This window comes from Atheta coriaria, unplaced genomic scaffold (assembly GCF_025399875.1).
Source record: "Atheta coriaria isolate IRGN ID8LTWV9N9 unplaced genomic scaffold, Caltech_Dcor_3.1 hic_scaffold_5_pilon, whole genome shotgun sequence".
Taxonomy (NCBI): Eukaryota; Metazoa; Arthropoda; class Insecta; order Coleoptera; family Staphylinidae; genus Dalotia; species Dalotia coriaria.
Window position 1 is genome coordinate 582330 of NW_027045447.1, and position 1037964 is coordinate 1620293.

A 1037964-nucleotide genomic window follows, 5' to 3' on the forward strand; every position below is an offset into this window, starting at 1 on the left:
TTGTGACCGAAATTTTACTTTCTTTGAGGAATTATGATTTATTTATATTGAAAAAATGTCTTGAAACTTGGAACCAATCATATTTTTATGATTTATTATCACTTATTTTTAATTTATAAACAAAAATCTCAAAAAGTAAAATAAACGAGCAATAAAAAAACATATTCGGCATAATTTTCAAGAGAAAAATTTCAAATTGAAAGCTATTTTCGTCCGCAAGTCCCAAAAACATTTAAAAAACAACCAAAAATGCCAAAAATAAAAACCTTTAAATTTTTACTAAAAATATACCAATAATTTTATCATTATTTACAGAAATACTAACTATTTACTCAGAAAAACCGTCGCATTATAAACTAGTCGACTTTTAATGATTTGCTATCGCTTATCTTTCATTTTCAAACAAACGCGAGTCAAAACAAACTCTACAGCAACATTTAACCATCGATTAATGTAGAATACTCGTACATGAGACAAACACTAAAACTGCGTATAAAAAACAACATGCAATCAACACCACAACAATATTTTACTCGTAATTTAAAAAAATAAAACATGCGCTACTTATTTCCACTAAAAGTCAACGAATAAAAATTAAAATAAAATAGCAAACAACGTACAATTCATTAGTAAGTACCTGCAGGGGGATGGAGTTCTGTTGAGCTGTTGAATGGATCGGGTGAAGGCACAGATTCCAATTCAATGACTTGATGATTCATCCGGAACTACGCCACCCCAGACGGACTGCAGCATGCGCGCGTAACGTGCGGTATTTGTGTGTTTGTTTTTTGATTAAATTTTTTTTAAATTCAAATTTGTGTTGGATTTTGATTTATTTTTGAGGGTGGTGATGAAGAAGCATCATTCGCAGCGGGGTACAAAACACACGGAGAGAAAACAAAAGAAAGACTAGATTACTTTGGGCTACACTCAAAAAATACACAAATATATCGATTAATAAAGGATCAACTCTTAAATCTACCAAAAAAAGCCCACAATACAACAGAAAACCATGTTAAAATGTTAGAAGTTTAGTCACCTGTGCCCGAAATTAGTCGTTAGCGTTATATATTGAATTTAATACGAATTTTCGACGAGAAATGTGCGTTGAGTTTGGTTTTCTTGTGTGTGAATAAAAATCAAAAGCGTAAAATGTGCGCCTGCACGATTCGAAAAAATAAAAGCGGAACAGACACGCGCGACTCCTGCACCGTCCTGCCTCCGACTGACATACTGCCGGCACTGCCGGCGGCGATAATCGCGCGCCGCTTATTATCAACGGCGCCTCCACCACTCACAGACTACACCGGCGCCTCCACCAAATCCCACAAATCCAACTTAATCCTTTCACGGTAATATAGATAACACAAACGCAATAAAATAAATAATAATTATTTACATAGCGTATACAAAGTCTAAATTTTAGAAATGATAATAATTTAATTTATATTTTTAATGTTTTTAAAATTTTTTTCAAAAACACTCTGTATATGTTTCCGTTACCTTTTCGTAAAAAGAGCATAAAATGACGAATAGTGATGACATTTAAGTGAGTTCATCACATACAGAGTGACTAATAAAGTAATAAGGTTGTATTATTACTTAAAACTTGTGCAGATTGCAGGAAAATGCACGTCCTTCGCGTGCCACGCCGACATTTATGAAAATTTCAATCTATCCAACCCAAACAATATCATTATCAATCTGTAGATAAATAAATTTTAATGATGCGATGTATTTTCCAGCTGGAAACGCATTTTTTCGCATATCTGTCATTTTCTCCTTGCGATAATAAAGCAAATTGCTACTAAATCCGACCGAGTCATTATATTAAGCCGAAAATCATGACATGATGACGTGTTACGGCGAGGCCGCGATATAAACCCCAATCGCGACACTCCTTCCTCGTTTAGCTGGCGATAGACTATCGTCCATTGTCCTTTCGAGCCTACACCTCCACGTCTATCCTCTTTTCTTTGGTTTTATACGGCGCTCCCAGGCGTACATTTCCGCTCGTCCTTAATTTGTTTCGCAAGTTATATTTCCGTACAGCGTCTATTTTTAACGATTTAATAAAGAATGCACATGGTAAATTTTACGATCGATAAAAAATAAGTTTAAAATTATACGGGTGATAAAAGCAAGAAGATAATTTATGTTTTTTTTTTTGGTTTTGTGTAAAATGAGTACACTGATGACATTTAAGGGTGCGCTTTGAATGACCTATATAATATGCCTCCCCGCGGCGAAACGCGAAAATAGCAATCGGATGGACGCACAAATGGACGAGAAAATCACGTCGTGACACTGCAATAGCGGAAAGACGACGAAAAAGGGCGCAGCATTTCTTTCTTATCGTCAGGCGACGTGTCCTCGCTCCACCTTGCTTCCGTTCCTAATTAAATTAAGTAATGCTCAGTCTTACAGAGACTGAAATGAGTAAATTTTTAGTTTTTGTACAAAAAAAAAACATTTCATATGAGGAAAAAATATCACAAAAGTTACCTAATTGTCATTGTAATGACGGGTAATTACTCCAATTCAATGCTGATGCGAAATGCGTGTTGCGAAAACAATGCCAACAAAACCATTGTGCTCGTGTACAACTTCGGGCGGTACAATCGCGCGAATGAATAAATGATAGCGCGTTGTGTGTCGTACGCGCGCTGATAACAAGCGAACGATGATTGTGCATCAAATTACGTGAGTAATAAGGTGTGACAACTTGTTAATTACTATAGGTCAACAATTTTCAAATTAATGAAATTGTTATTTTGAGACATAAACTTTGCAAAAGTTTAATTTCATATTTATTCGTAGAGAATTCATAGTAAAACTAAGAAAATATTCATTTTAATATTTTTTTTCATTAAAAATTTCCCATTGATTAAGAATCTGCAATGTATTCCTTTCTATCACTTTTAGTTTCCGAAATATTATTGAAAGAACGAGGTTAAGTATTAAATTGTGTAGTCCTATGTTGGACTTGCGGTATACACACCGAACATAGAAGTGCCAATGTAATTTTTTAAGTTTCATTTGAATTTCTTTTATCTTTTCATTGTTTCTTTTCATTTTTCGACTAAATTTTCACTACAAAATTATATTTTGCTCATTTTCTTCCCAAAAAAATTTCTAAGCTTTTTTAATGTTGGTAAATAACAAGGAAATTAATATAAAGCAACTAAACTACACATTTCAAATAAATTTCGACGTTATACGGAGTCTATCGCTAGGCTACTAGGCTACACTGTATGTAAAAAAAAATTCCTGACATCAATATTGATTTATACGCTTTAAAAAATGAAAACCTTGACTCGATTTATGATTCCTCTTTGCAAAAATGGCAAAACCTGTAGTGTAGGTGGCAGTTAAATTTATCTATCCACTTCCATCACAAAAATATCCGCGCGTTTCTCATCTATTTTCCTCAATTCTACACTCCAATCAGATTGTAACACCGCATGTCACAACATGCTTCATTAAACTCCCCACGGCATGCGCAAGAAATTGAACAATTTGCACAATTGAATAATCATCATCCATCCCATCACAACGCACGCTTTTTAATCTACGCGCTGTAAATTACACCGGCTCGACAATGGAACAGCGTAACGCAGCGAGCACAATTATGCCAGGAAGTGAAATTAATTGCATGAACAATTTCACTTCAACTTACGAATACAAACAACATAAAAAGTTATAAAAAGACCAACAAAAATAGAAATTTCACCTGATTAAATATGCGCAACACAATTCTCTGTCATCGTTTTCTTTTTTTTTTTGTATATAGAAAGAAGTACCTACTCGTATTGCATTAGTGCATTGGATTTTTAATTAAATTAAAAGCCTCCTAAACGGAAAATAAAACCGCCGAATGGCTGCGACGAGGCAAATTTAATTAAAACCTAATTAATGGGATGTAAAAATCGTATTTCACGTTTATTTCCACCTCCCATGACTTAATGGGATGTAAAAATCGTATTTCACGTTTATTTCCACCTCCCATGACTTAATACACAAGTTATTTTACTGTAAAACACCACCACGATATAAATAAATTCCTTATCAACGTACGTTTATCGCGCAATTATTATACAACTGTGCACAAAACAAAACAAAACCAAAAAAATTAATATAACGCATAAAATACAATAAAAAAAACACCCTGTATATCATGTGTATAGAAATATTACTCCACTCACTTCATATTTATAAATATACTCAAACTGTGTCATGACTTATTTTATCAACAAATATATGTAATAATAATAATAAAATGTGTCATAAGTCCAAAACCACGGTCCAAAAATGTAATTTATGAGTAACAGTGTATTAATTCGTGTTAAATGTTAAGATACAACATGAAAATTACATTCTTATTAGGTGCTTACCGTAACCATATCCTATGTCTTCATATTCCGATCGTGATGGAATGCCACTCATAGGAATCATGCAAACTCCTCTTTACTTGTATCACTGCTCCTGCGATAAAGGCGTATGCTGCGATAATAACCGATAACCGATATCTACGGTCTGTCTTCGATCGGTTTTACACTCTTTCACGCACGCGAATTCTTCACGACCGCCTGATGATAATGACACACCGTGTCGCGCGTCACATCGATCATCGCTTAGGAATATGCTCAACACGTATCCGGGCACCGGCTGTCTGTGTGTCCTCGTTCAATTGTTGCGTTTAGCGTTGCGTAAATTCTAACCGCACTTTATTTTATTCCTACCCTCTGACCAAACGAAATTCGAATGTACTTACAGCGCACGTAAAAGGCAATGCGCTGTGCGTAAAACTTTCCGTTTTGTTTACGTCACGTGAGTCATGATGTGTGTGTGGATGTGTTTTATAAAGCGATTATTCGTATGGTGAGCCTTGTAAGATTTCACTTTGTGAATTTCGCTTTATAAATACCGAATAAAATCTGTATTTGGTGTATGGTGCGACCTCTAGCGGATGAAATACGAATTAAAATAAAGTTGCGCTCGCTCAAATGCGACGCCATCTATGAATGAAACTATAAAGTTTTTGTATGTAATAAGTTGCCTATGTTATAAATGTTAATAATGTTAAAATGAGTTGTTTTGCCGTTAAATATTGTTTGTTAACGTATAATAACACACATTGTTGTAATATAATTAAATATTACATGTAGTATTACGCGATATTCGCGTATTTTCCATTAAATATGTACAAAAACAAACAAAATGTTGCGTTATTGCAAATATCAAACATTGAAAAACAAATTAAACCGCTAAAAATTAAATAAAAATTAGCTACAACTCCCAGTTGAGTTTCTGGTGAGTATAAACCGCCCGGGAATAATTAATTTAATCCCTCCCTGGAGAGGTGAAGTCAGTTAACGCCCTCGATGTTAAATGTGACACACATTGTCTCCATTTGCGGCTTTTCAACGAACAAAGCCGACAAGTGTAACATGTGTACATACACATTGCGTTTGTTCAAGATGTAGAGGAAGATATCGCGCGCCCCCGCCTGATATTTGCTCACGGACGATGCCGTTGCAGCCGATAACAATCGCTGAGAATATTTCCGTTGAATTAAAACACGCGAACGCAAACAAAACGCGCGACGAAATTAAATTATCAATTCGAGCGGCCGACTCGTAATAATAAAGTCACAAAAGTGCTAAGAGAACGAGTTTGGTGCTTTGGATTTTTACATCGTGGAAAATCGCAATAAACTTAAATCATTCCCGGGTTATTTTACGATGGTTGAAGTTGAAGTGTTGAAGATGCTGGAGTGACGAGTTACCTTCGCCTTTAAAATTACCTTTATACTTTTTATCCGAAAAAAAAAGCGTAATAAAAACACGTTCGCCGTTTAATGATGACAAGATCATTGAAAACTACCTGGGTTCTGAGTAATTTCAAAGAAATACACTTTATATTTAATAAAAGTTGGCGTTGAAGTTCAAAAATAAACCAACAAACTGAAACGCATGACGAATTCAATAAATAAAATGATTTTTTGTTTGTTATTTTTGTCATTTTGTGATTTTGACATTTCTGTTAAGTTTGGTTAGAATTGGCCGAGGTTAAACGACGCACAGGCTGTTAAACAAGCGTTTAATGTCCTCTCGCTTAACATAAAACATTTTTATGCATCAATATATGGAGCAATTAAATATCTTCGTCTTCTACTTTGTCTTTTTTTTTGTGTGTCAGTCAGACCGTTGTGAACGAGTTTGATGTTTTGATTTGCTCGTAAAACGATACAGTATAAGTATAAGTATTAAAATGTGACATAAAACTGTTTGGTGGTGGCAAATCAACAAAGAATTATCAAAAAAGCAGAAAATTTGTTTTTGTTAATTTGAAAACACAGAAATCTTATTATTTAGTAAAATTTGCTTTAAAATGATTTAATTAAAAATGTTAATTTTGATTTTAAAATTTTATCTTCGGTGAATTATGTTTTTAAGTTGTTTTTTAAAGTTAAGTTTTATTGAGTCTTGTTTTCTCTTAAAATTGTTTTTTATAGTAATAAATAAATAACTCATAAACGATTTGAGGAATCACTGTAAATCTTTCAGAAGTATATTCAGAATTAAATTCTCCATCATATTTCGTAAAAATTAAGTAGATAGTATTGTTGTAACAAAAGTTATAAACAATTAAAGTTTGATTTTTAAAAATGTATCTAAAAATCCCCACAAAATTGTTTTTAACTTGTAAACTAAAAGAGCAATTACTAAAATATTAAGCAAAACTATTCAAAATTTAATCCCACACAAATCTCTGAAATAATAATTGTGGTAAGTTAATTACTTTTGAAGAAATTAATAAAAAACTAACTGAAACCACCACTATGACATTTTAAGTTGATTTAATTTGCGTTTTTATCATTAAATATTGAATAAATCATAAACTATTTGAGGAATCAAAATAATTCCCTCAAAAGTTAATTCAGAATTAAATTCTCCGTCATACTCAGTAAAATTAAGTTGATATAATTTTTGTATCAAAAGTGATAAACAATTAAATTGGATTTTTAAAAATATACCTGAAAATCCACACAAATTAGTCTCTAATTTATTAACAAAAAGAGGTATCACCGAAATAATAGGCTAAACTATTCACATTTTAATTCTGAATAAATTCCTATAATAATAATTATTGCGGCAAGTTAATTAGTTTTGAAGAAATTATTAAAAAAACTAACTGAAACAAGAACTATGACATTTTAAGTGGATTTAATTTGCGTCTTTATCATTAAATGTTGAATAACTCATAAACAATTTAAGGAATCATAATAATTCCCTCAAATGTTAATTCAGAATTAAATTCTCCGTCATACTCTGTAAAAATTAAGTTGATATAATTTTTGTATCAAAAATTATAAACAATTAAAGTTGGATTAATAAAAATTATATAAAATCCACACAAACTAGTCTATAACTTATAAACCAAAACATTTTATCACCAAAATATTACATAAAACTATTCAAAATTTAATTCTAAACAAATATATAAAAAAATAATTACGAAAACTAAATTATTTCTAAAGAAATTAAAAAAAAAATTTAAATATCGCGAAATAAAGCTAAAAGTGTTTTTGAATATATCTTAATATCCAATTTAAAAGCTCATCCAAAGTGAATTCTTTTTCCTTTTGAAATTTTTCATTAACTTTATTAATCATTATGGCCGTACGTGAAGATATAAAAAGCCCAATGTCGGCACGCCAAGAAAAAAGCGTCGTCCGACGAAGCATGATGGCCGCGCGCTCGGCTTCCATTGGGTTTTCATGTCTTTATCTGCAGCGGCCGGCGACCAGAACATGAACATGAGCGTAATATGCATTTTATTGCCCGTACAATAAAAGCGCCGGACGATGCGATCCGTTTCTATCGGCATTTCTCGGCCTGTAATAAACCGCGTGCATGCGACCGGGACAACAAAGTCTATTTCACCAGCACAAGAGGAGTACAGGACCCAAAGATTGACCCTAGGATTTTTTAATAAATTCCTAAACTCGATTCTGTGGCTTCAAATACAATAAACAAAACGAAAGCATCAAATGTTGTGAAAATCACACTTGTAAAACGCGTTTCGCAATCGCAACGGCGCACAAAAGACGGCGGCGTCAACAAATTAACCAAATTAACTGATTCACACCGAATCACATTCATTTATTCTCACAATTCAACTGTATTCATCAAAAAATCTTATTTTTCTAAGCAAAAACATCAAAAAACAAGTAAAACATCAAAAAACTCAAAAGAAAATATATTTTAGATTTGGTTATGTTTTTGACAGTTTATCCCTAATATAGGCAACCAATATTACATAAACCGGTGTGGTAAAAAAAAATCTTATTTTACTAAGCAAAAACATCAGAAAAACAACTAAAACATCAGAAAAATTCAAAAGAAAAAATATTTTAGGATTGGTTATGTTTTTTGACAGTTTATCCCTAATATAAGCAACCAATATTACACAAACCGGTGTCGTCAAAAAAAAAACACTTATTTTACTAAGCAAAAATATCAAAAAAACAACTAAAATATCAAAAAATTCAGAAGAAAAACAATTTTCGGTTAACTTATGTTTTTTTGACAGTTTATCTATAATATAGGCAACCAATAATACACAAATCATATTACTTTCATCAAAAATCAAATTTCTAGGCATTTCCACCAACATGCAGATTCAAAATGGCCGCCAGTGAAACATATTGACGTATTTAATCGAGCGTTAAATATCGCGCCGGTAAATATTGTTTAATCCACGCCGGATTAACGTATTTATCCATCACACATTGACATAAATGCCTGCGTGGCACCTTCGCCGTTTATATGGCGCGCTGTAAAACAATCGGCGCGCCAAGAATCAGAGCAGCACCGCCATAAACGCCGCAAGAGCGCAAACAATCGTCGCGCAAACGAATTCGAAATAAATCTTCGCACGTCAATTATGTCGTTAATCGTTGCGCCATGCGCGGGCGGGCTCAGATTATCTTTATTTCCTTTTATGACATTTACATTCCGTGCATTCGGAACATTTTTCTGCGGCGAATGGAAAAATTTAATTAAAAATTCGAGTTAATTAGTGTGGATTAGTAAAAATTTTCATTTTTTTACTACGACATGTCATAATTATACGAGCCAATAATAAAATTAATTATATTAAATTGATAATATTGTTGAAACAAAAGTTATAAACAATTAAAGTTTGATTTTTAAAAATATGCCTGAAAAATCCACACAAATTAGTCTCTAATTTATAAACAAAAAGGCTATTCCCAAAATATTACGCAAAACTATTCACATTTTAAATATGAACAAATTCCTAAAATAATAATTGCGGCAAGTTAATTAGTTTTTAAGAAATTAATAAAAACTAACTGAAAACACAATTATGACGTTTTAAGTCGATTTAATTTGCGTTTTTATCATTAAATGTTGAATAACTTATAAACTATTTGAGGAATCATAATAATTCCCTCAAAAGTTAATTCAGAATTAAATTCTCCGCAATAATCTGTAAAATTAATTTGATAAAATTTTTGTATCAAAAGTTATAAGCAATTAAAGTTGGATTTATAAAAATTATATAAAATCCACACAAATTTGTCTATAACTTATAAATAAAAATATTTTATCACCAAAATATTACACCAAACTATTCAAAATTTTATCCCGAACAATTATACAAAAAAAATAATTACGAAAAATTAATTACTTTTACTGTTTTATGAAAAAAAAAAAACACCTAAATATCGCAAAATAAAGCTAAAAGTGTTTGAAAATATCGTAATATCCAATTTAAAAGCTCATCCAAAGTGAATTCTTTTTCCTTTTGAAATTTTTCATTCAATTTTTCATTAAATTTTTACATTCCGTGCATTCAGAAGATTTTTCTGCGGCGAATGGAAAAATTTAATTAAAAATTCGGGTTAATTAGTGTGGATTAGTAAAAATTTTCATTTTTTTACTACGACATGTCATAATTAAACGAGCCAATAATAAAATTTATTTTATTAAAATTGAATAAAAGTAAAAAACCGTTATTTTTTACTCTTAGGAAGTATTTTTCACGGTTTTGCAATGGTAAATTGCAGTTATTGTTGACCAATGCGCAAGAAGTGCTCATAAACATTACAAACAATATTTTATTGATTAATTACCCGGTAATTCATTGACCATGAAATTAACCGACGCAAAAAAATGCAAATAATATGCGAAATTATAAAATATAAAAATGTTTAAATTCGCTTCACGCAATTTCTTGCTGCGGATGAGCATGATGCGACGACGCGGACATAAATCAAACGGCGTCGCGACGCTAAGCGAACCTCGGGGACGCATTTCGGCAGCAGCAGCGGCAGCGAGGAGGGTGGCGTCGCGATATCGCCGAGCGTTCCGCCAACCCCGACACGCCGGCATGAATACACGAATCATCGCGTGTTGGTGTGCGTGAATAAAGAGAAATAGCCATGACACCGCGAAATGATTCATTGGCGCACCAAATGCTGCTATATTTAGTTTCTACGCTTGTGTGGATGGATGTTATTTGCAGTTAACCATGTTAGCACCCTCGCAACCCTCGGACTGCGTTGTAACAAGCGAGTTATGTTGGATTTTTTTTCATGTTTTGATGAGAGTAATAGGAATTGTGTAATATTGGTTGCCTATATTCAACATCAAACTGTCAAATCACATAACCAAACACCCAAAATTTTTTCTTCTTTAAAATTGAAGTTTTACTTGCGATTCTTCTTAAAACTTAGAAAAAAATGTGATTTTTTGCCTATATTCGGAATTAACTGTCAAATAACATAAATTAACCTAAAAAAATATTTTTCTGCTCTAAAATTGATGTTTTAATAGAAATTTTGGATAAAATTTAAAAAAAATGTAATATTAGTTGTCTATATTCAGAATTAACTGTCAAACGACATAACCTAACCTATAAACTATTTTTTTTTTACTAAAATTGATGTTTTAAGCGGAATTCTTCTTAAAACTTAGAAAAAAATGTGATTTTTTTGCCTATAGTCTGAATTAACTGTCAAATGACATAAGAAAACATAAAAAAGTATTTTTCTGCTTTAAAATTGATGTTTTAATAGAAATTTTGGATAAAATTTAAAAAAAAAGTAATATTAGTTGCCTATATTCAGAATGAACTGTCAAACGACATAACCTAACCTATAAACTATTTTCTTTACTAAAATTGATGTTTTAAGCGGAATTCTTCTTAAAACTTAAAAAAAAATGTAATATTAGTTGCCTATATTCTGAATTAACTGTCAAATGACATAAAATAACCTAAAAAAATATTTTTCTGCTCTAAAATCGTTGTTTTAATAGAAATTCTCCAAAAAATTTAAAAAAATGTAATGAATATATTCCCAATTTACTGTCAAATGACATAACCAAACTTAAAACAAATTTTTCTTCTCTAAAATCATCTTAAAATTAAAAAAAAATATCTCTACCTTTGAATTGAACCTGACATAGTACTCTACTTAAATTTAATTTATCACTGTGAGTTACTGACGTAAATATATTAATATTCCTAAATATACAATGTGTCCATCTGGATCTACACATGTACCTATTAAATATAACGTGTAATAAATTTCTAAACACTTCAAATAAATATTATTATAAAGTGAAGTGCTCCAGTTCATAAAATAATAAATTAACGAGCGATATAATTTCTTACACGGCCCGTCGCCTAATTGTAGCCTATTAGTTTTACATCAACGATTAGAACAATTAATCACGTTTCATTTCTGATTAATATCCTGATTGTACCCCGGAAATACCAACGCTAAGGTGTTTCATAAAAATTTATGTATGTTATCTGCATTCCGGAAATGACAAAGGATGACTGCGTATGATACTTAACTTAAGTGAGAATTAAAAATACTTAAGTAGGATGATTCCAGGCGAGTAAAATAAGAGTTTTCTCGAGTAAATCATAAATTACGTTGATTTTTGCTCGTGTACCTGACGCTGTCGCCGTTGTCATGTATGTTTAATGTTTAATATCGTGACTTAAGTCATGTGTGTATTGTTAGACTTTGTTTCTGTACTCTACGCGGGCTTTTGTTAAACAAAGTAATGTAATGTACTTGGAATGTAGGTTAGATCATTAATTAAACATTAAAATACGAATTCAATGTTGATCTTGAATTTTTTAGCGTCTCGCGTTTCGACTGGCCGCCATTTTGACTGCGATCAGTCATCTCAGGCAATAAAAGTTGTTTACGCCGAGTATTTTCAATATTGTTATGACTGGAATTGACGAAAACATCAAGTTTTATTTCTTTTGCTTTTCTTGAAATTGTTTTTATAGTTATTAATAAATAACTTATAAACTATTGGAGGCAGCGCTATAATTTTTTTAGAAGTTTGTTCAGAATTAAATTCTACGTCTTATTTTGTAAAAATTTTGCTGATATTATTTTTGTGTCAAAAGTTATAAACAATTAAAGTTGGATTTATAAAAATATATAAAATCCAAACTAATTTGTTTATAACTTATAAACAAAAAGAGCTATCAATAAAATATTAAACAAAAATGTTTAAAATTTAATTCTGAATAAATCCCTGAAATAATAATGGCGGAAAATTAATTACTTTAGAAGCAATTAATAAAAAACTAATTAAAACCACAACTATGCCGTTCTAAGTCGATTTTTACCACGTTTCTCTCAATAAATGTTAAATAACTCATAAACTATTTGAAGTATTAAAATAATTCTTTCATACATTTGTTCAGAATTAAATTCTACGTCTTATTCTTAAAAAATTAAGTTGATAATGTAATTGTATCAAAAGTTATAAACAATTAAAATAGGATTTAAAAAATATAAATTAGAACCTATACAAATTTGTTTATAACTCACAAACAAAAACAGCTATCAACAAAATATAACACAAATCCGTCCAAAATTTAATCCTGCCCAAACCCATAAAGTAATAATTCCCAAAAATTATTTACTTTTGGAGTAATTAATTAAAATAACGAATTAAAACCGTTTTCTCTCCATTTCTTCCCCGTTTCTAATTATATACTCACATTTCTAACATGAAATGTTTGATAAACCTTTAGATCAAACATCAAACTTGTCGCCCGACGCAGACAAGTTGTGTACATAATATCCAGTACCACACAAAACTTTTGTACTTTTCAGTGACGTGCGCGTTGCACAAAAGCACACACACATCATGCTCGCTTCGTGGAAGCAAAACGCAAGAGACACAAGAAAAAAACCGAGATAACCCCCGCCGTGGAAAGATAACATTATCACTCGGTGTTTGCATGCAACGCGTAGCACAATGTTGTAACACGTTAAAATATCAGGTACCTATTAAAATAATTGTCGGAAAAAATAAAAATTTTAGTTTTTCATCCAAAATTTTGGAAAAAATCAAAAATTTTGCACTTTTAAGCAATATTTTACGTGATATTAGCTGAAAAACAAAGAAAATTTGATGTAAAATTAATGTTGGCTTCGTTTTCTCCTCTGGTGTATAATTGGTTGCAGAATTTCAGGCGTAAAATGTATTTTCCAACAGCAAAACACTAACCAAACTCTTGAATTAAAATTTTTCGAATTTCTTCTCCAGTTTTCACTCGAAAATAACCTGTAATGAATCAATTTGAATAAATATACAAACTGAGTTAATATACTTACCCAAAATGAATCAATATTTGCGCGTAGCACGGTTTGAACCACCCCGTAATAAAATAATTTACTACCTACGGTTGGACCATTCCGAAAAGAAGATCTAAGCGCGGCCGCCGCCACCCTCGCGCGCACGATGCACGAAATAATGCACTTTACAAGAACCTAGGTACCCAGATACGTCCGCGCTTTACGACGTCATACGACGCCCGTCGCTCCGTACGCATATTGATCATTTCCATGAAAAAGTTTTGTCCCATCCGTCAGGTTGCGGTCTCTGCGCCTCTGCTGCTGCAACGCACGGACTTGTTGCACACGTCCAATAAAAGCAATCTTCCGACGCTCAGAAGATGGAAATTCAGCGATCACATTTCGAAAATATTCAATATTTTGATGGAATTTATAAGAAAAACTAGTTGAAACTAGAATTATGCTGTTTTATTGCGAATTCTTTTGTGTTTTTGACGGAAAATCTTGAATAACTCTTAAACTATTTGAGAAATCATTTTAATTCTTTTAGTAGTTTGTGTAGAATTAAATTCTGCGTCGGATTCTGTAAAAATTGTGTTGATAGTATTGTTGTAACAAAAGTTATTAACAAATAAAGTTGAATTTATAAAAATTTATAAAATCCACACAAATTTGTATATAATTTATAAACAAGTAGTGCTATCAACAAAATATTAGAGAAACATATTCAAAATTTAATATTAAATAATTTTTTAAATAATAATTGCAAAAAGTTAATTACTTTTGAAGTAATCAATAAAAAACTAATTAAAACCACAACAATGCCGTTTTAAGTCGATTTCTTTCGCGTTTTTAACATAAAATGTTAAATAATTCATAAACCATGTAAAGAACCGATAAAATTCCTTCAGAAGTTAATAAAGAATTAAATTCTACATCTTATTGTGCAAAAAGTGTGTTAATAATATTGTTGTATCAAAAGTTATAAACAATTTAAGTTGGATTTGTAAAAAATATATAAAATCCCCACAAATTTGTTTATAACTTATAAACAAAAAGTGATATCAACAAAATATTAAACAAAAATATTCAAAATTTAATCAGAAACAAATTTCTGAAAGAATAATTGTTGAAAATTAATTACTTTCGAAGCAATCAATACAAATCTAATTAAAACCACAACTACACCGTTTCAAGTCGATTTCTTCCACGGTTTTAAACATTAAATGTTGAATAATTCATAAACAATTTCAGGAATTATTAAAATACCTTCAGAAGTTTATTCAGAATTAAATTCTACGTCATATTCTGTAAAAATTAAGTTGATAATGATATTGTATCAAAAGTTATAAACAATCAAAGTTGAATTTATAAAAATATATAAAACTCAGACGAATTGGTCCATAACTAATAAACAAATACACCTATCAACAAAATATTAGCCAAAAATATCCAAAACTTAATTTTATGTAATATATATTTTGCATAAAAACATAAAATTATTTAAAAAAATGTTTTCCTGCATTTTTTCATAAAAAAAAACACGCCCACATTGTAAATTACTCCCCAAATCTTATAAAACCTACACAAACAGATTGAGAAATAACTTAAATGACTTAAATCGCGCACATTTTCTTTAAGATTATAAACAATTAAATAATTCCCCCGCGTGTTCTTTAAATTTAATTTATATTGCACATATTTCAACGTGCACACACACCGCAAGTAATTCCCTTGTCAGCCCAGTGTGTGTTTTAGGCCGCATCGGTTTACAACAATTAATATTTATAAGCATATATGATTTATTAATAATTAAGCGTGTGTGTTATAATAATTCACACCTGATTTCCATTCATGCGCGCGGCGGGCGTGGAATGTAGTAAACCGCGCGTATATCTAATAAAAGGTAATTGTTTTAAGAGCGCATGGCGGACAATTAACAAATTACAAATAAATTACCGGTGACAGTAGTTATTACTTGCAAAGAATGTCATTTGACAATTATATGAGCAAAGTTATCATCATTCGCGCATAAAACGTGCCTGTAAATTGCCATTTTGTTAAATCTCTAATTGTTATTACTCTTATGTGATTATTTATAGTCTAAAATATATTTTCCACTAAAAAAAACTTAATTTTTTTTCCTTTAAAACTCAAAATAATTTAATTTTGTTAATTTTACGTCTTGAAATAATTTTTTTTGCAAAAAGTCATTGACTAAATTCTTATTGTTTTAATTGAGTGAGAATTCACTGCTTCATTGGTTCACATCCTGTCATAAACAAAATGGCCGGCATACAAAGCACGAATTTCTTTCATCATGAGATAATCCCATCAAATAGAAAATGAAACAAACCGACGCGACGTAATATGCGGTTATCCAACTTTAATTTAGATAATTTTAAGCAGATTATTCAGAATTAAATGAAAATAATAGGTATGAAGAAGTTTTTGAAGGTGATGTCTCAATTTATACCTTAGGGTAAGTCAAATTATTGTGAAAACTTGTGAAAATGTTTGGACTTTGCGACTTGAAGCGATTTGTCATGCTTTGAGTGAGTGATCGCCGGGTTTTGTACATTTTGAACACATCAGACAATGCGACGGTACGCAAACTTCAAACGCACCGCAACAACGATACATTTGTCATGTTTACCGCTTTGGAACTTCCAAAAAGTTTTTTTTTCTGTAAATATCAATGGAATAGAATAAATACTTTTGAGTATTTAATATACTAAACTTATAGAGTTAATTTATTTTAAAGTTAAGTTTTATAGAGTTTTTAAGTTTCTTAAAATGTTTTTTTATAGTAATTGATAAATAACTCATGAACTATTTGAGTTATGTCAGTAATTCTTTCAAAAGATGATTCACAATTAAATTCTACGTAATATTCAGCAAAAATTGTGTTGATAATATTTTTTAATCAAAAGTTATAAACAATTAAATTTAGATTTTAAAAAATATTTAAAATCCACACTAATTTGCTTATAACTTATAAACAAAAACAGTTATCAACAAAATATTATACAAAAATATTCAAAATATAATCCTGAACAAATCCCTAAATTAATAATTGCGGAAAATTAATTACTTTTGAACCAAATAATAAAAAACTAATTAAAACCACGACTATACCGTTTTAAATCGATTTCTTTTACGTTTCTAACAATAAATATTAAATAATTCATGAACTATTAAAAAAATCACAGTTATTCTTTCAGAAGTTAATGCAGAATTAAATTCTACGTCATATTCTGCTAAGACTGAATTGATTTCAGTATTTTATCAAAAGTTATGAACAATTAAAATAGAATTTTAAAAAATATATAAAATCCACACTAATTTGTTTATAACTTATAAACAAAACATTTTACCAACACAATATTTCACAAAACAGTTCATAATTTAATCCTAAACAAATCCCTAAAATAATATTTATGGAAAATTAATTACTTTTGAAGCAATTAATAAAAAACTAATTAAAACCACAACTATATCGATTTAAATCAATTTCTTTCGAGTTTCTAACAATAAATATTAAATAATTCATAAACTATTTCCCAAAACCCAATTATCCCTTCAGAAATTAACTCAAAATTAAATTCCACGTCATATTCTGCAAAAATTGACTTAATATTATTATTATATCAAAAATTATAACCAATCAAAATTTGATTAAAAAAAACCTAAATATCAATGAAATAAACCAAATAATTTCAAGTAGTTGAATAAAAGTAATAATTTTGATTGGATTAAAACTACCGAAAATTTCATTTTACGATTGTTATGATAATATTGATGTAATCCCATTTAAGAAATTAGAAAATTTCATAGACACGACAAATTTACGAACGAGCCGCAGCGGCTAATCCATTTAGGCGTCTCGCCCGCAGCGCAAAAATATAAAATTAATACCAGGCAACAAAAGGTCCGTCCCGCACCTATCCAGCTATTACACCTACCTGGAACCCGACACCATGTCGCGTTTAACGAGATTACAAACTGCTTGGGATCACCATCGGCGAGTTTACCGGCTGCAAATTTACGCGCTCGAGGCGTGGAAGGTAAACTCGGCACCGATTTATTATCGTTGTGATAATAAGATGAAGTAGTAAGTAGTTGCGGAGCAATTGAATGGTAATTACACGACGCGTCAACCCCAGGCGGGGGGGTTGGCAATGGAATCAAGGGCGCAGTACGTGGAATTCCCTACGGGTACCAAATTTTGTAAAATTTGTAAAATTTCCCTTAATTTTGCATAAAAATAAAAAAATTTTGTGAAAATTTTTTTTTTTTTTAAATTTGAATTTTTGTGTTTCCAGTGTGTAAAACGTGTTTTTTAGGCGTGCGTACCACATTTCCACATTTGTGTGTAGATTGGGCCATGCGACCATTGGCGGTGCACTTGAAACGCGGCCATAACCCAGCGCCGCGATGCCGATTGGTCGCATCCACCCCCACTTCACGTGTTCCGAGTGCCACCACGCGCGGCGCCTACGCCATCGCCCCTAGAGATATTAAATACCAGCCAGTAAGGTAAACAATCATCATTCGGAGCTTGTCGACCGGCGGGTGTACGTCACAGTGTGATAAATTAAAACAAAGTGCAACAAAACAAAACATTCAGTGCAAAAGTGTTAGGTGTAGTGGTGTTATCAACATTCGGACATTATGAGCATGGTATCCTACTACCCAACGGCGGCGATGTACAGACACCAACACCAAGCGGCCGCCGCCGCCGCCCAAACCGGCGCCGCATTCCACCATCACGCCGCGAATACCATGCATCCACATTCATGGTACCCGGGCGGGTACCATCATCAGACAAGTGCACAAGTTGCTGGTGCGCCCACAGCGCCTTCGTATTGCATGCAAGATGAGCAACAAATGTGGCATTCAGCGCATCATTCCGCGGTGGCGGCGGCGTTTCACTCAGATTTTGGTAGTCATGAGTTCACACACACGCATGCTGGACATGCTGGTATGCCACACCATCATCAGCAGTTAGACTTACCGGAGAATCAGCTGCCGTCGCCGCCGATTACTGTTTCCGGATCGGAGTTGTCGTCGCCCGGTGGTGCTGGCGGCAGTGTGACGCCGCCGAATCCGTCGGCAAAGACAAGACCTGCGCCGGCACGGAGTCCCTATGACTGGATGAATAAACCATCGTATCAGAGTCAACCTAATCCTGGTAAGTTGGAGAATTATCATTTATAGAAATATTTATAGTAGTAGATTAGTATTGCATGTAATTAACATAAATTTGGGGCGAAAAACTGAAAAACGTTGTTTCATTCTAGAATCAATGAAACCATTGCTTCTAGAACACATTGTCGGCCATGATCTGCCAATTGCCGACGATGTTAGCGAGAACGGTACGAAATTTCATTCTAAACCTTTTGTTTCTTGCTAGTTTTACTTGCGTTTTGTTTGTTGATTGAGATGGTGATGATGATTGTGTTGGTGTTTGATGTGCGTCGGTAATATTTATACGTTTCTACACGGTTCCGACGGTTCACTGCCTGCCTACCAGGAACACAAAGCGCTTTGTTGCTACACTTTTTTTGCAAAATGATTAATCACACAAGAGTTAATTATACAATGGTGTCATTGTGAAAATAGGACAGTTATTCATAAATATATCATGAGGCAGTGTCATTTCAGTAAAGATTTTGATGGTACCCACCGAAGAATGATGCCTTTTTGTCTTTTTCATACATACCATCAATTTTTTTGTAATATTTCGATGATTTTTGGAGGTAAAAAATTATTCCTGAGATATTTCTTGAGGTATTATACTTATACGGTATAGGATTTTGAAGGTACCCTCTTCAAAAATGGCGTCTAAAATGCTTAAACTCATTTTTTGACAAAAAAAAAACACACAAATTGACGATATAAACGTGTTTCTTCCTGAAAATTAAACAGTTTCACAAAAATTATGATTTCCGCTTTGAAGGTACCCACTTGAGAATGATTTTTTTGTCATTTTCATACATACCTTCAATTTTTTGCAATATTTTGATGATTTTTGGAGGTAAAAAAATATTCCTGAGATATTTCTTGAGGTATTGTACTTCGGGCCAGAATTTTGAAGGTACCCTCTTAATAAATGGCGCCTAGAATGCCTAAACACACAAAATAACGATAAACGTGTTTCTTCCTGAAAATTAAACAGTTCTACGCAAATAAATCATTACCAGGCATTATTTAAGTAAAAATTATGGTTGCCACTTTGATGGTACCCACCTAAGAATGATTTTTTACATTTTTCATCCATACCATCACTTTTTTTGCATTATTTCGTTGATTTTCGGCGGAAAAAATTATTCCTGAGATATTTCTTGGTGTATTATACTTCGGTCCAGATTTTGAAGGTACCCTCCTAAAAACTGGCGCCTAGAATACCCAAAAACCTATTTTTTGAAAAAAAAAAAACACAATAATTACTTTTACAAAAGTTTTTATCCCTAAAAATATAAAATTATGCATAAAAATATCATGTGGGGGTACCTTCAATTAATTTTCTTATATTTTAATGTTACCACCGCCATTTTGAATATTTTTCCACTAAAATTTCCTCCTTTTTCGATACAAAACAAGAACAAGATTCTTGAGATAATTTTTATAGTAGTATTGTACTACGCCCGCCATTTTGAAGGTACCCTCCAAAAGAATGTTTATTACCTCTAACTCCACGCCTTTAGCCGTATTTTTCATCATTTTCCGGTCCGTGCGCACGGCTAGAACCAAACGTATCTTGATAGACTTTGTCGGGAGAAACCGCGCGCTCCGCGGCCGAATTTTATTGCTTTTATTGCTGTTAATGCTGTAAACGCGCGAGCGCGAGCAGTTAATGCCGCACTAATTAATTCAGTATCAACATTATCGTGCGCGATGTGAAAAATGTCGAAAGAACGTGTGTCCGCCGCCGTTTGTTGTTTTTTTTTACGGCCGTCGGGTTGTAAATCGCCAACAAAAGCGCGCGCGCGCAGCACTGCGCAGCCCAGCGAAGGACGTTAATTACGCTTTTTAATTTTTTCGGGCTTTTTACACGTCGCTGCCATTAAGCAGTTACGCCATTGCTGCCCGCCCCAGCGCGGCGCATTTGATGATTGCCATCGCGGTTTTTATTTCGTTTTATTTCAGCCGGGAGGTAGAAAATGTTGAAGCCGCTTGATTTACAACGCTAGTTTTATAACATTACGAATTGCAGACGAGGCCATCTTGGATCACCAAAAAAAAAAAATATATGAAAAGAGAAAGACACGTTTTATTACCGCTGGATCGTTAATTAATTAATTCCAAATTAATTCTATTTTTAAATCAAAAATTTCGAGAATTAGTCGGTGCGGACTCAAAGAATAATTTGTGCATTTTGCGCAGGTATAATCCATTTAACAATATAACAACAAATATTTTACAACCCCCGGCGAGGCGTTTACAACTTACAAGCCCTAGAAACGTAATAAACGTGATGGATTAGCCGAAATGTACTCAATTTGGGTTAAAGTTGTAAACGCTGACCAGAAGGGATGTGTCCCCCGTAATAAAAACGCATAAAATTGTTGCTAAAATCTTCAAAGGCGGCAGCGGCACGTAATTTTTATTTGAAGGGCTGTAATAAACTTATATAGACGCAATAAATATATTTCAATTGCCCAAACCTCAAAAATTTCGTATTTTTAGGGAAAAACACAAAAAACGTTTTTATCTTTAAATGTACCTAGGTATTTGTTGATAGTTGTTTTGGCAAATGTAACTGCCACTGCAGAATGGCAGAAAAACCGTAGGGGAAAGCGACAGCGCGTTGGCGGCGAAGAATAACTAAATCCGAGATTCGAGGGCGGGCAAAACGAGCGACAAAACGTTGCCCGCAATGGATCTCAAGGGGGACGTTAGCTTAAACATTCGGGGAGTTCCGAAACTACCCACGGGCAATTATCCAGCGCGCTTTTCCTTCTCTGCGCTGTGAACTTCAACTTCGCACTCACAAACGTTTTTTTCCTGCAGTGATACAAACACCAAGGGATGCTTTTTTTATTTTATTTTTTATTTATTTTGTTTTGTTTTGAAAAACACAAAAAAACAAATCAAATTTTGATTTAAAATCAAAAATTTTTTGCTAAAATTTATTTTTTTGAGTAAAATATTTTGATTTTTATTTGTGTTTGCGTTGTGTGCAAATTGGGGACGCGTGCAGGTCGCGTCATAAAGCGTCGCCGGTCACTTTATGGTCAATCCTCGACAAAAGATCCTCAAACGGGCGATTTCAACGCACGCATTTACACTTAGTGAGGATATTTATTTTATCTTTACGGCCCACAGAAGTCGCCCAGCTTTTTTTTTGCTAAATAAGTTCTTATTCTTATTGAAACGTCAACCGTGGGACTCCTCAAGACTTTTGAAGACATTTTAGACATGATAGACCGCAACTAATCGTAACATGTCCATCCCAGTCAACACCCAATACAAAACAAACAAATATATTAGAAGATATGCAATATTAAACCATAAAATTCTCAATTTTCAACATTTTGCTTCTGTTTTCATTGAAAAAATTCAAAAGACATGGTTTAACATGATTTTTAAATGTTTTGCTTCTTGTGCAGGTGTGGAAGCATGTAAAATATGTCATGTCATGTCGTGTCACATGCTGTATCGTTCGTTTAGTGTAGTTGTAGTCTGCGTGTTATCGTTTTTGGGCGTCGGAACTATTTGCGCACAATCACACGGCAGATACAAACGCGCGCTCTGTTCGCTCATTCGCTGCGGCATCAAATACACCGCCGCGCTTCACATCTCGCCGCCTCTTAATCCCACACACGCCACACGCTTATCGGCATGCAACATCAAACACACGACGACACTCAAACACAAACCAGATCTCCAGATCGCACACCTTTTTATTTACGATTAGCGGAGGTAATCGCGGATATTAGCGGCGGATATCGTAATGTGAATCGAATTTTTGCGTTGCAGTCGGAAATATTTTAAGGACGGCTTGCATATTCGATTGGGAATTTATTAAACTGTTATAATTGTTTTTCAATACTTAGTTTCAAATATTGTTGATAATATTCGCGTTTTTTGAAGGAAAAACTTTAATTTTTTGCTTGAAAACGCGTTTTTAAAGTTTAAAAAATGAATTTTTACATTTTGTTCGCAAAATATTACGAGTTTATGAATGACAAGTCATTATTTCATGCTAAAACAATTTGATCAACGCTCTATATTTAATATTTTCGATAATATTCGCGTTTTCGATGAAAAAACATCGTTTTTTGCTCAAAAACTCGTTTTACGTTAAAATATTGAATTTTTGCGTTTTATTCGCAAAATATTAGACATATTTAAAGAGTTAAAGAAATACAATTAATTATTCTATGCGATAATACTTTTTCCAACGCTCTGTATTCAATATTTTCAATACTAATCGCGTTTTTCGATGAAAAACTTTCATTTTTTGCCTGAAAACGCGTTTTACAGTTAAAACATTAAATTTCTGCACATTATTCGTAAAATATTTTACATATTTTACTGCCTAGTGGCTATTAATTAATTATTCTATGTAAGAATAATTTTCTAAACGCTATTCATGAAATATTTTTGATAATATTCGTGTTTTTCGTAGAAAAAAATAATTCTTTTTTGCTAGAAAACGCGTTTAATACGTTTAAAAACTGATTGGATGCATTTTATTCGCAAAATATAACGAGTTAAAGAATGACAATTAATTATTCGATGCTATAATACTTATTTCAACGCTCTATATTCAATATTTTTGATAATATTCGCGTTTTTTTGAAGAAAAACTTTCATTTTTTGCCTGAAAACGCGTTTTAGCGTCAAAATATTAAATTTCTGCACTTTTCTCGCAACATATTGTACATATTTTACTTCCTAATGATTATTAATTAAATAATCTATGTAAAAATAATTTGCTATACACTATTCATAAAATATTTTTGATAATATTCACGTTTTTTGATAAAAAAACATCAATTTTGCTTCAAAACGCGTTTTTAACGTTAAATAATTTAATATTTAACTCTTTTCTAATATAATTTAATCTAAGTAGTGATTTCTTCGTAGTGAGTTGTGCAAAACCCCCTAAAATTGAGTGTGCTGGCGAAAATTTGCAAATTCTTATTCTGTTATAGGCAAAACGCGCACCAAGGACAAATACCGCGTCGTCTACACCGACTACCAACGCATCGAGCTCGAAAAAGAATTCACGCTAAACAATAAATACATAACAATCCGGCGAAAAACCGAACTCGCCGCTAATCTAGGCCTATCCGAGCGTCAGATCAAGATCTGGTTCCAGAACCGGCGCGCAAAGGAACGCAAACAATTAAAGAAACGCCTCGAAGAGACGGGCAAAGACGACGGCAATGCCGGCCTACACCTACAGCAATACGAACAAAAGATGGCGCAGATGCAGCTGCAGAATCAATACTGCGGGCAACTCGCGATGCAGCCAAGCGGCGGCCATCATCATCCACACACACATCCACATACACATCATCAACAATCTCCACAACAACAACAACAACAACAACAACAACAGAATCATACAATGATGAATCTTTCACCAAACGCACGAATGACGCTAATGGATCCCGACTATGACGTGAAACTGGAACAAGTAGGCATCAAATATGACAGTTCACCGAATCCCGCACCACAGAATCAACAATCAGCGGTGGTTTAAATCAAAAATCGAAACATTTTAAACAATTTCCCGAATATATAAATGTCATGACAAAAGCGAGAGATTTTTTTCCAACGAAAACAAGTGCAATCTGTATTATAATAAGTATTGTTTAGTTTAAGTGCAATTTATTGTTAATTATGTATTTAATTCGGCATGAAACGGCAGTTTTGTAAGTTTATCTGGACGATAATGTAATGTATCGATGACGCTTGCGCAATTTTCTATTTTACTTACCACTTGAAATTGAAATTGATGTAATTTAATAAAGAGATGTATGTATATATGCAACTTTCAATACACCACACTACACACGCATTATACGGCTGCATTGTGGGTTGCAGACGCGAAATTATTTGTACAAAGCACATTATTGTATTACTAAACAATTCACATTCAAACAAACACAAACAGCATTGATTGCGATTGTGATTGTAATTGTAATTGTCTTTATTAAATATTTATATTTCAAAACCACTTACTTGATTTTCCATGTCCTGTCACTTGTCAATTTGAAAATTTGCCGGGAAATTAATTTTGTTCTGTTTTTTTGCAGGTTAAAACACGCACGAAAGACAAATACCGCGTGGTGTACAGCGATCACCAACGTGTCGAACTGGAAAAAGAGTTCTATTACAGTCGATACATCACAATACGTCGCAAAGCCGAACTGGCGACGAATCTCGGCTTATCAGAGCGGCAGGTCAAGATATGGTTTCAAAACAGACGCGCAAAAGAACGTAAACAAGTCAAGAAACGCGATGAATTCCCCACGGATGTAAACAACGTGAACAATTCACTGCCTGGTATATTACCAAGCAGTTCTACAGCAACAAAAACTCACCTTATACAGTTTACTAATCATGATCTGCAACATCATTTTCCATTCACGGAGATTACGAGCAGTGGATTAATGATTGACGGACAGTACAATCACAATCTACACGTTGATGGCACAGGGTTGCATCCGGTAATAGCTGGTGTGTCTGGTCTTGCAGAATTATACGATAATCAGGATGACGAGCAGGAACACGAGCACGCAGCGGACGATTTGAAGTCAACTGCCGGCGAACAACTAAACGGCGGGAACTGTGCGGACGAAAATTGACGGTTTAACGTAGGCATCCAAACATACGAAATTGATCTGCTTTAAGTATTATTTGATTGTATTTTATTGTTAAGTTTTTAAAGCATTATTTTATTTGATTAATTATAAAACAATTAGGGGATTGGTGCAAAATACAATGAAAAGTAAAATTTTATAAGAAATTAAATTCCGATTTGATGTTTTACTATAGGCAACCAACAATACACCACAGAAATTTAGTTTCGTAACAATTTTGACATTTTCACAAGTTTTAACTAATTATTTCCACTTTAAACAATAAAAAAAAACCAGTTTTAATTGTTATAAATGTTATTCTGACGATGTTTAAGGTGATTACTACAAGGTAAGACATAAATACACTCAATTTTTAATCTAAATATTTATTTACACATCAAATAATACATAGAGTTGTCTCTTTGCATTTTATTCATTAATTAACACAATTTAATACCTTTTTAATGTGTCGCAATGCACACAGACAAAGAAATTCAACATTTGCGATCATTTCGGTTGCATTGCGCCGTTGAAATCCTCATTTTTAAACACTTTTAAACTTTAACCGCGTCCGTATCGTAACATATTTAATAAAATTATCTATATCGTTAATTTATAATATATTATATACTCTGCATTTATGCACGGCGCACATAAAATACTCGTGGTTTAAGATTTAATCTAATACTTGTGTCGGTTTGTTGATTCGACGCCATTTTGCTTTGATATACAGATCATTACTTATGAAATACTCCACAAATTTCAGTAATCTATCTAAAGTTATCTATGTACACGCATTTCACATGGGTCTTACGCTTAGATAATTAATTTAACATTTCATATCAATATTAATATAATTACAACGACGATTCGATCGAATTTGTTAGGAAAATGGTGTTTGGGTGACGCGCTCAATAATTTTTTTTTTGTGTTTTTTGTGTTTAAATGGTGGAATTTTGAGTTTTTTTTTTTTGGTTCCGAAGAGTAGACGTTACGATACAAGTTACACATTCACTTAGAATTACAAATTTTCACGTTTATACGCTTTATAATCGCACTATACAACAAACAATCGCAATTAATCCATACTTGACGTTTTTTGTTTAAGTTTAGTTTTTAAGTTTAGTTCACTTTGTGTGTTAGTGGTACAGGTTTCATTACAAGGTAAATATTGCTCACAAAAATATAGATTTTCTTAATCGCTAGGATTATTTATCATCTAGTTAAATTCTAGGGTTTAAGTCAACAATTTATGCAGGTTTTTGTGATTTCTACGCTGAATTTAAGAGATTTGTTTAGTTTTTAGGCAATAACTTGAAAACTAATTATGGGAAATTAATTATTTTTTAAAGATTATATTCTTAAATATATATTGAATCGAAATGTGAAAAGATTTTGTTGATAACTATTTTTGTTTAAAAGTTATAAACAATTAAAGTCATTTTTTTAATTTTTTCTTACAAAAATCAACTTTAATTGTTTATAACTTTTGTGTAATTGTCCAATTAACAAAATCTTTTTAACAATTCATGTAGAATTTATTTAAGAATAAATTACCAAAAATTTATAATAATAACCCAATTAGTTTTCGAGTTATTAATTAAAAACTAAACTTTTGTAGTCACACAAAATGCGCAGCGATTAAAAAGTGATATTTTACTTCTTTTTTTTTAACAAAAAGCTGGTTTAATGCCCATTTACTAAAGTTGCTAACTAGAAAATTACGTTTTACGCACCCTGATTACACGATTAGTAACTAATTGAACGTTTTAAGCAAACATTTTAAGCTTTAAACAAGTTTTTTTTTAGGTTTTTCTACTTTTCTTTGCTAAATTTCTGTAATTTTGCAATAATTCTCCATTTATTCGCTTTTTGGCTGTCAAGATTTTGCTTGGTTGAATACTGTTCATTATCCCTCACATAGTATCACTATAATTAACAATTAATACATTGTTAGAGTAAATTACGCTTGTTTAAACATTTCTCTGTTTGGCACCATTTAGTTATTACTTTAAAATCGTTTCACGGTTTAATTTAATAGTTTTTACGTGTAATAGTTAAAAACAATTATTAAAAATAAACAATTGGTCAGTTTTAAGGCCCTAGATAAGTTTAAAAATTATTTTAAGCCATAAAATTCACAAGAATGACCAAAAAACTACGGAATTTGCAAGAAAAACAAAATTTAAGATTTATTATTTATATACGATATTTTTTTAAGGTTAATTTGACGTTTTTTATATCAATTTGTTTATAGTTTAAAGTTCTTTCACTTGCCACGTTCGAAATGGATTATTAGTGAGATAATACTTCGATTTTTGCGCATTTCAAGTAAAATCGCTAGGTTTCTAGCCGAAAACGTATGAAACTAATACAAAAAGGTTATCAGTCTGATTGTGCACTGTGCACGTGCACAAATCAATACATCTCAATGTTACGCTGAGTCAAGTCGAGTCTAAGCACTTGCAAGTACTCACAAGTACGTGTACTTCAACCTCGAAGAGTGCTTTTGTTGTGTGTACTGAGGATATGAATTTTTCGTTCAATACCGGTATCTCGGTATACCGGTATTAGAAAAAAAACAATAACATATTGAAAATATTGGTATTATGAAAAAAATTAAAAATTAGAGGTTAGAAATACCGGTATTAATACCGGTATACCGGTATTTTTTTCTTAAAAACCGGTATTTTTGATTAATTAGCGCAAAAATGAAGAAATTAATAATTTTTTAAAAGCCGGTATCAATAACGGTATACCGGTATTTTTTCCTAAATCAATACCGGTAATTTTCTTTAAAAAAAATTAATAATTTTATAAATACCGGTATTGAGCTAAAATTGCACATCCCCAGTGTGTACTTTTGGATATGTATAGTGGGTGTTTCCAACCTAGAAATAAATTTAGATTTTTCTTCCGCTAACAATGATTAACTTTAAAATACACTCTACCTGATCTGACCGAATGTTACTATGTTACTATATCATTAACATTGAATACTCGTAACATGCACGCTCATCGACTGCAAAGTTTCGTTAACTCCATAAAGTAGAAAGTGGAAAGTTTCACGAAGATCTAATTTCACCAACCAACTAAATATTGATTCATCAAAAGTTTGAAAAACAAAATGGCGAAACAATAAAACCATCATAAATCAAAAACAAAAAAAAACTAACCTCTGCGTGTGCGTTTGAGGTTATGTCACCTCATGTACGTGTTTCGTGTTGGCGTTGCGTGTGCGCGTTGAACGTCTGCTAGAAAAGCGTCTCCTTTGTCCACACACCATCCGTGTCACCCTCATTGTCCACATCAACAACTTCAATCTGCGGCACTTGCTTCGGCTGAACAGTCGGACTATTCACTGCTGATCCAGTCGGCGAGGGGACACCTTCAATACTACAACAACTGCCACGCTTACGTTCGAGAGTCTCCAACGTCGATCCGAGCGCCCCCAGTGTAGCAGAAGTAGACATCTCGCGTGTGATACTCGACGCACTCGTCCGTCGACTTAGTCTACCCTCCGCACACAATTTGACATTACTGGAATGCTCCTGCTCATCTTCTTCCTCTACATCATCATCCACATACCCCACATCTCGCAAACACCTTTGGCAACGTTCACAATCCTTCCCACTGGTCCCAGCACAACATACACCAATCAACGTACTCGTAGACTCATCTGAAATCGTCGACAGTGGAGACGTAGGCTTCCCCATTGACACTCTCCGATGGTAATCCTGACTACAACATGGCTGCAACTGTCGCTGCAGTTTCTCCGCGTCATCCTCTTCACTATCCGTGGAAAACGGATCAATCTCATCATCAGTATCCTCATAACACTCAATATCATGAAAAACACTATCAGAACAGTAAGATACATGCGACTGCATGTCATAATCCGTGCAGTCATTCGCCAGCGAGCTGTTACAGGAGCTAATGGACGCCAACGGGGCCAAACGCGGAGTTAAATGCTGTCGTTGATATGGAACAGTGTCATACAAAGCCCGCTCACTCCCACAAGGTGACCCACCCGGAGTGGGTTGTATAACCCTAATATCAATCGGATAGTAAAAGTCGTATTGCTCGGGAAGTGGTGAGGATTGCCTACGTCGCATTTGTTGCAGATGTTGGTGTTTATGACTTGGCATTGGGGGTAAACCCAACATAACCGAAGACCCACGTCGTTCCAAGTAAGAAGACCCCGAGGATGAACAAGTTACATTACTAGCACGTCGATTAGGTATGTTTACACCCAAATGTCTAAAAATAACATAACCTTAATTTAAAAACGCAAAAAAATATTTTTAAAGGTTATTTACTTACGTTTCATAACAACTTGTATAAATATCATCATATAACACTCTCCCGTCATCAGTTGGTGAATCCTCATCAATGGAACATGGTAATTTCGAAGATAACCGTATTGGTGGGTCCATTAGTGATGCATAACCTGCAATTGATGAGAAACGTTTTGTGTTGCGGATCCACCTCGGGCTGACACTGGAAGTATCCAGACTTCTCCGAGAGCGTTTGATTTGTTGTGGGTTTAGTTGTTCATAGGCTGTTGCTTCGAGGGCTGCAGCGATTTGTCTTTCTTCTTCCTCTGCTTCAGCTACAGCCGCAGCTGCGAGGTTAGGATCCTCCAATGCGCGTTCTGTTTTTGATTTTGATTTGTACATGACTAGGATGACCATCAGGCCGAAGAATCCTCCGAGTGTGGCGGCTATCCGCACGCCTGTCATTACATCGTACGTGGCGTAGAAGTCAATGCGTTCTTGTTGCTTGCGCATCCATTCTTTTAAATCCGCTGCTGTCGTGTTGGTTGCGTTCGTCTCGTTACTCTCGACTTCCATTGTGTCACTATGCAATGCAATTTTAGGTTATTTTAAGATTTTTGTGTGTTTTGAGGTTATTTTGTGTTTTTTTGAGGTTACCTTTCATAATTAATGCACCAGATGAATTCACGTCTCCTCATGAACGTATCCTCGTCAAATATTCATTGGATAATTAACCATTGCTTAAGTAGATGATTGTTTGAAGAAGTTGCGTGTTGCGAGCGTTTTTTACGCGTTTTGTGAACGTTTCACGCTGGTGCTGCACATGTTGACGCTGGTCAACCGCGAAAACAGTTTACTTGGATGCTATTTATAATTCCCACCGCGATTCGATTAAATCCAGCGTGTTGAAAGACGATTCCCAGACGATGGAAGCAAATATTTGCATAACGTCATGCACCGATTTTGCCACAATCGAATTTTCAGTCGTGTCCCATTTATTCACATCTCAAGGACTTTTCTGCTACGAGCAGGCTGTTTGTGAGTGTACACCGCCCTAGATTAACATTGAATATATTTCACCGAGGAGATGGCTTGTGGCGTTGGCGGATGTGATTGTTTTGTGCGTTCGATTCGTGCGCGCAACACTTGTTCGCACAGCGGACATGTTGAACGAGACGCTCACGCACTACCTGCCCGACACATTGCACATCACTGGTCGTTTTCCCCCAGGATGTGCACGGACGCGGATGGGTTTGTGTAAGTGTGCGGGAAAACTCGTGCGCGGGCCAGCACGCACGCGTCGGCGGCGGCGGCGGCGAGAAAATCGACGTCATGCTGGAATAACATCTACTTTATCGGCGCGGTTTATGAATTTTGTGGAAAATCAAAATGTGTTTTTTTACTTTTTTGAGCTTTTTTTGAGATTTGAGGTAATTTAATGTTGAATTTTTATTATTTTTATTAATTTATAAAGAACTAGCTTTAACCCGCGACTTCGCTCGCGAATATCTAAAATAATGAAGTTGTTTCCGTACGCGTATGTAGTCACAGAAGAAGTAACAATGAAGTAGAATAGCGGGAAGTTTAAAATGGCTGAAAGTATAGTCTATGGAAGTATAGTGAACAGTCTCCATAGTGTAGTCAATTGATTTGATGTTGATGTAGCTGTCGGTAATACAGTGTGATAATACAGTGTGATGGTACTATAGTACTTAGGTTTGAGCTTCATTGCTGGAATGCTAGATGGCGTTAAAGTAGTCAAATAGCCAGATGCAGAGGTATTATTGGCTAAACAATTTCTTTATTTTATTTAAAAATAATTTTTTATGAAATAAAAGTAGCCTATAACCATTCGGGGACCACTAAGAATATGTGTACAAATTTTCATGATGATCTGTTAAGGGGTATTCTACTCTAGAGGCATGAATTTCATGTGATTTTTGAAAGGCCGTAAAAAAAATCAATTAATATTTTTACTATCCATTTTTTTAACACTTATTTATTAATGTTTTGAGAATACAAAAAAAAAACTGAAAAAGTTCAAAATTTTAAATTCCAGCAGGTGATGAAGTGGAGGTCCCAAAAATTGGCAGGTGACCGAACCCATGATTTTAGCCCTCCAAGTGATCTGAATTAATCTAGAATAATTAATTATTAATCTAGAATAATGTCGCAATCATATGAACTACGGACAAGTGAAAAAAGTTTTTCACAAAATGGCGACTGTTTGAAAAATAGTGATTTTCTCCCCTTATTTTTGATATTCTAGATTTTTTGGAATATTTAAAATCGGAATTTGGGGATAAGCGTAGTTCATCTTAAAGAAAAGTCTATAAAGAAGACTCTGTAAAAATTTCAAGTAAATCGGTTCAGTAGAAGTTGAGAAATCGTGGGTACCGTCTCGAAAAATACAGTTTCGAGAAAAACACGTTTAAAGTTTCGCGTCAATGCGAACCAGTATGGATGCCGCGTCACCAAAACGGCTATATTTCGGAAAATAATTTAAATTTTGAAAAATCCTCTTGTACACGTATTCTTGAATAGTTAAACTTTGAAAATATCAAACAAAAAATAAAATCGATTTTTGAAACATCTAGAGTAGAATACCCCTTAAGTAGTTTTTGCGTGAAAGTGTAACAAACATCAGGACTTTCGCATTTATAATATTACTAGGGATAATAAAAAAAATACAGTGGTGATTTACGTGATGACATAAAAAATAGTATTTGAATTATTAATATTCTTGTTATACGGGTTTTCAAATGGGTAAACGGGAATGCATAGAATTTATTGGTGGACATTGTTTGTGTGTAGAACTGGTTGCCGCATTTTAGATCAAAAGATAAATATAATACAGGTTTAAATAGGGATAAAGATGGATTATTTGGTACAAATTTGAGGTTAGATTAATAATAGTTAGGTGCACGTTACACAACAATCATTGTTTCATAAAATTGTAGTATATTAATAATTAAAATAACATTTATATTGCTTAAACACGGATTAAACGAATAAAATTTGCAATAAAATTAGAAAAATTATTTTTTACAAGAACAAAGTTGATATTATAATAACTTAACTTAAAATGCATAAATTATTGTAATTTTAGTGTTTAAACTGTCTTCAAAGTATTCAAAGTTCAAAGTAAACAAAAAACTTATTTGTTATTTTGATCGAAACAAAGAAAATAGTTAATTTTATTTATTTTATTATTATTATTATAGTAATATTATTTAAATATTAAACTCTAGTCTTCGAAAATTGAGTTGTTAGTTCTTTCTCGTCTTCTATACGAAAATGTCGCTATTTTCAATCATAAACATCTTTTTCTTAACAAGTATAATCCTCCATGTTGATTCGAACATAATTTCTCTTAAAGAAATCCACACAGGACAAAATCCATGCCTGGAAATAATTTTTGACATTTTGCGTTCCGAAACAGCCACAACTTTCATATCAACTTTGAAAGATGATTATATACTTAGCGAAACATTCATAAATTACCTCTCTACACTACAAAACGAAATATTACTTTATGATCCAACTCATGTCATCGACATGGAAGCACCTTTAAATGTTCAATCAGTCATTGTAATCGCTCAAAACGTGTCTACAATAACACAATTCTTTCAAAACTGGCGAAAATCTATAAATTTCAACAATAACTGCAAATATTTCATCGTTTTCTCAGGTCCTGTTAATGAAATCAACAAAATAGGATCTGCAACTTGGGTTGTCTACGCTTACAAAGTGATTATCATAGATTCCGAGTATAATCTTCATATTATAAATGACTTCGCACCAAATCAATGCAGTCTTACAACTACAAGACAACTAAACTCTTGTGAAAATAAAACAGAGCTATTACAAGTGCTAACCAGGGAGATAACCAACTTTCATGGCTGTCCCTTTGTAGTAATGGCGACTAAGAGAGTAGAACCCTTCATTGTCGATGTCAAAAGCCCCACAAATCGAGGATTAGAACCTTTGATCATCGAAAATATTGGATTGAAAGTAAATTTCACCGTGAAATATCTGGATCACAACTATACAGATAGCGGACCTATCAAAAGGAACCACCTGCCTTGTTGTATGTATGATAATCTCTACAACGGAGAAGCAGATATAATGTTTGGTCAAATATTTGCAACCGCAGGCGTTCATTGGTACTTTGACGTATCCGAACACTACCTATATACAAATCTTCATCTCCTAGCCCCGAAAGCACAACCTTTACCAGTGTGGACATACATAACCTATATATTCGAACCTAAGACTTGGTTAATCTTCGGTTGTACGATAATTATCTTCGTGATCATTTATTATCTGTTTCAAAAACTGCAAAGTGTAATATTGGATGATCAAAGTGACTTAAGTGACTTCATTGAATGTTTTTGATATGTTCTCTGTGGTGCTCACAGATGGCATTAACTTACCTATAAATAACCTCAAAAGAATACTAGTATTATCATGGATATTATTTGCGTTTATTTTTCAAGTTCCTTTGAAAGTACGTTAATCTCATATCTGGTACACCCTATATATGAGAAACAAATTAAAACTCTTGAAGATGTCGTCAATAGTAATTATAAAATTTATGGTGTTTGGTCGGCAAGATACATGTTCACATTCCAAACGGATCCGTTCAGTATTGAAATAGTTAAGAGATGGAACATAACAGAATATTCAGATACTCTACCAGTTTCCAACCTGGTTGTAACACAGAGAAATGTTATTTCTGCTATATCCAATTTAAGATTACAATATGCCATAGCCACGATGGGTATGTATCTTGACAAAAACAAAATTTTAGATCTGTATGTCATGAGATCGATGAATACGTTCTATAATTGGATGGTGTTGCAACGTGGGTTGCCTATAAAACAAAGCGTTGACAGATACATCATGGCCATTACAGAAACTGGTCTCATGGAACATTTTAGAAAGAATATCACGTCGACTGTGTATAAAGACTTTGATTCCGGACAGTTTTTTCCTATTTCACTGGATAATATCCTCGTTGCTTTTTTGTTGTATCTTCTGGGGATTGTTTTAGCATGTATTGCTTTTGTATTTGAGACAAGACGAGGAAAAAAACAATATGAGAATAGAAATGAAAATGAAAATGAGTATCGGAATGAGTATTAAGTTGTTATTTTTAAATTGTAGTTTATAGAAGTATAAATCGTTTATATTTAATGTATTTATTAATAATACACAAGGTATAGTTTAGAGAATGCATTGTATTCATAATAAATGTTATCAACAATAAATTATTCACTAATAAGTGTTATAAAAGCAGAGAATACAAGTATTCATATAATATTCTCTCACGAACTGTTTCATGTTCGACATTTGGTAATGTTTTGTTCAGATTTTGTGTTATTTTTACAGAACAAAAATGATTTTACTTAATTTATTCATACTGTTTATCACAAGTAAATTTTCCAATGGGAATTTGTTCATTTTACCCATAAATTCCCCTGGAGAAAAATGTTTGAACATAATTTTCGAAATATTATACTTGGAATCTATTACTTCAACGATTTTAGTTTCATATTTTAACAATGATTTAACACGTTGACGCCGGCGCGGTTTTTGGGTGTCTGTCGCATTGGGCGGCATTTGAGCATTTTCAACTCCGTCTAATTAATTCAGCTGTGCGCCACTGGTGGTTATGCATTGCTGTATCAAAAAGCGATTGTTTTTGCAGTTGCGTCGCCATTTATTTATTTTCTTTGTAATGAATGCCTTTATCTTTAGAGTCCGACCGAAACTATGTGCAAACTGAGATGGCAAGTGACGACCACGACTTAGCCGCGAGTTAGCCCACGACACACGATATTTTACGAACATTGAGTTTTGGTTCTGCCACAAGTTTCATCCAATTTTTGGCCGAAATCGAAATTGAAGCCGAAACTGAAATTTCGGTCGGTCACTATTTATTATAATATGTAATCTGAGTGACACATTTGGTGACAAAGATGCAAGACACTCATTGTATAGGTGAGACGAGAAAAAGATATAACCCAACCAGTGGTGTAGTCAAAAATGAATTCCATCTCGTTTCAAATAATGCCGTGACCCACCGGTGGGTCACGCCGGCGTCAACGTGTTAAACCATGATAACTACCACCTGGAAATATTTAACCACATAGAAAATATGGACAATATATTGGTAATGAGTGACCCTAGAACAATTCATGAAATAATAATATTTTTACGCATTAAAACAATGATTGTAATCGCTGGAAATGTGACTACAATAACACAATTCTTCGAAAACTGGAGAAAATCAATAAATTTCAGCAATAACTGCAAATATTTCATTGTATACTCTGATCAGGTTAATGAAATCAACAAAATAGCATCTGCAACTTGGGTTGTCTACGCTTACAACGTGATCATAGATCATAGATTCCAAGTACAATCTTCATTCTTACAACTACAAAACAACTAAACTCTTGTGAAAATAAAACAGAGCTACTACAAGTCCTAACCAGGGAGATACCCAACTTTAATGGCTGTCCCTTTGTAGTAATAGAGACTACTAGAGTAGAACCTTTTGTTGTGGATGTTAAAAGCCTCACAAATCGAGGACTGGAACCTTTAATCATCGAAAATATTGGATTGAAAGTAAATTTCACCGTGAAATATCTAGATAACAACTTTACGGATCATCGTGATAATGTTGTCAAATATCTCCCTTCCGCTTTTTTGCTCTTTATTCAATGCTTTATAAAAAGTGTTACAGTGATCGGATTTAGTTCAAATATGCGCCGTTTTGTTCGATAATTTGTTTCCATCTAGACGGCAACTTCATAATACCTCTCTCGTTGAAGCCCCCCTCCTTATTTGCGAAGAACTCGGACAGCCACTTTTCACAAGCCTCTTTTGATTTCAACTTTACACAATCAAGGGCATTCGCCATGGACAGGAACAGGTGGTAATCACTTGGCGCTATGTCTGGGCTATATGATGGATGCAATAAAAACTCCCATTCGAGCTCCCGTAGCTTCTGACGAGTCATCAACGAAGTGTGTGGTCTGGCGTTGTCCTGGTGGAACACTACACCCTTCCTGTTGGCCAATTCTGGACGCTTCTGGTCGATTGCCTGCTTCAAGCGGTCCAGTTGTTCGCAGTAGATGGTAGAATTAAGCGTCTGGCCATATGGGGGCAGCTCATAGTGGATGATTTCCTTCCAATCCCACCAAACACACAGCAAAACTGTTTCACTGTTTGGGACGATTCACCGGCCTTCAACCACGACAGTTTTCGCTTGATATTGTCGTATGTGATCCATTTTTCGTCGCCAGTCACCATCCGCTTCAAGAATGGGTCGAGTTCGTTCCGTTTCAGCAGCATATCGCAGGCGTTGATTCGGTCCAGAAGGTTTTTTTGCGTCAAATCATGCGGCACCCAAACATCAAGCTTTTTTTTTGTATCCAGCCGTCTGCAGATGGTTTAAAATGGTTTGGTGACTAACTTCCATCTCCTGGGCGATGTCCCGAGATGCCACATGCCGGTCTAACTCGATGTATTCCATGATTTTATCGGTATTTGTCGTCACAGGTCTTCCGCCGGCTGGCTTATCCATGGTGTCGTTTTCACCGGCTCTGAATCGTCGAAACCATTGCTCCGTAGTTCGAAGTGAGAGAGCACCATCCCCCAAAACACCATTAATCTCACTGAACGTTTCTCTAGCGGAGTTGCCTTTAACGAAGGAAAACTTTAAAATAGCGCGAATTTCGGCGTTAGTGAACTCCATGTTTACACGTCTATAACTGTTGAACGCAATATCCAAACTAATCATGCATAGCGTCGTTTTGTAGGTCATGTCTAGACCTTTCAAATCATGTATAGACTTGCCAGATACGAGCTCTGTAGCGCTTTGTACATAGCCGCGAAATTCAAAAGACAAAATGGCGGAAGGGAGATATTTGACAACTATTATTATCTGTTTTAAAAACTGCAAAGTGTAATATTGGATGACCAAAGTTACTTTAGTAACTTCACCAAATGTTTTTTGATATGTTCTCTAAGGTCCTAACCGATGGCATTAAATTACCTAAAAATAACCTCAAAAGAGTACAATTGATACCATGAATATTATTTCCGATTATTTGTGGAATTTTTTTTTCTGATTTTTTGTGTTATCTTTGCTTACATTGCATTTTCATCAGAAAAATCGTATAAAATGTAAACAAAATGATCTAAAAATTAATTAGCATTATTGATGGCCTTGTGATAGCCATTGTTCAGACATACGCTGAGTTTACAAAAATAAGAAAAAAAAAACACAAACAATTTACTATAAATTATAACACAGTTGAGAATGAGATGGTTTCGCCAACAACTTGAACATTATTAACAAATTCCCGTGGTGTATTACAAGAAATTTGCAATAAAATGAGAAAAAAATATTTTTTTCAAAGAACAAAGTTGATATTATAATAAATAAACTTAAAAATGCATGAATTATTGATATTTTAGTGTTTAAACTGCCTTCAGAATAATCAAAATTCAAAGTAAACAACAAACTTATTTGTTATTCTAATCGAAACAAAGAAAAACGTTAATTTTATTTATTTTATTATTATTATTAAACTAATATTTAAATATTAAACTCCAGTCTTCAATAATTGAGTTGTTAGTTCTTTCTCGTCTTCTATACGAAAATGTCGCTATTTTCAATCTTCTCCTTAACAACTATAATTCTCCATGTTAATTCAAACATAATTTCTCTAAAAGAAATCAACACTGGACAAAAATCTTGCCTGGAAACAATTTTTGACATCCTTCGTTCCGAAACAGCTACAACTTTCATATCAACTTTGAAAGATGATTATATACTCAGCGAAACATTCATAAATTATCTCTCAACACTACAAAACGAAATATTACTTTATGATCCAACTCATGTCATCGACATGGAAGCACCTTTAAATGTTCAATCAGTCATTGTAATCGCTCAAAATGTGTCAACAATAACACAATTCTTTCAAAACTGGAGAAAATCTATAAATTTCAACAATAACTGCAAATATTTCATCGTATTCTCTGGCCCGGCTCATGAAATCAATGAAATAGCATCTGCAACTTGGGTTGTCTACGCTTACAAAGTGATTATCATAGATTCCGAGTACAATCTTCACATTTTAAATGATTTCGCACCAAATCAATGCAGTCTTACAACTACAAAACAACTAAACTCTTGTGAAAATAAAACAAAACTATTACAAGTGCTAACCAGGGAGATAACCAACTTTCATGGCTGTCCCTTTGTAGTAATGGCGACTAATAGAGTAGAACCCTTCATTGTCGATGTCAAAAGCCCCACAAATCGAGGATTAGAACCTTTGATCATCGAAAATGTTGGATTGAAAGTAAATTTCACCGTGAAATATCTAGATCACAACTATACAGATGGCGGACTTATCAAAAAGAACTCCCTGCCATGTTGTATGTATGATAATCTCTACAACGGAGAAGCAGATATTATGTTTGGTCAAAAATTTGCAATCGCAGGCGTTCATTGGTACTTTGACGTGTCTGAACACTACCTATATACAAATCTTCATCTGTTAGCTCCGAAAGCACAACCTTTACCAGTGTGGACATACCTAACCTATATTTTCGAACCTAAAACTTGGTTAATCTTTGGTTGTACGCTTATTATCTTTGTAATAATTTATTATCTGTTTCAAAAACTGCAAAGTGTAATATTGGATGACCAAAGTCACTTAAGTGACTTCATTGAATGTTTTTTCGATATGTTCTCTGTGGTGCTAACAGATGGCATTAACTTACCTATAAATAACCTCAAAAGAATACTAGTATTATCATGGATATTATTTGCGTTTGTTTTTTCAAGTTCATTTGAAAGTACGCTGATTTCATATCTGGTACACCCTATATATGAGAAACAAATTAAAACTCTTGAAGATGTCGTCAATAGTAATTATAAAATTTATGGTGTCTGGTCTTCAAGATACATGTTCACATTCCAAACGGATCCGTTCAGTATTGAAATCGTTAAGAGATGGAACATAACACAATTTACAGAAACTCTAACAGTTTCCAACCTGGTTGTAACAGAGAGAAATGCTATTTCTGCTATATCCGATTTGAGATTACAATATGCCATTGCCACAATGGGTATGTATCTTGACAAAAACAAAATTTTAGATCTGTATGTCATGGAATCGATGACTACGTACTATAATTGGATGGTGATGCAACGTGGGTTGCCTATAAAGCAAAGCGTTGACAGATACATCATGGCCGTTACAGAAACTGGTCTCATGGATCATTTTAGAAAGAATATCACGTCGATTGTGTATAAAGACTTTGATTCCGGGCAGTTTTTTTCCTATTTCACTGGATAATATCCTCGTTGCCTTCTTGTTGTATTTCCTGGGGACTGTTTTAGCATGTATTGCTTTTGTATTTGAGGCAAAACGAGGAAAAAATCAATATGACAATGGAAATGGAAATGAAATTGAGTATTTGAATGAGTATTAAGTTGTTATATTTAAATTGTCATGTATAGAAGTATAAAACGTTTATATTTAATGTATTTATTAATAATACACAAGGTATAGTTTAGAGAATGCATTTTATTCATAATAAATGTTATCAACAATGAATTATTCACTAATAAGTGTTATAAAAGCAGAAAATACACGTTTTAATATTATATTCCTGCACGAACTGTTTCATGTTCGACATTTTGTAATGTTTTGTTCAGATTTCGTATTTTTATTACGCTACAAAAATGTTTTTGCTTAATTTATTCATACTGCTTATCACAAATGAATTTTCCAATGGAAATTCGTTCATTAATTCTCTTATAATTTATTATCTGTATAAAAAACTGCAAAATGACCAAAGTGACTTAAGTGACGGAATGTTTTTTTGATATTTTTACTCTGGTTCTAACAGAAGACATCAAATTACCTAGAAATAACCTCAAAAGTGTACTACTGTTTTTTAATTTCAGTTTTTGATGTTATCTTAGCTAACGCAGCGTTTTTATCCAAAAAAAGCTCAGAAAATTTAAACAAAATGATCTAAAAATTAATTACTATTAGCAACCGAACTAAATTTAATCACTAAAAACATATTTTTTATTAAAATAGTCAAAATATTATAGATTTAAGGTCAAAGCAAACCGATAGGCTGAAAAATCGAATCCGGATCGCTAGCATGGAGACAACCCACGATCAAAAATCCCACACTTATCATTATCAATCCGTCTTTATTTGTAATGTTTACGAGTTTCTGGCAGATAACTAGCTAATTACACAAAATTAAAAACGCAAACCAATACACACTCAGCGCGCTATCACAAGGCCATCGATCAGACACACGCTGAGTTTACAAAAATAAGAAGAAAAAAATACACACACAAACAATTTACTATAAATTATAACACAGTTGAGAATGAGATGGTTTCGCCACACACACGGCCGCGAAATAATTTGTGGTCAACAACTTGTACAATATTAACAAATTCTCGTGGTGCATGACTAGAAATTTCCATGTCGGGGGTTAAATATTAACCAGCCATCTTGTTTATCAGGAGGTACTACTTAGGTGCTAATGAGATGACGTTCGCAGTGAGTGGCTTTGAACAAATTTACTATCACATTTTATATCCGCTTCCACACGATCAATTTTGGAGCTTGTTGCTTAAGGTTTTCCGCAGAAGCTTTTGAGCTCTGTGATCGTACACGAGTTGCGGCAGCATTCGTTGATAATTCCACGGCGTTTTCTTCGAAGCATTGCTTTCGCTTCGCGTGGATTTATGAATGGCTGTGCTGTTGGTCTGTCTGTAACTGCAAAAATTAAAAAATTTAAAAAATTTAAATTTTATTAAAAATATTTTTTTTTTTAAGAGAAAATGCTTACTGTATGAATTATAATAGCCATGGCAAACGATTGAGATGGTTGTGGACAACTTAGTGCCGCAATACTGAATGCGTTTCTCGGCCTCGTCCAGCTTCTGTTGAGTGTCGTGTGGGAAGGCAAATACCAGCCCAAGGCAGAGCAGGGCAAGCAGAATCTTGGTCGTTTCATGTTCCATCTGGAAAGTTAAAAAAAATCATGAAAAACGTGTTTTTTGGGGAAAAAAATCAATTTTTTGTGAAAAAATAACTTTCAACCCTTATTTCACACCCTTAAACTTATTTTAAAACGGAAAAAAGTAGTCTACGTCATTTTCCATAGTATAATTTATAATTATACCAAAAATTATAAAAATTGTTCAAGTGGTTTAGTCGTTAAAGAGTAACAAACAAACATTTTTCATTTTATTAATAGAAAAACAGTGTTTCAAGTACAAATTACTTGATAACTATCAAAGATAATACTCTATAATTAATTATACATATAAATCAACAATAAATTCTTCTCTCCTCACCTATAGAGTTTCGAAATTCGGGAAACTCGTCGATTCACAGCAAGTTTTCGACCGTCCGCACACATTCGTTTGAGCAGTATAACACGCAGGTTACACCACGCACACCGACACACTCACACAGCACACAAAATAATTCGCTGGAAAATATCCAGTGATTGGGTCTAGTTCACGATAAGTTGCGGGTTTTGATGTACTTCCGTGAATCACGTGTGGTTCTTGGGCCGCGCGCGGATAAAATGCGGCGCCGCCACCACCAGCTCAGACGTTGCATCCTGCGCACCGAACTTGGACCCCACTTCATCTCTAATCCGCTTCGGCGCTGCGCGTGATAACGCCATGAGTCCCGGCAATGATCGCCGATAAGTTGTTTACTTCAAATGTGACCCACCTTTGGCTTAAAATCGGAATGTTCGATTGCCACTGGCGCAAGCCATGAATAACACATTTTGTTTGTGTGCTACAAAAATGTTTACGCTATGTTTTTGGAGATTTTCTAGATGCTGAAAGTGTTTTGCGGAAATATGAAGTATTTTAGTCAGAAATGGAGAAAATTAAATTTTTAATTTGGAGAATTTTAAGTGAAACATTAGAAAAACAGCAATATCTTCGAAAATATTAATTGTAGATTATTGGAAAAAATATTATATTATAAACCAAGTATTTGTGCATCGTTTTCACTAAAAAAGTTTTAAAATATTTTTGATATTCAAGGAGAAAAAAAATATTTTTTTCGAAATTTTGAATAAAAAAATTTTTGTTAGTGGTCAGAAAAACCGAAATATCTCCGAAAATATTAAACGTAGAGATTTGAAAAAAATACTATATTATAAACAAATTATTTGCCTATCTATTACCTTAAAACAATATTTAATCATTTTTGAAATTCAAACAAAGAAAAAAACAAATTTTCAAGTTTTTCAACCAAAAAAGTCAAATTTCAGAAAAAAAACCTCAATATCTCCTAAAATATGAAATTTACACAATAAACAAAAATACAATATTATAAACAAATTAATTACGCAACTATTACAAAAAAAACTTTTAAAAAACATTTAAAACTCCATGAATAAATTAATTTTTTGCGTGACGAAACCAAAAAATATGCGTAAAAAGATAAAATAATTGGCGAAGGTCGTGATTTAAATAAAAATGTTTTTGTTATAATTACTCTCACAGTCCATCGCTATATTATGAGTCAAAAGTTCACTTGAAATATGTGACCAACTGACGCACGCCCGCTTCTCTTGATTGTCGTCAATCAAGTGGCAATAGAAGCGAGTCTAACAAGAGTCTAGTTCTCGTGGTCTAGACGGTGAATAATAGGCGTGATTAAACTTTCAACTAAACGACCGGGTCAATAAATCCGCACAATTCTCACCACTGAAGGTGCAATAGTAAAATAGAGTAATATTGAGGTTAGGACATCAAAATGGCCGCCAAGTGTCATAACATTACATTACACAATCTTGTTTGTTTGTTTGTTGTTTAAAATTAGACGAACGCACAAGAAAGTCTCAGCTTCGTCTCGTCGATGCCGCGCGCTATAAATAAACAATATAATCGTGACAATGTTGTGCACTCTCTGAATCCATCGACCCTGCGCACTCAATCGACATTATCAACCAGCATGAAAGTTATTACAATGTAACATAATTAGCAAATAAATCCAAAACCACTAAAACACACAATGTGTGTATTTGGTTGTCTATCTAATAATGACATAATTAATTATATAATAAAAGCCATTATTTCCACATTTACGAAAATTTATGTGTCGATGGTGTGAAAGGTTGCGATAAATTTCGCATTCCACACTTTTATCATCATTATTATGAATAATTATAACCACAGTAGTAAAAAAAGCGCACGAGTCGTCAATTTCTCATCGAATATTTAATTGTAATGCATATAATTCATGAGACAAATTGTTGTTTGCTTGCACCCACAGTTTTCAGCGCTGAAAACAAAACAAGAAAAACGAAAAATCCAGCAGGGTTATCGGATATGGATCAGGGATCATACGATTCGCTTGTGCGAGCAAGAAATCGTCACGAATTCACAATTAAATTTCTACAATTCGCTGAGTGCGGATTTTTACGTTTACGCGTAAATATCCGATAATCCAGTGAAACCAATGAATCAAAACATATTTATTTCTAAATTCTTCGATTATCTAATTGGGATGCAAATTAATCAACAATAAACAATTTTTTCAGCATCTAGACGTTATAAATACTTGGTTATCTAATTTTTTTCTGTTTGCTTACGAACGCTGTGTTTGCGATGAGCTAAAAATAGCCGAGTCAAAGATGAGGAATGAAATGAAATGAAAACGATCATTCATCAGTGTCGCGAGTGACAGATAAATTAAATTAGTTGAAATTTGTTTATAGTGAAAAGTTTGATGACCACACCGATAACGTTTTCAACGTTTTTTTGTGACGCCTGTGAACTTATGCAGTCGAATTTTGAACTGCGAACTCTACGACCAGTTTAAATTATGTAATTAATTAGTAGTTAATGTAAAACATGCTTATTTACTATGAAAGTTAATTTTATGGTAGGCTACTCAATATACATCGCATTTAGGCCGGCAGATGGCGTTGGATCATCGATAAATACATTTATTATTGATAATTAGATATAATTAAATAATCTACATAATTATTTAGATTCAGTTAGTTTGTTAGTATGTTAACAAATAGTTTTTCGCGCTTGGCAACTGGTAACTTTATATAAATTTGTTTATAACACGTTTTTTTAGTGTTTATACATCCGCCACGTTTCTCTCATAATAAACAGGTGGTTTTTCTTCTTCTACGTAGACAACAGTAGATGACGTTTGTTGTGGGGTGTAATTCGGGTTGCGTGGATCCAGCATCTGATATAGACTCAGTACTGCATACCAATAATACCAATGGAAGCCTGAAAAATGCAAAATTTGACGACATTGTTTAATTTTCCGATGTGTTAACATTTATTCTCGTGTTTGGAACATTGCCAAATGCAATAACTAAGTTTTCATTAACATGGAACCAATGTTTTTGCAGTTATAAATAGTCTAACACATTTTTTTGGAGAAATTGATGTTAATTATGTTAATTTGTGTACTCACCTAATAATACCAAGACAAGTAGCAGTACTGGAGCGTAAATCACGTAGATAATACAAATTAATGTTAGGAATGCAGACAAAATTGCAGTTAGGATCAAAAATGGCAAAAGAAACCCACGTCTTTCCTAAAAAAATCAAAAATTTTTAAAAATTCGAAAAAAAAATTTTTTAATTTAATTTTACTTACTTTGTGAGCACCGTAGGCTAAACAAATGTAAATTAATAATGCAACCACATCAGCACCAAGGGAAATAGTCTCTTCAGCTGCTTTTTCCGGATCAGATTCGTATAAGCTCAGAAAAAACTGCGCAACTGTTCCAAAACACAGAAGAATCTAAAAATATTCAAAAATTAAATTTTTTTTTAGAATATTATTTAATTGTCTTACCAAATGAAAAACAGCAAAGGCCAAAATGCCGATGCGTAGTTCAAAACAAAGGAATCGTTGCAGAGGCATCGTGAAATTTCGTAATTCCGTAACGCGTGAAAGAATGTCAGATTGCACTGCGTGCGGCTGCAAGCGATGTGAGAGAGGAGCATCCTTGACGCCGGCAATGATTTTCCAACCGCCCCCTCCGGATGGCGGAAACTGGCGCCGACGAGACTAGGATTACTGTCGCGGTTCACACACAGCAACATAGCGCAATATGGTGTAATCGATGTGTGCGATAAATAAAGAATAAAGAAGACATTTTATAAATTAATTCATTAATTGAATCAAACAAAAGTGTTATAACAACGGCAAAATAACAAAATTTAATCAGGGCTATCCAATACTTTTATTGTTAATAAGATAAAGTCTTAATGTGAGGATATAATAGGAGTATTGTATGCATGAGTCAAAGGTTTGGCTTTATGTTTTTGCAACGTTTTCTTTTCGGTGCAGAAAATAAAATTAAAATATTAAAGTGAAAATCCATAACTTCTAATAAATAGAAATACAAATATATACAATACAATAGATAATAAAATTAGATTAATTAAATTAGAGAGAAAGAGAGAAAATCATTTTAAACTTAGATTATCTTAGGTTATTTAAGTGATGAGTTTATGACTTGAAGCGCCATCTATCGACGAGGAGTTAATATACGCTCACGTTGCAATACTGATGTGCGTGTGGAACTTCATAGATATTTTCGATTGTTTTACGTTGTGGTCTTGTGGATCTCTTGATAACGTAACATAATAACAAAATATCTAGAACTAAATAAAAATTTATTTTATTTTTGATATTTTTGCTACTTCCACGTTAAGTTTTTGTATTTTAACTTTTTATTTTATTTTACTGGGAAAAGTAAGGTTATAAATGCTGTGTCGCGCAGACGCAAGCTTCACCCCGTGACTAAAGGAAGTGAATAAAGTACTTTAGTCACGATTTTAGTCCTCCATGTTTAAAAAACCACTTTTTCTGTCTCAAATCAGTAAAAAACTGTCGTGGAAATAGAAATTTAAAAAAAAACTTACATAAAATAATAACTCCGCCTGACAATAACCCAATTTGCGTGCGATACAATTTCGGTATAATTTCCATAACAATCCCAGCTGTGAGCAAAAATACTTCGATTATTTTTAGAAATATCCAGAAGGAGTACTGCCTTCTACTGCGCTGAAAATTACCATAGATTATTTCAAGGTTAAGGCAATGTTTGGCGCACTTTTCCCACGATATTTGCGCGCTTTATGATCGGATTGTTTGTTTTGAAAACTCAAATAACTTACATGCGTCATACCGTAGTATAATTCAATCCCGGCTGCAATCGCCAACACCAAATAACCAAAGTTATACATGTTGGTGTTAACTATCGGACGTCTGCTTACATTCTCAATGAATGTTAGAAACATTCCGAATGCGAAACACGACAGCGACTGCAACAAAATTTTATTTATTATTATTGCGTTTCCTTCCGGTAAAACTTGCATAAAACACAAAAACATCCACTTACCAATCCAAATATTGGTATGGCATAATTCCAGGAGCGTTCATTGGTTGGCACGTAGCTATTCAACAAGTTAATGAATTTATTCCGCCTAAAAATCAATTTTTATGCTTTTATTACAAAAAAATAAAAATATTGAATTAAAACTTACTTAGTTACTGGATGTAAATTAGTTGTACTCGATTGCATGTTTGACTTGCTTTGCTTTATAAAATTGCAGTTGCGCACTAATTGTTATCAACGTATCGAGCACCGAGACACATTCTCAAAACAATTCGATAACGAAATTGACCGATAACGCACGTTTTATCGTCGAGTGTTACTGTGTGTGATTTGAAAATCGTACTGAACGGCAAACATGAATATGAATATAATTTGCGTTTCGTTGAAATCTAGCGCAATCAGAATTACTGTCAGTCACGGTCACATTTTGCGACGAGGAGAGTTCATGCATGCATAACGAGCATCATAACATCAATAACAGCCCACACAGCGCTGGAGAATTTGTTTTAATTGTTGCAATTTGCTTTGATTGCAATAATTCATCGTGAATCAATCACAAAATGCAATATAACGTATTATTATGTAATGTATCGTTGGTTGCCTATGTTAAATATTCAAGTATAAGGTTAGAAGTAATTTTACAATAGATTATTTATTTAAACGATACATGTAAACGATAAATAGTTGTAGTTTTACCAGTTTTACTACCAAACCAATATTGTAGTTGTCTTTGGTCCATTTGGCAATTAAATACCTATACTTATGAAATTAATTAAATTCTGATTACGATTAACATTAAAACACGTAAATTTATGTACATTATTACTCAAAATAATAATCTTTATGTTAAATCATTAATTTTCTAATGTCTTTAAAAATTGAGCCGCCATTCGTATCATTTTCGATTCAATGCATCAGTCTGTTGCTTCCTCACCATAACCTCATTCTCGAAAAAGTGAGGTTATAATGGAAAGAATGAGATAAATTACGAATTGATTCAATGATTCTTAATTAAATTATAACAAACGATCTAAACTATACACAGGGTGTTGTCCTTACACACGGAAATCTGTGCTTCTTCCATTATCCTTAGCCGCGGACCCAGTGGCACGCCAATCTTCTGGAGTCGCTCTTCGCTGAGGTATGGAAGCTCCACCATTCCGATGCGTTCATTTTCAAACGCATTTGCATATTTCTACAACAAAAAACAAAAAAATAAAAAAATTTTTTTTTAATATTTTAAGGTTATATCTATACCTCATAACCTAATTTCCTCAAAAACAATCTCAATAATGGCGGCTCATCGCCAAAAAACTTGGTCAACTTCTTCACCCTCGTCGGATTCGCAAGATCCGGAAGGTCTTTGTTCATATTCCCTTGACGATTCGCCGACTGATTCCGCACACTCATCATATTTGTCTGCGTACGCAGCGCGGCGATCTCCCCGCGGATATTCTCCATTTCCTGAATCATCAGGTGTTGTGTACGCATCTCCGAAGATAAATGCGCTACGGATCTAGCTAGGGTCACAACGTGTGATTCTAAACGTTGGAAGCGTTTGTTGATCCCACGGATATCCCGGACCTTTTTCCTATCTTCATGCGCACGTCTCTTATCACGAATCGGACGACTACTCACGGAACTTGAAGGTAAAGAAGACATACTCCCATACCGACGTTTAGAAAACCTAGGGTCTGATGGTTGATAACGTCCTGAATACTTTTTCACTCCCAGGAGTTTCAAAACTTCAGAATACATCCCTTCAAGACCTTCGAGTTGTTTCCGAATAGTCCTGGCATCAGCCGTGCTCAAATCCCCATCGGAATCTGATTGTCCATCTAACATAGATTCTAAGTCCATGGATCTGGTTGTTGTTGAAGTCATATCTGCTGTATCCAACCCAAAAACTATAAAGAATAAGGTTAGGTTTCTAATTTACCCACAAATTAATCATAAATACTTTGTTTACTTCGTAGAATAGCACTGTGATCAATTTTCTTCCCACCTCGATGTTTCTGAGTGCTACCCCCACCATGCCACCTTTGATTAACCCCCTTGGACTTATACAGGTCATACTCCGGTTTGCTCCCATAAGGTAAACTCGCATGTTTGTACCTTGTAGAATTTCTAGGAGTGACATTCGGAGAGGATTGCTCACCAGGTGACAATGGTGGTAATGGCGGCGTCATTGAAGAAATACTCTCACTCAAGGTAGAATTAGCAATGTTGCTATTCCCCTGCAGTGTTAATCCATGCAATTTGGGTTCCAAGATATGCCTTAATTCGGTTTCCACGATGTCTACCCATTCACTATCATGACCTGTGGATTACCATTAATTACCAACCATTACAAAGGAAACATCATGAGAATTTGCTCATTTACTCACCAGGCGTGTTGAGATCCCTATAATCCCGTCCATTGTGTGTTGTCTGATGGTTATCCGACTCGTTGCTGGTATCAATGCCCCCGGGTCTTCTTCCGCTACTGTAAGCAGCACTACCTCTACCGGAATCTGCATTCGAGGAACTCTGACCTGCCTTATCATAATCTGAACTCGCAGCGGAACTAGGGTTGTTCTTTCGTGATTCTGCATCCTTCCGAGGTTGTATATTGTACACACCTTCAATTTTACCAATTTCTCCTTCCAGGCGTTTCCTGGGAGCTCCAGTTAGAGCAGAATTCACTTTATCTTCAGGTTTGCTTCCGGTTTCTTCTGGTTTACGCACGAAACCACCTTCGTCACTGTCCTTACCTTCACACGCACGGATTGTCTCCACGAGATTACCTTGGGAACCACGCCGGAGTGGCTGCGCTTGCGGTTGTGGTCGATTATCCGGAATCTCTTTATTAACTTCGTCTTCGAATGAGAGTTGTGGTTGGGATGCGGTTCGACGCGCTTCAAAACTACGTTGTCGGATATTATCCCGTTCCAGTTGTTGTGGGGACCGTATTAATTCAGATCTTCTTTCTTCAAGTTTTTCTTTGGTTTCCTTCATTGGCGAATGCATAGGCATGTATTGTGTGGGAGGAAACCTTTGAGGTGTTTGGTGTTGTTGTTGTTGTTGTTGTTGTTGTCGGAGATAAGGATTCTGATAGTAATCTTCCGGTCTGGAAGCCAACATCTCCTGAGATCTTGCCTGCATCAACTGTTGGTTCTTATACTGCTGTTGTTGTTGTACCAGAATCTGTTGTTGTATGATTTGCTGTTGCATCTGATGATGTTGTTGAGGACTAAGCCCTGTTTCTGGAGCAGTTCGTGGTTTACCATAAATCCCTTGCTCACCAGCAGTTTTCTTCGCTGTTTCACTTTCTTCACTCACACTTGGATTACCATTACCATCAATATTCCTCAGGCTTTTCCTCATTTCCTCAGTGACATTATTCAATCCAGCTTCTTCATGTTTATCATCAACATCCTTATTAGATTTAAACTTACTGGAGATGATATCTTTGATGGTATGGTAAGTCTTGGTCATGGTTTTATTAGTTTTCGATTCCTTTTCCTTTTCAAGGTGACCCTGACCCAAACCGGAAATTTGTTGTTGTGTGTATTCTTCATATTGTCTCTGCGCTTGAGTTTTCGCTAACTCTCCCTGCCACGTTGACCTGGGCACCGCACCCGTAGAATAATAATCACCTGGATTATGGTACGTCGCTCGGAAGACCGCACCATCATTCTGCATGGGATGAGTATGCCCCGAATGATTCTGAAACAAAGGTAACGGATTTTATTTAATCTTCTTCCGGCTGTACCTTCAATCGAAAACTTTACTGTTTCTTGACTTAAGCTAAACTCCACCATTGCAAACGATGAGTAATTCTATACTGACTGCATACGAATACGAAGCGCATTATTATTTCAACGTACGCCTCGACCACGAACCAACGACTGCTACCGACGCGCCGCGCCGCAGAATATAAACAATACAGATACAATCTGCGGTCTCACAATTAAGTCTTCGACGCACCAACGCCATGCGAACGCATTAACAAGCCTCTACCTCGGTTGACCTTCGAGGAAATAATTCAATCGAATCAATTCCGTGTGAGTTTCTGTGACAAATTTCTGATGCTTATCGCTTACTTGATCTGGTGATAGAATTTGATGGTGTGTATGGTTACTCCATGCGGACATCTGTTTAGGAGGCACGTCAGGTGCAATCGCGCCCTTTGTCCGCTTGATGTAGTCGTTCAGAATGGGAATTTTCGAGTTTTTGTCTGAACTTGACAAAATCACTTCTCTTTCGATCTGGAATAGAAAATAAAAAAATATATATAAAACAATAGAATTCATGGGAATATATAAAGGTGAAGGCACTCAAGATGGCGACTTCACTTGTATTTATAACGCGATGCATTTGACGACTGTAAATTATTTCCAGCTCGAATTATTATCATGTTTACATATTCTTGGCAAGTCATGAATATGCGCATTAATCTTGACCTTAAAATTCAAATGATTGGAGCCCCCTTTTCGTTCGGTATAATTCCTAGTGACATCTCTAATACAAAGGTGCTGACCCAGCAACGCCTACGCAATGTCAATGTGCGAATTCACTTGTCTGCAGTGATTAACATCCCCACAAACTAGTCGCGTATATAAGAACCCCGAATTCTCCACTTTCTCATAGTGTATTCATCTTCCGAACCTAAAGTTTTCATCTTACACATAAAATCGTAAGTTTTATTATTATAATATATAATATTCTATAAATAAATATTTATTATTAAATTTGTGCAGATGCATAAGTTGCAATGTTTGTTGGTGTTCTGCGTGGCGGCCATTTGCATAAATGGCCAAGGAGACGACGCCATTCTGGCTTGCGGATCACGCCTCCCTGATTTACTCTCGCTGGTCTGCCAGGGTAACTACAACCGACCGAAAAAAGCCCACGGCGATGTTTACGCTTATTCACCATCCGAAGCATCATCCATGGATGCTGGTGCTGTAGAGTGTCGTAATCTGAAACTCCTCGAACGCTTCAACAATGAAAACAAACGCGAGCGTGAGCAACTCGCGCATGCGCAGACACAGTTTCCGTTTCAGACCAGACTCGAGGCGTTCGACTTCGGGCATTTCGCACGTAACCGCCGCTCGATCACACAGGAATGCTGCAAGAAGACGTGCACGATGGCGGAGTTGCAAGGGTACTGCCATTCATAAATCACCAAAAACTCAACACCGGCATTTGACACTGTATAATGTAGATAAATATTGATTCAAGTACTAATAATAATACGAAGCAAAGAATAAAGTATTTTTATGTACAAATTTCTTCGATTGCAAGTGCGCATGCGCAACACACTTAGCGACACTCATTGAACCCAAGTGGTAAACAGTTATGAAATTTGCATTCCGTGCACGCTCGGTTAATAAAATGTACGGGTATATGATTATTATTATTATTACATGCGACATACACGCAGAAACGAGTTCATATTAATTAACTAATTAATTATTCGCAATCAGGTGCGAACATCTAGGTGATTCGTTTCACATACAATAATAAATAATGTGTAATAAATATTAATTTGTTGAAAATATCAAATTAACCGTAACGCAAACTTTTTGACACTCTAATTAATATTACTCGGGTGAAAATCACACGCGCATGCGTGGAAAATTAATTTTGAAACTTGCATTGTCTAAGTATAAGTTAAAGTACTTTTGTAACTGCACGCTGAGAAAATTCCCATATGCGCTGCGGACTTAAGTGTACTGTTACTGTTAAGTAGACTTATCTTAAGATACTTACCGGAAATTTACTCGAGTGGGTTTGTAGATTTTGTGGATTGGGACTTGATGTGGCTATAGGGGTGTCCAACCCTGCCGCGCCGGGGATACTCGGCTCGTTGTACAGCGGATACGGTGGCATTCTGTATGGGGGCGGCGTGACACGTCCGGGGGCGTTGGATTGTTGAGATTGTTGCGATGATAACGGTTTTGGAGGTGGTACCGGCTTGTAAGGCCCATAACCTTCCACCTCAACTATAAAAAGCAAAAATTTCAGTTAAGTCATTTGCGCATGCGCAATAAAAAATTAAAATTTTCGCTTTAAGTGCGGTACTGTAGGTTTCACACACATATATACACTGCGTGTGGAAAAACTGTAAAACAATATTCCATGGATTGTAAAATACGAGTATTCTCGAAGCAATTACGCATTGTTATAATTACTCTTACGTTTTACTACTTTATGCGTCTTGTGCGTTTAGCATACGATTGTAATGATCGTTCGCTTTAATTGCGACGCTTTTGTTTCCCTGATAAGTCACACAGCGAGTTTTCTTCACCGGAGAACAATGCACACTAGAAACTATAATGATATAACGAAAAACTAGCAGTACTCCCAAGTCTCACTAGAATGGAGAGCAAGAAATCCCATTTAAGTGCACTGCGCATGCGCACAAGACTTTACTACTTTAAGTACACTTATAATAATAAATTAATGATAAAAGTAAGAAAAATAAGAAATAAATTTCTGTTTGATTGAATTAAGTCTAACCACTAGTAAGTATACTTAAGTTAAGCATGGTTGCATCGCCACGCGTAATTAAATCTTCGTTGCGCATTAATTAATTTTACATAATGCGCGTAACTGTCTGATACGATACGCTCATTACAGCAATTCAATTTTTTCTTAAGTTTACTTAAGTTTACTTAAGTTTACTTAACAGTAGTTACCATTTGTAGTGATTTCTGCATCGGCTTTCGCCGATTTGAGAATTAAATCTTCCGGCGTGGAAAATGGCGTCAGGGAGGTTTGCGACCGCCGAAGACGTTCCCCGTGCTTCACCTGACGCACCGTACGTCCAGTGGCCATTACCCGAATGCATTCTGCACTTTAAATCAACCGAATTCACTAATACATCCAGTGTGCGCACATTTATGGTTATCCGACTTAAGTCAACTTAGGTTACTTAACTTAAGTAACTTGTGAACACGCGCACGCCTCGAGCGCTTTGCCCACACACTGCCGACACTGAATCACACTTGCCATCAACGCACACTCAACGCGAATCTTTTCTTTTATAAACTAATGTTTTTCTTATTCTTCTCGGGGAAATACAGTGAGGAAATTTGTTTGCCGGTGCAAAAATTGTTCACGACTACTTGTCTTGGCTGCCACCGCGGCTGACTATTGTTTGTCGGCGTGGTTTGTGAGTGTTACACGCACGAAAAAAGAAAAAACAACGGCGACTAATAACAAAAAGTGGGGATTTTCATCGCGGCCGCGAGCCGAGACGCGATGCCACCGCGATAATGCTCGTTATGCATAGAAGACGTGTGCTGCTTCTCTTTCTACTGCTTAAGTACTTCTTGTGCGATACGTAGGTGCACACGATTGTTATCGGTATTTGCATAGAAAGGCCGGGAAGTGTGTCGTTGCTTATGCGAATCGGGACCGTTTCATTGTTACGCTTCTTTGCCATTCAAGATTTAGTCTAGAGTAAGAAGTTTGATACCCAAGATGGCGATAGGTACACATTCAATCATATATAGACTGGTAAAGCACTATAGGCAACCAAAAATTCATAAAAAGTGTCATTTATTGCCTATTTACTTAAAATATAGTGTTTTAACGGTTTTTTTCACTTATTTTCTCCCTTAATCAAATTGTACTTAAGTATGTTTCATGAATCACTTGAAAAAATTTCAAAATAACGTCCAATTGTGTTGAAAAATTAGAAAAAAAAATAGTTGAACGTGTGAATTTCGAATGTTCAGTGTTGAATGGTCGTAAACGACTTAACGTTCAACGTTACTTAAGCCGAAAACTTCAATGAGCGAGCAAGACACGAACCCGACGAGAGGCAGGAACTCCGCTTCGATGGTGCGAGACTCTCTTCGAAACTTTGAAACTTTGAAACGAACCATCGCGCCATAAAATTTAGAATACCAACGAAAACTTGTAATTAGCTTTAATTTTTTGTTAGTCAAAACGCCATTCTTTCTATTTGACCTTCCTTGGTTTAAATAAAGCAATTTTACTCAAAGTTAGGTTAAGTATGTTACGCATGCGCAAAAAAATGCTAAATCAAGACGTTATCTTGTTTCTTTTGATTTTTCTTAGTTAAAATAATACAAATATTGCTATTTTAACAAAATGGTTTAAGTAAGTTGCGCATGCGCAATAAAAAATACCAAATCAAGACGTTATTTCGTTTCCTTGGACTTTTTTAGTTTGAATAAAATATTTTTTAACAAAAGTTAGTTTAAGTAACTTGCGCATGCGCAATAAAAAATATGAATTTTGGACGTTATTTTGTTTTCTTTGACTTTTCTCAGTTTAAATATCATAAATCTCTCAGTTTTAACTAAAGATGGTTTAAGTAAGTTGCGCATGCGCAATAAAAAATACAAAATCAAGACGTTATTCCGTTTCCTTGGACTTTTTTGGTTTGAATAAAACATTTTTTAACAAAAGTCAGTTTAAGTAACTTGCGCATGCGCAATAAAAATAGAAAATCAAGCGTAAAATACTCGTAAACGATGAACAATCAACTCCCAGCGGCAATATAAACAACCGTTAAATAAAAGCTTTCATACACCTTGATAAAAATTGATAAAATGTTGTTACGACCACACAGGCAGACAAAAATCTAAAATAAGATTTTCTATCAAACAATACTCGAAGTGAACATAATTTAAATTACAAATACGATGCGGAAGTAGATAATATTATGAACCGAAGAAAATTAATTTTAAACAATTAAACAATTGAAGATTAGTTAGTTAGTAATGTATGTTCGCGTAATTACGCTATGAAATTAATTATTACTTGAAACTTTCAAAGCACTGCAGACAAATAGCCCACATTAACATTAACAATATAATGAGTTCGAGTTCAAGTGCAACAGTTATGTTCTTTATTGAGCGCAGAGGTCTTTAACTTAAAGTATCTCATATTTAATATAGGAGGTTAAAAATAAGTGTAATATAGGCAACCAATATTACAATAACTGTGTGGGGCGTGTATGGAATACAAAATTATGAATAATTACTTCATTATGTGAAATTAATTAATTATTTCATTATTAATATGCTAATTTAATGGGGTATTAAGGATCAAGTGTGTAAATGGGGGTTTTAGTCACGAGATTCATTAAGAGTGAGTGTAGTGATCGTTTAATCAATTGAGTGTTTAACAAAGTTTAGCCACGTGATGTTTGTGATGCACTGTATGCAAATAAGTTTCATCCCGTGACTAAAACCCGTGACTAAAGTACTTTACTCACGGTTTTGGCTGTCCGTGTTTAAAATACCACTTTTTGTATCACAAAACTGTGAATAATGAAAATTTTATTATAAGAATAAGTTAGGTTAATGCAGACAGCGCCATCTATGTAAAATATTCCAAAGCATAAAAGTGAAAATCATCTTCATTCACATCATTAGCTGTAAATCACCTGAAGTGGATGTGACTTAAGTCACTTTATAATACCCAATAGACTCTCCACGAAGTATTTCTTTACTCCTTAGATGTCTTTATTCTCCACGCTGGAGATTATCATTATTACAAATCACAATTTGCGTCGACACAATGAAGTGTTCAAAAGATTAAGCTGTGGATAATAATCGTAACTCACAACACTTCAATACTGACTTTGTTCGCATGCAAATTCTTCCACATGCCAGCGATGCTTCTATTTATGTGCATCATAAAATGCATTTCATGATTTAACGTATGCAACAGCATTTCCTCTCATCCTCTCAGCAACTATGACGTCACCAACCTAACCTCACTCGTATTCTATTTACACGGTGTAAAATTGCATTGCGTACATTTTCTCAGGTAAAACTAAAGTAATTACACTGTGTTACACAATATCAATTACACGCGAAACATAAAAGAAGAGGATTTTCATCAGATCAGATATCTGCGAGTGTAAAATCAGTTGGTGGAGTGGTGAGAACAGACTTCGCGAAATACGCAAAGTAAACAGGTTTGGAATTACAGCTAATTCTGTAACAATCGACGTGACATAATGAAATGGTACTGGTTAACAAGTTTTTCGCAAAAGTTTCCGATTGCAAAGCATCGTCTAATTAATTACGATTGTATTTTCTTTCTAACGAGAGAAAAAATGGCCGCGCAATTGCGGAATGGCGGCCAATTATTTCCAAGAGTTGCTCTGGTCGGCGATCAAAACAACCATAAGTTTAATTTACAGGACCGGACTTAAAATATAAAAAAAATTAAAAATTAAAAAAACAAATTTTTACTTTAAAATAATTTAATTTATAATAATATTAATCATGATAAGGAAAAATGATGATTATAAATTTAATTTTTGGTTTAAAGTACGTTTCTTTCCAATGCAGTGCGCAATTTGATGCGATGCGATGCCGCTAATAGCCAACCAGTTTTTGAATCGCGTCTATTCCTAGCGAAGAAATAAACTTGTACCCGTACTCTTAGTGCGCTCGCGGGCACATACCATCGACAGACAGCTCAAAGTCAAAAGAAGGTTTTAAACTCTTTAAACTCCAGCTTGGCGCGGATTAAACGCGTCCAAACGCGTCGCATCTCGCTGCGTGAACGATCAATTTCCATTTTATATTTATTTTATGCACGATAATCTCAGCGTGACCTCAGGTGAACGCGTTTTAATTCGCTTACACGCTTATACGGTCATTATTTTGCATGATATCTTAGTTTCTGCATCAAAATGTATCAAAAAATTCATAATTACATAGGAAAAGCTAAATTTCTGGTTTTTAGTGTTATAGAGCTCTGTATTACCGACATGTATTAATATTATAATATTTTAAGGTGTTATTTTAGTTGATATCATATTTTTGAATAAAAATATATGAAAAAAGAGATAATTACATAAGAAAAAACACATTTTTCAAATTGGAGCTCTGCATTACCGACTTTCAATGAGATTATAATGTTTTTAGGTGTTATTTTGCTTTATATCTTATTTTTAGATCAAAATATATCAATAGAATTAATAATAACGCAGTAAAAAACTAATTTTTCTTGTTTATAGGCGTATAGAGCTCTGTAATACCGACTTTTAATGAAAATTTATCATTTCAACGTTAATACTTCCTTAAAACTGATAATTTTAGTTCCCACAGTTTTAGTTTTTCTATTTATTCAGTCCTTTTATCTCCCAGAGCAAATAACCGCTCATAATCTGCGCTTGGTTGCCTCCATTTTTAAAGCGTTTATTTGTTCACTTAAACTCTCTCTTGTCTCCGCTGTGCGCGCACAGAAACAAGTCTTCTTTATACGAAAACACTTACCAATTGTGTCTGCTCGATTCTGATCCAGTTTATAAAAGTTTTACACACAATATCACTTAAAACCACAACAATTAAGAAGTGATTTCACTATCACTATCACAAAAGTCTTAAAATTTCAGTTTTTTTTTGTGTTGCACTCGTGTATAATGTAAATATTAACGCGCTGAAGGGCTGGAGGTTGTTGAGTGCTCAGTTCTTGGTCCGTGAGGACGAACGCAGCCGTCTAACGAACATTGTTTGCACCTGGCGTGCACAGGTAACAGGTTGGAACGCGAGTGCCGCGACGACGATGGAAGACAACGCAACGCACCGGCACGGCGTCGCAGAGCTCCGCTGGTCGGGCGGATGGCCTTTTAAGACACTCAAACACACACACGCGGCCGAAGAGAAGTAAGAAAGGTGTGTGCAATGCGCATGAATGGCGGTCGAAGCACTCGGGCGATATTCGCGAGAGAAGGTGGAGAAGACTTTGAAGCTTTCGAAAACGCGTGTGCTGTGCGCACAACAATCTGACTTAAGTTATAACTTAAGTCATATTGCTTAACTTTACATCTACTCAACTTAAGCAATTGTAATATTCATTTTTCTTCTTAATATAAAAAAAAAATGTTACAGAGACAGTTGTGCTTAACGTTACCAGTAAGTAATGTTACTTATGTCATTGATTATGCGCATTGCAGACATTCCGTTAGGCGCATTATCCGTTGCACTTTATTAGACTTGCGTAAAATGCGAAATACGTCACGCAAATCAAAAACTAATATCGTTACATAGACAATTAATCAAAGATAATTACCAAATTGTGTTTTTAACAGTAAATTTTACGACAATAAGTAAATGTCGGTAATACAGAGCTCCACATTACCATTATACCTACATATATCCATAAATTTTATGTTTGCATGTAGTTAAAAAGTTAATTTTAAGATGAAATTTCAATGTGGTTGGCCGACTTTACTTGGAAACTTTTCGGATATCCCAAAAATCAAACTTTCTCCACGCGACTGATCGATTAAGCACAGCACAGCACAGCACAAGCGTGCTCGCATTATATTATATTACCATGTTGAAGTCGTGTACCTCGTGCCAGCGATAAATCACCACCATCGGCTGCGGCTATTAAATTTATTCCCAACACTCAAAGAAAACAAAAAGTATTTCTTTGCGTGTTTGAGAATTGAGAGTTTTGCGTCGATTTGAAGTGAATTGTGAAGAATAGAAATTATTCACGATTTGACGGGACAATCGTAATGGATGAATGGGATGGATAGGCGAATTGAATCGAATCGAAGCATCAAAGAAAGCTTTGAAATGCATTGCAATCGCAAATCGCGTGAAGTTGAATTAATGATGCGTTGACTTATCTCCAGCGAGTGAAATTTATTACTTGATTGTTTTCCTTGGGTATCTGCATAGAGAAGACAAATACTTTCTTTATCACACAGTATAATAACCTTTACTTTACTCTATTCACTCCTAGCTTTGACTATAATCCGATAGATGGCGTCACATGCAATAAAAATGTAATTTTTTGTTTTTATGCTAAAAAATTTATTATTTTTAATAATTTTAATTGTTTCTCGTTAAATTATCTTTTGTCGCTTGACTTTATTACATCGTGACCTCAGGTGACCGCGTTTTAATTCGTTTACATGCATATACGGTCATTATTTTGCATGATATCTTAGTTTCTGCATCAAAATGTATCAAAAAATTCGTAATTACATAGGAAAGGCAAAATTCCTTGTTTTTAGTGTTATAGAGCTTTGTATTACCGACATGTATTAATATTATAACATTTTAAGGTGTTATTTAGGTTGATAACTTATTTTTGAATTAAAATATATCAAAAAAGTGATAATTACATAATAAAAATGACATTTTTCTAGTTGGAGCTCTGTATTACCGACTTTTAATGAGATTATAATGTTTTTAGGTGTTATTTTGCATTTTTGGATTTTTATGCTAAAAAATTTATTATTTTTAATAATTTTAATTGTTTCTCGTTAAATTATCTCTTGTCGCTTGACTCAATTATATCTTGATGTGAATTTTAATATTAATGACTTATTTTGTTATTAAGATGCCTCATATAATTTAAATTTGAATATAAAACACAACCTGGTTTACATTTTTCTGTGGATCAACAATGGGTCCTCACAGGCAATAAAAATGTTTTGTTCTAAGTGCTTCGCGGTGTGGAGTGGTTTCCGCACACACTCGGCAATTTAATTAACTTGTTGTGGCGAAGGCGCGGCGAAAATTCGCCGAACAAAGCATCGCGTCCAATTAAAATTTTGACGTATAATTTAAATCACCTGCTATTGAAAGTGCTAATCAGTCTAAAACAATGCATAACCTAAAAAATACAAAATAAACTATTTTTCGATAGATGGCGACACTGTAGAGTAGTAAAACTAATGGTGGCCTTGACAATGCTTTATTGTTTTTTTTCTGATGCGTGTTTTGAAAGAATAACGTACACTTAGACATCGCAAAGATAATTCTTACCTTCGTAGAGTTGTTGAAGCGCCTGCACGTGATGTTGGGTGGACGCGGTTGGAATGCCAAGCGCAGCCATCGTGCCGCCGGAATGCGGCTGCACAGGGCTGAAAATAATCGCTGCTCGGGGCGGAATCGGCGGGGCAGCGTCCGCAATTAACGTTTTCTGAAAAAATCCCAACATTAATTCATAAAACGCTCAAAATCTCCACAAAAACGTAAAATTTTAAATATTACAACACCCTGTATAAAAGATTCCAGGCACATCATTGAAAATTGTAAATTGAAACAAGTAGCAATTGCACTGCAAGCGCAAGTAGCAATCATTTGTTAGATGCACAGGTATGATAGGCACACGGCGGCCATCTTGGAAGTACAAAAGTTGCACGCACAGAAAGAAAAACGAAAAGTAATCATTCGTTTGCTTCGCAAGATGCAACCAGGTACTCTCATTACTCATGTTGTGGTATTAATCTCGATATAAACCTGAATCTAAAGGAAAGCAACTTAAAAAAAAGAAAAAAAAAGAAAAGAAGCAAAGTAAATAATAAACAACTTCGCGGTGTTCCAGCTTGTTGAAGACGCAGTAATACAACAATCAATCATAACATCGTATATTTCACGCAATATTAATTTGTGTATACAGTGTATACTTGGTTGCATATATTAAGTAGCATTTACAACATAACCTAAAAAATTTATTTTCTATATTTCTTCGTTGTATTGTTTTCTCTTACACTTAAAATTCCTCAAATTGTTGCACACCATATAATTATGTAATTTTCAAGCTCTGTATGCTCCATTTTGATGGCATGTTGTACACGAACAATCTCAACGTCAGCTTAAACCCGTAATTAAGTTAATTTTGTGCGTGACACAATTAAACCAAGCATTTAATTCTCCGTACAGCATAAAAGTAGTGTTTATAATAAAAAAGAAAGTTATTATTATTTTCGATGATTCTCAAGATGATTTGTGTTGGTATGCTGTAATGATCATAAGGAAGCAATAAACAATAATCACGCACTGGAAATACGCGGAATATTATTTATGAGAGGCTTGTCCGGCTTGTCAATACCATATAATACATTGACGGAATAATAAATCAAGAAATAAAGTTTAGAAGTGACAGTGTTGATGGAAAACAATTACAGAAACCTGTAATTTTTATTTTTGTCACCTGCGTGCTTTAAAGTAAAAAAATTAAAATGGCGGTTGTGTGGTGATATAAAAAGTAAAAATAATACATAATAACTTAATTTATGTCAAAATATAACTAAAAAACATAAAATTATTGTTAATAAACCAAAAATAAAGAATTTATAAGTAAAATGTGATAAAATTCATTTTCGAAGGACTAGAAAGGCTTGTGTCAACCAAATGGTGTCTGAATTATATTAAAATAATAATATTTGAACTATATGTGTTTGTATTAAGTCAATTTAACGTTTTATTGGTTGCTAAGTCAATAAAATGAATACGTAACAGATTGATCGGTGTCCAAACATGCCGAAAGGACATTGGGTTGCATAATTAACACCAGAGTCATAAAATTGACGATAAATGTTGAAAGTTGAACAATGCTAACAAGATCATAAACGCTGATTTACAGATAAAATAATTTAAAATAGACAATTAATGAGTTTTTTAATTGATCCCAAATGTCAATAGAACAATTAAAAGTTTGGTGGAAATGTTAATGATAATGGATATATATAGTTAATAGATTTAAGTATTGTTGATAACTTACATCTGTCTCACGCTCTTCAACCGTGACAGGACCTCGTTCAATGTTTATATTCTTCGTCTGCATGATTATTTATATTCTGAAACAATTTTAAGTGAATTTAAAGAAAATTATTTGAAAATATTTAAAAATATATAAAATTTTATTCATTTTAATGAATTTATTTAGTTTTTGGTGTGTTTTTAGTGTTTTTATAAACAAATTAGCATCATTTTGAGCTTTTACGGTCATCTAGCGTAAACTTTCAAAAGTGTGCAACTGTAACAACTTTCTATAAGCTCTAGATGTCGCCAGCAGTCACGCAACACAAAATAAATTCCTGCGTGCTTTCGTTCCCTGCTGCTTAGGCTTACCTCGCGTTTTTCATTTGCAATTTAAATTATTTATGCCGACGCAAACACGAAAAGCGCATTACGCAGCCACATCTCGATGCGTAACATTTAATTAAAACTTAATATCACAAACGGAAATAATTAGAAAATCTTCCTTCGGACTGTCATTCGTTGAATAAATATCAACCAGCATGCAAACACGAGATTAATTCATAATCTGCCATTTTATGTCGCAGCATTACAGGTAGTTTAACTTGGAAATCTTTCGAAGGCGAATGGAGACATTGTGCGCATATACAATTCGCCGGGGATTAAATTTGCAACGGGTCGGATAATCAAAAGACCCGCCGCGCATCGTTGACCCAATTTAATTGAGCACCTCGCGTTGACCTTAGCAGGCGAATCCGTTCCGTTCGATTCGCTCCCACAAACGCCACAACTTTCATCGTGAATGAAACCATTCGAACGTGACATTTCCAGAGAGAGAGGAAACCGGGTTGAAAACGGTCGGGTCGAAGCACTCAGACATTGACATAACCTTCAAATTTACTAAAACATAACCTAACGTGTTATTAACCTCAAAAAATCAAAAAATCAAAAATAAAAAAATTAAATTAAAAGTGATTTCCGGTTGAGAACTGCCCAAGGCACGAGCTGTAGCCGATTATAATAAATAATTGTTACGCGTGGCTAATTAATACGAAATAACTTAATAGCGGATATCAACATCCTTCTCAACATCAAAAATTATTAATCTATCATCGGTTATAATTATGCATTGAACTGCGATGTTTCTCTTCCACGCACATCCTGTGTGTGCACGTGTTGAACTTAACTTGTCATAGAAGATACAAAAGGACCACAGGTTGCAAGAGTGTACTAAAGGGGCTTCTCTTTCCTCAATTTCCTTTGGCGGAGAACACGAGGCGCTAAGCTTTGACTTCCTTGAGACGCGCGTTTGCTTTGATTCGCGGATTACGCGGCGAGCAGGAAAGCCGTTCCACTGGATATCAGGTGCACGCAGGCTTCACTTCTTTGGATATTAATCTGTTTCGCATTAACTACACTAATCGAAAATTAAACTCCGAATTTCAAAACTAGGTTATACGTAAAATGGAGAACTAGTGACATCTAGCGGTGGGAATTTAAAACTGGTAAAACTGAAAGCTTTGTGTGTTTATGCGCTTAAACTGTGATGATATCCGGCTGAATATTGCGTTATTTATCGCCGTGCATTATTCACGCACATTCCTCGTGAACTTAAAGCTGCGACGAAGTTGTGGAAACATGCTCGTATTTTGTAAGTAATTTGCCGAAAGGGTTTCGGAAGGCGTTGCTTTAAAGCTGTTAATATTAAGACTGCGCTGAATTTACACATTTGTAATTTTCCCATAATAATTCACTCTCTGAGGACCCTCTCGGATGTTCTGTTGTTTTTTTTTTATCTGTTTTGCATCTTTTTAGAATTTAGAGCTGGATTTTATGCTGATCACTGGGTTGCGGCGAATTTTTTTGTCATCTGCGTTCACTTTGTAAATTGTGCGCTTTGTTTTCTTTTTGCAAAGCGAGCGCTTGGACAAGAATGAAATATTTTCTTTGCTCCAGCGGCTTTGCAACGTGGGACACACACAAATACAAGCGCTGCGTTTGCCTGCTGCGCTACTGGTCATCAGCAGCAGGGTCAGACTTTCAGAGTTACGAGTTTACGACTTCCAACTGTTACTGCGGCCATTACGTCATCGTCATATGCGGATCGCGATGGGAAACGAAACAACAACAACAACAACGCACGATTAAATGCCCGGAATTTCATATATCAGGCGTGCGTTTTGAGAAGGAAAAAAATAAACTCCCAGGCGAGGTATAACCGGATGAGATATGTGAGTTTAAAATGTTATTTACGTTGTCCCTTCTGTTCAAGACAAATAAAAAACTGCAGTTGTAAATCTCCGGTGCAAGACTTTGTCTAATAGAGAATTTCCTGTAGATTAAGAATCTTTAATCCGTTTGTTTCTATTGCTTTTAATTTCTGAGATAATCGGCATCAAAGTTTCGACAAAAAATGCAAAAACCCTTATTTTGCATTTTTTGTTTATGATTAATTCTTGATCCCTTTTATTTTGTTATTATATTAATATCATATCTAATAGAGAATTTTCTGTAAATTAAGAATCTAAAATTAGTTTATTATTATCGTTTTTAGTTTATGAAATAATCGTTATCAAAATTGCATAAAAACGCAAAAATCCATATTTTTCCATTTTTTTGTTTATGTTTAATTTTTAACCCCTTATATTTCCCTATTATCTTAATATACTTTCTTATAGAGAATTTTCTGAAGATTAAGAATCTCCAATCCATTTTTCATTATCACTTTTAGTTTCCGTGATATTCGCTATCAAAATTTCTAAAAAAAAAATCCTTTTTTCACTATTTCTTTAAAAAAATTCTATTGTTGCATTGGTATTCTAAGCATAAAAATGATAATACTCTTACGTCCTCTTTACATCTGCGACTGTGTTTTCCTGCATCCTGGAAAACCTGCCTCTTGCCTCTCTCAGGATTTCCCTTTCCCATTACCATTCCTATTTCCATTTCCATTCGTATTTGTATTCCCTTGTTTTATTTCCATCTCCCAGTGTGAAATGGCAATATTTTCATGGACCAAACTAAGTTATTCTTACATTCTACAAACTTCCTTTGTTCCGCTTATCATCAATCGCTTTTAAACGTTTTCTCAAACCGGAAACCCAAAAAAAAGCTTTTCTTTTATTTTTAGAAACTATTAATATTTCTCTAAAAATAATTAAAGCTTTGATTTAATCGAAGCTGCAAAATCCAAAAGCACAAATCGAACGTTGAGCTTTGAAAAGGTTTCCACGCTTTTATGCACGCTTTTATCTGCGCATAATGCAGTTAATCAGGAGTTCACTTTTTGTATCTTTTGCCGCGCAAAGCTCATTAGTGCGCCGCGGGATTGCGCCAAAGAAAGGGAAAACATTAAATTTGAAGCGAGGAAATATCGCCGTAATTCGAACGGAAATGCGAAAATCGTCTTCGACACGACCGAAATGGGATCCTTGATCTTCAGTACTCGTACATTCGCAACGGTGGGCGCTGGGGGAAAAGTCAAGTTTCATATTACTTCGTTCCCCTTTCCGTGCTTCTTTTTGTGTTTATTTTATTTCAGACTCAAGGAAAATGTACACATTGGTAAATGTAAACATAAACATAAACATCAACAAAACACTTCATAGCTAAAATATGAGGTTATGTATCGTATTAGTAGCGACACCTAGCGGCAAATTGTTAAATTAATAATACGAATTTTATGATTTCTCTTATTGACACACTGTATACAGATAAAAGGTCATCGCAAAAGGCACCTCTCGCCGGTGTAGTAAAACCGCGCAGTAGATGATGTGGTGTTTCGCTTCCTTTCTGTCGCTTTTCTCATTTTTTCCTCGACGCCGCGCACAGACGTCGTCCCGCTCCGAATAAAAAGCAGCGCGCACGCTGGTAACTTAATGCGATCCTTTTATTTTCGCTTTTAGCGAGAAACCACTCTTTTCAGTTGTGAGGAGGGGTTTGTTTTCCTTTTCGGTTTTCGGCGCTCACACGTGCACTACGCCCCCACACATGTCCATCCATACTCCAGACAAGATTAAAAGGAGCTTCAACAAAAAAGGAACAACGCAGAAATCTTCCTTGACGACACGCCGCCGAGAAAAAAGAATTACGTGTGCAACGCGAGCGCAGAAAACAAAATAACAAAATTACCGCACGAACAAAGTTTTAATCTGGCTTTATTTGATTACCACGCCAGCGCCGCGCAATGCGAAAAAAGCACGACAAGAAGCAGAACATCGAGTGATGCGGTGGCAAAAAGCAGGGGATAAAAAAAGTACAAAGTAAAAAGACGCTTTTTGTGCGGAAAGAACAAAAAGAAAAAAGGAGTAATGACATTGTTAGATTTATTATTAATTTCTTTCTTTTATTCCACTCAACAACTTAGTTATCATTAATTAAAGCATAAATCGCGTGACAACACTACCAAAATATAACTTTTGTTGGGTTTGGACACGCGTTTTGGTAGTTACAACTTTATAAATGTCAAAAATATAACGATAACCTCACATAACCTAAAAAAATATTTTTTTACTTCCACTTTTAAAGTGCTTGTTTTTCCATGGTTTTTAGACACAAAAAGTGGTTTTTAGACATGCTTTGACATGCAGTGACTAAAGTACTTTAGCCACGGGCTTTAGTCACGGGGTGGAGCTTACGCCTGTGCAGTTGCAAACTTAATAAACGTCAAAAGTATAAAAATAACCTCACGTAACTTAAAAAAATGAATTTTTTCTACTTTCATCTTTATAGCGCTAGTTTTTCCACGGTTTTTAGACACACATAGTAGTATAAACGTGACTAAAGCACTTTAGCCACGGGCTTTAGTCACAGGGTGGAGCTTGCGCCTATATAACCTCATCAAACAAAAAATAAAGATTTTTTCTACTTCTGCCTTTAAATCGCCAGTTTTTCCACGGTTTTTAGACACAAATAGGGATGTAAACGTGACTAAAGCACTTTAGCCACGGGCTTTAGTCACAGGCTAGAGCCTGTGCCTATTTACTCTCATAAAACCAAAAAAAAAAAAAGATTTTTATACACAAAAAGAGCTATTTTAAACACGGACGGCCATAGTCGTGACTAAAGTACTTTTTACACCTTAAAACACTAATATAACCTCATATAACCTAAAAAAACGATTTTTTCATTGCAGAAGTTTTGAATTTCAACTTTTCCCATGAAATAAATCAAGATATCAATGAATTTCTTCCATTATTCACTCGGATAATTTATGATCACTATAAAAACATCACCACAACGAGGTGAGACATTTTCCTCTCGCGATTTGCATGCAATTCAATTACTTCTCACATTTTATGATCGCACACGCACTTATACTCAACAATTTCTATATTGTGTGTTTCTACTCGTTCTTCGAAATCAAAGCAGGAAAGAGAAACGCGTAATGATAACATATTAAAACTAACTAGGGATACTTCTCCATATACATCCAGCATGGAATTGCGCAAGGAAATTGCATTCGAAGAGATGTGACGGCAATTCGCTTGTTAGTTGTTTCCATTCGATTCTTTTCTCGTTTTCTCTCTGCTTGTCGATTAGATTGAATTTTATTGAATGCAATTTGCAGTTTTCGCAATTTTCTCAAGACATGCGCAGGAAACCGGTGTAATTGACTTGTGTTGTTTGCGTACTCCAACCACCAACATTTATATGTTATTTACACGATTTTGATTGAATTCAAGTTAGATTTTTGTTTCTTCCGAGCGTAAAATGCAAAAATCTTTGAGATTTTGTAAAAAAATTTTCAAAGTTGTAATTTCATGCAGATGTTGCGTTCCAGCACGTTTTCTTTATTTACTTTTGTTCAGTTGGGTGCCTGTGTGTGGGGAAAACGTGCTTTTATGCAGAATTACGCTCGCTTTAGACCGCATTATGCAGATAATTATGCACAATTTACAAGAGCAGTTATTCGCCGTGCAATTAGTTAGCAATTAAAGCGGTGCAGGCCCAAAGAAAAACGGCGCTTATTTTAAATAAAAATAAATTCTCGTCTTTGCTGTATCTCCATTCTTACATTTTCACATTCAGCATATTCAACATATGTTTTATGAATACAAATAAATAATATAAAATCATCTAGGAAGTGATGGACTTGATGTACTTGATGTAGTCACTATCAGAGATTCCGTTATAATCGTTACACATATTCGTCAATTTGTTGCTCTTGCGCGTACAATCCTCATACATTATTAATGCAATCGATTTATATTTACATCTTTGAGTCGATGTTTATAAAAAATTAAATTGCGATACATTAATGTCGATGGGATTTAGCGAATGGATAAATATATGCGAATAGGTTTGGTTATGTTATGTTATGCATGCTGACATGTTAACACCCGGGTAGATGAAGTAGTCTACATAAAAGGCGCGTGCGCATCATTAAAATCTTCTAACTGTGGAATTCAGAGCAATGCAAATGTCTGAATTTGCAAATTGATGGTTTAATGTAAATTAATGTCGGCATCTTATTCAAATATGCATTTAGATGCATCAAGATTTATTTTGCACATCAACATTAACTTCCGCAATGTATTTTTATCAATAAAAATCAAAAATATCAAAAATTTTTTTTTAATAAAAAAATAAATAAATATTACTTACGTTAATATAAACAGTTTAAATATTTAATTTTTATTTATCCAAAATCACGATATTGCACCATGTTGATTTACCGAATGAATTACAACACAATGCGCTCCCGTTGTGAATGCTTAGCGCTTTGTTAAAAGCCACGCACTTGTCTTCACGCTGCGCACGAAGCGCATCACTGACTTAAGTCAGCCGTTGGCCACGCATGGCTACCGGCGAGACACTGAGACCCACCGGCGGAAGATGATGCCTTCGAGGTCTGGCCGATGGTAGGCGCGCACGGCCAGCAGAGGCAGAAATTAAACACTCAAGATACAAGCCTCTACATCTACAAGGTCGAAGAAGGCGTGCTACAAGCCACGACCCAAAATATTAATCATAAACTGCTTAGGATTTACGTTAACCTTCAATCTACAATATTTTAAACTCAAAAAAAGATTTTTTTTATTTGTGTTTAAAAAAATGTAACAGACAAGACTTAAGTCAAGTTTTAAGCACTTGTAAACCATTAAAAACCACTTAAAACATACTTAAACATAAAATAAAAATAGCACAGAAATAATACGTTTACCCACCGATAGATGGCGTTAGTAGTGGAGAAATGATTTTGTAAGAACAGAAAATTACAGTAAAGGAAGCGGAAAAATAAAATAAAATACAAAAATGACGTCCGATTGCTCCTGCGTTTGCATCAGCGTAGCAAAAGAAATGTAACGATTTCCGTTTTAATAAAAGCCCATCAAAAATCGTAATTGTAAAGGAAACGACGCGAGCGTTGTTAGAACGCATTAAAGACTCGCCCGAGTCTCACAAGAAAATTGAATGACTGCGGATATTACATTATTCGATACGATCGCGTTATACAAAGTGTTTGTTTCAAATCAGATGCATTCTACAAGTCGCAATCAATTAAATGGTCATTCAAGGTCGATCACGAAGCAATTTGGGGCCGTATCAGGCGATTAATCGTTAGGCAAACGAACATCCACTTAATGCACACGCTCACTAATTAACTGATTGCCTTCCTGCATTAGATTAACTCCTCTAACCTCAAAATTTCTTCCATTCCGTTAGATGGCGCTGGTTGTCAAAATCATACGTACGTGATATTTCCCAATCAAACTACTTATTTCCTCATCGGGGAAACTTCAATGAAAGGAAAACGTCGCGTAGTAATTAATGCGAAACATTGTAATTAGTGAAAATTTGCACATCGTTTCTACCTTCGTCATAACCTCACTAGTTTCGGCTTGATACACACGCGTCGATGTGAAAAGTGACGCAGCGCGCTGCTCGTTAATTTAATTAGTTAATTAACGAGCGGCGCAAGATAGTTTCGAACTCGTCTCTCCTGTATCTATCGGAAAAGCTTTCAAATTATTAAAACGTCGCATCGATCGACGATTCGTCATCGCACGGCGCTGGGAGAGCAGAGAGATGCTGTTGTTTTAAGGAGTAAAGTTTCAGGGGTGCTGGCTGGGCTAAAAATTGCGTGCTTAAGCGAAAAATGATTACCCCCCGCGTTTCGGGAATAATTCGTGCGCGAAATTGGATATTTGAGAGGCACACAGTGCGCGCTCCAGTTTCCACCCTTACCCTTGGTGTTAGAAAAAATAAAAACGGTGGAAATTTAATAAAGTTTCATTTTTGACGTTAGATGGCGTTACTTGTGCAAAACAATCAAAAAACGTTATATTTTTAATATTTATTTATATATTTATGTAAATATATATAAAATCATAATTGAGGTTATGTTATACTGTCAAATTTACTATCATAACCTCAAAAATTTAATTTTTAATTTTTTTTTTTTAGAAAATTTTATTTTTTGAACTTTTAGTCTGTTTTAAACGACGATTATGATGATTAAGCCCTGTGACCGGTTTGTTTAGGACCCCAGGCCGACCTTTTGTACTTAATCATCCCGCATTTGTCTTTCATATTCATATATTTGCACGCGCTTGTATACCCGCTGCCTGGGAGTGAATTTTTCACCGGATGTGCGCCGCTTTCGCACGCATATTGTGCCGCATGCGGTCTGGAAGCTCAAAAGCCCGACTGCGCTTGTCTATACATATTTTATACCGGATTATATACATGCTGGCGTTGGTTGAGTGTGTGATGAAATCAGTGTCGATCTTCTTTTGTTCGTGCGGCAGTGTTGGGTTTCAAGGACGCGTCTTCTGCTTGTTTTTTATCAAATCAAGTAAGCTTCCTTTCTTTTACCTAGGAGATACACGATGTAAGATGTAAGATGTTGAAGTGGTGCGGGAAATAAAATTCGTTTAGAGGGGAAAGTTTGCAGCAATATGAAAAGCGGAAAACGCGGACAAAGGCACCGAATATCACCCGGTGTTGTTAAGCCGACACCTTATAAAATAGTTTAACGTCTTTAATGTCTTCATTTTGGGCGTTTTTCGTGGAATTCGGGGTGGATGGGCGCGAAGTTTTGCAGTTTTCGCTCCAACGGCTGTTTTCTGAAAGTTGGGGAAACTTTCCGGGGCAGTTACAAGTGTTTGCGCATTGTTTTATTGCGAACATTTCTTGTTAAAGCTTTTAGATATCGATTACGCTATAAAAACGTTGTTTTAGCTACAAAAAATCTCAGCTTTTTTGCTTCAATCTCAAAAAATAAGAAAAAAATTTTATGATTAATGTTTTACTCGTCCGTTGAGTTCATGTTCAACTTTTCGTAAACTATAATTTAAATCCCTGGTTGCTGCGGTTAAAACACAAAAATAAAAATAAAAAATAAAAAACTTCTTTGAACACGCTGATCTCGTGACTGCGCGTTGTTTGAATCCGAACACGAATTTGCTATAAACGCGAGTCTACTCGTAAACGTGATTAAAATTCATATTCTGTGGATTTTTTCTGTACGCGCATGGAATGTGCACATTTCCACCCAAAAATTCAATAAAGTCGCACAATGAAAAACGAAAAATCCAACAAAACCTTTCATACATTTTGAATTCCACCAAAAATTCGGAAATATCTCCGTTTATATAGAGTTAAACAAGTTTCATCATATTCATCATACTCGTATTGTTGCATTGTGGTTGATGGTTGAAACATCAAACAATCTGTTATAACATGCAAGTGCAAAACACCAGTTGCATGTGCTTGTATTGGCACTGGGTCAGCATTGAGAACAAGAAACTTAGACACCGAATGGTTTCGACTTTAAAGCATTCACGCTTCGTCGAGTGAAAGCATTGAACATTATTATGTGAGGTTATGTGCGAGTATTCAGTTCTGCTTTGATCATTATTCTCATGAATTGTACACATGACGCTCGGCGAAAAAAAAATATTAACAAGAAAAGCCACAAAAAGTTGTTTTGCATATGGTGTGTTCGGTAAAGCACGTCACATATGCATGCTGTCACCCTACTAATACATATTCATGATTGAATATTCATAAAATAAAACGATAAAATCAAAAAAATATATTTTTAAGAAAAAATACAAAAAAATAATTTTTTTCTACTTTCACTTTTAAATTGTCAGTTTTTACACTGTTTTGAGACATAAAAAGTGATATTTTAAACACGGTTGGTCAAAGTCATGACTAAAGTACTTTAGTCACGGGTTTTAGTCACGGGGTGATGTTTGCGCATGCGCATTGCGAGCAAATTTCAAAAATTTAAAATAAAAAGTTCAAATACACAAACTAAACGTTAAAATAAAGTGAAAGTAAAAAAAAACATGACTAAACATTATTAAACACTCATTTCATTAAACGCTCGTGACTAAAACTCACTTTTAACCACTTGATACTTAATCTACTACTAATAATGACCATGTGATTCATAATGCTCAGGATGATGAGCATGTCCGGAATAAGTGACATGCGCGTTGAACCCAGCGTGTTTATCAGAAGTGTAATGCACATGACGAGTACGTCCATCCGGTTGCACCAGCGTGTATTCCCCTTTGACGACATCCCCATCACGATGCTCATTCGCCGACTTCACATCATGCGTGTGTTTATCTTCCACACCGTATTTATACACATAATTTGGATGATGCTATCACAAAAAAACAAAAAAAAAATATTTATTTCAACTCATTCACGTCGAAAATTTAATGATAATAGGCGTATTCATGCACGCTGAGAAGCAAACAATGTCTTAACGGTAGAATCACTTTCGCACGCGCAGTGAAGCGTGAGCATGATTGGAACGAAACACGCAGCGACATCTTATAGACGCTGTCGGAACCAAACAAGATGAAAAATATCATTTACCTTCGGTTCATGATGGTGATGCTCGTCATGATGTCCATGAACTGGAATGATATGACTGTGTACCGATGCGTATGAGGAAGCGTGATGCTCACCGTGCACAAACAGCAACATTGTGCACAAAATAAATATCTAAACAAAGAAATGTAAACAAAATGGGAGATATTCAGTTACACGACTCACTTTTATGATCATTTCGGATATTATTTCACTTTTTGATGCGAATTTATTACTTTGCGTGATTTCTGCATGTGCACACACTTTAAATACCAACTTTTTATCCCTGCCACATCCCCGTCAAGAAATGCACTTGTTGCAATAATAATAATAACAAGTAACAGAAAGCGCAGAGTTGGGAAAAGAAAACATTGCTCAACTCGCGGAAATTATTTCGATCAATAATAATTAAAGTTTTGAAGTTCAACTTTTATTACGCACGTTTGCCAACTCAAGCGTGCTGCATTATGCCATCACAATGTATAATATATCCAAACAAGAACACAAGAAACACAAGAATGTTTTTTCAAGCTGTAATCGTTTAGTAAGCGATTAAAAACTTAGAAAAAGTGATTAATCTCTGTCCGAGTGAAAATATATACAATTTTTTTGTGATTTGGAATTCGATTACATGTGTTACATAACGTTTCACGCTGGATTGTTTAATTAATTAGATAAAAACGTGCACAAAACACGAAAATAATGTCTACACGTGCTGTGGGTAATCAGAGCATAGAGAAAATTTAATCAAAATATTTTATTTTTTCATTTGAATAAAAAATTTGAAAAAATTTTTTTTTTTTTTTTTTTTTTTGTTTTGTTATATAATATGTTCACGCAATATTTAATACTAGATATTTGGTTAGGGTAATATGAAAAATCAATACCCATCGAATAATAATATTAATTACAGTCGTTCCGGTGCATGTCGCACGCATGTTGCAATTTTCGACCGACTATCATTGTTTGCTGGAAAGCTCGCTCAAGTGGAAAGAACTGTGCTTCGCTTTCACTTCGCTTCGTCATCGTCCTCCTCACATATTGACCAATTTCTAACACAAAAACACCATTTGAATATTCCACGGCATAAATTTAATCAAATTAGATTGAATTATTCGAGTGTGATCAAGTGTGATATCAAAATGTGGAAAATTAGTAACAATAACAATTATTTCATGCATAGATACACACGTATTAAATTATCATAAAATAAAATATTTAGTCACTAGTGGGTAAAGTGGACTTTTAGTCACGAGCGTTTATTCAATCGAGTGTATAATAATGTTTAGTCATGTGTTGCTTGCATTCTTTTTTCTACTTCTACTTTATTTCTATTTATGCTGGCGCATGCTCCACCCTGAGACTAAAACCGTGACTAAAGTACTTTAGTCACTGCTATGGCTGGCCATGCACCAAATTTCCACTTTCGTGTCATAAAATCAAGGAAAAAAATACGTTTTTAATGTAAAAATTGAAAAAGGTCAATCCTGTGACTAAAACCCGTGACTAAAGTACTTTACTCACGGTTATGGCTGGCCATGCAACCAAATTACTACTTTTTGTGACTTAAACTCATGGAAAAATTGCGTTTTAAAGATAAAAACAGAAAATGCTGCACCTTGTGACTAAAACCCGTGACTAAAGTATTTTACCTGCAACTTTAGTTTTCCATGTATAAAATACTACTTTTTGTACATTAAAACCATGGAAACAGACATTTTAAAGGTAAAAGTAGATAAAAATTTAATAAATGTAATGTTATATTACTAAAAACTAAAAAAATGAATTTTTATATTTATAGTTTATAGCTCTTCCATATTTTGCATTACACTTTGTGCGTTATCCCGGTCGTTTCGAGATAATCCGAAAGCAATAAATGCCCGCAGCTAGCACCTGTGCATTCGTCCTCTTTCAGGCTCATCGCGTCCTCGCCGCGATAGCGCTCATAAAACGAGCAATCGATCGGAAGCTCGCGCCGCCTAAACTTTTCATTGTCTCTCCCTCCTGGACAAAAAACGACGAGAACGAGTGGAAGTAGATATACGACGCCAGCATGAGTATCATTCTGATGAATCGAAGGGCTTTGCTTTCACTTCGATTTCGGTTCCTTCCGGCGATATATTTTTTCTTGAACAGCGAAATTTCGCGATACAATCGCACATAAAAATCGTAGAAATAAAACGAATTGTTGACTTGTCTCTTCACAGTTATAGAAATTACATCATTTTGTGTAAAATAATATCAAAAATATATTTACATTTTCCACGATTTGTGGAATTGATTTTTTTTACATTTTCCAATGCTGAACACTTAATAAATGCAGACGAGTCGCAGATAATTTAATAATAGTGATGATAGGTGGGATGATGCACAACCGGATGATCGGCATGTCCGGAATAGGTGACGTGCGCCGTGAAACCGTTGTGCTTGTCGGCGGTGTAATGGACGATGCGTGTCCTGCCGTCGGGCTGGACGAGCGTGTAATGTCCTTTCACCACGTCACCGTCACGTTCCTCCGCCGCTGATTTCTTATCATGCGTGTGCTCATCCTCCACGCCGTATTTGTATTGATATTTCGGATGATGCTAACAATAAAAAAAAAAACATAAAAATTAAAAAAAATAAAATTTTTCAAAGGCGCCTCCACCATTTATTTTTAGAAAAATTTGCTTACGTCAGGATAATAATGTTTATGATGGTCGTAGTGTTCTCCTCCGTCAGAGTGGATGTATTGTGAGGCGTAGGACTCAGCATGCTGTCAGAAAATAAAATTAAACATGAATAAAACGAGTTTTAGTAGAATGTAGAAGTTGAATGCTGACAATGCGAAAATTAATGATGGAAAGATCATTAACAACAAAAAATTGAGTATTACGTGGGGGTAGTAGGCGACGTGATGTCCGCCGTCTCCGCCGCCGCCTCCAGCGTGTCCATCGACGTGATTTGTGACCGACTGATATGAAGTTGCGTAACTTTCAACGTAAACCGCCAAGGAAACCAACAAAACTATCTAAAAATACAAAAAAATGAATAAAAATTATTAAACACTCTGTGTATTTTTATTTTAATGATTGTTTTGATTTAAAATTAATAAATATTTATTTTTGTTTATTTTTATTTGTTTTTTATTGATTTTTATTGATTTTTAAGCGTTTTTTATTACTTTTGCAAACATTTTGTTGCACTTTATTGCTTTTTGTAATCGTAAATAGCACTTTACTTCACTTGTCACTGGCGGTAATGGCGCGTCGCGAATCTATTTATACATTTATTTGCGCGTCCCTTCCTTCGGGTGTTATTTCCTTCGAAATCGCGATGTTGCGCCAAATTGCAAATTTCCATTTCGAGTTGAACGCTGCTCATGATTGCGAGCGTTTCCTTTGCGATTTGCAAGAACGCCCGACATTGTTATAACTTAAATTTAATTAATAATCTAACTGCGCATGCATAGGTAACAACAGTCACGATTTATTACCATCCAGTTCAAGTTCAATAATATAATTATAAATTTAAATAATTAATAATTAATATTAAATCAAAGAAAAAAACCAATTTTTATAGAAATGATTTTTTTATTGGAATAAATAATGGGTTCAAGTATAAGGAAGCAGAATAATAAATAAAAGCGAAGAGGCGCTTGCAAAACGACGGAAAAAACACACAAACGTTGAGAACGCAGTCGAGTGTGAATGTATCGATTAGCTTGATTTGCGTCCATTTCCTTCGCTTTACATTTCGCTGGGTATTTCATGTTTTTTTGCGTGCGTTCTATTTTTGCGAAATAATCGCGCTTGTAATCGCGATCGACAGCTCGCAACCATCAATCGCGTGCTTCGAAGCAAATCAACAGAAAACATTATGGAAAATGAAATCAATCAATTAGCTAATTGACTTATTGCCCTCCATGACAAAAGACACACTTCAATTTAACTCTTATGTAATGTTTCATTTACTAATGGTGACCGTGGAAAAAATAAAAATAAAAAAAAAAAATGTTTTTTGGAATTTTTTTTTGATGATGAAATTCAATGTTTATTACAAAAATAAATCTCTACAAAAATATAACAATCTCAAACTCAAGAAAAACATTTAATAATGGTGTTTGGGAGCTGGGTGTTCAGCATGTCCGGAATATTGCACATCAGCGTTGAATCCATTGTGTTTATCGGAGGTGTAATGAACAATGCGGGTCCTGCCATCTGGCTGTGCGAGTTTATACCATCCTTTGACAACATCGCCATCACGTTGCTCCTCCGCTGATTTCATATCGTGAGTGTGATGATCCTCCACGCCGTACTTGTACTCATACTTGGGATGATGATGAGGATAATGCTCTTCGTGGTGACCTCCATGTCCGCCATGTTGGACGTGGTTATTGAAGGAAGCATACGAAGTAGCTTTGTGGGCCACAGCGCAGGCAACCAACACAGCAATGATCAAAACTTTAGAAAACATTTTTAAGAATTTTTAAGTTTTTCGTGGTTTTAGTTGGTTGTTGATCGGTAGATGAACAAAATTGATTTGTGATTAACTTGGTAGTTACTGCGGGTTTTATACTAGTTGTACGCTTGGTTTACTTTGCATTTTTTGTGGTATTTCGGGTGCGTAAATCGGTAAATGGGTAAACACGGTGAGTTATTGGCGACACGCGGATGATGTAACTCGATTGATTAGTAAATTCGCTGGAGGTTTGCTGGCGTTCGGCTGACACCACCCGAGCACTTGAAATTTATGAGCATTGAACCATTTCATCAATTGCGTGATGGGCGTTACTGAATTCAGTGTAATTGTTGCTTAAATATTTGTTTTACGCAAAAATCTGCTGATATTTAGGTTTAATTTATGTTTTTTGAGTTTTATGTAATTTTTATGAATAATTTAATTAATTACTCTATAAAATAAATAGATTATGAATGTTTTATTAGGTTTTTAGCTATTGGTGATGAAAATTTTAATTGCAATGATTTAATAATGAAATTTTATTTACAAATGCAATTTGTAGATGTAATTTATTGATTTTTTGTTTCATTTGACAAACAGTGAAAAGTTTTTATTGAGAATTCATTTTTTATGAGTTTTTATTGATTTCGTTTAATTGATTTATTTCTTTAGATTTTTATGCAATTTAAATGAATATTACTCTAAAATCTAAAAAAAAATTAAATTTTTGATTGCAAATGCAGTTTTTGGGAATATTAAATAAAGAGGACATTATTCGGTTTAATTTAAATATTTGTTTAGTATTCTATAATTAATTGCTAATTAATTACTCTAAAAATAAATAAACTATGATTATAATTAATATTTGTATCAATTTTTAGTGTTCATCATCATTTTTTTCAAATTAATTTGACAGTTTTTTCTAAAATCTCGAAAAAGGCAACAAATTTACAATTTCAAATTCAATTTTTATGAATTTTAATAAACTAGGAAATTAATTAAGTAATATATCTCGTAATTTACCCAATTACACAACAATTAACCAAATATTTCTGTATTACTATTCATGAATTAAAAATTTTAACATTTTTTGGGTGAACAATCACAATGATGTAATGCAAATATGTAAAATACTTTCATAGTATTACAATGTCCACTGCCCAGTGCCCACCACTCTAAATAATTTGAGTATTTGAGCATGACTATATAAGACTTACTTAGTTCCATACTCAGCATCAGTTCTACAACTACAACTATCTCTTGTTGTAATTAAAACAAAGCAAACCACCAAAAATAACATTAAAAATGTCTTTCAAAGTATTGATCCTTGCTGCCGTTGTGGCCTGCGCTATGGCTGACCATTACAAAGCGTCTTCGTATGCATCTTTCCATAACCCAGCTTATGGTGGTCATTATGATCAACACGAGCATTATCCTACTGTAAGTATCAATGTAGAGTTTAATTTTGTTGATTGATTGATTGATTCTTATTGTTATTGTTATTGTTATTGTTTTTGTATGTTTAGCATCATCCCAAGTATGAATTCAAATATGGTGTTGAAGACCAACATACTCATGATCAAAAGTCTCAGCATGAGGAGCGTGATGGTGATGTTGTCAAGGGATGGTACAAATTGGAACAACCTGATGGCAGAACTCGTATTGTTCATTACACTGCTGATAAGCACAATGGATTCAACGCTGATGTGCAATACTCAGGACATGCTGCTCATCCCTACCATCATTAAATTTATGTTTATTTGTTTCTTATGTGATTGACTACTGTTTACTTCTCAAATTTCTATATTTTCTAATAAAATTGAATGAATTATACATATATTGAGTATTTGTTATTTTGGATATTTTGTTTCATAAGAGCTAAATAAGGCTTTTTCAACATACAAACTTTGTTCACTTAGTATACCCCATTGAAAATTAAATAATTCAAAATTTATATGCTTATTTTATACTCATAGAAGCCTTTTTTAAGATGCACCTTTTTCCAACCCTTAAACACTTTGGAAAATACTTCAAATTAGTGTCCAAACAATGATCTTAGTTTTCAATTTCTAAAAATTAATAAACACCTTGTATCTCTTGCACCTATAGTCAAATCTAGAAATTCTTATGACTGTGTTATTGACAATGAGTTTTTTAATAAGACTTATACATTTAAATCTCTTAAATTTATTTGAAAAGCCCTAAAACCTCAATTTAGAATTGTACTATTTACAAATTTTAAAAAATCTTGGTATCTTTGAAATTAATGAACCAATTTTCAATTTTTCAAAATTATTGAATAGCTGTGAAGGCTATCTAAAGAAACGTGTGCTATTTCAATTCTCTGGACCTTTGCAAAACGCTCTCAACTTAAAAATTCCTCTTAAATTCTGCTTAAAATTTAATCAAAAGTAACAAATATTATAGATAATCAGAAAAATAATTTTATATGGTTTTTATTAGAAAAATAAACATTTGAAATACAAAATGTTATAAATATTCACAGACTATAGAAGAAAAAAGGTTTAATGATGATGCACTTGTGGGTGATCAGCATGTCCAGAATATTTCACATCAGCGTTGAAACCATTGTGTTTATCAGCAGTGTAATGGACAGTACGGATCCTACCATCAGGTTGGACCAATGTGTAGTATCCCTTGACAACATCACCATCACGTTCCTCATGTTGTGACTTGATATCATGGGTGTGTTTGTCTTCGACGCCATATTTGAATTCATACTTGGGATGATGATGTGGGTAGTGTTCTTCGTGATGACCATGATGTCCACCTTCCTGGGCCTGTCCTAATCCTTCGCCACCATGATGATAGCCATGAACAACATGGTTGCTTACGGAAGCATATGAAGTTGCGTGGTGTTGCGCCACAACGCAGGCAACCAAACAAGCAAGAATGCAAACTTTAGCGAACATATTGATGGATTAATTTGTTTTGTATATCTTTACAGATTACTAGACAACGGTGAACTGTGCTGTCTTATCACATCCAGCTACTTTTTATACTACCGTATCACCATCTCCACAAATATTAAAATTACTTACATTCACAATACTATTATATATTGTTACCATATCTGTGATGCAATTAATATAAAAAATATAGTGTGGCAGGCGGCCAATGTCCGCTCAACTTCAAGCCTCCGAATTTTAATTTATTCAAACACTTACTACGTTTATGTCCGCTCATTGATCGTACAACAAGTCTGGCGATAGTCTAGCAGGTAAAAGTAGCATTGCCAAAGCCGGGCACGGGCGCCATCGGTGAAGTAATCAAAAAGAATGCGGCACCGAAATATGCAAATTTTTCGAATCTCCCGATATGTGTCAATCTAACGCGGGGACCACTTTTTAACGCTCTATTAAACAATAATTAATGAAAGCAAATGGAGCATATGCTTAGTTTACCCAGCAACTAAACAATGTTGTAACAAATTAGATAACAAATAATAAGAAAAATAATCAAATTTTTTAAAACAAATTTATTGCATATAAAGACATAAATATATACAATAATTAACAATAACAACACTTGAGAGTATAAACAACACAGGAAGATGAGTTTAAAATATTTATACAAAAACTTTAACACGACCCAAAGCAATAAACCACAAGAAATATTAATTTTGTTGAAGATATTTTTGAATGAATTTTGATTTGATTTAGTTTAGTAATGATGAGTGTCAGTGTAGTGCACTTCAGCCTTGAATCCGTTGTGTTTATCAGCAGTGTAATGGACAATACGAGTCTTTCCATCGGGTTGTACCACACTGTAATATCCTTTGACAACATCACCATCTCGTTCTTCTTCAGCGGACTTCATATCATGAGTGTGTGGGTCTTCTACGCCATATTTATAAACATATTTTGGGTGATGCTAAAATAAACAATCAATAATATAATTCTTTTATTAACACCTTAAAGACTCTCGTTTTTTCACGGTTTTAATATACAAAAAAGTGGTATTTTAAACACGGATGACTAAGGCCGTGACTAAAGTATTTTAATCACGAGCTTTAGTCACGAATTTGAAAGATTTAAAATACAAAAGTTTAAATACAAAAACGCAAAAGTGGAAGAAGACGGGAAAAAATAATGTAAGCATCACGTGGCTAAACGTTGTTAAACACTCGATTGATTAAACGCTCGTGACTAAAACTCCACTTTAGCCACTTGATACTTAATATACTATAAAAACAAAAGTAAAAAAAAATTATTCTTACAAAATATTCTTTGTGTCCGTGTTCATCCTCCCCATGATGATAACTATGTTCAACATGATTATCATATGATGCATAGGATGAAGCATGATGATGATCAGCAAACACACAACTAAGCACAGCTAAAATGATCAAAACTTTGAACACCATTTTTATTTATTTTTTAAAATTTAGTTTTGATTGTTGTTTATACTTTGATGGTACAAATTGATTTGTACTGACCATCTTCCCATCCTGGCTATTTATACTCCTTTCTTGGAATGTTCGAGATCACGTAATGTGCATGTAACACACAGGAATTGCATTGCGATGCACTGGTCAGTAATGCAAGAGTAAATCTGAATAAACATCCAAGATTAAACTGTTGATTACTGCGCTGCGTGAACAATCGATGCATTACATTTTAATTTATATAGTAGAGGTATCTACCTAGTAACAAAATAAAAAAAGAAAAAAAAAAGAATGCGGTAATTGAGTAATTGGCTTCCAAAACTGATTAACATGTAAAAGTGTGTAAAACGCTCTGATAACCACCAACAAACTTGGTTTTATTTGTTTTAATTTACATATTAAACGATTAAACATTACAACATATATTTTTATATGAATTTTATTAGAAAAATAATTTGTTTAGATAAATATATACAAATTTTCACAGGTAAATATCAGAAAACTTAATGTTTGTATTCTGGGTGATCAGCATGTCCAGAATATTTTACATCAGCGTTGAATCCATTGTGTTTATCAGCAGTGTAATGAACAGTGCGGATCCTACCATCGGGTTGGACCAATGTGTAGTATCCCTTGACAACATCACCATCACGTTCCTCATGTTGTGACTTGATATCATGGGTGTGTTTGTCTTCAACGCCATATTTGAATTCATACTTGGGATGATGATGTGGGTAGTGTTCTTCGTGATGACCATGATGTCCACCTTCCTGGGCCTGTCCTAATCCTTCACCTCCATGATGATCGCCATGAACAACATGGTTACTCACAGATGCATATGAAGTTGCGTGGTGTTGCGCTACGGCGCATGCGACAACCGCAGCGAGGATGCAAACTTTGACGAACATTTTGATTGGAATTAATTACTGCTGAAATGCAAGCGTGGCTGAATATTGGATGTGTTGCTGCTTGGCAGAGGGCCGAATGTGTTTTGTGGTTTGTGGACTTGCATTTGGTGGTTTTATACTGGCGGCCGAGTTGTGGCCAGTGGATTACGATTAATTTGCGTTTGGTTTATGGCCTGGTGACTGTCCCCTTCCTGCCTGTTCCGTTCACCCAAAAATTGAGTAAAATAGATGAATATGTCTGTTGGTATAATGACGGTCGGATTTTAGAGCAGTTATCACATCATGCTGCATGCAACGATTTTGTGACGTAATTCCGTTTTGCGATTCAGGCAAAACGTTGAATACGCGCCGAAATTATGTACGTGTAGTTTGAGTTGGATTTACAAATTTGCATAAATTTATTCGCATAAAACCATGCGGCAAATGCGAATCTGTATCTGATTCGGGATTGTAAAATCAAATATTGCGATTTATGTGGTTACAAACAACTGCAATCAGTCATATTTTTATTGTGAACAATATTATTTACTTTTTTATGTTTCAAAGCGACCCTAGCGCCACCTAACCTCACATAACCTAACAAAATCTAACATAACCTAAATTAACGAAAAAAAAACTCACATTTTTAACAAGAAAACACTACTAATATTATAAATGCGAAAGTCCTGATGTTTGTTACACTTTCACGCAAAAACTACTTAATCGATCATCATGAAAATTTGTACACATATTCTTAGTGGTCCCCGAATGGTTATAGGCTACTTTTTATTTAATAAAAAAAATTATTTTTAAAATAAAATAAAGAAATTGGTTCGCCAATAATACCTCTGCAACTGGCTATTTGACTACTTTAAAGCCATCTAGCATTCCAGCAATGAAGCTCAAACCTAAGTACAATAGTACCATCACACTGTATTATCACACTGTATTACCGACAGCTACGTCAACATCAAATCCAATTGACTACACTATGGAGACTGTACACTATACTTCCATAGACTATACTTTCAGCCATTTTAAACTTCCCGCCATTCTACTTCATTGTTACTTCTTCTGTGACTACTGACGCGTACGGAAGCAACTTCATTATTTTAGTACTTTAATAATTTGAATGAAATAAAATCTAAGTGTGAATTTAATTAAATTTTGATTTATCTTTGAAATTTATGACGATGTCTAAGCAATAATATATCAGATAATTGCTTACTATTTCCTGGCATCTAACAAGCCCGAAGCATTAGACACAGTACCACAGGCATTCGTTATAATTCCACAACATAAACTCAGCATCCACAAAGGAGTAATTGCCACGTGGGTATCACCACCACGCTACTCCATTACCTGCATACGAGCAAGCAATTATGCGATGTTAAATTATACAACCAACTTACTGTCAATTATTCACACTCTCGTAAACACTACATTATCATCATGTTTTAAGGTAAATATTACCATCAAAGGATAATAATTAGTCAAAACAACTCAAATACATTTTCAATAGCGTAGGTTTTATTAGAAAAATAGATTTTTGATACAAAAACAAAAAATTATAAGAAATTTATAAGAATTAATAATGATGTGGTTTGTATTCTGGGTGATCAGCATGTCCAGAATATTTCACATCAGCGTTGAATCCATTGTGTTTATCAGCAGTGTAATGAACAGTGCGGGTCCTACCATCGGGTTGGACCAATGTGTAGTATCCCTTGACAACATCACCATCACGTTCCTCATGTTGTGACTTGATATCATGGGTGTGTTTGTCTTCGACGCCATATTTGAATTCATACTTGGGATGATGATGTGGGTAGTGTTCTTCGTGATGACCATGATGTCCACCTTCCTGGGCCTGTCCTAATCCTTCACCGCCATGATGATAGTCATGAACAACATGGTTGCTTACGGAAGCATATGAAGTTGCGTGGTGTTGCGCTGCAACATAGGCAACCAAACAAGCAAGAATGCAAACTTTAGCGAACATTTTTAGTGATTTTTGTGTTGTTTGTTAGAACACTGAATGTATTATGATTCTTTACCAAACATACAACCAATTTATACTAAATTTCATGACTGTTACTTCTCCCTACTATTTTTAAGTAATAATAATCAAAATATAACACATTTTTAGGCATGTGTTGTGTAATTAATTAATAAACGCTCTCGATATATCAATATATGTAACAATTGTTAGATAATTATTGCTCCTGACAAAAAACATGTGTTTGTGTGCAGGCATTTGTTCACGCATGAGTGTGTTTTGATCTTGTTTGCATGCTGTGAGAATAATCGTCGACACAATGACCAAAATCTGGTGAGCGGACAAATCCATTCGGACTTTTACTTTTTTATTAAAACTGTGCGTGACCAGAGATGAAATATGGCGATTGTTGTCAATCATAAATAACGCGCTTTCGATAATACTAATAATTGAGTAATTATGATTGATGATAATATTGATCTTTGAATGATTATGCATTCAATAATTACAAATGCACTCGGTTTAATACTGATAACTGAAGTGCGCATCAACACATTTCCGCTATCCATCACTTCCGACTGCTTGAATATTCGATAAAGTGACAGTGGCAGTGGGTGCGTGCCGTGATATGCGAGATTGGAGTTTCGACATTCGCACCTACATTAATTTATAAACCGTAGGAAGCGCCCGTGATTTACATCTGCAAAGTAGAGGAGGAATGCGAGGAGGAAATTTGATTGAAATAAATCAACCTGTCTCATAACTGACGCAGAGTTTCGTGCATCCCTACTAATATTATAAATGCGGAAGTCCGGATGTTTGTTACACTTTCACGCAAAAACTACTTAACCGATCATCATGAAAATTTGAACACATATTCTTAGTGGTCCCCGAATGGTTATAGGCTACGTTTTATATAATAAAAAATTATTTTTAAATAAAATAAAGAAATTGTTTAGCCAATAATAATTCTGCATCTGGCTATTTGACTACTTTAACGCCATCTAGCATTCCAGCAATGAAGCTCAAACCTAAGTACTATAGTACCATCACACTGTATTATCACACTGTATTACCGACAGCTACGTCAACATCAAATCCAATTGACTACACTATGGAGACTGTACATTATACTTCCATAGACTATACTTTCAGCCATTTTAAACTTCCCGCCATTCTACTTCATTGTTACTTCTTCTGTGACTACAGACGTGTACGGAAGCAACTTCATTATTTTAGATATTCGCGAGCGAAGCCGCGGGTTAAAACTAGTTTCATATAAATAGAGAAATTAATTTGAATATATTTAAGTTTTAGTGGTATTAATAGAATGTTTTGGAAATAAATCAGTTTGAATTGCGTTTAGAGTTTTTATTACAAAAATAAATCATTTTACAGAGTATTTAAATATAAACATAGTGAATCACAGTTTTATAAATATCATATTTAATGATGTTGTGGGTGATCAGCATGTCCAGAATATTTCACATCAGCGTTGAATCCATTGTGTTTATCAGCCGTGTAATGAACAGTGCGGGTCCTACCATCGGGTTGGACCAATGTGTAGTATCCCTTGACAACATCACCATCACGTTCCTCATGTTGTGACTTGATATCATGGGTGTGTTTGTCTTCGACGCCATATTTGAATTCATACTTGGGATGATGATGTGGGTAGTGTTCTTCGTGATGACCATGATGTCCACCTTCCTGGGCCTGTCCTAATCCTTCACTTCCATGATGATAATCATGAACAACATGATTACTCACAGAAGCATATGAAGTTGCGTGGTGTTGCGCCAAAGCGCAGACAACCACAGCAGCAAGAATGCAAGCTTTGAACAACATTTTTTGGTTTTGGTTTTGTTGGTTTGTTCTTGAGTAGAAACAAATGTTGAGTGTGATTATACTGAAAGAATGTTTGGCTTTTATACACAATTTAATTTTGTCCCACTTCTCATCTGTTTTAAATTTTGACTGTGATGTTGTGTAAGCCTTTATGCAGTAGCACGATATGTTTATAGTCGTAGTTTGCTTGCTTTTACATTTTTTATGTTATTATGCAAAATTTGTCGTGTTGACCGAATTAAATCAATCATAATTTTAATATTGGAATTGTCTATCAAAATCAACAATTAAAAACTAAAAAATTGTTTAATTATTTACATAAATCATAAATTATAAATTTTTCTGCCAATATTTTAACGCAAAACTGCAAAATTTATTGTTTTTCAAACCTTTTCTGCGTTTTCATTATTTTTTCTTCTTCTGTTTTTAAAGCGCCAGTTTTTTCATGGTTTGGGGGCACAAAAAGTGGCATTTTAAACATGGACGGCTAAAGCTGTGACTAAAGTACTTTAGTCACGGGCTTTAGTCACGGGGTGGAGCTTGCGCATGCGCATTTGCCTACGGTGCTGCACAAAACCATATGAAATGCCATTCGCCGTTAGTCATGTGCTGATACTGCTCGGGTCGTCGCGGCATTTATAACCTTACATTTTCCAATAGTGTGCAAGCAAGTTCTGAAAATTTAAAAATAAAAAGTTTAAATGCAAAAACTAAACATGGAAATAATGTTGAAGTAGAAGAAATAGCGTAAGCATCACGTGACTAAACGTTGTTAAACATTCAATTAATCAATCTCGTGACTAAAACTCCCATTTATCCACTTGATACTTAATATCCTATAATAAAAACAAAATATTTACTTTAACCATTTAAGTATTTAAAATTAAGTCTATTTCTAATTAATCCAACTTAAACAGTAAAAGTTTTAACCCAAAATAAATAAAGTGTTGACAGAACTCCGTACGATAAATAACTCCATGATGTAACTCCACAATCCGCGTTTCATTAACTAATTAATCTTGACAGCTACAACTTTTTTCACCAACAACTGACCATCAACCACACTCTAGTATGCCATAAATCGATCACAGCTACTGTTACACATATTACGCATTAATACCAATATTTAATAAATTTAACGTTAAACAAATGCATCCGAGTGTAAAAGCAATAAACGACCTGATTAGATAAAACAAATTCCATTTGATTACGTACCAAGTACAACAAACAGGTGTAACTTAACACTGTATCATTAATTACGCTCAGTTATTAAGCCATAAATCATTAACACACTTAAACATATTTGGGCGTATACCAAATATAATAAACTACTATTAATAAGTTTATCTACAAGATATTAATTTGTTATCCAATCGAATAAATTGCTTTCACTCTAGACTCTAAAGTCTAGAGAAATGTTTGTCCGCGTGACAGAATTCGAAAAAAAAGCGTGAAATTTAATCAGGAAGTAGCTCAAGTTCAAATATTACACGAATTTAATTGAATAATTTAATTATTAAACTTATAGAGGTGATTTTTGTGTGCACTTGTTCAATTTTCGCGCTGAAAGCTTTGTGCCGCCGTGGAAAAGTTCAAGCTTTGCATAATCGAAGTTTTAATTAATTTCCGAGTTGGATTACACGTCGAGCTGACATAATTGTATGCCTGATGTGTTTCAGGCAGATGTTTTAAATTATTCTCCAGAAAATAATCAGATTTTTCACTGTTTTAAACGAAATTAAAAAAATTTTTTTTCATTTTTGGATAGAAATATGTTGTATCTTTGTATCTGTACATATGTGAATTTAATATAAATATTTTATATGCGTTACATGAGGGTAGACATCAAGTTGGTGTCTTTGATGTGAAGATTCAGTGTTGAAGCATACTCAAAGCTTGTTTCGTTCGGTTTCGCGTTTCCCAGCGCTCTTGAAACCGCTCGAAGCGTTAACATATTGCCGAGGTGGCTTTACCATGGCCGACCGATAGAGATTGCTGCGGTTTTCCACCCGCAGGTGTAGCGTTACGTTGATCGAGCCCCCGAATGGCAGGTTTGCATTCGGGGCTAATAACGACGGCGTTGTGTACAAACATGTCGATGTAAATTTCCCGACATCATGTTTGCTGCGTGCGGTGTGAGCTAGTATTTCACAGCCGCGAGCCGCAAATACTGCGGTTTATTTTTAGTGTCGGCTGGAAAGAGTGTGATTGAACTGTGGGAAATGTTTAAGTTCAACATCAATCCGCAAGTTCACGTCTTACTCACTGGTCAGTTTCAAAGAGCTTAACCGAATAGAAATTGATATAAAATTCGTTCTTTTTAAAAGTTGTGGGAGTTGTAGATGTGAGCTAAAATTATAGAATGTATAATATTTATATTGACGGTAACAAGTGAATTTGGAATCAGGAGCACGTGGCGGCATTACATCACGCATGCCATGATATATCCCTGTTTATGTTAGAAACATTAGGAAACGTTTTACGCGATGCGGGATTTTAGCTTTCGGTTTTATTTTTGGACACACATGAATGTGTAAGTCCCACTACAACTTTTGTTGCAGCACACGAGCTATAAATATATCAAATCGCACGCCAATCAAACATAACTCATTTGTCTATCAAACAAATAACAACTCAATCAACTATCAAGCTCTATTTTTATTCCGAATAAAAATGTTTAAGCTTTTGGTTATTGCTGCAGTTGTGGCTTGCGCTGTTGCTCGCCCTCAAGACCACCACGCTACTTCATATGCTTCTGTGAGTAATCATGTTGTTCATGATTATCATCATGGAGGTGAAGGATTAGGACAGGCCCAGGAAGGTGGACATCATGGTCATCACGAAGAACACTATCCACATCATCATCCCAAGTATGAATTCAAATATGGCGTCGAAGACAAACACACCCATGATATCAAGTCACAACATGAGGAACGTGATGGTGATGTTGTCAAGGGATACTACACATTGGTCCAACCCGATGGTAGAACCCGCACTGTTCATTACACTGCTGATAAACACAATGGATTCAATGCTGATGTGAAATACTCTGGACATGCTGATCACCCACAGGTCCATCATCATTAAACCCTTTTTTGCTATAGTCTGTGAATATTTATAACCTTTTGTATTTCAAATGTTTATTTTTCTAATAAAACCATTGAAAATTATAATTTTGTTCAATATTTAACAATTTTCAACAAATATTACAATAATTTGTAATATAACAATATGGTTTTGTTTAGAATTTAGTCAAGCGTCTGTATTCCTCAGCAAGGTTGTCAAGAGCGTGTTTGTGGGCAGCGAAGTGTTCAGCCCTGGCGGCTTCCAACTCAGCGGTGTTGTCAATATGTCTGCTTTCATGCACGGGGTGGTGATGAACAGGCAGAGTTGGGATGTAGACAATTTCTCGGGTCTCATGGTATGGTTCTTCCTTAAGTGGAGGAAGAGCAGCACGCTCTTTCTCTACAGTAGCCAAATGCACACGGCGGGCGGCAGCAACCTCTGGGGTTTCCTGGACCTGTTGTGGGACATCTCCAGAAGCAACAAAACCACCATTGGGGGAAGCAACATAGTTCACTTTGTGGTGTTGACCTTCCTTGTCGGTGTAGCTGTAGGAACCAACTACTTTACCACCTTGGAAACCTTGTTCATCACGGTCAACATCTTCGGTTGCGAATTTGAGGTTGTAATTACCAAGAGTATCTTGGCTGAGGGATACTCCCTGGTGAGCAGGTTTACTGCAGGCGATTGCTACAAGAGCAGTGATGATAATCTAAAGAAATAAAAACTTATTTTAAAATCTGAAATATTGTTATTGTTGTTATTTTGGACTTACCAATCGGAACATCTTGATAGAAGTTTTGTTGTGGTGGTGTGTATGAAGCAACAAAGAAGAGAATGATTTCTGGGAAGTGACCAAAATTGTATTTATACTAAAACAGTGATGGTCATTTATATATGAAGCAGCACGTCACTACCTAAGTACTTTTACGGTAATTGAAAGTGCATTCATAAAAATTTGAATGTCTCCTAATGATTATAATATTTGTAGTAAAAGTAATTGTTCAAAGTTTACTCCAAAAATAAAACTTGGAGAAAGAAAATGGTCTAAAATCTTTTGATAAAAATAAATATAGACAGACAATAATTTATAAGCAATTAGAAATGCAACATGCAATTTTATATAATCTAATTGTTTTTGCCGGAGTATAAATATCAAAGTTGTTTTATTGAAAGCAACAGTTCTTGTTAGCTTACAGTGCAGTACAAAGAATTACATCAAAATGTACAAATTGGTAAGACCCTAAAACCAAGGCCCTAGTAAGTCTATAATCTAAAATTATTATTTATGTACCTAGGTCATCATCACTGCTTTAGCCACCATGGCTTTTGCTAAACCAGCCCATCAGGGAGTGTCCCTCAGCCAAGATACCCTTGGTAACTACAACCTGAAGTTCGCTACCACAGATGTTGACCGTGATGAACAAGGCTTCGAAGGTGGTAAAGTAGTTGGATCCTACAGCTACACCGACAAGGAAGGTCAACACCACAAAGTGAACTATGTTGCTTCCCCCAATGGTGGTTTTGTTGCTTCTGGAGATGTCCCACAACAGGTCCAGGAAACCCCAGAGGTTGCTGCTGCTCGTCGTGTGCATCTAGCTACTGTAGAGAAGGAGCGTGCTTCTCTTCCTCCACTTCGCGAAGAACACTCCCGCACATTCCATGAGGAGGTCTACGTCCCAACTCAGTTCGTTCATCACAATGTGCATGAACATAAACAGGTTGACAACACCGCTGAGTTGGAGGCTGCCAAGGCTGAGCACTTTGCTGCCCATAAAGAGGCTCTTGCCAACCTTGCTGAGGAATACAGACGTTTGGCCAAATTCTAAATCAAACCATATTGATACTACAAAATGTTATAATGTTTGTTGAAAATTGTTAAATATTGGACAAAATTATAGTTTTATATGGTTTTTATTAGAAAAAGAAACATTTGAAATACAAAATGCTATAAATATTCACAGACTATAGCAAAAAAGGGTTTAATGATGATGGACCTGTGGGTGATCAGCATGTCCAGAGTATTTCACATCAGCGTTGAATCCATTGTGTTTATCAGCAGTGTAATGAACAGTGCGGGTCCTACCATCGGGTTGGACCAATGTGTAGTATCCCTTGACAACATCACCATCACGTTCCTCATGTTGTGACTTGATATCATGGGTGTGTTTGTCTTCGACGCCATATTTGAATTCATACTTGGGATGATGATGTGGGTAGTGTTCTTCATGATGACCATGATGTCCACCTTCCTGGGCCTGTCCTAATCCTTCACCTCCATGATGATAATCATGAACAACATGATTACTCACAGAGGCATATGAAGTAGCGTGGTGGTCTTGAGGGCGAGCAACAGCGCAAGCCACAACTGCAGCAATAACCAAAAGCTTAAACATTTTTATTCGGAACAAAAATAGAGCTTGATAGTTGATTGAGTTGTTATTTGTTTGATAGACAAATGAATTATGTTTGATTGGCGTTTTGATACAGTATTTATACCTGGCGGGTTATAGAGTAGTGGAACACGAAAGTAAAAATTCAACTTTGAGTAAAGCATTATGTGTTATAACATAAACAAAGAATGTACGAGTATCAACCGTATGAGTAACACCAGATTGCCAAAATGCGTTTAATTCATTATGCAATCAACAGATTAATCAATAGATTAATCTAAATTAACATTCTTGCAATAAAAAATAATAATTATTAAAATTTCAACGTTTTATTAACTTTTTCAATCTCAATCTCAACAACATGATCAACACATAACAAAACAATACGATCAGTTATTTAATTTAGAAAGAAGCCAAGCGTCTGTATTCCTGGGCAAGGTTGTCCAGAGCATGCTTATGGGCAGCGAAGTGCTCAGCCCTGGCAGCTTCCAACTCAGCGGTGTTATCAACATATCTGCTCTCATGCACACTATGATGAACAGGCAGAGTTGGCACATAGACAACCTCATGGACCTCATGGTAAGGTTCTTCCCTGAGTGGAGGAAGAGAAGCACGCTCCTTCTCTACTGTAGCCAAATGCACACGGCGAGCAGCAGCAACCTCTGGGGTTTCCTGGACCTGTTGTGGGACATCTCCAGAAGCAACAAAACCACCATTGGGAGAAGCAACATAGTTCACTTTGTGGTGTTGACCTTCTTTGTCAGTGTAGCTGTAGGAACCAACTACTTTACCACCTTGGAAGCCTTGTTCATCACGGTCAACATCATCGGTATTGAACTTCAGGTTGTAGTTACCAAGAGTATCTTGGCTGAGGGAGACTCCCTGGTGAGCGGGTTTAGCGCAGGCTACTGCGACAATAGCAGCAAGAATAACCTAAAAATTTGATGAGTTTTGATCAAAATAAGTAAAATTTACTTAAGTGAAGAGTTTGACTTACAATTCTGTACATTTTGGATGGATACTTAGTTTGCAGAGGGCACAAATAAAGTGATAACATTCAATGACCACAATCAGTATTTATACTTCCAAATAAACCAAAAAAAAAAAACAATTACACTTAATATCCATACATTAATTACTTTAAAGAATGTAAAATGTACTTTCACACTTCTAACAATTAGTCTTAATGATTAATATCATAAAAAATCAATTAAAAGCTAAACCCATAGTTGTTTTCCATTTCAAACTAACAAAACAACCGAAAAAAGACAAAGAAATCATTCGGTTAATGTTCTTTTCATCGCAATAAACAAAATTTACGCGCGATGGAAAAGTAATGACGACACACTTAAAAACCGTTGATTCCTAAATATATAGATCAATAAACCTGTCGCAACATGGCGAATTCCATAATGCAAGCCACATTAAAGTCGTAAAAAGCTGCGCCACCACGTGTTCAACCAGAAAGACACATTTCCAAAGCAAAACTTCGTAAATTTCCGCGTGTAACATCTGCCAAAGTTAGCCAAGTCTGCTCGTACACTTAATCATATCCGCAAGCGATGCGAAACATGTTTACCTACGTAGCGAGCGCGCTACCAAAATTAAAACATAAAATATTCAAGCTTAAATATCAGCTGTCTATGCGAAGATTGAATACACGCCAAGAGTATTTTTATTACACGATTAATGAGCGCGCATAAAACGCATCAAACTCTCCGGGTAATTTGCGATGCTTTTATTACAAAAATAAAGTTGTTATAGGACAGATAAATATTTACAATTGGGTATTTAGCGGTTTGCGTGACGCGTTTAATGATGATGGACTTCTGGGTGATCCGCATGTCCAGAGTATTTCACATCAGCGTTGAATCCATTGTGTTTATCAGCAGTGTAATGAACAGTGCGGGTCCTACCATCGGGTTGGACCAATGTGTAGTATCCCTTGACAACATCACCATCACGTTCCTCATGTTGTGACTTGATATCATGGGTGTGTTTGTCTTCGACGCCATATTTGAATTCATACTTGGGATGATGATGGGGGTAGTGTTCTTCGTGATGACCATGATGTCCACCTTCCTGGGCCTGTCCTAATCCTTCACCTCCATGATGATAGCCATGAACAACATGGTTGCTTACTGATGCATATGAAGTTGCGTGGTGTTGCGCTGCAACGTAGGCAACCAAACAAGCAAAAAATACAAATTTATACATTTTTATGATTTTTAGGTTGTTCTGTTGAACTTCTGATGAATTGTGATATCGATCCAGACTCAATCAGTCTTTTTATATGAAATTAATGTGTTAGGTAGCCAAATTTGTTGGTTGATGTGCGATAACACAACCCACTTTACCTTTATTTATAAACGCTATACGAGTAGGTACATTATGCAAGCAAACATTCTATCTGCTCGTACAACAAGTGTTCCATTCTATTAATCGCATAATAGACTCAATAAAAATAAAAGTATATCACTCGAAAAAATGCAAATTAATTGATGTAATGTGACCGAGTTAATTTGTTTCCTCATTCGTTAATCTCAACCAAATTTATTATTATGATTATGATTATTATGTGCATGTGTCGTTGAAATGTGGATTTGTGAGTTTGTGTAACTCGGCTATAAACTCGGTTTATTATGCCACCAATGCAACATTCTAACAAGTTCAAGTTGCAGACTTGGTCGCGAGTCTAATTGCGCGAAATTGGTTTCGAACAATTATGCGCGCCGCAAGTATGCAATTACAATTTCATTAAATTGAGTAAATATTTACCAAGGCGTGTGTACGAAACGGTAAATATTTGCGTTATTGTTGCGGTTGTTCTTAGCTACACTTACGTGGACTGAGAATTCGGAAGTTACTAAATTAATTAATTTAAATAAATATTTTATGTTTTTTTTTTATTTTATTTTAGAAATACTCGTAGTAATAGTTATGTAGTAAAATTCGTTTTTGAGCAGTAAATTAACTTTACGTTTGCGGGAATATTCCGAAACAAAGTCTACACGTGAGTTGGCGTAATAAAGTTAGGTAGGTAATATTCGTAATTCTGCGAATTTAATTTCAGCGGAATGACGCTGCGAAAAGTTTTCATCTGTCGCGCTTGAATGCACTACAAAGTGCACGTTTTGCAGTGAAATTTATTACGAAATCACTTCGTTTGTTTAGGTTATGTTTCATATATTTAATGTACACGTTCACAACTTTCAATTTATGAATTAATTTATGGTTTAATAACTATTTTCGGGTTTAATTATTGATTTTACTAAAATTTTTACCAAAATTTCTTCGTAAAACAGTTTTTTTTCGCGTTTTTTGAGTAAAAAAAGTAAAAAAAAAACAGTGTATTAAGTAACAAGTGGCGAAATTGTTGTTTTTGCGCAGGCGCAAATCTTACCCGTGACTAAAGTGCGTGACTAAAGTACTTTAGCCACGGCCATGTATAAAGTATCACTTTTCATCTAAAAACTAAGAAAAAATAGAAAAAAATATTTTTAGAAAATATTAGATGAGATTATAAATTTTTTCCTGATTCAAAACAAAATAAAAAATTCCCTAGCTAAGAATAAACCCTGGTCTAAGTTAAAATGACAGCTAAACATGCATTGTTAATAAGATTACCAAAAAAACAAAATTCTTTTTCTTTTCTCTGAAAATACTCCATTGTTATATTGATTGCGAATTTCGTGCGCTTAAAATCGGAAAATCAAATAAAAGAAAAAACTGCAAACAAACAAACAATTCGTCGCGTGATTTGCTGCAAAGCTGCAATAAAATAAAATGCAAATAAACCTCATTCACTCACTCACAAACGAAAAAAAAAATCCGCATTTAATTTTTTATTGCCTCGCGCCGGTTTATTGGCACTTCTCTCCGTAAATTACAGCGTGCGCTTAAATTTTTAATAAATTGCAGCCGAAGAATTCCAATTTGTTTCAACCTGAACCAGATATATCAAAAAGATTGAGACATAAAACGCCAATATTTACGCTGTATATTTATTTATAGCTGCGTAGTATTTGTCGACAAACAGAAAACGCATTCGTTTGTGATTTCGCTCCTCAGACGTTTTCACTTTAACGAAGCCCAGTATTTTTCACAATTCTATAAATACACTTAAAGTTTATCGAGCGGTACAATTCTCCGAAAACACAAAATAAAATTTTAGCGTGTATAAAGTCTAGTATTGCAGATAAAGTATTTTTGAGTATATAATAGTATATTTAGTAACAAGTGACTAAACGAGGGTATTAACAATGTTTAGCCACGAGGTGCTTAAGATATTTATTCTACTTCCACTCTTGTTGCACGTTGCGGTTTTTGTATTTCAACTTTTTATTTTAAACGAGCTGTTGCCCGCGACTTCGTTCCGGCAGTGTTTAATAAAAATGTAATTCGTTATTACTCTCTTGTTCTAGACATACTCGTAGTAAGAGTCAATTCTATCAATAAGATTAGCAATTTTAATTTAAAGAAATTAATTATATAAAGTTTTGTCAATAATGCACTTCAGCGCGCCATCTCGAATTCAACTATTTAACTATAACTATGATTGAATTTCAATGTCAAATTTTATTCAATAGAAAAGAGCTGTTTTGCGGATTTTCCCGGCAATTATTCGAATTTTTCTCACCTTTTAAACCTTCCCTAGACCTCCACGAATAATTCAAGACCAAGATAAGATAAATCCGTTCAGTCGTTCTCGAGTTATAGCGAGACTAACGAACAGCAATTCATTTATATATAGATCATCGTAATTTGCTCACATACTCGTACTTAAACTGTAAGGTTATAAGTGCCATGCCGCAGCAGCAGCGCCTGCGTTGACGTGTTTGAATGACGTCGCATGACATTTCATACCGGTTTGTGCTGCTCCGTAGGCAAATGCGCAGGCGCGTGCTCCGTCCCGTGCATTAATACGGATACATAATGAAAATGATGCACGGCTTGGTCGTTCGTATATAAAGCACCACGTTTTGGGTCAAAATACCATGAATAAACTGGCGTTTTATAGGTGAAAGTAGAAAAATACACTTAAAGTTTTTATCAAAAATATTTTATCTTCAATACTGCACTTTATACACCCTAAAAAAATTTATTATGTGTTTTTGGGGAATTTTGGGGGTTACTAATTCCCAAAAACACATTATAAATTTTTAGCGTGTATAAAGTACAGTATTAAAGATAAAGTATTTTTGAGTTTATAAAACTTAAAAAAGCGTGGGTAATGTTTATGTGCACTGAAGTAGTGGATGATATAGTGTGAGATAACACACCGGTGGTGAAACACACGCTTGGAAATTGAACGAAAAACGCAACTAAATAACGGCGGTGGCGGCGGCGCTCGCGAGGGTTATTATCGAGCGACCCAGAAACCTATATCGGGAAAGCGGTCGCCACCAGGAAACTTTCCTCTCCGTTCACCTGCGTGGCAAACCGGAAACTCAATGAGCCGAAAATATGTTCGCAGAAATTTACAACCGAAAAGTTTGCATTCAATTAATAAACGTAAAACTAGCATACCAAACCGTTAAAGTAAAAAAAATGAGTAGATTTATGCCTCTGGTATATTGTCAGGATTAAAATAAAGTCGCATGTTGGCAGGTTGAGTGCTCCACCCACGAAATGCATGAGTTGCGTGCGTGGTTTTCATGTAACTTCGCTAAACTTCCACGTCGGACATAAAATTTTTAACTCAACAACAAAAAAGCAATAAAATTTACATAAAACAATTGCCGCGCGCTTTGAAGCGATAAATTATTATTAAAAATAATTTATTTTAAATGTGTAGAACAAGTTTTGTGTCTAAATATAAATAAAGAATAATTTTTTACTTTTTTTACTTTTTTCACTTTTTTATGACTCTGGACAGAAAAAATAAACGCAGAGTTCGTTTTGTTCATCAACTACAATAAAACTTTTCTTTTTGATATGCAAAACATTGCTGGAAGTACAATAGCCTATATTTTTTATAAAAAAAAACTTAAATTTGCATTTTATTAATACTTATACACATAAAATGAACAAAAACAATTGAAATAAATATTTTTGTAAACTTTTGTGTTTTTTTTTCTTTTTCTGTGGTTTTTGCAGTTTAGTTCGATAAAAACTTAAACTTTGTTTGATTTTTGTTTGCCAGTTGACAATTTATACGTTTTCTTGTCTGCTACGCTTGAAATCTTTATCGAATTTGTGCGAAATTTGCTTTATAAACTTCCATATCAAGATTCTCATCTTTCCCGCTAAATTTTCCTCTTTCCATCCTCTGTTTTTTCACGGAATTGAAATTTTTGAGTTGGAATAAAATGTCGATTTGTTTCGAAATTACTTTCACCAATTTTCCTCTTTCTAACTCAAAAAATACAGCGTACAGAAACGAATTTAATTCCTTTACTATAAATCATCATCAAAAGTGTTAAATATTGCTTTGCAGAGGTAATAAACTCATAACTATAAATAATGTTCGTGTTATAACCTAATAACCGTTCTAATTTTTCTTTGTTTTCCGTGCATTAAATTCTAATTACTCAAAAGTCGTGTACTTTACTTCCTAAATTATTAACATAAATATAGATATAAATGTCGATCGTAAAAAGCAAGAGAGATAAATTGTAGAAGCAGAGAATGAAGAATGAAGAAGAACACTGGGATGAGTAAGGTGAGGGAACGCAGCGATAAGAAAGGACTCGGCGAAGGACGATGGAAGGACTCCGGACTGCGTCGTCACGTGGAGCGGCATAATGAACGGGCGAGAGAGAAGGAAATCGATATTTAGAGAGACGCGTGCCGCCAGGATTCACACAGGACTCAGGACAACTTGCAAAACTCAAAGCAAACTAACGCACTACTACTACTACAGTAAATTAAAAATTTATTTATGTTAAAATTAATTATTTTAACAAAAAATCACAAATTTGGTAAAAAAAATTTTTTTTTTTGAGGAAAATTTTATAAAAATGTTTAAATTTATTGTGTAATATGATAAATTAATATAAACTCAGTTCTCTCAAAGGATTCATTTTCTAATACGCGCATTATTCGACCGCGACGAACGCCGCCAACGCATGCGTTGCTCCGACGTCGCTAGCTCGCTGGCGGCGGCGGCGGCGGCGGCCGCCAGTTGACGTCGGTCCGCCTTGACTCGCGCACGGTGTCTGTGCTGTGTAAAACACTAAAAACACGGCGTCAGCATTGAAAAAAAACAAGAAAAACCAACAAAAATTACAAAACTGTGCGAAAAACCATCAAATTCTTCAAAAAAATCGCCCGAAAAATTATTAAGGATACATGTAATCATAAAGTGCATACCAAGTGGCATCTCCCAATACAAAATCAATCATCGCAGCATGTGTTTTATTTCTTTCTTATTATAATTATTTGTTGAATTTTGTTGTTTTGCAATAATTTCAAGCGTTTTTGCTCGCAATAAAATTTTAATTTAGTGTTTACCTTGAAACCGCGCTGCTATCTAGCATTTCTCGTCTAATTTCCCAAACGTTTCATACCTTACATAACCAACGCAGTTGAAAATCGCGTCGTGTGGCGATCGAATGTGCGTTACATATTCATTCTACTCGTAAGATTCACGCTTACGCATCGTCGGCCTTCAGTGCGCTAATCGTCGTTTAAACAAATCCATCGTGAGACTTGCGAGTTGTGGTCACACGTGCGCAACATAAATTACCACCCAAGAAAAAAGTGTGCATTCATTGCTTATTTGGATCGGAAAAAAATAAAATAAAAAAATTGTTTGGTTTGTGGTTGAATTCGAAATGGATGATGAGTAAAACGGATGTGCACGAAATAAGGAGATAATTCATAATCGCTGTATGTGTAATCAGCCGAATCCAAATCGGAAACGTACCTCACTCAACCAATGCCAGTGGTGATGACATAATGTTCTAAAACGCGTGCTGTGTGCAGTTCTTTCGACGCCTGGTACTCTCGTGAGTGTTGTGTGTGTGTGTGGGTGTGTGTGGGTGGGACAATTTGGAAAATAATGGGTTGCAAATTGGGGAAGTTGGCGCGCAGTGGAGGTGGCGGCGGTGCGGGCGGCACGTCCAAGCAGGAAGAGCCGCCGCCGCCGGCACCGTGCGACCCGCGGCTGCCGCTCACCGCCAGACAGAAGTACAACATTGCTGCCTCGTGGAAGGGCATCTCAAGGGCGATGGAATCCACAGGGGTCTTAATGTTTCTCAAGTAAGTTGATTTTCGTTTTGTGTTAACAAACTGTATTCATATATCCATGGAAAATTGTCATCCACCCACGCTGCGTGCTTTGTATGTGGGCAGAAAGCACGACGGGAATCTTTAAATGTCAAAAATATACAGTATGTATACAAAAACATTCAAAACTAAACAAAAATCCTGTTTTTTGAAATGAACACAAACGCATAATGAGAATGGTCTTTTGTTTTACGGAACGATATCTCACACATGATATTTTCATGCAGGATTTACTGAATATTTAGTCAAGATTGTGTGGGAGTGGGTGAGTGTGTTGTGTGTGGCCTAGTTTGCGCAATACTCTTTCAGCTCCTGCGGATATCCATCCGAGCGCGGATTTGCAAATATTTCTTTCGATTTTGTGCGCCCTCGCTTTCATCGCCTCGAATGCGAGAGAGTCGTGAAGAAGTGGCATCGACATTCTTCAACTTTCCGCAAATCTTTCAGCGTTCCTCGTTTATTTCCATTTACTTCGAAGCGAAATATTAAATCTCCAATTTGTGTTTTACAGATTGTTATCGTTATTAAAGTTTAACGAACCGCACATGGATAAATCCATTGACAACATGCAATTAAATTCATCAAAACTGAATGTCTACATTTTCTTCTAAATAAAAATATTGATTTTTATGTAGTTGACAGCTTAAAATTGAGGTTATGTCACTTATTTCACTTCAAAAATGAAAAATAAATGAAATATTTTTGTGACACATTCTGTAGAAGCTGACACATGTTCTACAAGTATTAAAAACACATTTGTTTCTTTCCTTGGTAAAACATATTGTATTGCAACTACTGATACAACAGAAAATGGATGAGATAATGGAGAAATGATGTGAACACATGTAAAACTCTTTTTGATTGCTTTCCCTATCTGCGCATGCGCGTTATATGATTTGTAGGTTATCTGAAATTGGTTATGAATTGCCTACGCCATTCATAATTCCCGTTTCTGTAGTTATTGCTGCCGTGGGTGCTAGAAAAACAATGGAAACACAGATAAAAGCAACTTTGCGCTGCAGATATTTATAGCGGCGATTAATGAACCCCCAGATAAGCGTGCATCAACATAATAAAACTATAAATAACCAGGCACTAATTGCATTTGCTTTTTGTTTCCGTGTTTCCGTGAAATACGCAATGTGAACGCAGCATTTTTTCCAAATTGAGTGAATTTACCAGTTTTCGCATTTCCTTTCAACAGGCTCATTCGTGCTTGTATGTTTCTTGTCAACGTTGCAGAAAGCAAGTGTTTGCAATTATCCTGCATTATTTCCCGAAACAAAATGTTTGTTTCTTTTTTTATGTTGGCAAACAAACATTTGTAGATGATAATGACTTTGGGAATGCAGTCAATAGTTTTGTAGTTAATGGCGGCGTGCCGACATTTTCACTGTCGCAGAGTAATCCTTGAAATGGCGGACGAGTGCTACGCAAATATTGAGTTCGGTGTTGTGATGGTGTTCTCGTGATATTAAATTTGTGTTAGTTTAGGATTGTGAGCATCGATGCGTGGAAATTTACTTGTGTATAATTAATATTGCAATAATAATAATAATAATAATAATAATCTATCTATATATATATAAAAATGAATTGCTGTTCGTTTGTCTCGCTAAAACTCGAGAACGGCTGAACGGATTTATCTTATCTCGGTCTTGAATTATTCGTGGAGGTCTAGGGAAGGTATAAAAGGTGAGAAAAATTCGAATAATTGCCGGGAAAATCCTCAAAACAGCTCTTTTCTATAGAATAAAATTTGTCATTGAGATTCAATCATAGTTATAGTTAAATAGTTGAATTCGAGATGGCGCGCTGAAGTGCATTATTGACAAAACTTTATATAATTAATTTCTTGAAATTAAAATTGCTAATCTTATTGATAGAATTGACTCTTACTACGAGTATGTCTAGAACAAGAGAGTAAAAACGAATTACATTTTTATTAAACACTGCCGGAACGAAGTCGCGGGCAGCAGCTAGTAATAATATAAGAATAAATTATTTTTGAATATTTTGATGACAAGAACAATCACGGTTTTTGGCAGGAACACAAACTAAAAATATATAAATTACATTAAAATTTATTAAATTAGTAAAAATTTGAAATATTTTAGTATTACCTGGACAATCAACGCGTTTAATACAATCAAACGTGTTTAAATTTGGACGGATTGAATCAGAATCACAGAAACATCCTGGTTGTTTAATGAGAGCACATCGAACGCATCTGGTATTTTCACAAGTGTTACAATTGATACCAGTTGATGTCCATTCTTGATTAGGTCCACACAGAGCAGGATTTAAATTTGTTTGCATTTGTATTGAATTATACACGTTTAACAATAAAATACAAAGTACAAACATGGATTTCATGGTTAAAAATCTTATTTTCTGACTTAGCTCCGGCACAATTAGTTTATACTCTAATTAAAAGCAAGTTTATGTTTAGTTTTATATGTAGTACATTTCTAATCAGTTGGAATTACGTCAGACACGTTTTTTTTATCACTTTAGATAATACTATGCATGTTTACATTAAATTATTTCGAAACAAAAATGTAAACAAAATTTGTAATGTAAATTACATAGAAATTCCACGGTTTAGAAACATAAAAAATGATATATTAAACATGGATAACCAAAGCCGTGACTAAAGTACTTTAGTTACGAGTTTTAGCCATGGGGCGGAGTTTGCGTCTGCGCATTTGCCTACGGTGTAGCCCAAAGTGATATGAAACGTCATGCGCTGATGCTACTGTCGACGCGGCACGCCATTTATAACCTTACATTTCCCAGTAATATTATATGTGAGCGAATTTCAAAAATTTAAAATATAAAAAATTGAATATAAATACTAAAAGTAGAAAAAATAGCGTTGGCATTACGTGACTAAACGTTGTTAAACACTCGATTGATTGAACGCTCGTGACAAAAAATCCAGTTTAGCCACATGATACTTAATATACTACTCGTATTAAACATTTACTTAGTAATTTTACTTAGTAATATTTAATGAGTTGGCTGCACAACCACAATTGTTGGATGATGATGGAATGCAAACTAAATAATAAAAAATCAAAATTAACAAAATTTTGTTTATATTTTCCATAAAAAAATATTCACCTGGACAATCTTCCCGTCTGACACATTCTTGTTTTTGAGAATTAAGATACACTGAGTCAGGATTGCAATAACATCCTGGTTTCTCAATAAATGCACAACGCACGCATCTTTCGTTGTTACAAGTTAAACAATCAAAACCAGATTGTGCCCAAACTGAATTCTTTGGACATTTAGTCTGTGAGGATACTGCTACCATCACTATTACTAGAGTGCTAAAAAAATATATTTCCACATGATTAAATTAACTGTAAACTGAATAAAATTTAAAATTAATGAAATGTGTCTCTATGCGTCGAGAATTTATCCCAGAATAGTTCTTTGTTGTTTGGTTTATTTATTCTTCTTTATTACAAAGTTTATTATAGAATAATTTATTAATTAAATAAATATTACTTATGTTAACATGCCACAACCTTCAGGTAAATGATAATACATATAGGTAGAAACTAAAATTAAAAAGTGAATCTAAAATTGGGAAAATTATACGGATATTGCCTGCACTGGTTCTGCGGAATACAGTCGCCATTATCGTTACGCACCTGCCCAGTAGGGCAATAACAAACCTCGCAGGCGGGCCGGCAAAAGAAGCGTCCCGGCCCGAAGAAACCAAAGTCACGCCGGCGGCACGTTGGGACACATTCGGGATTACAGCCGACGCTCCAGGGATCTCGGCAGCTCGCGCCAGCTGTGAAAAGTCCGAAGCGCACATAAAACTCAATTCGATTTCGGCCTTAATTTACTGTTTGTTTCCTTCCCCTTCTTTTCCCACTCTGTTTTTACTCACCTGGCAGATCCACAGCTCGTGCACAATCCTGAGGTTGCACGCAATCTCCACTCACCGTGCGGACGTATCCATTAAGACAGTAACATTTAGTTAGATTTATTGGACTACAGGATGCTGCTGGATTCGCACAGGTTGCGCAATCATAACCATAATTTGCAAGTGTTTGATTCACAGAACAATCTTCATCTTAAAATTTAAAAAAGAAAAAAATTAAATTTTTTCTAAAAAATTTTTTTTGGTATTTTATTTTAAACTTACTGATATCACTAGGACAATCCTGTTGTCTAATACATCTTTGTGTGCGTACCTCACGCACAAATCCAACATTACAGTAACACCTCGCTTGATAGCTGACGAAGCACTCTCGATTCGTTTGGTAATTGGCACACGTGTCACAGTCATAGCCTCTATCACTAAAAGTCTGATTGGCTCTGCATTGACCAGCTACAAATGATCAATTAGTTTAATTTTCTATTTCTACTTTTAAAATGTCAGTTTTTTCATGTTTTGAGACACAAAATGTGATATTTTAAACATAGTTGGCTAAAACTATGACTAAAGTACTTTAGTCACGGGCTTTAGTCACGGTCTCATAGATATAAAATAAAAAAATCAAATACACACACTCAACGTTGAAATTCAGTATAAGTTGAAAATATAGTGTAAGTAACACTTGACTTAAAGTTATTAAACACTCGATTCATTAAACGCTCGTGACTAAAACTCCCGTTTAGCCTTTTGATACTTAATATGCTATTACATACCTGCATATACAGGACAGTCAACTGGATAGACACAGCGTTGATTATCTATATCCGAAACGTATCCATCATTGCAATAACATCTCCGACTCGTAGATAATGGACAACTAGCTGTTCTATAATTATCACACGTAAAACAATTTGAACTCATTGAAGATAAAGTTGAATTTGCATAGCATCCAGCTAAAAATAAAAAAAATGAAAATTTTAAAAATAATTTTAGTAAATTTTGTAATAAATATTTACCAGTAGATTCAGCTGAGCAATACGCTGGTAATATACAAGCATTCGTCGTATTCCTCACATATCCTGAATTGCAATAACATCTTGCTTCGTTGATCAAAGGACAACTTGCGGTTTGTGTTGCGCATGTTAAGCAATCCTGTCCGGACTGTGCGAGAGTTTCATTCGCGCTGCAATCTTAAACAACATAACCTATATTATATTAAAACTTGCAGATTTCTGTAATTTTATGATTTTTAGTATCGCCATCTATATTTTTATGGCTTACATCCCTACTAATATTATAAATGCGAATGTCCTGATGTTTGTTACACTTTCACGCAAAAACTACTTAACCGATCATCATGAAAATTTGTACACATATTCTTCGTGGTCCCCGAATGGTTATAGGCTACTTTTTATTTAATAAAAAAAATTATTTTTAAAATAAAATAAAGAAATAGTTCAGCCAATAATATCTCTGCATCTGGCTATTTGACTACTTTAACGCCATCTAGCATTCCAGCAATGAAGCTCAAACCTAAGTACTATAGTACCATCACACTGTATTATCACACTGTATTACCGACTACGTCAACATCAAATCCAATTGACTACACTATGGAGACTGAACACTATACTTCCATAGACTATACTTTCAGCCATTTTAAACTTCCCGCCATTCTACTTCATTGTTTCTTCTTCTGTGACTACAGACGCGTACGGAAGCAACTTCATTGATTTCTAATATTTATTTGATGGATTCAACGCGAGCGAAGCTAGTATGACCATAAATCACGTTGGGAATGATGTCACGTCTGTATGAAATTTGACAAAAACTTGGTGCGCGTCAATCGTGAGATAAAGCAATTCCGTTAAAAGTTTGCCCATTTTCGCATCGAAAGTTTCGCGTTGCATGCGAAAGGGGACAAAGGACAAACATAAACAGCAGCTAATAAATTTTCGGCGCGCGTCTTTCACGCGCGCCCTCGTCCCCCCATGACGACAACGTGATGTTTGTGAACACGTTGATAAAATATAAAGTAGCGCGCGCAGCGGGCGACATAACGTAATTTTCAAATATTTGCGCTTTTTATGCGGCGTTATTAAATTTCCACACGGTGCGTGCCAGGATGAAACAGGACGAAACTCACTTAAATTAGCCGTCGTCGTCGTTGTTGTATTGTTGGTTGCTGCAAATTATACAGTGCTAAAAACAAAAGGAGAAAAATTAATAAAAATGAAACGTACTTGTTGTATTAGTGCCTGTTTGTCCATTTGTAAATGAAAAGAATATGAAAGCGGTGAAAATCACGAGGACAAAATGCTGGGGATTCATGTTTGCGCTGCGCGAATGTCAACTGAGTATTATTATTAACGAAAATGCGTTTATATAGATATATCGGCATTTGCGTTTTGCGACGTGACAATATTCAGGCGTTATCGCTGCGTTTTATTCAAATGAACATTGTGAGGTGTTAAAAATGCCCTTCGGAAAACACCTATAAACACAACATACCAAATTTTATGATTTTTAACAACACAAGTAAATAGTATATTAAACATCAAGTGAGTAAACGTGAGTTTTAGTCACGGAATTGATTGAAAGTGAACGTAGCGAACGTTTAATTAATCGGGTGTATAATAACGTTTAGTCACGAGATGCTTGCACTATTTTTTTACATCTACTTTATTTTCTATGGTCTTATGCTGCACCGTAAACCAATGCGCAGGCGCAAGCTCCACCCCGTGACTAAAACCCGTGACTAAAGTACTTTAAGCACGGCTTTGGCTTAAAATCATGGAAAAAATGCGTTTTAAAGGTAAAAGTAAAAAAAGCTCCATCCCATGACTTAAGCCCGTGACTAAAGTTCTTTACTCACAATTTTAGCTTTCTAAGCTAAAATATCACTTTTTATGTCTCAAAACCTTTAAAAAACTGATTTTTAAAATGAGGAAGTAAATTATTTTATTTTAGTTTATTCTTCAAGCAACATCTGCAATATCTTAAGGAAACAATAACGATAAAAGCGTTATCCACTGCATAAAACAGATTTTATCCACGCTAATAAAAATTAACGAAGCAGTAAATCCGCACAGACACAATACCAACCGGAATATTATTAGATTTAATAAGTGTGTGGCTGCACTAATGCCACATCGTTAGAAAAATATTTCCGGGCGCGTTGACAGTAATGACAAGATTGATGTGCGGCATGATGGACGAATATAAAATCTACAGGGTCGTGTTTATTCCACAATGGCTGCTGGAACGCGGTGAAGTTTTACGTTATCGTTTATCGTGCGTTATCGCCGTTGCCGCCTCGCGCCATTTACGCAAGAAGCAATGCTTCCCATCAGGCCCGCATGGAATTGAATTATAAACACGCTGGAATATTTTCAAAGTAATAAATTCCGACGGTGATATTGACCGAGATGTTTTCAAGCACTTTAACGTTTTAATGCTTTACGGTTAGTGTGTCAGTAAAATATTATCATTTATGTTTATGTTTGTGTTTCTATTTTGGTATTATTCATAACAATGTGATAGTTTTCAATGGCGCCTCCACCATTTTTGGGTAAAAATTTAAAAATGGTGGAGGCGCCAAATAAAAACTATATTATTTGTTATATTTATATTAACTTATGATGTGTTTAAATATTTTGATGTTGCAGCATTAGATTCTGCTATTGTCACAGCTTCAATTAACTAAAATTAAACAAAAATTCATTTTTTAAGAATTTTAACATCAAAAACTTTAATATTCCTTACGTTTCTTGAAATATTTAAATAAAAAACTAGAAAAATGTAGATGATGAATTCACGGGATCGAAACATGTTGACTTCGTTAACAAATTTAAATGTTTATAGTTTTTACGAGGTTTATATACTTAAATCAAATAGAATTTATAACGGAACACGATATAATTGTTCTAAATTTACTTACAAAATTAATTAGTCTTGTGAAATGATTGAATTGTTTATTATTATCACCTATTATTTTATTTTTAATGTCCAAAGGTTTATTTATAACCCAATGAGAAGATAATTACTGTGATGTTTTATTCTTTGCACTCTGTAATTGCATTACATTTGAATTCACACATTTATAGTGTTCATAAGCGATGAATTTTGCATCTACTGTCAAATTATCACAACCTTTTAATACCTGATAAACCATTTCGTTTGTTTTGCTTTTCAATGCAACTTCTCGGAATTTTTAAATATTAATATTCTTACTGTTACACTCTGTATATCCTTATTCATTATATAAACCAATAAAATTCTTAAATTTTTGTTTTAGTTTTATATTTTTCTTAACTTCCTTAAATCAAAAATTTTTTAGTGAAAATAAAAAAAATGGTGGAGGCGCCGGGCAAAAGTGTATAATGAACATAATGTGCTTATAAAAGTGGTGAAACAAAAATTACACAATTTCAACGCGCTGAATTAAAAACCGGCAGGAAGTTGGAAAAATATTTTTATTTGAATTTCATTTTTCTTACGTTTGCGATTATTTAAATTTATCTTAGCGCTTCAGAAAGTTATCGCTGGCGTCGGTGGAAAATTTCGTAATTAATTTCAGCTTTGAATTGTTTTCCTTCCATTCCGTAGTTATTACTGCAGGGGCTGCGTGGGTGGCGCGAGTCGGACAGAGTGTTAGCGTTAATTAACACTCCTCCCGGCGGACGCACGCCCCCGCATGGCTGCGCACGTAGCCCTCCTTGCAGACGCAGACGCCGCGTCCCTTCGCGGCGCAATCCTTCGGGCAGGCCGGTTCGTCTTCATGGCACGTTGGCTCGCATACTTTGCACTCGCGGTACTCCTCGTTGGCGCGGCACAACGCTGCAACATTTTTCATCAATTTTCATGCAAATTTCCCGCGAAACAATGCGGAAGATTTATGACTAGCGGATGGCAAATATTAGGTTATGTTGTATTACTTGTGCATTGATCAACCTCAACGCATTGATCGGTTTCCTCATCCAGAACGTAGCCATCACGACAGAAACATCCGTGGGAACAATCCAAGGTGCATTGAATTGGATTTGGATTCGCGCAGGTTTTGATACATCCTGTAGATTGACAGGAGATGAACTCACGTAGCTGGTCCGTACATTTATGTGAGTGATTCTCGGTTTCTGCAACCAAATATACACGTAATACGTATTTACATAGAAAATTATCGTTGACCTTTGAATTTGTTATCACAATCAACAAATAACTATAAAAGCAAGAATTTTAGCAACAATTCATTAACTTAGAAGTCATAAACGTTAACGTAAACATGTATAAAGTGATTTGTATTTGTTTGTTTCTAAATTCACACTTTGTAAGTATAGTTTAACTTGAGAGTGTAAAATGATTAATTATTTAATAAAATTTTAGTTTTTTGAAGTTCTGGGTGATGACAATGGAGAACAATCAATATGTTTGAATGGAATAAACAAAGATTTTATTGTTAAAAGTTATGAAAATTTAAACAAAAATATAGAACCAGAAGAAACATTTAAAAATTTCATTGGGTGTTTATATAATGAAGCAGGATATACAGAGAGTAGCAGTAAGAATATTAATATTGAAAAATTCCGAGAAGTTGCATTGATAGGCAAAACAAACGAAATGGTAGATCAGATATTAAAAGGTTGTGATAATTTGACAGCAGATGCAAAATTCATCGCTTATGAACACTATAAATGTGTGAATTCGAATGTAATGCAATTACAGAGTGCAAAGAATAAAACATCACAGTAATTATCTTCTCATTGTGTTATTAACAAACTTTTGGACAATAAAATAAAATAATAGGTGATAATAATAAACAATTCAATCATTTCAATAGACTAATTAATTTTGTAAGTAAATTTAGAACAATAATATATCGTGTTCCGTTATAAATTCTATTTGATACAAGTATATAAACCTCGTAAAAAGTATAAACATTTAATTTTGTTAACAAAGTCAACATGTTTCGATCCTGTGAATTCATCATCTACACTTTTCTGGTTTTTTATTTAAATATTTCAAGAAATGTAAGTAATTATTAAGTTTTTTTATGTTAAAATTAGTAAAAAATATTTTTTGTATTATTTTAGTCAATAGTTGCTGCGACAATAGAAGAATCAAATGCTGCAACAACTAAATGCCTAAACATATCAAAAGTTGATGTAAATCTAGTAATAAACACGTTGTTAACTGGAAATATTACTTCCGATGCAAAATTTAAAAATTTCGTGCAATGTATTTACTTTGAACTAGAATATCAAGAGAAAAACAGTGCTAAAATAAATAGGGATAGAGTGTATAAATTTCAGTTACTGGTACATACAAAAGAAGAAGTTGATGCAATGTTGAAAGGCTGTGATGATCTGACTACGGATGTAAATCAAGCAGCGTTTGAGCATTTTAAATGTGTTGCAGAAAACAAAATTAAACTTAACGGCAAAAAATTCCTATTAATATTATAAATGCGAAAGTCCTGATGTTTGTTACACTTTGATGCAAAAACTACTTAACCGATCATCATGAAAATTTGTACACATATTCTTAGTGGTCCCCGAATGGTTATAGGCTACTTTTTATTTAATAAAATAAATTATTTTAAAAATAAAATAAAGAAATAGTTTAGCCAATAATACCTCTGCATCTGGCTATTTGACTACTTTAACGCCATCTAGCATTCCAGCAATGAAGCTCAAACCTAAGTACTATAGTACCATCACACTGTATTATCACACTGTATTACCGACAGCTACGTCAACATCAAATCCAATTGACTACACTATGGAGACTGTACACTATACTTCCATAGACTATACTTTCAGCCATTTTAAACTTCCCGCCATTCTACTTCATTGTTACTTCTTCTGTGACTACAAACGCGTACGGAAGCAACTTCATTATTTTAGATATTCGCGAGCGAAGCCGCGGGTTAATGCTAGTCATCAATAAAAATAAACAGAAATTATTGATCCGAAATCCAAAATATAACCTTTCATAACCTTGTTATCAACAATATTTAAGTATAAATAGTTATACGTAAACAAAATATCAATTAGTTAAGCAGTTACAGCGATGCAAAATGAGTAAATTCGCAATTTTAATTTTTGCATTTTTCGTTTATAATTCAGACGCAGTAAGTGTTCCAATTAATTTTATAAAATAATATTTATTTATGTTGAAATATTTAGGCAATTGGACGTAGGAACTACGATGAATTAACCGCGCAATGCATTAGAGAAACAAATGTGAATGTAGATTTATTACTGGCAGCTGGAGAAGGCAAGTTGGAGCCAGATGAGAATTTTAAACAATTTGTGAATTGTATGTATAAAGCATCAGATTTTATTGATGAAACTGGTCAGCTTATAATGAGTAACATTCGTGAGTTTTATAAAGCTACTAGGAAAGAAAAAGTGGATTTTATTTTAAATGGTTGTGATAATTTGACCACAGATGTCAACGAAGTGCCTTTTGAACATTTCAAGTGTGTTGTTACGCATAGAATTCAGTATGAAAAGCGAAATAATGTATAAATACTATCAAAATAGAAAATAGAATAAAAATTTAAATTTTTCCTAACAACGACCAAAAACTAGTTTATTATGTATCAAGTGGCTAAAGTGGAGTTTTAGTCACGAGCGTTTAATCAATTGAGTGTTTAACAATGTTTAGCTACTTGATGCTTACGTTATTTTTTCTACTTTCACTTTATTTCCACGTTTAGCTCCACCCCGTGACTAAAACCCGTGACTAAAATATTTTTGACCATCCGTGTTTAAAGTACCACTTTTTGTGTCTCAAAATTTTTCATATCAACGACCAAAAAAATAGTTTATTATGTATCAGGTGGCTAAACTGGAGTTTTAGTCACGAGCGTTTAATCAATCAAGTGTTTAACAATGTTTAGTTACTTGATATTTACGTTATTTTTTCTACTTTCACTTTATTTCCACGTTTAGCTCCACCCCGTGACTAAAACCCGTGACTAAACTACTTTAGTCACGGTTTTGACCATCCGTGTTTAAAATTACACGGTTTGTCACACAAAACCGTTGAAAAACTGACTTTTTAAAGTGGAAGTAGAAAAATAAAATAAAAATATCAATTTTCCATATCAATGACTAAAGAAAAACAAATTAAACCCGAAAATATGCTGAACATTACCCTCAACCTTTCAACCTTAATTTTTATCAAGATTAACTAAAGTATATATAGTTTATGAATCGAAATATTTATTTACTAATCAAAATGCATCGTCTAAGCGTGTTAATATTAACATTTAGTGTCTTCAACTTATACACAGTAAGTTTTTCAACAAATAAAATGAAATAAAATTTATTTTTGTTAATAAAATTAATAAAATTCAGGTTATTGCATTTAATGCTACCGAAGATGTCGTCGATAAGTGTGATGAAACAAATGTCAAACCAACAGTAATTGCGGCTTGCGTAAAAGGACAAATCAGTACCGACGAGAATTTTAAGCAATTTGTGCGTTGCATGTACAAACAATCAAATTATATAAATGCAACAACCGGATATCTTCTCACTGATAACATTCGTAAACAATTTCTACAAGGAAATTCAGAAGAACAAGTGAATACAATGTTAAACAATTGTGATAATTTAACAAAAGACATCAACACACTGCCTTTTGAACATTTCAAGTGTGTTATGACAAATCGAATGCAAAACAAAATGGATGAGTAGACAGTAATCCCTACTAATATTATAAATGGATGAAGTGGTCCCCGAATTGTTATATAATAATTAAACAATAAAATGCTTACCATCTGAAATTTCCTCATCAGCAAAAACACTTCCATTAATAAACAAAACAAAACAAATTACCATCAAAAAATGATCCATTATTAACAAAAACTCTTTGTTTTTTCACTTAGACAATGAATACGTTGATGCTTTGACCATTGTCCGCGGTTTTTTCCTATTTATATGCATAAACAATTAGGCCACGCGCTGTCGCAATATGCAGGTTTTAATTTTTCCGCGAAACGCGCGCAATTAACGCGATAAACCGCCGTTAATGTAAATTATTCATTCCACCGTTTAGCCCATATACAATGCGTGTTTTTGCCGGATTGCAAAAAGCGTTCCCAAGCGACCAAGACTCATAAATAAACCAGCATCTGTCGGCTCATACCAGAACAAAAAAAACACACACCAACAACAAAACATTATGTCATCATCATAATGATAGACATTTGTCAACTAAATATTTATTAATAAAACCATCAACTCTGTATGACTCGTAAATGTAATCACAATCACCGACTGCACTTTACATTTCCACGTTGGATATTTTTATTATAACCTACAAAAGCGTCGCAATTATTGCATGTAATTACACTTAAATGGCACGATGTGCTCGTTGAACTTTATGTGTCTTTTATGTCCAACAATCGCATGCAACAATAAAAAACGATTGAATTCAATTTTTATATTTGAGGTTAAAATTACCACACATAACCTCAAATGTGAATGAATATGAATTATCTTGTTCAAGTTGAAAAAAACAATTGAATTCGATTTTTATATTTGAGGTTAAAATTACCACACATAACCTCAAATATGAATGAATATGAATTATCTTGTTCAAGTTGAAAAAAAAACGATTGAATTCGATTTTTATATTTGAGGTTAAAATTATCACACATAACCTCAAATGTGAATGAATATGAATTATCTTGTTCAAGTTGAAAAAAAAAACGATTGAATTTGATTTTTATATTTGAGGTTAAAATGATCACAAAAAAAAAAAAATTGAATTCGATTTTTATATTTGAGGTTAAATTATCACACATAACCTCAAATGTGAATGAATATGAATTATCTTGTTCAAGTTGAAAAAAAAAAACGATTGAATTCGATTTTTATATTTGAGGTTAAAATTATCACACATAACCTCAAATGTGAATGAATATGAATTATCTTGTTCAAGTTGAAAAAAAAAACGATTGAATTTGATTTTTATATTTGAGGTTAAAATGATCACACATAACCTCAAATGTGAATGAATATGAATTATCTTGTTCAAGTTGAAAAAAAAAACGATTGAATTCGATTTTTATATTTGAGGTTAAAATTACCACACATAACCTCAAATGTGAATAAATATGATTATCTTGTTCAAGTTGAAAACCTAACATTTTCATTTGCATGCAGTGTAACACACGAAACACGCAAACAATAGATCGTTAACAAAAGGGCCGCGCAACTAAATTCAACTTAATAATACCACGGGGGCGGCGGCATGCACAGCTTACTTAATTCCAGCGCAAAGTGCCGGTATTAAAGCCATAAATCATGCCCGGCTTCTTGCCAGCCAACACCTAAAAGTTTATGCACTAACTGTGAGCCGGAAGCTGGAAACTCCTGCGAAAACACTTTTTATTCCTGCGTGGATTAAATTTTTTCAACACTTAACACGGAACTATGAGTACGAGTATGATTAACACCTTGTTGTTATTTTATTGATTTTCGGAATTCCCATCGGAAACCTGTTTCAATGTGGGATATCCAACGCGTAACAAGTAATCTGGTGTTGACCTTGGATCTTTACCACTTATTATGACCCCACAATAGCAATATACAAATGTGTTGACGTGACGCCGAATATAATTAGTTGTTTATAAACGGTCTCGAGAGAAACATTAAGATGACACGGACACGGACACGGGTTTTTGCAATCGGCGTTTTTCTGTGTGTGGTGTTAATATCAGCGAATGATGTAAGAAAATTTGAATTCTGTGTTTAAATTTTTTGGTGTTTATTTATTTTTGGATATTTTAGGCGTTTAAAGTGCTTTCCACTGATGGATTATCACAGTGTTTGAAGGAAGTAGGTTTAGAATCTACGGATGTGCATAAAACAGCTGATCCAGTCTACGAAAAAGATTTTCTAAGTTGTGCCTTTAAGAAACAAGGTGTTCAAGAAAAAGATGGGAAAATTCTCTATGACAAAATTAAGGATTACTTAAGTCAATATTACAAAGCAGATGATGTTGAATTTATCCTCAAGGATTGTAAAAATCTGACTCAGAATCCCAATGAAGCAGCTTTTCTGTGTAACAAGTGCATCTCCGAGAAAATTCTAGAACTACGCAAGAAGAATACCAAAACAACTAAGAATTAGTTAAATTTTTATATTCGTAATATAATTTTATTAAAATTTACAGAGTTGTTTTGTGTGTAATTCTAAGTCTAATTCTAAGTCCATTAAAAGTATATTAAAGTGATGTTTGGTAGTTCCTCATTTCGGACATTCGCTCCTCGGTATGCAAACATCTCGGTTATTCCGAACCCAACCCTTTGGACAAAAACAACCTTGAGCACAATCTGCAGGACAATAGGGTTCGGGGGTTTCACAGGTGCCATCGCATCTTCCACACTCGGACCATTCTGCATTCCCTTCACATTTACAGGCATCTAATACAAAGTGCATAGAAATAGAAAAAAGCAAAGGAATCAAGTGCAGTTTTTAATTTTTACCAGCTGGGCAGTCTTGTGGGTTTATGCATTTTCCTTTCCCATTATCTATCAACCAAGGTAGGCAGAAACATCCTTCAACACAAACAGCAGCACAACCAAAGTTTTGCAACGATTTGTGCAGGATTTTGGACATCTACTCCCACAATCAGTGTAATAGCGGTTTATGTCAGGGCAAGCTTAGAAATAGACGTAGAAAATTGAAAGTAGTGAAAAATAGGGTTTTGGGAGAGAATGAGATAACTTACTTGGGTTTGGGCATTTACTCCTGTCTATACAGTTACCATTCCCATCTTCTACTAATGGGGACTTACAGAAACAATCTGGGACACATTGCAAGGTGCAAATCCTGTTTGGGTTGTTGATGTTCTCACAGGAGTCTGGGCAAGATGACCCGCATTCGTTAAAGACACGGTTTTTGTCTTTGCAAACTAAAAACAAAAAAAACAAATCAATTCAAAAGTTTTCTTATGGGGTCCCAGAATAATTCTGTAAAAAGTAGGGTTATACCAGGTGTGGGACATTCATAGGACCCTATACAATTTCCCTCCCCATCTTCTACCAAACCATCTCTGCAAAAGCACCCGCGCACACATTGTTCAGTACAAACAACATGGTCATAATACCACCAGTTTTTACAGGAAATAGGGCAAGCGGAACCACAATCTGTATAATATCGGTTGGGATCTTCACATTCTATAAAGTTTTTGGATCAAAGTAAATATCATTACAAATTTAGAGGAAGTATTACTGTCGCAGTTTTCGGGAGCAATGCACTTTCCATACCCATCATCAATAAGACCCTTTTTACAGAAACAACCTTTTACACAAACATCAGCACAAGTGGTCCCTCTTTGACCATAGGTATCACAGGTTACAGGACAAGCACTCCCACATTGAAGGTACTCTTTATCAGGGTCCTCACAAAGACCTAAAATGGATTAATTTGAATAAGGTTCCAAATTGGGTTTAGAAAAGGTTAACTGCTGGAACAATCGCAGGGTTGGATACACTTTCCATTCTTGTCCTCAACAAGACCATCATTACAAAACATCCACTAACGCAATCATCGGTACAGATAATTTCGGTCCCAAGGTTTTCACAGGTTTCTGGGCATGCGGTCCCACAAGATTCATAATGGCGGTTGGGATCAGAGCAAACTAATAAGAAATTTTATGGATTTATTTGATTTTGGGATAAAAGAAAGTGATTTACCTGGTGTGGGACATTCACATGGATCCACACACTCCCCATTATCATCCTCCACGTATGGATATTTACAAAAACATCCACTGACACATTGATCCGTGCATATCACAGAGGTTTCATTGAGATTCTGACACGTGGGAGGACAAGCCGTGCCGCATTCATCATACTCACGTTTCGGGTCGTTACACTCTTTTGTTTGTGATGAAAAACGAGCAGAAAATTAATGACAAAATGGCGCTGCGACGCAAAATTCTAACACGCGCAATTAATGCGCCCCGGGAAAGAATTAATAAAGTAAAATGAGATTTGAAGAGAAGCGCGTAAATTTTTTGTTTGCATCGCTGAAAAATGCGACAATTACCTGGCACAGGACAGCATGAGGGATCGACGCAATTACCGTTGCCGTCTTCGAGCAGGCCCTTGCGGCAAAAGCAGCCGGCGACAAATTGGTACGTACAGTCACGGTCGTCGTTAACGCCCGGGCACGCCGGCGGACACACCGAACCGTACTCGGTGAACTCCCTGCGGGGATCCTCACAGACTGTCGGCAAGTTGGCAGGCGGGTGCAAAGTGATTTCATTAGGATTTTTGAGGATTTTCGCAAGCAATAAGTGTGCGAATTAAGGGTTACCTGGTTTAGGGCACTTGGACACTGGCACACAGCGGTTGTCCTTATTCAGGACGAGGTCACCTTTACACTTACAACCCGCGCGACATGCTTGACAGGTCACTGGGTTCCACCAGTTGGAACAAGTACGTGGACACACGGAGGCACAGTCAGAGTACTCCTGGTTAGGGTCTGGACACTTATGGTCATTACTATCACTACAAGAATCACTGGAGGATTCACTTGATGAGGACTCTGATGAGGACTATTCAGGAAAGGTTTCTTTTTAGATAAAATTTTTGGTTTTGACTTACCACATACATGATTGGGGTCAGAATCATTTGGGACAGCATCAGCTCTACTTCCACAATCTAAAATTAAAATTTTCAAACAAAAAAAAAATTTTTCAGAAAATTTTTTTCAGAAATTTTTTTTTTAACTTACGATCTGCCAATGTGATGCAAATCAAACCAACGAATACTAAAAAAATTAAACACTTGTGTTCCATGATGCAGTCGTCAATTAACACGTTGTTATTGTTACTACAGCCGTAAGAAAGCAAAACAATGTTTATATAACTCACGACATCGTGCCTTATCACGCGGAATTGTTCACAATTGCAAAATAAATTTAATGAGTTATTTATGCTGTTTCCCCGCACGCTTGACTTAATCATCCAGGCGCAATTTGTGCAAACAGAAATTAATAACACTCTACCGCGATTGATAAGAGGACAAACTTTCTTTGTGTTAATATTTTTGTATTGCGCAGTTGTTAAAATATTTATTCGTGATCAATAACGAGTATTACATTGTGCAAATGTAATTAAACGTATGTATTATTTATTTGAGACTTTAACATTGGTCATTTACGCATTTATTGGAACAATAACAATTTACGCGGGAGTATTAAGTCCACATTTTGTCCGCCATGCTTCACAACGTGCTTGGGTAATACACGCGCCTGATTTGGAACGGATGAATCCTTCTTTACAGAAACATCCTTGTACACACATGGTTATACATGCTCCTGGGGATGCTTGTCCACAAACAGCTGGGCAGGGGGAGCCACAGTTGTTGTGTTCTTCGTTTTCGCCAGTGCAAGATTGACCTGTTATAAATTTTAGGTTAGAATAGGTTAAACACATGAATATAACCTCAACTTACATAAAACTTGAGTGGCAAAGACAGCAACTAATACACAAAGAATGATTTTCGTCATTTTGATGATTATTAAGTACAATACTAAACAAAATTTAACAAAATACGCTTTTATACCTATTGAGGCACGTCATTGTTATGTTTTGAATTTCCTAATCTATAATTATGCGCATGTAAATTCCTTATCGATATTTTTTTGTTCGTGGGAATGCCTTTCATATCATAACAATGAATATTCCGTATTATAATGTTGTTAGTGATTTTATTAACAATTCACATTGCATATAATTATTTATTTAGTACAGTTTGAAACAGTCTGATCTTGGGATGCATTCTCCATCTTCAGTTATTCGTAAGTGGTTGTCCATACATTCACATCGTGGAACACACATCCGAATGCAGGTTTTAAGTGGTTGAAGACATGTGCGTTGACAGGGTGATCCACAGGGTCTGAATACTTCATTGCTTGGACACACTGTGTCTATTTTCTGTGGTGTGGCGTGATTATACTGAAGAATGACCAAAATAATCAAAAGATTTTCCAGGCGAATCATTTTTTTATTTTTTGAAATAAAAAAGTTTAAGTTTTATCAGAAGTTCGGTTGTTAACTATTTGTTAACAAAATTTTCCTAATATTTATATAGAATTTTTGACATAGATACCAAAGTCATGCGACTGTAATGATAATTTTATGCTGAAATGATAAGAAAACATGTTTTGCGATTTTTCAGATAGTATAAATTAAAATATTTTGAAATATTTATTTTACGAAAAAAATAACAATATTTTTTCTGTTTCTGGTGTATATTAGGTACAATTATAATATTTTTAGGTTAAAATATTATTTTGGGCACTGGTGGAAGTGAATACATTCATTCTGCTCATTCCTGACGTGTTCACGTTTGCAGAAGCAGTCGTAATGTAGATTAAGTTGCAGATTGCAGGATTCAATCACTCCGAGCAGGTGAAATCGCAGAGGCCGAAAACCCACTCTTGGTTAACACCAAGTTCACACTTCTGAATGAGGTCTAGTTCTTCTTCTTCTTCTTTTGGAGGTGTTGGTGGTTCTGGGTTGAATATATCGTCGTTTACGTTGTATGTGTCATCTCCTTCAGGTTGGTTTGCTTCGTTGTTTTCGGTGTTGTTGTTGTTTTCTTCATTTTCTGGAATTGCTGGGCTTTCTTCTAATCCTTCTCCGGTTTCCCCATTAGGGATAGAGTTATTGTTGGTTTCTTCGTTGTTTTCAACGTTGTTGTGGTCTTCTTCATCTTCTGGAATTTCAGGGCCTTCTCCTAATCCTTCTCCGGTTTCTCCGGCAGGGATAGAGTTATTGTTGGTTTCTTCGTTGTTTTCAGCGTTGTTGGGGTCTTCTTCATCTTCTGGAATTGCTGGGCCTTCTTCTAATCCTTCTCCCGTTTCCCCATTAGGGATCGAGTTATTATTGGTTTCTTCATTGTTTTCGGCGTTGTTGGGGTCTTCCTCATCTTCTGGACATACTTCATCATCTTCATTAACATCTTCGTTGTCGTTGTTGTTAGTTTCTTCGTTGTTTTCGGCGATGTTGTTGTTTTCTTCATCTGCTGGAATTTCTGGGCCTTCTTCTAATCCTTCTTCGGTTTCTCCGGCAGGGATAGAGTTATTGTTGGTTTCTTCGTTGTTTTCGGCGATGTTGGGGTCTTCTTCATCTTCTGGAATTGCTGGGCCTTCTTCTAATTCTTCGCCAGTTTCTCCGGCAGGGATAGAGTTATTGTTGGTTTCTTCGTTGTTTTCAACGTTGTTGTGGTCTTCTTCATCTTCTGGAATTTCAGGGCCTTCTTCTAATCCTTCTCCGGTTTCTCCGGCAGGGATAGAGTTATTGTTGGTTTCTTCGTTGTTTTCGGCGATGTTGGGGTCTTCTTCATCTTCTGGAATTGCTGGGCCTTCTTCTAATTCTTCGCCAGTTTCTCCGGCAGGGATAGAGTTATTGTTGATTTCTTCGTTGTTTTCGGCGTTGTTGGGGTCTTCTTCATCTTCTGGACATACTTCATCATCTTCATTAACAACTTCGATGTCGTTGTTGTTGGTTTCTTCGTTGTTTTCGGCGATGTTGGGGTCTTCTTCATCTTCAGGAATTGCTGGGCCTTCTTCTAATCCTTCTCCAGTTTCCCCATTAGGGTTCGAGTTATTGTTGGTTTCTTCGTTGTTTTCGGCGTTGTTAGGGTCTTCTTCATCTTCTGGACATTCTTCATCATCTTCATTAACAACTTCGTTGTCGTTGTCGTTAGTTTCTTCGTTGTTTTCAGCGGTGTTGTTATCTTCTACATCCTCTGGACATTCTTCATCATCATCTTCTTCTTCTTCTTCATCTTCTTCTTCTTCATTTTCTTCTTCTTCCTCAGGACATTCTTCATCATCCCCTTCTTCGCTATTACCTTCATGATTTTCTTCAGAATTTTCAACAGTGTCTATCTCACTATCCTCCTCTTCTTCTTCCTCTTCTTCTTCTTCTTCTTCTTCTTCAGGACATTCTTCATCATCTTCTTCGCTATTGCCTTCATGATTTTCCTCAGAATTTTCAACAGTATCTATCTCACTATCCTCCTCTTCTTCTTCTTCCTCTTCGGGACCTTCTTCACTACTTTCGCTAGAAGACGATTCTTCACTAGAAAATCCTGGCATTTCCGGGAAATCAGAATCATTTGACTCTCCTTCTTGGGCAGAATCAGGCCAAATAATGTCATCATCTTCTTCACTACTACTTTCACTACTTTGGCTACTTTCACTACTCTCAACAGATGTTGAATTTGCTTCATGTTCCTCATCAGTGTTTTCAACAGTGTCAATAGGCACAACTACAGGAGTCTCAATCAAGTCACATTCTTCATTTGTAATACATTCATCATTATAACGTGCGAAACCATCCTTGCATCCACAACCCCAGCCACATTTTTGGGCATTAGTTGGATTATCCTTGATCGTGCAAAGCCTTTCTCGGAGACACAAACGTACTTCTTCATTCTTCTTCACATGGCAGAAACGTGGTAGGTTAGCGTTGACAATTATTCCAAGACCGCCAGTCCACGTACAACGTTCAGTTGGGATACATTGTCCTGTTTGGTTAATACGGGTATATCCATCCTTACAAAACCATCCTTCAACGCATTGTGGTCTTTGTTGTAAGCATCTCCTTACGGCCATGGCATTGGAGTAGCATGTGTGGATACAAGCAGGTCCACATTTCCATTCTTCATCCACTAAATTTTAATTTAAAAAATTAAATTTGATGTTTATTATTTTAAAATTTTACTTGCCCGTCAATTGGGAGGACCCAAAATGTGATGGTAAAATAACGCATAGCGTTAGGATGAGTCCTTGAAGAATCGCCTTCATCATTGATAGTTTTGTACGTCAACAAACAAAACTAATTTGCGCACGCAAGGTCTTCGCTTTTTTATACACCACATGGCTTATGAATATCGTGATAAGCTTAGAAATGCAAATTTCTGCATATCAAATATCTTTTATCGAGCAATATGAAAATTTCGCATGGGAACCTTGAAAATTTACAAAAATATGTGCTCACACGCTATGGATGATAAGAAAACAAATCAGGTACAAAATGTTTATTGCTGAGGTACTAATGACATTATAACATTCAAAATATTCAAAATAATTTGCAAGATTTTTGAAATATCTGAAAATATTTGATTACAAATGTACCTAGGAGGTATATTTATCTCTCACCAGCATTACTGGGACATTTTGTTGATGGGATACATTGACCATTGTGTGCGACAAATCCTTCGTTACATCCACAGCCGGGAACACATTGCATTGTACAAATCATTGGCCCAGGATTCTGGCAAGTCTTTGGACATGCAGAATTACAAGGGTTGTATGATGCATTGGGACCGCATGAAGATGATGGATAGGCAACACACATTTCTTTAATTTCAAAATATAAAATGTGAATAAGGTTATATCGTTGATATTTCGTTTGTTGTTGACTTTAGAAATTGTTTTGCATACTTACGTGTGATAACAAGGATAACGACAAGCAAGAATATTATTTTGGACATTGTGATAAGTTTTAATTATGCGCACGCTTCAAAAATACGCAATCTGCTTATATATGCGAAAAATAAATCTTATTCACGTCATGGCAGAAATATTCTTAAGTAAATATTACATTAACTTTAAAATAAAACCCGAGGATTAGAAAAATGCAAAAAATATTTACAAACAGATTTATTTCGTCAATTGTAGATTATTTCATTTTTTCGGGCAAGATTCCACAGCAACACAATCACGTGATTTGTTCAGGACATAACCATTCTTGCAGAAACATCCGCTTTGACAATCGGCGGTGACCAGCCTCGGGTTGGGATTATCACAAGTCGGTTGTGTAGAAGACTGGCAATTTTTGAATGTTGTATTGGACTTTGTACATTGCCCAACGCCTAAAATAAAATAAAATGTTTAAATTTAAATTCATAAATAAATAAATAAATAAATAACGCATAAGTTTATAGAATAAAATCAATACTTACTAGCTGCATGAGTTGTGTAAATCACAGCGATCAGCAACAGCGCAAAAATGGTGAATTTCATGTTTAGGATAAATTTTAATTTACTCTTAATACAATCAGTAACGAAATGAATTAATTACTGGACACATAAAATTATATCGGTTATATTTATAGGCACTGACCGGAGTATTCGGAGTAATCATACCCATTGGCCTTGTTTGTCTTATCAGCAACATACAATAACATTAATTCAACGCAATGGGATCAGCAGATTAGGATGAATTAATTCGAATGTTTACTGACACGTAATCATAACGTAACGAAGCAAAATATTTATTTCACATGTTTTGGGCAATCTTCCAAAGCAACACAATCCTTAGCTTTGTTCAGAACGTAGCCATCCTTGCAGAAACATCCGATGTTGCAATTTAGGGTAGAAAACGCTGGTTTTGGATTAGTACAAGTTGGTTGACTCGCCGATTGGCAAGTTTTGAATATTGTATTTGGTTTTACACATTCTTCACCAATACCTGGGAATTTTAAAATAATAAAAATTAATTTATGAATGACTAGCTGTTGCCCGCGACTTCGTTCCGGCAGTGTTTAATAAAAATGTAATTCGTTTTTACTCTCTTGTTCTCGACATACTCGTAGTAAGAGTCAATTCTGCCAATAAGATTAGCAATTTTAATTTAAAGAAATTAATTATATAAAGTTTTGTCAATAATGCACTTCAGCGCGCCATCTCGAATTCAACTATTTAACTGTAACTATGATTGAATCTCAATGTCAAATTTTATTCTATAGAAAAGAGCTGTTTTGAGGATTTTCCCGGCAATTATTCGAATTTTTCTCACCTTTTAAACCATCCCTAGACCTCCACGAATAATTCAAGACCAAGATAAGATAAATCCGTTCAGCCGTTCTCGAGTTTTAGCGAGACTAACGAACAGCAATTCATTTATATATATATAGACTAGCTTTAACCCGCGGCATCGCTCGCGAATATCAAAAATAATGAAGTTGCTTCCGTACGCGTCTGTAGTCACAGAAGAAGTAACAATGAAGTAGAATGGCGGGAAGTTTAAAATGGCTGAAAGTATAGTCTATGGAAGTATAGTGTACAGTCTCCATAGTGTAGTCAATAGGATTTGATGTTGACGTAGCTGTCGGTAATACAGTGTGATAATACAGTGTGATGATACTATAGTACTTAGGTTTGAGCTTCATTGCTGGAATGCTAGATGGCGTTAAAGTAGTTAAATAACCAGATGCAGAGGTATTATTGACTAAACAATTTCTTTATTTTATTTAAAAAATATTTTTTTTATTAAATAAAAAGTAGCATATAACCATTCGGGGACCACTAAGAATATGTGTACAAATTTTCATGATGATCGGTTAAGTAGTTTTTGCGTGAAAGTGTAACAAACATCAGGACTTTCGCATTTATAATATTAGTAGGGATGAATAGTTACTAGCTGACTGAGTTGTACAAACCACAGCGATCAACAAAAAACAAAAAAATAAGAATTTCATTTTGAATTTTTGTTATTGATTGCAAAACAAACACGATATTAATAGGCTCTGACCGGAAGTAATCATAGTGGGACTCATAACAATAAAATTAATTTTTACCAATTAAAAAATTAATCATAACGTAATGACCCAGCAAAATATTTATTTCTGAGATGATATAACAAATACATTTATTACACATATCTCATGTTTATCATGTTCTTTTGATGAGAAATTGAGTTTACAGCGTGTTTACTCAGAGATGTCTTCATTTTCGTTCTCATCGGGATCTAGATCCTCTTCCACTCGCTGCGCCGAGCGTCTCTCGCAATCCCGTAGCAAAACACACTGGTTGTTGGCGTTGTAATAATATCCCTCAATGCAGAAGCAGCCATCTTCGCAATGCGCTGCGAATTCGTCGGAATTCGGCTCGGGAACAAGGCACGTCGCACGCGTTGAGAATTCACAGCGTCGGAATTCAGTGTTCGGTTGATTACACTCACGGCCGAGGACTTTAATCAACATTTAAATATAAAACCACGCAGAGCAAATAACGTAAATATATGTATTCTTACTTTGGCTTTGTGGTGCTGCATTTATACCCGCAAATAAAACAATTAAAAGGACGGGTAGACACTTCATTATGATGCTGTTGATGTTGATGCTGCTAACGAGAGCGATTTATTACTGAGTTCACTAACTTTACTCAGGTTGGCAAACGCTAGATTAAAATAACTCATGTCATTAAGTGATCGTTAAATTATTTTCTGGTCAGTCGACTGGATTAATCTCTCTCTTATCTAATAATTCCATGAATACAAAACTGGTTTTAGGCGATTTTACACTTTTATTTATTTTATTATTTAGTATATTCGTAGAATAAATTAATGATTGCGATATTGCGTTGTATTATGAACAGTTTTCGAATTTTACGCAGTCGCCATGACTGTTCTGTAAATATCCTCGCCTGCAATAACAACCAGGTTCTCCGTCGTGATCCAAATTGCCGTCACATGTCATTTCGTTGTGTTTGCAACGGTTGAAACGCTTGTTTTCCGGACATTTTACAACTAAAAATAAATGTTAATATAAATATTTGTTTTTTTTTTCATATTCCACCTTTAAAACGTCATTTTTTTTCAAGACTTTGAGATATAAAAAGTTGTAATTTAAACACGGATGGCTAAAGTCGTGAATAAAGTACTTTAGTCACGGGTTTTTCTTACGGGGTGGAGGTTGCGCCTGCGCATTGCCAAATTTGCCCAAAATTTAAAATACAAGACAAATTTTGAAGATTTAAAAGAAACAAAAGTTCAAATACATAACCTAAACGTCGAAATAAAGTGGAAGTAGAAAATATAGCGTAAGTATTACGTGGCTAAACGTTGTTAAACACTCGATTGATTAAACGCTCGTGACAAAAACTCCCGTTTACCCACTTGATACTTAATATACTATTATTTTATATGATGTCTAATACCTTTATAGCTACATTCATTTGGATGTATGCATTCTTTCCCGTTGGGTTTATCACGAATGTATCCTTCTTCGCATTCGCATCCTGGCGCTCCTCTGCATTCGTAATAAACGTGATTGAATGCGTTTTCGCAAGACATTTCACACCGTTTGGCGACGTCAGAGTATTTTTGATGAGAACCACATTCTTGTGAGATTGCAGTACGATTATAAGTGACGTTACCATTAACTAATGCTAACATTATGCCAAAAAATACAAACATAACTGACATTTTTACTTAGTTAATCTTCAATTTTCAAGAATGAATAATTTTTAAATAAAATTCTGTGGTATTTATACTTAGTAGAGTGTTTTCCTGTGTATGAACAATAGCAAAACATTATAACAGTAAAAATATGGCAAATAAACTTGTTTTTACTCAAATTTCATTGAAGTTATTGATGATAATGAGGTTTATTGCTTTGTTAATTGCAATTTTATGTATAGAATTGAATTATTTTGGACACATAGTAGGTTGTACGCATTTCTGTGATGTTTCATCAAAGACAAATCCTGGTTTACATTCGCATCTGTTTTCACAAATCGTAGGGACAAAAAAATCGATGAATTCTGGTCTATCTGGTATGGTTAAATCTTTTAGGTTGTAATTATTGCATGTTATGCGTGTTCCACAACGATTTCTATATTCTGAGTTTGGATCTTGAGCAATACAAGCTGTAATATATCAAATTTATAAAAAAATTATCAAAAAATATAAAAATTTTAGAAAACAAATAAACTTACCTGCATTTTCTGGGCATTCTTCATGTCTTATACATTTATTTTCATCGTTTAATATATAAGCACTTGCACATGCACAATAATCGCTGCAATCATGAGTTTGATACATTGGTCTTGGTTCTTTGCATGTTGGTTGCGTAGATGAGCGACATTTGACAAAAACAGTGTTAGGTATTTTTGCACAGTCTAAAAATAATATTTTATGATTAATAAAACGTTTATTTTCATTTTAACTTTGTGTTGTGTTACAATATATTTTAAAACTAAATACAAATAAATCGTTTGTTTATATAATAAAATTAATTGTTTACCTGATGGTTTAATAATGTTAATTTCACCAAAATCTTCGAATACGTATTTTGATACTGCGTCGTTAATAAATACAGCAGTGAATAGAAGTTGTAAAAGTTGTTTCATTTTGTTTCGTCTTGATTCGTTTGAAAAAAATGGTTGAAGTGAAGGATATACTAAACTAAATATCTAAATATCTACAAAAACTATTTATGAACAATTTTTTTGTATTCAAATTTGAAAAACCCCCAAATTGCTCATTATACATGTTTAAATATATGCATATATGAAATAGTTTCTATTTACATTTATAATTATTTGCGTCACACATTTTTTAAATTGATTTTAGGTTAGAATTAAAACTATATTAATCAATAAATTAATCTATAAAATATTCTTTTGTTTCAGGTAAGTTTAAAGATAATAATCAAATTTATTCATCAATAAAACGTAAGTTTATTTATTTTCTTAACTTGAAGAACAATCTTCTAATAAAACACATTTTCCAACTTCTTCATCGTATACATGTCCTTCTTTACACACACATCCTTGACGACAGTCGGATGTAGTAGGACCATCCGGATTCTTGCAGGTGAAAATTGTTGAAGAATGGCAACTGCTGTACTCGCTATTTGCATCCTTCATATTACATTCTGCAACTAATAAAAAATTTAAAGTTTGAAGAAAAGTTTAATAAATATAATTAATATTTACTGCGTTGGGGACAGTCCTTCTCCCGAACACAAGTATCATCATCTTCATTAAGTAAGAAGCCATCTGCGCAGCTGCAGTAGTTCTGACTATCTTTTACCCATCCAAGCGGATTTGGATCTTTGCACGTACGACGAGTTGACGATTGTTCATAAACGTATTTCGTGTTAGCACGTTGGGAACATTGAATTTCTTTAAAATAATAAAGTAATAATTAATGAAAATTGTTTATATTTAATTATTACTTACCATCTAGTTCTGAAATAGTTGCTGCGTAACATTTTGTTAGGTAAAAAACGATGCAAAGGATAATTACTGATTTCATGGTTGGCACTTTTTGTAAAGCACGAGAAAACAAAGTAAATAGTTTATTTGCGTGGGTTTTATAGTTTATCAGACTGAAAAAATGTGTGTTATGTCAGTTTTATCTCGGTATTCGTGATTGGAAAACACATTATAAAAATACTAGTGGAAAATAAGTGATAAATAATGTTGATTTTTTGAATGCTTGGCATAGTATTATAGAGTTTATTTAAAATTCTCACGTGAATATGAATTAAACAAATAATTACACTTTTGCTAATAGTTTTTTAATAACTATATCAACGTGTTTTAATGTTTTAATAGGATATCATTACGCAGTCCCCCAGAAGTAACAACAGTGAAAAAGTTAGCTATTTTTTAGTTTCTAAAACTTGCTGTAGAAAACACCTTATATTTTGGCTATCAATAAAGCAATTTGTGATATCTTACCTTCATATAAAAGATAAAGAGCCCTTATATAAGATGGATGCTATCCTAACTTTCTAAACCTTTCGGAACTGCCCTAAAATAGCCGTTAAAAATAGTCTATTTTTTAGGTTTCAAAAAGTTGCAGTGAAGAACACCCTATATCTTTGGAAGCAATATAGCAAGTTTAGTTATCTCACTGGCATGAACTAGATATAAAACTCTCTCATAAGATAGATACAATTTTAACCTTCTAAACGTTCCGGAAGTGTCTCAAAATGATTGTCAAATGTAAACTTTTTTCATAATTACTACAAAAATCCTTTGAAAATACCCTATATTTTGGGAACCAATAAAGCAATTTCAGATATCTTAACGTCATATTAAAGGTATAGAGTCCTTTTATAAAATACATATTTTCCTGATCCTGTATCCTATCCGAAAGTGCTCTAAAATGCCAATTAAAAATTGCTTTTCCTTCTTTAAAAGTGGGAGTGGAAAACACCCGGTATCTCGGTAATTAATTGCGTAATTAAGATCATCTTATTATCATATGAAAGATTACGAGTTTCTTTACAAGATGCATGTATTTTCGACCCTATATACTTTAAGGAAGTGCCCCAAAATATGCATTAAAAATTGCCATTTTTTAATTTTTCAAAAAATATCTGTGAAACCATAGGAGTAATTTAAGCTTGTTCATCGTCATATGTTAGTTAAAGAGTTCCTCTTTAAGATGAGTATCATGACGACCCTTCGAACCCGCAGGAAGTGCCTTAAAATAGCCGTCAAAGATAGCCTATTTTTCTCATTTTTCTGTAAATTAATCCGTTGAAATTAATTTTGGTCGATAGAGGGCGATCAACCTAATGAAGAAAAATATTTTATGCTGAAAGACAGGGTCGAACTTTTTTTAATGAAAATATTACCTGATGAACAACAGGGTCGAACTGATTTCTTAAATTTTTTCAGGTCGAAACATGGCAAAGGTTAAAATAATAAATGCTAATTATCTCAAGAACTATAAGGGCTAGGAAAGAAAAAACTACATATTCTTCTTCCTTAAAAAATTCTTTACAAGATAGTATATTTTTTGTAAAACCAATAAATGGGTATAAAAAAAGTTAAGAAAAGATTTTGTTATAAAAAAGGCAAAATATTTATCTTTTTTATGTTGAACATTAAATTTGGAATTTTTAAATTCTGATTTCGGATTCTAAAAGAAAATTTAATTCTACATCGAATATTTAAGTAATGTTTTTTCATAACATTGACCATTTAGGCCCTATTTTTAATTTATTAATAATCAAAATTTTAAAAAATCTAGCGGAAATTGTATACTCCCATGTTCTGCGTTCCTAATATTACACAATTATTTCCAGCACTTCTTCCACAAAATTTCGTTCAAAAATCAATGAAATTTATACATTGAAATACAATGGTAGTACGAGAGGGTGAGTATAAGCTAAGTAAAGTTAAGTAAACACTTACTGTACGCTAAATCGTACGCTGTACGTTTTGGCGATATTGTGAGGGTATAGCGTACAGTAAGTGTTTACTTAACTTTACTTAGAAATTTATACACAAAATACTTTTGGATATTAGGATCACAGAAAGAGCAGAAGGTTAAACTTATAGTAACATTTAGTAGCGGCGTAGTTTAGTTTTTAAGAGACAGGTTGCACTAGTGACTGGTTTTCAAATTTAAATTAAAAATTGATTTTAAATTGATACTAGTGAACGTGCTCATTATATATAATTTTTAATTAATAAAATTTTAAAATTAATCTATTACATACATAATAATTACAAATTAATTAACTATTTCATTGGGAATTGCAATTACTGGTCTATCAATGCCAATAATAGGGTTACCAATGGTAAACCTGCGACAACGACTTCTCAGAATACAAATACCATCATTTAAAATGTATCCAGGTTTGCACACACACAAATCCCTGCATTCATGGAACCAAATAATCGGATTGGGATTGTCACAAGTCGGTTGTACTGATGATTCACAAGACTTCAACTCACTGTTTGCTATATTTGAACAATCTAAACAAAAACTACATTCAATTTGAATTCTAAGTTACCCCCAGAAAGCTTTACCGGGTGTAGGGCATGAATTCCTTGGAACACAGTCATTTCCATTTAATAAGAAACCAGATTTGCATACACACATATTTTTACAGTCCATCAGTTGAATTTCTGGGTTTGGGTTTTCACATGTTGGTTGTGTTGAGGATTGACATGTCATAAACTGAGTATTAGCTCTCGCAGAACAATCTTAAAACATTTCAAAATTAATTTTTTATATTGTTTTTAGGGATGAAAACTTACCTGGTATAAAATTAATCTGGGGTTTTGTTTGGGCAAAGGACATTAAGCCCAAAAATATTAAAACGAGGAATTTCATAATGATTTTGTTTGAAGTCACGAAGTTTGAAGCTCATGTCTCTTTTTATAAGTATTTGTAAGTGGGTTAACATGTAAATTTTATGAATTTTAAAATAGGCTTGAAAGTAAATTAGTTGATTAGAATTTGTTTAAGATAACAAAAAAACCTGTTTTTTACATTCAGCGTTTTACATACGTCAAACAAGAATTATTGCGCATCTTTTGCAATTCTAGAATATTTGAGATAGTTTTAACATAACATGGTTTTGCAATAATCCAGAAAACAATAATTACTTATGTGTTATTCATGGTATTTTAATAAATTTTAAAAACTTACTCAACAAAATTAAGTTTTGGAAGAAAATTCCAAGGTTCAATACAAAAAAAGTTGATTATACGTTTGCAGCGGTAACATATTAAATTATTTTTTACTTTATTTTTAAAGTGTCAATTTTTCTACTGTTTTGAGACAGAAAAAGTGATATTTTAAACACGGACGACCAAAGCTGTGACTAAAATACTTTAGTCACGGGTTTTAGTCACGGGGTGGAGCTTGCGCCTGCGCATTTGCCTACGGTGCAGCACAAGACCATATAAAATTTCATGCGCCGTTAGTTAAACGTGGAAATAAAGTGGAAGTAGAAAAACAAGATAAGCCTCACGTGGCTAAAAGTTATTGACAAAAATTAAAATAAAAATACCACAAAAATAAAATTTCCAGATACTATTTTTTAATTAATTTAATAGTAAAAATACGTGACAAACATGTTTATATCTAAATATAATAAATAATTACTGACTACACAATTTATACATGAGATTTTTCCAGAATAAAAATATATAAATCCATTGTTATGAATTACACGTGCTTGGCGTTACACAACGATTCAGTTTTTTGTAGTAAACATATCCATCGTTGCACACACATCCTTTTCGACACTTTTCCTACGATTTGCTCCATTGGGATCCGAACAACTACGTCGGACATATTGACACTCTTCATAATGTGAATTTACATCAGATTTTTGACATTCTAAGAAAATAAACAAAAATTAATCAATTTTTATTAAAATTATACCGAAATATTAAACATACTTCTATTTTCTGATGAATTTGTACATTCTCCCGGATATATACAGCGGCCATTTGCATTCTGAACCATATCATCTCTACAAAAACATCCTCGAAGACATGTATCTTCATTTGTTATATTCGTAGAACAAGTTTTAATAACATGCTCACAACTTTTATATTGTCTATCAGAAGGGCACAATATTTCTGAAAGTTTTGTAAATAACAAACAAAGAAAGCACATTCAAAGCATTTGATAACTAGTAATTTTAGTTAAAAGTTAAAACAGCAACCAACCTTGTTCAGGACAGTCTTTGATAAGCACACAACGTTTATCTTTTGTACGCAGATAGTTTGGTTTACATTCGCACCCTTCATAGCAAGCCATACAAGTAGCCAGCGCCATTTTGTTACCGTAAGCATTCGCGCATGTTTTGGGACATGCACTGGCACACACACTGTATGTGGAGTTGGAATCGCAACTACTCATTGATGATTTGTGGTCAACTTTTAATATTATAACAATTCGTTGTACATTTTTGTTTGATTTCACTGTTTAGGTTAATTACTTACCACAGTCTTCCAAAGTCATGCATTTTTCTGTTTTTTCATTGAATACATAACCTTCTTTACAACGACATTCACTGCGACAGTCTTTGTTTATTGCAAGTGGGTTGGGATCTGTACATGTGGCTTTTGTAGATGATTGACAGACTCTAAATTCAGATTTTGGATCGTCTTTAGAACAAACTAAAAAAAATTAGAAAAAAATTTCAAAAAATTTCAAAAAAAATTCAAAAATTTTTGAAAAAAAATAAAAATTTTCAAAACTTACTTTGATTCTCCTTAGAATTTTGACATTCAGTAGGATAAACACACTTTTGAGTCTCTGCATCCCAGATAAATGGCCCATCACAGAAACAACCCGAAAGACATTCAATCGATTCGATATCCCGGACCTTTTCCACTTGTTTGTCTTGACATGTACGAACAATATTTTTATAACATTCGTGGTATGATTGTCTAGGATCCACATTGCGCATTCGGACATTTTTCCGGCTTCATACAAGTCCTTGTATCTTCATCATAAACTAAACCATCATTACAGAAACATCCAGAGGTTTTGATTCCATTACCGCTTGGTTTCAGACAAGTTTTCCGCACTTCACTATCGCTGTAATATTGGGTACTCTGACATTTAGTATCTTCCCGAGTGCAATCTTCCGGTTTTACGCATTGTTTTTCATTATTATTTTTCCAGATGTAGCCGTCTTGGCATGCACAACCAGGTTGACAAGCACATTTGAACATTATATTGATGTATTGGGTTTCACATGATCGACCACAGAGGGAACAATCTTTAAAAGTTTGATTTCTGGGACAATCTGAAGAAAATTTTAAAAATTTATGAAAAATTAGTGGAACACTCGGTATATTTAATACCTTGTTCTTCTATTTCTTGTTTAGGGCAATTTTCTTTAAGTACACAGTTGTTATTATCATCCAAAACCCATCCATCTTCACAAAAACATCCAGAAGTACATTTTTTGTATAAAATTGGTCCTGTGCAGGTATCAACTGATGATTTGCATTTATTATAAACCTGATTCTCCGGGCATTTAACAACTGTAAATTAAAAATTGTAAAATTTAATTTTATAATAAATTTAATCTAATTTACTTTCTGGATCACAATCTTCCGGTCGTATACAAAATGAAGTACGATCCCTGACAAAACCCTCTAAACACTCACACCCAGGACTACATCTACACGCATATTCAGGAGTCAAATACTGGGTCATACAGTTTTTCTCACAAACATTAGCACACATACTAAACGTTGTATTTTGTGGACAAATTACTCCCGGACATGTTTCCGGAGGAATGCAATCACCCATTGGGTTTAACACAAAACCATCTTTACACAAACAACCTTCTATGCATTTACTAGGTACCCAAGCAGGTTCTGAGCATGTAGGTTGAGGAGTACACAACTGTTTAAATTCGGTATTTTGTTTAGTACAAACTACAATTTAAAATATTGAAATGAGTTAAGATGTTTAGTTTATATGAAGTTAATTAATTGAAGGTCATTTATACTAACTTGTTTGGTACTTTTCCGACGTCTGGTCAATAACGATTGGATCACCACTGACCAAACAAAAAACAATTGCAATTATGAAACACCGCGCGGTTTGCATCGTGACGCTCAGTTCGGAGGTCTGATGTTAACTAACAGATTACACCTTGCGTGTAAATGCAAACACCCACGGAGAATGACTGACGAAAACAAGTAATTATTTCATTTGACTATGTATACTATGTGGTATTTGTGCTTACGTTTGTAAATTGCTAGACACGATCAGCCAAACTCGTGGAATAAACAATAAACGAGTAATAATTGCAACATTCGCTACGAGTACTAGGAATCTCGATTGTTATCATTGATTTGTTTATAACTATATGGGAAAACCAGAAATATTTTGGATTTTTAAATGCGATTTATTCAATTCAAGTGACGTTGACCTTTTCAGGACCAACTGGGGGCTTTACATTTTACCAGATTAACATTTCTCAACACATTGTCCATGAGAGTTTAATTTATAACCTGGTTTGCAGTAGCAATCAGGTTTGCAAACTCCAGTTTGATAGACGTTACCAGAGCATGTTTCTATCACACCAGGTTGACAGGTTTTAAACTCAGAATTTGGTTTTATTTTCTGACACTTTTTGTTTTCCTTGGAATCTAGGCATTCTGCGGCATCTATACATGTTTTGTATCTTCATCAAAAACAAGGTCATCTTTACAGAAACATCCTGATGTTTTAACACCATTTTCCTGTGGATATTTACAGGTTTTTCTGACGTGGTTGTATTTAAACTTCTGAGTTTCTTGACAGATTGTTTCTTCCTTTATGCAGTCTTCAACAGCAACACATTCTCTCTTAGAGTTCCAAATGTAACCCTCATTGCAACCACATCCTGGTTTACAGGCACATTTATAGAAATAATTCACATAATAATCATAGCAATTTCGACCACAGTTTGCACATTCTGAATAGGTTTGATTTCCTGGGCATGCTGGAAGAATAACTTATTGATTTACAGGAACAGATTTTAAAGATAAAATTTGATACTTACTTGGTATTACTGGGCAATCCTTTTGGGGAATACAATTACCATTATTATCTTGTACGAAACCAAATTTACAGACACAACCTATTTGACAGGAGTTAAAGGTTTGTGTGCCATTGCAAGTGTCAACAGATACATAACATTCTGAATAATATTTGTTAGCTCCACATCGGGATGGGCATTCCTTTGTTGGTATACAAACCAATTCTGTTTTACTCTTTAGGATATATCCACTTTTACAGATACATTTGGGTTCACAGGTTGAAGGTATGAGACCTTTTGGATCATCACAGGTGAAGTTTTTAGTTAAACCACATTTGGTAAACTCAGAATTTGGATCATTATGACGACATAGACAATCTTCAGGTAGAATACATTGAAGGGTAGCTTCATCGTACACATAGGGTTCATCACAGAAACAACCTTTTTGGGTGATAGATTGTTGGTTATGACATCTTTACAGGTCTTGGGTCTTTTGCATTCTTCATAGTGGGTTATACTTGGACAAGCTAGTTCACTTTCAGTGCAGTCGTCAATAACAACACATTCTCCTTTGGTGTTCAGTACAAAACCTTCATTACAGTTGCAACCTGGTTCTTTGGAGGTGCAGGACACCTGATATAAGGTGCCATGTAGTAGGACCCACAGGTACGACTACAGGTATAGACAACTTCACTGTAAGTAGCGTTAGGTCCACAGTTTAAACAATCTTTGAAAGGTACACATTGCCCTTGGTCATTCCTTACAAATCCTGATTTGCAGACACATCCTGGACCACATAATGGTCTTGGTAAAGTACGAGTACATGTATCAGTACAAGGTCGCTCACATAGATGACTGGTAACATATTCTGTGTTGGGATCTTCTGCTTGACATTTTTGATTCTGATGTTCCAAACATTTTTCTGCAGTAACGCAAGTCCTACTATCCTCATCATATAGTAAACCCTCTTTACAGAAACAACCTGAAGTGACTACTCCGTTACCATTTGGATGCTCACAGGTCTTTTGCACTTGATTATAACAAAACTCTTGAGTTTCTTGGCATTTTGTTTCCTCCTTGGTGCAATCTTTAACCGCTACACATTCTTTCTTAGAATTCCAGATATAGCCCTCTTCACAAGCACATCCAGGTACACATTTGCATTTGAACATTATATTCTGATAATAGTTTCCACAACTGCGTCCACACAAAGAGCATTCCTTGTAGGTTTGGTTTACTGGACATTCAGGTTCGATGATTTTTGGACATTCACTTTTGGGTATACATTTTCCATTGTCATCTGTGACAAAACCTTCATCACAGACACAACCAGGTTGGCATGCAAAGTAGTAGATTGGTCCTGTGCAGGTGTTTCCTGTTATGCATTGTTGGTAGTGCATATTGGCCGGGCATTTTACAACCTCGGGGTTACAGTCTTTAGGTAGAATGCAGTTACCTTGGTTATCAGATATGTAACCAGGGTCACATTCACATCCAGGTTGGCAACGACAAGCAAATGCCAGGTCTAAATATTGGGTCTCACAAGTTTTGCGACAGACTTGGGCACATGCCTTGTAGGTTTGATTAGTTGGACAAGTAGGTTCAGGACAGGTATTTAATGGAATGCAGTTACCCAAAGTGTCTAGGACGTAACCATCTTTACAGAAACAACCATTGATGCACTTTTTAGGAACTGTAAGTGGGTGTGGTTCATCACAAGTTGGTTGAGGACCGCAGAGTTTTTTATGGACAGTGTTGGGTTTAGTACAAACTGGAAATATAAAATTAAGTATTAAGTATTAACAAGATTAAAGATGGTTATTCTCCAACTTACCAGGTTTTGGTGGTTTACATTGATCTGCAGGTATGCAGACCAATTCAGTTTTACTCTTATAGATGTATCCCTCTTTGCACACACACCTCTGACGACAATCTTTTGTTATGGGACCATTTGGATTCTCACAAGTGATGTTGGTTGAAGAAGCACAGCTTACAAACACAGAGTTGATATCTTGTGCCTGACAATCACGGTTTTGTTGATAAAAGCACATTTTTCAGGTGCTACACATTTAAATGCAACCTCATCATACACCTTGGCTTTGTCACAGAAACAACCCTTTTTGTTTTCATAGTTCTTGGTGTTAACATCATTGCAGGTCTTAGGTTTGTGACTCACTTCAAAGTGGGTTTTAGGTGGACAACCTAACTCTTCTCCGGTACAATCATCAATAACAACACATTGACCATTGGAATTCAAAACAAATCCTTCATTGCAGTTGCATCCAGGTACGGGCAGAGGTGGTTCGCATTGTATTAAATGCCTTAGGTTGTAGGTTCCACAGGTTCTACCACAGGTGTCAACAGAATCGGTGTAGGTTGCATTAGGTCCACATGTTAAGCATTCATTTTTAGGTACACATTCCCATTGGGCATTACGGACAAATCCTTCTTTACAAACACAACCTTTTCCACATCTTGTTTTAAGTAGAGGTGAGGTATCAGTACAGGACCTTTCACAGATATGACTGGTGACGTATTCAGAGTTGGGATCAAGCGATAAACAATCTGAAATTAATATTGATATTAAAAATTCAAATTCTGGTAAACCTTGTAGATATTACTTAGATTTTCTGGTGAGTTAGGACACAGTGCGCTATTCACACACTTCTTAAGTCCTTCATGGTATACCAAAGGTTCCTTACAGAAACATCCTTCAACCTCCTTTTTCCTTCCGATATCTTCACAGGTACGAGGCCGGGAACACTTTTCTTTGTGTGTATCAGGTGGGCATTCTATAAAAACACAATAACTTAGTAGTAAACCACATGTGGTTCACCATTTATTGTAAAATGTATACCTTCAGAAGGACAATCAGCAATCAACACACATTCACCAGTTTCTTCATTGGTGACATAATTTTCATCACAATCACAACCAGGATTCTTTAACAAAGCGCACAAAATATACGGGGCCATGTGATGGGTCTTACAGGTCCTACCACATTGGTTTACATATTCACGATAAGTTGAATTTGGACCACATTTAACTGGACATTCAGCAACTGGTATGCACTTGTTATCAATTCCCCTCACATAACCATCTTTGCAAATACACTCATTGGTACATTGCTCCAATGGGTTAGGTGTTAAATCAGTGCAGCATCTTTCACAGATATGAGATTTTGAGTAGACTGAATTAGGATCTTGTTTATGACATTGCGCTGATAATTCTGGACACACTGAACAATCATCTGCAGTCACGCATTGTTTCTTAACCGGGTCGAACACTAATGGACTTTTACAGAAGCATCCCTTTTTGTAATCCAAGGAATCCAATGTTAAGTCCTCACAGGTTTGTGGTCTGCTACTATTTTCATAGTGCAATCCAGGTAGGCATCTGGTATCATCAGAGGGGCAGTCCTTTGGTAGTACACATTGGTTGTGATTGTTCAAAACGTATCCTTTGTTGCAGTCACATCCAGGTTGGCACTTTTTGTTGGGAAGACATACGAACAGTTCCTTAAATTTACTTGGACATTTGCTAGGACATTGTTTCTTGCACTTGGTGGGTGTTGAATTGGGTGGGCACTTAATGGCTACGCCTAGGCAGTAAAGAAACCAGTGTTATTTATGCATTGTTAAATTTATTTTGAAACTTAAGAATTAAACAGAAATTAAGATTTCTTATTTTACCAGATTAGTTTTGTTTGAAATAGAGTTAGTTAATTGCCGCGGTCATTAGTATAGATTTGTCCGTCCTGTATGGTCTCGATGTTTAAGGTTTATCTTTTTGCCCGAGTTATCATTTTTTCCCTTTGATTTATCTTTTTTTGGATCGTCATTTTTGTTTGTTGGTTTGTCCTTTTTGTTCATGTCATCATTCTTTTGCTTTGAGGTGTTTTTCTTGCCGTCGTCATCATGTTTTGTTTTTGACATGTCCTTCTTTTTGGAATCATCCTTTTTAGGCGGAGATGGGTCCTTCTTGGGGTCATCTTTCTTGGGTTTAGATAGATCTTTCTTTGAATCATCTCCTTTTGGTTTAGATTTGTCCTTTTTTGGATCATCCGTTTTTGGTTTTGAAGGGTCTTTCTTTTTGGAATCATCCTTTTTAGGTGGTGACGGGTCTTTCTTGGGATCATCCTTCTTAGGCGGAGATGGGTCATCTTTTTTAGGTTTAGACTTGTCTTTCTTGGAGTCTCCATTTTTGGGCTTAGATTTGTCCTTCTTGGGATCATCAGTTTTTGGTTTTGATGGGTCTTTCTTTTTGGAGTCATCTTTTTTAGGTGGGTTTTTCTTGGAATCATCTTTCTTAGGCGGAGATGGGTCATCTTTCTTGGGTTTAGACTTGTCTTTCTTGGGGTCTTCGTTTTTGGGCTTTGATTTGTCCTTTTTGGGATCATCGTGTTTGGGTTTGCCGTTCTTGGAGTCGTCTTTTTTGGGATTAGATTTGTCCTTCTTAGGATCATCCGTTTTTGGTTTTGAAGGGTCCTTCTTTTTGGAGTCATCTTTTTTGGGTGGGTTCTTTTTGGAATCATCTTTCTTAGGTTCGGATTTGTCTTTCTTGGGGTCGTCGTTTTGGGCTTAGACTTGTCCTTTTTGGGGTCATCGTGTTTAGGTTTACTTGGATCTTTCTTGGAGTCATCTTTTTTAGGTTTGCCGTTCTTAGAGTCTTCTTTTTTGGGCTTGGATTTGTCATTTTTAGGATCATCGTGTTTGGGTTTAGATGGGTCATTCTTAGAATCATCTTTTTTAGGTTTGGACTTGTCCTTTTTGGGGTCATCATGTTTGGGTTTAGATGGATCTTTCTTGGAATCATCCTTCTTTGGTTTAGATTTGTCATCCTTTGGATCCTCTTTTTTGGGTTTTGATTTATCCTTTTTAGAATCATCTTTTTTAGGTTTAGATTTGTCTTTCTTGGGGTCATCATTTTTGGGCTTTGTTGGACAAGATTTCTCAAGAATGCATTTTCCATCTGGCTTGTCTAGTACGTAACCCTTCTTACAGAAGCATCCAATATGACATTTAGCGTCACAAATTGGTGTTTTATCATCGCAAATTCGCCTGCATGTTCCACAGACCGAGAATTCTGAATTAGGATCCAAACCATTACAGTTAATTTTAGAATCACAATTGGCTGGCAAGACACAGTCCCCATTGGCATTTTCAAGATATCCGTCACGACAAGCACAACCTGGCTTACAATTCTTTGGTACCGCCGACTGACAGCTAGTCTTAGAACATTGCTGATTAAATGCACATTCTTGATAAGTTGTATTTCCTGGACAAACAACTGGGTTTATTACTGGACAACTTGTTTCCGGAATACATTTTCCAGTCGTGCTGCTTATAACGTAGCCAGTTTTACATTCACATCCAGGTGTGCACATTGCATTACAGATTGGATGACGATTGCAACAGGTACGAGGACAAGCTTTGCAAGTTGAGAATTTAGTATTTGGATCTGCCTTTATGCAATCTTTGTTTTCCTTGGATTCAGTACACATGCTCTTATCAACACATTGGCCAGTTGCAGTATCAAATACCAGATTGTCAACACAATCACAACCATCTTTCATGGTGAAGGTTGGTTTTCCTGTAGATGGACACGTAGAGCATTTTGATTTGGTACCAGTATAAACCATGTTCACTCCACATTTAAGTTCTGAAATTAAATATTTTTATTAATTAAGATAATAATTAAGTTTTTGGATTATATTACCTGTTTGGGGGCATTTTGAAGGTTCTACGCAGACTTGTTTTTCATTTCTTACAAAACCACTCTTGCAATCGCATCCAGCGACACAAACTTCCTTACATATTTTTGGTTTGGATTGAGTCAACAGATTGCTGCAAGTTGCTGGTGTTAAAGACTTGCATTGTTTGTGTTCTTCGTTTGCTGGACATTTTGCTGGACAATCCTTAATAGGCACGCAGACGTTTTCAGAATTTAGGGCATGATCTTTGATACAGAAACAACCAACTTTGCATTCTTTAGTGCATACAGGATCCAAGTTATCGCATTGTTTTTCACAAGTATGACAAGTGCTGTATTCCATGTTTTGTGGACAACGAATTTCTTCAGGTTTGCATTCTTGAGGTAAAACACATTCTTGTTTGCTGTTCATAACATATCCTGGATTACAGACACATCGTTTGACTCCATCACAGAGTGCCTGAGCAAAGTTCAGATACATGTTGTCACAACGTTTAGATTCAATACATTTATCTGTGTATGTAGAATGCTGACAGCATTGTGGTTGTGGGCATTGCGATGGTAGAACACAGGTTGCGTTTTTCTCAGATATTTGCAACAAACCTTGTTTGCAATGACAACCTACGGTGCATTTCTTATTGCAGTAATCTGGGTATTGACTTTCACAAGTTGGCACACATTTATCTGATTTACAATCGTAATATTCAGTGTTTGGATCTTTCTTGTAGCATTCCAAATCTGCATCAGAGTAGGAGCAGTCACAGGGTTCCACACAGATAGACTTAATTCGGTCATAACGATATCCTGGGGGGCACACGCAGTTATTCTTCTTGTAGTCTGAATTTTTGTTGCCACAATAATATAATCGACCCTCGTCGGTGAATATCATTGTTTTCGGGCATGTTTTACTGGTGGTTTGCTTGGACAGTCTGCTGGAGCTACACAGGTTCTGTTTGTGTATGATACCTGTACTAAATGTTTCTGGCAGAAACAACCGCTAATGTAATCATCAGTACATGCACGTAAATTCAAATTATCACAAGTCAAGACGCAGCTAGATGACTGACGAGTTCGATATTCAGTATTGGGATCTTGTTTTTTGCAAAGAGCATCTTTTGATGATGTTGATCCGGATCCGTCATGTTTTGGTTTAGATTTGTCTTTCTTGGAATCATCTTTCTTGGGTTTTGATTTGTCCTTCTTTGAATCGTCATGTTTAGGTTTTGATGGGTTTTTCTTAGAATCATCTTTCTTGGGCTTTGATTTGTCCTTTTGGAATCATCCTTTTTAGGCTTAGACTTGTCTTTCTTAGAGTCATCATGTTTGGGTTTAGTCGGACAAGATTTTTCGGGAATACACTTTCCATCTGGCTTATCAAGAACGTATCCCTTTTTACAGAAGCATCCAATATGACATTTAGCATCACAAATTGGTGATTTATCATCGCAACTACGCCTGCATGTTCCACAAAGCGAGAATTCTGAATTAGGATCCAAACCACTGCAGTTAATTTTAGAATCACAATCAGCTGGCAAAACACAGTTCCCATTGGCATTTTCAAGATATCCGTCGCGACACGCACAACCTGGTTTACAATTCTTAGGTATTGCCGACTGACAGCTAGTCTTAGAACATTGCTGATTAAATGCACATTCCTGATAGGTTGTATTTCCCGGGCAAACAACTGGACTAATTATTGGACAACTTGTCTCCGGAATACATTTTCCTGTTGTGCTGCTAATAACATACCCAGATTTACATTCACATCCAGGTGTGCACATCATGTTACAGATTGGGTGACGATTGCAGCAGGTACGAGGGCAGGCTTTGCAAGTTGAGAATTTGAGTATTTGGATCTGATTTCAGACAATCTTTGTTTTCCTTTGATTCAGTACACATGCTCCTATCAACACATTGTCCAGTAACAGTATCAAACACAAGATTGTCAACACAATCACATCCATCCTTCATGGTGAAGATTGGCTTTCCTGTTGCTGGACAAGTAGAACATTTTGATTTTGTTCCAGTGTAGACCATGTTCACTCCACATTTAAGTTCTGAAAATAAATATTTGTTTAGAATAAACGTAAAAAAGTATTTTCTAATAGGTATTACCTGTTTGGGGACACTTTGAAGGTTCTACGCAGACTTGTTTTTCATTTCTTACGAAACCACTCTTGCAATCACACCCTGCGACGCAGACTTCCTTACATATCTTTGGTTTTGGATCAATTAACAGATTGCTGCAAGTTGCTGGAGTTAATGATTTGCATTGTTTGTGTTCTTCGTTTGCTGGACATTTTGCTGGACAGTCCTTAATGGGCACGCAAACGTTTTCAGCATTTAGCGCATAGTCTTTGATACAGAAACATCCAACTTTGCATTCTTTAGTGCATACAGGATCCAAGTTATCACATTGTTTTCGCAAGTATGACAGGTGCTGTATTCCATGTTTTGTGGACAACGAATTTCTTCAGGTTTGCATTCCTGTGGTAAGACACACTCCTGTTTGCTATTCATAACGTATCCATCATTACAGACACAGCGTTTAACTCCGTCACAAAGTGCCTGAGCAAAGTTCAGATACATGTTATCACAACGCTTAGATTCAATACATTTATCTGTGTATGTAGAATGTTGACAGCATTCTGGTTGTGGGCATTGCGATGGTAAAACACAGGTTGCGTTTTTCTCAGAAATCTGTAGCAAACCTTGTTTGCAGTGACAACCTACGGTGCATTTCTTGTTGCAGTAGTCTGGATATTGACTTTCACAAGTTGGCACACATTTATCTGATTTGCAGTCGTAATATTCCGTGTTTGGATCTTTCTTGTAGCACTCCAGATCTACATCAGAATATGAGCAATCACAGGGTTCCACACAGACGGATTTTATGCGATCGTAACGATATCCAGGTGGACATATGCAATCATTCTTTTTGTAATCTGAGTTTTTGTTGCCACAATAGTATAATCGTCCCTCATCGGTAAATATCTTTGTTTTCGGGCAAGTCTTTGTTGGTGGTTTGATTGGACAGTCTGCTGGAGCTACACATGTTTTGTTTGTGTATGATACTTGGACTAAATGTTTCTGGCAGAAACATCCGCTAATGTAATCATCAGTACATGCGCGTAAATTCAAATTATCACAAGTCAAGACGCAGCTAGATGACTGACGAGTTCTATATTCAGTATTGGGATCCTGTTTTTTGCAAAGAGCATCTTTTGATGATGTTGATCCGGATCCGTCATGTTTTGGTTTGGATTTGTCTTTCTTGGAATCATCTTTCTTGGGTTTTGATTTGTCCTTTTTTGAATCGTCATGTTTAGGTTTTGCTGGGTCTTTCTTGGAATCATCTTTCTTGGGCTTTGATTTGTCCTTTTTGGAATCATCCTTTTTAGGCTTAGATTTGTCTTTCTTGGAATCATCTTTCTTGGGTTTTGATTTGTCCTTCTTTGAATCGTCATGTTTAGGTTTTGATGGGTCTTTCTTGGAATCATCTTTTTGGGTTTGGATTTGTCCTTCTTGGAGTCATCATGTTTGGGTTTTGATGGGTCTTTCTTGGAATCATCCTTTTTGGGTTTTGATTTGTCCTTCTTAGGATTATCGTCTTTAGGTTTGGACGGGTCTTTCTTGGAATCATCCTTTTTGGGTTTTGATTTGTCCTTTTTAGGATTATCGTCTTTGGGTTTGGACGGGTCCTTCTTGGAGTCATCATGTTTGGGCTTAGCCGGATCTTTCTTTGAATCATCTTTCTTGGGCTTTGATTTATCCTTCTTGGAATCGTCATGTTTAGGTTTAGTTGGATCTTTCGATGAAGTATCTTTTTTAGGTTTTGATTTGTCCTTCTTTGAATCGTTATGTTTAGGCTTCGATGGATCTTTCTTTGAATCATCTTTCTTGGGTTTAGATTTGTCCTTCTTGGAATCATCTTTTTTAGGCTTTGATTTGTCCTTCTTGGGGTCATCATGTTTGGGCTTAGACGGATCCTTCTTTGAATCATCTTTCTTGGGTTTTGATTTATCTTTCTTGGAATCATCGTGTTTAGGCTTTGATGGATCTTTCTTTGAATCATCTTTCTTAGGTTTTGATTTATCTTTCTTTGAATCATCCTTTTTGGGTTTTGATTTGTCCTTCTTGGAATTATCTTTCTTAGGCTTCGACTTGTCCTTTTTAGAATCATCATGTTTTGGCTTGGATTTATGTTTGCTTGAACTATCTTTCTTATGCGGTTTTGAATCTGGTTCTACTTTTGGGCACTTCTTTTCAGCAATACATTTTCCATCGGTCTTATCTAGAACGTAACCCTTCTTGCAGAAACATCCAATATGACACTTTTTATCACAAACTGGTGTTTTATCAGCGCAAGTACGCCTACATGTGCCACAGAGCAAAAATTCTGAATTGGGATCCTTTTCTTTACAATCAATTTTCACATCGCAATCCGTTGGTAAAACACAATTACCATTGGAAGCCTCAAGATATCCTTCACGACATCCACAACCCGCTTTACAAATCTCTGGTACCGGTAATTGACAATTTGCATTCACACATTTCTGATTAAAAGCACACTCTTGATACGTTGTATTTCCTGAGCAAACAACTGGATCTACCATTGGACAACTTGTTTCTGGAATACATTTTCCTGTTGGACTACTCTTGACATATCCAGACAAACATTCACATCCAGGTGTGCACATCATGTTACAAATCGGGTGACGATTGCAACAAGTACGCGGACAAGCTTGGCATGTAGAGAACTTAGTATTTGGATCTAAATCTTTACAATCTTTGTTCTCCTTGGATTCTGTACACATTGTCTTGTCCACACATTCACCAGTTGCAGAATCAAATACCAGATTATCATTACAATCACATCCATCCTTCATAGTAAACTTTGGTTTTGTTGTTGATGGACAAATAGCACAAGAATATTTCTTACCAGTATAAACCATATTCACTCCACATTTGAATTCTGGAGGTGGGCATTGTGATGGACTCACACAAGTCTGATTATCATTTCTGACAAATCCACTCTTACAATCACACCCAGCAATACAAATTTCCTTATGTATCTTTGGTTTTGGATTAATCAAGAAGTTACGGCATGTATCTGGATTTAAAGATTTGCATGGTTTGTGTTCTTCGTTCTCTGGGCATTTTGCTGGACAATCCTTAATGGGTACACAAACTTTCTCTGCATTTAGGCATATCCCTCAATACAGAAACAACCAATTTTACATTCCTTCAGTGCAAATAGGATTTAAATTATCGCATTGTTTTTCACATCCATGACAAGTGCTATATTCCATGTTTTGTGGACAACGAATTTCTTCAGGTTTGCATTCCTGTGGTAAAACACATTCTTGTTTGCTATTCATAACGTATCCATCATTACAGACACATCGTTTAACCCCGTCGCAAAGTGCTTGAGAAAAGCTAAGGAACATATTGTCACAACGTTTGTTTACAGTACATTTATCAGTGTATGTCGATTGAATACAACAATTTCCTTTTGGACATTCTGATGGTACAACACAAGAAGTGTTTGTTTCTGAAACTTGCATCAAACCAGGCTTACAGTGACAACCTGTTGTGCATTTCTTATTACAATAATCTGGATATTGACTCTGGCATGTTGGTAGACAAGTATTCGACTTGCAATCGTAATATTCAGTATTAGGATCTTTCTTGAAACATTCCCAATCTTGTTCAGAGTAAGAGCAATCACAGGGTTCCACGCAGATTTTCTTTATGCGATCATAGCGATATCCAGGTGGGCACACACAATCATTCTTTTTATAATCAGAATCTTTGTTTCCGCAATAATACAAACGTCCTTCGTTAGTGAAAACCATTGTGGTTGAACATTCTTTTTCAATAGGTTTTGATGGACAATCTACAGGAGCTACACATGTTTTGTTTTTGTGTGATACCTGCACCAAATGTTTCTGACAGAAACATCCACTCATACAATCATCTGTACAAGCAATTGGGTTCAAATTATCACATCTTAAAACACAGCTTGATGATTGGCAGCTTCGGTATTCAGTAAGCGGGTCATGTTCCTTACAAAGTTGATCTTTTGTTGGTGTGGTTGGACCTCCAGTGCATGATTTAGCAGTAACGCATTTTTCTAATGTTGTGTCGTAGAATAAATCAACTGGACATACACAACCATTATGGATGAGTTTTTCTTTCTTATTGCATAGTTTCAAAATACCTTCTTGGACCCATATCAGGTTACTAGGACACTTACATTCACTGGGATTAACACAAGATTTTGTAATTTCATCATACCACTTTCCATTGAGGCATCCACAGGTGTTGTAAATAAAGGTAGCTGGTTTAGTGCAGTATTTCTGATAGGTCATTGCAAAATAGGTTTGACCCGAAGGGCAAGTAGGTTGTGTTACCACAGTACAATCTGATTTCTTCACACAGGTCTTAGCTTTTATGTCGTAACTCATTCCCTTTGGACATCCACATTTGTTGCTTAATTTCTCCGTGCATGCTCCACAATAATCCAAAACACCAGATTGGGTATAAACCATGTTACCAGGACAAGAACATTGTCCAGGAGCAACGCAAGTTCCAGCATATTCATCATACCAGTTTCCATTTAGACATCCACAGTCATTGTAAATCAAAACACCTTCTTGGTGACAGAACTTTTGGTAGGTCATTGCAAAGTATGCTTGTCCAGATGGACAACTTGGTTTAGGAGGTGTTGCACAATGAGCAGTTGGCACGCAGGTTTTGGAAGTGATATCATAACTCATACCTTTAGGACAGGCGCATTTGTAACTAATTGCTTCTGTTCCAAGCCCACAATAATACAAAAATCCAGATGTAGTGTAGACCATGTTTCCAGGGCATGAGCATTGTCCCGGATTAACACATTTACCAGCATATTCATCGTACCATTGCCCATTGGGACACGCACAGTCATTATAAATGAAAACCGGAGCTTGATTACAGAAAATTTGATAGGTCACAGCCGAAAACACTTGCCCAATAGGGCAAGTTGGTTTTGGGGGTTTGGTACATTCCACGGTCAAAACACAAGATTCAGATTTGATGTCATAACTCATTCCTTTGGGACATCCACATTGGTGTGTGATAGCCACACTTCCAATACCACAATAATCCAAAGATCCAGATAAAGTATATACCAAATTAGCAGGGCATGAACAATGTCCCGGGTCAACGCAGGTTTCCTTCCGTTCATCATACCATTGTCCATTTAGACATCCACAATCATTATAAATGAAGCTCCCTGGTTGATTACAGTACAATTGATAGGAAACAGAATGATATCCTTGGGTAGCAGGGCATTTTGGTGGTGTGGTACCAGAGCAATCCTTTGTCTTCACACAGGTTTGCAACTTGAGGTCATAACTTGTCCCTTTTGGACACACGCAGGTATTGCTCACTTCCACACTACTCAAACCACAATAATCCATGGTTCCCGAAGTTGTATAAACCAGGTTACCAGGACATGAACATTGACCAGCATCAACACAAGCCTTTGCATATTCATCATACCATTTCCCAGTTGGACATCCACAATCATTGTAAATGAAAACAGCTGGTTGGTTACAGAATAGTTGATATCTCACAGCAAAATATTGCTGACCCTTTGGACAAGTAGGCAGAGGAACCTTTGTACAATCCTTGGTCAATACACAGATCTTCAACTTGAGGTCATAACTCATTCCCTTGGGACATGCGCATTTGTTGGTAATACTCTCCGTACCAGCTCCACAGAAGTCCAAAGTACAAGAATCAGTATAAACCAAGTTCCCTGGACAAGAACACTGTCCTGGTTTAACACAGGTCTTCGTATTTTCATCATACCATAATCCATCACAGCATACACAACCATTTTGTATGGTAACATCCGGTTGGTTACAAAAATGTTGAACAGAACTCTTCGTAAACTCTTGACCAGCTGGGCATTTCTTAGGAGCATCACAATCCTCAATCAAAATACATTCCTTCTTAGAATTGAGGACATATCCAGCATTACATTCACATCCAGCTTGTTTTATAGCCATACAATGAGGTCCAGTCAAAGTTTCACAGGTTGGTGGGCATGCGGATACTCCCAAAGCAAAAGTAGCATTCCCCTGACATGGACAATGTTGTAAAGGTATACATTTACCAGATTTATCTCTGGCATACCCTTTGATACACTGACAACCATGTTTACATTCTGTATCTACACTGGTCAGGTCACAGCGGATGTCATTGACGCAAGCCACGTACTTTTCATTTCCTTTCTTTGCGCATTTCACTAACAATTTACGTAAGAAATTTAGTACAGATACTTACCTTTGATTAAACTTATAACTAAATCTTACCTTCACATGGTGTAGGTGGGCATTCTTTGAACGGAACACACACCTTATCATCATTGAGCGCATGACCATCCTTACAGATACAAGCCTTCCAGTTCTCCAAGCACATATCGTGTTTCTTGCTGTTTGAACGATGACTGCAAGTTTTGGGATATATGGGGACACAATCACTGTAGATTTGATTCTGACCAAAACAGGGACATTTTTGCCAGGGGATACAGGTATTAGTGGTTGTATCTAGGACAAATTTAGGGTTACAATAGCAACCTGGTTTGGTACTAGTGACAGGACGTGGTTTTAGACACGTGGCTTGACTTCCACCGTGAGGAGAATAAGCGGAATTATCAGGGCATGCTAAACAAATAAAAATAAAAATCACAATCAAAACACATGAATGGGTTTGAAACCTACGTATTGGGCATGACTTCTTTGGAATGCAGTTGCCATGCGCGTCACGTACGTAGTCCTCCTTACAGAAGCATCCCACGTTGCATTTCTTATCCATAGGAAGATGTTGTTCGTGATTATCACATGTGGGTTCAATTGATGGCCCACATGTCTTGTACTCTTCATTGGTCTCACATGACTTCCCCGCTGTGAGAAAGTTTTAGTTTTAAGTGAATTATATTTGCCATTTGTGAAAACTGCGCTAATTGGAAAAGTTTGCTCCCCGGGCAATGCAAATATTTGAATGTGCTTACCGTCGACGCTAATTAGGGCCGCGGCGAGGGCGAGGGCGAGTGGTAGTAGTCGGAACGACATTCTCACTGCTGGCACATGGTAATTATCTAGGTAAAACACTGGAGCCGCACGGAATTGTGTGATTGTAAGCAAAAAAGCTGCACTCTTATATAATAAATTCGTACACGCAGAGGGCACGAATCTGCGTGAGTTCGTGCCATTCCAAAAACTATGTTCTCGTCGAGAGAGAAAATCGATCGTGCAGAGCACATTATGCAGCTTTTGCGGAAAATTGATGTAATTTAGGTGAAACGCTCGCGAGATTAGCGAAATTATTATTTTGCATGTTCACTTATTTAATATACGTGGAGTTTCTCATGTCCTGGGAAATCATTGCAATAAATTGAAAATATATTGATAACATTATACATGTTAATTAAAATCAACGAAATCATAATTTACATACGCATATATTGCACATGTTTTCATATACGAGTATAAATACACCGAATTAAATTGAAATCACATCGATACATCGAAATAATCCATCCATCATGAAGTGGTTCATTCTGGCTGCAATTTGTTTCATTGCCTTTGTATTACAACGAATTGATAATGTCGAATCTCAAACAGCAGGTGATAGCAATCAACAAATACTAATATAATTGAATTGTATTGGGTTTGAATTTGAATTTGGGGATTATTTACTTTCAATTTTGATATTACTATTAGCAGGTCAGCAGTGTGGTCCCAATGCGACGTATTTAGCATGCGCGTGTCCTTTTACATGCTTTAATGTGAATCGAGGATGTGGAAATCGGTGTATTCCTGGATGTCAATGTGATGATGGGTTTGCTTATTTTGGACCTAATTGTATTCCGTTGGAAAATTGTCCTCAAAATGGATATTGAATAAATAAAATTTCAAAAATGAAAAAAATGTTTTTTATAAGTTTTATTAAATATATTAAAAATAATAATAATAATTAAGTATTTTATAAAATAAACAAAAAATAGTATATTATTGAATTTAAATTTTTTTATTTTAAATTTTTGAAATTTGCTCTTATACTATTGCTGCATCGACACAAACAGCATGGGATTTTATATGGTAGGAAATTGCGCAGGCGCAGGCTCCACCCCGTGACTAAAACCCGTGACTAAAGTATATTAATCACAGTTTTGGTAATTAATGTTTAAAATATCGTTTGTTGTGTCTCAAAACCGTGAAAAACTCACAATTTAAAAGTAGATGAAGAAAAAAATAATTATTTTATGAATTTAATTTATTTTAAATCAATTTTTGTTTACTTTTGTACATAACATAGTTTAGAGGACTTTAACTGATGCAATATGACCTTCTGGGCAATTTTTGACGCATTTTCCATCTTGGGTGCGTGTATAATGTTTTTTACAAAAACAACCTGGTGTACAACCAACGCAAATTCGAACTGGAAGGCCGCAGATTTCTGGACACTTTGGTCCACATGGGTTGTACACCTCATGATTTGCTGAATCACCTGAAAATTAAAAAATTTAAAAAATGCATATTTATTCAATAAATGCAAATAATTACTCCATTATTAACAAAATTAATATTCTCTATGATATCTATTAATTTTACTTACATTTTTCATGTGATGGTTTAGCAGAAACTAAAAAACCGAAAATAAAATAATGAAAAATACAAAAATTGGCTTCATGATTGCAAAACACAAAAATACAACCTGGCAAATATTCCTCTATATTTATACCCAATCAATACACGTAATTTATCACTAAAATTTTGTTTGAACAATCATTTGTGCAATAAAACGTGCAAAATCAAACTTTTTAGTCCCCATTTAAAACACACACTAAAATAAAACTAACAAAAAATAAAATAAACCGTAAAAATTCCACTCAACAAAAATTTTCCGCATCAGATAATTGAGTTTACGTGCTTTTATTGATAAAAACATAAATTTTATACAACTGCGTCAAACAATAGCAACTCTGATGAATGCAATTTCATTATATGACGAGTTATATAAAACGATAACCAATTTTATTGTGAAATGTCGAAATATTTAATTAATTATCAAAAAATATGAATTTAATATCAGTATCAACTTTCCACGTAAATTAAACGTCAATCCACAGGAAGTATATAATCAGAATCAGGATTACAAAGTAATCAAGAAGTAAAAATGAAGTTTTTCAGTGTTTATCATTTATTTTTCGCTGTTATCATGATATTTTTGATTAATTTTGGTAATACTCAAGGTAAAAATACAATTTCTTTCATTTATTATTTTTTATGATACTACAATGTATTTTAGAACCTTGTGGTCCTAATGAGACATTTGAAGCTTGCCCTTGTTTGGTGACTTGCGCTGATCCAGCTCCAAATTGTACCGAAATCGATTGCAGACCCGGCTGTCAATGTAAACCAGGATTTGCTTTCTTCGAAACTGAATGTATTAACGCCACAGAGTGTCCTTCAACTGCATCAGTATAAATAAACACATTGAGACGAATTGTTTACATTATTTTATTTTATTCACAAACAGAATATCTAACGCCATCTACTGAACATATTTCCAACTAATATTTATGTATTGCTTGTGTTTCGAATAACAATGTTTTTCAATCGCATGCGGTTTACTCCTGCGGTGGTGTCGGGCAGTCCTGCCGCAGGACACAGCTGCTGTTTAAGTATACATACCCCTGGACGCATTCGCATCCCGGTCGGCAGTCGATGCACAGCGAGCTGAATTGATAACATGACTCCGGGCAGGCGCAATCTACGTAGATCGCGTTCGCGCCGCACGGCCCTGTAATCGATAACGGCAAATATGAATATTTATTCCATCAATATTTGATGCGATTGCAACTGGTACCTGACTCAGTGACATTCTGCGCGCCAATCAAGCCTATGACAAGCAATGCAGCGATGATTTTCACCAATCGATGCATTGTTAAAGTGTTTAAAACAAAAATAGCAATAATTTGGTTTTATACTTGTATTTTTATGCTTGGATGAGTAATCAACTTACAAAAGAATTAAATATTCATTTATTTTTGTATTACGAAATATTTTTATCAATTTTACGTTGTTTTTGATTAAAAAAATCAAGTTTTATTTTTTGATACAAAATTTAAACGATTTTTAATGTATTTTCACCAATTAAATGTTTGTTTTGTGTTTGATAGGTTGGATTTAAATAAACTGGACTTCAGTGATTTATTTTAATAGAGATAGCGAACGGTTAATTGCCTCAATTAATAGTTAAACGAGTTGAACTAACGCACATCGATTGCCTGGAAACTCAGTCAGCTGTGAAACAAAGCAAAATGAATAAATAATCAAACTAAAAATTTTCAACTTTATTTTCTATTTATTTATAATTGATGTAAATTTTCACATTCGTCATAAGTCTGACACAAACCGGTGAATATATTACGAGCATAACCGGGTTTACAATAACATTTCGCGTGGATTTCACAATCAAAATGGCAGCTGGTGAGTTCTCCAGGAGCGCAAGTTTCGTCACAGCCACATTTTTTCAATTCTTCGTTTTCTGGACATTCTATGATTAAAAAAACAATTAAAAAATGATTTTTTGTTGATTTTTAAGTAAAAAACTTACGTGTATTGTAGTTTTTTGCTTTTTTAGCCGAAACTACACTTAGTATAATTAATAAAACAATAAAAATCGTCCCACGCATTGTTTTAGTTGTTTAATTTAAAATTTAGTAATTTTTTGAGTTTATATAGCAGTGAAATATCTGTTTTTATCTTAAACTGGTTCATAATTAATTATAATTAAAGTTTGTTGACGTTTTGACCTTTTTTAAACCAACATTTGACCTGGCCGTTAATTATTTGCATTATTTACCATCCTGCTGAATTCAATTCTATTCGATTTGCTTTGTTCCGTCGCATCCGCGAAAAAGAAAAAGGATTCCACAGCAAACACGACAGAATCTACTCGACCAAGATAAACACAGTCGAAAAGTAAATAATCTTATAAACCAACAGCGCAGAGTGCACTCTTACGCGTACGAGTAGCCAATGTAAAGAAATCAATCTATACTCTGTCCGTGTACAGTGAACATGTGAACATGTGTAATGTTGGTTGCCTATAGTTATTCTTTCAAGTTGGGTTAAAGTGAAAGAATTTGAAAAGCAAGTATTTGACCATCAATCAGCTTGGAAACACACGTGTATTGTCCGCTGTCTGCGGCAGAATATCTCCTGGCGGCGGTGGCTGTGGTGGTGGCGGCGCGCTGTCTCGTCCACTCGTGTGTTTCATCCACGCGTCGCCATGACGACACGAAATAGGTCTATAATCGATTCGCTTATTACCTATAGCCGCCACTCTCTTACGCGTACCAGCGTATGTCCAGCCGCCCCCGGTGATACCTGTTGGGCACAATGAGTGCACACCGCGCGTATTTTGCGGTTTTTCATCCCTCCACTTTGCAAATTGTCATCCATTGCGCTCCACCGAAAAAAAAAACACTCGCTTACCTCAAAGGCTCGTCCGTAATTAATTTGTGCGCTGCCCTCGCCCTCGCTGGCATCGATTTATTTATTTATAAACTCGCCACGTACTCCAGGCAGCACGCTCTATAAATATACATAATGACGTGGCAGGAATTCGAAACACACATGAATTGACGCCCGAAAATATACAAATTTATTATTAACCTCAGACAATTCCAAGCGTATACGAAAAGAACTAGAGAAAGGACGTGCTAAAAACCGTGTTTGAAATTTATACGAAAAACGCTCTCCGCCCCTAATCACGCAGCGTGCGGGTGAATTTCGTGCGCACGCAACCCCGATTACCTACTTGATGTAATCGTGGAAAAGAACCCACTTTGACATTTTCTGCACGAGCGCCACCCCACGCCGAAAACAACCAACAAACTTCTTTTCATGTCAAACCCGTAATTGCGATGCCAATCAGCACAAAAAAAAACATACACCGCATACAGTTTGTCGTTGTAACCCAATCCTAATCATGATTAATGTCCCACGAAGTGATTTATTGAGTGAAAATTGAGCACACAACATGTATGCAACCCAATATACAAAAGTTTTCTTATTACTTTAATGTGTGTAATTGCAGATTGTTCGAAGAGCACGCCGAGCTCCTGGAACTGTTTGAGAAGTTCCGCGACATGCGCACGAAGGAGGACCAAGCAAATAGTCTCGAACTGGCTGAACACGCCGGCACGGTGATGAACACCCTCGACGAGGGTATTCGCGGCATGAGCAGCGAGAACCTCGACTCATTCTTCGACTATCTGCATCAGATCGGCGCCTCGCATCGGAAAATACCCGGCTTTCACGTCGAATATTTCTGGGTAAGTAAATACACCAAATGGCGGACGTATCTAACCTCGAAAAACTTTCCAACTTGATTATTTCGCAGACGAGTAATCAAAACAAAGTTATTCATGCGATGCACAACTTTACTAATTTACTAATCTAGCTAATTTATTTATGACTAATTAAATAATTTTATTTTTATGTTAAACATGATTTTTTGTAGATATTATTGGAAATATCGGCGTGTTTAACATTTAAATTACACTTCCGTCAAACGGAGGCGAAAACCTTTTGCGACGCAAAAGAAAAAAAAGCTTTTAACTCGGCACTTTTCTTTACTTTGGGGTTCCATGCTGTGCGAGACGCCTTTTCCAAGTTTTCCTCCTTGTTAACTGACATTTCATACATTCTCTTTCAAGCTCCACGCTTCGGGATCTAAAATTTGCGAATTCCGGCGTAGATTGAAATAAATTATTTCTCTGTCCACTCTCGGCACATCTACACTACGTGATGTGACTGATAGACTCGAAAAGTACTTAAATATTATAATTTGAATATTTAATTCACCTTAAAACATAAATTTCTATGAATTTACAAAAGTAATAGTCATAAATAACCCGGTGACTTGTAAAGTAATATAAAATTCAAGATGGCGTCGTAAATCATGATTTCTTATTACCATTTGTCACATCATTCTTTTTCTCTTATTTTTATTATTTCTTTGACGTCACTGAGTCCTAATAAACAACAAATCTGAAAACGTGACTGTAATGCAATATCTTGTTAGTACGTAACTTGTTTTTAGTTTCGTCAGTCTCATGTTCCGCCGTTATCTGCTACTTCCTGTTTCTCGAGTAGATTGCACACATACACTGTGTCCGCAAACAATTGAAATTAATTCGAGTGGCATAATATTGTTCTGCGAGTCATGCTGATGTCTCGGTAATCCTCTAATGTCTAATGCAACATATAATTTAATAGTTTTAATGTGCGCCATGTTGTTTCGGGGCGCACGTCGCTTATCGTCCTCCCATCTGTATTTAGGTGTCATATCGTAATTTCATGTCTGGCGTGCGCGCTACGTGCACAATGGCATCGGGGGCGCGTCTGTCCCCGCAGGGCAGCTCGCAAACTTAATGAGACAAGTTTCCTCGAGAACGGAAACAATCTGTCAAATGCAAGTTACAATAATATGCTTAGGATGATCATATTGGAATAAAGATGTCGAGGAAGATTTGTTTTCTTGGGGTTTTCTTTTGTGGGGATAAGTAGGATTGAAAAAGGTGAAAGTGGAGGGGGTAGGGGGTTTGAATTTACTAATAAAAAGGGTTAGGAGTTGAATTTTGAGGTTAGGCCACGATTTTTAACCTTTAAATGCCTAAAATGTATTTAGGAGCACCTGAAATTGAGCAATATCCGCAAATAGTAGTGGGGTAAGATCTTACTGTTTTTTATCTAAGTACTACCAACGCCTGACGGTGCTTAATTTTTGTAATACCTGGAAAGGGTAAAAACTTGAATTTTTGGGGTTAGGATTTGATTTTTAACCTTTAAATGACCAAAACATGTTTAGGAACTCTAGAAATTCACCAATACCTGCAAATAGTAGTGGTGGTAAGACCATCAGTTTCCTATCCAAGTACTACCACTTCCCAACGTTGTTTAACTTCAGTAATAGCTGGAATCTTTGGTTATGTATCATATTACGACCATTGCCGTAATTTACTAATAATATTTGATATATAGTTTCCTACGAATGTTAATTGACGGGTGCACGGTGGTATTTGAGTGACCATTAACGGTGTACATTATGAAATGAATAATTCAGTGATTTTCACACGCGCAAACATGAAACTGCGTTCACAGTCCGGCCCGGAACCCCGGCAACCCAAAATACGCCCCAGTCGGCACCTAAATAATAAATGGCGTCGACCTCTTACCGACCACGTGGAAATAACTACATTTTCACGCTTTCCACGTGTTACAAGTTGAATAAACCACCGAAACACTTCAAAAACTTTCACCAGATGCACGAAAATTCAATTCCTGGACGCTTTGTTCGAATATTGATAAAGTTTCAAGCAAAACTATAAAGTTTTATGCGAATTATTAGTACGAAACGCAATATAAACTTAAATTTAATAATTTTATTGCGTTTCTGAATGTATTTATTGATTATCCACTAAATAATTACATCTATGTGTTTTAGAAAATCGAAAAACCTTTCCTGGAAGCCGTGAAGACAACTCTCGGCGACCGCTACACCGAAAACGTCGAGAACATCTATCAGATAACGATAAAGTTCATGATCGAGACACTAGTGACCGGCTACAATAATGCAAACGCGGGTGCGTGAAGCTAACTCCCAAACCCGCAGCATACAAATGGCGTCGTGCGTATCACAACGCCCTCTACAGACGACCAGCTGACGCATTGTACCTCCCATAGTACACACGCAGCGGCCGCGCATTGTAAATAAAATAGAACACAATTACACTGAAATTATTGTAAACATGAAATATACAAAACCAAACAACAACACGGAACAAGAAAGTATTTATTTTGTATAAAAGCAATTTGTCGACTGAAAACTTAAAAAAAAAAAAAACGAACTCGATACAATTATAAGAGCTCTAGGCTTTATATAGCTAAACAAAACACAACTAAAAATAAATATTTAATGTACCTTTACGAATATATAAGAATATATATATATATACATATACAATTTGCTAAATGTAACTTTAATGTACATATTTATTATTTACGTCTAGTCGACGAATGAATGATTGTTACGACTGGAATGATAACACACTGCACCAAAACCAAAAAATTGCAACTCCAGAAAATTCGAGATTCCATAAGAAATTATCATAAATGTATTTCGTTGAATTCTCCATCGATGTGTTTGTTTAATTGAATCATTAGACGTGTAGGTAAAGAATGACATGATTGTTGTGTAGTTTGCTAAAACTAAGACTAAGAGAATCACGTGTTGTGTTATATTCGTTAGAAATTCGGTAAAAAACCTAAAAAAAACAACAAAAACACTTTTAAACAAGGGGAAAACGTTAAGCTTCATAATGAAATTACACGCAAAACTTAAAACGCAATGCAAACTGTTAAGTAACGAGCACGGGTTGCAGTTATTGCGCCAGTAACGCCATCTATCGGCGAACGGCTTATAATAACTGCAAATTGTGCTCAAATGTATGTAATTAACTAATTTATGTAATAAAAATAAATATATTTATGTTTTTCGTAATAAACAAATGGAAAAAAGCATTCGTTCGTGTGAGAAACCAAAAAAAAAAAAAAGAAATATTATACGATAAATACAAGTAATAACAATATGATACTTTACAATGTAATCGGTATCGTATTCGAGCGCGGTATAATTGCATCAATTGTGTACATTTATTTGTTTATAATCGTATACCTAATACTCGTGTTTGTATTATGTAGGCGGACAAACAGCGCACGCGCAAATTTCAATTGGTATTGTGTAAACGTGTACCTAATATCATATATAGGTGGCAGCAGTGGGTACGTGAAAAGATTTTACATGCACCGTGATAATTGTTGTAATTATCGTTGGTCAATTGATTGTCAATTTATACAAAATTAGAAACTCTGTAAAATTATTCCTAAAAATTCCCAAAAAAAATTAATTTTATGATTTTTTAACCTAACTTTTTAACCTTCAAACCTAAAACATGATTTCTCTGCGATTATCACTGCCTGTTTTGGTTTTATTCAGAAATTTATCTTTAAAAATATGATTTTAAAGCTTATTGTACATAAAAAATGGAATTAATGTATCAGCAGAAAGAATAACAATGTTTAGCTTTGTGTACAATAGTTAACGTTTAGTAACAGTCGAGAAACAATGCGCTAAAGGAAAGATAAACACAAATTAAACGTTTGTTAATGAATAATGATAAATTATGGTTGATGAGCGGTCGTAACGTGCAGAAACAGAAACAAAACGTAGTATTTTGTTTATAAACTACAAAAATATCTAGAAAAAAACAAGTTTTCTTTGATTATTTGTTTAAATACACGTCGTAACACACATCACACACATTTATAACACTTAAACATGAAACAAGGTATAAAATCGATGAAAACGCAAATGTTTGGCATTATTATTGTTATTTGTGAACTGAGATGAGTATATAATCTAAATAGACGTAAAGGATAATTATTATAATGTGGTTTTATTATCTAGTTGTTGGATTAATTACAAATCGGTTTTTCCGTCAACGTCAAGTTTTGTGTATTTTGTACGTTGGGTTGCCTATATTAAAATTGGAAAGCGCGCATAATTCAAAATGGCTTCGCCTGCGGCACAATTATACAGCTAATGATCCAACAAGTTGTCGTAAGCTTGACTGACCTGACTCACAGCACATTCCGCTTCATTGGCTCATTCGCATTATCGCTTTCAAAACCCAAGCGTTATTTGTAACCGTACAGCCGTTGTGTACTGACTCAAAAGCGTTTTTCTCCGAGTGCGTCGATAGTGATCGGGTGTGAGCGTCGATAATCGAAAGTTCGATTTGTTTACACGCCAACCATCGAAAAGCGATAATATTTTTGGTTTCAGTCCACGTCCGATAATCGTGCAAACTTGTGTGTCTACTATGTAAACTGTGAAAACAAATTTCAAACAAAATGTGTTCCTAAACTAATTTTATATTAAAAAAAAAGTGCGTAAAATAAAATTTAAAATGTTTCCAAGACTAAAAAGCTTCGTATTATGTGTTATTTTATTTCAAATATCAGGTATGTATATATTTTTACGTATAAATTGTCTCATCAAAGTAATTTCGAAATTATTTGTTTTCCTCAACCTTCAACAAGTTGCTAATATGATTAAGTGTGCGCAAACATCAATTCTCTTAATTGCCTGCGCCCTACTGCCCCTAATCAATCTAATGAATATCATACCCCGCATATTTCTTCATCCAAACAATCAATAAATGTATTTCTGTATCAAAACACAAAAGAATCACTTATAACCTTGTAGTTTTAAAGTCAAAATCGAGTAATGTGAAGGTGAGCGTCATCATGACTTAACTTAAGTCAGATATACTAAGAGCAGCGATGTTGCAACGCGTTGTGCATAAAACTATGACTAACCCAATGAATTATTCAACGTTTAAAGAAACTTTACGCGCGTGTGATTATCCATCTCATACCTGAGTGTTGACACTCGCGCCTGACTTAAGTCTACTCGTAAGTAGAGGTGATGCGAGCACCGCGCCTCGTTGGAAAGCAAATAAAATAAACGATAATGTTTTGATCGGTGTGTGTTTACAGCCAAGTTAAACAATTTTTACATTTCCAACATTATCTCCGATGATATACTTAAGTTTAATTATCGCTGTCTGTAAACCTACTCAGCGTAATCTAAGACTGGATTTTGTTCGCCTGAGATATTGTCAATATCAATGCGTAAAATCCCACGATTTAAAAGATATAATATTTTTTATTTGAATACAATTGTAGGCATTTTCCTCATGCACCGCAAGATGTTTCCGATCTTTTACGCGAATTATGAATATGCATCACTGTAAATTACACCACTTGGCAATAATATTTACTTAAGCTAGTTAGCTATCGTCATAGCGCACAGCTTGTGTCAGAGAATTTTGATTCTCAAAATAAATCATTCTGCAAATATTGCCACTCATCATTTGCTTTGGAATAGAAAACATGCAAACTGCAATACTTTTAGCAAACATTCAGCTTCCATTTTTATGTTTATCGTGATTGAGTGACATTCTATTTATATAAAATGGCTGCCAGTGGATGATAACATTGATACATTGCAGTATCTCTGGTTGCATTCTTCTACACATCAAAAAATGCGTTTTAGACTTCATTTTCATCGTGTTAACATTAATTCATATCTGAAACTTCTGATTGTGATTAACATGTGGGATGTATCCTGCTTGAGATAAATTTAATTCTGAAAGGAAATTGTGCTTTTAAACACAAATTTAGTTAAATCTAGAATATAATCTTTCCGCAAATAAATCTCAGGGAAATTTCGATGTTTTGTGCAGTTTATTCCATGATTAACTTAACGTCAAGTCGAAAACTCAATCGTAAGTTACGACTTGCTTATTGCTTATCGTACAATAACATTCATGCGTTTCAGGAAGCGGTCTTCCGGTCACTTTTACGCGTTCATGTAAACTGTTAAAATATTCCGTTTAGAAATATATTTATTCATCATAATTCAATGGAAATACAAATTTTTATTTTTTCTCTGATCACATCGATACTCAACCAACTGCTATCGTACAAACACCTCGTGTGTTTACCGAGATATCATCATTGGAATAACAAACACACATCACACCAGAAAACTGCTTTATAATGAATTTTATCGAATAATACTTATTCGGTTATTTATTTGGTGCGCATTGTGAAAGTGAAAGCGACTTTCGAATGTGCATCGCAACGTTTCCATCATGTGTAACCTTGTCGGCCATTTTGTACACAGTTAAATGACCTTAAATTACTTTAAATTTCAGACACGTATGGATATTCACCACCATACATCGACCTTGCTTCCGAATATGTCTTATCTTCTGGTGACAACTTTAACATCACGTGTACAACACGTGCCAAACCATTATGGTCATACCCTTCGCGGAACACCATCAAATCCATGTCTAACATTAGCACTGCAGTTGAGAAGTTACACAATGATTTGAACTACAAATTCAAAGCTATTTTGATGATCCGCAATGCTTCCTATATGGATACCGGATATTTTTATTGTCATGAATTCGGGAGTACCTTTGACAATAAACAGAATTCATCAAAAATTTACCTTTATGTTAAAGGTATACCTGAATATCAATTTAAGAGAAAAAAAATTTAAATTAAATTTTTATAGATGATACTCATTTATCTGTGGATGATGAAATGACCACTGTGCAAGCAAAAGCAAAGGTTTCCGAAGTGGTCCTACCATGTAGACCTACCTCACCTGATGTCCACGTAGAACTACAATACGCCGGCGAAAACATGGTACCTTTTTAACTTAGCTTCTTAAAATTATTTTGTGCTGTTGTAAAAGGCTTAACTTGCGGCTTAATGTGTAATTAGGTAACCTACCTTCTTCCATTCAGGGTTCTAAAAGGTTCTGATGTAATTAATTTCTGGAATAACACCCCACCTTCATTTGGTGATGTACAGTACTAACAGGTTGCTTATTGTGTTGTGTGGCATGTTATTAATAGGATACTTGGATGATGGTTCAGGTGGTGTTAGATAAAGAAGATGAAAATGGTATGCTATTCACCTATCACCCGCACATAGGTTTCACAATTCATCGGAGCATCTCCGCGGTGGAGTTTGATGATTTCGCTGAAATTTTCATCTGTTATCTACGACTAAACGATGTTGAAGTACAGGAGCATTATAATATTCATTATATACGTATGTGTTTTTCGTTTTATTGTTTTCATACTAACTGTTACTAATTTTGTGGGTACCATCAAAATTTGTGGTTTTTGCTGACTGGGCTTGTGTTGATCAATGTTTCTAAGAATATTTTCGTGTGATATCAATGAATAATACTTACAGAATCGTCCGTTAAATAAAAGAATTGGGTTTACCTTCAAACCTCTGAAACTAAATGATACCGGGATATATAAATGCATATTTGTGCATCCGTCACCAGATATTAAAAAGGAAGAGATTGATGTGTATTTGGTGGTGCACCGTAAGTATGGGATATCAATTATCTTGGTGTCTAGTTTAATACAAATAAATTCACTTGGTGGTATTCTTCAAATCAATGAATTCACTAACATATTAACTACTGCTTTGAATGGCACACCTGAAAACCAATTTTTAAACCAAATTTGTTTTATATTAGCTGACACATCCTCCATTAGGACACCTGAATTAAAGGATCATAGTGATGGTCATACCATTGAAGGACAAATTCTAACTCTCAACTGTAGCCTAGGAGAAACAAATATTCCCTATAATTTTTCATGGGATTACCCTAAAGGAATAGAGGTAAACCATTATTAACCGAAATATAACATTTTCTATAAACCAGTTTTACATTAGATGGAGAGAGTTAAAGAAACAACGCATGTAATCAAATTCGGTCATTACTCCCTGTTGACCATCACAAACACAACCAAAGCTGATACTGGTTTATATCAGTGCCACGTCAAAGACTTCAACGACAACGAAAGCAACGCAAAAATGAATATAAGCATACATGGTATTGATGAATCGTTTATAAAAATCACTGAAGAAAACGAATTGAACAAAGAAGATGAAATCATAGAATATGCCGGGAATAATGTTTACATCAACGTGGATATCGAAGCACACCCCTTGGAGGATCTAGTGCTAAGGTGGTACCATGATGGTACCTTAATCTCCGAATGGGCTTACAATACCGAAGGGGGTACCAACACTATCTATCCAGACTCCAATAAACATTCTACGAATTATACTCAGCATTATTCTCTGATAGAAGTTAAAAATGTTTCCATATATGATTCTGGAATGTATACTATCGAAGCAAGGAATAAGAAGACTCGTGTTGATATGACATTTCCTTTTAGTATTCATGGTACCCATCTGTAAATCTAAAAAAAAACATTTTTTTTTAAATTTTTTTTGTTTTTTAGATAAACCACATGTCCAATTGAATGTGAGCAGGTTTAATTTGGTTAATAATATCAGCCGTGTTATTTGTATTACTAATACTAACCCACCAGCAAGTATTACCTGGAATTTAACTTGTTTGGATGAGGGTTGCGACCTTAGTAATAAAATGAATACAACATTTACGAGAAAATTTCAGACGTATTCTGAACTTGAAGTTGTCGCTTTAGGTCGTGGAATTGTAGAATGCGAAGCCAAAAACTACCTGGGAACTGATACACTTATCAAAACCTTTAATGTTACAGGTACCTTTAATTAATACCCAACCAGAGACAAAAAAACTAAAAATTTTAATAAATTCCAGATGTCCCCAATGGTTTTGAACTGATTCCATCTGAAAACCTGATTCTAAACCCAAACGGTAGTAAAAATGATTACCTGGTACCCCAAGGTGACCAGGTAGTCCTCACCTGCAGAGCTTCCAAGGATACTTTCAAAGATATAAAATGGACCTTTAATAATGAAGAAATCTTTGAAAGTAATGATTACAAAATTGAATCAAGTTTCACTCAGTATTCAACAAAGAGTACCTTAACAATCAGTAACACCAGAAATGGACAATACAATTGTACCGTCACCAGATTCTGGTCTAAAGTGAACAATGTTTACAGGAATAAAACAGATTCACTTAATTTGTTAGTGGTACCATTGGTACCTGCTCGTATAGCAAATTCCAGTCTACAAGAGGTTCTCTACATGGACTACCCGGATGCGTTGAGTATGACCTGCTACTATGAAGGTATTCCACGTCCAGAAATCATGTGGTTGCACAATGATGTGGTAATACCTTTGAGTAATCGTACTGAAATGACTGAAGGTGGTCAAAGGTTAACTTTTAAGAAGACTTTTGATGATGATGATGGTATATACACTTGTATAGTTCAGAATACACAAGGTGAAGATCGATTGTCCATGGAGGTAGTCTTCAACAGTACGTAAAACTCATCAAAAACAATTTATAACCATATTATACTAAGTAAATGTTTACAGATAAACCATTTTCGGTTATACTTTTGGTAGTGATCATCTGTGTGCTGTTTGTGACGGTTATCGTGATTGGAACTTATTCAGTCATTCAATATCGCAAGGAACAAGCCCGGATGAAGAAACTGAAAGCTTTGGGACTTGATAATTTCAGAAAGGGAGACATTGATAAGATTAACCCGGATCATGGTCTTGCCGAGCAAGCAAGTTGGTTACCATATGATATGGAAACATGGGAGTTTCCTTTTGATAAGTTGAAAATGGGCAAACAACTTGGTTCCGGAGCATTTGGAGTTGTTATCAAAGCAGAAGCACGTGGTATCCTCCCAAATGAAGAGACTACCATTGTTGCAGTGAAAACAATCAAACCGGATGCTGATGATATGCATCTAAGGGCTTTGGGTTCAGAGTTGAAGATCATGGGTCAAATTGGGAAGCATCTAAATGTGGTTAACCTCCTTGGGGCTTGCACCAAAAATTTATCCAAAAGTAAAGTATTCTAAAAATTTGTTTCCGGTTTTTATATGAAATTGTTTTGCAAAACAGGAGAACTTCATGTTATTGTTGAATACTGCCGGTATGGTAACATGCAGTCATACCTCCTGAAACACCGCAGGCGTTTCGTTGACCAAATTGATAAAACAACCCAAAAGTTTGATTTTTCCATCGGAAGTGAAGCCTTGGAACGATCATTGTCTGTATCCAGCTATGGCAGGTAATTATTAGTGTTTATATTGATGGTAATGGTTACTAATTGGTGCTGGTGTGTTTCTATCAGTCCCTCAATAACAAGCTACAACCGTAGTGTCTCAAAATCCTCAAATTCTGCTTATCCTTTAAAATCATATCCTCGCAGGCACGAATACAACCAAAGTGATGATTGTACCGGACAAACCCAGAATACAGATACCACTGCATTATCTACAGGTATACCACTTTCCAAATTAACTATTGCTTTTATTTTACTAAGAAAACTTTTTAGAGAATACAATTACAAGCAGTGGAAGTGGTAGTGCCCCAAAATGGAGGTTAAACTACCGTGGGGATTACACAGATGACCAGGAACTGGTCTACAGTAAAGACCTCATTGTATACTCCTGGCAGGTAGCCAGAGGGATGGAATATTTAGTCTCCCGAAAAGTTCTACATCGGGATCTAGCAGCGAGGAATATTTTGCTAGCTGATGATAAAGTTGTGAAAATCTGCGACTTTGGTCTTGCAAAGGAGACTTTGGACTACGAGAAGAAGCAAAATGATGTAGGTCCATGAAATATGACTTAAAACATGACTTAATTTGAGTTTTATTATTATAGACACCATTGCCCATCAAATGGATGGCAGTGGAATCAATCTGTGACAAGGTATTCTCAACCCAATCAGACGTCTGGTCCTACGGGGTTGTTTTATGGGAGTTCTTCTCCTTAGCCATGACCCCCTACCCAGGGATATCAGTGGATGACAATTTTTACGTCAATATCATCAAGGGTATTCGAATGGACAAACCCAAATTTGCCACGGATGAAATCTATCAGATTATGATGGAATGTTGGGAGCATGATCCCATAAGTAGACCTGGGTTTGGGGAACTAGCAAGTCGACTAGGAGAGATTATAAGTCTTAGTGATAAACAGGTAAGGACCTACCATCAATTATTCTCCAAAAAAATTAATTTTTTCCAAAAAAAATTTCAGCACTACATTGATCTAGATGATCCCTACCTGGTTGCAAACACAAGACCTCAAGGAGAATACCTCCCCATGTTCGCCCCACCAGATTTCGAACACATCACAGCAGTACCAAAATACATCAATGACCCATCCCCACCACCCTCACATCGCATCAACATCAACCCTGGGAATACCTCAGCGTATTTAGAAATGAAATCCCCGATGCCTTTCAGTCCTCGTCCCGAAGGATATCAAACCAACGCTTTTGTGTTTGACAAAGGTAACAGGGACAGTGGTGTGGAACTACAGCCGATGTTATCTCCGAAAGCATCAAATCAATACTCTGACCGAAGTCCAACCAGTCCGGAGGTGGATCTGACCAACAGTATTTCAAATCCAATGTATCACAAGTTCAACTTTGAAGACCAGCAGTATCAGAACATTGGTGCACCTGATAATTATATAAACATGAGTGAAAAAAAGAAAGTGGAGCAGAACAGAGTGAAATCACAGATTCCTACTGGGGAAGCATGTTCTCCGAAAGTACCTCTAGCGTTTAATAGTGTAGAAGGAATGCCAAATAGTTTGCCAAATATTTACGACAAACAGAACAATACTGAGGAAGTGCCATATGTGAATTCGTCAACACGAGATTGGGACCGAGTGGGGAATTGTGTAAAATAACGTGATCTCTGAATATGTTTCAAAAGTGTACTGTATAAATTCTACGATTAAGTTTTCCAGTATATCTCATGCTATTACGACACGATACCTTTTTATTTTATAAAAGATTTTTGTCTAAATATATTATTTTCGAAAATCCATGGTTACGATATGAAATTTATGAACATAAACTTCAAAACTTGGGTGAAACCTTTTTGGTTGGGTGGATTTTTTGGATTTTTATGATCAAAAACCTAAATTTAGAAAAAAAAGAGCTATTTTTGAATTTATCAAAGGGTTTTTATTGAGTAAATCCAAAAACGGGGTTTAAACCAACAACACAATGGACACCGGGGACCCTACCGTTAAAAGCACGCGGCAGAAGCTCTTGCTTCGCATGAAGTTCAAATACTGCGTAAGGCGTGTCATTGCGAATATTTTCTGGTTGGAAGACGAGGGACGGGTAGTTCGAAGGAAAAGTGAAGCTATGGACAAGCGGCCATATTTAAACTTTGAAGTATATAACCTAAAATAACCTATTAATACCACACACATTAAAATATCCATTTTATAGACTAGAGTTTCCCTATGCCAGAAACCCGAAGGGCGTAGTTCCACAGATATCGACAACATCGTAAATCTTTTAATGCAAATCAAAGATTTTCGAAGATTTTCAGTACATAACCTAAAAATTTTCACGAAAAAAGCAAAAAATTAAAAAATATCTTTTTAGTTTAATTTTACTAAGTTGGCTAGACACGTCGAATACCAAACCGTACAAAGTCAACGAATAATCATCCGAGAAAAACACATCGCGGACGCATTGTATGTTATTTTATCAGGCGACGTGGTTGTTACCGCCACATCCAACGATACTCAAAGAGTTCGGTCCACTCTACACGCTGGAACCATGTTTGGTGACTTTGCCTTGATATATGACCAACCAAGATCTGTTTCTATAACAGCTATAAGTACATAATAATTTTTTTCATAAAATTTTCCCAAAATTAAAAAAAAAAATTTTAATTTCAGCAAATGTAGAACTTTTGGTGATAACAAAAGCAATCTTCAACCGTTTCATCAGAGAGACCTTACGCTCCCACTATTACCTCATAAACAAAGCACTTCTAAAGTTTCAATACTTCAGCAGTTTTGATCATCGTGATATCGCCGAAATAAGTTTCTACGGCCGAGTCCAGCAATACAAAAAAGGCGAAGTGATTTATTCCAGCCGAACAAACGAAGACATGACTTGTTTCATCCTGGATGGCACCTGTGACATCATGGAAGTGCTTCGTGTCACACGTAAAGTCGACGTCAAAGGCAAAGATCACTTCAGTCACTGCCGAAGTGAGAGTTATGGCAGATCCACCGTTTCGGAAGATCAACCCACCGGACTAGTGGGCGCTCCAATTCAACGCTCAAGCAGTGTGAAAACCAAATTTTATCATAGAGCAACCGTAAACGAAGATAACTGGCAATTGTCACAATTAGGAGCCAATCAGAAACGAGTTAGTTCTCCGGAGAGTTTCATCGGAATGTTTCAGGATGCGAATCGATTTTCCCAACGGAAATCCATGTCGGTTTATCGGGGAAGTATGGTGTCCAATAGCGAGAAAAAAACATCTTATGAATTGTATAAAATGCGCAGGAGTTACGTTCGTAATAGTGTAACCAATGTAGAACCGCACTATATGAATATCGGAACATTCTTCGAAGCTTCCTGTTTCAACATCGGCGAGAATCTGGACAGTCGATGTATAGTCGCTAATGTAAACATGAAAGTCTTAGAAATACCACGAAAAGTCTTGCTTAGACAACAGTCTATTGTATGGGAAGAAGTAAAACGTATGTTAAACTATTACGTACCTACGAGTCAGCAAGTTTTCACTAAATTCCTCAAAGATCGCGCGTATCGCGAGTGGAAACGTAAATTATTATCTGAAATAGTCACACCACAAATCCTCCGGAAGTCAGGGAATCACTTAAGTAATGTTCCGTATTCAATCCGAATTCGGAATGACTTTGACCTGACCGATTACTACCACAAGATGCGTTTTTCCACGTACTGATGTAATAAATTTATGCAAAATTTAACTGCCAAGCGTTTTAATGAGTGTGCTTGTCGTAATTGCTGATTGCAGTAAAACTGCACACGTTTCAAATTATCCTGCCGATATTGGCATGTGCGCTGTGTCGCCTGCGACAAAGGTGCTTGAGAGTTTTGTTCCGTGGAGAAAAGCGCGGAAAACCGCACGGATTCAAGCACTTCTTGAGTGATGAGTCCTCGAGGCCTTTGCGTCACACACAGGCGCACGTGGCACGCCACATACATGCATATACACGTGGTAATCATGTCGCGGATCACATTCTCGCATTTTTTCGCCAACTAGTCGCTTGGATTGCGCCACCGACTGCAGTTGAATACAGAAAATGTGGTTTATATTTAATCACATCCGGGCGTTCATCATATCACTGGCCATGTTGTCTACAATCGTCGAAAAACATCCTGAAATTATAAAAGTTGTAAATAATACAAATTTATCTTTAAGTGAAAATAAAACCAATGAAATTGTGACGAATTTAACAAAACCAAGTGAAAATGTTGTGAAAGACTTAAAATTACGCAATAAAAAATACCGTGATTTTATCCTGGCGAATAGCACGCAGTACTTCGATGGGAAGATTTACATTTTGGGACTGTTCGAGCTGTCTACTCAATATGGCCGCCGCAAACAAGGGTATTCCGAGGTGGCAGCCGCACGACTCGCCATTGAACACATCAACAAAATGGATTACGTTCGTGGATACAAATTGGAACTGCTCATCAACGACACGATGGTCCGAAAACAATGTCAATACATTTAATTTCGTAATTTATCATTTCCTAACCTAAAAAACCAAAAAAAACGTCCCAGCTAAAAAATACCAACTTAACCGATGAAATTCCAACGGAGACATTATTAAATTCCAATTTTACGTGTTCCACGCTAGATTAAACATGTGTATGCATGTGATTGATGTGTATTTGCATTGTATTTCGGTTTCAGTGCGACCCGGGTGCCGGAATCGATCGGTATTTCCACGCGCTTTATTCTAAGAAAATCGTCACGATGCTGTTGGGTACTGCGTGCTCGAATGTCACCGAAAGCCTGGCGAGCATTGTTCCATATTGGAATATTCTGCAGGTACAATGCGAAATTGTTTATATTAACGTTTTTTTTTATATTAAACTCTGTAGATATATTGCTGTATCCGCAATTGTGGGACATAAAACACTCAAGATGTCGCCGAATGTCTGCACTCATGACAATTAATTAATTATCTGCTATTGTAGCTTGTGTTTGAGGCTTTTTTCGACTTCTATGCTTTAATATACGACCTAATGGTAATTTACGATATCCTTTGACATCTTCAGCGTCTACGATTTGCTTAAAAGCCGTGCATTAGCGAGCTCTAAGTGAGACATTCAATTTTCTGAATGAAAATCTTTACTTTTTTCTCTCCCAACCACTTTTTCAGCGTTTTCTTCTCTTTTTTCATTCAATTTGCTTGTTTCTGTCGTGAATCCTTTATTCTCTTGAAATGTCTTCGGTTTTTATTGGTTTTTAAAGCGGGTTTTTCGAACATTTAAACACTTTTGCTTGTTTTCAGCTGAAACCAAATGAATTTTAAACTGTTTTTGATCTGACTTAGTAAATATTTCCGTCTGCTTTTGTTTCATTAGGTCTCATTCGGTTCGACATCGCCGGGTTTATCCGACCGCCGAAAGTTTCCATTGTTTTTCCGCACGGTGACCCCCGACTCGTCATTAAACGACGCCCGCATTGCTCTAATCAAGTATTTCGGCTGGAATACGATTGCGACGTTCGCCCAGCGTGAAAACGCCTATATGTTGCCTCTGAATGGACTTGTGGCTGGTCTGGAAGCTGCCAATGTTGACTGCTCAACGTCCATCACGTTTTCTCTTGAGAACTATAAAGACCAATTGCGGCAATTGAAGGTAAAAGTAAATTTGCGCAAATCTTGCTCTTTTTTAGTTCTTTTGTGTGGTTGATGATTACAGCAATCGGACGTGCGAATTGTCGTCGCTAGTTTTTCACCAGCGTTAATGGAAGCCATTTTTTGTGAGGTTAAGTTTCAATATGGGAAATTTCTACGAAAAAAAAATGATTTTTTGATTTTTAGGTTTACGAGTTGAAAATGTACAGATCTGATTATGTTTGGTTACTCCCCGAGCGAAAATTGCATTTTCCCAATACGACAATTTGCCAAAAAGGTCACGTCTCGAAAACTCTGGAAGGTATCATCACTGTTTCGCATTACAATAAAATGCCGTACGATCAGAAATCAATTTCAGGCTTGGTAAGGCTCCCCATCTGAAAAAACATAACACAAATCAAAAAATTCATATTTCAGACAAACAAAGACTTCTCCAAACTGCTCAACGACACTCAATATTCAAAATTTACCTACGACGCAGTCTGGACAATGGCGGTGCTTCTTCGTCAATTACAAAAGTCCCAACATCTCAACCTGAGCACATTTTATTACGACCAGGACGATTTCGTTGAACACATGCTGGAGGAAATGAAGATTCTCCGATTCATGGGCGCATCAGTTGAGTCCGCACACATTTTATTTACGAGTATTGAATTGGAAACAATTTCAGGGTCCTGTGAGCTTCGCGGGATCCGATCGTGTCGGCGATGTGCACGTGAGACAACTGCAAGAGGGTAAAAATCGAGTCATCGCTTACTATGACTCAACAGCCGAACGCCTCACATTCAAATGCGATGAATGCATTCGCGTCCGTTGGCAGGGCGATGCAAAACCAATTGCCAAGCGTGTTCTCAAGCTGCGTCTCGAAACGATTTCGAAGTATGCGTTCTACGTGATCGGCGTCTATTCCACGATGGGGTTGGTTGTGTGTGTGTTATTCTTCTACTTCAACTTCCACTATAGACGCATTAAAGTCGTCAAGCTTTCCAGTCCACGTTTGAATAATATCGCCGTGTTGGGCTGCGCGCTGGTCTTCATCGCTGTTATTCTACTGGGTGTTGATTCGGGGACTTTGATAAATATTCAATATTTTTCACAGTTATGCACTGTAAGTCCATTAAAAACAAATTTTGATAAAAAATTTTAATATTTTTATATTCAGGCAAGAGTTTTTCTATTATCCGCTGGTATTTCAATGGCTTTTGGTTCAATTTTCGCAAAAACCTACAGAGTACATCGTATTTTCACCTACAGCTGTACAACACGTGATAAACTCCTACAAGACTGGCGTTTAATCATCATGGTATTGATGCTGGTGGTTATCGATGGCTTTGTGGTTACTCTGTGGATATTCGTTGACCCTCTGCAGCGCAGGTTGCATAATCTCACGATTGAGGTTAGCGCGACTGATCGCGCTGTCCTCTATCAACCGCAAGTAAAATAACCTCTAAACCCAAACAAAATAAATCCAAAATTCATCAAAATATTAATTTTAGGTGGAAGTCTGTCGTTGTGTGAACACAACAAGATGGTTCCTGGCAATGTACGGCTACAAAGGTTTTCTTTTAATAATGGGTGTGTACATGGCATGGGAAACACGGCATATTAAAGTGGAAGCGCTCAATGATTCACAATACATCAACATTTGTGTGTACAGCGCTGTGTTTTCATCAATAATGGTCCTCCTGAGTAATTATCTCACCGAATACACAATCATTTCATACTTGACAAGAACACTCAGTATACTTGGCACTACAACATTAACTCTTCTACTTTTATTCGTACCTAAACTAAAAGCCGTTTTTGGGATGGACAACAGGAACCTATGGTACCAGGACTTAGAATTGAATCAAACACAAGAAGATTAGACGCAGAAGATCCCAATGAATTGACTTACAGAATGTTAGTCCAGAATAAAGTCTACAGATGTGAATTACAAGCTTTGGACAAAGAAATCGCACGTTTAGAAGACCTCCTCTTGAAAACCAAGGACTACAAATCAGAACGCTCTAGTATTACAAGAGCTTCATGGCCATGTGTTCAGATATACAACGTTTCATCCCGATTCATGTCTCAAAGTCAATTAAATCAGCTGGATGAGGAGACACTGCCTGCTGAAGACATTATCGATGATAACGACTATGAATATGAATTATCGGAAGCACCTGGCGAGACGAAATCATTCGGGAAGTTTCTACGTGGTATTTTCGGCCGGATGTACTCGATAAGTGACCGTGGTGAGCCAATGGATGAATCCATGCCGGAATCCACGCCGAACGATGAATTCGATGCGCACTTTGAGCGCAGTAGATTAGACGACAAACACCGGTGTCGCATTGATATCGAAGAGCATATTTAATGAGCTTCTCCATTACCTAACGATGCAGGAAGAGGAGCGCGTATTGTGTAGCCATAGGAACCGAGCGAACTTAACCTAGATCGAATAGCTATCGTAATTAATTAATAAACAATGGCGGATGGGGGATACATGAAGCTTTCTGTAATTATCTGGAAAGCTCGAGGGAGTGTGCAAGTTGTGAAGTGCAGTTTGATTGCAATTACATTTACAGAAATCAAAAAATTTGATTTTTATGTTTTTTGTTTAAAAATGAGAGAATTTAACATGTCAGCTTCCGGTTTATAATTGGCATGTTATTGAAACATCGGAAATAATATTTGTCTGTGCAAATAGTGAGGGGTAACTTAAATACGCAACAATAATAAACTACTAATAATTTCAAATTTCAGTTATTAATAGAATTTCATAACAAACTTTTTGTTTTTTTAATATTTTTGATGAATATTCATATTTTCTTCATTTTAAAGCATCAAATGTATTATTTTCATTAAGATTTGAGTTGTTGTTTGCGAGTTTTAATGAATTGCAGGCAGATATAATGACATTAAATAATGACTTGAAGTTTGCCGACTTCCATGCGAGCAGTTGCAAGCAGTATCGATTCCACGACTTGAATGCGAACTTTGTAGAAAATCTAGATTTTAACGCTTCGATTGCGACGGATTTTAATTAAAGTAGAAAATAGATTATAATGAAATTATGCCTGATGAGATCTGGCGTGTTATCAAACTACAATTACTGAAAACTATGAAATTATGCTTATAACTATGATAATAACATGACGTTGTGTACATGTATCACACGAATTGCTAATAAATTTCGTTTCTCATCTGATACACACGTTCGCTGGCTGATAAAAACATGTTATCTGCTGTGTGTAGCGCGCGAGTTCGAGTTTATCACGATGTAAACACACTACTACCAGGAAACTATTGTAGAGAAGTAAATAAACAAGGTGGAAGTGATTTTAGGTGGATAAGTGCATTGTAGCGACATCTAGCGGCGCGTCAGGGAGTTATATTTAAGTAAGATGCACATGCATCACGTAAACTCACACAGACGCGACTTATTTCAATAAAATTCAACGTAAAATCACTTCTACACGAACAAAATGGATTACAGGTGTGAAAAAACGTTTAAATTTGTCATTTCGTGACTTGTATCACTAGTATTTTCACAATAAACACCAAATCCCTACTTAATATTATAAATGCGAAAGTCCTGATGTTTGTTACACTTTCACGTAAAAACTGCTTAACCGATCATTATGAAAATTTGTACACATTTTCTTAGTGGTCCCCGAATGGTTATAGGCTACTTTTTATTTAATAAAAATAACTATTTTTAAAATAAAATAAAGAAATTGTTTAGCCAATAATACCTCTGCATATGGCTATTTGGCTACTTTAACGCCATCTAGCATTCCAGCAATGAAGCTCAAACCTAAGTACTATAGTACCATCACACTGTATTATCACACTGTATTACCGACAGCTACGTCAACATCAAATCCAATTGACTACACTATGGAGACTGAACACTATACTTCCATAGACTATACTTTCAGCCATTTTAAACTTCCCGCCATTCTACTTCATTGTTACTTCTTCTGTGACTACAGACGCGTACGGAAGCAACTTCATTGATTTAGATATTCGCGAGTGAAGCCGCGAGTTAAAGCAAGTAAATAATAAAGTCACTAAATTTCACGTTTTTTGTAGTAAAACACTGATTTTTATGTTTAAATATACGTTTAAAAGCAATTAAATACTTCTAAACCACGTAATAATTAAAAAATCATATTTTCCCAACAAAAACATCAAATTTTTCTTCTTAAATCAACGAAAATCAACAAAAAATACACAAATTTATAACAATAACTTAGGCAACATAATATTCATTAAAATTTATACCGAAATTTACACAGTTAAATATAATCCCATTGCGTGTTGCTTATTACTATTCCTGCGGTAGTTAAATGTTCGGAAAGTTTGTCTTGGCAGTTTCGCAACAAGTTACAATAAAGCCTGCACTAATTGCGAGGATTGCAGGAACTCACACAAACCGATGTGCTATATTTATTACATTCGTAACTACAAACCATCTGAAGTAAGTTACAGTAATGTACAATATCAATTTACTCTTGTACCTCACGCACTGATACAACGCGCAAATAAAGCAAAAAATACGATTTTCGGTGTTTATGTTGGTTTATTTATAGATTTAGATCAATAAATAATATCCGCAAAGATCCATTAGATCAGAATTTTATCCAGAAGTTATTTTTAGTATTTGTACATTATATTAATTGTTCCGTGACGTGAAAACGCCAAAAATACACGTGTTTAATTTAATTGTTTTGTGTTTAATGTTAATTGTAACAAAGGCAGAGTCCACATGAAATCCCAATCGACAAATGTTTTAATTTGAACACGCGTGAGTTCAACGATTACGAAATAGTGACAGCAGCAGGTAAACATTGCAGTTTCAAACAAATAAACATCGTTAATTTAATTAAGCTCGTAGATAATTGCCAACAGCGCACTTAAATCGCGCCGAATCCAATTCCCGAACAAATAATTTTAATCATTAACACACATTCGGTCCGAAATGGAAATTTAACCAAATCGACTAATTAATGTATCAGCCATGGGTATTTGTCGAAATTTTAATCGAAAAAATAATAAAGTTAGCGTTTGTTTTCGGCGGATTTAAAACTTTCGATCTAAGCTTATAGGAAAACAATTTTTTATTTTTTTGTATTTTTGATATATTTATACATGGAGCGCGGGTGTGTTTAATTTTTGCTTTGCTTTTTGCTTTGCTTTGGTGTGTTTCAGATTGAAATTTGAAAGCATAGGAACATTGGAAACAAGTGAGAGTGCGATTATATCGCTTGCTATTGTTTGTGCGGGTGGAAAAGCACAATGAGCGGGTGAAAATCCAGCCTGGGGTCGGAATAAAGTTTGTTGGAGCGGACGCAAAGTTGAAAGTCATTTGCATTTCTCCCACTGGATTTATATTTATAGCTGTGTATTACTAATTGAAAAACGGTCATATTTCACGCACTTTATTAGTACATATAAATCATATTATAAATTAGAATTAATAAAATAGAAATAAACGTAAATTATGAAAATTTTGACAGAAAAATTAGTTTTCTTAAGATTTTCGTGATTTTCGTTAATATTTTTTGTTATTTTTATTAGAAATTGATGAGAAATTGATAATTATCATAGATATTTGAACATTAAACTAAATTGCATTAATATTTTACTTGTTTTTGGGTAAAAATAACACAAAAATCGATTTTGAAACATTTTTTATTAGCTTTAAAGCAACATAACCTTAAAAATAGGTTATTTTACGATAATTGTAAAAATTGTTGTAATTTTTATGGAAAAAATAGTGTTAACCCAATAATTATAAGAGATATTTAAAGATTAAACAAATTACAGTTGAATATTAATTGTTTTTAGACAAGAAACAACCTAAAAATCAATTTTAAACAGTTTTTAGAAAACTTAAAGCAACATAACCTGCAAAAATAGGTTATGTTATAATTTTACTAATTTTTCATTTAATTTTAAGCAAAAATAACCTAAAAATCAATTTTTTATTGAACCTAGAGCAACATAACCTCAAAAAGTAAATTTTAGGTTAATTTTTGTCTATATTCAGGAATTTTTCTGTTAAATAAGTAATTATAACAAATATTTAACCACAAAACAAATTATTTTAATGTTTTATTCAACACCTCATCTAAAAAATCCAATTCCAACCGTTTTTATTTACCCCAAAGTCCACATAACCTTTTATTCTAATTAAACTTTTAATTAAAAACTATTTACAAACAAATCTAAATCGCTGGCTAGCATCACTCTAAGTTTGTGCTTATTTTCGCGTTAATTTTTTACCGGCTTGCGTTGTGTTTGCATTGGATGAATGGCACAGATTTCGGTTTGCATACATGACGCCGCCGTCAGTGGGGCGGCAATGAGGTTGAATGGAAATGCGGTGTGTGCTCGTAACACGCCGCCGTCACACACACACACACACACACACCCACATCGGATAGGTGCGCGCGGGCGTAACGTGTATCCTGGCAGGAGCAGGAGCAAAAGCAGGAGCCGACAGTGTTACGCTCGGGATCTTTTACAGTCGGTCCTGGTACGGCGTCTTGCGCACATCGCGGACGCGCTCAATCCGATTCTCGCAGTGAGGAACTCGTAAACTTTACCAAACTATCATAAAATTACCAATAAAACAAAAAAAAGTGAAATAACTTAAATTAAAAAAATAATAATTTTAAATAAAATTAGTGAGTGTTTTACTAAAAATAAAAATATTTAAAAAAATAATTAGTGTAGAGTATAGATTTTCACGCGAGTCATAAATAAAGTTTGAAAAAAAACCTCGGCGACAGTTTGGCACCAGTCATAGAATGAAGGTCGCATCCTGGCTGGACGCCAGGACTTTTCTCTGCCAATGCCATCGTCATTCCACGGCCATTGCATGCATGACCCAAGACAGACGCCTCTCTGTCTACGAAAACTATAAAATAAATTTATATACCAACTAAACATCAAAAAAACTTCAAAAAAACACAAAAAAAACATTTTTTTTAATTTCAAAAAGTGTGAATATGAACGAAAGCGATTTCAACTTCAACATCATGTCGAACTTGACCGTCTGCGACCACACTTCACCGGATTACGACGTATGGCTATGCCTGCAGATAGAAATGGGCCCACAAACACTCAGCCTGCAAACGGCCGTCCCGCTAACAATTCTCAACGTAATCATCTTTGTCACCGGCCTGGTGGGCAACATCTCCGTATGCTTGGTCATCGTCAAGCACTCCAATCTGCACACGGTCACTAATTACTATCTCTTCAATCTGGCGATCTCAGATTTAACTCTATTAATTTTTGGTGAGTTTTTTGTGCTTTTCTGAAACACCCTGTATAAAAATTAACATTTATTGTATACAATTATAACACGCCTTATCAGTTAATCGCAATCAACGTCAATTAAGTTTTATTGCGCGCCTAATGTGCAAAGACACGACTCATGCGTCTATTAACAAATTAAAGACAAATTGTGTCATTCATTGTAAAGTGTAAACAGTGAAAAAGTCACACGCTGCACTAATCAGTACTTTATTAGCGTAATTAGTCTACGAGCATAAATTCAGCTTAATTAAACACAATATTATAGAGGTATTCATCCAAATGAAAGAAGAAAATGGAAGAAAACATGCAATTTAATTAATTTTTCATGTTTTTGTGTATATTTGGTTGTCTAGTTTCGGGCGTCATGGCAACCCGTGGCTTTTGTCTAACTTCACCAAACGCAATTTGTTTACACGCGCTGTTTTGCGGTTTCTTCGCCGCTGCTCTGTCATTGCCTACCGCATGATTTTTCTTTCTGCAACTCGCCTGAAACCCGCTCGACCGCGATAAAACTTACTGCAAACACTGCAGGATGCCTGCCTGCAGACGTAGAACAATGCGAAAGTGATAATGCTCGCTTTATTATCTCGTATTCGAAGGTTTTGGGTTTATGTGTTTACTAAAAATATGCTCTTTGCGAGGGATATTTGATATGGTGAAAAATAGCAATGACGGCTAGTTCGTTAATCATAATAAACGACCTCGTGCGGAAAGTGGAGGCGCCGGGCGACCGCAAAAGAAAATTATAGGTTCATCCGATGAGCATATTACAATAGGGTAGGCATTGGATCCTATGTCACAGGGAGGAAACTGAAAGCACTAAATCACGCTCAGATAATTATTACTTTCTTATCGGGTGTGTTTAGGGGATGGCCTGGTGATACTTAAAAAATGTGTATATTGGGTTGCCTATGTTGAAAAAATATATATTTTTAGAAATTTGTATAAAAAAGGTTTTTAGATGGAAATATAAATAATTTAATTAATTTTGTATTAAATAAAATTGATTGTGTTTAGAAAAAGACCTAGTGACACTTAGGAAATGTGTATATCGGGTTGCCGATGTTAAAAAAAACTTATTTTTAGAAATTCGCGAATAAAAAACGTTTTTTTATGTTTTTAAAAGGAAATATAAATAAATTAACTTATTTTATATTAATTAAAATTGATTGTGTTTAAAAGAAGACCTAGTGACACTTAGAACATGTGTATATTGGGTTGCAGATGTCAAAAAAAATTATTTTTTGAAATTTTACAAAAAAACGTTTTAAAAACCTTTTAAAAGACAATATAAGTAAATTAACTGATTTTGTATTAACTAAAATTGATATTTGATGTTCTATAATCACGTTAATTTAATTTCTCTGTGTATATAACAATTAATTAATACAATATTGTCTTACTTAATAGAATGGTATAGAATTCGAGGTGCCTAAAGCGGTTTGAGTTTCACACAGCGTTCTGTATCTAAAACCAATTAAATTCAATTACCGGAAATCAATTAAACACAATTTATTGCACCCATCGCGCAGATTTCCGCATTTCTGTCATTTCTAAATTGATCACTCATCCACAAAAAACAAACGAGCACTTCAATCATTCCTCTTCACTTATTTTATTCTATTTTCGTTTATCGATCACATGCATATACATCATGCACATATTACACATTCCAAGCAATGTTCTGCAAGAAGCGCGTCTCATAAAAGTAATATTGTCCGATGGTGCAGCAAAGTGGCATGTATGCAATCCGTATTCATATGTAAAACTAATGTTGGACGCCAGATCAACTCACCGAGAACGCATATTTCCGTCGTTGTCGTTGTCGACCACTTCAATTCTTTCGATTGCATTTCTCTGTTTAGATTGGCGTCGCGCGTGACGTTTATTGAAGCGACATTTAAAGTGGTAGGCGTTCGTGTTGACAAAAGAAAGGATTACGCTACCAAAATATTATCTTGCGTCATCGAAAGCCATCAGAAAACAGTTTAGGATGATATTTTATGAATTTACTGCTTTTTCGTTAATTTTCGTAACTTTAAGGCATGAAAATGGCGATTGTAATTAACCGGGAATTGTTGACGGTGAAACTGTGTTTGTATTTCATTTTCTTCCCGCTTGTTTGCTTCTTTATCTCAAATCAGTGGGGTATTTACAAAACCGCACGCAATACCAACTCTTTTATGACGCTGCGAAAGCTCCTTTTTAACGAAAAAGCTCATAAAGCGCTTGAGACGCTTTTATTAAATACGCTGGAATGAACAAGAATATAACACATAAAATTAATCAGTTTAATAGACAATTGAGTAGAACTTTGTAGTATACAAAGTAAAATTACAGGTTTCTGTATTTTTACCACGTAAAATTACAGTTTTCTACACTTTCACTGTCAATTAAACCATTATAACCTAAGATAATGCAGTGTCCAACATAAAATTACAGTTTCCTACATCTCCACCTGTCAAAAACCCACCAGAACCTAAAATAACTAACCTACAAAAATTTTAACGCAATATTTTCATTTATAGACCATAAAAATATCTCTTACAAGAAAATTGCTTGCCAGTTTATTAAACTCCTTCAAATTTTCCATTGTTAGTTGTAAAACATAAAAATTTCATGTAGTAAAACGAAAAATTCCAAGTAATATCCGCGCACATAGCTTTATTATCAATTGTGATGCAAATTGAAACACGTTTCATGCGCACGCACGAAAATAATGACTTGTTGTCAAATATGCAAAACATGGCGAAAAACAATCATCACGTTTTCGGGTGTACGTTGTGTTGCAGGGCTGCCATACGACGTGGCTGTCTATTGGCATCAATATCCCTGGGTGCTCGGCAACGCGTTCTGCAAGTTTCGCGCATTGTTATCCGAATGGTGAGTGTTTCCTGCAATAACACACACTCTGTGAACATTCGGAGTACTTGCTTTACAACCTCGCAAGATATATTATCTTGCATAACATAAGCCTGGGCTTATGTTTGCTATTGTCGTAGATATTTTGACAGCCTTTTCGTAACGAAAATGTTTCTTTTTGATGTCCTGCAGGGCGTCTTACGTCTCCGTGCTGACAATTGTCGCCTTCTCGACGGAGCGCTACTTCTCCATTTGCTATCCGCTCTATCTGTACAAGATGGGCGGGTTGCAGCGCGCCATTAGGATAATTAGTGGCATTTGGTTTCTTAGCTTCTTTGCAGCGTTGCCATTTTCTTTTTATACCAGAGTGGAATATATACAAATCAACAATTATTTTATCGAGGTGAGTAAAATTGATTTTTTTCTTTTTTGTGCGTGTTTCTTGATTTTGATGAATTAAAAATGTTGCACGTCGATCAAATGGTGTTGTGAAAGCTTTCACATGGATTAAAAATTCTGTTTTATGTGATTTCCATGAATTTTAAGCAAAAAAAACAGCGCAGTTTGATGAAACTAATTTTAATTTCAACTGAGCGCGTTTAAATCAAACTTTTTAATGATAACTTCACTGAAATATGTAATTTTAGTTTAATTGGGTTTACTTTTATAAAAAAATCACGCGTTCTGTTTAATAAAACTGAAATCATTCACATTTTTCTGATTTTAAATTTTTAAATTTTAAATTCAGGAATCTGCATTTTGTGGCATGTTGAGCCATCCACCGATTCCACTCGCCGCCCTCAGCACGATCATCTTCTTCCTCATCCCGATGGTGATCATCATCTTCGAGTACTCGATGATGGGCTATAAAATCGCACATCGCTCTAATTTGCAGTTCGGTGATATTCGCAACGTGAACAACGTGCACCGCGACCGCACGCGTGCGCAAAGCCATAAAGCCATCGTCCGCATGTTGGGTAAGTCGCAAAAAAATCAAATTTTCCTCTAGTTATTTCTTGAATTAAACTTTGGCGAAGGTGTTAAAAGAGTTTTGATCTAATCGATGACGGCGAGGAATTGAAAGCCGTAAAAAAGTACATTAAAATGTTCGCTCGGATTTTCCAAGCATCCATTATGAATTTCTCGTGCGCGCAAGTGACTTCGACATAAATTTACGCGTGCAATTTCAGCGGAGTAATAAAATTAAAAAAGAACTTGATGTAGAACGTGTTTTAACGCGTAAACAACAACAATAACGTAGATAGGGTTGCATACATTAAATACGTAAGCAATTTTAACTTTTACTTCACATAAAGTGTTTTTAAATGTAACACGGGTTGCCTATAGTGTTTTTACGTAACTTACCGTAACTTTCATTTAAAAACGTCAAAAAAACAACAACGTAACACTGGTTGCCTATAGTTATCTTACGTAAAATATTCTTTCCTCTACCTGTCACTTAGCCGTCGTCGTGGTGGCGTTTTTCATCTGCTGGGCGCCATTCCACGCACAACGCCTCAACTACAAATACGGCATGGGCTCACCATACTTCAGCATTATCAATGAATGGATGTACTTTATCACCGGCCTCCTCTACTACTTCTCATCAACACTCAATCCCATCCTGTACAACGTGATGTCGAATCGTTATCGGTGCGCGTTTCGCGAGATTCTCTGCGGCGCTGCGCCCAGCACCAATAACTCAGTAGTGCGCAACTCGACAATTCGCGAAACACGATTGCCTTCGGGCAACATGACTGAACGTCTTAGTACGACAACCAGCCGCAATGGACATGCAAATAATGTCGCTACAAAAGAAGATGACCCGATGGTGGTGCAAAACCGAGAGATTAAACTCGGTAAGAACACGCAGCTCATTTGCGAATTGAATTATTCGGTGATTAAGCCAAACAGCGAGACGTGCATATAGGAGAAGATCTGCATGGTCGAGCTCGTCATCAAATAATGGACAATAATCACGTGCGCCATTTGCAATGAACACACAGCTCAACCATTCGCAATCAACTTTTATTCAGGCTAAAACATTCCGGACGTGTTTCATTTAATTTCAAACTTTCAGCCATGCAGAACGCAAGGAAATTGAATTAAATATCAATCACTACTACTGCATTCCATTATATATTGTGAATTGTGACTGAAATTGAATAATACACACCCAGATGGCGCTAGTATTCAATACATACACTGTGTTGCCATCTTGTAATCGAAATTTTCATTAGAATTTCATGTTTCACGTCGGATTAAATATCCTACACACATTTTTGCTTTTCTGACGGTTTTAATGCATAAAATTTCTCAACGCAACTATTTCTTATCAAAATAACTAAAATTTGGTGTTTTTTTTGGGGGGGGTAAAACCCGCCGATATTTACCCGGCGGAGTTTGTGTAGCACTGATTTAACATTGATGGAACGATCTGGCTTAAACGAAAAATGTGATGAAAGCAAAACACACAATGAAGAATTTATTTATGAAACTTCATAAAAACTGATGTGCGCGATTTAAATAAGCTTCGAATGCTTTTCATGCACAATACGCAAACAAAACGGATGATGTTAAATAAGCAGCCAACGCATTAAAATGTATTCTAGTGAAATATTTCAAAGAACAAAGTAAAACATAAAAAAAACATGAAAAAACTCACATTTATTAAAATAATGATTGATTACGACTGTTTTTCCAGTGATTTGGTTGCTGATTATGCGCACAGTGAATGTATAAATGTAAAAAATATAATTTCGTATTAAATTAATTAAAATACATTAAGTCTGGCTGTGATACGAAGCGAAGATGGAAGAAAACGTTGCACGCGCACTCCGATACTTAATAATACAATTAATCCAGCGAAATTTGTTGTAAAACAAGCGAAATTTACCCAAAGTTGCTCACGATTAATTTATCCGATGGCTAAAAATTGACCCGTGCAGCGTTTGTGAAGGCAAAACCTAATTAATTTCGACGTAATTTGTATTTTTTGTTATTGCGTTCCTTGCCCCCTAGGGGGCGCGAGGTCGACGGGTCGAAGAAACCGGGTAACTTTTAATGAATAATTATCGACGTCAAAATACAACACCTCGGATCACAAACAAGCCCGCAAGATGCCCGAAAGCTTGTGAGAAAGAGACGAAAAAAACTGACAATGAATTTCAGCTTCTTTTGTATTTTGCTTAATTACTTTAATCAAGTAAAAACCCGCAAACATCAAAAAGTCCCAAAATTCATTCAGGTGTAATTAAACAAATCGTTTATTTAAATTAATTACGACGTCATTCAATGTCGTGTCGTTGTATGATGATGTATAATTAATGTTCCAACATGTTTTTTACATAAATATAAATATTCGCTAAATCTACTTAAAATTTACATTTTTTATGTTTTCCTTTTGAGTTTTATACTTAAAGGAAAACAAGAAATGCCACGGTAAGTATTCAAATACATAGTCTGGTTATAAATAATCACGAAATAATATAAATAATAAGATATTATGTTTTGTGCGTTGGGTTGCATACAGTTTTATTCGTCTGACGTCGATTTTTAATGCGAGTCTGGAGCGTGGTGAGCAACCCAGCGAGCACGTCATGATTCGGCAGTTTTTTCGCAAACAGCAATCGTTTCACCGAGTCATCATAAGTGAGCAACGCGACCATATTCTGTAAGAGAAAACCTTGACAGTATTCAAGCAGTTGAACAGCGTTGTAGACTTTGGCGTGGATGTACATCGAGACGACGTTGTCCAAGGAAACGATCGCAGCGCACCGTGACTCGCAGTAACGCAAAAGTCCATCGAGTTGGAAAAAATTGGCAGCCGCCATTAATTCGAGAATATCCTCAGGCGCAGGTTCCAGTGTTTGACAGCCGCCTTGATAGAGGAATTGCATTACAATCTGTAATCAAGTAAAGCAAATAACACGCCACCTGTGAGTAAATTTATAAATATAAATGAATATAATATCAGGTTATGTTTACCTGAAAAATATGATATCGAATATCATTAATCTGCACGGTAGGTAATCCACCCTCACACAACTTGGAGCTGAGCATAGCCCTTAGGCGCGGACTGGCGGTGACGAGAACAATCTTATGCGCGTAGAACAACCGCCCCTCAACGCGGAACGTCACATCGCTGAGCTCGGGGTTATTCACGTACTTGGGGTCGATGCGAGACGCACTGTTTCCGGTAAGTACGCAATCCTTGATGGCTTTGATGGCTTCCCAGCCGAAACACGTCGAGAAAATATCGGCCAACAACAGTGTGGTCCCTTCTTTCTATACCAACACAACGTAAAAAATCCAATAAAAACCCTAAATCCGAGCCTTAATACTCACTTTACTATAGCGAAAAATATTGAACAACAGAGGTAAACACTCCTGCACCAGCTGCGAGCTGTAATCATCCGGGCAAACCTGCAAGAAATCCTGCAGGAGTTGATCAATGACACAATCCAGGCGTGCTTCATGCGCCGCCCCCAATGAATGCATCCAACAATGTAAAGTCCAAGGAACACCCAACGAGCGGATCTCAACCGTGATATCCAAGTGATTGTTTTCCGCACTGTGGTACATGGCTTCCTGCAGGGTTTTCACTTGACTCTTACTGAATTGCGGCGCGGAATTACCACCCTCGTGTGAATGGGTACTCGCAGCGCCTTCGGCCAACATCTCTTCCAATGAGAGGACTTCTTTGTTTGCGGAGGCAACAGGTTGCGCTAGTAATTTCTGCAGTAAACCTCGTTGTCCATGCGCGGCAGCAACCGAAACCGCACTGTAACAACCCCGTTGAGCTGCAGCGGAATAACACAACGAGTCTTTGATCAACGTGGAGAGAAACGGATGGGCATCATGCGCGAGTAGTAATTGAACCATTTCGATGTTACCCATTCCGCAAGCTACCTGTGTTTGATCACAAATTGCTTTAAAAAATTATTGATTTAGTCGGGGATGTGTGTCTACCTGCAATGGGGTTAATGTGCACTTTTCCTCGGAGAGCTGCGCGCCCCCTTCTACATTCGCACCGCGTTCCAGTAAAATCCGAGCGCATTTGCAATGCCCTTTGGCGGCGGCGTGGGTGAGTGCGGTCCAGTGTTGCGTCTCGCCGTTTACAGCCGGGTGGGCGGCACTGCTGGGGGGTGTTTCGATATCTACACCTGCGCCAGCATCTAACAATGCCTTTGCAACACCAATCATTAAATTATAATCGTCTATTCTTGGCGTTAAATTAAGTTTAAGTGATCTATGATAATGATGCAAAGTGGGTGGTGAAATTAAAGCGCGCGCGGGGGCGGAAAATGATTTTTAAGTGGATTATACAACATGAAAACGCACTTAATATCGGTAATATTCAGAAACGGAAATAAAAATGGGATTATTTTGTAACTAGCACTTACTGTTAGTGCAACATCGTCATTGTTGAGCGCTGCAAGCATTAGGGCGCTGTGGCCTTGCTGATCCAGTGTGTCTAATTTTGTTGCGGGTGGGAGCAATTGAATTGCTTGCTGGATTAACTCCGGACGACCTGTCATCATCAGACGGAAAGCTAATTCGACCTGAAATGTTATCAAAACGGGGTTTTATTTGATAAAATACACGATTTAAGGTTTTTGAGGTTAGATTACAATAGATTACGTTAAGTTATGTTAGGTTAGGACGAAAAACACGTCAAAAACATGTTAAAATATACGTTTATCATTTTTTGAGGTTAAGTTAGGTTAAATTATGTCGAAATAAACGTTTAACGGCATTTTAAGGTTAAATTAGGTTAGGGAGAAGATTAGAATAGGTTAGGAAAGAGGCTAAGTCTAATAAAGTTAAAAAATGTCAAAATAAACATTTTAAAAGTAAATCGGAGGTTAGGTTTGGTAATTTTCTAGAAGAAGTTAGGTTAAATTAAGTAAAATTAGATAATATTAGGTTATGTTAAGAAAATAATTGTTTTTTGCCATTTTAAAGCTAAAAAAACCTCAAAAACTCAAATTTCTCACTTGTATTTGTCTTGTGGCTTCAACATGATCCTCATCGCCACCTGTTTGACGCTTGATCCGCATGGCTTCCTCCCCCAAAGGCCTCACCGGACAATCAACACCGGGCAGAAGCAAACGCGCCGCTTGCATAACATCGTCCTTGTCGAGGATCGCAGCAAACCGATGCTCGCCGTGAGCGGTAGCTACGCGCAGCCATTCCACAAGCGGCGGCAACACAACGTACGCGCGCTCGTAACATAACTCCTGTGAACACGAATATTTTCCACGATATAAAAAAAGCCGTTGAATATTTAATTAATAATCCCGTCGAGGTGGTTTATAAATATTCGCACATTTTCCACATATTTGTAGCTATTTAAAGCATTAGAGTAATGCAGTAAAGTAGGATGATTGAAATTACCTGAATTGCACTTCCTGGCTGCTCCCCGTGCTCCAATTGCGAACAGCGCATAAAGTAAAAGAGGGCGCGCACGGCACGTGCACACAGCGGGATGCGCGGGTGCATGCGACTAATTATTTCCTGCAATTCCTGCAGCGAGCCAACGCAAGTCGTCATCAATGATGGTTCCGGAGGGCCGGATCCTCGCCCTGAATCCCTCGAACTCAGACTGGACACGGATACCCATCGAGGTAATGCTAAAGCTCCTTTATTTACAAAAACAAAACAATTAACAATTTAATCCACAAAGCATAAATAAATTTACCGGATGCAATCCGACCGGCGTTCAAATGCGCGTACGGTTGCAGCAGGCCCCATAAATCACCATTATTGGCAATTGCGTGCTCCAGAAGGGTTGCCGTGAGAGTCACTTCGGAATCACTCGGTAAACACTGCAATAAAATCTCTTCGAGGAGATTTTCCATTCCGGCGCATAAATAAACCGCTGCATATCTTCAAAAAAATCATTTTTTGCATTTTTATAACCTACAATTAATAATTTACTCACTCATGAACAAATCGTGCTAATTTCACATCTGTCATCCATCGATGAAACCGCCCTACATGTAATTGCAACCCTGCTCTACTAGACTTACTCTGCCTCAATGTACAGTCACCCGCCATAGCCAACATGGCCGCCGCTCTCAGACAAGCTTTAATACAGGAATCTGCTAATGGCGGACACAACACAATACGAAACGACGCCATTAAATCATGTTTTGTGCATATTCCAAGATTCGAAGACAATCTTTGTGTTTCCCTCCCGATGCGCACCAACGCACGTTGCAGGAGGTACGATAATCGTGGTATAGTTTCAACACTGACACGATTCATGTGCTCACGACACCTTCCGGTTTGTAAAACACGCAGGATGCAATGATTAGACCATGGTAAGTGTTGTAATTCAACCAGACTACATAAAAATATAAAAAATAGTAAAAAATTGAGGTTATGTGTGGTTTTGTGGTTATGTAACTAACCGATTGTGTGAATCCACCCAAACAAATTCATCAGCATTGGTTATGTTGGTATTAATGGTTTCCAGGGATGAATGTCTCATGAGTCTGCGCATGGCAGGCTCAGAACTTTCAGAACCTGCGCTGACAGATGAATAAGTACTTGTGGAGGTGTGCGAACGCATTGTCAACTGCTGCAGGGCGAGTTTTATGTCTTCGAGGCCACCGCCACCTGTCCATGGCACTTGTAACTACAGAAAACATTTTATTTTATTTTTATGTAAAAAAGGTTATGTTTGTTTTACTTTTGCTGGTGTAGCTCGATGTCTACTCCGTTGATGTTGGGAATTTGTCCGGGCACGAACAGGTTTCTGAATGACTCCGACACTTCCGCTTCCGGTAAGACGTTCAGGGACATTTGACAGCGCTCTTGGGGAACTATTACCTGTATCTGACATACTCGCATGTCCTGATGATCTGTTTTCATCCGAGGATGAATTTCCATGATGTCCACGTTGCTAATTATCAATAATTTTTATTAATTTTTAATTTTTTATTTTTATTTTTTTTTTTTTTACCTGAATGCGTAGTTCTTGCACGCTTGCATGATGATGCGGTCGTGATGCCATGCGATGCGCATCATCAGCGGCGTTCTGCAGCTGCCGATACGCGTTCTGCGTCGAGGGCAACTTCAGCGGACACGAGTTGGAGGTTTTGTTCGTGTCACGTTCGGGGACCATGCTCACGGGAGTCGTTGATGCCGGATACTTATCGCCATTGCGATGGTGTAGCTTCGGGTTGAGGTTAGTACCGTTATTAATGTCGGAGTGCTCGCTGAACGTGGACGTCTTTACGTTATTCGCCACGTACAACTGCGGGAAGTGGTCTATCTTGCGTTTTGGGGATACCATACGCTCCTGGCCAGTTTCAGGAATGTACGGGGGGTCATTATTTCGTCCATTTGTTAATAACCTGGAATAATGATATAGAAAATGTAATTTGGGTTGCATATGTTAAAATATGACATATTTGACTTAAACGTTATATTTTAACCTATGCAACCCTCTTTACACAAAAATTTACATAGGCATAAGTCAATATGTGATATTTTGACCTATGCAACCCACAATACATTAAAAATAATGTCATAATGACATAATGTCATTTATCAAGCTTCTAAAAAGTAATATTTTGCTAGATTTTGCTCGATGTTTGTCAATAAATCGTAAATATATATCGAAAATCATAAATCACAGTCGATAATACTTATAGTTACTTTCCTGTTGACTGAAAATGATAAATTTCTTATTAATGATGCGATTTTTTTCTGTAAGTATTAGAGGAATTCGAAATTAAACTTTTTTTGCCTCCTACATCTTCCGAATTTCGCGCAAAACATTCTAACAAGACGCCCGGGCATCACAATAACATTAAATATTAAATTGTTATCGTGCGCAGAACGGAAATATCGGCGGAAGTTATCCGCTTCGCAAATTTTTTCTCTTTCGGTATTTGGAAACACGCTCTGTCAGATGAGAAGCTGGATTTTATTTTGATGAAATTTTTGATTGATTTCGCTCGCTTACCACGCTCGATTCGTGTGCTGTTTATTGAAATAATGCGCTTCGATGCCAAGCGGAAAATCATCCGACTCCACATCCGAATTGCAATCTTCCGGCACGTTCAAATCGTTCAAAATTTGTGAGGCGTATGCAAACGTGTCCTTGAATACCACATTAACTACATTGCTGTCCTGTACGGTGTCCAGCTGCGTCACCTCATCGACTTTTTCATTCAGAACCACATTTTGCGTATCGTTATTATTCTCATCACACGTTAGTAAATCATTTACGTAGATGACACTTTTATGTAAACTTTCAGTGATTAATTCCCCTTCGATTTTACTCTCGACGATTTGATGTATATTATCAGCTGAAGAATTTATCATTGAGAATTTTTCGGCGCGTTTTGCTTTTTCCGCGCTGCGTGTCAAATCAAAATCACTGCCGCTTCCACCAAAGAAAGTGAACTTCTTCGGACGCATCGCGTTTCGCACCAATGCTGAAGATCTGGTCAGGATAAAATTATTCGAGATGATTGGAGGTGCTTCATTGAAGCGTTTCTCGCAGCCGTGCAACTCCAGGCATAGGATACACTTGCAGTTTTTCGTGCAGCGCATTTTGCAACGAAATTAAATCACGTTTTCATTTTAGAATTTCCAAGTTTTCGTTTAGTTTTAGTTTACACTTCAAAGTTTTCCTAGTTTTGTATGCGCGCACTATGATACAATTAAAATGAACTCCAAGTTGGTTAATTTTTGTTTTGTCTGTTGGTGATTTTGATGTCTTGATGAAAGGCGAACGCGACGTACGCGCACTCAAGAACGGATGCCAACTAACTGAATAGCTAATGAAACAATCATGCCAGCTTCTGCACACACACCGGCCACCGATATCTAGTACATTTCCCACTATTGTTTTCAATTTCCTTTCAAGATCAACAAAACGTAACGATGTTATTGTCTATGGTTCTCCTTTTTTGCAGACGCGACTTTCAAACAATATTTGCACACTTAAGGCGATTTGTTTAGGCGGAGAAAAGAAATGCGTGGAAAAATGGATAACATTGATAATTTTAATATCAACCTAGATATTAATTTATTGCATAAATTAGGGGAGAGAGAAGGTATATTTCCAATGTAAATTTTATTTATTTAATTATTTCCGTAGAAAATTGTTTTCATTGAGGAATTTTCTTTTCTCTTGCGGATTTTTTACATAGAGAAGTAAATATGTCATTGTGGATGAGAAAATGGAAAATATAGAAAAGGAAAACGTATACAATTAAAAGTTGTACTCATATTAAACTTATTTATATTAACTTTTGACATTAAATTGTCTTGATATTCGCAAAAAAAATCTTTTTACTTTTTTTGAAAATTCTATAAAAATTTGAAAAAATTAACCCTAATAATTATCCAAGGCCAACATAATGGCACATTTTTAAGTTGTCAAATAGAGAATTTTCCAAAGACTCAGAATCTTCAATCCGTTCATCTCTATCGCTTTTAGTTTACGAGATATTCGCAATCGAAATATTGATGCAAAATGCAAGAACGCAAATTTTTGCATTTTTTTGTTATAAATTTTTACCAATCCCTCCTAATTTCCCTATTTAAATGTTTTATCTTATCTTATACAGAATTTGACGTAGATTCTGAATTTTCAATCCGTTGGTCTCTATCGCTTTTAGTTTACGAGATATACGCAATCAAAATATCAATGAAAACTGCAAAGACGCAAAACTTGACATTTCTTGTGTTATAAATTATTATATTACCAATTCCTTTTATATTTTCGGTTTGAATGTTTCGTCTTATCTTATAGAGAATTTAACGAAGATTATTAATCTTCAATCCGTTTGTCTCTATATTTTTTAGTTTACGAGATATTCGAAATCGATATATCGATGCAAAATGCAAGAAAGCTAATTTTTGCAATTCTTTGTTTTAAATTATTACCAGTCCCTCCTAAATTCCCCATTTATATGTTTCATCGTATCTTATAGAGAATTTGACGTAGATTCAGAATTTTCAATCCGTTGATCCCTTTCTTTTTTAGTTTCCGAAATATCAAAATATCGATAAAAATGCAAAAACACTGAATTTTGCATTTTTTTGTTATTGATTATTACCGATCATTCATATTTTCCCAATATAAATATTTAATCATATCTTATTGAGAATTTAACGAAGATTCAGAATCGTTTGCCTCTATATTTTTTAGTTTTTGAGATAATCGCAACTAAAACTTACGTAAAAAATGCAATATTACAAAATTAATGAGAAAATATTTAAATTCAAATTTTAATTTTAATCATTTTTATACCAAAAATAATATAAATTTATGTCAAGGATAACAAAATGAAATACAATTTTGTTATTTAGTTGACTTAATTCTAATTGTCATTAAATTGTCTTGACAATCCCTAAAAATAATTCATTTCCTTTTATTTTTACTTTATTTTTATTCCTCCGCATCCTGCGTTTCGATTACAAGGCCGATTTCGGAAATTATACGTTTTATTTACCAAACAAGAAACTGTGATTTACGAAAGAAGAAAAACATCCATAGCAATGCTCCAAAAAAAAAAACTCGCCTCAAGATATATCGACAAAAAAAAGTTTCCTAACGACAGACTTTTTTATTTACCGAAAATCAGACGTCTCAAGAACAGATTTATTTTTATTTTCCATCATTGGCTTCAACTTCAATTGAAATATTACTAAATTATAACAAATTATCACGATTGTCGCATTGAAATATTAAGACACATAAATCTCGTATTTTAACTTAAGTGCTGTGCTTGCGCACAGAATGAAATCTCATATCATCGTCGCGGAGTGAATGGGAGGCGAGTGAAGACAATAGACACGCTTATAATGCGAGCATAATTTCAGACTCACATACTTTCTTCCGAATTGATGCGCGCGGCATTTCGCAGATTTATACTTTCTATCAATGTCAGCCGCAGTGAGTTTTCATCCGCGTGTGTGCGCACGCAGATTGTATTAAAATACAAGCCGCGTTCTCACATTACAATTAATACGAGGCGCACAGCCACACTCTCGCGATTAGAAATGATGGGAACGCGCGATTGTCTCGGCGGCTAATTTTTATTTTTATTTTCATCAAGACAAGCATCGCGGTAATCTAGTTTGCTGCGTGTGCATCGGGTCTCCCACTCGTTTAAATCGAAATTATTCAGGAACGGGTATATGTATATTTTTAATGCAAAATATATGGCTAATAAATTTTTATTTTTTTAATGTTAATATTTTATCTTATAGAGAATTTTATGAAAAGTAAGAATCTTTAATTTGTTCTTTTCTATCGCGTTTAGTTTCCGAGATATTTGCAATTTTGTTTGCATTTTCGATAAAAAATGCAAAACGCAAATCTTTGCATTTTTTTGTTATTAATTATTACCGATTACTCTTATATTCCCAATATTAATGTTTAATCTAATCTTGTAGAGGATTAAACGATGATTAAGAATCTTTAATCCGCTGGTCGCTATCGCTTTTAGTTTCCGAGATATTTGCAATTGAAATATCGATTAAAAATGTAAAGACGCAAATCTTAGCATTTTTTCTCTTATGAATTATTACCGATTCCTCTTATATTTTCGATGTAAATATTTAATCTAATCTTATAGAGAATTTTTCGAAGATGACGAATCTTCAATCTGTTGGTCGCTATCGCTTTTAGTTTACGAGATATTCGCAATTGAAAAATCGATTAAAAATGTAAAAACTAATTTTTGCATTTTTTTGTTATGAATTATTACCGATCCTTCTTATTTTCCACATGAATATTTTATTTTATCTTATAGAGATTTTCACGCAGATTAAGAATCTGCAATTCGTTCCTTTTTATCACTTTTAGTTCACGAGATAATCGCTATCAAAATGTCAAAAATAAGAAAATTATTGAAATTTTAACGAAAAATATGTTTAAATATAAATAGACAATTTATTTCTTAATATTTTCTAATAAAAAAAAACATTTTCCACATTTATACTTTTCAAATTAATTAATAAAATACAAAATCCGCGACAATTCATCAATTTTCTATTTTTTTCTTTCATCATTATTAACTATACCTATAAACTTTACCGTGGCGGTTTTAATTTCTCCTCGACTAATCCAGCGTGCATCTTAATCACACACCTTGTAAGTAGCAAGCAGCAAGTACTCCTTGTTAGCTTCCATCCGGAGACAATCGATGCCGCCGGCGTATGAATTGTTCGATCGAATCGATGCCAGCGGCGAAAAAATGGAACATCGGTGACGCTCGAATTAATTGGTTGTAGTCTAGCGCGGCGCGAACAAGTGACACGAATGCAAACAAACAAACAAAGTGTCATAAATGTACGCCATGGAACTTCCGAACAAATTATTCGGGTATAACAACAATAATGTGTTATAGAAAGCGTCAACAATAGAATTTTTACTGCTTTAATAATTTAATACACAATAATAAAAAAGAGAAGAGAGAAATAAAAATTTGAACACACACAAAACGTGATAAATTTTTAATTAATTAGAGAAATATTTCTACAAGTTTATATTATGATAGGTAATGGGAATCGAAATATTGATTAAAAATGCAAAGACGCTAATTTTTCGTGTTTTTTTTTTGTTATGAATTATTACCAATCCTTCTTTTGTTACCAATTTGAATAATAACTTTATCTTATAGAGAATTAAACGAAGATTAAGAATCTTAAATCGGTTCCTCCCTATCTTTTTTAGTTTACGAGATATTCGCAATTAAAAAAAAAAACTGAGAAAAAACGAAAAAGTTCAGAATTTGCGTTTTTAGTCCCAATTTTTAAACTTTTACCTCACGAAACTAATATATGTTATTATTTAACCTTACAGACAATTTTTCTGTCTTTCATATGTTTCGAGTCGTTGGTCTCTATCGCTTTTAGTTTACGAGATATTCACAATTAAAAAATATGTAAAAAACAAAACAACAGAAAATTGCACTTTTTAGCATTTTTTATCACGTTAGAGAAATTTAATTATTTTGCTTTTTTATCATATAGAGAATTTTCCAAACTTTCATTATCATCCTTTCGTTGGTCGATAGCACTTTTAGTTGAGAAGATATTCGCTACCAAAAATACTCGAAAAAAAATGACGCAACAACCCTCTTCGCTCATTTTTGCTATAAATAAATATTTCTTTTTTTAGATTTCCAATTTAACAAGCTTATCTCATAGAGAATTTCCCGTAGATTTATATTCCTCAAACCATTCCTCCTTATCGCTTTACTAATGTTATAGAAAGCGTCAACAATAGAATTTTTATTGCTTTAACAATTAAACACAAAATAAAATAAAAAAAGAGAAGAAAAAAATAAAAACTCAACACACAAAAAACATGATAAATCTGAAATTAATTATAAAAATATTTTATAGGTTATGTATATAAATAATACGAGCATAACCTAAATTCATCAAAATTCAATATGTCGTGTTGCATAAATATATCAATTTGTTTGATTTTGTGCAGCAGAGCAAATAAAAGCACACGCGGAAATTGTGCATCAGGTTAAAGTTAACAAGCGATAAATTGCATGCAAACTGCCGCCTCCAACCCATTCTACACCCAACTAACACATCGTATTTTTCAACGAATAAAATTATTTTTTAGCAACAAACAAAAAAAATACACAACACAACACAAATTTAAATTCATCAAAACGATGAGGTAAACCGGATAGAAATCGAACACGAAATTATTATTCGATTATGTTTCCTGTGTGCATCAATTTTTTCCTTTGCATGCGTGCATCGTAAACGTAAACATACGCCACGCTGATGTTCATCGGTTTTTTCTGCCTTCGCGTGTGTTTTTTTGTATTCCTGCTTGCAATTTGTATATTATATTGCCGTGGCGCGTTCATGCGTTTTTAACTTGCGTTTCTAATTTATCGAAGCAAGGCGGAAAATTGTTATTACAGGCAAATTACTTGCTTTCCGCAGAGAACAATACTCTACCGTTAGATAAATATGTATATTCATGTTTGGATCTAATATTGAGGACACATTAAAAGACGATTTGCGAATTGATACAGAATACAGAATATGCGCGTTTTTGAGCTTTGAAATCAGGTTATGTCACTGTTTTCTGTCATTTTATCCGACATATTACAATTGTTAAGTTAATATAATGACGTCTCATATTTTCCGAGACAATATGGGGCTTTTCTTGGAATATTGTATTTCAAGTAATAAAAATCTATTTTTATCCATCCTGCTGGATGTCTTGCTTGCATAAATGTAACACTTGTGTAAGCTGCAATTGCGTATTCAATTCAACAAGTTTGAAAGTGGAGGAAAAAACACTTCGAAAGTCGTCGCAATCAAAACTTTTTCAATTTTTGATGATTATTATTGACGTTCGATAGAAACTTCAATGAAATTTTAACTGGTAATAAGTTTTATTAACTTCCATCAACCAAAGTAAACGTAAATAGAAAAATATTTCCCTTTTTTCTTCTTTTCATCCTTTTTCCAAGGGTTTGAGACATATAAAAAGGTATTTTAAGCATGGTTGGCCAAAACTGTGACTAAAGTACTTTAGTCACGGCCTTTAGTCACGAGGTGGAATTTTTATAGTTTTTTTTAATTTTTTAGTTTTTTTACGGTTTTCAGATATAAAACGTGGTATCTTACCCACGGATAGCCATGATTAAAGTATTTTTTCACGAACTTTAGTCACGGGGGGAAAAATTATGTTTATATTTTTTTATTTTTTAGTTTCTCCATAGTTTTAAAACACAAAAAGTAATAATTTACACACGTACGGCCAAAACCGTGACTAAAGTACTTTACTCACGGACTTTAGTCACGACCTGGAGCTTCTATCAACAAAAAAACATTTTTATTGCCTATTCAGTAAAATAAAACAAACTTTTATCTTGTTAATACAAAAAAACTTTCATTTCGCTGTCGCAGATGTTGTCTACGCGCGTAAAACCTTAAACTTTTGGAGTAAACAATACCAAGGCGCAATTAAGATGCAAATTACATTAAATTAATTGGAAATTACATTGACTACAGCGGTTTTGTTCTGTCTTTGGTTTCTTCATTCATTGCAGCTACACCCGAGCAGACAGCCTGTGATTACGGCAATTGTTTTCACATTTTTCGCTCGATATTCAACAAAAATGTAGCAAAATACCCACTGGCGAATGAAATATGAACATATTTTGACATTTCCTGCGACGCAATTAATTACGCTCCTTAATAAATTGTTTAAAACATGAAATTCTCTTGTGTTGTGACAAAAAATCGTGTATTTTTTACACGCAACCTCAATTAAAAGCAAATAACTCATTTATTTAGGGTTTCGAGTTTTCTTTTTATCATTGGCAAAGGAAAAATTCATTTATTTATTAAATTTGATACATTTTAAGCGGCACCTGCGATGTGTACAGAACCAATGTTCTTTTTTCTTCATTATTTTCTTTCCGCTTTGCTCTGCTTCCCTAATCGTGTTACATTTTCTGTCTGGAGTGCTTAGTATTCTTCAAACATTGAATTCTTTTACGTTTTATGTTATTCTTGGAAATATGATTAAATTTAACACGGTAAAAGACTTTTTGAGTTTATAAAATTTTCACAAATGCATCTAATCTAGATTTTACGTTTCTACAAGTTGTATAAATTAATTCTAATATTTAGAAACAAAATACACGTAAATAAACACAGTGTATTCAATTTTGTGTGTGTGAGCGAAGCGCAAAGTTTCCCTACAAAAGTTTAAAACTTGCGCAAAGCCGAGCTTAAAGCTTTGAATGGTTTTACATTAAGTTCGGTGCAAATCGCTTAGTGTTTAGTGAATCGTATTCATTGTAGACAACTTAAACCATCAATAACACTTAGACACGTCGTATTTTGCGGTTGTACACATTGTTATTCAATTAAAAACAAAATAAAACAAAAATTTGATTAGGCAACTATTCATGTACTATAACACTATAGGCAACCAACAATACACCAATTTTTATTTATAGTTTTATTTTTATGTAAAATTTTATTTTATTGTGTTTATTCTATTATAAAATGTACAATAAATAATTATTTATTTATTTTAATCAAAATAAATCAAAAAGTCGGATAACATAAAATTGAAAAAGTTGCCTCTTCAATGGAATATTTACACTTAAAATCCAATATTTATGCGTGCAAAAACAAATTTCACGATTCCACATCCACAAAATCAAATATTATATTCAATTCATGTTCGCAAATATTTCCCAACACACATAAACAAATAAAAGTATTCAATTTTTTGTTTCAACTTCAATTAAAATTCCCAAACAAAAAAAACAAGTTTTCGTCATTATATTATTAGTGAACATAAACATGACTTTGCTATTACAATTACGAGATTGTTATCCTCTCAGATAAGTAACGAACATCAACACGGTGTTTATTATGAGAGGGTTAATTATTCTGTACATCCCATTAATATTTATTAAACCAAACAAAACAAAAAACAGGAAATCAAATTTTAGAGTTTTTAAAGTTGAAATTAAAAACACACAAAGCTAATTTTTAACTAATACGATTAATTATGAGAATAATGAGAATTATAAATGAAATAACACAAATTTAAACATTAAATTATGGTCTGTGCTTGTTGGGTTGCCGCCCGACAACGTAACAGGTGTAATATTGCGCGATCAATTCCATCAAAGCGCTCTGCAAAGCTCCAATCGCACTATTTTAATGTCACGCTGGATTACGTCGCATGATCAAACGATAATTATTAGTTATTCCCGGTATAATGAAGCGCGAATCGACAACAAGCGATATAAACGTCATAATCATTCATCATCACTCATCTTGCACGTTTTCATCGATTTTACCACCGCGTCTATTTCGTAAATCCTAGAAATTTACACCTTACATAAGTGCACGTGGAATTTTTTATACCAAAATGGAAAATAGTAACATTCTCCGAATTAGCTCAGTGAGCATTCAGGTAATCCCAGGGTTTAGTATCAATAAACAATTTCATTTGTAATTCGGCTAAAATTAAATTCCGACATCAGTAGTTCGCTCGCTGGTTTGTTTTAATTAGCACGCGAAATTCACTTACAATTTATAATTGTAATATTCAAAATTTCGAATTCTAGTTGCGCCCACGCAGCGTGAATTAATGCCGTAACTGTATTGTGCGCCAAAAATGCACAAGGTTATTAATGTCATAACCAGCAGGTTGCAGAGGTGGATAAATTGAATGTTGATATTTATTTTCGCGTCACCAACGACGATGTTGACAATGTTTTCCGTAGTAGTGGTGTTGAATGACTCCCACGCAGAGTAAAAATACATTTTCTATCAAAAACACGCCTAGATTCTTAATAAATATCATATTTTAAAATAATTATTAATATAATGTTAATTATTGATTGTATTTTAATTTTTAATTAATTAGAACATCCTGGGCTTTTAAATTCGTTAAAATTTTCTTTGTTTTATCTTTTCAACGGCTTTTATATTACAGTTTCCTTTTCAGACTGTTTTCTTTTCTTTCCGCCAGCGTTTCACGTCGGATTTGTATGCGAAAAGAAAGTAACAAAGAAAAAAGTTGGGGTTTAATTCAAAGTATACTTTCAGCTTGAAGATTCACTACGATTAGATTAAAAATAAACAATTCAACGCATTATATGAAGTCTCAGCTGTTTTTCTTTCTGCTACAAGGTTAGAATAAAGTTTTGAAAGCTCCGCCACTGTTGAGAAGCATAGGCAACTTATTTCACAAGTTTTACTTGCGTAATACTCGTATCAAAGGAAACGGTATTAATTACTTATACTTTTGAAAGAAAAATCTTTCTCTCAGAAAGACTTTATTACACAAAGTAAATTGTACGAGTGGATTATATTATTTTCTAGCTGAAACTATGAAATTTTCAGCGCTGGATTTATTAAATTAATCAACTTTATCCAGCGATTCACGCAACTATTGTCAACTGGCAACAATTTCAAAGTTACAAACTCGACAGCCGAAAGCATTTGTGTCGAGCGACATAACAGCTAACTAGAGTTATAGAGTTGCGAATTGCATGCATGACAAGTTTAATTCTCATTGTGAGCTTCATCAACTTTACTGGACATAGGTAACACGTTCACTTTTGTTTATGAATCACTTATGTTAAAAGTTGCCAACTCTCGCTATCTACACACAGAGAGCAAAAGATAAAACTAATCAATGTTTAATTAACTAGGGCATTTTATTACCTGTCTGGCGGCAATATAATTAAAGAGGACCAATCAATACCAGAATCTTGAAATAAAGCGTAAAAAATGTGAAAATGTGGTTAATGTAAGATCGATATATGCAACCAAGCATACATAACCCCAGCGTAAATCAATTTCATCTTAAATTGATTGTTTCGGATCTATTTCATTAATTTTGGGGACAGTGATGAAGTTCATTGCTCTAACCTCAGCGTATTAGATTCCATGCGGCGGAAAAAAGTCTCTTAAAACGTGCGCACATTAATCATTCGGTTTGTATCAATCTTCGTACTCCCCTGAGAAAGTTACAGTTACACATAAAGCATGTTTGAACTTTTCAGAATTCCGTTTTGTACGTTTTCGTCTACCATTCACTGATCGGCACATCAATATAACAATTCTCAATGGTACCGGATATTAAAATAAGTTTTTGAATGTCTTCAACTATATAATATGTCAAAATCAGAAAATTGAAACCAGAAAAGTATTTTAAACTTAAAAAGACGACAAATTTTATACCTTCTCGGTTTGGGTCGCAGTATTTCATGATTAGCGTCCGTGATGCAAAGCGGATTCAACGGCCCTGACAAATGGTCCACGCCGATCCATTGGGGTTGAGGTTCAATCGAATTACCGGATTTGTCGCCAGCGGCTTGCTGAGTGACAGGTCTCACCTCCCCAGCACCACCTGTGCCACCAGCACCCGTGGAAATGGAATTGAGGGCCTGATTGTGATGATGCCACTCGTCCTTTGTGACTTCTTGCTGGGCCATGGCGGTAAGTATGCCAGCTTCATCGCAATAACTTCTTACAACACCATTTACACACTAATCACACACAAATTGAATTAAATGGCACCGCACGCATGTTTCTTAAAGAAATCACTGCATCACACACAACACGCGCACCACGAAGAAAAGAGTCATGTGGCCCAGAATACCTAGAGTAGAGTGTGCTCCGTGGTCAGCCAGCAGCAGCAGCAGCAGCGATTGTAAACAACAATAGCCATGGGCGCAGTTTTAGGGTCAAAGCAGGTTATTCGTGCGGTGGCGAAAGACGCAGCGCGAAGGACTCGCACACACGGGCGGAGCCATCGAGCTCTTCGGACCTTCCTCGAGGCCGTTTGGAGCGCGTCCGAGTGCGCGCTCGACGCCGCCGGCGCTTTTTCAATCAAACAGGTTTCGAATGGTGAGGATTTTGCGTCTTTGTGCCATGCCCAGCATGCCCAGCGACCGATAATAAGTATGTAATTGTTACAGGGACGGATCTACACCATTCCATCAACATCTTCACTCAAACTCTTTTAATATAACAAATTCAACTCTGAGGAGTGAATTTAGGCATGGCACGCGTTGCATACTTACGAGTTCTTACACTTTACACGCCTCTTTCTTCTTTTCCCTTTAACTTTCAAGTGCCAACAACAAAAAACCACAACACAACTATCTAAATCTATAATTTCATGAGTTTAGAGTGGAAAATTAGCGTTTTTACGCTTTGAAATATAAAATTTAATACACAGCTCATTAATATTTAATATTCTTATCATGCACATAGTAAAATGATAGTAGATAATCACCGGAATGGAGTGCACGTGTTCGGCCATCACGTACTGCGTTTGCATGCGAGGTTTGAACCGTAAAGCATTTATTACACTCGCAAATTTTAAAACTGGAGAGCGAGATTGTGAATACGTAATCGTTATGTAAAATATGAGACCGCTGCGACAAGATTTGACGCTGGAAATGTCGAACAACAGTTAAAGCTCGCATCACTAAACTCAAACCGCACCTTGCGTAATATTCCAAACGCAAAGCACAGCGTTTGGAGTGGTCAACCAGGTAATGTGAATTCTTCAAAATTCTCGACACTATAATTAATGATTTCGTTGAATTCGGAGTTTGTCAGTTGATGGTAAATATGGTATCTACATAGTTTCGTTTAACAGGATGTTGGACATCGTCTAAGATAAAAAAAACATTCGTAGCATAAATATTTCCGTTGGAATGTGAATTATTTATGAATTAATTAATGCTGCGAGAATATTTATGATTGTAATTATCGTTACAACGTTTATTTTATTTAGAATATAGGTAAATGTTTTAAAATATTTTGTATTGATATTTTAACATGGGCAGTAAACAGGCGAAATATTAGAATATTTGCTTGTGAGACAAGAGATAAATATTTTATCTATGTTGATAGTTTTTATGCTTTAAAATGTAAACACGCACAAAAAATTATTAACAAAATATGAGTTAAAAGTGCATACTAGCGCCATCTGAATACTACGTTTGATATAGTTGTTTGTTTGTGTTGGTATGTTGTTTTTTTGATGTAGGAACACAACATATGTTGGTGTTACTCAATTTTAACAAAGAAAGTCTTTTTGAGATGGCGCTACAAAGTTTTTATTTGAATTTAAGTAAATATTTTCTTCATAAAATCAAATATTAATCAATTAATCTGTTATGTTATAAATTATTAATGCATTTATTTATTTATTCTTTACAAAATAAGCCTTATTTAATGTTTAAATAATATTTAATCATCATATGCAACCACGTATACACTAAACTTTGCTCCATGCCAATGTCATCGGTTTTCCCCTAGATTCCACCAGATTCCCTGACATCTGTTAGTTTTGTGTACTTCGTTTGCAATTGAACACGTCAGGACTGGGCGCAAATAAAATCAAATATTTACTACGAAACACATTGTTCTGCTGTGCAGCATGAAGTTCTAATGTACGCTCACAGTGCGCGATAGTCCTAAGTCACCGATCACACCTCGATTCGAAAGCACAACAATCACAAAATGGGTAAGCGGCGATAAACAAAACACTGATGAGGTTATCCAGCAATTCATCTCTTGTATTCACAGGCGGTCTGTGGTCATACTTTCGCGGCCTGTTGGGTGCTCGCGAGATGCGCATCTTAATCTTGGGTCTGGATGGCGCTGGCAAAACAACCATTCTTTATCGGCTACAGGTCGGCGAGGTCGTCACAACTATTCCTACTATAGGTTTCAATGTAGAACAAGTACAATATAAAAATCTAAAGTTTCAAGTGTGGGATTTAGGTGGTCAGACAAGTATTAGGTAGGGTTTCATTGTAATTATAATCAGTATTTACTAACTAGTAATATTTAAATTTTCAGGCCTTATTGGAGGTGTTACTACAGTAATACAGATGCAATAATTTATGTTGTTGACTCAGCCGATAAAGAAAGGATAGGAATATCGAAAGATGAATTATTCCATATGTTAAGGGTAAAAATTAGTTGTATAAGCGAAAATATCAAGAATAACTTATAATAATTTGAAAAAAAACGTTAAAAACTGCATTTTTTTACAGTTATTGTTATTTTTGTTGATTTTTGTAGGAAGAAGAATTAAACGATGCAATATTGGTAGTATTAGCAAACAAACAAGATATGGCTGGTTGCATGACAGTCGCCGAAGTCCACCAAGCCCTGGGCCTGGAAGCCCTCAAGAACCGAACGTTCCAAATCTTCAAAACGTCGGCAACAAAAGGCGAAGGCCTGGATCAAGCGATGGACTGGCTGGCAAACGCGTTGCAGAACAAGAAATAACAGGCCTCTAGACAAACACACACACCCATATACACCCTGTAACATCTAGTCTGTTCTCGTTTCCAACCATATCGTTTCTTTCCGTTTGCCGTGCCCCAATACGTAATTAATCAACCCGTCGAGGCGCCTTCCTCGTTGATTAATTATCCAAAGTGAGTTTATTTATTTATAAAATTACGTTCATTCCAAGTTAGTTGTGTTAGGCGACACAGGGCACACACAAAAACACTGCAGATTTCGTTTTGTTTGCATTTTTACTTCTATTCATTAATTCGGTTGCGTTCAACATCAATTACACAGTAAATAAAAAGAAGAACATAAATACTATTAAAATTAAAATAATCATGGTATCATAACTGAAGCGATGTAATTTTATACTGTACATTTTTAATAAATGTAAGTATTCGACCACACGGTGCCTAAAACAGCTCCTCTTCGTAACAGGAAGCACCGAATCTCTCAACACGCGTCTTACTACCTTCCAATTCCATTTGGACCTTTTTGCGGATATAAAAAATATCACAATCTTGATTTGTGCATAGAATCTCTTCATGTAGCGACCCCATACATCTTTGGCACTCAGTATAAAGAACAGCGAATTTATCCTCGAGTTGACGATGATGACTCAGCTCCTTTTGATATAACATTGGTTCTTTGTCATGGCAATGCTCACACAGCGCTTCTTTTTCGTGTTCTTTGGGTAAGACACATTTACATCCGAGGCAAACTTCGCGTTTTTTTGTAAACGCAGCCAATGCGGAGATTTTCGACGTGACCACGGTTTTTTTACGAGTGTGTTCACCCTTTAATAAAATCGACTCTGCATTATCACCTAAAATAGGCTGGAAGATACGAATCAAAGGTTTGGAGAGCTGATTTTCCAGATAATAATTCGTATCGATGGGAATGTTATTCTCTAAAACATAAAGTGGATTCTCTGCCTTTTCGTAAGCTTTGCTATTCTTTCCTGCAGCGATGATAACATACGGAATCCGATCGCCTAATTGTGGAGCATTGCCAGGATCACGTTTTGTTATTTTATGCGCAAGTTCAACATGTGCTTGCTTTGCGGCATAATCAGATTTACTCAATTCTTTCGTGATGATTAACTGAGAGATATCGATATTGTTTTGTAATAAATCAGCGATTGTTTTCTTTGTGAACGCTACTGCACCATCCGGATCTTTTTCAATCAGTAATTTTTGTAGACAAGTATTAATGACGTTTACAACTAGTGTGCAGTTATCTCTACGCACTGTTTCGATACCTTTGCAGTCCATCTTGTCGTATTTTTCGGTATTTGTAAAATATAAACCTGCGTAACGTTTCTTATTAATCAGCAGGTATGGAAAGTAAACTTTTTCGAATTCTAGTTTGATAGGTTTGATGAATTTCTGACTGATGAGTTCGGCTGCCTCCCGGCCTAATTCCATGCTTTCTTCAAGTGTACTCACTTGGAAATTGACCATTACTGAGTCTGTATCGCCGTATATTACCTTTGCGTCGTGTTTGTATCCGTTGGCGATGCAATACCGCTGTTCGACTTCCTGACGTGTTTGTTCAATCATCGTACGACCATATGCAGTTACACTCTGTATTTTAAACATTATTTAGTATTAAATTATTGTCATTTTATTAGAATATCGTAACTTACGCCTGAAATTTCCAAACAAGGCAGTTTTCCAACTTGCGCTCCTGTGAATCCATAAACAGAGTTCGCGGAGATTTTATACGCAAGTTGTCGACCGTCTAACACAGCACGCATGCCAGGATCAGTCGCTTCTTTAAGTTCTGCTTTAGTTTTCTTCCTGGCGGCAAGTAGATGTTCCAAAATGTGCGGTAGAAGACCTCTGCGCACTGATGACTTCACAAACATACAGTTTGCTGGAGTTTGCGTGATTTGATCAGGCGTCAAACTAAAAAAATCAATTTTCATCAATATTATTAATAATTTTAATAGAAATTATAAACATACCCAAGTTTATCTTTATTTGACGGTTTTAAAAGTGTTGTGTAGCATAAATTATGCGCAATCATGATGCTGGGATACAGCGAACTAAAATCCAAAGTCGCAATCGGCATTTTATAATAACCCCGAATGGGCTCAATGACTGTAGCACCCTCATACTGCTCTGAACTTGCCATTCCTTGATGCACCGGCATGAAATAATTATGAGCCCTTGCATGTCGTAACAATTGCGCAACGACTTTCACTTGTTCACCCTTTGTCAACAAGTTAGTCAACGCAACACCCGTGACTCTGGACATTTCAACATCGTTGATAAATGACTTCACTTTGTTGATCAACCGTAAAGGAAGTTCTGCGTCTTTTATACAATAAACAGCAAGACGCCTACGTGTCTGATCGTCGCCATTTTGTAAATCTGTGATAATACTGTGATGCACATCTTCTTTAGACTCGCCCAGAATTTCATTCGACACATTATTCAAGGTATACGAACGCAATTTAAAATCACGCTTCATAACGACGAGCATATCGTAGATAACACGTCCTTCGAAATTTGCGAGTTTAACAGGGCGACGCCCGACTTTAGTTTGATTCACTTGCTCTTTTAATTCGGATTTAATCGCTGTAATTCGTCCAAGAAACGGGAAATTCTTCAAGTTTAGCTTCTTAGCACGTTCAAGCAGATATGGCACATCAAAATTAGTGATATTATATCCTGAAAGGATGTCAGGATCACACTGACGGATAAATTCCGCCCAGGCTTCCAACATTTCACTCTCTGTTTGAAAAGAATGGACTTCTGCATAGCCAATGGGCGCGCAAGTGTTTAAAGTGAAGATATTCCTCAACATTGGTTCTGGATGTCCATGCAACTGCACAACATTTGCAATTTGGATAACAGCATCAATCATAGGATCAGGAAAAACACCTATTAAAACAAAAAGAGTTTAAAATTACATAAAAACATAAAAGAAATGATTTTACCTTTCCTTCCAGCACATTCAATGTCATAACTTAGCATTTTGAAAGGCGCAACCGTTGCCCAGTCACCTTCAGGCGCATGCGGAATGAAATCTTCCCAAGAAACATCAATTTCCAACTGACACCTTGATTGCACCGGGAAAACACTACCATGCCCACGTTTAAACCACTTACCAGCTGGAATTTCTATCCAGGCACAACCCAATACTTTAGTATCAATCATAAAACGCATTTCAATATCAACATTCGATTCAAACGCGGTGAAAACATGATGTCCTGCCGCGGGATACACTACAGTAGTCTCCAGCAGGCGTTTAGCAGCCGGGATTAATCTTGGTAAAGCAACTGAGATCTTTGCAAAGTTGCACATGTCATCACCTTTGTATTCCATCAAAGATTGTCCTTGTACTATGTCAACCATGAGCACAGCTTCAACAATCAAGTCTTTTTTCTGTCTGTTGTCAGCAATCAAAGCATCATTCAACTTGCTCTGAAGAATATAAACAATAATCAATATAAAATTATAATTTTAAATATTTTATATACTTTGAATGGTTCTAAATCAGCTTTTGTGAAATCATCTGGTAGATTAACATAAAGATAAGGTGTGAATCCATGAATGTGACAGCAGACACTGTGTTGATCTTCTGTGATGCCAAACATCCTCATGATTGGTACTGAACCACTCTGGGCACCTGGCATACCTGGATAGACATGTCCAATGTAATGATCAAACTCTAATTGTTGGAAGATGATTTTGTCCTTTTTGGTGTCCAGTGGTGGCAAGTCAGGCCTCTTAACACTGCCTTGCCTGCAATAAAAGAAAACATTCTTCATTTAATTGGTTGTATAATTACTCTAGGTAAGAAACTATAAATGTCAGCTCTATAATAATTAATAATTATTTTTAGATAAGAGGTTGCTATGGATACATACTTCAATTTCTTGTTTGGACTCTTGGGTGTGTCCGGTTTGCGTTTATTCATGTTGAATAATGAAGAATTTCCTTATTTGAAGCTGGAATATGTTTAAAACGTAACAATTTGAGTTGTTTTAGGTGTTTGGAACAAAAAAGAACAAACGCTGCACAAACTAATGTTAAAATGAAGCTTAACCTTAGATTCTGACTGCGTTTGAATGATTTTCGCGCTCTTACATTTTGAGAATAAAATGCGCATGCGCTATTTTTTCTGCGCACGCAACCAGCTCGCGGTTGGCTGTTTGGCGTTGACGCCGTTTTTGCACAACTGTATGAATTCGTCGGTCGTTAAAGTTGCGTCGGTTGTGGTTTTATTCATAACTTCGCGTTTTACGATAAAATAATCGCCGCTTGTACTTAGTTTTCCGTTAAACTAAAGTTGTGTACTGTGATTTATCAGTTTTATATATTTACTACCTCTGATTAGATATTATTGTTACGATTTAACGAAACGAACATTATGCACAGCCATTTTGAACTTTACCTTCACCAATTTTGAAGATGTAATATTATTTTACCTCGGTAAGCCAAATTTATTGCTTTATCGCTTTATTTAAATATGACGAAGCCGTCAAAAGATTATCTGAATATCAGAAAACCTTATTTGAATATTAATTCAAGTAATTTGAATGTTTTTTTTTTTTAAATTTATGTCTGATTTGTTTTAGGGCTAAACGAGTTCAATGACTTGTACTGGAATGGTCACAACACGCATCGAAAATAAGGTAATTATGTTTTTTTTTTCATAAATCTTATTTTCTGTTTTACATACAATATAAATTGTTGTTGAATTAACTTTCTGGCGCTCGTCAATCCGAATGCGCAACAGAAAAATAACAGTTTCGGGAAAAATGCTGTACGAAATTACAGTTTTCTACTAAATGTTTGTAATTTTTTCCTTCGCCGCTAGATGGCGCTAGTAGGTTAAACTTGATGCTACTTTTTCTACAGTCATGATTGCATCCCCCGCTAGATGGCGCTGAATGTATTTTTTAAAAGTTTTGTAGCTGCAATATATTTTCATTTTATATTTATTTAAATTTTATGTCGTTGAATTATGATTTATTTGCGTTAAACATGTTTTACTTTGAGGGCATCGTCAGTAACAGTTTCTTTTTTGTAACAGTTGGACTTTGACAGCTTGGTTCCGAAAATTGTGCGATTTTTACTGAGGTAGTTTCCGACAAATAAAAATATAAAAATAATGAATATTTAGACAATTTTCATTGACTGAACTGATATAGTTATTTATTCTGAAGAGTAAATTACAAAAAAAGTAAAATTTAGGTTTTCTTTGCTATTTTCGTAGTTTTTGAAATGATTTGGTGCAATTTTAGAAGAAAATATGTGATTTTATTACATATACATACTTCAAATGATTATTTATACAGTATATAATATTTATTTATTGCTAAATTGTTCAATGTTTGCATTCAAATTGCAAAATTTTATTCATTTATTTTGAATAAGTCCATCCTAGCGACGTCTATAATTCAAGTTTGGAGTTATGTATAAACATTGCTATTTGTTTAGATAGGGTGGTGCATGCGCACTTTCGTGTACGTGTGATACACGGACACAGCCATTTAAGTGCGTGACCACTCACTGACACCTAGGTAATCGCTCACTGCCTCATATGCACGCTAAACTTTTTGAAGCACTTTGTATTTTCTTGAGGTGCAATAAAGTATTCTCAGATAGCGCAACGATGCATGTTGTAACTTAAAATATTCCTGCGGGTGAAAGTCGACGTGCACAGTTGTGATGCCGGCATGCATCTGTTACTTCGTGTGGCAAGTAATAATACTCCGTCGGGTATTCGTGTTTATCGTTGTCAATTCGATATATCCCGTTATATTTGATTGAATTTAGTGTTAATTGTCGTGTTTGGTCATTCGCTAAATATTTTTCGCGGGTGTATCTTCGTAATTCAATATTTTGTGTGTTTATTACATTTTTGCGTGTTGCCGTCGGACGCCGGCCAGCCGGCTTTGTGTGATTGTAAATAATATTGCAATTAACTTGCGACTTGTGCATGAATATTCATCTCATATTCAACATGTCGCAGAGTAGTAAAAGTTTCAGTGAAACCCGTAAGGTTTATCCTTTCTATCGACGATTACAATGGAGTTTCATCACGTAAGTGCCACCTCAATTCAAATGTGAAAATACTGCCCAGCAAAAAACTTAAATTTGAAAATTTATAAGTTATATTAGTTTATTAATTTTTAATGTTTACGGTTTTTATGGAAAATTGAAATAAATTGTTGAAATTATTCATTGCTCAAAGATAAACCAAATTTCGAATTAAATATCACTTAAATATTTGATTTAAAATAGGTCAATCTTTTAGCATAAGATTTAAATTTTATTGCTTTATTAATTTTATTAATCTAAATTCCGGGACTTGTATCTGTATCAATCAGAGATGGCACTAGCATGAACTAAAAATCATAAAATAGTATAGTTTATTTCTATATTTATCAGCAAACGCATTCGGCACGAGAATTGTATTTGTTTTGAACACAATTTACACTTTCTTATCACATTCGCCGCGCGGAATGCAGCACGTTAGATTCCCAAGTGTTGTCGTTGCAATCCCCGCACGCCGCATGCATATTCTAGTTTAGTTCGGATCGCAGGTTTCGTGTCTATTGCAATTCGTGCACAAAGTCGCGTGGCATCGACGCGCCGCCGGCTTTGCGCATATATTGCAATTCGCGTACAAGGTCGCGTGAAATCGACGCACCGGCTTTGCGCATCTATTGCTTTTACCTGCGAGGTCACGCAGCGGGTAGTCTTATTGGGAACTGTCGCATCGCTGCTTGCGCGGTTTCGGCTAGCGCTATCGACGGATTGCAGCTAGTTTCGTGCCGGTCTCTGCCGTATCCAGACCTGTATCACGCAACGCGTTTCGTTTTATCAGACTTCTATTTTCAAAGTTTGCATTATATTCGGTCATCAATCGACTTAGTCGTAATATGCATCCGCAGTGTTTTCCTAATAAGTAATTGTGCGTTTAATTTGCGTAAATGTTTTTTTTTGCTTGCCTTTGATGTTTATATTTCAAATTACAATGCTGCGGTTTTATTGTCGGTTATTGTGGGACGTGGTCGATCGCTAGATCAATCGGAAACCTATTCGTGCTTGAGTAAGTTACTTTTATCTGACCATTGCGATACTCAGCACAGAAAGTTTGTTTTCTTCCATGTGTGAATATAATATTATCATATTGTATGAAATGTTTTTGTTTTAACTTATGTTTTCTTTTAATTACAGTACCTACTTGCCGTATTCTTGCAACCCGAGAGCGCTACATTGGTAAGTTTATAATCAAGTTATATTATTCGGTTAAATGTTTTATCACATTTCACCTGCGTCTTGCAATAGCCCACGAATTAGGGGGGTCGTATAAATTTCACATAACGGTAATATGGAAAACGGATCATATTGCGGAAAACCTTTGTAAAATGATCAAACTTTTTATCGGATTCGAATAGCGCAAGAGGGGTTTAGCTAGTTTATTTTATAGAGAATTGTCCGTAGATTAAGACGCTGCGATCAGATCTTATTTATCTCTTTTAGTTTACGAGATATTCGCGATTGAATAAAATGGGCAAAAATTGCAAAATGTCACTTTTTAGCACTTTTAGTCGCGTTTTTCGACCTTTTACTGTAGGAAATATAATTATTTTATATTTTTATCTGATAGAGAATTTTCCAATCTTTCATAATCAACAATTCGTTGGTAGCTATCTCTTTTAGTTTAAGAGATATTAATTTTTGAAAATCGTCGAAAAAAAGTATCAAGCACCCCCCCTTGGCAATTTTTTTCTTAAGACTTAAAATTTCTTCTCTCAAATTTCCCTTTTAACTATTCTATCTGATAGAGAAAAGTCAGTACATTAAGACGCTGCGATCAGATCTTATTTATCTCTTTTAGTTTACGAGATATTCGCGATTGAATAAAATGGGCAAAATTGCAAAATGTCACTTTTTAGCACTTTTAGTCGCGTTTTTCGACCTTTTACTGTAGGAAATATAATTATTTTATATTTTTATCTGATTGAGAATTTTCCAATCTTTCATAATCAACAATTCGTTGGTAGCTATCTCTTTTAGTTTAAGAGATATTAATTTTTGAAAATCGTCGAAAAAAAGTATCAAGTACCCCCCCTTGGCAATTTTTTTCTTAAGACTTAAAATTTCTTCTCTCAAATTTCCCTTTTAACTATTCTATCTGATAGAGAAAAGTCAGTACATTAAGACGCTGCGATCAGATCTTATTTATCTCTTTTAGTTTACGAGATATTCGCGATTGAATAAAATGGGCAAAAATTGCAAAATGTCACTTTTTAGCACTTTTAGTCGCGTTTTTCCACCTTTTACTATAGGAAATATGATTATTTTATATTTTTATCTGATTGAGAATTTTCCAATCTTTCATAATCAACAATTCGTTGATAGCTATCTCTTTTAGTTTAAGAGATATTAATTTTTGAAAATCGTCGAAAAAAAGTATCAAGTACCCCCCCTTGGCAATTTTTTTCTTAAGACTTAAAATTTTTTCTCTCAGATTTCCTTTTAACTATCCTATCTGATAGAGAAAAGTCAGTAGATTAAGACGCTGCGATCAGATCTTATTTATCTCTTTTAGTTTACGAGATATTCGCGATTGAATAAAATGGGCAAAAATTGCAAAATGTCACTTTTTAGCACTTTTAGTCGCGTTTTTCGACCTTTTACTGTAGGAAATATAATTATTTTATATTTTTATCTGATTGAGAATTTTCCAATCTTTCATAATCAACAATTCGTTGGTAGCTATCTCTTTTAGTTTAAGAGATATTAATTTTTGAAAATCGTCGAAAAAAAGTATCAAGCACCCCCTTGGCAATTTTTTCTTAAGACTTAAAATTTCATCTCTCAAATTTCCCTTTTAACTATTCTATCTGATAGAGAAAAGTCCGTAGATTAAGACGCTGCGATCAGATCTTATTTATCTCTTTTAGTTTACGAGATATTCGCGATTGAATAAAATGGGCAAAATTGCAAAATGTCACTTTTTAGCACATTTAGTCGCGTTTTTCGACCTTTTACTGTAGGAAATATAATTATTTTATATTTTTATCTGATAGAGAATTTTCCAATCTTTCATAATCGACAACTCGTTGGTAGCTATTTCTTTTAGTTTAAGAGATATTAATTATTGAAAATCGTCGAAAAAAAGTATCAAGCACCCCCTTGGCAATTTTTTTCTTAAGACTTAAAATTTCTTCTCTCAAATTTCCCTTTTAACTATTCTATCTGATAGAGAAAAGTCAGTAGATTAAGACGCTGCGATCAGATCTTATTTATCTCTTTTAGTTTACGAGATATTCGCGATTGAATAAAATGGGCAAAATTGCAAAATGTCACTTTTTAGCACTTTTAGTCGCGTTTTTCGACCTTTTACTGTAGGAAATATAATTATTTTATATTTTTATCTGATTGAGAATTTTCCAATCTTTCATAATCAACAATTCGTTGGTAGCTATCTCTTTTAGTTTAAGAGATATTAATTTTTGAAAATCGTCGAAAAAAAGTATCAAGCACCCCCCTTGGCAATTTTTTTCTTAAGACTTAAAATTTTGTCTCTCATATTTCCCTTTTAACTATCCTATCTGATAGAAAATAGTCCGTAGATTAAGACGCTGCGATCAGATCTTATTTAAAGTATCAAGCACCCCCCCTTGGCAATTTTTTTCTTAAGACTTAAAATTTCTTCTCTCAAATTTCCCTTTTAACTATCCTATCTGATAGAGATTGGTCCGTAGATTAAGACGCTGCGATCAGATCTTATTTATCTCTTTTAGTTTACGAGATATTCGCGATTGAATAAAATGGGCAAAATTGCAAAATGTCACTTTTTAGCACTTTTAGTCGCGTTTTTCGACCTTTTACTGTAGGAAATATAATTATTTTATATTTTTATCTGATTGAGAATTTTCCAATCTTTCATAATCAACAATTCGTTGGTAGCTATCTCTTTTAGTTTAAGAGATATTAATTTTTGAAAATCGTCGAAAAAAAGTATCAAGTACCCCCCCTTGGCAATTTTTTTCTTAAGACTTAAAATTTCTTCTCTCAAATTTCCCTTTTAACTATCCTATCTGATAGAGATTGGTCCGTAGATTAAGACGCTGCGATCAGATCTTATTTATCTCTTTTAGTTTACGAGATATTCGCGATTGAATAAAATGTCCAAAAATGGCAAAATGTCACTTTTTAGCACTTTCAGTCGCGTTTTTCGACCTTTTACTGTAGGAAATGTAATTATTTTATTGGTTTTATCTGATAGAGAATTTTCCAATCTTTCATAATCAACGATTCGTTGGTAGCTATCTCTTTTAGTTTAAGAGATATTAATTTTTGAAAATCGTCGAAAAAAAGTATCAAGCACCCCCCCTTGGCAATTTTTCTTAAGAATTAAAATTTTATCTCTCAGATTTCCAATTTAACTATATTATTTTTTTGCTCGTTTTTGATGTTTATATTTCAAATTACAAGAATGCTGCTTTTATCGGTTATTGTGGGACGTTGTCGGTCGCTTGGTCAATCAGATACATATTGTTGCCATGTTGTTTCCCATTCTTAGGAGGTCCCTTTGGGCTTAATTGTCGGTTAGATGGCACTACGATGCACGTTTTTGCATTAAATATTGCTTGTCGGTGGTAGTGAGTGCACACCGTGCCCGTGTGCGACCACGCGATTTCGTACAAGAGATAAGTTTGTTTACCTGCAGATATCACATCGTTGAATTTAAGCAACTATTCTTCAATTCTCAAATCATGAATATAACTAACAATTTTATATTAGGTGTAATAGTTTATTATAAAAATCATCATCAGCAGATATCACTTAAATATTTGATGTAAGAGTGCCAGATTACTCTGTCCGCATAAGAAATCATAATTACGCAAATCGAATTTTAATTTTTCATTAATTTATTATTTAATTTTACGCGACAAATATTCTTTGGTTGAATATAATGATCGCATTCATATTAAACTGCATATTTAAATATAGGTCAATAATTCGGGCAGAGGTGGCACCAGGATGCATTTATTTGCATTAAATATGATTTGTTTGTGATAGTGTGTACGCATCGTGTCGGTGTGCGATCACGCGATTTCGCGCAAGAGATATACTTGTTTACATACAAAAATCGAATCTATTGCAGTTTTAAATTCTAATGTAAGTTTATTCATGAATAGAATATTCAAATAAGAACTAAGAATAGCATTGCATCATTGCGTTCTTTTTCATTAAAAAGCGAAACAGGATTATTAAAATTATAAAATTGCGATTAGTGGATCTATAATTTAATTTAGTTGCATTTAATTGTGCCATTTATTCTATTACAACACTGAACACGGTTGATTTATTTGTTATTTTCAGCTAGTGCAGTATCTTCTATAGTGCAATCGTCAGACGGATGGTGTTGTTGTTGCTATTCTACGCCGCTCGCAGTGTTTACATTACGCGCATTCCAGTCTTATCGCCGGTCGACTGGCGTGCGGTTCATTCTCTTGATTCCGTGAATCGCGCATGTTATATTCGGTGTTCAGTGCAAAGATTTATTGTTTCGTGGGTGTTTTGTGTTCACCAATTTATGCAAATTATATTCGTCATCCGCAGAAGATAGAACCGCTTGAATAATTTTACTAATCGGAGTATTATCACAGGTAATCAACATTTTAATATATTATTACCGCTGGATTCGTATTTAGTAGTACATTCGCCGGCACGTGACTAAGGAATACTTGCCGACGGACCGCAGATTGTTCCTTTCTTGAAATTAAATATGTTGCATTATCGAATACTGTTTATCATTCCTGATTATCACATTCGAATGAATTTTCGGTCGCAGTCAAATTTATTCACCTACAAGCTGTATATTTTTATTTTGAATAATATTTAATTGAATACAGTGCAATATAATGACGAATATTAAGCGCGGAAAGTAAATTGGTTTGGTATTTATTCAAATTATTCCTAAAATCAAATATTATTGTAGATTTAAAACTAGTGACCGTCTGAGACCTTACACAACACGCATTTTATCTAAAACTCTCCGAATAGAACGTAGATTGCGCTAGGATGCACAAAATTGAATAATATTAAGCAGGTGCATGTGTCTGTTTGTGGCACTCGTGTACGTGTGAGCTCGCGCTGCATGCTGCATGCATACTATTTGCACGTTCTTTTCTGCTAGCGCTTTTAGTTCCCATTTGTCCTTATGAATTATTTCATCTCTTAGATTTCCAATTTAACCAGCTTAGCTAATAGAGAATGGGAGTCACTTCTACCACTACTTTTGTACCGCTACTTTCGTGGATTATAAAACTATTTTATAGCTTTTTATATAACTTATTCTATAATTTTTTTATAGAACAAGATAATAAAATATATTAAGTTCAAAAATAATCGCTAAAAGTGCAAAGAGGAGAGATTTTACGTGTTTTTCCCAGATTTTTTGGAAAATCTTCCAATAATTTTAATAATCTACACAATTTACTTTCTTATCGCTTTCGCCGCGTGGAATGCATTGCAAGAGATTCACGAGTGTTGTCGTTGCAATCTCCTCACGCCGCGTGCAGCATATTCTAGTTTAGTTTACATCACTTGTATTGTGCCTATTGCCATTCGCGCACAAGGTCGCGTGCCATCGACGCACTAGATTTGCGCATCCCTTACTTTTTTATTGTTAATTGTCGCGTCGTTGTTTGCTCGGCTACGGCTTGCGCTATCAATTTGTTTGCAGCCAGTTTCGTACCGTTCGCTGGTAGGTTTAGACGTGTTTTGCGCGATTCGTATAGTTTGTTCGGACTTCTGCATTCTAAATTTGCATTTTCATTAAATTCTCCGTCGGGTGGTATTTAACTGTTGCAGGAATTCGACCCGCAACCCTCGAATATTTGCATATAAGAGTAATTTTTTAACCCTTTTTTGTGAAATGATTGTGTTTTTTTGGGTTTGCTCGCGACCTAGGCGACGTAGTAACTCCAGCGTGGGGTTTAGAGATGCGGAATTAAATTCTTTATTGGGTGGTATTTACTTGTTGAAGGAATTCCACACGCAACACTCGAAAATTTACATATAAGATTAATTTTTTAACGCTTTTTCGTGAAATGTTTGGGTTTTTTCGGGTTTGCTCGTGACCTAGGCGGCGTAGCAACTTCATCGTGGCGTCTAGAGGTGCGGAATTAAATTCTCCGTTAGGTAGTATTTAATTGTTGCAGGAATTCGTTCTGCAACGCGCGAAAATTTGCATATAAGGTTAATTTTTTAACGCATTTTCGTGAAATGTTTGTGTTTTTCCGGGTTTGCTCGTGACCTAGGCGGCGTAGAAACTCCATCGTGGCGTCTAGAGGTGCGGAATTAAATTCACCGTTAGGTGGTATTTAATTGTTGCAGGAATTCGTTCTGCAACATGCGAAAATTTGCATATAAAATTAATTTTTTAAAGCTTTTTCGTGAAATGTTTGTGTTTCTTCGGGTTTGCTTGTGACCTAGGCGGCGTAGAAACTCCATCGTGGCGTCTAGAGGTGCGGAATTAAATTCTCCGTTAGGTGGTATTTAATTGTTGCAGGAATTCGTTCTGCAACACGCGAAAATTTGCATATAAGATTAATTTTTAAAACTTTTCGTGAAATGTTTGTGTTTTTTCGGGTTTGCTCGTGACCTAGGCGGCGTAGAAACTCCATCGTGGCGTCTAGAGGTGCGGAATTAAATTCTCCGTTAGGTGGTATTTAATTGTTGCAGGAATTCATTCTGCAACACGCGAAAATTTGCATATAAGATTAATTTTTTAAAGCTTTTTCGTGAAATGTTTGTGTTTTTTCGGGTTTGCTCGTGACCTAGGCGGCGTAGAAACTCCATCGTGGCGTCTAGAGGTGCGGAATTAAATTCTCCGTTAGGTGGTATTTAATTGTTGCAGGAATTCATTCTGCAACACGCGAAAATTTGCATATAAGATTAATTTTTTAAAGCTTTTTCGTGAAATGTTTGTGTTTTTTCGGGTTTGCTCGTGACCTAGGCGGCGTAGAAACTCCATCGTGGCGTCTGGAGGTGCGGAAATAAATTAGCTGTTAGGTGGTATTTAATTGTTGCTGGAATTCGTTCTGCAACACGCGAAAATTTGCATATAAGATTAATTTTTTAAAACTTTTTCGTGAAATGTTTGTGTTTTTTCGGGTTTGCTCGTGACCTAGGCGGCGTAGAAACTCCATCGTGGCGTCTAGAGATGCGGAATTAAATTCTCCGTTAGGTGGTATTTAATTGTTGCAGGAATTCGTCCTGCAAAACGCGAAAATTTGCATATAAGATTAATTTTTAAAGCTTTTCGTGAAATGTTTGTGTTTTTTCGGGTTTGCTCGTGACCTAGGCGGCGTAGAAACTCCATCGTGGCGTCTAGAGGTGCGGAATTAAATTCTCCGTTAGGTGGTATTTAATTGTTGCAGGAATTCGTTCTGCAACACGCGAAAATTTGCATATAAGATTAATTTTTTAAAGCTTTTTCGTGAAATGTTTGTGTTTTTTCGGGTTTGCTCGTGACCTAGGCGGCGTAGAAACTCCATCGTGGCGTCTAGAGATGCGGAATTAAATTCTCCGTTAGGTGGTATTTAATTGTTGCAGGAATTCGTCCTGCAAAACGCGAAAATTTGCATATAAGATTAATTTTTTAAAGCTTTTTCGTGAAATGTTTGTTTTTTCGGGTTTGCTCGTGACCTAGGCGGCGTAGAAACTCCATCGTGGCGTCTAGAGGTGCGGAATTAAATTCTCCGTTAGGTGGTATTTAATTGTTGCAGGAATTCATTCTGCAACACGCGAAAATTTGCATATAAGATTAATTTTTTAAAGCTTTTTCGTGAAATGTTTGTGTTTTTTCGGGTTTGCTCGTGACCTAGGCGGCGTAGAAACTCCATCGTGGCGTCTAGAAATGCGGAATTAATTTCTCCGTTAGGTAGTATTTAATTGTTGCAGGAATTCGTCCTGCAAAACGCGAAAATTTGCATATAAGGTTAATTTTTTAACGCTTTTTCGTGAAATGTTTGTGTTTTTTCGGGTTTGCTCGTGACCTAGGCGGCGTAGAAACTTCATCGTGGCGTCTAGAGATGCGGAATAAAATTCTCCGTTAGGTGGTATTTAATTGTTGCAGGAATTCGTCCTGCAAAACACGAAAATTTGCATATAAGATTAATTTTTTAAAACTTTTTCGTGAAATGTTTGTGTTTTTTCGGGTTTGCTCGTGACCTAGGCGGCGTAGAAACTTCATCGTGGCGTCTAGAGATGCGGAATTAATTTCTCCGTTAGGTGGTATTTAATTGTTGCAGGAGTTCGTTCTGCAACACGCGAAAATTTGCATATAAGATTAATTTTTTAAAGCTTTTTCGTGAAATGTTTGTGTTTTTTTCGGGTTAGCTCGTGACCTAGGTGGCGTAGGAACTCCATCGTGGCGTCTAGAGGTGCGGAATTAAATTCTCCGTTGGGTGGTATTTAATTGTTGCAGGAATTCGTCCTGCAAAACGCGAAAATTCGCATATAAGGTTAATTTTTTAACGCTTTTTCGTGAAATGTTTGTGTTTTTTCGGGTTTGCTCGTGACCTAGGCGGCGTAGAAACTTCATCGTGGCGTCTAGAGATGCGGAATTAATTTCTCCGTTAGGTGGTATTTAATTGTTGCAGGAATTCGTCCTGCAAAACGCGAAAATTTGCATATAAGGTTAATTTTTTAACGCTTTTTCGTGAAATGTTTGTGTTTTTTCGGGTTTGCTCGTGACCTAGGCGGCGTAGAAACTCCATCGTCGCGACTAGAGGTGCAGAATAAAATTCTCCGTTAGGTGGTATTTAATTGTTGCAGGAATTCATTCTGCAACACGCAAAAATTTGCATACAAGATTAATTTTTTAAAGCTTTTTCGTGAAATGTTTGTGTTTTTTCGGGTTTGCTCGTGACCTAGGCGGCGTAGAAACTCCATCGTCGCGACTAGAGGTGCAGAATAAAATTCTCCGTTAGGTGGTATTTAATTGTTGCAGGAATTCGTCCTGCAAAACACGAAAATTTGCATATAAGGTTAATTTTTTAACGCTTTTTCGTGAAATGTTTGTGTTTTTTCGGGTTTGCTCGTGACCTAGGCGGCGTAGAAACTTCATCGTGGCGTCTAGAGATGCGGAATTAATTTCTCCGTTAGGTGGTATTTAATTGTTGCAGGAGTTCGTTCTGCAACACGCGAAAATTTGCATATAAGGTTAATTTTTTAACGCTTTTTCGTGAAATGTTTGTGTTTTTTCGGGTTTGCTCGTGACCTAGGCGGCGTAGAAACTCCATCGTCGCGACTAGAGGTGCAGAATAAAATTCTCCGTTAGGTGGTATTTAATTGTTGCAGGAATTCGTCCTGCAAAACACGAAAATTTGCATATAAGATTAATTTTTTAAAGCTTTTTCGTGAAATGTTTGTGTTTTTTCGGGTTTGCTCGTGACCTAGGCGGCGTAGAAACGCCATCGTGGCGTCTAGAGGTGCGGAATTAAATTCGCCGTTAGGTCGTATTTAATTGTTGCAGGAATTCGTTCTGCAACACGCGAAAATTTGCATATAAGGTTAATTTTTTAAAGCTTTTTCGTGAAATGTTTGTGTTTTTTCGGGTTTGCTCGTGACCTAGGTGGCGTAGAAACTCCATCGTGGCGTCTAGAGATGCGGAATTAATTTCTCCGTTAGGAGGTATTTAATTGTTGCAGGAATTCGTCCTGCAAAACGCGAAAATTTGCATATAAGGTTAATTTTTTAACGCTTTTTCGTGAAATGTTTGTATTTTTTCGGGTTTGCTCGTGACCTAGGTGGCGTAGAAACTCCATCGTGGCGTCCAGAGGTGCGGAATTAAATTCGCCGTTAGGTGGTATTTAATTGTTGCAGGAGTTCGTTCTGCAACACGCGAAAATTTGCATATAAGATTAATTTTTTAACGCTTTTTCGTGAAATGTTTGTGTTTTTTCGGGTTTGCTCGTGACCTAGGCGGCGTAGAAACTCCATCGTGACGTCTACAGGTGCGGAATTAAATTCTCCGTTAGCTGGTATTTAATTGTTGCATGAATTCGTTCTGCAACACGCGAAAATTTGCATATAAGAATAATTTTTCAATTTATTTTTGTGAAATATTTGTTTTTTTGGGTTTGCACACAATCTTGGCGTCGTAGGAACTCCAGCGTCTAGGTCTAGGGATGTGGAATTAACTTCTCCGTCGAGTGGTATTTAATTGTTGCAGGAATTCGACCTGCAATCCGCGATAATTTGCATATAAGTGTTATTTTTTAACCCGTGAAACGTATGTGTTTTTTTCGGGTTTGTTCGCGACCTAGGCGGTGTTGTAACTCCAGATATGAAATTTGTATGTATCATCTTGCAAATTACAAACACATTGTAGATAGCATGTTTATCAGAATTCTTAGTTCCGTTTCCGAAAATATCATGGATGATTTAATTACTACAAACACTGTTTTAAAAAAGTATCTGAAGATTATTAAAATTGGCAATATTTATTTGGTCGACCCACGCTCACTTTGCCGTCGGCCGTCGGCTCAGCCATCTTATCGCAGAACACGTGAATGTTTTAAATCGATTTACATTCTTTAGCATCATTAAATTAAGAAGTTTCTTGTTGACCGCGTGAAATCTTGTACGTTGAATAGTTTTTCGTTTTCCTAGTCTCCGTATATCTTAATATTCACAACAGAAAAATAGTTATTTTTATCCTCTCTAACAACTGTATTGCTACGCGCTGTCGCTTGCCGTCAGCTGATTTAAATGTTTCCGCCGGATATTCTATCAATTTATGATGATACTCGTACCTGTCGGTTACTTTATGCAGTTGATGCATCAATTAATAAATATACATTTACAATATGTTAAAATGTTAGTGTTTGATTTTCGTACCATCTTTTTGCTCAATTTCCCGATGATTTTCTGGTAAAATCTTGGATTTTCTTTTAAAATATTGTTGTTTATTTGTAAATTTCTATCTTCTTGTTGTGAATATTAACTCCCTTTGTAGAGTCTAAAGATTTCTTTTTGTAACACAATGTATATTAGTTTTCTTAACACTACGTACAAAATCGCCGATATTTGTGAGTTTTGAGTGTTCTTTGTTTCAACTAGAAATTTTCTTTCTAAAACACCCTGTATACTTATGTTTTCTTTGTGTCCGTGAAAATTTTGCTTTAACTGTTGTTTTTAGGGTTTTTCTATTGCCCTTTCAATTTTCTTTTTGTAACACCCTGTATATTAGTTTCCCGAATCGTTGAGTGAAAACGAGCGACGTTTGTCGTGTTTAGAGTTTTTTGTGTGCACTTTAAATTTTCCTTTTGCAACACCCTGTATATCTGTTTACATTTTCAATCACGTAGAAAATTGACAATTTGCTAATTCCTTTATCCCGGTAGAACTTTACTAAGTGGTACTTGCTTATAAGTGCGCGGCTATGCAGGTCGTAAGTCCTGTTTCAATATGGCGACATGTATTTTGTTGACTTGTAAAATCTAAACTTGTATTTTATTATTAATAAAGAAATGTTAAGAAATATTACGTCTTATGCTTTGAATGTCCCCCTTCTATCATTTCAGGTGCAGGTCTCTAGGAGAGTTCCCTCTCTCAGGGGATGATCCCCACTATAAAAATTGTTAAGGTATCCTGTATGATTTGTGTACTCCATCTTTCATTTCAGCTACAGGTCAGAACTTGTAAGAATATTTTTAAGTGTCCCCTCTCTTGAGATGACTTAAAACTTAGAAATATTTGAACAAGACCTTATAAGGATTGTCCTTATAAGGAAATCCCTCTCTCCAGGGGTGATCCCCCACCATAAAAATTGTTGATATGCCTGAGAATTTCGGGGATGAAGCGCAGAGACATCGTAGCTGTAGGATGGGCCGGGAGCAATGGACGCATCGAAGCAGTGGGCGATCGACCAGAGCGCCGGAGGCGCTCTGGGAGATCGACCTGTGGCTGTCTTATAACGACACGTGCCAAAAAATTTAAAAATCTCATCCACTCCTGCTGCTGTCGCTCTTTCTTCTATCTCCTCCTCTTCTCTACTCTGTTTCTCTTCCTTCTGTCTTCTACCCTCTCTGATATTCCTTCTTCTACTTCTCTTATTTCTCTGTTCTCCGTTTACTTTCATACTTCTCTTATTGTCTTCACTTGTATTGCAACTTCTCTTATATTTCGTGGCAATTCATATATGCAACCCAAATTACACCTGTTATTTTTATATTTGAGAAAAATGCCTTCTATAACTGGGGATCGAACCATCGATCTAAGGTATAGCAGCATGTGCTGCACACCTGAGAGCCACGCGGCTTTCTCATCAAACTATATTCGTTTCTTCTATTTATGTTTTCATATCTTATAGTAAAATAGAACAACAATATACATGTACTATACCGCACTATACTATGCCGTACTATGGTATACTCTTAGAGTTGAACATGACTTAATGCTAATCCTGAAAACGATTAAGTAGGGACACATCTAAACAAGAATGTGAAATTAAATTATCCTTTATTGACTGAATCATTTACAATTATTATAAAGCAATAATATGGTGCCTGTAAGATTTAAAGAGTTAAATAAAAGTAAAATTCTACTTGATGTTACTTACTCCTTTGTTCTTCTATCCTTAAAGTACTAAAGCGCACAAACACGTTTCCGCAAATTGTAAGTTGAATTGATGATACGCACTTCTTTACTATTCCACGCGGATATCACAAATGGAAAACTTGTACTCACATCAAACACATAGCCACCGGCGGAACATATCCGACGGACGCCACGCACACACCGCAAAGTATTACTCAAATCACTCGTTGTGAGCTACACTGAGCTGTTACTACTAAATTTCTCTGATGGTCAACCGATTCTAGCATTACTACAGAATTAACATATTAAGAAACGCGTAAAATCGTCACCTTGTTTGATTAATGAATAAAACACGTGCGCACCACGAGGCAGCGCTCAACTGACTAAGTCGGACTAAGCGGGTAAGAGAATTGATAACCGATCCGCAGTTGGAGGGGCATTCTTCTACCTGCGCACGATAAAAATGCTATTACAAATATATTGCAAGTTATAAAATAAAGTTATCAGTTTACAAACAACATTATTTGGAGGAAATGATTTTAGTTAACGTACTGTGGAAAAATACGACATTTGTGGATTCCGCTAGTATTAAACACAAATAATGTATATAACAATGGTATACAATTTGAATACTTATGAAAGAATGGTGGTTCTACGACATCGCGTTCGCCCGCAAGACACCTAAAGCACCTAAAGCAAAGTTATTTCTCGTTTTGTTAAACTTAAACGTTATGTATAAAAGTGACGTGCGCACTGCAACTTTGTGCCCCAAAACTAAACAAACATGAAGTAAGATTTCAAACCAAATCGATAAAAGCGCCATCTGGCCGTGGCGGAACAAAACAAAATAGATAACTGACACGAGCGCCATCTGGGTGAGACGGAACAAAATATATTAGATAGCCTGATAGTGGCACCATCTAGTTTTGGGACCACCAACTTGAAATAAATTACTACGAAATCTGTAATGTGTGTGTTAATATTTAATTGTGTGTACAAATTTAATTTACATTTTAATGTATGTAACACGAAAATTATTTACAAAAATAAGAAACAATTTCAATACTTACAATATCGTAATAGGACCGTTGTTTTAAACATTTCGTCCGCCCGCTAGACACCTAAAACAACCGAAAATTAGCATATCGAAGCACAAAAATGACATTTTCACAGGTTTCCTGTGTGCTAATCACACAAATTATTTATGAAAATGATAAACAATTTCAATACTTACAATCTGATGAAAGAATTGTTGTCCTAGGACATTCCGTTCGCCCGCTAGACACCTAAAACAACCAAAAATTAGTATATCGAAGCACAAAAATGACATTTTCACAGATTTTCAGTGTGCTAATCAAACAAATTATTTATGAAAATGATAAACAAATTCAATACTTACAATCTGATGAAAGAATCGTTGTCCTAGGACATTCCGTTCGCCCGCTAGACACCTAAAACAACCAAAAATTAGCATATCGAAGCACAAAAATGACATTTTCACAGGTTTCCTGTGTGCTAATCACACAAATTATTTATGAAAATGATAAACAATTTCAATACTTACAATCTGATGAAAGAATCGTTGTCCTAGGACATTCCGTTCGCCCGCTAGACACCTAAAACAACCAAAAATTAGTATATCGAAGCACAAAAATGACATTTTCACAGATTTTCAGTGTGCTAATCAAACAAATTATTTATGAAAATGATAAACAAATTCAATACTTACAATCTGATGAAAGAATCGTTGTCCTAGGACATTCCGTTCGCCCGCTAGACACCTAAAACAACCAAAAATTAGTATATCGAAGCACAAAAATGACATTTTCACAGGTTTGCTGTGTGCTAATCACACAAATTATTTATGAAAATGATAAACAATTTCAATACTTACAATCTGATGAAAGAATCGTTGTCCTAGGACATTCCGTTTGCCTGCTAGACACCTAAAACAACCGAAAATTAGCATATCAAATCACAAAAATGACATTTTCACAGGTTTCCTGTATGCTAATCACACAAATTATTTATGAAAATGATAAACAAATTCAATACTTATAATCTGATGAAAGAATCGTTGTCCTAGGACATTCCGTTCGAACGCTAGACACATAAAACAACCGAAAATTAGCATACCGAAGCACAAAAATGACATTTTCACAAATTTGCTGTGTGCTAATTACACAAATTATTTATGAAAATGATAGACAAGTTCAATACTTACTATCAGACAAAAGAATCGTTGTCCTAGGACATTCCGTTCGCCCGCTAGACATCTAAAACAACCAAAAATTAGTATATCGAAGCACAAAAATGACATTTTCCCAGGTTTCCTGTGTGCTAATCACACAAATTATTTATGAAAATGATAAACAAATTCAATACTTATAATCTGATGAAAGAATCGTTGTCCTAGGACATTCCGTTCGCCCGCTAGACACCTAAAACAACCAAAAATTAGTATATCGAAGCACAAAAATGACATTTTCACAGGTTTCCTGTGTGCTAATCACACAAATTATTTATGAAAATGATAGACAAGTTCAATACTTACTATCAGACAAAAGAATCGTTGTCCTAGGACATTCCGTTCGCCCGCTAGACACCTAAAACAACCGAAAATTAGCATATCGAAGCAAAAAATGACATTTTCACAGATTTGCTGTGTGCTAATTACACAAATTATTTATGAAAATGATAAACAATTTCAATACTTACAATCTGATGAAAGAATTGTTGTCCTAGGACATTCCGTTCGCCCGCTAGACACCTAAAACAACCAAAAATTAGTATATCGAAGCACAACAATGACATTTTCACAGGTTTGCTGTGTGCTAATAACACAAATTATTTATGAAAATGATAAACAATTTCAATACTTACAATCTGATGAATGAATCGTTGTCCTAGGACATTCCGTTCGCCCGCTAGACACCTAAAACAACCAAAAATTAGTATATCGAAGCACAAAAATGACATTTTCACAGGTTTCCTGTGTGCTAATCACACAAATTATTTATGAAAATGATAGACAAGTTCAATACTTACTATCAGACAAAAGAATCGTTGTCCTAGGGCATTCCGTTCGCCTGCTAGACACCTAAAACAACCGAAAATTAGCACAACAAAGCACAAAAATTACATTCTCGCAAGTTTTCTGTAGGTTTTCTATTAGGTAGAAAAACTAACTCGCCATTTAAATTCGCAAGCTGCATGGCAATGGCGCACAAGGTTCTCGAGACATTGAGCAATTTCCACGGCAAGTTTACGAAAATGTTAAAAAGTGAACGACTTTTAGGGGCGGTTTTTAAACAGTTCGCGTGTGATTTCCGGGGGCGGCGGGGGTCTATTGCGTAGAAAAACTATCGCCGTATCCGAAAATGCCAACTGCATTGCAATGGTGCACAAGGTTCCCGAGATATTGGGCAATTTCCACGGCAAGTTTAAGAAAATGTTAAAAATGATCAACTTTTAGGGGCGGTTTTCAGGTACTTTGCGTGTGATTTCAAAGGACGGCGGGGGCCCACGGCGTAGAAAAACTATCGCGGTATCTAAAAATGCAAACTGCATTGCAATGGCGCACATGGTTCACGAGATATAGTGCAATTTTCACGGCAAGTTTTTGAGAATGTTAAAAATTACCGAATTTTGAGGGCGGTTTTCTCTATTACGTAGAAAACAATCGTGCTTTCTAAAGATGTAAACCGCATTGTATTGGTGCATACGTTGCCCGAGATATTGAGCAATTTCCACGACAAGTTTTAGAAAATGTTAAAAATTACCTACTTTCTGGGGCGGTTTTAAGGCATTTCATGTGTGATGAAAATTCAGATTTAGAGGCGGTTTAAGACAGATTTGAACTCTTCGAACTACATATATTCAATGTAAAACAAGACTCTAAATATCAAAGCAACACCGTAAGATTCAAGATGACCTGAATGTACTCACAAAACACCGATAACCAAAACCAGAGTGTCTCCACTCCAAACAATACATACAACAATTCTATAAATCTGTCTGCGCTCCGCGAACGTAACAAGCAACAACATAGCAACAAGTTATGAATATTTTATAACTTAGATCATGAATAAGTTAAAGAATTCTTTACCTTCATATTAATTGATCGACACAGACGGGGTTTTGTCGCTCACGTGGGGATGAACACAGGATAACGGGCGAAATCACGGACGAAGTCCGATAAACGCGCGCAACGCACACGACCGCCGCGGCTAGACTGGAGTCGGCATCCCGTGTAGGTGTAGCCTTAAGTATGCGTGGAAAGTAACGACAGCAGCGACAATGCACTTACACACGCGCAACTTCAAACTATTTTAAACATCACAATTCAGCCATACTACTGAATAGAAGAACAATTCGGTACGTTGCAAGAATGATTTAGATTTAAAATAACTGAGTTTGCTTACTTTGTTTGGCCTATCACCTTAATTACAATTGCTTAGAAATTTTAAAAAATGATCAAGCAGAAGAAACAAGTGAATAGAATCACAAATATAAATTTAGTATTAATTTATTAAAAACAGAAACATTTATATGCCCTGTTTTTAAATTATTACATTTTAGATACCGGATTTAAACCCAAAATATGAAAACATTTCGCCATAACAAGAGCAGCGACTTCAACAAGCAATATTCTTCCTTCATTAACTTTAACAATATTCCCTGCATTATCCTTCTCAATGCAGTAACAACTGTCATAGAACTCGGTGAACGTGGTGCAGATTTCATAAACATATTCACACAAGTGGTGCAGACACAAATCCTGTGTAATTTTGAGCAAGACATCTGGATAACGCAATAATACCTTAGCCAATTTCCATTCTTTGTCATGATCTAAAGATACTTGCGTTTTCTTCGCCAAGTTCTTAATATCATCCGGACTGAGTCCAGCATTTCGTGCAATCGAACAAATTCGCGTGTAAGCATAGATCAAATACACAGCAGTGTTACCCTTATCTTGTAACATTTTGTCAAACGAGAAAACATACTCATGATTACGATTGTTACACAAATCCGCATAACGAATACAGCCGTACGCAATCGACTCTTGCGCTTTTTTGAGTTCCTCTGGTGTAAGTACCTTATCACGCTCCTTCTCTTTGAGTTTATCAAGCGCACGTTTTAAACCTTCATCTAACAAATCAACCAGGCGAACGGTATCGCCCGAACGCGTCTTGAACTTCTTTTTGTCTTCGCCAAGCACCACGCCAAAGTTACAATGATCCACGCGGACTTTATCGGTGAGAATGCCGGCTTTCCGAGCGCAGTTCCATAAAATTTCGAAGTGACTGAGTTGTCCAGCATCTGTAATGTAGACAATCCAATCAGCATTCACCTCCTGGATGCGATACTTTATAGCAGCCATATCGGAAGTGTCGTAGGTGTATCCACCGTCAGATTTGACGATGGTAAGAGGAACAGCCTTCTTATCACCCCACATGATCTTACGGCCTTCGTCTTCTTCCAAAAAGTTGCGCTCATCGAGGAATTTCACGACGTCGTTCATTCGAGACTGGTAGAATGATTCTCCACGTTCGATGATGGTAATGTCCAAACGATCGTACACTTTTTGGAACTCTATGACAACATAAAATTAAATAAACACCTAATAAAAGTTTATAGGCAAATTTTACCTTTCCTTGAAACATCACAAATCAACTGCCATGCTTTGTAATGTTCAGGTTCGTGTGCTTGTAATTTTACAACAGCAGCGTACGCTTTTTTCTTAAACTCAGGATCATCATCAAACCTAGCCTTGGATTCCTTGTAGAATGCTTGCAGGTCACTAATTGGTGGTGAAACAGTTGCATAATCGGGGAATTTCTCTTTCAAATGCTCAATCAACATGCCAAATTGTGTACCCCAATCACCAATGTGATTTGTTCGGACGACATCATGACCCAAAAACTCTAGCATCCTACTGACGCTCTCGCCGATGATAGTTGAACGCAAATGACCGACATGCATCTCCTTGGCAATGTTAGGACTTGAAAAATCGACCACTACCCTCAGAGGTTTCTCTAATGGTGGAGGGAGGACGCCATTTTCAAGGATATTAGAAAGAGCATGCACTCCATAGGATTTACTGAGATGAATGTTAATGAAACCCGGACCTGCTACTTCTAACTTAGCAATTAGATTGTGAGGAGGAACATGTTCAACAATATTCTTCCCAATCTGCTGTGGAGAAACCTTTTTGCCTAGTTGTTTATAAATGTTGGCAATGGGAAGAGCTGAATTACATTGGTAGTCACCAAACTTGGGATCTTTGCCAGAGAGTGCAATCACAACAGGTGCATCTTTGATGTCAGTAATGGCAGCTTTGATGGCTGTGGAAAAGATTCCTTGGAGGACTTCTTGGATTGATTCAATGCCAGATGATTGTTTCATATGCTTACATTGTGACGCATATGCCTAAACAAGATAAGTTTAACCAGAAATATGATAACAAAACAAACAAAACAAACAAAAACAAACTTACATTGTCTAGAATAGAAAGTCTATGTTTAAGTTTGATATTTTCAACCGCAAGCTTTTGTACATCTTCATTTTCTAGAGGACCTGCAGAATTACTGGCAATTGCTGCCTGCAATTCATTTATTTGTGCCATAAGTTTACCAACTTCATGAGCCTACAACACACAAAATAAAGATTAAAAATTGAATTCATTAGAGTAATTGTTACTCACGTCATTATCCGCCTGAATTGAGTATTGTTGGAGTTGATCTCCCATATTGTAATAATCTGACGAGATTGCTACAGATGAAATTAAACAACCGCTCTTGTAGGTTACCGCACGACTACAGAATGTGGAAATAAAAGCGGCACGTGGTACCTACTAGACCGCCATTTGAGATAGGCAACCAAATAAACACTAAACCAATGAGTACAAAACAAGTAAAAACAAAAGATGTTACCTTGTGTGATAGTTTGAATGATGCACCAATTTTGAATTAAACTAAAGTTTTATTACACTATTTGTATTAATCGAAGTATTTGTTACCGTCATAATAAATAAATGTCGTAATACTTTACATTCATATATGAGTATTGTACTTAAATAGTTTTCTGAACTCTCAAAACTCGCAAAATTGCAAATCGAACGCTGTATACATGTTCCGCTGTGCCCTATACATCGCAGGCAGCGAAATAAAATGAATGAATACATAAAATAAAGGGCGAACATTAAGAAAAACAGATCACTCTGAGGACGCGTTGTCGCTCGCTGGCCTCCAATCAACGGCGCGGCGCACCGACCGGCGACCGCGACCTGAATCGCGAGTTGCTGTCGAATCGATGTCGGCCACCCCCGGCACCACCACCGCCGCTACCGCCACGACCACGCGAGAAACTCTCACGCGCACCTCGCCTAAACCCGTCGCTGCCGTTGCGGCTGTACTCGCGTGAGCCATACCGCTCTTCGCGTGGGTACTCATCGAAACGGCCACCTCGACTGCCCATCGGCGGCCGGCCGGCACCACGCGGGCTTCCTCGGAAGCCATTACTGCGATCGCCATATGCGCGGAAGCCACCCGGCTTGCCGCCACCAGCACCACCACCGCTAGGCGGGCCTCTACGTGGGGGACCACCGCGGCCGCCACGGAATCCGCCTCGCCGTCCGGTGCCCCGTGCGATCTCAACTCGCAACTTTGAGCCGAGGAAGTCGGAGCCGTTCAAGTTGTCGCAGGCCGTCTCGGCATCGCCGTGGCTTGTGAACTCGATGAAAGCGAAGCCGGGCGGGTTGAATGCCACCCACACCGAGTTCAGCTTGCCAAATTTCTCAAACTCATTCTCGAGGTCCTCCTTCTTGATGCCTTCGGTGAGGCCGCCCACATACACGCGCGTACCCTTGTCGTCGCGTTCGCCCATTGTGCTCTGCCTTTTCGTTTGCTTGTTTCGTTCAGCCTGTGACGTCGCGCAGCCGTGTCGTCGTTTCTCTGTGGAACGTAGAATGATATGCAAGCCTGGTGGGTACACATTAATCTAGTAGCAGTCGAACATAAGAGTGGTGTGGTAGTTGTTTGCTTTTTCTCGGCGGCTGGCACAGGTCAGCGGTTCGGTAGCAAGCAAACAATTACAACGCTGTCGCGATGTTGTGTGTGAAATGAACTCCAATCAAAGAGGAAGAAGAATGCTGGCGGCATTGCTATTTTGCTTTGACTCTAAGTTAGGTTGGGTGAATATATGTAGTGTGTACGATATGCGAATGTTTCTGGGATACTTAACTAAATCAATACTTTGCACTGTCACGGCGCACGAAGACTAAGAATTTTTGGGTAGATTGCGTTGCGGAGCGTGCGTGATTTTTGGCTTTTTGGTTTTGATACGACGCGTAGATACGCTGCGATCTCGGAAACGAAACAAAACAGGCAGGCACAGGCAGGGTTGTTGCTTTTTTTTTAGATGGGAACTTGCGTTTTTGTAATGGACGCTCAGTCACTGCGAACTGCCTAACGCTACGATCGCTGACGGCTCTCTCGTCCGTTGATTGGAATTTGGTTTATGTACGATTACAAATTATAAGATTCAACTAATAAACTCGAAGAGTTGTTCGACGCTTTTTCGATTTTCTTAGTTTTTTACAAGTAGTTACCCAAATGTTCGTTGCGATGATCGTCGATAAATCTTGTATTTGTAAACAAAGCGTCGTCGACGTACAAAATGGCTGCAGCCGCGATGTGAGAGCCGAGCGCAACGAATAACACGTATAGAATGCGCTCCCACGGGAAACTCACGCACCAATCAAATGGTGGGGGCTTACATCACTTGTACGCCAACCACTTTAGTTCCAACACTCACCGCTAGGTTTTTACAAGCAAAACAAACCGCGGACCATTTCGGAACTAATCATTATTTAGGTTTGTGTAGAGCACTACAACGCTTTACGCATGCGCAGGTAATACGCGGTCAATAAACCACCAACGCTCAAAACATACAACTTGAATTCAAATTCACAGAATAAAACAAACAAATTTCGATTACTTTATAGCGTCTTCAGCTCTATAAATAAATAATATGTTCTCTATTTTATTAATTAGATATATTATATGTAATTTAATTGAGATGAGGATGTTACAGAGACAAAACGTGTTTTTTTTTGTTTTCATGTATATCGTTCGTGTAATGCATATTAATCTAGTCTGCGTTTATGAACTATGTAAAAATCAACGTTTAAATGTTCATAAATGTATGTAGAATAATAATACGTCTTAATATTGGCTAAATTTGACACATCTTTTGTTCCACCTCTCACTTGCGTCCGCTGCTCCTTACAAACATTAAATTTAAATGTAAAAAAAGGATTTCGTTAAGGACCTCGGCGCCATTCGCATTGACAGCGATGGCAAACGGTCCTTAAAGAAATCTCGCCTCGCTTCGCTTAAAATAACTTTGCTTTAACGTTATGATAAACACGCGCGCAGTAATCGTACAAATTTGTTCATACGGAAACTGCCAAGAATGAAAACGCCATCACCTGGTAATGCTGCTTGCCGCACGCAATCGAACCGACTTAAACACGTATATACAAAACGAAAGAAAAATACAACTTTGTGTGTCTGCTAGAGAAACAAACCGTGAAACATCGCCGCTGATTTTTCCTTGCTTTAACATCAGTACTCAGTGGAAAAAACAAGTTGTTCAATCATTACGACCTGCTGCTTCAACCAGCTTGCTTACAATAGAGGAAAAAACATTTACAATATTTGAGCATAATAACTTATCTAAGAATAAACCTTACTATAAAAAATATAATACAATTCACACACTTTTACGGTCAGTACCTTCATCTGTATCAAACATGTTGAGACACTGAACTTAATTGAATCAATAAAACCAAGAAAAAGTCTTTGCTTGTAGGCCAATCTGTAAATCGAAATTATTCTTCAGAGATTCTTTGTTCATTTTCTCTTAATCTCCTTGTACTCATCTCTTCTCGTAGATAAACCATTATACATATTTTACTCTCAGTGTTTAATTAAATTTAAATTTGGCAGGACGAATATTTTCTCATAGAATAATTTGTTCCATCTCCTAAACTCGTAATATCAATCGTGGTATCGTGTAAAGTTGGCGATATTGTGAATATAGTAGTCGTTTACGCGTTAAGGTATTTGTTTCGTGTATAAACATTGTTTAATCGTATGATGCCTAATAACTTGCGTTTAATTTTCGTCTACATCGTGAAGCTGCGCAACAGTCGTACATTCCTGACGCGCACTTCGATAAATATATAATTTAAATATTTGTAATTTAATAATAAATAAATCAGTGAGTGGTTGGTTTGAGAATTAGCCTATGGTTTCCTTGGATGACATTGAAAAACTTGTGAGTGTGTTTGTGATTATTTGAAACATTCAATAGTGATGCATTTCGTCTGATGTTCAATTCCTTATTGTATTGTAAAATTGGTATCGTAATAGTTATTATAGGAAAAAGCTTCATATTGTGCTCTAAAAATTGCATCTCGCATTCGAAAAAACCTCGCACGTTGTATACTTGCTTATTGTTTCGGGAAATCCACTTAAAAATTGACTATGTTGTTACAAGTTTTGGTTGCAAGTTGTCTGTGTGCTGCTCACTTCGTTTATAATTGCATGTACTCATTTTCGTTATACTTTTATCGATTCTATTTTGGGTTGGGACTTGAAAGTAAAATAAATTAATGACTGCTTCGTGGTGATGTTGACGCTGGCGCTGTGGGAGCGCGTTATTGGCTGTGCAGTCGGCCCTGCTTGAGTTTCGCCATCGTTGGCGTTTTGGGCACGGCGCCCACGATGCGGACTTTCGAAACGCCACCGGAAAGATCACTGAATTGTGGCGGTGGTGCGAGGACAGCATCCGTTTGCAGAGGTTCGCCATGTTCGCCGAATTCCGGCGGTGGTGGCAAGCAGAAGTCGTCATCTTGGTCGCTTTCCATCGGCGGTGGTAATTGAGCTAACGACACTGCATGTCTGGACACAATTCCTACGAGTGAAGAATCAAATTAGTAAAAATTTACTTGAAATCCCAAGAAAACGTACCAATTTGTTGTCGATTCGACTTGTTTAAACTAGTACTACTTTCACGTTCGGCTGAATATTCGTGTAGATTAGGTGGTGGTATTTCTTGATCAGAGCTGACTCCAGATGAACTGTTGTCGCCATCTTCCAACGCCGCCGCTTGCTTTTTGAGGAAGTCGTCGGGGTAAGATTTGGACGAACGGAGCAAGGACCTGCCTTTCTGTATCTCGTCCACACTGAAACTGTGTGGAATCGAACTGCTTCCGCTGCTACTACCACTATTTACAATAAAAAATAAATTAGTTACACAATTCCACCATTTTGTTAAGATTAGTTTACCTTGCATTACTGTTACCACTATTCTCGATCGGTTGTGGTAGACTTTGTAGCCTCATCTTGCCCTTTTCGTCTTCACTCTCACTATCTGAACAGCTATAATCGGGCTCGGGAATCGGCGGAGTGCCGTTATCCACGCTCAACCGTTTCTTTCTGTTGCCCGCACCAGCGCCGGTGAGCGAATGTGAGCGCGACGCGCGATTAATCGGCTGCGCGTACGGATTCGTGTTGGCGGCGTCGGGGGGTTTGAATGTGGAGCTGGTCCGTAGGCTGTGACTTTTCCGCAGGCCACGATTCGAATTCGGCAGCGATTTAGACCGATACCCGACCGTTTTCATATCCTCGGGGGACGCGTACAGTTTCGCTGCCGCCGTTGGTCTAAACGAACTCACAATACCTTCCTCTTTGCCGTCCTTATTGTTGAAGTTCTCGTAGTCGCTGCGCAATTCCAGCTTGACCACCTGAACTCCTGTGGGAGGCGGCGGTGGTGGATGCGTAGGTGGTGGCAGAGCACGATTGAGACTCACATCCTCCTGGCTTCGATGTGGTTTACCTAAACTAGACGCCGCTGCCAGAGCGGCGGCCAGATCTGGTGTGCTATGAAAATCGCGATGGAGTTCACTAATGTTTGACCCAACGAAGCGGACCTTCGTCGCCTTGCTTTTGGAGCGTTTCATTTCAGCAACACTGGCGTAAACGCGACCTTTGTTCGGCGAGCTATGTGTTTGGAAGTTGGAACTGGTCATGAGTGACGTGGTACGGTTATCTTCGCCACGTTGCCTCTCAAATAGTTCTTCCAATTCAGCGGAGGTGATGCGACTTGAAGTTGGTCGTTGTCGTATTGACGCCGTACGTGGTTGCACAGGTGTGCCAATGGTCGGCGTCCCCTGGTGGATCGACTCTGCCGAGCTCGACTTGGTGATGTCATCAGTCTCTTCTTTCTCTGCTTCTAGGCCGGCGACCATGCTCTTCGCCCGCGCACGTCCCACACTCAATGTGGTCTTAGGATCACGCCTAGGTGGCATGGGGGCTTGACTACGCGTCAATGTACCAGTACCATTATTGTTACCCATCTTTCTAGGTAGTGTAGCATAAGCTCTACTCAAGGGCACATCACAACTGCCAGGTTGCAGAATGGTACTTTTACTCGTTGGGAGAACACCCGGAGTGTGTGCTATTGAAACCACCGTCATGGAAACCAGATCCCCAGACTTCCGAATTAAGTCCACGACGTGTTCATGCGACGCTGATGAGACGTCTTCTTTATTGATCTCCAATAGGAAGTCTCCTTTACGCAAACCAGCCATGTCCGCCACTCCTCCTGGATCCACATCATCCAAATATTGCAGTGCTGGACACTTTTCCGAAGGTGTCAACTCCATTAACGGCGAGGTGGCCTTAGCACCTCTCAAAATGAAACCGAAACCTTTGCGACCTCGATGCAACACCACCGTGCGCGGTTCATACCCAATTTGGTTGAAGTTCTTTTTCACTCTAGGTGCAGTCGCGAAATGTTTCGAGGTACTCTCCCTACGTCCCAGAACACGACCACCATCACTGCGGTTACCGTTCGAGGTGCCATTTTGTCGGTCACGAGCAACCATCATTGGTGTTTGGATATTGTGATGATGGCGTAGGCGTACTTCCTGCACGCAATTCACGGGGAACAAACCGTTAACTCTATTGCTGCCTGATTTTAGAATTCCTTCAAGGAAGCCGTCATCAGTCGCGCCGGTAACTAAACAATTCATAAAAATTACAAGGAATCCTAAAACGCATAAGAAAGACTTACTTTCAATAATGTCCCCAAGACTAATACTAATATGTCCTTCTTCTTGGGCTTTGTACGCCTCGACACACACAACCGTCGTGCCAGGCATCGAAATACTTCCACTAGTTGTGTCTGAATTTGCAGTTCCCACACCGGAACTGTCGCTGATAATGTCACTATCCACAAGACTCTTATCTAAAATACCAATCGAATAAATTCAACACAAATTTCGATTAAATCAATGAAAATCTTGGAAAAATTCGTAGCTGCAGACGTTGCAAGCATATGGATCACAATGAGACTGCGATTAATTCAAGTAGGTGTAAAAGGCATTAAAAATCATGTCGCAGAAAACTCCTCCACAGCGAATTGATTACTGCAGTTTTATCGCAGTCGTAAATGCCGGTCAAAATCCAAACTACGAACTTTTCCAAGCGTTGCTCACAACATAAAGATATGAAAACTCGATGATGACGCTGACAACATAAACAATTCGATTGTGAACGATCAAATATTGCGCTAAGAATGATTTCGTGCCATCTAAGAATAGATAATTATAGAGGCAGAACAGTCAACATCGAATGCAAATATATAAAATGGCGTCGGTTCGGCTCTGAATCAAAAGCATGCACAATGAACAAGAAGCAGTCGTTTTCTTTTACGCAGTTAATTGTTTAGAACTGGTTTGTTGTTCGAGTGTAACACAAAATGTCACAAAAATATGTATCAAATAAAACAGAAAAACTCAATTAAGAATTGATTTCGGGGACGTACCTGTGATGATGCTGGCATTGTCTGTTTCGATTCCATGCGGCACGTTACTACTGCCGTCGCTCATACTCGAGCTCGCCGAACTGTACGGGGCCGAGGAGCGGTCGCTGGGACATGGGGATGGAGGAAGGGCTAGACAACTCATGGACGGAGCACGATTTAGCCATCCGATGGCGGAACGCCGTTTCGGATTGTACGATGGCGGGCCGCGATAGACAACTGAAAATCATTGTGTTCACAAATGGCGACAAAACGAAAAGACAAATCATAAAAGAAGTGAGAAGAGAAAATATCCAACAGAAAAACTCTGTGTTAAATTGATTGTTGTAGTCTTTTGTAAGTTCAACCGTGTTTGCTTGTTTTCGTTTAGATTTAGATTAAATCGGCATTAAATTTGGTCCCACGTGCAGTAAACGTGCAAAAAACAACGAAACTAGCGAATAAATTGTTTCTCTAATCTCACATGCACTAGCATCTTCCTTCAATTCATGCACTTTTCAAACATAAACCTAATTTTAATGAATTTGATGATTTGGATGAAAATATCGATTTTTTTTTTCTTCAATAAATTTGCTTCTTTCACTTACCGACATCTTCCTGGCGGTATTGTTGAATGATCTCAGCCAGTTCCATGTTACCCGCAATTACAGCCACTTGATATGGCGTTTGATTGGCATAGTTCAGTGCCTGGCGATCGGCCCCACGGAAAAGCAGTTGCCGAGCACAAGACTCCTGATTATTCACCGCACACACGTGCAGCGGAGTGTTACCGGACGCATTACGCGCATTCATATCAGCACTATAGAAGAGCATGTGCTCCAGGTGCTGAAGCATACCCTGCCGGCAGGCCTGATGCACCTCCTGCCATCCCTGCAGGTCCTGCGCGCCAAGGGTAGCATGGTCATGCAGCAGCGTCTCGGTGAAGACAGGATCAGCGTTGTGCGTGATGGTGAGGTAGAGTGGTGTGATCCCTTTGCCGTCTTTGTAGTTCGGCGACGCGCCTAGTTCCAGCAATGTCTTCATCGCTTCCAAACTTTTATGCTCCACTGAACGGTGCATGGCTGTAGAACCATCACGATTACGATAGTCCAGAAGGGCACCGCCATTGACCAACGCAATCAATACTTTTGCAGGCTTCTTTATACCAGTAGCTATACTCAGAGGTGTTTCTACAAACATAAATTTAAAATTAATTTTTATTATGAAAAACGTTTTTTGAAAATATTTTACCTCCTGAATCCTGGCAGTGAAAATTCGGATCGAGTCCCTTCGAGCACATCTTGGTGATCTTCTCAACTTGCCCGTTGGTGACATAATCCAGGAATCGTCGAAGATTCGCGCGCGTATGCAGACTCTTGAGCTGCTTCTCGTCCAGGCTCATCATCTTGTACACGCGCCGCTTGTACTTCAACTGAAACAAAGTCCAACGCAGGTGAATACGCTGAAACGCGTTCATTTTCGGCGTGTTTGGTTTATCGCGTTTCTCCTCCATCTTGCGCACTTCAAACACTCTTCACGAAGTTAAATGTAAACATATTCAAACATTCTGTGACGATGTCCAGACGCAAACTGACAACGAAATACTATTCACGTAAATATCGGACCTTTTGGGCAATAAATGCAGAACCGAAGTTAACCCTTCAAAATTTAACCCTTTACCCACCGAAATATTTATCTACTTATTAAAATATTAAAGAATTTATTCCTTGAAATAATTTTTAATTATTTTTTTGCAATTTAAAAAGAAAAAATAAATTTTTTAATTAAAATAATTAAATACACTCCTGGATTATATCTAATAGTTTAATGAACTGAAGACAAACACAGTGGCTTAAAGGGGATTAAAATCCAGCGCAGGTAAATAATCCCACCAGCACGATTCTAACCCATCGGTCGGGGCATAAATTTCGCAACTTGACCAGCCGTCCAAGACGGGAAACAATCGATTTTTCCCGCCAGGTAAAGAAGCAAATCGATAAGTTATTGCTCGTATTGTGCCAGCCGGTGTTTATATTGCTTGCGAAATGCGAGAAACCGACCACCACGACGACGTTTGTGGCTTAATTTTTCCAGCGCTATTATTACCCGCCACCGTATACTAATCATACATAATAAAGTAGCAAAAGTAGAATAAGCGCGCATGCAGTATAATGTGTGAAAATGCGCACGAAGCAGAAGCAGGCGCAAAGGTAAATTACCATCGCGCAATATAAGAACGAATTGATCTGCACGCCGAGAATTTATAGATGACGTAATGCTAATGCGCGACCTGCGGCTGTAGGCACCGGAGTAATTATTTTAAAAGTCAACGCGAGTTGAGTTTCGGTTTTTTTTTGCTATGCACTTTGATTGGCTTTGATCTCGATTGAGTTGGAGTTGTGTGTCTGACAGGTTTATTTGGTAAAATAAAAAATTTTGCAAAAAAAATTTTTTTCGTCAGTTGTTGATAGATTACGAAAGCGATTTACTCGTTATATGTAGATTTAAAAAACAGGTGATTTCCTAAACACCACGCTGTAAAAGTGGTATGATTAATCGACTGCCGGCAACTATCATGCAGAAACTCATTCATGGATCACGGTGCGCAGCGGGCAGTATGAAAGTTGAAAAAACAAAGTTCAAATAAAATTACAGCGATTTGTATGTGGAGATTCCATTAGAATCAATCACGTTGAAAGTCGTGTGTTGCACTCTACGAAAAATAACATTTTTTCTGTGTTAATATACTAAAATTAAACATTTCGAGATTTACCTGCATTAAACAGTCATTTTTGCACGTTTTAAATTCTCTGTCACTCTTGCCACGCGTGAAACGTGCAGGTACGTAGGTAGTACTTATCTGCGGAATATTTTTGCTCTTTTTCTAATCTGCAATATTCCGGTCATCAGAGTGGCTGCTGATGCTTCGTGCCGACGCGTCGTTTACGCCTGTTTACTTCCTCGCGCATGGCGTAATTTTGTCACGTAGTGAAATAATTGCTAATCAAGCGCGCGACTGGCAAGACTCACATAACGTTACGATTTTAATAAAACATCCAAAACATTTTCATTTTCAAATACAACAAAAATGAGTATAAAACTAGTGAAAACACTTTTACTTGCTACGACTTCCTGTACGAACGCCATCTTGATAATATTTAACCTAAAAATATAACCTATAAAGAGATATTGTATCGTTTTATGTAACCATCCCTTGAGATGATTATTTTCTGACGTAGATACAACGCAACAGAAGCGGAAAAATAATTTGACGTGCAACGTGCGTCCTGACGCAATATCATAAAAAATATCCGGGAAATGGAGACGCAATTAGACGTATTTCGCAGAGAAACGGAAAAGATAATAATACAATGTACAGGCGTCAGAGCTATGTATAGATCAAACTGGTTGCCTGCAGGATTAAGGTTAGGTAGATATACGAACCTCAAGATATCCCACGGGGCCATTAAATGGATAATCCCCCAATCGGCGTTCTTCATCGAGGAATTTTCCGGCGCGTCCGTTCTCCGGCGGGCAGAATAACCCGTAGTTGAAGCTCTCCTTCAATTCCTAGAATAAATAATCAACACGAGGTGTTAATATCATCATACCAATTACATTTCACACATTTTCGACATTAAGATTAAGACGAGATATTTATGTTTAAAACATGCCTTTGTTGTGGTATTTAAAATACCGAAAATAGAACATGACATGCTTTATTTTCTGCGGCGTGAACTTTGCACTTAATTCTTGCATCAATCAAAAGCGAACGAAAACAATCAAATTGTTTAATTGTGGGAGTAACAATGATCAAGGATGAAATTTGTCCTTCCCGATAGCAACACACCATTGCTGTAATTTAATAATTAAATTCGTGCGTTCGCTTTTTCAGGGCTCAAAAGCGCCGAAAGCGTTTGATTGTGTTACGGCGGCCTGTGTCCTGAAAACACGCTTCAAATTGTTGTCTATGCATTGCACTCAGGTATGATTATGATCGTTATTTCTTTGAGGCCATTGTCTTCGACTCTAATAAAGTTTCGGTTTGGTTGAAGTCATGCGAGTGTGAGGAGAAGTCGAAGAAACGTTTGGAGGCCGCCGTCACATATTGTTGTTTTGCGCGCATGAAAACCGAACGACAAATCTAGGCAAATGGGAGGCATGCGAATGCAATATAAAAGAACATTGCATTGTGTTCGGCCGGTGCCATTGTCGCGTTCTATTTGCATTCGCGTGGTCCGAGAAACACACACAGAGCGAAAAACGTATAGAAAGTTGGAATAATCGTAATTAGCTGAATATTAACACACACACACTCTCTATAGGGGCAACCCGTATGGCCAATTAAATGCATATTGGGTTGCATACACAATGACAACATTACTCTTAACCTTAACTTTGTTTCGCTTTTAAAACTTAAAAGGCCATCGATAAATTATGCAACGTCCTGTATGGCAACGAATTTGAATGAACCATTAGCGTTTCTCCAATGGGCGTTTACACGCTGCGGTCGTAAACAATTAGAACATTAATAATGCAATGGATTTCTCGGAACGTTTTTTCGTGTCTGCGTGCGCTTTTTCTCCTCTTCCGCACCTTGAACATCACATGTGAAACTTACAGTAAAATATGTTCGCGTGCGTATTTTATCAACGACAATGTCACGAGATGCAAGCTCGTTGTCTTCCTGCAGACGTCAATTTAAGAATAATTTTAGGTTTGTTAGGAATTGTTAACGACCCATACACGCAGCAATTATGTTAAATAAATTGTTATTAAGTAGCTACGAGCGGATAAATGAAGCGAAAGCAATTCAGCATGCAAACATCTACGATTATAACTGTTTTGCAGAAAATCTTAAATAAAAAGCCATTAAATATTAGTTTACTTTCTAGTTTTAGATTTTTATTGAAAAATATTCACACAGAAGCAAACGATCCACATTTAACGATTGTTATCTTCATTTTTACACGTTTTGAATGCTAATGAAGTTCCCAGGTGCTTATTCTTGCTATTATTCGATGGAATCAATAAACGTTCACAAGCGACATCAATTTTTTGATGTCTCTAGTCATATTTTTATTATTTTACGTTTTTTCTTGTAGAAAAGAACTCAACAGATGGTTAAATTATGTCCGATCATCTAGTACAACCTGTGCTAAATTATGCAGCAAAAGAATTTACGGCGTTACACATCTGCGATAGCAAAAAGTCACACAAATGCATTAAAATACAGTTATTTGAGTTATCCTCACACAAAAATAACCTAAAAATAATGACATAACCTACTTTGAAAGCAATCAAATAACATTTAGACAGTGTTTGACATTAGAATGTAACATAACCTATCGCACATTGTAATGTAATTTGTCTTGGTGCTCGAAATTTATTGCATTTATTCGCGAGCGTAAATTACTCGTTGGAAGATCGCGGCAATAAACATCGCGCGCTGATAATTCCTCTTCATGAGAGTGAGTTGTGAATTAGGATGAAGTATGGACGTGAAGTGGTGACTGCAATGAGCGCTCGCGAGCTGCAACTAACTTATTAACCTATTACATCGCGACTAGTAGTAATAGTAATAGTAGCAGCACTTGGAAGTTACTTCCAGCTACCAGAAGTGCCACATAAGAGCACCGAGTGGAAAGGAATGAAAAGAGTACGCGCAGATGCACACAATGTTATTACAAACGCCACAAATGCAAGTTTAAATATTTTCGCAAGAAAAGATTTAACTGTAAACATTTCTTTCACCTCAATATATCGAAAACAAAGCAGATGATGAAAAACGATGACGCCGGTAATAAATCGCGTGGGCAATTGGCTTACCAAGTCGTTATTAAGCAACTAAATAATCAACACAACTACTTCTTCCTGAACCCACCAGATACACTAATTGTAGGTAGTAAGAAGAAGAAGCAGCCGTGATTATCTCGGCTGCCACTGCGCGCCCGGCAACGACTAATTCCAATTGCTGCGCGTGCAACTTAGAAGAACTGAAAGAAGTCCAAGAGTTGAAGTTCAAGATCTCATTGATGCGCTCGTTGCTCGCGCACTATCTCTTCGATTAGTGCTACTACCGGTTACATGCTCATTGAATGCATCGCGGCATTTAAGTGCTGATTATTGGAAATTTATGATATTGAATCTATTTAATTAATGTTGTGAGCGGAAAATTGCTAAAATGCGCATTTCTAGGTTAAGTCGAGTGCTGCCATCTATTTTTAACACTTTGAAAGTTGAAATTATTGAATTTCACGCTGATGTTTAAAAGTTAATTGGAATCAGTTGCGTTGAATGGTAATAACATTCGTTTAACTAATTAAAATCCGCATACTTTGTCCACACACAATTAGCGCGTCGGCTCGCCGGCTTTATAATTACGGGATGATTTTTCACGACGCTTTCCATTAGCGTCTCGCATAAATATTTCAATATTCGAAATGACACTTGTAAAACACATCTCCGCCAGCGTGCGCATGCGCAAAAGGTGAATGTCGAAGTTATTAAACTTGCGCTAGGTCAAGCGAGGATGTTGTTGGCTTTGATTTTAGCGTACAAGTTGTGTTTCCTCTGCCAACACCTATTACAATCGCGCCGAGGAAGAATTACACTTATTGCCAGTACTAACATAACTAAGGCAACGGCAACAACAACAGCGGACACGAAGAGAATCGCGCACGACTTGGCTCCTCTCGGCCCGCGTGTCAAAGTCAAAGATGCATACAAGATGCATATTGTTGCGACCGACCGTCGGACGCATCTCCATCTCTCGTGAGTGGTACAGCTCGCTTGCAGTGCGGAATTTTACGATTTTACGATTCAAGCGATGATACTACACTCTACATACCGCCAGTTCTAACTAGTTGCAACGACGCAAAACTTTCGAGCGTCGTTTCTATCATTCGAATTTTATTTCATGACCGCAAGAGCTGCGAAAGCAAGGAGCATGTGTATGAAGGAATAAACGCGGCTGAAGAATGCGCCTAGGTCTACCCAGGTGGACGATGTTGAGGTTGGCAGTGTGTGTGTATGTGTGTGTGTATGAGAATGGAGGAGCGGTCCGGCGGGGAATGAAATAAAAGAAGCGCGGATATTAGGATTGGGCGGAGGCGCAGGGGGCAGGAATGCGCGGACACGGCGTTGGCACGCCGCATGCGGCGCGCTGGGCACTGGAGATGCATGCAAATAAACGTAATAGACATTTGACCTTATCTGGTTTCAAATTGACCCGAGCTTTTATTATCCTCGGAGCGACGACGGCGTTTTTACTCGTCGCACGCAGACGAGCTTAAGAAAATACGAATCAAGTGTTGCAAATTTATTCAAAATTATTTTTCTTTTATTTTTTACCCAAAACCAAACCCAATTCACGTAAAAAATGAAAAGTTTGGGAGAAACACACCAAAATAAAAGTTTCTTTAAAAATATTCGCAAAAAGTGCAAAAATTTTAAAAATGCGCTCCGAAATAAAGTTTTTTTTATTTCTAATTAACTTAATTTGGTTTTAAGTAGTTGTCGTGCATCCTGTGCTCAAATTAAAAAGTGTAACGATTGCGAGACAGCACGACAGTGACAACAATAACTTGTTGAAGATAATTGTAGCATAGAAAAATGAATAAAATTAAGATTACACCCAACGAAAGCGAATGCGCGCGCGCACAAAAGCAAAATCAACGTAATTAGGATTGTGGGTAATTTGCGCAATTCCCAAGTTTCATCATTACATTACTATTGTTTCGGATTTAACGCGCCGAAAGAAAATTAAAGTCATTGCGATGCCTTATTTATTGTTTGCTGACAATATCGCAAGTTATAAAATAGAATAAGTCGTAAATAAATAATAAAAATCAAATTAAAACAAATAAAATTATATTCTTGAGTTTTTAAGTACCTAAACAAATTGCAAATTATAAAATTAATGTCCGTGACGTTTATTTTATTAAAAAATTACTTTCTATAATTGCAAATCGTAAATTTTTAATTTGAATAAATTTCATGCCTACTTTAACACCAAAAAAATCATAATATTTTATTAATTGTCTCTTTCGGAATATAAATTCACTTGAATTTCGTGTCATTGTTATGTATTTAGGTTTGTTGTCACTCAAGTTCTCCAAGATATAAAATACTAGATTAAGCGGCGTATTATTTAAACATTAACCGAGAAGAAAAAAAACAACGCAGCACAATTTAGTATTCAGTATTCATAATTCATTATGATTTACATAACAAGAGCAGCGACGGAATCAAAACGCGAGAAAACTTTTACTTTATTCGTGAGCATGACGCATGCGATTATATTCTAACCAAGCCACCAAAAATAAACAACATGCAACATGAGTGAATAATAACTAGTATTTAATATTGATTTATTTAATATGGCTACCTACCCTGAACCAAGAAGCCACCTGTGCAGAGAGTGCATTGATGAATGTGCATAGTGTTACCAATCAACCACAACCAGAATACCCAGCCAACGCAAAGATCGTGAGTGGGTGGTGGTGATATGATCGCAACAGTGCCATTTTTGTTCGGTTCGCCAATTGAAACGAACAAAACCAAGCGACAACAATTTTCATGATTAATTTACACATTAATGTACAATATACACATTACGGGTTTATACAATTTATACAAAATGTCACAATTACTTGTACTTGTACTCTACTGTCTCAAAGTTGCAAACTAAAACGAATTTTTACACATTAAACGGAAATTATACAGAAAATAATAAAATTTAAAAAAGTTTCAATTTTTTTTTTGTGGTCGTTAGTGTTTTTTGTGCTTGCGTTGCGTTTTTGTTTAAATTTGTCCCGCGGCAGGTGCTAATAAGTGAAAAAGCGTGTTATTCTTTTTTCAACACCAATTCGTTAACATATTATTAATAAAAATCGTCTATTTGCAGTGTTTAAATTTTTTTGTTTCAATCAATGTCACGATTAAAATAAAAATATTTGTAAAGTGTTTTTACCTTTGGTAATGCAGCCAAACATTGTTGCTTGACGTCCCAGACGAGTTGGTCCCTGGGGAACTGTAGGCACTTTTGCACGTTCAGCTCGGGCACGTGGATGCGCACGAGGAGGTAACCCTCCTCGGGCTGGCCGCCGCCGGTGGCGTCCATCGCGCTGCCACCACCGTCCATGCCGCCTCCGACCGTGAAAACTATACCCTCACATCTGCAACCCAAAAAAAAACCACACAATCAATAACACATCCGGTGCAGGACACTTATATGTAACAAGTACCGTTTTTTATAAATTTGTTTGTAAGCCATCACAACTGATATCAACACAAAATATGAAAAAATACTTCAAGAATCACTGATAATCCTCAAGTTAAATAAATTTTGATTCACACGCCATTTCGCACTTTTAAAACATAAAAAAACGTAAATTCGCACTATTGACCGTTCTACCACGCGCACATCGTCGGTATGGAATTATTGTTGGACTGAAAACGATGCTCTCGGTTTGTGAACACACACCGCACACGAAATTACGACGGAATGCGAGTAGTGAGAGTAGCGCGATATGAAATACGAAATCTAAAACGTTATCAGCCGCTTATTTTGCCTGTGTGTGCGTAAGTACTGTTTGTGAATGTGATAACATACACCGTCGGCGATAAACACGATAAGCAGGCATCTAAGAATCTCAATTGTCGAGTATTTGATGTAAAATTTAAGTATAACTAGAGTCCGACCGAAAGTGAATTTTAGCCGAAACCGAAACCGAAACCGAAATTTCGGCCCTGCAATCAGTTTCGGCCGAAACCGAAACCGAAACCGAAACTAATTTATATAAACATATTTTTCTACTTTTACCTACAAATCGCCAGTTTTTCCACATTTTTTAGACACAAAATCCATTTTGGGAGTAAAGTCCCCGTATAGTCACTTGATACTCAATATAATATTAATTTAAGTCTCTATGAGCGAACTGAGATGGCAAGTAACGACCGCCATTAACCCCGAAGTTAGCCGAGCGACGCACAACAATTCACGAAAAGTGAGTTTCGGTGCGGCCGAAAGTTTCGGCCATTTTTAGCCGAAACCGAAACTGAAGCCGAAACTCGAATTCTTGGCCGAAACTGGCCGAAACCGAAATTTCGGTCGGTCTCTAATAAAAATGAATAAAGGATTCATTGAGATAAATATTTGCTATAAAATCGAGTGAAAAACAAACTTAATCAATCCACACACAAAAAATTCACACGTTTTATTCTATTTATTTATTGTGACTTGTAATTTAATATGCGATATTAAATTTCAATTTTAACTTCAAGGATAATTAAAATATTAATCAGACAACAATAAAACATGACGATAACAGAAATAATTAGCAGATGCGTAATACAGGCAACAATATGTAATCAGATGAGTGAAACATCTAAAAAATTTAATAAATAATCCAAGTATTAAAGATAATTGATTGATGACACTATACAAAAAACATGTGGTTGTTATTTGATGAATTTATCAGTTAATAATGCACGTAAACATTTCTGGAAATAATTGACGATTTGTAACGGCTGAACCTGCGCAAATGTTGTTACCTAACGGACACATTAAACAATAACTGCTGAAGGAAAAAAAGCACCGGTACAATTCATTAAAATTCCACGTGTTGTGTCAGTCTTAACAAGAAACAATTACGCACGAGTCGATAAAACAGCAAAGTGACATTTGTGAAATGTTGGAAAAGTGTAAGTTTAGGTGAAAAGTTCGCCGCTTTGTTGTTTATGGCGGTTTATACGACGTCCGAATCGGGCCTGAAATGCAGCAATGGCGACCAATAAAGCAGAGTGTAGAGACCCGTATCGTATGGTAACGAATGGACCGTGGCCCAGCGCTGAATGCCGATCTAACGGTTATGCAATAATTAGTACTTAATACTTCGGCTAATACCCACTACTTAATAGGCAACAATCTGAGCGCCTGCGGCCGCGACAGCCTAAACAAGTCATGAACCGACACACACCGGCCAGATAAGACCATCTTCGAGGCATTAAACGGTGACGTACAAGGCGGCGAAGAAGATGCGGCGCGAAAAAGCGAGCAAAAGTAACAGTATCATAAAGAAAAGTGTTGACATCGCATAATACTGATTTAAACCAATGTAAACATAATAGACAAATGTAAATTGATTGCGTTTGAAAAACAGGATGCGTCTAATTGATTAAATAAACTTGCGCTCGATGAGGACACGACCCGCAGAAGGATGTGCGGTAATTATTCATCACGGTTTTGCCTTCGATGCTAATTACGCTTAATATATTGTAAACTTGCGCCGGCCACATAACGCTAAACGTTGTCGGCCGTAATTTTATCTATAATTTAACTATTAAAATGCGTTGTCTTTTTGGCAGCTCGTAACAACATGCATTTATGACCTGTTTGCATCAATTACGATCTTACAAACGAGTTGCGCTTTCCGATAATTATGTAAAACATCAAAAACGCATTATTGCTGAAAAATCATCAATAATACACAGAAAAATTAAATTTTACTTATTTTAATGTTTCACTGTCGATTATTGCTCGGTTTTAATGCGTGGGCAATTGTAAAAGTTGTAAAATTTAAAAGTCATCTTCATTTGTGTGTATTATGTCATAAAACAACAATTCTTTGCAGTAAACTTCATTAATTTTCATTTATTGCAGTGTGAAAATAAACGCCATATATAAACCGCAATAATAACTAATGAGGAAATAATAGAAAGCCATTTTCAGCTAAAGTGTGAAAATCCTAAACACTAAACATTAATGTTTAAGGTATTTAAACGAAAATAACTATAATCAAATATATTACACAAGAGGATGGACAGGAACAATACCGTTATGATTTGAATGTTATTTGACTGCTCTCGAATAGTTTAAGCGATTTGATTTTTACGACGATTAATTATGACTCGCACTTATGTCTTATATCTTAAGTGAGTCTCTTGCGGTTTCTCCGTCCAGAGTTCAAGTTCAAAACGCAATACCCGAAACTCAACTTGACTTCTTCTTCCTCTTCGTCTTAATGCAAGTTACCATTGAGTTTGAGTCAGTTAATCGATCTATAATGCTTTCATGAGCTTCGCATTTGAAATTGGATAGCTGATGATATGTTATGTGTGCGTTCGTTGAACGCCAAACGGGAAAGTTGAAAACGAAAGGATCTCACGAAAAAGAATTCCTGAAACGTGAATCAGGCGCTGGAAATCTTGATCAGAGTCAAAATCACACACCGGATATGACATAACGGCGGATTTCAAGATGTTTGTCCATTAAAAATTTAAAAGTCATCGATTTAAACCGCACTAATTGCATAATAAAGCTCGCGCGCAAATTTTACATATCATTATTAATTAATTTGTAATTAGATTAGATGAAGACGATAACCCGGGCGTGTATTAATGCGAATTAAATTGGATGGCGATCCATCAAGTCGGATACAAATCAAATAAAGATCGAAAACGTTATTGCGAGCGCAAATCAAGCGTTAGAATTTCAAACATACACGCATCGAAGCATCATGTTTTTATACATTTATTCATTTTATTCATTGGAACAGTCCAGAGATTTATCGCCGCCGCGCGCACGAGATTTAAACGGGCAATAAACGATTAGATCGATTACTTCTCGAGTGAACTTCAAGTGACGCGCAAAAGAGGCGCTCGCAAAATAAAAACGCACGCGTGTGTGGAGCAACTTGAAATTATTGCATCGTGTACGGTTTCAATTTACTGTACGCGATATTACGAATGCTAGGAACTTAGCTGTACAGTTTGTAAGTGAGGAGAACTTTGTGGCGCGCCGATACCGCCGAAGATGGATTGATATGGAGCATGGCGTCCAGTCTCCCAGAAGTTGTTGGCTGTTGCGATGAAATAGTTGTTCTGTTTATACAGAGTTAATCGTAATAGCAATAACTGTAACCGAAGACTCCAAGAGTGACCTACCAGTAAAAACTACGCGCGCGCAAAGCAGGAAAGGATTCGGTGAGTATTCTGCGCATGCGCAGTTGGAGAACAAGGATCAGTTGTTGTTTGCTATCCAGTGGCGGCGAGCATGACTAAACAATCCGCAACAATAGCATGTAGACCGCAAACTAATCGTGGTCAAACAATGCCCAGCTGCAGGAACAAATAACGCTCCATAACGAGAAAAATGTCGATTAGGATGATAACGGCCGAGGAGTCAAGCATCCACATCAAAATATTGATTGGTTACGATTCATACACAGGGAAAAAATCATACAATAGAAGTGATTAAAATTAAGTAGATTTAAATGTTTTGTGTTTTGAGGTTAGGTTATGTTTGTCCAGACGATAGCGCGGTTGACATAACCCAGAATGCATTGTGTCTCGAGTGGATGAGTAATCATCAATCGTCACCCCTTTCTATTTTAAATGATGCCTCATTTAGACGGTTTATCTAGATTAGGAAGTGTCGCTTGATGCAATTGTCTCATCCGGTTTCCTAGCATTTAGTTTCAATGCGCAGATAACGAAAGTTTCCACTCATGCAAATTTACAACGCGTATATGAATAATGCATATGTAATAATCAAATGAAATCGAAATCAAGAACTCGGAGGCTTTTAAACGTCGGACGATTTTACAATTTGCAATTTTGATTAGATTACATAAGATATAAATAAGATACAAAACGGTAGAAAAAATGTGATTGGGACAATAAACGATTAAATTAATCCCGATTAGAATTGAAATTGAACTTGTACCTTCTGTCGTAATATTTGTTTAGTGACAATTGTATAATAAACTGATTCATTTATTGCGTGAAAGTGCAATATAAAATGCAAAACGGGAGGTTTTATCATTTAACAGCTTAAATGCTAACGCTATTTTTTCTACTACCACTCTAGGCAAATGCGCAGACGCCAGCTCCACCCCGTGACTAAAGCCCGTGACTAAAATACTTTTGTCAGCACTTTTTGTGTCTCAAACCCATGGAAAAACTTGCGCATTAAAGGTGGAAGTAAAAAATGATTTCTTTATAAAAAACCTTAAAATTCTTTGATTCTAGATTAAATTTTTTAGCGGATAATAAAATAATTCAAGTATCTACGTGCAAAAATCAAATTTTGACTAAAGTCCGCAAAATATGCAGACTTTCCGATGTGATTAAAAACTAATTAGCGTTAATCTTGATCCATATCGCTATTAGTATACCTTGTTGGCGCCTGTGCAAAATTTATCTTCACAATCACAAACCCCTTCAACGTTAAAATATCTAAATACTTAATTTATCTAATCGTTGAATCTAAATTTCGCGTTTAAAGATAATTTGCCATTTCTATTTACAATGCATTAAAGTTAATTCAATGCGAATAGTTTTCACTCTGGAAGCTCACACGCTTGTTTCATTCTTCTCCGCGAGACGAAATGAACAAATTCCGAATTCAATTTCCGCCAGCGTGCGTCGTCGTACCACTGCTCTAGATTAAAATAAATAAAAGCACAACGTCATTAAACACGAGCGCAGCTTATTACGTTTATGATGCTCGACGCGCCAGCTTCCATCCCATCGTGTTTCATAATGCAAGAGTAATTTGTGTTAAAAATGAGCCGCATTACGCGTTTTATTTATCGTCAGCCACGACAATTATGCGTTCATTCATTGCGAACGCACTGCGGTTGTAACCCATCACGAGATCAAATAATAAACACATTAAAATAGGAAATACGCACTAATTTACTACTTTAAACTAAAAAAAATTAGATATGTGGATCAAATAAACTAGAACATAGGAACATTTGAGAACAATTGGTGATTTTTTCTATTTTTAGAAAATTGAATATACGCACGTGTTTGAAGTGCTGATTGAAAGATTAACCTTTAAAAAATCGCAATAAATCAATATTTTCGTCGATTTCACCGTTATTTATAGCCTGGGTATTGGTTTTCATAAATCTACAGCTAGAAATTAAACAAATCGTAACAATTGTTAAGTAATACAATCAGAAGTCGTGTCGAATCGATGAATGCGAGACGATCTCGTCTCGGAAGTTATAGTGATCGGCTGTTAGTGAATTGCGTCGGTTACGATTGTTACCATTATTACGATTATTACGATCGCAAATAGTGACTTGTTGCGTTGGTTTTTTACGATTCCTACATTTATTTCACGGCGTCATCGTAGTTACCTATACCTTCAGAGTTTGTAATTCGATTAAATAAATATCAACCGTTATTTCATGGGTAAAATCAAAATAATTCACAATATAAACAAAAATTCAACATTTTACACCCTGTATAAGTTGTATAAAGTAATTAGTTTATTTTGTGTGTTTACAGCGCAGACAAAGAAGAAAATCCAAGGAAATTACTTTGTTATTTCCTTCCTATGGGTCAGAGACACAAGTGTAAATTGCAAATGGCAGCGATGCGTGTGAATATGCCATGGTATGATAGTGACCCAGACACAAACGCAGAAAACACAGTTACAATCGACGCCTGCATGCCGCAATTAGCGATTTTTGCGAAGCCAAAGACAGGAAAACCGCGCGTGAATACAGTGCACAATGTGGTAATAACGTCGAAAAGTCGAAAGGAAGTCGAGAAGAATACCGCGTTCAAGATCAAGAGATACAATCCTAACACACAAATTCACGAAATGAAAAAAAAAAAACGCTCCGCTGTGCGCTATATTGTCCATTATTGATCTTAATCGAGCTGTTGGATGCTTTTTTCGGCGCAGCGAGCATTTCTCCTGGTTATTAGATTTGTGGCTCTCTTCCTGCTGGAAGCTTTTGCTAGCCAGACGTTTTTGTCATCGGCGCGCGGACCGTTTGTTTGATTTAATGCTCTGTTGACTTTGTAATGAAATCGATTTCAGTCGAGTCATGAGCGCGGAGAAAGAAAAACCTCGCGCGCCGGACGATCGATCGCCAGTCAGACGAAGAAAAGATCGCCGCCTTTTACCCGCCCAACTCCTCCAACACGACGTAACTAAATAAAGATTTCACGAATTGATGGAATTAGCTCGTCCTGTTTACTCCGACGCTGAGATTTCGAGTTTTTTAGGTTGTGATACAGTTTTTTTTTTTATTATGTTTCTTAACTCTTTAGCGTCTTCACGTTCGAAGCAGGCGTAAATTAAAGCTCAAATTGTAGTCGAAGGAATTTTTTTCATACGAATTGAGCCGTTATGCTTCGTTCGTAACAAATAAATCAAGATTAATGATTTTGACGGGCAATAAAATATTTTTTCGTCATATTTTTCAACTTGTGCTTTCACTGGTGGGTAAAAAGCACATTTTCAATTTAGTTTTTGTGCCGCTTAGAGAATTATTATCCTCGTCATGTTGTTTTTTTTTCTCTTCCACTTGTAGTGCTATTGTACCAGAGTGCAAGATGCATAATTGAATAAATCGAAAACGTGCACTGTACACGCCGGACATTAATTGCAATGAGCAAAAACGATGTTACTTAAACTTTCAGCTCTAAACGATTCACCACGTTAAACAGCTTACGTGCGCGTTTTAGTCGACCATCCAAAGAACGTCTATTAATTTCTCCCCGACTTGGTGTATTACGGCTTTTTCTGCGTCCCAACTGAAAGTGATTTCCTTCCAGCTACCACTTTTTAAACTGGTGTAGATTTCATATTCACGTATTGCACTCTTCGCGTAATCCAGTTGTGTAATCCACAAATGCACTCGATTAAAACATCAAAACACATTTTTAAGTCACTCGGTGAGAGATTCTCATCATACAAGGTTTATTTTACGAATTTGAGGCGTACGTGCGTAGCGCACTTAACTCGACACTACTCAGCGACATCCGCACGCGCACAAGAGTGACTCGAACGCGACTGAAATGTGTGTTGCGCGCAAACACGCAACACGAAACCTCTCTCCAAGCGCGCGCGGCGCTCTCGAGTACGGTAGGATGGCGAAGAGGTGAAGTTGAAACCGGCGAAAGACATTCACTTCACTTCATCAAGTTCCCATCGTAAACAACCCGAAATACTTAATTTTTTCTACTGCAAAGCTTTTAATATACTATTATATTAATCTTGAGATTAGATTAGTTTATGTTTGTGTTGTGTTGAGAAACAATGCGAATATTTAAGAATGACGGAAATGCGAATCGTTTCGAACCGTAGGAAACATCTGTTCCACAGTGCATATGTTGTAATATGCTATTCTCTTTGCCGGTCTATTTATCGATGCGACTAGACATTCTTCACGTTGATCGACTGTCAACCGTTCGTCAACACAAATGATAGCTAATAATCTCGATCATAATGAACTTGTCGGACAAATAACACAAGAGAAAAATGCGAATAACGTTTGTTTATTATTTACTTTATCTTCCCCGGCGTTATTCTCGCGGCGCCTCCACCATTTTTTCGCGTTTATATTTTATTTCAACCAAAGGAGTTTAAAAATTAAAAGACGGTTCGGGTACTTTTGTGGTGTGTGTTTCGTGCGAGATCTCGAGTTGTCGAGTTCTTGTTCGGCGCAGAATTCTTACTCGATGCACCGTTAGTTTTACGTTCTACGTTCTGGCGAGTAGGTTCGCCAGCGTTCCAATGTGTATCTCGTGCATAGAAGAGACGACGCTGGCTATCCGCATATCTTATGCGTGTTTTGCAGCGCAACAAAACAAACGGCGCGCGCTCGCAGATTAGATGCGAGATGCGCGACCATGGTATAAATATTAGCGACATGGGATCGCACACAACGAAAGCTCCAAACCAGAGTAGAGACTAGACTAAACGACACGCACCGCACAAATAGGAAACATCCTTAAAAGAACAACGCTGCTGAGCGGAGCAGAGCTTTTGTTACCAACTTGTTTTCACATTCCACGCCGGAATTTGAATTTGCTGACAATTACAAGACGTCGCCTACGTTAGCCGGGGCAGGTAAAATGTAAATATGATATGCATGCATGAAGGGAGCAGCTACGTGCATCTGATGGTAGAGGCTGATAACGAATGCACGTACGAACGCGTAGAATACAAAGATTTTCAGGGGATATGGCGGCACCGGCGCGAATTGATTCCGTCGAGGTTTCACGCACCGTGTGTGCAGTATGCTGGGCTCATCTTGGAGTAGACAAGGCACAAATTCAAAGCGCTCTGTATGGAAATAATGAACATGTACTCGCATGTCCGAGGCGCGGATATTTTCATAATTTAATATGCATTTATGCGGACGACCATTTTAGGAATTCGTTGGACGACCTTCCAGGAAGATTTTTATACAATTCACACATGTTAATTGTGCAAGAAGAAGAAATTGTTATGCAGAATTTAATTATACACACTTTAAAACTGTTTTGGTGGTGGTACAAGTAATGGTTTGGAAGTTATTAAAGAAAAAGTGAAATTTAATGTCTTGTAGAGCTTTTAAGGTAGTAATTCTTTTTTACTCTTGCATTTGCCTCAATGCCTCAAAGCCATGCAACCTGTACGTAAGCACGCACATTCCGAAGAATTGCAGAAAGAAAAGCTCTAAAACTGCAAAGCCCTGAAAGCACTAAAGCTCGCGGTGTGGTGTGCACTTCGACATGCGGATATAAAATGAAATTGTACTCGCGTCGCGTCGCGTAAAAGCAAAAGTTGAAATACGAAAAGTTGTACGTACAAATTTCTACAAGATGTTCACACGCAAAGCAGACATAACCTCACAAATCAACTACTAGATACTACGCATTAAATTCACAAATTCAGCGAAAAATAAAATTTTTAAATTAAAAAAATTAATTTTTTTTTCTTTAAAATTTTTAATGCCTATTGGACCACACAGTATGTACGCAGAAATTTAAATTTACATCGAGTGTCCTGGTCTTTTTGTCGTAGAATGGCACGCTGCTTATTGTTGCTATCATATTCCAGCCGCGCAGTTCGTACTTGAAAACCGCCCACGCTTTTTTATTCATGCTAATCGCCCGTTTATGCATGCGCTCCCTCTTTTCCTACCTCGACGGCTAAGACGTAGCAGACCTTCGGATGTAGACGCTTGCATAGCGCGCCGTTTTTACCTCTTCGATCTCTTGATGTTATAACTCAGAGATTATGATTCAGGAGATATCAAAGTGCATAATGCGTTTAAGCATGCTTTGAATATCTAAGAAATCTTCCAGGAAATTTCAGTTTAACTTGCTGGTATTTTTCGGTGGGAATTTCTAAGGATGAGCTCTGGCTTTCAAATTGGATTAAGTTAATCACATTAAAGTTTATGCAACTTTGTATGCACGAAAAAGTAATAAAACTGACAGTTGCACCACGTTTGTGGTTAGAATTTATTTCTACCACTTTTTGACAGTCTGTGGTAATACGCAGAGATAATTAAATAACAGTTGCAATAAAATATGCAATTTTAATGACCAAGCATAAATAACTATTCTCCAAATGAAAATTGTATAATTAAGTGCTTTGTTATGATACAAACGCAAGATTTCGCCGTTGTACCAATTCAAAACTTTGCGCATTTCGAGAATTATGTGGAAATAATGCAGAAACGTGCAGAGAAAAGTTTGAAATTAAACTTCCTTTAAAGGCAAATCACAGCGGTGCGTAAAAGTTGGTCCCGCGTCGAAAAGCAACGGAAAACAAAATTAGAGAATGCAAAGCTCGCGCGCGCATACACACGCACACACAAAATGACCATAAAGTTCACTTCGCGCCTATTCTCATCATCAGCGTGCGCATAGTGCGCAGCCGCAGCGTATTTACATTGGTTGTGCTCGTTGTGCCCGGCTACGAATTCGTGGGTTCGCGTGTACGATTTTCCACGGCGACGTTTAACGCCTAATGTATGTATTATGCCCTCGGAGCGCAAAGCAGAAGACGAAGGTAGGTGCGAAGCCGTTTCGTGCGCATGATCATCGCGCTGAGCTGAGCGCAGAGGAGAGGTGCGAAGCCCGCGGTCCGGCGCACGGCGCACACCAGGACTTTTATTAATATTAAGCTTTCGGTTATTTTCGCATTACTCACGTTCATTGCGGCGCACGAATACGGGCATTATATGTATTTATGCATAAAAGCGTGTTGCGCCCGCCGCTAAGTATATATCCGCGCGGCGTCGTGCGGAGGAAAGCAAACTTTGATCTTAAAATTTTACACCTTCGAGAATGCAAAGTGCCGACGCCGCGATAAGATAGCGTTTTGAATTTTTAATTCAAGCGTTAGAAGAAAAACACAGGGTAATACAGAATTTTCAAATTTTTTAATTTTTAAAATTATGATTGACCAATTTTTAGACCAGATTCACCATGCGGCAATCTTGTAATTAAGTGATTGGAAGTTAAGACAACTTTGTAATTTAATAACACACTTCGCTCCAGTGTAATTGCGTAATTTAATTTTGCTTCGTGTTTGTTTGCCGCAGTCGGACGACGGAACGGAGATTTTTCAGCTGGCGGAGAAGAAAGAAGGTGGTGCACCAGCTCTCTGGTGGCACAAGCGGCGTGACTCAAACGCGCTCACGATCTCTACATTAAATACTAGCTGCTAATACAAAATAAATATACCAGGAGGTTTCGAAAACAATACAAGCAAAAAATATCTACAAATATTAAGTTAAAAAAGTTAAAAACTTTTGTATCGTGCACTTTACGAAATGAATTTGTATTTTATAAGATTATTCTCTACTTTCTTTAGTAGTGTTTTCGATGTGTAGGTCCAAAGTTTTCCTGATGCTTAGTTAGCGTCCCGGATCGTCTCAATTAAATATAATTTTTCCCTGTAGCGCTTCTTGTACATTTCCACGAGAGCAGGGTTTTCGTGCCGGCTGCAGATACAATCACGATGATGCACGGTTTTCGTGCGAAAAATTGCCGTATTAAGTGCAATTGCACCAATTGTACACGAAAAACCTCGCCACATGTACCACAAGGGTATTTATTACATCATTAAAAATTTACTAGGAAATCGAAATTCAATCATTCGATTCGTTAACGCAACATTGCATCATCGGAATTCACGCGCTGCACTAATATCGAACTGAAATATTGCACAAGAAGTTGGAAAATATCTATCGGTGCGCGGAGAGCCCGATGGCATGTTACTAATGGCTCGGCCATATTTGGCCGTCCAGATCTTCTACATCTCGCCACGAATACTAAACCATTCTAACGCCGCGCGTATTGAATAACTCCGCTGACCTTCCAGAGGTCACATGCTAAAGACGCTAAACACTCTCGGATATATATATTGTCAATAAAAATCTTTGCGCCCAACCCGCGCAAGCGTCATTAGCGTCGGATTTCATTTCTACACAATATCATGAAATCGAAAACCTCGACAGTGCTGTGTGCTTCTGGTAATCGCGTAATTAACCGAATCGTTAAAAGTGTCAAGTTCAAGTGCATTTTGCGTACGTGCGCACACGAAATGAATTAGTGTCGAAGCGAAAAAGTGCATTTGCGGATGGTATCGCACATCGTTCTGTAGGCGAGGCGCAACCGGGTATGATTACACGTCGAGATGCGACCGGCGGAAAGCGATAAGCAGGCGGAGATATTCTCTGCGAGGTGCGCGATGTTGAGAAAAACGAAATTCTAAACTACGCTACGAATTGCTATAGTAGTAGCACCGGTAGTCGGCGTTAAATCAGCAAAAGATCAGTTCGCAGTTGAGACGAGCAGTAAAGACACGCGCGCATGCGCAGCACAAACAAAAAACTGCAAAGTAGGTATCAAATGTAATTGTAGCGAAATTGAAAACTGAGTAGGTATAAACGCAAAATATGCAAAAAAAAAATTTTTTTACCGGGATTAGTTTTTCATGTTCCGAATTGTCCTGTAGATGATAAGAATCCAGTCCGAGTCGACGCACGCGGGCGAATATTTCATGTCCCGCAGCGTCCGAGATGCCTTTAAAGGCGAAACGGCCGTGTCCGCGGACTCCATAAATAATGAATCAATAGCGGCGGGGCGATTCGTACAAATATACCATAATCATAATAATGCGAAGCGGCGAGCAATGAAACGGCGAGGCAGCGGCTCCGTAACTCGCAGCGCGCACTTTTTGCCTAGAGAAAAAGCTTGCCCACGAGAGATGCAAAAACATCATCGTGCAGCATAGTGCACATAATCCATATTTTGCATTACGCCCGACCCCGACAATAACTAACGAGAGTCAAACAGGAACAACTGCGATTGTAATAATCTCCATAGTTTACGGCAAGCATGTATACAATACGTGCGCAAACAAATCCGAAACCATAGAAAATAAATTTTTGAAGAATGAAAATTTTTCCACTGAAAATATTCAGATTCCTAGATTCTTCGATTGCAAACGGACATAATCATGTGGTGCGTCGGTATGCGGTGCAGTTTACGAGCGCTTACGTTCCAGAATTTGCATTTCACGTCTGCGCCGCACGGCCGGGCGCCATTTCGCGCGCAGGTCGCACAAACGCATAACATAATGCATAAACATAATCACCGGGCAGCGTGTGGACGCCATGCACGCATAAAAAGCGCATAAAATAAAACGCGAACACACACACACAACGCCTAGAATCTCTGAGTGGTGTGCGCGTGCGTAGTCGCAAGGTAAACCTCAAGGTAAGTAGTGTGCGCGTGCGCGCGCCTACGGGTAGGCCGTAATTTACGTCCAAGTTTAAGTGCATTGACATCCTTACCACGAGAGAACCCAAACGCGACAAGAAATATTAATTCTCGGCGTCGTTGTCATGCGCGTTGATGATGAGTGATGACTTACCCCCATGTGTGAGTTGTTGTAATTCCGTACACATATCCATTGAGAGGAGGAACTCACCTGCAACAAATATTTTCGATTACAGAGATTGAAAATGTGGAAAAAGAAAGATTAGAGTCAGTTTGCAATAAAGTTCCTTAATATCCTCGTATATAGGTCAAACTGTGAGGAAGGATGTCCCGAAGTCAGGAAAATCATTTGTACCTGCTGTTACCACTATCACCGCAAGTGCAATAAATGTCATCTTTAGTAATTTTTAAGCTTCCCACGTAATATATTGCATTTCTAACACCAATTCCGAAATATTTACGACGCCGAGTGCAATATAAATTTCTTGCAAGTTGCTCTCTTCCCGCAAGACACTTCCTGACATTTTGATATTCTGGCATTCGTTTACGCCAATAAACTTGCTCGAGCGAATCCCTTTTGGCGGCTTGTTTGTTGTGCCGCAGTGCCGGTCTATTTCCTGTCAATTTGATTCCGCTCCCTGCCCCACTGTAGGTAATAGTCGGGTTAGTGGTGGATGCTACTTTGCATCAGTATACATGGATACATGATAATATAGGATGTTGATATTCCTTCTGTCATCCTAGATTCTACTATCCGAAGTAGTGGTGGTTGGCGAATGCAATTTCGCCATTGTCAGTAAATTTGCGTTTGTTACAACCTCCAGCTAGTTATAGCTATCTACTATCCAGTGGAGGTTGTAGGTTGTGGAAGTTTCTTGCTCCTTGTTCCTGGTGTTAGAGTGTTGGTGATACTATGGACTAGCAGTTACAGTTTTATGAAGGAGTCCGTGTTGGTGGCGGACCGGGAAGCGGAAGTTCACATGTACCAGAGTTCAATGCTCCAGATTCCGTCACAACACACAACGGGAGAGAACGCCCGGCAGCGGCGGCGGCGGCGACCACTCCCACCCGAGCTGAGCATCGAGCGAGAAGAGATCGCCCTGGAACTGCTATGCAAGGGGGGCGTACGGAAACACAGTCAGCATCAAAGCGACGCCCGCGTTGAATTGAATGCAACTCGACAACTCTCCAAGAGTGGCGAAATTGGTCGAATCAGCCCAGCGAGCATTATCATCAATGTGCCCCGCTCAATAATGTCGATAATCTGCATTCCCCGTTCGCACATCGCAGTCATAAATCATACCAACACAAAGCCACCGGAAGAGGGAGTGCAGTGAATGTTACAAATCATAAAAAATTATCACATTCGGAGATCTTGTTTGCCCAACCCTTGTTGTTTATATCCGTTACAACCTGTATGTGATGTGAATTGCACCACTAGTTCAGCGTTAATTACGTAATGCTCGGTGTAATGGCGAGAACAACAAAGGGCGAGCAGGTCGTCACGCACACCAGTCCACCATCTTGTGATACTTAACGATTACATCAAGGCATTAGGTGTCTGACAAGCAAAACACTTACGCGTCTTGACGAAAACGAACAAAACAAAGATACGTCACGCAAGCTTGCATTGAACGCCCCTATTAGTCCAACGCAAGTCCGACAACCCTTACCTACGGATCTCATCACGTCAAGCATAACACAGTATTCACAAAACATGCTTGTTATGACAAGAAATACTACCTACTGCAACCGTCATTAGGCTCACATACTCCAGTCAAGGCATTTCGCAAATTACGAATTGAACGCACATGCATCCCCTTGAAAGGTTTTAACCCTTCGTTAGCTCCCCCCTTTTGAGAGAGGTGCACATTCTTCATAAATATACAACTTCTGGCAAGTGTCGCCCAGTGATGATGACTGGATGGCGTGTGGGATGAATAGCATGGATGAAGAGCGTGCAAAGGAAAACATACCTCCAAACACAAAACGTGTCCCAACAAATGAATGCGTGAATATGCAGCAATGGCAAATGATTCCACAAACTTCAATTACTTTAACACTACAATTACCATTCGAATGGTTCCCCCACGTGCCAAAGGCGGAACACGGTGGCGTATTATAACCTAACCTATAACGCTCCATAACTCTTCATTAAATCCCGCCGCCCCTCTTTGTTTACGCTCGAGCCATTAAATGCGCGAGGGTTCCGCCGATTCGCTAGCCTTGATCTGTTTAGGAAATAATTAATTAAAAGCAACATGCCCGTTGTGTAGCGAGCTTTTCATTTTCCTATTTTCTTCCAAGGGTGGAGTACACCTCCATTGGTCTCGTGTTACACATTTTACGAAAGCTCCAGGGGATCCGGATCAGGACGATATTAAAATATAAAAATGAAAAAAAAATGCAGGAAATCCTACGAAATTCACGAGAAAAAAACACAATAGACATAATATAAAGTCAGAGAAAATATTAAATATTAAAGAAAAAATATTTTCATATTTCACCTGAGATAACAAGATTTTTATGGTACAAAGTGAAGTTAATTAAATTCACTAATTTTTTCGTCCAGAATTTCTACGAGAAAACAAATGTGAAGAAGACGTATGATCGCTCACGCAGAAAAAAAAGTAACGCAAATTGAAAGCGTCAAGTGGATTATAAATGAACAAAATATACAAGGTGTTTAATAAATTGCTCCAACTTAAACAATTTATTATCCTTCTAATAATAAAATTTAATGAAAAATAAAAACTTTATGTCCTCCTACACTATCCGCAACCGACCACTTAATATTTGTCATAAAGTTTTGCGATGAAAAGCTCACGGCTCCCGAAATGTGAAACAACTTGCTTCGTAAATTTATCATCCTACGTTTGCAAGACGTCAAAACACCCTGTCTGTGTGTGTGTGTGTGTGTGTTTGTGTAAAGAAAAACTTTGCGCGTACTTTTCTGCACGTCCTGCGGTGAGACTTGGGGTTGGTAAAAAGCGGTGGCGTCTGAAGGTTGTCCTGGCAACGCAACGCGCGTACAACACTGTTGAACTGTGAGAGAAATGCGAGGGATGCGAATTGAGATGTGGAAATTGCTAGACTGCTAGTGGCACAACATTCTAGACGTAGTCATATATAGATGGATCGTAGAATTTAGCAGGCGGGTTAGAAAAGTCCATGCAAGTTCACCCGGCGCCGGTTTGATCGATATGAGAGAGGCTGCTGGCAAAAGGGGATGCATCCCCTTCTTTCTCCCTACCCACATACACATACATAACCTCTCTCGCCTTGTTGGTTTAACTCTATCCACTTAGTATGCATATTTTATCAACTTAACGTTTCAACTTTGTTGATCCAATTATTTTCGGATCAACTTTTCAGTGAAAACAAATTTAATACAATTGTTTTTAGTTGGATTCAGAAAATATCTGAAAAAAAAATGCTCATCGAAGGCGAAAGCTGGCGTAACCAGGGGAGAAACCCACAGCATAAGAAACAGTAACGATGAGAGGCTTGAATTATTCAGACGGCGTTGGCAGCGCGTGTCAGAAACACGTCCTACACTTCGTTCACATTCACATTCGATTTCGACGCTCATCGCAATCGATGCTGTTTGCCACTTACTAAACACACTAGGCAATTATATTGTCAACAATCAAACCGCAGCTTGGATTTTAAGCTTGCCGCAGCTTTTTCTTGGAAAACGTCAATTTTAAAACAAGTTTCTTGTTACATTAAATTGGAAACATGTCAGATTGAACGTGATGAAAATACGCTTTTATTTTTTCGTCTGTTACATGCAGGAAAGTATTCGCGAGAGTGAATTTTGAGTGAAAGTTGTGGGGAAAGAAGACGGCTTCTATCCCCAAAGTTTCCTTCGACGCCCCAGGGCGGATTTGGAGTAAATTCCGGCTTTGCTCGCGAACATGTTTAAAATGTTTCGCGGCTTTCAAGATTCAGAGGATGTGTTGCTAGCATAAACATGCAAACGGAAACTTTTCCAAAGAATATCAAATTGGATATGTATATTTACATGCGGCGCATGTAATGTTCTAATAATACAAGAAATTGCAATACTAATGCAGCGAAACGAACATGTACAACCATAACAGAACTGATAAACCCGTAAAAAAGAGTGGGGGGAGAACTTAGCGAGCTGTGAATGGATAACTGGACGACTCAGGCACGACTGAGCGCGGTGCGCACTGCGCGCTCCCCTTTTATACCTGCGGACTACCCGCAAAAAGTGGAGGGAGAAGTAAGCACACTACGCGCTCGATCCGCATTGAGTGGAGGGGGAAGTACGCCACCATGTAACGCCGCAGGTAAGTATATCCTCTTCTCCATTACGAGCAAAGTCACAAGGGGACCCTACTACATCATAAAATAATTCTTCCTTCACAGGTTTTATTTTTAGAAGAAAAAATATAGAATATAAATTCCGCCGACCGTAGGCACGTGCCACACAACCCCTCACAAAGATTGTTTTCCCTTCTACTAACGATCTCCTGTACAACAACCCAGGTACACACACAGTACATAAAACAAGCAAATATAAAAGCCGCGAATAAAACACAAACACCCTCCGCTTGTGCACAAAAATGTCAAGATAACAAAGCCAACTAAAAAGGTGTTGAAACTAAAACACCGATACATTGTCAGAAAAAAAGCGAGGGTGTGCCAAAAAAGATGCGCCGAAATATAACGCAGGGGTTGTCCAAACACAAGAAAAATAAGCAAGGAAACATAAAATTAGGGTGAAAGTGAAATGCATCCACGTGTACTCTCACAGCTCCCCTAAATGTAGGAACCACAGTGACATTGAAAAACCTACGATATCAGGAAACGGCCGATGATAGGTATTGATCGTTATTGTGTTGATAGATATCATAGAGGGGTCGGTTTAGATAGGTAAAAGTTAGATAAATGTAAGCGGATATCACTGTTACGAGCGGTGCACCCTTCCCGCATGGCTATTAGGATCACCCTTCAGGATGTTTGAGCGTTCAAAGTTGACCGTTTGACCATTAAACATTGAATACATTCGGGATATCCAAGGAAATAAAATTGAAATATAAGAAATCGATCGAATAATCCATCATTGATAATGCATCTCAAGAAAAGAGGAGAAGAAACTATAAAAATAGAAAAATTGATGTCAATCATTTTACCAACAGTGATAAATCATTTATAAATTTACGAAAATATTCTTAAAATTCATTTTTTTAAATTGATTTTTAAAAAGATCTAGTTTTATCTAGAAATCTAGATCATGATGCAAGAAAATTCCAAGATTAAATCGTGACATAACAATTTATTACAATGGCATTAACCTTGAAAGCTTTCAAAGCTCCACAGATCATTTTCCGTGTAACACAAATTGAAAACGCGAGCGCACGAAGGACGTCACGCATCGAAACGATGAATTAATGCGTAAATAATGCACGAGACGGGCCGAAAACGCATCGCAGCGCGTGTCATACCGTGTACTTTCACTTTCGTGCACGGTGCATTTTCATTTATTACCTGGCTCACATAACGACGTACATTTAAGACGCCACCAAAAGCAGAAGGGCACAGCATCTTCTCCCGCATGAATTTTTATTCAAGATGCACCTATTGAATGCCTAAAATCATCCATCACTTTAAAAGAAAATAAAAATAAAGCTTTAAACTTTTGTAAACTGATAAACACTTTAAAAGGCAATATTTTTACTTTCATTTGATGCATATTTATGATAATCAAGTGCGATTTGCATACCGGGAGACAGTTATGTAAATATTCTCTTCCTCGCGCAGAAAAAGCATGAATTACCTCCAGAAAAGCAGGAAAGTCAAGTACGGCTGTATTGCAACATGTGCGCACCCAAGACTTTGAACTCGAAACCGTGAAACCGCGCGCCAGGTGAAAAAGCGAGCAGAACAAAACAAAGGCGAATGCAAATACAAAAGGAATAAACGCGAGCGCAATGATGATGATGATGATGATACGATGATGACGCCTTTGGATTTTCTTTTCGCTACTTAGTGTCACACTTGTAAAGCGCAAAAACAGCTCATTTCCTGATATAAAACGCATTTCTTTCAATAATTCCCCAGCAAATTTGATTAGATTCTTGCATTTTCTAAGATTTTTTATATTTTTTGTAATTAACACAAGATTTTTATGGAATAAAGTGGAGTTTATGTTACAATCAGTATAGGAATAAAATTCTTATAGGTCTTATTAAATAGTAAAGTGCATACACCTCGGATGGTTACAGTTTATATTAGTAGCCTCTGACCATCCTGCATGAAGTGCATGACTCCTCCATCATCTCCGCGCGCGGTTTTGTACGAGATGCACCGGGCAGATTCCGGCCTTCTGGTCTAGTCGCCGAGGAAATGTTGTTTTTTTCGTTGTTTTTCAACGCGCAGCGTGAAAAACTGATTTTATTTCTTGCAGCACTGTTTTGTAATCGAATACCAAGCCAATGACCCGAGTATTTATCGAAATAATTCAAAACTGACAGCAATATAAGGAATATCCCTACTAATATTATAAATGCGATAGTCCTGATGTTTGTTACACTTTCACGCAAAAACTACTTAACCGATCATCATGAAAATTTGTACACATATTCTTAGTGGTCCCCGAATGGTTATAGGCTACTTTTTATTTAATAAAAAAAATTATTTTTTAAATAAAATAAAGAAATTGTTTAGCCAATAATACCTCTGCATCAGGCTATTTGACTACTTTAACGCCATCTAGCATTCCAGCAATGAAGCTCAAACCTAAGTACTATAGTACCATCACAATGTATTATCACACTGTATTACCGACATCTACGTCAACATCAAATCCAATTGACTACACTATGGAGACTGTACACTATACTTCCATAGACTATACTTTCAGCCATTTTAAACTTCCCGCCATTCTACTTCATTGTTACTTCTTCTGTGACTGCAGACGCGTACGGAATCAACTTCGATATTTTAGATATTCGCGAGCGAAGCCGCGGGTTAAAGCTAGTAATCTATAAGTGAATTGTTAAACCATTTGGTCAAAAATTCCATGATATTATGAAATGCACTGCAGTGATTTAAAATTATGAATCGAGCATTGGACAATTTCCGCAATTTGTTTTCTCAATTAAAAACGTGTTTTCAAAGGTCCACGGCGCTACTAATGTTTGATATTGTATTGCACAAGATTTCGAGTAGGCGTCCCGCACGAAATTAAAATCAAACGCAGTGTCACAAATCAACGTCGCAGACGATAACAATAACCGCGCGCCGCGATGGCGGACGGGAGGAAAACGTAGGTTAAGAGAATATGCGAGCCTCGAAAGGTATAAACAAGAGAGCTAGAGACGCAAGAGGCACTCTGAAGTCCAACGCACAATATAAATGCTTTATGATCGGCGATCGGAGCGGCTCCAACAAATCATATTCGTTATTGATACAAATACGGCCTATAAACGTCTATAACTTATTACAATATATTTTATACGAGATAAAAATATAAATAACAAGCAAAAATTTCTGAAATTTATGAGACTTACGTTGTTTGAGTTAAAATTCCATTTATTTACACCACAAATATGTTTAGTTTAAATTCGTTAATTCCAAGTGCTGTATATATTGATTATTTATAAATTGATTAACAATTAAGCGCGTGTTATGCGCGTAATTCGGCGTGATGATCAAGTAAAAGTAGTAAGACGTGCGCGATGATTATTTCGGTAGATAATATCAAAATTGCGTGAAAATTCACACGAGACCAAGCGGAAAAATGTCTCGACTCGGATGCTGCGTTGCACAATCTACGCCCGGCGATACATTAAGCGAGTTCAACCGCCCCCGCAACAAAATCTCGACCGGCTGCGCGCACTTTCACACGTCTATACAATAATGATGCACCACGCACTCCCATCCGGTGACAACCATCGAAAAGCACCAAGTGAAGATGAAAGATTTGAATAAGAAAAAATAAAACGAAACAATTTTTTAGTGTTTTTCGTTGTTTTTCGAGAGTTTTCTAAGCCGTCGCGTGCGTGCCGGCAACGTAAACACGACTGACGGCCGTATGGCGTGCGCGCACACACCGGGGCCGGCAGAAACACCTTTTTGTAATTCGATCGATTCGTTTGGGGGCCGCCGGCGGTGGCAGTTAGTGTTGGTAGATGTGAGGACGACGCATGCGTCCGCTTCTCGCGACCCCTGCTCGGACTGTTTTGAAAGTTGCCACCGTCTCGCTCGCACGTGAATACATTTTACATGCGGCGGCTGGGGGTTGCTTAGCGACGTGGTGATCAGCCGGCGGGAAAGCAAGGAATGCCACGGCGGGCGGCTAGACCGAAAACGTTTACCATAAATCAACGATAAATCAAGCTGCGATCGCGAGCGAATCACAAAAACAGAAACCTCCTTTTCGTTTTGGGTTTTTCTGATTCCAGCGCATAAATTACACCTCGAAAAATTGAAAAACCGGCGATTAATTAATCAAACTTAATTATCTCGAATTTTTTGAACGTGGGCTTGTGTAATGATTACCATGACAACCACGATGAAGTCAAATAATGTTACAAATGTCATAGGAATCACGTTTATCATGCGCAAATCAACGATCCTCGTGAGTAACATCTTGATGTTATCAGATTAAATTAACAATGTGTGTGTGATTGTGTTGGGTTATTTGAAAACGCTTCAAAATGCATCGAAACGTTGCAGTTTTATCAGTTTCCAGTAAGTATGTTGAAATACTGAAATAATTTTGATATTTAAGGTCTTTTTCTGGATAGTTATCAATGGATTTTGCATTTTCCTCCTCTGTATGCGTTTGTGGCGCATTGAAAGAGCCGAAATTTTAACGCCGGCAACAAGCGTCTCGATTGCATTGATCGCCAAAATTCTCTACAACCTGCTGAGCGATAAAGGTCGCCTCACTGTCGACTGCTTTTGGAATACGTCACTCTTAATCGTCTACGCTTTTTTCATCCATGCCGCCGACCATCATGACCTCATCACCCGTTACAGATCAGCACAACCCACTCCACATTATATTTTCATGCAGAATTCAACGTCTGCTCCTCGGATTGAGTATCCATGGACGGAATACAAGTTCATTGTTTCTTCCATATTACTTATGTTGGTCATTTACAACCCTTTTAATTGCCCACAACCCAAAACAACGTCAAAAGCCAAAATTGATCATGAGATGTTGAATAAATATCGGAGAATCATTAAACTGAAACAACAACAACAACAGGAGGAAGGCAGAAATTTATTAGTTTTGGACCCAACGAGGGTTAGGTCATCGTCTCAGAGGAAAACAAAATCGCATCTGACTCATTCAAAATACAAGTCTAAAAAAACCCCTGCTTGTTCAAAAGTGCAAGAGACGAAGAGCAATTGCAAGCATGGTGATGAAGATACAAATTGCAAAGATGATGTTAATGTTAATGTGGGCAGTTTCCTTGCAAAAATAGACGGGACTGGGGACAGTACGTTTTTCCCCAAAACACTTCGACCTTTTGACCTTCGCACAATAAAAACCCAAACAAATAGCGATCTAGCCACGATAACATCAAGCATATCCAAAGGTATCCAATGCGTGAGACGTCAACCACCAAAGTCCAAAAAGGCCCTTGTTTCTAGACCAGCCGGTTCCTCTTTGGATTACTTATTTTGTAATAGTGATAAGTCTACTAACACCAACATCAACCCGGTAGCTCCTTGTCATTATCCCAAAAAGGTCAAAACCAAAACGAAGAGTGTAAGTAATAGCAATTACTTAAATTTACATATTCAGATATTCAATACAATTACAGACTGATCCCCTCCCTTCTTCAACTTATTCCAAACCCAGATTCAAGGCAAAATGTAAAGATTGTGTAAAAGATGCTCATCAAACAATAATGGCGTATAAGAATTTAAAGAAAGATATTCGAATATATCTGAATCCATCTTTGGAAACAAATGAGCATGAGCATACCCCCTCCAAGATTCCGAAACCTTTTAAGCTGCAACCTCAAGCGAAAAGCTCCGAAATCTTCAATTTAGATGACCTGATCAACGCAAAATATAGAACCGGTCCTGATTTTACCCGGTCTCCAAGAGGACAAAGTCTAGATGTTATCCCAACGAAAGATAATCAAACCTTGAATGTGCTCTACATTACCGACAGAATGCTTAACTCTGTTGGCTTCAATCGTAGTAGCGAATCTTACGACTATTCACGTGATGGAAGCAGTAGACAATCTCGAAATTAACAGTATATTCATATGATTTATAAATTAATAAATTTATTGTTGTTAACTAACCTTTATTCACTGGCACCAAGAGAAAAATATTGTAGACTGCCTGGGACACTGATATTCCAAGTGAAGATAATCCTGAAACAGAAACTTGAATTAAACAGCAGCGAGCAGCGAGTGTTTAAATCATTTCGAGTGTGCGTCAACAATTTCAATTCAAATCAAGCCGATTGTAATGAATGAAGAGTCATGAATGAGTGAAATGTATGAATACGCAGAACTCATATCAAAAGCAGGCGCTTTTTGCTCTCTACTTTGAGCTCTTTCACTCGGCGGATGTAAATTTTGACGACGCTGCCACTGTGTAATAATCAAGCGTACTCGGTGAGGGTGCAAGCGGAAAATTTCGAGTGTCTTGACAAGTTTCAAGCAGATTTTAAGGTTCTACACTTTTAAACAAAAAAAAAAAACTTACGAGTAACAACCACTAACGAATTTTTATAATTAGGCAACCCTACATACATTAGTACGGTTACAACTCACCAGGTGGCGTAACAAATAAGCGCGAAATTCAAAAATATTCTCGTTAAATGTAATTATTTCGATATAAGAATGATAATGCTAATAGTGTTTCCTAATTAAAAAGCAATAATTCAAGAAAACAGTTAAATACTTGTGAGAGCGGTAAAATATGATGAATGCATGCAAGTGCATTTAATTAAAAAAAGCGATTATAACCGCGCTGCTCCACTGCTGCGAGGAATCATGGCTAAATAAACGGATAATAAATAATTTCTCTTAATTAATTCTGCACCTAATGCGGAACAAAGAAATCTCCAGTGTATCATCTTGATGTAATGAGAGTTCGTTTTTGTAGAAATGCAGCGCTTCTTCTCGCCTCATAACGTCTTGTTTAAAGACGCCTGATTGTTTTATAGTCTCATGCGCGCACGCCGAGCGTTTTATAACATTTTACATCGCAAGTAATTGCGGGCGGCCGCCGTGTTAGTTTTAGCGGTTCTGGCCGCGATATTATTATATTATATATCGGTGCGAGCCGCGAGAGATAATTATAAAACGCTTTCGTAAGCACTCTGCCATCGTGTGTGCTGGATGCATTAGAATAATGCGCCTCTTCTCGCGTTATTACAGTGTTTATTATATTATATTAGATTAGATTAAATTATGTTATAACTATAACTCATGATAGTCTCAGCACGTTTCGTAAGCCGTAATAAAGTTGAACTCAAATAAAAGAAATTCAAGATAAAATGAGGTAAGACGCTTTGAAAAGAAAATAAAACAATAACCAATTGGAATATTAATCTCGAGAATATTAATTACACTCATTATATGCAAAAATATGACGTAATGCAGTAAGAAATAAAGCAATTAATCGATGTTTTTAATATCTTAACAAATAACTACTATTATGCAGCGTGTGCCCTTAGGAGATTATTCAGTTAATGTCCCAATTTCGAAAGTGTAGTGCCACCGCAAACAAAAGCAATTTAAATACGCGGCTAATAGATAATTTTCACATCTGAGCGTCGAATAAAAAGCCATCGGATATTGAATGGAATATTGTGTGTGCCGTTATGCAACTGCTTATTATATTACAGCACGTGTGTGAGTGGAAAAAAGAGTTTTACACGTAAAAAAGTACATTGGTGCTCCGCCTACATGGGATCACGCGCATGCGCAACTATCTAAATGATAGTACTTACTAATAGGCAACCAATAATGCCTAATAAATAAGAGAAAATGAGATGCTTGCTTACATGCATATTATTACCAGCAAGATATTAGATCTAACATGCCACATAATACCCGATAATAACAACCGTGGTGTGTTTAGTTAACTAAACGCCAGACACTAACTAACCGAATGCATCACGGCGCGCGCGCAAGACAAAATGTGGGCAGATCTCTCGCGCAAGAGAACACTTATTGTATAAATGCTCGCATGCACCAGCGGCCACAGACTCACAAACACACACAGAAACATTCATTGGAGAATATAATATCTACCTATATGAATATAAGAAATTAACTTTCGATTAATTAATTACAGGTTAGCGGCGCACCACAACAACTCGTGCCTAAATATTCATTGAATCATTCTATTATTCTAATCGAAGAAATTCGAGATTTTATGATTGGATTCTGCATTTCAAAGCGCGTGCGCACCGACCGCGTGATTTTAATGACCGGTAATAAATAAATTGATAAAAATTAAAGCCGCCGGGAAAATATTAGTATCTCTTCAGGTCTCTGCAGCGATTTATCGATTTCTACTCGCGCACACAATACGATATACATGAATAAATTGCTTGTTAATTGCTAAATGACACGCGCACATGCAATCAATATTATTGTGATGACCTGCATTTAATAATAATCGCTGTAAATCAGTAATCAAACGTTTAAATTGAATTTTAATGCTGCACATATGCTCCGGTGCTCCGCCCACTTGACACTACGGTATTGGTTAGGTTAATCTCGCGCATGCGCAGCAAAAAAAAAAAGCAGAAAAAAATCAAAACTTGATCCAGAACGTGCAATACGTGACTTTTTCATTGTTTTTTCTTTGTGATACAAACACGGTGGGCACTTCTCTTGCCACCTCATCGGTATTCCAGACATGTATTGTACATTTACTTCGGAGCTCGCTCGAGGTAAATACACGAAACACGAGAAGAGACACATCTAGTGCATCGCGAACGCATCTAACTCGTGCCGATACCTACACCACACAGTGTAGGGAATAAAAGGTAAAATGGTAGTAGGTACCTAACGAGTCACTGCTCGCCGGGTTCCAGTTTCGGTGCGCGGCGATGACGACGACGCCGAGCCGAAGCCGCGAGGCGATCTGTGAATTCTTGTACGGGAGAACCGTTACTCCAGCAGCGGCGTGTGCGCTTGCACCCGAAAGCCAAAAGGTGTGTTCGAATCGAGGAAATCACATCAATTGAATTCCGTTGAAAATTTGTCCACGCGCTTCGTTTCGAAATGTTATTGGTGAATGGAAATTAGAGAAATTCAACATGCGGGCTGCTTTTTTTCGTGTGTCTGTACTGATAATTAATGAAGCGTGCTTTGTTTCACGTGCGCATTATTAGCGATAATCGCCAATTTCTGTGATTATCATTGAACTAGTTTCTCTTCACCGAAACCAAACCCATAATATTATTATACAAACAATAACTGTCTAATAGGTAAAAAATAGTAACCAGCACTTTCTTTTGTTATCAATGTGGTTTAATCACTTTCTATATTTAATACTCAAGCAATTTAACACTTTTTACAACCAATACGAGGTAAATATTGTTTTATTTTAGCATTTTATCGAATAATAAACAATTATTTATTAAAACCGAAAGTTTTAACGAGTTTCCAACATCGGAAAGTCGTCCAATTGGATAAAAACTTTTAACTGAACTTTTAAATTGATAAAATCCGCAGATTTTAAAAGTAAATCAATTTATAACTATTCCTCTGCTTGGATTTCCAACCTGAATGAACTTTGAAACTTTACGATGCGAAACTAAATCCAACAATATCAATATCACAATCACACTTTTACAATTATTGAAATGAAATACTTATTTCGACAAATCAAGCGTAAAAAAACGCCCGACTCCAATTTAACATGGAAATTCTATCTGCTGAAGCGGACATATGAAATATAATAAGTTACGAGGCCGGTTATGCATACAACGACGGCGAAAAAAACGAAACAATAATTCCGCATTATGCGCAAAAAGTCGACACACACGCGACACGCGAGAAACGAGCTTACGAATAAATTTAAAAGCCAGGTGTGCGATACCAACTTGGCTAACTGTTTTAAGAGCACAGCACGGCAGCAGCTTCAGAGCTCCAGTTCTAATTCCAAATCTAACTGTAACTCAAGTTGTAAGACTACAAAGGAATCAAACTTTGGGCTACAAATCAAATTCACAAAAGAAATCAAATAAATTTCCTTAAATGTCAATCGGTTTAGTTAAAACTAAAACTTATATGGCCTGCAATGTTGGTAACCTACCTTATAAGACGTGTATATTTGGTTGCGGCGATTAAATGACAGTGAAACTTTGGTTATGCATTATTTTGACGTTAATCAGAATAAGGCAGGATAGTGAAATGTTTAATTATTAGTATTAAAATATTATTAAGACAATCAATGATAGAAAACACGCGTGCCGGAATGCAAAACGTGTAAATTTCGATACGGTTAATTGAACTTTCGCTTTCCGACAATTTAAACAGGCCCTCTGAACGTGGAATATGTATATTATTGCATTATATTTATATTAACTATTTATGATTACCTAGTTGTATATTACTTAGATTACTTTCCGTTTTTCTAAGTCATAGCTTCCTCAACAATATACAAAAAATATACAGTGTGTTTAAACATCTAAAAAAATAAAATTTAAATAATTTCTAATAAATGTTTATGATTTTGAAAAATTTTCGTTTTTTTTTTTCTGTACATCATTTGGTATAAGCACACATTAACCAATTATTTATAGCGGAACGCCTCTTGAATTATCGTCCGGCGTGTTTCGGGCATTAATTCCGATTCGATTCTTTGCTCTTTAACTTTTGCTTTTTATTGCCCCGGCGTTTCGAGCGTTCTTTGTGGGCTCTGGCTGGCCGCCCACAGCTCTTCGGCATCTCGCTAACAACGCCGCGCGCGCCGGTAAAGAGCAACAACAATCCACAGAGCCGCGCATTGCGATTATTGTTAAATCACGTTGATAGCGTCGATCATAATTCATGAAATGCAATTATGGACGCGTTATAAATTACCGCCCGACTAGAAATAAATCTAAATGCACGTAAATAAAATATAAACACGCTCATGTATATATGTAGAAATAATTAATTCGTTCGTATACATCCGCTTCATTTTTCCGCCATGAATTATGGACAGAAAAATCAATTTCGTGGCGATTCTGCGTGGGTTTCGCCATGTTTGAGTATTTAAATCGCTGAATTATTCCGTGTCGAATTTATGCTAATTTATTATCCATTATATGTTCGCAGAAAATTATAAACACATTAAATTATTACAAAATAAATACGATAATATAAGTTCTAAACAATCTGTATAGTCAAAAAATTGAAATTGAAAGTGTTAACCATGTTCGAAGTTCGTCGATTACCAAAAAATTAATCCCAAACGTCAAAGTCAAATGTTACCCGTCTCGTCGAGGCGTTAATTCGTTATTCGAATAATTTTCGACAATTTGTAATCGCAACCTATAATGGAGATTTATTTATTGGCATTCATCGACCTTGGATGATCATATATGGCACACAGAAAACTAAAATTTACTAATGTAATATATTCCGATGTTTAAGTGGAGAAGTGCACATTAAAACTTTTATTACAAGCTGAAACTCGTAAAGTCCATGCTGCAATTTTCACCCCAAAGGGATTGCAGATAAATTATTTATTTATTAGCAATAAAATTTTAAAACATCGTGAATTCAAGCTTTGTCTTGGGAATTTCGAGATGTGTGTGTGTTGTATTGTTGTCTACGCATTAATCTTCGCATTAGTATAATTCCACGAGCATTAAGAGCGTATAATTTTGCAATTTTCGAGCCGTCGGTGTCGGATGATGCTCGACTTTGATTAGTGGTGTTGTTGACTTGCGAACATGTTCAATCTGTTGTATCTTATACAAAGGAATATCTTTTATTGCTTTTGTTGGCCAAAAACACACGGAAAAAAAACTAAAGAACACGATCACAACCGAACATTATGTTTTTTTGATATTTAAATATTTCGGGGAGATTTATGGACCAAGACTTGTGGAAAGATGTTATTAGTATTTTCGAAAGATTTATTTGCACCATATTTACGTGGAATCGTGTTAAATACCAGCGAATATCATCAATTTTATTTTTTAAACATAAAAAAGTATCGAAAAGTAATTATTTTATCTTTTATTTCATTAGGTATCAATTTTAAATAAAAAAACTGTTTCATTAAAGAATTTAATGTTAAATGTCAATAGGTTTATTTAAAACTAAAACTCATATGGGCTGCAATGTTGGTAATCTACCTAATAAAACATGTATATTTGGTTGCGGCGATTAAATGACTGTTAAACTTTGATTATGCTTTATATTGACGTTAACCAGAATAAGGCAGGATAGTATAACGTTTAATTATTGGTATTAAAATATTATTAAGACAATCAATAAAAGAAAACACGCGTGCCGGAATGCAAAACGTGAAAATCGCGAAACGCTTAAAAAATTTCATTTTTCGACAATTTAAACAGGCCTCCTGAATGTAAAATCCCTACTAATATTATAAATGCGAAAGTCCTGATGTTTGTTACACTTTCACGCAAAAACTACTTAACCGATCATCATGAAAATTTGTACACATATTCTTAGTGGTCCCCGAATGGTTATAGGCTACTTTTTATTTAATAAAAAAAAATTATTTTTTAAATAAAATAAAGAAATTGTTTAGTCAATAATACCTCTGCATCTGGCTATTTGACTACTTTAACGCCATCTAGCATTCCAGCAATGAAGCTCAAACCTAAGTACTATAGTACCATCACACTGTATTACCGACAGCTACGTCAACATCAAATCCAATTGACTACACTATGGAGACTGTACACTATACTTCCATAGACTATACTTTCAGCCATTTTAAACTTCCCGCCCATCTACTTCATTGTTACTTCTTTTGTGACTACAGACGCGTATGGAAACAACTTCATTGATTTCTAATATTTATTTGATGGATTCAATGCGAGCGAAGCCGCGGGATAAAGCTAGTTACGTATAAATTTTAAATTAAAAAAAAACTGTTATATTAAAGAATTAAATGTTAAATGTCAATAGGTTTATTTGAAACTAAAATTCATATGGGCAGCGATGTCTACCTAATAAAACGTGTATTTTTTGTTGCGGCGATTAAATGACAGTAAAACTTTGGTTATGCATTATTTTGACGTTAATCAGAATAAGGCAGGATAGTGTAATGTTTAATTATTAGTATTAAACCGATATTAAGACAATCAATAAAAGAAAACACGCGTGTCGGAATACAAAACGTGAAAATCGCTAAACGCTTAAAAATTTTCATTTTTCGACAATTTAAACAGGCCTCCTGAATGTAAAATATTTATATTTATTATTACATATTTTATAAACATAATAAAAGCATCTAAAACTAATTATTTTATCTAGTATTTCATTACCTATCAATTTTAACTAGATAAACTGCCTGTTCATTAGTGAAATACGTTTAAAGTCTTAAAGCAACGCTCGAAAATGACTAATTAAAGCAAGTTACCAACTGATATACAAGCTCGACTTTTATAGCGCACTTAATTTCATATTTCATCGATATTCGCATAAACATTGTGAAACATGCGCCTGGGCCAAAAACTCGTTTATGCTATTCTATGCACGCCTGAATTTTGTCTTACAGATTAATATCCTTTGAGTTTAACCATAACGAGAGTTGAGCAACCGAGCGAAATATAAATGTGTAATAAGCACGGTTTTGATCTATTTTAATTGCTGCTAATAAACAAATTGACATAAATTCAACCCGAGTCGATTTGTTTATGTTGTGAGAACGTAATTTACTTTCATTCGACGTGTAATAAAACCAAAACTAGGAAATTCAACTTAAATTATTTTGACGTTGGAAGAAAAATAAGTAAAAAATCCGATGACAAAAGTTTATCTTATGGTATCATGAGTAATGGCATTATTGGCATGCTCAGCTCCGAGTATGGTGCGCTCTCGCTTCGGCTCTTGCGCTTAATTAATTAATTACAAATCGCGGACGACGTGCCGTGTCGCGCCGGATTACGTGATGCGCGTGTCGCAACGATTTATGCGTCCATATGCCCGGCTTGTCTCACACGACGTTTTAGTCGCATTATCGACGCGCGATGACCATTAAACGCTTTTCAACTTGTTATCAATGGCTGGCCGTGTGTGATCGCCATCGAACTCCCAATTTGTTGCGTTTTTCTCGCACGTTCTCAGCGGGTATTACGTGCTGCGAATTGGAAACACCACACGGTTTGCACGAAAATGCGAAATGCTTGTTTGGAGTGATGACACGTTGATAAATTTGGTAACGTGCAATGCCACAACTTTAAACTAGTTACAGCGAGTGATTTTACTGGTGCTGAGCGTTTGAAGAGCTTTGGACGATTTAAAAACGCAATTTGTAACACAAGCATATTTCGATTGCAAATATCTCGTAAACTAAAAACGATAGCAACCAACGGATCAAAGCATATGAAAGTGAGGAAAATTCTCTATAAGACAAAATATTAACATATATAAATTTAGCGGGGTAAAGATTCAGAAATCGTGATTAAGGGTGCTAATTAGACCATTTTTTCGTTTTTGTCAGTTTTTTTAATTGCGAATATCTCGTAAACTAAACGTGGTAGAACCTAACGGTTTGAAGATTATGAAAGTTGGGAAAATTCTCTACAAGACAAAATATTAACATGAATAAATTTCGCGGGGTTAAAGTACGGAAATCGTGATTAAAATTACTAATTTTTGAACTTCTTTTGTTTTTTCAGTTTTTTCAATTGCAATTATTTCGCAAACTAAAACCGACAGAGAGGAACGCATTGGAGATTCTTAATCTAGAAGAAATTCTCTACAAGAAAAGAATCTATCAAAATATAATTTTTCGTTGCAAAAGGGTTAAAATTTTAAAAATAAATTTAAAAAATTCACATCCTTCAAAATCAAAGCCATAAAAATTAATATCCAGGAAATTAAACGCACAACTAAAATTTAACAATTTCGGTTATTATTTTATTATTTTATCAACCTAATACTAATTTAATATGCAGTAATAATGAACACCTCCTTGTTAAAAATCAACATCTTGCCTAATCAGGCAACATAACAATCCATTAAAAATGAAATCGAAATTAAAAATTAAAATAGCACGTCGCCAATAAAATCTAAACCGATAAATAATAAATATCAATAAAAAATACAACAACAATATAGAGTGTCTTCAAAACTAACTCCAATAAACACTTGAAAGTGAATCTAAATTAATTTGAGAACATTTAGTATCATGTCGACGAATTTATTTTAATATCCGATTAATAAATGAATAAAAACTCGTGGTCACAATGAAGGAACGCAACGCAATAAAAGCGATCTCTGACGTTACAACAAGAACCATAAATAAACGTTGTGATGGATTGACTACCAGTGTTTTTCAATGCCGCGTTAATTAAATAACACCTTGAAAGCGATATTCGGCGTGTGTGTGATGCAAGTACCACTCAAATTCAATTGCGCTGAAAAAGTGAATAAAAACACCCAAACTGCGATTAAATCTGATCAAATCAAGCATGTTTTGATTCTAATTGGATGCAGCATGCAATTGAATCAAATCTGATTATGATTTTATCTGTTATAACATCAAAATGTTGACATAAAAGTTGCATCATGATGCGGGATTAAATTTTGCATTTCTAAGCATTTTTTAAAACATAACGATCTATAAAATTGGACGTGTTGTGTAATTTTCCAAATTGGCTGATGATTCCAACTATAATCTACAAATCTAGATGGATTTAGTTGTTACATAATTTTTGCAAACGTCTAGTTATTGTTTTAACTTCTAAATTAAATGAATTGATACTGCGTGAGGTCGGCCAAATTGAGCAGAAGAAAAAGTTGTGTGGGCGATTAATTTCAATGAAATGTCTAATTTGTTGCAATAATAAAACGTTTAATTTAGTTAAATGTTAATTCTGATAAAAATCTACATTTTTGTGTTTAGATTTGTTTAAAGATCGAGAGATAGAAAAAAAACGCTAAACAAGTGTTTGATTCGAGAATAAAAGGAAGTGTGAATGCAATTTGACATTTGCATCAACATTGTAGCAACTATAAACTCACAACCTGTGCCTGCAATCAATTCCTTCATCATCTCACATGCAGGCCACATAAAAAGTTGTATACTAAAAATCGAAAGATACCTGCACAGATCGCAAAGGAATATAAATGTGCAGAAATCTTAACTATACATATACCAAATGTTAAAAAAATATCACCAAATACTAAATCAACTTAATATAAACAAAAAAATATTATTCTGCAAAATTTACAGTTTTTATTTAATAATTTGCGGATTTATAGAAGAATAAATGAATTTCTGAATTGATTAGAATGTTCTTGTGCGGATTAATTTGTTACGCATTGTAGAACGACTCAAGCGAAGCGAAATAAGAAGAAAATGCGAAAATATAAAATCCGAATGCGTTAAAAAGTTTAACAACGTGTAACATAAACGTTTTATTAACTCGTCGTCCTTCCATGTTCCTCGTTCGGTTTCTGATCGCTAGCTTCATCAGTTTCGAGCTCTGGGGCTTTTCGCAAACGCTCAAATTCTCCGCAGCGGTTTACGTTTCAAAGAGTAGAGGTACACTTCGTAAAATTATTAATAAATAATGCAGATAATGGGCTGGAAAAGAGGAGAATTAAAACGTAACGAACGCCCAAGGAAGCCCAAGAAAACCGAGGTCATTTCAAACAATTAAATAATAATTAAAATTAAAAATCGCGTTTTTTCTGCAAATTTTGAATGAAAATAAAATCAATATTTTCAAAATACGATTGTAGCCAACGCATGAGTTGACTCTGACTCCTTCGTGTGCTAGGTAAGTAAGGTAAGTAGTTCTGCGCCATGTGGCTGGGCGATTGGCATTGCCATTCAATTTGAAAACTCTTGTCTTGTCTTCTGACACAGACGGCCGGAGACGCGGATGGCGCGACTCGCGTGTAATACGTAACGTAACGACGTCTCCACCGACGTGATTCGCAATATTATGGTCTTGAGCGATATAAGTTGACATTAAAATCGTCCTACGGAGTTAGCTCCACGCAGCGCAGTCCACTTTCGATTTATATACTACCGATTCTAAACGCCATTATAAGATATACGCATACTGATATAGCATCAAATGCAAAACGTGCAAAACACTTGCAGCGTCACCGAGAGTAAGCTGGTGGACAACATCTTTATGTCGAACGGCGAGGATGGATTTTTCACCGGTGAGGACGACACAACACGCACGCGAAAGTGATATTGAAATATCTGGCGAGCGCGTAAATTTCGCACGGTAATGGTTGTCAATATATTTGCATCAATGATATTTTATGCGTGTATTATTTATGTGTGCGCTAGATGTAATGCAATGTAATGTAATGTATGCAAGTGGACTAAGGTGCTTTTGAGCAAATCAGTCGATGAGAGGCGAGCGCAGTTAAATCGAGAGTGCTTTCGATTTCGTTCGAAATCCTCACACGACACACATCCACGGATAAATCTTACTTTTATTACCTAACATTGCATCAATTTACGCTGAATATTAAAAGTTTTAAACGCCATCTACGAGTGAATTCAGAACTAAAAAAATATTCCGCAACCAACAAAACACAAGCGATAAACATCATGCAGTAATAAAAAGAAACAATTATAATTGTAGTGTTGATGTACAGCAGTGGATTTATTAACGAAGGCGACACCCATTTTTGCCTACTCGATACATAAATATTTTTGCGCCGTGTATCGCCATTACAACCTCTTGTCTTCCAGCAAAAAAAAAAAGAAGAAATGCGTTCTTCCTTCGGTTCGTCCTCCACGCCCGATTATTATATTATGGCGGTGTGCTCGAGCGCTACCAGCATTCGAATCATAAATCTTAATTCGCATATAAACACATAAACACGCATACCTATATTAAACCATTCGAAAAGGCACGCGACGCATCCAGATATAGGTTAGGCTTTCACACAAAACATAAACATAACAATTTGTTTCGGTAAATTCGAATCTATCGCGATAAACATTAAGATAAAACCCAAAATTAATTAATATTTGCATAATTATATGTCGATTTGTATAATTTATACACATAGAAATTTAAAAAAATAATCTCCCACGTTTACATAGATGGCGCTGATGTTAAACATGACTTTTAACAGCTATTTCAAGCCATAAAAAGCTAATTTACGTTACAAAATGTAATTTAATTGTGTAATTCAATTGACAAAACGTCGTTCGTGAGAAAATGCCCGTCCAAAAACTGATTACCAACGACGTTCTCAACTTTAGTAAGTAATTTATCTCCGAGTCATGTCGCTGTTACAACCACCTCCAAGTATCTAATCATTAACCGCATTGACCGCTGGTAAAAATTCGATTGTGAGCATGAAAATGAAATATGAATCGCAGCGCCATGATACCACCGCGGCTGCATCCATCGCTGGCGCGCGTTTTGTGCGCGAATCGACGCCGCACAATGAAACGGTGCATTAAAATTTAATTAATTCCCTCCCAACGTCGGAGAGCGCTGGCTGTTTGTTTGTTGCAGTGTGGTGTTGTTTGTTGTTACGTGTTAGAAGGCTGGCTGGTGTTGGTGTCGATGATGGCGTGCCAGTCGACGTTGCACACTCTCCTCTTTGTTGATTTTAATTAAGTTTAATTTGTTACAGATGCAGTTATGTTGTTAGACGGCTTCGCGCCGGCCAGCGGCGATTGTTTAACGTTGTTCCTGGCCTCCTCCTGATGCTCACGCTGCATTTGCACTCTGTATGTTTTTGTTACATTTGTTGCAATTCGTGCAGGTTTCAATCATGCAATTCCAATGCTTATTATTATCGTGCTGTGTTGTGCAGGTCGTTGAATGTTGAAATTCATGTGTGAGCCCTCTAAGACATACCACTACGTCACATCACACGCATGCATAAGGGTAAAATCGTGGCTGTGAGGTAGTGGCCGGCCTTTTGAAGGTACAATTAGTGCCCAATCACCGAGACAAACATGTTACAAGTTACGAAAACACCAGGAATACAATAAAACATGCACAAACATATAAAAAACGAATAAAACATGCAACTAACTACGAATAACATCATTTTAAACAATTTCTATCGATAGTTCAGGCTGAGTTTTAATTTGAACATGCAATAACTCATAACGCCGCTCATTAAATTCACTCGAAGATGTGTTATGATGTAATTTACTCAAACTGCACTCACAGGCTTAGAAACTTCAAGAAGCAAACTACATAAGTGCGTCAATTACGTAATCCTGATACTCAAGACTCAATACTCAATTTAGTTTTAATTTTCTGCTCGCCGCTGCACTTAAACGCTTATTGGAAATGATTTCCACTGATTTGTAAACTAATTATGTCGTGAACATACTGTATATATGCGTAAAATTACAATGGGTGTTTATTTGCAGCGTTTGCGTTGAAATTCCAACCGCACTATCCGAATATATACTGCTTATACGTAATCTCAAAACGCCCATGAGCGAAGTTCGTCGACTCGAAATAATCCCAGACAATATTATTTTATTGCGAATTATGCGTGCGTGTATCCGTAAATTCGCTTTTACTTCGTCTAATGCGCGTTCCATATGCAAATCTCGAAGATTCTTACAAGTAGTACACGTGTGAATGATGACAAGATGCGGACGCATCGCAAAAATCAAAAGGTCGACGAAAATTTTGAATTTGCGCATGCGCAGCAGTGGATTTCGCAAGTAATTGCTTCGAAAGTGCGAAAAAAGCGTGAAATAATTAATTAATTCTCTAGGAAAAAACACTTAACATTTAACACCTCGCAGTAAAGTTTAAACACGTATAAATCCAATCCAAGGAAACGTTGATGGAAAGAAAAAAAACGACAATGTATTTAATAAAATCGCACTTTGGCCGTTTGCACTTTATGCGCATGAGTTTGCTTGAAATGCCGACCTGTAAATCGCACGTTTCGCAACCCATCAATTCGAATCCAACGTGAAATTTCCAACGAGCGCTATCTGAGCCCCGATTAAAAATCTTAATTTCCTCTCGCGTTACATATTTTCCTTCAACACCGGGGCCCGACCCCGACAGCCAAGACAGAATAGTTTCATGCAAATTCCGAGCGCGATTTTTTTTGCGCGCCGCGCGCGCCGAGAATTTGTTGCAGAAGTTGAATTCGCAATTAGGGCAAACGCTTGTTTGCATTGCGCGCGCCGCGAGATCACGTCAGGTCGGCTGGATAAATGAACGCAAGAGATAAATGAACACGGCCGAGTGGAATTCGTGGGTAGCGAATTCCGAACGCGTTTAGATTCGACTTTTTTTGGTTGTAATCGCTAAACGCGAAGGTAAACCAACCGCGCGCAACTTTAAACTTTTCCTAACCGGCACGAAACGTACAAATAAGAAGCTAATAAACGTGCAATTGTACAAATTACTGCGACAAGACAATAAGTAATTCACAAGAAATTACATCCATTCAAAATTGTCAAATTAAACTTAATATTTTAAGATATTTATAATTTTTTTTAATGAAATTTTCGCACGATTTCAAAATACTTTCGTTTTCGTTACGGAAATTACCAGAAAAGAAGAGTCAACTCATAGAAAAAATATGAATTTAAACATTAGTTGTGTTTCGCATGAACCTGCCCTGTGCGCAAGATAACAATTGAATCGATTCGACTTTCAGACGCGTGTTTTTTGCACAAAACAAGACTCAGCTCGGACTCAACTCCGACTGAGATCTATTAAGATTTGCCAACGTTGCATAATGTAATTATAGTGCCTCGCAATACCAGATTTGTGATTTTCTCTTCGCGGTTTTTTTTTGCTGGTTGAGAAAATCATCGGCTATCTTCCCGTGCAGGTATCATTGTTTTGTTAAAGTGTGAAAAATGCGAACAAACACACGGGACGCTGGTGTGGAGTGGAAAAAAAGGCAACTGCATTGGCTGTATATGTAGATGGTAACAATAGTATGATGCACTTACTCATTACGCGGTGCACATGTGATCGTTTCGCGGCGTTCGCACGATGGCGACGTGAGATTGCGCGACAAGCAATCACGACCGACTTAATGAACTATTGTGATGGGTGTAACTCACCTGAAACGAAAGAAAAATGGAGCATTAATATTTAAATAAACTAGGTGTAAGTACAATCATTCCATCAGTTGATTTATTGAGTGGTTAATTTTTAAATTCGTGAAAATATTTAATAAAATCCAATTCGTAAATTAAATACAATAAAAATAAAAATAAAAAGCGAAAGTAAAAAAATGTATGTTCATTTTTTATTTTTATCTTGTTACTTACGTTTGTTTGTGTGTATTTTTTATTTATTTAACTCGAAAATCGTGATCGCCAAATATGGCAGAAAAACCTCTTCGAACATCTCCGTAATAAAATTCGCCACACTTGAATAAAACAAGTGATCAGAAGTATGAGTAAATCAAGTTAATTCTTTATTGCGTGATTATGCAACCACAAATTCTTATTGCAGTGAGTCATGTTGAATTAAATAAAATCAAAAAATGTAAAAATTATTAAAAGAAAAAATTCCACCAAAACTTGATGATATTGATGGCGGGATAGAATCCAGACCCGAAAATTATTTACAGACGGCTGTGATGTTTGCTCGGGACGTGATTGAGTTGATTCCAAATTGAGTTCAGAGTTCCAGAGCTCGGCTGGCGCAGTCGGTTGAAACAAATGGAAGAATGAGCGCGACGGCAATCGCGAAATTTGAATTGCAAATATGAAAACGAAGGCGTTGTGTGGCCGCCGCGCAGCTGCAGAGAGGGATGGTGGCTGATAGACGAGGCTAGGAAAGATGAAAATATGGGTTGTCGAAACCGCACATTCTGCGGGAGCAAGAACAGGAGCGACAGCACCGCCTAGGTGCCTAGTTTATGAGAGCGCGCGCGCTGCGAAAATAGAACAACTTGATGCCCGACCGTTGATATCGAATGGGTGGAGTATCAATTAAAGCCAAATTAAAGTGCTCAACATATTTACGCGTACAGTGTGTTGCATAAAAACACAAAACACGACACAAAATAGTTTTAAACAAAATCCAAGCTTGATTAAATAATTATAAATCAATTTATTCAAAATTTTACGGTTGGATTTACTGTCGCTTTGATAAATGACCAGCAAAACATAAATTTTCCAGCCGGCTAGTACAACATAAACCCAAGAGTTGATTCCGGAAATTGCCATTTTATGAAGTTAGTTACAAGGGTTGTTAACCCATTTCCAACTCGATTTTCAATTACTAATTAACTACTAAATCCCCTTAAGGGCAACTTCAACCCAATGAAAACAATTTTTCTAATGGAAACATCAATCAATTTCCTTAAACAAACACAAACACGAATTGTTCTCGCGTCCGGCTTAAAACAAACAAACACAAAGCCGCTTTTCAACATCTTGGAGTGTGTTGACGTTGTAAGTTGTAACACCGAGAATTGAATATGAGTAGGTATGTTTAACTGTTTGAGATTAAATAAAACTCGCCTCGAGTGCGATTGTTGTCGTGACGCGATATTTTCTGCCGACTGGACGAAAACCAATCATCCGCATTCAAATAAAGCCATATTTAACTTGAGATTGCAATGTCTTTGGTTACAACGCGTATCTCTCCTAGCAAATGATAAGAACCAACGCGCTAGGAAAGTTAAACATGTGCAGAGGTCGAGAATAAACTCGTAAAATGTTGTAATAGTTTAAAATCTACTGAGTGTGCCGCGATTTTAGCAAAAATGCGAAAAATGAATTTTTATGTTTTATGAAAGTGGCTGTATAGAAACAACGAGAGCGAGAGTTAATAGCATCTCTTAGAAATGCGACTAAGTGAAAAAGAATCGGAATTGTAATAAGCGGCGTGGAGAGACAGACCCCCGAGACGTTTTCGACATTGTGCGGCGCATCTTCGCGGTCTTAAATCTTCCGCGGTTAATACCGTACCACTCGCAGCCATACATAATGGCGAAATGCACATCGCCGAACGTGTAATTTTCGAGTAATTTCCAAGTTTGTTTTTCGATTCGGTTTAATAATTGGCCGTCACGTCACGACGACGCAATGCGCGAAACGCTGAAAAGAATACGCGATCACACAATGAGCAATTGCGAATAGAAGAAATACAGGCGGAGAGGATTCATTCGATGCATGATGCATGGAACGGGCTGAAATAAAAATAACACAACGGCGGGCAACAAGCCGCAGCACACGATAAGAAAAAAGTTAAACTGAAACTAAGAGTACTACAACGGCGCGCAAAAGGTAAAGAAAAGAAAGAACGACGCAATGCTAAATATGAAATTATACACGATGTTACCAATCGGCCTATTAAAACCATTCATCATACCAACAAGCCGCAAGGAAAACAATCACAAAACTAAAATAAATGAAGATTTCTGCAAAATTTCAACGTTTATTCCGTCATTTTCGCAAACACCCGATGAAAAATAAAGCGATAAAATTTCTATGCATGTGTACTGTGAACGTGACTCGAACATAGGTGCATTTAGTCTTTTCATCTCAAGTTATTGTTCCATAATTCTTTTTCTTTGGCTATCGCCCCGACGCCGGCGATGGTGCAACGGCGTGCATAATGTAAGAAGCGCATGTCCGACGAGGTTCGATGTTCGACACGACGATAAATTGAATAATAGTTGAATAATTTATTGTCTTATATTTTATTCGCGCATGGCTCGCAATAAAAATGCATATATGATAAGTGATGCGTTGACTGGCTTCATTTCCATCCATCAAAACAACATTTCAACACAAATCCAGACGAAATTACATACCTTTGTTTTTGTTGATGATCTTCACCTTCCCCGACCTCGAAATTAACCGAAATGCACACCACTAGCGTTTATAAATCAAATTGGTTTGTTATTTTCTTCCGTGCGCGCACTGGAAAAGTGAAGATTTTCGACGGTTCATTATTACCACGCGCGCGTGTGTGATTAATGAATTAGTTTTCGGAATGTGTCGTGGAATGTTAACTCTTCATCGCGGCGACCGGTAACACAATGCGTGTGTCGTTGTCGATTTTTAGTTTCTACCTGCTGCGTGTGCGGTGTGAGTACTCGAGTTAGAATTGCGCGCGCGCGTGTGGCTGAGCCCAATGCTCGACAGGTACTGATCCACCTCGCGTTTTGCGCGCCCAGCTCAACGCACACACGCTGCACGTTTCGCCCAAAAGACACGCCGCCGGTCGCGAATCGAGCGATATCAGAAACAACAGCGAGAAGAATGCACGACGCGAAACAAGGAAAGACGCACACACACACTGCAAACGCAAGCGACTTAAGTCTACAAATGCATAATGCACACGTTTGCACAAACTCACAACTTGGACTAAGCAACCACCAGCGATACGAGATTATTACTTGATTGGAAAACTTTTCAAAGTCACTTGATTCGACGATAAACGCAACTAATACAATTTATTTTGAAAACAATTTTATTTAAGTGTACTTAACGGATTTGCACTAACAAATTGATTGTTGAATCAATAATCGACACATTCGTGTCCGATATGTCCACAAATCTCTCTATGCGAATGCAAATAAGTTTATTATGCGAAAAAGTTACTTCAACAAACGGCGATCAGTTACTCAGTCACTGATTAAATACATTAACGTGTGTTTGCATGACGCAAGAATGCAAAGTAACAAAGTACGAGAAGATTGATGAGTTTGGCTGTTTGAATATATTAAAATTTTATGTTTTACGCCTGAAACATTTGAATGAGCGTTTGTGGAAGAAATGATTGAAGGTTTATTGAACTTTTTTGTTCTTATTGATGAGACGACTTTTACTTGTTGTTGATGCGAACAAATTTCCGTCTATTCATTAGTTTTGCATGCAGAAACAACGATTGTTTTAACATCGTGTCATTTGTCATCAATTTTCTACCTGAGTATCGATGCATTCAGCTGTTTTTGCTTGTTTCATCAATAATTCTGTGCGCGCTTCCGGTGGACGGCATTATGTTTCGCAATTTCCTAACTAGAATAACAACATGCTGTCGAGCGTGCAGATTCGTGTATGCAGTATATATAGATGTGCATAAATCGACGAAATTTTCCATTACATTTGATCAGCGCTGCAAAAAGTTGACGCCAGCGCGTAATTCGATAATGGCGAACTAATTTTTCACTCGAACACATTTCGCGTACCTGTTGACACGTGGAGACAGCGTAAAAATGTAATAAACAGCAGATATAGCGAAATCGGAGGGCAGGATGTTCACAACGCGCGAGTGGCATCGTTTTTCGCCACGCTCGACGACAGGAAACGCTCGAAATGCTGCAAACATCAATTAAACATCCGCATTTACAGCCACAACCACATCTGTAAAAAAATATACTAAAAGTCAACTCAATTCTAACAATAAACTAATAAAATATCAAAAATGACAATTGACACCTCCGCAAAAAACTTATTTCATTGATTCACTCATAGAAATATGCTATGAAGATTCCTAGAATATGGATTTCAACAGGTTGATTACAGTCGCGTGTGTAACCGCGTTGTATTAAATTAAATCCGATGAAATGGGATTTCTGCTTCAATCAAGGCGAGGCAAGGATCAGATAACGACCTCCGCGTTTCAACCATTATTCCGCACATTTTTCAATCTGTGCTAATGAACAACACAACATATACAATATTCAAAACCTCATCATGAATAATTTTATTTGTTTTGTGATTTTAAACAAATCACAGCGAAAACATCATCATGTGTGCTGTATAATGCTATTTTTAATTCATTTTGGTGAAATTTTGCGGCGCTTGAGGTAATTTAACCCAATAAATCATTCAGCCCTAAAGAATTATTTATAACTTCATTTGGTTATTGATTTTACATCACAATTGCCCCAATATTCACACTGTTATTACGCAAACAGCATTTTTTAAACGCTCCGACATTGAAATTCTCGTTGTAGTATATTAGAATAGAAGCAAATTGCTGTTTTCGAAAACCTTCATGTTTTGAAAACGAGGAAACAAACAATTGAATGGGATACAACACGACAGCGAAATTAGGATGAATATCGAACAAAGTACAAAACGTTTCGCTCAGGGCCGAAATTTACCAACATTTTGCATATTCCAAACACTTATGTAATGTGAAACACAATTTTCGGTCATGTCTAGACTGATGTCTGTAATTGTTTAACAAATTGAACACTTTGGATGCTAAATATCTGCAAAAACAAGTCATATAAGTTGCGCTCCATAAAAACCAGCCATCTTCTATAAATATTTACAGTTTATTTCATTCAATGATAGTAAATTAACTAATAATGTTGTAATTAATCGATCCTCACTCGCGATCGATCAATTACACGTTTAAACATACTTTTTATGTATATGCATATAAAAAAGAATAGAATAGTAGGAAGAAACGAAACTAATTACACATTAATATATAAGTTTGATGTCGTCTTGTTGTTTACGTTTGTTTTTTCATTTTCTCGGAGCGACTTCTCATCTGCTTGCGATTTTGTTCGATTTCCTAGGATTAGCGGTTCAACCGCGCTGATACAATACTCTATTTAAACATAATTACTGTACAAATCAAAGGGTTACAATAATTCGGTGGGTATTTGCTTCGAAATAAATGCAGAAAGTTTTCTTTTGTTGCAGTCTTTTCAACTCAATCACGTTTTGTGTCATGTTTGCTCGTTTCGAATTTTGATTGTGTCCAACTTTTAATATAATCATCATTTCAGTTTGATAAGAACATTAAAAATTCAACTAATATGTTCTGTCAGGTCCGAACCAAGCGGTAATTTAAATTTAAACTACAAATTATGTACAGAGTGTCATTAAATATGTGAAAATGTGTGCCATTTTCAAGTCTCAACTTGCAAGCACATATAAAATGTAATCAAATTGCGTAAAATGCAAATTTCCTCGACGTCTCCCAAACCTCCCCCATCTCACATATCAACCCGTTTCCTTTTTCTATTCATTTAACACCAATAAATTCAATCGGCACGCTCAATTGAATGTACATTGCGTATACAACATTCGTATTCACACAAGATGCGCATGCTTTTACCATCATCACCTCTCGTCAATTCGCGATAAAAACTATGCATTACATATAACTGGCTCTCTTGCTGGCGTATAATCATATTACATATATACTCAATCGATTCAACAAATAAACACCCACGGTTACCATTTTTTTTACAGGATTATCTTACACTTTGCGGGTACCATGCATATTGTTTAAGGTTTAAAGTTACTTTCTTTACATATCTCATCTACAACGCTATCATCGTATGTGTCATTCATATCTAGCGTGATCCTTTGATTCGGCCTACGGGAAAAAATCGTAGTGTGTGTGTGTGCATGTTCAAAGGTATCCACTTTACAATGCTAATTTACACTCAGTTGCCTTGCTCGCAATACGGAGAACAGGGGAATAATTTACAACTCCACGCAATTTCGCAGTTTTTTTTTCTTTCTTTCAAAAACAACTTCATGAATATCATGAATATCAATTCAATATGATTGTGGTTGTCTCTTAATGTCTATCAATCGGAGTAAGTAATTCACTGTCATATGTATGTGCTATGTAAGTAGATTAGTTTGATTATTGTACATATACGCGTGTTTATAAGTCTAAACAGTCTTCTGGTTTTCCAATTTTGTTTGTTTTTTTTGTTTCGCAATATCCTTAAATTCTTATCGTAATTTGTTAATTTCTCGTTTCGAATAGAAGAATATGTTCAAAATTTAGTACTTTTTTGACTTTCTTTCTTTATCTACGTCTCGCTAGTTCTATTTTACAATTTACATCCAGGTTTATCTCCGATTACAACATGTCTAAGTCATCTTAGGATATCACACACCTAATTGAAAATTACGTTATCTACTTGCTCTTATTTTGCCATTAAATCATTGCAATGCATTCTCGCTTCCTTCATTCGTATCGTCGATGTTCGTAGGTAATTTGTTACGCTTCGCCATTTTGTTTTTATTGTACTATTCCACTAATTTGGTAAGAAAACATGTAGTAAAACACTTAAATAACCAAAAAAGTATTGAAAAAATTGGTTAAATTAAGTTTACGAATACATTAGCGCTGGTGTTCATAAAATTACTTGGCTATAAAATTACACAAAAATAAAAATAAAATCAGTCGCAATTTAATTAAAATATGTACGTAGCTTTTACGATTTGCAGTTTTGATTTGATGGCGTCGCAATGATATTTCTATTGAGAGCATAATCAGTCTATTAAATTTGCCACACTGATATCAACGAATCAAATGGAATATATTCGTTGATAAAAGCATATTACTTGTTTTCACAATGACATCTTGAACACTCACAATTACAAATTAACTAAATGAGCAAATAAATTTAAGTACCAATTGCACGCCGTCAATAAAATTTCAATCTTTTCAGTTCGCGGAGATCATTCAAGATGCTAATCGCTTAATGAACACAAATTACGTTTAGTTTAAGTTACACCTCAATTAATACTATTTAACTTGCGAAACTAATGATGATGGATGAAAAAACGCGACATGGAATCAATTTATTAAAATGAATGAAAATGTCATGATGGTGAAGTACAGCGCACTCGATACTAATGCATGATTGTTCTCGTTCTTTGATTAATAATAAATGCTAACTACGATTTTGCAAAAGTGGCAGTAGTCTTGGCAGTGATTCGATATTATATTTTGTCATGTTCACAACGCTCGTCTCACACATTCATCAAAGAAATGCGTTCTGTTTGCCTTTAAAAACAACAAGAATCCAAACTGAAGCATCCACTGAGTATAATATTACAATTACAATTGTTTGATGATGGTGTGTCTACGGTTGTTGTAATAATGGATTGCATTCGTTTGTTTCTATAATAAGTCTGGCAAACGCATCCCACACTCGCATTTACAATATGTTACAATATGTTACGAATGATACCTTCTCTTCGCAGCTAGTCAGTTTATCTTGGCAGTGATAATTAGCTGATTGCGCTCAATCCTGGCTGGCGCCACAATTCGATCGCTCTACTTACAATATCCGTACACACGAGTCTCCACGTTTCATGTCGCGCCCCGTGTTTGATCCAGGAGGCGCGAAACCACATGAACTTCGCTTTATTTTAGATTTGTTTTACCTAAATTTTTACCTAAGTCTTACGTACATAATTAGAATAATTTATACAATAAAATAGCTAGTATATCGACAGCGAACACACACCTAATAGCTTTTACACATTCTTTTTGGTCATCACACAACCAAACCCAATCGTTTGTTCAAATAATTTAGCGCTGGTGTTGCTTCATCTCGGTTGCAGCAAGATTTGATAATAATTTAAATAAAGTCACCACTAAAGAGCATTGCTAAATCGTAATTATTAGAGTTAATAACTTTAAATTAATAACGGAGATCATTTTTTGTTTGTTGTTTGCAGTTTCGTTTGTCGTCTAAAGCTCATGCTCTTGCAGTTGATGTGCAGTGTGCAAAAGTCTTCTAAACGAAAAGATAAACACTCTATCAAAGTCTAGTCAAAGTCAAATTATGTGCACTTTTTTGAACATTTTGAACCCTGTTTCGCGCGTCCGTCCGCATTGGTCCAGCGTCGTCCGTCGGCGTGTCCTTCGTATATCACGTGTGCAGATGCAGTGGCTTACGGCGATGTTTTTGTCGTCCTGCGGGACTACTGCAACTGCTGGAACTACTGCTGTCGTCGGAGGTGCTGGAACAATGCGGGAACAGGATCGGACGCAGGTTGTCCTTTGCTGTCGCGTGTAAATTAGGTATTTGAACGTCTTTTGTCTTCGTGTACTCCTTCTCCACTACCCATTCATCTTCCAGTCTACAAACAAACACAATATTAGTTATTATTGAATAATTTCGGGGTAAATTAGTTGTATTTACATGTCACTGGGATGCCATCTGAGTAGCAACTTGCGAGTGCCATCCAATTCGACGCGTTTTGCCAGTATTTGACTGCTGAGAGTCACCGTCTGGCCATCAGTACTGTCGAACTTTCCGTTTGTACGTTTTTCAGTCATGGTGAGCAGCCTATATTGCAAACCTTCCATCATGCCGGAATCAATAAAGTCAAACATACGCGCTGCAAACCAAAATATTTCACATCAACGTCATGAAACTCCCCAAAGGAAAATCCATCGCTGTATAATTACCTGACCAAGGTTGTCGCCGAAAGCGTATTTTCTTTCCGTTGCGTTTAAACAGCTTGACGGACGTATTTTCCAGCGACTTTTTCGCGTTACCATTTTGTGTACCATCCGTACTAAAATGTCCGTTAACATGGCGCTCCAAGGCCAGCTGCAAAACGTAAAGTTTCCTCAATAATCCACACAAAATTTGCAATCAATTTTAGACAACATGTACTAATGGACTTTGCACAGCGATGCAGTTTAATGATAGTGAGTAATGAGTAAATAAGGCTGTCAATAAAACTACCAAGAAGACAAAGTAAACACAAAGCAAGGTAGAAGGATGTAAGAGAAGAAGAAAAGAGAGAGTTGCAGTAAGCACCTGCGAATTGAAGCGTTGCCCGCAGCCGTCGACGATGCACCGAAACGGCTTGGAACCGGCGTGCGCCAAAACGTGACGCTCCAGCCACGACCTGGAGCACGACTTGCGGCCGTGCACCTTGCATCCTTGCCAGAGACACACGTATTGTTCCTGCTTCTCTTGCGATATCACATGTTTCACCTGAACAACACGAACGACAAGTTAATTACGCCTCAAACATCTTAATACCAACCAAATAAATTACCTGTAGATGTTCTAGTAAGGCACCATTGGTATCAAATTGTGCAGCACATTGATCCCATTGACAGGCGGCTCTGTCCGCCCTCACGGCGATTTTCTTCGGCACTGGTACGCGTTCCTTCGCCGGAAACCGGATGGTTTTCGGCTGGGAAAGAATGGGCGACTTCTGTGCCGCGTCCGCCTTGAGCAGCTCGTCGTCATTTATGAGCACCTCTAAATTACTAGACACCCCTGAATCCGCTGGACTCAACTCCTCCGGCAACTGTGTGCGCGTTTCCACCTTCGCCGCAACCACCGCCTCGGCTTTATTACCATCCTCACCAACAAGTCGTTCCTCACACGTGCTATGCGTTTCGGTCTCCATCACATTGCTGATCACTTGATGATGACTCGTGGTTACCGCCGTCACTGAATTCACACTTCCTTCAACTGGCTTACAGCCTACCGATGGTACCGCCACCGTGTTGATCACATTCGTTTGTTGATGATGATGGAAATTCGCGTTGAGTTTCAATATCGTCGGCATCATGGACGCCGAGGTGTTGAGTTTAACGAAGTTATTAATATTGTTTAGACCGTTGATGGTGGTCACTTTCTGTAAGGGCTGTATAATGCCCAGAGGTGGTGTACCGCGCGTGGTCATAATCGGAATGGCGTTGAGCTTGTCATTCAGGGCAAATTGCGGCACGTAAATCCCGCTGCTATCGGTCGGCTTCGACGGGGTTTTCGCCTGTGGCGCCTGAATGGCATAAACGTTTGGGATTAGCGTTGTGATAATAGGCGGGTGGTAATTGTTCGCTGTAATCTGGTGGCCCATGCTAATGATACCGTTGTTGCTCTCGGCCTTCGAGGGCGCCGGGAGGATTTTTCGCGGAATCGTGCGTGGGGACTTGACGATCGGTTTCTCCATACTCGCCTGTCGATGGAGGCGCGGAATCGCCTTCTTGGGTATCACATCCAGCTTCTTGCTAGCGGCAAATTTACTGTTGGGGTTGGCGATCGTCTTGATCATGATATTCGACAGCTCCTTCTTGAGTATCGTGCTGCTCTTGTACTGACTTTTAAAGTACTCGGTAATCTTTCCCTGCTGGAGGCGGGGAAACACAGCCTTGGGGTCCATGCCGACGAGCAGTTCCGCCGCCGACGGGGGCAGTATTGTCACATTCGCGACGCCATTGAGCGTCGCCTGCTGCTGATTGTTAGACGTATTGCTGAGTTTCACATTGTTCATGATGGCGGGCTTTTTATTGGGACTAGGCTCGTGGGCGGCGTGCGCCGCCGTCGTCGTTTGTGCGTTTCGATTTGAGGTCGTGAGGTTGTTATTGAGGCATTTCTGCGTGCTATTACTACTACTGGTCTCTTTACGCTTAATCGCCTGCCGTTGCTTCGATGGCGTATCCTTCAACGCCGCCACTTGTTTGACGACCATCGCGGGTGTATCCTTCGCGGACAACTCCTCGGCCGTCCAAGGCCAAGGGGGATGGTGGACGTTTTGTGTGGGCGGCATCTTGGTCGGCTGATTACTATTTCCCGAATCCTCCGAGTGTGTCGATGCCGTACTAAACGGCGAACCGGGGTCAGTAATGTCACTCGACGCTGTGGAACTACCACTGCAATCTGTACAACTCAATATCGCCACTCCACTGTAAAAGAAACAGAAAGAAAAACATTAATAACATGAATCAGCAGGTCATAAAATAGTTTTGATTCAGATTCAAGGCAACTTCAACACGAAAACCGTTCTTTTTCAACATCCGTTGTATATTTTATAAATATTTCCCAAAAAAAAAAACAGTCAAAACCATCATGAAACACAGGAAAAGGAGTTAAAAATAAAGCGGTTACTTAACGCACAAACACGACATAGTTTTCCGACCACAGTAGAGAGGAGCATGTGCTGTTTAAATTTTTGCCTTTTTTCTTCGCCTCACTCTTTGCGTGCGCTCCGCCATCGTATACATTTTACAGTTGGTACACTTTACACATCTCTCTCGCATTGAACCGTGGCCCAAAACGCTGTTTGTTATGACAGCCGCCCGCACGCACTGCACGAAAATCTAAAACCGACTAAATTCAAACACGAGAGGAGAATCTCTCTAGACTTGCACGGCCGTTTAGGCCACATTTCCAGTGTGAGTCGTCGAGACAAGAACTAGACGCACACACAACCATCATGACCGGGCATGTGTGCGTTGCTCGTGGAGTGCGGCCGACGGGGCAATAAAAAGGGCCTATTTTCGTCGCACAACAATGGCACTTCTTCGCCGGCATCCGACGTGTTTCGAGTTGCGTTGCGTTCCTCGGATGCGTGCGCCGCCATCCCTGTCCGTCGTCTCCACAATCGTTCAATCAACATCGCCCTACTACTCTTCTTCACGGCGTAATTTTGGGACTACCTACGAACGCATGGTGGTTGCCCGGCATCAAATAACTAAGGGGATGACGCTGCACATATCAGGCAACACGAAAAAATATACAGAGTCTTAAATAATTGAAATTTTAAGTAGTTTTGAAGAATTCGAATCAATTAATGCAGAAGATGATAAGTTGATACTTTGGGAGTAAATAAGCTGCTTATCGTGGTGAGTATTTTTATCGCAGGGGTACGCAAATGAAGAAATGATTAAAGACGGACTTTGGAGAAGCAATAAATGGCCGGCACAATAAATCCGGGTTGGCCGACCGCAATAAACGTAACGCGATTCGGCGAATCCACCGAAACCATCGCATAAAACCACTCATCCTTCGATTTATGACGAATGCAACAATCCAAAATGTTTTCACAAAGCGATTGTTTCGATTTGGATATTTTACGTGCCATTTAGGAAATTCCAACTACACAAACGCCTAAATATCTTGCCTGCACTTTGCAATTGCGCCGAAATTCAAACCGACGCCGCGTTGTTTGCAAACAACCTCCACTCACGCGCATGTTGCAATAATCCGCATTAAAAGTGCACCCAGGTAGGTAGCGAAAGGTATTGCACAAGCAAGAAACCGTCGAGAGAAGAGAAAAAAAAATGAGTATTGCGCTCGCAGTGACCCGCAAACTGTAAACTCATCAAATGCAATTGTGTCCAAGGCTATTTAGCGCACACAGCGTTTTGCTAGTCTTGCAAGCAGCAACACGCTCGTTTTTTGCATTCTTCATGCCTGCAAGCGACGAGATTTACTACATGCCTACAACACAAGTACAAACCTTGCAGATTGCGATAATCTAATAGAACATGGCTTACATTAATGTTGCCAGGCTTCAAGGAGAACACCAAAAGTGCAAATTGGTCGAAATCGTTTCGACATTTAATCGCGCGTAAATACTTACGAGGTTTTAATAAGCAGAAACAAGAGTAGCAGGAGCCAGCACGCAGTGAGATAAAATCATAATGCGCATGGGAACTGCAACAATGCCCATTGCACACTTCCTGTATGCGCGTACAACTTGAGTTTACGTAATCACGACGCGAAAAACTGCAAGGTTGGGCGACTTGAACGCTCGACGTGTGCGCAATAAAACTCCGCGAGGCACGGAAAAAAATTCATACACTTCTTGCAGCGCATTGCATCGCAATTGAGGTATTAATCGATTAATCCTTGAATTATTACCACACACACAGAAATAGACATCTTTTGTTTTATGCGCGGCCATAAAACAAGCGCTCGTTTTAGTTGATTTACTTTAGCGATGACTAAATTTAATGACTCGATTTTTGATTAGCTTGCAAATAATTACCAAGTAGTGAGTATAAGTAACTAGTAAGCAGAAAACGTGCCTAGAAATTGAATTACAAAGCTGACCCTATTCCGTCAGCCCGGTGACGTGATCTCCACATGAGAAATAATCATTTTTGACACCGCACTAATTATTTCGATAAAAATTCACGTACCTGCGGAACACAACCGTAAAACTGTATCGGCAATTAACGCGTCCATCAGCTTTCTTCGCTCATCTAATCTAAACGCATGATACCGACAAAAAACAAAATACTTACTAATTGTGGGTAATTTTAGAGATAAAAACAGTTGGTATATCAATAACTTTAGTTGGTTGTTACGCGCGGACTTTAACTACAGCTTAATTTGAAGAGAAAGGAAACATTTGCACGTTTTTTACATCAATCTGGGCCGTTCGAGCAATGGCATCCCATTAACATTAGATTACGATTTCCTTCAAAGCGCACCAACCTTTAGGGTTAGAGATAGAACATCGAAAACGGAACGAAACCATCGCTGCGGTTTTCCGTTCGGTGGAACCGATCGACGATTGTTACGTCTGATTGATGAATGATGACTGAATGACTAAAAGGCAAACCGCACATGCGGGGAATATCGAAACATTGAAATATTGTATAATACACACAGGGAGATACATATCTAGCAGTAGTATATCCGAGCGACGACCACGAGACAGTCATTTGTTTCCTATTCCTGCATTTCTATATATATATAAAATATGTTCAATGTTGAGTTGAATATGTCGATGATGTCGGCTGTAAAACTCAACGTATGTAAATCCGTGTGCCTTCACCCACTTCCGCCCATTTTTATGTGTATGGGCACATGACGCGTCGACGGCGTTACTGCACTTCCGGTTTTGATGTTACACATGATTTCCACCAAACATTAATATTAATTCGTAAATTTCCGCAAAATAATATTAGGAAGAGAATCATGTTTTGTGTCTGTACCTGAGTCTCACCTGAGCACCGTTGCGAGCACCACCACGAGACCCGCGACCGAAGAAGCGGCACGCCGTCGCACCGCCGCGAAGAGAACTTAGGTCAATGGACCTAATACAAGGTCAATTGGACTTTGGCTACGTGTGTATGCGTGCGCGAACATATGATTTCCGAAGCGAAACAGACACACACATGACATGCCCATCGGAAGAAGACCAGCGGTAACCCGAAGAGATACACCCAAAGGAGGTGGAAGTCGAAACCTACTAGCGTTGATGTGTTCCAAAGGTAAAAGGTGCCTCCTTGCATGTGTGAGAAAGTGTGCACGTGGGTCGCGTACTACAACTTTTTGTGGCGTTGCACGTTTACTTGCCCAACTTACGCATTCGTCAAGTTTTTATTACTCAGCCATCTACAGACTCAAGTGTATATGGTTCCTAGATCCATTACGGCTTGCTGGTGCTTCCAAGAAGAAGAAAAAGAATGAAAAGTTCCTGGATGTAAGCGCGCATATAAAAAGCACAAGAAGACCAAATCTAGGAGTTCATAAAAACGACGAATATTCCGAGGTTTAAACCTTAAACAATTATCCGAGAACGTCGGCAGGCGCCGTAAGACATGTAATGAATAAATTATCATCGAAGTTTTCTCAAGTTTATAGTTTTCTGAACTTTTAGACAAGTATTATTTTACTAAACTCTAATTTTCCTCCACAGATGATTGATTAAGCAATTCTTTTAAATATAATAAAAGAAGTTTTAGTTGTGATGCTTTTTGTTTGGCCGCTAAAGTTTATTACTTTGTTTGCGCACACTTTTATGCGCTTTGCGCAGCGAAATATGCCCGCAGCGTTTGGGTTTAATAATAAATAAAGTGCATTCACTTTTAAATGCATAACTCGTTCCACCGTTGGCGTGTGTTGCGATTTTATAGCGCCGGTTGGCAAACTTCTTGCGTTTGTGTTCCGAGTTATTGTTGTTATTTCAAAAGCACAAAAAAAAACGGCGAATGCTTTGACTCGCGACTTTGCTACATCCACAACTTCACTCTTCTCTGAAGTTGAATATATACGCGTAAACTTATTCAATTTGCACAATTGTTTGTTTGATATCCGAAACAAGTGAGAAATGACTCGAAAGTTGTGGAAATAAATCTCGCATCGATGATGAATGATGCGCATTATTGAACGTGTTGTGGTATGCGCTTACGGTCTTACTCGGGCGGTGTGGTCGAGGAACAGGTCCTTTTAATAAAAACGCTTTTTGTTCCATTTAAATGCGTACAAACTTGAACTTGGCCGGCGTTTTTCGGCGTCGTCCTTGCGCTCAGACGTTCACCTTTGCTTTCGCGAGCAAACGCGCGCGCGCTGAGATGCGAGCCAGGAGGCACGACAGGTCTTTCGGTTACCTTTTTTTCTTTATTTCTTCATCGCGTATAGAAAACGGCCACTTGTATCTCCACTTGCTATTATATATTTATAAGTTCATTAGGATATAATTGCCAATCAAAGAATATCGGTACAATTGTAATCAAAATAAAAATATTTAAAAAAATTAAAATTTTCATAAAAAAATTTCACTTTGTTTCTAATAAATGAATAATTAATTCCTTAAAAGCTTTCGGAAATGGTTTGTGAGTGAAATAGTGAAAGATTACAAGCGGCTATTACAAGATACCGAAGGCATCGATTCATCCCACGTGGGCGTAATCGACTAAAGTTGTTTGCATGCATCGACTCAGCCTAAGAGCGAACGTTGCTCATGCTTCATTCTTCACTACGCAGCGAATTTAATATCGCGACCAGCTGATGGCGACACACTTTCACATACACACATATCGCCAAACAAATAAACAACACACACTCTGCGCATGCTTACTAGCGTTCAAAAATTTTTATCACAGACTTTTGGTGGGCTGTTAAAACATTGCAGCCTGAATAAACTGAAATTGGAACTTGCAGTGATTATATTGTGAATTGTGTTATTGTTATGGCGATGTTTTGCATTTTCGAGACGTCAAACAAGCGCAGCAAGAATGCGATAAAAACGAAAGCGACGCGTAGACAAAACAACACTCGACTTCTTCGCCTCCTCCTCCTCCACCGCCTACGAATCACCAACGTGCAAGAATAAGAAATAAATGACTCGGGCGCAAAACTAGCAAGTTTTAAGCAGACAAATTTAATTAATCTCTCTCACCGATTTCGAGCGCGTTTAAAATGATTCTCCATCTTCAAACACTAATTTTCTGTTAATGTTAAATGTTAATGATGCTTCAACAGTTGTTAGACTACTGACATGACTAAGTAACTCTTACTTATTCAAGAAGACCCCTTGAAAGTTACAATTACACATGATCACACTCATCTCCTGGACGGATCTATTTTCAGTGCATGCTAACCCAGTGCATTCTGACATAAGCGTTCGATTTCTACAATTAACCAACCCGACCGAATTAATTGATGTTTTTATAGCTTCACGCTTAAATAAAGTTGTAAAATTAAGATAATAAAAAAACCGGTATTTTTTCTCTTACAAAATCATTGCTATTGAAGTACAGTAAAAAATGTTTTTGTTTGCGTTACGAGCAGATAACAGAATCTCGGAGCAAATGAAGCAAACAATAAAGAAAATAATTTAATTAGGAAACGCAAAGTTGCGCAGGAGGCGTTAAGTGCGCCGACAATAAACATATATACATTTACGTCTTTAATCCGTATTCGTTACCGGGGCTTTTATTCGCTTAAATGCAGCCCACAGAGCGCGGTGTGGCTTTTACGACGTGCAGCGCTTGAAATGTTATTTTTTTTTACTTTTGTTTTATTGTCACTCGTTTTTCCATAACGTTTTATGGCGTGTGTGTGTGCGCGACGTCGACACGCCGCACGCAGAGGCTGAAAACTGAAGACATAAACGCTATAAATTAGCGTTGCATATGGAATATAGGTATATATGCATTCATGTTGTTTCATTATGTTGCGCGTACAAAGTGGGCAAGAGCAGGCAAGTGTGTGCGATGTGTGTATTTCCGGATGTGCTCGTTTAACACTCACCTGCGCGATTTCCGGTCGGCCGCGCGCTTATCAGCGGGCGCACATCTTTCGGGAGAGTCGCGCGCGCGCACGCGATAAAAATATATTCCTAGCGAAAAATGTACGCGCACATGCAATATTTTATCTATTTTTTTTTATCCCGAAGAGATGACACCATTCTGTCAATTTCAAATATAGTGGAGTGAAAAATAACCAAATATTAGAATTTTACGCGGATTAAAATCTGTGTAATCTATAAACTTAAAGTTATAAACTTAATTTGAATTGCAATTTGTGAGATGCTGGGATCTTACTTAAAACAAGGCTGAAATTTTGTAGTCCAATGTTGGACTTGCGGTATACGAACCGAACATAGAACTGACAATGTAATTTTTTAAGTTTCATTTGAATTTCATTTCTTTTTTTCATTTTTTGACTCAATTTACACTCTAAAATTATATTTTGTTCATTTTCTTCCTAAAATATGTCCAAAACTCTGTTTAATCTTGGTAAATAACGAGGAAATTAATAAAAACCAATGAAATTGAACAAATTTCGACGTTATAGCGACTTTTTCGTTATACACTGTATAGCCACATCTCCAGCCTTCAAATTCATACCCACATCTAATCTTCAAAGACCTTAATTCACAATCCATTGAATAATTGAATTGCACAACTCCACTCGAATGCTGAATGCAATTTTGCGCGCAGACCTTGGACACTCGAACGATGGATGCACGCGAATATCGCACAATTATAAAACGAGAAATGACGCTAAGCACCTTGAAGCTAAGCATGCTTGCGAAGTTTAAGATGAAGCCATGAAGGTGTAGCTCAATAATTCAACGACTTGCACTCCAGCCTCCAATAAATTAATGTTTTGTAATCGAAAACAAACTTGCATTACTATTAAAGCTGCTTTAATACTGCAGCTGGATAATTGCGAATAGACAACGTAAAATTGATCAATATGTGCATACGCAATGAGAAGAAAGGAGTTGCAAGGAGAACTTGACTTCCAGCGCTATAAATAATCTCTCTATTCGGAAACCTGTGTGGGTCAGTTTACCAACGACGCCAACATCTAACCTAACTGTTTTTGTTTTCCACACATCAAATCATAGTTGAATTCAATAATAAATTAATAACTGATGAACAGATAAATTACAACAACCGCGCGAAAGGTGAATAAACCTGTTTGACTCTCGATTTCGTTTGATAATATGATAATGAAATGTAAAGCGATGAATAATTATTACAATATAATGGAATCGTAAATGCTAAATTAAGTGCCCTGGCGAATAGCGTGTCGGCATCGCGAGTTGATAAAATAATTGTTTATTCGCCGTATTCTACGCGGCTTCCATACACATATTTCTATATGCAAACTCTGCGAACTCACGGAAAGAAGCACAGACTTCTTTGATGGCGTGTTAAAACGGATAAAAACCACGAAACACGACCGTAATCGAAGCGTGTAATCACATTCAGCGCGAATTATAATACATACGAGAGAGATAATAATATAAATATTAATTGCACGTCAGGAACAGCAGAAAAAAAAACATGGCGGACGCACAAATCAATCAAAAATCTACAATTTTCAGATGACGAATGCAAGATAAGTGTCGAAAGATGAACAAGATTAAAACAAACATGAAATTTACCGCAGAAATCATTAATTATTTCATAATTAATAATTAATTAATCATTTTCTAACTGATTAATCCGATTAATACAGCCGATTAATACAAATTGTACATCCTGTTTATTTAATTACGAAAATAAAAAACTCGACGTCATAATCTAGGTTTTTTTGTTGTTAATTTATTTCAGTACTTATTCCTTAACGCACGATGTAAGACGTAAGCACTAACGAAGTAACAAGGCGTAGAGAATACGAACCTGTAACAATAAAGAAACATAATTAGTTATAATTACAGCAAACACACTAATAAAATGTTTAAAATTTTAATTTTCAACTAATAATTACGCCTGTTGAGATTAAAACGGGCGTGGAATTTCAATTCTAATTTAAATCTATTGCAATTGTATCTTGTAATTAGCATTATTGTGTGCGCTATGCACTCGCCATTAACAAATAATTGAAATTTACATATTCATTATCATTATCATTGCGAGCGATAAAGTTGTATCAATTTTTATTATCATTTTCGCTCTCTTCCTGTTTCTCGCGTTTAATTTTTATGATAATTACACGCAATTGAACGATGAATAATGAATAATTAAACGAGCCGTGAAGAAAATGCTCTCTACAACATCATGAAAAACTATAGTTATGGTTATACTTAATTACAGCAAGGACATGACAGGAAATCCATCGAGATTTTTATGAAGAAAAAAAAAATAAATAAATAAAAAAATAATCACGCCCAGTACTTGTCAAGTCAAGCCAGGCCAGTGAAGTACAACTCATACAAATAATATTGACATTGACTCCGATAAGCAGCCCGATAAGATTACATTCGCAACCAGCTACCACAATTTTTGTTTCTTTTACTTTTACTGTAAAAACGAAAATATAATATTCAAGAGCTCTGTCAACGCAGCGCTTATCAATGCGTTATCGATGCCTATCAAGCACATGTTCTATTTATTTATTATGTGACATGTCTCGCCCTTTTTTACGAGTACAGCAGCTGCAGTGCGATGATGATTTTTATCACGAATCATAAAAATATAAATAAAATTTCTACATACATATCGATATCGATTCGTGTTGTGTGGCGCGTATGAATGTGGCAGTAGGCCATGAATGCAATGAATAACGATTAATTAATCAATGGTGACGTCACTTCCTCATTACGCATTATACGTTCGTATTTATTGCATTATTCATTGCGAGGTGCATATGCGTGCAGAGGCGCGAGTATCACTCGAGTGGCGGAGAGTGTGGAGTGGTGTAGTGGCGGTGCTCCCGACCGCAATTACCGCTTTTATTTCTGTTATTCAATTCAATTACACGCGCATTGTTTCAACGCCGACCGCGGCCTTTCCATTTCGTTTTTGATAAACTTGAGAATTGCGACTAAAGGAATTAATATCAAGTATTTAAGAGGCTATAAAAGCAAAATTATTTTTTCATTTTTTTTTTTCATCAACTATAAAAAAACTCAGTAAATAATTATTTATTTATATTTTTTTAAACGTGTAGTGATAGAATTTGATTTTATAGTATGAAAAATTTCAATTACTGATATTTTTTAGCTATAATTTTTCAAAAAAATCATTTTTTTCTAAAAATTTTGTAATTTTTTTTGTAATTTTAAAGTACCTACATTCGTAAAACCTAATTTCACTTTAGAAACTTTTGAATAAAATTACATTTTTGGCCGTTTTTTAACGTTTGCGTGAGTACAGCGCATGAAAATGGTCGCGTTGCATACAGCTCCTGCTGCCTGCTGCCGTCGATTACGGAACGTGGTAGCGCGCTCGTGGAGTTGAGTGAACTCGAGTCAACACTACACTACTGCTCGACGACTCCTGCCCTGTCCTGTACTCGATTCCGTCTATTCCTGCTAGTGCGAAGCCGAAGCGCGCTAGGCACCACCAGCCGCCAGAGTCTCAGTCGATGGGATTTTTCAAGTTTTCCTCCATCTGTGCGCGCGCGCGCTCGTAAAAGCGCATTTCGCGTTTGGCGCTTTCCTCGCGATGCGTTTTAATGTGCTGTTACGTTGCGTCGTTAGTTATGCGTTTTATGAACTTTTCGCGCGCTCGCGCTCGGAGAATCTCCGAAGGAATGGCATGCCTGTAAATGTGCTAAAAACCAAACTCTAGGTCTACGATAAAAGGCATCGTATTGCATTGCATTCCTTTTCGGTTAAATTTAACAAAACAGGTAAACACACACAGAAGAAAAGAAAAAAACCTCCTCAACAAATAACAAAGTGCGTGAGCGCGCGACGCGCAAGTGTTTACATTTCCGAATGGAATTAAAATTAGTCCTGTTGACTAATGAATGAATGACCACGTAGAAAATAGATTTATGCTACACTGAATGTTACAAAACAAAATGACAAAATATTTATCAGAATTTCAAACAATTTCAACAAATTTCTTTAAAATTTCAAAGAAAAATCACGTTTAAATAAAAATTTATACAATTTTCGATTGCCATGTAACATTCGCAAGTGTTTGGCATAAAACAAAAGCTGCGAATCGCCTCGTATGTACGAACACCGCTGCTGCAGAAGAGAATGCAATGTTCGCATTGGCACGTATCCAATGCAGCATTCCTTGGATCTCGCTCGGATGTAACGTAATGACTCCGCACAGCGTAAACATCAAACAGCATCGCAGGCTCGCTCTTGTAGGTCTCACTCATGCGATTACGATTACGATTAGAAATGCATGCAAAGCGCAGCGCGCTCGCAATTCAATGCGTTGTGTTTTGCTCGCAATGTTCCGAACACGATTCGCAGCAGCACACACAACTTGCGGTTGTTGAGTTTTCACTTTCGCGTTACATATTCCAACGACTAGACTTGCAATAACATAACACACGAATTGATTTTACGCATTTTAATCCGCATGCAATCGGATACAGGGATTCCGTGCGTATCGCTTGCAAATTGCATCTTATCCGCAATTAAATATAGAAAATATTTTATTTAAATATAAATCCATATGTATTCGAGACTGCGTCTTATTTCAAAGTTCACTTCCAAACAATTGTTTATTCATAAAGCATTGCATCACTCCACTTTGAGACACTGAAACATTAAAACCTCTCAAAGCCTCGAGACTTGTAGAACAATCGGAAATGCGCTGCGCCGCGAGATAAAGACGAAACAGACGGGAGTCAGTGAATGAAAACACAAAGTCACGAAACGCGCAGAAAATGCCCTTTGTGAGTCGCAAAAATTGTAAAAAATTAATGCCAAAGTAATAATGATAATGATACCTCAGTTGTTGTCGTGTCCGTAACCTCGAGCGATCCACGCCGTAATTTTGACGAGCAGCTTTTGTTGCTTCCAGCCAAAAGAATAAATAAAAAACACACGACATGTAGAAATTGATACTCTGCACATTTGCAAGATGTTGTCATCTGGTTATCGCCGAATAATTAAATAAAATTCTCGCTTTTGTTTGCATTAATCACATTACGTGCGGTAAAACATTCGCGATCGTGTTGTGCAATTACGTGCATTTTTTTCCTTATCGACGTCGTGCAGTCGAACACGTATCTCTGCGCAATTCAAATTCTAAATTGCGATTCCTATTAAAATTGTTGCAACGCGCGCGCGCGCAACAACAATGCCCGACACACAGTACAACAATGCACGTTTTATACACCACCACGCGCATTAATCTCACTCTGTGTGCTCCTTTTTTTTTTCTTCTCTTCGCCGCTGTCGAGAGCGAAACGACTTTTCTTTTCGTTTCCATCGTTAGACTCTCCCGGTCCGATATTGATTGTCGTTGGTTTGTTTGCGGAGCGAATTGAAATGTTGCACGACCGCAATCGGCACGTTTTGTATAATTATCGCCAACAATCGGTAATCAATGTTATAAATCAATACGAACCCTTTGTATAAATGTCCTCAGCAGTCACTTTTACTTTTATTACAAATAAATAAATCAGCAGAAATGTGCATCGCGAATATTATGCAACGCACAAGTTGAAAGTTGCAACATTCCGATGCAAGTTAAATAATAATACTAAACACCTACAAGTGCAATAAATCAATGCAATCGAACACCTAAACACGACATGCAATAAAAGTGCAAATCACGCATAAAAACCTACTTAGAACTGTGATAAACACAGAAATCCAACACGATAATAACTAGATTGTACGTTGTACGTATAAATCGCTATAAATAACACGATAGAATGAAAATTAAATCCGATTCATTTAATAATAATGAACTTGCGTGAACTCCGAGAATTAAAGACGATACATAAACGGTTATTCTATTTTAAACTAAACAGAATAACATAACATCGCAGTTAAATTTATTATAAAATTTATTAATCATCATTAAGGGCTATTTATGTGTAGAAAATTAACGTGCAATAAAAAACGCACCTGTCGTTGATGTATATTACCTTAATCATTCTTTACCTTAAAAATTAAAGATTTATTATCTTCGCATCGCCGGCGTGCAAAAATAATATATTAGCATGATAAACACGCCGCGAGAAAAAAGAATTAAAACGCATTTAAAAATCGATCACTTTAAAATCCAACAAATTCAATAAATTACCTACTTGCGTATTTAAGAATCGATTTCGTGTCGTCGGCGAGCAAGAATTTTAATTTTAATGCCGGCAATCATCATCGGCCAGCATATCATCATGCAATCATTCAATTATGCGCGTGCGCTGCTTGTGCATATTTAAACTGTACATTTTTCCAGACGCCGCGCGTCTCCTGCTGTCAAAATAGCAGTGCGGCGCGCGAAGAGTACAGTTAGAAATTCGCTTATCGCCGTCGGACTGCTCACAGGAAGCGATGAGGAAGGAAGGAGTGTCGACTCGGCTGTCTACTACACGTTTATTATACCTTCACACAGAGTCAGTGTAAACGTGATGAAGAAATTGCGATTTGCGCATCGATCAAAACTCCGGCGCCCGAGAGTTATTTAATTAATCGTCATGACTACCAACTGGAGTAATAACCCTGTGAGGATTTGAATAATTTAAAACATACAGTATAATTTTTTTTTTGTAAAATCGTTGCACAAATTAATCACACATCAAAGCATGTCTGGGACATGAGGAAGTGGATTTATTAATATAAGGGCGCAATTACGGAACATCTTGTACCATCATAATTTGGCCCCGACCAGGCAGGCGCGCACCGCACTCAATTACGTCTACGAACAGAGACGCAATAAACTATTACTGAGTTGCTATTAATTTATGTGACACATCACATCAGAAACGCACGTAGGTATAATTTGCATGTTTCTATTTTTTATGTTTTAATTAATTGCCCACATGTGATATCATCTAGCAAGATGCACGAAAACACCAGGTGAACCATTCCGTCGTCTTCTATTTTATATCATCTGTAGCTATTTGGTTTTTTATTTCATTCCACCACCACCATGGCCACCACCGACACCCTTCAGGTAGCGTGGGTTTTTTACAACGCAATTTTTTTTGAAAGCAACACAAAAACCGAATAAAAAAGAAACTTAATCTTATTTAAAAGGTGGATGCGGTCTGTTTGGATGCGATGTTGATGCAATAGGTGCGTGCCGGCTGTTTCCCTTCGTGATCCAATCCACAAAAGCAAAGAAATTCGACGCTGAATGAAATATTATCGACAGTAAACAGCTGTTCCCTTTTACCATTACCTCATCACCGGCGGTTGCTATGTCTACCATCAATTTAAAATCAAATGCTGCTGCTGCATGATGATATCCTTACTTTTGCTTGTTGTTGGTGATGATGGTCCGAGTGGTGTGCGTACTAAACGAGTACTTGTGCAGCGTATATCCCAGCGGCCTGCAATGGGGCCACACACCCGTCGCCATCGCCGTGGTCGTTTTCTGCTGGACATTAAGCACACTGGCGGCAGCTGCGGGGTTTATTCCTGCCACACCACCATTAATGCTGCTCAAATTCGGGACGACGCCATTCGACACCACCCCGACACTGCCACTGCGCTGATATAACACAAACATTTTCACGTATTTTTCGCACAATCACACACAGATATCCAATTTTCATGACGAGAAAAGTTCCGAAAACGCGTCTGCACTGCCCAACCGAAGGATACACTTTGACCCTCCGATGTGGGAAACACATCGTGCACTACCCAGGAGGGGTGGTTCTCCCGCCGCGACACTACTACCCTCGTTACCCCGCTGCTAATCAACCCCAACGCGCATTTCATAATGTAATCCCCGAAAACTCACTCTCCTGCGGCAGCAAAGCGAAACTATAGTGCCAGTATAGCCCATATGTGCATCCTCACATGCAATGGTAATGATGGTGGTGTGAGTGCCCGATGAAAGAGTGCGGCGCGGCGTGCACAACGCCGAGACACACAATGGGTTTTAATGCGCGCGTGCCCTTGAATGCGCACGGCATGTGCACGCCGCGTTTACCCCTGCGACGTCGAAGGACGGGGACGCACGCCGCCACACACGTTACTCTCTTCCCAAAGAGATATTGACAACGCACAACGCACCAACGAAAAAAAAAACTAAGCCAAACCATAGACAAATAAAACTAGCTGATTTTAAAAAGGGTCCCGTACCCTACAAAAGGGTTGCAGAAGATAAAATTCACGTTTGATTGCTACAAATGGTTAATTATATGAAAATAAAATTATTCACTTTGGATGTGGCAACAAAAACTTTACAACTTTGAACTAATAACCAAGAGAAACTTCTATAAGCCTCTAAAACCTACACACAAATCATTTCTCCTGCATTTAAAGTTTTTTTGCGTCGATGGATGTTGAGCAACACTCGAAAAAAACGCTAAGCGCTTTAACAGCGCAATCTTAATCTTCAAATGGTCCACATATGCGAAGGCGACACTCCGCAAAGGATTTATTGCCTTTAATAAACTTTATTGTTCTTCGCAGCGCGCAGGCGCGTGCACCTAAGTAAAGATATTGAATCCAGCATGATGTGGGCAGCGGATCATGACCTCTCGCACCTTTGCATTTTCAATTTTCACAATCAAACTTTCGTTTTCTTGAGATCTTCATCAAATAAATAATGCTATGCAAAACGTAATTTGATTCCTTTATCACTTGTCGTTTAATTGAACATATGTTCAATTGTTCCTCGTTGATGAAGAGTTGTGAGTAGTATGCGGTGGCTAATAATTTTTTCGAGGGTGATATAATTGAGAATCAAGTCCCGCGTAGCGAAAAAAAAAACCTCCCCCTTATCATGCAGCCATCTTTGTCCAAGCGGGCATCCGACGGACAATAACATGAATCATCGACTCTCTGGCAGAGAGATCCGTGGGTAGTCGGAGAGGAGTATGAGGCATCCATCAGATGTTCACATATTGCAAGTTTACCATCCCAACCCTCTCATTTCTCATTCGGTAAAGCCCTTGGTTCATTCAACTACGCAGGGCCGAGTGGATCAACTTACATATGCCACACTTTTTCTGCATAAATTGGATTCGCTCAAGTTACGCACACATCGGATTGTTTTAGCACCTTCCACGCGCGTCCATTTTCACCAAGTGGATAATCAAAGAGTAAACACAAACAGATTTTAAACTCTTTTTAAATTTTTTCAGTAAAACTTAAAGAGGAAGTGTTGTAAAAAAGGCGGTGTAAGCAATACGTGATATAAGAACACTCAATCGTAGTACTTCCATAGAAAAACCTCCAGTACCGAGAATTTAGGTGATGACGATCAAAGCAGATGAGTGCATGTGCATCGACCGTGAAGTTACTCATAAGCGCACCAGACGAAGATAACATGAATGAGGCGTACGTGCGCCGCACACGCACTCGCATGTCGGTGTCCCTTCGTGCTCTCAGCTGAGAGAATGTGCATTCTACGCACCCATTCCATCTTCTACGCACTTCATTCTTCCGCAGCTGCCGTTGCACGCGCATCTCCTCCTCCTACTCCACCACCACCACCACCACAAGCCGACTCTATTGATGGGTTTCTGTACGCGGCTGCTCTTTGCGCAAGTCCAATACACACGACTAAAAGAAGATGGAACAAGCAAGAGTATAAATCCGTGCCAGCGACTAATCCTGCGATTGATCCCCATGCCCTGCGGCAGCAGCAGGAGGAAAAAGCCTCCACCGAAAAAAAATCCATCTGCCCATTGGGTTTATAGGGGAGTCGACAGCTAAACTGTGTAATGTGTAACTGCAGCGCAACAAACAAGGGTGTCACTTCTTGCATTCACCCAGCAATTACATCCACACAACTAGTGAACCCCTGTGCACATGCAACGTTAATCCGGATTTTCATATCGGGATTTTGTGATTTTATTTAATTAAAAGCGTACAAATTTGATGCTGATGGTTATCAAGGGTGGGGTGAAAAAACAAATATTCCCATGCTTCCGGTAAATACAAGAAAAACAATCGAAACAAATCGATTCAATATGATTCTATTCAATTCAATTCACTTTTTCATTTGGGAACCTTTAAAGAACATTGTGTTTGTTTGTTGTGTGTGCCTAGTTTTTTCTTGCGCTGCAGCTAGATGGTTTTGTCCGTTCAGGCCTGCTGCACTCCAAGTTCCAGCTAGCTGTACGTGACGTTGTAACACGAAGGTACTAAAACTAACGCTGCGCCAGAGGACGCGAGGACGCTAACCCTGCGGCGGTACACCGGAGCGGAGCGCCAAGCAAACACATACGACAAAAACAAACGACAAGTAGGCGAAGAACTGAACTCTACTCCTAAGAGCGGAGCAAACATTGTTCCGCCGGCTGCAAGTGCGCACTAGTTTCAAAAGGTGGGTGTGTGGGTCATTGTAATCGTGCGCTATGACTCGGATGCGCAAAAAAAAAGCATTTTCGTTAATGTCCCGCAAGGAAATCTTCATTAGTGAATTAAACAGCCCGGAGGCCCGTTGCGAACATCGTGTAAAGCACACTTTTATAGTTTCATTAATCAATCCCAATCAAAACAGCGTTTGCGAAGCCCTAAAAATTATCACCTATCAGTGTGATGGCGCCGACGTCCGCCGCACCACAGCAACAACGCATTTCTTCATCATTCTTTGCGTCCCCTACACGCCCGAGTTTCGTCCTCTCGTCACTTCCCTATATTCCCCGATTTTCGGAAACTAATGATTTCTTTCTGCGCGCGTTGCCAGGAGTGAGCCGCCTCGGCCCCTCGTTTTTTTTATCCACCATTTTCCTAACGGTAACATTTCGCTGTTCATCTCAGCCTATTTCCGCGTTAACCCTCGTTTTTAGTTCCTTTATGCCTATAACCATATATATACCATATGAGAAGACCAGGAAAAAAAAGCACTTTGATGTGTGCACGTCGTATTTTTGGCAATATCGTTTGACTCCGCTGAGCGTGATCCCCAAAAAGCTTTCCAGCCACAATGTTAAACAAACCAATACAGATCCTGTTAGCACATAATTGTCGCAGCTACTACTAGGATGTAGGTAGTAGAAGAGTGTGTTTAAAACAGAAAAAGGGTGCGCGTAGAAAACACAAAGCGACGCCTAAAGTACAAAGCGCGCTATTTCCGCCTGCAGCGGGCGCTTTTTGGCAATTTACACATGGCGGCCGAACACCGGAATACACCATGATCGATTGATTCCCAATCTAATCACCGCCAAACCAATTTTCGAGCGGCGCTCCATTTTTACCCTTCGCAGCCCAGAAGGGTCTCATAATTAATGACAGCAGCCTACAACCGTACATCATGTCGGGCGAACGCGGGGAGAGAAAAAGTGGGCAATGTTGGTAATTTCGGTTTTTAATTTTGACTCATCGAGTTCCTGTTAAAAACCACATTGAAATTGGAATTCGCGCGCACTAATTCCCGAAAATTTATTCCTCCGTTGTTATACCTGTGCATAACCCGCCAAGCCCACATGCGACTTCTTCGCGTTCTTCAAACTGTGCCCGAAAGGCGCACGCGGCGAGTGAACGAACCTCTCTTCTACTTCGGCCAGAGTCTAGCCACGTAGGAACAAGAATTAAAAGAATTAAAACGCAGCAAAAAGCGAGCAACAAAAAGAGAAACCCGAGAGAGAGAGAAGGAAAGCGGCAAAACGGCACATCACAATGTAAAAACGAAGAAAACATGCGGCGGCGCGCAGCGCACGAGAAAAAGACAGCTAGCCGGAATTAGTAAACGAAAGAAAGAGGTAGGATAGAGAATGAGCCGAGGCCCAAGCCGAGAGACCCATCGTGATTATACGCAATGGGTGTCGAGGGGTCCCATGGATATCAGATGCTCGCAACGGAATTTTTTTCGGACAAAAAGACAACCGGAATGAAGAGGAAAAAAAACACAACAACTACAAACGAATAACAATAATTTACGTCCGACGAGCGCAGACTGGTAATTAGGCAGCAACAAAATAAATTTTTATGTGGATTAAACTTGAACTTGTACGCGTTTTTTTTTTATATTGTTCCACAAAACCAAGCAAAAGTAAACTTGTGCTTTCATTCGACGAGCAAGAATATAATTTCGGCAACAACTTGGTGCTTGTGCAATACCATTGAATAATCACAGTTCAGAGTCAAAGCCAAGTACACACAGAAAACAAAAACGTTACAACACGTAAATAAATAGTTTAATTTAATTATTTGCATGCATTAATATACATAAAAATTAAAATTAAAAGCAAAACACCACAGTGCACAGTGAACCCTACCAAATGGCAAACAATTTAATAACTATTTGAGTAATGCGTGAGCGTTGCACTAGCATCTCAACTATGTGAATACACACACACATAAGTAAATAACTAAATAGACGTAGACAGAGCGTAGTATGCATATAATTTTCTCTCACATGCGCACACGTCCATTTTCCGAGAAGTCGTCGGCAATTTACTTACTTTGCTGCCGCCGAGAATTCCACGCCGGCTGCTACTAGCCCTATAGTTCCACATGAATGCTAAATGTATATAATTACATTTTATAAATAAATAAATAAGCAAATCCCAAAGTCAAAATGAAGCCAACGGCCGCATGCTGCATGCTTCCTTATTATTAATCATCTTCAACATGCGATATTACTTTCCATGCAACATTTAAGACATTATTTACAGCCCTAGAGCTGTAAAAGTATTAATAAGCTTCTTTCGTGCTTCTGCTTGAGTAAATTGTGACGGTAAGAACAACATGAGGAAAACACACCTAAATTAAGCTTTTCATGCAATATGCAATATTTTTTACAGCCCTTGGGCTGTAAATGCATTTTTCGGCCCTCTAATGTTTTTTTACTGCAAAAACAAGTTTTCTTCACTCATTTCTTCGGATTGGTTGTGAAAGCAACAAACAAATGATGAAGAACCACCTGAATTATATATTTTTTAAAACCCTAGGGCCGTAAAAATGTTTATCGACCTTTTAATAGCATTTTAACATAAAATGTAAGAAAAAAATAAGAAAATAACTATTTTTATTACATTTTTCATGCAATATTTAAAATTTTTATCATGTTTTTAACAGCCCTAGAGTTGTAAATGCATTTTTTCAGCCCTCTAATGTTTTTTTTACTGCAAAAACAAGTTTTCTTCGCTCTTTTCCTCAAATTGTTTGTGAAAATAAGAAAAATATATCAAAAAAACACCTTTATAATATATTTTTGAAACCCTAGGGCCGTAAAAGTGTTTATCGACCTCTTAATGACAATTTAACATAAAATGTAAGAAAAAAATAAGAAAAAACTATTTTTATTACATTTTTCATGCAATATTTAACATTTTTTACATATTTTTAACAGCCCTAGAGCTGTAAAACAGTTTTTACCGCCCCGGTAATGCTGTTTCACTATAAAAAAATATTTCCTTCGCCCTTCTGCTCGAGTTGCTCGTGAAGGAAACAAAAAAACTGAGTAAAAACACCTCTAAACAGCCAAATGCTTTCTCGCTTGGGGGATATTTTAGGCCTTTGGGGTACCCTCCTCTTCGAATCCACCTTTGCTTCAACTCCCAGTTTTCTGGGTCTGCCTGTGTGTGTGTGTGCATCCGATGCGATAAAACGTGAAACGTGCACGACGCAACACACACGTCTATTTCTACGCGGCGCGGAATAGCACACAGAAGGAACGTGGTGCGGCGCGTTGGGCAGACGGATATAAAATACGAGAATGCCCGCACCAAGTGCACCACACCGCACACACCACACTCTGGGAAGACATTTTGTTTTCGAATTGTTGCATGGATAACACACAAATATGATAGATATGTGTATATGTATGTATGTAATTTAATGTCAGTGACTCGTGTTTGTTTTGATTGCGATTGTGTTATTTTTGGCTGCTGGCCGAGTTTGTTGTTGTTTATTTCGGGATGAAATCGAGACAATGCACTTGCGTAATATATTCAGTGTGACTTACCTATCGGAGGATTCGGAACTGTCGTAGCGGTCCACACATCGCTTCTTCCTGCAGTCGTCACCGTGCGGCGAGGCGGGCATGTTTATATCCAGCGTAATATCCACATCGTGTCCCACGGTCGGCGCGCCTCCACTCGCAGCACTCAAACCACCACCAACAACAATGTCGCTCCTCGCCTCGACGCCGCTCCCGCACAACTTCTCGCACACGATACCACCGCCGCCGCCGCCGACCGCAGCGTCCGCGTCTGCCATTTTGAGGTGAGCAGCAGCACCAGCAGCAGCTCTCTCAGCAGCAGCAACCCAGCACAAGCGAACGCGACCACGCAGCGCGCACTGGCACACCGCAGCACTTCGGCCCAGCGCTGCTCCCGACCATCGATACTCTACACTCAGCACACACACACACACCAACCATACACACCCGTCTCGCTCGCTTGCACGTCTACATGCACAACCGCATTCCGCTTACGCTGCGCGTTCTCGCTCGTCGGGAAGCGACCGGTGCGACTGGTGCCGGCGCGCTTTCGGTTCGAGTCGCTTTGTGCGCTGCGGCACCCTTCCCATGCGAGCGCACCAATCGAGAGAGCGTCGGTTTCGAAAGGCGCGCGCAACACGTTGGCCACCGCACGACGTCACCGACGCGGATATGCAGCGCGCGCGCTCGCTCGGTCGACTCGCTTTCAATCAATGCGCTCACATGACGTCGCACTTTCTCACTCTCCCGTCAGTCCTTCCCATCGCTGCCATACAATCAATGCCAGCAACAACCACCAAGTGTTTCAGTTTTCCACTGAAAAAAACCACGAAATCCTTAAAAATCACTCTAAAAACATCACAAAAATTACAATTATTAATCTACATACCTCTACATACCTCTTCCACTATAAAACAATCAAAAACTACAGCAATTCAACGAATTAACACAAATTTTCTAAGAAAAACACTCGGTGCATGTCTAGTTGTTAACATACCTTGCAGCGCCATCTATCGACAAAATATGTAATCATCCCAGCAGGACGTCACGAATGCGTGCGAGTGAAAGAAATGAATTTGTTCGTCGATCCGTTCGTTGGCCCGCTTTCGAGCTCCTCCTGCAGCGGCGCGCGGCGTCGGAAAGCAAGGCAGAAGAACGCGACGACGCTGCAGCGCAAGTGCGCCGCCGACAATTACGGCACGCGTGTGCACGCGGGCGTTACGTAATTTGCGCTCTATGGGTAAATGACATCTGGCCGCGGCGTCATCATCGCGTCGTCATTCGCGCGATTGTGGGTCGCACGCCGCACATTGCGAACTTATTTCGGCGTGTATATACCTAATACACTCACGTCAGCGCACTATAAAAACACTTTCGTTTGCATCTTTTTCATCGAAAACACCACTGTAATATTTATTTTTATTTTATAAGTCATATTAGGTTAGAATATTAATTTTTGACATGTTTGACAGTGTAGTGACAGCTGTCAACTGTCCAAACAGTCAAAAATTACGTTAATTTAATAAAAATCAACATTTGGTAATAAAAATATGTATTTTGTTGTCATGGTTACCGTTAATTAGCCAATTTAAGTGTTTTGCGGACATTTTTACCTCTTTATCAATGTTTTTGACAACAATCCGCAAAAGAATTTAAAAAATGCCTTTGCATATTTTTCTTATCAACAGAAACTTCGTATTTTACCTTTCTAGTTGATTATTTCAGTGTCTACGTAGCAATCGTTCGATATTATGTTATATTTTCTATTTCTTGGAGTTTAAAATGGCGTTGTCTGAAATAGTTGACCTTGAACTGAAAGCTTGTGCAGATCAAGTGAGCTATGTGCTTCTAGATGATCAGGAAACAAGATTGCAAAGTAAGAAATTATATTATTTAAGTAAACTTTAAAAAAATGAATTAAAACACTTTAAGTGCTTGATGCCTGGGGAAAAATCCCCGATGGAATGCTCTCCGGTCAATTTGTCAGCCTAGGCAACTACGACCAATGCATAAACATCTCTGAACTAACCCCAGTGGGCGCCATTAGAGGTAAGTATTGTTTGGTTAAAATTGTGAACCTCCAGCAGACATTTGCTGGTTATGGCGCTTGCATTCCGGAAGTGTGCGATGTCAAACTACCATTCGGACAGGAAATCGTCTGTCAAACCAAGGATAGCTACACAACACTAGATACTGATGATTATACCTTCTTGTAAGTCTACATAACCTATATTAACCTGTCAAAAACATAACCTTTAATATTTCTAGGACTGTTTTGGGCGTGTTTGCTTTCATAATGTTTTTGAGCACTGTTTACGACTGGTACACACGAAAACACGAACTAAAACAAAATGCGTACTGTATTTTGTTTTCTGTGCTTACAAATGGCGAGAAACTGTTTGAAACCAAGATTGGCCCTGATCAGATTTCATGTTTGGCTGGAATACGCGTAATAAGCATGATTTGGATTATTGCTTCGCATAGATATTTCGTTATGAAGCTCTTACCGATCAGAAATTCGTTGTATGCATTTTCTGTAAGTCCTAACCTCATTTTGAGACTAGTAATATAAAATTTACTTTCAGTGGTTATTCTCGCATGAATCTTTTTACGTCCAAGCTGCGTATTTAGCAGTCGATACATTTTTATATCTCGGTGGATTTGTTTTAGCTTATCAATGCTTTAAAAATCGTAATAAACTAGCATTGACAGTTCCAACAATTCCGTATTTTTATATGCATCGATTATTGAGGTAAAGTAACCTGTAATGTTGACTAGCAAGTTATATAATTCACGTATAGGTACAACTAGCGCCACCTAGTGTCATCTAACTGAACTAAATCGATTACTATTTTATATTTTATGATTTTTTTAGATTGTTACCACCAATGACAGTGATTTTCTTCGTGCATTTAACAATCCTGCGTCGCATGTCTTCAGGACCTTTGTATGCGGACATGGTGGAAATATTACGTAGGCCTTGCATTGATCACTGGCTGCCATACTTTCTTTTCTATCAGAATTACAAATACAATAACTTTCAATCAGAAGTAAGTGAAAAACAATCATTATGCATTTTATTTTGTTTTGTATTTGTTGTTTTTTTAGTGCCTTGCACACACGTGGTATTTAAGTGTGGATTTTCAATTGTATTTGTTTACACCACTGATTCTCATCCCTGCAACACGACTTTTGCAACAAAATGAAAGATTTAAATGTTATTGCCTGTTTGGTTTTGCATTGTTGTTAAGTATTTTGGTTCCTATGTGTATAATGTTTGGAATTCCATATGAGTAAGTAAAAAATATTAATTATTACAATAATAACAATTAAATTAAATTATTTAAATTATTTATATGAATTAGGTATTATCATACACACACAAGAATTTCTCCGTACATTATGGGACTTATCATGGGTTTATTTATGGTGGAAAATAAAGATCGCACGTTTAAAATTCCAAAAGTAATAATAAAATCATAAATAATTATTTAATTTTACTAATAATATATTTTTTAGAAACTCTATTATGTTATCTGGATGCTAACATTGATAACGATGTGTGTTTGTGCATATTACATCCAAAACACAACGGTTTTCACCAATGATTATTTAAACAACAACATGTTCGTCACTTTTTCACGCCCCGCATGGAGTTTATGTGTTTCATGGGTGATTTTCTCCTGTGTCAACCAAAACACAAGTAATATTATATTTATATCTACAACAGATTGATTTTAACTTAATTGTTTACAGAAACATTGAATAAATTCCTCTCAAACTCTTTGTTTATCGTCATGGGACGCTTGAGTTACAGTATGTATTTGTTACAAGTTGTTGTTTTGGTTTTCACCATGGGCTCGACAAGAACACCGATGCTTTTGTCATTCTGGCCGAATGTAAGCATGAATATGATATGATAATTAAATTTATTTAACTTTTTTTATTAATTTATGTTTTAGTTGCATGGCAGTGTTTGTGACATTTTTCTGACAACTTTACTATCGGTTATTTCAGTGCTGTCATTCGAATCGCCAATTATTGCGTTGGCTAAAATGTTATTGCACAAAAAAGAACCACAGATGACTAAAAATCATTAAAATAAATATAAAATGCAACCTAACCTATTTTATGACCTATTTTTTGTAGTTAATTATTATTATTATTGTGCGTTGTTGATAACTATCTCTAAGAAAACAGCGTTGTTTTTCAAGTGACTAGACTTCAACAATATTGTGTGAGGGATGAAAATATACTGCGTTGAAGACTCCTGAGGATCATCTGCGATGTCATCAGGATAGTTACGTTTTGCGGTTATGTAACGTGCGTAATCCTTCGGCTGTAACCAAAATGAAACACAAAATTATCTTATTATTACTCATCTAAGCATTACTAACCTTTTCAAGATTCTCCAAGTCTTTTAAAATGATATTTGCTTCGATTTTACACGGCCATGTTAGTAAATCATCATAATCTCCCTTCATAACATGCAAACAAGCCAACATATGTCTTCCACGCCATTTTTTCAGTCCATTTAAGTGCACTTGTAGCTAAAAAGTTTGGTTATAACTTAACATAATCAATTTTAACCTCAAAACTTACTCTAACTCGATATCCGTAGTCTCTCGTATAGAATACAGGACTTCTTATCGGGATCTTTTCATTGGACTTAGCATTCTCTAATTTGATATCAAAATCATTGATTTTCCACAATAATCTCCCTGGTTGCGTGGCGATTAACCCTTGGATGTTTTCAAATGAACGTTCAGCGACCTCTACATTCAAATTAATCTTCGCCAGTGCTGTTTTTAAATCATTAATTTGTCCAGATTGCAATTTATTCGTTTCTACCAAATTGGTGCAATGTTTTTTTAAACTCGTCAAATCATTCTGCAACGCATCAATCTCCGTTCGTAAATTGAGGTTAACTTCATTGTATTGCGTTTCCCGCGCTGTAAAAACATCAATTTGTCTTGTTTGTCCTTCGTTGACCTCTGATAACTTATGCAATTCTTGCCGAAAGTAATTTTCACACTCTTTTAGTTTATATTCCATATCATTACGGAATTTTTCAGCGTCGACTTGTGCGTTTACCAGCGTCACCTGTTGGCTGTTTAAAGAGTTACGCAACAGAACTAAATCCTTTGATAACTCCTGAAGGCGATGTGTGTTTATATCATTTTTACTATTTGCATTCATCGTTCGAAACTCTCCAACGATTCCATCCAATTGATATTGAACATTCGTACGCCAATCAACAAGAGTTTTATTCTGTCCCTGAACCATTTGTACATCCAATCGGAGTTTGTTCAATGTTAATTCAACTTGCCGAATTAAATCCGCGTGTTGTTGATGCCCACGCTGGAATTTCTCATGAAGTTGTTCATATTTGCCATTAACTTCCGGTGCGCGAGGCGCCATATTGTATCCAGCTGCGTTGTGCATCGCATTCTCTGGATATTGATATTGATAATTAGGTCCTGGTAATTCTTTATAGCTCCGAGGTAAAGTCCCAGTACGAACGAAAGAGGCATTGCTTGAATTGCTAAGGTGGCTGGCACGCGGATAAGTATCATAACCTGTCGCGCTAAGCAGACTTTCAGTGCTTCTTGCTGATTTCAGGCGCGTGTTTCGACAAACATGAAGGTGTTGGGACCTGTTGTTGCGTGGAATGTAAGCTCCACATTTGTTGACGCATGGTTCAAGCACGTAGCCACAACGTGCTGAATGTTGCTATGAAAACAATGAAATTTTAACACAACCTAACCTCAAATCATAGCTATTGATTGAATGAGTCATGTTTTACGGTAAAAAAATCATGTGTGATTAATAAATCCACTCAAAAAATAAATTGCAACACATTTGTGTGTGTTTTGAGTGTTAAGTCAACAATTTTTCTTATCTCATTGCAACATCACTATTAAATCAATAAAATTCAAGCTTTTTTTTACCTCTGCGGTCTCGTTGCGTAGTTCTCGATGACAGAAATAACACTTAGAGCCGTTTGTGTTCATGATTGTTGTCTACCAGCAACCAAACACTATTTTGCTACCACTTTGGACGCTTGTTGTGTACAAACTAACTTTTCAAAGTGTAATTAATTGAAATTCAAACGCCGATGCGATTCCAATTAGACGCGAACCGTAACTGGGCCGCGAATGAACTTATCTCGCCGAATTATCAAGCCGCTCGCGAGCTCGTAGATAAAACAACGAAAAACGCCGGAGATAACGGTGGTATTATTACATGGACGTACAGAACAAATATTGCAACGCTCCGTTGACTAATTGATGAATAATATGGCCGGTTGTACACGCGAGACCGGCGAATAGAATTCAATTACGTTTTACAATACGATTTTGTGAATAAGACGATTCATTCACTGCGAGAAACAAACGATAATATACAAAGGAGTTCTAATTATAATACAAAAATCATTTCGGGATGATTTATTGACGCAAGTTTATCGGTAAAAGAAGAAAAAAATAAATTTTATTGCAAGAGCAGAAAAATGGCAACCATTTTGTCTTTGATTTGGTTTCAGATGTTAAGTTGTGTCATCATCCACTAGTTTTACTGAAACAAACGCCTTTGTGCATTCATTTACACTCATCCTACGCTCGCTAAAACAAAACCTTTTAAAACTGACCGCTGCACGTCAATCAGTCTGGTTCTTTGTCTCGAAACTTTATTGCCTAAAGTTATAGCTCACACGGACACTATGTGCACTCACTGACACCAATAGACTATATTTAATGCAAGTAAGTGCATCCTAGCGCCATCTAGGTTTAAATTAAGCATTTATTCTTAAGTAACACCGCTAGATGACGCCAAAACACACATTTTTCAAGCGTAAACTTTGTTAAATTTAGTTCCATGAAGATTTTATAAATATTTGAGCCCTACTAGTCGTGATATTAACAAATTCTACTTAATTAAAGCTCTCCAGATATTTTATTCATTACATTCAGTGTTTTAAAAGCAATCATTACATTTTTCACAAACAAATTTAACATTCTGTCACAATAATACTTTAAATACAAACAAGTGACACAAACTTTAAGACTTTTTAAACCGCCATTTGCATATTAATCTTCGGATATGGATTGTAGCCAATCAGTTCAAAATCTTCAAACTTGAAGTCCTCGATGTCAGTTACCTTCCGTTTGATGATCATTTTCGGGAAATCTCTGGGAGTACGTTGTAACTGCTCCTTCAGAGCGTCTGCATGATTAATGTAGACATGACTGTCTCCCAGAGTATGAATAAATTCGCCTGGCTGTAAACCAGTAACATGCGCAATCATACAAGTCAATAATGCATAACTGGCAATATTGAACGGAACTCCGAGACCCATATCGGCAGATCTTTGATACAACATGCAGGATAACTCATTTCCAGCAACATAAAACTGCACAAGGCAATGACAAGGCGGCAGGGCCATTTGAGGAATATCAATTGGGTTCCATGCACACATTATGATCCTTCTATCATTCGGTCGGTTCTTAATTGTCTCGATAACGTTCTTAAGCTGATCTATTCCTTTGTTTTTGTAGTCGGTGTGCATGTCGTAATATTTTGCACCGTAGTGACGCCATTGGAAACCGTAGATCGGTCCCAAGTCACCTTCTTCACGGTGAGATAAACCGACAGAGTCCAGAAACTCGCGGGTACTGTTCGGGTCCCAGATGCGTACGTTTTTCTCCTGGAGGAGTTTGGCGTTGGTACTGCCCTTGATAAACCACAGGAGTTCTTCGACTACTCCTCGCCAAAAGACGCGTTTTGTTGTTAGAAGTGGGAAGATGTTGTGACGAAGACTGTAGCGCATTTGTGCGCCGAAGAGGCCATAGGTGCCAACGCCTGTGCGATCATCACGCTTCTCGCCATTGTCAAGGATGCGTTTAATGTGATCTAGATATTGATATTCTTCATGCGGATCCCGGACGCTTTTGTAATCACCACGGCCATTTTGAAGAATGGTGTCGGACTTGCGATTGTCCACAAGGATTTCAATTGTTACTTTGTTATCACATACATCAGATCTAGAGAAAATTTGATATTTTATTGAAAGAAACAAGTAATAATCGAAAAAGAAGAGATTTGATGAGAATAACAACTGGAAAATTTTAATATCACATCATGTTTAACTTATACTTCTATAAAAGTACAATTTAAACAAAAGAGAATGAAATAACGTGATGATTTGATAGAAAATAGATGAGACTCACCCAGAAATCATTTTCTTGCTGTTGTTAACAACTAAATTTCACAAATAAACAGGATTTATACAAGAATTTTATACAGAAAAAACAGAAGAGCTTGCAAATTTCAGGTATTCGTTGGATATTAACCTGAAGAACATACAAATGCGTTATTTTCCCTCCAATTTATGTTCTCACTAAACTTGTAACCATTGCAAACGTTTTTGAATAAAAACTTAAAATTAGAACCATTTGCAATTCAATTTTTCTTTAAACATCAAGTGACATAAAATTTTAATGAAACCGTTTCAAAAGTCAAAAATATTTTGAAAAATTTAGCTTGAAAGAAACAAAATTTTGTTTTAATTTTGGAAACTACGAAGCAGCACGATATACTCCGAATTTGGATGTTATTTTGAAAGGTTTGACTTATAACCTTATAAACTCAACAAAAGTTCGTTATTTTTCAATCATAAGCTTTAATAAGTTAATCTAAATGTTTATTATGTTATTATAGAGAATTAAATATTAAACATGGCGATGTCACCATCATCTTTGCTGGCCAAACTTGATGAATTAAAGCGATGGCAACAAATTCAACAAGAAAGACTACTCAAACAACATCAGACAAGATTAGAAGCTGCTAATTCATTATTTCCTCATTTAACACAATCAAGAATAGAAGAAGAGAAAGAAGAAACTAAAGAAATTTCATCTGTAGTACATGAACAAGTGGATAATGAGGAAGCAATGGATGATACTAGTAAAAGTCCTGGAAATATCACAAAGAAACCTTTTTTAAAAAGAGGTACTGGACTTGTAAAGTATGGTCTTCAGTATGGTGATCAAAAGAAGCCCTTCAACAAGATGAAACCACTGAAAGTTTATAAAACAGCTGCTCACAAAAGAATTAATCAAATTAAAACAGATGATCAAGAAGAAAAGTTTGTGCAATCAACAGTTTCTAATTCAAAACCAAAATGTAAGCCAAATATTCAAAAGATAGATGAGATTATCATCAAAACTGCTTCACCACCCAAGATTACACCTTTGAGAGCTCCAGAAATGTCTATTAAACAGAAAGCTAAATGGTGTCCAGTTGAACCAGAAGATTATGAACCTCCTTGCCTGCCAACATTACCTGCAACATTACCTTCTGGTTCCCTACCAGGAATATCACACATTTCTGAAGAAGAATCTCAACAAAATGTTGGACTGCAAATGTTACAAAACAATCCAGAACTTTTTCATGCTCTACAGAGACTTGCTACTGAACATTTTGGGCCTGCCAATGGTGATGGTACTGCTTCCTTTGATCAAACAGATCTTTTGAATAAACTCACTTTGTTGGATAATGAAAGTACAATTTATCAAACACCAATAAACAATAACCACACACAGCTTGTTCAATATCTTCAGAATTTACTTCAAAGGTGTGAGAATAATACACCAGGTGATTTAACTACCTATGAGAATGCTTTAGCAAAAGAATTGAGAGTTTTTGAACAATTAGAGGAAAAAGCAATGAATAGCAGTTTTTGTTCAACCAACTCAAGTGTAATGGAGTTACTTGCAAGCACTCCAAATAGAATTACTAAAGGTAAGGTTCCTAGCTTTGAAACAATACAGGAAAATTGTAATAACATGAATCGGGTTCAAGTTCAAGCAGATATTCATAATTTACCGAATAAAATCAGCACTGGTACACAAAACAGTTATTCTGACTTCGATAATGATACTTTACAGAGTAAAAATTCATCTAATGCTAAGAAAATGTTGATTTATCCACACGAAATACAACAGAGTAATGACACATTAGTTCAGAATGATTATTCGGATGAGAGTTCAATTAATTCGGATGATTTTGATCATACTACTGCGAATATTGTTCCGGAAATACTTGTAAGACAAAACGCTGCAACAATGACTGATCCAATTGATACAGTTAACGAGGATTTACTTAAAGTTAAACTTAAAGAACTAGAAACCGAGATTTTATCGTTTCGAAGCGAAAACAAAAAGGTAGAGAAATTAAAATCGGATTTAGAGCGACAACGTTCGGATATAATTAAGAGTAAAAAGTCCCTAGAGAAGGAATACAATTCAAAACGTGAAGAACTAGAATGTGAGTTTGATGAAGAACGTAAAAAACTTAATAAAGAGAAGCAGGTGTTCGAGAAATATTCAAAGGAGATACAGAATAAACCAAATAGAAAGGAGCGTGAAGAAATTTCGAATTTGAAAGCAGAGTTGGCGAATGTCAAGGAAACTTTGAAAGTGAAAGAAACTAGGAATGGAACCACCCAAGCGAGATTAAGAACTCAAATTAAGTCTTTGGAGAAAGACAATGCGCATTTAAAGGAAGAAATTGAGAAACTGCAGAAAGTGAATGCTAGATTACAAAATCAGACGCAGGTTAGTCGAAAGGGACGCCAGGATGAAACGAAAATGTTGCATGAGATTAATAAGAATCTAACAAAGTTGACAAACGATCAGAAAGTCGCTAAAGCTTTGAACAAACTTGAGAATTCAATTGAAGATAAGATTTCATCAGAAGATTCACTAATAACTTTAAGTACAACTACCACCAGAAGAAAACCGACACAAAAAACTACTTTTCCGTCGGAAAATAAACAAATAAAGTCCCATAAGTCAAAGAAACATGTTCAAAACGAACAAATTGTTATTACTAGTGATTCCGAGGAAGAAACAAAGAACAAAAATCAAAGAAAACATAAAGTTATTGTAGTTACAGACGAATCATCATCTGAGACTGATATTTTAATCCATGAACAGAGTAATAAATCAAAACGACGTTCAAATGATTACGAAACTGAATATCGTCGGTCTTATTCACGTTCCAGCTATAAAAGTGACTCGGAAGATGAAATGGTTAGACCCAAATCAAAGAATCGTTCCAGGAGTTCATTAGAATCAAGAAAATCGCTAGAAAACAAAGAAAACGAAAGCTCAAATGGAGATATAACAACTTTTCGTAATCTAAGCGATCTTTCTGTGTCGGAAAACTACGAGAAAGTGTTTGGTGCACGTGGAAAGCAAACAGAAGGTAAATATACATCTGGGAAGCTAAAAAGGCACAATAGTTTGAATGACACGCAACAAACTAATAGCAAAATTGAGACAATATTAACTGATGGGTCAAAAGAGACAAAATATCCAAATGGCAATGTTAAAACCGTATCTCCAGATGGAAATTTAGTAAAAATGGAGTATTTTAATGGCGATATCAAAGAAACTGCGTTGTTGGAAGGAACTATTAAATATTTTTATAAAGATACGCAGATTTGGCAGACCACATTCGCTACAGGAGATGAAACATTCGAATTTCCTGAGTAAGTTTACTTAATTATAAGGTTTTAAGGTGTTAATTTGTTATTTTATTAGTGGACAAGTTGAGAAACATCTTTCCGATGGTTCCTCAACCGTACATTTCCCAAATGGTATTGTGAAACACATGAGTGCGGATGGTAGCGAACAAATCAACTATCCAGATGGCTCTGTTGTCAATATTAAACAAGATGGCGAGAAAATCCTTCTACTCGCCAACGGTCAGAAGGAAATACATACTGACAAACATAAAGTTAGTAATTTCTACTCAATATTACACAAATTATTAATATTTTCTGTAATTGTGTTTTAGAGACGTGAATACCCGGATGGCACGGTTAAAATTATCTACGCTGATGGTTTGCAAGAAACGCGATATTCCAATGGCCGCATACGCATGAAAGACATAGACGGTAATCTCATAATGGACTCACACAAAGATTAACATAAGTAATTTAATGCAATTCTATAGAATACGACAGAGCACAAATTATATTTGATATATTTTTCGAATCGCGTCCATTGCAGCTGTGTTCTTTGCAATGTCCACACTCTCACCCCAACCAATACCTAGTAATTTTTTATCTTCCGAATACAAACCTACTTGATAGTTGGCTAAGATCGTGTTGGCTGCTGATTGATTACATAATCTTGGCTCAACAGTTTTGCCCTGCAAGACAGACTCTGTAAGATATTTATAGGGATCACTTGGTTCCCACACATCAAACACATCCAAGTCATTCAGTTGGGTAATGATGAAATCATCAATGAATTTGTGTGTTTTTGGGAGACCTGATGATTGCTCTAAAGCAGAGACTACTGCTTTAAGTGTATTGGATAATGTTGTGGCTTCAACTGGGTATTCTTCTGATAATACCAAGTCTGTAAGACCAATGTGCTTGGCTACATAAGCTAATTTTTCATCATTGAGAAGGTATTCTTCTATGGATTGAACAATCATCTTTGGATAGTTAAATTTACTCTGGATGTACTTCTGCAGAAGCTTGTCCCCTGCTTCTATCATCACATTGTTGTCTAATAATGTAGGTGGAGGAAGAGCATCAGGGTTCTGATTGTCTTGAGGTGTCTGTTGTTGCATTTTAAAGACATATGATTTATGTGTCAGAGCTTGTTTGAGCAGTTTTGTATCAAAATCTTCATTTAACCTCTTGCAGAATGCATAGATCTCTGCATCATAATTCCACTCAAGAAATGAGGATCTCGGTGTGGGTTTTTGTTCAGGCATTTTCTTTTTTCTGTTTTGTAAGGCTTTCAATGTTGGAGAAACCCATCTTTTGTACCCGCAAACTAAAAATCATTGCCATAATGTTTTTCATCTTTGATATCAAAAAGTTGAATGGGATAATGATTACCTTGCGTTGTTTTTGGTAGATACTTTAAATGTCTTCCTAGAATTGATATTCCTCGGCAGGTTAAAGACATTTTCACGTTTTACTTAATAAAAAAGCTTGTTTTGTTTGCACGTCGTTCAAATTGTGTGTAACCTCAATATTGTCATATGGTAGATTACTTAGAAGGAAATGTAATAGATGGCAATATCATTGATAAATAACTTTAGATAATGTTGAATAACGTTTATTAAACTGATTTGAACACCAAAGTGATAGTGTACCTAGATACACGGGGACATTTACACTGTACGAACATTTATTTGTTCAATTGCGTAATCGAAATGCATGTGAAAGTTCGGCACATGAAATTTACATAGGAACCTCCTTCCCTTAACCCTTCTCATTGATCATCAGTCTGAAAATTTGTCTCCAAAAATCAATGCGAGCTAATGCCGCCGATTGCACATCGAGATTTGGTTGGGATTGATCAACGTACGCAACAAATGTTGTTCTATCATGTCCTAATTTTCTGCAGCACATACGATTGCGCTCTTGACATTATATGGATTGATTGATTGTAGCGGGAATGTGTCATGTTTAAGCAGTTGCATTGGATCTCTTCAACGTAACCTGCTGGCTTGGTGAAGTCTCCTTCAAGTGTCGTATTATCAATCGTTTCACTTCTGAGAGTGACGGTTTCTTTGTTTCACGAATACCAGCTCTTTCTCGGATAGGTGGTTTATAGATGAAGGTCTTTGAAGCCTCTACACTTTCTTTGACCCTGGGAAGTGAAGACATGCGTTGAAGCTTCTCAGAAAGCGCTTTGTGATATTCCTCGGCATTCTTCTTGCCGTGGTTTGATTCAGTCTTCAAACGCACCAAATGTCGCCCAAATGTATTCGTAAAAGCATTGATAGTTTTCTTGTTAAAGGTATATACCTTCTCCCTTTCATCCCTTTCCCGTACCTTTTCTTCCATTGCTTTGATAGTCTGTTTCACCTGGTTCTGGAATACCTTCAAAGTTTTTGTCTTTTTTTGATCAAACTGACTGGTTTGACTTTTGGGATCATCATCATCTGTTTTCTGAGCCTTGAAAGCATAAGGCATAAACAGTTTGGCATCCAATTGAGGATCTGAACTTGCCGCTGGTACACTTGGTAGCTCAGCATATTCATCAGGCTTCGGTGGTTCAATCTGGAAGAATCTACTTTCCTCCGGATGCAAGGATTGTGCTGCACCGTATTTTGTAGGTGCACAGAACGGTGTGGGACTTATAGATATGACAGTTCCTGCAGCCCGTGGTGATGCTGATCCAGATGGCTTTTCAGGTACAGCACTTACCCTACTCGGAACAAGTGATACTTTTTCTATTTCAGGTACTATGTTGGAGGGAACAGTAGGTATTACTGGTGGTGCGGGTGGTGGGGATAAGGTCTCTTGGTCATTACAGCCGCCTTTGTAGAAGCACTATTTTTAGGTACCACAACTTCCACATTCTGCAACTCTGGAATATTTGGAAGTAAATTCTTCCTCCTTGAAGGTGGCAACTTCCATTGACCCACAGCAGGTGGTACCTCCTCATAGGTCTTTGGATTAGGGTTAATCTTTGGTTGTTGTTCTGTTGGTGGTGCTGTGGTATTAGATGTCGTCGAATTCAATTTCTTTATACCTTTGATATTCAACTTGGGAACTGAGATAAACTCCTCCATAGGTTCAGACTTCTTACCAGAAACTTTCTTTTCTGTCTCCTGTTCCTGCTTAGTTATTTTCTTTGGAATCGGGGCAGAAGCTGATCTTGCATGCAATCGTGGAATCTTCACTTCAGAATTTCTAGATGGGGATAAATCTTCACTTTGACTTGCTCCTTTACTCATGGATCTTTGTTTTCTTCCATCTCTTGACCTTCCACCTTCATTTTCCTTAGAGTTGATGTTACTATAGCTTTTACGATATTGTGTTCCAGCTGCAGAGGTTTCCTTAAAGGTACCAATCCGTCTAACAGTAGTTTCAGGATACTTTGAAGATTTTTATAACGCATATCATCAAGGACATTCGCTAAAGACTTATCTAACGGAGAATTCACCTCCTTTCCGATTTTTGTCGAACGCTTGGCTTCCAACTTTTTCATCTTCTCTTCCAAGATAATCAATCGTTTGAGGTTACGTTCACGTTCACTAGCCTTCAACTTCATAACCTCTGGAAACTCATAACCTCCTTCATATTTGGCTTGCACTTTTGCCTTCTTCTCAGTCTGTTTCTGCTTTAGAACACTGTCACTTTTCACTTCCTTCCTATTAGAAGCTGTTTTTGGAGTTTCTATGAGTTCCTTCTTCATATTTCTTAAATTATCAATCACCTTCTTGCTGTAGGTTTTGATTACTGGTTTTGCAGATGCTGGGAGTTCATCAACAGCTATGAAACTTTCTCTAGCTTGGGGAATGTTTGTTTTACTAACTTTTCGTTGTTATTTACATTTGTATTGACAGCAGGCTGAATGAAAAACGTTTCAGGTGTTTCCGCTTTTTCGTAAACCATACCAGAACGAGGTCCCCTGGGACTACCAGCAGTTGAACTGGGTTGCGTCTTGTTTACCACTTTCGGTTTTACTTGAGAAGGTTCAGCGTTCTTCAACAAAGCCTGCATTTTGATGATATCCTTCGATGTTTTCATATCATCAGACTGCTGCTTCTCTTTCGGATAACATTTCTCCAGTAAATCATTGTAAACAGAGTTTTTCAACTCAGAACTCAACTCATTTAAATACTGAATATTGGCTCCCGTGCGTATCATATCACCAGCCACAGCCGACATATCAACATAGGGTTTAGAAGCAGTTGAAGGATCAATTTTAACCAAACTTTTCGATGTTGCAGACAACACAGGTTGAATTTCTTTCTGATTTTTTAATGTTTCCACATTCTTTGCTTCAGTTTTAGATTCTGCATGTACAGAAGACTTATCTTTGAGTGAATTCATTGTTTTTGCATGTTTGGAATTGGGTCTTGGTGCTTCAACCTTAACACTTCGTGCATTGTTCTGATTCAATGTCCTTTCTGATTTATGAGCGAATTTGGGTGTTTTCCGAGGTAGAACAAATTTATGTGATCGAGGTGATCTGGGCGATTGTTGCCTTATTGAAAGTGTCTCAACTATCAAGTCATCTTTAGCTTCTACTTGAGGAGTAGTAGTTGTTTTTACCGGCGCAGTTGTCGCACGTTTAATCTGAGGTGTTTCTTTAAATTCCACATTCTTTCTCATTTCACCTTTTGGTATCTTAATCATTTTTATAGATTTTTCACGTGGTGATGATTCTGATGGAGGTTTCAACATTACATTATTAGATTCAGAAGGCAACGGTATTGGCGGTACAGATTCAGAAGGTTTATCCAAAGATTTATTCCTAATCATCGTTGGTTTTAGTTTTTTCTTCACAGGCTCTACTGAAATATTCTGAGACTCCATTCGAGGAGTTGGTTGAGGACTATTAGATACCTGCTTCAATTGTTTAGGTTTATTAGCAACTATTTCAGGTTCTACATTGCAAGACACTCCAGCTTCTTTAATGCCTTCAGTTAATTCAACGCTTGCTTTTTCTTCAACTTTAGCCTTGGGATTAAATTTCAACCGTGGTGCAGGAATGGGGAACTTATGCTTTGCAAGTTCCGATGGATTCATAGGCGGTCTATGCGGCATTGGCGAGTGTTGCATCTGTGAATGATAATTCAATTCGCTATTTTTTGATTTAGGTTTGGTCAATGCAGGTGTATTACTTAACGAGGTAGTCCTCACCTTGTCATCTTTATCAATTCTCTCCTGAATAGCATGGACATTATTCTCGTTTATTTTCTGGTAATTCTCTGCATGTGAGAGGGACGCATGTGAATCATCAGTCGAAAAATTATACAAAACCCTTTCATGCGTATGTGGATTCAACAACTCCACTTTTCCCGTGGGATCTTCATCAATAGAATTCATATCTGCACCTGCCATTGGTGCATAATCATCCATATCCTGAGTTTTAAATTCATCCTTAGAATAATTATATTTTTGAGGTCTTTGATCACTTTCCACAGGCTGTGGAGGTGTTTTTACTGCAGCACAAGATGGCTCCATCATGTCCCTTGGTGAAATTATTCCCTTTACGTTCAGATAACTTTTATCCGTCTCACTATTCTCCTCAGACTTTGCACGTAAATCTGCTGCAGCTTGTTCTTTTCTGGAGTTGTTTTCCGAAGCGATTTGTTCTGCAATCACCTCCAGATCCGGTAATTGATCCAATCTGGGTCTCATCTTGGCATAACTTGAATGAGGAGGTGTCAAGCGACTTTCACTCACAGAAGATTGATTCCTTCTTTGCAGATGCTTCATGTATCTATTTCTATGACCCAAATCAGCATCAGAAACACATTCGGGACGCTGGTCACATTCTTCAATATTAATCGATATAGACACATCATCCGCAATTGAATCCGTCGCATTTTGTGGTCCTCTCATTCCAAAACTCTCAGATTTCGCCACAGATTTATCATAATCAATCAAAAACTTTGATCCAATTTGACTACGTTTGAAACTTTCCTCATTATTCGCCATGTGGTAAGTCTCCACAGCTCGCTTAATCAATGGATCTATATGTTTTTGATTTGATGGATTAGCCATACTCACATCAGCTACCTCATGCTTGTAGGTCACATCGTAATCACACACATCCTCCATGGATCCTTGTTCAGGAATTCTTATATTTACAGTAATGTCCTTATCAGTTTCATAAGGATTCGTCGAAGGCTCATAAACTTTCTTCTTTTTACCAATTGGTTCTTCAAGGATATAAGTAGGTGTTATTTGGACAAGTCTAGTTTGTGATTCAGGGTTATAAGAATCCATTGATATAGTATCTTTAGTTCGGATAGAATCTTCAGATTTTGAGGGTCTGGACAATGTCTCCACAGGTTTAGGTGGTTTTATTGCCAAGTTATGCAACTTCTCTAACCTTTTCTTCTTGGCACTCTCCCGAAGTTGTTCGGTTGACGGTGCACACAATTGCTCAGTCTGAGATTGAAATCGTTTGAGTGAAATTACAGGCGCTTCAGTTTTTACTGCTTTCGCCGGAAAAAACGACTGTGTCTTACGTGGAGAACGAGGTGTTGGTGGTGGGGCTGGTGGTATTTCCTGAGCTTGAGCTTTGACTGCAGATCCTGCTTCTGTTTGTTGGTTTACTGCATCTATTGAAGCATTGTGGGAGTTTTTTGACTTTGGGTCCTTTGGCATCAGCTTCTGTGCTAGGTTCTGATTCAGGGATGTATAAGCATCCTTTCGGGAAACATCTGGAGCAAGCACAGCTGTTCTCAAAGACCTCCTCATACTCTTCTCGTAAGTTTTCCTGATAGCTTTAATCTTTGACATTGCATTAAAAGAATTCACTTCGTTTATTTTCGTTGTACCATTTTCGGTGACTTCTTCAGTATTAGCAATCTTTTCTGATTTCTCTGGTTTTACTGAAGTTTGAACCAGGGTAATCTTCAAATCTCTACCTTTATCTTCAGGTACTTCAGGAATTTTATCCAAAAACAAAGAATTCTTTTTTGGTTGCTTGAAAAATTGAATTGCTTGATTGTCGGACACAGATTTAATGGAAGATCCCTCAGTTACCTTCTCCAAATGTACAGTATACATAGGTTTCTTCGTAGATGTTGATGGTTCCTGTATTTTTACTTCTTCTTTTGGTGTTTCTTCAAATTTTACTGGCTTAAAAGCCTTTGCACTCTCTACGCGATACTGATTCAAATTGCACGACTTCATCTTCTCAGTCAACCTCAGTTTATTATCTATTAGATCATCATCATTGGCTGATTGCTGCTGTATATTCGGACGTAGTAAATTCATCGGAATCAATTTTATATCTGAAGATTGTTTTCGTAAAGTGGTGCATGCAGTAGAAGGCTTCAACCTCTTTACAACATTTTCTGAACTCTTCTTGAAGCTGATATGTCTTGTACCCGGGAGTTTCTCAACCGAAGAATTCAATATTCGTGATCCTCCATTGATCATATCCTGAAGGGTAATTTCACTGTTTCTAGTCTTGACTACCGTATAAGATTTTTTAACTTTTCTATACTTAGGCTGAAGATTCTTCCATTTATTCCATCTTTTCTTAGTCTCAGCATGGCTCTTCTTAAACACACTCACGTTCTTCACAGAGGTTCCATCTGTGCCCAGCATGGGATTATCATTATTCCGATGAATCAATTCATTAACCCACTTCAGGGTATTCATAGTAAGATTTAAATTAGCAGGATCGTTAGATTCATGATTTTTAAGTTCTGCTAAAGATTGTTTGGCACTAGGTGTGCTTTCAATCACAGTTTCAACATTATCAATGTTCATGATTTCATGCAGCTGCTTACCAGCAGCTTGTTGTTCCTTGCAATGTCGGTTTTTAATCGCTGCAGCATGATTCATCTCCCGAGCAAGTTGTAGTAGTTTATTGTTAGTCTGCCAGTCATACACAGCCTCTTTTTCATTCATTTCTGTGAGGATATCCTTCATCAAAGCCTTCGCGTTGATTTCGTTGTGTTCTCTGTGATGAGGAGCAACAGTTTCAATCAAATCTACAGTTGCAGATTGATCAACATCTGGAGAGAGTGAAATATGAAGTCGAACTTGACTAGGTGCTTCAATCTCTATCTGCACCGGGTCAAAATTGATATCGGCACAAATATCACAAATATCATCGCTGACAGTGTGGACAACTCGTGGTTGAAAAGTTGAAGATACGTTTGTATCTTGAGTAATATCAATACGGACCGTATTATCATTTACTCTTTCTGCATCAAGAGCTTTCTGGTAGGCAACCTTCGAAGCATCAAACGCAGCTTCTTTCCGAGCAACTTTTGCAGCCTGGAGAGCTCGTTTTGCTTCAATACGTTGCGCTTCCAGTCCAGCATCAACACGAACATCTTCTAATGCAGCTTGATGTTTGACAGCTTCCTCGGAAACCATTTGCCTCACCGCTTCCAATTCACGAATCTCAGACTCTGTCGCCTGATGACTCCTCTTCTGCATAGAGTTGTTCCTAGCAACCTGCGCAGTGAATTCATCCATGGCGGTATCAAAGTCATCCGAAGGTAACTCCACGGGAATACCATCAAACAAAACAGGAGACTCAGATTCCGACTTTAGATAATCTACATCCACAGCCTGTTGAATCTGCGCTCCCATATTTGAATAATCACGAATTGGTCCGATATCATGAGCAATTGGGTCCACTTTCTCGCTTACCTGCATGTCCCTTAAACATTGAAGATTGCTAACAATCTCCTTCTTGATTTCAGAAAACGCCTTCATTTTCAATTCGTCCGTTGCGTTCGCAGAGTACAAACCAACAAACTTATTGCCTTGGGCATTCTCCGGCATCTTTGAAGATTCTACATTACCATCAATGTTATCCAGGAGTTTTTCTACCAAATAATCTAACTTCTCATCAACCACCATCAGACTCTCATCAACCGTACGATGTTTCTCAATATGAGAAACATTGGGTTTTGATTGTCTGTTGATAAATCGCGTGATTGCATTATTGATGTTATACATCGGTCCTGCATCGGGTTCATCATTAATCCACGTGGTACTCAACGCTGCAAAGTTGGACACTCGCATATCATCAGCAGATTTATAAGGAAACGTCCCTAGGAATCTTGATCGGCTCATCCAGGACTTAGAACCTTTGTAGGACTTTTTAATCGAGAGATTATTTCGCTTCCGGCGTGCTTTCCGGTCTTTCTCACGAGTAAGATTCGTTGTCTTTCGACATTTCTTTAGGTGATTATTCCACCGACCTATCAAAGGATACTTTAGAGTTTTCTCCGCTTTTTCAAACTCTTTTTGATTGATTTCCATGATTTTCTCACGTTCTGTATCGGTGTGTTTATTTCTACTAAGAAATTTCATAATATTATCTTCAATAGGTGTTAGTCCCGATGTAGAAACTGCAGGTAACATCGGCAAGGTATTCCTGGTATATTGCTTCACTTGTTGACCTAGATTCTGGCAAACAAATTTATTATAAGCTTGGAGGTTAGCGTCCATCACCTGCAAAGAATCTACATCTGTGGAACCTTTTTCCTGCATCAGTTTAAGATTCTCACACTTTTCAAAGTGTTCCTCGTTGACTTTCATCAACTGAGTGATGGATTCTACGTCCTCGATAATCTTATCAATGCTACCAAATAACCTCTTTGTTTTGTGATCTTCATCGTCAATGTCAAAGTGATTCTGTGCCTTTTTCATCAGTTTTGTGCAGTTTTCCACTTCCTGTTGCACCGTTTTGAGTTTATGGGCGAAAGCCTTCTCACGTTCTAAGTCCTCTTCATGTTGCTTCACTGCTTGTGCTTGCATCTGCGCGTATTTATTCGCAATATCCACCTGGAGTTCTTTGAAAGTGTCATTGGCGCATTTTATGTACTCTGCCTGCCGATCTAGATATTCTGCAACTGAATTCAGGGCCCCATCGGGTTCTGTCTCTTTAAATATGGAGAAAGCATGGACTGGACGTGGTGATAGACAATTATATGATTTGACATTTTCTTGATTAGTGTAATCAACATCAACTGGGTCTTCAAATGGTATGTCTTCAGATACAGAATCTGTGCAGTCTGTACGAGGAGTTGCTTTTGATGGACCACAACTTCCCAGAATAGATTGTGTCATTTGTTGGGCATAGGTCAACCCTATGGAAGCAACCTCGCCATCTGCAGCGGTGCCATGTTTGAACAACACCAACATGTCTTCCTCGGAGACTAAACCAGAGTCGTGCATAAACGCCTCAAACTCCTGCCGGTGTTGTTCGCTGATAAAAGCAAGATGGGCGTGTGGCAGCGCTTCAAACTCTTCGAGATTCTTCTGGTATAACTCTAGCACGTTGTCATAATGGCTTACCACTACCACAGCGTGTTCTGCATTCAAGGTAAGGGCACGGCCTAGTTGTACCGAACGGCGGTACGCTTCAACAATTGATTGTGCCGTCAGCTGCGAGAGATACTTGCCACCGAAGATTAAAAATTTCAAAAAGACGTCCATCCCGAAGGTGGTACGGTGGTGGTGGTCGGCGTTGTTGGTATGCGTATGTGCTTCGTATTCTTTTGTGTGTAAAAACCAAAACGAAAATATTACAAAAATTTTTCACACATTTTTTCGATGTGGTGCAATACGTCAGTCGTCGGACAGCATTGTGAGGAATTGTTTATGAAAAATAAACGGTGCTTTTGTTTGTCATGCCCTGCTACGATCGAGAAATATGGTAAAACAATCAATTCGTCATCATCAGGCAACAGAATAATTCGAAAATCAACTTGAATTTATTTTTATGTCAATAATTTATATATTTACATGCTTAATTTGGTTCTACGATAATTTATTCTAAACTACGGAATTTCTCTTCTAGAATTGCGAGTTGCATTTGGTTACCGTTTTGTTCGGCGGTTTGCCTAGCCTTTTCTAAACTTCGATTCGCCATATTTGATTGGTACATTAATTCATCCCTTCGAAAGGTCACAGAATATCTGTAAAAACACAAAAAAAATCAATTTTTATTAAGGATATTTTAAATTTAATCTTACTGGATTGCTAAAACTTGTGCAGTCATTCCCACAGCCATTATTAACAACACCGCAACTAAAATCACAGAATTCGACATGCGAGGCAGTCCCTTGATGCCATAATATGGTTTAGATTCGTAGAATTTATCTTTACTCTTGTCCCGGTTTCGGAAAAACGATGGATCATCCATTGGACTATAAAAAAACCCATTAAATTAATAAAAATCCAATTATTTTTTGTTAATAATAAGATATTACTTTCGTTTGAATTTGATTTCGTTTATGCCTTGGTTATAATACATATCACGTTTCATTTTTCGTCGAGGAAACATCACTAAATCATAATCCCGTCGAAGATCTTTTTTGCTTAGTACACTGTAAGCTTCGGAGACGTCCAGAAACATTTGAGAATCAACATGGCCATTTTTATCCGGATGATACTGCAAAATTTAAACTTTTATTATGAGATTTTCAAAACTTTTAGTTTTCTAAGGCATTGCAACTGGCCCATTAGCTCAGTTGGTTAGAGCGTCGTGCTAATAACGCGAAGGTCGCGGGTTCGATCCCCTCATGGGCCAAATCTTTTGAGTTTATTTTTTTATTTACTTAATAAATTAACGTGTTACCTTTTTTGATAAATCAATATAAGCACGTTTGATGTCCCTGCTGCTACAATTTTGGTTCAGATTAAGTATTTCATAGTAATTTTGCTTGGCTTTACTCTGCAGTGACCTGCAACTAAAATTTTACAGATAATAAACGTAAATATTTATCATTTTGCACTTACTTGCGCAGTTTGAAATTGGACAGACCGAATCGAAGGGCATTTTTGAAAATAACTGCGCAATTCATCTATAAAACAGAAAATATCAAGGATTTTATAACAATTTTAAGGTTAAGAGTCACTCTGGGAGAGTTAACACATGAAAATACACAAAATGCGTACCATTCTGTGCAAATTTTGCTAAACCGTGATTAATTTTGGTGATTCGATGGGTGCATGGATGAAATTTCAATTTTTGACTGTTCCAAGATGTCATGGAATCATTTTGTTATGAAAACAACGAATGTATGTAAATACTTCGTGTAAAAAGTGTTGCATACAAAAAAAAAACTTATCAATAAACAAGATAAACCACATTGCTTGGAATTCCAAAGGTTTACAAACATTCCACGGCGTAGAATTTGAAAATATTTATTGGATGCGACGGCTGAGTTGCATTCGAAATATTTCTTTCAATTATTTTGACGACTAAAGTGTTTCATAGTCTCCAATCAATTATAAAGAGAGAACTTAAATGCTAATGCGAAAGAATTTACAATCGAAACAAACTAAAGAACATAATCCAGTGTGTGGCATATAAAAATAATTGGAAATGGTAAAGAATTTACAATCAATGATACTGCTTCAGTAATTTCCGAGAAACTATAACGCCAGGCGAACCTTTTACCAACCTTCGACTCTAGAAATTCAAGTCTCCAAACAAAATGGGGGGCAAATAATTAAATTGTAATTAAATGGTTGCGATTACATTTAAATAAAACGTATGTTGGCAATTTAAAACCTAGCTAGTCATAGAGTAGTGTTATATTTAGTTTTAAATTGACTTTCTTGCTGCTTCGTGAAAATCACATCTCGGTATATAGATTTGTCGTTTGATCTTGCATTGAATTTATGGAGTCGTCAATCACCTTGTGCGTTGTTCAAGCGTTAAAATGTCGGACGAGTAGCTAAAGTGAGTGAGAAAAATGACGCGATTGAGATATAGCCGAGTCAACGCATTGTATCCGTCCCCAAATAGGTGGTGTTCTTCATTGGTTTACTTCGTCGCTTTTATTGTGGTGGCTGTTGCTGGTTGTTGTTGCTCTGTCGATTGTTTAGTCTAGGTGCGTTGTTGCGATTCCGGTTAGGCCGTGGATTGTAGCCGTTGTTGTTGGCGAAAAATGTCTGATGATGCGTAGTGATGTTCGAGCGCTGCTGATGGTGTCGATTATTATTCCCGCGATGCCGTACGACCTCATCCTGCTGATGCTCAGGTTGATGATCACCGTATCCGTTCTTTTTCGTCATAGGTGGCGCTGGCATCGGCGGCGAAGACTGAACCTGCTGCTGTTGTTGCTGTTGGGGTGGTTGCTGCTGTTGCTGAGGAGGCATCGGTTGTTGCGGCGGGGCTTGTGGATTCGGTTGATACTGTTGGTGGAATTGCGGCGGCATCGGAATCGGTGGTGGCGGTGCGCCCACATAAGTCTGGTTTGTGAATGTTTGCGAAGGTATTTGTTCTGGCGGCGTGTCTAACTCAGAGTCTTGTAAAAAGAAGAAACTCCCAGTGCCGATGACCTCGGCGATGGGTCGCTGCTGAGGCGCAGGAGGTGGTTGCTGGTAGTAAATCTGCTGGTCAGGAACTGGTTGTGCCTGAACCACCGGCTGCATCGGCGGCTCCATCTGCATGGGCTGCTGTTGCATCGGTGGCTGCTCTACGATTGGCATCGCGGCCAACATGGGTGCCTCCATGACAGGCTGCAGCAATTGCTGCTCCATTACAGGCTCAGCGGGCGTCTCCGTCAACATTTCCGGTTCAATCGCGTTCTCATCATATGTTTCAACAGCCTGGTCAAGGTATCCACTCTCGTGCACCTTACCAATCACTTCCTTGACGTTCGCGTATGTTGAACCGAAAACTTCTTTACTCTTTCCGTCAATGGCGGCAAGTAGATGCTCAGCGGCAGCTTGCACTTGCGGCATGAACGCCGTCGGGTCGCCGGCTTCATGTTTCGGTGTCACCACAGTGTAATAATCATCCAATAATCTATAAACAAACAATTTCATAGTGTAATGAATATTTATGAGTATAATTCTAAACAAGAACTCACTTGATATCTGCCTGCGTCAATTGAGCTGCTCCATTTCTAGCGTTTAGGAAATCGTCTCGGATTACCTCTTGTCCCATATTCGAGAGCGCATCTTGAATTAATAATACTTCACGGACCTAGACAAGCAATATTCAAGTAAATCTATTGTTTTCCCATGAAAACATTAAGTATTAACCTTGGTTAACTCAGCCTGACTCCTTGCAAACGCTTCTTTGCGTGCTTTCTTCTTGTCGTCCTTCTCACTAACCACAGCAATGCTTAGGAACTGTTTGCACAAGTCTCTCGCAAAGTCGAGCGTGGTAATTACTTCGTCATACTTGGCGATGGCGGTCTTCTGGTCCTGATTTAGATCCTTGCCGGATTTTTGGAGATCTTTATAGGATTCTAATTTTGACTGTAACAATATCAATACAAATGTCAAATTTTCAACATAACCTAACTTGGTGAACCTAACATAAATATGACGCATGATATGATGAAATTGGTATGCGTCAGAGTGAGAAGAAAAAAACGTAGCGAAATATGGCGGAGCGATATGCACGACGGAATACAAACAGTGTACGCACACGGCGTGTTTTTGCACGCGCTTCATGTGTCATCATGGAGGCTGTCCGGGCGGCTTACCTTGCGCTTTTCCAGATTCCGTATCTTGTGCTCGACGACGGTGATCGCCTGCCGCAGCGGCGTCACGTTGGCGTTGTCGACGAGACCATTGTCGGCCGTCGCGGCACCCGCCGGCTTTTCGATCTTGACGCTGGCCGCCGACGGCATTCTATTCCTTCGGCCTCGAGCTGAGCGGATGCGGTCGATGTGCACACGCGACGATCGCGCCTTTTCACGCAAATTGTCCTCCTCTGCACACGGGAGCGAGTCTGAACGGCCTGCGGCGATGTGTGGCGGCGAGACGTGCGGAACGCGGCTGGCTGGTAACTGGACAAGAAGCACACTCATGTACTGTGTACTCAGAAACGCCGACACCGCGCTGTCAAACGCTCGTCGCCTGTGTTGGCTTGTATGTATCTCTGGAAGGGCAGGATTTGGGCAGGAAACGGAAGAGATACGCGCTGCGCGCCCCACCATTTGTCGGCGGCGCGCGCGATTTACTCAATCTTGACCAAATCTTATCAATTGGTCGTCTGATTCTATTGCAATCTTTACAAAATATCAATGTGGAAATTTTGCCGAGGGTTGATTTTTGAATATTTCACGATGTTTCTGTTTGTCGCGGTGCTGCGCATGCGTCGACTAGACGATAGTACACGAGTGTACGAACGGTATTTGATTGCCGCCCATTTTGACATCTGCCAACTGCAATAGTTTCAAATTATATTAATTAAAGTAAATGTCATGGCAATACATATTACAGTTTACGTTTATAGCAATAATAAATAACAATAACAAGTTATAATTATTACCTCACTACATTTTAGTGTAAGTATTTCATAGAAAATGAGATTCAAATAAGATTAAGAGGGCTGTCAAAAAAGAGTCAAAAATATTTGCAAATGGCGTTCGCGGTTAAGCGTCGGCCTTCTCGCTCGAGCGCTTATTTTTTAAGTTGCAATGTATAAACACAACGCGTTCGCGTACATGATCATTTATATTATTATCAATGATAACTCTTACGCACAGTGCGCGAACCAGTGAAGTTCGACGTAAAACTAGTGATAGACTATTAACAAATAAAAGTGCATCTTGCAAGGTGTTATTCTGCGTTCGCCATGGCTGAACAGGTGCTGTTGAATAACGAAATGTTGATCCCTTTGGAAAATATACCCGCGTCCTGCTTCGAAGACTCTCCGCTGCCTGAAGCGCGGGAATATAATGTTGAGATGATAGACACTCAAAACGCACACAACGCGCAGGAACAACAAGCTGGTAACGTGGAAGAAAGTGAAGGTGTTCTTGAGGCTCCAGAGGGTTGCAACGAAGAAAACGAACAAATGCGGGTAGAGAGGGAGGAAGCTAAGTACATTTCCGATGAGATGCAAATGCAGACTGATGGAGGTGAAGGCCAATCCAGTCATAAAGATGATGAAGGTGTGCAACCTGCTGAAAGTGTTACCACACCAACTGAAGAAGGGTATATCTTCAAGTGTGTCTTCTGTGAGATCACTCTCACCAGCAAAGACCGTCCGAAAATCCTCGAGTGCTTACATAATGCATGTGGGCCTTGTATTGATCAAAAATTGCTTGAGATACAAGACCCACAACAAGATATTAAAGGTAAAAACAAAATCTACTTTTTTTTTTAATGAAAATTTCTTATAAATTTATCAATTTTCAGAAGTCTACTGCCGAATTTGTGGCTTTTACATGGACCCAAAGAATATCATTGAGAATCAATTCCTCAATGATGCTTCTTCAGATGATGCCAACAAATTTGATGATATAAAATGCAGTAGTTGCAGTGATGAAGCGCCAGCGTCCAGTTGGTGCGTGGATTGTTCGGAATTTATTTGTGATAATTGCGTGCAAGCACACCAGAGGCTAAAAATCACCAAGGATCACACAATCAAGCACAAGGACGAAGGTATTCAGGAACAAACCGGCGGCAATACGGGTGAGACTCCGCTGTATTGTTCCATGCATCCGCATGAGCGTCTTTCGCTGTTCTGTGAGAACTGCGACAAGTTGACGTGTCGCGATTGTCAGCTCACCGAACATCGCGATCATAAGTATAAATTCACGCATGAAATTGCGGCGGATTGTCGAAAGGTGCTGAATTCTATGTTAACTGATATTAGGTGAGTTGTAATTTATTTTTATAATATTTATTTGATGTGGTCATTTATTAGGTTTTTAACTGATATTTTTGTAGTTATAAGCGAATATTACTTTCAAGTGCAATGAAAGTAATAGATGACCGTCAGGGATTGATCAACGAGAAGAAACAATCATTGGTTCAACAAATTACACAATTAGTTGTTAGGTAATGTGATAATTTTATCAAAAAATGAAAAATTTTGAGTTTTTATGCGTTTTTTCTTATGTTTAGATTAACAAATACGATAACTCAGCGTGGAAAACAACTTGTCTCGCGATTAAATGAGATAAGCGAGTCGAAACATAAAACTTTAGATGAGAAGAAAGTGGCGCTCGATCACCTGTCGCAAATGACTGATCATTGTATACTTTTCACGCGAAATGTTCTCGATTTTGGTAATGATAATGCTCTTCTATACTCAAAGCGACACCTGGCGAACCACCTGCAGCGAATTAAATCACGCCGGGCCGATATTCCCAACCCAGAAATTCCAGTACGGATTGATTTGGCTCTGGAGAAAGTTTCGGATATTATAAAAGGTAAAAACTTTATAATTCTTATCAAAACCGTGTTAATAACGATTTTTTAAAATTTAATCAATGCTAAATCAGGATTAGACACCGGTAAAATACGAATTTCCGCTTATAGTAAACGATTTGTTTTAATTTGAATTGTTTGGTGATTAGTTATCGGTGGAATCGGTCAGATAATCGTGGACGGACGTGTGTATCCTGCGAATTCGCAGTCGCCGTCAATTGCCACACCGCAAAATTCCCCATCGCCTGGTCTGCCCGGCCAGCCAGGCCCTCATGTGCCACACGTGCCGAATCAGCAACCTCCTCAAGGACAAGGACCGCCAATACCTCAACAAATGAATAACAATCCGTATATTCAGCAGCAGCAGCAGCAACAGCAAAGAATGATGGCGCCTTATCAAATGCAACAGCAATATCAAAACGTCCAGAATCAGAACCAAATGATGCAACAGCAGCATAACATGGGACATTCGCAAATGAAACAGCATCAGACGCCGATACAGAATCTATCAAAAATGCAACAGCAACAAGTTCATGGTAAGAGCCTTAAATACAGGAAACCATTAATACATACGTGTATTGATGGTTGCCTAGTCGGCAAACCATTAATACATGCATGTATTGATGGTTGCCTAGTCGGCAATATTGAAACTTTTCTAATAAATTGATTGTTTTTGTTTAATTTCCAAGGTGCGCTTCAAGTTAGCGCGATGAATGCGTTGAGTCGATTGTCACAAGGCCAGCACATGCATCGTGTGCCACATATGCCACCACAACAGCCGCCTCAGCAATTACGTCAGCCAAATATGCCGCCCCAAATGCATGCGCGCATGCCTGGCCCGCCTATGAATCAGCAGGTGAGTGTCACACGCCTGTCGCGCGGAATTTCGAATTCTGATTCTGTTTCTTTATTTTGGTTTTACTAGCACTTGCCATCGGGCAGTCTTAAACGCAAACACATTAGTGCGCTTCCACATCAACTGCAACGACATTTACAAAATTGACAAGCAGTCAAATCTCAATCAACATTATTGCAATATTCGATTTAGTTCAATTTCAATTCAATAAATATCAATTATTTTCCGTCACGTTGATGATGAGTATTGTTTTATAGAAAATCAAATTCTCACGTAATCTTTTAAAGGTATCATCATCAACGCACCCTCAAACCAACTTGCGTACTCTCTTGCAACCGAACGGCAACAACGCCGTGTATATTCAGACCGGCCCGAATCAGTATCAAGCCGTGCAGCCGCAATACGTCCAGCACTATCAGAATCGTGCGCAGGGCCCCGCCTACCGCCCCCAACAGCAACAACAACAGCCGCCAGCAGCACAAGGCGGGCCTTTACCGATGAATAACACAGGCGCGCGGTATCCCTACCCAACGCAGCGACCGCCTGCGTATGGGACACACCCGCAGGCGCACATGCAGCAGAATAGACCGAATTTTCCAATGCCACCTGGTGGCAAGTGGCATATTCCGCAAGCGGCAGTGAATGCTGATGGCGCGGCTCCGCAGAAGTACATGCCTGCCACACCGACACTCAATAGCAACTATAAGATTATGTTGAAGCCGCAGCATAGCGCCGCCTCTGTTACGTCGACCAATCCGAAGACGCCAAGTCCGAATTCGAATTATCTACATAACGATGTAATTATTTACAAATTAAAAAAAAAAAAAGTTTTTAATAATTTAATGGATGTTTTTTAGACTAATCCAGAAAAAAGTCTGGATAAATTCTGTGAAGAATCTGTTAATGATTTAATGGCGACCATTGCCAAGTTGGATTCGAATGGAGTGCAAGTCCTGGCTGAGAATAGAGCGAAAGGTAGTTCGCCACACGTGGATAGTTCCACCGGAGATGTAGGTGGAAAGAAAGCCAATGAAACTTTGGAAAAAGATGATCCAAATGAAGACTGGTGCGCTGTGTGTATGGATGGTGGCGAATTGGTGTGCTGTGACAAATGCCCGAAGGTTTTCCATCAGTTTTGTCACATTCCTAATTTAAGTGTTGAGTAAGTTTTTAAAATTACAATTAAATCTATAATTTACAAGTGTAATTTTAATTTTTTTTTTACAGAGAAAGTGATACTTGGCAGTGTTTGCTTTGTTTAAACTTTGCTGATATTCCGGATACAGGCGATAGAGTTGATAATGATCTTTCGCCACGTCAACGGAAACTCGCCGAGAGGATTATTTTAGAGTTATACTGTCAGTATGAACTCAGTTTACCATTTAGAGAGATTATCGGGCAAGAAGTAAGTGAAAAAAATCAAAATTTTTGTTTTAATTATTAACTAATTAATTTCCATGTGCAAGAATCAAGCATATCATGAAGTAATAACATCGCCAATTGCCTTGGACACAATCCGACAGAAACTCGACTGGAATCGCACGGAACACTATAAATCTCTGGAAGAATTAGTAAAGGATGTGCGTCTGATGTTCAAAAACGCACGACTTTTCAACGCTGTAAGAGTCCGATCAATATAATCAACCAATATGCAGTTACAAATGAAATAATTGTATTTTAGGTCGATTCGCAAGTGTACAGCGATGCTTCCAATCTGGAGAAGTTCTTTGATGAGCAATTGGAAAAGTGGCTGCCGGAATATGCCTACGAGATGTTCGAGGATGAGGACGACGCGCCACCTGCCAAAAAGAATCGGCAATATTGATTAAGAGTTGTTGGGATTTCAAGAATTCGTTTTAGCATGGTTATTATGAGCGGAGAGTTTAGGATTTTTTTGATTATGTCGCGCGCATATTTATATTGCAACATTATTTATTATGTTTAAGTTGCCTTTTTATATATTTGCAATGATGGAAGAAAGTTTATTCAAAAATTTGTTGAACGTTTTGTTCAAGTATGATTAAGAAGTAATAGAATGATTTATGTTAAAATTTAATCTGTCTTCTATCATGATTGCAATTAACATAATTCGCATAGAGATGGCACTGCGATAAAATATTTGTTTGTGTCGTTGGTGTTTTTTTGGTAGTGTAAAACAGTAGGCATTGAGTTAAATCAAAAGAAGCTCAAATCGGGCAGTATGACTAGTTGGTCAAATGAATATGTATAAGCAGTGAAGCTCCATGTTCATTTTCTGTGTGTAACTAGTTTCACACCGATCAGTGACTTGCGCTGTGCAGGGATCATACGAATAACTCAATGTTTGGGTCATAGATGGCGCTAACATGCACTTACTGTCATAAAATGAAACTTCCTGAATTTAATTTAAGTATTGGGATACTTATTACTAATTTTTTAGTAATCTTACAGTTTTATTTCTTTTTTTCTTCGCCGGCAGCGTCGCCATCGGATTCCTCCTCCGATTCGTCTTCATCCGAGTCATCTTCATCGGAATCCTCTTCGAAATCGTCATCATCGTCGTAATTACCTCCATAGCCGCCATAGCTGTACGACGCACCATCACCTTCACCGTAAGCTTCCTCATCGTCACCGTACGAATAGGTCGATTGGCCTTGCCTGCCGAATTTGTGACTTCTCGCTATGAAAATGAACAAGTAAGTAAATTTTAGTTCGGATTACTAAAGAATTTGAGTTACTTACTTGACATGCTCAAATCTTTAGTCTGCGATGTATCGTATCCGCACTTCGGGCACGGAATCGCTTTGTTCTTCTCATATTTGAAGCCTTTCCTCCTCACATGGTCCTCACAGTAACATGTCTTGCAACGCAAGCAGGAGTATTGACCCATTTTGTTACAACTTTGACCTGGATAATTCAAAATTGTATTTTAAAAGTTTTTGATTGATTTACACTTACATTTGTAATTTTCCGACTCCAATACTTGACAACTTGCTTGATGCTCAAACTGATCATCTTCACAGAGAAAAGAATCACAAAATGAGCACTTGAACAAGCGCCCGCCGTGATCCCAAACACCGCGTTCGCATTCAGCGCAGACTGCATCCTGCAATGGGCAGCTGCATGCATGTGTCTGCAGACATTTCCTGCCATGGCATACCCATGCCTCACAAAAATCACAAATTGCTCCCTGGATATTTAAAAAGAAATATATAATCACCATAGCTTAAATATGTAGTTATAAAGTACTTACAACCATGGCTAATCCTGTTGTATAAACTCCAGCATGTCTTACAACACAGTCTCCTGTTTTTAACATGCATTTAATTTTGCCACATTGTGCACATATTGGCAGCCTTTGAACACTCTGACAAAAGTAACAGAAGGCACGGCTTTTCTGCTTCCTACAAACAAAAATACATAGTTAATTTACCGAATTTTAGTAATTGTATTACATACTTGTGGCACTTTTCACATTCCATCAAAGCATTGCATGGATGCTCGGCCAAAGCGACATTTTCGCGTGCAGTTCGAATGCCTTTCTGGCGCAACTTCTGCTTTTCAGCCTTTTTACGCTGGCCGGTTTTTTTCTTAGGCATTTCCCTGCAGAAGTTTCAGCTTTTGGAAGACTTTCAAAGTAAAACACGTAAAATCCCAATTAAAATTAACCTGTAAAAGGGAGATGGGTGTAATGCTGGTTGCATACCATAAGTTAGCACTTTGAATTTATTTCATTCAGTTCATGTAGTTAAACAAGTTTATAAACAAATTAAAACAATCAAAGTATGCTGGTTTCGTATAATGTCAAAAATTATTGACTTCATACGCGCTGTTTATACTGCAGTATGTTTTATGTAGAAATTTTTACTCTATTTTTGTGTATTCATCACGTCCTGGGATATTTATACCCACTAGCGGCAGAAGCGCAAGATGTCATGAAGTTTGTCGTCGAATCTGCAAAACAACTTGGTTCTGTAAGATAAGAAAACTTTCCAATAAGAATTTAAGTTATTAAATTTATTATTCTTAGTTTTCAACATGGTTGGAATGGATTATACCGTTGGAACCAGAAGTAGTTGAACCAACATACATAGATTCCTTGGTAACTAAATTCTATTCGTTTTTTGTGTTTTATTTTTAATTAATTTACATTTCAAGTTGATTCGGTTTGGTTTTAAGAATCCTCCTGAGTCTGTAGGACTAGATCATGGATATCATTACTTACCAATTGCCATCGTAGTGACAGTATGCGCAATAATCTTTACAATTTATGTGAGAATATTTAAATAAGTGAGGAATTCATTTATATTGAAGTGTGCCTATAATCTTGTGACCCGTAGAAGATTATCGTCGACAGGATATCTGCCAAACCACCTAAGCCACCTCCGACGTTAATACCTTTTTTATGTGATGAGGAACTAGATACTGTGGATGAAGATGACTATGAAGGTGTTTCAACGTATGAAGGATCCCACGTTTCGTTAAAATCGGATCAGACTTGTTATTGTCGTTGCCGTGTATGCATGAATCCTTGTGGTGACACGTAATCACCACCAAAAAACGTTTACACTGATTTTACTCTAAATTATTTTATATAATAAAACATTTATCTATGTTTTTTTTTGTAGATAGTTTAAATCAGTATCTAATTAGTATTTGATATTCCTAGATGGCGGTAAGTGTAGGATTTAAAATAAATCAATATATTATAAAACAGGTTATGCTACCACCGGAAGTAATAGAACATATTTTGTGGTATGTTGATTATAAAACGTTAAAAATAGCTGCAGAGGTACATCCTGTCTGGAAAGAAGTGGTTCTTCATGTGGCTAGAGTAAATTTTTATATTTAAAGCTGTAATTGTTTTAATATTGTTTTAATGTTGTAGGAACATTGTTTTCAAGACATTACCAAGTCAGAATTGGAAGATTATCAACAAAAGTGGATTGGGACATGTAAAGATTCAAAATATTGGTTTGATTTGTATATAAACTGGGCTAGTTGGCAAAATATTGAAGAAAATGTTAATTTTTCTTCTGTGCACGTCATAAAGGAAGAAGAAGATGTTTCTTGCATTGCAGTTATAGGTTTTTAAAATTATATTATTGTACTTTATACACATTATTATAATGTTTGTTTACAGGTAATTTAATTGCAGTAGGATTAGCTAATGGGTTAGTTAAATGTTATGACAAGAATGGGTCTTGTATAAATGTATTTCAGAGTATTGGGGATGATGAAGATGAAGTTTTAAAAATACATTTAATATCAGGTACATAAATTGAATATGCAATCGAAATTAATTTATAAATATTAAATTGTTACAGATTCCACTAAAATTTCAATTGTTAGTGATATTGTAATAGTTTATGAAGACGCCATTTACATCCATGATTTAAACAATTTATTATCTCCTGCTGTATATGGAAATCAATTCTACCCAAGGACATTTAGTGCCTATAAAAATTACTTCTCGCTGGTAACAAAAAATAACGTTTTATTGATATTACAAATCTTTACAAATACTTCAACTAACTCTGAAGCTTATAAAATTGTTACATCATTTTCTTTGAGTCATTGGTTGCCTAATAACACTTCTGGTGTACAAAAAACATCCCTATCTGATGATGTGTGTTGTGTATTATTCAATAATACGTTAAAACTAATTTATTACAAAGAACAAGAGAAGAATGCATCTGTGCAACTTCAATGTATAGATAAAAAGTTAGATATTTGTCTCCAACCGGAGAATATCAACAAATGTCGACAATATTCGTGGATATTTCATAATGAAATAATTATAACAGTGTATTATTGTAAGTATATAGTTTTGTGATGTAATTTTACCATGAACACTGGATTTCTTTTCAGTTACTAACACAGAACAAGAAATATTAGAACTGGTTTGTCTCAGTGATAAAAGCAAGCCGAATCAGAAAAGGTTCGACGTTTGGAACATATTTAAATCGCTTGTGTATGTGATACTTTTATATGGCAACACATTGGTTTTTGGTTGTTCAAATGGATCACTTTTTTTTACAATGTGAAAATTTGGAATCAGTTTGATTTACTTAATGCTTACGATTGTGCTAAACAGTGTTTACTTCCGGCGGACTTTGGTCCAATTAGATGCGTTGATGTTATTGAAAGAAGTGGCGAGCGAATATTTTATATCAGCGGAAATACAACTGTATATAAGGTAATAGGTCAAACAAAATAAACAATTAGAGTTTTTTTATTCAAATCATTCTTGCAAAGTTCTAAATTGTTTTTCTATTCAGTAATATGGTTTATTTGTGATGTTTGAATTAAAGTTTGAAGTCGCGTTGAATGCGCATGTTCCAAGCGCATTGTCGTTGCTTTCCACGCATACTCGGGGCTACACGGGATGCCGACTCTAGTCTAGCTTCGGTGGTTGCGTCTTGTGGCTGTTTATCGTAACTTCGTTCGTGATTTCGCCCGTTATTCTGTGTTCATCCGCACGTGAGTGGCAAAATCCCGTCTGTGCTGATCTATTAATATGAAGGTAAAGAATTCTTTAACTTATTCATGATCTAGGCTATAAAATATTCATAACTTCTTGCTATGATGTTGCTTTTTACGTTCGCGGAGCGCAGACAGATTTATAGAATTGTTGTATGTATTGTTTGGAGTAGAGACACTCTGGCTTTGGTTATCGGTGTTTTGTTAGTACATTCAGGTTACCTTCAATCTTACCGTATTGCTTTGATAACTAGTCTTGTTTTACATTTAATTTATGTAGTGAAAAGAGTTCAAATGTATCTTAAGCCGCCTCTAAATTTGAATTTTCATCGCACGTGAAATGCCTGAAAACCACCCCCGAAAGTAGATAATTTTTAACATTTTCTAAAACTTGCGTGGAAATTTCTGAATATCTCGGTAACCGTATGCACCAATACAATGCGGGTTACAATTTAATATAGCGCGATTGTTTTCTACGCAATAGGGCCCCGTCGCCCTAAGAAATCACACGCAAAGAGCCTAAAAACCGTCCCCATAGATCGGTCATTTTTAACAATTTCGTAAACTTGTCGTGGAAATTGCTCAATATCTCTTGAACCGTGCGCGCCATTGCAATGAAGTTTGCATTTTCAGATACCGCGATAGTTTTTCTACGTACTAGACCCCCGCCGCCCTCGAATATCACACGCGAAGGGCCTGAAATCCGCCCCCAAAAGTTGGTCATTTTTAAAATTTTCGTAAACTTGCTGTGGAAATTGCTCAATATCTCGTGAACCATGTGAGTCATTGCAATGTAGTTTGCATTTTCAGATTCCGCGATAGTTTTTCTACGTATTAGACCTCCGCCGCCCCCGGAAATCAAACGCAAAAGGCATGAAAATCGCCCCTAAAAGTCGGCAATTTTTTAACATTTTCGTAAACTTGCCGTGGAAATTACTCAATATCTCGTGAACCGTGTGCGCTATTGCAATGTAGTTAGCATTTTCAGATTCTGTGATAGTTTTCCTACGTATTAGACCCCCGCCGCCCCCGGAAATCAGGCGCAAAAGGCATGAAAATCGCCCCTAAATGTCGGCAATTTTTTAACATTTTCGTAAACTTGCCGTGGAAATTACTCAATATCTGGTGAACCGTGTGCGCCATTGCAATGTAGTTAGCATTTTCAGATTCCGCGATAGTTTTCCTACGTATTAGACCTCCGCCGGCCCCGAAAATCACACGCGAAGGGCCTGAAATCCGCCCCCAAAAGTCGGTCATTTTTTAACATTTTCGTAAACTTGCCGTGGAAAATGCTCTATATCTCGTGAACCGTGTGCGCCATTGTAATGTAGTGTGCATTTTTAAATTTCACGATAGTTTTTCTACGTTTTAGACCTCCGCCGGCCCCGAAAATCACACGCGAAGGGCCTGAAATCCGCCCCCAAAAGTCGGTCATTTTTTAACATTTTCGTAAACTTGCCGTGGTAAATGCTCAATATCTCGTGAACCGTATGCGCCATTGTAATGTAGTGTGCATTTTCAGATTTCACAATAGTTTTTCTACGTATTAGACTCCCGCCGCCCCCGAAAATCACACGCGAAAGGCCTGAAATCCGCGCCCAAAAGTCGGTCATTTTTAACATTTTTGTATACTTGCCGTGGAAATTGCTCAATATTTCGTGTGCCGTGTGCGCCATTGCAATGTAGTTTGCATTTTCAGATTTCGCGATAGTTTCTCTACGTAATAGACCCCCGCCGCCCCCGGAAATCACACGCAAAGAGCCTGAAAATCACCCCTTAAAGTCGGCCATTTTTAACATTTTCGTAAACTTGCCCTCAAAAAATTTAAATAAACATAACGTCGTTTAATTTCGCATTCAACGAAGAAGATTAATGAAAATAGCTGTTCAATTAAATTTTTCGCGCTTGTCATTCCAGTTACACCACAGATAAAATCTGCGAGAACGCAATTACAGTTTATTTACCAAACAAGCCTGTAATTACAGTTTTTAGCCAACTAGTACTTTTGTCTGTCGCTTGTAGATGCAAGGTTTGCCGGTTTTAAAGTTCGTTTCTCGTTGGGTGAATATAGCTATTTGCTATTTTTTGAAATTGTTGTCTCTGTTTTATTCACCTATTCGCGTATGCATCGTTAGGCGTTTGTACTTACATTTATATCGTATGCCGGGTTAGAACGAAACATCTTGTCTTGTTATTGTTGTGAACATTCTTATATATTTACGTGCGGTAAATCAACATTTTTAAAACTTGTGTATCCGTGTCTAGTATTATTATTCTTAAATATGATTTAAATTTAGTTTCTCTGATAATTAGAATTGTATATCTTTAGGGACTTTTCGACAATTAATTTGATGAATGCTTGTGGAATAACATGCAGTGTAAACTCTTTATAACGATACTTGCTAAGATTAGTTGTTTTAAGGAACTCATCCAGTCATTTGCCCCAAAATCAATTTTCTTGTACGTATTTCTACGTCATTATAAAAAAGGTTATCAAGAGTTTACATTGTATTACACATTTAATCGTCTCACGACTTTTACTGTATCGTATTATTGCTTGTTGTGTTAATTGGATGACTTTGCGTCTTATTTGTTGGTAGTAATGCGGATAAGGGTATTTGATAGTTGCCGCACTGTTGCCTAGCTTTAACTCGCGAAGGGGGCGTCTCCAGAGGTGTTAAATTAAATTCTTCGTCGAGTTGTATTAGTTTGCTGCAGGAGTGACGCCTGCAATATTGGTAAATTTGAAAATTGGGTGGTTAAGTGGGAATTTCACATGAAGAGCGAAATTGTTGGAGTTTTTTCGGAATAGCTTGTGAGGGAGGCGGCTTAGAAATTTCCCCGCGGTGTCTCGTGATGTCAAATTAAATTCTCCGTGGGGTTGTATTAGTTTGTTACTGAAGTTGCGTTTGTAACCTATCTAAAGTTGAAAATTGGGTGGTTAAGTGGGATTTTCACATGTGGGGGGAAATTTTTGGTTGTAGTGTCTAGCAGGCGAACAAATTGTCCCAGGATAACGATTTTTGCATCAGATTGTAAGTATTGAATTTGTTTATCATTTTCAAAAATAATTTGTGTGATTAGCACACCGGAAACCTGTGAAAATGTCATTTTTGTGCTTTGATATGCTAATTTTTGGTTCTTTTAGGTGTCTAGTGGGCGAACGGAATGTCCTAGGACAGCGATTCTTTCATCAGGTTGTAAGTATTGAAATTGTTTATCATTTTCATAAATAATATGTGTGATTAGCACACAGGAAACCTGTGAAAATGTTATTTTTGTGCTTCGATATGCTAATTTTCGGTTGTTTTAGGTGTCTAGCGGGCGAACAGAATGTCCTAGGACAACGATTCTTTCATCAGATTGTAACTATTGAAATTGTTTATCATTTTCATAAATAATTTGTGTGATTAGCACACAGGAAACCTGTGAAAATGTCATTTTTGATTTTCGATATGCTAGTTTTCGGTTGTTTTAGGTGTCTAGCGGGCGAACGGAATGTCCTAGGACAACGATTCTTCCATCAGATTGTAAGTATTGAATTTGTTTATCATTTTCATAAATAATATGTGGGATTAGCACACAGGAAACCTGTGAAAATGTTATTTTTGTGCTTCGATATGCTAATTTTGGAATTGTTTTAGGTGTCTAGCGGGCGAACGGAATGTCCTAGGACAACGATTCTTTCATCAGATTGTAAGTATTGAATTTGTTTATCATTTTCATAAATAACTTGTGTGATTAGCATACAGGAAACCAGTGAAAATGTCATTTTTGTGCTTCGATATGCTAATTTTCGGTTGTTTTAGGTGCCTAGCGGGTGAACGGAATGTTCTACGACAACGATTTTTTCATCTGATTGTAAGTATTGAATTTGTTTATCATTTTCATAACTAATTTGGTCCTATTATGATATTGTAAGTATTGAAATTGTTTCTTATTTTTGTAAATAATTTTCATGTTTCATACATTGAAATGTAAATTAAATTAGTTATTTTAAATATTAGCAGACGCATTACAGATTTCGTAGTAATTTATTTCAAGTTCGTGGTCCCAAAAGTAGATGGTGCCACTATCAATATATTTTAATCTAATATATTTTGTTCCGTTACGCCCAGATGGCGCTCGTGTCAGCTATCTATTTTGTTTGGTTCCGCCACGGTCAGATGGCGCTTTTATTCGATTTGGTTGGAAATCTTACTTCATGTTTGTTTAGTTTTTGGCGCACAAAGTTGCGGTGCACACGTCACTTTTATACATAACTTTTAAGTTTAACAAAACGAAAAATAACTAAACTTCGATTTTTGATCGCTTTAATTTTCGGTTGCTTTAGGTGTCTTGCGGGCGAACGCGATGTCGTAGAACCACCATTCTTTCATAAGTATTCAAATTGTATACCATTGTTATATACATTATTTGTGTTTAATACTAGCGGAATCCACAAATGTGGTATTTTTCCACAGAGCGTTAACTAAAATCCTTTCTTCCAAATAATGTTGTTTGTAAACTGTTAACTTTATTTTATAATTTGCAATATATTTGTAATAGCATTTTTATCGGGCGCAGGTAGAAGAATGCCCCTCCAACTGCGGATCGGTTATCAATTCTCTTACCCGCTTAGTCCGATTTAGTCAGTTGAGCGCTGCCTCGTGGTGCGCACGTGTTTTATTCATTAATCAAACAAGGTTACGATTTTACGCGTTTCTTAATATTTTAATTCTGTAGTAATACTAGAATTGGTTGGCCATCGGCAGATTTACAGCCCAATGTAGCGCACAACGAGTGATTTGAGTAATCCTTTGCGGTGCGTGCGTGGCGTCCGTCGGATATGTTGCGCGGGTGGCTATGTGTTTGATGTGAGTACAAGTTTTCCATTTGTGATGTCCGCGTGGAATAGTAAAGAAGTGCGTATCATCAATTTAACTTACAATTTGCGGAAACGTGTTTGTGCGCTTTAGTACTTTAGGGATAGAAGAACAAAGGAGTAAGTAACATCAAGTAGAATTTTACTTTTATTTAACTTTTTAAATCTTACAGGCACCATATTATTGCTTCATAATAATTGTAAATGATTCAGTCAATAAAGGATAATTTAATTTCACATTCTTGTTTAGATGTGTCCCTACTTAGTCGTTTTCAGGATTAGCATTAAGTCATGTTCAACTCTAAGAGTATACCATAGTACGGCATAGTATAGTGCGGTATAGTATATGTATGTTGTTGTATTATTATCATAGGATATGAACACATAAATAGAAGAAACGAATAGTATTTGATAAGAAAGCCGCGCGGCTCTCAGGTGTGCAGCACATGCTGCTATACCTTAGATCGGTGGTTCGATCCCCAGTTATAGAAGGCATTTTTCTCAAATATAAAAATAACAGGTGTAATTTGGGTTGCATATATAAATTGCAACGAAATATATGAGAAGTTGCAATACAACTGAAGGCAATAAGAGAAGTAAGAAAGTAAGTCGAGAAACGGAGAACAGAGAAATAGGAGAAGTAGAAGAAGGAATAGCAGAGAAAAGAGGAAGACAGAAGGAAGAGAACAGAGTAGAGAAGAGGAGGAGATAGAAGAAAGAGCGACAGGGGTGGATGAAATTTTTAAATTTTTTGGCACGTGTCGTTATAAGACAGTCTACGGTCGATCTCCCAGAGCGCCTCCGGCGCTCTGGTCGATCGCCCACTGCTTCGATGCCTCCATTGCTCCCGGCCCATCCTACAGCTACGATGTCTCTGCGCTTCATCCCCGAAATTATCAGGCATATCAACAATTTTTATGGTGGGGGATCACTCCCGGAGAGAGGGATTTCCTTATATGGACAATCCTTATAAGGTCTTGTTCAAATATTTCTAAGTTTTAAGTCATCTCAAGAGAGGGGACACTTAAAAATATTCTTACAAGTTCTGACCTGTGGCTGAAATGAAAGATGGAGTACACAAATCATACAGGATACCTTAACAATTTTTATAGTGGGGATCATCCCCTGAGAGAGGGAACTCTCTTAGAGACCTGTTCCTGAAATGATAGAAGGGGGACATTCAAAGTATAAGACATAATATTTCTTAACATTTCTTTATTAATAATAAAATACAAGTTCAGATTTTACAAGTCAACAAAATACATGTCGCCATATTGAAACAGGACTTACGACCTGCTTAGCCGCGCACTTATAAGAAAGTACCACTTAGTAAAGTTTTACCGAGATAAAGGAATTAGCAAATTGTCAATTTTCTACGTGATTGAAAATGGAAACGAATATACAGGGTGTTGCAAAAGGAAAATTTAAAGTGCAAACAAAAAACTCTAAATACTACAAACCTCGCTCGTTTTCACTCGACGATCAGGGAAACTAATATACAGGGTGTTACAAAAAGAAAATTCAAAGGGCAATGAGCAAGACCCTAGAAACAAAAGTTACATCAAAATTTTGACGGACACAAAGAAAAATGAATATACAGGGTGTTTCAGAAAATAAAATTTCTAGTTGAAACAAAGAATACTCAAAACTCACAAATACCGGCGATTTTGTACGTCGTGTTAGGAAAACTAATATACATGGTGTTACAAAAAGAAAACTTTAGAAACTAAAAAGGGAGTTAATATGCACAACATGAAGAGAGAAATTTACAAATAAACAACAATATTTTAATATAAAATCCAAGATTTTACCCGAAAATCATCGGGCAATTGAGCAAAAAGATGGTACGAAAATCAAACACTTACATTTTAACATATTGTGAATGTATATTTATTAATTGATGCATCACCTGCATAAAGTAACCGACGAGTGAAGTATCATCATAAATTGATAGAATATCCGGCGGAAAACATTCAAATCAGCTGACGGCAAGCGACGGCGCGTAGCAATACAGTTGTTAGAGAGGATAAAAATACCTATTTTTTTGTAAATATTAAGATACGGAAACTCTAAAAACGAAAAACTATTCAACCTACAAGGTTTTACCAGTACAACAAGAAACTTCTTAATTTAATGATGCTAAGGAGTGCAAATCGATTAAAAACATTTACGTGCAACAGCAATATGAGCGTAGTCGACCATATGAATATTGCTAATTTTAATAATCTTCAGATACTTTTTTAAAACAGTGTTTGTATTAATTAAATCATCCATTTTAAATTGAGAAATGGAACTACGAATTCTGATAAAAATGCTACCTACCACGTGTTTGTAATTTGCAAGACAATACATGCAAATTTCATATCACTCAAATAGAATAATCAATTTAAGTTAAACCGGCGTAACTTTGGGTTAAAAAATTAATTACACACCTACCTATGCATTAATGAGGGGATTTTATATCCTCAAATATATTCTATCAATTGAAAACACACGCACAGATTAATAGACATTTATTACTTATTTAAGAAAACTCTAAACGCCACAAATCATTAAACAAGACATTGCGAATATTTTGCTGATGTTCGAAAACGTACACGACGATTAATCCAATTAAAACCCCGAAACGCATGGCGATCAGAGAGACACGTACGCGGACCACGCGGTGAAACGACTGCCGTGTGCGCTTCGCTTAGCCAGGTACAAGGCTGGTACGTAGCGATAATACGCTTCAGTCAAACAAAAAAAATTGTTTATACACAAACTGATAAACTCGTAGTTAAGACAACCAAACTAAAATTTCACAATGTTTAAATAACCAACATACACAAAACCAACTTTTACTTTCAATATTTCTCGACATAAGAAAAAAATTTATTGGCTTTGAGATGTCATAAGTGGTTGCAGGTCAAATTCCTGCAATTTAATTTACCATCCGACAAATAATTTAATTTATTCGGACGCCCCGTCTTCGTAGTTTACTGTATATCTTATGTTCTGAGTCACAAACATTTCACGAAAAAGGGTTTAACACTTATATGCAAATTTTGCGGGTGTAGTTGGTAACAAATTATCTTTTAAATGAAGGCAAACGGATTACTATGCTGAGCCGCCTAGATCGCGTGCAAACCCGAAAAATACAAATATTTCACGATAAACGGTTGAAAAATAACACTTATATGCAAATTTTTGCGGGTTGCAGGTCGAATTCCTGCAACAATTAAATACCACCCGACGGAGAATTTAATTCCGCATCTCTCGGACGTCCCGCTGAAATTACTGCGCCGCCTAGATCGCGTGCAAACTCGAAAAATACCAATATTTCAAGAAAAGGGTTGAAAAATAACACTTATATGCAAATTTTCGCGGGTTGCAGGTCGAAATCCTGCAACAATTATATACCATCCGACGAAGAATTTAATTCCGCATCTCCGGATGTTCCGCTGAAACCACTGCGCCGCCTAGATCGTGTGCAAACTCGAAAAAATACCAAGATTTCAAGAAAAAGGGTTGAAAAATAACACTTATATGCAAATTTTCGCGGGTTGCAGGTCGATTTCCTGCAACAAACAAATACCACCCGACGGAGAATTTAATTCTGCATCTCTAGATGCCGCATTAAAGTTATTGAGTCGCCAAGATTACGTGCAAACGCGAAAAAATACAAATATTTCACGATAAATGGTGAAATAATCACTTTTTAATGCAAATTTTCGCAAGTTGCAGGTCGAATTCCTGCCACAAACAAATACCACCCGACGGAGAATTTAATTCTGCATCTCCAGACGTTTGCCATGGCAAGATTTGGAAAATGCAAACAAAAAGGGTAAACTTTGATCCCCATTTTGAAATAGTTACGATCGAATTCACCATGGGTGAAAAGGTGTATCTTCAAAAAGGACTCTTGCGTAATGAGAGGGAGAAGAAATAACTAAAATATCACTATGGTTCGCGAAATATGACCCCTTTTCCACGGCAAGAATTGGAAAATGAAAATAAAGGGCTCTTTTGAGGCAGTTTGGACGAAGTTTTGCTAATCTTGTCTAAAACCAATCAGAATCCCAAGAAAAATTGAAAATTTACCACGATATGATCAGTTTTCCATATTATCAAGTAAAATAAACACGGCACCCTTAATTCGCGTTATATTTCAACACGCAAGTGAAAAGTTATAAAAAATTTAACCGAATAATATAATCCTTACTAATATTATAAATGCGTATGTCCTGAAGTTTATCGTGCTTTCACGCAATAACTACTTAACAGATCATCATGAAAATTTGTACACATATTCATAGTGGAAAAATAAAATAAAGAAATTGTTTAGTCACTAATACATCTGCATCTGGTTATTTGACTACTTTACCGCCATCTAGCATTCCAGCAATGAAGCTCACACCTAAGTACTATAGTACCATCACACTGTATTACCGACAGCTACGTCAACATCAAATCCGTACATATATTCTTAGTGGTCCCCGATGGTCCCCGAATGGTTATAGGCTACTTTTTTATTGAATAAAAAAATTATTTTTTAAATAAAATAAAGAAATTGTTTAGCCAATAATTCCTCTGCATCTGGCTAATTGACTACTTTAACGCCATCTAGCATTCCATCTAAAATTAAAAACTTTTTTGCATGTAGTAATTTTTTCACATAGATAATCCTAGCCAAGCAGTGAAATATACATTCTTTCTATCAATCCGTTTCAACTATGTATAATGATTTCTAATATTTATTTGATGGATTCATCGCGAGCGAAGCCGCGGGTTAAAGCTAGTCTAATTATAAACTTACCAATATAGCACTCTTTGGATTACAAAGGTACGGCAAGCACTGAAATTAAAAGAAAATATAAGTTAAAACAAAAACATTTCATATAGGTACTTAAAACTTGTAGACTGATGAAAAGTTGTGATGATTATTAAATCATACATAAAAAAAGAAGTGGTTCACTATTGGCTCAACGCCTGGTCTATAACAATCTGGTCAAGCTTAGGCACATTGCGATTTTCCACATTGATTGTTAAATAAAAATGGTTGTTTGTAAAGTAGGTTTACGATCGAGATGTTTACGTGATAACGTCTTATTGGTGATATAAGTTTTGTTTGTTGCAATTGTTGTAACACTTCACTTGCACTTCACATTTTGTTTTACTGTTAGGCTCCCCGCACACTACAAACTTTTTATCGGCCGATAAAAAGTTTGTAGTGTGCGGGGAGCCTAAAACATTCAACGAAAACTTAACCGCACGAGAAAATCTCCATTCGTTTGTATGCCGCTAGAGTGAGAGAGACGGAAGATCGGTCAACTCACTCGAACGCTATGCCTGCCTCCGCTCGCGTGGATTCCGCGTCACAAGTTTCACGGAATGACTGGCAGCGCTCGAGATGAGACGGGAGATCGGTCCGTCTCTCTCTGGTTATAACGAGAGGGGGGTATACCTGCGATCGGCCTCGTGAGGCCTCGCGACACAAGTTTCTGAACATGTCACCCGACTAAAACGATTTTAAAGACGTTATCACGTCAAAAGAAACCTTAATTTGTTTGTTACTGGTGCACCCAAACACAGAAAACAAGATAAAGGTGATTTTTATAATAAACTAGCGACCCGCCCCGACTTCGCACGGTTGCAATACTGATACTAAATACACTACAGAAAAACTGTGAACGTTGTATATAAAAACATAGCGGCCCGCTACGGCTTCGCACGGGTTTAAAATATATAGCCTATGTGATTAAAATCGATCCAGTAGTTTTGATTTATTCATTACTGCCCGTGGCCCGCACGCGTTAAATTTGGAGGAAAACTATCCACCTTTCCCTATACCATGAAGATTTCCTGCTGTCTTTGGAATATCTTCGCTGCTAAATTCAAAGTGCTACAGGGAAAACCGCGGCCTCAGACGCGCTATTTATAGGCACGCTCTTGCCGCACCGGGCGGCCGGCCTGTACGGCCGCAAACGCTACGTCCGCAAACGCTACGTCCGCAATTTTAAAAAAATCCGTTGCGCAGTTTCAAAGATTTAAGCATACAAAGGGACAGACAGAGAAAGCGACTTTCCTTCTCCAAACAAAAACATCTACCGGTCAACTTCAACCCACACGTACACACATACACACGTCTATGCTTGGAGGGGGAAGCTACGAAGCATCGCACAAAGAGCAGACGGGAATAATCGAAAACTTTGTATTTACGATATCACATTAGAAACCTCAAAAATAACAGTACTTCTCCACTATTTAATGGATGTTATTATACATACAAACCTTCCTCTTGAATTACTCTATCTATTAAAAAAAACCGCATCAAAATCCGTTGCGTAGTTTCAAAGATTTAAGCTCACAAAGGGACCGGAAAAAAAGCGACTTTACTTTATACTATGTAGTGACTATTCCACCTAATGTAAAATTGTTAGTTACATTCATGATTTAAGAATTGAAGAATACTTGCTTAAATTTACGATGCCAATATAAACTGCAAGATGTAATTGTATTCCAAGAATTAAAGATTGGATATTTGCAGGTAAACAAACTTATCTCTTGTGCGAAATCTCGTGATCGTACACGGACACGGTGTGCACTCACTACCACCAACAAACAATATTTAACGCGAGTGCCATCTAACTGACTATCTAGTAACGGCCGGTTTAAATTCAAAACACATTTTATCAAATATGCAACAAAGTTGATATTGCATGAAAATACCAATCATAAGCAATTTAATAATGTCTATCAAATCGGAATATAGCTTTAATTTATACTCTATGACACAATATAATAATATTATATTCACACATCGGAGAAAAACCAGCATTAAGGTCGGAGTATCAAAATAGTCAGATAAAAGGTACTTACTCAAGCACAAAAGGACCTCATATCGACGAGAAACAACAGGGCAGAAATATGAATCGGATTGACCGACAACGTCACACAATAACCGACAATAAAACCGCAGCACTCTTGTAATTTGAAATATAAACATCAAAAGCGAGCAAAAACAAAACATTTACGGACATTAAACGAACAATTAATCATTCACCAAACACAGCAGACGCATGTTACACCTAAGTCAATTGATGACCGAATATAATGCGAATGTAGAAAATAGAACTCCGATAAAACGATACGCGTCGCGCGAAATACGTCTATATACTCTAGCAACTGGCCCGAAACTGGCTGCAATCTATCGATATCGCTTGCCGAAACTTTGCAGGCAACGATGCGACAGTTCACAGTAAGACTCTTTACCTGCTGCGTTAGCCCCGCATGTAAAAGCAACAGATGCGCAATGCGGCACGTCGATGGCACGCGACCTTTTCGGTGGCGAATATCTTTTAAACTAAAAGCTCTAGCGACCAACCAATCAAAGACAATAAAAGTTTGGAAAATTCTCTATAAGATAAGACAAATAATTAAATAATAATTAAAATTCGGGGTGTAAAGATTCTGAAATCGTGTTTAGAAGTGCTAAAAAGTGAACATTTTCATTTTTTGAGAGGTCTTCGATTGCACATATCTCAAAAACTAAAAAAGATAGAGAGGAGCGGATTGAAAATTCTTAATCTACGGAAAATTTTCAATAAGATAGGCAAGTTAAATTGGAAATTTAAAATATAAAAAAAATTCAAAGATAAAATGGGCAAATAGAGCAATGAGAGTCAGCTATACATTAATCCACCGCTGCCTTCGTAGGGTGCCCTGAAAGGGAGTCACATCTACCGCTAGCCTCATACGGTATCCTGAACACGAGTCACTTTTACCGCTAGCTTCGTACGGTGCCCTGAACACGAGTCATTTCTACCGCTACTCTCGTACGGTGCCCTGAAAGGGAGTCACATCTACCGCTAGCCTCATACGGTATCCTGAACACGAGTCACTTGTATCGCTACCCTGCTACAGTACACCGAATAAGGCTCAACTGTACAATTGCGATTAATTGCAAAATATGCAGCATCATGTAATTTTGAGAATTTTCGGTAGCAAATATCTTTTAAACTGAAAGCGCTAGCGCCCAGCCGATCAAAGATTATGACAGTTTGTAAAATTCTCTATAAGACAAGAATAATAAACTAATTAAAATTCGGGGTGTAAGAAATTTGAAATTGTGTTTAAAAGTGCTAAAAATTGACATTTTATTTTTTGAGAGTTTCCTTCGATTGCGAATATCTAGCAATTTAAAAGAGGTAGAGAGGAGCGGATTAAAACGCGATCTTGTGTCATTGCAACACGCGGTGGAACGTGATAAAAAAAACTACGTAAATACAATCTAATGAACGACGCAGAAGTTTAAACGAAAAATATAAGTGAATTATAAACAAACAACGACGCGACAGTTCCTGTCCCAGTACCTGCTGCATGAATCCCGTAAGTAAAAGCAATAGATGCACTAAACTAGTGTGTCGATGACACGTGACCTTGTACGCGAATTGCAATAGACACGATACCGGCTAAAAAAAACTAGAATACGGGGAATCTCATGCGTTGCATTCCTCGCGGCTAATGCGATAAGGAAGTGTAAATTGTGTTCAAAACAAACACAATTCTCTTGTCGAATGCCCACGTTTGCTGTCGAATACAGAAATAAACAATTCAAGTCTAGTTTCCTATTTTTATCTTTTTACCTACTACTGCCATCTCGGAATTTAGATTAAGTATTAAAATTAATTAAAAATTAAAATTCGATTAATGTAATTCTGATTTCTTATGCTGACAGATTGTCAAATGTTAGGTACATCAAATATATTCATTTTACGAAGATAAGAAGTTAAGTAAAATGTCCTATTGATAATTTTCCAAATAAAACTTCAAATTCCCATTATTAATTTTCCGCCAGAAAGAACTTTGTGATTTGGTAGCATTGCGGAAAAGCAATAAAACGTAAAGAAATAAACTTAAATCTACAACATTCCGCGCTGAGTATCGCAATGGTCAGATAAAAGTTACTTACTGAAACACGAAAGGTTCTTCTAATGACAGGAAACAATATGGCAGCAATATGTATCCAAATGAGCTAGCAGCCCATAGTGTTACACAACAACCAGCAATAAAACCGCAGCATTCTTGTAATTTGATGTATAAACATCAAAAGCGAACAAAAACACATTTATTGACATTAAACGCACAATTAATCATTAACACTGCAGATGCACGTTACAACTAAGCCGATTGATGATCGAATATAATGCGAATGTAGAAAATGGTCCGATAAACCGATACGAGTCGCGCGAAACACGTCTGAAAACGTCAGCGACCGGCACGAAACTGGACGACTGCAATCCATCGATAGCGCTAGCCGAAACCGCGCAAGCAAGAATGCAACAGTTCACGATAAGACTTTGTACCTGCTGCGCGAACCCCGCAGGTAAAAGCAATAGATGCGCAAAACCAGTGCGTCGATTTCACGCGACCTTGTGTGCGAATAGCAATATATGCGCAAAGCCGGCGGCGCGTCGATGACATGCGACTTTGTGCACGAATTGCAATAGACACGATACCTGCGATCCAAACTAAACAAGGAATGGGCATCTCATGCGTTGCATTCCGCGCGGCGAATGCGATAAGAAAGTGTAAATTGTGTTAAAAACAAACGCAATTCTCGTGCCGAATGCGTTTGCTGATAAATATAGAAATAAACAATACAATTCTATTTTATGATTTTTAGTTCATGCTAGCGCCATCTCTAAATGATGCAGATAGGAGCTTCGGAATTTTACATTAAATATTAAAGTTCCTGCCGATTTAAGATTTAGATGCATGAAAGAGTAGGAATAACAGTCAAAGTTTTTTTTATAAAACAATTTCTTTATTTTAAAAACATTTATAATACTCGTTAAATGACTTGTGTTTCCATTGTTTGAAATTTTAAAGTTTTGTTGTTTTTTTGCGTCAATTTCTTTTTCATTTTATACATATTATTGACAAATAATGAAAATCGATATCCTTCGCGCATTTCAACGCCTGCAATTCCCCAGCTCAACATCATTACAATTCTGTTCGTCATACTCAACATGATGACATCCCATTAAGTCTTATAAACCTTTTCTTCCTTCACTATATGGAAAGCATGCAATACCTTCCAGCATTCATTTCAGCATCCGTCTTGCTACATTCTGATTTTCATATAATATACAAAGAGAACATTCGGCATCACAACGAACAAAATATTTAAAGCTACAAAAATCCTGCGTGCGTTTGTCACACGAACGCCTTCCGTTCGAAATCATTTTCTCGTCAAAGTAAAAACAAGAAGCATGAGACCACATTTATCGTATGTATGCTGCGTGTTTTGGTAAATATGTAAAATATTTTTGTAAGTTTATGTTTTTTAATAAACGTTATGAAATCTAGTTTGCTGCAAATTGTTATGCACTGCGTTTGCCGTTTAAATGGATATCCGACGAAGTCCGCTTTCCTCTCTTACAGTGGTTACAATAATGATCGACTAATGATGAATTAATCATGACACATATTCGTTCCATCAAACAATATAATCAACATACAATTGCGGAGAGTTGCAAGACGCATCAATCCGCAATTTTGCGTATGCTTCTAGTATGGTTCTAGCTTCGTTTTGATAAACAATTAGTGAATTTATAAATGAACAGTTACCAGCGAGTTTGGTTACATGGTCTATGGACATAGTTATTGAACATATATCGACATTAAATTAGTTAATACATATGTTATTTCGTTTGCTTCAGTCGCACTTAGCACATTTTGACATAACAATGAATGGTATTCTGTTTAAATCCGCATTCGTCGGCGTCGCGCATCTTATTTTGTAGTTCCACGTGTTTATAATCCAGAGATAACAATCAGCACACAAAATATACTACGATATTTAATTATATAATGGCAGGCGGATAAAAATATAATATATTCATCATTATTTCTTATTTACTTTACTTAATATCTAGGTTTTCGTCTTTTGTTCATATTTCTCGATTTCTTTACTTTATCTTTCTATCGTTTCTTTGGTAGTATTATTGGTTTGATATTGGGTTTCATTAGTGTTCTCATCTCTTCTTAAATTCTAGACGTTCGGGAACATAATTTTCGGTGGCTTGGCTTAGTAAATGTATCTTTTGATGAATAATGTATGGCAAGGTACACATTGGATAATTATTCGTACAATATAGTTTCTGTAATCGTTATCCACCTATGTTTTTATCTTTATACAAATCGTTCTTGCCCAGATTCTCATTGAATACTTAATGCAATTTTCTTTATAAACATAGATCAATCAGTCACAATGATATAATATTAAGTAAAGCAACACAACATACATATCTTTGTCAATGATTTTCTTTCAATTATTTATCAATAGTTGGTTTTTCGCATTAGATAACGCACACAGTATCATTCGAATGTGTCGTCATAAGTTATCTTTTAGTTCAATAGCCTTGGTTTTGTTAAATGTTAATTCTTGTTCGTTTGTTTCGCCTATCTAGAATAAATTCGTTTCGTTTTAATCTCAAAATGAATTAGATACTTTTAGGTAAATTATTTATAATAATAACTTGGACTATATTTACACGTTCATTTGATGCGATTTTAAATATGGCACTAATATTACACAAGAAATGGCATGCTCAGAGCTGATTCCGTTCACAACATCTTAAGAACTCGCAATGCACGCCGAAGGGAGGCTTGCGCTGCGCTCAAGAATTGATTACAATCGCTATACATTCGCACCATAGATTAGAGATTCACACACCGTCCCTTAATCAATAAATAAATCATTTATGCAAATACTATGTACAAAATTTCGCAAGGATGAAATCGAGATCGGGCTAGGATTACAGTAGTATTTAATTTTCTTTATATGTTCATCGTACTTTATGAAATTTTCAGTCGAGTAATGACTTATTTCGCTGAAGCCATTGAATGCTTATACATGTATAAAAAGTCTCTTAATTTTCTCCATTTTGGTAATTGTAATGTGCTCATTGTTTCAACATATAATATTGGTTGACCCGATTTGATTATACCTCCAATGCTAATCACATACATATAGGTAACACATTGTAAATAAATAATATTTTTGGCATCTTTGAAATACATTACACAAATAGACTTTGGTATTGGTATCATTATGTCATAGTTTCTTTCATTTTGCGTTAAAGTTATCTCCCTTAAGATTAGTAGCTTTTTTTTTATCAGTGTAACTTATTTCTTATCAATAGCGGTATAAAATGTTATCTTTATCTGCATTTTTTTGACATTAGACGTACTCTATCAGTAGTAATCCTTTTTTGAAAGTACTTAGAACTAGTTGTTTTGTTTGGTACTTATTTAATTAGTGTTTCATCACGATGGTTGCTTGACTCGGAGGCTGTGATCACTAGCAGGAATCAAAGTTCCACGTTAGCCACCACCAATCGATGTCCAAACATTTGGAGGTGCTGGAATCGCGTTTCTTTCGTTTCTTCTTGGACGAATCGTTCTGCTTCTTTCGGAAGCGCACGTTGTATGGATCTTCTGCTAATTCTGGATACAGTTGCACATCGTGGATGTACTCACCTTCATACGCAGAAGCATAGCCCAGTTTCATGATCTCGTCCACCTCGGAAGTGCTCCATTCGACGGTGCCTAAAAAGCCGTTCTTCAGTGCTTCTTTTTCCTTGTGCCATGATTTGCGGATGGCGGATAGTTTGGCATGATGCAACAATCGTTGCTTCTCCTTCTCCAGAGTTGTGCCATACCGTAAGTTGATTACCGCGTTGAGACCGTGAATCTTAACGTCAAAGTAATTGTTGCCGCTGCCATTCTCTCTGGCAATCTCATGGAACGTGGTGTTGACCTGTCCCTGCAATCTCTTAAGTTGACCTTTGTCGTCGTTAGCTTTCCATGTTTCTTCTTTCACAAAGTGGAAGGCATCTTGTTGGGCGTTGTGGACAACAAACGTGAACGGTAGAAGATATGAGCGATTGAAGACCGAAGTATATACATCGCGATAGATAGCATTTGCGGCTGGTACACTGGACACAACAGCTCGTCCTTGAACATTCCGGGAGACCAAAATACCTTTTCCGAAAGGTGGATCTGAAGCAGAGCCGATCTTCTTAGGTACCAAATCCATCACGTCCGTCTTGAGCGCGGATTTGCTTGGCGTTGAAAGACTTCCGGCTTCCGTCATTCTTCTAGAGTGAATATGAGCGAAGAAACCTGACTGAATACCCGTCGATGTAGCTTGCAACGTCAACTGACTACTGAGTTTGTCATCAATTGGATCCCAGAAGGTGGAATGGGGCCTGCTGAGTTGTGGAGGCATTGGTCCACCTGGCAACTCATCTGGGTAAAGTTGCGGTGAAAGACTCTTTAAATCGTAGCCCATCTTGCTCAACCAATCCAGATAGTCTAAAAAAGAAACGATTACAAATAACTTTCTGCTCCCGCAATTTACCGCTGACAATAATGACAATACCTTTTGGTCGCGAATTGTCGAGGCCGACATTTATCGGATCATTACCGTTGAATCGGTATAAATGTAGATGCGTCGGCGTGGCCACTCTCTCGAGGACGCTTTCCCAAAGAGGCGACATCCATTGACCGATTAATGGATCGTATACTTTTCCGTTCGGCATGTGCACCAAGGAGGTGACCTAGATTCAGAGACAAACAGAGAAAACACATTGAAATGGATAGCTGCGATTTGGATTGATTGCGGGCTATTTCGTTTTCAATACCGCCGATTGCAAGACGGGGATTTTCCTTCCCGTAAAGGACTACATCCGAACAGACTTGTCCACACAAGAAATAAAAAAAAGTCGACAAGACAAATTTGCTGAAAGCATTCATTACCTGGTCCAGCAAACCGCCGCAAAAGTCCACCGGCAAATAGAGATACGGATTGGAGTCGTACACGATGTGACCGTATGGTGATCTCATAATCTCCCTGATGCCTTCACCATATTGATTGAAGATCATGATCGGAGTGCCGCACTGATCCGTTGCCACATAATATTTGTGCCTGTAAACCTGCGCAGGCGTAAAACGCGCGTGGGGACAAAAAAACATTTATTTAATGAGATTGCTCAGGCAAATCAAATTATAAACTAATTACTTGCGCGTAAACCAGATGCCCCCGGTCGTCGTACACGAGCGACATTAATTTGCCGTCGCGGGGTGAATAGATCTGGCTGACTTCCCTCGGTCGTTGCTGATTGTTATAGAAGAACTGCGTCACGTTGCCAAAGTTATCCTTGCGGGTGGAGAGTCGATCAGCGTGATCGTAGAAATATTTGACATCAAATCGTCCCCGCTTAGTCGCGCGCACCAATAGACCCTTGGCGTTGTAGTGGAATTTCTCCTCGCGGGCGTTTTGAACTACAAGCCCACGAGTATCGTATTTGTATTGCCCCTCGCCGAATTTGATTATACGGTCCATCGCGTTGTACTCCATCGGAATCGTGTTGCCCCGATACGTCAGCGACAGCATGTTGCCATTATCATCGTACCGGAAGCCCCATGGTTCCTGCGCTTCGACGCCCAGCAATTGCCCGTCGCAATCCCACGTATAATTCTTCACATTCGTGTAAGGATTAACGCCCACATTACGAGTGTACGTCCGTGTCTGTGAGATCCGCCCATGCATGTCATGACTAAACTCCATTCGGAAAACCTCCATACCGTGAATTGTGAGAGCAACCTGTGTTTCCAAAAATTGCCCATCGACGTTTCTCGAAAAAAGCGCAGTGCCATCGTAAACTTGGGTGTCGTTCCACTTAGGTTTATTAATTTTAAACGGCCCGATCGTCTCCAGAGCGCCGGTTTTAGCGCTGTAGGCGAGATTGTACGGTGGCAGGTTTTGCCCGCCAATGCGTCCCTGAACCACCGCCAAACGGTAGTTGCTGTCGTAGTCGTAAGTGAATTTGGCGTTACTCAATCCTGTCTTGGCACCGTAATCGACTCGTTCCTCCATCAGCAGCCCGCCGGTGTACTGATAATCCCAACGGTATTCCAGGTCCGGCTCAGTGTGCAGCACTTGCGACGGCAACCCGGTCGTCGGCGAGTAATGATACAATGATTTCCCATCGCCGTGCACTACTTCCTGTACCCGATTGTTGGCCGTATATCTGTAAACAACGCGCGCTCCTTCGCCCGGAAACACTGTCTGCAGCAACAATCCTGAATGCGAGTAATGTTGCAAGTACGCCCGGGTGCTTCCCGGCGCAGTGTACGTTACCCGCACAAAACCCAGCGATGGTTGCAGGCTGAACGAATGCTTTGTTCCACTCGGCAACGTTACATGTCGCAGTCCACCTGCATCATCATAGGACAACGCAAAGCTCTTCTGACTAGCCAGAGTAATCTTGGTAATCATATTGAGTTCATTATATGTAAATATTTTTGTTCCATCTAACGAACTGGTAATCTCAGAAAGAAGGCCATGTCTGTCGTAACTGTATTTCAACTCAGAAGCGCCCCACTTCCAACCCTCAATACGATTGAATCCATCGTACGAAATGTTCAGTGGTACGGAGCCATTTGGTACATAACTGAGCGGCAGTCCGGCTGCGTCGTACGTGATCGATAACAACTGCTGACGGTCGCGGTCGTAAAACGTCTCGCGGCTCGTGAACTGATCAAACTCGATAGCCAGCACTTTCGAGTTGTTCACGAATAGCTCGCGATTCAAAGTCTGCTGCGGGTTGCGCACGTCGCCGACGAGGCTGAATTTTGTGGACATGTAATTTTCTAGCCCGTCCCCGAACGTGGACACTTGCTCCGACCAAACCGGAAGCATTTCGGCCTCGACGGGCAGCGCAGCCTCCAAAAGCGGATGGCGCTCGACGGCGGCGACCAACATGCTGGCGCCGCACGCAGCATTTACGCCGACAGTGGAGTTCTTTAATGTTTTCACTTCGGCAATTTCCAATCCTAAACCCAGAACATCATGCATTTTACAGACTAGAAATAAATAAAAAATGATCGTAGGACATACCGTCTTCAATGATGGCGTTCTTGTTGGATTTGCCAGTGATCTTCAAGTTTGTTGGCGGAGAACTGGCTGAAACTACCAATCCTTGCGTCGGCGAAAGTTCCGAATTCAGCCTCAAAGTTTCGCCGCTCGGCAGCGTCACGCCGGTCGCACGGCCCAACCAATCATATTGATATATGAACGTTTCGCCTCCCTAAACGAGGAATCCGAGAGAAAAGCGTGTAATTAATGTGCTCAGCGTAAACAAGTTAATTTAGTGACTCACCCCTGAACGGCTCGTGAGTAGGCCTGTGTTCATGTCGTAGTCAAGTTCGATTTCGCTGCGTCCCTTCTCTGACAATTTGACCAAGTACCCGACTCCCGAAATCTTCAGCTCTGATTTGTGGTCCTGCGTGTTTTCGATCGAACTAACCACATTACTGTAGTCGCGCAGGAACTGAATCTTGTTTCCAGAGCTGTCGGTGACGGTGGAGAGCTTTCCAAAACTGGTGTTCTTCGAGTACAGGAAGAAGTAGCGTGTTTTGGCCGAGGTGAGATCTTTGGTCGCAACATGTTGCCCGTACCGATTAAACACATAGATCTCCCCAGCTGCCGGGTACGGTATGTGGAATTCTCCGTTTTCATCATGAGCAGGAAGATAGTGTTCCAATGCAAGGATGTGAAGTGACCCTTGATCTGCTACATGAAGTACACCGCCTGGCGAGACCGTAAGTGCGGAAATCGCCTGGAACCGAGCGTTCGAGGACAGAAGTGTTTCAGCATTACTCGTCGTCACATCAGTAGCACCGCAGATGCAAGCTGTGGGAAGTTCCTGACTCGGAGTATTGCGAGGATTTGCGGTGGTGATGCTCGTATTGCAGTCGCAATTATTTTTGAACTTTTCTTGTGTGCGGCCGGCAAAATGCGTTATCTTGCCGGACGAATCAACCATGCGGATGAAGTTAACTCGGCGCGTGTCCGTTTCCGCCACGTACAGGTCTCCATTGGGAGCAAAGGCCAACGCCAATACGGTGCCCAGCACGTCGTCGCTTTGTGTCTTCGAAGAGGTGACATTATTATCCTCCCTTGCATGGCAATGAAGCGGAGTGCCGGCGACGACTTTGATCTTCATGTCAGCCGTAAGTTTCAGAACAAGACGATCGTCAATGAAATGCAGTGAACCGTCCAACGGACTGAGAGACAATCCGGTGGGCCATTGCAGCTGGGCCTGGGAAGCGCTCAGCGCGCCATGACACGGAATGGGTGACCAATGATTGTGGTGGCCATGACTGCCAACCAAAGTGTGGATAATTCCGCGTGGATCTACGGCGCGTATATTGGTGCCGTCGGCGATATACATCGTTTTATCTGCCGCGATCGCGATGCCCTTGGGGTGCGCTAATCGAGCGTGCTTGGCGGGGCCATCATCGCCGCAATTACTATCGTCCCCTGGTATGCAGCGCTCCCCATTTCCGACCACCTAGAGCAAGCGTTTTCAGTTTTATCGTTTATCGATTCATTATTATAAGGCGCCGCTAGCATGGGGGTTGCAAGTGGCAAGAATTGCGAGACAAGTGATCTGGAATAAGAATACATAAGCGTTAAACTTACCGGCTCGCTATTGATGCTCGGATCAGTCACGGGCTCTAATGATATCACTTTGAGGATTTGATGCTTCTCGGGATCCGACACGTATAGGTGGCCATCGGCGGGAGAGACCGATAGGTAATACTGATAAGCCACTTGAGTCGCCCTGCAATTCCACACAATACCGCATGAGCATTGGATTTCAACACACGAGTTCAACCAGAGGATAACACCAAGTACAAAATGAACTCCAGCATCATAAATGGGATATTTGATGATAGAAATACAGAGTCCGAGGTTTTTTTTCCCGCAGACCTGGGGTTGGAAGGGTAGATAAGAACAACAAAACGTACCTTAATTGCAGTACGGTGTAAACATGCCCTTCGGGCGTAATACGCCGCACCAAATTGAAATCCCCTACGTAAATGCTGCCATCCGGGCCGCTTGCTAGTGATCCAGGCGTCAGCAGCTTGGCGTCCTTCGCGGGCCCGCCGCACTGTCCGGGACAATCCAGCGTGCGCTGCAGCCCGGTTCCCATGACGACGTTGACGGTGCGCGGGTATTGTTTGAGGTGAAGGGTCGAGCCGTCGCCCTTCTGCAGAATGCCCTCATGGAAATTGTAGTGATGGTGAATGTCCAGGCCCCAGCCGCCAATGTCGCTGATATCCACATCGAAGCCCTTCAAATCCGCTGTCTGCGTCTCCCACACCGGCTCCTCGCACGAAGAATGCTGATAGCCGACCGAGACCTTGGCCTGCGCTACACCATACACCTTCTGCTTGTACACATTGCGCTTGTTCCACGCGAACGTGTGCTTCAGCTCGGGGTCAGCCTCGTAGGTCTTGACGTGTAGCGAGCCCTCCACTTCGACGCGCACGTGCACATGTGTGAGGGTCTTGGGGATGGTGGAACCAGTGAGTCGCATGTGAATGGTGCTAAGATAGCCGATGGCCTGCGAGCTCTGATACATGAGATGCAAATCCGAGCCGGGGATGGGTATCGATTCCTGCACAATTTGCGTTTCGGCAAAGATGAGACTCTGGCCGGCCATGCCGCCAACAGCTTCGGGCATCCACGTGCCGGTGATCACCGGCTTGAGCTCCTCTGGATCGTGATCATCACAGCTAGCAGGAAGTACGCTGTTGGAGCCGAAGAGAGAACGCGACACGCCCGGAAAGTTGATTGCCGGATTACGGCTGAGGAAACTGCGGGCGTACAAAAAAAATAGAAGCGTCGATTTGAGTTTCCCATCTTTCGTATGAGATTAAGACGTTTAGCGGCGCGAGAGAAGAAAAATTATTATGATTCGATTTCAGGCGGGCATTACCTCGGATGATGGCTAGAAGAGTCGCTATCGTCGCTGAGCTGCATGTGCACGGGTGGCAAGACGACGATTTGATTCCACGGCACGAACACGGTGCGGGTGAGTGGCTTGAAGGGGAGCGTTGAAACTGTAGGGTCACGGCGCCTCCACCATTCACCAGCACATCGAACCTGAGCGATTAATATTTTCCAATTAATCCCAGCTTTATTTATTTCCATCCAAACGTAATCAATCAATAATTACGTAGCGAAAAAATTAAGAAAAACACCAAAAACAAGTTGAAAACACGCCAAGTTTTTAATGGCCGCGCATCCCCTTGATGCGATTCGCCGGAAGTGGGCTTTACCTTTTAATTTTCTTCCGCGCGGGTTGCGAAACGCAAACACTGCTCCATAATTAAGAGATCCATCAATTACTCTGTGCCATCGGGCTAATGGTACTTACATGAAGGGGTCGGGAAACATTTTCATTTCGCGTTTGTTTGGCGTCGCGTGCGTGCCGAAGGTTGCTAAATCTTTAAATCCGAGTTGAAACTTTAAATTTCTGACTCTTCCCCCTACTTCCGGGCTAACGGCGCGCTGCCGGTAGTTACACATTCTCATTGCTGTGCGCAAACGAGTAATTACGACACCTATGTGCGCTCGCGCCTCAGTGTCGTCTTTCCTTCCGTCCTCGGCTGATGCATGCATGCGTTTGCTTTGCGCTAACGCGCCAACGAAACGACGACGCCTTCGCTTTTACAAACTTAATTAACAAAGTAGTAATTATCTCGTTACGTTTCGTACGTTTCTGCAAAACGGGCTTTGGAAAATGCGCAACTAAAACCCCTGCGTGTTATAACACCCACGGAGTTTACAACGCGCGATTACAAGAGATGTAAACTTTTTTGTTTTCATTTTTGTGTTGAATTTCCGTAAACTAGGTAAATGGGTATAAATAAACCTATATTTTCTTTGTAGGTTGAAATGTAGTCAAAGCAGAGGAAAGGGTGAGTACTTTTAAGCGGATGCTGCTTTATTGTGCGCTCTAAATAAATAATTTCGACAGGCTCTGAAGACTCGTCGACATCTTCCAGGCTTCCTTTGCTTTTACTTTCTCTAATGCGCCTCGGAAAATTCGGCGTGAATCGGACCCTCGCTTACACATCTGCCCGCTTGTAGAGACATCGCTCTAATCAAAATTCCACTTTGTGTACAACATTAATTAATCATCAAACCCGATGCCACGCGCTCGGCTGCTGCCTGCCTGGCTGGAAAGTTTCGGCGCGCACGCGGGCGATGATTTAAGAGGGCGAGCGTGAACGCGCGAGAAGAAAGCCTGCCTCCGCCGAAATACGGGCGGGCATTTCTTGCTTTGGCACGAATTTATCCACGTCCCAATGATCAAGCGTCTATTAAGTGAATAATTTTCTTATGTTTTCCATCAGCGCAGACGCACAATACCCTCTCGTCCGTTGTCTCTAATAACGCTAAGAGCTCCTCGTGTCGGTGGCGGCGCCGACTTTGTCGTCGCGAGATAAACAGCCGCATAATTAGCGCCGACGTTCCTGATTGCCCAGCCAGTTGTTGTTTTTTTTCTGTGCTCTCCCTCGCATCCGCACTTCACAGTCGGCGCTTTTTTCTTATCTCTTTGTGCGGTGCGGGTGCACAGTTTAACTTTTGGGCAAAGTGAATAAATGGGTGGGCTGTGTCTTGTGCCCTGCTTCCGAATGGTAAATACCACGGCGTGCGCTTCAAAAGTATGGAAGAAAATGAAGAAAAGAGGAAAATGAAAAAGTGCCGGAATAAATTTAAGTTTGCTTTGCACAGCGTCGCCACTGCGTTTTTTTCTTTGCTCTGGTCGATTGTTCGAAGTTTTCGGGTAGGCAGCAACGCGGCGACAAATGAACGAAGAGTGAACAACCCGCGGAAGAAGCACCCGAGAGAAAACTAAGTGAGAGTAATAAAAGTAATGCGAGTAATTGGCTTTTTGGATTATTAATTGCCGTGACCTCGTTTCGCATTGCCGAATCGCTCGGTGCGCGCGCTTAATTTGCTCTTTAAACCTTAATTTTCCATGCGCTCATTATGCGTTCAACAATATAAAATGTCTAATTATTTTGTTAATTGTTTCTTTGTTGTCTTGGGAAAATTTATTGTCGGGCGTATTTTCAACTCGTTTTGTTTTCTAAGTAAAAAAATCAACAAAACAAACAAAAATAAAAAATTACTTACCATCCTCCATGGCGAGTCAATGTGAATCCAAAACGTGATTCTCGATCAACAGAGACGCGGATACCAACGATGCCTAATCCTTGCGGCGTCACCACCTGTCCTCGCATAACGGCAACTCGGCTGTCAACAGACTCAAGTTAGCTACGCGTCCTCCGGTTTCCGTCAACGAAGAGACGGTTCACAACACCAAAGACCATCGAACAAAGTGCAACATTTCTTCAAATAACCCCCAAAAATATTTTTAAACACTTGATAATTACACTTAAATATATTTTTGGAGTTTAGTGAATAAATGTTACACGTTGCTAACATTGTAAATATTAAATTGAAGCCGTATACAGAAAGAAGCATCATCATGAAATAGAAACTGATTAAATTTCACAGAATATTGGAAATGGAAATAATTCGCTTTTAAAATTTATGCAGAATTTTATGCTTTGAATTTAATTTCGAATATTCTTTGAAATCTAAAACAAAATCATACTGAAAATATCGTGCATGCAACTTTTAGCAAATATTTCAAGAGGTTGCTGAATATATAAGCGTTGTAAAAAGAGTATCAAAAAGTATCAAACGAAAGTGTTTCAAGTCTCAATAAAAGAAGCTCGATTCGTTTGCACTGCATGGAGAAATAAAATGCTTGCTTCCTTTTCTAATAATGATTCATTTCACATAACCAAAAACTCAAAAATACTTATTTTTCAATTTGCAAAAATTTTAAATTTTTTAAATCTGAAAGAAATCATGATTAGAAACGGAATGTTTTGGTGACCCATTAAATATAATATGTAATATGTGTGCAGGCACTTTCAATTGAATACCACCACTACGAATTACGAATAATTAAATAATCGAATATATATATATCTCAATTCAAACTCAATCATAATAATAAAACATCGATTAAAATTTAAAATTTAAGTTCATGTCCATTTAGATTAATTATTTTTGTTCGGTTGTATATATTTTTGATAGATTTTTGTAAAAGTGTTAACGATCAAATTTTGTACTCGACTTCAATTGAAGTGGGTGAAAGATGAAGATATTTTGTGTGAGTATTTTCGTGGCATGTTGCATTTTCACTGCTTATGTTTATAAGAAGCACGATGCAGCACGAAACCAAAGCAAAAAACGGTGACAAATATCGAAACATCAAGTCGATAAAATCAAAAGCAAGGCAACCGCTTTATAATCTCAATTTATGTTTAATAAAAGAGTAACAATTGAAGATTGCTCGTTAAAGTGTGTTATTAAATTTGAAAAAATTTCGATCGTTTTTTTCTCTAGTTTTTCTTTGTTTGTTGGTTGATAGTTTTAATTTCTGAAATGTTTTGGTCGATTGTTTTCGTGTTTATGGGAAGGACGGGATGCGGGTTGCAACAAAGGTCGCGGGGCTTTTGTGCTCACAAATGACACGTAGACAAAGGAAGGAACTTCGGCCGAGCCGTTTCTCTCTCGTTTCTCTAATTCCGTATTCCGTCTGGTCCGCATTCGCCGCTGGGCGAATTAAAGTCGTATTATTTTAGCATAAATCCTCGCCTCCTCTCAACTGAATGCGAAATTATACATACATATAGATGTGTATATATAATTGTGTTATGTATAAATTTTGGAAAAGCCTTAATTATCTTCGTTAACCTAAACACACGCCAAACGGATTCTGAGTCGACTCGCACTGAAATTTCCAACGATTTGCACGGATAAAAACTTGCCAAATTTATTAAATCGCCGCTGGAATTTCAAATTCATTATTTCATTAGTATAATTCCCAGAACTCTTTCAATTCTTAAATTAATCATCGTATTTTCAGCTTAAGTCAACTCAAAACGCATGTGTTCCATGAAAATGTTTATTATGTGTGAATTTGTGAGTAAAAGTTGTAAATATGTGAATAAAAACTAAAAAAATTCGTGTTCATTGTTTATCCTACGTATAAATATTTGTTTTTACCTCGTTACTCATCGCACTATTCGTAATCTGCGACTCATTTTGTATGTGTAAGTTTAAATTGATTAATATAATTAATTAAAGCGAAAGAGTACGTTATTATCAGCGGGTTAATACTTCAGTAATTTGTAAATTTGTAAAAGAAAACAAAATACATTCGCAGCAAATCAAATGTAACGTTGATTCAACAACAAATGCAACACGGATGTTCACTAATTAACAAATGGAATGAATATTTTTCGCTCGGTTGCATTTGGTCGAATGGAAATTCACAGAATTACACAAAACATGTAAACATGTAGAAAACGTGAAAATCATAAGTTGTACAAATAAGCAAAGACTAACAAACATGTACCAACAAAGGACAATAGGATCGTATACAAATCGCACATAGATCTCGTTTCGTTTCGCAACAAGGATAATGTAAGAGATGTTTTTCGTTTGATTCTAGAAACGCCGGCCGTTTGCAGGCGGCGGCGGCGATGCACGTTCAAACAAATAGTAGGGGGTGGGCAAGGGGGTTGTAAATATATATATGGCGGGCAGCAGGCTAATAACAGGCAGCACACGGACAGACGAAACAGACAAACAGACAGACAGACAGAAACATATTTTTTGATTATTTTTTTTTTGTAGACTTGTTTTTTTCAGAGTTAGATTCTGGCTTGTATTTTGACTCATTTTTTTTGTTTTTGTGGGGAGAATGCTGCCACTTACCGCGGTGTAAAGGAATTCCAGAACTCGCTACAAGTGAAGGTTGCAGCAGCGACATAGGGGACACAGAAGACAGGACAATTACTAATCACACGCAATACTTTGCGTTTTCCGAGCGTATTCACGAATATTTTTTCTTATTCAAAATTTTAGAATTGCGTGAAAATGCTCGAAACGCATGGTACTACATAAGCAATTGATGTTGCAAATTTTTCTTTCGGTTCTTGTTGCACGGTTTTTGCTGATAAGAAGCATGTGTATTGTGAAAATCAAATGAGAAAAATTTGCAACAGAAATAAACAAATACATTAGACAATCACACTTCACTTACGCACACTTTTACTCGTCGCTGTTGGAAATTTGGTGAGATTTTCAACGGCGGCGAGTAAAACACTTCAAATCATAATGTTATTGACAATACACAATTTGACGAGACACACACAATCAATTAATAAGACACAGACATTGTTTTCGGTACTCTTAGCTACAAAAAAGACACAATGACAGACACAAGGTTTGAATAGTTTTGATACCAATTTAGAAAAAAGCTTCGAAAGCAAAGAATCAAATAAAATTTTGCATTTTTTCTTGTGTCTATCAAAGCAATACGTACCTAAATTGTTAATTAGTTAATTAATTAAAAACTATGTTAATAAAAGACGATCACATTTGATTTCGATTGTTCGAAATTTAAAACGAAAGAACAAACTCAAACTGAACGTAAACAAAAATTAATCTACTTCTTTTTTATTTTTGCTTTCTGTTCTGGGATCTTGTTCGTCCTTTTTCTCGGTTTTCTCTCGTTTTTAATTATCTTAACGAATGTTTGTTTCGACTCGGGCTTTGGAGACGGGTAGACGCACACAGAGGTTGTAATCAGACAAAGACACAAAATGACAATCCCGCACGTCCACGAAGCGAGGATTTCGATCGGCGTTCGGCGCGCTTTATTTATTTCTCGCGCGTCTCCCGAGTCGCGTGCGCGAAATCTTCGCTTCGTCGTAATCATAAATTGCTTGGAGCGTAACGGGGGGAGGACGTAAACATTAAATATGGTGTTGATTTTTTGGTGGTTATAAACTTGGACAATTATGGACATCCGCAAAAATCGATATCTTCATTCATAGCATATTTCTTTTTTTTTTTGAGGCAAAACATCGCGAAGATATGCTCAGTGAGATACGAAAATAAAAAGTAATACAAGGGAGTGTGCGGTGCCCGAGCAAAGCGGCCAGGTCGAGCCTCCGCTCTTCATTTAAATATTTTAAACTATAATTTTTACTTAGTATATTTTCGTCTCTAATCGACGCTCTAAGAGATAAATATTTTAGTCGGTCGCAAATCGACGAGTTTCGTATGGTACTCGTCCAATTTATTTTTTTTGTTGGCAATATTAAAATTAAAATCTTGCGTGAAAAATGTACCATCTGAAAAATATCCTCAATTAATAATAATTATTTTATCAATCACATCATATCACTAAATATTTTTGGATTTTTTTTAAGAAAGTACATTTTTTATTCATTGAGAAGCTCTACACTTAATCTTGATTAAGTAATAATGTGATAAATAATTCATCATTCGGCATAATTATCGAATCAATAAGAGCGGAGCGGTGGTACTTACCTCTCGGTGTACTCGTCCATGTGTGCGTACGACTGCACCGAATTTTCTTCGATGAGGAACTTGACGCGCTGATAAAACGACGCCGTCACCGACGGAGGTTGTTTACGCAGCAAAACTTCCACGGGATCATTGCTTGCCAAACACATTATGTGATCGGCGCAGCTCGCATGGGAGCAACACTCGCTATCTGAACAATCTGTCATACCATCTATACACAAAATATAATAATTTATGCCAATATTCGCAAAAATAAATTTTTTAAAACAAAAAATGTTTTCTTACTAACCGTGATCATTATCAATATCATCATTACAACTTTGTTCCAAAGGTATACTGCAATCTGAACCTGCCCAGCCCAGAATACAGACGCAGAGGTAAGAGCCATCCTCGGTGGTACACTGTCCATGACCAGAGCAACCATTCTCGCATCCGGCTGTGGAAAAAGAAAACAAAATAATCACAAATCTGAGTGTAATTCGCCGGGACAAGCAGAAAATAAAACTTTGAAAAATGTACGAATAAAGCTTAAAATCCTCATTGTCCTTGATGCGAATGTAAAAGAACAAATCTAAAAATAAATGGAAAACCACAAACGGCGCTTTTGCCCACTCTGCGCCGCCGTCCCCAAATCCCCGTCGAAATAAATATCTAAAAAGCAGCGAGTCGTCCTAATTAACTGTTTTTCTTTTGCCGGCGCGTTTCGCTTTTTAATTCCTTTTGCGCGTGTTTTTCTTGCGCGCTCACAATAACAAGGTGTGCGGCGACGGTGGAAAGCAAACTGAAGGAAAATCCCAAATGTCAGCGCGGCCCCACCAGTCCATTTCGTTTAGTGCCGGCGGCGAGCTCGAGCGCACAAAGTCGGCGAGGACCTAATCAGAAACGTAACGAGTAATAATGAAAATTTAAAATCCAGTTTGCCCCACGAGTGCTCAACGTGTTCGCATTACTATCTATCTTCCCGGACTTGATGTTTGGTTTTTCCGTAGGCGCGAACCAAATTGCTTTCACAGTGTGTCGTTTTTCTTAATTTATTTTCGGTTCCTTTTTATTGTTTACATTTTCGGTCGAATCTTGGCACGGCGTATTTTTCGGTTTGGAACGCGCGCAGAGAATAAGGGGGAAAGACGGCGGCAAGTTCGCCGAGAATTGGGTTTTGTTAAGTAATATATTTGTTCCGATAAGTGAGGGAAAAAGGCACCAGGCGCGACGCACATATTTCCCGGCGTCGCAAACTTTTCCGGGCGCGCGCAGCGGGCACATTCGTCGTCGTGCAAGACGAACGTGAGTTTCGGTGTGAAATTAGAGAAGTTTCGCACAGAGTCGCGAAACTACATTCACGCACGTCCTTCGCATCCTTGCGCGCGCGCGCACACACACACACGAAAGGCACTCCAGCGGGTGGACGAGTGGTGGAAGGAGGAAAAGGTCCAAATGGAAGTTGTTAAAGTTTCACTCGGTGCGCGCCACTCAACTCGACTCTCAATATATCTGCAGTTTCATGCTACAGTATATGCAATATACAAAGTGTTCCCCAAAAACGTAACCAAATTAAATTTAAAAACAAATGACTTACGTAGAGTACAATGTCGTCCATTCCAGCCCTGTGAGCAAACACAGGTGCCATTTCTGCATTGTCCGTGTTCTTGACATCGCGCATCGCATGGTAATTGCTCGCATCGTGGACCAGTCCAGCCAGGATCACAGCGACACTTCCCCGAATCGCATCTGCCATGTGGACCGCAATCCAAGTTGCACAAAGCTGCGAACAAACAAAATTAAGCCGTAACGCAATGCGAAACTGCGGCGGCAAGTCTCGACATTACGCGAAAGTATGCGCAAATTGCAGAACGCAGAAATACAGACGCTAAACAAACCAAGTTTGCAAGCCGCAAGAGTTTTGGCGGAGGAGGGTTGCTAATAAAACTTTGTGTCGTTTAGCTAAACGTTCAAAACTAAAGATTTAACATTCTGCATCCGCCAGACATCTGCAGTATGCGGCATACGTGCTCGTTCATGTGTTTGCTCGACCAAACATCAAAGGACGATAGTTTTTGATGGTAAAAGTTTACAATCTACGTACGTTGTGAGCAATCCGCGCCGGTCCAGTGACGATGGCAAACGCACTTGCCTGCCTCGAGATCGTACTCGCCGTGGTTGGCGCAGCTCGGCAGGCACTTGTGCACCTGCTCGTCGATGAGATGACATCGATCGCCCTGCCAGCCGGCCTTGCAGTAGCACTGGCCCTGCACGCACGCACCGCGGTCGGAGCACGTCGGGTCCTCGCAGTCGCGCTCCTCGCACGCGTCGCCCTTCCAGCCGGGTTTGCAACGGCAGGAGCCGCGCACGCACTGCCCCCGACCGCCGCAGTCCGCCACGCGGCACTCGCTCTCGGGCACATCGCACTCGGGGCCTTTCCAGCCTTCCTCGCAGTGGCACAGCCCGCCGCCGTATTGACCGTGACCCGAGCATAGCACTGGACAGATACCTGCGAACGTGAACCCATGTGTCACACATAAATCACACCTACGACCCCCACGCTGTGCGGAAGGATCTCAATCAAGAAAACATCTGAGACATTGCATGACCTACATGACACTTTGAGTAGCCCTATTAAAATCACCCCCACATGGTAACTAATGAACTCCCAAGAAAGACACTTAATAAGGTGACCCTTAATCCCACTTTGACCTTTACATGATAGATTTACCCACTAAAACGCTTCTCCTGTACTACAAACTGTCGAATAACCAGAAGTAATGACCCGCCAGTCAAAACGAAAAAAGGTCTAATCCCCTCTCTACCCAAAAGGTTTTATTGAACTTTGGGACCATTGTACGTTGCACTTACTTTTGGAGCAGTCAATGCCTTGAAAGCCATCGATGCAATCGCATTTGCCCAGGTAGCAGGAACCCCTCCCAGAGCAGTCATTCGGACAAGTCGTACTGACGCCCTCCGCCTCCGAGATGACCAACGCGACCGCATGCGGTTGCAGCTCGTCGTTGTACACCGACAGGAACCAGCGACCCGTGTCCAAATACTGCAGCAGGCTGACGTTGACCAACATAGTTTCCAACTCGGCGTCCCTCTTCGAAATAACATGCGCATCCAGTTCGACACCCAAATCCACTGTGGGATGAGGCATATCCGTCCCATCACCAACCTCCCCCTGACCCAATCCCAACATGGAGAAGTCAATATTCACGTGCGAGAAAAATGGCCCACGAGGTCCATCTGAATCAGCCAGAATCTTCTTGGTACCTTCATAGTTACTTGAAATGCTTTCAAGCACATCGGATCGATGGAGATTTTTGTTGTTGTAGGGAAATCGTATTTGCTTATGGCGTAACGCAGAGGAGGTCAGAGTGAGACTGTCGTCGTCGTCATCGTCGTCAGGGTCTGAGGTGTCGTCGTTGACGGCCGAGCGCTTTCGCAAACGATGATCGACGCGTCCGCCCTTCACGAACTCGACGAAATCGTACTGCGTGACGCTGGGCGCCACATTGCGTCGACCATAGACGGCAAAGTTGGCGCCCCACGGCAGCGTGAAATTGAAGCGGATGAACGCCGGCTGCTTGTTGCGGAACTCAGAGTTCCAGAACTGATAGGGTGGTATGGTTGCAGCATGCAGGGTGTTCAATTCGCGCACCTCCAACAACGGCGGCCATTGTGGTTGGGACTGACTCTGTTGTTGCGGCTGTTGCAATGAACCATGCGTTGTCACGCTGGAATGCTCCGCTGTACTCGTCGGTAATGATTCTGTGAAAATATAAACATCTCTTATAAACTGCACCAAAAGGTGCAATAGAATGTTTTCCTTAGATAAGCATAAAATGGTCCACAATGAGATGCTCATCTTGTTTTTGAATTGCTTGCCGGTTGCAAAGTTTTGATTTAGTAGGAAAACATTCTGTATAAGTTGTTAACGTAAAGTTCACATCCGTAATCGTGGAAGCAGAAAACCATAAAGTAGATAATTGTAGGAAGCTCGCTCCGTCGGAAAGGATGCAAACAGAGATAAACTCGCAGCTCGCCGCCATTCCGGCTGCACCAGCGTACGATAACAGTGCGCGGCAGTCGGAAAACGGAAAACGAGAAACGAAATAACGCAATGACGAAGCGAGGAAGAACATTAATGATAAAACAATAGCTCCTCGCTGGTTGCTAGGTGGCGGTAGTGGTGATGGTGATACGTACCTTCGGTGGGTAATTGTGTCGAAACGGAGCCTTGCGTCATTTGGTCCTGCGTCACATCCTTGACGTCCTGCACGAGGATGCAGTTCGTGGAATCCATATTCGGTTTCATCGAACTGACAGCTGCAAATATGGAATTTGCATGTCGTGAATTAGTCGCATCGTTTCATCATGATAGCGCCGAGCGAATATGCAATGTGAACGCGCTTCTGGCATTTCGGAAAGTGCATTTTCCGTGTGCGTTGCGGGTAGGCATTGAATTTGCGAGTCAATTAGTGGCAAGCTAACGCCCCTAGCAGTGAACATTATCATCAACCAGGCGCAACTAATGATTGTGTCACAGGGCGGATAAAATTGAAAAATCGAAATTAAAATTTGAAGAGCAGGCGACACGTGGCTTACATCATCGCTTGGGATAAAATGAAAAGAACCGGAAGTCTTAGGTGGAAGAAAAAAAAACGAAACAAAAGCCGATTCAAAATGCAAAAGTAAAGAAGGAGGGTTTGTCATTTTTTGGTGACATCAAGCGTAAAGTGAATCCCAAAAGCGCCTACCTAGTTAGCTTGGAAGCCGGAAAACGGCGGCACACGCCCGAAAAAGAATGGCTCCTTAATAAGGAAACTGGCGAATTCTGCGCCCCGTTGTTGGAGCGATTGCCGAATGTCACCCCTCGTGTGTGTGTGTACCCGCTATGAAGTAGTATACATTCGGAATACGAATTGGCCGTGCGATTGTTCCGCCTCGCGTTCGCTTTATATTTGAATCTAAATAGATTTTGCTCTCGCCCCTCGAGATGGCTGGCTTCAATTTCCACTTTGAGCCTAGGTCTTTATAGGCTTCATAGAAAAATATGATTTCCTTATTTCCTCGATTTCTCGCGAACACGAGCAGCGCGTGTCTTTATTTCTTTATGATACGATGCCCTAACAATCTCGGGGAATACAAAGAGGGGCAGCGGATACAAAAGAAGTAAGCCGCCAGTAGGGATAAAGTGGAGGGCCAACAAACTGCAACAAAGGTGCAGCACCAGAAAACATCAAAGGCCCGAGAGCTTTTTAAATGGTTTTGACAAGCTATAAAATCGCGAAAATAATAAAACCATCTCCTTATTTTGCAACCAAATAAATATTCTCTCATTTTCTGTGCTTTCGGGGACCTAACCAGTTTTTGTTCTAATAGAAAATTCAATTTTCCCGGAGGCAAATAACAAAATCCAAAAGCGAATGCAAATAAAAGACGACAAAGGGTCTTGCAGTGGGGTTGGGTTGGACGTGTCCCATTACCGAGATTTGATATTGTTAGCATCGGTGGAAAATATGTAATTGGAAACTTAGTTTGTGTGCACAGCGCGCAGGATGACAGCGGTACGTGCCTGCGAGGGCTACGGCCCGAATACGAGCTCTTCATGAACCCGCACACCGCCGCTGCGAGGGATAAACCAGATAGGGTGTGACATGACACATCGTCATAGTCATAAGTCAAACAAGTTATCCCGAAAGTTACACGAACACACGCACAAGCCGAAAATGCAAATGCTAGCGTGGTAGTAGTGTAGTATTTGGTAGGGTAAGGTGATGTCATAATGTGATATATTTTAACATTGTGTAAATGGGTCTAGTATTACGATGGGCCGTGAAAAACGCTTATGGGGATCAATGCACGCAGAGACACCAGCATCGGCTGATCGGATCCCAAAAAAAAACGCACACAATGACAGCGAGATAGAAACGATAGCTGGAGTCATTTATTTTCCCACCGAAGGGTGTCACTATCAATAATAATGTGCATGAAAGTAGAGATTGCAGATTTAACGAGTTGTAGCAGCCTAATTTATCGACGCGGGAATATAAAAAATACAAATTTAGGCATTAGATCAAAATAAATGTGTTTAATATGAAATTTCTAGTTCGTCCATTATTCTGATGCTATTCAATTTTATTTTTTATTATTTTAGCGTCGGGGGTAAAGAAAAAGCGACGTTGTTGTTGCCGCGTGATGTATGGTTATGAAGGGCGGCGCGCTATTCAAATAAGGAAACGATGGCATGGAAGCCTTCGCAATTCAACCTTCCACACGTTCCGCGCGCCGCGACAAACAAATGGGCGCCACGTAAATGCTAAATAGATTTTTCCGGGCTTCCCCGCGTGCATTCGGACCCTTTTTACCGGGTGCCGCAACCTCGCACACTTTCACTTTGCACCGCGCGACACTGCGTGTCTTTCTTTATCCGCGCCGCAGCCGTTCTTTTCCGCTTTTCTATTGCGTTCACATACCGACAGCATGCACGTTTATATAAAGCAAGGCAGGAAGGACGAAGGACCTTTATATTTCCATAACTCGGCCTCCGCGTTGTATGCGAAATGCAAAACTCCTTTTTTCCCTTCCTTTCATTCGAGCTATTTCTATTCCTATTCATTTGTATTCGGGTTTTCGGTCGAGGACGTCCTGGCCATTCGTCCTGTTCCTTATGTTCAACCCCGTCATTTCTTCATTATTCCATTCAAATGCGCGCGCGCTATTCATTCGTTTTTGTGCATTAAAACACTTTTTCTGTTTTGGTATTTCAGCGCATATTGTTTAAATTACGCACGCAAATTCAATGCCCAGCCGTTTTAGAAAAATGATTAAAAAATTCTTACCTGCAAAATACGCAAGCATGGCAGTGAGGGCGACAGCAAGCAGGATGAGAGCAATGCTGAGACATTTCCACGTGCAGCGATGCTGGCAGCGCTTATCGATGTGGAACCTGGACGGGGAGTACGGAGAGTAATGAGGGGTGTGCGCCGCCTGCGCCGCGGGCCGCAATGGAAAGACGGGCATAACCAACGGCGACTGCTGATGGCCTCCAACGCCTTGCAGTGTACCGCCGGCAACCATCGCTTGGTTCGCTTCCTGCTGCCGCTGCTGTGCCGACGATGGCAGTGTGTTTTGTTGTAGACCGGAAGGTGCTAACCTGCAAACACAAAAACACCACACTCAACAAAAAATTCCACTAAATAAAACATTTAACATGCATCAAATTCACGCCATACGAAAATAAAAATAAAACCCAATGACAAATGATGATGATACATCAAAGCTCATGTTAAAACCAGTTGGTAACAAGATATTACGCCGCCATTTTACATTACGCGAATAAATTCAAACGCAGCAGCCCCCAATCTATGAAAAGCAATAAATGTATGAGCGCGCAATTTCACGCTGGTTTAAATCGCGCCCGAAAATTGCCGCCCAGAGAATGGAAATTGGAGCGGTTATAAACGGGCATAATCGAACGAATATATTGCGTTACATGTGCTACACTGATTACAATCAATGACGCCAATTGCTTCGACGCGAGATGGAATTTAGCAAGAAGGGCACGAAGCCAACGCAGTGTGTGTGTTGATACCATTTACCTATAAATGGTGGAGGCGCCGGTAATGGTGGAGGCGCATTGTTACACACCGCTGCTGATATTACAATACGTTTATTCAACCCAATTGACAAATGAAAATTTGTCCCAAAACAAAAATTAGTTTAATATTGATTTTCACGTGGATAAAATAAAATACTGATGAGATTCGTTACAGATTAGTCGAGGGTTCAAAGAGGAAACCTAATCACCTAACTCAACAACGCACAAAAAAGCTCTACGGGTACAATGGAGTTAATTAATCGTGCTCCCAATGTGTTGATTAATAAAGAAGGCGTCTTTTCTTCTTTTCTTCCTCCCTCTCATTGCTTTACGTGCTGACGTCCCTACCAAACAACTATCCCTAACCCCTTGATTGCATTTCCCACAACTGCTCATTATATTTTCATCGGACAAGAAAAATAATTACCGACGGCAATCAACTCGGTGGTGAAATATGAATGAAATATCGTCGACGTATCAAATGAATAAACTACAACGCTTCGAAATGTGTGAAATGCACACGCGGAAATGTTCGATCCGAGCTGGGTATGACCGCAACGAGGGCGGAAACAAAAGTGAACATAGATATCGAATTGCGTGCGCAAGATTGGACGTTAATTATGCAATATTCAATTGGTGCTGCAGAGAAGTGCATGATACATTTGAGGTTATGGCACAATTCTAATTCAAATAATTCAAATTGGAAATTTATTATTTATCGTGCAACTGATAAAACCATAACCGCCCTAATAATTATTTATCTCGTTTTAATTTGTTGTTGCGTTGAATTCGTAAGTTGATGGCGTGTCAAAAAGACAAAAGCTGTGGAATCGTTGGCATGTGCATAGGAGAGGGATTGATTGGTATTCATTGGTGTAATCGGGGCGAATGTGGAGCGCGCTGGGTAAAACAACGACAAAGAAATTAATAATTCAACGATTCGATAATAATTGGCGTTTAATTAATCCAAACTTTGGCAGCCCGACAGCACAGTTGGATATCCCCATGATTAATTTATTAGTGATTAATTAATCGCCGGTGTGATTAAACATTTAGCGCTTAATTCGGTAAAATGTTGACCTTTAATCTAGTTGTGTTTAGTTTACGTTGATCAAAAAATCTGATTATCGAAATCAGATTAACGCAACGCAGGAAAAAAAAAGCTGAATCCAAAGGGGTTTTGTACGTCTGTGAAATGATTTAGTTTCGAATCGTGTGGCCTTACGCAGCGAATTTCCTCTTTTGTGTCGACTTTGCTCCGTTTTGCTTGTTTTGCTTGCTTTGGGCGTTCGTGCAAAATAAATTCCCGAGGCAGACGCGGGCAGACGTCCGAGTTTGCGCCTACGTTGACGAAAAAAGCGCCAAGAATGGAAAATATAAAAATTGAAATGAAGAAAGAAAATGCCAAACGCAACGCGGCCTTCTTTCATCGCGCATCAAGCGGAATGCTTTCAGAAATGGTGCGCAGCGCCAAGTCGAAGAAAAGTGTTAACTCATCACGAGAGTTGAAATAAGGCCACACCACTACCACCACGGACGTCAAAGTGGAATGAAAAGGTGCCAAATATAAACGTGAGCTCACCAGGCGTTGAAATAAAAAGGAAAATGAGTGCGAAGAATAAAAGCAGGAAAAAAGCACCGACGGGTTGGGAAAAAAGTGCAAGACTAAGGGAGGAAAACCAGCAAAGACTTGCGGCAGAGTAACGACTGAATGGAAAAAGGTGTAAATGTAATGGAAAACTAGCAGAATGGACGGATGGACCAAACGGACCGTGCGGCCAGTTAAACACAAAAAACGAAGACGTAAAAGAGGCGATGAAGTAAAAAATCAACTCACAAGGGAACGATAATTACCGCCACAAAAACAAGAAAAGCAACCTAATGTGAAGTATTTAACGCCATCACATACAGGGTAATAAAATACAAACTAATAGAGTTTCCCATGTTAATATTACCAACAACAGAATATTAGCTTGTATTTATCATAGAGAAAACCTCAGTAAACCCCCTCATGTTCATAATTCCAAAGATATTTATAGTCGCTACGTTTTGACCATGCCTGACTTCTTGCCCTAGGAAGCGATTTAAATGCCGCGCATGATTCGCGTACCACCACCACCCTCTTGCTCCAAGCATTTATTGCCACGGGGGTTCCCATCAAACAAACCCCCTAACTTTTCGCCCGCGCGTACATTGTTCACTTACTTACATGCCATCCAATAAAAGCCCAGTAAAACGTACTCTAGTACTTTGGGTGTAGTCTATTTACGAGTATGTGTTGGTAGTTAGACAGCCAGCAAAGCGCCGTTTGGAAAAACTTTCCGCTCGTACATCACCCGGCGAAATAAGATTATAAGGGTCGCGCGACGACGTGCGGAATTCGCGGAAAATTTTAAATTGAGAAATATCGCCGCTACGCACGACATTGTCGCACAAGAAAAAAAAACACCCATCCGGAAGGAGTGATAAAGAAGACAAAGTCCTTGGTAGGCCCGTGGGTTAGAAGAAAATCCATGTCGTATGCTGGAAGTTGCAAGCAAAACGATTTCGCAAACGAATTAATCGAAGGCGCAAACTTTGGAGCCCTTCGTACAAGTCCCCGAACAACGTGAACGAGATTATGCGAGACGCGGGCGGCGTGTAAACTGTCGAAAAAAGCGAAATAACCGCCAAGTTTTTCATCTTCCGGGGTTATGAAAAGTTTTTCGTTTTATTTGCGGTAATTGTAAACGCACGCGAAAAACATCATTTAACATGAAAATATTTTGAATTTATCGTAATTAATTTATTGATGTGATACAGAGAAAAGTTTCTAATGCAATTTCAATGTTCATAGCAGCTACAGTAGTTCACAAGTTGAAAACGTAATCAACAAAAACACAGATGGAGAGCCAGAGAGTTTGAACTAAAAACAAAGCTTGCCCGTTGAAGTCCGGCGACAGGAGGAACGAGTTGGAACTCTCGCTGAAATGGGAAACTGCAAACCGAACACACGCGGAGATGAAATGAAAGGCCCCAAAGCCAATCAAACTTGTAACTAGTAGCACGCGCGCTAGAAATTAAACGATGCAAACGAAATACCCTGACGACATGATGAGAGAGAGAATTTTCGACGCGCACGCTAAAGTCCAAAAGTTTCGCTCTTTTATAACAGAATTTCCGCCGTGCGGGAATTCATCAACACAACAACAATATTATTTCTATCACACCCTGTATCTGACTCTAGCTGCAACTCTGTTTTTGTTTTCATTCAAAAATTAATTTCCAGCAACTTTTTTAATTATGCACTAAATTTAATTAAACTTTTCTGTATTTTTACATTCGCGCAGATAGTTTTTTATCCTTGTGGAAGTTTCTGACGGCCTTATAATAACCTCCCATGTGAGACATCATAAAATAAATTACAATTTTCGTCCTTTTAGATATCACCAAAAGGGTAAGTTTACCCACACACACAGATATCTTATGATTTAGTATGGGTATGTGTGTTAAGTGATGTAGGGTAGTTTCCCAAACCGATAGCTCTCACCGAAAGTGGGACTATTAGAAATTAGAAACTAGAACTTGCAGTTACAGATGTGAATTCGTGAATTGTGAATGCAACATGTAAGTAGTAATTATACCGCGTCTCGGAAGCGGTTGAAACCACCCCCAGCAAACCGCCCCACGTTAACGTATCCGACAATCAACGTTTCCGATTGCTTTTAAACATTAATTGCCAACAATAACTCTCGGTGCACGTCACATGTGTTTTCCCATTGCCTATTTATATTATACATGCACTTATTGTTCAACTTGCAACTATTAGTTATTTAAACAAGAAATATTTACCACCAAACCCTATATTTTAATAAATTAAATGAGTGGTTGTAAATTTAGTTTGATTGGTTGATGTTTGAATATTAATAAACTAAGGTAATTTAATAATAACTCAATTGAATACGTAGGCAAGCCACGTAGATGACTCACGTTTCCCCCTCCAATATCCTTAGGTAGGTATAAAAGAACAGCGCGCACTGACCGCGCCACTCAGTCGTGCCTGAGTCCAAGTTCTGACGTCGCAACAAGAGTTGCCTACTTTTCTCTAAAAATTATATTTTTTTACCCTAATTTAAATATTTCTGAATTAAAACCATAACATACGCTAAAAAAAAATTCTAAAATACCATGCCTAATTTAATTTTAATACAAAATTTGCAATTAAAATGAAATCTAAAATTTACCGACCAATAAACACAATTATAAAGCCAGGGCAATTAATATAAGCGCGCCGCAGCGTAGGTTTTTCCAAACACACAATTCATAACCAGTCTCTTTTTCATTTTCCAGCAGGCAAATACGGAATTCGCCCGCAATATCAAAACGAAGCCAGTATTTAGGTACAGCTGGGTTATTCTTTAGGTCGCTCTTTCGCGCTGCGTGTGTGTGTGTTGGTGCGCTGTGGATTCGGTATCGCTGCGTCGTTTTGCTTGGTCGAGTTCGGTTAGTCGCATTATTGCTTATGAAAATGCAATTTCCCGCTCGACTGGTCACCGCACGACCGCACACATACCCACCCAATACACACACAATGCTAACCCACAATAATAGTGCACGTACACGCGCAAATCGCTTGTGCAGCGAGTCATACAAGCGTGCGAAGAGGCATCTACATGCAGATAAGTACGGGGCCATTATTATTAGTCGACTCTATATAACTATGCGACTATTTATAATGGTCTTGTATGACTATACCTTGCAGAGCTAAATAGAAAATCACTTTTCTACTCGACGTAGATTAGAATTGCGGTGTAATTTGATTCCGGAATGAGAAAATGACAAAAATAGATTTTTATTTGTTTTGTCGCATTTTTTAATTTTATTTTCTTCAGATCGATATCCTGATATATGGATATCAGTATTCAGATGTATGCAATGATTGCATTTGCATAATAATGCCGAGGGTGGCAAAAGGATGAAATGCTATAGTGGCGCGTTGGCAATGTTTTATTTTAATATGCATTAGATTAGAGTCAATCAAAATTTGATTCGTTTGCCGTTTTGCGCCCGCGGCGGGCGGCCACCAGCGGGCGTCCTCCCCCCGAGAGCTAAATAAATTCGCCAGCACGTAAATTCCCACGGGGTCTTCCGGACAACAGAATGAGGAGGAAGAGGACGCGTTCGCGTTAATCCGTTCACCACGGGCGCAGCGCAATAATGTGCGACACAAATGAGTGACAACAAAAATACAGCGAGAAGATAATGTGTCAGGGGGTGGATTTATAGTGCAATGAACCTCTCTATTCCAAAAAAAGCGACAAAATTACACAATTGCAAAAATGGCATTTTTTGTACTTTTTGAATGTTCAAAGTAAATGAAGCGTTTGGTTGTGTGCGCAGATAAAAACTGGCACTCGTTTGAGGGGAAATATAGGGAAAAATGCAAATGGGGAAAATAATGTGGAATGTAAAAATAGACGTAACCGTGCCGGATGCACGAAACGAACGAAACGCACACGAGGAGGAATTGGAAAATGCGCGCGGCAAACGTGAGAAAATACACGGTACGTTGCGGCGTAAAAACGTCAATTCCAACATCGGTATGCCGGCCATACATATTTTCTGATCATTCCCAGCGATTCGGCAATCAATTTCTCGGCTTCCCGGACGAATAAAAGCACCGCGCGCCTCCGCCATCGCCGCCGTCGCACACCGCTGCCGCCGCATTTCAATAAAAGATAATGTTTCAATCGAACAAAAACGCCGCCGGAGAGGAATTGAAAAATACTTATAATATATTCATGTAAATACGCGGATGGAGCAATAAAAATTCATTGTCGGGAATTAGTCCATCGTTGCGAATCAAATTGAACCGGTTTTTTTTTCGGGTTGACATTCAAAACAAGAATTAGCTGTTATAGAATTGAACTCCAAATGAATTCACATCTATCAATGTTTTTATTTATTCGGTTGGAAAAGTTTCGGCTCGTATTTTCCATCTTTATGTTTATCCGTTTTCACAGACTCACATCCACTTTATATTTATGTGTGTGCCAAACAAATAGTCCTCGTTTTGATGTTGTTTTCGCGTGTTTCTGATGTTTTGGATTTGCAGCAAGAAAAAACTACAGTGTTTAAAGGCAAGGCATGAACTTTGGTGCTTGTGTGCTATGTTTTGGGTTTCAAATTCTCGGTTTGAAGTTTCCCTTGCTGTTACACATGTTCTTTTCTATTAGAAAGCAACAAACAAGCATAAAATGCATTCAAATATAATATTAAGTCGAAAAATGTCATATATTGTATGTATACATGAAAATGTGTATGGTGGGTTGCATAGAGTAAAAATTAACTTTCTACACATAGCGCGTTGTATTTTATTTACGTGTACATTGGGTTGCGTTACTTTATGTTGGGTTTACGCTAACGTCTCTCAAGTCGCAGGAATTGTATGGTTTGCCGAGTTTGCTTTCATCGAACGCGTGTGTTGTCGCTGTCGGCGGCGGCGAGCGACGTCGGCAATGAATAGAAATTGAAGAATTACGAAGCGCCGAGGAGTGCGCGCAGACGTTGCGCTCGCCTCGGTTTCGGCCCGCGGGAAATCCCCAAGTGCGCCCGCATACTTTATCTTTTCATTGCAGCAACACGTTTTTCCTCCTTTTTGCTTCTTTTGCGCCATTTGCCGTAAGATATAAATAAATAGACCCCAGAACGGTATTGCAGAATATTTTTCATCGCCGAATGAAACGTGCAGAAACGCGCTCGATGCTTTTTTTTCGTCTTTGCGTATAAAAAGCGGGCGCAAGAAAAGAGCTAAAGACAAGCGATAAATTTTCGCGCTGAAGAACACATAATCTCCGCGCGGGGGCGCAAAGATGAAAAGAGAAAGCTCCTAGCCCACAAACACAGATATCTAAATTACCAGGAATTAGAACATCACTCAAAACCTAAAATTCTGAAGTTACTTGTACTTCTATTTACAAATTCATCTTTTAAATGCTTAAAATACGTTTTGATGGTATGAAAATGATGAATATGACATCAATCAAAAATAAAACACACAATTTTCTTTAAATTATGTAAAAACTGGTCTACCACACAACCAATCGGTCAGATTACTCACAATTGTATGGTGAGTTTTGAGTCTAGCGTCCTCACATTGCTAGGATAACTAAACAGAGTGAAAACAGTCAAAAGTTAGAAAGTAGAAGAAAATATTATCGAATTCTCAGCGCAGAGTCGAATAATTTCGAAAAGAAAATTAATTTAAGTGAAAAACAACATTTATTCTATCGAAATGTCTTCAGAAATTCGATATTTCAACATTTATTACATCGAATGTTCATATTCACGTTGAAGACTCGCTGATATCCGCTTGCGGCTAATAGCATTAATGGCAATAGTAACATTCAAATGAAAAATAGTAAGTACCTAGGTTCATGCGAAAATGGCTCCGCATAAATATTCCGCACTCGCCGCGGTAACGGCGGCGGCCTGGGCCCGTAACCATCCATCTTTTATCCTCTAGGTTTCCAGGATTCGAGGCGTCTCCACCGAAAAAATCAGCCGAAACCCAAACGGCGAACCGTAAACCGCAAGCAAGAAAACCGCACAACGAATATCGCCTCACTTGCTTTTTAAACCCCCAGCGCAAAAAAAAGAATCCTTTATCCTTGCACGTTTGTTATTATCCTTTTCACAGCACTTTTTGTTCTCAGTTCAGTTCAGTTCAGGTTGTAACAGTTTCATCAATCTAACCGTATATAAAAATAAAAATCAAACCAAAACGTGTTTCAATGTTTACAGTTTTCGTCTACGTTTCTTTATCTTTTCACATTGTTGTTTATCGACGCGGTGAACTGTTGCTCGACGCTGGGAATTATTAATGCGCGGAGTAATGATCGCGATCGCGAGCGCTAGCGGCGGTGGCGCCGGCTCGTGAATACGAACGCGACATTTCCGACACACATCACTTTTACTGTCGCGTTTCCGGACCGCGCACGAGAGTTCGATAAAAACTTAGCCGTCGAATGGTTTCGACAAAGTGTGCGTACACATTATGAGAGAGGAGGCTCGGGATACTTGTTGGGTCGCGTGCGCTCACGCACAATCGGCGAGAGAGAGTGTGTGGATCGTGCGATGCGGACGCGACGCGGAACGCACGGACGCTCACTACCAAGTGGGGGTGTTCGGCACGAACGGCGCACTCTTGTCTCCCGCCGCACTCGATAAGACCGGCGATGGGGCGGTGTGCGCATGCGGCGGCCGGGCGCGACGCCGAAGGGCTCCAGCGATAAAACTCGCGGAGAGGCATTCTGACTCGGGAGTGAATGCCTGCAGGTCGATTCAGTTAAAAAATCAACTAATTTTTTGACATTCCGTCAAAAATTCTCCTCAAACAACATGCGACATCTATTGGAATTTTTACCAACTATAAATTTGACATTTTTAAATGCATAAAAATCAAATTTTTGATTTTTTACTAAAAATTTTAATAAAAACTTTAGTTATACGTTTAAATTAAAATTTCATATATTTTTCAGTTGTTGTTTTTGTTGAAAATGCCTTTCACTATATTTAATACACATACTGTGTAAACTTGTCCTATTTTCGGTGTAACTTTACATTTATTTTTTCATGGTTTTGCCGGAAAATATTGCAAACGGCGCGCTTTCACGCGAGACGCAAAGCAGAACACTGACGTATAATAGAAATTCGAGATTACGTGTTTACGGTTATGGCCGTTATCAAAAAATTGCTTTCCAAACACGCAAAATTAAACGTCAAATCGTTCACCGTAGCGCGTTTGCATTTTTCATACAGGCACTACCCTTAAAAGCACCAAACAATAAACAAAACAAGTAAAAAACATCATTTTCCCCTGGTTTTCATAAATATGAGCATATTATATACCAATGTGTGGATTTTAAAACTTTTTTTCTTAAAAATTAGCACAAATTAAGAATTTTATTGAAAAATAATTTTCGCACGCATGTTTCACGCTCGATATCAGTACGATGGCTGTTCACACCTTTGTGTGGTGTAAATTTTATTAAGCGCGAACAATTTCCGGCCGCGTTTTCTTTTTCCCTTTTGCGCGTTATATTTTTTCTTCGCTTCCTCACATGCTCATGCACGTACGCCGTTGGTTGAATGGGTTGCTTTCTTGCAAAAGTGGTCTGGCTGTGGCGAAATCATTTTCGAATCGTTTACCGCACCACACCAGGATATGTGAAGCGTCGGGGGCGGCAGGTGAAGCACTCGCAAAGCCTTTTTAATAGCGCGAAGGAAATAACCAAATAACGAAATAACACATTGGATGAGATGAAAACTTACAAGAAGCCTCCGCAGAAGGCGTCGTTGGAATTGTTAAAGGTGCAATTGACGTGAAAATCGAACAAAATTGCAATCAATTTATTTGCTTTTGTTGGCTTATAATGGAATATTTGGCGAGTCTAGACCACGAAAAACGTGATAAAATAAACCAACACACTTAGGTGGGTATATTTACGAAAAGTATATCTACAAGTCGATATCCGTTTGTCATGACACGCAGGAGTTCGGCGAAAATGTAGTCCTGACTGTGTTCCACGACGGGATTTCTCCTCGCTGGCGTTGTCAAAAGAAATCAAGTGCAGCCGGAGCGACAGCGAAGGTATTTCGGAGGAAAACAACGCGCGCCAACAACAGGAACAACCGGATTGTTACTATAATGCACTAAGCGCACACAAGCACACACCGAGTGTCGTCAAAACATTCATTCCCAACATCATCCATGGATGTATTTTAAATGTATTATTAGATGACTTGGTGGATGCACTGCAGAAGAATCGTGGTGCATTCTTCAATCCCCATTGCGCTTTCTTGTCACATATGCTCAACCGATCGCGGAGCGCATTGATACGGGATGAAGTGGAAAGATTTCCTCTTTGCTTCTCTGCTGGAGTTTCGACGAAGCGAATATCTTTTCGGTTTTATTTTGCTATCGCTGGTGCACACAGCACGCAACATTGGGTATGACAATGACAGCTAAAAATAGTATTTCTTGGAAATTTAAATTCAAATATTCACATTTCCGGTTGGAAATACGCGAGTTATGAATAAAAAAAACGTAGGTACTAATTGATGAAATGCAGAATCGGAGATGCAAGACGCGTCTCGATGACTTGAGACTTCGTATCTCTCAAATTACATCAATTTCGGATCAATATCGCTGTGTTTTGTTCCTTTTTCTTTCACTTCCTGCTTCGTTTCATAAAGTCGCCGATTTTCTCCAAGATATCAAAACAATACAAAAACTAATAAATAATTCACGAATATCAATAAATGAAGTTTCTTCACTTTTCACTCAATTGTCTCTTAAATTTCATCTGAAAACTTATTGTTGTTGTTTTTGCGCTTTGATTCGCAATTTATTTCCCTCCAGTGCACACTTTTCCAATATACTCTCCTCGTATTCCCGCGCTTGATGTCACCTTTTCCTCACCGCCTTGGAAAGTGTAAAATAAAGAAGTGTATTGAATGACGAGGCGAGTTTCATCCACTCGAGTCTTGATTACTCGCAGACTTTTTCAAGTCATGAAGGAAACCCGAGGAAACGCTACCTAAAGGCTCGGAAGCAACTATTCGGTAAGAGGACGCACAAAGCATGCATTCTTGCGCCTAACTTTGCAGACGACCATGAGTAAGTAGATGAAGAAGGGGAGGAAATGTAAGAAAGTCCTAAGCAGACCCGGGTCAGTCAGCAGTCAAGAGTTGAGTAGAGCATTTTCGAAAAAAACTAAACGCCAAAGCACAAAGAAAAAACGCAGAGAGCAAAAAAAAAGAGAAAATTTAAAAGTGCCCTTGACTCCGATGCACAAAACCCCTTGAAATGTTATTACATTACAAACAATAGACTTAAATGAGGCTCGGGTTAAACTAAAAAAACCTTTTGATCAAAAGAGTATCCAATTACTAACTAAATATTTTTTGCTTAAAATTTGAAGGAAATATTTCATCAATATAAATTACTAGAGTTTAAGCAAAGAGGTGAGTTGTAGACTTGCTCGGCACGAAGAGAGGAAATTTGCGTAATGGATGTCGAATGTCTTGTGGGGATTCTCGATTCGGAATGGACCACCTGATGATGAAATCGACGCCCGGCAAGTCCTACGTCCTCATTGCGATTGCTTCTACGATTACGAGTTTCTCAACATGCCCTTTCTCAATCACAATCTCCATCAACAGCACTCTCAACAATATTGTGTTGTGTTGGTCCTTGGGCTGTCCCACGTGAGAGTAGAGTCTTTGTCTACTGTTTGTGAAATTCCAGCCCCGAAACTTGCGAATAATCATTTCGATATTGTTGCCGCCCGTCGTCTATTAGCCGAGATTGCCTTGTTTTGATTGCGCTTGGATGGCGCTTACCTTCTGCGTTAAACGCGACGTTTAATTGCCTTTCGCTTTAATTGCCTTTTGAAATTCGAAATTTCCAGCCGCTTGTTCGATACCGGCGTTATTTCCGTAATAACCCGCCGCGCGCGCTTGTGTCGTAACATTTTACCGCACTCCCTAAAGAGCAAAGATTGCGGTCGAGGAAATAATCAGAAAAGTCAGCCGACACGCGTCGTGAAAATGACATTTTGCATTTTCACGTCATTGCGTCACAAAGACGCAGACAAACCACTGATTGACAATTACAATTAAAATTTCCTTTGTTCCACACATACACACACACACACCAAAAACAATTTTTCAAATATCTTCAACGTGGAATGCGATGAACTGCTGGAATTTAATCGAAATTATTGAAAATCCCCGACGCGTAACATTTGCATCAGTCTCGGCAAGTGGTTTTATTCCACAGCGTGCGTTGTGCGTCGACGTGTTGTCGTCTTGTCTTGTTGAATGCCTAATGGTAATGGTACTTTATTGTAAGACCATCAATCAACTCGCCCTCGGAAAGTTTAATCTAGCCAGCAGCCGAAAGCCGGCCGGGCTGTTTTTTCGTTTGGGGGGGGGCGAGAGAGCGATGTGTAAACCGTAACAAATTTGCCTTATTTCCCCATCCGAAGGCTTTAAATCCGCCTGCGCACTTTACAACAATACATCATTTTTTACTTATTGCATCATAAGCGCAGCTCGAATTATATACACATATAGGGGTGGCGTGATGCAGGAAGCACCGACTGCATACACAAGGATGGATTTCCGCGCGTAATGCATCGGCACACGTTCGAAATATTAATTTAATTTAGATGACTGCGCAATACTCAATGTAAATGTAAAAAATTTATTTAAAAAAAATTGAATATTTTTCTGTGTTGCTATAATTCTAATTGCAACTAAATACCTCTCGTCGATGTGAAACCCGCTTGAAATTAATTTTATATAGCGGCCTGTTATTAGTGGAGATTATTATTTGCGATTATGCAAATTTAATTCCACTCTGATACTGCGCCCGTCGGTAATAATTAAGCCGGTGTATCGGTGAATTTTTATTATTTAATTAAATTCCTTGAAATTGCATTCGGTTAATGTGTTTTTTATGTCTTCGGTGGAAGTTGGGGCTGTCTCCTTCGTCAATAACGTCCAGGACGACGTTTTATGACATTCTGTGTCCTTTCTAAGACACGCAACACACAATACACCTATGTAAATATATAGAATAAGGTTAGAAATCACTTTAAATTCAAAACCAAAAATTTCACTGCGTAATTATGATGATTTCATTAGTTTTAAAGAATTTTAAGGGTGTTTAATCAATTGTAAGAGTTTTAGGTATTTGATGAACACTCTGTAGATCCTATGTAGTCTACCATGACATTCTTTGTGCATTACTCTTTTATATCACAAGATTCACTCGTGTGTCGTCTTACGCTTATGCTAACAACACGCCCGCCCCGCACGGGAATAAAGAATGCACACTAGCGTCGGCAAATAAGGGAGGGTGTTGAAATTGGTAAATTCGTAACGCTAAAGCCCATTAGCCGACTTTCCTGCCTTCACCATCCACATCCAAACAGAAAAAAAGCAAACCAAACCGAATCTTTCCTTATCCATCACAACACGATGAACTCAAAGGTCCACAGCAAGTTGCTTGCGGTTCCTTGTAAATTGCAATCGCAATCACCCAGATTGACTCATGCGGATCAAAACCGAACGCGGGGCATGATGTAAATTACAGGCGGCTGGATGCAAGCAATGTTTGGGGGTAGGTGCGGACGGCTGGAAAGAGAGAGTGTTGTATTGTAGGTGTACGTACCGCCAAATTGGGGGGATGGATGTTTTATTAAGGGCGCTTGCTGCCCCGCGTAATATACTGACAAAGGTGCATCGCAGGGTGTCCTCCAGTGTAATGTACGATGTGTGCTGCATATTTTCCACCCTCGGGGTGAAATATCGTGCAGTAAAGTATGAATTATTCGCAAACAGGGACAGAGAAATTCATAAACTAGAAAAATAAAGCTTATTAAATTTGATTTTGACATTAATTTCCTCCAAGATAACCTAAATTCCTTCAAATAATACAATTTGTCAATAGCACGCTGTACGATAATGATAATAGACGTTAATGAAAGTATACACTGGTTGCCTAGCCTAATCGTATCATCTAATATGCGTAAAGTTGAGGTTAGATGCACGTGAGGCTGGTTGCCGTGCCACTGATGCCATCTTGATGAATGATTGATCAAGTTCCGTTTAATCTCATACATATACATCGCGCGTGCGATTCCGAAGCACTCAAGGCACACATTCGGAAACACTTTCCATACCAGCGCGGATGTAGTCACCCTCAGTTACTGCTACTTCACCTTTCTACGTGCAGCATCCCCTCACGTGTGTTTTCGGGTGGAGTGGGTGGGTGTACGTAGAGAGATCCGAGGGTTGCATATGTGAATATATCAAAGTAACACCGGGCCTTGTTACAACAGCCGCATAGTAACACAGAGGGGTTAGAAGTTAGGTTAAGGTTAGTCATACATAGCGAACTCGTAACACAATAGAATTAAATTTTTGACAAAATTTTCTTTTTTTTTTTTTGGTTTTGAAGTAGATTTAAATTAAAATTGCATTAAAATGATTGATCGATTGCATTACAATAATTCTGTTTGCGACACGCGTATGTAAATAGTAAATAATAAATGCGTTTACTCTAATTGTGTATTTTTTGATTCGTTGATCGCGCTTTGATTCGATTCGATTTGTACTTGCTTTGTAAAACGCCAAGGGTGCATATTGTGCATTCATTCATTACACGCATGTTATCAATATTGCCCCATACCACGCACGTACGATTCTTATTGCTATGCAAAGAAGATTTGCTTTTATTTCGATTTTCCTCCTCCGCGTCAGAGCTTTGAGCAAAACAACAAGGGAGGCGGACATATGCATGAAAATACAATCGATTTATTTGCTCAATGGCTGCGGCGACCCGCTGGCTGTTAGCGTGTACCGAGTGCAAACTGCAAGGACTCCAAACACACCACTACCACCACCACCAGTACTAAAGTATGCCGTGCATGAGCAAGAGCATGAGGGTTGAGTGGGTTTGCAAACACACCTTAAGGCATGTGTGCACTTTGCGACATGCTAGGTTGGCTGAAACTTCCCAACGTAAATATGGACGGATACAAGAATTTATCAAATTTTAAATCCTGCATTCCCCCACTCCCAAAACCCTTCAAATCTCTATAAAATAGTTTTAACAGCTTTCTATTCTTAACGCTCAGGTTTTTAATAAAACGTTTAGTTCTAATCTCTCTATACAGAGACGTGAATTGTCGCCTTGGCGTGAAGACTGACTAAGGAGTGGTTCAAGTGCATAAAGAAGTGCCCTTCAGAGGTCGCGCTGAATGAACCCTCCGCACACGTTTAAACATAATAGAAATTGCCATGGCGTGGCATTCATTGAATGCAGGCCATGCACCTCTTCGTAAATTTCCACTTTGAAAGACATAAGGACACCCAGCGACGTAAGGTCGCCATTGAGTACAAAGGACGGACCGTGATGAACCTGCTTGCGAGTATGAACCAGTTCCCAGCAGATCTCAACGTTTACGTTCGTTTAAACTGGGTTTGGGATATGCCGGTATATCATCACCCTATGGATGGAAGCGTCCAAAAAGCGAAGGCGCTCCTCCTCGGGAAGAGCCCTCCCAATCTCAATCTATTCTCTATTCTATTTGGAATATATTATAGCGCGCGTGCATGTGTGCATTCGCGCTCGAGTGCCGCACGCGGTAATCACGTATCAGGGCGGAGGACCCCTGGAAATGACACAATCACGTTCGCTAGTTTATTATTATGCGCATTGTCTGGCAAACACTTGAAAAACAAGCGCAAACAATTGATTATTGAGTAATAAATAAATTTAACCTACATAGGAACTTTGGAAATACCTTCTACCCTTGTTTAAAAATAGAAAAAAAATCATGTAAACGCCTAGGGTGCATCGGAGATATTTGATATAGTAAACGACTAGTGGTAGTGGTACTTGAAGAGTACAATAGTGGAAAATACCACTCGGGTCCGATAAAGAATAGAGGAAGTAAATGCGAGGCTGGAGAGTATTAGCAGTTGAGTGGAGCGCGTTTTTTTTTTTTCGGGCGCGGAGCTTTGACTTAATCCCGAAACGGGTCGAGAAAGATCTCTAGACAATCCCGGACACAATGCACCCGAGTCCGCTACAACAACCAGCGAGTGCAGGCTTCAACTACAATCGTGTCTGTAACTATCCAATACCTTTGAAAGGTCGTCCGGAAGCATGGATTTTCAAAACGATCGTCAAAGACTCACCTGAAACAAACAAAGAAATTTTTTGTTAATAAAATAACATATTTTTATTTTTGAGAGGAATTAAAATTTTATTTATTGGTTTTCGGTAGGCGTCAGAGTGAATTTGAATATTTGATTTGTTGAAACCGTTCGATTGTTCGCTTTTATTCGAAAAACATGCATGAGCATATTGACGAGGGGTTAACACAGTTTAATAATCTCGCCTGATTATCCCCGTCGTTCATGCGCCGCCTGCCGCCCGTCGAAACGATTTTTCTATCAATTGGATAATAAAATATGGCCGCGTATTGACATTTTCAATGCGAATGCGAGTACAAATGTTCGCACAACCCCAAAATTCAGGGGATGAATAGTACGGTCACGGATCTACGAACACGTTATCCTATACAATACCACAGTTCTTACGCAACAAATTAAAAATGTCCCGGATTTCAAATCCAAGGGTACGTACCCTAATACTTAATGATATAAAGTATAATAAAAAAATGCAATGCAGTAGCAGTGCCCGTAGGTCATATCATCATATCAGGGTAATGGTAGTTAATACGCGTATAAAAAATGTGACGCCATCATCCATTCTCTGATAACTAGCAGGCGTGTAAAAAACGCACGCATGCGAGACGCGACCAAACCCCAAACGCACGCGGCCGAAACACATGCCGATGCGACGAATTATTGAAAGCGATAAATCAGTCAAGGGTACGTATTCACATACGTGTCTACATGGTGTACATATTATGCATATTCCTGGAACAATATATAAAGTATACCGGATGTTTTATCATGAGTTGTAAAGCAATGAGAAAAAATTTTGAAAAATTTCATAACAAGCGGTATTTTTGGTGGCCTCGAGGCGGGGAGGCAAAAATACAATCAATGGAATTGGATGTGAAACCGGAAGAGAAAACATATTAAAATTTTCAGACGTGTGCGAAACGTGTGTGAATTTAATTCAATTATTTTTATGGTTTGGATTCATTCACGTGGTTAATTTTAAAAATTATAAAATACCGGTATTAGCATCGGTATACAGGTATTTTTTTATTTTTTAGGTTTATTTAATCAATTTTCTTAAAATTAAAGAAAAAAATATTTTTTATAAAAACCGGTATTACCGGTATTTTCAATATACCGGTATTAAAACCGGTATATCGGTATTGTTTTAAGGTTTCATTAATTTATTTTCTTAAAATTAAAGACAATAATAATTTTGGTAATACCGGTATTACCGGTATCCCCAAAATACCGGTATTAAAATCGGTATACCGGTATTTTTTTAAATTTCTTATGTTTAATTAATTAATTTCTTTAAAATTAAAACATAATTAATTTTATAAATACCGGTATTTTCAAAATATCAGCATTAAAATACCGGTATACCGTTTATAAAACAGTTTTTCAAGCTCCTCTCTTTTATTTCCACCCCGATTAGAGCCCAGTCTCGCCCGAAGTCGTAATAATACACAACTGAAATCGTTCAATGGCGTGTAAACCGAAATGGGTATTTGGCAAAACGTCATCCCGAAATAAGTTGCAGTCTCAATACAATAGCAGTCGATATCGTTTAATGTTATTCGTATGACGACACAAACGTGCACCCCATGTAGAGTACAATGTTTTCGAAGTAACAACAGTTAACAAAGAACCCTCTCAATCTCAAGCTGGGTGAATACACCCAGGTAGAAACAGATTAATAACAAAAAATAAAATGAAGTGCACTTCAAGTTCCATGCTTGCAAACGAAATAAATATTGTGATTTCATGAATAAAATAAGCGGCAGTAATAAATTTAAAGCTGTTTAAGCTGCAGATGTTTTCCGCACTCTAGATGCATGCGATTAAATTAAAATTAAAACTACAACTACATTTGTTGTTTTGTTGTTTAATGAAATGCTTTTTATGCGCTGCATTGCAAAGCATTGCGCGCAGCGCTGGCGGCTGGGTGGTTGTAACTTCAAGTGCGAGTTTAAAACTTTATTTATACTTTTCGTCTTTATATAAAAGTAAAATCGAGCATAAAAGCCAATAGAACTAACTTCCACTGACAGTGGTAGTGCTTTTGCGTTTGCGTTCCAGTTGCCATTCCTGGGCAACGATGTGCTTTTGTTTTATACGTGACTGCAACGCCGAGCGCGCGCGCAGAGGTAAAGAGGTAAATGAAGAGATTTTATCACTTTGTCCCAGATTTTCCTGCTGTCGGAATGTCCGCACAACTCGAACGCGCTGGGAAATATACGCGGCCCAAACTAGGTGACGCTTTTTTACGGCTACAAGTGACATAAATTTAAAATTTGTGATTTCGATTTTTGATAATAAAATTTTTTTTTGTGTGTTTTTGAAAAGTTTTCAGTATTGATCAATTGTCTGGTGAATAACATAGTGCCTCGACAAGTGTAATATAACATGATAAAAGATAATTAACAAATAGAGCACGTTTTTTATCGGGCCATTAAAACATTTAAATGGCATATAATTTAAGCGCTTTCCGGCGATTCATTACCATAAATGCACTCGACTATGGGCGAGCCCCGACACTATAATGGCGATTCGGCTGGTCGCCGAGGAACTTCTCCGCTGTGCATGAATTTCTTCGGCCTTTCTTATACAGCGCGAGGAGTAATTTAGATTCACATCTACGTGCAGTATGCAATAATCGTCTTTAAACAACAACTGCTTTGTTTTAACTTTACCAAGATACAATAGAAAGCACATACTTGTACTTGAAACAGAACATTAAGTGCTACTTGAGCTTTGAATTTGTAGCCACTAAAAATCGGTCTGTTTTCTGGTTTTTATCACAACACTTTGAAAATTTCATTATTTACTTATCTAATTCGTTGTTGAGTTAGCGCAGATGTGCAGTTTGTGCAGTGAATGATTTAATAATTCGCTTCATTAATATCCGACCGCTAATAGAACGTCATAACGTCACGAACCATGGGCGATAATATTGAGCATCATGAAATGGTCATTCGGCCGCCGCAAATGCGGACGCTTGTCATTATTGTGATTCGTCGCCATCAATTTTCCGGCGGCGGCGATCGCCCGTCGACTTTGCGGTCGAACGGATGATACTCGCGTTGGGGGCCATCATTAAGTTTTGACGTGTGCGCCCCGGATCATAAATGATGGCGATTTGTACGAGTCAGGTGCAGATGCGCGTCGCGCGACGTGCTAATGATCCGCGATTTGTTTTTTTATTCAATTTCAGGAGTCGCACAGATTGAAAAATAAAAATCTGCACCACTAAAACTCAAAAATTTATTCAGTTTACTATCTCAGAACTATTGTAATAAAATGAAGAAACTTAGCGTACGTAAACAATCCGCGAGTAAACTAAACTCTTCATATAAACCAAAAGTAAAAAAGCTCACTATTATGCAATTCCACTCGTGCAGCATTCGAATAAAACGCAAAATTCCGAAACAAATAACGAGCGCCAGCAGAGAATATCGCTGTTGTTGCGACTTGTTGTCTTGTACTTGTTGGCCTGTTACGACTTTAGTTTACTGTTCAACAGGAACACTAACAACAACACCGAGGGCGGAATCAAAATCAAAAGCAAACGCAGCAAAGTAAACGCGAATCAAAAACAGAAAAAACCTCCGGAGGTGTGTTGGGTACACCCACGTCGTAATAAATAAATACGAAGAATAAGAATTTAAAGTGAAACAAAACGTCAAGTAAATTTAAACTAAATAAAAGCGTAGTTAAATTTATATTTTATTGTGTTTTATATGGAGGAAAGTGTAGTAGTAATAAAATCTAAACATAAAGTCTAATAAATCGATTGTCTTAAGCTCTGGCAAAGCTCTTGTTTGGGACAATGATAGAGAAGTAGGTTATGTAGAGTTCACCAGCGTCGTTCGAGCGGACTTCCTGCAGGGTGCAACCCATTCTACTCCCACAAACTACACATTCCTGTCGAGTGCTTAACTGCACACTTCATGAAACTGCTGTTTCTTATCATGCGGATAAAAATTATAGTCGAGCAGTTAAATTTAAATATGAATAAATAATAAATAAGAAAAAAATTAAAATAAAATTTATTTGTTTCTTTTGGAATAATTTGAGTGCTAAACAAGGTAGCTTCCCATCCAGCTGTGTCATTAGAATAATTCATGAATGATTTTTCTTTATTTTTACGTTGATCAAAATGAGAAATATGATAGGTAGTCTCGGGTTTCAAATTTAATGCTTTCATCCTCCGTCAAATTAAAAACTTTCGGTGGCCAAGTTTGGGCACACAGGTAATTCGATACTTTTACGGCGACTATCATGCTTTCTTTCATTTATCACGTCTGGATTTTTTTCCGTTCCTTCAAGTTCTGTTGTGTTCTTCACACATCATATCATTTTAAAGTTTAATATTAAAAAAAAAAATCATAAAAATCCTTTTATGATATGAATGTCTAGAAAGTTTAGAATTACTTTTTTTTTATTTTATTTTATTGTGTAACCTATTTTGCAACAATTGAATTTGAAATTTTCCATTGGAAATTTAAACAGAATTAATTGCTACACGTTTGCAGCATTTTACACAAATGCAATTGCAATTGCGCTGTAATGAAATTTAATAAAACTCCATTTATTGTATAACATGCGAATTCGGGCATGCAAAATTTTTTCCGTATATTGAAATTTTTCGATACGGCATTTAATCAAATCAATCATGTCTGCATTAACGCAATGCGAGTGCGTGAATATGGCCGATGAAAATAGACATACCGCGCGTGAGTTGTCATGATTGAAAAAGTTAATAAACAAATCAAATAAAATCGAAAATTGAATTAAAAATTACAATTCCGTACCTGGCGTGTGTCGTGTCAACATGTAACACGTGTAAACAGCAAATGTTGATATAAACGAGTGACGAGGAGAGAGAAAAAAATGTCGCTACATTTTTTGCCATTATCGAAAAACCAATTATACGCACAAAAGTGCGAATGTAATTAAAATAAAATGTCGCTTTAATTCGTGATGCTGTTGTATTTTTCTATCAGCGCTCGTTGGGTGTAATTATTTAAAACATTTCGCACGTTTTTGTTGTCCCTCGACAGCGCTCCGCAAATGTTCACAGGTTTCGTATTCAAAGTGCACTTTTTGTACCCACCGCACCACGCTACGGTAATAAGATGAAAATTTTCACGAGAATCCCGGAATAATAGCACGCCTGGCCCCGGCGCGCAAATGCAATTAGTGTGCCTTTTTAAAATCATTTTTGAACTTTTGCAATTCAATTATTCCATTATCTTCCATTTGCTGTTTTTATATTTGTGTCTTTTATGCGCGCTCGCTCGCCGGACTTGTGGCGGCGGTCGGAGGCGGCGCCGCCGCTCGTGTGATACCATCGGATGCCTCCCAGGACGCTGCGCTGCGCTAAATGCCTACACGCGAAGAACAAATACGATTAATGCCTTTTACATTTCGTGCAGCTCGGAGCTGCGTGGCGGAGCTTTTTAAACTTTGCGCCGTTTTAAGCTTTTAAATAAATTTGCAACTTGCACCCGGCGTGTATAGGAAGCAAACTTTTAGCAACTATGCCGCACAATTACCGAACTTGATGTGAACACATAATATCGCGGCATTATGAACTTTTCAAGTATTTAATATAAAAAAACAAAACAAACAAAAACAACAAAATTGGCAAAAAATTAATCAAGAGCTATCCTTTGTAAAGTTTCTTTTTATCAAACAAGATTGTTAACTAAACCAACTGAGCGGGAACGTTGATTAAACAGAACTAACTAAACAAACGGAGATACTATTTTGCCATTGGAGGTAATTTCATTTGAATTTAGTTGAAAATCCTTTTTAATACGTTTGTCCTCGCATTTTTTGCGTTTTCTTCTCCGTAAAATTAATTAAAACGTAATTTCGTTGTTTGTTCTTTAATTAGTTTATTTAAATTAACAATTTCCGCAGTGCGCTGTCCCAGGGTCTTAATCCTTTTCAAAACGTAGTACAATGCACGCCAGATAAGAAAGTATTTCGTTAAAAAACCGAAAAAATCTTTTTCACTCCAGATTAAATTATTACAGATGTGCAGTTTTCAAGTACATGCATCTGGGACTAGCACCGGATGAAAATGATAAAGGCAAAAGAACAATGGCAGCGATTAACGCCTGGTTTCGCCCGTCGCGACGCACAAATTACGCCCGTGTAAAGAGATCATGATCACACGACCTTCCAACCACCGACTCGCCGACAAGCACAAAGCCAGCCAGCAACCCAACAAGGTAAATACCGAGAGACGAGAAGTCTCTGCAGGTTGCAATGAACTCCGAATGCAAAGTCATTCCAGCAAGGGCAGTCTCCCTTTTAGAACAACCAGCATCTTCTCCTTCCGCCCAACAACACCTAACCTAACCAGGTATTGTGTTAAGGTTAGAATAGTTGGAATTCAAGAACCCAAAACGCGAGGGGTTGAATTCGGTGCAGTGCAAATTCTGTAAATGATTGTGTGATTGCACGATAGTAGATTGTGCATTGTCGGGCTGTAGATGTGTCTCGAGCAAATGTAGACGCGCAGATACGTGTTGGTAGACACAGCGATATGAACTCATAAAGCTCCAGCTCAACCAGCAGCGTTTGGCGCCCGCGTTGCAAGCCACTATCAAAGGGAGTCGCGCAACGGGTGAAACTGGGGATGAGTGCAAGGGACAGCTTCACAATGTACTCGTTAGGAGCAAATATCATAAAGTGAACATCTAAAACATACATTTTTAAATAATCAAATTAGAAATATTTTAAAATGTGGTGATGACAAGAAAATCTTTTTTTTTCACACCGCAGTTAAATGCCGATCTCCACAGTTCGGATAAGTAGCAAACGTCATCGGGAGCAATTCGACACGTGTTCCCCGTCGTGTTCACGTTAATAATTTAACGACGATTCAACGTAAACACGCCGTCCATCCATATTGTAAGAGAGGTTCCATGTGTGTCTGCTTGCTTGCAACGTGCAAGCGATTGCACTCACGTAGCCCCCGACGCACCGCACCTTTTCCCTTTTTCGGGCTGGGTTGTCACCGGAACGTGAATTCGAGCCGTTGAAGCACTCCGACTATCGACGTTTTGACTTGTAGTCTTTTTCGGTTTTCCACTCGACACCACTGAAGGGAAGAGACGTTCGATGAGATGAAACGGAAATACTCGCCGCAAAGAAAGCAGAAAAAAAAGTTTGACCCTCGATTTTACACCTCGAACAGACATCGGAACATAGGGGCATTAATGCCACGCCGCGCTTGTGTGTTTTTTTTTGCTCTTATGTGTCGTAAAACATCGAAATTTATGAAAATTTATTATCCGTTTTGTGACTTGTTGGACGTAACATTTGATATACGAATTTCTCTTTTTTTAAACCTAAAACAACACCAAATTAATCGCACCAGACGCAAATATAAAGAAAATATGTTTTACAACCCAATAATCTTATCGATACAAAGTGTATCCCTTAAACTTGTATTTTAAACCAAATTATCCGCGGTATAAAAGAGTAAAACGCGTCACCCACTATAAAACCCGCCCGGAATGGTGAATACGGAATACATACAAAGTGGCGATTGTAAAATCCAAATAAAATGCACCCCAATACATAATAAAAATGCACAATAAAGTATTCCATCCCCTGGAGGTAGCGTTCTTGCGCGTTTTTTACACCTACGCCGCGCATAAATAAAATTTCATGTTTCGACAACATTTATTACCCGCTGCACGCGCGTTTTATGCAAGTTATATGCGTTCGGTTAATTAATTTAGAATAGAATGCCCACTTTAATGCGTTTCCAGCGCCGATAAGATTCGACGCGTGTCCGCGATCGCCACGGCGATAAGATTTTCGATTGTAAATTTTGTTTGGACATGTTTTTAGCACCTTTAATTCAATTTTTCCCCTTACGCGCCTGGCTCTTTAATGTTTTACTGTTTTATTACAAATTACAAATGGACATGATTCATACAGCAGTATGATAAGAATTCTTATACGCGAGGAAATTGTGTGGATGAAATTGTTCAAATGGGTTTGTTACCTTTTTGGGGAGCTCTAAAAGTATCTTCGAAATGTTAAGTGAATGTAAAATGTAAAGATTGTAAAGTTTTCACATCAACTCGGTGCGTTACATTAATTAACGAAGTTAATTGAAAAGATTCGAGCGGGCTGATACCGCTGGCGAACGATTCATTAACTCATTAATTTTCTCGTTTCTTATCGAGCGGAGTTTTGATGGACGCAGTCGATTTTATTTATTTTTTTCTGGCTTGTTGCTTCGGGAATTAATTTTTAGTTCATTGCGTCGTTGAGTGGTTCGATAAGCGTGCGTCTGAAAACATTTTTCTGTTCAATTGATCAATCATCGCTGAATGGAGGAGATAAATGTTGAAAAGCAATAAATTTTAATGTTTGGTCTAATTTTTCGTGAACTTTCAATGACCTCAAGATATTTTAATATAAAAAGATGCATTTAGGTTAAATTTACATGCGTTGTGCAAAAGGGCAAAGCACTTTTTCAGTTCTCATATTAGAATATACTAGATGGCGACATGTAGCACCACCAGACGGACTTAAAAGGAGTGGTACGTGTGGGGTTGCGATTGTACGACATGACGTAGGATTATGAGGACGTAAAAGAAGGACGACCACCGTCGCGCGACGTACTAAAAACGCTAAAAGATCACGTCACGTACTACCTACGCCCGTGCGACGTAGAAAAACACACAAAAAAAGAGAAAATGCGGCAGCAGGATAAAAACACCGACAACACATGTGCTATGTACGATGTGCGTTCTGCAAGCGTGACTTTCCTCGCGAGGAAGATGTACGAAGCGCTGGGATGCACGAAAAGGGCATATTTTAGTATATGGTTTAATTTGGATGTGGAAAGATCAGAAAATATCACAAAAGGAATCCAACATCAAGGCTGAAATATAATTTTACACAAACATATATAATATGATGATGCGAGAATTGTCAACAAAACATAATTTTAAAAATGCATGATTTCCTCCTCTCTATGTACTCGGACTTCATTTCTAAATATTAAATTACTTAAATTATTACTATGGAATAATATGAAATTGTAGATTGTTATTATATTTTATTTTCGGTGCGTTTGAATTCGTTTAACTCCGACCGCGCGCACAGGTATGCCAAAAATAAATATGAACGTGAAATAACATGAATTCTTCTTAAAGCATTTCACAATCCAAAATAAATATGAATAAATTCGTGCGGAAAACACAAGCGCGCTTTGTAATATGATGAAAGCCATGCACGATTCGAAAATTTACAATAACAGACAATATCATTTGAGGAATGTAAAATTTCACAAAGCCACCACTTGCGCATAGTGCGCCGAGTACTTTTACAATATTAGTTTCTATTTTATATATTTTATGTTTTCGCGTTTGTGTATTATTAGGAAATTTCCGCGAAAATATTCCCGCTGGGTATATATGAAATGATTTTCAGAATTTCAGCAGTTACGACGAAAAGCGATCACTAAAAATATATCGGTGTTCGTAAAATTAGTTATTTTGTGACAATTTCCATGAAATTGAAGATTCGCCTTTGATTTGTTGCGAGTATGAGGCTTCCCGCCCACTTTGTGTGCTCTCACGTTGACGTTTTGTATATCAACGCATTTCTCTTTTGCTTTTTATTTCAACATTTGCCTGTTTCGACTCGTTGCGTTTTTCCCGGCAAGATATAAAAGTCGACCTCCATAAACCCTCTCGCTAACAACCGGGGAATAAAAAAAAAACGCCGCGCAGGAACGCAAAAACGAAAGCAAATTACTATTGCATAACGCGCGAGACGTGGCGCAACAAGGCATCTCGCACAAACGAGCACATGCAAAGCGAAAATAAAAGAAGAGAAAAAAAAGAACGAAAATGAGAAACAAGCGCGTATGAAACAGTTTCGCCCGTGAAACTGAAAAAGCAAGGACGTTTAAATTCGCTTTCAGCAAATTTGCGCGAAGCTAACGTGCGCATAACGAGCGCGATTCCTACGTGCCCAATGACAATAAAACGGTAAAGTGTACCTCCGGAGGAAATCAGCAATATGGCCAAAAATAAGAAAATTACATTAATACCAAATGAAGTGGAGGTGCTTTACACCCGCACTGCCCTTTGGGGTCCACAGGGAACGGTCTAGTTCAGAAAATCACGCGCGCATCTTTCATCAGCACGCTTAGGAGTACGAGTCATCAAGCCCAGGCTGGTGAAGATCCTCAGGGAAATAAAAAATCATGTTTTCCAGTACAGCAATGAATATTTACACGCAGAATCGGTACATATTTGATCACATTGCTGAACATATTGAAAAGAATTACTTGTCTGGACATCGACATATACAGAGTGTTACCATATTTTTTATTATATAAATTAATATATTTATTTGATGAAATATTTTGGAAAACATTCAGTAAATATATTTTTTTGTTGTGGTAACGATCGGAAAATATGCTCGTATTTGAGGGTGGAATGGTAATTTTTATAGGGACAGTTTTGTGCCCGAGCGACAGATAAATTCGGGGCTGCAGCCAAACCACTCCCTCGCCGGTGCAATTTATTTTCCATATGTATATAATTCTGATTCATTATATTTTGCAAGGTTTTTTACGCTTCGACTGGCCGATGCATCATCCGATTGTTTGATAATGCTTTGATATTTACGAGCAGAATGTGTCGCAGATAAAATTACGTAACAAAAGTTGCAGACTTTTTTATTCCAACACTTTTCTAGGGTTAAAAAAGTAGCAAAATATGTTGCGGAATGATGGATGTGAGTCCGTCGAAGATGTTTTCTAGATAAACACATCTAACGACGGCATATTTGTACCTGGATTATGTAAACACAATATTTCCTATGTTCCGTATTTGGGGCCCGCATAATAAATTCGCTACGAGAGCGTCTATTTACTTTGCATCCGAAAATACTCCACAAAACATATTTGTATCGATATACACACCGTCTAAATAATGATGTCGACATAACAATCGAATATAAATTATGCATTCGGATAAATTCGAAACATATTGAATATGCGATGTGCGATCAGAATTCGTCGCCGTTCCCGGAATTCATCTTCGACATCAATCGCGTTCGCTTCCACGAAATCGAAGATTCCTCGCTTCTCGAGAAAACTAACATGTCGTAGTGGTGAATGCGCGCCATCGGTATGAGTCGCAGCAGCACGCTTCGCGAAGTGTTGCACAAAGCAGGATGGAATTTGTTTGACGAACTAGAAATAAGCATATCTAGGGCCCGGAGTGTCGTGCATTGAATGTTGGATTTTTCCCGAGGAACGAAACATGTGCGACGTGTGTCGTCAAACAACGAAATATCTTCTTGTTCAATTGTGACAATGGGTTGCATATGTATTCAGAATATTCGTACATCAAAGGGATTTGTGCAAATCGGACTATTTTAATAGAATTCTTTCAAATTCAAATAAATCGCAATTAAGTAATATGAGACTGAGACAGATCGATTTAATCCACTACAATTTCTTCCCGATCAGGTTGTTGTTGATTCGATCTGATCTGGTCGCATGCATCACTGATCACAATCAGTGTCGCGTTGAAGGCATCCCTATAAATGCAGATGCAGTTGTTATGGCTATAAGCCCTGTCCATTGTGCCGAGATATATGAATGCACACGTGGATTCTTTGGGGAATGTGTCCCCGACCCAACTTACGAACGAATGCGCAAATGTGTAACCATGGTTGCTCCATAGTGATCAACTGGACTAAACTCCACACACACACAGAAACCGAGGTGGGCAAGGATGGTCCCTCGTGGGTATGCATCATCATTGCTCGGAGACCTGATGCATGCAAAGGGAGATCGCTGTTCTTGTTGAACTGTCATGCAATCAGACCTGACCAAAATCACCAAGGGAATGAAAGATGACTGATAATGTAATCGACAAGCTTAAATCATTTTATTCAAAGTGGTCAAGAACTGATGCTGTAGTTGAAATGTATTCAATGCACTTTGGAGTTGGAGTAAGTTAGGTGGTTGCACAGAAAGGTAATTTCTAAGCATCCAAACGTTTCTGTGTTTCCGAAATCTGCACAAAGCTCCCGGGCCGGCGAAGAAACTGCCCAACAAATCAAAGCAGTCTGGCAAGTTCTGATTTGATAAGTCCCGCAGTCTCATGGAGCTCACCGGAGCTTAGAAGCCACTTGCAAGTTTATCCAATACGCAAGTCAAGCGCAGGCCGTTGATCTTAGGCTTTCGGTTCAATATCGACAAACATTCCACGTTTCATTATTGCAGCGATAAATATCACACACAATAATCAAAGTTTTCCGCCAATGTGCAATAATTGATGGCGTGGCAAGTTGTGATTTGATTTTAAAATCGCGCCGTCGCAAAAGTCACCAAACTTTGGCGGAATCGATTGATGATAGTTGGCAAAGTGCGATAAATAAGTCTGCGATCGAATATTGCATTACAAAGTTGAAATTATATCGACAAAACTTCGGAAAACGATCAAAAAAAAAAAATAGTTACCATTGAGGTTATGTTAACATTTTGCGATTTTTTTAAAGCAAAACTTTTTACTTTTAATTATTTTTTAATTCTAAAACACCGAAAATTATCCAAGCGTGCAGAAATTAAAGATATCGAAAGCAGTCGAAAATTTAAGCACAGATAAGCTTTGTGATTCCTGAGTCTTCTGAGTCTTCTGCAGGAGAAGAAAAAAAAATACGTAAGCTGCATACAGCTATTATATCTCGTGGTGTCGTAGTGTAGAAAGAAGTATAAAGGTATAACTTCTTTCTTATTTCGTTACTTCGTTAATTAAAAAACTTTTTCTTTCGTTTTTGTTCGATGCGCGCTGCTTGGCGCTTGGTTCTTTGAAAAGTATTATTAGAAGATATTATTATGAAAGTGAGTGCGCCCTCAACCATGATGCGACCGCACCAGGAAAATGCGGAAAACTTACAACTACGCACCGTTCGGAAACCTTTGTCGGGGATTTGTTTGTAAGGATAAAGATGTACGCGCATTGAAATCGCAGGAATTCGCATTTTTACAAATTTTTCCGTATTTAATCGTTGCAGGCAGTTCGGTTACGGGCGTTATCAGCCCTCCTTTGTTATAACTTCGGTAATTATTGATTTTATCATGTCTTACCCGGAAGAAACTTTTCCCGCGCAGCGCGCTTTCCAATTAACGGCTCGGCTTAATGCTAATTAGCATTGCGGAGAAAAACGCGCGACCAAATTAAAATGGAAATTCACGACTGCAGACACTTACCTGCAACAGATAAAAAATGAATTCGATTAGCAAAGCACACAAATTTCTCGAATGTTGAATGTTGAATGTGAAATGACCGTCGAGGAGGCGGGATCCGGATAGAAAACGAAAGTCGAGCGAGTGTTGTTTAACGCGCGCTCAAATATTGGCGAGCAGTGAAGCTTTCCGGTGCGTTGACTCGCGTTAAACAAACGACGGCACAGCTCTAAACCGAAACCATCAAGGATATGAGGGTCCATGGTGTATATATATGCGTATCGAACCGTTTGCATCGCTGACATCGCGCGCCGTTGACAAAGTCACAAAGTAAACAACGTGTCGAGCGAGTAAATGAGTAAACCGGGCAGCGAACGAACACGTCGCTGCACTCAAAGCTCTCTGCTGGAAGCACGACGCGCCCAAAAGGCATCGCATCATCAAACGCCCAGCGTGGAGGCGTATTAATGACGCTGCGAAATGAGAAAATAAACCGGCGGGTTTTAAATCAAGCGAATTACTCGCATGCAAATCAAATTCTATTTTAGAATCATTGGATATTTTTAGCCATGGCTGTGTTCATTCATCGTTGGCGCGTGAGCTTTAATCGCTAATAAGCTTTCGGTGCGTGGCGCACGCAAGCGTCATTCTAATTTCTTAACGACCGAACTGATTTATTGCAAAGGAAACGGTAGCTTGTTAGGAGATCAAGTTCACGGACGGCAGCGCATGCCGTCACGTGGTCCCGGGATGCTTAAATTACGCCAACGCCCCTTCTCGGCCCTCCTTGGCACGCAAAACGAGCAGGAAGACGCATTGCCGTGTTGAACTGTTTTTAAATGTGCGAGCAGAGCCCTCGAGATGGGTTAACACGTGCTGCGCGTATTTAAATTGCATCCTACATCGCACGTGGAATATTATGCAACTCAACATACACAGGTCTGTACTTAACAACGGAAATTCTGTTGAATTTTGTTTGGTTATATGTTGGAGTACAATTCTGGGCACCATCATCTTTAGTCAAGTAGAGCTCCGAAATCCCTTCGCCCACGTGTCGGTGCGGCTCTACCTAATCTCTCATCCTCGTGTCCCTTATGTCTTTTACGTCTTTTACGTCTCCAACATCCGAAACATCCCCTGCATTCAACATGCAGCGAGCATCCAGCAGCGTCATCCACTATCCGCAGCATGTGTCTTCATTCGTCACGCATATTAGCCGCTCAACCGCAGCGCGGCGTGTTCTTTAATAATAATCACAATAGTGCGTAATAATGTCGCAATGTGTACGCCCTTTGTCAGCGACACAACCACCCCAATTATATTTAAGCTGATAGTGCTATGATGACATTTTGTGTTTTTGGAGGGGGGGGGAAATTTATGTAGCGATACTATTTTAATTGAAATTTTGGATTTTCATGAACAATAAAATTGATTAAACCCAGACACTATTTTCCTAAATTCGGAAATTCCGGAGTCTGAAGTAAGTAATCGGAAGTGCAACATCAGATGTTTTTTTTATCATGACCATGAACATGCATCTCCCCTAACTGTGATTTCCAATTCTTGTTCCCATTCGTTTCATTAGACTTTTCGGTTGCTGGATGATTCCACAGCGACGACTTTGATTGACTAAGCGCAGCGCAGACTCAAAAATTGAAAAGTAAGAAACGACAACAAATGCCAAGTCCCCGAGCGGAGGGTGTTTGAAGAGTCTACAGAGTATAAGAGTTTGTGGGTGTTGCACAGATGAGACAAGATGACAAGCGTGGAATGCGGAAAAAATCGAACAAAAACCTGAGTACTTTCTTGGCGTTCCGAGGCTTGACAGAGTGGGTAGATGAGTGAATGGTGATCTAATCCGAGCTAATTTATACCAGGAAATTAAAAAAACGATGCACAAACATGAAGAGACTCATCATTAGCAGGCACACCCACTTAAAATACGAAATATTTTTAAAAAGTAAAAAAAAAATATGTTGGAGTTGTTGTGATTATTAATTGGTTTTAATTTGGTTTGTAACCATGACAAATTTTCTATTTCCTTTCGGGAGGAACACACAAGATGTTTGGACAGATAGATGGATGATGCATCAGGAGTCTACAATACTGGGAGTTTAAATTTCTCATCCCTTTCATTTCACAAACGTCTCCAGACTCGAAGCTCCATCACATCGTCTGGGATTCTCATCATTTGGGTTCAACCGGTTCATCTTGTTCTTCTTCGAAAATATGCAATTCTGTTGCGACTTTCTCGCATGCTTTCTTTTTTTTTTGTTCTCATCCCTGCACGCATGAAACGAGTGTGGTAGTAGAATGGCGGTGGTATCGTTTGCATTGCTTTGGGTTTTCTGGCCTCGGAAAGCCATCTTTTAGTCGGCGAATCCCAGAATCCGAGATGTGAGTCTGGCCGTTTCCACTCTCCTTCATTTTCCGCCTTGTTCAAAATTCAAGAGACGCGCTGGCACATGAGTACGAACTTATACGAGCGGAAACGTTATAAATATTTAGGGGCGAATCATGAGAGATAAATAAAAGCGCGAGCATCAGAGAAACACACCGCCAGCAAATTCCACCTCGCGTGTAGTTGTAGAATGAGAAGTATAAAGCAACAATATGTCTCAATATGACTCACATAACCTCACAAAACACAACATTGACGACCATGTCCTGACACCTAACCTCAATCGAGCTTTTTAAAGCTGTGATTTGTACAAATCCAGACTGAGGTATTTCGTTAGGGTTTACTCCCTAGTTTTCCGCTTGTTTGTTTACATTGTTGCGGTCATGTTTATGGTTGAACTACGTGCAAGTCGAGCCATCCCTTCGGATCAACTTTGCTGTGTTCTCCACTCTCCACACATACGAGATGCTCACGTAACCCAGGGGCACACCGCTGCAGCGCACTGCATGAAGACGAAGACGAACGAGGAGCGGTCGCAGCGCGAACAAGATGTTTACAAGATGACTGAAGTTTACTTGAACTTTCCGCTCGGCTCTTTGACTCAGGCCAACCGACTAACCGCGTTGCAGCTCTCGTCACAAATCCGCAAAAACATTTCACTCGGAACGTGCTCACGGCCACACAACACCAAATGATTAACATAAAAATAAGTACCCACTCAGAAGGAGAATGATCATTGAACTATAAGCTAAAGTTTAAAATCTATTAATACGCTTAGAATACGAGTAAGAAAGAAAAAATCAGAAATGTCAGAAACAGAACAAATTTCAAATTAAACTTTTTCGTTTTGATTAGGGGGAAGAACGGATTCTTAATTTATCTGTGGGACACCCTATACTTTATTATTAAAAGCCACCCTCATCTTCATTCCTCGGATGTTATTAAGGGTCATCATCGTAATGACGACGGATGCTACGACTACTTTTCCTTTCCTGTCTATCTCAACTCCTCCCTGCTCTATTTTCTAGTTGCTTGCCGCTGTAGTGGTATTATTTCTTATATTACACGGTATTTGCTCATCAAGGCCGAAGACCAAAGAAAGCGCTTTATGTTGGACTTAATTAAGAGCTAGAAGCTTTGGTAGAAAACAGACATGAGCTCCAACCATATGCCAGAGCAATTTCACTTCAATTTTCTTGACATCATATTTGATGAAGATATGCTTAGTCTACAAATAGACATGATGGTCATACAAGTCTATTAGTCTATTTACTGATAGATTCCATAACCTAATCAAAGTAATATCATGACATATCTTTGATGTGTTTATATACTGGTAGATTGTAGCAATTTGGTTCTTTTTTTTTTGTAACACACAAGTTTGGATGTTATCCATTTTGTTATCACGCCTGGTGCTGAGTGTGGGCTCGGGTATCACTCTATAACTTTCGCTCGGCTTTCCACAAAAGATATATCCTCGGAAAGCTAATAGATAAAAAGTGCGTCGATCCTAAAAGGGCGATAACTAATAGAATTATAAGGACTTTTAGGCGGCCACCATCACCACCAGCAGAAGTAGGAGTGTGCCGAACGTGTGCACGAAGCACAAACCGAGAGTTGGGTTGCTGGTGAGAGATATATGCGAAGATATAAAAAGTGACGTCGATGGCATCGACGAAACGTCGGATAAAAGCTAACTCGTGTCACTTTTATTAAAAACCTCTAAAAATTTTTTGTTTTTCTTTAAAACTAAAAATAGATATTTGCATGTAATTTGGATAATGTTCATTAATAGTACCTAAATCATTGACCGTTTTTGGTTGGGGGATAGACGTGGGCTTATTCGAGACCACCTCGCATATATCTTCGCAATAAATGCCGCACGTATATTATGATAAAACTCCGGGCTGAAATTGCGTTTTCGAACGCGATGTGGAAGCCGCCGAATAAAACGCTCGCTCGCCGGGCAACCCAATACTAAATACGCCACCGCCGCCACATTTACACATACACACTGGTGGCGGAGGCACCAAAACGGATATAGTGAACATTGTCGGCAGGCCAGAACCCTCTATATTGTGTGTGTTGTCGCGGCCCGTTTGTTTCCGAGGAGGTAAATTAATTGGATTTCGTGACGCTCTTTCTGCACTGCTCCTCTTTCATTATCTTTCCGCATGCCCCGCGCCTCTGCAGTCCTCTGCTGTCTGCTTTCTGGCGGTGGATTTCCACAGCGCCAACCCTCTCTCGCTCCTCTCGCGGGGTTGCAGGGACGATAGTGCAATAACTATAGACTACTGCTGAGCTCGTGCGGTTCGCGGCACTAATTCTAGGTTGTTTATACGCGCATAATGTAGAGTCGCCGGCGACGTCGTCGTCGCGCTGATATTTAGTCGCGTAAGTCGCGTTTATTTGCGTCGGGAGGGTTGGTTTTCATCGCTCGCATCGTTTGCATCGCTCGCATAGTCAAACGGGGTGCACTTTGCACCCGCGTGCAGAATTCTTACAGTCTGGTCTATATTATACACTCCCTTGCGGAGTAGTGGAATATCAGCGCATCGACACTCCTGTAAACCACGCTGGGAGTGAGTGAGGAGGTTTCGGTTTTTGGTTTTCGGTCTGCAACGTGAGCGAAAACGCGAGGGGGGCGAAAAAGGGGAATATTGCACTCCACGCGGGAAGAACACGCTATCTAACCACGTGTCACATAATTTCATAGCTTACAGGGAGATATCAACATCATAAGGATAAAATTCCACTACTACCCTTCTAAAAATTACTAAAAACATTTTTAAATCTTAAAAAACGCAATAAATTTATTTATATTTTTTTGGCATAAAATTTTTTAATTCGCCCTGTATATTTTAGCGCAATAAGCAAAAAAAAGGTACCATTGTTAAAAAGAGCAAACGAAGCAATCAGCCGTCACACCACAAAGTGTATCACATGATGAGACCCACTATGACACTGCACTAGCCTGTTCTGTATCTCCTGAATATTCGACGAGAGAAATGAAAATGAGGATGACTTTATTGCGATAAGCGAGGGTCGACAACAGTCAAGAACACCCGTCGAAGACACTTTTCGCCACACGAGTCGCTCGATTGCACCTCCCACCAGCGCAGACAGGTTATGTCGACATGAAAGGATATGAAGTACACGGTTGTAAAAGCAAGTGAAGCAGGAAGAAATAGATATGGATAATCACCTCAAATATGATAACACAAAAAGAAGCCTTTTTGAATTTATGTTTTAGGTCATTATCAGAGTACTTGAAAAGCAGGCAAAAAATTCAACTCAACTCCATAAAAGTTTGATAACGAGTCAAAAAGTGCTGATTTTTCGCAAGTGGAACCTCGGCAACAGAGAAAATTAACCGTTTACTGCACTAAATGAAACGCAATTGTTTGTTTTGTTTGTTTGGTTGCAGTTTTTCGAGTGTAAAGTGGCCGCCATGTTGGGTGCATCGACACCATTAACATTTTAATATCGACGCTCGAGTAAAAACTGTATTAATACATTTAAGAATCGATTGGCATGGAACTACCCAGCTTCCTGCTTTTCTTCCTCGGCGCATGCATTTATTTAACATTGTGTTCCTTCCTTACAGCTTCTCGCTTCCTCGCCAACTCGTAAAATTTACATCTTCTTTTTGCGGACATTTACATTTACATTAAACTCGTAAAATGTGCAAGCCTGCGCGGTACCTGCAGCGAATTTTCCTCCGAACGCTTTTCAACGGCTTCACAGCGTAATAACGACGTAAAATATATCGTGACGCAGAAGAAAACTTAGATATATTGAAAGCCTGAATACCGTCATGCCGATCATTTTTATCGCGGTGTGCGTGAAGCTTTTAAATCTCGCCGATTCGTTTCCGCGCTGTGTGTCCTCGAATTAATTACTTTCATCCATCCACTCTCGAGAGAAGCACGTACGACGCGCGGCGTCTGGACACTTTGTTTGTTCTTCGAAAGACGAAGATATACAAGAGACAGCCGCAAAATTTTTGTCAACAAAAAACTTAAAAATTTACTTAATAATTTTGTTGTGTAAGAAACATTGTTAGGCATTCTTTGTAACATTTTATGAAGGTGATATTGCAGCGGGTTGATTTTTATGGACGTGTCCCAAGACGGCGTCTCCAAAGTCATCCCGGTATCTAATATAATCCAATGTTGGTATCATTTGTAGCCCTCGAGATGAAAGGACAAAAGTGCAAAAGTGCACTGGCGACATGTGTGTGAGACACAATATGCCAGCGATGGCGCTATTAGAAACGACGAGTTTAACAACTATCGTAACGATGCTCGGCCAGCAGGACAATATTGGCCCCGGCTGCGGTTTTACGTGCTGCAATGTGCAACCGAACAACATGCATACCGAAAGTGGACACTGGACATTGTTAATATGTCTGGAATGTTCAGATTTTACAGCTTCCGCACATTCCGGCCGGAATTATTATGACGCTTATTAGCCCACACGACGATGATGATGATGATTTAAATATTCACAAACATTTTTCAAGTGATGCTCGAGAGTATTAGGTAGGGTAGTGGTATTCGCGTATTAGATTTAATTACGAACGTCGAATATTAATTTTGCCGTCGTGCCGAAACTTTTAATTGAGGTAATTTATGAAAAGCACGAACGAAAGCCGCCGCCGATTCGATCGTAATTCGGCGCGAGGACGTGAAGCGACCCTTGTAGTCTGCCACGAGACGAGAGAACTTCCAAGTTGCCCGCAATGCACAAGCTCTCTAGTAAACCCGCAGTAAATCAGTAATTCGCGCCCGAATATCGGCAAAACAAATCCGGCGATGCGGTGCTATTCAGATATTCAGTAGGCATGAATCGAAATTAATTTTGACCGCTTTCCGAATAGTTCCAAATCAATAATTTTAAATTTACAAAATTATATTATTCACAACAACAAATTCAATAGTATTGCTTTGCAACACAACACTACATAACATTGTGAAGTGTGTTCAACATGGGGGAACAACATCAAGTGCTACAATCATCCTTGAACCCGAGTACAACTGCATGAGTAGCATTAACTTGACCCTAGTCCAATATTACGCAAAGGGTTATTGGTTGCAACAACCACACAAGATGATGTAAATATTTTTGAGTGGTTCGGGATGGTGGTAAAGCGTTTTCCAGTCAATTCACGTGTTTTACGCGCCGAATCAATGGCCGACTGGATGTTGGTTCGTTTGTCATGCTCATATTGCTAGTCCCCAATGAACATCACATACAAAGTGTTGCACATAACCTCCACACAAATGAAAACGCAACAAAGGTCGAAAAATGTTTTTGGTTACATTCTCTTTGGTTACAACTCTCTGTAGGAGTCAATATTACGCGCGTAGCATTCAATATAGTTCGTTGGCGAACGACACGTTCATTATAACGCTACACCCCGGTTGTCGTAATTAAAAGCGACGCGTAATTAATGTCGAAGTGGTAATTACATTTTTTGCTACCTGATAAAACACGAAAAAAAACTCATACAGAAATTTAAAATCGAACAAAACACTTTGATGTAAAATATTAATTGGAATTTTGCATTGAACGCATACGGCGCCAATTTCACAATTTCAATTCGAAGGCGAATATTTGTGCTCCTAATGCGTTCCGTGTCGGGGATCTCATCACGAGCTCATTGATTGCATATGAATGTTTGCCATTAGCGCGTCGTTCCGATTGATAATCAAGCCGGCCGGAACGGTTATGCGTTCCAAGTTGGAAACCTCAGGAGTTGATTTGCACGCCGTGTGTGAGTGTGGGAACAACGCAACGTGAAGACGCGTGGAAGGCTCAAAGCGGATGTCGGGGATATATACGTGGGTAGCGGATGTGCGCCGCGGAGGTGATGACTCCTTATTTGATTTTGCGATGCGTCTAATTATCCTGATTTCCTGATTGCCGATTTTCTCATTAGATCTCTCATTATTGCTTTCAAACATTACACACGACATCCTGTTTCATAGCAGTTTTAAATTTAATATACTCTCACATTAGAAAACAATTTTTTTCACATTTTAGTGCGGAATACACTAGTTTTCGACATAGTAGTAGAGAAAATACCGGTTTTTTAAATGCCAATGTAGAAAACACTTGTTTTCTAACAACTTGAGTGAAAAAAACTAGTTTTTGACATAATAGGATGGAAAAAATTAGTTTTCCACTCTAAACACAAAATGTACTGTTTAATATCCTTAAAATAAATAAAAATAAATTTATTATTTAAAAAAATCATTTTTTTTATTTAAACTGAGGCAATACTTGACGAAAAACTTTTTTTTGTTTCAAATAATTAATTCTTTTACAATTTCCGAACGGAAAATATTTTAAATCGGATTAATTAAGTCCGATGCCACCCCGAACGCGAAAAGAACTACACGGGACGACAATCGAACGTAAAGAACAAAAGAAGCCGGACCAAAAACGCGAATGCAAATGAACGCTGCGCGTGAATAGACTACAAATGAATCATCGCCGGCGGGTTACCTGCTTCGCATTGTCATCGCTGCATTAATTAAAAATTGAACACGCCGAAATCCCAACAATCGATCGCCGGCCGTAAATTGAAGTACTGAATATTATACAACCAACCGCACTCACGTATATATCTTCGACCATATTGCGGTCCGGGTATGCAACCAAATAAACAAACTAAAATATCAAGTCGCCGCCGTACATTTCGCGCAATTCATAATTCACCACGCAAATTCATAACTCAGAATACGGAAATATAATGTGTGAGCAGATATGAGCAATAGACCAACTCATATTCCTCGCCTCGACGTAAACACACAATAATGCAAAGGCGCGTAAAGCGAGTAAATTATTGTTATAATGTCCTTGTTACTACTGCGTTTATGCTCGGGCTCGATCGCCGCCAGTATTTCATTGCTTTTAGCAAGGGGGCGGCATGAGGTGGCGAGCGTATCTCTCATTTCGCATTTACGGTTCCGGCGTATATCCGCGTTTAGTGCGAGTGTATTCATATCGCACGCACATAGTAAATATGTAACGACGACGTTTCCAAGTGTGGGCGGCGGAGGCGGGGGCCGAGCGCGACTATTAAACCAAAACATAACAACACAACAAGAAGCGCGGTGACGTGCACAACAAAGACAAAACAACAAGTTGTGAATTTATGTTGTTACCCGTGTTATTATTGCATTATTGTTGTTTGGTCATCATGGTGACAAACAAGAGACCTCTGTCTGTTATAAAACAATATAACAATAAACAATAATGCATCAAAAACAGAAAATAATTCATGTTATAAACAAAATTTTATTTTTTTTGCGTGAAAATGTGTGTTAATGTTATGTTGCTATAATACTCATACACCCTACTCGTAGTTATGATGAAAATGTACACAATGGCTAATGATAACCTCCTGCTGTTATGAATCACATGTATGCTGATGGTGGCACACTGATATGCGCATACGATGACATTATGAGAGGCATTAACATGGTCTTTACTCTTTAGCCAAGTGCCTCTATACCTCCTATTGCTGTTACTCTTGCTTTCTAACAACTCCGCCCTAGTAAATACAATGACAATGAAACAGGAAATTCAAAGTAAAGACTTTGCTTTGTAATTTTCAAAATTATAGATGAGGCAGAAAATCAAAGAGAAATCAAAGCACAGAGATGTATTAAATTATAGAAAATATAAATTTCTGTGTATGCTAGGTAAATGCAGGCCTGAATCAAAGCGCAAATCACAACTTAGCCGAATGTGAAGTGAATTGAAGGGAGCGAACATAATGAGAGGGCACGTCGCGCCCAACTTTGCTCCCGTGCTGACACGATACGTGCCGGCACGTGATTGCGACTAACTGAAGGCACACGCGGAAATTTCGTGTCTATAATTTGCCACTCAAATCTTAGTCACAAGACGCCCCAAAGCGCCGCCAGATTCGAAATTGCTTGTTGTTAGCAATTAAACTTGAAGTAGAAAATTCTTTATTTTCGATTTCGCTCCGAAAACAATTAAAACTACGCGTAAATTGCTTGCCACGTTAATTACCATCAACACTAATAGGTGATTATATAAGTTTTAAGCCTGTAAAGTATTTTTTCGATTATCTATAAAGAGTATAAAGCGATTGTGATTTTGGTGGAGGCGCCGCTGACCGCCTACAATTCCCAAGCGGCCATTAGGAAAACGAGCCACGAAATGACGCAATTAAAATCACTCCACGCTTCCTTCCCGTGTCCAAAATGTATACGAGTGTATTTTATCCCGGTGTGTGCACATTCTAATGCAACGTTGCACGGAAGCGGAGCAATTATGCGGCGTAATTAATTTAATTACGTTCAACGAATTCAACACGATCGTTTCGGACGTTACGATTGAAGATATAATTTAACGACAAAAACATTAAAATCTTTAATTAGTTTATGATTAAACCTGTTAGCGGAAAAAGTGCAATTTTCACGGTGGAAAAATTGATTACAAACAATGTGAAAAGTAAAAGTTTTGTAAAGAAAAGCACCAAAAAGTTTTCCTCAACGTCTAGACGCTAAATTGCCCCATGCGCCCCTCTTGTACGGTTTATTGTTCAACGCCGCATCGCACAAATGAAAATTTAAAAGAAAATTCAACCTGGCGAAAATAAGCAGGCGATAAAAAACACGATGCACCGCACAAAGCAACCAGCGCAGAGAGAAGTAAGCGAAGGGTTAAGTACATAATTAGTTCCTGTCGCATTCTTCCTGTTCTTTCATTACTTTCGCAGACTTTCCGGACTTTTTCACCGCCTTCAAGGGCATATTTTCACTTCATTATCCACGGCGGTCACATAGGCACATCATAAACTTATGCTGTTCAATAATTAAACCCCCGAGGGTCGCGCGTTAATGAAGATGAGGGTAAAGTAAAAGTTAAAAAAATGAAATAACATTTGAACGTTTCCACGAATTCAATGATATATGAGTTACTAGTACCTAGAAAACACCAGAGGGTAAAACAACCCTTTATAAACACGTTTTTTGTTTTTTCAAGCGTTTTTTTTTACTGCCGGCCATTGTTTCATTCTTGCGTATATTAGTCATTTCCAACCCTTCAATTTATGGTTATATCTTTTCGCGCGGCGCAAAAAAATAAACATGCCAGTCGCCTAATAACAATCATCACGGGCTGAAATCGTTGAAATGTATTCATTGCAACTGCAGCCAACAAAACGCAAAAAATGTATCAAGGGTTTGCTGAAGGGTTGCGTCGAGGGAAGGAAGCACATCAACGCGCGATATAGAAAGAAAGGGTTGTTGTAAATTGTCGCAATTATGAATATGAATGATGACGAAACAACTGATATGTTCCACCTGCTTTCTGCGGCCATTTAAATGTATATACGCTTAAATAAGGGATGGAAAATAATATTTACATCAACTTACTATTTTATGAAGTAATAGGTCTTGAAATGAAGAAAAACTAACCTGAAACAAAAAAAAAATAAATTTTAATAAATTTTAAAACCTATTGAATAATAGATGGCGCCACAAATAAAATGTTACTTTTCATGTCAAACGCCCATTTATAACATGATATAATTGAATATCTATCCGTATATTATTTCAGGTGTCTTTGATCACCATCTGTCACTATTAAATACAGCATAAACCGATAAATTAAATTTTTTCAATGTTTGGATTTACATGGTGTAGTGTTGGGAGGGTTGAGTGTAATCATGGTGTCGGTAAAGTTTTCCGCGGTCGTTAAGTATAGGTGGCGGCTGTTTGGCCGGGCGCTACTCTATGATTAGAGCCAATCGACGGGAATAAATGCGATGCAAAGCACGCCGAATAAAAAATGCATAAAGGAAAGTGATATTAAATTATGCCTAACTACCGGTTTCAATAATATGCTTTATATGCTTTTTTCTGCTTCTAGATGTCATTACCACTCGCATGCAATCCATAAAAATGACTTCTAAATTTAAGAAATAATAATTGATCAACAAATACAATGTTTTTGTGTGTTTTTCACGTGGAAATATTGTTTAAGATTAGTGTTTTTTTCTATTTCCGGCGTGTTCGTGTTACTTAACCATGAACATGAACATAATAAGACCAAGAGCAAGAGCAAGGTCTTGGAGAATTAAAATGAATATATACGTGGGTAATGTGCACACAAAAAGCATGTAGCACGTTACCTAAGATTTCACCTTTCATTGGGGGGTGGTGGTTGGTGGCGTTTCTCGTTTGCGTTTTTGCTGCCTGCGCATTTACAAAAAAAAAACACACGAGCGCGCTACTACCCGGCTGATTGTTATTGCCGCGCGGCATGATTTCATGTAATTTATGTTTTTAATAATAGCGCCCTTTAACACCCTCTTTTATTTAATTACCTCTCTCCGGCGGCCGACTAAACGTGTGCACACGCGCCCGCCCCCCGAAACTCATAGACTCGCGTGTCGGGCGCGCATTTTCCACCACCGGGTCCTTTGATGCAGGCGATTCGCAACAGTTCGCGAATGCCCTTTTAGCATACAACCTGCGCGCACAACCCTCACACTGACATCGCCTACCCCCTTATGCAGACATATATTGTATTCCACTGCACAATGCAACTTTTCAATTTTGAGCTTTCACTTTGATTCTCCTGCTCCACTCCTCCACTCCTGGTTTAGTTAGGTTTGAATATGCATACATAGGAAATTTGCAATTCGCAATTCCAGCGGCTGATGAGCCGGTGTTTGTGTTCGTGTTCGCAAGTTCAAAAAGAGGATCTCTCTGCGCACCCCTCAACCTTATTCAATAGTGGTGCAAAGGGTATCACAGTATTGATATTAGCCAATTAGTGGCGCGCGGCGCGACGCGGCGGGCTTAATAAAATCAATATTTTGGATTTATCACCGGGAACAAACTTGCGCCCCTGGTAATAAAATTTTTATATTAAAATTTCCACGCGCCCATGAAAACCATGTGTCGCCCTATTGTAAACTATCACCAGATGCACCATGCAAATGTGTTTTAATCAAACAAATTGCTAAAATTAATAAAAATAAAACTTTCACTACTTTAAACAGAAAAAAATTATAACTAACGCCATCTATCGTACAAAAGTTCATTTTAAGCCGTTGTACACATAATATTTTTTCGCCCACATATTATTTTTATACATTTTTATGTAAATAAAGTCTTTTACATTTTATAACTTCCTTATAGCCTTGTTAAACACAATTTAAAACAATTCATACGTAGACTTAATATTTTTATATTAAACTTGATAAAATCGCCGTGGCAATTAACACGATAACTTTCTATTTAAATCAGGTCACGTCGGTTATAAAAACACAAATAAAATTGATGAGAAGTGTAATTTACATGCACATGCACAATAATAAAAATTCCTGCTACTATGCCCGATTCAATTTCGTGTAGTTTATGTGTCACACTAATATTTTTACGATCCTGTAAAAATAATTCGTTCGCGAGCCGATAATGATCTTGATAAATCTTGTTAAATCCGTATAAAGCCCACTTCTAACGCATTTAATAACGGATAAAAATGCGCGCACGATAACATCTCGAAAATCATTATACCGCACGACAACTCCACCACCCACTGAGCAAACCAGCAAGTCTTAATGCACGCAAATGAAAAAAAGAAAATCAAATAAAGCCATGACTTGTAGTTGTGGAAATGTTGCATAGTGTAATGTGGTTGTGTGCTTGTGGACTTAATATAATATATCGTATAGTTTAACGTGGAAGTTGTAATCGTGTAATCTTTCCTTTTGCCCCTGGCTTACAGTCACTTTCATTCATTTGTTGCCTTCATAATTCATTTACGAGTTTTGGCGCGCATAAAAATATTAATATTTCATGCAATGGCCCAGCGCAAAACAAAACATGAATTTTATTTTTTATTTTTTTAACATAAAAATACTACAAATGTTTTTTTTTTGTAAATTTTTAAGCAGAGTATTTTGCGCATGCGTAGACTTCGATTGAGTGTGCCACGCCAATGAAAGCCAATTTATAGTGAGTTTACTTTGTTTGTTTGCACGCTTCGATTTCGAACGTGAAGCGTTTGTACATCGGTACATTTGTACACATATTGAGTGCGTTAGACGGAAGTGCCGGCGAGGCCCCCGCCCCCACTGGAGGGCACAAAGGTAGGCAGCCATGGAGACACACGCGGAATGTCAAAGAGGGCGGGAGTGATGCGGCGGGGGGCGCCCCCCGCTTTATGGCAAAGGTAAATCCCAACGCTGCAATGCAATAGATTCGAAACGCCGGCATCATTAATTATTTACTAATTACCGTGCGCGAGCAAACACCGCACCGTGTTATATATCTGTATAAACTACCTGGTGCTATCAGAATTTACATACAGCCTGTTTCAATTCATCAAAAAATTAATTTTCCAATCAAATTTCTTTAAAATAAATTTTTTGATCTTTACAAAGTAAATTTGATTAATTTATAGAGAATTATTAATAAATTTTAATAGCCCAGGTGGAAATTTAATAGTTTTTGAGGGATATAGTATATCTGCTGGGCATCAAAGGGTTGAACGCCATGTATTTATCATTATTAATTATATCAGGCCGGATGCGCCACGTACGCCGTGTGTTGATGCACTCGCAATGAAATAAACAAGCGCTCGAAATGAGAAATGGGCTGATGGCTTGATGTATTTATAGTAGTGCAGTGGCTTGTTTGCTCGCCAATACGGTTGTTTTTCAATGTGGACAACGGATTGCGATGATGTGCGTGGGCGCGCCACGTGAGCGTGAAACGTGAAACGCAAAACTCGCGAAACTGAAAACTCCGCAACCGTAACACACGCACTATGTTACCGAAAAGTTGGAAGCACAGCCGGCATCGATATTGATGCGAAATTTTGACATGATAACCAGCCGGGGGTTTAGCAAGAGATGGAGAATTGATTTTCAACATTAATAACCGAATTTAATTTTCTATCAAATTACACGCAGTTTAAAGCTTCATTATCGAAATCAAATGCAAAATTGTGATTTTAAATTAATCATAATCAATGTCCGAGATTGATTAATTCTGAAAAGTTGTTGGATGTTGAAATGTAGAGTAATTTCGAGTTTTGTTATTACACAAAGCGATTGTCCGTTCGTAGAATGCAATGTTAGGTTATGGTTTCTGGACTATTCGATTTGGGTCGCAAGATGGATAACTCGGTGCAATCTGCATATCTGCATATCTTGCTAATCGCAATCCGAGATGTACGGACGCGTGAAGGCAAAACATGGGGGCAGGGATTGGCATCAAACACAAACCCACGCGGAGGTGCACAATTAGCATTCGCAAATAGTCGGAATAACTGAATATGCAAGTTGTGTTGCCTACAAGTTAAACACTGCAGAATTATACAAGGTGTATTTTCAAAATTATAGATACAATATTTCATAACCATGTTTTTGTTAGGTTAAGTTCTAATTTAATTGTCTTCCTGATCAATAATTCAATTTCCCTAAGAACCCCAAGCAAAAACCCTCTGAGCAAACAATAGCATGACCCAAAACTGACCCAAAAACCGATTCTGCTTTTTTGTCGCATGTTTCAACTCAAAACATCCAAGATAATTACAAGAGAGTGATTATATGCTTGAATGCAGACGCGTAATATTATAATGCAAAAGTTTCGCTGTGAAGTGGCTGTTTGCAAGTTAATAAGTTAATAAGCCCGACAGATCCGTCCGGTCCGGCCCATCCCATGGCCTCCTTGAGCCCGTCGTCATCTTTCAAAGTCTAATTTACTTCCTCCTTCCTCAATCTCACGCCATCACGACGTCAAACTATCCCTAATCGGAAACCTATGCATATTGCAGAAGATACCAGCTGAACCCCTTCAAGGGTCTGCTCTTCAATTAACATTTTCATAGACACAAAGTGTCTGTGCAGTTAATTACAAAATTTAATACCTCCACGTGCTGTGTTGATGTTGTTCCATGAAATAAAAGAATTGAATATTTGTGAGCGCCCAGTCTGTGGGAGTTGATAGAAGTAAGGTTAGGTTTGGTTGAGTTGACAGCCGTGAAGAATGAGGAACTTGACACGTATCAAATTGCGTTCGGGTCGAAAGGTCCGAACGGCGATCGTACGTTTCATTCGCTTTGCGAGACTCTCCCTGGCTCGCAATAATAGCCTAGTGTTTTACCTACAGGGTGTTCTCAACATAACCTCAAACAAAAAATTTTGTCTATGTGTAAAGTGTTGATTTTTGTAGTTAGTGAAACACTTGTGCCGGTTTTAGTTTGTGCCTCGTGTCCAGAAGTAGGACTCGTCGGCAAACCAAACGGAAACAAAAATAATAGAAAAAATAAACACCACGCAGGCTCACATCTTTCGTGTGATGTGAAAAGGCAAGTAATTGGAAAACGAATAAGAGCAGACCCTCTCCGCAGAGGAAGTATTGGATAAAAAAGGACAACGGCAAAAATCAGGGGTGAAACACCCCCGAAAACAGAAAACAATAGATGGCGTGCGATGGTGTATGTATAGATTACATAAATATAAACAAGAAACAAGATGAACACTCGGAGGGACAAATAATAAATAAAAACACATGTGAAAGGAAGAGAAACAAAAAAAAAGAAAAATGGTCCAAGTCTATAAAGAAAATGAAATAGAATCAACATCAATATGGATGAGTAAATTGTTGATTCATGATCAAAAATAATCATTTAAATGATTTTTGCAGTGAGAATATTTGGGTCAAAATAAAGGCAGGAGGGCATGGGTTGCAATATTCAAACGCATCTATTAAAATACCAACGAGGGTGCCGCAACTAAATAGCGTCAGCTTCAGTCGCCCGGCGCCTCCACCAAAAGCTACCAAAGCCAAACCCGCGCGCGTCCGGTGCGCCGCTCACATTATTAAACATTAATAATGCCCGCGCGTCCCGCACAACACACACACACACACATACATGGGCCCGTTTCCGCACAAACACTCATCAGGCATGGCGTGGGTCCTTTGGCGCGCAGGCCGCGCGCCCAGAATGTCGGAATAATGCCAATTAATCATTTATACTTAAACGTCGCTGAATATTCATGAGGCTTCCAGCGCCAGCCAGCGAGTCGTCGTCATAAAATGTGCGCATGTATGAAGGGTATCGCGCGCCACCGCCGAGGGATGCTCGCGACGCGGCGGCAATCCAGCTGAGGCGAAAACCTCAGCCGGTGCGCGGTTTAGGCGAGAATCTCGAGTGCAGCCGGCTTAAACTCCACTAGGTGAATGCGCAAGCCTAGGAGGACTACTTCCGGTTTAGAACGGAACTAGGTTTTGATGATGGGTTAGTATAACCTACTTTGATTATTATTAAATACTTTCATTACCTTATTTATTGATATAAAAAGGTAGTTGTAATAAATTTTATTATTATTCTTAGTAGATACGTTTGCTTTTTGTGCTTGTTCGAGTTTTATTGGCGTAGAATCACGTGTGGATGCTTATGTACTAATCGAATTTAATTGCCGAATGAAATACAATCGTTGAGAAAATACAGCGATATAAAGATAAAAATAATTCAATTATCGCCTATTATCTTTAGCAATAAAGCTCAATAACGTTATTTTTAGTGCTGAAAAAACTTGGAGGAAACTTGAATTGGCTTTTATTCTCCACTTACATTAATAGGTAAATAATTCAGGTAATAAAATCTATTTTTATAGATTTTCTTTGAAAAACATTGAAAATTTAGGATAATATTTTTATTTTTTTTTCTTCTTTTTTTGTATTTAAAATCTTAAAAATTGGCTCGCACTCTACTGAGAAATATGGCAAATACGCAGGCACAAGCTCCACGCCGTGACTAAAACCCGTGACTAAAGTACTTTAGTCATGATTTAGGCATTTCGTGTTTAAAATACCACTTTTTGTGTCTCAAAGCCGTGAAAAAAAACTGAAGAGGAAGAAAAAAAATTAATTTACTCTATAAAATCAAAAAATAATAATTTTTTTGATCAATTATCAGATAATTTGCGCAAAAAATTAAAGAAATATCAAGAATAACACCTATTTGCGCATGCGGTTTGCACAGAAATGTTTTTCCACACATTACTATAAAATTCTCAACTCTTCCGAAAGTATTAGCAAAAGTTTAAGTAAAAGTAGAAAAGTATTGCAACTTATAAGTTGAAACTGCGCTTATGACGCGGTTCTAGACCTCTCCCGAGTAGCAATAAGAAGCAGCAAAAGTGCCAGTAAGTTGACGAAGTTGCAGAAGAGACGAAGACGAGAACGAGCACGAGAAAAACTTCCTTTCCAGCGTCGGCGGCGGCGACAGGATGGGCGCAAGCCGGAAATGTTCAACGAATAAAACTTAATAGTTAATGGCGAATTGCCGGTTGCTCACTGGTTGGCACACGACTCACGAGCTTCGGCGTCAGCAAATGTGCGAAATTTAAAATTCGCAAATTTACTTCCGCCGCGCGCAAAAAGTTAATGAAGTAAACTGCAAATGCGGAATTCTCCGCACGTTTATTAATGACTTTATGATGATGAGAATTATTATTAAATATACAATTGTAGAAAAATATTTCTCTTTAAAACAAAATTTCATTAAAATAATTTTCTTTACCTAAAAAAACATCAAAAATATTTTTTTGTGTCTGTATCCCAGTATAAATCGTCTAGACATTGTTTAGTTTAGGTTATATTTTGATAATTCTGATTACTTTTTATACAAATGTGTAAAATACAAAGCTTTCACTTTCACACACAAAGTAAATTAAGTCCAAAAAAATGCAAAACTCATAATTTTGAGCACCGCACACGAGATGCATGCGCAAAACGTTAATTGCACGTAAAAATAACGCGAAAGAAATTAAGCGAGAATTTATTTGCGCCCCTTGACCACGCACGCGGACGAAACGTGCGCCTTTTTATCATCATCACCCCCCTCGCCGTGTTCATTATTTCGCGTTCGCATGCAACCGTACAATTGCATCGCCATCGCACGAAAAGTGGCAAAACTCAAAAAATACAACGGCAAACCACTTACGCCGCAACATATTCGGGTAGAGCGGGGGCGGCCACATAAAACACATAAAAGATAAAACAAAACAATACGAAAATGTTATCCGAAACGGACCGACAACAACACAACAAGGAGGGGAGACGCGTTTCGCGTTTTTGTTTTCTTTTGTGTTTATGAATGTTTGCGCTAAAGATTTTTCCGACGCCTAGTGCAGAAAAACATGAAAATGCACGTTGGATATAATCATAACTATTACTAAATATAATGCACAAGAAAATGCTTTTAAATGATGAAAATTGACGTAAATGAAACTTTAGTTAAGCATAAAAACAATTTCGTGTTTCAATCGTCGAATCGTTGAAATCTTCGCGTCGCGAATTGTTTTTTGGTCGTTTTCCGGTCAATTTTCAACCGCCTGCAGCACAGCAGCTGCTTTATTTACTCTTCAACTTTTCATTATTTATGCACGACCTATTTGCCGAATGGTATTTACGTGTTTGGCTATGCGCATCACTTAATGTGAGAGCTTTCGGATAAAACTACAACCTATCCAAAAACCACCTTCCAACTGAGACACCGGCGACGTTTTTATCCAACCGCACATCATCAAGTCTTTATTGTTTGCTATTTTTAGGTCTGCCGCTGATTGTGTGCCAGACAGACCGCCCACTGCGGTGGCAAAAGGAGAATGACAATAACAGGATAACGGTTTTAGTCGCATTGTAAATTAAATGTGTTTTATCGATGCTTGTACAGTCTTAACAATTCAAATCCATCCGCTTATCAATAAATTTCAAGCGAAATTATATTTCATACACCGTCAAACTTTAATCACAGTTAATTCCTACTTAAATGCTTCGTCGAGTTTCTTCGGGGCTTCTTTCTCCGATTGCCGCGCCCGCTTGCCGTACTTATAATTCTTAATTATAATCACAATTAAACTTTAATTCTGTTTGTTCAGTTCGGATTCGCGTTTGTGCGTTGTGCGTTGTTATTCCGACTTTGCCTCGCCGCCCCGCCAATGACGAGACAATTCGCGCCGCCGACAGAAACTCAACTCAACATCTCGTCCCGCGTCCCTCGTAATTTCGTCCAATTAATTAATACTCATTAAAGCGAATTTAACTCTCTCTGCAAGCGCTGCATTTCATCTCATTCCCTCACGTTATCCACACCCGCAGTCGAACTTAAACTCAATGCTTTCTTTCTTTGTCCCGTGATGATTTTTTTTTGCTTCTTCGAGAGGAGAGATGGACGTGACATTAAACGAATCCGATAACGATGCGCGCAATGAGAGATGAGAGACACAAACGAAGGGATTTAAATCTCCTGTTCGTCTCTCATAAATTAAGCAAACGACGCGCTTGTTGTTCGAGTGAATCAAATTGTCCTAATTGGGTTGTGAGGAGAAAAAAAGCCGACGTAAACTGTTTCGTGCCGCCTCCAAGTCGCATCATAAATTTAACCTTTAGTGTTTTTTTTTTCTGATGTACAAGATACAAAGAATCATATTTTAAACTTAAGAGAGTAATACGCTTAGAGTACCGGGGAAATCATTATAATAATTGTGAAAATAAAATAAAAGAAAAATCTCTCTTTGAATAAGTTGAGAGTTGATTAAAAATAAAATAAAAATAAATATTTCCAATTAAGCTCATTATTTACGAAATCCTTAATTTCGCCGCGAGCGTGCATAATTAGAGCACTAATTAATTAACAAACGCTTCATATAAACAAATAATTAATGATTGCAAAACTCACCTGTGTTGAGAGTTGGTATTTGAAATATTCCCCATTGGACTGCGCGCTGGATAAGCCGAAGCCCTTGGACTGCCACTAAGAACATATTCTGAAAATAAAGAAATAAGTTTAAATAAGTTTTAAATAGATTTCAATAGCACGCTCATTAATTAATGTAATAATTCATCGTCAGTTACATTTCCATTTTGTATGAAATATTTTACGCAATTCATTCGAGATATTTTCAACTACCATCATTTATTATACTGATAGAGCTTAACAAGGCAGCGGATAAAAGAATTGCATTCAATACAAAAGTCCATTCGGTCATTACCTTCACTCCTTCATTCGTACATACAATTTGAGTCATACGCAAATGAAAAAGTGTGGGTCTGAAGGGAACGTCACGGCACATCACATGCAAGCCATTTTATCGGCGCATAATTGCTTTGTTATCAATGAAATACTCGACAATGGTATAATTGCATTACGTAACAATACCACTACCATAGGATTAATTAATAATTTTTATTCGTACTGAAATGCATGGTGAAAATTAAGCGCACGGAAACGTAAAGTTTATTTTCGCGTAAAAAATCCTCGGCCCTGGAGCGAAAGAATCACACCGCAGTCACCGCACAATGTGGACAATAAGCAGGTGGATGCAGTGAAAAATTACAAAAGCCGAGCGAAACGAAAATAAGTTTAATAAACACGAAACATGAAGACTTTGCGACGGAAAGCAGGAGAGCGCGCGCGGGCGTCGTCGGCCCGAAGGTGCATTTAAAGAAGACAATAACGAATGATGCGCAACGCCCGCGGAGAAATAAAATGGAACAAAACGTCGGGGATGCCGTGATGCACTCGCAGGAGCAACATAATAGAAGAACGAATCAGAGTGGCTGTAAGTAATTGAAGTAAAAAGAAATTTATTTCTAAAAATTTTTTTCACCAAAACAGAAAAAAAGTCATTTACCGCTGCAAAGCAATAAAAATTAATTATTATTTACTTTTCAGAGTGTACTATACGATATTCTGCATATATTTGATTAATATTTACATGCAATGTTTAATTAAGTTTAAATTTGCTTGCGACAATAGTCCGGCGAAGCACTAATTAAATGTAAAACAATATTATTGTAAATTCATTTACTGTAATAGTAATAAAGTAGCGAAAACAAATAACGCCGCATTACAGTTGTGTTATTAACAAACCGAAACGTATTTTTAATGTGTGCGTGCGGAATGTAGGCGCTAATGTAATGTGCGCGTCGAAAAAGACAATATTTGTCGAAAAGCCGTGTGAATGGAAATTGGGCACACATCGCATTAGGTTTTATGTTACGCAAATATGTATTCATGTATATATGCGAATAAGAAAACAAAACAGGGCGACACAATTTGCAATTGTAATTATAAACGCACCAATACCGTTTTGGCGCCTCCACCAATTGAAATAAAAAGTAAAAATTTTAATTTTAAAATGAAGAAAATAGTTTTTTATATTTTGGGTTTGTTTGCGTGATTAATGCGTAGCCAGTTGATTGTAAACACAAAGTCGACGCACATTTACATTATTTCCATTTAGCAATATTCAAATTTGTCGCGAACAAACAAGATGAGCATCAACATCACTTTCGGACGCGCCATCATGGAATATTTGATGATGGTTGTGTGTCGCGTTCATAAATATGCATACTGACGGCGATAATGCGCCTTTTGTGACAGTTTAATTTATTGATGAAAGCGGCGAATTTTTGAATAAATCATCTAATTATTTATTCGCAAAAAACAAAAACACAAAATTATTGATTATAAAATTTATATACGAATAAAACTTTTACTCCTATTAGATAAATATTGTAATAAGGTAGCTTTTCCGATATTCAATTTGCTATCAATTTTGTCCGATGGCAGCGAATTCAATTTTATGCAAGATTTGTGTGCGTTTGTATTGGATTATGCAATATCGAATCATCTCAAGCCGGGCGAGTCGCTAGAGGTAGACAAGTCAATGAAATAAATTCGCAAAAATGCAACGAAAACTCCAATAGATTCGCTACAGTTCGCCAAAAGTATTATTGAACATAAATTTACTTGGATTTTCGTTGAAAACTTGGCAAAAATAACACAAAAATATAAAACCTACCAAAAAATGCCATTAGCTTGACAATGTGGCACATTGGAAGCTTTATTCGCTGCGTTAAAAGGCGTTTCGTGCGCATTAGTTGTGTAATTGTATGTACCAACTTGTTGTGTCGTCGTTATAAGCCGTGTAATGGCATGCACGGGCCGCGATTCGAATCGAATCGATTAAAACATAACAAATTGCTTTCCCGCGTCGTACATGCTCGTACATTCACGTCGACATGCAGGACAACGATTCAATATGCATAATACACTCGCGACAAACCAGATTCAATTAAAAAATTAGTTTTTGTTTCGATTTTTCGCTCGCTGCATAAAAGCAGGTGCGACTGTTTCGAACACATTTTACGCTGTTTCATATGTCAACTGCTGGCTGTGACTGCATTTGATTAATTTTTCATTTTTCATATTCATGCGCCATGACAAGCGGTATATTAATTGTAAACATTTTCCACTCGCAGTCGGTTTACAAGGAATTTAATTTAATAAATACGCCGCGGTCACTGCTTATTCTTTTTTTGTCGCATTTACGCGATATTTTTGCTTTTGTCCAGAATATTAAACGTTATTAAAATGCAGGTGTAAATGCAAATTGCATTCCCGTCATATTTACGCCCATGCTCAACGATTTTCCAATTTATATTCAACGACATCGTAAGCTGAATTTTCTCACTTTTGTAGTTTTATTAAATTTTTGAGTAAAAATTTTTATTTAAAAGAAAACTGCGGGTTGTAGAGTGGAGTAGATGAGTGGACAAGATGAGAAGATGAAAGAAATTGCACCCAAGGCTAAATATGCACATGCATAATCGAATGCAATTTGCATAGTCCTGCCTCCAGTGGACGATGGACGATGGCAATCGTCGCATATGCTCGCTGCCAGCAGGTCAAACGATTTTTTTTTGCCAACATTCATTAACTGCTACCCTGGTTTTGCATATATGTGATACGACACCCGCAAAATGCTGAAGTAATTTCATAAAATTGATTGGCATCAAAAAGTTTATAAAAAATGTAATTAATGTTTGAGCGCCACTCATAAATCATGCTAAAATTGCGTTTTTTGATCGCAATTTTTTTTTTCTCTAATAATAAATGTTTATAAATACGAAATTGCATTCGCTAGACTATACGTAATGTTGTTTTTATAACTACAACGAAACAATATTAATATTTTCATGTGGCAATATAAAGGTAAACGAATTTCTTGGCATTGCGTATTTCGCAGAGAATAATTGTTATGTTCTGTAATGTAATTCCAGGTTAACGCGAATATAAAGGCGCTCCACGGGCGAAGAGCGACGAAAGAAAATCACGAAAATCATGTGAAGTATGTACAGCCGGATCACGACATTTAATGACTATCATTTCAAACGAATGCAAATGCCAGCCAACGACGGCGGCGCAAACTCAAAATTTAATCCAGAATAAATTATAATATGCATATTACGATGAGATTGTCGTGAAGATAATGAGGACAATTTATTTGTAATTGAAGAAGTTCAAGTACCTTGTTCAAATAAGTTATACAAACACATTTTATATTTTGTTTTTTAAAGAAAGTAATGAAAAACATAATCAAACATCGGAAAAATAAAAAAAAATGGAAAATTTTGTTTTTTGCGTTTTTTGCTTATAAATTATTTTGAACATTTGATATTTTATAGATATTCTAATAGAGAATGATCTATAGATTAAGAATATTTAATCCGCTCGTCTCTATCACTGTTAGTTTCAAAGATATTCGGTATCAAAGTTTTGAAAAAAATGCAAAAATCTCAGTTTGAGCATTTTTTCGTTATGAAGTAATTTTTTACCACTTTTATTTACTTAATAATTTTGTATTTAAAGAATAATCTAATAGAGAATTTCCTGTTGATTAAGAATATTTAATCCGTTTCTCTCTATCACTTTTAGTTTCAAAGATATTCGATTACAAAGTTTTGCAAAAAAAATGCAAAAAATGTATGACTTTTTCGATCTAAATTATTTTTTTGGCATTTTTTATTTCCAAATTTTAATTTGAAATATTGTTTCTAATAGAGAATTTTCGGCTCTTCAAGAATCTTCAACCAGTATCTCTCTATCGCTTTTAGTTTCCAAGATAATTGCTATCAAAGTTTTGGAAAAAAAAAATTTCGCAAAAAAATTCATTTTTTTTACTATATCCAATTTTCGACCCATCGAATTTTGATGATTTGAATAAAGAATTCCATGTTTTCATCATTCCATCATTTAACCTGTCAGACGATTATAATCGACATATGGCGACGTCGTCGCCGGCGACGATGACGCCGCCGATATTACAAAATCGGCGTCGCCAAGCCTAGCTCTGGGTAGGACAAGTCAACAATTCACAAACAAAAAACCATTGAGTAGAAAAAAACTTCTACAAGTACACAAAGAGCACAATGAGTGAATTTGTATGCGCGTAAATTGTATGCACAACGTGTTTATGCGCAAACACAAAACAACACACCGTAAGAAACTGAAGAAAAAAACTAAACGCACAAAAAAGAAAACACAGAATGAAAAGAAAAATGTAGAAACGTAGAAAACCAGTAGCGACCAAACGACCATGGCGAACCCATCGCCGAAGGTAATAATCGAAGCGTGTAAGGAACATTTGTCACGCGATCAACCCTATTACTATCCCTAATGTCCCGGGCCCACACTCACAATCACAATTTCATTCAGTGACAGCGAAATAAATTCAACTGGCTGCGAGAAAAATTGTTCACAATTCAAGCGCCGACGACGACAATCGACTGTCGGTCAATTTCATATTGAAATGCAAAGCAAACATTGACGTACAAGACGCGGGAAAAACACATTTGACGGCTGATGGAAACATGAAGGAGGGTGCATTTGGTCACTTTGAGGTGAAAATAATGACTGTGTCCAAGTTTACAAGTTGCCGTTCGTGTATTGTGTGTATGCACTGAACAAACACGTCATGAAGAATGCGACCAACCCCACATTTTCTTGTTTACCTGTCAAGGTGCAGTGCATGCGAGTGATTAAATATCTGACGATATTTATGAGACAGCTCCAACATTTTTATCGTTGTTAATTAAAATCAAATTATTTACTTCCACGTAAAAACTTACTTCAACAGAAATTAGATAATCATAGTTTATTGACTCTACACGAAAAGTTAAACTGAAAAATTTCGAAATTCGCAAAGTTATAAAGCAAAACATTTCAAACAACTTGGAAAAAGTTTTGGGGAAAAAATATGTAAGCTAAATATAAAGATGGCAAATACTGACGTAAGCCGAAAAAGTCTAAAGTTATTAGGAAGTTGTAAGAAGATTTCGACTACTGGCAACACGGAAAACATGAGGGTGTGGATGTTTTTATACAGGGTGTTTAATATTTTTTTAAGAAAAAAACACGAAAAAATTTTTTTCTTTAAAATTATTAAAGTAATTCGAGTAAATTTTGTGTCATACTTTGATTAATGATAATAATTTTGAAATTATGTAGAAGTTTATTGCGCGCGTGTTGTGTCTTCATCGTTATGTCACTTAAAAGTTTTTCGAAAAAATGTTAATGGCAATAAGCCGCTTTGGAGCGGCCAATTTCGTTCGTTTTTCCCAAAGTTTCCCGCTCTAATCTTCTTTGTTCGCTGCACTGCAGGATATTCAATTCGATTCGCATTACTCACCGCCCGAAAAGACAGCAAGCGAGAGTGATTAGATGATTAGATGTAAAAATATAAAATACTCAAAAATAATCTTCAATTCAATCAGCAGGTAAGAAAATTTTTCATTAAATTCAATCATGACAATTGAATACGAAATGAAAATCGAAATTAAAAGTGAAATTGAGAGTGAAGCAACTCATCGACATTTAATAGATCAAGGATTTAAGATTTATTAATGTCCTCCCTTCATCAAAGCGTGACGCAATGAGAGGGGACTGCTGGAAGACTTCTCCTAATTGCTAATTGCTTTTTGATTCTTTATTCGGTTCGCCGGGCAGGTATGTCCTTTATCCTTTTTATCCGGCGCGCAGGACTTTCACATTCAATTGCTGTGCGTCCGCCCGGTCTCATTAAGAGCCGAGCATTTGTGTTGCCTAGCGATAAATACTTGAAATACCTTTGAAAAACTCCACCGGCACATGCTTATTGTATTAAGCTTTTGATAAAACGTCAAGAGTATTTCATTACCTCCAAAATTTATTTTATTTTTCTAAAAAATAAAAAATAGAAATAATACGGGTCTGGATATAATTATGTTGAGGTAAGTAGTGCAGAATGAAATATTTCGATGGATAACAATTTGTTGGTTAGTTATCTGACGGAAAAGAAATCCTGACGGCGTTAATGGCCACAGGCCCTATTTTTCGAGACCCTGTTCTGCCCTCTGAATGTGCAAAGTACCAGGAAGAACTAAGATTGCAATATATACCAATTAGTTTGCCGTTTTGATTCCCCCTCGTCTTTGTTAACTCGCTAAGATGCTATATCTTAACAACTTTATTTCTTTTTCGCCATACGCAAACATCCAAAACCCGGGAGGAAAAATTTGTGGAATTTTTGATTTTTCCTCAGATTGAATCCGCTTTGTTGCAGTGAGTGGACATGGTCGGATTGAAAGGGCACAAGTGAAATATGTGGCTTTATTAAATTAGGCCCCGCCGGCGTTCTGGTATTAGCCACCCTTGTGTTTTGTATTGCACCAGCACATTTCATATTGAGTGACCGCTGGGTGTTCCGGTGCTCTTGAACTACGGAGAAATCTCCTAAGGTCACTATTTGCCATTCCCTATTGTGGTGAGGTTTCTTCGCGGACTTGCGCGCCCTTTGTGAGTGTACATTGTGTTTAAACACCCTCATCGCTTCTTGGGAAGCAAATGGAGCGTGTTAAACGAAATACTTTATGATTTTCCGGTATAAAAGTAAGAAACGCAAGCGTTTTGACTGAAATAGTAATTAATTTATACTTCTGGATATTTTTAGACTGAAAGATACTAAAGTGCTAAAACTACCCTAAATCATTATTGTCAATCAAGTAATCTCGGCGATGTTATGCCACTTTACTCAGACAACAATGGCTAAAAGTAAATCTAGTAAAAGGACGACAGCGAGGGACCTTCATCACAAAGAGCTAAAATAAAGTCGTGTATTTTTAGAAAACACCCCAAAATAAAAGCATTTCTATCAACAGAAGATCAATGTACACAAATTATTCCCGATTAGATTCGCACAATTTAACAAATCGATAGATACGACCTTAAAATAGAAAGAAAAGACGGAAATACAAAAGGTATCAGCAGCAGGGAGAATCTAAAGTAACTCTGTGAGAAGATAAACCTCAAAGAGATAAAATTAAACCAGAAAAAGCAAAAAATCAACTCAAACATTTGTAAAACTCGAAATAAAAATTATTGAGTGTAAAATAAATTATCACCGACCACATGGATTGCATATTTAATTTCCCACTAAACATTATCTAATTTTATTTCCTCCAAAATGCTAAGTTATGACCTCGTAAAATTATTTGCGAAAGAATTTGAAAACATAGCCCGCGGACAAATTACGCAAAGTTAAACTCGTGTAAAACGCGAGAAAGTCGTATTAACAATAATGTCTTGAGTAAAACTGGGGCATTGGGAACATTTAAGCAGCAGAAGAGCTAAATCCATCGCGTACGCGAAAAGTTGCCTGAAGAATGCGAATGCCTCGCATCGTCGGACGCGGAAAGAACAACAATAAAGCATAAGTGTAATAAAGTATGATTTGTGCGCGGCAATAAAACTTTAAAACGCCGAGGTAAACGAATTGAACCCCAAACCAGCAGAAATTTTATTCTTCGAATATTTATAATACTCTGATAATAATCACATTAGATGAGTGTTAACTCAATTATAAAGAAAAGAAGAAAAACAAATTAATCATCTGCTCCCCCTCAGCGGGAGAGAAAAATTTAAAAATACAGTTATGCTCGAATGGCAAACAAAAATTTTAGTTTACTATTCAAACAGAGATTTATCGCCCTCCATCCAGCCATAGGAAAAAATAGCGGATTGCTTAGAGAGGGTGAAAAACGCTTCTTTAAACTGGTCTTAAATAAATTTAAATCTACTTCTAGTTAAAAACTTAAATTGAAGTTGTAATATTTTTTATCAACACCTAATTCGACTACAGTGCCGAAAATCCAACAAATTCACCCTAGGATAATTTGTAAGGATAGAATGTCTTGCAACGTCAGGAGATCCCCTGTTTGGTCTTGTTTAAGGTCTAGTTTTGCATCCTAGGGGGTAGAAGCAGGAGTTGTGGGACTTAGTGATTCATTAAAATTATAAAACGCCATCGTTTCGCTGTAATATGCTCGCGTCGCATGTGAGATGTTGGTCTGTCTTGCAGATGATAACTTGTTCGAGGGTTGGCGAAGGAAGAGGCTGCAGGACAAATGCAACGCAAAGCGGTGCAAGGAGGGTTTTAGTCGGGAATGAGAAATTGCCGGCTGTCAGCGCGCCAAGACAGGAAATATGGGGATCCGAATAAGTGCATTTATTTCGTCGCGAATGCCGAAAGCAACTTGCCAAACGGAAGGAAACAATCACAAGTGAATATTTTCGTTACAAATTGATACAATTTCAATGAAATTTTTTCTTTAAAACAATTTGTTTGTAAAATTTGTGATATTACATTTATGACTCATCGAAATTTCAATTTCACTCTCACTTTTCATCCTTCTAATATTTCTCAATTACATATCCAATTCGATATCGCGCCATTGATATTGTAATGTAACGGCGTAAGGCAAACTGGTCTAATATCAGCAGAGAGAAGAGAGGAAGCGAGAGAGGATCGAAAATGGAAATTGAAATTCGCACCGCTGACGCCTCGTCGTCAACGACAACGCGGTGTATAAATGCGCATTCGGCATTGAAATAATTGCAGGCATTTTTCTTCGCGACGGGGGCGCGACGACAGCGAAACCCCAACGACACGCACCCAAGGGGAGAGAAAGCAAAAACGACCTCGCAGCGGGTGTCTACAGACTCCACACGCCATGGGGATAGACGAAAAAACATCACTCGGGATCAAGTTAATTAATTTATAGATAAACATTACTCTAACACTCTGTATAATTAAAATTTTAAGTAATATCAACCTAAACTCACCGATTCTATCAATGTAGTCAACCATAACCTTTTTATTCTTTGATTTACTCATTTTTGAGGTTATAAATATGCAACACTAAATTATTACAGGTTTCTTTTTTATTCTGTGGTGAGTACAATGTGTTTGTTATTGTTTTCGTGACCGCCCCCGAAAATTTGCGACACACCGGGGTGAAAACGGGCGCACGGTTTGTTGTCGGCGCGGGACAACGACGTCGGCGCCGATCCACTCGCCACCGCCACCGGTGGCGGCGTGCCTTCTATATTATCGATTGGCCCAGTTGTACGAGAGTTCGCGTACGTTTCGCGGATGGCACGGAGCGCCACCATCGAGCAGATAAAAAATATAAATTTTAATAAGCGCACAAAACTAACACCGAAAAAAATTAAAATGTTTTAGAGTTTTACTCGTACAAATTATTTTATTTAATTCCTGGCCATTCGTTCCGAACACATATGTCTCCTGCTACACTGATAAAAGAAGCTCTCTCTGTCCAGTGTGCAGTTTACAGAAGCAGCCAGCATGCGGATTTAATCCAAATCGGATTATTTTTTGCCGGTCCACCTTTTTATAACCACAATACAAACAAACAGGCTGGGCTGGTGTTGTATTGTTACTGTATGTCATATATCTAATAAGCAGCGCAGAGCAAACCGCTAAAATCGGCGCTGCAAGCGTCCGCTGGACAAATTTAAGTATGTATGCGGGGGTGCGTTTGAGGGGTGGTCTCACCGGTGGGCACCCTTGTATGCCATGTGTTCGGAAATCCGTCCGTGCTAAGCTACACTTTGATATTCGTAAATCTCGGCGCAATTGTGTTCGTGAATGTGTTGTTATCGGAAAATGCTAAGCTCAGAGTGAAACAGAAGGTATATACAGGGTACTACATAAAATCACCCAAAAATATTTTTAAACACAAAATCTTGTCCCAAATGTTTTTAAATGATCAAAATTGTTGAAATTTTTAAAAATATATTTTTTTAATGTATCAACACCCTGTATATGGTTTAATTCATCGTTATGTGATTGCATTAATGTGTATCGTGTATTTCGCCGAGTGTGTTCGGCCGTGATCGTGCGTGAAGGTGGAAATCCAGCCGCTTTGCCTTCCAATTAGATTCACGATTCCACGTGTGCGATTTTATCTTTATTGAATTATATTACAGACATTACGCTGTGGCAGGCGGGTTCGCTTTGTGCCGCCACGATGGACAGAGACACGCCGGTTATTAATGTGGACGCGTGCATTCATGACAATGCGTAATAACAATTAATGCCATCGAATAAATTCATAATATGATAAACGCTAGAAATAGTAGTGATGTTTTATTTCGGGTTGCTGTTTATTGACGATGTGTAAAGCCCTGCTGTTAGCTGTTATTCTGCGAAAGAGGGTTTCCAGGCCCCGGCGCAGGTAAGAGCTCTGATAAGAGACGCGCGCGGCGCTCGGAAAATGTCTCGAAAGGTGGAAAGTGCCGAAAGACTTCGCGGAATTCTCCTCCCTCGTAGGATGAAGCCTCAGCCGTGGCGTCATCGCCATCGGCATCGACATCAACCTTGCCGCAACGCACGCGGGCGCAGGTAGTAGCTCATTCCTGCTGCTTTCTGCTCCTCATGCTTGACATAACACGAAATCCTTTACTTTCAGAAGCTTCGGCATTCTCGGTTTTCTCATTTTGTTTGCGTCGGCGGAATCTTATGTCAATATTTCAAACCAATGGCGTAGAAACGACAAAAATAGAATTCGAAATTTTTAAACTAAGTTTTTGTGTTGTTCGCAAAGTGTCAGAGTTGATTATACCTGCCAAAATCATTAAAACCACCCCAAGTTTAATTTTTTTCTTTAATAAATACTGAATGCACCTTTATTGGTCTCCCCTTGTGTTTTTCTGCAAGAACTTGTTTTTTATTTAGATTCTTTCGGACTTGTAACTAAATCAAAATCTAGTAGAAGATGTAATTTGATGTTTTGCGTTGAGGGGAGAGCGTAATTGAATTTTTAAAAGTAAAAGTAGGTAGGCAGGACCTAACCGCAAATTCGCTTTTCATATTTTAAAGTTAAAGTCGAAGTTAAAGTTGAATGTGAAGTTGGATTTAAGAGGGACGCTAAGACTAGGGCCAAGAAGTCAACATAAGTTTGTGGCAAACTTTTTCAGAAGCCTAATTACCAAGAATACCTGAATACCAAAGATTTCAGGTAGTTACAGGAAGTTTACAATTCTGGTGATAACACATAGAATATAACTAATTGAAAATAAAATTTTAAATTTTACAAAATGCAAATGTAGTCAAAAAGAAGAAAAAATCCAACCGGAAGAAGTTTTTACAAGAAATGAGGAAAATAGGAAGTCAGAAATGTCGGCAGGAGTTTGCAGTTTGTCGTTTTGTCGCTCCACCCGACCGCATTTTACCATTCTCTGCATTTCCATTTAACTAGATCCGCACATGTGTAGTATGTGCATGACAAGCAAGGTGATATTACTGAAGGCGGAAAGAGTGCTGCTTGGCTTGTAACCCGGAAGCAGAAACTGTGGCGGCAACGAAGTGCTGGAAATTTAATTTTCTCCCGCGATAAGAGTTGCTAGGCGCTATCTCTACATCCTCCAAGTATAAAATAGTCAAGAAAACGTAAACGTACTCCAAAAATACAAAAACTTGCATTGAAAAAAAATTAGGATACATATTGGCAAACATGTTATTGTTTGTCTGAAAGCAGTTCGAATTTGGAAAATTGTCGTTGGTGATGGCGTTTGGTGGTTCTGGCACCCCGGCAGCGTGCGCGCCTCATTTCGCTGGCGTCGTGTGTTGCCAATAGTAATCTGCGAAGGACGTGACAGTCGCGCAATTACGCCGCGTGTGTCACGCCGCCGCCACCGGGGCTGCGACACTCCTGTCGGGCGGGCGACACCTCCCCAGCAGACGCACGGCGGCGTAATCTCGCATACGAAACCACCCGCTGGCTCCGGTCACGAATGTTCGCGAACATTTTAAACCATTCTGTTCTACAGGATCACTACTTATGCAGCTGTAATGGTGGGGGTATGTGTCAGTTCCACTTTTCAGCCGCTCACAGGCTTGGTTTCAGTTTGAGCACATCGAGACATCGGGAGCAACACGAACCAGCGGGTTTGAAAGAATAAAAAATACGCCGCGCGGTGCGACAAAATGAAACAAAACGAGTCGAACTGAAAGAGGAAACAATTTACCAGCGTGGAAAGAAACAATGAGACAATGGTTGGAGGACTGGCGCGTCGCGTGACAGCCTCGGAATGTGCAATAACGAAAATGTAAAATTGTGAAATTCCTATATTCGCCATCTTTTTAAAATTTTAACCTCAAAATGTTTTCCGCAGCAATATATATTTCCACATTTTATGAGGGGACCTAACCTAAACTCCAAACATTTGTTCCAATAACGATAACGATATCGCCATGCTGAAACTCAGCAAAACCCAACACTTACAAGTTCGAATCTTTGTTTCGCAGAGTGTTAAAGGGTTAAATCTTCCTCTTGGCCTCGGCTGGAGAGGGTTCGCAACAAGCAAACAAGGCCGAGGCATTGGAACATTCGCTGACTGCAGATATATTTAAATACCGTGTACAGAGTGTTCTGTATATTTATGTGGGTGGACTGGGGAATTCTAGATGTTCGAAGGTCTCGTGATGTTGGAAGTGGGAGATGAAGGCCACCGATATGGTGGAGAGTCCTCGAAAGAGGTGGAATAGAATATGAGATTGCCGTTTTGCTTACAGTTACTGTTACTGTGTTGCTTTGCTTTGATAAGGACGGCGTGCTGCAATGGGAATGCGAAGGAGAGTGTGGCAAGTGTAAATCGGGAATTCGGGAGTGATGACTCGTGCCGATGAATATTCATGATTGGTTTGCACCGTGCGGAAATTTACTGTGTGTGGCCAAAACTTTCAACTAAGACAAAGCCTTTAATATTATGCTAATTTCTCTAAAACAAGATTTGAAAGTTTTAAAAAGAATTCTGAAGATATTTTAACTTAAATTTTAGAATTGATCAATTTTAGTGTGAAATGTAATTGGGAGTCTATTTCGTTTGTTGTTTTTGTATCTGTGGAACCCTCAAAGAAGTCTCACGGTCATAACTTTCCGGTTTAACCTCCCTTTAAACTCATTCCACCCTTCTACCTCATTAATTCCTCCTTAATACAATCCAATCGAGTAAATTAAGCAAAATTAATTCTGTTTTATGTTATAATTTCGCAACAAACACAAAACAAAACTTTTCTTTTGTTATTTTTAAATTTGTTGTTTTGTTGTTTGCTATTAATCTAGGACACATCAAAATTAGCAAACGCTGCAGCGGGAAATCTGCTCCGTAAATTTGCAACCACTGCAATTTAAGCAAACAGCCGAATTGGCAAACCCAGTCGATGGCACAGGAGACGCAGTCTGTGCCCAGTCAATCGTAGGCCTGGTTTTAAATCGAATCAATTTGGAATTTGAAACGCGCATCATCTTTACTCCCGATACACACAACACAAAACTGCTGCTCCATCAGTTTACACTATAAATTTATTGGTAAAATAAAATTCTGTAATAATTTTATCAAATCATCCCCGATGACCAACTTGATTAGACATGGCGAGAACTCATCAATGAACATCAATATAATTTGAGACTAACTAACGATCACAGGGAATACTCGCTGAGCAGCTGGGCGGGTGTGCATTCGAGCCTAAACGACAGTGGCCATTCGAGTGCGTCTAATTCAGAAACCAACCGCGAATCTGATAACTCCAACTCTCGGGCACCGAGTTGACCGAGGAGACCAAATTTAGGAGACGCGGAGTCTACAAATTGATGTTCATATTGCAACGCAGCGCACTGCGCAAACATGTACGACCCAATCCGGGCCATTCATCCCGATCTCGCTTTTCCTAATCAACAAACTCCCAGGCATCACGCATCAGACCATCAGAAATTAGCACACCGCACAAACATACACAGCCTTCGCATCCATCTTGCTATTGGAGGAATATAACCTCAAAATCAATGCGAAGCAGTCATGGATGCAATGTGGCTTTAAATCAATTGATTCAATATACAAATCAAAGTTGACTATAGCAGAAGTAGTGAGGTTAGGATCTGTTCGGGAGGTGCTAGTCACAATTACAGCCCGTGCATACATAGTTAGTGCATGTGAAGCTACCAAGGCTTGGACAAACGTAATTTGCGATAATAGCATCGACCCATGACTGAGCCGAGACTAGGCCAACTGCCCGAAGTGGACAAACACAAATAAGGGATGACCACTTCGATTAAATTAGCTGTGCTTAGTCTACTCCGATCCACAGTGTTATCAGTAAGCCCAATGACCGATAATCAAATATGCCATTCATCAACCTAAGCCAATTTATGACGGACTACCCCCACCTCCTCAATCAACAAGCAAAAACAACTTATATTAATAATAATACCTAAAGATACACTCAAGACATAATAATAAAAAATGACTTTCATAGTGTAGTGGACTTATGAAGGTTATTTCCGTTTTTTTTTCACCGCGCGCGTTTTTTCCTCTCTCAATTTTTTTTTTTCGTCCGCGTGTGTTCAATGTGCAGTCATGCGTGAGTCCCATCGGTAAATAGGACTCGCCGAGATGTCCTCGTTGCTCTTCTTCACCGCCTCTTCTCCATCATACATCTAACAGACTCTCGTGGACTACTCTTACAGACTTCCGAAAATCTCAGATCGAAAACGAACCCAACCCACGCGAGAATGTGTGAGTGTGTCGTAGCACGGTCTGTTTTCGGTCTGGTACGTATGTTCCGATCGCAATTCTAGCGTACATCCCAATTGTGTCTCCTCCGTCGAGCCTCATGAGACTCTTTCCCGACTCACTCTGACGCATAGTAGCTATTTTTGATGCGCGAATATTTTGACTCAATTTTCGTGGAAAGCTATCACAATGCACCGGAAACTGCTTTATATACCAAAGAAGAAATTTCCGGAAACATCTCGTAATAGAATAAATATGAGACAGAGAAATTGAAACGTCAAATGTGAATCTGGACCAGTGGGGCGGGTTGCATATAAGGTCAAAGGTGGATCATATAGAAGATGAGTTGGATCGACCCACATCGTTAAAACGTATCACTCATGCATACAAAATGAAAAAAATGAGTGAATTGTTGGAATAAATCCAATTGAAGTAAAGATTTAACGTTCTTATGTCATTACCACAACGGATTTGTACATTTGTGAAAATGTGTGAATACAAGCAGTAAATCCCCGGCACACAGATGTGACAATTGTCGCAATGGTCGAACAATATGCTCCAATTTTCTTTTGTTAGCTTTGCAGGCTTTTGTTTCCTATACTTGAGATCTGACCATTTTCGCACTATTTGTTCGGGCTTTACAAATATTTCAATACTTTTGGGACTTTTGGTGTTATTGCACCGAGGGTGATGGTGATGCGAGGGCATTCACAGGCGGGTCAGATACTTACAAAAGCGTATGAGGGTGTTGGGAATTTTATTGAACCAGATCCAAACCATTTGGACATGTATTATCAGTATAACAGATTAATCTTCAGGGAGTTTATAGTAAAATGTGAAAATTACATACGAACATGCAAATTGTGGCATTTGTTAAGATTATTCGGAAAGATTAAATAAATTTCCAACAAGTTATGTGTCTGGTTGGCAAGAATTTCGAATTAACCAGTAAATATCAGCCAAATTGGCAACAGTTTGCCAATTTCCCCGCACACGTCTAAGAATACTCGTAAGACAAAAGAGTATCTTTGTCAACATGCCAGTTTAATTGCTTGTTATCTTCGTGGTACTCAAAATAATCCACTTTTTGGCATTCATTCATGAATGCTGATGAAACTATATTAAACTTTGAAATTTACCCAATCAGAACTTTTTTCCTATCGAATTCTTGGTTGGGATGATGAGTACAATTAGGGCGATTTTCCTAATGTGTCTCGGACACATTTGGGCAGCGTCCAGCGCTGAAAGTCGAACACTGTGCGCGCGTTTATTGTTATTGTTATAGCTTAATGCGCAAAGTTTGCGCCTTCGTAGCTCGCGTCGCTAATGCTCACGATACTCAACTTCCACCACGCGACGAAAGCTTCGCTGAGATTTTCTTTAGTTGGCCAACAAGTATGCTTGTTATGCTTCCTTCCTCACTTTCACGCGTGCGATAGTTTCAAGACGTTTCCACTCGTAAAAGTTTTAGTTTTTGTTTCACGCAGAAAAAGTTTTTGGATTTTTTTTGCCAAAAAACTCGAAAAATTCACTTTTCACTAAGAAATTCAATATTTTTGTGAATTTCAATTGCACCTATATATTTTCTAATATTTATCTAGTGATACCCGGGTGGTTTTCGTCAGTTTTTGCACTTTTTGGCAATTTATACGAACGATTGCATAATGCAGACGTTGGACGCGTGCCCGGAGTCGTTGGACTTGCGCCCTCCAAGCGACTTAATGTTATTATCCTCGTTATCCTCGTTATTTCTGCGATGCTGATTGTCGCAGTCGTTTGGCTCGCGTGCAATATGTGCACGAGCTGAATGCTGACGAGTGCAAAAATTTTCAACTCACTGAAATTTCATTAATTTCCACCAGCAAAGATATTATAAAACATGTTTTTATTACCGAAAACATAAAATAACACACACACACATTTTTTATATGCGTCACCATTGCGCAAATAACAATCCACGCAGCTTGTTTAATTTTACACACTGACTAAAAACAATTTACTAATTGATATTTTCAATCTTGTTTTGCCACTCACTTGTGCCGCGCGCGCGTGGACATTGTTTTTTATCATTCGGTTTGCATTTGCATTTATGGATTTTTACGTTTTTCACTCGGCACGCCCGAGTTACATCAATAGCGGCACCCGACATTAATATGCGTACAAATTATATACGCACCGGACAAAAGGCTGGTGCGCGCTCGTGATAAAAATGAAAAATGTTTTTTCACGCGCGCAATATTTCAGCCCGCAAATCGAATGCGGAGCTATATAACAAATGCATCAATAATTGCGAACACCAGAGCATCTGGACATCATATCGTCCAGGCGTTTGTTTATTTACTCGAGCGTTAAATTGTTTCATTTGAGTTTTTTTCCCCCCCGACATTCTTTTGTTCTGTTTCGGTTCAGTAAACACAAACATAATACGAGTGCGACATCATGTTATCAATCTATTCGCAGGTTGCAGTTAGTATGCTCAACGAAGTCGAAGTTGCGTTTGATTTAAATGTAAATGTGATTTTTAAAATTCACGTCCGCGAATATGTGCAATATCACCACGCGCTGCAAAACTTTATTTTCATTTCCGTCGCGAGCGTCTAAATTTTTTTGTTTTCATTTATTTTTATATTTAATTCGTACTCGGGGCGGCCAAACGAAGCTTTTTCACATTTAGTTAGTTTCGGACTGTTTAATATGCATGCGAAAAAATTTTATGCGCGAATGTAGGCGACCGGAAAAGCGCGGAACGTGCGCATGTGAAAATATTGCAATAGCAGGGGGCGGCGGCGAGAGAGAGCTAAATGTTAGCCGCACGACGTCTACGCGTTTTGTATCTTCTCGCCGCCGCCGGGAGGTGGACGGAAAACGCGGGCGCGTAATGCATTTCCGATGGAAAAATGTTCGGAATTCCGCGCACGTCGCGTCCTTTCTGCTGGCGGGCCGACGTGCGCGTTCTGGATCGCTTTTTGGCTACAACACGAAACAAATCCAATAGAAGACAAGCACGAGCTGGGGCATAGCACACTGTCATGTATCGTTCACGTATGAGTATAATTTATATTTGTAATCTGTGAAAAAGTCAAACGGATACAAAATAATTTATATAGTTAACATTTTCCACTGCAACAACTCGAAAATTCTTGAAATTATTCCAACAAAACCAAAAATAATTAAAATATCCTTGAAATATTCACCATGTCATTCGCAGACATTTGCAAACCAACCACCCTGATCCTCTCAATGTTAGGGTAGCAACCCTACGACGTCTATCAACAAATAGCAAAAGTCTATAATCATATTTTTGTTCCTGACAATTTCAATTTCATCCCGACAGCGAGAGGGTCCTGTAATTATTTTTGTTTAGTGCCGCCATCTGGTGGGCATTACTGTAGCTAAACATACCGCCGCGCCATTTTGATAGCCGTTAATCGTGTTTAAGTGTTATTTTTATACTCGCGCGGTTTGAAATGTGTTTAACGCAGACGTGCTTATTTAATTTCGGTTTTCAACCCTTTGCTGGGCCTGGGACTGTCGTCAATTTTGCGGTAATGTTCGCAACAGCACACGCACCCACTTAATTCAAGTTCCACTTCATTCAATTGTCCTCAATTGTTCTCGAAATTTCTTTTTTTAACTCCTTCTTCGCCCTGCGTTGCGCCTTGCTTTCACCCACAGGACCCGATCGCTTATTTTGCTATATCTCCTTCGTCCTTTCCTTTGTACATCCGCTGAGTTTCTGCGCCCTTTCTTTCTAATTCACTAATTCGGTAATTTAACAATTCCCCAATTTCCCATTCCGTGAAATTTACCAATTATCCCATCTGTGTCTCTAACCCTAAACGAATCTTAAGAAACCAACCCCTGGGACCAAGCTTGACAAAAGTTACCTTCTACATAAATTGTTTCAAAAATTTCTATTTTTATCCAACAGCCGGATATTGGTACGGTTTATCTCGTTTATTAATGAGTCCGCATTACCGGACGTGTCGGAAAACGATGGGGCAACTAATTCGGACGCATCCCCATCGCGCGCTGCGGGGCGAATAGACCTAGGCGCCACGTGGACGCGTGCGGATCAAATTGCTCATCCTGCCAAGCCCATTTCTCCACCACTAACACCACCACATGAGCACACCGAGGGCTTAAAACATGGCCGAAACTATTTGATAGGGCCGACGCAATTCAAATATTAGCACTGGCAGTACGCGCGAGTAGACTTAGAAGATGACCAGATCCGCACCCGCCGAAAGAGGGGGACTAATAGTCCAGTCGCGCTAAGCCACCCGGAGGTGTTGGAACGTATTTTCGCCACGTCTTAGGATAATTAATCATAAGAAGCTGTCTACATTTGATCCGGTATAATTACGCAAAGATAAAAAGTCAGAAAATTATTGTCGGAGCTTAGTCAGCCACATCAAGAGCTCTACAAATAAAAATTAATTATTTTCCTCACAAATTAATATTAATCTTTTAAAACCCACGACAGACATTCGTAAATTAAGATAAAACAGTCCACCTAGATAGGAAAGGAACTGAACTGAAACACATGTTTCCACATTCTAATTGCACTTCAACAGATCCCTCATCGGTCGGATAGAATCTTTTAATCGCTTTGGATTTCTGGATTTGCACGTCGCGCGCATACTGGACATTTGACAAATGATATCGAAATCAAATTGGACACATAGACGAGTATATCTCGTGCGATGATGAGAAGACCTAGCCTCGGGACATTGGAACCCTCGGCTGGAAGATATCTTAACATCACAATACAAGTATTAATATGTTTCGCCCGGGTTGGTATTCTATAAAAGGGTTAACACATCACTTCGATGAAAGTGTGAGTTATTGTGTCCTGCTTCAATATGCTCAGCACTCGACAAGCAAATTCATCTCTCGCGTATTTCAAGGGGAGCTAAACTCGCAATGGCCGGGGTCCAGACATCGGTTCAGACATCTACGAAGGTAGCATATGCAGTTATTGTAAACGTAAAAGGTTTTCCGGCTGCACTTCATATTTCATTTTGGCGGACAGACGTCGTCATTAAAGCGCGTTCGGTTCAACTGAACATTACAATTAAAATTACCCCATACAACCCTTCCACGAGTGTCTAATTTAGAGAAAACCCTTTTGAGATTTATCAATATAAATGCTTTGATTTGAAAAGTTTGAAAGTTTTTTTTTTATTATTTTAAGCGTTGATTAATACATAAATTATTCTCTAATTTATTTTACGACTCTAGCAGTTTCTTTGTTAAACTCTGCCTGAGGAGTAAACAAGATAAATAATAAAAGAGTCCAAGCACTCAGTAAACGACCCGAACCATCAAATCAATTTAGTTTTTATTGGCCTTTATTGGCCCGGACGCGATTACTCGAATTAGTTCTTCACTCTTTCTTTCTAGCCGTCTGTCTGCCTACGAATAAGTGGCACACAGACGCACGGTGGATTTCTGAGATGCTCAACTGAGCAAACTGAAAGCCTGATGAGACAGAATAGATTTAGATCTTTTGAAAGCCTTTGAACTGTTCATACTCAAGTCAAACAAATTTAATCATCAATATTCCCCACAAAAAAACTAACTTTTAATATATTTTAAATAAATATTTTAAATTCGGTGTTGTTGATATCTTATGTAAGAGTTTACGTTTGGGTTGTCTCTGCCTGTCTGTGTCAGTCGGGGCGCGAGCGTATGCGTGTCGAGTTCGGGTCAATACTCTGGTTTTTAGTTACGCGTGTTCGCCGCCGTCGCCGCCACCAGCCGGAGGTGGCAGTGCGCTCACGCCACTGTCAGGGGCACGAGACGGGCTCACGGCCAAATGTCGTCCCATTGTTTTCACGTTTTTCCGCGATTTTTTTTTGTGTGCTCAGAACAGTGCCAAAGTCCTGCTGCTCTCCCCCGAAAAATACATCGCTATCTCGTACACTTCGCCTGGTTCATCAGTATTTCAGTCTCGGCGTTTAATGCGTCTGGACTGAACGCGCAGAAGGGCAGCAGGCGACTAATTGCTTCTTTATTACATTCAGAATACATTCAAAAGGTGCTGCACGTTGCACCCAACGTGACATTTTAAATAAAACCAAAGAAAAAACAATGAAACTCGGAATATTTTATAAGATACGTTTTAACTGAAAAATTCAACCTTTTTTTTGCCTTTCCAGCTTCTTTTTTGCTTTACTGCTCGAAAAGCAAGAAAAAAAAACATCAATATCAAGTTCCGTTATTGATAACGTCATTTGCGTACAATTGATGAGTAACGATCGCGTCGTGCATCCGACCGCGCGCGTTCGCGGATTAGACTCGGCGTCCCGCCACCCCCCGGGACTCTGCCGCCGCTGCCGCCGCCGACGTCTGCCTCGACTTTGCCCAAAGTGATGAGGGTGCCGCCGTCGAACGCCTCGCAAAGCTTTGCATGCGTCGATCGAAAGAAAACCCGCCGCCCGATACTTTCAATAACGTCGGGGCGAAATTCAGCCCAAGAAACGAAACAAAAAAGAAATCGCCGAGAAAGCGTTTTTGAGGCGAGGAAAATCGATGTGTTTGAACTTGAAAACTTGCAAACTGGAATTTCACGCGTGCCAGCATTATTTCACTTTTATTTCGTAAACCGTCGTGAATCTTTACATTGACAAGCTTAACAAAAGCGAACAAAAAATCATTATACGTCAGACAGCTTCGCTTGAATGCCCACAACAAGTGAAATTACGATTTTATTGATGACTTGTATGCAAACATAAAATTCAAGTTTTCTTTACCTACCGCCTGATAGCGTATTATTTATTAATTTCGGGGGTATTTAGACGGGAGAATGAAAGTCAAAAGTTTTCAAAACGCAGGTAATTCGAAATTAATTTTGATTTAATAAAAGCATTTCAAATGTTTATGTTTTGCTCTGTTTATGGTTTGTGTCTGCGTTTCTCATTCTGTAACAGCCGAAATTTCATAATCCCCAATCACCGTTAATGCACACTAAGTGCTCGTAAAGTTTACAGCTTCCGAGTCGCAAGGGTGTTTCATTTGCCACCTTTTGGCGGTTTACATCCTGCCCTTGCAACACTGCGCGCTGGGAATTATTGAGAGCCGTTATGGTTTTTAATGCTCCTGTTTCCATAGAGACAACGGTCATGTCTGTTTAATAGACACCAGCGCGAAAGATGAAAACGAGTGTAAATCCACTCGTAAAATATGTTATTATTCATGATTAAATCCGCCATTTTGTTGACACGACGGCGGCCATTTTCTACAATATATTATTGACTAGAGGTGCGCTGGCGATGTCTTTCGAGGAAATTCCGTCCAGTAAATTGCTTTCCCACCGGCGCCTCTAATATACCATTCTCTCTAACAATAGTCACTAGTTAGTTCTTGGTCTCTGGTACATGGCGACAGGAGCAGTTCACAGTCCGCATCTCATTTGTATTCATAGCGCTCGACACACATTTGTACTCACCTACCAGCGCATTTAACCGCACCACCATCGTGTCAACTGAACATGAACATTCACAGGCCGCCTCACTCACCTACAGTGCACGTACGTGTGCACACATTGAGGTGCATCCTACATTCGGACATTCGTGGACACTACTCGTACTGCAATCCGGTACACTGTTATTAGCACAACTCAGATGCTCGACTCATAGTCAGATCCACCATTGGTTTCAGGATTATAGGGAACATCACGACTCACACAAGAGAAGCAAAGTTAAACGTAAATACGAGGAGCGTTCAGCTGTAGGACTGGACACAACCGACTTTTAGCACATGAGAATTAAACTAATGATGGAGACGGAGCTGCATGCCGAGTGGACGTCGAGTTACGACTTGAAAATTAAGTTCAACGTTTCCATGTCTCGTCCGGCAGTTTAACTCGAGTTGTAATTCGCTACTAATAGTGATAACAATCTGCAGAGAGATACCAGAAATCACAGATGTATTATCCTCAAAATAAAAATTTAAAAAAATATTCAAAATTGAATTATGACGTATCCCTTTTGACTCCATTAGGAACAAAACGTGTTAGTTGGGTTGCATACGCGTCGGATTTATCAATTTACCGAGCGCAAGCTAGAAATTGAATTAACTCGCCAACCAGTTCAGTTCATAATCTGGGGGCCCGCCTAGAGTTGGCAAAGTGCACTAGAAACTACGCTGTCTCTCCTAAAGTCTCTATTATACAACTGACTATGCATCGTCAATTCGTTTAGCACTACACTAAGGCACTCAATGCATCAATGCAGACATTATTAAGTTAAACTTTTGATTAGTTTGTATAAAAAACTAGCTTTAACCCGTGGCTTCGTTCGCGAATATCAAAAATAATGAAGTTGCTTCCGTACGCGTCTGTAGTCACAGAAGAAGTAACAATGAAATAGAATGGCGGGAAGTTTGAAATGGCTGAAAGTATAGTCTATGGAAGTATAGTGTACAGTCTCCATAGTGTAGTCAATTGGATTTGATGTTGACGTAGCTGTCGGTAATACAGTGTGATAATACAGTGTGATGGTACTATAGTACTTAGGTTTGAGCTTCATTGCTGGAATGCTAGATGGCGTTAAAGTAGTCAAATAGCCAGATGCAGAGGTATTATTGGCTAAACCATTTCTTTATTTTATTTAAAAAATATTATTTTTATTAAATAAAAAGTAGCCTATAACCATTCGGGGACCACTAAGGATATGTGTACAAATTTTCATGATGATCGGTTAAGTAGTTTTTGCGTGAAAGTGTAACAAACATCAGGACTTTCGCATTTATAATATTAGTAGGGATTAAATAACTCACCCCCTTGAGCCAAGAAGGTCTCCTGCTGTCCGGACCCATCATCATCCACGGGTAGTGCATAATCAGGACGACGTCGCAAAGAAGTCGCGTGTAAGGAGGGCCCGCGCGGGGGCACCTCAGGCGGAGCCGGCTCCGGTGGAGATTCCTCATTCACTTCTGCAAACAATAAATAACCACAAGTTGTAGTTGAATGTAATCGCGTCGATTCATCAACGCGCAGCGCCTTGATCAACCGATCAATCAATCATTGCCATGGGCGGCGCAACACGTGTGCGGATCGATGTAAGAAAGAAGCCCACACTTTGGGACTTCAGGTGCGGGGTAGCGCTAATCGATGACCGCCACCAGCGTCAAAGTTAGCCGAGTCGAAGTTCAAGTGCTCTTCCGAGAGGGCGAACGCCGACCCCCGCCGGACCAATTAATTATATTACGTGTACACAAGTCATCCATTATCCTTTCCATGTGCGCGCGATATACGGTTACGCGTTGGAAATATTTACGTGCAATTTATGAGTGTAATTCATCTTTTTTAATAACCACTGCGTAGTGAATCGGTAAAACAAGTTAAAAAATATATTCCAAAGCGGATTGTTATGAATTTACACCAGGAAATTAATTAATTTTAATTTTAATTGAATACTACGAACACATTGTATATTTTGGTAGCTGTGAGTTGATTTTGTTGTTTTGAGTGATTAATTTGATTATTTTAATAGAAATAAATGTTTTTTTGAGTTGTTTGGTAGCACCTTGTATAAATAGTAATAAAACTCTTTGAAACTTGACTCTTTCGAATGTCGAATGAACTCCGACTGGCCCAATCTAATTATAAACTTGCTCTCGTGTTTTCTCTATCCGCATACACTTGTTGGTTTGGCGAGTTGTGCAATGCACTCTTCGCTTCACCCTTCGTTTGGCCGGTGCCCACGCGGGGGTATTTCGTTTCGCTTTTACATTACACAAAGTTAGCGCAAACGGCTTTAGTAATCCAACACTACGGAAAGCTTTTTCTGCTTCGCAAAACTAAAATAACAGCATTAAAAAAATTAAATTTCCTTAAATGTCATTTGAGCCGTTTAGTGATATAAAACAGATTTTTTTTATATTTAATTTTTTTTACTTGCAAAAAGTGGGTATTTACATGTCGAGCAGCCGGAAAACTAAGGAAACTAAGGTATAACGAGATAATTTGGTTAACAAGAGGCGAGCGCCGCTGCCGGGCGACACCTATCCGACTCTTCTTGCGACGGAGGAGGCGGTAAGGCAATTAGGAGTCGTCACTCATTAGGCTAACTTCGCAGCGCGGCGCGACACGACGCCGTTGATGTCGCAAACCGCGCAAGAGTCGGGGCGTTAATCGCGTTAGTCGCGTTACCAGATCGTACTTTAACAACGTAACAGCGACGGAATCCTATAACATCCGACCCGAAATCCGTAGAACACTGTATGCAACTAGTTTAACATTCGCAAATCTCCAGCCGCGATGCCGGTTCAAAAATAAAAATAAACAAAAGAAGAAAAATATTTCGATCGACTTGTTTTGTTTTGTTTTGTTTTGTTCACGTCGGTGAATGTAAAAGTGCAACGCATGCGCAGAAGAGAAAAGAAGCGTCACAAGAGCAACGTTTAGAAACGTTTTAACTGAGATTCACTCCAAAATGTAGAAAAAACAGGTTAAAACCTTATATTTGCTAACTAACGCTAAATTATTACGTTTATCGAATTGTTAGTTATTGTATATGATGTATTCTTACCGATTTCACTTGTAGTTGCCCAGAATTTTGTTAATTTCACACGAAAATACCGAGATTACAAGCAGAGCGAAATTAACACGCGCGCACAACTCGAAGACTCTGCTGTTACTGACGAATTGATGCAAGTCGACGATTAAAAACAGGTTTTTTCGCTTGAAACTGATAAGAAACGTGTGGAATATTCACTTCTTGGTTCACTTGTTTAGATCTTTGCATCGACTAACCAATACAAATAATATTGGCATATAAAACGCATGTTTTGTGTGTATGTTTGGTTGCCTATATTAAATATGATTTGAACGTAGTTTGATTTCCGCGCACGTTTTTAACTCGAAATAAATTCTGAATTTAATTAAAATCCAGCCGGAATTAATTAAACGCAATAATAAATTCTCCTCCCACGGATTGCTTACCGTTGTTAAGACATATCCTCTGCCCCTGGGCATCCGGGTGATAGGAGATGTCGTTGCGTCCGGCCGGATCGGTGCAGCTGTTGCAGGAGGTGGCCGAGGACGAGGAAGTCATGCCGCCGGCGCCGCGATGCCGCCGCCCGCTCCGCCCCAGCGTCGTATTGTTACCAACGAGCGACTTCTTGTTGCTCGCATAGACGACTTCACCTGCACAAATAAAATCAACAAATAAACAACACGCAAATCCAGAATCTCCTTATTCTGCAGCATCAGGTTTTAACACAAAAGAAATAAATCAAAATTCGCAAGAGGAAAGTTGAAAAATCCCGAAAACAAACAAAAGAAAAGTTGGGAATGTGCAGGAAATGCATGCAGGTGTTTATGTTTAGGAAATGTATTGTTTTAGGCTACTTTTAGGGAGAAGCAGGAAATACGCAAGGAAAACTTTCCGTTTCCGGAAGCATGCGTACCATTGTTACCACGCAGGCGGTCTTGAGGGGTTGCGTAGATAATACGCCGCGTGTTGGTGTTTTCGTGCGGAAACGGCGACGCCTGTCGATGCATCGGGAGCGGCGAGCGCGGAGACAATACATTTGTCGGGGGCGGCGTTGGGAACGGCGTCGTTGGGTTGTCCGTCGTATGCGCGTCTTCAGTGTCATCCGATCTATAGGAACGGTCTAAACCTGTAAAATAATTGAAAAAAATTGTAGATAAAATATTTTTAAATTTTCCACTTTGAAAAACATGATTACTTTTCCAACAACTTCAATTTGTGCGCTCAACTGCTTTTTATTATTACCGGAAAGAAAATACATGATGGCAACTTAATCAGCAGGCAAGTTATTCGCGGCGTCCTTAGAAAGTCGAGCGCGCTCCTCGACGAAATCACGGCAATCTTGCTTATTATCGTCGTCGGCGAGAATGAGGGCGGGCTTCTTTCGCTAACAATTTCGCGTCCAACTAGTTAGACGTTCTGCACCACCTTACAAGCTTTGAACGAGTCGGGTTTATATTTCCTTGTTATATTTTCAAAGCACACCTAACAACTAACTATACATACAGTATGTTCATGGAAATATTAAATATTAAATAATAAAATAGTGATTTTGGGATTTTTATTGTATTTAGCACTTGAAACACCTTGTATTTCATGGAAGAAGTGTATGGTGTAGACGCGTAGAGTCCTTCCTTCTCACAGTTTAGAGGTGTATGAAATTACCTGATTAAATTTTCATATTCAATCTTGAGTTGTTTGCCCCGGGGAGGCAGCGCGACGTTAGCAAGAAGCCCGGCGCTTCGTTCGGGGAGCAAGAAAGCATCGCTCGCGGGCGTTCTTCCTTCTTCGTGTTCCTTCAGGCATGCGGCGCGCGTCGAGTCTTTAATTCTGTTTAGAGACTTTCCATCTACTTGTACTCAACTACTACTACACTCACATTGAACTCTCAGAATTTTTTTTTGCAAAAAAATCAAATATTTAATTTTTTCACTTTTTTCACTAATTTAAGTAAAAATATAATAAATGCTGTTGTCGACATTTATTAAGTGCATTGCGTAAATATCATACTCGTATCCAAAAACAAGAAATTTCGCCGCATGTTGTTTACGCCGTATTAAACATTAAAGCACGCAAAGGCAGAAAGCGCTGATTTATCTCATTAATTATTGCACACAGTGATGAAGAGATAAAGCGGTTGGCGGCGCTGATGCCGGAAAAACTCTCAGCGTACGCGTGCGAATTTGATATTCTAATCCATGCGAAACGCCAGAAGCACCGGAATCGTAAAAACACAACAGCACAACCACCGCAATCGTCGAATGCTGAACGAAACGAAACGCTCGACTTCCGACATCCTATTTGGGATACACACAACTTCCTTCTGCTCGTGCATTTCCGCAAAGCGCTTTATACTACACACATGAACATGGAAGGGAAAATGCTTAAAAGCTAATGTTAATGCGTGCATAATCCATGTTTGTGAAAACACGGCATATCTGAATGACAAAATAATAGAAAATATGTTTTGTAGATGTAGATGACAATCTCATCAAGTTGAGGAAGATGAAAAGTTTTCGAATCAAAAATGCAGGAATTTATACAGCCGGATCTGTTTGAGACTGTCCGGCGAGAGATGCTAAAGATCGAAAGAACATGAAGAACGCAAAGGCATCAAGCGCAGACACTGGAAAGCTCCGAGGATCTTGAAGGTTCCTCGGCTCGCGACTTACGAGTCGCCCTTTGCGTCCCACTCCTTGTGAGTTGGGTCTGGTGTCTCGTCAAGAGGAGGAAACTCGGAAATGTTTTATGATCGTCGTACGCCAGGAAGATGCTAACGTTTTACTGCGCTGCGCTGCCCGCAACTAAGACTTTGTGCGAGATACACTATGAAGGGAAATTTTTCACGATTTCTCAGATTTTATACGCGTCATTTATATAAAAGTTAAGATGCGCTGGAAATTCCAGTCAGATGCTATTATCATACGAGTTTTGAGTATAATAAAACGCAAAAAAGCGATAACACACAACTAAAGCATGTCGGAAAGTCTTGTTAGAATTTTTACTGATTTTCACAAACATATGCAACCCACAACGCTGAAATTTCTTATTTTTGAGGTTCAGAGTGGCTTCTTCAGCAGACGTTTTCTTTGTGGCGCGCAGTTAGATTGAAATTTGGCGTGCGCGATTGAAAGCAGCACGTGCAATTTCCGCGCGTGCCCCTCTTATTATTTTATGTAAATGATGTAATATAGGTGCAAGCAGACACCCGAGAACACCCACATTTTACCCTCACATATATGCCCTTGACTTTTGTGCGTCATATCTTCATATTGGATGAATTTTATTGAAGAAAAAATATTTTTTCGAATTTAAAATTTTGAACAATGTGTATAATTGCAATATTGTACTTTGGCTTACAAGAAGCAGGTAAAGTAGAGCGCGCGTGGTGTGTTTCTGGAGTTATAGATTCGTGTTTGAGTTTTGGGGCTTGGGTTTTGTTGAAACAGGTGTTCGTTTTCAATTTTCATTATATTACTACACGGGCGCGCATATTCCGCGTGCATAGCCCGACTGGTGTGTTATTCTTTCTTTTTCGTTCTCTAATTTAATGGTTTTCCTTCGCATACACCCCTATATTCCCCGGGCACACGCTCCGCACAGAATGCACGAGCATGTAATTATCTAACGTGAGCGTAATGTAAACTCTGCGGACAAATACACGAATTGCTAAATGTTACCTTTTCTTTTCACAATGCAAAAATCCAGCACGTATAATTTGATTAATTTGTGTTTGTGTTGTTTATCCAACTGCAGCATGCATAACATTGAGGTTAGATTAAAATGCGATTGAGGTTAGGTTACTTTTGTAATGGAATCGTTTGGTTTTATTATGATATTGAGAGTTATGGCAAGGAATAAGCCTAATGGAGCCGGAAACGATTTTCATTTGCCCGTTAAGGTCGTAAAACATTTACTATTATTGGTTTCACGAGTAGTTGGGCAGGAGACACCACCGCGCACACCATCATATTACAATCCACCCTTCTGCGGCCTCCACCCTCTTTCTTTTACCATCTTATTCACAAAGCCTTCGTGGCTGGGCCCGGGAAGCCTTAGTATCTTAAACTTTCCCCAATTTTACCCACCTACAACATCACCTCAAACATCCCCTATATTCCTATATGGTATTGGTTTTCTTTGGGGTTAAAAGGTGGATTTTGTGTGGCTTCTCCTTCAAAAATAAGGAAAAAACAAACAGAATGACTATAGGCAACCAGTAATGCATTGTTTGTGTATATTGGGTTGCCTATAGTAACATAGGCCAATATTAGTTCAGTGTCTAAATGTTTGCGGTTGATTTGTTAATAAAATGTGTTTTAACGATAATGAAAATCCATAAATCACACTCTACGCCTATTACGGTGACTCTGATTCGGGCGAGCCGTTGGTACTCAACTGTTTTAATGTATTTGCTACGGTCTAATAATGGAAGTAATGTTCAAACATAACATTACATGGCGCAAGTGTTTGTTGGGTATCGGACTATTGGTCCATTGGCATTTCGTGTGTCTGTTTGCCCAGTCGGCTTTAATGCAAATGCGCGCTCCATGCATTTAATGTGTGTGATGTTATGTCGCTGGGCGACCGGGGGCGGATTATGTTTACGTGCACGAGGCTCAGGTTTACGTTCAACTTTATTTGCGTTCGCATTATCATCAGAAACTGCCGGCCGGTCATTTAATCACTCAATCATTCTCGCTTGAGTATTGATTTAATGGTTTAATCATTATTATTAGAAAAAATATAAACACCCTGTATATCCCAATGTAATTAAGGAATAAATTCACCCACCTACATTAATATCTTAAGATGAATTTAATGAAGCTTCATTTGCTTGATGAGATTGTAAATTCGTATTCGCATTGGTCAAAGTTTGCACTGTCGAGAAGGGTTGTAATTGCATTCGAAGGGGTGTTCAATTGTCCGCACCATTAACTACTATCAAACAACTAACGGCGTTGTCGCGCATAAACCGATATACGTCGATATCACTTTACGCTACAAACTATCCACATACATCAAGATCACAAAACAACCCCTAAGTTCCCAGAGCTCAGGAAATTACAACCGGAGGTATAGGCAATCGAGTTATTTATTTAATTACTGAGATTTGTGTCAAATGTCATTACAGAGGAACTTTAATCTTGTGATTTAGGTGTAGAGTTGTTGCTTTTTTAAAGATTTATTTACTTTTTGCTTTTTATTCAACCACAGAATGATGTATGAGATTTCTTTAAGCTATTTCCTTGACTTTGTAAAGAAAAACTTTTAATATGCTTATTTAAAGTAGTTTTTTTGTGAATTTTTGTTCTGTTCACTCAGGAAATTACGTCTTCTAAACGCATTTCCGCATTTTGCACACGTCTGGAAATACTCGGTCATTTTTACTTATTTTTACTTATTTTTAGTTATTTTTATCTTTTGCCTGCAACTTAGTTCCGGAAGTGTTTAATAAAAATGTAATTTGTTTTTACTCTCTTGTTCTAGACTTGTATGTGTCAATTCTATCAATAAAATTCGCAAGTTTATTTTAAAGAAATTAATTATATAAAGAATTGCTAATAATGCACTTCAGCGGGCCATCTCGGATTCAACTATTTAACTATAACTATGATAGAATCACAAAGCCAAATTTTATCTTATAGAAAATGGCTTTTTTAGGGTTTTCCCGACAATTGTTTGAATTTTTCTCGCCGTAAAAACCATCCTTGGAGTTTAACAAACATTAAAAAAGAAGAATTGGTCAAATTGGTCAAGGCGTTGTTGAGTTATTCGCTTTCCAACACAATTTGCGATTTTTATATTATAAATACTAGCTTTTGCCTGCGACTTCGTCCAGGTAGTGTTTAATAAAAATCTTATTTGTTTTTATTCTCTTATTCTAGACATAGTATGTGTCAATTCTATCAATAATTAATTACATAAAAAATTGCTAATAATGTATTTCAGCGCGCCATCTCGGATTCAACTATTTAACTATAACTATGATTGAATCTTAATACCAACTTTTATCCTATAGAAAACGACTGTCCCGACAATTATTCCAATTTTTCTCGCCCTAAAAACCATCCTTAGACTTTAACAAACATTTCAAAAAAAGAATTGGCTAAATTGATCTAAGCGTTGTTGAGTTATGCGCTTACCAACACATTTTTATATTATTAATTAAATTTTTGCTTTAAACACACTGTATATCAGTATGTTTTAATAGCACCAGCGACACTAGACACCTACGTGTATTACGTTATAGATTTCTTGCTGCACTTGTTTGTATTTCGTTATGCGTCGTGCTTGAGTGCTTGCTTAGTGGTTCTTTGCTCCTTTGAAAGCAGCGCCCTCTAAAGACGACGAAACCAAGACGTTTGCGGCTGCGGCGTGGGCGGTAAAGTAAGGTGATTAGATTGACGTGCTCCATTCAAACTCGGATGATTGATAGGCGCAAGCAACTAATAAAACCAATAAACCACCTACACCAATATGCGATGCGCAATCCCGCCGCCGCCGCCTGCGAAAGCGAAAAGTGCTGCGGGAACAAACAAACAACTACAACACGTCTCTGCAGTGATGGAGCAGGCGGCGTGAGAGCACTTGCAGTGTGCAACTAACTTCGTTAACTGCGAAAAACACAATTTCCTGCATTTTCTCCTCGATTTTTTTTCTTCCTATGCTTTGATCAGCAAAATAAAATAGTAATAAAAGCATCAAAATATTTACATCAAAAATACATCTTACTAGAATATACCTTGATGATTCAAATGGGCAAAGTTTTCAGATCAGCGTGTTGAGCTGTTTCACTATTTGTTTCTGTTTGTTTCCGTCGGCAGAGTCCTTAAAACCAGTTCAAACGCATCGCAAGTCGTTCAAGCATAGCGAAACTTTACCAAATCGCAGGGCGAATTACGCGCGCTGTGTGTGCGAACGACTCATGCGATCATAAATGAATTTATTTTATATGAGTGCTGCAATTTCTGAGGCGATTATATCACCGCTTTAATGCGAAACAAATTGCGCCAAGCATAAACACATCATTCAAACGCAGAAATTGAATTTAAGTTTAATATTTAATTTCAAACACAATTGTAGTCAAAGACTTTAATGTGAATTAATAGTTTTACGCTCGGCAGCATGCTTATTTGCGTGTGTGTGGTATAATTCAGGTGATGAATACAAAGTACACGTGTTGCAAATATTTCAACGCCGAATAGGATTAAATTCGATTTTTGGACGTTTTAACACACTGTATAGATGCATTTTGCATGTCGCAAAAATAGTAGCCGAGTGAAAATTGTACAAAATTTGCGAATTGCCCGCTCGCACTGAATTTGTAGCTGTAATTCGAAATGCAATTTGCGTGAACGCGTTTCGGGTGCCATTCCGGACACCCCTGACGCGTGCTCGCGCCCTCACATTATTAGTGAATTACCGACGCAATCGTTTTTATTGTTTCGATAAACATTTATTCACCGTCACACGGCCCCGAAACCGCAGACACAAATAGAAATACGAGACATTCAACAAAATGAAAACATTTACGCATTAAATTCAAAACAATAAAAACAAAACACATAAAAATAAAAAAATTAAATCGTAAATATCTGCGTGTTATACCTATGTAGATGTGTGTTTTGTGGTAAATACTCAGTACAGGTGTGCGCCGCATTAATTCAACACGGTGTCGATGCAATTAATGCACTAAAAGTGATATTAAATTGAACGCATAAAATCGATGCACGTACAGCGCCATTATTCGCCCAAAGCCAGCACCGGAGGCTATTGATGGTCAGCGCGCATAAAACTCCCGAACACATACGTACATGCTCACATTCCGAGGGTGTGCGCGGGTGGAAGCAGGGCGATTACAAATGCACAGCACGCATTTGCGCTCCCCGATGCGAATTTGCACGCCGCGCACGATAATTTTATTTAGTTTTTGGCCAATTTGGGCGTTTAATTTCATTTAATTGGATATAATTCGAGCAATTAATTGATTAATTGTGTTTTATGCACAAAACAATCTCACTAATTATATTTTATTATTTTCTGCATAAAATTTGTTTAATAATAAAACTTGTAATGCTGACACATTGTCATTTTGAAGAAACATGTTCAGATGCAAGCAAGAGCCAAGAGGTGGCACTATGCGCCGCACGTCGACGTCTAATATCATTTTGATATTATTACCATATCAGCGCCTCACGCTGAATATAGATTATCGAATTATGTGGATTCGGGGCGCATAACGCGCGACGTGCGAGCATAATATAATGCAAAACAAAAAATAACGCCGTACGTTCATCATTTCACGCGCGGTGAAAAAATTAGATGTGAAATAAATTAAACATTATGCAACCCAACGTACATCACAGTGCATTGTGGGTTTTCTGTGCTAAAAATATGATATTTTCTTTTATCTTGCGCTGCAGTTAGTTTTTGTCGTCTTCTAAAAAACAAACGGACACCGGAGGGGTGGAGACAATGGCAGGCCGGACAGTGTTTACCTTTCTAGACACCCGCAGCTCATTTATCACGCAGCCGTCGCGCGTCGTCTATCTATCACGTGTCACGCGCGTCCGAAACTGGCCAAGAAGTGCCCAACTGTTCCGGGGGAGCAAACTCGTTCGTCATCTAAGTTATAAGAAACCGCAAAATGTCATTATCGAAGATGAAACTGACGCGCCCGGAGTAAAATCTCATTTTCTCTCTAAGCAAAATTCTACTGTACGAGTATAATACTATATAATATAATATTAATTACTTTTCCAAGCGTTTAAACCATGGTGACTGTTGCTTCTTTCGAATTGGAATAGAAAACACTGTTGCGGTTGGAAAAACAGTTGAAAATCATGTGTGAGTTCGATCCGAGGGAGCGAATCCGACAGGCGCTGAAGTTTCTTATATATTTTATTCCGGTTCAGCACATTTCCAATTACCAAAGTGTTCCCGGCGCTTTCCCCACGGGAGCACCACCGGCGCGCACGAAGGCGACTGGCGGTTATGGACGCCCGGCAAACCGCGACCAACAGTTCGCCACAGACCACGCAATACGGAAAACAAATACTTCACAAGCAAAGCAAAAAATAGGAAAAATAAAACACAACTACCCAGCCGTGATTGTCTCCAGTGGGTAAACAGAGCGTCCGAAGCACTCGAATAGTGATTACGCGGAAAAATCATCTACTTTCAATTACAATTACAGAAGGTTTAAATAAAAACCCCGATTGAAAGTTGGAACAAAAGTCCAGAGCAAATATTAGATAACCACGATTTGCTCTGTTGCCCATGACGAATCCATCTTAATGTGTACTTTAAAATCCATAATACAGAGAAATCAGAAATACTCCAGACTCTCCAAGCAGTAGCAAGCAAAGAAAGAAGGGAATCGAATGAGTATCCCAATGGAACGAGATTGGATTTAATGTTACGGTTACGGCACAGAGGAAACAAAACCAAGACGAAAAAAGCCAGCCGATGGAAAATAACTGTCTGGACGCTTTGCTACCATAGCAGCCGCCGACGAGTGAAGCCCACGAATGGCATCTGAATGATATCCAATGATTCCAGTGTAATCAAAGCAACAAGCTGTGAACTTTCAAAACATCCACCAGAAAAACATCTTCTAATACTTTTAAAGTATTACGTAACATACTCAATGCATTGATATTATTATAATAACCATTATTTGGAGTATGCTGATGATAAAGGGTAAAACCTCTGTGCGCTTCACTGATTTGACGTCCTCTTGTGCACGCTTTGTATCACGTTGCCATGCAACGCGACTGAAGAGTGTTGCTATGGCGACGTGCAACTAGAGCTGATCCCGTGCATAATTATAGAAAATTCTAGGGACGCAGCAACGAGGTATTACAAAATATGTAGATAAACACAAATAACATCTATAATATAAAAAATAATTGTAAAATTTGTTGGAAAGCGCTACAACGTATAAACCAATTTGGGTAATTCTTTTTTTAAAATGTTTGTTTAAGTCCCAGGATGGTTTTTACATTGAGAAAAATTCGAATAATTGCCGGGAAAACCCTAAAACAGCCCTTTTCGGTAAGATAAAAGTTGGTATTGTGATTCAATCATAGTTATAGTTAAATAATTAAATCCGAGATGGCGCTGAAGTGCATTATTAGCAATTCTTTATATAATTAATTTCTCTAAAATAAAATTGTGAATCTTATTGATAGAATTGACACATACGATGCCTAGAACAACAGAATAAAAATGAATTACATTTTTATTAAACACTATCGTGACAAAGTCGCAGGCAATAGTATCTTATAAAAATGTTGCATTGTAGCGCCATCTATCGACAATATAAATAACTACATTTCCTAGGCAACACATACAGCACCAAATATTATTAAGAAATGTTTTTATATTAAATATTACTATGAATATTCACTGGAAACACGGTAATAATTAATAATTCTCGCATATTACGTAATTGAGTATTGTTCTCAGATCATTGAAGTGTAGGAAGTGTCCGCAACACTCGGCGAGGCTGCGTGTAATTCAGCAGCTGTCAATCGCTAGCTGGTCCGGAAGCGTGGGCGTCGTTTTGTTGCGCATCACCAGCGTCATCGACAGAAAGCCGGTGTGTTACCTAACGGCCCTTCGTAATTAACCGATTCGCATGCATATTCGTCCGAATTCTATCCGGGACAGAGTGACATGACACAATACTCGTAACCAGACGTTATCTACTAGTGATATGAAAACTTCCCAATAAAAATAATATTTATATTAAATTAACACAAATTTAAGAAAAAGTTGAGTTTTATGAATTTTTGTTTTTAATTTTGATTTTGAGTGAAAGATGATTTGTGACACTCTGTATATGCAATATCTGCACTTGCTAAAGGACTTTCCAGCATAGGATAGCACAGTGGATAGTGTTAATGCATTTATGGCGTTACGCATTGCATCCGCCTGCATGAGCGCATTGCACGTGCAGCAAGCACATCACTAAAACTGCAAATGCAGCTTTGCAGTATTACTCCTTTCACTCCTCACGCTAATAGGACAATCTGTCTCTTTCTCTCCGCTAGTGTTGTATCCATTTTCGCGCTTTAAAGGTTTGAGCCACTCGACATTCCATGAAACTGCGGCAAGTTAATTTCGCAGTTGCAGTTCCATAGCGCCGCCATGTTACTAACTTCAAACTCAAGCCATCACGATACAAGCCGTCTATGACCATCCAGCGCACATTCCAGTTTCGAATCATCGAACAAAACCGATAACATCATATGATCACGTTCTAAAACGCGAATATTGCTATTTTCAGTTTTATTCGACAAGAAATTTTAAGTTATCTGCAGGAATATGCGAAGAATGATGATTATCGAATTATCTCGGATTACGAAATGCGCTTGTCATGCAATCGGTGTGAATCTGCACGGTTTCCGACACGTGCGCAATGCAATCAATGCAAAACACGTCATAAACACATTCACCACCAGATGGCTGCACAATACCACAATTGAGGTTATGATAAATTCGAAAAATTTTGTTTTCCTAGGTTCATAGCAGTCCTATGCAAATATTAGTCCGTCTAGCGGGCTATTTACTGTTTGAATTTCACCTTGAATAACATCAGATGAATGCCATTAGAAACGACCAAAATGGCTGACTCTGAATGAAGTGAAATTCATTTCGTCGACATACAGCTAGTTTTCCCACTTTTCATGAATATTTAACACACGCAGGAGGCACACAAGTGAAGAGGAACACAATGTATAAAATTTAAGGTTACGTGTCACATTGAAAAGTGCGAATTGTGAGCTGGGACGCAATTTGAGTTCTGTTGTTGACTTCTCCTAATGACACCACTTGTTGCCAATGATAAGTATATATACCTAAGTAAAACTAACTTCGCATTTGAATTTTAGGTAGGTACTTGTAAAACCGGAAAGTATACTTTGTAGAATTTATAGTGATGCCAATTAGATGCTTGCATTATTGTTGATTACGTGATTATTCACCTATAGAAAATTACCAATATTGAATCGGAGAGTAACGCTAGACTTGCAGGGATGAGAATGAGGGGGCTGACACGTGGGGGCGGCTGGGTGAAAGTTGAATGAAAATTTAATTGAAAATTCTACCGCCGCACAGGCCACCCTTTCCCTTCGACTCGATTTCACATCGCGTCGCACACGCCGAACTCAAATGAACAACGTCGATGAATGAATATGCGAATGAATGGACGTGCAATGAAGCACGACTTCCTGTTTTACATACAATATGTCCACCAGTACAATACTTTTCATTTAAAAATTAAATTTTTCTTAAAATTTCACAGAAAATTCAATTAAATGAATAAATTTAATTAAAAATTCTTTAAACACACTGTATATGCTTAAACTAATATTCCTACTTGTTCCCTTTACCTCGAATGCACTTGATTAGTTAGTTTTGTTCATTAGCACTCGTAATTTAACTTCAAGTTACTACTTTACTCTTTGAAGTTCAAACTTTCACTTTAATTATGAATTTCGGGGACTATTAGGACTAGTTGTGACTTTTGATAAAATTTATGATATGATATGACTCACATTGATATTCCTGCTGGGCTTGCGCGAGCAGCGATGCAAAAACAGCGCTGTCTACCGGACGTGAGGCGATGTCCTCCTCGCTGCTGCTGTAGCCGCGCTCCTGCCGCCATTCCAGGCTGCGTTGGCGGCGCATTCCCACGCTGCTCTTCGAGGCGCGACGCCCCAATGTTCCACTGCTTGTGTCCATCGTCAGAAATCCATCTGAAAATGTTATTAAATCAGATTTAATTAAACATCCACCTTCATTTATATTCCATTTGAGTTTTGCCAGTATTTTGTTCTGGTTTATTTCCGTATAAATATTGTTTCATTCTCAATTTATTTTTTATCGTTGGATAGGTATTGTGTTGAAATGTCGGAACAATTTTCTCTCCAATGGTCCATGGCGATGTCCGTTCGCGTTCTTTTTTGCTTTTCATGGCGCATAAACTTTTATTTATATTTATTTAATATTTTATTGGACAAGAATACACTTTTTACGCTGCCGTGTGGACCCGAGCGCCGGGTCGTCGTATTAGATTTTTATGTAATGGATAAAAGTGTAGTGGAAAAGTGCGTCGTTACCGTTGCCGGTTATATTTCTACTGGGACCACCCACACACCCGCCCGAAAGGTGCAAGAAGGAAGCAGAGTGCAAAAACCAAGGGAGAGGAGGTTATTACGGTTCAGATTTCAGATTTTGGCTAGCCGAAAACATAGACTTGTATAAATCTTGAAAGATGTAGCAGGATATACAGAGTGTTCAAAAATACATTAAAAAAAATTTTAAAAGTAAAAAAAAACATAAAACACCAGAAAAATATATATAAAATGTTTTTATGTGCAAAAAAAGTTTTTGTTATTTTAAACTTTTTTTACAAAGGGTGGGAGAAGCAAAAATGAAAGAACAACAGAGCAGGAAGTGAAAACTGCGCGTAGAGGGTGAAGCAGACAAAAAACAGGTGGAAAATTGCATGCATTTTTAAAAATTATTACATGCCAAATGAGTTTCGAGGCAAAAATGAAAGATAAAGAATAAAAAAGCAAAAAACGAAACAAAAAACGCAAAAAGCATAAAATTTGCGTTTATACCGCAACTCAAACATTGCGCTGCAATATAAACTAAACAAAATTAAGCATTAAATGATACTTGCGGATATTAATTATCGATTTGGCCGTAAAACCCAATTTAACGTTGCACGATTAAAAACTCCATCATTATTTAATATAATACCAGTAATAAACCAACAGTAATAATTTCATTGTGCGCGTTTAATGCGCCATTATTCGTACACGAATGATTTTTTGTCATTCGTTTACGCACGTTTTGCACACAAAACTGTGTACCATCATCATCCCCGGCCCGCTCGTAAAGAAAAGCACACCAAGTTCACATTTCTGCGTCCGCTTGAACGGAAAATATGAAAATCAGCCCTTTTCAGCCTTCTTTTACATCCACTTACCTCTTGAATATTACTTATATATATATTTTATATTACATATTACAAGCTGCGCAAGGTTCCGCTGCGCGTAAAAAGCTTTTTTATTTTATCAAAAATGGAGAACACACACCGATGATTTCAAAAGTGGAAGCAGAGGACACTTGCCACTCGTGTGTAAAGCAATGAATGAACATAAAACACGAGTAATGCGTCGATATAATAAAGAAAAAATTAAATCGCGCAGCGTATAGAAATACTACTAAAACTTTAAGGGAATGATATAAAAGTTTCCGCGGTATATGCGAGTGGTAAAATTTTTATTGGGCGCGTACGTGCGCAGAAATACGACCTGGACTCAAGTCGTGCACAAAAAGATGTAATAATAGGAAATATAACCGCGTATCATATTGCCGGTTGCCACTCCGCAGCGGCCATTAAATGACCATTCACACTAACGCCATCTATCGGCCATTAGATGAATCTAAATAGTAGAAATCTCTTGTAGATTAAAATCCTTGATTGTTTCAGGATATTAACGGATAAACATTTAAACACTCCCCGGGTGTCTAATACGAAACACTTTGTTTTTCCACGTGGCAGAAACGAGTAGCCTTGGATTTGCTACGTTTAATATCGTTCGCGGGGCATCCCCGGTGTGAGTGGTTCGTGTCCATGCTCTAATCTGCGGGATTCGGCAGCACGCCCCGTCCCGTCCATTATTGATCATTGCTGTCGTTTACTAAATCCACATCCACGTCCACCTATGCCCGTCCACCTACTTTCGGCGTGTATCCGTCCATCTTTTTCCGGTTGCGCGCCCGCATCGTGACCGGCGGTAATGATCCTTTTTGCTCGAAGTTGGAGTTTGCTGTTTTCTTTGTCTAGCTTTAATAATGAGTTGGCGGAGGCAAACGGGCCGAGGGTAGTTTGGGAATGGGGATCTCCCGGTGTGTAAATACATCGGAAAACAAACACGTTTAACCCTTTTAATGGTCAACTTTGATGGCCGATGCTGGGCGACATTATATATGACTCACGTGTTTAATACTCTGGCCATCAAGGGGGATATTAGATGATTACATTAATTGCCCCAACAAAATAATTAATTTTCATCAAAATTTTCGAAAAATAAGTTTTATTTTAATTTATAGGTAAATTTGTTTTAATTTATTAATTTTTTAAATTTCTGTAACACCCTGTATAAAATACTAAAGTATTTTGAATAAATTAGCCGTTGGCCTAAGCACACCAATAAAATTCTAAACCCAAGCCATTAAAAGGTGCAATTTTAATAAGAGTAAAGAAAATGTGAAAATATTTGCACCCTTTAACAATATTTGCATATGTCAAATCTTAAAATCCATATTTTCATTGCTTTTATATCAAAACATTGATCAAAGTAAAAATAAATTATTTTATCATATCATATGAGGGTGCAATCCAATCTAATCATCAATTCCAAACGCAATCACAAAACCACGCTTCAATACCCCAACAAAAAAAGCAATATCAACATCAAAAGAGAAAAAATTCAACAAAATAATATAAATTACTACCATTAAAATTAATAACTATTTAATTATAATTAACTTCAATTTACACAAAATTTCCTCGAAAGTTTTCCCCTTGTTTCCCGCTTTTTGCTATTTATATGCGTATAGATTTGCAAAGTCAGATAAGCGTGTTACTGGCAACGGTATAATGGAATATAGTTTAATTATTATTAGAGCGGTTGAATGTTAATGTATCCTCAATCCTCAATCTTATCGTTTAGCGTTGCGCTTTCGCACACATTCGGATATCCTGCGCGCACGCTGCTTTAGTGTTATAGAAATGGCATTAACCGGGCCATCGGTGGTGCATGTATCGCAGGAACACATTGAGCAACAAGAATACCAGTACACCAAGAAGAGTATGAAGAGAATGAGGAACGATTATTATCCAATTTGCTTAATTGAACCGGAACAATTTGCTATTGTTATAGCTCGAATTTAATTTAATTTTGATCTACAGAATATAAGATACACTAAATAGAGTAGAATACTATAGATTATACACTGGAAGAAAATATAATTCGAAATCAAGTTAGTTTTGATATTTACGCACTTAAACAAGCAGTTCATATAAGTTTATGACCGTATGCCAGTGGAACTGGTGTCGGTTGTTGAAGATATAGTAGAAAACTGCGCGAAGCAATCAAATGCGCGCGACGTTTTATACGTCACATCGTCCTAACAGACGTTAATAATGTATATGAGAATTTTATGTATTTCCAAGGCGTTATGGTCTCGCCGAAACGACCGCCGTCGCCGAACACATTATGATTTTATATTTGCTGTCTATACATTTCCGGGTAAACGTCTATCCCACCGAGTGTTGTTTAAATTTAACAAAAACACCCTTTCTTATAAAATAAAGAAAAATGTTGTAACACTCTGTTTGGACTCGAACGCAAAACGAATGAAATAATAAACTGAAATCGTGAAATCCGAGCGAATAAGGAGCGGAAAACAGGAAATTGAGTAAACCGGCGAGAAAAACATTTCAACGACGACGACGACGACGCGCGCAACTTGTGGTGAAACAAAGACTGCGTGCAAAAGAACGATATGCAATGATTGGAACGAGACGGGAAAACGCGCGGACGCGGAGAGTAAAATTTTACGATGCTCTTAGTGAAATCAGAGTAAACGCCATAAAAGTGTTTCGCGTTTAATTTAACGACACCGAGTGGAATGTAACGAACATTACACGCATGCCAATTGGTGGAGGCGCCTCGAATGTAAATCCAATCAAATCAAAACTATTTAAGCATGTTTTTATCATACATGGAAATTAAACTTGTTTTCTTATCTGCACTGCAATGAAAGATAAATACCAGTAGCGCTGTGTGCGCTCGGATTTTGCTTTCGGTTTTAATTTGAATTTCGGTTTTGCGTTTGAGTTTGCCGCATCCGTTTCTGTTTGCGAAAGTGGCGAACGCGAACGAAGATCGCATTTGAAGATCAACACTAACATCGTCCACAAGAACTCTCGCCAGCCGCCAGACAAACAGTGCAAAACAAATATACATACTCGACTCTTGTTTGAAATTATAACACAAACAATTGTGATATGACTATTTTTGCTAAATATTTCCACGTCAAAGAATACGGAATTTCTATTTTATAAAGCTTTGGCATGCAAAGCGTTGTTTTAACTTTTCAGCCACCCGCAATCTTAGTCTTTGGTCTTTAGTCTCTTTGTGTTGCGTGAATAGTTTCTTCAGTTTTACTTTTACTTCTTTCCTCGACCGTCTGCGCGTAGTCTGCAGTCTTAGATCAACTATGTGTGCATACAGAAAGATGCATTTCGTAGATTTGCAAAGGGATGAGCTGAAAGCTTTGACTTTGACGCAGCAAACGTTTTTGGCGGTTGCGACGCGCATTTGTTAGTTCTGTGCTGTTGCTTCTTCGCGGTGGTTAAATGTTGCGCTCGGAAAGTTTCCCAATGACGGCGGGACTCAACGACGCAAGAATCCACTCGCTCCCTTAATGTCGATCTGAAGACGCCACGAAATTCTGCAGCGAGGGTGGACAGATCTGCTTTTAAATTCCAAAGTTAATGTTTAAACTTGTGTAAGTTGCGCAAACTTTCCAAAATAAAATTAAAACTTATTTAGAGTTAATGTTCTTGCGATAGTAGTGTTGGTATTGTTGTTGTGATAGATTTTATTGATTTTTATTCGTATTTATTGCGCGCTGGAGTAAAATATACTCAGCTGGAATTTAATTAAGTATGACATTTAATAAACTATTGAATTCAGCCGGTTTCTTCCGCTTTCCTTTTATTGCTTCATATACTTCCGGTTTTAAACTTTTACTATAAAAGGAAAATATCATAAAGTGCGAAATATTTCAGTAATATTTCACATAATAAAATTATTTTAATATTAAAGTTATTAAAATATAAAATTTCATGTTTTTGTGATGAAAATTCGCAAATTTTTAATTTTTTTCAACACTTGGTGGAGGAGCCAAACGTTTCAGCTCCTATCGAAGTTCTTACGCACGCTTGAAATAACATTTTGGAATCTTTGGCGCTCCTTTTGCGCTTCCTTTCAGAAGCAAACCCACCAGTGTTATCCGGTTTCATCGCCTTTCACTTTCGGTTCTTCTGTTTTAATAGCTATATCTCTTTATTCCGGGCAGAAACAAAGATTCCCGGCTTAGAAACTCGCACAATACTTTACACTCCCGCATTAAATAACTAAATTTAATCTTGGCGAACGTATTTTTTAACAATCAATCGAAATATTTTTAGTATTTGATTGTGATATTGAAAAGAAGCAGCCGAAATGGAATGTCCGCATCTGGTCGTCAATGTATCTCAATAGAAGAAGGAATGACGCAAATATGAAAGAATGAAGGAATTGACAAATAAGAAATGCGACGAAGCTCGCGGACGGAATGAAAAGAATGGACGAAATGCACGAAATGGACGCACAAGTCGAAAAATTCCAGTATCCACGATAGAAATGCCCGAGGACACGAACAGAGAAAAAACGCTAAAATAAAATTGAGAATTTCTGAATGCACGCCATTGTCGTGCACACGCAGCGCACTGAAAAGATTCGAAGGCACACAAATTCCGCGCGCCGTGTCCTCATCCTCTCTTGAAGACTGGTATCTTTTGGGTTTATGCACGCGCACGCATCCTAGTCAGGTATCGTTACTATGGTAGTCGGTCGACATAACGTAAAGGGTGAGGGGCATCATCATATGAAAGGGCACTGAAAGCATTTCGACGTTTATATGCCTTATGCGTACGATATATGTGCCAATGTTTGCCCAGCGGAACACGATGGAAGGCGAAATATTTACACGCGCCTCGGCGAGGATCCAACCGACCATGGAGAACTGCCAAACAGCCGAAGGGGCAAGACCGGCACGAAATGTCATTGTCAAACTTTCGATAACATTTTTAAATAAATGAATTCAAGTTAAACTAGTATCATAACGCCCAAAACATTTTTTATATTTTTTATTTTAGAGTATATTAAGTATCAAGTGGTTAAAAGGAAGTTTTAGTCACGAGATTGATTGAGAGCGATCGGATCGAGAGTTTAATAAGGTTTAGTCACGGCTTTCACTCTATATTCACGTGTAGATTCTTTTAAATTTAAATTTTTGAAATTTTGCTCCACCCCGTGACTAAAGCCCATTACTAAAGTACTTTAGTCACGACTTTGGCCGTCCGTTTTTAAAATACCACTTTTTGTGTCTAAAAACCGTGGAAACAGGCGTTTTAAAGGTGGAAATAGAAAAAAAGAAGTAATTGCAACGACTGACCATTAATTTTGATTAAAATGAAATGCCACATGACGCATTATTTTACGTCGCGTCATAAACGTCGTCGAAATATTCGAAAATTCGGTTTAGTTGGTCGCGTCGCTTATTGGAAATAATTACCATGCGGCGATAAATCATTTTCGCTTCGTTGTGTGACATATTTCCGCGCGGCGCGCACCCGACAGCGCCGTAAATATTTATATTTATTTTATAATAATAATTAACTATTTTTCAGCGCTGGAACAGTTTCGGCGGCTAATGAATGAGGACGCGCTTAAATTTTATGAAATATCAAATTTCACATTTTGCGTTATTTTAATTCCATTATGTTTGTTTACGAAAAACTCATTCCGTTACTAATTTCGGCCGTAATACTCAAATTTTACGCGCAGAATTTTTGCAAATAATGCCAAAATAAAAATCATATTCATAAATAAAATATTTTCAATCCAAATCCGCAGCTTTTTGCAGTTCATAATATGAATAAAAATCTATTAGCCATTAAAAGCACGTTTTTCGTTAAAAGCATTCGGAAAACATTTCCGTAGAAAATTTGTCATATTGTACAAAACATTGCATTTAAAAGCAGACATTTTAAAATGTACATAAGTTAAATCCTAAACGAGTAATTTCTCGTTTTTATATTGAAGTGATTTCTCTTTTCTGGAAATGTATTGAATATATTTGTCAAACTTCAATCTCGATTTGAAGGAGCGACGCGTTCAAGCAATAACAACCTTGATACGAGGGGTGCGCGTTCGTTTTGCATTAATACGAGAAGTTATAAGTACGGAAAACGAAACGGTATAACAAATGAGTATGAAATTGTGACAAACGATTCGAACATGAAAACACCATTACTCATTTCGACAGCACGGCGCAATGCAAAGCGTGTTTTTCATACAAGCAGCGCCATCTATCAACGGTAGTCCCAACTATAATGAGTGTTTTATGATGAGTGCGATGAAATAATTTCGAAAAGTTTAATACTCACTTAATATTTCATACACTTTTCATAGTTTTCTACGGTGGCCTTTGGTCCCTTTTGTCGCGCAGGAGGCTTTTCCGGGGACGCCTTCCTGGCGTTCATTGCGTTTTTCCGCTTTTAATGATTTCGACTTATACGTGCCGTGCGTTCATAATTCTTTCGCGGCGACATAAATTTCAATGAAAGCGTTTCGGAGGGGAACTCTCGCCCGCTTAAAAGTTTCCTCCACACCGCACCTTTCGAGCACGAGAGCACAAAGTGGTAGTTTACCGAACGCCATCAGCCCCTCGGTCCTTAACGCACCCACCGCTTGGAAACCGCCGAAAAATGGAATGCAACTTTGCGCGGCTAAGAAACGAAGGTAATAGCCACGAACTCCAGAAACGCTGGAAGACGAACAGCGAGAGGGCAACCGGAACGGATATGTTTATGTACCATTAAGTGTAACAGGCGAAAGGAAAGCGAAAGTATGGCAGACGGGAAAAACCAGGCGAACGTTCAAAATTCCAAACGTTAAACGCACAAAACCCGAGGAAAAGTTTCGGTGTCATGCTTCTTTTACAGGATGCGCATGAAATACATCCGCATGCATCGCAGAAACGAATGTAAACAAATGGGGTGCACTCGCATCGACTTGAAATGTCTGGAAATGGTTGCGGACAAGAAAAAAAGATACAAGACTGCGACGTCGGTTAATGGCGGTGGTTGATTTACTACAAAATGAGGGAAAAATGGGAGGAGGGTGAAGATCATGACGATAAGATAAAATTTTCGACACGTTTCCTGCCCGACAATTTTCCCTACAATTCCGGTGTGGATTTTAACGGTTTTATATGTGTATTGGCGTCTTTCAGTCTGAAAGAAGGCGGAAACAAGGAAACAAGGGGCAAGTCAAGATCAAGGCGCAAACTTCGATACTTATCCTATTAAATTAAAACCATTAACGAATTCATCAAACACCCTCCTACTAGGAAGTAATGTGTAATTGAAGAAAATGAAGAAAATAAGAAAAGTCTGCTCTTTGTTTTAATACAAAACAATTCAATGTTTTTACTTCGTATTTTCGTATTTTCTGTTTTCTCATGCAATTAGTGATGTTTCAAGCTTTTTTTTTTTTTTTTTTTATAAAAGTTTTTGTTTTGGTAAAATCTGCATAGTTTACGTTCTATCGACGTTCGCGTCGTATTTTCAACGAAATTTCTTGTGAAAGATATACGCAAACAAGAGTAGCTTAGGCGTTAATTTATTTTCAGCGTGCGAGGCAAACGCAGTGAAAGCTCGTCCCGCTTGGGCTTTGTTAAGGCGTCGCACAAATCAGGCAGCGAGTGAATGAACTTGGAATAACCAAGTGTTAAGAAACGAGGAGGAATTTATGCGCGCCGCGAAAGGATATCATGCAGCTTTCCGTCGTCGAGAGGATACGAAAGCTGCGTAACGATATGCTGAATAACAATGAAATCTAAACAACTTGGGTGCATATTAATTAATTATTTGTAAGTGATCTTTTAGATTCAGAGTTTATTTCACGTCTTTTCTTTTTGTTTGGCGTAAAATACTGTTGTAAATTTTATTCGAACTGCAAATGACCAGTTGGAGTGAAAGCTGTTGAGATCAGCTCAAAAAGCGCTTTTTCATCATTTGCTCATTTCATCATCTACAAACGTGTCGCTCATTTTTGCGTCGCCTCACTTTGATGACAATTTGATTGCAATTTGTCATTCTTTTTTCTATTTGTAGCGCGCGATGTACCAGCGTTCATTATTATTCGCAAAGCCACTTTTTCAGCGCGCGCTTGTGAGTTGTGTCAATCGCCATCAGCGTTCGCCTTTTCGGACTTTTTCCTGTCTGCACAAAGAACGCTCGCATGAAATATCCACAACTCGAGAGCCAAATTGCAATTGGATTTCACTCATTGCAGCATCAACTAATTGTTTCCACAATATCACTATATCTACATCTACTATTTAAAAAAAAATTTTTTTGCTTTATTTGTGTTTTGAATATCTTAAAATTCAAATGAATTTAAAATGATTATGCAAACGAAAATCAGGATGCGGATATAATGGACGCGTGCAGAGAAAAAAATGTCACCTTGGACAGGAGCACAACTTTGCATATAAATCCATCCTACATGCTGAAATGACGCATGCATATTCATAACGTAATGAATTTTTAATTTCGTCGAATAAAACCTCACAAATCTATACGATTAGATCCCGAAAACCAAAATTATGCGCCATTAATTTCCACCCCTCGCATACTTTGTGTAATCAATATAACGAAGAACCAAACTTAACCCGCGCACCTCTTTTATAACTCGCATAACTTACACGCACCTCCGCAGATTTTCTTCACCCTTTGAGTGTTACAGCCGCGGCGGACCAGATTGGAATTCAATATTCAGCGTTGATGTTGAGTGCGCTTTAAAATGCCAAAACGATAAAATCGAGCGCCCTGCCCACCTTAGATAAAAGGTAGCTGCCCGACTAGGAATCGCACACTTTAATGGCTTTCCGACTTAGCTGCGCGGGCTTTGAATAATTAAAATCAATTAACCTTTATGGTCGCCGGCGTTTTCCGGCGGCGGCGGGCATTATCTATGCACGTGCGGAATTAATGTCATATTTATACGACGCATCGATGTTATTAATAGCCCGCAACCTTTACGAAAATGACACGCACCTTTTATTAAAATAAAAATTATTATTTTGATGAAAATAAACTTACTTTTCCTCATTTATGGATTAGTTGATGTCTTTCGCATCTGAAACAAAAAATAAAATCAGTTTATTGTGAAGGTAAACAAGTTTTGCAGGAATTTATTATCCTTTTGATATTGGTGGCGCCCTCTACGAGCGTAAGCTCAAAGCTCAAATGCTCACGCGCGACATTGGGGTGCATGTCCTCGGCTCCTGCGGAACAGGAAGCGTGATATCCTGCTACCGGGAGGGCTACACGGGAAGAGAGAAAACTTCACCCGCCTACTACAAACAACTGCGACTAGAGAGCGCCCTATACACGCGTTACAGAAAAAATTTAAAAATTTTCTTCTACAACACTGTAAATTCGATTTAATTAATTTAAAATGTATAACAGCAATAATAATAACTATTCTAGAAATTTTATAATAATTTTCTATGATTTGTGCACTAATGGTATTTATTCTATGATGTTTTGTTATTCTGCTTGGAGCCTTCCTCCATATTTATTTGCACAGTTTGACAGTGGAGTTTGAAATTGCGCTAATATTGCACAAAGTTTTCAAATATAAAATTCGTTATTTGTTTAACTTGGGGTAGCGGGTTGTGTTTGCTTTTTGGTTCCCGTTTGTTCCCACTCAGGTATGCCGCGGGATCGATCGATCGCGCTCACCAACCCAATGGCGCAAAATTGCTCCCAAAACGCAAACAATTTTGATCAAACAAAATATCAATCTATAAACTTATACAAACCTAAGGATACCACAAAAATTCAAATTTACAACCCAAAAAAAACCCAACCTCCAACCCAGATATAAATTATTACAAAACCAACAAAATAAAAACTATCCATCCACCAATAACCAATAAATTCAGTATAATAAACAAGGTCAATATTCAGGCATTCACCGTACGTAATTTAATACCGCAATTATATTTGGAATACTAATAGAGCTGTTGACTCAAAGTCTAGGACTGAGTAATGGATACGCAAACCGTTTTGTAATAATAGCCGGAAGGGTCTAACCTGCTCGCCATCTTATCCCACGACAACCAACACGCGGCGAAAACAAACAGCGCACAAATATTCCAGTGTTTGTTAGAATCGTTGATGGTTTGCATAAGGCAATACGGCATTAGCCGTGGGCAACAAGCCGGAAGGTAGAAAGTACTGCCAGCCATTACCCGGGATCAATTCGATTGTAATATATCGCCGGCAAAATGTCGATTATGTGATTATGTCGTTATGTGTACCGCGCGGCGAAAACAAGACTGGCGCGTTTATTTACCATCCATAACATTGCGAAGAGTAAATAACAAATATTAACAATGCAATCGCGCCAGCACACGCACACAGGTGACCTCGCAACTTGTTTCAAGTTTTACAACCCGATTACTCCTTTAAATGCATATTTCAATACTCCTAGCGCCATCTAGTGGTGTTTTAATAAACTATTTAGTATTATGTTTTTAAATTTGTAATTTATAGCAACAGAAACACGTAAAAAGCACTCGTATGAGTATGAATATTACAACAGCTCGTTTTCGAGGTATGCGTGGTGGGTATGTACAAAAATGGACGTTTTACGAGCGGAACGCATTCGTATTAAGCATAATTTTATATCCGGGCGGGTTTCCTGCGGCCCGCGGAAAGGACACAAACGCGCAAACCGAAAACGTACGGAAATAGAAGGAATGAAAGCGTGCAGTGTAGTAGGTCGTGACTCTCGCGCAGCCTGTAATGCTATAAAACTCCAAACGCAAAGAACTAAAAGTATGCAGGCGAAGTAGGAATGGCAGGAAAGCAAGGACGTGCTGCTGGCAAAAGTAAGAAAAAAGTAAGAATTGTGTGAGTGTGCTTGGAATTCATAAATTCTACATAATTTAGCGTATGAATACGAATTATAACTGCGGAAGGCATGAAAAAGTGCTGCTGCAACTTTTCACAATCGAAACGTAAGTAAAAAATGCTGTAGCTTTAATAAATTTCATTTTTTTTTCTTTTTAGGTTGATGTTCATAAACAAGTCGATTCCGCCTGCATAAACAGAAAGATACGACGCGCTCGTCCTGCATGTCGCCTGTCAACTATAAACCATTTTCACTCGACCTTTTTTTTTCGCGCTCTTCTTCGGTGAAAAGCCGATACTATGTTTTACGCTCTCCTGCGCTATTGATTTGTATTGATGGAGTGATACGTCTCTGGTAGGCTTGACGTAAATGGAAAAATGGAAAAATTACCTTAGGTTATCCTTATAAATTTACAATAAAAATATTTTGCCTTAAATTCTGTAAAAATTAATTTTTTATTTTCTAAAATTTTTTGTTTGTAAATTTTTTGTTTTATTTTTGTGGTTTTTGTATTGTGTAGGTGTTTGTTTATGTGCCTCAAAAGCCTCCTTCGTTTCCTGATATTGGATTGATATGCAGGCTGTATTTTATCTCCTCTTGGAAGTCTCGAGATGGCACAGGACGTTATTCGTTATTTGCGCGGGCGTTTTAGTGCGCCTATGTTTCTTTGTGTCAACTATATGTCAATTTTTATTACCGTCTGATAGCGAATATCGCAGATACAGAAAAAAACACGCTGGGAAAAAGTTTGTTTCAGCATTGGGACCTGTCGCGCATGGTAATATTTATGGTGTTTATTCGCTAATGTAATGTCACATCTTGTTTTCACAATTCGCTCATAAAATACGCTCTAAATATAGTATATTATTCCCATGGGTACAAAATAAGGTATTATAATCGCAAAGATTAGAAAACACAAAATAAAAAAATTTATCGAATGTAATTCTCGCAATCACCTTTTTTTCTTTGTCTAAATCACCGTCTGGCACGTGAAAAGCGCTTGCAATTAATACCACTGATCGAAATTGCAATTGTAGCTGGTGTCTCAGCCATTAATCGATTTGTTTTTCATGATAATAATTTTTTATGCGTCTGTGCGGTGACATAACAACCACGCAGCCTATAAATAAATATGCATTATGTATCGAATAAAATAAATAATTAATTCCAACCGTCTGCCACAAAAATAATAGAAATAAAAGAAAAAATAACGAAATGAATGTAGCAGACGTAAAAAACAACTAATTACAATGACTGGTAGTTACTTGAACGTTGTTATTCTTCAAAAGCAACTTCTACACGAATATTGTTAGAATTACCATGTTTCACCTTGCGCCAAACAATCGTAGGCGGTATAATTCACGTCTGCGTTTTCAGACAACAATTTCGGTTTTGTGTTGCTCTGCATTCACCGTCTGCTTATTACCATCATAAATATTTTCATTCTCTGAGTTGCATTCAACTTAGAAAATACAAATCGCATCTGAATTCTTAATTTGATAATAAAGTGATGGTTTAAATGAATCTAGACGTGTTTTTACGTTCCCCAGACGAATTTTATTTACGCTGCAGACAATTTATGAATTTCATCGGCTGCTGATGCATATTGTTTCGCAAACTCGTGGATTTACAACTCCGAAGCAATTTCGACACATTGCAGCCGCTCGGTTTGTAAAGGTAGTACGCGATGATAATGAATCTACACACCTCTACACGCACGGGGCCAGCGAATTAGCCCCGCAGCGTGAACTCTCAAAGCTCGTCGGCGCGTCTGTAAGGTGGCGGCGGCGGCGGCGGTGGTCGTGATGGCTAACAATGTTATCCGTCCTCAGCACGAGGCCATCGCGGCCGTCATTACCCAGCCCCAATCCGAGCGAAATTTAATGAACGCAAACAGTTATCAACGCGCATAAAAGAGATGCGAATGAATTCAGTCGCCAGACGCTAATAAATAATCCTCGAGAGAAAAGGGATTTATATGAATTATAAAATAATTAAATTCGCAAAAAATATTGATTAAAACAGTGAAAAATCCAGCTTTGACGACACTAAACCCAATCTAATGCTTGTTGGATAATAATCGCATGCATGTTTCAACAGTTGCATTTATTTATTCATGGTACAAATGAATTCCATGAATATGCACAAATTCGATGCGCTCGGTGCTCGTTAGAGCCGGCCGGAGCATTGGCGCTCGTTAAATTACAACTAATCCACCTCCCACCGGCATTAATATCGACGCATAAATCGAAATAAGCAGCGGATCAGCGCTTCATAAGTGCGCGGGCTTAATGAAGATTTAACCATTGCGACTACTATCCACGGCTGTAAATCGCTTCATGCGCATAATCGAAATTAATTTTCATTTATAAACGTATCCATATTCGTCTGATTATTCCATAAATTAATTATTGTGTATTTATGTACAGTGTGTTTTTAATTACCTGAGAGTTGCCGATATATGTCCGGAGACATAACAAACGATTTTCGCCAATTAACCGAATTAATTATAATTTGCGCGCGCGGTATAATACAGTGTATTGAAATTTATGTTAAACTGCAGTGTTTAATTGAAGCACTCGCACATCCACATAAAAGAAACACATTCACAGTGTTTAATTTGCACCACACGTGAAACAATGCAACAATCAACGAATCCACTTGTTGTGGCCAGTTGGAACGACAGCAATAATTGTCGTTGGACGTTAATGCGTCGAATGAAGCACGAAGCAAAAGTAGAAGCACTACACTATCACCACACGAATATGTAGAATACGTGTAGAATAATCAGACAATCAAAAACATCGAAATGCTCAGTACTCTTTTGCTCGTGTGCTAATGTGTGCTTGTGCTTTTGTACACTTGAATTCTCTTGTCCACTCGATGTAAAACATTAACTGTGTGCATGATGAATGCATGTGGCTTTATATTGCGCATGCAATTCAGCTTCATAATGATGAATGTGAAGTAGAGTGGAAAAGTGCTCTTGAGCGCGTCGTCGTAATTGCTGGACGTTGAATGCTCGATGAAATGGATTAAAGTAATGGGGCGGTTCAAACTCTGGTTGACCGACTCATTAGTCCATGAATACATTTATTGTGTTAATTATATTTCAATTAAACTAGTGTAACAAGTATCCAGTGAGTAAACGTGAGTTTTGTCACGAGTTTATCAAGTGATTAATCAATCGTGTGTTTAATAACGTTTAGTCACGTGATGTTTAGGCTACTTTTTAATTTTATTTATTAATTATTAATTTGTGGTCTTGTATTGCACTGTAGGCAAATGTGCAGGCGCAAACTCCACCCCGTGACTAAAGCCCATGACTAAAGTACTTTAGTCACGTCTTTATCGATCCAGGTTAAAATTACCATTTTTGTGTCTCAAAACCGTGGAAAATCTAGCGTTTTACAAAAGAAGAGTGAAAAAAACATTATTTTTTACCCTAGTACAATAAAGAACTCTTCAAGAAATTAATATAACTTAACTTAATAATTTAATAACTTAACAAAACAAGTATCCAGTGACTAAACAAAAAGTTTTGTCACGGGATTGATTAAGAGTGAGTGTATCATGCGTTAAATCAATTGAGTGTTTAATAACGTTTAGTCACATGTTGCTTACACTTACTTTTAATTTTATTTATTATTTTTTTTGGCCTTGTGCTGCATCGTTGACAAATGCGCATGCGCAAGCTCCACCCCGTGACTAAAACTCGTGACTTAGGTACTTTAGTCACGACTTTAGCCATTCATGTTTAAATTATCATTTTTATGTCTAAAAACCGTGAAAAAACTGATGTTTTACAGAAAGAAGTAAAAACACTTTTACTGCTCTAGATCCACTAAGAAACACTTCAATAAATTAATATAACTTCAGTATTATATACCAATGTAAACATTCCCAGCCCACCCTTACTAATTTCGAATTATAGCACTCTTGTTACACGGTAAGTACAGCGGAAGTTTCCTCTGTGTGATTTTGCGCGGCGCTCATCTGTAGACAGCAAATATTAGTCTTGTGCCTTATCCGCCCGCCGCGCATATTCACAATTTGCGAATATTTGTAATTCGCCGCGTGACGTTATAGAACTATAAGTGGGATCCGCAAACACAAGACAAGAGCACCAAGAAACGTGAGGCGTCAAACAAGATATTTGATGTGAGATAAATCCCGGCACTAAAACACGCCGAAATGTAACATTTAATTATTCCTACTGTTATCAATCAAGAACCTAGTATTTATATTTTATTATTCCACACGCACACTTTGCCAGACATATTGTTATTAGATTATCTACGCTTATCATGTTTTGTGTTGCTACATTACATTACGCTGTGTCACTGGATATCAATCAAGCTCGCCGGGCGAAAGTGCCACTCCACTCTCGGCCATCCAAAGAAAAACAAGTTGACGGACGTCCGAAAAGGATTATGACCGAGTGGAGGGCTCAGGCCGACTATGTCAGCACTATAACAACGCGAATGTTGCTAACATTATTAGTTTCAACATTCGCGCAGGGGTAAATCATCAACAACACTGACATCTATGCGCTGTGAGAGTGAACTAGTACTACTAACTCATAAACATGATGGTGTCATATGTTTGTATATATATGAGGTAGTAAATTTCATCCCCCTCGCCAAAAAGCAAAAGGGTAGTTTAAGCAACAGTGAGAATCTGGGCTAATGTACGTTCTTGTCTGTTGGGGGTGTATTTTACACCCCTAGAGATGGGGGTGTCACTAAGTGACGAACGATGTTGTTACATCCCGCTGTAATAAACTTGCTAGTTTGTTAATGACGACGCAAACTAATTTCACATTACGAAAATTATTTTCAACAAATTTTTAGTTTTAGTTTTTTGAAGAGGAAATTAATCAAATTAAAAACGTTTGTGAGTAGTTTGAAAAAGCGGCTGTGGTAACTATCAATCATTCCCGGAAAGTTTCCCAGGTCTTTGAAAATCTTTGCGCGCCGAAATCACAAAAGCACAATTCATCCAATCAAAGTATCAGCCAATTACTCATTGCTCTATCGTGGATGGCAGCCACCTCAGGGGAGAGAAATGCACTTTGATAGAAGTTTCCTAATTGCTTTGTTTCTTGCCGCGCGCCGCTTGGAAAACCGGAAAACGCAGCAAAGAAGCACTATTAGGCGCTTGTTATAAGTTATCAAGTGGGGAAGTTAGTCTAAGCCGTTGTTTTGACAGAAAAACATTAAAAAATAGTACTGGGTGAATTGCATTTGAAATACCACCGAGTAATATGGTAACTTTTCGAGCGCTGGTTAACAAAAAGTAATTTTTAATTTCCGCTCGCTCTTTTCACGATTTTTTTTCTCCTGTGCTTTTCTTTGTGAAAACACGTGCGGGTTTTTTTCGTTTGGGCTCGGCTTCCGTGTAATTCGCATTCCAGCGTGGTGCGCCTTATACATTTTCGGCGCTGGTGGTACTTTCATGTTTTTTTGAGCGCGACGTCTCGCGCAATTTCTTCTCGCCAAGCAAAGCAGTTTCGCCCAAAACGGTTTGTTCCTTCGGCGCTTTTAGCTTTTATTTGCAGGACGGAAGAACTGGCATGCATTACAGCGTCCAATGATATGAAAAATGACAAGGTCATAGAATTTTCGTTTATAAAAGCCTCAAAAATGTTTTTTTTCATTTTTTTACTTTTTCACTTTTGCTGTCCTCGTACATATAAAATAAAATTAGCAAATGTTTTATTATATACTTGATGGTTGTGTATATTGAGCGAATACAAAAAGGAAAATAAATTGAGAAATATTTCCGCTGCACTGATGAAAAGCAAACGCGGAATATCTGCCTACCGAAAAGCTCATACATTTTTGGCGAATTTTCCGAGCGCCTGAGCGCGGCTTTGTAAGTATATGGGTATCAGGGTATAAACGAAGTAATATTTAGGTGAATCCCATCTGTTTTATGTGGTTGGGTCGTCGGCTCGTCGGCGGCGGCGCGTTTGTTCTGCGGTCGCGGGATGCGGAGAATGCAAAAGGCAAACCGCCGGCGGATGCAAGGGCGAAAATAAGATGTCGTGACTTATGGCGGTGGTCCTAAATCTGAATTTTCTTTAAATTACACAGGGCGTTAACAATAACTCAGTTAAAAAATTATTTTCCCTCCCCGCACTCAAATTCCACCCCGTGACTAAAACTCGTGACTAAAGTACTTTAATCACAGTCATGGCCATTCGTGTTTAAAGTACCACTTTTCGAGTCTAAAAATAAATAACAATAACTCAGTCAAAAAATAATTTTACCTATCCGCACTCAAATTCCACCCCGTGACTAAAACTCGTGACTAAAGTACTTTAATCACGGCAATGGCCGTCCGTGTTTAAAGTACCACTTTTCGTGTCTAAAAATTTGCACTTTATTTTAATGTGCATTTAAATTTTTGTTTTTCTGTGCTCAAAATACGTTGTATATGCGAGCAATAGGAATTCCTCTAAACTCTCCGTGGCGTTACGAGGTTAGCCGCTAAAAGGGTTCGGACCGCCACACAAATTTCCAACTTTCAGCCGTGGCACACTCACTTTTCGGCACTCACGTGCATGAATCCATATGAGAGGGCAAACTGTAAGTGGGCATTTTATTCATAATCGAATCATAATTTCGTTTGCGGCCCTCAGTCTTTGCGTGCGCACACGTTCGCCGTGGTGCGCGGCATGGTGGAAAAGTTTGCGATACGCCGAAAATGTTTGAAATTTGTGCACGCGAATTTAAGTTAAGTACCATTATGTTGCTAATTGAATTACGCGCCGAAGCGGTTGGGCGGAACGAACGTCGAAACGTTCGCAACAATTCTAATTTCGTTATACGGCGCTTAATCGGATTCCTAAATTGAATTTAATTGAAAAACGTGCATTTTTCGATTTGTTTCAGTTTAAACTACTGTAAATAAGGCTTCAATACGCATTATTTCTTAATCTGACAGGTAAAAAACAAATTTTTATATTTATACCTTTAAAACGCCTGTTTTTGAGACACTAAAAGTGGTCCTTTAAACACGGACGTGACTAAAGTACTTTAGTCACGGATTTTAGTCACGGAATGCAGTTTACGCCAAAATCCTCCAGTTTAACCACTTGATACTAAATATATTATAATTTGATAAAAATAAATAATACAATATTACGATTGATGTAGTAATTGCATTAAAATATCATCAATCGAATCCGATTGAAATTGGAAATAAACGTGAATAAATTAAATTAATTTCAAAATTTAATTATCAGATCGCTTTATGATATTTTGCGGTTTGTCCACAATATTATCCAATATAATTTGCTGTTTGTAATCAAACGCAATCAAATTAATTAAATCGCTTTGCATTGAATTAAATCAGTAAAAAAATAACCAGTGTATATTTTTGTTATCTAAGCAATCATATCCCCGGTACTCTTGTTACTCTTACTCCTGTTGCTTTCCAGCACACACATAGATTGTAGCTTAATGGCGTAAGATCGACGCGCCTGGTCGTTCGTTAGCGCGCTTTTCTATAGACTCTTACGTTCCCTATCCTATCGTGTTCCATTTTATGCTAGACTGTCCTGCGCCAAGCCATAATAAAATCTATAGTTGCGTTTGTTAGCGAGAACGAGGACTCCAACAAGAGCACAAAAAAAATGCAGCAGCACGGCTGCCAACCAGAATGTGAGAGCGTAACTGGAGCGTTGAGATGAGGCGCTGTGGAGTTGCGGCCGCTGTTGTGTTGGCCCCCGAGTGGCATCCTCCCACGGGACTTCGCTTCGATGAAAATTACGAGCCGATTGACCGGAAACTCTTATTACGCCTCGTCGTGTCCTGCCTTTTTTACGCTTCTCCAACGCTACACACTATTTTTTGTCGCTCTATCTAACTATCGATAGTAACTGGAGCCAGGATCGTAAATAGGGAATAAGGGTGGTTTTTATTATATTTCTAACCTGAGATATATTTTCTAGACACAAATTAATTATCAAAAAATCAGTTTTCTGTAAACAAAAAAATAAAAGGGTGAAAAAATGGGCAGAAATAATTAATAAAGTGACGGCAATTTGTAGTACAATCGCTTCGGGGGTGGCGCGAGGGTGTAATTCGAGCCGGGCGCGTATATCCACATCATCCGTCGAGCGAGCCGCTCACCCGAAAAAAGGTCATAGATCAAACACCATACACATCCTTTCTGCACATAATGCCGAATAACGCCGGTATAAAGTGATATCGCATGAAGAAGTAAAAGAAACGCGCAAGAAGTGAGAGGCAAAGGGACGGACAGGACGAAGGAGAAAAATAGATCTGCGCCGAACACATTTCTCCACGGACCGGCGCTGGGCCCGCGAAAAAAGACAGATTGTTTGCGATTTTTCTTTATGCATACAGTACGTCACCAAAAACTATATTACATCATTTTACTCAATTTCACACAATTTCGCAGATAAAAAAAACTGATTTCAATGATTTTTCTGAGCAATTCACTGTCTAGAAGTGAATTCTATCATCAAAAAACGCAATTATTTCATGTTGACGGCTAGATGCACATCCAGCTAGACCAGTTTTGGCCGGCTATGCTCATTAATTAAACCTTTCATAAGCTGAATGCGCCAACACGTCAGCCAGCGCACAGGGTGGAGGAAATATGCGAGGAGGAAATATGAAAAGCGCCCTTTGGACCTTTTGTTAATAATGTTCCATGGTTGCGAGCATGTGTTAGTGTAGCATCAACCCCTATGTGTTAGGTGTAGAAATTATAACCGTACTACATCACCGTTAATCTAGAACATGAAGTTTTTGCGAAAAACATTGTAAATTCTGATTTAAAAATTTAATGTGTAAAATATTTTCGAAGGTTTAAGGTGAGTGCGTAAATATGTAAAAGAGAAAACAAAGTTTTCCACTTAAGGGCCTACTCGACATGTCTGCCTCTTGAAATGTAGGCGCCCTTCGTGGAAGGCACATAGTTATAAACCTATAAACCATAAACGGCTCATAATAAAAGGTCGATTTTATGATGGCGCATAAGTCCACTAGGAACTTTTATATTCCTTCCCGAAAAGGGGAAAAATTCGGCATGAAAATTGTGGTCCAGCAGTTAAAATTCGATTTGGGACACTTTTTTTACAGCTTCTTGTATTTCATATATACCCATCTACATATGATTACCAAATATGTGAATAGAATTTTTTATTTTCAGTGCTTAAAATACTATTAACTATCAAGTGTGCTAAATGAGAGTTTATTCACGAGATTGATTAAAAACGAGCGTAGCAAGTGTTTAAAAATAAATGCGCAAGCGCCAACTCCAACCCGTGACTAAAACCCGTGAATAAAATACTTTAGTCACGGCTTTGGGCACCCGTGGTTAAAGTACCACTTTTTGTGCCTAAAAACCGTAAAAAAAAACACTTTAAAAGTAGAAAAATCATTTTTGACCATATAAGCTGTAATTTTCACTCAACTTTAGAAAAAATGCATTAATATGATTGAAATTCCCCCCCAAAAAAGCTGCGGTGGCAAAATGGTTCACAGCAGTTAGAGAACAGGTTTAGAATTATGTGGCATGATGCCGGAGAAAAGTTGCGATGCGAACGGATCGTTTCGTTGTTCGTGCTGCGCGACCGGTAATAAAATCCGAGTTTCCACTAAATTAGATAGGACATTAGGGGCAATACACACGCTGCATTAACTTTCGAGTTTGAATGTCGTTCTTCCGCGTTTCTTCAGCGCTTGCAACATCAGTGGAACAAAGTTTAGTTACAAGAAAAATGTATCCGCAAAAACCGCCGATTTAATGCGGAATTTATATATGAAGAAAAAAGAAAAAATAGGGCTTCGAAGATTTTAGGGAAATGAAATTTCGAAATGTGTGCGAAATAAAGCGGGCGACACGCGGGATAAACTGAAGAATTTGGGGCACGTGAGGAATGTGTGCAATCTGGCAAATAGCATTTTGTTCTTCCTCCACGCTCCAGTGCCAGCTTTACTCAGTGCCTTGTCGATCAGCTATTTTCAATTTAATATCAATATAACGCTTTGGTGGATTTTGAAATCTTCAAGTTTCCCTTTTAACATTTTTTCACGCAGGAATTTTCGTAATATCATGAGGATATTCTTTTTAACGCGCTGTATATATTAGTAGTTTATAGTTTTGAAGCTTTCAGGTCTGGAGCGCAGGACCTTATGAAGATATTTATGCCGGATCGCAAGATCCTTCCAGCTCCTTCTCGAGTAGGTACCTACCCATGAACCGCACTCGTATGTAGATGAACGACCAAAGTAGGCAACTCGGTTAGCGCGCTGCAGCGCACAGCGAGGAGCTTTCGAGCTTTAATGCTGCAGCAAAGAAGCACCAAGAGCAGAGGAGGAAAAGTAGGAGTAACGCACATGCATTATGCATGCGGGCGTGCTGCATGTTTCATCCGTGAACTAGTTATCTACACAGACGAGGTTCAACGAGGCCAGAGGACAAATCTATCTCAATACTCTCGAAAAGACTGTCAAACGTGACGAAATGTAATTTTATCTGTGTCCTTGTAAGATATCCGAAGTTTATGAGGTGTAAAGAATTAGACTAGCGAGACGAATTGTCCTTGAACGCCTGAAATCTTTATTAGCGCTGCTTTTCGTTCGACCCGTTGGCGTGCCTTGAGAGTAGTTAATCGAAGAGTGTTTGAACGGAATGAGGCATACATTATCTATCGTATCATCGTAATCCTTCTGTAGGAACCTTAGGCGGAGCGCAGCGCGCGCCAGCTTATCGACTTAACGTGCATGTAATTTAGAAACGCTCCATAAACGATTTTGTTATGACACACAGCCACTGGCCCAGATACCCAAATACTCCTATAAGCAATCTTAATCCCAGCGTCGTTAATCTAATGATATTCCAATTTGATTCATCACAAACAAAGGTTTTCAAGTATGTAGTGATTTTATACAGAAGAATACAAAATGTAAAAAAAATATTTTGTTTATTTTTTCTTTTTGTATTGAAATTTTTTTTAATTTGCGCGTTTTGTTGTTCCACTCGGTTTGTTTATTTTCGACGAATTTTCAGTTTCAGCTCTTTGTCCGCTGGATTTTTTGCGCTCATTTTATCAAAAGAATAAAGCAGTATTCGAGTGGAAATCTCGGTAAACAAGAGCGCGTGTATTATGACGCGGAAGCGGTTTTTGTTTCGCCAACTCGCACGCTCGTTTAGCTCCATTTTTTTCCACACCCCCGCCCACGACCAACCTCTTGCCGCATTTCGTTCTTGTTCAGTCTCATTCACCCCGTCGAACGTCCTCGACACAGCGCGGCCCTTTTCCCGTCGACATTCGAGTAGTCAGTTCAACGCGAGCACAAAAAGCTTTGAGCGTGGGGCAAAAGCGCAAACATGCCGGCGATGCTGCGCTTTGCAGTTTTCCACTCCGGCGAGATATGCAGATATGACGAGCAACGTGTCAACGCTTAAACATCAAGCGTCAGATCAATCGGTTGTGGTTAAACTCAACATAACCTAGATTCTATACTATACTAGTATATATATGCAACCAAACGTGCTTTAAATATCGCCATATTGATTTTTGTGTGTTTTATTGAATAAATTCAGGGTGTTAAACCAAATTAAATTCAAGGGGGGCTGGAAATATTGGATGTCAGGCAAAAATACGAAATGCGAACGCACGCACATTAATAGAAGAACGCTTCCGGTCTGGCTCGGCAGCCGACGAAGTGTTGTAATTTACCCCTCCTGGTTCTTTAGGGTCGACTTACACGCACGCCAGAGATAGATCTAACCGCGTCACGGATATAACCGGTATCTATCAATCAACGAATTTCCATTTCCACATTTCCACATTACCACCACCGCCGAAAACTCCAACTTGCCCGACGTTTTTCCTTCACTTGCTTGTGTGTGTTCTCCATTTCCACTCATTTTCCGAGTTCGAATTCAATTGACGCAAATGATGGCGCACGAACCACTTCGATTAAAGTGTTAAAACGTGGCGAATAAAATTTGCCAAGTGAAAAAAAAATCCAGCTGTATGTATATAACCACACCGCATGAGTAGCTGTGCGTGTGTGTTCGGTGGGTGGGGGATAAGTGGCGTGGCGTGTTTGAGAGTGTGATGGGGCACATTTATTATGCATTTTCGTACTTTAATAGTCGAGAGAGCGCGCGCGCGCGAAAAGCGCTGGAAAAGTACGTAATAGAAGTAAACACGTTACGCACGACGTGTAATTAAATTTAATGGGTCGCGGGCGCGCAATTAAAATATCCACGGCAATTTAACCGCCGCCGAACCGCCCCCCACGCCCTACGGGTCCAGGCCTTCCATCGCTAATACCCCGCAGTGTCGATACAAGTCATTCAACCATCCACAAAGTGTTTTGGATACAAACATATTGATAAAATATATATTAAAACCTACATTTAACATAGGCAACCCAATATACACATAATACATATTTTTACTTTATTTAGTGTTTTCTATGTGTTTTTAAACGCTATAAATTGTATTGTGTTTATATTATGTAAACACACAGTGTATGGGACTGAAATAAACAGAATGTTTTGCGGATAGGCGGCGGATGGTGCCGCCACCGGCATTATTATGACGTGCAATAACGCGAAACGACTGCGTATTAAGAATACGCGCGCGCGACGCAATGTGGCCGAATCGAAATTGGTTCGCGCACTTTCTTCGGCCCTTCGTATTCATTACACGCCGCATTAGATCGGCCAAGGGCATATTTCACGCCCGAACGGTAAACGCGCAATGAAAACGCCTCGTAAACGTCAATCAGACATAAATTTTCCTAAATCTAATGTTGTAAACGTTTAGTAAATAAATTTTACACCTCTTTATGATATCCGATTGTTATTCCACGGTGAAATACTAGACTTTATCCAGGTTAGGTTTTTGTGTGTGAAAAGAAAATTTGAAAATGTCGTAAAGTTTATCGGTGGGTAGCTTGCGGCGTGTTTAAATTAAAAAGTTTCCCGCGAACAGATTATAAAATAATGTATTACGCCCACTAATTAACAAAAGTTTTCTACTCGCAGGAGCGGAGTCTGCCGCTGCCGCCCCCGACGGCAGTATCGTTCATCTAACGCGCGCGTTGCCAACTCAACTCCGCCGCGAACTAGCTCGTTACTTTCTTTCGCGTTGTTCGCACATTTTAAATCTTGCGCACCTACACAGTGTCAATCGCATCCTGGTATAAAAACAAAAATTCAGTCACTTAAATAAGTAAATAAATATATTAAAAGCTAAAAATGTTCGTGAAACTGGAATGGTTCAATAAAATTAAACTAAGTTAGTGTGTGTTTTAGGAGCGGTTTTAGAGCTTAAGATGCTTTGAAGCATTTTGTATGTTTTACGATCGCGAGACGAGGAAACCTCCTCGCGTTCTCGCAATTCAATTTTATTTTATTCGCCATCGCGTTTCGGCACACTTTCATTTTAACTAAAGCGAAATAAGCGCGGAGCGCCGAATAAAGAAAAGAAACGGCGCGTGCTTTTTTTTCCACCGACACGCCGCATCGCGGTGGTGTGGGAAAGTTCAAGAGCGCGCGCAATTTGATAAAACAACATAAAACGAACGCGGCAAATTGAAATTGCGAATGAAACTCGTACCCAAATCGAATTACGTAAATATCAAACAGATTACACGAGAATTTACAAGTGTAATAATTAATTTAAATAAATTTCACTGCCACACTACTAAATTTCGACATTATTAGACATTAGATGTATAAACTAACAGAGGTGTATGTTGGGTTGCCTACCAGTGTTAATTTCGAAGTAAAATTCAAACGTATGTGAATTTCGGCGCTTGCTCCACTCTCGCGATAAAAGTAATTCAATTAAGCCAACGAACCGAATCGACGTGCACTCTTTCCTGGACCTGGTGGTGTTGGTGGAGGGTTGTGCGCGTGGGTATTTTACGACGATGCGCGCGTGCTGCATACGGGGGCGCCGAATATGCTGTGGATTATTACGTGGAAACGCGGAAATTTCCACGCGACGTGGAAATGGAAACGTTTGATGTCCTTCCACAAGCCGTATACAACTCAATGGCAAACCACACGCGGCATGAATTTACAAACTCGCGCGCAATTTGCGCTACAAACACAATTCGCAAAAAAATTCCAAACAAAATGTTTAATACACCGAAAATATATTTTTTTATTTCATAAAATTATTTTTTAGGTTAGGTCATGTTTCAACATAACCTAATTAATTACTCTTGTAAATTTCGACGCTGGAAAGTTAATAAAACAGTGTTTATTGCATGCGCGCATGAGACGCGCGCTTTTGTTATAATTAAGAGATGCGAGAACCATGAGAACAAGCTAAAGACAACAGTCACATTGTTAAACTTGCCTGGATTACGCCCGGTGCTGGGTGCTGAACGCGACGATTAAAATAATTATGATTATGAAAGCGTGCATAATTCGCACAGACGCATTTTAACAACCGCCCGCGCGCCGAATTACTCACCTGCAACACACACAGAGAGAGCGAGAAAAAAAAAATTAACACAAATATTAGCATTAATTATGTTCGTGCTCATCAGGGCGGCGTAGACGTGTTGATTCAGCTAAGAGGATTAGCTTGATTATGCCGGCGGTTTTATTTAATTAATTATAAACGACTGACCCAAAAATAATTCAACCTTCAATGTGAAAAGTGAATATTTCGAGAAGAAAAAAAATGATTACAAAATTGACGTTTGACTCAAACGTTTCCGTTTCGTGATAATTTGCATGCTAGGCAAATTGCGCACAGAACGCTCGCTGAAAAGAGGGCGCCACCGGCGACGCAGCATGTTGATTGCGCCAAATTGTCTAATTATTCGCTCATTATTCCAATTGCTGCAAGTAATTGTCCGTAATCGTCGTCGGCAATTGTCGCATTGGCGCATTTTTTCTTCACCGCACTCAAAATCCCTCGCTTTTTTCAGTTTTCAACATACAAAGTGTTCGTAAAATCAAAAAATTATGATGCAGTAAATGTCGATGAAAATTGCAATATCCGGCTTTTTTTATGCATAGGATGAAAGAAATTCAGTGTGGCGGCAATGAAGTCGCCATTATGAGCGCATTTCCGGAACACTGAAATTATTCGCCTTTTATTTTCGCGTTTGGTCGACAGGGTGCAGTGCCGATGGCACTTTATTCTCGATTACGCCCCCCATTAGCGTAAATTATTGCTTATCGACAAAAACTCATAATTCATCTAATGACTAATGACCGCACCGAGCGAGCCCAACACATTCCGAATTTATTCGGCGTTTGAAAAATGGTTCAATAAACAACGAATGAATTTTTTTCCAGCCGAAAGAACAAATATTCGGCTTAATTTATTTTTATATTGTATACACTTGTTATAAAACAATAATTTGGATTCAATAAGTCTAAGTAATCCAATAACGATAATGTAATGATCTTAGATTTCCATTTATAGATTTATGATTTAACCGTTTGCGGTTATCAATTTAGTGCGGCTCGGATCGATGCGATAGTTTGCGTTTGATGGATATGGCCATCGATACGATTTTATCGGACGATTAGTCGCCGATAAAGGGATGTGCGGTAGGCACATTTGTATCAATTGTATCAATTACACGTCATTTGAGCATAGGCAACACACAGAACACAAAGCGATTCAATTATAATTTAATATTGCTATTAAACTATGAAAAAACTGTTGAAAAACAACAAAAAACTGTGAGATTTAATGAAAAATTGATATATTTGTTAATATTTTTGGCGATAATGGTGGTTTGCAACGACCACAACCCTCACACTTTTGTATTGATTTTACCCGGTAACCGGCTGACACCGTCGTGCCGCCCTCCGCGAACACGTACAGCGAGGCGGACGCCGCCAATGCCGCCGTCGTTGGCCTCACGCGCGGCAACTCTTATTCACCGCTGCCGCCGCCGTTGCCACCCGCGCTATCAACCCTTCATGCTCGCGAACGCAAGCGTGAGCGAGTTATCTACGTGCGCCGCCCGACTGACACACATTCCACTTTTCATCCCCTTCCTCGCACGTTCTCCATGACCTATCGTCAACAAACTTAAATATAACTTTATATATTTTTATCCTTCGGAGAATTTTAAAAGATATGCAAACACCAGAAGCACTAATGGAAACTAAAAAAAACTTAAAAAAATGATAAAAACAAACAGAGATAATGGATTTTTTTCTTTTCACGCATTATATCCACTCACTTTTGGGCTTTTCCTTGTGTAGGGTCACTTTTTGCTTTTCTCTCTTTTCATATTTCATCCGCGAAAAAACGGTGACATAATTTAAGTGGAGCAAAAAAGTTAAATTGAATATATAATACTCGGCGCGTATTTGTGCCTTCTGGGGGCGGCGGTGCTGCCTGCGAAACGAGCACGAGAGTAATCTGCATTTAGGCACAAGATTAGAGCATAAATTATTTTTTTCTTTGGTTGGCCGGCGGCAAGGCGGCGAGCTTAAGTTAATTAAATTAAAAGTTGAAGATTGCAAACTTACACAGCGGAAAGCGTAGAGGAGAAAACGAAAACATTAAATTTAATTAACAACTTTGGCGTTGTAAAGAATTTTTATACAAATTTATATATAAAAATTAAAAAATTACCGATTTTTTTCATTTTCGGGGCAAATTACAACGTGTAATTAATTTAACTGCAGCATTTTAAGTCAAATTATTATTATTTTCTGTTTTTTGTTCGTTTTTTGATGACGCGACGTAAAGTCTGCGAAGTTTTCGCATTTCCACAACAAAATAACAAAAGGTACGTCGAAACAACTCTAGTAAAAGTAAATAGCAGAAGTCATAAAGCACTAGACGACACCAAAGAACATTAAAGCACTGAAATAAACAAATTGACATAATTTGTATTGTTCCATCATCCGCACATGTTTTATCTACTTTTATAGAGTTCCATGCGTTTTATTTACTGGAATAAATCAAAAAGAAGCCCGGAAAGTTTCGCGGCGACCCAAACATGAAAACTGAAACAGTACCTACTAAAAATGTACGTCTGAGAAGCCCCGGAAGTGCGCGCAAGAAGTTCCCGAACTCGCTTTTCAGTTCTCAGTTCTCAGTTTCCACTTTTGGGTTTATTAGCAGCGATGGCGAACGAAACTAATAAAGAATGCAAATGCCGGCGACCCGCAGAGCCTCGATTTGCGTGTATTTGCATCCGAGGCTTCGATTTGCTGTTTGTGTTCGCGAATATTTGTGTTCCAGCCCCAAACTCGACGAAGAAGTTTTAGTAGTTCGTTAATAGACCTACATAGGTATGAGGTTTATTAAGGTGCGTTCACTGAATGTGTGTGTGTGTTTGAAACTCGCATTAGCAATGCCACAATCACACACAGTCGTCCCGCCGAATGGAAAACGGAACAATAAACAAAAGTATACACTGAAAAGTTGCCGAAAAGTTACGCAATAAATCGCCAACATTGCGGCACGATCATTAATACGCTAGAATGTTATGCAACCACACTTACACCAACCACAAGTTGGGTGTATGTATGTTTGCATAACCTCGATTTTCTACGAGTTAAGGTTATGTTTACGTTTATTGTGGATTTTTTTGCGCGGGCGTGCAATTTCGATTTGAAATGAAAAAGTGACATGCAAAACGCTGAAAGTTTTGCTTACCTCACGAAGGTAAATTGGATGCGCGTAAGAAAGAGTTGGCACGACGCAAAAAGCTCCCGGAAGCGCACGACGGCAGCCAATGGAAGCAATAAATACTGCTGCCGCATTGTCGAGGCTAATTTCGTTCTCTTTTCGTTTGCATTCGGTCAGGATAGTCTCATCTGCATTTTATTGATGCACGCTGCGATCGAATAACAAAGACAATTTTTTCCTTCGGCAGAAAAACTCGGATACATTAGCTCCACCGTAATGACTTCTTTTATGTCGAAGATTTTATATTAAATATCGGCAAAAACATAAAATAGCCGCACACGTTGACAGGTTGATACAGAATCGATAATTGGAAAACATTTTCGTTTGGCTTCCAGTAAAAATTTAACACTCGCGCGTCGTAAAACGAAAAACGTGTAAAAACGTTCGCAGGAAAAATTGAGATGATGGAGACGTCGCCGTCGATGGAAATAAAATAAATAAAGTAAAATAAAAACCGCTTATGCAAATTCTCGTCGATTTTCAACGAGTTACGCGACGCGCGCGCAATTTTTTATTCAATGATTGAATAAAAAAGGTGTGCATAATTTCCGTGGCTAAATATTTTCGTTAAATTTAATGCAATTTTCGTGTCAACAAAGAAACGCCGGAAAATTGTTTAAGCCGCTGCAGCTGTTTGTTGACATTGGGGGAGTGAAAATGCACCTAGCACATTGACCCGCTTCTTCGCATCCCGGATCCACCCGTTTCTGGATGGATGGATGGTGTTAAAATCTACGAGGCCCCGAGAGCATTCGCATTCACCAGCGTGGTGCGCGCTAGTTAAATCGGTTACGGCGGCTTCTTTTTGTTCGCAATGCTCGCCACCTCCGGAAAACCCACAAAACCGTGCAGCATGCACATAATTCGCGCCCCAAACTTCACACCGGCACCATAAAACGCTCCGAGCTTCATTTAATGTTTCAAAATGTTTCTGCGATCAATGCGCGCGTTGGCAAACTGTTTGCAACAGTGCAATTTGTAGATTTATTCGGTTAATTATTTGTGCAGAAGTTGAAGTGCTGTGGTGCTTATGATTGCGTCATGGTTTACTTTCAACTGGCGCGGACAAACATCTGCGATCCACGAGTTTATGGCGAGTTTTCCGGACAAGAGTCTGGATGAGACAACAAGTGCACTCACAGCCAACGACCTAAATTTATCTCCTCGCTCATATTTCAACTTAATTCAAATATTTTCTCAAATAATTATCCACTCGGTTACGTTTGTCAATGCATGCTTGTTTGCCTATATTGAAAACTAATTACCAAACATATTTCATGCTTAAATAGTCCTCAATTAGTCACGTTTCTCTTTGGAAATGACTTAATTACATGTGCGACCGATTGAGCGCACGACACACCGCACGAACATGTCAACGTGCACACGACAACCTCGAGGCACACATCCGCGCCGAAAAGGGCGGCGAGGGTGAATCGGTAACACACTAGGTATTTGTCTGTGTGCGCGGTTGTTGCAACAAACTTCGACTAAACGCTCCTCGCGTCATTTTGCAGATCGCGGCAAAGCGCATTACACACATTACCAACGTCGTTAAACATTCAGCAAACTAATAGGAAGTTCAATAGTTCAATGAGGTACTACTCAGAATAAATATTCTTATATACAATGTGTTCACTTTAGATTCTAAAAAACGTGAATTTTGAGGTTAATACCGGTATTTTGGTTATCGGTATTTTGTGGCAGATAGGGTGTTTTTTTCACAATATTGCGAAACTTTTGTTTTTATAGAAATTTTGGTATTTGAAACAAAAAATACCGAAATACCGTTTTTTCGGTATACCGGTATTTTATGGTTGAATCGGTATTTCTTGAAATACTGATTATTTAAAAAAATATTGATATTTAAAATAAGAAATACCTAAATACCGGTATTTTGGTATACCGGTAAACCGGTATTTTGAAACAAAAACCGTATTTTTTACAATAAATATATATTTTTTAAATATAAGCATTTGAAATTTAAAAAAAATATATTTAAATACCGGTATTTCGTTATACTGGTATACCGGTATTCCTAAGCTGAAAACGTATTTTTTGCAATAAATATTTTTTCCAAAAATATAAGCATTTAATAATAAAAATACCGGTATACCGATATAAATACCGGTATTTTTCACCCCTCCAGTGTATAATACCGCAGTAACTCATTTTTAAAAATACCAACAAAGCATGTTTTCGAAAACGCGAAAGTCAAATGCCATCTGCCATAAATCTATCCAACATCCAACCTAGTATTCATGTTATGCATGTACAACGCGACACGACACTCCAGGATGCTCCAGGACACAATACGCATTGTGAGTGAAACATGCACACATGTAGTTGTCGTCGCTAGAGCACGAGCTTAACACGACTTCCACTTGCTTTGCGCCGAAACGAACAAAACCTTGTTTTCTCAGTTTTGCAACAGGCGACGCCAAGAATATTTAAAATCCATAAAAACTTAACTACAATGTGTTAGAATTAGATTAAACTTATAATCTAGGAAAACTTGTCGGGAAGCTCTCACAAGTTAATCTGGAGCTCAAGTGAACACAGAACAATAAACAAGAAAATCAGATGAATAGCAAAGCGGAGCTTTCTAACTTCGCACGTACTCGTACTATGTGAGTTTGGTTGCCTATAGTATAGCGTGTGGATGGCAATGTAAACAAGTTGGAGATTCGGAAATTTTGCGCATCGCAATGTAATGTAGTAAAATGTCTACATGGAGCCTCGCACAATGTCGACAGAGATTAATATTCAGTCAGTCAAGTTCCACCCGCACGCACAATGTGTGTACGTACAACTCGCAAAACTAAATATCAGCCGGCTGAATTCATCGACCCGCATCCCACAACCGAGAGACCTACTCCTGGGAGCAGCAGCCTTCATGAATCATGCGCACGCAAAATATATCGGGCTGCATCTCTAAATGCTTTATTAATTAGCGGCGCATTGTGTGCTCACAGTGCATTTAATTTGCCCAAGCACGGTGAATCAACATAGGCAACCCAATCTGCTAATGGCATCCCTACTAATATAATAAATGCGAAAGTCCTGATGTTTGTTACACTTTCACGCAAAAACTACTTAACCGATCATCATGAAAATTTGTACACATATTCTTAGTGGTCCCCGAATGGTTATAGGCTACTTTTTATTTAATAAAAAAAATTATTTTTAAATAAAATAAAGAAATAGTTTAGCCAATAATACCTCTGCATCTGGCTATTTGACTACTTTAACGCCATCTAGCATTCCAGCAATGAAGCTCAAACATAAGTACTATAGTACCATCACACTGTCTTATCACACTGTATTACCGACAGCTACGTCAACATCAAATCCAATTGACTACACTATGGAGACTGTACACTATACTTCCATAGACTATACTTTCAGCCATTTTAAACTTCCCGCCATTCTACTTCATTGTTACTTCTTCTGTGACTACAGACGCGTACAGAAGCAACTTCATTATTTTAGATATTCGCGAGCGAAGCCACGGGTTAAAGCTAGTAGTTTATATATGCTTATAACCTCAATTGATGAAAATAAATATTAAAAAATATTTTTTCATTCCACCGATGCCTTTGTCTTTATTACAGACAGTAGAAGTGGAATTGTTATTTCCAAGGTGGTTATAAAACGTGGAAAACAATAACACAACGCAAGGGCGTTTCGTTTTACGGCCTCACGGTGTACTGAAAGTGTCGCTCGTTCAAACTACGAGACATTATTATTACTTCTCCGGGAGGCGCTTGTAACACACAGCAAACATGAGTTTTCTTCATTGTGAGCCAACCGGCCAACTTTATACCTTCGCCATTGTAGCGCACGCGAAGAATATTTAAACAAATGGGTAATTTTTTTACTATCTGTAATTTCTGCATGCAAAAATTCGTTGTGCCAACAAAACTAAGCAGGAATAAGAGATATTAGACTAAACGAGCGACAATAACAAACTGGGAAAGTTTACGACTTCCATCGTTCCGCGTTATTAATACTCAAACAAACAACGTTATTTTTTAGTAAGTAAAATTTTATTGCTCTAATTTTGAATGTTGTGCTATCATATTTTCATAGACATTTTCCTATTTTGTGAGAGTTGTATTTCTATTTTTCCTTGGTTATGCAACCATGAAACCACATTTCCGTCAATTTCCTTGCTCGTCCTTTTTGCTCGCAGGCAAAGTTCAACTAACCAACAAACGAACAACAAACAATCCACCATCCGCAGCAAGTTTTCCTATTTTCGAATGCAATATGCCACAACAAATAGCGAATATTTCCTAACCTAACAAAAATATAAACTCGTGAATATGCTATGTGGATAATCGTAACGAGTTTCATTGAAATTTATTTATTTCGAGTTTTATATCGAATTTTATATCAAAGCAATAAATTTTCATTATTATTAATATTGTAGTTTTGTATTGTTGCATGCAAATATTCCATACATGCACTTTTACGCCGTGCTGCGCATATAAAGACATATTTATTGTTTTATTCGATTATGGCGCTGGTGCATTGTGAGTAAATTATTTATACTACCTATGTTATTTTTCCCGCGGAGTGCGAATGACAACTCGATTCAATGCCGGATTATTTATTATCTCGCTAGGTGTACAAAAACACATTAGTTTTGAGCCGTAATTTTGACAAATTTCAATCCACATTGAAATATTTAATTAAAAAACACATCGATTTCACGTCCGGAAAAGAATAAAATTATGCCTTTGTTAAAATAATGATAAATGTAAGAAAACAATAAAACAAATTGGAGCTTTCATGCGGAAGCTAATAATTGTCGGATTGCATGCAAATTATTCCATTTCCTTGTACATTTTCGGTTACTGGCAGCGCGCTATTACGTTTTTACCGAGAACATTTATTATGTTTGCTAATTAATTCGTTTTCTTTGCGTTGTTTGTCGTTTCGGCTTATTTCTGACTGCGCACACCATTGTCGTGACCTCATTAAACACATTACTACCGGAAACTAATATACTAAATATTTTCTGTAACGCTATCAAAAAAAAAACACAAAAAAATTAATTTTTTGTTTTTTTAACTTTTTGCATTTCAAAATAGTAAAATTTTACTGACAAATTTTTTTGTAATCCATCTGGTAGCGTCACATTGTATTTATTCAAACGTCGCGTTTTATGTTTTTATTTTATTAGCGAATACAAAGTTGCACGCTTGTTAATTCCATTCAACCAGCGGTAATTTTTCATCTTCATGTTTCGCATTCTTTTTTCTTTCAGATTGATTCATTTTCTTTGCCGCTTGAAGAAACTAATTACATACAACCTGTTTTTCTTTTTTTTTTTTCCAATGCAAATTTGTCTTGCGAAACAAAATTAAATGTCTTTCTTGATATTTTCCCGTCTGCCTTAGAGAAGACGTATTGAACATGACGTTTATGACGTTTTATTATGGTTTATGCTTTATTATCATTTTTATGACATGTTTCTGATGATTGCCGTAAGCGCACCCAGCGTCTTTTTATTCTCCAAAGAAATTTACGCAAATAAATGCACGCAGATAAAGGAAGCAGACAGATTTTTCGACGTTTATTCAGATATCTGATTTTGTTCGCAGATTTCAGTGTTACTCGGTGGAAATATTGTGTGTTTGCTGGCAGGCCTACAGGCGTACAGGGTCGAAGGGTGGGTTGGATGCTGAAGAGTTACGATGCGGACGATACGGGTGGGGCTAACGTCGGAAAATCAGATCATATTTATTGCGTCTGGGTGTAACGTGTAACGCCGCAAACTCGTAAAAAACAAACAAGCGACGATAAAACCGAAACAAAAACGAAACACCATGAATCCTTAAGAAATCACGCAGGAAAAAACAAGAAATAATAACATCGTATAAATAAAAATAATGGTTTTAAAGGCATAAAGTGAATAAAAGATATATAAACTTAAAAACTTTTTCAAATCTAATTTATGATTGGTTTTATTATCCCCAAAACAGTGCCAAAAACCAGCGCTGCATCCTCTGCATTTTTCATAACCCACTTTAATTCCCCATACGCGACAAATAACATTAATAAAATTCAGGTGCTCAGGTCCCTAACGTGTGCACCGCCCGTCTTTTCTTCCTCAGTTTTTCTACTTTCGATTCGCCTCGTCTCCCAGTCACCTTCCATTTGCCAACTTGCACTGCAGCGGGCGCTAGAGTCCTGCTTGTCTTCCTCAATTCGTGCGAAACTTTTCCCTTTTGCCCCTGCCCGTCGGTCGTAACTTTTATTACGACTGCGGCATTTACAATTTGCACTGACGTCAATTTTCCTTCGCTTTTATTCTCGGCGATTGGCGACGAACTTCTTGCACTTTCCCAAAGACCAACCACACAACGTACACCAACATCACCAACACCACTAAACTCTAATTCGATGATAATAAAATATTAAAAAGTGGAAAACTTTTTTACAACACCGGTGAAAAGTTCGGCATTTGGCGGTTTTTGCGATTTGCGCGACACGTGTGTGACTCGCCTGCCAAGTTTTCATTGACTCGTGGATTTCATTAGGTGTGTTATTAGATTCAATCATGGCTCGACGACGTGTGGATGCCCAAAAGCGGAGTATAATCGAATGGAATACGTAATGCCGAAAGTTTTGTCAAAACGTTTCGTATTTTTGTCAGATAGGGGAGTGTTTTCATAAGTTGGCAATATGCTTTATACTTTTCGACAGTTGGGGCAATTTTCCCATTATATAACTTGTGCAAATCCCAATCGATACAAGTCAATACCGAGCGAGAGGGAGAAAAACGTAAATCCAGCACGGAAAGACATTAAATATTCATTAACATCGGTTAGGAGGAAATGGTGGCTTGCGAAAACTTTCGGAAACTTTTTCTACGCTTCGGGATTTATATATTTTTTTATATAAAAAATAAATTTTGCGAAAATAATTACAAAACTTTTTTTTACTTAAAAACATGATTTTTAACGAAAAAAACGTAAATTTTTATTCTAAACACCCTGTATAGATAACACATGAGTAAACATGTAATCTGAAATATTTTTTGTATAAAATTTTAATTTTACAAAACGTTTTTTTAACTGAAAATCGCGTTTTTATATTTTTTATGTAAAAAACGATTAATTTTTATCCTGAACACTCTGTATATATGCATCATGATTAAACATGTCATCTATTTAGTGCTTACCAGTTAGCCGGTGTCAGAATCTAATTAAATTCACGCTCAGCCGTTGGCACACGCTGAGCAACTTAAAAAAGCGCGCGACAACTAAAAAGCTGCCGGCGTTAAATAAACAATGGAAGCGTTAAATGTGCGCAATTTTATAGCGTGCGCGCTACACGCTGAGAAAACAAACGCGCGCGCCCCGCTGACGAAAAAAAGTAACGAGTTAATTAATTTAACTCGGGCCCGTAATTAAAAAAACACACACGAATCGCGGCGATAAAAATGTGAACACGAGTCGCACGACATTTGATACCGTACATATTGCGTGTGCGCGCACATACAACACAACGAAAAAAAAGTGCACGCTGAAAAAATAACCGGCGGAGTGTGAAGGCGAACAAATTAAACGAATTAGAACTACAATGAGTAAATCTACGCGTGTGAATTACAGCATTATTCATGTTAGCTGCTTCAAAGCAGTGATTTTTATTAAATCACTTGCGCATGCGCAGTGAGTACAGTAGGCGGAGCAAATAAAGATAAAATTAGGTTCTTTACTTGTTTGTTTCTTGTTTCGACGGCATTAGAACAATTAAAACTTTGTGAAAACAACGCAACTCATGTTAGCGACTTCAAAGCAGAGATTTTTTTATTAAATCGCTTGCGCATGCGCAGTGAGTAAGGCAGGCGGAGCAAATAAAGATAAAATTAACGTTTTTACTTGTTTGTTTGTTGTTGTAGGCTGAATTAAAACATTCTAAACTTTGTATCCACTCCACAACTCAAGTTAGCTGCTTCAAAGCAGTGATTTTTATTAAATCACTTGCGCATGCGCAGTAAGTGGAGTAGGCGGAGCTAATAAACATAAAATTAGGTTTTTTACTTTTTTGTTTGTTGTTACGATGGTATTAAAATACTTTAAATTTTATGACAACAACTCAACTCATGTTAGCGACTTCAAAGCATTGATTTTTTATTAAATCACTTGCGCATGCGCAGTGAGTAAGGTAGGCGGAGCAAATATAGATAAAATTAGCGTTTTTACTTGTTTGTTTGTTGTTGTAGGCTGAATTAAAACATTCTAAACTTTGTATCCACTTAACAACTCATGTTAGCAGCTTCAAAGCAGTGATTTTTATTAAATTATTTGCGCATGCGCAGTGAGTATTGTAGGCGGAGTATATAAACCTAAAATTAGCTTTCTGACTTGTTTGTTTCGTTATTTGTTTGATTTTTTCGGCTTTAAAGTTTGTGGCAACCACGTAACTCATTTTAGCGACTTTAAAGTAGTGATTTTTATTAAATCACTTGCGCATGCGCAGTGACTGCGGTGGGCGGAGCAAATAAACATAAAATTACGTTTTTACTTCTTTGTTTCATTGTTTGTTTGTTGTTTTCGACGGTATTAAAACACTTTAAACTTTGTGACCACTACGCAACTTGCAGTGGTCGCGTTGTTAGTTCCGTAGTTTTCCACCAGGCGCCCGGAAACTATTGTTACCTATTAACATCGCCTGCGCTTTGTTGTTTAAAACTTGTGCGACAATTCAATCCGCGCGCCAGTTACAAATTTGTCAACGATAAATATTTATAACTAAATTATCTTTTGTGTGAAAAGTTCACAAACACCACGAAAATATGTTCGCTTTGTTTTCTTAACTCCACTAGCTTTTTATGAGCAAAGAAAACAATCCTTGGCGGTAAAAAAATAAAACTCTCCTCTCCTGAATCTCCTGAATCCCGCCGTTTGAACTGAAAGCACTACACATTTATTCGAAACTTTTCCACGCGCGTCTAACTTCTGCACGTGGCGTTAAACGTTCGATGCGTTCGATGTTTGGAGAAGCCCCTCACTTGGTCACCGAGTCATTGAGTGCGAATGTGTAGGTGAGATTACTAACGCGCACTTACACCCGCCCTCGGGCTGGGCCGAAAGTAAAGGTAAACGTAAAGCAAGCGGTGGAAAACTCGTGGAAAACCACTAGCACTAATGACCCATATATACACGTGGCGGATAACACCTTGGAAGCAAAGCGTGATACCTAAAACTTTTAATGGTCCACGAAAACCAGCGAGAGCAAAATTTATTCCTCTCCTTATGTTTAATGTTGTAGCATTTTGTAGGCAAAGAGTAATTAATTATGGAAAGGTGATTATCCCGATTGACCACCAAGTAGATTGACAGGATTGTCACACTTGCCCAAAATTCCACTCCCGGTGGTAATTCCGATCATGCCAGGCGTGCAGTTACACATTGCGGGATGAGCGGGAGTCAAGGGGAAACAAGAGTAGTCCTGTTTTGATACCGCGGCTGGATTCATTACGAAATCTCTCGCAGCGCATTAAGCGATTGGAATTGCTATTGAAATTGCCGATGCGTCGACTCTGACCCACTGGGCGCAGGGTGATTAGAACGCGACCAAGATTTACAGCCCAACGCGTCGCATTACACGGCGTTATCTGCTGATATTTCGATATTTGCGTTATCAGTGCATCTGCTCCCTCTACACTATCCCAAATGACCCGCATGATACACCCATACAGCATGTTTCCAAAAACAATAAATTTTTAGGTTAAAAATAAATCGCATTGTGTGAACATTGTGATGTGTGTACTTTGGGTTGCCTAGCGTAATTGCATATGTGCTTGATGTTGCAACGTTGCATTGTGATCATCAGCACCATTTTGCCTAACAGCGCGTTCAATTAACGCACGATGTATCGGAGATGTCACCGCATGGCGGATGCTGAGCAATACAAGTTGGGGTCGAGATTGCAATCGTGTTTGTCCCATAAATGTAAACCTAACGCCGCCATTGCAGTACGAGTATTACACCCAATAGCAAATGCCCAAACATGTCGTTTTAAAATATTAACTAAAAGAATATCAAGTCAATGTTTGTTTAGAGACAAGAAGAAGAAAAAACTCGTCCGCACGTTCCGCTCGTTACGTTTTTTCGGTGGCTGCTTCTGCGCAAAGTTTATCTCTTTTCGCTTCTTCGTTTTATATTATGTCTATACACTCACCGCGCGTATTCGCAATGCGCCGTGTACGAGTACTTACGACATACTTCTTCAACGCAAACTTTGAACTACATACACCGAGTGTTCCATAAAATATCCTTCATTATTATTAAATATATTCGCAAAATTTAGGTTTACAAACGCTTTGTATGATTATATCGTAACTTTGCGCATGTTTTGAACCGCAAAAGCACCGCGCTTGGCGCAGAACGCGTATAATGATAATGGCGTACAAGTCGTGGCGGGTAATAACAATAAAAACTAACCCCGCGCTTTCAATATTTATTTTTATGCTACGCATCGCCGTCTGTGTTTTAATGCCGAAAAATTCCGAAAGGGTGAGGTTGTGCTTGTGGTAGAAAGTTAAGAATTACAACCGACGTGGATTACATGTGTATGCTGGTGGCCTACATGTCCATATTAATTTTTCACGAGGGCAGCGAGTGGAATGCCATCAAAAGTTGGTCCTCGACAGCACCTTCTCGGCGCGGAAATGAAACGAACGTGCAAGGCGCAGCGTTTCGTCGACGGCGGCCGTCATAAAACGTGGGTTTTACCTTTCCCGGATTACGTGAGATGTAATACAATCGAGTTTATCTCTTCGCGGCCCGCGAGCGCAGCGACGACTCGGGCTGTATAAATTTGGTCTCAATGTCTCTATATCGGGCACTAAATAAGGCAAGATGGCGGATGCCAACCAATACGGTGCTTGCAATTTGATTTGGATTACGTATGTATTCAGATCTTCGATAAATTGTAGAGTATACGACCTACTAGTTTAGATAAAATAGGAAAATCGAAGGAAAACTCACCGTTTGTTGAAAGGACAGTAATTATTCACTTTGGATGATTACAGGGTTTTTCTGAAGCAATCTGTAACAAAAAGTAAAGTTTTGGTTATGGAAAGTTTAAAAATGAATAAATAAATATGTACAAAATCATTTTTCACGGTTTTTAGCCACCCCGTGACTAAAATCCGTGACTAATGTACTTTAGTCACAACCTTGTATAAAATAACACTTTTTATGTCTTAAATCATTGAAAAACTCAAATTTTAAAGATTAAAGAAGTAAAAATATAATTTTTCAATTTTTTACATAAAATAAAGTATTTTAGCCACCCCATGACTAAAGCCCTTGTATAAAGTACAACTTTTTGTGTCTTAAATCATGGAAAAACTGAAAATTTTAAAGATTAAAATAGTAAAAATATAATTTTTCAATTTTTTACACAAAATTAATGTAAAATTGCAATATAACTTCATGGGAAACGTAAAAGAAATTTTTTATTTGTGGTAATTTGTAGATTGGATTACAATTCTTTGAAAATTAATCAATATATCAATTTTTTCAATTTACTAAAAGCTGAATGCAGCCGGAATGTGTATTGTGGATAAATCCAGGTTAACACAAACCGGTAGCTCTTACTTACACGCATCCGCCGCTTCCTGAAACTCGGTCGGAGTTGGGGCAGGCCGCTAGGCGCAGCATCGGTTATGATGTTTTATTTCCGCGCCGGGAGAGCCGGGAAAAATGAGGGAAGAGCGCGCGCGTGGAAAACCCGGATAGAAAACAAACGCGCTGTACGCAAAGTTGCGCACGCGGCGGGGGAGATGCGGAGGTGGTGTGCGAAATACGAGCGAAACGTTCGACATCGCGATACGCGAAAATGTGCCTCGGTGCTTCGATGCTTTATAGTGCTTTATGCATTTTCCCGAGCGCCCGGAAAACTTTTATGCCCTTTATGTATTTTGTATTTATGTCTTTTCATTTCTACCATGCGTAAAAAGTAAAAATCATAGATAAACACAGGCAAAACACGTCGGGAAAAAAAAAACAAAATTTTACACCAAAAAAAAATTTAAAAAATTAATACAAACTGTATGTTCCTTTGTGCATTACAAAATGTTCCTTCTATGACAGCGTCGGTTTTTAATATATTCAAAGATATATAGACATCACATCCATCTGTGCATGGTTCGGGTTCTCTTTGAGCTTCGGCACGCTCACATTTTCCGACTCTGGGACAGACGACCGAAACGTTATTAAGCGCGCGCGCGCACAAAAAGCCCCAGCGTCGCAAGGCGTTAAGAAAAATAAGGCAAATAAAGAAGAATGCGCAAAAAATAATGCCCGCCGTACATAATATTTCAGCTGCTAAAATATGCCACGCGAAAAGGATGAAATATATAGAATAGCAGCGCAGTAATGCCTTCGCCTCGCATTACGAAACTCGGGGTCTAAAGAGGTCTAAGAAGCACGCCGAAGGAAAATAAGTAATAAGCCTGCTTGCACGCGAGAGATGCGCGCGCGCGGATGAAAAAATATGTCCGGGGCCTAGTCGATAAATTGAATAAAAAATGATTAATTGGTTTGGACATTATGTTCAGGGGAGTGACATTTGGTTAAGCTAAGAAAAAATTACAGGAAACTGTAGTAATAGTCTACATACAGTTTAACCAAGGAAAAAAAGTACAGGAATCTGTAATCTACACGCAGTAAAATATCAAACATTTAAGTATTCAAGGATTAAACATAAATTCAGCGGGTAGTGTAGACATAGTTATTTATATAGTGTTAGTTATAGTCGGTGGTCCTTTGGTGTTTTAGCCCCGGCTCAAGTTGGTCCTTTGGTCCTCTCAAAATGCATCCGAATGTATAGTCGGAGTTTGCGCTGTTCCGGAAACGTACACGATTGTAAATGTTTAATAAGGACACGATGAGTGTAAATTATTAATTTCGCCAGCGCACACACGGCATTAACCCAGGAATAAAGGTACGTTTCGGGTGTAAAGGAATGGTAATACTCGACCGCAAAATGCGCGCATGAAAGGCATTATATAACTCCGAAGGCGATAAATATTAATTCGCACGAACACGAATATTCTTGCAAGAAGGACATTGTGTTTGTTCCAATTATTATAGGGTCTGTAGGAGTGGATGATGATGACTATTGTTGGTCATTTATCACTAGAATTCCGTCCGAAATTCGATTTTTTGACGAAAATGTTATTTTTGTTAAAAATACTCCGGCGAGTGTATTCCGATCTTCATTTTCGCCGGCTGTGCGCCCTCTCGCCGTAATGGCTTTCTGATAAAATTTATAGCCACATCCGGAAGGTGACTGTTCGCTCCATGGCGCCGGGTCTCTCACATGAAAAGACCACGAGATGTCGAGCCACTTGTTCAACGCTCACCCGTTCAGTGTTCAATGTTTTCACTCGTTCGCATGTTCACATGACTGTAACGCGTGTCTGTACAATGTATTTTCAATGTTCTTCCAGTTTATCTTTTCGGAGCGTTCTTTGTTCAATTTTTTAAAGTCATCCCACGGCGACATCCGAGAAAATATACTCGAAATAACTTCCACCAGCTCACTTCCTCCGCTTTCAAAACTCTTTCAGACTAAAGAGTGAAAAATCTTCTTCCAAAAAAAAAAAAACTGGAAGAGTGGGTCTTAAGCGGTCTATTTTCAAACTGGAAATGCCTGTAATTTCAACGCCTATAACGCTCGATAAGAAGCGCCCGACCGGAACGAAAAACCGTTATCGATATAAATCTACTCGGCGTCGAGTCCGAAGCGTTTAGTAGTTTATTAAGCCGCTATCTATTGGCGGGTTGGGCCGGCGACCACCAAACAATGCGCTATACTCACTTCTGGCCCTAGACCTTTCGTGGTGGTGCATGTGGATGCGTAGGATACTTCCATTGTGCGCCGCCACGCGAAGAAAGTGGAAATTTATTGTTCGTTAGTTGGGACGCAGAGCTTTGTGGTTTTCGCTGGCCGCCACGATGGCAATCGAAAACCGATATAATAGAAACAATTGGCGAATAAACGCCTGCGGTTCAAAATAGAGAAAGTAATTGAATGGAAAGCCGAAAGACGATTAAAATCAGCAATCAAGGCAGTCATTCAACGCGTAACAATACAAAACTAATTCGAAAATAATTACATTAACCAACAACAATTAAAAAAACTTACTGTGATATTTTCATAGTGAATTTTATGAAGCATACGATGCACATGAGTAAATAAACAAACACACACGTTGACAGTTGCACTAAGACTAAATTTGGCGCGCGAAAACTCAACGGTCACTCACCCGTTGGTGTATAATAAGTTGCCTATGTTACCCAAAATAATTTCAAATATTTTCGCGCGTATCAATACTTCGGATCTATTAAAACTGCAAAGTTAAGAGTTTAACAAAGTTATACTAGCTGCGCGTACTATTTACAAGTTTTTGAAGTAACTTTTCGATAGCACTGTGCGAAATTACGTCGGTAGTATACACTAAACGACCGTTGAAGTTGAACCCTCGGAAGCGGCAGGATAACTATAGAAACGAACCCGGGCGGAAAGTGAAAAATTAGATAAAAATAGATCCGGCGTAGATCAACGTCAAATAATGTTATCTTTCGCATGCCGGTTTAACCGAACTTTAACCTTCGTATCGCGAAACGAGTATAAAAGTATAAAAGCCCGCGTAGAGTGGAACAAAGTTATAAAGAAATGTAAATTGAATCAAAGAGCTTCGAGATAATTTGATTTCGTGTGATTTAGACTTCCCATCTTACTAGTTTATTAAAAGCACAAAATTAAATTCGTGTTTGATACGTTTTCGGTGCAATTTTAAGAGATGTTGATCTTTTTCTGCGAATGTGTTTTGTTTGTAGATTTTGCGAATATGTTAGCATCACAATGATTGCGTGGGCGGGAAATGTATTCGTTCTTTTGGTCTGCCTGGGAGAGGCTAAGCATTAGTAAGCACTTTTCGGTGGGTCGTTTTGGTCTTTCTGTTCTTTCAGATCCTTTGAATGCTGGAAGTGGTTTGCCTTCCGGAACGCCGGCGAAAAATCTTCGGAATGAAGAAGAAATGTATGCAACCGGCGAATAAGATTTCTCTGGAGGAAGCGCAACGAGCGCAAGGAGCATCAGGAGCACATTCGATTACGGCAAAAGGATGAGGGCAGCAAATGAGACAGAACCAAGAAGAAAAAAATTTAAAAAATCAAAAAATCGCAAAAATTACAACAAAATTTTAAGAAATAGAAAATTGTAGTGATGTTATGAATTGAATTGTAGAATACACGCATTTGTAGCATTTGTAGAAGACCCTTAAGATGAAATCAAAGTCACGCAAAGTAGAATTAAATAGTGCTCTCGTTTTTATGTGGAAAATTGGAAAATGCGACTTGAATACGTTATCCCAATTTTCGATTTTGCTACATCTACGACTTCCACTCAACAATGTACCACATATGGCCGAAAAACTCCCCCGCGCTTGAAATCTGCCATTGACATTGGGAGCGCGCCAAACTAGGCCGCCATTGTGTGGGTGATTGTATGAGCGCACGAAGATGCGCGCGGATCTCTTGAGGAAACGCATGTGTGTGCAAAGTATTGTGTGCACATGCTCGAGCAAGCCGTGCGCGCGCGGAGATATGCAAACGTCATGCAGATTGGTTGTTATTGTTATGATAAGCGTGTTGTCGACGCGGCGACAATGTTGCCATTCGCATACCGAGTGCCCCTAACATTCGGCAACCAAGTATACATCCAATATTAAAACTCCTATAGAATAGAGTATGTTATGTTTTTATTTTTAATTTTTCCGTGGTATTATTTCTCATTAAACTCTCAAGGAATATCAAACTTTTGTGCACATACGCGAGAATTACATTCCATACGTGGTGCGCATACTTATCACGCGTTGCACCTTCGCAATGATGGAAATATTAAGACGTGCGCGCAATTTTGCATTCCACGTCGCACATCTGCTTGTTTCATGTTTCGCATTTCGCATTGCATTAGACGTTATTACACGTGGCGGCAACGTGTACTTAACCATTCTTCTTATTCTTCTAACACTAGGCAACCCAAATTACACCTAATAATTTATGAATGCGCGACACGTATCGTAATTATAACGACACACCAGGAAATTTGTGTCACCTCTATTTCGGGATGACATGTCACCCTTCATCTCGATCTCGGTATCGCGCCTCATTCCTCATCCCACCAAATTACCACCAAGGCATGCTTCTCCAGCTGCAAGCCTACATCTAATTTGGTATTCCATTCACAAACGTGGGCGCTCCCTTCGCTTTAACAGCTCAAACAAGTCAAAGTCGAGGAAACACGAAACTAGAGCACACTGCCGCCATTTTGTTACAGCATGGCGGCGTGTTTTAAGACTTAATACTAAGAATTCCGTCAAACTACACCCGCAGCCATTAGGAATCTTAGTATCATAGATGTTGCGGTTCGAGTAATGAGCAAATCAGGCACCGCCTCCGGCAAAACATGAATGTATATTAAATATTAACATTTATAAATCTTGCCTGATTTTACCAACATGTTACCACTTGCTAATTACGCGTGGAATTTAATTTATGTAAAACAAAAAATTTTTAATTTAATTTATTCAGGAGAAGAAAAGAAAATGTTTTAGTTAAATTTTGGAATTTTTGTATTTTGTATCTTGTAGATTTGTAAATTCCATGCAAATCTCCAGGTTGCCATCGCCTTCAACGACTTCTTTTGGCTGTGCGATTCTAAGAAACGCATTTTTTCCTTGCTGCATTTTTACGTCCCTACATTTTTCTATTTCCATTCCATTCGGGATCTGCTAGCGGCGCTTTGGTGCAACTTTACGTCCCTACCTTTCAACGGTTTGCATCCGCATACTTGACGCTTGCATTTCTGCATTCTTGCATCAATTTTTTTTTTGCTTCTTTACGAAACTCGAGCTTTTTCTGGCTTTCACCACCACACGACAAGGAAGATCTCGTTTTACATCTTTTTCGTTTTAACATCGTTGAACATGTTTTATTCGCAGCAAATATTTTAATCAATAAATTTTTATAAAATTCCACGTTGGAAACTGAAGTAAGTGGTGCAGTTTGAATATTGCATAGGCAAGTTGAAAAGACCAGCAAAAAGAAACGTGCAGGTATCGGAGAAACGGTTATAAAGTTTCGAATTCAATTTCGTGCGATTCTATCAGTATCAGCAGCGGCAAAGTGAAGTAAAGTAAGTGGAAGATAAAAAAATGAGAACAAAATTTAACAAGACTCGCTCAAAAATTCCCAGCGAGAAGTTTAAAGACATCTTTAACTACTTGTTTGCGTAAAAAAGTCACAGAAAATCAACACGCATAAAATGTTTTAACGTGCGCGCAATTCAGCACATTGTGTTGTTTATCGCCGCGAAAATAAAACGATACTCGAAACTCCTCGACCCTTTGAAACTTGCAGCAATAACGCGCAAGCTTGAACCTTGAATGATCCAAAGTTACGAGTCAAAACGGCTTGAGTTATAGTTCTTGGGCACTTTTGAACCTCGGTTGTTTTGCCATGGTCGTTGGTCGAACCGATGTTTGCGTTTGTTGCACGATTGTAACATTATTTGTCGTGGGCGAAAAAACTTGTGTGCGTTTGGGGGCTATGAAAACCACCTTCACACACAAGACCCAAAGACCCAAACATGTCCGAAAGTAAACAGCAGTCAGTCGGCAGTATTTCTTCGTTTCCTTCTCTTCCAATCCTATTCAAACGCGTTTTGTTGCTCTTTCATTTATGCGTTCTCGCTTTGTTTTTCTTTTTCGTACTCAAATATAGTCGGGATGGGCAGTGGAAAGTGTTGCGTACATTGGGGAGTGCGATGTGTCGTTATAGGGTTTTGGTCGTTTGCGGCGTTGATGACGCTGACCCAAGCGTAAAAATGGACCACAAGTCGGTCTTTTTTTTCTGCTTAGTGTGAAAATATTTATTTTACGGAAAAAACAAAAACATTTTTTAACCAAAAATTAATTATAATTCGCTCAAAATTTGAAATTTACACAAGGAAATGAACAGAGATGATGTTTAATGAAACATCGGACGTCATGTCATTGCCGCCACCCCATGGTGAAGAAGTCAAGAGCGGAACAAGCGGACGAAGAGGAAGTTGATTACGATTATGATGACTAGATGACAGTTTTCTTGTTAAGATCCCCGTCCGGCAAGAAGCAAAATCTGCGTACCGACCACAGGGATGACAACGGATGCCGGAAATGTTTCCTAATACAACATCAACCTTTCCACAAAAACTAAATTTACAAAAACAGTGTTTGTCGTGTGTAAGAAGAAAAAAGTAGACGTGAAAATGTTGAAATCGATTTTGAAGCAATCTTGTCGTCTCAACTAATAGCCTTTCTTCGGTGAAGCGTGCAAGATTAATTAGAAAATATTGTAGACGCTTGATGAGGGCGATTATCCCTGATTGCCATCGCCTTGCGCTCGGCGCGCATCCAGGAATGCGAGTGTGCTTTTCGTGCTCTTTGTCGACGTCGGCGGAAAGTCGATTTACCCTCCTCGCCGGGAGGAGGAAAAGACACGAACAAAAACTTCCTCGGCGCGACATTTTCGCTCTTTTTTACCAGGCCGCCTTCACGGGTAATTTTCTTCTCAAAATAAACAGATCATTAATTTTGAGATACTCAAGACACTCGGGCTACTTAAAATTAACGCGGATATCAGGTACACGGAAAAAATTGATTTAAATTATAATCAGACAGTTTTTGTGTGTGTTTTAGAAGAAAAAAATGCCTGACGTAAAAGGTCGCCGCCTGAGGATAATCGGAAAGTTTGACTTTTACTGTGAGTTTGCTCGCCAACTCCACGACTTCTCAAACAGCCGGGAGTCGACTTTGAGTTGACTTCACTCTCGGAATTCTTTGCTGCCGCGCGCACAATGTCGAAATTTCAATCGCATCATTCCAAGAGGACATCAAATGATGTGATAGGTCGAGTGAATGAGAATCCAATTCTTCCACTTAAAAAAATCTCGTTTTCTCCTCTCGCAGTAACAAAAAATATCTCTATTCAATTCCATTAACAATTATCAAAAATCAGAAAATAAAATAAAATAAAACTACAAAAATGCAATGAACTAAATTCTTCACTTTACACTCTCTTCAGCGTAATGGTTTAATTTAAAATTTCCGGAATGTTTGAGTATAAAATTCCAGACGAAGTTCTGCAAGCATTCGCAGCGTTCCAGTTCAGTTTAAGTGGCAATGCACGTCGTTTTTGTCCACTTATCGCTTTGTAATCGCACATAATTGGATTCTCCTTCGATTCGTCGCGCGCGCCGCCATTGTAGGACATTCTGTCGCGACACATAACCCTAGTTATTTGCTACGGCTCCAATCCGAGGGCAATCAACTCTTTAAATCTTCCCTGGACGCACTCCAAGTTATCGGCGAATTCGATTGATGAGTATCGGGCAATCAAACAAATCGAACTAAACTAAGGCAGAGGCAGAGGCAGAGAATCGCTGCTTGCACTGATTACAATTACAAATTCAGAATATACGACTGAGCGCGGGGTTCAGCGGGGTAATGGACGCGCTGCGAGATGTTTGCCGAAGATAGTCCGAAGATGGATGGCGGCGTCGTGCGGCGATTCTATGATTATCTCTCGACTAGGACGTCGTTGGGATGCATCCAAGGCGAAGGTAGTTAAAGTTTCGATCTATCTGGGTCAACAACAAATCTAAATCTATCTCCTACAAACATCAGCAAGAGTATACCTAACCTAACCTTAAAAATAAAACACAACAAAAAATATATTTAAAATATTCACTTCTAGCATTATTTCTAAAGATACGAGGACGTAGATGTAGAAAAGTTGTCTTTTTTGAAGATGTCATCCTGAAGCAACTTTACGATCGTCGGTTCACGTCGGAAAAGTGCGCAACGGAAGTGGATTCGTTTCGCAGGACAGTCGTCGCACGAGCTGGTCTCCCGAGACACCAGAAAGGCTCCCGAGGAGCAACATGGCCGACACGGTGCGCCATAAAAATACGAGCGTACTTTATGCGCTCGGAATCTATTCCTCTCGAGCCACGAGAAAAACATGGCGAGTGGGCTCTGTAAGCAGGCTTCAAGTGTCCGCCGACCAACCACATGTGGGTAGCATTAAGATGACGTATGAAAGGATTTAACTTGTAAGTTCATTGCACGTAAACACTTTGAAGGTCAACCAGAGGACACGAAATATTAAACATCTTCTCATAACTTGTCAGATCAAAAAATAACAAAATGCCTTGATCTTAATATTTTTGTGTTTTTTTTCGTTTCTAGGTTATGTTGGTTGGGTTGTCGCGTGCCTTGTCTTCACAGCGCGCAGTTTATTTAATGTTTGTTTAAAGTTCTTTTCATCCCGTGGTAAGGCCGCCACCGATTTGTTTTGCCTCGCTGCCAACTCAGGCACTGTTTGTCTTTCCAGTTTGCGTCCATCTGCTGCCTTTTGTCTTTTTTCCTTCTCTTTGGTCTTCGCGGGAATTGATTGCGGCGGATTTGCAGGCCGAGACAATGGTCGTAATCCCTAGCGGTGCCTGCGCTCTTCAAACAAACAAACAAACAAAAGAAGCGACATGCCCTGGAAGCCAGAGCGAAGCAAAAAGTCAGTCGACTACCTTAGGCCTCTCCGAGTCGAATGATGAGGATATATTCGTGTGCATTGAACCGCGAAGAAGCACGAATAACAACCAAACATCAACAAAACATCAAGAAAAACAAATTTTCACATCACTCAAGCAGCAAATATTTACGCCAACATACATTTTGACAGCGTGGGTATAATATTCACATGATATGCGAACTATGCGCAATAATCTAGATTATTGCTTTGGATTAAGCAACCCTCCTAGGTATTTCAATAGAGTGGACAGTTTCGATGGATTTGACATTAAACGCCTCGCATCGCCATGGCAAAACACTAATTTGATTGCGTCGGGACCATTTATAACGGTTAATTATGAGCGTAACGTCGGAATGTCAATAGGAGATAGTAACATGTCCGCCATTACGGCTCAAATTGCATTCACGCGTATCTATTTAGTGTAAAACACCTTGTATGTGTATCAAATAGAAATTGCATTCGTAATATGTTCAGTGTTCGATGCGCAATGTGTAATGTTCAGTGTTCTAACCGGAGGCGGCTTGAGCCACCTCGAATGTAGAGCGTAATGGCAATAATAGCGCTGGCGATGGTTGACAGCTAGGCAACCCAGCGAGCGCGCCGCCTTCATCCGCATTATACGCACACGTTATTGGAAGCCATCGGGGAGTGAGCGAACCGGGAATCGATTGTCGCCGGTGCTTTCCGTCGCTTTCAGACTTCTATCCGCTGTGATAATTATACAATGTGATTAAAATATAATTTTGTACATTATTACAACTAACGCCATCTATTTTTTTTGTTAAAAAATGTAATTTTGTGTTTTTGTTGTTTTTGATGTTTTTTTGTGTTTAAACACACTGTATGTGTATCGAAAGATAGTGTTTATAATAGATCGTTATATTAACAGCACCCCGTGGGCATTCGCGGACAACGCTGCCATCACTTGTTAGAGCAGATGCTAACCACTCGACGTTAGACACAGCATCGCGAATTGCTTTCACGCTGGTTTGCCGGACATGTAATTTGGCACGAAAATCGGATTTCCATGTTTCTACTGTTTCCACCCTCGCCATCCACCTCTGTCTATCTCCCCAGTAATCTAGTTCTGCTTTGTCTTTTCCGTATCTAACCTCATTTGCATTGTTTACGTGGAAATTTACTTATTCCAAGATGGCGGCCGAAATTAATGAATAGATTCATGAATATAAGGAGCGGATATAATTGCATGTAAAAATATTCGCGAAAAACAGCGTCATAACGAGCGCCAAGCGCGAATTCAAATGACAAGCGTAAATACCGGAAAATAAATGAGGTGAGCCTCGACCAGATAAAAAAGGAGAGAATCCACGCGCCGGAAATAACATACGAAAAGTGTGCGTACAGCTGTATACGCTCGGTGGATAACAACAACATTCGGAAGCAAATGGCGGCCGTAAATACGCACGCCATGAGACATAATGAAAATTCCGCACGCGGCGAATTTTTCACCGACGAAATTTTATTCGCTTTAATGAAAAATGTTTAATATCAATGTTTTATACGCGGAATGATAATAAAATATCAATGTCACCGGCATTCATTAATTGCAGGTGACGTTTGGAAGGTGAATATAAATTGCTAATTAATATCTAATTAATATACCTGCGATTTCTGACGTGGTTTCCATGCGCACACGACGCAGGCTTTAAAAGTAAAGAGGGTGGCCTATGGTTGACGTGTGCGGCAGGTAAATTTTATTAGCTTTTCATTTTGCCTCAAGCGCGCGCAGCGTTTCCAAACATCACAGGGCGCGTATGTATGCACCCTTTCGTTTTTCGCATGAACTTCGTGCATATTTCACTAGCACCGACCGCGGAACACCGCCATTACACGCGTGTGCACGTGCGGGCGACGACCGACGCCATTAACGTCCGCCCGCGTTTGAAATTAAGTAGTTTTTGCATGATTACACGCGTAAAGATGAGTAAATATTTAATTTTTTCTATGCTACTTACCTTAAACGTTCTTGGCAACTATATTCTGAGTTGGAATTTTATTTTCAAAGTATTCTTTAAATCATAACCTTACTTAAAACGCATTTTCTTCAAAAGTTTGCGCGGAGAAAGGAGCGCAAAAGTTTGAAAACTTAATCTGGAATACCGGCGCGCTTCAATTTATGCTCGAGGAAAATTTATATATTGTAAGAGCCTTAAATGAATTGCAAACAAAGAGAGTCCGTACGCGATTTAACAAAACATAAAATAAAGTAAGCGGCTCGCGGCGCGGCGAACAATGCAATATTAAAAGTCGCGCGCGGCGCGCTTCTTCTTTCCATCTAATCTCCAGCGAAAAACAAAATATCAAAATAACGCTGTATCCTCGGGTCGCTTGAGTGGCGGCTGCATTGAATGAGATATATTAAGGGCTACAATTTTCTAAACAAAGTTTTCTGTTGAAATAAAAACAAAAAAGTGAATTCTTCAGTTTTGGAGTAAAACATCTAGAAAAAATAGGATACATTCCAGTTGGGAATGTGTCCTGTGAAGGCGAATAATGGACGGAAAAGCAATTAAAGGATTTGGGATTAACGAAAAGCGGTTTAATGGATTTGGGTCACTTGGGACGGCGACAGAGTGCAAAACTTTTATTTTTAACCACAAAAAACAAAGTTTTACGCCAAAAAAACACCAAATATTTTTGATTTAATATGTGAATGTGAATGCATGCTGGAAAGAGACTAGAATTAATGCCAAGCAAAGAAACTAGCGCCTGCATTGCATGACGGACGGCGTTTCGTGTCGGATTCAATTCAGACGCGCGAACGCGCAACTAATTCGCGGCATTTTTCATTCTTTTCACTTGCACACCACTATTACCCCGCTTTCCAAGCAGCGTGTGTTATTATTTTTAGGTGTTGCCGCTACTGTAATCGGCGTGTTGTTTTTTTACGTGTGCAAACATTCAATAAGCCCGAGGTGCATGCATGCCCGGCGCATCCACCATCGACACGATTTCCATTTCCATGTGCAATGTGCAATTGTACATTATTGATTTACTTAATAAATACGGCACAATGTTGGCTATGCAGGTTGAATTTTACATTTGAATTTAAATTTTTCTATGAAATTGAAAAAATGTAAATTTTGAGGTTATATCGATAAAATTTTACTTCCTATTTGTGCTTGTACCTTCATGTCTGAGTAAATAAACTTTGTAGGTGGAACATTTACGAGTTGCACCTGTCGTACCCGCGCGCAAAGTTGGGTTAATGAATATCCACACACACACCGCCACTACACACTCACAGAAAATTGGACGAAAACAGCGCTTGCAACGTTGTAAACTAGTGAAACTAGTTGCAGGTGACAAAAGTCACAATCCAAAGCGTGACCCACCTCACTCTTGACGTATAAATCAGGCAGTTTAATTAAAATATCAATTTCGTTCATTTCGGTGTTCTGTGTTGTGGAAAAGTTGAAAATTTTGATAATAATGTTGCTAAACCACGAATTAATTCAACACCACTTCTGTATTCTTGTATTTATTAATAAATACTGTTTAATTTTATCTCTTGTGCTGTGTGCGCTTCTCATCTTTCTTTTATAATTTTCTCCGCTCGTGCACGTTTTGAGTTTTGGTGTTTGGGGTTACAGAAGTTCGCGCAATCACTTCGGTTCACTTCAAGCGAGGAGGGTTTAGTTGCGTTGTGCTCTTGTCTTTCTTCGTTTTCTTCGACGCGAAGTGGAGCAGTGCGCTATACAGCTATACGCGTAATGCGATCCGCTGCCAAAAACGCCGAAAGCGGCAAAGTTTCGTTAATATTCTAAACTCAAGTCCCCGCAGTTGCTGGTGAGCTAAAGAGATCGCGCGCTCCACAGGCTGGCGGCGGGCGATAGGGGACGCAGCGCCCGCAAGAAGCTGCTTGGCTGTTGCGCGTGGTTATGATAATTTCATCTTCTATCTGTTGAATCTATTGAAACATTTATATCTTTTAGGTCATGCGGATATACAGAATGTTTTAAAGCTTTTAAAACACGATTTAATTCAATATATTGTTTGGTTATGTTGAATCGTGCGCGTTCGTGTAAGTTCGTGTGTGTGTCACTCACGCCGCACTCACTGGTGGCGTGACTAATCATTCCGTAGGTTGAGACGCAGTCGTGGTATGGGCAGGGAGCGATTAACATCGTTTTCATTCAAAGCTTTTTCATTCATTCAGAAACAGCAACGCAAATGGCGTTTATATCTTCTCATGCTGTATATCGACTAAACCCCAGCTTGGTCTCGTCGTCTTTTAGGCGGTTTGCCAAAAAGTCCGCGCTCGTCGAGTTTAATTAGCGCATTGGGCACGCGACATGCAAAACAAAGACGAAAGCAGCGCGCACATCCTGTTTGGGTCGATGATCGTTTGGCACATCTCGGCATTATCTTCATTCCAAGCGTAATGTAAAACGTACTCATGACACAAGAGTGCCGAAAAGATAGTTTTCGTCACGTTGCATACTAAACGCGCGCCACACGCCGAAATTAGCGTGAAGAAAAATGTAATGCGCATGCGCACGGTGGAAATCGTGCAGCGTTTTAATGCTGTCATTAAGAAAATGTACGAATGATAACGATTACACTGCGAACACGTTCCGGTGTAATTTCACATTTCACCTGGCTTCCAACTACATTTGTGCACAAATTTATTTGCCAAACATGCATAATGAGTTGCCTAGCTGCAACATACACAAAGTTTTTCAGCGGTGATTTTTTTTTTCTAAAGTAATTCATTCATTCAGGTCGTGTACACGCCATCGACGGACTGCTTAAGACCCGTCTTCTTCTTTAAGATTTTATTATTTTTCGTCTGGTGTTTTTTATTTACGCGCTTTTGCTCACAGAAGCACTCATATAAGTTGTACACGTTCGCCACCCACCCACGGCTTGTGTTTATTTTATTTTTCTTTTACGTTTGCGTTTTATGGGCGCACCCCCCGCGAAGAAAAGTTATGCGTCCATTGGTAAGTTGAGTGCGCGTTTTCCGACACGTTTTTATTGTTTTGCCCTCCAGGTTTATTTACACTTTCTTTTGCTTGTTGTTTTTCTCGTGGAAGTTTTTTATGTACCAAAACGGTTTTTGGCAGGAGTGCTTTTTCTCTCTATGCAAGTTTTATAAACATTCTTCATCGTTTTGCGCCATTAGAAATTCTTATTCTTTCATTTCGTTTTTATTCGTTTATTGTCCTTTTATTCTTTTATTATTTGTTTTATTGCTTTGCATAATTTAAGCGTGCGCACACAATTGTTTCATTAAACATTTAACTTTTTACGCACTGCGTTTTTTTAATTTTTATTTTAAATTTTTAGACTAACAAAAATCTGCATCTAATTACTCATATACTGTGGCTTTACTGACTTAGAATTATGATATGCGATATGTGAATGGTCCCGAAATAAACGACTGAGGTTTCCCTTCGCTTTAATCTTTGCTCTTTACTTTCATATTTTACAGCCGTGGATTTTAATGCCATCTTTCCATCGCAGATGTGGAAATCTTTACGCGTTGCGGCATCGGGCATCAAGCATCAGTGCGTCGCGCATAAAGTAATTTATGATTCGGTTCCTTGTTTAAACTCGCGCTAAGGAAATCGTCGCCTCTGCAATAGACTTAAGCTTAAGTGTGCCGGGAATAAATTACTTTTTATTAATATCTGACATTTATAAATATTGGAATCAAACTTTCCGAGAAAATAAACCACAAAAATAAACATGATTTATTTTACTTGTTATAGTTGAATGTTTTTCATTTTATCGATGATTGAGGAAAATATGCAAACAAGCAAAATATCTCAGGGATTATAAATCATTCGATGTCACTTGACATCGTAAAAATGCTGTTTTCAGGAAAAATTCTGAGTGGCTTGCAACATTTTCATGCTTATTTATACAGAAAATATTTTATTACTTTATCAATATTCTTGATTTTATTTATATTTATTTATTTATTTATTTATTTATTTATTTATTTATTAGTAAAACGGATCTTAAGTGTTTCTACACGAAGCAATATTCCATCCGCTTGCTTGAATCTTCGCATCCGTCTGCATCTCGCGTTGCCAATCGTAATCGCATAATCGTAATCGCAATAACATCGCCGCGCAGCAATCGCAATCGTTATGGCAACACTAATCGTAATCCTCGCACAGCGCAGCGCTCAATCCGACGAGTTCCGACGCATTCAGAGGAAGAATTCGCTTCGCGTGTGCAGCTGCATACTGCACACCCACACAAATTAATAGCAAAACAGGAATAGATGCGGCGTAAGCGTTTCGAACCGAAGGTTTCAATCCACGCGCAAATTAAATCCACGAGGATAAGAACACGTGCATGTGGTGAGCCAAATTGTATGATGGAATAATTCTACAGAGCTATACATTGAACAATCAACGGTTTCATTACTTTAGGTGTATGTTTGGTTGCCTATACATTAAAATATTTGTCTGTGGTGAATTTTCTTCGTTTTTTTGCGTTTTCTACAAAAGAATTGTACAAATATTGATGAGTTCGTTGTGATATGATACAATGATGTTATTAAAAACGTGACGTTTGGCAAATCCGCACGCAATTCCTCGCATTTTACTCGCACATTCCATTTATTTTTTCGCGCAGCTTTGTTACAACGGTTGCGAGCGATTGTTTGCGGTTTTCACGACGTGATGAGTTCCTTCGAGCAGCCGAGCACAAAAAAGTCTATAAGACGCGAGGCGTGTGCTTCGACATACATCAGATATTTCGATATTTGTTCGGTTGATAAACCGATTTTCCATTATGTTTATATTCGCAAAAAATTTTTTTTTTCAAAATGAAAAAATCATTAATTAACTAAATAAATATTTCCCAAGAAGTTTATGTGCGTTAAGCCTAAGCCAAAGAGGTTCTAATTAAAACCCTCCTTCATTTATTATGAAAATTCCCTTTCATGTTGGATTTTTTGATGTCTCGTCGGCAAACACTTGGTGTATTCGTCCACATTAAACTCGGGCATCTAAAAAAACGACGCACAAAAAGGTTTAGAAAGAAATCTGCTTACAAAGAAACGTCTATAGGTGGAGGTATATAGATATTGTGCGATGACAACGACGACCACGACGACGACGCCGACGTGGAAAGAGATACTGTACAGCGGCGGGGAGGCGGCAGCGGGGGCTGTTTTGCCTTTTTTCCGCTCGCCTGCGAAAATCCCGCACAAAACATGTTCATCTTTTCTTCTTTTTCCCTCTTTTTTCTAGCTCATTGGCTCGAAAAACTTGATAGATAAAAACCGGGGCGAGCGCCCACTCTGATGGATTACGCCATGCGAAAACAACTTAAAATATTAACCATCCATTAGTTTAAATATAAAATAAGCGAAATAAACCACCAAATATTTTATGTAGAAATTTATAACCTGATAAAACTATTAATCTAAGAGTGTTTTCAACAGGATCAATTAAAAAGTGTTTTTGACGTTTTATTGCGTTTTCAGAACATTTTACGACTCAAAATCACTAAGAAAATGATATAATGTGGGGTTGGGAAAGTGACAACAACTTTATTCCATGCCGACTGTTATGTCCCCCGAGTGTAAACATTAAAGTGAAACATGCCTTTCGATGTCTCGTGTATTTTCAGCGCGGCGCACTTCAATGTGCGAGTAAACACGCTCAACGCGTCCAAGAAAGCTCATGGCCCACTCAAGTGATGAGCTTGATGAGCAAGATGATGACTAACTAAAACGGCTCGGAATTAACTAACGACAAACGCGCTAGCAGCGCCAAAAATAGAAGTTAATTTTAAATCGATGCAGATACCGCGGTTGGAATTAAAACAAAGAAGTTTTTTGTTTTAGAAAAAAAATCGCAATGCAAGTTAAATTTTTCGGAACAAATTGATGGATTGCCAATGAAATGCATTTCCATTTATTAATTCCGGCGATGTGTCGAGTGTCGACGCGGGCAAAAAGTGCAACTGCCGATGGCGACCGTAAAACCACGTCAATTTCGACAATTCGTCAGTTTAAGCGCTGATTTTGCTCGATTTTTTTCGCGACTAAAATGCGATTTTTCAAAGGGTCAAAGAGAATTTAAATTGGATGCAATTTGTGAGGAAATGAGTAGATTTTGAATGCTGGCGCTTGTATTTATTGTGTTTTATTGACACAGATACTAAATATAGACCAATCAAGCGCAACAAACATGTCAGAACAGGCAACGCGTCATAGGCAGAGTCAATAAATGCTAAAATATAACGGAAAATGAGAGGAAGTCGAGCCGGACGTCTTTTTACTTATTTACGAAGCAATTTAGGGCTGTAACCTGTCCGTCACTCACCGGAAAAAATACATAACTTTTACACTTGTCCAACAATAAAGTAAAATATTCATTGGGAGGTTATAAATGATGTTGGCAAATAAAACTAATCAATTTTTGTCTGCTGGGTCAAAAAATGAAATATAATCGATGTGATAAGCTTGAGTGCCGAAAATTGATATTGAAGCCAAACCCAGTGGAAAATAGTGGAAATGCAAAACAAAGTGAAAGCCAAAACGAAAGGTATCAATCAAAATTAAATTAGCTTTAATTATGTATAGATTAATTACGCCAGCCGCTGCTAATCAGTGCTCGCACTTCCGATATGACGATATCGATACATCAAACTCATACAGGATGTCAAAATAAATTTTATTTTTATGCGTGTATTTTATTATCAAATTTTGTTGTGAGAAAATTTTTGTTAGTGTTGGGAGTTTCGGGGGCGGCATGTGAGGCGGCGTGTAATTTTATTACCAACATTGATTTACGCCCGAGCATATTTCCGACCGTTATTAGTAGTTCGACCACGCCGGAACACGATGCTGCGGCCATCGCCGAGGCTAACATAACGACCGCCATCGTCACCGCCAACCGCCGCCTCCGACGTCGCCAACAGTTGCCAACCACACAAACTAACACTTGTTATCATATCAAACAAATAAATCTAAAATATCTACTACTCTAACGGTGATATTTTAATATTAAATTTAATTTTTGTTTCTCTTTCTGTTTACCCTGTATAATATTCTCTGCGGACAATAAAAGTTAATTACAAATAACACACCGCGCGCAGCGTGTGGACGGTGTGAGCCTGTGCCCGTTCGTTTTAATAATGTGGCAGCGTGCCCGCGATGAGGTCGCCGCCGCCGCCGCCGCCGGCGATATATGAACGCCGCCGCCCCCGGGCGAGGGATGAGCGCGCTCGCGCCCCGGAGGTGGGCTCGTAAATTTACACGTGTAATAAATGGTACGAACATGCATTAAATGCGTGCGCGCTCGCCGCCGCTGACAAAAATTTACGAGTCCGATTCGTCGCGCAAATGTGACGCTAAACAGCATTTTGTTACACTTTATTAGCCGCCTCCGCTTACAACCCCCTCCACCAGCATCAGTGCCAATCTATGTCATGCTGAAATTTTCATTTGTGTATATGCAAAAATTCCAATTATTTATTGCTATCGGAATGAATTTGAATAAATAAATAAATTTAATCAAACATTTTTAATTTTTTAATCTAATTAATCATTTATTTCGTGAAATCTTCTGAAAATAATTACTTTATAACAGGTTTATGATTAATAAAATATAATGTAGGCAACCAAATGTACACATCTCATAACCTTCGCTTCTGACGCAATGTTGGAGATAAAATATTCATGTTACATCGCGTAAATGTGAGAAAAGTGAAAACGAATCACGCACATATCAAAACGTCTAGTTTGTGTCAGTTTGACTAATTTAATTTATAAATATACGAAGCGTAAAATTTAATCAATACCTAATTAAATTATTTAAAAAAACGAGTGTAGTTAAAGAAGCAGCGTGTTGAAAATAAATCCCTGCTCGCATGAAGGGCACGAGGTCAGCGAGAAAACACGGAAGGGCTCTGAAATACGATTCGTGATTAATTAACGTCGCTTTTAATTAATTTTGCTCACTTGAACCGACAAACCAGAGCCGCAACTCTCCGACTCAAAATCCAAGTATATCTGGTTGCGTTTTATATTTAAATATACAGCATGTTTACGCGCTGCATATTTCAGTGTAGTCACTAATTGAGGTTATGTGTTGATGTTGATCGGTTCTCTCTGGGGAATACCGCCGCAGGTTTTCGTTTAAACTTTAAAGTTTCCTTATCAGTCGAATGCAAATCGACTCCCAACTGGGAGCTAGGCACTATCAATTCAAACTTAGACCCGTTTCACTCAGCACCGGGTCCTTCTCGAGAGCAGCACCACTCTTCAACGTCCAACACATCCGACGGTGCATTGTACATTAGTGTCTTGTGCATTTAAGGATTTAGCCATTTAACCATCGCCCACTCGCGCTCCCAGGAGGATCGCCGCAATTCCCCAGGACTAGCCTGCTAAATGTGTGTGCGCACGGATCCTTCGGTAAACGGTCGGATCGCGTGCGAAGGAAATAGAAGGAAGGCGCAATGAACGTGCCAGCGCACGGAAGCAGAGGAAGGAGGAGGACGACCCGGATTGTCTCGAGCGTCCATTACGGCGTGCGCGCGCGCAGCGGGCTTGCTATTACTTATAAACCGCTAATACCGCCGACGAAGCCGCCGCCGATGCCAATTTGCATCAGCCGCACGACGCGCATCCAAAGACTAATGATAACTGTGTTGCAAAGCATCCGGCACTAGAATGCGAATAACGGTCATTCACCAAATGAGGTTATGTTGTAAATTGTAAGTATTATAACAATATAGTAAGTATCAAGTGGAGAAACTGGAGTTTTTGTCACGAGATTGATTAGGAACAAGCGTAGGAAGTGTTTAATCAATCAAGTGTTTTACAACGTTTAGTCATGAGTTGCTTACACCATTTTTTCTACTTCCACTTTATTTCCTCGTTGATTTTTTTTACTTTAAATCTTCAAATTTTTATGGAAAATGTCCCGTGACTAAAACTCGTGACTTAAGTACTTTAGTCACGCCCGTGATTAAAGTAACACGTTTTGTGTCTCAAAACCCTAAAAAACCGATTTAAAGTTGGAAGTAAGTTAATAATGCGCTGGCGCAACCTCCATCCCGTGACTAAACCTGTGACTAAAGTACTTTAGTCACGCCCGTGTATAAAGTATCACTTTTTGTGTCTCAAAATCGTAAAAAACGGTGTAAAAATGAAAAATAAAAAAAAATACGCATTCTAAAGTGATAATGTGTTAAAAAAGCCGATTTTTATTCAAAATGCTGGTTCCAACGTGAATAAAGAAGACAGCTCTAGAATCAAATTTGTAAATGCTAATGTAATAATAAACTCTCGTTTATTATTTGCATTTTCATTCGTTTTCTGGTAAAACATCAAAATTCCAACACTTTCGAATGATTTCCTTTGAAACACCTGTCAAAATTATGAAAATTTATGTTTACTTCACGCAGAAAAAAAAAAAAACTTAATCAAAACATTAATGTATTGTTTTAGTTTTATGACGTTTTCCACTTTTCCGCTTCCGTACTTTTCTACTTAAACTTTATCAAACTCGATTCGTCTGTACTTTGTTTTGTTTTTTCTACCGTGTTTGTTTTGACATATTCCGCAAACGACGCGCTTTTCCACTTTTCATACTTCAATACGCATCCCCCGGTGCGATGGCGGCGCTTGTTCCAGTGCCACACTGCCAAGAAAATGAAAAACGAGCGCGACATAAAAGAAATAAAACGTGACACCCGACGTGTCACATCAGATATGAGCCGGAGTGGTCGCGCAAGAAAAATGCAGGTGGAAACTTTCCGAACTATATTTTTAATATAAATATGACTAAAATAAGTAAATAGAAACATTTTGATGATAAACATAAAGTCAGGCGTGTATTTCAGTGACCTGAAAGTTTTTCCGAAAAAAATTTCTCATTATTTTTTGTGTTATTATGTATTTGGAGACAGTGAATCATTGTACCATTTATATTTTATCCGCACAGACGGAGAACAGAACGGAAACTGTCATGGACGCTGGGCGGACGGGGACAGATACAAATTCGTGCCGGAAACGCGTGCGACGTCCGAGCGACACACTTTCCAAAACTGGAATTGAACTGAACACAAAACTAAATAAAATATTTCAGAAGAAAAAACATTTAATTATTTCTCAAAAATTTTTTGCAAAAATTTTATTTTTATAGATACATTTCTATTTATTATATATTGTATGTTATATTTTTATAGTTATGTTGGAGAATAGATAGCGTCATCATACTTATGTTCGCCAAAGTGCCAGACAATTTCCACAAATGTGTCACGCGTATAATAAATCACATCTGGTGTTGCCGGGTTTTCTTCACGCACACAAAAGACGTCCATATTGGTCAGATAGATGAACAAATGTCTTCGCAATTTGTTACCGGTAATAAATATAAGTGTATAGTGAGTATAATACAATTAAAATTTTAAATTAAAAAACTCTCTGCTTTATTATTGTTTAGATCCCAGCGCAATGAAAGCGTATAAAACAGCGCGTGACATGTTAAGCCGTTCAAAAGTTTCGTTGTTTCTGAAAACCACTAACTGGACGCGCATGCCGGAGGAAGTAAATCGTGCAGCGTGCTGCATTTTGCGCTTTTCCGCATTTTCTCGCGCGTTTCCGCGTTGTTTCGCGCCCGTTTTCCATTTCCTCTCAATTACGTTCGAAGCCGTTACTGCAGAGCGGCCCAGACGTCCCGAGATACTGGGATCAGCGCGCAGATCAGAATAACATGCGCTTGAACAAATTAAAACACGGCGTGGCCATGGAAAATGAAAATACAAAAACAATAAACTTTTATTCCTAGTTAACTTTTACCTAGGTTATAATATAATATATAATATAATTTGTTTAAAAGCAACAAAATTGAATTCGGAACTTTTCAATCAAAAATATTTAAAAATTCCAGTAATTTTAAATTAAATCCGAATTTTTGCAAATCGTATTTACGTTTAGGATCAACATGGACGATGGAGGCGCGTGTAAATAAAAATTATTACGAATGGTAATGATTATTGAGTTTTAATTAAAAACGAGCGCAAAGCCGACGCAATTAACGAATTGAAATTCAATTTTGTATGAAATTTTTATTAAATTCCTCTGATTTTCCCCAAAATCACCAAAAATATAAAATATATCCGACTTTTCGGCTTTAGAATCCGAAAACTTCCATAACTTCAACTTTTGTGCTTTTATCCTCGTAATATTTGTCTTTATGTTGCTGCTTTTAATCTGGAAATCAGAATTTTTCAATGTATTCATTATTCGCATGCGCACGTTTTAATTTCGCGATCGGCGTGTTTTGTTCGTAGAAAAATATGAAAACCACGGGCGGAAACTTTTGTACGCTCCGCTCTTCATTATTTCCCTTATTTTTAACCTTCTCAACCGTACGTAAAGCAAACATCGCGCAAAGAAGAATCATTCATAATAATTACGAGTAATGAAAAGGTTTTATCTGTTGTGGAAACACATTGTGAAATAAAATAACAACGGAATATTTTCATTTACGCTATGCAACCAACTATACACATCACTCCATTCTACCTCTACCATCACAACATACATTTTTAGATTAACCTAAAACACACAGGATTAAAATAATAATAAAAATAAAAATACTTTTATCTTTCAGGTTAATTATCACGATGCGTAATTAATTTTCAAATTGCAACAAACACAAGTAATTAAAATCATATCAAGCTTGATTTCATGTCAGCTTGTACATAATTAAATTATAGCAATCAACATTAGTTCATGCACCTCACCAGAATACAAACAATAACAAACAAATAAATAATAACAATAATATTCTTTATTTATTATTGATTTAACTCTATCATCAATCGATGTGCTTATGTATTAACACCAGTAGGATAATTTCATTACGAAGGAATAATAACAGAGTTGTAACAATTTTTGTTGTTTGAGTTTGTTGCTAGGAATAATCAGGCAATAGGTAATGTAAAGCAGTCGGAGCAGAAACACGCATTCATCGATAATAATTAATAAACCAAATAATGTTCGACGACAAATGTATTGGTTATTAGTTGAACAAACAATTTGTCGCGAAATGAACATGCGCCACATGCAAGAACAAAACGTTTTCGTAATTAAATCCATCACAGCGTAATAATTATTCATTGGTACTGCTGGAATAATCAAAATTGTCAAAAATTATTGAGTAATTAACCAAAACTTTACAATAAATATTGAATGATCGATTTTTATACTGCAACTCAATCAATGAGAAATTTTTGGTAAAAATTGAATAAAATTTAAATGTCTAATGAATCATTGATTTGTTGAACTTTATCTTTGAACTCAATAGACATGATTTAATAAAAAGTCACGCGGTACTCAAAAAACAATTGATAATTACATTTATCACTCGACCACCTGCTCCAAATTGAACTTTTATCTCAATTTATTGCGCATTATTGACATTTCCACCACAGTATAAATAGGTAAATGGATCAATCAATATTACAGTTGACTCAGTTCAATTATCCGATCAAAATGATGAAAATCGTGTTGGTTTTTGCTTTCTGCATGGCTGTAAGTAAAAAAAAACTACAAAATTACTCTCATAACCTAACATAACCTTATTTTCAGTCGGCCCTTGCTTTGCCGCAACCCATCGCACCTAAAAGTGACTGGGCTGCATGCGCCACCGACTTCCAAGCACGTTTGATCGCTGCTCTTCAAACAACCAAGAATCAAGTGGTTGAATGCACCGTTGACTGCGCTGAAGAACTGGTTGGTCTTGAACAGGAACTCGAAGCTTCTTTCAAGAACGCCATCGCCGCCATTAAGGAACAAGCCGCTGCCATTGAAGCCTGTGGTGATGACTCCGAATGCAGGATCGCTGCCGTCAAGGAAATCGTCGGTATTGTTTTGACTAATGTCAATGACAACACTGCCATCGTCAAGAAACACCTTGCTGAACTCGAGGGTAAATTCCCCGAGGCTGCTCAATGCGCAGGTCAGGCTTTCGTTGCTTTGGGAGAGGAAAGCAAAGCCGCTGCTCTTGAATTTGTCGGATGCATCAAAGCATAAAATGTAAAACCAAAGAATAAACACGTAAAAATTTAAAACTGAAATATTTTTTAATATTCAACATCATGATATGCAACCATACATACATAACCGTGTGTCTATTCTCTAGTGATGCGTTAATATCATGTTGTGCGCGTAATGACAATAATTTAATCTATCAAATGTTCTGTTGCATTATGCACGCGCTGGTTATTAGCACATTCCACGATTTTAATTAGTCACCAGTGAGCATGCTTGGCATTATCGGTATCAAGATCGTGCCGATGCGGCGACACACTCACATCTTGAAAATTCGCGCGTTCGAACGATTTGTTCGCGTAAATATGAAAGCGCTGTAGTTGTGTTTGAGTTTGAGTGAGATTTTGGTTGAGCGGATGCCGTTCATTCGTGCAACCAGTGATGAATGGAGAACATTCCTATAATTCCGCGTATTCATGCGTTGGCATGCTCCGAACAAAAGCTTCAAAAATCGCAGGTGCATATTGAAAGCTCAACGCAGCGGAATCGAGTACGTCGCAAATGAACTACCATTCATTCATTGGTGTATACTGGGTTGCATAACACATTTCTACAACTTTAATATAATCAGTTATTTTTAGAAATGCGTCAAAGAGTAATTCGTTTTCGTGACTTGTCGATACTCTCAAGAGTTAAAGACTCGTTTGCAACGTGTGCAATACAATAACACAAGTGTAAGTGACGTATTGAAGTATTAGCGCATTGTTAATTGGAAAATGCCTGAAAGGATGCCGACGCGGAAGCAATAAGAAACAAAAGACGCGAAGAACCAATTTGCAATTGTAAATCGTAAATTTCTGCCATTCTGCTATTCTTCGCATTCAAATAATGAGACACTTAAAGAATTTCTAAGAAAAGTCAAACGCCACGCTACTCCATACTTTCAACAAAAATAAGGTTAGGTTTGTTTTCAGCACACAAGAAGAATTATTCCCATCGCATTTGTGGATGTTTTTGAAGTAATAATTACAGAATTACCGTTGACATTGTGTGTTGCAATTTACTGCACACTGCAAAGCTGCGATGAATTGCGCTGATAACAGCCAACAGACATGCGGGGAGTTAAATAACTGGAAAGTTTACGAGGACACAAAGGATGTCCTTACATGCAAAGGACGCGAGCGCAGCGCGAAAAACAACAAAAGGCTTGGTTGCGCGCCCGGAGTTATTTAGGTCTATCAAGCCATCGGCGGTGAATTACACCTTCTAACCGCCGCCACCGCCACCATCACCACCAAGCCCTCTCTAATCTATTACGCTAATGTACGACCCGGGTTAGTTTTGCACTCGGCAGTCGCACGATTACTTTCCACGACTCGTGTCTTGGCGAGTTTATGCGGCGTGTGTGGTGATAAACTGGGGGCGGCAGCGGGCGGCATTAAGGACTGCAGCAGAGGACTATCACCTCGTTACGAACAATGCAGTAGGAAACATTATTATGTTATGCAACCAAATATACATTAAAATTTGTATTTTTAACTTTTTTACTTTACGATAGGTGGCGTTAGTAGTATTAATAGTAGTTGTGGTTGTCTACCAACCTTAACCTCAACTCTGATCTATATTATTCGCATCCGTGTACTTAGTTTCAATTCGTCTTTGCGAAACTTTACCACAGTGATTAATTCGCAGAGAATGCATTAACATATTAAACGTTCGCCGTTCTCATAATTTAAGCCGCTTTACGTTTATGAGAACGACAACAACTTACGAATCGATACGCGTAATTAATTCCCCAGATCAATACCTATAGAATACTATATTTTATCCACACGTTTATAAGTTACGATAAATTACTCTCGGGAATATGCTCGTGGAGTAATGTTATTCTGAAATCGCCCACCCGTATAACGCATCAATGCTTATCTAACCGATTGAATGGATCCACTTAGGTATATCACAGCGCACGCAGCATTCTCCGCCCCCGTCGTTTTCTCTCTCGCTGATAAGATACGCGGCGTGTGTAACGAACGACTTTATTCACTGGATATGTGTGCGCATCGGATGCATTAGCGAAATTACTATTCTAATCGTAACAATGGCGAATATAAGCAATATAATAACCGAAGAGATACATACTGAGTTTTGTGCCAACTTGAATGCATCGTGATAATGGTAATATTCGTGTGGTTGAGTCGAGAATATTGCACACATTTCGACGCCAATAACTTCGCTGATAAACGCGGAAATTATTTGTTGATGTTTTGATGTGTTTTAATTGTTTGCGAAACAAGTTGAGTTTAGGTTCGCAAGCGATACGAAATTAATGTTCGCCGAGATTCGAGGCTTTTAATTTGTCAGTTTTTGCTAACGAAGAAAAAGCAGCGCGGTGTTGTGTGGCGGGCTGTTGCTGATTTTGTGCTTTTGTGCGCGCCGACCGAGATTAATGACAATGACTGATTGCGAACACTTATCACTTCGGCCGCGGCCCGCCCGCCGTTTTTCGCCAAGCGCGATTCCATTTATTTCTTTCGCTTTATCCGCTAATCAGTACACTAATGACGCTGAAACAAACTTTCCCTATACGTACAGGATTTTTGTCTAGAGACAACAGTTAAAATTTAAACCTCAACCCAATGTTTTTGATCTTCAACTTCAACTGAAGTACGAGTAGTATATATGTATGCACTGGTTCAAAAATAGTGGTCATTCATCAATCTCGCCGTGTGCACGTGAAACGCCAGCGACGAAGTTAAATTTATCTTTCGACCGCGCCAGCACTAAACCAACACTGAAAACTCCACGCTGAACTCCGTAAAAATAATATCGCTATATTCGGACACGGGAAAATTTTAATTAAGCAGATTATTAATAATTGTAAAGTGAAAAGTTACGTTTTAATTGGGCAACTGAACACCTTTTGTGCGCGCAACTCGTTAGCACCGGATCATATTGTAATTCTAGCTTTTACAAGAAAAGTTCACAAGTTCAAACAAATTAAAACACAAATAATGATGTTGCTAGTTAATAAAAACTTAAAAAACAACAAAAACAACTAAAATTCACTGATTTTCCGCTAAAAAAAAAAAAAAAAAAAAAAACAAGAAAACTTACAGGTTGTAAGTCACAAGTCGGAAAATTACGTGTGAATAATATATGATCCAATCTTGTTTGCGCCTCGCACGTGGCACGCTGTTCATTTACAAGTGCTTTAATAAGAATGAATGAACGCTGAACGAATGACTCTTATTTCGTATCTACGTTGATTCTTAGCTTTACGTCTTCCTCCACAAACCTTTTCACTGTTTACGTATTTATTAGATTTCACGTCCGATGTTGTGGTTTACAGTAAACAGAAATTATTCATTAGATTAAATCAAAGCGGTGATATTATTTCTTTATACTTCTTAAAGAAATAATGATGTTTAAAAGGTCTTTGAGTAATGTTTGAAGACGTTTATATTTCCGTGCATGTTGAAGACTTAATGATGCTATTTTTATACCAATTACTTAGGAAACTGCTCCTAGCGCTTGGATTTTTTGTTTCCTTTTTGTTTCCGAACGCAAAAGAATTTTTACGGCGTGTTTCAAGGTTTACATCTTGAAAATGTAGACATTTATTATGCACTCAAAGAGAAAATGTTATTTTAATCAGGTTTAAGTTGTCATGTTTTATAAATATTGTAAAAAATTAATTTACCTTATTTCGATGCGTAAATATTTCAAAACTCGATGATTTATTGTTTGACAATCTGAAACACAAAAAGATTTTGATAATTATTTATGTAATTAGATGTCTTAATAATTGCTAATGTATACATTCGGGTGTGAAATGAATTTCATGCGCTTTCTGACTAATTTCATCCTAATTAACTCGTCAACGAAAATCGTCATAAATCATTTCGCACTCTGCACCCAGCTGCATCGTACTAATTTTTCCTCCTCATCCTCATCCTCATCTCCAACTCGTTTTTTTTTTCTTCGTCTTTTAAATATTTTTCTTCGCTTGTTTGCGCTTAACTTGTCATTCTTCTTAATTATCTCGTCCACCTTCTCCAGCCCGCAGTAAAGAAGCACTCAAGCTTATAATTTAAAAATAACTAGCTCATTATGCAGATCATGACAATTTGTTAATTAATTAATTAATTATATTTACAACTTTGAATTTAAATTGCTTTAAATGTATTCATCGCTTAGTTTATGTTATCGTTAACTAAGACACACAATTTCATTGTTATTGCGGGGCGATTTTTCGGCGCGCAGAGTTTAGATACGTAAACTAATTAATTAATTAAAAGTCTAGTCTGGGGCGCGTAATTTGCGCCCGCAATAAGAAAGCGTTGTGCACAAAAGGAGGCGCAGAGACAATGCCGGCGATAAACGCGTCGGACGCCGTGACTTATGGATTAATTAAAGTCCAGAACTTGCAAACTTCAAACTCTCTACGCCACTAAATGACACAACGGACAAAAGACTCACAATTTGGTTGCAAAAATATAAAATTTTAACCTTGAAACTTAAAAAAATGCAATCGAGTGTCAAAACCGCAATTTCAATTCTTGCGTCGTGTTAGGAATAAAAATAAAACGAATTTACGTCGAGTACGTTGCGAAACCACGCCGGTGGAAAATGATTAACTGTAAAAACGTGCGTTGTGGGTTGCGGGAGTTTGCCGGGGGTGGCGGAGACGGCGAGCGTTGTTGCTGGGCAGCGTGGGCGCGTTTGGCCGTCCATTTGCTAGATGAAATTTGCGGCAGTAAACTCGCACAACTTACATTGCCCACAAAACGGACTTTTACTACACTCGTATACACACTGTTGCTGTTATAAAAAATTTAAACAAAAAAAATTGTTAATATTTAAAAACTCGACAAGGACATCAAAATAAACACAAAATAATTAATTATCTTGATATTTTATTTGGTGCTTTTCATCACATCGATTTTTCTGTGAGCGTTTTAATAAAATACAACCTTGTGGTCTGGTTTCCAATGAAAAATGGGTCAGAAACTTGATTAAAACCGCTGTCATTCACAAGGTTCGAAATTAAAACCCATCACTTGCGCATTATCTAAAATCATGTTCATTTTTATACGTAAAAACATGTTATGATGACAAAAGAAGTAAATTTATTTACTTTTCAACTTTATTTGATGGAATTTCATGTGTAAACCGAGAAAAATTGAATGTTTAATGACTTTGCGTGTGCTTTTAGCAATATTAGTCCCCGTCAACATTGTCCTGAGAGTTGTGCAAAGCGGCGGGTCGAACACAACACGCACTTGATATAAACTTTTCGGTTGAGAGACGAATGGCGAATGCGATTTTGCTAACGAGCCATCCGCGTGCGGCTTAATCAGAAAAGTTTTCTTATTAGCGAATGCGAATGCATGCCGAAAAATAAACAATAAATTACATTCGGGTAATTTTAAAAATATTAATCGTAGGCAACTTTGTTTACGTCACCGCGCGCATTTTAACATTGTTATCCGCTCCGGTTCGATTACAGGTCGCGTAATTATTGTTGCTCGCGCAGATAGCGTCCCAGTCGATCGCAATTACCTCCATCGGCTCCCAGCCGCCATTGCATTGAAATTAGACGCGGAATTGTATTCCTTTCCGGCGTTCTGCGGCTCGCAATCGAATAAAACCGCGCGAACACAAGTACAACAACAATCCCAATCGCTAGGAGTGAAATTGGAGTGTTGGGGCGCATACATTGTGCTGTTTTGCGTGCGGGAAAATTGCAGAATCGCTGAAACAATGGCATAAAGAACTAAAAACACATCCAGGCATCAATAAACTCTGCGTTTTATTATTTTCCAACCGAACTAATCAGAATATACGGATTAAAATACCAAAATAAGCAAAAATAATCAAAAAAGTTTATTTTTCGCGAAAAATAAGTTTTCGCCATTAAAACTAATCTAAAAGTTATTTTTTTGTTGGTGACAAATGATTGCGACGTCGCAAACAAATTTATTTCCATTCATTCGTTTCGCATTAATCCAACGCGGAGAGTTGCGGCCTCGATTACGACCGTGAAATATTGATTCAACAAAGTTACACTCATCCGCCATCCGCCATCCGAATTGGGTTTTCGTGTTTTTCATTTATATTTATGCGATCCGTGTTTTTATTAGCAAGACCCTTTAATTCACCCCTTTATGTCTTTGCGATTCGCATTTTATGATCTTCATTAAAGTTTAGTGAGGTTGCTTCATATTTATTGATTAATAAGTTGCCTAAGTTAAAATATTCTTTATGTTTCCGTTATAAGTCCGTCAGATGGCGCTGTAAGACGCAGGTAAGTCCGTCACAGAATAAAAACAAAACTTAAAGTCTATGACAATAAAAAAGTTGTAAGCATCCGTGTGCTCGTGATGAATGCACGACTGACTCGCAAGATAAAGCGGAATAATAAGCGAGTTTATTACGTTTTATAATAAAAGCTTGCGTTTCATAATAAAACGAAGGCGAAGAAAGCCGGCGCCGCCGCCGGAGAGAGCTTATTGTGCGCGCCGGTATTAAGTGAATCCACGGAAGAAGCAATCCACCAACACAATGCATAATGACGCACAAAAGACAAAAAAAACGCGCGGGCTTTTAATGGTTGACAATACGAATAAGAATAAAATGGTTTTTTTTTGCTTTAATTTAGTCAAGATATTAATATTTTACGAATAAAATATTATTAGTGGTGTTCATCAATCGTATGCTTTCATCTCGAAGCTGTGTGGTGAATGGAAACTGTAAACTTTCATTGGTAAACTTGTGCCGCGCGGCGTCGGTTACACTTTGCGCTCGGTTTCTCGCTGCGCACGGATGGCTTTTCGGCTTTCGTTGGGTCAAAGTTGGTTTGTTGGTTTCTCTGGACGCGGCGTGTTGAAAGCGCGCATATTCACCCGCCACGACGCTATTACCCGCCTCCGGTCACGCCTTATTATGAATTTAATTCATAATTGAAGATGCCCGCCCGGCTAACCCACGCCAACTAACTTACTAACGCCGCCAGACGCATATTGAGTATACCAAGTTGTTTGCTAGTTTTGTGTGTTATAGTGTAACAGTGTAACAGTCTATGCTAGTTAAAGATTTGCAAAGTTTAATTATAAACGTGCTTAGCTTCAAACACAACAAAAAAAACTTTTTTTCTGCAAAAAATTTTAAATTTTAGTTAAAATTTTACTTTGTGTGTATTTCGGTGTCATTTCGTTAATCCGGTTAAAATATACATAATAGGCGTTGAGACTGAACTCCCTAAACTAATTTTCTTAATCTCTTCCTCGTTTTGCGTGCCCGGCGCCTCCACCATTTCTTGTTTTCCAATTTCAAACATGCCTACGAAAACACCCGGTTGTTTACTTTACGCAATCAAAACAACATGAATAAATATATCTCCAAATCAATTTTTATGACTTTAATCTGCAATAAAAGCCTGCGTTTATTTTTTAGTTGTCTGGAGTTTTTAATTGTTTCGAAACGTTTGCATTTTACGATTTAATTCGCTTCTTTTGCCATCAATGCGTACGTGGCCTCACTTTTCAATTCTTCGGCATGCCATCGTTAAAATTATCCTCGCTGTCGTCCCGTCGAGGACAACAAATTAGTCGCCTTATCTCTACCTCTCTAATTTTTTATTCCGCTTTCGCTGACAGTGGCCGAAAGTCGTAAAATTCGTCATTGTTGTTTCATAATTAAGTGCACTCGTAAATTTTTATCACGAAGAGCGCTTTTTTCGAGCAAAATTGCAACCGAAGTGGAAACTCAACCGGATAAAACGACATTTTACGACCGTCATAATCTCCTTCACTTGCGATGATAACAAATTTTAATTATTTTTCAATTTGTGCTGGGTTATTGACTGGATCATTCCGCGTCTCCAGATGGCGGGGCACTGGTACCGATTGAAAATGGAACATAAAAGGCACGTGCTCGTGTAAAAAACGCTCGTTTGGCTGCAACACGCGGGAAGAAAAGCGACGTCGTCGCGGATGGTGATTGATGAACGCGTCGTCGTCAAGTGACAGCCGACAAATTCGATTTGTTTCCAATCGTGTCCTTTCATCGACGCGCCGCGCGACACGCCGATAATTCCATCACGCTAATTTGATAAAAAGTCCAGCCACTGTGCGCCAATTTTACTTTAGTGTTATAAGAATACTAAACAAACAAGAAAACATTTTATATGTGGCGACATCTAGTGTGCAAAAGTCAAAATATTTTCTTATATTCAGAAATAATGTCATTAAGTTTCATAATTGAAGACTTTTAGTACCACTCACTAAACAAAATTGTATTACCAGCAGTCTTTAATTTCGCCGCGAGTTGATGGCGAATATTTCCGAGTTTTGAGTGCGCGCACTCATGCATGTAAATTGAGCCGTTGCGACGTACCTGCGTAAATTTTCGTTTAACAAGTTCGCAAAGTCATAAAGTTTACGTTACTGCCAGCGATACTTTAGTTAATAGTCGGCCATAACACGTTTGTGCGGTTGGTTGTCGTTTTTCCTCTTCCGCATTATGCGCCGTTAAGAAATAAACAACAAAATCAGTTAGTATTACATTCACACATCAGAGGGCGCCACAATATACCTATGTTTAAATACATCTAAGATTATTTTTAAAACTTGTAAATTTACATATTAAAGACTTGAAACGCAGGCAAAGAATTTCTGTTTGCATTAACTAACGATGTAATCAACAACAACTAAAACAACATAACCTAACCTAGGGTTAAAAAGGGTAAATTCACAAAGACATATTTTGTATGCTAATTGGGTTGCCGATCTAATCATGAACATGTTCGAAATATATTATTGCATTACAAGACTTTCAACATGATAGAAAACAAATCAAAGCTTTATCGCGGTATTTGTGTTTGTGGGTCGGTGGTTCTGATTGTGTAAGCGAATTTATTTCGCGCGGCGGGTCCAAAAACTAAAATACAAGCGCTCGTGTAGTAATCCGCAGACCTAAACTTAAACGAAACGAAACTTAAAGGGAAAGCGAGAACCAGTGGCAAGATTTGCGCGTCCGGGTGTAATGTATGGATAATGTTAATGCCACACAGCCAGCCCCAGCCGAATTCGCGTGGGAGTGTGATTTCAGTGGTGTGCGCGTTTAAGTCCTAGGAGTCCTAGTTTTGCACAGCGTAAGCCAGCGGCGCACAAATATGTAAAAGCGATAAGCGATCGACGAGTCGCAGGCTAAACCACCCTTCTTGCATTCAACCCACTGCGGGTTTTCTCTTTCATTTCCTGTTATTATTTTAAATTATAACTGAGTTTTCTTTTTTAGGGGTAATGACATATAATACAATACTGAGCGCAATGTGTATAAATTTGATATGAAAATGTTAATAGTATATTAAGTATCAAGTGAATAAACCAAAGTTTTTGTCACGAGATTCATTAAAAGCGAGTGTAGTAAGCGTTTAATCAATCGAGTGTTTAACAACGTTTAGCCACGTGATGCTTACGCTATTTTTTATTTTCATTGAAATTCCACGTTTATTTTTTTTTTTTTATTTTTGTAATTTAATTTTGTGTTGTAGTGCGAAGGAATTCAGTATAAAAATATAAAAATGTAAATAAACACGATCTCTGGCAATCTGGTCGAAGAAGATAAAAACGCATTGCGTGATTTCACTCAAACACGACACAAACAAATATTTATTACAAATAAGTGCATTGTAGCGCCATCTATGGTCAATTTATCTATACTAATATTATAAATGCGAAAGTCCTGATGTTTGTTACACTTTCACGCAAAAACTACTTAACTGATCATCATGAAAATTTGTACACATATTCTTAGTGGTCCCCGAATGGTTATAGGCTACTTTTTATTTAATAAAAAAAATTATTTTTTAAATAAAATAAAGAAATTGTTTAGCCAATAATACCTCTGCATCTGGCTATTTGACTACTTTAACGCCATCTAGCATTCCAGCAATGAAGCTCAAACCTAAGTACTATAGTACCATCACACTGTATTACCGACAGCTACGTCAACATCAAATCCAATTGACTACACTATGGAGACTGTACACTATACTTCCATAGACTATACTTTCAGCCATTTTAAACTTCCCGCCATTCTACTTCATTGTTACTTCTTCTGTGACTACAGACGCGTACGGAAGCAACTTCATTGATTTCTAATATTTATTTAATGGATTCAATGCGAGCGAAGCCGCGGGATAAAGCTAGTTCAATATAAAAATGTAAAAATGTAAATAAACACGATCTCTTGCAATCTTGTCGAAGAAGATAAGAACGCATCGCGTGATCTCACACAAACACGATACAAACAAATATTTATTACAAATAAGTGCATTGTAGCGCCATCTATGGTCAATTTAACGTATTATATTTAAGTTTGATGTGCGCACAGCGTGACCTCGACTTATCACAATATATTTGTTGACATAAACATCAACAAACAACTTCATTCAAACAAATCAAAATTTTAATTTATTCTTCATGTTATATAATAATTTCCAACACCTTTATTTAATTTTTTTATTTTCCGCAGATCTTTAGTTATTTTTCTCTGTTTCCGCCTGCGTTTATTATTTAATCGCCGATTGCAATCGCAATCGCCATCAGCGCAGCCGCCTTCAAGTGAAACACAACACCGAGTAATACGTACTTACCTTAATCTAAACATTTTGATTAATTCAGTCGAGAGTTACGTAAACACACACGACGCGAATTGTAATTACATCCGAACAAACTACACACGACAATGTCGTGTTTTTTCATCGTTGTGCACCAGCGACAACAACAAAAACGCCATAAGAAAACACGCCGGCAAAATGAAATATTTATGGCGTTCTTCCGGGGGCGAACGGGTTAAGCAAGTGCGAACTGCCGAGTGAAAAAAACAACACAAAACAAAAGAAAAGAATGGATTTCGTGTGCGGTACACGAGCACATGCAAAATTGGCAATACTCACGCAAAACAAAAAAAAACGAGGTGTATTTATGTTCCATTGGAATTAAATTTACATTTTTTCGAGCGTTTTATCGATGTTTGCTTCCGATTGTCAACAAAATTGTTATCGAAACGTAATTAAAGTTGCGGTAACCTATGACGCAACACGTTATACGCATTATTAGCCGGGTAACTATACAATGCACACCTAGTTTTAATTAAAACCTAAAAATCTAACACATACAAAGTGTTTTCAACAAATTCAGCTTTTAAATATTTAATAAACATTATTAACTTGTGTAATACTGTTAGTAACAATATTATACCTCTTTTAATATTTAATTTTTTACTTTTTTATGATTTTTTTCATTTTTTTATAGCCGGTATTTTGCAAATATTCCTCGGCTAATGGAAGCCGGCAATTTTTTCATACTTTTAATAACCGTTTGCCCGATTTTAATAACCTCGCCGGCGAGAGTAGCGAACTAATGACCAGCGCATAGGGTACACGCTGTTTTTTACGGCCGCCGGCACCACCGGAGGCGGCAAACACCCGCGCTGTTAGTTGTTGTATTAGGTGGAGTCATCAAATTTACAAAAACGCGTAAAAAAACACTGCTCAATGTGAACAAAACCGGCGAGACGATTAAAAACGGCCACATTTTGTTTCGAGTATGCAACCCAACATACACGGACACAAAAGATCATTGGGAACATTTAATTTCTCTCATAACCTATAACATACGCCGTCAAGATGGCCGCTGTGGCAGCCATTACTAACCGTTAAACGCCAGTAGTCATTATCAAGTGATACTCGTAATAAAAACGAATGTGAACGACCATGTTGATGGCAATGCTGATAACAAAGAATAATCGTAACACAAAAATTGCAATAATCATAAAAGCATAACCCAGAACGACATAAAAATCATTCATCTTGCGTCTTGCGTAAACATAACCTGAGTTAAATAAATTTCCGGCCGGAAAACGCTGAAATTAACCAAACAAAAAACATGCAAATGTCTACAAGCGTACAAATAATATAAATAAACTTGTTGTTTTAGATTTAGTGGAAAAAATCGCTTTTTTGTTCGTTTTATATAAATAGCGGAAAGTTGAGCGATGCGATGCCCGTGTATATAGAAATAGAGTGCATGCATGCATGCGGAATATAAAACCATTAATATGCATTTTCATTAGGGGCCTGTCACGCTTTTTTTCGCCAGTGCGCCGAAACAACTGACACCCGACATGGCACACAATCGCATAAACAACAAATATGCTACGAGAAGGTTGGCGCACTATGCAAATTCACCAGATTTATTAATTATATACAATGCGTTCAAACAACACGCGTAGAAAATCAATGAGATGTTGTTCGGACAATAGGCAACACACAATGCATCAAATTAAAGCTGTCAATTGCCTGTTACAGCAGTTCCGGTATATTGAGACATAAATCATGAAGTGTAGTTCATTAAAAATATTTAATTGTTGATGTAATAATATAATATGCTTAATTAATTTATTTATTTTTTTTTATTTTGTTTTTTTTATGGACTTTTCATTGATTTCTTGGACAATGGACAATTTCCTTTGCAGCAAGGACAATAATTCCAACTTAATTACACATTACCAACGCTTAATTGCTAATTGAATGAGTTTTAATTATTTCATCAACACGGAACACTCATTAAGTGTTTTATTTTGTTTAAAATGTTCAATTTAATTAAAAAACTTAATCTTTAACAAAAAAACTTGTGTCATAACAAGTTAATAACTTCTTAATCAGTACTAATTTCGCCGTTGATTGGAAAACCTGCACGGAATAAATTAGCGCAGCGCGTTCGTGTATCTTAATATCTTTTTGATATTTTCGCCGTCGCGCATTAACTCGCTCCACAATTTACTTCATCTTCTTCGTATTGAGGCGGTCATGTCCCGAGACTCTCGGGACGCGCTTCCGTAAGCCTTTTAGTGCACCACCCGCCGCCCCCGCGACCGTCTCACGTTATTATATATCAGCAATAACCGTATAAAAAGATTAGGTCCAAAATTACTTCGCAAAACGTCGATGGACGGTCTGTGAATGAAATTTTCAAATCTCGATTACTGGCGGCGGCGGCGGCGGCAGCGGTAGATATTGGTCTGGATTGCCTGTGACGTGACTTGCAGACAAATTTTTATACAGAAAAAAATACGATTTTTTTTTCAATATTAATATAATTTGCTAAATTTGATTAATTACCTTTTAATTATGCCTCGTTGATTGAAGCGTGGTCGCGTGGAATAAAAGCAGGTTCAATGTCAACCGTCAATTGAATCCCGAGTAGGAAAAAACTCGCAGCAAGCAGTTTGACGCGCACACTGATTAATTAATTATATCCTTACGTTTAAACATTGACAAGTAACATGAATATGAATTAATTTTTATTTGATATTCACTGCATAAAATGTCTTAGTTTTTTTTTTTGATTTTTTAGATTTTTGTAGTTTTGAAATGAATTAACCAGAGTTCTGTTTCGAATTCAGCGTGTTGAAAAGTTTACTTTGTCACATTGCATTGCGTGAATGTCGCACAAGTAAAAATCCAGCATGTAGGTCACGTCCGCGCGACTGGCGGCGGCAGAACGCGGGAAATGTTTGCTTTTTGTGAGAATCGCGAGCGCGAGCTGGAGCCGATGGGTGCACGCGTCGCGACGCTGCGAACGAAGCCGCAGAACTGACGCGTCGGTGGCGGCAACAACGACGGCGTCGCGACGCGCACGCTTAGTACCACACCACGCCGATGTGGGGGCGCTGGAGATTCATACATTCATACACATATAAATAAATATATAGTTAATTTTTTTTTTAAGAAAAACAAGCAGAAAAAAATCAATTTTTAAACTTTGTGTTGCACAAAACGATAAAATAAAAATTTCAAGCGTAAAAATGCTCCGTGGAGCGGAAAACATTAACTCGCCGCTTCCTTCGAGCGGAGAATATTTATAGTTATTGAAACGTCAGCCTGAATTACACTATTAAACTTATTTTATATTTGTTGCACTCGCACATATCCATATTTTCACATATTAATAATGGCGTCGCGCCGACGGCGCTTGAATCCCTGCACGTGCGATCCGCTCAGCGTTGGCGAGCGCGCGATAAAAGTTATTTATTATTTGTAAGGACATTAGGATATTAGAAATGACACATTCATCCGTTTCCGTTTACCAGCTAATATCACACACCGCGTCGCAGACGCACAAGCAATATTTTATTGCAGCTTTTCTTTTTTTTTATAAATAGAAAATGTTTAAAGTTAAAATTTTTAAATTAAATATTATTATTTAAAAAAAATAATATAATGTTGCAGTAACAGTGTCGACGCGTATAATCAGCGGTTCTTGTAAACAGAAAAATCTTGCCTTTGTTGCCACTGGTGCTACAGCCGTCCCGAGCGAATTCTAGAGTTATTTTGACATTGATTGCTCGACCTTTTTTCTCTTTACCTCTGGAGGTACAAAAACGAAATTAGAAAATGCCGCATGGAATACAAATTGGAGCATGTACAGAAAAAAGTACAATTAACTTGGTTTTGTTGAAAACCATGCGTTGAATGTGTAAAAATTTCATTTTAAACACTTAAATGCTCCGCCTACTTTGTCTTTTTTAATTGGACGTGAGGAAACCTCTGCGCATGCGCAGTAAATACCATAGGCGGAGCAAAAATCCAAATAACACAATTTTTATCAATAAATTTGTTTGAAAAGTGTTTTAAACTCTTTAAAGCTCCGCCTACAATCAATTCTACTATTGGACGTGATGAAATCTCTGCGCATGCGCAGTAAAAGCTCTAGGCGGAGTTAAAATGTTAAAAAACACAAAAATATCTCAAAAAATAACATTTTTAAGAATAAATTTGTTTGTAAAGTGTTTTAAGTATTTTAAATCTCCGCCTACTTTACGTTTTCTGATTGGACATAAAAATATCACTGCGCATGCGCAGTAAATACCCTGGGCGGAGCAAAAATAATAAAAAACACAAAGATATGACCAAAAAATCAAATTTTTATCTATAAATTTGTTTGTAAAGTGTTTTATACACTTTACAGCTCTACCTACTTTCTGTTTTATGATTGGACATGATGAAATCTTGGCGCATGCGCAGTATCAACACTGGGCGGAGCAAAAATGCCAAAAAACTCAAAAATATCACAAAACAACAAAATTTCAATCAAAAAATGGTTTGTAAAGTGTTTTACACATAATAAACTTTTTGTTTTATGATTGTTTATGATGGAATCTCTGCGCATGCGCAGTAAATACTCTAGGCGGAGCAAAAATGCCAAAAAAATATAAAAATATTACAACAAATAAATTTTCATGAATAAATTTGTTTGTAAAGCGTTTTAAACACTTTAAAGCTCCGCCTACTCTACGTTTTCTCATTGGACATAATAAAATCACTGCGCATGCGCAGTAAAAACCCTAGGCGGAGCAAAAATACCAAAAAAACAAATATTTAACCAAAAAATCAAATTTTCATCAATAAATTTTTGAGTACCTAACGTGTTGGTGACACATGTAGAACAAACCTCCTCCACTCTGTAAATGATAGCCCCGCGTGATTGTGTTGCTGTGTCGTATGAGGTTGTCGGTTTACAAGCGCCTCACGCCTGGGTGTCCTTGTGCTGACTGCTGGGAATTATCCCCAGATCTGAGACAAGCCGTGACCACCACAGCCGCAGCCGCTCCCGACCAACAAGTGCACGAGCACGCTGATGCTGATGTCGCGCGCCCGCACACATGCGGCGCTGAATTTTGCTGCGCTAAGCTGGCGGCGTCTTCATATCATCTAACCTCGTTTCCAGCAGCGCGGCGCATAATAGTTTTCGGCGGTGACGCCAAGAGGCGGCGGTGCTGGCAGCGGCAAGTGGTGATGAGTGGCGGTGAGATACGCATGACAAATGAATACTCTCAGGAGATTTCTTTCTTTTTCAAGTAAAATTTGGATAAAAAAGGAAATAATTTAACAAATTAATTAAGAATTCTTATTGTTTCACTTAATTTTGCTTTTATTGCAGGAATACTTAAAATACGGGATTGTAAATTGTTTTTTTGGCAATTTGCTTCTTTCTCTTCTGTTTTCTTAACTTTTCCGAGTTGAAACACAAAGAAAAAGCACGAAGAAAGAAAAGTTACCTTTGTTACGCTTTGTCACGCGTTGTTTTCGTGTCGGCTCGCATCATCAATGCTATTTTAACTTTAATTATACAGTTTGTACAAATAATCACTTTAGTATCTTAATTAATTTAAAAAAAAAACATTAATTTAACTTCAAAACACCAAAATTTAAAGAAATAAATTTTAAAAAACGAAAATTTGTTTTTGTTGTTTTTATTATACTTGTTTAGGATAAAAATAACTTAAAAACTTTTGATTTCACACATTTGTTAACATTCCACTTCTTGTTTTGGCTTTGTCTCGCGCTCGCTGATAAATTATTCTTTTAATTTCGCGTTTCGTAACTCTTCCGCTCGACCCCAAGTCTGTTTGCTTGTTTTCTTGTACGCTTGCCTTCTACTCCTATTGCCGTTTCAATTTTTTACTCCACCCTTCACACCTAGACCATTCCTTCTACTCGTAGTGCGGCTGCGAACCGAAGAAATAAATATCAAATTGCGCTCGCCGAGCGCGAAACAAGACACTCGCAGCTCGAGCGAAAAACAAAAGCAAACACGCGCGCGTGCACTGTAAATAGAAAGAAAATATATAAAATGAAATCTAAGCGCAAAATGGGAAATTGAAAAATGCACAGATTTAAAATTACAGATTACATCCGAGGCGCGCGCGTCGCGTGAAGAGAGCGCGTCGTGAAAAATAGGTAAAGCCGGTGCGCAATGGAGAAAAATGAGAGCGTGGCGCAAAAGTTGAAAAATATTTTTAATTAAATTGCGCCACCAGATTTATCGCGCTCTATTTGTTTACGTTGATTTTATTTCAGTCGGTTTGATTGCCGTCGAAATTATTTTATTTCAAACTAATTAAATATTGATTTATTCATCTTGTAACTATGGAAAACTAAATGAAATATTACATTTGCTCTCAATTGAGTTGGTTTTATTGCTTAACAAGACGCATAATTCATTTCTTATGTCTCCGTAGCAGTACTCTTCGCTTTGCTTGCGAGCCACCCGAGACATTTTCATAAAAATTACTGTTCAACTGGGATTTTCAGTTATTTCATTCTCAACTTTTATTAAACATCGGATTTGCCTTTGCATATTAATTGCGAATATTTTCTTGCACGGATTAATTTTTGCAATGACTTCTATTCTACTGAGTACGCAAAATATGAAGAAAAAAATTAAATTTATCCAAAAATTATTTTTTCAACAAAATCATTAAAATATTATTAAATAACAATAAAAATATGTAATATTTAACATGTCACAAATGTTTTAAACATGTGTTAGATACTTTTCTGTTAATTAACGATACGAGTGCGCGTGCTTCTTCAGTCTGAAGAAAATGTTAATTAAACCCAACGGTTTTTCATGTTTTTCATATCGTAGCCGAGAAGAAAAACTGCAAGTGCATGCGAGGGCAGCATGGATAAAACTCGAAGCAAAACGATATGCAAGAAAATTATGTGCCACTTTATGCGCAAACACAATACATGTCGAGTCCGCGAGTCGCATTTCACGAGGAAACTCGTTACACCGAATGTAACCGTCGCGGCGCCTCAGCATTGTTAATTAAAACGACAAACTTTGCGCGATATAAGTTTTAATGAAACAACAAAACGGCATGCGGGAAACGAATGAAAATAATTGAAAGCAACAACAAAAAACTACTTTGCCGCTGGATTAATAATAACTAAATAACTAAATAACTAACTGTTTTTGCAGAATTGAGTTTATCTCCAGTTTATTATGTTTGTTGCGGATATTTTAACAAAAAACAAATAAAAAACGCTTGATTTGTGGGGTAATTATATTTTATTATTCAGGATAAGCTTTATTTTTAAGTTTTAACTATACTACTATTGTGTTTACAATGAATGTTGTTTATTATTCAAGAAGTAAACAATTTATCGACAATTGTACTCAATTCAGTATCGCTGCTGCCATCTGTGCATCACTACGTATACTAAACTACTATCACTGTGTTGCGCACTATAACCTTCAACGAAATTCAAGTTAGCGCGCAGTCAGTTCAAAACAAGTTCACTAATAAAATAACACAGCAAAAAACAGAATTTAACATTATAACAACAATGTGTGGCCGTTTAGCTTGGTACGTTTTACATTATTTCATATTATTACATTTATTTCAGCTTCCATATATAATCAGATAAATTTATAACATGTTTTCAATATTTTAGTACACTATGTCCTGATGATATTGTCAACTCAGTTCATCAACAAACAGAAAAAACTAAAAACAATGAAACTGATGCACAAAATGGTAAACCAGATTGGATAGAGAGGCAATATGTTTATACACCTACTTATAATGGTGCTCCAACAACTGTTTTACCAGTAATGGTTCATAAAAGAAGTTTAGGACTCAAAATTAATGAAAATTCATTAAAAACTGATGAAGAAAGTGATTATTGTATCATTCCAATGAGGTGGGGAATGGTTATACCCAATGTAAGTAAATTATATTATTTTATTAGTGTAATTATCTGTGGTTTTCTTTAGAAACCTGAAAATTCCACATTTCACACTCACAATGCTCGAATCGAGAATGTTTTGAATTCTGGCCTCTACAAACCATGTCTATTCAGTGGTAAAAGATGTGTTATTCTTGCTGATGGTTATTATGAATGGAAAACTACTCAGGGAAAAGATCACAAACAACCATTTTATCGTCATTTCAAAGTAATATTTATTTTAACTTATTTCATTTATTTTTAATATTAATTTTATTAATAGTCAAATACTGAAAATGAGAATGGAAAAAATCTAGTTAAATTTGCTGGTTTGTTCAATACTATTCAGGATGAATCTGTAAGTTTCTATTTAAGATTTTACACAAATATTTAATTTTTGAATGATTTAGGGTGTTAAACACACTTGTAGTATGTTAACAAAAGACTCTTCAGCTTCTTTAAAGTGGTTACATCATCGAATGCCACTATTTCTCAACACGCCAGAAGACATTGATAACTGGTTGAACAGCAAAGATATTAAATATGAAGAAGCACTAAAACGTTTACCAGATTATGAAGAAGTTGCACCTGAATTCAAGTTGGATTATTATCAAGTAGATAAAAGTTATGTGAATAATTCTTCTTGTAATAGTGAGAAATGTATGGAACGCATATCTTTGAAGTAAGTTTATAACGCAAAACATGTTAATTTGTTTAACTAAATTTATTTTGTTTATTTACAGAAGAAAGAGTAATACTTTGGATGGTTGGCTTACCAAGAAGAAAAAGATTGATTAACACATTCCTCATTAATTCATCACTTATTTACTAACTATTGTATATTTTTTGTTATTTAATTTCTTATTTTTTGTTTAATCTTGAAGGTAAATTTTGTAAACGTGAAGTTGTGGTTGCCTATAGTATGATACCAAAACTTGAATTATTGGCTTCATGAAACATTAATGATTTCTACAGCAAAGCCTGGAAAGTGACTAACTAAAATTGCATCGCCAGTATTATTAATTTAAACCATGATTGCAAGTGCAGCCGTATAAATTACGAAAAGGGTGGAGAGGTCAAGAAGTTTGAATTGCTGATGAAACACGATACGCTGTCGACGCCATTAAACATGCATCACAAATTGGATCAATCGTCAATGCTCAACAGACAATACACCTTTATTCAGTTACATGCATCAGTTTATTCGTTCTACGCAAGAAACTCGTCTTTTTATGTTTCTATATATAAAAGAAAGAAAATGATTAGACGTTTTATTTTTGTCGTGAAAATCTCGACATTCTCTGTATACAGGACACAGGAAATGAAATTGTTCTATTGTTTATCAAGGAACATGTTTATACAAGTCGTTTTATGTGTCCTGTGTCGCAATTGACGCGTAAATCGCCGTTCCAACCACATAGTTACGATGTTTTATGTTCTCTTGTCTATCAGTTCTCTTTTGTATTGTCCACATGCAATACGTCCCTTGTCGTTTCATTACGTGCACGACAAATTGACGACCAATAATGAAATTACCGCCGACGATTACAAACGTTTAGGTTTCGTGAGTTATTATATTTTGTTCCTATATGACAGGACAAACATAATTGTCGCTGAATCCTAAACCAAAAAAACGAACTGGTAACAAAAACGTTGCTCAAATAATAATTGGAGTCGTAACCAGACGAAAAAAAAATTATATGAAATTATTAGTTCATAGTTATATTAAAAGTTACTTATTTTAAGTCGAGATGACGCTACGATGCACTTATTTGCATTAAATGTCTTATATTTGTATCAGTGAGTGCACATTCGTGTCCGTGTGAGATCACGCGACGAGTTCTTATCTTTTTCACCAAGATATGCGGTAGATTGTGTTTATTTACACTTTTCTACGCAGAATTTTGTCAAGCAACAACACAAAATTACATTTATAATTTTTGTATATAAAATCTATAAGTTTATTCTTTACTTATCCGATGAATAAATAATTTTTGATGCAATATTTCAACAATATATACAAAATAGTAATCAAATGGTCGTAAAACAAAAATTTTATTTAAAAAAATTATGGTAACAACAACAAACAAAGAAATTAGTACTTTAAGCATTTATTTTTAATTAACAATAGAATCTAGGTAAGTCCTGATGTCATTTACGATGTCGCGAAAGTGTATTTCTGTGTACAGCAGTGTGTATTCACGATAAGCGCACATCTTACTTAAATATAATTCTGTAATAAGAACACAGATGCCGCTAGAATGTCAATATTGGTATTAAATTAGTCTGGAGAATTCTTGAAACAAGTTTGAACAAGTTCGACTGCACATCGTGGCCGTGTAAGATCACGCGATGCGCGCTTATCTTTATATTATCGCGATAAAGCGTGTTTGTTTACATCTTCATGCATCGAGTTTCTTCGCATGAAACAAAATCACAATATTTTTATTTTATTCGGATGCATTTATATCTGTTAAATAATGTTTAGGTAATGCATAAATAGTAAAAATACAATTCTAAAATTTTATTAACAATATTATCTTTCAATATCTACAAAAATATTGATGCAACATTATTTTAATTGCTTTACATAATTATTTATATTTCATTTATCATTTAGAATTTGTTTGTTTCACTAAGGAGTTGCTTGTTGATACATAGGTACTAGAGAGTATACACTGCGCGTAACTTACTTAAACGTAACTCTATATATCGACTGTAGATGGCGCTATAATGCACATATTTGCATTAAACAATCCAATAAGATGAGTTGCGCGACGTTTGTTTGTATCAGTGAGTGCACATTCATGTTCATGTCAGGTCACGCACTCCGCGCAATATTAACACTTGATTATATTTATATTTTTACAAATTCATAACGTAATCCTAGTGAACTTATTTTTGTTTCAAACCCAAATTTTCAAACTTTTTACGATTCACTACCAAAGCATGCATATCTATAAATCAAAGAAAAGATAATATTAAAGCTAAAAAAATGCCATTGTAAATATTTAGCCATCAAGCCATTTACCAGTTGTGTGCAGCCGTTCCCTTTTATTTCATTTTCATTCTTATATCTGGTTTAAATACATCGATATCTCCTTTCTACAGTTATTCCTGTCTGATGTTTAATATCCAGGAAGCCACCGCGTCTATTTAAACGCGTAGCGAATGAAAACATAAAATCATAAGCATATTGATGGGTAAAATGGTGGAAAATATAGAAAACAGGAAAAAAAACGCTGTTTGCTCTTTAATAATGTAAACAGTCACCGCTTACGCTTTGTAATAACACTGCATATTCAATGAGCTGAATCGATTTGCTTCCAACGCGTTGATTTTTATTTCGTACGAGGTTTGTTCAAACAGAAAATGATTGGTACAACCATGAATAATGTTTTTTTCAGGGCTGTGTCACAAATATATTGTAACACTTTGTGAGAAAAGTGGGTGTTAAGATGAGACAGTTATGTAAATATTGAGAATGAGCAAACAATTAAATGTTTTGTTCATAAAACACTGCAGCAGAAGTTGAGTCTTGTTATTTTGAGATCCGAAGAGTAGTTCAACTCAATTATCTTAATTTTATAAGTAAGTAATCGGTGTAAGTCAACTCTGCAGGAACTTGCGTTCGTAACTGTGAAATTGAAAGTGAAAGAACAAGTTGCGGGCCGAGCACGTTGACCAACATTGCACAAGAGCAAAATATTTACGAGATTGTTGCGGATTGCTCCAGCGGTCAAGCCATACTTTCTATTTAATTTAATATACGAACAAAAATACATCCAGAAAGCAACAACTTTAATATTTGAAATTTTATTTCTCGAAGTGCAAAAATTGAAGTATTTGCTATATGAATATTTATTTCATTCGTAAGATTAGATTGGATACATTTTTCTTCAATTTGAGTGTTTAGTTGAGCAATATATATACAAATATTAACAAATTCCCTTGGAAACATTCGATACGTGTGAAGCAAATACCTAATCAATTTCCAATCAATCAAAATTTAATTTACTTGAGTACCTTAGGTTCTTAACGATGGCAATATATTTCATGACACCGCGCTTGTGCTTGATTACCGTCTTATCAACGTTTTTCAATGCCAATAATGTGTTGTCGAACACTTTCGACGCATGGAAATTACACTCGCATGTCGATTTGATTACCCGATTGCTCGATTACGTCCACTTGTTATAGATCTCCCTCACACGTGTGGATATAAATATATAAACATTTACGGCTTACATTGAATGACTCAAGTATGAAGATTCCAATATGGTTGCGTCTGGAATGTAGGTTAGGTTAAACAATGAGAGTTTCATTGCTTATTTTATTGAATAATTTGTGGAGGCAGAATATTTAACAATCATTATACTTTTATACCATTAATAAATACTGCAGATGAATCCAAATCGTGAATTTTATTGATTTGTAATAATGCCAATGTTGGAGTTGCGGTATAAGTGCCGAACACAAAAATTTCAACTTTTTTAGTTTTGATTTTTATTTTTATTCCTGCTACTATACTACTACTAGTATTACTGTGAGGCTACTGCCTACTACAATGCTTAAAAACACTTTGTGTGCTTACAGCGACGAATGAACGATGATGACACACAATTACAAATAATTGCCTGCGGCGTATTAACAGCATCGCAGCGTTAGCGTTCACCGGACACCGGACACCAGATCTGTCGGAGAGATCGCAGCTTGCTAATGCTGCAATAATGAATGACAGTCATCGTGATCCAAAACTAAACAGAGAATAACAGCGATGATGCAAGCAAATATGCTTTGGGCTATCAAATGAAATTCCAGCTACCAAACTAGACAATAAGCGAATATTCTCTGCAAAAAAGTGTGTTTGACATTTTGGCATGTAGAAAATGTTAATCAAAGTGTTGAGTTTTTACAAGGACACTTTGTATAAGTTGATACGAGGTGGGCAGAAAGAATGGTGGACAATAGCGCAGCAAAACTGTTCGACCGCAGTTCTGCGTTGGGGAAACTCGGACTCGCAACGTTGAGCGTTCAGTAGTAGTCGTCATTCAGTACAATCTGAAATGCAGATTAGGAAGCAACTTTATCGCGCGGAAAATACCATATATTAAAGTTAGTGATAAAGTATTTCCTATATTTGAATTTCAAGTGGACAATTAATTTGTACTTTGTTAAAGAAAAGGATTGAAAATGGTGAATTCCGAATGAAAAAGGATTATTGTGTATTTTTGTGATAGTGATAGTGATAGTGTGTAATTAGTTGTTTGGATTACATTTCAAGTAAGAATTTTATAAATAATTTACAAGAGAAGTTACAAAATTTAAATTTATTTTAACTGTACTGAGTACCTGAGTACATATGGGCATGACCATTTTTGTATTGTTGTCTATTGTTGGAAACTCATTCTGGTTATAAATAGAATATCAGAAGTAGAATGAAAGCAGAAATCACGTCATTTATTGTTAAAAACGTGCTCAAGCAATGAAACGTAATATTCGAACATTAAGATTACTCAGAAATGATACGAAAATCTGGTGTGTTTCAAGTTAAAATACTTGCTACTTGAAATATCAAACAAAAAGAATATGTAGATGTATATTTCTTGTTTTAGCAACCGCAAAATGAGTAATTATCACCGCGCCAACAGTATTTTAAAGGATCCCGAACAGCAGCTATGCAGTTATGTTAGAAATAACAACGTCAAAGAGATTGCAAAGCTCGTGGAGAACAATAAAGGTTTAATTTCTTTGGTATATGAGGATTATGGTTTGACAATTCTTGAGTTGGCTTGTTGTGAATATGCTGATGATGTCAACGCTGAAACAATTCGGACTCTGCTTAAATGGGGTGCGGATCCTACGAGAATCATTGAAGAAGAAGGATATAAATCTGCTTTACATCTAGCTGCACTTGGTAATATCTTTCAGTGAAAATGTTATGATTTATTTAGAAAAATATTGTTTATTCAGGTCAAAATCCAAGAATTTTAGAAGTCATTGTACAATGCAGGAACGTGGATATTAATTCAACAGCTGAAGGACGAAGTGCGCTTCAAATACTTATCACTGATGCAGAACCAAAACCTAAAATGGAGGAATGTGTGGAGGTTTTGTGGAGACATGGAATTGATCTTCATTATCCTGATGAAAAGAACAACACTGCGTTATATTTCGCAGCAAAGAAGAAACTCACCGAAATTGTAAAATTTATTCTCTCTAAAGACAACACCGTTACCTCCAAGGAAGCTGATGTTTTACGAAAACTAGATCCATCATTATCATTCGTTATTGACGATTCACCTCGAAATCTAGATGGATTAGATTATTTAAAAAAGAAGAACGAGTCTGGTTTCATTACATGGCTTGCAAAGCATTCAGATTTTGATGAAGACTCAATGGAGAAATCATTTTTGCAACTTGCATGCGAACAACACCTCTTACAAGTTGTTGATTTCCTCATTGACAGAAATCCAAACAAAGTAGGTCGTGTTGAAACCCACCCGTTGATATTGGCAGTAGAAAATGGTTACTACCAAATTGTAGAACGACTTTTAAATGCACCAGGTATTGAAATACCTCGTGGTGTTCTCAATGCAGCACTAAAACGTATCGATTGGGATGGTGATAATAAAGTTAACTACCAACGCACGTGTGAGATGATTCTTGATAGTTCAAGGGTGGATGTTAACGAACGCGATAAACTCAATGGTAATTATCCATTGCATTATGCTGTGAAATATGGAGGAAAGAAAGTTGTGCGTGAATTACTCCGTCGGAAAGCGTCCTTGGCGAATAGAGACAAGTTGAACTTTTTGACCATCACTGATATCGACCATGATGTTTTAAAAGAACACCTGGATTCTTGCATTGAAGCACATCCAGGTGATCCAAAGGATCAAAATCGGGAAGGCATGTTTTTAACTTTTGATTACACCACTCTCTTCCCTTCAGAAGGTTATGGTTTTGAAAGACCTGATTCAGAAATGCAGATTCTAAACGCAGTGGTCAAAGAAAGTGATGTAGTGTTACACATGACCAAAGATCGTGAATTGAAACCACTGCTACAACATCCTCTGATTGTTAGTTTTCTCTACGTGAAATGGCATCAAGTGCGTTTTCTGTTTTTGGTTAATCTAATCACGTATCTACTGTTTTGTGCTTCGTTGCTTTGGTTTATTCTGAATAACTATGATAACCCAGACAAGGTACGCATAGATTTTCCGTACGTGTTACTATTTATCACTACACTGTTGATATCAGTGAGGGAAGTAATACAAATGCTGTTTATGGCTAAAAAGTACGTAAGAAACACCGAGAATTGGGTTGAAGTTGGACTGCTTATTGATGTATACCTCATGTTGTTCTATCCGTCAACTGATAAGGACAGACGACCTATGTTTGCGATTGCAATTTTACTAGCTGCATTGGAACTGCTATTCCTTCTTGGAAGTGTTCCTGGATTGTCTACTTATATTGTCATGCTTCGAACTGTTTCTTTCAATTTTGTTAAATTTCTGCTGTTTAACGCCATTTTGATTATTGCGTTTGCATTTTCCTTTTACACACTCTTCAGAAAGGTTCCGGATGAAAGTGAAAATTCAACCAAATCAGTAATTTTGGATAAAACTGAGTCACAAACAGAAGTCCCGGAGAAGAAGGAAGACCCAGCTTTCTTTTCGAATATTTATCTTGCTTTATTCAAAACATTGGTTATGCTTACTGGAGAGTTTGAAGCAGGCGATTTAGATTTTGACCAGTTTCCAATTGCGTCACATTTGATTTTTATCATGTTTGTGGTTTTGATTGCGATTATCCTACTGAATTTATTAAATGGTTTGGCCGTGAGTGATACACAAGAGATCAAGAGTGAAGCCAAGTTGGTTGCACTAACTGCACGTGCCCAATACATATCCTATATTGAATCTATGATATTTGGTAATGTATTGCCATCGACATGTGCTCGTAGTGCTTGGAGTTGGACTCCAAGAAGCAAAATGATGAACTGTTCGAGATGGTGGTTGACCCGGGTGTGTATCGGGCCGCAATTGGAGGGTAATCGATTGAAAGTTTTTCCAAATCAAGAAGGGCGAATTGAATGGCGGTATAAGGCGAGAAAAACTTGTACAGCTCTGTGTGGAGGTGATAAGATTGACGAAAGCACTATTAAATTGGCAAAGGCAATTGTTGCACAGCGTGAGCCTATGGATGAAAATATTCTTTGTAGAAAACTTAATGGAATGATTCAAGAGTTGGCAGAAATTTTACATCGAACTCGAAAACAGAGTTAGTTTACATATTGCATAAGTATTTAAAGTTAATAAAATAAACCTGTGTGGAAAAATATCATTTATTTAGTTTATATCTAAACACTCCCTCATCAGTTTCAGTTTAATTTACTACATACAACAGATAAAAGAGCGCCACTCCAAAAATCGTTTTCGAAGAATTGGAAATACGTCAAGTATTTCTGTAATATAAATAAAACTGAAATAGTCAATGTTTACATTATTGGAAGCATCAGAAGTGTAGAAGTGTAGTTTTTACACATATTTAGTGCCTCGTGTTTTTTGTATAAATTTTGAGTATTCTGATATAAGATGACCAATCTATCTCTATCTATCACGGTAACAAATTCATTAGGTAATAAATAATTAATATTAAACCGTATTTATTAACAAGGGCGTACATATTCAGTTAGTTTCAAAACTGAAATAATCCTTGGTATATTCTGGAATATGTCAGATAAACATATAAAGCTTCAGGAATCACATTTCTAGTACTTTAAACAATTTTGTATTTCCCACTATAAACTCAATGTATTTATACGTTCCGTTTAATTATTTACGTAAAATTCGTACCAAGCCTCAGGGAGGTGGACTATAAAACTTGCTGTTAGACAAAAAAGTCAGCCATTGCTTGTGTCCTAATTAAAAGGTAGAACAGTAATATTAAACAGAAATTTTAGTACACTCCATTAATATTATTGTGAAGTTTTTGGTTTTTCATAAAACTATTAAGTATATGTTTTTGCAACGTATTTCTGCCTTTGCTTTCCTAATCACTTAATCACTTAAAGGAATTTTAATTTAGTTGTTGATAACATTAATGGATCATCAGGAGAAACTTAGGAATTATGTGAAAAATAACAACGTCAAAGAGATTGATAAGCTGGTGAAGAAAAATAAAGGTTTAATTGATTTGGTATATGTGGATACTGGTTTGACAATTCTTGAGTTGGCTTGTCATGAATATGCTGATGATGTCAACGCCGAAACCATTCGAACTCTGCTAAAATATGGAGCTGATCCTACCAAAATATTTCAAGAATGGGGAAATAAATCTGCCTTACATCTTGCTACACTTGGTAATATCTTTAAGTGAAAATTTTATGATTTATTAAGGAAAACATTGTTTATTCAGGTCAAAATTCAAGGATTTTAGAAGTCATTGTACAATGCAAGAAGGTGAATATTAATTCAAAAGCTGAAGAACGAAGTGCACTTCAAATACTCATCACTGATGCCGAACCAAAACCTAAAATGGAGGAATGTGTGGAGGTTTTGTTGAGATATGGAATTAATCTTCATAATCGTGATGAAAAGAACAACACTGCGTTATATTTCGCAGCAAAGAAGAACCTCATCGAAATTGTAAAGATTATTCTTTCTAAAGACAACACCGTTACCCCCGAGGAAGCTGAGGTTTTACGAAAACTAGATCCATCATTATCATTCGTTATTGACGATTCACGTCGAATTCTAGATGGATTAGAATATTTAAAAAAAAGGACGAATCTGGTTTTAAGACATGGTTTGAAAAGCATTCAGATTTTGATGAAGCCTCAATGGAGAAATCATTTTTGCAATTTGCATGCGAAAAACACCTATTAAAAGTTGTTGATTTCCTCATTAAAAGAAACCCAAACAAAGTAGGTCGTGTTAAAACCCACCCGTTGATATTGGCAATAGAAAATGGTTACTACCAAATTGTAGAACGACTTTTACACGCACCAGGTATTGAAGTACCTCGTGGTGTTCTCAATGCAGCACTAAAACGTATCGATTGGGATGGTGGTCATAAAGTTAACTACCAACGCACGTGTGATATGATTCTTGATAATTCTAGGGTGGATGTTAACGAACGCGATAAGCTCAATGATGATTATCCATTGCATTATGCTGTGAAATATGGAGGAAAGAAAGTTGTGCGTGAATTACTCCGTCGGAAAGCGTCCTTGGCAAATAGAGACGAGTTGAACTTTTTGACCATCACTGATATCGATCATGATGTTTTAAAAGAACACCTGGATTCTTGCATTGAAACACATCTAGGTGATCGAAAGGATGAAAATCGGGAAAACATGTTTTTAACTTTTGACTACACCACTCTCTTCCCTTCACAAGGTCTTAAAAGAAGTGATTCAGAATTGCAGATTTTAAACACAGTGACTAAAGAATGTGATGTACTGTTACACCTGACTAAAGATCCCAGGCTAAAACCGCTACTAAAACATCCCCTAATTGAGAGTTTTCTAGATGTGAAGTGGCGTAAAATGTGTTCTTTATTTTGGGCTAATCTAATCACGTATCTACTGTTTTGTGCTTTGTTGCTTTGGTTTATTTTGAATAACTATAAGAAGATTGGAGGGGTAAACGTAGATTGGCCATTCGGGTTACTATTTGCCATGTCTATACTTATGTCAGTAAGGGAAGTAATACAAATGCTGCTTATGACCAAAAAGTACGTACGAAACACAGAAAATTGGATTGAAGTTGGACTGCTCATTGTTATTTACATCATGTTGTTTTGTTCATCAACTTTGCTTCGACGATCTATGTTTTCGATTGCAATTTTATTAGCTGCATTGGAACTGCTATTTCTTCTTGGAAGTGCTCCAGGATTGTCTACTTATATTGTTATGCTTCGAACTGTTACTTTTAGCTTTGTTAAGTTTCTGTTGTTTTACGCTATTTTGATAATTGCGTTTGCGTTTTCTTTTTTAACTCTCTTCAGCAAGACTTCTGACGAAAATGAAGTTTCGGATGCTAGTTTGAATACAACAGAATTACCAACTAAAATCGCAAAATCAAAAGAGAACACAGCTTTCTTTTCGAATATTTATCTTGCTTTATTCAAAACATTAATTATGCTTACTGGAGAGTTCGAAACTGGCGATTTAGATTTTGCCACGCTGCCATATGTTTCACATTTTGTTTTTATCATGTTTGTTGTTTTGATTGCGATTGTTCTACTTAATTTACTCACTGGTTTGGCCGTGAGTGATACGCAAGAGATCAAAAATGAAGCCAAGTTGGTTGCACTAACTGCTCGTGCCCAATACATATCATATATCGAATCTCTAATATTTAGTCTAAACTTCCCCATTCGGAAATTGACATGGTTCTGCATAGGACCGAATTTGGTGGATAATCAATTAAAAGTTTTTCCAAACAAAAAAAAGCGTAGTGGAAAGGAGAAGCGTTGTAATTGGGTCTGGAGAATTGATGAAAGCATTATTAAATTAGCAATGGCGATTGATAAACAACGTAAGCCTTACATGTATTCATAAGGAAATATGAATTATTTTATCAGTAAAATACTATTACTAATCATACAATAGGAAGAAGAACATATTCAAAAACATGTTAGCACAAAATAACAAAACAAGAAAAATTATTGCAAAATTATATCAGAATTTTGTATATTAATCAACAAGGATACAACTAGGAAAAATAAAGCAGTCATATAAATAAAAAAGCAATCAATATATTATTTGTGTACAATTATTACATAATTTTAATATTAATATTAATATTATTTAATATTATAAAATTTTAATATTTTAATATTTCATAATCAATATAGTATACGTTGAAGAATTTACATAACATTCATTGATACACTTTTCTGTTTCAAACAAAAATATTCAAATAAAAATACTCCACCGGATAAAACCATGCCGCCCCCATACATAAAAATTCCAACTAAAATATTTTCAACCCTTATCGGAAAATATTTAGTTGTCTCCTCCGGTTTAATAGTGTATGAAAAATTCCTTTGAATGTAATCTATCAAACCTGTATCGTACATGATCAATAAATGTTTATTAAAACCGTTCCGCAGTGGCATTCCACGTGTCATTGTCACCCATGGAAAATAACTATAATACGATTGGGTTGTGTAAAATACAGGAGTTTGATCTTTTGTTAAATACTTCTTTTCGACCTTCATTGCGTATTGAATACGATTTATAGTGATTACAATAACTCTCGGTTTGCCAGATATTTCTGCGTTATATGCTACATTTGTTCTAGTAACTTCAATCACTGAATACACTGTATACTTCCAAACAGAACCACTTTCGAAATAATCTTCATTTGTTTTTCGTAAAACACCAGGAAGGAAGTGAATGTTCCTTCATACGAAGAAGAATATATAAAACAAAAATCGAGATAGAACCTGGAGAACTGAAAGAATGGACATTGAAATTTCATCAAAAGCGAAGTTGAATCTATAATTAATTAACAAAACCAAAAAGGCATCTACGTAGTTTTGTAATAAACAGTACCCTAATTAATTAATAAGTATAATATTTAACGTAAGGAAAAGTTACAAACTGTAATTGATGTTGTGCTATGATTTAATAATTGTTTTGTTGTTTAGTATGATTATATATTTTATTTTGTACACCTACTCCATCTACAAAAAACAAGTAACATCCTGTTTCTCTTATTAATTAGAGTTTTGGATTTGCTTGTTGATCCATCTAAGATACATCGATACCTTGGTGAATACTCCAGGCAAACCTTCTTGGGCGCACGGTTTCAATGACCAAGACACGACGCCAACTTGGACACCATCAGCATATAGTGGACCCCCAGAATCTCCCTGTCAAAATATCGACATTTATTTAAAAAAATAATGTTTTTTTTTTTTATTTAAGTCTTACACTGCACTGTCCCCGGCCACCTCCGACTACACCAGAACACAACTGAATTTCACTGTTTGTTTTCATAGTATCATTGTAAGTAGCTTCACAGACATCATCTTCGAATACAGTTAAATCAACTTTCATCAAATGACGACTAACATTTCCACCTGTCTGCATAATTAGAAACAAAGTTTATATTCAACTATAAACTTATTAAATGCGGCACTTACTTGTTGAAAACCCCAACCTGCCAAAACAGACGATGCATTTTCAGGGGTGAGGGCCCATGGTTCAGGTAATTGCGTTGGTTGAGCATTGTCATCAAATTCAATAGATTCTTCCAACTAAAAACATAATTATTGCATCTATTCAAAATACAAAAATCTTTAAACTTACTGTTAATATAGCAATGTCAAAGAAACCATGGGATTTACTAAATCCAGCATGGTACACTCTGTCTGATACTTTGATCCTGTTTCTAGTCTCCTGTAGATCCACAACGCCATATTGAATATAAAATTCATATGCTTCACTATAATGATGATGTCAACGCTGAAACAATTCGGACTCTGCTTAAATGGGGTGCGGATCCTACAAGAATCATTGAAGAAGAAGGATATAAATCTGCTTTACATCTAGCTACACTTGGTAATATCTTATAGTAAAATTTTTGATTTATTAAGGAAATATTGTTTATTCAGGTCAAAATCCAAGAATTTTAGAAGTCATTGTACAATGCAGAAACGTTGATATTAATTCAACAGCTGAAGGACGAAGTGCGCTTCAAATACTTATCACTGATGCAGAACCAAAACCTAAAATGGAGGAATGTGTTGAGGTTTTGTGGAGACATGGAATTGATCTTCATTATCCTGATGAAAAGAACAACACTGCGTTATATTTTGCAGCAAAGAAGAAACTCACCAAAATTGTCAAGTTTATTCTCTCTAAAGACAACACCGTTACCTCCAAGGAAGCTGATGTTTTACGAAAACTAGATCCATCATTATCATTCGTTATTGACGATTCACCTCGAAATCTAGATGGATTAGATTATTTAAAAAAGAAGAATGAATCTGGTTTTATTACATGGCTTGCAAAACATTCAGATTTTGATGAAGATTCAATGGAGAAATCATTTTTGCAACTTGCATGCGAACAACACCTCTTACAAGTTGTTGATTTCCTCATTGACAGAAATCCAAACAAAGTAGGTCGTGTTGAAACCCACCCGTTGATATTGGCAGTAGAAAATGGTTACTACCAAATTGTAGAACGACTTTTAAATGCACCAGGTATTGAAATACCTCGTGGTGTTCTCAATGCAGCACTAAAACGTGTCGATTGGGATGGTGATAATAAAGTTAACTACCAACGCACGTGTGAGATGATTCTTGATAATTCTAGGGTGGATGTTAACGAACGCGATAAGCTCAATGGTAATTATCCATTGCATTATGCTGTGAAATATGGAGGAAAGAAAGTTGTGCGTGAATTACTCCGTCGGAAAGCGTCCTTGGCGAATAGAGACAAGTTGAACTTTTGACCATCACTGATATCGACCATGATGTTTAAAAGAACACCTGGATTCTTGCATTGAAGCACATCCAGGTGATCCAAAGGATCAAAATCGTGAAGGCATGTTTTTAACTTTTGACTACACCACTCTCTTCCCTTCAGAAGGTTATAGTTTTGAAAGACCTGATTCAGAAATGCAGATTCTAAACGCAGTGGTTAAAGAAAGTGATGTAGTTTTACACATGACCAAAGATCGTGAATTGAAACCACTGCTACAACATCCTCTGATTGTTAGTTTTCTCTACGTGAAGTGGCATCAAGTGCGTTTTCTGTTTTTGGTTAATCTAATCACGTATCTACTGTTTTGTGCTTCGTTGCTTTGGTTTATTCTGAATAACTATGATAACCCAGACAAGGTACGCATAGATTTTCCGTACGTGTTACTATTTATCACTACACTGTTGATATCAGTGAGGGAAGTAATACAAATGCTGTTTATGGCCAAAAGTACGTAAGAAACACCGAGAATTGGGTTGAAGTTGGACTGCTTATTGATGTATACCTCATGTTGTTATGTCCGTCAACTGATAAGGACAGACGACCTATGTTTGCGATTGCAATTTTACTAGCTGCATTGGAACTGCTATTTCTTCTTGGAAGTGTTCCTGGATTGTCTACTTATATTGTCATGCTTCGAACTGTTTCTTTCAATTTCGTTAAGTTTTTGTTATTTAACGCCATTTTGATTATTGCGTTTGCATTTTCCTTTTACACACTCTTCAGAAAGGTTCCGGATGAAAGTGCGAATTCAACCAAATCAGTTATTTTGGATAAAACTGAGTCACAAACAGAAGTCCCGGAGAAGAAAGAAGACCCAGCTTTCTTTTCGAATATTTATCTTGCTTTATTCAAAACATTGGTTATGCTTACTGGAGAGTTTGAAGCAGGCGATTTAGATTTTGACCAGTTTCCAATTGCGTCACATTTGATTTTTATCATGTTTGTGGTTTTGATTGCGATTATCCTACTGAATTTATTAAATGGTTTGGCCGTGAGTGATACACAAGAGATCAAGAGTGAAGCCAAGTTGGTTGCACTAACTGCACGTGCCCAATACATATCCTATATTGAATCTATGATATTTGGTAATGTATTGCCGTCGACATGTGCTCGCAGTGCTTGGAGTTGGACTCCAAGAAGCAAAATGATGAACTGTTCGAGATGGTGGTTGACCCGGGTGTGTATCGGGCCGCAATTGGAGGGTAATCGATTGAAAGTTTTTCCAAATCAAGAAGGTCGAATTGAATGGCGGTATAAGGCGAGAAAAACATGTACAGCTCTGTGTGGAGGTGATAAGATTGACGAAAGCACTATTAAATTGGCAAAGGCAATTGTTGCACAACGTGAGCCTATGGATGAAAATATTCTTTGTAGAAAACTTAATGGAATGATTCAAGAGTTGGCAGAAATTTTACATCGAACTCGAAAACAGAGTTAATTTACCTATTGAATAAGTATTAAAATTTAATAAAATAAACTTGTGTTGAAAAATATAATTTATTTAGTTTATATCTAAACACTCCCTCATCAGTTTTAGTTGAATTTACTATATACAACAGATAAAACAGCGCCACTCCAAAAATCGTTTTCGAGGAATTGGAAATACGTCAAATACTCGTATTTCTGTAATATGTATGTAATCTTGCTCCTCGAATTAAACCACTCGACCAATTTTCTATGAATATTTTTATTACATTAATTAACATTACAAATAATTACTAATGTCGGCCGAAGCCAGTACCTGTACCAAGGCGGAGCGGCGATCTTACCTATGAAAATTGGTTTTCAAGCCGTCTACGCCGAGGTGATTTTAATATGGTCGTAACACTGTCGTAACACTAATAATTGTCTAGAATGACTGATCACTTTTCTGGCTCTCCCTCTCCGCACTCATTCGTGCCAACCCAGAAAAGTGCGAGTCACTAGACTTCTTAAATGGGGAATTTCCCGTTTACATGTATAAATAAAACTGAAATAGTCAATATTTACATTACTGGAAGCATCAGAAGTGTAGAAGTGTAGTTATTACACATATTTAGTGCCTCGTGTTTTTTGTATAAATTTTGAGTATTCTTATATAAGATGACCAATCTATCTCTATCTATCATGGTAACAAAACAGATTTCACATTAGGTAGTAAATAATCAATATTAAAGCGTATTTATAAACAAGGGCGTACATATTCAGTTAGTTTCTAAACTGAAATAAGCTTTGGTATATTCTGGAATATGTCAGATAAACATATTATATAAAGTTTCAGGAATCAGATTTCGTGTACTTTAAAGTGCGCAGTCAAGTGTTACATTTTGTACTTCCCACTATAAACTCAATCTATTTATACGTTCCATTTAATTATTTTCGTAAAATTCGTACCAAGTCTCAGGGAGGTGGACTATAAAACTTGCTGTTAGGCAAAAAAGTCAGCCATTGCTTGTGTCCTAATTATCAGGTAGAACAGTAATATTAAACAAAAATTTTAGTACACTCCATTAATATTATTGTGAAGTTTTTGGTTGGCATAAAACTAGTAAGTATATGTTTTTGCAACGTATTTCTGTCTTTGCTTTCCTAATCACTTCATCACTTAACGAAATTTTAATTTAGTTTATTAATGGATCACCAAAAGAAACTAAGGAATTATGTGAAAAATAACAACGTCAAAGAGATTGATAGGCTGGTGAAGAACAATAAAGGTTTAATTGATTTGGTATATGTGGATACTGGTTTGACAATTCTTGAGTTGGCTTGTTATGAATATGCTGATGATGTCAACCCCCAAACAATTCGAACTCTGCTAAAATATAGAGCTGATCCTACCAGAATATTTGAAGAATGGGGAGATAAATCTGCCTTACATCTAGCAACACTTGGTAATAGATTTTTATGAATTTTTTATAAGGTTTATTACGGAAAACATTGTTTATTTAGGTCAAAATCCAAGGATTTTAGAAGTGATTGTACAATGCAGGAACGTGTATATTAATTCAACAGCTGAAGAACGAAGTGCTCTTCAAATACTCATCTCTGATGCAGAACCAACACCTAAAATGGAGGAATGTGTAGAGGTTTTGTGGAGACATGGAATTGATCTTCATTCTTCAGATGAAAAGAACAACACTGCGTTATATTTCGCAGCAAAGAAGAACCTCATCGAAATTGTAAAGTTTATTCTTTCTAAAGACAACACCGTTACCTCCAAGGATGCTGATGTTTTACAAAAACTAGATCCAACATTATCATTCGTTATTGACGATTTACCTCGAAATCTAGATGGATTAGAATATTTAAGAAGAAAGAACAAAGCTGGTTTTCTTAGATGGCATGCAGAGCATTCAGATTTTAATGAAGACTCACTGGAGAAATCATTTTTGCAATTTGCATGCGAACAACACCTCTTACAAGTTGTTGATTTCCTCATTGGCAAAGACCCAAACAAAGTAGGTCGTATTAAAACCCATCCGTTAATATTGGCAGTAAAAAATGGTTACTACCAAATTGTAGAACGACTTTTACACGCACCAGGTATTGAAATACCTCCCGGTATTTTCAATGCAGCACTAAAACTTATCGATTGGGATGGTGGTGATAAAGTTAACTACCAACGCACGTGTGAGATGATTCTGGATAATTCTCAGGTGGATGTTAACGAACGCGATAAGCTCAATGGTAATTATCCATTGCATTATGCTGTGAAATATGGAGGAAAGAAAGTTGTGCGTGAATTACTCCGTCGGAAAGCGTCCTTGGCGAATAGAGACAAGTTGAACTTTTTGACCATTACTGATATCGATCATGATGTTTTAAAAGAACATCTGGATTCTTGCATTGAAGCACATCCAGGTTATCCAAAGGATCAAAATCGTGAAGGCATGTTTTTAACTTTTGACTACACCACTCTCTTCCCTTCAGAAGGTTATAGTTTTGAAAGACCTGATTCAGAAATGCAGATTCTAAACGCAGTGGTTAAAGAGAGTGATGTAGTGTTACACATGACCAAAGATCGTGAATTGAAACCACTGCTACAACATCCCCTGATTATTAGTTTTCTCTACGTGAAGTGGCATCAAGTGCGTTTTCTGTTTTTGGTTAATCTAATCACGTATCTACTGTTTTGTGCTTCGTTGCTTTGGTTTATTCTGAATAACTATGATAACCCAGACAAGGTACGCATAGATATTGCGTACGTGTTACTATTTATCACTACACTGTTGATATCAGTGAGGGAAGTAATACAAATGCTGTTTATAGCCAAGAAGTACGTAACAAATACCGAAAATTGGGTTGAAGTTGGACTGCTTATTGATGTGTACATCATGTTGTTCTATCCGTCAACTGATAGGGACAGACGACCTATGTTTGCAATTGCAATTTTACTAGCTGCATTGGAACTGTTATTTCTTCTGGGAAGTGTTCCTGGATTGTCTACTTATATTGTCATGCTTCGAACTGTTTCTTTCAATTTCGTTAAGTTTTTGTTATTTAACGCCATTTTGATTATTGCGTTTGCATTTTCCTTCTACACACTCTTCAGAAAGGTTTCGGATGAAAGTGTGAAATCAACCAAATCAGTAATTTTGGATAAAACTGAGTTACAAACAGAAGTCCCGGAGAAGAAGGAAGACCCAGCTTTCTTTTCGAATATTTATCTTGCTTTATTCAAAACATTGGTTATGCTTACTGGAGAGTTTGAAGCAGGCGATTTAGATTTTGACCAGTTTCCAATTGCGTCACATTTGATTTTTATCATGTTTGTTGTTTTGATTGCAATTATCCTACTGAATTTACTCAATGGTTTGGCCGTGAGTGATACACAAGAGATCAAGAGCGAAGCCAAGTTGGTTGCACTAACTGCACGTGCCCAATACATATCCTATATTGAATCAATGATATTTGGTAATGTATTGCCGTCGACATGCGCTCGCAGTGCTTGGAGTTGGAATCCAAGAAGCAAAATGATGAACTGTTCGAGATGGTGGTTGACCCGGGTGTGCATCGGGCCGCAATTGGAGGGTAATCGATTGAAAGTTTTTCTAAATCAAGAAGGACGAATTGAATGGCGGTATTTGAAGAGAAAAACTTGTACAGCTTTGTGTGGAGGTGATAAGATTGACGAAAGCACTATTAAATTGGCTAAGGCAATTGTTGCACAACGTGAGCCTATGGATGAAAATATTCTTTGTAGAAAACTTAATGGAATGATTCAAGAGTTGGCAGAAATTTTACATCGAACTCGAAAACAGAGTTAATTTACCTATTGAATAAGTATTAAAATTTAATAAAATAACTCTGTGTTGAAAAATATAATTTATTTTGTTTATATCTAAACACTCATTCATCAGTTTCAGTTTAATTTACTATTAGGAGGTTTTCAAAGAATTGGAATTACGTCAACTATTTCTGTAATATAAATAAAACTGAAATAGTCAATGTTTAAATTTCTGGAAGCATCAGAAGTTTAGTTTCTACTGGTTTTTGTATAAATTTTGAGTATTCTCAATTCAAACATAGTTAGATTTAATAATTCGAAAGGAACTATTTTTGTACATTGTTGCAAAACTTAGATAATCACACGAAGTTCCAGGAAAAATTTTTTAAAGTTTAACGTGTGCTAAATATTTATATAGAACGTTACATATAATTATTTGCTTTAAATTCGTGCCACGCCTAAGGTACGAGAACTATAAAACTTGCTGCTTAACAAAAAATTCAGCAGTTCGTATCAAAACCTTTTCGCTGTAAGATTGAACAAAGATGTCTGTGCAATCAGTTAATACTGTGAGGTTTTTTGATTGTCAACGACTGGTAAGTACACCTTTTAGAAACATATCTCTGTATTTGTTTTAGTTTTTTATAAATCACTAATGCCATCGTATTTTTCTATTTAGAAACAAATTGTGGCAAAAATGCTAAAACCATTTAGAAAATGGTGGCATCGAAAAGAAAATCATCTAGATACATTAAAAGACTTCGTAGAAAATAACAAACTTTCAGATATCTCCGAACTGCTGGATGACTATCCTGATCTAGTCTCTCAAAAATTCCTCAATGGTTTAACAATATTAGAGGTAGCACTTTACGTATTTGCTGATGACGTAAAGTTGGAAACCTTCAAGGTATTAGTTAAGAAGGGTGGAAAACCCAATCAGACTTTTAAAGACTGGGGCTATAAATCTGCTTTGCATTTTGCTGCAATGGGTATGGTATAATGATTAATGTTGATTAATATTTTAATGCTTTAACTTGTTAGGTCGAAATCCAGAACTTTTGAGGTATATTGTTTCAAAAACGACGGACATAAATGCGACTTCTAACGGACAAAATGCTCTTATCATTCTCCTATCGGATGACGGGTGTAATATAAAAGACGAAGACCAAATATTGAGATGTGTTGAAATTTTGTGTGATAACGGAATTGATCCACATTGTTGCGATGAAAACAACAACACGGCTCTCAAATTTGCAAAATTAAATAATTATAGTGAAATAGAAAATTATCTTGCAGAAAAATTGAAAGCACTAGCTACTCCTAACAAGGAGAATATTTTTGTATGTTTGAATTATCTTAAAGTTAACGAAGAAGATAACTTCAGAAAATACCACACAACTTTAAAAAGTGAAGTCGTTGATACTATATTGGAAAAAACTTTTCTACAAATTGCGTGCACAAAAAACTTAATTAAAGTAGTTGATTACCTTATTAATGTAATAAACGTCGATCCTAGTGGATTAGGCAGTATTAACAAAACGCCTCCATTTATTTTGGCCATGCAAAAAGGCAATAAACAAATCATTGAATATTTCTTAAAGATTCAAAATTTCAAATTACCTGACAACACAATCTTTGAATTTTTAAAACCAATCCCTTGGAATGGTTTAGAGGAGAACAACCTCTCACTGTTTCAATTGATTTTTATTGAATCATACTTAGGACAGGAATTTGTGAATAAAAAAAATGACAAAGGTAACTATGCTCTGCACCATGCCATCAAATATAATGGAAAGAAGACTGTTCAAGCTCTTCTACGCGCTAAAGCGTCATTGGCAAATCGCAACAAATTAAATATTCTCACAATCACAGACATTGATTACGGTACCCTGAAGGCTCATCTAGATTCGTGCATTTGCATGTATAATCAAGAAGCTAATCACAAATTTGGATTTAAAGACATGAAACATTTATGCATTGACTATAGAACATTGCTTCCGTCCACTGAGATGGATATTGAAACGGGTGCTATTTTATACATGGCTAATAATTCCGAGCTGAAGCCACTCCTGAGTCATCCTGTAATCGATATTTTTCTAACCGCAAAATGGCACAAAACTAAAAATGTTTATTATATTAACTCATTTTTATATTTGGCACTTTGTGCTATTTGGATATGGTATAGTTGGAGTCCTTCCACATGGTTATATTTCCTTCTTTGGATTACAGTCGTTCTTAGATTTTTTAAACTTATATTTCATTTATATATAAAAGTTAAAAAATACGGTATATGCGCATTTTTTGAATACATTTATATGGAAACTTATATTGGAGCTTTAATGCTTGTTGCTTATTGTACATTTCTTATCGGTTTTTACCAGAAACCCATGTTTGCAATTGCATCAATTTCAGCGTGTGTAAGATTTCTATTTTTATTTGGATTTCATCCTAATTTACATTTTTATATCATTATGTTGAAAACGGTTACCGCAAATTTTGTGAAAGTTTTTTCATTTTTCTTTCCTTTAATATTGACATTTGCACTTTCTTTTCATTTGCTTTTCGAAAATTCAGACAAAAAGACAAATATGTTAAACTTTACAAATAAAACGACCTTTTTTGAAAATTATAGTGACTCGCTTTTAAGAACATTGGTCATGTTTTGCGGCGAAATTGGATTAGACTCTTTAGCCTTTAATGAGTTTCCGATATGGTCGCGTATTATTTTTATTACTTTCCTTTTCTTTATATCGGTTATCTTGATGAATTTAGTAACTGGTTTAGCAATAAATGACGCTCTAGTTATAACAAAAGACGCAAAAATATATTCTCTAATTAAACGTGCGGAAAATGTTGCATTTATTGAAATGGTTTCTTTAAACAAATATATGAGCACAGTTATTAAGATGTTGATATTACCAAACTTTAACAATTTTCGTTATTTACACGTGTATCCAAACTATAAAGGAGAAATTAGGTGGATAGCAAGTGAAGACGGCCACAAATCAAACGAACCACCCCAATCTTTTGCATTCTATAAAAACTTTTTCAACCTGGATCAATATAAGTTTGATAATAGCACATTGAAAGAAGCTGAATCTATAATTGAGGCAAATCAGTCATCTGCGTAGTTTGGAAAACTGTTCTATAATTAATTAATATGTTTATTATTAACCATGAATGAATTACAAAATGTAGGCGTCGTTGTGCTATAATTCAATAAATGTTTTGCTGTTGTACGATTATATTTTATTTTGCACACCTACTCCATCTACAAAAAGCCAAGTAACATCTGATTTATTTCTGTTATTAATTAGAGTTTTGAATTTGCTTGTTGATCCATCTAAGGTACATCGATACCTTGGTGAATACTCCAGGCAAACCTTCTTGGGCACACGGTTTCAATGACCAAGACACGACGCCAACTTGGACACCGTCAGCAAAGAGCGGACCACCAGAATCTCCCTGTCAAAATATCAACATTTATCTTTTAAAATTACTGTTTTCTTATTTAAGTCTTACACTGCACTGTCCCCGACCACCTCCGACTACACCAGAACACAACTGAATATCACTGTTTGTTTTCATAGTATCATTGTAAGTAGCTTCACAGACATCATCTTCGAATACAGTTAAATCAACTTTCAACAAATGGCGACTAACATTTCCACCTGTCTGCATAATTAGAAACAAAGTTTATATTTAACTATAAACTTATTAAATGCGGCACTTACTTGTTGAAAACCCCAACCTGCTAAAACAGACGATGCATTTTCAGGAGTGAGTGCCCATGGTTCAGGTAATTGCGCTGGTTGAGCATTGTCATCAAATTCAATAGATTCTTCCAACTAAAAACATAATTATTGCATCTCTTCAAAATACAAAAATTGTTAAACTTACTGTTAATATAGCAATGTCAAAGAAACCATGGGACTTACTAAATCCAGCATGGTACACTCTGTCTGATACTTTGATCCTGTTTCTAGTCTCCTGTAGATCCACAACGCCATATTGAATATAAAATTCATATGCTTCACTATAAAACCAACATTTATGATTAAATTTTAATAGTTTTTCTAAGTTAAGGAAACGTACAATCCTTGTACACAATGAGCAGCTGTCAAAATGTGGGTTGCGTCTAAAATGGAACCACCACAGTTGTGTCTTCCAAAAATTTGAATCGACACCTAAAATATCATAATAAATAAGCAAATATGATAATTTAAGGATAAATGTCTTACGATGTAAGGAAATTCACCTAATGTAGCCTGGGTTCCATTGACAATTCGGGGAGAGTCACCTGTTTTGAACAAATAATATTAAACTACCTAATTTTAAGATATAATTTCCCAAAATAAAAATGGTTACCTGAACTACCAGCAACACAAATCGATATGAGCACTACCAACTTATACATTGTAAGCAAAATATTAGTATTTATATAATAAACTAAATATTTCATAGAATTTCGTTAGGTTTATTGGGTATATATACTTTTGAAATACGTGTTAAAATTTAAATAAATTCATAACTTGGTGTTCACGAACATTTGCGAAATTCTTTCCTATCATGAACAATTCAGTTATTATGGAATGCTTGGTCGACAATATATAAATAAATTAAACACGTGGTAATGTACAAAAACGGTTACATGTATTCATAAGGAAATATGAATTATTTTATCAGTTAAATACTATTACTAATCTTACAATAGGAAGAAAAACATATTCAAAAACATGTTAGCACTAAACAACAAAACAAGGAAAATGATTGCAAAATTTTATCAGAATTTTGTATATTAATCAACAAGAATACAACTAGGAATAATAAAGCAGTCATAATAAAAAAGCAATCAATATATTATTTGTGTACAATTATTACATAATTATAATATCATTGCCTTTCATTATCAATGAAGTATAAGTTGAAAAAAATTATATAACATTCATTGCTACGCTTTTCTGTTTCAAACAAAAATATTCAATAAAAAATATTCCACTGGATAAAACCATGCCGCCCCCATACATAAAAATTCCAACTAAAATATTTTCAACCCTTATCGGGAAATATTCAGTTGTCTCCTCCGGTTTAATAGTGTATGAGAAATTCCTTTGGATGTAATCTATCAAACCTGTATCGTGCATGATCAATAAATGTTTATTAAAACCATCCCGCAGTGGCATTCCACGTGTCATTATCACCCACAGAAAGTAACTATAATACGATTGAGTTGCGTAAAATACAGGAGTTTGATCTTTTGTTAAATACTTCTTTTCGACTTTCATTGCGTATTGAACACGATTTTTAGTGATTACAATAACTCTCGGTTTGCCAGCAGCAAGAGCCTCAAAATGGCCTGTAAAGTCCTTCTCCTGCGTGATCACCCATTGTTTTAACATTCGTTCTATATAATATTCTTCACCATCACTGAATACAAATCTTGATTGTATACTTCCATAAACAGGAAGACCACTTTCGACGATATCCTGTGTAGTCTTCATTTGTTTTTCGAACAAAGGTTGCACTAGGAAGGAAGTGAATGTTCCTTCATACGAAGAAGAATAAATAAAACAGAATAAAATCCATGATAAGCTTAAAATTCTATGAATTGATGATACCGGTAATTTTACACTCTCAGAGAGCGCAATTGAAAGAACATAAAAAAAAACCTTTTGAAATTTCATCAAAAAGTGATTCATTTTTCAAAATTACCCTTCTACACCTTCCAAATATTAAATCGACCAAAACAAATCCGAAAAACGTAACAAAGAAGCATTTCCAAGCTGTAAGATTAAACATTCTAGTAATATCCAACCATGGAGATAGTCGTTTTGCTTTGGGAACGAATAAATTCAGCGAGGTATAAATTGTTGGTACTGATTGGTCAAAATATTCCACCATGACCGGGCCGCCGTATACCATTCCAAACATCATGTCTGCTTCCCGACGATATAATGCCCCCCACATGCAACATGATACGCCATCATTTATCATATAACCAAACTCAGTGTAATTGTGCCTGATGTAAATCAAAGTGAAGTTCATTTTCTCCGCTAGTATTCCCACTATTATAGGTTCTAATCCTTTGTTATTCTTTGAGAAAACATCAGTTATAAATGGTATCACATAGGGATTCACTATTGCATAATATGGACATCCTTCAAACTGATTATATTTTCTTTCAAAGACTTCTTTTATTGTGTTGTTTTGTAATGGTAATGGTAGCATTTCACACGATGTTAATATTTCCATGTTTATCAATGTGCAGTGTTTGTGTGATAATTTCTTTTGGGCGTGAATATTTCCATGTTTATCTAGGATTATTACACGAAATGCATACACTTGCCAAGCTGCTTCTGATATTCCATTCATATCTTCGACTTCTCCAGAGTAAATGATTAAGTATTTACCGTTGCTATCAAATCTTTTTGATTTACGCCAGTTTTCAAAAAATAGTTTCACATGTAGTACTGTTTCAGCTAGTATTATAATGTTTTCAGCGGATGTGTATTGATCTTTAGTTATTATGGATTGTATAGCGTTTATTAATATATCATTTTTTAAAGGAATTATATTCATCAGTTGCAGGAATAGCCCTTCATAGTTTTTTTCATCTTTTGGAAAAACAATCAATGAGGTTTTATTGTCTGTATTCATTGATTCTATAATTGTTTTCAAACAAGCTGTATTTGCAAAATTATCGTCATTCACAACAAGTATTTTATTTTGAACAACATTTAAATAAAATGTAATGTATATTATACCCAGATTTATTTTGAACATTGTTGGAATGATTGGGTATAAACTATCTATGACATAAACTTACTATATACCTAAACAAAATGAACTAAGGGGTGCGTGCAATTTTACATAAATTATTTATTGAAAGGACTGATTATTAGAATTATTTACACATTATACATGTTTTGAATAAGACTTTATATGGTTTTGTTTGTTCGTATGGATTATTAAATATTTGATTATGTATAGATACGTGCACTTGTGTGTTGCATTATTTATTAGCTCATGAAGTGGCCTTTTTATTATATAGTCGTCATATCAAAAAAAAATCATAAACTATATCATAACCACAAATAATTCATTCCTGCTTCAGTTTTAGGTTGTATACTTTTGCGACGTTTTATTGTTATTGTACTACGAGTAAATAACAGAACCCACTCAACCCAAACAGGAGAAAATAAAAACAATAGAGTGAAGCGAGAAGAACCTGAAGAGCTGCGACTAGATATTGAAAGAAGATGAATCAATAATTAAGGCAAATCAGTCATCTACGTAGTTTTGAAAACTGTGCTTCGTGAATGAATTACAAAATGTTGATGTTCTGTTTACAAAGTTTGAAGACATCGTTGTGCTATGATTCAATAAATGTTTTGTTGTTGTAGGATTATGTTTTATTTTAGTATACATATTCAAGTTGCAAAATGCCAAGTAACATGTGATTTATTTCTCTTATTTATTAGAGTTTTGAATTTGCTTGTTGATCCATCTAAGATACATCGATACTTTGGTGAATACTCCAAGCAAACCTTTCTTGGTGCATGGTTTCCGTGACCACGAAACGATGCCAATTTGGACCCGTCAGCATATAGCGGACCAGAATCTCCCTGTCAAAATATTAACGTATATTTTAATAAAATATTATTTTCTCTTCTAAATTCTACCGTGCAACACCAGAGCACAACTGAATTTCACTGTTCGTTGGCTTCTTATAATTAGTATAGGTGGCTTCATAGACATCATCTTCCAATACAGTTAAATCAACTTTCATCAAATATCGGCTAGTAATTCCATCTGTCTACATAATTAGAAATAGAGTTTCTGTTTAAGTATAAATTTATTAAATGCTGCACTTACTTGTTGATAAACCCAACCTGCTAAAACAGGCGGAGCATTTTCAGGGGTGAGTGCCCATGGTTCAGATAATTGTACGGGTTGGGCATAGACATCAAATTTAATAGATTTTTCTAACTAATAACACAATTATTGCATCTATTCAAAATACATAAATTAACTTACTGTTAATATAGCAATGTCAAAGAAAAGGTAAGTTCTCTTAAAACCAGCGTGGTATACCCTGTCTGATACTTTGATCTTGTTTCTAGTCTCCTTTAGATCCACAACGCCATATTGAATATAAAATTCATGTGATTCACTATAAAACCAACATTTATCATTAAATTTTAATAGTTTTTATAAGTTAAGGAAACGTACAATCCTTGTACACAATGAGCAGCTGTCAAAATGTGCGTTGCGTCTAAAATGGACCCATCACAGTTGTGTCTTCCAAAAATTTGAATCGACACCTAAAATATTATTATTATTAAAGAAGTATGCTATTTTAAGGATAAATTTCTTACGATGTAAGGAAATTCACCTAATGTAACTTGGGTTCCATTGATAACTCGGGTAGAGTAACCTTTTTCAATAAATAATATTAAACTATCAAATTTTAAAATATATCTTCACGTAATAAAAATGGTTACCTGAACTACCAGCAATGCAAATCGATATGAACACTACCAACTTCATTGTAAGCAAAATATTATCAATTATATAATAAACTAAATCTATATATATAAAATTTGCGGGTCACAGTGTTTGTTTCCATACTCCTCCGAAACGGCTTTACCGATTTTACCAAATTTTATATGCGTATTCAGTAGGTCTGAGAATCGGCTAACATCTATTTTTCATACCCCTAAGTGATAAGGGTTGTTCACCCTTAACTTTTTTAATTTTTGGACAAATTCTTTTGTTTTTATTTTTTATAATGTGGAATTAAAAATACATACAACCCTAAATTTTAGTTTTTATCACCAACCCCTATTTCTTTATAGCCATTTTAGTAATTTAATCATTTTTCATCCCGCTCAAAGAAAATTTTTATATGCGTATTCAGTAGGTCTGGGAATCGGTAACTTCATATCTCTAAGTGATAAGGGTTGTTCCCCTTAATTTTTTAAAATTTTGGTAGAAATTTTTGTTTTTATTTTTTTAATGTGGCATTAAAATATACATACAACCCTAAATTTTGGTTTCTTATCACCAACCCTATTTTTTATAATAAGTAAGTTACTTTTTGTCTACACTAAAATTTATCTAGAAACTAGAAATAATTTATATGGCAAAACAACGTTTGCCCGGTTAACTAGTATTTTATAAAATTGCATTTGGTTTATTGGGTATATATATGAGCCGTTTATTTTGAAAGTGACCTAACTCCGTTTTCAATTTTTACCGGTTACCATGGTTACATGTACAACTTCATGTTATTTATCAGTGACACACGTCAGATTGCTTATATTCAGAGAAAATACGGTACATTTTTACACATAGGTTTTACGAATTAATTGAATAACTGACCCGTGTGGTTTGAAAGTGGCCTAACTCCATTTATAGTTACATCAAGGTATTTACTATTGATAATAACGGAAAGCAGCGATGAAGGTAATTTCAATTAATTAGTATTTACAAGTCCACCTCATTTTGGGACAATTGCGTTAGTTAATTAACCTGTACGATTAATTAATATAAAACTTAAAATTTAATATTAAATTATAGAAATTATTACACCCATGAGGAAGAACCGAAGAAGACCACTTAGTTCAGATAGTGAAAAGATATAGTAATTAATACCTAATTAAAAAAAAGCGAATAAGAAAAAGAGTTATAAAACAATATTCCTCGTCAGAGGATGAAGATTCAAATAACAATGGAGAAAAGATTGATGCACCATATATCCAAAAAGTGCGAAAGATAAAACGGAATTCAGGAAAAAGATATTGCAGTTAAACCGGAAGTATTGTTCATGAAAAAAATTTCGAAACAAAGATTGTGGTTGTCGGAATGCGTGCACAAAAAATTATAATGAAGAAGAAAGAAAGAACATTTTTGAGAAGTTTTGGGGTTTGGCAGATTTTAACAAACAAAATGTATTACTTCACGAAGCTGTCTGTGAAACGAAGACGTTTTTTTTCTTCAATTTGAAACATCTTAAATTATGTTGAATGGACTTGGGCATCTTCAAATTTTATAATGAATCTGGCTGTTAATTTTGAAAGTGGCCCAACTCCATTCTTGATAAGGAAACGCACGTTATTTACTTAATAATTGCCACTATTTTAACTGGAACTTTAAATTTAACATCCTTAGATACGCTTAAGCAGTATGACTTCTTTGTATCTTATACGTATATTTTTAAATTCATTGAAACGCAAAACTTTCAATATCTCGATTTGAAGATAAATGGAGTTAGGCCACTTTCAAAATAAGCGGCTCATATATACTTCTACAAACGTGTTCAATTTTATATAAATTTTTATGATTGTACCGGATCTGGAAATACAACAATACGCTTAGTGATAAAGCAAGTCAGCTAGATATAGTACTATCGGTGAAACACCGTGCGACGCAACACACGACGAACTTTTGCACGAATAAAACATAATCACGACTGTACTCACACATTGTGTACTCAAAATACTTTACACCAGCACAACTATTACTAAAATATTAATTTTATGCATTTACATGTATTCTAAAATGTATTTATTAAATTGTTTTGTGATTTATATGGATTTTACAATTTTGTATGAGTTTTACATGTTTCGCCCTGTGGGCATCGTCAGAAAGTTTCACAAAAACTCAAAACAATTTAATAAATACATTTTATAAACATGGATTACGTATTCAAATTAGAAAATAATAAAATACATGTATTCTTTTATTATATAAATATTCCGCAAAAAATACTCCACTTGATAAAACCACACCAAACACGTACATAACAAATGCAATAAGAATATTATCCAAAGCAATCGGAAAATATTCACTGGTCTCATCTCGCTTCGGTGAAATATAAGTGTAATTCCGCTGATAATAATCCATCAAACCAGAGTCATGCATTGCTATCAAATGCCAATTAATACTCTCTCTGATAGGCATGCCTCGTCTCATCACCACCCACAAAAAGTAAGTACTTACACTTGTTTTATACAAAGCAGGTTGATGTGAACTGGTTAAAAACTTTTTCTACTTTCATTCCGTAGTGTACCCGCAGATGATTAGCTGGAACAACAATTTTTCTTGTGTCAATAACCTTCTGGAGATAATGCACAGTATCTTTTAAATCTATGAGCTTCCATGTCTTCAATAACTGCTGGCTGGTTTCATATTGGTCTAATTCAAACAGACTCCGACTTTGTGGTGATCCATAGGCAATCAAGCCATTATCTAAGACATCTTGAGTAGTCTCTATTTGTTTTTCGAACACTGGCTGTACCAGAAAGGAAATAAACGTGCTCTCATACGAACTTGAATAAATAAAACAAAAAAGTATCCAGGATAGGATTAAAAATCGATGCACTAAAGTTACAGGTAATTTTACACCTTCAGTGAGTGCGATTGCAAATAAATAGAAAAATGAATGGGAAATATCTTCACGGCTTGGTGCACATGGATCAATAATTGTATATCTTCTGATGGCAGTATGCAACAAAGTAAAGAGCACTAATGCAATAAAATAAGAGTTCCAAGCAAATGCACTGTAAATTTTTGTAATATCCAACCATGGTGATACTCTCCTTGCTTTCGGGATGTACAAATTCACATTTGTTATTATCGTTGGTGACGTAGCATCAAAATATTTTAGCATGTGAGGTGTGCTATAGACCATTCCAAACATCAAGTCGGCTTCTCCACGATATAATCCACCAAACATACAGCATGATACACCTTGAAGTACCAACACCCCAAATGTGCTGTAATTATGCCTGACGTAAATCATACTAAAGTTGAGTCTGTGCGCAATTATTTCCATTATATAAGGTTCTAATCCTTTGTTGTCTTTGGAGAATACGTTAATTACAAATGGAACTACATATGGAGTTGTCATCGCGGAGAATGGACATCCCTCGAAGGTTTTGTATTTTCTTTCAAGCACATTCAATACTCTGGTATGCGTATTGTTTATATCAAAAGTTTTACAATCAGTTAACTTCTCAGTAGTTGTTAATTTGCAATTTTGAGACGATAATTGTTTTTGTACGTGAATATTTCCATCTTTATCGATGATTATCACACGATATGCAAATATTTCCCATACAGCTGCAGAAACACTCTGAATATCTTCAACAGGACCGTAGTAAATGATTAAATACTTGAAATGATTATTATTACGAAAACTAGTTGTATTGGACCAGTTTATTAAAAAGTGGCGTATTTCTATTGCCATTGTAGCAATAATTATTATATTATTAATACGCACAGGTCTTTCAAATGTTATTGTGCTGATATTTTGCAGTATTATTTGGTTTGTAGGAAATCTTGGCAATACTAACATTTCTTTTTCGTATTCCGGCAGTGTAGTTAATTCTACGATCATTGTTGTTTCATCTTGGGCAATTAATATATCCAGGATGTGTTTAACGCAAGTTTCACGTTCGGTAATGTTGTGAATAAATTCTTGTGTAAATAAATTCTGAGTGTGTTTTAGATAACACAAAACAAGTAATATCTGAAGATTTAAGCTGCACATTCTGCTCCATGAGTGTTTGGAATGAAATTAACACAAAAGTTTACTTCTGAGGTTTGATTCGTAACGTTAATTCTCCAGAAAATATAGACTTTTTATTTATTCCGTATAAATAGTTCTAATAAACGTGTGTTTATCTATTATTTACGATTGAATGTTGTTATCGAGAAAGGAATTTGTTTCCCCAAGTTCTGAACGCAAATCATGTAATATGAAAAAAATAATAGTATTTAACGAAACTATTTTATTATTCATATACATATCTTTGTAAGTTATTATCATTTAAATCAAATTTAGTCGTTACAACTTTTTTTAACACGCATTTCTATTTACGATCAAATCTGTTAATTTAAAATGTAGATTGTAGATTGTAGATTGCATTGATCATGGTAAATTTATGTTGCTCATTAAACTATGTTCATGAGTGCGTGTTGTCATAGATTCTATTGACAAATATATGTAGCAATATAACACGAAAATAACTGGTAAGTGACCTTGTGATTCCAGTGCGCTGATGCGCGCTGCTATCGCAATCGGCATTCGCAGCGAGACTGCAGCGCGCTGCCTTGCAGTTCAGTTTGTTGTGGTCAACGGACAGCATGTCACTCTCGCGAGTCGATATGTTTGGTGATCTTATTCGCAAGGTCTCGTTACATATCTACCTGATGGGCACTTGCTCATCGGTTTCCGGTGTGCGCTTTGTGGTAAGTTTGGTAATTTGTTGTAGTTGCAACTGTAGTAGTAGTAGTAGTATTAGTGGTTTAAATATTTAGTATTGCTTGCATTCAATTATCAATTAGAAAAACAAGCAATATTTTGTGATATGTAAACAGTTTGTTTAATTTCTTTTTTGTTTACATTGTAGATGAGGTTTGTTACATTCATGGATACGTGAAAATCAGAAATCACTTCTTCGATCCTTGGGAAATTCGATAGAAAATGGTAAAATCGTCTGTCACTGGACGTAAAATGATTCTCCTTTAGGTAAGTTCATAATTTAATTATTTTTATTACCAAAATATACACCTAAAACGTGCATAGTAAAATATTATTCTTGTTTCTATTTTTGCGTGCTTAGGAGAATTTGTGTATAAACAACCTTTTTATCGTGTTCTTTTGATCTATCGTGTGTTGTTTCAATGTTCATAGCGTGCATTCAAATACGCGTCTAATGATTAAACTACGATTTTCAAATAATTAAATTTAAATGATTCCAACCTTTAAGCATTCGTATTGCAATACTAGATATTCTAGATTCTTAAATATGTGCTTTGGAAATACTCTGTATCTAGTGAACTAATTGACTATCTTAGAGTTTCTCCACGCCAGAATAAAGTTATAGAGTCCCTCTACACGATGAATGCCTTTTCAACCTTCTAGCCCTTCCGAAAGTGCGTTAAAATGCCCTTCAAAAATCAGCATTTTTAGGAAAATTTGAAAAGATAAGGTGTAAAACACCCTGTGTCTCCAAAACGAATTGACTTTCTTCAAGTTTCTCTACGCAAGAACAGAGTCAGGGAGTTTATCTACACGATGCATACGTTTTCAACATTCCAGCTCTTTGGGAAGTGCCCTAAAATGCCCTTAAAACTGAGCAATTTTAGATAAATTTGAAAACATAATGTAGAAAATACCCTGTATCTCGTAAACAAATTGATTTTCTTGAAGTTTTTAAACGTCATGTTAAAGTTCGAGAGACCCTTTACACTATGCATACCCTTTTAACTCTATAAACCCTTTGGAAGTGTCCTAAAATCCCATTCGAATATCGCTATATTTGTCAAATAAATTTCGTTTTTTGGTCGAATAACAGGGTTGAACTTGTTTAAATAAATATTATCTGCTCAAAGAACAGGGTCAAACTATTTTCGTTAAATTTTTTCGGTCAAATTTATTTGTTAAAAATTTTTTGGTCGAATAACCGGATCGAACTTTTTTTCATAAAATTTTTTTGGTCGAATTTTTTTGTTGAAATTTTTTCGATCGAATTGTTTTGTTAACATATTTTTGGTCGAAATTTTTACCTAAAATTTTTCGGTCGAATTTTTTTGTTAATTTTTTTTATCTAAAAACAGGGTCGAACGTTTTTACTTAAAATTTTTTCGGTCGAATTTTTTTGTTAAAATATTTTCGGTCTAAAAACAGGATTGAACTTTTTTTCATAAAAATTATTCGGTTGAATTTTTACGTTAAAATTTTTTAGCACTTTTAGTCGCGTTTTTCGACCTTTTACTGTAAGAAATATAATTATTTTATATTTTTATCTGATAGATAATTTTCCAATCTTCTGTAATCAACAATATGTGTAGAAGATATTCGTTGTCGAAAATTGTCGATAAAAACTATCAATTAATAATATAATAATAATTATTATAATATTATAATTTGATTTATTTATTTTGAATAAGTGTATCTTATTGACTTCTATATTTGGAGTTTTGAGTTATGTATAAACATTGCTATTTGTTTAGATAGGGTGGTACATGCGCACTCTCGTGTACGTGTGATACACGGACACAGCCATTTAAATGCGTGACCACTCACTGACACCTAGGCAATCGCTCACTGCCTCATATGCACGCCAAACTTTTTGAAGTACTTTGTATTTTCTTGAGGTGCAATAAAGTATTCACAGATAGCGCAACGATGCAGGTTGTAAATTAAAATATTCCTGCGAGTGAAAGTCGACGTGCACAGTTGTGGTGCTGGCACGCATCTGTTACTTCATGTGGCAAGTAATAATACTCCGTCGGGTATTCGTGTTTATCGTTGTCAATTCGATATATCCTGTTATATTTGATTGAATTTAGTGTTAATTGTCGTGTTTGGTCATTCGCTAAATATTTTTTCGCGGGTGTAACTTCGTAATTCAATATTTTGTGTGTTTATTACATTTTCGCGTGTACACGTGACCGGTTGCCGTCGGACGCCGGCCGACCGGCTTTGTGTGATTGTAAATAATATTGCAATTAACATTAGACTTCTGCAAACCATTTTTGTCTTCAGCAAAACTCGTAAGGTCAATGTGCTAAATGGTAACTATGCTCATTTAAATAATTGTGGTGAATAAGAGGATATTTAAGGCAAAGTTTGGGTTTGATATCTTGATATCTTGGATTGATATCTTGAACTTAACTTTGTGGAAATTTCTTTCAAGCATTCCGCAGAAAATATGAAAATGGGAATTCAAACTTTTTATTGCGAATATAACGTCGCTCTGAATACTTCATTATAGTAACATTTTACTCTAGGACCCATAGTTTTCCCGGAATTTGACCAAATGTGAAAATACTTCCCAGCAAAAAACTTAAAGTTGAAAATTTATAAGTTTATCAACTCAAGTTACAATAAATTGTTTTTTGGAGGTTTTTATTTTAGTAAAAATAATTTTTAGTGTTCACGGTTTTTATGGAAAATTGAAATAAATTGTTAAAATTGTTCATTGCTCAAATATAAACCGAAATAGAGTAGAAACAATACAGTTTCGAATTAAATATCACTTAAATATTTGATTTAAAATTGGTCAATCTTTTAACAAAAGATTTAAATTTTATTGCTTTATTAATTTTATTAATCTAAATTCCGGGACTTGTATCTGTATCAATCAGAGATGACACTAGCATGAACTAAAAATCATAAAATAGTATAGTTTATTTCTATATTTATCAGCAATCGCATTCGGCACGAGAATTGTGTTTGTTTTGAACACAATTTACACTTTCTTATCGCATTCGCCGCGCGCAATGTAGAGCATGATATTCTCAAGTGTTGTCGTTGCAATCCCCGCACGCCGCATGCAACATATTCTAGTTTAGTAATCTAAAGTCCCATCCCATCGACGCGCCGCCGGCTTTGCGCATATATTGCAATTCGCACACAAGGTCGCGTGAAATCGACGCACCGGCTTTGCGCATCTATTGCTTTTACCTGCTAGGTCACGCAGCAGGTACAGAGTCTTATCGTGAACCGTCGCATCGTTGCTTGCGCAGTTTCGGCAAGCGTTATCGATGGATTGCAGCCAGTTTCGTGCCGGTCGCTGGCGTGTTCAGACGTGATTCGCGCGACGCGTATCGTTTTATCGGACCATTTTCTACATTCGCATTATATTCGGTCATCAATCGGCTTAGTTGTAACGTGCATCTGCAGTGTTTTGTTAATGATTAATTGTGCGTATAATGTCAATAAATGTGTTTCTGTTCGCTTTTGATGTTTATACATCAAATTACAAGAATGCTGCGGTTTTATTGCCGGTTATTGTGTAACGTTATGGGCTGCTAGCTCATTTGGATACATATTGCTGCCATATTGTTTCCTGTCATTAGAAGAACCTTTCGTGTTTGAGTAAGTAACTTTTATCTGACCATTGCGATACTCAGCGCGGAATGTTGTATTTAGATTTCGGTTTAGTTCTACGTTTTATTGTTTTTCCGCAATGTTACCGAATCACAAAATTCTTTCTGGCGGAAAATTAAGAACGGGAATTTGAAGTTTTATTTGGAGAATCATCAATAAGACATTTTGCTTAACTTCTTATCTTCATAAAATGAATATATCACTTAAATATTTGATGTACCTAACATTTGACGATCTGTCAGCATAAAAAATCAGAATTACATGAATCGAATTTTAATTTTTAATTAATTTTGGCACTTAATCTAAATTCCGGTATGTTACTAGTTTAAAGTAAAAATCGTAAAATAGGCTTGTATTGTTTATTTTTATATTTGATAGCAAACGTGGGCATTCGACAAGAGAATTGTGTTTGTTTTGAACACAATTTACACTTTCTTTTTGCATTAGCCGCGAGGAATGCAACGCATGAGATTTCCCACTTGCAGTTTAGTGTACTCGTAGATCGCCGGTATCATGTCTATTGCAATTCGCGTACAAGGTCGCGTGTCATCGACGCGCCGGCTTTGCGCATATATTGCTTTTACCTACGTGATTCATGCAGCACGTACTAGTACAGGAACTGTCTCGTCGTTGTTTGTTTATAATTCAATTATATTTTTCGTTCAAATTTTTGCGTCGTTCATTAGATTGTATTTAGGTAGTTTTTTTTATCAAGTTCCACCGCGTGTTGCAATGACACAAGATCGCGTTTCAATCCGCTCCTCTCTACCACTTTTAAATTGCTAGATATTCGCAATCGAAGGAAACTTTTAAACACAATTTCAAATTTCTTACACCCCGAATTTTAATTAGTTTATTATTCTTGTCTTATCTTATAGAGAATTTTGCAAACTGTCATAATCTTTGATCGGCTGGGCGCTAGCGCTTTTAGTTTAAAAGATATTTGCTACCGAAAATTCTCAAAATTACATGATGCAGCATATTTTGCAATTAATCGCAATTGTACAGTTGAGTCTCATTCGGTGTACTGTAGCAGGGTAGCGATAAAAGTGACTCGTGTTCAGGATACCGTATGAGGCTAGCGGTAGATGTGACTCCCTTTCAGGGCACCGTACGAGGGTAGCGGTAGAAATTACTCGTGTTCAGGACACCGTACGAAGCTAGCGGTAAAAGTGACTCGTGTTCAGGATACCGTATGAGGCTAGCGGATTGATGTGCCTCCCTTTCAGGGCACCCTACGAAGGCAGCGGTAGAAGTGACTCGTGTTCAGGGCCCTGTACGTGGATGAATGTATAGCTGACTCTCATTTGCCCATTTTATCTTTGAATTTTTTTAGTATTTTAAATTTTCAATTTAACTAGCCTATCTTATTGAAAATTTTCCGTAGATTAAAAATTTTTAATCCGCTCCTCCCTAGCTTTTTAGTTTTTGAGATATGCCGAATCGAAGAACTCTCAAAAAATGAAAATGTTCACTTTTTAGCACTTCTAAACACGATTTCAAAATCTTTGTATCCCGAATTTTAATTATTTTCTTATATTATCTTATAGAGGATTTACCAAACTTTCATTGTTTTTGATTGGTTGGTCGCTAGCGCTTTTAGTTTAAAAGATATTCGCTACCGAAAAGGTTGCGTGCCGTCAACGTGCATTGCGCATCTAACGCAGCTAACGGTACAGTGCCTTATTGTGAACTGTCGCATCGTTGCCTGCGTAGTTTCAGCAAGCGCTATCGATGGATTGCAGCCAGTTTTGGGTCGGTTGCTGGAGTATATAGACTTGTTTCGCGCGACGCGTATCGTTTTATTGGACTTCTATTTTCTACATTCGCATTATATTTGGTCATCAATCGACTTAGTTGTGCCATGTATCCGCTGTGATTTGTGAATGATTAATTGTTCGTTTAATGTCCGTAAATGTTTTGTTTTTGCTCGCTTTTGATGTTTATATTTTAAATTACAAGAATGTTGTGGTTTTATTGTGTGACGTTGTCGGTCAATCGGATATATATTGCTGTCCTGTTATTTCTCCTCCTTATGAGGTCCTTTTGTGCTTGAGTAAGTAAATTTTATCTGACTATTTTGATACTCCGTACATAATGTTTATATTTTTCCGATATGTGAATATAATATTATTATATTATATGAAATGTTTTTGTTTTAACTTATATTTTCTTTTAATTACAGAACTTGGCGTACCCTTGCAATTCAATGAGCGCTACATTGGTATGTTTATAATTAAGTTATATTATTTGGTTAAATTTTTACTACATTTCACTTTCGTGTTGAAATATATCGCGAATTTTTTATATCGGTATCGTGTTTTTTTGCGTTTGCACGAGATCTTGACGGCTCAATAACTTCAGCGTGGCGCCTAGAAATGCAGAATTAAATTCTCGGTCGGGTGGTATTTGCTTGTTGCAGGAATTCGATCTGCATTCCGCGAAAATTTGCATTAAAATGTGATTTTTACCCTTTACCGGTGAAATATTTGTGTTTTTTTGTATTTTGCACGTGATCTTGGAGGCGCAATAACTTCAGCGTGGCATCTAGAGATGCAGAATTAAATTCTCCGTCGGGTGGTATTTTTTTGTTGCAGGAATTCGACCTGCATTCGGCGAAAATTTGCATTAAAAGTGTATCATTTTTTAATTTTTCACCCTTTATCGTGAAATCTTGGTATTTTTCGCGTTTGCACGCGATCTAGGCGGCGCAGTAGTTTCAGCGGGCGTCGTCGAGATGCGGAATTAAATTCTTTGTCGGGTGGTATTTAATTGTTGCATGAATTCGATTTTCAACCCGCAAAAATTTTCATATAAGTGTTATTTTTTCAACATTTTTCTTGAAATCTTTGTATTTTTCGAGTTTGCACGCGATCTAGGCGGCGCAGTAATTTCAGCGGGACGTCCAGAGATGCGGAATTAAATTCTTCGTCGGGTGGTATTTAATTGTTGCAGGAATTCGACCTGCAACCCGCGAAAATTTGCATATAAGTGTTATTTTTCAACCCTTTTTCGTGAAATGTATGTACTTTTTCGGGTTTGCACGCGATCTAGGCGGCGCAGTAACTTCAGCGGGGCGTCCGGAGATGCGGAATTAAATTCTTCGTCGGGTGGTATTTAATTGTTGCAGGAATTCGACCTGCAACCCGCGAAAATTTGCATATAAGTGTTATTTTTCAACCCTTTTTCGTGAAATGTTTGTGTTTTTTCGGGTTTGCACGCGATCTAGGCGGCGCAGTAATTGCAGCGGGACGTCCAGAGATGCGGAATTAAATTCTTCGTCGGGTGGTATATAATTGTTGCAGGAATTCGACCTGCAACCCGCGAAAATTTGCATATAAGTGTTATTTTTCAACCCTTTTTCTTGAAATCTTGGTATTTTTTCGAGTTTGCGCGCGATCTAGGCGGCGCAGTAATTTCAGCGGAACGTGCGGAGATGCGGAATTAAATTCTTCGTCGGGTGGTATATAATTGTTGCAGGAATTCGACCTGCAACCCGCGAAAATTTGCATATAAGTGTTATTTTTCAACCCTTTTTCTTGAAATCTTGGTATTTTTTCGAGTTTGCGCGCGATCTAGGGGGCGCAGTAATTGCAGCGGGACGTCCAGAGATGCGGAATTAAATTCTTCGTCGGGTGGTATATAATTGTTGCAGGAATTCGACCTGCAACCCGCGAAAATTTGCATATAAGTGTTATTTTTCAACCCTTTTTCTTGAAATCTTGGTATTTTTTCGAGTTTGCACGCGATCTAGGCGGCGCAGTAATTGCAGCGGGACGTCCAGAGATGCGGAATTAAATTCTTCGTCGGGTGGTGTATAATTGTTGCAGGATTTCGACCTGCAACCCGCGAAAATTTGCATATAAGTGTTATTTTTCAACCCTTTTTCGTGAAATCTTGTGTATTTTTTGGGTTTGCACGCGATCTAGGCGGCGCAGTAATTTCAGCGGGGCGTCCGGAGATGCGGAATTAAATTCTCCGTCGGGTGGTATTTAATTGTTGCAGGAATTCGACCTGCAACCCGCGAAAATTTGCATATAAGTGTTATTTTTCAACCCTTTTTCGTGAAATATTTGTGTTTTTGTGGGTTTGCGCGCGATCTAGGCGGCGCAGTAATTGCAGCGGGACGTCCAGAGATGCGGAATTAAATTCTTCGTCGGGTGGTGTATAATTGTTGCAGGATTTCGACCTGCAACCCGCGAAAATTTGCATATAAGTGTTATTTTTCAACCTTTTTTCGTGAAATATTTTTGTTTTTTCGGGTTTGTGCACGATTTAGGCGGCGCAGTATATTCAGCGGGGCGTCCGGAGATGCGGAATTAAATTCTTCGTCGGGTGGTATATAATTGTTGCAGGATTTCGACCTGCAACCCGCGAAAATTTGCATATAAGTGTTATTTTTCAACCTTTTTTCGTGAAATATTTGTGTTTTTTCGGGTTTGTGCACGATTTAGGCGGCGCAGTATATTCAGCGGGGCGTCCGGAGATGCGGAATTAAATTCTCCGTCGGGTGGTATTTAATTGTTGCAGGAATTCGACCTGCAACCCGCGAAAATTTGCATATAAGTGTTATTTTTCAACCCTTTTTCTTGAAATCTTGGTATTTTTTCGAGTTTGCACGCGATCTAGGCGGCGCAGTAATTCAGCGGGACGTCCGGAGATGCGGAATTAAATTCTTCGTCGGGTGGTATTTAATTGTTGCAGGAATTCGACCTGCAACCCGCGAAAATTTGCATATAAGTGTTATTTTTCAACCCTTTTTCGTGAAATATTTGTGTTTTTTCGGGTTTGTGCACGATTTAGGCGGCGCAGTATATTCAGCGGGGCGTCCGGAGATGCGGAATTAAATTCTTCGTCGGGTGGTATTTAATTGTTGCAGGAATTCGACCTGCATCCCGCGAAAATTTGCATATAAGTGTTATTTTTCAACCCTTTTTTTTTTGAAATCTTGGTATTTTCTTGAGTTTGCACGCGATCTAGTCGGCGCAGTAGATTCAGCGAGGCGTACGGAGATGCGGAATTAAATTCTCCGTCGGGTGGTATTTAATTGTTGCAGGAATTCGACCTGCAACCCGCGAAAATTTGCATATAAGTGTTATTTTTCAACCCTTTTTCGTGAAATGTATGTACATTTTCGGATTTGCACGCGATCTAGGCGGCGCAGTAACTTCAGCGGGGCGTCCGGAGATGCGGAATTAAATTCTTCGTCGGGTGGTATTTAATTGTTGCAGGAATTTGACCTGCATCCCGCGAAAATTAGCATAAAAGTGTTATTTTTCAACCCTTTTTCGTGAAATTTTGGTATTTTTTCGAGTTTGCACGCGATCTAGGCGGCGCAGTAATTCAGCGGGGCGTCCGGAGATGCGGAATTAAATTCTTCGTCGGGTGGTATTTAATTGTTGCAGGAATTCGACCTGCATCCCGCGAAAATTTGCATATAAGTGTTATTTTTCAACCCTTTTCGTGAAATATTTTGTTTTTTCGGGTTTGCACGCGATCTAGGCGGCGCAGTAACTTCAGCGGGGCGTCCGGAGATGCGGAATTAAATTCTTCGTCGGGTGGTATATAATTGTTGCAGGAATTCGACCTGCATCCCGCGAAAATTTGCATATAAGTGTTATTTTTCAACCCTTTTTCGTGAAATCTTGGTATTTTTCGAATTTGCACGCGATCTAGGCGGCGCAGTAACTTCAGCGGGGCGTCCGGAGATGCGGAATTAAATTCTTCGTCGGGTGGTATTTAATTGTTGCAGGAATTCGACCTGCATCCCGCGAAAATTTGCATATAAGTGTTATTTTTCAACCCTTTTTCGTGAAATCTTGGTATTTTTTCGAGTTTGCACGCGATCTAGGCGGCGCAGTAATTTCAGCGGGGCGTCCGGAGATGCGGAATTAAATTCTCCGTCGGGTGGTATTTAATTGTTGCAGGAATTCGACCTGCAACCCGCGAAAATTTGCATATAAGTGTTATTTTTCAACCCTTTTTCGTGAAATATTTGTGTTTTTTCGGGTTTGCACGCGATCTAGGCGGCGCAGTAATTTCAGCGGGCGTCCGGAGATGCGGAATTAAATTCTTCGTCGGGTGGTATTTAATTGTTGCAGGAATTCGACCTGCAACCCGCGAAAATTTGCATATAAGTGTTATTTTTCAACCCTTTTTCTTGAAATCTTGGTATTTTTTCGAGTTTGCACGCGATCTAGGCGGCGCAGTAATTGCCGCGGGGCGTCCGGAGATGCGGAATTAAATTCTCCGTCGGGTGGTTTTTAATTGTTGCAGGAATTCCACCTGCAACCGCGAAAATTTGCATATAAGTTTTATTTTCAACCGTTTTTCGTGAAATATTTGTGTTTTTGCGGGTTTGCGCGTGATCTAGGGGGCGCAGTAATTTCAGCGGAACATGCGGAGATGCGGAATTAAATTCTTCGTCGGATGGTATATAATTGTTGCAGGATTTCGACCTGCAACCCGCGAAAATTTGCATATCAGTGTTATTTTTTACCCCTTTTTCGTGAAATGTTTGTGTTTTCTCGGTTTTGCACGCGATTTAGGCGACGCAGTAATTTCAGCGGGGCGTCCGGAGATGCGGAATTAAATTCTCCGTCGGGTGGTATTTAATTGTTGCAGGAATTCGACCTGCAACCCGCGAAAATTTGCATATAAGTGTTATTTTTCAACCCTTTTTCGTGAAATGTATGTACATTTTCGGATTTGCACGCGATCTAGGCGGCGCAGTAATTTCAGCGGGGCGTCCGGAGATGCGGAATTAAATTCTCCGTCGGGTGGTATTTAATTGTTGCAGGAATTCGACCTGCAACCCGCGAAAATTTGCATATAAGTGTTATTTTTCAACCCTTTTTCTTGAAATCTTGGTATTTTTTCGAGTTTGCACGCGATCTAGGCGGCGCAGTAATTTCAGCGGGGCGTCCGGAGATGCGGAATTAAATTCTCCGTCGGGTGGTATTTAATTGTTGCAGGATTTCGACCTGCAACCCGCGAAAATTTGCATATAAGTGTTATTTTTCAACCCTTGTTCGTGAAATATTTGTGTTTTTTGGGTTTGCACGCGATCTAGGCGGTGCAGTAATTTCAGCGGGCGTCCGGAGATGCGGAATTATATTCTCCGTCCGATGGTAATGGTTTGTTGCAGGAATTCGACCTGCAACCACTTATGACATCTCAAAGCCAATAATTTTTTTTCTTAGGTCGAGAAATATTGAAAGTAAAAGTTGATTTTGTGTATGTTGGTTATTTAAACATTGTGAAATTTTAGTTTGGTTGTTTTAACTACGAGTTTATCAGTTTGTGTATAAACAACTTTTTTTGTTCTACTGACGCGTATTATCGCTACGTACCAGCCTTGTACCTGGCTAAGCGAAGCGCACACGGCAGTCGTTTCACCGCGTGGTCCGCGTACGTGTCTCTCTGATCGCCATGCGTTTCGTGGTTTTAATTGGATTAATCGTCGTGTACATTTTCGAACATCAACAAAATATTCGCAATGTCTTGTTTAATGATTTGTGGCGTTTAGAGTTTTCTTAAATAAGTAGTAAATGTCTATTAATCTGTGCGTGTGTTTTCAATTGATAGAATATATTTGAGGATATAAAATCCCCTCATCAATGCATAGGTAGGTGTGTAATTAATTTTTTAACCCAAAGTTACGCCGGTTTAACTTAAATTGATTATTCTATTTGAGTGATATGAAATTTGCATGTATTGTCTTGCAAATTACAAACAGATGGTAGATAGCATTTTTATCAGAATTCGTAGTTCCATTTCTCAATTTAAAATGGGTGATTTAATTAATACAAACACTGTTTTAAAAAAGTATCTGAAGATTATTAAAATTAGCAATATTCATATGGTCGACCACGCTCACATTGCTATCGGCCGTCGGCTCGGCCATCTTTTCGCTGAACACGTAAATGTTTTTAATTGATTTGAATGTTTTCCGCCGGATATTCTATCAATTTATGATGATACTTCACTCGTCGGTTACTTTATGCAGGTGATGCATCAATTAATAAATATACATTCACAATATGTTAAAATGTAAGTGTTTGATTTTCGTACCATCTTTTTGCTCAATTGCCCGATGATTTTCGGGTAAAATCTTGGATTTTATATTAAAATATTGTTGTTTATTTGTAAATTTCTCTCTTCATGTTGTGCATATTAACTCCCTTCTTAGTTTCTAAAGTTTTCTTTTTGTAACACCATGTATATTAGTTTTCCTAACACCACGTACAAAATCACCGGTATTTGTGAGTTTTGAGTGTTCTTTGTTTCAACTAGAGATTTTCTTTCTGAAACACCCTGTATATTTGTTTTTTCTTTGTGTCCGTCAAAATTTAACTTTTATTTTTAGGGTTTTCCTCATGGCCCTTTGAATTTTCTTTTTGTAACACCCTGTATATTAGTTTCCCTAATCGTCGAGTGAAAATGAGCGACGTTTGTCGTGTTTAGAGTTTTTTGTTTGCACTTTAAATTTTCCTTTTGCAACACCCTGTATATTCGTTTCCATTTTCAATCACGTAGAAAATTGACAATTTGTTAATTCCTTTATCCCGGTAGAACTTTACTAAGTGGTACTTTCTAATAAGTGCGCGGCTAAGCAGGCCGTCAGTCCTGTTTCAATATGGCGACATGTATTTTGTTGACTTGTAAAATCTAAACTTGTATTTTATTATTAATAAAGAAATGTTAAGAAATATTATGTCTTATGGTCTGAATGTCCCCCTTCTATCATTTCAGGTACAGGTCACTAAGAGAGTTCCCTCTCTCAGGGGATGATCCCCACTATAAAAATTGTTAAGGTATCCTGTATGATTTGTGTACTCCATCTTTCATTTCAGCCACAGGTCAGAACTTGTAAGAATATTTTTAAGTGTCCCCTCTCTTGAGATGACTTAAAACTTAGAAATATTTTTACAAGTCCTTAAAAGGATGTCCTTATAAGGAGTTCCCTCTCTCTGGGGATGATCCCCCACCATAAAAATTGTTGATATGCCTGATAATTTCGGGGATGAAGCGCAGAGACATCGTAGCTGTAGGATGGGCCGGGAGCAATGGAGGCATCGAAGCAGTGGGCGATCGACCAGAGCGCCTCCGGCGCCGGAGGCGCTCTGGGAGATCGACCGTAGACTGCCTTATAACGACACGTGCCAAAAAATTTAAAAATCTGATCCACTCCTGTCGCTCTTTCTTCTATCACCTCCTCCTCTTCTCTAACCCTGTGTTCTCTTCCTTCTGTCTTCTACTCTGCTCTGCTATTCCTTCTTCTACTTCTCCTATTTCTCTGTTTTCTCGACTTACTTTCTTATTTCTCTTATTGCCTTCACTTGTATTGCAACTTCTCTATATTTCGTTGCAATTCATATATGCAACCCAAATTACACCTGTTATTTTTATATTTGAGAAAAATGCCTTCTATTACTGGGGAACGAACCATTGATCTAAGGTATAGCAGCATGTGCTGCACACCTGAGAGCCACGCGGCTTTCTTATCAAATACTATTCTTTTCTTCTATTTATGTTTTCAAATCTTATGATAAAATAAAACAACAACATACATATACTATACCGCACTATACTATGCCGTACTATGGTATACTCTTAGAGTTGAACATGACTTAATGCTAATCCTGAAAACGACTAAGTAGGGACACATCTAAACAAGAATGTGAAATTAAATTATCCTTTATTGACTGAATCATTTACAATTATTATAAAGCAATAATATGGTACCTGTAAGATTTGAAAAGTTACATAAAAGTTAAGTTTTACTTGATGTTACTTACTCCTTTGTTCTTCTATCCATAAAGAACTAAAGCGCAGAAACACGTTTCCGCAAATTGCAAGTTGAATTGATGATACGCACTTCTTTACTATTCCACGCGGATATCACAATTGGAAAACTTGTACTCACATCAAACACATAGCCACCGGCGGAACATATCCGACGGACGCCACGCACACACCGCAAAGGATTACTCAAATCACTCGTTGTGAGCTTCACTGGGTTGTTACTACTAAATCTCTCTGTTGGTCAACCGATTCTAGCACTACTACAAAATTAACATATTAAGAAACGCGTAAAATCGTCACCATGTTGATTAATGAATAAAACACGTGCGCACGACGAGGCAGCGCTCAACTGACTAAGTCGGACTAAGCGGGTAAGAGAATTGATGACCAACCCGCAATTGGAGGGGCATTCTTCTACCTACGCACGATAAAAATGCTATTACAAATATATTGCAAGTTATAAAATAAAGTTATCAGTTTACAAACAACATTATTTGGAAGAAAGGATTTTAGTTAACGTACTGTGGAAAAATACAACATTTGTGGATTCCGCTAGTATTAAACACAAATAATGTATATAACAATGGTATACAATTTGAATTCTTATGAAAGAATGGTGGTTCTAGGACATCGCGTTCGCCCGCTAGACACCTAAAGCAACCGAAAATTAAAGCAATCAAAAATTGAAGTTTAGTTATTTTTCGTTTTGTTAAACTTAAAAGTTATGTATAAAAATGACGTGCGCACCGCAACTTTGTGCACCAAAAACTAAACAAAAATGAAGTAAGAATTCAAACCAACTCGATGGAAGCGCCATCTGGCCGTGGCGCAACAAATCAAAATAAATAGCTGACACGAGCGCCATCTGGGTGTGACGGAACTAATATATTATATATCCTGATAGTGGCGCCATCTAGTTTTGGGACCGCAAACTTGAAATAAAATACTACGAAATCTATAATGCGTTTGCTAATATTTAAAATAACTGATTTAATTTACATTTCAATGTATGAAACATGAAAATTATTTACAAAAATGAAAAACAATTTCAATACTTACAATATTATATTAAGACCGTTGTCTTAAACATTTCGTCCGCCTGCTAGACACCTAAAACAACCGAAAATTAGCATATCGAAGCACAAAAATGACATTTTCACAAGTTTCCTGTGTGCTAATCACACAAATTATTTACGAAAATGATAAACAAATTCAATACTTACAATCTGATGAAAAAATCGTTGTCCTCTAACAATTTGTTCGCCTGCTAGACACCTAAAACAACCAAAAATTAGCACATCGAAGCACAAAAATGACACTTTTGCATGTTTTCCGTGCGCTAATCACACAAATTATTTATGAAAATGATAAACAAACTCAATATAATAGGACCGTCGCCCGCTAGACACCTAAAACAACCGAAAATTAACACATCAAAGCATAAAAATAACATTTTCACAGGTTTACTGTTAGACTAGGGGCCCATGTCCAAAAATTTATGGGTCATATGAACCATCAGGTGACCTATTTAGGACGATATAAGATCATAAAATAATAAGATTTAACACTATGCCGTCACTTGTAAGCTGTCCAACTGAGTGCTGGTGAGAATTTGAAAGTACAGGCAGAGTGAGTACATTTCGGTCATATATTTTTGTACGGCATTTTTACCATCGATAGATCTTTAAAAAAATAATAAGAAAGCGCGCAGTGCCGTAAAAAAATAGTGCGCCACAAAGTCGGTAAATTTTTTTGATTTTCGAAAATTTCCAGGGTAAATTTGGTCATTCGATTTTGTACGGCATCAGTTTCGTACTGTTTCAATACAGCTTCTAATCCATTATTCCGCAACGCCGTACAAAAAATCATGCGACAAGGGGAAAAATTGAGGGTTGCAACCCCCTCTCTTTCCGTGGTCCAGGGGGTGATTTGAAAAAGTACGGCATCGGTTCCAAAACATTCTCTAGCACTCAAAAGTACTATTAAAAATAATGCCGTCAAAAAATTATTGTTCATTTGAATGTATATTAATAATTATCTTAATTTCATGGTATACTTGATGTATAAAGCTGTAAAACCATTTGACCCTGTACGGGAACTTTTTTTTTAACATGATATTGTGAAATACAATGGTTATATAGTATTGCCGTTCAAAAGAAACTGTTCAAAAAAAAATTACAGAGAAATACAAAAACTGAAATTTTTTTAAATTATTGCAAAAGTTTAAATATTCATAGATTAATGAAAGATAGCAATTTTCTACATTTTTCCCTTGTTTTAAATAGTATTAAGGTAATTAAATTAGGAAAAAATAATGCCGTACATTTTAATGCAGACCATATCTTTTAGGCTGATGAAAATGACGCTACCATTTTAAGGGTACTTTATGGCCATCTGATACTGTACGGCATTAACATATTTTTGAAGAGAACAATTGATAATATGATAAAATCATTATGACGTCTAACTGAAGTGAAACGGTGTGTATATAATATCCAAGAATTGAAACTGTCAATCCCAGTATCAACAGTTTTGTATACTTTTTGGTTTAGTATATGTATTTTATTTTTATTTTATAGTATTTTATCAATATGAACTTTCAGATTTGTACGGCATTAACTTTTTATAAATTATTGCATTAAGTGACAATAAACTATCTAAATGCCGTATAAAAAAATATCGTCATGGATTTCACCTTACATTTCGTTATATGGATTTTTCTTACATTTCGTTATATGAATTTTTCCTTGAATTTTTTTTCCCTACAAACCTTTGGACCAACGAAAATGTACGGCATGTAAAAAAATATTATCTATGCATAAAATACTTTCGAAATAAATTAATTTTGGGTTGTTTCAAATCACCCCCTGGACCACGGAAAGAGAGGGGGTTGCAACCCTCAATTTTTCCCCTTGTCGCATGATTTTTTGTACGGCGTTGCGGAATAATGGATTAGAAGCTGTATTGAAACAGTACGAAACTGATGCCGTACAAAATCGAATGACCAAATTTACCCTGGAAATTTTCGAAAATCAAAAAAATTTACCGACTTTGTGGCGCACTATTTTTTTACGGCACTGCGCGCTTTTTTATTATTTTTTAAAGATCTATCGATGGTAAAAATGCCGTACAAAAATATATGACCGAAATGTACTCACTCTGCCTGTACTTTCAAATTCTCACCAGCACTCAGTTGGACAGCTTACAAGTGACGGCATAGTGTTAAATCTTATTATTTTATGATCTTATATCGTCCTAAATAGGTCACCTGATGGTTCATATGACCCATAAATTTTTTGGACATGGGCCCCTAGTCTATGTGTGCTAATCACACATATTATTTTGAAAATGATAAACATTTTCAATACTTACAATCTGATGGAAGAATCGTTGTTCTAGGACATTCCGTTCGCCCGCTAGACACCTAAAACAACCGAAAAGTAGCAAATCGAAGCACAAAATGACAACCGAAAATTAACAAATCGAAGCATAAAAATGACATTTTCACAGTTTTCCTGTGTGCTAATCACACAAATTATTTATGAAAATGATAAACATTTTTAATACTTACAATCTGATGAAAGAATCGTTGTCCTAGGAGATTCCGTTCGCCCGCTAGACACCTAAAACAACCGAAAATTAGCATATCGAAGCACAAAAATGACATTTTCACAGGTTTCCTGTGTGCTAATCACACAAATTATTTATGAAAATGATAAACAATTTTAATACTTACAATCTGATGAAAGAATCGTTGTCCTAGGAGATTCCGTTCGCCCGCTAGACACCTAAAACAACCGAAAATTAGCAAATCGAAGCACAAAAATGACATTTTTACAGGTTTCCTGTGTGCTAATCACACAAATTATTTATGAAAATGATAAACAATTTCAATACTTACAATCTGATGGAAGAGTCGTTGTCCTAAGACATTCCGTTCGCCCGCTAGACACCTAAAACACCGAAAAGTAGCAAATCGAAGCACAAAAATGACATTTTCACAGGTTTCCTGTGTGCTAATCACACAAATTATTTATGAAAATTATAAACAAATTCAATACTTACAATTTGATGAAAGAATCGTTGTCCTAGGACATTCCGTTAGCCCGCTAGACACCTAAAACCACCGAAAATTAGCATATTGAAGCACAAAAATGACATTTTCACAGGTTTCCTGTGGGCTAATCACAAAAATTATTATTGAAAATGATAAATAAATTCAATACTTACAATCTGATGAAAGAATCGTTGTCCTGTGACAATTTGTTCGCCTGCTAGACACCTAAAACAACCGAAAATTAGCATATCGAAACACAAAAATGTCATTTTCACAGGTTTCCTGTGTGCTAATCACACAAATTATTTATGAGAATTATAAACAATTTTAATACTTACAATCTGATGAAAGAATCGTTGTCCTAGGAGATTCTGTTCGCCCGCTAGACACCTAAAACACCGAAAAGTAGCAAATCGAAGCACAAAAATGACATTTTCACAGGTTTCCTGTGTGCTAATCACACAAACTATTTATGAAAATTATAAACAAATTCAATACTTACAATTTGATGAAAGAATCGTTGTCCTGTGACAATTTGTTCGCCTGCTAGACACCTAAAACAACCGAAAATTAGCATATCGAAGCTCAAAAATTACATTTTTGCAGGTTTCGCGTGTGCTAAGTACACAAATTATTTATGAAAATGACAAGCAAATTAAATACTTACAATCTGCTGAAAGAATTGTTGTCCTGGGACAATTTGTTCGTCTGCTAGACACCTAAAACAACCGAAAATTAGCATATCGAAGCTCAAAAATGAAATTTTTGCAGGTTTCCCGTGTGCTAATCAAACAAATTATAATCAACTGACTAAGTCATCATATTATAAAAAATTTAACAACAGACTATTCGAATGCGTTCCTCCAGACGCCTTCGAGAGCGTTAACAGTTATAAAGAGTAATTCTACTTAGATAACATAAAGGACTCAAAGAAAAAGAAAATGTGCAAAATCTATACCAAAAAAATCCCAACAATTTTATCCTTCAAGTAAAAAAATGCACCATTCACATGCAGCCATGACAATTTAGATATCAAATATATTTACCTTTAATTCGATGTCTGGAAATTCTGGCTGGTTTCTGTTAGAGCAATGTCCCCAATGTTGTGTGCCTTGCCAGAGATGAAGAAGTCCTAAGTGCCACTAAAAAAAACACATATTAGAAGTTATGAAACATATCTAAAATTCTACACTAAAACAACCCAATGAACAACAGCACACTCAAATGTTTGTTCTATATGACTTTGGTACCTGCATAAGATTGAATGGCGAGTGACGAGATAAACATTCGCATATATAAACAAAATGTACCTTGCATCGGTGGTTAAAACACAAACAGCACGATGCACAACTCGCTACATACAATTAACTAAACAAAAATATTGCCTGAACAATTAAGTAATAATAAAAACATTGTATACTATTAGCAAAACCAATTTGAAGTAAATATATGCCTAACAATAGATATGTAATTTATTAAATACCTTTAGATTCAAGTCCAATCCTCACATGAACGGAACGAAATATACTCACGTACATGAGAAAGAATAATTAGAGTTCTGAGAACCATCACAATATTTTGTATAATTTAATGTATTTTACGGAGCAAATTCTGCACAAACGTGTCGTGCCTCATGGATGTGCGCGGATCAACTAACTCGACTTATCTGTTATCGTGTTAGCGTGTGCCGTGTAGAAGGTGAACGCAATAGAAGGAACCTGTTTGCACACAAATATAGCTAGGCGCATAGTATAGCAATTGAAAACAATTCTAACAAATACTATATACAACATAAAAAAACGCTTCACTTATAGTAAAATATTTACATTTTCTTGAAAAACTACAGATTTTATATGTTACGGCGTGAGACCAGAAGTGCACATTCTTAAAACATGCGTGTCCTGACCCTGATGATGACCCCTGATAGTGCATGCGGTGATTGGTTTGCCCTTTTCCCCCACCACTCTTTGCGGGTCGCTCGCAGGTATAAAAGGGCTGCTCCCGGTGACCACAAGACTCAGTCGTGCCTAAGTCGTCCAGCAGTCGTAGGTTCCTAGGTTTCTTTCTCCCCTTTTCTGTTCGTTGGTGCGAGCCAAACACATAGTATATCTGCCCTTTCTTCTTCGAGTTTCTGATCCGTACCACTCCTGTTTGGTATAAACAAAAGATAACCTAAGCGGTCCAGTAATGTTTATTTAAGACAAGGCTAACGGACAGTCACTTTAATATGCATATAGATTAAGGACTAGTATTTCTAACTATCCAATTGCATTAGTAGTAGACACATGACACATATTACAGAGCCTGTTTAATTGTTTACAGCCCACAGAACAATAATCCGAGAATATCATAATCTAAATACTTTTGTTACCCACAAATATATACGTCATTTTCAATATTTACGTAATAAAGATATATAAAAGCGCTGAGCAATCCATAAATCAAATATTATTCGCTCATTTGCAACAAGGAATTAATGGTGCCATCCTTGTTCCCCTGATTTGCTTCAAACACCGACTTGATAACTTCTTTATCAATAGCTGGGAACATTTCTTCAATCTACAAACAATTAAACACAATGCAGACTCAAAACAATGCTATAAATAATGTATTACCATTTTTAGTTCATTTTCACTTAAAACTGGCACTGGTTGATGAACGGGTCCTGCAGGATATACTGGCATTGGGGTAGCTCCTGCACCAACTGATGGCACCATCATGACTGGTTGCGGATATGCATATGACTGTGCTTGGGGCTGCAAACAAATTAAAATTGAATATACACTTCATTAAATTATATTGATCATACCATGAAACTGAATACTAAATTAATCATCCCTTCAGCATCCTCTCCCTGTTTCCCAGTCAATGGGTACCAGTCTTCATGTGTCTCACCCTTTAGCACTTGTGGAGGAAGTTGAATTTGAGTCCATGCAATGAGCTCATCCATGGTAAAGCTTCTTTCATCATAAATCTCCAATGACACTGTATTTACACCTTGAGGAAGTAAACTGCAAACAAGTTAAATAAATAAATATTCAAACAATATTATGTTAGTTTTATTAATACCATTGCATGATTTTATTCCACCTTGGTGTTTTACCTCCATTCGAATCAGTGTGTGTCTCATGCACAAAGTGCCCAACCCTCAATCTCACATATGGATCCATCCTGGTCATGCCATAGTTTTTGGCCAGTTTTGCTTGAGCAACTGTGATCCCCAGCCTTCCTACAATGTTGGGTGTGAGGGTCTGTGAGCTGACAAACTGTTGTTGCAAAGCAAGTGCAGTTTGTCTATCTGCTGCTTCCTGCTGCTGTTGAATGGATGCAGTAATGCGGAGAAAATCATCTGGCAAGTCGCCCAGAAACACCTAAATATAAATTATCAGCAAACAACATTGCTTTTAAAATGTTTATCTACTTACCCTGTTTCTACATTCTTTTACTTTATCAGTAACTGCTGATGCCATTATTTTATCTACCACTAACATTCACTTGGCTGGTAATATTTCGCAATCAAACGTCGGCTGAAATATATTTCTAACACCGATTTGCGTTTTTCACCTCATCAAGTTGTTATTTACAAATTTTGTAGATAAAGGTGACATTTGCAGGTGGCAACAGATTAGCTATATGTATAGTTAGTTACTCGAAGGTTAAACATGCGCACAGCATAAGTAAATATGAAATTCAAAACTGAAAACAAATTGGCATCTTATTTAACTCTTTAATAATACCAAATGAAAATGATCGGTGTTATTTAGATTTCTATTTTATTTTCCCAATTAAAAAGAGCAAAAATAAATAATTATTTTTAAATGGAAATGTTGCCAAACATTCGAAAATATGTCAAACATATGTCTACGAATGTTTGCATTTAGAACCTAACAAACATCACAACTGTACAGAAAATATACAAAATTTTTTGTTCTTTTGCCCGTTTCAACATAAACCACTCAACTAACACCATAATGAGCGATATTCCATCATTTAAAAACCTGAAGTAAGTCTCTACCCAATAATTTACATCAAAAATATATAACTTTTGGTGTTTTTCAGCGCTCAGAAACATAGGAAGGGAAGTCAGTATCAAAAACAATACAAAACCAAAGCTTCTGGCTCAACTAAGGGTGCTGAACAGGGCAAATCCAAATCAATAGTACCAGCAGCATCAAAACTCCCTTCTAACTGGGAAAAATATGAAAGGAATATTGATGAGACCTTAGAATCTCCACCACAAGTTGTTAGCATGGATATTAACACACTATCATTACTACCTACCTCCAATAGCCAGTTCCAACTTAAACAAGACAAAGTATTTCTGCCCAGACATGACAACAAATTCAACCCTGGAGAGATATTTGAACTGGACATGATTCTGATTAGTTTAAGTTTAGCCACAATTCCTTTCTACAACAGGATGAATCTGGACCCATCATTGTTAACAGTAAGTTAAAACTTATTATTAATATTACAAAAAAAAAACACATCAACATGCATTTAGACTTATCACAATATCCCTATATTTGCCTCAGACAACACACAACTTCATTTTTTTATTAATTCAGATGTTAGACATAAATCTTAAACATTTTTTAAATTCCCGATTAGCAGAAGAACGCCAATCTAGCTGTAAAAGATAATTCATAGAATAAATCATCAAGAAATCAGTTTTCAATGAAAATATTATTACACAAAGTTAGTAAACATGTTTTAATGTATGTACATTATTCGCAGGATGCCGAAATACAAGCCATGAATAGAAAAGCCATCGACGCAAACTCAGTCTACCACAACTACTTGGCAAAGCAAACAGGCTTGGATGATACTGCTTGCTTTAAACCAGGAGCACCTACTGGCGTTGTTTCAAAGGAAGATATAATCAGTAGCTGTGACGAGGTGGAAATTCGTATGGACGAGTTAGATCAGGAGAATACTGTTGCATCGCCACCGGTTTCACCACAGAAGGACTTGGAAGAGAAAGAATTAGAGGATTGGTTGAACAATATGATATAGGATAGTGTTTATACCACTGGACATTGCTGTGTGGGAGTAAATTATTTTTCAAACGAGATCTTAACTTGTTTAGCGCCTTGTTTGTGTGGTGTTAGTTAAACATAATTTAATTATTACCATTTCGCTCGTTTTCCCCAATCCTTGGGCGTCCAGTGCAGACATTTCGGGTCGATTCGTATCAGTCGCGTCTCCATTGCTTTCCGGTGACTTTCTAGAATATTCTTATTGAGCGTTATTATGTACTGACCCTTGTAATAATTTATTAGGTTTAAATTCTGTAGCGTCGATATCACGTCTTCATTCTTTATGCTTGTCAATTCACATATTTCACTGAAATTTATAATTTAATAAGATTAATTCAAGCATATTTTAAAATATTTAAACGTACTTTATAGTAATTTGTGGTTTTTCGTTGTCGCCGACTGGTTTCATCGACACGAGAATCTCAAGAATTGTTTGCGCCCAATAACTTCTATAGGAAAGTAAACCTAAATCTGAGAGCGGTTTCTCGGGTGAGCCTGTTTTTCCTTCAAATTTCGATAATTCATAGCCTAAAATCAAAAATAATTACTTTATAAACTTGTGCCTGTTACAAAAACTTACTAAATTCTATAAGTAATTTTCCATAGCCTTTCCTTTGATATGGCGGCATTGTTAAAATACAAGCAACATTATAATTCTCAGTGGATTCTTTCTCTTTCGAAAAATACCCGACGATGTGAAAACCCCGATTATCGAAAACAGTCATCACATAGAACAAAAACGGATCCGTATCGTAATATAATGTCTTATGGTCAAGAAACAGCTTAGCCAGTAAGCACAAATTCTGCGCATAGGTCTTATTCTTCCTGCCGTCGATCTCAAAGAAAGAAATGCCGTCTTTTCGATAAATTTCATTGCCCGGTGGATGTTTCAGGTTACATTTCGCCATGTGCCGCTCTAAACACTTCCGACTCTTCCGATACTTCAAGCAAAACTCGCAGATGTAGATACAAGGCACCACAACGCACATTTCTTGCGGATACGGCGCAAAATACCACGGTTTAATTCGGTGTCTACCCAGTTCAATCATATCAACGTTTTTCATTCGTGTGATTACATCGTCATGATGCGACACCATCGAACCGGATTGTCGTGGTCCTTGCTGTGGTGGTTGCTGGTTTTGATTCTGATTCTGACTATGCTGACTTGCATTTTGCTGGCTTGAATTCTGCGAGTGTTGGCTGTCGATGCGTGGGACTGAACTGGGCGGTGGTGGCGCATCCTGTGAATCTTCGCTTTCTATAGAGTCGCCTTTGCGTTTGCGATTGATTTGTTTCTGTAATGCGGCGTCTAATAACGCGCTGCCGTTTACGATGTCGCCTAAAACGGGGCTCGACGGACGTGAGACGGATTGTTGGCCACCTGTGCCGCCGGTACCTATTACTTTCTTAGGTGTGGAAACGCCTGTGTTGCTTGGGCAGTCACGCCGCGGAAAATGGACTTTTCTTGTGTCGAGTAAATCTTCAGTTACCCATTCGTCGAGTCTTTTGTTAACTGAAAACATTTTCAAGGTTTATTAATGATTAAGCTAAAAATATGATAAAATTTCACTTACAATCAACATAATGTACATAATAAAGTTTTGTCCCATCAAAATTATCCTTGATGCTTATCAGTTCAGCCAAAGCTACAATTTTAATTCATAAAAATTTGATTTTTAAGAAAAAATCATAAATATTTACGCCAGTCGTTGGTGCCTTTCATATGTACAGGCAGGCGACATCCTTCGACGAGTGAATTCTATATTTTAAGCAAGAAAACATGGATAATAATATTGCTTTTGTGAAATGTTTATGTTTGGAGGTTAAAGTGATAAACGAATGAATAATACAGTTTTGTGACTTACGACCGAATCGCATATTGTCGAATCGTCAATTTCTTCCATTTCCACTTTCATTGGCACGTTTTTTGTTATTCACTGCAGGGTGAGATGAAAGATATTTTCACTTTCTGTGAAAATTTGCGCGAGACAACAACATCAACAACAGCACTGACTGTCTCACAAACAGAATGTGCACTGAATACTGACACACATGCGGTGTGAGCGCCACCTGCCAGTTCAAATACTAACCAAAATGGCTTCGGAATCTCCTGAGATGGAAGGTAAATGAAATTTATTTAACAATTACAACGCAATAACACCGATTGGGTTCGTGATTTCAATCAATTTAGTTTCTATGCACCTTTTAACACTAGAATATGTTTCACTGCTGGTTTATTTATGTTTGCTACATAATATTTAATCAGTTTAACTAGTTTGAGGTTAGTTTCTAGTATATAATTTGTATTTTTTGCAAATGTTTAGCTTCAAATGCTTCAAAATCGTCCCCAGAAGGAAGCGGCGATGAAATGGACACAACTTTAATTAGTATGGAAAATATTGATCGGGAATCTCCGCAATTATGGCCGGAAAAAAGTAAGAAATGATCAAAATCACTATTCTACTAATGTTTTATTGTAAATCAATAGTTTTGATTCAATTGTTATCAAAGTTTAGAACTAGGAGTAACATATTTTGAACATGAGTATAGTTCCAGGTATGAATGAGTTCATGAATGCATACAGTGCAACCAGCAGCAACAAATTGCCTTATTCCAGAGAATTTGATTCAGAAGATACAAATTTACTCAATCGTAAGCACATACAAAATAATGTAATACTCTAAACAAACATTGAATTAATGCTTGTGTATTTAGAATTATCAGCAATACCTGTGGCCAGCCTGATTGCAAAAGTGAAAGAATTGCATGACTTGGCTTATCAACTAGGCATTGAGGAAGCAAAGGAGATGACAAGAGGAAAATGTTTGCAAATCTTTGATAATCCCCGAAAAAATGCTTAACTCCTCATTTTTTATACATTTGAAAAATATCTATGTATTTATAAACTTTAATTATTCTATTTGCTATTAAATATTAAGTCAAATTCATTGATTGTTTGTTGTATTAGTAATTAATTCATCCTTTTGCGTAAATAACTAACACGTAACGTGAAACATGTTCGTTGGATATAAATAAATATACTGCGAAACGTTTCGCAGGAAAAAGGTAAATTGTAAATAAATATAAAGAGGACAAGGAATGTACTTGATTACTCGTATTCGCCTACATTTTCTCGAGTTGTGAATACTCCTACGAGATTATCCATTGCATCACACTGGTGTCCTTGCCGCCAGTCGACACCAGGCGTGAATCTTCATGCAGGAATGCGACGTTTGTGACATGACTGCTGTGGCCACCATAGGAATGATGTAAAGACTAAAAATAATATTTTATTAATATATCTCACACTGATTATGAAATGATTAGTTACTTTTGGTTGAATTGCCGGATATGAATACAATTTCACTCTGCCGTAGTCATCGGCGCTTGCCAGTAAACTTTTATCACAGCTGCGTGCACATGCGTTGATGTCACTGCCGTCGGCGTGCTCCGGCCAAATGCCCAAACTTTGAAACGCCAGCGTACAAGTGTGCGTCGCCCATTCAGTATCTCGCAGTGAACCGCTCTGGACGATTTGGCGGCATGTCGTTGCATTCCCTAAAACAAGTTTCGAAATTAAACATCGTTAACATTGCAATTGCACCAACAACTTCACTTACAGTACAAAATCTCGTAATCCCCCGAGTTGCTACGCAGAGTTTGATTGTCAACCGCCCAATCCAAATGTGTCACAAAACTAGAATGACCCTGGAAAATAATTCGATTTTAATTTTATTTCCAGAAGGTTTTGATGTGAAATAAACCTTAGTTTTCTTTCTGTGGTTAGATCCCTTTTAAAAGCAGCAGTAAACAGTTTTACAGTTTAATAAATGTTATTTATTTAAAATGAGATAAACTTACCATGCATTTACCAATTCGTGAAAACCTGTAGTTTTCCGATACTTGATAAACATAAATATTGTTATCGCGAGATCCAATTGCGAGCATACTTCCTTCCGGCGAGAACTGCATCGTTTGTATAGGCTCGCTGCCATCTTGAAATTTACCAAGGAATTCACGCGTCTGCGTGTCAAACACCAACCATTGTCCTTGTAAACATCCAACTATGACGAGCGCACCATCCGATGAAAATGTAACACACTGCGCTTGTTCCTACAGATAAAACATATTAAATAATTTACATGTTTTAGCCAAAAAGAAGAAGAAAAAACGCACTCCAATATCTTTACTCCAGAGAATACTGTGTGACATAGAATCCCACATCTGTAAGAGTTTATCTTGACCCGCAGTGGCGAATTGTGGCACAGTTGGGTGGGCAGCCAGCGCCCATAGTTCATCGGTGTGACCAAGGACAATCGGTTGGAAACCCATGTCCACTGTGCCAACCAAAATGCAATTCCTTGTTGTACCTAACAGTAGTTGTGAGCCACGTCCTTCTGACAGAAAACGTACCCCACCAAAATGTCCTTCAACCTGTAATAAGAAGATTTTAGTAATTTTAGCATAAAACATTTCAAAGAGCTATACTTGAACTTCCTCACGACTTCTTGATAAATTCGAATCCAACTTAACAACACGAGCATCCTTGCCTCCACCTGTGATCACACTACCATCACGTGTGACACAAATCGTAAACACCCCTCCATTATGCACCCTTTGACAATCCGAAGGATAGTATTGGTCCCACGGCCCCAAATAGCCAGGTTACCATTCGAGTCCCCAGTGATAATGTCCCCCGTTTGTAGGAAACCCACAGAAAGGATGTACTTCGGCTTGTCGCGCGTTTCAAAGATACCCATACGCTTATACAGCATTCCGCCAGCGTCCAACGTCCAGAATGCAACATGCGATTTACCGCAGGTCACAATGCAGTTGCGATCCAACGGGTGGAACTCGGCCGCCAAGATGGTATCAACCGAACACTATAAAAGGAGGTTGGAGTTGAGTTATTGAAAGCAAATCGAAATTCCAAGGTGTAGATTACCTTCGTTTCGGTGATTTTCGTACCATTCTCGCCCTTCTGCCAGTCCCACACGGAGATAACATGATCCGGCGAGTCGTCGACCGCGACAAGGCAGGCACCGCCGTCGGCCTTGCTGAACGAGATGCAGCACACCGAAACGGCGAAGTCGTTCATGCCGACCACCGCCTGCGTTTGCAACGACACCGAGTTCCAGATGCGAACGTGCGGCCGAGCGTCACGCTTATCATGACCAGCACATTGTCCACTCGCCACTAATATTTTATTCGGATGAATGGCCAAACTGCAGGCAGGAAGTTTTCACATGAATGCAAATGCAGGATTTATGCGTGCAGATAAACTTAAGTCATCAAACATTTCAGCTTACCATTTCACATCGTCCGTATGCCCCAGATAATGTCTCTGACATTGCTCCTCGACGTTGTACAACACCACCGCAGCTGCGACAAAGTACACCATCTCACTTGTGGGCAGAATATACAGATTTGATCGGCAATCACGACCCCGATATCCGTACACCCAATCGAGTTTCAGTTTCTGCTGCGGCGCAACGTTGACTTTGGTTAATTCGTAGCTGTCGGACATGGAACTTGGCACATGCATAATCACCGGACGTCCACGCAGGTACATCTTGACCGTTTGGTCGTCCATATTGTAAAGGGTTTCTTTTGTTCTAAAAACAACGCAAATGATATTAAAAAACAATTAAACTTGTTACATCACAGTGTAATGTGTTAATGTGTTGTTAAAAATAAAACGTAAACATGCTACTTGAAGTTAACAACGTTAAACAGTGTGAGAGTAAGTGTAAAGTCACCTGTTGGCCATTTTGTTGACTTGTTGACGTGTATTGCGTATTTTTTGTGATTGGATGATTGTGTTTGCCTAAAGTATCGCGCGCAACTGACTCAGACGATACGAATAGACCTCTGACGTTGGCTCAAGTTAAGTTGCGGTCTGGCGAGCATTAACGAATCGGAGCGTCCGACACAAGGCTCAAAATGCGGTAACGCACATTAAGTAAACGCAAACTAGACACCAAAACTTTGCACTACCTTTAGCAAGTTGGAAGTTACGCTCTGCCCCTAACATAATCGTAAATTCCGGCCCGTTCACTTGCCGCAGTTTCATTTGGTAGTGGACGCGACGCCGAGGCAGGTGCACGCGAATACTAATTACCGCGACAATGTTTCGTGTGTTTAGTGTCGCTTTGTACAATAAACTAATATCCCAACAATGTTACCCGACTAATTTTACTACAGCGCGTGGTGATAAATGTGCATGACACAAACTTAGATTAAAATGGTGAAAATAAAATTTCAAAAATAAAAAAAAAACGTACCCGTGTCGAATATTCGGCGCAATGCTTGCGTTTGGCTTTGTGTAAAGATTTAAAAATGATTTGGTTGAGAATCTAAAAGAGGAACAAAACAAAACAAAAAACAACTGATTAGGAACGGACATGCACACATACTCGTCAATTAAAACTAAACACAGATTCACTTCAAAACAACAACCTGCATGCTTTGTTGTGGTAATTACTCACTTTGATTGTGGACTACTTATACTCTGATTGAAATCTCCAGTGGAGCTCCATCGTTTGTGCAGGCTGGCCGGATTGAGACTGCTTTGTGGGCTGCTGCTCACCGGAGGGCGCCTCGAAAGCGGCTGAGGCGTGGCTCTGGGCGATGGGGACGGAATCGGCGACACGCTACTAGAGCTTTGACTGTCACTGTGGAGGGATCCGGTGGATTGGTAATGAGTTGCACGGCGTTGCGGCAAAGCCGAACCGAAACTTCGTCGATTATCCAAAATATTATTTCTATATCACAAAATAATTAAATTAATATTTAAAATTTATTATTTTATATTATTTACTTAGGTGTGCTGTAGTTATTGCGCATGCGTGGATCTTTGGGACCATTGCGCGCCGGCGTGGACGGAGCTGACGAAGGCACATGATTCAACTGATTGGAGCTACCAAATTTGGCGCCTTCCAGGATCGTTATCCTGCGCAGAGCTTCCGCTAGTGTAGCTTTAAGACACACAAGTTCATCGCCTTGCTCCAGGACCCTACGCTCCAAATCGGAAACGCGGCCGGCAACTCCATGGCTTTCAGCTTCCAACATTTCATCTAAAAATAAAGTTTTGTGTTAATCCAGCTCTGGCAATTACTATAACGAGATAACAGAGTTGCGCGCAACTAGATAACAAATTAAAAGAATCATGTAATGATAGTAACTTAACCTTACTGTAGGCGTTAACGAGTCGCATATTCTGTATGGCGGTTTTGTACAAACTCATTGTGTCGAGTTTTTTGTTTTGCGCGCGTGTTTAACAAAAACCCAATGAAAACAACGCGCAATTATCGCGCCGCTTGTGTATTCACTTAATCACAATATGCGACCACCGTGGGCAGCGGGACGGAAAATTAATTCGCAGTTTAGGAGGAGCTGGTGCACATTGCGCCGCGCTGGAGGACAACATTTAGCGATTTAGCGCTAAACGACGATCAAATTGTGTGCCAGCCCGACGCGCTATCAAAAGGTCACCGGATTCAGCGTTAAAATTCAGTGCGCGGACAACATACGAATTAATGAATAAAAAAATCAAATCATTGCGCTGTTTTCATCATTATCACACACAACTTTACTGTATATAATCCAGTTGCTTTCAGATGACATAAAATTTCATATAATTTTACATAATCAAATTTTAATTGCGTATAACTTTTAAACCAGTAATGATATTTTAAAAATCTTTATTTCTATGGATGCAGAATTTAATTATGAATAAATTACTGAAAGAATTGTAAAAATATCACAAATAGTTTAGAAGTAATTAATTAAAAACTATAGCGATGCAAGGCCAACGCAACTATAGACTATATACGCACACGAATATAAAATGTAGTTGTAAACTTACTCCACGCTATCGTCGTGGTCATTTCCAAATTAGATTTCGATGCGTCCGCATTGATTTCGGTCATTGTTGCTCAACACACCGAAACGGGCGTATCTCATTAGTGAGTGTATCATTGAGTTAAACGTAACCTAATTTATTGACTATTTTTTTGGTGAACACTTTAAACACTATTCAACTGAACAATTTTTTTTATTCAACATTTAATTTAATATTTATCACTGTAATTTTTGCACTGGTTTCGCTTGGCTTTGAACTCTTGGCGGACGATTTGCACTAGAAATTTGTATATTTTAGACACATTTTCGTTGATTTAGCACTCGAATATGATGATGGTGCGTGCACGCCAGGGTGAAATTCATGTTTGTTGTGAACGATGTTTTCAGCGGCACTGAATGACGCGCCGGTCGGCGACGGCAACGTGGAGCGTCGCGACGCCGACGCTCCTAATCGATATACACCGACGTGCCGCCCACCGGAGTGTGGATGCTCTTCACTTTACGCCACGCCGAGTTTCACTCTCGTTCGAGTACCTACATGTAATCATAATTTTCAGCGATAATCTCGGCTTTGCATTTGATGTTTTTCCGTTGTGTGTTTCAAGTTTAAAGTGTTTCAAGGTCGGTGAAAATTGAAAGTTTTAATTAATTTGAGTGCGCATATAAGGCCCTTGCGGACTTGGCACGCAATGTGTGTTATCAATGTTCAACACGCTGGGAAGTTTGCGTGCGCAATAAATTAGCCACGTTTTGCGGTTCGTACTTAAACAAAAAGCAATCGCGAAAAGGTGAGCGCCGTCGTGTGTAAGCGATTTTCAATTTCCGGCGTTATTATGATTCGAGTAATGGCGCACTATCGATCAGATTAATATTTACTGCATTGGCTATTATTCCAGTACATCAAACATAAATCTACCATATGCAACCGAATACACACGTCAATACACTCAGCTATGTTTAGGCAATACGTTTCCAAGGTAACGACATGTATGCTGGGTTGCGTACGGTAATATTATCCTCAACATTGAACGAGTAAATCGAAGTGAAATTACACCTTAAATTGAAATCATTGATTACGATGATGGTGCTTATAAGGAAAAGAAAGTAAACGGCGGAATAATGGAAACTTCCTGTTCGGCGTCGTACAGCTGAGAAGAACGTAACACGACGCCACATTTCGAAATTCGCATTTAGATTTTCGGCGGTCATGAACGTAAAAATGTAAAACACGACGTAAATCGAGTAGAAAGCGTCGAAAGAAATGGTAGCGCAAATTTCGGACCACCCGCGACGCGTTGCGCTTGATTCTAAATCGAAATGGCAGCCAAACAGAGTAAAAACCAGCGTGGGCAATAAAATTGAAACAAAATTCTCTCAAATTAAATTACGCTGCATCCAGCTGATAATTGAAGTTAATTCGTTGACGTTGCACGTTATTGTTACAATTGACAATCGACAATGGGAAGGTCATCGCCACCACTCAAGCGTAAATCCGTTTGCCAGACATATCAACAAATCAATTATTTATTTACCCAATTTCACAAAGAAAAAACAAAAATGGCGCAGTTAAAATCTCGAAATTTCATATCCGTACGTGACTTGAATATGAAATCAATTGTTTGCATTTTGTTGTTATTATGCAACACTAATTCGTCGGTGATATCATACGGCCTCAAGGTAGCACCAGCAATAACTCTGTGCATAACAAAACAATTTCTCAGTTGCAAGTCGCAACTCATTATCATTCTGGATGCGTATCTACAGAATCATTAATATTAAACAATTGAATCATGGTGCACCATGCACACACCTTATTACATCCTGTCATTCGTTTCGTGTCCTTCAGCTCGTTAGGCAGACTTTAATGGATCGTCAAATTGTCACTTTGCATCAAGTGGGTAAATCGACGAGGTTTGAGGTGAACACGAAAACTATTTACACACTTTTCTAAACTTATAATGGCCGTCGAGCACGAAACTTCTTAGTTTTTATTGCTTTTGTAACTAGCGGTTGTTGTGTTTTTTATTCTTCCGCTCGGAAGTTGGATTTTCATGCGCGTTTAGGTAAACTTGCGCTTTCTTCACGTGAGCACTGATCAAATTAAACTTTCTCCGGGAATCATTTGTTATTGTATGTGAAGTGAATAATTATACAATGAAAATTTAATTTTATCACAATGTAAGCAATTTCTATTCGTGAATCGATTGAAAATCTTGCTATAATTGATAGTTTGTAGTTGCTACGCACTTAAATCTTGTACGAATGTCAACAAAACACTCAATACGCTTAATATTGATATATCTGGTAGTCGCTGGTGCTTAGCGGTATTTGCCACCGAGTGAAAACATCTTCACGTAATGCGAAAGGTAAACAAACACAAAGTGGATCCTTACCGTTGCCGTTCGATTCCTCGATGGAGTCGCCGTTCAGCCGCATCGCGCTCGTTGACGACGTCACCTTGAGGACGTCTATTGAACCACCACGCGTCGATGCCGAAGTCCTCCTCTCCTCCTTCTTCTCAGGCTGCGATGCGCATTTGTTCGATATTTATTTTTCAATCATGCGAGGTTTTCCAATCCGGCATTGAACGATAACTGCGAAAACAAATAGAAAACCAGTTTGTAATTAAACACTACATGTTTACTATGATAAGTGTCATAGAAATAAGAAATTGTTAATAATATTGGAACAATGACTTGTTATCTTGCGTTTTAACAACTTAAACACGATTTTTTAATTAAAAAAAACCGGTATTTGTATTTTTAAATACCGATATACCGGTATACCGATATTTCAATTGAACTATTCAGAAAAACGAAGTAATAATATTAAAATACATAAAATAAAATTAAAAAATACCGGTATACCGATATTTTAATTTAAAAAATACCGAAATACCGGTATTAAATTCAAAATTCAAGATTTTTCCAAAAAAAAGCAAATTCCTCACTGATGTAAAATGTAAATATAAGTAAGTATGCAATAAATTATGCGATGTTTTGAATCTCAGCCGTATGACAGTTTATCTAGGCTCCTTGGCAAGAACCTGGCTCGAAGAAACTGTTAGGTATGCATAAATGCGAGGCGCGAGAAGCGCACCAACACCAGTAATGCGCCTAATGAAGGCAATGAACTGTATGATAGTCGGTCGAAGGAAGTCGAACGCCGGCTGCATACCTCTGGCAAAAAGCAAATCTTTAGCTATAAAAGCCAAGCACTGCGGCGTGCCGCAAGAAGAAAATCAGAAATGCGCCGTTTAAAGATGGCCGACGCGCGCATAACAAATAAATCCGATATCGGTTACATGCATAAATGATTGATTACGACACCCAATAAATAATTTAATTGATTTATTAGAGTTGAAAGACAAATTGACATGTTAGCAAGCAATAATTATACAGATTACACATATTCACGCCATTAGCAAATTGGTTCTGCGTCTATTACGAGTCTGAATGTGATATTTCTGGTGTGGATTTGATATAATCAAGAAAGAAAGTTGATTGCCTCGGGTTTGATACAAATCACTTTCGAAATTGGTCCCGAATCAACGTAATTATCAAATCCCAAACTGGAAAATTCTAAAACGACGAAATTAATCCGCTAGAACAATAAAATTATTAAAAATGATTAAAATCTTGGTAATAAATTCGTTGAATTATCGAATTACATATCTCACGATTTATTCACGCCGCGAATTTTTATTGTAAAACACTGATCGGATGATTGGAATGTGATATTTGGGTCAAGATAAAATATTTTCCAGATTTGACATCGTTCCCAATGCGCTCAAAACAGACTTGCAATAAAATCCACGCCATTGTTCGGCTTTAAATCAATCGATTTCTAATAAGGAGCTCAATAAACTTGGAATTCAATTAATTTTATTTATTAACAGGCTATCTATTTGATAAGATATTTGTTTGATGACAATGATATACATCCCGTAATTCCTTGAATTTGTCAAATAGCATTTGGGTATCGAAATACCAAAATGGCGAACGAGACCAGATTTGAACTGAACAACCTTTTAATACCATAATTGGCATTGTTCGGACATGACTCACGCCATCCACTGCGCGAGCCTAACTTTGATCGAAGTAAACACACAGACAAATACTTGCAATGTGTGATGGCTCTACGAGGCGACAAAATGACGCTGGTAATTTACGAGTGAGCGCAAGCCGTGACGCCGAACATATGTCCAAGTAATTAGTACATGCGCGCATAAGTGAAATTTCAAAATTAGTTTTGCTGTGTTGCGTTTAGCGCCAGCGGCGGACAAAGAATGCCATTAACATCACACAAGACATTGACAACGAGGACACATTTGGTGCGCAATTAAAATCAATCAAATTTAGGGATTATTAAAGTTTAATTTGATTAATCTATAAAATAACATATGTATAACTTCCACATTTTCAATATCAACCGGAATTTTATTAAATTTTATTTCCTTTTAGATAAAATCAGTATACAAATATCTATAATATTAAAATCAATCGAAACATATGTTGGTACGCGCATAACTCAACACCGCCTGGACCAATTTGGCCAATTCTTTTTTTTAATGTTCGTTAAAGTCCAAAGATGGTTTTTACGGCGAGAAAACTTCAAATAATTGCCCGGAAAACCATAAAAACAGCTTTTTTCTATAGGATAAAAGTTGGCATTGATTCAATCATAGTAATAGTTAAATAGTTGAATTCGAGATGGCGCGCTGATGTGCACTAGTAGCAATTCTTTATATGCCTAATTAATTTCTTTAAAATAAAATTACGAATCTTATTGATAGAATTGACAGATACTATGTCTAGAACAAGAGAGTAAAATCGAATTATATTTTTATTAAACACTACCGGAACGAAGTTTTATTATTTTTAGTGAAAAATAAAATTTTATTAAATTTGATTTCTTTTCAGATTAAATCAGTACACAAATATCAATAGATAAATATTATTGATTTCTAAAGATAATAATAATGCATAACACTTATATTTGAATGCGTTTCGCTTATCATTATTTAAAATTACGGAGAAATAACGTTTCAACTGTTGTTTTGTTCAATGGCGAATTGTTTTATACGTTATTAGATTTTAACAGTTTCGGTGAAAGGTGTAACATACGTTTGGTAGGTAGACATATGGCAGACCGGATGTCTTCTTCGTGTGAACTCACCACCAGCTATTTTTTATCAATATACAGAGTATTACAACAAAACAACTAATTTCCAAAGTCATTTTTGTTATTTTTAACTATTTTCAGCCATTTTAGTAGTTTTCACTTAACAAAAAAACTAGGCAACTTAATGTGCACTTATTAAATTACATACTAAATTTAATGTTTTTGTATTTTGATTTTTTATCGCTCTGTATGTGCGTAACGAAAAGGAAATATTTCCGCCATCAGGTAAGCAAACGCGCCCGCGTTATGCTAGAACGATAACGAACAAAAAGCCAGACGCCACACACAAACAGATAATATGTCGCACCTGTCTTTTTATGGTGGTCACACAAAGAAGTGCACTACACTCAGTGACTTGGCTTTATAGCCATGAGGATGCCATTGAAAATGCGAGTAAATCATTATCTTTAATAAGTATATCGCGCCTCACACTTGCCCTTTTAATGCACTTAAATTCCTGCAACAAAAAACAAAACACAAACGCTTGCGTTAAATGTCTGATTAGCCGTCGCTTGGAATTCAATTACGAGTTATTACCGTAGTTATTGCCGGTCGTTACGAGCTGATAGAATAATCCGCACCGAAAAGGTAGAAAAACTAATTGCGCAGCGAAGGCTGCGAAAGTCATTTATCTTCATCAGATCGCAAAATTCAACTCATATTACAAGTCCTATTGAACAATACGTGTAATTTCTTGTTTATGCTTCAAAACCTACGCAGAGAGCAAAAAAGGCAATGCCTAATCGTTCAACACTTAAAATACTGTATTTTCTATTATTTTATTCTTCTGGTGTTATTACAATTCGTGTAATTATAAGTTTATGATTTTAGCTCGACGTGTGCTGTTTTCTCAGGCGCGTTTAGCACAGTTTCTTGTCTTTGGCACGTAACTGTCCGATGGGAATCGTTAAATATTCAACTAGGAAACCGAGATGAGAACGCATTGATGGTGTGTCTATGTGTGTGTGTGTATGTGTCTCGAGTGTCGGAGCCGTTTGCATCCGCTCCGACATTGTTTCTTGCTCCATCTCATTAAACCCTCTCAGCGGCGCACATCCTCGGCTAATAATAAACAAAAGGAACCGTTTAACAACATCCGCTCCTCGTTCCCAGCCACTCTACTTTCCAGTTCGGCTTCCTCGCATGCACAATTCAGTAATATTTTCGTTTCAAACGTTCGTTCGTAAGTTTGGTTGGGTGTAAATTTAAACATAGGCAACCAGGTATGCAATAAATTATCAGTTTACTGTTATTGGTTGGTGTTTATGCTGGCTTCTGGTTGGGAGGCTGGCATATTTTCATGAAAATCACATCTTGCCTTTCCACGCCTCGACGTCGTGACATTGAATTCGAAAGCTGGCGAGCGCCGGCGACTGTAGCGCGAATTCCACGAATAAATGTTGCTCCGAATGTACACTTACTTACAACATTCTCTCGGCGCGTAGTCGCGGCGCTCGCACGGCTTCTCATTTTACCTTCGCGTTTATTTTTATCCCATGTATGGCAATCATATGCATTTATTGGTATTATATGGACTTGAACGCGATTGCAAGCACCCAATCACGTACGCTGCGCGAATAATTACAACAGTCCTTACTCAATCTAACATTGCGCATGCGCAGCACAACTTGTGTTTGTTTGGTTGCCTAGCAGATGCCAAAGAGAAAATCTATTATTCCAGCTTTCTACATAATAATTCAAGTGCATTCTGTTGCATTTAATTATAAAATTGTAAATGATATTATGTGCGAACGGATTACACTATAAAAACGTGTAGCAATTTAAAGTAATTTATATTTGCATTGTGCTATTGTTATAAACTTTATATTCAATTCGCTTTTTCAATTATATTTAGTGCGCAGAATATAATCAGCAGTTGTCATGGAGCAAACTAAGCGCCAGAACACCTGAATAAATAATAAAATACCGGAAAACTCTGTTTGCATGCCGCCATTTCTCATTTCAGAGGAAGTGAAGAGTGCATCGTACAGTTTATATACTTTATACACGTACGAGTATTTGCACATTTGCACTTGACATTAAATATTGATACAAAAGGAGCAAATCACACAAGCGGAAAATTAAAAACGACGAAACACAATTCATGCGGAACTTTTCCACACGGATATTAAATGATAAGCTACTGCGCATGAGCTGTAGCAGCCGGTTTATTAAAATGCATCTCAAGTGAATCGAAAGACGCAAAGCGGGATGACATCATATGAAAGTAATAAAAATAGCGACATTTTTGAAAACCTGTTTGCAGATGACATCACATTATCAAATTCACACTCGGTATGTTAAAAATTCGCATAGCGTGCAGTTTGTTTTTATGTAACTGCCTGCAACGAAAAGAAAGTTAAAAAATCCGAACTCGGCAGAACACGGCGAAATAAAAGTAAACAATATTGCGTAAACGCTGCTAACACACAATCGCACTCGGGCATTGCAAATCAAACAAACGATGAGAGTCAAAAACAATCGCCCCGCGCACTTAGCACTTATCGGCGCAAAAATCAATATGTTTTTATAAGGCGCAAAATCAATATTGACACGCTGGCTGCTTACCTATTTAATAAATAGTTGGAACGCGAGGTTCGTTTCGACGCTTCAATTGCACTTCTGGCTCAACGCTTCGCATTTATCACTCGCGTCATTTATTCCCTGCGTTGACGAGCCGACCGAAGGTGATGCAGGATGCACGAGGACGAACACTTGTTTGTGTAAACAGTGGCCAAGCAGCACACGAACAAAACGCAAACTATTTTTTGTTTAAATTAGCACAGAACATCCAAACAAAAGCACTCGAGTCATGGATTTGTGTTTTAGTTTATTTGTCTACACCATGAGGTATTATAGAATATATTCACCCGCGAATATGTTGTGAATACATACAGACAAAATGGTTGATAAGATTTGATTCGCGACAAAAATGCACGATGCACGCGGTGTGCCGCTAGCGGGTATCAGCGGTGAACTGCGCGACACGAACGTTAACGTTTGTGCTGAGCTCCGCGGCGCACAACCTGCTGAGTAAATTATAAAACGCGCACAAGGTGAGGTGGTGAGGTAGAGAGGAGGTGGCTGCTTGCAGGCGATTACGAACGCGAGTGCCGGTACAGGTAGGTTCAGCGGGAATGCCTCTTACCTCACACCAGTTTGGATATGACTTGGGCTTAGGTATTACTGAGTTAAGTTGGTTAAGTCACAAATGCCCTAAGATATTTTTACCTGGACTCGGCGTGCTGTGTGCTGAGTTGGTGCAAATTCTTGAATGGGAAAAGTAATTTCATTCGCATGCATTTGTTTTACAAACTGGTTTGCTAAGCAGGACGATAATATTTACAAACATTTGCAGGAGTCTGGTTTTGGTAGTTAGCTTGTGATTGCACGGTGTACCATTTCCCTTGACTTACCATTAAATTTGAAAATGTTTGAAATTATGTTTTATATTATTCTATTCATTTATATTGTTTTAAGTTGTAAATAAGCAGATTAAAAAGTAATACATATTAATATTTAATCTGATAAATTAAAATAATGATATTTTTGGTTATTTTTACGAAAAACTGCTTTTTTATTTATACCATGTGCCATCATGTAGTACCATGTGTACCATTTCGAGTATAGGCAACACATATTACACCGTTTCATTTGTAACCGTAATTTCTTCACGTGGTTGGACTGTAGATATTCAAATCAAACATATAAACAAACTAATCAAATTTAACTATAACAAATTATCATGTTAGTCTCACAGGTATAATCCCCTTAATTTTTTTTTATCAAAATACACTAATATACATTAATATATACTTTAGCTTGCTGACAAGGATGGTGGTTCAGAGTCTGCGACAACTTTTGTGTTTGATAATGAAGGCCATACCTTAGGAAATGGTTTAAGATTTATTATATCATCATAGTAAGTGTAAACATTTGTAAATTGACAGTGGATCTAAATATTTATATTGTAGTCCTGATGTTGAATTTTGTGGATATACAGTTCCTCATCCCGCAGAAGCAAAGATGCACTTCAGAATTCAAATGAGAGAGGGAAAGCCAGCAATTGAAGCATTGAAGAAGGGTTTACAAGATTTGTCTAAAGTGTGTGATTATACACTGGAAATATTTGACACTGAGTATAAACAATACGTAGAGACACATCCAGTCGATACATAACTGCTTCCTTACTCGATAGCTATAAATACAAGCAGTGTTTATATGTTCAGTCATTTATATACTGAACTTTCATAGCATAAGGGTTTAAGTATGTTATTTGGCATTTTGTTAAAACTATTAGTTAATTATTATAAATGACGAATTAACAGTTCAAAAATATTCAGAATAGGTGAAAAATATGTTTAATATAAGTGTAATTATGAATTTTCTTTATTATGCAATGTATAATAAAACTGTTTACTTCCTTATTTAAGTATTATTTCATTTTGATCCATAATATTCTAATAGTGTAATTATTTTGATCATCAGCAAAGTGATTTGCTTAAATTAATATTTCTATCAGCAAAAAATGAAAAATTTCGCAAAAATAATGTCCTATACCACAGTTTATTGGTCGCTGCGGGTATGATCTTATTTACGCCCGTAAATAAATTCTTTTACAAAAATAAACGAAATAAAAGCCAAATTGGATGAGATTTATTGAAGAAAGGCAATCGTTGCTATGGCGATAGCATTCATCCCTTCTAAAGCCGCTCACTCGCCGACAAATACCATTCAGCCGAGAATCAAAAGAAATGAAATAAGATGAAATAAAATGCAATTTTCGAAAATTAAATGAGGCGCGAAATGTTATGAGTGAAGTGTGTTTGCGGAAACACCAGAAACAATTCGCATGAGGGAGTATTAAACATTGAAATACCGACGGTGACATGTGTAGTATCTAAAAATACTCAAAAATTTATTGATTTTCTAGAAAATAAAATACACAATGTCAGAAAAACTCTCTCCTGCAATTTAGGCAGTAATTACGTGTAAAAGTTAAAAGAAAATGTATAAAACTTACCAAAAGCATTGAAATTTTTCTAAAACCGGGTACCATTTTACCCAAAAACTGAGGCAATGCAGTTATGAAAGGAATGATGCAAAATGCAGTCGAAACAGCGCACCGCCAGAAAGAAATTGAAGACATCGAGAGATATTGCATCTCGTATAACGTCGGACGTGATCAGTATGGGTCTGCGAGTCTGCGGCACCCACATCACCATCACCATCAGCGTGGTCGCGCCGCACATGCCGCGGCAACGTTCATTACAAAACCAACACCAACAGTTGGATGTGCTGCGGTGGGTACGTCCACGGCTAGCACAGTTCGCATTTACATCCTCGCAGCATCGCTGTCCGCGCGCGTTTACCAAATACTTTCGTTCGTGAGCCATTCGTTTTGGTTGCAGGTCGCACACACCGGTAATTAATTACTCTCACTGCACGCGCGTGAATAGATTTATTAATTAGCATAGGTTTAGTCAAATTTGTGTGACAAATATCTCTTAAAACCGTTGAAAACTCTTCAATTTACATCTTATTACATTTAAAACTGGGTGAGTGACTAAATAATTAAGTAATATTAGATAAAGTTATCTTGTACCAAGTCAAGTTCACATCATTTAGACTTCATCAAAATTTTATCTACTAACTGAAAGTTTACTTGAAGTTTCTGGGAGTTCAATGACGTTTTTATATATTTCATTTCAAAGTCTGTAACGTAAACAATTGTAGCTTAAATTAGTCATTGCGACTCTGAAACTATTTTTAATTATTAGTACATGCTTCCAATGAGTAATCAACAATAACCGCTCAACGGACGTATGTCATGAGACATATCTGCAAAAAGTTTAGTGTCGGTATGCATATTTATTCGTGCATTGTGATTATTCTATGCATTCCCACCGGTTATAATTGTGTCTGATGTCATATGCGTGTAGTTTAATTTCCTTCTCGTTCCACGCGAAAAACTAAAAATACAACCTGCGGCTTGGTCGGTCAGTGAAATGTGTTACAAGAGACGCGGTTTCGATCGGTAATAAACGCCAGAATGCGTCACCTACGCGCTTTTTTAAAAGCGATTGTTTATATTTGCGTGAATAAACCTACGTTTCGTGTTCGATATTAATAAATTTCTTTTTAAATGTTAATATATTCAGTAAATTCATCAGCAAAATTCTATAAAATCAATGTTTGTAGTTGAAATTATTTAAAATTTAATACAACGAGCTGGAATAGTTGAAATTGAGCTAATTTTTTACGCAATTACTTTACTAATGGCGCACATCAGGTAAACCTGACCCGACAGTATAGTTTATGAGGTTTTTGGCCGTTTTATTCGGCCCACACTGCGAAAGTTCGTCGGCATAATATATTATAATCAAACGGCACCAACTACAAACCACGCAATTGTTTATACAAGCGTAAACACACGTAAACTCTTGTAATAAAAGTCAAATGTAATTTTTAAAGTTAAACTTTGCGAAATACAGAAATAGAACGTTCACAGAAAGATAAAGATTTTCTACGGAAGTAGTGCTTAAAAATAACTCAAAGAAAATTGATTTGTGTGTGTTTATTGTTGATTGTTGTTCGCACATCAGCAAAGTGTTTGATTGCCCAAAGCAGCCGCGTTCTTCGCGTGGAAAGCAATTAAACAGAATACAGCACTAAGTGCGTTATTTTAAGAATGTGAGCAATTCACATTCTTAATCGCCGTTCATCAATGTGTAGCATTAGGACCGTCGACCCTGAAACGAGCGTAAAATGTGTTACAGTGTTTATGCAAGCGTTGGTGCGTTCATGCAAAGTTTCGTTTTCATGCGCCCTGTTTTAATAAACATGATTTATAATCACTGACGAATATTGACTGAATTTTAATTACGCACCAGCGCACTAACAAAAACAACACTGGTGCGCAAATGTTTTGTTTATAACATTATGACTAAAATGAAAGCCAGTGTCGCATGAATTACACCCGGGAATATATTAGTGTAAATTAAAAGCGATGATGATGATGTGATCGAGTGGCGCATAAAACACGAACAGAGCGCATTCACGCCCAACTTGTTCGTTTGATCGCCAACGTGCGTTATCAACTCGCGCTATATAATTGTATACAAATTAGTCGCACGGAAAAACTTTGTTTGGTTCCCGGAAAAAAAATCACACAACACGGTTCGAATTAGTTTGTTGGCGGCAACAGCCTATGATTAAATGCGTTTACACGTTGGATAAACTCGAGCACGCAATTTGGACACGAATGCATATCACAATATCACAACTTACAAGTAAAAATAATTAAAAGTAGGCAAAGAGATCAGAATATTAAAAAAAATATTTAACAAAACTTTTAAAACTTATGACTCTTTACGAGTATGTTAGAACAAGAGAGTAAAAACGAATTACATTTTGATTAAATACTGCCGGAACGAAGTCGCGGGCAACAGCTAATACTTTAATAAAAGTAAACAATTCAATAGTGTGGACTGTATTTGTTGTGATATTTATGGTCGTATTTAGTGCGATTCCGGTGGGGCTTTCAGTCCAAGTCGGCAAAGAAACTTCTTCCTGGTTGCAGTAATACATCATCGTTGCGAGCGTGCCCGAGCCGAAATAAACCCATTATTCGCCGTTATTGCAAGCGTACCACAAACGTTCAACTTAAAATAAATGTACGGATATCTCAAGTTTCACTTCATACATACTGCTTGTCTATCCAAGACGTTGTCAATTGTTTTCACTTGCAAATCACGCAAAACTTAACACAAAGTAGAACAGTGTTAATTTTCAAAGCCTTTGGCATTGATTTGTTGCTATATTTATCGCGCTTGCTTAAACTAACAATATTAAAAACATCACGCCCAGCGTCTTCTAACGAATGCAGAGCTTCCTGTCTTGACAGACAAGCGCACGCTTCGTTTTCCGCCCGGTTTCCGCTCGTCAACACAAACGTGAACAAACAAACAATACAACAAATGTAAACATTTACATATCACATACGTGTCCAACTGATGTTTCGCACGTTTTGTTCCCGCTGAATATATTAAATGTCCTGAAACGGCTTAGAAATTATCCGCGCATGCGCACTCGCCGGGCCAAGGTATATTGTTAATTTAACATTTAAAACATTGCCATTCCAATTACCGAGCACAATTTGAAGCAATGTTTATGTACAAGTTAAACATGCATTAATTCCAAGACGGCGGCAATACACAGTTGCTGAAAATTATTCAAATCAGAGAAAGGTAAGCGCGCCGGTTACCCGCAGTGGGTAACAATGCGTCCGATCTCTTCGAAGGCTCGAGGGTTGTAGCAAAGAATGTTTACCTAAACGATACCGAATAATTATGCGCTATTATAAACTGGCGCATGAATATTCATTTAATTCGTCATAAGACAAACGCAGGCGCGCCGAGCACGTCGCGACGTTGAGTCGTTAATAACGCTCGTCGCCGCGATAACCCTTCTTCTAATTTTCTTTAACCCCTTCGATATTCATTCCTTGTTTATCTAGCGGTGCATATATTAGCTTTTCGCGCAATGCCACAGCTGCCGCTTGTTGATATTGCAAATATGCGTGGGGAAATGTAAACCGCTGAACGTTGATTTAACGAAAATGTTTTGTTTTACAGATTTTTCAATCATGAAACTACTTACCGTACTTATCCTAGCAGTGTGCATCTCGAAAGCACCTGCGAAACAAGAAGCAGACAACAGTAACATTATCCCAAGTACCGATATCTGCCAAACTAAAGAGACTGACGAACAAATTCACTGTTTCTGTGATCAAGGAGGTGATCCCAAAGTGGTCAAGATAGAATGTTGGATTGTCGGTGGTAATCTAACACAAGACTACAACTACTGGAAGTTACTCCACAACCAGCCACATGTGAAATCGTTGCGAATGATGGTGAAACCACGCGGTAACCTGACATTCCTTCCGCAACGTGTGTTGACCCACCTGGGGAGTTACAGAAGTTCGAAATAAGCCACGCCACGATTGATGACATACCCTCGCATACTTTCGCGAACATGTCAGCACTGACACTTGTCAAGCTGGACCGCAATCAAATTGCTTCCATCGCGGCGAATGCCTTTGCCCACTTGCCCAACCTTACCGAGGTGAATCTCGATGAGAATCGAGTGCGTGAGTTGCGTAGGGGCGTGTTCGTCGACGTGCCGGCATTGCACACGTTGTTCATCACAAGGAACAATATGAGTATTATTCATGACGGTGCTTTTGAGCACTTGCACAACTTGGCGGAGTTGGAACTCTCTGGGAATGACATTTCGGTGCTCACCAAGGACACTTTCCTAGGTTTAGCAAATCTGCGAAAACTGGATTTAGGTTTTAACAGTGTATCAATGCTAGGAGATTATACTTTTTCTGAGACACCAATGTTAGAAGATCTTTTGTTAGAATCTAATAATATACAACTTATTACCGAGAAAGCTTTCACGGGACTTGGAAATTTACGAAAACTGATATTGTCGCACAATAAAATTACCAGTCTACCATCAAGGGTTTTTGAAGGTGTGCCAAATTTGTTCTATCTGGATCTAAAGACCAACTTTTTGGACACTTTAACATACGAAACAATGCGTCCCATTCTGCATAATTTGATCAACACGACAAGCTATTTTCTAGTCGATGGTAAATTTTGTTTTTTTTTTGTTTCCCGATACGGTTGCTTAAAATGTGATCTTGTTTGTTTAGTTAATCAATTCACGTGTGACTGCCGCCTGGCGTGGATACATCGTCTTCATAATCAAACTGAGAGTAATTCAATACGAGGGGAACTCGAATCCATGCTGTGCCGTTTTGCCCGAAACGAAACGGAGCAGGAGGACTCTGTCAAAGTAACCACGATGTTACCATCAGCAAAAGGCAGTGATTCCGATGATGTAGAATACGAATACGAGTACTACGACGAGCTGCAAGGACCGTCCGATACCAGCCGACTTCTGCAAATACCGCTCAACGAACTGCCTTGTACGCAGGACGAGCTCGCCTCGGAAGAATTGCGTCAGATTATGAACGTGCCAAAGGATAGTGTTAATTCAATAGGGATTCCTCGACCAGATTTGTATCTCATCGCAGTGATCGCGTGTGCGGTTTGTAATTGGATTTAAAAAGTGTCATGAATTGCAGATGACCTTGTACAGATAATATAAATTTCCCAGACCCAGAAGCTAGAATATTGTATGTATGCACCAACATGACCTAGGACGTTAATTAATCAATAAATGGCAGTGGGTTTTTGTACTTTATTCTAAACCAAACGCGACGCTTATAACCACGTACTAGCAGTATTTTTTTTGTAAATTACTTGTTTCATCTTACCGAATAAAGCAAAAAAGTCATCTGGTTGTTTAATTGTGAATGATATTTATTTCTTTACGTGAATGCAACACGCGACACAAGTGCGCGTAATGGTGGAAACTTTTGTTGCGGCGATGTCGTCGATATTAACACTTTAAATCCGTGTCGTATTTCAAAACACATCCTACGCGGAAACCCCAACCACGGGCGGCGGATATTAAGGTAGGTATAAGTTACCAGCTGACCGACGTGAGCGTTTATTCAAGCACGCGCCCTAAACAAGACTCCCCAATTCGCGATTCGGCAGATTTACCATAGCTTCGCATCTATACAAGTGGTAAAAGTTTTAGAAATTTACTCGTTTCAGAAATGATATAATTTTGCTGATTATATTTCAGTAATTATTACACAATATCGATCTATTAGTTACGTTATAATTTTGATATGCACTGTATATGTATGCTGTTGTGATAATATTATTTTTTATTTCAAGGATAAAATATTTATTCTGGATAGTCACCTGTAATTGTTAGTAGTGCAGTCAAAATGTCCACAAAGAAACACCATGCATTCGTGTCCTCACGAAAAGGATCCCAACGATCACAAGATGTACCAGGCATTGGTTCTGTATACGCCGGACGACTTGCTAAACATAATATAACTTCGGTAATATTTTATTGCATAAAGCATTTTTAATTCTCCTATCTGTACGTTATCTGCAATATAGGCGTCACAGTTGACGGATTTATATCATCAAACTAGCAGTAAAGCGGAGTTTCTACGTGAATACCAAAGTATGACAGGTGCTAATTCGCGCTATTCCGATATGACATATGAAGGAATAAGACAACAAGCTGCTATGAGTGGTAACTATGTTAATAAAAGCAGTTTTACTTTATGCATAGCTTTAATATTTCTGCAATTAAAAAAAACGTTATCATGTACTTTAGATTATGGTCGTGAGTCATACTCGTACTCTACACCTGACTACTCATATAGTGCACCTTTTAACTTTGGTACAACTCGCCAGCCAACATATTCGACTTCTAATCAAACAATTCGTAATCCGGTTTCTTCTCCGCTTCTAACAACTGCAACCCAAGACCAGTCCAGCCAAGCTGCAAAGACCACCATTTCCACTACTGAAGTTAAGTTGAATCCAATCAAGAAACCAGTCGTCTATGGACTTGATCCCATTGATTTCTTATTGGTATTTCAGATGTCATTATTAAAGAAGATTCTTCGACAACACCGGCTATTCAACCAATTCCGACTCAAGTTAAGTTGGATCAGACTAAGGAAATCAACGCCTTTGGAAGTACCACCAATTCCGTAGATTCCACCTTGGTCCAGAATTCTACCACATCGACTTCCTCTCAGGATACGTCTGACCAGAAAGGAAACATTAGCATGTTTACCAACGCAATTAGTTCAGATTTCCCGAAAACATCTGTTAATCAAGATGTGGATCAAATTAAGAAGGAAGTGGGAATGGAGACTCAGAATGCTTCCCCAACAACTTTTAAACAAACATCGTTTAACCAAGATGAGGAACCCACCATTACCAGCGGTAATTCCCAGAATACATCCACTAAGCAACCAGCTGCTAAGGAAGATGTATCGGATCAAAGTAAGAAGAAAGTGGGAAGTGGGACGCAGAATGCAACCCTAATACCTTCGCCCAAGGACACGTTTAACCAAGATGAGAAACCCATCATCCCTTGCGGTGATTCCCAGAATACATCTATTAAGCCTCCAGCTGCTAAGCAAGATGTGTTGAATGAAATTAAGAAGAAATTGGGAATTGGTACTCAGAATGGTTCCCCTACAACTTTTAAACAAACATCCTTTAACCAAAATGAGAAACCCACCATTACCAGCGGTGATTCCCTGAAAACAACTGCTAAGCTACCAGCTGCTAAGCAAGATATGTTGGATCAAATTAAGAAGGGAGTGGGAACTGGGACGCAGAATGGGACACGCAAGATGAGGAACCCACCATTCCTTGCGGTGATTCCCAGAATTCATCTACTAAGCATCCAGCTGCTAAGCAAGATGCGTTGGATCAAATTAAAAAAGAAGTGGGAAGTGGGACTCAGAATGCACCCCAATACACGTTTAACCAAGATGAGAAACCCATCATCCCTTGCGGTGATTCCCAGAAAACAACTGCTAAGCAACCAGCTGCTAAGCAAGATGTGTTGAATGAAATTAAGAAGAAATTGGGAATTGGTACTCAGAATGGTTCCCCTACAACTTTTAAACAAACATCGTTTAACCAAAATAAGAAACCCACCATTACCAGCGGTGATTCCCTGAAATCAACTGCTAAGCAACCAGCTGCTAAGCAAGATATGTTAGATAAAATTAAGAAGGGAGTGGGAAGTGGGACGCAGAATGCAACCCCAATACCTTCGCCCAAGGACACGTTTAAACAAGATGAGAAACCTACCATTACTAGCGGTGATTCCCAGAAAACAACTGCTAATCACCCAATTGCTAAGCAAGATGTGTTGGACCAAATTAAGAAAGAAGTGGGAAGTGGGACTCATAATAGATCTCAACCCCTGTTTAAAGACACATATAACCAGGATGTCAAGCCCACCATTTCTAGCGTCGAGTATAACGCATATTCCCCAAAAATATGGGCTTCGGAAACACACGCTTTTAAAGATGTGACCAAGGCTTCAAATCCTTATATCTGTGGCAGATGTTTGAACGACCAGAAACGTGGGGAACTTTTGGATCTTCGGATTGCAACGGCAAAAGCTGACCAAATTGCAAACGAAAAGCTAAACAAACTTAAGATTCGTGCTTTAGAGCTAGAGATCGAAAACAAAGAGCTTGATCTACAGATAAAGAAAAAATCTTTATCAACTTAAAAACTTATAACCTGTTATAATCAATTTATTAATCAACACTGTATACACAATAGTTGATACAATAAGTGTATCAATGCTGGGAGATTATACTTTTTCTGAGACACCACTGTTAGAAGATCTGTTGTTAGAATCTAATAATATACAACTTATTACAGAGAAAGCTTTCACGGGACTTGGAAATTTACGAAAACTGATATTGTCGCACAATAAAATTACCAGTCTACCATCAAGGGTTTATAGAATAGTGTTAATTCAATAGGGATTCTACGACCGTATTTGTATCTCATCGCAGTGATCGGGTGTGCGGTTTGTAATTGGTTTTAAAAAGTGTCATGAATTGCAGATGACCTTGTACAGATAATGTAAATTTCCTAGACCCAAAGGCTAGAATGTTGCATGTATGCACCACCATTACCTAGGACGTTAATTAATCAATAAATGGCACTGGGTTTTTGTACTTTATTCTAAACCAAACGCCACGTTTATAACCACGTACTAGCAGTATTTTTTTTGTAAATTACATGTTTCATCTTATCGAATAAAGCAAAAAAGTGATCTGGTTGTTTAATTGTGAATGATATTTATTTCTTTACGTGAATGCAACACGCGACACAGGTGCGCGTAATGGTGGAAACTTTTGTTGCGGCGATGGCGTCGATATTAAAACTTTAAATCCGTGTCGTATTTCAAAACACATCCCACGCGGAAACCCCAGCCACGGGCGGCGGGTATTAAGATAGGTATAAGTTACCAGTTGACCGACGTGAGCGTTAATGCGGATACACGTGCGCCCTTTTCTGGATATTGCGCGATTATTCAAGCACGCGCCCTAAACAAGACCCCCCAATTCGCGATTCGGCAGGTTTACGATCGCTTCGCATCGATACAAGTGGTAAAAGTTTTAGAAATTTTGCTCGTTTCAGAAATGATATAATTTAGCTGATTATATTTAAGTAATTGTGAAATGAAAACATTTTACTGACTAATGAAATAAGTGATTATTACACAATATCGATCTATTAGTCACGTTATTATCTTGACATGTACTGTATCAGTATGCTGTTGTGATAATATTATATTTTATTTCAATGATAGGATATATAGTCTGGATAGTCACCTGTAATTGTTAGTAGTGCAGTCAAAATGCCCACAAAGAAACACCATGCATTCGTGTCCTCACGAAAAGGATCCCAACGATCACAAGATGTACCAGGCATTGGTTCTGTATACGCTGGACGACTTGCTAAACATAATATAACTTCGGTAATATTTTATTGCATAAAGCATTTATAATTCTCCTATATGTAAGTTATGTACGTTATCTGCAATATAGGCGTCACAGTTGACGGATTTATATCATCAAACTAGCAGTAAAGCGGAGTTTCTACGTGAATACCAAAGTATGACAGGTGCTAATTCGCGCTATTCCGGTATGACATATGAAGGAATAAGACAACAAGCTGCTATGAGTGGTAACTATGTTAATAAAAGCAGTTTTACTTTCTGCATAGCTTTAATATTTCTGCAATTAAAAAAAACGTTATCATGTACTTTAGATTATGGTCGTCAGTCATACTCGAACTCTACACGTGACTACTCATGTAGTGCACCGTTTAGCTTTCCTACAACTCTCCAGCCAACATATTCGACTTCTAATCAAACAATTCGTAATCCAGTTTCTTCTCCGCTTCTAACAACTGCAACCCAAGACCAGTCCGGCCAAGCTGCAAAGACCACCATTTTCACCACCAATATTAAAGCAGATTCATCGAAAACATCGGCTACTGAAGTTAAGTTGAATCCAATCAAGAAACCAGTCGTCTATGGACTTGATCCCATTGATTTCTTATTGGCGCATACTTCTACCCCAGAAACTTCTCAGAATATATTTGGCCAGAATGAAAAGTCTGGTATTTCCAATGTTATTATTAAAAAGATTCTCCGACAACATCGGCTATTCAACCAATTCCTACTCAAGTTAAGTTGGATCAGACTACGAAAATCAACGCCTTTGGAAGTACGACCACTTCCGTTGATTCCACCTTGGTCCAGGCTTCTACCACATCGACTTCCTCTCAAGATACGTATGACCAGAAAGGAAACATTAGCTTGTTTACCAACGCAATTAGTTCAGATTTCCCGAAAACATCTGTTAATAAAGAGGTGGATCAAATTAAGAAGGAAATGGGAATGGAGACTCAGAATGCTTCCCCAACAACTTTTAAACAAAAATCGTTTAACCAAGATGAGGAACCCACCATTCCAAGCGATAAATTCCAGAATACATCTGCTAATTACCCAACTGCTAAGCAAGATGTGTTGGGTCAAATTAAGAAGGAAGTGGGAAGGGGGACGCAGAATGCAACCCCAATACCTTCACCCAAGGACACGTATAACAAAGATGAGAATCCCACTATTTCTAACGATGATTCCCAGAATACATCTACTAAGCAACCAGCTGCGAAGCAAGATATGTTGGATCAAATTAAGAAGGAAGTGGGAAGGGGACTCAGAATGCTTCCCCAACAACTTTTAAACAAACATCGTTTAACCAAGATGAGAAACCCACCATTGCGAAGCAAGATAGCGGTGAATTCCCAGAAACCCACATCTAGCGGTGATTCCCAGAAAACATCCACTAAGCATCCAGCTGCTAAGCAAGATGTGTTGGATCAAATTAAGAAGGAAGTGGGAAGGGGCACGCAGAATGCAACCCCAATACCTTCACCCAAGGACACGTATAACAAAGATGAGAAACCCACTATTTCTAACGGTGATTCCCAGAATACATCTGCTAAGCAACCAGCTGCGAAGCAAGATATGTTGGATCAAATTAAGAAGGAAGTGGGAAGGGGGACGCAGAATGCAACCCCAATACCTTCACCCAAGGACACGTATAACAAAGATGAGAAACCCACTATTTCTAACGGTGATTCCCAGAATACATCTACTAAGCAACCAGCTGCGAAGCAAGATATGTTGGATCAAATTAAGAAGGAAGTGGGAAGGGGACGCAGAATGCAACCCCAATACCTTCACCAAGGACACGTATAACAAAGATGAGAAACCCACCATTACTAGCGGTGATTCCCAGAATACATCTGCTAAGCAACCAGCTGCGAAGCAAGATATGTTGGATCAAATTAAGAAGGAAGTGGGAAGGGGGACGCAGAATGCAACCCCAATACCTTCACCCAAGGACACGTGTAACCAAGATGAGAAACCCACCATTACTAGCGGTGATTCCCAGAATACATCCACTAAGCAACCAGCTGCTAAGCAAGATGTGTTGGATCAAATTAAGAAGGAAGCAGAAAGTGGGACCCAGAATGCATCCCCAACAACTTTTAAACAAACAACAGAAATATCTGCTAGCCTACCAATTCAAATTAAAATATGCAATATTCATGAAACAAATGCTTCCAGAGATGTGACCAAGGCCTCACGTCCTTATATCTGTGGCAGATGTTTGAACGACCAGAAACGTGGGGAACTTTTGGATCTTCGGATTGCAACTGCAAAAGCTGACCAAATTGCAAACAAAAAGCTAAACAAACTTAAGATTCGTGCTTTAGAGCTTGAGATCGAAAACAAAGAGCTTGATCTACAGATGAAGAAAACATCTTTATCAACACCTGCTAATCAAAATGTGGATCAAATTAAGAAGAAAGTGGGAAGTGGGACGCAAAATGCAACCCCAATACCATCGCCTAAGGACACGTTTAACCAAGATGAGAAACCCACCATTACTAGCGATGATTCCCAGAATACATCTACTAATCAAGCAGCTGCTAAGCAAGATATGTTGGATCAAAGTAATAAGGAAGTGGGAAGTGGGACGCAGAATGCAACTCCAATACCTTCACCCAAGGACACGTTTAACCAAGATGAGAAACCCACCATTACTAGCGATGATTCCCAGAATACATCTACTAAGCAACCAGCTGCTAAGGAATATGTGGCGGATCAAATTAAGAAAGAAGTGAAAAGTGGAACTCAGAATAGACCTCAACCCCTGTTTAAAAACAGATATAACCAGGATGTCACGCCCACCATTTCTAGCGTCGATTATAACGCAGATTCCCCAAAAATATCGGCTCCGGAAACACACGCTTTTGAAGATGTGACCAAGGCCTCACGTCCTTATATCTGTGGAAGATGTTTGAACGACCAGAAACGTGGGGAACTTTTGGATCTTCGGATTGCAACAGCAAATGCTGACCAAATTGCAAACGAAAAGCTAAACAAACTTAAGATTCGTGCTTTAGAGCTAGAGATCGAAAACAAAGAGCTTGATCTACAGATGAAGAAAAAACCTTTATCAACTTAAAAACTTATAACCTGTTACAATCAATTTATTAATCAACTGTAAACACAATAGTTGATACAATAAGTGTATCAACATTTTTTATATAGATGTGCAATATTTATCTGGGTGATGGCAATAAACGTATAAAAATTAAAATGAAGAGTAGAGAGTTATCATACTGCATTGGTCAAAAGGTGGTTGTAAATAATTAAGCAGTCTTCAGTTGAATGTGCCATAATAAATCAGGCATAAAGTCGCCTGCCAAAATTCCGGCCGACTCAGCCCAGGCAGATTGTTCTATGCGCATGATTTCCCCAGTGGCTTTAATTAATTATTTAATTAAAGTCGAGAATGTCCGGCACAAGATATTAAACACCATACATGTGCACATCCCACATTCAAAACTTTAAAAATAATAACTTAACCTATCAAAATTTGTCAAAGTCATTGCAAATAAATGTATTGCGGTAATAATATCTACGAACCAAAAAAAAAGAAATTCTGCAATTGAGAGCAAAATCAGCTTTTTCCGAGGAAATTCGAAAGGTAGGCGTGTACCCAGACAACAATTTCCGCGTTTGCACAATTCCGGCGAGACGCTCCGCCATCGAATCGGATCTCCAGGTGACGGCGGCGTTCGGCGGTTACTAATCTCATCGTCACACCGTCGCCACCCCATCGGTGTTTCGTGGAAACCTAGTGCAAAGCATCCACTCCACGCTACGATCCAATAATGATGCAATCATCCGAGCAACACGCCCACTTCCATGCGATTTCCATCAGCATCAAGCCCCTAACTTATTGGTCCTAACACGACCCTAGCACAAACTACAGACAGAAATAAAAACAAATTTTCATTACGAAAAAAAGCCGTCTCTGACTTGACTTATCAAAAAACTTAAACAGAAGGCCACGAGAAACAAATGCAAAATAAATAAAACGAAACACTGTTCAGTTCAGTGTGGTTCGTCAGGTCAAAAGGGTCAAAAGACTGATTTCCTACCACTTTGAAGATGTCTGGAAGAGGCAAGGGAGGCAAGACGAGGGCGGTTTCAAAGTCGCGGTCTATTCGCGCCGGGCTGCAGTTCCCCGTGGGACGCATTCATCGTCTGCTGCGTAAGGGCAACTACGCGGAGCGCATTGGAGCCGGCGCACCTGTTTACCTTGCGGCGGTCATCGAGTACCTGACTGCTGAGATCCTCGAGCTGGCCGGCAACGCTGCCCGTGACAACAAGAAGACTCGTATCATTCCACGCCACCTTCTATTAGCAATCCGCAATGACGAAGAGCTAAGTAGTCTTATGTCATGTGTGACTATTGCTCAAGGTGGTGTCTTGCCCAATATCCAATCGATTCTACTACCGAAGAAGTCTGAACGGAAATCAACCAGCGAACAAATTTGAATAATGTGAGGTGTGAATTGATTTTCGTGTTTACTTTTGTTGTGAATAAAAGATTTGCACCCCTAGAGCGTGGGATAATCGCGAGTTGCGAGTTTAATTCGTTTTGTATGTTTGAATTCGTGTTTTTGTTTACGTCGTCGCGCTGCATGATTACCATTAGGTGTTATCTGTAAATTAATCGCTTTATATGTGCCTAATGTAAGCGCCAATTCTCTGGCGATAATAACAAGATAAACATCTTTAATTTCGGGCTTTCGTGTGAAGCACACGCCGTGCCCCCGCCTCGAATGCACGAATTGAGCGGAGTGGAATTGCGAATCACAATTGTAATCACAATCAACGATTTTTTTCTGTTCAGAAAAGAATTTAAACATTTTCGGTTTGATTGGTTATCGCAAATGACATTTTTTTGATTTTTCAATTGACGAGTAAATGTGAAACCGCAAATACGCATCCGCATCGCCCTCACCAAACGAGTTGATTAATGATTTAGACTGAAAGCCAAAGAACTTAAGCCCCGCCGGTGGTCGCAATGTTGGTGGTAGTGGTGGATCAAGGCGACCCTCCATATGTTCGGCGGGTGCAACGAGCAAACAAACACTGGGGGAATTACTAGTATCAAAGGTAATGGACTCGTCGAGTGTTTACGTCTGGATAATATATATTTTCGCTGTATTTGATGATAATGAAACAGGGAGCTTTTATAAGCATTTATGACGGGTCGAAATGACCCGCATTACTTCTCCCTCGCGAAGAGAAGTTAATGAAACTGTTGGAATTTACAAAGAGGCTAGGGACTAGACGAAACTGTTTTTGACATATTAAATATAAGTCGTCATGAATTATATATTGTCATTAAGTAATAATAGAAAAATATTAAGTATCAAGTGGCCAAACGAGAGTTTTAGCCATGTTTTTGTATTTGAACAATTTATTTGGGTTTAAACTGCTCCGTAAGAAAATGCGCAGATGCAAACCCCACCCCGTGACTAAAACCCGTGATTAAAGTACTTTAGTCATGACCTTGGCCGTTCGTCTTTAAAGTAACATTTTTTATATCTCAAAACCTTAGAAAATTGGTAGAAATAAAAACTATGTACATAATACACGTTGTAATCAAACATGTAAGAAGAAAATATTTATTTAAAAGTGTTGATTCAAATGGAATGTTCACGCGAGTTGATTAGCACTGTCAACGATAATATTTAGCCTGCGCGTAAAACACAATGAAGCCATGTCGGATGCTGAGGTAACGTGCGGATAACATCACGCTCGTTGAAAAAGCGAGCAAAGTGGCATGTGCGCGCGGTCGGTGGCACAAGAATAATATTTGCCCAACGTGATAGTTGCCATTCTCGCGGATAGTTTATTAAATTCGACAGGCATTTTACGTCGATGGCACATTTCACAAATTACGGCCACCAGTAAAAGCGCAATTGTTTTAGTGGTGTGCTTAATTGGCGTCGCCATAAATATCGCATTGAGTGTTTGTGTCCAAATGTGCGATTTTCGGCGCGTGTCTCCAAGCTGATATTAAACAAACCATTATTCTTCCTTAATACTTCATGCTCTCTACGACTGGCTTTTATCGCGCCGGGGGTTTTTACGATTGCGCGCAAAGAGAGAAAGCAGATGGCGAGTTTCACCAACCACCCGCCACCCCGGCTAGGTAATAACGTACTTCTACCTTTCATCCGATTTATTTCTTTGCTCTTCGCGGATGCAGTTTGAAAAACGCCCGAAAGCACTTTAACACGCGCTCGCGATTATTTCCCGCAAAGTTTACAACAGTGAATTGATTTAAAATATCGCAGATAAAGTTCACTCTTGTACGAAAAAATAAGATTTCTCCAAATCGAATATATCAAGATGAATCAGTATATTTAACATTTAAATTGTTTCAATACGAAATTGCCTCGTGCCGACGTTGAAGACGCGGGGAATTGAAGCGCACGAGGTATTTTCTAGTTATTTCAATGCCTCCCATGGGTAATCACATCATTATTCGCTTCAGTTTAATTCAAACCGAAAGTTCAATAAATACACCAAGGTGCTAACTGATATCAACTGTCGAAAATGCGACGCAACACGCCTCCACTCAAATAGTCGCAACAAATGCGCCACAGCGCGCCAGGAAAATCGAGCTAATTAAGAACGTAAATCGACCGGTCATTAGCGTCACGAACAACAAATAGCAAACAACCCCGAACGTCGAAAATCAACTCAACAACTAATACTACACATATATCTACCGGGTTTCTCGGTGAGGCAAAACCACGCGAGCATTTATCATGAAAAATGATAAACAACGTTGATTTTGTTTTTAAACTGGCGCTGTGTCAATATTCTATGAGAAAAGCACAAACTAATGAAATTTATTTTGTTTAGCCGGAGGGAAAGAACTGTGGTGTTGTAATTGAGTTGTGTCGACATACTTTGCGGATTTACTTGAGAGTTTATTTACTGAGTGCTGAGTTTGGAAAGACGACACTTTAAATATACAATGTAACAAAATGGAAAGGTTTAGAAACTTGCGCTTAGTGTAAGAGAGTTTTCATTAAATTGTTCCGCGAACAATGGCACTTTTGAGTTTACTCACGTTTTCATTAAATTTATTGTTATTTTCAGCCGAGCTCACCTCAGAGAAGCAATCTGGGCGTGTTTGGGAGATAACGGATTGAATATAAAAATTGACATTTTAAACGTGCAAAAATCGCTCCGGAAGCGTGAATTAATGTGTCGGAGCGAAATTAATCCAATAAGCAGTAAAAACATTTACGCTCCCGATTCACCGCCGCCTTGCTTGTGTGTTTGGCAGACGGGGCGGAATTCATTTTCAATTCGCGGTCCGCATTGACGGACGCGTTAAATAATGGATGATATTGCGACTGTGGGCGCGCCACGTGACCAAATCCGCGCCGTCGACTTGGAAGCCACGCGCTGGTTTGAATACAATTTCGACGGCGGTTGCGAAAAGGATTTGCCGGCGCGTTGTTTGCCCCGCAATCCCTTTTCGGACAACGTGCCGGATTACTGCCTAAATACTCCACGTCGGACCCAAGAATAAGATACTAAATTATATTCCTGAGTCAGGACGAGACGGCGTTTCTTTATCCATTATGAACTTTGTTTAAAACCCATTTACCTTTCACCGACATCCACAAATTGATTAATTCTATTGATTTTCTTCGACGAAATAAACATTTCGTTATTATTTCATTAAATTGCAACGAGTTATAATGTGCCAGTAAACTCGAGTGGTGGAGGCGCCGGGCAAGCCACTTAAATCGATGACATATCGAATGCTTACGCAGTCGCTGTCAACCGCAGCCAGAACTAGTTTTTATTGACTCAAGTGGCGATTTGTTTTCGTAATGTCAACGCGTCTAATTTTATTTGAAAATGTTAAATCGTTAAAAGCATCCGCGCGTGTTAAATATTCATGTCTTTCTTTTGCATTTCTAATTTAATCTTGCAGTGAAAAATGTAAGTGATGTCTGACGTATTTAATATGCAGCTTTTTAATGGAATATATTAAATTCATGCTGGAACGACATCAATATTTGATCCATAATCGCATGACAAACTTTCGTTAAGAGCTCCTCATCGGTGCGCCGAATCAACATATCAACTTGTAGCAGACTTGGTGCACTTTTGGGCGGCATACGAAATAAAAATAAATAAAAGCAGGAACATGCAATAAAAGTCGTACATCGGACGGATGGGGAGCGATGCGGAGATTTACGCACGAGCCGTTATTAAAATTTATTACACAAAGTACACGCTATCTTTAGAAAAGCGCCCGGGAGGTCGACACATTTGATTATCGCGACGATGTTGCGCGCTACACGCGCGCATAAATCAAGATTTATGTTGGATGTACCGCGTATTATTATGAGCGAATAGTCTTCGACGTCGCAAGTCAACGCGCAGTAAATTACAAATATCTCTCTTAGCTTACCTACGGCGCAAAGGTTGTGGTGGAGGCGCCGCGAGACAAAAAAAAGCAATTTATTATCGACAGCCGAACTAATTCCGGCAAATTACTCCCCAATAACGAACAATATCGAATGTTGTTTATTTCGCCCGCGCTTGATTTACGTACGACGCCTTCCAGCCGCATCCCTTTAATAAATTGTTCCTTTCATTTTTACCCCGTCGGCGTCCAACGCGCGCCGCTGATGAAAGAAAGTAGCTATGAGTGTTTTTCCAATTAAAGCTCGTTTTTATATTTAGACGTGGGAGGAACGCGCGCGCGCGCGCGCCACGGACAATGCGGCGTAAGATATTAATTTGCATTTAGATTGCTTATCGTTTTTTACATCTCGTTTTACGCTCGCAATCTCTAAAACGGGAAGTGCTTTTCCTAATACTTATAATTAAAGTAAAGTTATCGTGTGGCGCGCTCGCTTAAATATTTAGCAAAAGGGAGAAAAAATTGCGCACAACTTTTAATTAACACACTAACCGAATTCAGAATTTTGATTACAAATCATCAAAAACCAGGTGACAGGGACAAAATATTGTGTTTATCTGTGAGTAAAGTTTAAATTTACAGCGCATAGTTTAGCACTGACATGCAATTTTCTACTCAATCAAGTGTCATTGCCATCATATTCAAAAACTTTCATCCGGCTGTGAGTTGTGTGAGGGAGTGGCGTTTAACTTTTCGATGGGGGAGGCTTACTCGCGCGCCCCGCCGGGAGCAAATATTTTAATGAAACACGAAGCCCATTATGTAGCATCTTTTAATATTGAAATAGTTTGCAACTTTTGCGCGTTACATTCCGCACGCCACCAGCGGTTTATTTTTTGCGCGCGCAGGTGTCTATACTGGCCCAGTTCCACTCGAGTTGGAAAGGGTGGCTACCCTTTAAATAAAAAATTAGTTTCTCACCTTGTTTTTATCGCCGCTGGGAGCGCCTGTGGCGGACGCCGGAAAATTGTCCGGAAAGGTGGTATAAACTACTTTAATGCCTCCCAGCGGCCTGCAAATGTAATTTTTGATCTTAATTCAATTAAATATTTATTTTTATAATGATCGGATGGTAACTGCCGCATTTAACGCAACAAACATCACGATATTTATATATTTTTGAATAAATATATAATACGTATCAATTGTTGGAAGTGCTAAAAATTGCATAATGGCTCATGACAGATTTCTGAGAAGACATTTAATGGAATGAATATTTAAAATGCGCGCGGAAAGTTTGCCAACACGCGCACATGAATATTTCATAAGAATGTTCGTCAAAAATGTTGAGGGGGATTTATATAGTTTTCCACTTGATCCGGTAAACCAAGCAGTTTTCGGCTGCAGAAAAAAAATAAATTTCGCCGGCGTGACTTGGCGCACTTTTACATATTTCGAGGCCATGTGCGAAAACTTTACGCCGCGCCGCCAATAATATACAAAAAAAAAATTTAAATTATGTCAAAGTTCTTAACCCTGGTTGAAAATACTTTAAACACTGCTTCAGTCGAAAGTTCCTACACATAAATCTATTATATGCGAGCGAAATACGGAATATTATTATATGGTTATCGCAAACAATAGAATGTTTGTTAATAGAGTCGAATGAACTTCAAACAATTACTGCGATTTAATTATCGTGCATATTGTGTGTTTTATTGCTTCGTTGGTAATCAAAATTACGCTCGCATCATGAAATAAGTCAAAATCGAAGAAGCAACGTGCAAGTAATAATCCAGCAACCATCTGAATAACTGCAGTATCGATAGTCTGGCATCATTTTAACAACTGTGCATCTCCGTCTTTGTCGTAGCTCAAAACTAAGATCGCTGCAGTGGCGGCGGCGGTACAGCATCGGATGGGTGCGCACATGTTGGAATGCATAACAATCTCGTAATTAATTAAATTCCAAGCCCGGGCTTTGAATTTGAATATCAAAGCTGTAATGAAAATATACATAAATGCCAATTTTCCCCGCGGCCCCGTTACGGGCCATAGCAGGCCCCTAATTAACAATAACACGCTGAATTATTATTCGTAGAATACGCCCGAATACTCTGCTTGCGCATAACAAGATCGCGCACTTCCGTTACGCTGCATCACTGATTACATTATGCCGCCCTGCAGTCAACGAAGCTAATGCACTAAAGACAATGATTTTGTCCTGCTTAACCTGACAATTCCCACCACAATACGCCAACAAATAACATTTTAACGTGTAACGCGCGATATTTAAACGTATTTGAAGAACAAACGGGCTTTATCTGCGGGTCCATAAAGGCGATTGCGATGCAATTTGAATATTTAATAACGAGAAACAAGGGTTATTATTGCTGCCTCCTCGGAAGCGGGTCGCGCAAACGTGAACATGTTAAGTGCTCGACGTACACGAATAGTTGTGGGGCGCACGACAATAAATCACAACACCGTTCGTATAATATGCGCATAATGCATTTATATGTACTTTTGAATAATGACCGGGGTCTTGGTATGCGGGCGCGTGCACCCTCCGCGCTCCGTGTTTCTAAATTGGCCTGGCGTGCCTTCCGCGCGAAAAAAACGACAAAGTTTTTCACAAAGCTGTTGAACGGCTCTTCATTTTATTTTTGAATTCATTAAAACTTTGAAGAATATACATTATACATTGCTACTTTCTACTTACGCCTCATGTTGAGCACGCCAACGATACGCGAAGGGGAATGATGCATTTTATTTTATTTCAAAATCAATACATTTTCACTTAGATGTTTTACGTTTTTATAATGTTTTGTGTTTAATTGGGGAGGAGTTGATGCAGTTGTGTGTGTAATAAACATTTTTGGGATAAAACCAAAACCTCTTGAAGCCGTTGTAATCCCAACATCTGCAGTGCGCACGATCACATTACCTTTGTTGCTATTTCCGCGCGGCGTGCAATAATCCAAATCCAGACCCTTTTCCGACGGCGTGCAGACTCACTCCTGACCACCGCCAACTTCCGGGTTTGCTGCCGCCGCCGCCGCCGTCTCGACCCTTAAAGTGGCTTACTATTACCTTTCGCGTTCCAAGTTGCTCGCCGTCTCACGTTAAGTGTCGGTCCCTTAACAATAACAGCGTGCGGCCCCGGCCAAGAGTCGGGAAGAACGACAAGTGATTATGAAGTTTACAGCCAACTTTGTGCTCCACTGACGAACTTATCATATTAAACATGAATTACGGTAACCTCTTCTGGCCGCCTGCGTTGGCTAATGCTCGCTCCTAGTTTTCCCGCCTCTTGCATGCATGTGCTCCACGCGCGAAGTGCGTGCTAAGTGCCACCACCGCCGCCGCCGCCGCCGCCGCTGTGGAGAGATAGTTAATTCGGGAACTAAGTCCGTTGTTTCCCGACTTTTCCCGTGCGCCGTGCTTCACGCTGTAAACCACTCGAATTAATCCGTGCGCGGATATCGACTACCACACACCACGGAAACCCTTTTGAATAATCAAAGTTTCATCCAGGAAAATATTCCTGATAATAAATTTTAGGTTGTTTTATTGTTATTATAGGTGATAATTCAACGTGACGCGCGGGTGTAAAATTCACACTCCTCTTTAAATCCGAAAAATGACGTTAAAATGGCCGAAAGCGACGTGTAAAGTGTTAGTCGGCGGAAAAAATGTATTCGCCCTGGATCCCTGCCGCCATTTGATAAAATTACGAAACGAGGCAAATATGGGCCGACGCGTAATACACGGAAAACAGGATAGAGAGTTATTGCGTTTGTCGTTTATAAATACCTCCGATGCCATATATCATTGTTAGCGGCAATAAATACAGATGTAAATTGTCATGGACGTCATGCGCCGCGATATTCGAGTACGCAAAATCGCACCATCCTCACACCCCCAGCCGCGCAGCCGGCGGCGGCGCGAGTATAACGTCCTCCGCAATTCACTTCCGATATTAGCGACACACGTTTAACGATCTGGAACCGCATGTTTAATAATACACAGCGATGATAATTGTTCTCGGCCGATGCTCGTGTTAACAACAGATCATCATCATCATCATTGGGCATTTGGACAACATTTGTAATGAAGCAGCAAAATTGAAAACAATGCGTGTCAAAAACTCGCGTAAATATTTCAACTAATAAATCAACTATTCAATGGAATTATAATCAACACGTCAAAGCAACGCCTATTGACATATCGTGTCTAATTATCTGATGATTACGATTAAAAGAAAAACCTTGATCAATAACAATGTGGAATATCTTCCAGCATCACGTAAACAATTCGCTGAAAGTGTCTATGGGATATATCCGCCCGATAGTGATGATGAAAGTGAAAAATCTTATGAACCTCCGTTTGGTACCGAAGGATTCTTTGCAAGTATTGTGTTTTTATCCTTCGAGCAACGTGGTGCTTGATGGTAGCCATTACAACCACTTTTATCTATACTCTACTCTCCTACCGGGTAACCTAACCTTAAATAACCTTAAAATTAGTTTTATAACCAACCAAATTTGTAGGAATTTTTTGATGAAAATGTAATTATCGGCAAGTCATTTGTGAAGTTAGTATGCTTTATCGCATATTTCATCAATTTAATTGACATCATTTCATCAATGCTTCACTTTTTCTCTTCGACGTTACGAGACATGGAAGTATACACCCGCAAACACTTTAGTAAGCCATTGTAAGTCCCCGCGTATAATTTAATAATTAATGCGCGCTTCAGTGCTAATCATCATCGACTTTTTGTCAATTGCCGCCACCATTATGGACTTCGGGATGTTTTTGTGGCCTGGCAACGGAGTGAACACAAAAATCGTGCTCGCTTTCGTCACTCTACGAGAATATCGCCTGTTTCAGTATTTTCGCACCGTCACACGGAACCCACTATGGCAGGGCCGTATGCACGTCCTGCTCAAATATCTTCTGCTGACGTTCGTGCTCAATCACAGCGCCGCATGCGTTTGGAAATTGATTGCGTGTTTTGTAAGTTGCATACGTTATAACTAAACATAACCATGTTTACTGGTGAAGGTAAGTCGTTGAGTACAGCCACCGGACATTGTTTAATCCGTGGATACATTGACTTCCGATATACGCACCACGCTCTCCGGGAGTGGTATTAATAATTTCCGACGCTGGAGTAGACGTGCTTCACAGTTGAGGCAGGTAAGTGCTTTAATCAGCCCCAAATGCAAACACTCGACGAGGCCCACAGATGCCCGAGTGCAGTCGGTTATGCAGGCTAATTGCGTTATGACATAAGATACGAGACGTTTCATGTTTCTACCATCGCTAATGATCCACAGATGCGTGAAAATCGGTCACTTCAATTTTTAAACTCCATTGTTTCCCCAGTGCTTACATAATGACCTATTTTAAGGGTTGTAACGATAGCGTCGGCCATTGGAATGATAAAGTCGACGTAAACACCGAACCAATTTCCTTGTACATAATATGCATGTTTAATGCTTTGGATTCTACAACAAAAATGGGGTAAAAGGAGAAATTTACCTTCAATAATAATAATTAAAGATAAATATTTCATCAACGACTTATCTTAGGTTGGTCGGTGGGTCTCCACGAAATAATCTTGAGTTTTTTCTTACGTTAGTCCTGATGTTTTATGGAATGTTAATAAACACTGGTGTATTTTTGGGAGCTTTCACCGAAGTCCAAATTAACGCTAACAGACGCAGAGCTGTGTACCAAACAAAATTACGATTAATACAAGAAGAACTCGTGAGTTCATCTTCATCAAAATAAAAATAAAGGCTACATCATTCAAAATACATTGCAGGACAATAGATTGATATCAAAAGAACTCCGAGAAACCGCAAATATTTGGTACGTGAATTTTTGGATAAAGGAACACGCCGTGATCAGATGCTCGCTGGTCCACAACTTGCCAGATAATTTCATCCGTGATATCAAGTTGGATAAATATTTCAACGCGTTGAATCGCAATCATTATTTGAAAAACCTCCACAACGAAGTGAAAATCGCCCTGGCGTTGAAAATGTACACGCTGCACTACAACCAAGGCGATGTAATCCTCAAACAGAACGAGTCGCTGCTAGGGATGATCTACATCGCCAAGGGCGTCGTACAGCTGGTGTCCCCCGACGACATTGAAAGCCCCATCATCATGTTCGAATATGGCACTTCGATCGGCAGCACGTCGATGCTCAACCCTATCCCGATGCCCTCGCAGGTAATCCAACCCTCTGCGATCATAAGCCGCGACCCTTTCTACCCTTGGCACTCAACCGCCTCTGCTGTGTGTTTTGTTTTCCAGCTGGTGGCTACCACTTATTGCCACATCCACAAGTTGGATACAGTTGATTTTTGGAGCACCCTTGCGCAATGCTACAAGCTGAAACCATCACGGCCGATATTCGAGACAAATAAAGTAAATAAACGCTAAAATTATTATCTATAAATATAATTTCCGGCCTTGGATAATGTTACAGTTTATAATGAACAATGCACGGCGGAAGCATCGCGAGAAACTCAGCTCGAGGCGAGTTTTTCCACCACGTCGCGTTTCACGGCGTTCAAAAACTTCTTTAATTAAAGTTTTTTTACAGGCGCAAGAAGCGAGTCGACAAAACTCTGAAACTAGTCAAAGATATCCTTAAGAAAAAGGGTAGGTGTGAAGTTACCGGCAAGTTATCCGAGAATAATCTACTTGAAGTTTATCAAATTAGCAAAGTACTCAAAGCATTTTTTTACCTTTTCAAATAACCTACTTAACCATATAAAATCATGTTTAGGGTTTGGATGTGATCACGCACAAGGACGGCACATTTCTATCATATAAATTCCCTTGGATCCTCTACGAGAATTGTCACTTTTGTGTGGTGTGGGACTACATCGTGTTTATCATCGCCACAGCAGTGATATTAACCTATCCCTACTTCCTCTTTTACCTGTCAAGCCCGCCGTCGGTCTACTATCACTTCTTTCGCCCCGTGGCGTACACGGCTTTCGTGGTTGATATCATAATTCAATTGTGCACTTCCATGCTGGATGAGCACCAACAGCGTGAGTAAACTACCTTTGCTCCAGACGTGGCAAAGCCGAGTTTTTCACGCGGTACTAACAAGAGTAACAAGCATTGTCAATCGGCGCTGTGAGGGCTTCGACGTTTTGCGAAATAACGAAGGCAAAGCCGGATTGACATTACTCGTTCGAGTTGGTAAACTCGTGAGCCGCTTTTCTACGACTTAGGAACTAAAAACAGCATCATTTGCATGTTTACTATTTCCTGCCTTTTTTAATGATAGTAATTACGACCATCTCGGAGCTTATATCCTATCGCTTCGGAAAGCTGATGTTCCTCATCGACGTGCTAAGCATCACGCCCATCGAATTCATCAGCGCGATGAAGGGTGCCAATCTGACGGAACAGATGGCTTACATCGAATGTAATCACATGCTGAAAGTTTTCCGAGTGCGTTCGCATTCTCATCCCCGGCGACAATTTCGTCAATTATTTGCCTTTCCTGTTTTAGGTGTTCAGCAAGTTGGTGAACATAACGCAGAGTTTGCATGGAAAGGCCAGTCGCATCGTGTTCTACGTCATTTGCCTCCTCTACTTCGGATATTTGCAGGGGATTATTTACTTTAAAACTGCATGCCCTCAAAGGTCTCACATCAGGACCTATCCTAACCTATCCCACATCGGTTAAATTTTGATTTTTGTGTTATTTTCAGGCCGTGTGGGTCTGATACGTGGATCAACATTCACCTTGACTACGTAGCACAGCATTTGGGTGTGATGCGAGACTCTAGCGATTACGTGCTGCTGGTTGCCATCTACGATGGCATGATGTTGCTGACGGGCGCCGCGGGCGTTTTGATCTCTGACTCAATTCGCGAGAAAACCGTCCTTGTCCTTTTCTGCATCAGCTATATGTACCTCTTCACTTATCTCCTTGCGGATTATTCAGCCACACTCACTTTAGATGGATATCTCCGGTATTTTTCTTCTTCTTCTTCAATATTTACTCCAAACTAAAATCAAAATTTCATCAGGAATCATTTCCAACTAAAAGTCAATAATCTACGGAATTTTATGATCGGTGCCAACATGGATAAGGCCATAGTATATAGATTAAACATCTACATGGAGACTATTTACAGTCTGTCCAATGGTTATGTCCTACCTCAGTTTCTGGACGACCTTCCCGTTGTCTTCAGGCAAAAGATAAATGTCGAGAAGACATTCCCGTTTGTTCATAGGTTGCCTTTGTTTGAGGTGCGGTATAAATTTCAATAAGGATTAAACGAGTAAACTTTGATGTCTAATCTCGTTACAGAAGTTTTCACAGGCAGCAATACTTCGCCTGCTCGGCAAGGTGAAATATGAAACTTATCCAGCTAACGAGTACGTTGCGTACGGCGGCGATCGTTGTTACAACATGTACGTCATTCAGCAGGGATATTGTGAGGTAATATCAATGATGAGAAAAATGCTAAATATAGTTGAAAGGACAGGTATTGTACCTACGCTGTGGAAGCAAGTTACTTACTTAAATTCAACATCAAATATAACTTGAAGTTTAAAGTTGTGCGCGTTTGCACACGGCTTTCCACTCAAACGCTGTTAGAATCACTGTTTGGCAAATGCGGAAGGCGGCTCTTCTGTGCGCGCCCGGATGTGTATCAAACTGTTTGAGTAGGAAACTAACGGGATGCGAGCGTTTGCCAGGCGCTCCGCTTTGCGACAGCAACACAACAAGCAAGTCTGCGCAACAATCATATCTTATCAAATTTTAATGGGAGATATTCACGAGCACGCAGTCATGGCAACGCGCGGCATTTGCTCTCGTGCTACCGCACATGCACCGGTTACTTATCGACGTAAATTACCACCAAACGCATCCACGACTCCGGTCGGACACGTGCTCATTAAACGCAGTCTGCCGGAGCGCGAAGCGCAAACGCCTTCCGGTCGCCTTCGAAGATCCGCGATGATGACCGCGAATTTGTAACCGAGGAGCGCTTGCATTGCAATGCATATTTGCACACGGGGGGCGGTTGACAACCTGAGTGCAAACATATGCTGAATAAACACAGACTGCTGCTGTCTTGTTGCCTTAGCAGCAAACATTGCACACTACCCCAAGGAATCGGTTAATTCAATTTGTGATGGTAAAATCAAAACTTGTTTTCAGCTCATCCGAATTGGTCTGCGGATTAAAACAATGATTGGACCCAATCAAAATGCAGGCTTTTATGAGATGATTCTAAGTAATCATTTTTTCTAAAAAAAACAAAAAAATTAAAAAATATTTTGCAGTGTTGCCACTTCTCCACGATATAAAAACCGTCACCAACGTGAAATTATTCTACCTCAACATCAACGACATCAAACAGGAATTTCAAGCCGATGAATCATTAAAGATAAATTTCGAAAAAGTTATCGCCGAAACAAGAGCATCAATGGTAATCATGCGAGCTTTCCATATACAACAAGACAACGCATATAGAGATCCCGTCATAACCAACATCAACCAACCGACATTCATCAGCTTCAAAGGTGGCAAACTCGATCCCAAAACACTGGATCTCCATAAAGGTTGGCAGGGATACTCAATGATCAGTTTCCTCATGCTGCGGAAAACTTTGCGACCAGATTCAAGATTAATTTACGTCTACGTACAGTTTCACGCATTCGTGGCGTTCATGTCGGCCATTTTGTATCCGTCGCTCTTTATCCTCGAGTGTATCGTGCCGTGGTACGGCGTGCTGCTGCTGTCGATTCCTTGGGACCTGCTGTGTTTGATTGACGTGTGCGTATGAACTCTGGAGCGACTGGAATGACATCAAACATGGAAATTAATGCTGTTTGTGACATTCATTGCAGGTATCTGCGGCTGCACGTGTGCTACTATAATTCAAGTGGACTTTTAGTTTGGCATCCGCGGTACACGGCCGTCTACTATCTGAAACACAGCTTTGCGGTGGACTTTTTCACCGCACTGCCGGTGAAGCTCGTCCTCGATTGTGTGATGTCGAAAAAAGAGGCCGCGTTCATCGTGCTGCTGAAAGTTATCCGTGCGTATCGCATTACGAACGGATTCGCGTATTTTCGACGTGACATTTTGAAAAAGCCACCCACATATTTGTAAACCACTCACACGTTGCACATACGATGTACATTTGTGACTCTATATACGTTTACAGGCTGATTTTGAACTATTTAACCATATCGCTGGTGTTTTGGAACACGCTGACGCTGATTCTAGTGCTAATTTCCGTTGACCTGACCAACAATCAATATGGACAGCCTGAAATACACCCGCAGAACACGAGCTGGTTTTACACCAAAGTCAATTCCGAAATAAGTACTCCTAAACTCGTAATAGCAATAATTTCGAAACTCATTATTTCAATGCTTCATGTGTGTTGACAGCTTTTGATCCCGGCGAGTACGTACCACCGCTGAAGATTTACCTGCTCGCACTCTATTGCATCACGTGCTTTTCGCTGCAAATCACCCTCGCCGACGTTGTTATGATACGCCGCGTCGAATTGCTGTACATAATCCTAACGATAATTTCCGGCTACATCTGGTTCACGTACATACTGGTAATCATTGCCAATACGAAAGCACTTTACAACGACAATCTCACCAAATACAAGGACAATTTAAATGATTTATGCAAGTTTATGAAAGAACAACATGTTCCCAAGCATGTTAAAGGGTACAAAGCATTTTTCCTCCTTTTTATAAACGTAAATTATTAGGTTTTTAAATATTCAAGGCGTAATATAAGACATTTCGAATACATCTATCAAAGAAACCAAGGTTATGGCGATAAAGAAATGTGTGACGAATTTCATCCGACGTTAAAGAAAGATTTTCTCTGGGAATTGTACGCGTCAACATTATATAGCGTGCCAATCTTCCACGGGCTGGATTTAACGTTTTTTCAACAGCTATGCGCGGAAATACGCACTGTTTACTACTTGGAAAATAACACTATTGTCAGCGTCAACGATGTAACTAACTGGGTGTATATTATTTCTCGGGGTGCTGTTCAAGTTTCCAGCGCTGCGGGATCACCATTAGTTGTGCTCACAAAGGGCTCGTAAGAATAACAAAAAAATTCTTTTTAAAAATGTAAATATTCAATATTCATTTTAGTATTTTCGGAAATCTGGATAATGTGGAGTATTCAAGAAGTATGTTCAATTATACAACCATCACAACATCCGATATTTTGTGTATTCAAACCACAGAACTTTATAATATCCTTAAAGAGAATCCTACAGCCATGTATTCATTGAAAAATGAGTTGTATCTCAAAAACTTTGTAAGTTTTACTTCTCTAATAGTATATTAATTATCAAGTGGCTAAACGGGGACTTTACTCACGATTTAAAACAAACGTATAAGCAATCAAGTGTTTAATAACGTTTAGCCACGTGATGTTTATGCTATTTTTTTTTACTACAACTTTAGTTCAACTTGAGGTTTTTGTATTTCAAAAATTTTCATCAAAATTTGCTCGCACACTATTACAATATGTAAGGTTGTAAATACCAAACCAATCTCCGTAGATAAATGCGCAGGCGCAAGCTCCGCCTCGTAAATAATGCCAGTAGATAATGAATTTTACTCACGGCTTGGCTGTCCGTATAAAAATTACCACTTTTTGTATTTAAAAACCGTGGAAAACTGTCACTGAAGTAGAAAAAATATTTTTTTAAATAATTTCATGTTTTATTATATTTTTAGTATTATCTCGAATCTGATGAACGGTATAACTCTATCGAAACAAAGTAAGTATAAAATACAACCTGAAATATCACATATTTAAAACTGTGGGTTGTTGCAGAACAAAAAACCTATCGACTTGGTATAAATATTTAATGTCGACCTGGCTCAAATTCATCTTCATGATTGTCTCCTTCCTGTCGTATCAACTAGCCCTCTATCACGTGGCATTCCAAAGGCATACAATCTCCCTCTACACAGTTTCCTACATTTTGGATTTTCTGCACGTCGTAAAAATTTATTTAATTTTTCGAACGCCGTTTATGAACGATGTGGGGGAACTCGTTGTGAAACGCAAACGTTTGTTGCGCGGGCCAATCTATATTGACTTTTTCGCGTTAATTCCATTCGAAATATTTGCGCTGGCATGCCCCCAGGGTGTCCTATCGCTTAATTTTTACATTTCCATCTTTCGATTGAATCGCGTGATGAGATTCGTAAGTAACTTTTGTGTTTTTTATGTTTTTATAGTAATTATGTTTGATCTTTTGATTTAGTTAAATATAAAATGGTCAATGACAGCCACCCATGACTATCTCTTCATCAACGCTATATTCCTCAAAGTGGTATCGCTGTTTATTTACTCTACGACCTATTTACACCTGCTGGCTTGCGTGTGGTATATGGCCGCGTGTCCGATGCACGTATGCAGCCGAGGGAGTTGGTTGTACGATAAATACACGAATCAATCTAACTGCAAGACGGATTACCTCTGCGCTTTGTATTTCGTCACTTCTCTGGTGAGCTCGGCGGGTTTTTCAACGTTTGTACCCGCAGAATACTCGAAATCATTTTTTGTACGATAACAGTAGTACTGAGTAAGTTTGTCACCACTTTACTAGTGGCAAACATGGCGGCGCTTGTCCGCCATTTTGGATATCGCCTACAAAAGTACACAGAACGCGTGAATAATCTAAAAATTCACTTGAAGAACGGACAAGTTTCTCCGTATTTAACGCAGAATATTCTCAAATACATCGCGAGGGTCTGGCTGAAAAGTTACGGAAAACAAATGCCAAAGTTTTTGGAAACTGGCCCTACACTTCTAATTGAAGAGATAAAGATATACGCGTTTGGGTCGCACATATTCGGCGTGAGTTTAGCATTATAATCGTAGCGTTCGAGCGTGTTGGTACTAATTTGATGGCGTTGATTTAGAACCCGGTGTTTCGTGATTGCCACAATGACTTTCTACGTTTGCTGACGACGCACACGAAATTAGTCCGGCACTTCATGGGCGACGTGATTTGTAATCAGGGCGAAATTAATGACACAATGTATTTCATTCATTGGGGACAAGTCGAGGTGCTGTGCATCAGCGACAAACTCGAGATGCAAGTGGATCTCCTCGGACAACTCGACTGCTTCGGAATGGTGCGACTAGCAGCGTCAGTTTAATTACATTTTAATCGTCAAATTTTACAGATTCAAGGATTATTCCCCGACACACCGCATTCGCATCAATATAAAGCAATGAGCAATGCGGAGATTGTAACACTCCGACTCACAGACTGGATGCAAATTCTCGCCTTTTTTCCAGCTGCAAAGTTTCACATTTATCGTACTATTCGCGACCATCGAGCGCTGCGCGTACACATTCACAATCCAGTAACGAATTAAAATCACCGCTTAATCATCCGACCTTGCTCGCAAGTCGTCACCTTAATGCCCTGTTTCCGCACAAACGCGCCGTAAATTTCGTGCTTTTGTTTTTAATAAAAATTAATTAACAATGTGGCCACACACATGCAATATATGCGCGCGGCGCGGGCGCGTTTAATATAAAAATTTAATATTTCCAACGAGCGCATTGCAGTTATGGAACTTACTTTACATAAAATAACAATAACACGAACTAGGAGCGCACTCGCTCATATTTGATCTATGTTTTGCACGACACACCGCAACAATGGCAACGCCGCACACACTACACCCCCGCGCATGTAAATATGGCGCGCGTTTTTGCAAATTAAACGAACACGTTCGTTTTGTTTGTTGTTTCACGCTACGGATGCGCCTGAATCTAGTGCGAACACCACAATACTATCATTCCGCTTATTCAATTCCATCACATTGTGTTGGGTGACGTGTGCAACAGGCCAGTTGCTTTTAATTGTTTTATCATGAAATTATTTTTTCCTATTTTGCGGCTATCATTTTTGGCACATCAAAGAATCATAATGTAATTAAACACAATTAATACCTCATTATAATGAAAAATAAATGAATATTTACTTTGTGCATTAATTCGCGCGTGTAATAAATATTTAATTAAAAATATTTGCCAAATTTTTTTCATTAATTAAAACAAAATCAATATTTGAGTCGTGATAGATTATTCCGATGCAAGCAAATACCTAAAACATGCCATCCGTGATTGTGTTATCGGTGGAAAATAATTTTCGATTGGTTATGACGCGTATTAGTTTCCTGTCAAACAATGGCAGATAAGATCGAGGTAATCCGTAATCCAGCGCAGGCAACATCCTCGAAAACGTCGCAAAGAGGTCGATAATTCAAATGAGTCGCAAGTCAATGCAAAGCCTCGGTTTGAATTGATGACAAATATGATTGCCGCACAATGCAGCGCTGCACGCTCACCACCACCGCCGCCGTCGCCGCCGCCAAAGGCTAAAGCGGCAACCAGCGCATAAATTACGTGTATGATTGAAATTGTTGTTCCGGTACTCTTTCAATTACGTGTCAAAAGAATCCACAACACACGATGCACCTGCTTTTACCACAACTTTAACTGAAAGAAAATTTCGCAGTCTTGTAATGAATTGCTGCTTTGAGACATTTTTCAATCACCGGGCAACAACATTTTCCTTTGTAGATACAATCAGACCAGCGGAAAATTCATTAAATATTATTTCCAGACTTCGTTGAAAGAAAATTAATTTTTCCATCAAAAAACTTTTCAAAGACTAATAAAATCCGAGTATAATAAAGTCGGCAACAAGTGAAAAAATGATTGGTTATGATGATTTCAATAAAATTGATTTCGCCAATAAAACAAATTTGATTGTTGAGCTGAGTACATGCGCGCAGGGATGAAAACGCAAAGAGCGTCGCGGCGCATGAGTTCGCCCCCGAATCGACGCCGTGTGTACGCCCGCAGTGCGAGCGCATTCAGTCAGTCTCACCCGGCGCGTCGTCGAAGGGTGACCTCTCTGCAACACGCGCCCTGTGCCGCAAAGGGGTGGCTATCGCGACTCTCGCGCGCAGCTTAAATATTTAAACAACTTATAACAACTCCGCACACAAACAGCAATTAATCCTAATGCCATTCATTAGTGACACGCTTCTTCTACTTTTCATTCGTTTTAATTGTTTAAACAAAAATATAAACAAATAACTTCAGTGTGAAATAATTTGATCAACTATTAAAGCGCATATAAACTGTCACCGGCGGCAATTTCGATAATTGATTTTAAAGTTTAATTTATTTTGTGCAATCACTACTGTCAAAGCGTCACCGGGATAAATTTGAACGCATATTGTGCAATGCCAGGGACAAAAACGCTGCTCGGTTTAATTTCACTTAGTGCCGACTTTGACAAGCGAGCTGGGAAACATTAAACGCTCATTAAATAAAATCTCCGAATTTGAATTTTAAATAAATGGTGATTACAATGCAATAAACGCGAGTCAAAAACGTGTGCGCATAATTCATTTGGGGATTACACGGATTAACACCGATAAAATATTAATTCGCTGCTTAATTGAAGCAATCGTAAGTATATTTTAAGTAAAATTACAACTCAATGAATTGAAAACTGTAAAGATCACATTTTCAACGGGATAAGCTTTCAGTGAAGCCCTGATAATAGCTTTGAAATTGATCACCAAAGGCGTCGCTTTCAAAGAGCGTGTGAAAGATTTCGCCGAAGGAATGCGGGACGGGCGCTGGTCTCGGATGGCGTTAATCACGCGGCTGGATATTGCGTTAGCTTTGTTTTTCTTATATATTGGTGGATGCGCCGGGCGAAAAGGTGCAAGCAACTTGACCGCAAACATTCCTTCCGGCACCCTTTGGAAAAGGTCAGAGAAAACCACCGGCGAAAGGTATATGAGCCGCCTTGGTATAATTTAAATTACACCCTTGGCGAATTTTACGCCCGAGCGTTGATGCTTGTAAGAAAATTATTACCCCGAGCATTATTTGCCGGCTAAGGGCTATAATAGAGAATGTTTTCGTTGGTTTAGTGGGCGTGACCCGGATCGCACTCGCTGATATGTCGAATATTGCGCATTTCGTCAATAAATTAAGAAATATTTCCACAGCACGATAGCAAAATATGCTAATGTGACGATAAATCACAGATATAATTACAGAAAAAAACTGTTTTTTTATTTTCTGACCTCTAGAATAGCATAAAATTGGTCAAATTGTGTGAATCATTTTGTGTGTAACGCGACGATAATAAAATCAAGTGGGGCATGTTTCGTGTGCCGTTCGCAGAGGTTTGACATGCAAAATAACTTTTGGTTCCCCGGCTGCCGGAAATATTACGGCGTGTGTGCCATACGCGTGGACCCCGAGCGGCGCAAACATAATATTGAGATGATGCTTTTACCACCCACCAAATACACAACGATATAGGGATGCGCCTCGGGGCCGCGTACGTGGTGTCGGGATTTCTGGCCCATATTCGCATATCCGAAACAATACATTTAAAATTCCGCCGTCGGCGCACAAGCAACAAAAGTTTAATATTGGTTTAACACATTTTCATAATGTCTTCAGAAGCTGCGGATTTTCGTGGTGGAAATACATTTTTTTTTTATCAAAGTTTACCATCGTAGGAAAAATATCAAAAAGTTAATAATAAATATCCGGATGATTAATTGTTTTATAAATCGCTTTTTTGCGCACACCTGTCTTCAGAATCTGCGCTTCTTTCATCATGTTGCTTTTGTTATTGCTTTCTTTTGTTTTTTTGCGCACCGTGCAATAATAACAAACATGAAAAAAGAAAAGCGTTTTTCTCAGCTGGCGGATAGGCGCACGGCTGCTGGAAAATCGTTTAAAGAATGACAGACGGCAAGCCGAAAACGATTGGAATCCACGTGATTGCACCCGGGCGCTGAAGGGGCGCCTAGGTGAAACAATTTTAATCACTCCGCGCCTTCGCATCCTTCGTTACGCCCAGTCGCTCCTCACCGTGCCAATCGAGATTCCCGGTCAAAGTAAACATTCCAAGTATTTAATCTAAGACGAAAATCTTACGCTTCGACGATCGCCGAATTTGCCAGAACAATAATAATTACAATATATTTTTTTATCAAAAAAAAAATTAAATTACCATGAGTCAAATAAAAAAAATTACAATTTTTCATTATTTTTTTTCGCACAGCACTCATCAGTAAATAATCCTAAGTAAAAGTGCAGCTTAATTATACTCGCCAGAATTATAAATGAGCGTGTCCGACGCGTTTTGCTTGCTGGATGAAAAAATGATTCAATTAAAATATGAACCCTTTGGAGGAGAAACGCTGCTGCTTTGTGAATCGCTTATGCATTGCTGCACTCAGAGGATTTTCACATCGTCTCCGCTTCGAGAACTAATTATGATTTTTGAAATTTTTCCTCGACTGTATTAATCGCTATCATTTCGAAACGCCCGCCAGCAGCGCAACTAAACGCTATTCTCGAGACAGATGTCGGAAACCGAGCGTATCGTGTGTACACTAGAGTAAATTATCGAGCTTAATTAATCAATGTTGCTCTAGTCTGCATGCTCAACTATGCTAATTAATTAATTTTTAGCGTATCATATCGGTGCGCTAATTAACTCAAAATTTGAGATTATGTTGACTAGTAATTTACATTTATAATTACTGCACACGCTGCAAATATGACAATAATTAAAGGACTCTTTTTTACGTTTCGGAGAAATAATAATAAAAAGTGTTTTTGTTGCTGCGCTGCAAATTAGTACTTTAAAGCTTATGCAAACTATCATGTCCTGTCGTGATTAAAAATATAAATAAAACCCGTGTAAGAATAATTCGAGCATGCGTTTGTAGTATTACTGTGAGGCATTCCAGCGCGTATGGAAATCCCATCGCCAGGACACAGGATTTTATTAAAACGCGCTGGTTGCATGCGAGTCGCCGGTGCGTCGCTCGCAAAAAACTACTAGTGTGACCAATGTCTCTCGCGAGGATTAGCGCAATCTACATGCGAGTCGCCATTGTATATAATAAAACCGGAAGTAATTTCCGCCCTTTCCGTATAGCGCTCAAACAATGGCCGCGCTGCACATTGCAGTTTTTCGCAATTTTGCATTTTACACAGTGCAACAAAAACTTTTGCGAATTTCGCCCACGCATTGCCATTCTAATCACTATTATTCCGATACGCGTTTATCTTTGACAATACCAAACGTAATTATAACGATTTTTGACGCTGGAAAAATCAATACGTGTATAATAGGTGCAATGAGTAAATCTGACTCGGGACGGGTTTTTAGTGCGCGATGGGGTTGGAGTTGAAAAAAGGGTTCGTAAAATAGACTTAGACGGACAGCGCCAGCGACGTTCGGAAACGGACCCAAGGGATAATTTATATCGCCGACGATTATTTATAGCGGGATGGACAATAGCACGAGGAATACTATTTAGAGAGGCGGTGGCGGTGGTCGCGTAGTGCACGGTGTTCGATGGGACCTTTTTCTCGTATTTAATTTAGTGTCTCCAGGCTTTGTGTGCGCCCTATGACGTCGCCGGCGCTCAAATTCGCCCCTTACGAGATGAACACAAAACAACAACAAAAGCGCGCTTGGGAAATACTTCGGCTAACATCATTTTTATCCTTTGTTCAATTCTTCGCTGGTCGGTGTTTTTGTCTGCGCGGCGAGACGCATTAAAACATTAATAAGGATGCTAATGTTTAAAATTCGGACCATTTTTTACTGCCGCAGCTTCAGTCTCTCCTTTGTAACGTCGAGATAATTAATAATATTCTTAAGGGAAGAATAATTTCGTGCATTTCATATTCGTGTATATCTAGAATACTAATTATTATATTTTCGCGAACAGATAATTATGTCGTTTGCCAAAAATTTAATCTAAAACTCTCCCAGCACCTGCATAGTAATTATATTTAAATATTCAAGAAAATGTTTGTAAAAGTTTTGATTTTATTGAAAGGTTTCGAACAAAACACTCATCGAAGTAAAAGTTTTGCTACACTTTCAACAACAAATCAACATTTCATCCGAACTAAAACTAAAACTTCAAAAACAATTTTCCTAATGGTGTAGCTGTCATATTTGGCCCAGAAACCGCGCAAGGCGTCCGTATCCAACCGCAATTTACCTATCATCTGACCGACGATCGATTTTCAAACATAATCTAACGTAATTACCGCACAGTGTGGCAATTGCGAGCGACTCCTGACGATCGGCCTCGGCCCCATAATACAATTACCTCAAACTAATTAAAATATAATCACAGCACACAGCAACAGCGGCATCTACACACACAAGTGAAAAGTCAATCTTTGCATATCCTAACAAGTTTACAAAAGTTACTAAAGAATGCAGCGCGACGCAAAATCAATAAAGAAATGCATCAGCAAATCACAACACAACAACACACCGAGAGGAAAACAAGCGCTCCGCGTGTGCCTATCAAACCGACGCCAACGAATGTAAATCCACGTTTTCAATATGAAAATATATATACTTATATTTCTTTTCATATATTTACGCGCGTACGAAGGCTGAAAGCCGAAGCGAATCCAATTTAACTTCGCAATACGGCCAAATACATAATATGCCCGGCGCCTCCACATCGCAAGCACACAATTGAAGAAAAGGCAAAAAGACGCCGGGCTAGTTACACCCCGCACGCAGAGGGCACGCACATAAATGTGGCACGCATTTAAGAGAGTGCTCCGGTGCGCTCGCAACGAGTTAAATTTTTTACGGCCGAAAAGGTGGTGGGGTGAAATTTTTATGAACTGGAAAAGCTTTGCTTTATGTTAAACCTTTAGGAAAATTTGAATAATTCATAAATTCCCGAGTAGGATATACTTATAGATTTTAGCATTATAAGCCCTCTCGCGAACGGGCGCGCGTCTGATCGAGGGGAAAGTCGATCTATTGGAAGGTTGCAAATGGTGGATGCGCCGAAAAACGCCCATTCATTTAATTCGAAAATATCGACGCGGTTTGCATAAGTACGTCGCTGATATATACATATATATTTAAAATCATTTTTTTCCGAGCGCGTTTCGGAGCGTTAAATGTTAATAACCTGCGAGCGCGAAAGAGCAGGTGAAACGAATTGCCTCTCGCGAGATTCAACTCAATATCTGCATAATTTCCCTCGACGTGAGCGCGCCCAGCCTTACATTTATCTCATTTTTTCTTATTTCATCACCGACAAAGTGCTACATAATTTATTCCTAACTTTATATATTCACGACTTAATTTTAACAGAATTACGATATACAATACTAGTGTGAATAGGCTGCTTCTAACCCCAAAACCAACCTAACCAAACTTTTACTCCTCCTAATAAACTTGATTTGCTTTCAGCCGAGAAACAAAAGAACACTAAGAGTAAAAGAGTAATTAGTCAAATGTACATTACATTGGTTTTTGTTGTTGGAACACCTTTTTGCTGCACTAAATTAATGACCGCTCTCCGGAAGGTGAAGATTAATTAAAATATTCAGCTGGCGTGTTTCACACCGAACCAATACTTTAGTGGCGCATGAATATTTAACAATAACATTCGAGAATAAAATGCAAATCGTCGCATTAAAAATTAATCGCAAAATTCTTCATCGGACGCTTCATTTAAATCAAATATTAATTTCAGCAACTAGAGAGCGCGGTAATCATTTTAATGTTAATAAAATAATTCCGATTCAAGATTCGAATTTACAATGAAAGCGGAATTACAAATGGGCCACAAATTAAAAATTAAACTGCTATTATAACCGGGAATATTTCTGAATCATTTACATCAAAATATGTAATTAGAATAAACGAATACGCTGGTAATATGATATCGATAGAATCAATAGCGGAGTTTATTTTGATTACCTGTGTAATCAATGCGATGCTGACCCGACAAATTCGGCTGGAGCACGTGTCGAAAACTTGTTCGCATTCGAGTGCGCAATTTTATGAAATTTTGTAATGATCCTGCCTACGTAACCGGAATCAAAACGAGTAAATTACAGCAAAGCAATCGTGATAAATAAATATCTCATGATTTTTGAACAAATGCGTAATCGGTGTGTTGTTACGCTAAAAGGCAGCAATTAATTTTGATGATAGTTGCATGCCCACTCGGACGTCAATCCATCGCGATGGGCGCAAATTCAGCGCAACAAATTACGCCGCACGGCGATTAATCTTTGAAGATTAATTAACAGATATTAAATATGAATTTGACATACTGTCACGTGAAGCGCAAATTTATCGACATATCATTTATTCATCAGGTGCACCGTAAATTTGCCTCTGGCATTAAACACATTCTAATTTCGTTTATGTTGAGTTCATTGATTAATAAAATGATGGCCTTGTTTCGGCAATAAATCGTGCTTAGTCCGAGCGCAGGAGTGCACAAAAACGTCATGCGCGTTATTCTCTATTATGCGCATAAAATTGGATTGCGTTGCAGGGCTAAGAGTCCGGAAATAAGAAATATTAGTTTTGGGATTTCGCAAAATGCGCGTATCGGATTCGGGCGACTCTGGACGCGACGCGTTAGTAAATTTATATTATACGCCCGCTGTTGTTTCGCATCCCTTGTGTGAGTTTCGCAGCCGCATTTCCGCCGGCGTTCTGCTGCCGCCACAAGGCGCGCGCGCCGCTTTTGCGCTGATTAACCTACAAGAATAGAAAGTAAAATTATTTGCCTGCAGCGCTGAAAAACGGGTTGGGCAAAACTTTCGCAAACAAGCAAACGAGGCGCGAAAACTCAGTTTTTATCGCCTTTAGGAGAATGCGCACAATTTCGCAATATCTTCAACGCGCATTTTTCACGCCAAAGAAATCGCAAGTTTATTGAAAAACTGAATGCGAAATGAAGTCGGGGGAATTCCGCCCGCTGAACGCACATCAAATTCTGAATATCGTTGATTATTAATCCCCGAACGGGCGCACGCGATGAATAGAATAAAAATCAAAGTAGTCTTTACATGCAGATAGCAAAGCGCTCTCTGCGCGCACACCAAAATACTAAATGGAAAAGCGGGGTTATTTTTTGGTTCGAGGGTTAAAAACTGAGTGCCCGTGTTGTTATCTTCACGAACCATTTAAGCCGGGCCAGGCAGAATTACGCTTTATGGCTTTACTTTTAGAAGCGTAAATCTAGCTCGTCGAATATGATTCGGCTCTCAGCAATGTGAAAAATCCACTATCAACTTTATTCATGCATGCACGACGGCCGAAAACGCGCATAAATAAACGCAGCACAAAAAAAAACAACACAACACACAAACACAACACGCAATAAAAACGCGTCGCGCTGGATGGATGGACGGACAGGCGAGGGGATTTGTTGCGCAACGGCAGTTAATAAAATTTATTGCGCTCAACTAAACGCCGTCCAACTGGGACGACCTTTGATCATCGTTCAACTTTGTCACTTGTATTTTTCGCTCCCCGAAATTATTTTATATCCTGATTAAATGTTAGCCCGCAGGGTTAACATTTATTATCTTTGCAAGAGCGCGGAAGCAATTTATCAAAAGTGCGATATTCAACGAGTTTACTTCCGTGAGCGGGCGCGCGCGCCGCGATGAGTTGTGTTGTTGTGGCGAACTCTGTTTTGTCATTTTTAAAATGAAGCGGGGACTCGTGCGCACTTCTGAGGGATGAACGGATGCTATTTGGAGTCGTTAGCGTAATTGAATCTTTGTCTTGGCTGCGCAGTTGGAGCGCGCGCAAACACGGTTACTCGGTTAACGCATCAGAATGCCAAAGCGGCAACTCGCAAACCCAAAGTGGAGTTTCTTCTTCCGGCAGGCATCATTCATTCGCTTGCTTCGGTTTCGGTTTCCATTACGTTAGTATTTGCAATTACTAATCACACTCAATTTCGTGATGAAGTGGATAGAATGCGAGTTAACTGGAGCGTATAAACACACTCACACACACACAGAGAAAAAAGTTTTTATTTCAAAAATTGTTTATCGCGCTCCGAAAATCGGTATTTTATCAGCATGACGCATATCTTTTAAAAATGTCAATTTTTTTCGCTCTTCTTGCAAACAAGTGAGCTCATCCAACGTCCCAGCAACCTGAGCCGGAGCTCATTCCATAAATACGTACGTTTGCTATTGATTTAACGTCAAAAGCAAAAATATCAAACGAAAAATATGCCATACACCTACTCGCACACACGACGTGCGTATTAACACCGAATAGGTTCATCGAATCCATGCGACCCAAGTAGAGAGAAAAAAAAAACAAAAAAAAACATATACACAGCAAAACTCGATCCGCACGTATCGGGATACACTCAAAACATGCGAAGTGCGCTCGCACGATATTATTATCCTCATTCCGGCTCCTCGACGTTTGCTTTTCTTCCTGATTTCCAGCGAATTTGCTCGCACGCTGCAAGATTCTAGCGCGTATGTAAATTGCAGCTAAAATTTCCGCATCGCGCGAATAAATCACATCAGATTCGCACAGATTTGCAAAGAATATGAATTTCCTAAGCGAAAACAATTTTTTAGCGCGTGACGCACCCGCTCTCCGTTCCGATATAATAAAAAGAAATTTATAAAGTCGGACCTCTGGCCGGTCGGGAGATGAAGCGACGCCGTACAACTGAGATCAGTTTTAGAAATAATAAATTCCGGCTACGTGACTTATTCCCCTCGGCGGTTTTTTTCGCGTTTTCCGCGTGCAGAACCATAAAGCATGATACACGTACGCAGTTCGCACGTTCCGGGAGGGGCGCTAAGTGAGAAATGAGTCTCGCGTCGACAAAATGTACATTTTTCAAATTTTTTCGAGAATCTTGCACGGACGCATATGTTAATATATTGCCGCAATAGGCGTCGTTTTATTACACCGCGTTGTTATAGCGTCGTGCGTGTAAGATGATGTAATTTGCGCAGCGAGGGGTTACCATAAGGGCTGTTTGAGCAAGATATACTAGCGTTATTGTAATATTTAAATAATTGTCTACCTTCAGCGTTGTTACGTCGTGTGGGCGCAAATAACATTTGAAAAATGAGAAAATTACAAAGAAAAAAACATAAACATAACAAATTTTACTGAATTATTTTTAAAATTACATTCGGTGACCTTCAGGTTTAATCCATGTGTGAAATTATGTAAAAGTCCTTCATGCCCACGCGATGCAAAAATGTTTTAGTATCTTAAGGTTAAGCCAGACGGAAATTTATTTATGACGTTTTATGGAAATACCTGCGTCAAGCAATAAAACGCCTGAGCTCATGGTCCAGCTCACCTTTTGTGCGAGTTTCCTTCACGCAGATTACAGCTAATCGTTTCGAATTTTTCCACGCCCCCATGCACCTCAATTGAGTGCGGGGCCCGCGCGGAATGCTTTCAACAACGCCCGCGATGTAGTTGTAACAATAGCGTAGTTGAATCAGGCGCTTATGCACTCGCGAGCAGCGAGAGAAACGCGAACCGCAAGAATTGTGTACGGCTCGTATAATATTTCCATGCGCTGGAGACGTACGAAGATGAAATGGGTTCCGTCTCTAGGGTCCCCTGCGAGCGCGCATTTCGCGTGCGGAGGCGGCGGCGGCGGCAACGACGACATCAAATGGGGACACCTCACTTTACCATTACGACCGTCGCCGCTGCCGGCATCGCCTGAGCGCGCCCGCAGTGCAAAACAAAAAGTGCGATCGTGCGGAGTTTCAAATCCGCATGCAAAGCACATCAACAACACACAAAGCGTTGCGGCATACATTTATACAACGTGATTTCTTTTTTTAAATCATGGCAATAAAATATCTCCTGATTTCCACCAGGAAATATCGAGGGTGAATAAAAAAAAAAGTCACCGAAAATAAATTCCGTGTAAATAACAGCTAATTTTCACTGCGTGTGAAGCGGTTTTTTGCTCTTTGCACAAAAGAAATCGACAAATTTTCTATAGGATGGAGGGCTTAGCAACAAATAGTTCATTTCAAATATCTGGATTTCGCTATTTTGCTCGGATTGCAAGCCGGCGTTTTATATTTGCCATATTTGAGTTGAGAGCTGAAGGCGGGAATTGAAAAGAGTAAATTTTCTAGCTTCCTTCGAATAACCGCGACCCCGCTGCCGCGCCGCACTTTCATTCCGGCGGCGCTAGCGAAAGCAAATTCCTCGAGCGGCGATATATGAAATCGCGCAACCGTCCCACCAACGTATAAATAATATACGAATTATCAAAGCGAACGCTTTGCTACAGACCGAGCACTATCACAATTCGCAATATGCGCGCGCGCGGCAACAAAATTGCAACGAGAACTGCTCAAGTCGCCGAACAAAGCGGTTGCAGACAGAAAAACAAAGAGAATGGCATGAAAAAACAAAATTGCCGTTTTGTGAAACGGGCTATTATTATTAATTCCTCTAAAGGTCTATAAGAGTCTAAGGGAATTGCATATTGCACTTCATTTCAACGACTTCTTTAGTACTCTGCTTTGTTTTCCCCTCTAATAAAAGAATATTATCGGTAAATATTTTATGATTTCCGCCTTTTTTTCGTATTTTCCTTGCGTGGAAACGTAGGACATAGTCACACCTCACCACCAGCATCTCAACGACCATTTTATACACTGAACAATCTACAAAATATTCAAATAAGTACCAGGAAGTAGAATTTGTTGAATATACGATTGACACGCACATTAAATGTCATTCTTTGAAGTTAATAATTAATTTCTTGGCGGATATAGTTTCCTATTGACCGGACGACATAAATATGTTGTTGAGAAGTTAATTTGAATATTTACAGCTGCGAAACAACTATAATTACCATTATCATTAATTCCCGGTACATAATCTCCGGCCGCACGAGTTCCTCGAGCGGGCGATAAATCACAATATGTGCATACAATATGCGCCCCTCATATAATGCATTTGCGTTCGTTTTACGTACTGAAAAGTGCCTTTCCTGGAACAAACGGCGAGCCGATGGCGCAACGTCGCGCATGTATTATGTATATATTGTAGCGCTTTTCCGGTGGTAAATTACTCTTGCGTGCTGGCATCCCATAGTCGAAATGTAACTGCAACTTTTCATTCCTTGCGTCCCATGTCGGACGGTCCGCTTTTTCAAACGCTCACACAGAGGGAAAACGTGATGATTCACTGAAAGAAAAGCACCTGGAGCGCATCTTCGACTGCGTGCGCCACTTTATAATCCATTAAAAGACGAGCAGCAGGCGAAAAACGATCACAAAATAATATATATGATGAAAGTAGAATAAAATAAGCGCAACAAAAGCCAGGTTCGTTTTTAAAATTGCGTCTTATGTCTGAATTACGCTCCTTCCGTGATGGTTGATATTTCCGTGGTAAGTTCTGAAATGAAGGCGGAATAAGGAGCGCGAGCGTCAAGTTATGCTCGAGGCGGGTGTATTTAGTAATAGAGACGTCTCGGTGGCGGGTCGTTGGAGCAAAGCTCTGCCCTCCCGATCCCTGATAAATTGGTGTGTGCCGCGAGTCCTCACGCTCATATTTATCCGAGCACGTAAAGTATTTCTTCGGCGGTGAGGCAGGCACACGCTGTTCCGTTTCGGCTGCGCGTGACTCGTTCGCATTTCCAGCGCGCCGCCCTCACCACCCGGCGGAATTGTTTCGCTTCTTATGCCAGACATTTTAACTGGAAGCCAGTATTTGTCACAGTGTAATTTGCGACCGTTTAATGCCTGCAGAAATTATCATCATTCATTCTAACTGGCGTGTTGCCGAAATCCGCTAACGATCTGAAAGTATATTTATAAAATAAAAACCTATTGCTGTTATATTTCCTCCCGTGCTGAATGTAGGTAAATTGTGTTCAAGTGGCCGTGACGATCTCGCAGCAAAGAATTCCAATGGTTTTCGGTGTTATTCCTCGCCCTTGTTGTAAATTCGCCAAGAAATTAATTTTTAACTTCAAAGAATGTTGACCAATGTGCGTAACAACACAAGAAACACAAATTTAATGATTACCTTCGTGAAAATTCGCTGGAATTTCAATTTTAGTCTGCAACAAAACACATGTTTAACCAATCGACACGTTCAGACTAAAATATACGTACCTGTTAGTCGAACATTTGATTGCTGATCACAAACACGACACAAGATAAACTAGACTTGTTTTGATAATATTATTTTTATCTGTACAACGAAATTTCACGTCGGTTTCGCTGCGCGCCCGCAGTGGAGTGAGTGGTTAGATTACGCGCGAAATACTTAGTCCTGTTCAATACCCGTAGCGCCCTCTATCGACATTCAAACAAACCTGTTTAAAAAGTACAAACTTGTGAAATTAATATTCTCGAAACATTCGCCAGATCGTCAATTTCATTGTTTACTCAACTGTGAAATGAAAGCATAAAAACTTTGCAATTTCCTGCAGATGCAAATTTCTTTGCTTAACTTCTGTTTGTCTGTTTCAGGCGAGCGAAAATGAAGCTGTTGCTGATTTTCGCAATCGCCGCGTGTTTCACGAACGCGCCGGCGATGCGGAACCGCGAAAATAAAGGCAAAAAGGACACGTCGCGCACGATCGCCTCCATCAATCTGTGCGTGAGCGAAGAACCGGACGCCCCGATCCACTGCTTCTGCGACGGTGGCGGCGGGCATGGCAACGTCACCAACGCCGAATGCTGGGTGTTCAACACGCAGCTGAACGCCGATTATCCCGGCTGGAGTTACTTCCTGCATCAACCGCGTTTGAAATCACTGCGCATTCTGGTCAAGCCACACGGCAACCTTACATTCATACCGACGAAGGCTCTGGGCTATCTGAAGGATCTACACAAGTTCGAGATGATCTATGCCAGCGTCGACGAGATCCGCACGAATACCTTCGCCAATTTGTCACAGCTGGCGCAGCTGAAGCTCAATCGCAACAAGATCGGTGCACTTGCCGAACAGGCGTTCGCGAATTTGCATAATCTGAAAGAGTTGTACCTCAACGAGAACGACGTGCAGGAGTTGCGCCGGGACGTGTTCGTCGATCTGCCAGGACTCCGGCAACTCGCCATCACGCAAAACCGGCTGAATGTGATCCAGGAAGGCACGTTCAAGTATCTTACCAAGCTGTTGGAGCTGGAGCTCGCGGCGAATTTCATCTCGGTGCTCACCAAGGATACCTTCCAAGGACTCGAGTATCTGCGCCGGCTGGACCTTAGCAACAATAAGATTAATATGCTCGGGGATTTGACTTTCTCTGAACTTTGGCTCTTGGAGGTGAGTAATTAGCAAACACGCCAAACTAAACGGAGCTTACCGTACACGTCCGTAATTTGCATCCTTAGACCTGTTGAGGTCAGCGAAGCATTATGAGCATTAAGTACTTGTAGTTTACGAAACTTTCCAAGCACTCTGGAGCGTAAAAATGTTTTCAGAAAAAAGTTCTCAACATCTTTTCAAGGTGCTTTTAGTTGGAGGACGTGTTATTTTTACGAAAGGTGTCAACTTAGCAGACAGAAAGCCGCGAGGTGATATGCTGTAAAAATGCGCTATCAATCATCCCGCAAAAACGATCTATCATTTCGCATTTCGTTTAATTGGAATTGTTCGAGGCACTTCGAAATTAAGTTAGCGGTCGGAAGATGAACAGATGAGCCTTGTCTGCAAAATTGCACGGAAAATAAAAGCGCGTGTTCATGACTTTAATCATTTTCAAGATAAATGAAACATATAAAAGCCCAACATGCGCGAGTTAATAACAAAAGTGCAAGTTTCAATCGAAAGCAAACACTTTGTATAACTGCATTATCACGTATTTAATTAAACAGCTATTGATTTACGATCGAGCGCACGGCAGTGTATCACCGAAAACTGATTAGTAAATATTAATTGAGTCACAAATCAATTATCAACCACGCGTTCGCAAGTTGGCAAACTCGGCAACAATAAACATGTTCTTTTGTTTCACGCGCCGCACTCTAAACTCTCAACAACTGCAAAACCGCCTTCTGGTATTTCGCGCTTCGCGCAAACCGAATTAAATCATTAAATTATATTTCCGCCCCTATTCGCGCGTGATATTTATGACGCTTCTATTGTTTTCGAAGCGCTTTGGGGCGCGCAAGCTTCACATTCCGGGTCGCGTTGTTCGACGCTGAGGAGCGCACAGCGCAATGTCATTCGATTCAATTTGTGTTTCAGGAGTTATTGTTGGAATCGAATCAAATCGAAATGATCACCGATAGGGCGTTTGCCGGCCTCACCAACCTTCGTCTGCTGAACATGCGCCACAATAAACTCACTTTACTATCGCCGATGCTCTTTGGCGGCGTTCCCGGCATCCACCACTTGGATTTACGATCGAACAACTTGGCAACGCTCACGGTTGAGAACGTGCGCCCCATCATGCACAATATGTACAACGTTAGCAGCAACTTTTACGTTGAGCGTAAGTATTTTTACACTATTTAAATATTAAATATATTATACTAACGTTGGAAAACAGTGTTTTTTACACCAGAGTGTGGAAAACTGTATTTTCTACACCAAAATGTGGAAAACTGTGTTTTTGCACCCGAGGGTTAAAACAGGGTTTTAAATATTTTTACAATATTTAAATATTAAATATATTACCTACTACCATTGGAAAACAGTGTTTTCTACACCAGAGTGTGGAAAACTGTGTTTTCTGCGCCAAAATGTGGAAAAATGTGTTTTCTGCACCCGAGGATTAAAAACAGTGTTTTCAAATATTTTTACAATATTTAAATATTAAATAAATGACCTACTACCATTGGAAAACTGTGTTTTCTACACTAGAGTGTGGAAAACTGTGTTTTCGACGCCAAAATGTGGAAAAATGTGTTTTCTGCTTTCTAGGGTTAAAAACAGGGTTTTCAAATAATTCTATAATTACTAGCTTTACCGCGGCTTCGCTCGCGAATATCTAAAATAATGAAGTTGCTTCCGTACGCGTCTGTAGTCACAGAAGAAGTAACAATGAAGTAGAATGGCGGGAAGTTTAAAATGGCTGAAAGTATAGTCTATGAAAGTATAGTGTACAGTCTCCATAGTGTAGTCAATTGGATTTGATGTTGACGTAGCTGTCGGTAATACAGTGTGATAATACAGTGTGATGGTACTATAGTACTTAGGTTTGAGCTTCATTGCTGGAATGCTAGATGGCGTTAAAGTAGTCAAATAGCCAGATGCAGAGGTATTATTGGCTAAAAATTTCTTTATTTTATTTAAAAAATAATTTTTTTATTAAATAAAAGTAGCCTATAACCATTCAGGGACCACTAAGAATATCTGTACAAATTTTCATGATGATCGGTTAAGTAGTTTTTGCGTGAAAGTGTAACAAACATCTGGACTATCGCATTTATAATATTAGTAGGGATTAAATATATTACTTACTACCATTGGTAAACTGTGTTTTCGATGCCAAAATGTGGAAAAATAAGTTTTCTGCATCCGAGGGGTAAAAACAGGGTTTTCAAATAATTTTACAATATTTAAATATTAAACATATTACCTACTACCATTGTAAAACTGTGTTTTCTACACCAAAATGTGGAAAACAGTGTTTTCTGCTTTCTACGGTTAAAAACAGTGTTTTTAAATGTTTTTATAATATCTAAATATTAAATAGATTACATACCAAGTTTAGAAAACAGTGTTTTTTACACTCAAGTGTGCAAATCGGTGTTTTCTACAATAAAATATGAAAAAACTTGTTTTCTACACCCGAATGCGGAAAACACTGCTTTCAAATGTGAGTTTAGAAAAATATCAAAAATTCTCCTGAAGTTTGATCAATAAAAATAATCAGTGGTGTAATGCGAAGGAAAAAACACCTCCCCACGTTAATGTAATGATCATAACCGAGTGTAACACACGCCAGAAAGTCCGGCGTCCACGACACAATGTAAACATTACGCAATTAACATGATTAGGTGAAATTTCATTATTATTAGCCCATTTGAAACGCCGAAACGCACTCGCAAACAAACACACGACCACGGCGCTCATTTCATTATTTAATTTGCTCGACGCGCACGTACGAGTGCTCCTAATGCGCGCCTGGATATGACAGGCGGCGGAGCACACATTGTACGCCATCTAAATGAAGCTAATTGTTGCGCCAATGGTGAATTATTACAATTAACGCTGATGGATGAGTCGCGTGCGCATTTTTCCTCCCCGGCTGAGACTCCGCGCCGAAAACAAATCGCAGCCGACAAGCTTGATTAAATAAATTTATGACTTCAATAAGCAAGCTCGGAATGAGCGAAGTTTAGAGCACTTTAAAGTTTAACGCTGGGTGGTTGTTTTTTTTTTCTCGCTCACTGTACGTCGAATAAATAAATAAATCGTAAAAGTGAATTGAAGCTGGGAAGTAGGTACTTGCGCGCTTTGGAGCCGGTCCAAATGCTGATGCTCTCAGATGGGGGCGGAATGGAACCGTTGGCATTGTACATCTACTAAATGTCGTCGTTGGAGATTATTATTTTGTCGTCCGCCAAGTCCGAGTGTGCTTTAAGTCCCTGCAATAAATCGTAAATATTTGAAAGCGTTTTTTAATGTGCGTTTATGTTACATGTCTGTATTAAGCGAGAAATGATTTATTTCATAAAATATTTCATTTTTCCAAAGTGTACAATTAATAATTTAGATAGAAAACATGCTTTTTGTCGCATTGTTTGCAATTTATCCCATTGAATTTGCATATGTAATGTACACCGCTCATTATGAAAATAAATATCACCCGTATCGAACAACGGATTCAAACGTTAAACGCGGAAAATATTTGCGCATTACAAGCCATCAACAAAATTACAGCCGCCGCAGCTGCACTGCGGGATGGGGGGAGAGGGAAAAGTGTGATGGTATGTATGGCCGCGGGGCGGAAAACGATTCGGATTTAAATTCGCGCATTTCGGTTAATGCAGCATCATGCAGCACGCTTCTAATTAATTACGTACTCGGCGCGTACTCGCGTAATGCGCTCCGCGGCGACTAATGGCGTCGCCGCCGCCGGATCATTGTTTCGTTATTTCGTTATATGCACTCACACGTGCAATGGATAGTAATTCCGAACAACAATGTTAATCCGCATTGTCTGAAACTAGCGAAATAAATTTATTATAGTCAAGATTAGCGCACATTGTGCGCGTTTCGGACCAAACCGACCGGAAAGACGAAGGAATGCTGATGCGTAATGAGACACTTACTTACTCTGATGGATTCTCACCGAGCGCACAGTGGATCAGAATGCAATTTAAGTTAAGCAAACTTTATATTGTCTTAATTATGTCAAGTATAAAAGTTAACAAAGTATTCAAGTAAAATTCCGAATTATTAACTCGTAAATAGTGAATAAATCAAGCGCGAAAAAAATGTTACGAGTATTAAATATTTGTTTCATAACTTATTAGGTCAACAACTATCACGTTTATAACATTTTTATCCGGGGCTTTCTGGCGACATAAAAAACTTTTACGGCCCGCGCGTCGTTATATATTTTATATGCCCTGTAAGTTGAAATTTATGCGTGTGTTTTAAAAAGACTAAAATAAGTTTTTCGAAATAAACTTAAAGCCCCTCTGCGCGGAACTTTTTTATGGACTCATAAACGGATATTCGCCGCCACTGGCACCGCCACCCTCGCTGCTGCCTGGCATTACACAACCTCTAAATAAATTCAAGTAAATATGCTTTGGCACTAAAAGGCCAGCCAGACGGGGCATCAGAGTTCGCCTAATAGAATTGGATTAATTATATACGCGCGGCGGGCTTGCCATGACATCCGAAAGGGTTATAAATCCTTATCAGTTAATCTGACGACGTGAAATTTTAATGTGCATCTACCTAGGCACACGCCCCGAGTTTATAACGTTGTAAAACGTCGAATGGAAGAAATGCGCAAATTGAATATTTACTCTTTAAATATCAATTATAACCGAAACAACAAACAAACCGCATGTTTGTACCTACTCGCGGTAAACACACACATACACCATGAGCAGCCAACTTGCGCGCAAAGTTATTGCGCAAACAAAACTTTGCGAAAACGCATTTACATTCGTTTAAATATTCTTCCATTACTTAATGTACTTTGTCGGGCGGGTTGTGTAGGAAAACTCTTTCACGCTCTTCCGCCCCGCGAAACGTGCTGAGATTAGAATAATAGCCGGCAGGAAGTGCAGGCGTAATGTTCGCAACAAACAACACACACCGCATCATTATATGATGTCGATACGAATGCGGCGGGCATTGTAACCACGTTATTAAAACTTTCCGGGTATAAATAGCTGGGAATCTTATCTGCGGAGATGCGAAATTTACATCTTTAACTGCGGCCGCGCGAGTGTTGCGGCAATTAACAGTCTTCGGATGGCTTTAGGTGGGCTTAAGCGATCCCTGAAAGTATTTAAATGCGGTGAAAGTTTTGTGTTTTCATGGAGGGAGCGATAATAAATATTTATCGTCAAGAGTTGAGCACATAAACGAGGTTTTTTCGTGATTTTATGTAAGCTTTAATCGGAAAAGGGTAAACGTTTATGTTTTTACTGCTTTAGAGCTGAAAAAAACTATTTTACAAACGGTTTCTGGATAAAAATTATATTAAATTGAAATTATAATTAGCTATCTTTGAGTAATCAGCAAAAAAATCAGAAAATTTGCTCGTAAAAAATTTTTTTCAATGATTTTAAGTAATTTTTGGTCAAAAAATGTAAAATTCTATGTTTTTATTGTTCTAGAGTTGAAAAAAACAACTTTACAAACCCCGGTTGGATAAAAATTCTATTAAATTAAAATTATAATTAGTTTTCGTTGACTGGTCAGTAAAAAATCATAAAATTATTCTTGTACAAATTTTTTTACGATTTTAAGTGATTTTTGATGAAAAAAAGAAAAAAAAGTTGTAGAGTTGAAAAAAAAACTACTTTACCAACTCCAGTTGGTTAAAAATAAAATAAAATTGCAATTAAAATTAGTTATATTTAATTAATCAGCAAAAAATTATAAAATTTTTCTTGTAAAAAGGTTTTTTTTCACGTTTTTAACTAATTTTAGATCAAAAAAGATAAAATTTTATGTTTTTAATGCTCTAAAGCAGAAATAACCACATTTCAAACCCCTGTTGACTAAAAATAAAATTAAATTGAAATTGTAATTAGTTATCCTTGCATAATCAGCAAATTATTATAAAATTATTCTCGCTGTTCGCAATTCACATCCAATTCTGAAAGCAATTTGATGTAAGGTGTTGTAAGTCACGCGCCCTTTCGAATCTGATATCACCACAATAGTGCGCCGGTTATAACGTGCCACAACACCGCTTGGAAAGCTTACGTTCGCTTTAAAATACAAAAATGAAAGAGAAAAAAAAAAAACTGTAGCTAAAGCCGAGTCACGACACATTTCCAGCGTAGCTCGGGATTCGCCCACAAATCATTCCGCAAAGTAATAAATACGAGTGTATCCGCTGGTAGTACGTACGATTATGACCTATAAAGAAACCGAGATAACCCGCAACGTAACTGCGTATAGACTAACTGACAGGTGCATTTTCTGCGCGGCGTAAAACTTTTAAATGTTTAAATCTTTGCTATTCGACGGAATTTTTTTAATTGCTACATGCAAGTGCTTATTTTACGCGGTGTGAGTTGACTGAATGCAGAGAAATTTTTATTTCGTAGTTTTTCTCTTTGAAAACATTTTTTACGCAAGTTTTAATTAGGAACATGATCTGCATATTAATGTGTACTAATGTGCGCGTCTTTTGCTATTTTAATTAACTCCCGAGACTAGCGAGCGACCGCTTCCAATTACGCGAAGCATTTTTTTAGTGGGAAAATGCAAATTAGAGAGTCGGAAATGGGCGATATTGTTTTCATTATTATTCAATGGAAACCGTACTTGAAACTGTTATAACCATTGTTAGTGCTCGTTAAAATTAGAATAAAAACACAACGCGCGGCTCACGAAGGGTTAGTTACTTTTACAGTGTATTAAAATCACTTAATACGTATTTTTGTGCTACGAAAATATTATTTTTCTTCTTCCGCTCTCAAAACGTCAGTTTTTCACAGTTTTGAGACACAAAAAGTTGAATTTTAAGCACGGATGGCTAAAGTCGTGACTAAAGTACTTTAGTCACGGGTTTTAGTTACGAGGCGTCATGTATAACCTTACTTTTTCCAGTAATGTGCGAGCAAATTTCAAAAATTATAATTACAAAAATACAAATTAAAAACCTTCAATGTGGAAATAGAGTGGAAGTAGAAAAATACGTAATACATTATTTTATGCCACAAAAATATTATTTTTCTACTTCCACATTTAAAACACCACTTTTTCCACGGTTTTAAGGCACATAAAGTGGTATTTTAAACACAGACGGCCAAAATCGTGATTAAAGTACTTTAGTCACGGGTTTTAGTCACGGGGCGGTGTATATGCGTAATACAAAAGTTCAAATACAAAAACCCCAACGTGGAAATAGACTTGAAGTAAAAATATATGCAATATACAATTTTGTGCGCTACGAAAATATTATTTCAGTGAAGAAAAATTGGTGTGTGTAGATTTCACCGAATTTGTTTACAAAATTGACAGTAATATCAATAAAGACATCAATACAATGGTTTACAACTACAACCAGATGATTGTTTGCTTTCGGTGTACATTAAATATGCAATAATGGTTTGTTTTATGATAAAACAATAATTTATATCTGATATTCAGCGTTCACAAAACAAGCACTGATGGGCTGGCGCATTGTTCGAAGTTTAACAACCTGTGTAAGGGAAACGAAAATATATATACTTGAATATAACCGAAATATGGGGTTGAATCTTTCACGTACGATAATTGCGTTGTGTGTCCGTTCTTTAACGAGCCGGCGCTCTTTTTTGAACGCGCAACTTACTCACACAAAACATGTTCAAACCTAATTAACAAACTAGGTTGCCTACCTCGTATGTACGTCGACATAAAAGCTATGCGGCACTAAACTCATTATCTAATTTCGCTCGCCGCACAAAAGGTTTTAAATTTCTTTCCTATTATGCGCGGTAATGCGATCAGGACATTTTTCATTATGACATGTTTTTTTCCTCGAGCCAATACGATCAATTCATCCATGAAATTTATCATCAATTGCTCATTATATCGCTTTTTCTATGTCATAGAAAATTTATTTTTTTATTCTGGTAAAATTTGTGCGCCGAAAGTTTGTTTGAACAAAGTGTAGAAATATTCTGTTACGAGTAAAGTTTGCGCAGTTTGCACACGCATATTCTAAAGTTAAACAAAAAGTTTTCATAATATAAAAGTTGAAATATTCAGGTTATCTCCGAGTTTTTTTTTCATGTGAATGTGAATGTAACAAAAAAATTAAATAAAATGTCCAGTGGTGTAAAGTTCAACGTAAAGATATGACAAAAGTTTGTAATAATTTTCGGACTATTGTTGTAAAATTTATTTCTAAACATAAAACGGGTTAAAGGCGGTATTTGATTTCAATTAAATGTTGGTGCTGATGAAAATAGTTGAAAGTCCTTTGAATATTCGTGGTTTGCGCGCTAATGTAAACTAACTTTCTGCCACATGCACCACATCATTCCCAATTCCCGAAAACTTCGCCATGGAAACTCATTAGTACTCACTTTATCCAAACGGATATACCAGCATTCTTCATGCAATATAAACCGAATAAAAAGGCAAACAACTTTACGACGTCGAGTCGGAATATGAGAGCTCGCGGGTAATATTTCTTGCGTCCTGCTTTTTTTCCGCGCTTTACACTGAGATATTTTACTTCAGCGAACTTTAACTGTTCCACTACTGGTTATGCGCCTTGAATGGGCTAGCAATTCATACGATTCGTCTTTTATTTTGATACAACAACGTCGGAAAAAAGTATGATACATGTTGCAATGTCCATTTGCTTGGAAAGCTGATGTGGGGTGGTTTGGGGTGCGCAGGGAAGCAGAAACGGGGCCGGAATAACTCGCATTTCCTCAACGCTTATTTTACATACGGAAAAAACTAGTCGGCGAACATTGTAAAATGACTTGGCAACATTTGTGCGCACGTAGGACGCATTATTCGTCCTCGCCCGTTCGCACCGTCATTTATCTAACCTATGATCAATGCTATCACATTTTTCATTAATAGCAAAATAGTGTTTCTCTAACACGGCCTATATATTCACTGAAAGGAAATGAAAAGCGTCTAATAACATAACCTAGTGATACAAGTCACGTTTGATTCGTTTGGCAGAAGTTAAGTTAGGTTATGTCGTTGAGAGTATGCAGAGACAAGCCATCGAATGCATATTTATGTATGCGTATTCGTTCGCAACGCTCACATTATCCCCAAATGTCATTTCAGTCGGCATCGTGACCTGACTCGCGTAATTTCCACCTCGACACCACGCGAGACCTTTCCAAGAGCGAGGCCCGCGCATGTTTTCGAAGCAAGCGGAGCGGCAATGTATGGAAATTGAGCTGTCGCCGGGAATTGGAAATAAAACGACATGCCTCACCTCTCTCAACACATACCGACACACTCATTCCACATATTATATTTTATTTTAACACGCATATCATACACACAAGGGAAGAAATCCTGTCTCCAGTATTGTCTATTCCGTTTGAAGTGTTCGCCCCGACAGGCAATACGCGGTGACATCTTCATTGCCGGCGTGTCACACCCAAAAGTTTAAACATTTTTTTCTGTCATCTCATATCAATATCCATACAGCGTGTGTACATAATCGGAATCGTGTATAATGACAAGTAGGACATCTGGTATTCCGTCTGTGGAAGGTATGAGGTAACATGGAAGAAAATGAATTCGGCGGGGTTTTTTTGCTTTGGTGGAATAAGGATGTTAACAGGGGATGACACAGGTAGCTGGGGAAGAAATGTTGGTTGAGGTGGAGGGCCCGCGGGTACACCAAGCAGACATTGCAGACAAGCTACATGGTAAACAGATGAAACGGAAATGAAATAAAGAGCAGTCGAATTCGGAATGATACACCAAATGTAGGATTGGTTGTCTAACCGGCATCAGTATGCAAATGTGTGGGGATGGCACAATATTTAGTCGCTGGGGGGTTTTGAAATTTGCTTCCCTTCCTTTTGATACATCAGACGTGAAATTTACATTTCTGGAGCAATTGTTCCGAAAAATATCTCCGCCTCCATTTGCATAATTATTTATTAATATTTTCCTGTATCTTAATAAATTTAAATTAATTTTCAAGAAAACTACATTAACTAAATTAGAAAAAAAATATCAAGGTTGATTAAGTACACAACACACGCATCATAATAAAGCTAAAAGGTGGCTGAATGAGGCCACGGCTAAGAGCAGTCGGATACTTTAAACTGGAGCACTTAAAACAAACTTTCCTCTATGCCACAACCCTCAAAAGAATGAAAAAAAAAATCGCACGGAAGTAATTAGAAATAAAGTAGACAAAACGTTCCGCAAACAATAATAATGCAATTCGTGTGCGTTGAATGCTGAAGAACAAAATATCCAAAAAGCCAAATCAGGTTGCCACGGAAGTAAAAAGAAAAAAATAAATACATTGCGATAGCTAAAGCGTGCACACGCCGCTTGTTTGTCGATGTGCGTTCTGGTGTAAAACGCGCTTCTTTTTTGCGGGACGTGCTGCGGCGGCGGGCTGTCCCCGGCGGCAATTTGCGGCTGAAAGCGTGCACACACAAAGTGACCAACGCGCGGCGGCGTTTTGAATGTGGAATTAAGTTATGCCTGCGCGATATCGCGGTTTCAATTACCGAGCGCCGAAACTCGATTTTGCGACCAGTCCGCAAAACCATCTGTGCTAGTTCCGCCCGAAAAAGGTATTACGTATTCTGATTGCCAGAATTAGTCAAATATTTACCGTACAGGAAAAAAATTATAATTAAATCATTGTAATTTAACTATTCGATGAAAAAAAAACACAACGTGTTAGAGATTAAAGATTACAAGAGATCAGGGATTTGTTCTGCCGGTGGACAAATCCCAGCGCTTAAAGAAAACGCGAACGGAAATTATAATGAAACGATTTCGTCCGGGAAGAGAAGGCGCGTGACTTTTCCGGCGTCGCACGAGTGCACAAAAGGCGCCAGAATCTTAAGATCAAGCCCCCGTAGAACGTGCACAGGTCCTCGTGTCAGATGAAAAGCATTGCGGTGTGCCGCCGCCGCCGCCGCCGCCACAATGGGACGCAAACATGCATAGGAAACCTGTCGCTAAACTCAAACCATATTTGCTTTGTCGTAAACCGCCGCCAAACACCTCGCTCGCGGCGAACGGAAACGCATCTTAAGAAACCGCGCGTGAAAGCCTCCAAAAGAGCAAATATGTAAATATGTACCCTTGAGGAAAAAAGTATGCAAAGCAGTCGAACGCGCAACATATCTAACAAAAATATTAAAACGATTTGCATCGCATTATAATATATCACACGAGATACTCGCGAAAAAACAGAGTTTTTAGGTTAAATTTCGAGCTAAAATAAATACCAGGCCGGAATTTCAAATTGAAAATAGCGGAGTACTTTGTAACGTTTAAATAATTGCAATAACACGAAAATTCAATCAATCGATCGATTGAATAATTTACTTTTATGGTCAATGGAATTGTATAAATATTTAAATAGTTTTGAATGAAATAATTGCATAAAGCAAGTTATTCATGAATTACTCCAAAAATAATTACCATATTGAATTTTTTTCTTCACATCAATTTTAAGTATAAAATTCTTCATATTTCTGCAAAATATTAAACGAAAAACAATTTAAATTCAAAATTTATGAGACTATTAGTATTTATTTTGTGAAAAATAACAAAATTTTATTTATATTATTAATAACTTTCGGTGTAATAATTTCACCAACACAATTTTTATGCAAATAGAAGCAGAATTTAATTAAAATTTTATCTTTGCAAGAATTATGACGATAACACAAATAATTGTCGAGTAATCATAAAAAGAAAAGCAATTATAATTATGAAAAGTACTATTTGCTAATTTAATTTAAATTCGCTTTAAATCAAAACGAATAATATTATAAATAGAAATTCCCTGCTCATTATTATATTATATTGCCCATTAACAATAATGTATTGCCAACCAATTTCGATTGCATTTAATTTATTTCGCAGCTAATTAATATTTATCCTTGGCAACCGCAGGAAAATTAAATTCACAGTTTGTGTTTGCGCATGGAAAGTTTTTCGGAAAAACTTACTTTGTATATTTATATAATATGCGGTATGAATTTAGATGATAACGTGAAAAAGCAACGAGGATATTTGGATTAGTACGAAGTTGATTGATATATTGTTGGCTGAGCACTTGCGCATACACATTTTTGGCGTTTTAATGTGCTACGGACGTTAATTAACGGTCGGGGGGCTTTACCGTGATGAATACACCTAGACTGCCACCCATTTACTAACTAAACCGGGGGTGCACGCGCGGTTGACGAAAAATTTAATTTATTTTATGCATTTTGTTTCGAAAATCGCACGTCACTCACCGAAAAAACAAATGAAAGCATAATTTATTAATTAATATACCATCACAGTTATTAAAAACGACTAAAGAGGGTGAACAGTAATTAATTTCATCGTAAATCATTTATTGATTGTTCCATTTTTATTCAGGGTGTGAAAATTAATTGTTTATTAATGATTTTAGATAAAATTTTGATTTTTAAACGGAATAATTACTTAAATATTTAATTTTTTGCATTTGTAAATTTTGTAGGTTGAAAATTAACTTTTGAGATCGTGTTTGAACTGCTTCGTTTCAATTGGCGAGTGTGTTTAATTCGCTTGAAAAGCAAATCGAGCGCAAGCGAAGGACTACTTGAGCGGCGAAACGCTCAATTAGCGAAATAAACCCCCCAACCCTTCCACCTAAGATCATTCGACCGGTATAAATATCCGACGAGTGCCAAAGAGTGAAACCTACACTGCTTTTGCACAAAACAAGCGGAAAAGTAAAGCCCCAAAGGCGATTTGCCGATTTAAATTCATTTCGCACCACAACGCAACTCAAACTGATAAATATTTGCGTTTTATTTTACTTTATTTTATATTATTTCACATTCCAACCACCTACATGAAATATTCCACATGTGTAATTGATTATTTTTAATTAAAATGTTGATCAAAATAAAACCAACTTCGAGAAACATGAAAACAGAAAAAAATAACAGTAAAGATTGTTTGAGTTGATTCAGTGTTCGTTCATATTTCGTTATTTATGCTACCCGCGTAGCACCGGCACGTTCGGCAGGGTCTTACGTGGATATCAGAGATTAGATGCGAGATTAGCAGATCGCGCGATTTATACCCATAAACCACTGCAATTATCTGATATTTATTGCTTACCTTTTGCTGGCGGTCGCCCGGCACAGAAAATCTATGAAACCGGAGGCGTTGCGGGTTGCCGACTAATAAAATGGACCTCTATACATTCACATCACTTCCTTCCTGCGAATGATTTATTAATTTGCGTACTTTTATTGTGTTACAGAAAATCATTTCATATGCGACTGTCGCCTGGCATGGATGCACAGCTTACGCAACGCAACCAAAAACGAACGGATACGAAAACAACTCACCAATCTCGTCTGCTTCTGGGAGCAACCACATCCGGATGATTTGGACTTAGGTGGTGTCGCGCAATTGGACAAGCGAAAACCAGCGCACATAACGCACGCGATAATTATCACGGACAACTTGAATCCGCGCGACGAGGACTTCGAGGAGACTTCGTACGACGTCGGCAATGATTACAACTATGACCATCAACAGGACAGCTCGTCAAGTCATCGACGCGATAGTCGCGTGGAGATGGATACAGAAACACCGCCGGGAGTTAGCGGAGTTGAAACGACGCGTGACCCCTCCGAGCGTTATCTGTTTCAGATCCCAGTCAACGAGTTGCCCTGTCCGCTTACCGAGCAACCCACCGAGGAGACGCTGCGGAAGAACCTCAACACGCCCGCTTACTCAGACAGTAATTCCGGTACTTCTAGCCATTTACATTACTTGCTCGCGTTAATTGCGGCGATGCTCATCGTGCAAGTTGTCTAAACGCAGTGATTGGTATTATATTTATTTAAAAAATAAGAAAAACAACTCTAAGCGGATTCTGGAGAGCAATTTCGTTTTCGTATGATAATGAACGTCCAGCACATACACAGTATTTTCAGCCAGCGCACAATTTGCGCGTATTGTTGTGATTATTCGTATTATGCGTATTTTCATTGTTCTACGTCGAGACTGACGCAGGGTGGAACCCAGGGAAAAAATATATTCACCGGAGCGAAAACAATGAGGCAATTATCTTACGATTTCTTATAAAATGCAAATTACTTGAAATTGAAAATGTAAAAACATTTTTATTAACTTTTATTAACTTAACATAATATTTTTTTTGCTTGAAAATCATTATTCCGAGCGGGGATAAGTGCTTGTAACTGGGAAACCTCTCGAAAGTCAATAAAACTAAAACATGGCGGTAATTGAATTAAAATTAATTAGAGGTAACAGTAAATGAAGGGGATCTCGGCTCGTGCGCGTCGTGTAATTGTAAGATGTATAAGAAAATTGTTAGCTTGCACATCCAGCTTGGAGGAAACAAGCAGGACCAGAGTTTGAAAGCACGACTGGGGCACGTGTGCGGAACAGAGCAAACAATACGCCATAAATCTCACGCGATGGTGGAGGAGCATCCACAAGTCCGGAGCGACGTTCAAGCGGTTTTCAATCCCTTACACCTATACTCCCGCAACTCCAACCCTCCGACGTCTTCTATTCCTATCGCCACGCCATTATAAAGTGCTTATTTATTTTTAATCTGAGCGGATAGCAGGTACGCCAATATTTATTCAAAATATGGGCCGCAGGTAAATATATCAAAAATGTCCGCATAAATTTTATTACCGAGAGATAATTTTTTTTTTAACTTAATCTAAATATTTGAGGGTTTCGCACCACGCGTCAGTCTCGCATGGGAATTGATTTCTTTGTCGAATTGAAAATTTAACTAAATGTTTAACGAATTAGCAGAAACGAAGTAACTCGCAATTTACCATATCATTATTCACTAATAAACAAATAAACAACATTCACCAGCGCACATACACACACCAACACACACAAATTCTCAGTGTTTAACTGTGCGATAAAACGCGATCCAGTTGTAACTTTAAATTATTGTCTCGTTTCATTTCGGAATCCATTAATCGTAACCGAACATGTAATACTAAATGGAGACTCGTGTTAAAAATCCCCCCACATACACACAACCATGGATGTTTGCGGCTCAAGTAATTAATAAAATAAATGTCATATTTAATTATCAACTTTAGATAGTTATCATTATCATTCGCATACATCATCGGCATTATATTTCATGCACCAGCATTCACGATTTAAGATGAAATTTGTGTATAAACGTTTTTATATTTAAAAAGGGTCCTTCTATGATCTATGGTATTAATGATAAGAGGTGCTCACTGATAAATAAAATTGGGTAAAATATTAAAACATATTATGAACAAAAAAAAAATTTTTTTCATTTTTAATATTTTACCCAATAATAAATTCTATTAGATCTCATGAATATAATGCTCAGAGCATAAATTTGTTAAAAATAAATAATGTAAGACTAAAAAAACATCTTTTACAAAAACTGTTTGATTCATGAGTGTCCAATACAATTAACTGTAAACTTTTGCAATAGCAGACGTTGTGTCACGTCGATGAATGGTCGTGCACTAAAGCGTAAATATTTTTATGGCTATTAATTCTAAGTATAATGTTGTATCGGTTGTTGATTCTATTAATCCGAATGCACCAAATATAATAATACTAACCAAGTCATTTTGAATGTACGACTACAAACTAAGCAAACTGTTCTGGATTTTGTAAAAGTACCACACGAAAATAAATTACATTTCATTCATATCAAAAATAAAAGCAAAAATTACCAACAAAGGAACATGCGAATTATTTTTTGTTGTGTGTTCAGTTGCTGAGCCTTGTAAAAAAATATATATTTTCCCTATTCATTTCCTATGGTGCAGGCACGACGTGTATCGATTTTGGATTATTTTACGGCGCTAGCAACGCACAGGTACGTAAAAAAAAATAAAAACATTGAGTGGAAAATCTTATGAAAGTGGAAAATCGTTTTCCTCTACCTCGATATTAGTTATAATACTCTGTTAATGGGCAATTATTGCTGTATAACGTAGCAACCAAACTAATTAAGTAACAAAATTGTGAAAGACTCCGTCAATGCAGAGAAAAGTCATGTTAAACAACTTTCACCCTCCAGCAGCAAAACTAGCTTTATTTCTATAACATAATAATTAAAAATTATATTTTACACACGCGTGTTTAAAATGAATGCTTTACACATTCAGCAAATTTAATTAAAGCCACAAAGTTGAGAATTTATTCCGCTATTCATTAAAGTTAATAGAAAATGTTGAAAAAAAGAAGCCGGGCTGCGTCGGCCGACAGTAAATCAAAATGCAGCGCAAGCTCGAGCTTGCCGGGCATAAATTCTAATTCAATGTTATCCGGAACGCGAGTGTTTGTATGTACTGCGACACCGTCTCTAAATAGTGCTAGTTCGCTCGCTTTTGTCCATCTCGCGATAAATTACCGACAAACGGCATAAATTATCCCCGCCTGGTACCACCCTCCTCCCTTCTTGTACATTGCGGAAATAACAGGGGAGCGCATGTGAAGGCGCCGGGCACTGTGATGTAATACGGAGTTATCCTATTGAATCGGAAATGCATCGGAAAATATTTGCATGCCACGACATGCGTTTCCCGATTAAATTTAAATTTTGTTGAATGAATCTTTCAACGACCGGTTTTATCGAGGGTAGAGGCTAATAAGAAAGTATTATTTTTTTTCTTCTTTTAATTTAAGAAAAGTTTAAACGTTATGTTATTTAAAATCCTACGTATTCTCTGACGTTGGAAAATTTATTGGCGCACGTGTAGGCAACCCCCGCGATTCGGAAACTATTACTTCCTCTGAGCTGCTCCTAAGCTCGGGAGCTTTCCGCCGCGCAGCGTTGAAAAAGTACACGAATTTAATCAAGCCAACTCTGGCATTATTTTAACATAACAAAAGCCGGCCGAGTTAAACAAAGGAAAGTGAAAAAGCGCGACAAAAAAGAAGATCCGCACGTAGAAAAGGGTTGTGTACTAGTGGTGGTGGTAGGAGAAAATAATTACGGACGCTTCGGGGAGCGCTTTTTTCCGTCGTCGAGAGAGTTTGCTTATTGCGTCCGAGCTGTTTATGCAAGCCGGCCGGAATACACACAGAAGAAAAGGGTTGTTTTACAACGCGCATTACACGCCGAGAAGAGAGGGTACGGCAATTATGCGCCCCCTTTCGACATTATGGAAATCTTCGGTACACGCAAATCTAATCTGCTTCGTGCATTTGTGCATTCTAATGTTGCGAACGCAACGAGCGCGACGAGCCAAACTGGCCACGTGAAAAACTATAAAAGGTAATAGGACCGAGCTAGACTCGCACACAACCCTTATGACTGACCTGCAAGTTTTTGTCGTGTTAAACCACCGCTCTACATGTACGAGTAGTTTGTATAATTATTTGACGTCTAATTTAGTTTTTATTCATACGACGATCATAAAACTGGAAAATTAGCTTTTTTGGTGAAATATTTTTTTTGGGAGAAAAAAAGTTAAACGGCTAAATATCGTAATGCGTAAACGAATTCGGACAAGCAGAAGCTTTTACCCCCGCTGCGCGACCGTCAGTAAGGGAAGCTTGTTGAGACAAGTTAGAGGCAATAATCGTATAATCAAAGTCGACATTTTCCATTCCAATCTTCTTCGCCAGTATTTGTTTAGCGTTGCGGGTTTTAAACTCTTGCAACAGCCGCACCCTCCCCTACAACGCGCCCCGCTATTGCTACCAGTCTTAACAAAGTGAACGTCGGATCGTATCATATTCGATGGCATTGAACGCAATGAATTGTTCGCGACGGCACAGCCTGCGCCGTAAATTAATTACCACACTATGGGAACAATCCCTGTCGTCCTCGAAAGCTCCCGGCTCGTCCTTATCGGCGCTGGCTTCTTGTAACGCAAGACAATCATGCGGCAGGCAATAAATTCTCGCTGATTTTCACAAACAAGACAAAAAACAAAATTTTTAATTTTTTTATTTTGTGATATCAAGAGATTTTAACGAGTATCTAGGTCGATATTGAAATGTAAGTTATTAAAAGCCATGATGAAATGCGGTTTTTGATGACTTCGATTTTCAATCGCTCGTGCAGCGGCTTTATTCGGCTACGCACGAAAACGTTGTTTGCTTAGGGTCACTTGATATTTTCCGGCGGCGTGATTCGAAAACGTTTTGCCTCGGCAAAGCGAATATTCAAATACGTACACGCCGGCGATTCTGCTACATATTTGAATAACTCGCAGATATATTTGCTCGCGGGTGCAAAACGCCTCGACCTCTTTATTCCCGAAGAAGCCCGTCGCACAGAAAACTATTAGCATTACGCTTTTACAAGCCGCACTCTCGCCGAGAAAAGCATCCGATGCTTTTACTCGTTTTTCTTAATGTTTATTTCCCTCCGCGCATCGAAATATCGCCGGCGGACGCGGCGGATTTCCACACGTTTTTCGATTTCCTGTCGCCAAAGACTTGTTTATCCATTTTCCAATAGTGTCGTCCGTCCACTCCGACACACACCCGCCCACCGCACCACGGCGCCTCCACCATTCTACAATATTATATTCTCAGTTTTTTTTCTTCGGACGTTTTTCATTCTTTTTGGACAGTTTTCTTTGGATTTCGTACGATTTCTTGCTGTGTTGTCGTTTGAAACTCCAGCGGGAGTATTTTCACTCGATAAACACGACTGCATTGTGTTGTTTGCGTCGGCGGCGCTTCCACTCCCTCGGCGCGCCGCGTTTTTTCTCGGTAATCATTTTCGTTTTAAGTTTTGCACAGCGTTGTTTTGTTGTTAATTAAATATAAGCATGGTTTCTATACATGATCGCCTGTTGAGCGTGCAACTCGAGTGATTAATTCACGCGGCTCGCGACGTCAGAAACACGTTGCATAACTGAATTTGCTGCGTTGCAAAACTTTGATTGAATTTTAAAACTCGCCCACGTCACTGCAATCAACGTAAACATAAGTGAACTTGTGGGTATGTAATTTATGGTTAATTTTGGGTATTTAATGTGTACAAATTGCGTTCGGTGAATTTTATCACCGACATAAAAATGTGTTGGTTTTAGTGCACAATAAAATTACAATATAAACTGATTTAGTATTTCATAATTGCTTAGATTAACGTAGCAAATAGAGCAAACACTTTTCCATGCAGCGCCTATTATAAAATGTAATGTGAACAAATTTTATTTCGTTTTTGATGTTTGTTTTTTTGCTCAACCAGTAAAAATAAAATAAAAGCTCCAGAAACATGTTATAAATATTAATAGAATTGTGCAAAACATGAATTTCAATTTAAAAACTTTTTTGCGCTGAAAGCCATGTTTATGTTTATAAAATTTTAACCGCCGGAGTAAATAATGAATGATGGCTTGCTTTTATGTCGTTTTAATATTATCCATAAGTCAAATAGCAATAATGCACATTACAAACTTCCTGCCAAACACGAAAAATTGATTTGTATTTAACACGCGAATCGATCATAAGCCACGAACGCCTGCGGCAGTGATCGACTCGCGTTGTAAACATCAATTTAATAAATGTTGCCAACTAAATCTCACACGGCGCGTGAATGTGTGAGCACCGGAATTGTAATTCGTCATACAACGATTTATCAACGCACCGCGCACTGATTTTTTTCACTACTCGTGTAAAAAGTGCGCAGTGGGCGTGGCTCCGGTGCTTGGAAATGAAAAGAAAGTGTACAAATAAAGCCATTACTAGCGTAACTATGATTTATCGCGGTGTTAACTGTTGATCTGAGCTCGAATACCGGGATGCTCGGAATACAAGAGGATTTTCGGCATGGCGCTGTTCGGATTGTCGTCGTGTGCTAATTCGTGCGCGCAAGGGAAGTGAGTATGGCGTGTGCTACAAAGTGCGGACAGAGCACAATCCGATTATACGCGTTACTGTATGCGAATTTAAGAGGAGTACGCTCACATCCTATTAATTTTTCAGCCGGTGTTTTTAACGCCGCGTCGTATCTTTTAGTTTAGCTTTCGGTTTTAGTTTTTTTCACTGCGCACACACGTTGGAATTTATCTCCCCCCGGGCGGGTTTGACCATTATTACGAGGTGGTAAAAGTTTAAGGTGTAATCGTAACATAAAACGTAATTTAAACCAGCACTACGTATACACGAAAATAATATTTGTGTTGATTTGGCTGCGTATATTGCATTTTTATATAGAAAATTAATAGCATTGTTGGTTGCATAGGTTGTAATGAAATAAATTGCTCGGAAATCATAAGCTGACGTACATAATGCTAGTTTTCTATACACGAAGCGAACAAAACCATTTTACACGACCGCAATTTCCACGCAAATTGCAAACTTTAAAAACCGTAATTTCCTTGAAGCTTTCCCAATACGCGCGGCATAAATTACATCAACCAGTGTTGTGGGTAGTGTATGCCTGGTTGCCTGTTAGTGCATTACTTAATAGCCCAGGCACGCACACTTCATCACTTTCACCACACAACAATCGCGCGTAAACTATGACTGAAAACTTTATAAACTTCTGTACTTGAACACTCCAACAGGTAACAATGGTCCCAAGTTGGTCGTATTCTTAGACGACGCAAACTACAAAAGGAACGTGCCTACGTCCCCCGAAATCTGAATCACAATCCGAATGTGATTATGTGTACGTGTAGACGTTGAAAGACAAGCGCGCGCGCGGCTTGTGTTTGCGCGATTGTTCAGCGAATTAGTTAGTCAAGTAGCAATGACAATTATCAAGCATGACATCGCGCGTATCACAATCGCGTGCGCACAATGTAAACACGTTGTTGCAGGCAATTTACAAGCAGCGGCGACACCGGATGCGCGATGCGGCGCGCCGCCGCCGCCACCGCCGGCGAAGGAACGTATAAAGCTTCACGACGATGATTATGTGGAAGGCGGCGCGCCGCGCAATGATGGAGGCGGAAAGCGCCGACATTCCGCAATTGTGCATTATTCATACAATAAATCATACCTAATTTGAGATATAATTCAAGATATTCCGAGAAGAGAGACAAGTTTGATAAGTTTCCGGCGGGAAGGATTGCTAGTATTATGACCTGAGGAATAATTTAATAAAACTTTTCAAACATTTAAAACCGAGTAAAAAATCGAGTATAAAGAGAATTGGGAATTTATTTAACTTGTGCTTCGTGCAGGAATCGATGGTCGAGTTTGGTTAACTCGCTGGTCATGCAAACAATGGCGTATAACCGCAACACAACAAAAGCAGCCGCCAAACAAAAATATCGAATTTCTATTTGGCTCCAACATTCGGTCAAACATTTTTGCAAAAGGAGTCTATTCATTTCGAACGGTTATGCGCTGTTTATCGGTTTTTGGTCTGCAAAAGTGCACCACGTTTCACTTGAATGGCGGCCATGTTGCACGTGCATGTGTGTGTGTGTGTGGCGTGTTGTCTATCAGCATTTCACATTTTCGGCGCGCTGCTGGCTGCCTGCCCTCGCGAGTAATATCTATTATTAATAAACAAATAAAGCAAACAAGTCTACTTCAGTTTTTCCCGGGCGAGCGTGCAAGCATCGCCATCACGCCATCAATTAAGAATGCGCGAACGTGTTCATTTCACGTACGAATTTGAAAACTATATTTCGACATGCGGACAGACATGTGAAGCGGGGATGTATTAATCAAACTACAAATGCATTACGTCATAAACTGTTCCTGAATCACTCATAATTAAATTATAAATATTATCATTGTTTCAAGCGCAAAATGCGATAAAAATTTCAATAAAAACACAGCGAATGATCAATACCGGCGTGTTTTTTATTTCAATTCCGCATTGTGCGCGCGTGGAAATTCGAAAAACAACAATCATTCGTCATTGCGAGTTTGGAGCAATACAATAGAATAATAAAAGATGCTTTTGGTTCCACCACATTCAATAATAAACAATTTTTAATTAATATCGAAGCATGCATAAACAAATTTTTATTAAAAACGCAAACAATTTCATTTCTAGCCACTTGAAGATATAAATGAATAGTTTTCATAAAATAAGAAGAGCTGAGTAAATTTTGCACTAGTCATAAGAAAATATCATAAATGAAAGGTCGCCGCAAGAAAGAAAAATCCCGCACCGCAATTTAAATACTTCCTTGCGCAATTACGGCACACCGAAGCAGTTTTAATTAATACACTCGCCCATGCAGCATGTACTAATTCATGTTTCTGCTATGTGTTTTAATTAAGTTTCAGTTTGCCGCGGCCGGGAGTGCACAATTTATGTTTTCCCTTCCGACGACCACAATTAATATTATCAGGCGAAATTTGTAAATTAGTTATTACGAAGAGTGTCGTTTATTATTTACGCAAAGCACTATTCATACTCAGCTCGAAAACTTTTCATCCAATTCCCAACAATAAATGCATTTTACAATTACATCGCGAATGCAATTTAATACGCTATGCATTCAATCGGAATTTATCTACCTGATAAAAATAAACTGAAATTTTGTTTAAATTTGATTTATAGATTTCATGCTTGTTGGCATAAGGTTAGCTGTGAGTATATTTTGGGCAGAGCACATTTCATTCGTGGATGAATATGGAAATGCGAAATATATCGAATCATAATGCGTTTTTCTTCCTGCCACACACGCACTGGTAATACCAACATGCAGTTACATCGCAAATCGTGTTGATATCGCACGTCCGGGGGATGCTCCTCGCAGGTATGGATATCGGTAGACGCGCCGCCGGAAGCAAAAGTCGTGTGAGATTCTATCGAGACTCGGGAAATATTATGCATGAACGCTCGATAACTCACCTCCTGGTCGGCTGCAGCTTATGATTTCGAAGGGTATGTCCAATATCTCGCATGCACAACTACTACGAATTTCATTTTACTATCGAAGAGTATCTGATAAATGTAAGATGATTTTTTATTGCGGAAAATTTTTTAATAAAAAATTGTTATTAATAAAAATCAAACAAAATACAACTGCCATTTATCGACGGCCGTGTGACGCTTCCGGTTTGCGGTGAAATATTCGTAAAAGTCTTTGTAGGCAAGTCGCAATCACAAAACATATTTTCCTGCCGCGACGCTGAACAAAATATATTTCGACGATGATTTGTCAAACAATTTGTTTCCGAAGTCGATTTATCAAAAGTTCGGTAAAGAAATCACCGCTCCGCCCTGCGGACCCACACACATGTCGTGCCCCGTGGCGTTATCGGGCGATTTCTCGCCGAAATAACGAAAAACGCAGTGCAGTAATGTAAGGGTTGCGTGCGTGACTAAATGACAATTTCATACGTTTAGTCGCTTATTTTTTACGACGCGCGCATGTTTTTGTTCATTAATTGCTCGCCGGTTATTTTATTATTTACCAGCTAAGAGAACACCTATGTGCGCACATGTGTGACAACTCCTGTGTCGTGTAGGTATATTGGGGGTGATTTATCATTCCGAAAGTTTTTGTTGCGTTAATTCAACAGAACAGACAATAAAAAAAACACACACACAAACCGCCACTTTTGATATTTCGACAAATAAACTACTCAAACATTTATTTCACTTTCGGGTATTCCTGTCGCGCGGACTTTTTTTGACATGTCAAGGTATTTAGTCCGTCTTTTTTTCCTCCTGACAAACATAAACCCATCTGCTTGTTTGTGTTTATTCTTATTTTGAGAGAAGAAGCAGAGTGGAGAAGCAGTTTGGCACTTCCGGGGCAAAGCAACCGGGTGAATACGTAAACACTCCTTTCGTTTGTGAATGTGATTGATAGGTTTCGCGCATTTTCTCATTTCTCACGCGACCCGCGACATCCGAGGAGACGCGCGACGCCTCGGACCCCGAAACGAATTCAATTTGTCGACGTAAATGGTCTAAGCTCACGCAATTTATTCCTACCCGAGACCATTTTGGTTTTATGTAAAAGTTTCAACGCGCGACATTAGCCGGGGTGCAATGCTGAGAACTCAACTTTTTCGGTGAAGTAAGACATAGAGAGGTATTATACCCAAAAAAAAAAAGAATTTTGTGTGGTAGAGAGGACTTGATGACTTGCTCTATGACTTTTCACCGGGGTTAAGTATCTGGGGAGTAAATTATGTAAAAATTTAAGAAAAAACGAAAAATTTTTTTAATTTAAAACATTCAGTATACTATGTTGAGTTGTTTTGTTTTAACAGTTATACGTGTCCTACTTACTTTTAAACTGTAAAAATAAAAATCGTAGCTTAATTGAACTTAAAACTTTGTTTCTTCACTTGTGTTGGTTTTGTATCACCCTGTAATCATTAATATGTTATAAATAGCACTTTGCTCATTAAATGTCACAGTCGCAGCGCCGGTAAAAGGCTAAAGCTCTAATCCAAAAGCGCACCGAAACTAACTCGCTAACACCGGCGAGAGAAGAGTCGGGGGATGGCGCGATGCGCTCAAGGACCGATCCGCATCCGCAAACGGAGGTGTGAGCCGAAGTTCATGCGAACGAAACTGCTGGCGGGGATTAAATGGCGAGAGCATAATGAACACACAGTCGAATCTATGTGCATGTTGTGTGTGTCGACGGCGCGCTGAATTTCTGCCGTTGTTGGATGTCATGCGCAGTGTGCACCTCCACCCGCACACACAGCTTTGTTTTAATTTCACGTGCCAAACGCATTACGCGCCCTGCATCCCTGTATCTATTTCGTGCGGCGCATACCATCGCATTACCGAGCGGATGCACATGACTTTGCACACAACACGAAATCTATTTACGACCAAAGCGCGCGGAGTGGTAGTGGTGCACCAACATCGCTTACGTCCATATCAAACGCGTCATTATCATATTGTATTAAAATCAAAACAGCCCAATGACTCGTAACGTACCGAAAACGCTTGGTTATGTTTCGCTTACAACCAGGTCAGTATTACTTAATTATTTAAACTTGATATCCATGGAAATCAATAACTTAAAATATACACGATGCAGAAGGAAGTATAAACATGCTGCAGCATCACAACTTTAAAATTAAAATTAAAAAAAAACATTTTGTTTGATAAATCGATAATTGTGAATTTTTTCGGGTAATATTCATTAGTTAACTCATTTTTTTGCGTTTGCATTGTAGTGGCGCTGCAGCTCTTATATTATTAAAAGCTTTTTATGGTCATGAAAACTTTATTTCGCCGCTATATTGCAATTTTCAGTCACAATGAAATTGAGTGAAGATTTCGCCGCCGCCGCGTCGACATTATGCAACTTCCACCTCGGCGCGCTAATGCAATTTTCATGAGGGCCATCGTGAAATTTTCAGCGAGATTAGTGCGCAGATCTGAAAATAATTCACTCTAAGTATTATGTCTTTAACATAAATTCAACTTTCGCTCCGCAAACGTGTGAATAAAGTCTAGTATTTTATTTCACGCCGGCCTAAATTACCTTATCGAATATTAATCGAACGTAGGCGTGTATTATTAATAAGCTTTAATGTTTTTATTGATTAACTTTATTAATAAATTAGAAAATAGAATTTTCTAGCGGAAATATAATATTTTCCACATCGGTGTGTAAAAGTTAAAATTATTTAAAATGTAAATAAAACGTAGAATTGTATAAATCCAGCAATACTACGGTGAATATTTTTCACAAACCTCGAATTTTATCTTGTTAGTAAGATTGCATGTTGTAAACAATACAAAATATATTAATTGCGGTACAATACGCCTAACGCCATCTCGCGGATCAAAAATAAAGTTCAATATTAATTTTATTTGTTTCTTATTTAGAATTAATTTAATATTAAAATTTTAAAATATTTTATATAAAAAAATCTTCAAGAAAATTTCCTTTACCATTGTTTTCGACTTTTATTAATTTCTGAAATAAACATTGACGTGAATAGATTGGAGTGTTGTTTATACTAATTGTTATGGTGGTGCTATAGTTGAGTGATGTACTGGTTAGCGAAACATAGCCACACCGCCTCCAGGCGCTTCTTGTCCGTCCGTCGGCGGCGGCACTCGACAGTGCTCACATCACAAATCAATTAATATTTGTTATTAAACGTCAAAAACACGCAGCATCGCCGTGAGCGCGCTCGGCGGCCATTATCATTCATCATTTACGCTGCAAGAGCCGGTTGCCGCCTCCGCCAGCATGCCGGTGTCGTTATCTGTGTCATTCCGTTCTCGCCTCGGCCACCGGCTTGCAATATGCTTGCAAAGCAGCAAAGGATGCAAAACTATCGCCCTGTTCCTCGTGACATATGCATTAACATGTGTTTTGCAATGCGTGCATGTGCACTACAATCAATTCTGCACATAACAAATCGCGCACATATTTTATACCTACCTGTATTTGCATTCAGCGTATACACACGTAAATGTATGCGGAAGTACTTTGCGCGACGCGTCGTCTCTCGCATGTTTTATTTCCATTAATTTTTAATTATGCGCTGCCGCTGCGCGCAAAACGTAAGAGCACTAAATATTCGACTTAGGCACTCTTGTTGTGCGCAAGACTATTAATCTACGACGCTAATAATAATGTTAATATTCGATTTCAATTTCGCGCTGCGCGAATTTGATGTGCAAATGGCATGCTGCGACGCAAATGAATTCAAAATTAAATTTATTATTAAATGTCGCGTTGGGGGGCGGCGCACCGCACCGCCGACGGGCAATCGATGTGAATCAAGTGTTCATTAGCTTCTCTAACCATAAAACACAATATTCCAAACATACATTAGATTATCTCGCGTATACCAAGTGTTTTAAATTAAAAACTCGCTCAATTTTTAATATTCGTGCATAATTTAAACAAATTAAATTCTATACGAGCACGATAAAAGCACCACCTTATTATTTCTGGCGTTATCTCGTGTAATGAGAAATAAAACTACGGAAAAAGCCAGTTAACTACGTGTCATTACGTCGAGTGCGCATAAAATCGATAAAATTGTCAACAAATATCGCCCGTAAACTTTCTAAACGAGTCGATAAACACTCCAAGGGTTTATAGCAAAAAGGGCGTAAACACCAGGTTCAATTTGTACTTGCCCAGTCATCTAATACACTCGCACACACGTTTTAAGTAATAAAATGATACATTTTTATTCTTTATAGTGCAATAGCAATTGACGAGTTTATTTTGAAATTTTCATCTATTTTTCTTTATGATTTCCAGCGAACACGAACAGAGTATATGCGCGCATATAGAATATTTGACTATTAACACTCGAGCTGTTAGCTAATGAACACTCGTAATCATAACGAAACGCCTGGGGAGCGGAATTTAATGATTAATTTAATTCACAAATTCATCTAATACGCTTCAAGATAAGCAGGGGTCTGAAAAGGCTTTACATGTATTTTAAAATTACTTAAAATGTAAATAAAGCATAAAAATTTACAAATACGCTGAATATTTATCAGGAAACATCGAATTTATCTTGTTTTGTATTTGTAAACAATGCAAAAATATTTATTTCGATGCAAGACGCCTTGCTCCATCTCTCGGAGTGTAAATAAATTAGAATATCATATGCAGTTACTTTTTATTTAATTTGCTCGCAGAATTATGAAAATTTTTAAATTAAAATTTATTTTAATATTAAAACATAAAAGTATTCAATGTGAAAAAGTTTCTATGTCCTCAATAGAACCGCCGCTGGTGGCACTAGCAAACAGTATTTATTATAAAATTTCCTTTTGACTCTTTATGCGGCAGTCACACCGTCCGCACGAGATTCGCAATAGAAAAAGCGGCGGCAAACACTTCATTAACTTAATTACGCCCGCCTGCGTCGCACCGCGCCGACCGAAACAAAATTAATAAGAAAAATATGAATAATGCGTATTACTTTAAGCCCACCGGAGAGGTAATCCATTAACTCATTTCGTTCCGGTCGTATCTCGGCGGTGGTGGAGGCGGTAGCGGCGGCGGAACTCGATCCCCTTTACAGACACACGTCCGGGTCGAGGGTGGGCACGAAGGGTTTTAAAAGTTACACTTCGATAGACCGCGAAATGTGTTATTTATGTGCGGTATTTAAAATATTTGTTTTCATTTTTGCATTTTTTAGCGTAATTTGCTCACGGCAAAGGTCACTCAATAACCTTTGCAATAGGTTATGTATAATTAACAAAAAATCATCAAACACGCGTGTTTTTATGACATTTTTTGACGAGCGAAAAATAACAAAACCACACTTTACGCGCCAGACGAAAAAATAACAAATTGAATACTAAATAATGCAAAAGACGATTACACAATGAAGTTAAAATAATATCCAGCAGCCAAATTTAAGACGTAGCGATTGTTAATTAGGTTTATTATGTACATGCTAAATTATTTTGGCTCGCCATCGTCGCCATGTTAAATGTAGGCTATGTTGTCGTCTTGAATTCAACATGGCGACACATGTAGGTCATGTCGTCGTTAAATCATTATTATTGATGTAACTAATCCAAGATTACAACAATATTAACGAGTATTATCAGATAACCAATAAATAATACTAAAAACACATCGAAAAACATGTTTTTGTGCGTATTTAGCAAATAAATCAATTAATTCCGTAAATAGACACCAGATGGCGTGGCATATGTCAATATTCCGCAGTATTCTACCAGTAAACTTTGGTTAGGATTATTTGATAGTAATTACGTGTAAATAAATGATAAATTTTAAAAATTCAACGGTTAATATTGTAAATGTGGATATAAATTTTATTATTAATGCAAACATATACAGCGCGTGTGAACTGTAAAGTGAAGCAAATGAGGCATCTCGTAGTGCGGCGATGATTAGAACGCATCCGCGAAAATACATTACATAAACTGTAACATTACGTCATTAATATTTGAACTAGTTATCACTCTCGCCACGGTGGTAATTACATTAAGAGAATACTGTTTGCTTAATATTTAAACAAGCAATATATAAATTCTGCATGTACAGGATATTTAAATGGATGCCTAACCGTAAACTTGAAATTAAAGCAATTTGATGAAATTGTTTTGTTTTTATCCGAGCGTCTTTGATCAAAATTGCATTCAATTTGAAATTAAATTGCGTTAAATTACAATTTTTTCGAAATTACATAAGCTACGTGTTTGTCTCGTTTCTCGATGAGAATACGTAAACATTTGTGTTTACACATGCGTGAATACACCCCACATTTTAATGGCAAATAAATATATACGCACAAAACAATGCAGTTTCGAAAAAATACGAAGCCTGTAAAAAAAACCCAGAGAACAGATTCGTGCGCGGATAGTAAATAACTTGTCAACAACATAATAAGGTCGAAAACAAATTACTTATGAACGAAGCGTTCTTGCATCCCATTCGTCAAAAAGTTCGCCGCGTCTCCTTCGGGCACACAACACGCTATTAAAGAAAAGCTTCGAGAAAGTTGTGCGCAAAGCGAGTACCGCGAACAAAACGTTTCTGGACTTTATTGTGCAGCGAAGAAAAAAGTAATAACGAAAGAGCGGCGATTCGCGCTACTCTCGTTAGTCCAGCGTTTTCGTCGAGTGCGGGCGAGTCTCCAAATCATCATCATCATCAGTCACGCGGGCCGCTGCCGCGTGTCGCGATGATATAAAGAGGGTTGTCGTAGGGCATAACATAGGCTCATGAATATCATTCTAGTCAAACTAGTGCTAGAAAACAGGACGTCCACACTCTGACAGCTTCTCGACATCAACGCCAACGCCGCGAGTCTGATAGTGCATTAATCAGATGAATTGATAAGAGTAAAACACCGCACGAGTCCCCCTTTGCCTACTCAAATGAATAATTTTTATTCGACACGATTCGCGAACATCCTGTACGTGTGGTGAGTCGCCGTCAACAGCCCTCGACGACTTTCGCAATTCTGGGCTTGCTTTATGCGCGATTAACAAGTGATGCTCAAATAAACCGTCAAACGTATACAAGGACTATTAGCAGTGCTCTCTATTCATCGGCATGAGCGAGTCGCAGTTACTGATTCTTCTCTCCGGCCGCTAATTGACCGACATCCGCGATAAATTACCGTAAATAAAGTGCGCGCGGTGTTTAATCATCGATTAAAATAATCTATGAAGTGAAAAACGGCACAGATGTGTTCGTCATAATTAAATTCCGCTTATATAATTTAATCCCGTGGAATATTCGTTGATTCGGCGGACACGACGCACACAATGATATTCGATTTTAGCGGCGCCCTTGGGGCGAAGCGAAGGGACATTTTGATCGTGCTGTGCTTGCAGATCATCCTCGTGGTGCTCTTTATTCTCTTCGCCAGCTATGATTCGAAATATGAAAAGGAAATTTATCCGAGTAAGTTTATTTAATCCAATTTCACAGCAGAGAGAAAATTTCAAAATGAAAAAGAATCAATTTCGAGTGATAACACGAGTTCAAACGAATTAATTTCATTCCGCGTCAAGATAAAACACAATTTTTAAGTGTTACATTAATGTAATCTGTCATTGATTGATTGAATGATTAATTTTATTATTGTGACAGAAATTCATGATAAAATAAACAGTATTATACTCAAATAAATCCTAACCGGTACTTTTATAGAGATATTTCTCACGCTACATTTCACCATTGCGCAGTCATCGTCTCGCACAACTTCCGCTTTTTGCAAATCGCGCTCATAAATATTCTTATTAGTCGCGCCTCCCGCGTCTCGCCCCTAATACCACACTTTAATACCACATGAACGACTTGCGCGCGTAAATTGTAAGAACTAACTTAAATTTAATCTAAGAACTACTACTTTCTGTTTATCTTGCGCCGAGCGCAAATGAAACAAGCGTTGCGGCGTGTGTATTGGTGTTGGTGGTGGCGGTGGCGGCGGCTGTCTCCGCCACGGGCGCGGTTTTATAGTGGCGCCATTACTTTCGCATATTACCAGCATGGATTCAGCAAAATCAGTACGTCGCGCAAACTAAAACTTCTTTCATGCCGCCTCCAGCCAGACAGAGCAAAATATAAGTCTTTAAGAGTATACGAGTGCTCGCTAACCGGGGGGTAGTGACCGGTCGTCTATTTGTAACTTGAATTTATGACGCAAACGTCTTAAACGATCAGTGTTGAAAAATTATAGAAATAAAAATGCTGCACTAGTGTACATTGGGCTGCCTAAGTTAAAATTTATTCTCTATACTCCAGGGGCGTTTTAGGGTAAATTTTGAGTTCTATACCTGCTTGAAATAGATTTGTTTGTTTCCACTTGCTGCTGGTGCAGTTGAATGGCATTGTTGATTGCGGGCCTTTAGGAAATTTAATAAACAATTCCAATCTGTGCGGGAAGCGTCCTCGATACTCGAGGATTGCGCTTTGCGCTCCCAAATCGCGCATCGCAGCGACACGACATAAACAAATCCGGTGTTTATCCCAATGCAGCATTCAATTAAAATTGAATCAATCCATTGGGGAATTCGCCATTATCCAATACTCCATTATCGAGCCGGGCGATCATTTATCACTTCGCATGAAATATACATGCGTGTCCCGAGGCCGGTGGCGGCGAGCGTACCGCCGTCGCTTGGTCGAGTCCAAGCATCCGACGTGGCATATTAGGATCGGATGAATTACCATTGTAAAAGCCACCCGCCATTATGTAGCGCACGATGATTGGCTCCGCGCGTAGCGGCGGCAGGTCGTTATCGGGCACCGATTGTAAAGACTGTGTTGTATTTCGGAGATATTGAAATCGCTTTGTTTATACTCGATGCGCGCATTGATGGAATCCTCATTGTGACGAAACAAAATTAATGACTCGTGCACGCCGCGATGGCATATTCGGGCAAATGTGCGCTACCTACTATATTCGCATATAGAAGTTCAGTGGCATGTGTGACGTCGACGGCATTTGAAATTCAGTCAGAGATGCAAATTTGTACGAGCGAACGGGTCGGAAACTTTCGGCGATGGACAGCGCAGCAAGCGTGTTGACAAGCGCCACTAGTTGTTTTCAAACTTTTCCATACTGAATTCAGTTTTGCATAGTTTATGGAAATGCGGGGGAAAAAATTCCAAAGCGGATGTAAACAATCAACCATATTGCGCGCACGCGCATGCGCAGTGCTAAACTGGTGTGAGAATGAAATATTAACACTATAATATTCTACATGTGAGTATTTATTACTCGCTCACATTTGTTGATTGCAGAGGTAATTATTCCGACGACAACAAACAACCACAATAGAATATTATGCAAACGTGGAGATATCGATTCAATTTTTGGGGGCACTCGTCGACAAAACTTTAAATTGCGGTCCGGGCCAGTATTAAATTGTTGATTCGCATTGTTGATTGTTGTCACAGACATTCGAAACTTTGCGGTGTGGTTGTCGGCCGCATCGCACACCAAAATTGGAATATTGTTCGACTTGAAGCACTTTGATTCGATCTCCACATGCATGCATATATGTAGATTTTTAACCCTCTCAACAATTTGTCGCCTGCGCGCACACATCCAAAACGATTTATGCGCGGATTATCGCAGGCCAAAGAGGTTAGATCACTGGGAGAGATTCCAAAAATAAACTAGAAACAAACTATGCCGAAACACACAATACCGGTCGCGTCGCGCCACAACGACTCCAACTTTACTGAATTAGGACATTCATTGTTCGCATTGTTCGGATGGCGAGTTCGCCGTTTATTTTCGCGCTTGTTTGACTTGAAACCGGCGCCAGAAATTTCATTACACATCCGATCTATTACGCGCGAGTCACCTTTATCTCCTTCCACGCTATAAAACTCTCCAGTTACTTGCAAACGAAAATGAAAATACCAAATATGGACGTTTGTTTAAAACCGGCGCTTGTCAGCTTCTACATTCAGCTGGCCTTCCTGCCGATATTCCTCGGTTTCGTCGATTATCACCACGAAGCCGACGCCAGTGATCAGCACAATTCGGTGCATTATGTCTTCGGTGGTAACCGACCCGAGTCGAACATCATCAACGTGTATTATAATTGTAGCACATCAATCTTCTTCAACAACTAAAAAACATTTAACCAAAACAATGATGAATTTCAGTGTTTCAGGATGTTCATGTGATGATTTACATCGGTTTCGGTTTCCTGATGACGTTTCTGAAGAGATATGGATTCAGCGCGGTTGGATTTAATTTTTTGCTTGCGTCGTTAATCGTGCAATGGGCGCTTATATGCGAGGGATTTTACGATATGGAAGATAATAAAATTAAAATCAGCATTGTCAGGTATGATCGAAACATAATATTAATTTGGAAATTTCATTTTCGCCGTGTAATAAATCATTAAATTGGAAATTATTGAAAACTTTCGGAAAAAGTTCGCCGGGACGAATTGTGAAGTCATAAATAATGGCAGCGGTACTTATTATGCCGGCGATAAAACTATCTGCTATTGGCAAAACTGAGCGCAAACTATTAGAACGGAATCTGATTAAAAATCAATACGAATCCGAGGTGCATGCGAATTCCGTCGGCAATTGGCAATTCGGTTCAATGCACTTATATTTTATAGCCCCGCGCGGCAGTAAAGTTATCACAGCATGATACGAACGTGACCGGCACGCCGTCGAAATGTATTTATTTGCATTCCACAGCCTCCTGCGCGCTGACGTGGCGGCGGCCACCGTGTTGATAACGATGGGAGCCCTTCTCGGTCGCACCTCGTACATCCAACTGCTACTCATCGGGATCATCGAGATCGCCGTCTTCACAGGCAATTCCTATCTAGGCAGTCACATTTTTAAGGTAAACTTTTGTTGCAGCAAGTTTTTTGCGTTGTGTAAGGACACGAGAGTGCCGGAACCGGAAGTTATCTACTATGCTAGAGTAGAGTTAATGCAGCATCACAATATTACCGTATTTGATTACCAAAGCGATGAAGTAAAAGAGAGAGACGTGGGGTAACTGCGCGCCACCCACGCTCACACCCGTTAAATACAGCTATAATACACACGAAATAGAATGCGAAAAACTTTTACCATTTAGCTTTCTTTTGCTTCCTTTGTGTTCATTTCCTTTGCGGCACTTCCGCGCGTAAGAAAAGGTTTTCAAAGAAGGTTTATTTGGCGGCGTTCTAATTGAGTTTCTGTCCTAAAAGTTTATCCTTAAACGGGAATTTAGATCTCCCGCGCGCATTGCACACATATACACACACACACACACACGATGTGCCAGTAAAGAAAATGTTTACATAGAAAATAAAAAGCATCGCCAAAAATGAAAACAATTTCCGGTCGTTTATTCAGCGTGTTTGTTGTGTTTTTGTTCTTGAAAAAGTTGTGACCAGCCAGCGTCAATATTTGTACGAGGGTTGAACTCGCAATGCTTTGTTCGACGTTTGCACTCCGGACAACGTGTATGTGCGTACACATATGTAGTAATAACAAGGGGAAAAGTAGAAAACTATTAGAACAATATGCGTTGCGGCATAAAATGGAAAAAACGTGCGCGCACAACAAAAACCGAACGTGCGACGCGAAAAAATCGAATAATTCTCCGAATGTTTTAGGTAACAGATGCTGGCGATTCAATATTTGTCCACGCGTTCGGGGCTTATTTCGGCTTGGCCGTAAGTTACGTCCTGGCCAGGCGCACGAAAGAGTGGACCGAGGCAAATCCCATGGAGGGATCCAGCTATACGTCGGATTTATTCGCAATGATCGGTAAGATATTATAACTTTACGAGTGTAGAGCTGCTTTTCTTCTACCGGCGTGCGTCCTCTGCATCAGCATCTTGGCGACGCGTGCACATAAAAGACGTGTGGCACATTAAGGCGACCGAGGAATTCGATAAAAGAATTTCGAGTAAATCTGGGACTACTTTCGGTGGGACTTCATTAATGATTGCTTTCAAACAGATAAAGATCGGAAATTGGGTGAAAAGGGAGCACCGGAAGGGATTTTCGCTCGGAATTTATGTGCTGGGAGCAGAAAAGCCCGACGCGACTTTCTCCACTGCCAGTTGTTCCGCTTTGGTGGAGGCGCCGCCTAAGTGGCTCGATAATTGAGATTTAGATTCAATTGTCATTATCATTACCTACCAGCAGACACAGGCGCGCATGTACCTACAATTTCTGGAATTAACTCGGCGTCATTTTCACGCAGGTACGGTGTTTCTCTGGATGTTCTGGCCGAGTTTTAATTCAGCTGAACAAACCGGTGATGATCAACAGCGCGCCGTCATCAACACCTATCTCTCGCTGTGCGCCTGCTGCGTTACTTCGTACGCCATGTCGGCGATGCTCACCAGTGAGCACAAGTTCGACATGGTGCACATCCAGAATTCGACGCTCGCCGGCGGCGTAGCCATCGGCACGGCCGCCAACTTGATGGTCCAGCCGTGGGGAGCAATGCTCATCGGTTGTATCGCCGGTATTATTTCGGTCTGCGGTTACAGCATGCTCACGGTACGTTTTGTGCGCCGCCGGAAATTCGATAACGTTTATTAACACGTTTCCGCTTCGTCGGTTATTTTTTTCTTCCTGCTTTTATTTTTATTTTTTTTTTTATTCCAGCCGTGGATCGATAGCAAATTAAAAATACACGACACGTGCGGCGTGCATAACTTGCACGGCATGCCAGCGGTATTAGCCGCGTTGGTCGGGGCACTAATGGCGGGACTCGCCTCCGAGGACCAGTACAAGATGAGTCTGTATCAGATATTTCCGGCGATGGCGGCCGTCGACGCTAAGGCCACCGCAGAGTATCCGTTTCTCCAGCCGGGCGATGGCCGCACCAATCTCACTCAGGCAGGCTTTCAACTGGCGGCCATTGCGGCCACCATTGCCATCGCCATTGTTTCCGGTGCCATTACTGGTAAAAAAAAAACATCTATAACACAAAATAATAATTCATTACTTATAAAACATATAAAAATACTAATATCACTTAAAATACTAAAATAAAAATTACCACCATCTTAGGTTATGTAGTGAGCGTGGATGCGCTCGACTTTGCATACGGAAGTTGGTATAACGATGACAGTTATTGGCTCACTGATGGCGCCGGCGACGCAAACAATTCGCAAGCGATCGGAAAGCTTCTCGAGCAAGTGCGTTACAACACGTTTGACTCGGATCACGCGCCAGTCATAAGCGTCGGACGCATTTATGATCGACGTGCGAGCATTACGATGCAAGGCGCTACGTGCATTCCGGTATTTTACAACCGCCCTCGATCAACACACACCCACACCACTTGCATGTGTAGATGTGTGTGTGTTTAAACTATTTGAGCACTTGTCGCCGCGAGCACTCACACTTCCCTGGTAGTCTGTATATCGTACATAATCGAGAATTTATTACACAGCGCGTTTAAATTGCTCGCGCTCGTAATTGTTTAACGATTTGTGGTTACGAGCTTTTGCGTCGACCTTTCTAAGCTCGCTGTGGGAGAATTTTAATTATAACCGTTTTCTTCAACTCACAAAACTGCATTTATCACAAATCTGCGCAATAAAAACTCTCAACACAATTAAATGAAATAAAATTACGCAGAAATTCACGATGAATAATTGTTTGTTCAGTGTACTGTGTGTTTTTAAATGTTTTGTTTTAGTTTTACAAGGTAAATGAAATGTTTCAGGGCTCATTGTTTCCTCACTCGGAGTTTCGCCCAAGAGTGGGTACGCAGATGACCAGTTTTGGCTAATCCACGAACCACATTCGGAGCACTCTTCACACGAGGGGACACTTAAGTTGGAGACTGTAAGCGAGACCATTGACAAGAGTTCGCCGATCGGTAAGCGATTAGCTCAAGGACGTGAAACTGATGAGGATTTCTATTGATACGAAGTTATTTCGCAATAAAAGTTATGTAGCATACTTTTTAGATGAACAAGTACAAATAGTAAATCATACAATAAATATTTTAAGAGTACCTTTAAGGTTTTGACTGATTTTTGCGAGAAACTTCCAAAAAAGAGAGGGGGAAGTATCGTGGGCTTCCCCACCACATTTTGCAGGTAGCCAGCAACTCATTCACAGTTCCCTAGGTCCCTCCCCACTCTTTTCTCTCTCGTTATGTCCCGGATTAATAATATTTTATAATTTTACTAATATTACACACAACAACGCACTTTCCAATACACTTTAATGAATTGTTGTGAAATACCCACAATTGCCAATCAAAAATATTACCATTTCCTATTAATTTGTTGTTTGTTGTTCGTAAACTAAACAAATTGTTTACAATCAAACTAACTACCAGAGAATTATGTAATCTAATTGAATTTTGATTATTATCGCTTGCCTAACATACCATTACCTTCTCCCATCTGCTATAAACTCAATTAATCCAAAAAAAGAACTCAACGTAGTTCATACACGAGCAAATACCTCTAACATTCCATATCGACATAAACGTTTTATGTAACGTTTTATGGCAAGTGGATAACCAACGTGACAAGTTGAGTTGTTCGTTCATACATACCATCATTACTTTACTACACACGAAGGTTGTACACCGACCTCACACGTTGATAAACTTGTTGTGAATGGTGCGAATTGTGCTCGTGATACGCAGCGAAATATTTGTCATCGAGATTAGCACGCCGTGCGTTGCCCATGTAAGTAATTAAAAAAATACATACGCTAAACAATACGCGCGTTTCTAACGCTGATGATGTGTAGAAGAATCGGTTACGAAAATGTTGGGTTATGATACGATTAGTTTAAAAATGTTTTATATAAATACCAGGCAAGCGCAACTCACAGGCGATTGTGTCGAATGAATCCGGCTCTAATGAAGTGTTAAATTACTATGGAATATTAATCGAACCCACTCAGGTGCATTTGTTATTCGCGTTTATTGTTACTCGAACAAAACAAGTGAAGCTGCAAACGAATAAATTCACTATTCGTACCTGACGCGACATCTGTCGGTTGAAATCTGAACCAATTTGTATGCATGACAGTCATCTATTTACGCTCGTTTTCTATAAGGGTTTTTAAATTTGACAGAAAAGAAATAATTAGTTAGACTTTAAAATATTCATCATTACTGCACTGGGAAATTATATGTAAGTTAAAACTATTTCCAACAAGTTTATCGCCTGCATGAAATATGTACGCAAATCGATAAAAACAACAAGTTAACAAATCATTAATCATTATTACCAGTTTATGGCTCGACGATAATATTCATTCGGTAGTTCAAGGTTTTATGATGAAGCAAACATCATAGTGGTTAATTAGCATGATGAGCATATTCCATAGACTTAAATTACAGCCGATTATGGCGGTTTTGTAGAAAACATTTATTAAAACATACAACACTTAGAAAATATAGTCTTTTATTACAATTTCTTCCAACTTATATGCTATAAATTTGTATAAATATACATATGATAATTCGTTTCTGGTTTCATATGCCTTCATATGAAGTTCTTCGTTTGCACACCTATGCTATATTCATTTGGTATTTTAGTTTTCATTTAATATTTATCATCTAGGTATATTCTTTGACACTTTTTCATATGCAACACGAATATATCTTATAACTTAAGTAATTACCTAATAACGTTATTAAAAATATAATTAAAATAATTGTACTTGTTCATATCATCGGCATTCTCTATTATACATATAGCACGACATTCATTTCATCAACAAATCATGTTCAGAAACAATGCCGAAACTTTCTTTGCCATAGATTTATCTATATAACAACGTTTTCCTATTGACATATTAATGATTCTCCTGTCAGTTTACAAAAGTTTCTAACTCTAGTGAAGTTAAATTAAAGTTTATAGCGCAAAAGGAACTTTCTGCTTTGTGCACGCACCACTTAGAATCCTAAATGAAACAGATTTGCAACGAATAAAAACGTTTAAAATAATGAATCAACTCATACTAACAATATTTCTTCCTAACTCACTATCAGTCGATCATTTATTGTAACAATATCTGTTGCGTTCTTCAAAAATAAAACGTAAACGTACAAAATGTAAACTCTACGAATCGAATCGACACAGCGGCAGCGGCGTTTTCTTAAAATAGTGAACGTTTACGTTACACCGGTGGGTATAATATTAGTAAATCAGTTGTAAATAGTTTGATTTCTTTTTATATATGGGTCGCCATTGTACGTGGTAGGTACTGTAAATTGACGAGGCGGGTACATCGAACACGTACATTCGGTCGTTCAGGCGCAATTCGTTAAACTAGTGACTATAACAAGATATCACATTCAGTTATAATACAAAAACATGTTGAGTGTGAATAATTCGGCGTTCGATTTGTACATTTCTGTTACCTGAATCGGATGGGATGATATAGTTAAATCTCTAACATTAATTTCTCTTCCCCTCTCTCAACAGCAAACAACTCCGCTTCTTTTCGTATTCATCTATATGGCAAACAATGATTCAATAAGTTAGCGTATGTCACGATTACAAAATACAAGTGCGAATGATCCGAAAGTAGTTACGGTGTTTTTGTCAGACTGGCATACCCGTTACTGCCAGGAATATCGTCTTCTTCTAGGACATAGTCGGTGAGAAGATTCTGACGTTGGTTCGGATTGGAGGGATAATTGATCGGGTCGCTTTCGTCGTTGTAGAGGCCGATGTTCTCATCACTGCGATGGTAGTGAGCGAACGGATTGTTATTCCTTCTGGTAGCCTGAGACATCGCAGGTGGATTGAAAGGTCTGTCCCTGGCTGTCATTCGGTGTTCTTGTCCTTCACGACTATGGTAGAATGACATCACTTTGAAGTCCTCGCTGACATGACTCTCTAATCTGTTGACGATGTCTGCAAATTGTGGTCTTTTATTAGGCTGCCAGCGCCAACACACCTCCATAATTGCGTAGAGAATATCTGGACATTCTGGAGGTCGTGATAATCGACCCTTTGATATTACAAACTCCCACACTTCTGTATTCCCTAGACCTTGATATGGCTGCTCGGCTAAGGTGACCATCTCCCAGAGTACAATACCATAACTCCAGATATCCGAGTCAGTTGTGAACACACCATCTGATAAACTCTCTGGGGCCATCCATCTGACAGGCAATAAGCCTTGGGATTCTTTTCGGTAGTAGTCCGTTTCATAAATATCTCTCGCCATGCCAAAATCGCCGATTTTGATGGTGTGATCACCAGCAACCATGCAGTTCCTGGCGGCAAGATCCCTATGCACATATTTCTTCGCTGCTAGATAGGCCATACCATCAGCGATCTCAATCGCCATTCTGTACATTTCGTTACACCCAATTGATTGCGATGAATCTCGGACCTTCTCAGGAAGGTCTTTAGATCTCCACAAGCCATCAATTCCATAACGACCAATGGAGCCTCCCCTTTTGATACCACACCCAACAATCGCACCACATGATGTGCATTACTGAACGATTTCATCACTGACGCCTCATTTAAGAATTCCATCTTCTCTTCGTACGTCGAACTGATGTTTACTGTCTTCACCGCGCACGGCATTTGTCTACCTTTGATATACCCGCAGTACACTGTACCAAAAGTACCTTTACCTAGACTAGAACCAATATCAACATCATCGCGGGCTATCTCCCACTCATCTTCCACATAACTAGACCCACAATAGTCTGGATTCACAGTTTGAATCAAATGCATGTTCTCCAACTCCTTGCGTTTACGATATTGATAGAAAATAAACCCTCCACACACGAAGAAGAACGTTACGGCGATTAGTAAACCGATTATGAGCCCGATGTCATTTGAGTCTGGTTTGCCCACATAAACATTCTTAATGGCTGTGTAATTTCCTGCACCTGCTAAGGTAACTGCCCTCACGCGAATATCATAAACACCCGGTAATAAATGCACCACATGACCAGCATATTTTCCTTCAGTTGGAAGAACACACAATAGATCACTAGAGGTTTCACCTTTCCAATGAACGGTGTAGGACAAAATGGCGGAATTTGGAGCAACTGGATTTGTCCAGTTGAGAACCACTCCCCTCTTGGTACCCTCTATAGTAAAATCACTGAGATCATCGGCATTTGCCAATGCACTTGTCCGATTGTAAACCATCACGATTTCACTGCACTGTTTATCTTTGGTGCGGTTTTCGTTGCATGCGGAGATATAAAACACATACGTCGAAAAATGGTCCAAATTGCTAATCAACGTTGAATTTTGATCTGCGCTGACGAGATGCTCACTAAAATTCGGCTGGGATATATTACCAACATCGTTGTTCTCCATCAGGTACCCGTTTCTGTCATTCATCTTCAGAATTTCGTTGATTTGATCATCAAAGTGTGCGAAATTGATTTCCACTGTTTCAAAATTCACATCACGACGACGCATTGATGATGTGTATGGTATCGGACAATCACAGTCGCCATTCGGCAGCAGTTTCCCTCTATTTTTCATGGGATTCGCCTCTTCCTTCAGTGGAATACCAAGGTATCCTTCATGCACAGGATGTGTGCAGTAGTTTCGAGTCTTTAGCGTCTCGCCATCTTTGGGAATCTTGTAGTAGGTGATTACGTACTTATCTAAGATCCCACGAATATCCGCTGGTGGCTCCCAGGTTAATTTAATAGTAGTGGCATTAAATGAAATGGCATCTACGTTGCGCGGCCCCGATGGATCCCCTGATAACGTCATAAAAGTGCTTGTGTTAGTCCGTTCTTGTGTTTTATCACTCGCTGTTGTGACCACAATGTAATACGAATAGTTAGCATAAGGTTTCAGGTCCATCAGAGTCACCGAATTATTCGTGGTGAATACAACATTCCATGCATTTGATACACATGCATCCTCTGTGCCACTCAAAATCTCTTCGTTTTCGATATAATAGAAGAAAAATCCGCGGCTTTGATTACGATAACCCTCCCACGAGAGTGTAGCATTCGTTGAATGAATAATTGACTCGGTATGCAGCGTCAATTCGCTGCGCTGATCTCCATTCGATTCTTTCGACACTTGCACTGGTGTGAATTCCATGTTAATCGTCAGCTTATTCAATTTTTCAATATCGCGATAGCGCAGCTGCGGGTTATAATGGAATTTGAGCTTACCGCGTTTGATTTTCAGCTTGAAGGACGAATCGAACGTCCACAGCTTGTTCAAGTTACGATTATCGACAACAATCAGCGAGTTATTTTTATCATCGAGCACGTCGCCTCTGATAAGTTGTAAATTCTTCAAAAACTCCAGTGATTTAATCGCAGGTGACCGAGTTACTTTCAAATAGCCCCAGATTTCTTTAATTCCACCCAAATACTTCTCCAATTCATCAGCCACATCGGCCTCATCGACTCTAAACTGAAGACTGCCGTTGATATGCGTGCAGCCTTTCAGACCGGTGATTGACGTCAGTGCGTTGACGACTTGCTTATCGCAGATATGAACACAACTACTGCCACAATACTTGCACGTTCCGTTGACAAAATGGTAACCGTCTGGGCATTTGTTCGAACAGGTTTGGTTGTAGATAAACCATTGTCTATTCGTACGATACTGGCTGCATTCCTTTATTGGTATACATAAATTTCCGGGTGCTAACAATACTCTGAAACAGCAGCAGGGAATTAAAACAATGCGTAAATTTAAGTTGTGAGATGTTACCTATCCTTGGAGCATTTCTCAACGCATTGTCCTTCTTCTGTGATGCAATCATCAATTGCATCTGTAATTGCACTGTTGCGTTGGCATTCAGTGTTTGACCAGCAATGACCTTCTGAAAATATTTCTTTTATATATTTTTTTTATTTTTTATTTTAATTGTAATATTTACCACTACACTGTGCGGGACAAGTCATGGCATCGCAATCTGTTGACATATTTTGTGTTTTCAACTCGGTACCCAAAAGGTTCCAATCAATCGTTTTGTAATAACATAATTTCTCACAATTTCCAATCATAACGTGTCCACGTTCGATTTTTCGTAGGTTTTTCAATCCGATCTGTAAATATTGCATCGAATTAATCTCTTGAATACATTCAGCCGCCATTAATTAAGCAATTAGTCCTCTCTAATGGAAATTTGTAGTACATTTACGTTCACATTCCCGGCGAAATGTGTTTACAAAGTCATGAATGGGATTCATTCGTGCGGAATTCGAACGCAACATTGTAGAAGGTTACAGAGTCGGATATAAATATCCCTCAACATCCTGGCAAATTGACAGGACATGTCCCAATGTGCGCGTCATTGGTGGTTGTGCGGTCAGTGTGTGGTGGAAATAAAAATACAACATAGTAAACAGTTCGCGTCGTGCACAGACGATAAAAGTTACGCGGGAGTTGTAAAACGTTGAACCGGCGTCTCATCGGTCGCCACACGGGTGCCAATAAAAGTTGAACGTTCTCCTAAACAGCAACACTATAAACCTTTTCAATGTAGATTACATTACATTGTATCCATTCTGAAACTCTACAAACACGAAAAATGTATGTTTCTGTTTCGGGTAACAAGCATGATCCTCTTTAATTATTCCGCCCGTGAGTGGAAAAGTGAAAATCATCGATACGGCGATTTCCACTTGCGTGCTCACAGCTCGTGCGAGTGTAAACAATGGTGACGTACACGTGCGCGCATGGAAAATGCCCTGGCATTGTGATCCGCACGTTCGACGTCGATTTGCTGTTGTCCTGCGCTTTTTAATATGCTTAACCTTGCGTAGGTCGGTGTATGGATAATGGAATTTAATTTCTACAATACCCGCGTGTATGTGTGTAGGTGTGGCTAAATTTATAAATAAATCGTAGACGCACGAGATGTCGATGCTGCGACAACAAGACACGTTGATATTTTATACTTCGCTGCGATCACAAACAACAACATTAAAGTCACGTTAAATGGCAGCGCGGCGCGCAGACATAACATACATCCGCATTGCAAATTCGGTCTCGACTTCGACACTTTACGACAGGTTTCGTTTCCTGCAGAGAACCAGTAAACCGTATTGTATGCAATCGCGCAATCAAATAGACTAAACAATTAATTTTATAATTATATTGCACAATGTGCTTTGCAATCACAATCAGCAGTAAAAAATATATCAATTTACATATTGACCTCGTGCTAAAATTTCCATCACTCTATTCGATTGTTTATAGAAGATGGATTGAATTTCCATGTATCGCATTGTTATGAAAAGTAGCGAGACATTATTTTCATGTCATACGCGTTGAAATTGAAATATACCAACACGAAACGGGTGCAGAAATCAATTTAAGATGTACGATTTTTATTTTGCTTGTTTTTGTCGATGTCTGCATGCTACACTTCCAGGTATTGCTTTGACTTGTCCTCGAGTGAAAATGAGGACGCGCAGCGAACATGAAAAATAAATAAAACATGAATTCGAACGCAATAATATAAACATAAATAAGTTTTATTGCGATGTCGGTAGTGCGTGCTTAATTGCAAATATTTTAATATTGTTGGTTCGGATTTTATATTAAGTTCGATTCCAGCGATTAATTGGAATTCAATTATTTGCATGTCCGGTTTGAGCGTGCGCGCGACGCAGTTTCGATATGCAAATCGCCAGATATTCAGCAAATTTATTATGCGTTTACGTATCAATGACTTATGTTATTTTATGCATCGATGGATGAATATTATCTAAAAATCTGCTTCTAGATAAACGCCGACATCTTCACACAACAGTTCATCTTATTTATATCAAATTCTTGTCGTTTTATTAAAGGGTCTCGGAGGTAACACGAGCTGAGCATCTGTTTCCTGTATGCCAGGCTCCACACAGCAACTATTAACAATATTAGATGATAATAATGCAATCAACTCTCCATCCTAATTGGATAGCATTGGTTGGCGTCGTTATAAAGCAACAGAATAGAACTTTGTGTGTTCTGTATTCACCTAACCGTCATTAGACGTTCTTAGGGTAACTTAATATCATTGTAACAGGTTTTATTTCAAAGTTTTAGACGTTTTACAGACCCGGCGCATCCACCATAATTCACAACTGTGCAAATTATAGCATTAGCAACAGTGAACCAAATTTTCTAATTGACGTGTAATAATAATCTGCGTATGCAAACGACAATGTAATTACTTTCGTCAAAAGCCACTAGACTCTAATTACGATGTTTCGGTTTTGTATTGCGCCTAATCAACAATAATTGTCGATACGCATCCACATGTCTTCTGACATCCTAATTTGCGTTCGGGCAAACTATTCCATTCGAAACGATGAAAGCACGTATTGTTCACAATTCTCGAGATCAACATTTATGTTATCTCATGAATATCCAGAGCTCCTGGCTGGGATTAGATGGTTTATTCATAAGTTTAAATTAATGCGGAAACTCAACAGGTGAAAAGTTGGATAAAGGAAAATTCAAGTTATTGTGTTGAAAGGTCCTTGAACTTTTCAAATATTTAAAAACGATTTATTTTTTTATTTCCCGATGATGTAAAAAACATCTCCGCAACATGTGTTGTTTACATTTTCGAGACGAGAATTAAATTCGAACCTTAAGTAATTAAAATGTTCAATGCATAATTAAAACATCAAACGCGTTAGGACTTTAAACAAATTACTTTCACCTCGATGGGGGAATACTAAACGCAGCGATATAAAATTAAAATGTAATAAAATTATTTTTTCATGTTTTTTGTTTGAAAATTGAAGTAGATATCCAGGTTAAAGTGACATTACATACTCGAGCGCGCTTGAGGATTGCATAATATACGCAAACAAATTGTTATTTCAAGTTTCCGAGCGGATAAAATGCAAGAAAATCCCAGCTGCGGATGTTTGCTGACTCACTAGAGATTTGAGTGAAAACGCTCCTAGTTTGCTTTGTTCAAATAAACATGTACCGTTTTCATTCATACTTTATACAAACACTTTGCAATTTTGCCTTGAGTAAAACTTTCAAACATTTCAAAGTTTTGCAATACACTTAATAAAATTAATATGCAATTTAATCAGCGCGAGTAAAATTTTGATGAACGCATAAATCTAAATCAACATCGTCGGTGGTTATTTTTACGTCGATTTTAAGTGGAACTTGAAATCGCACGCGATAAATCCGTGTGTGTTAAAACGTACACATTCGCAACATTGTTGCGCACTCGTAAACTCGCGAACTAGCCGATGTAAACAAGTCAGCAGCGTCTATATACAAATGTAACAATGTAGAGAGTATAATTGTAAAGTTAAACAGATAAATGATAAACATTGCGCGCGTATGTGGCGACTGATAGCAATATGAAGCGATGTAGTCTTATTTTTTTGCTGATATGTTAATGCTTATCGCGCGGTTTAAATTTTATTAATGGCGGGGCGTGCAAAACACGGAAAACGTCTACAAAAACACCAAGAAAATAAGAAAACCTAAATTATCTTATCTTTATTTTATTTTATTGAATTTTATTTATCCGGTGATAAAAATTTCGAAAAACCTCGTTTTTGTCCGTCCGTGCGATCGACCGAGTGTCATTCCCATTTGTATGTAAATGTGCATTTTTTTTCGGTAGGCACGCACCGGTTACCCACGAGTACGATGTGAGTGCGTTAGACCATTTCTAATTCGGACGCCAAAAATGCCCGCCTTACGATTATTTCATTTTTATTCAAAGCTGGTTTTTCGGTTCTCCCAATCGACTGGTTTTAACAGTTACGGCTTGAATTTCTAAAATTTCGTGCATATTTAAACACTTGTGTAGTTTTCAGAGAAACAAAAATTTAATTTGCATATTAATTTGAGACGTGTGGAATATTTGAACACAATTCTGTCCTAATTTCATGCCTTTTTAAGCGCAAGAAAAGATGAAGCAATGTTTCCTCAATATCTCAACGAGATTTATTTTTAAACATAAGTTGAATAATGCATCGCAGAACTGAACTGAAAATATATAAATCCAACATCAAATAACATAGAAATAACGAAGTTATGTTGTGAGATACTGCAATTTCTAGGAATCTCTTTTCGGCTTTTGTTTTTAATTGTGTGCAAGCTTCAAACTTCAATTTTAATGCAATCGGGTGTTATAATTCGATGTGATACAAGACTGATTGTTTGCTTTTAATTATGGCCGCCTCGTGCTTTTTGCCGCGAAAAAGAATCAAATCAATATTGATATCGATTGGATATTTTATTATTCCGACTCAAAGTCCTCTTTCAAAAATTAATACCAGCTCATGATAGTAACGGTTATTATATTTTCGATGCTCGTCAGATGTTACAATTCCATGCGAAGTGTGATTATAATAGAAATAGTCAAACAATAAAAAAATTAAATGCACACGCGCGTGTTTGAAATTACAATCCTGCAAGGCCTGCCTCTACCATCGTTTAAAGAGATGTTTTATGATATTGCATTTACCTACAAATAAAATGATTTATCGTTAACATCATTTATTTCGATCGTAAATAGAAGAATTCATCATGGAGATACAAAACAAATTCAATTAGCAATAAAATTTATACTTAATTAGTTTTGGTTTGCTTAAATGTCAAAATCACAATAACTAAGTTAATGTGGGTGTATCTAATTGTTTCTCGTACTGGAAGTGACACTGATATAATTACCTTTAGTCAAACTAGTTAGAGTCTAGTATCTAAACAAATTTAATTATTAATTGTTCGTTATTCAGCGCTGGAATGCTAATAAATAATTCTAGTGCCTGCTTGGACATAAATAAATAAATAAAAATTACGCGCTTGTTTACGACCTACGCCTGAGAGTCGCCATGAATGAAAATGGAAAGGTAGAGCGCAAAAATAGTTTTACAAGCGATGTGTGTCTCTGAGAGTATTTTTATTGATGAACGTGATATTTTAGGAATTTTATATCGCAAATAACAGACCGTAAATTCTAAATATATTTTTTTATTATTTTATGGTTGCTGTTAGAAACGTGCGGAAAAATATTTTACGCCCGGCAATTATATAAATGACTTAGAATATCGAATTTCACTGCTTTCATCCATCAGTATCCAATGATGACAATCGGTTATTGAGTCAATCTTGTGCGAAATTACGCTGACAGTTTATGACGAATGAGGGGCATTGCCGTAAGTTATCTTGACGAAGTTGTTTGGCGCACAAGCAGCGAATTTATTATTAGGACGGTCATGCGAACGCGTGATCTGTAAATATACGGTGACGTAAAGCCGCACATAGACTGCGTGTAAGGTAAAAAGAAAAGACCAGAAGCGAAATATAGGTATAGATGCAATAAAAAGGGCGGAAAGTTTTGCCGCGCGCAGTAAAACGTCCAGGTGCTGAAAATCCGTACCACCAAAAAACTAATTTATGGGCGTTGTAAAAACTAAAAATAGACACGATGGATCAACAGCGATAAACATGACCAAAACCTAACCACACATTTCGACTGCTATGATTCAGGCATTAACCTAGTTTAATAAAACGTTATATTGGCAACCAGCATTACAGACATTAAATAATTTTATGTCTACAGGGTGGAATGACTAGTTATTTTAATGTTGAGTATTTCCGTAGTTGACGCCGGTGCCAAATATGAGGCAAAAATTAAATTTTCATAATTTTATTTGCTGTTGACCAAAATATAACTAAACTAAAATATATTACAAACCAAAACGAGTGTAGAGATTATTATTTAATCGATTAATCAACCTAGACACGCATTATTTTATGTAATAATAAATAATGTAACGCACAACACTATTAGAAATATAATTGAACATGAATTGAAGCAATAGAACGTTTTATATCATAATCAAGTTTTCGTGTCAATTGCAAGCGTAACCTCAACTCACCTCATAAAACCAAGGCGACGAATTTATTTGAATATTAATTAACGAACGCTTCGGTTACGATTTATGCCTTCAATTCGTTTAATTCGCGTGTGAAGCGTGATGCGTAAGCAATTGCTGGCGCGGCTGGTTGTTATCAATTGGGTTAATCGAATAAATGAAAAAGTAATAATCAAAAATTTCTTACGTCATGGATGTGATGTAAGAGTGTTGCGGAAGTAGATTTTCATAATATCGACTTGGAAAAGTTGCAAGTTGCACGATCCAGGCGCCCTCGTACGTAGGCTATTTACGTTAATCTATTGTTTTGGCCGAACAATGGCTCGTAACTATTTTAACGCAACGTAAATCACATTGGCTTTTACGCACGAAAATTTAAGTGTACGGCCATGTTGTCCAAGTGCAAAACCTACCGGAACCATATTCGCCACAGCATTGATGAAATTACCATTTCATTGGGACGCAATTTTTACGGCGTTGTTTTTTACTGCGTTGCGCTTTTACGATTTGCGCAGCGTTGAATATTATCAGAGACAACGTGTTTTTAGTCTTTTTCCCAAACGAAGTTCGAAACGGTTTTTGAAAATGTTCGCCGCAACTTGATCCGATTAGTTTTCATCAAGTTAATTAGACCAATCCTCAGGTGGTGCATTTTGTGTTTAAAATGTGCGCGGCACGTAGAGTTGGTTTGCCGCCAAGCTGGTTCGTGTCGGTAATCAAACCACTCAAGGATGCGAGAAAATAAAGCGGCCCAGGACGACCCGGGCACACGCCGAACAAAACTGTAGCGTAATGATGATGGTAATTAATTGTTTGAAATGCTTACAATTTGTAAACACCGCACTAAAATCAGCAATAAAAATAATTACTCAATTAATTGGATTTTTCGTCGATTGTTCCTTTATCAACGCACGAAAATACGTTCTGTTTAATGTTTTGCGTTGAAAAAAATTTTTTTTCCATGCGTACATAACGCTTTCGCTTGTTGTGTCGAGAGGAATCAAATGTTTTGGGAACGACGATGATAATTTAATCCGTGAGCTAATAATAGCATCGCCGCAACTGAAAACGACACGACTGTTTATAACATCAGTGTCAACAAGCGCGACTGATAATGAAGCCGTGCTCTTCGCATAAGCCCAAGGCGTTTTTCGCGTGTGGAGCAAAAATTACATGACAATTTAATTTATTACATTGTGTTTGAAACACAGACAGGCATCCAACTTGCACTTTCAATGAAACATATTTATAGATAGCAGACAGTTGGAATTTCTAATCCACGGTAGTGTCATGTGTAATCTTGTTATCGGCATTCTATTGATATGTGTCAGCCAACGCATGTTTAAATATTTATTTAAGGTGTAATATTGTGAAGAAATCGTAGAATTTTTCCCAGCGCAGCGAGAAACCAACTAGAATACAAGAGGGAGCATGTCGTAACTTACGAAATGAAAGAAAAGAAGAATAAAACGAGTCAAGGGAGAGACGCAGGCGGCTACCACATAAAGAACTGCGGTGCTAAATTTGATGCCACTGGCACTGTGGCAATGGCCTATTTCCAAAAAGGGGGTGCATCAGGCTATCGTTCTTTTTGTGTGTGCGTTGCTCGCCTCTTTTTGCGTTCATCTAGTCTATCTAAATAGATGGATTCAAACCTTTTCGTAAGGGGAACCGCGATGTGATCGTATCAAACCGGATGAGCACTTTTTCTTCAACCCTCTGATAAATTAACATCCAACAATTGCACAACAATTTATGACATAGCATGATATTTTGTAAGAAATGCGCAAATCATCACTTTGCAATCAATCGAAGTGATTCATCGCGAAGAATTTTCACGCAAACAAAGATCGTATTTATTAAGATATTCCCTGTCGTCATACTGGAGGCCCTGATTTGAATCTGATGAATGTACAATATATGGGTGTAAAACTAGACCAGACATGTGAATAATATGAACCGACTTGCTGATTGCGAATCTTCGCTGAAGCAACCGCGTTTGTTTTGCTGATGTGAGCAAACCTGGAGGCTAGGAAGCACATGAATTGCTCGTAGTGCGAACGGAACACAATGTGCTCGGCACGCACGCACGCCGTGCAGGAGGTCGCATCCATGAAAATTTTCGGTTTTTTTCGCTCTCTGTGTCGTATTTACGAGTTGCGCATACCTTGAACTCAGGCGAACCGCGTTGCTATTTTTTGTGCGTACCGAGAATCGTCTAAAATAAACCTTGAGCGGCATTCCATACAATTGACATTGTAGTGGGTATTTGGAGTTTTGCGCGCCGGATGGTTTAAACGCGAGCACAGCGCGGCGCAGTTTGCGTAAACAGGAAGAAGTTTTCGATTTTGTTCGAAAGTAGTGGAATGCGTTAGACGTTAGACACACGCGTAGTGCGTGCGAGACTTCTAGCTACCGCGTGGAGGCCGGTTTTTGGTAGGTGTCCATGACCCAAAAAAAAATCCAACCGAATTGAACGCGCGCACAGCGCGACGTAAAAAATCTAGGCGTCATGTTTATTTGCAAACAATTCGTCGGTAAAGACCAAAAAATGTTTAATACCTCTTGTAAGCTATCCATTGACCAAATAACTAACGCATGGTTGTGAATAGTTTCCTGTCCTTTGATTAATCGCAGATTCGGAAAGAGATTGCCGAGAGTCGTAAGTCGACGCGCGCGGTAAACAAACAAATACTCCCAGATCTCAATCAAATTCGGAAAGGAATATTTATCCCAGTCGTGTTCATCGGTAGCTTTTTCCATGAGCAGCAGCGAGAGATATCCGGTGATGATGGTGCAGTTCTCCAACTTGCTGAGATCTTCAAGTTCGTTTTGAAGCCGAAGTGAACCGCATTTTACGGCGGCACCGCGCTCCACAGCATGGTCGCACAGCACCAGGATCGTCAGGATAACGGCGGTAAGCGCGCGTCCGCGTCCGCACGATAGCATCGCGGCCGAAGAGGCACGTCACAGCACCAGCACCAGAAGTAGCGGCAACAACAACGGCGCGTCGTCGACCACGTCGCGATGAGGCACATGCTAGCGTTGCGATCGTCCGCGTCCAACTGAGGCGGCCGCGACTCGCGTGTTGACTGAGAGTGAGAGTAGGCGCGCGCGCGATTCAATGCCGCGACGTTTGCGTGCTGCCGGCGGACTACGGGTGTTACGGCAGCGGCGGCGCTCTTTTCCCAAGGAGGGTTGGAGGGATGCGTGAGTGCGTGCGAGCGTCGAATGGAAGAGAGAAGTGAGGTGCTTGATAACCGGTCGGGGGGTAGTGGGGCCTGGCGAAATGGGAAAATTCACCCAAACAGGGAAGAATTTAATTCATTCAACCATAAAATCACAAAAGTTTAAAACAAAAACACAAATTTTTCAGTTTTGAAAAATTTTGCTTAAGAATTTAATTTTGAAATTATAATAATTTTTTGGGTGTTAATCCGGTCCTGTATACATTTCCTACCCCCTGTGTGGTGGTCGTGCTCGTGCTCATTCTACATCCGGCAGGTTAGTCCCAAAGTTCTCGAAGTTTTCGACTCCCGCTGCTTACGCAGTTTTATATCACTCGCCCACGTGGGCCCGGGACGTGCGCAAGCAAAAAGAGGTGCCGGGGGTGGCTAAACGCGTTTAGCCGGATCGCATCCTGCCCGCCCGCCGGCCGCAACCTAGCAGGATATTAAGCGGCATTGTAGGCATCACAGCGTGAAGCGTTTTCCGCGTGAGGAGTGATATAGAAGAATTTATGAGCCAGCAAACTACTTTATTACTTATAACACATTTACTGATCAAAAGATATAATCTAAGATATTCTATACTCACTTCTTTTAAGTCCGGCAAATGGTACAAAATGAACGTGTAGTTTGGAAACACATTACCCCCGATGACGATCTCCAAGTTGGGAAACATGGCGCCCAAGTATTGCAGTCCCCGAATGTTGAACATCAGAAAAAGTCCCCAGATCTTACGCAGCGCTGGGAATGAAACACCTTGGAAGTCTTTGGTGGTGGTTTTCGTCATGAGGGCGATTTGTAATTGCCCGGTGACGATTGTACAATTGTCTAAAGCCGCTCGAAGTTGGTGTACACCATTGCGCACAATAACGTCGGAACAAACGCGCGCGTCGCTCACGCTCAGGTGGTTTGCGCACGCCGCCACCGCCATTAACACGCCCAACGCGATCATTCTCACTGGATAATCTCACGAAAAGTATAAAAATTTTACGAGTGAATGTGTAGCGCGCACGGCGAGCGCCCACTTGCATTGTGACTGGATTCATCGCATGCAAGCCGCCATCTTGTCGCAATTGATTCAAGGGAAATTGATTGATTGATCACAGGCACCTACGCATTGTATACTCAGTGTTGTTCTTTACTACATCACCCAAAATGATTTTAATCATTTTTTTAATTCATTTTATTAAATTAATCACAAATTTGATATTTGGTAACATTGTATGACCAGCAAATATTTACAGAATCAAATATCGCGTCCATTTCATGATAACTTGTTGCATATCGAGCAATCAGTATGAGTTTAATGATGCGCACTACTTGATTGGCGAACTATCGAGGGTCAATAAGTGTCAATTGACGATATTAGTTCAAGCCGCGTTCAATTCCTGCTGGGTCGTGTGAAAAATTGAAATTCCAATATGGCCAATGCGATATCCGATCCGCGCACTGGACGTAATTCAATACCACCACGCTACGTGCGATCGCATTGAGTAATTGTTTGCAATTAATTGCATTGCAATCGGTTCAGCATCTCGACGTGTCTCGCATCCACATCTGTCTACTCATATGACGTCTACTGAATGCAATTACCAGCCAGAATTTATATCTAATGAATCAATTTTGTGAATTGTGAAAACTTGTTGAATCTATTTATGCGTGCAATTGCTCAGTAGGTGATCTTGGGAATTAATTTCCTGTGAACAGCGACGTGCACAAATGATCCGAATGAGGATTTTCGCAAAGTAATTTTGAAGCCGTGTGTAAATATTTATACATAGATTAAATTAGCTGAGGTGATTCTTGGTAAAATTTTGATCTTTAAAATTATTTGGACCTAAATTTGCAATTAAAAGTTTTGACGTTGACAAGAGATCAACAACTTTGTTTTTAATTACAGTTATTAATGCAAGAAACTGCAAATTGCATTTCCAAGGTCTGTTCATTTTTTTTTTCTAACCCCAATAAAACTTTGCAAAATTTTTATGGTCGTTTCCAAGAACGAGAAATGCGCAAAAAACTAAACAACCCAGGGAGAATGAATATGACCGTGACTCTTTTATGCATACTTCATTTTTATTTTTATATTCAATGCTTCGATGCTTTTATGCGTTTATTCCATACAATAAAACGTTTCTAACGTATTATTATCGATAACTTTTACCGGCTTGTGGCGTGTTTACGATAGTTTAAAAAAGCAACTAGGATTAGCTGTTCCTAATTTATATTTTCGTGTTGGTATTTATTATCAGTTAAATGGCGTCACAAGTGCATGTTTCAAAGAATATTTCTAATAATTGGCGAGCGCTACGATAATAAAAAACGCGCCGAATGAAAACGTGCAAATACAAGCGTTCCGCGCGGCAATTAAATTATTTTTAACGCGAATAACAAAAGGTGTTGTAGCGAAACACCAACGTCTAACTTTTATAAACCTTTTTTTTTCTGTTGTTTATTAGTGCATAATTTTAAGTACTGGCGTAAGTAGATAAAAACTTAACATATCGTCAAATTGACATCGTTTATTTCCCAGTGTGTAATCACCGCTAGACATAAATGAATTGATTTCGGTTTTAATATCCAATTTCGCAAAGTTTACGCGCGCGGGGTTTAAGTGTGCTGTCAGTTCAGTAAAGCGCTGCAAGTGCAAACTCTGCATCAGATATATGACAGGTCGTTATTAACGTAACAGTAGCCGCATGCAAGTAAACGTTCAAGTTTTTCATTGCGACATGCGGTAGCCGAAATTAATGCGTAACTAGAAACACATAACAAAGCTTTCCTGAGAGAGTTTACGACGAGCAAGGAGAGAAACATTTCATCTATTTATGACGACGTTTGCGTTTGATGAATTCTTCTTCTTTATATTTTATCGACTTTTTAGTACTTTGACCTGAATACGGCTGACACGAATGGGAATTGCGCATAATTAACGATTGTCTTCGATTTGAAGAAAAAACAAATATTTTTCGCGCTAAATTCGCGTGATTTTAATGTTTTTAATGCTTCCATCGAATGATTGATGAATGATTCACATAGCATACATTGTATAAGAGTTGTATGGCAATTATCACAATCGATCAATTCAGCGCCAGTTGGTGGCAGTGCGCAGATAAAAAAAAAACTTCAATTCGAATATTAGTAACATTGATAACCCAGTGTAAACAGCGTCAAGCCATTACGTCACTTGTCGACTTAATTACACTAACATTTATTCGAGCACGTACAAAAAGCGATAAGTGCACGAGCAAAATTATGTTAAACCTTGTTTTGTTGAACTATGATATGGAATTCGTACGAATTATTTACTTTAAAAAAAGAATATCCTAATTTTCGGTAACGAGTGTCAACCTTGTTTTGAGAACTCGGTGTAATTCTAGTTTTACTGATATCGGTGTTTCATGTCAACTGTATGAATAACTCTAGTGTAATGCTGTTTATTCCAATGCGCACGCAATGCTAGTAATCGCTTGCAATCGTTTCTAAACATGCGTGGCAGCTGAATCTTGATATCCACTTGTAAATGAAATAATATTTTGTTCTTTTTATTTACCCGTTGAACTAACCTTTCGTTTTATTTTAGTATATTCAGACATTTTGAACGCTGAAGTTAATTTCTTCAACCTTGGAACCATGGCGTTTACCTTTGGAATACTTACAAGTAAGTTATTATTACTTTTATTTGATTTTCTTTACTTTTAATGCGTGTAGTCAGCGATAGTTGTAGTTCTGGTGAAAAAGAGGATCATTCCGGACCTGCTCTTTGCGCTTTGGTCAAAGAATTCTACCCTCAATCCAAGATTCTTCTTCTTGATTGTATTCCTGATGATTATGAAGCAATCAAAGCGAAGCTGATTGAATGGTGTGATGTGAAGAAGTGCAACGTGGTGCTGACCACGGGTGGCACTGGATTTGCCCCAAGGGATGTCACTCCAGAAGCAACCCGCGATGTTCTGGATAAACTTGCGCCGGCGGTCACCCAGCACATCAATCACATGAGCATGCAAGTGACACCCATGGCAATGTTATCGCGTGCTGTCTGCGGCGTTCGCAAGCAAACGCTTATTTTGAATCTCCCGGGTAGTAAGAAGGCATCCGTGGAATGTTTCGGTTTTGTGGGCAAGACCCTGAAACATGCTGTGGAGTTGATGTTGGATAGGAAGGCTGAGGTTGTTAAGGCCCATCAGATCGTTCAAGGAACTATTGTGGGTGATGATACCGAGAAGAGTAAAGTAAAACTTGGATGTGTAGCTTTACGAAATCGCAAGTCCCCGTATCCCATGGTTTCTGTTGAAGAGGCTCAGGAGATAATGAGTGATTGTGATAATATGTATAGGTTCGAACCGGAACAATGTATAGTGAAGATTGAGGATTCCCTCGGTAGGACGTTGGCAACTACTGTACGAAGTAATGTTCCCTTGCCACCGTTTCCTGCCTCTACCAAAGATGGTTACGCGGTGATTGCCGCTGATGGACCCGGGATACGAAAAGTTGTTGAAGTAATAGCAGCTGGTGATTTGGTAACGATTTATTTAATTTTATAAAACAAATTATCTAAGAATATCTAATACTTTAGCCGGCGCAATTCACGTTAAAAAGCGGAGAAATTATACGGATCAGCACAGGTGCACCATTGCCAAATGGTGCTGATGCTGTTGTTCAAGTGGAAGACACCGAATTGGTCAAAGCCTCAGATGATAATATGAAAGAACTAGAGGTTAAAATAAACGTGTCTCCTTCTGTTGGTTTGGACATTCGGCCCATTGGTTCTGACATACCAGTGGATGAAGATATACTACACCAAGGCACAATTATTACCCCAGCCCACATTGGAATAATGGCCGCCGTTGGTATAACAGAAATTGATGTGTATGTTCGCAGATCAGTTGGAATTATCTCCTCTGGAAATGAACTTCAGAGACTTGGCTGTGGCCAGTTGCAATCTGGTAAGATTTTCGATTCTAACAAGCTGACTTTGCTTTCCTTACTTGAACAACATAACTTCAAGGGATATGATTGTGGAATTGCCAGAGACGAGTATGTCAATTTGATATCATAAACCGACAACATAATTAATATAATTATTTATTTTAGTCCTGATGATATAAAGCAGAAAATATCGGCTGCACTTGCAAAGCATGATACGCTCATTACTACTGGAGGCGTATCAATGGGCGAGTTTGATTTAATCAAACAGGTACTCGTTCAGGACTTCAATGCTTCAATTCACTTCGGGCGGGTTGATATGAAACCTGGAAAACCTACAACTTTTGCTACGTGTGAATTCAAGGGAAAATGGAAATGTGTGTTTGCGTTGCCAGGAAACCCAGTATCGGCATCCGTCACGTTCTTGTTGTTTGTACTACCATTCTTAAGAAGGTACAATGTATTACAAGAGGGACGTCAAATGATTGATTTGATTCTAGTACGAATATTGCAATATTAAATTTATTTTCCATTTCATTTAACAATTTTATTCTCAGGATAAGGACGTTAATTTGGATGTGCGTCCTGAATATATGAGGGTTAAAATATCGTCGGATAAAAATGGACGAAAATTGGCCCAATTTGCCACCGCCAATCAAATCAGTAGCAGATTAAACAGTCTGGCAGAAGCGGATGCTTTACTGGTTCTTCCTAGTAAATCCGCAGTTTGTTCAAAACTTTTAAAGGGAGCGATTGTGAAGGCAATCCCGTTGAGGAACCGCGAATTTTATGTGAAATATTGATTTGTACTTACGGATAAGTAAAAAATAAATTTATTTAAAGTTAATTTATATGTACAACAAAACAAGGGGGCAACAAATGCGAAAATGAGCCACTAACACGGTTAGAAAACAAGAATCCTAGAAAGTCTGAGTATAATATATACAAATGTTTGTTCTTTCAAGCGATATTGAAAATATCCGATGGCCGAATCTGCCACAAACGCTTCTCCATTAGATTATAGCTCCTTTTAGGCTTTTGACTCGAGAGAACTTCGTCGATAACTTGCAATGACTTGTGTGGCAGTACGACAGGCTGATACTCCAAGCAGCCTGATAAATCCACGGAGACTTCGCTGGGTTTACTAAAAAAATGCATTCTGTAAGTCACTGTTTGAGATATGGATTTTTGAGGAGTATACTTGACAATTTTCGGTGGAGTCAACATGTATTCATTCGATATCCCAATTGGGTTTAAGTTGACTACGCCGATACCGAGCGGGGCTAATTCCTGACGAAGGGCATTGCCAGCGCCCTTGATGGCATACCGAGATGCAGTGTAGGCAACAAGACCTGACTCTTCACCCTCCGAAGCTCCGAAAGTAATAATACGACCGTTGGTATTCCGTAATAATCCTTGATAAGTGCGTGCGACGCGTAACAAACCCAGCACGTTCGTCTTCATGATGGCTTCCCAGTGGGAGACATTTTGTTGTTCCAAACGGCCTTTGTAAAGTAAGCCGGAGGTATTAATCACCGCCCAGAGACCTAAAACAAAACAATTTTATTTGTTTAATCGAAATTCGTATCTTCAGGCTTTGATTACAATCGCCTTGTGTTGACGTTAGTTAATTATGATAGTAAACACGTAGTTAATCAATTTTACGCTTATGATGCGACTGAATCCTTGATGGTAACTAGCAGGTGGTCAAAAAATAGAAACGTCGTCATTCATCATAAAGTTTATTGTTTAATTGTCCGTGTTTTATAGCAGTTGGCGCAACTCTTAACACCAACTCTCCATTACAAGCTGAGTACATCAGTGTGAAACGGAACCACTAAAGCGCTAATCGAATTAAAAACAAACTTTTCTCACCATCTCTTCCAGCTGGTAAATGCGCGCGGATAATATCAACAGATTCATGGAGCAAATCTTCTCGGTTAACGTCTAATGGCAGAGCGACCAGTGTGCCTTGCAAGGGCCGCGGGGCACTTTCCCTTTCCTTCTGCCAGGCACGTATTACCCTCGACGGGGCCGAATCTCCCGAGTCACCGGAAGATGCACCTTCCTTCAGGCCAGCAAACACACGAAAACCACGATTTGCTAAATATATTGCTATCTGGAATTAGAAATGAGATTAGAAACGGCGATGAATGATATAACGCGATAAATACCTGTAATCCGACTGCATTGTCACAGGACGTAACCAATATCGGTTTGCCACTTCCCGGCGAACTGTCCGCCGTCTCCACATCCGTTTCGGCTTTGATTTTGCACAACAGATAGAGGAGGAGCGCACCAGCGATCGAAAACAATGCCACTAATTGCAGGGCCAAGACAAGCGCCGTTTGTTCATCCATCGCGGGATCGCAGGCTACTTCAAACGAAGACCTGCAATTAGTACAACACAATAATGAATAATATTACGTTCACCTGCAATCGGCCAATCTACTGCATCACTTGAATATATCCATATTTTGCATTCTTACAATTAAAATTTCATTTTAAAAACACGTGTTGAAACCGAACGTTCAAAACATAACTTATCTTAAGTCGGCCTGCATTGTGCTGCCCCCATTTCTTTCAATTGAATACCAACAACGGAATGTTGTGTTGTAAATAAAACATGATAAGGAATTGATTTTTGCACGCAGCATGCAAATGCAAAGATATTGTTGAGAATTTATGATATCTAATAGCAACTCTTGCAGCAGGTTGCAATGAAATGATTTATTATAGTTATTTAATTACTGCTATTCACGATTCTACACTCTACTTGATTTTCAAAAGAATGGAAAGAATTTATCCGATATTACATCACGCAAAACGCCTTCGAATTTAAATTCCGTTTCGTTTTTAAATTATGATTTCATGCGAACGCAAATAAAAGTTTATAACGCGTTGTGGGAGTCGGATGTCGGTCACTTGTTTGTGATTTGCTTTTCAATTACGTAAAATAATGCAAACTTTTGTCGGTCTTGTGCAATAAGGCAAGGAAATGTGAACCGATAATAAAATTATTCTTGGAACACTGAGTTAAAATTGAAATCACATTTTCTTTCAACTTTGATGCGGTGCATTTTAAAATGCAGATACGAGTGCAAGAAAAAGAAAATTTCATATTCTATTCGAAATCAAATTATCTCAAGTTTTGCTGACAGATTGCTGTTTTTCTAGACAATGATTGCATGACTAATATGTCTAACTGAACGTTTTTTCAACGCTCAAGCAGAAAATAAGAAAATTGCAGCTAAGTAAATGCCGGCTTCCGTTCAGATTTGATAGACAGGTAGCATCAGCGGCGTAATGACTTGTAAAACGCAGTCGTTTCGCGATTCGAACGGAATTCCGCTTATTTCTGCTTACTTTTTTCAGTTGCATGTAAATAATTCGCGAGGAAGAATAAATAATTGATGCTAGGCAGTCAGCTTGCGTGGTAATCGGGCAATAATGAAAATAAACGTGCATAGGAAACGGAAACTTTGCCACAGCTATAACTTTAGCAATATTAAATAATTTACTTGATATTAATTAGTTTTATTATAACGTACGCCGCAAGAAATATCCGTTAATGTGGAAATGCAAGTTGTAAAATATTTACCGCAAGTAGTGATTAATCGATCAGTCGCTAGATAAATATTGTTGATGCAAGACTCAGTTACATAATAAAGTCATAAGGACGGTATAAATAAGATCAGATTAATCTAAATCAAGATATTAAATCATAATGTATCGGTGAATTGAAAATGCAATCGCCGTAAACGCGTAACAAGCGCAAGTTAATTATATTATATCGCAGGCAGAATCAATAAGGCAAAAAATGATGAAAAACTTTCATTCTTACGAATTGCATTCGTGATTATTTCTTCTTGGCTGCGTCGCGATGATAATTACCGATGGAAACGAAGCGCGAATAAATCACTCGAAGCATGCGTGGCTTTGGTTCATTATCGCCTAATGAAAACCCGCGCTCGACCGATAACTATCCAACAGCTACCTGGAATTTGCTTATGCCTGCATCTCTGCGTGGTATAACACAATCGGATTCATTACGATTGCAACGCACGCATAATTTTCCTAATAAGATGGGTTGCATAAATTAGTGCCTTGTTATTGACTCAAATATTGTTTATTGACTTAACATATTTTAAAAAGTGCTGGAATGTGCATGAAGGTAGGACCTTTTCAAATATTCATCGTATGCAAATAGCTTCACGTTGAGCTGTTAGGCAACAAAAATGAATAAATTAATTATTAATAAAATTCAAGTCAGGTTGAAGTAAACACGTTCGACCTTAAGTTTTAAATAGTTGAGAAGGTTGTTACGACAACGAATTTATTTTATATAAGATATCATTATCATGGATTTTCTATGCTTTGCAGATTGAGGTAACACTAATCCCCTTACTCATTACACCTGTAATTAATTACATATGTAGGTAATGTCATCAGAACCCGTAATTCCGGAACGTTGAAACAAATGACAAAGTTCACTCGGCTGCAGTTGCACTCGGATGAATTCCGCGTGCCCACTGCTTTATTAACCCAAATTCCACGCGCACAAAGCTGCGTAATTCACGATAATTTAAATAAAAAGACAATTCTCGAGTCGAAAGAGCCACTTAGTGCTATAAGTGGACATGTACTACTTTGCAAGCAAGCCGGTCGCAGCTGCAGGCATATGGATTGCAGTTTATGGTAGGCAGGCGATCGAAATGCATCAGGGAACAACGTAACGGGCCGTGTTCTTTGTTTTGCAATTTGCAGGTTTCGCCGGACAATCCGTGCAGAACCGAAATGCACCGTGCACGACACACGTGAATGTTTGGGGTTCATTTACGGTTAGCTTTGATTTGAGGTTAGGTTGAACCAAACCTCATGAGAAGGTTGTGTTAACACAGTTAACAGCATACGTCTAATAGTTTATGTCCATAATAAGAATCGATTCCAAAGATACTCGGATCGCTTCAGAAGGAATAAAAGCCAGTCTTGAATATCCCGTTACAAGCATCACATGCGATGGTAATACTTGTATTGATGACGATTGGAATGTTGATGCTATAATAAACAACTTTGCCAACATCATCTTGATGAATGTTATGTAACACATGTACACAAGATTATTTAGAACTGTAAATCATGGATCGGAGTAGTTTTAAGTGTTTTAATCAAAGTTTTTGTTTTTGCTGCGTTTCTTAATGGAAATTGCTGCTAAGAAAGAAGTTAAAGTAAATATTTTGCAAAATCAAGAACATGAAAACCTACTCAAGTTAATTTACTTTTTGCTTGTTTTGGTTTTTGACATGTTTAGTTGCGCGTATCAAAAATAACACGTTGTAACGTAAATTTCAGTTATATTCATAGCACAACCATAACCATAGATTAAACTTTCCTTTTGAAGTTTCCCTCGTCTTGCGTTGTGTTTGTTCAAAGTATCAACTATTTTGTTAGTAAGTTCTGGCTGCAATTTACAACGTTACCATATACAACGAAATTTATACCTGCGAAAGAGAAAGCCACCTTATAATAAATAGAAATCAATCGATGCATCGATGTCCCGCTTCCTTGTTTTTATGCAAATAAGCCAACAAACAAACATTTGCTAAGCATTCGCGATTAACTTTATGACTTAAGCCGCTTTAAGCACGCTAAGCGTATATAAGTGGAAGTTGATAATGTCACGAATTTACATAGTATCCTTATTAATGTAAAATTAATTAAACGTTCGCTTAAATTAAATTTTTTGATTTTTTTAATTGGAATTAATTTTATACGAGAAATATTTTGCTGTCAGGTGTTTTCGGGATGTGATTTGTCTTAATTAACCAACACAAAGATCTGATATTAATAGCATCAATAAAAGCTAATTTTCTTTGATTACTCGATTTAAGATGGCACTTTCTAATTGCGTGAAGTGGCCACTCGCAGCGATTTCGAACGCGTGTACCTTCTAAATATTTTTTATTATGCGGTGCTTTCCAAAGCGCCGATTTTATTATTCCAATTCTAAACGGACTTATTCAACGATTGAATAATTAGCAAGCGGTGTGCAAAATAATTACTTTCTATCCGACGAAAGTGCACACTGAAGGAAAACATGTGTAATCTGCATTTCAAATGTCAAAGCATTTAAAATAAATTAATTAATGGAATTTTTTATTGTGAAATTCACGTCCAAAAAACAACTTTTCGTTTTTAGTTTTTTTCTAAACAATCGACATTCTTTACAAACAATTAAAAACCTATCAATATGTCGTTAAATTGTATCAAAAAAAAAAAATTGAAAATTGTTTTGACCTTTGATAAATTCCATCAAAAAGTACTTTTATTAAGCGCTGGAATCACTTTCAGTGTTTTGTGCGTGATCTAACACACTCGTGTGAATATCAACAGTGTAATGCGGAATATCATTCACATTCCTTTGCAGAAAGCAAGCAATCAGCTTCAATGCAACATGCTGGATGCACATAATTCAATCCATCGCAATTAACGCGTGTTTTTACTCTTATTTAGCCGTTCAATGATTTTCCTCGCTTTTTTCGCTTCGTGCGTATTTTATAAAACAAATGTGAACGTGTTAACCTGCTAACTATTACAAGGACTATGCAAATTATAGAGGAGAAAAATTACAGACGTATATTAACATATCTCATGCGAGTTAAACATTAAAAATGTGATCAATATTTGCTTATAAAGTTTTTCAGCGTTTTGGGAGATAAAATTTTTCGTTCGCCTTGATGTGTTTAAATATTTAACAAATTTAGACTAGTTCAACAGTTTTATGGCTATCTTGCAACGTTTGCGAGGCGTGTTTGGTTTGCTCGCTCTCATAAGTAACCGTCGAGCGTTGATTACCTTCCAAACTAATTTGACGAACAAAAATATTTCAAAATTGCGCGCCCGCGGTACTCACACTCGCATAACATGTCTGAACTGGTAATCAAATATTTACCTCCGAGCGCTAATTTCGTTCACTTCGTTCACATTCCAACTTGTACCATTCGCCACGAAATGCTGTATAATATAAATAAAAAGGCCACAGATTCGAATTACGCAATGCGTTTCGTTAATTCAGGTTGCTTGAACATGTTATTAATTTACGTATCACACCTATGCGTTCGTTTTAAGTGCCTTCACTATTTTAAAACGCAAAGAGGACAAAAATGTACGTTGTGTGCATTTTAAGTGGAATTCAGGGCCAAAAATATTGAATATGTACGTTTTTATGATACTGTAATTAACATGACATGCATTTTTTGTATTTAATATGTGATACGATGCAGAAATGCGCCGATTTACTCGATTGCAGCACACGCCGCGCGTAATAAGCGGTTGCGGCTAATTCGCGCGCCAGAGCGAAATTAAATTAACGCGAGAATTCGTGCGAGGTGGCGCAATTGGTGTATAAAACATTTTCATCATTTGATTTTGCATATAAAGCTAATCGACGGCGCAAATTAGGTGAGCGTTCGACGAGTTGCTAATTAATTTATGCAGTTGATCAACCATTTCGAGACATTCTTCGTGCTACTTGACGAAACCAACATGGGAATACTTCCAAAAATAAATTCCAAAACTTACATACCATTCATTTGAAGTAAATATTTCGTAATATTAAAATATTTGCTAATAATATTTGAATTTTTATGATTTATTGCTTAAATATACTTAAAATATGAATTTTTGTTGCAGTTACATATTTTATGAAAAAACAATGATTTAATTAATTATAGTGTAATTATTAAACATTATTTAATAAGAAACGTAATAAAGTATTACAAGGTTTGATTTACTTCCGATAATGTCTTTTTCGTAATTTATAACTTAATATCTCTTGTAATTATATATTTATATAATTCTTTGAAAAGTAAACTTACCAAAAGTATCAAAAAAGTTTTATTAATCCAAGTATGGCCACACAAATGTCAACTATCAACTAAATTGTTTTCATTCACTATTTATACGCACAATATGAGACATAAAAATCTGTAGTTACGCACACCGCACTGAAAGTTATCACGATGTGGGCGAATTTAACACAATTAAATTCGATTAGCGCACATTGACGCACGTTGGCTCGCGTACTTGCTGCTTAGGTGCATTACTGCATGTTACTCGACGCCGACGTCCTGACGTCCGCTGCAGCACCTATCCGGCGATGCATTAATCGCAAAACCGAAACCTCGTGCGCGACGAGCCCGTGCCGCATGCACGCATAGGTAGAGGCGATGGCGACGGCGCTCACCACACTTAAGTAAGTTAACCGACTGGTTGTGTTTGGTTGACGAGGCATGGAGAGGTGAGGTGAGGCCTCCGGGGCCCTGGGGCTACCGCTTCGGACGTGCCAGCATACGCATTTACCAAACGAGCCACAAGACGAAGAAAATCCAGCGTGGAGAAGTCCACAAGTTCAAAAAGCACGTTTGTGCGCACTCGCTACTTACTTACCAGCGGAGCAATCGCAATGGAATGGAATGTGATTGCTTTAGATGGTTTTTGGTTTGTGTTTTAGTTTTAGCCGAGCTGAAAATGGTGTTTGAAATGGTTTGGAATCTCATTGCGTTTTTTTTTCTGTTTGCAACGCAGAGTAATGCGCTGGTAACGCACTTAACAGTCCATTAAACTGAAAATAAAGTTCTAAATTTATTGTCTGTGACTGCTGTGCAACGCACTTTCAAATTATATTACGATGATTACGCATAAAACGCGCAATATCGATTAAAATCTTCGAAAATCTTTAAAATTCAAACATTTGAAGTTAAAAGCTTTTTTTTCTAAAGTCTTTTCTAGTTTCGTAGCGCTGAGCAAGAAAATATAGCCTGAAGCTTGTTGACCGCACGCACGTTCCCAACCGCACATACGAACAACTTTAGCATCAAGTTGTCGAGATTTTGCAATTCGAACGGGACGAATTGTACACGCCGAGTGCTCGCTGCAAATTCATGAAGTCGATCAAGTAAATTAGTTCTACCGAGTGAAATCGAACAGATCTCAAGGTTTTATTTAATGAAATAGAAGGCAGAAGATGTTAAACACCTTGTATGTTTATTTAGGATTTGCTAGTTCTTCAGGAGTTCATCCCAGCGAATAAATTATCGTAAAGTGAGACGTGATTTAACATCTTCCTACTTCGAGGCATTCGGTTTGATCGTTTTTGGTGCGCTTGGAGATGCCTCAAGTTTTATTGCCCAAGCCGAGAGAGTCTAGCTGTTTTTCCGTTCGTTCTCGCAACTGCAATTGCTTTCTGGCCAGCATTCATGCTTTGATTTACAGCGTACAATCATAGAATAGCCGAGATTGCCTGAAGAAGAGTCCAGGTCTGGTAATTGTAGTGGAAACGTGAAGTTATGGACTTTAGTCGCACCGCATGTGTGTGCACGATGCAAAAGGTAAATGTACTTTCTTTATTGTTTCATTAATTTTCTTATAAAGATACGGCTTGACCAGGAAGACGTGCTGCAGATGCAACGAGGCATCTGCCCATCACGCACGCAGCTGGTCAGTCATCATGGTCGTCATGGGCGTGGGTCTTGGAATTTAATTTTTTAATTAAAGTACGTCGAGAATATTGTCTTTTTTTTCTTACTCAACCAATTTTAGAGTAAAGTAAATAAGTCTTTCAATCTTAGGTTCATTGCTCTAAGATGTTAAAAGTTGATTGATGATCAACCAAAACATATTTACTTCCTACAAATAGTACGCCCCTGCAATTAAGTAACAATGACTTTATTTATGAAGCAAACTCTAAACTCTTACGAATGCCAGGTCGTAATTCCAATTGCAATACTTCTATAGGTATAATTATTATTTTGTTATGTTGTTATTCGTATTTACATCTGTATGAACAATCATTGTGCGTGTAAACGAAATAAAAAATAAATTGAACAAATCAACACGTTGTGTGCTACTGACACAACGCTTTTTACAACAACCTGACACTGAAAATAGCTTCGTGGGGTAAAAAACAAGCATACACTGCCGACAAAACGACCAAACAAGATGCGCAATAGCGCAAAACAACGCAATTGTTGTGGGCTTCCTTTCATAAAGCGTGTATCGAGCAAAAAATGACCTGAGTGTTCATGCAAAACGCTGGGACGTTTACTTACCTAAACAAATTGAACAATAATAGAAATGTGTTAATGGAAAACGCCTCCACAATTAGTAGGAGCTTTGTGTGATGTCATTTCAACTAAACACAATACAAACATTTTGTACAGCAAAATTTAGAAATTAATTACAATTTGAAGAGATATACATGAAACTAATATGTGACGGTTTGATCCACATTCAAGAATCTTGTTTCTGTCAGGTTTCCATTTTGATAAGCAAGAAAATAAATATATTGTAAATGCCTGACACGCTCGTGCATTTTTAAGGCTGTCCCTGCCCTGTTCAATGAACCACAGAAATATTTGTTTTTGTAGGTCACTGGCTCTCGAAGCGCGCCTCGCCAAAGTTTACTTGTCCAAGCTGAAGACGATGGCACAAAGCGTGACAAGCCCACACGGACAGATGGACATTCAAATTTAATGAGAAATTATGTCAAACTGCTACACAACTCCAAATTTTACTACGTAGTAATAAAATTGCGTTTTCGTAAAATTCACGGAGAAAATAATTTCAGGAGACAGTTAAAGAGATTCCGCGTGTGTCATATTGCGGACATATTTTTAAGTGATTCAGATAGCTTCCATGTGTATATTTATAATTCATGGCACGTGGTTGTGGCAGGCTTTCTACATAGCATATAAATTATATGAACACATGGTGCGCATAAACAATCGTCGTCTTTTTTTCGTCCACGCGCTGTTCGTTTATTGTCTGTGTTGATTAACATTTGCACGCGTGAGTTGTCGCATGATCTAAGACTCAGAGGCCAGGCACATTTGCATACAAGCAAACTAAGCACGCAGACAAGATGATTACATGATTTTCCGTACGTATTTATCACATACCTGACAAGAAACAAGAAGTAGAAGATAATTAGTTGTAGGTGCGACTAATTTGTAATTCAAGAATTTACATTCACCGTGCGCATCAAGTATTTAAAATAATTTTAAGTGCTTGATGTCATCTATGTCAATGGGTGATGATGACATAGGTGTAAACTTGAATAATCGAGTTTTCATTTTATAAAATATATTTTGTTGTTTAATTGTTGATAAACTTTCTATGTTTTGATTTTTTGCGAGTACTGCAGGTTTTATTTTAGTTCGTTCAGTCGTGTTCACTTTCCCGTGAAATCAACTCAGCACACAAGAATATCTACATTTGCTGGATTTTATTAATTCCCATTTTGTATCGTATCATGGTGCAGTTAATTTGTTGAACATGAAACTAAATTAAATATGAATGCAGACAAACACATCGTGCTCATGTCGTCAGCCTTACACTGACTCGTCGCGTAGGCTGGTTGTCCATTCAGCAATTCGCGGTCAGTAATTTTGAAAGTTTGAGATTGTTTCGTGCGTTAATAGCTTCAGAATGACGGCCTTTCTATAGACTGTCACACATCGATAAGCAGCTTCTGAAATAATTAAGACAAGTTAGATTATTTAGCCGAATCTCTTCTAGATGTTTGAAATAACAAACTTTAGATGCATTCACTCAGAATTTATCTAATAGAGTATGAGCCCGTGACGGCCAGATTTTCGTCATTTTAGGAAAGATGAAAATGTTTCTATGTGTGTACCTTACACAGCAAAGAACGATTCCCAATTTTGAAACCTGGATGGTGGTTCTGTGGCAGTTTACAGCCAATAAAGATAAACGAACAACATATTTGCATATTTTATTCGTAACATTATTATAACATTAGTTTTAACGGACATTCTAGCGACATCTCGGAGAGATTTTAAGAGTTCAGTTTGAAATCCTCTGCTAGTGTTATTGAATCGGGCATTTGATAAGTGATCGTGCATAGAATTGAATGGCGAAGTAACCGTGTACCTGTAATCGCTCGCAAGGACACGGATTTCAATCAGTGGCATTATTAAATTAAACATCAGAAATTAAACAAACATACTATATAGTTATGGATTATATAGTACACATTATCTGTTGATAAATTATAAAGAAAATGAATTATTTAAATATGTTCTACTTTTATGATTTAATTTCAAGCGTAAAATAAGATAAAGTCAATGTAAATTGATAAAATGCGCTGCTACGTTAACCAATGTGTTTACAATGTTTACAATACTTTACAACAACGATATGATAAAAACGCGAGATGATTTTTCGTCGAAAAGGACATCTTAGCGACATCTCGGAATGACCCTAAAAGTATATTTTGAATTCGACTCTTTGTTTATTGAATCGTTCATTGTTGTGATGTGTGAGTGAATTTGTTTAATGTTCTGAATGACAGAAACTATAAAAAATTCTGTTATGCTGTTAATTGATCAGTGAACTAATTTACTCCATTTGAGTTTTCGAAATTAAAAGTTCCATGCATTGTACTACGAGTAGTACAATTCTTTTCATTTTCTGCATTACCATACTGAATGTATCAGTGTTTACAAACAAACAAGTTTTCTTATCTTGTGCAATTTTTGAGCGGTCGCCATAAGGTTCGCCTCGCGGTTGGCTTGCCTACCACCTCAGCCTCATACAGTTGAATCCCGGTAATCCGACAACCATTGCCTAAAACCTCTACAGTCCGGATTTTTTTACATAAGGAGTACCTTGTAATCCGATAAATTACAATTAACTTTTATAGTTCATTTTAAACAGCGCAGTTGAAATCGGCTTTTAACCGTTCGTGAAATTTCAATGTTCTTTTATCTTTAGATTGGGGCATCGTTGCTCTCAAGGCTGTTTGTCTGTTGTTATTAAATGTTATCGTGTACCGTTGCGACTGCGTTGTCCGTGTGCCTATCTGTCTCTCTGCCAATGCGACCTGCGCGCTCAGCGTAGCTCATAGGCTCAGTTTAATTTGCGCCTGCACGCGGTGCGGTACCCCAGTACTAAGTCACATGCGGTTTATTTGGATTTCCTTATAATCGTCGGCATTTTGTGACTATTAAAGTGTTTGGTGTTCCGGTAATAACTTATTGTCCATTGCGAGTTTGTAAAGTGCGTGTTTGTTTATTCGCTCGCGGGTGATGTGCTCATTGTTCAGCTTCTACTCTAGGTCGGGGCACTACTAACTTTACTCAAGTCCACAACAGCATTGTAGATACACCTATACTAGTATGTTTCGTTGATCTTTTGTTATTGCATTTTCCTTTTAATCCAGTGGGTTTTAGAATTTCCTAGTGGATTTTTCGCGTGAACCATCGGTATAATTACGCGCATTTTCTCTTATCAGAATACTTGGGCTGTGGTGATAATGTTGTGCAACATTTTTAACTTAGAAATGTATTTTCACTAAATGTGTTCTTAGTCTAGATGCACTTCTTGGTCTCTTAATTTTATAATTTTTCACACGTTATTATTGTACGTATGAGAGTCAACCGGCACACTTTGCCTTGTTGCTAGTATGTCTGGAGACCGTAAAGAAAATTCAATACCGCAATAAATTCATACATTGGGAGGGCAACGTACGAGGGTAGCGGTAGAAGTGACTTCCAATCAGGGAACCGTAAGAGGGCAGCGGTAGAAGTAACTCGTGTTCAATGCACCGTACGAGGATGACGGTAAAAGGTTAACCCGCACACGGTGTCGTGAATACGAATCACTTTTACCATCAGCGTACGGTGCATTGAATGGGAATCACTTTTACCACTGCCCTTGTACGGTGAACACAAGTACTTTCCACCGCTGCCTTCGTACGGTACTCTGAACACAACTCACTACTATCGCTACCCTCGTACGGTGCCTTGAATCAAGTCACTGCTACCGCTTCCTTCATACGGTGCCCTGAACACAAGTCACTTCTACCGCTGCCTTTGTACGGTACCCTGAACACGAGTCACTTCTACCGCTACCTGCGTACGGTGCCCTGAATCGAGTCACTTCTACCGCTGCCTTTGTACGGTACCCTGAACACGAGTCACTTGTACCGCTATACTCGTACGGTGCCCTGTATGGAAGTAACTTTTACTGGCAGCCTCGTACGGTGCCCTAAAGGCTGCCGTTAAAAGTGTGTATTTTTAGGGCATCATATGAGGGTGAATGCATCTTTACCAATTTTTCCTAATGAATTATTTTCGACCCCTCTTATTTTCCTAATTTTAATATTTTATCATTACTAGAAGATCCCATACATGAAGAATATTCAATCCGTTCTTCCCAAGATTCAGAATTGGATGTGAATATTACATTTTATTTAGATGCATATTAGATATGTTTCGATTTCAACTCTACTCAGTTATCGGGGTTTGTATGAAAACAACTTTTTTATCGCGTTGAACTGCTGCAATACCTCGCTCGCGCTTCGAATGTTTGAACATTTCAGTCTGCTCTTATCTGCACGCGGTGCGACACGTTTCTTTCATTCATTACGATTAAATTAATTGCACTAAATTTTGTGTGTAAAAATCGGCATAAATATCAACACTAAATGACAATAGACGTGATTAGTGTTTTCTTGATGATGATTTGTGCGTGAAATAATTACAAAACTCGTGTATTTTTCTGTGGATTAGTGGTCCGTCGGCTATTGGATTGTGTATTTTGATGCTTAGAATTGGAATTAGGGATATATATGCTATTGATAATCTTGAGTAAGTGTAATTAACATTTGTCCTCGGCAATATTTCACGGAAATATTGTCGGTAAAAATAACATTTACAATGCAAGTCCTTTATCCGACGGAACGGACTTTACAAGTGTACATAGTACGAGTTCTAACACACGTGTTTTTTTCTGTTTCAGTTCTTTCTTTAATCATCCGCTATATTGGTGAGTTTTAAACACGAACCCATCACTAGTACATTTTTATCTTTAATTGCATGTGACGATAGTATCGAAATTCGACCTGTAACCCGCGAAAATTTCCATATAAGAGCAATTTTTCAACCCTTTTTCGTGAAATGTTTATGTATTTTCAGGTTTGCACGCGATCTAGGCAGCGCAGTAACCTTAACGGACCATCTAGAGATGTGGACTTAAATTCTACGTCGGGGGGTATTTAATTGTTGCAGGAATTCGACCTGCAACCCTTTTTCGTGAAATGTTTGTGTTTTTTTGGGTTTGCACGTGGTCTAGAGATGCGGAATTAAATTCTCCGTCGGGCTGTATTTATTTGTTGATGGAATTCGACCTGCAACTCGAGAAAATTTGAATTAAAAGGTAATCTTTTCACTCTTTATCGGGAAATATTTGTATTTTTCGCGTTTGCACGCGATTTTGTCGGCTCACTAACTTCAGCACGCCGTATTGAGATGCAGAATTAAATTCACCACCGGGTGGTATTTAATTGTTGCAGGAATTCGACCTGCAACCCGCGAAAATTTGCATATATGTGTGTTATTTTTCAACCCTTTTTCGTGAAATATTTGTGTTTTTTCGGGTTTGCGCGCGATCTAGGCGGCGCAGTAATTTCAGCGGGACTTACGGAGATGCGGAATTAAATTCTTCGTCGGGTGGTATATAAATGTTGCTGGATTTCAACTTGCAACCCGCGAAAATTTGCATATAAGTGTAATTTTTCAACTATTTTATGTGAAATGTTTGTGTTTTTTCGGGTTTGCAGGCGATCTTGGAGGCGCAGTAATTTCAGCGGGGCATCCTGAGATATGGAATTAAATTCTCTGTCGGGTGCTATTTAATTGTTGCAGGAATTCGACCTGCAACCCGCAAAAATTTGCATATAATTGTTATTTTTCAACCCTTTTTCGTGAAATATTTGTATTTTGTCGGGTTTGCACGCGATCTAGGCGGCGCAGTCATTTCAGCGGGGCGTTCGGAGATGCGGAATTAAATTCTCCGTCGGGTGGTAATTGTTGGTTGCAGGAATTCGACCTGCAACTACTTATGACATCCCAAAGCCAATAAATTATTTTCTTATGTCGAGAAATATTGAAAGTAAAAGTTGATTTTGTGGATGTTGGTTATTTCAACATTGTGAAATTTTAGTTTGGTTGTTTTAACAACGAGTTTATCAGTTTGTGTATAAACAATTTTTATTGTTCGACTGACCCGTATTATCGCTACGTACCAGCCTTGTACCTGGTTAAGCGAAGCGCACACGGCAGTCGTTTCACCGCGTGGTCCGCGTACGTGTCTCTCTGATCGCCATGCGTTTCGAGGTTTTAATTGGATTAATCGTCGTGTACTTTTTCGACCATCAGCAAAGTATTCGCAATGTCTTGTTTAATGATTTGTGGCGTTTAGAGTTTTCTTAAATAAGTAATAAATGTCCATTAATCTGTGCGTATGTTTTCAATTGATAGAATATATTTCTGGATATAAAATCCCTTCATCAATGCATAGGTAGGTGTGTAATTAATTTTTAACGCAAAGTTACGCCGGTTTAACTTAAATTGATTAGTCTATTTGAGTGATATGAAATTTGCATGTATCGTCTTACAAATTACAAACACATGGTAGTGTTTAGAGTTTTTTGTTTGCACTTTAAGTTTCCTTTTGCAACACCCTGTATATTTGTTTTCATTTTCAATCACGTAGAAAATTGACAATTTGCTAATTCCTTTGTCCCTATAGAACTCTACTTAGTGATACTTGCTTATAAGTGCGCGGCTAAGCAGGTCGTAAGTCCTGTTTCAATATGGCGACATGTATTTTGTTGACTTGTAAAATCTAAACTTGTATTTTATTATTAATAAAGAAATGTTAAGAAATATTATGTCTTATGCTTTGTATGTCCCCCTTCTATCATTTCAGGTACAGGTCTCTAGGCGAGTTCCCTCTCTCAGGGGATGATCCCCACTATAAAAATTGTTAAGGTATCCTGTATGATTTGTGTACTCCATCTTTCATTTCAGCCACAGGTCAGAACTTGTAAGAACTTGTATTTTTAAGTGTCCCCTCTCTTGAGATGACTTAAAACTTAGGAATATTTGAACAAGACCTTATAAGGATTGTCCATATAAGGAAGTCCCTCTCTCCGGGGGTGATCCCCCACCATAAAAATTGTTGATATGCCTGAGAATTTCGGGGATGAAGCGCAGAGACATCGTAGCTGTAGGATGGGCCGGGAGCAATGGAGGCATCCAAGATCGACCAGAGCGCCGGAGGCGCTCCGGGAGATCGACCGTAGACTGTCTTATAACGACACGTGCCAAAAAATTTAAAAATCTGATCCACTCCACTTCTCTTCCTTCTATTCCTTCTTCTTCTACTCCTCTTATTTCTCGGTTCTCCGTTTCTCAACTTACTTTCTTACTTCTCTTATTGCCTTCACTTGTATTTCGTTGCAATTTATATATGCAACCCAAATTACACCTGTTATTTTTATATTTGAGAAAAATGCCTTCTATAACTGGAGATCGAACCATCGATCCACGGCGTAGCAGCATGTGCTGCACACCTGAGAGCCACGCGGCTTTCTTATCAAACCGTATTCGTTTCTTCTATTTATGTGTTCATATTTTATAATAAAATAAAACAACAATATACACATACTACACTGCATTATATTATGCCGTACTATGGTATACTCTTAGAGTTGAACATGACTTAATGCTAATCCTGAAAACGACTAAGTAGGGACACATCTAAACAAGAATGTGAAATTAAATTATCCTTTATTGACTGAATCATTTACAATTATTATAAAGCAATAATATGGTACCTGTAAGATTCGAAAAGTTAAATAAAAGTTAAGTTTTACTTGATTTTACTTACTCCATTGTTCTTCTATCCATAAAGAACTAAAGCGCACAAACACGTTTCCGCAAATTGTAAGCTGAATTGATGATACGCACTTCTTTACTATTCCACGCGTACATCACAAATGGAAAACTTGTACTCACATCAAACACATAGCCACCGGTGGAACATATCCGACGGACGCCATGCACGCACCGCAAAGGATTACTCAAATCATTACTGCAAAATTAACATATTAAGAAACGCGTAAAATCGTCACCATGCTTGATTAATGAATAAAACACGTGCGCACCACGAGGCAGCGCTCAACTGACTAAGTCTGACTAAGCGGGTAAGAGAATTGATAACCGATCCGCAGTTGGAGGGCATTCTTCTACCTGCGCACGATAAAAATGCTATTACAAATATATTGCAAGTTATAAAATAAAGTTATCAGTTTACAAACAACATTATTTGGAAGAAAGGATTTTAGTTAACGTATTGTGGAAAAATACGACATTTGTGGATTCCGCTAGTATTAAACACAAATAATGTATATAACAATAGTATACAATTTGAATACTTATGAAAGAATGGTGGTTCTACGACATCGCGTTCGCCCGCTAGACACCTAAAGCAACCGAAAATTAAAGCAATCAAAAATTGAACTTTAGTTATTTTTCGTTTTGTTAAACTTAACTAACTTAACTTAACTAAAGTTATGTATAAAAGTGACGTGCCCTCCGCAACTCTGCACCAAAAACTAAACAAAAATTAAGTAAGATTTCAAACCAAATCGATGGAGGCGCCATCTGGCCGTGGCGGCACAAAACAAAATAGATAGCTGACACGAGCGCCATCTGGGTGTGACGGAGCAAAATATATTAGATAGCCTGACAGTGGCAACATCTAGTTTTGGGACCAGAAACTTGAAATAAATTACTACGAAATCTGTAATGCGTCTGCTAATATTTAAAATAACTAATTTAATTTACATTTCAATGTATGAGACATGAAAATTATTTACAAAAATGAGAAACAATTTCAATACTTACAATATCATAATAGGACCGTTGTCTTAAACATTTCGTCCGCCTGCTGGACACCTAAAACAACCAAAAATTAGCATATCGAAGCACAAAAATGACATTTTCACAGGTTTCCTGTGTGCTAATCACACAAATTATTTATGAAAATGATAAACAAATTCAATACTTACAATCTAATGAAAGAATCGTTGCCCTAGGACATTTCGTTCGCCCGCTAGACACCTAAAACAACCAAAAATTAGCATATCAAAGCACAATAATGACATTTTCACAGGTTTCCTGTATGCTAATCACACAAATTATTTATGAAAATGATAAACAAATTCAATACTTACAATCTGATAAAAGAATCGCTGTCCTAGGACATTCCGTTCGCCCGCTAGATACCAAAAACAACCGAAAATTAGCATATAGCAGCACAAAAATGACATTTTTGCATGTTGTGCGTGTGCTAATCACACAAATTATTTATGAAAATGATAAACAAATTCAATACTTACAATCTGATGAAGGAATTGTTGTTCTAGGACAATTTGTTCGCCTGCTAGACAGAATTTTTTTGGTCGAAGGACAGAGCCAAACTTATTTTCTTAAAAAATTTTAGGTCGAACACCAGAGTCGAACTTTTTTCTTTAATTTTTTATGTAAAAGCGGCGAGATTAAATTGCGATTATCTCGAGAACTAAAAGGGATACGGAAAAAAGGACTTCATATTGTTGATCCTTAAAGAATTCTCTACAAGATGGCACCCTTTTTAAAAAACGTTCAAAAACGCATAAAAAAATTTAACAAAAATAGTTTGTTATGAAAAAAGCAAAAGATTTCGTTTTTTATTCTCGAAATTACAATTTGAAATTTTTAAATTCTGTCCGGATTCGGTTAGATAATTTAATTGTATATCGATTATTTTCGTAACTTTTTTGGCTAGTATTTACCGTTTAAGCCCAATTTACCATTTTAATAAAAAATGTATTTAATTTGAATAGCGACAAATCTTTAGTTAGGGTTATTATTATCAAAAAGCTTTATTTTAAAACAAAATTTTATTAAGATAAAGTCTGTAGAATCAGATGTTCTTTTATATTTTATTTTTGCGCGTTTGGCATATCCAAAGAAAATACGAAATAAATATGAAGTACGCGTATGATACAAAAAGAGTATCTGACGGCCGACGGAAAATCACTCACGCTTTACCTCTGCGTGTGTACAATCCTCGCTTATCGAACGCAGCACATCACTCGCGCACAATTGAAGGAGCATTTAGAAACAGTACGTAATAACGCGACACAAAATTAGGGAGCTCAAAATATTGTAACGAAAATGTGCGTCCAGATCACCTGACGACACAAATGAAACTAACGTGGTACGCACACCAACCGCGTGGCGACCGCACAAAACTGCAGGAGATAAAGAAACTTGTTTGTTTGTAAACACTGATACTTTCAGTGTGGTAGTGCAGAACATGAGAAGAATTGTACTCGTACTATGCATGGAACTATTAATTTTTATTAAATTCTTAATCGGATACTGATAGATAATGTAATTCTATATCAATTATTTTAGTAACTCTTTTGGCTAGTATTTACCGTTTAGGCCCAAATTACAATTTTAATAAAAACAATGTATTCAATTTAAATAGCGACAAAACCTTAGATGTTATCGGAAAACTGACTTCATATCGTTCATCCCCTTGGAAAACGCAATCAATTAACGTTTTCGATTTTCTTCTTGCGTAAAAAAATATTTTTGAGCCCAAAAAGAGTCAGGTATAACCTCTTGATCTTTTTGAGAGGTCTTTCGTCAACTTTGGAAAATGAAAAAACTTAATCTGCCATTTTATAGATCCATCTCACGGCATGAACAAAATGAAGAATGTTCTTTTCTAGCTTTATTATTTTTCCAGAAAATCGCTGCGGAGTTTTTTTAGGCACATGTTTAACATTTTTAAATGTTATTTTATCTAGAATTTAATGCTGAACATCGGGGTGTTTTTGGTTTTTGATTATCTCTATTAGTTCCTGAGATAATTGATTCTTAATAATTTTTTTGAAAAATGTCAATTTTTAAAGAGAGTTTTGGGGCACTTCTAAAAGGGATAGAAAATTAACATGGTATGCATCGCGTAGAGGAACTCTCGAGCTTTAATATGGCAGTGACAAACGCAAAAAATGTCAATTCGTTCACGAGATACAGGGTGTTTTCTACATCATATTTACATACTTTATGATAAACCCTCCTTTAAAAAAAATACTTTTGAGTATTTTCAGAAGTGCTAGGGTGTTGCAAATGTATGCATCGCGTAGGGAAAGTCTTTAACTCTAACACCGCGGTGAGAAACTATGAAAAAGTCATATAGTTCGGGAGATACTGGGTGTTATTTTGCAGACCACAATAAAAAACGTAATTTCCTAAAATGACGAAAGTCTGGCCGTCACGGGCTATAAATGGTATTTGCATTATTTAATTTATTCTCCAAAACATTTATTCAATGTCAAAAACATCCCTAAATAAATTAAATACATATCAATAGCAGGTTGACTCAGCACCGTGTATCAAAGTATACCAGTTAGAAGTAATATTCAAAAAACCTATTATGCACATCTTGGCATATTGATGTATAGATATTTACAATTCTACACCAATACATGTGCAGTGGTATTCCAACTGCTTTAGATTGATTTAATACGGTTACAAAACAACATATCAATTCATATTTCACACACCACCTCCAAAAGAAATGTAACGATAAAGAAAACTTACAGACTAAAAGTCAAATTTCGTTGGAGCTTTAACTAAAATGCAATCTTGATCAGCATTGCAATTCCCCTCACTTACAATAACATTTTATAATGATGTACAATTAAGCGGGTAACTTCTACATATGTATACAAATAGAAAATGCAACAAATGTAATCCGAGAGCTACCAAAGTAGTAAATCTACTTGGTCTTCTTGTCCTCGACTGCTTTGGTTTCCTCCTTGGGGTTAGCCTCACTCTCGACGTAACCAAACTCATTCCGTCTGGTTTTGTCAACCGGGTAAATCCACTTCTGATACAAAAATATCAGGAAAATAATATCGTCTCGGAAGCAGCCCAGGCGATACATGGTGGGCATCTTAATCACGAAGGCAAACATATCGTCTATGAATGTATTCAAGAATTTGTACGTCAACATGCGCCACGGTAGATGCGCGACGGACTTGAGTTTGTAGTTGATAAACAGCTGCGGCGTCATCATGATGAAACCGAAAGTCAGCAGGAAACCGTACAGCAGATTTAAAACAAACGAGTACCAGCCTTTATGCTCCATGTACATAAGTGAGTAAACGCTGTACCCAGCCAGCAGCGGGAAGCATAACCACGATAGATATTTGAATGCTAGCTCGTCGTACTGACGAGTGGAACTTTCTACGTAGGAACCTTTGTCTTTAAAGGTGATCCAGTTATTCTCGAATTTCACGTCGACGACTTTTTGAATTTTCCACAGTTCTATTCCAAGGCCAATAAAGCACGAGATTCGTACCATGGTGTTGGTGTCATTATCAAGCACATAAAGTAATACCACGACAGATTGGAAGACTCCGAAGAACACGGAGCGCACTGAAAGGCCTTCGAGCGAGTTGCGGTTATTCCAGAACTGGATATCGTTCTTAAAAGCTAACAATTCAAAAATGGAATGCAGAATGGATACGAATATTGTGATTCCCAGGAGGTAGGGATTCGTCTCGAGCAGGGTTTCTTTCAGAGTGTCCTGTTCGTCGTCGGTTTGCTCCACGTCGTCCTGGAACCAGTTCCACTGTTGGCGGATCTTCTGCGCGGCGTAAAGCTGCCATTTGAAGAGACTTAATGGGTGAAATGTAATGTGTAGGCTGAAAGTTTCATTGAGAGGTTTGTAGTCTTTCGCCATGTTCCAATAGTCGTTGACAAACACCACGGGTTTGTAGATTTCTCCATTCTCGATGAATTTGATGTATTCGTCGAGAGGGGCGGGCACTCCGCCGTATTGCCAATTTGTTTGATCAGTCACCAAGTTAATCGTGATGTTTTCATGCCAATGGGATAGAATTTTGCCATCATCGGCCGTTTCACCTTCTGATTCGCCAGTTAGAAGGTTTTTTCGGCCAGTAGATTTTAATTTCTTAAATCTAGAAGATACATTGGTGTTAAATATTGTGTGAAAACAATAAATTGGTTTATAACTTACCTATTAAGTTGTTTATATGATGAGGAAATAAATTTCTTGCCATAATTTTTGGATTTTGGATCAGGACTCTCCCCATATTTGGTAACATAAGTGTGCAGAAAGAGAGAACCATTGTTCAGCATGTGCTTGGTGACTGGAATGTTCTTTTGAAACACATATGATCCATCTCCATTTGGTCCACTGCCCCAATCACCATACATCAACCCTTCTTCAATCCAAAATCTCTCGGCTTTTGTAAAATCTGACAATTTCTCATGTTCAGATAAATAAACATGTAAAGAATACAGTGATCCATTGTCAAACATATTCCTAGCTGCAGTCACTATGGCCTGGCCACCTTGGCCAGTGGTTGGTGGAGGTGCTGGCTTTCGAAAGAATGATGTGATGAAATAAATAATAATTGCCCTGAGAATTAGTGATTTAATCATTGCCATCGCCGACTCCATGCGGGTGGGCTCGCGATTCAACAATCCGGGCTCAGCTGGCTGGCCCTAAATAAATAATTCATCTTAATTAGCCGACATTGAAGGCTAAGATAACCTGTATGGCTGATTAAGAATATCTTATTGATTTACTTACATTGGGACTGTTGGCGACTTCCTGGCCATCGGCGGCAGCAGCCGCAGGGGCCGGCTCACCCGTCGAACCATTCGCGTTCGACGTTTCACTCATTATTGCGAAGAATACTGAATTTTTGTTTCGATCCAAAGGCACAGCTTAACGTAATGTAACTCTAGGAAAACACACACGTCATGTCTAACCAGACGATCACATATCACATGAATGAAGCAAGAGGGGACTATTTTTATTGAGAGATGTCGCAAGCATCCAACACGACACCACTACGTAATGATGGTTGCCTATGTTAACACACCATAATCTAAAATAAATTAAATTTAAACTAATATTTACTTTGTTTAAATGGATATATTGCTTGGAAAACATTAAAAATACATTATAAAACAATATAAAACGAGGTACAATGCAAATTGTTTGATTTAAAACTTTATTTCTTTGTAAATATTATTACAACTAATATGCACTGTTAATAAATAAATAATTAGTGATAAAAACTTGTTGAAGAAAAAATAGACAATAAATAATGTAGTAATTTGTATTTGTATTTGATTGAAATAATTTTACATCGATACAAATGATTCGATTGCGTTATAATGAATGACAATAAATTGGACATAGAAAATTATCATTGCTCTGTTGCAGAATTCTGCAATGTCTTCATCTATACACATTAAAATCAATTGAAACAATCTGAATCCACATCACACAAACATTAGTGAACAAAAATAAATAAATGCGGCCGTTAAAATGTCATCTTGGTGCCAATTTCGAAACAATGGAAACGTGGTCAAACATGGGAGACATACTGCTCATACTTTTAATAATAAGATATGTGTTTATATCTACAATCATTTTCTCATATCTATACATATCATATCGCCAAACTGCTCCTCGAATGTGCTGAACGCAGCGCAAATGTAATCGACAAAGATTTTTATTTACAGTGTGCTTCATTTTGCTTATTCAAAGCGTGTAGGTACTATCTGATAAAATTAACACACATTCATTTAATGAGGATCAAGTCGAGGATTATGTTACAAAATCGTATTCTTTGGATTGAATCAACTCAAACGTCAGTCACAAATACACTGATCATTTTCTTTTTATAAATATTACGTAATAATTTAATATTGCTACTAAAATTATTCATCTTCTCATTTAAATACTAACAAAAAAATACGGATTTTGGTCTCAGAACTAAACAAAACGCCAAGTTTTCAAATTGATCATATCTAACAATGGCATCCATCTTGGATTATCTGCTTTCAATAATATTAATAATGCACATTCAAGTTTTACATCATTTTGAAAATTCTCCGTACGATAATGTGGTTTTGTGTCCTTATAAAAATCTGCTTATGGCCACCAAGGTCACTGCAATCGGGGCCAGTACTGAGCGGACATGTCCGGCTGGCCTGGCACGGCTATAGGTACGGAAACTCCCGGCGATATCAATCCTGTTGGTGGTGGAAAAAAATATAATCGATTAGGTCATTGCGCACGAGGTGATTGCTTCATGTAATTATACCTGTGGAAGATGATCCGTTGGTGTTGTACTGATGCCCGTTCATTTGATACGGTTGGGCAGGGCTGCAAGGTGAGGGTCTCGAACCGTAGCCGATGCCGAGGTCGTAGCTGGGTCTGCCCATGCAATAGCCACCCATTGCGCCGCCCATGCTGGGACTATCTCTTTGTTGGAGGCACGCGCCAGGGGATGGGCCCATGCCGGTGTTCAAACCACTATGACCAAATGAACCCATTGATGACATCGGTGCACTAGAAACATACAATAATTAATTATAACCTAAAATTTTTAAAATTTTCATTTTTCAAATAAATACCTGTATGAATCAGCAATTGACATCGGCGGCGGAATAGGCGAATACATAGAAGTCTGATTGAAGCTCTGCAGACGTGGTGGTGACGCAGCTGGTCCAGGATGTTCAGCAGGAGCTGGCGCACCACGACGTTGATTACGCAGCTTCTCCTCACGCCGCCATTTCGCGCGGCGGTTCGAAAACCACACTTGGATCCGTGCTTCAGGCAAGCCAATCTTGGCCGCCAGCCGCTCCCGGGCAAAGACATCCGGGTAGTGCGTCCTTTCAAACTCTACAAAGTCGAATGATTAAATTAATATCTTGCGCGTTTAATGACTTTAATGACGTGCTAAAATCTGCACGGTGTCATTAATCTTCGCGGCAATTATGCGTTAAAAGGACGTGTAATTGATAATCCGGGTTTTCATCCGGAGAGATCACTTACCCTTTTCTAAACTATCAATCTGATCGTTGGTGAATGACGTCCGGTTTCTTTGCAGTTTTCGCTTCAAACGCAAACGGGCCTGATCGTCGTCAGGACCAGCGGAACTGCCCGCATTCGAATTGTCACCGGAGTTGGTCTCATCTGAATTCAAACCGTCCAAATCTGTTACTGCAACAAGACGAAACATTTGTCTTCGAAACACGTGTTTTGTGTAATATTCTATTCTATTTTAATGTTTGGAAGTCTACCGCGTGCCATGATACAACAAAGCTTCCATAACATCGTGATAAAACGCTTGGCCATGGCTATTTATCATAAAATAGACGAAACACAGTCGAGGTAGACTGGTAGACATGTGTTGATTCGGATTTGCTCGCAACAGCTAAACGTCCGCATGTTCAGGACACAAAAAATGTTTTCAAGCAATGCACTCGAGCGAAAACGTATAGATTGTGCCGAAATAATTGAAAAGAAGAAAAAATCACCAGGCGTGTTAGAAAAAGACCACGGCATGTCAAACGTATTTAGCATCCCCCGTCCCCGTCAACCCTCATGGCGAGGGACCATTTTGGAATTTATTTATCGCTCACTGACGCGTTAATAACAAAATTTTCGGTGTGTGCGCGCTCCGAAGAGAGAGAGAGGAAAAAAAGTACTTGCGTTGCATATGCCGCTTTGTTAATAGATTAATGTTCGTGTAACGGCAATTTTAAGCTTTAAAAATGCACCTACAATATTAGATTTTATAGGGGTGTAGTATCGATGAATCTATTTACGTCCCAAGGCTTTAGCGCCACACGAAGAAAAGCGGAGCGTGGAGAAGAAGATGATAAAATAAATGTTTGCCGAGCAAATTCGGTTGTGGCACGCAAATGTATAAAATGGTAGCGCGACGTGAAAGTAAAATGCCAACGGTGTGGTGCACGGCTGGCGGGTGGCGGCGGCGGCGGCGGTGTGGCGGCGTATCATCCCTCGGCGCGCTTTGCGCCAACAACGCGCGAAAGCGGCGTAGACGGTTACGTGCGGCCATGGCGCGCACCGAAAAGGTCCTTATCGCTCGTTTCTGGCTGGCTGCGTTTGTTGCCGTAACGCAGATCGGGATGTCTTATCTCTCGGAGGGGGCGAAAGCGTGCGCGACTCTCCGCCGGCGTCGCGACGCGATGCGGATAGCGCGCTCCAATACACGCCCACACACACACAAACAACATCAGCTCACCTCGCTGGTGCTGGGAGCAACAAAACTTGGAAGCATTCATAGATTGAGATGTAGATGTGTACACATACCTACGCGAATAGATCTTCTTCTTCTTCTCTGCGTCACTTTAAGTTAAGCGGCGGCTTCCGTAGTTTAATCTTAGCAAAACTAACCGACGCTAACTGCTAATTCATTTCTTTAAATATAGGCAACCCAACAAGCACGCATGTATAGTGGGTTTCAAGTAGTAGGTATTCATAACAATATAGATTTCATATTTCACTTGACTTTGGCGAACAGCGGTTTCCGTCATAAATAAAATCGCAGAATCAAAACGCGCTCGACATGACACACACAATAAACAATAGTAATCGACGTGCACAAACGGTGAAAAGTGAAAGCGAAACCCTCTTCGGCGTCGTTTAGTTGCGCTTTATTAGTCGCAACTCGTTCACACCCAAGCGCACCCGAACAAAACGTCCCCGCATATTACTTTATTACATTACATAATATATATGCGAGTATGGAATATAATAACGTCATACATCAGTTGCCACTCCAAGCTGTACCTAGTCAACCCTCCGAATATTCTACCTACATATGTCCGAAGGAAAGAAAAATTTCAATAAAATACTTATGTCAAATGTGCAAATGGGTGCCGGCTGTATTTCAATTAGCAGTTGGAGGGTTGGCATGTTTTACAGTTTAAAGTACCCTATCAACGCCAATGCCACGTGAGCAGAGGTAGCAAGCGCCTCGATTACAAATTACACGTTTGGTCGTTTAGTTGTTTCGAAGCCGTGCGCTTTTTCGGGCATCGAGGCGTTGATTTGCCTCCCCTACGCGTGGAAAATATAAAACGGTAAAATGCGTGCAATAGGAGGGCATCATGGCGTTGTGTCATGACAGCTATAACCGTTTTTTACACCTAGGCGTTTGACTAACTACACGTTTCCATCTAGGGGTTGATAAAATAGGCGGTGCTTCATTTTCATTCATTTGAAGCGAAACTTTTGATACTGTCGGTAAGTTAATGTGTTTCAGATTAGATTTAATTCCAGAACGTGAGCAAAGACACGAAAATGTCAGATTCCGCATTCGCCGTATTCTAATAGGTTTTAGTTGAGGCAAAGAGTAATTCCATAGGTAGCTGTTGTCACAGCGGCGTTGTTTGCGCGTCTAATAAGTTGTCAGCCGTTGGAGGCGGCTCACGGGACTCCCGATCGCAAAAGACTCGCGGATGTCGACATAGACGTCTGCGCGACGTTCGTTACTTTGGAGAGCGCGCCCGCGCGCCACCGGCGGCACAACATTATATATTGTGACGGCGGGCCGCCTTCACCGCTACCACCACCGCCTGCCGCCGCCGTCGTCGTCGTCGTCCGTCCATCGACGCTCCGTTCGTTCTCTTCTGCTCCGCTCGCTTTGCATGCGCCTGTGTTTTGGGGTACCAAAGCAAATTACTTACAGTCAAATGATTCCATTTCAATATCGGGACAAAAGGGGGCTGCCGCTCCGTTCGTTCGTTCGTTTCTCGCCGGGCAGAGATACACGTATCTGATACGCGCCACCGCCGTGTACGTACACACAACCACCCGTTGTTACAGCGGCGAGAAAGGCAGATATGATACGAAAACGTGCACGCTCCCCGAATGCCATCCTACCCTCGTTTGCCGGCAAACTACCCGGCGCAGAAACAACAAAATACTCACGAGCGTAAACTCGGCAAGCACGAGTTACTGTATTTTGTCTCCTGTAAACACCGGCTTTGCTTTTAATTTAAGTTTTAAAATATTTCCGAATCAAAAAAAAGATGGAAATCGTTTTAATTTAGTTTAAACACTTTTGAGTCACGATTATGTCGCCCCAGTGACATTGTAAGTAATTGAATTAATTCGACGTTGTACGTGCTCAAACGAGGAGCCCCGGCAGGCTACGTGCCTGCATTGCTAATTAATACAAATTGGGATTTAAACGGGTGGCGCGCCGGCGGGCAGTCAATGATATTCGCACACCGAGTGGTTGCGGGGGGCAAACAACCCCCGCGGGACAGTTTTAAACGGTCGTGTTAACACGGCCACGGCCCGCTAACTGGCCGTATCATTGCGACGGCCGCATCAAAAGCACGCTCACCCCGACGCACACCCTCAAATTGGCAAAAAGCGCCACCGCCGCACGTTCGAGAGGACGCTCGAGGACGTTGTTGCTTTATACGTTTGACCTCTTGAAGCGTTGGCGGCGTGGCGGCGGCGCCGCGGCGTGCATTGACGCTAAACGCCGTCGAGTGTACTTCGCGTCGCAGTCCGGGTGCAATCGCACGTGACGTCTTTATTATGCAGCGAGCGTTTCACCTAAAACGCCGTGTGCGTCCTCGACGACGCAACGTGACGTGCAGGCGTCACGGCGTCAGTTTCATTATTTCAATCATTTCGATCTTTGCGACATTAACTCGGATTTAAACACGTCCACGCGCTGAATGTCAAGTTAGCGCATTACACAAAATGGCGTCGTAACAACACAGCAAAGGTTATGAGTGGATTAAAATCGTGTTTAGGGTCATTGCCAAGTGGTTCAAAGCAATAAAAAAATGTTACTATAAATTACCAACGTTTTTTACTTGTCACATCAGTTGTTCACTATCAACACATCAATCAACATCACAATTAAAATGAATGTAAGTAAATTTAGTATTTTTGAAGTAAAAGTCATTGAAATCATTGTCAGGAGTATCGCTTAAGACAAAAACACAAAAAATCAAACTTAGAGGTGGAGCAATGGACAGTGTACTCCATTGCGGATGTACGTACCACTTCCGGCTGTGAGAATTCAAGCATTTAATGATGATTTATTGTTTAGCTAATGCTAGCGACTATCATCGTGGTGGTGGCGATGTGCGACGCGGAACCGCCGCGTTTCCGTCATTTCCAGCGTCAAGCCGTGCAGCCGAGCAATCCGGAGGCGGCGCCGTACCCGCCGTCGGGTTATCGCCCCGCCGGGGCGCAATTTGCCCTCCCGCAGAAGGAGTACGGTGCGCCTGCACCGGGTTATGGCCCGCCGGATACCAACCAACAACCGCAAGCCACCACAACAGAATTACCAGAAACTACTACCACCAACGACGAGGAAGGTACAACCCTTGAACCACAGGTAAACAATATCCACTTCAAAAATGTACCAAAGTCAATAATAGTAATTAAATTCGACCAGGCTGAAAATATCAAAGAAGAAACCAATAAAAACCGTCCAGTATTCTTGGTGGTACCTCGCGCCCAGCAAGTCCGCAGCCAAAGTTACATAACCTATGTTCAGGAATACCCTGAAGTTGTAGATGAACCTGAAGAGTTGGTTTTCGAGCAAAACGCTGCGATTTACAACAGCAAATTGCAGGCGGTGCCAGTTGAAAGCATTTACAACCCGTATGCATACTTTCAAATCTATCAATAATCAATTTAATCCAACAAAATCAAAATTAGCAACTTAAGCTGTAATTTATTTGTAATTTATACCCAGTCACGCTTGAATGCAAACAAATACACATATCAATGACAATTATCACAGCAATTTGTACCTAATAACCTTTTGTTTACTAAATTCATCATCATTAGAAGAGATTACAATAAATACCTACACGATATTATCATTAGAAGTGTAAGATATCGATCAGGAAAGTATCAAAATATCATGCTTCAGTTGAGTCGTTGTGTAGTCGTTTGGAAATCAAACTGATTTCTTCTTTTATACCTCAGGTATTGAAAGGTATCTTAAGTGCGCTTCAACCGCACCGGAACACAACACAAAACGCTGCGAATGTTTGAAAAGAAGACTCAATGGGAAATTACTTCAAAACATGCTTCAACAAGCTGCAAGTCTACCTAGATCTGACATGGATCTATTCAATGATCCCAACAGTAGCAAACAGAAGCGTAGAAACTGTTACAGTAGCTGTAATTGTGCTTAAAAGTCACAGAATTTATATGGAGATTAATTCTCATAGAGTCGTTTGTCTCTGCAGGAGGTTATGTTATGTTTTTTGGTTTTAATTGACTGTGTAATGGAATGTTGGCATGCAGGCAGTTCCCACAGGATACAATCAAGATCAGGTGGGTTTGTGAAAGTCACAAACTGTAGGTGGTACCCCTTTGAATAAAATTGATCGATGAAAAACAAGGGTTAGGAAATAATACAATACAATGACGTTTATGTGTATGTAGGGTTGTCTACTCCACACACACATAAATACTTAGCGATTTCGTATTTCGTATTGAATTGTTTTGCGAATGCATTTTAAGTGCATAAATCCAACATTGCGGTTTATACCTATATCCGCCTTAAAGACATATTGTTAAGCCGATGGAATCGCAGCGCAATTGAACGCTTCAACTCCTTCGACAAGCGCTCCGGGGGCTGTTTGCTTGTAAATTTGCAGTATAGCATGCGCTTGTTTGTAAAACGCCTGTAATCCGGATTATGATTACGAGCCGCACTCCTAATACGCTTCGAAATATCCGCGTGTTTAAAATAACCCTTTTCGGCAACTTTGTAACTTAGATCTGTGTAATCCAGCGCGCGTTTTTTTCTTTCTTTTGAAGCACACAAAAGCTACTTTTTGATATTTCTTTACTTGTACTTAACAACTAACAACGCACAATAGTCGTGGTATAGTAGTAATATATTTTCGGATTTCAGTGGATACAAAATGTGTTAGGTTAGAGCAGTTTGAGGGTGGTTGGAGAGGGTGCTGTGAGGGTAGGGTTGTAAGACGAATCCGAGTAAAGTTATCTCGGCTTATGCCTTTATTGTGTACAATTTGCACACAGTTTCCGAAACGGATTCGGCATAACCGCAAAATTCCGCAAATTTAATATATCCGCTTGTGCTCTTTGACTCAGAACTCAACGGAAATAAATTCTAACCGGAATTTATGTTTTAGAAATTGAAGAATTCCGAAATTAAAAATTAAAGAAAATTATTCAAGTAACTTCTATAATGGTTGCTTTACCAAAATAACATTTGCGGTTTTGTTGTGTTGGGTGAAGGTACACGCATGAAAACCATCCCCCAATCTCTTTGATAACTAATCCGGCCGCGGGCGCCGACAACACAACCGCGTGCCGCAGCCACTGTTACAATGTATCAGTTGAAATTAAACGAAAGTGCTGCGAGTGACATTTCATGGAAGCAGCGCATCTTTGTGTGTCTGTCCCGGCATGCGCCATGAATAAAACGCTGCCAGAGAAAAATCACTCAACTGCTGCTGCTCCTGCTATTGCTGATGGTGGTAGTGGTTGTTAACATGCGCATGTTGAACATGTTTCCGTTTGAGGTCGGGTGTAACGCAAAAATGCGCACACGCTGCGCACGACATACGCTAAATGGAAAACACGCCGGTGGCGCCCGCGGTTACGTGTTCATCGGGAAAATTTTAACCAATTTACTCTCTGATTGTTGTGTTGCAACAATTCAATCTGGTGTGGCGCGCGATTTGCGGGCGCCGGCGGAATGAAAGAGCGAGGGAGGAAAAAAACAACAAACACGCACGGTACGCACGTTCGAATTAAATCGGGCGCCGTCACATCCCGTCCGAAATTATGATACATTAATTAAAATTTTCGCGCTCGGTGGGAGCGCGCCGTGTGCACTGCACTGTGCAATCCTCTTTGTTTGTAATAATTACATTTCTCTCGACGCTCATTGGGCTTGTCGACTGTCAAAACAGACGACTGATTTTTGCTCCCGCTTCTATTTTCATCAAAAAATCAAAAAATCAAAAAAACAAAATTTTTAAAAAGGTTAAACGGTGTTTAACTAATTAGCAATGGGGATTAATACAATTATTATTTAATTATTGCTGGATGATATTTGTGTTGTTCTGTTTGGTGTTTTTCTATCGGATTGTTTCCATCGGAGCGCGAATCAAAGTGTCAACAAACAAGCGGAGGCATAACGGATGCGAAAGAGGGTGTCTGCGAACACAAAGACCCCGCGGGGACAGAATCAATACCCCGGAGAGACCGAGCGCGTCTCCTGCGTGACGTCACGCTTCCTTAGCGCCGTTTCGCGCCTCCGCACAAAAAGAAGGTGATCGCCTTCGCACGTCCTGCGCGCGACAACTATCGACGCAAACCCCTCGAAAGAAAAATTCCAAAACTCACCTTTCTTCGCGTGCAGATCATCGGGGAGAATTGTCGGCGGTGGACTCAATGGTTGCAATGGAAATGGACTATTCCCTCCTGCTGAGTACCATGGCGAGGGTCTCCAACTACTCTGACTACCATTGAGTAATCGCAGTTTATCGTAGACTGTGTCACCGTTGTTCCCTGACGACACCTGCGGCGCTTGTGTTTGTTCTTTCTGCGCTGCCAGATTGCGAAGGACTCGATTAATTGATGAAACCTGATGGACAAACAATCATCATCATCAGAACCAGGGAGTAGGGTCATATGTCATCAATTGATTGCGCAAGATAAAGGGAAAAGTTTTAATCTTTCTGGATGAATAAAATGGAGATATTGAAAAATTTGCAGACGACTGTCGATGTCGTCAATGAATCGCAGAGATTCTTATAATAAAGAAACCCGCGGGGCGTCCGGCAGAGACTCCCGGGTTGCGCGTTGGCATCTCGCCTCGGTTATGAATAAAAACTTCCAGACGCGACCCCGTGATCCATCCATTATGGCATCGTTGCGCTCCATATTCTTCCCGGCCCCTGCGATGCCTTTCATAATTTCTTTTTTCCTCATCTTCTCATCGCAGTATTATATTTTTCGCCAAAAAAATCATAAGAGTAAAATATTGATTTATTTTAAAATATTATTTTAAGCGTAGTTTTAATAAAAATTAAAAATCAAACAATGAACTGTAGAGGGTAAATTGAACAATGAACTTACAAGTGTCCTAATAATAGGTATAAGTTTTTATTGTAATTCGACTCTTAAGGGTAGTTTATGTTGAAGAATGAGGAAGTACTCAATTGACATAAATTGACATATGTCAAACGGTGATATTGTTTACAAACCACAAAAACTACCCTTAAACTTGAGTTTCTCACGATTAAATTTTATTCGCAAATAAATTTTATCGTTGTATAAAATCTCATGTTTTATTATTACAACATTTAGTTGGATATCGCCATCGTACAGTCGGTCTAATAACTATCAAGTGTGCGCATCAAGTGATATTGTTATCCGGCGATTTCCGGCGCGTGCAATTGATGCCTCAATTTCATTTCGACGACGCGTGCCGGCCACGTGTCCGCGCTGAGATTATTGCACATTACGCGGGGGTGCAAATCTACTACCCTTTCAACATACGTCCTGCCACGCGGCACATTTCCGCTGATATAAAAACCGTTAAAATATTGTTTCCTTTTTATGTTAAAACGCGTATTACACGTGTCAAAAATAAAATTTTATAGTTTTTTCCAAGTTTAAATATTTTATTACTATTTTATTGTGTTGTGTGCGTATGGGGTGAGTTAATGTTGAAAGAAAGCGTGACAATTTATAAGTCAATATTAACTTTAGGTCAAGGATGTTGCTGGAAGGGCTTAGCTTTCGTCACAGTCACGGTCGGAGCCAGTGCGCGCATCATCGAGCGGGCGGAAACGACGGATCTTTTCTGCCGCCGTCGCTGCCGCCGCCACCGCGCTGCCAAAGCCTCGGCAAACACGCGGTAAATCTATGCACCCCTCGCACTTGTGTTTACGCGCTGCTGCCTACGACCCCACTCGCATTACACAGCACAATTCCTCCCACTTTTCGCTCCCGGGGCGCGCGTTTCACCCCCGTTTAACTCGCGCATTACTTTCTGTGTACTTGTCGAAAACTTTCAAAATGCGCCGAATTTAAATACTAATACAAAAAATCCAACCGCCGACGATGAAAAAAAAACACACAAAACTGAATTATAGATAATCTCAGTTTTAAGATTAAATTTACTAACTATAGATAGATGTGGATATAGGTATGTGAATATCTAAAAATATTTTGCGCGTTCATAGCGTTACACTCAGGATTCCTGCCGCACAGCTGGCGACGAACACAGAAACAGGGAGAGAAGCAGAGCAGAAGCGAGGGAGAGCCGTTGGAAACGAACGCTTTAAACCAGATTCCTCTCGCTTGACTGGCTGGGAGTCAGTCCAATCAATGCAGTCCACCCCCGCAAAATTGCAAACTGTTTTCCACGGGCTCTCTGCACGCCACGCGCGCTCCTTTTTACCTTCGAGATGTAACTTATAGTCAAATTTCTTAGCATTCACATCAAAAATAAACTAATTTACTCATTCATCCATGAAATACGAGTCATAGCCAATGGTCATTGCATTATTTCACTATCCAATAATAAAACAAACAATAATGCATAATGTATGAAGTAAAACCCTCGAGGATAGTAGTATATTATACTGTTTTATGTGTTTTCTACAAGCGAATTATTAAAATACAAGAAAATAGATACATAACCTCAACATTTAGGTTTTATTCGTTTCGGGTTGGTGTTTCTAGAGGGTAGCGATGGTTACCCCCACGAAAAAAATATTTAAACATCAATTTAAAGCAATTTAGTACTAAGGCACTCGACGCGCAAAGGGTGGGTTCATAATCGAAGAGGGTGCGCAATATCATCAGAGGGTTTCGTTGTGAATTTGTATCTTGAAACACATTTTAATACTGAATACTTACACTTGGTATGTTATCATTGGTGCAGACGCCTTCCTGCAGCAATCGGTCGCGGATTTCCCATGCGAAAATCGAAGGACACTCGCGTTTGTACCCCGAAATCTTTGAGACTACTTCGGCGGTGGCGACGCGTGGTTTCGACCCGCCAATTGCCCTCGGGCGAATCGACCCTGTCTCGTAATATCTATAAACATCGATATTTGATATTTTTTTTATGAATTTTGTTTGAAAATTTTTCATATCGATGTTTCTCACCTTCCTAAAATTTTTGAGACACATCCGTTCGAGACCTGAAGAATACGAGAGATATCGCATGGTCTAGCACCAGAATGCGCCAGCTCGACAATCTTCTGCCGTGTGGAATCCGGCAAGGGACGCCCGCTGACGAAAACACCGCCTAGCTGGTTCACACCGCTATGACCTGGGTCACAGTACCACACCACTGGTTAATAATAGTAGAAGCACGTGTTAGGCAAATAAAAGAATCAATTGCAAAGATACGACTAGTGAATTTATTTTTTTTCAAGGGTTTTTGAGAGCGGTAGTAAACTGTGTAATCAAAACGGTGTGATAAACAAGCTATAGTCCGATGTCGTCATCAAATGACGCGAAACCTTGCTCGCCGAAACCGAGCCACAATTGATCCGCAGTCGAATCACGACCGAACGAACGCACCTCGAATTATGCAAAGTGGATAACACTCGGGGTGCGCTCCTCAAAGTCGGCACCGCTGATCGAGAGGGACTCGGTTAACACATAATCATTTATCATCAACTCATCATCGCTAGAAAATTGTATGTAATTTACCTGTAATCATACATAAAGACATAAATTAAATATTGTTGATTTTGTTGAGTATAGGTTAACAATGCAGAAAATGTTTTTTTTTTTACTTGGAGAGAGGAACACGACAAGCATTGCGAATGTGATTCGTTATGGTTTTTGCTTTCAATGGGAGCACAATTGGCAAATCGATTCCCGCTAAGCTTATTTGCCAAACTAAATTCACAAAGCCGACCGCTGAGTGTGAGGGTTGGCAGTTTGCGGGATGTGCGCGCCGAAATGCCGAAAGTTACGAAGATACAAAGTGCGGACACGCTCGTGGATTAAGCCCATTCACGTTTTGTGTGTTTGCCTGACCGTGTCGTCGCCGGCGAGAGGGATGCGCGTTGTTATCCTCCATGTTTCCGTGTTTTGTGTTGGCTGCGATACAACTCTACTTACAACGGTTACAAATTACGCTTAACAATACAACAATTACCCCTATTAAACATCAAATTCACTAAATAATTCAAAAATAATATTTTTTCAAACAATTTTTTTTATTTTCAAACCAAAAATGAATTTTTAAGTTAAAAATAAAGAAATTTTTTTTTTTAAATTTAACAATACAACAATTACCCATATTAAACCTCAAATTCACTAAATAATTCAAAAATAATATTTTTTCAAACAATTTTTATATTTTCAAACAAAAAATCATATTTTAAGTTAAAAATAAAGAAATATTCTTTAAAAAAATTTTTTTTGTAACAATTCCTATTGTGAAATAGTGAAAATCAAATTGACAAATGGATCCTGTTACTGAAAGGTGAACACTTGACGATTTTTCAGCATTGTGCGGCGAGTGAAGTGCGCGCGACACTCACGAAGATTTAAATCTGATGTTTGCCGCATTCACACACGACATCGCGAAGATGTCGAGGGTGTGTGTGGGTGTGTGTGTCGCTTTTCTATCGCTTTCGGCGTTTCATTCATTCTCGCATTCATCGGGTGCGTCTCCGCACTCCTCGACAAACGCGCTTACATGCAGTCGGGCTCTTTTGCTGGTCTCCTACCGGTGCATTCACCAGCGGCGTCGCACAAAAGATCATCATCCCTCGGCAAGTCAACCCCATAAACAACACAAACCGAAAATACTACTCCCGGCGTACTTAATAGTGTCACACGCATTCCGTACCAACTCAATCATTTGCTCCTTTGCTGTTGATTGTAAGTAATTAGTTATTTAGACGTGGATTTATTAAATTTTTACTTTTTTTGATATCAAGTGAAGACAATGTCCATTCCATACACTTGATATTGAAGTGCGTGTGTCCGAAGCACTTGGATGCTTGGTTTTTTTATTCGCGCGTATAAAGCTCGTAAATATTCTCAAAGTACCGGACGCGACGTTCGGACGATTTAGCGAGCGTGAAAAGAATTCGGACCGCCTTTTATATCCGCCGCCGGCATTGTGCGCACGCTTTTAAGTTAGTGCCTTACTTTCGGCGTCGCGACGCGTCGCGATGCATTCGCCGCTTCCGCGCGCCGATAATCTACGACGCCGGGGAATTCGGCCGGACAAAAACTGTCCGGGCGATGGTGCGCAATTCTAATACAGCTTCTTTGAGCCTGTAATATACTGCGACATTCTCTACTCGTATGTGTGAATTGTTTTTATGAATTTCTGCATTGTTACACTATAAATAAATCGTAATTGTGGCGGAAAATTTTAATTTTTTTTATTTTACCTTTGTGGGCCATGTCGTCCACGGACGAGAGGGCCGTGGGCCATGGTGCCACCGTGGCACCTATTTGCTGTGCCGGCAGAATGGTGAATAATTTTTTTGCACTTTTTCTTCAATAAAATTGATCTGAAACAAAATTTTCAAAAATTAACTTTAGTTTTTTGGCAATTAATCAAAAACTATTTAGGATATCTTTATAATTCTTTCAGTATTTTATACCTAGTTAAACTACGCATCAAATTTACTAAAAATTTTGTTATAAATATTATTAAACAAAAAGTTATAAACAATTAAACAAAATTTTTCAGAAAAAAAACTAAAATAATCTATAACTACTGATAAAATAATCTTATCATAAAAATATTTACTTAATTAGAAGCAGAATTAAACCAGAAACAAATTCCTGAAGAGTTTATTAAAATAAATTAAATACTTTAAAAGTTATCGCAGAAAAACTAAAATTATTTCCCAAATTTCTTCTATTTTCTTGTTCTAATTAAATTTCCGCCAATTTGTCAACATTTATTAACTTAGTAAATAGTCTCTAAGTGTTATAAATCTCTTCGGCAACTAATGAAAATGAAGTTAAGCGGAGTGCATTGAAACCTCCCCCATAACAACTGTTGAAAGCCCGCGAGCAACAATCGCTCTTCGGAAGGAAGAAGCGTAAATTACAAGCGCGTGGGGTGTCATCATTTGTTTGCACATTACAGGTCCATGTACACCCTCAGAGAAAATCTCATAAACACCAAAATAAACTGGACATGCAGGACACTCAATCATCGCGCATTATCACCCGTCCGTCGGAAAGCGAAAATCACAAAATCAACGTGATTTATTCCACGTTTAATAAAATATTTATTATTAATTACTTACTTTGTGTGTTTATGACTTTATGGCTCTTGTGGTTTATTCACAATATTTACACTACACTTAAAAAATGTCCGCGTTCACTGTGTGTTTAAAAGCAACGTGATGACAATTGATGTACTTTCGATTTATCACAGAAACGTGGTTGGGTGCGCGCGTGCGGCGCGACGGACACTTGAACGACTAATGAGTCGTCACTAATGAGATGACCGCGCGCGTAGTATTCACGTCGTCGCTTGACCGGTGTGTGTGTGTGTGTCTTCGGCGGAGAGCGTTCTCCGTCCTCAAGCACCTGATCGCAGCGACCGACTGATAATGCATCACGCGCTCGCTCCGCTGCGAGCGGCTGCCGCGGCCGCACCACCAAAGGCCCGCTACCTTTCCACCGTGAGGTGTGTGCGCGCCCCGCCGCCGCTGCATCCCTCTGCCACTGTGGACCCGCGTCGACCAATCGGCGTCGGCTGTTGTGGTGCATGCCGCCAATCCGGACTTGTTGAGGGGTTGGTTTTCGCCCATCGATTTTCACTCAATGCGATCCCTTCATGCGTGAGGGGCTTCCAAAGAACAGAGGGAGCCACGGCGCGACGAATACCGGCTCATGCGGGCCCTACCATTGTTTTTAGGGCGCTGCGGAGGCGCCAAGGTACGCAAGCGCAACACAAATATCTTATTTTTAAATATTGAGTGCAAGAGCTTTTAAAATATAGTTTTAATGCTGTTTTTAGAATTTGCGTGTGTAAAATATTATATGTATGCACTAGTGCGCAAAAGTAGCAAAGCATTCTTTTATTTTTAATTTTTTTTTAAATAATTTTTAAGCACTAGTACTGAAATATCGTTGTTTGGAAAATTTTAGTGATATTTGGGTGTTTAAAGCATAAATTTTACACACTAGTGCACAGCAAAATTAAAATTAAAGCATTTTTAATTTTTTATTTGAAAAAATATTTTTTAGTTCTAGTGCTGAAATATTATTGTTTTGTTGCATAAAAGTTAAATCTTACCAAATTTTAATGTTTTTTAGTGATATTTGCGTGTTTAAAGTATAAATTTTAAACACTAGTGCGTAAAATTGTCAAAAATTTTCAAAAATTAATTTTTTATTACAAAATTATTATTTTTTCAGAAATATTTCAAAACTTATTTTATAATTTTTTAAATTTTGCGTGTTTAAAATGAAATTTTGCGCACTTAATACACAAAATAATATTTTTTTGTAAAATTTTCAACTTTTTCTCCGTTTCATATTCAATACCAACATAAGGTATGATTCACATACTAGATATTAGGGTGGTGTTTAAATCACCGTGATGCTTAATCCCAATTTGTTTCGATTTTAAATCTGACAATATCTGGGTCAGGACGGATCGCTGCACACACACTTGGGGGTTTCTCGTGGATATCCTCTAATGTCCAATTTAAAACTACCCCTAAACTATGAATCACAAATTTTGCAATAAATGCAAGTTTTTAAATTTAAAGCGTTATTATGATAAAATTTTAATACTAACATCAATATTTGTGCGCATATTAAATTTTTGACTTTAGATGATCTTAAAATTTCCGCTATAAAGTGGCACTGTTTGAATTTGAATAATTCAAAGTTAAAGACAACAGCGTCTCGCTGCAAGTTTTCCGTTTTCCATGCCTGTACATCGTTTAATGTAATACGTTGATAACCCTTCTTCAGTGCGTACGCACTTTTGACTGGTTCGTGGTTCGCATGAGATGCCGTAACCGATAAGGCGGCCGCGGGCACGAATACATATTTTATGAAATTATCGCGCCGGCATTCCCTGCAAATAATAATTTTAATGAAAAGTCGTTCTCAGCAGCACGCGCGGGGCGGCTATACGCACGCAGCGCGCACACAAAAGGGGAAAAGAGTGACATCAGCTGTTACGTACAGTCCAATGCGTTCCTCCCTCGCGCGAGAGCGGGGTTCCGAACCAGCCACCCAGCCTCCTCCGCACCGACATAACGCTTCCGCGAGCACATTATACCGGGAGCGGAATCCACAGGCGAGCATCACCATCGTCGGCGTCATCGACGAGGGTGCCGAGCTTTTCCTAAACTGCAAAAGTAAAAATTTTACATTTTTTGACTACTACACTATGTTTCCGCATAGAAAACTAAAAGTTTCCGACTAAAAAAATATAAATTTTTGTGTTTAAATGATACTGGTATTAATTAGCAGAGAGGAAAACAACGAGAGGTCAAAAACATCAAAGAATCATCCCACCCAGAAGCCAAAAACAAAGCTATTCTTACCCGAGGAGTACGCGCGGTGTATCCATCCAAATATTAATATAAAAAGTGAATTTTTCTTTGATCTCTTTGCTTGCGGAGCGCTCCTCAAACACACAGTCATGTTTTGATATCTCACAAAGCTCCGGGAAGCCCTAATACTGCATCGGCCAGCATCTGGTCAACGTACAACGACAGATTTCAAGCGAATTTCAAAAACTTGATATTTTTCGCTTATTTTGAACCTAAAATCACAAAAAAAATTTTCAAAAATTTTGTTTTTTCATTGTAGAATTGCATGTAAAGCATGTGCGGTTTGTTTGTCTCAACGGTGTGGTTTTCGGGGTGGGTTGGCGGTGGCAGAGCGCAAAGCTCGAGGGATTTGTTACGATTTTGGCGTCGTGCCTTTCTCCTCCATCCGGCAGTACTACCGTGAACGGGTGTCTCTAATCATATCGGAAATACGGTTAGACATGCGGAATGATTGCAACTCGCGCCTGGGTTTTCCCTTTTTCTTATATATCACACACACACATGTATTTCATGCGTGGATCGAAAAAAAAAAAATAGTGCATCAGGAATAAAGGACTCATCTATATTCCATACATCTATGTTTCGTATTTGGGAAATTACGCAGGTATCAAAAACTGAACAAAACTAAACTCAAAACTTGTTATATCAAGTTAAACGGTTTGTTATAGCATAAATTAACATAATACGTGTTAAGTTAACACAGGTTTAAAACTCTTCAATGTGTGGACTCCTTCCACTTCTTCCCAACTTTACTGCTTGTGTATATGCTTCTCTTTTTATTGCATTGTCCACGGTGTAATACTTGCTCACTTTACAAGCGGAACATGCACAATAGAGAGAAAGAATAGCGTTTACCGTTTGTCGACATAGCGTGCAGCGCGACTTCCCTACACTTCTGGAAGGGTACAGTGGGTGTGTCCTGATATCGATCTTCCCAAGGGTGGAGATGTAAACGGACACGCCTGTTTTCTACACGTGGCTTTGCGTAAAATTACACCTTAATACAAAATAACATCAAAATTCATTTTATTTACTTTAAAAATTAACTTTTCAGTTGATTTTTGATAAGAAAATGAAACTTTATAGTCTTTTAAAGTATTGTATTATATTTCTATTAATTCACTTTTATTTAATGAGTAATTTAAAACTTTTACTGATAGTAATGTGATCTAATAAAATTTTATGAATATTTTAATGAGATGCGACTATGTAAATGAGTGTTATTCACTTTTATTCTTTTTGATCTAATCTCCACGTAGGTAATATTAATCCACATTTGAAAAGAAATTGAATCAGGTTATAGTTTGATGAAAAAAACCACCTGTTATAAGGTCCCATCAGTGTCCGAGTGGACCGGTGACGCCTGGACCACCGATGGCGCTCTCGACGTGCTTGTCGTGAAGAAAAATCGCGTCTCGCAAGTCATTTCGCATTTTCGTCATTTAGGTACCAAATTAAGCGGACAGATCGTATCGGGCGATCGGCTTGTTGGCTTCGTTTTTCCCCGTCCACCCGTCAATATGTAGGTAGATGTAGAGGTAACCAAGGTAACCAAGCAGTCCACCGGCAGTGTTTTTATAGATGCAAGAGAGCAAAGTGGTCGCCGGCGAGGTAATATGCGTGACGGACGTGTATGATATCGCGTTACGTTGCATCACACACACACACCAAGAGGAAAAATATATCAGTATACAGGACTTTGTCTAGGAGAGGAGACATTCGGTCCGATGAGTCGGAATTAATTTGCGTACGTGCGTACCGACGTGTAATTCGATATTTTATCCAAAGCTTGCAGACCAAACATGTTGCTGTTGTTGCGTTGCATTGCACTAAAAACACAAAAAAATAATTTTTAAATTTTTATAGAATAATATCTATGTAAATAGTGTGTAATTTTTAGTGTTGATGTGCAATTGCAATTGATTTGAAGTTGAAAGTGTTCAACCCTCTTTTCGACCAGTCTCAAGCCGTTAGCGGCTCATAGTCGTACCCGAATGCGGTTCGGCGTCGGCGGTGATTCGATTAGGTGTTCATTTGTTTACCTACGGCTCCATGCACTCCATTTACTGGCCACTGATCCAACTAGAATGATCCAACTCGATGATGCACACTTGACTTGCTGTTTTTATTTACCTTTTCCACTTGTTCGCGTGCGCGCGCTGCAATTTCATGCCCATTCTCTTTTCTATCATTACTTTCGTTTAATTCTTCATCCAGTGATTAGCAGTTGTGTAGCTTGCATCCCTTACAACACATTTTATTGATGGTAATTTATTACAATGACCTGAATTGGGTCTGAAAGCGATTGACACGCTCGTGGGGTGTGGAAGCGTTCAAACCCAAGAGTAATGTTCCTCTTTAGCAATACAAAGCCCAATGGTTATGTTAGATTTGTTCAAATTTAGGGACTAATATGTTAACTTACCTACGGAAATTTTGAGAGATGTAAACATCTGCTGGTATATTGTGTGAGTAAAATCTGCCACAACACACTCGTCTTCAAAGTGTAAAAGTAAAATTCTTGAATGAGTGCGTTAAAATATTGCCCAGTGACATAATAGACTCCTAAAAATGAATAGAAACTATTTTTAGGGTGAATATCAAAAGATTTCTTCGTGAAAACTCAAAAACACGACTTTTATTAAATCGTGAAGTTTATCGATGACGACAGCTCCATTTGGTGTTGATTTATGTTGATGCTGAAACAGTAAGTACTTCTAATTATTGCGTGACGATTGCGAACACTCCAGATATTCATACAACCCTCACTGGCGTGGAAAATAAAATAACATAATCAACGACGTCGCATCACCCCTGTTTGCGCATTGTAGCGAGATGTCGAAACGGCATTGTCGTTCTTATGGATCTACCCACACACACATATCCAGCAATTGTGTGTGCGCTGCCCTTTATTGTCGCCATCAGCTCTGCAATTGCACACACCGAAACTAATTGAGTAATGCGCAGAATTATTACCGTGGCTTTCTCCGGCTCCGGCGTTCGTCGGGGCGGACCGTCGCGTTTACATCTCCATCTATAATAATATTAACAGTGTATGTGTTCAACTTATCGGAATAATGCGAATAAATTTGTCACGTCTCCAACAAGTCGTACATCGGCAACACACACAACACCAATGCATAATACCGAACTAAATTCAACGAGTAATTGTAATACCTTTCCCGAAATTTTAAGGTTAAAGTTATTTTTTCGGATGTAGAAGTTGGCTTTTGCTCCTCTCTGGCGGTGTTCATCATCAATCATCGGTAATCAGAAGCGGCCGACCATCCGCAGCCACTCTGCTGAACCAGGCCGATAATACGGCGGAACCGGCCGAAACTTTGCCATTATATCCTGCTGGGACACACGCATCGCACCTATCTCGCACCGGGGACCCTCGTCGACGCGTCTTGATGATTTATACCGTGATTTATAAAGTGTAACTCCCCCTACAGTATATATCAACCAAGACCGTACAATTTTTAACCATATTTAATCAAATTTCAGCCTAAATCTAAGTAAAATAATCCAAATATGAACTTATTGGAGATTTGCTTCTATACAGCATGGAATGGTTATCATCCTGCATACTGGAGACATGCTAAGCCGCCGGGTTTATCCACGTGGCGCCACCCCCAGTGCCGCATATTTCCTATTTCGTTCGCCGTCGGCACTGGCGTGCTTGCGGTATTAACTCCTAGCCTTATACTCAGCGTAACGAGTATGCTATACGGGGGTATGGTATAAATCTTATCAGCGTCTTGCAAGAATGCCTCCGTATATATGCTACTGATTGATCTGGTCGCCTCGCCTCCGCTTGCAACATGCTAACGTCGCTAAGAGAAGATCTCGTATAGTATAGAATATAGTCTAAAAGCTGGTTCTGCGCGTCTTCGTGAATTTTGGTTTCGTGGGTGCTGGTATCAGCCGAGGGCCGGGTAGTGTATTCGTGTGTATCCTGCGGATGGTCCGCTTGTATGTCTATCTGTCTATAAACAGCTTCAGTCGTAAATTAACTGGGATGGATTCGATGAAGGAAATTCATTTTCCAGTTGTTTGGATCGTCAGTGGAGCGCGCACTTCATTCCCAACCCGCGCCCGCCCACCCTTCATCTCCTAGGTCCTACCAATTCGAATTCGAACGAATCCCATTTCGCTATTTATGTTTTCCATTGCTTCATTTATTTATTTCAATGTGTTTTTTAACCTAATTAATCATTTTGTACGTTTTATATTTCAGATGAGTTTATGAAGCTGCCAAGTGTGACTATACACTTAAGATTATTAACATAACTTCCACGCGAGTGCCGATCATACCAGTTAAGCACGTTAACTCACTCCCAACCACACATGCAAAAGCGAATGCAAAGATGCTCGCTCGGCGACAATTGGATTTGCTTCAGCTACACCCGGGAGGCGCCTCCACCAACGCTACAATTTCTTCTCCCTATTAGCGCGTAATTTATGCCTGTCTCTTCCATGTACGACACAGACACCTCGTGACTTTTGCATGTTCTCCTCTCGTGTTTTTGGTTTTATGCGCGACAACATATTATGCCTTATCTTTCGGTTATTCTCGCTCGCGCTCAGCGTCATATCGCGCTTTTGTTGTTACTTCTTCGCTCTCACGTGTTTGTACTTTCATATCTCTTCGGTGCAATGTGGAACGTGGTACCTCGATGAGGGTTCGAGCGAACGGCGAGGAACTAGTTAGCTTTATCGCTTCACACTTCGTTCTAGCGAGCACGCAAAATGGCAAAAGTTTAGCGCGGAATGGCACGCCGAGGCGTGTAGAAGTAAGAAGTCGCTATCTCTTCCAATTCTGAAATATACACACTCGTATATATTCCGCGATGCGACGCCGAGAATGGGCGGAAAGAAAAAGTGCCGGAGCATAATAGGGAGGAATCGAGTTTGGTAGCGCAAAGAGTTCCCTTAGAAAATGTCGCATTTTCTTGCTATCAGCTTTATTATATAAAGAGGGGCCACACTTCTGCATGGATACTGAATTTTATGGGCTAAAATCTGCTCATTCCATGCAGAATGATATAAACTGACATATTGGATACGATTATAACCTCAGACTTAACGTATGCAACCCAAAATACACAAAAATATAAACACAATTTATTTTTGTGTACGCAGGTGTTAAGATTGGATTGGTACTTGTAGGTTACAAAATATTTTGGCACTTTTCACATCAAATTGCCTCTTGAAATGTTTCCGTTGCAACGCGTACTCGAGCGCTACTTGTTTCCTAACAATCGAAATGAGACACAGCGTGGAGCACCCATAGCACACCATGTGTATCCGACGAAATCTTTAATTTTCAATGCCTCACCACCATTCGAGTGCGTAGATGCGCATTAGTAGCCGGTTGAGTAACCGAGTTGAACAGAGTCAGTTTAGAATAAGTAATACCACCCCGTGGTGAGCATTGCATTGCCTCATCAGAATGGGTGCACGAAATGCAGAAAACACGCGCGTTTTTTTTTCTTTTTCCACTTATGCGATTAACCACAATCGCATTATGTGTATGCCCGTAACCGATAATGGGTGTTGTTGGTGCGCTGGGATTTATTAATTTATTCTTTTCGGATCCGATCAATCGGCAATGGCATTGTGTGTGCGAGCAGGAATTAACCAGCAATTATTGTCAGTGGCGGATTATGCTTCAGTGGGGCCCTAGGCGCAAATCAAGTTTGGGGCCCCTAAATCCGAAAATTTTCAAAAACGGTTATTAGCCCAGTAAAATTAATAGTTTTAGCGTACGGGCGCCGCAAAGTCTACTTCAACATTCGTTTGTGCCAAAAACTCATTTCCTCACCACCATGAGGTAGAGTACGTGGCGCGTTTTTTTTTATCGTGGTATCCCCAGCAGGCCTAATCCTCACGCACTATTCCAAAATTTAATGGATTATCTTCCGATTCGCTCTTCGCGATGGACCAGGTGTTGTGCGTTAATTGTTTTCAGAACCGATCGAAATATCACAGGTAAAATTTTCTGCCATACTATCCGCGATGGGATTATCGTTTTCAATGCTATCTTGGTTCTCGAGTTCATCGTACGTGTGCTCAAAAACGGTAATCGTATTTAAATACAAATTACAAATTTACTTTTCTTGCCTTCTCTTGGGCAAAGATTTCAATAATTTTGTCGTACTCTAGTTTTTTTAAAATATCATTTTCTATAAACATTAATGCGAAGTCATTTAAGTGCTCTTGTGAAAGACTATTGCGCAGATAGTTTTTGACTCGTTTTAAAACTGAAAATGTTCTTTCTCCACTTGCATTAGAAACGGGCAAGGTCAAAAAAATTTGCAGTATTGTGTGTATATTTGGAAAAGTTGATTTTAGACCATTACTTAATGTTGCATACATTTCATGTGGATCTCTAATATTTTCTTCTTGTATGTATTTTAGAATATGAGTTAACTCATCAGTGAAATATTCTGGCTCAATATCTTTTTCATACTTAGACAATAATCGCTCTACACAATTATTAGTCTCAACACGGCTTAATTTTAAATCAAAGAAAATTTTAAAATCGTTAAGAACATTGATATAGACATCGCTCCTTCGAGTAATTTCTGATGTTAATACATCACATACAATATAAAAAATGTTGACAATAAAAAAATTTCTTGACAAAAATGCTGTATCATTTTTGTTCGTTTCATCATATGGATATTTGCGTTTTCTTTGTCTCATCTCTTTATAAGAATGATGAGCTGTTAGGGATTTAGCCTCCTCTTCAACAGTTTCGAAATTATTTCTGACCACTGTTATAAATTCGTTTAATGATTTTAATAAACTAACACTATTAAGAATATTTGTCTTTGGTTCCTGTAAGTATTTGCTGGTAATTTCGATTCTCTGTAGGAGTTTGTTCCAGAAAATTGTTAACAGTGCCGTCTCAAATTGATCGAACTCTTTTGAACTCTGTTTTTTTTTTTTTTAATCCAACTACCACCCCAAAAATCTAGATAAAAATTGTAGGAGTATAAACGTTGGTACAACGTGTTCCGCAAATGTAAAAAATGATAGAAAGACGAAATAATTAATATCCCAAAAAAGAGAGTTACCCGCTATTTTACAACCTCAATGGAATATTCCTCAACTCATCTCCTCCACAGATGTTCGAAATTTAAAAAAAATTGGCAATATACTACTCGCATTATAGCTACAACTTTCTAATGCAATATTCAAGAAAAGGTCACAAAAATTCGTGGCAGAAAACATCCAAATTTTATTTTAAACAGTTTGTCATAAAGAAATAAAATCGGAGATAAAAAGTTTTAAGTCAGCTATATATCCGTGACGGTTGCTTTGCGGACACGTGTGAAATGCCGTTTTGGGCGCCAAGTGAAAACCAATACGTTATTCATAAAGGCTGAGGTCAAAACCAACTGATGAAGTATTTGTGGAATTACTATGTCTATATGGGACATATAAGTGCCAGGGGCCCCTCAGGCAGCCGGGGCCCCCCAGGCAGCCGGGGCCCTAGGCGCGCGCCTAGTGCGCCTAGGCCGTAATCCGCCACTGATTATTGTTATTAAACGTGCACGATACGCATGTCACGCGCACAAAGCGTTCAATGAGCAATTTTATTTTATTTTCGGACGATTTTTAATTGCGTTCGCTGCCCCGGAACCATCCAGTCGTGGAAAAACAGACGCAAAATGTGGCAGCGCGATAATTAAAAAAAAAACAACACGCAGAGAAAAAATACAAAAAGCAAACGCGTGCACGTTTGATAATTAAAAACAATAATTAGAATGGGAGCAAATGACGCGATTAATTAAAAATCATCATATTTATTAGTAATTTATTTTCGCGCGCGCTTGAATTACGAGCAAAGCGATTGGAAAAATCAACATATTACTACCAGCACTACAGTTTCATGCGTATTTACTTACACTGAAATTGAATATTTGTGTTTACAATAAGATGTAAAACGAATGAGGTGTGGAGAGTTGAATAACTACTTAAAGGAAACGTTGGCTATTGTATGCCGTGCATGAATGGTGTTTGCTTTGCTGCTTTTGGTGCTTTCGGTAATACTCTCTCAAGACGCATATCACAACCCTCCACTGCCTTCAGCCCTCGGGTGTACGGAGCACGCAAAGGCGTTTTGCGCGCATAATAAGATTTCCAGCGGCGTTCGACGTTTGTTACGTGTGTTTGCGCTCGCGGCGCAATTTTCCATAATTGTATTTCCCACAGTTTAACAGTTTAGCGAAAAGTTAGATTTGTTTAACGACGAAGGCATATCTTAATTACGTACCAAAGAATAAAGTTTAATTGAGTTTAATGAGTGATATATCAAGGATGAAATCATTTTGACTGAAAAATTCAAGGTATGCAACCAATTATACACTAAAATGTGTTTTGTGTGGTTATATTGACACATCCCATCGATTTAAAAATCAAATATTTTATTTATGTTCGGGAATGCGTTTTACTAACGAAGGTGTTTCCCTGGCGCATGCAGCGCAGTGTGCTAATAGATGGGTAAATTGTAGTAAGAAAGCGAAATAATAAGCGCCCCGCGGAATGCGCTGAATGCCCGTACAGCCCCGAAAACTTGTCGCAGAATGCGGCTGGGAGTGCCGGCGATTCCGTGTGAACCAAGCATGCAATTACTGTAACGGAGGCCGTAATCAGCGACGCCCCGCGTGGCGCCCTCGCTCCCGCTGTTGAGAAACGAAAAGAAAAGGGGATGCATATGCATATAAATGTACGTACGCGTCTTTTTCGCAAAATTTCGCCGAAGCACAAAAGCCGCGTGGAAAGAAAAAAAAAGAAAAGAAACGTCTTTTGTTTGGCGCTAAAAGTCGGGAGACATCGTAGTGGACGGGAATGAAAGAAATTAGGAAGCACCGCAAGTGGGACGGGATTCTTAATTTCTTTTCATTCATATGCGCGAGCGAGGGTCACGCCGGATGTGGAAGTTGCGCCAAAGTGAAAAGTGTGCTAAAATGGGGCGATTTGCGAACGATTGTTCCGCAGTTATTGTAAGAAAACCAGTTGATTGATTTCTACGTTTCTTTCAAAGTCAATAAACGTCAATCAATTGCAGAAATTCCCAACTTTATAGAAATTTATTTTTCGCGTGCAAATATAAATTCAGTTTAAGTTGTAAAGTTTAAAAATGCATCATAAATTCAAATTAGCGTACGCGGCGCGCACTTTCGAGGTTTGTTTCGCAAGTTTTGCATTTTCCACAACAAGTAAATTATCAGCGCCGCCTCCGTCTTCGGTGTTTCGCCTTCTTATGTTGCGTTATCATTACACCGGTCGGTAAACTTCAGCGCCGCGCTGCATATACAGCTCTACACAATAAGCACGCCCGGCGAAGAATGAAGAAGAGCGCGGCGCAAATGAAACTCGCGCGACACCGGCAGCGGCGGCGGCACCGTATTTTCCGACGTAATTATCTTTCTCGGTTCGTTTCTCTCATTATCAGCGAGTGAATTAAATAATCAGGGAGCGGAAGGCCAAACGAAGCGAAATGACATTTCCAAATAAGTACGCGCGACATCGGCTCAACGGTGTATGCACTCCCGCCGCCGCCGCCGCCGCCGCCCGCCCCCAAACGTAGCACTGCGCGGAGTTGGGTCTAACAGGAATTACGCGAGCCTGGCAAAAAGCGAAAATATAACGATGAAACAAAAGAATCAAAACGAAGCGAAGGTGGACGCTCGACAGCGGGCGGAAAAATAATTAACGCCGAGTGTTCCCCGCACAAGGGAGCAGTCGTTGATATTTCGTATATCTTTAATTAGTTTTGTTTTATGTAGATATTTTCTTACGCTTCACAAAGTCGTAATTTTCCTTTTTCGTAATTTGTGCGTAAATATTGCTTAAGAAAACAAAAAAAAACAAAAAAAATTTATTTCTTTATGAACTAACCTTAAAACTGCATGTTGGGTTGCATAACATCACATAACCACAACCAATGAACAAATTATTACTTTTATGTACCAAATATTGCTTAAGAAAATCAAAAAAAAACACAAAAAAATGATTTGCTTACAAACTAACCGTAAAAGTGCATTTTGGGTTACATACCTTCACATAACCACAACCAATGAACCAATCATAACTTTTATGCACTAAATATTGCTTAAAAAAAACAAAAAAAAACACAAAAAAATGATTTGCTTACAAACTAACCGTAAAAGTGCATTTTGGGTTGCATACCTTCTCATAACCGCAACCAATGAACAAATTTTTACTTTTATTTACCACATTTTGCTTAAAAACAAAAAAAAACACAAAAAAATTATTTGCTTATAAACTAACCGTAAAAGTGCATTTTGGGTTACACACCTTCACATAACCACAACGAATGAATAAATTATTACTTTTATAGACAAAATCTTGCTTAAAAAAACAAAACAAACACACAATTTGTATTTACTAATAAACTAACCTTTAAAGTGCATTTTGGGTTGCATACCTTTACAAAACCGCAACCAATGAACAAATTATTACTTTTATACACCAAATCAGTGTTTAGATGAGCGCAGTGAGGCAGAAAATAAAAACCGATGTAAATTATCAAAACGATCGAAATATGTGCACTCGGCGCGTCGTGTGTGTATTTGATTAATGGATTACGTCCAGTCGAATGATTAAATACACACGCGCGCGCGCGCGCAACATAAGTACACATGTAAATTCAGCACCCGAGGGGGCGGCGCGGCAGCAAGCAGGAAACTTATGCAAAGACGGAATTCGGAAACAGTCGGGAATTATACACGCACACGCGCGTATGAAGGGTGCCGATACTTAAAGGGTTTAAGTATAGTTGTTACAAGTGTAAGCGAGTGTGGCAAAGCCGGCAAACGAAACCTCCAGCCCTTCGTAAGCGCCAACATCAAAGCAATCAATCCTTTTTGGACACATCAGAGGGAAGCGCGAGCGCGCATTGCCAAAGAGGAAGGTGCTTTAAATTATTTTTTCTGCGGCTATTTTCGCGTGAAAACAACTCCGAAAACATTTATACGCAGATATTACACGTGAGGTAAACATACAATATGTTCAATTTCGGTAATACTCTCTCAAGACGCATATCACAACCCTCCACTGCCTTCAGCCCTCGGGTGTACGGAGCACGCAAAGGCGTTTTGCGCGCATAATAAGATTTCCAGCGGCGTTCGACGTTTGTTACGTGTGTTTGCGCTCGCGGCGCAATTTTCCATAATTGTATTTCCCACAGTTTAACAGTTTAGCGAAAAGTTAGATTTGTTTAACGACGAAGGCATATCTTAATTACGTACCAAAGAATAAAGTTTAATTGAGTTTAATGAGTGATATATCAAGGATGAAATCATTTTGACTGAAAAATTCAAGGTATGCAACCAATTATACACTAAAATGTGTTTTGTGTGGTTATATTGACACATCCCATCGATTTAAAAATCAAATATTTTATTTATGTTCGGGAATGCGTTTTACTAATGAAGGTGTTTCCTGGCGCATGCAGCGCAGTGTGCTAATAGATGGGTAAATTGTAGTAAGAAAGCGAAATAATAAGCGCCCCGCGGAATGCGCTGAATGCCCGTACAGCCCCGAAAACTTGTCGCAGAATGCGGCTGGGAGTGCCGGCGATTCCGTGTGAACCAAGCATGCAATTACTGTAACGGAGGCCGTAATCAGCGACGCCCGCGTGGCGCCCTCGCTCCCGCTGTTGAGAAACGAAAAGAAAAGGGGATGCATATGCATATAAATGTACGTACGCGTCTTTTTCGCAAAATTTCGCCGAAGCACAAAAGCCGCGTGGAAAGAAAAAAAAAGAAAAGAAACGTCTTTTGTTTGGCGCTAAAAGTCGGGAGACATCGTAGTGGACGGGAATGAAAGAAATTAGGAAGCACCGCAAGTGGGACGGGATTCTTAATTTCTTTTCATTCATATGCGCGAGCGAGGGTCACGCCGGATGTGGAAGTTGCGCCAAAGTGAAAAGTGTGCTAAAATGGGGCGATTTGCGAACGATTGTTCCGCAGTTATTGTAAGAAAACCAGTTGATTGATTTCTACGTTTCTTTCAAAGTCAATAAACGTCAATCAATTGCAGAAATTCCCAACTTTATAGAAATTTATTTTTCGCGTGCAAATATAAATTCAGTTTAAGTTGTAAAGTTTAAAAATGCATCATAAATTCAAATTAGCGTACGCGGCGCGCACTTTCGAGGTTTGTTTCGCAAGTTTTGCATTTTCCACAACAAGTAAATTATCAGCGCCGCCTCCGTCTTCGGTGTTTCGCCTTCTTATGTTGCGTTATCATTACACCGGTCGGTAAACTTCAGCGCCGCGCTGCATATACAGCTCTACACAATAAGCACGCCCGGCGAAGAATGAAGAAGAGCGCGGCGCAAATGAAACTCGCGCGACACCGGCAGCGGCGGCGGCACCGTATTTTCCGACGTAATTATCTTTCTCGGTTCGTTTCTCTCATTATCAGCGAGTGAATTAAATAATCAGGGAGCGGAAGGCCAAACGAAGCGAAATGACATTTCCAAATAAGTACGCGCGACATCGGCTCAACGGTGTATGCACTCCCGCCGCCGCCGCCGCCGCCGCCCGCCCCCAAACGTAGCACTGCGCGGAGTTGGGTCTAACAGGAATTACGCGAGCCTGGCAAAAAGCGAAAATATAACGATGAAACAAAAGAATCAAAACGAAGCGAAGGTGGACGCTCGACAGCGGGCGGAAAAATAATTAACGCCGAGTGTTCCCCGCACAAGGGAGCAGTCGTTGATATTTCGTATATCTTTAATTAGTTTTGTTTTATGTAGATATTTTCTTACGCTTCACAAAGTCGTAATTTTCCTTTTTCGTAATTTGTGCGTAAATATTGCTTAAGAAAACAAAAAAAAACAAAAAAAATTTATTTCTTTATGAACTAACCTTAAAACTGCATGTTGGGTTGCATACTTTTATGTTACCACAACCAATGAACAAATTATTACTTTTATGTACCAAATATTGCTTAAGAAAATCAAAAAAAAACACAAAAAAATGATTTGCTTACAAACTAACCGTAAAAGTGCATTTTGGGTTACATACCTTCACATAACCACAACCAATGAACCAATCATAACTTTTATGCACTAAATATTGCTTAAAAAACAAAAAACACAAAAAATGATTTGCTTACAAACTAACCGTAAAAGTGCATTTTGGGTTGCATACCTTCTCATAACCGCAACCAATGAACAAATTTTTACTTTTATTTACCACATTTTGCTTAAAAAAACAAAAAAAAAAACACAAAAAAATTATTTGCTTATAAACTAACCGTAAAAGTGCATTTTGGGTTACACACCTTCACATAACCACAACGAATGAATAAATTATTACTTTTATAGACAAAATCTTGCTTAAAAAAACAAAACAAACACACAATTTGTATTTACTAATAAACTAACCTTTAAAGTGCATTTTGGGTTGCATACCTTTACAAAACCGCAACCAATGAACAAATTATTACTTTTATACACCAAATCAGTGTTTAGATGAGCGCAGTGAGGCAGAAAATAAAAACCGATGTAAATTATCAAAACGATCGAAATATGTGCACTCGGCGCGTCGTGTGTGTATTTGATTAATGGATTACGTCCAGTCGAATGATTAAATACACACGCGCGCGCGCGCGCAACATAAGTACACATGTAAATTCAGCACCCGAGGGCGGCGCGGCAGCAAGCAGGAAACTTATGCAAAGACGGAATTCGGAAACAGTCGGGAATTATACACGCACACGCGCGTATGAAGGGTGCCGATACTTAAAGGGTTTAAGTATAGTTGTTACAAGTGTAAGCGAGTGTGGCAAAGCCGGCAAACGAAACCTCCAGCCCTTCGTAAGCGCCAACATCAAAGCAATCAATCCTTTTTGGACACATCAGAGGGAAGCGCGAGCGCGCATTGCCAAAGAGGAAGGTGCTTTAAATTATTTTTTCTGCGGCTATTTTCGCGTGAAAACAACTCCGAAAACATTTATACGCAGATATTACACGTGAGGTAAACATACAATATGTTCAAAGTAACAAAAATCCTATTTTATCACTGCTAACGATGTTTTTAATGATTTTAAGTGGATATTTTTTTAATTTTTCAGCTTGGACATTGTGTATGTTTGGAAAAAAATACATATTTTTGGTTATTGCGTGTACGTGTTCGTTTGTGGCATCCACCCAGAAAAGGGACACACGCGGGAGGTCGCGCCCACGCGCGCCCACGCGTGTAGGTATATATGCAAGCAAAAAGGGAGCGGCGGTGGAGGCGGCCGCGCCGCACACAGTTGAATGGCACACACGCGATCATTTCAGCGTAAAACCGTTTGGTGTTGGCAAATCAGGCGTGCTTTATGGATGGTACAATTCGCGTTTGCACGTGCATCCCGCGTTTGTAGACGCTGCCGCCGCCGCCACCGCCGCCAGCTGCCTGTAATGCGCGCATTAGAAAAAAGAGTACTTTGTGTTGCCTACATATGCGTACAACACAAACTTCCAACCAAATTTTTATTTTATTTTAACTGTAGCCAATTCAATATACACCTACAATATTTTAGTGGTTATTTATACTTATAACTGATACGAAAATAATCAACTTCTGATTCGCTACCACGTGAATGATTCTTTTGAAGGTGTTCATGTAAATAATGCGTCCGCAATTCGTACACGTCTTGGAGGCGATTGAGAAATGTCCTGCGAGCAGCAGCGTATTGAATGTGATGAAAGGGGACATCGGTGCACGCATCGGGCACTTTGTCCAAACATCAGTTAATGCCGGCGGGCCGCGAGGCATCCGGATCGCGCGGCGGTTCTTTAAGACCAAGCGGACTGTGCGCGAATCGATTAAACAATCATTGTGTCGAGTGCATTACGGCAGAAGTGAGCACGAACACAAACACTAACAACGCCCAAGCACCCGAGCACCCGGACACCCGGAACAAGAGAAACCCGGGGGTTTGGTGCGCGCTAGGTGCGTCGTACGCGTTTGATTACCCTCTTAGAGGTCCCGCAGTGCAATAACGGCCGCAGACGCATTGCATTTGCCAAAGTTACATTTTTTACGCTGTTGGTAGACATTGTAACAATACTACTAGACCAACAAGTCAGAGGAGAATGAATAGGAAACACAAAATGACAAAAAACAAAAAATAACACAAAAAAACAGGGTTAATGGAATTTTTTTGCAAAGTCACTTGTTAAAATTAGTTTCAGCCGAAAAAAAAATAATCAAGGAAAATATTTGTTCTCGGAATAAAATTGTCCTTCGGTGTATCACTGTATGACAATGCACGTGTATTTATACTCTACCTATATTACATGTTACAAGCCATGATGTTGATTGATCAATGATGCTGATCGAGTGCATAATGCGGAATAATTTAATGACGCGACTTTTATATTCCACTGCTGTGCATTCGCAAATTCACAAATTGTGACGTCCAGCAGTTGCTTTATCACAACGAAAAAACAATTTTTATTAATAATATTATTAATATTTATTATGTATTTTTAGACTGAGGAAAAAATCGTTTAGGTTTTCATAACTAGCAGCACCCTTGGCGATTGTTAATAATCATCCAAGTGTGGAAAATTGTTTTTATTAATCCCATCTCCCTCGGGGTGGCGGCGAATGCACGCAAACAAGAATGAAACAATGGGTACGTATTATAGTCGATGGTGACTTCGAGGTATGTTAAGAATTTATATATTCGAATAACGTAGGGTCGTGTTATTGTGGATTTCGAACGCGTTCCGATTATCGTTCTTCCAGAACACCGGCGCGCCTTCCTGGTGAATAGAAAAGCCCGAGACTTTTACCAGCCACGGTGCACCTTTCGGGAAACCCGCCGACTTTTAGCCAAATATTTAAAGAAAACTATGCGACTACCAATGTTTCACATTGTTTCATCATCGAAAATGTTTTCCCCCCCCAGAACAGAACAAAAAGCAAGAGATGAATCTCTCTGGTTTTTATTTATTTTTAAAAGTGTCATGTTGTACATGTCACATAGGAGTTCTAATCAAAGTGTGTCATGTCGCGCGCACAATCCGAGAGAGAGTGATAAGCAATTCGAGTCGCATTAATTTATATGCGCGCACGTCAAACAGCCTCAGTTGTATAATGAACATGTCACGATTGTCACGGCCAGCGACGGTCCATTGTCACCGCAGATTTGACTTTATCTGATCAAATTATCACCATACAGATCATCCACACACATACACACACATAGGGTGTTTACATAACCTCTAATAATCATAAAAACAATATAAAGTTACATTTTTTATAGTATAGGCAACCAAATATACACAATTTTAATTTTCTGTGAATTATTTGTGGTTATGTGTGTTTAAATAGGGTTTGCGAGGGTTTGGAATTAGAATATGAGGTTGTCATGCTTTATCATCCAGACAGAATCCCCATTTACAAATTATCTGCGCCGGGGATCAGATGAACATCCTCTTATCAGTGTTTAACATCGCATTATGAAGAGCTAATGTCCTTCGGGACGCGCGTAACAAACGGGGACGACACAATAATGTGCTCTTAATAAGGGTCAACTCCCTTCGGACCGTGTCGCATTCAAAAGCAAGGCCGCGACAGCCCGCAATATGCGCACAATATGTTTCAACATCATTAATATTCATCGCAAAATAATACAAATGAAGTGACGCCATTTTGATTTACTTCAAACCGCAGAAAACACAAATAAGAATGTTTGTCAACCGTTTGTTGCATTGTTATTACATTGTAGTTGTAGAATCTGTTGTTGTGTGGTTAAAGCGAAAGCGCAGCGCGTTGTACGCGTTGGCACTCTTGTGGCGTACGTGCTCAATGATTCGAACGGACATATATTATTTTTGTGTTGCTGGGAGGGTGTAAATATGATGTCACAAAGCCATTTGTTAGCGCGGCTTCCTGGCTCGGTCTGTCTGCAGGAAAACCGCGACCCGATATGTCGCTCCATATTTATGATCACTGCCTGCCGCCGCCGCCGCAGCTACCACGCGCCGCCTCCACCTCCGCCTCATATTCACACCAGTCGAGGACCGTCCCTCTCTTTCTCATTCCATAACGTGTGCTATCATATCACGAGTGTTACACAATCATAGAAAAACTCATCTTTTCCTCAATCTTAACCTCAAAAACATTTTAACCTAATTTATTTGCTACCAAATTAAAAATAACCTAAAAATATTTATTTGTAGGTTGTATTTGTTTAATTTTAAAGGTTTAGAGGTTATGTTTGTGTGTCATGGTATAAATTGTACATATATTTTGCTCCTATCAAAACGTCGGCCAAAAAACGCGTTTCACCAGAGAAAAATACCAAATAATATACAATACTCCATTTCCATTCCGCCCTCTGAGTATTTTGGCGCGTGGTTTATGAGCGTTTTGTTTCTCCACGCGATGTAGTTCTGTTCGTCTGTTCGGCGCGCCGAAAACCGAAAGAAATTTATGATTAAAAATGCCTCCAACAAAAGAATCATCTTTTAATTTTAATGTACTAGCGCGCCAGCAACTCGTTGAATAAACATGCCGCCAGTGTGGTGAAAATTGCACACGAAATACAAAAAAATGAATTCAACACATCAAGAAATCCATAAAAATTTTGTTCGCATTTTTTTCTGTGTCGTGTCCATCTCCAGGTCGTAAAATGCTTTTGGAGTGATATTATCACATATAGTGCATACTTGTAGTGTGAGACCCATCCCTGTGTTCTTAATGCATTTCCGGTTTTCTCTCGCAGACATTGTTAACGTGGAAATACAATGTCCGCTTCGAGGAAATTTTTACTATTTTGACGTCGCAGTGCTTTTTTCGTGGTGTACGCGCCCGAGCATAATGGTGAGACGTAAGGGAATGTGGGCTGTAAGTACGGAAGATGCGAGATGCGAGGAAAACGCAAGTGACCGTGAAATCGTTTAGAATAGGAGTGATTTAAATGCGCGTCCATCGGATTTTCATGCGGTGCGCGCGGACGACGTAAACATACGCCGTGAGTGCTCTTTTCCGTCGCTTCCTTTATTCGGATATCAAATAGACAAGGCTACAATACTTAGTAGATGAATTTTAAAGATAGAAAATGATACAAAGTAAGTATTTTCATAGATTTTGTATTTTTTGACATTAAAAAACTCAAAACGTTTAAAAAATATCAAAAAACACAGTTTTTCAAGTGTAATTTTAAGTATAAAACGAAAAAATTAAAATTTACATGTTTAGGTGCTAGTTACCTTTGTAACAAAAGGCAGGGTGTTATGAAAAATCACCTAATCAACATTCCAATCGTCCGTTGTACTACTTTTACGTCCACTTCGGCTTTTGCAGCATTGCAGCCGGTAGAAGTAATGATATTCAATTCCAGTGCCTCACGTTGCATGCTCCACCTCGTCTTGTGCTCACAAAGTATCACGTTACAACGGTTACGACGTCTAATTTGCATATAATAACATAAAAGTATAAATAATTAAACAAATAATCAGCAACCTTGGTGTGTCGGCTCGGCGTGTGCGCCCGCTCATTCGTCGCCAGTCTTTCGGAAACCAATTTTCATACGTATTTTTTTTCCTTCCTCATTTCAATATTCATATCTACTATATTCGTATTTATAACATCATAACAACACACATTTTTAACACGCGCGAGCGCCATTGTTACCGTCTCGATGCGCATTCATCATCGCTTCTGTTTTGTTCATAAACAAACATCAAAAACAATAAAAACAAAATCAAAATGTGCAATCGCTTATGAAAAACACATTCATGACGAAATCAACTAATAATTGTTTATTTTTGTGCACTAATTGATCGGTTTTTAATTATTTCGGTGTTATTTCCGTTTTATTAACTATCGACAAAAGATGTGCGGCTCCAATCGATTGCGCATAATCCAAATTGGTGTTTAAATATTTATATATACATATTTTCGATAATGGCGCAAATGAATTAGAAAGAATTTAATGAACGCCAGAAAGTTATTCAATTACGCTTTTTCTGCATGATCATGAACAGATTCTTTCGAATGAAAAATGAATTGCTCGCAATGCACTGATAAGTTTCATCATTAAAAAGTTTAATTTATGCAACCAAATATACAATTTATATAAAATTGACTTTAGTGGAATATTTAAATATATTATAGAGAAATAATTGCACGTTGAAATACGTGAGCAATAAATATCACAATAAAGTTTTTCATACACGCGGTTCCCTTTATGGCATCGTATATTTCCTTTAAATATTCCGTATCTCGCTTTTATTTTCCATTTAAGTCGGTCCTCGACGTGCCCCGCGCCGGTATTTTATATTTTCCGAAATGCATCAGCAATAATCTCACCCGGCCTTCTCCTATGCCACGTGGAGTTATAACCCTCCAAAGCTTTTTCCCGGTGGCTACTCGTCCAGCGTTTCTCTCTCTTTTTCGTGTTGAAAATGCTGGCATTCGGCCAAGTTTTCGCGATTCGTGCCCCGGTAGCGGTCGCCGGAGTCACGTTTAATATCATCGCGCCGCCGGCGGTTCTAGGTAATATTTTGTGGCTGCTCGCCGATCTGCGGCCTCGTATAGAATAAAGTTATGTCGTAAATTTCCAAGATTCCACTTGTACGCCGTGAGTCCTCCGACGCGCAGATAGCAAAGCTCGCCTCGAAAAAAACCTGCAACTAATGCCGTACAAAAAAACTTCACCAGTTTAGAAGTAAAAAAAAAAAACATACATTTTTATTTTGTATGATTTTATTCACAATTAAACAAAACAATTGTAGATTTAGAGGTGTAGATTTAAGTTTTCGATGCAAAGAACTGAAAAAGATTAAAAATTTAATCAGATTTGGTGTATTATGACATTTTATCAATGCTGCCAACCTGTTTCATAAGTTCTGTCGCTTTGCTGTGTTCGCAAGTCTTCAATGATCGTTTAATCCAATCAGGTAACGCAGATTTGGTCGCAGGTCGATTATATCGTACATCCACTAACAAAACTGTCGCGTAATCGTTAATATGTCTCACTGCACGCCCAATACATTGATTTACTGCTTTCATGCAGAGATTTTCATAAAATTTCTTGCCTGCTCCATAACCCTACAAAATTTTGACATCGCGCAATTGTGAGGTTAGTAAATTGACAGTTAATAAAAATCAAAGTTAAAAATTTCACAATTACCTCGTTTCTATCTAAATAAGTCATTTTTTCTTTTAAATCTGGTGAATTTACGTTGGCATAAGGTAAACCAAACACAATAACGCATCTTCCAAGTTCATCCGAAAAGTTTAGACCTTCACTTAGTTTTCCACCTTAAAAATTACTATATTAAAAATTATTATATTTGAAATATAATTTATAATTAGCTTAAACTTACCCACGACACTAAATAACATTGCCTTTTTAAAACTAGACTTATAAATCGCTTTGTGATAATTCTCTAGTACCAAATCAACGGAACCCGTTTCTTGCGGCTCGCGAAACACAGGCCGGCCAAAGTCAACGTCTTTGAATTGACCCCACACCCAAGCCTCGTACTGATAAGACGGAAAAAACACCACAATCCCACCTTTGACAACACTGCACGCGCTAGTGAGTATCAGTCGGATTTGTGTCGCCATACTGAACCGATTCGCATAGTTAAACAAGAAATCATTGTCGGTTAAAACAAGCGGTAGAATATTCTCCGGCGGAACAATGTGATCGCAAGTGAAGTGCATTACTCGGGCCGGATCCGTGCCGGCATTAATAAACAATCGGTCGCGAAATTCGCTAATTGGTTTCATCGTGCCGCCGGCCACTATCACCGCGCGCGCGTCCTTGACGATCGACGAGAAGTGCGAGGATGGATTCAGCAACAGGTATTGTAATTTTTTCTCTGCGCAGGAATGCATTAATATGCGGCCATCTTTTTCCACGTTTTGTAGCGTCTCAAGGAATGATACGATAGTTAATAACGGGTTTGCTGGTTGCGGTGTTTTAACTTCGACATTTTTAACTGTTTGTGTAGTTGCAGTTGTGACCGTGTTTACTTTTTTTGTTATCGCGTTTTTACTTTTACTTGTTTTCGGTTTGTTTTGATTCAATTCTTCGTTGATACTCTCTTGAAATTTCTTGTATCCATCTTCGAGTGTTTCTATTTTAACTTTTGGTTTTATAATAGGTTGTTCGGAATATCTTAGAGTAAAACCATGCAACTAAAGAATAATTATGATTTTTTTTTGGTTGAAAAACATTAAAATTTACTTACTTTCTGCGATAATTTGCTGTTTTTAACGAATTCAACCAAGTTAAACATGTTAAAATGATCAATTTCAGCAAGTGAAACAAAATCATTCACTGTAAATATCTTTGTTCCGTCGTTTTCTATCACTTTTTGCGAATCTTTAAAATTAAAACCGTTAAAGATTTCATATTTAATGCAGGTTGACTATAGGCAACTTATTATACACATACTCACCAAATACATTCTTCAAAGCAGTCACGATTGTTAAAAGTTGATTTATACACAACAAATTGCCAGCTGAAAACCTCTTACCATACTTTGTTTTATACCCTTTTAATTGTTGATGCGCATGTTGTAATTGTGCAATTGTTACGGTAGCTCCATACATTTGTCCCAACGCGTCCAACAGATTGTGAGCTTCATCAATGATCACAATATTATCTTTCAATTTAATACCTAAAGATTCACGTTTAGATATATTTTAAACATTTAAATTCAATTATTACCATTAGCTTCTCTTGTTGCTCTGTGTAAAATAGTATTATATGGCACAAGAATCACTTCAGCATCATCCACAGCTTTCCTGCTTGCATAATAAGGACACGCTGCAAAATCTTTGCCAGTTGAGACTAAATCCTCAACATCTAATACATTTAATATGATTGCATCCCTCAAATCTTCAACTGCTTCTTGTTTGAAGAATTTACACTTGCAATTTGTCTCTGTTTTCTTTCTTTTGAGCGTTTTTCCTTGTAAATCAACCTTGGTGGCTTTGTTTTTTGAGTTTTTCTGCATATCTAAACATCTAAAATTGAATATTATCAAGTAAATCACAACAGATGTTAGTTTTATAATTATTGTACTTTTCATTTATTAGTGCGTTATTTTTATAATGATTTACAACTGGATTTATGCAGTAGTTTTGCCTTGATGCTAAAGAAACTACTCTTATATCTTTCCCATAAGGTGATTTTCTTATTTCACCAACAAGTTGTGACAGTTGTGAATGTGTCCTACTGCAAATATAAATCTAAAAGTATAAGAAATCTTTAAATTAGTTTATTTTTTCTAAAGTTAGAAGAAATTTGATTGGTACCTTTGTTGGACTGTACTTTTCTTCAATTTCATCTTCAATATCATCTTCATTTCTTACTTCAACAACGTCATCTAGTAACAGATCATCATCTTCAACATCAGGCACATTTTCATCTTGCGAATCATTCATTTTATTACTATTATTTGATTTATTTTCTTTCCCTTGGAATGCACTGAAACTTTTCAGCATTTTCCTCTTGTTTCTCTTTAAATCATTGATTTTCTTGTAATATTCTTCAATTTTGCTATCTTCTAGTTTCAATTTATGTAATTCTCTACTTATTTCTATTTCTTTTGATTGCGAAGTCAACCAATCTGTTGATTCACTTTGCAGCTCTTTAATTTGTTGTTGAAGTTCATTTATTTTGTCTTTTAAAGAGTTTTGTTTGAGTTCATTGTAATCTTTCAACCATTTAATTGCTCCACAGATAATACTTAATGATTTTCCCTGACAATTTGTTAATTAGCATTGAATTATAGTTTTATTTAGCAAAGATACTTACAGTTCCTGTGGGACTTTCAAATATGCCACACATTTGTTGTTCCAATGCTGTGTACAGTTGCTTCATGAAATCTTCTTGAATTTTGTATGGTGTAAACGGGAATGGGAATTCCTCAGGTGTATCAAGTTTTAATTCAGTCATTTTAAACCTTTTTCTTCATTCACTACTAGAGAAGAAGTTATTTCGCGGGTTTTGTTATGGTTTTAGGTTACTTAGAAAAATTTGAATGACCCTCCTCTAGTCTCTTGACGCGTATGAAAAGTTGCCTACGTTAAAACACTAAAATCAACTGAGCAGTATACACATTAGTTCTAAATTCTAATAAATGTTATAAATCGTTATAAATAAACAAAGTAAATGTTATTATCAGCATAAAACAACTTTTAGGATTGGTATGCATTTAATTCTGCAATATAAACAGTAATCAACAAGTTTTAATGTTTGAATATTAATCTGTCATTCAGTACATATTAACTTGTACACATTGGAACTTTTTTTTAGTAAGTTAACACAATTGTAAACTAATACACTTATTTTCTATTATTTCAGAACCTAGAAGCCATTTGAAGGTAGGCTGCATTTAAAGTTCTCACGAAGTCAAATAATTTTAAAGACTTTTACGGTAATTTAATGTTATAACCTAAAATGCCAGATTTGTGCTTTGCTAGTCCATCTGTGAGTACAGAATCTGTCGAAAAACACAAAATAACAATAGTTTCCATACCAATAAAGCCTGGGGAACCTTATATTACGTTAGTATCTAATAACACGAATGATGATTTATCAACAAACGGCTATGAACAATTTGAAATCCGCCTAACACCACAGACTGGTCATTTTATTAGAGATATAAGTAGCAATATTATTAATTTAGACTATACTCGTATAAGAGCATTATCACTAAGAAACTGCAAGTTAAAAGAACTGCCAAATGATTTGCACCTTTTAAATTTACTTGAGTTGGATTTAATGGATAATTCCTTAAATAGTGTCCCTGAATGTTTATATTTAGGTTTAAAAAACATTCAGGTCCTTAATTTAGCAGATAATCCTATAAAAAACTTTCCTATTGCACCAAAATGCGTTGAGTCATTGAAAATATTAAACTTAGAAAATTGCATGCTTAATAATTTGCCTATATGGATAGAAGAAATGAAAACGAAAAGTTTAGAGGAATTATATTTCAGTAAAAACAAAGTATCTTATTTAAAACGCTCTGATTTGCCGCAACTTATCGTTAAGCTAAAAAAAATAGTGTTTAACAACGTCGGGTTAAGACAACACATGCTAGATTTCTTCAAGAGTTTTCCTCTTCTGCAATATTTAGATATTAGTAATTGTGATTCAGATCAAAAGAATATAAATGCTTTCAATGACATAAATGAACTTTTCAACAATGCCTTATGGTATAGACACATAAAAATACTTAAATTAATCAATTTACATATCGCTGAATTATCAAGCAATGTCTGCAAGTTAATTCATTTAAAAGAATTACATTTAAAACACAATTTACTACTTAACATCCCCGCAAATATTTACAACTTACAAAACTTGATGATTTTGGGTATTTCACACAACTGCATATATTCACTGCCAGATTTAAGCAGTTTACAATCATTAGAAGAATTACACGCGTCTAAAAATCATTTAAGTACAATCAACCTGACAAACATGCCCAGATTGAAATACATAGATTTATACGATAATGAATTGGAAAATATTGAAATCACATCATTGGAAATTGAGTGTATCGATGTAGAGCAAAACTACATCGATGCAGATGCACTGTTAAATCATCAAGTTGATAATTATGAAGAGCGAAGGGAAAGTTTGCGATCCCGAAGAGCTGTGGCGTTTGAATGGCGTGCGATCGGCAGGAAATTGGGTGGTATCGAGCTGGACTCACCCATTGACGACGATGGTTTGCTATACCAAGATGGTGATGTGGGAAATCTTCACGACGACGATGTCGACGACAGTGATTGTTATAGCGATGCAAGATACAGCGATAACGGTGACGAGGGACGCCTTCACCGCGACACGTATAAAATCGAAGACGATGATTGTAGCGATTGGGGTGAAACCGGCCCACACGACTTGGTAACTTTATCAGACTCTGAGTTTTTCCCCGAGGATGCACCAATAGTACCATTATGTACTAAAAATAGTTTTATTGAATCTATACATCTGGAAGATTTGTTCATCGATGCTGATTGAAACATTTCGAAGAAAAATCAATTATATTTTCATTCGTTGATTGATAAAAGAATTAATTACCTGAATTTGTTTGTTTTCTCTGTATGGGTGAGTGTGTTATGATTGTACGCAGGGTACACACCTGTCGATTTGTCATCGAAATGAAACAAATCAGATTCGCTGTGTTTAATTAAACATGGATGATGTACAGACATAAAAACTCGCCGTCGAGTTGTACTCGCCCTGAGAGTATCGCGGTTTGTGTTGCGGTCGCGATAAATTCGCGTTCTGACGCATTTTCAATCACGCATGATGGAAAACGGAAAACCTCGGCGGTCGTCGGCGTTAATTTTGCTCGCGAGGGTGGTTTTGAATCAAAATAAACAAACAAAAAACGCGAAACATTTTTACACGTTGAGTCACTCTAGAGACCAGGCCCAAACAAACATTTCAAACCAGTTTTAATGATTTTCCATTCATCTATATCATAATAAAGTTAGATAATAGATTTATTGCATAAATTTGTTTTATTACAAATAATTTTATGTTTATGTAATTTAATATTACACTGCTGGTAAGGAAGATATCGTTTTCAGCTTTGTGCAGCCGAAATTAATTAAAATTCAGTCATCGGAGTGCAGCGCGTTTAAATGAAAAATAAAAAAAATGTGCAGGCGGTGCATCCCCATTAACTGCCTTTCAAAGAAACAACATTCTACGTGAATAATTAAATGTTCCACACTTTTCCGAAACAGAATTCATATTAATATATCATAATAATTTATTTATATGCTAATATAATGTTTTGTTTGCATATTGATTAAAAAGTTTTTAATTTTAAGCGCTTATACAATAGGTTATAGAAATAGTAAAATTATTGCGAGTTGCAATTTATTAAATATGCATTGGCGGTTGTTGAATGTTATTATTAACTCGAGGTGACCTCGGCAAACAGCATTAATGCTTTAACGCGCTAGTTTTCGAAATTGTGATTCGCACGGGATCAATTTTTCATTTTGTTTTCGAAACTCTAACAGTTTTATTGTGTTGCAAACTTTTCTAGTAATTAAAATGAAAAATAATTGAAATATTCAATTATTCATCAATATTTACATTTTCTGACGTTTTTTAAATGTAAATTTATGAAGTAAATCATGATATATTACTCTTTAAACTTAAAACTGTCATGTTACAGTCACAGTATAATACAATACTAATGATAAAATCGTTGATAAAACGCAATAGCATTAAATAAAGAGTTTTAAATATATCGCTCGGAGTGGCTGATGTGAGCTGGAACAAATTGTTGGACAATTGAAGTAATTTATCACACGGATTGTATCATTTATTCGCTTACAAACATCGATAAAATTCCATTTTGAATGGATATTTGATTTTATATCTCAATTATTTATGTTTAGCAGTATAAAGTTTATGTTACACATTTTATTAATATTCTGGACATAATTTTATGTCAAAATATCAAATTTATATTAAAATTCATAATTTCATTTCACTTCGATGAATTTTATTCGCCTGGTGGTAAACAAGTAAAGATAAACACAGATTATAAACCAAAACTATATTATTATCATTGTATAAATGTTAATCCTCTGATATAGGAGTAGGAGTAACTGAATATCAAATATCAAATTAATATTTAAAGAATAGCGTAATTTTTTTTTATTATTATCGAACGCTAGCAAATTTATGCTTTGGTATGAATAGTAGCGAAAGCTATTGAATAGCAGGCGGATGCGGATTATGCGAAGAAAGGAATTTTTGCGTCATCAATACCTTTTGTTAGATATCGATGCTTCGACAGTGCACAGTGCACTGTATATAGTTAGAATAATAAATTAAAGAATATCAGTTTGATATTCAACGAGCACTTATTGTTATGGATATATTTTGCTAGCGGCAATAACCGAAAAGCACTAGCAGACAAAACAAGAGCGAGAATTAATAAGCATTGACGGAGAACTCAAATATCACACTCACTGTTTGAAAGCGTTGCAAATAACTCGCATTTTGGCAATCAATACTTCATAGAAAATTTATCGCGGCGCGGGACTCAGCACCGCGTGTTATTATCACAAACAAAGTTTTAAATTTCCAGAGATAAAACAAACATTTTGATATTCGACCGACTCGTCAAAAAATCTATGCAAATACACACAACACACAATAATTGTTTGAATTGTTTTACGTTCTAGTTTCGTTATTTTGTTGATAAACAATATGAATTAAACAAAAATATATTAAATTTGTGTTTGTGGTTTGCTGGGGTCGTTGTTCTCTTTGCGTTGCGCACCACAGAGTAAGACAATCGTGCACAACCGCCTATCTGTAATTAAAAGAACGATAACGCAATAAATCGACGGCGAGTACCTGCTGCGCGCGGGCACAATGCGACCGGAAATCCGGCAAACAGGACGAAGGAAAAAGTTATCGCCCGCTGTAAAGTCTCGTGGACTCGTGGACAATAGACAGGTTTATCCGCGGAAGAATTATTACGTTCTCGAGGTTGATCTCAGCATGAAAAAGAAAATCGAAAACAGAAATAATCAAAACTTTCTTTCGTTGAACTAGAGCGAACAAGTTTTAAATGTCATTTGCATTTTTGCATTTCACCAACAAACTTTACTTTATTATTACAACTTCTTTACTCTACTTTATACAATAGAATTATAATTGGCTGAAATATAATGACCAACGTTACAAAACTAGTTTTACAGTTAATAAGTCTAAGTGCATCGAGAAATAAATTTTTGTTTGTTTTTTAAAACCGCACGAAGAAAACCTATAATATTGCATGAAGGGACAGAGAATGAGGTTCAATTGAAGCTGCAATCTGTGGATGTTTGTGCGCCACGAAGTGTAATTGTAGTGGTGGCGGCGTAGGCGGCGGTTGTTGTGCGGCATAGCGCCAAGACGACGCGGCGTCAGTGCTGGCGACGCGATGTCTGAACGAGGGTCGCCATCCGAGGAGCCGGGAACAGATCAATGCGTGAACTAGATCTATATATGAGACTTGTCTTTAAGATCTCGCCCGTATAGATATTATTTTTGTGAGAATAGCTTTTCTAACAATTCTGATTAAAGAATTGGAGAGAATTTTATTTCGGATTTTACATTCGGTTTACGCTTGATTTTATTTTCGACGTAAACCGATGATAAGGTTTCACACCACTCGACACACATCAGCGCAAAGTGCTAAATTTGGTCGTTTGTTTTATGCTATCAGGCGTAAACCCTTTAAAGGACGAATTGATCTGTTAAAAGGGACGCTAGCAATGTTTTTGTAATTTTGAAACATATTTTTCGTTGTAGTTGTTTTTTTGCACAATATTAGTATTAGTTTGAAATTCTGCGTTGTACGATATCATCTATATCATTTTTGTTTGCGCGATATCCGGAACCGCATAGTTTCATTCGGTGCACCGTAGGAGGCTGTAGGCACAGGTGACTCTTATTCAGGGCACCGTACGAGCGGTAAAAGTGACTCCCGTTCAGGGCACCATATAATGCTGCCGGTAAAAGTGACTCTTATTCAGGGCACCGTACGAGGGTAGCGGTAAAAGTGATTCTTATTCAGAGCACCGTACGAAGGTAGTAGTAAAAGTGACTTCCATTCGGTGCACCGTAGGAGGGCAGCGGTAGGAGTGACTCGTGTTCAGGACGCCGTACGAAGGTAGCCGTAAAAGTGACTCCCATTCAGAGCACCGTACCAGGCTGTCGGTAAAAGTGACTATTATTCAGGGCATCGTACGAGGGTAGAAAGTGACTCCCATTCGGTGCACCGTACGAAAGTGACGGTAAAAGTGACTCTCGTCCAGGGCACCGTATGAAGGTGAATGCATAGCTGACTCTCTTTTGGTGCACCGTACCTGAATGAATACACAGGTGACCCCTACCTTTACTAATTTTTCTCAGATATTACTCTTTTAACCCTTTTGTTTTCTCAATTATATAATCACTTCTAATAGGAAATTTCCGATTGCCTCTGTCGTCTTTAGTTTTTGGAGTAAATCGTAATTAAAATACTGAGAAATTTTTTGATCCACTTAAAAAATCAGCAATAAATAACTAGAAAAATAAAGTACAAATGTGAATAAACTAGGAAAAAACTCGCTGTAGTTGAATCGCGTGAGCATTGAGTGTTCGCAGATGGAATATTGCAGAATGGGAAATCTATTCGCGCATTGTGAAAGAAAACCGAAGCGAGCGCGATAAGTCTGGCGTTGATTGATTTTAAGCACTTGGATATAACGCATTCGAGGACCTTTCTGTTTACCGAGATTATCCGTTCGGATGGAAAACGCTCATTTTCGATTTGCTGAACGTGCCGAGCACGCGCGTTTCAAAGTCGATAAACGTTCGATTCACATTTGATTTTCACCGTCGATATTTTGCCCGCAATTATATTATTGCTTTTTTAAGTAATTTCATTGAAACTTTCGACTGAAGTTTAATTGAGTTTGGTTTACTTAAAAACTTTGTTTCGTCGAAATTAGAATTTGTTTATCGAAAAATTAAGTTTTACTATTTTTAAAAATTCTCTAAAAGAAGTATAATTAAATTTTGAAGTTTTCACTGGGCGTTATAACAACAACCGCATAAAAACATTTCACAAAGAGTGAAAACTTTGAATTTTAAGAATTAATTAATCCATAATTCGTACTCTCGTTAGCATGCAACGCTCGGCACAAATGAAAAACTCGCCCGTGCGCACGTTTCACTCCCCGCCATGATGATTTAATGAGTTTATTGCATTCGCAAGTAACGCGTACACTTTTCCGTACACTTTTCGGTTGTCCTTCGCATTCGGTAAATGTGCAAATCTATGACGAAAGAGCATTAGGGACCGCGAGCGCGCGCGCGCATCAAGGCGCAACTAGCGAATTAATTAAATTTCGCCACGGCTTCTTTGGTGTCAGTTGGATGGATGCGGGCGAGCAATAATGGCCCCACCATCGTACATCTCAGCATCGTTTGCATGTTTGCTTGCATTCATTATATTTACGAAACAGAAGTGCAAAAAATTATTTCAACGCGAAGCGCGGAGCGCAAAAAACGCTCACGAATTAAGCAAATATATTACACCTACAGCTGCGGAACGGCAGCGAACGCAATATTCGCCTAAACGCGAAAAGATTAAAAATTACCAAATGCAATTGCAATTTTCGCACAGCTTGCGGGCGAGTTTGTATATACAAATGCAGAAACAATAATAAAAATTACGTCCGGTTTGTAGCGCGGCCATCGTAAATTTGGATTAATTTTTCATTGCCGGGCGCAAAATTGCGATCAACAACACACGACTATTATTATTGACTATTATTTTGTTGTTGTTGATTTATTAGATTCCCATAGATTATTTTATGATACGTTTTGAAAAATTGCTGTATTCCAATTAATTTTTATTTACAACGCTGTGGGAAATGAGCAGAATGGGAAAACGCGCGCGGTGGAGAGTGGAAAAAAAGCTTTTTGGCGTCGAAATTATTTAGCGAAGAGTCGACATTTTTTGCTACATCAAATATTTATTCACGTGGGCGCAGTACACAAAAGGGGGTGTTATATATTAGCGCAATTAATAAAAAGTTGGACGCGTTGTTATTTGATGAGGTAGCGGCGAAGCCAACGCGACAAAATGTTTATAATGCTTATTTTATGACCTGAAACACGAAATAAAATAAAAAATTAATATTTTTAAGGCTTATAATTGATGTTACTTTTAAACCATCTCAAATATTTATATTTTTTGATACTTTTAAAGTGAATTCTAAAGAAACTTTATTTTTAATTGATACTTTACTTAAAATTAAACTGAAAAGATTTGCGTTTAAATAGGTTTTTGCACCCTCGATTTTTCTCCCGTTTTTAAGCACTTGCACTGACCCCATTAATTAGTCTCATGTTAACCCACGATTAATTAAATTGAAAAGAAGGCGAAATTCTTTAAAATACATTTTATTTTTATTGCTTTGCGCAGCATACTAAAATATCGAATTGAATCATTTCAAGAGTGTTTTTGCATCGTTAGAAAAATCGAGAGTAATTAAATTCTCTTTTGAAGCATCTGCAAACTCCAACTCAATATCAATCTGGTCTCGTTTTGCGTGTTCGCAATGTGCACGACAACTATTAGCATGACTTATTTAAGTGGACAACCGTTGTCGGTTGTCGGGCGCGCCTGGGGAGCGTTTCGTTCTGGTTCATTTTAATGCGCAATTAGCATTCGGAACAACCACCGCGCTCGCACACACACCCACACGCATACTACACGCACCCAAAGTTGCGCAACAAACATGCACTAATACTCTTTGTATATTATTAGTGCGCGAGCGCACCCGCCTCGACTCGTTTCCTCGTTAGCGATGGCCGCGGCCGGCTCGCGCTTCGCCACTAAATTATTTCTGGAATACAATTATAAATGCCGGATTGTGCGATGCTATTAGTGGAAGTAGGCGCGGATACAATACCCTCTATGTCCAGCTCTACCAAAATGGCGGTGTTGGGATTGCTGTAGATACAGGTTGTTAGTGAATTCGATTAAATTATCGTTTATGTCATTAACACGTGCATTGCACGGATGAGGGATTTGTACTTTCACATGGGATGTGTTATTACTAATTACGGGAAACTAGTTGCTAAATTTATTGTGTACGCTAATATATTATATGGAAATTTTGGGGTTAAATGCAGAAAAAAATCTGAGGTCGGTGTGTTGCCTACTTTTTTATTTTAACCTCAAAATAAGCGCTACCACAGTGAAAAATTGAGGTTATGTTGTAAAATTTGACGAAAAATCATAAAATAAAAATGTTTTTTTTGTTCTAGATTTACCTCCGCTGAAAATCAAAGATGATGAAGTTCATGAAAACACCTGAGTTTCCTAAGGTAAGTGAAAAATTAAATGATTAAATTACGTTTGAATGGATTCAATGATGAATACATCACATAGCACATTTAGAGTTGATACATGGTTTCAAAATGTAAAATAGGCACACTATACACACACATAATGTACAATAATATGCGCGATACGTATTTGGACGTTTTGAGCCGAGTGCAAATTCGATTTGAACTTGCTCCCTCGCGCGAGCAAAGTTGTCCGCCTCCAACATCCACCAAAACTACCGCTCGCAGCATACCAGCCGCCTCCGATGCAGCGGCGACGACAGAATTAAACGCAAACGCGCGTGTGATGCACCCGCAGAGCTTGTAGCGGCGCATTCGAGTGCGCTCGTTTTATACGCGCGCTAATAAATCTGTCGCCTGATGCCGAGAGACTGTTTTTGGATATACGGATGTATCGAAACAGTGAAACATATCGCGCGGGCAACAGTCGGAGGGCAAATGTGATGCAATGGCACGTTCTACCAAATGAAATTCTATAATGCGCAGTTGTGCCACTGTAATTTACTAATTAAATTTATAAATCGCGCGATTTGCATGTGTGCAATGTGTGCAACGCGCACATTATTTAAGAATGATGGTCATGACAATAGAATTTATCGTGCCACACTCGAATTAATTTAATCAGACGAGTGCGCGGCGGTAGGGAAATTAATTTCCTGTTGATCATTTCAAAGCGCTTGTTATTATTGTGGGTGAAAATTAGTATTGACAGGAGGAATTGGAATCAAAATATCTGTTTTTCTTTGGAATTTAGCGCATAAATAAATAATTTAATGAAGTATGCCTTTCATGCATTGATACAGTACATGACAGAAGAGATTTTAATAACAAGCGCAAACGGAAAATGTAAATACGAGCTGTGCGAGAATGTTTTTCGCATATTTTGCTGAATAACTCGCAACTAGACGCGTTAATTTAATATTTCGCTAGTCTAACTATGCTATTTACATAACTTCTTTATTAAATTACATAAATTCCGTGTCTACTAAACAAAGTACACATTTATATTTACTTATAAACAATTTAAAAAAATATTATTTTATGGTAAAAATAATTTCTCTCGTTTTACATCTGTTTAACGCTGTGCAAAACTTGTTATTGGTTTAACAGTAGTTTTAAACTGTTAGAAGTAAGTTGGAAAGCAAATAATAATTGTTTTCTCTAGCCAACGCTTATAATTATGGCGTCAATGTGGAAATTTTATCGCTTTCTATGCACGAGCGTGTACAAAGCACTTAACATCCACTGACGGTTGTTTGCATGCGCGTGTTTAGCTTCCCAGCTCGCGTTACTACAGACGTGCAGTTTTCAATTCGCCGGGATGCTACGGGAAAGAATGCAATGCGAGACTATGCGACTGTAAACAAAGTTGTTACGTTGTTAGCGCCGCTGCACACGCGCTACGTGCCCACATACAGAGAGGCGAGTGTTTGTTTGCAGTTTTCGGTAGTGCGCGCGCGAAAATGGCAAAGTAACGAAAAGCCGGCAGCACGGGGTGTCGGAGTTTGCACCGCGCATAACGTGCCGGGTTTGTGTGTGCGTTCATCCCAGACGCTGGAGTGGTGCGAATAAAATCCGCGACCTAGCACACACCCACACATACATAATTCCGCCACTTTTATTTTGCGCGCCCCGCCGTCAGTGCATAAATTCTCGGCCTCCGTTTACTTTTCGTTGTGGCATACGCGCGCGAATGCAATTGCTTTATTTTTTCCTTTCGGTGTGTGTAAGGGCACAGCCTTGGCTGGAAATAGAGAAATGTGAAAATGTAGAAAAGCGGAACACGGCGGTCGGCGTCTCTACCACAATGTCCTAATACCCGTACGACAAACAGGACATAAATTCTCGATTGACATCTTCGATTGTGTGTGGCGTGCGCGCATTACCGCCTGGGATGAACATTGAACCGCTTTTTCGTTTATATGGATTGAACGGGGGTGTAATATGTGTAAGAAAGTTTAGCTTACTTTTTATCGAAAGTAATTTTTATAGGTCACTCAATATTTAAATTTTTAAACTTTAAAATATAATTTTCCAGCGTAGAATTGACTTTTTGAGAAGTGGTCGAAAAAATATTATGTGTACAACATTCAAAAACATATTTTTTATCCTTGCTATACCAAAATACTAAATTTTAATAGCTAATAATTTCATAGTTTTACAACATTCATCACAATCCTTTGTGTTTGTGTTGGCTTCACGTCGCATTCGCCACGCAATCGCTTTTAACCTATAAAAAACCATGTAGCCCCGCAACGCGTGACAGAGTGATGAAATAGCTTCCGGTAAATATTCTCCTTAGCTTTATGACTCTCATAGCGCGCTGCGCTTGAAACATCGCCGGCGACAATCATCAGTACTATAAAATAGGTACTTACAAAAGGGTCGACTCTTGACTGTCGCTCTGCTCCACTAAGCCATAACAATCTCTTCGCCTATAATAATTGCTACAGTGTCAAGATATGCGTCTCCTTGTTCTTGTTCTTGTCCTTGGCAGTCATTGCACAACCGGCACGAATTCGATTTAACATCGGAATGTTTATTATCCAATAACTGAAACGTTACCCAAATAAAATTTAACTTTTTGCCAAATCATAAAATAAAAACTTTTTTTTTAATTTTAACAATACATTTACGCCTATTATGTTATATTAAATGTTGAGACAATGAAGGTGTTTGAATTTTTTTCTTTCGAAAGTTGTTTTTGACATAAAAGAACGAAATTATGTGGAAAACGGACGAGAGGACAAGCAATCGAGTACGAAATTGAATTTTCAAACCGGGAGACAACAAGACGCGTTGTTTTGTTCGACGCTTTAGCCCCGCGAACAAGGCACACACCTAAACGTGGAATCGAATTATCTGTATACCGAAAATTTAAGTTAGAATATGACGGAAATTGAAAGCTCCGCCGACCTAAATTACATTCAAACACATGAAAAACGTAATAATAAAAACCAACACATTAAATATTAAATATATTGACGAAGCTAAGCGCTGTGCCGTTAATTAATTAGCCATCCTGCTTTATCATTGGTGTTCAGAGGCAAATACCGTCTATACGCGGGGGGCTAAAACACTAAAAGGAAACAGTAGCGCGCTCCTGCGGTAGAATCTCGGAAAGCCGTTGTCCTTAATAGGCCTCTCTTTATGTTCGATAAATTTCAATAAGAGCCTCCTTCCGCCGCAGCCCATTTATCATCGGGCGCGACCTTGTCATATTTCTCTCCGCCTTAATTAGCCCTCCTAAAACTTTATCATCTGTCCTTTAAGTGGCGGGCGCCCGCGTGCTGCTCGCGATCGCTTAATCAATTTTGTTGTGAATGAACCAACACACCAACACCAGCAGCATCCATGTTAATGGATGAAAGGAGCAAAGAGAGAATAAATAATTATTATTACCCGGTGTAAATAAAGTTGAACGTGAGTAAACTTTGCGCTAAACAAATTTTCTATGAAAGTGAATGAATGGTACTCACTTTTATTCGAAGAGGTATATATTGGGTGATGAGGGGTGGGTGTCACAGTTGGACAATCGCTTCGAGGAATCGAAGCACGCAATTGCTCCACACCGGTCGCTTTCTCTTCTCTCTAGTAGTCTAGGTAGTCTAGTGAATGCTTGATATTTCGCTCAAACGTCCAGCGCACGCCGGTGTGTTCGATCGGACAAGAAAGGCCTCTCGTACCGTGTTGCATTGATTAAATTCTACAAAGTGATGCTTTGCACATGAGACGCAGACACCTTGGAACATTTCATCTACAGTCTGTTGTCGATAACTTCCGAAATTAACCTATAAACTATAAAAAAACATCGCGATTTAATTAAAACTAAAATTTTCTGACAAACGAGTAAAATTTTGGTATATTTTTTTATTTGTTTAGTAAATATTTGTGGTTATACGAGTTTCAAACAGGTTCTTTGATGTTTTCTTGGGTTGGTGGGTGGTTTATTGAGATCTCTATACAGATCCGTATAACTTGATATGTCTCTTCCATCCGTCTATCTTTCTATATGCCAGCAAGCCCATTGTAATATGTATTCCTTATGGTTCCGTTTCATTTGCGTCTAGTGCCACCGCGCGCATTCATCCGCAAAGAGAGAAAATAGCAAGCCACGGACGCCTTTGATATCAATACGAACAATGCATTCCTAACCTGGAGCGTCGGCATCTTTCGCCACGTCTCTGATTACGGTCGCTTTCTTCTTATATCCATGGATATTTTCAATTATTTTCTGCACACGGTTTAAATTAAAATTTATAGTGTTGGGAAACGCGTCTAAATAGACTAACTACTTTCGAAAATTTGATAAACTTGCATGATAGCCCCGACACTTTGCAACTACCGCAGCGTGAGGCGATGCTAGACATGCATCATGTCAAAGTTAGGCGGCTAATATTGTTAGCATATGTTGCAGCAGTTGAATACAAACCGCAGGGTTAGATATGGCCGTTAAAACCCGCATTGCTCGGTGGGTTTGTGTAAAAGTAGCGTCAGAAAAGCTGGCGAGTCAAAGGAGAGTCACAGTTGCACGAATCAATGCGTTTGCGGGTGCGAAAGCGGGCGAAATATCCTTTCAGCGCGTGATGTTATTTCGAGCCGCGGAGTGGAAAACCGGCTGTGCAAAAATTAGAGGGCTAATGTCCAGTTGCGCCGGCCGACCTCAAAGCACGCGCGCTAGCCCGGCGCCTCCACAGCTCTACCTCAAGTAGCAATTTTCAGCGTCGGATATATATTTTGTACAATGTTATTTTTGATGGTACGTATTTTATTTTCGGGTTTTGTAATCTCGAAATATAAATTAACACAACGTAAATATAGAAAGACAAAAATTAGCAAAACGGAAAGTTTTTTAATAAATAAAATTAATTAAATATATTTGTTTGTTTTCGCGGGCTGGTGATGAATATTCCAGCCATTATGTAAATTCATTCTTGCATTTTGGTGGCGCTCGTGAACCTGCTGATGATATTGCTATCGCAGCATCGCGTAATCCTCGCGTTCGAAATGTCGCTCTCAGCGCTCTGGGTCCGAACGCATGTGGGCGCGCTTGCGATGTGTTTTGCGCTTTTCTTGGCCGCGCAGTCGACTTTAAATTGCGCACGTCTGCGTGCACAACAATACACCTGAATATAATAAGAGCATCGTGCGCGAGCAGCGTCGGGCGAACAATTTGGCGTAATATTCGTGTCTTACGCTCGGCGCAGTTATGCGGGTGAACGGTTCGCACGCCAGCATCCGCGGAAAGAGGTGGAGTGACTGCCGTGGAGCTCCACTGGCCTGGTTGGTATGATACAAGCCGTGAAATAACAGAAAACGCCAGCTTAAAAGGATAACTTCGCAGCGCTCAAACATTACCGTTTATTGTGCCATCAACAAAACAACTGCTACGTGTTTGTTGAAGTAAAACTAAAAGTTTATTAGGAACACGCCGGTTTTGTGTTTGGACCGGCGTGAAATGTAACTACAAAATATCCGCCTATTGAAAACAATAATAATTACTTGCTTTTTACGAAAAAGAAGCCTAGAATGTATTGAATAATTTGTGCTAAATACCAAAACGTCTACAACTTTAATTTTCGCTTCACAAGACTTGAGTGAACATAATTGGAAAACGCGAATTCAGCAAAAGTCGAAAGCGTTCGCCCCCGACGCGCTGAAACATCGGCGTGCGCGTGAACGTTTTAATACTATTAATAATAATATGAAAATTCCGCGCGTTCTTCGCCACGATGAATACGCGGAAAGCATGTTTTCCACATTATAATAATATATGAAATGAACGGGGTGAATGATATAATGCGCGCTGCGCTGTGAAGGCATTGTACCTGCGCTGCAGCCTCCGCCGCCTCCCGGCCGCAGACAGCCGAGATGTTCAACGTCTGTTCCGCTTGCCGCTGCGCTAAACGCCGAAGATATTTCATCCGGACATCCATAAATTTAATTATTCAAACCATTTGCGTTGCAATTAAAAATTGAGTGTTGCAAACCAGACTTATTAGACTCAAATTGATTTATTGCTAAATTATTCATTTGTATTGTTGCAAACATTAAATTTTAAATTAAAATTAAATATATTAATTAATATTTTATAATGAAAATGTAAAAATATTTTTCGGTGCATTTTCTACGTGGATAAACTTGTAAAAATATGTGAAAATTTTCAACCGAGTTTTTTATGCATCGATCCAGTATATTACGCTGATATCTCGAACAAAATTGCAGTCTAGTCTAGTCAGGCAGTTGACGCATGCTGATCAAGCAATTTTCCGGCAGACACACTTGATTTCAATTACTATTGATTCGTGTAGACAAACTTAAAAAATAAAAATTTCACAAAAATTTTGCGTAAAATATTAAAATTATAAACCATGCGTGGCTTCCGCAAAGATAAGTTGTCGAAGGTCTTGCACTGACATCCGGCTTCCGCGATTTCCGACTGACACATCTTCGACGCGTCAGCACGCCAGGGGAATCGATGTCCTTAAGCACGGCTTGCGCGTGCAAAAACCGAAGACGTCACTTGAACCGCCGCCTGCCAAACTGCCGATTCCATCTCACGTCGGCGCCACCCGGAATGCGAACAGATAGCGGCGCGCGTCCGGAGGCGGCCGCGACGTACCTCCGTCGTTGGTTGTGTGGCGTTCAGTCGCACATTCGTCGGCAGAACGCGCGTTTCGCCGCCGCCGCTCGCTCCATTCACACGCCGCGCGCGCGCTCGAACCTCTCTCGCGGCTTCGTCGTCGTCGATGCTCGTCCGCTATTTAGGAACAATTAAAGTGCGTTTGATTAATTAAACTGGCGCGCGAGCGCGATGTTTAAACGTTGTGCTTACTAAACGCGCGCGCGTCAAAGGATTTAATTCTGAAGAAGTCTCATCTTAAAGAAAAAGAAAACTCAAAGAAAGTTGTGGGAGTAAATTTTAAAAGGCCTACAATTAATTAAATTGCCTTTATACATCATTTATTTTCTGAAAGGGAGCGATAAATACTAGTTTTTTGAGGGTAAGTCACAGAATTAAATAATTTTTTGAATTCGGCGTAATTTCCCTTGATAAAGTCGCAATCACGCCGCACTGCCCTAGAGCCGAAAGTTGCGTTGGCGTTGGCGTTGTGGTGTTGGCGGTGTTGTGGGCGCAATATTACAAAACACGCACGCGAAATGATGGAAATATGAAAATTTATTGCGTTTTTCGGACGCATATTTCTCGCTCGAAACAAAAAATTATATGGAATTTAGAATGCCACCTAGCGCCGTGGACGTGTGCCGCCCTCACGCGCATGATATTTTTTTCTGCTTTTTTTTTCATTTTTTGTATGTAATCCCTAATAATATACGAGTTTGTTTGTGTGGTACATGTTAACGCAAGATACTCACATCACAACAATATGTTCACATAACAAACAAATATAAAAAAAAAAATTTGTTTTATTATAACACACTGTATATTTTGGTACATTTACAGTAATAAATTTTCGTTAATCATGAATATTTTATTTACTGACAATAAAATAATTGCGCAAAATTATTTTACGACTTGGAGCTGATTTATGCCAAAGGGCAATAATAGCAATCTTTGCGAATTTGTCACACATTTCTAATTCATGCGCAAATCTCTTTTATTATGCAAATAAAGCCATCAACCCCTTCTCACATTCAAGTTTTATCCTTTTATCGCATTTATAACACATAACCAACACTTCTAAATTGTATAATATCTCATTATGCCACACAACTGAAATTATCCATCGTTGAAACTAATAAATAGGTTGAAATGTTCTTAATAATGCATTAGAAGAGATTCATCCGTAAATTATTTACTAGATAATAATAATAATTTCAATTTGTAGTAGGTAATGGCCGCGTATACCAAGTGTTGATGATTTCTCAGATATTTCACGAATGTTGATGTCGGAAATCCTTGCAAATCCTGTATCTTGTGTACACTGTGGAATTGTAACCGAAAAGGCTGCGCGAGTGGCGCCGAACTGCCGCTGTAATTGCGAAACGAGCACTCGCGCTCATCAGGACAGGAAACATATACAGCACCGGAAATAAGAGAGCAATTATGATGCAAATTTAATGTACAATAAGATAAGATAGTACCTTAACCTTGGCTGCGCGTTTTAATTAAGTTATCTTAATACGTTCCTTTGATGCAAACTTAACCAAACATTTAAAAACATGTGCCTGAGAGAATACATAAAATTTAGATATAATATAAAATTAGGTCATGCGTAGCAAAATATATTATTTTACTTTAAAGTTTGCATGTGTCATAATTGTATTGATTATGCACGTCAGCTACGCGCTGCAAATTCCGAATCCTTGGCTTCGAAATTCGCCGCAAGTTTAAAGCTGTTATTTTAACCTTATTGGATGTAAATTATAATTAAAAAGCTGGAAGCACTAAACTTAAACTTGCATAGTTCATATTCATGATAACTTTGAGCAAAAACACCGAACGCTTATTAATATACATTGTTTATTATGAGACGTTTAAGATAATAAACACACGGTTTGAGTTTCTGCTAAAATAACAATTAATTTCGTTTGTTTGCAAGACAGTTACACATCAATTGTGTTTACACAGCAAAATAAAGTATTCTCTGGCTGTGACGCGACGTCACCGAGTTAAATAATGCAAGAGGGAATAGAGTGGAAAATACTTGCTGCGCGAAAAAAAAGAACTCAGCGAAAGCTTAGAGCAAAAAGAGCGGAATTCGCACTGCTAACGATTGTTTCGACATGCCGTCGATGTCGATGCCGATGCGAAGCGTGTTCCTTTCGTCCCGCCGATCGCTTGAAGGGCGCTTTTGTACGGATTCTTAATCTATCTCTATTGCGTTTACGAGCCCGGCGCCTCCACCGCCTGTTTCTGAAAGTCAAGTTTAACCGCGTTATATTACGCAACGCAATGATTGTGCGTTTGTATTATGTTTGGCTGTATGCAGTCGGGCTACAAAAACCCAAATAGGCATTGACTAATATTGTAGTGGCAAAACTAAAAGCGATGAAAGCTCGCTCGCTGCTGACCGAACGAACTAATCAATTACTTCACGTTTCTTTGGGCATACGGCCGCCACGGGTGAATAGGGTTGAATACAGTGAATAAAAGTCAATGGGTTGTTTACACTCGACGCACAATGCAATAAAGCCCGGCTGGAGGGATAACCGATCCGGGGTTATTTTCACGCAGAATATTTTAATAATATAATCAAAAATTGCCAGAAAATGACTTCAAAAAGTTTTGATTTTTATTTGAACACTTTGTATATATTAAAATATTCTTTAACGTGCTATTAAATTTGATTCCGATTGATAGTTGGCACGCCGTCAGATTTCAAATTTCTTCAGACATCTGCTCGAATTCGTTTAGATGCAAAATGCGCAGAATTGACGGGTACATAATATAATGGAAAAAGTTGCTAAAGTAATTTTGGAGCAACTTGAGCGCACCGGTACATTGGCGATCGCTGATTGCATTATAATGTACAGCAATTTACCCTCTACCTTCGTAATAAAACACATACTTTTCAACAATCCTGATAATGCGACGATTCGTTTATTTTTCGTACATAAATTTATCTTCAATTGCAAAAAACGATTTAAAATAATTCGCATTGTTTTGTTTTTAAAGTGTAATTCGATTATTTGACTTTGAAAGAATAATCACTGCCATCATGCTGATTGTAATCCCTTCTTGGGGGTTTCGTTCGCGTTGTCTTTGCGCGCATCTTTTCCGCATTATCTGTTCTCGGCACTGGTGTCTTCACGCCCGCTATTGTTCCTTAATTTATCTGTAACACAGCATCCATTCTCTCAATTTCATTCGATATATGACGCGATAAGAAGTAAGAGTTTTGCCCGCTCGGCCATCGTGCGCGAATAAATTGGCGCGACGTTTCTCTCCTCTTTTTCTCCGTCGCGCAGTTTTTGTACGCGCCAAAGCGCAGCGCTCGCCGCCGTCGCCGCCGCCGCCTCCTCCGCACCCAACGTCGCATCGTTCGCATTCTTTTTGTATATTTATACAATACTTGGGCGAGCGCAAAGGATGGCGAGGATAGTGAATAAACTCGACGACGAGAATAGTGTTTTCGACTTATTGACCGAAATCCAACTGGCGCCGATTTTCCTCTTTATTTCATCCTTTTTGCCATGGAGACTATGGCGGCGTGGGTGTACACTGCACTAAGTGGGGCAAAGTGGTGATTTCGAGTGTAAAATAAACAACAAAGTGAGCTACGCAATATTTATTTTGAGGACTTTGGAATAAAATTAATTAAAATTGTTATTCGACATTCAAAACTTTACTTGTACCTATTTGTACTTATGAAAAGTATTTTACTTATTATTATTCTCTTATTGTTGTCATAATATACTAATGCCATTTCGCTGAACACAAACTAATAAATCACATCGAATGATTTGTGGTGACAACACGAGGTGAGCGCTCATAACTCATTCAACCAATTTAATTAAAATCTGTGGTATGCAACTTAAGCGGTTACAAGGAGACAAACGTCATAATATTTTGACATCAAATCGTAAAATTACAAATTCAATGATTTTTCAATAAATTTATTCACTTGAAATAAGGATTAACCTATTTTCACGGTTATTTAAATGAAAATTTTGGTTATTTGCTCCGCCCACATGAGTAAATTATAGGTTAAGTATATGTGTCAATGCGCATGCGTAGTAAACTAATGTCAAACTCCATTAAAATAATTTCCCATGTGAATTATACGTGTGTGTTGTTTTTTTTAGCCACTATCTAGGATGGTCAAGCAAGTCGAGAATAAGCCGCCCACCGGTGCGCCACCAGATTATCATATTACCATTGCGCGTATTGTAATCTCCGTACGTTAATGCACTTTGCCCGCCCCGTCGACCAAACTATTACCTAATAGCAGACACACACTCGCCCACATCTCTCTGATCCAGTTGCAATCGTAATACAAGCGCACACGTCAAACTCGCGCGGGGTTTTGCTAAATTATTAGCGTCAGCATAAAACTTTAACAACTTTACACACCCGAAAACTATAAAGCCAAAGTTGGTGTTATTTTGCGCACACGCAGACAGATTTACGCTCCGCAAAAGAACAAACGTAATAATCACATTAGTGCCCACATACTCAACACAATTATGAATAAAACGAGTTAAATCGTTCAGCGTGCAATTTGCCTCCTAGTTCCTACCACTACAGTACATACACATTCCAACGACTGTGAGTAATGTTGTGCGCAGAATTTAATTATCGCTTCCAACTTCGCGCGCTCGCCCGATTGTAAGTTCATTTGCAAAAATTATAATAAAACTTTCGTTCGACCCGTTGAGCTGAGTAAGCGGCAAACAGATAACCATTTAATCGTTGTTTCAAAGTGTGTGTGTGCGCACGCGGAGATTGAATTCCTTTGAAAAGCGTTTTTTTTTTCGATTAAAGCACAAATTATTAAATAATCGACGCGTGTTTGCTTGTTTCTTATTTCTTGTATCGACAGAAAACAGAACAAACGATTACGTGAATAATGTAATACTTTTTTGCTCGTTTTACAAAAATCTTTCATTAAATTTTGTTGAATGCGCGAAAACGATGATCAGAATATTTTAATCTATCGCTGGATGTATAAATTTGTCGAGTGGACACTTTTTGTTTTATTACATTTGCACTGGAGTTGATGAAAGTTGAACGCGATGTACGAATTGAAGGCAGTATTATTGGAAATTTATTGCTCTGGGTTCAATCAGATAACTGAATTTTCTGTTTTGCAAATTGAGTTATCAACAGAACACTAAATTAGTTTATGTGCAATTGTGCATGAGCAAACAAATCGCTTAAATGAATGCAATTCATGATTTTTCGCCTGTTAAAAACTCAACTTTAAATGTAAATAATAATTAATCAAGAAATTAGTGTTTTACAAGCGTAAACGTTGTTCGAAAACAGAAAATAATATTGCGTAATGTACTTAAATAACCATTAGTTTAACGAGTTGTTTATTTAACAGTTTCAATCAACATTAAAACTAATTTTATTAAAACTACATTACTAGTGCGTAGTTGTAAATGTTGACGATGCATTTCTTGCTTTCAATTTTCTTATGAAAAACATATAGTACTGTTTTATTCGCGATGCGCAGACGTAGAAAGTAATCCATTAGCTTTTTAGCATTTGCATTTACGAATCGTTCGACTGCTTGAAACCGCTGCACACATACAACGCAACATCTGAGTATGATAGCGGTCGCGCGTGATTGAAGTGGGCCGTGTGGTAAAGGAAACGCTGAAATGTATATTTTATTCGAATTCAGATATATCCGCTTCTTTCCGCGCCGCGTATCTGCCGATACGTTCAATAATCATTTTATTATCGGCGGTTTTACAATCGCTCTCTTTAAAACATGATTTAATGCTCTTTTTAAATTAATTATTTTTAGTTTAGTAGTGATGATTTGCCCATTTTACAACCACCTACACACACAGTGTATATTAAATTTTATTGTCAATTACGTTGAGCTTTCAATGACTCGCGAAATTTATTTTCATTTCTAATATAGTGTTTGGTTTGCGTCCGTAAACGCCTCTCGACCTAATAAATGTAACGAACGCGCTCGGGCGAAGACCGCTCGAAAGCATTAAGCGCTCGAAAATTACTTTGCAATAAAGCGTCATCAAAATATCGCAGTTTTCCAGGTGTGTGGATACATTCGCGTAATAATTTACCGGAGGGTTTTAGAACGCGTCAATTGTCTTTTATCGACACTCAACGGCGGCGTTTAATTAAGGAGTTTATGGACATATTATTATATGGGCCTTAAATTAGATGTAACAAATATTAGCCTAGTGGATGTGATAGCCGGTGTGCTTTTTAGTGCGTTCAAAGTTTAATGCGCGTCGGGGGCAGCGCCATTCGCTTGTTTATCGGCGCTGCACATCGTGGTGGTGTTTCGCGGTGCTCGCTTCTGGTTATGCCCGAAACTGTCATACTCACGATCGCGTATGTCACGCGCGGGGGGCATGACATATATTTTGCCCTCTGGGTGCACGCTCTTAATGTACTTTTTGACATACAACTAGGGCAGTCATTTTCAGCGTGTGCGATATATTATTTTCGAAAATTACACCGAGTGTTACATATAAACATCAAAACATTATATTTACTACATAAACAAATTAAGAAATAGTTAAATTTTGTTTAAAAAGTGTCATAAGCATGTGCAATATTGAAATATGTGATATTTTTGCATTTTACGATATCGAAATTAACAAAATAATGTTTTTATTGCGAATGGATGAAAATCTCGTTTAGGAAATTTGAAATTTTCGCCGAAAGAGTGAAAATGCCACAACGCGCGTACGAATATCCGTGATTTATGATTGAATCATGTGTGGATTTAGATTTAAAACGAGTGCATGTCGGTTGCGCGGCGCCTCCACCACGAATTTTTGCACGTATTTTTTGTGCTACCGACATTAATATAAAATTTTGTTTGCATTACTTTTTTGCTTACATTGAGTTAAAATTAATGTTTAACTTGTTAGCGGTAAATGACAAAATGTAGTCATTGTAGTAATGTGGTTTTGTGTAAAAATCGAGCGCGCTCCGTATTTAACCGAAACACCACCGAGGACGTTTCCCCAGCGTGCGATAACGCTTACCTCTGGGCGGCGTGCGAGCACTCTCCGAGGTCTCTTTCTTTTTTCTGGTCCAAGTTACAAAAGACAGCACACTGCTTCTTCACCCCAGAGTGACCTAGATTTTGTCTGACCGACATTTGATCCGACATGCCAATTTGCCCCCTGATTGATAATAGATGTGATTAAACCCTTGAAACACCCGAATCCGACAAGCAAGCAATTTTGATGTGAGACGACGTTAACAACCACATAGAATACTCCAGAGATTAGTGAGGATTAAGTGAAATCCTTTGTATGCAATCAAATTAATTCTTGTGCGAATATATTTCTAACATTTTCCTATTTTGTATCTGTTAGTGTGTGTAAACTAGTTGATAGTCAGACCTTACGTTGTCGTGTCAAGCTATGTCAGCTAGAATTTATGTTCGGGTCAGTCGGACACATTGTTTGCGCAACCCGTCGACCCTTCAGCCCCTTCAATGTGACGCGTTCTTTTCACACACGCGCTCCATCAAAGTTAACCAGCCAAAAACTAAACTCTCACTCCTGGATTGATCTACCGCACAATGAATTGCTTATTCTATGCATGCTAACCACATACTTTGTGGTTAGGTTCTCGGGTCCTTTCGTGGAATTGATCACATCATCCTTAAAGTAGCATTTTTCAACGTTTGCGCCAAGCTTTCCTCGCCATAGGAAAAATGCATTTTGAGCTGCTTGAATATTTACGATCGTGGGTTGTGGACGCCTGGAGGCTTGCAGAGGGTTTTGTACCTTGTTTTAAAAAACAGTCACATAGATACTCGTAGACCTCGTCTGTCGACGCGGCGTAAGCCGCTTGCGTCCTATCTTTCGATCATTTATGAAAAGTAGAAGGGTCAAAGGATACAAGGATAACTTGCGAGTGCGGCTACGGAATTCTGTACGCGCTTGTTTACCGCACTATCCGACAAAATGACGTACTGCATGCGAAAGAATATAACATTCATTCTAGTTACGCCATCTTGCGGTGAAATCATGCCGCAGTTTTTACCGCTCTATTTTCCACTCAGGAAATAAAATGTTAAAATGTGGCAAAGTGCGCGTTGCTTTTGTCCGCTGTTTATTGGCGTTCTTTGAACTCATTTGATAACCAGCATTAACTTTCTTAAACATAAAAAAGGTTACCAGCAAATAACAAGCTTTAACTAGATACGAAAGAAATAAATTTTTAATTTAAAAGTTTGGATTACATAAAATATGTTGGTATAATTAATGTATGCTGGGGTTTAGTCCTGTGCGGTCAAGTAAAAGTTTGGAAAATCTTAAATTAAAATAAGTGGAAATAAACGGCGAATAAAATCGTCGTAATATAAACAACTTACGAAAATCGAGCCCCAGCATTGGGCGAAGTAAAGTTTCTGCCCCGGCCTCGTACCTTTTTATCCCTTTCAAGTTCTTTTCAGGAAGTATTAAGTTGGAGGAAAAGTTCAAGCGTGTGCAGCAGTTGTTTCGGATCTCGACGCTTCGAAAACCTCGGCGTTTTGCAAAAGCGACGCGAGTTACAGATGAAAATATAAATATGACCAGAGATGAGACCGCGCGCGGCCCCAGCTAGCAAGCGGTCGAGTTTGACGAAGGGAAAACGAAAGAAGAGTTTGTTGTAAAACAACCAAACGTTGAATTCAAGATGGTTGGCCACCGACCGACGTCAATTGTAATAACGCGCGGCGGTATTCAATGATTTATGTTTCGATTTTTTTTTGTTTTTGCAAAAATAAACAAAAATAAAGCGCAGTAAGACTGGATTATTAATTAATTTTTACTGTACATAAATAAAGGAGTCTAGACAGTGGTACTTATTAATATCAAGAAAGTATAAAGCCTGAAACAACAGAAGGATAATGAAAAAAGTTTTTTTATATAAATCATATTTTCTTTTCAAAGTACGAAAACAATGATCCGATTTCACAAATATCCAGAAATATTAATAACTTGGCGCTTTAATCCCACTCAACTTACATTTCAAATGTGCTTATCTGGCTCACGAAGAAAAATTATTATAGAATTTTATAGTATTCGGAAAGTTATTCACTTTTAGGTCAAAAGAAAAAAAACTGTTTTGTAACTTTCGTTTTATTATTCGTTTCTATCTTTAAGCAGCGACGTTCGTCTTTTTTCTGCTGAGTATTAAGTTAGCGAAAAGTTTGCAAACAGCAAACTTGAATATATTGGCTCTTAGCGATTCAATTTTAACATCCGTATGTACGAGACTGTTCACATTGAATACTTTTCCGACGCACGATGCATGGAATAAATTTAATCGTTCGACATCAAAAAGTTAACCGAGCAGAACACACACTTTTAAAATAGAAAAAAAAAAGTACGCGGCAGTTGTCATGGTCGCTTAATTTTTGCGCCCCTGCTATTAAAAGCTCGTTTATTTCTTGGACAAGTTATAAGTTAAGCTGAGTTAAGTTGATTTGAGCGTGAGCGTGAGCAATAAAAAACGAAGATACGACGAAAATATGGCACGGGTTCATAAAACGGCAGCAACATTCCGAAAAAAAGTATTCGCGCAAGAATGAGAAAGTTATCTAATTACAAGTTAGGTAAAGTAGCAGATGAAAAAAAAACGTAGGAGAGTGGTGTGGAGTAGAGTCAAGAGCCAGAGTTGAGGAAACGAGCGCGAAAAAGGAACACGAAGATGACGGCAGGGCACAAAAAAAAAACAGAGACGAAGAAGTAAAAGTTTGTGTTTGTAATCAGTATAACAAACTTGCGAAAGTTTTTTAAATGTTTAGTTCAGTTGATTGTGCTTTAAAACACTACGCGTCGTTGACACGCGCCGCGCTTGAAATGGAAAGAAAACAACAAGACCAAGGCGTAAGGGACTTGGGCGGTGTAAAAGTACACAAAGCAAACAAGCGGGCCCAAACTGAATGTGACGGTAAACCTTGAAAACATCCCAGCGAAAAAGTTTTCCGCATGCGATAATCGGATTATCTTGAATATCCAATAAAAATAATTTTTGCGCAAAAGTTTCGCGTAAAAGTTGAATCATTATTGAAAATTCCGAAGGGATTAAATATTTTGTATTGTTTTTAGGGGGACAATTTGTATTTCACTTTAACTGGAATTCTTTCTAATGACAAAAAGAAGCGGCGAAGAAAACAAAGTTGGTGAAACAGTTTTCTTTTTTGATTTCAGACTCTTGTTGTGCGACAAAGGAATTTTAAATGCCATGATGAGGAAAAATCACGTTACAAACGGGACAATCCACTTTGCACGTTTCAAAGGTAAGAATTTTGAAACTCATTTCGTAAACTTTTATAAACAATGCTTCATTTTGAAAGTTTCTTATTTTCTGCACAAAAAATCATTTGCGTAAATCTTTTGATCTAGCGAAACTTTGCGGAATCTTCATAAACGTCGCTTGGAATACAGAATAATAATTTGTTTGACTTAAAATAAAACCCTTTTCAGGTGCACGTCTAATAACTTTTCTGTACATCCACGTTTTAATACTTCTCCGGGGTTAAACCGTTGGGGGTGGATTTCTACTTTCTTAGCTCGACTATAAACTTCAACTTGCGCTTGCTGGAAATATATTTTACACTAGATATTTCGCTCTTTTTAGCTTCTCTATACCACGAGAACGCTTAGATGCTACAATGTAAGATGTTCTGTACATTTTACTCTTTGTACTGCGCCACACGCTTTGATTCCATCCCGCATCATACATATTTCATAACAAAAATCACTATCAGGTAGCTCGCGTGGCTGCAAACATAAATTTTCTTCTGCTCTTTTAGCTTTAACTACCGCAGGAGTAAGTTTTATGGATGCGCAGCGTTCAAAAAATGATTTTGAACATTTTATAAAGTTGATTATTTTTTCATGGATAGTTACACCGAAGCAGTTGTCAGTTTTCACCGTGAATAACTTGTCGCCGAATTTTCGGGTTGCGCCATTGTTCGTAAATGAACATTCGCATGTAACACATGTTCATGAATTCTAATGACTTGCGAGTAAAGTTTGTGTGCACTGGGCGGATACGCTAGATATGTTTGTATTTGTTTTTAGGAACATCAGCACCTTTGTCAGCGGGATTGAAATAAAAATAAAATTTTATGCGTTTTTAATACCAAAATCATGGTAAAAATTCATAATCTCAACTCTTCGAAAGTAATAAACCATCAGGGAGTGCTCGGCGCGCTCGTCTTTATTGCGCAAATAATAAAAAATTACATTGCGCAACGTTGCCGGCTTTTATGATTTACATTTATGCGGACGTCTACGTGTCGCGATCTCGCGATGCAAAATGCATTCGAAATGTACGATTAATGTCGAATATAAAACGCGCAGCTTTAATAACTAATGTTGAAATGTTCGCATTTTGTTCGTATGCGGTGAAAAGTACGTTTTGTGGAAAACACAATATTTCAGTGCGACATTTTTCACCAAGCCACTCACCATCCGCTAAAAATATGAGAATCAAGACGCCAAAAAAACTTTACACTTTTCACTTGAGTCGTTTAAGAGTCGCGCTTTGCTCAGTTTTAATAAAAATGCTTAAATTTATCTTGAATCTAATTTATTAGCACAACTTTTTTAATTTAAACACCGGTTAATCAAAATACACGTTTATATTTATATAGAAAATACATTTGTTCGCTAGTTGTAAATATCCTGCGCAGGATAATCCGTGATTTTGTTATTGAGGTTGCGGTTGAAAATAATACATCACCCTTTCGGCGGTACTCGGTTTCGATAAGGAATACCGATGGCACCTACGTGCCCTTCGAATATGCCTCCTGGCAATACACCTGGCAACACAAAATAAACATCTAAGGACAGTTCCAGCAACCGCAACAGATCTCCGCGCCGCGCGCAGGTGAAAAATATATTGTTATCGTAAACTTGCGCGTTTCGATACATTTTTTATCATATTACATCTGCATATTGATTTTCCTTCAGCGGAATTTATACGTTTGCCATCTAATTTCTTGAGGTATACCTACCAGAGAGAATATTCGTTTACTTCCGGTTTACTCCTAATGGATTCCGCGCAAGATGTTGCGCGTTTCTGGCCCGCCGTGCGCAATTTATCTTATTCATATTTTTATTTTGATTTCCCGACCCTGCAGCGCGTTTGGGCACGCAGCCATTGTAGAGCAATTCGGCCGGTTGTGCGCGCCGCGCACGTTATCGATGTTAATGGCGCGAGCACGAGACCTGATGGCAAATCGCGCATCTGGGAGGAATAAAACTCGCTGCGCGCTCCGCTTGTGCATAATCGCACATGTGAAACCGATTTTTATAGTCACTGCGGTACCAGTGCCATTAGATCGACTTCTTTCCACGGCGGCGGCAGCATTTCTGCACCGCAATTCGGATGACATTACCTATTTTCATATTGGACTTTTGGTCTGAGTGTGTGTGCGTTATCGACGAGAGATGACAATCACAAACTGCAGCCGGGGTACGTGACACGTCCATGCGCGTTTAAGAACGCATGGATTCGTCACGTACGCAGAGCTGGAAAATCGGAATACCGGAAGGCAAAGTTTCTGCGGTGATGAAAGGTTTTTGGCGTGGGATGGCACACTGCTATGGAATGAATTATTTAAGAGTGCCATCCGGCACCGGAAGCCTTGATCTAATTTAATTTCGCTACCGTACATTTTACACGCTTTTATTTTTGATCTATTTTTGATTGTGCAAATATCTCAATAAGACCATCGGTTTCATTATTCTATTATCTCCATAAATAATATAAATTTTAATTTTAATTATAAACACGACAATACTCGCCGTAATTATAAATAAATTATGCAAAACAAGTTCGTCTATTTGCGCTAATTAATATTTTATCCATGTCGGTCGCTTGGTGGAGGAGCAATCGATAATCCCTATTTCACTATATCGCAAATAATAGCCGGCAATCAGCAAAATTCGCGATTGATTCAATAATGACGCCAGTTTTGAAAGCATTTATTAAATTTATCGCCGATTGCAGCGCAGAATCAAACGATAATATATTGTATATTGGGCGATTGGCTCGCTTTAATAGAAACACTCAGCGCGTTTTCCGTTCAGAGCGCTTTACAAAGACTCGTTTTCCTAAACGATGAAATTTAATGCAAGTTATGCGCGCGGAATTTCATAATGATAATAACGAAATCTCCACGCGAGCCACATCATCAAATATCCAGCGATTATTTGAATTTTACATGAAATTCGACGTGCAAATTTGCCGAAATTCTATACATATTTAGTTCTAGTTTTTCCGGCAGACTTAACGCGCGCATTTCGGTGTGAAACCGATTGATATATATTGTGTTTGAAGTAAATTAAAATTTATGCCAGCGGCGCCTCTTAAGAATGCAAATTGCTTTAATGAATTTCGTGTCCCAGAAGAAAAAGCTAATTGTGAGCGCGCCATTATTCCGAGACTTTTCAAACTTTTCGTTCCGAGTTGTCCTGCAGCGACTTTCTCTCCGCTAGCGCACAGCTGGAGGACAGCGAACATTTTTGTTCGCACTAATTACCTTATATGTATTCAAGTTGTATACGTCTCGGTTTTATATCGATGAAAAACGAGCGATAAAAATATTTAGGGTAAAATAAAATGGGTTTTTGGAGATTTGGGACCGGTTTTCAAAAATTCAGAGTGTACCGCGCCATTTTAGCAGCATTAATGATGCATCTAATTGGCTAATGGAAAAGTAGTGTTTTCACTAGTTTGGAGTTTGTTAGTCATACGAATTTTACACTAATTGTAATATATTTTTATATTTTATGTGTGAAAAGTAAATTTAACGTGTTTGTAAAGAAATAAAAAGTGCAAAAAAGATATTATACTAATTTAGTAACAAAAGGTTTTTTTGAAAATGAAAAACTCAGAAACAAAGCATCAAAACTCGAACCGCAGCGCAAAAAATGGCAAATTTGATTATTCTTGTTGAGTTTATGTGCGCTTTTTTTGTACCACTAATTAAGACAACAATTTCCCGCGCGCGAGAGTGAAAAATATTTGTTTAAAAATTTAATTTTAATAGAATGTTAATATGTACTAGGTACACGGTTTTCATGTAAAAATTCATCCGCTATCCAATGTTATAAAACAATGCAATAATTATTTATATATTATTTATATTTATATCTTTTTTCTTTTTTCTTTAATACCCACAACGTTATTGTTTGTTTGCGGCAAGTAAAGTGGGCAATATTCTGTTTTTCTTTTCTGTACACACACTTTGTTTGCGTTCGCATTGGCTGCGGATGCGACCGGGATGCGTTGTACGGCAAAGGAAGATAAGTGGTGTATGTGAGGAGTGGATCCAGTGGATCTAATGCGCACTACCGTACTCTTAATTTATTCAGGAAGCACTTGTGCTGTCAACATTTGCGACTACCTCTAATATTTTTCTTTTTCGCGGTGGTACATTCAAGAAAAGCCAGCTAACTTGCATTATTAAAACAAATGTTAACTTGGAGTATGACTATAAATTTTTGTTTGGTTCAATAAACCACACAGACGCATTTTATAGTATCTCGAACTATTTTTTTTTTAAATTTTTTTAGTGAAACTTTAAAACTTGTGTTTTTATTCATAACGTCAAAATGTAATTAATATGAGATTAAACAGCAAATGAATGCTTTTTCTATAAGTTTGATCTGTTAAAGAGAGTTTGATAGCGCGCCGCTCATAAATTTCACCCCTCGGCTGGTGCCGCCAGAAAAAATCCGGCAAAATCTCTCATTCGGTAAGATTTCGCTCTCCAAATGGGAATTAGAAGAGGCTCCGCGGTTGCGGCGCGCCGGAATCATTTCGAGGGCCTAAATTAATTCACGTTTGCTAAAGGAATGCAATATCGGCTTATTTATGGCCGGTATGTGTCAGACTCGCTCTAGGAACACTTTTTTCTTCACACACAGAGAAAAAAATCTAAGATTTTTTACAACTTTTTTATTTATCACTCTTCTAGAAATAGTTTTCAGCACTTTTTGTAGCATGTAACTTAATTAAACCGGTTTTAAATAATTAATCAGTTGATTAAACTATGTAATCCGAAGCGGAGGGCAATGCAGATAAGTTACAATTTAATTAAACGGGAAAATTAATGCGCTCACACATCTCCGCCAGCCACGATGTAGAATACTATTAGCCTACCCTCTGCATCGGTTTCGGTGGTTAATTCGCTTCGGTGTTTGGATTCTGTCTATCTACTTCCGAAGAAAATAATAACTTTTACGCTGCACGATTAGTATTATTGGAATCAGTGCATTGTGATGACCATGGAGTTAAATTAACTTTTTCTCTTGCTGGCTTCGACGAAGATTGTAGATGTAGAATATACAATCAACATGATGTCGGGACAAATCTGCGTTTGTAATTCAAATTAAGTTTACGATTTAAGCTACAATTACTAGCACTAGATTATGTTGTGGGTTAACACCACGCAACGCATGGAATTTCTGCCATTTGTACAAGACCCAGAATAATTAACCCACAAAATTTACATTAATTTTAAATTTAAATTTGGGACATAGTGTATGTTGAAATTTTTGGTTTATTTTTCAATTTTTTCCGATATTGGCAAAAATAATAGTTTTTAAATTTGAATTTAACTTTTTTTCCATTGGAAATGTGGCTAGAGTGTTATCAGTGCGACATGTACAAATTCAAATCCAACAAAAACTATCCGCGTATATATCAGGACGTCGGAGCGAAAAACGCAAACAACGCAAAAAATCACCGAGCGCGAGTGTCGGCGGTGTCGGAGTGCGGGAGAAATTACCATCCGCAATAATTTTTAAAGGCGGTTTTAATAAAAACTACCGCGGCGAGAAAGACGCATTCCCATTCCGTATATCACAGCGGCGCGCGCGTTAAGGCCGTGGGCGAGTTCGTATTTTCGTTAACGTTTTTGGCGCCCCCGCCGGCCGAGACTGGGCCCCGTTAACGCGGAATTTATTAGCGCGGGTGCAGTCGTTTCGCTCGCGTCTAAAGATTTTATTCACAAGCGGTGCGAATTTATTTCGCTTAATGAAAATTTTTGACCTGCAGCAACACGCCCCGCAGGGAAAACGCGCGTAATGTCGACTTTTTAATGCCGCAGATTTGCTAAATTACGTGTAATCCGAGGGGAGCGTTTACATTACTTTCAAATTATCCCGTGGATAATCAGAAAATATTAGTTTTGAAACAAAGCAAACACTTTTTGTTTTTGTTTACCATCCTCTATAACCGATGAAACAAGCCGTGCAAGTTGTTCGTTTATTAATCACTAATTACGTATCCAACCTTTACTCGTCTGACATCTCCTCAACACGATCTTAACCTCTTGTAATTTATTTACCCAGCGCGTGAATTAATAAACAGCGCTATCTATGCACTTCGCTCTGTACACCGGTGCCGGTGCGATACTTACCTACCCCATAGTGATCCTCCTGGTAATGTACTAGTCCACGAGGAATTCCAGCTTTACCTCCATAATGGCGTACAAGTATTGATATAGAAGCGCGCCGATTAAAATGTCAATGTTATGTGCAAAGTTTCCGAATGTGGGTGCGGGTGGGTTGTCCTTTCAATGTGTAAAGAAACTCAATGCTTCCACAGCATAAGGGTAGTTGGTGGTGAACTGGTGACATTCCAGTATGCATGAGAATGGCAGCTGGTATTAGTTTGAGTATGAGTAAAACTTAATGTGAGACGCACTTGGGATTAGGAAAACCAGAACATGAAGACGTTATATGATCTGAACCCTACTGGAGAGAATATTACATTAGAAAATTACAAAATAAAATATTTAGAAATAAATTAAACGTTTTTTATTTTATATTTTTATTATTTTGTCATTATACACTTAATTTATTGAAATTTTAAAGAAATTTTATTGTATAATAGAATAATACGTACATAATTAAAATATAATGCTGTTTACAACAAGCTGTAAATCCGCATTCGCGAGAAATTGAGTTCCTCATGTGTGAGGATAGTTTATAAAGTTTAAATCAGTGCCGGCGTCGTGCAAGAAACGCTTGATGGATGTTGTGTGTTGTATGCCTGTACAACAACAACCAGAAAGCGCACAACGCCGGCCAACTTGCCGCTGCCGTTTGCCATTTTCGAGAGTAGTTTCATTACAAGCGCGACACGAAAGTATAAACGCGTAATGACAAACTTTAGCATTAAAATGAGCTTTTATCCCAGAGCACTCGGCAATTAAATGTCGCGTAAGGTGGCATTGCGTTTTTTTAAGCCGCGGGCACAAATAAAGATAGGTAAGTGAATCTTTCGAAAAGTCGTAATTTACTTTTATTGCCGCCATTTGTTCAACTCAGTGCCACTTTGAGTCGCCTCTTTTCTGTAATTAAGACTAAGCCATTTATGTGCTCGCGGTCGTAAAATATCTCAAACGTTTTATCAAATTCTAACTCTGATTTTGTGTTAACTTTATTTAAAATTACCTTTTGCCCGGTAGTGTTTAATATTAATGTAATTTGCTTTTACTCTCTTGTTCTAGACATAGAATGTGTCAACTCTATCAATATGATTCGCAATTTTATTTTAAAGAAATTAATTATATAAAGAATTGCTAATAATGCACTTCAACGCGCCATCTAGGATTCAACTATTTAACTAATACTATTATTGAATCTCGATGCCAACTTTTATCCTATTGAAAAGGGTTTAGGTTTTTTCCGACAATTATTCGATTTTTTCTTGCCGTAAAAACCATCCTTGGACTTTAACGAACATTTTAAAATAAGAATTGGCCAAATTGGTCAAGGCGTTGTTGAGTTATGCGCTTACTAACAGATTTAGCAATTCATTTTTCTACATTTGCAAAAATTTCGTTTTTGTTTATTTTCTATTTTACGAATCGTACATTTTCTGAATGGGTTTGAATGTGTCTCGCTATGATTAATAACGTTCTCCGTTCTTTTTTCCTTTCTATAATACATAAAACATTTTCTCGTAGTGAAAAGACATCCGATCCGCACGAATCGAACGCGCCAGTCCGCCCACAGCTGAATGGAACATAGAATTATTAGCGTGCGTAACTCACATTATTTGCTTCTCAACGGGACTCCTTTTCTCATCCTCGTTCCCTCAGGGATGTTGTTGGTGTGTTGCTGGCGTACACGACAAACGTTGATATTATATGAGTGCCATCGATGAGCACGACCGCTTTCTCGCTGAAATTGATGACACTCCTTTAGAGTGTATGTTTGTGTTTGAACATTCGCATCCTGTTTGCTCGATGGATCTTTTACTACATTCATAAAAACGTAGAGTATTACTGCCGGTTCTCTGACCAGAGCGCATCATTGAGGTTAGGTTAGGTCGTGTTAACAAAAGTAGTTTGAAAAGTAATATAAAATAATTCCTTGTTGTAATAGTCTCTTTTGGTTTTGTCCGACGATGCTGGTATTTGCTATATGAAGAAAATTCTCTTTCTCTTCGAAGAGTTGAAGTAGAAGATTAGTGATAAGTGGAAGATCGAAGCCATCGTCCTCCAATAAGCATCAGCTGCAAAAAAGTAACTTTCTTAGATTTCTGCGCTGACCCACATCCTCCGCAACTAACTTTGTCGATTTTATCAATACCGGTCGTTGGCTTGGCAAATTGTCACGAGATTGTTTTGCTCGGCATGCGCGCCCTAACGAGTCTCTTGAGCTCTGCAGTAGTCGGTTTTTATGAAAATAGCCGACTATGATCATAATAATGAACGGGTCTCCACTTGATACATATTTATACAATTCCAACCCTAACTGTATATTGATACACTTTGCTTGCGCGTCTTCGGAAATTCTTACTTCATAGTTTTTGTTCGTTTGTGAGTTTTATTGAAACAATAAATAAAAAGTTTTCAATAACGCCGGTGCTCGAATTTTATTTATCGCAAACACGTGTTTGAGATTTAGCAAAATATTGTGTTTCATAACAAATACACTTGCTGCAATTCGACAAATAACCACGTATTTATTATTTAAATAAATCGAAAACGTTTTTCGAGGAATCGTTTTCTGACGCGTGAAAATTTAAAACTGCAGATTTTATATCATCTACGTAAAAATGCGAACAAATCACAGAGAAATCGATATATTCTGTAGCTTTTTGTTATATTTGAAAGTGAGTAAGTTGTGTCTCCAAGGGATTCGAGTTTTTACAACGATTTATCATCATCAACTATTATTTTAAAAAACGTACATTGAATTATTGCTGTTGTTAAAAATTTTGCTATTTTTGTTTTTATTTGCGAGTTTTATCCAATTGAATACCTGAAGGACATTTCTATTACCCTCCTATGTTAGCACAAATTAATTTATTATACCAATTTGGCTCCGAATGTGTTGTGTACGCCATGTTTATTCCCAGTCGTAGGTTTTTCCTAGTTCCCTTCTTAATTTACTTTGTATACCTTGTAACATTTTTACTTCTCCAATTTCGTAGTCGCCAACAAGCAATAAAACCATGCGAAGCAAACCATTGCATTCGCTCTGAATGTGGCGGCATAGAGGAAGTCTTGCTAACCGTAAAATTCTCCTAAGACGCGGGCGCGTTAGCCGCCTCCTTCCGCGCCATCCGCACACCATCATCTGTCCGTCTCGCTCCGGCTGCGCGCCGCTCTTAAGGGCGCAGTAACACGGATTAAATGCATTTTCCGCACGCGGCTAGTCATCTTGTAATAAACCGAAAGTAGGAGATTTGGTTTTCTGCATTCGCACTACAGCCACGTTCTGTACATCTTATTACCCACCATGGTGTAGATATATACGAGATGTTGCGGAGTTGCCCTCGAGTTTCGAGGAAGTTTAACTTGTTACGCGTTTGCATTAACTCCATAATAAGCTGGATCATCTGAAGGCGTTATTAAAACAATGCCGCTGCAATTTCTCAGACAATTTCCTTCGTGGGTGTTATTATTGAGGTATATTTTCGGTAACACTTTGTATTAAGCGTGTTTTTGTTGCTTGGCAAATGAATCAAGGTGGGAAACAAATTGCCCACACCGAAAATGAGACAACACAAACCGGATTACGCTTGGAGGAAGTTGTAAATTTTCTCATTAAACCAAATTTACATCTTGTTTCCAAAAAGAAATTGCCTGGAGTAAATATCCTACTTTATACTAAATATATTTTTCTTTCATTTGCAGATATTTGGATTCATCTGGTGCTTTTGACGGTTTTTATACATACGTGCTGTGGTCACCTGCAATTATCGCATGAAAGCATAATTAAGCATGTGGGTGATACCTTCCTAGTGACCTGCAAGGATGTAAGTGGGCGGACGGTAGAATGGAGTGGTCCCAAAGGCCCCTTGGGGTTAAAGACGGAACCAAGGGTTGCAGTGGCTTCCTACGGCACGTCTTTGTACTTCAATGGTCTCAACGTTAAGGACGCTGGGGTCTACACCTGCAAAGCTGGCGAGGAGACCAAAAAGTTTTCCCTGACTGTCAAAAGTAAGTCATTTTGTAATTACCTATGAAAAGCGTATTTTTTCGGCGCAATCGGTAAAGTTTTATGACCCTCAATAAAAATGGGCCATATAAAGCACATAAATCTCAACTGGAGATAGTGACGAGTAGCCGTAATTGCTTTATGCAGGCAATATGTGTTCCGAAATTACACTAAACTAATATACTCGACGGCCGTTTCGGACAGTCAAGTGCGTGTGCAATCCTGCTTGCAACGATGCGGCTTTCGTTTTCCGTACCGGAAAAGTTAAATGAATCATTGGCGCTCCCAATTGGTAATAAATTAGACGAGGATGGGTTCATTGAGCGCAAAATTGCAAACTGATTTGTAGAGAAAGCCGTCCTCGAACGACGCCCAACCGAAAAACTAAAGTATAAAAGGTGGGAAATTGAATGAGCTTTTTTCGGCCAACCCAGAGAGGCTGGGTGCCTCTCGCATCAGTATAACGTGAAGTGTGTGACTGACTTATTTGTCGCTTTATGATGGAAAATAAGCTCCACATTCTAAAAGTCGACGGGCAAAGCAAAGAAAAAAGTCGCACCGCGCACCGAAGGTATCTCCCACAATCCCGAGCTTTCTCGGAAAGCTCGTCGCCCGAAGAGAACGAGATTGGGCTGTGCGACATCGATGTTAGACGAAGCGTTAAATTATTTCTCTTTCTTTATCGGCCGACAGAGGAAGAAATTATCAAAACGCCGAGGAAGCAAACAAATTTAGAATTGCGTATTGTGCGCTCCAGAGGGCAAATATGACTACCATACTGATTGGGAGGAATGTAATCATAATTTCGCATGTTGTGTTTTCAGAGATTTGTTTAGCGCTGGAGAACAGGATCGATATCTTTGAGAAATTAATTTCTGAATGGCCAGATTATTTGCATAGATTTACATATTTTAATTATACGCGGCGAGCAAATTGCGCGGCCGGAAAAAATGAACGAATGTGTCTGCGGCCGGCACCTCCATTAATCTTGCTGAATTCCGGCGTTGTTCAACTACGCTCGGAAATGTAAATAGCAAATAAAGAATATGTGAAATAAATTGGAATTTTAAAAGTCTACTTCAAGCGCCACAGGCACGCACAAACAACATAATCAACTTGTTTGTAGTTGAGAATAATGCGAGTTGGACCGCTCTCTTTAGTCCAGTTCCGTTTTACCCCAACTACACAAAGCGCATGCGCGAGCGACTCTACCGGTAAGTCTCCTTTGCAGCGCCGCGTGCAAATGTCTCTCGCTTAGTTCTGCCGTGTTTTTATTAGTGCGTAGTGATCTGTTATTTTGTGCTACGGGTATGTTATTTGTTATTCATTTTATCAACTGTTATTGTGTCATATCTGGCTCATATTCAGTTTTGATTTGAATAGTGCATTATTTTACCACGTTACATATTGCATAATGCACTGATCGCGACAGTTCATTTACAACGATGTTAATTAAACAACGTTGAAATATGAGATGATATGATATCAGATCTAAGACGAGATGCGAGCTCACTGAGCTCGTCGCAATGCGTTTGGCGTTCGGTGGGACTTGATTAAACGTTTTATGGCCTCACTGCGAATATATCCATCGTTTAATCAACTCAGCGCGTTGAAACATGTTACCAATAAAACGTGTAACGTTTAATAAGTTGCTCATTCACTCGTGTAACAATCTCGAACTACATTAATTGGACAATCAATCAAATGAGTAAATTCCAAAATTACCTTCATGTAAATTTATAAGGTCATAAATAGTAAATATATTTTATGCGCAAATGCAAATGTAAAATCATGCGCCATGAAACCGAAATGAGTCTCTTAACATAAGAAATAGTTGCCGTGATATATTTCTATCATAACATAAGCGTACAACTGTATCTCTCGCCGTGCACTAATTCCTCATAGTCTTTATGGTCTTATATGCATACGATAGGGTCGTACGTGTGCAGGGGTAGCATCTTTGTGTGTAAGATGCGACATGCTTGTTCCATTTTCATATCAGCGTGTTCTTCTTAATGCACCCGCTACGCCTCATGGTTACACAAATAGTTCCATGCGCTGTTATCATGCGTTTCATTCTGTACAATGCAATTCTGTGCAGTAAGAGCAATGTACGAGTATTTATGCCGTGTATACATTTTAAATATGTCGACTGCTGATTTTAGAAGCATAAAGGTTCCACCTATCTAAATTCCGTTGTCACTTTTGGAAGTTCCAGAAGTTGAATTTATTTTATTTATACGCGGAAGTCATATTATTAACAACGCCTCGTTATATCTCGTTATTGTGAGCACGTGCGATAATTTTTCGCATTTCTTCATTTTTTACTCTTTGTCGCGCGCGCGACCTTTGCAAACTGTCACGTGTTCACCTTAACAATGTACTTTTCTTGTCATCCTTGCTCCGTTTTATGAGCACCCCTGAGTACAGCGCCAACACCTTCATGTGCCATCTGTTTTAATTAGGATAATCTAGGTCACCGGAACCGCGCGCGCGACTTTTATTTAAGCGCAAGTGGGTACAGCGCTCGCGGGCCGCTGAGTAACAAGCGCCGGCGAGTTCTTTAATTATTTTTCTTTTGCTCTCGCGCGCGGGGGTGGTGTTTTATTCGTTGCTCGTCGTCGCCGGCCGGATCTGGCTCGTTTCCGTTTTACTAGTTTCGGATGCTCGTAAAACTTGTAAATTGCGATTCGTTTCTTGGGTGTGATGCTGATGAAAGTGTCAGCGCGAAATTCTTCAATAACGAAATAAAACCCCAGAGAGAGATTTTAGACATGCTAAGCTGATTTGGAGTGAAAAATTTATAAATAATAGTTTCATTAAAGTTTTATCAGCTTTCGGATGTATTTTTCATCTGAGATTTTTTTAAAGATGAATAATTTTGTATAATTTTCATTTTAGTGAGCAAAAAAATTAATGCAAGCGTCTAATCAGATGTGTTTGCTCTTTTTCAGCGCCGTTGACTTTTATGGACACATCACCGGTGCAGACCGGAAGAGAATTTACCCCAGTTACGCTGCGCTGTGAAGTGAAGGGCGACGACGCCAGCGACAAACCCATCTTGTCCTGGAGCGTCGACAATAAAAAACTCGATGGTGAGCACTCAATGCCTGAACTTCTTTTTATTTTTTCTATTTTGTTGGCATTCTTCGCATGTATGTAGAGTAAACGCATGCAAATTCGGTTTATCAATGTTTACGAGTTCGCACACATTCTCTCCACTCAGTAAAAGCCTCGGCCAGCAAATGTATCAATTTCGCTTTGTAGCACCACTTTATGCGATGAATTAACACGGCGACGGTAATCCGCGATATTGATGCAGCCAACAAGCAATCGTTGTTATCGGGCTTATGCACTGTCGATTAGACCAACAAACAAATCCAAATATAATAGAAACTGACATAATTGAATCAATTCATGTCGCATGCGAATAGAGCTTCCATTAAGACCGCTCGCATCATAGACATTTGCGTAGGCATTGATTATATCAAATGAGGCGGGGGCGGCGGAGTCGGTTAGTAGCTGGCGTACGTTCAGGTGACGAGACAAGCACCGGCGGCAACATATAGCGTCCGCTTAAACAGAGAATAATTAATACCAAAGGGCTTATGATTGTGAATGGATTATACGGCGACATGTTGTGCGAGAATATTCCAAGACTAGAGATGTTATAAGACCTGCCCGCTGCAAGGTATCAAACTCATTATAAGCTGGATGTACAAAAGACATTAAAAACTTAATAAAGTAACAGTAGTTGCGATAGCAGTAGTAAATTCAACGTGGACGCAAGTTAAATTGCCCATTCATTAATTAATCGCAATTAATTGCTCACCGTATCAAAATTAAATTAAAGCCAAATGCGTCCTCTTGTACGACCAGAGACGTGGAAACTCGAAGCGAATTGAGATACATTTCCACGCGCTGCGGATTTGCGGTCGAATCGCATTTAAACGACCACCGCCGCGGGTGTGCTCGCATGCATTAACGAAAAGTGTCACCACGCTCGCGATATCCGAGCGACCTAGAGGGTGTTTGGTCATTAAAATTTTAGCTCATTGCAGCACAACATAAGTGCAAGGAAATTAACCGGGTGTGTGTCTCGGCGCAGATGGTCCACGATTACGATGCGGTTTGCGAAAGCGTGGAAATTAGGGATGATTGGAATGATTCGAAGAGTTTCACGGTTATTAACGAATTTAAAAAAGTATTGATTGTAATTATGATGCGGTAATGCCTCGGACACGTTTTTCACGCCTCGGCTGCGGAAATATTCCCTAAAGAAATGCGACCTCGATGCAAGTACCCCGAGCTTAGCACAGCTTCCGGCCGTTTAGAGCTAATGACCGCCCGAGCCGTCATCGATTTTTAATAACGACTCTTTAGCGAAGCGGACGATTTGTAAGCAAGCATCGGGCGGGCATATAATCAAGCAGCGACGCAATGAATTCGCCGTACGTGATCGAAAAAACTAATAGCTTCGGCGACCGCCCGGCCGACGGCTTGCGTGCGGCCACCCCCGTCCGATCAGTGAACACGCAGGGGAGACACGAGCGTCGGCAGACGAGCACGATCGGGCTTAAGAAACCTCTTTAATGCGACCCGCTGAACGAATATCTCCAATACTAATGCCAATTATTTCCCACTGTGTTCCTTCGAGGAGCGCGCACACAAATACAAATAGACAGAAATTGTTGCTATTGGTTTATTTCCACTAAAACCGACCCGAAAGGGTCATTTGTTGCGCTGTGAGTTGACCGAAACCACAAATACTCTCGATGAGTATTATCCGCACAGTGGGTTTTGTGAAAATCTGACACATTTTATTTATACACAACATTTTAATTGGTGTAGACGGGACTATTTTAATTGGAGAATATTTGATGTGTTTTAATGAACCACAGCGCGCAGTACTCGTCAAAATAATTAAATATTTGTTAGAGTTGCTGTGTTTATTGTATATCGTATGAGTTTTATCTGATATTTGACCGGTGCGCATGTGATATTGTATTTTATAGCAATATAGTTAATATTTTCTGTCATTTATTGCAAAAATAAGTGCGGTACATCGCTGCGAACTCACAGAAACACAATATTGACGAATATTTGGTTTGAATTTTGAGCTATTTTAATGCATACATTTCATTTGTAGTTTGGTCGGATTTTAGGTTGATATACTAATATTGACTCGGAAAATGCATTGAACTATCGCAATGAATTAAACTATTTTATTAATATTTAAATTCATATTAAATTATTTTTTATATTGCAATCATGAAAGAAATCCATACTTTTCCAATTGAAATAATCATTGTGGTGGCGCGGGAAACAAATTTATTGCTTTTCCTATAGATGTTAATTTAAAACAAACACCACTGATTTAAGCTTGTTTATATTCCACGTGGGAAATTTATTTGTTTGCAGTTAATTTAATGTAATGTACTGTCCTCCAATTGTTCATAAAATTTGCATGCAAATAACCAATTCTGTTTCTATGTTATTTCACTTGCATTATTTATTGTACGTCTATTCGGGGCCTCAACTAATTGTTCATTTGCAGATCCACGCTACAAAGTAATCGGCGACGGATTATTAATCACGAACGTGACGCGCGCCGATAACAAAATGTTCGTCTGCCAGGCGATGCAGCCGAGCACCGGCGATATCCGCGAGCAAAAAATCCAGCTTAAAGTCGAGCGTAAGTACAACTTTCATAACCGCCATTAATTAATCAACATTCACGCGATTAATTTTAAAAACTGCCTCGTCCTTAATTATCTTTATTATAGAATCGTTTCAAAATAAATTGATGGATAAAATTTGATAGTAAATATTCGCAAACACTTGGCTTGGTTATTAATCGCGCGAGGTTATTGTGGTCGGGCGGAAATTTAGTGTTGCTTAATGAGCTCGAATCGCTGAATGGCAACTGAATATATCTCATTAGAACAAACTTTTAATTGAAATCTGTTCTTGCATTTAAATCTATTCGGAATATAAGTTTCGCGTGGCGAAAGGCGATAGACGGGAGGAAGGCACTTTTGCCATTAATTAATTTAATTTGGTTTCAAAGGTTTCTCAGACGGCACTGCCAACATGCCACCATATCTTATGAGTGAGCCGTGCCGCCTGGCGCATAGACAGAAACTAACCACATTTCATCTTGTGATGAAGCTTGAAACTTTCAATTTAAACATGTACTGAATTCGCTATCAAAGTATCTTGCGCATTCATTTTTAACGCAGCAGTAAACTAATTTTTTAAAAGCTTAATAATTAACAGCGCCGAGAATAGAAAATCTTTTACGTGTTCCACGCTAAAATGGTAAAGTTTGTGTGTGTGTTTTTAGACCAGCCCGTTTTTAAGCATCCGGTGTATGCGAAGAGCGAGGACGCATGGGGATTCATCGGGGGCAATGTCAATCTCACATGCGAGGTGGACGCCGAGCCGCCGCCGACGTTCGAATGGACGTGGAAGAAGCATAAATTGCAGGACGAACGTGTGCTGAATGTCAGCTCACACAAGTCTGTCTTGCAGGTAAGGGAAATGTAAACACGATTCGAGGACATTAAACGTGTACATACAGGCGCAAAATCCACTTTTGGATGGAACAACATCTGCTTTGCAAATATTGCATAAGTTGAAAACAAAATATAAAAGTGAAGCAAAACTTTATTTGATATAACGACGAAATTCCTAAATACCCTCGGAGATAGTGAGGGTTTTTATAATATGCGTGTTAAATTCTAACAGAATTAGTAGCATGTTCTGCGAAAATGTTCAGACTACCATTTACATTTCCCAAATTGTAAACTAAGACGATTATATCGCTTGAAATGCTACATGCCACATTAAATACTTTACTTTTCTCGAAAACTATACGCATTTCAATTAAGCTTAGGCATTTCGTCGGGTTGTGGAGCAAAACACGCTGTGAAAATTACCTAAAATACATTAAATAACTCAAATCGGGTTTAAAACAAAGCGGATTATAGAAATTCGCGGAATTAAATTAATAAAACAAAATTCAGTCATAAATATTTGATGATTTGATTTGTTTTCATATATAGATTCGAGTAAAAGACGCGTCCTTGTTTGGCAACTACATGTGCAAGGTGAAGAACACAATCGGAACTTTGGAGAAAATCTTCCATCTCCAGCAGGGAATTCAGCCGCCACCGCCAGACTTTGTCGAACTGCGTGGCGCCAACTCCGACCTGCTTGACATTGGAATCCACCCACACAAAAGTGCCGAGAAAACGCCGTTGTCGCAAAAACCGATTGGCTATCGGGTCGAATATAAAAGCAAGCAGGACAAGCATTGGAGGTACTTGGACTTTGAAACTAATGAAGGTAAATTGATTTTTATTACATTATTTCGTACTATTTTTTCGTGGCAAATCTCATCCTAAAAATAGGAATGTACGAAAGGCTCAGTTTTATGACCGCAGTCACAAATATTGATTTACACTCTCAACACTTGTGTACACATCGTTTGCGACGATTTCCAATAAATCATACTTAGTGTTTCGCACAACAACTCAACGAAGTGACGGCACCGCCGCGCCGCCGCCACTGCCAGCAGCATTGGCCTCGTAAATATTTGATCGCCGCCCTCGGATACCTGTTTGATTCGGTGCGCGCGGCCTCACCTCACGCATTCCGCAGACGCGTGAAATTCGGAGGAAAAAACCTTCGCACGCACCTATTAATAATTAATCTTTATCCGCAAAACACTACATCACTCCTTTGAGCGATTTGGCTCCAAGTAATAAATATTCTCATCACAATGCCGGCGCCGCGCGTCACATAACGCCATCATTAATCAATCAGCTAACAAGCCACAAACAAGACACATTTTATGCAAACTTCAAAACCTATACCACACTTGCATTGATCCCGTTTTTACTAGCCGGGTTTTTATTAATGAATGCCATACAAAGTGCGCGTACTGATATAAGATTAATGTGCTTGCGGGCACGTAATGTCGCCCGGAAGATGAATTAATGCAAATTAGCAAATTGGGAAAGTCGCTCGCAAAGAACAGCAATAATTAAATTTACAAGATGGGGATTATAAGCCGAGGCGCGGTGGTTTCTACTTAGCAGTCGGAGTTCATTATATGGGTTTGTTTGAATAAACTGGAAATTAGTTGTGGAAACTTTGTGGCGAGAAAGTTGCGAAAGAACAAGATGGGACTAATTAGATTTATGTAAATCTTTTTCATATTTAAATTCAGCCACTATTGCGTAGAAAATTTATAAAATTTATAGAATAATCAAATTCTAATGGTGATAACATGTTCAACTGGAAATTGCAATTCTGAATATCATCAATATTTACTATTCTAATTGCGATTACATGTGTGATAATATTTTGAGAAGTAATATATACTTTGTTGGTCGATTGCAGAGAACAGCTATATTCTGCAAGGTCTGCATCACGACACCGAGTATCAAATAAAGGCGGCGACGCGCAACAAAGCCGGACTCAGCACGTACACGAACACGTCGACCTTTCGTACGCTGACGTCGCAGGCGGACGCCGCCGCCGCCGTCGTCATTGACGGCCCGTCGCGAGCGCTAATTATTTGCGCGACCGCCGTCACGCTGCTCACGCTCTTTGCCTCTACGGAGACGACGAGCTTGTCGCCAGTGTCGCGCCACTTGTAATATTCCCTTTTGCCGCAACATCATTCCCCGCCTCCGTGCCCACGCACTTTCCACTCAACGCTCCTTTATACCTAATCTATTTTTGATCGAATGTGCATTGTGGCGTTTGCGACGGGCGAAACCGCTAGACGCCGCTGTTGTTCCGAATTAATTTCATTAAAGTCAGACGCCCGCCGGCGGTGGTGCATGGTACGCATGCCGCGTGCTGATGTTGCCGCCGACGCGGATAATGATATGCGACTGCCTGCGCGAAGGGTGTAAACAGCCGTAATAGTAAAACGCCAGACGTGTAAACATGTTCGGCGTTGATATGTACTTGCAGCGCAACCTGAGGAAATGCACTGAAACGATGATAATAATTGTATGTTCATTTCGCATTACGACAGATAAGATCTACAAGCACGAGGAACTAATAATCAGTTTAACGGATATGAAAAGTTCTTTGCGTTTTTGGTATCTTGCTATACAAAATTGAATGATGCAACATGAAAATATTTGTAGCGTGTTGAACATTGCTGTTGTGTTTTACGTTTGATCAGAGTCAAGTTGCAAGCCAAAAACTAAATTGATGTTTATACAAACGTAACTCATACGACAGAACATTAACATATAAGTAATAGTTACGAATTTACTCATCATCAAATCATATTCAACTCACCCCCGTGTTTGGACTGCGCGATCACGTAGCATTTAGCAGACATCGGCGAGAGTCAATAAGATAACTAAAATTACAATAAAGTAACATCTAAGCATTTGATATTTTAAGTAAATCGTACTCCCCCAAAGCCCCGAACATGATCATCAACGATTCAATTGTTTTAACACGTGAATTATATCGAACATGTAGCGAAGATAAAGAAATCGAATCAAGATATAACGATGTTTAAGATATAAAGTATGAATTAAAGAAATGACTGTTACATTTAATAGCTTTTATCTGAAATTAATATAAATATATCCATGGTGGAGACATTTCCGCAAGCTGGAAAGCACTCTTGCGCCTTGGAGACATTCTTTGTTTTCATAACATTGCAGTATTATATTAGTCGGATTACAAAAATGATTCAGCATCATCTTAATCAAGTATAAAATTTCTATAAAAAACTTTCACCTAATCTTCCACAAATAACTGTTTACTATAAATTTTCAAACTAAAAAAACCTTACATAATATAATATACATAGTACCCTTGTAGTTCTAGTGATTTGGTGCTAGTTAAAAATCACAGTGAAGTAATGAACATTGCCAATGTAATTTAGCTACGTGTATAATACTGTAATGTTGTTAATTGTAACGAATTCGAAGCATCATCAACAGTACCATAACTCGAAACAAAACAAACACATCAACGTATCATTAAAGCGCGCCAAAATTATTGAAAAAAAATACTCCGCTTGTAAATTAACTATACATGAATATATAAATATAATATTAACTATATATGTAATATAAAGTGTCCAAAAATTAAATAAAAGTGGATGAATTCAACATACATGATGATGTTAAGCAAGAAAGATTTGTTGTAGTTCAAGTGTGAGATGTAACATGTGCATTTGCGAATGTTATCAATGTTAATAAGATTGCGTGCTACGTAGACGGAATTTTCCTGCATGCTGAGAGGAAATGCCGGCGACAATTGAACAGATGTGCTTTGACGTAGATAAATTTTCACGTTTTTTACAGCCACAAAAAGACGTGTCAAGAGGTAATGTTATAAAATGTAGATATGTGGCAAAGACTTTATTTCTATTTATTTATTTATTTATTAAAATTTTCAAATCTAAATTTAGCCGCAGTGAAAAGTCAAATTGTAATTTTATTCGTAAATGATCTTCAATTTCTACCCTCTGCATGATTTCTGTAGCAGCATAGATATGCATACATATTTTTATATTTCTGTAGATATATTTTATATTCATTTTTTGCTGCAAAATGGGAACCGGCGGAATGATGAAATTTATTGTGCGTCAGTTATGTTCGGTGAATACTAACGTGCTTTTCTCATGCCGACATCGACATGTCAATTGAACGACGCGCTCATCCACTTGTGCGACGTGCATTTTGCCAGCGAAAAAAATCCCAGGCATTTCTTCATATAATTTCACATCATTTGCATGCGCACAAGAGCATGTAATAATAGTATTTCGAAGTGTTTGCCATCTTTATGGACGCAATCATCTGATACTCCAAAATTTTTCGTGGGTTTTATTGCATGCCTTGTTAAAATTTTTATTTATAGTTTTATTTTAAATTTGATAGAAAAAAAGATGTTGTGAGATTCAATTAATTAATTTTCTGTATTTTTATAGCCTTCAGTCAAGTGGAATCAATACCACTTTGGAGTGCCATGCTGGATATGAATGGAAAGTGCGAGTGCCCTGCAGGCATTCCTCCTAATTTTCGAAAGGGGTGAATTAGCGTTAAAGTGGTACGAAGTTCGATATAAGCATTAAACTGGTCGCCTGGGTGGTATCGACGTCCTGGTCATTAGAATCCCGTCTAATTGCTGCAGCAACGCAATGCGAGTCGGTCGGTTGCAAGGAAATTAACCGAGAGTGTTGAGTGCAAATTCGTCGCGCGGCACTGTGCCGCAGCCGGCGACAGGCCGGAAGACGGGCGACATACTTGTGGTCGCCGCAAACATGAGACACATAGCGAGAATTTGCTTGTTCGCGTCGTCATTTCGGGGGAAGATGCCTAAATTACAAATGCTTTTCCGATCCTAATCACGAGTTTAATTGGGGTTCCCCAGTAAAGCAGTTTAATTTTGAATATGAATTGCACACGGCGTTTTGTCCAACAATCAATTATGTTTGATTTGATGCGTGTTGGAAATGGTGGCCTTTTTTTGAACATTTGACAAGTATTACTTTCAATTTAATTCTGAAATTTTGTTTTTAATTATTATTTGTGTTAATGATTTGCTTGATTATAGCCACGAAGATTATAGCTTTTGTGGTAATGCGTTTATTAATAAGTACAAGCTTCTACATCAAATGAACTCGAAGAACTGACTGACGAACACCTCTCGAGGTGTCCCTTTTATATCTGAAATTTTCACCATCTGGTCTTTGTGTTTATACGTTAGCTATTGTGAATAGGGCGATACGTCGTCTAGACGGTCCCGGCAATTATTACCACTGAATAGGTATACCAATAAATATGTCAAAAGAACCTTGAGTTGAGCAATTCGTACCGAGACTACAAGGGGTTACTCTGTTTCGTTCAGACTAAACAAATGTAGACTAAACATCCTTGCCGGACCGAGCGTACCAACACAAAGCCCAGACGATGAAATGCACCCCACACTTTCAATTTAATTTGGTCATATGATTGATACTATTTTAATTTGTATCAAACAGTCAATCAAACATCTTGTTTGATTTCGATTTAATTTGGGCAAATCTGTTTTTAAGCCATTACTTGTATCAAATACTTAGTATAATATTGGCTTACAACTTAATGCGGTTAACAATCTGCGCAAGACTTGTTTAGAATGATTATTTGAATCAAATATAAAAATTAATAGTTCCATGCATAGTACGAGTACAATTCTTCTCATGTTCTGCACTACCACACTGAAAGTATCAGTGTTTACAAACAAACAAGTTTCTTTATCTCCTGCAGTTTTGTGCGGTCGCCACGCGGTTGGCGTGCGTACCACGTTAGTCTCATTTTTGTCGTCGGGTGATCTGGACGCTCATTTTCTTTACAATATTTTTAGTTCTTTAATTTTTTTGTCGCGTTATTACGTACTGTTTCTAAATGCTCTTTAGATTGTGCGCGAGTGATGTGCGATGTTCGTTAAGCGCGGATTGTACACACGCAGAGGTAAAGCGTGAGTGATGTTCCGTCGGCCGTCGGATACTCTTTTTGTATCATACGCGTATTTCATATTTATTTCATATTTACATTGGATATGCCAAACGCGCAAAAATTTATTTTGCATCAAGGTATGTTCTCGCATTTCTTGAGCCATATAAAAATCAAATCTATTATTGACTTAACTTGTTTTTACTTCAACCGCGTGGTCTTTATCCACACGAATAATTTTTGTCTCTGTTTCAATACCTACCGTTGATTTGCAATACGTATTCGATACATTGTTTCGTTTTCGTTTAATGTACAAATTAAAAAGACTGATTATTTAAGTAATTATTTTTCTCTCATTGACGGTTTAGGCCCTATTTGCAATTTTATTTAAAAAAAAATGGTTTTTAATACAAAATGACTTTAATCTACAATTGTGTTACATGTTTCCGATTTAGAATTTAATATACTCTGAAAAACCAAAAACAGAATTTAAAAATTCTAATTATTTTGTTTAGTTTAGTTTAGTTTAGATTGTTGCAGGATTTCGACCTGCAACTTACGAAAATTTGCATATAAGTGTTGTTTTTCAACCCTTTTTCGTGAAATATTTGTGTTTTTTCGGGTTTGCACGTGATCTTGGCGACTCAATAACTTCAGTGCGGCGTCTAGAGATGCAGAATTAAATTCTTCGTCGGGTGGTATATAATTGTTGCAGGAATTCGACTTACAACCCGCGAAAATTTGCATTTAAGTGTTATTTTTCAACCCTTTTTCGTGAAATGTTTGTATTTTTTCGGGTTTGCACGCGATCTAGGCGGCGCAGTAATTTCAGCGGGGCGTCCGGAGATGCGGAATTAAATTCTCCGTCGGGCGGTATTTAATTGTTGCAGGAATTCGACCTGCAACCCGCGAAAACTGGCATATATGAGTGTTATTTTTCAACCCTTTTTCGTGAAATATTTGTGTTTTTTGGGTTTGCACGCGATCTAGGCGGCGCAGTAATTTCAGCTGAACATCCAGAGATGCGGAATTAAATTCTTCGTCGGGTGGTATATAATTATTGCAGGAATTCGATCTACAACCCGCGAAAATTTGCTTATAAGTGTTATTTTTCAACCCTTTTTTGTGAAATATTTGTGTTTTTTCGGGTTTGCGCGCGATCTAGGCGGCGCAGTAATTTCAGCGGGACATTCGGAGATGCGGAATTAAATTCTTTGTCGGGTGGTATATAATTGTTGCAGGAATTCGACCTGCAACCCGCGAAAATTAGCATATATGAGTGTTATTTTTCAACTCTTTTTCGTGAAATATTTGTCTTTTGTCGGGTTTGCACGTGATCTTGGCGACTCAATAACTTCAGCGCGGCGTCTAGAGATGCAGAATTAAATTCTCCATCGGGTGGTATTTAATTGTTGCAGGAATTCGACTTGCAACCCGCGAAAATTTGCATTTAAGTGTTATTTTTCAACCCTTTTTTGTGAAATGTTTGTATTTTTTCGGGTTTGCACGCGATCTAGGCGGCGCAGTAATTTCAGCGGGGCGTCCGGAGATGCGGAATTAAATTCTCCGTCGGGTGGTATTTAATTGTTGCAGGAATTCGACCCGCAACCCGCGAAAATTAGCATATATGAATGTTATTTTTCAACCCTTTTTGTGAAACATTTGTGTTTTTTTGGGTTTGCGCGCGATCTAGGCGGCGCAGTAATTTCAGCGGGACATCCCGAGATGCGGAATTAAATTCTCCGTCGGGTGGTATTTAATTGTTGCAGGAATTCGACCTACAACCCGCGAAAATTTGCTTATAAGTGTTATTTTTCAACCCTTTTTTGTGAAATATTTGTGTTTTTTCGGGTTTGCGCGCGATCTAGGCGGCGCAGTAATTTCAGCGGGACATCCGGAGATGCGGAATTAAATTCTCCGTCGGGTGGTATTTAATTGTTGCAGGAATTCGACCTGCAACCCGCGAAAATTTGCTTATAAGTGTTATTTTTCAACCCTTTTTTGTGAAATATTTGTGTTTTTTCGGGTTTGCGCGCGATCTAGGCGGCGCAGTAATTTCAGCGGGACATTCGGAGATGCAGAATTAAATTCTTTGTCTGGCGGTATATAATTATTGCAGGAATTCGACCTGCAACCCGCGAAAATTTGCATATAAATGTTATTTTTCAACCCTTTTTCGTGAAATATTTGTGTTTTTTCGTGTTTGCACGCGATCTAGGCGGCGCAGTAATTTCAGCGGGACATTCGGAGATGCAGAATTAAATTCTTTGTCTGGCGGTATATAATTATTGCAGGAATTCGACCTGCAACCCGCGAAAATTTGCATATAAATGTTATTTTTCAACCCTTTTTCGTGAAATATTTGTGTTTTTTCGGGTTTGCACGTGATCTTGGCAACTCCATAACTTCAGCGCGGCGTCTAGAGATGCAAAATTTAATACTCCGTCGGGTGGTAATTGTTTGTTGCAGGAATTCGACCTGCAACTACTTATGACATCCCACAGCCAATAAATTCTTTTCTTATGTCGAGAAATGAGCCGCTTATTTTGAAAGTGGCCTAACTCCATTTATCTTCAAATCGAGATATTGAAAGTTTTGCGTTCCAATGAATTTAAAAATATAGGTATAAGATACTAAGGAGTCATACTGCTTAAGCGTATCTAAGGATGTTAAATTTAAAGTTCCTGTTAAAATAGTGGCAATTATTAAGTAAATAACGTGCGTTTCCTTGTCAAGAATGGAGTTGGGCCACTTTCAAAATTAACAGGCCGATTCATTATAAAATTTGAGGATGCCCAAGTCCATTCAACATAATTTAAGATGTTTCAAATTGAAAAACAAAACGTCTTCGTTTCACAGACAGCTTCGTGAAGTAATACATTTTGTTTGTTAAAGTCTGCCAAACCCCTAAACTTCTCAAAAATATTCTTTCTTTCTTCTTCATTATAATTTTTTTTGCACGCATTCCGACAACCACAATCTTTGTTTTCGAAATTTTTTTCTTGAACAATACTTCCGGTTTGACTGCAATATCTTTTTCCTGAATTCTGTTTAATCTTTCGCACTTTTTAGATATATGGTGCATCACTCTTTTCTCCATTGTTATTTGAATCTTCATCCTCTGACGAGGAATATTGTTCTATAATTCTTTTTCTTATTCGCTTTTTTTTAAATTATTAATTACTATTTCTTCTTCACTATTTGAACTAAGTGGTCTTCTTCTCTTCTTCCTCATGGGTGCAATAATTTCTATAATTTAATATTAAATTTTAAGTTTTATATTAATTAAACGTACAGGTTAATTAACCAACGCAATTGTCCCAAAAATAAGGTGAACTTGTAAATACTAATTAATTGAAATTACCTTCATCGCTGCTTTCCGACATTATCAATAGTAAATATCTTGATGTAACTATAAATGGAGTTAGGCCACTTTCAAACTGCACGGCTCAGTTATTCAATTAATTCGGAAAACTTATGTGTAAAAAATGTACCGTATTTTCTCTGAATATAAGCAATCTGAAGTGCGTCACTGATAAATAACATGAAGTTGTACATGTAACCATGGTAACCGGCAAAAATTTAAAAAACGGAGTTAGGTCACTTTCAAAATAAACGGCTCAAATATTGAAAGTTAAAGTTGATTTTGTGTATGTTCGTTATTTCAACATTGTGAAATTTTAGTTTGGTTTTTTCAACTACGAGTTTATCAGTACGTTTGTGTATAAACAACTTGTTTTGTTCGGCTGACGCGTATTATCGCTACGTACCAGCCTTGTACCTGGCTAAGCGAAGCGCACACGGCAGTCATTTCAACGCGTGGTCCGCGTACGTGTCTCTCTGATCGCCATGCGTTTCGAGGTTTTAATTGGATTAATCGTCGTGTACTTTTTCGACCATCAGCAAAGTATTTGCAATGTCATGTTTAATGATTTGTGGCGTTTAGAGTTTTCTTAAATAAATAATAAATGTCCATTAATCTGTGCGTGTGTTTTCAGTTGATAGAATATATTTCAGGATATAAAATCCTCTCATCAATGTGTAGGTAGGTAATTAATTAATTTTTTTATGCAAAGTTACGCCTGTTTAACTTAAATTGATTAGTCTATTTGAGTGATATGAAATTTGCATGTATCGTCTTGCAAATTACACACACATGGTAGGTAGCATTTTTATCAGAATTCGTAGTTCCGTTTCTCAATTTAAAATGGATGATTTAATTAATACAAACACTGTTTTAAAAAAGTATCTGAAGATTATTAAAATTGGCAATATTCATATGGTCGACCACGCTCACATTGCCGTCGGCCGTCGGCTCGGCCATCTTTACGCTGAACACGTGAATGATTTTAATCGATTTGCACTCCTTAGCATCTTTAAATTAAGAAGTTTATTGTTGATCTGTTAAAATCTCCGTATCTTAATATTTACAAAAAAAAGGTATTTTTATCTTCTCTAACAACTGTATTGCTACGCGCCGTCGCTTGCCGTCAGCTGATTTGAATGTTTTCCGCCGGATATTCTATTAATTTATGATGATACTTCACCCGTCGGTTACTTTATGCAGGTGATGCATCAATTAATAAATATACATTCACAATGTGTTAAAATGTAAGTGTTTGATTTTCGTACCATCTTTTGCTCAATTGCCCGATGATTTTCGGGTAAAATGTTGGATTTTATATTAAAATATTGTTGTTTATTTGTAAATTTCTCTCTTCATGTTGTGCATATTAACTCCCTAACTCCGAGCGACGTTTGTCGTGTTTAGAGTTTTTTGTTTGCACTTTAAATTTTCCTTTTGCAACACCCTGTATATTCGTTTCCATTTTAAATCACGTAGAAAATTGACAATTTGCTAATTCCTTTATCCCGGTAGAACTTTACCAAGTGGTACTTTCTTATAAGTGCGCGGCTAAGCAGGCCGTCAGTCCTGTTTCAATATGGCGACATGTATTTTGTTGACTTGTAAAATCTAAACTTGTATTTTATTATTAATAAAGAAATGTTAAGAAATATTATGTCTTATGCTCTGAATGTCCCCCTTCTATCATTTCAGGTACAGGTCTCTAAGAGAATTCCCTCTCTCAGGGGATGATCTCCACTATAAAAATTGTTAAGGTATCCTGTATGATTTGTGTACTCCATCTTTCATTTCAGCTGAGGGTCAGAACTTGTAAGAATATTTTTAAGTGTCACTTCTCTTGAGGCGACTTAAAACTTAAAAATATTTGAACAAGACCTTATAAGGATTGTCCTTATAAGGAAATCCCTCTCTCCGGGGGTGATCCCCCACCATAAAAATTGTTGATATGCCTGAGAATTTCGGGGATGAAGCGCAGAGACATCGTAGCTGTAGGATGGGCCGGGAGCAATGGAGGCATCGAAGCAGTGGACCGTAGACTGTCTTATAACGACACGTGCCAAAAAATTTAAAAATTTCATCCACCCCTGTTGCTCTTTCTTCTATCTCCTCCTCCTCTTCTCAACTCTGTTCTCTTCCTTCTGTCTTCCACTCTTCTCTTCCGTCTTCTACTTTTCCTATTTCTCTGTTCTCCGTTTCTCGACTTACTTTCTTACTTCTCTTATTGCCTTCACTTGTATTGCACCTTCTCTTATATTTCGTTGCAATTCATATATGCAACCCAAATTATACCTGTTATTTTTATATTTGAGAAAAATGCCTACTATAACTGAGGATCGAACCATCGATCTAAGGTATAGCAGCATGTGCTGCACACCTGAGAGCCACGCGGCTTTCTTATCAAACCGTATTCGTTTCGTCTATTTATGTGTTCATATTTTATGATAAAATAAAACAACCGCATACATGCACCACACTATACTATACTATGCTGTGCTATACTCTTACAGTGCAACACGACTTAATACCAATCCTGAAAACGACTAAGAGAACACTAGGGATGTATGTAAACAAGAATGTAAGATTAAATTATATTTTATTAACTGAATCATTTACAATTGTTATTCAGCAGTAATGATACCTGAAAGATTTAAAAAGTTAAATAAAAGTAAAGTTTTACTTCCTGTTACTTACTTCTTTGTTCTTCCATCCATAATAAACTAAAGCGCACTAACACCATTCCGCAAATTGTAAGTAGAATTGATGATACGCACTACTTTACTATTCCACGCGGATATCGCAATTGGAAAACTTTTTCTCACATCAAACACATAGGCATCGGAACATATCCGACGGACGCCACGCACGCATCGTAAAGGATCACTCAAATAACTCGTTGTGTCTACACTGGGCTGTTATTACTAAATGTCTCTGATGGTCAACCGATTCTAGTATTACTACAGAATTAAAATATTAAGACACGCGTAAAATCGTCACCATGTTTGATGAATGAACAAAACACGTGCGCACCACGAGACAGCGCCGAACCGACTAAGCCGGAATAAGCAGGTAAGAGAATTGATAACCGACCCGCAGTTGGAGGGGCATTCTTCTATCTGCGCACGACCAAAATGCTATTACTAATATATTGCAAGTTATAAATTTATCAGTTTACAACATTATTTGAAAGCAAGGATTTTAATTAACTTACTGTGGAAAAATACCACATATGTTGGTTCCGCTTGTATTAAACACAAATGTTGTATTATTTTCTTCTTCAAATGTTGTATATAACAATGGTATACAATTTGAATTATGAAAGACTTATGAAAGAATGGTTGTTCTACGACATCGCGTTCGCCGCTAGACGCCTAAAACAACAGAAAATTAAAGCACAAAAATCAAACTTTGGTTTTGTTAAACTTAAAAGTTGTGTATAAAAGTGACGTGCCCTCCGCAACTCTGTGCACCAAAAACTAAACAAAAATTAAGCAAGAATTTAAACCAAATCGATGGCAGCGCCATCTGACCGTCGCGGAACAAAACAAAATAGATAGCTGATACGAGCGCCATCTGGGTGTGGCGGAACAAAACATAATAGATAGCCGCTGGTATTGCCCTCTAGTTTTAGGACAACAAACTTTAAATAAATTACCAAGAAATCTGCAATGTGTCTGCTAATATTTAAAACAACTAATTTAATTCAATTCACTTTCCATTGTATAAACCATGGAAACAATTTATTTAAATGACAAACAATTTTAATACTTACAATTTGATCAAATTGTCCTAGGATATTCCGTTCGCCCGCTAGCCACCTAAAACAAACAAAAATTAGCATATCGAAGCACAAAAATTACATTTTTGCAGGTTTCCCGTGTGATAATCACACAAATTATTTATGAAAATGATAAACAAATTCATTACTCATAATCTGATGAAAGAATCGTTGTCCTAGGGCAATTTGTTCGCCTGCTAGATACCTAAAACAAACAAAAATTAGCATATCAAAGCACAAAAATGACATTTTCGCAGGTTTTCCGTGTGCTAATCACACAAATTATTTATGCAAATGGTAAACAAATTCATTACTTACAATCTGATGAAAGAATCGTTGTCCTAGGGCAATTTGTTCGCCTGCTAGACACCTAAAACAAACAAAAATTAGCATATCAAAGCACAAAAATTACATTTTCTCAGGTTTCCCGTGTGCTAATCACACAAATTATTTATGAAAATGATAAACAACTTCAATACTTACAATCTGATAAAAGAAACGTTGTCCTAGGACAATTTGTTCGCCTGCTAGGCACCTAAAACAACCGAAAATTAGCACCTTAAAGCACAAAAATTAGATTTTTGCATGTTTCTCGTATGCTAATCAAACAAATTATTTATGAAAATGATTAACAATTTCAATACTTACAATCTGATGAAAGAATCGTTGTCCTAGAACAATTTATTCGCCTGCTAGACACCTAAAACAACCGAAAATTAGCACATCAAAGTACAAATATTACATTTTTGCAGTTTTCCTGTATGCTAATCCTATAAATTATAAATGTGACTGATATACAAATTCAGTACTTACAATCTGATAAAAGAATCGTTGTCCAAGGACATTTCGTTCGTCCGTTAGACCGAAACTCAGTGTTCATGAATTTTATCATAGTTTAATTTTGAAGTCACACACGAAAGAAGTTTAAAGGAATCCTCAACCAAACATATGTTCTCGAAATTCCCAAACCCAAAAATTTCTAATCTATCTTCAATTACTTCACTTTACTGCTTAATACTGTTGTAAATAATTTAATTGCATTATAAAAACTTAAATTAAATATGATTGTGTAAGTTACAGTTTCGGTTTAGGCCGAAACTGAGGCCAGGACCGAAATTTCGGTTTCTGTTTCGGCTGAGAAACCAATTTCGGTCGGATTCTAAATACTACACATGATTACTACCGAAAACTAATCACTACATATGAATGCCACCATTAAAACCTACTTTTAAAACACTACAAGGATCAAAAAACAGATAGGCAAAACTAAAACACCTACACTTAGCGATACTTCCCCAGTTCTATAAAGACAATACTACTACACATGCACACGTTAACATACTCGTATATATGAAATGCACAATACAAGTGTGGCGTCCTTTGGTGCCCGATTACAATTAAACATTGTTGTGCTTGCTCATGTTCTCTTTCCTTTAGCTATTCTGTCTGCATGTCTGTTCTCTTTTGGAATGAAAACCGCATTATTTTAAGTACATACATATCTAATCTGATTTTAAACTCGGCTGGCCCTTAAGCCTATTTCTGGAATAGTGAATTGAAGTTATAAGAAAAGTTGAGCGCTGTCTTCCATGACAGAACTAAACGCTTTACACTTAAACCACAACTCTTCCGCTGCATTTCAGATCTAATTTTAATTGATAAAAAGGTGCCCTATTCTGGAAAAGGCAGTGTATGCAAAAAAAAAAGAAGAAGCTCAACGCATGTTCCTACGATTTGGATTTACCATACTAGCACAGGCCATCCCATTGCGCGGGTTCCACATTGAGTAACTACCAAGGGGCTAGACGGGGCAGTGCCTAGAGGCCCTCAAGGTCAGGGGGGCCTCAAATCCTTAAAATAAATATGACAGGTTGCAATCCGACTTCAATCATTGACATTTTGATTTACCCCAGGGCTCTTGGTTACCTTGCTACGCCACTGATCGAGTACCGCTTTTCTGAAGACCTATTTGTATTGTAGTGACAATACCATATTGGATACGAACATACGTTGAACACGAGGAAAAAGTAATTTACACGCCACTGATTAATAAGAGGAAATGAATATAAAATATTTCTAATATTTAAGTACATATAAGCTAAAGTATACAACGTCAAAAGAAAGAATTGTGTCGAGTGTATACGATACAAATGATAACAATTCAAAGGTATACGCTATTTTCCAGTTCGCAAAGCACATGGTAATAGTATAAAAATGTAATTACCTTTAAATTAACGATAATCCTCACATGCTAGAAATCACAATCGGGTTCAGATAAACAGGCACTTAATACAGATACACAGCTATATATTGGTTTACCGAAGACGATGGATGATTTAATTTAAAAACATGGCGACTACGAAACAACGCGCACCGTACGAGTGATTTATCAAGACTGAACCCGGCGTGTCGAGTGCGCTGAGTGCGCCAGCAGATCGTGTTGCGTGTAGCCTTGCAACGACGGTCACATTGAATACTATAAAAAAGTTGTTTTTGCACCACCCTGATAAGCGCGCAGTGCAACTTATCTTGTTGTGAACGCAGCGAGCAGCAATAGAAAGCATATTGAAATACATAGATTTTATTATTTTATTGTTTGATCGTGGTAGAATGCAATACACATCAAAAATGAAGAACGAATTATGCGAATGTTATAAATTACTTTATAAAGCTTATTTCAAAGTGCAGTAGTGAGGATTTATGTCATCGTGTTTACCTGAAAACGCAAAAATAAATTACATATAATTATGTTTCAGTTAACTAATTGTTATAACTTACAATATCATCAATTTTTAAGATGGATCTGACTGTTTCAGTGGCTAAATTAATAGCGCTAATTGAAACTAGCAGAGGCTGCACCACATTCTCTTCCAAAATGTCTGTAATAGTTCCTTTACGCACATTAATACCAGCGGATGTTTCTCCCTTATCGTGTCTGCTGCGCAATTCCGTGACGGTCTGGATAGCGTTAAGCCCGGCGTTTTCGGCCAAAGTATACGGAACTACTTCCAACGCATTGGCATAAGCTTTTAAACAAACCGCATCCAAACCTTCCATTTTGTCTGCCAATGCGTACAGTTTCAAGGCGAGCTCGATCTCAGGAGCACCACCGCCGGCAATCAATGCCTTCTTACGAACCAAACATCTGATGACACACAGAGCATCATGAATGGAACGATCGGCTTCTTCCAAAACCAATTTATTCGATCCGCGAACCAAAAGTGTCACGGTTTTACCAGCGGATTGTGCTCCTATTAGAACATGAAAATAAATATTACAATGGTAGAGTTAAAAGTGTCTTAACTTGCCTGTAATTTTAACCATTCGAGTTGAACCAATACCAATTTCCTCAGCCAGTTCGGCAGAAACCAAATTCTCAGCGGTGAAGTGATCCAAAGAAGCAATCGGTCTGCAACCCAAAGACTTACAAACGAATTCGACGTCTTCGCGTTCGACATCCTTCACAACCATGACTTTAATTTTATCCAGGAAATGCAATGCAAGGTCAGAAACAGCATCGCGCAAGATCGATTTTTGAATCTAAAAATTAAGGGGCAAATTTCTACTTTCTTATTATCAACCTTAATCAACTTACCAGTAAAACATTGCAACCAGCCTTCTTGATTTGTTTTACGATGTTCAAAATGTAAGTCCTCTCTTCTTTAAGAACGCGATCCATGGCGGCGTAGTCAGACACAATCACATTGTGATCCATGTCGGTCTTTGGTGCCGAAATACAGAATTGGATGAAACCAATCTTCGCCTTTTCGATGCGTTTGGGGCCATTAACATTCGCTGTTTTGTGTGGGAATACCAGACCGTCGATTAGTTCGGTATCTTCGGTGGTACCACCCAATTGTTTGATGACTTTGATATTGCTCAGATCAACAGTGCTGTCCTGACCAGGCTGCATCACTTTGAAAACAGCATCAACAGCCAAAGGAGCCAGCTGATTCGACTGCTGAGATACAACTTTCGAGTTGAGAGAGGTGGATGCGCTGCGGACGAGTTGTTCGCGGTTATCCAATTGGATTGGAGTCGAAATATTGGTGAGAATCTAAATAAAATTTTTAATTATTACGTGATTATTATACAGTTAAACAACATTTTACCTCAACCGCATGTGTGGCTGCCCTTTGGAAAGATTCTGAGATAGCAGTTGGGTGAATGCCGCGACTGAGAAGTTTCTCGGCGGCCTGAAGAAGAGCTCCAGCAATTACCACAACAGTGGTGGTACCATCACCGGCCTCAATATCTTGTGCCCGCGAAAGTTCTACCAACTACAATGCCAAAATAATATTATCTATTTATTTTCTGACTAAGATTTTATTTTATCTTACCATTTTTGCAGCAGGATGAATGACATTCATTTGTTTTAGAATTGTGGCACCATCATTAGTGATTGTGACTTCCCCATTACTGGACTGGATCATTTTATCCATCCCTCTGGGTCCCAAACTTGTACGAATCGCATCGCTAACAGCTAGACACCAAATTTAAGAAATAAATTAACATCCTGTATAAGTCTCAAATCACTCTTGTATGACTAATAAATGCAAGAACCATCTGAATTTTAATCATTAAAAAAATTAAGTTCTGAATTTAAAATGAACGAAACTATTAGTAAAAAGGAAAAATATGTAGGTAAATTTACGGTATTTATATAAATATTGCTATAAAATATATTTTTTCGAAATGTTCTAGAAGATTTCAATTCAAACACACCTTTTTGGTTATGACCAAACAGAAAATTGATTTTGTATGAAATAATGTAAGGACAGTAATAATTATAAACAGAAGTAATTGCATAATGACGAATACAATAAATTGGAAAGCAATTTAAGTGTATTATATTCTCATTTATCATTTAAATAGAAAATTTAATAAAGTTGTTTACCTTTGGCTGCATTAATGTTGCTGAGGCGTACATCGGCCGGTTTGCTCTTATCTTTGTACACAACACTACGCGGTTTGGAATCTCCTGCAGCACTTGCTTGAACCATTTTTGATATTTTGCCGTAAAATTAACAAAGGATTAACAAGATATTCACGGATTTTTCCCGGCACCTTTTCACACAAAATCACAAGATTCTGACAGCTCTTCGTTTATGGCGACTAGGCACAGTGTTGCCGAAATACTAGCAACGTAGATGGCGCCACGTACCGGACTCACTCAAAACAAAAGCGCAAGTTAGAAATGGAATTGTTACAACTATTTTGTTTTCGCTGGCAAAGTGATAACAGTTTTATTATAATACTCTGATATCATAGAAGATCTTGATTGTTAAATGGATATTATTCATCTATAGCTACAATATGTTAAAAATTGATACTGTGTTTTTCCATTATGAATAATTAAAAATATATACATCTGAGCTGATAAATGCATCATTTTAGATAATAATTGGTCTAGCTTAAATTGAGCGTCCACCACACCTCCGGCTGCTTCTCTGCTATGATGAATTTTCGTTCTGAATCGTTTTGAGATTAATCTGCATAGCCAATTTAGTCGCGTACAACGTATTCGTCTCAATCATGTTCCACAATGTAGCCATGACAAACGTATAGCTCATGATAATCGTCAACAATATACGCAGGCAATCCAGAACCGCCTCAAATTCAGGCACGTAAAAGAAGCTGCCGATAATCACGGCGAGGAGCAGAATGCTAATAATCCAATAGCACACTTTATGCTTGGCGACATTTTCCAAACCGGCATCCATCACCGCGACGCCTTCCAGTAGCATAGACTCGTTGAACTTGGTTGCAATGGCTTTGTTTTCCACGTAGGTGTCACCCTTTGTGATGTTGAGTGTCGCCGTGATAGCTTCATGGTCAGAATAACTAATATTCATGCCAGGAATACGTTCGGGGAAAGGCTGCTTGTACTCAACAAGACTAACTTGCGTATTGTGGCAGCCTTTGTACAATACGTAGTCAATTCGTGGACCGTCCATTCCTTTTTCTTTAAAACTTTTCGGAGTGTAAGTATTTTGTAAGTCCAAATTGGTTGGCCCTTTCGTGCCGTCCTTCTGAACTTTAAACGCGTCTTGCAATGCTGTCATTTCCACCATATACCTGATAAATCAATTTACAATTATAATATAAGAAATAAATATATGAAATTTACTTGCCTGTAAGTTAAATCACCAGGTTCACAATTCAAATCTCCAGCTAGAATGATCACATCAGCTGATGCGGAAGTAAAGTTAATAAATTGAGCAGTATCAAAGGCTTGAACAACGCGGCAGGCATAATATTCATCACATTTTCGATTGTATTCAGCGTGCAACTAAAATTACAGATATTAATATATTTTTTCGAAAGAAATTTTATTATTAAACATACATGTGCTGAGTAAATATTCAGTAGCATGCCTTTCCATTTGATTTGGCACAATCCAATCCCCTTGCCACCAAACCAATCACCATGGTGTAATTTGTGCACATAGCCATTCACCATCCATTTGTGGAAATGTGTATCCACAATTGGATGCTTTGAAAAGACACAAACACCTGATCCTAGCACACCACTATAACAAAACATTTTCTTAAATTATTTTCATTGTAAATTGATATACTTAATACCAACCTATAAAAATAATGTGAATATGGTAGTGTTCCCCTGACCTTATCCCTAATTATAATATAATCTGAATCAGTCCATACTTCTTGAAGACACACAACATCATATGGACAGGTGGCAAGTGAAGAAGCAATTGCTTGTATTCTGGCGTTTTTATTACTAGCAACCAGTGGAATGCCCCTAAAATATAAGGAAATTAATTAAATATGTTATTAAACCTATTTTTTCTTAAGAATCATATGCTTACCAGCAATTTAAAGTAAAAACTTTAAAATCCATATCTGTGCCATTCATCTCCACCTATTTCTAATACTGAGCACTGAAGTTACTGTGGCAAAATCAAGACACCAACATTGTGTGGTATAATAATTAATTCGTAGAATAGAAAACAAAGTGATAAGGAAAAACAAATTGTAGAATAATGTTTGCGTGGAGCGTTGTGAGACTTACAACTTTTCTGATTATTCAGGTTACATTCGTGACATTTATCTTTTGTTCGTAATCGTAGTTGGATGGTTTCCTTTGCAGATGGCGCTGCAATGCATAATTGAACAAAGAAAAACTAATAAATTTTCTATGTTAAATGACAGAGCTGCAGGCATTTATCATTGATGGCATCTCATTATTTCTAAAACAACGCTTCCATTTAAGCATAATTTAAAGAAAAACAAATTAAATTGTTATTACATTAAATAAATTAAACGAACACGGAAAATTTAATAAAACAATAGTAAAAGTTCGATTAAAATCAATAAAGTAATTACTTTGATAACACTTGAACCGAATTGATTTATTTAATTAACAACCCGCAGATTGTTTTCAGCAATTTATTTATTCATTACAAGTCTATTTATTTATAGTATACGTTATTCTGGTTCATTTAAACGCATTAATATTGATGCTTTCGCCAAATATTAAGTACAGCGTTTAAATTTTGAAATATGAATAACATGTTAAATGAATTCAACAAAATTAATTACTCGGTACTGGAATATTTATTAAATGGTGTAGAATATGTTTATTAATATTTTGTGATACAAGGTTTCTCGGAACAATTGTGAAAATTTTATTTTATAAATAATTTAGTGATGGTGACTCATCAACACAGAGCATAAATTCTTAAAACCATTAAAAAAAAAGTCGATGTCGTGTCCCCCTTGGTTGCACAATCGTAAACGCTGAGTGCTAATGAGATCAAACTCGACGAGCTAATTACCATTAACTTTTGCGGACCAAATCGCGCGCATTTAAAAGGCTTCGGCCGTAACTTTGACAATAATGTCGTGAATCTGGAAATTAAAGTGAAAGTTAATTGTGGTTAATCGCGTTTGAGCGAACGGTGTTAATAGAGGGGTCGCACACGCGCTATAAAAATAATGCTTTGTTATTATTGCAAGGTACGTGTATATAGGGTTGCTGCACGAGACATGCCTGAACATGTGGCGGAGTACTCAGCACGTAGATGATCGTGTCTGCAACATCAGCCGCCTGCAGCGCCGGCACCTGCTTCAAACCATCGCGCAGGCCGCCCAAGTCAGTGAAACCTTCGAGGAATTCAGTCGCTACCAATCCGGGACTGATTGAAGAAATTTTAATTCGCGGCGAGGTCACCGTGCGCAATTCGCGCCGAAGTGTTTCGGTCAACGCAGTCACCGCAAACTTCGTCGCTGGATAAACGTTCAAACAGGGCACATCCGGCATGTAGTGCCCCAAGATGCTGTTGATGTGCACGACGTGACCGTCCTGCTGGTGCGCCTTCATAGATTCAATCGCTTTTTTCGTGCAGATGCACAAACCCAGAACGTTTACGTCCAACAAAGTGCGCCATTGATCAGGAGCGCCCTCTGGAAAGAATTTTTGAGTAAGAAAACTAAAATGACGTTTTTTAAAATTAAAACTAAACCGATTAAAGTTGTAGGTAATGTTAGGCCTGCATTGTTGACCATAATAGAAATAGCACCGAGATTGGCCTCCACCCAATCAAACATTGCATTAATCTGACGCTCATCACGCAAGTCGCATTTCCGCGGATAAAGTTTCCCGCTTTCGCCGCTGAGTCTCTCCGCTTGTTCCTCAATTAATTCCACGCGACGAGCTACACCCACAACCTGCACACAAGCAAAGGTGTAACTTCAAAAGTATTCAAATCAATTGTGCACTCACGTTGATACCAAGTTTGACAAGCACTTCGCAAACGGCGGCGCCGATACCAACACTCGCGCCGGTGACCACAGCTGTCGTGCCGATGTAACGCTCCATATTCGTATGCAGCACTTCTTCGCCGAAGAGAGAGTCACTTATCATCAAACGCCCGCTTGCTTTTGTTCAACCGTCGTCGTCGCGCCGGCGTTGGACTGTGCTTCCACTCTGCCGCAACTCATGACAGCAAGGACAATTTATAGGAGCTTCCGCGCGGAAGACGATTATAAATTCATAAACACATCGTCGTGTCATTTCGTGCGCGCGGGGGGCGGCGGGAGGGCGGTTGTGGCCGAATTGTATCGTGCGTGTTTCGGGCAGTTGCGCACCGCATATGCCGGCCCGCGTGAAAATTAAAATAAAATATAAATCAAAGCGGGACAGCGGTATAGCCGCCTTCAATTTCCACCCCCAAAATATGTGCGTACCGCATAGAAACGAGGGGTGGAGGCGTGATAAGAGGGCGGCACGATCACACGCGGACGTTGGATAGTTGAAAGGTTTCGTTTGATGGTCGGACATGAAAAAATTATAGCTTCCGAGCGTGTCTTCAATTTCCCACGTTTATTATATCTTTATCGCGTTGAATTATGATATTATTATTATGTCTTCATCAACGTCGGTGTACTGTAATCATTTGTTACTTTCGCCTTGACATGACACCGACACTGATGCAGTACTTTCCTTGGAAAGTGTTATTATAAATTTTAAAACTTCAAATCGAATAGAAAACAGTAATTATCCCATTAATCAAGTGACATTAATTACAATATTCTTATAAATTATCACTGTTGAAATAAATTAACCCACAAGAAAACGAGGGAAAATTTGTGGTGGAGGCGCCGGGAATGTATGGAAGCAAATAGGCTCCGGCGAGTTCAAATTATATTTGATCGTGCGCCCGCCCTTAGTTTCGGATCCTTGAATCCTCGGCCCAATTAGTATACAAAATATACGCATCATCTTGGACGCGGCCCCGAAACGAGCGCGACACACCAGCCAGCCAGCCAGGTCTGATTCTGCGGTCGCGCTGAATGCAATTACTTCCGACCAATTTCCTTCCGCACTCTGTCCGGATTATACTAACCCAACATTGTAACAACCGCGCGCGCCGAGGGGGCCGGCAGCGGCGCAAGACGACGGCGGACGACACATTCAAACAAATGCTCAACGCGAAACAAATAACAATGTATTCGTGTATGAACGAGTACACAAGTCCATGCGGAGATAAAGTGTTCAGACCGTTGTTGCGAAAAGGGCCGGGGCAGAGCGCGCCGCGGCCCAAGACAACATTTACATTTAAACCAAGAAACGCGGAAATATCTTTCTTCCAGAGAGCTGCCAGTTGTTAGGCCCTGTGCTTTCTCTTCGTGGCTAGTTTACAAGAATACAGAGCAGTAGTAGAGCTTTGGCAACACTACTCTGTTTTTCTTTTCTTTGTAGATTGTCAGGCGTCAAATTCACGGCAGTGATTTTGATTAAAATAAAACACCAGGAATTTACTTTACCTGGAAGATTAACCTAATAAAATTACATTGAATATTTCGAGTACTGTTATGTGTTATATCAATTTTTCGGAGCAATTTATTAACAGCCGATAGAAAACGCACGTGCCTCGGCAAGTTAACCATTTATAATTTACTTTTCTTTCATTCTTCCCCTTTCATGTGTCGGAGGAGGCGCGCACCGTGTGGATACGCTAAAGATCCAACTTGTTCTTTACTCTCTACTCGACTCGAGATCCCGGTGCCAGTCCCGAGGTCCTGTTTAGTCGCTTGACGGGCTAATAAACGAACGCGGCCGGAGAAAACTAAGCGCCGAGCGGCGCTTACTTATATTGCCTTTTCGCCACTGTACCTATAACTTCTTCGCTTATGCTTCCGGATCTAGGCGTGTGCACGTATCCGCAACCCATGCGTACGTGTTCCTTTCAATTCGGCAAATAAACTCGGTAGACACCAGCGGTGCGCGCTAATATAGGAAATCAATAAACGGGATTTAAGTTAATACAATTGGGATCTAACTTTACTGCGCCACTTAAACGCAATAATACTGAATTTGCCTTTATTAAAACCACGACATGTAATTATTTTTAAAGTCTGTAATACTCGAAAAACAAATTTCAATTTAATTTGCGTAGGTGCACCGAAAGCAGATTCAAACAAACATGAAGCAAACAAATTATAAATATGAGAATATTTGCTTTGCAATTTAATTATATGAAAAATATGAAAATATTTTATTGCAAAATTCTTTTAATGAGTTTTATGTTTATTATAAAATTCTATTATGATGTGACAATAGCATGTTTTGTTTTTTAAATATTTTCTACCTCATGAAAGCCCAACATTAATTGAGACACGAGACTTCATGCAAGAAGCCACAAAAATGTATTGATTTTGCGTTAACTTGTTTAAAATAGGTAATCCGAAACGCGAATATCGATAATATTCAAAATATGAACGTTGAACATGACGTTACATGCATGCCTGCGTGCTGAATGCAAAATTATAGATGTTTCGATTTGTCCGGTGTCGATTGCGATGCATTATTTATCACCCTCGCAATTGTCAATTGAGCACGCAGCACGCGCGCGCACATCAATGTTTCCAGCGGGCGGTAAGAACCGCAACAACAATTAGCAGAAAGCGATTGTCGGCGTCCGGCTCTGACTTACGCAATGCGCATCGGCATCATCGATGCCAACGCTGTCAGAAGCGAGCGGCTAATTGATAATCAATACTATTATTATTCAACGCTGGGCTGTCTCTCCGCCCGTTCAAAGTCCGACATCAACCGACCGCCATTGATATCCGTTTTTTATTAAACATGCATTTATATTCATTATATACTAGCTTCTGCCCGGTTTAATAAAAATGTAATTCGTTTTACTCTCTTGTTCTAGACTTTAAAGAAATTTAAAGAAATTAATTATATAAAGAAATTAATTAATTAATTATATAAAGAATTGCTTATAATGCACTTCAGCGCGCCATCTGAGATTCAACTATTGAACTATAACTATGATTGAATCTCAATGCCAACTTTTATCCTATAGAAAAAGACTGTCTTTAGGGTTTTCCCGGCGATTATTCGAATTTTTCTCGCCGTAAAAACCATCCTTGGCCTTTAACAAACATTTTAAAATAAGAATTGGCCAAATTGGTCTAAGCGTTGTTGAGTTATGCGCTTACCAACATACTTTTCGATTCATTTTTATATTATAGAAAATACCTTGCAAAAATGTTGTAGAAACAAACACAAGATGGTATAGCTCCAGCAATACCACATTGTAAACTTCTCCCGATGCCCAATTTAATCTCGAGCGACAATCAATAAATTCATACAGCTAAATAGGGATCTATGGCTGGCGGCGTTCACCACTCGCCGTCCTGCGTCGGTTATTATTAAGCAGGAGTGCATCGGATATTTATTACAACCGTTAGAGTAATGAGTTTAGGTTAAGCGCGCGGCAGCAGCCAGACTATCACGAACTAGTCCACCCACTGATCAAACTCCATCAACGCGGATCGGAAAACACAGCAACACTGGTTGCAGCCAATGCAGGCGTTAGTGGCGCGCCTATTAAATTTAATACAGATTATTGCTCGCCATTACGATGAATGTTGCATGAGTCGGCAGCATGTGCGGTCGAAAGTGCACTCTGTTACTTTATCCAAGTTTCCCGTTGCATTTCAAATTCGTCTATTTGTCGAATTGTGTTCATCGGGCGCATAAACAATGTATATTTGTTTGATTTCGCGTAAAGCACTCTTCGATTGCGAACTCAAGTAGGAATTTGCAAACCAAACGCAGAGTGCAGTTGATGTAATTGTGGCGGATAAGATAGTAAAACACCAGAAAATTATCTCTCTCAAAATATAAATTCAGGTAGAGTGAATTTTGGATGTGTGTGCGTTGGCGGGTCGAATCAGATACGGAAACGGTATATAGGAAAGGTACAATCGTGACATCACATTGTCCGGACGTAATTTAATATCAGCGAACGAGGACGATGAGATGACGGACTGTGTTGGGGTCTGGAGGTTCGGGGTCTTCAATTGCGTATCTATCACTCACCGAGTGTTCCCAAACGCTTTGTCCAGCAATACTGACATTTGTCGAATGGCCGCGAAAGCTGACGCGCAATTTTTTACTCGCTCCGTGCGTTTATTCGTTTTTCGGCAGGCAATTACGGCCTGCATTCAGCACACGCACACAGCACACAAAGCCATAAAATAACGCCGTATAATTTTATTCACGTTATAAAACGTTTAAAATGCTTTGAATTATTTCCTCACCCACAGGCGACTGTTATCAATATATCGCCGCACAAGGTAGCAGAGGGATAAGAGTCTCCTTGACCCTTGAAAAACACCTCCCCTTGATTGATGTCCGGCTGGTAGGACAATCGACAGATTGCTAAATGCCAGCCGTATTCCGTTCGGACGCGCCCGGCGACGTCATTATCCGGCGCTTGATGTGTGGCGGCGCGAGCAAGGACCAAATGTGCACACATGCGGGCGGGCGCCTGCGATGGGAAAAGCAATTACTCGAAAGCAATTGCGCGACTGCCGCCTCATCCCCCTACTGCCGCTGAAACTATCTGCGCGCCCCAATAAGTCTCCACAGCGCAATGTTTGCATTTTATTTATCAATTCCCATTCGATTATGGATTATTTACGACGTAGTAAAAATAGTCGTGTGATTTTATATCGCGATTTTAAGTCGTGCCGGTTTTATGTATGTAGATATTTTATAATTTTACGTTTTACATCCCAGCACCAGCACGTTATCATCACGTGATTATTCTTATACAACCGCTAAAAGTTGATATTAATGACCAGAGTCGAGCGATAATTTCGTTTATCACTTAAACATACATTTTATCACTCAACACTAAAATTAAACATATTTTATAATCGACAGAGGTGGAATGGATATCAAGAGATAACGATACCATAGTTGGGATATAGTGGTGTAAGTTGTCGTAATTGTAACGCGTATTTTGCATGCGCGCACATTAAACTTGCATTTTGGAATTGTATCAATTATCAGGGAAGAGCTGCCAACTGGGGGCGCCGCACGCTTGATACCAGGTCGAGGTGAGTTGTTTATGTGGAAGATAGGCTAATTTCGGTGTCGCGAATGATTTGTGCCGGGAGGTTAGTTATACCCGCGCTCCTGAACACCTCTCCACTCTAGTTTGTTCCACTAATTCTCCACCAACATGTTTTTCGAGTGAAATAAAGTATGAATTAACTGCAGATCAACTCTCTAAACTAGACGAAAACAAATTCTAATTCATTATGCAAATGATTACTTCGTCGTGTTTCTAGGAGCCGCTAATAAATCAATGTCAAATTGGAAGCGTCTCAGTAACATTCGCAGTTGGTAGTTGGTTGCGCGCCGCACTCAAAGAATGAGATGCAACGCGGAAGCTTTTCGCTATTCGGGAAAGTGCGACAAACGAGCTCAACGCGAACTTCCAAATCCGCGACAATGTGCAGTCGCATAAATCTGGCCTCCGGTGCAAAACGCCAACACGAGTCGCCTTCGTTTGTTCCGACGGCTTGGTGTTTAACTTTCTCTCCGATCCGAAGTCGTCGTTGCGATTAAGCCAGCGGCCTTGGCCAACCCCTCGAGTCGACTTCAATCCACCCCCCTAACAAGAGAAGATGCACACACACCATACACTTACATACATTTATCGCCTCATCGCAATCAAATGGAATTGTCGTTGCGCTGACGGATTGTTCAGCGTTTATTCAGCGCACTGTTGCAAATTAAATCGATTCTTTTGTTTCATTTGGAGGTTGGCGACGCGTTTTACGACACACGCTAAAATTTATCTCCGAATGCTAGAGCAGAACTGCTGCAGCGCGCTGGAAGTTTGTAAGCTTAATGACATTTCCAATACGGCGATCTTCGTAACGACGAGCATAAAATACGAATCGGTGTCGGTCGGCTAACAGGAGTGGGTTTCGGGGACCAGCGCAGCCAGCAACATGTAGCTAATACAAGTAAAACAATTGTTTAGTTTGCTACTCTTCTCATTGATGCCGCTGGCTTTGCGAGTGTGCTTCAAGCGCGCTAGTTTGCAAGATAAACTGTCTCCAAGTTTCCGGCCCGTTACGAGGCATCAAGAACAAGAAGTACTAAAACAAAATGCCACAACAACGACTCCGTCATTTATTGTCTATAAACTTAAACAAGACCACTTATTTTGACTGGTTACCAATAATTTCATTCCGGGAACACCCTGTATGTATACACAATCAAAATCTAATCAATGAGAACTTCCTCAATAGATATCTAATTTGTGATTGCTTCCGATGAATCCTTATAATTATCACCTTGATCTAATCGGTGTTTTTTTCGACGCCGAGAGTAGAAAAGAAACGCCAGCGATTCGAACCTATTCTCTAAATTGATGAGTTCCCTTTGTTAATTCCTTTCGCTTCTTCTTTCTCGCGTTGATTGTTGTGCGAATTGTCAATATCACTTTGGGACTTAATCCGTCAAATCGATTTCGCTGCAGGCGGGAGCGCTTTAATTCGATTCGCTTTTCTGCATCATTCATAGCGAAACGCCAAGCGTCTTTCGGATTTTTATCGCAATTCGCAATCGTCGTTAAATTATTTATGTTTGGTAATGAATAGTAAGTTAAAATCTCAAGTGTAATAATTGGAAAGGTGAAATGTCGTGCTGGCTGATAATCTTGACGCAGTCAATAAAAACGACATTTTCGCACAATTTACAAGCGCATCAAAAACAAAAGCAAATAAATTTAATTTAGTTTTACTACCACACTGCTATTATGCCATTCGCTCGATTTTATTACGTAAACGACGGCGACTGCCCGCAGTGCAACGCAAGGTTTAATAAAAATTTATGAAAATAAATTAAATTATGCTCTTTCAAGAACAACGCATAATGTGTTATGGCATGTTCCTTTATTGCGTCATAAACTGCATGCATAAATATTATTTATTAAATCACTGCAGCGTGTATCATCACTTTTTAATTTAGTTTAATTTAATATTAATTTCTATCAGCTGGTAAACATATTTTTAAAACTTTGTAATACAAAAATTTAATTTTTCTACTTCCACCTTTAAAACTCCAGGTTTTTCATGGTTTTGAGACATAAAAAGTGGTAATTTAAACATGGACGGCTAAAACAATGACTAAAGTACTTTAGTCACGGGCTTTAGTCACGGGGTAGAGCTTGCGCCTGCGCATTTGCTTACGGAGTGCAATTTAAAAAAATTAAAATACAAAAATTTAAAAACTTCAACGTGGAAATAAAATAAAAGTAGAAAAAATAGCATAAGTATCACGTGGCTAAACGTTATTAAACACTCTATTGATTAACTGCTTCCTAAGCTCGCTCTTAATCAATCTCGTGCTATTAAAACTTTGTAAAACAAAATTTAATTTAAAAATTGTCAGATTATAGCAGTGACTGAGTAATAATACTCATTAATTTTCCATCATGAGGTTAGCAACAAACAAACGCATGCATTAGTTCGGGTTTGAACAGCAGATTATTGAATATACAAAGTTTAGCTTTAGTTCGGCGGCAGGGCAAATCCCACCCGCCACCGCGGCGCACATGCTTCGTATGTGCACCGCGACTAAAATACTTAAATAAGAACGCCGAGAACTTTTTGAACAAAGGCACTCCACCCACGAGCAAAGCCGGTTAAACAGTGCGATACGACGCTGAGGGTTTGTGCGGCGGTGGCGGCGGCAGCGGCGCACAAAAGAAAAGACACTAACTTTATTTGTAACAGCGCAACATCTAACGAGCAGTTGCAACTACTATGTGTGCCTAGCTTTATGCTTTTCAGTTTACACTTTTGAACAAGCCAGCAAACGTAAACTATGAAATAAATCAGCTTAACTCAAACCATCTTTGCAATATGTTTCAATCTCAAATGTATTTTTTCCAGGCAGAAAAATAAAACAAAAAAAGTGGTGAACTCTTCGCTGCCTTCGCATCCGTCGTTAATAAACCAATTTGAATTTCAATTGTGAAATACGGTAAACAAACTGCAGTGATTATAAAATAATTGCGTTAGGTATTCATGAAAATCAGAGCATAGTCGGCGGCGTCGGCGTCGGAAAATCCGAAGCGCGCGCAAGCTTTCCACGACGGTGGTGGCGCTCCGACGCCGCCAGCGAGCGCGGAAAGCTCGCAGTCGACGCTTTCGCGTTATGATGTTCGCACAGCGGAGAGTCCACGTGTGAGCGCGCACACGACACGCGTCGAGCAAAAAACTCGCAAAACTTTTCCGATTTCCTTGTGTGAGAGTGTGTGTTAGTTGTTGGCGATGAACTTTCGGACTTTGAGTGCTGCGACACGCTGTGTTTGGAATAAATCGCCGGTGGCCATTCGCAACGAAACAAACGCTCAGGTAGCAAAATTTAAATAAAACTTTTTTCTCACTCCGTAAATTGTTTCTGTTTGCGTTTACCTAATAATTAATAACCGGATTGCGTTGTTTTTAGCGTCACACATAAAGTTGCTTTTTGTTGGAGCGCTTTTTTATCGTATTCGCTCATTTTTCATCTCTTTTGACACGCATTAAGATACTTTACGATGTGTCCTCGTAGGTAACATTTTCTTAACTGAACGCAAACCGAGCTACCAAGGGAAAACTGCGATTTGTATCTAACTAGAGACTTCAAACCGCAACGCGCCACGCAAAACTTTTCTACAATGATGTATTCGTATTTAATTGCGTCATCGATTTAACGCGACGTTTCCAAATTACCCCGCAACTGATAATTATATAATTATAAAAAAATATGCACGGCTTTCAAAATGATTATGTTTTTTTGTGTGTAGCAAAAAGCAACAACGTCAAGTGTCCAAACTCAAAGCGAGCGAAATGAAATAAAACGCAAAGTTTTCTTCTCTTGCGTAAAGCAATTAACGAATTTTTGGCGGCGCCATTCATTTGTAATGTAAATAAATAAATGAGTTTCGGCCGTAGTCTTTGGGGCGCAGCTGCGTGGCGGCGGCGAAAAAATTTAAATATTTGATTTAATTTGATTTGATTGATGGGCGGGGAGGAAGGTGTAACAGCTGGAGTTTTTGGCCAAAGTCAGAAGTTTGAATAGCAGTCGGTGGAAAGTACAATATTGATACAGTCGGTCCGACGCGTATTTTCGCCGAAAATTTTCATAATTTTCTTTAATTACAGTCGTCATCTTCTTTGTTTCACTTCCGGTGAAAACTCTTTAAAATTCCACGCTAATTTTTAAACACCTCGAACATAAATAATATTTATCTAACAAAAAAAATGAAAATTAATCAAAAAATATTCACGACTGGTGACCGAATTTCGAATAATATATCATTTGATGTTATCCGCAATTATTTGTGTGCCGGCGCAACTGATAAAAGTAATATTTTAACAATGTTATTCGGAAATAAATTGACACTCATAAGTTTGTGAGTGTTTGATTTGTGAATTGTAAAACAAGTTTGTGCGCAAATTGGAAACATGGAAACAAGTTAAAGTTAGTGATTACTACAAACTGCATCTACGTACCCAGTTATTTCCAGAGTGAATTAATTGATTTTGTTGCTGGGCAAACGATGTTGTTTTAGTTGTAATTTAAAAATGTTTGTAATAAAAGTTGAATATTTCTGAATGTTCATTATAAACTTTACGGTAAAAGTTCTTTGTTCAGCCAAAACCAAAATTGGTCACGGTTCAAGTTACATCAGAAATTTATTCACGACTTTGAAAATGTGCTTCCACCTCGTTGTGCCCGCGCTGACGTTTCAGCGAGAGCGGCATCCAAATTCACCTTTAATTTAATTAACGCGCGCAATGCAAAACAGAAAAACAAATTTCACGACTTTGCCAACTGAAGGCTGCACGCAAACTATGAGCGGCGACTGTCTTCTCGAATACCAAATACAATTAAATGACTATTTGTCCTTTCCTTTAAATAAATTAAACCCAAAGAAATGTTTTTCAACAGCCGTCTAATTAACGGAAGACACGATGTTTCTGCTTTCTATGAGAAACAAATATTCACGACATCGATGATTGAAAGTTGCAAAGTAAATACCTAAATTGTTTAATTAATACAATTAAGCGCCTTAATTACTTATGTATTAGTGGAGAGAGGAGAGAGCCGTGGGTCGCATTAAATGTGATCAATAGGTTAATGGATTATGCCGGCTTTATGCTGGCCCGCGGTTCTTGACGTTCGGAAGGCGAAGGCCTAAGCGAGCCGAGACAATGCAGGTCCCTCTTGAACCGAAATGGAATGGCGGAGGAGCCGGGCGGCAGGCGCCTCCGCGCCTCGCGTCGAGGCATCGATCAACCGGCATAAATTCAATTAAAAAACTTCTTGATCCCATTCGGATATTCTGAAGCGGGTTCTCCCGATATGTCAAAAGTTATTTGCCGGTTATGCTGGTTATGGCCATGATGGCCTTCATCATCGCCGATTCTGCTATTACACTCCACGGACATGGGGCTTCTCCTTCATGCCAGGAAAAAAATGAAGTAGCGCCTTCTTATCACTAGACCGTGAGCCGCCTTCTAATATGTCAGTAAATATAAAAATTAATTTTCGAACATCATCGATGCTCATCACATGATCCGTAACGGCATGTTGTTTTTTTTTTGGCAGACCCTAAATGTCAGTCAACCCAAGTCTATTTCATTCGACAGGGTTGGATTTTTTCTTTATTCAAACGCATAAATTTGCATTTATACCTCGTTTTTTGTTAATATTTCACATTCTGCGCGACGCAAATGGCGTGTAATTAAATATTAAGACGGTATTATTAAATCGATAACATTTTAAAGCGCTTTATCAAGCGCTAAAACCGCTTAACGCGTCTGTTGAAACTTTAAATTGGATCAGCAAATGATACTTGACGGCGAAATGTAAATGAACTCATTATGCATAACTATGTTGAGGTACATTCTGTTCTTGTGTTACTCGCGTTTACATATCCGACTGCGATCATAACAGAAGTATAAAAAATTGAAATTTGCATAAATTCTATACGTAAATATTAATTATACAAGAAAATGATACTGTTATTAATCTACGATGATATTAATTCAATAAAGTTGGATATTTTAATATAAAATATTAAAAAAAACTGATAGCATTTTTCGAGTGCCTTATCATAAATAATAAACCGCTTAATTCGTCCGTTAGAACCCAAAATCACCCCCACTAAACGGTCCGCTTGCTTGAAAAATGTAAATGAACCTCGCGCCGTGTGCATAACGCGAAAATAAAAAAGAAAAAAGGTCCCACATAAAACTACCCAGAAGAGAGCACAACACGCTCGCTTAATGCGGCACTAAAACCGCCGCCGCGGCAAAACGCCGAGCGAAAATTGTCACTGGCCAACGTACACCCCCTTCACAAAGACAAAAAAAAAAGACGCATAAAAAGGTGCGGCCTCGCTTCCAACCACTCTCACACTTATTAATCGCGCATTACAACAGCGCATAAAAAAATTACACAATCAATTTTTAAGCGCAAAAAAAATTATATAAACTGATAAGTGCATTACAATGAACATAGTCGTTGGCCGCATCGTAATTCAAGAGGAAGCAAGATGCGGAAATGAAGATAAAATTGGATGGCAATGGATGGTCGAACTTGCGCGCAGCAATCAAACTCTAATCAAGCGTAATTATTTAATAAGAACGACGAGGGCGCGCACCGAAAACGAGTGCGTGAAGATTTATAATTATTATTGATGTTGTTGAAATCCCCCAGCGGCCGGCGCAGGCAATGGGAAGAACCGAGGGCCGTTTTCCGTAAAGTAATTATCGCCGGTCCATTAGGCAGGACTATGAATGGCACACGGAAAGAGAGCCGCGAGGAAGGTCCGACTCGCGAACGGAAAGGCGGAATAAGTGGTGCGGTGCGTCGGATTCGTTGGTGTAATAGAAAAGGCACGCCGAAAACCACCCGCAGTAAATTATTACGTTTTATATAATAATCGGCGGCTTTAAATTAACACCCGCCCGAATGCACGTTACTTTGTTTCTTCATCATTTAACGCCGCTGGGATGATAATGTTTTACCAAAAGTTATGGCGACGTTCGTTGATTTACACCGCGTTCAACATATTTCAATTAATATAATTCACAATATGAACTACAATGCATCTATAATATAAAAATGAATAGTAAAATATGTTGGTAAGCGCATAACTCAACAATGCTAAGACTAATTTGGCCAAATCTTTTTTTTAAATGTTTGTTAAAGTCCAAGGATGGTTTTTACCACGAGAAAAATTCGAATAATTGCCGGGAAAACCCTAAAGACAGCCCTTTTCTATAGGATAAAAGTTGGCATTGAGATTCAATCATAGTTATAGTTAAATAATTGAATCCGAGATGGCGCGCTGAAGTGCATTATAAGCAATTCTTTATATCATTAATTTTTTTTTAATAAAATTGTGATAGAATTGACAAATACTATGTCTATAACAAGAGAGTAAAAACGAATTACATATTTATTAAACACTACCTGGACGAAGTCGCGGGCAAAAGCTAGTTGTTTCATAAACTGAATTAAATTTAAATTTAAAAAATGCTTATTCGCTAAACGTTTCGAGTTGAATTTAATCCGGTGAAATAAAAATTGTCCTTTTGGAAAAGTCAAACTTTTACTTGTGCAACACAGTTGTTGCAGTAATATCAGGAGCACGCGCAGGTCTCTCGGATCAACTGTAATTGAATTACCTCAACCGTTCAGCAAAATGATATTTTTACCGTTTCTCCCTCTTTCGTCGCACGTTTCGCGAATCGAATTCGCCCGCCACGAGAAGGAAATCAAGCCGTATTACCTAATTGCTTCGTACCGGATCCATAATAGAAAATACCTATAACGTTAATAATCCGCTGCCATCGAGCATTATTATTAAAGAAGAAGCAGATAACTCGTGGGGAAGGTTGAGCTGAGTTCGTGAGAGAGTTGTGTGTGGATGTATATATGTGAAGGTGAGCGAAGGAGTTTCCGAGCGCTTGGAATAGTTTAGCTTTTGAGCGTAAATCCAATTCGTTTAATTAAACGCTTGCCGTGCGGCGCTTAACGACGACGTCGACGAGGGAGGCGTGCAGATAGGTGTGTGTCCGGATCGGGATGTGCAGCGGCGGATTGGAAAACGCTTTGCATAATTTCAGGAGGCGCGCGCGCGCGCGCGAGAAACGCACTCGGAGTTATCCGGATCACCGAAGGTATAGAGACCAACTAATGCGCTGCGTGTACTGGTTTGTTATGTTGGTTCAATGCGTCGTCGGTTCTGCCCAAGGAAGTTGATGAACTTGCGTGCAATTTGCGCGCTAATTGTACTTGCAAATTCGCAAATAATGAATAATTCTGTTTAGATCAGACTGTGCTCTTCAACCAACAACACAACTACCTCAACTTGAAGAATTTAATTTCCTCAAGTATATTCCTCATTAAAATCTACTGTTGTTACGCAAATTCCAAGAAATTACATCAAAAATTTCCAGAATTTCCAAAATTAACATTCGGTATAATTTCTAATTGAACTAAAACATGTCGAAATCCACAAATGGTTATAATAGATGCAGACATGCCGCGTAGGGTATTAAGCATTTACACCTACACACAACATACACATGTGACGCACGAATTGATACGAAGATGCTTCCGGCCTGCGCCGCTGCGTTAGACACAAAGTTGTATAATTATTACACGCTCGCGGATGCGGATATAAGTGGAAGATTAATAATTAATACGAGTGCTTCCATGTCGCAACTTGCGAGCTTCTTCGCGCAATGCATTCAGAGCACGGTCGCATAAACATGCAGACGACACGAGCAGTCTGCGCCGAAGTGCATATTCGAATACAATGCGCACACACAACTTGCACACGCTGCGAATGTGGAATTGGTCACGGAGAATATACTCTGCTCGAGTTAAAACATGCAAATTCAAGATTTTGCATGCGTAGATGTTGATAAAAACTAGTTTAACTATATTTTTTTGATTTTTGGACTTGAAATCTACCAAATTTATTTTTATCCCTTAATTTTCAACCCTTAAAGTTAAAATTTTGCGATAAAAAGTAGCCTATGTTATTTTTCTTGGTCCAAAGTACATTTATACCAAAATTTATCAAATTTGGTTGAGTAGTTTCCGCTTGAAAGCGTAACAAACAAACAATTACGTATTAAAAATATCATAAAGATAGAAATATCATCACTATAAATAAAAACATCAATAACCAAACTTTCTAAACTTATTTCATTAATTTTTAACAAATTTTAAAATAAAACAAAATTATACTTTTAATTATCTTCTCTGAACTTGAACAGAGTATAGTTCCAATTTTGGTAAACTGCGCGCGGTGTGCTTACGACTGCCGACGTGTGCACACGGCGACCGAATCAACATTTAGCGAAACGTTACAAATATTTTAGTATTCTAAGCGCGCATTTAGCTATGAATCAAAGTTCCAATGGGACTTCCAATGGAATCCCGCTGAGTTACTGCATACGCTTACGCTGCGCCAGCCGTGCCCGGCGCATCCACATATTTATAGATTGCGTATTACGCGGCTCTCTTTTCCGGCTGGGGGCGCATCTTTTTCGGCACCAGCTGGACACACTCGGGGGGTAGTTGTGCGCGCGACAATTCGCAGCGAACACATGTCCCGGATTACTTCATTCAGTCGAAAACATTTATTACTGACGTTTTATTGCCGCCATTATGTTGATTGTGAATCAATCAACCCTTGATGTTTATGTAGTAAAGAATTAAAGTTGCATTTATTTAATTTATATGCTTTAGAAGTTAATTTATAAAAAAATCATTAAAAAAAAACTTCAAATGTTAAATTTAAATAATTCCTTGATTTTTGACGCTAAAAAGACGCCGCGCACCGCACCACATCACGCCGCTTTAATTAACGTCTTGTTTGATGCTTCAATTTATGCGCGCACAATTTTAGCAACGCGTATAAAAGACTTTACGCGGCGGTCATCATAAAACTTAATCACGTCGTCAAAAATGAAAATATAAACACGTTTCTTGTGCGAATGACATAATAACCCAATAACAATTTGCTCGTTTTACTGAAATTCAATACGTACGATTCATATATTTGCACATTTCGTGCTTTCCTTCCTCGCGAGGTGTGTGCGTGCGCTTTTTCTTTTCTTCGCTGCTTGATTTCCCGCTGACGAGTACAAGCTCGTGCGTGGCGAACATTTAAATTTCCGCGCGCCGGCAGCGTGGCGAGCATGGCAGGCATACGCCGTTTTCCACTTTTCCACTTACACGTGTAACCCACCCCCACAAGCGCAACGTAAACACGTCGGTGCGGATTGGTTGAGAAAGCCGTGTGCCGGCGAGCGAACGTTGTGTACAGGCGCGGTAATATAATGGAAGAAAAACATGCATTTTTATGAGGGTCACAGTGTTTTATATTACTTATGAACGCCGCAAAAATATAGTTACAGGTTATGGCCGGTGAGCTCCACAGCCGTACGAGTATATAAACTCTAAGGTGAGCAGCAAGTGCATAAGTAAAAGTATTTTCTTTAAATGCGCATATTTAACTCCGAAATTCTAGGGTTAGTGGCAAAGTTTTATTATTATTACTCTGACATACATTTTTCTGTGCGCGAATGAAAGTTGTGTGTTTTTTTAGAAACTAGCGTAAAAATCGCATTTTTTAGTGTTTGGAAAGCGTGGTATGATAAAATGATCGATAAACAACGTTTTATAGCATAAAAGAAAAATATGAACCGTGATTGTCATATATTATCGTAATACAAACGATCGTAAAAGAATGATTGACGTTTATTAGACGTCTTGGTCTAATGTATTTCGAAAGTGTGTTTGTTGGTTGGAAATATGAGCTACCACAGAAAGGGTTATATTAAATCATTGGTAAATCAAAATCACAATAATTACACAAATAAAACTATTTTAGTGTTACCAATCTCAAAATAATAAATTAAATATTATTGTTTTAAATAATCCAAGTTGATTTTCTTTTTACTTTTCTTTTTGTTTCCTTCAGGGTGCCGCCTGACAATGATATATACGTCTTGCGTGCGTTTTTATGTATGATTTTTTTTCGGGAAGGCAATAAACATAGGAATGTTCTATTATTCGAAAGTGGCGTGTTAATAATAATGAAAGTGCGCGCTCATTACTTCCCCGCACAATGTTTCCTCTCCGTCTCCGACACACATACGCACACATTTACCCTCATAATGGCTAAACAAGTACCACTCGAGTGGAAACAAACGTGTTGTTGTTCCAACACGCGCCCACACACAACCAGCGGCGTCGTGTGTTGAAAAAAGGGTAAAAACTCAATTTTGCTTTATCAAATATAAATCTGCGCTACGCTTGTTGTAGAAAGAAAAAATGTATTCACAATGCATGGCCTAAGGTGTGTGCTGCGTCGGCTTCAAGAATCGACGAACGTCAGATGATATACAGGGTGTTGTTAGCACAAATAAGGATTATCTTAAGGCGGCTATAGAAACTCTTTGTATAGATTCGTGTGTCTGTAGTCTGCACGAACGCGTGAATGCGACAACGCGAGAGCGACTCTTGTGCTTGTTGTTTGTGTTTGATTTTTTTTTTCGTCCGTAGAGGCGCAGAGCGGAGCGTTAAGGAGGCGGTTTCGCACACTCGCCCTACTTATTTATTAATATACATATACATGAGGATACGTCTCTTTTCTGACACGCTTCAAGCTTTTTTTTGGCAGCTAAAATCGCTGTTTGAGCACAAGAAAAAAACACCGAGTGGAAAAGTAGCATTTTTGACAGAGAAGTCAAAGAGATTTTTTCCGGTGACAACTAAAAACAATATAAGTTATATATTTTTTAAATATTTAAAGTAGATGTCTGTAGTGTGACAATTTATCACACATGAAGATGTGGCGTGTGTAATCTTTTGATAGCAAACGCAGAGAAGTGGACCCTCGTCGAAATTAGGGTCAACGACAGTGGAAAATTGAAGAATAGAAAGAAGACGCCAGGAAGAAAAAAAAAAGTTTCGGACCCTTTCAAGCATGTCCCCGGCCCGCACGGGATTTTCGGTGAGCGATGACTAATGGAATATATTGTGTTTACGATTCCCACACACACACACACACTCGCTAGGGAGTGCGAGCCCGGCGCCTCCACCGATAAGACATAAAAATATTTACGAAGATGACGACATTCCTGCGGACTTTGCCCGCGCTCAAAGATGCGAAAGTGATGCGAGACGGATCGGTAAGCTGTGAGCGAGGGAGCAACTAGTTCGTTGGGCAAATGCCCCTTCGCAACGCCGTGAAATCGATCACAAGGATTCCAAGTGGCTCGGACTCATCCATCAATTCTGAATCTCTCTCGCCGCGTATATCTTCCCGCCGAGGCCGAGGAGAGTTTTCCACTGCGAGTGTATGCATACTTACATACAATTTGTTCTGGGAAACTAGCAGCGAAACGATTCCGCTCTCAACCGCAGAAATGAATGTTTCAATGTTGACTTGGGCCGGCTTTTTCTGCACCCTGGGAAAAACCAATATCATTTTTCTTCGTACTTCTCACAAGTCAAACCCGAAAAAAATATTTCTAAATAACTAAATAACGATGCAAAGTAATATCGTCGTGGAATGCACGTAAGAGTTTAATATATTTTCAAACATGCTGTAGAGTGAAGGAGTAGAGTAGGTATAGAGAAATTGGTTAGTCTCTCGTCTGCAGGCGTCGCGTCATCCCGAACTCAGCTTTCAATTCGCTTCGACGAACATCCGAGCGGATGCGAAGCGAGAGCGAACTTGATTTAGCGGATGCATCCTATCTTTGATCTCCACCACGTGTGTGCGCCTATTGCGCGAGTATTTCCACACTTTATTACTCCACCACGCCTAATGCACCCGAAAATCTCGCCAATTTTTCCCAAATTGAATTTAATGATCACCGCTATAATGAGGTGCGCATGAATTCCGCTAGGTGTCGCTAGAGTGCAAGTAATCTACTCGTAAGATTGCATTGTTGTAGTGTAGACATCAGTGCAACCGCTTTATCGAAAAGACATTTAAAATTCCGCCCGCATCGAGCGGAGCCGTCGGTTAGGAGTTTTTATCATTTAAAAATAAAAGTCACGAGTATAAAGTAATCATGCATGTTAGAGGTTAAATCCCTTATCGTAAGAGATGGCGCGTGCATACCGAATGAGCGCAGCGGTCTTTTCCCCCGACTGCGTTGCGTTGCGCTGCGCCCTACGTGAAAAACTACCCGCCTGCGTTTGTTTTTCCCAGCGCATGAAAATGCACGACAGCGCGAGCGTAATTTCACTACGAGCACACTACGTAAATATAGTATATTTTTCAACACAGCGCTCGGAGACGATAATACATTGTTAGAAAAACATGCATCTCTTGAAAAGCGGCGGCGTGGGGAACGAGGAAACACAAAAAAAAATAAGCACAAAACACAAGGTTGCAAAACGAGAATAACCGGGGCCTTCACTTAACAACCACTGCCGCGCGCGCGCGCTCAAGCCGAGGCGAAGCAAATCCTAAAACAATTTCGAATTTTCGCATTATGCTTGGTTTTATGTACGAAATCCCGATGGATTTCAGATTATCGTTGCCATGGCTGCCTTTTAAAAGGCTTCGCCAACAAAATGGCGCTTTAATGAAAAAGGCATAAATTTATAAACACGCCCGAGTGTTTTTAAAAGCTTATTGTTGTTTAAATTGGCGTCGTTTAGATGTCATCAGGTCAATGTTTTCTCATTTGAATTCGCCACCATCAATAAATTTCCACATTAACTATAAACTACGAGGGCATTCATTCAAACTCACAAAACAAGACATTTCGAAATGCTATAAAGCTTCAGCTATCGTTTCATAAAATGTTAGTTATTACACTACGAAGTAAATTGGGAGCAAAAATCATTCTGTCAAACATTCATTTGTTTACTCCCTTTATTCTAGTTTTTACTTTATCGCAACGACAAACGCCACTTTACTGCAAATGGAAATCATTTATGTCACGTACAAAACCTCATTTTACTATTATTTTCATATGCTACGGCTATACAATTCAAATTGAAAGTAATTTTTCATTCGGAGCTTGTCAAAGATACGCTTAATGCATATTTTGTATCAGACAAGCAAAATAAATATTTTCTTGTAATTTTTTTTCCTCAAAAAATAAAAACAGAAAAAAATGCAACAATCTTATCGAAAAGTTGCTACGATCTGAAAAATATCAATATCCAATAAGGGCGATAGCAATAATCGTTGCAATTCTTTGCTTTTCTGTCCGTACAAGCGCACATGGTTGTCTTTTGCATTCCAATGCACTTGTTTTAATGCATAAAACCTTATTGTTATTGTTATGCCTTGCTACAAGGTACCTACAATCGACGTTAACTTTCCACAATCGTGAGACGCCGCCGCCATCGTCGCGGGCAGCATGTCGAAACCATTTATGAATCGGTCACGTATGTGGTTAACGATTGCTCTCCGCCCGACATTTCCCGCATGATTTCTATTCATTCGGCGTTCGTCTTTTTCTTCAGTTTTCATTCAGTTCGATTTCCCACCAACACGGTGCATGCATGGAATTGACCAATTTCAATTTGCCACACATGCCTCGCCCCTGTATTATTAATAAGCGATTTTAAAGCGGTAGCGAAATTGGAAAGTTGCAAACGCGATCCGGAGTTTAAACACTAGACAAACTAATAAACGCTGCCGACGAAACTATTAGATACATTGCGGGCGCGTACCTGAGCGTCGATTAAACCAACCCGGGGTGCGCAGCTTATTGGCGCACAGCGAGTGCACAGGCCCTGCGTTGGTGGTATTAATGATGCTGAAAGTAAATTGAACATGCAACTGGTTACAACGCGAGCGCAATGTAAACGCGAGAACGCAACAGCTACGCCATTTAAAATGCAGTTAGTTTAATATTAAGTGACCAGCGCGCCGCAAATATACTTGTGACGCGTAATGACCGGCTTCGGCGGAGTCGAGCGCCTGTGTCGCGTGTGATTAAAGAGAGTTTAATTTTTAAATTGCATGTCTCGTTAATGTGTAATCGTACGCTACAATTGGAGCGCCAACTTTTTTTCTATACGAAGATAATAAATTTCTATCAAGTGAACACATTGATCACAATAAATTAGAATTAGGAAAATTAAAAAGTTTATTAAGTATCAAGTGGTTAAACAGGAGTTTTTGTCATGAAATTGGTTAAGAACGAGTGTAGTGAGCGCAGCAGCGCATTATTTGACTCACGGGGTATGATATTTCTCCACCCCGTGACTAAAACTCGTGACTAAAGTACTTTAGTCACGTCCGTGTTTAAAGTATCACTTTTTATGTCTCAAAACCGTAAAAAAACGTAAAAAAGTAAATTTTGTCAATTTTTTGAGTTTAATAATAGAAAAATGGTAGTTTATAGAAGTTAATTGACATTTTGGCGTAAACACATTGTGGGTCCATAATACAAAAAGCCAGCAGCTACCGATGTAAAGGTGTACATGTTGCAGGCTGTCATTCCATGTTGGTGAACACGATCGAATGCAGTAGTTGCGAAGTGAATAGAAAACGATAGGCTGTGTGTGATAATGCGGCGCTCGAACGAAAACAACCTTTTTGCGGCCGAACGATGCGGTGTAAATGGAATGAAAGCTAGTTGTTCCCAACTCTGATTGCCAATTTCTGCCTCGTAGACATTGAAGTATGGCAGCACGTTAAAACACACTATTTTTACTATTTAAACTCGGGGGCGCACGTTTTTGTGAACGCAGCGAACCGACGCAAAACGAATGGGAAAATTAAGAGCGCACACAAACGCGCCGCTAAAGGACTGCCTTCAAAATCGAACTTTTATTGACTCCAAATGCGAAGGGAAGTTCCCTAAAATGCGAATTCTCTCTTGAATAAAACCTGGAAGTGAGTGAGTGTGTAAATAAAAATAGAATGAAATTGTCGCCGTTTTCTAACATGTGTACAGTGTGTTTGTGATGAAAAATATTCCAACTAAAACCGCAAAACAAAACAATTTAGTATTTTAATTCGTGTGTATGCTTTTGTTTTCTTCGCTCGCATCCGCATTGGAATGGAAAAAAGCGGAAAACACGCAACAGACAAACAAACCGGCCGAAAAACGACAGAGAAAAACATTGTGTGAGGCATGGTGTCCGTGACGTGTGTTCTCGTAGAATATCTGCGCGCCGTGGTTGAAACTCGTTGTCTGAATTTATAAACGTGCGGCGGGCGGCGGCGGAAAAAAACGCGCTCCAAAAAGAGAGCGTCCGAGAAACCGCAACAAAAATATGCGCGCAGTGGACGAGAGCACCCCCATGCACCGGGCGCGCATTTTAATTAAAAACGAGCGGCATGTTTTCACCAATTAACAAATAATTGAACGGATTTAATAATTCGTTAATTAACTGCGAATGTGATGATGATGTGAAGTGCGTGGGTTTTGTGATCACACGCAACATGCGTGCGATAATTATCTATCGTCAGTGCTCAATTATTCCATTTCCACTACTAATCTCACCACGCTCACGTTTAATTCAATTGTACAACTTTTTTTCATCAAAAGCAAAAAAAAAAATTATATTACTAATAACTGCATGTATCGTATTTTTATCTCTGCTAATCCACACATTTTTTGCTAATCTTCCCAATGTGCTTCCATGGCAACAAATGATTGAAGCACATCTCGCTGTCCATCCGAACGTGGCAGCTGTTTTATAAAACGTTGATGAATTTATTAGTAATTCATCAACGTCGTCGCTGGTCGCTGCTCATCGTAATTGATTACCTTTAACATCGTCGCTAATTGGAAGTTCATTATATAATATTCGTCCTTCTATCTCTCCGCCGTTTATTATATTTTTTGTGACGAATCTTCTATTGGCATCATCATCATTACGCGCTTTTTTTTATTGCAACATCGTGCGGCCATGAATAAATGAAGGAAAATTGAAATGAAGGGCGAATCCGGGTACGCAGCGAGTTGTATAACTAGGGTAATAATTTCAAGGCGCCAATTAGTCAAGACAAGTCACATAAATTAACCAAAACGCTTTTTTTCCAACCTCCTCCTGACGGCTGCGCCTCGGGGCGCGCTTGTAATTTTCCTTCGTTTCGCCGAGTGCAAGTTTTCCAAAAGGGCACGACTTGCACCAACTAAGTCGCGACAAGTGTCTAACTGTTACAGTGGCGGCGGCAATGGCTTCTCCACGGAATACCCTATGAGTGATTCGTACAGGAGTGGAGCGTTTCCGGCGTTATGCGAGTTAGAAGCGAGTTTCAGTGAAACTTATCGCATTAATAATACAAACACATTTATTTCGTCCTTAGTATTGCGCGCGCCAACTCTTCGCAGGTCACTTTATTCATATTAATGCGCAAGACATGCTTTTCGGCATAAAATTGTTTCGTCATCGATGTGCCGCAGTTCAAACAAACGCCCCTTCGTCTTGATATCTGTTTTAGAAGTTTGCCTGTCTAGTCGCCCCTTTAGAATGAAGAATGGTGTATCAGTATCGTGCGCTTGTTCCACCAGCAATAATAAATGGTCAAACAATAAAAAAGAAGAAAAATACTGCTATCTACCCTCCTGAAGCTTTACCTTTCAAGTTTAGAGGTTTATTTTATTTCAAGGAGTTTCATTTTCTTTTCGACTAATTCCAGCGTAAAAGCTTAAAGTTTATAAATCTGTTTTGTGTCGGCGTGGGCAATATTTAATTTCGTTTCATTCCGGGCGCGTTTTTACGCTCGGAATTTAATTTATTATAATAGAAAGCGAAAACAAAATATAATGTGGTTGCGATTTATATTTTTAGCATTGTGTTTGTATTACGTCTGTAGTTCTGCGCGAGGTAAACGCTGCGAAAACAAGATTTATACGTCGAGCAAACGCACGCATTAGATTTGTAGCTTTCTTGCTTTTAGTTTCGTGGAAAAGAAAAGCAGCGCGCGCGCTGAAAAGCAAGCCAGCTGTGGTTTTTCTCTATTTTACTTCGTTCGCCACTAATCAAATTACATTATATTACAACTCTAATTCTATTTTCCAACTACATGTTTCCTCCGATGCATTAAATCAATGAACTAAACAAATTCCATGCTTTTGCGACGATTAATTCAATCATTCCACGCGCCAACATGCTTTATTTCTCTGACATTTTAGAAAAAAAAGGGAAAAAATCAGCATTTCTATTTTGGAAAAAAATCATTCACCGGCTGGCGGAGCGGAAGGACCCTCTTCGGATCGTGATTGTGCGTCTGTCTACCGTCTTGCGAGTCTGATTTAAAAATGAATGACGCAAGCAAAGCTTGATTTTATTAAGGCTTCACAGTCTTTTGCGGTCGACGCACGGGCTATAACTATATTGTTCCGGTGGCGCGGCGTTGGGTTTTTGCACTCACAGGCGAGTGGATCCCGCCGACGGGGGGTGTCCCTCAGGTTTTCCGACGCGGGCCGGCGGAAGGGAAGATGGAATGAATAAATGTTAAACTTGTGGCCTGTCGTAAAAATATTCAGCGGAGACGACGGGGTCTCGGGCGCGTTGTCTAACGATATGCAATTCAAATTTTTCTCTTAGATTCACTTAGCGCTGCCCCCAACCACCGCTGGGAACTAAGTTCGCGCGTTAAACGATACTTTTAAATTAACAAATTTACTCTAACGCGATAAATCCTTATAGAAAATTTTAATCCATCATTAAGATCTACTCCAAAATAAAAAAACATTGAATTAAATCATTGTCACCGAGTGTGGTGAGGTAATTATCACGTGTAATCCGTAATAAAAATCGCTTTATTTGCTAAATGTGTTTTTGTCCTGCCGCACGGATATTGCTTTCCGAACAATGAACAATTTCCACTTTATAATAACGCTGATGGCGTCGAATAAGCTGTTAACTGCGTGTTGGTAGCCCACGCGCAAACATATCCACGAACATACTCCTTCCTCGAGGCCCCACCGATACAACCAATTCGTTAGCGCCCTCGCAATCGCCCTCAACACACCTACACACATAGTTGTACAAACCGAGCGAAAACAAGCCGTGGCGCGATTTGAATTACGGAATATCCTGGCATTCCCGGCAGCCGGGACTCGACCCGTGTCTCGGTAGTTGTAAGTGGGAAGCTCGTACAATAAATTATTTTACGGGATCATAAAGAGAAACCGAGACAATCACCTTGTTCTGGTGCACACTCTGCGATTCTGTGCACAGGGCGCAGACATTTTGTTCTATACTCGGTGTGTACGTAAGTACTTACACTCTGGGTTGGTGAAATAAAACAAGACGAACCAGAAAAAAAAAGAAGCAGAAACTTTACTTACGATCCACCTACGTATGTATATGGAGCTTCAGCCAGCGTTGCGCCAAAGTAGTAATCGAGCAATTCTTCTTGAAGGACCCGCGCCAACGAGAATGCGAAGACCCTTAAAGCTGGAACTGTAAAAAGTACTAACTTATAAGATTGATCCTCATCCTGGAGTTGTAAAAACTGAAAATATATCGTGGAGGAATGTGCTCCGGGTGCAACGAGCGCAATTTGTTTTAGCACGTCAGTGATCTCAACCAAAGAAAGAAAAAAAAAAAATTGGCGAGGAAAAAGTTTTGCACAATTTTATCTAGCATCATATTTATGTAAGAGTTTAACAAAAGGATAATACTAATAAATCTGAATTCAATTTTCCAATAGGGAAATGAAGTTGTAAAAATAAATATATTGAGCGTCGAAGATGAAATTGTCAGAAAAACTTAGGGACACACACGTATATATTCGAAAGTGGAGTATGGGAAAGCCAGGCGCGAAGAATAAAATACGGGCGCGTGATTTATGGACGTGGAATTTATTGCGATTTTGGGAATTTTAAATCAAAGCACATATAAATCAAAATTGGAAAACTTAACGTTGATATTGCATTTAGAAGGAAAGCGATCGTGCATGTCTTGTTTGCATTATAAGTTCAGTTTAGTGTAAATTATTAATGATATTTTAAAAACTACTTCTTATTACAACGCAATAGTGTATAACAACGTTTAGCAACGTGATGCTTACGCTATTTTTAGGTATTTAAATTTTTTATTTTAAATTTTCGAAATTTGCTCGCACCCTACGCGCAAGCTCCATCCCGTGACTAAAGTCCGTGACTAAAATACTTTAGTCACGGCTTTGGCCCTTTTATAGGTCAAAATAGAAAAAATAATTTATATAAAAATAAAATATTAAAAATTTTGTGTTTGCTCATTTGTAAATTCTAAATTCTTACATTTTTTTATATTTTTCTGTTTCAGGTAACTGTCCGAATGGTAAATTACGCCGCCTCCCCAGCGTCGCTTTTTCCGCACGTACGAATAAATATTTAGCCTGGCATTTAAAAAATACGACGAATACACACAAATTATAACGCGTAGTTATGTACCTTCTTTTCCACTTCCATTCATTTTCGAAATTATAACATGCGCACGTTTGCCAGCCGCCCCCGTGCTCACAAGCAAGGCAAACACAACGGTTACATGCCGCCCGAGGAGACGTATTCGGGTCAGCGCGCTCTTTAAATTTTTCCCGTCGTCTGTGTACTTTTCCTTAAACTTACATAACCCACTTTGCAGCCGCGGGCATAACTTAAAAAGCGCCCTTTTTTGCGCCAATCGAATGCACGATGACAAAAGCCGCTTGTGTGTTTTTCGCCGCTGTGTGCCGCCATGCATGCACGCTGTACGTTGTGTACCGGGGTTATTGAGCAAAAGTGTTTGGCAGTCACTTTATTGGGTTCGAAGGCGACTTCAAAGACTTGCGGCATGATGATGGCGAGAGGGCGACTTTTCCCTTCAACCCCCGCCCGCGCGCGCTTGCGGTGTAACCTTGTATCCCGACCGCTAACCGTCGTTTCGGTGTGACTCGTCGCCATTAGAGTGCCGCCACTGGCGCAAAGTGCGCGCCCCCGATATCTACACCGTCCGCATCCGCCACACGTATAAGTTGGGCTAGTTACACACTGAATTAGATCTCGACGTCATCAATTTTCATGATCAAAGCCGAATGCTTTCAGTGCTGCCGCACGAAATGTAGCCACTCACTCCGCCTATATTTATCGTCGCGCCGTCATTTTTTTGCTCGCTGAAAGTTTTCGCCGATCGAATTAATTGACTTCAATTTGTGAAGGACATGAAACGACCGGCGACAATTCACTACTGCTGTGTAGCGCACAAATGAGGTTAAGCAATTATACCCGCCATTTTCCCAAAAAAAAAAACGCGCTGCAAAGTTTTATCTACGATCGCTTCATTTTTATTACCAACGCCAAGCCGTGTTTTACAAACACTTACAATCTGTTTTTGCTAGGATGTCAGCTTATAAAAAACACGTTTACCTTTGTTGTGCAATCTTACCGCTCCATCTTCGTGGGTGAGCGAACGAGCGCTAAGATTAAACTCTCAGGTAAACATCTCTCCTGAATAAACAATTTGCGCTAGATAAACATCGCTTCTTAGTAACCGCATCCCTCATAATGCGGCGTTATTAATTCAATTAGGAAAAGACCTAATTGCCGCGCGGCGCGTCTTCAAATCGTTCGCTAAATTCGCAAACGCAATCATAATATTTGACACCTTAAGGTCAATATTTATGAACGACGGTTTCGCATCGCGTTCCTAAAATGTTTACTGCATTAACGCCGGCGCGCGTCGGAGTATTCACTGCGATTAGAATTCGAGGGCGGAAAATTCGCGCCCGCGTGGATTATCTCAGCGGGACCGCAGCACTTCGGAAAGCAGAAAAATAAAATGAAATATACGCACATATCACGAGATATACGCGCGAAGCGTTCGACCATTTGAGCAATCGGGATTAACGATTTATCCGCAGTCGAGGTTGGTTTTTTCCTGCTCGCCCGTTTTGGGAGATTGGATACAAGTGATTTATTAACTTTTTTAATTAAAAGCAAAAGCGAAAACATATACAATATTTTTAAAAGTAATAAATTTATCTTTTATCGAAAATTCGTGCCGGTAACTTGAACTCGCGAACAAATCTTAACGACGTTTACTCGTCCAGCACACCAACCAAGTTGTGTTGTGGTGTTTTTGTTGTGCGTTTGGATTTCAGACGAGTGGTAGAAACGAAGCGAAAAGAACAAAGCAATCAAACGGAAAAGTTGGCGTTTTGCGCGCCGCGAAGGGTAGAGAACCACATTGTTAATGGTCTTTCGGGTGGAGGCGCGCGCGGAGAGCACGATACTGCCCCCGGTGGAGTGGCGAGGCGCGCGCCAAGGCGGTGGAACAACACTGCGGACCACCTTAATGGCACCAAGTGTCCGTTTCGCGGTTTCGTCGGTCTGTTTACTGCCACGCTTTCTCTGCTTATTTTTTTGCGCTTCTTTATGCGCTGGTGACCGCTACAAACCCGGGACGGCACTTTGGTATTATTTGCACAAGTGGTGTGCACTTGAAAAAACCATGTCGGATTCATTTCCACCATCCATGTGAATATTTATTTTCCACATGTATTACACACAATGTTTTTCGCCCATTTATAAAATTGATTTTTTATGCAGAAAAACATCTAATCCTAATAAGTTCTTAATGCGCGCGTATTGCATGCGAATTGTATGTTTGCTCTCAACTAGCCGCCCCCGGTGGAGGTAATGCACGCATGCAGCACGCGACACACGCCCGGAAGGTCCTACGGATGCGACTCGCATGCGAATTTTACGACGCACTTACGTACTATATTGATATCGGCATCCGGCCGCCACCACAAATGTTTCGCCCGCGCGCGGATTTGCATAAAGTGTGTTATCTATGGAAATAAAGGGTTTCATCAAATATTAAGGCGACCGATTTGAATTTTACGTTGTATTACCGCGCTATCTGTGCGGGCGCCAACGCCGCGCGCGCCTATGATACGATTTCATCTAGATCTCGCGCGTGGTGGGCGGCGTGGGTTTTGCGCGCCGCGCTCGCTAACAAGTATCAAAAGCGTAAAGCCATAAATATGTGACATGGATTTAGCGGTGGAGTTTGCCGGGGATGTTATTTTTAAAATTAAAATCTAATTTCAATGCAAAATGTAAATTTTATGTTTTATTCGGCGCACAACAATGATTTTGTGGTGGAATAAAGCCATGGCATTAAACATTTTAACGGCTCAAGGGCAATAAAAATATAATTTCCGCACGATACTATAATTTTTAATAAATTAGCGCTGGGAATATTAAAAAAACATTTTTCTGTTACAAAATTGTTACAAAATTTTTGTCACTAAATAAAACGCATATTTGATACGCTGAGCAAACTTCCGCTTGTAGGCAAATCAGAGTATTTGCTTACCTTCGTTCGCGAATAAATAATATTGCGCGCCTGGGTCCTTGGCGTGCGTGTTTCTAATGTTTGCATTTAATTCACTGATGCACGTCGCTTCGCATGGCTTCTTGTATCGCAAATTATTTACAAAACATGTGCGCCTGCATACGTAAAGAAGCCTCCAAGACGTCGCCGGCGTCTACACACAACACAACTCTGTTTTGCTATTTCCAACACACAACAAAATATTTGGGCCAAAGTGATGCGGGAAATTTTGTTTGCGCAAATGTCATCAGAAGATGTGTATGAATTTTTAACTGAAATCGTTTCCGAAACGAAAATGGGTTTGCTCTAAACGACGCCGAGGAGGCGGCGAAAAAAGCCTTGCACAAACATTCATCGGGTGTGACAAATCGCAATGCGAAGTACAAGTACGTGCATTCGATGCAGGAGGCACTCGCCGACGCAATACGCGCTCGCGTTTGGCGAGCAATTGCTGTTACTGGCATTACCAGCGTCGCTACAGTTTACTTTCAATTTATTCCGGGACCGTTAGCAGCTTAGCAACACGCCCGCGCACACACCGCACCGAAATGGAGATACAGCACGTTTGCCATATATTCTTTTCATCATGACTTTCAATTAAATTCTTTCAATCAGTACACAAATATCGATTTGGGAAACAAAAAAAAACCAAAGCCTACAAGGGACCAACCAAAATAAATATTCCTTTATCAAAAAAAAAAAAAAAATCATTTTCGTTTTAGACGAATAAAACCATATATGATGTCAATTTTGATTCTAAAATGTTTGTTGCGAGACGAAATAGAGTGTAAAAGTGAAATGTGAACGTTAATCATAACGTTACGAGCTGCTTTCGGAAATGGCAACAATAAACCTATAACAAAACATGTTCAACAAATTCCACTTCGTATGCGCTAGCTCACCACGGTCGGAAAAGGTTCGCTTTGCCACGCGGCGTAAAAACGTGCGTAACCACCGCCACCGCCCACGTTATTATATATTTCGAGTACTGATTTAATTAAATAAATCCTATTAAACCGACCAAAACCGCCTTCGTTGGCGCGCAGCGCGCGCGCTCACCGACCCCGCGATACACAGCACGGGCCGAAAAACGTAATTCCCGATTAGAATAAAACATTTGTATGTATAATATTCATTAAAATTTAAATTTATATCGGTTAATCAGTGCGCGTCGTGGGAAAAACGGAGAGAAGAAAACAATTCATAATCCCGATGGGAAGCGCGCCCGCAATGAAAAACACGTGTTTTCCATTTGCCTTTAATTAGTTTTTCTTTATCTCGTCGAACTTATCGCGCAACTACGGCGCGCAAGCGTTATGCGAACTCATTAAATATTGTTTTATGCGGCGCGCGGTTTTCGCGTGATGTACACTCAATCGCGATGAGATAACGAAAAATGTTTTTATTTCGCAACAAAAACCGCAAGTCAAAGCATAAGAACTCGATTGTAACGCCATCTATTGCAAAATAAGTATATTACTGTCCAAATTATAAAAAAATTACAAAAATATTTTATTTCTGAACTAAAACCCCAAGTCAAAGCATAAGCGATCGATTGTAACGCCATCTATGGCAAAATAAATAAATTTTTGCTTGAATCATTAGAAAAAAACAAAAAATAACTTATTTTAAATAAAAACCGTAAATCAATACATAGGCGATTCAGACGCCATCTATAGGAAAAATCAAAAAATTTGTCTGAATAATATGAAAATAGCAAAAAATAATTTATTTCTGAAGAAAAACAGCAAGTCAAAACATTGGCACTCGATTGAAACGCCATCTACCGCTGAATAAGTAAACTTTTGCCTTAATTGGCATGAATCAACGAAAAATTTTATAATTTTAAAACAAAACCGCAAGTCAAAGCATAAGCACTCTATTATAACGCCATCTATTGCAAAAAGTACATTTTTGTCTGAATTATAAGGAAATAATAAAAATATTTTATTTCTGAACAAAACCGCAAGTCAAAGCATAAGCGCTTGATTACAACGCCATCTATTGCAGATAAATGAAACTTTTGTCTTTAAAAGCATCACACGTAGTAAAAATTCCAAAAAAAAAACCTAACAATGATATAATTATGCAAATGATTAGTGCCCAACTTTATGTTGCAATAGTTGCCTCTCAGGCACGTCCATTTATGCCGGTAGCTAACAGCAAAATGCACTTAACAGTTAACGGCCAGAAATGCTAAAAGCAAATATAAAACGTTATCATATTGCATGTGCATTTAATTTTTCATATTTTATTCGCGATAGAAAAACCAAGAAGATAATGAGCTCGTTGCAAAAGCGGGAAAGAAAAGATATTACGAAATGGCAATTAACTTTTTAACAGGATTGTCAGAAAGTAAGGATGGCATTTTGCGAAGTGATCTCTTAATAAGTGAATGCGTGTGACAAGCACCTTATGCCTACACGCGATGACACAGGACTAGAGGAGTAGAGGACACAGAGGAAACAAGAATCGACGCCCGAGTGGCGAGTGCACAGCGCGCGGCAGGCACTAGTCTTACTTAATGGAAGGCAAATCCAATTAACATAATGAAATTAAGTCCTCTTCTGCTCGGCGACTATGGCGTCCTAAGTGTGCTTACGGTGCTTACTTCTAAGCTCTCTATGTGTGTGCGTGTGTATAGCGTGAGTCTTATTAGAAGCGCTAGCTTTTATATAAGCGTGGCGTGTTGGTTATTACAGACGACGCAAATATCGATTGGAAATATAAGACTCTTAAAGGAATTTATAAAACTGGAAACTAGCGACGTGAAGAGTAATATATCGACATCACTTGAGTATATAGAGTATATAACTATATGAGCGCGTATGATTTTCTAGCGGTGCACAAATACGAACGGAAAACTCTTCAGCGACCGAAGTGGAAATGGCGTCGAGTTCGATCCGCGCAGAATTTAATTACACTTTGAGGGGAGTCAAATAGTGTTTTGCTTTTGCAGTGCGCAGTGTAGAAATGAGAAATTTTCTCATTTTAATCAGGAAATAATATCTATATGTTTAGTTATCTCGAGTGAAAATATTCGCTATTACGTCAAATTTTAATTACTTTCGCAAAATACACGCAATCTGTCATAATAACAATTAATTCAAGTACAAAAGTTGCAATTTCATTTTTGTATTAACGCCCTCAACTTTCGCGAAGCGTTTTTATTGTGGAATAAGTTTCGCAAAATATTTCGCGTCCGCGCGCGCGCCAAGCCAGTTTGAGGCGTGTTTCCTGTTTCCCCAGTGTGGGACTATGATTAATGACAATAAATTTTTCCGTCTAACATTTCCGGCGCGCACATTTCACAATCGCTCACGGCGTCCTTTCAAGAAATAAATTAAACTTGCCATTAGTTTGTTAACTTTATATTATTGATTAAATCACTGAAGTTGGCACTTATTGTTTGGTGTAATGAAATTACACGTCAGGTAACCGTACACGCAAGTTTAAAATATTAAATATTTAAATATAAATTTTCAATTTTTATACAAAAAACGCACCGGAAATTACATATTTAGACAAATTTTAAACGGCGTTTTCCTCTTGAAGCGAAATCTGGACGTGGCGAACAAAATGTACGAAGGACTGAAACGCATTCATCAAGTGACGCACGACATGGGGATCCTTTTTATCTCCACCTGGTTTTTGTGCGCGCGGTGTTTGTTATACCTCTGTCGGGCGAAGACCTCTAGGTGTCGTCGGAGATACCTTCGCTACAATGGCGCGCTCGCGATGGGTATAGTCGAAAAACAGCTTTTTTTCTTTGCATACCGTTCGCCGCCGCACGTAAAACAGTTTTATCGTTCGCAAAACAGACAGCGGCTACCGGCAGGAAGGTTATCGTTATGCCATGCGCCCATGCGACATACACACCTATCTATTCTACCTGTGATTATACCTGTGAGTGTGACACGTGGCGTGTTGAAACATCGTCTGCAGGAGGGCAAAATAAAGTTATGTCAAAATTAAAAATTTTCACTAAATTAAAACAAAAATAAATTAAATTAAAAATAAATTTCAAACAAACAATAGTAAATTACATATTAACACAATAAATTTTTATAAAAACATTGAACATGTTAAAAATAGATTTTCTTATTTTCATTACTTAAATAAAGATTGAAAGCCCTGTTCGAACCTCCATTTCATTGTTTCCGCAACCATTTGTTTCGATAATGTACGTTTCAAGTGAAGTAGATAGGATGTTAACACGAGCAGGAACAGCCCGCCGCAATCTACTATATCAATAACACGTGTACGTGGGCGTGAAAATGAAATTTATACCAATCGCAATCACACACACCCACATACACACACTACAATGTGAAAAACCAATGGATATTATTTAAACCACACACCGTGTAGATAATCAAGTTTGCATAATTTAAATATGTGCTCAGTATCTCGTAAAATCGGCGCGCAAAAACAAACGCGCCCGGTTGCACATATAAAATCAGTCGCGTGATGTTTATTCAAAGATTAATTGAGCGCGTCTCATGAATATTTGACGATAACCATTTTTACGCTCGTTTATGCTGATAAGCTGACGTTCCACAGCATATTTTTTCCTCATGCTTGCATAAAATAGTTTTACAGCTCTAGAGCGGTAAAAAAATTAAAAGATTTTTTTTATTTTCGTTTAGTTTTAGTTCTCACGAGTAGTTCTAATGAATTTGTGCATATGGTGCTATGCAAATAAGCACCATTCATAAATGGTTCGCAAATGAATTCCGCGACAAGTACGCGACGACGTCGACGGCGGAAAAACGCGCATAATTAAACATTCAGCTAATTACGCGCATACGTACCACCACTCGACACGACGCGAGCATTATCAATTTTCATTCGCGCTGACTGGATTATCCGAAAGCTGCGGTCGTAACGCGCATTTACATAATTTTGATAACTCTATATTTAGTGGGTGTGTTTGTGTTTGCGTTGTCGGCGGCGGTGAGGGAAAATATTAGATCGATTCGCGGCGTGTAAATTTGCGTGCATTTGTCGTCCGTTTCAAGCAGGCAAGCAAGGGTGGCCCCGGGGGTTAATTCGTGGGCCTACGGCACGCGAACGACTATTTCAACTTGACGCCACGCCGTAGGAAATGTCACCATAAATAGTTTCAGCGTTGTCATTGTGTGTTTTGTCGGTGAGCAATGCGCAGCGGGCTCTTGTTCCAAATTTAGTTGTTCAAAACCCAGTGAAAGAACGACCAATAATGCTTACTTCCGGTACACGCATGCGTCACAACATAACCAAGTTTTTAAATAGTCGCGTGTGTGAGTGGTTGCCAGACTAGTAGTCTAGTATGATAATTATCAGCGCGCACGCGAGTTACGAGCATTGAGGACAATTATGTCACACTTGATATTTATATTCGTTAGTATGGTCTATGAAGCATGCTTGTCCACCTACCCACCCAGCCCGACCACGAGTCGTAAAAGTAGTTATTTGCCGTAAGCTCGGCGCACGAATTTAATGCGCGCGCTAGAAAATCCGAGCGACGGAGTTATTTCGTCAGGCACGGATCGTCGCGTGGCGGATATCATAATTACGAAAATTAACAAAATACGCGCGTCGACTGGTGTGTAATGTGGATAATGTTGCCTGCCCATCACATTTCGTAGATATGTGCGCGCAAAGCCATGGATAAAGTTGTTTAATCTGTTCAAAATATGACAAACAGTTAAAATTCCTTGTGCTTCAAGCACTACGAGTAGACTAGTGTCGTATATAAAATTTTATTATTACAATAAATTTATAAATTTATTTCCTTTATAGAAATAAAAAATTTAGTTTTTATTATAATTATAAACTTTTGCCCGCGATTTCGTTCCGGTAGTGTTTAATAAAAATATAAGTCGTTTTTACTCTCTTGTTCTAGACATAGTATGTGTCAATTCTATCAATAAGATTCGCAATTTTATTTTAAAGAAATTAATTATATAAAGAATTGCTATTAATGCACTTCAGCGCGCCATCTCGGATTCAACTATTGAACTATAACTATGATTGAATTTCAATGTCAACTTTTTTCCTATAGAAAAGGGCGGTGTTTAGAGTTTTCCCGGCAATTATTCGAATTTTTCTCGCCGTAAAAACCATCCTTGGACTTTAACGAATATTTAAAAAAAAGAATTGGCCAAATTAGTCTAGGCGTTGTTGAGTTATGCGCTTACCAACACATTTTGCGATTCATTTTTATATTATAACGTCAAAATTTTTATTTTATTAGAAAAAATTGCATCCAAAACAAAATAATTAAGTTTTATTGCAATAATTTGTTCATATTTACCAACTAGTCAATTAGTGCATCAGTAATTTTAATTAAACCTAAATATAATTAAAGAATATGCTCGGCGTCTAGACGAATACGCTCGAAAACATAAATAACCAGCCACACACAATGCAAATGGTGAATTTTTCTACTGCGGACATTATTGTTGTGTGTTGTGTGCACGCCGTATTAATGAAATATCACGCAGAACGCAAAACGTGCACGCCTGAAATAATATCATGTGGATGTGTGCGACATTGTGCATTGGACCTGAGAGCGCCCCAATAGCCAATAATCTATTCCGCTCTTTATGCCAATATGGTCAGAATAACCGAGTTATTATTAATATCGTCCCGCATCAAACGAACTAATGTAAATTAATTATTTTCATAACGGTTAACTCAAATTTAATAAACAATTAATTTGTTTTTCCGGTGCGTCGGTGAGCTGTGGCAAATTTTGCAACGCGAAACGAATATAACTCACAATTGTGTTTGCCAAGTTAATAGAGTCGAGTTGATTAATTCAATTGAGCATATTTTTAGTTGATAAAAATTATTTTTGTATATTATACATTCGAAAACACTATTTTCCCATTTTTATTTTTAAATTGCCAGTTTTTCCACGGTTTTAGACACAAAAATTGTAATTTAAACAATAAAGTACTTTAGTCACGAGTTTTAGTCATGGGGTGGAGCTTGCGCATGCGCATTTGCCTGTGGCGCAACCGTTGTTATGCGAAAAAAACTCCAGTTTAGTCGCTTGATACTTAAAATACAATTTTCTTCATTATATCATCGAAAATAATATTTTCTAAACAATTTAGTAACATTGGAAACAATTTATGACGTGAAAACATTGTTTTCCATATCGGGGAGTAGAAAGCACCACAAATTAATTCATTGTTTTCTACCCTAGGTATGTAATGAACAATTTTTTGTAGAAATTTGTCCAAAAAATGCATTCCTGCACTGAAACACGCAAAAAAGATGAAATATCACACTGCGAGAAAATCAAATAACCGTTGCAGACAGTAAAAGCTATTTATATTAATTCCATTCATGGATTTAACCATAATTACCTGTACGAAGCGAGGGATTATGCTAACAAAACGTACGACTAACAAACATAATACGGTTTACAGCTTGCTTGGCGCGCGCGCCTGCATTTCTCTCCTTCTGCCGCCGCAGCCCGTACCAGCCACTTTAGTTCTCTGTGTGTCGCGCGTGCATGCCGCCTCCGACTGGCGCGCTTGTTAACGATGTCGCCGGCGTTGTAATTACAAATGTTCTTATTAGAGTTATAGGAAGTGCTAATCCTCGGGGCGGTGAATTGCACCGAAATGTATGAAAGCGAACGGTGTCATTTTCTTTCTTCAAACCATACATAAACATAACCTAACTTCAACGTAAATATTTTTTGTCCTGACATTATACTTGTGATTTTCTCCTATGAATTCACAACAAAACATAAATTATAAATGTGTGTATCGTAAACTATTGCTCTATCGTCAGTAAACAATAACGAAACAAGCATGAAAATGTTTTACGAGTATAGCTGAGCTGCGTTCACATCAAACAACAATAGCAAATCATCGCATGACCTACGCACACGCTAGAACTCCGAAGCTGAGCTTATGTTGAGACCAAATAAAAATCGAAATATTCGCTTGTTTCTCTATGCTCTTCTCGCTGTGCACGCCGAAAAATTGTTGTTTTTGTGTGTGTACGCGCACAAATCGCGTCTATTTTGTTATTCGCCAGCACTCGCGCGCTTTGTTATTCATGGGCATTAATTTTTAGCAAAAAATTACGATTCGCATTTTACAATAAAGCACAATTGCTTTTTGTATTTCCGTAATGGCATTCGAGTTGCGGTGAGCGGGCAAAAAAAACGCGCGCGCGTAAAACGAGTTTCCTGCTTAAAATATAGCGCGTAACGTAATAACGAGAGGAAGTGGCGAATGTTGTTGTGTCGGGGGCGGCTTCGGTACCAAATACATTATTACGCATTCCACGCGAGTCTGCCAAACGGACAGTCCTTGTTTGCACCGCGCGATTGTTTATATTGAATAGATGATATTTGTAGCGTTTGTGCGCATTTCGAAATATTGTAGTTTTTCGCCGACCGCCCTCGACTCGGACAATTGATATTGAACGACATAAATTCATCAAATGACAATTGAGACCATACTTCAAATGAAAATGAATTGGAGGATGGTGCGAGCCATCCACATGTATTGACATCATGTCACTTGTCATACACCAACGCGAAAAAAATCACCGCGTTTCGAAAAACAATTCTTTATTAAACTTTGCCAACAAAATTAATTATAAAGTACTGAAACCGTGCTGAGCATAATAATAAATTTCTAATTAAAAGCTCAACTCAATGTTTCCACTTTTGCTTTCTTTGTTGTTTCACTGGTTTAATGAAAATTGTTTGTTTCAGATTTTGATCGACCTATAAGGTAAATGTTTACGTTGCTTCTACCTAATCCTAAACCAACACAATTTCATAGATAAATCATAGTTTAGTTACTCGAGTTAAACCGATGTTTTGATAATCGACACGAGTCAAACTAGATAATATATGTTCAACAGCTAATTAACACTCAACAACCACAAAAAAGACTAAATTTGAGTATTGAAACATTAAAATAATTAATTACAGCACATTAAACACGATCTAGATTAAAGAGATTCTCGGTTTTGGATTTTCACCGACTTTCCGAATATCAACAAAACTTACTCGGCTGATTTTCCATCATTTTGCGCCGACGCCATCACCCCGAATATCTCGCACCAAACGTGAGAGTTAATTATTCAATGTGTAGTTATTAAATTATGATTTACGATGTTGGCAGTTATAAATTGAATTGATAGGAAACAAAGCTTTAGTCTAATAAGATTAATGGATGATCATTCCAAGTGAGATACGCAGATCGGGCGATCGATTCGGAATTCATCATAAAGATGAAATCTGAAAAGTGAAAAATCTGTATTTTTGCATGAAATAATCGCGTTCTTTTTCATTCGTTTGCGTTCAATTCGTTATTCACATGCGATGAAAGCATTCCATATGATTAACATGCATGAGAAAACGAAAACGCCGAAAGCAAATGATATTTAAACATGGAAATCCTTCTTTGAACACCAACCGGGCCAGTAAGCTTATATTGCGCATTGATATAGATCCCCGGCAAATCTTGACAAGAATTAACCAGAGCCTCTGATTTAGCATTCCGCGATTTTCTGCTTTTGCAAAAGGCGCGGCATTAAGAAATCTTCGCGTGCGCCGTAAACACAGGTGTACAGTCGTAGTTTATGTGTACATGTGTGTGTGTGTGGTGATAATTTACTACCTTGCTGCGATCCGCCAGCACTAATGTAACCGCACCACGGGCGGCAGTGGAGGCGGCACACGCGAATTTCATATAGCTATATGAGTGTGTGCGTGTTGGTTCGTGAATGGGCTTGCGTGTCCTTCCGCACCATTGTGCGAGCTGTCTTCAGCCTGTTGAATTGTGAATTTCCAAGGGGCGCATCCGTTCGGCGTGTGCTTTAGCTTCAATTTTGGTTTCGTGCAGCGCGAATCTACGGCTGTGCATTCGACGTGGATTGTGCGCTCACAGCTTCATTTTAGCGCTAATGCGTACGTGAACGGGAAACAAATTCGCAAAAACTAATTTTACAGCCTTAGAACCACAATAGTATATTAGATACTTAGTGTTTTTCATATCACGATGTAGAAAACATTGTTTTCTACACTGCTGCACAGGAAAACTGTGTTTTCAAATGAGGTAATCGATAAAAATTGTTAAAAAAATAAGTAAACATTAAAAAAAATCGCCAAACACTAATTTTACTGCCCTATAGCTGCAATAGTTCATTTATTGTTGGTATTTTCCAAACAGGGATGTGGAAAACATGGTAACAAATAAATAAAATTGTTCAAAAAGTACGTGAAAAGAAAAAAAATCGCAAAACTAATTTTACAGCCCTATAGCTGCAATAGTTCAGCAGATTTTAGTGTTTTCCAAACATAGAAGTGGAAAACATTGTTTTCTACAACGCTGTACAGAAAACTGCGTTTTCAAATGAAGTAATAGACAAAAAATGTTCAAAAAATGCTTAAAAAGAAAATTCTCAAAAAATTAATTTTACAGTCCTAGATCAACAATAGATCGTTACATTATTAGTGTTTTCCACACACTGACATGGAAAACATAGTTTTCTACACCGTTATACCAAAAATTGCGTTTTCAAATGACTAGCGCACATAAAATATTTTCAAAAAATAAATTTTACTATGCCTATTTCCTAACAGAAAAATAAATCACCCCAGTGACATTCCCAAAGTTAAATATATATAGTACTTACATAAACGTGTCCATTTGTGCGAATGGCAAGAAAGCGCAACGCGAAAAAGCTTCCTTAGATGCATTGCGGACTGTTAGTGGTCCGAATTGCACCCAAGGCGCTCGTAAATAAAAGTTTCGTGTAAAAACGCGTGTATTACTGATTTGTTTTGATGGCCCCGGCTCTGGGAAAAAGTTTGCGAAAAGTGCTCGCACCATCCACTTTGTATAAAATATAACATAACCTATCTTAGGCCGAAAACGGGCGTCATCCACTCATAAATGTAATAACCACCGGTCTGCATTATTCATCTAGTTTTTTGTTTCTTCCCAAACCAGCAAAATAAACAATCACCGACCGGAGAGTTGAACTAAAAGTCGCGACAAGATTCGCTTGAAAATTAGGGCTTTAGACACCGGCACCGTTTATTAATTCAATGTTAGCGTTTAGATTTAACTTTGTGAAATAGTGGACGTGCATGTTGAGTGTTGAGGGCGACCGTCTGAAGGGTCCTTCAGGAAATTACCAAAGTTAGATATAAATGCTGATAACAAATTAAATAATAATAATACGCGCATACGTCCGGCGCATGCGAAAACCACACATTCACACACACACACACACACACAAGAGTAGAGTGTATGAAAGTTTGCGTCGTTAGCAAAATTTGCGGTCGACGGCGGCTACGGCGTTGAAAACCAGTGCAAGGAAAAGGGACGAAATAAGGGCCCCGGACGAGACGGGGCAAAGTTTTTCGGGCCGGGTGGGCGCGCACCCTGCACGTATAAGTTGTACCTCTATGCCCACAATTAGTGCACTCCACTCTCGGCCGTACGGGGACAATTAGAGACCTTCGTCCTGGAGGACCAAACCCGCATCCTAATCAGCGCATGAATTCCTCTTCTCCTGCCAACTCATCTTCCTACAACGCTATTTCAAGTCGAGCACACTTAACGCATTTTTAAACCAAAAACACTCGAATATTATAAATAATTAAATTGTTTTAATGCAAAAAAGCTTTTGGTCTTTGGCGGCGAGGGCAAATTTATTAAAAAGTTAAATGAGAAAGCAACACACCGATAATATCCCGCGCTGCGGTTGATTATAAGATAACAACTCCTTTAGGAATTTCGATTAAAACACACGCCGCGCGCGCGGCCAAACGGCCCCGGCCAGAATTACAACATCAATAAAGCACACCGCAACTCTCGCACACTTAAAAATATTGTGCAAACCGCGAAACGGCGAGAAACACTTGTAAGTCACACACGAGTCACCTTCATATGTGTGTGTGTGTAGGAGATGTGCAGCCGGCGGTTGTTGGCACCGTTCGCCGTCCGCATCCGCACGATGCATGGGGTGAGTGGTGCAGTCGCAAAAGCAATATGCAATTTGTATTCGCGCGCGTGGGCGATGCTTGCTGCTGCAAATATGCCAGCAAATAATGTCATCGTTTGTGGGTTCGTGATATTGCGCTCGGGCGAAGAAATAATTGTGTCACATTGAATTTCCGGCGCAGAGAGTGCATTTTTCAATAAGTGCATTAGATTTATACGCGCGCGCGACAAGCGAAGAAAGCATTTTTTAATTTGATGCTAAAAATATACCAATAGGTAAAAAAAATATCAAAGTAACTTTAATGTGCGTACTATATGTTGAAAGTTTATTTAAACTAAAAAGTAGTTAGTGCAGTTCGTTGTTCTTTGATGGTTATTCATCACGAGTGCATGAGACACCGAGTATGCTCTTAAGATGCACGAGAAGCGAGTAAAACTTCAGTTAGTAATATTTAACTTTGCAAACATATGCAAGTAAAACCGTAATAAAAACCTTTGCGCAAACATCGCGGTCATAAAAACACAATAAAGATGCATTTACTGCATCCATAAATTACACACAGATATAACTTTAAACAGCGCATATTTTATTAATTTTCTTCTCGCGCCAAAATGAATACTAAACAGTGAAAATCTCCATAACGCATCTCGAAATGCAAATATCGCCCCGGTGTGGTGGTTTTTTATTTCGCGCAGCCAAACAATGAATGTCACGGTGTTTCTTTTTCCGGTGTTTCCGAAACCGGTAACTTTATTCCCTCGTATGAATATTTAATAGGGCGTCGTCAAAAGAAATCGACGTGCGGCGCGCACGATATTTAAAACACCGCAAACTTTCCACGGTGCCAAATAAATAGGTACCAAAACAAACACAAACTTTGTGTGCCTCCTTTTCACAATGCGAATTTACGCTGAGAGCTTGCGCAAAACTTGCCTCGTTCAATGTAATCATTTCGGTGCATAATTGTAAAGTTCATCCACTGCAAAGAGATTTCCACACTGATGGTGGAGGCGCCGCGCGCGACGCAAAACTGTTTCATATTTTAAAATATCTTTGCGTACACGCTAATTGCGTATTTGTGTTTTCCGCGTACTTCAAACTTTAAAGTTACATTACATTAGCCAAAGGACTTGATATTGTTCCACTTTCACTTTGATCTTTCTTCTTTTACATGCGAATAAATACGAAAGAAGTATTCTACATTAATAACCTTGTTTTATGCGTGCGGAATATTAGTGCATTCAAGCAGAGACATATGAGCCGGTTGAGAAACGAATGTGCCGCCGGTGAGTGAGAGAGCATTTAAAGATTTATCTTCATTCAAACGGAACATATAGCGGAGTCGGATTTATTACGAGATTGCATTACTCGTTGGGAAATTGAAGTTTTGGACGTGTGCACGGCGAGCGGATGCCGTTTCTCAGGAAAGCGCTTAAATATTCGATGCTAGTAAAGCTCGCCGGGCGTATACCTAGTATTGACACAAACGAATGTTGGCCCGCCGAATGCGAATGCGCTGCAAGGCAATGAGAGGAATTAAACACGCGGGCGCGTAGGCGGACATTAATACGTCGACATTAATTTCATTGGATTGCGGGAAGGGATTTAATATCGAGACGCGGTGCTTTTCATTTTACGTAGGTATCTACGCATGTTTTTGTTGTCTAGTTGCAATATCGCAGCAGCACGCGATTGTAATTAGAAATCCTTTGCGATTGAGATACAAACGGCGAATGAAAGCAGCCGGTGGCGACTTCGTCGCCGTCGCGGCTTTGTATCAAAGGTACGGGCGGGAAAAATAACGCGCGCAGGTACAAAAAATCTCGTTATCACAGAATTTAAATTTCGCACCCGCACATTGTGAAGCGACATGCCGCCTTGCGCTCCGGTTGGTACAAAGACGACGCGAAAATACCATCTGGTTCCGGTCGGTTTTTTTATGAGCGCGCGCGTTTTTTACAGGTGTGCGTAAATCAGCGATATGAAAACGAAATATATAAAAATATTTTTATGCATCGAAACGCCTTATTTCCTCTTGGATTTATTACATTTGCAATGAATTAAAATTGTTTTTCGTTTATCTTTCTCCTAAAAACCAAAAAATTTAATTTTAAGAAGAAAAAAAATTATTTTTCACCACAAAAAGAATAAAATACAAATTTCAACCAGCAAATATTTAAAACAACTCCGCAAACAAGTAGTGGCTATTGAAATTTTGTTAAACCAACTATTCAGAGAGATGCAAATATTGTATCATAACATTTTGTTACACATCAATCCGCAACCGAAACTTTTACGATATAAAATTAAATTTTCGTTATTTTTCGGTGGAAATAAATATGCGCAGAGCGTAAATGTTAATATATTGCCGAGTTTATTTATCGCTAAAGTAAAATAATAATTTGCGCAACTATGCACCGATTGAAATATAAATTTTATTGCGACTTAAAAAACTCAATATATTTTGCATTAAAAATAAATGCAGCCGCGCGGATTGATTTTAGCATTAAGCTCGGCTTATCAAAAATATGAAACGAACGCGAGGGGGCGCGCCGGTAAAGTTCCGTAATTATAAATTGTTTAATGAATTTCCAATTTATTCCGAACGCATCAGGCACATTACGAATGCGTTCTCTCGCCGCGCCAACTAATTGGGATTTAATGCCCATAACTCGCTCAACAATGCGGAATTCGGCTGTTTTGCAAATTTGGCTTTGTTGCTTATATGGCCAACGCGCGATTTTGAATAAAATTTCGCCACGTTTTTGCATATTTAATTCGCGCAGATTTGATAAGATTTGCATTCGATTTCCGAAATTAATTTTAATTTAATAATGTATGCTTTGAAGTTGTTCCACCAACATCAAAGCAGTCGCCTGTAATTCCTGCGAGCAATTTGTCATTTAAATCGTTTGATAAAGTTAACAACTGCAACACTTATGTTGCATGTCATTCCTTGCCTTGGCGTGCATCGAAGCATGCGAGTCAGGTACGCAAGAACAACAAGTGCAGCACGCCGTGGTTGTTCCAGCGTTGTTTCGAGGTGACATCATGTGCATGGACGGCTGGCAAATGAAGATAAGCGACGCTTGCAGTTGTTTCCCATTATACGGTTAGTAACGCATGGGTGGGGGAGAGGAAAGTAATGTCTGTCGGGGTTGCAACTATGCAGCCAGCCTACATCCTGACGAGCGCGCGCGCCTCTCACACACACGCTGAGTTAACTTATGCAACTTAATACACACACATGTACCTACCATGAGGGTAGGCATCCCCTCATCCTCCTGCTACGCTTACCCACTCAATTACGGCGCGCGCAGAGATGACTACGTTGCAGTGTTAGCATGTTGCAGCTCTAAAAGGATGTAATTGCTATTTCCGGCTTATATCCTGCGTGTATTAAAAGAAATCTCGATTATTTTTATTTTAGCATAACTCTTTTTCGGCTTAAGTACCTCCTGCGCACGAGGTACGGTACTTCATTAACAAAAACGCCGCGTTTGTAATTTCGGTGTTTCGAGGTTATTTTTGCGCATACCTCACACGCTATCCGAGGCTATAGAAATATGCTCGCACGCAGAGTGAAACAAAACCGTGAATGCGCAGAATGCACGGAAACGTAACCGACATTGATATTTGTTTTCGGCGTGCGCGCTGGAAAATATGGAAAACATACTTTTTATTGTTTTTGCGAGCTTTTTAATCTGCACGCGCTGGAAAAGCGCTTCAACTTGGCTCCATTGGTGTAACAACATTGCTGTAGCAAACAAATCTGCTGGTCAGGACAAAGGATTCAAATTCAGTTGCCTTACAAAGCAACTATTTGTATAAATCTGCTTGTAAAAATTTTACCACACTTGTATAAAATATTCCACAGTAAAAATTTTTATTTTTTCCCAAAGAAACAAAAAAAATAAAAAATTCAAAAATTGTGTCGCTAGTAATTAAACTCGTTTAGGTTCATTCAACGCCAAAACCCACCCGTGTCCAATTCGTGAGATAACTCAATTTGTTGTCCGTCGCGTATAATTCACCGTCACCGGTGAATGTAAAACACAGTTTGCAAGTAGGTATTACAACTAGCGCGTCGCGCGCGCCTTATCACACGATTAAAAATCAAAACAATTTATAATTACCGTCCCCCAGCGTGACGCTCGCGTCCCTGCTACTTACAATTGCGCGCCGCGATAACAGAATTACTTCAAACAAGCTTTGACAACTTCGCTCGGCGTAAACACACGCGCGCGCAAAGTTAATTCAATCATAAAAGAAGAAAGGCATGCAGATTCGCGCCGCTCGCGCGCTCCAAAGTTGTTATCACTTAGCTCACGTAATATTAATTCCATTAAACTTCATTGTCAAGTGTAACTATATCTCATCGCACGGTGTACCTACTCCACGCCTCGAGGGGATCGAGTGTGTTGTGTTATAACACAACAATATGATTGTACAATATATTGCACAAACAAAAACTTAAATTTTGAGTTTTTAGGAATTAAAAATGAAAATCTGCGCTGGGGAAGTAGAGCATTGACATCGTTTACTCGACGTCATCCATCCAATCGCAAAAGTGCTCACCCTTTTGTTTATCAGCGCGCTTCACAATGCTTTGCTTCTATAAATACGCTTATCGATTATTATATTATAAGCATGTTCCGCGGCGAGGTGTATCTTTAGGCCTAGGCTGTGTGCACGCTTTGGTTTCGTGTTTATTTGTTTGTTCATCAAACACAATGCAGCGCCCCACATGTTTTAATAACAGCACTTTACTTACATTCACATTTTATTCACGTAAACACATTATTTATTCAACATTTCAGAAAATCTTACAAATAATTCTAGGTTATGTTGAAAAGCACAGTTTTGACGATTCATACAACGCGCATGCGCAGATAAAAATTATTTTGTTACTGTTACTGAATTTCTTACACACAGCAGAGTAGATTATGAGTGCTTCTAGGCAAATATGCTGCATACACAGATGAATGACACCGAGGGTAGACACTACGCTGTGACACCGTGAAATTATTTTCAAAGCTTAACACTCGATTAATTTTATTCAGCGCAATGTAGAACACCATCACAGCACGCCGCCGCACACACTCCACCGCACCACTCGCTGTGATCGTTTGGTTGCGGGGATGGGAGGCGCGCTCTGCTGGTGTACGTGTTCAAGTGTGTGTGCGTAGATGTCGCGCGTGTATACTTTGATGATGCTGCAAAAACGTTGTTTCGCAAAATGAACGGCTAACGCTAAACTAAACGGCGCGCTTGTCACCCGGTTCGATATCTCGGCGGCACCAACGAAGGCGGCGGTAGATATTACCGCCGCCGTCGACGGATGATGTATGCATGCATACGCCCAATGTCGGATACTCGGCTAGCGCATCGATGAATTGATGAGTTCGATGTGTCTATTATGTATCATCACGTTTTTTTTGCGTTTTTTTACAAATACAACCGAGTAAAATGTTAGATGTTGGGTTTTTGTAGGGTTATGTTTGAACCCTCGTGACCTTCGTGTGCTTGTTTGTCAGAAAGTGTGTAGTAAGTACCTATGTTACCTAACATGTCTCGAATTTCTGCAATATTAATACGAAACACGCTCGCAAAGTGTTCCGTGTCGCGCATGCGCGCCTCCCGAACACAAAAGGGTGTGTATACAAAAAGCCTTAATAGTGCGCCGCGTGTATGAATATATAATAGGCTTCGATTTTACATACGAGCGGAAAACTCACGACGTCGAAAATATCACACGAAGAAAAAATCACTAAACATAAATTTGAAACTGGATGGAAATTCAATTGGCAGTCACTAAAATTGCATCCGATTCAATCGAGGGTGATATGTGTTGAAATGCGCGAAATTCGGCCGAGTGTTTTTGAGCGCATTCAACGGATATAATTTGACGATTATCTATCTGCATAATTGAAACGATTTTATGTGTTTCGGACATGCGAAATTCACACGTAATCAGCGCAGACGCATATTTACACTAATATTCGTGCGGCAGCAATAACACGCGCTAAGCGGGGGCCCATATTATTCGATTCAATTATTTGATCGCGTTCCGTGTGTTTACCGTGTTATTACCCGCGCGCAGGGTCAGTCCAGGTGTATCGGATCGGGAAATCTTAAATAATTACGGGGAATTTCTGCGCGGAAATGAGAATCGTGCGAATGCTTTCATCAAAAGTATGATTAATTTTACCTAAAGATTAAAAATTAATTTTTTTGCCTTAAAAATACTAAAACTTATATTTTAATGTTTTTCTTTACTGCTAAGTACAAAAAATGATAATTTATTGCCTGAACAAACAAAATTTTTCGTTTTTTTTACTTACAGAACAAACTAAAACTATTTTTTGATATTTTTCTTTACTGTCTAGAAGATAAAATAATAATTTATTGCTTAAACAATAAAATTTATTATTTTTTGACCTACAGAACAATCTAAAACTTTAATTTGTATTTTTTCTTTATTGCCTAGTCTTTAAAATGTTAATTTATTCCCCAAATATTAAAAAATTATCTTTTTTGACATGTAGAATGAACTAAAACTTAAATTTTCATTTTTTCTTTACTGCCTAGTACAGAAAATGACAATTTATTGCCTAAACAATCAAAATTATTCTTTTTTTGGACCTACAGAACGAAATAAAACTATTATTTGATTTTTTTTACTGCCTAGTACAAAAAATGATAATTTAATGCCCAAATATTAAAAATCGTATCTTTTTCCACTAACAAAATGAAATAAAACTTTTAAAATTTATTTTTCTTCACAGCATAGTAAATAAACTGCCAATTTATTGTCCAAACACAAAAATTTATAGTTTTTGACTTCTAGAATAAACTAAAACTTGTATTTAAATTTTTTCATTACTGCAAAGATAATAAAATGGAAATTTATTGCCTAGACATTGAATTTTGACATTAATGCCCATTACTTAACCAGCTTATGCCTTTTTTATAACGGTAATTTAAAAATGAATGCTAATAGCGTTAATTCACTTAACTGGCGACTTGATAATGCGTCTATTGTTAAGTAATTTTAAAAGATGACGCTCGCGGCGTGCCAGCGTAAGCCTCTTAGTTTATATCATCGAAAAGCACGAGACTATAAAACATGTATAATCCAATTAGGGGATAAGGATTACGCCGGCCTTTGGCTGGCTTCATTATTACATTGAATATTAGTTATAGGATGCGTTGACCCTAAATATCGGAAAATGTCGCTATCCAAGTAAAAATATGCTGTTAGACTAATTAATTACTAATTAATTACGTTGATAAAACTTCCAAGAAGACGTAAGCGTGGATTGATTAAATAGACAAATGTTTGCTCCGTCGTTAGACGTAGAAAATACGCGCTGCAGCAGCAGCTATCATCGTTAATTAAATTAAGATTTGTAGCATTTGTTGATAATTACGCCGAAGAAGGCACAGACGCGACTCCCTTCTTGTTGAAACTTCTTAATTAGCGAATTGTGTTTTAAAAGATGCCCGCCGGTGGTGCGCGCGCTCACGCACCTTCCTCATTCTTTTCTTTCTGCCTCAAACTTCTTCAATAACTTGGGGTAGAGGGCGCTGCGTGCGTGCATGCTGCAGCCCAGCTCTCATCTCTCACAACGCAGCATTAGAAGATGAATTGTTTCAGCGAAATGTGTAAGCGAGTCGCAAGTCCGCCGCTGACGTGCGGAGCTTTGATGTTCTTAGCGTCGGCTTTGGCGTCTTTCAATGAGCTTTTCCTTGCGCTCCTCCAGCGATATTTAGCGGCGGCGGCGTGTAACATAACGGCACACAGGTTCACCGCGTAATTAAGCCCGGCGTAATCCGACGAACCGCTCACTCTTCGCGCGCTCGCGCCTCTGTCACGAAAGATAATCTCTCATTTTGTACTCGTCCAAGCAACAACAATACATTACAATATATTTCCACATATTTCTCATACTCATGCGTAAAATGACGTTTTCTGCTTGAAATTAAAATTTGTGTACAAAATATTTCACTGCCACTTCTCAAGAAGAATTAAAACGGCGCGCGATTAAAGTGGTAGTAATTCACGGAGCGGAGGAGCTTATGCATATATTTTGGGTCGACATTCGAAAACATTATCCGAATGAAGGTTGTAACCCTAAAACTGAGCGTTGAATTGTATAGTGGGTGGCATAGTTTACGATATGGGTTAGCTGCGCGCTCATATTACTAATTGCAAACCGCAAACATTATACAAAACGATCGGAGTACGAGCAGACTAGTCTCGCACGCCATTTTATTAATCGTCTCAACAAATCCTCGTTATAACGACGAGGGGATTACCTAATTTCCGCGGCCTACATTTTGTGTTTAATCAACACATTTACCTTCTACTCGTACCTCAACGCGTCGAAACATTTGATTGTATCAATTACGTTCGTATTCAGTTTATATTTATATATTTCTGTATTAGTGGATAGATGGCGGTGTCGTTCATCGACGTCCGAGAATCGAACGACGTGGCAGGCATCATTTCCACTTAATTTAAAGTGAAAAATGCACACGGAATGAGCATCCGGCCTAAAACGCCGTTGTAAATTATTTTTCTCGTTCAGACCGACGCGTATTAATATCGTCGGTTGACGCCCGACCATGTATATTCGTTAAGCCGGCGGCGGCAGCGGCGGCGGCAGCCGGCTCGAGAGGCTGTGGTGCACGTCGAACCGACCAGAAGTGACTGAACAGAAATTGTCGAAAGTAAATTTGTGCTCGTAAAAGCGTTACATGTAATACATTTTAGTCTTTGAAATGGAACCACTGCTTAAGTGTATTTTTTTGTGAAATTTTTAACTTTTGCGTACAAAATCATAGATTTCATGAGGAAAATACGGAAAAATATTATTACTGCGATGGGAAAGTCGAGAAAAAAATTACGGCCCTAGGGCGGTAAAATGCTTAATTTTTACGGCCCTAGGGCAGTAAAAATACATTTTTTATTGTTATATGGTGATAAAAGCAGATATCATTACTATGTGTTGATAAATTTTGCGGCCCTCTGCCAATTCAATAATTTTTACAGCCCTAGGACGGTAAAATCATAAGTGTGTACGTTTTTACTGCCCTAGAGACAAAACATCAGAGATATTTACGTTTTAACACCAATAAAATCATTTAAAATTACGATAACGTTACAGATAAATATTCTAACGGCCCTAGGGCGGTAAAATCACCTTTACAGCCCAAGGGCGACAAAATTATTAAATTTTTCAACTCCAAAACCAATTTTTTCAATTGCTACCTATAAAATAAATTTTATTTTTTTCCTACCTTGTAGCTCGATGTAAAACCGCCATTTCCGCCCCCTGAAACCAAAAACATCCACAATAAGTAAAATAAATAAACCCTCCAAAATTCACGATAAATAACGATAACAAATGTGAGTGGAACTAATTACTCTGGTGCGTTCGGTGCCAAGTTTGCGCGCCGGCTACAAAGTTTGCATGCGCATTGCACGCGAAGACATTTCAATTGCTCACTAAGCAGGCGTCGCCCGAGAGAGCGATGTTTTTGGCAAAAGTCGCCGCGAATTCCAAACGACCGGACTTGTCTCGCCCGGGCGTCTCTCTCGCCGCATACGAATTTACAATAAACCGGTGATCTTAATGCGCTCTTCGCGAAACTTCCCAGTTAATTTTAATTGCTCACTCGCTGTCCGGGTATAAAGTTTAAATTGCCGTTTCTTAATAGTACAGAGAGCACACACAGCGCCGCACCGAGTCGCGCATATTATATTTCTCCGCGCGCATACAAGTCTTGTATCGTACGCCGGGTGACTTTGGTCGTCGAGTTAATCTCTGCTTATCTCGTTTCCGCGCTCTCGCGTTCTTTGTTATAGAGATTTAGTATGCATTATGTATTGGATTGACACAAACGGAATACTACAACGCGTATTTTTGCATTTATTGTTAGTGTAATATCGTACTAACCTTTATATGACTGGTTGGAAGTGGGCACTGGTCAGCAACCACCATTACAGTTAAAATTACAGAGGGTTTTGAATATTTTATTGCACACACAAAACTTAAACACGTCTTTGCACGTCGCGCACGCAAACAATACTGGTTCTAAAGTGGAATATCAAGATTTTAACTCGACGTTATCTAATCTCTTGCATTCTTGCACGTAAACAACGCTGCATCGAAACATAATATTGAGGTGTATATTAAATGCAAATAAATGCATATTAGCGACATCTGGCGGCAGAAAATAGAGTTTTATTTAAAAACGTGATTTGAAGGTCAAAAGGTCGAGTTATTGCATTCTTGCACGTAAACATCGTTGTAAAATCAAAACATAATATTGAGAAGTAATTTTAATCCAAATAAATGCATACCAGCGACATCTGGCGGCAGAAAATAGAGTTTTACTTGAAAAAGTGATTTGAAAGTCAAAAGGTCGAGTTAATTTGAAATTTGTAAGATTATTATACCGAAATACATTTAATGAACTATTTATTTCTTTTTTAGTGATAAATTCTCCCGGTAATCACTAATAAATCACCAGTATCGCACGTGAAATGTAATATGCTTTTTTCTCCACATCGTCTTCGGTCATCATGCATCATTCGCCGTCAATCGAATGCGATCACAGCACATGCAATAAAAACATCATCGATTGTCAATTGCCACGCTGATCAATAACGTTGTCCGGCTTCAAATTTAGCGTTAAATGTCTAACGCCGAACGCTATTCTGCTGCGCGTTGCTTTTCTCCACATTCAACACGAAAGCCCGTCGCAAGTGTAGATTATATATATAATACAAGAGCTTTTGTTTTGTCCCAGTGCACGTTCCACTAATCGCTCGAAGATCTAAGCGCTCAAATAAAAAGAAGAGAACTGTGGATATAGTCTGAGAAAAGCGGAGGAAAAAAGAAATGATCGTCTCGACTGTCCCCCGGTCGCATTTTGACGAGAAACGCTCCATTCCGTTTGTATCGGCACGCCGTCGACGATGACTTATCTAAACGCAGCAAGTTTCGTCCGCCGCGGGCGCGTCACGCAACCGCCGCCCGCGCGCGCGTGGGTCCAGACGCTGTCGCCTTGTCAAACCGCCTTCGGCGCTACCGACGTGCCCTTTGCACACGCTCGCACAATGGGCGGCGGACGTGCCATGCCCACTCTGACGAATCGCACACACCAATCAAACTTTATATCAATCAATATTTGCACAGAGTTATCACTCTATGTCAGATTAAGCAAATTATCAAATTTAATAATAAATTTTACCATATTTCAGAAGGAAAGTTTATAGTGGTGGGTCTATTTTAAAATAAATCGAAAAGCTATATTTCTTGGTTATTTTGAAATCTGTGCGCTATCTTTCCTGGTAAATATTGTTATTTATCGATGACAACGGAAGTGCAACCGAAGAAAAGGTGAGAATATATTTCCTACCAATTTAAAACCGAATGTTTGATAAAACTTCAAAATGTTTTGTTAAAAATCACTGAAAAACTGTTGAATTGTAGAAATTTATTAGTAATTTAACAAATAATGTATTTATTTATCTATCAAACGGTAACAAAAGGAAATCTCGTTATTATTACTGTTACCGAACAAAATCAATATCGGGAACGCTCCGAGTAGCATTTATTGTTATCGCCGGAGCATCAGTAGACATTTATGTCTATAGATCTCTTCTTTATATGTTTTTATTTTTCATATGGATTTCCAAGTGGACCCGAACGTTTTCCACGAGGAGATTCACAATAAAACGATGGCATTTGCGGGCATTACAGCTCGCACGTGAAAAGAAACGAAACAATACTCGAAGAAGAAGAAAAAAAGATGCTCGAAAGCAAAAGACGTGCGCGTTTTACAATGGGCACTGAAAGGCGGCGGCGACGACGCGTAGAGGAATACGGAATACATAATTGAGATGTCGGCGTTTTGTGTAAATATCAAATCAACAAAGGAAATATCTCCGAGTCGCTCTCATTCCGCCGCCGATTTCGACGCAGAAATATTGTTTTATGTAAATTAGTCGCTTTAACGAAGCACGGAATTTATTAAATTTGCAAAACGTTGTGCTGCAGCGCAATGCAGAGTGCCACTTACTGGGCAACTGTGTTCGTCGTGTTCGGTTCGTTCGTTTCCTGCTTCCAGATCATAATTGACTCAATCTAAAAATGACAAACGAAAACGCGCTGAGAATTTTCTTTCGCAAACGTTTTCCGGGAATCGCTCGAGAAACCTTTGAAGAATTGACTCACGTGACTATAGGTATACAGAGGAACTGAAAATTGTCTCCAGATGCGGGTTGGGTTGGGAAGTACGAGTAGAGAGACACTACTTACTTGTAAGACGTTCGAGCAGGGGCTTCACGTACTCGTAGGTAGGTATATTGGAGATTGTTTTACATCAAAGGATTAGCACAGGTCCTTTATGGACCAGTTGCACCAAATTAAGCTAATTTATAGACTGTACGGGGTGGATCCGCGGTGCGTAGTGCATTATATTCCGACATTAGCGCTGGCTTTGCCCCCCGCCGTAGGCGGGTTACAAATCTTACGAGGGTCTTCGACGCGACCGCCGCCGGGGGCGGGCGCAAGGGTTTTATTATCTTATTAGGTGACGCTTACTGTCTATAAACTGACCCCAATTTATCACTGCCCTAATGAACTTATTGTTAATCGGAATCATGCTAAATTTACGTCCGCAACAAAAATATAGTGTAGTGTTTAATAAAAATGTAATTTGTTTTTACTCTCTTGTTCTAGACATAGTATGTATCAATTCTATCAATAAGATTAGCAATTTTATTTTAAACAAATTAATTATATAAAGAATAGCTAATAATGCACTTCAGCGCGCCATCTCGGATTGAACTATTTAACTATAACTATGATTGAATCTCAATACTTACTTTTTCCTATAGAAAAATGTTGTTTTTATGGTTTTCCTGGCAATTATTCGATTTTTTCTCGCCGTAAAAACCATCCTTGGACATTAACAAACATTTTAAAAAAGAATTGACCAAATTAGTCTAAGCGTTGTTGAGTTATGCGTTTACAAACAGATTTTTCAATTCATTTTTATATTATAGATATTTCTAGCTGCGTTTTCCACTTGAGATATTTACATATGTTTTTCTGTGTGGATTTTTCCATGCGCGAGAAACATGGTAACGACCCAAAGACCGACACCGAAAGTGTAGTCGTAAGGCACGCAATCTCTGGACCATGCATTGGGTCCTTTGCGCGTTCCTCGAGGGAACGTGCGTACACAATTTATAAACCCGACAAACAACCAAACCGGAGGAGGGTTTGTTGCGCAACAAACAAACCCGAAAAAAAACGCGAAACCAACAAATGTAAATTGTATATAATACATATATATATGACAGGCGTTTGCATACCACTGAAAAATAAACGACTTGATGTTTTTATTTTGCATAAACGCGATGAGAGTTATTTATGTAGTTTTATGTTCTAACGCAACAACCGCAACACCGAATGCTTTTATATTTCCGAGTGGACTTTGGTGTTACATCACACAATCAACAAAATAAAAATTAAATGAAAATCTATATCGATAATTAATAGCAATACTAATGTGGGATTTATTAGTATATATGTAAAATGTATGCATTGTGATATTTTATTTATAATTAAATTAACGAACGTAAAATGAACGCGGATTACGCTTTAACAAATTCGCCCGGCAGCTGGCAGACGCGGCGGAAAACTCGGCGAGCGCTTTTAATGTGCGGCTTCAACTCGTCGACGATGGGGTTTGGCGTATCATGGAAATGCGGTTTTTCACTCTTTCGGCAACTTTAGGTCGGACGCGTTTGCGGTCGCCGCAACTGCCAGCCCTGATCCTGCTACCCCCACCATATTTGAATTAAGCTTAGTTTACATCCAGACAGTTGTGTCAAAATATCCCCACCGTCTGCCTAGCACACACGAAACCCTCTTATATCTTCATCGAAGGCGAGCGAATAAAAAAAGTATTGTGTTGTGTTCTCGATGGTTAGCCGAGAATAAGTGGAATAGCATGTAATTTCCAGCGTGCTGCACACGCCGGAGAGGATCGCCGACCGCGGTCCGAAGACGAGAAACTCGCAAAAGGGGCGCTGGTATAATAAAACCTGAGATGGCGCAGCGGCACAAACGAAAGCGACGCTTTGTGAGTGCGTGCCAACAATTCAAGACGATCCACGGACCGAATACTTAGTTCTTAGACTTCTCCGATATATACAATTTGTTTGCGAAGTGAACGCGTGATGCAAACACCACCAAACGAAATGTTTTCCAAAGTAGCCGAATATAAAACGTGAATTTTCGAAATTATTTACCAAGAATAAATTTAACAAGGCTTAATATTTACTTACACCTTGTATCTGGTGGTGAATGAATCTGGTTTTTGACAATTACAAAACTCGCGGAACTCGCGCAAAGATGATGTGAAAACTTTGCTTTTACTGTACCTTTTGTAACGATATTACGTGTGAGACCTTTGATGTTGGCACGCAGTTCCATAAACAAATATATTACATTCAAGTTTTTGTTTTGTTGCAGCTACGCTTTTGCTTCCACCGCGGACTTTGTTTACGCACGAAGAACTGGAATTATTTACACTTCTACAAGTCTGCGTTACATTTTCAACGGCGTTAAATTTTAAGGTATGGAATATTATACTTTATACACTGATTCTCTGTTATAATGGTGAATTATTGATGCCAGCAGTAATAAAACGAGTGTAATGTGTATTTTTTATCACATAATACGTATTTGTTAACGCGTTAATAAGCAGTCGTTCGCATGCAAATTTATGCATGATAATAAAACCGTGCGTGTGGGAATAAATAATGGCGTGCAAATAACGATTATTGATTGCATTTGGAATCGTCATTAAATGTTATCATTATTTCCATTTGTTACTTTTGATTTATAAATTATTAATGCAGCGACAAGCAGAAGGTCCACTATATTCAGAATCAGAATTGTTTTAAAATTTGAATTTTAACGCATAAAAATGTTTTCTTGTAAAATGAAATTTCTAGCGATATTTACGATTAAAGATAAATACAAGAGATGCGTATAAGAGGGTATAATTGAAACTTACACCGTGAGTATCAGGAATGTAATAAATAACGTATAAGCCTTTTAGCGCTCGAGGGTGTTTCACTTCATAATTCTCGTAACACACCTGTAGTTGCGCGCCGGCTAAGTTTTCGTCTTCGTAGCTGCGCTGCGCGTCTGTCCGCTGCGGCGGTGGCTGTGGGCGGCCTTGTCATGGCTTAACCGTCAGGTGGAGATGCCTTGAACTCCGCGAACGTAAAGTAAAACACTAGAAATCCTTACTTTAGTGTTTACTTTTTACGCGTAGAATATTTGTTTATGTTTTTATCTGATTTTATCGCGTGACTATGCAATATCTGCACGATGCAAATAAACATGAGTGAAGAAATCGCTGCAACGAATTTTATGTCAATTTGTGCATATTAACGCCATCTATAGGTGATTCATAGAAAGATATTTAAGAGGGGTGCACACACAGTGTGAACTCGCCCGTGTGAGTGAACACAGGCAGCCATATAAGACACAAGACACAACTTTGCTTATGCAACTGCAACTACACTATCACTAAATGCAAATCCCAGCGCCATCTCACGACGATTGAAAGTATTATATTAAATTGCCTTAAAATATGCACTTTTCATCTATAAATATCCATATTCCCATCAAAATTAAGCACAAATTGTCCAAATTAAACGCTAAAACAGAACTGACAGTCGCTTAAATAATACTATTCCATGAGATAATAATATTCTTGCGATGTGAAGATATCATCTGCCTAAAATATGTATAAATTCATCGCCGTGAGCGAAACGAAATGGATAATAATTAAACAGTTTGCCCCCGAACGCCAATTGCACGTCATTACATTGCGTGGCAGGCATTCGCGTGGTTCGGTGGCGGGCTCCGTGCCCTTGTGATTTAATTACCTCGCTGTCACTCGACGCAACATCATGCGAATGCCCCCGCAGCACAGACGGCGCACCGCACGTGTCTTCCCATTAAGGCCTCACTGCCGACATGTCTATCCAAATATATACGCGCCGGATATATGTATGTGAATATGACACATATTGCACGGATCCGCCAAAGGGTGACTTTATCGCGGCGAAGCGCAATGCCCGAAATGATAATGACCGCAGATTGCCACGCACGCAGCGTTCGCGAATTTCCGGCGTGGTCGCATTTGTAAAATTTTGTTAATTAAAGGGATGAAACTTATATCGCTCAGCGTTACATTGCTTCCACGGGGCGGCAGCCAGCAACGAGCTAATTATACCACAGCGACGCGGCCCCGGATTGTAAAGACAGGTGTCTAATTGAAATATCGATCCGGGGTTTCACTCGAGTGTCTGCCTGCTGTTCACCGCAAGGGGTTACATCACGAAATGTTCAAAATTGAGGCTTGTGTAAACTATTTAACTCACCAAACACGGAAAATTTAAAAACTTTACTATTTTCTCATTTAAAGTAGATATATGTTAAGATATGTACTCGTATTGCGTAAGCAGTCGCCCTTAAAATATTCCGGTGTAACTCCTGCGGACAGGAATACCGAATGCGACACGATCACATATTCCAGTCACAGCACTGTCGTCAACTATTAATGTTAGTCCCGGCTCTCGACTGCCACAGTAGTTACGGCTCAAAATCAGATGGAATGTGCGGCCGCACACACCGCATGCCGAAGCGCCGAGCAAATCCTTCAAACTTGTATCACTAATAGAGTTATTACGCAAACATTGCGCCCAACCTCCGCCGGCATCCGCCCAACGTGTGAAATATTCAAATTTGTTAATTCCAGCATAAAATGTCTTTTGTGCGGCGCGCATTTCTAATCAGACGAAATGGAAACACAACTTTCGTTCTCGTCTTCAAGCCGAAATGCGTAATCCCAGGAGCACGTCATCAAGGACAAGATATAAATTTAATTAAACTTTATAAAACGCGATTTCGTCCCGGTACTGTTTAATAAAAATGTAATTTATTTTTACTCTCTTGTTCTAGACATAGTATGTGTCAATTATATCAATAAGATTCGTAATTTTATTTAAAAGAAATTAATTTTAGAAAGAATAGCTAATAATGCACTGTAGCGCCACCTCGGATTCAATTATTTAACTATAACTATGATTGAATCTCAATGCCAACTTTTTTTCATATAGAAAAAGACTGTATTTAGTGTTTTCTGGGCAATTATTCGAATTTTTCTCGCCGTAAAAACCATCCTTGGACTTTAACGAACATTTTAATAAAAAAATTAGCCAAATTGGTTTAGGCGTTGTTGAGGTATACGATTACCAACAGATTTTCAGATTTATTTTTATATTATAGAAGATTAATAGAATGGTGCCTGTATTATAAAAATGATTTTATAAAATACTAGCATTTGGCCACGACTTCATTCCGGTAGTGTTTAATAAAAATGTAATTCGTTTTTACTCTCTTGTTCTAGACATAGTATGTGTCCAAGCTATCAATAAGATTCGCAATTTTATTTTAAACAAATTAATTTTAGAAAGAATAGCTAATAATGCACTGTAGCACCACCTCGGATTCAATTATTTAACTATAACTATGACTGAATCTCAATGCCAACTTTTATCTTATAGGAAAGGGCTGTTTTTAGGGTTTTCCCGACAATTATTCAAATTTTTCTCGCTGTAAAAACCATCATTGGACCTTAACAAACATTTTAATAAAAAAAATTGGCCAAAGTGGTCTAAACGTTGTTGAGTTATGCGCTTACCAACAGATTTTCCGATTCATTTTTATATTATAGATTAGTGGAATGGTACCTTTATTCTAAAAATGATTATTTTACGTGAAAATTATGAAAAATTCACGAGGAAATCGCTGTAAAGTGATAAAAACATAAATCACATAAAAGTTATCGATTGAATTAAATTTAAGTTTTACACGAATTGATTCCTGATCATTAAGTTTTACTTAATACGAATGGGCGAACCTGGCGAATCGTATATCTTGATTGAATTGCCCAAGTTTTCCCATTAGCTGCGATGTCGTCGTCATTTTCTCTTCGATTTTCATCGCAATAAATTTCGATGATTTTTTATGCACCAAATTTTGCATAAAACGAGCGGAAATTTTCCAGAAACGCAGAGCGTTCCGTTTGATGAATTAATATTAATTAAAATATTCATTAGTTGTGCTGACATTCTTGCCTCCAGGTGGTAGAATCAAGCGCATTTAATAATGTCCATGCACGTCGTGCGAGGACAACGGATTTTAAATCCGTTCTGATATCCCGCTGGGAAGGATATTTCAGTAGTAATTATTTTCGCGTATTCATTCTAAATCTAAAAGATCGATCTTTGCATTTCTAATTAAATTCAAGCAATTTTTCGTTGTCTAAACTTAGAAATTTGCAAATTACACAACTGTGACTGTTTAATAATTACTTTCTGGACGAACAGAAATCCTGATGAGAAACTAATGTGAGCTTGTAATTTTCCAATCGATATACATGATCCAAAGTGGATTTGAATTTACATCCGTCCATTGCGCTAATTGTAAAGTCATACATAGTGTGAAGTTAACATGGATTTAATTTTACGCCCCGAAATGAAAAACTTTGCGCAGAAATTTATAGTTTCGTCGTAAAAGCAAGCGTACACGTAACTAGATGTTACGAAAAAATGAAAAGTATCTTCTTAAACTTTCCATCTCTCGAGGGCCTCTTTACCTGCAGCGGCTGCAAAAGAAAAACTCTTATCCCGTTTAGAACAAGTCGACATTTATTTCGCCTCCACGCAAATGCTCCCCAGCGGAAAATCGCGATTTCTTTTTTTAATTTAATTTAAACTGCGTTTATATCCAAAATGCAAAACGCAACGAAAATTCACCCTGTCAAGACCACAAAATTTCACCCCGAAATTAAAGAAACGATGAACCGGTAGAGATAACTACAGGTTAATTACACTTTCTTCGCAAACGGTGCATTAGCATCACGAAATATTAATGTCCGTTTCGGTGAAACTGAAACTCGAGAACACGAAACTTTTGAATTATGAACGCCCCCATGCATCAGCAGGTGTGCCATAGTAGAATAAACTTCTTGCTTGTTTTTTCTGCAGCACCCCGTATGGAAACGTCAGACAAACGGCCCGGAGACCGCCGCACGTCTATCTAATTAACCCTTTCCGCGTTACGCCGGTTGTTATAATTTATTCCATTTTTATTCGAGTGCTCGCTGCGTGGGGGCCGGCAGAACTGGAGCGTCCTCTGTCGTCCGCTGTTCTATGCATATATAACACGCACAGTGTGCACAGTGCACGAAATCAAGTCGAGCGCTTTCTAATTTAAAAGCCGAGGCGCGACTTTTCCGATTTTTATATTTAATTGGAAACGAAATACTCGAAAGGAAGAAGAACGAACGAACGCGTCTCGAAGCAGCGAGGAGGATTTTCATCGGGACGTGTGCATTTTAATTGAGATCGCCAGCGCTTGAAATTTTTTCAACTCAGTGTTTTTTTCTCCTCCTGCTTTCGTGTTTTTTTTTTTCAGTGTTTGCCAGTCGAGAGATACTCGTAGTCTAGTTGGCGACGGCAACGCCGGGGACAATGTGTCGGCGCGTTCGTTTTTCGTTTACAACAAACGAACAATTAGCATTTCGCTCGGTTTGTTTAACTTAAATGGTGTCGTTATTATCACGAGCTCGCAGAGACGCCGACGCGCAAATGGGAAATGTCTTTACCAGAGAAATAAAGTAATTAAAATTTTCCGTCTTCATATTTTCTCCTTTTCAGTGCGCTTAAAGGATTTCGTATTACAATTAACGCTCATCTCACATTAGAATACCCGCAAAAAATTTAATTTTTTACATGTAGGGAAAAGCGATTGAAATTCGGAAATTCTATTAGGCATGTACAACATTTGCTAAATTGGACGATCAATTGCATATTACTAATATAGTAGACCAGTGTCCCCGATGTAGTGTAGAACACTACTCGACGAAACAATGTGACAAATACCTAAATCGGATTATAGGCAATGAGCACCGATCCAATTAATATCAAAACAGTTGATTTAATTTCGATACCAGCCTGCGTCACATCCGTCACTATGTGTTAAGCGAACAACAGCGTTAACACCCGCGCTGACATCATCCGAGCTTACAGAGCTTCAGTGGTTTCAGTCAATCAACACAAAGATATTGTTTCTTCAAATAAAAAGAAAAAAAAAAAGATTTTGTGTCAAAATGAAAAAAATGTGTAAAAACTTTAAAAAATTATCAAAATCGTGTATAAACTATAGTATTTCACTTAATTATAAAATAAAAACTTGATAGAAATAAGTTTATGAATAAATATGCACAAAAAATCATTTATATTGCTTATTACTCTCTATAATACTAATCAATTCTTTGTTTTATTACCTATATGCCGTAAATATATTTTATCGCCCTAGGGCAACAAAATTTTACCGCCAAAGGGCAGGAAAACCTTTAAAATCTCAAAGAAATGATTCTATGGATAAATATAACGAAAAAATCATTTATTTCGTTTATTGTCCTCTACAATACCAATTAATGCAATATTTCATTACCAATAGGTGATAAATGTGTTTTACCGCCCTAAGGCTATAAAATTTTTACGGCCCTAAGGCAGGAAATTTATTAATAACCGCATTGAAATAATTTTGTGGATAAATATGCACAAAAAATCATTTATTTTGCTTATTACCCTCTACAATACTAATAAATTCATTATTTTATTACCTATAGGCCGTAAATATATTTTACCGCCCTAGGGCAACAAAAAAGACCCTTAAAAACGTCATATGAATAATTCTATGGTTAAATATGCCTACAAAAAACTTTTATTTCGATTATTGTCCTCTGCAATACTAATTAATGCAATATTTTATTACCAATATGTCATAAATGTGTTTTACCGCCCTAGGGCAACAAAATTTTTACTGCTATAGAGCCGAAAATTGATTAAAAACCTCATTGAAATAATTTTATGGATAAATATGCAATTTTATAAAAAAAAGCAAAGAAAAACTTCAAAATTAATCAAAATTGTGTATAAAGTATAGTATTTCACTCGGTAATAAAATACCATATTGTGCACGTTAAAAATAAAGTAATTTTGAATATGTAATTATCGCAACGAGCGAAAATTGAAAACAGACAATCGCACGCATTAATCGGCGGTGGTGTTAACCACAGCAGATGTTTCAGCGTAATATCGAATAATATTAAAATTAAATGAAATTAACAATTCAGCAATCCGTAATCGACAAATTCGAATCGCATTCAAATCGTTTGTGTGTTTATTACACAGCGTTTGTATTAATTTAATAATTATTCCACAACCATAATCATTTAAAACCGTTTCTGACCAATAAACAAATAAATTGTTTTCGACAAACAAGTTTAAAACAATATACCATGTGTTCGCAGAAGAATTTATTACGAAATTGTATTTTATTTAAGAGTTTGTAGAAAGTTGGCTGCTCGCGCTAGTTGAAAACTGAATTAAAAACAGCTTTAAAATTAATGCAGTTGCGCCGGACTTTGCGAAATAGTTCATAAACTGTGTCTTACGACACTTTTCAATTTAAAACAGCAAACTTGCGCTCGAGTATGCGATGCGCCTGCACTCGACCGGTATTAGTGCGCGCCGGGCGATAAAGAATAGAATTGCAAAACGCGGTTGATTTCGCTGTTTCGTTTATGTAAATGTTTTGTAATTGCGCATGTTTGCTGAGCATGCTTTGGCGAACAACAGCGGATAGAGCTGCATCTCGGGAATCCACGGGGGCGCGGCGAGGGTATTAGGGAATGTTTGTTTGGTAAAATAATAACGTTACACTGCGTCCCATTCTATGGGCGCGCACACAATGGGCGCTCGCACGCAATACGAACGTTATACATATATCAGATAATAACCACGGTATTACTGCGCGGATTAAATGGGAAAGTGCACATTCGAACGCGTCGCGGCGCTCGCGCGCGTTGTTGCTATCTGCATTCAAAACCAGTCGCGTCATTCCTAGTTTTAGCGCGTCGGGCCCATCGCCGCCCAAGGAGGGTGGAAGTTTGTGCCGCCAACAACACGAACTACTAGTGCTCCATTGTTTTCCGGCTTTGCAAAGATCTTTTATTTTGTTTATTACCCACTACAATACTGATCAATATAATATTTTATTATCCACAGGCTGTAAATATATTTTACCGCTCTAGGGCTACAAAAATTTGAATGCCCTAGGGCCGGAAAAGCATTAAAAACTATATAATAAATTATTTTATTGATAAATATGCCTAGAAAAATTATGTATTTCGTATATTGTCTTTTGCCATACTAATTAATATATTTTACCGCCCTAGGGCAACAAAAATTCATAGAAAACTGTTTTATTGGTGAATATGCAATTAAAAACTATTTATTTTGTTTATTACCCTTTATAATTGTAATCAATATAATATTTTATCATCTATAGGTCATAAATTTAATTTACCCGCCTAGGACAACAAAAATTTTACGGTCCTAGGGCAGGAAAACCATTAAAACCTTCATAAACAATAATTTTATGTATAAATATGCAATAAAAATCATGTGTTTTGTTTATTATCCTCTAAAATACTTATCAATTCAATTTTTATCAACTATAGGTCGTAAATATACTTTACCGCCCTAGGGCACCAAAATTTGTACTGCCCTAGGACAAGAAAGCGATTAAAAACTTCATTGATAACAAATTTATGGATAAATATGCAAACAAAATCGTTTATTACAATTATTACCCTTAATATTTCTAATCAAGTCAATATTTTATCACCTATAGGCCATAAATATGTTTTACCGCCCTATGGCAGCAAAATCAAAAAAAAACTTCATAAAAATTAAATTTACTAATTTATCCAATATTTTATAACCTATAGGTTGTAAATATGTTTTACCGCCCTAGGGCAACAAAATTTTTACTGCCCTAGAGCATAAAAACCCATAAAACTTCATAGAAAATAATTTAATGAGCACCTACCGTACTAATTCACGTCATTTGTAACTTGAGCAATAACAATCCACCTGAAACAAAACGAGGATATCGTTAATAATGAAATAAAACGCCGGCGCACTCATAACAGCAGTAACTATGTGTACATAATGCGGTGCGGGCGGCGGCGGCGGAATCAAAAGGAATTTGCCGGCTAGAGCGATCGTAAAATAGACGTTACTTCTGTAATTTAACATTCATACCATGGCCGTATAAAGTAACTCGACTGTAATTCTGCCCGCATTGTGGCCGCGAGACAATGGCGTACGCGCGGCGCGCTACTCTTGAACCACCGAACTTTGCACAACTCTCGCGCCATCGCACCCCCCGCCAATGTGTGTCCTTTCTTACCGGAACTTTAGGTAAAGTAATGGCCCATTCTGTTTTTCACCTTTGCTCCCAAGAGTTGCAAACTCTAGGTGCGGCTTGTACTTGGCTTTGTGTTATTTCGCACACAACTACACTTACGAGGTGTCTACTGCTGGAGTAGTGCCTTTGGGGACTTTCTGTTTTAATTTTACGATAGCCATTTGACGTCCTCTGGGGGAAGATAGGAGCCGGTGGTGTTTCAGATTTTTCTAAATGTCTCGCTAATGCATCCGGTGTTTTATTTGCGGCACGCGCATAAATATTCCTGACATTTTAATAAAGATTCCTAACAGGTACACACACGAGGCACGAAATTCAAGCAGAACATCCGTTTTCCACTCTCCCTGGCTGGCGATATATCCACATCTATAAATTTTTTTCTTCAGCCCGGAGAAAAATTCCGTGCTGGTAGTTTAAGAACGCGTTCTCGAATCAATCAAAAGATGCATACATATAAGAGGCACTCGTGGCCACTCGAGCAGAATGTTGATAGGATTTGGCCCGCAGCAGCAGAGAGCGCGCACGAATATCGATGTAGTAAATTTATTAAAGGTATCTACTACCGAGCATGAATTTATGCTCACTCTCGTAATATCCATCCAGCGCCCCAGCGAGCTGAGGTGAGGCCTCTGTGAATAAACCATTCAGATTTATACGCACATTTATGGTGCGCGTTTTATTCCGTGCGATTTTAGCCGAATTTTCCAATTTATTATTACTGCGTCAATATTGGGAACTTTCTAAACTAACAAACACTCAAGTTTTTATCGCTTGCACAGCGAATTTAAACTCATTGAATAATTGAGTCGTAAAATCATGAAACTATCAGTTTATTTATTGATCATTAAATTATACAACCCGACTCTTCAGCAGTTTGTTTTATTCGTCTAAGTAGCTCACAGTAATTCGTTTCTAACCTATAAATCGAGAGATGATTAAACCTGTCATAATCGAAAGATTTATATCGGTGTAAATTTTTATTCTATAGTGCAATATTCGCGGATTCGTGCGTAAAAAAAACGGAAAACTGCCGAGCGTGGAAAAAATTACGTAATAATAGCGCAGCGCGTCTTCATGAGCTTTCGGCTCGTCGTCTTGCTGGGGCCCATGGTAACGCTTTCAATTTTGCGCCTTTCACGTTCCACTCGTTTTTCTCGTCTCGGGCGTACCGGCCATTTTTCGTCGTTGACTCTGCGCATATATTGCCAACAAACCCGTTTGCCGTGCGGGTACTGAGGGGAGATCTTCATTTTCCATTCCCCTCTTTATAGTATTGAGTAATCCGGACACTTTGTGTGTCTACTGCGTCCTCCTCAACTATACCCGCAAGTAATCTTGCAATATTTTTGTCTTAAACACTTGCCGCGATCGTAAAATGAGAATTTCATCAAGCGCACATTTTAATTTCGTGTAAATCACATCACAAATCACATTAAATTCAAAAATTAAAGTGCGTAAAGTAATAAAATAAACATTTTTACAGCCCTAGAGCCACAATTTTAGAGTCGCGCATAAAAAAAAAAACGCGTCAATTTCATGACAATTACAGTGGTGACGGCAATCCTGTTACACCATTGAGAGCGCATAATGGACAAAGTATGTTGTGCTACTTTGGAGCGGTTACGTGGATAATTCTAGCGGCGCAAGTTTTAAAAGGATTGTAAATTCTTTGCCGCTGCTAACTAGTATGTATCAGTAGCCTGGCACACATTAAACTCGGGAGTTTTTAATGTGAAATACACTGAAATACGCTGCCATCGCCGATGCGCAACGTGTTACGTCGTGTTACGCCAACGTGTAGCGAAATGGGCCGACGAGAGGACAAGGGCATAAAATATTTAAGGTCCGTAATGCAGAGGTTTCGTTTCGTTTCAAAATTTTAAACGCCAGCGCGGAGGGTAAAAATATCGTCGATGAGATTTTGTCCTTGAGTATGTAGGCAACCAAGTATACATCAAATTGTAACCCGCATTTTCTCGTCAAAACACTTTTGCAATTAAAATTCAATTTCAACGTTGTAGAAACTTTGTAAAAGAAAGAAAATGATTTGATTTGTATAAAAACATCATTGATGAAAATTTATCCTTAAGTATGTAGGTAACCAAGTATACAGCAAATTATAACTCGCATTACCTCGTCAAAACACTTTTTGCATCGTCGATGAGATTTTGTCCTTGAGTATGTAGGCAACCAAGTATACATCAAATTGTAACCCGCATTTTCTCGTCAAAACACTTTTGCAATTAAAATTCAATTTCAACGTTGTTGAAACATTGTAAAAGAAAGAAAATGCTTTGATTTGTGTAAAAATATTGTCGATGAGATATTGTCCTTGAGTATGTAGGCAACCAAGTATACATCAAATTGTAACCCGCATTTTCCCGTCAAAACAATTTTACAATTAAAATTCATTTTAAACGTTGTGGAAACTTTGTAAAAGAAAGGAAATTATTTGATTTGTATAAAAATATCATCGATAAGTTGAGTTTTTGACCTTCAGTATGTAGGCAACCAGGTATACATAAAATTATAACTCGCATTCCCTCGTCAAAACACTTTTTGCATCGTTGATGAGACTTTGTTCGTGAGTATGTAGGTAACCAAGTATACATCAAATAGTAACCTGCATTTCATCGTCAAAATAATTTTTAGAATTAAAATTCATTTTAAACGTTGTAGAAACTTTGTAAAAGAAAGGAATTGATTTGATTTGTGTAGTATTTTGTTTGGAAAACCCACTTTCTTTGACTAATGTACCGAAACAACAAGCATCCCCGGCCGCAGAAAGAAAATAGTCAATATAAGTCACGAGAAGTTTGACGGTGTTGAAAGTAGCGAAATAATACACAGCGATACACGGATGCCACTGATGCATTCTAACATTACACATCGATACACGTTAGCCGTGGAATTGAGAGGCGCTCGCAGCAGCGGAAGGAGTCGCGTAAAAAATGGAAATTCGCTTCCTTCCACGACAGCCGATCGAGCGGAAAATGGATGAGATACATGCGACGGCGAGTCGCGCGCATCCGTTTTATCTTGTTTGCGAACCAATTTCTTATGAGAATGGGAAATTTTATCAATTCATACGCGAATTTATTATGCCACCGTTGCGGAGCTTACAACGCGCATGATTTTTTGATACAGCTGCCTTTCATGATTAATATCAGTCAATTTCTACAGCTAAGAACTCAAAATTTTTCGGCAAAAAAAAATCTACAAAAACTTTACCTGTTCGTAGCGAGATATTTTTCTTCGCGCAAAATAAATCTCTTTTAATACCCAATAAGTTACGAGTGTACGTATCTATTTCAATTTCTTGGTGCGATCTTGAAATATCGACGCTCGGTCGGTCATAAATTCCGCTGCACTTTTGTTGGCAGGGCTTTGTTGTCGTTTACTCCGAGCATTTTTACGTTCGTTTACAAAAAGAAAATTCTATTTTTGTTTCAGATTCACAAATGAAATGAAATCACATCGAAAAAAGTTCTCAACAACATGAAAGTAAGTAAAAAGAAAAAAATTATTTCGTTTGGTTTTTAGGAAACGAAATGAATTTGACTCACCATCAATCATTTCCATTAAATGCAAAATACAATCGTGATTCGAGTAAATCCAATTTCTCATTCGAAACTTGGGATAAGTCGTCGTCTTGGCGCGCGAGCGGAATCATTAATCATAATCGTAACATTCATTACGGCAATAATAATACTTGGCAATAGTAAAAACGGCGTTGTAATTAAGTGCCTTGCGAGAACTATTAAGCGAAGCGCCCTCTTCACTAATTGTGCGCCGTCTCCGAGGAGTTTCTTGGCAATCTCTGGATTGCGGTTGCATCTCCTCGGGACATATTCGAGCTCATCACGACAATAATTAGCGCCGCAATCACCGGACCGAGACACTTTCCGATTCCTTCGACTTGCTCTTTGGCCATGCCTCTCATTAGTCCGCATGGTAATTGGGAATATCTGCACGTACGTGCGGCCAACTTAAGGACACGCCGCCGGTGCGATTACATGTAATCCAGACGAGTGATTAGACGCGTGCGCACACGATACCTACGTGCACAACATATTATATTTCATCAAACGCTGATTAATCCCATGCCTACGCATTTGGTGCTCATATCTACGTACTTGTTGCATATATACATATAGTTGGCTATAATTGTCAGTGAAGATTGATTGCGATCGCACCGGCTGTGCGTTGATAAATCGAAGTGAGTGTTATTATTTTATGACGATTCCGACCGGTGGAGGTACTTACTTTGCGTCCCTTCCGACTACACAACTATGCCACTACGTGCCAGACCCTTTGCGCTGCCTTTTCCGCAGTCCTTAGTCTTTATAAATTATGGTGTAATCAATATGAAGACAGAGATAAATAGATAGACCTATAAAGTGACGTTGAGGGATGGCTCGAAATGAGTAAACCGATGTAAACGGCGAGCTTGGGAAGCCACTCGACCGAACCCTGTATTAACTTTTTGATGTTTAAACGATTTAGTACAAATTATTTTATATCATGTTATACGTAAACTGCATCAATTTATAAAAAAAAATATTTTTACTACTTTCGGTTTCAAACAGCTTTTTTCACTGTTTTTAGACATAAAAAGTGGTACTTTATACACGGACCGTGACTAAAGTACTTTATCTTACATTTCCCAGTAGCGTGCGAGTGAATTTTGGAGGTTTAAAGTAAAAAAATTCAAATATAAAAATTTAAACGTAGAAATAAAGTGAAAGTAGAAAAAATAGCTTTAGCAACACGTGGCTAAAGGTGATTAAACACTGGACGACAAAATTTCGTGACAAAAACTCACTTTTACCCACTTGTTACTTAATAAACTATTACTAATTTTTTTTCTCTGAAAAATACTAAAAAAAAAACATATGCACTTATGCAAAATTAATAAATCCCTTTGGAGTCTTAATTTTTCATTTGGTTGTAGCCGAGTCATAAAGGACGCTTTCACTTTTTACGAGCATAATGTCCCTGTACGCATAAAGAAAAAAAGCAGCGCGCGCTCTGCACACTCAGGATACATCAACCGCAGTAGACGCACAGTATTAATATGCCCGTGGACGAATTCATACTCTTTTTTATGTAAACAGCCAGGGATATGAATACATGAATGGATGGCAGGGACGCAAAGATCTCGACGCCCGCCTGTCTCATTTCCACGACACGATTTTGACGAACTCGCTGGAAATTGACTGAATTCTCACATATTTCATATTTATCTTATACGGGACGTTGCCATAGCAACCCATCCGCATTGATTCCACGTTCTATATATTTATTAGATTATAAATTGGCCTTCTTACCGGTGTAAATCAGTAAATCACTAACAAACAAACAGGATCCGAATGGGATTGAATAAAATCACCGGCTGGCAATGGCGGAGATTAAATTAGATCACTCAGTATGCAAGAGAGTGTTGTGTCAATCGTGAGCGGGCGGCATGTGTGGACGTCGTTTGCGGGCGGCGCATGCACCCACCCCCGCACCATTCGATCGATAAGACTCGTAAAAATCCGGCGTAATTGCGTGATGTGAATATTTTTGGACTTTAATGAAAATGTATGTTTATTTACGGCGCGGGAAACGTCAGTAAAAAAAGAAAATACGCATACAGGGCTTGGGGGCTCAACATTGTGATATCGCTACCGACAACAATTCGGCAGTGAAGCGACTGAAGCCGGTCACGTATGTTCGATGTTGGTTCACGTATAAAACTTGGGATTCGTCGCCATATTAGCCCGATGTATCGCTGAGGCAATTATAGAATTTTACAATATCCATTTATATGGAAATGCAGCCGACGCTGGCTGCGTACAGTTTTGAATTTCATCATCAGTGCGTTGATTTGTTATGTATGCACTTTTGAATATTTCATATGGTCGCTATCAGTTATTTATTAAAGCGCACTTATGTTGCGTTCATTTTTGAGTTGGAGATTTTATCCGACTTTGAGTTGCGCTCTGTATGTACGGCTATAATTCGCATATGAAAGCACCACGTAACACGAGGAAAGGTGCGAAAAATCGCGGCGATAAAGTAACACGTTCATGGTTTTGTCAGCGGCTGTGTTTTATAGACTCTTACGTTCGTACACCTTACACTTGTTCTGCAGGAGAACGAATTTCTTTCACATCAACAATAACATAAACGAAAATTGCTCGTAAATTGGCAAAAAATGTATTTTACGCTATATAGAGTATAGAAAAATACTTTTCAATATTTTTATAGCTTATCTTATAGAGAATTTTCAAAAGATTCAGAATTTTCAATCCGTTCATTTCTATCGCTATTAGTTTTTGCGATATTCGCAATCAAAACAACAATTTGACACTTTTTTCACTATTATCTCTTCATTCAATGAATTTATAAAATTTAATCGTTTAAATTTTATTTTGCACTATTTGCAGTATAGAACAAATACTTTTTAATATGGCTTATCTTATAGAGAATTTCCCAAAGATTCAGAATTTTCAATCCGTTCATTTATATCGCTTCTGGTTTTCGAGATAATCGCAATCAAAGTGACACTTTTACACCATTTTTTCACTATTTCCTCTTGATTCTATGAATTTATAAAATTTAATCTATTTTTTTCATTTTGCACTATTTTCAGTATGGAAAAGTACTTTTTAATATGTTAATGGCTTATCTTATAGAGAATTTCCCAAAGATTCAAAATTTTCAATCCGTTCATTTCTATCACTTTTAGTTTTTGAGATATTTGCAATCAAAACAACACTTTGACAAAAAAAAATCAATATTTTCTCTTGATTTCATGAATTTTTAAAATTTAATATATTTTATTTTATTTTACACTGCTTCCAGTATAAAAAACTACTTTTTTAATATTTTAATAGCTAATCTTGTAGAGAATTTCCCAAAGTTTCAAAATTTTCAATCCGTTCATTTCTATCGTTTTTAGTTTTCCAGAAAATTGCCATCAAAACGACACTTTGGCACAACCTTTCAATGTTTCTTCTTCATTCAATGAATTAATCGTTTATTTTGATTTTGCATTATTTTCAGTAAAGAAATAATACTTTTAATAGCTTATCTTATAGAAAATTTCCCAAAGATTCCGAATTATCAATCCGTTCTTTTCTATCACTTTTATTTTTCGAGATATTCGCAATCAAAGCAACATTTTGACATTTTTTTTCACTATTTGCTCTTGATTCAAGGAATTAATAAAATTTAATCTATTTTTTCAATATTCCCATGTAAACAAATGCCTAAAACCAAAATGCTGTAACACAATTTCCAAATCAACCGATACCGATACCCAACAAAACGCGCACGCAATTTATATTTATTCAAACCGTCGAGGGGGTGGCAAGATTTCCATGCGGAATGCCACACGCTCGTGCCTTCCGTGCCGAAACGGCGGGGAAGCAAAGAATGCTAATTGAGGTTTAAGTTCCAATTTCTTTGTGCAAACCATGAATATTTGGGCGACGCTAGCGCGCGCGAACGAAGAAAGTCTAACGAGGCATCGATGCCGCCGCCGCCCGAGAGGACTAAGCGACTAAGGAAAATTTGCAAACGTCCCGCCTCTACGGTGTCTCGACTTTCTAAACATTCGCCATTATTTTCCCCTTCAGCTGCCGTCTTTGCTCTCCGAAAGCCTAAATGCACATATAGATTCAGAAATCTACAGGCTGTTAATAATTAAATCAATAACCCACATAAAAATTAATAAAATAAAATTTCCATCTAAAACTATTAAAATGGTTTATATTTTACATTATAAAACAAAGTTGTAGTAAATTGGCTTAGTGAGCATGTGTGCACGAATTAAGTTAAAGTTTTAATCTGCTTTAGACACGTTGTATGTGTAAGCCCGCATGTCGCAACTTGTTTCAGCATGTTACCTCGCGAATTTAACTTTATCGTGGGTTATTTATTCACCCCGACTGATTTGTTTTCCCAATAGTTTCACAATTTAATTACACACTTGCTATTAACTCCGCACCTACGACGCTGCGACGTCGGTGCGTTGATGATTATTTTCCTCCGCAGCAGCTGCAAGCAGAGGCAGATTTATTGATTAACCGTCCAATAATAATTAGTGATGATAGTGGCATTAATAGTTTAATGTTAATTACGGAAGTTACGGTGGCGCGTTTTCAACTTCTGACGCTCAGCGCAAACTAAAACCAGAGTGATCACTTTGAGAGGATGCGAGGAGGATCCTCATCGATATTCTTGCGGCGCTGAGGGGAGGAAAAATGCGAGATTGCGTGCGGTCTACCGTTATTATCCTGTTCAATGGGTAAATTATAGTTGGGTTCGGTTTAATGTATCATTAGCGAGGTCAGCATCTGCTCGTGATCGCCCTTTGTGCGAGTGATCCGCACACGTCGCGAAAGCGATTACTTTATGCATACCTATACTCAACTCCTGCCGCAGTGGTTTTGAATATTGCAGTATTGTTTGTTAATAGACGCCGCAGGACGTTCTCCTGAGCATTTTGTAATTACTCTGCGCGGCACGCAGCGGTGCATGGCGCATGGCGCGCGGCCAACTTGCAATTTTCATTAAGAGTTTCGCTTCCGTCAACAACGTAATTACGTCGCCATGCCGACGATAACAATTGGCGAGAGGCTTTGATCTGCATTTCTGTTCCGTGAAATGTGCTACAACTTTTGCATGCGTGTCAAGTTTTACAACAAGCCTTTGTTATGCGCAATCGTCAAAAGTTCATTACAATATTTCAACATCAAACACACTGTAATATTTTCCATTTATACCCTGCAATAATTGAGTCTGAAAACAAGTTCGTGCATGTATGAAATGTATCACATGTAAAATACGATCTTGTTTATTACCCAATATGCCTTGTCTTTTCGTACCTGTGCAGGCAGCATCTCCCGACGGTATTTCCTTTTGTTGAGTGTATTAGTGCAATATCGTGGCGTGTGCGCAAAAATTGCATTTATTAAATATTAAAATGTATGCGAACGTCACGACGCGTTTGTATCAATTTCGACGCCGCTGTCGTAAAACGCTCGTTCCGCAATTCCGCAACGTATCCGAGTTAATAGCCAGCGACAGTGAATCAAAGGGTACGTAATTAAATGGGACAGGGTGCGCCTGTAGTTTAAGCCATTTTTAGTTTCGCGCGCGGCGCGTTTGCATGATGCGAAAGATTAAAATGGAAATTCTTAAGTCTTCAGTGAAATATGATAGTCCTTATTTGACGGGCGCGACGCAAAGGCCAAAACCGTCTGATGTTAAACAGACGGGTGCGAAGCAGAGGAGCCCGTCTGAATACAAATAAACGCGTGCGCGGAGACGGGATGATGATTTTGCGCGACGGTGGTATTGAAAGCCCTCAAGGAGGCGGCGACGCTGCCGCCGCCCAACGCCCGAAGTGGTTTAAAAGAGACGCGGACTTTATGAAACTTTCACGACACGACCTGCACACACAAGTTTATCGCACCTTCTTTTGATATCAACAGAAGAAAAAAAAACGCGCAGGGCAGAAAGTGGCCACGCAATTAGTTAGAAGAATATTTTCGTTAATGAAGTAGTCTCATCCGGAGGCGAATGTACATGCGCACGCCTCCAAAACGGAGCAATTAAAAGCGACGTCGACTTGTTTGCGCGCAGCAAATACACAAAAACTAATGAATGTTTGCTGAAATTATATTTTCTGTTTGACTTGGAATACGTATGTTGATTCATCCCCGGTGTTGTGTTGTATGTTGCAGGTGGTTGCGGAAAAAATGGAAAGCGATGACGACGACGGCTACTACAACCAGCGTGCATGCTGCTGCAGATCGATGTAACCGAAGCGTGGGCGAGCAGAATGTACCGGCCGGTGCGCATTTTTCAACTCGTTGTCCTCCTTGGTTTCTGGCTGCGTGTGCTCGTCGCCGACTGCCCACGCCTTTGCGAGTGCAAGTGGAAGAGCGGGAAGGAGTCGGTGATATGCCTCAGCGCCAATCTGTCCGTGGTGCCGATGCACCTGGACGCCGGCACGCAGATACTCGATCTGACTGCCAACAATCTCGTCGCCATAAAGCACGACGAATTCAGCCAGGCTGGGCTGCTCAACCTGCAGAAGATTTACGTGTCCAAGTGTCGCCTGAAGACGATCGATCGCTACGCGTTTCGGAATTTAATAAATCTCGTCGAGTTGGATCTCAGCTATAACGCGCTGGCGGCGGTGCCATCGCACGCGCTTGACTCGATACCGGAGCTGCGAGAGTTGAAACTGAGCGGGAATCCGATCCAGCGGGTCGGGCACGACGCCTTCGTGCACGTGCCGCAGTTGGTGCGCCTGGAGATGTCCGATTGTAAAATTTCCAGCATCGAAACACGCGCGTTCAAAGGCCTAGATCGTTCGTTGGAATGGTTGAAGTTGGATAAGAATAAACTCGTCGATGTGGGTGCTAGTTCGTTAACTATTTTAGAAAACCTCCACGGATTAGAATTAGCTGGTAATCCATGGAATTGTTCATGTGGTCTACGTCCACTTCGGGAATGGATGGTGAGGCGTAATGTACCCTATGGTATACCTCCTGTTTGCCAACAGCCAAAAAGACTCCAAGCCAGACCTTGGGACAAACTGGATCTAGATGAATTCGCTTGCGTCCCGGAGATCTTTGCGTACGATTCCAAGGCGCATGGCATCGAGGGACGCAACGTCACGATGACGTGCCGGATTACCGGCATACCGGAGCCGAACGTGCGGTGGATGCTCAAGAACAAAGTGATCGCCAATCTGTCCGGCACGCCGTATTCGAACGGCAAAAAGTTGTACATTGTGCATTTAGAGAATAGTTCCAGTGATCTGACGATACTCGCGGCGGACGTGCAGGACGCGGGTGTATACGTGTGCGCGGCGGAAAACAAAGCCGGGCGGGTTGAAGCCAGTGTAACACTAGCGGTGTCGCGTAAGCCACCCGATGGCCCGCTGGGCAGTAAAGCTCTACTGATAAGTGTAATCGCCGGCGTTCTCTTCGTGCTATCGGTGTGTCTCGTCTCGCTGTGCGTGTTCACGCTGCGCAAAAAGAATATGAACAGGTGGCGGAATCGGACGTGTCGCAGCGGTGAGGACGATTACGAAAAGATCGAAATGGGCCGCAAGCCCGCGGAGAACGCGAACGGCCGCGTTAATACCGGCGAATTAGCATTGGTGAGCAGAAAGAATGGGGATTATCGAGTAGTGCCGGGTGCTGATACCGATCAGGAGCAGGAGGAGGACGACGACGACCCCAATCATGCGGCGGCCAAAAAACAACGCGAGACTACGTTCTGGAATCCGCCGCTGCACGACACCAAGATCGAGACCCAATGGGACTCGGGCGATCGGCTAATAGATAATCAAGAGGATTTACACATTCCTCGCCGTTCCAAACTCTCCACACCAGAGACAAGGTAATTTTTTAAATACCCTATTGAAATACATCCAAAACCCGTTGTTGTAAATGGCGTAAAGTTAAATTTTCAGTGTTGCTCTTTTTTCTAGAGACGATTTAATGAAAAATCCCACTTTGACGTCTGGTACATATAATGCGTATCAGATGCCGTCGACGTCCACCGGACGCACGCTTCCATCCCTTCCGATCAGTCAACGTAGCAAAACAAAAGAACCCACGATATACACCTCAACATTCTCGACGGATTTGTCCAGCCTGCTGGAGAGCGACGAGAAAAAGTACCCGGACCTGATCGAGAACTCGCCCAATAAATCCAACAACAACTTTGTGCCCACTAAGGCCAATAGTGAAGGTGGTAGTGTCAACGACATCAATGAATTATTCTGTACGCTACCCAGAAAGAGGGCGCTGGCCCATAACTCGAGATATACAAGCACGGATAGTCAATCACCATTACTGGCGGATAGCAGGTATGGCAGCAGTGGTGGTGAGAGCAGTTCCTCGTCTTCACGACGCCTCAGCGACCCGCATAAATACCCCAACCTGAATAAAACCAGAGTCAATCATGCCAATCAAGGCAGGTCCAATAGTTACATGAATCTGACTGGGGACACCCGTCAGAGGACCTCTGTCCCACCATCACCAATTCGAGAAAGAGAGATGTCAGCACTCCAGGCTGGTAATTGCACTCCCCTGCTGGATATCGCTGCTCTTGAACATCGTATTGCTATTGCTAGACAACCTACACCATCACCTAGCAATCCCCAGCCCCAGACGACCAACCTCAATACCTACGACTACCATGCAGCTCAACTGGAGCGCTTCCTCGAAGAGTATCGCACGCTGCAAAAGGAGCTCACACGGATGAAGGAGACGTGCGACAATATGAGACAGGACAAATACCTTGATCCGATGCACAATAGCCTACCGGTGTCGCCGTCAACGTCCGAACAGCTTAAACCCACATCGCCCAACTCGAACAATCCGGGCGCGCTCAGCACGGTCAACAACTTCGACAGTGATCTGACGCGCTATTTGCTAAAGTCCTCACCGAAATCAATTAATAACAGCGGACTATTTAACAATTAAGCGGACGCATCACTTTGTACATAACATACATTGACATAAACATAAACAGAGAAAAGTCTAACAACCTTAACACAAATGTAAAACAATTAAACAAACTTGATTGATATAATTACCTAAAACTATAAATTCATTGTTAAAATTACCATTGTTAAATGTTCATGGCGATAGAACTTGTATAGGGACTATATTTGTGATATTAATTAGTAGAGTTAATTAACGATTCACTATTGTATATTTACTTGCAAACCGAAACAAATGGCAGGCTAACCTGAACCGACAACCAAAACATGGTCATCACTGATTTTGAAACGAGAATACCATTTTACCCGTTTGTAAAATAATTGTTCCCATATACGTAATTCGCATCCTTTATATAAAAAAAACTGTGAAATATAATTAATGCGCCATTTCATTATGTTCCCCTGCCACGTCGCGTAACGATTCCAGGACGAAATTGCAGCCGCCGGCGCTGTAATTAGAACCAGGCAAGACGGAAGTTGATAAAATTAAGGAGCAAACGTCAACATGTTGCGCAAATAACGTCGAAATGAAATGTGACGAAAGTTATTTTAACTTTATTTGCATTTTCCAAGGTAAGTGAAGAATTTTTTTCTCCGGGAACATCTTATTTTATACTCGATTATCTTATCCAGACACTAACGGCCGCCATTAATGTTTGCGCTGGCGTTTAGTTTAAACCCAGCGCGATATTTCACGCGCAGTTTTCGGAAAAGTGGCCTGTTTGATATATTGACACCGGCATATATCAATAAGTCAGAAGCATGCCGAGATCAAATAAAGCGGTACAAAATGGCGTAATAAAGAAGAGCGAAGGTCTGAACGCACGCTCATCGCCACGCCGCGAACCCAAAAGACTATATTATGTATATGAGGTAATAAAACCGCGACTTGCCTCCGTAAGAAGCCGCCCCCGAGTGAAATTTTATGTGCGAAAATGCGCTTTTTGTTATCTACTTACGGGCTGTAATTTTTACACACTCCGTATATTCTTATCGCGTCTTTTACAGGTTGCGCAAACGAATATCAACGAAATGGAACGGATTGATGAGAAATCACTCCCAGTGCACGAGTGCACGCAGGGTGAAATCATCGTTTCGACTGTCTACTCTTATTTTCGATCAATTGAACGCAAAATTGGTAATTGCTTTCGCGCAGGAAGTTCGCCGAAAATCAGTCAAGTAAAAAATTTTATTTTTACGATGTAATTGACAGAAATGCAGCAGTTTTAGTAATGAAATCCGAACGTGAGCTTCAAAAACTTTTCCCGCGCGTAATGTATTTATGTATCAGGTCGATGGAATTTATTATAATATCATAGTTTGTGGATTTGTGGATTTGCGGATTTGTTAGCGCAACTGTTGCGCAGAATAAAATTCGACGCCGCCACCGCAGCCATTGCTAACCGTATATATACGATTTCGCTCGGCGGTTAAAACCCTTCAGCCGCGCCCGCAAAAAATCGCTCCTGAGCTGTGTGTAGCTCTAACTTGAGCATGCCATTCTGGCTGCTGTGCCGGCGGCGGCGGGCGCTGTCGGTTTAGAGTTTCCGCAGTTGCTTTCAATAAAGGATTTCGTTTCAATTCGCTTTTTTAAGCGAAGCGAGTATTTTCTAAATCGCTCGCCGAAATCTGCTGTGTGCGCGATCGAAAAATAAATAAGTTTGAAACTTTGCGCGAATGTTTACTAGCTTCACCCACCTTACACACGATATTTTTGCATTTTTATTGAATACGCTCGACGTTTTCATTAGTACGCGATACGTGTATTGTTTTTACGGCCAGTGGAATGAAATGAAGCTATTCCGCAAGGTGCAAAATGAATTTTATTGCGTTAATTAATTCGGCGCTGATGATTTTTTTGCATGTCGTGTGCGTGCGAGACTTTTCATTTGGTTAATGCCACTTTGCACGTTCATTTCTAACTTTTTTCTTTCTTCTAATCTGGTTTTATGCGGCGTGTAAGTTACACGTTCAATATTCATCAAGAAAAAATGAAATTATAATAATAGAAAGGCGAAAAAAAAAAAAAAAACAAAAAAATACACGTGAATGAGGTGCGTGTCAATATGAAATATACTCTGATTTTATTTTAATGAAAGAAAGCGCCTGATTGTTATTAGCAGGAAAGTGAGTTAGTAGCAAATTTCATTAAACACTCGAAAATGTAATCATTTTTTGTTGGCCCCGAGATTTGCGCTTTTTGCAAGCCAACACTATGAAGAAATTATATAATAATGCTCGGCGATCAATAATCTTCTAATTAATCATTCCGGAGAGTCTTACAACTCGAGCACGGCAACAGAAAAAATCATATGAACTTATTTCGTGCATACACAATGTTTAAAGCAAAATTAACAAAAAAATTAAATATTATATGAGGTGTATAATGCAGGATTATGAACACATGGTATGTTGAGTAGGTAAGATAAGAAATAACACACTAACAATAATGGAAAAAACGTTGCGGAGGAGAAAAAAACGCTGAGCGCCGACGCGCTCCGTTCCCGGATTGTGAATGGCGGGCGCGTGGGAAAGTGGAAATGTGGCGGAGGTCGGGAAATGGCTGCACCTTTCATCTAATACGCCGGCACGCGCTCGTAAACTCGAAAGAAATTCGTGTTTGTTGTACACGCGCACTCAAAGCGCTTCCTTGTAAATTGTAAACTTTTCTCGTAAATTAATTTGGGCCATGCCGAAGCGTTGCATATTAAATACATATTACTACTCTAATGAAATCTTTCCACACGAGTTGCTTATTCCTTGCGCGCGCATTATATTTGTGTGCGCGCACGCTGGAAATAGAAAGCATTGTCATTTCCATTTTCCTTCGCTGCGCTATTTCTTTAACAGTTCGCAGACTGCCGGGCGCTAAATTGCAACAGCACATAAAACCAACAGACGGGGCGAATCCGCGCACGTTCACTAATGTTTGACACGTTTTATAAAGCTTGCGCATGCAGCTGCTTTATTTATTAACACAAAAAATCCCCGAAATGTGCGCTGCGCGCATCAAAAGAATGATAATTTCGAGAATTTCAACATGCGCCCAAAAATCGTCACGTTGTAATCAGTCCGAAGGCGTTTCCGTGACGAAATTAACATTTCTAACGCGCGACACTGTAATTCAGAAAGCTAATGCGCAAACACGAGATGCAAACGAGCGGGAATTAAATCTTCAAACAAACGCACTGCCATCAAATGCAACGATTCATGAGCGAGTAAATTTTATGTTTCGTATTGAATTAAAAACCATGGGATTATTGCCCAAACAGCCGAAAGGGTATAAAGGGGCATAAAGTTTTTCACGCCGTGGCGTGAGCAATATGCTATTCGTAATGCCGCTCCTCTTTTGTTGGTAAATCGCGCACATACCAACTCGAAACGTCCAAATGGAAGCGGCGGCGCGGCGGCGGCGGCAGTGGTGCTGGTGGCGGTGGCAACTCGGCGCATCGCTCACTCACACAACGTGCGTACACTATAAGCGCACTGATTACGTAATATTTGGCACTTTGAAATGGAAATTAGGCCGTTTGGATGTAGCGAGTCTTTATTCAAATTTCCAGCGAGCAGCCAGCGCGCCGGAATGCGCAACATTCAGCTGTTGCGTTTATTAAAAAAGAACCAGAACCATAAACATTGATGAAATATCCACATTTGCATCGAGTAGCTCACGGAAATATTATTTTTTCAATACAATCAAATAAAATTTTCCACAATTTTCCACAAAAAAAAATCAGAATTTCTAACGCAATATTTACTATAGACTTAAGTCATTATCATTATCACGAGACACTATAAAACAGCTCCGTAATCCCATCAGTCGTCAGTTGTTACCTGACAACGCACAAGTTACAAGCAATTACTGTCGAGTCCCAGCAGCCTCTAAAATATTCATCTTCAATCTTCAATTCCGTCGATAACATCGATAAAATCAACGTTGATGATGTCTTATAGTGTCTCTTTACTCCCAACACAACACCCAATAAAAGCAAAACACCTCCACGGGGCATTATTAACGAAATCAAATTTGCATAAGTTGCTGTCGAGATGATTGAATGGGAGCCCGTTGAAGGCGGATGGGGTTACATGGTAGCACTAGGACTTAGCCTGGTCTATGTAAGTACCTGCTGCATACAAGACGCGCGCGTCTTTTGCAAAATAAGAAAATATTATGTAAACTATGTGAGCGCGCGCCTGGAAATGAAAAGGTTACATTTTTGCTTGGTCTTTTTCCGCCTCGGCGTTTGTCATCGCGAAATAGAGTGTCACCATGGTGCCGTTGTACGCCTTCGGTCTACTTTTTGCGGACTTTCTGCCGACAATGGGAAATGCAACATTCGCGACGACACTATCGAACGGCATTTATAACACAATGCTATCTTTCACAGGTAAGAGCGCAGTGAGTGAATGAAATATGTGTTGTCTGTTGTCGGTTACCAAGCGACTGGCGAATTTCCAGTGTTGGCCAAATAAATTATGAGCAATTAAAATCTAATTCGTTTATACGGCTCGCAAACGCGACATGTGATTGCTAATTGCTAACGTGCTTAACGCTGCTTAATCCTTTGCACACCCAACGTGATGTCATAGTTTTTTTTTCTATTTTGTTGGCTCAGTAAAAAATAACTAAATTTTTCTCCCCGCGTAGGATTAGCAGCGAATATTTTATTGCAAAAATATTCCACTCGTAAAGTCGCTGCGTTGGGAACGCTTTTCTACTTTATTGGCTCGTTTGGCATCGTTTTTACAAAGACACTCGCACAATTTGTATTCTTCTACGGAGTCATCCAAGGTATCAATCAATCTTATCTTATTTTACGATTCACGAGCATATTTAAAGTTTATTATCGTCGATAATGTTTATTAAGGACTCGGATTCGGTTTACTGATGCCTGCCGCTTTTACAAGCTTCAACGCGTACTTTATGCGCAAGAAAAACTTCGTAATGGCGTTGTGTCAAGCTGGCATCGTGGCGGTGACGTTGGCGTGGCCAACAATTACCGAACAGCTATTAGAAGTTTACGACTGGCGAGGTGTACCATGTATCTTCGCCGCATTGAGTCTAAACTGTTTCCTGGCGGCGCTGTGTTTCCATCCGATCGAATGGCACTCGATAAGACGCATACAACCTTCAAACGATGGTAATTTTCCTTTTTCAAAAAAATCCAAACAAATTAAAACAAATTATTTCAGACAGTGCACCAACAGAAATTAATAAGACCACGAGTGAGATTGAAGTCCTTTTAGAGAAACAAGCCGAACGGAAATTACCACATGAAGAAACTTCGCCAGATTCGATAATCACCGACGGTAACGTGACATTTCCGAAGAATTTTGCTTTCAGGCGAAATCGTCAAAGATCAACGAGTTCGCCGAACGGAAATGCAACGTAAGTTCGAAATTGCACTTGGATTCAAGGAAAAATATCTATTTATGCTATTTACACAGGAGGCAACTATGCGATTCGCTGGATCTATTCACAGATTGGCGCTATTTGAACATGGCATTCGGCTTATCATTCTCGTACACGTCGGATTTCATGTTCATATCGATGTTGCCGCTGCTAGCCGCAAACAAAGGCCGTAACAACGATGAGGCAACCCTCATCATGACAATTTACTTCTCCTTCGACTTGATATGCAACCTCTTCCTGCCCATTCTCAACTACCTGGTGCAAATCAAGAACAGATATTTGTTCTTAGGTGGCACTGTGCTGTCAGCGCTGTTTCGGATCGGTATGTAATTAAATAGACGCTCAAAACTCAACGCAGACAATGGGAAACTAATTAATTTTTCTTTTCTTCTCCGGGCGATGTTCAATGGCTTCACCTGGCGGGCAGCTCTCACACTTGGCGATTCCTACACGTGGCTGTGTGTGAACGTAGGAGTTTTGGGATTTTTGCGCAGTTTCATCCAGACACCGCTGCCGCTTGTAGTCGCCGAGACGTACGGCGAACGTTTCACCAGCGCGTTTTCTTTGTATATGGTCGTTTGTGGGTTCGTTACACTAATTTACGGCCCTCTAACAGGTTCGCATGTGTTTCGCGTTCGCGCAGGTGTGCGGATAATATAAGAATATACATTTCAGGATTAATCAAATTCATGACAGGCAGCGATGAGCTCGTTCAGCACATGCTCACGCTTCTCTACGTCCTTTGCGCCATTACGTGGAGTGTTGAAATGTGCTTCTTTCCGGCAAACAAAGCGCCGAGGAAATGCAACACCATTAAAATATCCAAGAATTTAATATAATATTATATATTCGTGCAGAAATGTGTAAAATGCAAAAATATTGTATTAAATCTTAATGTGAAATTATTTCCGCCTGCCAGAGACGTTTTTAAACGTCGGAGCATTACGAATTATGATAAACGAGCGCCGAAATTAAATGTATATTCATTCGAATAAGCAATGTTATTGCACGAAGTGAAAATTAATACTTCATAATTAATAATGTGAAACTAGTGAATTTGACGTGCGTGTGATGTACGATGAAAAAAAAAGCGGCCTGCGCGCGGCACTGACACATTGTCCAGTCTAAGTTGATTAATGGATTAACCGTGCCACTGTTTCGTATGACGGTCCCATTAGGCCAGCAACTTAACTTTTATTTTAAGTGCGACATTGTTTTGAAAGAATTCGAGATTTTTTTTTGCTGCTTTCATTTTTCGCGAGCACATTTCAAACGCACATGATCCCCAAAAGTGCCACTTTGAAATATTTTTCTCCCTGGCAGTTTTCTTGACTCCTCTGACTGAATCATATGTTGCTGCATGATGTCTGACTGCCGGCAGGGGGACGGCGAGTTTAATGAAAAAACTTTTCGCACTTTTCAAACGCACGCCCGGATCTCGTCGGAAGTTTTCCAGTTCCATCGATTGTCGACGCTTGTCGAGATTGCATATGTATGAATGTGTACTCCGCGAAAGGTGCGAAACGAAAACAACGAATAAGTTATAAAGAACTCATTTCGGTTTAAATAAGCGAATCGCGCGCAAATTATTTATCGTCACAGCGGACGACGACTTTACGCCGTGCGTACGCCATCGCTCAACTTGTTATGCACTCTCTCGATGTTCGCGCGAAGAATATTTAACAAACTTACTTGTTTGTACCTTGCGCACGGATACCACCTTCTTTCTCCCCTTTTGCAAAACGCCTTAAGCTCGGCGTTCTCGCCGGCGCGGAACTTTTTCGTCGTGGACTTTGTTAACTAAATCTCAAGTATAGTAAGAATATTTAATAACTTTCCTCTCTTCGGGAATATGAAATTGGCTTAATTAATTAATACCTAAAATTGCATATTTGCGCGCACCGGCGAAGACGCCGTTGGAATTTACGCCAACTTTGTAAGTACGTGCAGATAAGATCTCGTGAAGCGTTTACCTTCACGTTTTCGGCTCGGAGCGAAAAAATATTAAAATACCTATTTGTAAAATGGAACGGCTTGCTGTGACAGCCGCCGGGTCTTAATCGGCTTATAAAATTTTAAATTCAATCTTGAAAATATAGAAATCGCCGAATCGGTTAGCGCCCCACAACTATTTGAAACACGCAACGGCAATAAAATAAAAAACACACACTCCCCTGCTATATATATTTTGTTTGTTTCGTGCTTTCTGCGGTTTGTGTTTTTTTTTTTGTTTACCACATGCTGTCGCTGCAGTTGGTGGTCGAAATCGCGCTGGAGCAGCACCTCTATCTACGGCACGATTTCGCGACGCCGCCGCCGTGTCGTAGACTGCATATAAATGCGGTTTCCCCGTGCGTTCTGACAGATATTGATACATGCCCGGATCCTTGGCAAAAACTGAGACCCGACTATATTTTCCCCGCTAGGAAATAATATCTCTGGTCGTGGGTGGAAAAATACACAAGAAACAAAACAATCACTCTGCGGGCGTCACGGAAAGCATGCGGATTGCGAGAAAAAGAGGAATCGCTGAAAAAGCGTCTTGCAGCAACGCCGCAGAATGAATGATCGCTGCTGTTGACACTCTCTGCCGGCAAGCAGATGCTCTTCAGCTCGGAATAAATACAAAATATATTATTTCCATGCTCGAAATTATGCCCACACGTTTACACTATTCGGTATAATGTGCGATTTATCTCCACTGTGCTTCCCGCCCGCAAACCATTAAAACACAGAATATGATATTCAGCAAATGTCTTCAATAAATACCCAACACTCACGCGCTGACAAATTTATACAACACGTGAAAAATCTGTCTTTCACCCTTGAACAATGGGTAGATGCCTATATAGATAATTTGTTTCCAACTGGGAAATGCCATTACGACACAATCAATTGAAAAACCTCCAGCGCATGAACATTTGAACAAGTGAAAAAAGTCAAATAATAGAAAAGCATCGCAGTGTAAAACATCAATTCACGCCGGTCGTTATTCACGCCATCGCCGTTTCCACCCCGGAGATATATGCGCGTGGCTGCTAACCGAGCCGGATGCGCGTTGATCGATATTTCTAATAAAATATATGTATCGGTAATAAACAATAATTCGCTAGATTGCGCACGCTAAATGTATGACAAGCAATGCGTGCGCGGCATTACAGTCTAACCGCAGCAAACCAAACTCTCATTTCGCATAGAAATCGTGTAATCAGCAAATGTAACGTGATAGAACATTTCAATTTATGCCATCACAACAAAAACAATCGGCAGAGGTAAAAACAAGTTGTAAACATGATAATTCCGGACTTGTTTTGATTTTTATCGTTGAAATATAAAGAATTGGAACATGCAGTGCCATCTGTCGGAACAAAGCTAAACTAATATAGCTATTGTTTTCCTTATATTCGCGATATATCTTGCGAATATCCTGCAGAAAGCTTTTATTAAAGCTTTCTATAGTAAAATAGCAATCTGTAATTAATTGTTATATTTTTTTTCTAAAATTTTGAATATTTTTTTATCAAATATATAAAATTAACTACTAAAAGTTGTAATTGATACGTAAAAATGTCGTTATTACAACAGTAATGATATTTTTTATGTGGTATAAAGTTAAAATTGCAAATGGATGCCATATATTTTGATATAAAGTTTAATATTTACGAGGTCTGGCTGTCGGGCCGCGTCTGGTCAATGTAAAAGTTCGCGACTGATATGCGCACCTAATCTGCGAATGAAACATTCAAATCAGTGACGTAAGCACGCGTAGTAGTGATACGATACGTAACAAAAACACTCAATAAAACGAAAAAGCTTGTGGGCTTTCCAGGCAGTCGCAGTCGGCACGCTTCTGCGCCGTGCGGGAAATCGCTCGCCGTCCTGCGTATAAGCGGGCGCACCAGCGGGAAAGCTATCGATTTATCGCGCTGTGGGAGCTGCCGACAGCCATCTTACGAAGCACCCGCCGCCGCTCATATCGCGTGTGCACCGTAAACGAAACACGAGAACGCATCCCCCGTGCGAGCCGAGAAGACTTTTCTCCTCCGTGCATCAAAATGTCTAGTTGTTCTTGAGGGTGTGCAAAGTTACGTGCCAGTGTCACACCGTCGAACCCAGAACGGAAAAACTACACATACCACACTCAGGAAGTGGGACCCACCGAGTTTGTGAGTTGTGTCTATTTACCTACTTGTGACAAATTAACACCCCGCTTATCTCTTATCAATAGCAATATTGTTACATTTTCGGTGTGCGTATAGAATGTCTGGTTTGTTTAATTACGGGTTAACATCAAGTGATATTGATTAGGTTGGCATGGCCGACATATATTTAAGTTTTTTATTCGTGTTGCTCGGATGTGCGTTCTCGGATTGGCGTGGCTACAGTTGGCATCTATGCAAATATCAAGCAGTCGGTTTGCGGGCAGAGTTTCCTTCGAGTTGTTCACCCTTTGGTTTTAGAATGCACGCGCGATCGATGAAAAGCTTCGGTGGATAATATTAGTTCCATACCCTCACACAACGCAGGAATATCTCGCACCCTATGAAATCTTAACTTCACCCGCTAAAATTTATGGTTGTAGTTGGAGATATTTATTAATACAGAAACGTCCCGGTCGTAAATAAGGTGCCAATCCGTGGCGCAAGTTTATATCGTGGAAGATTCATGGCACGTACTTAGAAAATCCCCTTAGACATAAAACTTGAGAGGTTTTATCAACCTGATGGCATTGTGACCTATAAAATTGCGTTAATTTTGATTTATTCAATCAATCTTGGGGTTTTTATTTGATGCAGCACGATGGCGCCACGAATAGTCAAGAGGGAGGCCGTCGAGGACGTGTCTCCAATGCCGGAGATCCTCGAGACGCCAGCTGTACCCATCGAGAAGGCCGAAGAGAAGCTGCACAACTTTAATAGAACTGAGCAGCGATTGCTACATCGACTACATAGCACCACAAAATCGCCCGATTTAGGTAAACATATTCTACTCTCCTCCCATGAAACCCTATATTTAATATGGAAACTATTGGTCCAATAGCCAAAAATGAGACCACAACCGAAACACCAAAATCGAACGCGATGGAAAAGGCGAAGGAGATCACCACGGAGCTGGCCGAAGAGATGGGTATCCCAACATGGGCGCTCGTCAGTATTATCATCGGTGTCCTACTGGTGGTGCTCGGGATCTGCTTCTTCTGCATACGAAGATGCTTCCGGAAGCGGCGCGCCGGCAAGGATGGCAAGAAGGGCATGAAGGGTGTCGACCTTAAGTCGGTACAGTTACTTGGATCATCATACAAAGAAAAGGCAAGATAGCTGGTTAGACCCTCGTTGTCTTGTCTTTGTGTGACCAACCCAAAAAACAACAAATGTTATATAAATATCTACCTATTATATATGTGAAAACGAACAGACCCTTCTGAACAGACTCTTCACCAACAAATCAAATCACATTCTATCTCTCTCTCTGTGTCTAGATGTTGTCTGAACGCTTTCGTTATATAGGATGCAAATTAAATCCCCCGAAATTGATTGCACTGATTGCAGGTCCAACCTGATATGGACGAGCTGACCGAGAACGCCGAGGAGCCCGAGGAGGAAAAGCCCGAAGTGGTGAAACTCGGAAAACTTCAATATAAAGTAGGTCCTCAGCAAATAACCATTGAACAAATATTGAGGTTATGTGTTTTGTTACAGTTGGAATATGATTTTAACCAAAACTGTCTATCGGTGACAGTTTTGCAAGCAGAAGACTTGCCGGCCCTTGACATGGGAGGTACCTCTGATCCCTATGTGAAGGTGTACCTTCTACCTGACAAGAAGAAGAAGTTTGAGACCAAGGTCCATCGGAAGACGCTCAGTCCTGTCTTCAACGAAACATTTGTTTTCAAAGTAAGTTAACTAAACTCCTACTAAACGGAATATTTTGTAATTTTTGACCATTTTTAACAGGGAATTCCCTACGCTGATGCTATGAACAAGACCCTGGTATTCGCCATCTTCGATTTCGATCGGTTTTCGAAGCACGACCAGATCGGCGAAGTGAAACTGCCGCTGTGCACCGTGGACCTGGCGCAGACGATCGAGGAATGGCGTGAGCTACAGAGCGTTGAAGGCGAAGGAGGGCAGGTGATATCAAAGTTTTTCCAAGTTTTTCCTATTACTATATATATGATATTGACGAGATTTACGAATAGTCCGGTCATTGCTTCAATCGGAAACGACGCCCTTGGTGTTGGTTTCGTTTTTACTCCCCAGTCTTTTGCGATTTTCGAGTGGCGAACATTTTTCGGTTCACACCCAGTTCTGACCATCCAATTAAGTATTCGACGCTTGCACTGTAAAGATTTTCAGGCACACAGCAAACGTTTTCCTTTCGTTTTGATCTTACTTTTAACATATATATATATATATATTTTTCAGTTCGTTTTTACGACGATATTTTCATACAATCGTAGAGCAAATTTTTTGCGTTTGATTTTTCCAATCAATTCTTCGATTCACTTGACTTTGATGACGTTCTATTATTATGCGTAGATAAAACAATCTTTGCAGAATTTTGCTATATATTTTATTATATATGAATGACTAATAATCGTAGCTTACAATCGACAAATTTCACTTTTATGAATTACCAGCAAGCGGCGCCGGAAATTTGCGCTTATTTCCAGGATGGGATCAGCCGACGGAAGCAAATTTGATCGTGACTAATAATTGTCCACACTCCAACTCACTATCTACAACATTGTTCGACTTGTTGTTATAAGCAAAACAGTATTGACGTAAATTGTTTTTTCTCTTTTTCCTAAAATTCTATGCTCTGCTTTGGTTTGGCTGTGCTATGGTTGTGCCGGCCGCGCATGCATGACGCTTCCAAACAATCAAATAACTTCACGTAAGTATTAACTGATTTTGAGCGAAAAAAAAAAGAAACGACCACAAGTCATCAACGCAAACTTTTCGGTTTTGTGTTACTCGATTCCCGATGAACGCACATATTTTGTTTCCGAATCACATCATCAAGACTATTAAAAATCACTCTATTACTATTTCATCAAAACGTATAGTACTATTTTTCGAATTTATCGCTGTTTTATGAGTGTTTTCAATGTGTACATTTTCGTACAACTTTTTAATAGTCTTCTTGTTATATTTCAAAGTTTCCGCTAAACTTTTCCAAACACATCCGGCTTGTATTGCTCTTTCAACCCGCAAACGCGCGGAGAATCAACAAGCCGGATGATTTTTTGAAAAGTTTACGAGTTTAATTTATGACACATGTTTATATAAAGTAGAAACGCCAATAAAAACCTGATTAATTAATTGATAAGTTGCAATAATTATAATTCGAGTAATATTGGCATTTCTCCTTCATCACATGAAAATCAATCAGACGACAACATTGATCAATCACAAATAACAGATATTCCAGTTGAACAATGAATTACAATAAACACACATACAATAACAGGTAAATCACGCATATTTAACAAGTGACTAATTAATTGATTATAATTATTATCTATACAACTTTGATTTTTTGCCAAATAATATTTTTGATTCATTACTTATGTATTGGCTATATTATTGCAATTTTACACACTTTTATATATAATATTTGATAGAAGTACACTGTTATTTATTATTATCGATTATATTGCCCACAATCTTTACCAATGCCCTCAAAACGCACACGTGCATCACGAGGTTTTGAAGGCATTTCGAATATTTTCAGTAGTTTCGATCTTGATTTAGTTTTCCTTCTTTTTTATCTTCAAATACCTACGTTACTTTCTGGTATGCCCTATGATTTCCTCTTGTTTCCCAAAATTTCTTAATCAAATGTGTTTACCTTTCGTTTGAATCAACAAAATGATAAAAACCTCAGTAAAAATTTGCGTAAATTTTGAATTTTTGTATTTGATGATTCAAACGAATAAAAATATCTTAATCTGCATCTTTCTCTGCATGCCGTCCTTTTGTTAGCATTTAAATCTAATACCAATTTTGTGCAACCTGGCTGCCAAACGTTTTTCAATGTTTTTTACGATATATATGATAAGTAATGAGATTTGATATTTAGATGCGTAACATTTTTCGATATTTTATTCTAAAAATCACCGCACACTGCATATTGGCATCTGATAATTTTTTTCATAATCTTTGTATATTTATGAAACAATTTACTAATAGTTTTGATGAGCATGCAACTTTGAGACAGCACCATTATTAGTAACTTAGTAACTTATATGACTATATATTACAACTGCTAACGATATATACGATTTTACCGACCGCACATCTCTGAACGATGCTTAATCGAGACTTAGATCTTTTGGAAATTTTTGTAACTTTGGAAAAATTTATCCGGATGCCGGAGGCAGGTATACACATCAAATATTAAATTCGAAAAATTTTTCAGACCTAATTACCAACTGTGTACAATGATCATTTGCTCTAGGACGTTTGATTACTTTGTTTTCAACTAGAACCATTCTTAGCTGAGTCTCTTCTGTTTCACCTATGATTTACGTTCGTCTCGACTTTTTGTTTATCGTTTCTGTTCGTTTCCGTACTGTGTTTAGTTTAGTTTTATAAAGCTGGTTTGAGCTGGGTGTTTTAGAGAGTCGACTCTTAAATTAGTGCAAAAAAAAATAATACAAAAATACAAAAGCCAAAAATCTGAACGAGTGCCGAATCGCCGGTTCAATTAGCAACCAATTTTTGCAATGCAACAATTCCTTGATACCTTGATTAACGAAGCCAATTGCGGTTCGAACGTTGTGAGTATGACAAGAAAACACACATTGGCGAATTAATCACAAGGTAACATATGTGCTTTTTAGGCAAAAAATTACCACTGAAACTGCTAATAAGTGTTTGTGTCTCTTTATACTATATAATCCAAACAACCCCCTTTTTATGATACCCAATTGTGTTCTCTGTATTTAACCCTTTAGGTGTTGTTTATATGATACCCCTCTATATGTTCCGCTGTTTTATTACGCGGGCGTCTTCCGCCCGCCCGCGCCTCTCTGTGTCCCCCCGAACACCTCGTTGTTTTTGCGACAACTTTTACTACAAGACAACCCGGAAAGCAGACACTTCTATTTAGCTTGACCACACTATTCTTTGATTGCGCATGCAACATCATAGGGTTCCCGAACTCTAACAAACATTTTGTTTTCTGTGATTGTTTCCTCCGTACTTACTTGTTAAGTAAGCATTTTTGTTTCTTGAGTTTTGAAACAAGTTTCATTTGTTCAACACGTACAAATTTCAAAAAACTTACACTCAAGGATTTGAATTCGTCGAGCAAAACAAAAACTCTACGACTGCCACCCAGAAGGCAGCGTATATTGAATCAATTAACGCATGTGGCAAACAAAAAGATTATTGTGATTAAGCTTATATACGAGAAATTTCAGTTTGGTATACTTGATTATTATATTATACTATCTCCGAAACTGACGTTTCTCACGAGCATTCGGCTTTAATAAATTGCTATTACAGGAAAACAAGTTGGGAGATATTTGCTTCTCATTGCGTTACGTACCGACCGCTGGCAAGTTGACCGTTGTTATCCTCGAGGCAAAGAACTTGAAGAAGATGGACGTTGGTGGTTTATCTGGTCAGTTACCCCCACGCGCACTTGGCACACACACACACGTGAATAAGCTAATACTTTCATTCTTTTAGATCCTTACGTCAAGATTGCTCTACTGCAGAATGGAAAACGTCTCAAGAAGAAGAAGACAAGTATCAAGAAGTGTACTCTGAACCCGTACTACAATGAATCGTTCACTTTTGAAGTTCCGTTTGAGCAAATTCAGGCAAGTCAATCAATCAGTAGAAAGCGCGGGAAATGTCGAATGACATCGAAACACTCGTGCAAAGTCGTTAAAACTCGTGAATTTGATTTGAATTTCAAAAAAATTGCGCGTTTTGCAAATAAAAACAAAACTTTAAGTTATGAGAAGTAAAAACAAATGAAATTGATTACAGAAAGTAAACCTGGGTGTGACCGTCGTGGACTACGATAGGATTGGAACATCGGAGCCGATTGGTAAATGTATTCTTGGCTACAACGCCAGTGGAACCGAGCTGCGTCACTGGAGCGATATGCTGGCATCGCCTCGTCGTCCCATCGCCCAATGGCACACGCTCAAGGACCCTGAGGATGGTGATAAGAAGGACAAAGATTAAATTGCTGGAAGCCACAATACCTAACTGCTTGCTAAACAAAATTTAAAGGTAATTAACAAATTCACTTATTTCATTCTACAGAACATCCCTAAATAACTGATATAATACATTTTTAAATCATAACGTAACTTTGATAAAATAATACTTTACAAATAATTAGTTAAAATCATAACGTCTATGCGCGCTTAACACATTCTACGTGTAGTATATATAATGATGTATGGTGGGTTGCCTACATGGTTCTCTTATGCCTATCTTTCGGGGTCACAAACAGAGTCCTCGTGACTCAAATTACCCTGTGGAAGGTCCCTGGATGCAAGGTAGAAAGTACCGCCGGGTATTTATCCTGTTGCAAAGGACTGCGCTAAGTAGGGTAGGACAACAATCCTGTGCTTAGTAGGTTCGGTGCATGAATCAGAGCACAGTCACTGATAGGGTCTGCTTGCAGATAACACAACAGGGCCCACTCTGGGAGGACCATTCTTTTTACACAAAATAATAAAACTAAATGTATTCTTTTTCAGATTTGCGCTGGATAGAACATATGCATGATTATAACAAAAACGTTACGACTACGGAAATGAACTAGAAAACAAACGCTACTAACAAGAAATATGGTTATTTAATGTATTAATTGAACCATCTTAGATGTACCACTAGAATATTTTATAACTGAGGATTCTTTCGTTTGGGAATTGCGTTCATAACTTCCGAATACGTAGGTAGGAAAACAAAGAAAACTAAAATAAGTATCGGCTTCGCTTCAAATATAAATTAGTCACAGACTTTTCAATCGCAAAACCACACATACACAACCTAAAAATGTGCAACACTCAAACGAAGTCCTGCGATGACTCTGATTGAACAAATTCGAAGTAAAAATGAACAAGTCACACAATTTCAGTTCGATAAGAAGCATTTAGAACGTGTTTTATGTACATATTATACATATATAATCTTTTCCTTCCGCTGCAACCTGCAAATGATGAAAGCTGGAAGAGCTGCATAATCCGAACCCTTCAACGAACGTGCTGCAACCAACCACACACAGGGGTTTGTTTCGTTGTTTGAAAAACCGGTAGACCCGACGAATTGCAGAAAAATAGCAGCAAAGAAAGTAAGAAAAAATCAACCGATCGTAAAAAGTTCATTTTTATACGATACGAATTAAAGTTATTCAAAATCATATCTCAAACAAAAAAAAAAATGAAGAAAAAAAATCATGGATTGGGAAAAGTATTAGAAGATTAGATCATTAATGACAATAGTTATGTAGCTCATAGGGAGTTTATTAGACGAGGCGTAATGGTATTATTATGATGAGAGAGAATTTAACTTTACGTTGAGATTAAATATTGATTAAGATTTTAAATCGGTCCGTTTTGTAGATAAAAATCGAATAGGAGTCATTTAATTCTTATTATTAATGAAATACACTTTGTTACGGTAACAAGAACATCATAAATACGATGAGCACAAATTATTACGACGCATGTATTTAAAAAAATGTGAAGCAGAATAGCACTACTGGGACTTTTCCAATGCCAGTATCATTGTTATTACTTGATGAACTAATCAATCGTTTAGGATCGGACGAACCAAGCACGAAAACCAACCTTATAACTCATAATGAATGTTTAACCTTTAACCAGGCTTTGATTAAGACTGTAAGACAAGAAATTACAGAAACTTCCGTTCGATGTACACAGACTTAACCACAGAACAAACATCACTGATTCGAGCATATTATATTACTAACATACTTTATAAGTGTATATAAACTATAAATATTGTTCAAATGTTGTGTATAAGATGTAGTTATATTGACGGCCCCACTTTCCAGACAAAAAAACAGCAGCATTGTCTTCAAACAACTTGAAACAAATGTTAACACCATCTGCTATTCGATTTAAAAGTGGATTCAATTGACAATGCGAATAACATTCTTCTTCTACTATTAATTATCTTACATTACATTGATATGAGAACAAAAAAAAAATTATAAACTATTCGATCTATAACTATGAGAAATTAGTTGATTATCATATTCTATATATGAATGAGAACGTATTGAAATACATTTATTATTGAGCACGATAGGACACTATAAAAGAAAATCACAAAGCGTTTAGGTAAACAAACGTCGAATGCATCTATTTCTAACGAAATCGGTTCAGTTCTTTGCCAGCGTTGTGTTGAAACTAAAACAAAACAAACAAAAAAACATTACTGGAATGCATTGAGATTGGAACGATGTGATTGTAAATGGTAACTTAGTTTGCACCAGCTTTAAATAACAAACCAGAATAAACGTATAATACTTGGAGGATGGCAATACGTATTTAGGCGATGATGGAGATAGCATATTATACGAATAATGAACTTGCTGATAATGAACATGTTGAAAATAACCTAATAGAAACAAAAAATGATGTAAAATGTGTGTAATAAACTATAAAATTATACTATACTCACAGATATGTGTAGAGTTTTTCGTTTCACACAGCAGAGAAACAAACGCTTTCATTGTTTTGGTTTGATATCAGTTTTCTTCAACATCAGATGCGAAACTATCACGTACAACCATAAAATATACTTAGACGCGTCTAGCGACACGTGTATTAGCACTTGATTACTTATTACTTATATCTATAATGAATATATTATTACCAGTATGATAATATATTATGAATAGTTAATTTTTAAATGTTATAAAGAACAATAAGTATGGATATGAAACAAAAATATATTATATTGTGAAATTAAAATAAACTGTGGCAACCATGCTCTTGTTATGTAGAAATAAAATAAATCATATCACTGATGGCCCTGTTAAGAACGATGCATAACATAATACTTGGTCTTCTTTATTTCGCTCGACATTCTTCACTCAAGCATGTTGGCTGCACTTTCCCTGCAATTCATTTTATTACACACATTACATTCTATTTTAATACTCTAGACACTTTTATTCTTGTTGATGTATGAGACTTTTAACTTGTTACTACTTCAAATATACTATACACTTTTAAATGTCTTTAAATTTGTTTTTATTTTAAAAAATTACACATTTTTAACTCTGTTATGATTATTGCTGTTCATTGTAATATCTTCGCTTTAAAGTGCGGTATTTTTTAAGCATATACAAAGCTTCTAACTCTTTAACAATGTAATTACCGTGCGAAATCATTTTTTCAATCTTTTCTGGGTCTGTTTCGTCCTTGTTTTTTAAAAACACTCTATGTAAACGGGTTCTAAAAAATTCAAAACCCTGCGGGTAGTCTTTGCCGAGATGTAGAAGCTGGAAATCAATACTTTTTTCAACGCATTCACATTAAACATTAATTTAGTTGTTACTTACAGTTTTATATAAATTTACGACGCGACTGCGTTGCGACATTTTGAATTTACGCTTTTAGTTACACAAAATGGCTACAGGGGTCTCGTCAGTCGCTAAACCTGCGAACCGGAGAACATTTTTTACTTTTTTACGCTTTTTATGTTACAGTAGTGATAACAATCAATATTTCATGCACTTCGAAGATGTACATACTTCTGTGTTGAGGAATGTTATGAATTCTTAAAGAAAACTGTTTTAATGAGGTGTTTTACCTTAGAAATTCAGGTTGAAATGTTGACAAACAAACGAACGTCGGAATGAAATTTGTACTCTAGTTTAATCTAGCTAGGAATCTCTGACATAACATATGTTCTCAAGGACGTGGAGTTTATTCTACCAATATCACATTTGAAAGTTTAAATTTATGTTAAAATAAGTAATTTGTATCTTAAAAATGAATGTACATTATTTTCCAGTTGTTTTATTTGCTTCCATCATCCTATTCTTCATATACAAGCAATAAAGTAGATTTTGTTAACAATAATTATTAGATAACATTGTAATAGAAAATATTTGTAACAAATTTTCACAAGTGCTTAGAAAATTAAACATTTTGTTCTTTAAACATCATCATTGAAAGGATAATGTGGATGATCAGCATAATAAGTCAAAGGACAAACTCTTTTGTTCTTATTGCATGAGTCCAAGTAAGCCACATCATCATCATGTAAAACAAAATCAAAGATATTAATGTTTTCTTGAATACGCGACTTTGTCACCGATTTTGGAATGACAGATACACCCAAAGAAGCAAGATATCTGAGCACAACTTGTGCAGGACTTTTGTTATATTTCTTTGCCATTTCAATAACCTTAGGATCATTAATGGTAGGATCTGGAAAACCAGGAGTGCCTGCATTTTCACTTCGTCCAAGTGGACAGTATCCAGTGATGACAATTCCATGTTGTTTACATGCGGCAATCAAAGGCTTCTGGTTTAAGTTAGGATTGCACTCAACTTGATTGACTGCAGGTAAGATTGTAGCTGCTGCAACAAGCCTCTCAATTTGTGACTGATTAAAATTGGAAACACCAATTGATTTAGCAAGGCCAAGATTGACACATTCCTGCATACCCTCCCAGGTCTCCAAATAATCAATATCACTATATGCTGCCTTGCCATCATTTATAGGCCACAGAGAAACATCCTCCTATTATGTAATTATAACCAATCAGTATAGTTTTAAATGTAAATCAATTAAAAACTTACTTTAAATGCAAAAGGCCAATGAACCAGATACAAATCAATATATGACATTTGCAGTGACTGTAGAGTCTCCTTTAGCATAGGCACAACTTTATTCTTGGCATGAAAATTATTCCACAACTTGCTTGTGATAAACAAATCCTCGCGTTTCACCTTTCCTTCATTGATTTTATCCTTGATTGCCTTACCAATTTCATCCTCATTGCCATAGAACCAGGCACAGTCAAAGTGTCTGTAGCCACAGTCAATGGCATCTTTCACAGCTCTTTCAACTTCTCCTGTACCAGACTAAAATATATTTTGTTTATAAAATACTATTGATATAGATAATCAAAGTATTAAAATACCTTATAGGTGCCTAGCCCAACAATGGGCATTTCACGTCCATTGTTTAATTTTAATGTCTGCGACGTTAACATTTTTGATATTAGGTTGCACCGGCTGGCTTGATTAATCGTAATTACCGAGCGCGATGACTGAACGAGACGTAGTGAATTGTTTCAATGCCACACTGTTTGTATTCGCGGTGTTTGCGCTTTACAAAATCGTGGGAGTTGGTGGGCATTTGTGGACAGTAGATTACGACATTCTACGATCTTAAACGAATAATAGTGATTTCACGGTATTTGCGATAGTATTTTTATTGTATCAACGATGTGCAAATATGGATAAACAAATCAAATTTTTAATATCACCTCAACTTGGTTATTTTATGACAACAAACACTTGAAACTTATCTGAGAACGTTATGAAACTGATTTTACACGTGCTAATCATGCTTGTAACACGCTTTAAGATTTATCTAGTTATTATTAGATAATAACTTGAAAGTTTATTAAATCTAATTTATTTCAATGAAAAAACTTACAGTCCTATCTTCTTGAATTTGTATGGACACGAGAATCACTATTTATTTCACCGGTATTGATAAATAACTAGTGATAAAATGACAAAGTCAAAAAACAGATAAATCCAAGCAAACTTGTTCCAAGAACTCACCTGAGCTGATTTAATGCAAATAAGTGCATTGTAGCGTCATCTTGCGTCGGATAAAAGAGTTATGCTTAAGTATTATACTCACACTGATACGGTATCTCCATGACCGGTTACTATGCAACAGTTGTATGTTACTCACACAAGAACAGAAATTTAATGCAAATAACTGCATCTAAGAGCCATCTACGCTTAATTTAAGAAGCTCTCTTCCGATATTGTCTTTGTATTTCAACAGGCAGAACGTATTCAAAGCAATAACCGTTCAATATTTAATTTAATTGCTGTAAATATACTATTAATCAATATAGATATAAATTCAAATGGAACAAAATGAAACAAATACAAAATATAAATTAGCACAGGTGTCCAACACGATCCCTCGGAATGAGTCGCAGTTCAGAGCCATGTTTCAAAAAGATGTTGCCTACAATCCAATAATGCATCAAAACAACTTACATCACCAAATATAACATCAAATTACCTGCGGTTTGCTGTGGATTAATACCAACACCATCATCAGTGATGATAGCAGAGGTCGCCGGCGGAACTTTGAATTCTTCAGCGGCAAATTTTAACACTGCCGTGAAAGGTGTATTCTCTGGTACGCTCAAACTAGACAAAAATTTAATCAATCAGTTTATTTTCAATCTCAAACCACACTTTTGTTCCTATACTAGTCTTGGCATTATTTATCCTATCGCAGCAGTAATTCTTAAGTTTTAAATCATCAGAGTCGTGGAACTTTCTTAAAATAAAGCAAGCATCGGTGAATGTCACCGAACTACAGATTGAATTCGAGTCGGCAATCCAAGAACAATCTTCATAATTAAACATTGTAATTAAATATACAATAAAATTCATGTATAACTCTAAAAATGCAGTGTTTTTCGTACATATTTGTACAACTATTTCAATTGTATCTTTACTTAGAAGTGCCATCCAGAATTTTTCACTTAATGCAGTTCTATCTAACATTTTGGGCTTTAATTTTGTTATAATCAGTTCTTTTAAATCATCACTAGCTTGATCACTGTTTAATACAATCAATAATGTTTTAATATTTTGTTCGATTTTGTAAACATTCAACATGGAATCGATTGCTTTCGATATAGAATTAGAATTTTGCTTAATTAACTCATTATTCCATGCATTTATCAATAACTCATAATTTAAACTATCCCAATCAATTTGCGCACTATTTAACTGTACATATTCATTCACAGCTGCAATATTTTCAGCCTCAAATATTATATTAGTTAATACATCAGAAAAATCTTCCTGTGATTTTAAAGCAAGAAACATTTTGACAGCAACATCACAAAAATCATTATTTGAACGGAAATATTTGGCTAATAAATGAGATGTGGCTTTCTGATAGAATTCAATTTTATAATCATATTTTCTTTTATGTTTTTCAAGTGAATAAGACTCAATAAGTGATATAAATTGATCTACACAGTCTTTCTTCTTTTGTTTTTCAACTACATCCTCAACAAACTTTGCCAGCTTGAAACTGCTTATAATATAATCTGAATCAGCATCTTGTAAAGCTCCTTCATAAACTTTAAGATATTGACTTATATTATAGAGTGTTTCTAATAAGTTATCTTCTTTGTTTGTCCCCATGGTAATTAGTTGCTATGCCACTCATCTGAAACAAAAATTGTGGACTGTAGCAACTAATTACCATCAGAACTGACTACTTGGCTACTTACACTTTGAAGGGTAGTTTTGGATCTGATGTTAACGTGATTTTAAACGTTACTTTCGACCTAGAAGTGTGCAAGATGTTGAAATTACAAGGTTAGAACATATGTTGAGTTGAAATTATAGTTTATTCTACTTACGCCATTCTGATTAATTAAATAAAAGCAAATCTGGTGTATGTGATAATGTTGAAGGGTTTTCTTTTGAATCCAATTGGAATAAAACCAGCAACGTATTGGATAAATATTTCCACTTGTGCACGATTCGTGGAAAAACGAGTTTACATATTCGTCAGCTATTGGCATGTACGGATGGTTGCAGACAGTTTTAAGTAGAAGTTTAGTTTTATGATTGAAACTTAATATATTCAAGCAGTTTGAATGGCTTTAATAGTATAAAAATTAGTAAGAAATAATGAATATTATGTGTTTTTAATTAGTTATTGAATATTTCTACTAGTGATCGTAAACTCCCTCTATCTAAAAACATGCTATGTTTGCAACTAAACTGACACCGACGCATACAGTTTCATTTGTTCCCCATTAAACTTCAATTGGAAGCACTGCATCTGCAAATGTTAACAATAAATATAGAATAAATTCAATCGCGATTAACATGTCGTTAAGTTTACAATTGTTGTTTTCTTATTGTTGAGAGAGCAGTTGATTTGCAGGTAATTGGCACAATTACCGCCTAATTCCGGCCCAGAAGCATCAAATCTAACCTAAAGATGGATTTGATGGAGCAACTTTTGTGTCCTCAAGTGTGCATGGACGTCGAAGATACTCCCCTGGAGATCGGTAATTCACATTATTTTACTCTACAGTCGTAAAATTATCGGCAGCATTTGAAAGATAATATTTTGCGATTTTCAGAAGCACCAACTAATGAACCAGATGAATCTCCTGAAGCTGATTTGAGCTCTTTACCAATTGAATTACGCGCCAGAGGTAAGTTATTTAGTTGTTCTTAATTAAAATATATAATTCATGATGTATAACTATCTGGTTTTAGTAATATTGGATAATGAGTTTGAGTTCTTGCCAGAGCAAGTGCCTCATGAGCTTCTTCCAAGTGAGGAAGCAGTTCTCAAAGAAGAAGACTTCTCACAAGTGGATTACTTAAAGAATGCAAAACTGCATTGCACTGCATGTAACAAACATATTGGTACAGCACTAGTGGAACAATTAGACAGATATATTCATCCTGAGTTGAACACACTCATGTGTCACAATTGTTTCAAGTTCTATGGCAGTGGAGTTTTTGAAAAGGATGAAGATGGTAGTGAATTATACTGCAAATGGTGTGGGCAAGGTGGGACAGTCATGTGCTGTTCAGACTGTCCACTTGTATTCTGCCAGAATTGTGTTAAAAAGAATTTAGGGAATTCAGAAACTTGCTAGCATTAAAAACTCTGACAACTGGAGCTGTTTCAAGTGTGATCCTGAGCAAATTTCTAAGTTTCACATCACCTGCCATGTATTGCATGAGTATACTAATAAACAATTGAGGTAAGTGTTGTAATATTTCTTATATATAAGTATTTTATTCTATTTTTGTAAATTTTTAATGTAGAGCTGCAGTTGCTACAAGAAATATGTTCTTAGTAAAAGATGACTTTTCAACTTGTTGCACAAAACGTAAGCGCCGCAAATCCGCTGATTCTGACGATGAAAACGATGAATTCCTACCTACCAAGATGAAAAAAACCAAAGCGAAATCCTCTACGATCAATAAAGATGTCATTAAAGCACCAGCGCCTGCTATACTTAAGCGTGCATTAACCACACTCAATGCTGAGCCGAAAAGTGGCCAAAAGAATGTATTCCAACGTTTACAACTGCAAACTTCCTATGCAGTACCATCTAACAATTCCGTGTTGAATTTTCATCTTTCGCCCGTTGGTCAATGCCAGCCAGATCCAAACCTACCATCGCTCGCGCAACTGATGCCTTCCATATTGCAATCGATGGTACCTGCTGCCGCCAGCAATAATTCACAACCCATGCGGATACAATATCAACCTCTACGACCAGACTCTGCTCAACCATCTTCAATACACGTAGTCAATCCGAAACCGAGTATGAAAACCGCCTGGTTGTCGAATACAGTCGCATCTGTGAAGATACAAGCGCAGTCTTTGATTAGGGAAGCGGATGGCGTCAAGAAATCGATGAGTACTGTAAAGAACTACGCGGATCTCGCCAATTTGCACAACCGACTGCAGAGGGCGATGGCCGAGTGCACAAATCGTTTAATTTATACCCGGAAAGAAATGCACAATAATTTCTTGAAGTACCTGAAGTCCAATCACGTCTCACATTCGTCGGTTCCCAACAATATTAGCGTCCAGCCTGGTCATCCAAAGGCTAATTCTGTTTTAAAGATCAGAAAGAACTTTGCTGCTAAATCCACGACAAAAGCTGCTAGTAGTGTTGTAACGGCCGCGATTGATTTGTGTGATGATGATGACGATGAGGTAATTCCTTCTGAATCCGTTAAAACCACTTTAGAAAGTGGGAATGACGACCCTTTGGCAATTAGTGATGATGACGATGATGAGGATAGTATGGTTTCGCAAGCGTATTTATTTACCCCGGAGGTTGCTTTATCAGTTGGCGATGAGTTGGTTACCGATCCAGTTTTGGACCTGACTGATGATCAACTTCCACCTCCACCTGTTGAATCCGAGTTACCCACACAAAATGGTAGTATTATTGATAATTTTATCAATGAAAACAGGGAAGCCAAGTATGATACTTCAAAAATGTCATTAAAAGAATTCAAGCGGGCCATATCTGCAAAAATAATTTTATGTCGCGATGATTTAACAAAGTTGAAAAGTTCTAAAATCGAAGAAATTTCAACCTCGAATGATATTGAAATTGTAGATGAGTCGGCGGGGGCATCGTCTGGTTTTGATTTTGTGCGAGAAATGCAGAACGAGATTCAGTCAGTTTCCGTTCGTGGCATTGACGCCAGCCCGCCTGATTCATCGAAAATAAACTCACCCCCAATCATTGCCGATATAGCTCAATCATCGAAAAACAACGAGGATCGGGTGCCAGGCATCGACCTGGCCCTGGAGGCCATTAAACAACTCACGGAGACCATTACTGAGACAATCACCGAATCCAAGATGGCGGAGGACATTGACAGTAATGATAATGTGAAGTGCCAAGAACCTACAGGTACGGTTAGTGATAAACAAAACCCGACATCTTCAACCGGCAATTGTTCAGTTGAAGCACCCGAAAAGACAACCCCTGATAATGAAAAGTGTGCAGAATTAGAGACTTTTAAAAGTGATGTTAACCAAGATGATCTATTAGAGCATCCATCTTTAAACGTCACACCTCCTGCCATATGTTTGGAAGACATGGTGAAGATTTACGATGCATGTGAAACGACTATCGATGGTGACATGGTGCCGGCCGACTAGATGTATTCAAATAATTTTTACCAGGTTGATAATCTCATTGAAAGTACGATTTTTTTATACATTAAAACTCTTTCAAACTTGAGTATTTATAGTTATGTTAAACGTTGTTAGTTGAATTAGATGTAAAGAGAGAGTTAATCGTCCCACATTACTTCAATTTTTAAGCTTACATATTTAATTGACAGTTAGTTGGGTTTTGGGCATTGCCTGTTTATATTTTATTTTTTATTTAAACATTTAAAAATAACATCAACAGAGATTTATATGTAAAATATGAACGCCGGTTTGATACGCTCCTTGTTTTAAGTTTACTTGTCATGAAATCGCATTAAAAGATAAAATTCACAAATTACATTTCTTGATATTTGTGTATAAATTCTATGCAAACTTATAAAAAAACAATAGAATAATTAAAGCTGCGATTACAACGTCTGCTGCGTGACATTTGTAAATATAAGTCGAAAACGAAGAACGAATCCGAATCTATAGCAATTCAAAACTGTACAACGTTTCTTTGACGCTTTCAAGTTTACTTGTCGATGAGTTCTCATTCTGCAGTTGGCAAATGTTTTTCATTTTCTTCAAAAAAAAATACAAATAAATACGATGGTAAAAAATGTTCCATAAAGTTACTCTTTAACATTAGCATGTACACTCTACTTATGTAAATTTATAGTAAATATGAACACACATTGTTTATATATATTATATATCAATAGAACTACGCAGCTATTTGTATGTAAGGACATTTAGATATTTGTGTGATGCGAAAAGTCGAACGGTAAATATTCGGTATTAATTTGGATGTTATTTCTCATAAAGTTTATAAAACATTTAAAGCACTGTTATTGTTCAACATTCATATCAAAAATATGCAGCCGTTTGGTATTGATTTCTGTGTGTTTGAATGTTTAATATCGGTGCTGCCAGTTTTATATCATTTGTGATTGTGAAATATTAATATCTAAAGTGTCCCTTTTTCGCTCGTCCGTTGTGATAGACTCGGAGTGGGGTGTAGTTGCCATTGTTGGCTGAACTCGCCCCTGTACCATTTACAGTAGACGGGGCTGGTCTCGGGGGTAGGCTTAGAGGTGCCGCGTAGGTGGGTTTCAAAAATAGATGGTATATCAGGAAATATAAGGTTGCGACAATTGCAGCCACGATTGCGAACCATTTGTGTACGTTTTCGAACTGGTCTGGTTTGCCTGAATATGCGAGGCCTCCGATAAGGGCACCTAGGAAACGCCCTGAAAGAAAAAAATAATTTGTTATGTTTTTGTGATATATTTTAATATTTTCATGTCTTACCAATGCAGAAATGGGCAATGACAGGCATGGCTTGTCCACACACTGTGAATCTACGTGGTACTAAGTGCCTCAAGTACAAAACGGCAGTGATCCACATCATGTGCAGGGTAAAGATCTCCAAAGCTTCACAAAACAGCAATAAACCTGGATCTTGAATGAAAGTCAATCCTGTGTAGTGTAATATGTAGAAGGTGAAGCAAGATATCAAAATATTTGTGTGTCCGCAGTAATCTACGATCTTTTCTGCGTAGAACAAGAATGGTACAGCTGGTAATGCCCCAGCAGTGATAGCTAAACCGATCAGTAATGGTGAACCAGCTAAATCTCCAATCCTCCACGGGAAGTATGAATCGATAGCACTCCAAAACACTCCCAGGAGTGTTAAAACCACTGCTAAACCAGCCGTTTCTAAGCTGTACTTCCTAATTGAAGACATGGGCAGTGCCAGAAGGCCGCATCGTGTGTGCCACCACCATTCTGGCGGGCTAAGTGGCATCTTCCAGTCTAATAAAACAATCAACGCGGCGATAATCATCGTAGCTGAGAATAATATCAACGACACTAGGGGTATATCAATACCGCCTATAAGCGGCGCAAAAATGGCGAGACCCAATGCGCCACATGCAAATTGTTTACCCACATCTCCACGCCCCGTGCTGGTTTCTCTCGTCGCAATGATAACAGCAGCTCCAATCAGGGCCACCGCGGCGGCTGGGAATATATCTGCCAGTGAACGAATAAACAAATACAGCCAAAAACTGATATTGTTGTATCCACATTCGGTGACTTTGAGCATGTTCTCGGAGCGATATGGCTCGTGAACGTTGCATTTGACAATAGGTCGGCATTGATTTGCCGATTTGCTGAGATTCGCATGGATTTCTTCTCCGATACGGCAGTGGAAGTTGGAACCGATTGGATACGTGCATATCGCTGGCGGTTCGTCTTCGTTTTCGGAAACTGGAGTTGTGGACGGATTGAGGTTCACGCGTAAATCGATGGGTTTGGAGTATTTGGTGAATACTTCGCAGACTACGGCACCCTCAGTGTCGGTGTAACAGAGATGTGGGTGTGGCAGAACTTCATCTACTTGTGGTTTCTGAGAAATTCAAAAAATATAAATATTTACTAAATTTTCATTGATAAATACACTTACGACGATTTCTTCTTCGTCAGTAGCAATGAGGTCGTTCTCGTTGTAGTCGTTATCATCGAGGCCTTCTTCCGGGCTACCGTTGATGTCTTGATCTGGGAATATAGTCGTCGGCGAGTCTGAATCGAATTCTAAGTCGGTGGAACACGTGAAACGGCAGTTGGAAACATATAGCGATCCTCTCTGTTAATGTAAACACAAATTTAATGTATAATTTTACGCTTGACGTGTTAAATATTACTTTTTCCGGATTCCATGCGTGACAAGTCTGTTCGGTTCCACAACGCTCTTGTAAAACTACGCCGCCATTTTGGTCACAAGTAAATATCACATTCGGAGGACTACGAACCTTTAAAAATAATTTTTAGTTGGATTACAACATTATTAAACAAATGTATTCATAAACTTACAATAACTGGAACTAATGTTAACATCCAATACAAAATGGCGCTCATGATGAGACACACAGCAATCATTACACGCAGATATCTTCCAGTTTTACTACGTTGATTACCACCTCCAGAACCACCCGCGAGTTTATCCGCTAAAGGTCCTGCAATTGCAGGTCCCAAAAGTGCTATACATGGCGCCACAATCGAAATGGTTTTTGATTCGTCCAAGGTAAGCCCTTTGGCAGTCATGTGCATCGGCAGAAAGGGAAACAGACATCCCAGCCCACCAAAGAAAAGGAATATCACGCATTTCAGCGTTATAAGATTCGTGTTAACGTACTTCATCTTCGTACTCGTTGAAAAACTTAATTTAAATTAAATGTAAATGTGATTCGATCAAACAACGTTGAACTATAAACTACAGGACTAGTGGATACTTATGGATGCGTGTGTATTACGTCATCCTGGCGAGTTTCGTCGAGCAGCGCGATATCAGATTCATCTGAAAACAACAAAAGGCATCATTAATTTACCAAAGAAAAAAATCGAAGAATCTTATTAGGTGCATCATAGGTGGCCTAATAATGTATGTTTTCAGCGTTGTGTTGCTGAGTGCTTGAGTAACTTTTGTTTCTGGTTGAGTTTGGCGCGTTTCCTCGGTTCGTGATATGAATGGAAACGACTCGAACAACTCGCAGCAACAAATCAAGCTGGAGGTGAGAAAGGCGCGGATGCGTGGAGCATACATGAGTGTGAGGTAACAACCGGTGATGGTAACTGATGGTAAAACTTGCCGGTAACGTCATCACACCGCGAGCGGTTCAAAAGGAATAAAAAATCAACGTGTTTAGCCTTGAACAAAAAGCACCGAAAGTTAACCGTCCGTAAAGAACCGTGACCTTTATGTATTTACCATTTTGATGCTAGTATAACAAACAAAAATCATCTTCTAGCGTTAGTAGACTAATCTAAATGATTCCATAGCAATTATTTTGGTTGATAAATCTTTATTTTCATTAATTCTTGGGTTAGAGAGACGGAAAAGTGATATTTTCAATGCGTTACGAACGAATTTAACGCGCATACTCATTATCATGGTACCCTCGTCCGGTGTGCCGGTTTCTACCTTCTGTGGCTCATAAAGATAATGAAACCGAAGAAATTTTAACTACAGGAAGAATAAAGAATGCTCGAGAATAGAACTGGACGCATGCATCTTGATTAGGTGTCTGAACTGGTCTAGCTCGCTGCTTTTACTTGTAAACTATTCAAAGCATACCTACCAGCAAATAAATAGGCATTCAACAATTTTCACGCTCGTTTGATCATTTCTCAAAGTATACTCGACTGAATAACGTCTACTTAGCGTTCAAGTTCACTTGAGTATCATAAATGCTTGACCACGAATGGATAACACTTGTTGATGTTTATTATTAATCAATAATCACTGTAATATTGCATTTTTAAGTTATTTTTAATGCTGTAGCAAGAGAGTGTAATTCTCTACATAGTATATTTACGTTTTTAATATTCATGGCACTTGCAACGCAATTAAAAGTAAATACACTGCGATATTCTACAGGCGTCGATACGTGACTACAATCATAATTAACAGACATGTTGGATGATTACAACTCGCGCGAGAACCGTTGACAACTTCCAGTGGACACGTACTTTTCCTCCGAACGAAGTTAATCAATGTTTAATGCAAATTGAAATCCAGAGAAATCATCAACTTTATAAAAACACGTCTTATCTTAATGTTTGGTCGTGGTATGTAATTTTACGACGATATAATGAATTCACATTAAATAAATCAGTTTTAGAATGCATTTTGTTATCAAAGCATACGTGTCCTTGAATTTTCCAAAACAATTGAATCGTTATCGCTACATTTCCACCTTGGAAACGCAGACGGTTGCTTTGCAAATGTCACGAATAATCATCATAACATTCGTATATTTTTAGTCGAACAGAAAAATATTATTTTATTAACATTAAACTATGCCATTTATATGGTAAATATAATATATTTAGTTAAATGTTTGTAGGATGAAGTCATGATCGTGCTGCTAAGTTGTTTCCTTCGCTTGCTATTTTGTTTTGAATTGTGCAATATAGCGAAGGAGTAGGTAGGTAGATATCGTGCGGCGTGTGCCATTGGTTTTTATAAATAAATCGGTGACCGAGTGTCGAGTGCCATTTTCCTATGCGGTATTAAAATTAAACGATGGTGAACACACTCCTTATAGGTAGCAAGAACTGATCACGCTATACCATTGCAAAATCACTGAAATAATGAGCTATTTAATTGCATACATTCTAGTTGCCATGGCGATATTTTACAATTTTACTTGCTTTTGCCTGCGACTTAGTCTCGATAGTGTTTAATAAAAATGTAATTTGTTTTTACTCTCTTGTTCTAGACATAGTATGTGTCAGTTCTGTCAATAAAATTTGCAATTTTATTTTAAAGAAATTAATTATATAAAGAATAGCTAATAATGTACTTCAGCGCGCCATCTCGGATTCAACTATTTAACTATAACTATGATTGAATCTCAATACCAATTTTTATCCTATTAAAAAAGGCTATTTTTAGGGTTTTCCCGGCAATTATTTGAATTTTTCTCGGCGCAAAAACCATCCTTAGACTTTAACAAACATTTTTAAAAAAGAATTGGCCAAATTGGTCAAGGCGTTGTTGAGTTATGCGCTTACCAACACATTTTGCGATTCATTTTTATATTATCGACAAAGTGAAAAGTGTGAACGTATAAAACGGTAAAATATTCGAAATTCTAAACAAAAGTCAATTGAAATAAATTTGCATAGATTAAAAACTGTGTACAGTGTAGCAACACGAAATGCAACGTGCTTTCAATGACGATTAGATTCTGGGTCATTGTAGTAATGTAGTAACACGAACGAAACGAACACGATATCGGCGTTCGCCATTTGGCGAGGACAATTTCGTACGGTTCGTAGGTGCTTGCTACTGGGCTGGCTCAAAATCTAGGCGAACATAGGCGAGTTTTGAGTCATCGCCGCGAATAAACAAAACGACGATACAAACATACACATTCTCCCAACGCATCCGAAACCCAGGGACAGGAATAAACAACTACACTATACAAATAATTCTCACTATTCCGCGCTGGCCACGCATGCGCTACGAAACTTATAAATAAGTTTACGAGAAAAACTCGTAAAACTCTAGTAGTAAAAAATTCACAGATAAAAGAAGCCGGCGTATTTTCAATTTCCAATCTGAATTCTTCAAAGAAGAAAAGAAGAGAGAAATTGATTGCTACGAACCGCATCTGATGGTAAATAATGCACCATTTGTGCATTGTACCCCCGAGCGTCTAAATATGAGCAAATAACATTGTCTGCCGAGTGCAATATGCCGAACCGCAGACTCTAAATACTGCCGAATCCTTGCATTGTTCCCGGCTGTGCAAAACACACTGAAACGCATCGTGATTGACGGATTATTTGCTCAGGAACCGAACGGAAGAGGGGTTTACTCGCCGGCAGACAAGTCTTACTTACTACACGACGTGATGTTTTGCGATCTCAAAGGGATTGGAATTGATTCGAGGGTAAAATAACCCCAAGGTTATCTCTCCAACTACCCTTTCAACTTTAATACACCAGTTATATATTTTGAAGTAATTACTTTGCGTTGCATTTTTATGGTTTTGTGTTTATCTGGCTGAAACCAATTTGGTTGCACTTGGTATTGAATGTTGATTGATTCCATCCGGAAATAGATGTGCCCGCTGTGCGGTGCATTGCGTACTAAATAAAGTGCGGCCAGCTATTTATTATACTTAGCTGTGCCTGCTACACGCAAACAAATAGATGATATAACATTCGGAACGGAAACGATCTTATTTTTATTTCTCGCACTTCCCTTAAGTAAGCAAACGGTTATGCAACCAAATGCGCAATTTATTTATACAGTGCACACACAAAAAAAAACTTGAGAAGCATCATCTGTTGCTCATTAATTCGTAAATCAGTAGACATCAAATGTTACACTTGATTTAAGTGCGTTTTTATGTCGCTGTAATTTTTTTCGGAGGCAAACTCATAAAATAAAATGTTTCGAGTGTTAGATCACACATTTTCGAGCGGATTTATTTCGGATAAAAGGTTTTCAGGGGTTCAGCCTAACAGAATGTCCAAATGTCAGAGGGAAGCTTTTTCCGTCGACCATTAAGACGTGTTTGCGCGCATCACACGAATCCACAAGGCGTTTATTAGAAGCGAAGTTGACGTATACGTAGAGATAGACCAGGAAGGATCTGAGTTGACATAAGGACCTTCCAAGGCTAAGAATAGAATAAAATGAAATTGTCATCCTGAGAATACGCGCAAAACGATTGAAAAAATAATTTCTTATCTTTTATTGAAAAATGTAATATTTAGTTGATTGGGTCGGATGTGAAATTTGTTTGGTGATAAATTTAGCTCAACCGAGTTATGTTGAGTGTGGTGGCCTGACCTGACACATTCTGCGTGAATATGGCAAATGTGATGTCCCATCATGCTCTATTTTCCATCATCATCATCAGCCTCCTGCCTCCCGTACGTGCATATATCGATTTCCTATCCGCCTATTCCGCCTTCTATTCCGGTCGCTGGCCCAATTCAACTTTCATCCATAATTTCGCCACTCTTCATTTGGCACGCACACGATTAATTCGTCTTTGCGTTTCCTGTCCTTTCATAACATTTCCTTTGCTTTCATTGCGTTTTACTACACGTTGCCAATAAATAATTTGCGTCCAAATTCAAATTCAAATAACATTCAGAGATATTTACAAAATCATGACCCTAATATCGCTGTGGTAAATAAATAAATGTCGTAATTGGTTTTAACATTAATATTTGTACACTCATTAACTCCGTCTAGATATATTTAGATATTACTTCATAAATTTTTGTTTGTCGCAGAAAATATCAGCGAAAACAAGTTTCAAACGCAGTAAAATCAATTATTCTTAGTTGCTTAGACATTATTTGAGATTTATTCTGTAATCGAGTGCAATGAAAACATTCAAACCATGTAATTCTATTATTACCGTCGCCTCAATTCGAATAAACACACGAATCTCGCGAGTAAACGCGCGAAAACGTGTTTTCCACATTAAAATACCACAAGTAACACAAAACTAGCGCACTTTTAACACGCGTGTATTCCTTCCAGCACCACCTCAAACGCTTAAATGATTGATAAATTTACGTGGGCATGAAGTAATCGTCAGCATCTACTGCTTGGAGCAATACTCCTAGTTGAATTAATAATGAACGTGGGTTATTGTTTCAACTTAGCACGTATACTATGACTTTTCTTACAACTCCAGTTGTTGTTTCATTCAATCCGTGCACCAGCTATTGTTTTCAACGTGTAATAGTAATACAGCAATGTTAATAATAGTTTCGTTAACTGGTTTACTTTCCGTTTCTTGCTTCCAGCTAAATTTAGCGCTTCTGACGATTGTGATTGTTTGTCATAGCGAAACGCGTCTTCCTGACTTGGGTTTCTTCGAATTCAACGTGGGACTGCTTCCGGAAGTAATATGAGCCGGTGCATGTGCAAAAACAAGGTGTTGTCAACGTTTTTGTAAAACATTCCGGCAATTTTCTAAGTGAATAGATAAATTCACGGTGTGGCTTGGTGGCTACATGAAATAAATCATAAACAATCTTTGCAGCGAGATGATGTAACGCACAATTTATGCAACCTATGCAATTTGCGCAATTCGCCGCAATTATAAAGAATTTACTGCTGGTTTAAAGTTTGCTGCAGTCATGACCTTACGTGCACCGTGCGTATTTCATCATAAATTTTCCTATTTTTCAAATTGCTTGCCACCAACGCTGAGGATGTAAAATTCTACGGACATTATCATGATTCCTATGATTATGTTGTTCAGCGTTGTAATAACGTCTCTGCGCGTTTATAATCTACAAATTTATAACTCTGGCTCTTGCATACTGAATTTTATCTTAAATTGTTGCTGGGCTTTTATAAATTTAACTCACAAATTTTGTAATATGTCTAGACGGTATCCACTGCTGCAATGACTTCATAAGGCTCAAAATAATCATGACTATGATTATAAATGAACATAATAAACGCTAGAATATCCACAAAATGGCGCTGGGTGTTATTACTGTTCGGTATTATGATGATGCAGTGCGCAATATCAAGTGGGATTGCAGCGTACATAAAAGAGTCATCTGCTTCATTGTAAAATATGTTATTAGTGTGGGTGGACTTCCTATTTTATTTTCATTCATGCATACATTTAATATTCAACAAAATATCAACTTTACACATCGAAACACTTTAAATTTTGAGGTTAAAAAGGTTAAAAGAGGTTAGGTTTATGTTTTTGATTAATTTTCACGTTTTAACTTTGAATTCACTGAATGTGTTGAATGTATTTAGCGCTATAAGTCATAGTTTGCAAGTAACATGGATAACATGAATACAAATCGCTTGGGAACACGCACAACGAGCGCATATATCGCAATCGGCGTTTGCGATTGACATTAATCGCAATCAGAACATCAGGACTACGCCTAACGATAAGTCGCATGCTATGATTATAAAATGTGTAATATATAGCATGTTATATTCATTCATAATGTTACTATGGTTTATAGTACGAATTAACGAAGAATTTGCTCAAGGCGAAACGCCAACAATGAATAACTAATATAAGTACCTTTGCATTTTAAAAACTACAATTCAAGGTAATTATATGTTATTGTTGGTATATACAGTAATTAATTGCTTTGGAATGAATATCTGTTGTGTTTTATGTGGTTGCTAAAGATTGTTATTAAATTTTTTATTTCTAATATAAAAATGAATCGTAAAATGTGTTGGTAAGCGCATAACTCAACAACGCCTCGACCAATTTGGCCAATTCTTTTTTTAAATATTTGTTAAAGTCCTAGGATGGTTTTTATGGCGAGAAAAATTTGAATAATTGCAAGGAAAACTCTAAAGACAGCCTTTCTCTCTAGGATAAAAGTTGGCATTGAGATTCAATCATAGTAATAGTTAAGTAGTTTAATCCAAGATGGCGCTGAAGTGCATTATTAGTAATTCTTTAAATAATTAATTTCTTTCAAATAAAATTGCGAATCTTATTGATAGAATTGACACATACTACGAGTATGTCTAGAACAAGAGAGTAAAAACGAATTACATTTTTATTATCGCGGGCAAAAGCTAGTTTTCTATAAAAAAAGTTTGTATGTGTGTCCGTAACATTTATCAAAATAAATTTTAATTAATTATACACTTCTATATTCTTCTTACTTCCATAAATCTAATTTCACCTATGCTTTACCTATTAGAATCAGATGACTTTTGACATTGCCTTTTAAGGCACCACAGTCACTCGCCTAGGATTTATTTCCTCCTGCCATCGCTTGTACCAGCATTAAGTGGCATAATAAATTCCTGTCGTTAACTCAACCATTGAAGTGATTTGTTTCTCCTTTTTTTTCAAATCTTTTGTCCTCATAGTCCGTATCATCCACCTATACTACATTGACTGTATTCGTTGATCATCGTTAGCAAGAAATAGCAATCGCAATAAAATCTGAAGATCTGAAAGCTGCGCTTTCCTTATTCGGCAAAAATTGAAAATTTTAATGGGACCACATTCGCGAACCATGTTCCATGCGCCATGCCAGAGCCTTATACAAACAGACACATAACCAATGTAGATTCTTACGGTATAAAAGTAGTAATACAATTTGTTCAGCCAATTATTTTTGACGTTAGTTGTAAAACATTGAATATACCTACGTACATGTGGTTTTATTCATGTGTTTATTGAATTTCTATGACCTGAACCACTTAAGAAGTGATGAATGTGATCGTTTTCATTGATCATTATTTCAAGAACTGGATTAATGATAAAATACAACGCGAATCAACTTGAAACTAAATTTAAAAATTGCGCAGTGTTTATTTTTCTAGCACCTATATTGAGTTGGCCGCGATTTATTGTGCAAACACTTTCAGCTAATGTAAACTATTTATAAATGCAAAGCATTCAGCTTTGTTTTTGATCAATTGTAGATGAAAAGTGTTTTATTGAGATGTTTCCAACGGTTTCCTCATGGACTAAATAAAAATATCTAGTGTAATAGATAATTGAATTTTTACTTTTTAAAAAGAATAATTTACACGTGAAAAAATAAAAACTAGACGCTATTTATATCCTGTAGTTTATAAAAGTAATAATCGTACGTTATTCATCCGTAAATCGCAAAATAAAATCGAATTCAATCGCAGATTGTATCGAATTGAATTGAATGTGTAGTTTAAAGCTCATGTTGAGGATACTAGGCGCCTGTCTTCATGAAAAAACACTAAGATTTCTTAAGAACAAGAAGTTCTTGAAGTCAAGACCTATAGTAGAAATGCATCAGTCGAAATCTATCTTTACAATTACGCTTCGCGTTCGTACTTGCATCACGGGCTCGTTTTTATCTCTTTTGACTCGTCTTTGGTATTACCTGCCTTGTTGCGGGTTATTTCACAAAGTAGTGTGGCGCGAATGTACTTTAAATCTAATGTCACTGCCAGGTTAAAGCTCAAAAGGGGCAAAAACTAGAGTTGCATTATAATAAAAGCAGTAACCGAGAGAAAATCTAGAAATAATATATTAAATATTTTTTTAAGTTTTTCAATGTTTAACCACGTGATGTTTACGCTAGTTTTTCTATTTTCACTTTACTTCCATGTTGAAGTTTTTTGTATTTAAACTTTTCAGTTTTAAATCTTCAAAATTCATTTGTACACTACTGGAAAATGTAAGGTTATAAATTCAGTGACTAAAACCCGTGATTAAAGTACTTTAGTCACGGCCTTGGCTATCCATGTTTAAAGTACCACTTTTTGTGTCTTAAAACCATAGAAAAACTAACGCTTTTAAGGTAAAAGTATAAAATTTTCATTTTGTGTTACCTGTGCACTTTATGCGTCTTATGAAAGAACTACTCCAGCAGCATTAGTAGCTTTTACCCAGACAAGGAATACGCATAGAAAGACAACGCCGCGAGCACATCGCAAACCGCATCAGAATAAAACAACGATGGTAAACTGCATGCGCACCGCAGATTCAACTACACCAAGGTATACATTCGTAAACGAATGATAAAAATGAAACAAAGTGTAGAGAAACAAGCAAAACAAAGCGAATAGATTTGAATTGCTAATTCTTTGTCCCGCTGTGTTGAGCTACTCGCATTTATTTTTATTTACATTGTTGAATATTGCACAAATGTTACACAATAATAAATTCATTATGTATTCTCATATCAATTTGACTTAATTCTGCTAATTTGATTCACGTTTTGTCTTCAACCTGATGAAATGACTAACCACAAGAGTTACCGTCTGGTAAGACTGATTCGTGTGGGTTTATGATGAAGCAATTACACCATTTGCGGTTGTGCCTTTCATGGTTAGTTATAACTATATTATTCATTCATTGTTTTATTGATATGTTTCATGAAAATGATGCAATTTACTACTCTCTACATGGTGCACAAAAATTAATCATTTCCTTTAGAAACTCAGTCATAATAAATTCTTTATAATTAAATTAGTACTTTTTATTTATATTTACTGATAATAATAAAAATGCATAATGCATAATTATTTATTGAATCATAATAAATGATTAATCTTCTTGGAATTTTATTTTCATTAAATTCATCTGAGATCAACACAACACAATGTACAATAATTAATAATATTTACTCATATACAACAGACGAGTCAGCGTTTTTTCATCAAATTGAAAACGCCGAACAACCCACCCCAAAAAGACCATCCTCAAGAGCATTGGGCGCGCCAGATGATTAAATTTAGGGGGACGCATTATTATTGCACCGCATTCCACATCCCATTGTCAGCAACACTACCGAAAAGGGTGAATTTCAATTACGTACGTCATAATTTATCTTTCGTTATCAATTTCGGTGTCATAGATGGTAGATTGCAACTTCCGCATTGCACTTTTGTCACACTGACGCCCAACAAGACAAAAAAACTTTCTATTTACGATCTTACGAAAACACATTAAAATGTACGCCCCATTGAAGTACATATACTGATTGTGCAAAGTCTAATCTTATCGGTAGCAGAATCAAGTCATAGATTAAGATGGATATGCAGATATACAATAGGGGTGCGGTATATGTACGCGTGAATGCGAATTTATCAGAGCGTGTATTTCACACAGGCCATAGGGTATGACTCGTCGTCTAGCCACACTTCGATCGACTCATACTGAAAACGGATGACTATGAGTGAGAGATTAAATTTTAACCCCCTATGAGTGTAATATGGTTAACGTGTGATGCATCACACGATCACATTGTAGGGTGCGCTATGATTTTTATTTTAAGTTATTTTGCTACAAATAATACCGTAATACAAAACGAGGGGTGAGATGTGAAGCGGAACTGTTGTCTGTCGCTGTATGTCGATTCATTCTGACATGGTCATCATTAATTATGCTATTAAATTGTTAAATTCAAGCGTACAAAACGATTACACCAAAGTATTAGGAATATAATTGAGTGTATCGAACAATTTTACACGTTTTGGGTGCCAAATTACATTTGTCGCTGTAAATTGGTATTTTTTTGTTATTTATAATTTAAAATGAATCAAAAATCTGTTTGAAAGCGCATAACTCAACAACGCCTAGACCAATTTGGTCAATTCTTTTTTTAAATGTTTGTTATAGTCCAAGGGTGGTTTTTACGGCCAGAAAAATTCGAATAATTGCCGGGAAAAAGTTGGCATTGAGATTCAATCATAGTTATAGTTAAATAGTTGAATTCGAGATGGCGCACTGAAGTGCATTATTAGCAATTCTTTATAAAATTAATTTCTTTAAAATAAAATTGTGAATCTTATTGATAGAATTCACACATACTATGTTTAGACCAAGAGAGTAAAAAACGAATTACATTTTTATTTAACACAACCGGGATGAAATCGCGGGCAAAACCTAGGTTTTAATCAATTTTGACACATTTTTGACATCATTCATCGGTCATTCTCTCTTGCATCACACGTTCACACTTTGCATGCGTAATGCCATGATGTCATCCTTCACAGCGCGTACTTAATTTAGACGTTGCGTGGAAATAAATTTTATTGACCATGCGTATACGATACGAGAAATTTATGTCCGTTTTATTGCTCAAAACGCTCAAAACGCATCGGTAGACAAGACAGTTTGATGTTCACCGAAAACGAAAGAGTTTTAGCGTGTTTTACGACTCGTAAGAAGATTACTATAACCACGCGCAAAATTTCTACCCTGCGCTAAGGTGCAAAAAGTAATAAATATAAAATCAAATTAACATAAATTATTTTAAAACACATTGGGATATTTTTCTCAACACTTGGTGAACTTATTTTTTATATTTTAAGCCGGTCTAATCTATATAACGAAATAACGCAAAAGTGGGAGCAATAAATGTCAAAACATAACTTCGAGGAACTTTTTTTAGTGTTGGTCGTTTGCCTAGTCGACATAGTTTGAGTGTGACATTCTTTTTTTATGTTTCGGCTAAAAATACATTCATGTTCATAGCGTTGGAATAGAATTAACTAAAAAGAAAAAAAAAACAATCATTTTATCATCCGTATCTACAAATCTAATAATATCAGTGATTTTGTCAGGTTAATAAAGAGTAGTCGTCAACGCCTTACATTATGTTTAAATAATTGGGTTAATGGACGTAACACTCATTAATATCATTCAAAATTGCATTGTGCACATATTAATAGATATTATGGCACATTAGAGACATTATTCGGACTTGTTTTATGCTCATTGCAGCCACAACATGCATTGCGTAAGCGAGTGAGGTCACTGATGGATTTTTTATGTCAGCGTTTATAAATAAACTCGAATAAGAAATACATTTTGGACCAATTAGATTAATAAATAATTGATGTGATAAAAACTTGATTTATTTTGTAACAAATTAACGTATAAGTATAATAAAAATAGTAATAATCATTTTTATAAAAATTACCAGCTTTTGTCCGCGACTTCGTCCCGGTAGTGTTTAATAGAAATGTAATCCGGTTTTACTGTCTTGTTCTAGACATAGTATGTGTCAATTCTATCAATAAGGTTCGCAATTTTATTTTAAAGGAATTAATTAAATAAAGAATTGCTAATAATGGACTTCAGCCCGCCATTTCGGATTCAACTATTTAACGATAGCTATGATTCAATCTCAATGCTAACTTTTATTCTATAGAAAAGGGCGGTCTTTAGTATTTTCCCGGCAATTATTCCAATTTTTCTCGCCGTAAAAACCATCTATGGACGTTAACGAACATTTAAAAAAAGAATTGGCCAAATTCGTTAAGGCGTTGTGGAGTTATGCGCTTACAAACAGATTTTGCGATTTATTTTTATATTATTGATTTGAAAAGAAACGAACGAATGCATTTTATAATAATTTTCTATGACCTAAATACATTCGTAATTTATTACATTAAATATTCCTCGCCTTCTTTTCTCCATACACGCTGCTAGAATACTTTTATATTCATTAATACCTAGAGATTAATTTAATAAGAAATAAATGCTTGTAATGCTTTAATATAAGTTTTATTTGATTTTAATTTTCTCTGTTTCAACACAAATATCTAGGATATTAATATCCTCAAAGATCTCAATTAATCACGTGGCAATCAAAACAAAATTGGTTCTTTGTGCGCGCTCGCCGCTCTCGGCTTTAAACTTACAAATTACACACATTACGAACTAGGTGTGTTGATATTAGCTGCACGACACGCACCACACACAAGGTTCGTGTGGTGTTGTTGTGGGCGGTGGACGTCCACTAGACGATACGGCATAAATGGCATAACATTAACCCGTATTCTCCTGTATATGTGTACGTTGTACGCAAATAAAGACCTAATCGATAGAAGGAAGGAAGAAAGGCGCGTGAAAAAAGTGTTTGCAGCATATTGTCGAACGCTGCACGGAAAATCGCCGTTTTTTTAACCACACGGGCGAAAATATTGCTCCAAAAAGTGTTAGAAGAGTGTAATGACCCTAGTCCTGCTGGTTTCCACAACCAAATATGGTCAATTGTCGTGTTAACCCATCTAGTTCATGCCCACAATGTAGAATTACATACAAAGTGAACTATTATGCCCAAAGGAATATGCTAATGCTTTTATTCAGTTTTCTGCTACCGGTGTTGTGCAGCGTGCTATATTATTCGAATATAGGGCAAACTGCGACGCAGTTTTAACGACGGATATGAAATAAAACGAATGCGTGCTGGAAAAGCTAAAGACCAACCTGCTGCTGAATTTACTACGCGACTATTACATATTCTACAAGTATTAAAGTTTTGTGATTGCAAAGACAAAAAATAAGTAGAACACGTCATAAAAACAAGAGTTATATTTTTCTTAGAATAAATTTAATAATACGCATAACCAAATTTTTAAAAGTTTGACATTTGATGTATAATAAGTTGCCTACATAAAGAAATATTTTTCTATTGCTAAACTGTCCCAGTTTATTTTATTGTGCGATCATTGTGATAATGATATAGTTTAGTGGTGAATCAGAAATGAATTGAAGCGCGTGCCTGGCTTCGAACAGCCGACATTTGTCGATTTTCCATCAAATTAAACCTATTCAATCTATTCGCGGCAATGGCGGCCACGAATTGCGTGCAAATTTACTTCCCGCTTCGTCGCTTCCACGCGGCGAGCAAGCAAACAGCGCAAACACGCGAGAAGATTACTTCAGATTAAGTTAATTAATTTGCGGGCACAAAATACCGAAATCCGAATACATATATAAATGATATTTAGAAATACATAATTTAATCATTCGGTCATGCATGTAATGGCGGAGTCTGATTGGACTATTATTAAATATAAGTGAAATGATCTAATACTCTTACCAATTCAATTAAATTCGTATGTGAATTTGGTACAACGTATAATTAAATAATCGGCCACTCATCAAAATCAATTTAATTGCTTAATATGTTCAATGTTTTATATTATATTAAATTGATGAAATAATTTCGAATATTTTATTATTGGAGTAAAAATTTGTTAAAATTAACAAAAAAACATTAAATTTAATTTAAATATAATACGTGTGTGTTTTTTATTGCTTACACCTTTGATTTCGGCCTTAAGTTCTTCAACATTCTCTAACGGGTCTTTTAACATTTTAAACACTTTTTTCGTCTACGTTACCTCGCCGTGCTCGTTTATCTAACTCAACATCGTTACAAACTTCAAACCATCAACCATGATATACACTTGTATTTCGTTAATGAGTGTTAGTTAGTGAATTTTTCTATTCTGATTCTTCATTATCTACCTTGGCAACAATACAAATATTTTTAAATTCCTTTCTTCTATTATTTTACTCAATATTTTTCAACACCTTGTGTTAAATGTCAAAGTTTACTTGTAATTAATGGTTGGACAAGAGTGTTTGCTATGACATCATCACTCAACACACAATCTGAAAATGTATGTACTTCTACGCAAATCCCATTTACATTACGAGTTTTACACATTTGACATTACTCCACATGCGAGTGCACAGTGCGAGTACTTTAGAGCGCGCATTTCCGCTCACCGAATAATCAACAATTGAATTGAACTCAAAACGTGAAACGAGGTAAAACGCGTAAAAGCGGTCAGGATTCCATCGGGCAGTTAAAATGCTTTGCACAATGACACAATCCGACAGTTCTTGTGCAACAAAACACATTGTTGTCAAGTTATTAATTTTATAAGTTGTAAAAACTGAGAAATGTGTGATTGAAATGTTTTTTGACATAATTATAATATAAAACTTACCTTATTTTATAAACTGCATTAAAATAAATGATATTATCCTTTGATTTATGCGAAAATAAATAATAATCCAACAATGGGTAAGAAAACGTTGCACAAATAATAAAATAAATAATCTTCACAATATAATAATAGGTTTAAAATAATAATGTCGATGTATCCACACTAACTAAACTTCAAGTCGAATTCTTTCAAAAATCAAATTTTTATTTCGTCTCGTAATAAACGCGTATGCGAGCGCTTTTGGCCACTGAGGTCCGTTTCGTGCTGCGCGCCAACGCGAACTACTGTAGAATTGAATGAGGGAGAGATGTGTAGCGTGTGTAGTCCCCGAAAGGCTGACTGCGTCGAACTCCAAGCACGCGACACATGAACACAACGTAGGACGAAAACCTGTGGAATCTATACGGAAAACGCGATGCGCTGCTGGGTCGCGGATGGTCATCCATGCAGAGAATGCCCTAAATGCACCCTTGTATCGAAGAAATAAAGAGAAGAAAGAAAAAAGCCGTGGAGCTTTACTTTAGACTCCCGAAATGTCTTTTGTTGGTTCACTTTCTTTTATGGGATAATCCAAAATGTAAAACCTGTTAGGGAGCTAAGAATAGTGCTGTTATATAAAGACAAATACTTTTGCATCACAACAGAATTAGGGTCGCGTAAACTTGACGAAAATAAACTCGGTAAGGAGGAATAAAAGAAAATTGATAATAATGTCAAGTTTTCTTTATCAAATTGTGTGAAAAATTGGGTACATGATATACATAGTTATTTTTTATTATATTACATCGTATTTTACGATTTTTATTACAGATTTAAAAAATAAACTGGTATTCTCATTTGTTATAATAGATATGAAAACATTAATAATAATACTTGTACGGTTGAAAGTAAAACAAAATACTTTTAAGATAAAAGGTTCAAAATCGCGTTTTCTTGCCAGGCACCTCCTCCAAAATGTTATAAATTAACTATACGTTTAATATACACTAAATAAAATGTATTTATTAATATTTTGTGATTTTTTTTGTGATTTTCTTGGATTTTACAATTTTGTATGCGAGTTTTACATGTTTTACGCAGTTTCTGATGATGCCCACAGGGCGAAACATGTAAAACTCGCATACAAAATTGTAAAATCCAAGAAAATCACAAAATTATATTAATAAATACATTTTATAAACCATGGATTACGTATTCAACTTAGAAAATAATAAAAATACACTAAATATTAACTAAATTTTTGTTTAACAACGTTTAGCAACGTTATGCTTACACTATTTTTTCTACTTTCACTCACCTTTTACGTTTCCACGTTTAGGTTTTAGTATTTGAACTTTTGTATTTAAAATCATCGAAATTTGATTGCACACTACTAGGGAATGTAAGGTTACAAATGCCTTTGACTTGTTTCACTGAAGGCGCATGATATTTCATATGGTTTTCTGCTGCACCGTAGCGAAATGCGCAGGCGTAAGTTCCACCTCGTCACTAAAGCCAGTGACTAAAGTACTTTACACGGCCTTGAACCTTTTTGTGCCTCAAAACTGTGCAAAAACTGGCGCTTTAAAGGTGAAAATAGAAAAATTAAAGTTTTTATTGCTAATTATAAATGAAAACAGTTTATGATAATGATTATGAAAATGTATATTAATTCAAATTTGTCAATTAAGTATTTAAGTATTGTAAATAACAATTACACTTTTTTTTCAATTCGTTTCGACAGAAAATTTTTCTTAAACAAAATTCGGCTCGTCATTAGAGAAAAAAATTAATTTATTGGACATTAATTTAATGAACATTTTAGAGTACTTCCAACAGATTTATGGCGTATGCATGATTTAAATAAATGGCAATGGAAAATTGTAAATTGCTTTATTAGTACAGGTGATACATGACGCTTTCCACTAAACGTTTTAGAAATTTCACAATAATCTTTATCTTTATTCCAAGATAATGGTATTAAAGATTATTAAAGCAATAATCCTACAATTACACACATGACTGAAAAATTTAACCATTTGCTGATTGATTTATATATTTTATTTATAATAAAACCCTAAATACAATCAAACACCTTGTAAAAGAAAAACAAAAAAAAAACTCCGACCAAAATTGTAGACACACTATAATTCCAATACGGAATGCACCGTCTACGTAAACGCAAAAAATAGTTAATACATGATACTACCTTGCAAATAATGACAAAATCGAGCGTGTTCAATGGCTGCATGGCCATCGCATAAATGGATACGTGTTCATTGGTTCAAGTTGTTCAGTCTTTCGATCATGTTCGTGGCGCCATCATTTGCAGAGAGTAGAATACGAAAACAACAATTTCGTGTGTGACAAACGCAATAGAAGAAGGTACGACGGAATTATATCAAATTAGTCACATGTCATGTCTTGAATTTACGCGGTCTGCTGTGGCGGTGCCAGCCGGCTAACAAATCCAATGCCGGTGTAGATGGCTTTACGCACAATGCCGGGCATACTTGGTTTTTGCGCCACCGATTCAAACATGGCGCGCAGTTCGTGGAACATGTTTCTAGTGTACGGGTTTCTGCGCGAAGTGTAACGCTGCATCACAAAGTGATAGTAAATAAATGGCGTCAACAAACCAGCGCGACCCCTAAATAATAAAGAAATTGGTTATAATTTCGTATGATTACTTAAATGAATATTTAACTTACATGCAGATAAGAATAAGCGTTACTGGCATCAAGAGAATTTCGGTAAATGACACAAGACGCAAAATATTGCGCGATTGGAACTCCACAACTGAAATAAGCAGCCGAGCGCCCCACCATGAGTTCTGGCCGAGTTGCTACAGTAGAAAATTATTGATTAACACAATCATACATCAATTGTAGACATTGCTTAATTAATTATTCAGCAACTTACATCCAATAATGTGAGGGAATAACTGGCGGCATGCAGGATGGCAAATAGCGCCACAGGGAACAGCGCCAATGTGATGGGCGTCACATACAAGAAGATCAACGAATAGAATAAATAATGGCAACTGTCTTCAGTGAGCACGCGGACGAAGAACTCGCGTGAAATCTGTACGCCTCCAAGGCGCTGGTGTAGTCTTAGCGCACTTGTCGCCGCATTTGCAACAAGTGCCTTGTAGTAAGCATTTGTTGAAGAACTGTAAAAATAAAATAAAAAACGGCAATTAATTAATGTAAAATATTTCACTTTGTTGTCTGATGTGAACACTTATGATTTGCAAATTGACTTGTGGTGAAAGTATGTCACATAAGAGGATCTGATGCTCAGCAAGCACACAGCACACATAGCAAGTCAGATGTAAAATATGAAACTTAATGATATGGCAACACATGCAACACAATTATTTGATCATGCAACTCATTTTGTATTTAATTGAAGAGCACAAAGTTTAAGGTCATTAGAACATTAATGACTTTGATTGTTGACTTACCTAAATATGGGTATAAAGTATCCAATGCTGAAGAGAATGGTGAGAACTCTTATGGCCCATAGGGCCACCTCAACTTTGTGTTGCATTACATGAATCTTTAAGGTTTCAAAGCCGCGAGAGCGGTTTTCCGAATTATTTCCTGTGTCACCCATTCTTCTTTTTTTGTCTGTCTAGAAATTGCAAACGTTAATACATAAATGATTGGATATTTAAGACGAACGTGGACATACCTGATTGTTATACGGTTATAAATTGCGTGATATACACGTACAATAATCCAGAGACTGAATGTTCAACGTATTTATGTGATCTGGGATAGTCACTCGCTACTTCGGTGCGAGCAAATAATACAAACGTCAGAAAATGCTGATCATCCGCCACCGAATGAGAATGAACGCACTAACTACGAACAAGGAAGTCAAACAGTGAAAGTGTAGTCGTGATGCGTCGTTTTGTGACTAGGTGGCGATGTAATACTGACAGCAGAACGGCAGGAAAGTAAAGCTACTTTCATACAATCCAGATTATTACCCCACCACTTTTTGCGGGTTGACCGAGGGTATAAAAAGGTAGACAGCATTACGATAAGTCTTTAGTCGTGCTTGATTGTCAGAAAGATTAATCTCTGTTTTCTAGGTTTCTCTCTGCTTTGTGTTTTGTTGTTTTGGGTTACACGTGGCACGCGGCAATAAAAATGTAGATAAATGGAATCATCTGAAGTAAGTAACCGCGTTTTATAAATAAAATGCTTTATAATAAATGGCATCACTCGGTACTTTATAAAAAACAAGTTTTTTAAGAGTTTTTAATTTATTATTTTCCGGCATAAATTTTGGGATAGATTTGAGAACAAACTACGAATATTTTGTTTATGTAGGTTATGTTGCTTTTTTTCTTTAATGCCAAGATCAACGAGTATTCCAACACTTGCTAATACTAGTTGCATATGCACCGTTCATTGCCCAATAACAATAAGCATGAATCATGAGTGCATATTTAACGATACGATCGTTTACAGTTTACAGCTTTAATTTTCTGTGAACATAACTGTTTATTAGCAATCAACTTATGGATTCAAAAACATGACGCAAATAACACGAAAGTTGCGAAAATTATTGTCAATATTGCACCGCCACATTACGCAACACGACCACATGTATATTGATAAAAATTGCAGGTGCAATTCTTATTCTTTTCTTAGCTAACAAACAAATTTTTCAAAACATGTAGCGTAGGAAGATAAAAACAAAATAGTTTAGTAGACAAATGCATTCAAATTTTATGACGATAATAACAGAAAAAGAAATTACATGTAATTGGCATTTGCAACGTGAATTCAATAATGCAATTTATTATTGTGATAATGAAATAATCAAATCTTTAATTAAGGTGTCCAAAACGACGAATTAATTAAATATCACGTGCCCATTGTATCACTACATAGTATAAAGTAAAGTCGCTTTTTTTTTGTATGTTTAAATCTTTGAAACTACGCAACGGATTTTGATGCGGTTTTTTTTAATAGATAGAGTAATTCAAGAGGAAGGTTTGTATGTATAATAACATCCATTAAATAGTGGAGAAGTACTGTTATTTTTGAGGTTTCTAATATGATGTTGTAAACTCTGCCGTCTACTCTTTGTGCGATGCTTCGTAGCTTCCCCCCCCTAAGCACAGACGTGTGCATGGGTGTACGTGTGGGTTGAAGTTGATCGGTTGATGTTTTTGTTTGGAGAAGGAAAGTCGCTTTCTCTGTCTGTCCCTTTGTATGCTTAAATCTTTGAAACTACGCAACGGATTTTTTAAAAATTGCGGACGTAGCGTTTTCGGCGGTACCGGCCGGCCGCGGTTTTCTCTGTAGCACTTTGAATTTCGCAGCGATCGGGCACGTTTATTATATCGGAGCTCTCCAGCGAGGAAAATAGCAATACTTAGGTAATAAAAACGTTCTTTTCAGCGCGACAACGTATCAGTAATTATAAGTAAGTTACGATAAATAATTGTATGATAGTAGTTTTAAAATATAAATTAGAGGTATTTCAGTAAAAAAAAAGAACTGAATAGAATAGGTATATTTTGTTTTTTATGATTGTTGATTATCTTTTGTTTCTAAATGGTAAGAATTTAGATATTTTTTACTGCGGCACATACTATAAAATGTAAAAAGTAAATAAGTAAAAATGTAGTGTATGAATTTAGATATTCCAAAGATAGCAGGAAATCTTCATGGTATAGGGAAAGGGGGATTGTTTTACTCCAAATTTAACGCGTGCGGGCCACGGGCAGTAATGAATAAATCAAAACTACTGGATCGATTTTAATTACATGGGCTATATATTTTATACCACAACGTTCACAGTTTTTCTGTAGTGTATTTAGTATCAGTATTGCAACCGTGCGAAGCCGGGGCGGGTCGCTAGTATTGTATATACCACATGTTTTAAAAACAAAAATAAGTATCAGTATACAAAAAAAAAACATTTCGTGTTTTTGCTCGCGGCTCGTATTACTGAACGGTTGAAAACCGCGCGCAGTCGTTCGGTGGCTTTTAGAAAGCCAGCAGCAGCAGGTATATCTGCAGTGTAAATTCTTTAACGCATCACACATTACGTTTTTTATTCTTTTTGTTTTCGTCAACGTGTAGAAGACCTCAGGTCTGTAGGTGAGGCGCGTTTCGACAATCAGCACAAGTGCGTCGCATGTGAAAGTTTTCTTTTTTATTGAAGTGCGTGTTTGTGGTGTAAGCAAATAAAATAACTCATAACACTTCTTCACCTTAATTAAATACATAGGTAATTATTGTGGATTTTATGATGTTTCAGCAGACTGTTGAGGCAGCAAGATGATAAACTTGTTAATTTATGGTGGAGTCGCCATCGTCGTGCTTTGCATCCTCTTCATTTCACTAACTTCGATAGTAACTGGCAAATCTGTGGATCATGTCGTCGCCGAAATCAAAAGTCACATTGTTTATAATCTCATCGGCGCAGAAGGAGTTATGGATGATATGTTATTGAGAAAAAGGAATAAAATCGGTATGTTTAAGTTATAAAATGAGTTTTGCGATGAAGGACGAGAGTTGATTTGTTTGCTTTTTGTTTAAAATGTTTACACAATGTATATACTTCCAGAGCCAGTCATAAAATCCGGTAAAATCGTCGTAATAACAGGTGGAACGAGAGGAATTGGCTACGAAGTGATTAAATTGCTGATGCAATGCGATATGCAAGTAATAATGGGTATGTGAAGTGTAAAAACTAATATTGTACATTTATTGAGTTGCAAGAGTTTATGCAGGCTGTAGAAAGGTCCCCGAAGGTGAAAAAGTCGGCACGCATATTCGCGCTGATGGTGTGAGTACCGGCGAGTTGAAAGTGTTTGCACTGGACACCAGCAACAATGCCAGCGTGCGTGAATTCGCGGCGATTGTGACACAAAATTGCCCACACATTAACTACCTGATTAACAATGGTAAGTGGGATGATTTTAATCTGCTCGGTAATTAAAATTCAATATAAAATAAAATTTTGGTATTTATTTCCTTTTATAGCTGGTATAATGTTTGCACCTTATAAGGAAAGTCCTGATGGATACGAATCACAGTTTGCAACGAATTACTTAGGTCATTTCCTGTTGACGCATTTATTATTGCCGTTACTGAAACGTGGAGGGACTGCAGAAGAACATGCACGTATTGTCAACGTCTCCTCCTGTGTTTACACCTATGGAAAGTATAATTTCCAGGATATAAACAACAAGTTAGTAAACCAAGTCTTAACAAGACTTAAAACAATTAATTTGTCTTTTTAAAAAAATTGCAGAAAACAATACGTGTCATTCGACGCATACGCCACTTCTAAATTAGCGCAGGTTCATTTCACAACCTACCTCAACAGATTGCTACTCGCTGATGGAATAAATGTGCAAGTCCATGCGGTTCATCCGGGCGTCGTAAACACCGACTTGTTCGAAAACTCCTTCGTTAAGCAGTACGCCGAATGGTTCATGAAGTTAATGTTTAAGGTAATTGCCCATGATTAACTCCTGCAATTAACTTCTGCTTTAATTACGGGTTGTATAGCTGTTTATGGCTTATTGTTTCGTGATTTAATCAGACAGCCATCGAGGGGGCTTATCCAATTGTGTATGCAACGATTTCACCGAAGTTGGAAGGTGATGGAGGTACTTACATCTCAAATTGTCGAATTCAAGAACTTTCTTCAAGCGTAAGGAATCCACAAAGAGAGGAAAAGTTGTTTAACTTTACGAAAGACATTTTAAATATCCAAGATTTCGGTAAAGATGTTTAATATTTTGCTGACTAGAGGAAAACACAAATTAACTGAATCAATTGGTTAGTGTATCATTTTTATTTTGAATGATGCATACAATTTCGTATTTTCATTAAAAAAGTCTATGAAATACATGTTAATGATAAAATATCAAAAATCATACCTACACCATGCAAATATCGACGATGGGTGCAAATGAAGTGATCCATTACAAACAATAACAAATATCCTTACATACTAGCTCGTTACAAATATCAAAGAATTAATTAAAGCTTGCAAATTGTTACAACCACCAGTTTCGCGTTTTTTTTTTCTTTGCTTTTGACACAGTGTTTTGAAATATTCAACAAGATTACACTAGTACAATGTGATCGCTACTTATTACAAAATTCCAATAATGAAAAAAAAAAAAAAACGCTAAGTGTTATAAATTAATTAACAAATTCACGAATTAATCCACTAATAATGCTCATAAGATTTGACTGACTGATGAACTCGATTACAACGTTATATGGTCCATAATTGGCTTGATATTTGTGATATTTACATTCACAGGTGATGTTTTCAAACAAACAAATATTTTCTTACTAATATTTGCTTGCAGTGACGTCATAAATTCTTTGGCTCGCCATACTTACAGCCTACGACTACCAAAACGTTTAAAAACTATTAAAAAAAAAACGTGCAAAATTGCTGTGATTCACAAGTCAACTAAGATTACAATATTTATAATAGAAAATGTCTTCTTTATTTGTATAAGTGCGGTCTGGGACCTCAAATACAACAAATCAGACCGGAATGCTTCATAATTGTACCATTACATTCACAGAACATCACAGCAAAGATAGTTTATTTAGGTAGTATCAAAGTTTTCAGGTTTCGACCGAACCGAAAATGAATTTACGCCAATTATTGCTTCGAAAATAAATAACCTGGAATAAATATATTCAACGCTCGAATAATAAGCAACAGTAGTATTACATTCACTGGTTTCTCAACAAATCAATAAATTAATGTGCAAACATAAATACCTGCCCATCTTCCCATACACCTACACGCGCGCATACGTATGACTCGTCCGCACACCCACATTGTTATAGAGTATGTGTTGGGTTTGTTCATTGCGTTTTTGTTCGTGTTCGCGGTTTACGAATGTCGGCGCAGACGAATCGCACGTGATTATTTCATTACCTGAGTACAACCTAATTTATAGTACGATTGACGATGTAAGTTGTGTAAATAAAGAAACGTGAACAACAATAACGCGACGGCGACGACTTTGTGCAAATTCGTGCAGTTTTCAATTCATTTTACTACAACAATTGCTGTCGCCTATTGTGCTCGTCTTGCCCTCGATGTGGGTCGTGTGGCTATCGTAGCGCAGCAAATCTCTTCTTCTAGCTTGCTGGAAATTCCACGAAAAGCAAATATTAGTTATAAATATAGTTGCGACATTTTCTACATAAAACAACGCTGATTGCGTCACATGTATGAGTCATTTTTGACTATTATTCAAATTGGTATTTTAAATGTTAAAAAATACTTTAAATAGTTAAAACCTACCTCCATTAAGTCCTCTGCAATTTGCATAAATAACTTTTCGACATTTTCCGCCTCTTTCGCAGAAGTTTCCAGAAAATACATATTATGTTGCTGCGCGAAATCTTCGCCCACATGCCGCGGAATCTCTCGATCCTCCCTGTCCATTTTATTACCCACTAATATTCGGAGTACTTTGCTGCTCGCGTATTCTTCGATTTCCCGCAGCCAATCCGGCAGGCAGTCAAATGTCGGCTGACATGATATGTCGTAAACTAAGATGAGTGCATGTGCAGACCTGTAGTAGCTCTGTGTAATAGAGCGGAACCTCTCCTGGCCGGCCGTGTCCCAAATTTGCAACTGCAACACACAAAAAAAATTGTAGTCATTTTAAAGAGTTTTTTAACAATTCACATGCCAAAAATGTAGAAAATAAACATGTACAAACCTTAACTTTTTCATTGTCTACCTCAACAGTCTTAATCATAAAATCTACACCAATTGTAGCGCCCTGTCCGGGCGGAAACAACCCCTGCGTGAAACGCCGCACAAGGCATGTCTTGCCAACACCAGCATTGCCAACAAGCACCACTTTAAACAGGAACTTGTAGTCTTCCATTCTGCCGCTCGTTTAGAACGTTAATGCAATCATCACTGAAAAACCATATGCTACAGTTAACAAAGGGAATTCGAGACTAGAGAGCGGTCATGGTTCACTTAGCGCAATTTAATTTAATAACGTTAATGTTGATGTTTACATTATCTTATAGATACAGTGAGCAAGTACATGAAATTTTCGTAAATTTATTACTTACCACTTTGATTACGTGCGTCCAACACTTTTGGACTTCGAATGTTCGGCACGTCGCACACAATTTGTTTATAAAACGGGCGTCTGTGTTTTTTGTTCGTGCCAGTTACAATATTGCAAAATTATTTATGTTGACTGTCACTATGACAGCATACGGCCAGCAGTGAAGCAGCAGGATTTTGTTTGCGCATGCGAAGTACGCATGCATTATTGTCATAATAATGACAGGTAAATACATATAAAGTAAAGCAACTTGATTTTTAGAATAATGTTTATAATTTTTCTTAGTAAACACTAATTTGTATAAGCTTAAAATTTCAGCGTAAAATTTATACCTAGAATTAGGTAAACTGGTTTAAACTAAACAATAGAGTAATCCGATAATGACAGTTGCAACGCACGCGCGCTGTTTAATTTGAGTTCCCCCGGCGTGCCGCGATCGCAGCGCGCCTCGAAAAATCCAAGCGACCTCACGCCAAACGCCACAGCAGCAGTCAGTTTGCAATCGCCATATTGGGTCGAGCAGTGCGTGCTAGAATAATCGACAAACAGTGCTAAAAGCTAGTGAACATATCGTTGTGCATCCCTAACGGACAACGAAACTGACCACGATGATCGTCTAAGGAGTTTCCCAACAAGCAGCAGCGCTTAACAATGGTAAGAAAGCAGCCGTAGCTGACGTCTACCGTTTTTCTGTGGTGTAATGTTGTCCGACTTTATCATCAATACGTTCACGGTTGATAACGTCACGAAAACGTAAATCGAGCACGGTGAAAACGTTCTACTCGCTCGAACCGAACTCATATTCGTAGGCAATGCACGAATTTCGTGCGATTTCGCTGCGCATTTCGTAATCAATCACCGAAATCGATTCGATTGGGCCGAGCACGCGGTCGCATGCACCTTTGGCCAGGTAAACGAGTACGAGGTGACCCTAAATCGCGCCATTTATTGAAAATCGAACACGACGTACCGCTGTAATTACGTTTTGTTGCGGATTTGTACCGGAATTAATACGCGACACTGCCAAAAATAAATTTATGAACATATCGTTGAGAGTCGTGTGCACGTGTATGCCACTGTAGGTGTGTAGTGTTGTATGCTAATGACTAACGGGGACATTTTTATTTTCAGAACTTTAAATAATCTGTGATACTAATTTAAATAGAGTGTTAGTTAATTATTCACGATGGCGACTAGCCAGGAGGTGAAGGACACCTACAAGTCCACCCTGCAGGATCTCACCTGCAACAGCAAGCCGCTCATCAGCGTGCTGACGATGCTCGCTGAGGAGAACGTTGCCCATGCGAAGGACATCGCCGAAGCAATCGAAGAACATCTGGCTAAGGTTATTATTTCATACAATTTCTTTTACTCTAGCGTTAAGTTGACAATAAGGGCAGTCATTTGCCTATCCGAGCACATTTCGAAACAAGTTGTTAAATTGTTTAATAAAAACTATCCAATCGAACATGAAATTCATTATTTCTATATCTTATCTATATATTTTTCATTATTGACGAATTGTTATTATTGCTTGTGAACCACCTGGAGGAAGGCAGCACATGCAAAGAATAAATATTTATTAATTAATTTTTAAGATTCCACAGTTTCCTTTTGCTACGTTTTTTTGTTTGTTCTATATCAGCATATATATTTTTATTATTTTGATTGTAATTCCCCGCCGGAGAGATAATTCGCTGCGCGTCAGTGACGAATTTGAGTAAAGTCGAGTTTATATAAAAGTGTGTTATCCCAAATTAGGTCCGAACGGATGTTAAATTGCCAGTGCTGTATTTAATCGACTGTATTGTCAAGAATGTCAGTGGACCATACACGGCGGCGTTCTCGGCGAACCTGGCCACGATGTTTACTTCGGTGTTTCAAGTGGTAAGTACAATAACACCTAAATTGTGATGGAACGCATTGAACTTGGCAATAACGACTACGACTACTGCTGCAGGTCGACGAGAAGACGCGCATGGAGATGTTCAAGTTGCGCCAGACGTGGAACGACGTTTTCTCGAAGAGTAAGCTCTACGCGTTGGATGTGAACACCAACCGGCTGGATCCAGCGTGGCCTGTGACGGCGGCACCACCGAATATTCATTTTAATCCAAAGTTCCTTAATTCGGCAGTAAGTTTTTATTTATTTTTTCATCAACAGTATATAATCTAGTACAGAGGATATTATTATGTAATTGTTATCGCGGAATTGGTATTTCCATACATTTATTTAGTCATGGTTGTTTATATCAAGGATAATATCACAATAAGCGATTGTAGATAAGTTCCACACAACAATGTAAACATATTTATAGTTTGTGTGTATTACTGATAATAGTACATGTAGTTAAAGTTGTTTATTTAAAAATGATGGTGGTTTAAACTATGTATGAAACATTTTAGAATGCGAAAATTACGGCCACCAAAGAAGTTGCCAAACCGGCGGCTGTAAACCCCGCCATGTTGCCGGAATCTACGCTCGATATGCAGCAGCAGTTGCTTATCAAACAGAAACAGCTGCTTGAGCTGCAGCAAAAGAAGCTGGAGTTGGAGCTGTTGCAGACGCAGGTGAAGCTGCAGGAACAGATTAAGAAGTCGGGCACCACCGCCGTTCCCAAGGTCGACGAGAGCGTGAAAATCACCTCGCCCAACTCTTCCAAAGTAACTAACGACGCGTTCCACGCGACAGTACTTAGTAGTCATTTGAATCTGTTGCAGTTGTTACTCAAACCGGAAGTTGCCAAACAGCTGCTTAGCGATAAAAAGGATGACTCTGCGAAGGTACTAATAATCATAATAACTTTTTGTAGTTGTTTGTTTGTTTATAGTGTATTTATGTATAAATGTATCTTTCAGGCGATGTTGGCACAGATTAATCAAAAGTTTCCTAACTCAAAACCAATCACTCCTGTTAATAATAGTATGCCTATTTTGGGTGTGCCAAGTGTGCGACCTCCTATTCGTGATCCGCGCCTTTTGCGACAGGCGCAACAGGCTGTTCAAATCACCCCTGCTATTACAATTCCAGCGGCGGGTATTGTGTCACTTGTTGACGATGCCGACAATATTATATTGTCGGACAAGAAAGGTTTTCGTGATGAGCCGAAGAAACCACTTTCTCGTATACCGCTTAAGTCGAAACGGTCGTCGTCACCTTCTAATAAGAGCAAGTCGACGTCCCGGCACTCGACGAAATCCTCATCCGGGTCTACCAGTTCGCTGGAGTCTCCGAAAAAATCTAGTCGTTCCTCTTCCAAGTCGCCATCGAAATCCTCGTCGAAGTATGGCAAAAGTAAGAATTCTCGTAATTCTGACAAGCGATCGAAACGCAATGATCGGCGATCACCGAAGAAGGATAAAGGGCGGAATTATCGTCGTGAACGGCCTATCAGTATTAGTCCCGAGCTGGATGAGAAGAAGGATGTTGATCTACGTGTAGGTGGACCAGCTGATAAACAAAGTAAACGTGAGTTAAAATTTATAATTTATTTGGGTAACTTGGAAATAATTATTAAATATTAATGTGTATAGATGATAAAGATACAGACTTACGAACCAACAGTACAATTGGCAACAAACGCTTGTCTTCTGAGGTTAATGATGGCCCAAGCAGCAAAAAGAATCGCGCAGAGAAGTTTGATGCGTAAGTTTATAATATTTGTAGTGCATGTTGAATATTGTTGCTAAATATTGTGTTTATTGTGTAGATTATTTGGTAGCGAGGATGTTGACTTGCGTAAATTACCAAATAAGGATGTTGACCGACCAATCACACCGCCAGCACCGATTATTTCGAATAAACCTGCTGGAACAATCGAAAAGGAAAACACCAACGGATCTCAGAGCAAGGAACCAGTTCCGAAATTAAGTTTGGAAGTTCTTCGTGCCAAGTTGGCAAATGCCACCAACGCTAACAAGGATTCATTGCAGAAATCTAGACTACAAGCGCAAGGTATTTATTTAAAACGCAATTTTATGTACGATGTCTAATAAATTTTGATTCATTTGTGTAGCGGATAAATTTAAACAGAAACAGTTTGCGAAAAAAGAAGAGAATAAAATCTTCATCACCTCCGCTGAAGAAGAGAATATCAAGTCTGGTAAAATGACCAAGGCGCAAGAGACGAACCTGATCGGCAAGATGATTGCGCAGATTGAGAATCAGAAACTCAAAGAGGCGAAGCGACAGGAGAACGAAGTCCTAAATAGTATGATGATGCAGCCGATTAGCGACGACGAGTTCGATTCGGACGTCGATGCGCCGACAAAGAAGCTCGACGATGCTAGTAACGCGCAGCAAAACCAGCGTTTCGAGCCGCGATTCAATCGCGAGCCGCAGTGGAAAGGCAAGCGCGGTGCGTTTGCGGGTAGTACACGTGCGACTCGCGGACGTGCTGATCCGTGGATTCGGCCGCTGCCGCAGGGCCCATTGTGGGCTGGCGCGCGGCCTCTTATCGGCCCGGTTTTCGAAGAGGACGCTTGCGGCAAGGTGGGTGCCGATCCGATTTCGGCATCGGTACCATCGCCGCCGTCGCACTTGCAGGATGACATCTGTATGAGCCATGAAAATATTAAGTCGATAAACATTGATGGTGAACCGCGTGATATTTTATTCTATGGCGAAACCGCAATTGCCTTTATGAGTCCCGACGATCCCCGCGAGATTTCCTTTCAGGCAGGTCAGAGGCGCGTCAGCTTCGATGACATCCATTCCTATGTCCTTGCCTTTAACGATCCGTACCGCGATGTGTTGATAAACGGGCATTGTCATAGGGTACGTTTAGGTGCACCAACGCGGGAGATCTACATCGACGGCAAGCCGCATGAGTGCTTCTTTGGCGGGCCGCCGATCTACGTCGAGCTGGATGGCAAATTGGCGATGATCAAGATTGATGGGCCAGCGCCGCAAGTGAAGATCGGCAATGTGAAGCGCACGGACCTGGTGGCGGGCAAAGTGAATCTAATCGTAGATGCGAAGACTATTGTGCCGATTTATCTCGATGGCCGCACGCAGTCGTTCGAAGTGGACGGCATTATGAACACGCTGCGGTTTAAGAATCGCTTGGGGACTGTGCTAATCAACGATCAACCGAATTATGTAGAATTCGGCGGTTTGCCAAAAGGAGTGATGGTCAACGGACGCAAGCACTTTATTCGCTTTTCAGTACTGCCGAAAGGAGTACGACCCGGGTTTGTGAATGTGAAAGACATGGAGGGTAATGGTCCACCAACTTCCGAGGGCGAGAATAGTCAAGATGGCTGCGATAATTCCACTGAGCGTATGCCTGCACAGCAGCCGCAACAACGCATGAGGAAGAGTCGGTTTAGTGATCATTCCCCGGACAGAAGTCCGCAAAATCAGATTTTGAATATAATACAACAACCTACTTTTGGTAAGTTTTCTAAAACTTTTCTTATTATGATAAACATGTTAACATAATTATTTACAGGCAATTTAGACAATTTGCTATCGATTGCATCGGCCGCATTACCAACACTTATGCCCCAACGCAACATGGGCAGCTATCAGATCGAGAAGCCAGCAACAATTGTCCCACCTCCTATTATCGAACCCCATGTACAATCTATTTCGCAAAACAATTCATCGAATTCTCAAATGTTGATTAACACGGCAGTACCTCCGCCAATCGCGAGTCAAACTCCTGCCCCTGCGCCAGCACCTACTAATCCAATGTTAAACATAAACGATTTGTTTCAAAAACTAGTTGCGACGGGTATTGTGACAACGTTGCAGAATCAGACTGCGCCAGCAGCAGTGAAACCTGAAATCAAGCAGCAGTTGAGTCCGCAAATGCCACAGCATGAGGTGGAACTATCGCCGCCGAGGATGCACAAACACGAAGTACAAATGAAACTGATTAGTTTCGACGATCCTAGTTCACTTAAAGTGTAAGTAAATGTTTTTATTTCATCGGGTAACATCTCATCATCATAGTGAGTTTTTTTGAAAGAACGATTTTATTTTAAAATTGTATTTTAGTCGACAGCCAGGCCTCGTTCACATGTTCTATGCGGGGATGCAGTGCAGTAGTTGTGGGATGCGTTTCGCTCAGGAGAATTCCAGTCTGTATAGTCAGCATTTAGACTGGCACTTTAGGCAAAATCGCAAGGGGAAGAAGAATATTCGCAAAGCTTCCAGCAGACGATGGTATTATTCCATTACGGATTGGAATAACTACGAAGAAATTGAAGATTTGGATGAACGAGGTGTTTTTGTGGAAATTTATTTGTATTTCTGTAGTTATTTATTTTTTGTTTTTATTGTGTGCAGAAAAATGTTACTTTGAAAATCAACAACTCAACCAGAACGAGGGCAAAGACGAAGAAAACGAGGCTGAAATTGAAATACCCAGTGTACCTGCCGACATCAACAATCAAGATCCACGTTGTGAAGTGTGCCAAGAAAAACTTGAACAATTCTACAACGAGGACAAGGAAGAATGGCACCTGAAAATGGCCATTCGCGTCGAAGACAAGACGTATCATCCATTGTGCTACGAAGATCTACAGGTATAATGTTTAAATATCAATTTATAATGAAGAAATGTTCTAAATATTAGTGATTTTTTCTAAAATATAGGCGAATGATACAGCCAATGAAACAATGGAAGAGCACAGCATATCAAATGTATCAATGGATACTGATTTGCTCGGTGATGTTGAAATGAAACAGGAACCGACAACCATACCCGGTTTAGATGTTGTACCCGATGAGGAACCACCTGTTTGTTTGGATGAATCGTCCGCAAGCAAACCTAACACGCCAAAATCGGAACTTGACGCAGACATGGACGAAACGTCGCAGGATCATAATGGTGAAACAAAGACTGATGACGAAGCGAAACCAGAGATGGAAGATGAACCTATGGACGCCGAAGATGACGATGTGATTATCAATGAAGTCGAACCGGAGCGGATCGTTCTCGATGACTACGAATTTGACGAGAACGGTTTGATTGCGGGAGTGGTCGTCAAACAGGAACCAGTTGACGATGGCTTCACAGACATTGAAAACTTCCATCTGAGCTCGCCGAAAGTCCCAGAGGAACCCGCACCACAGGGTAAGTGCTTTTTTGTTTTTACTTTGCATGCTTAACGTTTTAAAATTCGCGGATTGACAGAAGTTGTTCAATTAAACAATGTTTTAATTCTTACTCGACGCATAGATGAATCATTCATGGATATCGGTGAAATATCTGAACCAGCAGTGCCTAATGCGACAAACGAAAACGCCGAGGGCGACGCGACACAAGATCCGCGTTCGCCTCTCTCGGAGGCGGCGTGCGAAACAGCGCCAACGTCACCAACCGCGAACACTGACACGGCAGATGCGGAAAACACAACAACAACAACAACAACCACAGCCACGACAATCGTGAGCAGCAACGAACCGTTGCTTACCATGCCGACAATAGACGGTAACTTAGATTGCAATAATGCAGGCGCAATACCGACCGTGCCGGCCGGCGGCATGGGTGGTAGAATAAAAATTAATATCTCGAAACCAATGCCTGTAATTGCCCCGAAAGAAAATAAAGATAATACTTCAGACGTTGATAATAATATAGAACCTGTTGATCCCACCCAACCTTTACCACCAGGTGAAGAGCCGGTGCAGTTGTATCTGAAGCCGGCTCTTCAAGGTATTGACTTGAAGCAAGTACCTCCTGTTAATAAAGGTTCGGAGCTGACTGGCCTTTGTTCTATAATGTGATTTGTCGCTCTCTGCATACGCACCGAGAACGAGAAACTTTTTAAATTAATTGAACGCGCGATTCAAAGCTAATTTCCAATGATTTGTAATATTCTTACACTTACAAATGTTTGTACATAATCGATTAATAATACATTTTTGACTATATTTCATAGTTTTTGTATATATTTTACTATAAGTTAAGCGGACGACACTTCGTTGAATAGAGGCGAAACTAAACTTTCATTTTGAACGAGTTCTACTTTAGTTTGGGACGATTGTATTTGTTGAACAATGACAATTAAATAATTTTGAAATAAAACAGTTATTTTCCATTTGAGCAATGTATGGATTTTGTATTATATTAATTGGTTAATTTAAGTGCGTACACATATGAATAATTGTTAGTTTTGATTTCACTTTGTTTAATAGAAATGATATTTTAATTAATAAATATATCATCCCCATACATATATAAATGTTTATTATAACTATAAAATACTTGTGTAATTATAAGGTATAGTGTACGAATGATACTTAAAAATAAATATAATCAATAGACTAAAATTTGACTATTTAATTATTTCAGCTTCTACTTTCAGCCCTACACTTCTACGTAAACCGAATATTTTATGAAATTGCAAAAGAAAAGTTAATTTGATTAGTTTTTAAGTAAAATATAAGTCAAACTTTATTAAATCATAAAATTTGATTGAAATTCCTTTGTTTATGTGCATAATTCTTCGTTTTTTAAATATTTTATTATTAAATACGGTTTTTTCAAATTGCCACAGGAGGGCGCTAACACGTAAATGTGGAATGTATTGTTTTTCTTAACGGTCACTTGTTTGTTTACTCGCGTCGCGTCGGTGCGTGATTAGAATCAGAATCTCTTGTTGTAAATCGAATTAATTGATGATAACAGTGTCCGTGATAGCCGACCGGTACGTGCTTCATTAACATTCTACTGATTCTACCGTCTATCGTAATTGTAGTTAGTTTAAATTTTCCAAGATGATCCACTATAGATGACTACAAGCAGGTTGGTGCAAATTTTTTATGCGGTATTTCAAGCGATAAAGAGATAAGGAATAAGAGATGATATTTTATATTGTATTTATGTTGTTGTCGAGAATTGCGCGCATAAACATACGTTTGATGTAAAAGTATGGCGTTATAAATGAGTTTTAAAAGTTTCATGGTTTTATATATTAACATAACAAAACTGCCTTCAGCTATTATTTACATTTAAATTAACAAAACATTCGATTTCGTACAATAATTTATAATGAGCAATTGTGTGGCCATCGTGGAAATGGTATAGTGTCTTTAATATTGGTAATTCCCAACAACAATTGCAAATAACGTTCGAATCCTAAACCAAAACCAGCCGTAGGGACACCGCCGAATTTCCGCAACTCCAAATACCACTGCAGCTTCTCAGTGGGCAGTTTTTCTTGTAGTAAATAATAATCATCTTCCCTCAAACTGCCGCCCACAATTTCGCCAACATTCGGGGCCAGTAAATCCAACGCAGCTACTTTTCCTTTTTCAGTTTTACATTCTTTCATGTAAAACGGTTTCTGATCTTTGGGCCAATTTATAACAAATGTTGGAACATTACCGCAATGTTTCACCAAAAATATTTCATCTTCTTTAGTAAAATTACAATCATCGTTCAAGTTGCGGCCATTTTGCTTCAACACTTCTAGTGCATAATCATGAGTAATTACAGGAAACTGTTTCTGCGTCCATGCAAAATCCAAATCACCAATCTGTGCTTGTTTAAAATCAGTCTGATATTTATGCAGCACCAGAATTGTTACGTTTTGAATTAGTTTTTCTATGCAAGACATTAAATCTTCTAGTTTGTCAACAAATGCGGTTTCCAGTTCAAGCATATAAAACTCAGCCAAATGAAGCCTTGATCTTGAATTTTCTGCTCTAAAAACTGGCCCAAGTGTGTACACTTTACTCAGGCCATGAGCCATTGCTTCTAAATGCAACTGGCCAGACACAGTAAGGAAAACTTTACCATTAAAGTAAGATTCAGTCAGTGGCACATTTTCCCTTGCCATAGCTCTTTGAATGTTTTGAGATTCAGGCTGAATATTGAACACTTCACCAGCCCCTTCGCAATCATTTGATGTGAGAATAGGTGTATGAATATTAATATATCCTTCATCATGTAGATGTGCATGAATTGCTTGTGTTACACCATCTCTTATTCTCAACATGGATGCAAATTTATTAGTTCTTGATCTTAAATGCAAATATTGCCTGACATATTCTGGTGTATATGTCTTTCTTGGTGCAAATGGATACCCCTCCTCTAGGATGCACTTGCCAGAAATATCAATATCATCTGCTGTTACTTCTAATTGTCCTTTGGGATTTCTATCCATGCTTCCAACAACAGTTACTGAGCTGCCTGTGGTTAGATTTTCAAGTTGCAGTGATTTATTGGCCACTACTTGTAGTTTAATGTCAGTTGAACCATCGGAAATGTCCAAGAATGTTATTCCTTTCATTTTTCGTAATGATTTTACCCAGCCCTGTTGTTACATAGAATATTAGTTATTGTTTTGAAAGGTATAAAATTGTGGATTTTACCTTAATTGTAACTGTTTCTTTTGTTTTGCTTTTGGCGAAGAGTTGCTTGATGCTTGGTATAGCAAAGGAACTAAATGAACGTCCGAAAACACGATACATTTTGAAAGAATTTTATAAGTTTAATCGTAAACATACATTAGAAATTTTGGTATTCTGAAACTGTGGAAAGTTGGGTTATAATGTTGAAGTTAAAAGTACAAAATTGTGCAAATGCTTCATTTTAAATACTAATGTTAGTAATTAATTTAAATATATGTAATATAATAACATTTTATTTTTGGAAAAAGATTCAAATTCTAAATTACACTTCTACATTAAAAAAATTCAAATTAAATCTGCGTGCAGATGGCGGTGATTGCACATGTTTGCGTTAAACAACTTCATAATTTGTTCATAGATGTCGCTAGTATGCACTTATGTGAATTAAATTCGATGCGCACATCTACGAGAACCCGGTTTATTTGAGTTTGTTTGATGAGTGCACATCACAAGTCAGAAAATACGCGTGGTCGTGTACCGCCACTTAACTTATTATCAGTGCCGTAACTTCTAAGACATATTTTATTTTTTGGAATTAAGTATTTGATATTTGTCAGTTTTCCCTTAAGAATTAAATGAAAATAACTAAAATATCGCGAATATTAATTATTTCACGTAAATTTCCTGGTACTTTAAAAGTTTGGATGCAAAATAAATCAAAATTTGAATTGTTTAATCAGTCAATGCATATGCTGATGATTTAATTGACTAGGAAGATGTAGGCAATTGTCCTTTGTAACTCAATATCATAAAATATTCTCCCAGCGCGCAATCCGAGTCACCCAATACCATCAGCACATTAATGCGCAAAAAACAAACCCTCGATCTTTATATTAACACTTAATGGATGTAGGACAGGAGAATCACAGCCTGTGAAATACACCCCAGGTCCCTATCTCATATTCAAATGTCCTCTTTATAGTTACTTACTTACCCCAATGACAGTCCCTTTTTTTGCCTCCTCGTTTTATTATAATCAACAAGAGTGTTACTCTACATTCATAAATTTAAAACTGAAATTAAAAAAAAGTCATTTATGATGTAGGAATATAAAATAATTAACACAACATTAATCATAATATTAATAATATATTTAATTGGTTCCAAACAACAATCATCAGACAATATCTATCAAAATATCAGTGCACTTTTTTACATAGTAATGTTTATCTTTGTTCTTGTATTTTGGATTCTATATTTATACATATCTATTGATAGCGCATTGTAAAATACATATTTTATATAATTCGTCACACGGATATACACAATAAATCTATTAGGTATATTATATGAGCACATTATATTCATAGTAAAGTATTGCTGAGAAAAAAATATAAAAAATAAAAATAAAAGTAAACAATATGTGATATTTCAATATGAATACATGTGTAATAGGTTTTAGTTTAATGTGTATTTACAATGATTCATTAAACATATTGATAGATGCAATAATTGCAACTAAATACTATGAGGTAGATGGTGAACACTATAATAACATATAGATAATTAGTTCAAAACTAAATTTTCAACATTTCAAATTCTCTTATTTCCATTAGTTTACGAGATCCAATTTGCATATTTTGCCATCAGTCTTAAAAATAAACGTAATCGTAACAAATTAAATACTAATTATTTATGTTGAGCGAATAATGAATGTGATTGAGAGCAAATTTAAAGTTTTAAGCGGAAATATTTTGATTGGTTTATTGGAATGTTCTTTTATATCAAACACTATGTATTTTCATGTTACTAAAAGTCAAAGGCACGTTGTGTGAAATTTCATATTCATATTGCAACGTTTGTTTATATTTTGGTCACACACTACTTCATTAAATTCAGTTCTCCTAGTATTTTCTCAACAGGCACAAGAATAGATCAATGAAATGTGCGATTTTATTAATTTAACAACATGATATAAGTACCTAGAATTCAATTAATTATTTTTTATGAAATTTCAAGAATTAAAACTTTTAATTAGAACAAAACGCCGATTCAGTCTTGGAAAATATTGCAGTTGTATTCAATTAAGTGCAAGTATCTATTAATTTTCTGCTACGCTCATTAATAATTAAGAAAATTTCCGATTCATGGAAACAACGTCAGTGAGCAAATCAGCACACTTTTGATTTATAGCGATATCATGTAAGCCCTTCACGCATGCGGTAAATATCAACCCTCGATAATAATTAAATGCTATTAAATGACATTTACTTTGATGGTGAACATAATTACTGACTTGACTTGAAACCTGACTTGTTATTATGTTTGCGATTTTCATTTCAACAAGTTGTTTGCATAGAAAATACAAAATGAAAAGAGTTCAGATGATTCTTTAAGTGATTTTATTAATATTCGTGTTCTCATATCGTCAATAATCAAATAGTTCGCAATATTCCATTTAGTCGAGTCAGTCTAATAAGAAATCACAGCTATGGGGTGGACAAAAACAAAATAAACATTACAATTACATGAAATTACAAATTAATAAAAGTACATAACTATTTTGTTCTTAGTTCTTAGCGCTAAGAAAACAATAACTGCAAAATGTGTGATTTGTAGGTTTCTGATGAAATTGTATAAATTTTAGGTACTTATAAATGACGTCAATGACAACAAAGTGCACTTTTGTGTGTGCACACATTACTTGTGTTGTTACGTGCAAGCGTATACACAAAAACACTCCATGAATAGTGAAAAGTTTCAAATTTGTATAACGCATGTTTTTTATATCTTGTTGCCTATTTATATCTAATATAACAATTTACAATCATTGCGCTTTTGTTCTTCTTCGTATCTATATCTTACATTAGAAGACAAAAAACATGAAATTTTCTGAGAGTAGAACGAAAAATAACCCAATACCAAAAATAAACAAGTCGAAAATAAAAATAAAAAGACCAAAGTACGACTAAAATATAATTTTATGTAATAAACGTATAGAAATGTGTGTGTTTAAAAAATACGAATAAAAACTAAGATAATCACATCGATTACAATTACAAATAGATACAATCTTGAAATTGAAATTTAATTTTTAGATTTTTTTTTCATTAAAATTTTACATCTTTCTTGAAAGATCAAAGTTGTTTGTCTTGTTTGTTTTGCGAAACAACAAGTTAGTACGTATTCCAAGCAAATTTTGCACCGGTATCATTTCATATTTGTGATAGGATTGTTTGTAGACCCGCTCTGATAAGTTTTATTTGACCAAATAAATGGATCGATAATATGTAATAATAGTACTTTTAATTAATTAATAATATTACGATTATGCAATAATTAATAATAATAGATAATAATAATAAAAACAAAACTACTACGTTTTTTTTTTTCTATCATTCAGTCTCATTATACAAATAAACGTGTTTGTCTTCGTATCATAATTTAATTCATTTTTCATCTAATTAATCAGTCTTAACAGTTACATATTCCGTTTACGTTCGAGGAACTTGTAGCAAACATGGTCCCGTGCTTTTGGTTCGTTCGTAATCATAATTCGTGTTCAGTTTTTGCAAAGAGTTTGCAAACAGTTGCAACAAATATATAGTTATAGAATATAGATATATGGCGCATTTTTGTGTTCATTTGTATTTTGTTCCATTCATCTAGATGCTAAAAAGTTCGTGTACGCTTAGACGCGAAAAAACAGGCACACATTAGTTTTGTAGGCACGTCGCAATATCGGCGCGGACGTGTTGTTTTGTCTCGATAAATCTATACATTACATATTTTTAGATATAATTACGCAGGGCCGCATTTGGAATCGTCTCTCGCTCTCGCCCTGCCCTGTCACACATTACTACATACTTGCATATCGTGTTCGTCTTACTTACATTACTTACAAGTTACAATGCTATTCTTTATAAACTATATCTCATTTTGGCGCCGCGAGCGCGCAAATGATTTGAGTACGGGTGGGGGCGTCGTAACCACAGATAAGAAATACATATTGCACTGATGTCAGTCTGGCATGCCATGCACGTTATGCAACCAAAATAAGAACAAAATCAAAATACAATGATATCAATGATATTGATTAATAATAAAAAGTAAAACTTTGTTTTGTGTTCTTTTTTCATCGTCGCATTTTATAATAATATTAATAATAATAATATTTGAAAACTTAACACTGGTTTTTTAAAACTTCAGTCAGCAGCAGTTCGTCTTCTAACGCTTTCCTAATCGTTTTACATTTTATTTCGTGTATTTTACGCTTACGCTTTTCGTTTTGAGTCTCTGCGATGCGACTATAATGCGAAGGCAACTTGTAATGCAGCGGCATGCGCATGCGCGCTAGCGCCTACTCGGTGTTGTCGCCGCTCACTGCCACCTCGCGGCGCATTTCCTCCATCAGTGTCTCTTTGAGCATTTCTTCCTTCTTGATAATCGAGGACATATTAATCGGCGGCATTATGACCTGTTTACGCCCGACTGAGAGGTCCTCCACGTGGTCGTTTTCGTCTTGGTCGTGGTCGTGGTCATGATCGTCGTGTTCATGTTCGTGATCATGCTCGCGATCACTGCTACCGCTGCCATTTGTCTCGCTGTGATTCGGATCGCTGCCAACAACTGGAGATGGCGGTAGGCTGTTCATGCGACTCATGTATTTGAGGTGATTAGGAGGTGGGCTGGTGGTACGTGCTGATGAATTGTTGTTTGGGCTGGTGTTGCGTCCACTCATGGCGGCATGTGCGGCAATCATCGCGGCCAGAGCTTCTTTATCATCTCGGGCGTCTAGGGCGTGTTGTAGTATACTACTGGCTTCCAAAAGACTTGAATTGTTATTAATGCTATGTTCATCTGAGTCCATTCCAAAAGGTGAGCTGGTACCACTGATACCATAGGGGAAACCAAGACTGCTGCCGTTGGTACCGCGTTTGAAGGGTCTTGAAGTGGTAATACCCAGTTTCTTGACTTTGTCGTACAGGGTTCTCGATGGCACACCATATTTACGCGCGGCTTGCAGGGCTGACATACCATTACGTACCGCATCAATTGCAGACATGATATCATTGCGGGTGTATTGCTTGTATCGCTTCCATTCTGGTTTGACATTGCTGGGCACATAGGTAGCAATACCGGACATGCCACTGGCATAGGGGGAATTCATACCCATCTTGGACTTCTCATCGTACTCCATGGAGATATCCGTGAAGGGCGATTGGGCGCCTTCGGAGGGCTCGTTTTTGATATGCTATCGTGGACAAAAGCAACAAGCAAATAAAAACGTGCTCCGAACGTGGAAAAATAAAAAAATCACAAAATTTTAACAAAAAAAAAACTTACCTTTTCGGGTAATTCTTCAACTCCATTCGAATTCACATTGTTGGGGCTTTCATCTGGATGGCACACAAGACTAACAGGTTGAGATGAGTCGGCTTGTCCAAGGACTGTCCGCAGGATAGGCGTATCGCGGCTCATGAGCAAACTGGACAGCTTCTTGCGTTTGAGCGGGTTCATATCTGTGCTACCAGCCTGGTAGCAACTGCTGAGCATCGCAACTGCTTGTGCTGCGGCAGCATTACTGCTGGGATGCTCGCTGGGGGAATGACTCGGATGAATCGGCAGACCACCAACTGGCCACATGGGGATATTCATCCGTGGGGAAGGTGAACTCTGTGATTCCATACTAGGGGTCGTGCTCTTTTTGTTGGTTCCTGGATACATGTAAGGGTTTGTCTTGTAACCACCAACGAAACCATTGGTGGAATGTGGTGGCGATTCAGCACTGCTGCTGTGTACTGTGGATTGATTATTGGATGTACTTGAGGTGCTCACGCCGGTGGGGCTTGGGTGGTTGGAGTCAGTCCTTGCGACATCGCTTGATTCACTGCCGCGCTTCTCCTCCACCAAACCTTTAACTTTCAGTGCTTCAGCCACTCGTAACAAATCAGCTAGTTGATTCTGGCCCACGTTTACCTCGCCGCGATACATGTACTCCAAAATGGCTTTGATATCCGAGTAGCGTACGTCCTTCAGGACCACCACCGGATGCTTGCATGGCAGGTCAGTGAAAAGGTTTTGAAAGTAAGGCGAGCAGGCGGCCAGGACCATTCGATGGCACTTTATTGGACTACCACCGTCGCAGACAAGCGTTACGTCTGTGAACGCTTCATTCTGCAGTAGCTCGTCGAAGACGGTCAGCAGGTTGGACTGGTGGTTGTTCCAGCGTAGGCAGTAGTGTTGCGCGTTGCTGTACATCGTGCCGGCTGGTTGGTATCTCGGACTTTGCGAACGCGCGATGTCAAAGTTTATTTTTGCGCCGCAAGTTTTTCGAAACTAAACAAAGCGCACTGCGAACAACAAGAACAAAATCAAAATTCGCGCACAATCAACAAACAACAACAACAGCGGCGAGCAAACATTTAATTATTTACTTAATTATTGTCTATATCATTCGGCGATAATAGTTACAAAGTTCTAGTTAACAATACGCACGTAAACATTTTGTTTTATTTTTAAAATTTATTTTAAAGTCCAAAAAATTTATTTTATTTTTTTTATTCGCGCACGTTTTTATTGTGATAAGTTTTTTAATGTTATTAAACTACCCCCGATTGCGGCGGAGCGTAGTGAGAGCGCACACCTCGACTAGACGATGTCAAGACGAGGACTAAAGCGCCTAGACAAAAATGCGCACATTCAAGGGCCGGATAGTGCGGCTCGGTCCGCGGCGCTTCTCAACCCCGGCCCGTAGCAGAAACCTACCCCTACTCTCGGCGATTGGCCAATTTTTCCCTTTTGGACGAATTTGTGCGCGCACCACCCCCCGCGCACGTCTCCAACTACCCCCTCGCGCGACGCCACTCGACAGCCACCACCGAAACCACAAACAAATTCTATCTATAGACTTAGATAATCTACCGAGTGATTCGCAATAAAATTAAATCTAAAATTTTAAATAATTTTTTTAAAACTTTTTTTTTATAAATAAAAAAATTTTTGTTTTTTTGAAATTTTGCTTGTGGCTAAATGGATTTTTGTTGGGGAGGGTTGGCAAACAGATGAAAAAAGTGCGCGTCCAATCGCTAATTACAATGCTTTCCGATACAAACATATCAAGCTGTTCGGTCCGCAATCGATAAGCGAAAAATCGTTTCCTATTGGAATTCCAATTCACATTCACCCACAACGCGTGCAACGCCCAGAACGCGTTTTCGGCACTTTGCGCACAGGATATTTCTACTTCTACTAATTACGCGCGTACACGTCATCCACGCAAGAAACACAAAGACCACGACGCGTCAAATCTAAATTAAAAATCGCATTAATACATATGACGTTTGCGCATTGTGCACCTTGCACCTTGTACGAAGAAGTGAAATTCGAACGCGCGCATCGCATTGTATCGCATATTGTCACTGCACCGAAATGCAGTCGTTATATCTTCGAAAATGAAACCTGTTTAATGTCGGGCTGCATTGTTGCGCACTAATCGGTACTTTTGTGCGTCCGCATCGCCGGTGCGAATGCGTTTTATTGACGGCGATAGAGAATAGGCGACACGCACACGAAAAGGTCTCGGAAAACACGACGCACAAAACAAAACACACGCACACCTGAAATGCATATGTGTAAATGCATTGATGCGTTTTTCGAGGGCTCGGGGGTTAGGGTTCCCGAAAACTTTACGATGCTATTTCTATATTTTGCCTAGCGGGGTGGGGTTGTGAATATATTATGCTAATAAAAGCCCCTTTTCGTTATGTTTAAAGCTCATTTCCGGGCTTGGGACGCACCATATTTTTTTTTGCTTTGCTAAAACTATGTTTCGAAAAAGGTGCGCATCATTTGCATAATTTTTTTGTTTAAGATAAATTTTGCATTTGCATTTCTTAATTTTTTGCTCGCTTTTAATTTAAATATTTGTTTTCTCACGCTGTGTTGCTTTAAAATATTATTTATAAAAAAAATCATGTAAAACTTACGTTGTAAAATTTAAACCAATACTATAGCACTTATTATAAACACTAACTTTTCAGTCTGCAAACATTGCTCTTGCTCACATTGAGAAAATTAACATTTTTGCGAATTGTTTTAAATTAAGTACAAGTACGCACTCCGCGTCGGTCGTTCGAATTTCGGCTGCTGATGGCAGATCGAATTTGTGTCGTAGGATCGCGGCGTCGTTCTGCGTCAAATTTCGGGCGCAATGCATGTGAACCGCTATCTAAAATGCGACTGACTGTTCCGAAATGCACGCACCGTGCGCGCACACTTTTTACACACGCACACACTCACACCCGCGAGTCTAGGCTAGGCCCACTTTGGCCCTATGCGTTTCGCGTCTATGCGCGAGACGAGACACCAACAACACCAAACTTCTACACACACACAGACAGAAAATATACAACAGCGGTGGCAGCGCAGCGCGCCCGAACCCACACGCAACTTTTCCCAAAAAGTTCGCCGCGCACAGTGCTGCGTTTCTTTCTAGCCGCTAGATTACTATTACGGATGGCGTATGCACCGTGTGCGTCTAGGCGCGTCTAGGCGCACGCACACTCACGCACACCGTTCACGCTCGGCTAGACACAGACGGACGAAATGCACGCACGAAAATTTCGGCAGTCGCCGCAGTACCAGCAGCGGTGTGCAGACAGAGACGACACGCTAGCAGTAAAGACCAAAGACCGAAAAAGAAACGCGCGGAGGAAGCAAGTTTGCACCCGCCAGCGCACCCGCACCGCCGATTCTGGAAAATGTTTATATCGAAACTCCCGCATTCGCTCGTGGGGGGTGGTTGTTCGTGTGCACGTGCGCAACCACCAACCGAATGTGTGGGAATAGCGAAAACTTGCGTGCGGGGGTGCGGCTTGCCGGCGGTCAATGCAATAATCCTGCATTCTGATCGCCACGAGTGGGGATGCACCGGACATCGACAATATCAAACAATGCAAGGACAATATGTCGCTAAAAATCAAAATTTTTATTCCACTTTTAAGTTCTCTGAACATTTACGCCAAGAATTGATTATTTCTTTGTGTGTGAGTGTGTGTTTGTTATAAAATAGAAGAAGCGCTATAAAAATGCAGCCAAAGGTGGTTGTCCTTGGCCACAAAACCACATACGCTGTGCGTGCGTCCGAAAAAAAAAGGTACACCAACCAAACTTGGCTCTGTTGATTGCGTAGAAAAACGCACACGCATTTTCTGGCCGCCACGACACTAGCGTCCCTGCGCTGCGGGTAGAATTTTTCGACCGACTTCTTCACATCTTCACGTCTTTCAAGGTCTCCGAAGATGTATATTATACATGTATGCGTGCATGCACACACCCAAAAAAAGCGACTTGCTTGGCTGCTTAGCGTTTTATTGATGCAAAGCGCAGGGCACTGCTGGATTCTAGAATGTTTCAAAGAAAGCCATGTCAAGTCGTGTCAAGGTCTTGCAGCTTTCTTCTAATATCCCCAAGAAATTAAAAAACAACAAACTTTAGGTTTTGTATTTTTTCTTATTGCGAGTAAAAATCATGTATAAACATTGTGGAATAAATATAAAATGGTGGTGGAGGCGGCTGGGGGCGGTTCCTGCTAGCGAAATGCGCAAATTTGCGCTCCTAAACTGCGCATGTAGCAGGAAGATGCGTTACTATAGGTGGATGATCTGCGCGTGCCTTACACACCCCCTACTAGTGCAAAATAAAACAATCCACATAAAAATTATCTATTTTCACAGTAAAATATTGACTGTATTGATTATTTTCTGTTATTTTAAAGCTCCATGTGTGTTTGGTAAAAGTTTTTGGGCATTTCCGTGCTTGTAATTTCCAAAAATGCAATGAATGCTAAAAAATAGGGTTGTATGCATGCGATGTACGTTACAAGGGGTGCGTTCGCAATGACTAATGAAAATATACTCGCCGTTTCGTGCGCGCAACCTCCCGCACCCCCGAAAAAAAAAAACACAAGCCGAATTATCCACGCGCACACCGTACCGCACGGTGAATTATTGCGGGTTGAGTTTTAGTGCGTATTTTCGGACGTTTTGGTCACGTGAAGCGGTTTTATGCATTCTGCAAGTCTCCCCTGAGGGATGAAGAAAGCCGGACTTTTCGGCTATGCAATACACAGAAAAAATATGAACCGGACTCGCGGTTATCGGCGTAATCTCGCACGCGAATCGCAAAGTGCGTGTGCGAGGAGGCAAAAGTTTGTTTGATGGTGGTTCACCCCTTATATTAGCGCCACAATGCCACAATATAGTTAGCAATTCTTATTGCACCCTCCCAAAATGTAGTATATCTTATTATTTACATGAATGAAGTCTAATTAGTGTGGAGTTAATTAAATTGCAACAGGAATTTAATTTTATCGTAAAATTTTGATGTTTTTTTTACTAAAAATACAAAAAAATCTAAAAATACTTGAGTGGGCGACCCTTAATTTGATGGAAAAATATGCCCCAGTAAAATGGAAGCACGATGATCAAATATATCCGATTCGAACAATAAGTTTTCGATACGATGCATACGATAAATAGTACGGGGTCGAGTATAATTAGTAGTATTCCGGTTTCTGTATGTATTCCGCTTGTCTGCTTTGTAGTTTTCGACATTTTCGAATGTCGAATCGAATTGTTTGGTTTGCATGTCCGTGTCGCGGGCGGGCCGCGAGGGTTTCCTTCGTTGGCGGATTCCCGTAAATATTTAACGAGTCCGAAAAATATTCGTTGCGTGCGTCAATAATGAACGACGCAATTGTCGAACTTCACTCATCATTATTTCACAACGCGCGCTCTTTTCCTATTACTACGATGAACGTGCATAACACCAGAGAGACAAGCCGCAATTTCCCTACAATAAAACTAAAATAATCTCATGTAGGTAAAGGTAAAGATTATGTCATTGTTAAAATAAGAAACTGAATGAAAATTTATTATTTAGATAATTTTGGTGGATGCGCTTTTAAAATTAGTGAATTTTTAGATTTTAGATTATTTGGAGTAAATGTGTGGTTGTTTGGTCAAAATAAAATAAAATATCTTGCAGAGATAAAAACGGCATGAATACACTCATTTTACGCACACCGGAAACGGAAGTTCGCCGCGTTTCAAAAATATCTACGCACTGTGTGCGCTGTCGTTTTGACGTGATAAAATTGCAACCCAGCAAACACTGCATGAAAAAATATGCACCCAAACGGAACGAATAAGATAGCAACGAGCGGCTGAGTATGTCGATGACGTTCGTCAGTGCCATCAATTTGTAATTTTGTGCGTTGTTTTCGTTTGGCATTTACAGTTCGTTCGCATTGGAAGCGCCACGTGTGGCCAAAATTCATTGTTAATGCAATCGCGAACGAAAATTACACCCCATTAAGCCGCTGGCCGCTGGAGTGGACATCGCCGACGTTCCTATAACCCAGTAAAATCAATGAATAATTGATTGCGTATTTTCCGAAACGCTACGCAATACGCACGGTTCATAAACGCACGCGACACGCCAACCCGCCGCTGGCTTATTCATAACCTCACTTTGTGCCTCCGCGCACACCGCGAATGGCGTCATCCATATGAAATTAGAGGGCTAAAATTACCAAATTGTAGGTAAGACATGATTAAACATGCATACATGACATTTAAAAGAATATTCTTATCATTCAACCAGCACAAACTAAAAAATATTGTCTTGTACCCAGTAGAATGAATCATTCGTGATAATATCACGAAAAAATGTAATAAAAAGTTCAACGAACGTGTTTTTCAAATAACAATAAATGCAGAAGATTTTTTTGTGGCATTTTTAGTAACATATATTAAGGTTTAAACTTTGATAGACATTTATCGCTGGTTGAACATTCCACGCGCCGAATTTGAACGGTACCTTAAATAAATCTTCGTTGCCGCTGACCACTTTTATCGTTATCATGCAGACCACATGCGTGTGCCGCTCAAAAAACTCTCCCCACAAAAAAGGGCAATGCCCATGTATAACGTAATTGCGATTTATTTAAGTGCCATTAAATGACATATGTGTCCGAATTGGGCAAAACGTCGTAAAAAGGGTGTTTTATCAGTGCATGTGCAGGTTTTGAGCGAAAATTCAAAGACAAAAATTTGAGTGCTTCGAATGCAATCGAAGGTTATATACATTTCCGATTGATTGCACGACGCTCGAAAAAGCGGGCGCACAAAAAATTGATTGTTAATATCCAAAGTTCAAAAGTCACAACTTGGCTGCCGATATATGTGCATGCCACTGATTAACGCGTCGGCCATTAAAACACACGCACATTCAACTAAACAACAAGAGATCGCTTCTTCGTCGCCGGCAGTGCCAAAGTGCCGATCTAATTATTACATGGAAAGTTTTTATTTTAATTTTAAAATCGTATTTAGTATTAGTTCTGTGAGTTCTTGGTGATGCGGGCTTAGAAATAAAAACACGCTTAGTAAGCATAAGCTAATTGTGATAGAACTAGTGTTTGAAGTCTGATGTTTGCACAGAAAGCAAGCATCGTTATCAGTCATTGATACCGCTCCAGACGACGATTGCATAAATCCTCTACAGTTCCACACACATGATCGGCGTACGTTTTTCTCGCTTTTTGCCCGCGGTGCATGTGTGCTGCAGTCTGCACAACGCAGAACGAGCGTTGAGAACGAGATCATCTCTCAATACTCACTTGTTTGCTCGTTTGTTGTTTGGATAGCCACATTAGACCGAAATAAAAATTGTAGCGTATATTATTGTGTTGTGAGCTGTGTGCATTCAGCGATAGCTCGCGAAACAAAAAGTCTGAAATATTGTCATTTGTTGGTGCGTTACTGGAGTTGATTAAACTCACCCGTCCTTCAGAGCGCTGTGGTCCCTTTATGTCTTCATCCCGGGTGCATCGCGCCGGCCAGACGACGCGCAGAATCGCGTGTGTGCATTAATTACGGACGCCGCCCGACGCGAATTTTTATTGCGCGCATCCGGTGCGTTGATCTCTATTCCAATGTCTACGCATAAAATACGCACACACTCACACAATGTTTTGCAAAGTTTTGCTAGCGATTGGTTGCAAATTGACCACTCACAGTAGAGACGCACAGGTAAACTCGTCGTCCTTGCGTGGCGATGGAACACACCTTGCGTCCTTGTGAAGAATTCGCACTTCTCACTCCTTCTCGCTAACTCTTTCTTCTTAGTTCATTCACAAGTTGTGGCGTGCGCGACTCGCGAAACTCGTCGGCCAATCGGTGGGCGAAATTCGCGTGCGTCTGCAGAGGCGCGCCAGGACATTGACAGTGGATGTTGTTGTCGTCGGCGTGCCGCGACTCCTGACCAGCCGCAACATTGCGAAAGTTGTCCGCGGCGCGATGCGTGCTGAGCTGCGGCGCGCATTGCGAAAAGGCGTCGATGCGATTGGCTCGAGATAGAGTTGGATAGAGGTCGTGGTGGAGGGCTTCAGGGGGCGCCGCGGCACTCAGAGCAGCAGGAGGCGAGGCAGGATTCGCGAGTCGAGCCGAACCACAACTCGCACATTGTGTTCACATCGCACGCGAACGAGCCAACGGGTTTTGCGAGCCGCATTCGCAAGCCGACTCGCGAATTGCGAACATCGCGTGGAATAAATTCGCGACGCAAAAAACGCTCTATTATTCAATCTAACAAAAAAGTGTTGAAATTTTTACAAAAATTGCAAAGTTTTTCGTGATTTTTCTGTTTTTTACTCCATATTTTTGAAGATTTTGTGTGAAAATTGAATTACAACACTCAAAACTTTGGATTTGTCATATTTTACTGGAAATTTGCGACGTTTTGGTGATTTTCTGTATTTTTACCGCGGATTTTAGAAGATTTTGTGCCAAAATTGGATTACAACCTTTATAACCTTGGATATTATAAAAATGCAACGTCAAATTCAAGGATTTTGTGCTGTGAACGACACTTTTCAAGGATTATTAAGTTGAATTAATGAATAAGTTTACTTGAGTGCGTTAAAAAAATAAAGTTTTAACTGAAAGTGTAATTTTTACATCATCATCATCATTATTCGCCCTCTTTTTGTTCCTTTTTGGCAGTTTTTGGCGTTTTAATACAAAACACGTGTGCGATATGTGTGTGCGGAGGGTGAAGAAAAGTGTAAAAAAAACTCAGCACGAGCAAAAACGCCCCGACGCGCGTATTAGTATTAACTCGTATCGGTTACGAGCGCTGTTTTTTGTGCGATTCCCATAGTGTTGTCTCTGTGCGCAGCCATAGTAAGGCATCAAAAACGCTGTTAGGATGTTAGGAAACCCGCCAACATACACCCGCATATTGCCGCTTGCACATGCTGCACGTGGGGTGGCCGAACAGACGCGCGCATCTTTATCGCAGAAAACGCCGAAAAACACAAGGGGAGACTTTTTTCGTCGCGTAACCGACACGACTAATTTTACCCACAGCGGAAAACGCACGAAACAAAAGAACATTTTGTTACACAATATATTTTAATTTTAAACAACAGCCGCAACCTTGAATAATAAATTTATTGGTGTCAACAGTGAATCAAAGCGAAAATATTGACGTGTGTAATTACAATACTTAACTTAAACGAAAAACAAACGCGCATCATTATCAGCAGTCAAATTATATTCCGCGTTTATCGATCAATAAATAACACGAATTTGTGCGATTTGTGTGCGTTCAAACACGTCTAGACACGATAAACAAATTAAATTCAATAATTACGTGTTTAAATATTGTTTCAAAATTAATTCCGAGCAAATGTCAGAGACAACAGTTGTGTTGCAACAACGACATGTGATGAACGAAAATTGTCTACTCATGCGGAAACGAAGAAAGACAGAAGTGCATCGTTGACCTAGATTTTGCCAAGTATATAATCTACGTCTACCTAGATCTAATAATATCAAGGGTGTAAAAGGGTTGCGAACATATTTTAAATTCGACCTGCCGTTTTTTATTACTTTTGTCTGAGTTTAGGTTTTTTTCAAAAACAGCAGGTGCTTATTGTTTGGCCAAGAGACCTACTTTTGTATAATTCACCAGCGAAACCGTCCATCAGGCTTGTCTACAAGACAGCAACCCCTTCAGGTGGCCGTGGAAGGAAAAAAAATAAAGATGCAATTCACGATTTTATTCCGCGCAGACTATTAATCAAGCTTTTATAAGGCATGTGTGTTAAGTCAGACTGTGTGTGTGGTGTTTGTTTTCGAGTGACAATACATCCGCCATCTTGTCTTTCTCATCGCGCGCGTATGTAAATCTCTCTCGACCCTTTTTCGGGCTGTACGCTTCGCGGTGGCGGGTTAACGACCCAGCCTAATCTCAGACGTATTGAACTGTTAAAGGTCCACTTGGTTTCGAAATAGACGCCGTGGTCGTGATTACGGCGTGCCACTGCCATTGCGCATGCATCATCGAAGAGAGAGTCAACGCCGGACGGGTTGATCATCTACACTTTAGACCAGAGAGAAAGAAGACACGGAGCGTTAACACGCCGCGAAGGTCACTCAAGTGGCAACACCGCACAACTTCCGCTTAAATCTTCACTGCATAATATCAGCGTCAAGTGCCACATAACCAAAAACCATCTAATCCTTCAAGTGCGTTACAGTAGGGCTTTTGTGCTCGTTTTCCAGACGTGAAACTTGTTGAATTTGGCGTCGCCGGTTGTAATTTTGTATTTTTTACGAGGTTCTAAATTATTTATGCAATCAAATAAGTCTGAAGCTGTCTAAAGGGTTGTTTAGGTTGGATTTTTACGCGTTTCGCATAAATTTCAGAGTCCGGCCGCTGGACCCTTTTTTTACTGCGTGCCCCTTTTTTATGTTTCGCCGACAATGAAAAAATATGCGCATTTTTATGGCTGAGAAGACATTTTTCGGCAAATGTATCCTTTCATCGTAAAAAAACGTATAAAAAGTTTTTGATGTGAGAATTGAAAATTTGCACTTTTCAACTTGAAATATTTGTCAACGCTCACCCTCGCCATATCAGTAACACCGGAATAACAAAACTTCAAATCCAAACACGTCTGAGGGGTCGCCGCAGACCTAAATCAACAAGTGTTGCGCTGCGTCGCTAGAAAAATTATAATTTTTTGCCTGTTTTTTGCTGCCCGTCCGGTATCACCACCGGAGATCAGCGTAGATTGCGTGTGGTGTTTGCTGTTGCAGTCGGGCGCGATGATGATGGGAAGAATTTCACGCCCCCTTATCGTCTATTATGCGATGATGGAAACGTCTAAATTTCACCAACGCTGACTTTGAACCTGAGAATCCAGCCAAGTTGAGATTTCTAAGCGAAACGTCAAGTTGAAGACGTTATTAATGAATTATTAAACGTGCGCTAATGGTTTTTATGCTATAATGTGCAAAACCTGTGTTTTTTCGTTTTTAAAATGATCATTTTTCTTGTTTAACTTGAAAGATGTCTAAATTAAAACGTCTGGTGTAAAATCTTTGGCAAGAAGCGTGAAAAACGTAAAACATGTTTGAATGATAAATGATAAATGATAAAATATTACTTTATTTAAATTCGGCGTATTATTGAATATAAAATAAACGATTGAGTGATTACCCCTAGTTGATGTTGTCAGATGTGTTGTAATCATAAGTACATTCTAGGAAAACAGGTAGCGACCCTTTTCGCAACATGCTATAATTTGAAGGTGCGAGGGTGAAATTTGCATTTTCTAGTCATTCATGAAGTTTGCACACGCAAAGACCATACTTTTGAATAGGGGAGGCACACCCTATATCGTAATCATCTATTGTAGTGACAAGAATGCTTTATATTGCGAAATATTCTCAATAATGCTAAAAAATTAGTTAATTTGATAATTATCATTGTAAAACCTAATAAAACTAGTGATAAACTTGATTAACTTTTGTAATTATTACTTTTTTATGTTTTCCTTTGTCTGGAAAACATAATAAAATACATTTTACATTTTATTTAATCAAAACGCACAGAATTTACGTTTTTCACTAAAAAAAATCTCAAAACTTTTGATGTAAACGCGTTTGTTGAGTATAAATGCACATGTGGTTTAAGCGCATGTGGATGATCGAGTTAAAGCGTTCAAAGAAAGGGTTCTGGCACTAATGCACGGATGCGCAGAGTGTTAAGGTACATTAGCAACCCTTTGAGTAAATTTCCTTCTTTTTTCATCCATGTGAAATCTTACTACTTGTATGCAGACGCTTCAAGGGTTTTAAAAGCTGTGTATGTATTTTCCTAAAAAAGATCAAGCGTAAAATGTGATATCTAAAAAATATCCAAAAGCATAGGCGAAACTAAAGATTAAATTAGGTCAAAATATTTTTTATTTTTCAGTAATATAAACGGAACAATGCTTCATTTACAAATTTGTAAGTTTATACATTTAATCAGGGTGTAGAAAAATACCAAAATGTGTACAGGAAGTTTTAATCCATCAGATTTTTTGGCTTTTTTATTTGGCATACAAAAATTCCACTGGTTCCTGAACTGGTTGTGTGTTGCACCTGCAGACTGCAGCCTTTCTTCCTTGCGTGCGCGCTGCGCAAGCCGAAAAAAAAAATCTGAATTTCATTAGACATTAGATAATTACGAAGGAAAAGCTGCGTCCACAGCGATCGCGCGGCCAATTCGTAGATGGAGTAGACAAGTCGTAAGCGTAAGCAGCTGCCCCATATAAAGTTTCATCTATCTTATTACTCTGCTCGCTTGTGCGCTTGCTGGCTAGCTGCGTTGTGTCGTATAGTTAAGCATATATATAAGTATACGCGTTCTGATTGCGTTTGTGAAGTGTGCAAGTGTGCAGTTAAAATTAAAGTTGGTTATATGGAGTCAGGGTACCGCCATTCAACGCTTAAATGCGTATTAAAATTATATTTCGCTCTTTACGATCGGAGGCATAATTGCTTTTCGCTTTTTTCTCATGCGCTTGTAATGAATAAATTCGTGGAGATGGCAGCTAATTTATTGTCGGATTACATCTTGAAATTTTAATCATGCTAGTAAAGATATTTTGTGTTTTTTTTTTGCGGAAAATTGAATTTTTAGAAGAAAAAGTAGAAAAAAATGGTTTTTTGAAGTATTTTGATGGTAAATATTGCAAATTATAATGAATAAATTCATGGAGATGGTACCTAATTTATTGTTGAATTACATCTTGAAATTTTAATCATGATAGTGAAGATATTTTGTGTTTTATTGTGCGAAAAATTGATTTTTTTCAAAGGAAAAATGCAAAAAACTAAAGGTTTTCAAATGTTCTGTCGGTAAATTTTGCAAATTTTAATGAATAGATACGTGGAGATGGGAACTAATTTATTTTCGGATTACATCTTCAAATTTTAATCATTATTGAAAGAAATTTTGTGTTGTTTTTGGCGAAAAAATTATTTTTTTCTAAGAAAAAGTACAGAAAACTAAGTTTTTTCCAATGTTTTATCGGTAAATTTTGCAAATTTTAATGAATAAATTCGTGGTGATGGCAGCTAATTTATTGTCGGATCACATCTTCAAATTTTAATCATGATAGTGAAGATATTTTGTATTTTTTGTGTGAAAAAATGATTTTTTGGAAAGAAAAAGTTAAAAAACTAATTTTCTTTAAATATTTTGTTGGTAAATTTTGTTATTGTCACTTTTTAGATGTTTTTTCTTCCCAAATATTAACAAATCTTCCTAAAAAACATGAATTTTTGCCTTTCTCTATGCAAATTTAATCATTTTATTAAAAAAGTCCGTTTGCAATGTCCGTTGGCGGGACGTTGAACCTCCATGTGTCCACATGCGAGAAGAAATCAAAAAACGCACAATGATTACATTGTGAAAAATAAAAATCTAACAAGTTGCCCCCACGAGCCGCAAACCAGTTGCACCAGGACGAGTCCGCAGACAATCGCGCCCGACAATAGAAAGAAGAAGGTGCCTGCACGCACCTTGAGCGTCCCGAGCGCGTCCCGTTTGGGAATATGTGAATATGTGTATCATGCGGATTCGCGCACGCACTCGTAATTTACATACCAGTTTCGAAGAGTTCGTTGCCGCCGTGTGTAAATGTTACGGGGACACTGTTGCGGGGCGACGTGCCCAACGTACGAATATCGCACGCATCGGTTTCCCAAACGGGGCCGATGCGAACTTTTTCTATACATACACACACACAATGAAATAAATCACGATTTACATTTACACTCTGCTTATGAATGCGTAGAATAAATTACGAGCGCGAATGACGGAGATTTCCAGCGTAATTCGTTTGCGTACGTGCGTCAAAATTAAGACTTTCGAGTTCAAGATTTGCATTTCAAGGATATTCGTGCAATGTCAACTACATTGTACGTTTATTTACTAACAAGATACAAAAATGTGTGTTTTTTTAGAATTTGGATCAATATCGACACATTTTTATTTTATTTTGCATTGTTTTGCCTTTTTAGAAAAGTAGGTTAACGTCACAATACGAATTGATCACTTAACTGAACAGTTTAAACAACTTGATGATACAATTCTTAATTTTCTTAATTGATTCACCCTAGAAGCGGTTCTTTTCGTTGTGTTTTGGTCATTTTCTACTTGTTATCAACAGAAAGTGCGATTAAACATCGCAAGAAACAAAAGAAACAAGTTGTCAGGATGTCGGGTCGATATGAGAATTGCCATTAAGTCGAATTGCTCGTCACGTCGTAGTGGTGAAGAAGGTGAGGGTGTTATGGCAAGTATTGAATATTAGCATTAATGCATATTCGATTTTTCATTAGCGCGCACCTGCGGTGCGCTTAAAAATAGCAGCGTATGAAAAGACGAGCAATTTTGTCTGGCTACGTGTTATCGTAATGGCCGATTTTCGTGTTTGCGTCGTCCACCACGAACGCGTTTCTTTTATTATTCATTATTGCAGCAAGTGACATCGAAGACAGCAAATTGCTTCGGCACATATTGATTTCTCGTTAGAATGATAACACATCGTATTTGTGAAAAAAAGGCAACGAAGACATTCTGGAAAAGAAACGAATTAAAATCAACTCGGTGTCCTTGAATCTAGTATCTAGCAACTTGAGTAGAAGTTTAAGTATTCCTTGCTAGCTGAGTATACTGCGGCGACGCTAACAAAAGGGAGCAAAAAACTCATCTTGCAAGAAACGAGACTTCCTTGTTCGAGATGTGCGCTTGTGAACCAACCACGGAGCGCATCGTGTGTGCCCTTGGTTTTGGTTTTATAACCGTTTCTCGCCCGCGCCCCGCGCACAAACTCCACCCAAAAAACGTCTATGAATAATACCAGACCGCAGCTTCACTTCACATCGCGCAGCGCGCTAAGCCTTTACTTGAGTGTGTTTTTTTTTTTTCTTTTAGGGCCGAAAACAGGTCTGCGATAGACGATGGATGCAGCAAACGCACGCACATTGCAAGCAATCTTATTGGACACAAAGTGAAAAAAGAAAAAATCAAAAAATCTTTTTCCACAGCGGAAAAAGCAAAAAATACAATATTTATAACATAATCTAACCTCAAATTACAAAAATTGTGGATGATTTTGTTTGTCGCATTGTACTATTACATTGAATTAAACTGAAATCGTCATTTCAAGGACGTGAAGTCTGGAAACGCTCGAAATAAAATCAAATCAAATCCAAACACGAACTTGACGAACTTAAACACTGACCAACGCGCGAGGCTCTCAAGTGATGACCAAAACGTCTTCAATACTTAAAAATTGGATGTGCCGTTATGTTGATTCGTCTTCAAACGTCATTCACACTTTATACAAAGTGTTCCATTAAAATCAAACAAAATCAACATAAATTTCTTCATTTTATTATTGAAGTAAAATATTTCCGAACACTTACAGCGAGTAAACAGAATCTATTCTATCCGCTAATAAGATTTACATATTGTGTAGAAAAAAGAAACCTTGGACCAGATTCCCTCTGGTTCTCTTTCAATCTTCCAAAGTAGTTTTAAGCACGCATGAACGCGATCATGCTCACTGCGGATGGCGAAGTTAATTGAACCAAAGATGCCAGCCAAGCCTTTCATTATCAAATTAAATATTATTCTAAAGTTAGCTTTTCTATATCCACTGGTAATTGAATCTAGTATCTAGCATTTTACCATTTAACAGTTTTAACAGTCTCGTCGAAATAATTTGGTTACGGTCATCGATATCTCCAAATTGCAAAACCTTGACTTTCTTTTTACGAGCGCATTTCGTAAACAAGTTATTTATACCTAATAATTATAAGTTGAAAATATTTATGCCAATTTTATACAGTGTGTTTTATATAGGTAATACTTAGGTTTTGTCCCGATAGTGTTTAATAAAAATGTAATTTATTTTTACTCTCTTGTTTTGGACATAGTATGTGTCCATTCAATCAATAAGATTCGCAATTTTATTTTAAAGAAATTAATTATATAAAGAATTGCTAATAATGCACTTCAGCGCGACATCTCGGATTCAACTATTTAACTATAACTATGATTAAATCTCAATGCCAACTTTTATCCTATAGAAAAGGGCTGTCTTTAGGCTTTTCCCGGCAATTATTCGAATTTTTCTTGCCGTAAAAACCATCCTTGGACTTTTACAAACAATATAGAAAAAGAATTGGCCAAATTGATCTAAGCGTTGTTGAGTTATGCGCTTACCAACACATTTTACAATTCATTTTAATATTATAGATAATTCAACATAATAAAAAACATTACATGCTTACTCATTTTGTATTTAATTCAACATTTCATACCAGTAACTGTTACTAAAAGAAATTTATGGTATTTATTTTCTAAGACACGTTATACGCCCCTCGATAAAACAACTTTTTACGGCTTCAATTCATTCGCGAGTTGATATCAACTGCAATTGTTTGTGGGGTGAGGGTCCTTTCTGGTACGGGCCGAAGAAAATGAAAAGGAACGGTCAAAGTTTGCAAACCGCATCGCACAGAATCACGTTCCGTTACGGGCCGGACCTTCGAATGGATTTCGTGAAGGGTGCGTTGTAAAAACAAATTGTTTCACATCACTCAAGCGCAATGTGTTGCATTGCGATGCGAAACACGCCAAACGGGCCGACATCAAAAATGGACCGTAATTTATTACGTAGCGGTTTTTTTCTTCTTCTTTTTGAGTTAAGATGAACGAAAAATAATGAAAAGCTCATTAAATTAAAATTAATGCGCAGTTTTTGCTCTTTCTTGTATTAATTAAGGTGTCTGTTGATATAAATTTGTCGTGACTAACGTAACTTGCTACACACGCGCACGAAACTTTTTAATTTGCTAATTTAGACAGTAAAATATTAACCTATAAAAGAGAAATGTTTAGCAAATGTAAAAAAAAAAACGAAAATTAGAGAATATTATATAGTATGAGTCGTGTATGAGTTTGAAGCAAGTTGCCATAAAAGGCGATTGATTGTTAGATGGTTTTATTTTACGAGGTGAACGTCTTTGTAGCCAATTAATATGTGAATCTACATTTTGTGTGCGCGCGCGCCGAGTTTAACTTTGCATGCGTGCGTCGTGTGCCAAAATTTGGGTCACTCTTGCGCTTTGGCGGTTTTCTAATCGCAAACACATAAAATGTTTGGCGTGGACGACGACGACTCTCTCGCGAGTGGAATATTTTGCGGCCTGGCGCACGTGACGCTGCCGAATCGCGGTCGCGTGTGCACACGTCACAAGTTGCAAGTTTCGAAATTCTCGACACACGATGATATTTCAAATGAAACGAAACATTCGCATGTTTCCCCCACCCAGACACGCCGATGGTTTAGTTTTCGTTTAGCCGTTTAGCATTTGTAATGCGCGCGCGCGAGTATGAAATCATTTTTGAGGCTTTTAGCAATGCGAACATGTTGTGGCGCTGGATGAGAGGCGAACGCACTCGATGAATCGAGGTCGCGCGCATTTTTTCGACTGTCGAACTCGCGAACGCGATTTTCTTTTACTGCGCGCGCAGGCGCAGGTGCTGCAGGTGCATTCACATTACACACAACGCACGAAAACAAGATATTGGACAAATGTATACAAATTACTTCATTACTAAGCTTAAAAAATTACTAAAATATTTGGGTAATGTATAAACAAAGATTAAAAACCACATTTTTTTCACTTTATTCATGTTTTCACATTGCATTCCACAAATTAAAAAATTAAAAATTCATAATTTTCATGATTTTATGGCTTTGTGCACACTTGGTTACATTCCTTATATTATTATAGCGTAAGAAACGGTTTGTAGTTAAATTTCGTAATTTATTCGATTTTCTTTTCTAAATGTGCGCGTTTCACGTGTCGCTCGACCGTCCGAAACGCATAATATCAGCGGGATATGAAAATTCTTTAAGCTAGACGCCTAAAAAGCGAAAAAAAATCACTGCGTGTCCTCTACCTTTGTTAGGCCCTTTTTTCCTTTTGAAATCAACAGCGACCGCGAATCTACTGCGCTTCTCCTTCCACTTAGTGTATAATATTTTTTACTAAATGGTTTTATATCAAGAATAGAATAGAGAAGGAAGAAAAGAAGTCAAGAAGAAGCAGTCGACATAATTATGCTATGCAGGTGCATGTTTTTTGAAAACGCACGGACGGGTGTGACTAGATTTTTGAAAAAATTAAAGAGCAAAAATTATCTTTGGGTAATATTTGTCCAATTTCAGACTGAGTAAAGTCTAATAAGAATTGATTCCACCTGTAAACCTAAAAACTTTCTTCGTGCCTCTTGCCACCGGTTTTGTATTATTTTTTGTTTCCTATCAATATCCCGGACCGGACATGCACCTTCTACCTTCAAATTACCGAATTAGATAAACGCCTTTGTTTTGTCCTGCAGGTCGGCACAGTGAAAATAATGAACATGATTTGGCACTCATCGAAATTTCTCCTATTGTGTACTAAAGTGTGAGCTTCGTATTCGTAAACGAAGCGGAAAAATGTTCCATTCAAATGTCGGCGGGCACTCACAACGAGAAATTAGATGAGTGTAGGATCAGTAGCGGTGTCTAATTAAATCGTTGGAGTAACAAGAAGTTGATACACAAGTCTAACAAGTTAAACAATTCCATTGTGTACGTGTAATTTAATTAATCGATTAAACAGGTTACCAAAGGTAAAACAGCGCCATCTGTATGCGTCTAATCTGAATATAATTATAGGTTAAGCTTTAGAAGCTATAAATTTGGTTTTAAATACTTTTTTCAATCAATATATCTTTGGAATATAAAGGTGTGTATTGTATTATTTATTGTTATGTGATTTATAGCACATCTATACAATTAGACGCTAATACACGATTTGCCTCTTCGGATTTGCATTAATTTACATATCTATGGACATTTAGCAATTGCTTTGACAGTTCATTGCAGTCATATTACGAATTCAGCGCCAGTTTTGTTGGTAAATTATTCCGCGGCCGTCAATGGAATAAACTTTTGAAGGTTACCACCACCACACTGTGCTACATTCGAAAATTGCTAATTTGTATTGCTAAATATTATCACCGGCAATAAATTGCTCAATGCGCACACGCACATGCGTTACGTGTTACGTCATACGTGACAATATTAAGTAATCGACAATTTATTTATTTTATTTTTTGCACTGAAATAAAATTCTTTGTGTGTCCCATAATTATTATAAATGTAACGTATTTAGAATAATAATAAGTGCGGCAGAATGAAAGTCAGCCCCTTCTTGACCAGGTGAAGATGTTCAGGTGGTCGTCCATTCAAAATGTGCATTGGTGCACCTTACGTCGCTTTAGGGGTTTGGTCATTGCTTAAGGGAAGCTAAATCGTCTTAACAGTCACCTGTGTACAAAAATTCTCATCACAAAAGAATTGTAAGTCTGGTTAAGTGTACCGCGCATGCGCAGATGTCTAAGTCGCATGGGCGGAGCATATGAATGATTATATTGAAATTTGAATAGTACTTGTCAAAACATATTGCTAAATACGAAAGAAATGAATAATTAAAAGTCGAAATAAATTAGGTTATCGCCGGAGAATCGAATGCGTGAATATTTGCAGCTCGAGGTGTCGATCATTAATGACTAATGACTCTCGCTCTAATTCCCGTTCGTGTCGGCGATCGCCATCGATAAAATCGACATTTATTATTTAATAATTATGTTGTTTACGTTCACGTTTGCATTTTACCTGGCCCACCATTCATCTACAGACACACAAAAAAAAACAATTTGCAATGCCATTATAATGACTAAGCTGTTTTTCGTTGTTTCATAATGATCGTGCTAAAAATACGAAAATTTTGGGGAAAAAGCGGTTAAACGGTTTAAAATCGCCACCCCAATTTTTAACATTTAGACAATGCTGTAAAAACGGATGGCACACCGCCACAATGGCAATTAGACGAAATTTTCGTTACAAAAAACAACGCAGCGAACCTAGACCTAGACCAACGCGGCTCGCATCGGAAGTACATTTTATTAAGTCGACATCCGGTCCACCACGGCTCACCCCTCGACGAAAATTGCTTAAATTCGTTTCGAAACAGTAGTATTCTGCTTGTTATGTGCATAATACAGCTAAATTCTTTTTTTTTTCATTTTGGTGCGCATAATTTGAATTTTAAATATAAGTCGTAATAAAATTAAATAGAATATTATTTCCTGTCTAAAAATTAGCAAAAATTATTGATTGATATTAATTTTTTATGCCGGAAGAAAAAGTTTAATGTTTTTCAAAGGAAGTTGTTAAATTGCGGAAAGTAAAAGCAGTGTAAAAGTTTGTCATCGTTGTAAAACGAGTCGCATTGACGTAAATGTTTTGTTAAATTTTCCAAAACGCTACAAATGTTAATGATGCGTGAATAACACATTTTATTTACGTAAAACTAATTTAGAAAGCATTTTTTACGAATAATTTCGCAAGAAAATCGTTAAATTTAATTTTTTTGCTTTTATTCATAAAAGATATAAATTTAATTTTTTCTTACGCCAGTTGTACAATGGTAAGATTTGATGTGAAGATCTGTTGACCATCTTTCGACCATTATCCATCCCCTTTCATGATGCAGGCAGCGTTAAAATGTCGTTTTAATTGGCTCCGCTGCCATCTCCTATATTACGCATGTCGTTCGCTCTTGTTATTCTTACATTTGTGATCTGTAAGTCAACTGTTGTCGGCGCTGCGTCTGCGCGATGAATCTCAGCAGCACGAGAAACGCAAAAAAAGCCTCCCACGATATAAACTCCCGGCGGCATCGTCATCATCATTGTGCATATGGCGAACGCCGCCCTCGAGAAAAAATGCCAACGGTTTGCAGGTGCCTCCCTTTCCCATAACCCTTTTTACCGTCATCTAACCTAGATCTTTAATGAGGCACACAGGAAAAGGTTGTGTTTTTATTTCGCTTGTATTCGGAGCGATTTTTTGGCCAAGTGTTTGAGCACAGATTGCCTAATCACAAAAAGGGTTCGCAGGTAGAAAAATCCGATCAAAATGTGAAACGGTGCTATTAGTTTTTAATGGCAAATAGGAATACCTACATCCATGCTAAAACATACATAAAATAATTTAAAAACAAAAAGAAATTTAAAAAAAATTGTGATTTTTCTGAAACACTTTGTATAAATATCTTTAATTGGTTCTGTTTCTTGTGGGGATGTTTCGGGATGTCTGAAATGTCGATTGAAAGGGGCTGAAATCACAAATTAACGTTTTTCATTGCAGTCATGTTGTTTTTATCTTTTTTTCAGAAAGATTTACAACTAAAATGTTTCTTTTTGTGATAGTATTGATATTATTTGATTGATTATACATGCTGCAGGTATAATATTTTTATAATTCCTGGTCACCGCAATAGAAAATATCAAACAATAAAATTTTCACTAAAAAAATCGCTAAAAAAGAACCGCGTCGTAAATAATTCGCCATAAAATTTTTCGCACAATGAACACTCCGCGCCGACACACACAAAAAACTTAATTGTCCAGTTTTATAACGGTGTACACCGCCACCCGCCCATAAAAGAAGGGTTTTTTCCTTTTAGCATTTTTACAATACGATTTTTTTTCGCCGACACAACTCGAAAAAACTGTGGGAAAGGGTGGAATCGGCGATGTCGAATAGATACGGAATGGTTAATGGGTGGGATGAGGGTGCGATTGGGCCAATATAGAAAATTGCATGTTTTGTAACGGTACCTGATGTGATGGGCCCGAGTATTTTCGTACTCGGAAGATATATTGCGGTTTCTGGCCGGCGAACGGTAAAAAAGCCCTAGAGAAAGAACACTGAAGGGTTTTCGCATTTTTCTCAGGTTATTAGACATCGTGGCGCAGCAAGATGTTCCTCATTTCAAGGAAATGAAAATAAAAACACCGTTTAGCAAAGAAAGATTTATCTTCGAGTGAATTGGACGCAACGAATCGAATACAACACAACGGCACAACGGGAATGATTGTTTGATTTTACCTTTTTGATCAAATTTGATGAGAGATAACGCTAAAAGTGAAAAAAATCAACAATGTGACACGTTTGAGGGACAATATCACTTTTAGCAATCTTAAAATTTGATTTTTTGATTCAATAGAGGAAATTAAAGTCATCAAAACTAATACGTGTAATAATTCGATTGCTTTTTGGCTACCTGCTTGAATGTTTTGTTTCTCACCACAAGCTTTGATTGCGGAAGTCATAAGAATCATCATGACATCCCTCTACATCCCTCTGTTTGGCCTCCAGCGAAACAATCAATTTGGTCGTAGAAGCAACAGCAAAAAGCGGCGTAAAAACAATTCTGTGTTTAAAGATGTAGTAACTGAAACAGATGCAATCGAAAGGGTTAAATATTGTGAGAATACAACCCGGATATCAGAACAGATGTCCGAAATGATAATTTTTTACATTTTAAAGTGAAATAAAAAGATTTTTACGAAGGTTGTCATAAATTTTGCAAGTTGGAAACCCTTGCCTATTTATATTGGACAATTGCAT

At 38.0% G+C, this 1037964-nt stretch overlaps 103 protein-coding genes, 27 long non-coding RNA genes, 1 other non-coding gene and 1 pseudogene across 222 annotated transcripts in view; 58 read left to right on the forward strand and 74 right to left on the reverse strand.

Annotated features, from left to right (window-relative positions):
- Positions 1-4919, reverse strand: part of ATP8A (ATPase phospholipid transporting 8A1) — a 15360-nt gene extending 10441 nt beyond the window's left edge. For 6 of the 10 annotated variants that reach the window (XM_065303167.1, XM_065303157.1, XM_065303164.1 and 3 more), the window contains exons 1-2: positions 4395-4918; positions 638-744 (exon numbers count right to left, since the gene is read on the reverse strand). In XM_065303167.1, the coding sequence (XP_065159239.1) occupies positions 638-719 (82 nt within the window). In that variant the 5' untranslated portion in view covers positions 720-744; positions 4395-4918. Of the gene's footprint in view, positions 1-620; positions 745-1039; positions 1242-4394 lie in introns of those variants that run through there. The other 4 variants (XM_065303158.1, XM_065303161.1, XM_065303159.1 and 1 more) reach the window with 4 other exon arrangements.
- Positions 4920-18215: 13296 nt separating this feature from the next.
- Positions 18216-25645, forward strand: LOC135792010 (caudal type homeobox). The gene is made up of 4 exons (XM_065302634.1): positions 18216-18845; positions 18955-19029; positions 23818-24365; positions 24913-25645. The coding sequence occupies exons 1-4, from the start codon at positions 18326-18328 to the stop codon at positions 25477-25479; spliced, it is 1710 nt and encodes a 569-aa protein (XP_065158706.1). The 5' UTR covers positions 18216-18325; the 3' UTR covers positions 25480-25645.
- On the reverse strand, positions 19661-20595 carry LOC135792504 (uncharacterized). The gene is made up of 3 exons (XR_010548355.1): positions 20342-20595; positions 19904-20070; positions 19661-19782 (listed from the first exon to the last, which is right to left on the reverse strand). It is a non-coding gene; the product is annotated as an uncharacterized lncRNA (long non-coding RNA).
- Positions 25646-25843: 198 nt separating the features above from the next.
- Positions 25844-30975, reverse strand: LOC135792441 (uncharacterized). Of its 2 annotated transcripts, XR_010548323.1 has the most exons (4): positions 30408-30975; positions 29797-30333; positions 28425-29733; positions 25844-28364 (listed from the first exon to the last, which is right to left on the reverse strand). XR_010548323.1 is itself a non-coding variant. In XM_065303073.1 (3 exons), the coding sequence occupies exons 1-3, from the start codon at positions 30446-30448 to the stop codon at positions 28728-28730; spliced, it is 1584 nt and encodes a 527-aa protein (XP_065159145.1). In that variant the 5' UTR covers positions 30449-30975; the 3' UTR covers positions 25844-28727. The 2 variants fall into 2 exon arrangements, 1 of the variants encoding a protein (XP_065159145.1); XM_065303073.1 differs by having other exon boundaries at positions 25844-29733.
- A 10015-nt stretch (positions 30976-40990) lies between these two features.
- LOC135792537 (LIRP) lies at positions 40991-42439 on the reverse strand. The gene is made up of 3 exons (XM_065303200.1): positions 42175-42439; positions 41664-41838; positions 40991-41590 (listed from the first exon to the last, which is right to left on the reverse strand). The coding sequence occupies exons 2-3, from the start codon at positions 41836-41838 to the stop codon at positions 41445-41447; spliced, it is 321 nt and encodes a 106-aa protein (XP_065159272.1). The 5' UTR covers positions 42175-42439; the 3' UTR covers positions 40991-41444.
- Positions 42440-44309: 1870 nt separating this feature from the next.
- On the reverse strand, positions 44310-45855 carry LOC135791952 (uncharacterized). Its single transcript, XM_065302564.1, has 4 exons — positions 45677-45855; positions 45476-45622; positions 45290-45413; positions 44310-45099 (listed from the first exon to the last, which is right to left on the reverse strand). The coding sequence occupies exons 1-4, from the start codon at positions 45743-45745 to the stop codon at positions 44942-44944; spliced, it is 498 nt and encodes a 165-aa protein (XP_065158636.1). The 5' UTR covers positions 45746-45855; the 3' UTR covers positions 44310-44941.
- A 336-nt stretch (positions 45856-46191) lies between these two features.
- LOC135791950 (uncharacterized) lies at positions 46192-47679 on the reverse strand. Of its 3 annotated transcripts, none has more exons than XR_010548162.1 (5): positions 47377-47674; positions 47232-47316; positions 47008-47154; positions 46753-46889; positions 46192-46491 (listed from the first exon to the last, which is right to left on the reverse strand). XR_010548162.1 is itself a non-coding variant. In XM_065302563.1 (5 exons), exons 1-5 carry the CDS (start codon positions 47412-47414, stop codon positions 46486-46488), a joined length of 354 nt encoding a protein of 117 aa, XP_065158635.1. In that variant the 5' UTR covers positions 47415-47679; the 3' UTR covers positions 46192-46485. The 3 variants fall into 3 exon arrangements, 2 of the variants coding, with proteins under 2 accessions (XP_065158635.1, XP_065158634.1); XM_065302563.1 differs by having other exon boundaries at positions 46753-46830; positions 47377-47679; XM_065302562.1 differs by having other exon boundaries at positions 46753-46894; positions 47377-47675.
- A 182-nt stretch (positions 47680-47861) lies between these two features.
- On the reverse strand, positions 47862-69516 carry LOC135791949 (uncharacterized). Of its 4 annotated transcripts, XM_065302558.1 has the most exons (9): positions 69326-69516; positions 62742-62817; positions 61001-61157; positions 52986-53218; positions 51314-51478; positions 49616-50936; positions 49189-49548; positions 48486-49135; positions 47862-48423 (listed from the first exon to the last, which is right to left on the reverse strand). In XM_065302558.1, exons 2-9 carry the CDS (start codon positions 62802-62804, stop codon positions 48259-48261), a joined length of 3114 nt encoding a protein of 1037 aa, XP_065158630.1. In that variant the 5' UTR covers positions 62805-62817; positions 69326-69516; the 3' UTR covers positions 47862-48258. The 4 variants fall into 4 exon arrangements, with proteins under 4 accessions (XP_065158630.1, XP_065158632.1, XP_065158631.1 ...); XM_065302560.1 differs by lacking the exons at positions 61001-61157; positions 62742-62817; positions 69326-69516 and adding an exon at positions 58490-58754; XM_065302559.1 differs by lacking the exons at positions 61001-61157; positions 62742-62817; positions 69326-69516 and adding an exon at positions 53915-54377.
- A 3587-nt stretch (positions 69517-73103) lies between these two features.
- On the reverse strand, positions 73104-73672 carry LOC135792013 (cuticle protein 19-like). The gene is made up of 2 exons (XM_065302638.1): positions 73562-73672; positions 73104-73343 (listed from the first exon to the last, which is right to left on the reverse strand). Exons 1-2 carry the CDS (start codon positions 73670-73672, stop codon positions 73104-73106), a joined length of 351 nt encoding a protein of 116 aa, XP_065158710.1.
- Positions 73673-75894: 2222 nt separating this feature from the next.
- On the reverse strand, positions 75895-76770 carry LOC135792014 (adult-specific cuticular protein ACP-22-like). Its single transcript, XM_065302639.1, has 4 exons — positions 76719-76770; positions 76431-76565; positions 76230-76310; positions 75895-76140 (listed from the first exon to the last, which is right to left on the reverse strand). The coding sequence occupies exons 1-4, from the start codon at positions 76728-76730 to the stop codon at positions 75895-75897; spliced, it is 474 nt and encodes a 157-aa protein (XP_065158711.1). The 5' UTR covers positions 76731-76770.
- An 874-nt stretch (positions 76771-77644) lies between these two features.
- Positions 77645-78010, reverse strand: LOC135792015 (cuticle protein 19-like). Its single transcript, XM_065302640.1, has one exon. The coding sequence runs from the start codon at positions 78008-78010 to the stop codon at positions 77645-77647; it is 366 nt and encodes a 121-aa protein (XP_065158712.1).
- Positions 78011-79300: 1290 nt separating this feature from the next.
- Positions 79301-79743, forward strand: LOC135792017 (cuticle protein 19-like). Its single transcript, XM_065302641.1, has 2 exons — positions 79301-79435; positions 79522-79743. Exons 1-2 carry the CDS (start codon positions 79301-79303, stop codon positions 79741-79743), a joined length of 357 nt encoding a protein of 118 aa, XP_065158713.1.
- Positions 79744-80520: 777 nt separating this feature from the next.
- LOC135792019 (adult-specific cuticular protein ACP-20-like) lies at positions 80521-80928 on the reverse strand. Its single transcript, XM_065302643.1, has one exon. The coding sequence runs from the start codon at positions 80926-80928 to the stop codon at positions 80521-80523; it is 408 nt and encodes a 135-aa protein (XP_065158715.1).
- A 751-nt stretch (positions 80929-81679) lies between these two features.
- On the reverse strand, positions 81680-83311 carry LOC135792023 (histidine-rich glycoprotein-like). Its single transcript, XM_065302649.1, has 3 exons — positions 83008-83311; positions 82236-82354; positions 81680-81889 (listed from the first exon to the last, which is right to left on the reverse strand). The coding sequence occupies exons 1-3, from the start codon at positions 83309-83311 to the stop codon at positions 81680-81682; spliced, it is 633 nt and encodes a 210-aa protein (XP_065158721.1).
- A 1567-nt stretch (positions 83312-84878) lies between these two features.
- LOC135792024 (histidine-rich glycoprotein-like) lies at positions 84879-87370 on the reverse strand. The gene is made up of 2 exons (XM_065302650.1): positions 86750-87370; positions 84879-85303 (listed from the first exon to the last, which is right to left on the reverse strand). Exons 1-2 carry the CDS (start codon positions 87135-87137, stop codon positions 84879-84881), a joined length of 813 nt encoding a protein of 270 aa, XP_065158722.1. The 5' UTR covers positions 87138-87370.
- Positions 87371-89810: 2440 nt separating this feature from the next.
- Positions 89811-90224, forward strand: LOC135792025 (cuticle protein 19-like). The gene has a single exon (XM_065302652.1). It carries the CDS (start codon positions 89811-89813, stop codon positions 90222-90224), a length of 414 nt encoding a protein of 137 aa, XP_065158724.1.
- Positions 90225-90378: 154 nt separating this feature from the next.
- LOC135792026 (uncharacterized) lies at positions 90379-90987 on the reverse strand (annotated as a pseudogene).
- Positions 90988-92165: 1178 nt separating this feature from the next.
- Positions 92166-92640, reverse strand: LOC135791780 (cuticle protein 19-like). The gene has a single exon (XM_065302318.1). It carries the CDS (start codon positions 92594-92596, stop codon positions 92183-92185), a length of 414 nt encoding a protein of 137 aa, XP_065158390.1. The 5' UTR covers positions 92597-92640; the 3' UTR covers positions 92166-92182.
- Positions 92641-92995: 355 nt separating this feature from the next.
- LOC135792027 (uncharacterized) lies at positions 92996-93602 on the reverse strand. Its single transcript, XM_065302653.1, has 2 exons — positions 93591-93602; positions 92996-93526 (listed from the first exon to the last, which is right to left on the reverse strand). Exons 1-2 carry the CDS (start codon positions 93600-93602, stop codon positions 92996-92998), a joined length of 543 nt encoding a protein of 180 aa, XP_065158725.1.
- Positions 93603-94405: 803 nt separating this feature from the next.
- On the reverse strand, positions 94406-94810 carry LOC135792028 (cuticle protein 19-like). Its single transcript, XM_065302654.1, has one exon. The coding sequence runs from the start codon at positions 94808-94810 to the stop codon at positions 94406-94408; it is 405 nt and encodes a 134-aa protein (XP_065158726.1).
- Positions 94811-99711: 4901 nt separating this feature from the next.
- On the forward strand, positions 99712-160095 carry LOC135793021 (neuroglobin-like). The gene is made up of 3 exons (XM_065303862.1): positions 99712-100798; positions 155680-155917; positions 158092-160095. Exons 1-3 carry the CDS (start codon positions 100599-100601, stop codon positions 158236-158238), a joined length of 585 nt encoding a protein of 194 aa, XP_065159934.1. The 5' UTR covers positions 99712-100598; the 3' UTR covers positions 158239-160095.
- On the reverse strand, positions 102750-103822 carry LOC135793027 (uncharacterized). Its single transcript, XR_010548516.1, has 2 exons — positions 102949-103822; positions 102750-102882 (listed from the first exon to the last, which is right to left on the reverse strand). It is a non-coding gene; the product is annotated as an uncharacterized lncRNA (long non-coding RNA).
- Positions 104266-107097, reverse strand: LOC135793017 (platelet endothelial aggregation receptor 1-like). Of its 2 annotated transcripts, XM_065303858.1 has the most exons (7): positions 106970-107097; positions 106873-106911; positions 105743-105916; positions 105500-105679; positions 104994-105179; positions 104736-104921; positions 104266-104636 (listed from the first exon to the last, which is right to left on the reverse strand). In XM_065303858.1, exons 1-7 carry the CDS (start codon positions 107055-107057, stop codon positions 104404-104406), a joined length of 1086 nt encoding a protein of 361 aa, XP_065159930.1. In that variant the 5' UTR covers positions 107058-107097; the 3' UTR covers positions 104266-104403. The 2 variants fall into 2 exon arrangements, with proteins under 2 accessions (XP_065159930.1, XP_065159931.1); XM_065303859.1 differs by lacking the exon at positions 106873-106911.
- On the reverse strand, positions 108762-114000 carry LOC135793022 (thrombomodulin-like). The gene is made up of 3 exons (XM_065303863.1): positions 113512-114000; positions 109664-109861; positions 108762-109565 (listed from the first exon to the last, which is right to left on the reverse strand). Exons 1-3 carry the CDS (start codon positions 113588-113590, stop codon positions 109390-109392), a joined length of 453 nt encoding a protein of 150 aa, XP_065159935.1. The 5' UTR covers positions 113591-114000; the 3' UTR covers positions 108762-109389.
- On the forward strand, positions 109981-111028 carry LOC135793025 (uncharacterized). Its single transcript, XR_010548514.1, has 3 exons — positions 109981-110052; positions 110109-110752; positions 110816-111028. It is a non-coding gene; the product is annotated as an uncharacterized lncRNA (long non-coding RNA).
- LOC135793026 (uncharacterized) lies at positions 112581-113318 on the forward strand. Its single transcript, XR_010548515.1, has 2 exons — positions 112581-113024; positions 113090-113318. It is a non-coding gene; the product is annotated as an uncharacterized lncRNA (long non-coding RNA).
- On the reverse strand, positions 116780-118667 carry LOC135793016 (mucin-6-like). 2 transcript variants are annotated; one of them, XM_065303857.1, is made up of 8 exons: positions 118487-118667; positions 118357-118413; positions 118067-118297; positions 117797-117976; positions 117442-117624; positions 117211-117386; positions 116978-117157; positions 116780-116922 (listed from the first exon to the last, which is right to left on the reverse strand). In XM_065303857.1, exons 1-7 carry the CDS (start codon positions 118548-118550, stop codon positions 117101-117103), a joined length of 948 nt encoding a protein of 315 aa, XP_065159929.1. In that variant the 5' UTR covers positions 118551-118667; the 3' UTR covers positions 116780-116922; positions 116978-117100. The 2 variants fall into 2 exon arrangements, with proteins under 2 accessions (XP_065159929.1, XP_065159928.1); XM_065303856.1 differs by having other exon boundaries at positions 118067-118307; positions 118364-118413; positions 118487-118663.
- On the reverse strand, positions 119951-122653 carry LOC135793013 (uncharacterized protein DDB_G0290685-like). Its single transcript, XM_065303852.1, has 2 exons — positions 122494-122653; positions 119951-122436 (listed from the first exon to the last, which is right to left on the reverse strand). The coding sequence occupies exons 1-2, from the start codon at positions 122573-122575 to the stop codon at positions 120155-120157; spliced, it is 2364 nt and encodes a 787-aa protein (XP_065159924.1). The 5' UTR covers positions 122576-122653; the 3' UTR covers positions 119951-120154.
- Positions 125376-126143, reverse strand: LOC135793023 (uncharacterized). The gene is made up of 2 exons (XR_010548512.1): positions 125805-126143; positions 125376-125741 (listed from the first exon to the last, which is right to left on the reverse strand). It is a non-coding gene; the product is annotated as an uncharacterized lncRNA (long non-coding RNA).
- On the reverse strand, positions 131245-132024 carry LOC135793024 (uncharacterized). The gene is made up of 2 exons (XR_010548513.1): positions 131561-132024; positions 131245-131506 (listed from the first exon to the last, which is right to left on the reverse strand). It is a non-coding gene; the product is annotated as an uncharacterized lncRNA (long non-coding RNA).
- On the reverse strand, positions 132384-133731 carry LOC135793019 (zonadhesin-like). The gene is made up of 5 exons (XM_065303861.1): positions 133524-133731; positions 133262-133438; positions 132986-133195; positions 132713-132895; positions 132384-132650 (listed from the first exon to the last, which is right to left on the reverse strand). The coding sequence occupies exons 1-5, from the start codon at positions 133729-133731 to the stop codon at positions 132505-132507; spliced, it is 924 nt and encodes a 307-aa protein (XP_065159933.1). The 3' UTR covers positions 132384-132504.
- On the reverse strand, positions 133594-134980 carry LOC135793018 (mucin-6-like). The gene is made up of 4 exons (XM_065303860.1): positions 134792-134980; positions 134369-134713; positions 134132-134314; positions 133594-134073 (listed from the first exon to the last, which is right to left on the reverse strand). Exons 1-4 carry the CDS (start codon positions 134886-134888, stop codon positions 133712-133714), a joined length of 987 nt encoding a protein of 328 aa, XP_065159932.1. The 5' UTR covers positions 134889-134980; the 3' UTR covers positions 133594-133711.
- LOC135791987 (zonadhesin-like) lies at positions 137647-143444 on the reverse strand. The gene is made up of 6 exons (XM_065302602.1): positions 142563-143444; positions 141523-142513; positions 139684-141465; positions 138662-139405; positions 138426-138596; positions 137647-138369 (listed from the first exon to the last, which is right to left on the reverse strand). Exons 1-6 carry the CDS (start codon positions 143298-143300, stop codon positions 137795-137797), a joined length of 5001 nt encoding a protein of 1666 aa, XP_065158674.1. The 5' UTR covers positions 143301-143444; the 3' UTR covers positions 137647-137794.
- Positions 144535-150710, reverse strand: LOC135791989 (zonadhesin-like). Its single transcript, XM_065302603.1, has 5 exons — positions 150581-150710; positions 150291-150473; positions 149883-150233; positions 147941-149815; positions 144535-146731 (listed from the first exon to the last, which is right to left on the reverse strand). The coding sequence occupies exons 1-5, from the start codon at positions 150639-150641 to the stop codon at positions 144669-144671; spliced, it is 4533 nt and encodes a 1510-aa protein (XP_065158675.1). The 5' UTR covers positions 150642-150710; the 3' UTR covers positions 144535-144668.
- Positions 146718-147905, reverse strand: LOC135793015 (zonadhesin-like). The gene has a single exon (XM_065303855.1). It carries the CDS (start codon positions 147888-147890, stop codon positions 146754-146756), a length of 1137 nt encoding a protein of 378 aa, XP_065159927.1. The 5' UTR covers positions 147891-147905; the 3' UTR covers positions 146718-146753.
- On the forward strand, positions 151059-151545 carry LOC135792662 (uncharacterized). Its single transcript, XR_010548425.1, has 2 exons — positions 151059-151196; positions 151293-151545. It is a non-coding gene; the product is annotated as an uncharacterized lncRNA (long non-coding RNA).
- LOC135792390 (uncharacterized) lies at positions 151828-152521 on the reverse strand. Its single transcript, XR_010548301.1, has 2 exons — positions 152188-152521; positions 151828-152079 (listed from the first exon to the last, which is right to left on the reverse strand). It is a non-coding gene; the product is annotated as an uncharacterized lncRNA (long non-coding RNA).
- LOC135792379 (uncharacterized) lies at positions 152682-153078 on the forward strand. The gene is made up of 2 exons (XR_010548290.1): positions 152682-152824; positions 152881-153078. It is a non-coding gene; the product is annotated as an uncharacterized lncRNA (long non-coding RNA).
- Positions 153920-154244, reverse strand: LOC135793028 (uncharacterized). Its single transcript, XR_010548517.1, has 2 exons — positions 154192-154244; positions 153920-154131 (listed from the first exon to the last, which is right to left on the reverse strand). It is a non-coding gene; the product is annotated as an uncharacterized lncRNA (long non-coding RNA).
- Positions 160096-160228: 133 nt separating the features above from the next.
- Pvr (PDGF- and VEGF-receptor related) lies at positions 160229-168068 on the forward strand. 4 transcript variants are annotated; one of them, XM_065303847.1, is made up of 14 exons: positions 160229-160670; positions 162431-162745; positions 162799-162932; positions 163145-163343; positions 163786-163931; positions 163986-164502; positions 164561-164842; positions 164902-165528; positions 165588-166070; positions 166128-166296; positions 166360-166508; positions 166564-166838; positions 166895-167212; positions 167273-168068. In XM_065303847.1, exons 1-14 carry the CDS (start codon positions 160616-160618, stop codon positions 167930-167932), a joined length of 4329 nt encoding a protein of 1442 aa, XP_065159919.1. In that variant the 5' UTR covers positions 160229-160615; the 3' UTR covers positions 167933-168068. The 4 variants fall into 4 exon arrangements, with proteins under 4 accessions (XP_065159919.1, XP_065159922.1, XP_065159920.1 ...); XM_065303850.1 differs by having other exon boundaries at positions 166438-166508; XM_065303848.1 differs by having other exon boundaries at positions 163166-163343.
- A 30-nt stretch (positions 168069-168098) lies between these two features.
- LOC135793014 (uncharacterized) lies at positions 168099-170008 on the forward strand. The gene is made up of 4 exons (XM_065303854.1): positions 168099-168428; positions 168486-168587; positions 168645-168882; positions 168944-170008. Exons 1-4 carry the CDS (start codon positions 168255-168257, stop codon positions 169981-169983), a joined length of 1554 nt encoding a protein of 517 aa, XP_065159926.1. The 5' UTR covers positions 168099-168254; the 3' UTR covers positions 169984-170008.
- A 336-nt stretch (positions 170009-170344) lies between these two features.
- Positions 170345-175650, forward strand: GABA-B-R3 (gamma-aminobutyric acid type B receptor subunit 3). Its single transcript, XM_065303851.1, is given in 10 exon segments — positions 170345-170752; positions 170962-171099; positions 171639-171914; positions 171978-172043; positions 172100-172276; positions 172331-172531; positions 172584-173021; positions 173076-173348; positions 173410-173715; positions 173718-175650. Coding segments are annotated over 10 exon segments (2838 nt in total). The 3' UTR covers positions 174273-175650.
- A 2800-nt stretch (positions 175651-178450) lies between these two features.
- On the forward strand, positions 178451-185469 carry CapaR (Capability receptor). The gene is made up of 5 exons (XM_065302922.1): positions 178451-179206; positions 182020-182110; positions 182282-182492; positions 182838-183066; positions 183553-185469. Exons 1-5 carry the CDS (start codon positions 178918-178920, stop codon positions 184017-184019), a joined length of 1287 nt encoding a protein of 428 aa, XP_065158994.1. The 5' UTR covers positions 178451-178917; the 3' UTR covers positions 184020-185469.
- LOC135792293 (ankyrin repeat and BTB/POZ domain-containing protein 2) lies at positions 185332-202254 on the reverse strand. 2 transcript variants are annotated; one of them, XM_065302921.1, is made up of 13 exons: positions 201830-202254; positions 190062-190455; positions 189789-190001; positions 189508-189734; positions 189036-189440; positions 188793-188980; positions 188489-188733; positions 188089-188331; positions 187495-187653; positions 187061-187276; positions 186437-187000; positions 186077-186376; positions 185332-185994 (listed from the first exon to the last, which is right to left on the reverse strand). In XM_065302921.1, the coding sequence occupies exons 1-13, from the start codon at positions 202081-202083 to the stop codon at positions 185593-185595; spliced, it is 3810 nt and encodes a 1269-aa protein (XP_065158993.1). In that variant the 5' UTR covers positions 202084-202254; the 3' UTR covers positions 185332-185592. The 2 variants fall into 2 exon arrangements, with proteins under 2 accessions (XP_065158993.1, XP_065158992.1); XM_065302920.1 differs by lacking the exon at positions 201830-202254 and adding an exon at positions 191070-191864.
- Positions 201947-203173, forward strand: LOC135792295 (uncharacterized). Its single transcript, XR_010548236.1, has 3 exons — positions 201947-202087; positions 202189-202498; positions 202570-203173. It is a non-coding gene; the product is annotated as an uncharacterized lncRNA (long non-coding RNA).
- Positions 203174-203938: 765 nt separating this feature from the next.
- On the forward strand, positions 203939-205315 carry Arl1 (ADP ribosylation factor-like 1). The gene is made up of 4 exons (XM_065302381.1): positions 203939-204131; positions 204194-204410; positions 204470-204581; positions 204695-205315. The coding sequence occupies exons 1-4, from the start codon at positions 204128-204130 to the stop codon at positions 204902-204904; spliced, it is 543 nt and encodes a 180-aa protein (XP_065158453.1). The 5' UTR covers positions 203939-204127; the 3' UTR covers positions 204905-205315.
- PolD1 (DNA polymerase delta) lies at positions 205140-208994 on the reverse strand. The gene is made up of 6 exons (XM_065302380.1): positions 208791-208994; positions 208401-208665; positions 207858-208344; positions 206880-207801; positions 206559-206820; positions 205140-206496 (listed from the first exon to the last, which is right to left on the reverse strand). Exons 1-6 carry the CDS (start codon positions 208838-208840, stop codon positions 205324-205326), a joined length of 3159 nt encoding a protein of 1052 aa, XP_065158452.1. The 5' UTR covers positions 208841-208994; the 3' UTR covers positions 205140-205323.
- A 92-nt stretch (positions 208995-209086) lies between these two features.
- Positions 209087-218500, forward strand: LOC135791832 (uncharacterized). Its single transcript, XR_010548134.1, has 4 exons — positions 209087-209355; positions 209502-209558; positions 212113-212154; positions 216274-218500. It is a non-coding gene; the product is annotated as an uncharacterized lncRNA (long non-coding RNA).
- A 5910-nt stretch (positions 218501-224410) lies between these two features.
- LOC135791878 (uncharacterized) lies at positions 224411-226719 on the reverse strand. Its single transcript, XR_010548146.1, has 5 exons — positions 226400-226719; positions 226235-226286; positions 226070-226121; positions 225905-225956; positions 224411-225626 (listed from the first exon to the last, which is right to left on the reverse strand). It is a non-coding gene; the product is annotated as an uncharacterized lncRNA (long non-coding RNA).
- A 2298-nt stretch (positions 226720-229017) lies between these two features.
- Positions 229018-231390, reverse strand: ArgRS (arginine--tRNA ligase-like protein). Its single transcript, XM_065302438.1, has 4 exons — positions 231212-231390; positions 231005-231154; positions 230157-230937; positions 229018-230100 (listed from the first exon to the last, which is right to left on the reverse strand). The coding sequence occupies exons 1-4, from the start codon at positions 231254-231256 to the stop codon at positions 229076-229078; spliced, it is 2001 nt and encodes a 666-aa protein (XP_065158510.1). The 5' UTR covers positions 231257-231390; the 3' UTR covers positions 229018-229075.
- Positions 231391-231469: 79 nt separating this feature from the next.
- Positions 231470-233276, reverse strand: Rsf1 (Repressor splicing factor 1). Of its 2 annotated transcripts, none has more exons than XM_065302439.1 (2): positions 233117-233276; positions 231470-232460 (listed from the first exon to the last, which is right to left on the reverse strand). In XM_065302439.1, exon 2 carries the CDS (start codon positions 232390-232392, stop codon positions 231760-231762), a length of 633 nt encoding a protein of 210 aa, XP_065158511.1. In that variant the 5' UTR covers positions 232393-232460; positions 233117-233276; the 3' UTR covers positions 231470-231759. The 2 variants fall into 2 exon arrangements, with proteins under 2 accessions (XP_065158511.1, XP_065158512.1); XM_065302440.1 differs by having other exon boundaries at positions 231470-232487; positions 233117-233240.
- Positions 233277-233495: 219 nt separating this feature from the next.
- Prosap (SH3 and multiple ankyrin repeat domains prosap) lies at positions 233496-289185 on the reverse strand. Of its 9 annotated transcripts, XM_065302536.1 has the most exons (13): positions 288843-289185; positions 271224-271295; positions 261074-261130; positions 247355-247559; positions 246774-246791; positions 241825-241950; positions 239632-239812; positions 238989-239570; positions 238405-238620; positions 237652-237825; positions 235863-237597; positions 235545-235801; positions 233496-235488 (listed from the first exon to the last, which is right to left on the reverse strand). In XM_065302536.1, exons 4-13 carry the CDS (start codon positions 247523-247525, stop codon positions 235232-235234), a joined length of 3717 nt encoding a protein of 1238 aa, XP_065158608.1. In that variant the 5' UTR covers positions 247526-247559; positions 261074-261130; positions 271224-271295; positions 288843-289185; the 3' UTR covers positions 233496-235231. The 9 variants fall into 9 exon arrangements, with proteins under 9 accessions (XP_065158608.1, XP_065158607.1, XP_065158609.1 ...); XM_065302535.1 differs by lacking the exon at positions 261074-261130; XM_065302537.1 differs by lacking the exons at positions 271224-271295; positions 288843-289185 and adding an exon at positions 268464-268939.
- On the forward strand, positions 269368-271218 carry LOC135791940 (uncharacterized). Of its 3 annotated transcripts, none has more exons than XM_065302544.1 (3): positions 269368-269533; positions 269687-270676; positions 270770-271218. In XM_065302544.1, the coding sequence occupies exons 1-3, from the start codon at positions 269447-269449 to the stop codon at positions 270785-270787; spliced, it is 1095 nt and encodes a 364-aa protein (XP_065158616.1). In that variant the 5' UTR covers positions 269368-269446; the 3' UTR covers positions 270788-271218. The 3 variants fall into 3 exon arrangements, with proteins under 3 accessions (XP_065158616.1, XP_065158614.1, XP_065158615.1); XM_065302542.1 differs by having other exon boundaries at positions 269441-269533; positions 270732-271218; XM_065302543.1 differs by having other exon boundaries at positions 269448-269646; positions 269703-270676; positions 270732-271218.
- A 2116-nt stretch (positions 289186-291301) lies between the features above and the next one.
- On the reverse strand, positions 291302-318740 carry jing (AE binding protein 2 jing). The gene is made up of 7 exons (XM_065303052.1): positions 318522-318740; positions 317549-318340; positions 295828-297466; positions 295584-295763; positions 295226-295370; positions 294957-295155; positions 291302-294894 (listed from the first exon to the last, which is right to left on the reverse strand). Exons 2-7 carry the CDS (start codon positions 317800-317802, stop codon positions 294684-294686), a joined length of 2628 nt encoding a protein of 875 aa, XP_065159124.1. The 5' UTR covers positions 317803-318340; positions 318522-318740; the 3' UTR covers positions 291302-294683.
- Positions 318741-319228: 488 nt separating this feature from the next.
- On the forward strand, positions 319229-321647 carry LOC135792427 (O-acyltransferase like protein-like). The gene is made up of 10 exons (XM_065303054.1): positions 319229-319400; positions 319457-319736; positions 319793-320060; positions 320110-320276; positions 320400-320574; positions 320633-320817; positions 320890-320989; positions 321044-321227; positions 321281-321423; positions 321487-321647. Exons 1-10 carry the CDS (start codon positions 319307-319309, stop codon positions 321622-321624), a joined length of 1734 nt encoding a protein of 577 aa, XP_065159126.1. The 5' UTR covers positions 319229-319306; the 3' UTR covers positions 321625-321647.
- On the reverse strand, positions 321223-323671 carry Traf-like (TNF-receptor-associated factor-like). Its single transcript, XM_065303055.1, has 4 exons — positions 323476-323671; positions 322127-323257; positions 321922-322074; positions 321223-321863 (listed from the first exon to the last, which is right to left on the reverse strand). Exons 1-4 carry the CDS (start codon positions 323536-323538, stop codon positions 321687-321689), a joined length of 1524 nt encoding a protein of 507 aa, XP_065159127.1. The 5' UTR covers positions 323539-323671; the 3' UTR covers positions 321223-321686.
- Positions 323672-324459: 788 nt separating this feature from the next.
- On the reverse strand, positions 324460-326064 carry Ts (Thymidylate synthase). The gene is made up of 2 exons (XM_065303056.1): positions 325753-326064; positions 324460-325566 (listed from the first exon to the last, which is right to left on the reverse strand). Exons 1-2 carry the CDS (start codon positions 325761-325763, stop codon positions 324594-324596), a joined length of 984 nt encoding a protein of 327 aa, XP_065159128.1. The 5' UTR covers positions 325764-326064; the 3' UTR covers positions 324460-324593.
- Positions 326048-329586, forward strand: Sas-4 (spindle assembly abnormal 4). Of its 3 annotated transcripts, none has more exons than XM_065303049.1 (4): positions 326048-326179; positions 326243-329078; positions 329131-329326; positions 329387-329586. In XM_065303049.1, the coding sequence occupies exons 2-4, from the start codon at positions 326260-326262 to the stop codon at positions 329516-329518; spliced, it is 3147 nt and encodes a 1048-aa protein (XP_065159121.1). In that variant the 5' UTR covers positions 326048-326179; positions 326243-326259; the 3' UTR covers positions 329519-329586. The 3 variants fall into 3 exon arrangements, with proteins under 3 accessions (XP_065159121.1, XP_065159122.1, XP_065159120.1); XM_065303050.1 differs by having other exon boundaries at positions 326129-326147; XM_065303048.1 differs by having other exon boundaries at positions 326161-329078.
- Positions 329515-330658, reverse strand: mRpL44 (mitochondrial ribosomal protein L44). Its single transcript, XM_065303057.1, has 2 exons — positions 330447-330658; positions 329515-330381 (listed from the first exon to the last, which is right to left on the reverse strand). The coding sequence occupies exons 1-2, from the start codon at positions 330514-330516 to the stop codon at positions 329564-329566; spliced, it is 888 nt and encodes a 295-aa protein (XP_065159129.1). The 5' UTR covers positions 330517-330658; the 3' UTR covers positions 329515-329563.
- Positions 330654-339665, reverse strand: LOC135792423 (uncharacterized). 2 transcript variants are annotated; one of them, XM_065303046.1, is made up of 2 exons: positions 334215-339664; positions 330654-334133 (listed from the first exon to the last, which is right to left on the reverse strand). In XM_065303046.1, the coding sequence occupies exons 1-2, from the start codon at positions 339495-339497 to the stop codon at positions 332838-332840; spliced, it is 6579 nt and encodes a 2192-aa protein (XP_065159118.1). In that variant the 5' UTR covers positions 339498-339664; the 3' UTR covers positions 330654-332837. The 2 variants fall into 2 exon arrangements, with proteins under 2 accessions (XP_065159118.1, XP_065159119.1); XM_065303047.1 differs by having other exon boundaries at positions 333969-334155; positions 334215-339665.
- Positions 339666-339756: 91 nt separating this feature from the next.
- On the reverse strand, positions 339757-341112 carry LOC135792431 (dnaJ-like protein 60). Of its 2 annotated transcripts, none has more exons than XM_065303059.1 (6): positions 340962-341112; positions 340803-340867; positions 340642-340747; positions 340274-340455; positions 340037-340210; positions 339757-339979 (listed from the first exon to the last, which is right to left on the reverse strand). In XM_065303059.1, exons 1-6 carry the CDS (start codon positions 340962-340964, stop codon positions 339832-339834), a joined length of 678 nt encoding a protein of 225 aa, XP_065159131.1. In that variant the 5' UTR covers positions 340965-341112; the 3' UTR covers positions 339757-339831. The 2 variants fall into 2 exon arrangements, with proteins under 2 accessions (XP_065159131.1, XP_065159130.1); XM_065303058.1 differs by having other exon boundaries at positions 340642-340753; positions 340962-341111.
- TRNAI-AAU (transfer RNA isoleucine (anticodon AAU)) lies at positions 340520-340593 on the forward strand. Its single transcript has one exon. It is a non-coding gene; the product is annotated as a tRNA-Ile (tRNA).
- Positions 341113-341194: 82 nt separating the features above from the next.
- Positions 341195-343919, reverse strand: LOC135792426 (caprin family member). The gene is made up of 4 exons (XM_065303053.1): positions 343511-343919; positions 343062-343280; positions 342887-343002; positions 341195-342822 (listed from the first exon to the last, which is right to left on the reverse strand). Exons 1-4 carry the CDS (start codon positions 343835-343837, stop codon positions 341850-341852), a joined length of 1635 nt encoding a protein of 544 aa, XP_065159125.1. The 5' UTR covers positions 343838-343919; the 3' UTR covers positions 341195-341849.
- Positions 343920-344382: 463 nt separating this feature from the next.
- On the forward strand, positions 344383-351640 carry LOC135791521 (E3 ubiquitin-protein ligase TRIM33-like). Of its 5 annotated transcripts, none has more exons than XM_065301920.1 (16): positions 344383-345112; positions 345174-345633; positions 345708-345818; positions 345885-346192; positions 346265-346276; positions 346340-346726; positions 346880-347046; positions 347334-347843; positions 347904-348208; positions 348274-348451; positions 348513-348665; positions 348728-349721; positions 350941-350999; positions 351056-351127; positions 351184-351315; positions 351366-351640. In XM_065301920.1, the coding sequence occupies exons 1-12, from the start codon at positions 344608-344610 to the stop codon at positions 348869-348871; spliced, it is 3240 nt and encodes a 1079-aa protein (XP_065157992.1). In that variant the 5' UTR covers positions 344383-344607; the 3' UTR covers positions 348872-349721; positions 350941-350999; positions 351056-351127; positions 351184-351315; positions 351366-351640. The 5 variants fall into 5 exon arrangements, with proteins under 5 accessions (XP_065157992.1, XP_065157990.1, XP_065157994.1 ...); XM_065301918.1 differs by having other exon boundaries at positions 351184-351297; XM_065301922.1 differs by having other exon boundaries at positions 351205-351315.
- Positions 348655-350714, reverse strand: Noa36 (zinc finger protein 330 homolog Noa36). Its single transcript, XM_065301924.1, has 6 exons — positions 350485-350714; positions 350279-350429; positions 349984-350215; positions 349768-349932; positions 349475-349705; positions 348655-348845 (listed from the first exon to the last, which is right to left on the reverse strand). Exons 1-5 carry the CDS (start codon positions 350622-350624, stop codon positions 349479-349481), a joined length of 915 nt encoding a protein of 304 aa, XP_065157996.1. The 5' UTR covers positions 350625-350714; the 3' UTR covers positions 348655-348845; positions 349475-349478.
- A 16518-nt stretch (positions 351641-368158) lies between the features above and the next one.
- On the reverse strand, positions 368159-399537 carry LOC135791799 (teneurin-a-like). Its single transcript, XM_065302342.1, is given in 20 exon segments — positions 368159-371737; positions 371805-371982; positions 372182-372358; positions 372444-374260; positions 374325-374514; positions 374587-375780; positions 375912-376053; positions 376241-377092; positions 377215-377329; positions 377332-377381; positions 379425-379544; positions 382089-382115; positions 383712-383919; positions 383998-384144; positions 385285-385470; positions 385792-386196; positions 386559-387467; positions 387906-388025; positions 390542-390855; positions 398707-399537. Coding segments are annotated over 20 exon segments (8250 nt in total). The 5' UTR covers positions 398790-399537; the 3' UTR covers positions 368159-370721.
- Positions 399538-406901: 7364 nt separating this feature from the next.
- On the reverse strand, positions 406902-558834 carry LOC135791800 (uncharacterized). Its single transcript, XM_065302343.1, has 10 exons — positions 558375-558834; positions 548886-548937; positions 520528-520588; positions 490011-490047; positions 479545-479745; positions 467895-468107; positions 467428-467631; positions 465261-465416; positions 441459-441546; positions 406902-407055 (listed from the first exon to the last, which is right to left on the reverse strand). Exons 4-10 carry the CDS (start codon positions 490018-490020, stop codon positions 407052-407054), a joined length of 876 nt encoding a protein of 291 aa, XP_065158415.1. The 5' UTR covers positions 490021-490047; positions 520528-520588; positions 548886-548937; positions 558375-558834; the 3' UTR covers positions 406902-407051.
- Positions 491571-492268, forward strand: LOC135792520 (uncharacterized). Its single transcript, XR_010548360.1, has 2 exons — positions 491571-491938; positions 491991-492268. It is a non-coding gene; the product is annotated as an uncharacterized lncRNA (long non-coding RNA).
- Positions 513333-515465, forward strand: LOC135792356 (uncharacterized). Its single transcript, XR_010548283.1, has 2 exons — positions 513333-513555; positions 515131-515465. It is a non-coding gene; the product is annotated as an uncharacterized lncRNA (long non-coding RNA).
- LOC135791810 (uncharacterized) lies at positions 544592-545265 on the forward strand. The gene is made up of 2 exons (XM_065302352.1): positions 544592-544726; positions 544784-545265. The coding sequence occupies exons 1-2, from the start codon at positions 544640-544642 to the stop codon at positions 545225-545227; spliced, it is 531 nt and encodes a 176-aa protein (XP_065158424.1). The 5' UTR covers positions 544592-544639; the 3' UTR covers positions 545228-545265.
- A 4440-nt stretch (positions 558835-563274) lies between the features above and the next one.
- Positions 563275-565033, forward strand: LOC135792583 (abasic site processing protein HMCES). The gene is made up of 6 exons (XM_065303245.1): positions 563275-563410; positions 563499-563769; positions 563821-564000; positions 564055-564129; positions 564182-564453; positions 564515-565033. Exons 1-6 carry the CDS (start codon positions 563391-563393, stop codon positions 564567-564569), a joined length of 873 nt encoding a protein of 290 aa, XP_065159317.1. The 5' UTR covers positions 563275-563390; the 3' UTR covers positions 564570-565033.
- Positions 565034-566344: 1311 nt separating this feature from the next.
- On the forward strand, positions 566345-567301 carry LOC135791765 (uncharacterized). The gene is made up of 2 exons (XR_010548115.1): positions 566345-567126; positions 567179-567301. It is a non-coding gene; the product is annotated as an uncharacterized lncRNA (long non-coding RNA).
- A 1151-nt stretch (positions 567302-568452) lies between these two features.
- On the forward strand, positions 568453-572120 carry LOC135791762 (transient receptor potential cation channel protein painless-like). 3 transcript variants are annotated; one of them, XM_065302289.1, is made up of 4 exons: positions 568455-568886; positions 568952-569054; positions 569387-569688; positions 569745-572120. In XM_065302289.1, exons 3-4 carry the CDS (start codon positions 569397-569399, stop codon positions 572060-572062), a joined length of 2610 nt encoding a protein of 869 aa, XP_065158361.1. In that variant the 5' UTR covers positions 568455-568886; positions 568952-569054; positions 569387-569396; the 3' UTR covers positions 572063-572120. The 3 variants fall into 3 exon arrangements, with proteins under 3 accessions (XP_065158360.1, XP_065158361.1, XP_065158358.1); XM_065302288.1 differs by having other exon boundaries at positions 568453-569054; XM_065302286.1 differs by lacking the exons at positions 568455-568886; positions 568952-569054 and adding an exon at positions 569134-569309.
- Positions 572121-573499: 1379 nt separating this feature from the next.
- Positions 573500-575535, forward strand: LOC135791763 (transient receptor potential cation channel protein painless-like). Its single transcript, XM_065302290.1, has one exon. It carries the CDS (start codon positions 573619-573621, stop codon positions 575341-575343), a length of 1725 nt encoding a protein of 574 aa, XP_065158362.1. The 5' UTR covers positions 573500-573618; the 3' UTR covers positions 575344-575535.
- A 916-nt stretch (positions 575536-576451) lies between these two features.
- Positions 576452-577231, reverse strand: LOC135791764 (snake venom serine protease NaSP-like). Its single transcript, XM_065302291.1, has 4 exons — positions 577102-577231; positions 576936-577049; positions 576724-576876; positions 576452-576662 (listed from the first exon to the last, which is right to left on the reverse strand). The coding sequence occupies exons 3-4, from the start codon at positions 576847-576849 to the stop codon at positions 576507-576509; spliced, it is 282 nt and encodes a 93-aa protein (XP_065158363.1). The 5' UTR covers positions 576850-576876; positions 576936-577049; positions 577102-577231; the 3' UTR covers positions 576452-576506.
- LOC135792039 (transient receptor potential cation channel protein painless-like) lies at positions 577230-579779 on the forward strand. The gene is given in 4 exon segments (XM_065302666.1): positions 577230-577353; positions 577407-578248; positions 578280-578721; positions 578724-579779. Coding segments are annotated over 4 exon segments (2406 nt in total). The 3' UTR covers positions 579722-579779.
- Positions 579780-580291: 512 nt separating this feature from the next.
- Positions 580292-583587, forward strand: LOC135792582 (transient receptor potential cation channel protein painless-like). Its single transcript, XM_065303244.1, has 3 exons — positions 580292-580810; positions 580888-581153; positions 581212-583587. Exons 2-3 carry the CDS (start codon positions 580895-580897, stop codon positions 583527-583529), a joined length of 2577 nt encoding a protein of 858 aa, XP_065159316.1. The 5' UTR covers positions 580292-580810; positions 580888-580894; the 3' UTR covers positions 583530-583587.
- Positions 583588-584186: 599 nt separating this feature from the next.
- On the forward strand, positions 584187-586620 carry LOC135792040 (transient receptor potential cation channel protein painless-like). Its single transcript, XM_065302667.1, has 3 exons — positions 584187-584478; positions 584531-585775; positions 586457-586620. The coding sequence occupies exons 1-3, from the start codon at positions 584187-584189 to the stop codon at positions 586618-586620; spliced, it is 1701 nt and encodes a 566-aa protein (XP_065158739.1).
- Positions 586621-586715: 95 nt separating this feature from the next.
- LOC135791956 (trypsin-7-like) lies at positions 586716-587934 on the reverse strand. Its single transcript, XM_065302570.1, has 7 exons — positions 587858-587934; positions 587731-587789; positions 587585-587676; positions 587390-587525; positions 587224-587337; positions 587012-587164; positions 586716-586954 (listed from the first exon to the last, which is right to left on the reverse strand). The coding sequence occupies exons 1-7, from the start codon at positions 587904-587906 to the stop codon at positions 586799-586801; spliced, it is 759 nt and encodes a 252-aa protein (XP_065158642.1). The 5' UTR covers positions 587907-587934; the 3' UTR covers positions 586716-586798.
- A 3025-nt stretch (positions 587935-590959) lies between these two features.
- Positions 590960-592039, reverse strand: LOC135792041 (serine protease 55-like). The gene is made up of 7 exons (XM_065302668.1): positions 591994-592039; positions 591868-591926; positions 591722-591813; positions 591527-591662; positions 591365-591478; positions 591172-591305; positions 590960-591089 (listed from the first exon to the last, which is right to left on the reverse strand). The coding sequence occupies exons 1-7, from the start codon at positions 592037-592039 to the stop codon at positions 590960-590962; spliced, it is 711 nt and encodes a 236-aa protein (XP_065158740.1).
- A 716-nt stretch (positions 592040-592755) lies between these two features.
- On the forward strand, positions 592756-593382 carry LOC135792085 (uncharacterized). Its single transcript, XR_010548195.1, has 2 exons — positions 592756-592957; positions 593072-593382. It is a non-coding gene; the product is annotated as an uncharacterized lncRNA (long non-coding RNA).
- A 3315-nt stretch (positions 593383-596697) lies between these two features.
- Positions 596698-602701, forward strand: LOC135792590 (uncharacterized). The gene is made up of 3 exons (XR_010548398.1): positions 596698-596746; positions 596908-597026; positions 602581-602701. It is a non-coding gene; the product is annotated as an uncharacterized lncRNA (long non-coding RNA).
- Positions 602702-613572: 10871 nt separating this feature from the next.
- Positions 613573-615516, reverse strand: LOC135792967 (uncharacterized). Its single transcript, XR_010548498.1, has 11 exons — positions 615461-615516; positions 615306-615401; positions 614927-614978; positions 614762-614813; positions 614598-614649; positions 614433-614484; positions 614268-614319; positions 614104-614155; positions 613939-613990; positions 613774-613825; positions 613573-613626 (listed from the first exon to the last, which is right to left on the reverse strand). It is a non-coding gene; the product is annotated as an uncharacterized lncRNA (long non-coding RNA).
- Positions 615517-616432: 916 nt separating this feature from the next.
- On the reverse strand, positions 616433-617897 carry LOC135792963 (toll-interacting protein-like). The gene is made up of 5 exons (XM_065303790.1): positions 617685-617897; positions 617329-617630; positions 617069-617270; positions 616875-617015; positions 616433-616818 (listed from the first exon to the last, which is right to left on the reverse strand). The coding sequence occupies exons 1-5, from the start codon at positions 617748-617750 to the stop codon at positions 616708-616710; spliced, it is 822 nt and encodes a 273-aa protein (XP_065159862.1). The 5' UTR covers positions 617751-617897; the 3' UTR covers positions 616433-616707.
- An 86-nt stretch (positions 617898-617983) lies between these two features.
- Positions 617984-619333, forward strand: Aven (Apoptosis and caspase activation inhibitor). The gene is made up of 3 exons (XM_065303791.1): positions 617984-618262; positions 618319-618706; positions 618997-619333. The coding sequence occupies exons 1-3, from the start codon at positions 618231-618233 to the stop codon at positions 619273-619275; spliced, it is 699 nt and encodes a 232-aa protein (XP_065159863.1). The 5' UTR covers positions 617984-618230; the 3' UTR covers positions 619276-619333.
- Positions 618759-621305, reverse strand: Tip60 (Histone acetyltransferase Tip60). The gene is made up of 7 exons (XM_065303789.1): positions 621164-621305; positions 621000-621057; positions 620873-620944; positions 619879-620811; positions 619664-619826; positions 619393-619605; positions 618759-618889 (listed from the first exon to the last, which is right to left on the reverse strand). The coding sequence occupies exons 1-7, from the start codon at positions 621212-621214 to the stop codon at positions 618886-618888; spliced, it is 1494 nt and encodes a 497-aa protein (XP_065159861.1). The 5' UTR covers positions 621215-621305; the 3' UTR covers positions 618759-618885.
- A 2-nt stretch (positions 621306-621307) lies between these two features.
- Positions 621308-622246, forward strand: LOC135792966 (DREAM core complex component lin-52). 2 transcript variants are annotated; one of them, XM_065303792.1, is made up of 4 exons: positions 621308-621420; positions 621623-621733; positions 621849-621950; positions 622014-622246. In XM_065303792.1, exons 1-4 carry the CDS (start codon positions 621351-621353, stop codon positions 622157-622159), a joined length of 429 nt encoding a protein of 142 aa, XP_065159864.1. In that variant the 5' UTR covers positions 621308-621350; the 3' UTR covers positions 622160-622246. The 2 variants fall into 2 exon arrangements, with proteins under 2 accessions (XP_065159864.1, XP_065159865.1); XM_065303793.1 differs by having other exon boundaries at positions 621855-621950.
- On the reverse strand, positions 622243-635359 carry LOC135792961 (echinoderm microtubule-associated protein-like 2). The gene is given in 16 exon segments (XM_065303788.1): positions 622243-622574; positions 622630-622856; positions 622919-623006; positions 623063-623089; positions 623160-623411; positions 623475-623732; positions 623787-623914; positions 623917-624181; positions 624244-624523; positions 624608-624913; positions 625583-625654; positions 625787-626062; positions 626119-626374; positions 627166-627695; positions 629555-629755; positions 634914-635359. Coding segments are annotated over 14 exon segments (2625 nt in total). The 5' UTR covers positions 627230-627695; positions 629555-629755; positions 634914-635359; the 3' UTR covers positions 622243-622448.
- Positions 635360-635966: 607 nt separating this feature from the next.
- On the forward strand, positions 635967-636772 carry Polr1D (RNA polymerases I and III subunit AC2 l(2)37Cg). Its single transcript, XM_065302442.1, has 3 exons — positions 635967-636105; positions 636167-636267; positions 636320-636772. The coding sequence occupies exons 1-3, from the start codon at positions 636091-636093 to the stop codon at positions 636522-636524; spliced, it is 321 nt and encodes a 106-aa protein (XP_065158514.1). The 5' UTR covers positions 635967-636090; the 3' UTR covers positions 636525-636772.
- Positions 636773-637609: 837 nt separating this feature from the next.
- On the forward strand, positions 637610-642726 carry LOC135791608 (connectin-like). 2 transcript variants are annotated; one of them, XM_065302048.1, is made up of 3 exons: positions 637610-637903; positions 640982-642003; positions 642067-642726. In XM_065302048.1, the coding sequence occupies exons 2-3, from the start codon at positions 641382-641384 to the stop codon at positions 642480-642482; spliced, it is 1038 nt and encodes a 345-aa protein (XP_065158120.1). In that variant the 5' UTR covers positions 637610-637903; positions 640982-641381; the 3' UTR covers positions 642483-642726. The 2 variants fall into 2 exon arrangements, with proteins under 2 accessions (XP_065158120.1, XP_065158121.1); XM_065302049.1 differs by lacking the exon at positions 637610-637903 and adding an exon at positions 639877-640021.
- A 78-nt stretch (positions 642727-642804) lies between these two features.
- Positions 642805-644008, forward strand: LOC135791609 (uncharacterized). 2 transcript variants are annotated; one of them, XM_065302051.1, is made up of 4 exons: positions 642805-642894; positions 643166-643338; positions 643400-643538; positions 643623-644008. In XM_065302051.1, exons 2-4 carry the CDS (start codon positions 643219-643221, stop codon positions 644006-644008), a joined length of 645 nt encoding a protein of 214 aa, XP_065158123.1. In that variant the 5' UTR covers positions 642805-642894; positions 643166-643218. The 2 variants fall into 2 exon arrangements, with proteins under 2 accessions (XP_065158123.1, XP_065158122.1); XM_065302050.1 differs by having other exon boundaries at positions 642812-643009.
- A 2649-nt stretch (positions 644009-646657) lies between these two features.
- LOC135791607 (uncharacterized) lies at positions 646658-648121 on the forward strand. Its single transcript, XM_065302047.1, has 3 exons — positions 646658-646817; positions 646888-647026; positions 647111-648121. Exons 1-3 carry the CDS (start codon positions 646698-646700, stop codon positions 648088-648090), a joined length of 1239 nt encoding a protein of 412 aa, XP_065158119.1. The 5' UTR covers positions 646658-646697; the 3' UTR covers positions 648091-648121.
- On the forward strand, positions 648111-649884 carry LOC135792045 (nucleolar protein dao-5-like). The gene is made up of 2 exons (XM_065302670.1): positions 648111-648448; positions 648495-649884. Exons 1-2 carry the CDS (start codon positions 648111-648113, stop codon positions 649882-649884), a joined length of 1728 nt encoding a protein of 575 aa, XP_065158742.1.
- A 273-nt stretch (positions 649885-650157) lies between these two features.
- On the forward strand, positions 650158-651350 carry LOC135791610 (histone H2A-like). Its single transcript, XM_065302053.1, has one exon. The coding sequence runs from the start codon at positions 650877-650879 to the stop codon at positions 651264-651266; it is 390 nt and encodes a 129-aa protein (XP_065158125.1). The 5' UTR covers positions 650158-650876; the 3' UTR covers positions 651267-651350.
- Positions 651351-659522: 8172 nt separating this feature from the next.
- On the forward strand, positions 659523-669165 carry LOC135792046 (uncharacterized). The gene is given in 28 exon segments (XM_065302671.1): positions 659523-659680; positions 659736-659892; positions 659945-660204; positions 660602-660714; positions 660783-660960; positions 661019-661432; positions 661517-661630; positions 661692-661741; positions 661809-661932; positions 661995-662265; positions 662508-662674; positions 662736-662869; positions 662938-663201; positions 663259-663481; positions 663543-663674; positions 664401-664476; positions 664526-665018; positions 665093-665353; positions 665413-665573; positions 665642-665933; positions 665994-666320; positions 666377-666545; positions 666971-667014; positions 667071-667446; positions 667507-667773; positions 667776-668102; positions 668168-668383; positions 668435-669165. Coding segments are annotated over 28 exon segments (5853 nt in total). The 5' UTR covers positions 659523-659632; the 3' UTR covers positions 668630-669165.
- Positions 669166-670168: 1003 nt separating this feature from the next.
- LOC135791606 (connectin-like) lies at positions 670169-699202 on the forward strand. The gene is made up of 4 exons (XM_065302046.1): positions 670169-670745; positions 682629-683424; positions 684349-684595; positions 696728-699202. Exons 2-4 carry the CDS (start codon positions 682639-682641, stop codon positions 697288-697290), a joined length of 1596 nt encoding a protein of 531 aa, XP_065158118.1. The 5' UTR covers positions 670169-670745; positions 682629-682638; the 3' UTR covers positions 697291-699202.
- On the reverse strand, positions 680716-682382 carry LOC135791611 (uncharacterized). The gene is made up of 3 exons (XR_010548088.1): positions 682269-682382; positions 682180-682213; positions 680716-680807 (listed from the first exon to the last, which is right to left on the reverse strand). It is a non-coding gene; the product is annotated as an uncharacterized lncRNA (long non-coding RNA).
- Positions 699203-712889: 13687 nt separating the features above from the next.
- Positions 712890-720306, forward strand: Rh50 (Rhesus blood group-associated glycoprotein Rh50). Of its 4 annotated transcripts, none has more exons than XM_065303062.1 (8): positions 712890-713750; positions 716472-716655; positions 717024-717174; positions 717938-718091; positions 718534-718835; positions 718944-719244; positions 719352-719584; positions 720013-720306. In XM_065303062.1, exons 1-8 carry the CDS (start codon positions 713612-713614, stop codon positions 720076-720078), a joined length of 1530 nt encoding a protein of 509 aa, XP_065159134.1. In that variant the 5' UTR covers positions 712890-713611; the 3' UTR covers positions 720079-720306. The 4 variants fall into 4 exon arrangements, with proteins under 4 accessions (XP_065159134.1, XP_065159136.1, XP_065159133.1 ...); XM_065303061.1 differs by lacking the exon at positions 712890-713750 and adding an exon at positions 716046-716409; XM_065303064.1 differs by lacking the exon at positions 719352-719584 and having other exon boundaries at positions 712903-713750.
- A 529-nt stretch (positions 720307-720835) lies between these two features.
- On the forward strand, positions 720836-741138 carry cin (Molybdenum cofactor synthesis protein cinnamon). 2 transcript variants are annotated; one of them, XM_065302622.1, is made up of 6 exons: positions 720836-720994; positions 738949-739026; positions 739077-739885; positions 739942-740402; positions 740460-740790; positions 740849-741138. In XM_065302622.1, exons 2-6 carry the CDS (start codon positions 738999-739001, stop codon positions 741092-741094), a joined length of 1875 nt encoding a protein of 624 aa, XP_065158694.1. In that variant the 5' UTR covers positions 720836-720994; positions 738949-738998; the 3' UTR covers positions 741095-741138. The 2 variants fall into 2 exon arrangements, with proteins under 2 accessions (XP_065158694.1, XP_065158695.1); XM_065302623.1 differs by lacking the exon at positions 720836-720994 and adding an exon at positions 738757-738884.
- Positions 721670-735243, reverse strand: LOC135791813 (insulin-like growth factor 1 receptor). Its single transcript, XM_065302356.1, is given in 5 exon segments — positions 721670-723667; positions 723670-725930; positions 725987-726098; positions 726156-726324; positions 734701-735243. Coding segments are annotated over 5 exon segments (3744 nt in total). The 5' UTR covers positions 735088-735243; the 3' UTR covers positions 721670-722852.
- On the reverse strand, positions 741109-742866 carry LOC135792000 (D-beta-hydroxybutyrate dehydrogenase, mitochondrial). The gene is made up of 5 exons (XM_065302625.1): positions 742781-742866; positions 742466-742682; positions 742167-742410; positions 741493-741838; positions 741109-741435 (listed from the first exon to the last, which is right to left on the reverse strand). Exons 2-5 carry the CDS (start codon positions 742649-742651, stop codon positions 741252-741254), a joined length of 960 nt encoding a protein of 319 aa, XP_065158697.1. The 5' UTR covers positions 742652-742682; positions 742781-742866; the 3' UTR covers positions 741109-741251.
- Positions 742867-749071: 6205 nt separating this feature from the next.
- On the forward strand, positions 749072-750184 carry LOC135792005 (uncharacterized). Its single transcript, XR_010548177.1, has 3 exons — positions 749072-749287; positions 749345-749680; positions 749739-750184. It is a non-coding gene; the product is annotated as an uncharacterized lncRNA (long non-coding RNA).
- Positions 750185-753256: 3072 nt separating this feature from the next.
- Positions 753257-757042, forward strand: LOC135792006 (uncharacterized). 2 transcript variants are annotated; one of them, XR_010548180.1, is made up of 3 exons: positions 753257-753488; positions 755115-755141; positions 755291-757042. It is a non-coding gene; the product is annotated as an uncharacterized lncRNA (long non-coding RNA). The 2 variants fall into 2 exon arrangements; XR_010548179.1 differs by having other exon boundaries at positions 755115-757042.
- A 1011-nt stretch (positions 757043-758053) lies between these two features.
- LOC135792179 (uncharacterized) lies at positions 758054-760725 on the reverse strand. The gene is made up of 4 exons (XR_010548210.1): positions 759562-760725; positions 759397-759440; positions 759232-759283; positions 758054-759118 (listed from the first exon to the last, which is right to left on the reverse strand). It is a non-coding gene; the product is annotated as an uncharacterized lncRNA (long non-coding RNA).
- A 781-nt stretch (positions 760726-761506) lies between these two features.
- LOC135792234 (putative lipid scramblase CLPTM1) lies at positions 761507-764060 on the reverse strand. Its single transcript, XM_065302845.1, has 3 exons — positions 763845-764060; positions 763266-763756; positions 761507-763206 (listed from the first exon to the last, which is right to left on the reverse strand). The coding sequence occupies exons 1-3, from the start codon at positions 763935-763937 to the stop codon at positions 762000-762002; spliced, it is 1791 nt and encodes a 596-aa protein (XP_065158917.1). The 5' UTR covers positions 763938-764060; the 3' UTR covers positions 761507-761999.
- A 305-nt stretch (positions 764061-764365) lies between these two features.
- LOC135792436 (paired box protein Pax-6-like) lies at positions 764366-779703 on the reverse strand. Of its 2 annotated transcripts, none has more exons than XM_065303066.1 (9): positions 779363-779703; positions 778490-778612; positions 776232-776397; positions 775980-776160; positions 773454-773694; positions 766107-766268; positions 765686-765953; positions 765373-765620; positions 764366-765301 (listed from the first exon to the last, which is right to left on the reverse strand). In XM_065303066.1, the coding sequence occupies exons 2-9, from the start codon at positions 778500-778502 to the stop codon at positions 765216-765218; spliced, it is 1365 nt and encodes a 454-aa protein (XP_065159138.1). In that variant the 5' UTR covers positions 778503-778612; positions 779363-779703; the 3' UTR covers positions 764366-765215. The 2 variants fall into 2 exon arrangements, with proteins under 2 accessions (XP_065159138.1, XP_065159137.1); XM_065303065.1 differs by having other exon boundaries at positions 766107-766274.
- Positions 769535-770850, forward strand: LOC135792437 (uncharacterized). 2 transcript variants are annotated; one of them, XM_065303067.1, is made up of 4 exons: positions 769535-769975; positions 770026-770100; positions 770158-770448; positions 770509-770850. In XM_065303067.1, exons 1-4 carry the CDS (start codon positions 769970-769972, stop codon positions 770743-770745), a joined length of 609 nt encoding a protein of 202 aa, XP_065159139.1. In that variant the 5' UTR covers positions 769535-769969; the 3' UTR covers positions 770746-770850. The 2 variants fall into 2 exon arrangements, with proteins under 2 accessions (XP_065159139.1, XP_065159140.1); XM_065303068.1 differs by lacking the exon at positions 770026-770100.
- Positions 779704-780528: 825 nt separating the features above from the next.
- Positions 780529-784941, reverse strand: LOC135792303 (uncharacterized). Of its 13 annotated transcripts, none has more exons than XR_010548251.1 (8): positions 784397-784714; positions 784062-784335; positions 783770-783992; positions 783679-783718; positions 782492-783465; positions 781628-781848; positions 781264-781430; positions 780530-781152 (listed from the first exon to the last, which is right to left on the reverse strand). It is a non-coding gene; the product is annotated as an uncharacterized lncRNA (long non-coding RNA). The 13 variants fall into 13 exon arrangements; XR_010548244.1 differs by having other exon boundaries at positions 780531-781152; positions 783627-783718; positions 784397-784713; XR_010548245.1 differs by adding an exon at positions 784814-784941 and having other exon boundaries at positions 780533-781152; positions 782492-783992; positions 784397-784543; positions 784613-784670.
- Positions 784658-786688, forward strand: LOC135792304 (uncharacterized). Of its 2 annotated transcripts, XR_010548252.1 has the most exons (3): positions 784658-784800; positions 784857-785372; positions 785877-786688. It is a non-coding gene; the product is annotated as an uncharacterized lncRNA (long non-coding RNA). The 2 variants fall into 2 exon arrangements; XR_010548253.1 differs by lacking the exon at positions 785877-786688 and having other exon boundaries at positions 784857-785516.
- Positions 786689-801374: 14686 nt separating this feature from the next.
- Positions 801375-804689, reverse strand: LOC135791834 (ATP-dependent DNA helicase DDX11). 2 transcript variants are annotated; one of them, XM_065302383.1, is made up of 10 exons: positions 804467-804689; positions 803965-804411; positions 803732-803898; positions 803375-803673; positions 803103-803324; positions 802893-803026; positions 802020-802839; positions 801824-801954; positions 801526-801741; positions 801375-801462 (listed from the first exon to the last, which is right to left on the reverse strand). In XM_065302383.1, exons 1-10 carry the CDS (start codon positions 804605-804607, stop codon positions 801442-801444), a joined length of 2598 nt encoding a protein of 865 aa, XP_065158455.1. In that variant the 5' UTR covers positions 804608-804689; the 3' UTR covers positions 801375-801441. The 2 variants fall into 2 exon arrangements, with proteins under 2 accessions (XP_065158455.1, XP_065158456.1); XM_065302384.1 differs by lacking the exons at positions 801375-801462; positions 801526-801741 and having other exon boundaries at positions 801864-801965.
- LOC135791836 (leucine-rich repeat-containing protein 1-like) lies at positions 802373-806751 on the forward strand. 3 transcript variants are annotated; one of them, XM_065302385.1, is made up of 2 exons: positions 802373-802503; positions 805016-806751. In XM_065302385.1, the coding sequence occupies exon 2, from the start codon at positions 805112-805114 to the stop codon at positions 806684-806686; it is 1575 nt and encodes a 524-aa protein (XP_065158457.1). In that variant the 5' UTR covers positions 802373-802503; positions 805016-805111; the 3' UTR covers positions 806687-806751. The 3 variants fall into 3 exon arrangements, with proteins under 3 accessions (XP_065158457.1, XP_065158458.1, XP_065158459.1); XM_065302386.1 differs by lacking the exon at positions 802373-802503 and adding an exon at positions 804742-804858; XM_065302387.1 differs by lacking the exon at positions 802373-802503 and adding an exon at positions 804903-804966.
- Positions 806752-820249: 13498 nt separating this feature from the next.
- LOC135791837 (neural cell adhesion molecule 2-like) lies at positions 820250-852360 on the forward strand. Of its 4 annotated transcripts, none has more exons than XM_065302390.1 (8): positions 820250-820596; positions 830426-830514; positions 840391-840696; positions 843649-843789; positions 846252-846389; positions 847041-847228; positions 847762-848044; positions 849104-850855. In XM_065302390.1, the coding sequence occupies exons 2-8, from the start codon at positions 830460-830462 to the stop codon at positions 849361-849363; spliced, it is 1371 nt and encodes a 456-aa protein (XP_065158462.1). In that variant the 5' UTR covers positions 820250-820596; positions 830426-830459; the 3' UTR covers positions 849364-850855. The 4 variants fall into 4 exon arrangements, with proteins under 4 accessions (XP_065158462.1, XP_065158464.1, XP_065158460.1 ...); XM_065302392.1 differs by lacking the exons at positions 820250-820596; positions 849104-850855 and adding exons at positions 824588-824885; positions 851673-852360; XM_065302388.1 differs by lacking the exon at positions 820250-820596 and adding an exon at positions 824594-824885.
- LOC135791838 (uncharacterized) lies at positions 838729-862724 on the reverse strand. Of its 7 annotated transcripts, none has more exons than XR_010548137.1 (8): positions 862543-862724; positions 860967-861018; positions 860802-860853; positions 860637-860688; positions 860468-860523; positions 860313-860358; positions 859752-859911; positions 859120-859656 (listed from the first exon to the last, which is right to left on the reverse strand). It is a non-coding gene; the product is annotated as an uncharacterized lncRNA (long non-coding RNA). The 7 variants fall into 7 exon arrangements; XR_010548136.1 differs by having other exon boundaries at positions 859120-859674; XR_010548141.1 differs by lacking the exons at positions 859120-859656; positions 859752-859911 and adding an exon at positions 838729-838760.
- Positions 862725-862883: 159 nt separating this feature from the next.
- Positions 862884-865450, reverse strand: CCT4 (chaperonin containing TCP1 subunit 4). The gene is made up of 7 exons (XM_065302364.1): positions 865216-865450; positions 864659-864801; positions 864431-864598; positions 863914-864375; positions 863627-863858; positions 863097-863569; positions 862884-863034 (listed from the first exon to the last, which is right to left on the reverse strand). Exons 1-7 carry the CDS (start codon positions 865319-865321, stop codon positions 863017-863019), a joined length of 1602 nt encoding a protein of 533 aa, XP_065158436.1. The 5' UTR covers positions 865322-865450; the 3' UTR covers positions 862884-863016.
- An 83-nt stretch (positions 865451-865533) lies between these two features.
- nSMase (neutral sphingomyelinase) lies at positions 865534-867393 on the reverse strand. Its single transcript, XM_065302366.1, has 5 exons — positions 867151-867393; positions 866910-867083; positions 866667-866850; positions 866453-866610; positions 865534-866396 (listed from the first exon to the last, which is right to left on the reverse strand). The coding sequence occupies exons 1-5, from the start codon at positions 867195-867197 to the stop codon at positions 865772-865774; spliced, it is 1188 nt and encodes a 395-aa protein (XP_065158438.1). The 5' UTR covers positions 867198-867393; the 3' UTR covers positions 865534-865771.
- Positions 867394-867897: 504 nt separating this feature from the next.
- LOC135791820 (farnesol dehydrogenase-like) lies at positions 867898-919625 on the reverse strand. Its single transcript, XM_065302367.1, has 7 exons — positions 919436-919625; positions 918777-918811; positions 893477-893591; positions 869067-869279; positions 868807-869011; positions 868335-868747; positions 867898-868192 (listed from the first exon to the last, which is right to left on the reverse strand). The coding sequence occupies exons 4-7, from the start codon at positions 869205-869207 to the stop codon at positions 868151-868153; spliced, it is 801 nt and encodes a 266-aa protein (XP_065158439.1). The 5' UTR covers positions 869208-869279; positions 893477-893591; positions 918777-918811; positions 919436-919625; the 3' UTR covers positions 867898-868150.
- On the forward strand, positions 877322-945548 carry kek3 (kekkon 3). 2 transcript variants are annotated; one of them, XM_065302362.1, is made up of 6 exons: positions 877322-877525; positions 906223-906241; positions 924032-924135; positions 936380-936430; positions 942667-944338; positions 944412-945548. In XM_065302362.1, exons 5-6 carry the CDS (start codon positions 942723-942725, stop codon positions 945427-945429), a joined length of 2634 nt encoding a protein of 877 aa, XP_065158434.1. In that variant the 5' UTR covers positions 877322-877525; positions 906223-906241; positions 924032-924135; positions 936380-936430; positions 942667-942722; the 3' UTR covers positions 945430-945548. The 2 variants fall into 2 exon arrangements, with proteins under 2 accessions (XP_065158434.1, XP_065158435.1); XM_065302363.1 differs by having other exon boundaries at positions 944430-945548.
- Positions 945549-949287: 3739 nt separating this feature from the next.
- On the forward strand, positions 949288-951857 carry LOC135791965 (monocarboxylate transporter 1-like). The gene is made up of 8 exons (XM_065302579.1): positions 949288-949565; positions 949711-949837; positions 950098-950241; positions 950318-950590; positions 950643-950838; positions 950898-951184; positions 951290-951478; positions 951538-951857. Exons 1-8 carry the CDS (start codon positions 949497-949499, stop codon positions 951699-951701), a joined length of 1449 nt encoding a protein of 482 aa, XP_065158651.1. The 5' UTR covers positions 949288-949496; the 3' UTR covers positions 951702-951857.
- Positions 951858-954641: 2784 nt separating this feature from the next.
- Syt1 (Synaptotagmin 1) lies at positions 954642-963924 on the forward strand. Its single transcript, XM_065301950.1, has 10 exons — positions 954642-955028; positions 955659-955837; positions 955903-956171; positions 956412-956504; positions 956562-956756; positions 956817-956993; positions 960378-960495; positions 960564-960697; positions 960870-961118; positions 961595-963924. The coding sequence occupies exons 2-9, from the start codon at positions 955663-955665 to the stop codon at positions 961068-961070; spliced, it is 1362 nt and encodes a 453-aa protein (XP_065158022.1). The 5' UTR covers positions 954642-955028; positions 955659-955662; the 3' UTR covers positions 961071-961118; positions 961595-963924.
- Positions 963925-964096: 172 nt separating this feature from the next.
- On the reverse strand, positions 964097-964809 carry osi (electron transfer flavoprotein regulatory factor orsai). The gene is made up of 3 exons (XM_065301949.1): positions 964683-964809; positions 964432-964529; positions 964097-964371 (listed from the first exon to the last, which is right to left on the reverse strand). The coding sequence occupies exons 2-3, from the start codon at positions 964468-964470 to the stop codon at positions 964159-964161; spliced, it is 252 nt and encodes an 83-aa protein (XP_065158021.1). The 5' UTR covers positions 964471-964529; positions 964683-964809; the 3' UTR covers positions 964097-964158.
- Positions 964810-964875: 66 nt separating this feature from the next.
- LOC135791537 (aldo-keto reductase family 1 member A1-like) lies at positions 964876-966397 on the reverse strand. The gene is made up of 3 exons (XM_065301948.1): positions 966025-966397; positions 965681-965965; positions 964876-965621 (listed from the first exon to the last, which is right to left on the reverse strand). Exons 1-3 carry the CDS (start codon positions 966094-966096, stop codon positions 965031-965033), a joined length of 948 nt encoding a protein of 315 aa, XP_065158020.1. The 5' UTR covers positions 966097-966397; the 3' UTR covers positions 964876-965030.
- Positions 966398-966928: 531 nt separating this feature from the next.
- Ufm1 (Ubiquitin-fold modifier 1) lies at positions 966929-968692 on the reverse strand. Of its 2 annotated transcripts, XM_065302147.1 has the most exons (4): positions 968521-968692; positions 968389-968445; positions 967155-967285; positions 966929-967097 (listed from the first exon to the last, which is right to left on the reverse strand). In XM_065302147.1, the coding sequence occupies exons 1-4, from the start codon at positions 968523-968525 to the stop codon at positions 967027-967029; spliced, it is 264 nt and encodes an 87-aa protein (XP_065158219.1). In that variant the 5' UTR covers positions 968526-968692; the 3' UTR covers positions 966929-967026. The 2 variants fall into 2 exon arrangements, with proteins under 2 accessions (XP_065158219.1, XP_065158217.1); XM_065302145.1 differs by lacking the exons at positions 966929-967097; positions 967155-967285 and adding an exon at positions 967297-968324 and having other exon boundaries at positions 968521-968606.
- Positions 968693-968901: 209 nt separating this feature from the next.
- LOC135792047 (transcriptional regulator ATRX-like) lies at positions 968902-969895 on the forward strand. The gene is given in 4 exon segments (XM_065302673.1): positions 968902-969180; positions 969256-969330; positions 969395-969768; positions 969770-969895. Coding segments are annotated over 4 exon segments (645 nt in total). The 5' UTR covers positions 968902-969110.
- On the forward strand, positions 969748-972174 carry LOC135791675 (uncharacterized). Its single transcript, XM_065302144.1, has 2 exons — positions 969748-969891; positions 969956-972174. The coding sequence occupies exon 2, from the start codon at positions 969978-969980 to the stop codon at positions 971820-971822; it is 1845 nt and encodes a 614-aa protein (XP_065158216.1). The 5' UTR covers positions 969748-969891; positions 969956-969977; the 3' UTR covers positions 971823-972174.
- On the reverse strand, positions 972012-989902 carry SP1173 (major facilitator superfamily domain-containing protein SP1173). Its single transcript, XM_065302143.1, has 6 exons — positions 989611-989902; positions 974694-975177; positions 974525-974632; positions 974287-974466; positions 973131-974229; positions 972012-973069 (listed from the first exon to the last, which is right to left on the reverse strand). Exons 2-6 carry the CDS (start codon positions 975018-975020, stop codon positions 972780-972782), a joined length of 2004 nt encoding a protein of 667 aa, XP_065158215.1. The 5' UTR covers positions 975021-975177; positions 989611-989902; the 3' UTR covers positions 972012-972779.
- A 1725-nt stretch (positions 989903-991627) lies between these two features.
- Positions 991628-993481, reverse strand: Kr-h2 (Krueppel homolog 2). Its single transcript, XM_065303509.1, has 5 exons — positions 993286-993481; positions 993056-993225; positions 992512-992761; positions 992301-992434; positions 991628-992239 (listed from the first exon to the last, which is right to left on the reverse strand). The coding sequence occupies exons 2-5, from the start codon at positions 993205-993207 to the stop codon at positions 992020-992022; spliced, it is 756 nt and encodes a 251-aa protein (XP_065159581.1). The 5' UTR covers positions 993208-993225; positions 993286-993481; the 3' UTR covers positions 991628-992019.
- A 59-nt stretch (positions 993482-993540) lies between these two features.
- LOC135792782 (retinol dehydrogenase 12) lies at positions 993541-997481 on the forward strand. Of its 10 annotated transcripts, none has more exons than XM_065303499.1 (8): positions 993541-993624; positions 993692-993774; positions 995878-996090; positions 996187-996294; positions 996353-996526; positions 996606-996813; positions 996877-997078; positions 997171-997481. In XM_065303499.1, the coding sequence occupies exons 3-8, from the start codon at positions 995898-995900 to the stop codon at positions 997363-997365; spliced, it is 1080 nt and encodes a 359-aa protein (XP_065159571.1). In that variant the 5' UTR covers positions 993541-993624; positions 993692-993774; positions 995878-995897; the 3' UTR covers positions 997366-997481. The 10 variants fall into 10 exon arrangements, with proteins under 10 accessions (XP_065159571.1, XP_065159577.1, XP_065159570.1 ...); XM_065303505.1 differs by having other exon boundaries at positions 995881-996090; XM_065303500.1 differs by lacking the exons at positions 993541-993624; positions 993692-993774 and adding exons at positions 995517-995624; positions 995700-995795.
- Positions 997407-999872, reverse strand: LOC135792785 (ras-related protein Rab-30-like). Of its 2 annotated transcripts, none has more exons than XM_065303511.1 (4): positions 999702-999872; positions 999335-999555; positions 998911-999246; positions 997407-998752 (listed from the first exon to the last, which is right to left on the reverse strand). In XM_065303511.1, the coding sequence occupies exons 2-4, from the start codon at positions 999503-999505 to the stop codon at positions 998648-998650; spliced, it is 612 nt and encodes a 203-aa protein (XP_065159583.1). In that variant the 5' UTR covers positions 999506-999555; positions 999702-999872; the 3' UTR covers positions 997407-998647. The 2 variants fall into 2 exon arrangements, with proteins under 2 accessions (XP_065159583.1, XP_065159582.1); XM_065303510.1 differs by having other exon boundaries at positions 999335-999540; positions 999702-999871.
- Positions 999873-1000127: 255 nt separating this feature from the next.
- On the forward strand, positions 1000128-1007984 carry Pcf11 (Pcf11 cleavage and polyadenylation factor subunit). The gene is made up of 15 exons (XM_065303497.1): positions 1000128-1000354; positions 1000832-1001045; positions 1001462-1001587; positions 1001661-1001834; positions 1002107-1002364; positions 1002422-1002484; positions 1002560-1003169; positions 1003235-1003346; positions 1003411-1003655; positions 1003717-1005096; positions 1005154-1005613; positions 1005705-1005931; positions 1005996-1006234; positions 1006305-1006785; positions 1006891-1007984. The coding sequence occupies exons 2-15, from the start codon at positions 1000887-1000889 to the stop codon at positions 1007436-1007438; spliced, it is 5082 nt and encodes a 1693-aa protein (XP_065159569.1). The 5' UTR covers positions 1000128-1000354; positions 1000832-1000886; the 3' UTR covers positions 1007439-1007984.
- Positions 1007985-1008602: 618 nt separating this feature from the next.
- Positions 1008603-1010219, reverse strand: AsnRS-m (asparagine--tRNA ligase, mitochondrial). Its single transcript, XM_065303150.1, has 2 exons — positions 1010031-1010219; positions 1008603-1009972 (listed from the first exon to the last, which is right to left on the reverse strand). Exons 1-2 carry the CDS (start codon positions 1010127-1010129, stop codon positions 1008701-1008703), a joined length of 1371 nt encoding a protein of 456 aa, XP_065159222.1. The 5' UTR covers positions 1010130-1010219; the 3' UTR covers positions 1008603-1008700.
- Positions 1010220-1011138: 919 nt separating this feature from the next.
- On the reverse strand, positions 1011139-1023339 carry rib (BTB/POZ domain-containing protein ribbon). Of its 3 annotated transcripts, XM_065303182.1 has the most exons (4): positions 1022857-1023339; positions 1022695-1022807; positions 1015356-1016362; positions 1011139-1015263 (listed from the first exon to the last, which is right to left on the reverse strand). In XM_065303182.1, exons 3-4 carry the CDS (start codon positions 1016268-1016270, stop codon positions 1014370-1014372), a joined length of 1809 nt encoding a protein of 602 aa, XP_065159254.1. In that variant the 5' UTR covers positions 1016271-1016362; positions 1022695-1022807; positions 1022857-1023339; the 3' UTR covers positions 1011139-1014369. The 3 variants fall into 3 exon arrangements, with proteins under 3 accessions (XP_065159254.1, XP_065159255.1, XP_065159253.1); XM_065303183.1 differs by lacking the exon at positions 1022695-1022807; XM_065303181.1 differs by lacking the exons at positions 1022695-1022807; positions 1022857-1023339 and adding an exon at positions 1017998-1018404.
- A 175-nt stretch (positions 1023340-1023514) lies between these two features.
- Positions 1023515-1026887, forward strand: LOC135792647 (uncharacterized). Its single transcript, XR_010548414.1, has 2 exons — positions 1023515-1024877; positions 1025354-1026887. It is a non-coding gene; the product is annotated as an uncharacterized lncRNA (long non-coding RNA).
- The last annotated feature ends 11077 nt before the right edge of the window (positions 1026888-1037964 follow it).

Excerpts from the sequence above, each read along its gene's own strand:
- LOC135792010 (XM_065302634.1), top strand. The coding sequence starts at position 18,326 with ATGAGCATGGTATCCTACTACCCAACGGCGGCGATGTACAGACACCAA. Across the intron at positions 18,846-18,954 it reads TCAGAGTCAACCTAATCCTG|AATCAATGAAACCATTGCTT; the intron begins GTAAGTTGGAGA and ends GTTTCATTCTAG. Across the intron at positions 19,030-23,817 it reads CGACGATGTTAGCGAGAACG|GCAAAACGCGCACCAAGGAC; the intron begins GTACGAAATTTC and ends ATTCTGTTATAG.
- LOC135792441 (XM_065303073.1), bottom strand. The coding sequence starts at position 30,448 with ATGAGGAGACGTGAATTCATCTGGTGCATTAATTATGAAAG. Across the intron at positions 30,334-30,407 it reads TGGTGCATTAATTATGAAAG|TGACACAATGGAAGTCGAGA; the intron begins GTAACCTCAAAA and ends TGCATTGCATAG. Across the intron at positions 29,734-29,796 it reads TATACAAGTTGTTATGAAAC|ACATTTGGGTGTAAACATAC; the intron begins GTAAGTAAATAA and ends TGTTATTTTTAG.
- LOC135792537 (XM_065303200.1), bottom strand. The coding sequence starts at position 41,838 with ATGGAACATGAAACGACCAAGATTCTGCTTGCCCTGCTCTGCCTTGGG. Across the intron at positions 41,591-41,663 it reads TGGCTATTATAATTCATACA|TTACAGACAGACCAACAGCA; the intron begins GTAAGCATTTTC and ends TAATTTTTGCAG.
- LOC135791952 (XM_065302564.1), bottom strand. The coding sequence starts at position 45,745 with ATGCCTCTGCAACGATTCCTTTGTTTTGAACTACGCATCGGCATTTTG. Across the intron at positions 45,623-45,676 it reads CCTTTGCTGTTTTTCATTTG|ATTCTTCTGTGTTTTGGAAC; the intron begins GTAAGACAATTA and ends GAATATTTTTAG. Across the intron at positions 45,414-45,475 it reads TAGCCTACGGTGCTCACAAA|GAAAGACGTGGGTTTCTTTT; the intron begins GTAAGTAAAATT and ends TGATTTTTTTAG.
- LOC135791950 (XM_065302562.1), bottom strand. The coding sequence starts at position 47,414 with ATGCAATCGAGTACAACTAATTTACATCCAGTAACTAA. Across the intron at positions 46,895-47,007 it reads TATACTACGGTATGACGCAT|CGCAGTAGAAGGCAGTACTC; the intron begins GTAAGTTATTTG and ends GGTAATTTTCAG. Across the intron at positions 46,492-46,752 it reads AGGCGGAGTTATTATTTTAT|TTCTAGATATTTTGTTATTA; the intron begins GTAAGTTTTTTT and ends ATTTTTATTTAG.
- LOC135791949 (XM_065302558.1), bottom strand. The coding sequence starts at position 62,804 with ATGCAGACGAAGAATATAAACATTGAACGAGGTCCTGTCACGGTTGAA. Across the intron at positions 61,158-62,741 it reads TTGAAGAGCGTGAGACAGAT|AAAACGTTAATTGCGGACGC; the intron begins GTAAGTTATCAA and ends GGATTTTTTCAG. Across the intron at positions 53,219-61,000 it reads GCTTCAACAACTCTACGAAG|TTGAGGTGGAAGGTTATGGG; the intron begins GTAAGAATTATC and ends TGCTTTTTATAG.
- LOC135792013 (XM_065302638.1), bottom strand. The coding sequence starts at position 73,672 with ATGTTGCTGTTTGTGCACGGTGAGCATCACGCTTCCTCATACGCATCG. Across the intron at positions 73,344-73,561 it reads ATCACCATCATGAACCGAAG|CATCATCCAAATTATGTGTA; the intron begins GTAAATGATATT and ends TTTTTGTGATAG.
- LOC135792014 (XM_065302639.1), bottom strand. Across the intron at positions 76,311-76,430 it reads ACGTCGCCTACTACCCCCAC|CATGCTGAGTCCTACGCCTC; the intron begins GTAATACTCAAT and ends ATTTTCTGACAG. Across the intron at positions 76,141-76,229 it reads ATAAACATTATTATCCTGAC|CATCATCCGAAATATCAATA; the intron begins GTAAGCAAATTT and ends TTTTATTGTTAG.
- LOC135792015 (XM_065302640.1), bottom strand. The coding sequence starts at position 78,010 with ATGTTTTCTAAAGTTTTGATCATTGCTGTGTTGGTTGCCTGCGCTGTG.
- LOC135792017 (XM_065302641.1), top strand. The coding sequence starts at position 79,301 with ATGTCTTTCAAAGTATTGATCCTTGCTGCCGTTGTGGCCTGCGCTATG. Across the intron at positions 79,436-79,521 it reads AACACGAGCATTATCCTACT|CATCATCCCAAGTATGAATT; the intron begins GTAAGTATCAAT and ends TTGTATGTTTAG.
- LOC135792019 (XM_065302643.1), bottom strand. The coding sequence starts at position 80,928 with ATGTTCGCTAAAGTTTGCATTCTTGCTTGTTTGGTTGCCTGCGTTGTG.
- LOC135792023 (XM_065302649.1), bottom strand. The coding sequence starts at position 83,311 with ATGTTCGTCAAAGTTTGCATCCTCGCTGCGGTTGTCGCATGCGCCGTA. Across the intron at positions 82,355-83,007 it reads CACATTGGTCCAACCCGATG|CTGTGCTTAGTTGTGTGTTT; the intron begins GTAGGATCCGCA and ends TGATCATTTTAG. Across the intron at positions 81,890-82,235 it reads ACGGACACAAAGAATATTTT|CATCACCCAAAATATGTTTA; the intron begins GTAAGAATAATT and ends TGTTTATTTTAG.
- LOC135792024 (XM_065302650.1), bottom strand. The coding sequence starts at position 87,137 with ATGTTGTTCAAAGCTTGCATTCTTGCTGCTGTGGTTGTCTGCGCTTTG. Across the intron at positions 85,304-86,749 it reads TTCTGGACATGCTGATCACC|AATCACTAAAAATGTTCGCT; the intron begins CACAACATCATT and ends AAACAACACAAA.
- LOC135792025 (XM_065302652.1), top strand. The coding sequence starts at position 89,811 with ATGTTTAAGCTTTTGGTTATTGCTGCAGTTGTGGCTTGCGCTGTTGCT.
- LOC135791780 (XM_065302318.1), bottom strand. The coding sequence starts at position 92,596 with ATGTTTAAGCTTTTGGTTATTGCTGCAGTTGTGGCTTGCGCTGTTGCT.
- LOC135792028 (XM_065302654.1), bottom strand. The coding sequence starts at position 94,810 with ATGTATAAATTTGTATTTTTTGCTTGTTTGGTTGCCTACGTTGCAGCG.
- LOC135793021 (XM_065303862.1), top strand. The coding sequence starts at position 100,599 with ATGGGTTGCAAATTGGGGAAGTTGGCGCGCAGTGGAGGTGGCGGCGGT. Across the intron at positions 100,799-155,679 it reads GGGGTCTTAATGTTTCTCAA|ATTGTTCGAAGAGCACGCCG; the intron begins GTAAGTTGATTT and ends GTGTAATTGCAG. Across the intron at positions 155,918-158,091 it reads TTCACGTCGAATATTTCTGG|AAAATCGAAAAACCTTTCCT; the intron begins GTAAGTAAATAC and ends TATGTGTTTTAG.
- LOC135793017 (XM_065303858.1), bottom strand. The coding sequence starts at position 107,057 with ATGAATCCCCAGCATTTTGTCCTCGTGATTTTCACCGCTTTCATATTC. Across the intron at positions 105,917-106,872 it reads GACGACGACGGCTAATTTAA|ATTGCAGCGCGAATGAAACT; the intron begins GTGAGTTTCGTC and ends ATGTTGTTTAAG. Across the intron at positions 105,680-105,742 it reads TTGCTCAGCTGAATCTACTG|CTGGATGCTATGCAAATTCA; the intron begins GTAAATATTTAT and ends TTTTATTTTTAG.
- LOC135793022 (XM_065303863.1), bottom strand. The coding sequence starts at position 113,590 with ATGGATCATTTTTTGATGGTAATTTGTTTTGTTTTGTTTATTAATGGA. Across the intron at positions 109,862-113,511 it reads TGATGAGGAAATTTCAGATG|AAACCGAGAATCACTCACAT; the intron begins GTAAGCATTTTA and ends ATTTGGTTGCAG. Across the intron at positions 109,566-109,663 it reads TGAGGTTGATCAATGCACAA|CGTTGTGCCGCGCCAACGAG; the intron begins GTAATACAACAT and ends AAAATGTTGCAG.
- LOC135793016 (XM_065303856.1), bottom strand. The coding sequence starts at position 118,550 with ATGGAACACAAGTGTTTAATTTTTTTAGTATTCGTTGGTTTGATTTGC. Across the intron at positions 117,977-118,066 it reads GTCCAAGTGCCCTAAACCAG|TCTGTGAGGATCCCCGCAGG; the intron begins GTAACCCTTAAT and ends ACTTGCCGACAG. Across the intron at positions 117,158-117,210 it reads ACCCTGCGATTGTTCCAGCA|GTCTTTGTGAGGACCCTGAT; the intron begins GTTAACCTTTTC and ends AATCCATTTTAG.
- LOC135793013 (XM_065303852.1), bottom strand. The coding sequence starts at position 122,575 with ATGATGAAGGCGATTCTTCAAGGACTCATCCTAACGCTATGCGTTATT. Across the intron at positions 122,437-122,493 it reads TGGGTCCTCCCAATTGACGG|TGGATGAAGAATGGAAATGT; the intron begins GCAAGTAAAATT and ends ATTAAAATTTAG.
- LOC135793019 (XM_065303861.1), bottom strand. The coding sequence starts at position 133,731 with ATGCGCAATGTGGATCCTAGACAATCATACCACGAATGTTATAAAAAT. Across the intron at positions 133,439-133,523 it reads AAATTCTAAGGAGAATCAAA|TTTGTTCTAAAGACGATCCA; the intron begins GTAAGTTTTGAA and ends AATTTTTTTTAG. Across the intron at positions 132,651-132,712 it reads AAATTCATCAGAAAATAGAA|AATGTCAAAAATCTGATGTA; the intron begins GTATGTTTAATA and ends TTATTTTCTTAG.
- LOC135793018 (XM_065303860.1), bottom strand. The coding sequence starts at position 134,888 with ATGCAAACCGCGCGGTGTTTCATAATTGCAATTGTTTTTTGTTTGGTC. Across the intron at positions 134,714-134,791 it reads GTCGGAAAAGTACCAAACAA|TTTGTACTAAACAAAATACC; the intron begins GTTAGTATAAAT and ends TTTAAATTGTAG. Across the intron at positions 134,315-134,368 it reads GGAAGATTGTGATCCAGAAA|TTGTTAAATGCCCGGAGAAT; the intron begins GTAAATTAGATT and ends TTTAATTTACAG.
- LOC135791987 (XM_065302602.1), bottom strand. The coding sequence starts at position 143,300 with ATGATGTGCACACCTGGATGTGAATGTAAATCTGGGTATGTTATTAGC. Across the intron at positions 142,514-142,562 it reads TCAGTCATCTAGCTGCGTCT|CGGTTGTTTCTGCCAGAAAC; the intron begins TGACTTGTGATA and ends TGATTACATTAG. Across the intron at positions 141,466-141,522 it reads TTCAAAATGCCCCCAAACAG|AACTTAAATGTGGAGTGAAC; the intron begins GTAATATAATCC and ends ATTTAATTTCAG.
- LOC135793015 (XM_065303855.1), bottom strand. The coding sequence starts at position 147,890 with ATGACCTATCAGAAATACTGCACTAAACCAGCTACCTTTATTTACAAC.
- LOC135791989 (XM_065302603.1), bottom strand. The coding sequence starts at position 150,641 with ATGTCGTTCCGACTACTACCACTCGCCCTCGCCCTCGCCGCGGCCCTA. Across the intron at positions 150,234-150,290 it reads AAAGAAGTCATGCCCAATAC|CATGCCCTGATAATTCCGCT; the intron begins GTAGGTTTCAAA and ends TTATTTGTTTAG. Across the intron at positions 149,816-149,882 it reads CCCACCTACACCATGTGAAG|TGAAATGCGCAAAGAAAGGA; the intron begins GTAAGATTTAGT and ends GTAAATTGTTAG.
- Pvr (XM_065303847.1), top strand. The coding sequence starts at position 160,616 with ATGTTTCCAAGACTAAAAAGCTTCGTATTATGTGTTATTTTATTTCAA. Across the intron at positions 162,746-162,798 it reads AATTTACCTTTATGTTAAAG|ATGATACTCATTTATCTGTG; the intron begins GTATACCTGAAT and ends AAATTTTTATAG. Across the intron at positions 162,933-163,144 it reads AATACGCCGGCGAAAACATG|GATACTTGGATGATGGTTCA; the intron begins GTACCTTTTTAA and ends TGTTATTAATAG.
- LOC135793014 (XM_065303854.1), top strand. The coding sequence starts at position 168,255 with ATGGACACCGGGGACCCTACCGTTAAAAGCACGCGGCAGAAGCTCTTG. Across the intron at positions 168,588-168,644 it reads AAGATTTTCGAAGATTTTCA|TTTAATTTTACTAAGTTGGC; the intron begins GTACATAACCTA and ends ATATCTTTTTAG. Across the intron at positions 168,883-168,943 it reads TGTTTCTATAACAGCTATAA|CAAATGTAGAACTTTTGGTG; the intron begins GTACATAATAAT and ends TTTTAATTTCAG.
- CapaR (XM_065302922.1), top strand. The coding sequence starts at position 178,918 with ATGAACGAAAGCGATTTCAACTTCAACATCATGTCGAACTTGACCGTC. Across the intron at positions 179,207-182,019 it reads TTTAACTCTATTAATTTTTG|GGCTGCCATACGACGTGGCT; the intron begins GTGAGTTTTTTG and ends GTTGTGTTGCAG. Across the intron at positions 182,111-182,281 it reads CGCGCATTGTTATCCGAATG|GGCGTCTTACGTCTCCGTGC; the intron begins GTGAGTGTTTCC and ends GATGTCCTGCAG.
- LOC135792293 (XM_065302920.1), bottom strand. The coding sequence starts at position 191,662 with ATGCGCTGCACGAAAAACTGCAAGTGTATCCTATGCCTGGAGTTGCAC. Across the intron at positions 190,002-190,061 it reads TGCAAGAACTACGCATTCAG|CAACGTGGACATCATGGAAA; the intron begins GTAAAAAAAAAA and ends ATTGATAATTAG. Across the intron at positions 189,441-189,507 it reads TGGGTGGATTCACACAATCG|TCTGGTTGAATTACAACACT; the intron begins GTTAGTTACATA and ends ATTTTTATGTAG.
- Arl1 (XM_065302381.1), top strand. Across the intron at positions 204,411-204,469 it reads GGTGGTCAGACAAGTATTAG|GCCTTATTGGAGGTGTTACT; the intron begins GTAGGGTTTCAT and ends TTAAATTTTCAG. Across the intron at positions 204,582-204,694 it reads AATTATTCCATATGTTAAGG|GAAGAAGAATTAAACGATGC; the intron begins GTAAAAATTAGT and ends TGATTTTTGTAG.
- PolD1 (XM_065302380.1), bottom strand. The coding sequence starts at position 208,840 with ATGAATAAACGCAAACCGGACACACCCAAGAGTCCAAACAAGAAATTG. Across the intron at positions 208,666-208,790 it reads AGTCCAAACAAGAAATTGAA|GCAAGGCAGTGTTAAGAGGC; the intron begins GTATGTATCCAT and ends CTTTTATTGCAG. Across the intron at positions 208,345-208,400 it reads CTGATTTAGAACCATTCAAA|AGCAAGTTGAATGATGCTTT; the intron begins GTATATAAAATA and ends TATATTCTTCAG.
- ArgRS (XM_065302438.1), bottom strand. The coding sequence starts at position 231,256 with ATGGGAGATCAACTCCAACAATACTCAATTCAGGCGGATAATGAC. Across the intron at positions 231,155-231,211 it reads CAATTCAGGCGGATAATGAC|GCTCATGAAGTTGGTAAACT; the intron begins GTGAGTAACAAT and ends TGTGTGTTGTAG. Across the intron at positions 230,938-231,004 it reads GACTTTCTATTCTAGACAAT|GCATATGCGTCACAATGTAA; the intron begins GTAAGTTTGTTT and ends TATCTTGTTTAG.
- Rsf1 (XM_065302439.1), bottom strand. The coding sequence starts at position 232,392 with ATGGGCGAACGCGACGACAAGGGTACGCGCGTGTATGTGGGCGGCCTC.
- Prosap (XM_065302532.1), bottom strand. The coding sequence starts at position 247,657 with ATGGCTTACAAACAAATTTATAAAAAACG. Across the intron at positions 239,813-241,824 it reads GCCCCGTGGGATATCTTGAG|TTGAAGTACAAGCGGCGCGT; the intron begins GTTCGTATATCT and ends ACTTTGTTTCAG. Across the intron at positions 239,571-239,631 it reads TCACTGCCAGGATTCAGGAG|AAACACCTCTGAGTATAGCT; the intron begins GTAAAATATTTT and ends TTATGTTTGTAG.
- LOC135791940 (XM_065302542.1), top strand. The coding sequence starts at position 269,447 with ATGATTACCATGACAACCACGATGAAGTCAAATAATGTTACAAATGTC. Across the intron at positions 269,534-269,686 it reads TGCGCAAATCAACGATCCTC|GTCTTTTTCTGGATAGTTAT; the intron begins GTGAGTAACATC and ends TTGATATTTAAG. Across the intron at positions 270,677-270,731 it reads TCAAAACCAAAACGAAGAGT|ACTGATCCCCTCCCTTCTTC; the intron begins GTAAGTAATAGC and ends ATACAATTACAG.
- jing (XM_065303052.1), bottom strand. The coding sequence starts at position 317,802 with ATGGCAGACGCGGACGCTGCGGTCGGCGGCGGCGGCGGTGGTATCGTG. Across the intron at positions 297,467-317,548 it reads AGTTCCGAATCCTCCGATAG|TGGAGTGGCGATATTGAGTT; the intron begins GTAAGTCACACT and ends TTTCTTTTACAG. Across the intron at positions 295,371-295,583 it reads GGCAACGCTTCAATTCGCAG|CTGGCCTTGGAGCGCCATGT; the intron begins GTGCTTACTGCA and ends TACGTTTTGCAG.
- LOC135792427 (XM_065303054.1), top strand. The coding sequence starts at position 319,307 with ATGGCGTTGTCTGAAATAGTTGACCTTGAACTGAAAGCTTGTGCAGAT. Across the intron at positions 319,401-319,456 it reads TCAGGAAACAAGATTGCAAA|TGCTTGATGCCTGGGGAAAA; the intron begins GTAAGAAATTAT and ends AAACACTTTAAG. Across the intron at positions 321,228-321,280 it reads CTGTGTCAACCAAAACACAA|AAACATTGAATAAATTCCTC; the intron begins GTAATATTATAT and ends AATTGTTTACAG.
- Traf-like (XM_065303055.1), bottom strand. The coding sequence starts at position 323,538 with ATGAACACAAACGGCTCTAAGTGTTATTTCTGTCATCGAGAACTACGC. Across the intron at positions 323,258-323,475 it reads TACGCAACGAGACCGCAGAG|CAACATTCAGCACGTTGTGG; the intron begins GTAAAAAAAAGC and ends TTGTTTTCATAG. Across the intron at positions 322,075-322,126 it reads ACTACGGATATCGAGTTAGA|CTACAAGTGCACTTAAATGG; the intron begins GTAAGTTTTGAG and ends CAAACTTTTTAG.
- Sas-4 (XM_065303049.1), top strand. The coding sequence starts at position 326,260 with ATGGCGATGTCACCATCATCTTTGCTGGCCAAACTTGATGAATTAAAG. Across the intron at positions 329,079-329,130 it reads GAAACATTCGAATTTCCTGA|TGGACAAGTTGAGAAACATC; the intron begins GTAAGTTTACTT and ends TTATTTTATTAG. Across the intron at positions 329,327-329,386 it reads TACATACTGACAAACATAAA|AGACGTGAATACCCGGATGG; the intron begins GTTAGTAATTTC and ends ATTGTGTTTTAG.
- mRpL44 (XM_065303057.1), bottom strand. The coding sequence starts at position 330,516 with ATGTCTTTAACCTGCCGAGGAATATCAATTCTAGGAAGACATTTAAAG. Across the intron at positions 330,382-330,446 it reads TCTACCAAAAACAACGCAAG|TTTGCGGGTACAAAAGATGG; the intron begins GTAATCATTATC and ends AATGATTTTTAG.
- LOC135792423 (XM_065303046.1), bottom strand. The coding sequence starts at position 339,497 with ATGGACGTCTTTTTGAAATTTTTAATCTTCGGTGGCAAGTATCTCTCG. Across the intron at positions 334,134-334,214 it reads GAATTGATAAAGATGACAAG|ATGCAACACTCGCCAATGCC; the intron begins GTGAGGACTACC and ends TATCATTCACAG.
- LOC135792431 (XM_065303058.1), bottom strand. Across the intron at positions 340,456-340,641 it reads ATATTGATTTATCAAAAAAG|TATCATCCGGATAAAAATGG; the intron begins GTAACACGTTAA and ends TAAATTTTGCAG. Across the intron at positions 339,980-340,036 it reads GCACAAGTTTTAGCAATCCA|ATATTCTGTGACCTTTCGAA; the intron begins GTAAGATTAAAT and ends GTGTTTTTACAG.
- LOC135792426 (XM_065303053.1), bottom strand. The coding sequence starts at position 343,837 with ATGAGTGTGCTTCTTGTCCAGTTACCAGCCAGCCGCGTTCCGCACGTC. Across the intron at positions 343,281-343,510 it reads GGAATCTGGAAAAGCGCAAG|TCAAAATTAGAATCCTATAA; the intron begins GTAAGCCGCCCG and ends ATATTGTTACAG. Across the intron at positions 342,823-342,886 it reads TTGACGCAGGCAGATATCAA|ATTATTGGATGATTATTACA; the intron begins GTGAGTTCTTGT and ends GTTTGTTTATAG.
- LOC135791521 (XM_065301920.1), top strand. The coding sequence starts at position 344,608 with ATGGCTGAACAGGTGCTGTTGAATAACGAAATGTTGATCCCTTTGGAA. Across the intron at positions 345,819-345,884 it reads ATTACACAATTAGTTGTTAG|ATTAACAAATACGATAACTC; the intron begins GTAATGTGATAA and ends TCTTATGTTTAG. Across the intron at positions 347,047-347,333 it reads GCCCGCCTATGAATCAGCAG|GTATCATCATCAACGCACCC; the intron begins GTGAGTGTCACA and ends AATCTTTTAAAG.
- Noa36 (XM_065301924.1), bottom strand. The coding sequence starts at position 350,624 with ATGCCTAAGAAAAAAACCGGCCAGCGTAAAAAGGCTGAAAAGCAGAAG. Across the intron at positions 350,216-350,278 it reads CAACAGGATTAGCCATGGTT|GGAGCAATTTGTGATTTTTG; the intron begins GTAAGTACTTTA and ends TTAAATATCCAG. Across the intron at positions 349,933-349,983 it reads GGAGTCGGAAAATTACAAAT|GTCAAAGTTGTAACAAAATG; the intron begins GTAAGTGTAAAT and ends TGAATTATCCAG.
- LOC135791800 (XM_065302343.1), bottom strand. Across the intron at positions 467,632-467,894 it reads CCGCCTGCGTGGTAACAATG|GTGAAGTCGTCTATGCGAGC; the intron begins GTACGCATGCTT and ends TTATTTGTGCAG. Across the intron at positions 441,547-465,260 it reads GACCTTCTTGGCTCAAGGGG|AATATGTTCTTAGTGGCAGT; the intron begins GTGAGTTATTTA and ends CTTTATTTTCAG.
- LOC135791810 (XM_065302352.1), top strand. The coding sequence starts at position 544,640 with ATGGATCAATCAATATTACAGTTGACTCAGTTCAATTATCCGATCAAA. Across the intron at positions 544,727-544,783 it reads TTTTTGCTTTCTGCATGGCT|TCGGCCCTTGCTTTGCCGCA; the intron begins GTAAGTAAAAAA and ends CCTTATTTTCAG.
- LOC135792583 (XM_065303245.1), top strand. The coding sequence starts at position 563,391 with ATGTGTGGCCGTTTAGCTTG. Across the intron at positions 563,411-563,498 it reads ATGTGTGGCCGTTTAGCTTG|TACACTATGTCCTGATGATA; the intron begins GTACGTTTTACA and ends TCAATATTTTAG. Across the intron at positions 564,001-564,054 it reads CATTTTATCGTCATTTCAAA|TCAAATACTGAAAATGAGAA; the intron begins GTAATATTTATT and ends TTTTATTAATAG.
- LOC135791762 (XM_065302286.1), top strand. The coding sequence starts at position 569,257 with ATGAAACGTAATATTCGAACATTAAGATTACTCAGAAATGATACGAAA. Across the intron at positions 569,310-569,386 it reads AGAAATGATACGAAAATCTG|CAACCGCAAAATGAGTAATT; the intron begins GTGTGTTTCAAG and ends TTCTTGTTTTAG. Across the intron at positions 569,689-569,744 it reads TTTACATCTAGCTGCACTTG|GTCAAAATCCAAGAATTTTA; the intron begins GTAATATCTTTC and ends TTGTTTATTCAG.
- LOC135791763 (XM_065302290.1), top strand. The coding sequence starts at position 573,619 with ATGGAGAAATCATTTTTGCAATTTGCATGCGAAAAACACCTATTAAAA.
- LOC135791764 (XM_065302291.1), bottom strand. The coding sequence starts at position 576,849 with ATGAAAGTTGATTTAACTGTATTCGAAGATGATGTCTGTGAAGCTACT. Across the intron at positions 576,663-576,723 it reads GTGGCCGGGGACAGTGCAGT|GGAGATTCTGGGGGTCCACT; the intron begins GTAAGACTTAAA and ends ATATTTTGACAG.
- LOC135792582 (XM_065303244.1), top strand. The coding sequence starts at position 580,895 with ATGGATCACCAAAAGAAACTAAGGAATTATGTGAAAAATAACAACGTC. Across the intron at positions 581,154-581,211 it reads CTTACATCTAGCAACACTTG|GTCAAAATCCAAGGATTTTA; the intron begins GTAATAGATTTT and ends TTGTTTATTTAG.
- LOC135792040 (XM_065302667.1), top strand. The coding sequence starts at position 584,187 with ATGCTAAAACCATTTAGAAAATGGTGGCATCGAAAAGAAAATCATCTA. Across the intron at positions 584,479-584,530 it reads TTTGCATTTTGCTGCAATGG|GTCGAAATCCAGAACTTTTG; the intron begins GTATGGTATAAT and ends TTAACTTGTTAG. Across the intron at positions 585,776-586,456 it reads TATAAAAGTTAAAAAATACG|GAGAAATTAGGTGGATAGCA; the intron begins GTATATGCGCAT and ends CAAACTATAAAG.
- LOC135791956 (XM_065302570.1), bottom strand. The coding sequence starts at position 587,906 with ATGTATAAGTTGGTAGTGCTCATATCGATTTGTGTTGCTGGTAGTTCA. Across the intron at positions 587,338-587,389 it reads TTGACATTGCTATATTAACA|TTGGAAGAATCTATTGAATT; the intron begins GTAAGTTTAACA and ends TTATGTTTTTAG. Across the intron at positions 586,955-587,011 it reads GTGGTCGGGGACAGTGCAGT|GGAGATTCTGGTGGTCCGCT; the intron begins GTAAGACTTAAA and ends ATATTTTGACAG.
- LOC135792041 (XM_065302668.1), bottom strand. The coding sequence starts at position 592,039 with ATGAAGTTGGTAGTGTTCATATCGATTTGCATTGCTGGTAGTTCAG. Across the intron at positions 591,927-591,993 it reads TTGCATTGCTGGTAGTTCAG|GTTACTCTACCCGAGTTATC; the intron begins GTAACCATTTTT and ends TTATTGAAAAAG. Across the intron at positions 591,306-591,364 it reads CAGGTTGGGTTTATCAACAA|ACAGATGGAATTACTAGCCG; the intron begins GTAAGTGCAGCA and ends CTAATTATGTAG.
- LOC135792963 (XM_065303790.1), bottom strand. The coding sequence starts at position 617,750 with ATGTTAGTGGTAGATAAAATAATGGCATCAGCAGTTACTGATAAAGTA. Across the intron at positions 617,271-617,328 it reads TGGAATAAAATCATGCAATG|TTTACTTCCTCAAGGTGTAA; the intron begins GTATTAATAAAA and ends ACTTGTTTGCAG. Across the intron at positions 616,819-616,874 it reads GTGAAAATGAACTAAAAATG|ATTGAAGAAATGTTCCCAGC; the intron begins GTAATACATTAT and ends AATTGTTTGTAG.
- Aven (XM_065303791.1), top strand. The coding sequence starts at position 618,231 with ATGAGCGATATTCCATCATTTAAAAACCTGAA. Across the intron at positions 618,263-618,318 it reads CCATCATTTAAAAACCTGAA|CGCTCAGAAACATAGGAAGG; the intron begins GTAAGTCTCTAC and ends GGTGTTTTTCAG. Across the intron at positions 618,707-618,996 it reads TGGACCCATCATTGTTAACA|GATGCCGAAATACAAGCCAT; the intron begins GTAAGTTAAAAC and ends CATTATTCGCAG.
- Tip60 (XM_065303789.1), bottom strand. The coding sequence starts at position 621,214 with ATGAAAGTGGAAATGGAAGAAATTGACGATTCGACAATATGCGATTCG. Across the intron at positions 620,812-620,872 it reads TTATGTACATTATGTTGATT|TTAACAAAAGACTCGACGAA; the intron begins GTAAGTGAAATT and ends AAATGTTTTCAG. Across the intron at positions 619,827-619,878 it reads AAAATTACTTATAGAATTTA|GCTATGAATTATCGAAATTT; the intron begins GTAAGTTTTTGT and ends TTTTGATTTTAG.
- LOC135792966 (XM_065303792.1), top strand. The coding sequence starts at position 621,351 with ATGCGGTGTGAGCGCCACCTGCCAGTTCAAATACTAACCAAAATGGCT. Across the intron at positions 621,421-621,622 it reads GGAATCTCCTGAGATGGAAG|CTTCAAATGCTTCAAAATCG; the intron begins GTAAATGAAATT and ends GCAAATGTTTAG. Across the intron at positions 621,951-622,013 it reads AGATACAAATTTACTCAATC|AATTATCAGCAATACCTGTG; the intron begins GTAAGCACATAC and ends TTGTGTATTTAG.
- Polr1D (XM_065302442.1), top strand. Across the intron at positions 636,268-636,319 it reads AGATTTATTATATCATCATA|TCCTGATGTTGAATTTTGTG; the intron begins GTAAGTGTAAAC and ends TTTATATTGTAG.
- LOC135791608 (XM_065302048.1), top strand. The coding sequence starts at position 641,382 with ATGTCAGCACTGACACTTGTCAAGCTGGACCGCAATCAAATTGCTTCC. Across the intron at positions 642,004-642,066 it reads AAGCTATTTTCTAGTCGATG|TTAATCAATTCACGTGTGAC; the intron begins GTAAATTTTGTT and ends TTGTTTGTTTAG.
- LOC135791609 (XM_065302051.1), top strand. The coding sequence starts at position 643,219 with ATGTCCACAAAGAAACACCATGCATTCGTGTCCTCACGAAAAGGATCC. Across the intron at positions 643,339-643,399 it reads CTAAACATAATATAACTTCG|GCGTCACAGTTGACGGATTT; the intron begins GTAATATTTTAT and ends TCTGCAATATAG. Across the intron at positions 643,539-643,622 it reads ACAACAAGCTGCTATGAGTG|ATTATGGTCGTGAGTCATAC; the intron begins GTAACTATGTTA and ends CATGTACTTTAG.
- LOC135791607 (XM_065302047.1), top strand. The coding sequence starts at position 646,698 with ATGCCCACAAAGAAACACCATGCATTCGTGTCCTCACGAAAAGGATCC. Across the intron at positions 646,818-646,887 it reads CTAAACATAATATAACTTCG|GCGTCACAGTTGACGGATTT; the intron begins GTAATATTTTAT and ends TCTGCAATATAG. Across the intron at positions 647,027-647,110 it reads ACAACAAGCTGCTATGAGTG|ATTATGGTCGTCAGTCATAC; the intron begins GTAACTATGTTA and ends CATGTACTTTAG.
- LOC135792045 (XM_065302670.1), top strand. The coding sequence starts at position 648,111 with ATGAGAAACCCACCATTGCGAAGCAAGATAGCGGTGAATTCCCAGAAA. Across the intron at positions 648,449-648,494 it reads ATACCTTCACCCAAGGACAC|AATACATCTACTAAGCAACC; the intron begins GTATAACAAAGA and ends GGTGATTCCCAG.
- LOC135791610 (XM_065302053.1), top strand. The coding sequence starts at position 650,877 with ATGTCTGGAAGAGGCAAGGGAGGCAAGACGAGGGCGGTTTCAAAGTCG.
- LOC135791606 (XM_065302046.1), top strand. The coding sequence starts at position 682,639 with ATGAAGCTGTTGCTGATTTTCGCAATCGCCGCGTGTTTCACGAACGCG. Across the intron at positions 683,425-684,348 it reads CTGAACTTTGGCTCTTGGAG|GAGTTATTGTTGGAATCGAA; the intron begins GTGAGTAATTAG and ends TTTGTGTTTCAG. Across the intron at positions 684,596-696,727 it reads CAGCAACTTTTACGTTGAGC|AAAATCATTTCATATGCGAC; the intron begins GTAAGTATTTTT and ends ATTGTGTTACAG.
- Rh50 (XM_065303061.1), top strand. The coding sequence starts at position 716,214 with ATGAAAATACCAAATATGGACGTTTGTTTAAAACCGGCGCTTGTCAGC. Across the intron at positions 716,410-716,471 it reads CATCAACGTGTATTATAATT|TGTTTCAGGATGTTCATGTG; the intron begins GTAGCACATCAA and ends GATGAATTTCAG. Across the intron at positions 716,656-717,023 it reads ATTAAAATCAGCATTGTCAG|CCTCCTGCGCGCTGACGTGG; the intron begins GTATGATCGAAA and ends TGCATTCCACAG.
- cin (XM_065302622.1), top strand. The coding sequence starts at position 738,999 with ATGGCGTTTACCTTTGGAATACTTACAA. Across the intron at positions 739,027-739,076 it reads TACCTTTGGAATACTTACAA|TCAGCGATAGTTGTAGTTCT; the intron begins GTAAGTTATTAT and ends TAATGCGTGTAG. Across the intron at positions 739,886-739,941 it reads TAATAGCAGCTGGTGATTTG|CCGGCGCAATTCACGTTAAA; the intron begins GTAACGATTTAT and ends CTAATACTTTAG.
- LOC135792000 (XM_065302625.1), bottom strand. The coding sequence starts at position 742,651 with ATGGATGAACAAACGGCGCTTGTCTTGGCCCTGCAATTAGTGGCATTG. Across the intron at positions 742,411-742,465 it reads ACAATGCAGTCGGATTACAG|ATAGCAATATATTTAGCAAA; the intron begins GTATTTATCGCG and ends TTCTAATTCCAG. Across the intron at positions 741,436-741,492 it reads ACTCCACCGAAAATTGTCAA|TAAACCCAGCGAAGTCTCCG; the intron begins GTATACTCCTCA and ends GCATTTTTTTAG.
- LOC135792234 (XM_065302845.1), bottom strand. The coding sequence starts at position 763,937 with ATGAGTGAAACGTCGAACGCGAATGGTTCGACGGGTGAGCCGGCCCCT. Across the intron at positions 763,757-763,844 it reads AAGTCGCCAACAGTCCCAAT|GGCCAGCCAGCTGAGCCCGG; the intron begins GTAAGTAAATCA and ends TTATTTATTTAG. Across the intron at positions 763,207-763,265 it reads TCATATAAACAACTTAATAG|ATTTAAGAAATTAAAATCTA; the intron begins GTAAGTTATAAA and ends TGTATCTTCTAG.
- LOC135792437 (XM_065303067.1), top strand. Across the intron at positions 770,101-770,157 it reads CAGTGTACTCCATTGCGGAT|CTAATGCTAGCGACTATCAT; the intron begins GTACGTACCACT and ends TTTATTGTTTAG. Across the intron at positions 770,449-770,508 it reads GTACAACCCTTGAACCACAG|GCTGAAAATATCAAAGAAGA; the intron begins GTAAACAATATC and ends AAATTCGACCAG.
- LOC135792436 (XM_065303065.1), bottom strand. Across the intron at positions 766,275-773,453 it reads TGATCTGCACGCGAAGAAAG|TAACAGATTTGGACGGTTTG; the intron begins GTGAGTTTTGGA and ends GTCTTGTTGCAG. Across the intron at positions 765,621-765,685 it reads TCAATTGCTGATTCATACAG|TGCACCGATGTCATCAATGG; the intron begins GTATTTATTTGA and ends GTATGTTTCTAG.
- LOC135791834 (XM_065302383.1), bottom strand. The coding sequence starts at position 804,607 with ATGACTGAATTAAAACTTGATACACCTGAGGAATTCCCATTCCCGTTT. Across the intron at positions 803,899-803,964 it reads AAAAGTACAGTCCAACAAAG|ATTTATATTTGCAGTAGGAC; the intron begins GTACCAATCAAA and ends TTATACTTTTAG. Across the intron at positions 801,463-801,525 it reads CGACAGAACTTATGAAACAG|TTCTTTGCATCGAAAACTTA; the intron begins GTTGGCAGCATT and ends AATCTTTTTCAG.
- LOC135791836 (XM_065302385.1), top strand. The coding sequence starts at position 805,112 with ATGCCAGATTTGTGCTTTGCTAGTCCATCTGTGAGTACAGAATCTGTC.
- LOC135791837 (XM_065302388.1), top strand. The coding sequence starts at position 824,833 with ATGTTGTGCGCAGAATTTAATTATCGCTTCCAACTTCGCGCGCTCGCC. Across the intron at positions 843,790-846,251 it reads CGACAATAAAAAACTCGATG|ATCCACGCTACAAAGTAATC; the intron begins GTGAGCACTCAA and ends GTTCATTTGCAG. Across the intron at positions 847,229-847,761 it reads CACACAAGTCTGTCTTGCAG|ATTCGAGTAAAAGACGCGTC; the intron begins GTAAGGGAAATG and ends TTTCATATATAG.
- CCT4 (XM_065302364.1), bottom strand. The coding sequence starts at position 865,321 with ATGGTTCAAGCAAGTGCTGCAGGAGATTCCAAACCGCGTAGTGTTGTG. Across the intron at positions 864,599-864,658 it reads TTCATCCTGCTGCAAAAATG|TTGGTAGAACTTTCGCGGGC; the intron begins GTAAGATAAAAT and ends TTGGCATTGTAG. Across the intron at positions 864,376-864,430 it reads CAGCCACACATGCGGTTGAG|ATTCTCACCAATATTTCGAC; the intron begins GTAAAATGTTGT and ends AATTTTATTTAG.
- nSMase (XM_065302366.1), bottom strand. The coding sequence starts at position 867,197 with ATGAATGGCACAGATATGGATTTTAAAGTTTTTACTTTAAATTGCTG. Across the intron at positions 867,084-867,150 it reads GTTTTTACTTTAAATTGCTG|GGGCATTCCACTGGTTGCTA; the intron begins GTAAGCATATGA and ends CTTATATTTTAG. Across the intron at positions 866,397-866,452 it reads CCTGGTGATTTAACTTACAG|GTATATGGTGGAAATGACAG; the intron begins GCAAGTAAATTT and ends TTGATTTATCAG.
- LOC135791820 (XM_065302367.1), bottom strand. The coding sequence starts at position 869,207 with ATGATAAGTGACTCTCTCTTCGGCGAAGAAGTGCTGCATACGAATATG. Across the intron at positions 869,012-869,066 it reads TTGTCAAACTTGGTATCAAC|GTTGTGGGTGTAGCTCGTCG; the intron begins GTGAGTGCACAA and ends GCTTGTGTGCAG. Across the intron at positions 868,748-868,806 it reads ATTACCTACAACTTTAATCG|AGGGCGCTCCTGATCAATGG; the intron begins GTTTAGTTTTAA and ends AATTCTTTCCAG.
- kek3 (XM_065302362.1), top strand. The coding sequence starts at position 942,723 with ATGCTGCTGCAGATCGATGTAACCGAAGCGTGGGCGAGCAGAATGTAC. Across the intron at positions 944,339-944,411 it reads CTCTCCACACCAGAGACAAG|TGTTGCTCTTTTTTCTAGAG; the intron begins GTAATTTTTTAA and ends TTAAATTTTCAG.
- LOC135791965 (XM_065302579.1), top strand. The coding sequence starts at position 949,497 with ATGATTGAATGGGAGCCCGTTGAAGGCGGATGGGGTTACATGGTAGCA. Across the intron at positions 950,591-950,642 it reads CATACAACCTTCAAACGATG|ACAGTGCACCAACAGAAATT; the intron begins GTAATTTTCCTT and ends AAATTATTTCAG. Across the intron at positions 951,479-951,537 it reads AATTTACGGCCCTCTAACAG|GATTAATCAAATTCATGACA; the intron begins GTTCGCATGTGT and ends TATACATTTCAG.
- Syt1 (XM_065301950.1), top strand. The coding sequence starts at position 955,663 with ATGGCGCCACGAATAGTCAAGAGGGAGGCCGTCGAGGACGTGTCTCCA. Across the intron at positions 956,505-956,561 it reads TCGGAAAACTTCAATATAAA|TTGGAATATGATTTTAACCA; the intron begins GTAGGTCCTCAG and ends GTTTTGTTACAG. Across the intron at positions 960,496-960,563 it reads GGACGTTGGTGGTTTATCTG|ATCCTTACGTCAAGATTGCT; the intron begins GTCAGTTACCCC and ends TCATTCTTTTAG.
- osi (XM_065301949.1), bottom strand. The coding sequence starts at position 964,470 with ATGTCGCAACGCAGTCGCGTCGTAAATTTATATAAAACT. Across the intron at positions 964,372-964,431 it reads TCGTAAATTTATATAAAACT|CTTCTACATCTCGGCAAAGA; the intron begins GTAAGTAACAAC and ends ATTGATTTCCAG.
- LOC135791537 (XM_065301948.1), bottom strand. The coding sequence starts at position 966,096 with ATGTTAACGTCGCAGACATTAAAATTAAACAATGGACGTGAAATGCCC. Across the intron at positions 965,966-966,024 it reads TTGGGCTAGGCACCTATAAG|TCTGGTACAGGAGAAGTTGA; the intron begins GTATTTTAATAC and ends AATATATTTTAG. Across the intron at positions 965,622-965,680 it reads ATTGGCCTTTTGCATTTAAA|GAGGATGTTTCTCTGTGGCC; the intron begins GTAAGTTTTTAA and ends ATTACATAATAG.
- Ufm1 (XM_065302145.1), bottom strand. The coding sequence starts at position 968,299 with ATGGGGACAAACAAAGAAGATAACTTATTAGAAACACTCTATAATATA.
- LOC135791675 (XM_065302144.1), top strand. The coding sequence starts at position 969,978 with ATGTTCTTAGTAAAAGATGACTTTTCAACTTGTTGCACAAAACGTAAG.
- SP1173 (XM_065302143.1), bottom strand. The coding sequence starts at position 975,020 with ATGAAGTACGTTAACACGAATCTTATAACGCTGAAATGCGTGATATTC. Across the intron at positions 974,467-974,524 it reads ACGCATGGAATCCGGAAAAA|AGAGGATCGCTATATGTTTC; the intron begins GTAATATTTAAC and ends TTACATTAACAG. Across the intron at positions 973,070-973,130 it reads CATTGCCCATTTCTGCATTG|GGCGTTTCCTAGGTGCCCTT; the intron begins GTAAGACATGAA and ends TTTTTCTTTCAG.
- Kr-h2 (XM_065303509.1), bottom strand. The coding sequence starts at position 993,207 with ATGGGTGACACAGGAAATAATTCGGAAAACCGCTCTCGCGGCTTTGAA. Across the intron at positions 992,762-993,055 it reads TACTTTATACCCATATTTAG|TTCTTCAACAAATGCTTACT; the intron begins GTAAGTCAACAA and ends TTATTTTTACAG. Across the intron at positions 992,240-992,300 it reads ACGCTTATTCTTATCTGCAT|GGGTCGCGCTGGTTTGTTGA; the intron begins GTAAGTTAAATA and ends TTTATTATTTAG.
- LOC135792782 (XM_065303499.1), top strand. The coding sequence starts at position 995,898 with ATGATAAACTTGTTAATTTATGGTGGAGTCGCCATCGTCGTGCTTTGC. Across the intron at positions 996,091-996,186 it reads GAGAAAAAGGAATAAAATCG|AGCCAGTCATAAAATCCGGT; the intron begins GTATGTTTAAGT and ends ATATACTTCCAG. Across the intron at positions 996,295-996,352 it reads CGATATGCAAGTAATAATGG|GCTGTAGAAAGGTCCCCGAA; the intron begins GTATGTGAAGTG and ends GAGTTTATGCAG.
- LOC135792785 (XM_065303511.1), bottom strand. The coding sequence starts at position 999,505 with ATGGAAGACTACAAGTTCCTGTTTAAAGTGGTGCTTGTTGGCAATGCT. Across the intron at positions 999,247-999,334 it reads TAGACAATGAAAAAGTTAAG|TTGCAAATTTGGGACACGGC; the intron begins GTTTGTACATGT and ends TGTGTGTTGCAG. Across the intron at positions 998,753-998,910 it reads TTGCAGAGGACTTAATGGAG|CAAGCTAGAAGAAGAGATTT; the intron begins GTAGGTTTTAAC and ends TGGAATTTCCAG.
- Pcf11 (XM_065303497.1), top strand. The coding sequence starts at position 1,000,887 with ATGGCGACTAGCCAGGAGGTGAAGGACACCTACAAGTCCACCCTGCAG. Across the intron at positions 1,001,588-1,001,660 it reads TTACTTCGGTGTTTCAAGTG|GTCGACGAGAAGACGCGCAT; the intron begins GTAAGTACAATA and ends CTACTGCTGCAG. Across the intron at positions 1,006,235-1,006,304 it reads TGTGCTACGAAGATCTACAG|GCGAATGATACAGCCAATGA; the intron begins GTATAATGTTTA and ends TCTAAAATATAG.
- AsnRS-m (XM_065303150.1), bottom strand. The coding sequence starts at position 1,010,129 with ATGTATCGTGTTTTCGGACGTTCATTTAGTTCCTTTGCTATACCAAGC. Across the intron at positions 1,009,973-1,010,030 it reads AAGAAACAGTTACAATTAAG|GGCTGGGTAAAATCATTACG; the intron begins GTAAAATCCACA and ends ATGTAACAACAG.
- rib (XM_065303183.1), bottom strand. The coding sequence starts at position 1,016,270 with ATGTACAGCAACGCGCAACACTACTGCCTACGCTGGAACAACCACCAG. Across the intron at positions 1,015,264-1,015,355 it reads TTGAAGAATTACCCGAAAAG|CATATCAAAAACGAGCCCTC; the intron begins GTAAGTTTTTTT and ends TGTCCACGATAG.